Here is a 1,153,433-nt window from a genome sequence, read left to right as displayed (position 1 = left end):
AATTATGCTGTCTCACAATATCTACCATTTATGATGCCCTTTGAATGCCTGCTACTTTATCTAACCAGGTTCCACCATAACTTTTGGAGGGCCTGCCACCGGGTGCAGGTCAATGCTGTCCGCTATGGTCAGACAGAGATTGCTAGACATGGACCTAGCCCAAACCCACCGTTTGGATCAGGATCCCAATCTGAATTTCACCGCTTGGGCCCATCTCTAATTTTATTATTTCCGTTGAAATAAATTATGGACTTAATTGGAATTTCTGATTTGATCTATCTACTCCCCATGCTGCATAAATATCCCTCAGCATTTATTTCTCCCCTTGCCCATAGCTCATTATATTTTCCTGTCTTGGGATTCCTGTTTTTATAGCAATTTTACCCCATCTGTTCAGGAAAGTCCTTGAGGAAATGAAGCTATTTGGGGGCTTCGCTTCCTTCCCCGCTCTCGGGGGTGAGGGCTCCCCGCGAGCACGCTGGGACGAGGCAGCTCCCTGGGGAGACACCCGCCCTCGCTCCTCCGCATGCACAGACGCTATTAATTACCATGTAAATGACTCTCTGCAAAGCCTCACCCCCGTTTTCACAAGCAGCCCGGGAAGCTGGTACGCCGCTCTCCGCAGCTGCATCTCCAAGTTTGCTCCGTGCTTTAAGGCATGTGCTGATCTGTGCGGGGAAATTGTTACTTTGGGTACCTAAATACCAATTTTCTCACCTACTGCTGCTTTGTTGCAGGAGCCTCGAACCGTCTATCAGACACTGCTCAGTTAAGCGGTGCATTTCAGTTCTAAAATCCCATTTAATGGGTTTTAGAAAAGATTTCCCAGTGCTTTAGGAAGCTGACAATACAAGGCAGACGGTGGTAGGAGTATGGAGGCAGATGTACAACACGGCCTTAAAAATACCCTAAAACACCAGTTACCTCATTCCTGCGCATTCCCTTTCTGCAGAGGCACCCCGGGTCGGGGATGAACCTGCCTCGCTCTCTGCCACCGCTGCACCAAACCCTGCGTGGCCACCGCTCAATGCCGTTTTTCCATTCCATATAATACTGGTCGTTGTAAAAAGCACCATTCACTGCACTCAAAAACATCTGACCTCCTTTCTGACAGCGGTTTCTCCAGCCTCAGCTCCTGGGGTCCTCGCATCCCTAAATCCTCCCTCTCACCCTCATCAGCTCATCAACGCACTGGGGCCTCTGCCCAGCTCAGACCTCCCCGGATCTTGCAGGAATTTAGAGAACGTATCTGTGGAGGCTTCAGCCTTGAATTTAACCTCCAGAGCATCGCTCCTGTTCTTCCTTAAGGCATCGGCACGGACCGTGGCTGATGCTCTGCTCCGCATCCCCAAGCAACCTGCCTGGGTACCTTGTGGTCCCTTGCACCCACGCATGACCCCGTTGAGGAGTTACTTGGAGCTGGGGCAGAGACTGTCTGTACTCACTTTTTCGAGACTGCCTAATCCACCAAGCCCTTTGTTTTGGTTGGAACCTCTACTTTCTGCTACAATAACACTAACTGCCCCCCTTCAACCACCAGCAGCTCCCAGAGCCAGCTACAGGCAGTTTTTGGCCGAACATGCATGTAACAGCTCGGGCTCGCCAGCAGATTTGCCTCGTGCAAACTATACATTACAACCTATCGTGCATGTTTTACAGAGGCAAAATTCCAGCTGTCGTAGCTGAGAAGTGCAGGAACGGGTCGGGAGACTTTCTTTTTAACAAATACATTAAAATAATGGAGACGAAGCAATTCCAGCAGACCCACACTTCTCAGTCTTTAATCTTGATGCACAGCGATTATGGAGACTTTACTGGGTATCTGGTGTTTCTGTCATTTTTCTTAATGAAAAATTAGCGAGCATAAGGAATAACTTGTCAAACTATAGGGGAGCATTTCATGCATGACATATTTTTGCAGACGCTGTAACAGCAAGAGAAGCCAAAACAAATAGCAAGAAGTATTTTCATTGCCTAAAGTTGAATATGATTAGGATAAACTGCAGCCACATTTCTAGGAGAAATTTATGTGCTGGCAATAATCAGGCAATTTCAGCTCTCAAACCACCGCCCCTTTTCCAAACGAAAATCAAATTAATTAGTACGTTTTGCCCCCTCAGAACAATCTTTTACGCAAAGATAATCCCCAGCCCCCCTTCGCTTGGAGATGAAATGAGCTCCCTGATGCTGCTGACAGCAGTTCTGGGCATCTCCCCCTTGGTCCTGGCTGCCATTTGCTCACTTTTCCTTTTTAAGGGGCTTTTCTTGCCATCCAGACCACATTGTGGCTAAGCTCGACCTGGAAAGTACCAGCATGAAGGGTTGGGAAGGGTTCCTCGCCTCAGGAGGAGGCAGGAGAAGCTGCTCGGAGCTACTTGAGCGGAAGCCTTTGTGCTTCCTGCAGACCCATCGTCGGGTCTTGTTAAAGCATTTTACTCCTTGGCATTTACTCGCAGCAACTCAGATACTCCCAGGCCCCACCTGGGGGTGGGAAACTGAGGCAGAGCTATTTGCATCACTCCCATTGACCTAAAATCCCTAGGGCCTGCTCCCGCAGCGAGCGCAGTACTGCTGTGCTGGCACCTTGCAAGGCTCATACCATGCTCCGGTGAGATGGGTAAGTCGGCTAAAATCTGATTCTGCGGCTGGCAGAATCAAACCTGGCTGGCAAACCTGGTTTGGGGCAGCCAGGTTCCTGCAGTCAATGATTCATCCGAGAGGAGGAAACATGATGTGACCCCTCAACAAAAGCTGGGACCTTCGGGGAGCTCCAGCACATGGCCAGGGTTATCATCTGCACCATTGCCTTCGCAGCCATCATTTGATGGCCATGCTCTGAGAAGCCCATATATAAAAAATGTCCAAGGCTTTTAAAACTGAGGATCATTAGTGCTATTTTATGACAGCCTAACCTTATTGATTTTCCCATCCTATTACTCCCCTTTCAGTGACTCCGAAGCATAAACAAGAAAATCATCACGGGGACTGTTTGCATGCCCTGACTGCCTGGTAAGGATCACACGGTTGCTGTACCGCTGCGGCTGCACGCCCATCACACAGGACAGAAGATGCTTATCAGGTTTGCTTTGCTGGTCCCAATCCCTTTATTAACTCCTTCCTTTTCCAGCAGGGATGCTTTGGGCCAGGAGTAAGCTCCAGCTTTGTCTTGCCACAAAGCTGCAGACTCTGTGGTGGAGATCATGTTGTATTTAACGTCACTGCCCAAACAAGTTTATGCTACTGAGGAGCCAGTGAACCCAGAACAAGTCGTAACAACCCACATCCATGATGTTGGTGGTGAGATTCCTCAACTGCTTTGTACAGCTATTCCATGAGGGCAGAGAAACTTCTTAAAACAGCTGCAAATGCTCTGAAACTGCGTTGGACAAACAAGAAGACAGCAACCAGGACATGGAGAAACATCTAACTGACATGGAGAAACATCCAACCGCCCCTTCTGGTCCAGCATTGGCTTCTCTTTGCATTTCCAGGTGCTGTGGAGAAGGGTATAGACCTCTTTGGGACCAGCACATTTAGACCCATCAGCAAGAAGAGAAAACGGTTGGCACTTCACATTGATTTTCACGAGAACAAGAGGCACACGACCTCTTCCCAGCATGTCCAAAGCTGTTGGCAGCAGCCAGAGCCAAACCACATGCCCTAGTTGAGCCATGAATCGTGCCAGGTGGGGTGGGATGGTCCCACCAGCTCCCCAGGATGGGCTTTTGGTCCAGCGTTGCCAAAACTGCTGCCGAGTGATGGAGGGCAGCTCCGAGCCCTATTAATTAGTCTCTGATTAACTTCCCATGCTTACAGAAACCTTCGAACTAGCACTAAATTAGATTACCGAGATTAGTTTTATTATTTTTTCTTGGGTTATTCATTCAGAGCTGACAGAGGACCCTTTGTTTCAGACTGGAAATGCTGCAGCGAGACACGGGGTAGCACACACCAGCACCTCTCACACCGGGTCCTGGCCAAGGCCACCGAGATCCAGCGGGCAGGATCCCACCAACACCTACGGGCGCCCGCACAGTCCTTTGATTCCCAGCTTGAAGGCTCTCCCAGTGCCCTTTTGGGTGGCACTTGTGCAGGTCAACAGCTGGCTTTGCCCATTGAAGCAAACGCTTTTGAACTCACTTTCTCTCTTAAATGTTATTTCTTATTTCTCGGGAGCAGAAGCACGTTGTGTGGACGAGCCCGGCGCAGTGCGGCTGATTGATGCCCTTCTTTTTAAGTGTCGGGTGCGTGCACAGTTCTGCTAGTTTAGTAAATAAGGATCCACCATGCTCATAAAATTTCAACACAGCCAAGCATGATGGTGCCATCTGCTACTCGTTTGGCGAGACATCGCTTTATAGCGATCGGCGGCAGTAAGGTACCACGCTCGGTTATTAACTCCAGCGGCGGCTGTTAAAAGGGCTGTCGCGGTTGGGGAAGGCAGAGCCCGAGCGGGTTTCTTCGTCAGCCCTCGGAGGATATCACTCGGTCTCAATGGCTCCGGCGGTCATGGAGCCGCTTTCTAAACCGAGCATTTCTGCAGGGGGAATGTGGGGCTGGAGTCAAGAGTAAGGGCTCAGGATAACACATCCAGACAGCAAGATTGATTGTAATTGTGTAAGATAGCCCTTAGCTCACCCATGATTACAATTATGTTAAATTGCTATTTAATGGTTTTCACATCATCTTTGACAGTAGGTTATTTTTGTAAGCTTTATTTAAAATAAACTCTTTTTTTGTCTTGTTGCTGAAACCCTTCTCTGCTTCCTTTTGTGCTCAGTGCATTAGGAAATCAGTTTGTCTTCATTATCCCTGGACTCCTGTATCATTTCATTATTACCACAAGATTAGAAAATAAGTAGCTCCCCCAAAAGGGCTTCTGGGTGAACAAACTTTCTGGTTAGAGTAAAATGAAGCGTAGCCTTTTCCCAATGCTATCCATACGCCGCAGCCTGTTGTTTCCTAATGCTACCCTGTCAGAGCAGCAAGAAAATCTGGGCTTGAAATATCCTCCCTCCATCTTTGGCAGAGCTGTTGTAGCAGGGGATTTGAAGGGAGGGCCGGGCGCTATGGGAAGCGCTGCCTGCTCTTGGGGCAGAAACAAAATCCGGACCAACAAGTGGAAAACACAACTAATATTTCATCCCCAAAATGCTGCGTTAATGGCCGGGTGCTGTAATCCATCACTGCCGGCGTAGAGCAAACCGAAGGGATACGCAGACCAATCCAAGCAGAGATGCCGTGCTCCAGCCATCCCCGGAGCTCAAGACTTAAATTTTGGCTAAAGCCCACCTCGAAATCTACTGCTGGTCACAAAGAGGTTTATATCTGTCTGAAGCGAAATGAGAGGTGAAAAACCTCTGGGTGGATTTGGCAGCCGGGAGCTGCTGAGCTGGACGGGTTGGAGCATCCTCATGGGGTGCTGCATCCCCAGCAACATCCCTGCACCTTTTCGGCCGTGCCACGTTGTCACCTGCTTTCGATCGGACTTTCCCCATGTCTGTTCCTTCCCCTGCATTGACCCAGCCTCCTAGCTGGGACAGAAGCCTCCCAGATCAGAAGCTTTATCATACATTCCCACTCAGAGAAGTGAAAGGTCCGCTTCTCGTCCTAAGTTTGAAGGATCACTTCTTTAAGTAATTCACTGCTAATTATGTAATTACTTTATTACGCAGCATTAGTAAATAAATAAGTAAATAAAAAAGGAGCACTTATGGTCCACGGGGTTTAGCTCTAATCGCTAATAAAAAAGCTACATTCGAGTAATAATTGTCTTTAAAAAAAAATTGCAAAAAAGTATTTTCAGTGACTCCTTGCTATGACTACGTGGTGAAGCATTGCAGCAATGAGCATGTAATGATTTACTGGGCTGAATATCTCAAGCAGCTTCTGAAAACAAGACCCAGGTACCTGACTGCTCAAACCCCAGCCTCAACTGAGAAAAACCGACGGTGCATTCAGTGGCCTCTGGGATGGATTATCTGAATTAAACACTATTGGTGGCCACCCAAAAGCCACCTCAAGTGCCTGGGCTGGAGTGGGCAGTGCTGGGAGGAGCAGCCGACTTTCCTCATCAGAGCAATGTTCCCACGGTGGCAAGCAAAGATGTAACACTTTTCCCCACGCTGCTTAACAAAATAAATCAAAAGGAAGGGCCTGCAACCGAGATCTCACAGTCGGGGTATTTTTCACTGGGAGAAAAGGTGGCGTGGTGATGCTCGGCTCATCCGGAGCTCCCGCATCCCAAAGCCCCGTGGCGAAACGCAGCCTGGGATTGCTCCGGCAGAAGGAGGGTGATGTGCAGGACTGCAGAGGTAGCCCTGGTCGGGGGCCAACACCCCCCCTCCAACACGGAGGAAGTTACCTAATGAAGTCCTGTGACCCAGCCCTCTCCCTTATTGTCCCAAGTAAACCGCTCTCGTGTTGTTTAAACACTCTGCTGTCAAAACCTGACGGTTCTGGGACAGAAATGACCTTGCGGAGACACGCGGCTGGAAAATTCGGCTCGGGCAGTTTGTGTAATTAACGGTCCTGTTCCCAGAGAGAGACAATGATGAATCTCTGCGTGTCGGGCGCAGTGGGCAGGCCTAATTCAGCAAACCCAGTCACACTTGTCACCCACACTTCGAGCTGTATCAACAAGCCGGCCGGACTAATGAGCCCAACTTCAACAGAAAATGACCTCATATGGGGCAGGACCCCGGCCGTGAATTTGCTCTTTGTTGTTGCAGCCGCCTCCCTCCGACACGGTGAATTTGCAGTGTAATCCCCTGGTATCCCCTTGCTCCTATGTGTATTTTATATCTATGAGAAATAGGCTTTGTTTGTGCAGCTAAGGGCATGTTTAAATTGCTGGGCTACTCTAGTAACCGTTTATCCAGCCAGACGGAAAAAAGTGTTTCCCACCTGTATGGAAATGTGTGGGGTATACGCAGCTCTTTCTTTTCAAGCTAATGATTAATTTATCACTTCTCAGTTTTTTTTTTTTTTTTTTTTAAATGTGATGGAGTAATTAGCAGGGCTTTTTCCTAACTAAACCCCACTGATGTTTCTCTGTGCATGCTTACCAAGAACAGCTGAGCAGAGAAATACCTGAGATACCAACAGAAAGCATTGAAAAAAATTATTAAACTGGAAGGCGGAAGGTCCTGAAATATTTCTAAACCCCTGTTTTTTTCCAGAATGCTTATCAAACCATGAGTATTTGCAAAAAATAACAACAGGCCTGCTCAGAACCGAGAAGAGCAACCCCGAGCCATCATGGTATGCGTTTGCCTGATGCACCTATGCTTTATTGCTCCTCACCTTAGCTGGATTTGTCTCTCAGCAACTCCGACAGGTCCATAACATTCCCCAGTACCATACTGGACCACATCATTCTTACATCTGACATCTCGATCCACATTGTGAACAAACCTACCATGAAACGATACATCGGAGAGAGGAGAGCAGGGAGCCATATGCCTTTGCATCCACCAGTGAAAACCAAATGCAGCCATGTCCCTCTAAGACAGACGATAGAGAGTTGAACCCTCTGTATAAAGTAATATGTTAAACAATGGCAAATGGACTGATAACGTCTGAATGATCCATTGATTTACCCCCCTGCACACATGGGATGTTTCGGTTTTGTCGGTGAAACAGGCACATAAAAATGAAGGGGTTTAGTTTTAGGTGGGATTTATCGTGTGTTTGAACCTATTCTCCCAGTTCTGGGAGGGCGACACAGCCCAGCAGCCACGGTGGTGGACCGCAGCTTGAGAGCCGCTGATCCAGGAGGTGGGATATGCTCACTCTGACCAAAGCAATACAAATTGCAGGTCAGGCCAGATTTAAGTCATGGCTGATTAAAAATAAACCACTATTTCTTAAGATGGGTTAATGTGAACTGTACACCCAGTAGGGAAAGAAAGGATCCTCTTAATTTGGTATAATTGACTATAACAACGCTCTTAATTTCTTGGTCTCAGAACATCATTCAGGCAATGTTAGCCAGATTGGCCAACTCCCAGAATTGGTGGATGTCAGGACATTTTGACCATTTGAAATAGTTTTATTCTGATTTGGAACAAAACTAACTTTTTCTTAAATTTCCTGTAGAATTCGAATTCCCTGCACTTTGCTCTCAAGAAACACAGAAAAGCGGCGCCCCAAAAATGTGCTCTGTCCTTTGGGGACCTGGTAGCTGCTAAGGAAAATGACTGAGAATCATGTGAACTTTGCTCAGCACCTGGCAAGGGATCAGGGTTGCAATCCAGGCTGTGCCAAAGTTGGGGAACCCCAGGGTCCCCAGGGAGCTCCAGGCTCCTGCAGGGCTTAGACATCCTCGTTCTTGCGGTGGGATGTGACTGGAGCCACTCATCATGTCCTTGTACTTGTGACCCTGAGCCCTGCTCCATGCAGAGCCTCGGGAGAGGAGCAGCTACAGGTTCGTGGTTGGAAACCCCAAAATATTTGTCTCTGAGGCATGACAAGAGCCAGGCCCCTTGGGAACTTGGGTGGTTCAGCACCAGAAACAGATAAGTCTCCATGTAATATGTGGTTCAAGTAATTAACATCTGACATAATTGTGCTGGGTTGGAAAGTGCCCGATCTGCAAACAAAGCACGCCGTTTGTTTGTGTTTTGTGCTAACGCGGCACTCAGATGTTTGTCGCTTCACTGTGCGTTGTTGCACATGTCTGGCATGATGCATCTGAGCTGCAGAAAACCCGTCGTCGCTGCTAGGTCACCCTTCGTACACTTCTTTTAGCCTACTGACTTCGTATCGTTAAAGCCAATAGGGTAATGTAAGAGATAAGGTTTCAGTCAATGTATTTGTCCTCAGACCTAATGAAAACACAGTGGTGTTACATTTATAGCTCCAGAAACCACAGTCTCAAATTCTATATGCCCTGGAGAGACCTTATCTGCAACCCAGGAAGCAAAGATAAAAATCACATTTAGATATTAACTTCCCCTTGTGCAGAATCTCTCTGCTGTTGAGTTTTCCGCCCAGCCCGAGGGTGCTGGTGCTCTGTGGCCATGGGGGTATCGCACCAAAGGGGGGTATTTCGAGGCTGCAGTGGCTCTGCCGTCAGCCACCGCGGCAAAACCCTGGGCATGTCCCACCAGATTTGTCAGCCAGTCCTCCCAGCCACCACCGCTGTCTGTAGCGAGCCAAGATTTCCACACAAACACACCCATAGAGGGAAAAAAACCCAATAAAGCAGGAAATTCAACCCCCCTCACACATCCTTGCTCAGCCCAGTCCCCCCAGTATCAGCCGGGAGGGCCTCTGTGCCCTGCACACAGGGAGCATGGCACAGGTTTCCAGGCTCCGATTCCCAGGAGCACTCGTGGGCATTTGCACCATCAGCCTCACATAGCTACATGGCTAAAAGATGCGTTTCTGGTGACGGAGCCATCATCTGAGAGCTGACCCCAGACCCAAGCTGGAGCAGTATTGGTGCTTATGGGTTGTTCACCCCTGTCTGAGCTCTCCTCTTCCTCGGACACGCTTGTCACCGAGGGCTGCATCGTCCTACCTGCACGCTGGGCAGTGCCCCACAGCTCCACTTTGCTCTTCACGTCTGCACTTCTAAACTTAACACCCCTGCAGGTTACTTAACGTAATATTTCTGTGTAGATAGAGATTTGCTTAATACTGCTCCTACTGTTAAAATGCAGAGCTATTTATTTATCTTCCATGAGTATCAAGGAGAGGCAAACTCAAGAGGCACAGAGCAAGTTAAATCTGCTGTAAGCAAAAGGGAATAGAAAGGCATTGAATTCATACGACAGGACAGCAGAACAGACTTACATCCACCCACGCCGGTGTATACGGAAAGGGCATCCTCACAGAAAGCCTTCTTTGTCACGTTGTGACCTCTTGTAGGTCTTGGAGGGATATCACCCAGAGTCACCTAGAGGCAACTGCACTGTCCGTGTAAATCCCCTCTTCAACCACAAAAATTCCCTAGGGTTTAGCGTGACCCATTCAGGAGGACACCTGGACAAACACTGCATAAGAGGAGGGTGAAGCAAAGCTGCCCATGGTTTAGCTCCAGAGATGTAAACATATAGCACGTCCATTTTACAAGCGCAGAGGTGCGTGCAGAGCAGGAGCGGACGCAGAGCACAGCCCAAGGGCCGGGTGCCTCGTCCCGGCCACCGCAGAGCTCCCCAAAGGTGCCCCAGCCGTGATGAGCCTGAGGACCACCAAGGACTTTGCCGCTGTTGACAGAAATCTCCTTTCTTACCCAAGAAGCCACAGGACAAAGAGCACGCGAGCGCTCCCAAGTCCGCTGCTCGCACGCAGCCCTTTCCTCTGTCCCCCCGCGTGGTTTGTAGCCCAACATCAAGAACTGCCCGGCAAAATCCCCACGTGCTCAGTGCAGCCCAGAGCTGTACCCAGAGGAAACCACAGGCAGCATCGAAATTTCAGGTGGCACTGAGGCACCTCCTGAAAGCAAGTCAACAGGCTTAGTGCTGCTTTTCATTACATACATGCAATTAAAAAGGTACGTGTTTGGCAACCGCCCCTGCTCAGAGCTAAGCCCGGGGAGCATCCAGGATGGCTGCAGGCTCAGCAGAGCCCCCCGGCGCAGGTGGGCTTTGGCCACTGGTTTCATGCTTTTTTTGTTTGAGCCAGAAGGGTCCATTAAGCAAACAAGCCTTTGGCTAGATCTTGACTTACGGGGCTCCGTGAAGCTTTGAACGCCCTGGACTTGGCTCTGAGAGCGCCCAGGAGTGCTTCGGACGTGTCCCTGGCTCACACCTTCCAGCTGCATTCCCTCAATATTTCCCCTTATAATCTGTATCTGGAGGCTCCCTGGCAGCGCTGGGGCCGAAATAAACTTCATGCTCCTTTTTCCCCTTGGCTGCAAACTGGGAGCAATCACAGCCGCTGCCATCACCCGTTACTGAGATCCCCGACAGCCCGGTTGACGGACCCGCGTGGCCGAGCATCGGCTCCTCCAGCTCGCACGGAGCCACATGCCCCATGCCGAGAGAGAGCCACAGGGGACGGAGCGGTTTTCACCGCTCACCTGCCATGTAGAGAGGCTGTTGAGGTAGTGAAAAATGACAATTTGCATGCTGGCTGGGGCCTTCCTGCCGTTACTCGGTTTGGCTTTCAAGTTCAACAGCTTCTTGTATTTCCACGAGGCTGGCACGGCTTGTGCTGCGACCTGATCTACAGCTCCGCAGGAACAAATACAGGAGTCGCTCCCCATCGCCCGTTAAAAACCAACACTGCCTTTTCCCAGTGTGTTATACTCTCTGTTTCACAAGGGATCATGAAACGATGTCAGCTTGTCCACAACTGAAAATGCAAATACAAGACATCAAAACACCCAAATTCAGCTACGTGAAGCTTTTCTAAAGGCCTTTGATTTGCAGAAGGGATGTGTTACAGCTGAAATCTGCAGGTTGCTGAGCGTAGCAGGATGAAAACGCAGGGTCTCCACGCTGTAGCATGAAACACAGGCTGCTGTACAAGGCTGGCTCGAAGGGGCTGCAGAAAGGTTTCCTGCAGAAAGGAAGGGGCTTCACGCCCTGCCAGCTTCATCCCCAGATGCACAAAAACAGAGAGATTAGGGTGAGAAAACACAAGAAAATATTTTAAGTAGTATTTTTTGCAGGCAAGCTTTGACACAGTATGTAAAACCCAAGCTGTGTATTAGGGGAGATGCCATTTTCCCGTGCTGAGGCTGTACCCAGAGGAGCGAGTGAGGAGAAGGCAGCTCCCAGCAGCAGGCTGCATCCCATCTCCTTCCCACCCACGTACCGGTGATTTAACGCGCTTGTGGCATGATTGCTCCATTTCCTTCAATAAATATTATTCAGCTCAAAGTCAAAGTGTCAGTCGCTTTATTGTGCTATCTCTTTGCAGTTCCTGCTTTCATAATCATTATGGCATAGAGATCTAGGGACAGCTTGGGACACATTTTTCCGCGATCAGTGGCACTGATGGAGCGTGGCTTCCTACACCTTGTCCCCTGGCCCCTGACTCCTCGGTGCGGGGTGCGATTTCCTTCTGCGGGGCTCAGAGGTGGCCCCAACATCTACTTTCACTCTGCATCTAGAAACCCCACGAGCCTTCAGACCCAGCCTCTCTGGCAAATTTGTTTTAAATCAGCCGTAGGTTCAAAAGTCACCGGGGGAGGGTCTACAGACACGTGTGGTTGCAAATTGCCCGTTTCCTTGGGATAAAGGGCTTAAAGGAAAACCCCAATATTTTTTTTCCACTTGCTCGTGAGCTGCTTTGGGCTGTGGGATATTGGGGCTCGTAGCGGATGCACTGATGCCCAAGGGGGCTGTGGGGAGCTGCCGCCGGCTCAACTGCTTTTGCCCCGTTCCTCTGTGTCCTTTGAGGGAAAGCAAGGGCAAGGAGTGAACGTGGACCTCAGCTGAGCGGCCACAGTGGTTGGTGCTTGGATTGGGATGTTCGGTGCCAAGATCAAAGGGACAGGTTCTCCTAAGCCATGCATATACTTCGGAAAAAGCAATTACTAGAGTTTGTGTGTGTTGCTGAACCTTTATCCTTTAAAGCAAAACATCATTACTGCCTGTAATCAGAAGTTAAGAGCAGTGAGGTTGAGCTCACAGCTTTCCTATCACCCACAGAGGCATCTGGGGTGAGCACGCCATCGTGTCCAGCATGGGAGAGCCCACCGATGCACAGTTAGGACAGGACTGTTTCCTGACAGATAAAGAAATAATAACCTGGATCCACTCACGTTATCGTTAATTAGCATTTACAGGGCCGAGTGTGGGGCTTGTATCAGCTTAATCAGTTGGGTCTGTGATTAGAGCATGACTCTGGCTGGAAATCTTTCTTTCCATTAACTTTAGTCAACTATAATACCATGTTCCTCGCTCTTCCTTTTTTAAGAACGGTAAAAAGGTAGTGGGGGAGCTTTCAAACGTGCTGGAGGCGATGCTGGTTCACAAAACCTCAGGGGAAAATGCATTTCTTCAGCCAAGCACCCAAAGGTGCTGCCGGCAGCACAGCCCAAGCCCCCTCCTGCGCCACGTTGCTGCTGCATCTCCCCGTGACCTCGGTCGTTTCATCAACGTGCTGCAAACAAGGCAGGCAGCACCTTCCATTTCACCAGATGAACCAGTGAAAAGAGACACTGTAGCTCTGGTGCCGGGCCTGGCTGATGAGAATAACTTGAATATTTAACTAAAAGCTGGAATATTTAGGCAGTGAAGCCCTTTCTGTGTTCAAGGGCTATTTAAGTGGGCTTGGAACCAGGAAAATGTTGGGTCTTTGCCAGCTCCTGCTCGGGTGTGAAAACTCCCGGCGTTTTGCCCAAAATTTTCGCAGTAGCAAGGGAGGACTTTTGGTGATAGAAAATGCCGGAGAGGTCCCTGCGGGCACCAGGGCTGGAGCCCCCTCGAACTCCGTTTCTGTAAGCAAGCTGGGTAAGCAATGGAAAACAGCGACTGAATGATACACTAAGCTTTAAAACCAAAACCACAAGAAATTTAACTTGTAGTAGCTTGATAATGATTCAGTGTTTGTTGATTGTCTATCCTTGCCTTATCGGAGAGGTCCTACGGAGCGCGGGACAAAACGATAGCAAGCGGAGAAATATTACGTGGAGGATTTAATGAAGAATTGTAACTTTTGGACAAGACAAAACCCTATCGATGGAATCCTGGACTCAACACCACCAGCCCAGGCTCTCCAACAGCACCAGCAGGACCAGGAGCTCAGCACCCGCCATGCCCACTTGGGAGCGATGTCTTTTTGGCCAGAAAACAAGTCCATCGCTCTCTTCCCACGGAGCTTGGCTGTGCGATGGTGCCACCGCCAGCAGGTCTGGTAGGAGATTGCTGGCATCAGGCACCAACTCACGCTTCATTACACCGAAGGTGCTATATTTGGGCAGCTCAGCCTTAGAAGCATTCTTTTAAAGCGCAAATCTTTCCTCTGCTTTTAAATTGCGGCGGGCTGGCATGCCTGGGAAAGGGCAACGGGCCGTTCCCGTCGGGCAGCCGAGGGGTTAAAAGCAGGAGAAAGTCTTTGAAGAAAAACTGCTGATGGGCTTGAAGGAATCGTTTGAGGATGGAGGACAGAAACCAGTTCCTACAAAAATGTTTTTCAATATATTTTACAGACTAGGCCCATTTATACGAGCACCAAAACTGCCGTGCAGGATGAAAGCCACTGTCTAGCTGGTCCAGCATCCTGTCTCTGAGAGCAGCCAGCGCCGGATGCTTCGGAGGAAGGTATAAAAACAATGGAGTAGTCAGACATGGGATAATCCGGCCTCTTTCATCCAGACCTCTAAGAAAGATTAGTTTATATCCAGCAACCCAAGATTAAATGTACTTTAGTAGTTTGCCTGGTTTTCTTTACTGACAGAGCTCTGTATTCCTGCCGTGGCATTTTCCATTTCTATTTCGGAGTAATGAATCGGGGTCACAAAGTAACGATTCACTATTTGATTTTTGGGGAAGCCTGGCAGTTTTGGTACAAAAGGTGGAAGAAATGTTTGCTTGCAGGAGTCTGATGGGTGACGCTGTGGGCTTTAACCAGGATAAAAATAGGAACTGGTTACTTTCCAAAGGGAAAAATAAACTGCTAAGTTTCCACTGACTTGGAGTTGCAAAAACGCATCTTGGATTCTGGAGCACTTGGTAAAATATTGTGGTTTAGGCTCGGTAAATAGCAGAGAGCATTAGTTTAGAAATAGCAGCGTAAATACAGAGCTTAATGGGATGGTTTGTTTCAGGTTCTTTTTTGGGTTGTAGACTCACCAACCTGTTTTAGTTTATGTGCAACTTGCATTTCAGTTTTAAGGGCAGCCCATGGCTGGCCACGTACCTTAGCTGCTCATCTGCCACCCAAAAATGAGCTCGACTGTGCCATATCAAAAAGATATAATATATCATATCATATCCAAGAGAATACCGGGAAAAGGGTTAAACTGAATCTTTTGACATCATCTTCACTGCAGACTGCTGTCAACACCAGGGCACTACCCGCACCTCTCCGCGTGGAAGCTGGGTTTGCAGGAGGCTGGTCCAGCTCAGGAGCCCCGCTCCCACTCCTGCGGTCAGACGGGACGGGATGGCTCCCTCGAGAAAAGCACGAGGGAAAAATAGATGAGGAGAGTGTGGGGTCATCTCTTCTGCCAGCCCTATCACGCAGCACTGAGTGCTCCGTTGCCTGAAAGGGCAGATCTAAGCTTTTGTTTTAAAGTTTAAATTCGATCTCAAAACTGAACGATCTTCCAACAGATACTGGATGATGAGCAGTACTTCCAAGCAAAGTTGAGTTGAAAAGTCTTCGCCAAAATTCTTGGGCCTTCTGCGCCCATGCTGGACGTGCTCGCACCGTCGGTGATGCCCACCTTGAGCGCAGCCTACAGCTTCAGAGACCTGCCTGGTGCCAGGGGCTCTCCTTTGCCATCAGCTGCAAACTCCACATCAGCGCAACCTTCCCTCCATGCTGAGCTGCAGCCCAGGAGAGCCGGCTGGAGCAATCCTCGTGGTGGTGAAGGCAGCTATATATAGATTTTGGGTTGTAACACAGAGCGATTATTTAAAAATCTTTTCAAGTGATACCTCTCCTATCTCAGCACGTGTCCAAACCAGATCTAAGAGGTGCTGGGATGCTGCAAGGGTGAGCGTGGCGTGTCCCACGGGGTGTCCCCAGGGGACACAAGCATTTAGAGCAGGGCAGCTCTTTGCCACTGTTGGAAACAGGGTTGTGGCCCATGCCACCAGTGAGACATGGAGCAGACAGCCACTGTCCATGTCCTGGGACATGCTCCTGCCTCTTCTCTTTGAGCCATCCAAGGCAGGGCACTGAGACTGAGCAGAGACAGAAAATTAGGTTCACGGAGCGCACGCTTGCGGCACAAAGCCCAAAGAGCTGCATCCGACGCTGGGCGTGAAGCTTTTTGCAGAGGGGACCCACCACCAGCACCATCGCAGCAGCGGGACTCCACCAGCATGGTGGGCACCCATCTCACCACGATGCTCTCGGTGTATAAACCCTGCTTGCTGCTCCTCCGGCTCCAGCTCTGCTTTGCCACTAGATGGCACAGGTCATTGAGAAATGCTTTATTTTATCAATATTCGGTCTTATCCCAGAGCCACAGATCCGAGCAGCAGCCAGAGCCCTTGTTTCGGTGGTGGCCACAGATACCTACAAGCTTGCAGTAGGGAAGGGGGGAACGAGGTCCTTGTTCAGCAGGAGGATGGATGGCTCAGAAACCTGCCTGGTGCCTGTGCACCTCTGGTTCAATACCTTCCCCGTCCTGCTATCTTACTTCCAGTAATGCCACTTCTTTATTTTTTGCCAGCTATGGTAATGAAATGTCTCTGTAAAGCTGCCAGCCAATAAACCCTAGCTCATATATTACATAGGCCTTCTAAAATTATTTTCCACGGTGTAAAAAACCAAATTAACAGGTGAGTACCAAGCTGGTTCATTTTTTTTCCCTATTAATTCTACATATTCCAGATTTCACATGCATGAATTGGACCCAGGACTCAGCGTTAGACTCCGGCGTGTCCAGATCACACCTGAGTCAATACCTGTTGATAGCAAAGGGGAGCAGAACTGAAGTGCTTTGGCTCTGAACAGAACCTGGATATGCAGCCGGTACCTATATAAAGTGAGCCTCGGCAATAGTATTTCTTTGCTATCAGTCTGGATTTCAAAGCGAATTCCCCCTCGCTCTGCTCACAGCCCCCCGCTCTCAGCTCCCAGAGACCTTCACGGGATCAGGTTTAACCAGCAGGAACGTTTATGGAGAGTGAATTTCAAAGCCACATGGATTCGTGGAAAAGTAATTTCAAAGCACATGCCTGAGCACTCGCAAGCATCCAAGTGTTCATCTGATCAGGGACTGGGGCTGCTTCCACGTGGCTCGTCCGGTCGGTCCCGCTCAGCCGAACACTAACTGCTCCCCAAAACACTTCTCGGAGCTGAAGGCAGCTTAAAAATGCAACACGCACTCAGGTCACCCTGAGCACTGGCTATACCTGGGGGGCAGTAATCATCAGGGGGATGAAAAAAGATTAAATTAACTTCATAAGTCAACTACCTGCTCGTTTCCAAGCAGTGTGTGCACTTCATGATTGCAGCCCCTGAGCTTCCACCAAATTCAGAGTTTGTAGGGAAATGCAGACACAGGGATGATACTACTTCCAAATACACGAGAGCAGTTGAATGACGCGTCTGAGCGTTGCCGATGTTATAGGTTTGAACCTTGTAAAAACTGCAATGTGAAAAACAGTTTTATGCTCGATGTGGAAAAAAAAAAAAAAAGAAAAAGAAAAAAAGGACTTGCTGTTACAGCCCTGGGCCTGGCAAATGGAAAAGGAGAAAATTAAACCTGGGAACGCTTCTGTGAAACGAAGTCTGTCACTTTGATACATATAAATACACGCAAAAACCAAGCACCAGCAGCTTTCCCCGAGCAGGAAGATTTATAAATCCCTGACGAGCAGAGAGCCTGCCCAAGTGCGGGGAGTGAGCGAACATCCCCAGCCACCTCCAAGGAGCTGCGTGGCTCCGTCCCCACCGTGGGGTTGCCATTTCAGAGGCGAAGATGAGCCCAGGGCCAAGCCTGAGCCCCAGACTCGACTCAGGAGCGGACGCTCTGTGGCGCAATAGCAGCCACCCCCTGCACTGCTTCTCTGGGGACAAGCTCCTGGTTTTATCCTGTGTTGCCAGCGATGGGATGTTTTGGGTTTTTTTCCCTTTCTTTCTCTATAAACACAGCCATCTCCCAAATACTAGCCTCTCTTTGCCAGTTTTGCTTTACAGGAATAAAGGAAAACGTGCATTTTGTGTGATTTCTGACCAGCAAAGTGTTGTCCCAGGGCACAGTGCCTCTCCCACTCCCTACATCCTCCCTGCACAACCTGCATTTGCCTTCCCAAGGTCAGGGCTGTTACACTCTGACACAGTTCATCTGTCCCTTCCAGCTCAACCCCTTCATCTCCTCTTCCCTCAAGCTCCAGTTTAGCCTTTGACCAAAGTCCTCTGGACAGAAGGAGCTCTCTGAACCTTGCAGAGATGTTTCTACATGGTCTTCTTCTCAGACCCAGCAGCTCAGCCTGCAATGATCTTAGCAGAGCATCTTCCCCGCCTGAATTAAGAGCATCCTCTGAATCCTGACATGGTGCAGGTACCCGGGCTCAGCCCTGCAGCTAGCTCCTGCTCGGACAACCTGGTCTCAGGAGACCACACTTCAGATGAGGGCTGGTGGCCACCAGCAGCACTCGCCAGCGGGAGAGTCCGCAGTGCCCTGTTACCCCTGCCAGAGGCTCAGCATTGAGCTGTGAAATCAAAGCAACCCCCCAAAACACTACTTCTCACTTGCGCACCCCGAGCAGCAGCGCTGGGCTGGCTCTTTCTGTGAACTACCAGAACCAAATGACCTTGCATTTAAAGGCAGCTTCTGTGCATGCGTATCCATCAATTACTTATGCATAACATTTCAATGAGCACAAAAATTGGCTCATTTGAGCACAGTAAACAAACACTGAGTAATGTGAATTCCTAATAAATCTGCTATTCAGCTCCATTTAAATCAATAAAACAAGTCAAAACGACGCAGCTAACAAAATACACTGTCCATCAGTGCTGGAGCCCAGAGTCACTCATCGCATACTGGACTTTGCAGAAGTGCTCTCAGAAGCCAATTCACACAATGATTCTGGTACACGTTGCAAATCAATGTACTTCATGAATGATTTTTGCACTTCTTGGTGTTTGACTGTAAAGCGAAGGAGACCTGAGCAAACAAGGCTGGAGGGTTCATCGTGATGCTCTGGTTCCTACTTCGAGATGATAAGTATCACGCCATGGGACTGATGGGCTGGGTAACTGCAAGCCACCTCCATCGCCTGGCCTGGGGCGCCCACGCAGCCGAGCAGAGGTTTGAGGACTCTGCAAGCTTTGGAAAACAACAAAAAGGTTGTTTTCAGGCACCTGAAGAACGAAGTTTTCAGATATTCTGGACACACAACTAGAAATTCTTCCATGTTCAAAGTGCAAATCCTCTTTAATATAAAGTAGCTTAGATCAAATATGTTTCAGGTTACAGTTGGGTTTGGAGTTTGTTTTGCTTTTTAATAACCCTCCTGCCAATAACATCTAGTACTCCATGAGAAATGTTTGTGGCATTAATTGCAATTAAAAAAAAAAAAAAAAAAGCGAGCCAGCAGTCCAAACCAAAGTCTGCCTGGAAAGGCTTTAAAGGAGAAAATAAATAAAATGGTTCACAGGCTGCACTGGCTCCTTTTCGTGCCTGCGTGTGGAAAACATTAAACACGTCCACCAAGCAGGCGAGGGTCCCCGCAGCACCTCCCGCCAGGCGTGCTGGGGGTGAGCACAGCACCCTGTGGGTGCACGTTCATATACCTTTTTGCAGAAGCCAGAATAAATCTTCCCTTTTTGCCTGAATATCCCATACGAGCTCCATCTTCCAAGCAGATTAAGAAAATGGATGTTAACCCCAAAGCCATCCTTGGAGATTTCCAGTGGTGCAGGCACCTTGCTAACCCAGTGGCCAGGGCTGGGGGCATTGGTGGTCCAAGGATGGCTGTGAACATCCCTGCAAACCCCGGGGCAGGACCGCAGGCAGGGGACGGGCAGGTAGGACAGGGACCTGTGGTCTGCTGCTGAGGTGCTCCGGAGGTCCAGTCCAGAGAATCAGTCATTGCTTTTCTACTTGTAATAATATTTGTAAGGGTAAGAGCTTAATAAACCTGAAGTACACATGAAAAGGCTGTTCACAGCATAGGTGTGTGATTGCATGTCTTCAGACAGGAGCTTTTTTTTTTTTTGTCATGGTTAAAACAGGCCTGAATTGCAAGTACCTCTAGCAAATATAATCCCCACTTGGTACTAGAAGACAAATCCACTCACTTGCCCTAGCAGCCATAAAGCCTAGCTAGAGACATTTATTTTCTTTCCAGGTTGAATACTCTCAGGTATGCAGGTTCATTAGAGCCCAGTTAGCAAATGACTGGCACTGGAAAGAAACACGTAACGAACTACAGCTATAGACTCTGCATCTTCTGCAAGCTTAACTGCCAGCAAAGTCCATGGAGTAGAGGTCTGTGAAGTTTTCACAATTAAATGTAAGGAAAATACCATAAGTAGTCACTTATTACAGACCTCAGGGTGTTTTTTGCACGCGATGCTGTATCTTCCATCAACCTAATAGCACCATTTGCTGAGATAAATCACAGCAAGGGTAAAGGCAGGGTGGAAACCGTGAGAGCAGAGGCACCACCGAAGAGCAGAATCCACCTCCAGCTGCAAAGATAACTGGAGGTACGGGGATTTTTTGGACAGGCCAGGTAGGGACAGCTTTGGAGCTACATCAAGCGTAACCAGCCGCTTCAGCCTTCTCAGCCTTTTTTGTGCCAAGCATCACTAAACCCGTGCGCCACAGAAAACCTCTACTCGCTTTGCCAGACTCAAGTCCTGACCATCTTAGGAGCACTTTTTCCTCTTCCTTACACACCTTTGCAGCGCCTTCAGTGGGATGCCCCAAGCTGGGTGCTGGTAGCAGGGATGGCACAGTGTCTTGGTGCAGGAAACAACTAATTAATACCAGCTCTTTTCTGTGCCGACTATGATGGTGCTGTCATTTTTCCACCCAAAAAGGCTCCTTCGGGTGGGTGCTGGGGCGGAGGGTCAGCCCAAGGCTGGGAAATAGCACCCAAAGGCAAAGGGCTGAATAAACACTCAGCGAAGGGGGGACACGTTGCTCAGGGGGTAGTTCTTATTTCACCTGCCTCTCCAGCAACGTTTTCACAGCAGTGTAGTTACACAGACGGCAAATGCATGGAATGAGAAAAATCAAAGAACGGAGGATTAGGAATGACGTACTATCAGACACTTGGAATTACCACTAGTAAGAAGGGAAAAGCCTTCATTAGAAATACACTTTTTTGAGTCACAAATAAATTTCTGTTGTCTGAAATGAATTTATCGGTAAATCATAGAAGCAATCATCACATGTACGGCGACAGATCGCATTGGTTAGCAGCACCCTCAATGCTGCGCTATAGCAGCACTTCACCTTTACAGATTTAAAGGCCGTAGCTGAATTACAGCACAAGGAAGAGCAGAGCAATTTACGCAGCTTTGCATTTAGACCCAATTTCAATGCTTGCTCAGAAATTTCCTCCTTGCAGCCCCGGGTTGGACGGCACAAACCCTCCGGTGAAGCAGCCGGAGCAGGATTGCGAACCGCTGCACTGCTTCCATCCCCGGATTTTGGATGCGTGAAAGGTGGGTTGGGATTTGGTCCGACACCGGTTATACACAGCAGCCACTGTGGGAAGCAGAGCTGAAACCATGGTAGGAACACCACGGTAACCAGAGGGAGATCGTGTTTTAAGCATTTTGCTGTTGCCCACGACTGCGGGTCCTTGCCCACCCTCCGCATCCCTACCCGAAGCTGCCCACCGCAGGGACCAGGCACCTTTCAGCACATCCCAGGCCTGTGCAGCCCCGAAACAGCACTTCTTTAGCCACAGGGATTAAACATCATCCAAACGAAGGACTGAGTTGAGGGAAGGCTCAACAAAAAAAGGCTTTTTCAGCAGACTCGCGTCGCACCCGGAGCAGGATGATGCTGCAAAAGGTGACGTCCTCAGGCCACGAGCCCCCTTTTATTTTTATTACCCTTCAGTAAAACCAAAAGCAAAATAAAAGGTACAATAAAGGGAGATCTGAACCTCTCCTGATCGGATTATTTTCAGCCAGCTTCTCTCAGATTTTCCCCTGCTAAAGCATCGGAGGGGGAAGGGGGCTTTGCAACAAGGCGGCTCCGTGGACCAGCTGTGGGGCCGGCTCTTTCTGCAGGGATGAAGGGGATTGCTGTGGAGGCATGGTGGCTTAGGGGAGGTCACACAAACAGTGCTCGGATTTTTTTTTTCTTTTTAATTGATGCTGCCAAACAGTTGCACATTTTTTAACCAAAATAAGGAGCAGAAAGTACACAGTGGCGGGACACACGCAGGGACCCTCGAGGGAAAGGACAACTCTTGTTTGCACAAGCATCAAGTATGGGAGATGTTGGTACATCAGTTATCTGTACCACAAGAACCTGACCCAAACCCCCTAAGACCTCAGTGACCATAAACACCCATGGCTCAACCAGCACGAGGGGAAACTGAGGCACGTGAAAGCAAAGTGATTCCCTCCGGGTCCCTCAAACCCAAAAGCAAGGCAAAGCCCAGCCCAGGGACCAGCCCCAGTGCCCTCCCTGCAGCCAAGCTCTAATTGTTTAGAGGCTTAATAAGTTGTAACTTAAAACTAGTTTATGGCTGTACATAGAAGAAAAAAAAAAAAAGCTCTGTCGTAAAGTATTTATTACACTTCCTTTGGAAATGATGACAGTCCTCCAGTGAATGTTTTTATTGTTATTCATCATCTTTCGAGAGGGTTAGACAGCTCTGAAATACAGCTTTAATATGAGAGCCAAATGAGAAAGTGCAGATTTAAGGGAAACCTCGGCAGATCAGGTTTCACTCAGTGCCTGCAGCACTTACAACATGTGTTTCTGATCTGCAGCTCGACTTTGTTGTACCCAAACTGAAACTGCATTAAATTCGCTTCGCAGGAATTGCAAAAGGACGAGAAACGCACACAAAAACCGGCTCATTTTACGCGTGCGGCTCCCGCGTAATCCATCACCTGGAGACGGAAACGGGGTTTATCCTGCCGCAGGCTGCGACGTCGCTTCAGAAACAAGATAAGCAGAATTGGTTTCCCATTTTACGGAGTTTGTGGTTTGAGCAAACAAAACTAAGGATGCGATTGGAAATGGTAAAAAACCTGCCAGGCCCCTCCAGGGCGGGGCTGTGGGCGAAGCCTTTAAGCAGATAATCTGTTTGGAAAAATACACCAAATTTTCCTCAATTAAAAAAACCTCGTGCAAGCACAGCCCCTGTCACCCTGCCCACAAACGGCATCTTGAAGCCCAAAGCCCAGGAGAAGGGGCTCACCTCTCACAAATCCCCTCTGTCCCTTCACACCAGCTCTTGGGAAAACAGAGCTGGAGCGGAGGAAAACTCATGACAACTCAAGGAACATCTTTGGGCTTAAGATACCATGCCATGGCTATTTATTAATTATATGTGCTAATGTGAGAGTGCCCGCCTGAGAAACCAGCTGCTTTGCCAAGCCCTGGAAGCAAGCTTGCTCTGGCTGAAAACCTGGAGACAGACAGTTATGCAGGAACAATGAGAAACGTCCACTGAATCCTATTGCATTTTATCACCCCCTTCCCCTAAGGCATCCCCGTCAAAGGCTGGAGCAAGGATGCACCATGCGCTCTCCCGCATACCCAGTCTCTGCCGCCCACTCCGGCAGGGCAGGGAGGGCAGGAGACAGCGAATTCCTCCACGCCCCATTTAAATCACAGACATGATGAATTCCTGAGCTTTATGGCTCCTATAAATACTCAGCAACGTAACCCTGTTACCCTTCCCCGTAACAGCCTGCAACGAATCCTATCAAAACAGCTCTACTCAGAGCAGCCAAACCCGATGGGTTTTCTTGTTATGGTCTGGACGGATAAATACGGACCTGTACCTCCACCCGCGGTTTGGGCAGAGGATTCCATAGGTGAGGAGAAGAGAGAAAAGAAAAGAAAGAAGAAACCTGTATAACCCACAGAGGTTTGCTCGCAGGAGCGTGGGCCGGTGGTAGGGCAGCATCCCAACCGCATCACCCTGGGTACCACTGGCATCCCGACCGCATCACCCTGGGTACCACCGGCTTCCCGACCGCATCACCCTGGGTACCACCGCATCCCAAGGCACACCCTGCCGGCAACCCCTGGCCCAGGCCGCCCTCCCAAAAGCCATGAGCTCCTTTGTCTGGTTTAACAAAGGACCATCCCTGCGGATGCTGGGGGAGGAGGGAGGATTCCTCGAGCGCTGGGCAGCAGATGCCGGGGAGCCGTGCAGCCTGTTGTCTGTTTTCACTTTGTTTAACAGCTGCCCTTTGGATCGTGCTACTTCACAGGCTGCGGACGACGAGGCCATTGCAGGAAACGCAGTCAAACGTTTACCTACCCTGCTTTGATTTAAAACAGCTTGAGGAGGACTGAAAGTCCGTATGTCAACATTTAGCTAATCCAACCTTTCCTCCTGCCAGAGAGCAAGCACTGAAGAGTTAATGAAAATAACTCCTCTGCCCTAAAGAAATCATAGTTTGAATGTAGAGTCATGCAAACTCCAATCACCCTCGCTTAACACTTGCACAGAATTATTTTAACACTTGATTTTAACTTAAACAAACACGCTCAGTGCTCCAGATAGGGGCGTGGGAGCTCCCTGCTGCTGGGCCGCCAAAAAACAAGGCAGGAGGCATCTACCTCCTGGACAGGAGAGGTCAGCAGCATCTGCATTCATGGGGGCAGACACCATCCTGAATCCAATAACATTACTGTGGCTCCGCTCCATGACAGCTCAAGCTTTTTTTCTTTTTTTTAAGCTAGAAATGAAAAGAAAAAGGCTGTCTAGCGATAGCCCAGAGTCCTGCTGCACTGCTGAAAGGATGCAGCTAATTCAGAGCCGCCCTGGAGACATCTGCAAGACGAGACGTTCCCCGGTGACTTCTCTGTCCAGGACGGTCCCAGCCCCAGTGACCCGCTGAGAAATGCTGCCCTAACGCCCCGGACAGCAATTGGTACAGGGTCTTTTTGGGGAAAAGGGGGGAGGAGGGACTCCTCTCGCTGACCCCAGGACTGGGATGCTCGGAGGGCAGTTCTCGCCTCCCATCTGGGCTGCAAGCTCAGAGCGGAGCCAGTCGGTCTGACGACCACTGGCTCTTCCTTGCTTATAAATGCTGAGAACATCAGATAATCCGGGGAGGTCGGGGTCAGCCGCTGCGACTGCTTTATCCCGGCCATGGAGCGGCTCTGCGTGTGTCCGGGTACTGGGGACGCTGCAGCCTCTGCCTTTTTATACTCAATATTATTTTAAAAATACCTCCTTTGTTAGCTCTTCTCACAAGAGACCTGCTGAAGCCCAAAGGAAAAATGCTAGAGATTAGTGAGCACCAACCCAGGAGATTTCCACGTTTTTCCTGACTCGGCACAACGGCAGAAATCCTGCCTCCCATCTCCCAGCCCCGCTCCGCCGCTCCCCGCTTTTTGCAAACAATAAGTTGCTCATAAAATTTAAGGTCAGGGCCCTTGGCTCATCTCATCTTCCCTGCTTCATGTTGCAGAATTACATTGCTTTATAACATCCTCCCTGCTATATCATGCAGAAGACGACTGAGCTCTGCTGAGCCCAATAACTGTTTGATTTAAGCGTCTTTTCCAGATAACATATATATTTTTGCTGCTGTAGCTCTGCTGGCAATTCCTCCATGAGTGACGGCCTAAAGCCAGAGGCTGCAGAGGGACTTTTCCAGGGTGCAGATTAAATGCTGAAGCTGTTTGCCTCGGATGCTGTGCATTTCACACATCCTTGCTCCATGCAAGGAAGAATATCTGTGTTTTTTTTAAAACCCCTTGTACTAGTTTTAAAATCCTGACGTGGACAACTTCTTCAGTGCCTGGGATGGACTTTTTGGGGAGCACCCTGGCCTGTCCTGCATGGCTGGCGAAGGTTAATGCACTTGCCCCAGGCCATACCCGGCATATGGGAGCCACAGCTTTAAACTTTGCATTGGGCTGAGTGTCTGTCTGGCACAGTCCATTACTTTTGCAAAGTTAAAAAACAAAACAAAAGGCCCCAGGCTGTCCCCAGCAGAATGGAAGCAAATGTCCAAAGCCTGAAGTTTTTCACAAAACCCCAAAATTCTTATTCTGCAGCCAGCTGCGCTGCAGCATCGCTCCCGCCTCCAACCAGCGCCCACGCCAAGTTGCCGCTAGCCCAAGGCTGCAGTGAGGGAGCCAGAAACAGCCCCCCCAGGTAGGCAGCTCTGCCCCACACCTCCTGTTTCACCTCCTTCCAGCCTTTAGAAAGGGATTTCAGACCCATTTCCTCAACAGCTTTTCATTCTGAATTCAGCTTTCCTCCAGCACGCACCGAAGCAGCGTCGGTGCGGGGCGCGCTGCTGTGAGCGGGTACGCCACCCCGCTATGGGGACCGGCCATCTCGTGCTGGGTGGCTGCGATGCTCCTGGTCCTCCCTCCTTCTTGTGCAGAGGAACCAGGACCAAAACGCCAACTGGTTTTCCCAGCTGGGATCGTGTGTGCTATCGGGTGCCGCGTTTGGAAACAGACAGTCAGACTGCCCAGAATCACACGGTTGATAAACTATTGAAAAGAGAATAAGGGCTTTGGGGAAGGACAGGTTGGCCTCTGGGTTCGGAGTCAGTCCAGCACCCACAGGTCACATTTTAATGCTTTTCTCCGAAAACAGGTAGAACAACAAGTTTTTCACTTTCTTAGTGGGAGCTGCATTCTCACATGATCTTTTCCAAGAGTCGCTTGGTGAAAAAGAACCCTCACGTCGTCTGCAAACCTCCTGAAAGAGCAGGCGATGGGCAACGAGCAGAGGATGAACCCAGGGCCACAAGCCGGGCTGCTGCGGCTCGTCCCCTCCCCAGCACCCGGCTGGTTAGTTCATGTCCGCCACCATTCACCCAGGGTTACCCCAGGGAAGCTGGATCAGAGCTGAGCTCTCCCACGTGGCTCAGGCACCATCACAAGCATCGCTTCCCTCCCACGAGCCCAGATACTGGGCAGATAAGGGCCAATTTTAAAATATTTATGGTATGTAAAAGCAAAAGGCACATTTGCAAGCAGAAAAGTCAGGACTGCTGAAATAAAGAGCGACAGAAAGAGCTGAGTTAGAGAAAGTTTAGCATGGCTGGGGAAACAGGCAGATCCCGCAGTGTTGAAGCACAGTGGTACCCAGTCCTGCACAAACAGAAAACCTCTCTGTTGCACCGAATCCCATGTCCAGGGAACCCGGCCTCAGGAGCAAGCCTTTCTCCTCCGAGGGATTCAGCATGGACTCGCTGCTCATCAGCTGCCTGCCTGACGCTCTTGCTTTTCATGCAATTAAACGTCTTTGTTTGCATCATTTTCCCCGAGATAAGAGCAGAGCGGTGCGGGATCCTCAGGGGCTCCGCAGCCGGCAGCAGGGTGACTCGCTTTTGTTTCCAGGATCTCACGTGCACCAGCTGCCTGCACACGTACTTACTTCTTTAAAAAGCATTTTTCCCCTGTAACTTGGCACAAAATCTGATTGCCACAGTATTTTTCCTTCTTTAAATAAACAGTGTAATGTGCGATAATTACGTTCTGTGGCTGGAAACTTAAAACGACCAAATACAGACTTTGGGGTATTTGTCTGTCACGTCAGCTGCGGAACAGCGTAAAATCTCACACAGACCAGCTGACAAGCTGTACCCCAAGAGAGGTGTATCCCCCTTTTTTTTTTCTTTTTTAAAAAGGGATGATTCCTAAAGGAATCGTAGCTTGGTCGCTTCGTACAGATGCAACATGTCCCCCGTGGCCGCAGTTTTTATACCATGGCAAGACAAGGCTGAACAGCACTTGTTGGGCACACAACCCTCTTCAGGCATTTTTGGTGTGAAACCTCGTCTCTGCAGCAAGTTGCAATTTGCATTTATGATGAGCAGGCAAGCACTTTAAAAAAAGAAAAAACCAAACCCTTTGTACTGAGAGCTATCCCCCTGCCCACCGCTTTGGCTGCAGTGGACAAAGACGGGGCTCCTCGCTGATGCAGTGCCTGCAAGGGAGCAGGCTTTGCTTTTGGCCTGGGACAGAGGACCCGAAGGCTGCATCCTTCGCTCCAGCCGCTTGCTGGAAGCAGATGGCAGAGTATTTTGCATTTCCATTCAAGTCGAGCGTGAAGGAGAGCATGTACTTCACTAACAAGAGATCAGCTACTATTTATCTTACACGGGTGACTTCATTGTAGAAATAGTACCGAAGAGAGGTTTAAAACCTACTCCTCAACGAGCCACTTTCTAAACAGCATTTGAGAAAAGAGCAGAGCTCAGAAAATAAAAAGCAGAAAAATTTAGACGTGCGTGTTCTCAGCAAACTGTTGTTGTTTTACAAATTTAAGACTTTTTTTTTTAATATTAAAATAGGAAATGTAGAAGTTGACTATCTTGCATCACTTTTTTAAACATTATATCTCAATTGTGGATCCTCAAGCAGCAGTTTGGTTTCTTTTTCTTTGTTTATCACCAAATGCCGAGACACTTGTTCAAGCAGCTGTCCCAAGGTAAGGGCATTTTAAGAAGCCAGCCCCTGGCTCTGCAGGTGCAGAGATGCTCTCACCCACAGGTCACCCCATAGCTCACATTGTAATTTTTAATGCTTCCTCGGAGCGCAACAGGATGGACCTGGTGGAGGATGCTGATGGATGAAGCTGTGGGCAGGAGGGAAATACCTGCTGACAACGCCTGGACGCGGGCCAGCCTGTGGGACCGCAAACGGAGCAAGGCCTAACAATGTCAGGAAGTTGTTGATAACTGACTCGACGCTCGCTAACGACATTCGCTTCCTTTATTTCCCACCTTTCGCTACTCCAGGCCCGGTGCTTCTGCTGCGCAACGCTCGTTTCTGTGCAATAACAGCACAACGGCAAAACCTTGGCATCTGCCTGGCTCTCGCTGCTAGAAAAACACCCTGCGAGAGCTGTTGCGCTAACGCACGAGAAAGTTTCCACTGGAGAGAAAAGGTTCTGTAAAAAAGGAATATAGTCTAAAACATAGGCAAAGGTGCTTATAGACTTGATTCTATTTTTGCAGCGAAGGGATACGCCTGCATAAGTTCTCCAGGGTATAGACATTAGCAGCTCCTGCCACAGCATAAGTATCTGTTATTTCAGCAGCGGGTAGATTAAAGCCTCCCTAAAGGCCACGGTTAGAGTCCCTGTAACATGGGTAACGTTCCTGCAGCACAGGGAATGCCACGGGGACACAAAGATCGTTGCTGCAGGGTCAGTGAGGCACTTGCAAAGGTTTTAAACCTTTTCCACTATTCAAACCATGGCACTATCCGGGTCTGACCCGTGGCAAATCCTATTTATCATCCCAGGGGACCTGGAGGAGTACAGACCTGCAAACAGGTTGCATGTTCACTGAGAGCAGAAGTTTGTCGAAGACAGTGGTGGAAACAGTAAGAGAACCCAAAGAAATACTACCTTAGGTATCATTTTCTTTTGATTTGGCTCATACTTACATGCTACAGGATATACAGTTATGATATCAGGCCAGTGCACAAAGCAACTCAAAACCTGCTTTTAACACTAAAAAACAATGATTCAATTTTAAATGAAGTTGGAGCAAGCAAAGAGCACTGATTCATCCCGCCCAAGGCTTATGACAATTGCCGATTCATCAGATGCTAGCATCAGTTCAGAAGCAAGAAAACCAGCTTGTTAGCATTTAAAGGAAAATTTCCGAGAAAAAAGGAATTTAAAAAGAAAAACCCCAAGATTTCACTAGATTTCAGGATCTTTAGCAAAATCAAACTGGGAGGAGGGTAGAAGTAGGGATGTGTGAACATGGGCAGACAAGAGAGTTTTCAACAGCTCCACGGTGCATTTACTCACTCCTTATTTCTAGAGGTGCCTTGCATGGTCGGAGCAAACCTGGTAAGTCTCTGCCAGTGACTGCAGGATGCTGGAGAGTTTCCTCAAGGAAACCCTCCTATATCATCCTCAATCATCCAGCAAAGTTTGGCAGCTCCGCTTCACAAGGTTAAAGGCATCACTGAGGTTTAAACGAAGACATCCTTGGCTAGACTCTTCTCTATTTTAATTGAAAGATTACAGCCCCCATCCACAGGGAGGTATAAAATACTGTTTTTGTAATGATACAGACTACGGCTGCCGTCACCATCGAAAAGGTCTGAACAAACAAACGGGTGAAATAAAACTAGAAATGGTGTTCTGCTTTCTCACCTGCCACATCGCTGCCCCTGGACCGCTGTGGAGAATCCTGCTCCTGGAGGACCCAGCGCTTCAAAAACCACATTGGAAGTAACACAATTATTACAGGCTTTATTCATCCAAAGACTTCTGAGGTCTTTCCGACTGCTGGAAGACTTGGAACTGGCTTTTGCATATTTTGGATGACCTACCTATCCCAGAATTGGCAAGGGTAGGGAGCCATTTTCCTCACCAGGCAGGTCTGGGTCATGGGGAGTTGGTAGGAAGGAAGGAAGGAGGTGGAAACTTTGCGTAAATAACAGCCCTCGCCCCTTCCAGCTCCCTGCCTCATTGCTCATGCCCGTTCCTTGGCAGGGAGGAGGTGGGACACGGGGGTTTGGTTTTGTTTTGAAAAAAGTATATCCCTTTTTCAACTGAATTACATAGCCAGAGCCTCAGATCTCTCGCCAGAGGCATGTTCTCACTGTCAGTAACAGACTTTAAAAATAAATGTGCCCCGTGTCTGCCAGTAACGGGTCTTCTCTAATTAACCAAGAATCCTGACTGCCTTTGCTGAACAATTTTGGGTCTCTGGTGCTGGGCAGTGGCCGCCTTTAGGGACTGCTCTCTGTTACATAGGACCTGGATGAATTCGGGAGGGACCCCGCAGAGTTTCTCTCCTCCAAAAGCACTCCCTCCATTTCCACAGGAGAGGGGCGGTGGGGCAAGGAGCTGCCATTAATGTGTTAATGGGGTGGCAATAAGGCAAAAAGGACACACCACTGAGGTCTGCACTCAATCACGGTCAGCACCACGAGTCCCAGGAGGTATGCGGCACAATATGCTGAGCATACACAACATCTCAAGGTGTTTTCTGTACACGCGTATGCTGTAGGGTATCACACATGCTGCATTATTCTTGTAGTGGACCCTAAAGATTAATTAGTAAGAGCAATTTGGCTTCCAAGAATTCTCCACGCCAGGCATTTACTAGCCCAGATGGATTTGCTAAGGAGCACGCGTGCACTGAGGAAAGGTGGCCATGCTGGATCACACCCAACCCACGCACCTCTCACCCCATCTCCTGGAGCAGTCCTGACAGGAGCACAGGGAAAACTCCAGGAATCGCCCCCAAAAGAAACCAGGCAGGCCCCCTGACTTCCCAGCGAGCAGGCTAGGGACTACACCACACCAATCCAGCCCCATCCCTGCCTTGAATCCCTGCCTTGCATCCCCCATCCCTTTTCCCACCTAGGAACTTCAGGAGAGACATTGCCCCACCACATCAGCTTCCGATGCTACTCTCCAGCATCCCACTGCCCAGCCCTCATTGCCTGCCGTTGCCCAGTTGCCTGAGTTTTCACCTGATCAGTGAAACTCTGGGGTGAAATCTCCCATGCTAATTTTGTACTTGGACTCTTTTCTTCAGCTTTGCTCCAAGTCTTTCTCCATCTATGCCTCTGCACAGGGGAACCCTGGCATCCTGGAGGCAGTTTTGTTCCAGGAGGAGCACTACTTGAAGGAACAAGAGGGCCTGAACGGGTCCAACCTCTACTTTATGCCTGGGTCAAGCACAACACCAGCATTCAGATGAAATCTGGTCTTTACCCTCTGTTCCCAGCTCCACTCTGGCTCCAGCAGCCAGAGCCTCACTGCACCCACACAAACCCCCAAGAACATTGATGAACTTTCAAGTGGGTTTTTCCTAATTTTTGCTCCTTTACTTTTACCTGCCTTTTTCTTCTTTAAGCTATGCCATTCACATTAAGAAGAAAAGAAAACTCAGGTTAGTGCTACCGGTGAGCTATCCCAGAGGTGAGGCTGGTCCTTTATCAAAGGTCTGTGCTGGTTCACTGCTGTGCACTGAGCCCTGCATCTTTATCTTGGCATGGGATGCAAATGCTATAACTCACATCTATTTAACTTGCACTACGAATTTCTCCATGCTTAAACTGCTTGAAAATAGCCACAGACATGGTGCATGACTCTGGCTTTAAGCGTTATCGCATTTGTTTCTACATCCATTCTGGCCATTTCCCAGTTCTTTGCTCTCTCCAGACAAGCCTATGAGCTTCAGTTCCAGAACACCTATTGGTTTGTGGTTTTGCACGCTTTAGACACCAAAACCAGCTTAAAGGGTTAAAGGAATTGGTGGAGGACAGACCTCCCCACAGCCACACGATGCTGTGACCATGTCCTGCCATGGCTGCTCCATCCCCAGTGGCACCTAGCCCTTGGTCCTACCCCACTCCTACTATTTTTATATTCTTATTTAACATGTTGTCTTTTTCTTACTAGTTACACTTCAGGCCTTCAAGGCCACGATTTTGGAAAAAATGCTGTATTTTCCTAGACGATGAGAAGTTCAGCTTCCTCAGCTGATGAGTTTTCCCCTGCAGACAGAGCACTGGAGGGGGACGGACACCGCCGGCATGGTATCTGCCACACGAGAAGCCAGCAAGAACAGAGACGACCAGGCTCCCGTTGCTCCAGTGCCCAGAATAGCATGAAATTATAATCCCAGAGATAATAAAGAGGCTTTATTCCAGCTGTCAGTCAATCTGCCTCCACTCCTCGCCTGCCCTCCAGAGAATACTTTTAAAGCCCACAGACTTGTAGGTGATGATGTTTTATTACATCTCAAAAAGAAAGAGAAAAAAAACACACAGAGGAATGCAGTTTCATTTGCAGTTTCCTGAAACCTGAGTAGAAAGTTTATAAAAACTTTGGGTCATGTTTGGAGTTAGGAAACAGAATGAGAAATCACTCTCCTTTTCCTCTTTCTGTTTGCTGAGCAGCACCACCAATCCCACAACCTTCCCACCACTTTTTTTTTTTTCCCCAGCAGCATCTCAGTTCCAAGCCTTGCTCTGTTAGCTTGGATGTAAATCAGAAAGCGAGGGTCTGAACAAGATCCTTCTTGTAGTTCACACACCCTCGTGTAAAAAAAAAAAAAAAACACCAAAGGATTAAGAACGCAATTCGATCTCCACTTCCTAAGTCTGAATTGTCTGGAAACTGCTGTTACTTCAGGTCAAAAGAAAAGCAGAAAAACCCCAACCTCTGAATGTCAAAACAAACAAACAAAAAAGATGTTTTCTGTAAAAAGTAGGGATTGACTTTGGAAATAGGGAGAGGAGCCAGTCTGAGCATTTTCCTTGCCCGTGACCCTCAAAGGGACCATTGCAAAACTGCTTTGGGCAAAAACACACTCAGGAGAGCCTGTCCTGGAAACCCCTCGCCAGGGCTGGTTTGCACCGAGAACTGGCTACACCAGGGAGAAAAGCAAGGGGGAAAGGGACACTGCTGATGAGATCTGGGCACCTGCACGCTGAGCATGACCAACGACGGGCACAGAGGGCCCGGGTGCAAAGCAGGGCTTAGGAGGCTTCCCTTAGCTGGGATTAACGGAGGCAGCCTGTTGTGAATGGCCAATAACATCCACGTTAACGGTCATAAGCACCCTGTCCCTTTGCGGAGGTATCTGAGCTCACGTTGGGCATCACCCAGCCCAGGCATCCCACTCCATTTTTACTCCCAGATAATTCTCCCACGTGCTTTGCATCCTCGAGGCTCCAGCTACCTCAGGGCAGATGCACAACAGCCACGAGACGCCATCTGCATCTCTGAGCATTTCCCCCACATCCATAAAACAACCCATCAGCACGTAATACACCATTCCCATGGCTACATGTACCATAAAGCAAAGATGCAGAGGCCAACAGGAGTGCCCCCTCATCACATCTCCCAGCTGCCGGCACTACGCTGCCAAGCATGAAAAAGAGCATAAAAAGGCCATATGGCCTCTTCTTCCATCGCTTCTTCCACTCATGTATAGCAGCAGCAGAGAGAAGAAAGCAGGCTAGAAATCAGGGCGGGATATTGCACAAGGAGGCTGAAATAAGTTTACAAAAGCAGCTTTATTCTAGTATGTCCTGATTTTAAGACCTGAACTTTGCATCCTTCACATTCTTTTTAACATAGTTTTTTTTGAGTGTGGTTTTAAAGCAGAGACATTGGAGGTGGCATGGGAACTGGGCCAGAGAGGCTGTGTCCGGGCGCTGGGGTGGGTGCACGATGGACCTGTGATATTTTGTTTTGGGGAGGAATGTCACACTTCTCCTTCAGGCCAGGAGCACTTCATTCTGGAGACTGATCTGGCCAAGAAGGAGACAGAGCTACTCAGGAAAATTAATTTACTATTTCTTGTTGCTTGTAGGTCTTAAAGGCCAGATCACCAGTGGCTGTGAACCCACAGAGCTGCAACAGCTCCAGCGCCGGCTCTACCTGCTGCAGTTCAAGTCCAATAGTCAATCATTTAGATAACAAATCAAGCTCAAAGATTTCAGCAAAGTGCCAACATTGGGAAACATTAGTTTTTAAAACCTTGGCTTTCCATACCAGCAAGCTGCTGCCAGCATCAGGACAAGCTGCTGTGTCCCTGGGCACATGCAGTTCACCGGTGCTCATGGTGGATCAGTCCAGCCCAGACCCAATGCCAACATGGTCTGAGAAGTTAGGAGGTAGGTGGCTTTCAGGGTCTCAAGTCCCACAGCACTCCTGGAACCCCGATCTCTGGTGCTGCGTGACTTCAGTCAGGGCCACGTGAAATCCCAGCCAGCCTATTCCAGCAGATGGATGGAGGGTCCAGGTATCTTTGGATTTTGTCCCATTTTGCCACATATTCATGACCACTTTACACAGAGAGCGCTAACACGGACTTTAAGGACTCCTGTGATCACTTGGTCCACAGCCCATCCTTGTGGTTTCAAAAAAAATCTGAAAAGAATCAAGAAACACCCTGGGAAGGCTGCACTTGGAGAGCTCTGTGCCACAACTGTCCAATCCAAGGAATTTAATGATCCTTATAAGAAAAAGGTATTTTCACCTCCTTTCCCTGCAGGAAGGCGCATCAGCCTGGCTGCAGAGCCCACTCCTTGGCACGAGTCCCGCCAGCCCGGGCTCATCATTGCTTTCCAGCTTTTTCAGGTTACACCCAATTTCTTCCCACTTTACCACTCTGCCAGAAGAAGAGCCCAGGACTGCGCTCAGGTTTCTGAAGGCATCAGCATTTTTCTTCCAAATAAGCCAGGCCAAGCTCAGCTCTTGGACACTGGAGAAGCAGAGATGCGAAGGCAGAGCTAAGCCAAGCCGGGTAATTACAAGACAGCCTCCTTCAGAGGGAAGCTAAATCAACTCTCATCACACCTCCAGCAGCTGCCCGTGCCAGGCCATGCCCACACAAACAGCCACTACCTCGGAAGAGTCAGGAAGCACCAAGGCATTCATGTGTCCAATCACCCAACAAGAGATTTCAACAACATCCACAGTTTTTTTGCACTGTGGGACCTGAAATGCCATGAAAGCAGCTTGGAGCTGCTCACGGACAGCCCCGCTTCCACAGGAGATGAAAATCTCCAGCTGGTTTCAAGTATGACTAGCCAAAAGCAGATATTCATGCAAGAAAAGCAGTATCCATTTCTCTTGAAGTCCACTTTTTTTTTTATACTATCCCAAACGTCCAACCCACTAAAGTAATGAATGGCAGAGAAAGAAAACATTTCCATCTCCTCTCCCCAAAGGACGTATTTACCCATTGGCCCCTGTGTTAACTCCTAGAGACTTTCCAAGTGTTTTACCATGTAGGGTTGGAAACGAACTCAACCAGGCATGCCGCATGCCTTGGATGGCTGCTTTTAGATGGACCACAGCTGTCTCTAGGAAACTAAGCAAAAAACAGTGTCTTAAGTAAGAAGTGTTTCTGACATTATAATATATTTTGCTTTTAATTTGTTTTTCATCTCAGATTATTAGTTGCCAAAAGTTTTGCCATCTGAACAGGTCCAACCAGCTTTCACTGCATACCTCTACTGAAACCAGCTCTGAATGCGAATGGTAATTACGCGTTGAGGGCAGAGGAGATCATTAAAATAAATTACTTGGATTCTGAAGCCTATAAACTGTCCTCCTCTGCAATTAAAGTAATTTCATATTTCAGTTCACTTTGTCACCTTGTCTATCTTTCCCCAAGTTGTAAATTAAACCTAGGAACGTATATTAAAGGCCTGTGAAGTTCTCTTTAATAAATGGGATTGTAGCATTGGCAAGAAGAACAGATGCAATGCGCGAGTCGCACTCTTTAGGCTGCAAACCTCCTCAGTCCGTGCAGCTTGCACAAGTGCAACAGGCCACCAAGCTGCTGGTGTTGGTCCCCAGGCACGGATGCAGGGCTCTGGTCTCACCTGATACTGCCTCGCTTGCCCTAATAGCTTCACACGACTCCTCTTTCCTACCGAGTTGCCCTGCTGAAGGGCCGTGTCCCTGCATCCCGTCACTGCAGTGCCTGTGGACGGTGAACACCACGCTGCCCATATTTCGTGGTCCACACGGGACTGGCACTCTCATTTCATGCAGCTGCCAGAGATCGTGCTTGCTCTCTCTTCCCAAGCCAGGGAAAAACAGCATCCACGGCCCTGGATGCATCCCTCTATGGGCAGCACATGCAGTCAAGCAGCTCCAGACAAACATCGCAGGCACGTAACAGCGTCTGTGGGCAGCCGATCCCGATTTCCCACGGGCAGCACTGGGGTGCTGATGAAGTCCTTCATCTTCTCACTCCTGCAGCTCAGGAGCTAAGGAAATTATTCTTTATTCTTACTGTACACTGAGGTAAACCAGTTTTTTTTCATTTGGTCCAGAGCTTGATGAAGTTAAACAGAAAAAAATCCCATTGACGCTACTGTGCATTGGATCATACATTTAGAGTGTGTTAGTGATGTCTCTGTACCACTCCGAGATTCACCTCAAAGCACCACCTGGGCTGCTGCAATGATTTCATCACATACTCTGTCTGCAGGGTCACAAGAGCAGCTCATACCCATAAGCAACATGGAACCCGCTCTGTGCAGACAGCATGGACACCTCTCCAACCGCCACCGCCCAGCCCTTCATTCTAGCCAGGACTGGGGGACCTTCGACATGTTGGAAGGCATTAGGATGCACAACAGAATTAATGACAGATGCTTGCACTGGTTAAATGAAGCCTGAGAGAGGGTTTGAATGGGATAATGGGATCCCTGGAGCACCAACTAAAACGACATCCGTCATTCCTGCTAGTGCTATTGGCTCTGTGCAAGACCTGGTTTTGGCCACAAAGGTGGCAGAAGTGAAAAGACCCAGGTTCACCGCAGCCCATCCCACCAGATCAGTCCTGATGCTCCTACAGCGGTCTTCACCGCTCGGAGGAAGAACGGACGCATCGGTCCTCATCTGACCGCTCTGCGGAAACCCAGAGTAAACATTTGACATCCACTAGATCAGCTCATTCATCCTGCGACAACACATCCCTTATTGTCCGCCAGACAAGCTCCACTGTTTCGTTTGCCTGACCTTTCCAGCGAGACCCCGATTGCCTTTGGTGACACCGCACCCGGGGGCCACATTCCTCCTGCACTTCGCCATACTGGCGCATTGTGCGGCGGGACACATTGGCCCGGACGTCATTGCGTGGCCAAAGCATCAGACCCCACGGTACCCACGGCCCTCGCTCGTGCCAGCAGACCTGCCGTCGCCGGGACGGGACGGCTGCCGCCAGCCCGCGTGGGCAGCGGCCAAAGAGGTGCCGAGACCCCACCAGCCCTGGGAAAGAAATGCCCACGGGTTTGAATACGATTAGCAACCCCAGGCTGGCAGCGCATCCATGGCATTTATTGTTCCAGGGCACAAGAGCTCTTTAGGGAGAAAAGTCTGATGAAGTGCCTTCGCGGAGAGATTAGACCGTTTCCCTTCATTGCTATTATGCTCCGAGATAAAACTGGCGACAGCGGCTGATGGAGCGTCTGACGCTGCCTTTGTGTGCTCCGGGGCCTCCGCTGTTTAAAGCTGTTCCCAGCAGGGAAAGTGACCCCACAATTTACAAAAAGGGACGTTTTCCAGATTGGCGACAGCCAGGCTGTGGCTTTGGGGCTGTCTCTGAGCAGTCAGCCTCGGGCCGTGGCTCAGCCGGGGATGAGGGTGGCAGCGGCAATGCTAACATCTGAACCCCAGGGACAATCACAACTGTTTTGGGAATCCCTCCCCAAGAGAGGGGACACATGTTCCAGGGAGACGGCTGCATCCTGTTCTGAAGGCACAAGGGGACATGGACAGCCTTGAGCATCCCCAAGCCTAGAGATGAACTTCCCTGACTGAACACCCCTAACCCCATCACTTCCAAAGCTCTGTGATCTAAGTGTTTACCATGCCTCAGCATCCTCAGTGAAGGCACCAAGGGGAAGCACTGTTGGATAGGCTTGTGTAGGAAAGTCATGATTTAGTTATTAAGGAGCAGTGCGTGGGGGTGATGGAGCTGGGTAGCTCCAACTCAGTGCATCAAAACATTTTCCTTAACTTTGTCACTAGCTTGCTAGTGACCCAGGCTTCACCCGTTTCTCCACTGTAAAACGAGCACATACTGACCTCCTTCATAGAGATCTACTGTGAATCCCCATTTGAGAGCTATTTTTTGGCTCCACACGCCAAATGACGCTGTGTTTTGCACACGCTTATGGAAAAAAGCACACATCTCTGAGACATCTGCCCCACAACATGAGTTCAACTCCAAGCCTCCACAGCAACTGTGGAGGCAGAAGGAAGAGAGACGAGACCAAGAGCAGCACTCCCGGAGAGCCGAGACCTGCCAGGAGCCACTGCACAGACAGACCTCTCGGCCGCCAGTGCCGTGCAAGATCTGTCTTGCTGCCACCCACCCCATTTCTCATTTTCTCTTTTCATGGTTTTGCGATTAAAAGCAATTACAGTCTAGTCATATTCAGGGACTCACAGGGCACCCTGAATGAATGCATCAAAGACAGGGCTACACAGAAAACGATCACCAACTCAAAGCCACAACACTTCCAGTTGCGTTCCTCAGTTGCGATGGGGTGAACCGATGGGGAGTTTGGATGTCTGGAGAACAAAAGCGCTACACAAAGTGTTCCTGCCTGACTTGAATCGCAGCCCTGACTGCTGATACAGTCTCAAATGCAGTAATTATGGCTGGCTTTGAAGACTAACGTGTGCAGAGTGCACTTTCCACACCTATTTCACCCAAACGACAACACTTACCTCATCCTCCGCGTACCTGCTCCTCCGAAGCCCTTTGTAGTCCTGCCAGGGCAGCTCATTACTGCTCTCAAATGCAGCTTCTTCTGGAACAAGAGACAGTAAGTTTATGCAGGAGAGAATGCTAAATGAAAAAGGTTGCCCTGAATTACAGCTCACATCACCATGAGAAAGCCTTTTTTTATTCTTATTATTATTTTGACCCGCTTGATGAGGGGAAATTAAAGGATTAAGTTTCCAAAGGGATGTCTAATTGTGCACAACTCGCGCATGCCCACCCCTGGCTGGTCCTTTACCTGACACCCTGAAGGACCCTCCTCTCCCCGGTCTTTTCGCATCTCCTTTTCATCCAGACCATCCGCATGCTTTGTCAGTGCAACCCAAAGCCAAATCCAACGAAGTCCCTTGTTGGAGATGAAGACTTCTTGCCATTTTACTGTGGAAGAGCAGATCCAGAGGATTGCTATAAAACCAGGGTGGGCTTTCCCAACATCAGCCTTGCAGGACAGCAACCAGACTTAGAAATCCGCTCTGCTACCCCCAGCGACATCCCTGAGGCAGTAATGAAGGTAAACTAACTTGGAAGAGATAACATCAGAAAGCCCAAATAGCTCTGACCCAGCGATGCGGAAGAGAAAGCACGTTTGCCTAAGAAAGTGCTCTGAGGATATCTTAAAGATGGTCTCGATCAAGCGGAGCTGAGCCCGAGCACTGTGTCAACAGTGAACATAAGCTCTGCAGAGGAGCCGCACGGCACCGGCGAGCTGGAGCAGAGTTCAGCAGCCTCTGCAGAGCAGCACAGCCTAATCCCGCTTCCCAGAGGCTGGTTTGGGCCAGTTGATCCCCACCACACTCTGCTCATACCCACCCAGTGCATGTTCAAAAACACAGGGCGGCCTTAGCAGACAAGATCCATGAGATCCAAGGTTGCTTGATCAGCTAAAACAGAACAAATAAGTTTGGTTTATTTGGTTCTACAGGAGCTGGAAGAGTCCCTCACAAGAAGCTTGGCATCTACACACCATGAGTGCCACCAGAAAGGAAAGGGCAGGAGGTGACATGCAGCCAAACACCACCCGACCGAGGCATCTCATTTGATCAGTTCCTGCACACCTTGCCTGGACGCCTGTGTTGAAGACACAAGCTAGGGTCCACCAGCTCTGTCGGCCAACAAGCCGACTCCTCCAGCTCAGCAGCAGAAACCCATTTCCAAGGGGTTTAGGCAATTTGGAGGCATTAGCACCCAGGAGCAAGAGCTCCTTTGCCACGTGGGACAATATTCCCAAACCCTAGCAAGGGACCCAGCCATCTCAATCAATGTAGGGAAGCTCTTGGGAAGGCGGTGGCCCAGCGTGCAGCCCCGCTGTGCTCTGTAACCTCTGGGTGTTTGCATTTCTGTGGCATTAAAGCGGAGATTTTACAGGGGCGCTGGTATATCATAAAAAGCAAAGAGGTTTTAAGACCAAATGCACAGATGCTCTTTGCTCTGTTTAGCTCTCCAGTGGGGTTGGCGCCCAGATCAGGCTTTGCTTTCTGCTTTTCCGCCAGAGAGGAGGAGCTGTGCTGGTGGAGACCTGGCAAAGGGGAAACTGCAGCCATTTACCACCAGCAGTGACCCCACTCAAGCCATGCCCTAAAGGAAGGAGAATTTTAGCATTTTGGTTAAAAAGAGAGAGCATCGCCACTGCCCACGGTTGAAGCCAGCAGAGAAGCCGCAGGGCCCGCCTGGCACCGGGCTGAATGCAAGCTCCAGCCACGAACAATGTTGCATCTGTAAAGCGCTGATAATGTGGGAGGTGCCACAGGAACAAGACAATCCCCGCAATTATTTTAGACTTTTTCTGGCCCCATGGAGTCTTGGTTAGGGAATAAATCCGCAAGCGTTTTCCTTATTCAGACTGGCGTCTGGCAGTGCTAAGAAGTGCCCAAACACTGCTTTGCACAAGCAGAGGCTGCACCAGCTGCCCTGACTAGGTGTGACAGGTTTGGTACGTTGTGGTGTGTTTTCTCTGCTGCCTGGCTGAGCTTCATGAGCGACCCCAGCCCAGCAGCCTCATTTAGGAACACATCAGCTTATTTCCTCAGCTGTTTGTGTGTGCATCTCAGAAAGGCAGCACAAGGAGCTGTAGCTAGTGCTGCTGCTCATTGCAGGGATTACAAATCAGCATGATCTTCTCCAGATCCTCCTGGATTCAGACTCCCAACCCTCTGACTCCTCTAAACACAGGGGGGCAGCTCCCCAGTGAAACCGGGGCTCAAAGCCATGCAAGTGAAGAGGTCAGCAGCACGCCCGTTGCACTTTGCTTGTGAAACCTATAGATGCATCGAGATAGTTGTGCTTACAGAGAGCCGAGCCCCAGGAGTCCGCAGGGCTCAGGCATCCAGAGTGCACATCACTGTTTTCAAAAACAAGAAAGGGAAATTGGGGAAAAAAGCCCATAACTCACTACTAAAAGGGAAAAGACTCCAAACAGGTTTCTTTACTACACTGGTACTTGTGGAGATGTTCAGAAGGGCAGAAGATCACCTCCCCACTGGTTATAAAATAGTACAAAAAAACCAGATGCTCTTTGATATCATCATCTGTCCCCAGCATTAACAACTGTGCTGGCACATTAATGAGCCTAATTACCAGAAGTGATGCCAATCCACTATGTCTACCAGTATGACTCTACATTTTGTAGCCCTCACTGATGTTTGCTTTTTAGAGCATATTTAACAAAAAATAATCTCCTAGTCCCCCAAACAGCAAGCACACAGTATCTTACTCAGAGCTACATCACACAAAGAAGAAAAATAGCTTTGAGGCACAACTTTGTTGAACATTTTAGAGACAGCACTTAAGCTATCAGAAGTCATCTTTGCTTGCTAAGCCCAGCGTCTTCTGAAACCAGGTCCCATCCCTGCAGCTCTAATCCATGCCGACTGAAAAAGCCTTTGGGTGTACATCAATACAATTTCAGCCTTAATTACAAAGCACTATTAAGTAACACTATTGTTCCCTGAAAAAGCTTGTCGAGTTATTTATTAGGAAAGGATTTGGCAGACTGAGCCAAACTGCCAAACCTTTGATAAACTGAAACCTCATTTTCCCTGTGATCTCAATGAAACAGATTTTTTTTTTCCTTAACGCTTTGAAATCTGAAGTCTGAGTAGTTGTCACTAAGTGGTGATGACAAAGGGCTATTTTCCTGCCACTCAGAAAAACTGAAATTTTGGTAGTCTTTGCAGTGAAAAATAACCTGGCCAAAGCAACAAATTTGGTGACTTCTTTATTTCATGTCTGCAGTAGGCAATATACTCGGCTATCTTTCATCTCAGGGCACTGTAGAAAGCCTAATACATCGTCCCTGCTTTATGAGTTCGTGACCACACAGAAATGAACCAGAAGCCATTTTTTTTCCCAAGGTGGCCCCTAACTTCCTCAGTTACAATTTCTTCTGATACACTCTCATGGTACACAAGAGCAGAGCTGCCCTTCATCAGAGCCTCACCCTCCCAATAGGGTGCAAACCCCGTGGAAAGCTTTGCCTGCAACTGCCACGAGCCAGGACGACGTACGTCCCAGGGATTCTCTGATGTCTGATACGGAGTCACACCACAGCCTGGCACCGATGCTATCCCACTGCTTGCCACCACAAGCCCAGACCTGGCTAAACTCACATCAGGAACGAGTCAGATCTATCGCAACAAGGAATTGGCCCACAATGAAGATTTCCAGATGAGATTGCAATCCAAATTGCTCCTGCTTCTACCAGCAGCACAGTGGCTGGAGACCAAACACCACTTTAGTACCGCTAGAGAGGAGACTCAATTTCCCAATGGGACAATGAGTTTATTTCATCAGGACACATAGCAGTAAGTGAAAATTCAACTTCCAGACCATGGCATTCTTTAAACATTTTTCATTACAAACTTCCCCCCCATCATTGTAGAAATATCTTTTCCACTCAGTGCTTGCTGGGATGATCATTGCATTTCTAAATGACACAGAGATGACACTTGTGGTTGATCTAGTCAGCATCCCATGATGAATCTTCAAGTAACTGTCAGGAAGACAAGTGTTAATAGATGGATTTCCCTTCCTACACCGCACTGCACAGGACAGTATCGACACTGATGGGCTTGCTCTGTTTCCATACAAGGAGGTGCTTTTCACTGCCAACAGCTAATTCCTAAGCAAATTCTTTTCAAATGTTAATTACAGTAGAACATGGTTGAATTTTACTGACCCCATCAAATTTGACAGGCAACTTCTCATCTTACCCAGAGCCACTTAAAAGGAAAATAAAGTTGAATATATCTTCAGGCTAAAATATTTGTTAGTCTAAAAACCTGCAAGCTTCAACCATAACCTTGCAATTTCCCATGTATGTATTTATGTTGATAACAGGTTCAGGACAGTAATTACTGGGCTTGTAAATACAAGCAAATATCAGGTCTCAGGGCCAAAGGCCAAAACAAGAGTGTGTCTGGTGTTCAGGAAGACTGGTAACTTATTGTTACTCAATGACACACAGGCAAAAGAGATTTTATTCCTAGATCAAGGCAAAGCACAAGACGAGAAGTTGCTTGAAGATCAAGCAGTAATATTTAAGAGTGGGCTCTTGGAGTCAATCCCTCCTCTTTGCTCCTTTGGGAGGAGAAGACCTGCAGGTTCCTTCCCACCAGGTAGCAGCAAGGACCTGTGATATTTATTCTTCCTGACCAGCTTCTTCCAACCCTTGCCCACCCTGGCGTACCTCCAGCTATTTGGGCACACAGGAAGGCCACCTTCCCCTTGAGGCAGAGTTCTCATTTGCAGCTGATGGGCTGACCACAGTGTTTGCCCCAAGCTGTGCACGGGGCATGGAGGGGCCAAGCGCTTGGCCTGCAGCAGGGGTCAGACAGAGCATCCTTTTTGGTTTGGTTTGGGGTTTTTGGGTTTGGTTTTCTTTTTTTTGAACAAACTTGCCCTCCAGTCACCTGCCCATTTACCATTACCATCCCACTGGGCTGTGAAGCCTCAATATGGCAAATCCTGCAGGAAACATCAGTGGGATAACTGGGAAGCAAGCGCCCCGGATGAGAGCCAGGTTGTGCAACTCTTCCTTATGGAAGTCCTCCTGCGATGATTCACAAGATCCCACTGTGGCTGGGGATTAGAGAACAGGAAAGATGGAGAAGTTCAGTGCCACTAGGACTAGAGGGGCATAGCATCCCTTTTGCAGACCTGAATGAGTTCAGAGTTGGAACAAGACACCGAGATGTTCATCCCCATTTGGAAGAGCTGGCCTAGGAACATGCCAGCTTCTCCCATCTAGAGCCTGCATCAAGGTTTTGCAGCCTGGAGCTAGAAAGTACAGCCCCTATGTAACTGGGGAGGTCTATAACCTACATCAGAACAGGCTGGACCTAACGGTTCTTCTGACATAAAAAAAAAAAATCTATGAAACAGTCCCAGGGAGACAGTGGGTGCACCAGGGACTCCTCAGCACTATGTAAATAGGACAAGAAGTATCTCATAGCCCAACAGCAGTGGGTGGCCCAGGTGGGCCAGCACATGCCCTTCCCACCCCCCAGATGTGCCCACAGCACTGGTCACACACACAGCCCTCCCACCACAATCCACAGCATGACCCTACGAAGCCCGAAGTTTCTCCAGGGGTTCACCCACATGCATCTGTATTTGACACACTTCAGCATGTAGGAGGAGTGCGCCAGAATTTCCCCCCTTTTTTCCACCTTTGGAACAAGCTGCTCTGTGCAACTGTCCCTAAACCACCCGATGTCCCTGATGCTCACCCAGAGCACCCCACACTCTCCAGCTGCCCCAGAGCAGGGTGCCTCCAAACCCTCTGCCATGCCTCAGGGTGTCAGATCAAACCCAAAAATCTCAACTATAGACATGCCCTGTGCTTAACCCACATCTTCTGCCTTTCCACTGGAGAAAGCTCTCTGCTGCTCCCTCTGAAGCACTACCCCCATTATTTTGACAGATGTAACACAAGCCTGCTCCAATAAATCTTCCTCAAAGTGGCCTCGCAGCTGAAGTGCAGTAGCTGCATGACATACTTCAATGGAAACAATTAATGGTTGACAAACATTTAAAAACAAACAGGACATGATATCACTGTAAACAGCTTCTCACATCTGGTCATTGCTGCCCCGCAGGAGTTCATGTGAGGTCAACTGCAAGCTGCTGCCCCATTCTAGGGGCTCTCCCTCCCTGCGGGCAGCTGGTTCCTGCTGCCATCCATCCCCAATCCTCTTCACTCCCAGCTTTTGGGAGAAGAGTTGCAGGAATTGAAGCCACATCATGGGGACAGCAATGCAGATGAACACCATGACAGGCAGAGCTGGCTCAGAGGACACAGCCACCACCCTCTCCAATGAGCTCAAGAAGCTCCAATGCTTTTCCAATAGGTTCTATTTCACCAAAGTGGGAAACTGCTGTGAATCTCATGACATTGGTTAAGCCTGATGCCACTTTGTCAGCCCATCTCCAGCACAGCCACCCCACCACCACAGGAATGGGGTTCACCGTGTCCCCGCCAGTATGACCAGCCCAAAGCCAGTCCCCCCAGGGACACCCTGGGGAAGTGGGACAGAGATTTTGAACACATCTAATGGCTTTGCCTGCCATTATGCTGGGGGAAGCAGTAAAGTATTTTCCAGGAAGATTCAAAGAACAAATAGATTTTAAGCAGGACCCTATTAGCCAGGCTGATCTCCCCATCACCTCTCAAAGAAGCCAAAGGTTGCTGCTCCATCCTGCATGCTGGGGACACAGCAGCCCTCAGCCTTTTTCCTGTATGGTTCTCTCCTAACATTTCCCAGCCAAGCCAGGGCAAATTTCTTGTGTTTTGAGCACTGAAGGAAAGCCCTCGCCCCCCACACTGTGCTTGCATTCATGGCTCTGGAGTAAGTGCAGTGACACTGTTTCCTCAACACATTTTTTCAGCTTCACATGTGGAACAAATTAGTGGCCACATCCACCCCACACATGCTCCTTGCTCCTCTGGGTGTTTTCCACAAGCTCCTGATGGTTAGCAGCGGCTGGATGCGACTTTTCGTTCCCTCTGCTGTTACGCTACAAAACCTGAGCTACCCTGCCAAATAAAGACAAGCAGGGATGCTGCATTTCTATGCCCTTTCATTGTTTCTCGTGGACATTTTCTCCCCAGGCTTCCTTTCATCCAAGTTGGGATCTAAACCCTCCAGCCACAGCACACTGGTCCTGCAGTTTCTTTTTAGACAGTGACAAAGACCCAAACCTCAAATCCTGGGTAAGCGCAGCGCCTGTCCCCCGAGCAAAGGGACGAGCTCTGCTATGGGTCACGCTGACATACCCACCAAGGGAAGGGGGGGAAAGCTGGCAGGGTGGGGAGACAGAGCTCCAAACCCATGGTCCTGCCTCTGCCTACAGCCAGTTTAATCCCTGAGTGTCACTCAGCATTTTGTACTAGCACAAAGGAGACATAATTATCAGCACAGAAAGGCAGGACCCCTGGGAGAGCAATTAATCCAGCTTCCTGCACAAGTTAATCAAGTCCTAACTCCTCTTCTGTTTTGCATCCACAACAACTTTTCTTACTTCTCCCTTTTTGGTTGAGATCTAAGTCTTTGTCTTTACTTGGATTTCTTCTCATTTACCAGAGCTTTGTATTAGCCTTTCCTCAGCTTTGGCTTCTCCCTTTGCTTCCCTGAATCTGTATTTTCATTTTTACCCCTTTTTATGCTTTGGGGTTTGTCATCTTTCCCATCTCTGCTGATGTACCTTTCCTCCTTGCACACGAGGCCTTTGAAGTGTCTCGTTCTTCCCCAAAGCAGGAGAAATCTCACCCAGATCCCACACACTTCCACCTCCAGATGGAGCGGGGGTGGCTAACATGCTCCCACGTTTATTTAAACCCCAGGGCTGGAGCAGTGCTGGTGGCCATGCACAGCCCTGGAGGCTCCCAGCTGCTTCAAGCCTTGTCTGGGACAACCCTCCTTCTCCCCCCTCAAAAAAAAAAAAAATAAAAATCAGAAGAGATGCATTTGAAGGTCTCAGCTTCCTGCAGAGAAAAATTCACTCTTAGTGGTAATTAAGGAGGTGCACGGAGCATCAAGACATATAGCTACCAAGGACCGATGCTCTCCAGGTATGACCACACCTTGGACAGAAAGGTCTGGCTCTCCTGCTCCACGGGACACAGCTTTGGCTGTGCTAGGTACATTTTCAACTCAATTCAATCTCTGGCCCCAGACTACTGGAAACAAACCCGCAGTAAGTGGTTTTTGCAAGAGCAGGCAAAAGCATCTGACAGGCTTATCTTTCAGCCCAAATCTTAAGCTGCCATTATCTTCGTCAATCAGGTTTCTCCTGACACTGGCAGAGCCCAAGCAAAGCTACGGATCCCGCAGGTGAAACCAAAGCCCAAGAACATTCCTCTCCCAAAGGAAAAAGCACCAGCTTTTGTGAAATGAAGATTTTCCCCTAGCATATCACCATTTTGAAACACCAGTCTGAGCAGCTCTCCGTTTCAAAGGCTGGTGCGCTGACAGCTGTCACGGCTCGTGGAATCCCACCGGCTCCCGGGGTCTGCGGCACAGCTACAATCAGGGTTTCCATCTCACCCTGTTTTATGAAGAAGAATTTAAACCGTCTGCAAAGTTAACAACTGTGCACTAACGGCGAGTTGCAAAACAGGTTCCTGTTTCATCTCGAAGGCTTCTGGTCTCAATGCAAGTCATTGAAAGCATCACCAGAGCTTTGCACGAGCGCGTGCAGGCAGAGTTTTAGACATATAGTCAAAATAGCGCTATTATGAACACCGATTTTTTTCTAGACCTACTTCTTGCTTGCTTCCTGCGCTGGCTATCACAGCACAGACAAGGTAGAAGCTCACTTTTTCCACCGAAAAGTCTGCCCAGCGACCCCTCTGCACGTCCCCCATCCTCAGCTTTGCTGTTATACCTCCGCGGGAAATTCAAGCCGATGTTTGGAGGCACTGGGCAGTCGGTGCTTTGCCTTCCGATCCCCTGCAAAGTCTAGTTTTCAGGCAGTCCCAGCCCACCCCACCTGACATTCAAGCTCCTTCCAGGGCCTGCAGGACAACTGATGAAATCAGTGGCCATTCCCATTCCTCTTCCCTGCCCATCCCTCCCCTCCAGGCAGAGGTCTCAGCAGAGCCTCGATCAATGGTTTCAATCAAACCACGCACACCCGGGGACAGCACCTGCTTAAATCATTTCCAAACCTGTTTTAAATAAATTATTACACCTTACACAGAGAGATGGCCTGAAAATTGGACTTTTGGCTTTATGACAGGAAGAGGGAAGGCCAAACTGCGATGCGTTTTCTTAATGCTTGATAGGAACAAATTTGGGAGTGGTTTATCAGGCACACGCACAGCACGTGGCCTCTCAGGTACGTACGTTTTTCTCATGGCTGAATCCTTTACCGAGGTTTTCATTTTGGGCTGTGCAGCCTTTGAAGCTGCCAGCTGAGGCTGCTCAGCAGGAGGATGCGTTCAGGACCCAGAACCCGGGGGAGCTTAACCCGCTTTGTCAGAAAACCCCACATCACAGGCGTCCCAAATGCCACTGCCATCATCTCATAATCCTCCAGTGCAGGATGTTGTGGCCATTAATGCAGGGATCGTCCCGCTCGTGCGGGAGGTTTCTCTCTAGCCACTTTGGGTCTTTATCCAAGCTTCTCCACAGAGACGTTTTCCTTGAGTTTGTTTCTAAAGGGTTTTTTGAACGCTGACCACAACTGAAACAGGGCAATAACTCCCCAGACTTATTCTAGCTGTTTCAAGCATTCAGGCTGCCACTTAAGACTCAAGCTAAAAATGGGAAAACTCCCAGAAATTTGTATTTCTGATAAGTAATTCCACTCCAGAGCTCTCTTCTCTAAACCCCTGTTAGACTTTCTGGATTAGCACCCGGGAGGAGGTATCTTTTACATCACGCTGCAGCTTGGTTGTTCGCATTCATATGACCACAAACACCACCCTTCACCCCAGCATCTTTATTTTCCGTGAGGAATCATAAGCCCTCCCAGAAAGCAGGGTTCATAGCAGGATGCTGCTGAGCTTTCAGTCCCAGACCCATTGCAAGCAGAGGTGGCTGCCTTCTTCCATCCTTTCTGTCAAAAGGTAACATTACTTTGCTTTTTGACATTGCAGCCTTTCTGTACAAATAAATCTTGGTTTAAAAACTGCTGAAATGTTATGTAAACAGCTTCCAAGAGAAACAGCATGTTTTCACTGTTGATTATATCTGAGCTGCTTGTACACATGAGCAAGTTCCTAAGAACTGCAGAGATCTGCAGCCTCAAATAGCCCAGATTTTTCCTGTCAAGCCCACTAAGCCTCAGTGAAGTTACTCCAGGGATGACTTTGGTCCAAGAACAGACATTTTAGAAGGAATGTTTCACAGTGAGGCAAAGCTCAAAGCCATTAGTAAGGCATTTGGGACACCACTAAAATTAGGATTATCAAAGGAGAAGTCAGACAGTATCATTTCAGCAGAGGTTGGCTCAGGCTCTCCCTACGCACAGACCAGCACTGATATGCTCATCGCTTGGCTATGTCTAAGCTCACGGGGTTTCCCGGCAGCGCTGTGGACATGCCCCAATCCTAACACTGCTGCCCATCACTCCAGCCATGAGCGGGACATAGTTACCTTTTCCTTGCAAAATCCACCAGCCATTGCCTGGTTTGTGGTTCAGCTCCAGCTGAGCCTCCAAGCCTGGGTCTCAAACGCCTCCAGCTTCACCTCAGGCTTGCCCGTGTCCCCAGGACAATGGCTGTCCTCTCTCCACAGCAGTTTGCACAGCTGCAATTTTCCTCAAGGTTTCACAAAAGCTTTCTGGCAACATCTGGATGTGCAGATGACACAATATGATATACTGATGCACTTAACATCTTCACACCCTTCATCAGGGCACATGGAAAAAGCCATGCGAGAAAAGCCGGATTCATTTCTCCAGAGTCATCTCTACACACAGCTTCTCAACCCAGACAGAAAACAAAGAACATTTACCTCAGCACTGTAACAGACTCCAGCTACGTTTGCACGCAGATATTTTAAATCCCACCCCATGGTGGAAACCAGTAGCACTATTACCATTTAGCTTTGCTACAGCACAGATACACTGGCCATGGTTTGGTGGCTGGAGAGTCCCCTTGCCCCAAGCCCAGCTACAGCCAGACCCAGCCGCCAATGTCGTGGCTGCACAAACATCTGCAAATCGTGCCTGCTCACCAGTGCAACACCTACACATCAACTTCCAAAACTCCTTTGGATGAGAAACCATCTCACACCGCACGAGGCACTGGCATTCCCAGCACAGTCATCCATAGCTGCACCCCATGGCAGCGAGCTCTGCCCAGGCTGCCTGGTCATGCTGCCTTTCTGTGCCTTTATAAAACCCCGTTACTGCCGAAATTCTCCGTGCCAGATGCAGCACAAGCCTCAACCTGCCAGCAGGCTCACAGGAAAACATAAACATGGGGAAAATGTGCACAGTTACTCAAAGCTTGTGGTCAGCGAAATGGTTTTGGCAGGGAAACTTCACCATCCTGCCGATGGACTGGCTCCAGAATATTTGTACATCTGCTAAACAAAGTCCCTGCCATACCAAAAGCCTCAAAAAGGGTAGTTTTTACTCAAATTTCTGATTAATTTTAACTTGGGCCACTTCTCCAAGTGCCTCTACTTTCTCATGGCAAGAGACAAGAGGGACAGGGCTCAAACCTGATGCTTTGTTTGCTTTTGGGGTGCAACTCCATGCCTATCTACAGTCATGGGAAAACCCTGACAGGCTCAACTTCACTGGCTGGAGCGCTTGTCCTACCAGGGTGTGCATCCAGCATGTCAGGGACCTCTCCAGGATGGGGAAAGATGAGTAAAATTAGCTCGCTCTCACCCTGATACTACCACAGCAGCACTCCTGAACGATCCTCAGCTCTTTTTAATACATATAGGCTAAAATGGAGCCAAGTAATTCTCCATTGTGGCCAACAGCAGATATTAATTCACATTTCCCATAGGAAATCCAGTCCCCTAAGGCATCACTGCTGCTCAGCCCCACACTGGGTTTCCACGCTGTCCAAGGGCAAAGGCTGCCCAGGGAAGCAGGGTTTGGGTTTCCACTTTACCACCTCCCCGACCATCTCTGCCTTGTTGTGCATCCCAGCAGCGTATCTGCATTTACAAAGCAGAGCCTTATGCTTACCAGATGCTCTCAAGATAACACTGGGGCTCATTACAAGTAATACTTTTATCTTGCATGAGTTCACCAAAAAAATCATACGAGGGAGCCTGTAAAACATGTTGGCTGCCTAATTTATAAAGACATGTTAGGCTTTAAAAATACCTATGGGGACAAGCAAAGTTGTGAACAATCGCTGTCAGCATATTGGGATTTCAACCTGAGCCACAAAAGCCAAGACACTGCAGTTTTAGCCTAATTCACATTTGCTGAGCAGTCATTCTGTTCAGCTCACGGCTCAAATCGGGCCAGTTTATATCCATTCTGGAAATACGGCATTCTCTGTGGAACTTCATTTTTATCACCCAGATCCCAACGTGAATCCTGAGCTGCAGGAGTCACCTTTGGAACAAACACAAGTGTCCCCGTCAGTCCCCACCATGGCAAAGGCAAGTCCTGTAATCCGTGACAAACCCGTAACGAAAAGATATAACTAAAGAAAAACACAGCAAGGTTTGTCCCACATATTTGCTAACCACGTAGCATCCTCCAAGCAAGGAGCTCTAAAGCAAAGGTGACGTACAGCATCCTCCAAAAACCAGGCAGGTACCCTCCCCAGGGCAGGGTAGCATCCTTGCCGCACACAGGACACCAGCACCACCCTGACCAGGGGAAGAGCAACTTTTCAGGAATCCGTTTCCAAAAGATAGCTGGAGAGGAGTTGTTTCAAGCATAAATCATTCCTGCTAGGTCCGTCACAGCCTCCCGTTCCCTTGAGACGACCGCTCTGCAGCAGGTTACACACAGCAACTTCTCAAGCATCCCTCCCTGCTTCTCACGGTGGGCGAGCTCTGCCCCATCCTCTGCCTTTCCAGCTAATCTGCCAAAGCCTGCATTAGAAATTAAAGATTTTTTTTTTTCCGTAACGAGGAGGATTTTTCAGTAGAAACAGCACAACTTTCCCCTCCGCGTGTCAGCTGTTGAGAGGAAATTGCAATAACGAGCACAGAAGGTCAAACCCACAGCTAAGCACGGGCCAGATAAGCAATCTGTCAAGCACGGCTTGTGAAAGCCCTTGTGAAACGGGAAGGCTTTCCAGTTTCCAAGCTGTCCATATTTACCTAGTGAGCTAAACCATCGTATCCTGTTTGTAAAAAAAAAAAAAAAAAAGGAGCAACAGGATTTCAAGTCCAGCACTGCCACAGCTCAAGAGCCATGATCCAACCTCTCCTTTGCACACCCAAGTGCCCCAGCACTCCATCACACAGCAGAGCTGATTGGCATTAGCGACAGTGCTTTTCACCAATGTTACACCAAACTGCATCAATCTGGCATCCCATTATCCTGTTATCTTCTGTCCCATTTATTTTCTGTCTCACTCTGCAATCAAACATTATCTTTAGGCACTTGTGCTATTTAAGGGTTACAATATTTGCTGCTCACACACCTGACGAGGTTAAGACAGAGGCTTCGGTGCTCATGAATCATTAGCAGTAGTTTCCTCAGCATTTCCTGCAGAATAGTACCTAAACGAATGTCTTGCCAAGACTCACTCCTCCAGGAACCTTGCAATGATGTACTATTTTAAGTATTTAAAATATCGGGCAAGTGCAAAAGCAGCTCTTTTGGGATACATTTAAAATGGATTAACCTCCACATAGGACCATATTAAATGAAGCAAAGTTCAGGTAAGATAACGCACCTTGCAGAAAGCCACATACAAAAATCCTGAGGCACGCTGCAGAAGATTGAGTTGGAAAACCTCCTCATCAAATACAACACAGCATGGAAAAGACAATTCAGCCTTTGTTTTACAGAGCAGATGGATGCACAGAAAAGGGGCATTTTGCCCCCTTCCAGGCCACCTTTTGCTCTGTCCTGGCAGGGGCTGTGGCACTGGGAGCCCACTGCTGATGGCACTTACTGAAGGAAGCGGCTCTGCTCTCTGCATGCTGTTTCAAAGCTAATCTTTGGGAAAACAGGCACAGCTTGTCCCATGACATTTTTCTGTTGGGCCCATCTCCAGTAAATCCCCGCACAAGTCCCCAGCCGGGGCCAGGGGAGGGTGCCCAGGGTGCCTGTGCCCCAGCAAGGTGGCTCTTGGCTCAGCAGCTCAGACCCATCCGCTTTCCCTCCCCTGCCTTATCCAGGCTCCTAACACCCGAGCTGCAGGATGGACCTTCCTGCAGGAGACAGTTGTGCTCTGGATGTTTCCAGTCACTGCTCATGCTCCTCAGGGACTTCAGGATGTGCAAACAAGAGCAATTAAAAAAAAAAAGCTATGTGAAGAGGAGCTTAACACCATCAGAAAACGCTATCTGGAGGAAGGAGCATCGCTTGTCCTCGCTGATGAGCTTTTGCAAGTGATGAGCAGCCACAGCAGCTGCTCCACAGTGGATGTGTTCACTGTGGTGACATCCCTTATGGGACCCACTTAGGCAGGACAGGAGGACCATGATGTTCCTGCCACCCAGCTCCATCTCCCAGGGTGGACAGACATGCTGACCTGCCATTTGGCAGAGCAAGGATGCCAGCACCTCAGCCACCTCTCCAGCCACCACAGTGCAGGAGAGCCCGGGTGCTGCAGGTGGGGATGTGGGACCGGGACACAGATGCTCCGGGCTGCTGCGTGGGCTGCGTTCAAAGGCCTCCAGCAACGAGGCCGCAGGGGTTTCCTGTGCCGCATGCTCAGATGCGACAGAGACATCTGGCAGAACTGCTGCCGAACAGGCTGTTAAAGACACATGGGGACTGATGGATTGTCCCCTCCAAGAGCCACACGCAACAAACCACTCTCCCAAGACCCAACCCAAAGGGCAACAGGGCTATCGCTCCTGTGGCAAACCCTGCCAGCCAGAGCTTCTCCTCACCTTCCCCACATGTGGGACAGGGGTTTGGGGACTATCCCACCCACTCAGCCCCTAGGTCTTTGGTTTATAAACACCATGGGAGTAGTGTCCTACTGTAAGTGTAGTGTCCTACAGTAAGCCTCTGACTTCTCCTTAAATCTTGGGGCCAGACCCTCCTCCCAAGCCCACAGCCGAGGCCCATGCTCCCACACAGCACGGCTAGGAAGCTGGTTTCTCCAAGGTCATTCTCAGGATGCTGGCAACCATCACACCACTCCCTCGAGGATACTGGGGAGCATCCAGCTCCTCCTCACAAACCCTGCTTCCTCCAGGGTTTGCAAGGAACGGCTTGTAACCTTCTTGAGGACAAGCCATCATGACCTGCTGTGGAACAGGTTCCCTCCCTTCCCTCTCCTCCACCTCTTCTGGCTGCAGCAAGAAGACCAATGCCAAGAGGCAAGGGCAGCTTGGTGAAGTAGAGGGGAAAGCCACCTCAGCTGCATGTAAGAAGAGTTAAAGCTATGGAAAATTTGCCCTACTGACTCCAGTCAATGGCTGTTATTTAGGGTTTAGCAAAGCACTGCAGTCTTCGAGGCGTCGGACCTGTTCCATAAAGCCACCCCCTTCCACACGCGCTCCTCCAGGCTGCGGCCAGATGCTGCGGTGCTTTCCTGCATAGGGGATTCACACGCTGTAACTACAAACCTTCGCTCCAAGGGTGACCTTCAGCATCCCTAAAGGAGCAGAAGCATCTCAGTGGACTCCCAAGACAAAACTAAGAAAAAGGAGAACTTGGGGGGGCGAGGAAGCCATGAGCAGAGGCTGGACCTGGGACTGATAACCATATCCCTGAGGCAGGCTCTCTTATACCCAGCATGGGGGTATATATTTATACCTGTGAGACAAACCTGGCAAACTTGAATATAACCTCAATGTTTTTTTGGAGTTAAAGTCGGTGTGAGCAAGGTCACAAGGAAACACAGGCTCCGACACTAACACCGTCACAAGGCGCTTGCCCACCTGATGCAGCACACTGCGCACCAGGGCAGAGCTGTAATATTTACCTGTCCCTACGGGCACAGGGAAAACGAGTTAACTGATCTTATGAAATCCGGTAATTAATGTTTGTAAAGATTCAGAGATGAGAGTTGCTATATAATTATTTTTATAGCACGCCCAATTCCTTATCAAGAGACCTGTTCATAACCTCACAGCCTAGAACGACGCTTCGGTTTAATCCGGCCCTTTTCCAGCCCAATTTGGCAGTAGCCAGGCTGGTGCAGTGCAGAACGTGACTCATCCAAGCCCTTGAAGGACAAGTCAGGGTTTAAGAGCTCAGCCTCGCTGGGAAGATAAAAGTAATGTTAAAATGCAAGAGATATTATGCATGAACAGCGCTGGGACCATATAACATCACCGATACCATCTAAAACCACCAAACCCTTGCACAGTCCTTTTATTCCCAACCAAGACAAGCCTGGCACGAATTGGGAGCAATTCCACCACGGTGTCTGCAATGGCACCTGTGGAAGACCTGTACAATGCCGATCCTGGCTGTGCTGGCAGCTCACAACACCCGCTCGACAGCAGGAGAGACTGGAGCAACTCATCACCAAAGTGTTATGGCAGGGAAGAAAGCACATCCTCGCTTGGCATCTGCTGAACCGCTCGCTAAGCCGGGGAGGGCAGTGAACGGGAGCCTTCCCACCTGCATGGGTAAAATCACACACGTGCTATCAGTCTGCTCCGTGTTGCAGGGCCACGAGAGCTGGACACCCTGGAAAGCATTACTCCATAAGCGGGATGTGGCTGGGATCGCACATGGCATGCCACGCAGCAGCGGCAAGGTTATTCTTAGGAGAAGGTGGTTTCTCAGGTTAAGCTCTTAATATCCAGTTAATTTTTTTGCACGTTGCTCCAAATGCCTCTCCCTCTGCTTTTGGAAAGATGGCAGCATCAGATTTTCCAGCAGGAAAAGTCTTCTGTGTAACAAATATTTTATTTCAGCAACGTGCTAAAGAAGTGCAAAGGGTCACGGGAGCTTTGAGATGACATCAGCCTCTTTACTATTAATCCTGTGTTGAATATTATCCAGGAGAGAGTAATTTTTAATGGGGCCCTGGTTCGTCTTGTTTAAACTTGCACATACCTGAGCTACTTTTAGGCCTAAACCCACAGAAAAGAAAATAATGCAACTTGGCTTTAGTGCAAGCAAGAGAAGTGCTAATTCCACCTTCTTTTATCTCCACGTTTACTCAGTAGTACAGAGTAAATATACGAAAATGGAGATTGTTACATTAAGGCACACCTAATAATACTACACCATTCTTAATGCCAATTAACTCTGGGGCCTTTCAACATTGCAATCACTCAGAGCACACTTCAGATAATACAGCTGATAAAGTAAAAAAAAAAAAGTGGTGTGATCAGCAGCTATAGGTAAGGCTGAGCTTCACCGAGTGAAACGAAAGCGTTTATCACGGCAGCACACAGCATCTTTGTTCTGCAGGTCTCCAGGGCTTTATCGATAACTAACCCAGCTCGAACACCCCCATGCTGTTATTAAATATTATGCTTTATATGTACAAGAGGCAAGCCCCAAGCAGCAGGAAAGAAACTGAGGAACCCAATTTCAGTGCTAAGGTTTCAGCTTATCCCAGATTTACAAATAAAACCAGGTGTAAAGGAACTGAGCAGCTGGGCTAGGCTTGCCCAGCAAGTCATGGTGAGAGGTAAGGAGAGAACCAGGCATCCTGCCCTGGGCACAGCTCGGAGCTGGCTTGGGTCTTACTCCACAAGAGCAGAAACTGCCAAAGGAGATACAACCATTTGTGTGAGCAAAGGACCAAAATCCAGCCCATGTAAAGGACACCATTGCTGCCTGGAGAGATGGGTTTTCTCTGCCGGGATGCGGGTTACACAGGTTTCCAGCCCATTTATTAGCAGCATACAGACATAGCGCTCTAATGGTGCCCCAGAAAAACCTACAGAAAGTATAAAGTTATATTATTAATCAAAAGAGGTTTTAAAATGATTTTCTTTTACAACCATCTGTCTACTAGTAACGGCAAAGAGTCTCCCATGAGACTAGTGTCTGGGTCTGACACCGATGCCCAGTTACACAGCCAGACACCAACAGAAGCCAGCGCTGGCAGAGAGGAGACATGGGTCCATGGGTCACAATCCTGCTCCCAAATAACCCACGAGATGCCCAAAGCTGACTGAGAGAAACCTACAGTCAAGTGGGGAAACTCCATGGCCAACAAGCAAGCAAGAGGCTGGAGGAGCCTGAACTGCTCAGCAGTTCAAGAGGGAGCTTTTCATTTTCATGCTCTAAATTAAGTCATCAGGTTTGGTTATTTTTGAGATGGAAGGTATGATCTTCCTTTCTAAATATACATGTGGAAGGCTGCCAGGGGGAACGCAGGCCTCCAAAACCAACAGGCAATTCAGCTTTCAGGAGAAGAGAAGCCCTCGGAGACCTCAGGAGCTGTTTGAAAGGTCTTTTTCACAGCAGGGAGAGGAGACCTCGGTAGGCTTTGCAGATGAGGAGAGCCTACGTTTCTGATGCAAACTGAAAAGCGACAGAGCCTTCAAAGCAGAGAAGACATGTGTAAGCAGAGCAGCCCTGCAGTTCAAACAAGCCACAGTGCTCTTGATTCAACAGCTTCCCGTTAATGAGCGGGACGGTGCCCCGAGGAGAAAGCGAGGAGCTGGCGATACTCACCATGCCTTTGGATCGCTCTCACACCTTTGACTGAATTAGCTCAGCTCGTTTTAAACCTGTTTATGGCCAGACCGCAACGTTGCACATTGTCATTAGCTACCCAAGGGTATGGGACCCATCTGACATGCGCTCCAGACTGCGACAAAACCCACCGGGGCTTTGCTAGAGGAAGGCTTGGGCTCCTTGCAAGGGTGGGATGCTTCAGGAGCCGGTGCAAACACCCACAGTTGCATTGCCCACGTCCTGGGACCCACGATATGAGGGGCAAGGCAGTGCTGTAGGGCTTCCTATGATGCCCACAAAGCAAAACCCCCAGCCATTTCCTTGCCCCGTCAACACCAAAGAGCAATTAATTAGGGGAAGGTGCACTAATGCCACTTGGGCACCAGTACCACCCAGGACACCAGAATGCTCTGGACTTCAGTGCAACAGAAGCAGACACAAAAATAAAACCCTCAACAAGGAACTGGTTGCACATGTACAAGTGCAGCGTTGGCCTGCAGGATGGGAGCTCCCTCCAAAGCACACCAGCAGCCCTGAACAAGAGTTTTCAACTTTTATAAACTTGTTTCTCTGCCTTTTGCCCTGAAAAAATCCAAGATTCCCAAATGCTGAGTAGTTATAAATTTTCTACTGAGGATCAGAAAGCATTTGGGAAAAAAAAACAGGGAGGGTTATTCAAAAGCCATTTCGATGGGGTGGGGGAAGTAACCTGCAACACTTACGCCAGGTGGAGAATTGGCTCAATGTTCAAACCCAAGCTTTTAGGATGTGCTAAATTTAAGAAAACACCTTGTTACAACTTATAAAGGCAATTGATTAAATCACAGAATCTGACACTATGGAAAAATAAGTTATTGCCTGAGGGGGAGGGGAAGAAGAAATTTTTTTTCAAATGCAAATATAACTAGACTGATTTGTGCCAAAGAATTTTTTTTTTTTTTTTTTTAAACCTGCACTGTTTGTTCTGTGGCACAGACTAGGGAAACCTGGTTTCAGCTCAGAGCTCGTGTTTACAGTGCGGTCACCAAGCCTCAGAAGGGAAGGTCTAGAGCCACGGGATGCCACCCCGCTGAGCACACTGCAAGCCGGGGCTGTGTAACAAGAGCAGCCCGATGGCCTTGAAACAGTAAAGCCATGCTTGCTTGGATTAGCGCTTCGGACCAGTTTTGCAAGTGCAATGACTTCTGAATAAGTGTCTAGAAGTTTTCACTGAAGCCATAACAAAGTCAATCTAACTCATTTCAACAGGCTTTTCCCAGTTGCAAAGACAGGCTTGCTCGTGTTTTATAGAGGAAGGAGCCTATTGAGGGAGATGCAAGTTAAAAGAGCAACACACCCGTGAATTTTGAAGTCATCTGCGCTGCCTTTTATCTACGTGTTGCTGAAAACATGAGCGGGATCATGGCAAATCAGGTCATTTCACACCAGAGAGCCATAAAAGAGCTCGCTGGGTCTTGCTGCTCTAGTTAAAGATGGCTCGGGCAGAGCGGCGCTCGCAGACAGACGACCCACCAGCCCTTCCCAGCAGCCTGCCCCATGCTAATCAGAAACAGCCCTATTGACTTGGAGACTAAGTCCAGTCCCCATCGCTGCTTTGCTGAATGAGCAAAACCCATCAGCAGGTTTCAAGTGAATTTTTCTTCTTTTCTATTGGGCTGGATCTAATTAGGAAGGGAACCTTCCAGAAAAGCTAAAATTAAACTGTCCCTTCAATTAGTGAAACATTGCTGACAGGAAAGCGGGACCTCTGGGCCACTGGTTTGCTGTCTGTGTCTTTGGCTTGGCTCTCCGGGAGCACCAGGCATTCCCCTGCCTTCAGACCCTGCTTGGTAGTTGGATGCTAATTTAATTAAATCAGGGTTTCAGCAACAAAATAAGCAACTTTCTGGAAAACGCATGAGCGGGGACAGGCTGACTAGTACTGCGGTCACTGCCCTCAAGTCAGAGCTGCTCCTTATCCGAGAGATGGAGAAGGAAGGGAGGCAGAGGTAAAACAAGATTGCTGGCCATGCCAGTGCTCCCCAGTGTCCTGAAGCTCCACCAAGCACGAAGGAGGGAGAAGGGCCAGCCTGGACCCAAACTAACCTCTTCTGCCTTACCCCATAAAGGAACCTACCAACCAGCCTACGTCAAGCCAAAGGAGGGATGCTCTCACACTAAAATTCATCAAGATTTCACCCAAACCCACTACAATCATGACAAGAAGATTAACAGGTTTAATTACTAGCTCCTGGATGTGGCTGTTGCTGCCAACTCCTCAGTGCAATACCACATACAGAAGTCCATCTCTAAGCACGCATATGCTCATGAACATCAAAAGACTTGGAGATGCCACTCGGGATCGGGAAACCAGATATTCTGATGCAAATACATCCAGCCCCATTACCCAGAGCTCAAAAGCAAGGCTCAACCAGAAATACAGCTTCTTCAGACTGGGATCCCTTGCGACATCCAGTCTTTCCTGCTTCTAATAAGATCTGGAATTGCCCTGAAAGAGCCTTTCTGAAGATAGTTCAGAAGACCTGTTTTTAGACTTCTCCACCTCTCGGCACACACGTCTCCACTGAAGGTCACAGGACAGGAGGTGGTGACAGTCCCATCACTGACCTCCCCTTCCCCAAGAGTCACCTCCAGATATCTCCTGCCTGGTGACAAGGCTGTCACAGGAACCATACAGGGATCATAAAATTCAAAGTATCATCTTCATTTTACAATCCCTTGAAAAAGAAGTCACTTGCCTGAAACCAGAAGTAGGATTATGGACTATAACCCATTAGTTCGCAGGTTACCGAACTGGGACATGGCTGACTCCAGGTTTCCTATCGCAAATCAGCAGCTCCCCCCATCCATGTTGCACAAAAGCTTCTGCTCCATGTTTCAAAATGAGTGACTTTAATGAGGACCATGTCCGTTTTCCCACTAAAAAAAAACCCCACTCTCCCAAAAGACTAAGATTTATAAAAAGTGGACCCAAACAATGGTAAGGGAAGAGGCCATTCCTGTGCTCTGTTAATGGGGTGTTAAATTATCCCAATTACATGTGTTGCAATGTCACATATTTAGCTCTGTAACAAGCAGTAAAATCTTGGCATTGCTTTTGGCCAAAGGCAATTGCTTATCAAATGCAGTGCCAAAGAAAAATGATAACTATTTCCTAATGCATTAGAGGAATTTTGCACTAGATGCAGAGCTTCATTAGCCAGAGACAAATCCATTGTGATCGCATGGTTTTAATCTATGCGGGGTCTAAGCCGGCACTGCAAGAACACGTTGTGGCAGGGAGGTCTGCGGAAAGAGGCTCCTGTTGAAAATGAGATGAGCAGAGCGCAGCCAAAGACACATGCTCTGATGCGTGTTAATTTACTCGCGCTGCTTTTTATTATTATTTATTTAGAAAGCTTTCTACATTCAGCGAGCTGCAAAGAGGGAACGTCAGCAGCACAGAAAGGATTTGCAAGTGTTCATTACGCTACGTGAAGGATTGATAGAATCACAGAATCATTTAGGTTGGAAAAGGCGCTTAAGATCATCGAGTCCAACCATTAACCTCACGCTACCAAAGTCCACCACTTCAGCAAGACGACCGGCTGCAGAAGGACTCAAAGCTGGGACGGGTGTCCCAGGTGCGGCTGCCCCCAGCCCACAGCCACAGCAGCCAGACACTGCACCCTGGGTGGGCACAGCAATCCTCCAGCACCAACCAAGCACAGCCCTACCCTTCCAAGCACCGTCCCCACCTGTAAAATGAGGAATAAAGATGATCTGCTACCCTGAGCGACATCCAAATCTTTGACGGATACATGACACATCAATTTATCCTGTTTGGAGAGTCAGGAGCACTGCAGCATCAGGATTGCTCTAAGACACACAGGCACTCTCAGATTTAGGTTACTGGCTTGTTTCAGCCTGGTTTGGAAATCCTGCAGCGACAGCTACAGCCTCTCCCAGCACTTCAGCAGCTCCACATCCCAACTCTGCTGGAACCTGGATGAGAAGAGCCTGCACTGAAGGGAAAAATAACATGGGGGAGGAATAAAGTTAGCTGAACTTTCTTTAACCCCAGAAAGAGTGCAAAGGGATTTCTTATTTTCTTCCCTCTGGTTTGTCCATCCCTAATTAGTATCTCAGAGAAAGCCATGTCGGTATTTCATAACCCTGCTAGGATGGGGAGGCTCAGCCAGGATTGCTTGGTGTTGCAGAAATGTATAGTTTACGCTTTGTCCTCCTAGCACTTCTCCCAGGCCAGACCACGGGGCATGCCAGGGGCCAAACTGCCAGACATCAAAGCACACTTTGGCCCAGAGTGTCCTAAAAAAGGTGACTGAAACAGGATCTTCTGGGAGGTGGAACGCCCTGGCCTGAAGCCAGCGCTGGGAGCGTGCTGGATTGTACCAACCATGGAGGTATAACAACTTTGCCATCTAAAGGTTGGCCCACAAAGGAGATAAAGCACAACTCTTGCTTGCAGCTCCCAGCGGGGACAATTCTCCAAAATTTTGTCCATTTAAGCTCAAGGATTGAGGAGCTCAGCTTGGGAGGTTGCATCCACCCAAGGCACAGATCCTAGAGATGCGAGAGACTGAGGTGGAGCAGGAAGGATGCAACCCACTCTCCCTCCCAAAACTGCAGGGCTAGCAGCTGGTCTCAGGGAATGCAAGTACTTCTGCCATCAACTACTAGAAAGCAGGATTTCTACTCAGAGTGGATATTTATAGGTGCTTCCCAGGAGTGCTGTGGCAGGGAACCACAGACACAGTCTGTAAAGTTTGGGGAAGGCTGAAGCAAGTTTAGTTGCAGTCAGACTTTGAGGACTATTTACTGGAAATGGGTGTGTCAGGATTAGTTATTCATAACAGCCAATTTAAACTAAGAAGGTAAGAAATTCTAGACTTGCCATTAAATATTCATAACAGAAGTCCGACCTAAAAGCTATACTTGGACAGGCCAGGGAACAAAACCAGTGCTAAATGATCTGTTACCCAATCAAGAGAGTTAAATAAAAATGCCATGACTTACTAACAAGCCAAAATATGAGATTGCTCATGCAGAAACCTTACTGTTCTCTTGGATCAAAGTGCTTGAAAGGAATCTCATCAGTTCACCAATTCCTCCCACTCATGGGCTACCAAGACCTGACCAGTACATGCCTTTGTGGATGGCAGAAGATTTTAGACCAGCCGTTGTCAACCAGTGCAGGTTCATCTTCAGAGCAACAACATGGCTTTACAACCCATAGCATCTGGCTCTCCAGGACTTCCTACTGACTGGAAGGTTGCAAGAGGTGTCCTTAATATATTTCACACCCCCCAGAACGTACCCACCACAACAGGGCTCACAGATGACTTCTGGAGAAATGCAGTCATTAACAGCTAGAGGAGGGGTCTCCATGGGAGAGATTTACTCCCAAGAAGACACATCCTTCCTGATAATGTGTTCCAGTTTCCTTTTTCCTATTAACATCTGGGGTATATTTATAGGTAGCCAATTTAGCTCAGTGATTCCACATATGGTACTGCAGCATCGCCTTTTTCGAGCCCTAGCACTCGCTGTGCGCACTCAAAGAGCGCAGAGAAGCCCTTCTTCTGGAAAGCGGTGAGAAAAATCACTTTATAAAGTTGAACAAGGAGTTGCTAACACGTGAAGAAACAACAGGAAAAAGGAATATAACTTTGAATAAAGTGGTGCAACAGCTCTGGAAAAAAACAAGCAAAAATTATCCAGTTTGTATAAGATATTCCGAAACCCGGTGTCAGTCCATCATGTTTTATATTAAACCCAGATGTATATCATCTTCTCATCAAAAAGAAGTGGCTGTAGTTACAGTCAGCCAGCTGGTTTTAAGCTCCCCTTTTCCCCGTAGTGTAATATATCCCGTGCTTGTTGGAGCTTACGTCCCATGGAATATCTTTGCAATTTGTAACCAGCACACAATGCGGCTCAGCTGTAATTTCATAAATCACCCTGGAGCCTCCGTTTAATAATAAATCTTCTGATAGCTCTGGATTGCAAGGGACCAAGCGAAGGTCTGAAAGGGGATTTTTTTTGCCTTTTGAAAAGAAAAAGAGATGCAAAGACATTTGCAAAATCCACAAGGGGTCAGTGTCTTGGCAGAAATCCTCCTTCAACGTTCAGGAGCACAAGCATGGTCTCAGCTCCAGGATGTTTTTAATACTCCAAGACAAGGGTAGGATTATGTAGGGGCAGGGGGTTGAATTTGATGTTTCTGCCTCCCTCTCTTTAATGAAAAAAGCAACTCAAGCAGCAATTCTGCTTTGCTGCGCTATTTTTCTGCTTGCTTCAGCACAAGTGACCTCTTAGGAGTGGGAGCACCCAGCCAGAGCCCTAAAGGGGGATGCGGACCTTGGACCTGCATTGCTCAACCAGGATGGATGTTGGGGCCAGGCAGGGAGGGGGCTCAGCACCACCAGCCTTCCCAGAAGAACTTCCCAGTGCTCAGAAACATCCTCCACGGTGGGAGAGCAATGCCACAAAGGGACAGTGGGATCACAGCCCCTTGGGTTCACCCAGTCCCTCAACACTGGTGCAACTCTATGGTGAGCTCAGGGCTCTCCTCGGGAGCCCTGGTGCTTCCCGGTTTTGGTGGTGTACACACGATACCTTGGAGTGTTATACAGAGCTTTAAATAAATATCAGCCTCTAAGTCCTCCCCTCTCCTGGATCCACCAAGGGGTACATTACCAACAGTAGGTCTAGAAAAGGACGGAACAGAACATTTCCCAGCTCATCTCAAACCAATAATCCCAGACGTGTTTTTAAAACAAGGGAACATCTTGTTCAACATTGCTCCAGTAGTTTTCATTCACAACCACGTAAAAAGTAGGCTCAGCTTTGAAAGTTCATCTGCTACATTTCCCTGTACCATTTTCCTGCCCACATGGAGGATTGCAGGATTGTTTGGCAGATGTTTTCTGTTGACTCAAGGACCGCTGCTCCAACAGGTGATGTCCAGAGGCTCTATGAACCTTTACTTTGTTTCCCTTTCTCTTGGTGCATTGTACTGAATCAGCTCAAACACAGGGAAGGGGGGTTCTTATGGGGGAGCGTAGGTTGGTGAGAGAGGGAAGATTGCCCAAGTCTTACTCAAGGGGCAGCTCTGACCTCCCACCCACCCTCCACACACCACCACTTGTCTTGAAGGAAACATTTCACAACATCAAATTAAAAAATTACCTCAGAGCTTTCTTTTACATTTAATAAACTGAAGTTTATGAATGTTAAGCTGATATCAAAAACCTTCTGGAAATTTCATCTCAGCTTGCCTAGTTTCAGAGTAAAAATGTACAACCATCTTGGCCAACTCCAAAATCATTGCACAGCCCCTTTCATCTTGCTTGATACCAGCTCATATGCACATTTTTGTGAGATGTTTACTAATGCAAGAATTCAAGGGCATGGCTATCAAGTTTTTTTTAAAGGAAAAGAAACACTGAGGTCAGTTCCTATCAGGGCACCACACACTTGAAGTCACCTCAGATGTTGAGAGGCTTCCTGCCCAAGTTACTACACATGCACGGCAATTTAATAGGTTACTTATACCAACAGTAGCGTAAATCCTGCTTATTTAAGGACTGCCTGCTGAACCCAGCACAGGTTTGACCCAGGTGGGCGATGTGTCAGATTTCAGGGATTGATAAAACTGGGAAGCAGAGAGGAAGAAATAGGTCTCCTCATTTTCCCATGGATGGAGGGCTACAATCCTGCAGAGAAATTCTCCCTACAGAAACTGCTGGAGGTTTACGTGCAGGACACCAGTGGGACCTTTGCACTTTGTGCCCATAAAAGTACTGTGGGCGAGTGCAGGGAGAGGGAACCCACGTAAGGACGCGACACCTCAATCCCCAAGCCCCAGGTGCCGAGGAGGACACTTTCAGGCCCCAAAGGGGCAGAGCACAGCTCCAGCAGTGGCTTGCACCGAGTGAAGGACCTGGGCACAACGGAGCATGTCACAGCACAGAGTTGTAAAAAGTTATTTCCAAAGCAAGGTTAGTATGCACTGGCTGCCCATAATAGAAATAAATATACTCGTTTTATTAAACACAGAGTCCACTAGAAGTGGAACCTCCATTTTGCTGTTATCCTGCTTCTTGGCATTTGCAATAACTTTACATGCAAGACAGGAGAAACTAGAAGTGGCAACTAACTATGCACAGATCCCACAGATCTTTCCCCAGAGACACGAGGGGAGGAAACAGCAAAAGCAGAGCACACTAAAACAAATCAGCTGAACCAAAAGAAAAGCCCAGGACTTTTTAAAAAAATTGAGAGAATACTTTTTGATCAGAAAATCCTGATCTGATGGAACTGGAACAATTTGCAAGACTGCAGCCTTTTGGACTAAGCTGTAGGTGAAAACTGCAAAGCTGAGCATTCTTCAAACTATTCAGGTTCTGACTTAGTTTCTTCATGATTTTTAAAGCAGGAGGGACAGAGAACTACTCCAGTGCTACAGGACAAAGGAGTTCTTGGTTCATAAGAGCATTCTGGGTCACCTTTCTCTGGAGAAGTAATTTGGATGCTTCTTTGAGAGTTCATCCCCCAGTTCACAGGCGAAACCCTCCAGATCTGAGTTTGGTGGTGCTAACAGCTTGCTGATCCAGCTCATTAGCTCATCACCATGTACATGCAGAGCCTAGCGACAGGTCATGCAGCAAGCCGCACCCCAGCCAGACATCCTGCTCCCAACACCACTGATCCCAGAAGATACAGGTGGATTTGTCTCCTGCTCTAACACATGCCCTCATCTTATATCAGTTCATAGTGTCTGTCTCCAATCTAAAGAGAAGGAAAGCCTTGCCAATGAGCTAAGGCAATGTCTCAGGCAGCTGAACCCCTTTCTACTCCCCCTTGCCAAGTATCATAACCCACGGAGGCAGAGTCCCGATGTCAAAGCTGTGTTTTTCCAAGGAACCACTTCCTTGGCTTGTCCAAGAGGCTCCAACCAGGCACGCAAGCAGTCTGTCACTGGGACTACACGGATCCATGAGGAAGCAGCAGAGGTTTCAGAAGTACTTTAGATCAGCGATGTCAAAGGTTCCTTCCAGCCACCTTCTGGAGCAGAACATAGGTCCTATAGGGGATTACTGTGCAAACACACAACCAACTGGAGGCGGAGGGGGAGGATTAGCCCTTATGAAATACCAGAAGCAATGACCAGAGGGGAATCTTGTGCAGTTCACTGCATGCAGCAGAAAGGGGACTTTCCTGGGGGGAGACATTTTGAGCAAAGCAGAACAACCTTATTGACCATCTACATGCAACTGGTTCCTCGAAAAGCTGCAAGTGAAGCAGCTGAAAATCAGATGAGCACAGGAAAAGAAGCATGAGAGACATTTTAGAAAGAAAGGCATCAAACCCCCAAGGTTAGAGCACTGAAGGCATTCCCACATGCTTAACTTTGTCACTAGAACTGAGGAAAAACATCTGTAGGAGGAAAAAAGCTTTTTAAAGTTTCCCATGCCAAGGGTTCAACTCCCAAAGAGCGTAACTTTGCAGGGAGCCTCCTCCGCTTCACAGTGCGGTCAGGACTGGGGGAGCCCCGTGGGCGGCTGGGGCAGCCCTGGGGGTCTGCAGGGCAGCTTGAAGAGCAGCATCAGGACATGGGTCACCAAATGATTTCTAAACCACCATATGCTTCAGCTTCCAGCTTTATTTATAAGACTTCAAAGATCTGAACTGGGGGAAGTGAACTGAGCTCGAGACAGCAGCTCAAAACAGGGACTGTTCAAATGAAACTGTTCAAAACAAATCACCTTTAGAGACCAGTGTTATGGACTACTTTCTATTGATATGACTTTACCTCCACCACCTTTACCATGACATTTGGGACTGAAAGCCTGCTTGAAAGAGGCCGAACCCCAACCACACATGCATGGACCATGGTGTCCGGTGGAGTGGAGTAAGCAGAAGCTCTTGAGGCACCATGACTTTGTTTTTCCAGTCAGGCAGACAGGTCAAGATCCAAGAGACCAGACATGGACCACACACGGTCTGAAGATGAGAGAAGGGAGGATTCTGTAGAATTCAGATATTCAGCAGAAAACCTAAAACATTTCTGTCAAAACCTCTAATGTGTTTTAACTTTTTTCTTGGTCTTCCAAGGCCAAAGAACAGCCCTCCATAAGAAAGCAGACCCCTTCCCTGTGAAAACTGTACATATGTGAGCCCAAAGAGTACGCAAAGACCTCTGCAGAGGTGAACAGAGAAGGGCTACTGCAAAGTCCCAGCTGCAGCAGTGCCAAACACATCACAGAGAGAGAGCTTCTCCTACAGATCCAGCACCAAACCATCGTATCCAGAAATTCACATGCTTGGGAGTTTTAAGAAGTAACAACGGGTTAATTATTGACTCAAAGCTATTTTTAAACCACTGCTGTGACAGAGAAGACCTGCAGAAGCTGTTACAGCATCAGCTCCCCTGGACTGATGGTCCCACTCAATTCCCACCATGCGATCTGGACCATCAGCTGGCTTACAAAGTCTTCAGAAGAAAGAGAAAAACATGCTGAATTCCCCAGCATTTGAATCATGGAAGCACTTGCCAGGAATGGGCCTCCCTCGTTACAGTTTCATAATTCTTCAATCCTTTCAGACTAACTCAGACACCATTTGGGTAATAATTAACCGTTCCCAGCGCTCAGCGCCTGCTCAGTTGAGCTCTGCATGTTCAAGCTTGGCATACAAGACCTTCAAAATTAACAGCATTGCAAAGTTTATTTCTGTTAATTATGCTATTTTGGAAGGAGAAGAGGAAGGAAAGCAATTTCCAGAGACTAGTGGGGGTTTTCTTCTCACCCTTCCCCCCCCAGTGTCCTTCAGGAGAAGGCACTTCGCACTCATCGTGTATCTTCCCCAGAAACGGGCTGTGGTTTCAATTCTGCATCCCAAAAGCGAACACAGCGGCGTGTCAGATATCCCTGCTGCCACGGGAGGAGGCACAGCGCATGCTCCACACAAAGCCCTTCAGATGGTGTTGCTTAACTGCAGTCGGGGTTTCAGTTAGCTCCCCAGAACAGTTCGTACCGCCTGCCCGTAAAGCCTCACGTCCCAAATGCCATCCCACTGCATGGTACCACGACCTGACTCAGACCAGTGCTGAGACAGAGAGCATTATCCAGCTTAAAACACAGAACCCAAGTTGGAAGATGATAGAAGGCATGGCTATTGGATGGAAGAGACAGCCAGGGACAATGTGCAGAATCTTCTCCCTCCAAAACCCACAGCCAGGCTGCAAGGGATGCTTTGGGGACTCTTCCCTTTCTCTCCCATTCATGTTTTCTCCCATTGCACGTGCTCTTCCCTGTGATGCTAGGCTGGAGGGCATGGTCTGGGGACAGAGCCAGGCTGTGACCTCCTGCCACTGCAACTGAGTGACATGGCCACACAGCCCCTACCGTCCTCCAACACTGTGGTCACACAGGCAGGACATCAAAAAATGTTTTGTGGCCATTTCATTTGATTCCTGCCCCACCACGGACCCCCGGTGGGGAGGTACTGGGGACTGAGCAAGCGCCAACATCTCCTGCACCACTATGACATATTGCACAGCAGCAGCAATGGGCAACCCCATCCTGGCCATACTGGGAAGCAGGCAACAGGTCAGAGATGCTTTCAATTTATTACTTAAAAAACCCCCAATCAATAAAGACTTCTCTGGGAGTCTTTTATATGGACAGAATAATCCCATTCCCTCTTTCCCCTGTGTCACAGGTTGATGTCCACTCTCTACAGGAACTGTGGAGGACCCAGACAGTCCCATCACATATGCCACAGGGCCATTGGCTTGTCACCCAACTCAAATTGGCAGCTGGAGGGTGCTGAGGTTGCCTGCACCCACAGGGCTGTCACACACCAGCAAGCTGCGGAGGGAAGGAGCTGGGAAGCACCAACATGCAGACGAGGAACCTCTGAGCAAACACTTGGCAGCAGTTGTAAAGCAAGAGGGAAACCATTAGCTCTGAGGATCCTTTATGGGGACTACAGGCTGAGAGCAGGATGGGGAGATGCCACCAGTTCATGGGCCCTGGCAGCAGACAGTCTGGCATCCCTGAGACCAGTTCCCGCTGCCAGTGCTAACCCCCTCCCGCAGATGTGATCATGCCGAACACAATCCCATAAACAGCATCCAGATGTGATTTGGGAGGCTAAATAATAGTTCTTGATCTTCTGACAATAGTGCCCAGAAGGATTTGGAAAACTGACAAAAAGCTTTGAAGTTTTATGTAATGTGCTAGGACTTCTACAGTGACAGCTCCATCATCCCTGTCCCACCCAGCTAAGGGGCTGAGCACCCTTCCCACACCCAGAGGTGCTGCTGTGTCAAGAAATACACGCCTAAAATTTGCAGAGGTCTTGTGCTGCGTGTTCAGGAATCGGGAAGCTTGGATGCTGCTCTGCTGTTTATCTCAGTCTTGGTGGTCTAGAAATCACAGTGATGTTACCCAAGGAAGACTGCACTTAGGACATTTCCTCTGTTTCCTGGTCCATGCTGAAAATACTGTGGGAAAAATTATTCCCAGGGAAAAACTGGTAGCTCCAAGCCTGGCCTGACAGCAAACAGAAAGTAAGAGGTAGGAAAAACAGTAGAGGGGCACTTCTCAAAACTAAAGACTAGCTGATGGGGTTTATTTTTTAACCAAGTTTCCTAAGGAAACATGGGAGCAAACCACCCTGTCTGTTCATCCCCACAATTTTTGAACCATTTATTTGATTTTTAGCAAAACCTGTGTGAGGTTGAGCAATCACAAAAGATATTTCCCAGGGTCTGGCATGCCATCTCACATGCCCCTTGCTGTCCCTCTGCAGCAAAAGGCTTCAGCAGAAACAAAACACTTATTTAATAAGGACCCTCCACAAACGGGATGCCTTTTTACACCCCTCTCCCAGAGCTCCCTCATGCACACACCAGGTTTCACCTTGCTTCTCAGAGGTTTGTTTTCAGCTTTGTCCCCCAAACCCGCATCCCCTCGAGCCGGGGCTGGAGGGTGGCTGCAAGAGTCACATTTCCCCAAGAAATTCCGGGAAAGGCACTCCTGCTTTTAATGAGGAGAAGATTTTTTTTTTTCCTGCTGACTTCCATAGCCAAGCTAATAAAAATGGAAAGCAATAAGAAATTCCAGCAGAAGGGAGGTGTGGGGGAGGAGGAAAGGGAAGATACCGCTCATTTGAACCTACCCTAAATAGGAGAAGATAATTAGCCACATATATCCCAGAAAGAATAGCAACAGTATATGCAATTATTGGGAATGCACACTTTAAGAGCGTTTGCCAAAAATGCCTGCTTTTATTAAAAAGGAATGGTTTCACAAAGGCCCAACTGTAAGAAAGGTTGTAATTTGCCCAAATAAAACTTAATTTGATCCATGAAATAGCTGTGGTTTATTGTGTAATATATGTGCTATGTGTTTTAATTTAATAGAATCCAATATAATTGTAAGCCAGTCGAGTTTCAGAGCAATTTTGGGTTGTTCCCACAGTGTATATAGTACAGATGCTACTTTGTGCATCGCACCAGCACATACATAAATCAGGAATATAGAAAGGATTATCCACAAAGCAGCAAGCAATGCTTCATCATGCACCAAACGGAAAATAAGACCTTTGAGGAAAGCAAAAGAAGTTATTTACAGGAAATAACTCTGGATGCTCCGCAGTTAACCACTGCATCTCAGATTCCTGGACCCAGTCCTGGGGTGCTGGGACACTGGCTGCAGGGACCAGCCCCGGGATGCCACCCAGCACCAAGTGATGCTGTGGACCCCGTTGCAATGGCACATCACCCCCAGCACACCTCCCTTCCCGAGGGCTTGCCAGATTTAGCAACCCACTCCACCTCAAGTGAGGGGAAATGGAGATGAATCTTTATTTTTGCTTTCTAGGAAAGTTGTGGTCCATGTTGGCCATCCATCAAACCAGATCCATGTTCACTCATGACAGCTCGGACAAGGAACAGGAGGGACACAATGGGGTGAAGGCACTAGGATCTCTCACCCCCCAGCACAGCTCTGCAGCCACCCCACACACAGTTTCCCAGAAAAACTGAGCTTAAAACCAGCCAGGGCAACCAGGTAGCGGTGGATTCACCACCAGCCCCCCTCACCAAATCCAACAGCTCAAAACCCAAGGCAACACACAGCCCCATCCCTGCAGCTGGCTCCCTCCGCAGGGCCATTTACCTGGGTGAAACATTTGACTTTTGGTCCTGGCGTTTGTCAGAAAAAACCCCAACCACTCTGGCTCTCCTGAGGTTCACTTCACACCCCTTGGAGGCACCGGGAGAGCAGCAGCTCCGACTGCACGGCTGCTTCATCCTCTGACCCAGGACCCCGCCATGTCCTGGGCAGCTGTTAAAGCTCTTCCTCCACTTCAATCCCACCTGCTGGCTTGAAGCTACACATAGGTACAACACCGGAGCAGGCAGAAAGCCTGAGCCTATAGGACCCACTGAAGTTTTGGGAAGCGCAGGTACATGTATGAGCACTTCGGCAACTCTGCTGCTCTGTTAAAAACATTAATTCACGTTCCTAACAAAGAGCTGGAGATGTTCCATTACTGACAAAGACCATGAAGTCAAGCAGCATCACACCCCGAGACAAACCTCCAGCTCCTTCCTCTGCACCAACAGTGATTTTTTTCTTTTTCCTTGTTCGCCCATGCACAGGGGGCAACATTCAGGTTTTAATTATGCATTGAACAAGGTCCCCACACTTCTACTGCATAGACAAAATCCTGAGAAGAAGGATTAAGGTCTAAAGACTGACAGACCCTGTATAACTATGGCAAAACCAGAGCCACAAAGGGATCTTAGGCTCTCTTTTTAAGAGGAGCTGAATGCGGCTCCATTTAGCATTCCTTTCTTTTCCATTCTGGCTAGTAAAAGGTATTTCTCAGTCATAGTAGCAATGAACATCAAGGACAGGAATGAACGTCTTCTCAGACGAGGAGCAGCAGCCTCTGGGACCTACCAGCAGCAACTGGCTGCTTCTCATCAGCTTACTGCACAGTTTTAAAATGCATTACTCAAATTAAGAGGATCTTGTCACATAAACACACTCCACAAATCAAAGCCCAGAAGGACTCGGGTCCAATACTAGAATTACTAATTCAGGACTTCCACTTGAGTAGAATTAGGGTGTATTTGGCACAGGGAAGCCAGAAACAGACTGTGCAGCCTTCAACCTCCTGGTTGTACCCGTAACACCATGAGGAACCAGCTGATGCCTCTGTCAATGCTTTGGCACTCACAGATAAAGGTGTCCAGCAAGTTTTGCTGCCAAAGTAACACCTTAGAACATCTCTGTGTCCCACCACCTCTGCAGATGATCCATAAAGCAGCCAGGGTGAGTCAGACCATTCATCTCAGGCTCTTCTGCAGGATCAAGATCTTACTCCTTGTTGACAAGGAAATTTGAGCGCTGTGGTCTGGGGAAGCTCCACTTCAGAAGGAGTCACTGCCTTAGAGGGGTGAGACTCACCAGCTTAAGATCAGCTGAGGCACCAAACCCATGCAACACGCCCGTCCTACAACAAAACCACAACTTCTCCGTACAAATAACTCATGAGCTGGAGCAAACTCTAAGGTCAGTGCATTGCTGAAGCCCTTCAGTGCAGGTGGAAAGGCATATTTGCTCAGGGATTTGCTGCCCCTGTGTCTCCGACTATGCAGGGCTGGGGGGTGCTACAGGGATCCTGCCATGCTACTGAGTGGTGGCACACCCAGCTCCTTCAGCTCAGAGCTTGGCCCCCTGTAGCAACATGACGGGTGTCCCAGCGCTACTACAGGAAAAAAAGCATTTCCCTGCTGTACTGCCCGGCACATCCCTCCAAAAACACACACGGTGATAACGTAGCCACGTGGGTGACCAACAACCTTCCCAGGACAAAGCTAAACCAGCTCCAGCTCAAAAGCAATTGCACTAAACCCTGCAGCACCCCAGTATCAGGGCACCCAGAGCAGCACCAGGAGCTCAGTCCAAGCACAGTCCAAGTAGAAACACCCCAGCACTCTCCTGCCAAGGGACTGCTTTCATTTCTGCCCTTAAACTAGCATAACCCCATACAGACCTTAAAGAAGCAAGAATAGAGAACGTGCCACTTACCTCAGGTGTTGGAAGACCATGACTGTTCCAGGAAGGAGAAGGAACCACATTCTGGAGGAACCCAGAGGGCAGGGGGTTGTGGCCATCCTGTTTTTATAGGGGCTGGGGCGGATGAGCAAACACCAGCAGCTGTGGGTGTACGCACATGAGAGACCCATTGAGTCATTAGCAAAACCCAACGATGCCCAGCCGCTCCTGCAAACCCCGGCAGGGAAATAATTGTTCTTTCCCTGATGTAAATGCCCTCCATCCACAGCCACCCCAAGAGCCCATTTACAGTCACCAAACAGCCTCCAGGTTCAAGCCTAGTGCGGGGGATCGCATGGGGAAGGCTTCAGCTGAGCTTTGCGAGGGTCCAGCGTGGAGTTCAATGGTTTGGAAGTCCTAAAGCTTCTTTAAAGGGTCCTAAATTTGAATGATTACAGTAAGGTATTAAAGGGGAGAAATGCGACAGAAAAGAATACTTGATGTCTTATTTCATCGCCTCACCATAAAATCCTTTTTTATTCCCTTTAAAGCCTTGCTGTCAAGTGAACTAAAACTCCAGATTTATTCCTGGGGAAGCGCATGAGTAATAAAAAAAAAGAAAAATTAAGCACAATCAGTGGATTGCACAAGGGAAACCCCAAAGTTAACCCTCAAATTTCAACCCACACAAATCCTTTCACTGATGCGAACCCAGAAGGGAGCTGAAAGGTGCCCGACCAGCCTGGCCGCACTGCAAATGCAAAGAGTTAAGTTAGGGAAAATCAACGGCACGTGACCGACAGCTTCCGTGGGCACTGGGACGAGGTCTTTTGTGGGTGGTAGAAAAGCAAACAATGTCCATCCTTGGTGCTATTTTGTCCAAAATACGGAAGAAGCTGGTAGAAAGCGGAAAATGACGGCACTGCTGCATCTGTGTGTGCACGCGAGGAGGAGGACAGGGAGGAAGGCAGCGGCCAGCTCGGGATGCGAATGCAAAACCTTCTGGGCGGTGGTGGGAAATGCCGGGAAAGAGAAGAGAAAAGCAAACAGGGAGAAGCAACTCTGCTTTTGGCTGGTTCTTCCCAGTTAAAATGAGGACAGCATTAACAAAAATCTTTAAAAAAAACCCAAAACACAAAAATGGCCTCTTGACCGACTGCGTGAAAGTGATACAGTGAGTGATGTAGGTGGTATGGCAGGACACACCAAATCTAAGCCAAAGGGGATTAAAAAAACCCTGCAAAGCTCTTGAAAGCTGGCTTTAAACGATAGTGACATGTTTTGACACCGTTCCCTGACAACAACGGCTGTAACACAAACAAAAATTAATGATGTCAAGTATTAATACTGATGCTGCATGAACTCAACCAATGTGGTCCCAATTAAATATCAAGTATGGTTATAATTTGAAAAATGACTGCGGAAATGTCATTGCGACATTCCCTGCTCGCGTCTCTCCCCGATGTCCACCCCAGGCCCGTGCGTTTCCCCGGCGCAATGCAGTTCCCTTCCCCGGAGGGATGCGGTCCCCACCTTCCCCATCCTCGCTCGTGGCTGCTGTAGAAACACCGAGTCCTGTTGCCAAAATGCGTGACCCTGACACGCATCAGCAGGGCTTTTTAATAGTAAGTTTATGTCCTGTTTTACTCTCTGAGTTTTGAGCCATTGAGGCTGTCTCATTGCATGTTTTTCTCTGCAAATACGAGGGCTACAAAAACATCCTCTGTAACACTGAAAGCTGAGGTGCTTCTGCAGTCACCGGACTCCAGAGGCCGGGACTTCATGAAAATCAAATGTACAGGGATTTGTAATACAACTTGAAGACTTGGCAACACTAGTCCCTGGCAATAAATAACTTTACTAATCAAGTGAAGCCAGACAACGTCCAACCAGCCCATGCAAGCGCATGGGTGCTACAGCGCTGACAGCAACGAAGCTCACGCAGAAGTCAGCAAAGTGCCTGATTTTATCCAGGATTTCCAGACAGAGTAAATCAGCCGAGACAAGCTCATTCGACCAGGACTTCTTCTGGCTGCAACCGCTCCTCAGAGCAAATAAATTCTTCCCAAACAATTCTGTATCAGTTTATTGCCTGGACGACAGACTGGGAGATCTACAGGACAAATCTGCATGCAACTCATCCAACTCACCTCCGCCTTATTTCAAGTTACTGGAGACGTTCCTGAAATTCAGGCCACGCTATGGTGTCTCCAACTGAGGATCCACCCAACCATGAGCTGTCCAAAACCACCATTTGTTTCTTAACCATCAAATATGTACAGCAGATACTGGACTCACAGACAACCCCTGTGCAAGGCTGATAGCGCAAACTGGTCCTACTGGGCAGCTTTTAGGGCCACGGTTTATTCTGCTCTTCGCACCAGCACTGATACCCATTGATTTGCACTGCTAACCATTAATTTGCACAAACACAAACGTGCACGCTCATCTTCACGATGTCCCCATCATGTTTTGCGTTATCAGAGAGATCACAGAGCCCCGAGCAAGAACAGCTACGGGAGATTTTCCTCTCACCTTCTCCGTTTGCTCCCTGCCTCTCAAACTGTTCTCATTTACCCTCCTCTTGGAGACAACTGCAGCTTTCCAGCAATTCATGTATTGTTTTTCTAAGGGTCCTGGCTGAGATGGGAGACAGCAGTCGCCCCTCTGGAAACCCCCCTGCCTGCAGAATGCCCGAGCAGACACTGCTGCGGACTTCAGTCGGGGGGGGGAAAAAAAGACAATTAAACCCCCCCCTATAATGCGAATACTTTATTATCAATGAGTGACTGGTATTAGCTTTTTGTCTGGGTATTAATAATATTTCAAAAAACCATACATCAAAATTAGGGCTTTCTCCTATTTTTGCTGTATAATTTTTCTTTTTTAAAAAAATCTGTATTGAAAGAATTATATAAGCCAAAGTGCATTTTCTGTTTTTTGTCCATATACACATTGCACCATACATAAATAATTACATTGTAAAAATGACTCCATAATTACAAGTATAATATATATTTTCATATAATATATAAAACTTTATATTAAATCTAGGTAGATGATATTTGGGATAGTCTGTGTCTTTTTTTTCTTTTTCCTTTTGTCAGAGGCTGACCGTTATCGATTGTTACTGAGTAAAATCTCCAGCCAACAAGGACATGACGTGATAAACTGTCTCGAGTAACACGGCCCCCAGCCTTTGGCGAAGCTAATCCGCACGCTGTTCGGGTCGTAGGGCCCATCCGCATAATCCAGATCGGCCGTGTGCTGCAAGAGGCAAGACTTCTCGTAGTCAAACACCTTGATGGAATAGCCCGGCATCACCTTGCGCACTATCAAAGTCCTACAGTTGGGGATGTCCAGTGTCGGGGAGTTGACGAAGATGGGATGCTCGCTGCGGTTGTAAGCCCACACACCGTCTGGTTCTTTGCTAAGTAAAATCCCGTAGCCGATTTTACTTCGAGTCCTTCTCACAGTCTCGCTCCTGTTTTCCAGGTTTAGCTGTCCGAGGCAGAAGCCGTTTCCTTGAGGTAGGTCATAAAATATACTGACAGACTGTTCGTACACTGTGTAGAGGCGGCCGACGCGCGTCCGGTGCTCCCAATAGGCCACGTTGCACCAATGGCTCCTCTTCACGGCATCGGGCGACGTACTGGCATCTGTGGGGGAAAGCAAAGGAAGAGTCAGGGGTTGCTGTGACCGCCTGGGAAAAGACAGGTACGGAGGGTAAGCAAATGGCTCTTCCCACCCATCGGCTTTGCTCACGTGGGAACGGCACTTGTGTTCAACCCAAAGTCCGTCTTAACCCAAAGCCTGTGCTCAGCCCAAAGCTCGTCTCCGACCCAAAGCTCGTCTCTGACCCAAAGCTCGTCTCCAATTATGTCAAATGCCACCAAGAAAGAAAGCTCAAGCAAAGGCTGCTGACCCAACGGCCCACCCACCAGCTCCCATGGAGCTCAACGCCTCTTTCTCTCTCTAATTTAGTGTTCAATCCTGCATCCAGCAGCCAGGACGCTGTGTCCTCAAGATACGTGCATTTCTACCAAGAGCCGGCATGGATACTGTACCACTGCAACTCAGCCACCCCTGAGCTTGGCGGATCCCCAAGCTCCTCCAGCAGTGCTGTGGTGGTGTACCCCCGTTTTCAAAGGCCAACTTGTGTTGAGCTGAAAGACGGGATGTCCATGAAATGCTTGGATGACTGACCTGACAGTTATCGCTGCTATGTAATATTCTTTGACAGCGATGCTGATGTTCCCACGGGGAACATGAAATCTGAGGAGGCATTTCATGCCAAGGGGGAGTAGTTGCTATGAACTATACATGTCCTCCTACAAAGCCATTGGAACTCTCTCCAGAACAATGAGAAACGTCTCTTCTTTCTAGGAATTACATTCAAGGAAGATGGGAGGGACGCAGACTGCCAGAAATCTGTTTAATTTATGATGCCTCCAGAATTTATGATGCTTCCAGAAGGAAGATGGGAACTCAGCCCTAGAAGAGCCCCAAAGAGGGCAAATTAACCTCTTGCTGAACATCATTCCTGCTCCTACCACACCGGTTAACAGAAAATCACCCTGGGATTTCAAGCAAGGAGCTCTGCTTCGAGCCAGCCCTGCTCCATGCCCGGCATTAAGCTCCCTGACAATATATCACGCGCTCGTGGCCTGCTGACCCCTCTGCCTTCGTGCCATCATGTCCGATTAACTCGCACGCGGGGTGATGCCATTATTTTGCTTCAGAGACCCTATTGATGCACCAGATTTCAAGTGCAGCCCTACAGCCCCGTTTCTTCTCAGGCTCAAATTACCCTGGAAGGGAACGGGCTCTCCTCCCCATTAACAATCTTTGAATTAAGCGGCTTTGTTAGAGTTTAACTTGAGTTGTAACTATACAAATTTAAGGGGAGGGAGATGGGGGAAGAGGCGTAATTGGGTAAGCGGGGAGGCAGTGGTGCCGCGGGATGTCCTTTGCCGTGGGCAACGCTCATCGTCTTGCACCGACCCCTTCACCCATCACAGGTCTAAACCACTCTGAAAATGCCAGATTGGCCCCTTTCTCCCCCATCATCTGTTTAAATAACTTTTTAGGACCCAGCACGGCCGCCAACAGCCCCTTTTCGGTTTGATGTGCATTTTATCCAGAACTGGGAAGGAAACACCGTAGCAATCAGATGCTTCAACCCCACTGGGAAAAGAAACACCATTTCCCTGCATTTATGGCAATCCTCCATGGAGGAGCAAGCCAACAGCTTCGTGCCCCCTAATACCGGAGGTGATGTCCTGGGCCTCCTAAAGGCATGGGAAAAGCCCTGCTGAACACAACTGGGCGAGATGCGCCCCTTAAGTTCAGAGTTAGTAGCTCTGCACAGCAGGGGAATGGGTGAAGACCCTTGGTCAGAGCAACGGCAGCATGCTGGAGCCAGGTGAGGCAAACTTTGGTTTCTTTCCCCCCAAGGACCAGGTCCTGTCCCCCAGCCACAGCCCTTGCGGCGGGGTGGGACACTCCACCATGTCCCCGTGGCACCGATGGGTCTTTGTGTCTCCGTGCTTCTGAGCCATCCTCAGTGGAAACCACTCAGCATCACTCTGTAATAAGCTCATCCTAACGCTGCACTCTGCTAACGACAAAAATCAGCAAAACGAAAGGTTTTTCCCCATTCTTACTCTTTGGCCAATAACTCTGTTTCCTTTGCCATCTCAAATGACCCTCCTGCGTCCGGATCACCAGGAGTTAAACCAACAACCCAACTTGCTCCGAAAGGGTAATGACTTCATCAGCAAGTGCATGATGGATACGTTGTACCCAAGCACATCATTAAATACCGATGACTGGACTTGACTCTTCCTGAAGTCTCTCATGATGCCTTGCAAAGCACCAGCCACGCGAACATGAAGTTTTAGGGAAGGAAGAGAAGATTCAAATGTAATTCTGGGTTAGAAACACCCCTAGCTGCCTAGCGCCAATATGATGCACTAAGATCTCCACCAAGAACAGAAACTTTGATGAAATTGGTGATAAAAAGTTCCAGAACCTCTCTGCAGTATTTCTGCAGCAGTTGCAAAAATGACGTTAACCAAGTTTATGGCATTAACACAAATCTGACCCAAACAGTCTTATCTAATTGAACATTGCTGAAGCAAGACCATCCTTAGCTACGTCCGTACAAACCTCTGAAAACAACAGCTTGGCATGGACGAAAATCTTTTGACCTCTGATAACATCCCTTGGTCTACCACCATGCAGATGGTCAGAGCATTCTGCTCTTTAAAATGCACTATGGCAAATAGTTCCAGATTTTCTTTTAAGAGGTGAAACAAGATGTAGTTCATAAATGACACAACAGCAGAAAGAAGAGGTACTGAGCAACTGAGCTTCATCTGCAGGTACATCTTCCACAGTGTCCAGTTTCCACAGTCACCCTTCCCCTGGGACATCATACAGTTGAGATGCCCCCAGTGCCTTTCCAAAACTCTTCTCAAATACTAAATTTTGCTGTTGTCCCACTCGAGTGATGCTGGGAGGCTACAGACAAGCTCAGAGCTTTTCATCTGCCGGGCCCGGAGGCTGGTAGCAATTACCGAGCTCTGCATCTGTTTAACCTCCCAACCTCCACAAAGCCCTGCATGCCCATTAGGTAAGTTGGTTTTGTTATTACATTTTTTAGAAACTACCACTCAGCCCCCAAATTTCCCTTACAGACTAAGAATGGGACAACTTCAAAACTCAAGTTTCCCCATCAGCTGAATTAATTAGGGGAACAGTCAGCAATAAACATTTAAATAGGTGTTTCCCATGGTTTATTGCAAATTAACATACCTAGTGGGGGAAAGCAAAGCAGGAGGAAACCAGTGTCTATTCTATAAGAACATCTCGCTGCAGGTGCCACCATCCCTGGTGCCATCTCTGCTTTCCAGGAACTGGCAAATATTTTGGCAAAATCATCGATCTACACACATGCTGAAAACAGGGGAAGGTTTTTTTACACCTCCTGCTTTCACGCATCTGAAATAGCCTTATTAAAATCACTTCCGTGCAATATATGGCATGAGTGTCAGTCCATCCATACATGCACGCATCTCGGGGGGTGAAATCCCCCCTTGCCAATGTGCTTCTCATCTCTGTCACCCTGTCACAGCTCCTGCCCGGCAGTGACAGCTCTGCCAGCTCAAAGCATTCCTGGAGATGTCCTGTGCTCCTTCATACAGGTGAGGACATGAGTTTTAGGTAACTGCACATCAAGCAGCTAAAAGTTTCCTTTCCACCTCACTTTTCTTGGCCAGGGGTGAAGAAAGGCTTTAAAAGCCATGCACCAGCTGCAAAAGCAACCTGCCCGTGGCCCGCAGGCAAACAAAACACCTCGAAAGGAGATGGTTAAAAGGCTCATCGGAAAAGCCTCTGCCTCCGGAAAGCTTTCGGCAGGGTCCCTCTTCTCCCTCAGACCCATCCATCGCCGCCCTTGCCGGCTGCCCCACTCCCCATGCCGTGGTGGGTTCTTTTGCCTCCTTTTATCTCCCAGTGCACTCAACCAAATCCTGAAAAGATGAACTCAACTCGCAGCCCCGACATAAAGCAAGCACTTTAGCAAGCCCCTAATACAAGGGGGCCTGCGCTGTGTCTTATCCCCTGCCAAGTATTAGTTTCGCCTCCAGCTATTAGCCACTACCACTCAGCAGACAGCAGGGGCGGCCGGCAGAAAAGCATGTCCTCTGCCTTTTAAATAAATATTCCATTTTTTCCTCCTCGTTTTCCCCTCTGCCCTTTATGCACAGACAAGAAAACCCTTTTTTTTCCTTATTTTTCCCTTTCTGCTGGAACAGAGGCAGGCTTGTAAGCCTTCTTTTTGAAGAAAGAAAAATATTTTAGTCCTGCAGTGCCTCCCTCGATGGTATACGACACATTTTTAACAACTATCATTGTAGGCAGCTACAACTTCTAACAGCTACATTTAGCCTGGCGTCAGGGCTATCTGTTCCATCAAAGCCACCTTTATCGATCAGATGGACAGGCTGAAACTCTGGCTCTTGTTTACTTGTTCCTCCAAGTCGCCGTTTCCTCCGCTGCAGCAATGCCTCGCAGCAGACACATCCAAAAGGAAATTCAAACAATTTAAGATAAAAAAACAAGATAGGAAGCAAGACGGAGAATCAAAACCAGAACTTAACGGGAAAAGAGTCTTGCACGGCTCAGGCAAAAGGAATCCGGGTACGGGAATAAATGCAAAGAGCAAATACTGTAAATCCTCACAGCGTTAGCAGCACTGCTGCTTTTGTTCCCTGCAGAGTGTGGAGGTAAAGAAAATAACCTGAGGTTTTAGATTATTTGTGATTTGACAGTGCTTTATGCCAGTAAAGTTCAAAGCAGTGCATTAAAAGAGAAAAGAAAGATGCTTTTTTCCAAAACAAAATGCTGCACAGTCCCACTGCTTGATGTTGCACTTAAAAGCAGGATGGAAAACATGGGCAGATCACAAAACATCTCTGATTCATGCTTCGGCTCTTCCGAAGCCACCAAACCTCTTCTCAGCAGGTCAAATGGCCCCCACAATAAATGGCTGCAAGTAAGATCTTGCTGCTTAAGGAAACAGGGGTGAGAAGGGAAGTTTGCGGCAGTGCTTTGAGGAATATTCCCATTTTTGCACGGACTCCTGAGGAAACAGTCACAAGTGACACCGGGTTGTTTTTCCAAGCAGAGCCCCGCCGTGAGGAATGGGTGATGCCAGCCCCCCCTTCCCCACCTAACCCCAAACCACGCTCACGGGTTTTCAAAACACATTTAAGAGGCACCCGCAGGGAAGACCATGCATGTAAAAAAAAAAGAAATCGCTGCACTCTCCAAATGTGACGGGGACTCGAATGCACCTAAAGAGATGAAGTGGGATATTCAAAAGTGTCCCCACGACTCAGCCCACACCCTGTTTTCATGTCCCACCCTCCCGTACTCTTGTGTCACGGGGAAGCCTAACGCTCCTCTGGCCATGGAGCTCAGTTACATCCTTTCTCAACAGGCAATGTCTTTCCCTTCAGTTTTATTCCACTTTAGACTCTATTAGATACATGCTCAGTCGTTTTTCTCCCCTCTGCCGTAGCACAGATTCGTGCTTATACTACCCAAGACGCAGGAGCATGGAAGCAGTATGGTTATAGCCATACACAGGTCACTGTGAACAAGGTCCAGATAAAAAGCCCAGCACAAAGAACATGCACATTTCCCCAAAATCTTTTAACAGTTCACTGGGGAGCCATCGGTTAAAATAATCCCCCATTAATACCCTTAGAAACAAGCTCCAGCGTAAGGAAGGGGTTAAAACTTTCCGCAGCAGAAATGGAATTTTTATGGCCCTGCAAAAAAAAAAAAATTAATTGTCAATCTGCCCCAGTAAAGCTCACAACCATTTTCCTTAAGCCAATATACTTAAAATACCTCTGCCTTACAAGTTTCAGCTGGAATGCATCACTGCGGCCCCCCGAGAGCCCCTGCGCTGCAACCAGCACCACGGCATCCACCCCCGGCACGAGACCCTGCCCGTTCGGGTCAGGGAGAAGCTGAGCGTTGCCCCCAGCACGGGGCTCCCCCATGCAGATGCCCTGGGGACACAGGGCCACAAACCGGCCACCATCTGTCTGTCCATCCTCACTGGGAGCGGTGGGGTGGGACTTTGAGGGCACCTTCCCACCCTTGGAGGAGCTGCAGCCGTTGGTGAGACACGTCTTGGCCAGCAGCCACTTTGTCAGCCCGTGGGAGCGCTCCAGCGTTGGCTCCACCAAATATATTTAAGGCAACATCCCAAGCCCACCAGCAAACGAACGCAGGAGGCTGGGCAGAACCTGGGCTGCCATCCTACGGTGGCCCTGGGGACATCGGAGGAGCAGAGGCAGCAGGAGGTTCTCCATGCTGTCCCCCACCGAAAGTCAGGGAAAGTCCTGATGAGGACAAGGACAGTTTAGTCCCCTTTTCTAATTACTTCTTGGTTTCTCTGATGAAGCAAGAAGCTGTGTGTTACGGCAGGACAACAGGCTCGTGCAAGGAGATGGCAGCTGGGTGCAAGCAGGAGGCTGAACAGCCCTAGGCTTCTTCTTGGACCTTTTCCTTAAGGCCCAGAATCAACTGAGGATCTTCTAGTGTCCCAGCTTTCACCAAGACAAACTTGCTCCCTGATTCACAGAGGCCCTGAAAAGCTGTCACCAGCTCCCCAGCTGACGACCGAGGTCGGCCATAGGGACAGCAGTCTAGACCTTCCCCATGCTGCAGAGCATCAAGCTCCCTCCCAGACTTCTGTTTTGCTCTGCTGAGACAGACATGAAGATTCAACCCCGCTCATACCTCAATTATAAAATAAGAGTGTGATTTTATATTACGATTAATCTGGTGTCACTGCTGTTGTGGCGGGGTCCCAACTCCTCCAACTCCAGGACGACGCCTGGCACGTTCCTCATGTTGGATGTGGCTGTCGTGCAGCCGTGGAGACCAGTTCAGCTCACTCATCCGGCAAAAACCAACACCACAGAAAGCACCACAGACAGCCGAAAAGAGCCCTCGCTGCCACCGTACCTACCATGGAGGAGGCATCTTCCTCCTCCTCCTCCTCTTCCTCCTCCAGCCTTTACCTTGGAGCAGAGCTCTGGTGCTCCCCAGCCTCCTCCGTGAGCCGATTTAATTTGTTAACCCAGTAGATGATCAACTCAGAAGAACACTTGCGCTGGGTTAATTAATTAAATTAGTTCCAAAAAGGGTCTGACGGGCAACAGAGCTGGTGGAAGAGGCGCGTGGAGAGGCCTGGGGGGAAAGGGGGACATTTCCATGGCAGCCCAAGAAACAAAAGCAACACAGGACAGGAGCCAATGCCAAGAATTAGGATGAAAACAATTTTCTCTGCATAAAAGAAACCACTCTGCAAAATCATCAGCTCATGCTAATTTTTTTATATCCTTCAAAGAAAAACACATGCCATGTTTAGTTCTGCCCGGAAATTTGTAAGTCATCATCAGTTAGCCTATTTTCAAGCTAAATTCAAGGAGTTTGTTTCTAATGTACCTTCTCTGGCCATTACATACACAGTCCAGAACATGATTTTAAGGTATTTTAGGAGTTTTTTTTTTCCAGCTCCCCTGCATGGTTTACAAAGGTCTTTTCAGCCAAGGGTGAAAAGTCCTAGAAACTAAGAGAACTGGAAAAGCCCAACTCAGGTATTTTTCACTGACATTTTTATGTGTTACTTCTAAAGACCAATGTTTTCAGAGATTTAGGTGATTTTTTTTTTTCTTTTTTTTTGAGTTGAACAGTCTCCATATAATCTCAGCTTCCCTTGCTCACAGCTTTCGCAGGCACACTCATCGCTTTTAAGTTCCTGGGCTGTGCATGTAACCGCTTTATACCTGGCATGTTAAAGTTAACACAACAATGTAAATACATCTTCAAAAGGAGCCCAAGACGTAATCACCTATGTTGGCTGCCAATTATGAAAGCACCAGACCCGTCATCAACCAGAATTTGGCTGAGACTTCTCCACTGTTGGAAACCAGCCCTGGGTAAATCCAAGCTCGGCAAAATCCCGGGGTCGTGCTCGGCACCTCCATGAGCATCCACAGCATCCCTGCTGCCCGGCCGTGGGTGCCCCCACCCTGCGCCCCAACCAGCCGAAAAAATGGGGAGAGAAACGAGCTGGTGAAAAGACACAGAGGATAAGGCGGAAGGAAGGTCTCCACTAACTGATTTTCTGTAAAATCTGGAGGTTTGCTGAAAATCTTCTGAGCATCATCTAGTTGGGGTTGGCTTTCTTCTCTGCCTCCCGTTGCCAGCTGGGCAAGGCACTGACTACCCTTGGAGGGGAGAAGGCTCATTCCCCGAGTGCCCTCTGCAGGGCAGGACTGCGAGGGTGGGGGATGCTGGGACAAAAAAATGGGGAAAAAAAAAATCCCTTTTCTTCATTTTTAGGTTGAGAACTCACACCTTTTCAGCTCCTCCAAACAACCGTGTACGCAATCTCTTCCCCCCCCCTGGCCCCGAGCCTGAAAAACGCTGAGAATCCAGGAGAAATCACCCCATAAATCACCCGACGGCAGATTTCCCTTTTAGCCGCCGCCGCGCCGTCCAACGCTCCCTTCCCTGCGCCGCTCCCGCCTGGCGCCGCGCCAGCCCTCGCTATTAATTAATCCGGGGGCCGCCTGCTGCAATCCCGGCTACGCCGACCGCATCCGACTTGGGCTGGGCTGGTGGGCAGAAGTTGGGCCGGTCAAATCCCGAGGGATCTCCTGAGCTCTCTTCCTGCCTTTCGAACCCGTTTCGGCTTTGCAGAGCGATTCTAGGTGCTCTTAAGAAATCCTGACTGACGCCCTCGGGAGGGAAATAATCTGCTCAATGACCAGAGCTGCGGCAACTCGGAGCATCCCGCGGTGGAGCAGACACTCTGGAAAATGGTATAAATAAATAATAATAGTTTTCGCTCATGGAGAAGTTTCGGCTGAGCGCTTCAAAGCATTTTAAAAGCAGAAACTAATTAGCAGGTCCCTCTGAAGAGAAACAGGAATAACACCACTTTCCGCCTCCATCACGCCTCTCGGGCAGAGCACACTGGGTGTCAGACTCGGCTCTGGCTGAGCCTGGGAATCACCTTACCAGACAGTGATGGTCCAGAGGCACGAGGCTCGGGCTGTAACCGAACCAAAGCCCTGCCTGGTTCACACCGGCATTAAATGAAGACGATTTCTGCCAGGGTGAAGGGGACACTGAGGTGATGGAGCTGTTTTGGGAAGCCAGATGCTGAGCTGGTTGAGAACGTCGCCAAGGCGGCTGCAGAGATGCCCCTGAAGATGTTCAAGCCTCCCCACTCCCCGCTGCCACGCTTGCTGAGAGCATCGGAGCATCCCCGGCGGCAGCAGACACCTCCTCCGGAGAAAAGCAGCAGATTAAAAAAACCAAAAGGCCTTTTTTTCCTCCGGTTGTTAGATAATCCGAGGGCATTGAGCTCTTCTGAACAAAGACGGCTGTCCTGCAAAGGCCACACAGCCAGGCAGCACGCCGTCACCTACTCGCACCGCTCTCAGCACAGCCTCTACCCCAAATTACAGCTCACCTCCCTCCGGTAACAACGAAAATTTGCCATTTCCAGAAGGCAAATGCTCAGCGGTTCCCCTACACGAGGCCTCCTTCAGATGTCCCAGGCTGGTCATGCAAAACCCGCTCCCCGAAATGCCAGCAAAGCTGCAAACTTTGGGCTTAAGAGCTCACACAGGACATGGGAAATGAAGCAGACTGCGACTGCAGCAGCTTTGCCACGCTCTTCTATTTTTACTAACCAGAAAATGAGCGGAGATGCTTCCCTGGGAAGAAAATCAAAGCAATACCAAATCAAACGTCACCGTCGGATATATTTTGAGAGTCTGCAATTGCGCTCCAGCCCGAGTCGTTCCCTCCAGAGCGCGACCGAAGCCAGCCTCGCCCCGCTATCACACCTCTATCGGATTTACGCCTGAAAACAAGCCGCGGGGTTTCAGAGCGGAGGCAGACGACGTGAGAAGCAGCGAGCGGGCTGAAAAAACCCAAGGCCACCCTGATTTCTCTGAAGCGAGGACGCCACACAGCCACAAGCAGCATCCTCAAGAGAAGACCGAGGCGCTGGAGGCAGATGTCTGTCGGCTCGATGCCAATACCACTGCAAATATCAAGGACTGCGAAAGCTTTAGGAAACTATCACCGACCTGGAAAACAAGCTGTGACGGAGGAGTGCCGGGCTGGGGAGGCTCCCCGGGGGCCACGAGCAGGAGCCCATCAAATGTTTTTCTCCCTATGGGCTGGGAATGAGCTGCTTCGCTCCTCCCTGGCTGGCTGGGTGCAGAGCCTGGCCCCGGGCATCCGCAAGACCCCAGCCTGGGATCTCTGAGAGAACAAAAATCTTGGGCTTTCATCCCAAACGCCTGCCAGTACCCAGACGGGTTGTGGGTCCCCCATCCCAATCCATCCTCTGTCCCCTAAAAGGGCTCCGGCTGATGCCTCCCCTCGCCCGGTAATTCTCCCCCAGCATCCTTAAAAAAGGCTTTTTTTTCCAGCACGGTATCAGTGCCCTCACATATATGGGAAGCTGACAGGGGTTGAGAGTGAAATGGAAATTCAGGCTTTGTTCTCGCTGGCCAAAGCCCAAGATCCTTCTCCCGATAAAGCTCTCCCCGAGCCTTGCTGTCTGAGCAAGCACTGCAAGACGGGGAGCCACGGCTCCATGGCTGCCACTGCATGTCACGCCGCCTGCCGTTGCTTCAAGTCCTCACTCGTGCCGGATTTGCCAAAGTTTTACAGGGAATTAAAGGATTTTGGGTGCCAGCATGGCCTTTGCAAGGAAACAATCCCTCCGGTGTGCAAGCCAATTTGGTCACGCTGAAAGGATAAACCTGTATGGGGAAGTCTTGGGGCTCTCATCTGTTGGAGAGGAATTGAAAGCAATGGGGATGGAGTCCGTACGCGGCGTAAGCAGCCGAGGGAAGAGCCCAGCGGCAGGCGGCCAGCGAGGCAGAGGCAGGTCTCAGGTCCTGCGGTGCTGGAAGGGAGCATGGGGACGGCTCCTGCCCTCCTGCTTGCACACGCACGCACGTCTGCACGGCCGCAGCCGGGCCAGGAGGAACGTGCAGAGGGATGCGTGCATGCGTGTGCACCCACACACGCCAGATTTTCCAATAGCTAGTTCATGTATTTATGTGTAAACATTTTCTGGGTCTATTCCAGCCCTTACTCCAAGCAAGCAGCTCACTCCACTGACAACTGCTCGTGGCCAGCATCCATGGGCTCTTACTCCCACTTAAAGCAAAGACTAAACAATGACTTAAGCATCTCAGGATTTAAGCTCCGTAGTTGGTCCCTCACATTCACAGTCGAAGCAGCAAGGATGCCGCGCTGGCAGTTTCTGCTTTGCAGAAGGACCTACACCACAGTGAACGCTGTGGATAATAACCCTTGTGCCATTTGTGTGCCATGGTGGATGCACTGAGAGGGGTCTCCTGGCCCTTTTTCTGTATAAACCACAAATCAGCAACCCAGAGGAGCAGATCCGGCACAGGGCGTGCATTTCTGCTAGCCTGGGATAAGACCACCCCCAAAGACCAAACGTACCTCGTCTTGTTTTTCTACTCCCTGGAATGGCGCTGTAAATCTATTAAAGTGCAGATAAACAGCAAGAAAATTTCTGCAAGGGATAAGTAGGGGATGGGGGATGAAACCAACGTATTTGCATGAATTCACAACATTCGCAAGCATCACTGCAGCCCAACGAGGCAACGATGTGTGGCCTCCGAAAGTCCCCAAAAGCATCTTCACAGTCATCTCCCAGATGACAAAATTCCTAACCCTGTATTTGCCCATGGAGAGTGGAGGTGACTCATGCTAATTACCCTCCCTGGCCAAGAAGGACTTGTTTTCATTTCTAAAAACCACAGTTTCTTTTAAAAAAAGGGGGGGAAAAAATAGGAAAATACCAAAATACACACAGAACTCCATGGGATACATCCTGTCCTGCTGCACTAATACGAATCCCAGACACCCCGATACTCCAGCTTCACTCGGTGTGTTCAAAGAGAAAAGGATTAATGAGTTATAGCATGGACACAGCCAGAGACGCACGGCAGAGACGCTGCCAGCATTAGCTCTGGGTCTCCTGATTTCCAGTAACGCTTATTTAATATAATCCAGCTAAAATAATTTGTGGGTGTATGAGCGGAGCTCAAGAAGGGTCTTCGTTCAGATTAAAAACCCTCCCACCTTTCTTGGACAAGCTCTCATCTTTCTTGGAGGGCAGCTGAAATTTAAAGCTAAAAATAACCTTTTCAGGACCGGCCTATGCAGGGTTTGTGGTTGCAACTCCTCCACGAGATGTTTCGGGGGGGAATGCAGAGGCCGCAGTTATAAACTCTGCAAATTAAGTACCAAAGTAAATGACCTTCCCATCGAGAGGAAAATGGGAAGGAGAGCAGGTCAGGCTCTTTGTAAATCAAGGACAGGGAGATTAATGGAGCATGTGAACGCTTCGTTACGGCTAACAAGTTCAAGACTGCACACCCTCAACACAGCCGAGCGCTGAAAGAGAAATATCAAATTTTTCCCCTCCCCTCAAGGGAAATCGATCTGAAAAAATAAAGTAAGGCATATTGGGGGGAAATACGCCTGGTATTATACATTAAAAAGGCAGCCTGTCAGCAGCCTAAACCAGACCCATTTCTCTTCTCCATTCTCTATATATCATATATACAAAATATCCACATGGATGCAAAGAACCCCCCTGCACAAAACCCGAAGAATAACTGAGTGTAAAATCAGGGACAGATACTTTGCAGAAATACATTCACAAAGCTCCAACGAGCAACACAACTCCCACTTTGGACAACTTTTGCTCATTATTGCAACATTTCTGACTATTTCTGATGGGGCTGCAGATGATGTGGAAGCTTCATCGTTCAACCCCGGTATTTGCACGGTACAAACAAACCAATGCTATCGATGTTATAAACTCTGTCAAGTTCCTGCACTAGAATCCTTAAATTGTTAAAAATAGGAAAGAAACTGCACAGTTCACATATTTTATAAAGCTGGGTTAAATCAACATCTGCAAAAAATATCCCTGTTAAACGAAATAGCAGGATTTCATTAAGTAAATTGCAAGTTGGCAAAAATTCTGAAAGAAAGGGAAAAAGCCACAGCCAGCCCTGTAATTTAAACCTTATTTTAACTGTGACAGCATGACTGTGAGAGGCTGCATTTCCAAACAAAAAAATAAAATAAAGTTTAAAAAAAAGTACCTGTTCCCCCTGTTCCCCACCTCAGCGCACCACAGTGTCCGCAGTCATTACGCTAACGAGCTCTTCCCCAGGGAGATGAAGAGGGAGTGGGACTCGCTCCCAGCCCCGCATCCTCCGTATCGAACCCACCAAACCTGCAAAATCCAGGATTTTCCACCACGGGAGCACCCCGACGCCTGTGTGGTGGTGGGGGGTGATGGGTGACAATGCCTGTGGAGCCCTCGGAGCCAAGCGGGCTCGGGTACACCCCCGTGGGTCTGCAGCCTGCGGTTCCAAGCCAGCATCGAGCAAGCCCTTTGCCTGGAGGCCAAGCAGCCGAAAGCCGGGATTAGACGGCTGTGGGTCTGAGAAACAGCTCAGTCTGGGCGACACTTCATCACTTTCTACATTTTAAACACATCCTGCTCCCCTGCACAAGACCAGGAGCCAGCCAGGGGCCAGTGCCTGGGGAAGGGTTGGTGGCACCTACCCCATCCCGTGCGGGCAGCGTGGTTCTGCACGGGTGCCCATCGGGTCTGGGTGCCGTGGGGAGGGTTGGGTGGCAGCAACTGGGCTCCTCGCTTGGGTATCTCAAAGACGTCCCTGAAGGGACGGGATGTGTGTCCTGCTACTGAGCAGGACAGCGGTGCTCGCCTGCAGGGAGTTGCTTTTGAGGTTTCCTTTGGGACTGGTGTTTTAGGGCGGTCGTGGCACCACGTGCGCAAACGCAGGGTGCAACGCCACCCCCAGCCCCAGAGCTTCAGGGCTAACCTCAGCCCAGAGGTGCAGCCGCCCCCGGCATCGCCTGGGGCAGGCAAGGTGCAGGCAGGGCATCGCCTGCCCTTCCAGCCAGTTATCCAAACCTGCCGAGCACCTTTCCTGCCCGGGGTGACACAGGCGGGCTGGGCTGGGCTGCACGAGGAGGCTGTGCTCTTCCCACAGCGCCGGCCAAAACCCTCTCTGCAGGAGCCATCCCCGCAGGGGACAGGGACAGGGACAGGCGCTGCCCAGCTGGGTGGGCTCTTGCTGTGGGGACACCCCGGAAGGCACCGTGCTCTGGGGCCACCTCCTCCAGGGTGACAGCCAGCACTGGGTACGTGGGGTCCAAATATTAGCTCCAGAATTACAGTAATCACAATTTCGCGCCCAAAAGCTCCGCTCTCCCAGGGAAATCACCTGGAAGCAGTACTCGGGGATCTGCAAAATCTCTCGTCTGGCACACACTAAATCTGTTTGCTTTGAAAATAATTGCAAAACCTCAAAACAAAACCTAAAAACAACCGTTCCAATATGCAAACTCGGAGCTGAAGAGGAGACCTTTAACAAAAAGACCAATTATTTGCTTACAACATTTTGGCTTCACTATTTTTCCTGGCACTTACGACACCGGAGTTATTTTGAAGGGCTGTTTGCTTCACGAGGAGCCGAGAAAACAGCGATCCTATTTCCTTTCTGATCTAAACATCCGTTTGCCGTGCGAGCGGGAGGAAAAAAAAAAAACCAACAAACCCCGTGCATCTCAGGAAGCACAAAGAAAGGGGCGGTGGGTGCCAGCGGGGAGGAGAGCAGGCAGGCACCCACCCCACTGCTCCCCGCTCAGCGAGGTTTTCACCTATTGCCATCCAAGGGGGCATTCATCCCGCACCAGCCCTAAATGAAAGGGAACAGCCACCCCGAGGGGTCTGGGCCGCCCTCCTTGAAGCAGACCAAGCGAAGGATCTCTGGCCGGACCCTTGCATCTTCCTTAACACATCCATGAAGGCGAAGGCTGCCCAGCTCATCGCCACTCTCTTACAGCAGGATCAAGCAGCTCCCGACACTGAAAAACAGGCAGTCTCACAGGCTTGTGCCAGATGAAGCAAGAAATAAAAGCTGCACGGGCACCTCGTAGGCATGCTAGAGATACAGCATCACTGGAGCCTTGCAAAATCCAGTCTGGGAGCAAAAGAAAGGTGGTTGTCCTGGGGCAAGTGCAAGGCAAAGCAGGCAAACCCCTGCCTGCCACCAAAGCTCACCCCAAGTCACGTCCAGCCGTGTGGTGCGAGTCACCTCAGCACCCAGCAGCGAGCGGGATGCTGTAGGGGTGCAGGACTGGATAATCAGAGTAATTGCAAGGGCAGGGTGAAAGCGCTGGAGATGCTCACGTCTCCCCAAAAACCACCGTGCAATGACTGCCCGTGTCCTGGACACCCCGCATGTCAGAAGGAACACCCGTGTCAAACCAGCCATCTACAGACCACAATGTCAGCACCACCTGAACCCCCAAACCTCGCCACGGGAGCCCCCAAGGCTGCAAGTCATAAATCAAACCCTGCACGCAGATGAGAACTTGCACGTGCAATTGCTGCACCTCCAGCAAGATGCCTCCTGCCAGGGCTCGGTGGCTGTGGCCATCGTGCCTCCCTGTTTGGGGACACACTCGTGTCACCCCCAGGACCTGCGCTGTCCTTGCCACCATCTCCTCCCAGCTACGCTTTCCACCCTTCAGCGAGCGAAGGGCCAGCTCGCCGTCATGTTCCTAAATTTCCTGGCTTTTGAGGATACAAGCCAGGTCATTAACATTATTTATAGGTTCCTGTGTATGAGTTTCCATTTGTTTGTCTGCTTAAAAACAATTAGGTGAAAAAAAGAAATTCCTGGAGGTCCAGTTAAAACCCCCCCCCATGCCCATGGTCTGATGGACCCAAAGGATCAGCAGCTCCTTTAGAGACATAACTGTTTCCTTAAATGCTTATTGTGTAAATATTTAAGCTACTTTATAAAACTTTTACAATGTACTTAGGAAGCATAAATCTCCCCATCAGAGCACGGCAGGCCATCGCAGCGGCGCACGCTTAGACGGTTTTAAGAACACAAACAGGGACATTTCTAATGCTAATGCTGGACCCAAGGGGCCCTAAGGTCACAATCTTATGGAAATAATTACTAAGCTGATCCCCTTCATTCACCCCAAAACAGAGCACGGTTATGTGCAGCAACCAGTTATTGCAGTAAGTGTAACGCTGGTGTCACTGGTTTTAAAAAAAAAATCTATTTACACTTACTGCGTAGTGTAACGCATTACGGATAGAAGTTCTGAGGTCTTTCTCTTTGAAGTGCAGCACCAGATTTAATGTCATACGGGCAAAAATTATGTAAGTCCAAAATCATCCATTAATATGCATCCATTTCAAGAATTAAATGATTTTTTTTTCCTAATGCCATGTGGCAGGTTTGAAACAAAGCCTAACTCGTTACAGCTGACTCTGCATCCCTCACCGGTACAGATGACTGCAACCAAACCGGCACCAACCATCCACTACAGCTGCTCTCGTGGGTGCTGTCTGGAGAGATGCACTTCTCAGAGGTGAATATTCCCTTGCGTTAGAAAAAAAAGAGGTTGTGCTGACTGACACATCTGTATTCAGGGTGGTTTCCATATGGAAAGCTGTGCAGCTTTACGAGATTTGCTTGGACACGGTGTTTCCCAGCTCAAATTCTTCAAATAAATGCAGATCTTCTTATCTAACGCAGGAAATAACATGTTTAGCAGTTCTTCCCTGGAACGGGTTCTTTACTGTAATTTAGGTGTGTTTGAGGCAAGGACAACAACAAATGGAAACGGAGAACTGGAAGTTTATGCACTTTGCAAAGCACAGCTTTTTGTTGTATGTGATGAAGTGCATAGAAAGTCCGGAAAAAACTTGGATGGGAGTTCAAACACCGATGTTTTAAAGATGAAAGCATGCTCTTCGATTAAATGTTTAAATAAAGTTTTCTCATACTAAATCATTTAAACATTTTCACATTCCTCGCATTTCTAGAAGCACCGTTCACTTTTATTTATTGTCATAACCCAGTGCCCTCAGCAAGCGACCATGGCTATTTGAGGCAACCTGTTTTCTAAAGGGAAAGTTCTTGCAAGACAGTAAAAATTCGTGATGAACAGGGTAGCCTGACTCTTCTTCTCCAACCCCCAGTTATTCTGCAACCACCATCATATGTTCCTCTTTTTCTTACAAATAAATTCTTCCATGCTGCACATGGGGACAGCCAGGTTCTGCTCCAAATATTGACCAGAAATTCAAAGTAACTCAACTGACTTCACCGTGGTTGTATTTAGACAGCTGTAACTCAGAGCAGAAATTGGCCTGGGCGTTCAAATTGTCTTTTTTAGAAACGCTCGGGCCGTTCCAGTCTGCCGTCAGTGATGAAATCAGCCTTAACTCATCCGAACATGGAGTACGGCTCTGCCATCAGCGCCATGAAACAGCTCCAATAAGCTTAAAATCTGAGTGCGATTCTTTCTTTTAATGATGCAATTGTATCCAATGGAAGGGTCCGGCCACAGATATTTTGGCCATCCCCTGTTTCCCAGTGATAGCATCTCACCAAGGTCATTTTAATGCTTGCAGATGACAGCGATGGCAAAGAAACCAGTGCCTTGCTGCCACTGTGAGGTGAGATGCTGGGAAAGCTTTAAAACGCCTATGTGACTACGGAGCCATGCTCAGACCACGCAGACCTGGGATGTCTCGGTCATTGAGGTACCTGTCTAAAGTCCTTGAGTTTGTTGAGAAAGTGCAACCCATGCAACCATGAAGCACAACGCTCAAGCCCCACGATGCAATGAAGCTCTAACCTGCCCTCTCCCAGCCTATGCTACAAAGCTTAAAGGAACAAGTAACTATAGAGAGATCCAGAATAAATGAGGATAAACTTGCCAGGAGTCAATTCAGAGTAGAAACGCTGGGAAGATTCTCATTGCAAGACAACGCAGCAGTAGCAGAGGAATGGAAATCTGAATTTCTTTTAAGATAGAGCTTGATAAACATAATGCGGTTTCCAAAGGCAGAAGGTAACTGGGCTAAGTCACCCAGCATGCTGTTTACTAGCCCTTATATTTACTTCCTTGTAAATCCATCATTAAAGAAAAAAACCAACAACCCAGACCCAAGGGGACATTAGTCTTCATGAATCCCGAGTCCCGCTCAATGCTCAGGGTACCCTGATGGTTTCATCCCCGCTGTACTCCACTGAACCTCTCCCCATGAGCTCACAGGGCTGTTTAGTTAGCGCGTCCCAGTATAAAACTCCGTATTTATTTTGGCACTATTCATTTAGAAGGCCCTAAAACCCAAATAAAGTCCATTCCCCTTTCTGTGTATCTCCAGCTATTGACACTGCTCATGACCAATTTGCAAAACCAAACAAACGCGCGTTGCGTAATGGAGCTGGAAAAACAATCAGGAAGGGGCTGGAGATCTGCTCGCAGGTTCCCGCGGGGAAGGCTGGAAGGGGCGGCAGCCCAGGAAAAGATTACAAGAAATTAAACTTTTAGTCTGATAACAACAGGCGCTATTTTCTACCCATGACATCATGCTCCCAACCACTATTAAACAATGGAGGTAGTCCAGCGTTGGTTGAAGTCGCAGAGAACTTTGCTGTTCGTTTCAGTGGCTAGCGCGGTACGTTTCCCTCTTTTAGCAATAGATATTTTTTTTCTTTCACATGCCTCGCAACCACCCAAATTGCCTCCGCTGGCTCGGCTGCCACCAGGATAAATCACGGCATCCTGGGTCCATGCGAGCAAGCCCAGACCTTCGTGGCTGCACTCCCCAGCAGTGAATGATGAGAAATAAGCACTTTTGGGGCACAACTCATCTGACTTTTAGACTTCTCCCTTACAGAGAAGATGAATTGTGCCCTACAAGTGGCTTTTTCTCCCTGTTGACTGCAGTTAAGCATCTAGAAGAACAGCTCAGACATGGACATTTGTATTAATCTAAGGGTGAGGACTGCTACCCAGACAGCATCAAAATGGTCAAATTTATCAGCTCTTTAATTACACACAAAAGCAAGATCTCACTAAGAGAATTCAAATCTTATGGGTAATGTGTCATCCTCCTAGATTACTCTGGTTACGAAATAGAGCTGGAAATGGACTGTGAATATAAATACATTAGTGGATCCTTCTACCTGCAGACACAAAATTCATGTGTAACTGGTGGCATTTAGCTACACCCACGTAACTAAAGGATGTTCTTCAGTATTTTTCAGTTGCTAAAAACAAAGCAGATTCCCATGCCTTGAAGAAGGTAAATGAGATATCCCGATGGTCTTTTACAGCTACAACCCGCATGCTTCAGCTTTGCAAAAATCAAAGTGGTCGATGTAAGATTAAACAGACTATTCAGAGGAACCAGGGGCTGAAAAGGCACGATGCTGTGGCGTGCAGGAGACGGTAAAGTTACAACTCATATTCACGCATCCCCTATCTCAGAATCAATTTTTAAAAGTAAGAGCTGCCACTAACTTCTCTTGCAGCTTTAAGGACCCTGTGATGGCCAAACCCAGGCTGCTGCTGAGCAGAGACCCATCCCAGCCACGAAAGGGTCTCTGCATCAGCAGAAAAAGGGTTTCCTCTTGTGTGCAATGTAAAAGGCAGAGCATCAGTTCTTTTTTAGCCCTGTTGCTAAGAAAGACATCTACAAAAATAAGTCCTGCTTGCACCCTCCCTTAGGCACATCCTTGTTCCACTCCTCTTCACAGCATGGAGACGTGGTAGAGGACGGGGTGAGCGGTGCACAGCTCCACGTGCCTTCCCCGGCGAGAGCCTGGCCTTGGCCAAACTCACCTGGTTTCAGGTTTCCTTACAAACCCCGAAACATAAATACGTTCCTAATTCTGCTGGTGAAGCTGAGCCAAGTTTCTGGCAGGGCTGCGTTTGGGATTGAAACAAGGGGAAAAAAACCACAGCGGTTTTGACCCAAACCCAAGATCTCTCCCCCCCAACCTGGCAGTTCCCACTGCCTTTTATTTTGTCTCAAAACTCAGGGCTCAAACACCCTCCTTCGGGACGGGGTGGGATTTTCAGAGCCCTGTGAGACACCCAGCTCCCCGCCCGAGGTTGGACATCTTGATGGACGCGTGCTACAAGAGCCAGCGTTTCTCCAGTGCAAAGATGAGGCAATCACAGCTTTTAATGCAGCAGAAACCCCAAAAAGGATTGGGAGCCCGTTCCTAAGCCCTTGTTGCAAATCCCATCCGCGCCCAGAGACGAGTGCTCGCAACGGCGGCAGTCGGAGGCTGCACACAAATATAGCTGCAGGCATCTTTCCGACTGCTGCAAAGTCAAGTTTAAAAGCAGGATGTTTGGCTGAGCAGCTCTTCCCTCAAATAAACACCCACAACCTTACTCAAAACAGAGAGGCACCGCTCTGGGAGTACTCAAGTCGCCGTATTTCCAAAAACCCAGCCTTGATTTTTTCCCCCCTCGCTGCAGGAACGCCACTGGGCTGGACCGTACCTCAGGAAGGGAGCAATGGGCAGAGCACTCCAAGGGGCACGCAGGCATCCCGGCACACGTAGGCAAGCGATTTCTCATCACCCATTTTGCAGAGAGCTGCTAGGTTGAGCTAGCCAGAAAAAATCGTGTTTCTGAAGCTCTGAAATGTTGACTGGTCGAGAATTTCTCCCTGCATCACGCTCTGCTTCATCACACCAGCGGAAAATAATTCAAGGTATCAGGGTGACCTGATACTTCAAGTCTGGGAGTACATCTGCATTTAACACTCACTGTTGCCTTTGTAGCACCGATTCAAGTCAGTTTGGAGACCACAAAAGTCTCCAGCTGTGTACAACTCCACACCACTCACAGCAGCGGCACTGGAGCATCACGCCAAGGAGACGCAGTCCCATCCCTGTACTGTCAGTTAACATGGGATAAAGATACAGCACGTGGGAAAACTGTTTCTGCTGCCTGCGTGTTACATGCCTTACACAATATTTCAGCTTATTCACACGACACAAGCATTAAATGCAACTTTAAAAGGAGAAATAAGGAATAAAAGCTCCAAGATAAGCCTGTGCTATTTCCTTCAGGTGAATGCACCCACCCAGGCGCTGAAGAAATCTGCGCTCACCCTCACCTACTGCAGCTGCATTTCTTTTTTTCATCAGACCCAACTGCAGCCATTTCTTTTCTCACCAAGCACCAGCACTGCCTGACCCCTCCTCTAGCCGGGGTGCACGGCTGCACGCACCACAGTGGCCTGATCCTGTTCACCCTCACGGCTGGGGGGATATCGGAGCACCCCGTTGGGTGAGACACTGTGTTGCACTAGGATTTGGATGCTTGGTTCTGCAGGGAAATACCAGCTCCCATTTGCAGCTCCCTTTGCCATCCATGGGGCTCGACCGGAGCCGGCAGAGATCCCTGCCTAGATGAGGAGTCCAAGCCAAAACATTAATCCTGATGTATGTTTTAGCTGCAACCCCCAGTTTTCCAGTTTGTGCTGCCTGCACCTACTGGGCACTGAAGGATGAACATGACCAGGCGTTTTGGTACTTAATGAAGCAGACAGGCATGAGTTGTTAATGCTTTAACCAATTTCACTTGCAGTTAAATCCTCAACTTGCTTGCCTTGAATGCCTAAGACCTTCCTGGGTGTTCGAACAGGGTGGAAAACACAGCTTGAAATCCCAGTGGAGGCTTCCCGTGCTCAACACGCCACAAGCACTCAAACCCAGGGATCTGCACCAAGCCAGTCTGACCCGCAGAAGAGCTTCAGAAACAAATAAGCACCATGTCTTAACAAACCTCTAATCAAAGCAAGCTTGTGCTGCGATGGCCGGAGGCGGCCGAGCCACGGCAGCGAGCCGGAAAGCCGTGCGGCACATCCCACATCCCGGTCCTCCCTCCGCACCGCCCGCACGGGCACCCAGGCGATGCTCCGACGTGGGACGGCTCAGAAGCCAGCCCAAAACCCCAGGCGTAAAAACACCATGTGTTTCAAAGAGGACAGAGCCAGGAGAAAAAGCATTTTGGAGGCTGGGGGAGAGCCAGGCGGCAGCGAGAAGCAGGGGCTGAGCACGCCCCGGCACCGCGCGGTGCCAGCTTCGCCCTCGCCCGGCCCCTCCGCGCAGCTTGCTCCTGCCTCCGAGGGGAAATTCGCTTTTCGAGCCAGCTGTTTCTCATTGTGTGCCTCTCGCAGCCTGCATGGGGGGAAGGAGAGCCTGCAGGGAAGGGGAGAGGGAAAAGGAGGGGCGAGAGTATCGGGATTAAAATAATATTGTGTAGAAATCTCAATGAGAGGGAGAAAAGGGGGGAAGAGGAGAGAAACAAACATTTTCTGCAAGGCAGTGATGGAGCAGCGGCGATTCGAGCTGTGGTTGATCTGGGATTATCTTCTGGCTCTCAGAAATGTTCTGGTGTTGGTTAGTTTGTCCTCATTTAAACCCTGATTGATTGTATCACATACATCCAGCCAGGGCAGCCCCTTCCTGTTGGAGAGATAAGGCAGCCCAAAAGCATCACCAGGAACAACACCTCTGCATTTAACATGGACAACGCACCCTCTGCTCACGTAAATCTTCATCGGTTTTGCGCTGGGCTCTGAAAGCAACTCTCTTCAGCAGCCCAAGACTTTGGGAGGTAACAGCCCTTCCATTAGCGTCTTTTTTTTTTTCTTTTTTTTGTGCTGCTGCTTATGTATTTTAAAATGAACAATTAAAATTTGCAGCATGCTGGGATGCGCACACATACGTCAGGCTGGACGGGAAAGGGCTTCCTGCCCCACCATGAACAAAACCTGTTTGGTGACAGATCTGATCCAAACATGCAAAACGCCACAATGTTAAACAGGTTCTTGCATTTTTGCTTTCGAGATTAAGTTACTTTTGGGAAAAATAGATTTCGAGCCAAGAATCAGGAAACTCTGCAAAATTATTTTTACTGTTTACCTTTTTTTAAATAATAGCTACTGTCCAACTGCATCTCTTGCGGTTGGCTTCTGACTGCAAAGATCTCAGCTGAATTTTCTGGGACCAACTATCCCTAAATCTCCAAATGCCACGCCGGTCACCCGCGGGCTCCTTTCGTCCACAGCCAAAGCAAAGAGGAAAGGGGCGGGAAGGGAACCACGTTAAGGACTGTATCAATCACAGAGACCAAACCTAAGGTGACTGCAACCACACAAAGCCGTGGGAGGAGGCGAGCCTGCCAGCTATGGCAAACGCCGCAGCAAAGCAAGCTACCGGTGACCCCTCCAAACTACCCGGCATCGAAATGCCCACCTCCCCAGCCCCAAACACCTCGTGGGCCGGCTGGCCGACCTGCCCCAGTTCTGCACGTCTGGTTTTGCATGCAAGCCTCATTTAGGATAATTAAAAAGCCAGCTATACCCCCTGCTGCATCTACATATATATACGTATCTGCTTGCCTGCATGCAGGCAGTGCACGGGAAGGCTTAAGTGCACCCTCACGTGTGCGTTACAGGATGGGGGACACGGATTGTACACCAGCACATGCGAGTCCCTGACGGAGCTCCGGCACTAGTTTCCTATCAGGAATGAACCCTGGCCACCCAGTTTCCTAGATGGCTTCGAAAAGCTATGCTCAGCTTTTCCTTCCTGCAAGTTTTAACGAAGTCGTTAGCTGATGCTTCCCTGTGAAGCAGCGGAGCTTCACGGACAGCAGAGCTCAGCATATAAAACACCAAGTGCAAGCAGCCTTTGAAGCGAAGCCCTTCAAAGACAGACACATACCAAATCCACTGAGGTTTTTTACACAAACAAATTCAGCATGGCAAGAGCAAAACTAATTTGCAAAGATCTTTAATGTTAAAAGTCTCAAATGACCGACCCTTTCAAGCACAGCTGAATTCAATCTGGCTCTAAATGTCCATATTGATGATTCAACGTGGAAAAGACCATGGATATTTCAAAATATGTGGCCGTAATTACCTGGAAATAAAAAAGCAACTCTAATTTTCTTGTTTCAGCAGCAAAGAAGCTGCCAGTGATGTGCGAGTGACTTTTTTTTTTTTAAACATGCTTTTGCTGGCATTTCCCTTTCATTAAAATAGCACAACAATGGGGGGAAGAGCAACTCACCGTGCACATAGGATCTTTACCTTACTTTGTACTCGCAAAGGAATTTCCTTGCTCTCCTCTGGGGTGGAAGTTTCCACAGTCACATGCGAGTGGCTTTAGCAGAGTGTCCCGTGGCATCCCAGAAACTGCTTCGCTCCCCTTTTCCAGGAGACAGCCGTAAATCTTTGGAGGCCGGGTATAAATCAGCTCGGCTAAGACAAGACAGATGCGACGTGCTGCCAACGGGGTGCAAACGGCCGCCCCCCTCCGCGCTCACCCCGACGGGATGGGGCGGCCGTCGTACGACACGGCTGCCTCCAGACCAACAGCCGTCCCCGACGCCTGGCACGGCTTCAGACGGACGCCTGCGCGCCTGCCAGGGACGGACAGAGGCTTTGCCGACGGGCGGCACGGACACCAGCTTCCAGCACAGACCATCCCTCTGTGCAAGCGTTGAAATAAAGCCCAGTGCAAATGGAAAAGTCAGATGGATTCCCACGCTGGGAACCTCCCACGATGTTTAAAGATGGGCCAAATCAGCAAAGGGCTTGTTCTGGGGTCTGGTCCTGCAAACTAAGCCATCACCTGGCTCACTGGGAAACAACTTTGGGTTTTGGTGGGGCTGGGATGTCCCCACCAGAGACACGGGCTCAGGAAGCAAAGCACATGGTGTATCACCAGCTCATTGAGGGACTTGAAATAGCCCGAGAGTCTCCTCTTGCCACCCCTCATCCCAGGATCACCCCGTCCCGTGAGGACAAGAGCTCACACCACAGAAACACTTGACGGCTTTGGCTGAACTAGGAAGACGGGGACCAAATGATGGAGTAAGAGCCAGACCGGTCCCATCCTGTGATGGGGACCCAGAATCGGAGCAGCCCTGTGGCTCGGTCCCCTCGGAGGCTGTCCAAACCGCTTCACGTTGGCCTGTAGGAAATGCCGCCTCCCCAGAGGCCACGGCTCCGCGCTGGCAGGTACCGACGCACGAGGGCCGTCCCACCACAGGGATCCGATGGGCTCATTCATACCACGTTAATCAATCGCCATTGACGGTTATAGACTGCAGCAGGTCAACAAGTTAGTTATAGCTGTAATTCAGACTGACCGACCTATTCAGTTCCTTGCACGCAGCGTTTCCCTAGACTCCCCGCAGGAAAACTGAACAAAAAGGGCAGAAAACATGACACGAGCAGACATGTCTGGGCCATCAGTGTCAAAGCCCAGGGTAAGGCTTTTGCCAAGTGCTGTCGAGCTACTCAACACGCGGCACCTAACAGCATCCAACGCTCCCTGCAACACCCCTGCATCGGCACAGCCACCCCGACCCAGCTCTTCCCCTTGCATTGGATCCGGTGAGCAGACTGAATGTGCCGTGGGTTCAAAACTCATCCAGTGTCCTCACCTGCACTGCAGAAACCCAGCAGAAACCCACCTGAGATGGTGGAGAAAGCCCCCAACCAGGTTTTGCAAACTCTGGAGCTAGCTAGAGCTGTCACCCTTGCCCAACTCAGGCCCCAACCATAAAATAAGCTCCACAATAGTGTTATTTATTTTTTTTAAGTCACAAATTATTTCCAGCAGCAGGAGGGTGGAAGGATGCAGCGTGCTGGACCCTGCTCACCGGCACCCAGCCAGTCTCATAAATGGTTGGCAGCCGGCAGAGCAGCAAACCCATTTCTATTGAAATGAGCTTGTTACTACTAATTTTTACTGGCTTCCCGGTTGATTCATAAAGTTTTGTTGGGTTTTTTTGTTCGGTTGGGTTTTTTGCAGATCTCAGAAAGCAATTCCTGAGACGCTTGGGGAAAAACAAGCCCTGGCCTCCCCACGAAGGGCTGCTACTGCACCCTGGCACAGGCGTCTACATCCCCCTCAAAACTACGGCATCTTGTTTTCAGGGCTTCATAAAATCTTATTAGAAAGAGTTCTCGAGTTTTGAATAGGCCAAAATCAAAACCTCATGGATTCAGCTTTACCATTATCAGCCCCATGGCAGAAACAGCTTGAGACTTCAATGGCAGCTGCAGACACACATTTTATAGGGATGGTTTGGGTCTGAGACATTAAACTCCCCCTTTTCACATCTGCTCCCTCTCTCCACAGCTGGATGCACCAAGTTGTTGCACTAGACAAAACCGACCAGATCTAATCTCGGAGCCTGCACTTTTTATAAGTACCAGCGACCATTAGCTGCGAGACTCGGCACAGCTTTGCTCACTGATCTCAAAGCCTGCATGGACGAAAGCTCCTCTTTTCAGATGGGCAAGGACAGCCAAAGAGATACACCCTGCAAACACCAGAAGGGCTGTGACAGTTTTACTCCATCGAAAACCCCAACACAGAGATTGTACAAGGCAACCCACACACACTTAGCACCGAGATGGGCCCCCGGACACGAGCCGAGAGCACCATCAGCCAACTCAAGCCCAGGAAGAGGATGCTACAGGAACAAGCCCATGCAGTGTCACCTCCCTCAGCATCATTTATGTCTGTGTGATATTTCAAAGTGTCTTTAACACTTTAGTATGGCACTTCCCATATGCTTTGCTTATTGCTTAGACTTAATTAGTGTCAAGACCTTTCCCTACACATTTGTTTCCCTTTTCCAAGTGTTGGACCCTAAAGAAACCTGCAGCACTGAGCACAAGGCAAGGGGCTTCTCAGTGTAATGCCACAGTTCCCTTTTTGCAAAAAGTCAGGTTATGCCATGGCTTCTCTGGATCTTAAGAAGAGTAATGGGGGGAAAAAAAATACACGTAGCTCATTTTCACGTACAGCTCACTTCAGGGCTCGAAAAGCAACAAATATAAAAGCCACAGGAAGAGTTCACGGCACAATGACTCTGTGTGCTACAGAGCTTGGGGTAAGATGCAACAGTGGCCCCAAAGGCATCGCTGGGGACCAGCGACACCAACGTCATTCATTCAGAAGTGAGGGAAAGCAGAGCCAGGGAGTTCCCAGCCACCACTGTCCGTGTTTGCCTTCCCTGCTGCCTCTGCGGGACAGGGCAGGCAGGGATGCTCCGAGATCCCACAGCCTTTCTGCGGGGGGAGACGAATCAACTGCCTCATTCTTCCAAGTGGACAAACTTGCATTTCGCCAGCGCGGGATCCCACAAAAGGACTGTTGTCTGAGCGCAGCGCCAGGCGCTCGCCCCCAGAATAGGCCATGCTTTATAACAGCCAGAAGGAAAAAAAAAAGAAAAAAAAAAAAGGGAAATAAAGGAAAGAAAAGCGATGTTCTCTGAACGGCACATCCATCCCTCCGGGACCCTCCAGAGACAGGTGGAATAAATCTAAAGACAACACAGCATTATCATCACCCACCAACCAGACACCCAAGTGCTACACCTCCGTGCAGGGCTCTTTTTTGCAAACCCTTCAGTCAATGCTTTTTGTCTTTATTAAATAGACAACAGTGGTTTGCCTCACTAAGTGTGAAAGCATAAAGCAGCTGACATTTTAAAAAGTCTTTAACATTATTTGGCTCCTCGAATGGAAAAATCTTAGCAAATGAGACCTTAATAAATGGAAAGAGATGAAAAATAGCCTTTCTGCTGGCGCATTTTGCTCCTGCTAATGGAATATGTAGATAAAACTGACACAGTTGCGTCTCAAACCCTTCCGCAGTGCTGCTGCTGCTGCGAGAAATCCTGCCCAGGTATCCCCAGCATGGTCCTCCTTGCATCGAAAGATGCCCCTGCAGCAGGCTGAAGCCTCCAACTCCTCCTCTGGCCTCTAAAACCCAGCCAACGCGAGGAAAGGGCAGCCTGATCCTCCTCAGCTGCTAAAGAGCAGAGGAGGAGGAACATCTCCAAACCCATAAAACCCGAACGCAGGCAGAGGAAGGGGAGGGCAGCAACCAGCTCTTCAAAGCCCAGGCGGGGAGACAGCCAAGCTGCAACGGGTCCAGCTGAGCATCGGCATCCAGCTGGGAGAGCAAATGTGACACGAGGGCACTTGCATGAACTGCCATTCGGGGAGGGAAGGAGGGCTTTGGTCCAGGCTTTGCTCTGGGAATCGCGCTTGGAGCAGGATGGGGAGAGATGGGGGATGCTGCAGGGCAGGACCAGGTGGGCTCTGCTGCAAGGGGCCCTTGTACCATCAGGAAAGGCCTCCTGCTCCCCCAGGAACAGAAAACTGCTGCGAAGAAAAAAACAAATTCTCTATTGATCCCTCTTTCTTGCACTGTTGGGAATTTGACTTTTTGGCAGGTTTCGTACATGGGCTTTTAGAACCTGAAATGCAAAATGCCGAGTGCACAGAGAAGCATCGCAGCCCGTCTGTTCCCAGCCAAAGTTTGCATCCCCGTGGAGAGGCAGGAACAGGTTGTATTGTATGAAGGAATTCAGCTCTGGTCATCAGAGGTAATTCTTTACACGTTAGGGGGAAAAAAAAAAAAAAAAAAAAAAGAAGTGGTATGTTTGTTTACCACCAGCTAAACAAGGAGTCCAGATTGCAGCCAGACCTCTGCGCTGCATTATTTTAGGGTGGCTGGCTGGGCTGGCCCGGCTGTGATGGGGTGCAGCCGAGAGCAGCCGGCTGCATCCCGACGCAGGGGCACAACGCACAGGAGCACCACACCATCCCCGCTGCGGGATGGCATTATCATGCGCCCTGGGCATGATGCTGGATCAGTATGGCTCAGCACCCGGCCACAGCTCAGCCTCCCTGTGCTGCCACCCAACATGAGACACAACCCTGAACCCCGGTACGGGCTGAACCCCAGTGCCCTGGGCACCGGCAATGGGGGCATTGAAACAACCACGTGGCACTGCTGGGGAAGCAAACCGCTGTCACCGGCACGAGCTGCTTGCCTTGAAACGGCTGAAAAAAGGCTGATTAAGAAGATGCTCGGGAAGGAACAGGGTTTTGGTTTTAATTGTATTTATATCCTTTGATGCTGCTGGTATTTTCCCATAACCAAAATCGGGGATGACGAATCAAAGCGATGCTCGGCTTCTCACCAAAGGAAAAGCACCTCCGGGAAGGGGGCAGCGGGGCAGCAACACACTCCAGCGCTTCAACGCTGGAGACCATTTAATCCCTGCTCCAGCCCCAGGAGCTGCAAAGGCCATTACAAGTCAGCGTTTAGCAACTCTGGAAGAGGTCAGCCAAGACAGGCATTTCCATGTGAAATGTTTTTGTTCTTACAGAAAAAAAACCCAAACAGGAATTCAACAGTTCTCAGCATCCAAAGCCCGGACCCCAGCGCTGGCAGTGCATTGCACAACTTCTCATCAACCTCCCCTCTCCAAGCGCTCAGCCCCGTGGCAATGCTTTTTTCCAGGCTAAACACCCACTTTCTGGGGGAATCAACCAAGGGAAAGGCATAAAACGGGCGGGAGAGCGAGTGCAGCCCACTGCTGGGACAAGCCCCGTCCAAACCCGATGCCCCATGAGCAAGGCGGGACCTCGACGAGCCGACGTCCCTCCTCATCCTCGATCGCCACCAAACACCTCGATCCCCACGCAGGACGGGGAGGCAGCACGCTCCTCTCCTCCCTCCCGGAGCCCACGGCACAGCAGGACACAGCAGGACACATGGCAGCGCTCGGCGGGGCTGGGAATCACAGCAGCCGCATGCCTAATCCCCTCCGATCCCAAGCACTTTGGAAGGACAAAGAGCCGAGTCTCCTTTGCCAGTAAATTGAACCTGCGGTTCCAGGGGCTCGAAGCACTTCAAAGCCTGCAGCAGCCCGGCCAGCAGCAGTAAAGGGATGTACTTTTCGGCTGTCGAGCAGCAAAGTAAAATCCACACAAATAAGCAGTGTTCCAGAAAACCAGGTTCAACCATCAGCGGCTCCAAACGACGGGGGATGTTTTTCCTGAAGGGGTTTTTTTTTTTTTTCTTCCTCCTCCTTTCCAGTTTGTCCTGGGGTATTTTTTTTTTTATTTCTTACTAAAACACATCTCGAGCTCCCACACCGCACGGCCCTTTCGGGTCTGAGCATCCTCCAGAGGTAAAATGCTGAGTTAGGTATTGGAGCGCAGGAAAGGAGGTGCCTTTGATGAATAGCAAATCTACAGACTTCAATCGTTTCGGTGAGCGCCACAGATTTAATAAGTTATTTCCGTGGAAAACCTTAGTAACTCAGTTATGAATCAAGCCTATAAACACCTCTCACTCATCAAAGTGCCACAAAAAAATCTATTACTGTAACTGTGAATACAAGCCTCTCTCTACAGGTCCCTGTAAGAAGCCAAAATTCCTCCTTCAAAACATTCACCATTTTCAAAGGTCATAAATACACTATGTCCAGTATTCAGCAAATCCGTTTATAAAGCAAAACACAGGCACAGAGAAAAAGTAAAGTTCAAACAAAGACGTACCATCAGATACGCACTGTTTAAAAGACACAACCGGAGTTACATCAAAAGAGCTTTTACTACCTAGAAAGCCATATCCAACTTCTAATAGGGTGCAAGAATGTAATGTTTTGGCTACAAAGATTAAACTAATTTACTTTTAAGTAACTTGCTTACTTCCTGATGTTTCTTTTTTAAAGTGTGATGCTTAGGTGCTTGGTGAAGTGAGGGATGTGATTATTCTGTGATTCAAGGCCAAACATCATAACTACTCAATGAACCACAGACAAAAACATATTTTATCTGGGTGTTGTACTTACTCCAAGAACTTCTAGGCTGAAAACATCCCGGCTAGCTGTGAAAAGCCATCCCAGTTCCAGGTAAAGGGAGGAAGAAAAAGAGCAACTCTTTCTCCTTCTCTGCAGAAACGTACGGAGAAATTCAGCATATTGCCTACAACGGAACGGTGCTCCCCAAATACTGCCCGTAGTACATTCATTTCAGGGCATCATCCTGCCTGGCTCCATCAGGGCAAATTCTCCTTCAGAGCCGGGGAGCTGTGTGTACACGCGCAAATGCAGAGGTATCATCTGCAAAGCAGCTTTAATCCCTGCATTAGGCACAGGGCCAAATATTGATAAGACCAACCTTCTTCCACCACTTGTGCACCAGGCAGTCTGTGTTACTCCAGACAGATGATCCTAAGGCTCTGGCAGCGAGTTTTGCTTTTTTTTTCCCTCCTGGACTATGGACAGCTCTGATTGTCCACATTTTTCTAAGTGCTGTCTGTGTTGGAGGGTTAAAGCTGTAGCACCAGCCATCATAATGACTGAAGAGGAAAGATGTTCTTGCATGTGAAGCAATGCAAGCAATGGATGGTGATGGGGAAGATTTCGGCTCTTTTCACAGCCCTACAACAGCTGCCCCATCTACCCTGGGAAAGTCACTGAATCCCTGGCTCCTCGCAGGGAAGAACACATGGGAAGAAGGGAATCCACCACCGTTTCTTCAGTTCAGATGAAGAACATCACCGGAGCTGTCTCAACTAAAGATGCTCCTTGGGGGAGGCAGGTCCTTGGGACACAGCAGCCCTGGTCAAACGCATGATGCCGTGGGAGCTCCCTCCCGTCCTCCCCGCTCGGCACCATCAATGCGCTCGAAAATGGCGTTGCTCTCGCAAAGCATTTGTACAGCTAATAACGAAGGGACATTTCTCCATCTCCCAGTCCAGAAGACACCTTCCCTCCTGGAAGACTATTTTTGGAGGCTGGTGATGATGCTCTCTTGCTGCACAGGATGCAAAGCCTCAGAACAACCTTTATTTCCCTCCTCGGGAGATCTTCAGCGCAAACCATCTCCTTTCCCCATCTCTAGCAAATTCCCCAGTGGTCCCTCACCCTTCATGAAATTAATTTCCCCTCCCCACCTTACTAACTTGGCTCAGCTCCGAATTAATTTCGAGACCAAAAGGCTTGCATTGCGAGCTCATAACCCGTAGGATATTTTTTACGAACAGGTGTCGCTTGCTTTAGAAACCCTTCTACAGCTGCACGGCCACTGCCGAAATCTCATCCTCCTTCCGGCGGCCCGCGCTCCGCACGGATGGCGTCACCGGCACCTCTCCTGCTTCTCCAGGCGGGACGTTGGGTACAGGTGGCAACACGAAGGTGTATCGTCACCCAAGCGTAGTCATCCACAAGCTCTACAAGAGCAAGCTCCTGCAGACCTCAATGCTACAGCTGTTGGGTTCGGTGGCCCAACATGAGTTGCCCTGCAGGGTTTTAATGGAGAAACAACAGCGTGCAGGGAGTATCTTCCCCAGCCTTGATCGAAGGTGCTTTTTCTTCAATTGGTAAGTAAGGGTGTATTTGCTCAGTCTCAACGCTCTGGACAACATTTTCAGCTGCGCATTAACAACCCAAAGGGAGTACCCTCTGCTGGGTTACGTTGCTTGTGGATGAAGCACTGCTGACAACAGGCTTTGGACACAACGAGGAGCCCGCTCGGCTGCAGAATCAATGATCGCTTCCCTTTCCCTTCTGCTCCAAAGAAAAAAAGTGTTTGAACTCCAGGAGCTGCCACCTAAGCCACCCACCGTGGCAAGCACAAACGTAATGCAAAAAAACCCGCAGCCCTCCTGTAAATCTACAGGCTCCGGTAGATTTATCATCAACCCAGAAAGACATCTGTTGTAGAATAAAACAGCACACCTGCATCCCTTTGAAAGGGACAGGCGCTGAAAGCCCGGGGATGCCGTCTCTGAGAACTTCTCTGTCTTCCTTGTCAGGGATTAATTCCGTGATTCACCCTGTAGTTTGCAAAGTTGCCTTTTGATGTCAACCCCAGGCAGGGCCAGAAGCTGCACGTGAACAAACCCAAAGCAAAGGCAGGTTATTGTTTTGAAGTTCTCCCAGCCATCGGGAAGGATGCTGCTGCGCGGTCACGCTCTCCGATGGGGATTCCAACGTTCACAGCCATCCACGGCCACGTGGGGAAAACCTTCACACCGAGCAAAGAATTCCTCTCTGAAGCACACTGGAAAGTAGATGCACTTTATTTCCCGTTGGCAAACTAAAACTATGGAGGAAAAATGTTTAATATAAAAACATCTGACAAAGCACCTCCAGGATGTATTTTTTTGCATCAAAGAAGTAGCTCTTGGCAACAGGCTCGCTCCTCCGACAAGAAAAGTTTTTAGCCAAACCCTGATTGTTATAGACTGCGCAGGGTAAGACACGCCAGCGAACTTAAAGTTAAATATGAAAGAAAAAGGAAACCAAAACCATTACTGGCCCAAATAAACATCTGTCTGTGATTAAATTGGATGCACAGATATGCTCTGCTTTTTTTTTTTTTTTTCCCCCAGTGGATTTATGTTTCTGCAATAGGACAGGAGGAAGAAAGGACGAAAAGGCTCCACAGTGCTGCTGGGTCAGACCCAGTCCGCAGCCCCCAGCCCACGGCACTGCCACCCCGAGCTGGCACCCGCACCCAGGGCTGCGGTGGGAGCCCGGCACCAAGACATGCCGAAGCCAGAGGCCGATCACCAGAAAGCTGCAAAACCAACATTTCACCCCCAGAAGAAACTGCCGCCCTATTAATGAGAAAAATATCTTTTTTTTTTTTTCCTATTAACAGGTAATTTCACAATCTCTCCCCCAATCTGGAAAGGGCAATGTTTGCCCAGTTTCCACACATATCCGCCTTACATATTTAATAGGCTTATTTTTTTTTTTCCCCTACTCCTAACACACAGGATCTTCATAAATTTCCTTGTTAGTATAAATCCTTGCAGTCTGTTATTTCTGGGGGGAGAGGAAGAGAGACGTTCACTTTCTCCATTCAGTGGGTTTTAAAATATGCTTAAGTTCATCCTAAATATTGCTGGAAGCAGAAAAACCCTCCGGCTCTCGCTCTGGAGCCGTGGCATTGCTTCAGCGGGGCTGAGTCATCAGCCGGGATGGACGGGCATGCTCCCGCCTTCCTCCTCCCTTTGGGGGTACGGGGACCCTGCTCCCCAAACCCAACACCCCCAGTCCCACCCCTGCCCTGCAAGCAACTTCTCCACCTTCCCAGGCCTTGAAAAAAATCCGAAATAATTTAAATAAGCTCCAGCCCATTCAGTCTCTCTTTGTTTCTTCTCTCTCTGTTCACAATTATCCTCCACCAGCTTCGGAGGGGATAACACAGAATAAGTCACTGAACAGAGCTCATCTCCGCACGGAGCCCGTCATCTTCTAGACTTCGGCAGAACTGCTCGGAGCAGACTCACGCGTGCGCTTCCACTTTCGGGTACGGCTCCCCACTGCTCCGGAGTGCAGAGAGGAATTAATCACTCCTCCAGCAAACCACCAACTCACAATTTCTTCTTTCGGATGCGCATTCCCAGCTACAAATGGGTTCACCAGAGCTGAAACTCTTGAAGAGTTTTAGCACACGGGCAGTAAATTGATTTCAAAGTCTAAAATAATGTAGTAATTTTGGAAAAATCTAAAGCAGCATCTTCCCTGGCTTCTTGCTGCTGGTGCAACCCCTCTCGCCAGCCCCTGCTGTCCCCACTCTCCTCCTGCCCTTCGCGCATTCCCAGTTCTCACTTCTCCCCTGGTAGCACCTACTTCTCTCTGTTCAGGTGCATTACTGAGCACCAAGCCACCCTCATTTCTCCTGTCTGAATCCACCCAGTGCTGAGCATCCCCTAACTCTGGGCACCGGCTCGGCCAGTCCATGGCAGAAGGACCGGTTGCAGGACGCAGTCCTCTGGCGCGCTGCAGAACTAAAGGGAGGCGGGCTGGACATGGACACCGCGCTCAGCAAGGAGCCCTTTCCCTCTGGAAAACCCTGCCACACACAGGGCTCGAGCCCCGCGGGCACCATCAGTTCACAAAGGCATTTCCATACGAACAATGAAACTTTCCACGCAAACACTGGTATGACTCCCGATTAAGCAAGGAGTAACGAGCAGGCATGTAGGGACACATGAGACAGGCTCTAGTGATGAGAGGCTCATTTTGAGGAAAAATAGCTATCATAAGAGCTTGGCACTGACTGCTGCAGGCACAGTCTTCGTTAAGTATCTTCAACGGAGACACCCAGCCGGTGCAGGGCCGCTGCACAGTGGCTGGGGACTTTGCTGCGAGGCGGCAGTGAGTTGCACCGATCACTACCTGTCTGCTCCTACAGCTAATGACTCATCCTTATTTCTTATCGCTCCAAAGAAAACCGATGCCCAAGCACTTCTGCACTCTCCAGAGGATGCACAAGCTGCTCCAGACCTGCAGCGACCATGAGCGATGGTCAAGTCAGCATGGAGACCTACGGGAGGCTCCCAAGCAGCACCACTGCCTTCTGCCCTCCTACATCTGCTCAACCCTTCCCCCCCTGCATGGCCCTTAGGACCTCCAGAATTTAATACCACCACTAACGAGAACTCTGGTCACTACCCGTAGGAATTAATGGGGCTTTTTCAGCCACAAAGACAGACCGACGCAGCGTGCTGTGCAAGGGGAGTGCCGAGGAGCGGGGCTGTTTCGTGGTCTTTAAGAGAGAGTCCTTCACAGGGAAGGTGAGGGACAGCCCTGTGGGATTTAGGGGAAGGCAGGGAATCCCAAAGCCCGTGGCCCACAACATCTGCTCCAGCACGTCCCCACCGTACTGAACCAGTTCCCGCAGCAGCGGCGCAGCCCTCTACAAGCCTGGCAAGTCTAACGGGTACAGCAGCTTCTTGGCATGCGGTAGAGGAGCCAAGTCTGAGGGGGGGGGGAAAAAAAAAATTACTACAAATGTTCCACCAATTATGAGTCACGGGGCTGAGCTTTTGTTTCTGCCTTGCTGGATTTTGCCCTTTCCCTGGTATTTCCCCAGCTCCAGCCGGAGGAGCTGCGGGGACGCCGACACTGGTCAAGGCTCTGCCGGCACCCGGGGCACGGGCACAACCAGGGGAACCACCTGGGCTCAAAACACAACTCCAAAGCAGCAGGTTTTCTTCACGTCTGCTCCCCCGGCATACGTGGCCGCAGAAATAAATGTAATGAGGAAAAGATGGAGCCCCTCTTCGTACTCCCGCAAGCCTGAATGCAACACTGCTTGAGCTCAGAAGATGGAAACTTTGGGATCAAACACCTCCAAGTGCCTTTTCCCCACCAACTCAGATCTCCCCAAGCCATTGTACCTCACTGAGAAATCAGGAGCATCCCCAATCTGAGGGAAAAGCCATGGCTGGACACTGATCCTTGGACAGCCAGCTTGATTTCATGACCCAAACGCTTTGCACCTCGGATGAAGAGGACTCTGGGGTATCATCCATCAATCCAGTTCATGACGCAGAAGGTCGCATCCGCACAACTATTCACAACTTGTGCTTCCAGTCAGCATTGACTGTTCCTCTGAATTTTATAGCGAGCCTGCTAGTTCATTGAAGACTTTTTCCTATTTTTAAGAGCGGTACCATAGCCATGAAAAGGTCTACTTCAAAAAGAGGGTTGGTTTTTTTTAAATTTATACATATGACAGAGATGATCTTTTGACTTCATGCTAAAACTTCCTGTTTAGACGTTCATCAAGTAAACGAGTAACAGTAGAAGAATGAATGATTCTCTTTGTTATCCAAAATTGAATTTTGTGGTTTTAGTAAGAAAAGCCTTTTTGATGATCAAAGCTGAAGCAATAAATAGTAGTGGCTTGATGCTACATCCAAAATGTACTTATTTTTGGAACGGGAGTTAAACGCACATTGAGCTCCTTCAGTACACACAAGAAAAGGCAGGGAAGACCACGTGCTTTGTGTATCATTTACACAGCCCTACATTTCAAGCAGACCTATTAAATAAGTTGAAATGGAGAACAAACAAACTGAAATATGGCAGATATAGACTAGAGTCTAAGTGTTTTTTTTTCCTTTTACTTCGCTGTGATGACAAGTATGGGTTAACTTCAGTGAAGCTCTTATCCTCTTTCAGCAATCACGAGCACTGGGGAAAAATAAATCACACAGCCCCAGACTCTTATTAAAAGTTACACCATTGGAAACTACACAGGGGGAGAGGAGGTATCCAATTTCAGTACAATCTCGGTCACATGTTATCATTATATTGTTCAAGTAAAAGTTAAAATCTCTCTTCTATTCCAGAAAATCCACCAGATGTCCCATAAAGGACTCCGCTGTGAGAGAAGCTAAACCATTACATCCTTAGGAACCCCGGTTTTCAAACTCGGCTGCTATAATTAATGGCAATTATCAAGTTACAATAAAAGCCATGGGCATGGGGAGCTTTACAGACGTGTATCCAGCCCAAGGAACGTTTGTTAGGAATTGCAAACACATATTTATTATAGCACAACCCTGAACGATCCAACTCCTGGCTATCAATTGTTCCCCTGCTATGGACACTTGGCAGCACAACAAAAGCAAGGCGGGCCGGCACGCTGGATTCGGCACGCGGCAGCACCGCGGCAAAACCGACCGCGGCAGGAGAACCTTAAAGGAGAAGGAGAAGAGAAAACCCCCGGAGGGAAACACGCCACCATGCCATGACACCGCGGTGCCGTGCTGTTTAAATGCTCTTTAAAGTGCTGCGGAGTCAGGATCGGCTTAAACATCCCAAGGAAGTCACCGGTCTCACCAAACCGACCATAAACTCTTGCAGGCAGAGAACGAGAAGAGAAAAGCCGTGGTTAACGGACCAGTACCCCGAGGGTCCCCTCCACCACCGTCGACTTACAGCATCCCCCAGAGAGAGCAGCAAACCCCGTCCACACGCTCAGCAATCTGGCAACTCGGCACCGAGGTGCCCAAGTCCTACCCCACCGCAAAGCCCACCCCGACCGCTGAAGGAGGCACGTGGGACTTCACTGGGATGAAGGTCTGTCTATCTTCATCTTAGTTCTCAGACCATGAACCAGGTCATTGCTTACATAGAAATTAAACCTGGTCCTATAATCAGGTCCCTCCTCCCCTGCATGCAGCCAGCCCCCAGCCTGGGATGGGACACCAGAGGGGAAGGACGTGCAACCATCACTGCAGCCAGAGCCCAACGCCAAGCAAATGAAAGCCCCAACTCTCTGCCTGCTTGCAGGTAAAACCACCGCGGGCCTTACAGAGCACCATTAAATGAATGAAAGGTTGCAGGGGTGGGGCAGAGCAAAAACCAGGACCTAATTAAGCAAAGCTTTGTTCGGGAGCTTCAACGGCATCGTAGCTGGGAGCCCTGCTCGTGAAAGCAGGGTTTGCACTGTAGGGCCAGGACCCAACAGGTAACGTAAGCTGGACGGACTCGGCAAGAACCACCACAAAGCAGCATCGTTTGAAATGGCCTCACTGCTCCTGCCATGAAAATAGTGACGGCGTACAGCCCAGCCCGACGCCAGCCCACGACCCCGGGGCTCGGGCGAGGTCTAGGAGGCTTCCACAGGGGACACGCGTGGCCCTGTGGCCACCTGCCAAACGTCCCCACTTGTCCCAGCACGCTCATCCCACAAACAGCATCTGACCGCGACACGCGGAGCGCAGATGTCTCTGAACAATCAACTCAAATAGCTGCTCTTTTTTTTCTTCTTTTCACACCAAGAATATAAACCACCAGCAGCACCACAACCCCCTGCCTCCTCTGCTGTCCTGCCCCAGCCACGAGCTCCCCGGCGCAGACCACGCGTGCGGGAAGGCGCAAACATCTGCCAACCTGAGAAGTCTCCGGGCGTGACGTTGGGTGAGTTTGTAGCCTCTGTTTCAGTGTAAGACAACGTGGAATCTGATAGATCTGGGGGAAGGGGGGGGAAAAAAAAAAGAAAAAAAGAAGCATTTTTAGTCCTCCTACGTTTGCAAGCGCTACGTGAGCACCCGTGGCTCTTCAGCTTCCCATCACCTCCCCGAGAGAAACTCTCTACCGGGCCAGAAAGCAACGATTAACTTTGTACCTCTACCATGCAAATGCAAAGATTGAATTGCTTCGACCACAAAAATAACTGCAGTTAAGTTGATCAAACAAGTAGGAACTTGGTGCTTACTGGATAAAGTTACATTAAACCTCTAAACAACTCATAGTTACTATACTTAATTATCACCATTAAAATTCTTGAAGCTGTTTATTCTTGCTTCCTTCCTTCCTTCCTCTTTGCTGAAGCGAAGGAAACTTTGTTTTAACAAGTTAAGAGTCTTTGTTATTCTCTCTTGCTTACACCCCTCTAATTAAGTGCTCAACTGTTTGCTCACAGATTAACTATTATTTTTCCAATCAAACAAGCCAGTGAAGCAAATTTCAATCCCTGGCTGTTGTTTTAATAAAGTCACGTGTCACTCACTATCATCTCTCCCTGCAGCACAAGCAGTTTCTAAAGTGAATTAACTTGGAAGGGGGAGTGTGGGGAGGGACAACTCCTTTTTTTTTCTCCATACCTAAGGGGAAAAAAAAAACCCAAACAAACCCAAAAATGAAAAAAACCTATGACCAGCAAACTTTGCTTTGCAGGACGCTCTGGTCACCGCCCCGTGTCACAGACCGGCTGCAGGGATGAAGGAGCCGGTCCCTCTTGACAGGCGTGCACGCGCTGGGTGCACGAGCGGCTGCGTTGCAGGCAGGTCGCAGGCAGCTCCCAGGCCTGACAGGGCAGGGACTCACCTTTGGCAAGGGGCAGCTCCCGCCTTCCCTCGGGGCTGGGTGGGACAGGCAGGCACGCTGTCCCGTTCCTATCGCCCTGGCAAACCCTGCCTGTCTCCTCCCTGTCCCTGCCCGCCGGGGAGCGAAAGCGGCTTGCCTCAGTCACTACCTGCCCTGTAAATCAGAGCCACCGACTACGGGACGAAGGGAGAAATCCCACGCTCCAGATGCGGCCACAGCTGCACCGATCCCAGCAAGAAATCCAAGAGGAACGTGGGATTCCTCCCTTCCCTCCCGCACCTTTGCTTCCCATTTTTGTTCAAAAAGCAGGCGCTGAGAAAGGAAGGTCAGGATGCAGCGATGCCAATTCAAAACATCTCCAAGCCAACGTGCACCACGTAGGACCAGGATCCAAGGCTGCATTTGCCAGGCTCTGCAGCAGCCTTCGCTTTCATGCCCGGCCTACCCATCCAAGCCGCTTTCGCTACTTTTTTTTTTAAGAAAGCTTTTATAATTCATCAGGAAAAGTGAAACGCCATTCAGAAATTATACAGTGCCGAGTTTCAAAGAGTTTACGTTTCATTTTAATAAGCAGAGGAAGGGTAATAGCTGGTTCCTCTGCGGTGCAGTGCAGCCAGGGCTTTATGGAAATGGCACCCAGGAGCTCCCACTCCCCCTCCGCTCCGTCATCCCGCAGATTACACACGCAGACAAAACATGACGTCTGGTAACCTTTCATTACGCCTTCATTAAAAATAGCGCTTCATATTATTTTGGAAAATATGCATGTGTCTACACGGTAATTTGGTATGATAAACTGACATTCATTTACTTCTAAAAACCCGTCAGCTGATGCTTGCTCAGAAATAATGAGCAGCCATAAAATCCCGACTTGTTGGCTTTTGCCTGACGTGCCACGTAGGGATGTCTTAGAACCAACACCAGGACTGCATCATGGAAGAGCTGCCGGGAGATCAAAAGAGAGAAAACACGTACCCAGTGGCTTTTGCTCATCATTAGGAGACAGCCGAGAGTAGGGAGGTGGTGGAGACTCTGGAAAAACAAAACTTTATGTTAGTGCTGTGTTCGGTTCATCAATGAAACCCTCGCGCTTTCTCTTTCAGGGCAGGAACTCTTCCGAGGTTACAAACACCCAATGGAAGAAAACTCACTTGGAAGCAACTCGAGATGGAGAGTTTTCCAAATCTTTGAAGAATGGGGGTTCCACCTTGACCTTCCAAACTGGGCTTTACTACTGCAAATGCTGCAGTTCTCCCCTACACCCCCGCCCCGCATCCCTGCCTGGGTGCCCGTGACCCAAAGCACACGAGATGGCACGTTGCTCCCAAAGAATGATGCTTTCATCATCTGCATTGAAGACAACCATGGCTCAGACACATACACAGACTTAACAAAAGCTCCCCAAACACTACATTACAACGACCGAGAAAGGGTGTCGGGTGACAAAAAGATACTCCCTTCTTGGCACACGAAGCCTGACACCACGGGCCAGGCTGGCTTCAGCCAACAAGCCACCGAAGTAACTTTGGTCCATTCCAACAAGCATCCCGTGATGCCGCGGCAGCGCTCAGCCTCTCCTGCCCCACTCCCACTGACCTCGATCCAGCAAAGCTCCCAAGCACACGCTCAGCTTTAAGCACCAGCACAGCAGCAGTCATGCGCTTAAAGTTAAGCAAGTCCTTTGAAGTGCTTTGCTGAATCAGGTCATCTAACTGGCTCTTGCTGGGCTTGTAAGAGTCAAGACCACGCAAAAGGCTGAAGAAGCTCCTCCATCATCTTTGTTGCATTGGTTAGAGGGTTTTTTCCTTCTGAATTATGGCAGTGATTTTCTTCTAGAATTATAACTCGCTAAAATTGAGGAGTGTGTAGCCGGCTGGGCTCTATCATGGCACCGGCATTGAGCAGGCGCTGACTTCAGTGACAAACTGTCCTGAAAAGTCAATGGGATCACACTGACCCCAGACCACTGAAACAAGGGTGTGCTCCTAAGTTCCCACACAGATCTGAAAACAAGGCACTCAGCCCAACAACTGCAGCTCAGCTTGGGTTATTTCATCAAGAACAACCTCAGCATCCCCTGGGTGATGGCTCTGGGATGGCCTGTGGTCATTTATTGCTTCTAAGAAAAGGTTCCTCATCTCCCCTAACCGAGCAAGCTGCCCAGCAGCAAGATGCTCTTCTCACAGGGCACCTAAGAGTCTCAAAATAAAAAATAATGGTGCCAACGTCCCAATCCGGATGTAACGGCCCAACCTGCGCCACGCACAGCGGGCTGGTCCCACCCTAGAGCCAGACTCGGTGCCACAGGGGACTTCATCAAAGCACCGTGGTGTTTTCACACCGCTCAGCTACGTCACCCCACAGTCAAGTGGGTGACAAACACGACCGCGGACCGTCTCTGCAGGGAGCCATGCGAACACTTGTGGAAAAGGGCATCAAGGCCTTCCCCCGGCTCCTGCCACCGTCCCCAGCACCCGCTAGGAGCAAGTGGGGCCCTGGCACAGACACCCACTATCAAAATGATAAGGAGCCACTCGATAAAAGCTCTGCTCTCTACTACTCCCTGCAGAGGGCTTGTAGCCATACACTGCTGGGAAAACAACTACCGCTGCAGGAAAGCCACTGGGAAACTTTGCCCGTTTCTAAAATAAATGCACAGTTCCTACAAACGCACGTCCACTCCAACTGAAGTAAAAAAAAAAGCTGCTTCCAGCCTCTAGCGATCTTTGGGGGAAGCACGCCCAGCACAGAAGTTTCTTTCAAAGAAGTGATGCAAAGCGAGGCAGGATCCCAGATTGCAAAATAAATTAAAAAAAAAAAGAAAATCAAAGCTCTTGCCAAGAAAGGGACCGTCAGCAGGAGGTCGGTGTCCTCCAGGATCCCTCTGCCCACGGTAAAAAACAAGAAATCCCGGAGAAACGCATGAGCTCCAACTCCCCTCGCTTCCACGCGGGTTCGGCGTTCCCTCGTGGCGAGGGCATCCCCCGCAGCCCCCTCCCGGCCGCGGCCCCGGTGTGCCCGGCGGGGCCCTGCGGCTTTAAGCCGGCGGCGGTAATTGCCCGGCTCCCCGGCCGCTCCGATAAACAGCGAGCCAGGCTGGCGCCAGCAGTATGCAAACTGCATATTATCGCCCCTTCTGCACCTAAATAGCAGGGGGACCTCCGCGGGAAGGGGGGGGGGGGAGAGAGAAAGGGCTTTTGAAGCATAACCGGGAGTCGCTCACGGCTGCGGGGGGGGGATGCCAGCCCGGGGGACCCCGGGTCAAGCGCATCCCGGCCGGGCATCCCCGCCGCTGCGCGGGGCGGGGGCAACGGCTGCCCACGAGAGTTCAAATAAGCCGAGGAAGGGCCCCAAACCCTCAAAATGCGGGGGGGGAAAAGACCCTGACACCCCCCCCCCCCCCCCCCCCCCGCTCCTCACCTGGCCCACAGAGGCGGCTGAAGTGGTAGGGGTTGCAGCAGACGGTGGGTCCGTCGGCGACGCCGAAGCTCTGGCACTCGCAGAGGGGCTTCAGCTCGGCGGGGTGCTGCAGGTCGGGCCAGCGGAAGAGTTTGCCCAGGAGCAGGTGGGGGGGCGCCGCCTGGCCCCCCAGGCGCACCTCGGTGCGGGCCACCAGCACGCAGCCGCTGGGCATGCCCCCGCGGGACTCCACCGCCTCCAGCAGGCTGTCCAGCGAGCGCTCCTTCAGCCGCTTCAGCAGCGAGTAGGTGACGGCCTTCAGCTCCTGCTCCAGCAGCAGCAGCCGCGACCGCGCCTCCCGGCCCCGCCGCTCCGGGGAGCCGCCGTCGGTCCCGCCGTCGGGGCTGGGGAGGGCGACGACGGCGGCGGTGGCGCGGCGGCGGCGGGGCTGGGGGCCGCCCGGCTCCCGCTCCTTGAAGAGGCAGCAGGTCACCGTCCGGCCGTCGCTCTCCTGCGCCCGCCGCGGGCTCGCCCCCTCGGCGCTCTCCCGCCGCGGCGGGGCGCGGAGCCGGGCCCCGCGCCGTTCCGCCATGGGGTCCCCGCGGGGAGCCGCCTCGCCCGCCGCCCCGCCGCGCCGCTCCTCCGCCTCCCGCAGCAGGCTGCGCGCTACCGCGCGGATCTCCGCCGAGGGGTTTTTCTCCGGGATCTTGAAACTACCGGTGGCTCCGAGGTCGTGGCCGCTCCTGGCGCTCCCATCTCCGCCGTCCCTGTCCGGAATGACGCGGCTCCTCCAAAGTCGCCGCACCAGCCCTGAGCGTTTGGACCTGAACATACGACACGCGGGCGGCCGGGGGTCGCGTCGCTCTCCGCCGCCACCCGCGCCGCCCCCCCCCGCCGCCGCCCCCCCCGCCGCCGCCGCCGCCGCCGCCCTCCTCCGCGGGGCTCCTCGCTCCGCCGCCGGCTTTATCTCATCTCAGACCCGCCGCCTTCGCAGGCTGCCCGGAGCACCCGGCGCGGCGGTTTCCCCGCGGCCCTGCCCAGCGAATCGCCGACGGCCCGCGGCGGGGCCGCACCATGGGGGAGGCGGCGGGGAGGGAGCGCGGCGCGGGCATAGACGGCGCCGCGGGGGCTGCGCCGACGCCCGCGGCGGTGCGGGGCCGCTCCCGTGGCGGCGCTGGGGCTCGGGCGCGCCGCGCCGTGCCCTACATCGGCTGCCAACGCGGGGCCAGGCGGGGAGCGGCGGGGGAGCGGGACGGGGCCGGGGAGAGCCCGGGGCAGCGCTCGGCTGCGCCCCTCGGCGGCTCCACCATACAACGGGGAGGGCGGGCGGGAGGGGGGGGGAGTGCCCCGGCGCGGGGGTGCCGCCCGGCGGGGAACTGGCGCCGGGTCCGCGCTCGGAGGTATCGATTCCCTTCGGCCAAAAATAGTTAAAAAAAAAAAAAAAAAAAAAAAGAAGGGGGGGGTCAAAAAAAAAAGGCAAAAAAAAATTTAAAAAAAAAAATCAGAAAAGCGAAAAACCAACAGCAGAACCCAGAGCGAAGGCCGGTGTCAGCACGTGAGTTGTACGTATCCCAGAGGCGCGGCCGCAGGTCCCGCGGTCGGGGGCGCAGCCCGCTCCGCTCCCGCGGCCGGCGGGTCCCCGCGCTCCCCTGCGCGCGGCTGCCGGGGCCGCCGCCGCCTCCGCGCTCGCTCGCGCCCGCCCGCCCTCGCTGGCTTTTGTGTGGCTGGGGCGCGCACGCAGGGCCCCTCGCGAGCGGCGGCGCGATTGGCTGCCGCCCATCATGTGCCAGTCTAGACACTTTGGCGGCTCCGCGCGGCACCGAGTGTTGCGCAAACACCGGCTCAAGTTTCCGAACTCTTAAAGGGACACGCGCCCCGCTGCCCCCCTCACCAACGGGGGGGGGGGAGCCCCCGCCCTCCCGCCGCTCCGGGGAGGCGCCTTTCCCCCCCTTCTCCCCCCGCGCTTCCAGCGGGCGGGCGGCGGCGGCCTGCTCCGCGGGGACCGGGAAAGGGGGGGGTAGGGGGGGGCCGCCCCGCCGCGGCCGCCCGGGGGAAAGTAGGTCAGGGCGGCGCGGCGGCGGCGCAGGGGTTAAGGCCGCTCCCCCCCCGCCCCCCCCGCGCCGGAGCCGCCGCGGCGGGACACACCCCCGCGATGTATCAACTTGTCCGCCGTGGCAAAAGTTCAGGCCCGGCGAGCGCCTATTGGCCCGTCTCCGCGTGACGCGCGGCTCCGTCGCCGCCCATTGGTCCGGACGCCGCGCCGGTACCGCCCTCCCCCTCCCCAGCGCGGCGCGGCGTGCCCGTGAATGAAAGACATTCCGCGGGCGCCGCGGGACGCGCCGCGCCGGGTCCCTGCGCCCGCCGCCGCTGTCGCCGCGGGGGCCCAGGGCAGCGGGGAGCGGCCGCGGGCGGCGTGCCCCGGCCGCGGCCCCGCGGGGGAGGCGGGCGGGCGCCGGTAGTGCCGGGGGGGGGGGGGTTGTGGGGGGAGCGGCGGCCCCGTGGGGGGTGGCCCCGTGGGGGCGGTGCGGCGTCGCGTCCCGCCCCACGCGGCCGGGTGGGAACGCCGGCGGAGGGAGGATGCTGGTGGGGAACTGCGTGTGGGCATGGGGCCTTCTCCCCCCCCCCCCCCCAAATTAAAAAATAAATAAAAACCCGTAAAATGGCGATTCTATTTGCTGACCCCCACAGCGGGAGTTCAGGCGGCCCCACTCCCCCGCGCGGAGACTTCACGGGCACATCAGCCATTGACCGTGGCAGGGACACGCTCCGGCAGAAGCGGCTCCTGCAGCCGGCCCCGCTCCCCGGGGCGGGGGGGGGGGGGCCGGAGCGGGGGGCTCCGCTCGCCCTCAGCCGCATCGGCCCCGCGGGCCGGGGGTCGGCGTTTCCCCTCGCCCGTGGACAGCGGCTTCGTATGAGTCGGTGGGAACCTGCTGCTAAGAACAGAAAGTAAAGGAGCTTTGTCTGGAGGATCGGCCTGAGAACCGACTGGGGAACTTTTTACTAATGAGTAAAAATAAATCTTGGCAATTTATTTCCCAGCAGTTGACCAGCTAGGAAAAAAAAAAAGAAAACAACCCAAAACAAAACAATGAAAGCATTTCAACCAACAAACTGTAGACAACCTGGATGGTCATAGTTTTTCTCTTGGCATCATTGGGTAGCTCTTGCCATAACTGAAGGCTTATGTCCACATTTCCCCAAACCTGCGCTAATACACCTAAGAACATATTTTAAATACACTCAGTTAAGTTTGTACTGTTTTTTTACGGCAAACTTAATTTGCGTGCATCAACGTAAGGGATTCCAAAATACTCCATTTAAAATCAAGACGTGTGTGCCACTGAGGTTTGCACCAACATAATTATAATAGGTAAATAGGTCTTTTGACTTTGGGGTTACTTCTGCCCCTACTGACCTGTAGGACCAGGGGCAAAGCTCCTTTGCCCCTGCCCTTTTGGAGCAGATTTTAGGAAATGTGCGGTTTGCCCTGTTAAAAATGCAATGTCAAAAATCATATAAATCCTGTAAGGGACCCGCTGCCTCTGCCATTGGGTGTCCTAAGTGCTACGGACGGGGGATTGATGGTCCCGTGCAGCGCTGTCCTCCTCCGATCGGCTCCCTCCCCACATAGAAACCAAACTGGGAGTAAAAACAGATGATGTTATCTGGGTACTGACTCACTTTGCGTGGAAATAACGTCCCATGATGGCCATGCTAAAACCCGGCGCTCTCACCGACCTGCAGAGCAGCGACATTTTACACCTATATCACGGTTTAGAGCTATTTACGAAAGTCAGCCAACATCCCACTGTGGCAGGAAATGCCGTTAGCCTTTTTTCACATTAGGGAATGAAGACAAGTTAAAAGGCATGGAAAGGCTGCAAAAAAGATTCAGCTTCGGACATGGAAGGAGAAATCGGGATTTCCTGGATCTCAGACCCAGGCAGGATCCCTACTCACCCCTAGGCTGCTTCAGAGAGCTTCCAACGCTTGTTTAAAATCCACATCGATCGACCTGTCCTGCATGACCCCAAGATTTACCTCCCTAAATGCAGCTGATGCTTTTCTTTCCAATAAAGTGTTTACAAACTGTCATGCAAATTATGATACGTCACAAATGGGCAACTATCAACATTTAAATATATATAAATCTTAAATATAGCACTGTTCAAACTAAGGATAGGTTATTATTTCAGCAAGCAACATATTACTGCTTATCCTACACTATATAATCATGGTGCGTGCAATATGGCATGAAGAACAATGGAGCTTTCACAGGACCCGGGGCGGCCGACCATCTCTGCGGGCACAGGTATGCGATGGAGAAGTCCTGATTTCACCCAGAGTGCCATCCATTTCAGCTCTTGCAACAAGAGTACATTGTTCCGTGCTCTAACGTGGGCAAGAAAAACAGAGCACTCAATTGTACTTGTCATAATGCACATATAATTTATAGTAATGTTGGTTATTAAAGGATTTCTAGTCATTAAGAGCAATGTGCTCTCCCACTGCCTTTTTCCCCCCCCTCTTTTTTTTTTTTTTGCCTGTCATAATAACAAACAGTCCTGGGAGATGCTCTGGAACGCATCCTATAGGTCTTGGCACAAAAGCTGGAGAGAAGCTTTTGAAAGCCTGCCAGTCTTATCTGACATGGATCTCCCAGGTACTATATAAAGCCAAATCCTCTTGGGCCCAGGAGGACTGTGGGTGGCCGGGAGGGCACCGGCATCAACCTCTTCCCAAAGCCAAACTGCAGCCGGGGTGGGGGGAGAGGAGGGAGAGGGGCCAGTGCTGCCATTGCGTCCATGCCAGCACGGTCGAAGGCATCAGCAGAGCCTAAACCTGAAGGCATGGACCGCTGCGCTCCAGGTTTTCAGTAAGGAAAAATAATCTCATAATTTTCTGCTTTTTTTTCTCTCTAGTATTTTATACGTTTCTGGTCAAAGAGAAGGATGCAGAGGTTAAAACACAAAATGAATAATTGCCATTTAAATAATGTTTTAACACCTCAATTTGCAGATTATTTTAATGCCGTGAAAATGGGGTTGAGACAGGGACCCTGTTGACTCGATGCCGAGGGGCAGTGAAGGCTGGGGGACACACTGCACCCCCATTTCGCTGCCCGGGAACGGAGGCACTGAGTGTATGAGCCCGGCCAGAGAAACCACGACAAAACTGCTGCGCCAGAGTGAGGGGCTCTGCCAAAAACTAAAATGCCTCATAAAATCAGGCTGGTTTTGCTGGAAGCTGATTTTGAAAGGAACCAGAGAAAAAAAGTTTTGACAACATCAGAATGTCCCGTTTCCTTTGTTTTAACGACATTGCCGTGATTTTCCAGTTCAAACCGACTTTTCATTTTACTCTTGCAAATGTTACATTCTGTGCGGTAACACACTGTGATAGGACTTTGGACCGTCTTCAAAATGGAAAAAGCTAACATCAGAACAAGGCATTCTGATAAATCCAAAGTTTAAAAAAAAAAAAGGTTTGAAGAATTTTCCCGTATGGAGAATTTCACAACCGCTGGACTCCATGCTCCCAGACCTCGGCATCTTGAAACCCTTCGTGCAGAGGATGTGATCTCACCGCGCCACCTCGGCGCGTGCCCGCGTCCGGGTGGGCTGCAGCCACGGCAAAGCCCATCCCGGTTCCTCCGGGCTCGAGTTGTAGCCGCCCTTTGCCACCGCTCCCGGGACATACGGGAGGGCATGCGTCAGGGGAACGCACAGGTTGTTTCACATCACCGTACGCTGAGTTAAGACCTGGGATTTGCTACCTTCACGTGTTCTCCAGTCGGCAATAAATGCAGTTTGCAGATGGCTCCAAGATAGCCTGAGGTCAGTGGTTTGCACAGACTGCTCTGAATTGTGTGCGCGCAAAAACAGGGCTTAGCTTGAGCGCGGTGGATTCGCCTGCGGGAAGCACAGCTCACGTCCCGCCAACCTTGCGCCCCGAAAGTGGGTTTGCACGTCCCGCTGCAGCAGGGCTGGCACACAGAGCCTGCATGCACACGGCAGCATCACACCCGGACCCCGACCCGCTTGAGGCAACCCTGATGTGTGTGACAATGCACCGCGGCCACCGCCGGTGCGGGCGGACAGGCTGCCCAGCTGCTGGCAGGGATGGCAGGCACCCACGCGGCTTTTGCCTGCATCCCCGCGGGGAGCGGAGCAGCCGCACAGCTTCTCCCGGTGAAGCTGGGACATCGCTGCACGACCCTCCTCCCTGCCAGGGGATGCCCAAGTCAATGCATTTATATCCCAGCACAGCGATACAGCGGGAGGGTTTTGCACTGGCAAAGTTTGCACTGGCACCTTTCCTCCAAGTGGGATGAAAGTTTCGCCATCCGGTGACCCCATCCAAATCCCCACCGGATCTGGCGGCACCGCAGCGGGTGCTGCATTTGCTGCCCAGGTCTAGCCTGACCCACGGGGCTCGGGGGGTGAACCGGGGCCACGGCAGCCAAATTGCTTAGGGATGAGTTGAAATTAAATAGCCTCCAAAAGTTATCAGAATCAGGAAGGGGACAGGGGGAAAAAGGGACAAAATCCGATAGAAATTTGCCAAATACTGCATTTCACCGGACCTGAAATTAATGTTAATGGGTTAATGGAAACTCCACAAGGCAAGAGCTGCGGAGTTTCCAGGCTTTTCAAGGCCCTTCCCACGAGTATCTGCTGTGGGTGGGGACAAGTTGACTCACAGTTTCCAGGGCTGTAGTAACATTTCAACACTCCAGCGCTCCAGCCTTGGGGACTGATGGCAAAGAGCACATTCCCAGCAGAGTGGTTGGGAAGTTTTTTGACAACATGTTTTCTTGTGTCAGAAAATGTCGGTTAGGCAAAACCAAAACTGGTTGGTTTTTTTCTTTTTGGTAGCAAACTACCAGTTTCCACGAAGTGCTGCTTGGAAAGGTTGCCTGGGCTCAAGCCCGGATTTCTAGTCAAACCCACAGAGATAAAATCATCTCCCAACAGGTCCTCACCGGTGGGTGATGGCACCCATCCATGGTGGTCCCCACCCCAGGAGAGGCCCCTTGCTTGGAGCAGGGACATGGACTCTCGCATCCCAGGAGAAGACCCGGCTCTACGGGTGATTGCAGCCCCATTTCTTTAAATCTCTTCTGGGTGGAGCTGGGCCAATTTATATAAGTAATTAAGCAGTTATTCAGGGAGAAAGAGTCCAACTTTAACACTGGAGATGAGAGCACCCATCTAAGATAACGGGTATTAGGTTCAGTTCCCGGGTTTGGGTCAGGACGAACAGGGATTGAACCACAAGTCAGGCCAGTGCCATGAGTACAGGATTATCCCCTGTGCTGCTGCTTTCATTTTGTAGGAAAACAAACTCAAGCCATCCCAGTAAAGTCCTGCTGCAATCCAAGGAAAGCACTGGTGTCTCAGGTTTTGTAGGACAGAAAGGCTGCCTTCATCCAAACCTAATGCCAGCCTCCACAGCAGAGAAAGGTGGGGTTTTCCCTTAATAAAAGCTGTATTTCCATCTCTCTCTGAGCCGCCCCTCTCCCCGAACACGGCCAGAGGGACCTTGTTTAGTCCCACTGCCTTGTGGTGTCCTTTCACCTTCAGCCAGAGACGAATATTCACACACTTTCTCCATCTGAAAAATACAGAACAACTAGAAATGTATCCTTGCTATGAAGTTTCGTTATTATATATTCCAGGCAGTGCGAAGTGAAAAAAGAAATTTTGGGGAGTATCGCAGAAGGTGCATCTCGCTCCCAGGGAGAAGCTGGCTGGGCTGGACCGGCGGTGGCTTCGCAGCCTGAAGTCACTCGCTGCCAGGCTCAGTGAGGGCAAAGGATGCTGAAGCAGAAAAAGCTGCGGGGTGCAGCTTCCCACGGGATCCAATCCACGGAGAAGAAACAGCAGCAAATGTCACAGCAATGAACGCAGACCTCTTACGATTTCCAAACCATTCGCATCTGCTGTTTCCTCTGGGCTAAACTGCAATTTTTCCGATGGGAGAACAAGCCAAAGGGACACCTTGCCTCTTGTGTCAGTCGTAGGGCAGACGGTGAAATAGGAAGCAGGAGGAGCATCGTCTCCTGTCTTTCCCAATGGTGCTGAAAATCCCGGCCGAGAAGACCACTTCTCTCCGAGCGGCCTCAGACACCTTCAAAAAATCCAGTATAACCTCAGCAAAGCAGAGCTATCCGTACATTGAAGAGGATGAAGAGCTCCACGAAGCGTGCCGAGGCTTCTCTTCGCCGGCATTATGGGGAAGGCGATGGGCGAGTGCGTGCTGCTGGCACCCCATCCGGCTTGCTGCTGGCCGCCTGCGCGTGGCTGCGTCTCAGGCGTGCGGCAGGTCCGACCGGGCAGGCGCAAACCAGCCAGGGAAAAAGGAGAAGCCGTTAGACTTGAACTGAACCCAAGCCAAACTTCTTCTGAGGTTCAGCAAATTTCACGTCAATAACTTTTATTCCTCCTCCGGCACGCAATGCACTTCCTGAGCGCGGGCAGCACCAGCAATGCGCGCCGCCATCTCCCGCGCGTGCCCGTCCTCCGGCCAGCCGGGCAGATTCTCAAATTGGACGAGATCTGATTTATCAGCCAGTTCCTGCTGCCTAATCAAATCCAGCTCTCAAACCTCCGGAGTTTCCCTGTACCACCTCCTTACGCTCTCCCTCTTGATCCCATGCAAGCACTGTTAATTTACCTGCACCGTATTTTTTCTTACAACACTCTGGGGAGGGAAGGAATTGCTGTTAACATCCCCTTGTATTCATCCAGAGGGCTTGCAGTGGGAAGGACCCTCAGAGGCACGTCGGTGCCCAGCTCCCGTGGAGTCCGGTGGGACACAGAGATCTAATTACCTTTGCTGGTCCAGGGGAAAGTGATTTGCCCAAGGTAATGGGGAACGTCTGTGCTAGAGAAGGGAACGGAGCTCATATGAAAGTCCAGGACTGGAAACCTCTGCCTGAAGAGGACTGTGCTGGGACACAGGAGCTGCCCTGGGTCTCCACCGCTTGCAGAGCACCTGCGAGCAGCCACGTGCACCCACCAGCCAGCCAGCCCCTGCCCGAAACCATTCCTTTCTTTTCCATTTTTTGCCAGCTGAGCACACTGGATTCAGACCGACAACTGCTGAGAACTGCTGCTCGCTCAGGAGGTTGGTATCGGCCAAGGGAACACCACTCCCAGGTTTCAACAGGCTTGCCAGTCCTGTGCCCGGTAGCTACAAGTTGGTTTTGTTGGTTGGATGCTCAGTGAAACAGAGCTGGTGATAGTTCCAGTTTGGCCCCTGGTGTCAGCATCTAGGAGAGGCCAAATGGCCCACGGGGACAGGACTGTCCTCTGAGGAGGTTCCCCAGCTGTCATGCCCCAAAACTGCTCTGACCCTCTGCTTCTGTCCAGGATGACCGAGGGCAGAAGTTCCTAAACTGCTGTACGTACCCAACAAGTGCTGTAGAGAAGATGGAGGGGGTTAGGCCACTGCTCCTCTGAACGTGGGTTTCTGAGGACTTCTTGGGGTTGGAAAGCAAAGCTACAATTCCTCAAAGCAACAGCATCTTGTGGCCCTACCTCCACTTTACAGATTCACTAGGCAGCTGCAGGACGTGGATCTCCTGACCACCAGTGCAGCACAGGAGTGAACAACAGGCATCATTACTCCTCTGTGCTCTGGAATGAAGCTGCTGATCCGGGGGAAGATCTACCTGCCATCAAACCTTTCAGTGTCTTTCCTAATGCCATTGACAATGATTTTCTATGTCCTTTTGAAGTCATGATCTAATAAAATGAGGCATGTGGGTGGAGAGGATGAAGACATTGACTCCTGAGCCTTAATCTAGTGCTTTATCCAGGAGGACATCCTACCTCGTGGTCAATTAGGAGTGACCACCCTCCAATGGATCCCGCAGCAGTGTGAGCACAGCGATCGGCTCCCAGGACTCGCACGAGGAGGCACCAGTGCAAGATGGAGAAGTGGATGGGGACGAGAAGTCACATTCAGCCAGTCCAAGGATGGTGCAGCCTCTCAGACTCTTGCAGGAGGGAGATGGACGTGCTGAGTCCAGCCATCCGTCTGCATGAGAGCAGTTTGGGGATTTCTAGGCCCACAGAAACTCGTAGCATCTACCTCAGCCTCATTCTTCAGTTCCCAGTTGCAGGCAGAACAGCAGGGCTAGCCATTAAACTCCTCCTGTCCTGGTCTGGCTATAGGAGTCAAGTAATATCACATAAACAGATGCTCTGTTCAAATAGGAAGGGAATTACAACTGCCCGTGTCCACCAGAGGATACATCTAAAAACCACACCACCCATAACAAACACACAGGAGTTTGTCCTTTTTATCAGCATTTATTCAGCAGCCTGTGGAGACAGTCTGCCTTTCTGGAGCCTTTTCCAGGCAGATAACACCCAGTTCTGAAATTGCCCTTTACTTTTTTTTGGCTTGGCTTTGGTGAATTGTCATTTTTGAGCTGGAAAGGGTCTATCCGAGTAAGAAAAACAGTCCAGCGCTGCATGCTGCCACCACGCTGATCTAGCAACAAACTGCGTAATATGCCAAGCCCAGTGTCTTTAAAAAAAAAAAAAAAATCTACCCCTATCCATATTTACCCATACAATTTGCAAACACAAAACTGGAAGTTCCCTGGGAGGGCAGGATTAAAAAAAGGATTATTCTATTTGGAGCTGGTCCAGAGAGCAGAGGGAGTATATATATATGTCAAAAATGGATTTTAATTGAGGTTTGTTGTGTCCAGTGGTGCTCTCCTAGAAGCAGGAGCTAAAAACACGGTGGGGCTGGACGAGAAGGAAGCATAGGTTGACGAAGACATCAAAGCAGATCTGAGAAAGGTCAGATATAAATGGCAACCTGTCCGTTTATGCAATAGTTTGCTCTTCTATTTACGATGGTATTTTCTGGGAAGAGCTGGTCAGAGCCAACTAGGGCAGGCTTGTAAAAAGATAATTTTTCTCCCTTAGAAAACACAAAGACAGACAGACTACGCTGCTGGCTTTTCTCCCTTCCCAAGATCTGCTGCCCTGGGCAATTTGTTCTGTTGCAGCAGCTCTTTGCTGAAGTGACTGGCGTCTGGTCCGCTTCAGAGCAGACGCCAGTCACTCCAGTAAAGAGCTGCTTACCACATCTTTGGTAAATATTTTCTGCAGTGGTGCAGTAGTGTCTTAAAGAGCAGCACTGTTATTTCGTAGGCATCTCCAATAATAACTCAGAGAGAAGCAGCCACAAGACATTAGCAAAAGCTACTGCCACTGACCAAAACTTTAGAGAAGCAGGAACAGAAGTGGGAAGAGAATAGAAATAGTGACTGAGTCATTGGCTGGAGAGGCTGAATGCAGCAAGGGCAAAAAAAAAAGGCAGGCTTCAAAAGCTGGTCCCGGGACACGTCTGTGGGACCAGCACGCACTGGTCTGATGCTTCCCCACATTTCTTGCAACCTCAAAATGGGGATATGAAAATCATTATGGGAAAAAGAGAATATTGTCTTCTCTGTTTTGAGCTTGGACCAAAGGTAGCCAGAGGCAATCAGTGCTAAAGTACCAAAACTACATCTCCTTTTGTGTTGAAACTGTATTTTGAGTATCTCTGCTGGCAGCCGGCTGCAGGATCTCTAGAGCTTGCTCATGCAGAAGTATGTGAAAATAGAAAGCAGGATTAGGGAGGAAAAGAGCTGACCCTAAAGTCATTGGCACTGCTGGGTGTTACTGAGATCATCCTTAAATATATACCGGGACACAGAAATATACAGTTTGACCCAGCAGTAGCACAGTTGCTTCTTAGACACCCAGCACACGGAGCAGGCTTTGCTGAGAAAGGAGATGGTGGTTGGGAGCCAGTCGGGTCTCCAGGGGATCTTCTCTGTCCCATTGGCACACCGTGGAATGAGAAAACCCCTCTCTGAGCAGGCAGCCCGCGGGGTCGGTCCTACTGTACCTTAAACTGTGCTGAGAAGCCGTCTCCGTCCAGGAAACTGCTGGCTCCAACATCTCAGGCTGTTGCGAGATGATCAGAAGCAGCAGCTTCTTCCCTACGGTGCCTTGGGTGCCAGCAGCACGTCTCCTCGCTGGGCAGCCGTCCCGGCCACCAGCACGGCTGCACGTGGGCACAGACCCGTCGGTTTGTGCCTGGATGAAACACCTACTGAGTCAGGCAGCTCTGGAGGTGCAGGTCTCCTCTGCAGACCCCTTATCATCCTTTTGGAGCCACAACTGGGGTTTTCCATAGTTCGGCATGCATTTACGACACTAAACCTTTCCACTGGTATTTTGGTGCCAGCCGTCTCTAGCAGCCAAGCCCTTGGAGGGTGTAAACTGGCGTAGCTCCTGTCACCTTCAGTGGACAGGTCCCAGCCAAAATCTGACCATTTATTTACCTTCTTATGTGGGCGATTACCTGGGACCATGCCTGACCGCACGGCCTGACCCTGCACGCTGGCTCTTACCCACCCTACCCAAAGTCCAGCCCGCGCTAGAGCCGACCTGGCACAGGGATGCAAAACTGTCCTGCTGTCTGGAAACGGCAGAAGGCTGCCCATGGCCCATCAGGCTATCCCAGCATAATTTGGGATGAGAATGAGAGGATGGAGCACTGACTGGAGCAGATACCTGGTGACAATATCTGACAGAAAACGAGTTTTATATAAGGTGAGGGGTTTTAGCTCTCAGCCTCTTTTTATTTGGCTAGTGAGTGAATAATGATTAAAGCACGGTGATCAGATACGGTGAACCGAGACCAAAAAAGCAATAAGAGAGAGAAGAGGAGTGCATGCGAGCGCAGAAGAGCTCAGCTGAGGGCTCGGGCGCCGGATCTGCGGGAACCGAGTCCCAGCAATTCTTGTTCCACTTTTCATGGGACCAGCTCTCTCTTCATTGAGCTTTATCCAGCCCAGTGGTAGGGCACAGCAGCCGGTCAACAACAGCTAAAGACAAGAGTCATTTGGGAAGAAAGACAATAAATTGTGTTGCATTAAAAAAAAATAATCCCCAAAGCCAGGTGAAGACATCATTTTCGTCTCAGCTGCAAGACCTGCCCGAAGCCACCTCCAACTGAGGGCTGCTGCCCACCCCTGCTCCTGCGTCCCCTCGCTGTGACACCGGTCAGTGTTTGTGACAGTGACCCACCGGATCGCCAGTGCCTCGCACCGAGGACCAGCACGCTGCCAAACGCGGTCCCGCGGTCCCTGTATTCTCGATGCAAATGTTAAATGCGCAGGACGAAAGAATGACATCAGCCATCCCAACGCAAGTTATTAATATCGTCATTAGCCAAACAACAAACGTTTCTCTCAGAGTTGTAAAGCAAGGGTGGCATTTTTATTAGCTGAGGTTTCCTCTTTTTTTTTTTCTCCCTCCTTTTTTATGGCCTTATCCACAAATGCTGAGAGCCAGAGGGAATTATTTGTTACGTACATTAAAGCAAGAAGCCATCAGACCACAGCACTATACAACCACTCCCCATATCATTATTTTCTTCTGGATTTATATGAACCTCATTATTAAACCTGAGCTAATGCAGACATCCTAACAATGCACCGAGTGCTAATAACTGCTAAGCAGCATTATTAATTATTGTAATTACAGCATTTAAAATATATTTTGATTATATTAAAGAGAATACTTTCCTACTTTTCCAACCAAAAAAATCCACAAATGTAGCTTATTAACACTAATTCTATTCTTATTGGTAAAACTATTGTTAGATTTCAAAGGCAGCTAGTCTGGGCCCTAAAAAAATATATCACGCTGGGACGGCGTGGCATGTTCTCAAACTCTGGTGTCGCTTAGCTGGGGTGGGGGCTGGAGGGAGCGTGGCAAAATGTGTTAGCGAGGACTCAGATGAGGAATTCAGTCCTTGAAGTGTGACAGCACCCAGCGCCCGTGGCCTTTAGGGGAGGCATAAATACATACATCCCCCTTACAGCATACATCCCCCCTTACATCCCCGCTAAAGCTGATTTCAGCAGATGCTGGCGGGCTCCATACAGGCTTGGGGGAACCAGGATCACCTGGCTGATCGGGTGTTTATGTGCAGTACGTGGGACCGGAACAGCGGGAAGCACCTCTAGGCTCACCTATGGCGAGTTATAGAGCTACTGTTATGGGTACAATATAGGGCCGTGATCCTGCGACAGGCACTCTCGTCATTAACCCTTGCTTGTAACGTTCGGTGGAATTATTCATGCTGAACCCAGACACACAAATGACCATAAAAATACACGGCCGCACTTTTAATTAAAGATGTGCTGAGATAAAAAGCTTCAGAAAACAATTTTGAACAATTAAAAATAAAATTAGAGGTGCTTGTCTACCCAATCTGCATGTGTCCTGAGCAGCCCAGGGAAGCTTGCTGTATTTTTACTGTCGACAGGACTGTTTGCAGCGATTCCCCTCCGCTGGCTGGCAGGCTGAACATGCGTCCAGCCGTTTCTTTGCTCCAAAGAGTTAAGATTTCACTTGTCAGGCTGTTTTTGTTTCTATTCACATGTCAGTGCCTGTCATTTATTTAGTCAATGGGACATGTCCAAGGGATGGAGACAGACTGGGTTAGTCATTCTGACCGTGGGTCGCCAGTCACTGCAAACTGCCTGAGGTCATTTCCAAAAGCGCCACTAACAATGAGAGGGAAGCTGGGCCCGGGAGACCTGCAGGAAACGGCGCGGAGATTAAAGACAGAGATAGTCCTTTGCAAAAGTACACTGGAGGAATGTTCCCTATGTTCTGTCAACAGAGTTTCTTCCTCGCTCAAGACTTGTCTATTTTAAGTCTGAGCTCGCACCAAAAATGGAAATCCTTGCTCAATGGCTATCAGTGGATCTTGGGTTTCTGGGGCTGCAGCAGCGCTACGGCCAAGGAAATGAACCCTCCAGCTCGGCCTTTGCTGCCGGAGCCGCTTTAAACAATTCCTCCTTGCGGCAGCTCTCTCCTGGGTTTGCTCCTTTGCCTGGTTAAAGCACAGGGTGTAAAACCCGGCTGGAGCCCACGGTATCGCCCTGCACTGCCTGCAAGCATCGTCCCCACTGGCGTGTCCCCAGCGTACCCCCGGCACTGCCGCGGCACTCACCGGCACTGCCCTCGCCACGGCTGTGCCCGGCTCTGGGGATGGCATCTCAGCCCACGCAGGGCAGCAGAAAGCAGAGCAGGGCTGCAAGGGCCACAGTTCAGGCTCAATCTGCGCTTCCAGGACGCTCTCCTGCTTTAAGGAAGGGAATGGAAAAGAAGCGTTGAAACGCAACTATAAATATTTGCTGCAGCATCTTGGGCTGAAATCAAGCCCCGTGACTGCAGATTTGGGGGAACGGGAAATTCCTCTGGCAGCCATCTGGGTATTGATACAGGGCTGAAATTCAAGAGTAGTTTTAGGTGCAGAGATGCACATTTTGCTTTTTAAGCAAAATAGTACAGGCCGCTCTTACTTAACACATAAGTTACCTCTGGGTGTTTTGGAAAACATTAATAACAACCACATGATTGATGTAAAACACTGATTTTCCATCCAGACACACTATTGTTTTCAGATAAATACATTCCATCGAGCTTTTTTGTATCTGAACTTTCTGCATGTGGCTTCTGCGTCTCAGGCAGATGGGAATGGGAGCTTGACAACAACAGCGGTGGCCCAGGAGGAGCCACCGGAGCCCGCTGGCTCGGGAACTAGTGACAGGGGCTAACCCCTGCCCTCTGGTGTGGGTGCAGTAGTCGGTGACGTGGGACAGGGGGCTGAAGGTAAGGAAGGGATGGGAAAAGGAGCTGTGCAGTGGATTTCAGCTGCTTTGCAGAGATAGGGAAAAGCAGAAAATGCATTTCTTAGAATACAAACATCCATCACAGACACACACGAGAGTATCCAAATTCCTCAGTGTTATATTTATGAAGCCATTCGGAGACATGATACAGGCCAGTTCCTGTAGATTTTTCCATGTGTTGTTAAAGATTCAAATTACAGAGTAATTTTCAGTCTTTGAAGACATTGGTCTTGGTATTGCAGAGCCCGGAGGCTGCTCCAGGCAGGGTCTGTCTGCGCTGCAGACAGGAGATAACGCAGAGCCACCACAAGCGCTGAGCAAGCTCAGGAGTCGGGAACGGGCCAGGAATGACGGCGCGGAGGCACTGGGGGGAATTTACTCTGCTTGCAGATAAGGAAAGCATCCTGCTTTAAGCATGGGGTAAACAACTTTTAATACACAAGCTAGTTATCTGGAGAGTCCCACGGGAGGAAGCGTATCTGGTGCGAGGCTCCGCAGGCACATCTGCGCTGTGTGGCACAGCACGGTGCGGGAACGGTGATCCAGCCCCGGCACCCAGGCGGTTTTGGGGAGCCTGGCTACTCATGGGTGCTCACCGGGGCCGGGGCCAAGGCTCCCCCAACTTGCAAAAGGGAAACAAGATAGTTGGGTTTGTCTCCGGGAGGAGGACCGCGGCTCCTGGTCTGTTGGTGGCCTCATGGTTGCACGTGTAGGACTTGGGCCACCCAAGTCAGAAATCACACAACAGTTGGGCAAAATCAGAAAAACTCTAAAAAGAGACTTAAAAACTCTTTTTCAGCACGTAACTGCCAACACCAATCATTTTTCCCACTAATTACACAGAATACCCTACCAAACTAAATTCAGGTTTGTTTTCATTAATAAGGCCATGAAAACACTCACAAGCTGGAGAAGGTAAGTCGTTTCATCTCAGCATGAGAACATTTGGGAGAAGTAACAAGATCACGGCCGCTCCCTGGTGCTGCAGGGTTCATCTCTCGCTGCAGAACCGAGGTCTGAAACCTCGATGAGCATCACTCCCGGGTGGCACTCGGGGGAACACGGGCACAAGCTTGTCCCTTCGCCTTATCGCGGAGAGGCGACGGAGTCAGGAGAGGTGATGGAGGGAGCAGGAAGAGCTGATCTCAAGTTCAGAGCCTGATTTACAGCTGAGGCCTCAGGCAAATCACTTACTGGCTTTGTGGTTTCATTTCCTCATCTCTAGAATCCCTTTCACGGGTGATGTGTGAGGGGGAATTAACATTCAAACTTTGTTTTTAATAAATATTTAAAGATTCGTCTTGTGTTTTATGAATATTTCCGAATGATCTTTCTGCCCTTGCATAAGGGTCTTTCCCTGCCAGCTCTTTAATCTGAGCTCCTCTCCCTGGAGTGGGTGCGATGCCTCTGCTGCAGATTTGTGCTTTCATTGAGTAACAATTAAGCTGCCTCAGTTAAATGTAAAGGCATGTGAAGAAAGTTTTCTGCTGCCAGTTCTGCACCGCGCTGCGCTGGACGCCAGCAGGGCACATCAAACAAAAGAGTTCCTCTGCATAAAATAAACCAAAGCAGCGCCCAGCACACGCCGATGAGCTGTTAGCAAGCTCTGAGCGACCCCCAGTACTCCAAAATTCTTCATTTATGTGTGAAGCATCAGTAAAAACTCTGTTTTCACCAGCCCAGCGTGATTTGGAAGTGAAAGCGCGGGCTTGAAGCTACTCTGTGCTGAGGCCAGTGGAAATTCGTTGCGGGTTTGACCCGAGGACTATGCACGCTTTAGTCTCTGCCTGTTTATTGTTAAACTCATTAAAAACATCAGGGTTTTTGCATCTTAAAAGTCTTTTCTAACTTCATAAAATATGTGAATGCTTAAGAAAGAATCTGTGTGCAACTGTATAAATAGTGACTAACAAGTAGGAATTTTGTGGTGTTCAAAGGGAGCAAAATAAGCTGACGAGCCTGTGGTATAATGAGTTAATTTGCCTTGCAGCCTACCTGGTGCCCAGCGCCAGCTCGCCCTCCCTCAGCCGTCGCTGGTGATGGGTCATGCGCTCCTCCACCCAGATGAGTGATTTTAAGTTAAAGATTCAAAATTAGCTGTCTCAGACGTGCCCCAGCCCAAGGTTGGTCACTTCCTTATAATATGGATGCTGAACTTCTATTAGATGAAAACTCAAAGCATTTCAAAATGAAGCATTTTGACACTTTGAGTTGAAATCGTCTCCATTTCTAAATGACATTTCATTCTATTTTTAAAACGCTACAAAGTTTTGAGAGCAAATCCAACCATGCGTTCAACCAAACCAACATTTTTGTTCAAATCCTCATTTCCCAGAAAAATTGCAAACCATTTGTTTTATTCAGAACTAGAACAAACCTTTTCCCCAAAACTTTGCTACTGCCAATAATCCATTTTTATCCCAGCTTTAATGTTATTATAAAACTTCCTTACTGGAACTGCTGGAACTTGAAGTTGTCATTAAGTGGATACCTTGCACTGACACTAAAATTCATGCCATTTTGTAATCCTGTAATTCCCCAAACTCCTCTCAGGCTTCAGCACCCCTGTCCGAGGGATGTTTACAGCTTATTCTTCCTCCGTAGGCAAAATTAACCCAAGAGCTAAAACTGATGAAAGGCACATTGCTGTCTGTCATAAGGGGCATATGTTGAAATATGGCAGTGAAAAAAGCCAGCAATGCTCAAACCGCTGCAGAATCCCAGTGGAACGAGGCATGTGAAGAATATTTTATATTTAGTCAGAGGAGGGGAAAGGCAGGAGCCGGATGATGTTGGGTTTTTCATGATGAAGAACATTTCTAGGGAGAGCTCCCTGCCATGGGAAAAGTGCCATGCTTTATTTTTCTAATGAACAACTGTCTCCAGTGTTTCACAACGCCAGGTTGCTTACTATGGAGAGCTGGAGCAAACCTACTTTCTCTCTCTGTGTCCTTTTCAGCCCACATAGCTTTATCAGCCAGGATGGGAAGAAGACTTGGAAGTCATAATCAAAAAACCACAACATTAGTTGCAAAAAGAAACAACATCATCTTCCCAGGCTCTCCTGAGCTGAGAGGCTTCCTTTAATCTTCACAGTCCCTGGAAGAACAGCCATCTGTCTGCCTGTTCCTCGACTGTTGTCTTCGCCTGGGTCTTCTGTATCTCCTCTGCACTTTCTCCCTGTGTCTGCAAGCACCCGGCCGCTACCTGTGTGTAAGGTGAGGAAGCAGCGGTGCTGATTAAGGATTGAAACCACTGGCAGAGGGCTGAAAAAAGAGTGAACTGGTTCCCAAATAGAGGAGCCACACAAAACCTCAGGTTTAAGAGACACTTAAAAGCTGCACTGCACTTTTGTAGATGGAACGAGTCTCACCGTCTGGCATACCCCTCGCGAACGATGATGGGAATTCACGTATCCTGCTGCCTTCCAAGGGTCTGAGCACTTGGATCCCATCAAATAACAGACTGTGCTGCTGCCTGTGAAGTTCTTCCCTTTGATTCTCTTGCTGAATGCTTAAGCCAGTGACTTGGCCAGGAACAGACTCATTTTCAAAAGAGGCAGTCACATTTCATTCCTGAATGCTCTCTCTATGTCCCTCCCGCCGCAGAGCGTCTCTGTGCTGGACCACATCGCACTCCTCCTGCAATGGCTGCTCTGTCTTAGGTCTCCTCTGCTTCACGTGAGAAGGTGGAACAACGCTGCTTTCTGAGCGTCCCTCCAGAACGGAGGAGTTGGACATTGTTTTCTTTTCCTGTTTTGTTTTGCACGGAATAACTCCCCTCTACGGAGTCTCTTCGGCTCCAGAAACAGACTATTAATAAACTTAATTGCTTTGGATAGTCCAAGCCAAATGCTGGCCTTAGAGGGGAAAAAAAAAATCTACAATTGCATAGAGCCTTTTCATCCCCGAGAGCCTTCCAAAGCACATGTAGTGATTATCCACCGCTGAAATGCCACCACCTCTGCGGTGGCACAGAGGAGCTGTTTAACACAACACTCCAGTCTGCCCGTCCTGGCGCTTGGTTGAATGGAGGTCTGTATGCACAGCAGATGCTTTCTCTACGTTGGATGCTGTTTGGTGGCTTTCATCAGCTTGCTTTTGGTCTACAAATAAATGGTCATATCAAAGGAGACAAGGGGTGGCCCTGTGGTTAAGGCACAGAGCTGGAAGTCAGGAGTCTCAGCAGGAGGTTGAGACAGTCCTTTGGTATCAACATTTTCTTTGCTGGCCCCATCAAGTTCTGCAGAACATAAGCTTTAGGTTTTAAAGAGAACAACAGTTCAGCTATTTGGGAGTCCACGGTCCAATTCAAGCAGCTAACGTGGGTGAAAGCACAGTTGTACCCTGTGCTGCCCCTTCACCTTTAAATCTTACTCCAGGCACAGGATCAGACTCTCAGGCTGAAGCCACTTCTGATATGACCAAGGGTGTCCAGCAGCAGGCAACACACAGGGATCACAGGAAGAGGCTAAGAGCTACTTTGGTAGTGGGTGAGATAATATTTAGACTATACAAAGGCAAGTACAACATCCAACCTACAGACAGGACCAGAGCTCCCAAGAAAACAGAAAAGGAAGAAGACTGTGTGCCAGATCTTGCTCCAAGTGATACCTGAAGCCAATGGAGTTGCTCTGGATCTGTGCTAGAGAAGCCAAAACCAGCATCTAGCACCAATTTTGGAATGGGATGCATGCAAAAATGACATACAGTTGTAAGACCAACAGAAAAGGTTGAACACCAAGTACATGTGCCATTCTGGTACGGATCTCTGAAAGAACAGAGGGGTTTAGTCCTTTTCCTTTTTAAAACTTATAAAGTTAATAGACATCTTGGTGAAACAAGAAACGGCGCAAGCCAAGTGTTCAACTCCAAGCACTCACAAACCGTAAAACAGCACCTGCCCCACTCCCCTTCCCGCAAAATAGACCTGAGCCTAAAAATCAGTAATTTTTAAAACAACACATGTCTTTCACTCAAAATCCCCAAATAACTACAGGTTTCACTTTCTTCTAGTATCTCTGCCACCAAGAAAGCATAGCAGCTTCATTTCGATATAACAACTGCCTCTCCTGGGCATTAACCCCCCCCCAACCGACACTGTGGTAGGTCACCTCTATTCCCTTCCCCGTTCTTAAATGAAAACATTGTTTGCCCACGGATCAGGGCTGGTACCTTCACCATGATCATTTGTACTTGCCCTTGGCCTTCAGAACATATTGTTCATGTACTTCAGCTGACAGACTGGGAAAGCGTTCCCCTTGCTCACCGCAGAGCAAGGCTTTGCCTCTTCCACCAGCTTCATGTGACTGATCTGTAGGAACTTGCTTTGGCACCATCAGATTAGTTGCTGTTAACATCACTTATCCTGCTGAAGTTTCTTCCCAGTGAGCAATGAAACATACCTAATCCAGGCAGATTAAAGAGAAACACATTTCATCATCTATCCCTCAGCTTCAACCACTCCATTAGAAGGCAAAAGGCATTTGGTTTTATGAATTGCTCATAGCTCCATCAGACTGCAGCAACAGTCCACGTCCGTGATAGAGACACAGACTGACGTATTTCAGATATATGGGGATGTTTAGCTGTGAAAACGATTTTCACGGTGCTTTTCCTCAAACTGCTGCAGATGCTTTGTACCCTGTAACAGCACCCAGCCCTAACCGGCTGCTGCTTTCAGCACACACTTTCCATGTCCTGCTCAGCCGCTGGGTCAGCCAGCCCCACCGCTGCCGCTCCAGCCTCCTCCCAAACCCTTCTCTGGGCTCCGTTTGGGAGACTGGGAGATAATACTTTGCATGGCCTTATCCAGTATACAACTTCTCAGGTTTTAACCTGGTCTTCTAAGAAAACAAAAGCTTATGTAGTCGTTCTCAGTGGAAGTGTGCCCATGTGCACGTTCTCCACAACCATGGCAGGGACTTTTAAAGTCATGGGTCAATCACCATCTAATTTAGCAGCAGCGTGGCAGGCTCAGCTGTACCACATGTAACGGGCTCTGTGAACACTGCAGCCGGGAGGAGGACAGCCTCTGAGCACCGCTGCTGGGGAAAGACCGAACTACGAGCTCAGAAGATGCAACACCAAAGAATCCACTGGCAGAATGGAATACTATGTCGGAAAAAGCTTGAATTGGAGGCTGCACTTTCTTTGTTACCAGAAATCCAATCACAAGGCAAAACTACGGAGGAAACCAGAGCTTCACTGTTTCTGCTCCTCATGGAGCAAATTATTTTTATTACCATAATAAACAAAAAAAGACTCTACCTCCAGAGGTGTGAGGGAGTACCAATGGCTTTCTAAAACCTCTCTCTGGAAAAGGTGGTGACCACTGACCCTACGTAAAACATAACGGTCTCCCTCGAGCCTTGATCTCTCCCCAGTGTTTCCCACATCCCTCATTTCATCTGACCCCTGGACTGCATGTTCCCGGAGCAGGGGCTCTCGTGTGCCTGCCTGTGGCACCACCAGCTTCTGAGCTCCAGGAGGACCCTGCCAGGACCACAGTATAAATCATAAATAGTCTCAGTGAAGTCCCCGCTTTTCTGAGACATGGTTGGCCACAACGAAGCAAGAACAGAGTCAGCAAAGACTGACTGCACCCTCCGATACAAAACAGAGCCACTGCTGCTCTGCTCTGCGATGATACAGTGTGAACCAATTTAGATTCAAACCAAGCTTTTCACTTGCCACCAAAATAAGCATATTATGGAGTTGCTATCCTCCCCAAACCACAGGGTTGTTTTAATGACCTTCCATTTAAGCATTAAGGAGTGAAATGTCTAATCCTGTCGAGTATGTAAGAATGTGACTCATTCCTTTAACGCTGTGAACTACCTCCTTTTTGGCAGCTGCTCCGTACGGCAACTAGTGCAGTATTCAAAATGGCAGGGTTTGAATCTGCTAAATGAAAATGATAAATAAATTCTAACTGCAGGTAATACCTAATACAACATGCATGTGTGCAATAATATTATGCCAGTTGCCAAGCAACTAACAGGAGGTACAGTGAAAGAAAGAGATAAAACCTCCTGAATACGGGTATGCACTTCATTCGCTTCATCAGGGACCCTGCTCGTGCTGGGTTTATCAGATCTTGCCCAAAGGTTAGCACCAAGATCCGCTCTGTCTGAATAAAAAGAAAAAAGGTGATGAATGATTTACAGTAAATCAGGGCTGGATTCAAAACCCCTAGAAATCCCTGAGAGTCCTGCCACTGGCAGCTCTGAGCTTTCCACCAGGCTGGAAACGGGCAACGTGATGGGAGAAAAAGCAACGCTGTGGCCGTGGTCATCTCCCACGTGGATGGGTTCTGCTGCTGCAAATGGTGGTGGTCTCGAAGTCAGCTCCTTAAACTCTTCCTGTGATATAAGCAGCAAGCAAACAAGCAGAAACAACCCATGGCTGTGCACCTATGTATGTGTTTAACTGCATCTGTTGCTCATGTAACCACTTGTTTGTGCACATCTATGCACGTTGCAAGATGCTACTTGGGCAATTAATGGGGTGAGCTAGCCCCTGATGGGTTTTCATAAGCAGAACTCAAACCACTGAGCCCTCTCTTGCAATTGTCCAAGCAACAGAGCTGCCGCCTTAGTCTTCCAATTGAAAAGGGATAATTGCATTATCAGTGAGAGCTCTCAAGATCTCCCAGGAGATGTTCTGGAGCTAGCAGGACCAGGTCCTAAGCATGCATGATTCACTGAAAAAACAGTGGTCTGCGTGTTTAAACTTGGCTTTCACATTTGCTCCCAGAAATGAATGGCCCACACTCCACTGCATCAGCATCGGACAGGATGTCCATAACATAGAGGTGGTTGTAACGTCCGATGACACAGCTTTCTCTGGTAAGCATGTGTCGCCCTGCTTCTTTCAGGTGTGAAAATGAAAGTTCAAATTCTAAAGTTGCTTCTAAAACCTGGCCTAACACATGCAGAAATACAGGCTCCCAGCAGGCATGCAAGAAGTGCATTTTTATTTCTTTTTCCTTTCGGACACTCTTTTGGCTCTTCTCCTCTGGCTGGAGGAGGTGATGCACCAGACCCAGACAGCCATGCATTGGATGTTAGAGCTAGTGCCATCCATCAGTTCCCCAAAATGATGCTCGTTTCTTTTTTATATTAAGCAATGCGTTGCACCTGAGTTGTACATTTTAAGAAACCGCTCAAACTTATCTCCAGCGTCACATAGCTTGTTAAATTGGCAAGCTAAAAGAAATCAGAAACAAACTTAATGTGAAATCTCAGTTATCTCGCTGCAAAATTACTGGTGTACAGTTACTTCATGGAAAATACAATATAAACAAGTACAAGACAGTTTTAAAAAGAGATAGAGGAAGAAAAGCACATAGCAAGAGAAGAACAAAACAAGCACCAAATAAATGCAGTGCAATGAGTTGAGGCACGTTATTTACCGAGCGCAATGTTTGCTGCAAATGTCATCCCTATTTTTTTTCCCGTTTGCAGATCTGTTCAGGTAAACTGAGTTTCACACCTACTACTTGTAATGTCCAACTATGTGGCTTGTCTGAAGTTCCAGCCGAGAGGCTGGGCTGCAGCGGGACCTCCCAGCAGACCGACGGGGAACCGCTTGCAGCCCTGCCCCGGGTGCCTGCAGCAAACAGCTGCCAGTAAAGGCCTGACTCCTGGATTTAAGAATTTAAGGTTAAGGATTTTCAGTAGGAGGCTCTTCTGTGCCGACAGTTATGAATCTTCAAGGCTCTGTAGACATTTATATCAGTCCTGGCCATCACTCAAATACTTGCAAACAATGACTAACACGAGCCCACACATAGCTCTGATCAAGCCCACCACTGTGCTCACCATCCCTCGCGAGCTGCCCGGCTGGCTGTGTCACACCACGTTTGGCCATGGGGATGGCTGCCTTCTGATCAAGAGACGATTTGTACCAAAGGGAGGCATGCACATGCTTGCTTTAAACCTAAGTAGCTCATATTCTAGCTCCAGGACCGGCTGCAAACGTTACCCTGCTGCTTGGCACGCACATGGCCAGGTAGCCAGCATGGAAATCCACAGAAAACACTGTTCAGGGCACCCAAGCTGAAAAGACCAGAGAAAACTTGGGTCAACGTACACATGCTCTGGTCACGCCTCCGATGGCAGCTCTGACAGAGTGTATGAGTCACCAGGAAAAGATTAGAGGAAAGTTCCCTTCTGTTTTAATGAATGAATAAGCTCTAAGATTTTTCTAGGGTGTGAAAAAAGATAAGGCTTAAGGAGGAAATGCAATTGTCTGTGTAGCTTTCAGGTCTACCTACTGCTTCCAGCACGCTCCTAGAAACAGCTGGCATTTGATGGTATAACATATAGGTGCCTTCAAATAATTTTCTGGACTGTCTAACTGGAACTAGTGTACCTGAGATCCTAACTGCAATACATTTCATTGTGGAGGGTTTACAGGTTTTATGAAGGTCTTCTTCATGTACTGCCTAAGTCCTAACAGCCACATGGAAGAGCCTTTAGAAGGATTATTCACTGGAGCTGTCTGCATGCAGTGAAGCTAATGGTGGAAGAAACTTTTCTGTACCTACCTAGATCCCTGGAAATCTGCAGAGCACCAGGAGCATCTACCTCCACTTGCTCCATGCCCCAAGTAAAGGGCGAAGACAGGCTGTGACCCTTATTCCAGCTCCCAAGCAGGAGCAGAAACCAAAGTGGACACACAGGTTGAGACAGCTGATTTTGCTGGCTTCCATCTCCAAAGACTTGGATATTATGTGGGTGGGAGGCCCATAGAAGAGCATCTCTTTGGGTCTGCACAAGAGGTTTGTGGACCAAACCCTACCACCACTACACAAAGACTCAGGTGAGCAAGAAACTGCTCCACCCCAACCCTATACTGATACACAGAGCTCAGAGAACAAACTGGAGCAACATGCAACCTGAGGACTTCATCATGTACGTGCTGAAGCCATCTTCACGCTGCCCTACAGTGGCCTTTCAGGGCTCAGACCATTAGTGACCGGAGGCTGCTTACCTGCAAGGGCAGAGCCAGCACCAGTCTGCTGATGGGGACCCTGTTAACGCTTTGCGAAGTAACCCTGTGGAGCCTAAGTGGGTCCTTTACAGCAGATCATTATTTTCTATTTTTGCCTCTACTGCAAGCAGGGGGTTTGAGGCGAGTTATCGCGTGGGGTGTGCTGCGGCCGGGCAGGCTCCTGCCGGCCGAGGAATGCGGGGCAGCTCAGAGCCTGGAGCGCCGGCACCATCCAAGGGGGTATGTCTTCTTCTGCTGGCATCATTATCTAGTCTTGTTCAAGAGAAGGTTAAAGCCCGGGCAGATAACCGTGAGCCGTGTGTGGCTGCAACAGGATCTCTTACACTGAACTTTTGGACTCCTTACAGTATGAAACTATATATTACCCCCTCACTGGCTCCACAAGATGTCTGTGAAAGATGCAGCCAGGAATACTCAAGTTCACCCACTGGGGAAACATTGTGTTACGTGAAGATTGCAGCCTTCTCCCCTTATCTGCGAGGCAGTTGATGAAGGGCCTGGCGTCAGTCTGGCAACTCTGATGGCTCCCATTTAGCACCAGCGAGAGCTGCCTATCAGCAGAAAGCTGGGGCAGATAGCAGACGGGACTATCTAATCACATACCTTTTGCATTAGTGCTGCCATATATTCCTTCCATTTACAATCAGGAGACTGGACCGCACTGAATTTTCACAGGAATGAACTGTCAACAACCCCATCCTTCCCAAGGCCTAAAAATGGGTCCTTTATCACAGAGGCCAGTAGACTTCTTTTCTTAGACTTCCAGGCAATGGCCGGAGCAGACTTGGAGCCCCCACAAGCGAGACATTAAGGAGACCTTTTTGAGATAACAACAGTTCACTTGGCTCTCTCAAGAATGCCTTATGGCTGTTCCTTTTCAAAGCCGAAGTAAGGAAACTAGCTCAATTAGAGCATATCAAGAAACTTTGTGTCTCCTGGTTTGTTTACCTTTTATCAGTGCTCTTAATATGCTTTCCTGCTTTTCCAAGAGGAGTAGGAGGGCTATGCTTTGTAAGATCGCACTAGAAAAATCAAGTAAGTAAAAGGCAGCTTCTTAAAGTAACAAATCAGAGTTAATAACAGGACAGCAAACAACTGCTACCAGCTTTCTGCTAGCTTGATGTTTCACTGCTTCTCGGTGCCTTGGTTTGGCTGCATGATTAAATTTCATTTCAATTTTGCAGAATTATATAGTTTCGTTTAATACACATTGCCAGCCTATAATCTCTCAGGTCGTGTTTAAATAGCCTGTGTAACTATTCCTTCTTTCTTGAGCCAAATGCCCATTAGGACTTGTCCTAAATAAAGAGCCCGGTAAAACATCTTCTGTAAGAATGGCATCTCAAAACATTTTTCAAAGCCAAGCCCTGACTCTGCAGCAGACTCAAGTTCATCAGCTCTCGAAGCCTACATTATGCCATTAATTGCAGGCATAATTAACGATGGCCAAATCTCAAAAAAGTGCCAAATTAGATTTCACTTGAGACAAGCAGATGTATTTTGGATGACTGGATAAGGCCAAATCCTGCCTGCCGCTGAAGCCTAGAAGTCTGGTCACAGATGGAGAATCAGATTTGCAGCCTTCACATGACTCAGCTCTCCAAGCTGGAGTCAGATGCTCAAATCCCCCCAACCAGAGATCGGGACACACAATTGCCTTAAGTGCTTCTGAAAATAAAAGTTTTCCTTTGGAGGTTGGTTGGTTCATCCTACTTACATATAAAGGCTTTTGTTCCTCCCGCACCCCTCTCCTTCTGCAGGCGAGCTAGAAACCCTGCCAGTGTCCTGCACTGCCACCTGGTTTCCTGATTCCTGTTGTGCTGAGAAGGGCAAATAATAACAGAAAAAGGAGATGAATCCTCCATAAAAATCTAATTTTAATCCAGTGAAAACCCTGGGTGAATGTTCAGAGGATTTTTTATATTACAGTGTCTTAGTTCACACCTGCTGCATCCCAACACCACACTAAGCTGTTCAAACCTTGATCTGTGATCTGTGCTTACCTCAATTGTATTTGAAACTTTATTTATTGATTCATTTTTGGGACAGTTTAGGAGAGGGGAACACAAAGCCTGGCCAGTGAAGTCCAACTTTCAGCTAGCTCGATCTGTAACTCAGGGGGTTGGGCTATTAAACATCCAGTCTCACCCTGTCCCTCCAGAAAACTAATTTTACTCATTTCCCACTGGGAGATAAAATGCAGGTCTGCTCCCATTCCAGGGCCCTTTGGCTGGGACACAAATATCTTTGCAAACACTCTTATCTATGCTCTAATGTCCTTTCAGAAAATACGTCAGCCTGCAAAGGGCTGTCTTGGTACCACTAAGCGTCTTCATAAGAAAAATGGGAGCTCAGCCCACAACCAGAGCTTTTCAAGGAGATTTGCTTTCCTCGTAACACCAACATCCCACAAGCACAGAGGGACAAACGTCCTAGTTGCAGGAGAAGCCTCTCACAACCTGCGTCCACCCTGAAAGGAACCTGCCTACGCATTTTGGGGGGGTCCTAGCAGGTTGCCTTTGAGGGCTGGGTCCTGCACGTGGTCATGGCGAGGTGATGCTGCACCCGCAGCACAGCCCTAGCCATGCTCCACGAGGTCAGTTTATCTCCTGCCTAGAGTGCTCCTGTTATCCGAGACAACTTCTCTGGGATCCTCTGTTTTACACATGCTTGACATTTTTTACAGTTCCTCTTAAAACCTAGGTGTAGTGTCAGCTGAAAAAAAACAGGCTTATATCAATCGCTGAAAACAGAAACGGTTCGGAAATGTGGGCAAGTTGAAACCTAGTCTTGAACAGCTCGGGGCTGGCCAAGACGTCCTCGGGTTCGAGCCCCTGTGCTCTGCAGGTTTCCTGAACCTGACCTCTTTCTCACGTTGGTGACACTTGGCTCACGTGGGTTTAGATTTCACAGCCAAAGCTTTGGCACCACTCCTGTTACTGTGCCAGAAAGTAACAAGCGATCGCTAACTACTGACACATCTGCTGCCTGAGGACATTAAAATCCTACCTGCGTAAAACCATTATATACATTTTTGAGGGGGGAAAAAAAAAAAAAAGAGTTGGCCTTGCATATCAGTAACAATGAAATCTCAGCACGCCTCGCCTTTCCTCCATGCCAGCCAAACCTGCTCCCTCACACCTCTGCAAAGGGGCTCCGGGATCTGGCAGTGACGACTGCCAGCGGACGGTCGTATTTGGGTGGCTGTCTCGCCTGGCAACGTGTAGGGCCAGGCTTGGTGCGAGCTGCTGAGTTGGGTTTTGGAGCCTGTCTTGGACTCCTGTCTCAGCAAACATCAGGATTTCCTCTCCCAGTATCAGAGGAGATGGAGCAATGGGAGCACAGTGTGAAGGCAGAGGCAGGCACAGGCACTGCAGGCAGCAGCTTGGTGAGCCCCCATCTTCATGTGCTGTCATAGCAAAGGCTTATCCTAGCCTTATCCCTAGGCTTGTCCCTAGCTTGTCCCAGGCTTATCCTAACCGTAAAGGAGTAGGCAGGGCCATCACAGCATGAAGGAGATGCCCACAGGGTGAATAAGTGTGCTGTAAAAGGAGAGGCAGAGCTGGAAGAGACTCCTCCCAGCATCTCCCTTGCCCAGTCTTGCACTGGGGGCTATTCATGGCATGGATGCCGCCACCCCAAGGGAGCAATTTGTTCCTGATGGTTCCCAAACCCCCCGCCCGATGCTTTGCCTGATGGCTCCCAAACCTCCTGTGCTGTGGAGCATCAGAAGCCTCTTGCAGACCACCGCACGCCCCGGCCAGCCCCTAAAGGAGAGCAGTGGGGTGGAGGGGTAAGTTTTATGGTTGACGGCAGTTTGCAGATGAACTGCAGGCTCCTTCCCATGGCCTCTGGGGTCACCACCGGCTGCCGTTTGGGAACCATGGCTCTGCGTGTTGCGAGGATGTATTTCCACCACCCTGCACACTGCACACTGGTGTCTTTAAAGGCTGACACGTTGCAAAATAAGAACAAAATGTTTGCAGCACGCTATCAAACCTCAGTGGCTTCATTTATCCCCACAGGACTGGTGTAAATGGTCAAACAAGATAGCAGAGCGCCAGGCCCACCGCCTCTTGGCCTGAAGCCCGAAGAGCAACGATCAGTGCGTTTTTCCATCAGCTCTATTTATGAGTTGCCTCTCCCCAGCGCTGGAACTACCTTTGTCCTTTGACAAAAAGCCTGTCTCCAAGTATTTCCGAGGTTAATCACTCCAGCGATGGCATTTTCTGGTGAGACACGTAGTTGTTGCTGTCACCTCTGATGAGCTACAGGCTTGCTCTGACCCGCAGGAACACAGCAGTGCTGCAGTGCAGTGTATCTGCTGGCACGGTCCCCGCACACCCCCGGCAGCTGCGGGACTGCAGTCCTAAATGCCCAATAATCCCTTAAAATCTGAGGGATTTCATCTGCCTTTTAAAGAAACAGCAGATTTTTTTTTTTTTCCTTCTTTCATTTAATAACACGGATGAACTTGCCTGGATCATCCACTTGTGCAGGCACTGATCTGAGATATTTAGAGAAGTTTTATTTTACTTTGACAGGTACCTCTTGCACACCCTCACTGTGCATCCCCGTGCTAGAAGAGGTGTCTCCTCACATGCTTATGTCCCAGAAAATAGAAAGGGCTGAATCACCCCCTGCATTACAGGGAAGACCGTCGTTTCATTTACTTAATGGAACACATTTTTACAGGGCCTTCACCCCATCTCTGAAACTGCAGGCTGCTTTTTCTTGGCCATATTTTTCATGCACTTTGTTTCCTTATCACACCATATAATTTTCAGACAAATGAAAATCTGGGCTTTCACTTGCACAAACACTTGGACATAAAAACCTTGCCATTGCCAACTCTTACAAACATATCCTCATAGTTGATGGTTTTTGTAAGGCCTTGGTCCTGGGAGACCTGTGAATATACCAGAATCTCGACTTTCATTTTTTTCAGAAGTCATTTTCTAGCCTTCACAGTTACAGGGAAAAGCATAAAACCCAGGAACCCCAATAATGCAAAAGGTAGAAGGCAGAGAAAAAGAACTCCCTTGTTAGGATTTAAAAGAATATGCATTTGCTGGATTTTTAAGGGAATCTTGTGAGCTGGGGTTGGCAGAGGCTTGGGAACACATCCCAGGACCTCGCTCCAGCACCTCCTTTGGAAATAGGGTCCAGTGCAACACCCACTCCCCGCTGGGGGTTCTTACCCTGGGAAGTACTTCACCACAGTTTCCAGACATCACCGTTTCCAGGCTGTTTTTCAACTTGTTACAAAAACTAAAGATGCATTGTATGTATCAGACTGCCTTTGCCAAGATAAATAAACTCATAGATGCCTCTTTTTCCAGGCATTCACAGTCAAATGAACGCAAATATTAACAATCGCTGTTAGACCCAAACTTCTGTGAAATAATAAAAGAAGGTGACACTGTAACCCTGCGTCTTAAATCATGTGTGTAATGCACTCCTGTCTGTCTGCTGCTTTCCATCCAAAAGCACTGGTAATTAATAGATAAGTGATAAGACAGAAAGTAATAATTCCAGGAAGCAGAACAATTCATTTTTATGAAAGACTGCGATACTGTTTGCTTTCCCTAGAGTGATCTGGTAGCAAAAAGTTCATTGCTGATGCTGCGGGGGGGAGTGGGTGGTGGTGGGAATTAAAGATCAGTGGTCACTCTGTTGCAGACCTGTTGCAGCCCACAGGAAGGGTGCAGGGCGCAGGACGCAGGGCGCGCAGGATGCAGGGCGCCTGTCCCTCCATCAGTGCAACTCCATTCATGTTGCACAGACAGGCATCGCACTGTGGCGGCCTCTAAAATAATGGGCATATCCCTGGGACCTTCTAATTAAATGGTGTAGGACAAAAAAGGTGGAGAGGAGGTTTCATAGGGGTGTGCTGGAAGCTGGTATCGAGGATCTGTATCTGGCTTTACACAAACTTTGCACCACTTTACATCAAAGGCAAGGCAAAGCCATGAAGATGCAAGCATCAGGGTCTCAGCGCGTACATATTTCAGCCTCGTATTTCCGCACACAAAACCCCCAGGTCCCTTTCTGCTGCCACACAATTCGACGGGAGCAGAATCTGCTTGCTCAACTCCTGGAGAGTAATCGTAGGCTAATAGCATGTGCTGGCATGTGGGTTGGGACGTTAAGTATGTGTGTAGGTGCCTCTGGAAATATGTCACTTAGAAAACACCCCTTTAGCCCACAGAAGCACTGTTCAACAACAGGAATTCCTTCAGATCTGTATTCATTCAAACTCTAAAGCCACTTTTTGTTGCTATGCCAGGCAATAAACCAGCGATAAATGAAGGAATTTACACATCAGACATCTCAGATTCCTCTCCCTCCTTTCCCAAGAGCAGTATGAGGGGACAGTTAACGATGCTAGTTTATGGTATAAATATTTTGACAGAATATATTTTGATACCATAAATTTTAACAGTTCTGGCTGGTTTTAAACTCTGTTTTTCCCCAATCAGGAATCTGTGTAAAGTAATAATATCTGAAGTGTTTCTTAAGGAGCATAACCTGTCCCTAGGAAAACATTCTCTTTCCCTTAAAATAATATCGCTTCGCCTGACAAAGAAACTCCAAATGTCTGCACTTGCGAAGCGTTCATGACTCAAAGCTCTTTTATTCCATCTTTAGGTGAGACCTTGTGATCACCTGTGTGCAGGACCGCTTGCTCACACAACATTCCCGGTGGGCTCCCATTACCGCACCACCCGCGTACCTCTGAAGCCCTGCTGTACCCACCTCCGCAGCACCCTTCCAAAGCGGGGAAGTGCTGCTGGGGAAAACAAAGCAAAAATAATTGACTTGCCCAAGGTCATGATGAAAGAAAAGTTTTAAGGAAATGGAGGAAGAAACTGAGCATCAGTGTCCCAGGAGTAAGACCGAGGGATGGGTTTTTCCTACGCATGAATCCAGAAAGAGAAGTTAGGATGGTAACGCTGCTACATTTTTGTTTCTTTAATGCAGAGCAGCCGTTTTGAACATACATCTTGGTTACTTCAAGTGACAGCATAACCCGTCGCGTTGAGCCCACGGACCAAGATTTGTTTGTTGTGTTGTCAATGACAAACTGCCCTTGGCTTCCATGGGAACCTCGGGGCGCCGAGACGAGAGGGCTCAGAGGATGTGAGAAATTACGCAGCACTCAGTCTGGGAACGTGTCCCTGCCATAAACCTGGCACCTTCACCTGTCTGCTCGCAGCCTGGGGCAGCAGGAGGAGGTTGGCTTTACCCGGCTCTCAGGGAGCAATGCGCTCCCAGTTTAGCACAGAAAGAGAAGGGAAAGCTCTTCCCACAGAGCCCACAGCGTAACTGGGCATACCTACGAATGAGCAAGCTTTCACCTCGCCTGCTAAAGAAACCATCACCCCGCAGGTCCATTTGCAAGGCTCTCGGTCCCTCCTCGCACACCTTCTGAGCCCAGTTTCCAATAACCGAGAGGAACAGAGACCTTGAGACCTCCAGTTTCACAGCAGCTGCCCTGCAGCGTGGGACAAGAGGCAGATTTGTTTCCCCAAAGGGTGACTGGGAGCACACGGGCAGTGACCAGCACCTCCCGCTGCCTGTTTGCACGGCAGCGTGCAAGGGAGCGGCAGGGACTGAGATGGGCAGACCACGGGAAATCATCCAGCACAGATAGGATTATTATAGGACAGAGACTACAAATCCCAACGAAATCAAGCTTTGTTAGTGCCACTTCTTAATGAACAGCTTGTTTAATTACACAGTTGAAAAGGAACCTGTTTAGAACAACTTTCCAATATGCTTCTTGGATGTCATTATACCCAAATAGGTCTGTTAATGGGACGATTTTCAAACACCCTGCAACTGAAGTTTAGCTAGATTTTGGGTTATAGAGTGCGCTGGGACACGTTTTCCACAGTGGAGCTTAAATTCTCTGCAAACGTACAATTAAAATTCTCAGATTGCACTAAAAACTGCTACAGCTTACCCTTTTGCAACAATTTTTGATGGCCACGTTTTTCTCTTTCCTAGAAAAAAAATAATATCTACAAACAGCAGGGCCTATGTCAATCTTCAGACATGCCAGCTCAGGGCTGAGAACTAGATAGGCAGAAAAATGTTGCTGGGAGAAGGATCTGGCTGTATCTGCTTCCGAACTTTCCCATGCACAGAAATGAAATGTGGACCCCGGCACCTCGGTGTCTGGCTCCAGCTCTAAAGTGCTTTCCACTAGTTATAGAACATGCTGACAGCCTCTTCAGATAAGTAGGGCAAGGCAAGGGCACTCGGGCGCTTGGCAGCCGGAGACTCTGGCATCCTGCTTGCGTGGCTTCAGGAGCAGCTTTTGAACCCCAGTTCCAGTGTCTACGAACAATTCCTCTACTGAAGGCACCTGACCCATAAACCCCTTCAGTAATTTAAAGCTCATTAAAATGTCCAATCAATAGCGCAGGACACTTGGAAGCCCTCAAATCCATTACTGTAAATGTAAGAAGAATGGGAAGGCAGTCACTGTTGAATGTGAACTGACTTCCATGTCTGCTCCCAAATTTAAAAGGATTTCAAGCTGTCCATCCATCTTAGGTTTTTACACCGTTGCCCATCACTGTGGTGCCCAAATCCCTTCCCCATATCAAATAGTTCGCAATGCCCAAACCTTTAATGGCATTCATGGAATTTCTGTTCTTTTGCTCTCTTAAGGATAAAATTTCAATGGGATCTGGAGCTCTCACATGGTGATTTTTTCAAATGAGTTCAAATAATTCCAGTGAATTAATTTTAAATTTATTTAAACACACATTTAGCCATGCTCTTTCAGGGAGGTGGGGGAGGCAGAGATTTTCAGATAGCTCCGATTTGGAGACAGATGCAATTTTGTCTCTCTCTGCAGAAACTTGCACAACTGACCATTAGCAAAATTGTTGGTGGCGTCAGGATGGTTATACCTGCGTTTTCAGGTCTCTCTTACACTATTACAGTACTTCCATTTCACAACTGATGCGTCAGTTTTGAAAGTGTAGAAATTGCTTTATAGCACTATTTATAGTGCTTGAGATAATAGGTCAAGCTCTGCTTGAGATAATAGGTCATTTTTATCAAGTAAACTCTCTTCCTCCTATTAAGATATTTCAGGGAAGCAGGCAGGTGCCTAGAATTGCTGTGACATTCCTGCCCTGATGTCTGTGATGGTGTGGCGTGACCAAGGCTTGAGTGGCCAAGTGACACAATGACACTTTTTGGAGAGAAATAAGCAGGAAGGGATCCGGAGCCTTTGGCAACCCAAGGCTCTGGCAAGGCAATGACCACAAAAGGGGTTTTGCGTGTGAGTTTGGGGTAGGAGCTGCTTTTTCAGATGGTTTCCCCGTCTGCTCAGGACACGCTTGCACCGTGTTGCTTAGCCAGGACTCTCTCTTGAACAAACACTCCAGAAACGTGTCTGCAGAGTGGGGGGAGAGGCTGTCACAGGGTATTACTTCCATCCTTGTAATGTTGCTGAAACAGAAGTAGAGGCTCTTTCACACACACAAATTATGCTGTAGTGTAAACATAGCCTAGAGGAGCCCACTCAAATTTCAAAGCTACAAGGCACAGTCCATCAGCCTCACACAGTATTTTGCGCGCGCACACGCACACGCTTTTTTAATGACAATGAAAAGAAAGCTTCTGCCTAACAATAAAACAGAGTCGATAAGCGCTGGTCTGCCTCTTCGCCAAGTAATCGCTCCATAATCAGCCGAACAGCCTGAAACGGAGGCGGAAAACAGAGCATGGGGCAACGAAAAATTTCCCTGACCCGGTGCCCTTCTAAGCAGACGAAGACGTTTGCTGACTGTCAGCATCGGCCCTGGTGTGTTCAAAGACTCCGGGCAGCCCCAGACCTCTGCACTGACGCTAACCACACGCGGGCACCAAGGTTAGAAAGATGGCAAGTCCTTTGCCCCGGTCTCCGGCTCTTGTGAAGGAAGGTCAGGCCATAACCATGCAGAGCTGCTCAGCAGAGACTGTCAGAGGCTGCAATGTTAATTTGCCCTGGGTTTAAAAGTTACCCAGTATTCAGCTGCCTCTTACCCAGCTTCAGAAATATGATTCAAACCAGAAGACTAATATCTTAAGAAAACTCAAATTAGTCTGAGGCAGCTTGGTTTCCGGCAGATTGGGGATAATTGCTACTGGTTGATGGTCCAAACTTTTCTGCTTTGAACTCACTTTTCATTTGCTTATTCATTTCCCCCAAACTGTGTCTCCTGCTTACAACATGGCACATTTTGGACAGGGAAGGAGCAGGTCCTGAATTGCCAGTACCTCCCTCAGCTCACAAACTCTGCATCTCCACGTTATCCCAGACCATGCGATGGAGGGGCTGGCATGACAGAGCGTTTATTGCTGCAGCAACAGAGTAAACAGAATCCCACATCAATCGATGCTGTTTAAAAAGTTTATTATATTTCACTGCCATAATTGACAGCACGGCCCTCAGGTTTGGAAGGCTTTTCTATTTTCTTTTACGGTCATGTGTAAGGGCTTTGCACATTGTTAAGGAGGGTCTCCTCGCAGTTCAATTTGCCCTCTGTTCGAGATGAAACTTCCCGAATTTCCCTGGCCTGACAGGAAGAGGTGTTAATGAGAGAAACGCAAAGGAATGAATCACAGCCAGCCCAGCAGTACAGTCTGCTCTTCGGCTGTGTAAAGAACGTAATGTTCATGGGGAAGTGGTTGAACTGGTTTCTTTCTCTGAAAAAGGCCCTAAGAAGAGCTGCAAATGTTTTTGTAGAGCAAATGTCAACAATGCAGGACTCTCCCCCTCATCTCCTTCAGCAGAGACCCAAAGCAAAGCCATGGAGAGGCATGTAAGGCATAATTCAAAGCAGGCTATTTCACGCATATCAAGGAAACTTAATTATCTATATTTTAACATCTTATCTCCGATATGATTTCTCCAAACAAACAGCAGTCTAGAAACAGCCAGTAGAGAATCCATCCAATCTCTGCTATCTCAGTCGGGAAAGTTAGCACCTGGGGCAGCGGAAAAAGATGGAGGGTGGCGGGGGGAAGCCAGGAGCACCCGATTCCCAAAGGGACATGCTGGATGCTTGCCTTGGTGTGAGGCATCCTCTCCTGCCAAGCCCCAGGGCTGGCAGGGCTGGAGACGCTGCTGGGCCCGGCCAGAGTGGAAGAGGGCTGGTTGCATGGGCAGAGCATCGTGCCCCTGCGCGAGGCCCTCCGCAAGCTTAGCGGGAGCCGCCGTCCCCGGGTTGCTGTGCAAAAGCAGCGATCGCTGCAAGGAAAGAGGCTGTACACTGCTCAGCATCAAACCCATCAGCACAGGACACTGCTGGAACCAGCCAGCTGAGCACAGCCATGGGCTAAGATGCTCCTGTGTGTGTTACCAATACGATAACACACTTAAATTCATAAGGGAGAAATCACATGTGAGTAAGCATTTGTGGAAATATGGAGGATTTGGGAAAAAAACCTGTTTTTTCAGCATTCCTTTGAAGGTGAATCCTTTTTCTGGATTTCATGTTTCCCAACCAAGAGTTGGGCAACAAATTCCCATTCTAATACCTCAGCAAGCATAAAGACTGGATCCTGAATCTAGCATCTCTAGTTCTTCAGTAAAGATGGGCTCTCGGACACTCCCGTAAGGTCAACAAATTCTCTGAAAGGAGCCTAAAAGAAGTTGAGGGATTGATAAATCTCCTCAGTTAAAACTGTTCCTCACACAATATTTTTCACATGCTACATCCCAAACACAACCACCTTCCTACAATCATATGAGAAGTGCTGACCTAACTCTGGCTCCAAGGTCTGGTCCTACTACATCAGTGGCAGAACTCCTTGTGATGACGACAGTACTAATGACTAATTCTGATAATAATTAAATGTCAAGGAGAACTTTTCATCCAAAATGATACCAGAAGCACTAGCTAACATTTTGCAGATAGACGGAACAAAGTACGTGGAAGTTCACCCATGCGTAACATTTCCTACTTTCACACTTGCCAAAGGGATCCAGAATGGGATAGCCCTGTAGAGCTTGGATAAAAGATACGGTCCCTGGTACTATTTGGGAGCCAGCTCTTCCTCGCGTGAAAATTCTTTTTAAAGACCAAACTTCAAGATTTAACATTACGTCTAACCTGTGGTAAAACTTTCACTAATATGAGCAGGGCTGAACTGCTCCCAGTCTTGTCCCCAAAACCTTGTAACAGAGTGAACAAGTTCCACCAGAGGTAGAAGTGGCCCCTTGCTCTGTGCTCTTTCAGCAAGATCCTCATCCAAATCCTCGCCCAAAATCCTTGTGTACCTACGGGCAGATCTTCCACAAAATCTTCAGAAGGAATTCTCATGAATATAGGTTGTCTCATAAATATTTGTATTTATTAACTTGTTTTCTAGCTAGAAAATACAAATCAAGAAATGGGAAATGACTTATTTTGACCTCATCCCCAACGCTACACTTGTACAGAACTGGAATTTGGACCCGCAATTTTTTTTTTTTTAGATGGGACAGAGAGCAAGGGAATTCCTCTGAGACTTTCCCAAACCAACACGCTTCCTAAAAATAGCTGCACAGATTATTTTTTTGGCCTGAGGTGCATTGCATTTTAATGGTTTTATAGGGAAGGCTGCATTTTTATGCGGCAACCTCTTAATCTTGTGAAAGATCATTTCTCAAGAGCCACCACTCCCTGTCCCACTTTAAAGGTTCATTTTCTTCTTTGTTTGTTTGTTTTTGCAATCTCTGTCATTGTGTTCACCAAGCATGATAATGAATGCTTTACTGGAAAGGTGTGATGGCTTTCTGTGCAAGTCGTCCTGATGCAGATATGGCAAGATGTCTCCTGAAAAGAGCTCACATTAATTGAATTTTGGAGAGTCATGAGGCAAGGAGCAAACCGCTGACTGGCTCTGGATCTCTGCAGGCTGCTTCACTCAACAAAAAGTGTAATACCGAAACTCTGGCAATCTCTTTTTAGAGTGTTGCAACAGCTGTGCAACGTGTGCTGCACATTTGCACTATATCAAAAATTCATAAGAGCGATAGATCGGCACGATGCTGGTGGTGCTGTCCTCTTCCAGGCAGCCAGGGTACCGCTAGATCATTGCACGTTGCACGTGTAATCTTTCATATTATTTGCCAGATGTTTGACTTGTCGGTGACTAGGAGCTCTGTGGTATAGCAGAAGTTTTTTCAAATCACATCTTGCTGACTTGTACAGTCTCAAGTCTCCAAGCAAGCAAACTCGGCTAAATGGACAACACACATCTAAGCATTACAGTTTCAGCCTTCTGCACGAACACGCGGCTTGCCTTCTGTTTGGTTTCAAGCACTAGATAATTTGCAGGAATTGTCCCCCAGAGGATTCAAACACTTATGCTGACTTCTTAGTATAGGCGCTGGAGGTATCCTGGAGCTCAGGACCACCCTGATACCTAGCAGCTCTCATCCATTCCTGCAGGCAGCGCAACTTCAATTCCAGTTCAGGCTGAAGCTGTCACCTTGTCACCTTGTCACTTTGCAGAACATCCAAGAGCCTGTCCCGGAAGCCCTGGGCTGTCTTCTCTGCTGGTGGCAAATCCCTGTGGCATCACCACAAGGGCTGATGAGACACAGGCAAAGTGCCTCCTCAAAGTTGGCTGTTACACCTTAACGTGCAGTTTTCTTCAGTGTAGGGGAAAAAAAATGGTCATTGTAGAATAACCCTTGAGAGAGCATTAAAAGGTCTTGCTCTCTAATGTAGTGATTTATTTGTGTATTTGTTTGCTGTGATCCGCTTGAAAAGGAGAATTATACAGTAAGCTATAAAGTGGAGAAACACACAAACCACAGACTTGCATTTTCTTTTTTATGATGATGCACAACTCAGAAAGGGTATGCGAGTGAGTCCCAAGCCAAGATTCAAGCCACCTTACACAGACATTTCACAAGCCTATCAGTCTGGTCACCTTAGGCTCCCTCCACAGTAAGTGGAGAGCTGTATGCATCTCCAGTGGGCACTGCCTAAGACCGTAATTACTCCCTAAGATCTTAATTAATCCCTGGAGGTGTTCACCTGCATTCCTCCACTACAGAGGGAGCCAAGAGCAACTACATTTCTACTTCAGGCATCCCATACAATGAAATGCCTAAATAAATGTGAGACGAATCCACAGAAGTGCAGAACTGTGCAATGAATTTTGTTTATTGCCCAAGTTTGGACTCTTTCCCTGCAGCAAATGATCTTCTCACTGTTGAACTTTCTATGGCAATTCTCTCAGCAGAAGAGTAGCACTGAAGCATATGACACTCCATGGCTGAGTGGGTAGAACGGTGCTCCTTCACAACGCCTCCCAAATTCACTTGGGATTTATTCCTCTGAAATAGTTCTGTTGTTCCAAAATAGCAGATTGAGTCGTTCCATCAGAGACAACATTAGGTGTACTGCGATGATAGAGAGGGGGAAATTCAAACACAATTCCCTGGCACAGGGTCTGAGCTGCCACAGAATCAATTAGAAACAGGGGCAAGTCAAACATTTAAAAATAAGTTTATTAAGTTTTCTGCAAACTCCATGATCCAGTGCCCATGGGTGCCAGATCCTCCGGTGATGGGTGCAGGACACCAAGCACCATTCTCACCTTCCTTTCCACCATTTCATCCGTACTCTCCCTTGTTACCAACCATTGCTGCTTCAGTCGGTACCCGTCCTTGGCTGAGGTCAGCTATTCACCTAACGAAATGCGCTCTGAACTTGACCTGTTGCTAGATTTATCTTGCAAGAAGATCTTTGGGCTTCCTCCTCCGTTCCGTGCAGCTCAGTGAGGAACGGATGAGATTCAGCTGAGCGGTGAGCTCTCCTGAACCCGGCTGGAAACGCTTCCCAGGCCGTTGGCTCCCGGGGACCGAGCAGATCGGGGCTTTTTGGCAGCGAAGGGCTCGGCTCCGTCGACGGTCCCAGGCGTTCCCTGTCCACGTGAGCCTTTTGGTGGGACTGCTGCGCCACGTGCATTGCTGTGCTTTGCTTTACCTGTGGGATGGCGGGTCGCCACGGTCAGAAGTTCCTCCTCACTGAACTGTTCATCGCATCTCCAATGAAAATACCCTTTTTATGTGCTAAACCCAGCATCTCATTCCAAATGTAACAAATTAAAGTGTATGAAAGTTTGAAAATACCTTAAATGCTAGGATAAGCAAAACTATAAAAAGCTTAACGCCACAAATCAGGGACTATACTGGAACAGGAGACTTTAAGGGAACCTGAAAAGTCTGGGATTGTCTGGGTGAGGGGATCATGATCCCTTTGGGTTGTTACTCCGTGGCACTAATTCATGATCTGGGAACAAGCACGAGTAGTTTCTGGATGTCTGCTGTTGTCTAGGGGTTTGGGTTTGGTTTTTGCTGGGGGTTTTTTTGTTTCTCCAAGTTCTGTATTCCCAGAATGTATTTTAAAATAGTCCCTGCCGTGAAAATGTTCTTCAGGACTTCCAAAAAAGTTCATTACAGTGAATTCAGGTTGTTTGCTTCTTCACCGCTCACCCAAAGTGCTTTTTTCTGGTGTGTTTGCTCAGAGCTGTTGCCAAAATGATCTGCACAGTGTGCCACTAAAAACGCAGACTTCTGAATTGTAAGCTGCAGCTTGCACAGTAATTTATGTTTGGGTGGAAAGCACATTTTCCCATGCAGAGAGGGACAAAAGAACATCTTTACAAAATACTGAGTGTATTTGTGTGCGTGTGAGAGAGAGGCACAGAACTGCTTCCTTAGCATTCCTGCTGGTATTCATAGCACAGAGATCCAAACCACGGTAACTCGTCTTTTTGATGAACCTAGATTACTTCAGTCCTCAATAAAACAATATTGCTTCTATTTTGTCTCATTTGCAGACAGTTGATTTTTCAATTCTTTCACACTATCTTGTAATTCTGCCGTACTATTCCCGACAAAATATCCCCAATTTGTCACAGGCATCATCAAAACTACACAAAAGGTGCCCCATTACTGCCTCTGACAGCCAGGCATTTTACAAAACCTCTGAGTACTGTAACTTTGTACCCACAGTTGGTATTGCAGATTCTGAGCAACCCTCTAAATTCAACCTCTCTACACTCAGAAATAAATTTACTGAGTATTTCCTTTTTGAAACCTTATTCTCTACAAAAGAAACATGATGTGTGAAATGAGTCATAAGCTGATTATTAAAAATTCAAGATTTAGCAACTAAGAAAATATTGAAAGTGCCTGTCCTTTCCCTCTGCACGATCTGTGCAGACACCATACGCAATAACATCCTTCCCGTGCTGGGCTGCAGTGAACATCCACAGTGCCGTAATCACAGCAGCTTCTTTAAAGTCCTTCTCTGTCTTCTGTGCTGAAGGGCAGGCTAGAAACTCAGGTACCAGCTCTTTTTGGCCCAGTCTCTGCAGGCTGCAGTCTCCGAGCGCTAATGGAGGGAGACTCGGTATTCTGGTACACGGCTTTTGTGAGTTATTCTAGAGATACATGAGACACCAACCCAGAAGCTCTCTGCCCTGCCCGTGTCTCTCACATGCCTTCTACACAATGTTCTCATGGTCTCAGGGTTCTGCAAAGCCTTCAGCGTTGGACGTTTTTGGATGTTTTGGCCCTTTACAGAGTTTCCACTTTTCTGTGCAACAACTGGCACAAAGATTAGCCCTGAAAAGCACCAACTGTATAACTACTACCTGCATAGCACCAAGTCTCAATGCCTCCTGTGTTTCACTAGCAGAGTTTGAAAGCATGCTTGAAAGGACCTTCAAAACCATTCAATGCACTCAACAGCAACAACAGTGTCTGGTAATGAATTCTTCATCTCAACCCAGTCACCAAGTGTTGCCCCGCTCTCGTCCTTGCTCTGTCAGGCTATGCAGATGGTCACATCACCTTGTGCCAGCATGCAGTGATGTACCAGAAACAAGTTGCCTCCTAACTTAGAGTGAGTCTATATCAGAAGAGCCTCCTGACCACTTTGAAGCATGTTGGTCCATCCCCACGTAAATACACGGGTCTGATGCATAACCCATCCCTGAGCCAAGCCTGCTTGAAGCACCACGCAGCACATTGCACCGTACCCGCGGTGTGACACGTGTCTGTCACATGAGGCATCAGAGAAAGAAACCTGTGTTTCTCCCCCCAGTTTTATGTCTAGTATAAGATATCATTTGTGACACCAATTTGCTCTCAGTGTGTTTGCATTATGAGCTCCCTTTGCAAAGAGGGATTACCAGGTAAAATTTAGTTAATGAGACAGAGAAATATTCAGCCAGTCTTGCAAGCAGGATAGGTGAAACAAGAATTGCACAGGGAATACATGTTAGAAGGAGGCAGAGGCACCAAATGCTTATGTCCTCAAATGCTTTAATTAGATATCGTTTGGTGATTGGTGCTGGGAACATAAAACTAGAACAATTGAGGAAGCAAAAAAGAAAAAAAAAAACAAACCCAAAGGGAAAATCAGAAGTAGGAATTTTAAACAGGAAAAGCATGGCGTCGGGACGGGCGGAAGATAACAGAGTGCTCTGCTGAACACACAAACAAACAAAAAATAACAGAGACAAACTGGCAAAACATTCCTCTGGCTGACTTAACCACTGCTCTGCTACAGTCACAGGTCTCCAACCAACGCTGTCATTTTGTCACTGCTCCAGCATCCTTCCCTGCAGATAAATTTGAGTGGAAGGGATCTCTTTGCTGCTATAGGGGCCTGGTAACAAAAGAGCAACGAGAGAGAAATGTCAAGAGCAAAATGAGTAATAGTTCCCCTCTCGTTAAATGAGGATAATACCTCTGACCTCTCTGTGAAGTACTTTAAAACTTATTAGTGAAAAGTTCGAGATAAGGGGTAGGGCATATCACTGTTACTGTTGACTGCGGCTGCTTCCACAGAGCAAGGTTTTCCCTTTAAAATCACGTTCAAAATGTGATGCAAACAAGCGAGATGACTGATTCCTCCCAGGCTCGGTGCTACAGGAAAGCAAAATGCCGCAGCTCTGAAGACCAGCAGTGCTCCCTCCCCTCCCAACCCTGCTGCACGGGCCAGAAAAGCCAAATCCCATGAAGGAGAAACTGCCACAGCCATGTCCCTGCTCCTCCTGTTATCCATGCCATGCTCCCTACCAGCAGCTTCTGAGACAGCACACGCTTGGAAGTGTCGAGCCACGTACAGGCTTAAACTGCTTTTGCCGAGGTGGCTGGCACAGCTATATCGCTGCTGTGGACTGAGCAGCAAGCGTGGGGTTCGTCTCCCCTAAAGCTCTTCGTGCCTGTTAAGTGCTCCTTCTCCCCCGCCCCGCGTGCGATGAATTATTATGCGTCTTAAAGTAGGCCTCCCCAGTCTTCTCCCAGCACAGCACGGCAATGGCACTCACAATCTTCTGGGGAACCGACAGAAGCCAAGAAAAGATCTAATGGCAATGACTGCTCATATAATTAAAGTTTGGGTTACTTTAAAAGACTGAAATCATCTAGAGACCTCAGCAAATCGCCCTGAAGATATGAATAGCAACCTTCAGATCCACAGCCCTACTGACAGCCATCAAGCAGAGATGAGGACAGAGTCCATGATCTCCTGGGGAATGTGGAGTTTATTCCAGTTACTCTAATTGTTCGTAACACTATTTCCCAAATAGCACTGCCTTCTCAGGAGATGAAGAGAGGATGGCTGTTTATACCGCATGCGATAACTAAACAGTGCTGGAGAATTATCTTATCTTCCCATCAGGATTCAAATGCGGAGGATTCCTTTGTAAAGCCCAGACGAGCCCCCTGGAAGTTTTCCCAAACATTGTTTTACACATTATTTTATCCACGGAAGTTAAAGGTCTCTCTTCAAAGGATGGGAAACGTATCGCTTTTTTCTCTTCAGATCTCTGTGAGAAATCATCCCAAGTGGAGAAATCAGTGGAAAGCTGAGGTCCCTCTCTTGTGTACAAGGGGCTCGGAGAGTCGCCATCAATCGCTCACGCTGATGGCAATTATACGAAGCCAAAGTCTGAAATTTCAGCTGTCAAACACAAGAACTCCATTACCTTTGCACGAGAGCTGCTGTCGTGTGCCCGGAGAGATCCCACACCAGCAAAACAGGCTGCCACATCGTGCACCAGGGCAGGGAGTGGCGGTCAACCTATTCTTGGTGTGGCAAAGGCTTGGCTGATGGTAGCTGACCTAAGGTCTCCTCGGAAACCTCTGCTCCCCAGTCCTCTGACAGCTGGCCACATTCTCCATTTCATCGTTTTGCCTTCCCTGCAAGACTGTCCCTCATATTAATTTGAGAAAAAATTAAGAATATACGGGAAGAACCATGAGGGGAAAATGAACTGAGACTTTAAAAAGGTGCTAGTTGATTATTAGGAATAAACAGTCCCTGCCCCATATACAGCACTTTAAAACACCAGCTCATCGAGTCCTTTCAGTATCCTGTAATTTCCTTATCTCCATACTGTAGGTAGGGAAAGAGAGGCCCAGAGAGATGCCACCCCTGCCCACCATCATACAAAAAGCTGCCTGAGAACGGGGAACCGGTGTTTTTGGGAGAACCCAACCTCTCTCCGACTGAACCATCACCAGTGAACATCATGGGCAAAACTGGCATTTTTGGCCCACGTATGATAGCTCCTTATGGCACTCTTTTTTTAAGAAAAGGACAACAAAACCAGAAAAATTACCACTACCACCAACTTCTCAGGTGTTTTGAGGGGACAAATTTTCCAGAGCGGCAATAATTTACCTGCATGCATCCCACTGATTTTCCACAGACTCCTGTTCTTACTGCCATCAAGTACCTTAGAAAACTTAGTCTTTCCTTGATGTCTCTCAGAAGGACTGAGAAACGTGGGAAAAAAAAAAAGAAAAGAAAAAGAATAACTATAATGACCAAGAAACAGGAAAAGCCATTATATACAGTAATAAAAAGACTGCTTCCCCCCCTGTTCAAAACATGATCGTATTATCTTAGCAACCAGCACAGCAAAGCAGATTTTACCACAGGAATTGTATAACCATTCCTAAAGAAACGGGAAGGGGAAAGCATTTATTCCTTTCTATATTTTATGACGTGAGAGTTGATATGATTTGCTGAAGTTGAGGTTGCACATATACAGCCAGAGTGGGTTTCACACTCATTGTTTTTGCATTTTGCTGCCTATACGCTGCAGGGCGAGGTAGTTTCCTACTGCTGGTGTTTGAAGGGCCTGAAACCATAATAGTCTCTCTGTAACATTCCCAAATGTTGACATGTTTGGTGCCTGTTTTGTCAAGCAAACCTTTGCAATCTCCTTCAGAGTTGTCTAGGGTGCACTAAATTAGTTAGTTGTTCTTGCACTTCTACTCAGTACTTTCTGTCTGGCTTAATAAAAAGCACTTCAGGAGAAATATATATACATTAAAAAAAAGCCCACAGAAAAGTCTTTCTTGCTATATAAAGAGCGCACTCAGATCCAATACCTTGGAAATGCTCTGCGGCGCTCACATTCCATAACCTGCGTAGCGAGAAGGGTTAAATGAGATTTACAACCGTTTGGAGCAATTACGCAGCACTGCAATTTAATGGTAATTCCAGAAAGAGCATCTCTGAACAAGACAGACATGTTGGGAGAGCCACTCACAGGAAGCTCTTCAGGCAAAACATTACATACGCTGTTAATTAGGGTCATTGACTCCTCTGCCGAACGATCCTTATCAAGGACGGCGAGGCAGAGTCAGCACTCTGCCACCCTGCTCAGACGAAGAGCGCAGGAGAGGACCGGCGCGGGACGGCTTGCAGAGGGAGATCCAGCTGGGCTGGGCGATGCTGGATGGAGAACCGGGTCCTGTTCGAGTTGGTAAAACATTTTTTCCCGCTTTTTATTGCTGAAGGACCGCGGGCACTGAGAAGATCTTTGACCAAACCAGGCTTTGCTTGAACTGTGAAAGCTGTTTGTTTGCTTTCTGCTCTACCTGGGCAGTGAAAACAGCTTTGCTTTCTGCCTGTCAAACTCTAGCAGGCTGCCGAAATGCTTGAGTGACAAACGTGGCAGGAGGAGGTTTCAGTCTGAACAAGAACCCGTTTTCATTGCATTTTCGCCCTTTTATTTCCCTGCAAGATTTCTATTCATGTAGGGTTTCATAAAACATCACCACACAGCTTAAATTTGGGGCCCCCGGTACCTGCCAGTTCTCCTCTCAAGCAAGTCTAAACCCTAATTGCTGGGACTGGCCTGCTGAATGCTTAGCATCTGAATAATGAATTACTTATCTTTGCTGTTGAGGCAGAAACGTATTAGGCATTACTAGCTCCAGCCTCAGATTCTTTGACTGGGTTCCAGCTGTAAACATTCAACAGGAAGAGGTTAATTTTTTGATTCAGTTAATATAAATACTGAAAGGTTCCTTACTTCACTGTCCCACATCACTGCAACATACATTCTGTAATTAGAAGCATATTTTTGTGATTTCAAGGTATATTTTGCCAAACCAACAAAAAGCATCAAACTCCAACATTTATGCCAAAAATACCCACTGTATAATTTATGCCAAATCAACAAAAGTCTTCTTTTGTCCTTCCCAAACCACACTAAAGAACAGTCTGTTAAGAAGTCCAAATGTTAAAGTTCAAAAAAAGCCCTCTATTATACAGCGTACAAGATAGGGAGAAATAACAAAACCGACTGATTCCAGCGCTGCCATTTATGCAAGATGGAAGTTAGCATCTTTGTCTCTGCCAGGAACGGTATCTCTCTTTAACTCTGTTGATTCCTTCTCCACCCCACGCACACTTCTCCCTCTTTTTTTCATTTTCCTAAAGCTTACTTAGCATCTGGAATGTGTAGGCAGCAATCCATGTGTTTGCAGTAAACTTTGAAAGCAGAGCCAATGAGGACCACATGGGCAGGTATCCTGGAAAGCTAACCTGGCTTTCAGGGACTGCTTGGGCAGTAATGCAAGATGTACCAAAAACTATTGGACACAGCTAAATTATGAACAACAACATGAAAAAAAAAAAGAGAAAAGAAAGAAAGAAAAGGAGAGCGTTTTGGTGGTAATTAAGCCTTTCCTTTCCCCTACTTGAAGAAAAATTTTAATTAGAAGTTCAAGCATTTGGTTTTAATTCAGTCCAATGCACAAATGGTTTATTTCCACACAGCACATTTTCATAGTCTACGAAACAGCCTGCAACTAGGAAGCCATTACAGCCAGTGATTACGGCTTTTACATGCACTTATTATACTTTTGGAAATAGTGGCAGAATGGATTCACTTACATTTCTCCCTGCACATTAGGGTGGATCCATGTGCAATTAATTAGACAGGCTTGGTACAGACAATTAACAAACATTTTTTTTAAACAGAGAAATTCAGTAGTCTTTACATATTCAGCATAGATATTAGAAAATGGCATTTTGCCAGCACGCACAGCCCTGAATAGAATTTACTTTAGAACATCTGCTAAGTCTTTAACTAACTGCACCATGACTGAATATTGTTTGGATGTACGTTAGACAATAATGTTCAATCTGGCACCAGCAGAGACCGAATGATTCATTGCCATAGTAACCACTAATGCAAAGGGTCCCTTAAATAATAATTCGTTATTTATAGACACATCAAGGATGCTCCAATGCTACTTTAAACCGGCCAAAAATTGAATACCCTTTTCCCTTTTGAATGCAAGCTTTGTGTTTGCACGCTCAGTTTTCTGATGCATGCTAATTGCTGAAAGTCACTCCGGAGGCATTGAACCCGAAGGTTTTGGCTTTCAGCGGACCATCACAGCCCCCTGGCCCTCAGCAGCTTTGCCCAATCCCACCGCTCCCACGGCAAAGGGGAGGGTGCAGGCAAGGTGTTCGCCTGGCAGCGGGTGATGAAGGCTCTGAAACGGGGGGCTCCAGAGGCCCCGCATGGTGTAGCTCTTACTGAAGAATGTAGAAATTATATTATTTGGAGAATTTCTTAGGCCGAGTCAATCGGGCAAAGAAGGCGTGAGGAAGAGCTCTGTCTGTGATTGCATCCGATAGGGTTTTTTGCATGTAAGTATGAATAGATATGAAATACTCTAGCAGGAACAACAAATTCACTGCCATCAGCTGACATTTTGGGACCAAGTAAAAATCACAGGAATTTTGGAAACGGTGGGGTTTTTATCCATTACAAAGGGTCTTCAACCACCTCTGCAGAACAGGTTTACTTCCACTGATAGTTTTGCAGTTGAAACCTCTCAGGATGGAGCTTAGTAGCATTGTGAGAGCCATGGTAGCTTCCAAGGTACAAACAGCTGGGGCTTGCACACCTACCAACCCTCTGGGCTCGGCTGATCTGGCAAGGTGGATGAACTGGCTGCCTCCAGAAGTCAACATAAAAAGGCAAGACTTCTTGCATAGGTTCAGAGCTCCATAGGAGCCAGGACCGCTGTCTTACATAGAGGCAAGGGGTGGGAGCCGCACTTGGACGCACAGCGAAATAGTCCACGAGATGGCATCTGAGGAGAGAGGCTTATCATCTTTCCAGCCATTTTTGCAAAAATTGCTGATTTATTTCCTGCTGGCTACTGTCAGAGAGAGGGTACAGGACTAGCTGGGCCACATCCCAGATCCCATCTGTGTTCCTGAATACTTAGATTATCTCTCTGTGTCATGGAGCTGTGATTACATAGCTTGAGGGGCTAAGAATATTGCCAAAAGCTTTAAAAAGAGAGGCACAGTTTTATTTTTTTAACTGCCCCAATAAATGGAAATGACTGGACAGATGGGTGTCGGGGTAGGGCCCAGGTGGTTACAGCAAATCTGGATGAAGCCCCATTCCTGCCTGGCATGGGTCCTTTTTGCCAGGGTGCCTTTCACCTGCATGTTGAAGACCTGGCAGAGATGGTGGTGGGAGAAGCAGCAGAGCCCTCAGAGCAAACTTCTTTTGGCCACCATTTATCAAAACTGGTTTTCTTTAGGCCTGGCATGCATTGGCTTTGCTCGCAAGCATGGCTTTGGTCAGCAAATTTGATTGGAAAGCCAGAGTAAGAATTTGGGGGCATGTTTACATGGCTGCAAGCCCTTTGCACAGCCAAGTGGGGGGCACCTCCATGGGCTGCGAGGGCGACTGAGCAGCTACGTGCCCTAGCATCCGTCCCCGGGACTGATGGGCTGTGGGTGAGCGCCGTACAGCTTGTCGAAAGCACAGACCCCCCCTGCCCCTGCGACAGCCTCCATCCGGGGGATCTTACTGTCAGTGATTTCAGTAGCAAGCTGGGAGGGTCAGGCACATTGCACTTGGCAGAGGAGGTGGGGAAAGAAGCCAGTGTGAGACCTCTGAGCGAGCTCAACGATGCAGAGAGGCGAGCCAGGGACATGCACGGGGGCTGGCTAACACACGTCTGCAAATGGCACGGAGCAAGGAAACCAGATGAGATCCTTGAGCTGTTCACCAAGGCGGCAGGGCAAGGAAAAGCAGGGGGCTGCTGTTGTCCCTATCACAAAAAACACCATGAACCTAGGAGCCTATTCAGAGCTGAAACGTGAATTTGAGTGCTAGCAGCACAAAACTGCTGAACTACACCAGGAGTGACCTTTCACGTTACCTCTAGTACTATTTAGACTGGCTGAGCTTCCTTGGCCTAGCAGCAATCACACAGTCTCCATCTGCCCACTCCAAATTAGAGTTATAGCGTGTGCTGCCGATGCAGTCTCTTGGGTTTGTTTTTTTTCTTGCAATCTTGACTTCATCCCAGCAAGGGCTCCTGTCTCTAACTAGCCGCTGTCAAAACAACTCCAGTGGGGAGATAAGGGAGAGAAGACTTTGAAGAGGCTCCTTCCTGCAAGCTGCTCGCTATCTCCCCAAGACATTTGTCAGCATCCCCTAGGAAGGGCAGCAGACGTGGGGAAGCCAGGAACCATTCCCCCTCTTAAGCCTCCAGTCACATCACAACACAGTATTTAAAATGGCTCGTGAATCCCAGATAAAAAGCAAGCGATTAGCGTCTAGAAGAAACCTCTGTTTTCTATCACCAGATGTGGCCGTTTCCCATCAGGATAGATATTATTTCATGGAAGGACAAATATTTCTGTCCATTTTTCCCAGCTTTCTTGCTTCTTTGCTCTTCACAGCCACCTTTCTCCTGATTTAAATTAGGCTGTGGCTTTGGAGCATGCCCAAATCCACCCCCAAGAGAAAATAAGATTAGAAAAGGGATGTGATTCATTTGGTAGTTTCCCCTTTCTTACATCTTGCTTTGAGTGAAGCATCATCAGATAAAAGCTGGCAATCGATGACAGCCCGGTTCTTCACAAGGGGACACGATCCAGGGTCTGTGCTGCTTTCCGGTGCCGGTGCGGTCACTCGCCTGCCTCCGTGGCACAGCATGGCCGAGGCTTCCCTCCCCTCCCCACCCGGCAGCCCAGCTGGGCTCTGCAGGCTAACGCAGCTCCCTTTATCTGATAAGTGAATCATGCCCAAACTGAACCAGTTTCTGCCATCAGGGAGAAATTCTCCCTTTGGCCGGGCGAGGCGGGTCATTTCCATGCCTCTTGGTCGTTTGCAAGAGGCTTGTTTGGAGTATTAATCAATAGCTCCGAGCTTGCGGTACGGCTGGCGTGCGGCAGCGCTGCCCACGGAGCTCACCCGGTGCTGCTGCGCTTCTCCAACTGGCTGAGGGTTTCGTTTTTTTTAAAAACAGCAAACCACATATTTTGAGTACCAATTTTCAAGTTTAAACCTGTGGAACAAGGGGATTTGGAAATATTTCTATCCCAGTTTTCGAGGTACCTGATGAATAGCATGAGCCCACAAACCACGCTGAACGCAGTGCTCTTATTCACTCCTTGCTGTTTGATTATTTGATGGGCTTTAGCTGCAAAGCCTCCTTTTATACTTGCTCCAAGACGGGCGTAACAACAGTGCTGTCAGGTCCTGTTCCCTTGGGAAACCCAGCATCTTCTCTGAGGACTCCCTGCTGAGAAGGTCTCCTTGGACCACCGAGCATTCCCCACGGCCAGCAGCAACGACTGCTCTCCAGCCCATTCTGCACCCCCATGGGAAACCCAACACCCGGCACCATCCTCAAGCCCCCCGGCATGGAGCAAGCCCCAAACACATATCAGCTCTCAGGGACTCGCCGAGCAGAGCTGTGCCACAGCCTTTGCAGACACCTGGCTGGAAACGGAGCAACTCGCTGCCCAAAGCAACCGCGGGGTGGATTACGGTGAGACGTGGCCGCCGCCACCAACGGCAGCAGAGGCGGCGAACGGGAGACGCCAGGCGCGGGGAACAGGATGGAGGGGTCGCAGCACCTGAGCCCCAGCCCGGCTCCGCAGCCGTGCGCCGGAGCGAGAGCATTTCCTGCAACGGCGCTTCTAAAGGAGCCACTCATCCGAAAGCCGGCAGAGCCGTTACTGTTTTCTTATTTTTAAAATGGGCAAACAAAACACAGGAGTAAGAGCTATTAAAAAAAATACTGAAGTCTGCAAAGAAAAAAAGGCTACAGCACTAAGCGACTTTCTTTTGCTGCAGCCCATTGTTAAGCGGAGGCCTGCTGTCCCTTTCCCATGCCAGCGAGAGATTTGCCTGGTGCCGGCCAGTTCTTTATCCCACTGCGCAATTAATACAGCTTCCCTCAGATAAACATGAGCTTGTTTAACTATGTCTCTTGATAGGTCCCAGTAAGGCTTGATAACATGGATGGTCGGATGTTGTCAGGACGAAGGAGTCAGACATGCTGGCAACAACCTTTTCCCTTTCAAAGCACACATGTTTGGAAAAGAAAGGGCTGCGGCTGTTCACGGCAAAGCACGACTGAAATCTCGCAGTAGCATCAAACAAGAGGCAGAGGCACAGTCTGGGAGCTGCACCCTGCCTGCTGCCTCGCCAGGAGCCAGGCTGGTCCCGGCACGGGCAGCGCTGCCAGCTCCCAGAGTTTAAAGATCACTCTTCAGGCCGTTCCCAAACCATGGCATGTGTTAAAAAGCATGAGTTAAAATGCTCACACTATGGTTTCTACTATTACTAACAGCAGCAGCAGCAGAATAAAAAATAAAAATAATAGTTATTTTTTATTTCTCTTCTGTTTTTAAACCCCCAGCAAGCGTTTCTGTCAGCTTTCCAAAGGTCTCCACCGATCACAAGCCCCAGTTTCTTAATTTAGTAACTTTTTTACTTTATCTTAAAGTCCCTTTGATTTGATTGTGCAAGAATCTCAGCCCTCATTAAAAATAAACTAATTATCTTTGGCGAGACTTGGAATCAGGACAGCGACAGTGCCACAGTAGTGGTAAAACTCATATGGAAATGATCCCTTTACGTGCCGGGACTGCACCCATATTCCTGGCTGCTTGGGTGCCTGGCTTTCAGCATGCGCCCTGCCCCCCTACCTCCCCCAAGAGATGGATTTGGGGACGGCGAAGGTCACCCCCACACGATGCCTGTCCCACTGCAAAAGGATGGCATGGAGGGACTTGGCCAGGATTTTCAATGGAAACTTCCAGGAAGATAAACAGGGACTTGAGGGCACCTCATTGATGCTGTTTTGGGGCCGCTCCACCCACCCATCCACCCACTTCGGGGGTCCTGTACTCCTCCCGTCATCCCTTCATGCCTGAGGCTGGGTTATCTCCACTGCCCTAAGGCCACCCTGCTCCAAACACTCATATCTTCCAGCTCCTCCTCTCCCTTGCTGAAGACATCCCTTCCTTTCCTATCTCTCTCTTGGGAACTGCTCTATTCTTTCCATATTCTCTCTTTCCTTCCTTCCTGCTTAGCTGCAGAGACTGTTCCCCTTCCCCAAAGTATCAGTCCTTTATCTGTGGGGCAGGATATGGAGGGAGCGCAGCCTTCATCCTGCAATGATAGATGCTGTCTTCTTCCTCCCCACCGTGTCCTGTCCTGGACAGCCTCCCTCACTTGCCCACCAACCTCCCATCTCTCCCAGTCACACTGGGAAGTGCTTTGAAGAGGGCAGCACCCGTGTGGCAGCTCCCTGTCTGTCCCAGGGTGCTCTCCTGGGAGATGGCACCCATGGATCGCTGATGGGACCCACAGGAGCATGCATTGACACCCCAGGTGTGGTCACCTTCCTGGCCTGGAGGTAGGCTCACCTGACCCTGCACAGGAGGAGCAAAACTGCACCTCGGTTCAATTGAGGTCTTCTGAGTGAGCTGCGAGCATCTGTCGAACAACAGCACAGCACGAAAAACTCCCAAACCACCACAGACCCCAATTACAGGGGTAGGGCTTGCTTCAAAGCTAGCCTTAGGCAAAACCGAGCAGGTTTATTAAAATAATAAACCCCCAGTGTCTCAAGTAGCAAAGTACAGGGCAGCGTGATCAGATAAAAGGTGAGAAGATCTGTCCAGCTACCAGTCATGTGTGCCAAGCCAAATGAAGTCTCAGAGCCCTCTTGCAAGCCTCCCTATGAAAAGATCAGCCTATGGCACCAGGAATTAATCCTGTGATAGGTTTCTTTCTATTGTGGTCACAAATATACTGCTGGCACCTCTCCTCTCAGCTGGCAGTTTTGTTCTGTGTTATTTCAAAATCTCCATTTAATAGCCAGATTAAACAGGTTCACACTTGCAGTTTGCAAATAACACGGTCAGCAGCAAAAGTAATGAAATTCAGTACTTTCTGAATGAAAGCATCAAGTGACCTTCGTGGGATGGTGCTCGATGATGGAGAAAACAATGACGGCATGGCACTGCTTTGCAGCCAGCAACAGATGACTGCATGGATTCTGGCTCAAGGTGATCACTTTCTATTTATTTAAAAGGATATTGATCCTTCAGAAGAAGTTAGGGGCAGATTCAGAGAGAGGAAGCGGCATTAGGAGGAGCAAGGAGAAAGGCAAAGATGGCTTACACCAGCTTGTCTTCAAGTTTTTTCCTTAGCTTTTCTCTGTGACAGGCCACTAAGATGCTGTTGAGACAGATCAGGGCTGCAAAAGTAGTAGCATGACCAGCTGACATCCAAGGGACAGTGGGATCTCCAAGTGTTACCCCTCGAGGCAGGTGTTGGGACAGCAGTGCAGGTCACCTTTACGTGAGTTCCCACTGAACACAAAACACGCTGCTATAACCAGCCCCGCTGCTGCCAAATGCACCTCGCCCTTTCCTTCTATCTACAGCAGATTGGACCATAAATGTATTACTCTGAAACTATATCAATGCATTCGAAAGGTAAGAGATAAGATTTGTCACCCAGAACTCCAGGAGTAAGGTCAGTCATTGAACTGGTAATACTGTTTTTTGGGAAGAGCACAGCTGCAAGCCTGGGAAGGGCTGTGGAGCTGGGTGGTCTGGGTGGTCCATGAGAGTCCTCATGGACATTGAAGGCTCTAGTCCACTTCTGCTCACACCAGACATACAAAGTCACAGCCTTTCCAGTCCAGAAAAGCTCTCCTCTTCCAGACCATCACCCCATCAGCTGTCATGAAGGTGGAGGCATCTGAGACCAGCATCCATGCGAGGGATATTCAGAATCACATCCAACTTCATTTGCAGCTATTCGTGCCATGCACCTCGGTGCAGAATTCAGCATTAATTTTTTCTAGCAGGTTCTTGCACAATCCAATCACAGCAGTATCTGAACAGAGCCTTCTGCAACACTGTATTAATAGAGTGGAGTATTACTTAAGCAAAGAGCAAATCATAGATCAACTATTGCTGGCTTTCCAAAATTACTAGCATGCACACAGTAATATTTGGCATTCCACAGTATTAGCCAACCAATCCGCCTTTGCCTGCCAGATGGCCTCGCATTAGCCTGATCCTCACTTGACAGCTAGAGAGCGGACAGAGGACCAGAGTACAAAGTGAAGAGCCTGGATTAGAAAACAGAGCCGCCTGACTCCCAGCTCAACGCACCTTCATCCAGATTGCACTGACATCGGAAACAATATGGAGACGATCCTTTGATTCCCTTAAACCATGAAGGATGACTTGCGACTCCCTTTTGTGATACGGTAAAAGAAAAGCAGAGTTGATCCAGGGCATGTAATGCCACAGGATTCGTTTAAAAGCACCTGCCAAACCTCCAGCCTGGCTTTACCAGCTGCACAGTGCCGACCATCTGTAGGCATCATTATTATAAATATGACACAGAAATTATAAATCTTCCCATGCACCAGGGCCATGTTTGCCTCTCCCTACACGAACTGCGCTGCAGTCATGCCTTTCCTTTCCGTTCTCCCTGTTACACCCCAAAGAGCTAAATATCTTTTAATAAGGCCCTACACTACCCCTTAATTATCTTCACTTGGAGGACTGAAGCTGGGTCAACGGAGAGACTGGTAAGAGGCATTACTCCTTTAACCGAACGTATTTACGAGGAAGTCATTACGAGGGAGGCGGGGAAGAGGGGCTGGGGACGCTGAGAGAGTCCTTTCATTGATCAGATTATTTTTAGAAAACAAATTTCCCTTAATGGGTTTATGGTTTCAGTGAGAAGAGCAGCTGGTGCCAATGTTTACAACTCTGAGTCACGTCACAGCATCTCAGGGCAGTGGAAAGTCTTATGAGCCTTGGACAATTGTCCCACTGAGCAAAGTTTGCCGTGTTGTCTAGGCATGCTGTGTTGTCAAGCTTAGCTCTAAGGAACCAAACCTTCCAGTAAACAGCATCAGTCATTCAAGCATTAGGTGGACGCTAGTGACTATCCGCTGGATGAATTGGAGCTACACACGTCTCTAGAACACTCCTATCACAGGCAAAGAGGACATGTAGAAGAGTGAAAGCAACATTTCAATAGCTGATGTGCTACTAGAAGGAAACTCATGTTTTTCTGACAATGTAAACTCCCTTTTCACATCACAGAGTTAATTTTTCACCTTGGTCATTCCATGATGTTTTCTGCAAGTGCTTTTGTGTCCTCCAGCAACACTAAGCCCAAGACCTATCTGCAGCATGTAGCTATGGGCTCTGGGGACACAGCAGCCTCCATCCCTTGCCCTCTGAGGCAGGAGAGGAGAGAGAGCAGGGATCTCCTGCAATGGTGTTTTACTTACAGAGTGCACTTCTGAAGCAAATCCCCCAATTCTTTCCCATTGCCACATTTGGTTTGCTTCTCAGGGCAGTCTGCAGAAAATGTGCTCCAAGTGTGAATGGGTGCAAGTCCCAAATGCTACATCACCTGGGTAGGAGAAGAGGCTGTGAGGACCTGCCCTGCTATTCTCTATTTTTCCTCCCATTCTCCTCTTCTCTTCTAATCTCAACGAAGTCCAGGATGGAAAAAAATACATGGTTTTGCACATCAGAACCCTTCCTGCAATAAACCTCAGCTGAGTCCTGTCACTGAGCTCCACTGAAGCCTGGTTCCACTTCCACCGCCTGCTGGTGCCTACCTCCTCCCCTGCAGAGCACCGATGGAGCTCGGGATAGCTCAGTCCTGCCAGAGTCAGGCTGACTCCCTAGGGATGCAGATCCTTCAGCCTTGAAAGCATCGGGGTCCCCCATGCATCACGCATGTCCTCAGCTGTGGGGGCTGCTGCTCCCCTCCACGCAAGCACTCCCCCCTGACAAAGATCTGTTCCCAGGGAAGGTCCAGCAGCCCTGAGGGGTCTTCAGCCTGCTTGCAGCCCCTTGAGCTTGCCTTGCATGGGGCTGGAGGCAGGCACATCCCTGCCCTGCACAGGAGCCGGGGACACAGACACACAACGACAGGTAGGGACAAGCCACACGGCCATCTAGTGTAGTGGCTACTTCCCAGCCCACACCTCAGCCAAGCCCACAGTGCCCTGACCTGCTCCAAACCCCATTTCCATCAAGGATCAGGCCCCAAAAGCACAGGCGAGCCTGGTCCGGAGGAAATGAAGCACACTTTTGGCCCACTCTCGCATTTGCTTTTCTCCCACTGAGCGTCTCCGTCCAGCTTTTCATCCACAAAGCAGCCAGCAATCAACATTCAAGCAGTAAAAATGGAAGAAGCAGTTCTAAAAAGAAGTAATAAAATCAGCCTTGCAAAGCTTTTGTTGGTTTTGATTTTTTTCAGCATGTGGATTTGGCCAAACGTGCACGCAACTTGCAGGGCGCTTGGCTCTGCTGGCCTTTGGTTTAGAAATAGGGGTCAGATTTCTGCACGTCTTCTGAGGGCACCATTCCACTCGCTAACGTGGGATGGTCACACCCAGACAGCTTGCAGGATTAGGTCAACAGATACTCATTTTTTAATTGTTAAGAAAGTCAGCCCTCGGGGAGAAGTATTCCTAAAAGACAGTTCAAGAAGTATGCAGGATTAACAGAAAAATCAAGAGGGATAACCTGAGAGAGGCCAGTCATTCCTACAAAAATATATAAATCTTAAAATAAAAAGACAGACAAAAAGGATGCTGGCCATTATGGAATATCTCCCTGTAATGGCACAGGGTGAGGCACTTTCAGTGGGGTTGTGCATTTTTGGGCAAGTTGAGGATCTGAGTCAGAGGTTTCCAAATCCTTCTGCTCACCCCAGCCTATCAGGGCATGCAAAATCATTGAATGGACCCAAATGTCTTTGTAATCAACATCTGGCTCCAATAAGCAGCCCGATGGTCATGCTTTAACAATGTTTGTTCCAAACTAAATCTTTAACTAAACATTTTCTGAAAAGGGGTTTTGATAGTGGAGTTGCAATAGCTAAGAGGCTGTTCATGTTTGTTTTCACTAGAGATCCCAATTCTCTGGGGTTTAACTCATCCTCACACATTCTTTTGGGGCTGAAACTTGGTGAAGAGGAAGAGATTTCTCCATTATAACTCAATTTTATGAAGACATCACTCTGGTGATTTTAACCTGCAAACTCAAAACTGGCATAGCAACAGAGCAGATGCTTGTACTCGTCATATTTGGGTACTCCCTCCTCCGTGTGCAGGATAGGCAGGACAAAGAAAGCTACAGCAAGGAGGATTCAGGATAGATATTAGGACAATTATAAAAAGGATTATAAGGGTCAGGTAGAATTTCCATCGCAGGATGTTTGCAAGAGAGTATCAGTCCCACATCTGCCAGACAGCAATTCTGCCCTGTGATGGGGATGGACGAGTGGATTTTCCAAGGTACCTTTTAGCCCACATACCCTGTGATGCTGCCCTGAGGACAGCAGCAGAGCCACATCACCCGTACGCCAGCGATCACCCCTCACAAATCAGTTCGTGCTATCATCTGCAAAGGGCGATTACCAGCCCGCTGAAGATTACAGGCCTCTGCAGAAGAGACATCCAGTCTCCTTTGCTCGTACGGCTACAAGCCACAGTCAAGACCAGACTCGCCCATCATCCAGGTTGTAAACTCTCTGCATGAGGCCAAGTTCTCACTTAGTCTAGACGAATCAGGCAGAGCGGCGCGAAGCGTGCTGCGGCTCGGGGAAAGGCAGGCAGCCCCAGCTCCAGCCCATCTCAGCCAGGAGCGTGGCTGGAAAGCACATGGGTCACAGGCTCAGCAGGCAGGAGCCTCCTCCTGACCCCCCTCTGAGCTCAGAGGGTTTGTGGCTGTCGCACGGGGTGCAATTTGCTCAATTCCCACCCCTTGGGAAAAGGGAAGCGTGCAGGTACACGCACCCCGCCGGCCTGGGAGCCAGGAACAGCGGGTTCTGCGTCTGGCCCCTATGGTGACTTAGCTGGCTCTGCGATCCCGTCCCGCTGTTGCTATCTGTATCACGGGGACACAAATGCTTCTCTTGCTTCCTAAAGTACTGCCAGATATACTTAAAACATAAAAGAATAGCTAATTCTAAAGCAGCTGCTAGAAGTCCTGTCTTTGCCTGCATCTGCTGTCATGAAAACATACGGAAAAAAATCCCCAGTGCAGAGCAGCGTGAGTCAGGTCAGAGCCCAGCCGGCGTATGGCCTCCCTGCCTGTCCTGCTCCGTTCCCACCCACCCTGCTTCGGGATGCTCAGGCTGGTGGCACCTGGATGCCTTCCCCTCCCGGCACTGCTCTGGTTTAGCCATCACAGCTGACCCACGGGAGGAAGAGCCAGCAGATCGCGTTTATTTCCTAAACCTAGTAAAATAAAAAGTTATGAAAACTCCTCTCAGGATGCCCTAATACTCATTCACCTTCCCACATTCCTGCTCATACCCTGTTCCTTCTGGCTACCAAATGCAACCCCAAAGCTAAAACTGGGTTTAACACCTCCTGTGTTTTACACCTCAACCTCTCTACAAGGTGGTTCAGGGTGAGATCCCGGGGACCCAGCCCGGACAGTTATCCACCGCCAGGTAACACTGCACGCGCCATCCGGCCCTGCGAACCTTGATTGGCCATTTTTTTTTTTTTAATTGTCCCTTTCCCATTCAAGAGACGTTTCCTGGCTTTGCTTGCAGAAAGGAAGGACACTTTGAAAAACGCAGATGTGGAGTCTGATTCCCATTTAGGACAGAGGGCCCCTTTACCCTGCTCCAGCACCGCATAAAGGCTTAAATGCAAATGGGAACCAGGCCCTTGGAGGTCTCACTTTGAACAGGTTATATTCTTACCACTTTAAACAAACTTTTAGGAGAGGGGGGCAACTGAGTTTTAACCAGTACAATATGGCAGGGGCTGATGTTTTAGGCCTGATCTTTTTTTTGTCCCGGGAGGACCAGCCTTTCCGACACCCTGGGCACTGTTGGAGAAGAGCTGAAGGGGAAGGGTCAGGCAGCCAATTGCAGCAAAACAGAAACCTTTTTTTAGTGAATAAATATAAAGATACTGTATATGAACAAAAATGAAGCATGTTCCACAGAGGATTTTAAAGCTTCCAAAAATATTCCCTCAGCCCTTGCCAAAGGTAATACAGCCAGACTTTCCATGGAAAGCATCATTGTGCACGATGGGGTTCAAGGAGGTCGCTCTGCTTGAAGTGCACAAACAGCCAGCGCCCTGTCCCGTCCCTCCTCTCCACACACATGCTCTGCCACCAGGAACAAGTGGCCTTTTTTTTTTTTTAAAAAAAAAAAAAAAAAGAAAACAACTTTCTTCCCTCAAAGGTAGTATAGAATTCACCCTCGGTGCACAGCAGTAGCAAGCTAGAGCTTGTATTTACAAGAAGCCCCCTTAAGAGGACTTCGACGGCTGTTTATAGAAAGCCCGGACATCAACAGGTTTGCTCAGGGGGTTCTGTATTTTTTGAGAGTTTTCTAAGCCCCGCTTTCTTCCCCATCCCCAAAGCAATGGCTGTAACAGATCCTGCAGTAAGGAGGTGGGAAACTCACTGATGAGAGGTTACTGCTAACATACGCATTACTACATGCTTCTTGGAGGGCTGGAAAATAACCCTCTTTTCTAAAGTTGCTGCCTTCCACCTAATTATCCCCAAAGCTTTGACTTGTAAACACCTGACCTAATTCTTTCCATGGGCAGTTTTTAATAACAGAAATTCTTCAAAAGTGTCTTTATGATGCATCACACCGTGTTACCTTGTAAATAAGCTGTGCGCCAACCCAGCATTTTACGGTGCAACAAGAGAAAGACACTTAGTCACCGAATATTCAGCATTAGGGAGAGGCAATACAGGGAGGTTGGCAGAGCTCAGTCCTCCGCATCTGAAAATCCACATCCGAGCCACTGCAGAGGAAGGAAGGTCCTTAGATCTTGTCCTAAGAACAATACTGTGTGCATATGTATTTCCTTTCACTTTTGGATCACAAAGCTTTCTACAAATACATATCAATGAAGCTGCAAAACTTATTCAACACTTAGGTAGGCAGGGGGTATGTAAATAGAAAATCAGTGATGCGTGGGCTTCCTTTGCTCAGCACCACCAGTACCCTGTGCTGGACACTGGGCACATCACAGCATGAAATCAGCCGTTCCGATGCACTTGTGTAGGCACCACGAAGGTACACGTGGCAAAACCCGGGATCCTCTCCAGGAGATTAGCAGGCTTCCCTGCAGCAGCACTACACACCAAGGGAAGAGTTGGGAGAGGAACCCCCATCTCCCCACTTCCCCATCTCATACTTCATCCTGTGTCTTTTCTTGGCGTTCCGGATCAGAGCTGATTTTGCAAATCCTCCCTATTTGCATTTTGGATTTGTATATATTTGTATACGGCCATGCCCAAACCTGAAGTCGTTTCGGTTGTATGTGTTTTTAGCACACATACACCTAAATTAGTGAATACACCGTATTTAGCGGCTGGGCTGAGCCTCGGTCCAGTGAAACCCGGAGTGACTCAGCGGAGAGGCAGAGCCCCGAGAAGACCAAGGGACAGGGAAGGGACGTAGGCAGCGCTGCCAGCTGCTGCTGGCTTTCCGCAAGAGAGATTCAACCTCCTGGCTGGAGGGAGGGAGTTAAGAAGCAGGCCTGGAGAAAGAGTTGCCGAAAGCATTGCAACACGATAGAAGCTCTGCAGGCCTTTGATCTCGGAGCTGTTCTTGAACTGTCACTTTAATGATGTGTCAAAGACTAAAAAGAGTTGAGATTAAGAATACTGGAGCCTGGGGAGAAGGAGAAGGCCATTTTAAGCCCTCTGGGTCTTCACTGGGTTTCTGGAAGCTTTTAGATCCTTACTGCATACTGTGCACCAACATATATCTGAAAAGCAGGTCAAATTTTCGAAGTCCTGCACCACAGTTTGCCTTATAAAAAGCCTGCATGCTCCTTGCATGGGCAAATCCCTACCTGTTCCAAACGTGCACGTGCACGTTCTGCTCTAGCAAGTTTTTCACACAAAAGGCTGAAGTGAGTTGTTTTCCTGAGTTTCTCTGTGGGATGCTCTCCCCCTTTTAATGTGTCCCAAAAGCAATGCCATGGCTGAGTTACAGAACTAGGGTGGTGGCTGTAAAATAGGCAGGTCTTCCTTAAAACAGCCTGAACTGCAGAAAACGCCGGCAGTTTTATCAGTCCGCGACTGGCAGGAGGACATTTGGGCTCTCTGCAACTGCATATATTTCATTAATATCCCAGCCAGCTTTAATGGCATTACCATCAGGTTAATCTACTTTAGATTAATGAACCTCAGTTTCAGCCAGGCAAGCTAATTAAGATGATTTTCTTTGAACTTGTTCTAATGAATGTATTAATATCATTCAGGGCTTCTTTTGGAGCTACAAGCATGGCCATGTTATTCCTGAGAAGAGGCCAAACATTTTTTATTAGAGAATCATGTGCTGTGCAGAGTCTGAGACTGCCTTGCCTTTGTTTTCTCTGCGTTGCACCTTTACACTGTCTGCAGAGAAAACAGCCCTTTGGTTTGCAGATTTTGCCACAGCTCCACGAGTCAGTAAGAGTTCAGGAGTGCTCTGAACACGCTCAGGATTAGATCTGTAAAAAAAAGTTAGGAACGTTTACTATTCACTAGCTCTTGACTTAAAAAACATTTAAATGTATTTAACTGCTCCTCCACCTTCATTCCAACGGAGAGAGATTCAAATAGCAAAATGGCAAAGCCGTAGCTTTGTGTGAACAATGCCCATGCTGGTATTACCATCAGAAGAATTTTAGGGTTCCCTGTTTCCTGAATGCCACTCACACATCTGGCGGTACGATACACTTCAATGCAGAAGCATTCAGTATAGCACCTGGTGTAAAAGAATGGCACATTACTTGGGAAAAACTACACCTAACTCCAATCACATTAAAACAGAGCGTGAGGGTATGTGTCTATATGAAGACTTGACCATAAGATTGGCTTACCTCAGCCTAAGCCACTTGATGTGGTCTCCTCCCAGCTGTATCGAACCTTGCTCCTCTCCTCAAAGACAGTTCAGCTACAATTATTATGTGCAAACTGACCCCCCCAGTACTCAGTCTGCAAAACTCATCCCATAGGACGAGTACTATAGGAGTACTATAGGTACTATAGGAGCAAGGCAGGGAAAGAAAACTGTGGGGTTGCTGGTGGCCCTCCAGGACTGATGCCGGCATGCTGGGTTGGCTCCCAGCATGGTGTGGGGCTGGGAAGGCAGCAGAGATGGGAAGGGCCTCCAGGGCAGGAGCTGTGCGGAGCTCTGAGGGGGAGAAGATGGTAAGGAGCCAAGTCTGAGCGGTCTATGGTGTAGATAGCTGGGCTGGGTTGGCAGGGATCTGGTCCCTAACCATCAAGGGCACAGCCCAAGTGCAACTGCACTGGCTTTCTAGAGTGCTAATGAACCACAGAAACATAGCATGTTGTTACAACTTTTCTAGGTGATTCTGTGTCAGCTTCCCATGCGGGTAAGGCTGCAAGGCCAGGTTCAAGGCCGGAGTTCAAAGGAGGGAGAAATAACTTACAACTTGGCTTCGTTACAAGCTGCCTTGCACTGGGGTCTCTCTTGGACACTGCTATGGGAATCTTCCTGGGCTGTTGTTTTGAACAAACATAAAAAATGCATAGGGATAAACACTGTGGGTTTGCTCAGCCTCTCGCACTCTGCCTTCCTGACAGCCACTGTCGTACCCCACGTCTCTGGGGAAGCCGCTAAAGAGACAGTCTTCTAAATGACACCTTTCTCCAGCCCCCAAAGACACCCAGCTTCGCCACTCTCAGCCTCCCGCCATCTCAGCCCAAGGCTTGGGAGCGGCTTCCAAACCCAAGTCCCTGGACATGTACAACACGGACAGCATAACACAGGGCTGGCTTAAATAAGCTCTTTAATGAATCGTTACTCAGATGAAATGAGAAAACCACAGGTCCCATCTCTCAGAGTCACAATCCCTCAACATAAATAAAATAAACAGCCTGGAAACAGTTCTATAAAAACATATTGCCACACAGGTATCATTCAAAAATGGGGAGTATGACTTTTTTTTTTCCCCCTAAGTAACCAGCCTACAATCAGTGTGCCAGGCCAAGGTGGAGTTTATTTATAAATGCACATTTATGATGAATCATTGGAGGAAATGCATGCAGACTGGAGACAAAAGTCTGCAGTTGCTAAACCAAATAGGAAATGCTCTTTACATCTGCCTCTTCAGTTGGCATCCACTTCCCCTCAGAGTCTCTTTTCTGCTGGGTAGGCCTGTTTATTTTTGGGCTACTTTTGTTTGCAAAGCCAAACAGAGCTTCTGATTTTTATATTTATCTATTTTTTTTCTTTGTGAACAACACTTCTCACTTATTCAAGCCCCAAATTATTAACAGTGGAACTCGGATCACCTTCCTGCATAGAGTTGTTTACTCTCTTCAGGGAAAGCAAAGCAACAGAGTAGAAACTGGGTGGAAAAACAGCCTCATTAAAATGATACAAAAATAAGGACAATGGTGGAGCAACCCGCCAGCTATGGAAGAATTCCCGTCTATTTTCTATAAGATTTATTTTAAATGTTACTGAACTGAAATTATTAAATCGGTATAAATCACTACCTGACTGCTACTTATATCTGAGCAATAAGTTTTCAAGTGGTGGGCCATGTCGGTGCCACTCCCATTCATTTTATCTTGTTTTTCCCCAAACTGGCCCTAACAAGGCACATAACACTAAAAGGAACAAGCTGCTTATGTTTCCCCAATAGATTCCCGTGGATCTCCAAGGGGACACCACCAGGCCCATGGAGATTCACCCACCTCCATGCAATAAAGAATCAGCAGAGCTGGAGGGAGAACCCACGTCCCACCGATGCACCCTACACACCTCCCTACCGTACGCTGAGCGTATGGACCTCACCCATGTAACCCTACAAGTTTTAGACCTCTGTTACTGCAGTGAAATATTTACTCTGTTTGAATATGAGCTGATGTGAGATAAGAAACAAGCTCTTGTTCATAAGCCTTGCTTTTCTCCGATGGCTGGTACTCCCTCTGTGTGTGTGCGTGTGCATATGAAACTTGCACATTAGCTATTTGATCACCCCTACTTATTTCAGAATTTGTAAGCAGAAAGCTGGCATGGTCTTTCCTTCATGAGACTTTAAAATCCTTCCAACCCCACTGGAGAGAGAATTCACACTGCCAATTTTTTTCCAAGGGTTTTATAGAATGTGCTATGCGTGCAAAACGCAGTCTTTAACTGTTAGAAAAATACAGTAATTTGAAATGTAAGCAACAAAAATAGACGCACACAAAAACAGAAACAAAGATGGATGATTTTATGCACTTCAGACTCACAGGAGGAAGAAGCTCCCTGGTAACTATTATCAATGGTAAACACTACATCTTATTTATGCAGGACAGAGCAGTGCCTTTTATTTCTGCTCGCTTTTTATAGTAGGTTAAAAAATAACAATATTGCCGTGGAAAGATGACGCAAGCAATAACTTCACGCCATCAGAACAATACCAGCAGTCAAGGCAAAGCCAAGGAACATGTCGGTGAAGTACAGAACTTCTCACTCCCTTCAGCTGGAGGGCAGAGGACTGCTGGAGTCTGTGGTTTGTAGGCACTGGAGGGCAGTGCTCATACTTCGGCAATCTTGGTTTTGTGGAATGCTCTGCCTCCTCCTGACCTTCGGAGCATGGATCTGGCCAGCCTGAAACAGCACTTAAGCAGCCTGACTGCTCTCAGGAGCTGTTTGGTCCTTCATCTCCATTCACTGGCCCATAGAAAGCTGTGAGAGTCTTCTTATTTATTTTACTGGCCTCAGGAGCAAGGCTCTATTTGGGGAGGCAACCTCGAGCAGGTTTAGGGACTTTACACTCTCAAAAGTAATCCCCAAGCTTTTTCTCTGCCTGTGTTTTTATAAAAAATTACCTACTCTAAGTAATTACAGTGCAAAAGCCCTGCACATCAGCTCTGCACCCATTTGAAGGGCAGCGGCAGATTCTCCTGCCAGGTCTGGCCCCAGGAATGGACCTTTGAACAGGGTCACGTCTCCTGGTTGCCAATACAGCTCTCCGCGCCAGGGCTTCCAGAGGTACTCAAAAGCTTTCAAAACTGCGGAGGCATATGTTTGAATAACAGCCTGCTCCCAAAATTAAGAAGAACTGTATTACCGCTCCTGCCAGAAATAACGTAAACTAATGTTACTCTAGGAATGGGCTTTGGGTGACCAGTTTCAGTGCCATTTTCAGGACATTGAGGGGAACTTGCTGTTCTTTAAAAAAAAATAAAATAGTTCAACTAATGAAAAACTGATAAGAAAATCACTGAAATGCCAAAAATTCTCTCTCACATGAAACAAATACTAATTCTTGCGTTACTATATATATTTATTGGTTAAAAGCACATACCAGCCTGTCTAAATCTGTGATCGGTGCCCAGTTTATAACACCTTTGTGGCTTTTAGTTTCTCACCCAGACACATCAAAGCAGGGGACAGTTAGCCAAGGAAAACTTCATTGTTAGTATTAACTCACTCCAAGAAAAAGATTTTTGGAAGTTTGAGAATTTTTCACTTCATGGCAATTGTTGATTAATGAACCTCAATGGGCTACAGCCTAAAAGAGGACTTTGTTAATAAAAAGTGCTAAACAGTCCAGGCGGAGTAAGGAGATACTTTCTTTGAACCTAATTGATATAAAGGCGTATACAAAAAAAGAACTGTGAAGATGGATTTATTCAGTGTGATCTTGTTTGCTTTCCAGTTCCGCCTCAGGCTATTTCTACTTGCAAAAAACAATTACTGAGGACAGGAGGAGAAATCAAAGAATCACAATATAGCTGGGAAGATTAGAGCACTTGGGAAATACTTAGCAACAATGATATTTAGGAAAGGAATAGCATTATCCCTCCGCCTCCTCTTGGCTACCCCAGCACAGCTATTGGATCATAGTGGGAGCAGGGGCCAAGGCAGAGACACGTTCTAGCAGGGACGGGAGCACCAGGATCCTGGGGCTCTCTTCCTGGCCCTCTCATGGTTTTGTTTGGAGAAGTCGTCTAACATCTCTGAAGCTAAATGTATTAGTCTGAAAACAGGGTTAATAAAAATGACTCATTACACTGGGATGATCCAAGCTTAATTCCTGTTTACACACTGTTTTAGGCTTCCCAGCAGAGAGGTACCACGTGGAAATGTAATTTTTTTTTCTATTAGCGGATGGTGCTGATGCCTGCGTGTCTTGTGTTTGAGCTAATCACCAACACCAGCGGAGATAAGGTGAGGGACCTGCACACAGAAACCAAGCTCGTGCTTGGAGGTAGCATCAGTCACCACAACTGGGAGACTTCAGATTTTCTCTTACGGTTCCTAGGGCAGGGAGGAAGGTTTCTAAGGAGGGTTTTGGTCAGCTGTGAGGAAGCAGCATGGCCTAGCAGGCAGAGCATGAGGTCAGGGTGACCTCAGCTATGTCCTTCTGATCTAGAGCTCACTTTCCTCACCCATTTATAAGTTTGTTGAGGCAATTGCTAACTGTTTGGGATATGGACTCTGAATCAGTACAACACCCGGGCAGACCTGGTTAGACATCAGTTTCTCAAGTGCTCTTGGAACCCACGTGAGGATGACCCCATCTTGGTCTGCTCCAGCCAGCTGGAGCGTGCACAAAGATCTGGAGCACCCACTGCCAGAACCCCCCCCCCATCGTTTCCTTTGGGACTCTTGAGAGCTAAGTCTTTGTATGTTATTTTGAGGTGCCTATCGCAGACAGGGGGAGCGGGAATGTAGCATTATGGTAACAGGCTGTATATTTAGGGAGTCTGCATTACAGTCAGAGGAAAGGGCTGTATTATGGAAATTATATGGGAAGAGATATGCCTAGGCAGTGCTGGCTGTGCTCTGTAGTCTCAAATCTTTGTGTGAGGGGGTGGTTAGATGATGGGAAGAGACTGCTGTTTACTGTGGAATGTCCTTTCCATCTATAAGTTTCTGAGAAAGAAATGAGAATTGTGTGCTTTTATTAAATTCAGTATTTGTATCCTGCCTCTGTGATAAGGAGCAGTCTATAAATCACTGAATAAAACAGCTGTAAATCATCATCCAAGCTATTAAAGCCTCTCGGGTCTTTAACAGATTTTCTACCCCCACTAGTTCATAAGCACAATCCAAAATGTCACCCAGACACTTCTCCCCAAGGCCTTATTTTTCATTTTGGGCTGGAAGTCTGAATTCACAACAGATCCAAAGCAGCATTTATCCCAGATGGGTTTTCAAGCACTACAACACTGCTGTGCCTGTGAACTTCCTTTATCATGCAGTCTTCAGCATGCTAAATAACACGACACATGGGCAGACCTATTTCTCTCAAGCATGGATCTCTGATTTCCATCGAGCACAGCTGTAATGGTGCAACAAGGCAACAAAAAAGGTTGAAACTCAAGACGCTGGCAGCACACTCTTCATACAGAGCCAGCCCTCCTCCCTCTGAAAGCAGAGCAGATGCTTTCACGGGGCTCCACCACCATAGGAACAGGCCTCCATGTCAGGAGATGAGAATAAACCTCAGCAGCAGGGGTTATCGGCTTCCCAATGGGTGGGTTGCGACACGGACAATGAGGAGATTGCAAAATGTTTGAGGACAGCGCTGTCTGGGTTCCCTGTTCTCAGGAGCCTGATGACAAATCATAGCTGGAAGGAGGAGTTCAGCAGCCAAGCTCAACAACCAAGACTGAAACACAACGGGCGAATGTATCCACATATCCCACTTTCTAGCTCCCTAACTCTGGCAGGCTGGAGTCCCTCTTAGCTCCAGATTTCTATGGCCGGCAAATCCAAGTAACTACTTTTGACAAGTTTTTCCCTAGTTTTTGAGTGCTCACTTTCATATCGATGGAAAAAGACTTGGATATATTGCAAGCTCAGTGTGAATGGGCACAGTCCTTTTTGCCTTTTTGCCTGCAGAAAAGTTGTTCCTCCAAACTTGGCTATACCAATTGAAGGACCAGCTTGACATTCAGCTCATCACTAATACGAAGCGTTCCCTAAACAATGAGGACAACATACAGGACCTCAAGGCCTGTGTTTTAGATACAATATTTCAGCTGACTTACATAGTGTCTTTGCATGAAATAAACAGCTATAACATCTCACATGGCAGATGTACCTTAATAAAGGTACTAGTAGGTTAATCACTTTGGAACCTCCTACTCAAGCCAGAGAGAAACAACAAAGGCCATCAAGACCAAAAAAATCCCAGAAACCTCCAGGGACTTTATCATAAGCCCCAAAAGACAAATTTTCAGTGGTAGCTTTAGGACACCAAGGATTCACAGCCTGTTAATATTGCAACTAAACCACTTTGGCGCAGCAGTTAGTAAAGGTAACATTTAGAAAACAAAGCTTAAGTAAAACTCTGATAATTCCAATCGAGAACTGAGCAAAGCTTAACTACACGCTGGCTTACATACTACGTCAGAGTTTTCTGGATCAAACTGTGGAAGCCCATAGGAATCCTTGTCATAAATCAGGAGAAGGAACAAAAATAAGGCTGCCACCATTACAAAAAAGATGCCATTTGATCTTGTTAGTATTTGAGCCCTGTGGTTGAAAATGCCCTCGCCAAAATTTGTCTTAGACCAAATGCAGAGGGGCTGTTTAAGATTGTATTAACTGAACATTGGGAATTTTTAGCTTTGTCTAGAAAACAGATTTGTACTAGCCTAACTAGATCACTTAAAGAGTGGTTTCCAAGCAGTAGATGTGACTTTGCTCATTATAAGGCACTTAGAAGAGATCCTTCCTGCACCACCAAATGGAAAGAGAATACACCCCAGTCCCTCTCCCTCAACGCACCAACTGAGCAGCAGGACACCAGTCAAACCAACACCAGTTAAATCTCCACAATTTCCTTCCAGTGACAAGGCTACGCTGGTGCCATCAATATCTCAAAGAGGTTATACATGAAAGACCTGCTTTATTTTAACGTCCATTTTTCAGCCATTCCCCTGGTTGCTTCCTGCCTGCAGTTCTCCTCGGGTGTCTCTGCTAGGATTTCACCCAGCATTATGTCTACCCCATGGTCGAGACGGATCAATACTGGCACCACAGAGGGGTGTTTCAAAGTTCTCGCCAGGGTAAGCGGTTCTGGATCCCAGCTCACTAGTACTTTCTCTTTCCTATACTTCCGAATGACCACATTGGTACTTCTGAAGTCCCATTTCAACCACTATTTTTACCAGATGTTAATTCACCCACACTAAACCCATGTAGATAAGGCAATTATACGTATATAAATATTAGCAAACAGCTCCAAACTACATGTACTTTGCAAGTTGACATGTACAAACTATGTTAGCACTGTCAGGGGATTTTTTTCAGCAGGTTGACTAAGGCAGGAAACAAGATGCAGGTAGTTTCTATGATGAAGCCAACACTGCCAGGGTACGCTCATGGTAGATCTCACCTTGCGGTAAGAAATGCAGAACCCTGACTGTGGTATGGACTTGTCTGTTGTATTAAATCCGTCAGTGCAGGAGCTGGCTGCCAGTATGAGTCTGCACGGAGCACACCTGGGCCTTCATCTTGAATGCAGCTTCCGTGTTGCATCAGGTAATGTAAACAGAAACAACAAGACTGTCCTCCCACTATTTCTTCTGTGAAATGGAAGTTTTTCCTTCAGTACCACCTTTGCACAATGAATGTGCAGCCAACTGGCAGTACCAGACTTTGGGGTTTTTTTCCTGGCCACGTACCAATCGTATTGGAGAACCCAACTTCAAAGGCAAAGCAGTGGGATAAAGGGCTGCCTCTGCCATGCCAAGAATGCTTTTCTTAGACAGGTTGAGAGGAGATGATAAGTTGGAAGAAAAAGAAGTATCTTTGGCAAACCTGGTTCCAACGGTTTTACTGTCAAGATGTTAAATAAATTAAATAAATAGCGGGGGGACTGCAGAACATCCCCAGCTGTCTTTCTCCATGGAATGCAGATATGCTTTATCCTCTGTGAACATCCAGTAATATCTGTGAAGATACCTATCCAAATCCATCCATGGCTTAACTTCATGGAATGAATGCTTTGACACTGAAACTAAATTCTCTTGTGCTTTAGCAGGGAACAGGAAGATTTGAGAGACAGAACCAGATCAGAAGGTGGCAATGAGACAAGGTTCATCTGAATGACCATTTGCAGCCCCTCGGTACCTATTTCAGCTGAACAAAGCCCAGGGGCAGGGCTGCCTAACGACCTGTTGTTGGAGGTAGGAAGGGACAGCTAAGAGTGTCCAATTCCTTCTTTTTCCAGCATGCAGCCTGCCTGCTGCCAATTCCAGGTGTTCAACAGTAATGCAGCAGTTACTCCCAAGTAACACCTATAATTTGAGTCACTGGGACATTTCCTCTGGCATTTCAAAGCATATGGAAAGGAATGTGAAAACCTTTCATTAGCCACAGGCAGGCAGCCGGCTGTCAGAATCACTCAGACGTGCCCTAAAAGTTTTCCAAAAACCATATTGATGCCTTCTAGTTGCTGGGCACCAGGCAATTCTGGAGACCATGAATGTGAACAAAGCACTGATTTCTCCACACTAAATATGCAGGAACAACTGCAACCACTCCTGCCCTCTGGAAGGCTTTTAAGACCAGAACATCATGTTCAAATCGCTAATCCTCACAAAGTATCACCCGTGCTGTCTTAGAAAGGAAGAAGGGATTCCCTAGCCCCTGGGGAATGACAGCTCCTTTTCCCAGGAAGGGCACGTGGCGTCGGAGTTGCAGGAGTTTTCTGTTCTGTTCTGTCCCTGTCATTTGTGGAAAGACCTGCAGCCTCTCCTGCTCGCCTGATACTGTTATTCCACAGAGAGTTGCGAATATCTGTCCGTGTTCCACGGGATGGATATAATTTGCCAGATTTTGTGTTTACTATGGAATTTCTACACAGCTTCAGGAATCCCTGTATTTTATAAGAAAACAGAGTGGCATATAAAAACATTCTTAGTGGTGTTTTATTTATACAATTAATGGTCAACAGAATATAATGTACTTTTATGCACTCCACCTCCCTGCCCCAAAAAACAGTTTTGTTTGACAGACAGTTTTGTTCCACAATCCCCAGGGGTACATTAACCTCTGCAAAGTCCATGCTTGAGTTCAGAATTGGCATCATCACTCCTTCTCCTGCAAAGAAAAATCAAGCGAGCTCAACACTGAGCCTCTCTTTCCCACTAGAAGGGATTCTTTCAGTCGCATCCCTTGGTACAGTCCTGCAACACAGTGGCAGTTTGAAGGCTGCCACCGCATTATGCCAAGCGGGAGGGCTGCCTCTCCGAAGGCCACCAGTGGCTCCTGGGACTGAGACATGAACTGCTGCGCTTCACTCGGGGAGCACACAATCTCCCTAGATGGACCAGTAAGATATCGATATTCTTTGCAGAGCAGCACAGAAGACAACTTCTTCTGTATGTCCATTTTACCAGTTCCGTGCTGCTCATGGATCTGCAGTTCTTTATGTGTTGCGAATCTGTCATGGATCTGACTCTGTTGTGGATCCCAGCCTGGAAACCCCACCAGAACCACGTGCCCAAACTCAGGACACTGAATGTCCAGCCTTGAGGGCAATTTCAAGTCCCATGTTTATAAAAACAGATCAAAATCTATATGGGTTTCACAGCATGCCACTTGCACTCCTGGTTTGCTGTTTATTGTACGTTACATTATTAGGATGGCCTTACCCCTCTTCCTCCACAGAGCAGTGCGCTCTGATTCAGGGCCAGTTAATGGTGCCCAAAGTCAACGAGAGTTCAGAGTTAGAGAAGAACAAACATGAGATTTGCAAGAAGCTAAAGAAGCAAGATATGTGAGAACAAATCTGAAATGGCAACCTAGCTCAGATCTGCAAATGACAACCCCCTCTGAGGATTTCCTGGACATTTTTTTCCTAATGTATATTAGCTGGTTTAAGAATGGATAAAACCAATATGAAGATGTCTACACTGAGGCTGTCTAGGAGTTTAATTAGATCAATTTGAAACTGATTTAGTTAAACCAGTGAATGTTTCATAATGTGGACCAGACTTTGAATTTCAAGCACATCAAACCTCATTACATGTATGCTTTATTATAACAGTGCTTCCCTCCATGCTCTCATGGCAGATTCCTGCCTCCTGAGGTTTGGGCTGGAATGCCAACAATTCATTTTAATGCAGTTCAGACATTTTAAAGCTTTGCTGAGCTATCCCCAAAATAACCACTGATAGTAGGTGGCAAGCACCCTGAAATGATTAGGGTCTTTCTTGTTGAGGAAAAAAAGATATTTGATGAAAAAAAAAAAGCAGAAGTGATGCGAACAGGATAAGAATTAAGGGAGAAAAGGCATGTGTTGCAGTGAAAAATGGTTGAACTCAATGCCTCAACATTAGTTACATTTAAAAATATGTCTTTGCACAACAATGATCACTGGGCATGTTATGTCGGGCTTTTACTTAATTTAGTTGCACACTGTTTGCTCAAGTGTTTGAGTCACGTTTCCCCTTTCTTGTTTCCATGTCCTCACTGCGTTTTATTCCATTCCAGTTTTACTTCCTATCATGTTGTTGGGTTCACGCTGCCGAAACACTGAGCACCAGCTGGCATGCTCCTTGACATCTTTGTGGTGGTCTGCTTTTGATCCTCCCTGGTCCTGATTCAATAAAATGGCTTTTGCTAAATTCCAACAGCCTATAGCGGGCTGACAGGAAGGAACTGCAGCATGTGCTTAAACCTGAGACATGGGTTAATCCCAGGAATGGGACGGTGTCCATGTACCGTGTTTTGCTGACTCAGCCTTTTGAAGTAACACATTGATACAATCACATGACATTTAATTTTGAAGAAAACAAATTACCTTTCTCTCCATACAGTGAACAGCTCTAAAATTAAACAGGCACTGCCCCAAACACAGAAAGTAATCCGAACAAGACCTCTCTTTCTCCGTGGTTGCGTCTAACTGGCACCTCTTTACTTTTTTAGGAGATATATAACTGCACTTAGTGAAAAATGAAAAACCTGAGGGAGAAAAGGATCTCATTCAGGAACTCCAATCCCTATCCATAGCACCATTTAAAGCAGAGCATCCCCTGTACTCGAGGTCATGACCAGTACTGAAGTCAGGAAACAAGCCCACAGACATTATTGCAATAAAAGAAGAAAAGCTTTTCTGCAATCTACCTCTCAAAAATGTCCTGTACATCTAAAATATTACAAAACAGGCCATCAAACAGCATATTCCCGTAGGCTGCCACATTGCCAAGTCTTGCAGATCCGGAGTCACTCACGGACCCAGCATGCAGCGCTGGGAAACCACGAGCAGAGCTGTGCCATTTTCAACATTCGTGCTTTCGCCTTTCAAAACTCAGCGACTTCAGGGATAGTTATGGTTACAAAAGTTCACCTGCTCTCAGTTAACGTTTCAGAGGCCTTAAGTGATATGTTCCCGGGAGGTTTCTCAGAATACAGGATAATCACTCAGGATGTTCTTTCATTTCTAGTATGTTAGGAGGCATTTTTCCCTATTCTCGTAAGGCACCACAAAAAAGAGAGCGATGTGGAGGGGAGATCTGTATCCCTTGCCAGCTATTCTCAACACAGATTGAAAGAAATCAGAACAGGGAAGTTGTGTGGTGAGCACTTCTTGTTTTTCTTAGATGGGTTTGAAATGAGACCTTAGCCTCACTCTAGATCAACAAACACTGAAGCTTCCAACCATTCAAATAACCTTTTTTCTGCTCTAGTTGTCTGAGTTTCCTGTATTACAACATAAGACCTTAACTAAGTAGGAATAAATACAAATCTTGTGATCCTACAGGTTTTACCGACCTCACAGAGCTTCTATGAAATCCAGTGCATTGCCATAATCCTGTTTGTATTTTTAAATAAATCCCTCCACAGCTTCCAATGATGCCACATCTGGTACTAAACCAGAAATAAAGTCAAGCAGAGGACTTCAGCCTTCCTGCCTAGCAGGGTCTTTTTGTGGGGTAGCCTGGGAATGGCAGGAACAGCAGGGATGATGTGGATATATTATCTCACTCCAGAAGGGACTAGAGGGGAAAAATTTTTGTTGCTGGGGCTCTTTGCTGGGTCTGTGCCCAAACAGCTCAGAAGTTGGTGAGGAAATTTCAGGACAGGAGAAAGGAAGAACAGGAATGATTCAGGTGTCAGAAAAGCAGCCTCTAAGTCCGGCTGAAGAGGTACAGAAGATGCCACTACAGCCTGGAAAGATGCTGGCGCTGCCCAAGGCAGAGCGGAGAAGCAGGGGGTGGAGGAGGGAGCCGGCACCCTGACGCAGGCTGCAGCTGGGAGCCAGCGGCTCCAGGGGAGACCGAGGAGGAAGCTGTTTGCTTTGGATTTTGTGCCTGTGTTTTTGCTGCAACGCCCCGGGAAGACACAGCGGGGAGTGAACTGACCAGTCTGGTGAACTTTTTATATTCCTTTTGGCCTTTTATTACCCTGAGAAGAGGAGGTTTTTTATTTTTAAACATAGCTGAAGGGCTAAATTAGCATTTTGGCAAGGGAAGCAAGCCTGTAAGGCAGCAGAAAGGGAAGCAACTGTTACCTGGAGCCAAAACTGAATGGAAACTCAGGCAGAAATCCCACCAGTGTTGGAGTCCCATCCCTAGTGAAGAAGGCAAGGGGCACAAGAGAAAAACCTGCACGAGGCTTTGCCAGTGTCCCCTGCTGCTGAAGCACACGTGGTGGGACTGCCCTTGCACACAGTGCTCTGCCAACGCACCTCGCTTGGGTGGGCTTCCCCTATGCCGGGCAGCAGCTCTTGCCTTGTGCATCCATCGCACAGCAAGCTGGTGGCCTCCGAGGCCAGCCCATAGCGGGCTGAGGGCTAAACCTGCAAACAGGGTGGTCCCGGGTATGTTCATGGAGCAACGGGGCAGCACCTTTTGCCTTTTGTGCATCCTGGTTGGAGCACCCCATTAAACACAAACCCGACTGCCTGTTTTGGCAGGCAGGCAAGGAGAGCAGCACCACACAAAAGGAATTCAGGTGGGTAAGTGGTCACATCTCTCTCTTCCTCCATCTGCTCATGCCAGGAGGTAGCACTAAGGTCATTGCAACATCGTACAGTACCTATGTAAACAGGCATGCTCCCTCGCATCCCCGGCACAGGCCATGCCTTGGCTTAACGTCTCCAAATCCCATCTGACACGGATTACAGAGTTCATGTACATAAACACTTCACAGCTCTTTTCCTGAGAGGTAGAGCTCATCCCAACCTGCAGTGTGCCCAGCTTTCCAGGGTCCACAGTCAGACAGGAGCATTACCAAAGCATTTCCCTGGGTGGCAAGGTTGCTGGCAAATATCCTGCGCCCCGTTCCTGTGCTGCTGCTCACCTCTCCTTCAGTTGCACGGACACAAAGCTTTGTGGAGCGGTGCTTCGGGAGGCAGGTTTATTTTAGAGGTATCTACAAGCTGAAGGCGATTCACCCTCTGACCATCACGCTCACACACCTGTGAAGCCGGTCCGGCTTTAGTCCTCAGCAATGCCTCTTTAACAGTCAAGTTGTTCAGCTCCATAAAAATATCCTTTTTTATATATTGATGTGAGACAACACTGATACCCAGTGGCTGATTAAGTTAATTACAGTTGAGTAAATATCCCCCTTGGTCATCTCCAGGACTGCACCCCAAGGCCTGGCTCCCACTAACTCTGCAGCGTGTAAGCAACAGGATACTCAGTTCCCACTCATTTTTGGCGCTCTTCTAGCCAGAATTGCTGCTAGAAACTATTTTTGACTGAGAATCAAGTGTAAGTTATACCTCCTTTGCAGAGTCAAAACATTAGCTAAGGCAAAGACTGAATACTTTAATCATTCCAGCATGTTATTTGCATTTGCTTTGGCTAACAAATGCCAAAGAGACATTACCAAAACCAAAGCTGAATCCTGCTGAGGTCATGTTATGCTTTTTTCACAGCAATGTGCTGCACCTGGATATCAGTTTTAAAATGCAAACAGGTATGTTTTATCAATTTGTAGCAGGAAAACCTATGATTTCACAAGACTAGAAAAACTTGGCTTAGCGTGAATCAGGATTCAAGGCAGAACGCACTGCAGCCCTCTGTGAGAAAGTTGCTATTTATTTTTCCATCAATATTTTTCCTTCCCAAGTACATTTAATTTGAAAGAATTAATGAACAGCAGAAACAAATCCCTGTATACCACAAACATTAGACAGCATACGGACCAAGCCTTCACAGGGTAAGCCAGCGGGTGAAGGTTGGAATTTATCAAAACATGACAGAATAAACTACTTAATTATGTTAGGGTGATTGCCAGCATGCAACAATCCTAAGAGCAAAGAGCTTCTCAAATTGGCCTGAGGGTAGTGGCAGTTTAGCATTTGCAGTTTTAACCATACATTTCAAAAGTCTCCTGAACCTCATTAAGTATATGGTATTCCAACGGGCTGCCTGTTTTCCTGCCTACATTGATGAGCTTTGATGACATGGGCCCAGAGCTGCCATTTCTGCTGTGACAGCTCTAAAGGGCTCTTGCATCTTGACTGTCAGATTTTAGCACAGTCTCTCTCTTTCGTCACAACCCACCTTTCGGTATTAGCAACAATCCCCAAAGCACCACAGAATACTGGCCCAAGCCCTAGGGCCACCAAATTGTCCTACTTCAACGAGATGTGGAGCCCAAACTGAAGCTGAGGCTCTGTGAAGAGCAAGCCAACTGGAAAGGGAGTGCTCCAGGAGCCGCTTGGTCTTGCAGGAACACCAGGAGATGTTCTGTCTCCACCAAACACCGCATTTCTGCGGCATTCACCTCCTCAAAGGATGCGGCACGCGTGCAGTTGTGCCTGGCTGTAGGTCACCAGGACTTGGTCTCTGCTGTCTTACTGTGGGTTGTAATTGGGTTCCAGATTTGTCCCTTTTCTTGCTCTTTCCTTGCTCAGCTGGTTACGACCTGATCTGAATGTCTCCGCCACAAGCAGACTCAGAAATGATGTGTTCTTCTTTTCGCTGCCTGTTCGGATCGTAAGTCCCTTTCATTAGGCGTTTAGAATGATCCCATGTTTTGTCCCTGAACCTGCCCATGAAACTTAACACCAAAGACTAAGGGTCTTACTTAATTACAGGGGATTTTTTTTTTTCCACCAGCATAAACTGGAGAAAGGTAATTTCCACAGCTGCATTATTTACCTCAGATTTTACTAAGGCTGCTTTTATAGCAGTGCTAGAGGTTAAATCCACTGTTATTTCCTACGTGGCCTGACTTTACTGTATGTTACAGTGCATAGTATTCATTTAATCCAAGCAATAAAAAGATAGACCAGCAGCACTGTGTTCCAAAAGAGGAACTTAAATAAAAACAATACATTAAAAAAAAAAAAAAGCAAAGGAAGAAAAAGAAAAAGGAAAAAAAGAATAGAATTTTTTTTTTTTTAATCCAGTAAGTCTGTCCCTGGAAGGAAAATCACAACATTTGCCTCATTTCTCAAAAGGCAATCAGTAGAAAAATATTATGTAAACTACTAAAAATACCGTCCTCCTGATTTAGGGCATTGCTCTAAAATTAATAACCATCCTGTTCAACTGAGATAGATAAACTCTGACCAAGTGTTTAAAAAGAAGAGCTCCGCTGACTGCCCCACTACCCCTAAAGCTGTGCATGCCCATAAGGATTGTGCCAAACCCGATCGTACAACTCCACTGGACACCAGCTGCAGAGACTGGCAAGTCTGTATCTGTACAGCCAGGTGATGCTGTGGGAGACGAAGTCCCAGGGACGCAGTAGCTGACCTGGCAGAGTCCTCACTTCCTCGCAAGCCATCCCAGTCCATCATTAAATGGCTGGGCTGTGCGGTGCTCACAGTTTTCCCAGCACCAAATGGGCTGCAGACTTTCAAGTGCTTGGAGAATAACCAAAAGGCTTCATTCTCAGTACAGCCAGGAGGCTTGAGAGACTCTGAGCTTCACTTCAAGTTGGGTAAAGCTTCTCCCCCACCATGATGGGGGGCAATAAACCTCCGTCATGCACCAAGGCCAGTGGTCCCTACCATGGGTACCACTTCCTACAGCACCCTGTGGTTCCTGCCCACCTTCTGCAGCCGCTGCCAAAGGGAAGGCAGATCTTTCTCCCTCCATCTGACCCCTGGGGTGTCTCCTCTTGGGCTAACAGCACCCCATCCCTGCAGTCACAGGGTGCCAGGGGGAGGAAGACACCTTCAAAGGACTGACTGCTCCCTACTTCCACCCTCCTCCCCGCTGCCAGGGCGACTCATCCACAGATATTTTCCCTTCCGATGTGGGAGAGGGTGTTCCCAGACTTGGCAGCATCCCTGCTTCGAGAATTTATCTGGCATTTCGCTGGTAGAAAAGAAAGCAGATCCCTTTCGAAACTTGCATGCAGGAATGAGCTGCATGTCCCTCATGCCTCTCGGCGAACTATAGATAGTGGTGCGCAGCGGGTAGGGTCAGTATAAATAGATACAGAATATCTGTATAAAAAAGCACACATTGCTCTGGCCTGGCAAGGTTTCTAATAAGATCTCCCACAAACTGCGTCATAATGTCAAGAGGATTTTATTCCCTGTAATTGAACTGTGTTCTTGCCTGTGTTCTCCGTCCCGCCCTTCAGTGCTCTCCTCTCTGAAAATTCCTTTGTTCAGCCTAAAGAGACATTTCATTAAATAAGAAATAATTTCTGGGAGTGGTAATTACAGTCTTTTTCAGATGGATGATATGTAGCTGTTCTGTTTTCCTTTCTGTTAGCAAAAACAAAGAGAATCCCAGTGTCTTTCATTAGGTGTCAGCTCCAGCCACCCTTGCCACTGCAAAACTCAAACAGGTCGGTTTTGATCAGGTTGAATTTGTTCTCCCAAATGACTGAAGTTAAGTTGGAAGCAAAGATTTGTGTGGCAATGCTCATTGCCTGCATGATGATGGATCCTGCCTCCCTGAGCTCTGCCACCCTTGCAAAGGGCTACTTTTTTGCCCTGGTTCAAGTTGATCCTATTTCTATTTTCTTTACTGTGAGCTCAGTGCATGGGAAGAAAAAGGCACAACGTTCAGAGAGGCAGGGGAGAAGAACCAGAGCCCTGATCCCTTACTGTGCTGTCCCAGCTTGATGTCAGTGGAATTACGTCCCTATAAAGCACAAGTAGCACAAACCTGAATCCGCTCCAAGGTGTGCGCTGATCATCTGTTTATTGCATATTTGCCAAGACATTATAACCAGCCTTATATACGTGTGGAGGGTGGGTTAATGCCAGAAATTGCTGCCTTTTTAGTTAATGAGACACTTCATCAAGGTCTGTTTTTCATCTACGTTTCTTCTCCTGCTAGGTGCTTTACTGAGCCCCTCACTTTACAAATCAAAGCAATTAGCAGGGCTGCTAACAAAGCTTGCAAAGGTACGAAGCTCATAGACACCATCGTACCCACGGATGCTCTCTGACACCGCATGCAAACTCCCACACCACGGGGAGCTTTCTGGCCAGTCTTTCCTAGATGTATCTGCTTCCCTGCTCTAAGGCCAAGAAATGCACTAGGCGCCTGCTTATTAAAGGTTGCAGATTCAAACACAGCAGCAGTATGACTTGGATCAGCTGAGCAGACGTGTCAAAGGCAGCACTGCTTGATTTTAGGCCTCTAAGGATTTTGTCCTTAGCCAAACCATGCATTTCTTTACACAAGACAAGCCAGATGCCAGTGTGAAAATCCATGGCACATCACAGCACCATAACCAGAGGCTCTCTTCTCAAGTAGCATTAGGACTTTCAAGAAGGTCCCACCGGCGTCTCCCAATATCTGCGAGTGGGTGACATTCCCCCAGGAAGAGACGTGCTGCTCTCAGCCTGTGTCCCCACAGACAGAGCTGTATCCGCTCTTTAGGACTGGCTGACCACAAACGTTGCTGGGAATCACCCTTGTCACTGATCTGACTCTTGCTCACCTTGGTGGACGCAGCAGCAGGCCACCTCTGTCACTGTGCCCACTGCACCAGGGTTTCCTATTTAACCTGGTTGCATTCCCAGGCTCGCACTCTGTAATGACCAATCTCAGTGACATCAACAGCAGCCTCAGAGATAGTAAATTCTTCAAGTTCCATGAAAACAGGCTGCCAGGTAAAGAAGACAGGGTTTCTTTGTTTCCCCTTGGAAGAAATGGAGGCTGAGGGTGGGCTTACACCTCTTCCACCACTGGAGACTCCCGCAGGTGCTCCCCTGAGGACCCCAGAGCTCATGGGTGCTCTGGGAATTACTTTTTATGAACCTCAGCCCATCCCCACACAGCACATCCCTTAATCTGGAAGCCCTCCTGGAAGTCGGAAAGCTGAGATGTAAGTCCTTTTCCCCAGCAGATTTCCTGTGTGTGACCTGGGCAAGTCGCATATAATCATGTGAGATCTAAGAAGTGCAAAATATCTTAAACTCCCTTGAGTACTGGAGAAACCTAAAGGTTTCAGAATAAGACTCCTTCATTTGGATTTTAGCCAAGCTTTTGGGTTTAATACGCTTACATTTGCAAAAAACTGTTGGAGATCCTTAACGCCCTCCAGAGCTCACAAGCTCAGGTTTATGTTTCAGCTGGAAGCCAATCAACAACTAAAAAGAGTGAAATAGCCACTTTTGTGTGAATCTGAAGAATGGTATTTCCAACAAGCAACATGGAAGTGTCCTTAGGGCCATCTACAATCTACCTACAACATGACATAAAATGACCTGAACGTGTTAGCAGTGAGGATGGGGAGACAAACTTAGCATGGCTCCTTATAGATTCACCTTCCCCAAACTTTTCCAGTAAAACCCACAGCCACGCTAACTGCACTGCTCTCGCTACACCTAGGCAAATAAAATAGGAGTAAGCAGATATGCCCAGCTTGTTTAAACCCAACTAGCAAATTCCAGCTGACAGCTTCCAAACCGTGTCTCTGAATTTATTGGCATTTCAAAATGTTTTACAGAACCACGGTCCACTGGCAACAGAGAGCCTTGTTACAGAAACGCAGGGAGTCAGCGGAGAGTGAAGTAACACAGCAGAAAGCTCTTTATAAAGGTGCCAGTTCATCAATATCCTTTTTGGGGAGGACACTTACGTTCAGCACAATTCAAATGTTTCCAAAGAACTGTGCTTTCTGTCCAAACACATAGGAGCTGAAAACAGGCTGAAAAGGAGCCTGAAGCCAAGTGAGCCCAGTCAGATCTGAGTTCCTTGACGTGCATTTCAGCTGCGAGTTACAAGGCACACGAGTGAGCTGCCTGGAGTAGCACCGGCCCCAGCAAACCCTGCCTGCCGGGCTAATGGTTTCAGGCTGCCCTGCACTGCAAGATAGTGAGGTTTGTTTGTTTTCTTTTGGATCAGGTTCTCATGTTTCAGAACATGAAGGACTGTAAGGGCCACATCCTCACCTGGTGTAAATCACCGCATTGCCTCGCAAAGGAGCTTTGCCAGCTTACACCAAAAGAAGGACTGGCCCATAGTAACTGAGCCCACCAGTATCTGGTCTGAACTGGTGGCGTGTTGCTGACTGATGTGTCGCTGGAGCAGCAGGGTTTCTGAAGTCAGACACAAATATATCATATATATTATCAAAAGCCTTGGAGCCTGGATGATGTATTAATGTAATAACATCTGAGAACACAGTAACTTTAATGATGGCAGACATCCGAAACGAAAAAAATACTCATGGCGCTAACTCAGGGAAAGCCCAGGAAACACTGGAGCAATGTCTTTCGTATTTCCCAATCGTGCATAAGTTGGTGAAGTGACTGGAAAAAAATGGGAAGAGAATTCACCTGCAGTCCTTGGCGGGAGGGGAAGAAGGCAACATGCATTGCAGCAAGCAGCACTCTCCCCTCGCCCCGGGTTGCGCCCTGGGGACCCATGACGTGTATGTGTTTTACTAGAAGAAGAGGCATCTCTGAACCTCCTTACCTTCCTCCTCACGCAGCTAAAGCCAGACAAACAGGTTTCCCCATCTTCAGCCCAGACAACTACAAGCTGTGGTGTCAGGCAGTTTAATTCTTTCCTTCACACTCTTTCATCCCTGTCCCCTGTTTAAATCCTACAGCTGTTGACGCACCTCTAAAAGAAGTGGCATGACTACCCATAGAAAGGAGAGGGCAGAGCTTTCTGGCTGTGGATTACCTCCTGTTATCTTCCATCTCTATTTTTTTAGAAACTGAAAATTCAGTGTCACTCTGCATCCATCTCAGCGAAGCACAGATGTAACTGGGGAGAAGGAAACATACCGCTTAGCTGTTGAAAAGACTGACGTGGAGTCAAACAGGAACACCCCTGAGTGGCACCGCACTGTCCATCACACCTCCCTCCCTCCTCCTGCCCCCCCTGTTTCAGTCTCCTCCGGTTGTCAGGAAACCCCGCACCAGTAACAAGCAGTACTTAAACTGTATCAGCAAGTAAAGCCTAACTACTCAAGATTTCAGTATATTTATGCAATCCAGTCTGGCTCTGGGCCCATGCTAGCTTTATTTATCTAATGTCTGTGCTGTAGGCGATGAATTCATAGAGAAGGTATTATTAGAAGACAACACACATAAAGGGGAAGAAAAAAGTAAGTGAGAAGTCCAGTGGAGCGAGGCTTTGCTGCGCTCTCAGCTCTCCTTGGAGACTGCGATCGGAGCGGCAGAGCCGGGAGAGCCGTGCGCAGCCCTGAGCTGGAAGGGTCCTTGGGCAAGGTCCTTGTCACAGCGAGGAGCACAGGGCTTCGTGCCTTGTGGGGACCCTTCCCGGCATAGCGGGACCCTTCCCGGCTTAGCAGGACCCACGCTGAGGATTAGGAGGAATACGCATAGAAACCTGCTTCAAGCTCTCAGAAGAGAGGGCCAAGGCAGCTGCTTTCTTGGCCTTGGTGCACCTCCCTCCCTCTCACCTGGGGGTACAGATCTTCTCTGCCTAATAACAGCCGGCACAGAGCCTCCTTCCCTTGCCTGCACCGGGCGGCTGGGCAGACAAGCCGTGGTGTGAAGACATGAGATGGGCATTTGGGAAGTCTGGCAGCCCTGCAGTACCTGCTGGGGTGAACGGTGCGGGGCTGCCCGCTCACTATCCCCAAGAAGCCCCATGTCAGGAAAGGAGCTCAGGATGTGAAGGATGGACCTGCCTACCATGCTGGGATGCAACACGGCCGCTGCAGAGCTGGGTGCCGAACGCTAAGATTTAATCGGTTGACACTAGCTCACAACACACGTTTTTCACCTTCTGTTGTGTCTATTTGCAGTGAAAGCTCTTGAGGACAGGGAATCCCTCTAACATAACACCCTGGCACAGCCATCCTGAACATACCAGCACCATTTCTTTGTGCAGCCCTGTGCAAAGCACAACCACGTCCAATAAAACACTGTCCTAAGCTGAAACTTCTGTTACCATACTACTACTCATAAAAGACAGCAGTATATTCCACTAATTGCCTCAACCCAGTTAATTATGCGAGAAAATATGTAAAATGAAAATTAATTCCATGAAACCAGTCCATGGAAATTATCCTGGAACCTTAAATCAGCATTTCCGCAACAATTAGAAGTTCCTCTAGGACCCTTTTAATGTGGGAAGGAGTCTTGAGTCACTGTTTCATGTCACGTTGTCAGAAAAAAGCTGTTTCCTAGAAAGAAAACCACCTACAGAGACTTGATAGTTGAATGAAAGCATTTAAACTTCCAACCAACATGCACCTAGAAGGGAAATACAAGCCACCACAACAATGGCCATATTAAATCTGCCTGTACATGGGGCTGTATAGACTCTTTGAAATAAAGGAAATAACAGATCAGAAAGACAGTGTGATCAAAATAATTAACGATGGAAAAGTGAAATCATAATAAACCTGTGTATTCTGTTTTCCCCTGGTTATTCACTGTAGTCTGACACCCTTTGGATTCAGGGAGTCCCATGGCTCAAAATCATATTAAAGCTCATGCTTTAATCACTAGAATCTGCCATGGCTACAAATCTGAACAGAGATGGTATTTTCCTACCCTTAATTTTGATATCTAAATGGGGGAAGGGGCTGTTTGTTTTTGTTTATGGATAAGTTTAGTTCCTGAATTCTTTACCCAGTTCTTAAGCAAAATAAGAAAAGGTCCAGCTAGAGCAAGGGGTAAAATTCTGCCTATAAGCATTCCTGACTAGACATTATCTGATCAAAGCTATTTGCCACTGAGCACAAACTGCAGAATAAAACTCCTTTTGTTACTCACTAATGTTACCTCCAGACTACAAAACATCTAGTTCTCACATAAACCTAGATGGTACATTGAAAAACAAGCTACCTCTAAACTTGTGCTGCTTTAGGAGCAAAACATTCGCTCCTATGTATTACTGCAGAAATAGAATTTGACTCATGCCTTTATACCTTACTACGCTTACTTTTTTTCCTCTTTTTCTTTCTGTAAGCTCTAGACAGGGGGAAAAGTGCAACGTAAGGAACTTGCATTGCTGGAGCCTTAGTAATATCCGTCAGTAAACCTGTAATTAGATAGGGAGTAGTATTAATCTTGTGCATTGCCTGAGGGACGTTGCCAACATCCAGCAAAACCTCTATTGATGAGGAAGGATTCCAAGCATGCCTGTATGAAAAATGAAAGAGGTGAAATATTTACTTAGTTCACCCTTCCCTCAACCACTCATTCTCAACCAAGAAATACTCTAGACCCCAGCGGACTAAATCTACTAACATCAACCCCTTAACACAAAAGGCGACGCATGCTAAGCCTTCTAAGCCTTTCGGTTCTTCCTCAAATGCCTGTTATAACAGGTATTTCAAAGAAACCTCAGAGTGTGATATTTTCAGATGTACAACTTTTTAATTTAAAATGTGTTAATGGAATGAGAATAGTTAATGCAAACAAAGATATTGGTCAGTTGTGATAATGGAAGTCATAGCCTTCTCATCCCAATACATGATTCATAACTCATATCTCATTAATCTGGCATCAAAGACGTGATTTATAGATGTTCTTTTTCTGTACGCTCCACCCTTGTTTCCTGGATGAGAGGGAATAAACTATTTTATACAGAGGTATGAATTTTTTTCAAATGAGTCTGTATGGTGAGAGATTACTCTGGCCTATTACAGATAGCTGAAACACCCCCAAAAAAGAGTTTTCTTACTGAAAAGGCATTTAATAAAAATAAGTGACATTGTTTCTATTACACCTAACTGCCAACTTCATAACTTCCTATGACTATTTTTCTTTTTTTTCTTGCGTTTTTTTGCAATTGTCTACCTTATTAGAATTATTTGATGGCTGAAAATAGAAAAAAGAGGCCAGTAGAGGGAAATTGCCCACAATCCTTTCCATAGTTGTTCACTACTTTCAACAGAAAACAGTCGTGAAATTTTTTTACAAACGTGGAGAGCAGAACAGAGACAACTTTGCATTTTTTTCCTTTGAGGCTGGCTATTTTATTTCTCAGCCAACTGCAGGTATCCTTGAGAAAAGCATACCCTGTCAACTACTATTTCCCTGGTTATCTTTTTTTAGAGTGAAGTAAAATCCTGGATTTCGACTTGAATGGAACAAGAACTGTACCCCACCTGTGTGAATTAACACTACTGAGGCTCAGTAATTATAAAATGTGACGAGTCTGACAGCATGAGCTACTAAAGGCAACGAGGCATCAGCTCCAGGGTCCTGCACATTACTGCTTAAGCCAGGGAAGAATTTAAGTATACACTTAACTTTAAGCTAGCAAGCAGTTTCATTGATATAAATGTGACTATACAAGATAATTAGCATTAATTATGCACCTAAGTGCTTTGCATATCAAGGCCAAACTGTTTTGTATCTTGAAGGTTTGAGACCGCAGGCTCTGAGCCACCCGTGCTTTTCAAAACTCCTTCCTTGCATGTGGCCAACAACACTGACAGTGGATTGTTCAGCCACATTAACATTATTCATTACTAATTTTCAAACACTAACAAGTGTGAATGCCATATCTGTTAGGACTCAGAGGAGAAATCCAACCTGCCTACTACATTTTCCCTGAGGGAATCCCACCCACTATGTCACAACCATCATTTTCAGTATTTAGCTTTGCATTTAAAAAAAAAAAAAAAAAAAAAGTGGCTGCCGCAGAAATGAATGGAGCCCAATGTGTCCCGGTGTGTATTCACAGAACCACGAGGAAGTGAGCTCTACAGCTGAAGCACTCTATGATTTCAGCACAGGACTTAGTGAAAGTTGAATCAAAATGGGCCAATCTAATATTCTGCGACAACTATTTTTCCTCTAAGGAAATGGCAGGTTCTGAAATCTACCCATTGTAGCAGTAAGTCAAGGAAGCTCATTAAAGCAGTTCTCAGGAGAGCAGCCGGATTAGTCAAGCCAGTAAAATGCAAACTACATTTGCCAGTCACTTTGCCAACACTATTATATTTTTAACCTAGGGCTTTACACTTTGGTGTCCAAAGCCCTTTAACCGAAGCATTGCACCGCTACGCTATGGACTGAAACTGCTCTTCCCAACACGACCAAGCAGACTGGGAATGGGTATATGTTATAATTATATGATTTCATTTCATGCTGAGCCTGTGTGAAAGATCTCTGCTCTAAGAGGATGCAGAGCCAACCAGGAAATATCTGAGTACTTCCAAGAACAGGTACGGCTAAAAGCGGGATTTCCTACCCATTCCTCACCATTTCAAATACACCCTCCAAGCCAGTCCCGGTGGTCTGCTGAGTGCTCAGCTGTGTGTTACTATGGCAAAGCTGGCTTGAGCGATCCCTCTACCCTCCATAGCTCTTCCTCTTATTCCCACTCTCCTTTTCTGCCAGGGGAGGTACAGGCTGCCTCAGCTGCGTGATTCAGCTGTCCGTGTGGCCTCACACTAACTGGGTGCGTGAAGCAACCTGGGTATGTAAAACCAACCAAGCCACCCAAGCTTGCAAAAACCTGAAGTTAAAAAAATAGCCACTCAAACCAAGTCATTTTGCAGCTCCACACTGAGTAGGTGCTTGTTTGGGTGCAGGTTCAGACATGGTTCTTACCCCGGCCGTCCCCAAGTTTGCCACACAGAAATGGCTGAACAGCCCCTGTACCTGGCTCACTGCTGTGGAGCTGCTGGGTTGCCTGCAGCAAGCAGCACCTGAGCAGCCCGACAGGCAACAGGGGGTTTTAAAGCAGAGCACTCCCAGACTCCTGAATCACACATGAAAAAGAGGAAAGTGTCCTCCAGGAACAGGCTCATGCAGTCCTTCTACAGGCTCAGCATGAAATAAAATACTTGCTGTGGCTACAAGTGCTGCTGTAGCCTTCCTTCCTTCCTTACATGAACAGCACGGGACATGCTTGAACCTGGTGGTGGGCTCCATCTACAAAATAAATTGCTCTCTAGACTTAGCAGAGGAAGCTGGAGAGCAGGCAGTCACCCAGACAGTAATAAAGAGTTTCCATGACCTTCTTCTGTCGGATGGTAAATCCCAGCAGCAAGTACCCCTCAATTTTAGTCCAGCAGGATATACTGAAGCTGGGAGACTAAGCAAACTTGTTAGGGTCCGCAAATGTTCCAGAGGATTTTCCCTGCAGGAAGAGTGTTAGCTTAGGTGTCCCTGCTAAATTCGGTGTATAAAGCTTTATTAGCAATACAGCCAATCAGATCATTAGAATCAAACATTTGTGCTCAAAGAGCTCAGACTCTATAAATATCATTCAAAAAGCCTTTGGGCCTTATAAAATTCTATATGGTCTCCTACCATTAAAGGGCTGCATCTCCCCGGAGGCAGCATAGCAAGGACTAAGAATTGATCTTACTACTTAAAGCCTTTGACAACCAACTTTGCTGTTCCAGAAGGTTATTTGGGGAATCTCAGATGAAAATCATTCTTGCCCAGCTTAGGGATGGAGGAGACTGCTTTGAACAATAACAATGATACTATGGACTGATACAGTAGTGCATTTTCAACCATTATTTAACCCTTGCCATCCTTCTGTGAAGCTCTACAGATAAGCGACTAGACACTGCTAAATAACTGCCAAATCTCCAGGTGAGCAGCAGTTTTTTAGTAGCATACAACAATAAATACAGATTTTCAGGTTGGGATGTGAGGCAGGATACAACTGCTGCTGGGAACAGCAGAAGAAAGATTGCAACTCTGGGCATTGACATTTGGTGAGGGCACACAGTTAGATTTAATACCTCTAGTGACAGCAAGTACTTCTGGCATCATGGTGCTCTCCTCCACTTCTTCTCCAGAAAGGCAGAACAGTTCTCTGCTGTCCTTATGCATGTGCATCATCCTGTACCATTAGTCTAGGAGGGCCTGGAGCAGGAGTGTGGGTGGTGTTGGGCTCCCCACAGGGAGCGCAGCCCCTCAAAGCAGCCAACCTCTTCCCACAGAGGCGTTGACCGAAAGGGAAGTCCTGCGGCCCAAGTCCACAGAGCTCCTATCGTCTGGAAAGCGCACGGTGCAGCAAATATAAGTAACTCATCAATTCTGGGATGTCAGCAAGCACATCCATGATAAGCAGAACTAACGAAGGCTCATTTTCCACTTGTCTGACTCCCAATCTTTCTCCACCCCTTTTTCTCCATGTGCATCTCTGATGGTTAATAAAAGGGGAGCTGCTTGGCCTCCTCCCTCAGCATGGTGCTAACAGGGGCTCTCCCATTCATTCCCCACCACCTGTTTTCCCCAAACTTGTAGGAACATATCCCTCTTTGAGATCTTCACCCTTTTGCTAAATTTGGTTGGAATTGGCCAGCGAATTCAAAAGCTATTAGACACACACATACACCCCCAGAGGCAGTGTGATCATACAAGACTCATTTCCTTAGGATATTAGGCAAAAATGCCTAGTTGAAAGCTTTTTGATGTTTGGTGCACCTTTCTCCATTTCCTGGTTCTGCATGAAATGCCAGGGAGAACCAAAGACATCACAAGTAAAAGCCCATCCCCAGAAGACTGTTATTAGCCTTGTTTCTAGAGCAACTCTTGGATGTATATCAAAACAGAACCTCCTCCCCCTCTGGGGTTTGCTCACCCTATGCAGATCTGTGGGTGGCATCTCTTGATGATCGTTCTCCGCAGGTCCTGCTAGCAACACTGCCGACGCTGGGCTGCATATTTGTAGCTCGCTGTTCAAGTCAGAATATTAATGCTATCGCTCATATCACTCTCGTTGACTCTTACACGAGCCTGGTCATTAGGAGGAACATTCCACTGGTTTAGCAATAATGTTACTCCAGATAGACAAATCGATTTAGAAACAGCCACTCAGCCTTTGATATATCAGGGGTTTTAACTAATTCAGACAGTCTAAGTTATTAAGAGGAAATGATGGAAACTAAAACCGTCTTTCTGAAGATTTAGCATCATCTGTATAAATAGTAGCAGGACTCTCTCGCTCTGGTCGTTCTGTTGCTAACTGCAGGTGAAATGCAGCCACAGTGGCACTGGCACATTAGGCAACATGGAAAGAGAAACGAAAACCAAACGGACTGATTAGCCAGATGGGGCCTTATTCTGGAAATAAGTATGATGTCAATAGAAGTGCTGCTGCTGGTCCAGCATGACTCGTTTCGGAGTTATCATCCATGCTAGAAGGGACTGTGCGAGAACCGTTAGTGAGAGGTTATTTCAGACAACTACCACTTGCGGTCAAGCCCTTAGACAGACAGACTTTGATGAAGGCTTTGATTCGTGCTGTAAGGCATGTTTTCAGATATTTAGCTCTAAGGTAGCTGAACTCTAAGCCTGTTCATAGCAGAATTATTTTAAGCCCTTAACCCCAGAGTCATGAACCAAATGCTGATCCAAAAACCATATCCTCAACTCATTTCACATTCAAATCCCTCCTTCTGGGAGCTGCTGAACTATCTCAGTTCTCATTCGTTTCAATAGGAGTTGAGGCTGCTTAGCAGAATACAGGATCAGACCTGTACAGTCAAAAAGTGCTACAGTACCTGAAGAACCAGCTTTAAAATGAGGAGCACAGAGCCTGGGTCTGAGCTGGGAGCTGAATCCATAGAGGGAGGCAGCAGTTCCACGCTCCAGGTAATTATATTAAATAATACCTTCTAATAGATACACAGATCGCTTTCTCTACCACTGCTGCCACCTCTGTGCCAATTATGCTATCAGTTTCTTTTCAAAGGCGGAAGAAAAAATAACATTCAGTTGAAACTGCAGGAAGAAACTTAAGTGGGCAGAGGGTAATTATCTGAGCTGGAATCCAACCAAGGGACTGGAGCGAAGAACCCCTACTCTGGCTGCGAAGGATCACGGGAGCATTAAACCCACGGCGGAGCGGGTCTCGAGCTCTGCGTGTTGTCAGAGAAGGCAGCATCTCTTTCAGTACAGTATTTTCAGAACAGTCTTTGTTTTCCCATTCTCTGTCTTCCTGAAGAGACAGAATTGTGTTCTTCAGATAACCACACCACAAATGGAGAACTATTAAACCACAAAGATCTATTTAAAATTAACATTAGCGATCTAGCTTAAACCCACAAAACCAAGGAAATGCTCTAAAGCTGCTCTCCCCACCATAACTCAGTGCACATTGCATGCGAGATAAGAATGCTGCACTTTTTATTTGGTAAATTTAAAAACCACCTCTTGGGCGACCTCTCGGTATCTCTTGCAGCTGCAGCACAGACAGCCGAGGTGGGTGGATGCAACCACAAACCTGAAATTTCCCAGCTTTCATTTTTAATTCAGTTCCTTAAAGTTCTTGGAGGGAAGGGAAGGGATAGGCTTTGGGGTTGGTTTTTTTTTTTTCTTTTTTGGTTTCTCTGCCAATTTAAACGTTTTATTATGCTCAGCGCTATGTTTAGGCCTCTCTCCAAAGACTGTCTCCCAAAAATTAAGAGACAATTTTATTACTACACAGAGGAACTTCAAAAAGGGATCTGATAGTGGGGGACTTTTCAACCTTGCTTAATGAGATCTAATGACTGGAACTTGCAACTAGACATATTCGACCGTAAATTAAGATGTAATCTTCTAGCTGTGAGGGTAATGACATACTGGAACAATTTCTCATGAAAGGTAGCCTCACTATTGCTCAGAAATGTTATACTGAAATCAGATATCATTCTAGAAAACAGTATCTAATTTGGGTCTGGGTGAAGGTCTAGGGGCTGGAAGCAGACAGAAGGGAAAAGGGATGAGATCAAGCTGGATGTTTATCTGGGGTTTAGGGCTGGGAAAGTCTTATCACCCCATGTATCGCTGTCCTTCCCTGGCCCCGAGGAGAAGACGACTGCCCACGTGGCTCTCAGCGCTCTGCAACCCCATCCCATGCTCCCACAGCTTCGGCAAGAGGCGGAAAGCAGCGTTTCCTCTGATTTCTTCTCCCCTCAGGGAGAGGGGAGTCCTGGGAACATCTAACCTGCGTGCCCCTTATTGCCTGGTTGTAGCCGAAATCTCTTCAGACTCCCAAAGGCAGAAGTCCTTTTGTGTCTCTCCTTTAGCTGTCCTGGCAATGCGTCTGCCCTGCGTTTGCAGGGAAGGCCACCACGGGTATTCCTGGGAAAATTGGTTTCCCTTGGAAGCATCAGGGACTGCAACAGGGCTTAGAGCTGAGGTGGCAAACAGGGCCGGACCTGCGCCCTCCTACTCTTTCACTTCCTCGGGAGGTTTTCCGTGCAAAGCTCCAGCGTGCAGCCCGAGCAGCTTGGCTGAGTGAGTGTGCAGCCAGACATGCAGCCATTGCACAGAAGTGTTTCTTCTTCAGGGTGGATAAAATCCTTTGTTCCCCTCCAGGAAACACCCAGCAGATCTGTCATTGGCCTAACGCACGGTGCAGGACTTGCCCAATTTCATGCAGTGCTTACAGGGACGGACACACAGTACAGCAGTCTGTCATGGAAGCTGTCATGTCAGAGAGATCCATGAGAAAGGCAGCAGGCTGGTGAGCAAGTGGGGAGCCACCACCACCTCTGTCAATTTTGTTTCCCATCTCAGTCTTTCAGTCCATCGAAAACAAGACATTGTTTTTGCCAAATGCCTTTCTAGAACTCACCATTCTCCATCCCTAGGCCTGAAGGCTAAGTTTGCTTTGGACAAAACATTTAGGAGCAGAGTAAACTCCTCAGAAGCAGTGGTACTGCAAGCATAGCCTGAAGCCATCTCCACTGCTACAGAAATTAAGTATTTATGGTTTATTTTTAAAATATTTTCCACTAGAAGGTCACAAATAGTGAGTTTTCTCTAGGAATTTCCATCTTTCCTCCCTTTACTCTGCTCCGTGTCTCATTTAGTTAGAAGCTGTAGCAGCTTGGTTAAGGGCAAAACCACTGCCTATGCTCTGAAAGGAATATTGGTGAGAGCTGGAGGCCCGTGCCAGACTATTTCTTCATTTATCTGACCATGATTTCCTATGGAAGGAAAAGACCGAAAAACTTCTTGAGGTCACAAAGATCATAAGAAGCCTGGACTCTGCCATGCATGCACGTCTGGTCCTTAAGGGAAGCAATTATCAGCCCTTCTCACCAGGGAAGCCACAGCGTGACTGACACATCCCACCCGTACCCGTGCCCAGATGCACAGTCCCGTTCACTCTGTTCTGTACGTGCCCAGCAAGCTTGATACCTTCCTGCAGCATCGTATTCGCTTCATATGGGTAGAAGAAAAATGTGCATTTCCTGCATGTAGTGTTAGGATTATTCAACGAACATGGTAGCCATCAGCAACACTGTTCAGCCAGCCTGAGCCTGCTCCTAAGGGCCAGAGAGAGATCCAGCACCCTGCTGCTCAGGAAAGATACAGGGGTGAGTTTCCAGCACTGCACACACAGGGGCAACTTGTCATCACAGCTGATGAGATCTTGAGCTGACCTCCATTTACTTCTCTGCATGAGCCCAGAGGACAGGTCCTGGTCACGGAAACGGGAATACCCAGGCCTGGAGTCAGGGATACCCAGAGGATTGTGCAGAGGGTGCTGACATAACAACACTAATTTTGAAGCAGGACCCAGTGTGTTGGCCGAGCACCAGTGGGAATGCTCAGAGAAGACAAAACCTCGCTTGCTGACTTCTCGGGGTCCAGGAGCACTGGTTGGTAAACAGTCAGCAGTTACCAGTGCAAGGTGCCAGGGAGAGAAGAGCTGTGCTCTGCTTAAGCAGGGATGGAGCATCAGAAGATGTCTGCTCCTCCCCTGAGTGCCTGCTGGAAGCACCAACAATGACAGATTATGTCAGTGCAAAAGCCTTCATCTTACTCTCTCTCATCCCTATGCAAATATCAACCAGACGTGGAGAAAGGTGCTGCACAGGCTGTCAGTAACCACCTAATCTCAACCCCTGATAACCAGGCAAGGGAGGAATGGCAAAAAACCTGCTAGAGGCAGAGAACATATCGCACGCACCCAGTGGGGCTCCATCTGGCCCCTGTGCAGCAGCACCGACCCACGCCACTGCCACCTGACGGGCACACACCGCACGGGCACGCAGGGCCAGCAATGGTCCTGATTCACTAATCCATACGCTAATGTGTGCGTGTGTGTATATATATATGTTAGGGCCAGGAAGGATTCAAAATAGGAGGGGGTAGAAATGTCCCTGCTGATCAGAAACACATTATTCTTTTTAAAAGACCTTCAGGAATCACAGCTTTTGTATTATCTAGCAGGGAACACGCTTTCTTATGGAGGTAGTTGGTACCCCAGGGTACACATATGCCATGTGTTGGACTCATTTTAGCAGTTACAGAAAAGAACTGCTGCATTAAACTACATAAATGGCCCGGGCTCAGGTTACATGATCTCTCCAGGCTGCTTTCACATACACCCACCCTCCCCCAGACCCTGGCCTCTCGCTTTTCCCTCCTGAATGGAGACCCTGCTTCTCCCTCCCCACACCTCCAGCTGGCTTTAGGACTCTGCACACCTTTCAAATATTTAAAATGTTAAATTAGATTTCTTTTTTTTTTTTTTTTTACCAGCTACAGCCATGCAAACTGAATGATTTTGGGTGGGATTCCTATCGACAGGACTTCTGTAGGGGCAAAGCTAAACCAAAGTGAGCACAAAAGGCAGGAAGGGATGAAAAACAAATGGGACAGTTTTAATCAACAGACTTAACATCTGAAAACATAATGGGATAGGGAGAGAAACAGTACTTGCTTTTGTGCTTCAAAGGGTATTTGTAGAGAAAAGAGGCCTTGATGGTTTGGTTTGTCCTAGACAGATGCTGCAGCTTTTGCTCTTCTGTTTTTTAAAGTAAGATTTGTCTCATACACACTGCCCTCCTGGCAGAGATCAGGGATGTCTGGACAACTGTCAGGAGAACCACGCTGGTGATTCAGTACCGCTGGAAAATGGGTAATGGAGAGCTGGTGACTCCACCTGGGAAGACCTGGACCTCACCGCTCTGCCCCTTCCAGAAGTCCCTGCCCTGCAGAGGAGCTGCAGGACATCAATGTGGACACCAGCTGCCCTCCGCAAATCCCCACAATTCAGCCCAAACCACCCGTGTCTAGGGTTTGGACCAGTTTTTTCAGCCAATATGCGAAGTGAGGGAAAAAAGCATAAGGTGGCATTTTGGTTTTCCAATTTGTAACTATTAAATATATACAAAATATATAAAACACTTGGAATTCTCTGCAAAGGAAATTACCCTTACATGGATTTATGAAGTGTTTTAAATATGAAAGAATGCAAACCAGCAGCATAAAATCAACCAAGCGCAAAAACAAGGATAAAGAAGAAAAAAGTCTAGGGTGAATAATGAGAAAAGGAAACAGATTCAGGCCTATCCATATGACAACAGCCCAGCAACAACATCTCTGCCTTGAGATCGAGCAGTTAGTCAGAGCTCCTTCCACCACCCCTTGTTACCCCCTATACCTGGGATTTCTTTTACAAATATGAAGACAATCTCCAAAACATTTACATTTAAGCACCATTTCTACCAAAATAACAGAATCTGCTCCCGTTCTGAAAGGCCTGAATTCGATTTTGTAGAAATTTGTGGAGAAGAGTCAAAATAACTAGTAAGTGTAGACAGTACATGTCACAAAAACCTGAAAACAAATGTCTGAAACATTTAACACAATCAGATCATTCCTGAAAAATTTTTCAGTCCTGGTGCTGCTCAAACCAGTTCAGTCAGAGATGGCTTGGAGGTGCTCAGAGGTGACACTTTTATATCTGCAGGTAGAGGAGGAGCATTGCTAGTGGCATTTTGCTGAGCCAGCTCTGCTGATGCCCACTACACTGGTAGGTGAGAAGCCCTTAATTACCTCCACTTTTTTTTTTTTTAAAATAGAATCATAAAATGGTTTTGGTTGGAAGGGACCTTGCAGATCACCTACTTCCAACCCCCCTGCCACGGGCAGGGACACCTTCTTGCACTAGACCAGGCTGCTCAAAGCCCCATCCAACCTGGCCTTGGACACTTCCAGGGATGGGGCATCCACAGCTTCTCTGGGCAACCTGTGCCAGTGCCCCACCACCCTCACCGTGAAGAACTTCTTCCTTACATCTCATCTAAATCTCCCCTCTTTCAGTTTAAAGCCATTACCCCTTGGCCTATCACTACACGCCCTTGTAAAAAGTCCCCCTCCAGCTTTCTTGCAGGCCCCTTTAGGTACTGGCAGGCTGCTGTAAGGTCTCCCTGGAGCCTTCTCTTCTCCAGGCTGAACAACCCCAACTCTCTCAGCCTGTCTTCACAGGAGAGGTGCTCCAGCCCTCTGATCATCTTCGTGGCCCTTCTCTGGACTCACTTTCTCACTTCTCACTTTCCTGGCTATTTTCACCGCTTTGCTGGATGTAGAAAGACTCTCATAAATTTTGATGAAGAAAAAAAGAAGTAGGAAAGTGAGGAATGGTCACGGAGGCTTCACAAATCACCCAAAGCCCCCAGCATATGAGGGCATGTCATCGTTTTGTGAACTGCCTGCAATCCAGTTTAGAGCTTCTGATATTGTGAGAAAGAAAAAGGCCAGTTCAGGATCCTTAAAGGAAGAAAAAAAGAAGAGCTGGAAGCAGGCAGGAATGTCTTCCAGTAACACATGCCTTTAGAAGGATCCGATAAATCTTGGCCTGGATTTATTTGAAAAGGAAAATTCACATAAAGACACTCCCTTGATCAACATAGCTTGAGTGGCTTATCTTTAAATCAAACCCAAAAGCTCCAAGGCACACATCTTTGAAATCTGAGCTTTAATGGCATTAAGAGACTCAGAGACCACCGGTTTCAGACTCAGATCCTGAAAAGCAGGACTTGAACCAAACTGGTTGATTGTATCCAGAACAGCATTTTTGTTTTCAGCTTGGGGGAGGCTGGAGAGCGAAGGGTCAAGCAGGACTGAGATTTATTTACTGGCATTGAAAAGTAAACATCAGGCATTATACTGATAACAACCTGGCCCTGACAAAGGCCATTGGCAAGGCACATTCTTGAGGAGGAAGAGTTTTGGTTGCTATATTTCTGCTTTGCTAAAGGGATAGACAGTAAAGCAATTACATTCTTGAGAAGTACAGACAAGGCTGGGAGAGAGCTGCCCTGTGTTTAAAGTGGCAGTAGATGCTAGCAGAGCAGGGAAGGAGGAAGGGTAGACAACGGCTGCAGCCCAGCAGAGGCGGGATCGGGGCTCAGCTCTTTGCCAGCCCCTCTTTATTTCCCCACTTGATATAAACAGGACAAGAATTCCACTCTCCAAAACCCACTAGAGAAAACGAATGACTCATTAGAGAGCTCAGTTAGCCTTGCCACAGAGTTTCAGTGTGAGAGTTTTGTTCTCACCTGCATTTACACACAGTTACGCTCTTCTGTAGTATCCGTCCATCCCACTGGCACGAGTGGGAAAGAAGCTTCCTCCAGAAAGGTATTTCAAGGAAAATCCTGTCTGGGTAGGCTTAGAGCAAAGAACTGGGAGGAACTCTGCCAGGGAAAGAAAATACAATTGAAAATCCTTATGCTGGGAGGTTTGGGAAGAGCAGTACAGACCTTGGCAGTGGGTGTGTGTTCCTGGGGGCACAGTCTCGTGGGAGGCAGCAGCAAGTGCTGGAAGCATACAAAAAACCTGCCTCCATTGCATAATGCAAGGCAGTCCCCAAAGCTTCATAATTTTATTAGCCAGCTCCTGCTCCTCTCTCACCTGCTGTGTTTCCAGGCCTCAGCACAGAACTATCCCAGTGCAGCTTTACCACTGGGCAGCCGCTGCAGCGGGCAGAGGTGTGCCCAGCCCCTGGCACCAGAGCGAGCTGCAGGAGGAAGAGGAAGGTGTCTCAGAGGTGCAGAACAGGGCTGCTTCCGACACTCTGCACCTCCCAGCCTCCCTAGGAGTGCCTGGTGTTGGTGAAGTGAGGCCAGGCTCGCACCGATGAGCCCTTCCTACCTCCCAGACCACAGGGCAAGCGCTCCTGACACGGGAGGACGGCAGGATGTCGTAACTTCTGTGAGGCTCTGCTGACTCACTCTTCCTCCTACAGCTCCCCTCTGGGATCTGAGCAGGGAGGATCCCCTCTGGGATCTGGGAATACCATGCCATGTGGGTCCAGCTTGAGAAACATGTTGATGGGATGTTCTCTGCCTTGGAAGCAGCTGTGTTTGGGGCTTAACGTTTGTGGCCACACATGTTGGTAGATCTGTGCAACCTGTTAGCCAGGGTATTGAGGCATATCAGCATCCCAGGATGGGTGCAAGGCACCATCATCTTCCTCATCCTAACATGGATAACCCAGAGTTCCCGCATTTGCATTTGATAGTTGGCCCTTTGCATCCTGTCAATCCATCCTCTCAGCAAAGATCTCCTGCCCTAGACTAAAATGTAAGGTGGGTCCTGTGTTTGACTCCTTTCTAAATTAGCTCCATCCACAGCAGAGACCAGCTCTGGAGACAGGGAACAGCTTCACCTCTTTTAGATCCCTGTAAAGCAGGACAGGAAGGAAAGTCCTAGTATTAAAGAGGCTAAATGGGGCACTGAGCAGCTCGGAGGTGCTCTCTTTATGCTGACATCGCTATTCAGGATTCAAAATGTTTTCCTAGCACAGTAAGCGTTTATGAGAATCAGGTATAAAGGACTCCTGTGGTAGGCAGGCTGCTTCTATTGCATCTTTACACTCTGGATTTCATTTTTCCACTATATTTAATTTTGAATATTTCTTAAGTGCATTTAACACTTCTTAAAGGACATTTAATTGAAAGAATATACAATACTTAATAAAGGAGAGTCTCCTGTTACTAAGTGTACCAAAAGTCAAAAGATTCAGTAGCTTTCTGAATACCCTTGCTCAGACACAAACATTCAGGACACCATGGATCTCATTTTCAAACAGGAGCGGAGGATACCAAAGCGCTGCACCAGCGCTGCTAGGAAGGATCCCGGCAGTAAGCAGGGTGAGGGGCCAAATGCACGAAAATGGACAGTTGCAGAAAGCCCTCCTGCCTGAAAACTGAGTTTCTTGTTATAATACACGTGCTTTTCTCAGGTGCAGACGTAAATGGCCGGGGGGTAGGGGCCTGCAGCCTCAGTCCTTACGAGTAAGGGCACAGCCACATGCAGAAGACTGAAAAATTACTATTTTCTTAAGTGTGCAGCTGTAGGGAAATTTCTTATGTTCTGATCCCAGCCTGCTTCCCTGTATTTGTGGATTTAATTGTTTACATTAGAACAACTTCTGAACAAAACTACTAAGAGGTTTTAATGCTTAATTCTCCTAAAACAGGGTGATGACTCACTGAATGCCCTTTGTTGTCACAATCTTTTTATCTGCTTCATATTTCTGATTTTCTTCATTTTAAGGAACCGTAACATATAGCATGGTTTGATAAGTTTACATCTCAAATTACTCTAAGAATAAGCACAATTTAATACTTTGTATATTATTTGCAGTTTTTATTAACATTTGATGACAATGTGTCTTGGCTGGGAGCCCAGAATGCACAATGCACCTGTCAAAAATGAAGAGGCCTTTATACCCATTGCTTTCCATGGGATGTCTACATTCATCATCACAATTTGCCTTTTTTTTTTTTTTTTCTCCCCCACAAAGAAACCTAAATACTGGGTTTGGACTGAGTGCTGTTGAAGTTATTTATGGGTGCCCTGAGAGACCGAACTGCTGGCCATCTGAGTGGACTTTACTGTAATCTGCGAAATGGATTGGCCAGTCTCACCAGTACCTTAATGCGGTTTGCCACTCTTTTTGGATGAAAATGGAGAATTTAGCTTGACAGGGCAAAATGCCTGGGAAAAGCAATAGAGTATTTGTGACAGTCACTTCTGCATGGAGAAGCAGCTCTCCTGGCTGCTGATCTCAATGGCAGCGTTTCATCTCAATTCCATCTTTTTATGGGGTAGGGCGGTCTTAAGGTTCAAAAGAACCAGTTATTTGGTAAAGTTCCTGCCTACAAACCAAAAGTACATCCCAGTTTTCCCAGTGATAGCAATCTGGGCTACCACATAGCCAGATTCAGCTAACACTGATAAACTAGATATGGCAAAAACATCTCGAAGAACTTTCTGCCAAAGCAGGTCTGTTCCCAAGAGCCCACTTTCTAGTACTTGCCTAGCAGAGGTGCTGGGGTTTCTACCGTTTTATTTGTGGGGGGCAACTCTGCAGGAGTCTAAACCTGAAGAACAGCCGTCACCAATGCAACAGTGCTATCGCAAGTCCTAGACTGAGCCTGTGAAGTCAGGCAGAGGCATGGCCGGGATCTGCAGCACAGAGAGCTCAGCCCGGCCAGTCTCTGCTAAGAAAGAAAAATACGCGCTGTCTCGTTGCGTACCATCTGAAAGACAGGTTGCTGTAGATGAAATATGGAAAGTAGCGGTAAGAAAAACCTGGGATATTTCAACATTTTTTTGGCTACAGAGACCACACTGCAACATCCACTGATATGGAAACACCCCAAGGCACTTTTTTTCCCCTGGCCTTCTCCAAAATAATAAAGACAGCGTTGACAGGTGACAGACCGCAGTCTTCCATACTGAAAGATGAGCGAAGAAAATAATGATGTCAATCCATGCTGCATCTCCTTCAGAGCAACGAAGCTAAAGGAGCAAGAGCGCTTGCACAAAAGGCCAACACAAAACAGGGAGTCTCTCTGTTTAAACACACAATTGCCCTTTATGATTGTGTGTTTTGACGTTTCTTTTTGAACATTTATGATCATTTTTTATTATTAAAAAATGCAAAGCTCTGAGTTAGTCCTGTAAGCTGTCAACATAAAAGAAGCATTTCTATTTGCTTTAGCCAGCAGCATGTAGGAATTTAATGTATTATTAGTTCATGTGTCATATTTTGATCCTAAAACACCCAAGAAGCATCTGAGGTTATGCAGCAAAGCTCAACCTCAGCTTCTCTCTTTAACTTAATATTAGGTACCTGCACTGGTACAAATGGTTTATGCTGCTGCCAGATCAGAATGGTGGATTTTTACCCTCCCTTTGCAGGCCTGCAGATGCTACCAGAAAAGGGACAGGCTCTGGCAACAGAAAATCTCCGATCTGTCCTTCATTCACTTTCCTATTCTCCCACAGAGAGGATCTGAGCTGGCATGTATTCCCTGTAACACTGCTGGGGTAACAGGGAAGAGCGCTCCTTCCTTCCCCCTCCAAATCAGTAACTACCTCAGCTTTCCCTGCTAATCTCCCTTTCTTTTAACATTTTATTTTATTTACACAAATTCCTCATGATTTTTTTAATCTTTCTGGACCCTGCTGAACTACGTTTTGTAAAAATGTTTAAGGAAACCTCAGTTCTGTTTATACATATACATATAACAAAATGCAGTAGGTAGCGCAAAATAAACTTTCCCATAATCCTTATAAATCTGTCTAGTTTCAGAAAATTGTTCTGCGTGGGAGAATGGTGAGGTCACTCTAAAGTCCTAATTGCCAAACTCCTTTGGCAATCTTTCCCACCTTCTCCTTGTCCTCACCCCTCTGCTCCCCTTCCCCACTCCGTTCTGTCATCATTCCCGTTTTTCCTTTATTCATTTTAATACTAATTTCAGTGCACCTGGAAGGAAACACGCGTGATGGCAACTTGAAATAGCAATAATGAAGACCTTAAAGAAAAGCACGTGGCAAGTCTGAGCACTAGAGAAGCCCTGCTTGTAGCTTGGTGTGCATTTTGTCCTGAACAGAAGACCTTTTCTCACCTATTAGCACAACGGAGTTCAGATCATAATTTCCAGGAGCAGTGGCACTACAAAAAATAAGAATATACAGCAACTCCTTCTTAGCAGGTTTCCATTCTTAAGCTTTTTCTAGAAGCTGGAAGAGCAGTGCTCAAGGCCTGCATTCAGTAAATCCCACTGCATAAATAATACTGCTGAAAGCATAACCAAAGCTCTGTTGTGCTATCATGCTACAGAGCCAATAAACTAAAACAACACTCATGAAATCACTTAACCAAGAGGAGCTTTCCCAGTCTTGTTTCATTAGAAGAATGGCATTCAACTCTGATCCCAAAAAGCAGCAATCATGCTGCAGTATTAATAAAATGAACTTCAGCAGACGCAGTTCCAGAGAAAAACATGCACTGAGGTTCTCTTAAAAAAATTCCCCAGCTAGCAATGTAAGGAAAAATATGTGTAATGCCCTGATATAACTGACAAGAAAAACAGAGAAAAAGATTTATAGAGTAAATTCATTAAGCTTTCAACTCACATTCCATCGTTCTGGAGTCCAACTCAAATTACTGTATGAAAGCTCTTTCTCATGGAACTAGATGAAATTTAAGATTACTTTTAATTACAAAGGGTGTGGGAGAATGTTTTCATGGGAGACAAATACCTCTACACCTCTTACCAATGTGGATTTAAGAGGTTCACAACAAACAGAAACTGATTTATGAGCATTGGGGCATCATTGTGTCAGGCTGCAGCATGGTCTGAGACTTAATTTCTTTACTTTTACTGCCACGTATATATCTTTTGCAAGTTCTAATTGGAAATTAAAATGGCAGAACTTTTATGGGAGGAAAGTTTATTACTACTAATGGTTTTCAAAACTAGGCTACAGAAAAATATTAAACGTGGTGATGATGTGTTCTTTTTAATTTAAATTTAGTTGTACTTTCAATAACTTTTTACATAAATCATGGTACTGCCAAATTGTTTCTCTGGTTAATCAAATGTATCCTGTTTATTGAATAAATAGTGGTCTCAACCTTGCTTTTATTTGGGTATGAACAATTGTGTAGGAGCTATTAGCTCACACACAGGTTGCAACCCTTCTTTTTATCAAGATTGTCCAAGTTTGCCAAAAAGAAACCCTTTCTACTATTGCCTGTAACCCTGCCAAACTTTAACCATGTCTGCTGAAGCTTTCCGTGCTATGTACTGATGTTTTTTTCCTAACCAAGTGGTTCAGCAACTTCAGAGGAAAAGGGTTAAAACAAAGGAATAAAAAAGCCTAGCAACCTGTCATTAAAGACAGATAACACAATACATGTGCCAAGGGGTCAGCTGTAGGTTAACTGTGACATTTCTGAACATCCCAGCACTTGACTTTGCAGAAAAATAAGCATCTCCTTTTAAAGTAGCTCATGTTTGTATGTAACGAAAAATAAGCATGTGCCTACGTGCTGAGCATTCACTTGCACACATTCATACCCAGCTGTAATTGATACAAGAATAAATGAAATCCACCAAAATGCAAACATACAACTTTTGCACACACAAGCACAGAGCATCTTGCTTTGAGATGTGGATGCTCTGCATATGGAAGCAAGATAAAAAGAAGCAGCCAGCTGAGGTTGATGAATTATCAATTGTTGTACAATTTAAACCTTAAACTATGTTCCTTTTTTGATGGCTTCTGCATGAAGGTGTAAAATATGACTGCACTCTACTCTGGGAGCCCTCAAATGGCAGCGGGTACACTAGGAACCGATGTCAGCACAGAAAGGTAACAGCAGCTCCGGTGAGACTGGTAGTTCGCCACCTCTGAAAGGCTGGCTGCAGCTAGGGTTTGGAGGGTTATGAAAAGACCTTAGGATAAAAATTTCTTGTCAATTATTGCTTTTTCAAATTCAACAGGCAGGAACAAAAGAACAAAAGAGAGCAAAATTCTTCGATCATGATTGGGGCTGCCCCAACCCTAACCTGGCCGTAGTATGCTAGTACTTATCTCTATGCATCAAACATTATTTATGACTGGGTCTTCTAAATGTAGTACCCAGACTAAATTCTGTAGACAACCTTTTTGCTCTCTAATTTCTGTCTTCCATCCTATTTTCAACTTTTACAAAGGGGTGGAGAAGAGCTGTAGAAAACACCACGAACCAATTATAGGGTCATTAAGTCCGGCATAAGTCACTGCTGGCACTGTGTCCTCCTCCATGACTGCTTGCTCTTGCTATCTGCCCTGTGCCAGCACTATAGTTCTGCGGCCGAGTTGTGATCCAGATCAGGGAACTGATCCAGCTGAAAAATAACTGAACCAATAAAATGGTAATGTCAGCACAAGAGAGAGGAACAGGGATGAAAAGCAACAGCAGGCAGTGGCTGGGAGGATGGAACCACCCTTTTCAGCAATACAGCAGACATACACCAGATTAAAGTAACCATATAAATACAATTTAAGAGTTGTTAAATCACTCCAAGCTGCTGTAATGAGTTCCTTTATAAATGTAAACTCAGATTTGCTTTGCAGGTCCATCACATGTGTTCCTTAGTTTCGCTGCCGTGCCTCTAAAGGTATTCAGGCAGGATGAAAGACTTTGCTCGTTCAAAACATTTTGCAAAAGCTAATTATAACTTCGTGCTGTCTTTCAAAAAAGAACTAACAAGATCACGTGCAAAGGCACAGGTTCTTCAGGTTAAGAGTCGTTTTATATCCCTACACTATCAGGGGACTGGATCTTGCTTTCAAGAAAATGCATTTCATGCTGTTATACTTCTAAAGGGAGTATCCACTTGTTTATGGCAGGAATTTAAGGCAGGAACCCAGTCTCTGCCATTCACAGATACGGGATTCAGAACGCACATCCTTAAATAAAAGAAATTAAGGTGAATGAACATTAAGAAATTATTCATGCAAACCAAACTATCAAATTGAACTGATGTCCAGGTGAACACATGCAAGCACAGAGAACCGTCTGTTACTGCGCTTCTAAGCTAAATTTTTTCATTGAACTGCGATGATGATGTTATTTTGAGTTTAATTCATTTTCCAGACAAGAACTAGATCTGCTTTAGTATTAACTGAAGCTTAGCTGGTACTTCTTGTGAAGCTGTGCTGTCTGTCGAGTTACAATTTTAGATTGGTTAATAGCATCTTTCAAGTGTCAGTACCTTCATTAAAATGCCAATTACACTTGCAAGGAGACCACGCAAGCTCACGTTAGAATTCCCTTATTCTCCGATATTTCTGGAGACTGGATGGGGGCAAAGAAGAACTGGTCGTTAAAAGTTAAGCTCCTAGCTTGAAATACTTTTGCTTGAAAATTGCTGGCCCGTGTCACTCTTCGCTTGGAAGAGCTGTTGCAAAGTAATCTGTCTACTTACAAGCACCTAAATAGCAGTCAGCGTTGAGCCACCCGAATAGGAGAGAAACAGCTGCTCAGCCGATGAGTGAAGGACAGCCTCGTCCATTCAGCCCTGGGAAGATCAACGCTGCTGAATGCCTGAAGGGACTCACTGAGCAGAGGGGTGCACGAGCAGTCATTTCACCACTTACCTGAGGGTGTGACCCACACACACCCATCAGCTTTCAGATGTGGCGAGAATGGGGAAAAAGTAAGAAATAACACACCGAGCCCGATGGCTGCTTCAGTCCCAGAGGGATGGGAAGGGTGGCATGTGGGTGATGCAGGGCTGACACCTAAAGGACCGCAGGCTTGAGGAGGAAGCCTTGTTTGCACTCCGCAGGCTGTCATGAGCGCCCAGGTGTGACTTCTTGCATCATGACATGGGAATTAAAAGTCTCACGTATTCAGACACTACCTAAGTTATAAATCCAGGCATTGGGCATGGAAGGAAGAAGCACTCCCAGCACGGTCACCATGGCAGAGATGATACCGTGGTTTAACTTTCCTAACCAGGCTGGGCAGGGAAATGTGTTATACTGTATAATCAGCTCACAGTGTTAATGCTGTCACCCCTGAAGCTTCCTGGTGAAATCAAGAAAATGCGTCTTCATCACGGTCCCATCATGTTCCGACTGTGACACCCAACCTGAGCTGCAGGAGGAAGTTTGCACTTGGGGACGGGCAGACTCCTACTAAGTTAACTCCACAGGTCAAGTCTATGGAGGTTGGTGGGGAACAATGTTCACAGAGGAAGTTCACAGGAGATTTTTGTTGTTGTTCTTGCACAGCATTTGGTCTCTACAAATACTTACAATGTCTCTTGACACAGCATCACAGGCCACCACACTGATTGATAGATTTTAAGGTAAAAGGAATCATTGTGACAATCTACTGTGACCTCCCACATATGCAAAAATTAGAATTTCCTCAAGCAATTGGTAAATTAAGACCACAACCTCTAGCTCTGTAACGGCACAGGAGTTTCTGTCAAGCTAGAAGCTGAACTTTAAGCAGTGCATTTGAACAGCAGAGAATCAACCCCCTATCTATGTAAGATGTTTCAATGGCTGCCTATCTTCAGGGATGAAGAAATACAAAATAAAATAAAATAAAAAGCACCGTACTGCTAGACTAAATATATCCAGTTTCTAGTCTCCAGATCGTTTCCTCTTCTTCCTAGTAAACAATGTGCCTAACATCCACCAAGTCGGGTCCCTCTCACACAATCTGTCTGAGAAACTAAATAGCCTCAACCTTCTTGATTCCTCATTCTGAGATAGGTTTTCCAGAACAAAAAATATTCTTATAACTCATTTCTGAACTCACATCAGTTTGTCAATTCTTTTGTAATCACTGATCAAAAATGAAACCAGTATTTCAGCATGGGTCTCTGTGACATCGGTGGTGAAAACCTAATCTCCATATATCCACTGGTGTTCACACAAAAGTTATATTAACTCCCCAAAATAACTGTGCAGATGGTAATTATTGACAAGGTTGGTTAATCATTTGGATCTGTTTACCTAAATAAAGGCCCACTACATGTGACCTACCTTATTTAACTCATCTGAGATTAAAATTTATCATCTTGTGGGCCTTTTCAATTTTCATTATTATTTTATTAAGCACCAACTTTTGCAGTTAACACTACCAGATGCTACCAACATTTTTTCTGTATGACAAAATCAAGATACTGAATAGAAGCAGGTAGGGATCAGCAGCAGTAAAAAACCTGCTTTTTGAGACATTCTCCCAGAAACCCTTAGTATTGGATAATGTTTCTCTATTTTCAAGGACTTGTCTGAGAAATATCAGTTAACCAGATTTTACCATATTTAGTAAGTACTACTTTGATTTTATATAATTTAGATTTCATAAACAAAACATCGCTTTATATGAAATCTTACACCTTGCAGAAATCACATTTTGGAAAAATTACTTTCAACAAACTATTGAAAACTACTATCAAATTTCTTTGACAATACCTACTTTCTTAAAAATCCTGTTGAACAATGCTAATTCTGCTCCTGTCCTGAATATGTCACTTGTAAGTTCACATGATTTTATATTGAATTAATATCCAGCTAAATAGGGCGCTGCTGTTGATCTCACCCTACTTACCCTTTGTAAATGCTGACCCAACATTTGCGTTACCTCCTGAGTGCCTGGGACCCACCCAATACTTGAGGATTATTTAATTGTCAATGTTGGCTCCAGCACCTCATCGGCTAACCTTGCAGAGCTTCCGGATATAAGTGCTGGAGCTGTAGCAGTTGCTGTTCAACATCTTGGGTGTAGGAATATAAACCATTTCAGTATTCCTGTAACTTCTAAAAATATCATGTAACTTTTTTTTTAATATAGAAGCAGCTAATTAGGGAATTCTCCTGTCTTTTCTGTGTTGCTGTGGCCAGTTCTACAGCCCCCATCAAAAAATTTTAATGATATTCCTTATTTTCCTTCATCAGCAATCTTTATTTCATGAATACCAATAATTTCTAGCCTCATTGTCAGTCCTCTATTTTCCTTTTATTTTCATTCCTATATATGCAAGTGCATGTGTTCATACGTATATTCATACAGTAGCTTTCATTTCCCTTTTATGCTGGGCTAAAGGAGGGGAAGGGGGTGTTTGGTTCACATTGACAAAGTCCTCTTCCACAATTGCAGAACTGTGACTTTTACAGCATCCGCTGAAGTCTTCTTAAACCATTCCCAATTATCTTTCACACAGTTTGGTTTAGGATGGTTTTTTTCTTTTCAAAGCACTTTGCTCACAATTGCTTTAATCTTTGGGAAAACAGCCCTTTTAAAGAATCAAGTATATCCATTATACAATTAATGACTCCCAGTGGCCTTCCCTAGCGTGAGATGCCTTGACAGAAGGGAAGTTGAGCAGATTTATTTGCAATGGCACTTCACAAGATCGTGTTTCAATTTCTTGGCCATACTGCTTTCTGGGACAAGTAGGTCGTTGCATATAAACAGACAGCACTGCCATCAAGATTTCGTTATCTTCCTCAATTTAAAATAGGAATATGAAAAATGAAGTGAAAGACTAAATTATTATTCATGTTTTTATAATGTTTTAACACTCCCGTTACTGGCCTGTTTTCTATGTCCTACAGATGTGATGAACAGGCAACAGTGAAAACAAATACTGTAAAAGTGAAGGGTGGAAGAAAGGAAATAGGATTATTCCCATTTTACCAAAAGAGAATTGAGGCACTGAAAGATTAAATGACTTGCTCATAGTCACACAGGGAAACTGAAGAAGAATCTGGGATTGAACTCAGATCTCCCACAACAGAGTCCAGTACTTTAACCACAAAACCATTCTTCATCCATAATGAATAGCTCCTGGCACGCACATACCATTAACTAGCCAGGGAAAGGGACACTTTTAGTCAAGATAATATTAACACTTAGTTGCAAAATGGTCACTGCATCGTCCCTTGGACCACAGAACTCAACAAAACTGCTTGATGAGATGATTAAGCAATTCAACCGTTAACTCAAGATTGATTCCTCTTATAAAAATGGCAATGATGTAAACTCGGTACAGAGGCTGATACTCTTATTTTCTGGAATAAACACATTCAATTCATATGCTGATTTATTTTAAAAAATGGAGCTCATTTAAAATGGGGTGAAGTTTTTGGCATTCTCAAGTCAATAGTTCATGTAGTGTACCATACCAGAAGATCTTCGTGTTCCTGCCAAACTTGCAGCCAGCACAGTCTTTTACTGGTGATAGTTTAACATTACAGCCTTGTGAGAAAGCAGGCATTTCCCATGATATATGGGTAATAATTTTCTTATTGGCAAGGTCATTGGAAAATTGCAAAATATTTTGCCTAAAACAGAGGGAGTTTCATCCTACTTTTTGCAGGAATGTGCGGGGGGGCGGGGGGAGATAGAAGGCAGTTCTGCAGTTTCCAGGGGATTTCTGTTAAAGGGTAGGAAAAAAAGACTTTTTTGTTTGAAAGTGCTAGTGTGTTGCTATCAAGTCTGCAATGTATTACAGTTCCTGATAGGTACCACAAATGTAACAGCCTGAACCACACTTGCTTGAGCTTCTTGAGCTCATTCCTGAGGCACAGCACCCCACTCCAAAACTCTCAGTCCCAAGCCTGAAACTCAGCAGGGGAAACGGGGACGCATCCCCTCTAACATCACCCCCATCTCCCAAAGCGCGACTGAGGACTGATCCCGGGGGGCGGCTGCACTACTGAGAGCAATCAGTAATGGGTGTACAGAGGTGGCTTAATGACAGGCTCTGTCCTGTACCTACTGCATCTCCAGGCCCCGTTTGCTGTGTTGAACCATGCATCTGAGGTGCCTCTAATTTAAGCCAGATGCCAAATGAGCCCCAAGAAAAAGCAAAGAGCAGCAGCGAAGTCTGACACAGAGGTATTCCAGTGAAAACCTCTTCTTCCTAGACAGCTCAAGGAACCACCACTTCTGCTTTCTGCCCCAGGAGGGTTATCTCAGAATGAACCTGCTGAGATTTCTCAATAGCATTTGAGAAAAACTTGCTGCTGCTGAAGAGCAAAACTAGCAATGCCACACCTTGGCATTTGGCCTCTGGCCAAACAGAAATTTGGACACTAGAGGGAAAATTTATTGCCAGGCTATTGCCTTGAAGACTTGCTCTTTGCTCAGAAACAGGGGAGAGCTCCAGCATGTGCTTGGAGGAGCCCCGCACTTTAGGGACAAGGTAAACGAGAGAGGAGGCAGGAAGCCCTGTCTGAGCAACCCATGAGAAACTGCTGCACGAAGTGACGTGTTTCAGCAGTACCGCGGGTTTACCGCGGAGTTCACAACGCCGTATAGGTACTCAACATTTTCTCTTCTCTCAAATGAGGTTTACGTGCGGAGCGAGAAGGCTGTAAAAGAAAGTAGTAAATGTGGCCACATGTACAGGCCTGTGCGTCCTGCATGAGACATGTTCTCTTGCCCCCTGCCTCACATTCCCCCACCGCGGCACCTGGAGGCTAAGTGCTCCTGGGGCAGAGCGGTAGCTGTTACTCACACCCGGATCCTACGCGCCCGATGCAGCCGGTCAGCATGACTTGGATCCACCGACAAGCTGTGTCTTGTGCTCAGTAGCTGCTCACACTAAATTAGGCTTGGATTATTAAGTCTTCAAGAGTATCACCAAAACTGAATTAAAACTATTATCCATGTTATGTCTGCCAAAGGTAACTCATCTAAGGTATGGCTATATCTCCTTTTTTGGTTTATGAACTCAGGATGTGTAAAAAGAAACCTGATTTTATGTGCAATATCATGAATTGGAGTCCCCGAAGCTCCTAGCAGCAGAGGTGGCTTCAAACTCCTTCAAAGCAGGGACCAGATTTCCAATGCCAAAGTAGACATGTACAGATCTGGGGCCTGGTTCTGCCCACCGTGGAAATGAATCTCAGCTCTGAGCCAAGCCCCCAGATCCTTGTCTCATGGGCCAGGCGTGCAGAGGCCAGACCTGGCCCACGAGGGGAGAGAGACGGTTCCCCAAAGTCTGAGCCTTTGAGGGGTGTCACTGTGTTTTCATTATGAAGGCTCCTGAGTCCTCATACTAGTCCAAAAAATCTGCAAAACTGGTACATGACTGTTCTGTCCCCTTTGTGACAACGCAAAGCGCCCATTAGCGGGCTGCAGCTATGAGGAATTCCAGTCACTGCAGCTACCTCTGCATCCCAGCACAGCCCTTTTATCCCGTGGCTGTTCAGAGACAGGTCTGTCAGAACCGGGGTGGGGAAAGACATGACATGTACTGGAGTGATGCTCTGTCACAGCTATCATCTGTCATGACCCCAACTCAGTAGCAGACCTTAAAGCTGTCTGGCCAGTTTGAAATTACATCTGGAATGGGGATGCTCATGGAGGGATCTTCCAGGAAAAACACATTAGACAACACTTTTTTTAACAAATACATGCAGGATTCATAGCTCAGCGCAAAGTTTGCAGCTATAACCCAAAATGCTCAGACAGTAAATCTTGTTGGTGCAGAACCAAGTCCTTGTCCTGGCTCAGCAGAATGTATTAGATTAGGTGGTGGCATATGCTGCAGGTTTAGGACGAGTTTGTATAAATTTATCACTGGCTCCCAACTTGGTCAAATATTTCCCCCCTTTCCTCCCAAATCTGACTCTCCACAGAAACTCAGGTAATAAACGTCATCTGTTACAAATTACACAGCATGACTCCCACCCGAGTGCCTCAGAGCTGGCAGGACTGCAGCGCTCCGTCTCTATGGCTCGAGGCAGAAGTGTAGCTTATGTATCTCCAAATATTTGCCTGAAAACGCTCTCTTTGGATCAGCTTTTCTGACATTTGCTTGAATAGTTTTCAAGAAACACCCACCCAGTGTTAGTTATTGTGCTATGCAGAGAAAGTCATGCAGGCTAACATTCCAGATTACGAACTCTCCAGCAATATATTCTCCTCTCGGAGGGCCGGACACTGATTCTCAGTGAGGCTGGTATCAATTGTCAGCAAAACTCCACATCCTTGCAGGTTCGCAACAGCATCAATGAACTCAGAATCCAGATGCTTGCACTCATGCAATTCCCATTAACAGCAACGGGAACGGTGAGCACATGCATGCACACATGTATGCTTTTTCCCTTTCATACCTCCCCACAGAGAAAGAAGAGCAAACACCTACATTTTATTTTTTTACCTAAGGCGGTCCAGTGACCCTTCCATTTTGAGAGCGCTTAGCACGCCTTCCAGACACCTGCAAGGAAGGCAATGGAAAACTATCCCATTATCACTCAATGAAGAAAGATGTCCATCTTTCCTTTTCCTCTCTGCCTTTGCCGCAAGATCCATTTTCAGTTTGGCCGTTCTCTTCCCTCAGGTTGAGTTTCTTTATGTTATACTTTTAATGCAAAGACGAAGAACTGAAGCAACTGTTTGAATCTGCTACGTGCAACCTTGGTTTACCTAGGAATGTATTTTGGGGGAAGCAAGAGGGATTACCTCGTTCTTATCTTGAAGCTGCTACTTTCTCTTGACCATAACATATCATTTCCCTGTCATCTCATATGCATGCAAGTCCACTGAACACAATTCAGCTGGACAGATGCCAGTCCAATATTAATTCAGACTCCTTGTTAACTTCAGTATTTCACAAACCATGGTGTAAGAGCTAATGAGAAATCAGAATCTGGCGCCATGGCTGGAATGAAATCAAACCATGAAGCTCCTTCCCGACCTATTATAAAAATTACAGTGTGGAAAGTGAATTTAATGGTGCAGAGTGCTTAATTGTAATATCAGTAAAGGCTTTGATCTGCGTGACTCTTGACATCACAGAATGAGGAAACTCCCTTAATGATTTGAAAAACCACACGAATGGTTGGGGAAGGAAATTTGTTTTATGCGTATATATTAAAAAATGTTATTAAGTCCCAGGGAGAATTTTATTTTGGCGGGGGGAAGGATTGTTTGAAAAGGGATCTGTATCACAAAGGGAAACAGAGGTTAGCTTAAAAAAAACCAAACAAGATATTGAGGACATTTTTAGTACAATTACAATGGCCTGGTGCAACTTTGCTGAGGATTAAAATATGTGCATGTTCTTAGCAAGGCCTGTGTTAAGCGTGGGGTATCATTCCTTTAGCCCAGAAGAAGCTGTGCCTTAGATGCACCCGCCCCGCTCTCAGAGCTCCTTTTACCTCAGTGATGGAGAATGAATATATGCCTCCTTAGCCCGTTGGCCAATGCAAGGTAGATCCTTTTCCAAACCAGCTAACTCCAGTTGTTGCGTATGGAAAAAAGAGACATGGCTCCACTTATTCTTCCAAGTAAAAGCATGGGAGTTCCCTCTGATAGAGGCTGGCCAAAAGACCCAGGCAGAGGCAGAGAGGAAGAAACTTTCACCCTAGGAATCAAACATCAGTCACCCTCCCATCGTCCCCCAGCCAGAGGTCTAAACACTTCAACTATGCACTTAGCAAGAGGTCGTACCTTCAGCTGGCAATGAAGAATAAGCACAGTCTCACAAGTTCCAACCCCCTTATACTGGATCTTCTGTGTATCTACCTTAACGTCAGAGGTGACATTTCATTGAGCCAGGTCTCCTGAAAGGAAGAATTTCCTGCACCTTAGGCTGCTGACAGCTGCCAGAGTCGATCTGGCAAGATTTTTTTCATATGCTGATGTGAAAAACAGAACCTTCATTGACGCCAACACGCAAGAGTGCGATATGTGGCTTAGAGGAGAAAAGGAAAAAATACATATATTGGTACAACTATAAAAAAACAACTCGGAGTGACTCGTGATTTGTCTACAATCTTTCAAGGAGCCGGTGAGGGACTCGGAATTCACAGCTACCTGGTTTCTGCAGCAGTGCTCAGCCTGCTAGGTCAGGCTGCCTCAAGTAAGCCTCCAAAGCCATCTGCCTGGATGGAAAAAAATGCAGCCTAGTTTTGAAGAATTAAAACTTACAGCTTCATCCTGTAGGGTATTGTCCTTGCTCAGCCTTGCAGGGAATCTCCTGAGGAACTCAACTTGGCCTGAAGTTAGGTGGAAGTTTGTGTGGATGCAGCCCCCACACGTACTGGGAGAGCTCCTCTAAGGCAGGGTCCCAGCAGCAGCATCACGCAGAGGCGTCTTGGCTGGATTTCAGAGGGGCAGAAGGCCAGACTACAGGTCGCAGCCTTCAGTGGTTCCCCAGACCTACAGTCTCTGAAGAATTAACAATGCCATGCCTACTGTGTGGGGATGCATATCCTTCTCTTACAGACCCAACTTCTATCTTATGAATTAATTTCTAGAAGATTCTCTGAACCTAACGATCGATACAAACCACAAAAACAGGAAAAAATGCAACAACTTTTACCCAAAGCTCACATCAAATGTAAGCATTGAAGTTTTTTGGCTACAAAAAGACTTCTTCTTGGAGACTGAATGTACCCGGAGTCAGGATGTGGTACAAGACAATTTCAAGTGAAAACTGGACTAAGTGAGATGTCCTGTCAGTTCCTGGATGGAAATGCTTTGGTCCTTACAAGAAAGCTCTAGGAGAACAGCTATAAATCTAGATATTTTATCTGAGCTGAAAAATGGACACCTGTCAAGTAAAAAAAAAAAAAAAAAGCAAAATTTAATTGTGTACCTGCAAAGTCACCTTCCAGGCACTGAAAAAATTCCCATCACATTCAGTCTCTTTGGCACATAAAATTGGACCCATACAACTGTAAACCAGACTAAATATTTGGCTTTTAGACTGATGGAAAAGTTAGCACAAAACAGATAGAAATTCCACCCCATCTGTAAGCGCTTTCCAGCAAACAGATTTAGCTATACTTTGCATCATGCCACTTCAATGGCCTGGTCATCATTTTCTTTGCCTTCCTTGCAAAAGCAGTGTGGCAAGTGCTGGGCTCGCTGCACTACAGGAACGGCCATCTCAGCTCTGTTTCCCACTATCTCACGGGCAGGTCTGGGCAAGCGTCCGCCTTTCTCCACGCTCCTATTTCCTTTACCAGTCTTTTTTCTTCTTTGTCTGTTTTAGACTGGAATTTCTTTGGGGGCAGGCACCTACCAAGGCTGGGACCCCTTACGTATAGCCATATGCAAACAACATAAGATAAATGCCTCTCTTGCAAAGTACATTAAGTGCAGTGAATTTACTTTTCCCCAGCGGCTGCCCACTGATACAGGAAATCTAATCCTAAATCTCATTAGGTTCTACAAACAATTCGGCCTCTTTCCCCAACAAAGTCACCATCCTGGACTGCTGAATGTTTATGTTTTATTTCTCAATTCCCTTTTTTCTCTCCATTCCCCCACCCTTGCAATTTTCCTTTTGGTAAATATTTCTACATTGGAGAAGTCTAGCCAAAAGAGATTTAAAAAAAGAAAGCGAGCAGGAGAGACAGAGTATCAATCATTTACCTTCAATTCCCCAGGGAAGAGGTGGGGAGAAAGAACAGCAAGGTAAAAAGTTAAAAACGGCAGAACCACAGCAGCGTTCTTTGAAGACCATCCAAATCTATTTCTTCCAATGTTGAGGCCCTTGCAACTAGTGCCAGGACTTGGAAGGAAAAAAAAACCCTAATTCACTTCCAAAAGTGAATTTTTCAGCATCAAGCCAAACTACTCAATGTTAATTTGGTTATTTGGCAAAAAATAACAATAATACTAGTACCTGAACTATTGCCATCTGCATCTAAAAGATTCTGGCCAGCCCATTTCCCAGTCCAAGAATTACAGCAGATACCCCTGACTATTAAAAAAGTAGTTTGTTATTTTAAATGTCTTTCACATAACGAAGCGTTGCCTCGTGTTGGGAATGTACTGACATAGTATCTTATACACAAACATGAGATGAGGTAAGAAAAAGCTATATATCAATTGTATAAACATTTCAGAGGTCAAATATTGGCTCTCATTTCCTGTCATAAATGCACAGCTTTAATTAAACATTCAGAAAAGTGCTGGTGAGATGACTTATTTTCATTTGTTACCTACAAGATGAAAATGTTAAACAAAGAAAGAGTGTCCTCAGATGCCATGTGTGGGAATGCCTCGAATGCGCAGGAAAGGGACACAGCTGCCTCCCAAATAAAAGCCACCGGCAGATCCTGGGGTGAGCAATGGGACAATCCCGACGAGACCATCCCAGGCTTCTCTGTAGCGAAAAGCAGCAATATAAGGAGCTTGCAGAAACCATTTCAGCCAGAGCCATGGCAGGGTCGGAGGAGAGGGACGGGCAGCAGCCAGGGAAGGAGGGAGCGCAGTGAAGAGCAGCGTGCTGTGCTAGGCTGAGCCTGCTTTTCCTGCAGCCAGAAAGGAGCCCTGGGGAGCTGCTGGTCTGAAGAAAGAGTGCTGGAGGGAGAAAGGAGGGGAAAATAAGGCAGAGGCCTCTGCTCACTGCCCACAGACACCACAGGGATTTGCTCCAACCCCAATCCCAGCATCAGGCTAGGAGACAGTGTACAGCCAGCACTCATTCTGCACCTCGGTCATGTCCTTCGGTCACCTTTCCCATCTCGCAGAGAGCCAGAGGGGCCAGACACGGGAGCCAGGCCCCCTGCCCAGCCTGGCCCGCCTGCCCAGCCGGGATGCTCTGCTCAGCAGCTTGTTATGCATGTGCTGCTCGGACGCCCACGAGTGAGTTACACAGAGCTGCCTCTTTAAGATAAAGCAGCAAGACTCTCTCCTTCCACTCCCAGAGAATGCGTTGAGTTGCCATTAGTTATATTTTGGATGACTCCTGAAAATCATGCCTTCAACTAATTGGACGGTGGTTTAATTCAAAGCCTGATAAAAAACACATTGAAAGCCGAAGGAAGGGTGCTGCTGGAATGTTTATTTGTGCAAGGCTCTTTCTACAGAGAATCAATCCTCTATTGAAAGCTTTCACTAATGGGCCAGGCAGGTTGGAAATTTTCCTCCTGATTTAAACGCTCTGGGCCACACCATGGACCTTTGCTCTTGGCACACAGCAGAACCTCGTCACCCCTTTGAGACCTCAGAGAGGACCGGTATCTCACCAGGCTCTTTCCCTCTAGACCAGACCGTCACTGTAAGATCATGATGCAGCCACCTTGTAGCATGGGCTATAAAATAGGGATAGGGATTGTGAAACAAATCGCAAATTCTCCTGAATTCTCCTCTTTTCTCTTATGAAAGCCTTTCATACTCAGGAAATACTGGGGGATTAACCTATTCTCCAAAGAAGGGAAAAGCTTGCAATTAAGAGGAGCTCCCTGAGCCCTTGTCCCTTATCTCAGCCCCTCCCATAGAAAGGCCAGGCAATCTCCATAAAGAATAACTTACAGAGCAGAAATCTGGCATATACGGGCCTTGTGGACTTGGAGTGACATAGCTCTGAACCGGCAGCACCAACCAGTGCCTGGGGCCCACACTAAAAAGCTTTGTCCAAATGACACCAAGGGTCAGGATTGATATAAACACAATGGAATTTTTACTGATTAAGGCCTTTCCTCCCTGTGCTGGATATAGGATTTCCTGTACTGAAGCATGTTTGAGTATATTATTTCTATGCCAGGGAAGGGAAAACACTCTCATTCACTGAGAAGAGAAAAACATATCGGGTGCGGGTGAGGAAAAGATACAAAGCAAAGAATCCTATCTAATAGCAAAGGAAGCGTAAACAATACAAACTTTGGTGACATGCATTACTACTGACCACCCTCTTCCCCAAAGCTTCTTAAGAAGGAAAGGAAACCCTAAACCCATAGCCACGAGGAAGGGGAAGAGGGGGGAGAGAGTCTTAAGCATTTGCATTATTAAACCTATACTTCAGGTTCTGAAGTAGCTGGATAACCCATGCGATTCTTCTGCCACAAAATCATAGGAATTTGGAGGATGATGATCAGCAGGTTGACACAAACGCACTGTGATCAGGGAAGTTCCCTGAAGTGGACCTAGTAAACTTTTTGACAAATAAAGATTTGCATGCACCAGTCCACACAGTTTAAACTGAAAACACAACAGTGAAGCAGAATTTCCAAACCACCAGGCACATGGAGAAATAGCAAAAACTGTCTTCACAAACATGTAGTCCAAGCAATGAGTAAATGCAATAAATGGGTGATGAGCTCAGCCCACCACAGAACTGGGAGCACGACAGTGTTACTCGATCACTAACACTGGGAGTACATTAAACATCCCAAGTAAAGTTCTGCCTAATAAAAATTCCCCTGTGTAGGACACGTCCTGCCACTCATGTGATATTCTGCAAGAGGACTGAAAGAACGAAAGCAATTTATGGTGCTAAGATGATAAAACAGATCTCCAGGACATCTTTCAGCAGTGCAAGCAAAATAGTACTGCGACTGTTAGTGATCCTGGTGAAAATAAACAAACGGACCCTAGCAATCCTCAGATTGTACCAAGAGGCTCTGTGGGTGGTTTGCATAGCATTAAGGGTAACAAGGTTTCTTTTTCAAAGGAAGTTTTGCCATTTAAAAAGAAGTGAAAGAAATATGCATTACCACAAGTGGTCATTCTAGGAGATGCATGAACTCGGTACTGACTTTACGGGAAAAGGCCTCAATACCTCAGCTGCTCATCAATCACAAAGATCACACGCTCTTGCTTTGTGCTATTACAGTTGAGAAAAATACAAACGCCTTCCAAAGAGGTTTCTCTACTCAAAGCTTTTCACTCCTCAGGACATTCTTCAGCAGGCAAGTACTGAGCAGCGGTGCCATGTAGAGTGAGACAGACCTGCGCCAAAGCACATTTTATGAGCAGTACTGCAGAAGTTGTTTGAATACAATGTTCACAGGGAAGGCTGCAATAGGCATGGAGACCTCCAAGAACAAAGCACTACAAAAAAAAGCAAGAGGAAAAACAAACAAAGGGCCTGGACAGTTTTCAGAGGAAACCAAGAGTAACCCTTAAAAGGATTGCACGACTGCTGGCAAATCTGTAGTTGTGAAGAGACCAATAAACCGATACTGTCCTAAGCCTAGGGGAATATGGAAAAAAATCAATCAATATAATACCGTTGTGCTAGCAGTCCATATGCAACAAAAAACATTACTCCTTTACAGAAACCAGTAAGCTCTTGCTAAGGATCCTGGAGGAACGCAGCTTCACAGTTACAGAAACTGAATTCAAAAGGGAAAGTCACAAGGAGCTAAGTGCCCCTTATTAATGTTTTTGGCCTGGCCCAATGCAAATCAACTTCAGTAGATAGTTCAGCTGGTATATGCGGAATAGATCACTTCTGGGCATCCATTCCTTTTCATTTCCTTCTGCGGTTGGACTCAACACTGTAGTCCTTTCTCAGTTAAAACTCCAGTGTAGAGACAGTTCTGCTCTCACCATGCAGAATTATGGGTCCAGTTCCTCATCGTCTCCCACTGAAAGGCAGTCTAGATGCTGTCACCAGGGGGAATGATGCCTACTGCCACTAAAGATAAATTTTAGTTTATACTCAGCAATTTGATCTTTCAAATCCTTTCTTAATAGATGTCAGGTACAGTGACACTCCAGTAATTCGATCAAGTAGTTGGTGCCCAGAAGGAGATGTTTACATGATCAAAACAGCAAATTTAAATGAGTTTATAAAATCCCATCTGAATACAAAAAGTTAAGCAAAACACTGTCATGAAAACATTTCTGATTCCCATCCAAAAAAGCCTACCATTTATTATGAAGCCTTTAAAATTGACAATGAGGGAATTCTTCACTGTGGTCTTGCCCTCACTTTCACCCTACAAAGTAATGCTGTATGGAGGCAGAGTAAACACTATGTGCTGTATTTTCCTAAATAAAGCAAAGGAAAAAAACAGATCAATGTCTATTCTGCTGCCAGCAGATATGGAGTCAATTAAAAAACTAAAATATACAATAACTTAACTCTTTGCAAAGAGCTCCAAACATATCAATACTGTGAGCATAAAATTATTTTCCATAGAAGCATTGAAACACCCTGGGTTCAAACACTCTCAATTTTCAAATTTTGAAGGTGAATTTGTTGTTCCAAAACCTGAAAGATCAGCAGGCAGCCCCCAGGCAGCTCTCAGCCAGGCACTATAAGTTTTCTCCCTGGCCAGTTCTGCCAAGGATGTTCCCCAAGTTTATCTTTTCCCAGATCATGTGCCAGGTATGGAAACCTTGGAAGGCAGGAGATGCAAAAGAGGCTGCAGCCTTTCTCCGGGCTCCTCATCATGGCACCCACAACACGCTTGTCTCCAACTTTGGGAGCAAGGACACCAGACAGTGCTCACCCTCCTGCCAGGCAGATGCAAGTGGCCCCTGAGTTTCTGGAAGAGGAAAGACACTACAGCTGTCTACCTGCCATGGAGTGGATGACTCTCCTCGACCACAAGCCCACCTCCAGCCCACGGCCCATGCAGGTAACAGGTCTGCATCACACAACCTGCAGTATCCCACAAAGGGTAGCGTCAGGTTACCCGCTAGCACGTGAGAAGGGTGCAGATTTACAGCTCCTCCATCAAGGCTGCTTGCGCAGAGCCTAGTCTGCAAAATCCCTCCTACTGATTTGGTACAGCACACACAGCCAGAGGAGCTCCTACCCTGCCACAGTCAACAGCCTTCAGCACCAACAATCTTTGCTCACAGACACAAGACTGAAAATGGCTACACATGAGAAGCTTTAAACAGCCATTAACCTTCATTTTTGAAGTGCAAGTTTTGTCCTTGTCTTGTTTTCTAGTTCCAGAGCTGCCTCAAAAACATTTACCTCATCTTTTCAGCCGGTACCAAACCAAAATCCTGTGATCGACTCCTGAGCATGGAAACATTCTTAAGGTGAATCCATTTCCAAAACTCAAAGCTGGAACTGAGCGGCAGCTCTCCCATGCTCCATGCGCTGTGTGGTGCCTTCCACTCTCAAAGTAATTCTGCAGGCCTGGCCTGGAGAGCCGATGTTATGTATTTTTCTCTTAGGACAGGATTCCAGGTGCCACATCCCCACATGATGCCGTTACATGCTGCTGTAGCCAAGCAAAATTTTTGCTTGCAAATTTTGGCTCTTCCCTCCAACTTAGCCCTTACTTAGACAAACTCTCCTGACTTCAGTTTTTTAATTCCCATTAGCATCAGTGTTTTCCTGAGTAAAAATTTTTTTAAATGGGCAAAGTCCAGGAGACTTTGTTAGAACAGCTGCACAGCTAATGCCTTACAGCTCTATTTTCAAAATTTTTCAATGGTGTGGCACCATCTGAGAAGCTCACATACATAAAAAATAACCTTGACATACTTTGCAGCATGAAGAAGGTAGCTAGAGTGTATAGCAAAGGTACTAGAAACTACCATTGTTGCAGAGGCCAGACCGGTTGTAACTGTGACAGCAAGGATAGTCACCAAAGAGGTGGACCATTCCCACAGCTGCTTTTCAGTTACTTTATCTGGGCACATGCTTCAATAGTTTGGAGGCAGATGGGGTGCTATAGTCTCCTAATTCCTCTCAGTAAACTCACCCCAGAAATGGAGCGCAATGGTGGTACCCTGTTTGCGTCGCAGGCACTCTTCCCCTCTGTCTTCAGGTTTACTTATTGGCTAGAAATAAAAACTCCTGCTAGTGGTATGCTGAGATAGCCATGGTATTTCTCCAGCCCCATAAAATAATTCCTCCAACACTGTAGAACTTGATTTTTACGATAACTTTTGTTCACCCAGCATCTGGTAAACATTGGCCTCGAACCCCTGTGCTGCACTGGAAGCAGAGAGCAACTCCGCCATACAAGGCCTAGAGTAGCCCAGCCACGAATGTACAAGGCATGGACTAAAGCAGTAAATACCTCCAAATCAGATGTGCCAACCTCCCCCAAGCCATCACATTTCTGAGCATACTGCATGAATCAGGTCCAGACAAAAGCTATTTACTGCCTTCATTTGTTACTATGTGCAGGAAGCCAGAAGCTTCTTGAACGGCTGGACGAACTCACAGCATTCAGCTCTCGAGCGAAGAGCAGCTGGAGGGATGCACTTGTGCTCACCGACCCACAGTCCAAGCTGTACCTCAAGCTCCTACCTGAGTTATACACAGAGTTTCTGTGAGCCCACCGGATCACAGATAAGCTCAGCCTGTATACAGTACTCTCTTTCCTCATTTGGCTTAAGTTTGTCAGAAAATTTCATCCACTTGAGGGTGTTTAAAATAAAAACCAAAGACTCCATACTCAAGCAGCGTGGCTGGCCGCTTCTCCCAGATGTATATGTAGTGAGCACATTCCTCCCATGGGGCCTACCTACATGAGGGACGGCTGCCAGGCAAAACCAGGCCTGAAGAAAAGCAGACTTTAATGTAATTTGACAGAGTAGCAGTTTTGCATTCTTTGAGAGTTAAATAACCAGTAGAAATAATCATAAATTGATCAAGCTGTAGCTTTCTTTTTTCTTTTTATGTCCGTATATATATCCACACATATCCATATGTGTGTGTGTATATGTATGTATGTATGTATGTATGTATATAAAGCTTTTTGCTCCCCTTGCAGTGTTGCTTACAGAGTAACGAGCAGCGGAGCCAGGGGAACAGCAGGACACCCCGGAGCTGACACAGCACCGCTGGTCGGACCACGTGCTGCGAGGGACAGGTTCGGTGAGGACCCAGCCTTTCAGACAGGCTGTGATTTCTACAGGGTGGAGGCTGGATGAACAGCCCATAAAATAGCATTTTTAGTTCCTTCAAGTCACTTCCAAGTACTACCAGCCCTCGTTGCTGCTTTGTTTTCCTTACCTGTTCTTTTGACAAATACTGTGCTGTCATGAAACTCCCAGTCACCAGAGGACAAGAGTCCATTTCAATTCCATTCAGCATTTTCATACAACTACTAGATCAAACTTTTTCAAAGTACATCCAGGTACCCACTAAACACACTTCTGATTGTTTCAGTGAATTTTTTAGCTAATACCTATAGATAGGGCTATCCTTACAGCCTACTACTAGCATTGCCTGACTTGTAAAATAGTATTTCCAACTAATTATTATTTGATTACTTTGAACATTTGGGTTGTGATCTTCCAAGCAAGTGTCTGCTTCTAGTTGAACTGTTTACAGGAATTTAAACCCAGATTGACTCTGAAAAGGAGTATAGGAAAAAAACCTGATTTATCCTTGTGTCAAAATGGTCACAACATTTCCCTTGAGAAGGCTTCGTACCTCCATGCTTCATTATAGGAAACTGAAGTTTCCCTGGGGATGAGATGGGCAGGTTTTTGTGGCAGGCGCACACTTTCTCCTGGTCTTAAATAAGTCTAAAGGTTAGTTAGCAAAGTACATTTATCTACATTGCAGAGGCAGTGGCACTTTAATAGCTAAAATCTCCAATGACTCCTTTCTCCCAGACCATGCTCCGTTTCCCAGTAGCTCTCACATGTCGGAGCAGCAAATGTGGATGGTCCTTCCAGTCCAAGGCTGGGGAGCACAGACAGAAATTACCAGCCAGCCTGGATTGCAGTCAGTACCTGCGCAGGTCACTCCTGTATCCTCACTAACACCGACCCAGTGCTTGGGTAGCGTGGAAAAGGAGGAACCCACCTGATTGCAGATACATATAGAAAGTGAGAAAAGAGTATTTATTAAGGCTGCAAAGTCAAAACGAAGGAAATGACAGAAATAAGGTTGCCTTTGCCTGCTCAACCTCTGTTTGACCTCTCTGAGTGTGTACATTATGACACAGTCTAATTACAGGATAACATGCTATTTTTCCATAGGACCTGCTTATAGGATGGTCTGGCTCCAGGAGCCTAGTGAGGCAAACTGTTGTCCACAGAGGCTTTTTTGTCGAAGAAGTGGTAAAATGCACAGTTAACAAAGCAACAAATTTCGTGAAGACAGAGGCTGGTCTTAGCCTTGAACAGATGGCTGGTCTAGAGACTGTCAAGAACCTGCCATAGAGTTAAACACTGTATTCAAGTGTTTAATGACACAAATTCCAAAAATTCAGATTCTAGCTGTTTCAGACTAGGTACCTTTATTCACTTATTTTTTTAATATATTTATTCTACAAAACAATCCTGAGCTACCAACTTGCACCTTTAAATGACAGTAAAAAACCATTCCTTTTGATTGGAGATATTGGAAAAAAACACTCATCTTAGTAAAGCAGGTAAAAAACTGATGAAAATCACAAAAATACATGGAAAATTCATCATTCCATCTCCAGATTAGAGTTTTCACAGCTTGCTGCAAGTATGACCTTGGCCATATGGAGAATAAAGAGGAAGAAATAATATACTGAATAGCTGCTGACCAGTAAGTAACTAGCACTGCCAGTAACGGTTGGGGTGCACAGTTTTGCTGCAGGGAGTGTGTGTACCTTGCGCTGCAGTGATTGTTCACGCAGCACAAAACAGCCCGGTAGCTACCACAGAACGATACCTCTGCCAGCCTTGCAGGCTTTAGGGATGCGACAGCCGGAGAGTTTGCAAGCAAATGTTGCGTGGGCACACCTGAAAATTTTCCCCACTAAGGGTTAAAAATATAAAATGAAATCTGGGCTTTTTCAGCTGTGAAGGCTAAGGCTTTCAAAGATTATCCCTTGGACCTGGACACCCAAACGTCCTCTGTAAATCTGAGCATCCTAATCCTGCAGAAAATACACGTCTACTTAAATGAGCAGTTCTTTTACATTTAGTGTGGCTTACCTTAGCCAGGACGCACACCCGAAGAGACAGGCAGGAGGAGGCTACAGGGCTCCTTCAGCCCACCACCGCCCTGACACACACAGACAAGCTACAGGCTGCTAAGATAGGGCCTTGTGGAGTTATAACCACTTAAAATGGCAGCCCCAAAAGTGGCAACCTGAAGCACTCCAGTGTGATTCAGAGACCTCACTACATTAAACCGAGCCATCTCCTGTGCCTCCCCGAAACTGCGCAGCCCTGCTTCCAGGGACCCCTGTGCTGTATCACCTCGGCTCGCTGCTTTCCCCCAGCTATCAAGGCTTCCCCTTACATGCATACCCTGAAGGGTTTCAGAAGGTGTAAATCTTGCTTTGGAGGCTTGTTTGTTTACTTGTTTTTAAATGGGAAACTGCCAAAATTCAGGAACTGTTTTCTAATTTTAACATTTTATTTTCAACAGGGGAAAAGCAAATCCCCACAATACAAGTAATTGCCATTCAATCTATACACTGGGTTAGATTTCCCAGTCGGTTTCTCATCTTCCAGGGCTGAAAGGAAAGATTTCCTTTGGGACCTGCAAACGATCCCTCCATTATGTGAATACAGTGCATGCACATTCATACTATTACAAATCTGAGTTTACTTGAATGACTTTGGCATGGCTATCATGAATCTATATTAAGCTATTCCCCAATATTTATTGTCAACAGCACTGAGATTAGAAGATGCCTGCCTCCTGTTTCAAAACTTAATGGCCCATTGACCGCACTTCCTCCGAAGCACAAACTCTATGTCCCACGACACTAAATCTGTGCCATGCTAATGAAAAGCCCTCTTTATTTCAGGCCAGTATCCAGAATGGAAATGATTTAGGTCACAGTCGCTGTGTATTTCAACTTACTAACTCACTATTTCTTTAGTAATTAGAGATGGGGTCCATGGCAATGCCAAGTAGTATGCTGACCTAAACATGCCTATCTATTCTGGATACTCTCCTGGAGATTTTTATTTAACACATTTCAAATTAGAGCTGAGGTGGGAATGAAAAATTCTTCGGCACAAGTGAGGGACACAGATGAGTGCATTTTCCACTTTTTTTTGGTCCTTAACACAGCAGTATTTTATTTCATGTTAAAGACACCCAGATGAGACGTGACAACAGTGACAAGCATGGATTTAAATAGGGTCCTGTTTAGCACTACAAAAGAAGAATGATTTCCCCTCACCTCTGCTGAGCAGAACCCTTTGGGCTTGTTCTGCAGGGTGACTCGGGGAGCGTTACACACAGAGGTTGGCAATAGCTTTCCTCCAGTTTTTATGTTTGTTATTTTTTCTAACCTCTTCAATCTCACTTTGCTGAAGCAGAGGAAATGAGGTAAATTGGTCCTAACACAGGCCAGGAATTGCTGTCGTACTACTGATGTGGGGTTTAAAGGTACTGTGGGAGTGGAACAGTAAATCTCTGGAGCACAAATTTCTTGAGATAACACTAAATTTACCCAATATTTATTGCTAAGATACAAAGTGTTATGGCAACACGAAGGAAAACAAGTTATAAGGTTTTCCTTTAAGGCATAAAGAACTGCAAAACTCCACATACTACTGCCTACATTTAAGCAAAGACATGGTGGTATTTCAATAATATAACTATGCACTCCCATGCTCTTTTTCACTCCTCTGACAATGCTCATATGACATCAGACTTCGGTTTTCATTGCTCATCAAGCAGATATAGAAGCCTGCTATATGGACTAGGATATTCTGTAGATTTGCTTCAGATAGTTATTTGCTTTAGCATTCCATCTTTATCTTAAAAAAGAACCACAGGAGCACCACGCTGTATGGGTGGTATGACGGCAGGTGTAGTACAAAAGAGTTTGGAAGTGTAACTAGAACAATTTTCCGCAAGTTAACAAGAAACAAGTACTAAACTCAGTGTAACATGGCTACCCTCTCAAGCATCTTAAATAAATATGAGGATGAGACTAATAACGCAAAGGCTAGCATTTCCAAAAACATAAACTATTAGAAACAGTTACTAATTACATATATAGGCATACGTACACACACACACACAAACGATCCCATGCTTCTTACACGATATTTTTCAACCCCAGATCAATGTTCTTCTACTTGATTTGAAAGTATCACCTTGCTTCCACTATGGATGCATAAACCAATCTTTCCAGTTTTTGCCTCTCTCCTATTTTTGATAAGGTGTTTCTACTGGGTATCTTAGGTTAAGTATTAACTTACATGAGAAACAGATGTTTCCCCTTTGCAAGGAAAAGCATCTTTTCAAAGGTCATCGGTGGGAGAGAAGGATTTCCACAATTAACAAAAGGCAGTGGCAGCTGCCACTGTCCCTTCTGCTTTTACGATCTTTTTCACATGGCTTTAACTCTACTAACAGTTTTAAAGAAGTTGTTGCATCCCACTATCTGGTAAAGGCTATTTTCCGTACTTGCATTGCATTGAGATTCATTCATTGGGCCATTCCTAAAACTGCAAAGACTATTTTGTTAAACAAAACCAATCCCTGTGTTCATTCCTAAACATAACTCAAAATATTTCAACGGTGCCTCCCCTCCTTTAGATGTTTTTAATATTGGATAGGGAGATTTGCAGGATGTAAGCTTTATAGCCTGTGAAGTTTTCACATCTCCAGGTGGAATTGCTTAACAGTTACAAAAAAAAGAAAACTTTAAAAAAAAAAAAGAGAGAGAAGACTTGAACCTGCTGGTCCACAAAAGAGAAGTTAATAAAACACGAAGAATTGTGAAACAAGTAGTTTTCCTCACCGGTTAAATTTAATGGAATTAATGATCTGAGTTTCAGTGATATCTAAAGGCTGTATTGTATTACTGTATATAAAGAATAAAGAGTCCCTGTCCCCTTGCAGTATTGCACTCTCTTCAGGAGGGTAATGAAGAACATTCATAAATAATAATGTATAACTATGCATATGTGCAAAGATAAACAGCACATACAGACCGACAGGCAGAGCAGAGAATAGCTCAGACCAAAATTAGACATCAGCACCCACAGAATTAAGAGAATTTAATGTGGAATCCTTGATGTCAGCACATTAATAAATCAGGTTTGAGGAAAAGGTAGATCTAACCCGAGATTCTCAACCTGGATCTGTTAACTTCAGTGTGTGACTACAGGCAGGCAATAACATTCGAATTCTTTACACCACCAGCTATGGGAATATTAAATCTTTGAATGAGGAGACCGAGGATCTGTGAATGGAGAACTCTCTCTTACTCCTTTCTAACAGCCTGTTCCCTGGTGATCTTATCTGATCTCACAGACGGCCTCAGACCTGTTCCTGGAAGACTTCATACATGCAAGGTGGCACAGTCCCAGTATCAGAAGGACTTAGATCAACCCCTGCTCTCGCTTAAGATTACCAGATTTTTTCCCAAAGCACAAGATCTTCCCAAGATTCACTGCCGCCTGCACACGCCAGCTCTAATCGGCTGTGGCCCTGTGCTGAGGAGAGGGAAAAGCATCCCCAGCCTGGTGGTGGATGTGGCCCATGCCTACCCTGCCAACACCCGCTTTACCTCCCAGAGCGGAGGCAGAAGCACACCAGGGAAGGACAGAGCGATGCCAAACCACAGGGTGGGGCAAGGAGAACGTCTGCACGAATTCTGCAGCACCATTATAGATAGCATCAGTGACTAATAATTTCAGTATCACGCACATTTGGAATTATCAGCAAGTCACCCGTTGGGAGTGCACAAACAACACTGCACAGCATTGCGCGGACTTGGGCTGGCCCTGAGTCTTTTTTATGCTTTAAATAAACAGAATCAAAGTCCAAGAGTTAAAACTCTATTATTTCAGCTCTTATAAACTGCCAGTTTCTGAAATTACACAAGCAAACAATACTAAAATAAATAAAATCTAAAAGCGAACACTTTCTAAGAGCCCGTAGCATTGTTAATGTCAGTACCAGAGAGCATTTGTCTTTTGTAAAGTTATATGAAGTCTTGGTTTGGCTGAACTCACATTGTCTGGTCATTTCTAGCTTCCCTAGTGAGAATATGAATGGTTTCTATTTAGAGGAGATTACAGGTAGCCATAAATTATCACCTAAGTGTGGGCTGCCTTGCTAGCCTGAGCGCCTTGCCAGCTCTTCACATCACTAGATGGCTGATGCTTTGGCAGTAAAACCTGCCAAGTCTTGGTCCACGTAAACTCAGTTTTTGACATGTGTTATGTTGATCATAGGGAACCATTAGCGAGACCTAGCTAGGGAAGAATGAAGCATTTTTTTCCCATCTATCATAGGTACTGTTCAGATGACTGCATTCCTGCATGACTACATCATCTTTTTTTTAAACAATCTTAGCTTCCTCACTGCCCTTCCCTAAAATACCAGCTATGACCAGGCAGCTCAGATTGTCCATATTATCAGCTGCTAGATACAGGATAGAGAACAACCTTAATTACTACCTGCACATTATTGTTAATTGTGGAGCTTTGGCTTTCAGGCACAAAAAGATATTAATTACTACATTTAAGTTTCTGACTCAAAGAAGTGAGTTGACATAAAATACTGCCATGAGTGGAGACGCACACAAAGGCCTTTTCCAAAGTATACATTCACTTAATGTTCTTGGTATAAAGCTACTTACATGTAATGCATGTGATATATATTAACACACTAATCTTTTGTAGTGTATTAAGGAAAGTACTTTAAAGGCACAGTTTAATTAAGCTTCTTAACACTCCTTTGTGAGGATAAAACAATCATCCCTGTTTTGCAGGCAAGTGCTAAAAAGTTAATTAAATTACAAGAACCAGACAGTGACTTAAAGGCATAGTCAGGAAAAGAGGTCGAAAGACTCAGTTCCAGTCCCAGTCGATTGGATACTCTCCCCAATGGATGTACTAGCTCAAGTCAAATTTCATCTGGCTTCAGATAATACTGCAAACCTCATATTTGAATGAAAAGATGACTTGAACTGTGAGAGATGTTGCTTTTCTATAGAAAGCATAAAATATTTTGGTATTGCAAAATGGTAACAATGATAAAAGAATACTTTGTATTCCAAACCTCAAAAACTCAGGAAAATTAAAAAACATTAAAATGATAAACATTAAACAAAACTGCAAGAACCTGATAAAAGACAGGACAATAATTTATTTGTTTGGATTCTGAAGCTTCTGAAGGGTTCTGCCCTTTTTGTTTCCTTTATCAAGTCCAAAACAATCAGAAATAAATGAATGAATAGTTATTACCGGATGTGAAGACGCTGTTTGAAAGAAAAAGTGAGCTGGAGGGCAATCATTAAAATGATCCAGGTAGAAGGTCCACTGATTTACATAGAAATGATTCGTTATTATTGTATTAATGATGTCATTTCTTTATCAAGTCACGATACAAACCAAGTCAAGTGTTTGGCAGGTGACTAAAGAAAAGCTGTTAACCAAGTTAACATATACAGTTTCATTCTTCTAGAAGAAAGCTTGTATATTCAGTTTATTGCGCAATCGCTAGTTCGATTGAGCTAATTAAGTCAATTATGTAAAAATATTCTTGCTTGCCAGGGTAGGCAAGACTTGAGGAACAGTGGTACATACACACACGCCTCTGCACCTGTATGTCTCAACTCACTCAGTCTCTCTCACTCTCACTTATCCTCAAGCAACGTATGAGCAAGAAAATACACTTGTTCTGAACAATCGTCATTTAGCAGTTCTTGGGCCAGGACTTCCGATGTTGCTGCTCATCCAAACCCTGGCTTGAGTTAACCTAGTGGCAGATCCAGTTAGGGACAAACACACCTGCCACGGAGACAGAAGGAGTTAATTTCAAATGAGATTTTCAAGCTACATTGACTCAAAAATATTTTCAGGATCAGGAACATTAAAAGCTGAGGAAAAGTCCATCTGCTCTGTGTTTTCCAAGGGCAAGTACACGCTGAAGCGTAGCAACATATCTCAGCATAAAGGCCTTCCACACAAAAAGGATCCAGCAGCCAAATTCCACCCTCTACCACACTATTAATAACAGTTATTATTACTTGAGCTCCCCTAGCTATCCTGGGTGGTTCTCAGAAAACAATGGCACAGTCTTTGCCTTGAAATGGTAATCTTCCATGGAGACATGATACAACAGGCCAGAGGAGCAAAAATGAAAGAGGTGGGTGGGGACTGGGGAAGGCAGGACAACGGTCACAGTAATGGGATCACTCGTTATATCCTGTAACTATCTTGATGCTCCCATTAAGTGATTTAATTAATGACTTAGATATATTTCCAGGAAGGACTGAAAAGAGTATAGAGAAGGAGGGTGTGGCAAAAACGTTTAGGAGCAATAACCGGGAAGGCAGATGGGTGAAAGTAAACCCAGTAGTTTGTGAACACTGGAATTAAGGAACTTGGATGGATTTTGCTTTATGACACAGCCTGTGGTCGAGACATTACAATGCCTCACTCACATGTGGATTCTCGGGTGTCTAGCAAGGTGTGAGACCGCGTCATAGCCAAAACATTTATGGCATCTCCCTCATCAGTGCAGCTTCTTTGTATCACAAAACTTGGAGAGAGTTAAATTCTCTTTGGTGAACAGCTTCAGCATTTAAGAGGGAGGGAGACAGATACACAGACAAACAAATGAGACCATGAAAAACAACTTTTCTTTGGGAAACCAGCTTCCAAACATGCATTACAGAACCGGTGTCATGAGTGTGAAGGGACCATGCATCCTCCAGTCACCCCCAGAGAGTGGCTCTGGAGGCTCTGGAGAAATATGCCACCTGGATTTAGGGCCCTATGGATACACTCAGGGTATTTTGTTGCTTTCAGAGACAGCCTTGCAGCACTTCCCCTGAAGACAGCAAGTCTTGTAGCCTGACCTGATTTCCCACTGTCTCTGACATCACTTAGCTCAAAATACCTTGCAAAAATGGAGCAGATAAAAATGAAGACATAGTGGTCCTTATTACAGATCATCTTTCTGTTCCATATAAAGAATAGTCACGCCTTTGCCTTTAAGCTCTCAGGAGAGCTGAGGAAGACAGTAAGTTTTATTTAATGGAAGGTAAATGGGGTCTTGTTTTTCTTGAAAAGTTATTTTGATTTAAAAAGAAAATCTATCAAGCTTTCATTTGCAAAAACAAATTTTAACACAAACAAAAAATGACAGTGAAAAACCCTGTTTGGGCTGAAAAGGCACTTCTTACAACTAACAAGGTTTGCCTCACTTGGTCATTATTCTCTACCAGCACCTGCCACCCTTCATCGAAGAAAACCTCGTGTCTCATCTCCCCCTGTGAACAGGACTCCCCATGTGCAGATGGAGATGTGAGCAGGAAACAGAGCTTGTGCAGCACCGCAGCAGCATATAACGGAGTCATGTTAGCAAAACAGGAGGTTTCCGCTGCGTGTGTTTGTCCTGGAGAAGCTGGGACATACCCAATGGCTCTCACCCCTTCGCTCAGAACCACGTTGTGCAGCACACCTTGGTCCCTTTCAGCAGGCAGACCTCATGTTGGTCAGTGCTAGAGACGCTGACCTGCACAATAAACAAACACAGACCTCCAAATCACCACGCGTGCCCCCACCCTGAACTCATGCACCATGCATACACTATTTCACTGAATAAGCAAAGTGATTTCAGGAACCAGGAAGCTTTCTTCTGGCTCGGCCTGTCTGTTTGTTGGCCTTGTATACTCCCCAGGTGCAGAGGTGAGCATGAGGTAATCACACCTAGTGAATATGAGGTTTAGTCTATAGGAAACCAGCGGAATTTATGTAATTTTGGCATGCAGTGCCTTTCTTCTGTGTAAATTTAGCAGTGAGTAGCATGCTCAGCTCCAGAACAGTGGGTGCACTATATTACGTGCGGATCCTCCTAACCTTACTGCATTAGGGGCAGAGCCTCAGTTGGGGGAAAGGGGCAAGGAACTTGAGCATCGGTCATCAAATACTCCTCACATCCTCCTCAGCACTCCGGTACTCCCATCTGAGTTGGAATACCTGGTTCACACTCAAAAAAAGGATCTGAACTGAAACGATGTTTGTTCGCTGCCAGAACCTAAACTCTGTGTTAGGGGTACGTTTTCCAAATGATGCTATAAGTACAGCATTTATTCTGGCTTTGAGGAGAGTTGGAAAAGGATGTTCAAGGATAGGAAGAATCATTTAAGCTATCAGCCACAGACGCAAGGGAGAAGAAGAGGCAGGGCAAGACCAATCTCTTTTCTTTTATATTTTTTAATTCTCCTAAGTGATTTAAAGCTTTTGAGGCAGCAGCTGAATTAATGCTGTATCTTCAGGCTAGGCACAGCTCATATACAAGTGACAATAGTCCAACAGCTAGAAAAATCCTCTGAGATGGAGAGGACTTCCTACTGAATGGCATTTTTTTCAGGTCTCATTCACAGCCTGCAAAAGTGAACGCTCAAGTCAGTACAGCTCTGTCTGCAACGGAGCTGCTCTCACCCTGGTGTGTTTACTTAACTCCCAGCAAGGTTAAGGGACTCCCCTGCCTCGCAACAAACCATAATCACCCTGAGCTCTCTGCATAGGCAGGAGCTCTCTGACTTACCCCATGCATGTGACATTAACAGAGCACTTCAATCTGCAGATCAAAAGCACCCTCAAGTATAGACCCTGCAGCTCAGCCGAGACAATCTGTAGCAGCCATCGAGCAGTGACAGCATGGCTTTCATACTGGCTGTGGCAAAAGGGAACAAAATCATAGCAAGCACACAGACACTGAGAGGATGACAATACGCAGAAAGAATTGCCATTATTCCACTACTCAGCACTCCTGAGGCCGAAACTCCAACACTGTGGCCAGATTTGGGCCCTCCGGAATACGATGTGATATATTTGCGCATCAACAAACTGGAAAGACTCTAGCAGAGGGCCACTAAGATGGTTGGGGCTGACAAGGAGAAGCTGAGGGCCTGTTCAGCCTGAGGAAGAGAAGGATGAGATGACACCGTACTGCACTCTTCACCTGCCTGAGAGGTTGAGAGAGGTGATGGAACCAGACGGTTCTCAGAGGTGCTCAGTGAAAGGACAGGAGGCAGCGGCATGACATGGGAAGTCCTGCCTGGACATAAGGAAAAAGTTCCTTATGATGACAGTGGCTCAGTGCTGAACAGGGACACGCGAAGTTATAAAATAATCTCCAACTTTGGCTTTTCCAAACTCAATTAGTAATACCCTGCATCTAGCTTGGAAGTTAGCTCTGAGCAGATGGTTCAACTCAAGACCTACAGAGATCCTTCCAAACTCAGTTTTTCTGTGAGTTTATGATCACTGAGCCTTTCTGAGGTGTTACTAAGCACATGGCTGTACCTTGAGGCTGCTTTAATTTATGCTTTAATTTACGCCAGTGGAAAAAATGCCTGTGTCTTCTGATGAAATGCTTCCCTTTGTGACTTACACTCACATGCAGAAGACAGGATTTCTTCAAAGCTGGCCCCAAATCACAGACCTGTCAGAGAAGAAAATGACCCTGGATCTGATTTCTGTGTGAAACTCACTCACATATGTTTCTCCATGGTCATTTCTTCACACAGCCATGCAGAAACAAGCAGAAGAGTCTAGTCTTTCTGATGCCAGGAAAAAAAGGAATAAAGCAGCTTTATCCATAACTAGCATTTTACACAGTGACACCAGAGGGACATTAGCACAGATTTCTTTTTTTTCCCTACAGAATATATCCACATTGGTGCTTCCCAAGCAACAGTAACAGAAGTCTGCAGTCCTATTTGGAATTAAAATGTCATGATAACAACTACAGCAAAAGCTGCGATCTCTTCCATGCAAAGGGTTGAGGATTTGGGGTAGGGTTTTGCATGTTTGTTTGCATTTTCACTTCTTTTTTTTGCAAAACGCTTTTGTAGATACAGGTCCTTTACCAAGTTTAAAGGCTGAATTCCATTTTGACTCCTAACTCCCTGCCTTAGAAATCAGCAAAGCCCTTTCAATGAATCAAGGGCTTGAACTTAAAGGAACAAAACATATTGTTCTAAAGGTAAATACATTTCACAGCTTATTAGAGTTACTCATCCTCACACTTTCAGACAATGAGTTTTTAAAGTTTGTCAAAGTTATTGAGCCATCAGTCCTGTCATTAGATTTTTAAAATGTATTGGGTTCCTCATTATGTGGCTACACGGTCCCCTGTGCTATGGCACATGTACTGTATAAGAAGCTGTGAACTTCTGCGTGCTAGTGTTTCTGGGTTCTTTATTTTATTTTGCCAATAAGAAACATTTTATATGAATAGAAGACTTTATTGTAAAAAAATTTATATTTCCCCAGTGTCTTTTTGTGTCAACAGAGGACTTTACTGGCAAGTAATGAGTTTGCACTAAGCAGGCAAACACAAATAAATGAAATCTATGTGGATAACCAAGTGTGGTATATGTATATATTGTATCTCTGAGGATTTAAAAAAACCCACAAGACAGCACAAGAAATCTGGTCCTTTTAGAAAACAATAGTCATTTATGAAACATTTTTGCCACTCACATTTCCAAAGAAAAATTAACCCCCAGCCCATATGCTCTAGGTTTTTAATTAGTCATTATACACCCAATCACGTATATGGTGACCTATCAAAAGCACATATGCTAAATACTTATGCATTATAACATTTAATATTAATTTTTGTTAATACACTATTTAGATTTTTGCCTCTCTTAGCACTTTCTAAATTTCTCCCTAACCTGTTCAGATGGGCACAAAGTCTTGGTGAAATACCTTGTGGCAGTCAGAAGAACAGTTCACAAAGACTGCATCTAACAAAAGCATTTGAATGACTAGAGCTGTGTCACATGCCTAACCTTTTCCTAGCTGTATTTAGGATAAAGGATATTTGGTTTGCAGTCTAGCTGATATAATTGACCTTCTCAAGAATATCTGAACAATATTCAGAATTTGCTAAATATTCAGAATGTTTGCCATAGGATTGTCTCCGAGAACTGAGAATTTATGTGCATCGCAAAAGCAGCAAGTCTGTGCGTGTCTTCACTTCCTTTCAGACCCAGATTGCTGGACTAGACAGACCTCTGGTCGGACCCAGGACAGCCATTCGCATGTTCTTTTGCTCACTTTATCTTCAAATACTATAGCGTTACAATTTCCCCGCAGCACTCTTCACTCATTCACCAGTGTGCCAGTCATTTTGCTCCAGTCGTGCTCCCTTCAAAAAGGAGCCAAAAGAAGAGCTGGAACAGCTATTCCAGTGTAAAGGTCAGCCAACAACGCAGGAAATTGAAGGGCACAGCCCATTTTGGAAGGCAAAGCTCTAGACTGCGAGGACAACCAGGGAGCTGAGGGCAGGCTCCAGTTACCCTCTCTAGCAAAGGAAATCGCAGGTATCACCAAGATTTAGTTTGTTCAGATAGAGAAAGAGAAATTGTGCTAGTCCCCGCAGCACTGGGAGCTCCTGCATGGGCGCAGGTCGGTCTGCGTCTGCCCCCAGGGGTGACTCTAACCTGGGCAGGGAGGGGGCAGCTCCCCACGCCACACTGGGCTGTGCGGAGGGGCCGGGAGAGACCCCCTCCTCATCCGCCCTGCAGCAAAAGCAGCGGAGGCAGATTTTTATTTCTTGGATCTCACTTTGAACTACCTCACAAACATCGGAGTAAGTTTGCTTATCGCAGGCATTCCCAAAGCGATTATAAATACTCACTCTGCATCTTGCAGAGGGCAATAGGCTGGAAGCAGGTTTGGCGCTGCCACGGGCTCCTGAGCTTGGCCTTTCAGTTCCTGCAGCGCTGGAATTCTCAAAGCCATTTAAGAGATTTAGGTGCATAAGTCCCACTGATTTCAATGGAGACAAAGGGTTAAACTTCTCCAAAAGTTTAAAAATCCCAGCATAGACGTAGGACTGGCTTCACCACCACTGTGCTGGAACTTGGCAACGGTTTAAGAGGACACATCAACACTAAACAACAGTTTGGAACAGGAAGAGAAGATGAATATCTAATCCGATTGAAACTCCAGAGGAAATATCACGCAGGCTAACTGGAATGGACCCAAGAGTCTCACGCTAACAGCTCTGGTCTTATGAAAAGTTCTCCTCTGCTCAGGGTGTCTCACTACCAGTCATCAATACTGCACGTTAGCATCTGGAAGCAGCACTGCATTTTTAGTAGCCAGAACCTCACTCTTACAGCACAACTAAAAAGATGAGACATGTATCTTTTAAAATCAAAACCAGTCTGTTAATAGGCTTGGTCAGGGATGTTTGGGAGGAGATGGAGGTTCAAATTCATTTTTTTGTTTCTTTTATACAGAACGTATGAAACAAAAGTCTTCCAAAACATAAGTGCTTCCTACTTAGGATACAAGTAGTGGGAGCATTGCCTTGTTGCTTCAAAAGGAAAAATAAATAAATATCTAAAGTCTTTCCACCCAAAAGTCCCAGCAGACTCCAAATTTCCTAGTTATCTAGGAAAAACCATTTACACGAATGCTGTTTCCCAACACACAAGCTATAAATCGCCTCCAACTTCTGTGCAAGGACATCCCAAGAACTGAAACACCAGAAAACTGGGAAGCCAGCCAAAACCTTAGAGAGCAGTTGATCACGGTTCCCACACCAAAGCTGTTACATATGAAGTCTGTGGTGTCTCGGCGTTCTTCCTGAAGGCTGTTCTCATGCAGATACAGTAGAATGTGAAGAAACCTGTCTCTCCTAGCCTGTGCCCATGGAAAAAAATGCTAATGCACTGAAGCAGGCAGAAGCTCCCACATAGAAGAAACTGCACCGGTGAACGGCTGCACACACAGACTTCAGACATTCGTCTTGGCAAAGTTACCGATGCAGGGAGTAGATTCTTTTGGGGAAAGAAGTCAGCTTTTGAACTTCCCATGATTTATTTCTTAGGATGGCTCCCTCCTAGATCTTTATGGGCAAATTTTAACAGTTCTGTCCTGACTTTTACTCCTACAAGCTGCAAGTTGCAGAGGCACTTCAGCCTGGCCTAAGTCCAAGTTGGTGATTATTTATTTATTTATTTATTAATAGTCTAGCTAGTTTTTAGCTGGATCAGTTTTCTGATCCAGGTCATTGCCCTGAAGACTAATGCTGGAGCAAGGGAGGCGGCAGGAACAAACATCTGGGGCTAGAAAAGAGTGGGATGGCATTTCCCTTTTGCTGACAGCTGACACTTATTTCAGTATGAAGTGACCATATAACAGCTTCCTCACTTGCTTTTGTGCACACCTTCTTGACACACCACCACAAACTGCATATATTCCATTGCTTGTGAAACTATCCTAGTTTCACTGTATCTGAGAAATATCTCCTATGCAGCTTTCAACAGCTTTTGAATGCATCTACCTGAGCAGAACATGTTCCCCCAGTGCCCAACACACACACTGGCTATCAGCCAGTCTGCAGTCTGAAGCCCAGCCGGACTCTGTCCAGGTATTGATGTTTTCCTCGGTGCAATATGTGATCATTGAGTTTTCATGGAGAGAGGGAGCAGAAGTATATTTTACACCCTGGGCATTTTACTACTTTTCCAAAGCAATGTCTTTTTAAGAAATAGAAGACTCTAAAAGAGAAATGGCCTAACATAGGAAATGTGGGGATTCAAAAGAAAATAACTGTTAGTGTTCAGGAGTGCTTCGTTCTACAGCTTTTGTCTATTCACTTAAGAAATAGAATATGCCTGTATTTCCTTTTCCCAAATTCCCATTGGTCTCCTCTGCTACATCAGCTCATGCCGCGCTTTTAAAAATCCCATTTAAATCTCATAAATTGTTTTTCAGAACGAGGTAGGGAATAAAGCCTTGGCAGGGTTCAGACACAGGCGCAGGCATGGTTCGGCGACGCTGCCACTTGCTGATGGACGGCTCCCCCTCGTGCCTTTCCCACACAGACAATCCCTGCCCAGGAGGTGAGCCTGCCTTGCGCACAGCCGTACGCACACGCTGTTCAAAGTCTCTGATGTACAAGGATGACATTTAACAAAGGACACTTAAATCTCAGCTCCTTATTAAAATGTATTTCAGAACCGAAATTGTATTAAGCATGGTTTTATCAAGGTGATCCCGTCAGGGTGAGGTCTTGCATGGCAGTGGTTTTGTTTTACTGGACACACTAAATGCTTTCTCACATGAAAGAACCAAAACAAGTGTCAAAATATTAACGGCCACTGTCTAAGGAAGCAGAAGTTTTTGTGCCGGCAGTTCTTGGGTAAGCACGGTTAGGTGATGCGATGAGGTATTAACTCTGTCAGTCCAGCTGGGCAGCCTTCTTCTGAGGCAAATGCAAACATCACCCTTTACTTATTTCTGCATCTTATTCTGTGTCTAACTAAGCATGTAACCAATGGGAAACTGTTTGCCCTCAAGATTTCAGGGGTCCACAAATGCAAAAATAAATGAAATAAATCAAAGGGAATAAGTGTATGTTTAATCTGGATATCCCTTTAGTGGAGCTATGTGTGCATAACACTGCAACAATTTTGTACTGAGATTAGACATTGCACTTCTTTCCACAGAAAATCCCTAAAAAAGTGGTCTCTTTTAAACCAGGGACCTATGCAGCTTTCTGAACAGAAAAAGCTGGCCCAAGTCATGTTTAGATTATTCAAAAAATGACCTATCCCAGCAGGGCTTCACTAAGCTTAGCTGGCCACTTTCTATTTAAATCCCACTGTCAAGGTCCAAAAAAAGACCTGCGCTTAATAAACCTTCTTTATACTAAGGATCCAAACCCTGGGACTTCACTTCCCTTCTCTACATGCATATATTCTTTTGACCCACAGGACAGTTTTTATGCAGCTTGAGTGTCTTCAACTGCAATAGAGCACACACTTTTCAATACTCTTGACAAAGCCAAAGCCATTTTTTGCATAACCCACTTTCTTCTCAAGTCACAAATCCCACTTGGAAACACCGTGAATCGGACACATCCTAATTAACAGCCACACAACAATTTGGATAAAAACCACACCCACAGATCTGCAAAACTGAAGCATCTAAAATGAAATGCAAAAAGTCCAGTCTCGGAAAGACCCTCAATCCCTAGATCCAGTTTTATTGCCAAAATCTGCCACAGGCTTTGGAAAACAGTTGTCATAAGGGAAGAAATAAGGGTATTGCAGCCTAATTCACTTTTTAAGCATTGTCATTGGTGTTATTTCATGAAGTTATGTGGAGGATTTAACTTCTCCCTAGGTCTCTATCAGCACTTATTCAAGTAATGACAAATCTGATTTGTTACAGGAAAAAGTTGAGTGTATCTTAACCCCAAAAGTATGTCTTAGGACTGAAGAACACCTACTACCAAGCTTCCAGATCTCTATAAAAATCGAATACATTGTACATGACTTTTTCGTTTCCACTGTATATAGCCTATCTAGCCTGAAATGGGCTCAGTGGGATTTGTGATGAAATCCTGACTGCTCTGAAGTGAGAGAGACTTCTGTCAGGGACTTCAGGGGAGCCGTATTTCACTTCTGGAATTTACCTTGTCTTTAGGTACACACGTGTGGCACTTAGAATACGCTCACATGCAATCTACCTAGCTAGCTCTCAACAGCAATGTTTTTAAAAGGTTTTGATGTCTTTACTTTGTATTTTATTACACATATTTCACCATTTATCCAGCATTTTTCATTTTACCCACTACTTTGGTGGATTAAGCAGAAGCAAACCAGTACAACTGATTTGGATATAATGTTATAGCTCCCCTTATTCCAAACGATTTGGGAGTTTATTTGCCATTGCACACAGGCGCCAGAAGGTACTGATTGCATCCTATGTATCTTAACACAGCGCTGTACCCATGGGAAATTCAAAGTTTAAGGAACACAGACTCATCCTCTGCACCTGTAAACACATGCAGCCCAGCAAAAGAGTCGTGGCTGCTGCCCACTCCTTTTCTGAGATCAGTCTGCTGGTTTGTCTTCTACATATGCTCAGACAACAGAGGACAGAGTCCCAGAGGAATCTCATACAGCCAAAATACTCTGTAACCTTGTTCACAAAAAGTGCAACTGTAATTTAAAAAGAGGCTTCTGCATAGTTCAGGAGCAAACCCAGCTTGTGTTAAGGAAAGATCTAAAGACATGGGGGACTCCTCATGATGGTACCGACAGCAAGCGTGTTTACCCCCAGAACCTTCACGTGGACTTAAAAGTGAAACTAATGGGAAAGGCAAAACACCTTTTTCCATTGAATTTTCCAAGGGGATCTAACTTTTCTGTTTTTAACCTCACTTAAGTTGCTCAGCTGCTGCAGAGGGAAATTAGCTCCTTTGCTACACTTTGGACACCAGCATCAAAGTGAGAATTTGACTTTCTGGATCAAAACAGAACAGTGTCACCAACCATGCTCAGTCCCAGAGTGTTCATCAAGGACTGTAAGTGGAGTATATTTCCTCTTTCTGCACTCTTCAGTAGTGCTTGTAGTTGATGTTTGTTCTCCTAGTGAGGTGGGGAATTTTCTCAGCAGAAAAGACACTTTTTCTTTGCAGAGGAAAACACCAAGAGATAAAGCTCTGGTGGGTTTAAGCTGCCCAGTGGCGTGAGCCTGCAAACTAATATCTGAAACAGAACTTCTGCTACCAGTCTCTATCCTTCTTTCTCCAGGCAGTTGCCACTTTCTTCCACAACACATTGACACTTCTTCCTGTAAAGATGCAGTCTCAGCCCGTGTAGAGGGCAACCAGACGGACACCTGCAGACACAGATGACTGCATGACCATCAACAATTCTTCAGGACAAAAACCGACTCTAATTGTATGGTACATAAGGTAGCCCGGAACTTACCCAGGGATTTTAGGCGATACCTGAGTATAAATGACAACACATGACCATAATGGCCATTAGCATTTTTCCCATGTGCAGAGTCTATATTCTCATTTCCTTGAACTAGATGATGTTTTATGGACATAAGCCTGCAAAGGCCCTTTTGCCATAACTATTCTATGTTTCTTCACTCTCAGTCAGAGGGTGGGAGAATTTTTTTGTTGGGTGCCCCTAATGTAAAATTGCCAAGAATAACTGTTGCCTCTCCTAAAATGGCAGCTGTAGCCCTGTGAAAACAGCCCCGGCGGGTTCCTTTCTGAAGTGACAGCAGGTCTTACTGACATCAAAGGGGACGTGAGGTTTTTAGTGAGGGCTGTTTGTTGATTTTTTCTCCAGTGAAGTGATATTACATGGCATTTCCAACCCTCAATCCTATTAAGTGACAGAACTACCTAATAGCACTCATTAAATAACATAACGTGGTGTCAGAAATTCACTGACAGGCTCATGCAATTGAAGTGGTAGATTTATGCCCTAAAACAATATGGTTTTGGTATTATTGTTACTGTTTTTTTAATAAATGTCATTTATTTTAACAGGTGAAAGCATAAGACCCAGGACAGTTCATGAAAAGGTTATCACCGATCACCGATCAGCACATAACTGAGTAGAAAAGTGGGTGCTTGAATTTTAGATTTAGAGGGAAGAAAGCATTAAAAGCCTGTTCATTGCTGCGCTGCTGAACCCCTTCATTTCTTGGAGATCATTTCTTTGGTGACGCCAACCTACACCGCAGTGTTATCACAAGGCAGTCATATGTTGCAACAGTATTCAGGAACTTTCCATCTTTCTGTCCAAGGAGATATCCAGAGTTATGTATAAATGAAAATATTAATTCCTTTTTTTTTCTTTTTTTTTTAAGTTTTCTGTTGCTTATGGGCCCAAAACAAACACAGATAATAAAAACATTGAGGTCTTAAATACCACCATCATCCCTTGCTCTCAGTCAGCTATTAACTGCACATTTTAAACCTTTAACCCAATGTATTTATCTTGCGGAGTGAATGACAAAGTTTGTCAGTGTTCACAGAAATGAGTTTCTCAATGATTTCTTGCTTCTTTCTTTCTACAGCTCTCATCCTACTGGAGCCCCAAGTGCTTTTTACCAACTGATACACAAATAATAACTGCAGCTTTCCTGAGGTGGAGATCTGGCAGTGGTTTACATCAGAATGCAAAGAGAGCGTGAGGTGTAAGACAGGGAACAGCCAACTGTCTGCCTGAAATCCACCTTACCTCTCAATGGGCAGAGCTGGAATTCAGAAAATATACTATTATCAACAACATTACAGCTCAAAAGTGATGTTAGGGGTCTCTTGATTCGTATTTAATTTCTGAATTGTTATATACATGCAAAAGGTATTAGAAACCAGAATTTCTGCAGAACATTTGTAAAAGTAAACTCTATTTCTTCCTTACAAGAGAAGTCTACTTTGCAAGTTGCCACTAAACTACCACATTCAAAACCAAAGCAGAAAACGTGTGCTCTACATAGTGAGCAATTAAGTTTTACTGGTAAGTGGCTACCCCCATGAGAGATCCCAATGGAATTAATTGAGTACTCATGTGAGCAACTGCTCACCAAAATGAAGAGTAATTCACAATCTGGGCTAAAGGTCTGTAACTTGTACACACAAATCCTCCCCAGGTCTGCCTCTCCGCACTGAAAATTCATGTTTTTCATTATTTCTCCACTTGCCCTTTCTTACCACCCATGCAGCAAAAATTTCTCTAGGTTATTCTATCACCATATGTTATAAGAGTCAGTCCATCTCTGGAAAGATGGAAGGACATTATGGCACTGTTTTCAGCCAGGACTAGCATTGATCAAATTTTCATCTTCTTGACGCTGTGGGTAACTTCTCATTTTTAGCCACTGGAGGATGGTCAAGCCTATAGGCAATGGTTTAGAAAAATCCTCTCTTATATTCTTACGGTCTCTTGTATTCTTACAGATACAGAAAGAAGCAGTATCATCACCAGCAAATGCAGAGGCAGACCGGATCACTTCAGTGGCAGAGTCCTCAAACACAATGCTTTCAGAAATTACCAGCCCTTGGCTGCCTTTTCACTACAATTTATCATCGATGCAATAATGTAAAAGAGTGCACTGCAAATGAGATCAATTTCCCAGTTTAAAACAAGTAATCAAAAGAGAGCAGGGAGTTATTTTTAGCAGAGAGCATATAGTGATCTACTCTACACAACAGTCTCGCAAGTAATGGCAATGAAACACCTGATGGTGCAGTTAAACCGGACAGGCTGAACTAGCAGCTGGTTGCCACCTCAGCCATGGTCTCATCCTTCCCTCCAGTGCTGCTGGCTCCAGTCCTTGTCTGACCCTGCAGTGAACTGATTCAACTCACTACACTGGTTGAAAACTAACCAGGAGGGAAGAAGTTAATTTGCTCACGGGGTCATATGACCACCAGTGCTGATGAGAGGGAGGGGATAAGCTGCAGCCTGAGGAAAGAGCAAATTGCAGTGTTCCCGAGGATGGAAATGAGTAGCCACAAATTTCTTAAACCAACTTCACCACTGAAACTGCAGAACGGCACTCTGCAGAGCCGCTTGCTTCCTTCTGCCAGGTCGAGCCGATCTAGTGAAGTTCACGTTTTCTGTTGTCGTGATGACAAGGTCACATATGGGTATGTTCACATCCGGTTAAAACTGAATAATGAAACCAAGGAGGAGGCCATGACCTGGAAAAGGACTGTCTCCATACATCCCTGCACGGGAACAGTAAGAGATGTGAACTGCCACTGATATAACCAAACCCATTTGGAGGTAAGTGCAGTAACGCAGCTGAGCTGGTCTAACAGCTCAATGCTGCCAAAAGGTCTGTCCCACAACCTTCTCTCCCTCCTCTTTTCCAACACCGCTCCTTGTCACACAGTCCTGCCCCCTCCTTTCTGCTGCTTTCAACATTTACCGGACCTTCACTGAGCACACTCGACCTGCTAACTGCACGGGAAATCCTCATTTTTTTTCCCCAGGTTAGTTTTCTGCAGGTGTAGTGAGTTGAATCTGCTCAGACAGGAGTACAAGTGCCAGAACAGCACAAGGGAAGCCGTGGGGGTGTGCACTCAGACATGAGGAGGAAAGTGAGGGAAACCTTCCAATTTCATGGGATCGCAAAATAATTTAGGTGTAAAGGGACCTCTGGAGGTCACCAAGTCCAGAGACAGTGAATCACTGTCTTGGCTCTGCTATATCATTGAAGCGAGCAGGCAAACCAGCCAGCAGCCTTCTGGCTCTGTCATCAAAAACCCAACTCTCACAATTTTCCAATGACATTTTTAATTTTTTTAATGGAACATGAATGTTGTTGCAAAAATGACTTCTTTGTGTACCCTAAAGGAATAAAATAAAATATTCTTCCTGGAAATAACAATTAGCAGTTAAATCCCTGACTATAACACTCTAAGTAAAGGCAGAATGCTCTAAGGAATAACAAAACAATGCAGTGAATATTTGTGTAGCAGGAAGAGTTTGGAGATGTTTGTTTACCATACAGTTTGTTCCTATTTGACAGATTCCTAAAGAACCCATATAAAGAGCTCTGATTATTAATAGAGTCGGATGGCATGAAACAGTATTTCTAACCTGTTTATAAATGGTTTAAAGGAAATTACAAATACATAAAAAACAAAACCAAGTTTACAGTAAAAGGGCAGAGAGCTAAATTCGTTCTTCCAGTAAGCAATATGTTATGTGAAACTGAGCTGAGTACATCTGCCATCATTTTACCTGGAAAAAATCAAAGTGGGGAGGGGAGGAAAGATTTTTAGTTTGCCAGCTTTTTGCAAAAGCAAAACAAAAGGAAAAAGCCCATATATTGTATTAACCTATTGTACATATGGATAAGTATTTTAGGTAACACATACAATGATTTCACAATGTGCTTTGAAAAGATTCATTAACGTCTTTGGAAATATGGGAAAGTAATTTATAACACCACATAAAAAAGTAATAGAGGGCCCAATCCTGTCACCACTAACTTACACTGGGCAGAGTTGAGCTTTCAGGACTTTCCAACAGATTTAGAACATTTTTCAACAGCCCAGTTCAGATATTAGCAAACCCCAGCCTGGCTGGCTCCCACCACATCCCCACTTGCTACATTACTCCCTTTTCCTCTTCCCTCTCCCCTCCCCTCCCCCCCCGATTATAATTTAAAACAAAAATATTTTTTATGTGTTGAGCATTTGTATATTCGGAAACAGTGCCTGCCTTTTCTCCATTCTGACAGCTCTGAGCACTGCTAGCCATTAGCAGCCTGCAAGTCAAGAGATGCAGACCAGCCAGATACACCAAGTCAGAGCAGCCCACCCTCGACAGCATCCCTGAAACCACCAGAGTTTCTTGAATTTCTGATTTTCTGCATAATACTGCCATGAAAACCAATGTCTCCTACACAGTCAGACAGCAATTCTTGAAATGCAAAGGGAGTTAAGTTTCCAGAGCCCTTTATGATCTGAAAGCAACATTTTCCCTTTGTCTACACAGTAAGAGAAATGACAAGGATGAACGTATGGACTGAGAGGTTGCGTTAGGGGACCGGCTGTTCTCCCCAACAGTAATATTTGAATATGGCACATTTTACAATGTGATCCTGCACCAAAGAAAGAGCCCTTCTCTTTCTCACCCCCTGTCAGCACTGCAGTTCAAAGCGGCTGCTGGAAATACCAAACCTCTGCATGTGGCACATGAGATTTCTGTCATTATCCTGCAAACCTGTTGCACTTTCACAAGATGCTGCTGATCAGACCAAAATTCTGATGCAATTTATTTAAAAAGGGAAAAAAGCCCCCAAACAAACCAATAATAAGTTATTCTTTATCATGCAATCCCCCTGGCCAAGTCTGCATCACAGGAGACATCCATTACTATCTTCTCTGGCTTCCATCTAGAACAGACCCAGCATGCTTAGATCCAAAAGCACCATGTCATACATTAGGTAGTTAAATGCAGCAAATACAAGGGCAATGATCTAGAGTTCTCATTGACCCTCTGCTTGTCTTGCAGCATTCATTTGTCCAGGAGAATTTCTTCATTAAGTGTCTAAAACCTTTTAGCTTCTGTCAACTGATGCCACTTGTGAACTGAAGCTGAAAACCTGAAGCTGTACAAACATAGTAGGACTCTGCCCACAACATGCACTGAAACTCAGGAGTCCTCCAGGCCGCCTCCTTTAAAGACAACTTTCCCTTCACCACCAATGTGTTAAACTCTACAAGTCACCCCAAATGAACCACATCCTCTAAAAGGTCTAGTGGTTCCTGCTGATAACCTGAACCAGGAGGAATAGCCAGCCAGAGGCTGGTACACCTAGGTGTACCATAGCATCTCACAGTGTTCACTCTAGCCCTGACTCCCTCTTCTGTCTCTAGATACCAGCACAGGACCAGGCTTCAGCCCTTCTTGGTGAAGAATCCCAGGACCTCTAGTTAAGCTTCAGTTGAGACAATCTGGACACATGCCCCATCCAGTTGTAGGACAGGGACCGCAGTCTCTCCCATAGGGTTTTGAACCAGCTTTCTGGTTCATTAACTTTTGTTCCTCTACCGTATGGTTTGGTTCAGATTTAAATGCAGTGCTAGCTTCTAAGTTCAGCTCTATTGCGAATGCCTCTATCAGTGCCTGGCAGTTCTTCACATTTCCAAGACAGCTCATCAAGTTAATGCAGGCTGCTATGTCTTTTCCTTCCAGTTTGACATTACCCACAAACAGTAAAACTTTTCCTATTCAATTCTCTTGCTACTCTTGAAAGGCTGAAAAACGTGGTAAAAAAGCTCCACCATAGTACAGTTGGACTTCAGTAGGGAAGTTTATTTCTTGTGCTTTTTATTACCTTGCTGCCATTTCCTAGCCATAAGCTGGAAATGTTAAATTATAAAAAATATAATATTAATCAACCAATTGAGTTGCCAGTTCTAATTTTGGATAGAAAAATGGACAAAGAAATAATCAAAGACTTACCAAAAAAGCAGATGGCTGGAGAGCGCTTCTGGCAGTCATGCTACTCACACATGGGACCACTTGAGTTTAACAAATTGGACAACAGAGAGAGTACTGAAATGGAAATTGGGGCTCTACTCCATTCAAATTCTTCAAAATGTTTGTTTTGGATTTGTACCTCTGCTGCAATTTACAACTCTAGATTAGATATAGCAAGAGTAATATTCTTGACTAGAAGAAAAACAGAATGACTAAACCATTTGCCAAATCACACAGATTGTCTCCCTGTATACAAATAATACCAATGTATAAATGGTTTCCTAAATAAAACCTAGTACTAAACGTGTCTTTTACTAACACAGCAATAAAGTTCTACCAGTAATTAGAGCACAAGACACTTCCCTGACTCACACTGCAAAACTTCTGCAAGCAAGGCCCATATCCGCATGTAAACATGTGTAAGTTACATCAGCATGAAAAAGGAACCCACACCAACTTCAGATTTCACGGTCATCTCCATGCAGCACAGAGACCTCCCATTGCAAGTGAGACTACATCCCAAAGCGTGCCCTTCACTGCGAATGAACTAAAGGGCAGTTGTTTCTAACGTTAGCCAGTTTTGAGACCGTAAGGCACAGTACAATACTTCCCACTCGATCAGGGAGGGAAAAATCACTAGAACAATGTCAGCAGTATCAATACAAAGGCACGCAGGTAGTAGATGACACCAAAAAAGGAAGAAAAAAGACTCGTTCCATCAGTCTTGCTGTAAGAAATCAGTTGCCTAAGTGTTTAACAGAAAAAAACATGAAGGCCTTCCTCAGTGAGATGCCAGTCGCAGCTTAAAGTAAATGTATGGCCAAATATGACGTCACCTACCACAACCAAAAATTAAGACGAAAGTTCTGCCGGTCTCAGGGACCAGTCACTCACCAGGGAACCGGTGGTTTTATATGCACGCCTTCCTGAAGAATCCAAAAATAACATTTTTCCATAGAGCAGAAATTCCTGTAGCGTTCACGCTTTTCATTTCAGTAATGTTGCAATCCAAAGTGCCAGCCCTCTGTAATGAGGTAATCCGACAATGTAATTTGTAGTATTTTATTCTGTCAAAATTGATCTTAGTATTTCTATAGCAACTAGATCAAAATAAAAGATGGAGCAGACAGAATAAGTCTCTCCCTGCCACCACCCAGATTTTTATATAAATATATATGTGTGTATATAAAGCATTACACATATATAAAGTTAATGTTCTTGATTCATCATTAAACAACGCTAGAAAAACAGCACTGGAGAAATAGCAGCACAGTAGGATAACATTTAAAGAAAGAAATGCTAGCAAATGTGTAAACTGACATCAATAAAATAAAAAAAAGTAATGGTTCAATTATCACACACCTGGGAACAGAGTATGTCTTTCCCATTAAATCCAGTCAGGGAAAGGTATTATCCATTTCTGGTTGGGATAGATGGAAGGGAATACTGGCTTTGCTGACATGAGGTGAAGAATACAATATCTTCCCCCCCCCGAGAAAATCACACTTTAACCATTGCTGTTAACATGTTAATGTTTAAGAAAGCTTGACTGGCATTTAGCTACCTAAGCTTAGTTTTGGAAGTGCTGTATGCAATACTCTTGCAAATGTCTGTCAATTTATTTTAGTGCCCTTGTAGGAGCTCAGCTGAGTCCAGATGCTGTGATTACAAAACACCTAGGAAAACTCTGGATGTGGAACCCAATGCCATTTCCAGTCAACTAATATGATTAATAGCAACACCACCCAGCCCCTTCCTTCTGAAACAAAGATTGATCTGTTACAATGGTGGGATAAAAAGCCTGGTTTTCCTACAGACCACTTCTTAACATCAGAGTAGCTTCTAAACATTTCTTAGGAGATTTCAGTTAGATCCTGAACAGAGATTGCCGAACACACAGTGTGTGCAGGTGCACATGTACACCTGCAAGCTTCACATGTAAGCATGCAAATCTCAGAACAGCCACATGGTTCCTAACTCGGGCTTTAAGGAGAGGATGAACCTCTCCCACCATGTGACATGTGCCTGCCTCCAGAAATCTGCGCGGTGCCCAAGAAAAATTTTCTGACTACTGCATAGTGTCACTTACAGCCTCTGGTATAAAAACATGCAACAGTTTTAGACAGATCCCTAAAATGGTTGGGAGGGAATTTCTGAGAATGGCACGTCAGCTGGGAAGAGGATGATATACGCACTTTCGGTGTGCTGTATCGCTGCAGGTCCAACTGTGTTTTTGCTGCTGGCTGCCATCTATGGAGGTCACCAGGTACCTGCTTACCAAGCATGCTGTATCAGCCATGGTAAGGGACTGTGGCTGGAAGGCAGTTTGTCTTCTAGGCCAACAGCTACTGCTCCTTAAGCAAAAGAGAGAATGTTAAGTTAGAGAAATACTGGTCATTCAAAAGAAACAAACACTCTCAAAAGCAGGATATTTCTTTGATTGCAAGCTTTCCTTCTAGAAAGCAGAATTTCCCCATCAGGTTAAGAAGGGGGGTATGATGGAAAAAAAATTTGTGGTGAATACAGGAATAAAATTGTGTACACGCATAATTTGAAGCATAGGAATGTTTCCACAGTTTACTCGCCCTCCTAAAATTAAACACACTCAAGTCTTTCACCTGAGTAAAGACACTGACCCCGCGAAGCACTCTTCCAATTCATGGCAATTCCCTTGAGTAATGACAGTGAAGAATTCAATACTGGCAGAAGCTGACCTATGTGTTCACACTGAATTCACAGATGCTTCTGTAACAACTTCTGTCTATACATGGTCTTGTAATACTGGCATTTCAAAGCTTATCTTACAACTGCCACAGACCTTGGCATGTCTTCAGATGAATATACTTATAAAAATGTACGCAACAAGCTGTTACCTTTTTCTAACTTCAAAAAATCATTGATTTGCTGCGGCAGCAGGAGATGCAAAATGCTTATTTAGGCAAGAGTGTTTAAGAAGTATAAAAATAAATGAAACTGCAGATTTCTTCCTAATTATCACCATTTTCTGACTGTCAGAGAAGATGTACCTTTTCCATGTGAAACCCCTCATTACCCCTTCCTTCCAATAAAGGCAATCAACACTGAACTTAAAAGTTCCTGTCTGCATCCAGTTTACAGGCTTTACCATCCTGCCCTTTGAAATGGAGTCTTGTACAAGGCACATCAGCAAAACTGGAGGAAATTGGAGATAAAAAAGATTTAAAAATAAAAACAGTATTTATGTCTCCCAAATGGGAAGTTTGGAGCAGCAAGGGCAGGAAACGGACCGGTATTTAAGCTGATTACCCAAGCAAAGTCCTCTGCCTTTTCAGCAGTGCCATGGTCCCTCAGTAAAACCATTTAAATTAATTGGAGTTTGGGGCAGGGGGAGGGGGGGAAGATGTCAAATTTTATCTGGAGTGTTAGTGATGGCTGGCTGGAGAGGGGCTTTCAGGCCTGTTAATTGGGCCTGGTTGCTCCAACGCCACAAACACTTTGACATGAAATGTTCTAATAACCCCGCAGCGCAGGTGGCCGCCGGTGTCAGCCGGCTCCTGACAGCCCGGCCAGGCCTGTCTCTTCCACTCAGGGCCCGCTCGGCTGAGCAGGCGGCTTTGGGCCCGGCGGTCATTAACCCAAATGTTCTCGGTGTGTAGCTTAGCAACCAATTAAGTAGCCGGGATCTTTAACATTTGTACCAGAAATTCACACAAATAAAAGTCTTTTGGGCCACGCTGGCCTTGTAGACATGGATCTTATTATGCTTTTTACCTAATTATCAACTTAGCTTTTTTCTTTATGCATCTGAAAAAGGACGGACAGCGGTTAAAGGCAAGCTCTGCTGAGCACAACCGGAGCCCGATTTCCTTGGGCAACACTTCCATGGGTGTTTGCATACATACAAAAATTACATCTTCTCATTCACACTTGCACATAACTGACTAGACAAATAATATTATCATAGTGGGAAGAGCCAGAATTAGAAAGGAAATACTGCAACATTTAGATTTAATCTGGTGAGCATTAGATCATGATTTACTTTGACATAAAAGCTCAAGAGCACATTTAGCTGGGGCGAAACGCATTACAATGTTTTAAACGAGAAGGAAATAAGTCTAATGTTTCATGGGCTGCATTATTTGCTGTTGAAATCCTAATAATTGCCTACGCTCTACACTTACGTTGTACCTAATGAATTGGTTTTAAATTTCAGAAAGCTTCAGCAACAAATTGGAAGATCTTATTTGCTTCTGACTCTCCAACAAAGAGGAGTTTTTTAGTAGAATAGAACAGAAAATTGACAAGAAAAAAAACAGGTTTCAAATGCCACACTCCATTTATCTTCACTGTATTTCACAGCAGTATTTTTAAAATAAGCATCTTCTTTGATAAAATATTTTTTAAAACAGGTAAATGCTCAAACACCGTAACCAGGACTGGTATCACTGTTTTTCAATATCCACAGTTAAATATCCACAGGCAAATATGGAGCAATACTTCTCAAAGGCTAGCACCTGCTCAAGTCTCAGGAAGTTTTGCTTTATCAAATAAAACATTGAATTAATGCTCCATATGAAACAGTGGCTGACTGAACACAAGTTTTACAAGTGGCCAATCTTCTGCTTTCTTCTCACTCACATCCACAAGATCCTATTGCTTCCCTCCCATCACCTCCTGCTTTTTCGTGGCCACCGGAAAAAATAAATCCCTGCAGCCTCCTCCCTGCTCATTCTCTGTCACATCAGCTGACAAAGCAGGGGATCATTTCAGATGGTAGTACAGTCCTACCCTGGCTTAATACAAACCTGAAATGGCAGGCTCCAGATACATATTTTTCATGGTACATAACCAGGCCCAGTTGCATTTTCCAACCACGCCTCTCCATCAATGGTCCCCAGTGCTCTCTCAACAAGACAGAATATACTCCATTTCACCTCCGTGTGATTCGTAGGAGGAAGTTAGAAATGTCTTTATAGTTGAGACGTGAGCCACAATGTTTGAAACCGGGTCCGTCAAGCTGGGCTGCCTTTCTACTAATATGTCTGTGCCTTCCTCAGTTCGAGGCATACCAATAAATCTCCCATGTCTGGGTTTCCAGCGTAACTTGGGTTTTTACTTACGACTTGTGTTCATCTAAACACATTTCCTTCATGCAGCAACTGGAATGAACATATCTAGAAAGAAACCAGATCACATAAAACAAGCTGCTAACTCTTTCTCACACGTGCAAATACGATGCCAATTCCCAGAAGCTGCTGTGATTGTATGAATATGATTCTCTTATGAACCCAACTGAGTGTTGCAGGGCTCTGTAAGTATCTGCAATTTCAAGGCAGATAAATGTTATGTAAACTCAAATTTTGCAACTTTATTATTGTGTATTGTTCCATGCCAAGTCGCTCTTTACATAGAAAGCAAACATCATTGAATTTATTTCAAAAAAAGCAGAATAAAGTTTACAGTTCTGCTTGGCCTAAAGTTTGTTTATAAACACAAGAGCAGACTGGCCTTATTACAATGGGAATGGCAGAAAAACCCCTATCTTCAAGCTGAACGTGAGCCAACAGTGTGCTCTCAGCAAGTAAGGCAAAGTGCATACTGGGCTTCATCTGAAGCACAGCCCTGGCGTGTTCGGTCTGATGAAGAGATGGTGATCTAGTAACAGGTTATCTAATAGTAGCCTGCAAGGAAGTAGCCTACGCTGAATTCCCTTACTTGAAAGGAAATTATAGTGACCACAGAGCCAAACTTCTCATTTGAGACAGATGATAGAACAAGGGGCAATATCAAAAACTGCATCTTGGCAGGTTCAGATCGGAGATTAGGAAAAATTTTTTCAGAGAAAGGTGGTGCAGCCCTAGAACAGGTCACCAGAGAGGCAGAGGATCTCAGTTCTTGGAGATGTTTCATGCTAAGCACGTACCTTTTGAAACATTGGCATTTTTGGCGATAAAGTATCCTGTTAAGAAATTCTTGACAAGGTATTGGAGGAACCACAGATGTTTGGCACTTAGCCACCCAGTAAAATTCTCAAAAGGACCTGTCCATCTTTCTTAAATATCCAAATGCCTTTAAAAGCCTTATCATAAACTGCCTAATAACTATGGCTCCATGCTCGGTATCCCCAGAATACTGGATTATTTTGGGGTTTCATTCAAATGCAAACCCTTGCACTTTATTCCGGTGGACTATTCCCTATGAATACAGACTTACGAGTAAGAGTGCAGTATCTGGCCATATAACTTGCATCACAAGAGCAAACTCTACATATTTAAAAAGATTATCAGTCAACTACAGTTCTTTCCACTGTAGAAACAGTTACTCAGTTAAGATAAACAAAGAAATTCCCATGCACTGAAAAGGAAAACCTATTAACTGATTAAACATGTGAATCAGTTGATAAACTGGTTATCAAAGTTCTGAAAACATTTTTAACAATGACCCTTCCTGCCATTTTTAACAATGACCCATAAAAGCTAGAATAATTCAGCACTTTACAGGAAACCAGCTGGATAGAAAACAGAACGTATTTCTGATCTAAGAAGCTGCAGCTACGCCATATGAGCTGACAAATTTAGACACTAATTATCAGTAAAGTAGTGATAAACATATTAAATACCAATTAAAAGCTTTGGACAAAATTTTTCAAAGGTTTCTAACTCTTTTCAGCACACAGAAAAAATTAGCAGCCTTATCCCATCTGATGTATACTTGTAATTCATTCCTTCTTTCAGGTTTTTCAAATGACTATAAAAATACTTACTAAAAAAAAAACCAAACTCCTTAGTTTTCAGGACAAGTTGAAGATCTGGAAGCAGAATAGGAATGCAAATACCTGTGTTTTTCTTACAACTGATCATGCAAATCCCATCTCAGGAAAAACTCTACCTCAAAAATATTTGCAGGCATGCAAAAGCAGAATGTAGCAGATACTAATAACTAGACTTCACTTCATGAAGGATCTGATTTTACTCCTTAGTACAGTTCAAAAAAAGGTAAGTTGAAAAAACTGTTAGACCCAGCCCTTGTGATAGATAACAGTTCCTTTTAGAGAACTCCAGATCCATAGAAGAGCTCAGAGCAATTTTTTGGTCAAGAGAAAATTTCAGTCCCAGATTAGGGTCCCGGTTAACCAACAACATTACAATTGCTCACATGAAAAGCATGGACAGAACCTGCTGTATTTAAAGAAAATGCCAGCCATGAACTTCAGGTGGAGATTTACATTTTCCCAAAATTCAGAGAAATATTCAGATCTAAGGCACTTTTCAGACCAGTCTATACAAATGCTTGACATCTATTCCCCTTCCTCATATCCTTTGTATTAGCCATGTAAAACAGCTGTTAACCAAAACATACCCAAATCCTGAATGCTACTTCTGCATGGCTTCACGGCAAGTAAATTGTCTACAGCTTTCTTTTTCATTTCATTATCAGAAAAGTCAGTCTACCTAAAAAGCAACATCACAAGTCAGAGAAATCCCAGAATGCAAGGTATTTCCACCAGGGTCTTGTGCACTGTTCTAATAGTTAGCCAAGATTTTGACGTAAAACTTTTCCATCAACTAAGGACTTTTTAAGAAGTCGTAGAAAAAGATTCAAGCTTTCTACCAATTACTGCAGAGCATTGGAAGTAAGTTAAAACGGTCAGTATTTAAACATTTGGCTTTACAGTGATCTTAAAACAATCCAGTCTTTGTAAAAAAACCCCTCCTCTCAGCCTTCTCATAAGCTGAAATAATAAGGGATACAGAATTAAAAGCCAGAGTTAAAAGCTGGTATTCTATTTTCGTTCCAGAATCACAACATTTAAAAGTAATCAAACAAGGCATTTGTTAACAGAGGAGCATAAATAAAAAGAAAATGACCAGAGGTTTTTAATTTTGAAAAGCCTGCTACCATTTCTGGGAACATCATATCTCAAAAGCATGGCTTGCTCATGGTATAGAAAGACCGTATTTATTTGGCTACAACCCTGATCTCAGTAAGTACTGATGCCTGTGCTTTTGGAAGAGGAAGAAAACAAGAAGTTCAGAGAGTTATTTTTAAAAGATTTAAATGTATTCCAAGGCTATGATGGATTTGGAATATAGCTGAGACCCATGCAGACCCTGGATTTGGAAGGAGACGATGCACTCAGCACCTCTCTGTAAAGAGCTCTTCAGTTCACCAAATCTAAAAAGAGATGAATACACAAAGGATTTGATACTTTCAGTTCTGTAATTTGCAAAAGATGTGGAAACTGCCCAGTTCTTATAGTTAAGGTCATGTTGCACTCTTTCAGTCTACAGAAACAAAGCACTAGTAGAACAGTATGTTCTCCCCACCATCTTCCTCCCACTGCCCCCCTCTCCACAGCGTGAAGCTCCCAGCGGGAGCCACTGCCTTACAGAGGGTTTTAACTGTGTGTGAACAGAAATTCAGAAAAAGTTTCTATATAATTGCTGGCTCAAACAGTTCCTCCTTCTCTGCCTATGACCTGGACTCCATATGTACTTTGTGTAAAGCAGAAATGCATTTTCCCCCATTGACATTACAATAATCTAAAATAGTCCTTGAAACTAGATTAAGCATAAAAATTTAGTTTTGCAACCTTTAGTTTCTCCTGCTTATCCCATGCTTTTGAGCAATCACTCTGAGATCAGTGCAGCCATTTTGTAATTTTCTTTGAAAAATTGAAGTGCTTAGTTTTTCACTTGAATTTCTCTTTTTCCAAAGAGAAATTTAAATTTCTCTTTTTCCCCATCCCTCTTTTTGTCCTCTTCAGTTTTACCCCTCAATCTCTAGTAATTTTTCAAAGAAAAAAAAAAGGGGGAAGCTTTCAAAAAAATTCAGAGCTCAAAAATCCCCTTTGTAACACGTGATCACTTTTTGTAATGACAGCATCATTTTCAAAAACAGGTTTCAAGCTTTGCAGATGAAGGCAAAAGTATTAGACAAATAACACACAGGTCTAGTCCTTGCTATAGCTCAGGCCAGATCAAAGACAGTGGGTCTGGTGTGCCAGACTTTCCTGCAGCTCCTCTTTGCTCCACTGGGAATTCTTGATGATTCCTGTGCACCAGGAAAGGGTGTTTTATTGCTCACACACACAGCCTGACTCATCATTTGCAGCTTGATGCTGCATCAGGCATCCCTTTGATTGTCGACAAGGCCGCAGACAGTTTGTTCTCAAAATGGCAACTGAAATGTGCATTCCCGTGGAGTGCTTAGATGCGTGGTCGCGTTACCATGTCCTAACAAGTGAGCTGAGCGGATGCTTAAGTTGGTGGCTATTCAGAGGACAGAGTAAAACATGGGCATACGCTTAAGTCCCACTGGGTTCAGTCCACTTCATACCTTTCCTAAGTGGGTGGTTTAAGGGAAGGGAAGTCCTTTAGGCAGGGATCATTCCTTTGCTGCCAGACAGACAGCATCTTCCCCAGCAGAGTCCCATCCCTGACATGGGTTCTGCCTCCTGTCACAGGAGTACAAGTGTGTCCCCTTTATTTCCAGCTCCAGAGGGGAGCACGATGGAAGCAGGCTGGACAGTCAGACTGGAAGAGGATGAGAAATTAGTGTGTTTCATGATGCAAACTGTTACTGCAAATCCTCAGAACTAGCAAATTACAAAAGTAACAATGAAAGGTGAGTGAGCAATCTTTAGATTAATGCAGTACTGGCCAGCTCGGAACTGTGTTTGGTGGAGGGAATGACAGTAAAACTTCTTCAGTTCTCCCTCAACCCTCCCAAAGGGAGCACTGAAATCTCAGTGATGCCTTTAGCCTTTACCTAGCCGATAGCTAATGTAGGTCACGTCACTGGCTTGAACAGACTTACGACAATTTACGTCAGCTGAGGATCTGTCAACTGTATTTAGAGCTCAGCACATGGCTGCTGCCCTCAGTGAATCTGCAGCTCAAAGGGGAATGTGTGTCCCAGCAAGTTTACACAAGCCGGGATAAAGGCTTGTAGGTGACCACAAGCCTGTGGGCCAGGCCATACTGCAGACAGATCTGCCCCGGCTGGCTCAGACCCACAGCCCAGGAGCACTGCTGGGTGACCAACAGAGTTTTCTTATTAATTGGTCATTCTGGATTAGAAAAGCATAGTAAGTTCAGATAAAAGTAGTATTTTTAAGTCATGGTAAAGTAAAACTTGAAGGAAAAAAGCAGTCTTCATCATCCTGTTTTTGGTTTGACTCCTTCTGAAGCATTTCATTTTGGTTTTGAAATGATATAAAAAATTCAAAACAAATTGCTACTGCAAATTGCAGTTTCATTTTAGAAATTTCACAATGAAATATTTCAACTCTTCGCACTCTTGATGCAATTTTTCAAATTGAATAATTCAATGAAATTGCCACAGACTGACAAAACAAAGAACTGTGTCAAATCTGCAGTTTCCCTAAAAGAGCTTAGGGGGAAAAAAGAGTTAACAATGACCCTGTTCTGTCTCAGAATGCCTTTACTTAAAAATAAACCATGTGTTAAAAAAGAAAGAAAGAAAAAAAAATCACTGTCTGTAACATTATAGTTTTCAAAGATTGTGCAGCCAGGAATTACAGATAAGCCCTCGTAAGACCATAAAGAAAAATCTTTTGATAGTGTTCAGCATATTGCACTGGCTTCTCCTAGTATTTGCAGTAATAAAGCTGTCAAGCAACGCAGAAAAGGAGAGCTAAGCATTTCAAGACTCAGACACATGAACTTCTATTAACCTACATTAACATGTAATTGTTGCTGTGAGCACACTGTTCTCAGTGTCAAGTGCTTGTAAAGGACACAAGGAAAATCTTTCCATGTGAGACAGGACAGGGTAACTGCTGTACTGTCCTACGAATTTCTGAAACAGACAGTCTTCCTGGCAAGCACTAAATTGATATGTATGAGTTATTCCTGGAAACTTCCCATATGGTTAGTAAATTTCAGAATGGAAAGATATGTTATTTCACTTTAATAACTTCCATGTTTTACATCACACCAAGTAGTTGCTAGTTTGCTGAAGTCTGAGAGCTGAATGAACAATGTCAATATGATCATATATGACTGCTTCAAGTTGCTCAACAGCCTGCAGTCTCAGAAAGGCAGCAGGGGGTTGGTGATCATTTGCTTCAAAGCTTTGAGACACCCTGGCCAAATCAAAGAGGTAATATGGCAGGAGGAGATTCAGGATACAACTTCAACATTTTCATCTTCCATTCACTCAAGCTGGCTGTGTCTGAGATGGATGGGAACACACCTGTAATCCTTCTGGACACAAACCCAAGCTACGAAGCACCACAGCTTCAACAGCTTTTTGGACCTGGCTGCAAAGCCCACACAAAGCCTGTTCCACATCACCTGGAATCAGTAGCTCAGAAGTCTCTGCACCGCTCCCTCAGGCACTGCAGAGATGCACCTTTGAAGAGGCAACAGAAGTAGGGTTGAGAGGAGGTACACAAGGCTCTCTGTAAATAAATCAGAAGGGCAAACAGCAGGAAGAACAGCCATCTAATCTGAAGGAAAACATGTGCACAACAAGCAGCGGATATAAGCCAGCCATTAATAAATTTCTGCTAGAAATTAGAAAAAGGTGCAGAAAGATTCTGGCACAGCCTTCCAACAGGATGGGAGAAACACAAACCACACAAAAATGTTACTTTGTCTTAAAATGGTTGTTTACAAATTCACAGAGAAGATGAGAGGACGTAGTGACCTGTGACTGCAGGGACTGGACTTTCGCAGTCCTTACCCTGGACTTGTGCTTCATGTTCCCCCAAATACCCTTCCTTTCCAGCCAGGGCGATGTTCTGGCATTTGTTTAACGCTCATGAACTGCAAGGGTATCACTAAAAAGATGATGTATGAGTATTCTCAGAGAGCAAGATGTGATTGCATAGAGAGTTGGATGTGTTTACATGGGGCTGATCGTTTGTTCTGTTGTGGATGTTGCTGATGCAGGTGAACAGGTTACCGTGTCTATTAGGCTGCTCATCAAGTCCTCTGCCCATCTTCCAGTCCTTACCAGACAGATTTACAAGCAAAGCTCTACACGTAATGGTGCCCTAACTGCAAGTCACAGTGACAGAGGTTAAGAAGCGCTCCAAGCTTAGCAGTTTCCCCTGAACTGGGCTGGGATGAGATTACAGATGCCCCGATACCAGTGGATCAAAGGGATGGTGCTATCCCGCAAAGCATGGCAGCTGTGAGAAGGAAGGTGTGACAACCCTCACCCAGTGCAGGGGCTGCCAAAATAGGGGCAGTTTACTGGGATAACAGACTAGTGACTAACATCGCTGCACTGCCCTTCCAAAATATTTTCTGGAATTGCTTCTGTGAGTCCTGCCGTGCTTCCTTGAAGACATTGCTCCTGGACAGGTAGCTCTGGTTAAAATTCCACTGACTGGAAGTAAAGGCCAGCATATCAGCATAGACTGCTGAGCGGGTAATTATGAAGTTGCCTCTCCAGGTTTCGTAAAAGCACAGTAGAAGTTTAAGGTGTATTTACTCCTTTGGGTTTCATTCCACGCATTGTAATCTGCCTCCTTCACCTTTCACCATCTTGCTTTAACAAATATAGCCTGGGGGGAATTTCAGAGCCTGTATCTTCACCTCAGGTTAAAGTGGTTGCTGATGACAGACAGAGCTAAGCACGCGCGCTCAGAACCTGAGCTCTCAGGCAAGAAGCACGTAGCTAAACTTTGCCAAATTACTTTCAGAAAAGCCTTGATTGAAAGGGATCTTCATTGTAAAACGCTGAGAGACACACACATGGAAACCCCCGAAACCACTGAATTGCACAGGCAAAAGGCAGGAAACAGCCTGGGTTTTCTGACTCTCACGGACCTGCTCATTTTCAGCTGAGGACCACATCGGTTTAATGTGTTCCAGAGCAAATGCCCTTCACATAGGATCCACACAGAATCCGACCCAAAGGCCAGCCTAATTTCCTCTGTAGCTAGATGGGCTGTAGAGTCCTTTAGAACTGGAGGAAGCTTAGGTCTGCTGAAATTAATGCAAGCAGTGAAAATGTCTCCTTCTATGGAGTTGCATCAAATCACTTTTGCTCCCTTGTTTTTTCCCCTGTTTAAACACAGCTGCTACTCAAAGATTCAGTCATCAGACTTGTAACTGTGGCTGTCTAATGATCTTCCACTTCCTGCACTGCTTCAGTACCATCCTCATCATGGGAGACTTCTGCTGGAGATGCTCTAGGGATGAGGCTAATGAAAAAAGAAATAAGTGGAGATGCCTAGAGGCTGTACTAGGACTGCTTGTGCACAACCTACTTAAATCCATCTGATGAAAATTCACCAGAAGATGACAGGTAAAGTTACAGGTTTAGTACAGAGGAGCTTTCTTGATCAGCACAAGCTTCCACTTCTCAGAATACAAGAACAGAAAAAGGGAAGGATTAAACACTGTTAATGCATGCCATTCTCCTTCACTTTCCTGGCACTGGTGTCCTTTCATGTGGTAGTTTGTTTTCCTACAACATGATTTCAGAAATACATCTCTCCAAACATCTGGAAAACATCCACTTGCTCTGCCCACCATAGCAGGAACCAGAGAAAACGAGATTGTCTGTGTACTCCGCCAGGGCCGCGTTTGTGGATTACCTCTGCCCTCCTCTAAAGCCTGGCTTCAGAGCTCATTTTGTGGTTACCTGAAAGCCTGCCATTGCCTCGAGAGAGCTTTTCACAACACAACTCCTGACATGTTGAAGGCTTTGGTGCCTCTGTCCCTGACAGCCGTGCCTCCTTTTAACCCTCCCCAGTTGCCATAGATCATCCTGGGATGAAAGAACTCATGATATACACTACCATATGTTTAAATCTGGAAACAAAGAACAAGCAGCAGGTCACCTCTGAAGACTGAACACTAATTCTCATGGAGAACAAGCTCTTTTCTTAGCCCTGGGTCAAAGCCCATTTACACGCTAGGCAGAAAGGGGAGCAGGGAAGGCCGAGGGTTCTCCTAAAGGCACTGGCAAGCAAGAGGCTGTAGCATCTTCTGCTGTTTCAGTATCCACAGCACCACCAACATTTTGTAAGAGATCCACACTCATACCTCTGTCAAGTGCAGATCTAAGTGCCTTTTCCATACTGATTCCAGCATCCCTGTTGACTGAGAGCCACAGGAATCTGGCTGCCTATGCACACAGGACGTGGACCATCTCTTGAGCGAAGTACACCCAAATGGTTTCATCTTCGTTCCCAAGACATATTTCAGCCTGAGTGACCTACTTCTTCAAATCTTCTTGAGAGAAAGGACAGGACAGTGTTCCACACAGTGACGGCTGGAATTCACCATCCAACAGTTCTCTTTTGTAATGTAAGACCTATAACAACTGACAGTAACCAAGATTTAGGATATGATGGGATTCGCTAACCATTTCATTGAATTGAATGTATATGAGCAGCAAAAGGAAACATCAACAAATTCCAGATGCAGAATGTAATTATGTTTGAATGGCAGAATGTTTCATATTGTTTTCTATAGGAAAAAAAAAAAGTCATCATTAAAGCAGTGGAATTTCAGTTAACTATGTTTTGGGTTACAGCCCAGAATAGTTACACTTGGCAGTTCAGAGGCATGGGTAAAATATTCCAAGCTTCATAAATCCTTGACTTTAATTTGTAGATATAGGTTACAGCTTTAGTATCACTGCAAGGGGGTAAATCATGCTCCCACCTAAACAGTTGCCAAAGGGCGCTGTACCAAGCTTTTCAGCTCTATTGGGCAGCTTTTAGGAAAACCATACATCAATATCTTTTGGGTTCCCATGCCACTCAGATACTATATACTCATAGCAGAAGGCTGCCTTGGCTGCAACAGGCTCTGCAGCACCTATTTTTAACTCACACGCTTAGATGGTGGTGACCCATGAAGGAAAAAGATACCTGGAGGTGGACTGGACACAAACAAGGTGATTCCTCTCTCACATCAGGTTTCATCAACTATCTCAGTATGAGGAGGCAGTTTGGAACTGTTAGGAATTAATTTATAAAACAAAAAATCCAGCAGCATTCAGTGGCCTATAAAGAATTTCATTTAATTTGCATTCTCTGGAACAAGTTAAAGGGTTCCAGCAGCACGTGCCTACAAAAAAATAGCTAACAATGTCTGGGAAGAGCTACTCGACTAAGATCTCATTAGATATTAGACACCTCATCTGCACGTTTCTTTCAGAGCTTGGGTTCTTTGCTGTGTTAAATTAAGGGTTTAAGAAACTGGTACACAAGACTTATTGGTAAGATGCTGGTTTGTACAAAAAATGACCTTACAATTAAGATCTGTCATATGGGCAACATATCATGCCACAACAGGGTAATAAAGCCGTAGGATGAAGCACAAGCCTGTCTCAAGAGACTGTACCCTACAGATAGCACCCAATTTGTCCCGTTCTGTTAAAATCCTTTGCTACAACAAAGCCTTGACACAGCTAAAAGAAAATTAATTCAGAAGTTATAACTTAAACTAGTGAACAAGCAAAAGCTGAGTACCGTGGGCCACAGTCTGAAAATTTAAGCATATGCTTAAGAAACACCTGAAGAAATTCCAGTGAAGTCACTGGGACTTCCAAAGGGTTTAAAAGTAGATCCTCAATCTAAGAAATTACAAAGTCGGTATTGGGAGAGCCAGGAAGTCGCTTGTAACAGTGTGAAGTGTGAGTTTAGGAAAAAATCATTCCTCTTCCTACCAGGCCTCAGTCACTGCTTGGCTGATTTCAGTTCACTTTTGTACTAGCTGCATAATTATTCCATTCATATTCCCTCTCAGAAGTCTTTCCTGGAATCCATTCTTTGGAAATTATGTGATTTTCCTAGCATCAGACCCTATTCTGAAGTCCTGTGCTCTGCATGTAAACCGTGTTTCCCCTAAAGGTACACCAGAATTTGGTACCTACAATTCTTCCCATTTTCACATGGTGACAAGAAGAGCAATCCTTCATTCTAAGACACAGCCTTTGGTTTTCAATCAGTTATAACAAGGTTATGAGAAAGGCTTTCTTTAAAGAGAAAAAAACCCAAACAAACTAAACAGCAGTCTACTTAACTTGTGTGTCCTACCACACCTTTATAGTAGACTAGGCAGTATTCATTTCTTCAAAACATTCAAATTGACACCAGTGTTAACCTAGCTCTCTCAAACAGTTCCAAATTTCTGGAGAAAGGGAGTCCCTTATAATCTAGCCAGACCTCCTTTGTTCTTTGAATTCCTGCTCACCCATACCAGCTCTACAAATGCAGTCTGAGGTTGAGCCAGACTCCTCCAAGCCACCAGTCCTACCATTGTCCCATAACAGCACCAGGCATTTGGGTGGTTCACCCCGAGACGTTGTTTCCTTGCTGCTTGTTTTTACTGACAGCCTCCTATTAAACTAAAGCAACATGTCCACACAGTAAACATCCAATAACCGGGTCACCATCTAACATTCAGAAATTAGAGAGCAGCTCCACTTCCACTACCGAGCCAAACCCCAAAATGAAGTGCTGGCCCAGCTTAAAAATTCTTCCAGAGAGGGAGAAAATTGTGGCCTTGTGTATTATGGTCTCACAGTGCCTCCATCTCAAAGGGTTTGCAGGCTTGTACTGAGCTGTGCCAAACAGACAGTAAATCTTTACTGGAGACAACCGTGCTTCTCTAGAGAAATCTACTCTCTTGAAAACAGTGCTAGGTAAAACACAGTTGTACTGCATCACAGCCTATCCTGCCAAATGTATCTTCTCCAATAAATGTTCTGAAAGAAGTTGAAAAATAAGTAAAGACATTTCCAATAAATCCAGATTTATATATAATATATATTAGACTGAAGATGTCAGAGGAATGTAAAATGCTTTTCTAATGGAAGAATTCAAGGAAAAAGCCAGAACTTTAACATGTAAAGAATGCAAATATTCTGCAAAGTCTGCAGATGCATGGCCTATGAGTAAGTGTACAAATCAAATGACTGGGTGTGCAGAAGGCTGTGTAGAAACCCAAGTGCCATTTGTACTTTTATGTTACTAACTGACACCCTCAATGACTATAATGTCTCACTGTTTGGGTTCTCATAGACCCAGATCCTCAAACATATTCAAATCTGTGAGGCTTGGGACTCATCATTATGATGATACATAGTACCTCTGGTCATAAACCAGGCATTGAAAATGTGCTTTACAAAATGACAGTTCTGGCTACAAAACCTGCGTTTGGAACAGGAAAAGAGATGGATATAAACAGGCAGGAGAATGCAAGGAAATGCTTCCAACTCAGGAGGACAGGCAATACTGGCAACCCAACTTTATTAATCCAAGCCAACCAAATCCACAATTCAGCAGAAGGCTGAGCCAGGTTCCTCAAACCTATCGGTTCGAAGATTACCCTATAGCAACCATCCATTGTGTAGGTGGCTCACCTTCAGACATCGTGAAGATATTCAACCACTGTGAAGAGCCAAGCATGCATTGTATGCAACACGATGAGGGAGTTTTAAGTGACTGTGCCTGCAAATCCAGGCAGTCATTTGTACAAGCAAAGGTCAAAACCAGGACACAAAGTATTGTATTGGAAAAGGTCTATGCATCTCAGTTCACATCCGGCCTATAACAATTTCTTTTTTGTATCTTATTTACATCTTTATCTGAATAGAAGCACAGTGAATGAGGTGAAGTTAAAATGGTAAACAAGAATTTCAGCTTTAAGCTTTGATTTAGATGATCTGTTTTCTGATAATGCTTATGTGAATTGTGCCGTTCAGTTATTTCTGGAATAACAGTAGGCAGAGTTTATAAACAGGTAACCTACAACAATGTTTCTCATTCCCCCCACCCGCTTAATAAAGTGAAGGATCACCTAAATTTAAAACAATATATTTAAAACATTAAGAATCATTTCCTGAAGTGTCGCCTAGTTTGTTTTAAACTTTTTTTAACAAACAAAAAAAATAGCAGCCCAAACTGTGAATGTTTGTTTATTGCTTTTATGTTTCAATTGTACTTATTTCTGTGCTTGTACAAGTGGAAGCACATAACTTTTCTTTATTTTTACAACAGCCCTTTCAAAAAAGGAAGTCAATTGTGCTCCTAATTGTGTATGTTTTTCAACTGAGGACCATAAGATATGAGAAAGTGGACCACAAAATGATAGCAAAGATTAAGTTTAAAGTCTTTTTTATATACACTAATGAGTAACTTGCAACCTTGTTTAGATATGCCTACTTACAAGAAACACATGATGCCCATTCCAATTTTCTTTTTTTAATTTCAGACTTCCCTAAATTCTTAAATTCCCTAATCTAAATGTCTGGAGACTTTAAAGTCTCCCTCCCACAGCTTCCCCAGGGATATTTCCTAATGCACTGAGAATTAAAAGATAAGCATTCCTTGATGGTGTTCACACTGTTTGCTGCATTGTTTTGTTTTCCCCCAATTTTCAAAGAAATATATACGATAATGAAAATGCCACTCTGTGTGAGAACACTTGTTCCCATCGACATAGATGGCAAAACAAGCAAGGAAAAAAACCAAGCCACAGTGCTTTAAAACTTTGTTCACGTTGCAGTCCTAAGCATTATGATTTTCAAAGTATTTATAATTTACTACCTAAAATGGAACCCCAAAAAATTAAAGTGAGTTTCTGCCATACTTTCACCTAATACTGAAATTATTTTTTTAAAGGTTTTTCTTTAGGATTCAAACGTAACAGATGCAAAGCTACAACTACGGAATAAGGATAAAGGTACATGGTACAGTGATGACAGGAGGAGAGCAACAGGGATTGTCTCTCCCTTATGATTCCTTCAGCAGATGTTTCTTCCCTGGCATGGAGGACTTTGTGCTAAGCCCCATGAAGATACTCCTTCCTTTTAAAAGTGTGCCTTCGATATGCAGCTGTGGTTGGGCCACCTATATCATGAGATTGACCCCTGACCCTGCACTGCCTGCTATACTGCAGGCTTCCTTTCTCTAGGGACAGGCAGGGGAGGGTAGTATTTCGTGGCTGCCATTCCAAAGCAAAAGCTAGAAATCCAAGAGTCTTTACTTAATAAATAAAATTCCAGCACTATTCACAGCAGTGATGTCTCAGTTTACACGGAGAGTTGACAGTTTTCTTCTAGCTAAGGGGCTCAAGTGAGTTACGGCGATGAAGGAAGACCCAAGAATGTTGATTAATAGATATTGTAATCTACAAAAAGGAGGACCAAAATTCACATCCATTCCAGCCATCAGGAAAAGCAAGAGGGCAGGGCTAAAGCGGCAACCAGAGATGCAGCAATGTGCAGTATCAGTGACACGCTGCCCAGATCAAGTAACGCTTTGTTCTTTGCAAATCCAGGAGCAACTCCTGTTAGAAAAATTCTAAATATCAGTGCTTCCAACTGCATGGAGACAAGGCTGTGAGGACACTGCACCCACTGCAGGGCATGTGATGGATTTGAGGTACCGCCCAGAAGCATAGACAGAAATGCCTTATTGCTCCCTATTTTTTGTCTCGAACGTGTTTGCAGAAGCACTAGTTAGGCTTCTCATTTTTTTGGTTCTACAGTTTCAGGGCTAAACTATAAACAAAAAAAAATATCTGCCTGTTAACGATATGGCACACTGCAAGTCCGTACAGCACATTTTACTTCCAAACCTGCGTATCTCAGTTCCTACAGAAAAAGGGAACCTCTTGCCTGCAGCCAGCAAATCCCAGCTCTGCCGGCTGCCAAGGAGCTGCTGGAGCCCTTCAGACACTTGGTAAAAGCCTTACATGGTTCAGCTGGGGAGGCTGTGAGCTGCGATCACACGAGGTTTGAAAATGGGTTGGACGAACAACTGTCAAGAGTGATGCTGGTGTAGGTGATCAAGGGAATGGACCAGGAGATCTTCTGAGAAACTTCCCAACCCTCTCTTCCAATTCAACAAGCATTTTCACATTAACAGCTATATTAATTTGATTCTTACTCCTACCTAATTTTACAATAAGAAATACATATCCAACATCCTCAATTTCACTGATTACCGACAGTCTTGCTACTACATCATCTATAAAACAGGTATCTTTCAGTTGACGCTTGCAGTGAAGAAAGCAAGCAGACACACATCTAACCCTAACAGAAATTACCTGTCAGCCTCAGACATCCCAGCAGAGCATCCAGCTCATGGTTATTACAGATCACTCTCCAGAAACTCAGACGATTATGAGGAGCGGTTTTTACAAATTTCAGACGAATGGCTAGTTCTGGCATGATGACAATGCAATAAACACACATTTCAAAGCCACTTTCGTCAGGTTCCTCTGTTGTTCACTGGACAGTTGCCAGACAGAATAAAAATGTTACCCAGGGGTGAGCTCTCTGAGGGCATTAGGTGCTGGAGCTGAACTTCTGCGCTGATGGATCTTACAGAATCTCAATTATGAGGATGCCAGTAATTCTGAATTTGATGTTAGATTTATGGAAAACAAGGTGATACTTTTTTTTTTATTTTATTAGACAAAGCAAAACACAATCAGTGCTCCTATACTGTGATTGGAGGTTTCTCAAAAAGAAAAAAGAAGAAACCAGAACAAAAACCAAAACCCACACTCGTGGGGAAGCTAGTAACCGTCAGTCATCTGTTAAATGAAACCTGTTCTTTCTTTCAGATTAGCTACTGTCTAGTGGTACATAATTAATATTGATTTGAAAGGCAGTCTGCCCAAGGGATCCAGAACAAGTGATTGTAGCACATGCTGACAAATGAAATATCATAATGGCCAGTTTACAGCACAACTGGAATGAATATCTATCAGTAGGAGGGTTTTTCCCCCCTCAGACTTCCAAAAGGCTAAATTCTAATTTGACCAGATTTCAAACATTGGAAAATGGAAATGATATTTGAGGAAACTGGAAAGTACTGTTCTATTTTTTCAAATACTTTAATCAGTTTTTCATGTCAAGCCCAGACTGCATGTCTCAGTGAAGGAATTCCTCGGTGAAAGTCAATGGACTAAACGATGGCATTAAAACCTGCATTCCTGTGTGGTTTTTGTGTGCGTATTCCGTTAGCCAGAGACCTCCCAACGCAATTAGGGGAAGGAGAGCTAGAGGTCAGTGCTGTAATCTAGGACTTTAGCAACCTGAATTTCATTTCTTGCCCTGCCATAGACTATCTATGAGACACCGGGCAAGTCTCCATCTTTTTGTGGCTTACTTTCATACCTGTGAAATGGGGGTAACAGGATCACCTCACAGAGACATGGAAAGGATAAAAACTGAAGAGCTTAGGAAAATTAGGCCTCTAACAGAAGAGCGATTGACCAAAGGATTCGAGGACCCTAACCTTCTGCAGACAGTGTTGTCTGACACACTTGCTTTCAGAAATGCAGTGGAGGGACCAAACTTCAAAATACTGAGTGCTTTTAACTAGCATTTTGCTTCATGATACAAACAGTAATTTCCTTGGAGGAAAAAACAGGGGGGGAAAAAAAGGGTTATCAATTCCTCCATCAAGCCCCCTCCCTCAGAGCCACACATACAGTCCATTCAGCATTTGGCTCGTTGGAGGGAGTGGACTCTGGTGAGAGGAAGGAGGGAGCCCTTCTTGCTGCCTTCTGTCCCTCCTTCCCTCTCCCGACTGGAGGGTTCAGGGAAAGGGTAGGAACATGCTTGGGTTGAGAACAACCTAAAGTGATAATTAAAAGGATAAACCAACATTTGTTTGCACGAGTAACCCAGCTGCTGTATAAGAGACCTATTTGCACCTTGAGTTGAGCTTTCTTTCATCTCTCTAATGACTCGCGCAAGAAGCATTATCAGAGCTACACAGACTTCTCACCCTGGCAGCTTTGCCACTCTAGAATATCAACTCCTGAAATGCAATTACTCTGAGAATGCAAGAGAGACTACTAAAGCAGACAGTAACATTACGTAATTTAGTAGCTGTGTTCATGACCAGGACAGGAGCTGGAAAGATTTCCTATGTTTCCATAAAACATCCCATTTCCCTCTATACAATCCTATCTCAGGAAACAAACAAAACAAAACAAAACAAAATCTATTAATTCTAGGTTCTAAGACTAAAGAAGGAAATGACAAGTTATATTAAGAAAAACAGGGTGGCACTTTAAAAAAGAAAAAACCAAGATGTCCCCAATTACTAGAAGCAGATACATGTGTCCCCTTTGGCGCTGAAGCAAACCTGAAACAATTCTAGAACTACTCCTTTTTCTTCAGCTTACTCTTAAACAAGAACACTGGGTGATAGATTTGTCTGAATTAAAAAAAATCAGGATTAATCCCAGAAATTATTAACATATTTCAGTAAGATTATTTCATCTCCTTAAACTGTTTGTTTTCAAGTCCAAAACACGTTAAAGCTTACTATGTAAATACTGGGCTTCCGAGCATCCTGCTGAATTCAACAGAACATAAAGTCTAAGGCATCATTAAAAATAACACATTGTTTGCATTTTTCATAAAGACATCAAGAGTATTTCATCTCTCTGAAACACGATCTCCCCCAGGGAATTATGGATGACCAAAACCAGAACAAGTGGAAGTTAAATAATTTTTTTTAAATGCCAAGAAGCCAATGGGTTAAGCTCTCAATTTATCTTTGTTTCTCCAAAGATACAACACTATTTCAGAGACATTAAGAGCGAGACCACACCTGTGTTTCTTTAGCGGTGGCCTGCTGAAAATATTTGTCAGGCATTGTGTCAGAATCCAGAGCACATTCTTTCACTTTATGATTAACCTTTAAAGAGATTACGTTGGGAAAACCCTCAAAGTGACATTCATACTAAATTAACTGCATTCATACTGGAAAGGGTTTACCCTTGAAGTTGGCGGTGTTTTTCAAACAAAGCCTAAGTCAGCCGTAGAGTACGTGTCCATAGGAAACAGAATACGCGACGAAATGCTGAAAACAAGCCAGGAACATTTTGATATTTAGACAGTAGTAAATTCAATACACCATAGGAAAAAAAAAAAGACAGATGAGAGAAACTGACTCTTCTTCTACTAAGATCTGGTCATAGGGATGAGCAGCTTCAATTAAGTAAAACCTGACCAGAACCTGGACTCACATTGCAAACAGATCCCTTCTTCCCCTCATCCCACAAATACCCCAAACATTTATAAAAAGTTCTGCCACCTCTGCCAGGCTTGGCATTGCTCCGAACTGTTCCTCCTGACAGGGTTTGCTCCCTGGATCCATGTCAGCTGGTGCTACTCCAGTGTTGTTTCATTGAGAGTTTATCTCAGAGACTAAAGCAAAAGTCAGAGGCTGCCTGAATCTGGGCACTTGGCCAAATCTCCAAAGACAAAGAACTTTGTCCAGCACAATGCTAATAAATGATTACACCCTCCTTTTACAAAACATTAATTCACTTGACTTGGGGCATAGGATTCCTTTTTCAAGTATACAGTAGGGGTTTAAAGAAAAAACATGCCCATTTGCAAAGCAACTGCAACAAGACCTGATCAAACGTATTTTCCCACTATTACGTTGAACAGACTCCCCCACCCCACATCAGAGTGATTTGTACCATTAAATGAAGTGGTAGGAACGATAGAAAAGTAAATGTGATCTGCGTGTTTTGGAAGAAATGTGTCAGTAGCACAGCGCAAAGGCTCTGCTGCATTCCCCGCTGCTCTGCACGTGTATGGCCACTTACAGTGGCAACCAGAAGAGTGATCCCTGAACGCCCAGTTTCTCATATTCCGTTTAAGCACTGGTTGTGGACTGCTGTCCTGTCTCAGCACTCTGACTTGGACCTTTGCCCAAGTGTCGTGGTTTAACTCCAAGGTTAAACCTGGCCGAAACCAGGACACCAAGCCACACGCTTTTTTTCTTAAATCCTTGACGCAAAACAATGCAGAATGCTTCCAGAATAGCCAAGTCTGCATCCGCACTCCTCTGGAGGAGAGGATGACAAAGCGGCTGAGCGACGGTGCTGTACGCGAGCAGCCATTTGGAGTGCAAAACCTCAAAAGCTCAACAGCCCTCAAAACCTTGGGAGGACATTTCATGTTCTTGAGCACCATCTGCTGGCACCTTGGCCACTGACACCCGTACAGCCACCTCCACCTGCACTTCGGGGCCCAGCGCCTGAGCCTGCTCTTTCAGAGAGAAGGACAAGGGCTACCTTCTCCTCAACAACTGCTGAACTGCTACCTTACAGATCTCTTAACAGCAGTCAGGTAGCGTTTTATAAATGAGAACAGCAAACTGATGAAGCCAGATCATTTCTTCAGGGGTAGCATCCGTAATAAGGTAACTCTAGGTGTATCTGTAACAGCATTTTAATTCAGATTAGAAGTGTGATTTTGTGAAGTGACTCTACCAGTCATCCCCGCTCGCTGTGCTTTAGTTCGCAGTGGGGCAGCCCTGAGCAGCAATCCCACCTCACCCATCCCTCTGCCCCTCTCCCCTTTCGCTGTGCGACTCCCCTGTGCTCACAGGTTTTCCCAGATCACTGGGGAAGCTGCCCGGGATGCCCGCTCCAGGAGCTGCTCTCTCCCGCACTGCCAGGAGCAGGAGGAAGAGGCAGAGCACCACAGGCTTTAACCACATTCCCTTTCCCAAACAGTACCAGCATGGCCCTGCAGCCTGCGGGAGAGCTTGCAAAGCCTCACCTCCCCCTCCTACCAGCGGGAGCCCTTCCAACAGCACGGAGCAGCCTGCGGTTCGTGCTCACACATGCCCCCAGATCAGCCCAATAACACAAGTGCCTGTAACACTGCACAGTTTTGCCTCTGCAATCACAACCTATTTCCTTTCTTCTTCTCAGTTTCCTCCACGCACCCAGGCAAAGGGAGGGAGAGAAAGCAGGAGTTAACCCTTTGTTCATCTCTGGCCAGATAATGCTTTTATCCCTTGCTTCAAAGGTGCCTGTTTCAGAGTCTGAGGCTGGAGAGGAATTACCCCGCCGTACGCCGAGTGGAGTTAGGAGTTTTAACAGGTAGCATGCTGCTGTACAGTTCCCTGTGCTCACAGTTATGCCAACAGTCTTGTATTTGATATTGTTTTCAGTTTCATGAGAACCTCAGCATTTACTTTATTAAAAAGAAAAGAAAAATCTGGTTCTCAAAGTTACAAAGAAAAAGTTAAAGACATGGCTAGGATGCAAGATTTCAATGCCAGAAATCAAAACTGACAAAACCCAAGATTACTTTCCCTTTTAAGTTTTTGTTATTCTTAAAACAGTACTGCAATGTCAGAGTCTGACTTGGTTTTTCAGGGCTGGAGTTGTTGATAACAGTGCTCCTGCATCGTTCAACACCAGTCTGAATCCAGCTTCATTTTTATTTGAAATTTATTTCCTCAGCTAAAAGTCCATAATTTGAGGATGAACGTTTAGCAGTCCAATCTTACACAGAAAAAGGATGATGCCCCTCCTGAGAAAAAGGACTTTCCCAAAAAGTCCTGGGAAAAGACTTCTGGCCTTTCAGGACAACGTGCTCATAGGTTGCATGATTTCATCTCCATCCCAGTGTATAATTTCTGTTGCTTCTTGATGAAAGGCATGAAGAGGACAAGGAAAATTAGATAAAGTTTACTCCAATAAATTTTAAATACTATTTTGATACAAGTTTTTTTGTTAAAGGCCATGGGTATTTCTTGTGTGATTCAGAATGATTCCCTGTCTTAAGTCATTAAGATAAAAGACCTGTGATCACAAATTAACAGTTGTTGACCAGTTACCCTACAGAAGGTTTCACATTTCTGTAATAAAGACAATGCTCAGTTTAAAGGTGAAAACACTGTGAACTCGTACAACGGGGATTTTCTTGAACGCTCTAGCCTCTGCAGAGCCTCTGCAGAGTCCCAGTTCCTCTTAATGTGCTTCCATTTTCTATACTGCTCTACAGCAGTTTACTTCTGCCCTTAGAACACAGCGAGCTGGCAGCTACCACTAATGCATTCGTTAGGAGTCTGTAAACTCCAGATGGGAGTACAGGATTAAACCGTGTATGTGGTTCCTAAAGCATCTGATATTTACGAACATCTGGGATTTTTGCAGTGTCCCACAATGCAGACCTTTTCTACCACCAAACGATAAAACTCAGCTTTCTCAGGTAGAAGAAAAATAGCAGGGCCACTAGGCCTCTCTCAGTCTCACTCTTGGGTTTTGGGGAGTTGTGGTTTTTTGTTAATTACAAAGACTTTCTATCGAGTAAATATTTGGAGCTTACAGACGTTCTTTCTTTGTTGAGTGACTTCTCAACACATGGACTTTCTGTGGTTGTTTCTGTCAACGTCAAGGATTTCTGCTTTTTCTTTTTTTAATAAATTGCAAAAATCCTTGAAAAACACTAAGACAAAGGCATGACTCACATTCAGAATTTCCTGTTGAATTTTTTTTTAAATGACCAGGATGTCATTGGACAGCTTGTCCTAAAATAGACTGATTACAATAATTTTAAAAAGACCAGGGATATAGAAGGTTTAAAGCAGCAATTCTGCTTTATGAGCCCCTTTTCCCAGCAGCGCTGTGAGTGGAGGCCCCAGGGCAATCACTGGGACTTTTGCAGGTACAAGATTCTCGGAAATGGGCTTTAAAGAGAGACAGTTCTTGCCGAAGACTGACAAAGCTGTTTGTGTGAACTAAGAATCAACAGAAACACAAAACCAAAGCCATCTCCAAAATCAGAAATGCACTTCCAAGTTTGTCCTCCTGTGAGATTGCAAGATATCTAGGCAGCCTTACAGAGTGGGAGACTGATATGAACACCAAGGGCTGATAACCTCTTCTCTTCCCCTGGAACAGGCATGCTGGGGATGGTGAGAAATGACCAGTCTTGATCACATTCTCCCCTGCACCAGGTCAGAGATATACTCAGAGACACAGCTCTGCCACAGCTCTGCCACCCAATGTCACCTCCAACTATTTTCTCTTCTGGGCTGCCAGTGGCAGAGAAGATGAAGATAAATGGGAAGGAAGCACACCAGCAAAATATTAAACAGAAAGGAAGTGGTTTGGGATGGCACTTGGAAGTGCCCCAAGAGCATATGCCTGACGGTGGGTTTCTCTAGAGCCCTACAGAGATAGGAAGCTAAGGCAATTATGCTCCTTACAGGCACATTAACTGGAGAAGTGAATTTTCGGTTTTTCTCAAGCTCCCACATTCATCCATAGCATTTCTCTCTTTGAAAAACATTCTGTTTTTTCATTAGACATGAGGGATTTCTGATGACCAGAAAGACTGAATTCAAATGCCATATGCTCCATAAATCCACTTTGATAATTTTGATGATCTGTTAGTTATTTCATTAGCATCATGCAACTACAAAGGGTGAGAGGCCATGTTAAACTCCGTAAAACTTTTAGAATCCTGTGGAGGAGGGGTGGTGGGGAGAGAAGGAGGGAACGAATCAGCCTTAGGAAAGTATTGGGGAAAATAATACAAATGACATATTAGGAAACTCAGTTTTGGTCAGGCTGACACGGTTAGCAGGTGGGCAATGCTTTCCCATGCCTTTCAGATACACACAGATTTTTGCAACTGCAGAGGAAAGGGTTGGTACAAAATCATAACAGGTTGAAAGGCAAGAGAGCCTGTTCCTTGATCCATTTTGAACTGCTGTTGATCCCAGAGCACGAATCACAGAGCTAGCTGAACACAGAATGCTTGCTAGTATAAAGATAGGAGCAGACTCTCACTTTGCACCACTATTGATCTGAAAGCAACAACAAAATAGGGCGGGAGGTGGTAAAGCTGTGACTTGGGAGCACAGTCTGTATGACTCATTCCCCAAAAAGAGATCTTCAAAAGTCTCACAGCTGAGAAGCAGCCAGCCAAGAGACTCTTACTATTCAGAAATTTAGTATACAAGGAATAAAAATTTGCTATGTAGTTACATATGGCACTACATCTGCAAATATTTTACATTTTCAAATGTTTAGAGAATTACAGAAACACTAACTCGTACAGCCTCCCTGTAAATGTTCTGAACACATTTTATAGAAGAAGCAGAGGCAGAAAAGTAGCTTGCTCCAAAGCCAGACAGTCAGTAGCAGTTTTGAAGAGATCCAGAGCTAAAAAATATTGCAGAAGATTAAGAATGCTCATTTCATGGCACATGCAGATTTACTTCAACAGCATTCACTGTGCTTTTTGACCCGGGTCAGCAGGTTTCCATTCAAGTCATTATTTTGTTCAATAGCGAGAAGCAGAAGTCTCAAATACTCAGATGTTTTTGCATCTCTGCTGACAACTTTTACCATGTAATGCATATTTCACAAAATGTGCATGCTTTTAAAACCTCAGCTTGTGGAATCAAACCTCCACTTTTGTTCTTATGATTTGGGGATTATTTTTTTTAATTAAAATTCTATCACTTACTTGTGGCAAAGAGATTGGCAGCACCGCCACCTTTACACCAGCTATGATAAAGCAAATAAAAGAGAAACCTTTAGTTATTTTTAGATACTCATCATTTCTGCGTACATCTCATGATATAAATGAATGTTGACAATGAATGTTATGTTGACAAAACCAGGAACTATGTGGAGGATTGATAATGAAACATCCAAAGCAAAGAGTCCTTTTGAAATCCTGATTTAACTCTTCCTACTTACAAATTCCCAGTCAGCCATTCAGGAAACAGGATCATCATCGCGCAGTTTAATTGCCCAATCAAGTACTGCACATACCAAATGATAAAAAAAATAGGAAGCAAAAAGTTTAAGAACATTTTATGGGCTCTAATCTGTTCCCAGGAAATGATTCCTGCATAGTATATATGAGTGAACCAACAAAAATGAAATTCTGTTAAAAAATAATCTATGAAGAGGAGAAAAATTCAGTAAATTACTAACTGCAGGCTCTGGTCAGGAGTTCCTGGCTCCCATTCCCCCGCTCTGTCTTCTAAACCACATTGGTTTCTGCCACACGAACTCCAGATGGAAAAGGCTCAGCTTTGGGTCTCCTGGTTAAAAAAAAAGAGCAGGCAGGGCTGCAGCCCAGGGACTGTAAACATTCTGGTTTGGGTTTGTGGCGTCTGTAGTATACAGCTCTCTCATACATGTGCTTATGCATGTGCACACACACCCATTAATAAATACGGACTGTTACCTTGAGGGAATAGCCAACAAACTCTAAAGTGGTGACCTACTATTATTGCAACCATATCGTCTTGAAGTTATAATGAACCTTTCCTCCCTCCTCCCTTTCCCTTTCCTCATGCACTTTGAGCACAGATGGCCAAACCCAGGCTTGGTATTAGGAACGTCCACTCTTCTGAGCTGCGTATCGATGTAAACGAATGCTCAGTTTGGTCCGCAGTATTGTGTATGTTTGTAAAGAACACAGGAACTGATACAACACATCTGCTCCCATTGCTTCCACAACACTATTTCTTTCATCTGTTTGAGTTTTGGCTTCAGTGAGAGGAAGTAATTGGCTGTTAATTATGGGGGCTGAGAACTGGTCACATCACAGAACTGTGTTTGCAAGCATGATTCATGACAGCATCATTTCTCAGCAGCTGTCAGCAGTAAAGGCTCAGCACTTACAAGAAACTATTATAATATTATACCAGCAAAGGATGAAGACAAATGCTGTGCACAGCTGAGAAAGCAGCAAACAAAATATTTTTTTAAAACCTTTATTCGATAGAGAATCAACTTGAAACATGCTGTTTCTCAGGAGAGATAAACAACAATCCTGCCAGCATGGCTTCCCAGACCGTGAAACTGAAATCCAAACTCTTCAGATGTCCTCCCCAGAGCTGGATGAAAAATGAAAGACCTTTTCTCATTAATAGCTGGAAATTTTAAACTTGTTCTTAATACTCCCCAGACTGTCTCTGTTCCCGTGTCTTTCTTGTCTTATGCTTAAATTGTTTGCTCCTTGGGGAAGACATTTTGATTTGTTATCTTCATATAGGCCCTAGGAGATCTGGCCAAAATCCAGTACTACAGTATTTAAAAGCAGGAAAACAGTCAACCTGCATCAGATCAGAAGTCCATACCGAACAGCATCCTGTCTCCAGTGACTCCCAGTAGCAAATGCTTTGGGGGAGAAAATGCAAACATCAGAGCACGTGTGGACTGAACTTCTTCCTGACTATATTTTCCCTGCTTCCTGCAGCCAGCAGCTTAGCAAGGAACAAAGAACAAGAAATAAAAATTGACATTATGGCACGGGTGCATAACAGAGAGGTCTAAATACCATTCAGTGTCTCAGTCCCTAATGTTTGTGCTGCCACACTGTCGTGGTTGCTTCTTTCAGAGGGAGCTTTGGCAAGCAAGGGAAAGTTTGCCCTGTAAAGTGCTAACTCATCGTTGCAGATATCATCACCTGAGGTAGCTCAAGCTCTGCTGCCAGACACTAGCAGAGATAGCTGATGGGTTGTACCCATCCCATTTTACAACCTTGTGTAATAACAAACTGAAATCAGTGGCAGTTCAGGTTAAAATGTTGGGCTGTAAACTGGGGCGATTAAGGAGTGCCTTCCACAGCTGTCCCTGCTATTGGGACAGAAGCTGGTGTCCCCATCAGCCATCCCAGCTAAATCTGCCCAGACACGTCAGACAAACACTTTTATCACTCTAAACAAAGTCTGCTCTTGGAAAAATTTTCTCCCTAGAAACAAAGCATTAGTGCACTGGTCATCGGAAGAGAGGGCTGCATGCAAATATTTTGTCATAACCTCAATTCTAGATTGGGTTTCCATGGCATGAATAAAAATGAGAAGCTCTACACAAGCTCTAGGCAGCTCTTTTCTCCTCAGTGGCAACCGCTAAATCTCCTACTGTTTGCCAGAGTGACCACCATAAGGAAGAATATGGTATAATGGACAGTACCTCTGCCCCAACTTAGTCATCAGCAATTGTGAAAAACAAGGTGACCCAAAGAAAACACACACAGAAGAACGCAGTCTTTTGTAAGAAATGAAAATACATTTATATGGGCTTCAAACTTTTTGGTGTGGTTTTACATACGCAGTTCCCTTCAGGATAATTGATGCTGGGGAAAAGTCTGGTTTGCAGTAGGCAGGAAAAATTAAGGCATTCAAAGCAGCTTCATGTTGTCTGTGGGCTAAACCAAAATACCAGGACTTGTATGTAAAACACAAATGAGAAGAAAGGAAAAACAATGTTATAAAAATCCCAGCAATGGAGCTGAAAGAGAGTTGATAGATAACATCATCTCTAACCTACCCCCTCAAAACAGGGCCTGAGCCTTTTTTCCACTGACTTCCTTAGACTTTGGAGGAGAAACTGAGCAAAATGTTTGTTTGTCAATACCCAGGAAACTTTCAGTTTAGGACTACTTATTTCAGGAAAATGGGAGCTTTAGGAACTTGAAGATTATGATATACTGCCCTCGGTAGTCTGATTTTCACATCATGGAGAAGAGCAAGACATTTCCTTATTTTCATGAAAACTGACTCTCCCTGGTATTAGAAACAAAATACTACAGTTTTATTGATGGGGAAGTGATTGCCAGAGAGAATAAATTCTTTGCCCAAGAACCAGAAAGTGAATCTTGATCTCTCAAGGTATAGTTCAGTGCCTTAACCCCAAGACTATTCTTTCACTCACAGCCATGTATCAAAGTCCATTCTCTACTGACTCCACCAAAAAGCCTCTCAGTCCCTCTGCACTTCGAACATCTGAACTGAAGCTTTACTAGAGTCTTGGTTGTACTGGTTGAATGAGAAGTTACTAACACAACTATCGTTGTAGTGCTTGATCAGTACAGCATGCTGTTCTCACAAATGATAACACTGTCTGCCCTGACTGGCAGTAAATTGCCACTTTTCAGTGGCCACTGCTATTTTTCTGAATACAAATGATAATATCTTTTAAGGCTACACAGGGGCAGACCTGTGGTGTCACGATACCATGTAAAGGATGTATGGACAACACATATGAACATGTTTAGGTCTGTAGTGAAGATTTTGCCTCTTTCCTTCCTTGGTGAGCATGAGCTGGAAAAACTGGAGGTGCAGTGCTTTCAGCCCCAAAGAATCATGGCTTATGATCTAACACCATCTGACTAAGCTTACTTGTATGGTGACCAGTTCCTGATTCATAAGTCTTTGTGCAACTTTTCAGGTCGAGTAACTATCATCTCCAAAACCAGTCCCAGTTCCTCAGCACTGAGAGTCACGTCCTTGCATCGGGCCAAGACACTCCCAGCACAGACGCTGAGAGCAAAAGAAAAGCCACCTCAGAAACCCCATGTCTTCACACCTGTTCAACACTCCCACTCCCAACATCAATTAATGCTGGCCCTGTTGCCAATGTTACTGGACGCTATTCAAATAAAAACAGTAGATAAGTCCTGAATCTGGAAGTCTGGAGGGCACCAGCCTCCGTTTCTGCAAATCTTGCACAGAAGACATATAGTTCTGATGACAGGTGTGACCTATCAAGTTGAGAATTTAGTCTATAATAAATGTGCCACAGACCATATTGCAGAAGCACCACAAGAGTTAAAGATGGTGTTATTTTACTGATCAAAAGCTGATCTTGTGAAGTGTTTCAAGATCCACATACTTATTCAGGTTGTCTTCATAATTGCTGTACCTTACGGGCATCCAGAATAGGGTGAGCTACCCAAAATTTAAGTCATCCACATAAGGGTTTCCAAGATACATCTGTCCTACAGAAGCCCCCTGATAAAAGCTCATCAGCTCTTTTAACATTTTCAGGTTGTACCTATATAATACTGACTGACAATTCTGCCCAGATCGGCATCACCTGTGAGGATCTGATTGCCAGCCTACTAGCTCATTGGTGAAACTGTGCTTAAAAACATGCTCAGCATAAGAGTCGAGTGAAGTTGCCCAGCCAAGAAAATACAGCTGCATATAGCTGCTGTCTGGTTCATATACTGCTGAAGATCTTCTCACAAGGTCCGTCCAAAACACTGAGATAGTCAGTGGGGCTTTGGTTCCAAGACCACAATCAGAGGCATTCAACCTCATGTGACTACAATCACACGGCCAAACATCTGCTTGAGAATGGCCCCGTCTTACATAGTATGCAATACCGCACAAAATCCGATGCCGATCATCGGTGCCAGTACCTTTCTTCTTAGCCGGTGTGAAGTGTGGAAACACGCACCAGCCACTACCACTCACCTAACACGGCAAGAGCGTGCTGTACCAGGGGATGTGATGCAACAGGCAAAAGAGCTTATTCTCTAAGTCGCTCCTTAGATTTTCTCATTGGAAAGTGGCCCTGGTTGGAACGCCCCTAGCGCAGCCTTTGCTGGCTTTTGCCACCTCCAGGCAGGAGAGTTAAGGTGTAAAGCACAAATGTTGGCTGTATTAACTCTTCCCTGTTTAATGGGATTTCAGTCAGAAGGGTGCACTCGGTGTCCTAGAAAGGCTTGGAGGCACTGCTTGTCCACCCAATCTCCATTTTTAATGAACTTTTGGGGCAATGAGTAGTAATGTTGAAGATCTAGCTAAAACCCAAACATCTCAGCTGGATAATCTTTAACCAATTCATCACAAAGAAAAACAGTATCTTTTGCAGAACTCGGAGGAAATGTGGACAGTTCCTTTCTGCACAGATTTACTGGAAAGGTTTTAATAAACACAGATGTTGGGAACGGATGGCTACTGTGTAATCATGTGTAGAAAAAGCCAAAGGACAAAATATCCCTTAATGAAGACCTGCATCCCATGCAATATTCCAAAACAAGTGAGGAAGAAATATGGTCGGTGTTACAAACAGACAAATCACAAGAATCCAGATGCCAAGATTTTTTTTTTTTTTTTAAACATTGTTTCGTCTCCCACCTCTCATTTGTAAGCTGCAGAAGAGCCCTGAACAGGCCTTGCTCTGAGCAACATACAAGACAGCTCAAGAGTTCAAGAGACCCACATGGCATTTGAGTCAGTTTTGTAGAGAATTATATCCAGTTTTAAACAATGACATTTAGATATGAGAAGACTCTCACTGTTTCTGATATCCTTATTTTATACTTACTGGTCTTGCAAGGAGTGCACACGCATTTTAATGTCAACAGGGATACAGATGCTTATATGAAGAGCTTCTACTAGATTTTAGTCTCTGTTCTGTTTTGGTTTTTAGAGGTATAAAAAATGTAAAAAATCTCCATGAAAATATTTTTGGGGCAACAAACCCATTATTGGCCTGTGCAATTCCCAGTAACAACACTATGATTCTGCTGTGACCAGAAACAATCCTAGATTAGCACAAATGTGTTCACTTTTTCCAAAGAAGAGAAGAGAAAGAAAATTGGACACTGAAGCAACTAAAATGTCCGAATTCCTGTCTTTTAACAGTTTTCAGTAAAAAAATACAAATTTCAATTTTTCCTGAACTGACTATATAATATGCTGGCAGAATATCAGAATAGAATTTTTACTGAATTTCTCCCTCCCCCTGCCTCTTCCCCCCCCTCTTCATTTGGGACTTTCATTCACTAATCACAACTAAATAATCCCCAAGGAGAAAAAGTTATTTTTGCAAGTTTAATATCCTTGTTATGCCAGTGAACTTTGCCGAAGAATCCAAAACTCAGGCAACTTAAGAATATATTTGTAATATTCAACAAAATAATAAATTCAGCACATGACACAGGAAATAATAATCAGATGATCTCAGCCCCAGAAGTATTTCACTGCTGTGGAAATGCCAGGTTGGAGAGTTCATGTGGAAAAGGAAAAGCCTTGTAACTTCTCCAAACATCAGTCATCACTTCCAGATACCTCTAAATACAGCCATTCATTTCACACTGCAGGATATTGTATTGAAAAGCAAGGCAGGGCCAACAGAGCACCTTCTACCACTAAATATGCACTGCACAAACCTTAGCTAAGTGTGTTTTTCCTATTTGGAATAGGGCTCTTTCATTTCCAAAAAAGAGGTTCATGCTTCTCGCAGAGCAAAATATTTATAGCCACATGCAAAAAAATATAAAAGAGCTTGAAAATGCAAACGCAGAGGTATTCCAAGATAGCTCCATGTCAAATATAGAATGACTCATCTACCTCTTTCAATGAAAATGTTCATCCTAGATAGATCAAAGGCACTAAGTACACCAAGCCCTTTTCGCTAAACCTGGCAAGAAAGTAAAAAGGTTTTCAATCAGCAGTCACTTAGTGGGAGGTCTGTGAACAAATGAAAGCCATAAGATGCTGGCATATGAAAGAGACCATCCCCTACAATGCACAATAGGGACAATGCATATAATCTAAGCATAGTTTGCAAGGAATAGAAAGTCTAGATGAATATTTTTGTGCAGCTATACCAGATGCCATATGGATCTGATATTAGCAGTTATGCATTATTTTTGCTATAGACTTTCAAAGATCTTCCATACTGCCTATCATTCACATGCTTTCACAGACACAGCTTCGAAGGCTGGGACAAATGCAGCCCGTCGTCTCATTGCATATTTACTTTTGAGCCTCACACAGGCTCTGCATGGATTCCTACCAGCTTGCAATCGGTCTGAATATGTCTTGCAGTAAATGAGTCTCTGAAAACCGTTATATTCTTGTTAGGTCATATTTTACCTCTTGGGCTTCCACCTCTTCCACCACCCCCACAAAGGTTGGGCTGCGGGGCAAGAGAAACAAGAAACCAGAAAACACAGGAAAGCAAAATGTCGAAGTCTAATTTAAAATAACCCTGACCTGCTGCAGTGACAGCTTGCAGCAGCAGAACACAAGGCTAAAGATTATCTTGCACAGCGGTGTTTTGCGTTCTGCTGTGGCTGCAGCCTCTTCCCCCGGCAGCCCCGGGAGGGAAGGCAGCGAGCGGCTCCCCGCGGCCGCAGCGCCGGTCCCGCGCTGCCATCGTGCGGCCGCTCCCCGCTCCCCGCACCGAGAGCGGCCGGCGGCGCCGGGGCACCTTCCCCCGCCGCCCCGTCCGGTCACCTGCGGGGGATAACGTGTGCCAAACCACAACCTCATCTAACGCAAGGATTTTTACCCCGCAGGAAGATCGGAGAGACCCCGCCGTTTGCCTCGCTCCTCTGAGCCGCCCCCGATCCCATTAAAACTTTGGCGTTTCTGGAGATAAACTTTTGGACCTCGCAGAAACCATCTCCACTCACGCAGCAACTGGGTCATAATTCACGCTGCCTGTTTCTACACCTCGGGGGGTCTTTTACGGTGGCTCCGTTACCTTAACGTGACCGGTTGACGGGAGCAGGAAGGGTCAGGTCAGGAGAACTGGCTCGCAAAGCTCCTCAGTCACTAGTTCAATCAGCCTGTGCTGCTGCAGCCATGTTTTGCTGTTTGACTGCTATCGTTCAAGCTAGGCTACCTCAACAGGGGTGTAGACAGCTTAAGTCACCTCTGCAAAGAAGATGTAGCTATCGGACCTTCAGAAAGCAATATGCAGAAGCTCTCCCCAGTTTCCAGAGAAGCTGGAATCGTGTCTGGCACTTCAGAGCAACTGGTAAATTAATTAACCCTACACTAGTAGTTCAGTTCAAAGGCAATAAAGCCACTGTGAAAGAGGAACACAACTGCCCAGATTACGTGCCTGAGTGTAGATGTTGAACCCCTCCAAGCAGCACCGTGTGGGCTTGGGCAAACCCTACTTCCTCAGGACTAATTTCATAGACTGTGAGCTCTTTGAGGCAGGCAGGACATGAGCAGGCCCTCCTGCGACGATTAAATAAGAATGAACATCTCTGGGCAGAGTATATTCCATCCCCAAAGGTTTAGCACTTCTGTGTAGTAAAGCCAACATCTCGTATTCCTCTCACTGAGTGCTTTACCTCACTGTTTGTGGGAAATGGAGAGAACAGTATCCTGTAAAGCTTCCTTAACTCCTTCCCAATTTTCTTTGTCCTCCTGCTTTACTAGCTGTTGTTTACCACTTTCAGCAGCAGAGACAGCAGGCCAGGAGACCTATTTACATCCTACAGCGTGGTTAATCCATGGCCAACAAATAGCCAGAGGTACCAGTAATACACAGGCTGGCCAAATCATTCCCAGTGAAGAAAGCACTGCCAGACCACAACGCACAGCCTCCAACTCGCTCCACACTGTGATACTGTGAATACAAGTAACGGGGATGACGCAGACTTGTATTAACACCAGCCTGACCAAAGCACGGTTTCACTCCAACTGCTTAAATAATTACTTTCCGTACACACACATCGTCTGGGCCAGGATGCTCAAACCCGACTAGTGCAGCACTGCTAGCTCCTGCAGTTGAACACAAAGTTTTTAGGAACTTTACACTTCATCATGAGAACATTACAGTCAGAAAAGCTGAGTTGCAAGTTTCTTGAGTTCGGGGATTTTTGCTAAATTCTTGTAACCCTTTTTAAATATTAACTGTGCAGAATTGACGACTACTACAGAAGAGAAAATCCTGACACTAATATACTTCTTAGTCATAAAGAATTCATGCATTTTACCCTGTTTTGAAACTCATTAACCAAGCTTCTGGAAGCAATTTTTCCATGACCCTTACACTTCACCAGTAACAAACAGTTTGAAAATTTCTCTGGGTAACAGTTGCCTGCAAAGCACTTAAAATTTATAAACTTCTCATACAGTTTCTGACATTTATCATTGCTAAAGTAAATGGAAGCAATGGAATCGACTATGCATCATGAGTAATATAATGCAATATTAAAGGACACCCAGTGGAGTACTTTAGAGGCTAAGGAATCTAAATCATACACTCAGTGCTGGGAAACCGTATAGGAAAATGTGCAGCACCATTTGTTGGTTGACTGTAGCTGTCACTGCTCAGTGTTATGTGAGAGCTAAGCTGCACTGCTGATGCGCAGGGTTACATAATTGACAGCAGTGATTTACTATTTATGTTAATTAGAAGAGAAAGGAACTGTGGAAAGAATTCCTAATGAGTGATCACAAGCGTTTCCACACTGCCTGCCACAGCCTAAGCTAAACAAAAACTTGCAGCAGGACAGGGAGATGGGCTCAGGCAAACAAAGAGGCTGTCATGCTACCTCTACTGGGGTTCCCAGGCGGGCAGCCTGAAGCACCCCAGCTCTTTTGGGGTTGTCCATCTAAACTACTTAATAGAGAAGGACAGATAACAGGTATGATGCTAAGTAGCACTGATGAGTTCTGAAGGAGATTCCCACCTTCATCTCTTCCAACTGCTTTTTTGTTATCCTCCACTGTCCTGGTACAGGTAGAAGATGCACAGACATTGAGTAGATGCACTGAGTAGAAAAAAGAACTACTTTGAATGCACACTTATGAACACTACAACAGCCACTGTGATCTCTGCATGTCACTAGGCAGCAGTCCTGACATAACATTGGCAGGTGCATGGCTTCCACAAGTCTTGAAAAATACGGAGGCCTCCTCCTTTGGGGCCACAGATTTTGTCTGGACAGAATTTGAAAGCTCTAGCCAATTGCCAGGGACTTCCAAATACCCAACAGCCTGGTTACAGCAACCGCTCTGCACAAAAGACCTGACATTCACAGATGAACTCCGCAGCCTACATGTAGATGTCTGATGCCGATCAGTTGTATGGCGCATGCCCAGGGATGACGGGCTAGACACTCTGTGCCAATGGTACACACAGGGCAGATTTCCATCTGGGAACACCCAGGCAAAGGAGAAACAAATACAGTAGATATGGGACTTTTGTACATACCTTCCTCCCCACTCATTCACTGCTTCTTACATATATCCCAGGAAAATACATAGATTTTTAAGCAATAATAATCAGTACTGGAATTACACTTAGGAATTATTTTCTTTTGTCCTCTTTCTGTTTTTTTTTTTTCTAATTTTGTTTTTTTTAATCTTTCCTGCATTCCTTTCCTTTCCCTTTTTTTGCTTTTTCCTTCAGTTCCACTGAAGATACACAGGATCATGATGTAAGAAATAAGTCACCCTTCCCATTCCTTTATTCCTCCTCCAATAATCTGCAAATTCTATTAGCTGAAACAATGTGGGACACTGGGATGGATTGGGGCAGACAGAGAGGCGCAGACAGAAATACTGCCTGGTAGCATCTGGTAGCCTGGCACTCACTGGCTGCTTGGTGCAGAGCTGCGCTGTTACTGTGGAGGAGTTTTATCAGTAGGATCAGTACAAACCCTAATCGTATTACAGAAATTGTAAGATGAAAATGAAAGTTTAAATTACTTGAGTGTTTATCTTCATGTGTATATATTTGGCTGTTAACAAGATGGACGCATACACAATACCACCCCCAGCCGAATTATGAGTGAATTTATGAAAGATGAAGCAATATGAACTGAAACTGAAGAACAGCCAGCTGAGACCGCCGAGTCCTGTCAGCAGAGTTACAGGAGAGATTTTTGGAGGTGATGGAAGCACCATTAAGTCCACTGCTGAAGCTCAGCACCCCTTCGTTTGTGCTGATGCAACAGTCTGTGGGACCACACTGTAAACTAGACCTCTGGAAAGGGGTGGGAGGGTGTTCAAGAAAAAATATTTTTGGAGGACTCTCTATACTGCATCATGAGATCTTGGGATCTAGACCTGCTGTAGAAAAGCTACATAAATGATACATGAAATATCAGTCGAATAGAAGTCTCAAAATACTATTTAATTCATGTTTGTGTCTTTAATATCAAAATATATATTATTTTTCTGGTATGATGGTCAAACAGTTATATTGCTCTTCTGGGATAATTATATGTTGTTATTAGCAAACGAGCAGCTTCTGATGTCATGAAATTGATTTTCAGAGTGCTCTGTTTTCAGGTTTTTTAATAAGAAGCTTCTCACCATCACAGTTACAGAATAAAAGTTTGGAAGAAAATAGGTAAAAACAGTCTAATGACTCAAAAACACAAGGCAAACAACAAATTTTGAAAGTATACTTCTCTGCTTTAGGCTTATGGTCTTTAAGAAAATCTCATGAATTTGGAGAGCATTTTTGACTTTGGAAAGCTAGCACTTGGATATGTTGCTCTTCACAGCCATTTCCTTAAAATCTTTGCAGAAAACATCTGCGACTGATACAGACAGCAAACAAGGAAGCAAGATTCACATACAGCATGACTGCCTCGTGCTCCCCTGTTTTGATGTTTTTATGGCATAAGCACATTTATATGTAAAACCAGCAATGCTTTATTAGTTAACCAATAACACGGATCACGCAGTGCAGCCAGTAAGCATATCTGCCCCAAGAAAACATAGAGATTCAACTTGGCTGGCATTATTATTTACACGCAAGACTGCATGGAATCTTTGCTTCTAATTATAGCTGTGCCTAGCTGGGGCGGGTGGATCAAATGTGAAGTTCCCAGGCAGGATGAATGTGCCAACAGGACATCATCCCTTTCAGACAATTTTCAGGTCAGTCTCCCACCTATCCAGTCTGATGCTACCAAGAGTAAACTTGAGATGGGTACATGTTGCACCCTCACCAATATCCCCAATTCAGTCTGGCAGGAAGGAAAGACCAGAGGATCATTGGTTTCCCATTCCCAGCTCTACCTGACAAGCTGTCTGGTCACTTCATCTCCACCTCCACATTCAACAAAGCACCATTGCATGGTCCTCCCACTAGCCAGAGGGAGGTAAAAGGAAAATCCTTACGGAGCCCTTGGCCGCTAAGGACTGAAATATGGAAGAGGACTTCAAATCTCTTGCTTTCTTCTAAAAGTCAGAGATCTGTAATCAGCTGACATCTTCGTAGGGACCGTGAGAACAACTCTTTCACCAAGCCACTCATACTGCCGCTTCCCCTCTGGTGATGATCGTGTCACACGCAACACATTTGGCACACAGAATCACGGGAGAGGGCAAGGAACCATATTGGGACATCTGTTGTGAAAGGGACAACTAACCTTTACAACTGCTGAGGAACATGTTTTCTGATTGGGCTTGTCTGAACACAGGTCTCATGTCGACCAGAACTAGAGGTCACGGAGAGGAGCAGGCACTGACGTATGGTCCTAGATGCAGCATAGTGTGAGGCAGGAATTAGATGTGCCTCACATCAATGTAAGGTTTGTTTTCACATATACATGTATTCGTACTTGCACACACAAAAACACACTCACCCACCCTGTCCGATATGGCAAGCTCATGGAATGGTAAATTAGACTCTGAGCTTCTTGAAGATATTTTGGGAAAACAGTAAAAGGAGGCCATATTCTAAAAGTGTAATGTAAGAGTCTAGTCTCTGTTGCTCTAATTTCCAAAACGCCAAGCCCCTGCAAGACACATACACTTTAAAAAACAAAACACCATAAACAGATCAAAGATCCCTCTGGGAATACATTCTCTGCACTCCTCAAAGCCAAATGTCCCCTCACCTCCCCCCTTGTAAAGTGATTAATTTCAGTGGGAAGAATCTGCTCACCAAATTAGCAAATTCATGCAGTGAAAATAAGTATTCGACATGTTAACTCAGGGACTGCAAGCAAAACCAAGAGAACCCTCTGTATTTTTCTCTGCTCAATAGAAACAACAGGATTTATACTAATTCTCATTTTCAAGCTGCAATTGGTTTTTAATCTGTTACCAGGCAGTTTTTTCTTGAGTCATTTTGCACATGGATCAGATGCAACCCTCTTTCCCTGAATTAAAGAGTAAATGAGTGCACCATCTGGCCAGCCCTTGGTCTGATTCAGCCCCAGCGCCTGCGGTGGTATTCCAAAATGTGAGGAATGCTCACCCAGTAGACTCGGTTCACATCCTCCCTCCGATTGACTAAAGCTGCTCTGTCCCCTTCTGGGCCGCTTTATATAAGAATTTGGTGGGAAGACTAGGTCTCTGAAATCTTAACCATCTTCAAATGTGCGTGTGTGTGGTCTGAGCAGGCAGCTTATGCAATGAGAAATGGGAAGCCACTAAAATGATTCTGCTTCTAAATATTTTGACCTTTATTGACATTTATAAGTAGCAGGCAGCTTAATTACCAATTAAAGGAAGTTATTAGCTACAAAAGGAGCCTGTTCTTTTTTTCCTTTATGGCTCCTTTCCCAAACCAGTGCTGTTAGATGAGATTTCTGTGGCAGGACAAGGCAAAGGAGCCCAGGAGACCTGGGCTACTTTACAGCTAACCTACACAGAAATCCTTATAGAAGTCAAAGAACTTTCATAAAGTGGATACTCCAGAGACAGCCCATTCAGTACAACAGACTCTCCATTTCTGTTGGTGTTAAAGCCTTGTATTACAGCACTGTCACGTTTTTCTACATGGAATTGCTTGGTGGGCATTATTGCCGGCTGGTTTTCTTTCAAGCACACCCATAAACAAGGCCTATCCAAACTGGTTTTGGTTCCCCCCACACACACGATATGCATTCAGGGGCTGGCATGAGGAGCTGAGAATATACAAGACTTGGCTACTAATCTCGATACATACTGTTAAAACAACTGGAAGTTCTACCCCAGACATGGCTGAATTCCTACAGCAAACAAAGCAGCTCCTTTAAAATCACCTGGACCCCAACTCTGCCTACAGGATTGCATGGGCTGGTAGCTCTACACACATTGATGGTACCACTAAAGTGTTAGGGTTGTTTGCTGGGTGATGGCACTCACGAGAACATCTTAATTAGGAAATATTTATTAGAATGAGCAATGCTCTCCCATAATTTCAGAGTATCTTTCTTTCAATAAAAACAAACTAGGAGAACAGTATACCAAAACTGCAGTGTGAGCAGAGCTCTGATACCTGATAGATATATATATGAGAATGATTTTTTTAACTAAACTAGTGCTAATATGAATTAAAAATAGCCTCGTGAAAGAACTACCTAACTCTGTACATCCATATTATTTTCAGTTCTATAACACATATTAATGTTGTTTCAAGAGTCTTTATATATAAAGGGAGAAACAATGTAGATAAGACATGGAACCCAAAGAAAGATACTTAAAACATTATTTCCTCACTGGGTGAATAATCCCAAGGTATAACTTCCCCAGTAGCTAGGAAGGTAGCTGCATGATCCAGGCTGCATTTCAGAGTATATCAAACTCAAGACATCATGGAAGTTCCAGCATTCTCCCAGGCACAGTAGTTTAGCTTTTCATCAACTCTCCTCCTGCTTATATCAAAAGAAGTCCCATGATACCTTCCACCAACCTCAGCTTCTGATTTTCTGACAAACTTCTGGACTCTCAAGCAAGACATTTAACGCTATTTTTTTCCTTCTCTGAATTTTTTCCCCAGATCCTCCTGGCTTTTTTTGCTCTGTATCCTTTACACCTTCTTTACTGAGTTGGTAATTCACTCTCAGTTTCAGAGGAAAAGAAATTTTACTTGCAACCTATTTGAAAGTAAGAGTTTGATCCTGCAATCACTAAAGTCAAAGGCAACAAGGGCGTTCTGTTCAATGGGAATAGAACAGACTCAGAGTTCCTGGACAGTGTGTTTTTAATCAGGGAGCCTTCACATTTAAAAGGAAATCATTTGCATCATATTAGTATTCATTGTCCACCTACACAGGATGGGAAATTTGCTGAACAAAAAGGTTAAGTGTGCTGATGCCAAGAGGGCTTGCCCATTGCAGAGCCGGTCTCAGCAATGAAAGCGTCTCAGTTGTACCTGTTCCAGGAAATTACATCAAAAAACCTCTGCATTCGTGGCTCAGGGGAGTCAGACCTGTTTCTTACGGTACATAAAAGGTCAGCTGAGATCGCTGTGTGTATTATTTCATCCCAGGAACAGTCCAAGTGTACCAAAAACAAAAATAAAGCTCAAGTGAAAGAAGGTAACAGAAGGGAAGCTGCTGCAGCCCATCTGACATGGTTTACTCAAATATGTCACTTTAGATCAACAGAGAAATGTCCTCCTGCAAAGTGTTTATCAAGGGACCCTTGACTGGAAAAATGATACAAGAGTTCTTTGTGCCTGCTGCAAAAAAGCATACGTGGTCTTTACCATGCAAGACAGTTCTTCCCAGCCTGTGGTTCACAGAATCAGCTGGAGTCTGGGGCTACTTCTGAAGAATCTGTGAAACACGACTGAGACAGAAAAGCCTATTGTCAGAAGGCTACAATTTGCTACAGAGATGTAGCCCTCTCCACCAGAAAGTTTTAGGCACCTGCAGTTCAAAAAAAGACGGCAAGTCACTTGTTTAGGTGTTTTATACAAGATTATTTTTTTTCTTCCTGTAACATTTGATCTGATATTAGATACTACCTCTGGTGATAAAAGACTCAAACCCCTAATTTTCTTTCCAAGAGGCTTCCCAGAGCTCCTCTGAGTCCTTTCCCACTGTCTTTTACTAGCTTCATTTATGTTCACTGGATCATTTTTCTCCTCATCTTTCAATTTAGAGCAGAACCTGAAAGTGCAAAGCTCATCTGTTTCCAAACCTTTTTTTCTTTGGATGGATCTCTGATGATGAACAGCACCTTCTTATCCTTGCATGTAAATCTGTTAAGCATGACCAGTAAAACTGGGAGCTTACAGAATGGTAAAGGTTTGAAGGGACCTCTGGAGATTGTCTAGTTACTGCCCTCCTGCCCTGGAGAGCCTACTAGAGGCAGTGTGCTCTCCAATATATGTATGCTGCCTGTGACCTCTGAAAAATGTGCTATAAAAATTAATCTGAGGCATAAAGAAGGGATAGAAGGGGTGGATGCATTTTAAGTGAATTTAGTCTGAGTCCTTATAATTGATTACTGGACGGCTCAGGAAAGCTGGCGGAACGCAACAGGTATGGAGATACCTTTCCTGCTTCTTGGCAGAAGCAGCTTCTGTCAGCTTGGTTACATATGGCTCAGCACATGTCAGGTAGGTACCAAAATGTTGTAAGCACTAGAAAGTAGCTTGCCATTGGGACAGAAATTAACATAGATTGAACTGAACAGGGCAGAAAACAAAAAGCTACGAGGAATGTTGGTGTAGGCAGACTCGCTGTCTGCTCAGATGTGAAGTAGCTCTTTCCTGTGCTCTGCACTGTGTAAGAGCAGTGAACTCCTCCCAGCCCCTTCAGTCCTGAATAGAGAAATAATATAGATTCATCCACCTCTTTGGGAAAAGACTCAAGAAATTCGTTTTCAAGGTGGAAAACACCTTATAGTGGATCATTTCACTGACATGTTGTGGCTGTTCAGGACCACTGAACGTCACATCCTAAAAAGCCTGTGCATCTTTTAGGAAAACGTCTCAAGCCTGATCCTTCTTCTCCTTTGGCAGCTATTCTGGCAGCTTCTTCCTAACCAGCTATTACCAGAGGGATAGAATGGGATCTCACATCCTGTGTGAACATCTAGTTATCAAATGTCTGAGGAGAAATTATATTCAAAGATATTTTCTTAACGATTAATAACAAGGAAAGCTTGTGCAAATATCAGCCAAAGTAGCTGCTGATGTGCAGGCCCCGAAGACTTGGAAAAGCAAATCAAATCCAAGCTTGCAACAGTGAACAGGTATCAGTAGGAATGAAATATTTGCCTGAATTTTGATGACCTTGAACAATTCAATAAATCACATCACTCCACGTACACAGCTTGATAGGAGTCAGACAGCTGCACTGCCCTTGAGAACTGGGCAGTGGGTTCTGGGAGGAAGGAAATAGCTGCCACATGCAGTAAATAAAAAGAAGTTTAAAAAAAAAAAATACACACATAGTTCTGCTGCAGAATCATTCCATTCAGCCTGGCTAGAAACACAGGCAGCTACAAACCGATCATTCATCTCCAACATAAACACAGATTTGGTTAGACTAGCAGTAACATAGGTTGAGATTTTTAGTAGATGACATAAATAAATGTATTTTTATATTTCCTGACCACATTAAGCTTGAAATCAGAGTTCTAAAATGTGAGCCACACACTATAAGACTTCTAATAGCCAATAAATTCAGATAGTCACAGTGAAGCAATGTTTTCTCTTTAAAGGTACATTTTGCTGCAGTGTATATAAATACAAGGGGACTTGTTTTTTTATGGATTTGAAATGATATGTAGCTGAACATGATCATTGAAAAAAGGTTAAAGTTCTCTTAGGAGGACAGCAAGATGGAAACCACTTCAGAAGGCACAATCTCAGATGCCAAATATTATTTCCACATGGAAAGACATTAGTAAGGAGATGAGGGAAGGCTGGGGAAAATTACTTTCTCCCCAAAAGGTACAATCCAGGAGAGGAGACCTAAAATATCCCAGCTCAAGAACATCAATGTATTCCTCTGTTCCTATCCCACCTCTGCTACACTAAGAAAGCACAAAACAAGTTCTTATCCTGCCCAGTGCATCCACTTCCCATTTGCAAAGTAGGGATTATAGTGCTAGAATTCCTTTAGGTGGTGTTAAAGGAATGAATGATCTTAGAGAATTACCAGTAATACTTAAGAGCTAAAATACTTCAATGCTAAAGGTCATTTTTAATCTCTAGCCCTTACAGCACTTTAAAGTGGAGAGTGGCATTATCATCATGATATCCCACACTGGGAAACGGAATACAACAGATATAAGGAATTTTTCAGCTTCTTAGAATGGGTCAGTAGCAACGTCAGGAGTGATTTTCAGGTGGTAGTTGGCCATACAACACTTAAAAGGTATCTAAGGTCTATAAAGGCTGACACCCAGCAGTCAGAGAACTTAATGATGAGAGAACTTGCAGGATCACAAGGCTGAATTTCAGCATGGCACTGCTCACTAAGCAAGCTCTGGCTGAAGGACAACAGTGCAGTGCACGGACTTTGAAGGCAAGTCCTTCGATATGGAACAAAGTTTAGTTTTTGGACCTACCATTTTCTGCGGGTGTCTTACAAAGAGACATGTTCCCAGTGGGGGAGCAATAAAGAGAGTCAGTGTGTACTGGCTCTACTGCCTGTTATTGACTGAATGTTGTTGGAATAGCCAAGATGAAAATAAGCTGAGCGCTGATGTCACTTCGATACAATTGCTTTGGAGGCTATTCAGTTTTCCTTGGGGTGCCTATTCATTTTAGGAGACTTGCTGATCTTTGTCTGATGGCTGGAGTTTTATGACCAGAAGAAATGAAGATGGCAGCTAAGAGCCTCACTTCACAATGAGTAAAATAATCCTTTTAAGGGAGAATTTGTCATTCCTAGCTCAGTTTAAAAACCAGCAGTTGAGACTAAGTAAGTGGAATGTACTAGCAGAATAAATTTTAAAACACCAAGTACTTTCAAGTGGAATTTAGCTGCACGATGACAAACAAAAAAATAATAACAACCTCTCCACCCACCTATGTTAAGGTTGAAAAGTCAAGTATTCAAGAGCTGGAAACACCAGAATTAAGGTTGCCTTGTGTAGTCCTAATTCAATTCTCCTATGTGATACAATTAAAAGATATTTTTCCCCATGGCCTCACCCCATTTAGTGGGCAGGATGAACAGAGCTATTCAGTACTTCTTTTTTTACCTTTTTGAGTCAATGTGTGGCCTTGGTTTTATTTATAGCATGCAGTTTAAAGTCTTCACTGAAAACAGGATTATTCATATCCTTGTGGGTTTTAATACAACACTTATCACAGAAATATTTGATTCAAAAAAATAACAAATGTCTCATGACAAAACCCCTGCCAATGAGGTAGGATGGTAGCACAGTCCCTTCAGCCCAAATGCTTCATCAGAATCGGAGGTCCCACAAGATTGTTTTGATTAGTATGAGATCATCTGAATGTAATATAGTGTATAATATATTCTTGTTTTTAGAAAACCAATGGTAACAAAACCCCGTTTCTCCAAGAGAGAGCTCCAAAACTTCCACTGCCATGAGTCCTGTGTTTGAGAAACCATCTGTTTCCTTTCAGGATCATCCATAGCATTTGCAAACCTTGTTTTCTGTGGTTTAAAGCACCTCCTCCTAAGACCACTGGGCAAATGACAAGCAAGACCTAGTCTGGAGCCAAGCAATGTAAGGCTAGAATGCAATTATTCCTAGCTCACTTGATTTTGGAAGATTCCCACTGAAATTTGCAATTTAAAAGAAAAAAAAAATTTACTCCCTACCTCTGTTTGTATGCCCTTATTTAGAAGTGCACATGCATGTAATTATGTATATACACCTAAAACCAAAAAATTAGTCATATCTGATTACAAAAAAACTGAAACGACTTATGTTTGTAGGGTTTTTCTTGGAACACAACAGTGCTAATGTTCTTTTTCAGCAGTTAATCAACCATCAGCAAAGTTTTAAATAAACTTTAATTCAGGGGCTACATAATCATTCTTCTCACAAACAAGACAATTTACATCGACCCTTTTGATTTGGATCTAAACTACAAATCAAGTAACTTTTATTTTGAGACATTGTCTCTGTAGAAAAAAATGTTACCTCAAGTTCTTCCACCAGTATGAAATCCATTTGAGAAATACAATTTTCAAGTTTGTGCAAGCCTGCAATCCCACCTGCACAACCTCTCAGAGAAATCAATTTATGACTCCCTATGTCATACTGCTTGTTTTACATTATAGTCTTAGAGAAAAATGCTCATGTTAGAAATATTTTTTTAAAAAATTACTTACTGTTCTGACAGCCATCAGGATCTCTTTATATTCTTCTGGTCCATATTGCTTATCTCAAACTGTTCCTCAATGATACTCTCTTCAGAGGAGACGATCTGATGGCTGAAAGAAAAATGCAGAATGCTTAGGGTTTATACCCACAAGACTGGAAATTTGGCATGTCTGGAGGCTTTAGCATTATTATTATTATTATTACAAATACGTTTTGGAATTTGTATTTTGGCATAACTGGAAGATTCGTTGTAAAGAATGTAGCTCTTTTTTAAAATGTGTTAAATCAGCTTGGATTATTTCAAATTCAAGTACTTCAGCAATGACTGTAACTAAGATTCTTTTTTGATTTGATGTAGTAAAAAGAAAGTTAACAAACACGATCTCAAGTATCACTTAGCAGCATCTTTAAAAATACCACCATTATTGTCCTAGGATGCAGCTACCTGAAACACTGGCGCTGCCAGAACCTGTGTTGGATCAAGACAGTTTTGTTAGTTAGAACAGCTTTTTTATTTAATTCAAAGCTATTTTAAAGTTTAAAAAGTTTAAGAAAACCAAACAAATCATCCCTAACTGGAACTACTACTGTCCAGCCTATCTTCTGCTCTGGATTTACTAGGACATGCTTAATTCACAATGCAAGTTATCCCACTGTAACACCTCCTAGTTTAAGGCAAGACCTCTAATTTATGCAGACAGAAGTTGATGCTACTGTCTAGATTGTAAGTCCATCCTCCCACCCACCATTATTCTTTAGCAGTATTAGTACTACAGCTCAATACAAATCAGTTGTAATAGCACCAGGGATCTTCCATTGCAGACATGGACTTCACTTAATTAACTAAGTGTTGTAGAAATACATCAGGGGAAAAAAAAAGATCCCTTCCTCAAAGACATTGATGCAATTATTTTGTTGTTCTAGCATGAGGATCACAAGGCATTTTGCAGTTAAGTCTCTCAGGGAGGAAGACTGTATTTTCAGTCCTGTTCTACAGACGGGAAACTTGAGGAGGAATGAGTTCAGTAGCAAGACACACTGAATTATGCTTTCTCCCTGAAAGTGGACATACTCAGAGTGCTGGACTGAAAGCTCATAGATTTTCCATTTTTGCAGAAATTAGCACTAAAGCTCAGAATCCATAGAAACTCACAAGCCTGATATTTAACCCGGTTTAGAAGCACCCACTTCCTCAGCCTGATTGAGAGACTACCCACTATCCATCTGATGCTCTCAACTGAGCTCACTGAATTGCTCTCAGTGCAAAAATGCCTGTCAAAGGAACGCACACAGGCTCACTAATACACTGGGAAACAGAAGTCAATGTTGCTTCATCTACATGCCTTAGGAAGCTATGGTGATGTAACAGTTGCCACAGATACTATACAAGGTACAAATTAGAATCATCTTACTGCCAACATCTGGTCAAGTTTAAGACGGGAATCTTATAAAGCTTCTAGTTACACCTCCTCGTGCTTTTCCGAGCTTGGATTCAATCTCACCTCAGGGTTGGGGGTTTTTTAAACTTTTAATAAATGCATTCTCTGATTCATAGCAATGTTTCAATGAATTATTTACATTATCCCCTTTTTCATTGCCTAAAATTGAAAAAAAGGCTCCTGAAATTTTAACCCTTCACATCACAAAGTGACAAAGGCTCTCAGAACCTCATCTAAGCCATGCTGTAATTAGCTAGACTTTCTACCAACTTAGTCAGCTTTTGATCAGTCCCCAAAACAATAAGGGGGCTGTGATACAGCAAAGCATTGGGGCAGATATTTCACTTTAAGAATACATTAAATCTCCAGTGGCATCCCTTGGTATTCTACTTGAGTAGAAGTTGCTAATGAGTATTAGTAAGGCCTCATCTCGGAAATTTATCCCTGAAAAGGCAAAAGTAAAAGCAATTGCTTTTTTCTGCAGCTTGTTTGTTTGTTTGTTTGTTTTAATAAATAAGCCACAAGAAGTACCAGGCCATGCCACCAAACAACTGTCACTATAAGAGCTCACCCCAGCTGTTCAAGAACTGAGATTACCCTAGTTCATCTTCACACTTTCCCCATGAAGTTTAACAGTTTACCTAGGAAATAAGGAGCCTGGCAGTTTAGAAAGCTGTTCTCTCAGCTTTCTAAACTGAGCTGTTCTCTCTCACATGTGCTCATGTGGTTAAAATCTTCCTTTCCCTCACAGACCTGACACTCCAGTCCCATTGACAGCTATCCTGAGGCTGCAGAGTACCTTTTGCATTCCTTTGCTGCTCTTCTCCACATGTACTGGCCAGGCAGAAAGAGACACATCCCCCTACTGAACTAGTATTAGTAGTTCATCCATAAATAACAGATTTCAAACTCACTGGTACCCTGTGCAGCACTTTTCACTACCATTTTTCAAAGCGGTCTGCAGAGTGGGTGGTGATCAGCATTGCAACCGTTTCACAGGTGAAGGGACTGAGGAAGCAAGCCCGGCGTCAGCCTGGCACTCCCCTGACTCTCCCCAAGCTCCTCCAGCGCTGGGCAATGCTGCCTCTTGGTGGAGCACAGCTTAATGCTCTGCAAGGCTCTCAACTTTTCTCTCCAGCCTAAACCTCTAGACCCGAACAGAAGCAAAACTAGACCCAGTGTCTTTAGTTATTAAGGTGCTTTATCTGTCCACTTCCTTACAATTTGTGTCTGCCTGCTGCATGAGAAAAGGACTAATGTCGTACTTTCTGGTGTAGTATTAAAGATAAAATGCCCAGGGGGTGTGTTTTAAAACAGGTAGTTAAACTGGACAGCCAGGAGCACTGAATTTGAATGTTTCAGAAGCTAAGTTGAATATCCATAGAAATAACAATTGTATGATTTTAGTAATGAGCTGATGCAACTAATTCAATAATGAACTAATTCAACCCCTTCCAAAACAATTCATGAACTCTTACTCATTATCAATTTACAGTGCTTGGGGACCTTCATTAATTATCACTATTCCTAGTTGTTATATGTATTTATGTTATGGGTGCAGTGTAAAGATGGACACAGAAAAAAAATATAGCTGTGCCTTTTTGTTCATACTCACAAACAGTGATGGGAAAACCTCCAAAAGCATTCTCCATGTTTTGTAGTTGTCAAGACACTTCATTTTCTCTCATTCCCAAGCTTCAGAAGCTTCCTCTTTGTGATTGCAAACAGATGATGGTAGAGCATGCAATTAGACTAATACAAGTAAATTCCAATCAGTGGTAGCCTGCAGCAGCTTCTCAGTGTTCACATCAAATGGAGGCCAACTCTTAGCATGAAGCTGTCAGCAGGAAAAGATAAATTAAAATTGATTTTTAGAAGCAAACTTCTGTGACCTTCTTCATTGCACCCAGGAGTATCTATTACATCTGTCATTTATTATATATCATGGTTGGGATTTTCAACGATCCACTGAGCTTGGGCATTCAAAATCCAACATGCACCTTTGACTATATCAGTGCAAAGTCTCAGGAGTTTTGACCATTTGGGAGAACAGCATTCCACAAAAGGGGAAAGCGTCTGCACCTCTCTTCACGCGCCAAGAAACATTATTAAGAATATACAATTTAGGAGCTTATTTGAAAATGACACCTTTAAAATTTGAGCTTTTAGTACAACTAGAATAGATTCTGCAGATTTACCCTATCCTTGCCAATCTTTACAATCTTGCTTTGAAAAACAGAGTTGGCAGATTCTCAAATATTTTAGTTTTTCCAAAAATTACCCCAGTAAAACCAGTGGTTAGTGATAACAGCTATTCAGTGCGCTCAATGGGCATAAAATATGATAGCCCTAGCTTTCATAATAGTGTAGGAACTGCTAAGTAAACATGGTGTAAGTTTCAGAGTTACCTATCTTGATCTCATCTCAGGGATCACAGTTCAAACACAAGATCTTCCAGACTTTTGGAGGTTTTCTTAAGATGAAGCCTGTCTTCAGAAGCTGCCCACAAATTTCCCAGGATACAAGAAGACTGGTATCCCCCACAGCAGGAGGCCAGTAGAAGTCCCTCTGTCAAACCGGGTACCAAACAGTTGCATGGTAAAATTCTGCTAACGGTGCCAGCCAACGTTATCCGTGCATTGCATCCCAGCTGCCCTGGAAGGGGTGTCGAGCCTCCTGGTAGTCCAAGGGAAGGCAGGCTTGTCAGCAGACCAGGTCAGTTGATGGCATAGAAAGCTGGGGAAAAGGCATATGACAAGGTCAGGTCCACCAGAGTTTATTGGGTAAAGGGCAGAACTGTGCAAACATGACCACATCAGTCTGGCTAAAAGCATTTATGTAAGAAATAAAAATGGTTCTAAGCATGGAAAAGTTGGAAGTCTTTATTCTAAAGTTACTGGGCAACCCTGGTGTATATACGCAAGTTCAAAACCAGGCTTTTTAGAGCAGAATGAGTCTTCAGTGTCCTTAATCTCTTTTTGTAGGCAATAAAATGCATCTCCCACATTTCCAAACACTCCTTTCTGCCTTTAGAATGCACTCGGTCATAAGAAACGGTTCCAAACATCCTCTCTATTAACAACTATATTCCCCCAACTGCTTCAAGTCAAAGCAACGTGACTGATTGTAAAGCAAGGCATCCTCATTTCAATTACTTCCAATTTTCTATTTTTCTCTGAAAAGCAAGTCCAGGCCATTAGTACAGTTGAGCGTTAGACAAAAAGTTTCCAAAAACAGCTAACATAATGCAACGAAAGTCATTTTGTAACACAGAAAAATACAAGTACAGTTATACAAGTGTTCTTGTTCCAAGAACAATTGTAAGTGGGTTTTGTTTTGATTTTGAAAAATCTCCAATATCTCAGGGTAGTTGCAGTAGACCACACACTGGAAAAATTACGTGTTTTTCTGGTCACTGTATAATAAGAAAGGATGTTTCTCTCTGAGACAGAAAAGGCCTATTCAAGGTTGGAAAGGGAGTGCAACTCGGAAGAATGAAGAATCAGGAAGCTGGGGAGATAGGTTATAATTGCATGAGGATGATTTGGTCTAGTTGTCTGAACAGCTGCCAGGGAATTAGGAAAGACAGCTTCTACTTTTTCATCAGCCTAGGCAAAACATAAGGGCTAAAAGCAAAACTCAAATAAATACCAGCTTTATGGTATCTGCTATGAGGGGTGACTCCACCTCTGGTTGTCTATCTGGAGGGAAGAGGTTTTGCAACACAAAGTGTAGCATAGACAGAAAATAAAGTGGGAGGATAAGTGTCAATTCATTTAAGATAGTGGGGTTTGTGCCAAAGTTTTTGTGATATGGTCGCATAGTATTCCGCAGCAAGACAATACATAAGTATCTACATCATTTATGGATGAAGATCCACTCCAGGCTGTAGACAAATGAGCAGCAGATAAACTGTAAACTGAAAGTCAGTTGTGACTTTCCCCTGACTTCACAACCCACCGTAGTAAGCCAGTTGCATAACCTACTTTCTAGGTTATTTTACTGCAGTCATTGGGCAATTTTGGAAGGACTCCACTGAACACATTTTTTTTTAACATTTCTTTTTACCAATAAAACAAAATAAAAGATTTTATAGCCTTGATGTGTTTCTGGCACATTTTAAAAACTGCTACTAATAAAACTTTTCCAAGATGAAACAAGAGGAAAAAATGACCAAGCTGTAGCAATGTAAATATCTCATTACTATATTTTTTTCTTAAAGTTGGGCTTTTATGCAGGAAACCGCAAAACAACATCACAGAAAAACATTGTGTTAAGAGAAGAGAACCCATGTAAGCACAACTTACAGAGTGGAACAGTATCATGTTTCTAGCAGTTAAATGTAAAATGTAGTTAAATGTTAAATGTAGTTTGAAAGAGTCGCGTTTTCATGCACACCAAGGACTTGCTCCTTCTGACCACTGAAGTCAGTGACAATTCACCAAATGACTTTAGTGATGCATGAGCTAGTCCCTAAAGCAGCAGACTGGCTTGCATGTATGGCACCGGGCAGAGAGCCAAGAGATCTGAGTTCAGTTCCTAGCTTGATACAAACTCCCTGTGCGATTTCCATCCAACCTCCCTGGGCCTCAGCTTCTCATCTGTAAAGAGGGGTGATCTGTCTTCGCTTCCACTGTCAGTTCTCTGAATAGTCATAGTCTCTCTCCTGGCATGCCAAAGCCTTTGTTTTTGGTGTGTTTTTTAGGTGCAATTGTGATTTAACAAGGAATGACTAATGCACACCCTTAATCATCACAACTCTAGCATCATACAGCACTGCAGTGACTCTTGTACACTGCCCTACCCAGTTCTGCAGGAGATAATGCATGCCAAATGTATAGCAAGTACTTAAAAATGTGCCTTAAGCACCAAACTCATCTGCAGTAGGCTGACCTATGTATACAATACTGCCCTTTATGTGCATCATAAATCACAAAGTGCATGAGCTGGTTGATTTTCAAGGATCACCTCCTCCATGCTTGAAAATGGTCCATCCTGATGAGCAGGAAGTGAAGCAAGCTTACCAAGAGACCTGTGTGGATGAACAAGGAGCTCCTGACAATATTCCCTGTTTCAATGCACTTTTTCACTTCTGAGATCAGAGGCAGTATATGAACTACAACGTCGTTACGTACTTTACGCTGCCAGGCAAGATTTTTAATGTTAATGCTCTTTCATTGACCACGAGAGGGCACCAGTACTGCTCTTAAAAAAAAAAAGAGACAAAACTCGCTAAATAAATAAATGGGAATTTGCTTACAAACTGTATAGCTTCAAAGGCATAGGATAGCAAGTTCCACGGTCATGAGTCACCCACCCACAGAAAGCCCAAGTGTCAGGCAGCTACGTGGGTGCACTGCAGCAGGGTGAAAATCACCCAACTACCTAGAGCCAACAGAGCTGGTGCTTTTCCTGCTTCCCCTACAAGACTCCCTTTGCTTACAGACCCCCCTTCCTTAGGGTGGATGGGTGAAAGGTTCACGCATCTTTTTGTATCAGTGTTGTCCAGAGCCTCCCTCTGCAGCATCTCTGTCCTGCCTTAGGCCTCCCGCACAGGAGCAGTACTTATTGTCACTGCTACTCTTGGGAGGCTCATCCCTTTCTCTCTCAGTAGAGAAAGGCTTTTCATTCCTGAAAGCCAGGTGAGCAGCAATGTCTGAAACCACATATTTTCAGCCCAGCAAGCCCTAGCAATGGGTTTGCTCGTTTCATAGTCTTTTCAATGTATACTATCTATGAGGGGGGACTGAATGATAACTCATAGAACTAAAAGAATGAACAGCTATAGCTCAAGCTGAACAGCTGACCTCCAAGACTGGGAGAGTTTTCTCCAGAAAGACATCACCATAAGGAATTCCTCTAGAAACAAGAGAAACAAAAAAGCACATTATTTTTCAAGACTGCATCCTGAATATCTGATTCAAAATTATGCCATGTAAAAACAAAACCCTTGGCCTCACAAAATCTCCCAGTGAGATCTCCCTGCCAAATACCATCTAGGATACAGACATTTGCACCAAGAGAAAAATGTCTACAAATACCCTATTCAAGAGCAAGTGCAATTATGTATGAATGTATAGATCACTCGCAAAGCTAATTTTGCTTACAAAGGAAAATACCTCATTGCTAAAAGATTCGTATGGTTAAGCTAAACCTTTTCCCTGCAGCATTGACTGTGAATACAAAAGGATTGTTCTTTTTTGTTTTGGCTGTAAGTGAACAAAATGCTGTTTTCAACTAGATGTTTCTCCCGAGTTTTTGTGACAGTTGGATTAATTCTGTCCAATTATTCTGTGAAAGTAAATTTATTCTGAATGCCCTGGTAAATTTCTGGCAGTTCAGAGGAATCTCCCAGTTGGGACACATCCATTGCGAAGAACACCAGGTAAGCCAGAAATGGGGGAAAATTAAAATAACTCAATCTATAATCAGGGCAGAAGGTAATATAGCTGCTAGGGAACAAGAGAGTCAAAAGGGTGTTTTACAGTACCAGCCTTACAGTCTAAACTTGATGAACCTTTTTGCACTATTTGAATAGCTGTTTCTTCTGTATTTGTAAAGGTATGTGCCAGAAAAACAGAGCAATGAAGAGTTCCAAAAAGCATGTATACATTTGAAAAGAAAATAATTGATAGAATATTCTGCAATGAACTGTGCATAAAATAAGATTATTTTCTTCAATACAGGTTGTTGTAAAATCATGTTTGTTTAAAAATGTGTTTCTTGTGCTTGAGCAATTCTTGAAGTACTGAAATTATTTCTAATACAGTTATCAGGCCAAAGAGTGAAAAAATATATTGATTTTGATTCAGCTGTTATTCCTAGCTCCAAATGAGTTACCCAAAATACGAATCAGATAGTTACAAATCTCTAAAACCATAATAAACACCGTAAAATGTTATTAAAGCTATGCTCTAACTTTGGGACAGAAATATCAGCACCCCTGCAAAAGCATACAGTCCTGTTCCCATAGGGTTAATGCCTCAGCTACAGAAGCCAACACATTTTCTGTTCTCCTTGCTTCTTTTCACATGACTGTCAGTCATTGCTAACAAGAATATGAAGGGTAACACTAAATTTAAACTCACTTATTGACTAGGCTGAAGAGCTAGATTTGACTGTCAATGTCTAAATTAAGTCACATGTATTTGGAACTTTTTATATTCAAAATAAAAATACTTTAGAGTTTTTAGACCCTGTGATTTTTTAAATGGTTGTAGTCTGCTCTCTTTTTTTTCCCCCTTGCAATCTAAATATTCACATTAGAAATGCAGAGGTGAAGATTCTTTTAATCCAAGGCTAAAGGCCTTTGATGTTGAAGTAGATGCATTTTCCCAAACCAGCTGTGCAGTTCCTGTGTTAATTAGGAGATATGGAATGCTCTGTAATCAGCACAGAAGAACGAGAGGTCTCTGAGGTCATACATTTATTACACGTTCTGAAAAGTGCTTCCTTCGCCTTTTGGTTTTAGCCAAACTTGTTTTTTTCATTTTGGTCAGGAACCAGTCTGCAAGCAACACAGGTATTACACAGGCTGTCTGGATCTGGTATCACAGATCACTAGAGGCTTGACCTACAGTCCAGGGAAGTCAATGCGAAGATTCCCACCAGGCTTTGGCGCAGGTCCTAGATTTTTAGATGCGGGCGACAGATGCTACAAAATCATGGTAAAAAGCAAGTCAGAAATAAACTGTTGCTAAGTTCTGTTTAGCCAGTCTCTCCCATTACTGACGTCTCCTAACGGAGAAGGTGAAGGAGCACGCAGTGGGCTTGCCATGGGTCACCTGATTCCAAAGGTGGTTTTTCCACCTCATTCTGTCACTTGCCCCGGGGCTGCGCAAGAGGAGCTGATGAGAAGAGATGCTGTGTAAAATGCAGTTTCCTTCTTGGATGTTGCAGAAAGACTGCAGCAAGGCTGGTTTTGTACAGGCAGGCAAGGACGTGGTATTTTCAGACCTTCATTTACCTGCTCTTGGCACCCCTAAGGCTGTTAAATGCTCTGTCTCACATAAGCAGCCCAATTGATTGGCTTAGTGTACATGTCCAATTCTGTAATCCCAGTTTGCTTTTCAAAGCTCCAGATGTATTTACTTTTTCTACGATGCTCCAATGCAAAATATGATTATTTTTAAGATATTTGTTCTACTTTTCCTCACTTTTTAACTCCATCTTCAAATTCACCAACAGAGACTCAGGAATGTAAAACAGATCCTTTGGGAACTGTATAAATTTGGGGAAAACAGTGCTGCTCCATGAAGCCCTTCTGAAACTTTATTTCAAATGGTTAGAATTGGTCATCTCACCAATAGTTTAACCTGATTTAGCAGTTAAAAATATAGTGCATACATAGTAGCATTTTAAATGGATGCTGGAACTGGATAAAAGGAACATCATCAAGATAAAAGTTGCAATCATTAGAACTGCAACAATTGCAAGTATTAATTTTCCTTTTCAACTTCCACAAGGTTTGTTTCCATTACATATTTAGGTGGCAAGATGCTAGCAGTATAATCACTTTTATTTCTTGCTTCCACTCACAATCACTGTTGGCAGGGTTTTAGTTACTGACACTGATGGGACAGTTTGAAATCCAGAACAAAATAGCTACCAATGAAAAGACTTTTAGAATAAAGATAAGTAACATTATGGAAAGTATGCAGGGAGCGCTTCTAATAGTTATAATTTTGCACTTCGTTCTTCTTTCATTTTCCTCACCCTGCCAGAAGCTTAACTGCATCTTCCACTTAGCCCAAGCACTGCTTTTAGCCTTCAATGAAAATCGTACCCATTCAGCAGAAAAAATAAGCTTTTCTCTTTTGATCACCCTAAGCCTACTTTGTAGAACGGCAATACTTTACAATGCTCTTCTATCTTATCAGGTGGGAACTTGCAGAGAACACTTCGCAGTGATGAAATTAACAGCGATGAAGACTTACATTTTGAGAATATGGTATATGCTTGTGCCGATAATACGGCTGAATACAGCTGAGGATTTCCAGTGGACAAAGAATAATCCAGGCTCTTTCTATTATGGCACTTTTCCAGCTGGTACTTTTGAACTACAGTTGATTGTGGGTTTTATAATGCTCTAGATCTACTTGTGTGTTTGCACAAGCAAGCTACCAAAAGGTTTTCCTTGTCCTTCCAGGGAAATGGCAGAAACAAAAATTCAGGCTCTTGCAGAATGCATACTTAATATCATCTTCTGCACCTGTCCCTGGAAATATAAGGATTCACATAACGCTGCACTTCATATAGTCACTTAAAACAGTAAACTCAGAGTAAATGCTAATAGATTAATATTTCATATTCAGATCTCCCTTTCCTGTCTGTGATTGAATAAGATGCACAGTATAACAAATCACACCTGAGAACTCTTCTTTTTCATAAATTATCTACAACTAATGAAGAATTATAAACTAAAAATATCCTTTTTTATGCAGCTAACTTAAAAAATGAACGAGTGAAATAATTGTGTTGCGTTTGTTTCAAGCTGTTTAGTGTTATCTAATTCACTCTTCAGCACTGCTTTATGAAACCTTGTCCTTTCTTCAACATGTATTTATACACACTCACACATTTCATTCATCCAAAATCAAAACTAAAAAGATATAGGCGCTGATTTGTTTTCATGCTCAGGTTTTTAAGTGGCTTATGAAATGGGTTAATCATGTCCTTTGGTATAATACTAGGAAAATAATCCAGAATCTTTCTATATATTTTACATAACAACAGCTAAACTTGTAATCGCTAAAAACTCCGTAAAAACTAGCAGGCAGAAATGATGTGGGAACCTAATTTTTTCTTACAGTAAGACATTTCTGCCACGCTATCAATCCACTACCTCATCGCTGTAAAATAATAGCACAAGGTATAATATATGAAAGAATTAGTTTCCTTTTCAGTGCATCAGAAAAGGACCTTTAGTCTATACCACATTTTCAGACAGTCCCTTTTTATATACCGATAAAGTTTCACATAGAAAACATTGGCCTCTTGTTCAGTAGGCATGCAATCATGCACGTTTCACACCAAGCTATGCAGCTGTGAAGGTGTATCAATTACTTTCTCATATGAAAACTTAGCATGAAGACCAGTTTTGCAGGAAAACGTTTAAATCATAACTCACTTCTTTTTACCTTTAGGTTTTTTATGGGGTGCTGGAAGTTCTGCGTACCAGACTGAAGGGGCCTGGGACAAGGATGGGAAAGGACCAAGTATCTGGGATGCTTTTACTCACAAGAAAGGGAAAGTGTTTAGAAATGAAACAGGAGATTCAGCATGTGATGGCTACTACAAAGTTAAGGTATCGTTAAAGAGGAACTATCCCTCTAGAAACATTCTGGAGCCATTTCATGATACTGATTTCCCATTTTGAAATAATGGCAAAGATGAAATGCTTTAGTTGCTCTATAGGCTCATCTAACTGAGGAAGACAAGGGATGATATTTTCAATCAGTTCAGTAAAATCTTCTTTCCTAATAATCTCAGAGAATCAATAATACCCCAATATTTCCCAAATACGTCTCAGTTTTTCAGGATTTTTGTGTCCAAAGAAACATTCTAAATTTTGTGGGCAGTCCAAATGCTTAGTTAGAACAACAATGAACATATCCGAGCTTTGAATAAAATTAACATCTTCTTCTGTGTGTTTGAGCAGCTTTAAAGGTTTTCTATGTATATTTAAGAATAATAAAACCATCAGATGCTTTAAAATTCAGTCTGAACGTTTTCCATTTTTTTGAATGGATAACAAATAAATAAGCAATGCAGCTCTATTAGCAATATGTTTCCAAGCTTAAAACTATCAAAAACAATTTTAGAATTACTGTCTTGGAGGAAAGACAGATACACAGCAAGAGGAATCCAAATGACTGTGATAAGCCAATATTACATAATTGGAATTCCAGCTAATTGGATAAAAGTTATATTCCATTGAGGTTTTTCCACATATATGAAATCCAAGGGAGAACCAGAGAACTCAGCAAGAACTAAGAGGAAAGAAACTAATTATGCCTTACTATCCTAAAATGGGAAAATGCAGGAGAGATTTCATTTGATCTCTCTCAAACAAGTAAAAGCTTGAAAGAACAGCTTAATAAAAACCCACAGAGACGTTGGAACTCTGAGGCTCGCTGAGCTGTTGCATCAGAAGAGATTGACACGGTGATCACAGGACATGTTTTTCAGAGAGGATTCAGGCATAAATGATAGCATTTCAACACTTACTCACTACTGTGGGCTTGTATTTTGAGATGCTTTCTAAAACTTGCTTATATGTGTTCAGTTACATGGTCCTCTTTATATAAAAGCACTCTTTCTCTATTTGCTTTCATCATCAGAATTCTCTTTGCATTGGCTCATATACCATCAACTTCTAACTTCATTTCATACTGAAGATGTAAGATTTCTTAGAAAAAGAATATGTATTTATACTGAATGTATTTTTTGTGCTAACTCCAGTATGAGAGAGTAAATGAAAGCCTGCGTAATCATGTTTTTGTGCTAAGCTGAAATGTTTGAGGTCAAGATTTATAGGCTTATATTATTTTTTAAAACATGCACATTACAAATTCTGACATAAATATAATTGTGTTGCAGAATACCTCAACTCATTTTGCTGTCCTCTATTTGATGGTGAAAACATTCAGTTTCCATAGCTGTTAACACAAAACATTACAGGACTTCTTCAGAGAGTCAAGAGAAAAAAAAATGGTTAAAAAGGAAGTATACAAATAGAAAGAGCCATCATCTCCAAGCAAATGCAGAAAATAACTGATGGAATCCTCTTTTGTGCAACTCTCCTATAGATTTTCTGCATTCAGTACTATTTAAGACAGACGAGTAACTGAAGAATTATTCTGCTCAGACTTGAGATGTTAATTGGATTTTCTTTTCATAGGATGACATTCAGTTACTGAAGGAGCTGAAAGTTAATCACTATCTATTCTCTATCTCATGGCCTCGGATTATGCCCACTGGCATCAAAAGTAAGCATAACAATTTCACCATATTCTTACCAGTATTAGTAGGCAAGTAATTTTACTCGTGAGTATACCATAGTTGTTTAACATTACTGCTAAATGGATTTCTGTTTCTTTGCCTGCAGAAAAGAATTTAACCATTACACATCCATTACAGTACACCCATCACTGTAATGTAAAATTCCTTGGTTAAAATTCTTAGATTTCTATTCTTCCAGTTATGTGAAAAACAATCCAGGTAATTTCTTGTCTCTGTGTTTCATCAGCAGAGCAATTGAATGAGAAGGGAATACAGTTTTACAATGATACAATTAATAGTCTTCTGGAAAACAATATTATCCCTATCGTGAGCCTCTACCACTGGGATCTTCCACAGGTCAGACAATATTTAAATTAGCGAAATGTCTAATATAAATGCTTCTGATAGGAAATTTATTTCTAAGTTTAAGGACTATGTGTACTTTAGAAAATTGTTTAAAGATGCCTGCATGCTTTTAAGTGTGCTTATAATTATGTTCTATTCACTTGCATTTTATATACATTGTAGTTTATATACATTGAAGTTTTGAAAAATCTCCTGAGCTACTGAAGTATAAATAAAAGTCTTTGTTAATGGGCAGCTGAACTTTAAATGACATTATTGATTCTTGAAATTCTTATTTACGAAGGTTCTGCAAGAAAAGTATGGTGGCTGGCAAAATATAAGCATGATAAATTACTTTAATGATTATGCAAATCTGTGTTTTGAGAAGTTTGGCGATCGTGTGAAACATTGGATTACTTTTAGTAATCCTTGGGTAAGTTATCAATGCTTTCCTTCCAGTCATTCCCATTACACAGTTCTGTTCCCAAAATTCTGTGGAAGTGACAGTACAGGAAAGTAGGTTAAAAACTGGAGAGGGAAAGGGAGAGACTTGGGCCATCAATCTTTGTGCCCAAAAGTCTCAGTGGCCAGATTCTGCACAAGGGCAGAGTTTTAAGACATGAAATTCCAGTGAAGTTTTGAAAAATCATCAGCTGGAGAGGAGAGAGGCACAGAAATCAGAGGGGCAGTTATAACACACCCTTCATGCATTTCGTCAGGGAACAGCAAGCTGGCAAGTCAGTCCACTAAGGCTAGTCACCAACACATTGTTTCCAACAAGCCACAGCATATTATCAACCAAGCAGTGGGGGAGTAGATGGGAGCCAAGGGGAGGGGAAGGAAAAAGGGGACTGGAGGGGACAGAGAGATTGAGAGAGACAGATCATGCAGAAGAGCACAGGATCTAAGTCCATAGGATGGCAGCAAATTCATTAGCTCTGCTGTTCAGAGAATAACTAACTCTTTGTATTTGTAGGCAGTTGCTGAAAAGGGTTATGAAACAGGAGAACATGCACCAGGACTGAAGCTCGGTGGATGCGGAGCATACAAAGCAGCACACCATATAATTAAAGTAAAACTAATATCGTGCTTTATGTGTAAATTAAGAATTTTTAGCAGTCTGATTAAGTTTTGATTCTGCTCTTCAAACAGAAATATAGTTTTACAATGATGTCGTTTCCAACTAGCACATCGAAATTATCACCTGACTTTAAACCACCACTGCATATTCAGGTGTAGCATGAAATGCTAGGTGCCTGATGTGACACTGTTGCAACACCTTAATTTTTTCCTTATAATGTGTCTCTTTTACAGTATGTTTCAAACTGGTTGAATAAGAAAACATCCAGAAACAAGGAGTAAAATCCTGACCTGTTGAAATGAACTTGAATTTTGCAAGTGACTTCAGTAAGGCTAGCTCCCATAAAAATAAACTTTCACTTGCCTGAATAAATTAGGCAAAGACATCCAAAGACTGGAGACACTGGACAGAACACTATACTGAATGCTGCGTATTACCTTCATGGGGACCTCCTGGAATTTAGGGAAGGAATCTTGCATAAATGCTTTTTTGACATCTTATATGAAATGAAAGCTTCCACAATATACATAAAAGAAATTATGTGGTATTTTCAGACACACCTTAGTGCAAAAACTGCTCTTGATCTTCACTAGCTTTCTATACTGACTGGCATAACAGATTAAAATGTGCATATGATTTTTTTTTTTTTTTTTAAACTTACAGACTCATGCGAAGGTATGGCACTCTTACAATAACACATGGCGTAGTGAGCAGCAAGGTAATAAGGATTCATTCTGTAATTATGCTTCTATTTATATTAAGGGCTTAAAGTTTATGCATAAACTGCAAAATTGTCACTTTGTGTTTTAAGGTATGGTTGGAATCTCCCTAACTAGTGGCTGGGGTGAACCTGTTGATCCACATAGCCAAACAGATAGAGATGCTGCCGAAAGATATATACAGTTTCATTTAGGATGGTTTGCAAATCCAATTTACAGAGGAGACTATCCAGAAGTTATGAAGAATTATGTAGGTAAGCCCCAGTAACCGCCTATAACATGAATAAATTCCACACTCACAGCATATTACAACAGAATAACCCCTGACCAACGCGTAGTTTAGTCAAGAATGAGGACACAGGTGAGACAAGGCTAAGCAACAGCTGGCCCATGGGCGAGACATGGCTCCTCAGCAATTCTGGGTTTTCCACTTAAGGACAAAAAACCAGCAGTTTTTCATCACTAAAGCTTGCATTTCTACAGGGTTCCACTATCTTTGTTTCACAGAATGAAGAAGATAGGCAATGCACCCAGCAACAAAGCACTTCCATTCTTGTCATGTTATGTTTCCAAGCATTCTGTTGACATTTGTCATGCTCTTTGGAAAAAAAACCACTTTAATTCACTGTCTTCTCCATGTTTTGTACCCAGCTTAGCTCTCCAAACCAAAAGGATGAAAGATTATTTCATCTTAAAAAAGCAATCAAACTAAACTGTCCTCTACACTAACACTAAGTTCAGGAAAATCGTATTTATTGTTGGTGAGGTAAAGAAAAAGGTCTGTGCTCCTCAGAAGTATGTTTCCTATAATTATTTTGATAGGTAGGAAGAGTGCCCAGCAGGGCCTGGGGACATCAAGATTACCAACTTTCTCAGTGCAAGAGAAAACCTATATTAAAGGCACATCGGATTTCCTGGGAATAGGTCATTTTACTACTCGTTATGTTCTACAGAAGAGCTTTCCCTTTCTACAAGTGTCCAGTTACCACACTGACCGCGATTTGGCTGAACTGGTGGACCCAAAATGGCCAGCTCCCGGACCTAAATGGTTATATTCTGTGCCTTGGGGATTCAGAAGATTACTCAACTTCATTAAGGTGATTACAGAGTAAATCTTTAAAAGGAAGTGAACAAAAAGTCTGGTTACATGCAGAAGCTGCAGGAGCTGCACTTACAGTATTTTAGATTTTCAACTTTTTCACCTATACGTTTGTCTTGTCAGAAAACTATAGAACTCAGTAATTTTAAAATAAAAACTGTAGTTAACTTAAATTCCTAGTTACACATTTTTCTTACTAAAGGTAATTAAGTAAATCTTGAAAATTGCTTTTACTGCATTTTACTAAGAATCCCATGTTCTGTCAAAATAAGATGATTTTGTTTATATGAACCAGTCTAAACATATCTTTGTTTTCAGACACAGTATGGGAACCCTCTCATTTATGTGACAGAGAATGGAGTTTCTGAAAAGGTACAGTGTACTCAGCTGTGTGATGAATGGCGGATAGAGTATCTGAAAGGATATATTAATGAAATACTGAAAGGTAACTTTAAAAACATCTTTTAGTGCATGAGCTTTTTGAGCGTTTTCACCTTCTGATTATTTTTTACTCTTGTAATTTACATCATAGAGAAATAAATATTCACAGATCAAAATGGACAGAAAACTAGACTAATAAATTTTCACAAAAATGACAACCTAGCCAAACGTACTGATGCCAATAAATACAATAACCTACATGAGATTTAATACTGTAATAGATCATCAGTTTCCACTTTTAGAAAGGAGAAATTGCACCTAATTACCATTCTTATAGAGCTCTAGTACCTCTAAGCTAAAGATAATATGTTCAAAGAATCTGAATTACTTCATACTTTGCCATTTTTCTGTCCTCCTCCCCCCCTCTTTCTGGTATAAAACAAAACACCTACAGAACCATGTTTTAAGGACGACAAACATAGGCAACAAGTTTAACAGAATAATTTGTATTCTGTTTACAGCTCTAAACGATGGTGTTAATGTCAAAGGTTATACTGCCTGGTCACTGCTGGATAAATTTGAATGGAACAAAGGCTTCTCTGAAAGATTTGGATTTTATCACATTGATTTTAAAAACAAGAACAAACCACGATACCCAAAGGCATCTGTTGACTATTATAAAAAGATTATCAGTGCAAATGGATTCCCAAATCCAAGAGAGGTGATGTCAATTGCTGATTTTATTCCTTTTTTCTTTTTCCTTTTTCTTCAATATATGGGCAAATATCATATTGAATTTCATGAAACGTCTTGCATGAATACGGTACATGAAATGACACTTTGGTTCTGTAAATTAGGGATGTGTTAAATACACAGGTCTCCAGAGACAGAGAAAGTGAAAACAGCCTCAATTACTGTTTCTAAAGCATTTTGTGAACTCTAATTGGACTTACTGATGTGATCAAAAAGTCTGAATCATAAATTACCAGTGCTCTGTCAGATTTCTAGGCAGAAAATTACACATACGTGCTACCTTATTGGAAAATAATATGGAATGTATTATGAGCTTTTAAAAATTTTATTAAACAATTAACTATAAGAAATATATTGCAATAAAAATCTCAAAGATACAAAAAAACTTTCAGAAAATCATATGTTGACAGAATAACATAGCTTCAAGTCTATTGTAGCAGACAAATGTTCAGGGACAGAGAAGAAGCTGCTGTGAATGAGACAGAATATTACAGTCTAACAGCACTGCTACATGTCAACCTTTCAGGTGGAAAATTGGTATCGGAAGGCCATGGACACTTGCTCTACCACACACCAACTCCTTGCTACAGGTAATTACGTGTCTTCTGTTTTGTTTTATAAAAGCATATTATGTAACTTTCAGATTTGAAAATTTCTCTGAATACTACTATTAGGGAGTCCTAAAACGTATTTTCTCCCTGAAAGCACAACAGCTTTCAAATACAACAAGCCTCTAAAGAAAAATGTCTTTATTTACTCTTTCCAACTAAAATCACTGTAGCGACACGGATCAACTTTGGATGGTAATGGAATACACAAACTGAAAGCTATTATTTAAAATAAAGGCTAGGGATGACAATATTCTCCTTAAAATAATAAAAGTGCTAAATGCTCTTTCAAACATAAAACAAACCCAGACAAACCAAGGCAACCATGCAGACAGAAAATCTCTAAATGTTTGACTTCTACATAAAATGGAACAATTAAAAAAATGGGCTAAGTACTAGCCTAGGGTAGTGTTAAGCCATGTTTCTGCTCTTTCATACTCCTGGTAACAAAGCTAACAACAGCACAACTTACAGCAGCTGCTCAAGAATACATGATACAGCAGACTTTGCCTGCAGTTTCCAGAGTGCCAGGCTAATCCTCCTCACTTAAGACCTTCCCAGTGTAATTTAGGAGCTTTCCTAATTCCAGAACTAGGAGCATAGTCTACTGCAGTGGATTTCTGAAACTTTTAAGGAAGACGAAATAAGTATTATAAAGTCTTATAAGAAGGATGAGATAAATTCTACATGGTAGAAAACGTCAAAGCAGTCACCCTAAGTTTATCCTACTTAGCCTCAGCTGCTGAGTTATATGTGCTATGTGAATTAACTGTGTCTACTGAACTTTGAGGCTTATCTGTGGAGTAAAATTCTACAAAATAAAACCCATTTAATTTTTCAGAGAGCTACAAAACAATCATAAAAAGGCTAAAGTGCTTCCCAAGGATTTCTCTTTGGCAATTTTCTTTTCTACCCTTCCCTTGGGGTGGGGGGAATAAAAATCAAAGGAACAGTAGAATACTGCTAATGCACTGAAGCTAATTCATAGTAAGCACAATTTTTGCAGCCCTTTGAGAAGTGAACATATCTTCAAAAATTTACCTTAGAAAAAAAAGAGAGGGAAAACTGTCATGGATTTGCTCCAGCTTTTGCAGACTAATGAAATTTTTTTGGTTTGTTTGCTCTTTATGCCAATGTCAACATTTAACAAAATAATTTTAGCCATAAATGTACAAAAAATCCTTAATCTATGTTAACTCTGAGTTAAAAATTAGTATACTCCAGAAGATTAAATTTCTTACATATTACTCATTTCTCAAATTTTAGATTCCCTGATTACTCACATGGAGATGGTGACAGAGATTGTTCTTCCTACAGTTTTCACGCTCTGCATACTCATCAGTATTGTCCTAATAGTCTACCTTCGAAATCATAGTTGAAATTGCATGCTTACACACATCTTCCTTTTGCATAATAAATAAAATGCAACTGTTTTACTCTATTGGTTAAAGTTTACCACAGATGCCTCTTTTTATACCACTGTAAAGAAATATTATTTTACCTATCCACCTAGTGCTTCTATATTTTTTCCTATTCAATTCCCAAAACATATATATTTTTTTTTAATCAAAACCCAAAGTACATTTTCTTGCTGCCTTACTTTCTATTAATTTTAAGTAGCAGATTTTATGTTTCTTATTATTTTGGAAACTACTATACATTTTGTTCACCAGAAAAACAGTTAGCTATGATTAAAGTGATTCAAATCTTGACAGTACAAATTTCAAGTGATTAAAAGCTGCTCTCAAATTCTGGTTTCAGTCTGTTCATCAATAGACTTCTAATTAGCATGCAACTGCTATTTGAAGAGAGACAGACACATAATCTTAAAATAGAAAAGGATTTAAATATTCCAAGAGCACTGCTTAAACATTAACTTATTATTCATGTCTAAAAGTTAGGATAATATACACCTTACTATTTAGGTGTGGAAAAGAATTATTTGAAGTGATTAATCAAAGATGACAACTGCTGAGTCAGATTTAAACCAAGGACTCTTATCTCTCTAGTTTTGTTTACAGGAAACTAGGTTTACCTCATACGACTTTACAATATATTACACACAGAAATGTGTATTATAAGTAATCCAAGCACTTCCAGAATGTAATATTCCACCTCAAATTCATTTCTACTGCAGGTAGGAACAAGTTAAGTACATGATTATAAAAAATTTGTTCTAGAATATGGCCATCTGGCTATATTTGTCCTTCTGTTGTGCTTGAAATTATTCCTCTAAAGCAAAGGAACAAACAAGTTTCCTATTTAGCCTGCACTATATTTTCAACACTGCATGTGCATGTACTGAATGCAGAGTAGCAGTACATAAATCCAAAAAAGGACTTTGTTCTTAGCTTCTCTTCAAAGGCTAGCTATTAAACTGATAGTTATTAAGATGTAATATTAGGAAAGGGATAAGAAAGAAAATTTACTGAGGAGAAACCAGAAATGACAGAAATTAATAGTTTTTAAAAAGCATGAATATTGGTGTTTTCCTTATTCTTACTTGTTAATAGTTTCTTTTATGCAAAATGTTTCTGTCTCAAATTATTTAATCAGCATATACTACACTATGTAATTGTTTAAAATTACACTACCAAAATGTTACATAAACTATCTAATCAACACAAGAACATATGCAACTGTCATCCCAACTTATTTAAATTATTATGCCCAGCCAATTATATTGAACATTTTTTTCAAATAATTATGCAAAAGTATACAAGACAACACTGTTAAAATAATTCACTTTGCATTGAGGGAAAAAAATGAATTTGAAGAGAAGAGAGAATATATCCAAGAATACTCCAAAATATAAATACAGGGACAAAGAAAATCAAACTGTCAGAAGTTCACAATGCCCTGGATGAACAGCTTTCCAAATATATCTGGATGGTGAAATGTCACTTGACATGAGGAAAACATGACAATATTGCTTGTTTTGTTAAGATAATTTACAATTTGAGCAGTGTCTGATTGCATTCTTAATGAATAAAAATAAAATTTAAAACCCCAAACTGCAGAACTTTATTGAATCTTTGTAAATATATGAACAAAAATATCTACTATATTTTCAAAATAATTCTATTGTACATTCATAATTGCACAACGTTTATAAACAAACTAGATGCGTACAGATGAATTATGGCTGTGTATGTCACGCTTCAAGCATACTAAAGCAAAGAACTCAGTACTGTTCTTCAAATGACAGAGCGTTTCTAAATACACTGTTGGGACACAGATAATACTGAACCTTCCCCTTTACTGTACCTTTCAAGTGCCTGCCTGTAGAGTAACATGCATTTATGTGAAATGCACCTGACTGCACTTAGCCATTGTAATAAAATACATTCTTTCTTCACTGCTTCCATTAACTGTGGAATCGGAGAAGAGACCTGCATAGACAAAAGAAAAAGATGTGATTAGCCACTATTCTTAGAAAGAGAAACTGTAAAGATTAGTTCATCTAGCAGCTTCAAGAACCGGTTTCAAACCTTCAGTTTTACTGAAAGGACCGCTTCATGACAGAAATTGAGAATGACAGAAAAGCTTTACCAAAGCATTACCCTGTATCAAACCTCATCCCAAAAAGGCAAATTATTTCTGTACCAGTCTATATGCTTAATTCTTCCCCATTCTCATGCTTTTTCACTTGTTCTACATTTGATTGCAGCAAGGCATGTCTTCTCTCCTTAGTACCTGCTTGCTTCTCTGACTAGAAACCAGCATTCAATAACAGGTAAATTTCTCTTCAAACCCATTCTCAGATACACTGGCAAAGATTTTAGAAATAAGTTATAAAATATTGTGTAGAATATTTAACAATCATGTCATATTTGGAACTATTCTGTCATTTTAACTCTAAAAACGTAACTCAGCAAAGGTGAGAAGGCAGAAAGTTACCACTTTGTGAACATCTTTTACATTCTATAAATACCATCTCATCCTTTTATTAAAAGGCAAAACATCGTTTTGCTTTTGCTGAAGATACAGATCCACCAAACCCAGTATTTGAAATGTGTACTTTCATTATTTCATGTCACCACAAATACTCCTTACCTGTATTGTTTGATGTCATATGTTCAACTGGAGGATTAGTACTAACTTGCCATGTTGTTTTAACCTCCTTCTGTCCATGCCCACTACTTATGTCCACCTTCCATATTTCTGGGTGATCACTGATAGCATAATCAAGAAATGTCAAAATTCAGTCAGGTGTTCAGTCTGAATTTTAATGCTGCAAAGACTGAAGTTTCTCTTACTTTTGATAGAACTTCTTGACAAGTGCTGGCCTGATTGGCAGTTGAAACACGTGCTTCTCATTTAGAGGGTTTTCCTTATAATACTTCATGCAAATTCTACAATAAGAATCAACTAATTACTAACTTTCTTTGGAGAAAAGTTTGTGCAACACTACATAAACCTTGTGCAAAATTAACTATACTCTCAGATTTTATGATTTCCTTTGGTTTTCAATTTTAGTCACAAAGCAAAATTTAGCAGGAAGGTGTCATTATCATCAATATTAAGGAGGGCTGCTTTTTTTTTTTTTAAGAGAGTTTCTTTACAACTGTCGAAGAGAATCTATTTGTTATTGTCATTTAAAGAGCAAGAAGTAAAAATGAAATAATTACTGTGTCAAAGGGAAGAGGTTCTCATGTTTAAACTGAAGTAAGACTGTACAGCTGACCATGATTTCCAGCATATGGTGAAGCTTTTGAACACGATGAACTTGTTCTTGTAGATCTACTGATGTGGCAATGAAGTAATCCTGGAACAGCAAACAGCTTCTGCTCTTAACTGGACACTCAGTTTCTACAGACACACAATACATCCTCAGTATACTAAAATAATTTTCCTGCTTCTTTTGGGAAGCCAAAATTTTAAGAATGGCCCAGCAGAGTCAGAACAAAGTTCCATGCTATCAAAGTATGAACAAAGGTTCACCGTCCTGCCTGACAATGACCCATATCAGATAACTAGGAAATAATATATGAATAAGGAAACAACATAACAACGTTTCTGCAGTATATTGTTCTATCCTCATGATTTGCAATTCAGTTCCTCAGCTTATAGGAATGATATGACTTGCATCCCACTGTCAGCTAAGTGTGCTCTACTTTATACTGCTTTCAGAGTAAAAAAAAAAAATAAAGCATCTCACCAAGTAGGTTAATGTTGCAAGTTCCTGGCCTGTAAAATGAACAGGGGGGGTGGAAATTAAAATTTACTACATAGTGTCAGATGAAATATAAGCAACATTCAGGTAATCAAACAGGAAATTCTACCAAAGAAAAGCACAAAGTCACTAGGACTGCGACGCTATTTATTGGCATGATTACTCACTCAAAACAAGAAAAAACCTGTGAAGCGGCATGGTAGAGGCATTCTTTTATTTACCACCAAGGCTGCACAACGAAGAAACCTACCACATACTTGGAGACAACCACCCTCCTTGGGATCTATACATTTACAAATAGTGAAAATAAAAAAGCAAATGAAACAAAGAATGAAAACAGGATGACAAAGCAAAAAAGAAATGAAGACATGAAGAGATGAAGGAAAAGGAAGTGGGTAACAACAATGGTAAAACACAAACCCCTCCCACAGATTCAGAAAAAAAGTAAAGCTATGATACTGAAAACAAAGCCACAATGTTTTCAAGAAAAAATGTACTTTACAAAAATCTTTTCACCCTAGCTTTTGTTTCCAGTATCATATATTTGTAAGAATAATTTAAAATATCTTTCTAAATACTACAGACTGTACAAACACAGCTATTACATATAAATACCCTTGCCTGATTTCCTTTCAACCCAGGTAGACCATAAATGAAAAGACAGAAAGAGCAAGAGGGTCTTACTTTTTCACCTACAGCAAACAGATAAGAAAACAATACAGTCCACAGTTATATAAATCTAGTATTTATTACTTGAAGTTCAACCTAAGGGTTTTTTCAAATTGAAAAAGAAATACACAGTTATGCAAGTTATACTTATTTTAAAACAAATAATTTTTTTACATTGTGAAACCATATACAACTGCAAAGTACAATTACTAAGGAGGCTGGAAACAGCGCTTCAGCAGATGGGAGCAGAAGTGAGATCAAGGTTACCAAAAACATCATTATTTCCTGCATGGAATACCTTTTCTCTTGAATTTCTAATCATGTTGACAGATATCAGGCTTACCTATGAAAAAACTGACATAATCCTTCTTCATCTTATCCAAACCAATCTCCAAGAGCATTTGAATTGGAGTGATGCCACTGAGGGAAACGACCTCTATCTTTCCATGATAAGACTGTTGAATCAATTTACTTAGCAAACTGCTACTCCCTTGATGAATCTAAAAATTAGAAAAGTTTTCTTGTGATGTAACTGTGTACAAAATGTCATAAACATTGTTTAGAAGTACCACACCATGGAAAGAGAAGCAAACTGTGACATGTGAAAGTAATTTAAAAACAATACAACACAGAAATGAGGGGCAGTTAAGTCACAAGAACTATATTCTACTTCAAACAACTCAAAATTTTAACATTTATTGTGAAATACAAATACATACCCATGGCTGTATCTCACCATGTTCCAGGGATTTTATGATCAGTGTGAAACACTCTATCAACTCCTGATAGGAACTGACACCTTAAGACAAAAAGATGCAATATTTTATTTATCAATCCAGGCTCGCTCTCTAGCTGTTAAGTCAATAACAATAGGCCAACACATACTTGCACGAACAAACCCCTTCATTTAAAGAATGATAGCTGAAATGACAGATTGCACTGCTTTTTGTTAAGTCTGTCCTATCACGACTTTAAAAAGGGCTACTTTAAAGAAACAATGATCAAAACAGACCATTGAACTGCATATGACTGTGAGAGAACAGCACATGGCTGAAGCAGATTGTCATATAACACATTTTGGCTACATTCTCTCTACATACATTGAAGCTCAACACATTTTATGAATGTAACTGAACAGCATCTATCTAGAATATGAACTATTAGCATACATTTATCCAACTAACTGCTTCATAAGTAAGAGACAAGTCTCCACGCATTGTGCAGCTGACACTGCCCTTAAGCAGGACACATTGCAGTCATCACAGTATATTTTTGCTCTCTAGTTTTGAATCAAGCACAACGGTGGTTGCGCTAATACAAATGAAAGGGATTTAAAAGTGATTGCATAACTCCACCCCTCAAACAGAAAGGAGTTGTTATAATCTCTGGAATAGCTTAACGAAAGTTAATTAGTAATCTGAAAAAATTGTAATAATAAAAAAGTATTTTACTGAAGGACTGTGAGTGGTATTACAAGAATGATAATGTTTGTGTGCAGCTTTATCAACTTAAAAATTGTCCTTCAGATCTAGAAAGACAAGAATTTTGTAAAGTTTTCAGTTTTAGAGCAGATGAGTACTACCAATTGTTTAGTACCTTTTACAATCAAATAAAATTAAATATAATATCTCCTGCTAGACGTTGGTCTACCTTTATATGTTGTAAAAAAGTATATCATCTTACATACCTAAAATCAGCTTTTTTAGAAAAAGCCTGTTGATAACAATTTTCCGAAGAGCTGATCAGTCCTTAAAACTCAGAGAAATTTATATTCATTTCACTGAGAAAGCAATACAGTATAGTAGATACAGAGAACAGAAGAATTAAAGGAAAACAGATGGGGCAAAAACCCACAATACACTTACTTCTCATTTTGCACCATAACTGTTCAGCAAAATCCAGGTCTCCTCTCTCACTGGAGATCGATTTTATTGAACTGTCCACTGCAGCTGTGTCACATTTGATTTTCTGAAAGAGTTTGTTTGTCTTAAGTAAAAAAGGATGCCTAAGATTCAAAGACCTTATGAATTCAAACTTTCTCCAGAGATCAAAATTAGGTGCATCGCTAATTTTTCCCCTTTTCCAGGGAAACTACCGCATAGAAACTGGAAGCCTATTTAAAAGTGAGACTAATTCTTTTCAGAATTATCACACTGAATAATTGCTAGCTTTGGACCAGGAAGTGAAGCCTACTATCAGAAAGACTTTTGATCATAGCCAAGTAAAGCTCAATCAGACTGTCTAGTAAAAACCAACTGCTTAGCTCAAGATGGTCCTTTCCACCTTACAATGGCACGATGCACGGAGCATTGGTAAATGGCAAGAATACAGTCCAACAAGCAGTAACTCAGAATATGACCTATGCTACACTGAACTCATAGGTGATTAAATAACTGTATGTATACCTAGCAGTGCCCTGGGAGGCCAAAATTAATGCATACACAGATTCTCAGAACAGAGAACTATTTTCCTGTTATCCTGATCCTGAGTATTTCTGGTTTAGCTGATACAGAAATCATTGTATTTTTAGCTTATCAACAAAATGCAACTTCCCTCTCAATAGGAAAAAGACCCAAATCTTTCCTTGTAGACTGAAAGGGAAAAAAATCTTAATATAACTGAAGACTTTTTTATAATTTGAATTTGTCCCTTGCTTTAGAATATCATAAACCTCTAGACAAATAGGACAGATATCCAACTGATACCATTAAGTTGGCCCAAAATCATTAAATTAGGCAAGAAAAACAAATTAATGATAGAATGCAATGGCGCAACAGTCAGAGTTCCTGGAAGAAACTAGGACATCATGAGATTGATAGCTTTAGATGACAGACAATGGTTAAGACAAGGGAGTGCGATTGCAGTTGATATAATACAGTTCAATTTGCAAGCTTTTGCTAGTGAAAAAGGAAGGGAAAGAAGCAAATCAAAACAGCTCCACACCACTAAGTTATATAAAAAATATGTATAGTGGACACTGGTAGACCATTTAGAATTAAAAAACAGGGAGGTTTTCTGAAGGTAAAAATTAGTGGACTTTCTAGTAGAGGATAGCTATGGAATTCCTAATTTTGCCTGTAAGGCCTTCTTCCATTATTTTTACACAGCAGAAACAGAAAGCAAGAGACCTATCTTTCTTTACATCTTTATGTCTATGTATTTACATATATACACAAATAATATAGAAGACGTAGTCAAAATTTGAAATAACTACCGCTACAAGGGAAACAAGATGACAAGGTAATTGGTAGGAAATAGCATATACCTCCGTTTCATTCTTGTTTCCAGACATACAATATCCGTCCAGCTGCTTCTTTAAATCTAGTAGAGGAGAAAAATAAATTTCACCACTATGAAAAAAAAAAAATCCTCAAACCAATCGTATAAATCCCTGGGCATATCATAATTAACAAATACACTGACTGGATGGCTAATAGACAAAATTTATCCATTTTAAAATTGTTTTTACTGGGTAAGGATATAGCCTGAAAAGATAATTTCTTAATGTTTCTTATTATAAGCTATGCATTTTCCCCATATACCTTTACTACATTCTGTTATCTAAGTGTTAACTTGTTAAGTTCCAGTGTGGAAGCAGTAAGGGGTAGCAGGTGGTCTAGTAAGTATCTCTGGTTTCCTTCCACATATATTTGTCAGAGAGTTTTTGTCTGTTTTATCTTCTGTCCAAGTTTTATCTACATACTAAAAAATTTACAGTTGCGTTTGAAAATCTCTTGGTGCATTCTTACATCTGATTCTCTTTTTAGATTAGTTTCTAATATCTTAAACTTCTGACAACACACATATTGTTCACAAGTTTTCAGAAGGAATCAGTAATTTTGGATGCTTCATTTTAAGATGTCATCAAAGTGTTGTTTTCCACCACCAAAGGGACACTTAGCACGTTTAGAAGTTCATGTGCATGTCAGATAACTTGAAAGACACATCCAGAACTCTCTCAATTGCTTTTTAAACATAATGGTGTCATTTTATAAAGAAACAATTATTACTTTTATACAAGATATTAGGACAAAGAAAAATGACAGAGTTGTACTGACTAACCTATTTAACTACTTTGTGCAGGTGGTTATAGCATAGAAATTAACATCTCTAATTCTAATACTTTAAAAATTGTACGTGGAATTTCCTTTTATTTCTGCGAAATGTGACATCCCTCTCTCCCCATGTAACAAGCAGCAATTACCAGTCAGAAATTCCTGGACCAGTTCAATAGCTGATTCAGTCTCTAATGGCTCAGGCCACTCAGTCACACCTGTCTTCAAACCTTCGGCCAAAGCCTAAAGGCAGCATGAAAATCAAAACAACACAAATCAGTTCTTGTTTAAGGTTCTGCTTGTGTCATACTTCAAGATGTAGTTAACTTCTCCAAGAATCACACATCTCTCTCTGTACAGCTAACCATGAATTCAGAAACTTCTTGAATTTCCTGGCTTTGATGTTCGTGAGTTGTCCTCTTTGTATTCAAGATTCCTAAAACTGAACTCAAAGTTTATTCTAAAATAAAAGCTTAAAGTTATCTTTGAAACATCTGATAAAGTTTTAAATAAAGTAAATTATTAAACACATGACCATTCCGTGTAAATCTGAAATTGGAATTTCTCACTTATACTTACAAGGAGAAACTGCAGTTCTCTATATAGCTGATATACAGGACTTCTGGGGTCCCCAGACTCCAGTGTAATATTCTGAAAGTTCCAGAAGTTTATGTCAGTTTCAAACTTTAGAAATCAAGTGTCCTAAAATTTTCACTAGTGAAATGCATATTAGCATTATCTATAATATAGATTATGAACACGTTGTGTTGCTTATATAAAGAATAATAAACACAAATGTCAAGAGTCAAACTTATTTTCTATCCTTTACATTACTCATGATGTAAGCTGAGGAAAGAGTTTGGGTTTGTTTGCTTTTTCCTTCTTGACTTACCAGTGTGGCAGCTGAAATTAGTGGGGGTGTCTCCAGAATCTTATCTACAGTATTCCATGTAATATCAACATATATATTGCTTTCAGATTCTACAATTGTGTCCTCTATTGCAGCAGCTCTGATAAGTTCATACTGAGCAAATCCTTTTGTCATCACCTAGAATGAACAGATTTTAAAAAACCAACAAAACCACCACAACATTGACTGGCTTGTATGCATGCAAAATAATTTTAAAAGCATTTCACACACACACAAGAAGGGCTACTATCAGACAAATGCGTTACAACATAGGGAACGCAAATGTTACTTCAAAAGGAGACTATTATACTAAGGTGAGTTTCTAAATAGAATCTATGAAGCTCCCCAAAACCAGTATCATAAATCCAAAACCAGAGTTTTTAAACTTAGATTGAAGACATGACAGACCGTAAAAACCTACAATAGATGAATGATGTTTCATTTTATGTGCCATTTTGAGCTCTTCCAGGTTTGCAAAATAGGTTTTATCAGCTGTAGGACCTAGGAAAGGAAAAAAGTAAGAATCAAAAAAACATTTGACACAATTCAAATTTGGCACTTAAAATTAATTCTCAAATACTCCATTCGGTCAAGTACGACTTGTGTTGTCTTTTACAAAGCAGGCATTCTTCTTGCATTTGTCCTATTGACAATAAGAGCTGGTATTAACATATCAATGTTTAGTAAGAGTCAGTGCTTGTATAAGAAGTTGAATAGGAGCAATTTAAATTTGCTGAGTTATTGCACTTGAGTGAAGGCAGGCCTGCACAGCTACTGTTGCACTAAGTATATTAAAAAGTTATTTCCCACACACGGCATGGGTTAAAAACATCTTTTCTTTTCTCTCTCTCTCTTTTTTTTTTCCCTCTTGTTTTTTAAAATGAGGAATACAGAGCAGTACAAAGCCAACATCACACAAAGGACAAAGCGTAACTACAACCGTCCCACATTTTTAAGCCTTCCTCATTTAATTTTATGTGTAATATTATAACCTTACCATCACTTGTAACCATATAAAAATTGATCCCTGTGATTTTGTTTCCAGCTTTGAGAGGCTCAGCTCCAAGCCAACAAGTATGTTCAGGGTCAGAACCGTCACACCTGATCCAGAGGGGAGGAAGCACAACCAGTTCACTTATCTTCAAGTGGGTCATGTTTGGATTTTGTACCATTGTATATAAGGAAACCAACTGCCTAGAAATACAAACAGGAAAAAAATAAGATGCCAGCAAGTATAGCTAAATCTGTCCCTTACATAAAACTTAACTCCTACCTACCATGGTTTGTTAGCAGACATCAAATCATTTTACAAAAAGAATGCAGTATTATAATCCTCTTTTTACAGGTAGAACAATGAAGTCACAAAGGAGGAAGTAAGATATCATAACTGAGAATATATTTAATATAATATTTTAATTTAGACTAAAGATTCTAAAAATCATAATTGAATGTTGTTCTTTTAACACGCTTAAAATGTAAGTTAAGCAAACTAGTCACCATGTTTTGGTACCACGCTTTGGTATTTTAATAACAGCCAAAGACCCCAATCAGATTTTTTATTTTATTTTATTTTTTTTTAACAGAAGCCTTACAAAAACAAGTATTGAAATCTTAGTAAGCTGTCTTTGCTCACCTACACCCAGACAGTCCCATTAACCTAATGGGACAGTTCACAAGTGCTTCTCCAGTACCTTGGCTTTACCTACTTTGTTAGGAATACTTTTAGCCAGGGGAGGCCATTTTGTAGGATGAAAAATGGTCATATCTCCTCACTGAACTAATGAGTAATTTAATTTTGGGGGATTGAAAATAATACAGGTTCTGAATATTAGGAAGAGAGACAAAAGTTGCAAAAGAAAATTACATCAAAAGGGGAGGCAGACCTTTGACACTTACTTTGCTCTTCTGACAGAAAGAGCCACTGGTCCAGAACTCTCCTTTGGTAAAAGCTCAGAGGTATAAATAGCATCATCACGTTTCGATTCTTCCATTGGGTCACTTTCTTCATTGTGTCTCTTTAAGTGAAATGCATACGTTAAGTCAAAAAATGCAAGGTATGTGAAAATATTTGACGGGAATTCAAAAGTCTAGATTACATTTAAAAAATTAACAACTAACATACACACTTACTGCTTTCTGCAAAATATATATCATATTGTTTCCATTCCAAAATCTTTCAATGGGACTTTTGCAACCACCACCAATCAAACAGATCTCTACATCAGTCTAGGAGAAAAAAAAAATTAAAACTTTTTAATACACTACATATAAATGCTGCATTTCAGCAATTTTTTTATACCAGAAATTGCAAAACTAACTAATTCCACAAACTGTTTTCCAACCCTATTGCAACCATTCATGAATCTAAGGCTTTCTTACTTCAGAACACAGTTACTGCATGCCAAAGGCGGAATCAAATCAACTGCGAAAATGCAACAACTTTCAACTAACCAACATAGAAAATTTAATGTCTAACAGGTTGATTCTATGAGAAACTGAAGTTTGGTTTCACGAACAAAACTTCAGATAATCTGAGACATGAGGGATCATTGTTGTCAAGTAGCAACTACAGTCACCAGATATCCTTGAGATGGAGAATACTCATTTAATGTAACATTACATATCAATTGATCACTTCTCTGAACGTCTCAGGAGAGCTCCAGACGCTGCTTGGAGACATTAAATAACTCAAGCCTGTTCCTGAGAATGAAGGAATATCAATCTTCACTTAGGTGTTTCCATACACACAGAGAAGTATTGCTTGATTCTTGACATCTAGTCTGTTTTTCACATTACTGTATATTTAAATAATCACCTGATTTTATTTTCAAACTATTATCAAACTTATATAAATCCCAGGATTAATACAACTAAATAGCATTAGAGATTTTCCAGCCATTCCTATGTTCCAAAAGCCGTTAGAAGCAATTGCTCTTTTCATACGGATATCCCATTCCCCACAAAAGTACTTAGATAAAGAGCGTGCCATCAGAAGCTGCAAGTTTGAAGCATGAAACTACTACCTGAGTGCAGCCACACAGCTGCCGAGAGGGGCAGCCGCTGTAGCAGCTCTTTCCTCCCAGCAGCCACACACAGTACTACCACCTTCTGCACTTCGCACGACCTCCACCCGGTAAGAGTCTCACGTGTACCTGATCCTTACAACCATTTTTAACAAGTTAACAGTTAACAGGGGCAAAAAATCAGGTGGAACGCAGGAATGAGCAGGGAGGTGAAGGCTGGCGCTGGCCCCGGGAGGGCGGCACTCTGGTACCCGGGTCTCCTTCTCCGTCCTGAGGCAGAGGCAGATCTAAAGAGGTATTGCTGAGGTAAACTTTCCCTTTTACGTGATATCCCCGCACATATCTCAGCTGTTGATCAATGGCTGCGCGTTTTAAACATACACACTCAGGTTACACGACTGTATTTTGACATATATATTTACCTCAAAGAGATACGGATGTTCGGGGATACTTTGCCTTCCTTCTTCATATATTCTGAAAGAAAAGAAAATGGTGAGGTACATAAAGTTTTTCCCTCTGCATTCCTCATTAAACAGTAAGCTTAACTGCATAAACTAAACCAACACAGGTCTACAAGCAGAGCCTCAGCAGCCTCCTCACAAGCTGGGGCCCCGCTCGGCACCCCCGCCCCAGCCAGCCTCCCCAGCCGAGCCGTCTCCCTCAGCAGAGCGGCCCTTCAAGGCAGACGCCATCCCGCGCCCGCGGAGGGCCAAGACCCACCGGAGGAGGCGGCCGTACAGCTCGGCAGCCGCCCGCCGCCGCCGCTCCGCAGCCATCGCCGCCCGCCGCAACCGAACCGCGCGCCTCGCCCGCCCCCCCGGCACTACATCCGGGGCGGTGTTCCCAACGAAGACAAAAAAAATATCCTTTGCCCCCCAGAAGTGGGTTTTATTTATGTTTATTCTCGCCGCACGCCTCCCCGTGAAAAAAAAAAGAAGAATCTCTCAAATATTTTATAATTTCTGTGAGACTGAATGAGTCGTCACGCCGAATCCCTCCGCCAGAAAAGAGTCCCCCGGTTTGAGAGGCGACTGAGAGCGACAGAGGCGCCCGGAGGAGGAAGGCTCGGTACCGCGCATCGCGGCGTAGGGGAAAGGGCTCGGGCTGAGGCTGGAGTCAGGAGCCCACCGGCCGGTGCGGCAGAAGGCGGCGGGCAGCGTGCGGAAGGACATCGCTTATAGTGAAGGGAGAGGAACAAGTCCTTCCTTTTCCGGTCGGGGCTGCGGCGGAGACGGGCGGGAGCACGAGACGCTCCGCCGCGCCACCATGGTGAGGCGCGGGCCGCGGGAGCGCGGTGGGCCGAGAGCGGCGGGGGCCGTCGGTGGTCCGGGGCGGGTGGTGGGTCTAGGCTGGTGGGAGCCAGGCCCGGCGGGCAGAGCCGTGCCGCGGGCAGCCCGAGGGCTGGAGGCGTGGGGCGGCCGGCCGGCCGCCATTTTGGAGCCGTCAGTGCTCGGCCTGCCGCGTGGAGCCCGTGTGGGGAGGCCCTGCTGGCAGGCGGGCGGGCGGGCGGGCTGAAGAGTGCCCGGGCCTGGCCGCAGAGGAGGTCGCGGCCGAGAGCTTGGCTTGGTCCGGTAGAAGTCATCCTTTTCTCGGGCAGTGTGGGAGATGGGGCCTGCATCGCTTTCTGGCAGGGATTTTTATTTTTCTCACATTTCTCTAAAGCAACGCAAAGCCACACGGAAGCTTTTGAGACCACGTAGAGTGAAAAGAACGGTTTCTGTAAAACTTTTTTTTTTTTTTAATCTGTTTTGGTTATTCCGAAACAGGCTTTAAGAGGCCGTGGTCTGGAACCAGGTTGGAAATGAACAACTTTTCTTGCTAATACAATTCAAGATTGTGTTCTGGTTCCTTCACCTTGATCAAGTTTGTTGCTTGCTTGTGTTGGGGTCTCTGCACTAACTCCAGGGGTCAGGGCCTTGTTAGTAACCAGCGTTAGATACACAGATAGTACTTTCATTGCTATTAGCCAGTTAATTTTGAGTTTTGTGGCATTTTTTATACCTCTAAAATGAATTGTGAATGGGAAAGGGAAGGAAGATCCTTTGCCTGTACTATTCCCCTGAGCTATTAATTAATAGCAAATACAGAGCGATGCTAAAAGATTCTTTTTTAAAGGGTGTGTTCAGACTGGCAAGCTATTATTTGACCTCTTTTCAGCTTTTTGAAAGGAAGCTGGTGCTGCTAGCAGTTGAATTTTTCACCTCACAAATTTTGAGGCACCAGGGATTGTTCAGAGGGCCCAGACTCTACAAAAAAAATCCCTCTGACACTAAGTTTGATTGCTTGTAGTTGTTTTGAGTCTTTATATTAGAGAAGTTGGTTACAGCATTTCAGCTGTTAAACATAACCTAAATAACAAGCTTTTGGGTAACTGAATAAACACAGGTGTGTTTTATATAGGCTTTTTTTAATAGTAGATGGGAAGTAGTTTAGAAGGTGTTACTAAAGAGCCCAGAGATTCAATTCTAGATTAATTTTACCCAAATGACTTGGAGATCTATTGAATTTCAAACCTCAGGTACAGTTTTCTGAATGTGGATTGTGCTGTGGAGCACTATTTTAAGTGAAAATTATTGCTATGATGATGTAATTTGCGTCTTATCCAGTGTTCAGTGACAGTTGCCTGCTGTCAGTGTGCTGGCACTGTTGAACTGAAGACCCCTTCATTCTGAGCAATATTTGATGAATTTGAATGCTAGCCATTTACTTTACTTGTGCTTAAGAGTGTTTTCCTTTTTGTTTTTCAGGCTTGCGCTCGACCGTTAATATCCGTCTACTCTGAGAAGGGGGAAGCATCAGGCAAAAATGTCACCCTGCCTGCTGTGTTCAAGGCTCCCATTCGCCCTGACGTTGTGAACTTCGTTCACACCAATTTGCGCAAGAACAACCGGCAGCCCTACGCTGTCAGTGAACTTGCAGGTATGGCTAGACCACCAAATGGACAGAAATGCTTGTGTTAGCCTCTGACTTTAATATAGGTGGGCTAAAACTGAAACAAATTTAGAATTGAAATGAGAGGAGCGCTGTTTGGTGGGATTCTGTATAGAAGGCAAGGCAACTGTTCTGGTTATTAACAAATCTGATGTTAGATTGTATGAAATACCACTCTTCTATTATTCTAAAGAACAGCAAGGTGTTGTAAAAGTTTTGGAGTACTCTGGGGTCTTACCTGAAATGTATATTACTGAAAGTATTGTGGCGCCTAGGCCTTCGAGTGGAATCTACATTCTTTGCAAGAAAAGTATATCAAGCGCAAAACTGTGATGAAAAACCGCACTTTATAATCCCTGCTCCATGTTGACCACATGAGACTTAACTGAGGCATCTGCCAAGAAGAAACCTATGCAAATGGGCATTTGTTAGAGTTGCTTCAGAAGCTTGCAGGTGCAAGTAGCTTCTGCTTCCCAAGAAATTTGTGCTAGGAACATGTGTTTTTAAGTTTATTTCTGATGGTGTTTCACATAAACATTTTAACCCACTAGGAACAGCAGTGCTAATTCAGACCTCCAAATTGAGGATCAAGCTTAGAAATGAGTATGTTAATGTACTTGATTCTGACCTAAGCAGATCTTTAACGTGCTAAGAGTTAATTTACCTGATCAGGATTTGTTTTGCTGAAATGATGAGATTCCACTTCATTGGTCCGTGTTTCTGAAACACATGATAACAGTGGAAGTTCTGATTGGTGGTCTTGAATTCAGCAGATCTGTGACTTTGGGAAAACTGCAGTGTTGTCAGTATCGGAATTAAAATCTTTCTGTTCCAGGTCATCAGACCAGTGCTGAATCTTGGGGTACTGGGAGAGCCGTTGCTCGTATTCCTCGAGTACGAGGTGGTGGAACTCACCGCTCTGGCCAGGGTGCCTTTGGAAATGTATCCTTTTCTAGCTGCTGCTTGCATCTGGTGTGCTGAACTCATCAAGCGGAAGAATTATTTTTAAGTATCTAAAGGGGAAATGGAATCTTCTACTTGAGGTAATAGCTACCTACAGTGATCTGGACCTCCAGGTTTGAGAAATTTGTAATGTGATTAGAACCTTCTGTATGCAAATTCAGACTTGCTTTAATGAACAGCAGCTTTCATTGATTTCCGCCCCCCACCCACTACAAAAGTGGTGGATCTCTTGACTCTCGTGATGCGTACCGTCTTGCCGTGATGTCGTAATTTGCGTCTTACTCTGTGCTCAGTGACAGTTGCCTGCTGTCAGTGTACTGGTACAGATGGTTGACGAACAGTTTAACGCTGAGCAAGGATTAGAGTCACGCTAGAAAAAGAAGCTTCAAAAAGGTTGTTCTTAACTGGAGATGCATAGATGTGTCGTGGAGGCCGCATGTTTGCCCCAACCAAGACTTGGCGACGCTGGCACCGTAGAGTGAATACAACTCAAAAGCGTTACGCCATCTGTTCCGCTCTGGCAGCGTCCGCTCTTCCAGCACTGGTCATGTCTAAAGGTGGGAATTCTGTCTCTGGAAATGTTTGCCTGCAGTTTTACGTTGTCTGAGCGGTATCAGTTACTATGTGATTACTCAAAATGTTTCTCATGGATAACTAGATTCTCTTTTAAAGAGTTCAAGAGGCAGTCCATTCTTCAGTAGGGGGGGTATTTTTGTTATGTACAACTCGGGAAGGTACTTGCGGTCACGCAGTGTTGGAAGTTTGGTGATGCTGAGGTGTTTTTGTGTGGGTTGCTGACGTGAATCGTGTCCATGCAGTTTATGGAAACTAAAATTGAATTTTGAATCGCATGGCAGGCAGTTTGATTTCTGTTCATGGAAGCCAAAGATTTGCTTAGTATTTACTCAGGTACAGGAAGTACTGTCTGAGGCAGACCTGTAAGACTCCACTGAAACTTCACTACTGTAGTTGCTATGCCTGAGTATTAGATCATGAATTTAATTGCCACTGTTTATCATTTTGTATCGTTTCTGGATACACAAGGCAATAACCTTGAGAAATGCATCCAGCCAAGATCAGCGCGTAACTTGGTGTCTTGTAAAATCCTTGCTAGGCCACCGCATTGAGGAGATTCCAGAACTTCCTCTGGTTGTTGAGGACAAAGTTGAGAGTTACAAGAAAACCAAGGAAGCTGTTCTCCTTCTTAAGAAGCTTAAAGCTTGGAATGACATCAAAAAGGTGAGTTGCTGCAGGTATGTTCTTAAGAGCGAAACCCAGCTGATTTGACTCTGCCATTGTTACAGTAGGAATTCCAAATAGTTCTGTTTTGATTTGATGCTGTGAGAAATCCCTTGGTAACAAAACTACAAGAAACTGTAAAAAAGAGTTTAAGCAAAGTAGATTTCTTACTACAGTGCTTTACTCTGTATTTAGTTGTCTTCATTTCAGTGTTGCTTAATGTTAATAGCTTTTTTTTTTTTTTTTTTTTTTACTCTTAAGAATGATGAACTTCTCACTGGTCCGTGTTTCGGATAAGCAGTGATGATTGTGAAGTTCTGACTAAAATAGCTTTGTTACGTCTTTCTAGTGGGATTTGGACTATTTTGAATATTCACAAGTTTTGTTTTTATATAGGTTTATGCCTCCCAGCGTATGCGGGCCGGAAAGGGTAAAATGAGGAATCGCCGTCGCATCCAGCGCAGGGGACCCTGCATCATCTACAACGAGGACAATGGTATCATTAGAGCTTTCCGGAATATCCCAGGTAACTTCAGCTGGGGGCACGCTTACTCTTTTGTTGGGAGACTGCCTAGAATGATGAGATTCCACTTCATTGGTCCGTGTTTCTGAAACACATGATTTTGTGGAAGTTCTGACTTGCTGAAGTAGCTAATGCATTCTTTCTAAGAATCTGTTTTGGTGATGTGAGGATGTTTATGACAAATGTTAGAGCTGTCACTAACCCTAAAGTGCATTTGGAGCAGTTAAAAATGAGGCTGTCAAGTCTGTTGCTGGAAAAAGGCTGATGATTATTTTTAAAAATCTAATAGATTTGCACACGTAGGTGTACGTAGCTTTGTAGCGTAAAAGCTCATGAGCCCCAGTCTGTTTCTGCATACTTTCTCGTCTGTTTATTGCTTAGTCTTGTATCCTTGGTTTTCATTACAAACTAAAGGGATCGGTTTGTCTGTTTTTGTGTAGGAATTACTCTTCTCGACGTGAACAAGCTGAACCTGCTGAGGCTTGCTCCCGGGGGCCACGTTGGGCGTTTCTGCATTTGGACGGAAAGCGCCTTCCGCAAGCTGGATGATTTGTACGGCACCTGGCGCAAAGCTGCTACGCTGAAGAGCGACTATAAGTAAGCACAGCCCGACCTTGGACACGACTGAACGGGGTAAACAGGCTTGGGAGAGCGACCCGGTAGTGTCACAGGTTCTTCCGTTCGGAGGTGGGAAATGACTAACTAGTACTTTTTCCCAAACGCCTGTTTTATTGGACTGGCCATGTTTTTATCATCCAACTTACGCTATGAACGTTTGTTTCGCAGCCTGCCAATGCATAAGATGACCAATACGGACATTGGAAGAATCATGAGAAGCCAGGAAATCCAGAAGGCGCTGCGTGCTCCAAAGTAATAATTTTTATCTAACAAAGGCGAAGTGCGGTCTCTTTAGTAATTGCCGAGTGCGAGGCTTTGTAGTGAGATCGGAAATCTCTGTGCATTGGGATGTCGGATAGGGCTGGGACTCCTTTACCTTCTGGGTATAAATACTAGGAATTACGGTTCCTCAAATTTCAGGGAAAATTTAGCAGAACTTGAACTGTGAAATGAGGTCGTGATACATGTCTCTTCTTTTCAGGAAGAAGATTCGCCGTAGAGTCCTGAAGAAGAATCCACTGAAGAATCTGAGAATCATGATCAAGTTGAACCCGTATGCCAAAACGATGCGACGCAACACCATTCTGCGCCACGCGCAAAACGTGAGTGAGCGCGGCAGCCGGTGACAGCCGAAATTGGTTGTAATACTTCAGATTACACGCTGATCATCTTTTTGTCTTTTTCAGCATAAACTTAAGGAAGAGAAGAAAGCCAAGGCCAAGCTCGCGGCCAAGGTCCCGGCTGAGCCCAGGGCCAAGACCACGGCCAAGACCACAGCCAAGACCGCTGCAAAGGCCAAGGCTGAAGCATAAACCCCGTGCGGTACTTCATCCATTTAAGTTCAGAAAACTGTACCGTGGATTTACAGCTAATAAATTCTGTTGGAACCGAGAAATGCTGTCATATTTTTCTGACGCGGCTGTGCGTTTTTGAGCAGGTTTTAAAATGGGAACTCTTGAAAGAAGAGTCAGAAATAGGGGGAAGGTCTCTGCAGTCTTCTTTCTAAAGCCTGCCGGAGCTGGGCTTTACCCTTATCTGACTTAAAACGGCCGTGACGACAAGCGGCCACGCGGTGGCAGCTGCTGCCCGGAAACGTGCAAATGGCGGCGGCGTGACGTCAGGCGGGGGGCGGGCCTCGCCGCCCTCTGCGGCGGCGCCTCCGCCCGCGCTCCAGGGGGCGCTGTCGCTCTCCGCTTCCCGCCCGCGGGATCACGAGGGCGCGTGGCGGCGGGCGCGGCGGGCGGAGGATGCTGAGCCGCCTGCAGGAGCTGCGCAAGGAGGAGGAGACGCTGCTGCGGGTGAAGGCGGCGCTGCACGACCAGCTCACCCGCCTCAAGGTCAGCGGGGGCCGGCCGGGCCGAGGGAGCGGGCGAGCGCGGGGCCCTCGGCGGGCGGCGGCGGCCGCACACCGGCCCGGTCCCTCGGCGGAGCGACTCCGGGCCTGCCCCGCCTTTCTTTTCTCTTTTCTCTTTTTAATGCATGTAGTGCTGTTGTGAAGGAGCGGCAGCCCGCCGCCTGGCCGCGGCTCGGAGGGGTCGGGCTCCTTTCCGTGCTTTTTAATCCCTACGCTGCAACTGTCTCACAAAATAAACGCTAAGGTAAACGCAGCCCTTCACCGGTGTCCGGTAAACACGGCTGGTGCCGGGGTCGTCGGTGTCCTGCTGTGTATTGAAGCTGAAGAGTGGTGAAACGCGATTTAAAAGCTTTGCTGTTCCTGCTGTTGATGATTCAAAAATAACTTCATTTCTGTATGATGGAGTCCAAGAAATAATTACTGCAAAGGCTTCTGTTCCCTTGTTTGCAGGTGGAAGAGCTGGCACTGCAGTCTATGATCAGGTCCAGAGAGGAGAAGGCAACAGTCCCTTCGGCAGCCGTTGCAGAGGAGACGCACAAAGTAAGGGCAGCCCTTGCCTGGTGGAAAGGGGGGGACCGGCTTTCCCCTGTGTCAGCGTGAGTGACGGGGAGAGGAGAGCTGTATTGGTGCGAGTGGCTGTGAGTGTTTCTGTGGGTGGTTTTCATTTAGAGTTCTTACGGTTGACCTTGTTTATGCTGCTCATTAACTGAAAAGCTCAGCTGTAAAAGCTGTCTGGTTTGTTGCTGGTTTATGTTTCAAGGGTTTCGCCTTTTTCCCATCCCTGAAAGCAGCACGTTGTTTCCAGGGAGGTTGGGAAATAGCTGCTTCGCATTGGTGTAGCTTCAGTTCACCATTTATTAAACATTGCATTTAATACTCTTAACCATGACCAGCTGGTTTAGCCAGCCGATGGCAGGGGTGGAGGCACAGCTACCACCTGAACTTTTTACTGAATATATGGTCAGCCTGAACTAGTTGAAACTTTTTCTGTGGAGAACTGGTGCTCGTCACTGTGATGGGCTCTTGCAGTCTTGTAAAAGACGCTGTGACTGTGCAGTTTTAATAGTGATTTGAGAAGCATTCAGCATCGCTGCTGGTCTTGATAATTAGCAAGATGATAAACTCTTTTATTGTGGCAGACTCTTGGGCAGATGGACAATGAGGCTGCTATCAATCAAACTGAATTACACCTAAGTCTTCAAGATCATGAAGAGGAGGAGGAAGAGGAGGAGGAATCTGATTCTTGAGAGAAAAAAATCAGAGGTGGTTTTTAATACAGACTCAGGAATTTCTTCTTCACTCATATAAAATTCACCGACTGATTTTCATTTTGTTCTGTATATGAACTATATGATATGCAAGACTCTTGGAGCCTAGGGAAGTTACACTTGAACACATGAATGTCGCAAGCTTGGCACATCTTGACTTAGATGTTAAAAGAATGAAAATTTGCTGCACAAATATGTAGCATAATCTGTTCTGCATTTAAAACCTAATGTAGCTTACTACATCTTTGTATGCAGATGGGAGAAGTCGTTAATCAAGTCAGACTAATTTAACACGTACACTAAAAGCAATAAGTTGTCTGTTCTTATTTCCTGATGCTGAAAAATAAAACCAGGCCATGGAGGCTGGTTGCTGAACCAATGATTATATTATAACCTCATTTGCCTAAACTGGGAATTTTAAGATAGGTGGTGAGAAAAGATGTGTCCAGGATTGTCTCCAGGCTTTCAGCTGCTATGCGCTCAGTTACACAGACGACGGGACTTACGCTCCCTATCAATGCGATCGAGATGTAGGTGTTCTTACACGGGGAGAAGCAGGTACTGCATCTGAGTGCGGTAACGAGGTGGCCTCTCTGTACCTACTGGTGCTCTTCTTAAGTACTGTCTGTCTGACTGTAACAGTGAGGTATTCTCTACTTCCTGCTCTTTCAGCGTAGCAGCCAATTAGCCTTTTATTTGTCCACAAATTGTACAGTAAGAATTGGTCCCTGTTACTTGTAATAAGGAACTAGTATTTTTAAATTAGTGTTACCTTCTTTTTCCCTCACAGTAACTTCATAAATCAATGCAAGTCCACCTTCTGCTTTCAAGTGAGCTTTGAGGAGGAGTAGGAATTTAAGAACTTAGTAATAAAACAGAAAGTGAAGTCCCCTCCATAATTTCTTTAATGGTACGGTAACATGCTAGTGCTGCTCTTACCGGTAGACAGTATGTTCTTTCTCCTCGTGGAGTGCACACACCATGGGGTGCAGCTGGTTATTTTATCAATTCTTAAAGACTTGTTTTAAAGCACAGAAACCCAAACTGATTAAAAACAATAAAAGTAATATTCTAACAACTCAGCCACTTTGTCAGCTGTCTTACTAGGAAAATGGTCAGTTATATCAAGGGTTGTTTATTGCACAACTCTGATCTAAAGGTGCTGTTGCTGTCTCTGGCATCATTCAGAGAAAACAGAGTAAACACTCTGCTGAAGTTTGCTTTTAAGAGCAGGAAAGGAATGTGGAAGTGTGTCCTGCGTCCTGGGTGTGGTCAGAACACACAATTCAACCTCCAATGAGTTCCTGCCACTTGCTTGAGGAGAGATTGTTTATTTGGCTCTTACTTGGTTTGTAGCGATAGAAACTGAAGGCTGGAACATAAATGTAGCTTCATCCTGTACTAAAAACTAATTCGTTTTTGAAAATCCTGGATGTCTTAATGAAGGAGCTTACAACATGAGTGCAGAAGATTTAGCAAAGCTTTCCGAAGACTGACAGGTAAAAAAAACCTGAAAGTCTGAGCTGAAAATGTTACGGCTTGGAGTGTCAAATAATTCTTTGAAAGTGGGTTTGTAAGGAGCTCAGAAGCCAGCCTGTCCCTCCTTCGTGTGGTTCAGCTCCAAAAGGGTAATTTTGACAGCTGAAGAATGTTGTTTGTCCCCAGCATGGTCCAGAGCAGTTTTCATGGCTATACTTCCTGCTGCCTTCTGTGAATGAGTCCCTTGCTTGCTTTTGGATTAAAACAGACCAGTTCTATTGCATGCTGCAATAAAGTACTTTTCCTGGTGTCCTACTACATAAAACTGTGCTTGCCGTGTTCAAATTATTGCTGTCTGTGGCGCAAACAAGTAAAATGGGAGTTAAATCTCTAAAAACTTGCTGTTCATGTATTCCATATTTCTTTTATCAAATATTAAAAAGTATTATTGTAGTTTTTCTGTGTATAATTCACATGTAAAGCTCAGGACAGATTTTAAATTAAACACTACACAGCCTTGTCACTACTACCACCAGTCACATTTATGTGAGGACAAGCTGAAGGAAGCCTTGGACATGTCAGTAAGTCATTTATTTCCTACTGTTGAGGGCTATTCTGTCATGCTCTCTCCTACTCAATACTGTTGGCCAAGTGGAAGTTCATGTCCAGACCGATTGTGATTCCTTTGGGGAAAGAACTTGAGCCCTTTCCTTGTCTGAAACATCCTTTCAAGGAGCTGAACTTTTTATAGTGCTGCTCAGCATGGCTGTTAAGAGAGCAAGACTTGGTGCCGAGGACACGTAGCTGTACCCACCTCTCCCTGTTCCGCTGTACAGCAACAGCAGTGAGCTTGCCCAGTAGGTGACAGCAGCTGAACTTCTGAAGAACAATAACCTGAAGAAGTGAGCATAGTACCATCGCTCTTGGTTAATGACAGATGCAGGCAAGCAGGTCTTCCCTCTGCTGGGTGGATCCCAATGTTCCTGCGGTTTGTGCCACAGTGCCGGTTTGCCCTAGGAAAACGCCTGTCACACCCCACCCGTGGGGTCACAGCGCTGAACCGAGCTGTGTGAGCACTACGCAGACAAAAGCTCTGCAGTCAGGCTGCCCTCTGGCATGCCACAGCAACCCAGTAAACAGGGTATTAGCACACTGCAGCAGCAACTGACGCGAGCCCCATTTCACACATTGTCATGGTACCTCTTGGAACTAAGGATGTTGCAGGGTTGTGGAAAAATATATAGAAAAAGGGTGTGTAATGCAGCAATGACTTTGCATTAAGGCTTTAACACTGAGTTTTAAAAAAAGCTTCAAGAAGTTACTTGATAATATATTTATTAAGAGAATCCATTGCTAAACATCTGAGAGAATAAAACAATAGAGGATCTTCATACACTTTAGACACTAAACACAGTTGTCATGAATCTTTAGGTTAAAAGAAAGCAAATGGCCTGGATCTTTGTCTTGATTCTGTAGGACACTTCCAAGAACTAACTTTTAAAAATCAATTAGAAAGACATACATCACTAAATCCAAGTATGATGATATGTTTTAAAAATAAATATAGAAATATGAACAAGTCTACAATTAGAATATTGCCCTGTACATTCCAAGAAATGCAGAGCTCTTGCCTTCTTTACCTGGAAAGAGAGATCTCTAAACAACAGCAAAATTGGAACCATTAGGCCTAACTTTCAGATACAGTTTGGCAGCAGCAAAAGCATGCTCGACAGATACAGCTTTGGAGCATCCCTAACCCTTTTTGCATGGGAGATTAGGTAAGCATGATTGAAGTACCAACGATTTACAAAGAATCTTGATAAAGTTCAAACAAGCTGGGGGTAAACACCCCCAGTGATATTTTCATTAAGAAAGAATATCCATAATCACTTAAAATCAGCAAGCACTGTAACTTAAACATCTTACATTTTGGTCAGTAAACAAACGTAATCCAATACAATACCAATTAGTTTATGACAAAATTTAAAACCATTTGGCACATGCTATAAAGACATTCTTCCTTAAGAGGTGAAATACATGTTTGAACAGGTACAAGCTGAGGAAATAGGACCAAAACAGCATTGTTGTTAACAGAGGTACAGTACAGGATTTGCTCTTCCATATTCAGACTCCAGCAGCATGCGTGGGTGTACTTGGTTGGTTAAGGCCTATGGTTGAACAAAGCCACCCTGCAAAATCCACCTCCTCCGCTTCAGATCTCTTAATGAAAGCATGAATCTGAGCAGAGGAGAAGAATAATATTATTCAAGCACTCAATCTGTTAAATAATAATTTTGAATAACATGAAATACAATAAATCCAGGTTACTTTCAGTATTCATGTCATTTGCCAAACTTTACAGCTAGCTTGAAGTGACCAGGAGAGCTTTTCTGCAGGATTACGGAAATAACCAGCATATGAAACATACACATTGCAAAGTATTCCAGAGGAATACTGCCTACACAGGGCCTATTGCAGAATACTTACACCACAGTATGTGATAAGGATGTGACTCAGCCACTTGAGATTAATACTCTGGAAAATGTCTGCCTGCACACAGAAAGGCTTTTTGTAATAGAAACTGATTGCATTTTGCACCCTTACTGTACAGCAGGATGAGGGCAGGGAAAACTTGATTTTCTGCAGCAGAACTTAAGTCCTAGCATTACACTTAAGGCCATGAAAAGATGCACTGAAACTGATAAGGTCATTTCACACAGAAAAAAATGCAGGATTTGTTTGTGTCTAGTAGTTCTAGAGATTTTGCAAGACAAAGCTGATAAAAAGAGAGGCAAATTTTGTGTTTCACAACAGATGATAAAAATGTATTTAACTAGTCCGTAAGGTATGTGGAATTTTGTTCTTTCGTCCTCCTAAAAGTAATAATCTACATACTTTATTATTGACTAATAAACGCAAGAAAGAGAATTCTTTTGCTAATTAATTTAATAGCATTAGGTCATATACTCATTGTAATTATCAAATGCCAGACTCCAAAAACCACCAGTTTTGGTCTCCTTAACAGTCCCTGTTCTAGGAATGTGTGAAAGCCTGCAGATCAGGATCAGCTGATCTGAAGCCTGCAGCTTCCAGATCAGAAAAGCAGCCCCTCCTCAAACTGTCCGAGCTGCTTGTGTCAAGGGCCACAAACTACACTCCAGGCCATATGCTCTGATCCTGATCTCAGGTCAGCTGAGGAATCCAACCTGCATGGAAGAGTGCTCTTAGTTCAAGTTAAGAACTTTCACTTACCATCAGCTGCTTCAAATCAGCTCTCTCAGCAGGATTTTTAATTAAACTAGGAAAACAGAAGTGTTACACATGTTACACACTATTATCTTTTAAAATAAAGATCAAGTTTTATCATGTTGGTGTACTGCTTTGGTCTCAAGAAGATACCACTCTAGATAAAAGCATTAGGTAATGTAGCACCTCTCAGAGATCAGGATCTGTAAGCAATTCCCTTCTGTAGGTTTCACAGGTATAGTTTTAGGTATGAAATCCCGAGTTGTCTGATACTGTTCAGTGAGGGCAGGAGTGAGTGTCTTACAACCAAGCTGGAGAGATCAAATTCCCATTTAAACAAAAACTCAACAATATGAACTGCTTCATCCCTCAAGTTTCTTCTACCCAAGTGTCCTGGTTTCAGCTGGGATAGAGTTCATTTTCTTCCTAGTAGCTGCTATAGTGCTGTGTTTTGGATTCAGTAGGAGAATAATGTTGATAACACACTGATGGTTTTAGTTGTTGCTAAGTAGTGTTTACACTAAGTCAAGGACTTTTCAGCTTCTCATGCCCAGCCAGCAAGAAGGCTGGAGGGGCACAGGAAGCTGGGAGGGGACACAGCCAGGACAGCTGACCCAAACTGGCCAAAGGAATGTTCCATACCATATGACATCATGCCCAGTACATAAACTGGGGGGAGCTGGCTGGGAGGGGCGGATCGCTGCTCAGGAACTAACTGGGCATTGGTCAGCGATTGCCTTGTACTTCGCTTGTTTTGTATATTCTAATTCTTTTAGTAGTACTATTATTGTCATTTTACTATTATCATTATTTTCCTTCCTTTCTATCCTATTAAACTGTCTTTATCTCAACCCATGAGTTTTCTTTTATTTCCAGTTCTCTCCCCCATCCCACTGGGTGGGGGAAGTGAGCGAGCGGCTGCGTGGTGCTTAGTTGCCAGCTGGGGTTAAACCACACCACCAAGTCTTTTCAAGCTCAGTATCAAGTATGGCTATTGCATTACTGTTCTTCCTTTTGGATACATATATGCAGCTTTTAATAAATAAACTAACTTCTCAAACTGTAATGAACTGCCTCCCTTAGCATGGAATATACTGGTTCAGTGCTGGTATCACTGAAGTGTAATTGGAAAAGTAAATAGATGGGAGGATGACTGCTGTGATAAAGATGTTAGTTCAGTGAAGCACTGGGAAAGAAAAAAAACCATCTGGAGCCTGCAAGACTTCCGCATCATATGGAACAGTCGCTGCAGAATGCTGTGAAGGTTACTGTTAAAATTAAGGATCCTCCTTTAGAAGTGTGCTGTATGATCAGAGTCCGTAGGTACTATGGTGTCTTGAATGCTAAGAAAGTACCAAGTTGCACACAGAAGCAGAAATTGTACCTTAAAGAGGGGAACATCTCTCAGCTTTGGGGTTCTCTTTGGATGCATATGCTGTCAAGCTGGTGCCTGTAAAATGTGCTTTAGGCACATCAGCAGTCAGAGAAAGAGGATTACGCTAATTGAAATTACTTTACATTTGCCATGGCCTACAAGTAGGGACTCTGATTGCCAAATTATTGATACAGTAAGACAGCAGGGCTGATCCCAAATGTGTCCTTTTGCAGCTTAGCCATAGACAAAATACTCACCATTTGTTAACAAAATCTTGAAATTCAGAACCAAAAACACCATTGGGCAGTTTTGGAGGTGGCTAAAAATAAATAAATAAATAAATCAGCAGTCATTCAGCATAATGAATACATGACGACGCACAACCTACTCAGAGACCTACCAATTACATGTCCTATGTCTGGGTAAAGCTGGTTTTTTTTTTCCCCTATACACACACCTGAATGGGGTTACACAACCTTGAGCTGTCATTACAGAAAGCTGAGAGCAGCTGGCAGTAGTTAACACTGTGTTATTCTCCTCACTACTAATCTCCTCTTTGGGGAAGGGAAAGTGCCCTGCACATCGTTAGTTCCACAATCCTTTTGAGCTAAATATTCTGTCCCAGGGAATGAGTTTGTTCAGGTTCTGAATTCAAAAAGAATTCTGATAAAGAAAGAAGAGGTACTATATAAACCTACATATTATTGTCTTGTTCTCCATGACATTGCTAGAGGATCAGAGTTAAGTTTTCATTCTTACACCATGGGTCCTGCAAGCATTTACACTTGGGTTACTTTTATGTACAGAGTTGAGACATGGCCTGCATTCAGTTACTCACTGGGGTACAGACTTTGTTGGATGTAGCAGCTCATGCTGAAGACCGCTTGTGCTACAGCGAGGTGGCAGAAGATAATCTTGCCAAATTCTTAACTGCAGCTTTTCAGCTTAAACTGACCTCCTCAGGGATGCTACAAGAGCAGGACCATACTATCTTGAGTAATCCAATGCTAACTCTACTCCAAGAGTTAGTGCTGTCATACTAAAGTGTTATATAATATACAACATATGTTTGTAATGTGAGAGGAGAATCGTGCATGCAGACGAGGAACAGAAGCAATTTATCAGTACATGTACAGGAGCATAAGCAATGCTTGGTCTTTGCAGGGACCTAGACACTAACTGTGCTTTTTAAATAGGTGTCTCAGACACACTTTTTTATAATTCACTCGCCTGGAACAATTATGTTATCCAGCTGTTACAAACAACAGCTAACATGAGCATGCTTTTTTTTTGGGGGGGGGGGAGGACAGAAGCAGCAGTCACATGAGTTTCAGTAGCACTTGTGAAAATATTGGAAACAGACTATCAATTCTAAAATACCAATCTCTATTAACTAGCCTTGTAGCTTAGCTATTTGAAAGCTACAGTATTATAAGTTAGGTTGTTCATAAGACTAAAATTAAATAAACAGTTTTGTATATGCATGATCATACTGTTTGCTATTAACTGTCCTAACAGGTTGCATGATCCAGGCTGGAAAACGCATAAACCTACTTAAATGATGCAGAGAAATGAGCTAAAATTTTCCTGGGCATAATTTAAAAATCAAGCCAACACACATAACAAGGATGTCTCTCTCATACTGCAGCAATAAAAGATCAGAAGACCTGGCTTATCCTAACACTAATCCCACACCTCCTCAAATTCTGGAATACTTTAAAAATTTTCAGTTGTATTAGTACAAGTGCAAATAGTTGATTACCTCATTGACGATGTAATCAAGAAGTTCAAAGATTGCCATTGGGGGTCTGCTGTCTGGTCCATAGGCTAAGAAGAAATTGTAGAAGTGGAAAAATACAGTGTTACTCTCCTTTCATGGTAGGGGTGTTTTAAGAAGCTAAGTCATACACTCTACTCTCACATGGCATCCGGTAGATTTACAGGAAAAAAAAAGAGTGGAACAGCAACAGGGTAATACTTGCATGCAAGGAGACATTGTTTTCAGGTCTGATCCAAACCTTTAATTTCACTCGGAATCATCCTACTGTACTTTGATCAGCATTGCATCTTAGAGATGAACCGTAACAAGACTGGGATTTTAACGGTGCTCATGAACAGCTCAGCTGTCAACAAAAGGATCTCTGGTCCTCGATTCTCAGATACCTCATCATAGTGAGACTGAGCCAGGTGCCCAGTACAATCCTGATTTTTTTTTTTATTTTTTTTTTTTTTTTTAAGTTTAAAGCCACACTACGCAGACCAATATCAGGTAAGGAAGACCTTTAAGCTGACAGAGAAGGGTATTAGAAAAGAATTTAACAGATTGTTGTAACTTACAGCTCACTGGTCGACCAGGTGTTCTTTGCCTGGGCGAGGTCTCTGTGACTGGAGAATCTCCCTCTACTGGGCAGCCAAACATTAATTCAAGCTCCTTAGAGTCAGGAGGAGGAATCGGGTATCTGCCAATAGCCATTTCTACCAGTGACAACCCCATACTCCATATATCCGATTGCACTGAATAATGAGTTCCCTGTAGTCTTTCCGGCTACAAAAAAAAAAACAAAAAAGGAGGAGGAGGAGAGACAGTATTGTAACAAGAAAGAAAAACAAAAATTGCATTCTGCAATAGCCTGGATAAAATGAAGGATGAAACCCCAACTTATCAGTATGACATGTTCCAATGAGTGACTTATTGATCTTTTTCTTTAAGTATCTCATCTGAAGTTCCAGAAGTTCCACAAACATTGCATACCACCGCTGCAAATAACTTTGAGACTTTTTAAAAATGATGCTATTATGTTGCTGTTTTATTTCTTTGGGATAACATCTAAATGTTGCAACTATTAATGATGGGATAATTAAAGAGCAAGAAAGCAAAACTAGTATGGGCAACTAAAGATTCACCTGGTTTCCCTGAGAAGCTGTTCTTGGTTTTCTGCTTTGGGAAGGAGAGGGAAGATAACTTTATTGATTCTATATGGGTCCAAAAGTAACCTGGTGCTCTAGCAATAATCTTGTGGTTTGTGACACCTCTCAGCTGATACCATTCTGATAGCTCCCTATAGCAGAAATGCATTTATGCAAGGATTATTATATACATGCATACTGCAGTTTTAGATCCATATTCAAATAATTTCTAAATAAACTGTTGAGCTCTATAATCCATTGAAATGACAATAAAACATAACATACAAATTGAATGATAAAGTATTATGCAGGGCACAGACCTTCCCTAAAGTATAATGATTGAAAAATACATACAAGATAGGAAGATAGACATGTGTTCTGCCAGCTTAACCATTCACACATTATGGCCTGACAAACAAAAATGCAATAGGCTTAAATTTTTCTCAGGAAAAAAACAAACTGGAAAGAGACAAACACAAACGTGCACATGCTAATGTAAGTATTACAAAAATGTATGCAGGTAAGACAGACTCAACTAAAAATATATTTTATATTGTCTTTAGGAGACTTGAACAATGGAAAGATATTTAGGTATGGGATTTTTTTGGTCAGTTGAATCATGATTAACACCATATCTGGATATTCCAGTCACATTGCTCCAAAGATCCTCAGTTTTGATCCGCATGCCCATCTTCTGTTTCTGCCTAAAGAACTAAAACATAAGATTAGTCCTTAACTAACTCCTTTTGCTTAGTTTTTGCACTTGCTTTATCAGTACTATGTTGAGTGCTGAATATGGTTTCTGCAATTTTTAATACATCAATCTACATCATCCTTGGATCCATTTTTACTAAGACTTCTGAAAGAAAACATTCACTTTGCTTTTCTTTTCTCTTTTTAAAATCAAGCTCATATTTTACCAAAATGGAGCAGATTCTTGCCTGACTACGTGTATTTTGGAAAAATATATATATGTAATTTGAAACTTATTCTCATAGAATGTAAGACTGCAGTATTACAGTGAAGTCTCTTCCCTCTGCCATAACGGGTGATAGTTTTGTTAAATTAGTTTTGTAACATTTACTGAGATTATATTTGAGCTTTCTCCAGTGTCCCACCTCAGCCAGTTCCAAAGCCATCTGGATAAACTACACAATTGCTGGACAATGGATAAAGATGCCCAAAAACAAAGATACGCAAAAGATTTTCATAAAATATAAGTGTAAAGGAAGAAGCGAGTGGATGAGAAAAAGCAGGAAACACACACAGTACTAGTTATACAAAAATAATTAAAATCTAGAATACATGTTCAAGTTAAACGTTGTTGATTGTATACACCTTCATATATTAGAACAGGATGTTGTTTACCATGTAACAATTCTATAGCTGTTATTTGAAAAAGTATACTAAGGGAGATACTGCAAGAAAAGGTACTTCAGACACTATCAAAAAGACTAAATAAAATCACCATCATGGCTTGGTCTGTGACATGATGACAGAGAGCAAAGCTAAATCTCCATCTGTAAAAACAATAAATTGAAGAAAACGGAAGGTAGACAGCACTTTGCTCATTCCTTCTACTATAAGAAAAAGGGAAAGCCAGTAGTATGTCAAGAGCCCAGAAGAGATGGAGCTGTGAATTTTTTTTGCTAATTAGCAACAGCCCCTAGATGTATGTGGGAACATAAGCCACAGTTTTATTTCAAGTATGTTACCAATATTAAATGACAAAAAAGAGAATACTGTCTTTGATGTTGAAATGCAGGTCCCATGCTGAGCAGAAGCAGCATTATTATGCTTTTTTCCTTTAAGTTTAAGCCCACACAGTTTCAATCCTACAGCAGAATCTCCGAACACTCTGATTGTATGAGTTAATTGGTTGTATGCTGAACAAGGTGTGTACATTAGAATAAGAGACCTCTTATTTCCATTAACTGTGATTTTCACATAATGCAAAGAGTTCATCTGAAGAGCAAGTTTCAAGGTATTCCTCATATACAGGAACAAAGAACACCCTGTAAATAGTCTCAGATTAGCTACCGTGGCCTTGTCCACACTAGCCACTCCCATGCTTTCTCTTGTGCTGCAGCCGTGTTGCATTCCTGGGAGCAGCCACAACAGGATCACTAGCGAGGCAGCAGCTTGCCTACATAAGTGACTGCAGCAAAATGCTGGAGTGGAAAGAGAATCACACTTAATAAGGAAAGCAAACTATAAATACTGGGCTTTTTTGGAGACACATGTATACAAACCCCAGATGCATTAACCAATTGGATTCTGCAATGTAGGCGCAATCGCATCTCTTTTGTAGTGTTACAAAATATTCCAAGTTGCGTGGCTTTTCTTGCAACAGTTCCCTCCCCACCCTCCCCAATCTGATATAATACTGGAATATTCCTGGAACGCAGGAAGCGCTGAACTATGAACAGCAGTAGTAACGGCAATAGTTGGTTTCTTGTTTGATTACTGGAATTGTGGTAACTCTACCATAATGTACAGTAAACTCAAAGCTATAAAATCTGTACTTACAGACATGTAGGAGCGTGTGCCAACAAACGAGTTTGCCATAGAATCTATCAGTTGTCCACTGACACCAAAATCACAAAGCTTGATTTCACCTCTAGAGTTTACCAAAATGTTAGATGGTTTAACATCTGGAAAAGAAATGAACGGATGATTTATATTTATAATAGATAAAATGGGAAATTTGACAATGAAAGTAACATGAAAGGTGAGAATTACCATGTGTCTCCCTTTGTTTCCCTTCTAACTACGACACAATTCCATCCCTTCTCTGGGAATACTCAGAGAAGAGATGTGGTTCCCTACCCAGGCCCATTTCACAGGCTCTCTATTTAGAGATAAACGAAAAGAATTTTTTTAAATTACAAGTGCAAAAAGGCTGTTAAAGTTTTGATTTCACCCTGTTTCTTGGCTTTCAAATATTAAGTTTGGGCTTCTGCATCCTCCTTGCAATGACTAACATTTGAGATAAATTTGAAAGTGTATGTCAGCATATCTCCTCTTTAATGATGTTCTTTTGCCTAGAAATAATCAATAGAGGCCCTATATATTTATTTTACAAAGGTCAATGAACTACAGTAGCCACACCATCATCCCTAACTTAGCCTTCATATGTACATAAGCATAAATCATCCTATAGCAAAACAGTTCTTGGAGTGTGTTCTTGCTGTTCTGGGTTTTGTTTGTTTGTTTGGGTTTTTTTAAAGCTCTGAAAAATAAATTATCCTATTATTGAAATTCTGCATTTAAAATACTTTGAGATTGTTTACCTGTGATAGAACCCCCTCAGGATTTTGAATTAATCACTTTTTCTAAATGGAAATTTAATAAGGGTCACTGGTAGCTAGGCAACTAATAACAGCTATTGTGAATGCAAAGGTACAGAGAACAATTGTTTAGTATTTCTTTTATAGCTGTAAGAAGGTTTTTTTAATATATCTTGCTGCTTAGCTGGTCATTACCAATGCATTATCGAGATAAGTAATCAACAGCTCACACTTGCAAAGTAATGCTACAGAAAAAAGGGTACTATAAATTAGTTTTGAAGAAAGAGATCAGCTCAGCCTATCAGAATTTCACTTTAGACTCTGCTATTCAAGAGCAGATCCAGAAGTCTATAGTCTGTAGCATATTTTCATTTGCTTTTCACTTTTAAACACAAATATATTCCAGGTAGCTTTCATTTCAGTGACTGAGGAACTGACCTTAGTCTGTGATGTCAATGGGATGTCACTGGAAGGATGATACTAACGTGACTCCCCATCACTGGAAAAAGATCTCCATGCAGAAGGTTATGCCTCACTGAACAAGATCCAGGGAGATTGCAAATGAAGACAAAATTACACTTTAGCTGTTTCTCCCCCCAGCCTCCTTTTAAAGAACAAAACAAAGCTTGAATAAAGTTATCTACTTTTGGAAATTGTGGCTACATTTTCTGGTTCCTGACATCACCTTTCTAGGTAACTGAAACTGTCCAGGCACACTGGAAACAGTGTTTGGTGATGATTTGTGTATACACAAGTTCTTCTACGCTCAGCTACAGGACAGCGAGCCTATAGCTTGTCCACTTCGCTTGGACCGAGCATCAGCCCATAGAAAATCCACGCAGTGATCTAACACAAACTACTCCCTGGTCTTAACACAGAAGAAGTCATGCCTGTGTACATCTTCATACCACAACGAAAATCCCAGCTGCTTTTGCCAGGTACAGTCTTCCTCCTTATGGAGGGAGAAGAATATGGTCACATATTTTGTGTGTACTACTTTTAATTCCCCATCCCTAGGAAGGTAACTGGCTTATAACCATTGCTCTCCTCAATAGATTTTCCTCCTTTAAGAGTGGCAGAGGTACTGGGCAGTTTGTGGAGCTGTTTACCAGGCAAGAAACAGAATGTTACACACTGGTTAACTCAGAGCAGGGCTTCAGTAAAGAGAGATTTTAGAGGCCTTCTGGGCAGACAGCTGAACCTTCTGCAAGTTCTACCTCCTTTGTGCAAGTTTTGACTACTTGTCTAGACCTCACCACAAGGACACTTCGCAATGAAAAGGAAGAATACGGTCTAGGAGCTTGACCTATCAGTTTAAAATTCCAGCAGGAAAAAAACCCAAAACAAAACATCCCCACAAAAACAAAAAAACAAGCAGATGATGCAGTGAAGCAGGCAGCAGAGATTAGAGATTCCCAGCTACACAGGAATCTGCACCTAAAGTTCTGTGTAAAAGCAAGGTGGAAAAAACATGTTTGCAAAATACGCTGGAAGCACTGCAGAGCCTGAACAAATTATAGATATGGTCTCTAGATTTGTACTGCTTATCTATGCACATCTAGTAGTTCAATTCAGAACAAAGACATAAATCCTCACTTATCTCTACAGCTCATGAATACTTCATGTTCATAATTAAATGGCAAAAAATAACATTAGCATTCCACTGTCAGTGAACCAAATGACATTCTCTTTATAAGCATTTTACGTACTCTAGAATCCACCTGGTCTTTTGAAGACTTAACTTTTACCTTCAGTGTTTCTCTGGCCGATAATCCCACACTGTACCTTTCTTACAATAGCACAGCAAATCATGACACCTCACTGGAGTTTTATATAAAGCTTGCCTTTCCGTGAGCATTTTCATTTTGCTCGCAAGACGCCCAGTGTGAGCAGAGTGTGATGTTTGGAAGGCTGCTATCTTTCCACCCCTCTAAACGTAGCACGCTATGCTATTTTAACTCCAGAGTGTCTGAGCACTTAAGCAGTTTCTCTGGAAACCAGAGATTTGTATTGCCAAATGGAACAGGAATGCCAAGGCATCCTTTAAAATGTATGCTGTAACTTGCAAGAAACGGACAAATCGAGAAAGAAAGACCAAACGTGCTACATCAGTCAAGTATTTAAGGTTTAAAGAAAATGAAAGGACTTCTCATATATCATCCCAGACAACCCAGAAACAGAGCTGTGCAATTCTAGAAGTCCTTAGCCAGTCCAGAGGGATGGACACATGACACTGAAAAGGGAGCTAGTTAATACAAAGAAGGTTCCAGGATTTACAGGATGTCTTGTAACCTCTGTAAGAGGTATGCCTCCTCTGCCTGAGCCCTGCTCTCCCCCACAGGCACAAACTTAGTTCATTCTGAAAGAAAGGTGGCCCTGGACATTACCATAACACCATCAGGCAAGAATTTCTTTTGTACAGAAGTTACTGAGTAGCCAAAACACTTGAGAACATATTTGTCTTGCAGCACATTATTGGTATCTTCCAGTCAATTTCAGTTTCCCAAGGCAGGATCTCATGAGAATAGGAACTAACACACTAGAACAGACCACTGACAGCATCCCTGCTGTGTGGCACCTCCTACCCTGGAGCTGCTGGCTGCAACTGGAGTTCAGAAAGCTTACAAAGCACTTTCTATGCAAGAGGAGACTTTCCAGAGAGAATTACACTCTAGACTGTGCTCAAAAACAACTAAAATTATGTTCTGATTGATTTATACGGTTTTTATTCATCCAGAGACAAAACAGAGCAAAAAAGTTTGCATGTCTTAACCTGCAGCAATATACTTCATAATTAGTTACAGGACATTTCTTTCCTTGTCGTTTAGTGCCTTCTGGTTTTAACCACAAAGGTAAATAGGACCATAGAAGTAGCATTTTCTATAACCTTCCCTGTTACAAATATCTTTATTTAACAGAACAGGAGATATTATGAAAATATTTACCATAGTCACGCTCCTTGCTCTTTCCTTTTCTGTACCTGCTTTGTATCCCACCAGTTTGTCTTTCATAAGTTTTGCAATTTCTATCATGTCTTTTCAGAGAGGACCAAAACAAAAGCATGGCAATCCAGATGAGCTAATGGTCTATAAAAAGACTGTCTTTTCCATTCCTTCCTTAATAAACCCTAATGACTTCTTCCTTGAGCTGCCTGTAATGACAAGTGAATACTTTTCCTCAAAGGTCACAGTTAGTTCAGGATACATCTGTGCATGAAAGCAGTTTAAGCTGAACCTCATGTTGAGCAGCTACCATATTCCATTTGGTGTTTCGCTGTCCTTTGAGTGTCATTACTTCTTGATCAATCCAAGCAAATGCATCACTGACAAGTTCTGCTGATTTATTTTTTATTCTTTTCTTTCAGATCAGCATTATTATTTGTCTAACAGCAGTCTCTTGCATTCACAATGCTGCGTGCTAGCTTCTGCCAATCGCTACAGAAAAATTGTTAACATCTTATAGAATCCTTACCCTGGAAGACATTCCTGTGAATTTTTGCCCTATGGTGATGTGATAAGTCCTTTGTTTTATTGCCCCACAATAATGCCAAAATCTCGGTTGCACTAACCATCCTCAACTGCTATCAACTACACCAACATACAGACCTTCACCATCTCTACCCAAAGAGAACACTCAATCTCTTATCTTAAAAAGAGTGCTTTGATGAGGTTGCATATCCCAAGAAAAACAGGTCGTCTTAAACTGCTCTGTATGCACTTAGTCTGTTGAACAGTTCATTAACACTACAAGTTAGACAAATAAAGCGTTACCAGAAGCTCCTGACAACTTGATTTAAACTGTTTTTTCTTCCCCAGATTTATATACAGTGCAACAAAAACAGTGACATGAATACTTGATTTATAAAATCTACATTAACAGGTGAGACTAGTCAAGAAACCAAAAAACAAGCTGGATGCCTACGAGTTCCAAAGGAGAGATCTCACACATAGATTCCATTTCAGTCTATATACTTTTCATGTATTACATTTTTTCCACTTGCCAGTCCCTCCTTAATGACAGAGTACCACACAGTACCACAGCAGAGCCAGCATACAGCTGAGCATCAGTCAACCTCCAGAAGAGAACTTCACACCGCAGGACAGCATCTTGCTCATAAATCTGACATGCAGGAAGCTGAACCAGGGCCCTTCTCAACAAAGATGACAAGCTGTAACAGCTCAGTCTAGTGTGCCAGCTTACACATGAGGTCCAACTTACATATGGGGGTCTACAAATAATACGCACAAAGGGCAACCTGTAACACAGACAAACTGGTGGACAGTAGCCAGAAATGAAAACTGAGCTGAAAAAATAAAATTCACATTTGTACATGGAATTTTACACTGCAGGGCACATTCAATCCAGTAACATTGGAAACAATGTAGAAGAGGAACTTTTGTTGGTCCATGCACTTAAAGTGTAATCTCTGATGTAGCCAATACTGTGAGGTTAAGCTGCACTTAAACAAGATCAGGAGGGCTTTATTTTCGATTTATCAGATTTACAGATTGTAAAACTGAAGAAAAAAAATTGCTGTCTCAGCAGTCAGCTGAGCAAGAACAACCTAAAAAACCCCCAAGCAACCAACATGGTAACAACCACTGCTGTGGCTGAATTAAAACTACAAGATACAAAAGTAACTCCTCCAGCATGCCCTAAAATAAGAAGATCTCTTGCCCAGGAGTCTCCCTTACGCTCTGAACAGAGACAAATAGCTTTGCAACTACCATTAGAAATCTTTACAGAGTCTACCTCCAGCCTCCTTGCTCCAGAAGAGAGCTATACTTGATTGTTTAAAAACCCCACAAAACAGAAACATGTAATAAACAATCTACTACATGTGTAAGGTGATCCTACAACACATTGTATAAGCTAGGATTGCTAATTATTCTTTTTGGTCTGGCCAACAAACGTAAACTCAGATCATATTAGTGTCTGATGAAGATATTTTTATAATCTGAAGATTGATCTCATATGGTACAAAACTCACCGAAGCAGCTGGCATGGTTTATACATATTGCATGATCACTGCAATGAATACTGCCATTCAAACAAAAACATGAACTGCTCCATCTCCAGTCTTCAATTTACACTCATGTCAGGAATAATGGAATTTATTACTTTACCATATGAAGTGTCATTTTTGTTTAATGGAACACGCAACAGATTAATAAAAGAGCTGGATTTTAAAAAGGGCAGCTATAAGCTGAAAGTAAGGCAGTACATTTATTTTACAGTAAAGCAACCAAAAACCCCAGGAGTGCAGTTAGCAACACTCTCATTTTACATAGCTTCGCCATGTTTTTAAAATCATTTAAGTATAACAAAAATGCAATTCTGCTTGACAGATGTCTATAAATAGCATGTGAATGTAAGACAGTGAGAAGAAATAGTGACTTTCCTTTAAAAGTTTTAATGGCAAGAATGAGTGCTGAACGTCAAATTAATTTTAGGTCAGAGGTTTTAATTGTGAATCTCTCCAAAGATTTTGTTGTCACACTTAATAGATCTGTTACTATCAAAAGACTAGCAGTTGCAAAGAAGAAATAGATACAGTGGGACAATGCTTTTTAATATAGTTTTCTTCATAAAGAGTTAATTATGCCATTACAAAACGCCATTCATAGGTATCTTAACTGTCTTCTGCTTCTCTTTCTTAACCAAGTACAGGAATGGAAACTACATGAAGAGCCTACCTCCATACATGTTGCCTCATTTCAAGTGCTGACATTGCTAAGAAAGATACTGCCCACAACTATACTACCCAGGGTGTATCTTCACTGCAGCTACACTAGGCAATAGTTAACTTGGCCCAAGTGCCACTGCTGCAGGCAGAAATGTTTCAGAGCTGCTTCAGTGCATAGTACTGTCCAAGACTGCAGCCTCTGCTTCTGTACCTGTCTGTGCTTACCTAGAAGTTTATCACGTACTTTTTTTTGTGTTGAAAAAGCTTTCTTCTCTTCCCAGAAAATGCAGGAAGACTTATTTAGTATTTAAGGGAACTAGAGATTGAATCACTCAGACCCTTCAACATATTCCTATCTTCACTGCAAAGGGAGTACTTCTGGTATCAAGTTAGATTCCCAGCTCTAGCACATACTCCCAACCGGCCAAGTCACTCTGGCAGCAAGCAGGTTCAAACACAGACAGAAATTCTGTGTGTGCATACAATACAAGCATACCAGGTTTAAGTATGGATTATAAACCCAGATAAACTGCAGTAAGACAGCAGCAGTTAAAGATACATTACAGTCATAGTAAGAGATTTGGATTTAAAAAAGTTTACCTTACACTACCCAAGAAAAACCCTCTGAACCAAAGTCATATTGAACCATAAAGAACCAATCATAGAAAAAGCACATATTTTAACTTGAATAAAAATGATATTCAAGAAAAGTTACAGTGTAAAATTTTATCTCACCTCTGTGCATTATTTTATGCTTCTCTCTCAGATATGTGAGTCCTTTTATTACCTAAAGACAAATAAAAGAAAAAAATTTAATTTATGAAACAGAAGAGAGAATTGCATGCTTTGTCTATACAAGAATTCCAACTGAATGCAACGTAACAGAAATCCCAAAATGTAATCACTACAAATCATTATTTTGTTTTAATTTGTACCTCCACCTCAGACTAGAAAAACAGAGCCAACTAACCCCTTAATGGAAGTTTTGCACACAGAGCTTGTTGCACAATAGATATGAAAAGGTAACATTCAAAATTTTTTAATGAAGTGTTAATGCTGTTCTTATCCAGAAAGATCAGCTGATACAAAAGCAGAAAAATCAAAGCAAATGCAATAGAATGCGTTAGTCATTCCAATGCCCTGAGCTACCAAATAATGACATGTACAAAGACTGCTTTTTAAAAGAAAGCAACACGCTTAATCTGGCAATACTTCTCTCTCCCACATCCTTCAGTCCTGACATGGCAGCTTCCTGGATCTGGCATTACCACACCACGACACAAGCGTACCCACTTCCAGCCTTTGAGAGTGATGAACACACTTACCGCAATGCTAACTTTGCCCAGTATCTGCTCTGGAATTCTTCCAGCCTTTTTCAGTACTTGATCCAAGGAGCCACCATCCTAATAATAAATGTTTGAATATTCAAGCTTTAATCAAATTACTCTAAAACATTTTAAACAGGACTGTAGTCTGAAGCCTAAATTTGGTGAGAAACACACTGTTGCTTTTCATGTTTGATATAACATTGTTATGGTGCATATCTGAAAAAAAATAAATCACTCCTCAGTAGGAATTAGTCAGTTTTATGTTTATTTTAAACAAACATTTGGCCAGTAACAACATCCACTCAAATAAACACTTCACACAATGATCTTCCATACTAGCATTTCCACGGTTTGGATCTTGCTAAGGAAGTACTGTCCACAAATAGCTGTCAACCAAGCATGAGGAATTTTACAGATTTCTTTAACTTTCAGTCCAATGTAATAACATGCATTTTTTTTCTTGTCACAGCCATCCCATGATACTCTCTACCCCTCCAAAGGCAGAAAGAGGAGGATTGAAGCAGCATAGAAGATTTTGTGATCCTGATTACGGGGATGAAAATTCATCACACTGGAAAAGACAGAGTTCTCTTCCTGAATATAATGCGTGCTGCTAGCAGCACCCCATTATCATAATTAAACCTAGATCCCCGTTCCCCTCATCTCTCAGATGAGATCCTACAAAGAGAAAGTTGGCCTCTTAGTTCTGCATATCCAGGGTGACTCTGTCCACTTCCAAGGATGGAGGGTTGATTTCGCACAGCTCTCAAAGAGCCAAAATAGGAAGAAATGTTTTTAAAGTTTCATGGTAAGTAACAGTCTTGCTAATCTTATTAGGTTAAATAAATTGAATGCATGCACACACACCCCCAGCAAAGTCAAATATATTCCACTGTTGCTAAGAGCTTTTCAGAAGGAAAACTGTAAAAAATGCTATTTATTTTTAGCAACTGATTCAACAATAGGCTTGTGCATACGTTCTAGATTCTCTAGAATAGAGAATACACAATCAAGAAGAAATTAGAAAGTTATTTCTCAAATTAAAAAACAATATCCTGTTGTCCGGATCAGCGTCTGGTATTTTCCAGTACTCAAGACAAAAAAATCCAACTTGAGAAAGTAACTGCCTATGGAAAGTAACCTATCCTTTGGAAGTTTTCATCGCTATTTACGCATGCAAAGAGAAGAGCTAGAATGCAAAGTTTTATTAGTTGAGGACTAAAATCTAAAACTCCTATGAGAAGGAAAGTATATAAATACTTATTTGATCGTGTATTTTTGTAAAAAAACACACCCACATACACCACACGATTAAAAATACGCCAACAGGAAAAAAATGTCTATATAAATCTCTTGTGTAACCAGTCTGTATTTCTGGAGAGCTGTCTCTGCTGAGACACCAGTATATTAACAAAGATTTCATACAGAAAAAAAAACTATTTTTTTTTTCCCCCTCCCTAAGGACTAGCTCCAATCCTGGAAGAGGCTGAATACAATTCAATTGCCTAGTGTTGGCTGCAACTTTCAGGAGCAGACTCCAATCCTTTTCCCTGTTAAATACCTGCTGCTAAGCAAAGTTATGCATTGATTTTGAATTTATGTACCTAAAAATATCAAACACTCCAATCTTCAAGTTCTATGCCTTTTCCACCTCCAACTTTTTGTTCGTATTCATACTTATGTTTTGTAACTCACTGCTAAAAATAAGAATTTTGACTGGCAGTAATTGAAAGAAAGATATGTATAAGATTCTCATCTAATCTTTTATCCAGAAGACCACCAAAAACTTCCACCTCGTGATCCGCATTAAGCCAACAGCTTAATGGCTTAATTAAGACTACAAGTTAAGTAATCCACCTTCCCTTTCTATTTCATATCTTATTGATCAATTGTTCTATGTGTAAAATCTTGCATCCAGTCTGACTTAGACCAGATTCAGCACTGAAACACCAGATTTCATATTGCCTTCTCTTAAACTGAACGTCTACTGTCAGATATATCATTCCCTGCTTCGGAACTTGCGAACCCTGATCGCTCCTGTTAATTTTCTCATTAACAAAGAAATTGAGATTCTTTAGGCCTTTTATTTCTACTTGTAATTATATACCACCACCATCTCTCTTTTGGCATGCACTAACATACACGCTCTTTTAGCAATTGCAGATGTGCACATTTGTGACATTTAATAACGTATTCTGAAACAATGCCCAGTCAGTCATTTTTAACATCTATTTTCCTATTTTTCATTATTCTTTTCAATTCTGAGAAACTAACTTCTTCATAATTCCCAACAGTCATTTGTATTTTGGGGTATGCACACCTTCTATTTGGCTAGCACATGCTTAAAAACTGGATCATGATCACTCGTTCCTAGGCAACCATCGATTTCTTCTAAAAATTTCCGTAAGAGAAGACCAGAGAACCATTAAAACAATCACATGTACTTTCCAGAAAAAATAAGGTTTCTCTCCAAAGGAACAGTTTTTTCAGGGAAAAAATAAAAGAGTCCTCAGATTTATTGTATTTCATACTGTTAAAAACGTCCTCTACTAAGCAAGTGAGGCAAAAAATTTGACTGACCTTTAATTACAGAAAATTTACTTTTAGTGTTTGTCTCCATATGGTTAGAGAAAGGCAAACAGATGTCGAGAAGAATGTGTACTTTTCTATTAAAATGAAACACAGTTAAAAATATTTTTGGCATTAAAAAAGTTGTACAAGATCCTTCTGGGCTTGTTCACTTCCTGTGCACTACTGTTTATATTTGCATTTTCTGTAAAATGTGAAAAAAGGAGACAAAATATGGATTCATCTAAACAAGAATAAACTAGATTCTCATTATCATAGCTACTAAAGGCTACACAGCTGTATTATCAGAGTGATCTGGTCCATTCTGCATAAGAACAAAACTAAACCCAAATCAGAACAAGTGTCTAAGTAGTAGAAATGGGTAAATATTTTTAAATAAGACAAAACAAAAAGGACCACGGATAAAGGAGAAGCAATTTAGAGGCTATATTTGTACAGCTTCGACTTCTACAGAAGAGCAGATACTGGAGAAGGGAATAAAACAGACCCTATCAATCCCAACCTCAGATTTGCAGAGTAAATCTGAAACACAGTATTTGATTCTTTATTCATGCAGAAGGGTCTACTTTGTCAACTTAAGTCCTGGTGACACTCAGGTTTTGCATTAATGGTCCGTTAATAACTTCAAGCCAAGAGACTTATATGTACCTACCATATGTTCCATGCAAATGCTGATTTCTCCATCACTGTAAAAAGCTCCATAAAAGCCCACTATGTATGGAGAGTTGCACTCGTGTAGAACTTGCAGCTCACGAATGATCTGGTTTCGAATAGCCGGCTTGATCTCTAGATGAATTAACTGTAAAATAATCCACTCTTTATTATTTTCTTAGTGGCAAAGTGCCATTCAGAAGGAACAGGTTGTTCAGAGAGGTTTTCAATACCTAGCTGGACAAGGCCCTGAACAGCCTGCTCTGATCTCGTAGCTGACACTGCTTTGAGCAGGAGGTTGGACTACACGATCTCCTGAGGCCCCTTCCAACCAGAATTATTCTATGACTTAACTGTAAAATAATCTATCCTTATTTTCTTAGTGGCAAAGGGAAAAGAAAACACTACAATACAGCATGAGAAAGTTGAAACATCAGCACCCATGAAAAGGTGGGATTTCCATCTCTTCTTTTCACAAAATACTTCTCTATCAGAAACTTTTTGTTCCAGCACATTTTCTTCACTCATCTGTTTTTTACGGATAGTTCAGAAACTGAAGCTCTTCATGTTGAAGAAAAGCCATCAACAAATGTCTAAAGGAAATGTGTCAAAGACATACTGACTCAGAAGCAGCTGCTGAAAAATATCTGCACAGGTGTTTGTAAAGCATTAGTTGAAGGAGTGAGCCAAACCTGAACTTAAAAACTCCCAAACTGAATCTAAATGTAAAGGGGAGATTACATAAAATACTTTGTTCCACTAGGCTGTTTATCTCATACAATACAAGAAGTGTATTTCTTTTGTGAAAGGGAAGATTAAGAGACATTATGGAAATCAAATTTTAGTCCATATATGAAAGAAAAATTGCAATTCAGCCAAGATCTCAGTTGCATCAAATATTAATGAATTGGGGCAAAATTTCCTGTTAAATCCACGGGGGGGGGGGGGGGGGGATCAATTAAATTGATTTAGTTCAAGAAAACCTCAGTGATTTATATATTTCGTAATTCTCACACCTCAGAAGCGGGCATTTTTCTTTGCTTCTCTCCAAACTGTCAGTGCACTGAGCATGGTTTATTCTTAAAGTCAGTACATGCACATTGTCCTTTAGTTTTGCTGAAGATGACAGTGTATTCTTCTTAAAAAAAGGAATACCTGAAGTCTTTCAACTTCTCAACGTAAAAAATTGAAGTTTTCAGTGTAGCATAGCAATGGGATCTGGGATTTGAGCGTGACCTGCGTTTTATCCTTCTCAAAGGCTAGGTTATGTTTCCCACAAACCACAGTAGCCTGCCTGCCATCTCACCCACTGCGGTACAATGGCATATATCCTGACACGCTGCCTCGTAACAAGTGCCACCTATGCAAGGAACTTCACTCCTGGAAGGAAGAGGCATGAGGTACCCCAACAGAAATAATCAGGCAGTATCAGAGGTGGATTTCCCTTACTGTATTTGGTTCCCAGGGATATTGAGAGAAAGTGAAAGCTCCTCACATAAACAAGATGAGAATTAAAACATCAAGCTATTTCAGTCAAAAAAAAAAAAATCTCAGTTCTCTTACAAACTAGGTCACAACTGCTATTGGTTGTAAAGCATAAAGCTGAATCATTGAAAACTCCTCTCGCCAGAAGGACAAGTACCTTTTTGCACAGAAGCCACCTGCACCCTATGATGAAAATATAAAACAGGAAATGTCACTGTACTCCAACGCATTCCCTCATTCTCAGTTTTTTGAGTTCTCATTTTTTTCCAGTACCATCCAGAGGCCCTTTTCTGGTCTGCAGCTGTGAAGGAAGATCTTAGGACAGGTGGTATCTTTCCCATTCCTCTAAACTTATGGCCCAAAATACAGGATATTGTCAGTTTTCCCTAATGTATACCTTTCAGTAACTTCTTTCAGGCCTTCTACTCATGAGTGAGTCTACCACATTTTCTTTGAAAGATATAGACCCAGCTGAAAAGATCATATTTGTCGGGGGGGTGAGGGGGGCGGTGCTGGCAGCAGGCAGAAAAAAGGGGGAATGAATGCCTATCCTTTCAATACTAACACATGGGACACTTTCTGAAAAACTGGAAAGTTTAGGATAAGCAAGTGCAACCTTTCTTACTTTTTGAAACACATCAACTTCTCTGAAAGTTGGCATTAAATAGTCTTTTTTTATGTGTGTCAACACCACTTCCTTCTCTAAATAAAGTCACTGTATTTCATCAGAGACAACCTCCTTAAGAAAAATCATCTCTAAGTTCCTATTTATGAGGCACTCACCTTTCTTGCCATTATGAGACCAGAAGGCTTGTGAGATACTTTGAAGACCACACCACCATTTCCTGCTCCCAGCTCACTGATCTTCTCAAAGTCATCATCCTTCAGCTCTCCAACTTTTTGTTTCTGGGTAAGGAAAGCTTCAAGGCGCTTCCGTTGCTGTTCATCCAACTCTAGTTCTTCCAGCTTCTTCTGAAGTGCTTCCAAATTTGTCCTGTACAACAGAGAAAGAACAGCTTGATTATTAAGCTGTTTGAGCTTACCCAGCAGTGTTGCAAGAGGAAGAGCAATAAAGCATTGAGGTCAGATTAAATCCACTACATTTTTGCACCTATGTACATTATTCTAGAAGGACCCAACTTGTACAGTCATCCCCATGAGAGACATATGTATTATTGAAACTCTGATTTAAGTAAACAGTATTTTATTCCAGATATAACAATGACAAACAGATGATACCCAGTTTCCCCATCTTTAAGGTTCTGCCCAAATTCGTGCATGTTAAGGTTCACGACCTACAGGAGTGGCTTAATGACTCAGCATTTATGATCAGAGATCTCATGAATCACAGCACATCACTCCACGCTATTTTTAGTTTCGCATTTTCAAGGATTGTGTTGTAATTTCCTACTGAGTTTGTCTAAACGTTTTATCTACTGATTTTCACATAATTGTATAACTAATAATCTATTCAGAAGCTTCTTATTTAGATATCAGTAAAAAGTTACCAAGCACAGCCAAACAAACATGCACTAGAAACAGCCACTGGAAACACAGAAGTCGTCGTGTCCCGTCCCCCCCCCCTTTTTTTTTTCAGTTTAACTGGGAAAAAGAAACAGCCCTAAGGTTTTAAGCTTACTTTTTCTTTGGTTTAAGGGCACATCTACTAGAAACCTAGGTTTAACATCACTGAGCAATACAAAATGGAAACACAAAACTTTAAACAGCAGTTAAATTTGGGACTACAGACAGAAGTTCAGTTTCCCCAGAAGATTCTTTTTTAATAACTTAACTTCAGATCCTATGAAAACGCTTCATTCCAATAATATGACAACTTAAAAGCTCATTTAAAATTTCCCGCTTCCAACTGCAAAAGTAAGCTGCTGCAAGAGTAAACATTTAACAAGAAATACCTGTTTTGCTTAGCCAAATTTAATGCAATGTTCCCAGGGAATACAGTGTTGCTAGGATGAAAAACTTGAGGAACAGAATCTTCTTCAGAGCCTAAACCACTTCCCATTAAAAAAAAAAATTATATCTCACCAATAATCAAGAAAACTATTTCTATTCATCACTTCATAAAACATCCACTTTCAAAACGTGCTGTACAGAGACATTCTCTGAATGCCCAGTAATGTGCTGGTCAGTTGAGAAGATACAAGGTTGATTCTCCAAGAAGCAATGACAAATAAGCCCCAGACTCAACAGAAAGAATTACAGGATGAAACCCTCAACTCATTCATTAGAGAGCCTGCGCTTCCAGGTAGGGTAACAATCTTGGTTTGACTGTATGTAAGGTTTAATCAAGGCAAATCAAAATAATATAAATATTCACAGCTCTTCCTTACTACACAATCACTCTGAAAGTTTAAGCGATGACTCACTCCTACTTCATTTATCAGTTTAAATATGTTAGACAGGATGCAATTGCTAAGCTAACTTAGGAAGTGATAATGCTTAGAAGAGCTAAACAGAGGAAATAGAATGAGAACTTTGATGGAAAGGGAAGCTCTGTTCAGCCTGTTATTTTGACATTTTAACAGTCCAAGCATAGGATTACCAGGCAACACTTGTGAGCAAGTTTCACAAAACACTCACCCTGGGCAGATGTAATTTGGCAATGCTGCTCAACATCAGAACAGTCTTACATAGTAAGTTTTGATGTACTTATTCTACTGTAGTTATACTACCATAACTGCCTCTATTGTAGTATACAAATAGTTTCATTCTGGTGCAGATACTTCATTTTCAGGCTATCCTACAAAGAGAAACATACTTTTACTTCTGTCCTCGTACCATGCTTTCTATCAGTATAATCATACTGGAATATAATCATACAACAAATATCCTAGAGTATCCACAATGAGAAAATTTCCCTGTGTAGATAAGCGTGGCTTATAGGAATATTCAAGTTAATCTGACTTACAGACTCTGTTTTAAAAATGAACCATTAACTAACTTCTAAAATGCAAAACAGTAAGCCGATTAATCACTGGATTATTTTTTCCCCCCCTCAAGCGTGCCCAGTAAAGCAAACAAATCCCAGCCTGAAGTCAAAGTAATGTGTGTCTTTTCTAGAACACAGCTGAACTAGCTCTTCTTACACTATGACTGCAGGATAAAAATTGGAGCAAAGTTAAGCACCCCTTACTTTCCTACAATAAACTCTGGAACAATGCATGCTGGATGCAGACTCTATATTTTACCCTAGAAGATTACTGTTGTGAGAAGAGATAACTCATGTTTTTCAAAGAGGATACACTGACAAACCCTGCCAGTACAGCAGTCTGATACACTCCCCACGTCACACTGTCTGCAGTCAGCGAGGAGGTGAAGTGCTCTGGTTGGTGACCTGCGAGGCCAGGAACGCGCTGCTTGCTTGCTCAGGTGGTTTGCTCTTGCAGCAAGCTTGAAAAACAGCAAGCCTTCCACACACACTTGACAGATACTATTCAATAAAAAAATACTGATTTTATGTACATTAAACATTGCTATTTTTAGGAAGTACAGATTATTTTTTATTCCATAAAACCCTACACAACTAGCAGAAAAGGAGAACACAGATCCCTGGTATTTTTGGGGCCACTTACCAAGACAGTATCCTTCAGGTATTTCTTCATATTAGAAGCAGAGTAACTTTACAGTACACGTTCAGTCATTAAAAATAAATTTTTTCATAGTGTCTTTTACCTGTCTGCTTTTACCCTGTGCTTATATCAAAATCATGACTGCCCAGAAAATAGGGCCTACAAAACATATTAAATCAATGAGGCAGTTTTATTGGATGCGACTTTTGCAGAGACAGACCTATTATTCTGTATCACTGCTTTAAAGAAGTCAGGACCACATGGACAAGAGCTCACCATCCACTACCTGGATCTCTCTTTCAAAAGAAGCCAGGACAATTTAAACCATACAACAAAATTTGAAGGAACATCCAAGTAACTTAACAGCAGCAGTTTTGTTGAATTGTTAAACATCTCTGAAATACAAATATATCAAGCTCCTAAATGTAATAGTTCAATATTAAATGCCCTTTTGATATACAGGGTAAGATTTTCAGAGGAGCTCAGCAAGCAACACCTTTAGCTCTCTCTGAAGTCTGCATGTGGACTTAATGCCAAAATGGAACCACACCCTCCCCCCAAAAATCTGACCTTAACAGGAAATTTCAGTTTCATTCGAAAAATCTGGTCCAGTAAGCCACAGCAACAAGTGATCTTTATCTTTTATTTACAAGTTTTGAAAAGGAACTTGTTGTCATTTTAGAGATTACTGAAGAAGGCAGGGCTGCGCGTTTGGAAAAATAAAGAAACTAGAGACAGAAACAGGATGCAACAAGGCTTTTCTTGCTCTGTTTTGAAGAAAACAACTATTCAGTTTTTCTCTCAAGCAGAAGGGGTTTTCTGGGTTTGGAGACAACACAAAGATGCTTGAGCACATGACCTGGAGCAGACAAAATGCTAGTCTGATGAAACAAAACACTCGGTCATGCGCTGATGCTTTAGTAACAAAAAATTTGCTAGGATAGCATTTATCACATCTATGTTAGTCTAATGTACATCACTATAAAGCTATTGTGCTGGTTTTGGCTGGGATAGAGTTAATTTTCTTCATAGTAGCTAGTACAGGGCTATGTTTTGGATTTGTGCTAGAGACAGCGTTGATAATTCAGGGATGGTTTTGTTATTGCTGAGCAGTGCTTACACAGACTCAAGGCCTTTTCTGCTCCTCACACCACCCCGCCAGTGAGGAGGCTGGGGGTGCACAACAAGCTGGGAGAGGACACAGCCAAGACAGCTGACCTCAACTGACCAAAGGGATATTCCAGACCACAGGACGTCATGCTCAGCATATAAAACTGGGGGAAGAAAGAGGAAGGGGGGGACGTTCGGAGTGATGGCGTTTGTCTTCCCACATAACCGTTACGCATGATGGAGCCCTGCTTTCCTGGAGATGGCTGAACACCTGCCTGCTGGTGGGAAGTGGTGAATGAATCCCTTGTTTTGCTTTGTTTGCACGCACGGCTTTTGCTTTCCCTATTAAACTGTCTTTATCTCGACCCATGAGTTTTCTCATTTTTACTCTTCCAATTCTCTCCCTCATGCCACCGCAGGCAGAGTGAGCAAGCAGCTGCGTGGTGCTTAGTTGCCAGCTGGGGTTAAACCATGACAGCATTTTTTTTTTTACATTGCTCCTTTCAATCTCAATAAACTTGGCATTCACTAGAAATACAGGCATTTCCTTGCTTGAAAGTATAAATTATTGTTGGGGTCCTTGCTCAAACACTAGAAGATTCCAAAGGCTCTCAATAGATGGAAAAGCATTGGTCCCATGAATCTCAGCACATCAGTTTCTCTATCTAGAATTTGGCCACCAGAAAAATCACCAGAATGTTCTAAGCTGGTAATGAAGGTAAAACCTTCATTACTTGCAGTGACATGCAAGACAATGACAGCAATGAAGTTCTCTGATCTCACTTGAATTTCAGGACCAATTCTCTAACTGTGAAGTAATTTAATCTGAAGACTTTTTGTGAAAGATATTAACCCAATAAATGCATTGTCAGAATTACTATTCAGAATGTAACTATAAGTAACATCTCCAGTTAGTTTTATGATAATTGAATGACAGACATCAGGACAGAATTGATTTTTTTCATTCTGATCCTTTGCTTCAAGCACTAAATATTAATCAATTTCAAATGTAAATAGATAAATAAGAGTATTTGTGTCATCAAAATTGTGTCATCTCATTATTTCTAGGAGGTAGGACTTCGGTAGTTTCAGTTTTGAACTCGAACTACTGTAGGAATACTATCCCCTGACCAGTAACTATGACTGTTATCTGGACCCTCACCATATAAAAGTATCACAGCCAAGTTGCAGCGCAAAGCACGTACAGAAACAGGTGGATAAGTAAATCATTGCATATGAAGTTTTACAAATGAAACTAAACCAACACATACGAAATACAGAAGAGGGAATACTTAAAAGCCAGTTCATCACTAGGACACCATGAAAATGTTAAGGAAGCTTTGGTAGCTAAAAGTAGCAGCATGCTAGTGTGCTAACGTCTGCCTCCAGAAGGAGCACTAGTAGTTACTTAATCTTATATAAAACTTTTATTCAGAGACAAAGATTCCTATTAAAATTCATCACCATTACCTGCTGCAGTCTTAGAGTTGTTTTTTCACTGTCAACGCGCTACACCTTTGCCAGAGTTCCATCAAAGCAGGAAATCATCAAATCACCTCAGTGCTTCACTGTTCCAAGCACTACTCTAAAGCAATACGTTATAATTTAATTTATTGCTATCAGTTTTAAAGCCAAGCACATACTAAACATACTGCACTAGGGAAAGAATCCAGCTTTTGTAATGTGATCATCTGAATGAAGCCACAGGGAGGTCAGTCCTGTTTTCTCCATTTGTTAAAGAAACAGTGTAATTTCACAGAACACTATCGATAAATATATTCTTACTCAGCTAGCAGAAATGGATAAATATGCTGTACAGCTAGCAGACAATACCACTGTAGAAAGTGCAGTGTCTTAACCACTGGACTTCAGATACAATTATTACAAGATCTCTCTCTTCCAGACTAAACAGAAACTTAAAAAAAACATATACACTCAGGGCAAGTTTTGGGGGGAGTTGTTTGTTTGTTTCCCCGCTCCAAGTGCGGCACGAGGTACCAGGTGCTCTAGAGAGGGAATTATCTCCACCCACACTTAATCAGGTAGGATCCTTCCTATTAAGTCAACATTACTTCTTCCTTTTTGTACTCAAGGAAGTATGCTGACAGTGCAGTGTCCTCCTCCTAGTCACGCGGCACTTCTGTACCCTCAAAAGTTTAAAAAGAATGCAGAACAGAACAGAACTTAATCAGAGGGCGGTCTCCTACCAAATACACACAGCCACACCTCCTCACAAAACAACCACCCTCTGATGTGTGCAGGGAAACTTCACCTCTAGTACTGTCAATTTACACTTTGCAAAATCCCCATTTTAGAGGCTGGAAGACAATTGCAATCTGACATCCTGGGGGAACCCAGATCCACCCCTTCTGCAGCCAGTTTGTGGAATATCACAGAGGTGACAAAGGTTTTCTGAGGAAAATCACAGCATGGGATACTGGGAGCTTTTCAGACTCAGTGCCACCTCACCCGTATGGAAGCTCATCTAAGACCTTCAGAATTGTCTCACCTATCCCAGTATCTCACCTCCTGACAATGGCCAAAAGTGGACACTTTGAAAAAATACGGGGTGGCAACAACAACAAAAGAAAGTAAGTGCACAGCAACACCTCTAGTTACTGCTGGACTAAGTGTTCTGTTCTCTGCTTCCCAGAGACGCACATGGTCTTGTCCACGAACTCCTAAATGGACAAGATATGTCACAAATACCACCACTTCACCAGGTTACCAGGTCACTTTTTGAGCCTATCATACTGTTCCCTTAAGGTTTGGTTGTACAACTTTCTTTTTAAGCATCAAAACCCCCATGATTTATAACCAGTGTAAACATGTGCATATCACACACAGGTGGGCACTGTAGGTACATTTTAGTGAGTAAGGAGATACTGAGCAAACCTGTATTTCCTACACACAGGTTGGGCAGGGAATAACAGATTCGGAAGACTGCTCTCACCCTATACACAAAGATAGGCAGAAGGCAAGAAGAGACTTCTCAGTCCATGCTTTTGGGAGTAGCCACCCTAGCACTGAAGAAAGCACACCTGGAAGAGATGAGTTACCATTTTAAGAGTATACTTGCTCTCTTTGAACCAGTAACGAGAAGAGAAATGCTGCCTTTAGTCTGCTAGTACACAATGTCGTAACAAAACCAGAAAATAAATCCTTATTCTTAACTCAAATGCTCCAAATCCTTGAGAATTTTTTTTTTAGTTTACATTAGTGATGTTAATCATATACTCAATCCTAAAGGCTACATTAAAGCTGTACTCAACCCTGAAGTCTACTTTAGAGAGGGAAGAAAAAAATGTGGTAGAGGAAAAAAAAGTCTGACACAGTCTTTAACAGTAATTTGTCAAATAGTCGTTCAAAGTCATTACTACCAGTTTTGCAAGCTGAACAATTAGCATGAGTGAAAGCATAAAGAAGTACATTCACTTTCAGATCTACTGTCACACGAGGATACAGGCTTGGGGGTTGTTTTCCAGAACAGTGACAGTAATGCTTTCCCCAAGCCTACACAACTGTCAATTTAGCGAAGAAAGTAGGCAGTTCACTACATAATTTCCATGAACAACCTCAATCAGGGAGCTGAAATAAAGTATTAGGAACATGAAGACATTCTGCGGTTCTGAAAAGACAGACTACTATTTTGCATGACTGTGCCAAACCTGGGCAATAAGACAAATTTTTATTTAACTTTTCCTTTAACAAAGAACAGTTCACAGAGTAACATGGAAGATAAAAGTAATAACAGTACTCTCCTAGCTTACTGCACAGGTGTCTCTATGTCTGGGCTAACTCCAGTGCAGCCTCATAAAACCTGCAGTTAAAACAACTACTCAAAAATATCCAAACTCGCCATAAGTGCAAAGGAGTCTTGTTTTGGAAAAACACGCTATTTTTCACTTCCTGCTTATTTTCAATTCTTGCAACATGTTAAGAGGTCCTTCATAAATTACCCTTACCTTTATGTGGGATATATGATTGCCCAATACACCTGCTCATTTCTAGCATGAATTTTAACATCTGAAAATACCGTTCCACTTTCACGATGCAACAGACACGGCAGGGCATATTTGGAGGTTTAATGCTGCCAGAAAAAAATTACCCAGTAAGAGGCAGATAATTTGATTAAAATCTATTTCTTAGTAAAATGTACGTAAAACAAAACTATTAGAAAAGTATTGTTCTGTCCAAAAAAGTATCCTGCTAGACTAATTCAATGTAAGAATTCTCATTTTTCTAAAGCTGAAAGGCATGTATTTGAAAGAAGAAAATACGCAATACGACTTCAAGTCTCCTGTTGAGTCTCGAACCAACGGGACAACTTCAAAAACTCCTCGTAGGCTGAGCTGTTGGGTAGGAATCTTTGCTTTAAGCTTCCTCGCTTAACAACTATCCTATTAAGCATTTGAGACTATTTTTTCTTGACTAAGCCAAAGCATGCCAAATAACATGTTTGAATTGAAGACAGAGTTCAAAGAGAGTAAAGCCACAGATGCAAGCAGTGGCACAAATGGACAGATATCAGATTCATGCCCTGGGTGCCTCTTCCTACCAGATTTTTTTGGAGCTGTTCCCAGCCACCACTTGGAGTTACAGCCCTTTATCCTGGGTGGCAGCAGTAGCTGCCAGCAAGGCTCAGGAACCCCTTTCACACGTTTAGCTCTGTGGTTAAACAATGCAACTGATGGGCTGGTTTGGGGTTTTTTTTCCTCAGTTAAAAGGCCTCCTCAGGACTTACTGTAGCATTGAACTCAAAGTTTGCCACAAATAAACTTTGCCATCTCAAATTAAGAAATTCAAGAGCTGAATCTCCAGGGCAGAAATCCAAGTTCTTGATCTCCCTTTCATAAATATCTGTGCACCTACCACTGATTTTTCCTAGCCAGCACTACACACAACCAGAACAAAAGAATCATAAGGCAATTAACACTTCCTTATGGGCAGAAAAAGGAACTTATTTATCGGGTATTCAAAACACAACACAGAGGATGAACAGAAGTTACAAAATTCTGATCATCAGCCAACACAGGTATTTACACAAGTCCTGCTTTTCCATTGTTTTATGTCTCTGAACTAGGAGTTCAATTTAATGATTAAAAACAAGGGATAAATATGTGCAATAGTAATGGTAACAGTATCTTCACGACTCCCTTATGTGGTAGATACACAGCCTTTGAGAGACACTACAATAATAAAAAAGATGAAGTTACAGTATCGGTTTACAAGGCCCATGAAAAAGCCAGGATTAGAATTGAGATGCCTTCTGTGTAAGAGCTGAGCAAGGAGCACAGAAGCACAAACTTCATCAAAAGCTGCAGTTAACACATCAGGGACTGGGAAAGAAAATTGCCAGAATGTGCAGATTAAAACATACAAAAAAACCCCCATAACTGGGATTCAGAGAAAGCCATGGATGGAAGGTTTAGATCCTTGCCTATATTTCAAATGGATGGACTGCATAACACAGAACGTTTGCCAGTGTAGCCATTTAGTGGAAGAAATTAGTAATTTTTACTTAACATATGTATAGACTGTACCAATACATATAGAAATATTCACCTATAAATACACACATATCTATATCCAGACAGAATATTTTTCCCCAAGAAAATGCATTCTACGATTGTTGTATTTGCTACATTAAATCTGCTGACTCATCTTCCCACCACACTGAAGAGAGTTCTAGAAAAGCACAGAACAATGCCGAGTTGTAAAAAAAACACTGAAAGAAAGAAAAGTTGCCAGGAAGTTTCAATGGTTTGTTTTAAAAAACCCATAAGCAGACTTTTAAGAAGATACTTTTCATCCAAAGAATCACACACTGCTGGAATATCTCTGTCCTAGTTCTCAGGCTGTAAAGTAAAATAATCTGCTTCCATTCTTACGCCTTTTGCATGTGTCACCCAGTCACGGACGCCACTTTATACTTCCTTCTGCTGGATGCCTGTGAGGCGACCGAATCCAGGTGAAAGACCACGTCCTCAGCTGTCAGTAGGCAGAAGTTCTGCTGGAATTCACTCTCCTCTTGTTCAGACAAGACTCCGGATGACAATGGCTTTTCAACAGATGTTTGCGAAGAGATACTGAGCAGTGAATTAGTCTTTCCCAGTTGTTCAATTCCTGTGGGCACTAACTGGCAGAAAGCCTTGCACATTCGTTCCAAAGTATAATCAAGATTTTGTTTAAGTAATATTGAATATATATCAAATCAGACATCATCTGATTACTAATTTCTAGCAACACATTAATAAGTCTTCAGAAAAAAAAATTCCACTGCTTCCTTTAAAAAAAAAAAAATTTAAAAGTCTTTGGAAGAAAGAACCTGCTCCCCAAAAATTCAGCAAGCTAGAAACCAATGTTGCCAACTAACACTGCTTCCTCAAAGAGACATTTTTGTGTTTTGGCAGTGGAATCTGTACACTTTATAAAGCCCAGTCAATCCCCAGGGCAATGATGGGAGAGCAAATGCAGCTGTAAAAAGGGTAACACAGGCAAGAAGGGGCGGGGAAAGAAGCTTTTTTACTGGAAAATTTAGAACTTAATAATTTAAAGGGAACATCTAGGTTTACCATACATAAAAGAAAATTCCTTCCTAAGTTCATTTCAGAGTTTCTCCTGTATACATTGAAATATTTAGTCAATATCCACTCAAATAACTGGCTGATGGATTTCCTGTCTCATGTGAATTCCCCACAATTTTCACATTTTTTAAGCTAGTGCTAAAGCAAAGACCCTTTGCCCAGATTAAGAACAGTAGCACTGTTACGCCAAATAAATAATTCAACTACATATCGGGTTTACCTAGTCCCTTTCAACCCTTTTTTTTTTTTTAAGCCTTCTTTGGCTACTAGATAACACTGGAAGGTCTCAGAGGTAATCTGTTCCTCTTGAGACAGAGACCTGAGACTATTCAATTAAAAGATGTGCTACTCAGAAATTGTTGTAATTACTGAATTTCAACATATCTCAATAGTAGCTCTCAGGCTCTGAGTATCCTGTCACTTAATCCTGCAAAAGCCTGGGCTCTTGCCAAAGGAGGTGGCTCTGCCTCATTCTGCCCCTAGCCATTCTTTCCTAAGTAATCAATTCAGATAACAGATCCATTCAAAAATTAACTAAAAAATACTGCAAATTTTCAGCCAGATTATTTCCCTGATTAAGTTCACAGCGTAGCTACATCAATGCTGCCGCAAGCACAAGAGGATAGCCCTCCAAAAACTAACCTGGGGTCCTTTGGTGGGTAAGTTCTCAGTCAGATCAGCATGCACATCTGACTCACTTAAGAGTTGATACAAGAAAGAAGTGTCAGGAATACAAGGGCACAGCAAGGAGAGGAGAGGACTTCTTCAGAAGGAGCAGGATCTTGCACGTGCTTAATTGTGAAATCACACCTTTGTAACCATCTACAGAACTGGTGCTATAAGGGATAGAAAAGCGGCTGGATCCGTATTTACAGCCTACACTTCCCTTACCTTTCATCTCATTGGAATGCAACAACATTTATTTTTATACCCAGTTTTTATTTAACTCTCCTAAATTGATTTACGCTTTTTGAACAAAGACAACATCATAACAACTAAAGGATGCCTCCATTACTGTCATTACACTTACATTTAAGTGTAAGCATGTAACAAGATTTGGTATTTACTGCTACTTCAGTATTAAGCATATTAAAATCTTTCCTATGTCCATAATTGTAAACTAAAAGCTGCCTATCAAGTAACAGCAGCGCAGGTCAATTTGCTACTTCCATTAATTTCTGTACTAGTTGTGTATGCTTAATTAGCTGTAATTTTTCAGCACATGCATCCAGAAATATAAAAAGTTAGTAAGGTGATGCAGGCTCTTACTTTCCGCTATTTTATTATAACAGCTCACATGTTCTATTAGCTTCTTAAGTATTATTAAAATGCTATTTCTAATTCAATGAAGGACTATGCACAGGCTCATGCACATTTAAAGAGAATGCTATGAGTGAGTATGTTTTAATCTAAATTTGGAAGATTTAGTGAATAACAAAAGGCTCATAGCTTTCTTGGAATTATATAGCATTTATTATTGCCTGCCTAAAATGCATCCTCTCATACCACATGTATTTGTAAGCTTGGTTAATCTTTCATTAGTAGAAGATGAACAAAAAGAAGAGTTTCTGAAATTTTTTTCTTAAAAATATTTACAAGTTTGCAGTAATTCCACGTACACGTTCAACACAACTGCAATCCAGCCAGATCAGTCATAAAATTCCAGAACACTGGAATCTTCCAGAACACTACACACACAAAGCTCCTCTGAAGTCAAAGGAATTCCACAGAGAGGCTGCCCCTCCTCAGAGACTTTTTCGTTTTAAAAACAAAGAAAAAAATCCCCCCAAAACAAAGGCAGAAGTGACCCAGCAAGCATTCAAATTAACAACTTGGTGAAAATCTTCCTTCCATTTCATCTAAACTCACATCCAAGAAAACTGACAAAAAAAAAATTACTCCATGGAGGACAAATCCTCCTGGAACAAGGTCTACTGGGAAACAGCCCACTGGTTCTGCTGCTCCCCTCGTGCCATTCCATCTTACAATGCAAACTTAAAGACCAAAAACTCAAAACAAAACACGTACTACAAATGATGGGAGACAATCTACCTTTCTACTCCTACAAAGTCCAAAGTGAAGTTCCCTTGAGAAAGATACTGAAAAACATGAAAATTGCAAGATGTGTAGCAAGTAAGCAACTATTTATTTTGCAAATTGTAATACAAACTGAAGTTCAAACCAGTTTTGCATAATTCCCAAATTCTTCTTTGACTATCAAATACAGGCAGTTGTACTCGGAGGTCATGCCAGCTATTCAGGGGCTTCCTTAAATGCAGGACCTTAAATGCAATTTAAACAGAACAGCAAGAAGCAAGAAGAAAAAGCTGACTAATTAATACTGCAGTTCTTAACCTGTGACTGGATTTTGCCAGTCATCCATTTCTATGAAATTACTCTTTGAACAGCTCTAAGGCACAGATGTACTGTAGTTAAGACTTAAGAGAAAACCCAGAAAAGCTCATCACGGGTGTAAGCACCACCAATAACAACAGCACCATGCCTGATGGCCTGTTTTCACTCAGTTGTCTTTGGACTTTCTTTAAGGCCATGTCCCTTAAAGAAATACAGTTACTAAGGTGGTGAAGACCTATAGACAGTACCTTCTTAAATTCCTCTCAAAGACATAGTACTTCACAGCATATTAAAGGAAGATGCAAATTCCATGTTCTACTTTTTTCTTTAGATTTTTGTCTAATTAAACACAAAACAGAAGTGTTCTTTCATACTGTCCTTAGTCCTCCTCGCCAAGAATATGATCTTACTCTGCTCATTCTACCTCATATTATACCTCGCTATGTCACATCTGAGATTTGCTTGGCCCTGTCTTCCCAGAGCAGAGATCATAGCTTAGGATTGATTTGGGAGAGATACCAGTTGTTGCTAAAACACATACGCAAGTTGTACATTTTGGAATTCTTTAAACAGATGAAAAAAAAGACATTTCAATCCCAACCACCTTTTCAATGTGAATGCTTATACAACACAAAAAAAAAAATCAGCGGCACTCAGAAAAATTTGCTTTCATTTTTATCTTTAATCAAAGTCCCAGGCACTTCTGGAAGGTTCAAATTATACTACCAGAGACAGGGAAGCTGTCTTTATTTACTCAGTCAAGGTAAACAGTAAGGCTTTAGAGCAGTTAGTTTGTAGACATCCAAATGTAACTGATGTACAGGAAAAGTAATCATAAAGTGACTCTTCTGTAATTAGAAGTTTTGAGCAGTGACAAACATTAATACACATTCTTAACTGCAGCAGTAATCTCTTCCATGACAGACAAATGAACGAAAAAAATAATGCTCATTTGGTGGCTTATTGGATTGTTGTGCTCTATGACAAAATATGTTGTATCGACTATTTAATTTTTTCAAGTAAGCACTTTTAAAACACGCTGTGAATATAGTCTACATTATACGTCAAGACATTCTATCTCATTAAACATAATTTAGGATCTCAAGGCACAGGTTTAATCAATTTTTTTCTATATGTATACTTCTGGACATGTGCATTTTAACTAATAAATTTTAATGCACTTTCCTGAGATCAGTGGAACAATTCAAAACTCATTATGCAGTCTAACTTATAGACAATAGGTTTTGATGAATACAAAAAGTACCGATTTTTTTAAAAATCATATTACAAGGCTGTAACTATAGAACTCTCGTATTTTGTGCCATCTCAGTCAAAAGCACTTTAAGTTAATCATGTTCAGATATTTGTTTTGAATTAAAAAGGATCAAGCATTTATTTGGATCTCATTAAATATCAATTTTAAGAAGCCAAAGCAATTAAAAATCTGTAAGAATTTGACATGCCCATAATGTATTAATAGCATCAGCTGTTTAGGTATTCAGTGATGAGCCATTATAAGACTTAATGTGTCAAAGAAAGCAGAGATCAAAGTTGGGGAACAATAAGGTACCCTAATTCTGTTCTGCCATGTGAGAGAACAGTTAGGTGGCTGTTTAATGTTATGTTTTCACCCAGGAAAAAAACAAAACAAATACTGAAGATATGTACCTCAATATAAAATCCTATTTAAGACAAGACAGTGGATCTTCTGTTTTAGCATGGTTTGTACATACCATCATACATGCCCTTATCTGGCACTTAGTGGACTACCTACAGCAAGCTAAAAAACTAGTTGTACCTTATCTTCACTGGCATTTCATATCAAATTAACTTTCTCATTATAAATATGACCCTTCCCTCTGCTTACTTTTTTTGTAAAGATGCAATTAAAGAATGACAAGAAGTAACTTTCTTTTCATGTGAAAAAAAAAACAAAAACAACTTACTGTAATACAGAAAGTGGCATTATCTTGAAACCTACCCTCCTGCTTCTTTGCAGAGCTTCTACTTCATGTTCTGGGTCTAGTTTGGATTTAGAGAAACACAGAAATTGGGTAACAACTATCAGATATTCAGAGGGACAGGGAGTCAGAAGTTTGAAAGGAACAGAAACTGGAGATTTTGTTCTTGTTTCTTTCGGCTATTAAGACAGTAAACTATCCCAGTACGTTCAGTCAAAAGAGAAGTATTCCTTTTATTAATTTTCTTTCAGGTTTGGTTGTTTGTTTTTTTTCCCCGTTTTCTCTGCAAAATCTTTGCACAGGTAAAAGTGTGCAGCTCCAAAAGTACCAGAATGAAATTAAACCTGCAGCTGACCAATGTCATCTTGGTTTCATTCTGATGATCTGAAGCAACACAGAGCTCAAGAACCGCAGCACAGGTTCAACCCTCTGTGCAACTGCTTCTCAGCAGGAAGTGTCAAAACCAGAAGTGAAGCTCACAGCATAGGAAAATCTCTTATTAAGTTGTCTCTATTGTCCAGCAGGGTAGCTAGGGATTCGGAAGGCCCTAGAGAGAACCACAACATCCTGTACAAATAATTAAAGTAATTGCTACAAATAACAAAAACTGCTGTCGGAGAAAAACATTGCGAAATTTTCATTAAAATATTCAGCATACATATATTTAAATTGCAAGTACCCTAACTCTCCTTCGTACTACCTTGTGGGGGGGTGGGGGCGGGGAGAGAAAAAAAAAAAAGAAAAAAAAAAGAGCCATGGAAGGGACAACCAGGCTGGCCTCATGTGCATACTTCTTAAAGTCCTACACCTCATGCTATAAGCTTTTTCTTACTCTAGTCAATGACTTCCCATCACCAAATAAGGATGAAGACAGAGGACAAGACACAAATGGAAAGCAGGACATCCTGAATCATCCAGCACCTTCTTCTTTCATTTCCTCCCTTTCCTCTTCCTTTCTGCCAGGAAGTCAAAGTATCATATGTACTCATTCCTAAAAGTATTAAGCTTCAATATTTTAAAACTAGCAAGAGATTCTGGGGTCAAATACCTGTCAGAATGTTACAGAACCTTCCACCTCTGACAGCTATAAAGTTTCTGAATTCCAACGTACAACTACTGATGGCCAATATATATCCGTTTGATTTTGTGCCAACATTGCCTTTAGGCCTAAATAACTTCCCTCCCTCTGGATGTTTAGGGCTTTCATGCATTACAGACAGCAATCTTATCACCTCGCTCTGAATCTTCATTTTACTTCGCTAAGTAATTTGAGCTCTTTTCATTCTTTCTCTTGAGAGGTTCTCTCCTCTGAAAAAGAACAGGGAAGCATCCAAGATCATTTGCAAAGTGACAGGTTTGTATATGGCAGAAGCAAATGAGTAACTGGAGACTCACATAGCCAAAATTCCATTATACCAGGAACAGAGCTTTAGAAAGTGTTAATATGGTAGTCCACATATGCAAAGCATACTTGAAACACTTGACAACGCATACAGGCTGACAAACACCTCTACTGTTGATTTCAAGCAGTAACCAAAGGGGACAAAAAAAGCACAGAGCAGGAGAGAGAAGAGGGAAAAAAAAAAAAAAAAACCAAACCACACCACCACACCAATCTTACAGGAAAAAAAACCAAAACAGTTTTCAATTGAATTCCAAAAACATTTCCAAATTATGATGCAACTATTCTTTGCTATTTGAAATCTTTCACAATGAGGATTTAATATTAGCAGGATGAGGGGATATTTCCACAACTAATTAATTCTGGCTGTTTATAGGACAACAGGTTGCTGGATTTACTTTCACTAATCTACTTCTTTTAAAAATACCTGACACATCTCTAAGCCTGGCAAAAGCTGGGTATAACGTCTTATATATGACAAAGAGCAGAAGTCTAGGAGACACACATACCAAACAAATCAACATACAAAACAGAAAATGAAGCAAGATAGCTCATCAGTGTAAACAAGACTCAACACTCCCATGAGTCTCCAAAGGTTTCCAACAAGTAAATGAGTATCAGACATGTAAAAGCAATTTAAAATTAATTACATTTCTGGAGTGAAGAAATATGATATTTAATATATTGCATGTTTGGCGATTAACTTCAGGTACTAAAACCAGTAAGTGATAGGTATATCAGATTTATTCTATAAAACAAGACTAATATGCAATAGGGATCCCTGAAGACTAAATCAACATATCCCCAACTACGCTGAAGAAAATCAACTGGAAAGTGCTATACAGGCAAATATAAAAATACTATTTTCCCCCATCAATCCAGAACAAAAACCGTGTAATATTCAGATCACAATGCTTAGATACAATCAGTAACTCCTGCCAAAGAATAGTTTTTAAACAGCTCATCTCTCAGTTAATTATCAAAGAGTTTGCTAGAAATTTCACAGCTGGAGGGGTTAGATGCTGGGGGGTTTTTTGGTTTTTTTGGGGGTGGTGGGGTTTTGTTTGTTTTTTGGGGTTTTTTTTCTTTTGGTTTTTTGAGATGTTTGGGTGATTAAATGAGATCTGAGCCTGTCTGAAAATGTGGCAACAACAATACATGCGGAGCACTTTAAAGCCCAGGACTTGTACGTCTCTCTGCAGTTCTGTCTCACATACCCTCTGTCAGGGTGGTACATAAGCATACCAGAGCTCAGTTTACATATCCAAGAGAAGACTGAACTGACCATACAGGGACAGGAATCTGTTCTTCCAAGATGCATCTTTGTTTCAAGGCTCAGTTAGGACCTAGCCCATCCATCACCTTAATCTAAAAATTAAGTGGTGAACACAGACCTGTTAACCCCGAAGAAAAGCCTTTTATAAACACTTCATTACCTTAGGGTGCTGGCACTGTATCTGCGTAACTGAAGCCACCATGCTCACCCAGATCCATAAGCTCAACAGAGGCTTCATAAGCAACATGTAACAATCCAATGTTCAGTCTTTTTTCTTCCCCCACAAGTGTACCCATGATTAGCTTAGACCTACCTTCCACACATTTATACAGTGTAATGTTTGTACTACACACAGGAAAGCTCAGAAGCATTTTCTCCAAACACCCTCACTGATGTACCTAGCATAACATGCTAATTACTGAAAAACAGATTTACTGAAACTAGCGTTAGTTTGGTTTAAAGCCAAGGATGAGGGGGGGGAAAAAAACCAAACCACCTTTTCTACAAATTTGTGATTTTCGATGTAATTTCTTCCACACACACATTTATGAAATATGCTGTCGGAAATGTGTAATTTGGCACTTACTACATAATTATATAATCTAAGAATTCAGTGGATACCGTTATGGACTACAAGAAGAGTTATACAAGTTTTCTTCTATTTTTTCCCCAGCTTATTTACCTCGCATATCTGACAGAAGTTTGTTTATAGCCGAAGACACCATCCACTTACTCCGTTGAGGACACCCTTAGTAGCTACCACGAAGGGGGCATGCACCCGGGGGAATCAATAATTTTGATTTTTCTGGAAACCAGGCCGTGCCGGTTTAAAGCAAGACGGCTCAAGGAGAAACTAACCCAGCAGCGCTGGTGCCACTTTACCGCCTCGGATACGCGCTTTTCCCAGCCCGCAGCGGCGGGGGCCGGTCCGCAGAAGGCCACCCCACCGCTCCCGGCGGCGGGAAGGCTGCAGCGGGGGCGGCCGCGCCCGTCACCTCAGGGACGCGGGACGGCGGCCGCCGCAGAGCGCGGGCAGCCCCGCCGGTGCCCCGGCCACCCCCAACCGGCTTCACTCACTCTGCAGAGCTAGTCCCGTTGACGGCGGAGCCATCCGGAGCGGGGTTGAGCTGAATCGGCCCGGGCTTCTTCTTCGGCATTTTCGCCCCCAGACGGCGCAGAGGGTAAGGGACGGAAAAGCCCCGGCCCCACTTCGGCCAGGTTCGAGGGACTTCCTGCGGCGGAGCAAAGTTGGGGCTCCCCTCACCGCCGGTGCCCCCGCGGGCTGCGGGCAGCCTCCTCAGCAGGCAGGTGCCTGTACCGCCGCCAGACCCCGGCCGCGCCCGCCCCTCCCGCCCAGCGCCGGCCTCCCCCCGGCGGAGCAGCGCCGAGCTCTCTCCCGGCAGCTCCCGACGGGGAAAACTGCCCGGGCTCAAAATGTGCCCTTCTTTGAGACTGCGCCTGCGCGCACCGCCCCGGCCCGCCCAGTGCGCACGCGCGGTGGGCAAGCGCATGCGCACTGGGAGGAGAGAAGCCCTCCTGAAGCCCTGCCCTCACTGCGCTGTGCCCGCAGCTGCGGGGCTCGCACGTCGCGGGGCGGAGGCGGCGTGGGGGGAGTCGCTCCCCTCCGGGCACCGGTACCGCCCGGCCCCGCCGCCGCCCCTCTCCCGTTCGTACGGTCTATGACTTTATATTAAAGTTTTTTTGGTTGGGGTTTGGGGGTTTTTTTGGGGGGGAATTCTCGTAGCGATTAATTAAAACAGCTGCTTCCAACAAGCGACATCGTTTTCTCCGCAGAGGAAACCCCATTGATAAAACAATGGTTTATGGAGCGGTTGATTTATCTCCCTCGTATGCACTCATTAATGTACCCCGATGTGGAAACTACTGTATTTATAATTAAAACATAAGCCTCAGTTGGGGTACTAACGGCTGCTAAATTTTGCCCAAACTAAATGCCTGAATTAAAAATGGAAACTGAGGATTACAGTTACAAAACTGTGAATTATAAATAGCAAAATGAGTATGAAAATGAAATGCCCACGCTGCTTGTGTTAAGCACTGCTGTAGCTACTAGGAACGGCCGCATTTGGTCACATACATTTCACACATTAATGCGATGATGGTTTTATGTGTGTATGTTGCAGTGAAGTTCTGACGTGCATCGCTATGATTTTGGGGCACTCTAGGTTTTTGTAATTACATTATTCTAGTGAACCTAAAAACATAACCAAGAAAATTTTATTTTCCAGGAGCTCTCAATCATGTTTTGGCATACAAAAGCAAGAATGTATGGCTGAGGAAGTATGATTTATAAAATAAATTAAAAAATCAATGTTGTGTATGGGGATTGTACTTTATGAACCCACTGCTTCTCTAACAGTTTTAATGTTAGACATAGAAGTCCCGAACGCGCAAGTCCTGAACTATTGGAGAGCAGGGCTGTGACCCCACACCATGGAAAGAACAGTGCCTCTTTTATGTGGGTAATTCAAGGGAGAAAAACACCAACGTAAACAGGAGGTTAAAATTTCAGAGAACAAAAGCCACCTTACTGCTGAAAAAAGCTTCCACACTGGGATTTAAACTGAACGCTGCCTTGCTTTAACATCAACTTGCTTCCGCACATCTATAAAGTACTGATTTTTTAGAAAATAAGTCTGCCTCATAATACTCGAGGACGTGTAAACCACGCCATTAGGAGCAGTGGGAGCAGAGGGACCCCACTGGAGAAGCGGTGGCGAAGAGGTGGGACGACGATGTCCTGCGACAGCTCAGCCGGACCTGGGCGGCTGTGCCCTGTACGGCTGAAACAGCGCCCGTCAGTCAGCCCGGAACGCTTCCCGCCTGTCACAAACCGGGGCTGGCTCACAGGCCGGCGGTGCATGTCACCCGTCGGTAAGTGCAGCTGAACGGCCTTGCTCCAGTCCAATGGTGGTCTCTTCTGGGGTAGGCAAAATTGCTTTAAGAGTACTAGATACCCTTTTTCTTCAGTCAGTAGCAGCTGTTCCTCCACAGCAGTTCTCTTTCCAAGAGGGAGAATTTAAGTGTAAAGATTCCTGTTATTTAGTTGTAGATCTTGGCGGGTGGAGGGAGGAATGGAATATTAAGAGTACCACCAATGGCCCTATTTGGATTAACAAAGCCAATCTGGATATTACACATGTGCAGTGTAACTATGACATTTATATGCTAATCATATGATAAGATTCAGGAGATAAAAGGAGTTACATGTATTTGACTTTTGTGAATAGAGTGACATTACAATCCTCCCTCTACTGCTGAGATCTGTAAAGTTTGGTAAAGTTTGTGCTTCTTTGGAAGATCAATTTCTCATGGTCTGAATCCAGCAGAAGGAAGATGAAAACTCTTTTAAGGCCTGTACCCTGAGAAGGTACCTATTAAGAACGGCTTGCAGATTTCCTCTGCTTTCTGACACAGCTGAGAATTTCTTACCACTACTGCTATAAGGTTTTGTGCTGTACAGTGCTCTAATCTGTCAACAAATGTCACACATCTAGAAGAAAAGACTCTACAGTTACTCGTAAATTTGCTTAAGCGGTAAATGAAATCTCTCACAGACACATGTGAGCCAAGAACTGAAGTAGTACCGAATGACTTGGTGCTAAGGTGGTGGTTAATGGCTTGGTACTGGGTAGAAGAGGGAAAAACCAGTTTCTTTGGCAGTTCCAGCACTGACCACTATAACTGGTATTATATTTCTGTGCTTTATTTCTTCTGCCTGAGAGCAGAAAAAGATCAATGCCTAGAAATGCCTTTCTTCCTTGCTAGGCAGCTGCTCCAGCAGTAGCTTCAGAACTGTTTTGTGTCTCTAGGCGAGGAGTGGGAACTGTTCACAAGCTCCTGCTGCATTCAGTGCCTGCAACAAACACTACGTGCGCGGTTTCAGTGCCAAGGCAGTGACCTCCATCTTGTGAAGCAGTTCTCAGTCACATGCTCTTTATCACCCACTCCATGAAACACACTTTTTGCTGAGATTCCCTACCTTTTGAAGTGATATAGTCTTTTTCATATACAATGCAGACATATGAATACATCACTCAAATTAGTAACTTCTGTACAACTGTGGACAGGTTTGATACTCCAATGAGTTGATTCAGCCACAAATTAAAATATAAGAAATCAGGATTTATATAGTTATTTGAGAATTCTTAATTATGTGTTATTATCCTTTCTTTTTTGCCACAGGATTAAGACGCTATAGTAAAATTGAATGACTAGCATTTACAGTAACTCATGAAGTATCAAGTCTTTCTATGCTAAAATCAGATTTCTTTTTTTCCGAAGAAGACATGGAGTTGCAGCTGAGGTTGTTTTTCTGTTTACACAACTATGTGTGGAAACGCAAGGACTCCTTTGTCTGAAACACTGAACTCCTTCGCAGAGTACATGTGAATATTAGACAGGTATTGAATGCACAATTACTGTATATGCCCCGTATAACTGCAGTTGCCCTATGCCGTAATTGCCCACATGAGTGATGCAACTATAGTTATTCTACTATGTCGCAAAGTATGGCCTCTTTTTCTCTGAAAAGATTATTGCAAGGAAGTTATTTTCTTCGAAGTATTTGGACTGAACAAAGAGGAATTTTAGTTGCGAATTGTGAATTTTCACATAGAGTTTGAATTATTTTTCTCCTTGTAACATTGTTTCTCTCCATCAGAAAAAAAGCCTACACAGACAGATGAATGACTGGATATATCTACTGAAAACAAAGGTTTCGGTATGCAGAATTTTTGAAACACAGCAATAAAGAAGTGTGGATCACATTGATTGACTCAGCTGACAGTAAAAGTGCAGAGGAAATTCCATAACAAAACTTATATTGTAAATACTTTGTATAAAGAACCACTCTGAATTCTGTATGTTTTAATTTTTTGTGGTTTGCAAAAGTAAAATCATATTTTTAATGAAAGTAGTCATTAATGCTTTTATAGAAACTGAGATTATGAACAAACTTCCCTATATATTATGCGAAAATGCTGTATCATTCCTAACATCTTACCCACTTCTAAAGTAGAAAAGATTAAACTATTATTTTCACAGCTTTGCCGTTAGAAGACACGCTCCCTCCATCCAATTCCAGCTATTAAGGGATAGCTCCCTCCTCTGGAGTGCTTTATACTTGCACTGCAAACATAGTACTGTGGAATCTTTGAAAAATTACTGAATTCACTCATCTCTTTTAAAGTCCCTTTGACCTATAGCACAAAAACAAAGATATTTTGAATTGACTGAATATAGAATTAAAGTCACTGGCATATGGATTGATGTCACCACAGGAATTATTTCTGTCTAACTGCTGCTGCCACCACCGAGTTCCTCAGGCACTATCGTACCCCTGGAACCTTAGAGGGACCCAAGAGCTGGGTGGCCTCTGGGCTTTGCTTGAAGCCTCGTAAGACACCTTATTTGTTTTGTTTTTGTTGATTTTTTATAATGGTTGTCACGCTGATCTATATAGGCGTACTGAATGACCAGTTTTCTTTTATATGATTATATAGCACATTTTAAATGTTTCAAGATTGTTGTAGGTTGGTTTGAACTTCTGTAAAAGAAATAGGTTTAACTCCAGTGCATTTGCAACTAAAAATTAAGCATATTTCCCCAGCCAAAACAAAACACGTGTTTTGGGAATTTGAATATTCTCCGTGGAAGGAACTGCATTTTGCTTTACGAACAGATGTTTCTGAAGGTGGATCACAGAGGAAAAGATGAAGAAAAAATAGAAGGTAGTGTAATTTCTATGGAAGACTTCTGAGCAGGGAGACTTTCTGATTTATTGATTCCACCACTACTTGGAAAAATAGAACTAAAATATGTCTCTGTAAATAGAAATGGAAGAAAGAAGCTTGTCTTCATTACCACTTTTTTCCCTCATGGAAACCTGAATTTTGTCTAGTTTCTTGCATGAAAAGGAAAACATGATTACTATATAGATTAATTGCATCACTAAATTAACCCAACTTTTAAAACTCGATTGCTACATAAAGCTGCATATTTTACTGCCAAAACATACGCGTGCAAACTTGTATTCGTAGGATTTAATACTTCTTAATCTATTTAGTGGTTAACAAAGCAATTTAAGGAAATAATTAGTCCCACAAGCAATGGAATTTAAGAAGCCTGATTCGAATTTGATTGAAATTGGCCAACAGGATCAAAAATTTTTAGAAGAGGGCTGACAGACAGACTGACTTTCAAACAGCTAGAGATCACAATCTGTCTTGCACATCTTGTTTTCCTCAAGAAGCAGGGATTGAAAAGAACACTGTGGATCAGAACACAATCTTAAATGTTTAGTCATATACTAAAAGCTTAGAAATTAATGCTTAATATGACTGCATAATAGAAAGTTTCGATTAGATTGGCAAGGTATATATCACAAATAGCTGAAGTTTGCTCAATCTGTAAGATGTGATCTCCCACTAACACAGCTACAATGGTACCAGTTTTGCCTAGGGTTTATTGCATGAACAGCTTTGCCAACATAATACTTAGAGGGTTTTTGCAGAACAAGTACTACTCCCACAGGAGTAAAACCCTTCAAATGTAGAAGTAGCCAATTATCCATCTTACAGATTTTCTTTGCTATGTATTATGTGTAACATAAAAAAGGAAATTAGACTGAAATATAAAATAAGGTGCTAATTTTCTGCAGTTTTTCTAATGAAATGACACTATTCAGTACAGAAACAAACAAGTAATATTTCCATTTCACCTAAACTAGAAACCAGAAGTGTTTTCTAGAATAGAGGCAAGCTATGGGGCTTTTTTTTCCTGACTTATTATTTTATCAGCATGTGGCTGGTTATTCATTTCCTGAGGAAAAAACAATAATCAATGCCTGCCAGCATATGCTTTTCATTTAATTAGGAACATAGGACTGGAAAGAACCACCTAGGTCATCAAGTCCAGTCTCTAATTAAACACTCTTCAAAAATATTGATTAATCAAAGTTGCATAAATATGGTAGGTTTTATAACACTGTACTCCTCTGCAGAGATTGTAAGTGATCTTCTGCTTTAACCTTTGTATAGTATTTTTTACACCTTTCCAGCACTTTTTTCATATCTGTTATCTACCTGTTCTGGCAAAGACAAAACACTTACCACAGAACAGAGCTCTGCTTATGCAGACCAGTTGACCTGGGTATATGCAGACTGGCCAGCCACGTAAATTAATACTACCTTCTGCCTGCCTTTGCTCTCAGAGAACCCTACTGTGGTACTTCTTTTCACTTATCAGTTGATTTTGCAGGAAATATGCAGGGACTTAAGGGAATTTTGAAATCTTAAGCCTCTAATAAATTTGGTTGACATTAGCTAAGTATTTAAAATCCAATTACTTCACATACAAAAAACCCACCCACATTAAATAGTAAGGAAAACATTTACATGAAAAGATGTATCACACTAATAGTTATGAATCAGATGTTTAGGCTACACCCAAAACCTAATTCGTTTCTAAAGATTTTTTAATATAAAGAGTGACTATTATTTTCAATGCAAAAAGCGCATCATATAGACATTTGATTTTCAGTAATTTTATGAGACACAAATCTTTACAGTGTTTTGAGCTGGAAATTAGCAGCACTTGATCTATAATTACTAATATATCTTTGTGTTTATTTTCATACTTCATGTGCCTCAGTCAATTGAAGAAATTGGCCATATTTAAAAAGTTAAGATAAATGGATTCAATGCTAAGAAATCCATTAATGTGTTCTCCTGATATTTAATGTATTCTTGACTATAAAAGATGCTGCTGCATTTGGGAATACACATTTTAAACATTAACGGTTAAAATAATTTTGACGAAAGGATAGTACATTTATTTTTTTAACTGGAAAGTAACTATTGATTTTGTCATATTAGAAGGAATACATTAAATTACCAGAAACATTGTATGTCAAATTTGAATTTATAGAGAAATAAGGGAAAACCAATTTCTTTAATGTATTAATATTTGACATCAACTTCTCTTATTTTGCTTAAATGAAGAGCCTATTATTTAAGTCAGATACAGTTCTATGGACTGACCTGTAAAAATACGAAAACACAATTTTTCAGATGCAACAGCACTGGACACCGTAGGTTGGAGCCTCTCTCCTATTGTTTCTGCAGCCTGCAGTCCAAGTCCTTAAATGGCATTTTATGCACACAGCTGCCAAATCCCAGAGGGCTTGGTGTATTTATTACAGCCCGGACAATTGCAAACTGTTTAGTTTTAAATTACCAGAAGGCTCTAGCTGGCATCTGTCTGGAGCAAAGCTTGGGATCGCTACCTGTCCTGAAGTCCTTTCCTCAGAGGCAGGGAAGCGAGAAAAGGCTCAACGTACACTATTTTAAATCCCATTCCTGGGGATTCATCATGGGGCCTAGCAACCTTAGATGCTTGCAATAAAACTCTCATCCCCAGCAACTTTTGCCTGCAGAGGTGACACCAAAGCTCACCCGAAAAGCGGCGAAGCGAACGCCCCTCCCAGCTCTGGAAACGCCTCAGCGCCACAGCCCCGCCCATTGGGTTTTGGCGCCAAAAGCGTCGCCGCTCATCTGCCGCGCATGCGCGCTGGCACGTAGCCGCTGCCGGCTCTCCTCAGCCGACCCGTCCCGGAGCTCGCGAGACCTGAGGTTCTCGCGGCACTTCCGCGGCGCGCTGCCCTCCTGGCGCCGTCGCTCGCCGGGGCAGGAAGCGGAGGCGGCGGCGTGAGGGGGGCTCGGAGCGCCGTTCCTTCGGGGGTGCGCGGGAGGCGGCGCGGACCTGTCTCCCCTGAGAAGGCAGGCGAGAAGCCCTCTTCGCCCCACTTCCCGCCGGTGGGAGGGCGAGAGCCCACCCCTCAGTGCCAGCACGCCTCGGGGCTGCTCTGGCGGTGTGAGGGGAGCGGGGCCTCCGTGGCGCCCGGCAGGTTGTAGCTCTGGAGGTCTGGCCCTGGACAGCCTAGCGAGCTCCTTTACTGCCCTCTTTCCGCTCCCTCAGCCTCCCTGAGAGTTTCGCAGCCCGGAGGTAGGGAGCTCACCTCCGAAGGTCAGCGTAGACGGAGGTGCTTGGGGTGTCCTGTCGTTACTAAAACCGTCTGAGAAACAACTTTCCCTTAAAAAGCTGTTCCTGAAGCCTTAGGAACGCAGCCGTGGTAAGACGGGGTCGTCCTAAACCCGGTTGTACTGATGTGCTAAAGTCTCTGCAACTAGCTTCGCTTAAGGAGCCGGAAAAGGGGAATCCTCCTCCAGACTGCGTTTCTAAGTGGGTAAGCTGTAAATCAGAGGAGTTATCCCCCCACCCCCCGTAGTCTTTGATTGTTAAGGATGTGAGTGGCAAACAACTGTCTTGATTAAGTGCTTTCGTTAGAAATCCATTTCTTTTGTTTCATTCATGTGACCCGTACTTGCCACTCCCAGGTAACTCTGATGAGTTGAAACATGACCAGCCCTTATTTTACTTGGCCTAGTGAGGCTGGATTGAGTCATCCATCTGTATGGTGGCTGCTGCTTAATTTGTGTGACGCTATTTTTTCTGGTTGGCAAATCCTTTTCTGGAAAAGCTGTAGACATACTGTATGTAACTGATGTTTATCTGCTTCTGTGGCAGCCTTCTCTTCTTGCTGCTTCTCTTTAAATGCTTTTGATATTTCCTGCAGGAGGGGAAAAAAAGGTTATCTGTGGCAATGATAGATCCTTTAGAGAACAACTTGTTTGATCTTCCTGATTATGAGAATACAGAAGATGAAACCTTCCCGCCTCTTCCACCTCCTGCCTCTCCAGGAAGAGACGATGTTGAGTGGGCTCAAGCTAATGGAGGTGAACACCCGTGACCCCTAAAGATCCCGTTTTGCAGTCTAGGCAATGAAATGCTGTGAAATCAATATTATTGGTGTTGTACTTCACTACCTTGAGTTTACTGCATGAAAATAGTCTTGTGTAGATAGGAATTCGTAAATTTAAATTGTTACCGATTCTGTGCTTCTGAGCTTGTGGGAAAAGTTTATTTTTGTAGTTTCCATGAAAATATGTACACAAAAGAATCTTTATAAAATTCAAGCTCTTCTGACAAAATATTGGTAAAGATAATTATACAGCGGTGATCTATAGTTACCCTTTATGACTTGGATTTCAGAAGAGGTAGGAGCGTTGAATGTGGTATTCCAGGGAGATGTTGGTACACTTTGTAGAGCATATGACCGAGGAAAAATCCAAGACACTTCAGGACAGTAAAACTTAATTATTTGTATTTGAAAAGATCTTACTGTGTACTGAGCGAGCTAATACAAAGTATAAATATTTTTTACTTCTACTCATATTTGCCTATAGTGTTAAAGATATGTTTCCCTTGATCCCTGCTCTGTCTGTTCACTAGAAAATAGGATTTTGGGTAGATTTAACTTCTTGATACGTGAAAAGAACTTCCGAATTCCTGATGTTCAAAGTAACAAAAAGTAAACCAAGAAATCAGTATGATAACTGATGGCTAACTCTGAGATGAAGTGGGCAGTGGTGCCTTGTCTGTTGCAGTCAGATAATATATACTGGCCCTAATCAAAAAATATATGGACTTTGGTTCTTAAAAGACACATTGGTTGTGGTCACACATCATGTCTTTCTCTATTTTTTGAAGGTGATGCTGGTGGTTTAGGTCTGTCTTTCAGATCTATCAGTGGAAATTTTGGGACACACCTATCAAATTATGTTTATTGATAATTTGAGTTTCTTAACTTTTAGAAACAATACATTTCTCATCAGAAATAAAATATAAAAGTTCTAAAATTAGGAAATTTCCCTTTCAAGGAACCTACTTTGCTAGAAAAGTTGATTCCTCAGTATATTTTGAAGCGACGGATATATTTCTGATCTGTCTTGTGAGAGAAGCAAGGTGAAATACGCAGACGTTTGTTTGGAGTACTATACCTGCAATGGAATACTTGTGATCCTGCCTTTTTGAGAGGGTAGAAACTTAAAATTTACATAATGCAATTCTAGTTGATGTCAATTGCATTATATACTTCAAGTATGTTATTTTCTTTATTGGAACCAGATGGAAACCAGCAGTCAGAAACAAAGGATTCTGCTGTAGCTACACGGAAAGCAGTTAAAAGACCAATGCCTAAACTAGATGCCCAGAGGTAATTTTTTACAGAATATTTCTTTCTGTGATTAATTTGGTATATGGCTGTGGGAGAATAATTAAGGTTACTGTGATCCCTGCTTGGTCATAGCCAAGTCAAAAATCAAGAGTTTTGGAGATGAAAGTGCCTCTTGCATGCAATATCTCAACCTTTTTATTCCTTGCCTACCTATATAATGCTATTACTAGTCTAACTTTCTTGAAGTCTCCTTAAGACTTAGCACATGACTAGTACTTTGTTAAGAGATATTTATTATTTATACATAGGACTCTTCCAGCTGGATCTTCTTTATTTTGTTTCAGACATAGCACTGTAGATTTCTTTAATTAAAGTGTGCTTCAAGATAAAACCTCAATATAATGGTGACTGTAAGGCACTACCTAAAGTACACTTACACCTGACTTATGTACAAACTGGATAAATTCTGTGTAAAGATAAAGGATTTTAATATTTTCTTTGCTGTTATCACAAAAACTGGCTCTTTATAAGCAATGGAGAGAATCTGAGCTTTCAGTTTCTTCCATTTTAAATACACTGATGAAGTTAGTCAGTGATGCTACAGGTGGATGCTCTGGTCACACACCTAACTAGTTTTACTTGGCCGATATAGATACTAGAACTGACCACTCAGTTTTCTTTCCATGTAATCAAAAGCAAAAAGCTCCTTGGACTAGGAATACATGTATGGTGAATTAAAAAAAAAAACAAACAAAAAACAGAAAACCCCAAAACAAACAAAAAAACCCCCCAGTGTTAGGTCTTGCAGCAGTCTCTATCCTATTTTGTGCGTTTTCTTAATGACTTCTAATTCTGTACATCTTTCAAATAGACCTCTGTAGCTTTAGGCTATTTAGAGGAATGTGAGGGGTTTTTGTCTGTGTGCTGGGTTTTTTTTGATTTGTTTGTTTGTGGTTTTTTCGTTGTTAATTAGAAGAAGAAAGTATGGGTTTCAAATAACTTCACCCATTTCCTATTACCAGGTTAATTTCAGAAAGAGGACTTCCAGCCCTAAGACACATGTTTGACAATGTAAAGTTCAAGGGTAAAGGGCACGAGGTAAGACATAGTGAGCTTTTGGTTTGTTTCCTGGGAGGTTAGTCTAGATTTGATAGATTACTGCCCATCTGATATGGGGAGAATTGATATCACACTCTGGTTAGCCATCTTTCTAGCAGTATTTGAATGTACCCTGATGGGGTTTGTAGTTGCAAATTTAAAAAACCAAACAAATATTGATGTTTTAACGAAATCCATGTTTTGATCTTAAAACTGTTTTCCTCTACTCCAAAACTAGAATATCACGTCAGTGACTCTTTTTGTATTGTCCACAGAAAGAAGTTTTTGAAATTGGAGCAGGCTAATAAGACTGCCTGCTACATCTGGAATGCCTTTACCATCTCGTTTCATGATTGGTTTCCTCTGTTAGTGAAAATATTCTGGCTGTTGTGACACCTCTATCCCAAAGTTTTTAATATTGAAAAAAGTGTGACATACCACTTAAGCAAAGAGAAAGCAGTATTTTCTCTACAAAAACTGTCTCATTGTTTCAGATACCCTTAAACATACAAAGCTTATTTTTCTTTAAATATCATTAGACTATTGGCACACTTGCAAGGACGCTTGTGCATCTCTGGTTTACAGAGAACATTCGTGGTATGAATTTTCTCTTTACAACTGGAGGTACAAAGAAACTAGGCAATACTGCTGATCTGAGCAAAAATCTTTACTAGATAAGGTTATTTAGATGTACATTTTTCTGTGTGTTCTAAACATCAAAATAAATGCCAGCTGTGCCCTATGGATTTCCCCCCCCCCCTTCAGTCTGGGTTCAGACCTAGGTTGCTTCAGGGCAGCTTCCCAGAAGCCTGTCAGATGTTTTACAGTATGTGCAAATGCTCTTCCTGAACTGGGATCACTATTCTTCTCATAGCTTGAAATTGCACTTACAGACTTGATTGTGGGAGGAAAGGTTACCCGCGCATTCATGTTACTGAAATTTTCAAGAGACTTTCAAGCTGCAGAAGCTTAATGTTTTCAGAAATGTTAGTGTCCCGTTTCCCTCTGCAGTCTACTGACTTTGTCAACTTTTACTAGCTGGCTGTCTTGTTTTACGCTCTAGGCGGAGGACCTGAAGACGCTCATACGACATATGGAACACTGGGCTCATAGACTATTTCCAAAATTGCAGTTTGAGGATTTTATTGACAAAGTAGAGTCTTTGGGAAACAAAAAGGAAGTTCAGGTACGTGTTGCTCCTGGCAGTTTCTCTTCAGGCAGTACTGGATAGTCCAAGAGGTACGTTTAGGAGTGCAATTATGCAACAAAAGAAGACTGAATTCGTGCATACTGCTAAGGAGTATAATGTTGTTTAAATTAATTTCTCTCTTTTTAAAAATAGCTCTTTCCAGTATTTAAGTTTACATTTAGATATAACCGTTCTTTATTTGAATTAGAGCTTCAGAGAATTGGCTTTGACATTTTCAGGACATCTTTAACCAAAGTAATTTGCGTAAGAGTGCTGGAACTGGTTGGTTTTGGGGGTTTTGTTTGTTTTTTAACGTTTGAACCTGCAAAAGATGACTTATGAAGAATGCTGTTTCATCTGGCTGAGTGATAGACGAAGGACTAGGAAAACAATCCACAGCATTAAAAGCTGTGGGTCAAACAGACGTGTAGTGAAAGGAATACTTGTTTCAGAGTAATAAAGTGTAAAGAGAAATTGGGAGTAGTATTAAAAACATAGCAATGTTGCACAAAAGACTGTTACAGATGAAATACCAGTATTTTAATCTCTCATGTGCAGACCTGCCTAAAGCGGATTAGACTTGATCTTCCTATTTTACATGAAGACTTTGCAAGTAATGAAGGTATGCTCATTATGCTGTCTGTTCAGTAGTTCAATGCTTAAAATTCCTTTACTTCCCCTCCTACTGACCAGAAATTAATGATCATGATATATTTTTCTAATGTAGGAGAAATTGTTGAGTGGTCCTCTATTTTAAAACCAAGTTTCTGTGAGACTTAGATTACAAAACTGAACTGGTACCCGGACTAAAATGCTACATATATATATATAAAAATAAATAAAAGTGCGTGGTATACTGAAAGGAAATGGAAAATGGGTATTATTACCAGCATTGTTAGAAATATTCTTCCCAAAAAAACCCCAAACTGCAATTATTAAGTGAACATACTGGTTTGTATTGTACTCTTATGAGCGTGCAGTCTGAAGAGCTCTTGGATCTTATTAATGCAGAAATCAAAGACTCATTATACTGTTTATACTACAAGCTGTTACAGTGCAGTCAGGGTGTAGTGTCCTTTATATGGAAAGTACTTACTAATGCTTGTGGGCACTGTTATGTCTGTGTGTCAGTCTTGGCGTACGGCTACTATTGACTATTTCTGCTTCCAATATCAAAACCCAGCCGCTTAACAAGTAGATAATTCAAGAGTCTTTTCCAATCAGATGATGTTTTTAGATTAGAAATGAAAATTTTTTTTTTTAGAAAAAGAGGGAGCAGACTTCATCTGGTAGTTTGAAAGAAACTTTATTAGCAGAAATGGGAGAATTTCATAGTCGTTCCTGAGGTCCTTTGCAGATGTTCACACTTTCACTGTGGGTCCCTCTTGAAACAGTTATCTCCCCATTGTCCAGCTTGTCTTCCTTCACGTGAACCTCAGCCTCCAGACACGGCAGTGCCTGGGAAAGGTGTTCTGGTGGCTGAGTTAAGCAGTGGTAAAGCCTTGCCTCACCTGCGGGGACAGCCTTTGGGCAGTTAGTGACGTGTGGCTGTCTTCACTGCTGGCTGCATTTGCTAGAAATGGATGCAACCGTAAGCAGCCACAAACAGTAACGCAAATGGTTCCTGCCGACAGTGTCTGTAGAGTTATCAGATTTTTCTGTGCGATGGTTCCATACACTTGTATTTAAATGTGGTGCCGATCTGTTCTTGAACTGTGTTGGTGAGTGTACTGCTACAACCGGTCAGTCTTCAGTTGAGGAACTTGAGCAGGTATCTCACAGTTTTGAAATAAAACCTCAAGCTCGAGTATTGTATTAAAAACCAAAACCTTGTTGTCAGCTAACTTCTCTATTCACAGGCTTAAAGCGGTGCAGAGGCACAGGCATACTTGGCCTTAGGCGCTCTTGAAAGAGTGCTCTGCTTCTCTGTTGGTGGGTGAAGCTTGTCCAACGGAGTTGGTCTGCCTCCATTTTGCATGTTTTAATCTTGGCAAATGAGTAAATATTCCATAATAGTAGCACACGGAATTAAAAACTGACTGTTCAGTGTCGGTGTTCGAACCTCTGATTCCCTAACCAGTCCTGCCACTTCCCAAAGGACAGTGTCATATTAGTAGGGGTGGGAAGAAGATTATCATCTGGCCTTTCAGTAAGGATTGCCTGAATTCCCTGTCTCTCTCTAACCTTCAGGCACAGCTCACGATTGCTACCTTAGTACACAGAGCTATGCCTTTCTAAATTCAGGCATGCGTTATTGTTGTGTTTGGGGTCTCTGATAAGCATTTGTTGTATACTTTGACTATCGGGTATGTGGACCTAGGCAGAAGATTGCCCATTAAAACTAAATTACGGAATGATCTTCAGCTGTCAATACAACTTTAAAACGTAGAACATAGAAATGCTTTTAAAATGTTCTCCTGACAGATATTTAGCAGTAGATCTCTCAGGGTTGAAAGTGGTGATTTCTGCCCCTCTTCCCCCTCCCACCCCCTCATTTTTAACCAGATGGTGGAGGGGAAAGCAATGGACTGGATGCAGCCGCTGAGGATGTACGTTCCTGCTCTGGAAATGCAGAAGAACTCAGTTCTCTGCCTGCTACAACTCTCACGGAAGAGCAACAGCAGCGAATCAAGAAGAACAGGCAGCTGGCCTTGGAACGTAGGCAGGCGAAGATGCAGTGTAACAGCCAGTCGCAACACAACGGTAAGCAGCTCTGTCACTTCAGTCCTACTCTCTGGAGTTGGCTTTCCTGCAGACTGCGATTCTGGTGATAGAAACTAGTTAAACACACAGCAACAGTGTTTTCTCATGGTAGGAAATTGGTTTGGGGTTTTTTTGTTTTTTCAACAGAGCTCTCCACTAGTTACTCGGAAGAGGAGTTTAATACCCCAGCTGCTCAGGATCCCGCTGACCTTATCGAAGACGCTCAAGTTACCGCAGCCAAGGTTGCTGTTACAGAAGCTGAAGCCGGGGATACGGAATGGGCATGTGCTGGGGATACGGAATGGGAATGTGCCAGTGAAAAGCAGTAACCGTTCCCCATACTTCGAATGACTTTCTTTGAATGACATACTTCGAAAGACCCCCATGTTTTAAGTACTAACAGTATATTGAAATGTTGCTGGCTCTTTGCGCTCTGACTCCAGAAGCGTCATGGAAGTCTTCCCCATGACATCGGTATAGTTGGACAGAACTCTCTTGAAACTGCAGATGAGCAACTCTGTACACCAGAAAACAGAACAAAGCTCTTCGTCTGTATTTGAGACATCTTTTCCACCTCCCCCAACATTCTTCAGGAAATGTTAATGAGTTGTTTGACCTACTTTGAATTTCGTTTACAATTGAATTCAGACTGAATTAACTGGGCTATTGACAGGTGAAGTTTCTATTAAAGTTGTGTTGTGTGTTTTTTAATAGAGGGTATATACAATAGCGGGTAGCGCTATGGCTGAACAGGTGTCCTGGATTTTTTTTTAACTTGCTTATCAAGTACCTGTATCTTTTTCTTATAAAATGGAAGCTATTAAATTTCAGAAGTCAAACCTGAAATTCTTGTATGAGGCTGTTGCAACTTCCCTGTCCCTTGTGCTAGTCAGACACCTCTTCGCAGACAAGTACATCCCCTTAGGGGAACGTGCTTTGGCTTTGACCGAAGATGTGCAGCTGGGTGGGGGATTTCAATAACCAAAATTCTGTATTCTAGATTATTGTGAAGGAGCTTGCTTTTTATGTCCTTGTAGCTATCAGTTAAACTTGCTGAACTATAGTGGAAGATAGCCAACAGCTGTAGGAAATACTTAGGTTTTAAGAACTTAATTTATGGACAACATGGAAAAGTAATTTTTTGAATGACAGTTAAAAGAATTCACCACACCGTCTTTAGTCTGGAAGATGAGATTTATCACGTATAAAATCTTTTAAAAACTGATACATATTCATAATCAGATAAAAATAATTCTTATTTAAAATAGACATTTAGTTTCTTATTAAAAGGACTCCTGAATATTTAAATAGACTGCTTTTTAAAAAAAAAAAAAATCATACAAAGCAACAACAAGCAGATGTTGCTGGGTTATAGTTCAAGTTCTGATGTCAGCTGAAACATCTAACAGTGCCAGATCCCTGATCTCCTCCAGCAGCTGGTACAGGCTCGCTCCCTTGGTCTGGCAGTACTCCTGAGAGTCTTCATCCGTTACTTCCACTCCCGCTTTTTCTTGGGCATGCTGGGCTGCTGCTGCAGACTGACTGACTGCTAGGGCAGGCTGCACCCCAGGAAAATTCTTCTGGGAAACCTCTGTGTCCGAAGTCTGGTACGGCGCGTTCCTGATTATTTCAAGCTTGATCGTGTCGGCATGGCAGCGGGAAGTCTGCACAAGTATTGTCACCTTAAAAGCAATATAAAAATTATTTCATTTCTGATGCTGCTATTTCCTTTGACTTCCTTCAGACTAAATACTCACTGTAATATGATCAAAAAGGCTTAATGTAACTGACTCTCCAGCAGCTGTAGTGGAAGTAATTTTATTCTGAAAGCGATGAAGTGATCCAGGCTTCCACTCACAGCTCTTGTCACCTTGACAAGAGATGACTAAGCCTTCCTTGTTTTTCATATATGCAGCACCTTTGATTCCGTATCTACAAAAAAAGCAGATGAGCAGACAGAAGCTGTTTTAACAATTGTCACCCTTATCAGTTCTCTTAATTTTGAAACCAACAGAAGGCTAGCTAGGATTATATGAAAGCAACATAAAGGAGTAAACACCGTAGCCTGGGAATCCTGCTTCAGGGACACGGATGTGTGTTGTCAATAGAAGCCCCTAGAGTATACGCAAACAGCACGAAGACAGCAACTGAAGTGTTTTGAAAGCAGCGAAGCAAAAGTAAAATACAGTCAGTGATGCGTTATCGTGCGTGTTGGGTGGAGCCTGGAACGGCCAGATGATGGAAGAAGAGCTGCATCCCAGGTTATGCCGGACAGCACCGTGAGGAAACGGTTCTCCGTTAAAAAAAAAAAGCTAAAGACCAGCAGCGTACTTGCAGTGGGTTTGCTGGAAGGAAGCCTTTTGTGGTTGGGGAGGTGCTGGCTCTTCAGCCACGCACCCACGCCAAGCCATCTGGAACGCTGGAGACGACAGGCCTACATCGAGCTGGTTTATATCCAAGCTCAGCCTGTGGCCAGGATCAAGCAGCCCCTGGCTGTATTCATGGAAGTCCAGGGTATTCATGTAATGGTTTGCTTTACCTAACATCCCTGTAGAATGTTTTTTGGGTTTTGTTTCTTTCTTTTTTTTAAGGAGAGTTCTTACTTCTCGTACCTGTTTGTTAGCTAGCCGGGGAGACAGTGTTGCTACCAGTAATGCCCAAACACGAAGATCATTAACTAATCCAAGATGTCCAGAGCCAGTAAGGGAAAGGAAAGGAGTTCTCTTCCCCCCAGCCTGAAGAGCTGGCCAAGCCTTAGGAAAGGCAGTGTTCTCCAGTTCTACGGTGACTAGTCCCTTCTTATATTATTCACTAGTCAATTTATAAAATAAGCAGAACACATTTAATATACTTTAAAATACAGATTTAAAGGCTCAGAAATTAAAATGTAATGTTAGCTTCATGCAAAGAGTTGCTTTCTAGTAGCATAAATCAGAGGCTGAGCTGAGATACAGGCACTTATAAGAGCCTAACTGCCATGCACAGCACCATGTGAACATTTGTCTGCACTTCCCTGCTGCGTATGAGGAGTAGCTGTCCAAAAGGTGCTCCTAGCCTGCATAAACTGCAGTCTGTAGTGAAGGAAAAGAGCGCTGAGGAATGCATGGCTTTGTGATTTGGAAAATCACTTTGTATTGTTTAAAAAAAAAAGGGGGGGGGGGGCAGGAATAGTCCAGTCATTGTTCTGCCCTGGCAGCTGCTTCGGCAAAAAATGTCCTTTTAATGTTTTGCAATAAATCCATACTGTGCAGCATGGTCTTCCCATTTCCTCACCGGAACTCCTTTTCAGAGTGAATCCACAGAAAAGCACTTCTTATGATTTACAACAAAAATCTAAAACGCAGTCATCGGTCAACACCAGGCCACACTGTGAACACTTCTGTTCTCAAGGCCCAGAGCTGTCCTCACAGCATTCTAGCAATGCTTATGTCTTATTTTTAAGCTCAGTCCAAGCTCTAATCAACTCACCTTGGTACAAAAACAAGCACACCATTTGTTCGAATTGAGTAAATAACACCGTCTGCTATGCAGCGCTCGTCTGTTTCTGGGGTTTTGTCTTTGAAGTACATGCACTGGAAGAGTTCAGTAGACTGTTTCTGAGCACGCTGGGCTGCCTGCAAGCACCCCCCCCCAAAAAGAGAAGATAAAACCACCTAAATAAATACTTCAATGAGCTTGTTTGGCTTTGATTTCCATAGTTTCTTTTTCCCATTACTTACTCCCTTACCTGTCCCCTAGAAAAATTACATCTAAAAGGAAATCCTACATGTTGTACAGGTGAAGTATGAAGTCACTTTTACTACCACTCTCAGAAGAAAGCTGATATTTAAGTAAAAAAAAACCCAAAGCATTATAAATAAAAATGAGTGATACTATGTCGTCATAGTACCCAGTCAGGACTGGTATCCCATTCCGTTGGGCGGCACCCAAACATACGGAGACGTGCACAATGACCATCTTACCCGGTTTCTGTTATTAATATGTCTGCACAATTCCTGAAGATCTTTATTACTGAATACATAATCCTTAACATCTCCTTTAGTTTCATTCAGAGTTGCTGCCGTCAAGAGTCTGTGGACAACAATATCAGCGTATCTTCTGATTGGAGAAGTGAAATGAGTGTACTTCTCTAAGGCGAGTCCTACAAATAAAAAAGGAAGCGGTGTTAAGCAACCAAAGCACTCAACTGCCTCCCGCCCAACAGTTCAGAAATAGTAACAGGAATAGCATAAAAAATCAAGTGACAAGATACCATAGTGATGAAACTCTTCCTCAGGACAAGAGCCAGTTGAGAAGTACAACGCGTTAGACATTGCGTGAGTGGCCATAGATCGCAACAGTTTATTTACAATTGGATCCAATGGGTCATTTGCTTTATCCAGAGACTCGGCCAATGCTTTGTTAGACCTGTCAAAAAAGTGTTAATTCTGAAGAAAATTATGCTATCCCTGGTCATAATAGCTTATAGTTACAAATAGCATACAAAAGCACATTAAAATTGCTTAATAATTATTAATATAAAAATATGAACGACAAGCAGAATGATATTAAAACTTTAAACACAGTTTAATAACAGCTCTGCTCTAGAAAAACGTTTAGGAAAAAAACCAGTTTTCACCAACAGCCTGGAGAACCAAGAAGGACTGGAGCAAAACCCCATTCTGGGCTGTGCGAAACAGACAGTGAGCTGCTCCAAAACCTGTGCTGTACAGGAGAGCACAAACGGGACAAGGTGACATCCAAGTAAAAGGAGGCACTACTGATGCCCTTCACACTCTGTGAGGTCCAGAAATGATGCCTCCCTATATGATGAAGCTCACAGTCTTCTCGTAGTATCTTGACAAAGTAATTCTGAATTATTTTGAGTCATTTAAAATGACTATATTGCACAGAATTAACTTGATTTGAACAAGTACTCTCTTACGCTACTATTGCAGGAACTATGGTGCAAAGAAGGCTGTTACAGAGCTTAACCACTACACAGTGACTGAACAAATTCTTTTTGGGTATGTCTAAAATTATTCAGATACTGCCACTTTCAGTACAGCCAGCAGAACGCAGGCAGCCTCTCTTGTTTAGAACATCATCTCCCGCTCACAGAAAGGTTATGGAAAAGTTTTTTTTTTTAAGAATTGCTATGCAGTGTCTATTAACATTGATACTGAGAACTGTAATGCTTTGTGACGATAACATAGCCAAATAGTTAATTGCTTAACTTTAATTAAAGTGCTTAAGTAACAAAAGATACCGTGTGTCTATTGAGAAACCTTTGGCACTGGCGCATTCTCGAAGTTCAGTAAAAAACTCCTGTCGTGGTGGAGGGTGTTGACGCAACAAAGCCTGATGAGGAAAATGTTCTGAAATCTTTTTTGCCACCCAGTGGTTGGCAAGAATCATACATTCCGCCACCGTCTCATGCACCTCCAGCGGCTGCTTGGGGATGAGATCATGGATACTATGTTTATCATCCAGCTGCACTTGGATTTCTACCCCTTCTAGTTCCAGAGCACCACAGCTGTCCCGCTTAGCTCTAACGTGTCGTGCTATATCGGCGAGTTTTGATATCGCCCAGCTCAGTTCTGCCAACTTCTTCTGTCTAGTTCTTTCATCCAAGTTTTTCAGTTCCAGGATATCACCAACAACACTTGTGTCTCCATCTAATAATCCCTGTGCTGCTTCGTAAACCAGCTTGTATGCAGATCGAATGATGGTTTTGTTGTAGCAGACTCTCAGCATTTCGTACGATTCTTTTTCTAGTTCCCACAAGATGCTCACAGCATACCTTAAAGATAAGATCACAATTCTATAAATAGTTCTGGTTGACTTAAACTATCGTTTCAAGCACATCCAACTGTTACAAGTTTACGAGTTTCATTCTGTTTTTTTTACAGGAAACATCTTTTTCTTCATGAAACAAACGAGTGCTCAGCAATGCCACTAATTAATGCACTGGCCTTTCAGTTTTGTGTATCACAACTTAATAAATGAGGACCAACTATGTCAGCAGTATTTTCAATCCACCTGTTGAGGCAGAGCACCCCTAAGACATAACGGCATATCTATTTTAAAGCACAGCTACACTGCAACAGTTATTTTTATTCATTTTTATTTTATTAGTCAGATGCATCCACAATGAACATATCTGCACCTTGCATATCCTCATGCCACCAGCCCTACAACTAACCCTGTAAATTGTAATAAAATGGGGTAACGGCATGTTTGAGGAATAGGACAATAGTAAAAAACATGACCATTCACATGGGCGCATGCACTCCAGAGTGAAACCCATGTGAAAAAACAAGCGAAGAACAAAGATGCCTTCACCTTAAGGTTGCCATTTAAGTACAAACCAAATTGCTAAGGCTATGGGTAAACATTATTGGAGGACGAGATAGTCATTGTATAATACTGTATTTTGGCTTTTTGTGACTCCCTACTACTCCGCTTACAAATAATAGCAAATCATTCAACGAGCAAGTGCGTAAGCAGTTACTACACAAAATCTTACCTATCAACTCCACTAAGAAGAGAGCATATGTCAGCACTCAAGACGGAAGGCAGCATGTCATAGCGACGATCCGCTAAATAATAAGTTGTTGCCCTGAGGAATAAAATACACTTACTATTCTTCTCACAAGGACTCATTGGTGCGTATCTATGTCCCAAGCAGTTTGCAGTATAAGCGTAACTTCAGCAAAACAAGACACACAGCATGATTTTAAAAGGTTATTCTTACAGAACCCACACATGTGCAATACTGAAGTCAAATTATTTAAATAACTATTTGTATAGTACAAGCCTAATTTTGCCTTCCTCGGTATCTTGAACTGCCATTAAAGCCAGAACTAGGGCTGTACAAAATACGTTCAACTAAGAAGAGGCCATTTAACGGCTATACCAAGCATCTCTGCTGGCTATACAGTTTACATTTCTTTGCATCTACAAAGAACGCATTTTGTAAAGTGATTCAGCAGTTTAAGTTCAAAACAGTGGAAATAATAGAAAAAAAAGAACGGAAAATTTGGCATATTAGAACACAAGATTGAATATTAAAACATAAGCCTGCCAAATACCGCTGGAATTAAATTCATGTAAGACTTAATTCCATTTTGTGGGTGTTCTATGTTCTGTGTGAAGATTCACCTCCCTTGGAATGCAAACAAGTGGTTTGTAAATACTTCAAATCACAAATGTTAAAGTAGACTATAAAGCAAACAGTGATTAGGGAAAGATAAACTTAAATCATAACTTTGTGGAAAAGAGCAATTTCATAGTAAAAGGGCGAGGCAGTAGGTCAGAAAGCAGTTTCCTCCCCAGCAGGCCTATTTTATCGAAATAAAAGCAGAATACCATTAGTTATATATTAGTTTTAATAAGCTGTTTCCATGACACAAAAGAAGAAAGAAGAAGAAAGAATGTTTCCTTCCTTCCAGTGTTTCTCAATGTTTCCTTAGGGTAGCATCACAAACTTCAAAGCTCCATAAATTTTCTAATTTTTAGAAAATAATTTACCTTGCTCTGGCCTCAACATCGGTGTAAGAATTTGCTGCCACAAAATGGGTTACATCTGCAATGTGGACACCTAACTCTAGATTCCCATTAGGCAGAGTTCTAACGGAAAGTGCGTCATCCACATCCTCGCAGCCTTGTGGGTCAATGCTGAATACCAAATGTGTATCTCTCAAGTCGAGACGTTTTTTTTCCTCCTCTGGATTCACTTTCCATGGAGTCTTTGAAGAACTCACTGGCATTTCACTCATCTGTACAAAAACATTATTGATGAACATACATTTGTATCTTTTCTACAAAAAGCAGCCAACAAATTAGATTTAATTAGCTTTTCCTTTTCTACACCGTTAATTGTTTTGTGTACTTTTTCATCCTAGACAAATTCTTCTTTCCTTGCATTTTCCAAGTCAGTCTATTACATTTACTTTACAGAAAGTATGAAACAGAATGGAAAAGAATGCTACGCATATTATTAACAACTGATATTATTGTGGTGTTATTGCAGCTCTGGCAAACATAACCACTGCATATTGGTTTTTTACATTCTTTTTCTTTCAATTAATTGTAGCTATAATCAAAATATTTATCTATGAGAGCTGGTTCCTCTCCTGGTTGAAGACAAAAGAATTTAAGACGATGATTTCAGTAGGACCAGGCCTTTAGGATCAGTACCATAAACACATATTAAAGACAGTAATATCTTAAAAGTCTACCTCAAATTAGAATTAAGAGTTTGTAATCTTCTCCTCATAATGAACAAAATCACTCTTGACTTGAAAATTCATAGTATCTATAGAACCACTAAGTCAAAAGTAATTCCAGAAAAAAAATCTATAAATAGTTTTCAGCTTTCAAAAACCTGTTGGCAACTAAGACATTCAGCTGTAAGAGGGTCCCCCTCTTTGAGAAACAAGACCCTCGAAATCAACAGAAAAGAATGCCCCTAATCACAAAGACTAACCTGGATTTCTGAGAAAGGGGCAACACAAATGCTGTTCTCCACCAGAATAGCTGCAATTTCCCCCTCAAGATCTCCAATTCTTCCTAGAACTCTCACGAAGTGTCCATTTGGATACACAGAAGTTGACTCCCAAGAATCAATACGCACGACAACTCTATAATCCTGCAGCAAGACAATTCTGTTAGAACAGCAATCTGCTCCTGACAAGCAATCAATATAAATACTCCTTCAGGGGCAAACAATGCTATCCAAAGAGACTGGCAACTCTAAAAACTTTATAGAAAGGAAAAAGAAAGCCACAATGAGAAGCATACAAACAAATACTGAGAATTACATTTCTTTCCTGATCAAAGACCCACTTGGGGTCGTTATATGGAGAATCTCTACCTTAAAGTATAAAAAATAAAAGCAAACCCAAGATGTACATAAATATTCTTATACCAGAAAAGACACAACTGGAATTTACTTCTTGGCTGTGAAGAAGTACTTAACATTACAAGATAAAAGCAGCTAGGAATGAACAAAACCATGTTTCTTCCTTTTACAGCAATGGCAGGCTAATCATCATAATTCATTATCAATTTGTTGAAAAGCTCTCCTTACTACTTTCATCAAAGTTATATATAGTCACAGATCCAATAAGGCCACAAGGGCTATTACAATTTATACCCATAATATGCCCTTTAGTTTATCAGAAAAAAACAAAGCAAGTAGTATATAAATGCTCAGGGTACCTGGACTGTGGCCCAAATTCAGAACTCAAATAAGCTTTATTATCTAGAGCTGACACGGTTTTGACAGCAATTGAACACGTTCCTTCAAGGCAGAAATTGAACTGCTCTCACAGACTTAACTTTATTAATAGTTTTACCCATGTTTTTGCCAAGGAAAACATTGTTAGAGCATATAACACCTCCACAATTTTGTAGGAACACAGAACAGAGAAACACTTCTGTCAAATTACCTGTAATGCTTCAGCTTGCTGGGTACTGATCCGGATTTTAGGAATTCGGTAGTCCCAAGGTGTAACAAGGATTTTCTGAGCATTTCTGCCCTGGGACTGGCTCTCTTCTTTCAAGGGGAAAGTGACCACATAATCCCTCCAGTTCTTTTGAATGATTCCAACAACTTTACCTTTTAATAAGGAACATTGTTGGCTGTACATTAAAGAGTTAAACAGGAACATGAAAGCAAGTATGTGGGAGATACAGAAGATTCATTGCTTTGTAATATGAACTAATGTGTCCACAAATCTATATTACAATTGCTAACAACATATGGTATCCAGACAACAATACAAGTTTGTCATAAATTATCGTTGGCACAGTCATATTTTAATGAGCTTTTATTTATGTGGAGACTAACTCATTGTATAGATTTCAATTGATACAGTACATAAATTATTCAGAGATTCCCACTACTACTGAAATGTGGCCAATTCTAGTAAAAAATACAGAAAATTTTTAATAGCAAAGATCAAAATCAAACAGCATTTTCTTGCAGGAAGAGAATTAACCTCCTAAAACTTTTAACTCTGACCTCAGCAAACTTTTACAATGTAGCTATACCTGCAGAGTAATACTTTCAAATAAGACTCTAAGTTCCCATGGTACACAGGCATGTCACTTTGTAATGGGAGCTGGATACTTCTTCATCTAACAAAAAATCTTTTCATCTTGAACATTACTTGTCATCAAGGAATTAAAAGGATGCTGTTATCTTTCTGTATAATCAACAGTGGTAGTGGAGGACTCGAGTGCACACTCTGGTAAATTGGTCTGTATCAGAATGGCAGTTCGTCTCTTGTAGAGCTGTGAAGAGTGACAGCGTGCATTTGGGTAGCAAAGTATTCCAAATACAATATTTTAGGAAGATAACTACAATAATTCAGCTATTTCTGAGAATGATATTAAAGAAAAAAAAAAGGGGGAGTTTCGCATCTAGAAAGAATGTAGTGGCCTTCTTGTTGGAATATGTTAGAATGCTTTAAATTGGGATAATCACTTTAAATTTACTATGGTGCAAAAAATGTGACAGTCACAGAAATCGAGGGAAGCGACTATATAATGAAGAGTACAACACAGCTTGGACCAAGGGAGTGAGGTAATCTTAACAAAACATTGTATCACGCTATCTACTTTACCTGTGGGCATAGGGTCACCGGTGGTGTCTGCAGGTGCTTTATCGTCAGTCTCATTTTCACAAAGGGCAACAGTCCTTCCTTTCCATTCATGCAAAGGCAGTAACTCAACAGCTACCACATCACCATGGATTGCACGATTTCGAGCTCTGGCCCCATAAATAAGGATGTCACTTTGAAGTTCTAAATTTAAAATAAAAAGAAACAGCACTACAAACTGCTAAAAAAATTCAAATCCCTCCACTCTTGGCAGCATTCTGCTGAAATAAGAGAAAATGACATTTGCAATATGATTTCTTCCAAAAAGGACTACTGGCAAGTAATTAATATTGCAAGAAAATTAAAACCTTTTCCTCTTTTTTTTTTTTTTTTTTTTGAAAGGAGATATTAAGCAATTCTGTAAGTGAACTCTTGGATAAAAAGCAGCATAAGCTAGGATGAGTTCATTGTTCTTAGGCAGCAGCTTTAAAAACACACAACACAGTTAAGTTGTGGAAACCACTGCTACAGCGTTCTGAGCAGGGTCCAGAATAAAACAAGTTTTTAAAAAATGATTAGTATATTGAACACTGGTTTGACTACAGGGTCTGTCACAAGAACATTTGAAAGTACTTATTAGTGAAAGCTGGGACAATATATCTTCGCAAGGATAATGGGCTGTTCCTTCAAAGGTATTTATTACTAACTAACTCATACCAGAAAGACAATACTGGTGTTCCAATCTGATCCAAAAGGCATTTTTCCTATTATGTTCACAATAACCTGCTTCCTAATCCTGCCAACATCTATGCAAACACTTATTTCAGTCAAATGAGTGGTTATCTGAAGTTAGAGCAAAGCACAGAGATAACAATCGGTATTCAACTTCAGAAAAGGTCTAGGGAAACCTGTTAGTAGGACAAGAGTCCAAAACACGGCCAAAGGTACTAAGAAAGAGGAAGGAGGACATAAAGGGTATTGCTTTCTCATGAGGGCCACCCTCTGGGTTAATCTTCAGCCTCCTTTCTGCCCCATGAAAATAACCCAAGCATCGGGAGTATCTCAGCTTTCATCTTGTTCAATAACTGAACAGCTACATACATATGGCTACGTGGCTTCATGTAAAAAGCGCAGACAGTGTCAAAAAGGCATTGAGTAAATCCTCTCATTGTCTTTTCACCTGTTTCTTTGCTGCCAAATCCCTGAAGTCGAACAAAAGCTTCCAGTTGTGCTCTATGCTTATTGACATTCAGTGTCCCCTAAAAGAAAATAACAAACCGATAAACAGAATGAAACAGTCACACCTCTAAATAGCCAACTTTAAAGTATAAAATTTTTGGTTTTACAATTATTTTTACATAAATTAGTAGTTTTTATTGATATGTAGGTTATTTTGAACACAACTGTTCTCTCTATAGGGGGAGAACGTACGATGCAGAACTTTAAGTACTCACTTCTGGAAAAGAATGGGAAGTTCTTTTAAATGCTCAATTTAATCTTAAGATGGTAAAGGTCCTTTTATTCAAAGCACAGGCAGTGTAAGATTACTTTTGCTGCCTGCCTTAATATGGAATCTGGAGTTATTCCTACAAGAAAGAAGAACCTCAGTCTTTCTGTTCATATTCTATTCCTGCCTCGCTGTTGAAATTGTCAAGAAAGGAACAAACTACTACCTCTAATTCTTTAAATTACTTTTAAGAGAAGGACACTTGTCCACCAACAATCCATATTAAGGCCCTGAACACCCATCAAACTGTAAATTAATTTCACTGACAGAGATCTCTGTGCAAATGAAGTAAGAAATGCTGCCCTTGTGCAGCATTATTTATATTTAAGAATGAGATCTAGCTGCTTCATATCACACCTAGTTTCTCAGCTTACAGATATATCACATATCAACCTGAAGAAAAATCCACAGCAAATTTAAGATCCTCAATAACAAATTCTCATTTTAACTTCTCCAAGAGAAAAAAACCCCACGTGTTCACAAGATGAAGCAGGGGAAATATTTTGGGAATCCTAATCCCTTCCATCCTCTTACTCTTGTTTTTTTGTTTTCTTTCCCTCTTCCCACTACAGCAATATTTCTTTATCTAATCAGTCTAAGTCAGGCAACTAAAGGGACCAAGCACAAGACTGCATTGTTCTGTGTACACTCTCTACGTAGCAAATTACCTGTACATATCTTCCAGATTTGATCCCAGCCTCCAGTATTTCCACAGGTAAGTGCTCAGGATATTCTTTTCCATTGTTTTCTTGGCTTTCACTCTCCCGTTCACGCCGAGCTTGAAGTATAGAGTCAAAGAGTTCATGGGCAGCCTTTAAGTCAGGCCAAAAGTTATCCAAGTAATTCTGTATGCACATATATAAACAAACATGAAAATATTTAGAGGTTTCTGTTCTTTTAATAATGCATTTGGAAAGCCCATAATGGACAAGAGCTGTCTAATACGCTATACTCAAATAGCACTTCCAAGTGGTAATGATGCGTCTGCTCCAAACACCGTAGATTTGTTCCCGATTCAATGTAACTCATTTGCTAAATACAACAGAGACGGCATGACTGTTAAGATAGCATCCTAGACTAGAGATTCACAAGCTTTTACTACCAATATACCCCATCCAGGCTACGTACTTCTTGTAAAGTGCCATAGCAGAAAAATCAAACTGGCAACCCACTATTATTTTTACACTTTTTATATGATTTTGTACGCTACATTTGGGCCACTTTCCATTGCCTCATAGCAATTAAAAAAAACAAGCGTCATCATTTTTATATAGCTTTAAGGCAAATCTGTTTGGTCCTGTTTTTACTCAACATCCTTTCACGTCTTTACTCAACATCCTTTCACAGCTAAACATAAACATCCCATCCACATATCCTGCTGCATACAAGCGGTATCAGAGATCAACAACTAAATGAAGAATGAATTATCTTCTCATGCATCACTGTATCCTAAGTAATCAAGGCTAAAGTAAACTGGCAGAATAATGCTGATGGATATTTAGGCTACAGCTGCTTATGGACTTCTTGCACTACAGATTTAGACAGCTGGCTGAGGTAACTGATGATTGTTCATCAATGCCAAATTCTTTAAAAACAAGGAAAACAATGAAAAGGGCTTGTAAGAAAGATGACCTCTATCTTCAGAGCTGCTGTTTTTCTTTTCAGTTCTCTGGTTTGCTCACTGCCATCATTTTTTATGACATTCCCATGACTGACATCTTTGCTTTCTTTGATAAATGAAGACATGAGTTAGCATCATAGTTTTCTTAAACGTAAACTCTGAAATGATTTGCACTGTACATTGAGCTTTAATGTACTTGCTTCATCATTTTGATGCAGCATAAAGGAAACCTTCTTCTATTTTTCTGGCATTGTTACCTTGAAGGAAATCACAAACACTCCTTCTGTTTCATTTCCGTACTGCCTGATAGCATCTTCATCTTCTGTTACCATAACAACTGGCATCTGACCCAAGCAGTGATTATAATACCAGACTGCTGCATTGTAAATACTCCTAGAAAAGCAAAGTTTGAAATAAGATTTCTAGCATATCTCATTTACTACTCACAAGACATTTGCAGGCTTTGTATAAGAGAGATTTTGGTTTAACACGCATACTTTTGAGATATATACACCAAGCTACATAAATTTTTATGTGCCATACATAAGCACCAGGAGAACAGAGGAAAAGAAAATGTCTTCTCCCCAATACATCCGCTTGTGCCCTAGCTGCAACATAACATATTGTTCCTCTGAGTGAAAGTTTGTAAAAAGCAAGTTGGAACTGCCAGGACTCCAATGCTATGGTGTCTGCAGGCTATCAAACACTACATCTAACAGTCCAATAAGGTGTGCTTGATCTATTTATAATGCCAAAGCATTCTTTAAAATGGCTGTGTAACTTTAAAATGATCCAGCTTTTTTTTAGCATTATTGCATTTAATTAAGTACATTTTTGTCTATTTTCCTGAGAAAACAATGTTGACATTTTCTTAATCACAAAAGGACAATCTAGACTTTCAGTTATTGTGAACTGTTCCAGAGCTAAGCAGAGCAAGATTATGAACTCTTACGTATCCAATGCATGCTAATATTCCTAAATACAATGTCAGGATGTTGTCCAGTGTAGTACTACATAAGTTGAAACAAACCTGGTCTGCCATTTCTCCATGGATTCTCCCTTCTCTCTTGGCAAATAAGAATGCTGGTGGAATTCATTAGCAAACACAGTACAGTCATGACGGGCATCCTTTACTAGATTTCGTAACTTGTTGTACTGTCTGGAATACAAAAAAGACAAATAGTCTTGTGCTTTCTTTTAGTAATGCTATTTTAACTCCAGATGAAAATACAGCTGAAAAACTCAAGGAAAAGTACTGTCATGCACGAAGAAATGCATTCATTAAATTACACCATTGATGATAAAACTTAAAACATCATCTGTAAGCAAACTTTTCTAATCTCCATTATGAATGCTTCTGATTTTTAAGCATATTTGTTTTCCAACGAGCCCCACAAAACATCATAAGTGTTCAGGAACTTATTTTGTCACTTCTGGGACAAGAGCTATTTCTTCAAAGGCATTTGTGCTTTAGAAATATAGGAAGATCTTGATAGCAAATTGCACTCTTATACGCTATGGCAATACATAGGTTAATGTCTGGTAAGGTAAGTACCATATAATTGTATTAATTGCTCCCCAAAGACAAGTGCTCAGTCTTTAATACAGCAAACCAAAAACATGTCAATAATCCAGTTGTGGCACATGATATATCATTACTACAAAGTCTCCTTAATTCCTGTCACAAGCCATCTGATTAGTTAATAATGCTACAGGTTTAATATCGCTCCTATCAAGTGAAAACTATGACAGGCATTGATGTCCATGGATCACAAAGGATCACAGGTCTTTCCCTTCTGTAAAATTACATTAAGACACTTGAAAGACCTAAAAACAAATTAAGCACAGTATTTTTGCTGACTTTGGGTTACTGTGCTTAAATATACATTTTACAAAGTTAGTATCTTTACTTCAATCTAAATTAAAAATAAGTTATTATAGGATAAGTACCTGCGTCCTTTTTGATGTTGCACAGCTTGACATGCTGTTTGCATGAAAATAATACCTTTCAGCTCTGGAAGCTCGAGAATCTCAAGGTAATCTTGAACAACCTTGCAGTCAGGGACAATATAATGTGTCACATCATCTGATAACAATTTGCCATCTAAAATATAATTCAGAGTTTAAAGGTTTAAACTTTCAGTTGCAATACTGGTTTCTTAAAAATACTTTCAGATGTCAGGAAATTAGAGTTGTGTATCCTCAAAGGTATACATATCTCTTTTTCTGATGAACAAAATTATGACTACTATGGTACAATTCTGTGGTACAATCTCTAAAATTTGTGACAGAACCCTTTTGCATCCACTGATGCCAAAATTTAGTGCAAAGTCTATCCAAATGAGTGAAAAATATCCACTGTCATTATGAAAAGGAAGTAACTTAAAGAGTGCAGGTAACAGCCCTTTTTTCTCGACTTCCATATGAAAAAAGACACTATACATCTGCCACAAAAAATCTTTTCATGGAATTTTCAAAGGGTGTAGAATTACAGGTACTTCTGTTACACTGCTTCCACAGATCTCTCTCTTCAATACTATCCATTTACAGCAGGCTCTTTTTCTATATCTCTACATAAAAGAAAACAGATAAGGGTACGCATGGAGAAAAGCAATGCTACTGCAAAGAGATGTTCTGGAATCTAAACTATTAACCATCATTGCTTATTTTCTCTAAAGTGACTCCATCCCTTAGGAATACGCCATCACAATACCACAACCAACCCATCACAGATGACATCTTAAAATGTACCTCAAAATTAATGAGTTTAATTGCTTTAGATATTTCACAGATTACCCAATAAACTTTCAGGCAGGAGGGATTTCCACTGTATTTTCTCTCAATGCCTATTTATCCTTATGATATTATAAACACTGAACTGCTGAACTTACAATAGTGCAGGCAAATTATATATAATAAAAGTATATAGATCTTGACAAGTCAGGTTATTTTCATGTATTTCTTAGAAGCTGACACCAGACAATCTGCCTATTAACTGTGATCACTAGAAGTGTGAATCCAGTAGGCACAATTCTGCATACAGTAACACGGCTACATCTCACACTGAAGGCATATAATGGATGATGGCAGAATGCATACAAGAAAGCTAATATTTATTAATAATTCAGAAGAGCATTAAAAGTGAAATGTCACTTGAAGATTTATGTAATCTGCCCACATTAAGTTATCCTTGCCTAACCTATACATCTAGATCAGAATAACTTCTGAGTAGGCACAGCACACCATTACAAGTATCTGTAGATGTGATTTATGGAGGCAGTCTCTCACAGTGCATGAAATAAGTTTGCTCAGCACACTGTGTAGAGTCAGGAATGAAAACAAATGTTCACCTCACCTCTGAGTTACCTAGAATAATTACAAAGGGACATTTTCTGACACTCATCTACAGCACAATTTACATTTAAGTCCAGAAGAGGAGAAGTTAGGCATGGCAAGAGAGGTAAGACTTTTTTTTCTGGTATGTGCCTGTAACTTATCCTTAAGGAATTCATAACCAAATGCAATACATTAGGGAGCAGTAACTATCACTAGTCCTGACATCCTAGATAGCAGTAATATACTACACTAGCTTCTGCCCCCAATTGCAACAGGGACCTAAACCAAAAGTGACAACACCTATGTCAATAACAGCTCAGAAGAAGAAGGGAAAAAAAAAAAAAAAAAAGAGTTAAAATTCTCAACCTTTTCTTTTAGGTAAGCAAATAATTTGGTCGATTTAAATACGCTGGATATTATGTTAGTTATTTGCCAGTAAGTTTCCTGCACCAAATAAATTGTGCTATTTAACAACAACAAAAAACCCCTGAAATACCAACCAAAGGTCACATGATGATCTATGATGCACATAATAGCACCACAGTATGTAAAAACAACAACAATCTTCCCATGTCTGAAATGGCCAGATATAACACAGGCAATTACATTTAATTACTTTACAGAAATAACTGCTGATGCAGAATTACAATCGCTTCAAGATAATGGCTTGGCCCCACTGTAATACTTAACAGGTACATACAGAATTTAATTCATGCTATAAACCACCACCCTGCATGCATTTTAAAAGATCTTTTAAAAAAGTATGAAACTTGCATAATCCTTTAGCCTTTTATCACTGTCTGCAAACTGTTCACAGTTAAATCCTCTAACAATAAACTTCTCAATTCCTTTTTCTCTTTTCTTAACACGTCGTTTATTTCCGAAAGACTTTGCTTTGAAGGAGTACTTTCACCATACCCTTGATTTGGTACCGTTTGATTCTTCCACGACTTTATACGCTGCTGTTCAGCACCGTCCATACCCGGCTCCGGACGGCGGAGGTCTGGGACGAGGCTCCAGCGGGCCCACACGGCTCCGGCGCCCGCACACCACACCGGCCCCCACCTCCTCCCCAGCTCTCTCCCGTCCTTATTTCTCTTTTATTCACCGCTTGTCCCGCTCGCTGCCCCCCCCCCCGCGCTGCTCCTCGCACCCGCACCCGGTCCCGCCGGTTCCTGTCAGGCCTCCCCGCCCCGGCACCCCCGCCTGTCAAGGCCGTATGGATCACCTCTGCACCCGGCTGCGTGAGCTGAGGCACAACGGCCCCCGAGGGCAAGCTGCCCACCGCTCCAGCTCGGGCCCCGGGCGCTCCCCGGTCTGGCAGTTCGGATCCCCCTGCCTCTTCTCCCAAGGAGCCCCGACCCCCAGCCTCCCGCCGGCAGCCCCCTCACCGCGAGGACAGGCGGCCCGGCACAGGGCGCTGCGGCACGGCACGTCGGGGCGGAGGTAGTGCTCCCGCACGACGCGCACCGAGCGGCCCTGCTGGCCCCGCAGCTGCAGCACCTTCTCCGTGCGGAGCATTGGGATGGCGGGAAGCCGCGGCCCCGCGGCCAGGCCCGCTCCTCCCAGTGCGCTTGCGCATGGCGCGGGGAGCGGTGCAAGCGTAGGAGGCAGGGCCTCAGTGGAGGGGCGGGAAAAGAGCGGGCTGGTGGTGGCGGGGTTAGTGAGGGTGCTGCTGAGGCGAGGCGAGGGAAGCCGGGTGGCACCTGAGAGGCGGCTCTGAGGAACAGGCGGGAGCGAGCTGAGGGGACCGGGGCCGGAGTTGAGGGGCAGGCGGGAGCGAGCTGAGGGGACCGGGGCGGGGGGGGGGGGGAGCGAGGGGGGGGGGGCCGGAGTGAGGGGCAGGCGGGAGCGAGCTGAGGGGACCGGGGCCGGAGTTGAGGGGCAGGCGGGAGCGAGCTGAGGGGGCAGGGGCCGGAGTTGAGGGGCAGGCGGGAGCGAGCTGAGGGGACCGGGGCCGGAGTTGAGGGGCAGGCGGGAGCGAGGCTGAGGGGGCAGGGGCCGGAGTTGAGGGGCAGGCGGGAGCGAGCTGAGGGGACCGGGGCCGGAGTTGAGGGGCAGGCGGGAGCGAGCTGAGGGACCGGGCCGGAGTTGAGGGGCAGGCGGGAGCGAGCTGAGGGGACCGGGGCCGGAGTTGAGGGGCAGGCGGGAGCGAGCTGAGGGGACCGGGGCCGGAGTTGAGGGGCAGGCGGGAGCGAGCTGAGGGGACCGGGCCGGAGTTGAGGGGCAGGCGGGAGCGAGCTGAGGGGACCGGGGCCGGAGTTGAGGGGCAGGCGGGAGCGAGCTGAGGGGAGGGGCCGGAGTTGAGGGGCAGGCGGGAGCGAGCTGAGGGGACCGGGGCCGGAGTTGAGGGGCAGGCGGGAGCGAGCTGAGGGGACCGGGGCCGGAGTTGAGGGGCAGGCGGGAGCGAGCTGAGGGGACCGGGGCCGGAGTTGAGGGGCAGGCGGGAGCGAGCTGAGGGGACCGGGGCCGGAGTTGAGGGGCAGGCGGGAGCGAGCTGAGGGGACCGGGGCGGAGTTGAGGGCAGGCGGGAGCGAGCTGAGGGGACCGGGGCTGCAGCTGAGAGGAGGAGACTCTTGAGGGGACCGGGGCCAAGTCGGGGCTGAGGGGGAGACCGGCCATTGTCAGATGCTGAGCCCTGGGAGAGCCCTAGCCTGTGTGGCTGGGTGAGCAGAGAGGACAGATTCCCTTTTAGTGAGGGAAAACCGAGAAATCTGCGGGACAGTGGAGGAAATGCTGAAAAAGTGGCTGGGGTGTCCATGGAAGGCAAATGAGAAGAACCTGTTAAACTCTGTTAGGCTGCAGTGGCATGAGGATAGGGTGGTTGCAGTGAAGATACATGCAGGGTTTTTCTGTTTGTTTTTAGGTTTTTATTACAAGGGCAGTGATGTGGGGTTTTGGTGTTGGAGGCATGGGAGGATTGAAAAGGGACCAGCGAAGAACAAGAACAGAACAAGGCTGTCTTGCTGTGCGTAAGCTGTAGTCCCACATAAATGCATATGTGTGAATCTCCACGGTGTTTCATGACATCTTCCAGGAGAAATCCCAGGTCCGTTCCTCAGATCGTCTGGTTTTGTATAATCACCTGCCAGCACTCAGGGAGCTGAGGTGGGGAATGGGGCTAGGGTGTGTGAGGAGTGCAGGCAAGCCCTAAAGTCAACTAATTTTACAGTAGACACCAATATTGTTCTTCATATTTACGGAGGGGAAGATAATGGCACTGAAAGATTAAGTCTAGCTCAAGATCAAACAGAAAAGCAGTGGAAGGTCATGAGTGCAATGCATTGTTTCTGGGTCTGAGTCAGTGCTCTGTAAATAAGGCTGTAGTGCTGTACGTATGGCATTTTGGGGATGATTATTTTGACTATTAGAAAAGCATTCATACTTTCTCAATATTAATTGCCTACATCATAACCTCACTTGAACATAAATACATGGTGCAAGCTGTCTAGTATTTGTCCTTATGAGGAAAAAAGACTGGGAAAGAGCCAAGGCAGTATGTCACTGTATGTTCCTGTTTATTCTACTTCTTATTTTTCACATGTTTTATAAAATGTGTATCTCCAATGACTAATACTTCTAAGTAACCAATTGGTGCCAGTAAATGGAAGTACCATCTGTAAGAAACTGATTTGCAGAAGCCAAGTTCTCAAACATATGAGGAGGAGGAAGTGTTATAACTTGGTGAGAGACGACCGAAGTGTAGACTTGGTTTTGGTAGTCAGGATGATTTTAGACATATTATGTAAGCAGGATGTGAGAGGAAAGGGGAAATGGAGACCAAAATGATGGAGCTCTTGTTCAGTAGGAACAAAGATGAAATAACCAGTGGTGACAGAAAGGGGGGAAAAAACCACAGCATTTGGGAGAAAACACATTTAATTCAGTTTGAAATGTAGCGGATGTTGATTGCTGACGCAGTGAAGAACACAGACCAGTGTGCTTACTCAGTGTCATTCAATGACTGCAATAAAATGAAGGTTAATTAAATAAAAGTGACTGAGATCACTGCTCTCATTTGTTCACTGTTTCACAGAGGAAAATGTAAGGCCTTTGGGCTAAGTTCATGCAACTCATGATACTGTTGAGTAGCTGCATGCTTATTTCTAATATCCTAGTCAGAAAATTTTTAAAATTCTCAGTTTCCCCCCTCCCTTCCTTCCTCTTTTGGAGAGCAACCTCATATGAGTAAAAGTCAAAGGTTGAGTCACTAAAGCCAAAGTGAACTCTTTACACTTCATCTAACAACAGAGTTTGTCCCAGTGAGATCAGAGGCAAACTTTCATGCTCATCTGGTAATTGTCTTTATACGTGGCAAGAACTTTGTGCAGGGAGAGCCAAAACTAACAGGATAACAAGAGCATCTTTAATTGTTTTAAAATAAGAGCTGCAAAAATGTTCTAAGTATCAGAAGATCTCATTAAATGTTGAAGAATGAAGGTGGAGTGCAGCGCAGCTGCAGAATGATGGGACATACATTTCTTCATGCAGTTTTCCTTCATTAAAAGTGCTTGAGAAACAAAACATGGTAGAACAGGAAGAAAGCAGTACAAATATTCTTTTCATAGAGTATTCCTTACTTCATACAGTGCTCCCTTGGATAACACAAGTGAGTGCTAGAGGAGCCTTTGTTTTAAATGAGTGAGAGAAGTCTCTTTGAAGTTCAATTACATGTTTGTTCTTGCCTATGTTGGGAAGTGTAAGCCTCTCGGGAGGTCTCCCTGCTTGGAAAAACATGTCAGGAGACGCAGTACAGAATTTCAATGTAGTACCTTTTGATAGAAGTTGCTCAATATTTTGGCAAAGAAATGTTTCAGATCATTGGAGAATACCAGCTTTTGGCTCAAGTTTCCCAGGCTTGAAGCCTGACTCATCTGACAAATGCCTGAAAACAATTTGACCTAAGAGACTTATTTTGAACGCAGAAGTAAAAGTTCATTATGTAGGTTATTAGGCATCTGTATGTGGAAATGGAATGTGCACAAGGCAAAAGCAGGTATTCAAATATAGGCGTGATACGTTGTTGACCATTTAATGTTCACCTGCTTACCAGTGTTGGTCAGCTGGCACCACACAGATATCTCTTTTGATATACCTTACTTCTGCCCTGGCAAAGCAAATACTGGGTTTTCTTCCTGCAAAAGGCCTTCTTCCTTGGGTTTGTAAAGCCTGTTATACCCTCCTCCCTCCCTCCTGTTGTGAGGTGGGCTGCATAGCTAAATTGGGCTTTATTAGCCAAGTTTAAGATGGTGACAGAAAAATAAATGGAAATGTATATAGCAAATTATATTCTGGTTGGCTACTGTGCTTATAAACAACTCTGCAGTAGACAGCCTAAAGATGGGGTTACGTAAGCTATGAGGTCTAATACAGGCTGTTTGAAGACAAAAAGATGGAGTAACACAAACAAAAGACAGTATTAAAGTCTGGGATCCACACAGTCATGGAATCAATAGAAATTGTATCTTTCCATTTGAAAAAGGCCCTTTTTTTTTTTCCTCCAAAAACTCCATTGCTAAGGTAGAGGATGCAAGATTTGATTATCTTATGGCATATCTTTGAAGTTGGTTCTTCCATTCTTAAAGCAATTTTGAAGCAACTGGCAATTCAGCATCTGCTTCTAACTCATACAAAACTGAATAAATGCTGTCTTTTCTCTTGGCGATTCCTTCTCCTGGATTTCTGGCTCAATAAAAGCCAAATATTGTAAAAATAGTACCCACATCTAGAATGGTCTCAGGATTAATATGCCATTCCTTGCACTCATAAAAACGTATAATGCACAGTTCTTGCCTAGTTGCACTCTGGATGCCAATACTTAGTGTCTTTCAGAGATTTAGTCTCCTTCCTACTATGCAGCAGAGGAGTGCTGATGAGAGAAGCTGCCTGTATTTTCTGAACGAAAGAACATAAAATCAAGATCAGTATCCATGGCTCTGTTACATGTAGCTGCATTTCTGAAGTAGAATTCTTTGCCTTCATTTGTGAGAAAGCATATAAAAACTCCCTGCATTTGTTAGCAGGAGTGATGAAATATGTGGTGATGTCATAGCTGAAGCTCCGGGAATTTTATTCCATTAGGTCAGAATGGTCAGCTCGTCAATGAAGCTCAGGTTACCTGATATAGCACATGCTTTTATATTATTCCGTTTATCAGCAACATTCCCTGTTGGAAATCTCTTTCTACTTAAAAGAGCTGTACCAAGGTTAATTATGTTTATCGTTGGAAAAAATTGACTTCATTTTTAGTCTGAATTTGCTAACTTGGTTTTTGCCTCATGATGTATTTGTAAAACTGGAAAGCTCTCTCCCATCAAAATTCTTTTCCACGCTGTCATCTAATGACCTCTTTTGCTTTTTCTTTGATAACTTAAACAGGTCAAACTCTTCATTTTTCATGTTTTACAACTCTTTAATCTTTTTCTCTTTTATTTCTGAAGAAAATGCGATTGCTTAAAATCCTCATTGCATTGTGTGTACTAGAATTGAAAACTGCACCGTGGCCTGAAACAGATACTGTGTAAAAATCTTCCAACTTCTTGTTCTCCTGTATATACATCTTAGAATTAGACTTTTTTTTTTACTTTCTCAAATTAGCATTGTGCTGAGGGCTCAGGTTCAGTTATCTATCACTATTTTCAAATATTCTTAAGAGTCAGTACTTCATAGACAGGATCCCTGCTATGTAAGCATGGCTTACATCCTTTGTTGCTTGAAGTTTAAACTTCAACTTAATTTATATCTATATACGTTATTTGCTGGGACCCAGTTTATGAAGTGATCTAGGTCAGTGGTCTGTCCTCTGTCTGGTGTGCCAGTCACAAAAATATGCAAAAGAAGTCTCCACAATGACCCTAGTAGGAAATCTGAAAATAACATTTAATTATAAAACCTATTAGTTAAACTTTCCTTAGTCAATTTAATATATGCCATGCTGATTTGCAGCTTTCAAAAAAGCTGTGTATATGCTGACAAACAGCTAGTTGTCAAAAAACTTTAAATTCCTAGCAGAATTTTTATTATAGTGGCAATATTGCTTTTACTCAACAAAACTATAGTCTTATCAAAGAAAGATACCAAGTTATTTTAACAATGCCTATTTTCTGTAATCCTGTGTCAACTGACATTAATTATATCACTCTCCTTTAATTACTTTTGTCGAATCCCATATTAATTAGACTTTCTGCTATTTTGCTTGGGATTGCACTTTGACTGACAAGCCTATAATTACCTGGATTATCCCATTTATCCTTTAAAATTATTTTATATAGCATTACAAAGAACATGCTAATGTTCTTTTTATTTTAGTGAAAAGAAAATGATTTTGTATTTGTGCATTGTTAGACTTCTGATTTTTCTCCCTGGATTTCAGTTAGTCATAAACCATCTTACTACTTTTAAGTTTGCAATAGCGTCTATCACCACTGGGAGACACTATTTAATTGATTTTGGGTTGAAATGATAACTTTTGCTTCCATTACGATGTCTAATAGACTAAAATTCAGCCTTTCACCTTCTGTGAACGAACTGCTTTGAGTTGCTTATAACATAACTAGGCAAATTTATTCTCAAAATAAACTAGAAACTGATGCTGTTCTGTAATAAATAAAAAAAAAGTATTGCAGATCTCTTCAAGCATGTCAGGAATATGAAACTACATGATGTTTACAATTATTGGAAGCATAAAAGCAGTTTATTTATCACAATACCTGATTTTTACTACAGTATGCATTTGATTTCCTTCCCACCACCCTTTTCCTCCTTGGATGCAGTTCAAAAGTTTACTACATCACTGAATTGCAAAGTTGTATGCTATTTTGTTTCACTTATTTTCTGTACCTTTACTTTGTTTATTCCAGGGTTTTTACTATATTTACTGATGACAGATCTCAAACATTATTTAAAGGAAAAGAACCTTTATACTAACATGATTAAAATGTTAAGCTTTAGCTGATTAAGGAGCTTTAGGTTACTTGTAGATGATAATAATTTGGTGGATTCCAGTATTTCTGCTTTCATAAAATATGTTTATATTTGTTACACTAGGAATTACAAAAACAATTTAGATAGATCAAAGGAGGAATCCACCATATCAATCTTTTGTTATCAAAATGCATTTGATTTGGTTGGAGCCTTTACATTGAAATGATGCTCTCTCGTGCCTTGGCCTCTGGAGTAGCTCCTGTATAGTTCAAAGTTTAATCGCGGTTAGAGATGGAAAGACCTAACAGGTCACCTTTTCCACCCACTACCAAATTGGGATTGCTCCCTACAGTATATCTAGCTCAAGTTCGGGGTCAGTGCTGCACAGTATAATGCTCTAAGGTTTATTTATTCATATGCCACAGTAAATAGAAAACAGAATTGCAAGGGTGACTTTTTTTACCCCTGCTTTCAAAATCACAAGGAGAAGTTTCTGGGTGAAACTGATTAATTTCCTCTTAGGCTCCTATCATAAGAAATTAAATGGGGTTGACCTGTGGGGAACTCTGCTGTTGTGATTTGCTCTACAAATGAAATACAAAAGGTTTTCCTTGAGAGCTCAGAGATGTATGTTGATCCTAAAGGAAAATATATCATACTGTATTTCTGGTCTGCAGCTGTGCATCTTAGGTGCTTTATATTTTTCTCACTAAAAGGCTATGAGTAAAGATTTTATATCCATAACTGTTCTATCCTCTGGCAAATCATATTGCCTAGCAGGGCTGGGTAAATAACAGTTTACTCTTTTTTTTTTTTTTTAATTGTTTACAAAGTAAAAAATGCAAGATTTCAGAATACATTCTTTTGTCATAATTATTGTTAAGAACTAAGTCTTAGCCAGCAAATAATTTAGGTATACCTAAGTGTGTATAGTGATACTTTAACCTATGCTGCCTAATTCTGTATGTAATGAAATTGTTTGTGTTTCCTTACTGTAAGTGTGTGAAAACTGGCCAACAGTGAATATTTTGAATTTAGTGTAAAAGTCATAAAATGTCATATTGATTGTGCAATTTGAGGTTTTCATTTGGCAAATGTTCAAGCTTAAAATGTGTTTTTCATGATTATTCCCCTTATTAAAGCTCATTTGCTATTCATAGAAAGTGAGCACAAAAGGGATGTGAACAGTTAAAAGAAATCCATTTAAAAATTCAAATTAATATCCAAGGGAAATGGATTGCAGTATTTGCCCAACTCTACTGGGTATACTCTGCTGCTGAATGTCTTATTAATGGGTGCCTTTGTCATTGTCCTTAAGGCTTTCATCACAAATGTTAGATAGTGTTGTTATGACTTCATATTGCAGTCATTATGCAAAATTTGTTCTTGATATTGCTAAAATGGTTTTGTTAGAGCGATGCTAGGTGAGAGTGTGTTCACCATGTGGCTGCTGCTTTTTTGAATTAGTAAAAAACTTATTTGTTGTGATACTAACTACTGAGTTTAAATGTGGTGGAGTCGAAGAAACTCAGGTCATCTTCCCTTGCTAAAAGCTGAGACATTACTTCCAATGGCCTTAGTCATGCTAGCCTGAGGGACTCCAGTTATCCCTCTGTAACTGCCTGTGTAGAAAAAATACTTACCTAGTGATGGGAAGAATCTGGATCATCAACTGTGAGAGCAAAAAGCAGTAACTGCTGTTTATTTTGTACTTACGCTGAGCTCCTGCCTGCTAAGTTGCACCTTTTTACTTTGCTTGCTTTCATGGGAGCAGGATATGTATTTAAGGTTCTTTTCTCTCCACTGCTTTCATCCACAAGGTCTAATTGAAGTAAAAATAAGATGATCAGTAACTATCCTCTAAGTCCCAAGCATTTGATACAACTGCCAAAGTGCTACTTGTTAATACTTCAGAAAATGGCATGACATCTCCTCTGATCACATTTGAATCATAGTTAGCAATGTGATGGGGTAATAACTGTGGCTAAGGTGTCAGATTCTGCAGCTTAATGCATACCAGTGTTGTCTTCACTATGTCGCCTGGCCCTTGGTGTGTTGAATCATGGAATAGTTGAGGGTAGGAGGGACCTCAGGAGGTCTCTAGACCCTCCTCATTGAGCAGGTTGACTAGGACCATGTCCAGTTGGGTTTTGAATATTTCCAAGGGTGGAGACTCCAAAACCGCTCTTGGAAACCTCTTCATGCCTGACCACCCTCACAATAAAGCAGTTTTTTCTTAGTTTTAAGTGGAATTTCCAGTTTTTCAGTTCCTGCCCATTGCTTTTCATCCTGTCACTGGGCACCACTGAGAAAAGTCTGGGTCTGTCTTCTTTACTCCCTCTGATGGGACTATATACACACTGATAAAATCCCCCTTGAGCTTTCTCTTCTCAAGACTAAACAGTCCTAGCTACTCTATTATTATACATTAAGCTACCTCCTAGAACTTTCTGGAGGGGTGGACTTAAAATGAAATTGAGAAAAGACAATTTTTGGTTTTTGTTCTCCTGGATGGCAGTTAAGAATTATTTTCATTACAGATCAATATAAATATAGAAAGAAAATTGATCTGAAGCTCAATGGTAAATAATAATATAAGTAGTTGCTCTTTTTTTTTTTTTTAAATAAAGCACATTGCAATAGCCTTTGCATGTGACCCTACAGTAGTACTCTTTGCTTACAGTAATTTCTGAATGAAGAAAAAGTGTTAAAATATGGGCTATAAGTTTTGTACTGTAGTTAAATAGTGCAACGTTTATGTGTCCTAATTCCCTGTTACATTGGAGAGTTAAAGTTATGTGAGCAACTGCATGGTTTCTAGGGGTAGGTAACTGAAAAAGAATTAGCTGCATCATTCAGCCTGAGGTTTTGGAGATGCATTTACTCATGCAAGCTGAGGTCAAAGGCTAGTGCTTTTCAGAAAGGTCTTGCTCCTTAGCCAAATTTATAACTGCTTGAACTAAAGCAAAGAAGATCAAATTATTTGCCTGGGGTCACATGCCAACTGAATGGCTCAGCCAGGATTTGAGCCAAAGATCCATTCTCTTGGTTCATCACCCTTGACTGTAAATAGTAGATTTCATTCTGGTTTATGAAGATGTTAGACAGGTAGCATAATGTTTTATAAGTTTCTGAAAGAGACTGAGCTGCCATTATAGTGAGGAAATAGTCTAATGGGCTAATAAAAAGTTAAGAAAAAACAAGACACAAAAAATATTGTCAGAGGAAGAAATTAAGCCTTGGACTGGTAGTTTTACTCTTCTGTTAAATAGTCTGGACCAGGATACAGAGTTTCCCTGGGGAGACCAGTATGGGTTGCACAATGAGGCAGTCTGTCACCTCTGGCTGTCCCCATGACATCCAAAGGGAAAATCCACCATGGATATTGTAAGATACATCACTTAACTTCAACACTTCAGGCAGATATCTAAAGTTAAGGAGGTAGGCTGACCTAGCTTCTTTCTAGTGAACAAGGAGAAAGACTGTTGTGCTTAGAAATGGGTGACACGAATACTCTTTTCAGGTACAGCACTGCCCACTCTATAGTGATCTTCTTCCCACCCAGAGTTCAATCCTCATCTGTAGAACTGACAATGTAAAGAGATTGCCAAATACATTGCATGTCCTCCCTTTACAGGTCACAGGGAAGAAAGTGGCTGCTGCTATGCATGGTCCAGACAGAATCATTTGAGCTTGTGCTCTCCTGGTGTAAAGAGGCTGCTGTAGGTTGCCTAAGATATTAGAAATATAAATCAGTAATAAGACAGCATTTCAATACATCCTGTTCAGAAAACTTTGTGTTTAGCTCTAGAAATGGAGCTACTTTATGTGGCAGCTGATATGATGTGGAACTTTCTGGGGACATGAAGGACATGAGAATGCCCGTCAAATACCAAGATACTCATTTAATCTAGTGAGAGACTGCCTGATTTTTTATATTTTTCATACTGATACTTATTTTAGATATTTTTTCCACTCTTTCTCTAGTCCTGATTCCACATTCCAGTACGTAATATGTGCTACCGAGGAAGTGCAAAGCACCAGCGTGAGGAGGTGTCCCACATGTTGGACTAGCGAGTGCAGCTGCAGGTAAGAGGAAGTTTTTCTGCTGGTGTAAACTGAAGGCAAAAGAGCAGACCCAGTTTTGTGGCGGAACAGTTCTGTATTTAGAGTCAGGTGACATGAATACTCTTTTGGTTATGACAGCCTGTACCTTTAGAAGCATATAAGAAGATGGAGGAACAATCTCAGATTATTTCAATCTAATATTTTTGCTTGAAATTAAGTTCAGCATGTTATTTTCCAGCTTATCTCACCATCCCTCCTGTTTTTTTCTTCTGGTATGTCCTGTCCCTTCCGTTTCATTTTTGGAATTTAATATCTCCCGTTGATGATTTCTGTTCCTTATCTTCCCTTGATCCATTTGTGGTTCTCTGTTAGATTCTGTCCCCTTGAATCTCCAACTAATGTCTCCCGTGTGTCAGATTAAAAAAAAAAAAAATTACAAGATGCTAGGCTGTGAAAGGAACTAGAGAATGTTTATGTGGTTGCAGCAGGCTGACCATTAAAATGACTTTATTTCTACAGCATTTCAGATGCTGGGCTTGACAGTTTCATTTCCGAAACTATTTATACTCACAAGAGTCCATAACAGCATTTCCATTATTTTCTTATATGATTTTTTTTTGCCTATATTTTATCAAGTTAGCTTCTTTATTCAGGCCTGATTTCAGACAACAGGAATACAAAGTGGAAAAATCCTTTCTAAAAGAGACTAGCTTTTTATCTATTAAAGCATCTTTCTGTGTCCCAACACATTTTTATCTCAGTCTACTTTTCAGCTTCCTCTGTTTATTTGATCCAATGATATGACATGCAGGGGAGACTTAGATGAAAGTTTCACCTGAAGAGTATGTGTGCTCATAGCTGAGGAACCTTACTAAAGCTGCCTTCCTCATTACTCACCAAAGTCCTCTTGCTGTTCCAGATACCGCTTCCAGAGCATGCCATATTAAAGCAAAGGCTAACTACAACTGTTGCTTCACATTGAAAACATAGAGGGAGTAGTTATTTTACTAAACTAGTACCAGTGGACATCACAATAGGCTAGGATGAAGAAGAATGATCAATTTTATTTTCTTGCTTTTCTAAATATAATGTTGTCCAAGCATTTATATATGTGATGTTCCATTTCTCTTCTACTTCATTAAAAGGAAAAAAAAAAAACCCAAACCACAATTTGTGGTTTTGAAAAGGAAACTACAACTAGTATTAACTATTCTTGAACAGCATCATTGTATTAAAATCTGGCGTGCTTTGAATAAAGAGATTGTGGAATATCATTCACTGGAAATTTGTAAGAACAAGTTAAATGTCTGTTAGGAGTAGTCTAGGTGTAACTTGCTCCTTGCCGCAGTAATCAAATCAGTGATTCCAAGGCTTTCTAGTCCAGCAAACCATTGTCAGCTTCTCTACAGACCACCAGACCCCCTTAGTGTCAGTGGTTGAAAACATAATAAAGACAATGCTCGCTGTGATTTCATAAATTACAGTTTGGAAACCACTAGACATAGTGACGGCTTTGGTTCCCTCCAGCTTCATACTTCTGTGGCTCTGTACCGTTGCCGTAATTCCAGGGCAGTGGTAGAATAAGTTTGTGATGATATATGATAATAACAACGTCTGAGCTACAGCCCTTACTACAACCTCATTTGCTTGCCTTGGAGAGACTGCTTGCCCAGGAAGGTCAGCAGGTTGTTTGCTTCCTGTTGAGCTAATTGGCAGGGTGACAACCACTGCCTGCCAAGCAAATGCATTTATTTAATCTCTGCTGGTTGTGGATAAAAACTGCCAATAGACAAAAGAGGCCTTTTTTTAAAGAGCTAATTTAGAGCTGGGTGAAGGTGGCTTCTCCCCTTAAACCCCAAAGTATCAGTATTAGCTGCTGTAGATGTGTACAAATAATATATATCCAAGCTCAGTTCAGATCCCTTTCTTTACCTGACAGTGCAATAGTAGGAGAGGGGAACTATTGATCTCGGTATAACACAAAAAGTTTACCAGAACCAGGTACATTTGATGTCCATTATGTACCTAAAAGCTGATGCCAATTGTAAGTGCAAGATTGAATGGAATATAGAAGAGATGAGGAGCTTCCTGAATTGATTCAAGATGTGTGAAGCCAGTGGACAGTACCTTTCCGCTTCTGTATAAAGAGCATATGCAAGGCCCAAGGGAGTCAGCGCAAAGATTCTTGTCAATGTTCATGGGCTTTTGATCTAATCCTAAAGACAGAGTGAAGACTTAAGATGTTTTGACTTTGAAACAAAGGCTCTGGTGCAATTACATAATTTCTATTATTCTAATTTAAACTGATGTGTGTTATTCATCATGCTGATCAGAACATGCTTTGCATCACTGTACTATTTCTGGTTTGATGATTGTGATGATAAACTTAGTAACCTTTTTCAGCCTATGAAGTTGTACACTTCCTTCAGTTCCTTCATTTAGCTTGTAAAAGTGCTTTTCAATTTTTAAAGGACAAAATTTATGTTTGTTTTCGCCAATTAGAGATTACTGGGGGCTAATGCTATTCTAAAAATATAGGAATACTTTTAGTACTGCTTCATCTTTGCCTCTTTCAGAGATTTCTGTACTCTCCATTTGTATGTAATGTGCCTGTTGTTGCCATCCCCCTATAATAGAGGGCTATCTGTTTGGTATCCTTAGGATTTGCAGGTTTTAATTAGAATGGATTTATGTTGATTAGAGTTGATGGGATTGAAATGCCATGTAGTTATTAATTTCCTAGTTTTAATTTTGCTACTTAGTCATACGTTACCAAAAATATCTTAGAAATATTTTTTTTTCCCTTGTAAAGTGGCAAAACAGAGAAATAAATGCATTGCAGCATGCTGTCATTTTGCAAATAAACGTCTGGCAGATCCTGATGTTTTAAATTCTATGAATGCCTATTGAGCTGGATGAAAATGAAAAGAAATATTTGCAGCCAAGTTTTCTTAGATTTTCTTTGAAAACTGAAATAAAACTTGTGGGAATTTCTGTTAGGATTTGCTTGTTTTCTTTTTACATTTAAAATGTCAATGAACATAATTCCTTGAAATTCCAAAATTTGAAAAAGTCCATTATAATTTTCATATTTGTAGCATATGCAGTACAGACCTGGATTCTGTACAGAAGTTAATATTAATCAGCACATGGATTGCTATTTCCATTTTTGCAGGTAGGAAAGTAGGCATGAAATAATCTGTGGTCCAGTCCAATAGTCATTACAATCAATCTAAAGGTGTATCTTTAGATCTCACTGTAACAGGATAAGTTCTTATGCAGAATGGACTAGCTTTGTAGGCTGCTCATCTCTGCAATGATGAATAAAAGCAGTAACAAAAAATCCCAGAGCAGATAAAAATTCAGGTTATCCTCTTTCCAAAAGTCCCGTGCTGAGCCCATCGAAGATGAAGATAGTAGACCACAGCATTGAGATACACAAGTCCAGCTGGCAGAGTTTTGGACTAGGAATCAGCCAGGTTTTATTCCCTGCTTTGTCATTGCAACTGTAGGCTGTTGCTTTTCTTCTGTTTTGCCTTCACTCTTGCTTGCATTTTTTTTTATTATTGTGAATATATGGGAATCAAATGAAGTCCTGGTCTTGATTAAGAACTCTGGGTGCTACCTTTATGCAAATAAATTATAATGGCTAAAGATAAATATGGTCATAGAAAAGGGGTACAGTTAAGAGAATGTTTATATTCAGCGTTCACATTCAACTAGTTCCTAAAACTTCAGGGTAAAAATTAATGCAGAAATCTATCATAAAGATAAATTCACAGCTTCTTTCAGCTTGTCTCTTCTTTCCGTAATAAAACTCATTCCTCACTGAATACAAGAGCAGTGAACTCAAGATTTCTTTTGATAGAAACATAGCAGAGCAATGTGTGTTCCACAGTGTGTCCAAATAATGCCAATTGCTGTAACAGTACATTTCATACAGATTTAAGTTCTGTCCTTAATATTACGTCTATTTGGAGACAGCTGTTTGAAGAAAACCGGCTAAGCTTAATGATAAATTTGCCCCAGCATATTTAGAAGTACTTGTAAATAAGGTATAAATGAAGATATCATATGGACTTGTTTCAGAATGGCAACCACATGAATTTCTGTCTGCTTCAGTCCTTATTTTAACTTTATTATTTGGTTTGCTATCACTTGGAATTCTGGTCAGCTTTCTCCAGAGGGGAATTTCCTAAGGGAGAGCAGTCTCTTGAGTTTCTGTGTGAAGGAGCAGAACTTTAGGGGACCTCGCTGAATTGGTGTAGGCAGATGAAGTGAATCAGCATTCTTCTTTAGCTGCTAATTCTATGCCCCTTTTTTGGCCTGTACTTACTTATAGCTGTTCCAGCCTTTGGGTTTCGGTGAAGGAGAAATTCTGGTGCTTAATATCACTACATTTCTTCACAGAAGACCTCTTGCAATATTACTGCTTTACAGCAGGTTTCCAATTTGGTCCAGCCTCAGTTTAAGGAAATGTAGATGTGTAGTCTTTAAATAGTGGCTCTCTGAATGATTGGACAAACTCAAGAGATTGGTAATAGTCTATGCAGCTTTTAACTCAGTTACAAATACAGCTGATAATGTTCAACCTGTAGATGCCTGTTTGGTGGTGTAAAGTTGGGAATCGGTTAAATTCCTCCCATACCCTTGATTCTACCTCAGCCAGTACTGAGAGGAATGTCCTTCAGACACACAGGAGCCTGACAGATAAATTGTCCTTTAACTCAAAAACAGAAGGTGAAGATGTGGTTGGAAGCAATCGGTTTCTTGCTTCAGTTGCAGTATGTGTTTTCTTGATAGAAAAAAATCTAGTCTTTGAGGCTATCCACATAGGAATTTTCACTAGAAAGACGATAGTTGCTGTTGACCTATATGACATTGCTATTAATTGTGCATTATATATGCTGCTTTTCATATTTTTTTTCATTGTGAGGGGCCTCTTTGCTTCTCAGTTCATATGCATAACTCTCATTAACATTAATAAGAATTTAGGTGTCGTAGAGTGGTTGTCAATCTATTTTGATATCCTTCTCCAATACTTACCAATATCATGTGCTTCAAATAAAGGCACAATGTCATTCTTGTTGCCAGCATGTACTTGGGGATCCTGATATGTTTCATATAGAATTACACACTGAAACTGCTTTTCCATGCTCTGGGTAGCAAACCATTTATGCTATGAAGCTTGGAGACTGTAATATACCCAAGCTATTTTAACTGCTTAGGCTATTCTGATTCATCAAAATAGTTGATCTTTTTATACAACAAAGCTGTCACAGCTATCCTGCAGCAGGGAATTCCACTCGTAAATTTTGTGAAAGACTGGTCTTTTATCCAGTTTCCTTTATAATAAAAGGAGTAATAGCTGTGTACAACTGACTGACTTTCTTCTTCTATTTTTGTTAGTAGATCAAATTTCTCCCTGAAGTAATGAGCTACAGTTCAGTTGAATGAAGGCTATTTCTTCCATTTGCATCATTGCATAATTATTTTCTTCAGCCTTACCAAATCCTTTTTTTATTTTTAAATTTACATCATACTAAACAAAAAATAGTTTCATGCCCTGGTCCAGTGCAGATGCCTTGATTAAGAAAAGTAGCAGTTACTAAGAATGATGGTCATACACACATGATTAAGAGCGGAATTTGACTTCATATAGGATAAGATTTACACAAAACTCTTAGTCACTGGCCAGTTCTTAACTCATTTTGAGTGGCCTTTATATTGTGTGTAGGGAACAGATTTAAAAGCTGTGTTAATGGAAAAACCAATTGATACAATTGAATCAGGCCCTATATGCTTAGTGTCTATTTGAATTAGATTAATAGCTTCTGTATACTTAGTGTTACGCAGGATTAATGTTTTCTGATTTTTTTTTCATTACCTGTTCATTAAGAGTACTGGGACAATTTGAGTGAACCTTCGTATTTGGGAGAATGGGTCCATGATATGGAAAAAGGTAAATTAATGTTGTCTCTGGAGTGGACCCAAACTTTGAAGGATATCTAAGCTTTTTCACCCTTTGGATTGAGGTATTGTACTTCTCCAAACTTGATAGCTTAGTCAACTATTCTGACATAGAATAAAGTGAAATGCAAGTCCTATGAATGCAGGAGTTGCCTTTCTAAATGAGAGTAAATTCTTGCAATCATTATTTGGACAGATCAGGGAAGTCAAACAAAACATATGCAGAACTGGCTCTAGTTAAGACTGTATTTTCTACACTGCCTACAACTAATATGTTTGTATTTGATTTGAACATTTTGTATTGGTAGAAGGGAGTCATGCATAAATGAGGCCAATGCTATTATTCAGTATTATTAATGATGTTGTCTACTCTTAGTTTCTCAAAAACTAGAAAACTAATAAATTTTACATATTGGAAAAAAACCACAGATAAATCAAACAAATATATAAATTCTTTAAAGTATTTAATATGTGTTAAGAGGACAGAATGATGAATTCAATATTGAAAACCAATATCAGGTTTACAATTATGGACCATTTATCATCACTGATTGCACAGACAGCATATTATTGCGGGGAACAGAATGATGCATAAACTAAAACCCTGACTGGTTTTATAAAAAACAAGTTAAAATTCATGTTATGTCTGAAAAGCTTTGTTTTTCAAGCATTATTTTCAATAATAATTTGTTCATTCAGACACAAATTATGCATATTTAATTTCTTGAGCTTTAATATTAAATGTGTAATAATTTTAGTGTTGAAAACTGATGCTTTTAAAAACAATAACATGATTCAGTATACTGTTATTTTCTGAGGCCCAATTCCCCCTGTAAGAAAAAAGAACATATGGAAAATGAAAAAGTGAATAGGAACTAGTTTTGAATTGGACATGTAGAAGCAAGCAAATAAAAGCATTAAAAATGCTCTTGAAAGGTGATTTGACTTTGAAGAGAAAGCATGTACAAGTGGCTATTTCTTACTCAGTGCACCTTCTCCCAGGGTAAAATTCTGCCTCCCCCAAAAGTCAACGGCAAAGCTCCCAGTGACTTCAGTGTTTTCAACTTCCATTGTCTGTCTGTACTGAAGGACGTACCTGCTTACCTTTATGAAAGAGCTGCACTTCTTTAAACTCCTGTCACCCCAGCTGAGCTCTGGGAGAGGGAAATGAATTCTTCTCTGGCTCACACTTTATCAGCAGAATTATTAAGCAGTTTTCTGTTGCAGAGTCACTCTTGTAATGCACTCTTGCCTTCCCCCCCCCCAAATTCTTTTCTCAGTTTCATGTTGGTGCTCAGATTGCACAGGGATAACCAAAGATATCATTTCACCAAACTGAGGCTGTGCACCCATAACTGAGAGTTATTTTGTCCTTCAGAATTTCAACAACTCATTCTGATTTATGAAAGAATCTAGCTAAGCTTGAAGATTCAGCTTGAGTTTACAGAGTTATAACTCTAGGCTAGACTCATTGAGTCAACAATAATAAGAAAAAAGCCAAACCATCTTTTTATATCTTTATTTGTAAACTGAGCATTTTAAAAACAGAACCACTGAACTAGAATCAGTGTGATGCAATCTAATGCTGTTTATACTGAATGTCTCTTTAGAGGGGGGTTGCATTTAAATAGAGACCAATAATAAATCAGTATTATAGTAGTCACCCTCAAATGTAAACCACATCCATACCCAGATTCATTGACATTTACTAATGGCTACTACCCTTCAAGTAGACAACCATATTGCAGAGAATACCAGAACTCTACTTTCCAAATGAAATTACGGAGCTGGGTGGGATTTTACGTGAGAAAGAAGAGCAGGGCTGAATGCTTTGTCTCAAACATCTGTAAACAGTCATACAGTGCAATATCTTGGGGTTTTTTGATGTCCAGGGCAGTCATAGTCTGACAGAACACTTCTTTGGAAAGTTTTAGAGAACTCTGAAAGAGAAAAAAAAAAACCATGTAAAAAAACCCATTGTAGCAGCAAGCTGGCATAATTTATTTTAAGCAGACTGGTTTTGTCTCCATGCATTTCAGACAGCATCTTACCTTTTAAAACGAAAAACCAGGGAGGCTAAATAGTTCCCCAACTGGAAACTCGTGACAAAACTGAGTCATAAACAATGCCATCAGTGTAGAGCAACTGGTGTTTTTAATATTCTTATACAAACAACAAAACCTAATTATCTTTATTTATTCAATAAATCTAGTTCAAATTTGATCTATTACATTTTATTAATTATTGAAAATAATTTAATAAATAAACATGATTGCTAATTTATTATTGATATTCATTATTAGGATGTTTGTAAAAATAATTAAAAACACGTTGGGAAAGATGGGGATGAATTCACCTTAGGCACGAATAGTGCTGCAGATCCTGGTTAGGTTGCCTTAACCATAGCTAATGAAGAAAAATAGCCTTCTGGAACTAGCGAGAGAGCAGAGAGCTGGGTTTGCAAAAAAGAGGTGGGGAAGCCAGCAGCCACTCCAGCACACATGTATTCTCCACTGCCTCATTCTCCTGGTTTAGGTGGCTGGTGCAAGATCTTGGGGAGGCTGCAAACCAGGACAACGCAGCAAGGGGAAGGTTGGGAACCTGGAGGTACGGAAGCAGTGGTGGGAGCTGAGAAGTTTTTTGGGAGGCTGGGAGATTGCAGGGAGTCCCTTATGGAAACAGTGTACCGATTCTGGCCCAAATGACCTTTATCCATTTTGAAACTCTGCCATCACCTGCGGTCATGTACTGGCATATTACCAAGAAACACACAGTGCAGGACAAAGGATTTTGGCAGCCTCATATGTACATAAAATATTGTACAATGTGGGGATTCATCATGTGGCTACAATGACAAAAAAGTTCTATTAGCCATTTTGCTACATTATCAAAAAGGGATTTGGTCTTATGTTTCTCACATACTGAGATGATAAAAAAGCAGGAACCCAGCCAACATTATTATTCTAATTAGAAAATAATCAGTAATAGTACATAATACAAATAGAGCATTTTATCTTGAAAAGACTGTGCAAGCATAAGATTGCTGGCTAAGAGCTAAGTTAGTGCAGCTGTTCAAATCACCTGTCATAAGCATTTTGGTCTAATGATTTTTATCATTATACATTTGTAACTTCTGGTACATCTTTCAGGAAGAAAATGACAACCATGGGGTGAAATTTGTTCCCTGTCTGATACCTCTCTGAGCATCCAGTGGCACCGAGCCACCCTAAAAAGCAGCCGTGGTACAGTCGATTTGACAATACAAGGGCAGATGCTCTGGACGGTAGAGGATGCTAGAGAAGAGGTAAATTTTCCATCGCGTTTTTCTCGGTCTATTAGCATCCCCTCAGTCTTGCCTGATATCAGCTCTAGCCAGCTTCTCTCCATCCAGGGGCTGCTTTAGGCAGTCAGAGAGCTGCGTGTGTTTGCCTATGTCTGCATGCCCCTACAACTGCGTGCGTGCATGTAGTTGCAAACCGAGGCACCTTGAAATGGGTCCAGAAGTTGGCGTGACCTCCTGCTAAGCACATCCGTGGAGTTTGATAGGTCTTTGCTCTGGAGATCCCGTTCTTTCAGCTGCAGGAGGCAGGGAGCCTTGGTTTTTTCCCATCTCCTACTCTCTGCTGAGCCGCCAAGTGTTTCTGCCTCAGCTATAGAGTTTGCTTCCTCATTCCCACATGCACTGTTCGGGCGGCAACCTTGGGGTGCCGGGGTGTCGGTCTGATTCTTTGTCCTTTTAGTGTATTTAAGGTATTTTAATTGAATCGGGCGGAGAAAAAAAAAAAACCCAAACACATACACAAACCCCAAGGCTTCAGGACTAGATCCCCCTTCCCCCAAACAACAAATGGTTAAATAAATAACGAGATGCCAAACCAGCCATCACCAAACGAGTAAGCCAAAAATCAGCGTCAGCGCCGCAGGAAACGGGAAAGTTTCTGCGCTCTGAAGCTGGCCCCGTGGTACCGCGCGTAAATGCAAGAATCCAGGGGGAAGGGAGCGGAGCGGAGCGCGGCCCCAGCCCGGCGTCTGCGGGAGCCGGGGCTGCACTGGTGCGCCCAGCCCTGCATCCCGGAGCGACAGCCCGAGAGATGCTGCTGTGACTTGGTTCTGCGCTGGGAAATGAACGGCTCCGAGCCCCCACCCCCGTCTCCTCCCTCCCTCCCTCCCTCCCTCCTCCTCCTCCTTCCCCCTCCCCCGGGTCCTGCGGGGAGGCGGGTTTAAGGTGGGTCGTGTGGCCGCGGTAACTTTCCTAACAGAGCCAAAGAGGCGCCCGGAGTCCCCCGCAGCAGCATCGCCTCCCCGTCCTGGGCAGCGGCACCAGCGCGGTGCACCCGTGCGAGCGGCCCCGGCTCGGCCGTTGCAGCCCGGGCTGCCGCTCGCCGCCTCCCGCCGCCGCCTCTCGCAGCGTTGCGCTGCCGCCGCCGCAGCCCCACGGATCCGGCCCCGACGGCGGGGCTCCGGTCCCAGGTCCCGCCGAGGTAGGTGCGAGTGAGGACAGGGGCTGGGCGCTGCGGGGGACGCGGCGCCGGAGCCCCTGTGTCTGCAGCTGCGGCCCCTCACGCCCCGTTTGTTCCCGGCGCTGCTGCTGCGGGGCAAGGAGCTTCCTCCGCACCCTCTGGCTGCGAGGGAGGAAGCCCCCTTCCATGCTCCTCCTGGAACTGCCCAGGCATCCAGGACGAGCCGGGGGGAGGCAATCTCTCTCCAGCCTCCCGTTTCTGTCCCTTCCCTCGATCTTTCTGTGGGTTCTCGTTGGTGATTTTGGAAGTGCTGATCTAGGAGATACGTGCGTGGGTGAGATCTTACGGCTTTATTAGGAGTCTCCCCTGTCAGCGCTTCTCTCAGAAGCCGCCCCCCCCTCCCCCGCATGGTTTACTGGGGTGTTGTGTCTGCACGAACTTTCTTCTGGTTGCAGGAGGCAGATTTGGTCCCCGCGTGTCTCCGTCCTGGGGCTGCTGCTGTGCGCGGGGGAGTGGACTCGCTGCTCGCGTCGTAGCGTCTTCCCTTGTCTGCGCTTAACAGGGCTCCTGATGAAGCGGGTCTTTGGGGTAGGGAGAGGCACAAGGGAGAAGTTGTAGGATGCAGTGTGTAAGTGACGCCTGTTTCTTGAGGTTGGGGAGCTGGTGGAATCTGTCTCGCTGGTGCTACTCGCTGCTGCCAAACATTCCCTTCGTTTGCCTAGGAAGGGACTCTGGCCACCCTGCCAGATGGTTCTTAACAACGAGAGAGAAGTTTGGGAGTGTCAGGACATCAGCTCCCAAATTTAGTGCTCAGCTGAGATCCTCAGGTGATAGCACAGAGTTCTGATGCCTGTGTTTATTAATATTCATCTGCAAGCACTGGGCATCTGGTTGGCCCAGAGAGGTGGGCAGAGGATCAATATTTTGTGAAACCAAGGCAGCCATCTCTCAAAGTATCACAGCAGTTGGAGATTTAAATAACCCCTGTGATCACTAAATAGGGTGAAGGCTGGGGTTAGCCCCTGCCCCCACCCCCCTCCCCAGCAGGAAGAAAGTCCAGAGTTAACTAAAAGGAAGTCTACAGTTGGTATCTTTATGACCTCCTGGTTTAGAACATAAATATGTGACATATGAATTAACTAGAATGTAGCAGCCTGTCTACCTTCTGTGTCCTGTCAAATGGGAGAGACCCCCACCCCCCAGTCGTGCTCAGCCCTGTATTTTGGTATAGAAATCTCAAGTCGGGTGACTGGGTGTTATGTCTCTTAATTTCACATTATGGGGCTGGTGAATTCTGTGGAGATTTCTTCTGGGATATCCAAGTCTCAATCCAAATCTTTCCCGTTCTGTTAGACTTCCCTTAGAGTGCAGCCAGAGCTTTTCTGTCCCTCTCTGTTTGGACCTTCCTTACATGTCCGCTTTGTTATTAAATCCCACAAGTTTTCCTTCCCAGAGTAATGTCTGATGGATGGATTCTTTTACATGTATTGCCTTGCTTATAGTAGTACTAAGTAAAGGTGAGTAAACCAACTAAACAGTCTCATCATAGGATTTGATTTTATGGGATCTTTTACGGACTGAGGACCTGGTCTTGCAAAAGCTTATGAACAAGTTTACATTCATGGGACTTGGTCTGGAGTCTATTAAAGTTAGTGTGAGGCACCTGAATTGCATTAGGATAATGAACACTAATAAGCACATGTGTTTAAGGAAAATGCTATATGTTTGCAAAATTAGTTTCAATGCTAGTGCATGAGTTCTTATTTGTCAGTAACAACCTCTGGAGGCTTCTTCAATGTTCAAACTGTTGAACTTAGTTTTCTTTTTGCTTCTTGTTAATATCTGAGTAAATTTGTTACAGAAATGTAAAAGTTTTATGGTGAAAGTGTTTCAACATATGAAACATTGAAAATGGTCATGTGGTCACTATATGTTTTTCAAAATAAAATTTCAATGTTGTCTTTCTTTCCAGTCACCCAGTCATCTACTTTATAAAATTTCATAATTTTAGTTAAAAAAAAAAAAATTGGCTGAGGTAAAATATACAATATTAGGAATGCATTAAGTTGTGCCTGCTTTTTACTTATTGAAAAAGGACTAATTTGATCTCTTGTTTTTACAATTAAAAATACATTAATAGTCAGAAGTATCAAATAGAAGCCAGTGTTCTCTTTTAATAAGTTGCATGCCTGTAAGCATATTTACTATGAATGGGGCATTCAGCCATTTTTACTTTGAATGATCCATCCTGCTTTAAACGCTAGGCAGCAGAATTAATATTTAAGCAAATGCATACAGCAAAGCTATAAATCTCTGAAAACAGTTAATTATATTGGAACTGTGAATGTACCTTCAAGTACAGCCTGTATAAACTATTTCTCTGTAGCATGATCACAATTCTTGCAAACCTTTTATCCTTGTCTGTGAAATCATTTCTAATTCTGCGCTCCTGCAAAGCATGTGCTTGGTTATTGTTTTCAAAACCATGTGGTTTAAGCTACTATTTAAATATAATATTTATGATACTACTTTGGTTGTTCAGCTTAAAAAGAGAAGTGCTGCATACCATTGCATACTAAAAAGCTTCTATATAATTACTACTTTTTGCAGTACTGCTGTGCAAATCTCTGGGGCAGGAATTTAAATGGAGACTTTATACAGTTCACAGTTACTTTATATAAACGCTATAAGCTCTTTTTCTTGAAACATGGGGGCTGCAGGCATTGGGGAGCATGGAAGTGTGGTGCCTGCACTAGTTTTTACATTTTAATTATTGCAACATGTATGCTTGCCGTTGGCCTTCGTGTACTTCCAGGTGCATAGAGAGTGTGTGGTGGGTTCCCACAAACTATCCATCTGTACCACTTTGGGTTTGAATTACCTATTTACACACTTTGTTCTTACTGTCATTTTATGCAAATATGTCAATTCTGGTTGCGTCTTGCAGAGGAGTGCTGGGAGGCATGGGGCTACTTACACTGCCCCTCTCTCCCTTGCATATCTGTGCAAAGAAAATTGTGACACTGCAAGAGTCAGAGTCTAGTTCCAAGTCAAAGCTGAAGTCACCAGGAATTTCTCCACTGGTGGTGATGGAGTTTAGACCACGCTGTAGTTGCAGGTAGGATTCAGGTCTCGCAGTCATCTTACGTTCTCCAGGGTATCCTACCTCGTCTCTAGTTGCTGCTCCACCAGCATTCAGTTGTCCTGTGAGACGTATGTCGTATCTGGTGCCCAGTGCAGATATCTTGGTTTTCCTCGGGTGTCTCAAATAGCACTCAGTGCTGTTAAGGCAACTGAGTCCTTCCCCGGCTGTCTCACATATTACTAAAAATGACTAATACGTAAAACCTAGGATCAAGGAAATAGTTACAGTTACCATCGTGAATAAATGAGTTACCCCTAGAAAGGGTTGTTCAGATGCTAATGGAAAAGATGAAAAAATTCACCTGCATTGTTCTGCACTGTGCAGGCTGACTGTGCTGCAGCAGCGATTGGTACTTTGCACAAAACTGATTGAAACCTCAGTGAGAAAGTTCTGTATGTTAAGGAGAGAGATGAAAAAGCTTGTAGAAAATTAAAAGAGCTACTCTCAAAAGAGACAAATCCCAGATAGAATCAGTTTTAAAGATTGCCAGATGAATTCAGCCATATGATACTTCTCTGTGATTCCTGTGAGTGATGTACAATTGGTGTACGCATATAGAGAGGAGGAATTTTGTTTAAGAGTTTACAAACTGTGATCCTTACCTTAGGAGTTAATGATTATGTATCAAATTCATGAAGAGACAATATTCCACGTCCTTGTGAAGATCAGACTCTGTAGCTATAAAACAGTGGGCTACAGCCCAGAGAATCTAAGATATTCAGTCAGGATGTCCAAAGACAAGACCAGAATTCTCTAAGATGAGTGTGTTCACAAACACTTGTACATGAACAGTAGTGCTAAGCCCTTCAGGCCATTTCTGCTGTCTGGCTGCTGCTCTAGAGGGAAAGTATTGAAATTTGTATGAAAGCTTCTTTCTGAGAGAGGGAGAGAGATACAAGATGAAGGTCACCACTTAGCCTGCTCACAGAAACGCAGCAGCAAAGAAGAGCACATCCAACTTGCACCAGATTGCAAACAGGACCAGAGCTGGTAGGCCTAACTTCTTCCTTTGCAATAAGAACTGGCACTGACAATTTCTCCTATTAACAGCCTGACTAGAAAGGCTAATGAATGAATAGGCATGAGGCTGAAATGAGGTTCACTGCTAGAGATATGCTCTGCCTGGAAGAGGAGTAAGACGCAGTAGCTGAGCAAAAATAGTTCTGTGCTCTAACTTCATATACTTCATTTTCTAGGTTTTTCAACGCAAAACATTTTATGAGCACTAATAATCACTCTGAAAAATATTTTAAAGGGTTAAAAAGGCACCAGAGAACTGCCAGAATATGACAGGTTAAAGGTTAGCCAAGTGTGAAATTTGTGAAGAAATCCTTTTTTTTTTTTTCTTTTTTTTTTTTTAATTTAGCTGGTAGATATGAGTGGAAATGGGTCCAGGTTCTCTTAAGTTCAGATACGCAGCTGAAGTTTTCCTTAACCTTTTTTCTTGGATTCCTTGTTAAGATCTAGACTTTTGCTCACCTCCTGTTTTTATCACAAGTCTTACAGTACATGATTTTTTGCAAGGTTTATGGAGTGTTGTGAACACATGAAAATCTGCTTTCTCTGGAACAAAGAAGGTAGGAAGAAGCTATAGAGAAACAATGAGGTCGAGTATTGGAATTCACAGTTGCCCCCTTAAGGGGCCAAAACAGGAAGGTAAATTAAAAGCTCCAAAGCTCTCTAGTTAAAGGATGTAACCTATTTCTATAGATTGTACGGCTAGATAAGGTGTTTTAGGAGCATATTCTACTTTTTCATAGGGTTTGAATCTTTAATACTCACATCTGCCTTTGAGACAAATACTTGAATAGTAAAAACTGTCATTTGGTACAGCCATTTTAAGAGCCTTTAAAGATTTTTAGAGGGTTTGGTACAAATATTTCTCCCTTTTTTTTACCAGCATAAAACATGGAAGTATACTGATATAAAGCCAATGTAAGCATGAGGAGAATCAAGTTCTTTATCATGCTTTTAAAATCTACCAAGTGAGGGAAGCATGGATGATTTGTAAGTAGTCGACTGGCATATGGTACCATTATGATAACATCATGTTCACAGCACTTTCCAGATTGATATACAACCTTTCTAAAATAAGCTCGGTAGAAAAAGAAAAAAGAATGTAAAGTCATTTAGCAGCCAACATGCTTTTGGTAGCAGCATAGGACACTGGTAGGTGACTTCACTGACACTCAGTTTGTCAAATGAGTTGTGCATCATAGTCTAGTACCTACTTGACAGGCAGTCACTCCAGAAAACTGCCGTTGCACTTTGTACGCTGGGGTCTGATTCGTGCTTTCTTAATTCACAATGAAATGCTGCATTCATTTTCATTCCATGCAGTCTTGGCGAAGTCATGGGGGTTAGCACAAGGTACAGAATTTGTTTCTCAGGAGGAAGTCCAGTATTAAGCCCTTTGTTAGCAGTATAAGGAGAAAGGCTGGGGTTATCTGGGGATGGAGACTGAATTATGCTCTAGTTCTGGATGGAAATATCCAGACTGAGATTGAAACTGTCTCATTGACATGCTGTGTCATTTATGGTTCTCAAGGAATGGTAAAATCATAAATATTCTTGGAAGCAGGAGCCTTGACAAGACAAACTATGGCAATGTTTCACTATTCAAAGGGGGTTTATCTACTTGCCACAGCTAGCTTAATTCTATTAAAGAATTAAAACAATGATACTTTATATGTCATTATTATAGCATAAATTATACTTTTGTTTGCCTTCATTTAAATGTAAAAGCTGTACATATCACTTTAAAGAAGTGCTGGCTGATTAATTTGAAGTCGTATTAACTTCTCTGTGTTAAAATGGATAAGGCAAATCAAAACCATTAAAGTTATAACACCTACCATTTCTCAAACTTAGTAAAAATGTCCAATGTAGCAATGTTCTTCATCCCTTCTCCTCTTCTAATTTCCTTTTTTCTGCATGTTTCAGGTAGGCATTTTATCAACCAAACAGAGCCAATCAGTTATTTTATAGATACAATTCAAGCATCAGAAAATTTACTTCTCAGTGTTATTATGCATTGCCTTCTGCAAAACACTGTGTGACTAGTCATGCACTGAAACGCTAGGGAAAGAAGAGTTTTATACCAGTGTTATTTGCAAAGGGATTAGACATTTGGAGGCTTGTTTTTGCAGATGGTATCACCTTTAGGATGAATTGCCTTTTGGATATTGTGCCTGCTCCCCTCCTCCAAGGAAGTCAAGGTAGTCCTTGGTAGTCTGCTAGTCCTCAAGATGGACTAGCAGATCAGACCAGGCCTGGCATCTAATTTTTGGATTACTCAAATCTGGTGGAATGAATCCCGCCCTTTCATAATAATGCCTAGTTTCCATTTTTCTTGTAAAGAAAGGTAAAAAGACTTAAAACTTTATTGTAAATGAATGAATGAACAAATTTGAAAATTATAATTTGTAACAGCTTTAGCTTAGATATGATGGGTTTTGATAGCTGCAGTGTTAAAGCAGGACAGAGCTGTGCGTATATCTTATATAGAGTGATGCTTTTGCTGTTTTACCGTAAGCTTTCCCTGAATGAGGATTTCTGGATGTAGCCCTAACTATTACCAGGTAATGTTAAAACAGGAAATATCATTGTACTTAGTTATGTAGAATTTTGTTTTGAGGAGCAAAGTACAGTAACTGCAGTCACTGACTAGAATTACTAATAATCACTTTTCCAGAAGACTGCAAAAAACTTGAAAAATAACTACTCCAAAAAATCAGTCTTCTTTAGTGGTGGTAAGGGTAAATTACAGTGAGAAGTTCTTTTGGTTTGGAGTCTTTGGTGCCATTATAGGTATCATTAATTATGTATTATGTGTTTCAAAGGAAAGTCATCAGTAGCCTATAGGATGTATGGGTTAACAAACGAATGAATACAGTGGGTGCTCTTAACAGTTGAGGCAGCTGCTACGTCCATTCCAATCCACAGGAATTTTGAAAAGTTTTATTTTTCTTAATCTTTCTTTTTGATTTATATTGTACCACTTTGGCTGATAAAGATGTAAGTGAAATTTATTTCTCAAAATACGTTCCATGGGATTGTTTGTGGATGATCTGAGTGCACTGGAAACTGAGCTTGTTCCTCTTGCTCTGATCTGTAAAATGCAAAAAATGTGGGAACTCTGAATAAGGGGCAAACAATGTTAAACAAGAAAGGCAATGGAAAATAGCTTGGCAGGCAGAGGTGTGTGGGTAGGAATGATACAGAAAGTCACTTACTTATAGAAAAGAGCAAGGAAAAGAAACACAATTAGGAAAATAAACAAGAGGAGACAGAGAAAACTAAATAAAATTCAGCGACAGATAAAAGGCTCACCCAGAAATTATTGAGTTAAATGAGAACGGTAAAGTGAGGAATCAGATCTGTGTATGGTGTGCAAAATCTCTTTGCTTGACAGAAAGAGAAAGAGAGAAACAAAGAGAAATAGTTAGCAGGAGGCTGCTGCACCGATTAACGTCCAGCATTTAATGCTGAAGGTTTCTAGATAATCCAGGCATCCTCTTAATTTTTTTAGCATATGTTTTTTTCCCTGCATTCTTATTTTCCTGCAGGTCTTCCTTTTGTCTTATCCTCCCTAGCATTCTTTTAGGCTTTGTTTAAGGATTAAGTTTTCCACTTGAAGGGCAGCTTGGTAGAATATTAGGCAAGAGGACGATTTTAGGGTCTGTGTTCTCTATGTAGTAGAGAGCTAAGTTTAGGTTGTTTCTTCTATATGCAGGCATTCAAAAAGCAGGAGACCTACTTAAAATAATGTGCACTGGAAGCAGAATATAGACTCGTAGTTCTGTTGACTTTTGTAAAAGAAACATGTTTGCACAGGTACTCTAGAATGAAATAGGCTCTGACTTTCATACACAACCTACCAACGTGCGGACTACTGAAGGTGAAGGCAAATATGTATTCTGAGCTTGCAAAAGTGCTGTTGTGGTGTAAATTTTAGTAATATAGCACACTGTATTTACTTGAAGGGATACATAAATGTTAGGATCTGATTGTTCTGTCCTGCTGAATTGTGCTTGAAGCAGCACCCAGAAAGTGGAAGGACTCATGTCTCATTGCTACTTTTCCGATTCGTGATGGAATGTGGCCTCAGTTTGACCATTGTTGTAAACTTAACAGACCCTGCTGCCTGTGTGCTCCCACTCCACTGTGGACTGCTACCACCTGCCTGATATTCTCCAAGTTTGTCCATGTCTGGCTTCAGCAGTGCAATCCCCAGCTGCCTTTCAGTTGTGGCTTTCCAGGTTTTTTTTTTTTCTGAGGATCTGGTAGTCAATAGACACCTCATTGGTGTTTGGAATAATGTGAGTTTGGGAGTTTACTGGTGACAGCACCAAAGAGAACAAGTAGAGGGAGTGAAAGGAATTCAACTTAATTCTGGAAGAGACCGTAGTACAAAAGGAGGACATAAAACTCTGCAAGGACAATATTTGGGTATGTCGATTTATCTTTAGGCACTTACACATTTCAAAAAGCTGGGAATGTAATCATACAAAACAAGGATGTAATCTTAAAAAACTCCAAGGATGTGGAGTCTCCGTCCTTGGAGCCCAGACACTATCCTGGGCGACTGGCTCAAGGTGGCCCTGCTTGAGTAGGGGGCTTGGACCAGATGACCTCCAGAGGTCCCTTCCAACCTCAACCATTCTGTGATTGTGTTAAATTGGGATGAATTCAATACTTAACAGTTGTCACCGAAAAGTGAACAAACCTGCCCAGTATTCTTTCATGGATGCTGAATTCACTAGAAGACATTACCAGCGTTCTTGTTAATTCTTCTGGGTTGTTTTGAGGCTTTTTTATTTATTTTTTTTTCCTTTTTGCCATTGCCAAGAGAGTGCATTATACGTTTATTAGCACTGGATTTACTTCAGTGAACCCATTTAGGAACACTGACTCTCTTTACAAAAAGGTTACTTTTTTCATTTAAAAGTGACTCTTTTCCGTATTCTGGGGTGCTTGCATACCACTTGTTAAAAATAAAAAGTAATATAAAGTCTTAAGTCTTGCATTAGAGTTCTGGAGAAGAAATCGTGTAAGTCAGTATGCACAAAAATATCACCGTTAGGAGGCTACGGTGTAAATTATAAGCTTGACTCCTTGTATGTGAGGGTTAGTACATCTGCTCTCATGAATCATTCTGGTTAGCAGTGTGAAGAATGCAATCTTAAAAAGTTATGTCACTTCAGGTAAATTCTTAAGCCACAGTGAGAAAGATCTTCTTATGAGCAGATATGATCCCCATTTAGACCATCTGATCCACTCAAAGAGCAAGCAGTGCTTGAGTGTTTGCATTTCATACTGAAACCCCAGCTGCTAGTCAGACTTTTTTTTCTTTCCGGCTAACATCTTGGACATCTGTGTATGAATTAAAAGGAGTCCTGCATTGCATGTTGCCTGTCATACAAAAAAAAAAAAATATATACTTTGATACAAATAAGTATTTTCTTGCATTAGCGTAATAGCTTGTTATTCATTATGTAGGAATTCATAATGGACAAAGAATTCTTCTCATCTAGCTAAAACTAGTTATTCAAAGGCATCAGATAGTAGGCTGTTTGGAAGTAGGATAAGGTGGTCTTCATGCCATTCTCCTTCATACTGTAATCTTTTTTTTAATTGTACACAAGACTTAAATCTGTACAGTGTATGCCAAAAATATAATGTAGCCTCTGTGCTGCTCACTAGTGTATTGTAACATACATTCATAACCTTGCCGTATGAAGGACATCACTTTTTATTTTTTCCGGCCTCTATCAGAGATGAGTTTCGAACCTGAACTCAAACCAAGTCCACAATGATGGAAAGTGCTAGCAGTCAGGATATTCAACTGCACTGAACACTTGCTGTTCTTTTGAAGATGAGACTTTCATCAGAGATATGTAGGACAGTAAGTTTTTTAGGACAGTTTCTTTGGATGTCTTTACATAATATATAGGCCTTCATTCTGCTTGAGACCTTTGAGCACTTTAGTAAATTTGATATTAAGTAATAAATGTTATGGTTACTGTTGTTTATTGGATAAATCTACTGCCAGAAAAAGAGATGTGTTACAGAATCAGGAAAGGTGAAGCCTGTTCTTGGCTTTGTCAAACACTGCCTCTAATATCAGTGCCTTATACTTTCTGGGAATACTAATGCTCCTGATATTTTTTTAATCTTAACATATTTGTAGAGTGCTCCAAGATCCTGGGCAAAGTTCTTGAGTACTGTATGCATCCCTAGGCGAATTAGTCTTGCATTAGCTATAGGCCAGTCTACCCGGCTCATTTCTCTTAATTTTATGGAGGTGACTGCTGTCAGTTGCTACGAAGTCCAAAGCCAATTAGTTCTGTTCCAGTTTGTTGCTATATTTTGTGCAATTGGATGATAATAGTTTCATTCCAGAAGATCTGATTATATATCAGTTTTCTCATCTATCTGAAGTCTGCTTGAAAATAGAACTGGATATGTAAGCAAACTTTTGTTGTCTGATAAAGTCATATTGGACTTCCCTTCTTCTAATTTCTGATCAAACAGAAGCCTTTGTAAAAGAGAAAAAATTGTTGGGAGCAGGCGAAACACTGTTTCAAGAAACTATTTAATGTTAGGTCATGTGTGGCAGCACTGATTCTACTCAAACTACTGCAAAAGATGGAGCACAAACACAAAATAATTTTAATTATTTAAAATATTGCTTGCTGTGATAGAATTGTAAGATACATGCATCTGTTTTCTTCAGATGGGACAGGATCTAGTTTTGAACCAGTGTTTGAAGTTAGCTATCCAGGCATCTGCTTCTTCAACTTTTGTAACACTCATGTGAGTAATGAACATCGTAACCCAAACCCAACTGAAGTCAACAGGTGTGTTTTAAAGGACTCAGAGTTTGGGCCTAAATAAGAGGCACTACGTTTGTAAATGGTACTCATAGTGTTATTCAAATATATTTAAATTAAATAAGATTCTGTGGCCTGATTTTTAAAAAAAACAAACACAACCAAAACCAAACAACTTGTTTTAAAAAGCAGCATATAATGAAACCCCTAAATGCATTTCTAAATATGTAAATTCTGTTAGAGTCACATTTAGATCTATGTTTCCTTAGTCAAGCCACTTCCTCACGATATATGCTCTGCTAATCAATATCCAAATAGAAAGAAATTGAACTTGCAAATGATGAGGCACTCCTTGGGTTTCTCCACTTACTCCCTAAAGCTTCATGTCAAATACAGTAGACAAATCTTCACATCTAAATAATTCATCTGCAAATGGTGGGAGCAAGAGGAGGAAAAAAAAAAAGAAAAAGTTGTTCCATGCTAAAATACAATAATGCATTAAAATTAATCAATTTCCTCCTGCTGGGGAACAATCATTTAGAAAACATTTTAATTACCAAAACTGAATAATGGGATCAGTATTTCTGAGAAGGTTGGATTCGCCCTACTGAGCACTGGAGAATCCTCTTCACAGGAGCCCATAAAAACATTGCTGTTTTCAAGTTGCTACTTTCAATCATAATACTTCTGGGGAGAAATCTGATTTTTTCACAGCAGCTTTTAAGGAAAATGTCGAGTGGACAGCAGGCATGTGTTAACTATTCTGTGCCCAGAGCACGGTTTTGCATGCACTCTAGCATTTCTTTTTCTTTTTTTCCTTCGGGATGAGAATTTATTGTGCATTACTTTACACATATCTGAAGTCAAATTTTCAAGCCAAAGTGTTTGGCTGCAACAACAGACAGTGTTGTAATGTAACATTGTAAAAATAGCATTCTTGTGTCTATATTCAGCCTAGCAATGAATAGAAACTTGCAGAAATAAGACAGCCTGGTCCATTGTCTTGGCTAGAAGTGGTGTTCAAGGAGAATGTTCACGGCTATTACATTAGGTGTAATGACTTTGACTTTCAGAATTTGCCATGGAAGACCTTCTTTTTCCCTCTTTGATGCATAAGGGTCTTGGTCTCCAGCTCTGGTTTCATGGGCATTTGTCAGAGATCTGAATGTTAATCAGAGACATGACTCACTAATTGTAGAGCATATGGTGACCCCCAAGGAATAGCCACTACCTGGCCATCTGGGAAAGTTGTAGGAGACTGTAATAAAAAAATGTGTTTGTAGCAGAAGTTTCTTCACATACATGGGATATATTTTAGTCTAAAACAGTTTATGTCACTTATAATTTTCTTTTCTCCTATTAAACTGTGGAAGCTTTACTTTTTCCTCAACATGGCATGGCAGGCACATAGTCATGTTTACTAATTTTGCTTAAGTTTATGTGGGTGATGGATAACACGCAAAGATGTGGCTGATACTGTTTAATATCTGAATCCTAACTGCAAAGCCTTCTCATTAGTCCTGCAACTGAGGTGATGAAAAGGGTCTCTTTAAGATACATTTCACAGTAAGATGACAGAAAATTTTGTATAACGTATGTTTATACTGAGGCCAAGTGAGAACTGGTATTAGAGTATGTATTAGTCATGGGAGGGAAGCCGTTGTTTTGCAAGGATGTATTGTAACTTTTCTTTCACAACACTGGACGTTGGTCAGCAAAATAGTTAAATGGCTACCTGGGCACCTGCTGAAGATTTAGTCACATTAAACTTTAAAGATAAGCATACACTTAACAACTTTGCTGAAGCTGCCCTGCATGAGTCTCAGAAAAATTTACACTGACTGGAGTCTTCAGTGTGTGCTTAGAGTAAGCTTGTATCTCAACACTTTGCTGAATCAGGATATTAAGTTTGCAAAGAAAATTAAAATAGATTCACTGAGAATGATATAAATCTTTATGTTCACAGTAGGGCACGCAAGCAAAGCTGAATATCTTAGTAATAAAAGTACCTTGTAACTTGTGGAATGAACAAAGTTCCCAAAATGGTTATTACATGCCGTATTTTCTGTTTTGGATTATTGAAATAGAATTACTGAGAATTAAGTTGTATAAAAGGCATTTTCTTTTTTATTTTCATAATTATTCTGTCACCCACATAAAACTTTTTTCTATCTTGAAATAGTCTTGGTTGGTACTGAAAATTGCTGTAGGATAAGTAAAACCAGTCTAATTGAGATTCATAAATCCACTTTTTAACAAGTACAATTAGGAATAGTTATTAGAGACCAGCTGGAAAACATTAGGGATAAAAATTTACCATAGGAGGTTTTTTATGTGTTTGAAACATTGTTTGATACCAAAACCTAAATTAGATCACCAGAGAAATGAACCTGCTATTTAAAATCTAATTTGTACAGAGAAAGTTAATTCTGAATATTCCTATTGATAAAAATTTTATTATTGGGTCTTGTTAAACTGCCTGTTTTTAATGGAAGTCTGACTTTTACAATGCTTTTCCTATAATTAAAATATGAGAAGTAGCAGCTTGATTATATTAAATGCATTTGTGTCCAGTGGCTGTGTAATAAACTTCGCTGCTAGTCAATTCTATTCTCTATTACGATTTTTGAAAATAGAGAAGTTTATTGGGCCTAATTCCAACCCAATTCAATTCAGAGGAATTGGTCAGTTAGTGCGTTTTGGATTAACATTTTAGGAACCTAAGCACAGATTTTCAAACATAACAACATACAGCTTGACAGGGGGAGACAGGAAAGAAGTAATTCACTGAGACTATCTCTCACTAAGCGACTCTATACCAGAATGTAACAACATAGCAATGGCTATGTGGGGTCAGATCAAAAATTCTTCCAGTCCAGTATTTGGTCTTCAGCTGTAGCACTTAGCAGTGGCAAGCCCACAGCAATACTTGCCTGAATATTCTCCTAGTTTAGTTTTCCTGGGCTCTTTCTGCAGTTGGTGCAGAGGAGGAGAGGCTGCTCTAGTGGCTGAGTCGGAACAGAAGACTGGCTTTGGTATTGCGTGTAATTCTGCAGACCAGCCTTTTTAAACTGGAGTTTGCCTTTGTGTATTCTCTTGTTACTAGCATGACTTGAATTTTTTCTTCTTATTTGTGGTTAATGGTATTTCTCTCCTGGAAAATCGGACAAATCAATGTAAATGAAAGAAGATTATTACTATTTTTTTAGGATAAACAGGTAAACACTGTTAGCCATAATAAGCCATCTGTGAACAATACAAATCAAGGATGTAAATTCACTGCAGTCAAATGTTTTACACCATTGATAAATTTGACACATTTATTACTCATCTAATTAAATTGTGCACGCAGAGCAGGCAGGAACCTAACAATGTATGCAGATGTCAAATGGGTATTTAGTACACTTCTGATTAAGATCAGCTAGTTTACATCACACTGTGTTCATTTGTTATGATTAAAGAAAACATTTTCAATAGAAAAGAAAATGATTGAGCCAAATTCTGTTCTACTTAAGTTTGAGTAAACTAGGTGGTTTTACTGGGATTGTACAGGTGAAAATAGCAGGAAAAGAGGTCAGGAGTTGTCAGGTGTTCTCTTCTGCAGCACTTGTTTGGCTAGCAGATGCTCACATTGAAGCTAATGCAGTATCAGAGAACTGGTACACAGGAAAGTGAGGCTGTATCTGTGGGACACCCTGTAGCAATACCACAGGGAGTCATTAGATTGGGTACAGCAGTTGCTTGACAGAACTGAATGGCATGTGGTATTCATACGGTCAGGTTAGAGTGTCACAGTACTTTGGAGATTAGAGATCAGTAAGACCCCAGGGAAGCTGGTGAGGAAGGCCAAACTGTACATGAGTTACGTGACACTTTATGTTTAAACAATCTTTGTCACAACATGCCTATGGAGATAGACAGTAGTACTTCTTCAGTTTCCATCTTATTTGCACAAAACCCAATCCCCACTGCCTCTTTTGTTCATCTGCTTTTCAAATACCTGCAACAACAATCAGTTACTTAGTGGGTAGGAATTAGGCTTTCTCCTTTTTGTCAGTTCACTCCTACAACCTTTTTCATTGTGAAGTACAAGCAAAGGGAAAGAGCATATCTCTGTCTCCTCTTTGAAAAGCACAAGGCAATTGGTTCCAATGTTGCTCCCCTCTGGCTTGCTGCAAAGGGAGGGAAAGTTGGGCATTCTTTGGCTGGGTTTTGTCTATCTGCATGTATAAATCAGCTAAAGCCTTAGGCTGAGTGACATGCAATTCACAAGGAAGAAGAGTGCAGGACAGCAAAGAACTTATTTATCAATTTTTTTTCATAAAGTTGGGCACTTTATGAATTAGGTTACCACTTAGGAAGGTGTTTTTATTTGTTATATAATCAAGCTCATTTGTACTCAGTCCAGAGCCATTTATTTGAGGCAATTAATTACCATTTGTTATTCCTTCCAAATTTACTTTTTAAAGAATTGCATTGCCAGGGGCATTCTGGTTTTGGCAAGACTAGCGTCGTGCCAAGATTGGGGTACGCACATCCATATGTGTCAAATCCCTGCAGCAGCCTACTTGATTCCTTGTGGAATCCTGTGAAGGCAGTTAGCACAAGGATAAATATCAGGGAAAACCTGTGCTTGCCAGTAATGGAAAGAGTAGATGCAAAGACTTTGCTCATCAAGCTTACAGCTGGCTGGAGTTCCAGAAAGCGGAATTCTAGATGTAGAGATTTTGTGATTCCCATCTCTTAACTCTCTGTGATTTATGGCACTGACTGAGTCAGAAGAGGTAGTTTCAGAGACCTGCAGTTGGGACTGTTGAGAGCTTGTAACACAAAAACTGGCGTTTGGAATTCCATCCCAAACCAACTGGCAGGCAGTGGCATATTAAGACATTTGCTGCTCTCAGTCCACTCCATGTATAAATGGGCAGATACAAGATGCTTTAGAGGGATCTTTTAGCTCAGCATCAATCAGAGCAATAGGCCAGAAAATAGAATGTATATGATTTAGATGACTGTGATCAGTGTTTAAGAAGAATAATCACAGATTTCAGAACATTTGGAGATAAAAGCAATTGTTTCTGGTGACTTTTTTTACTACATCCAGGACTATCAAGGAATCTAGTGGGATTTCACGCCTTTTGATTACTTTGAGCTGTGACTTCTTGAGAGTGTATGAGTCTGCTTGGTTTACTGGACTGTGTCTAAAACAATAGTCTTCCTTTCTGGCCTTGCAGCCACTGAAAAGCAGATTGCTGATAAGAAGTTGATAATATTTTAGTTTATACTAGTATGTTCTTTTAGAGCTAAAAAGCTGATGTAATTCAACAGAGACACCATTAACTTTAGCAAATTTAAACCACTACTGTAAGAGAGCATGAAACTCATCCCATGATTTGATTTTGCTGCTGTATTCTCAGTCTGGTTAGGAGATAACTCAATAAAATTTTCCAGTCAGCTTCAAATTAAATGCAAAATCTTTGTTCAACTGAATAACTTCTAACTTAGAAACAGACAGAAATATCCTCCCCTGAATGTCCTGTGCCTGGAGGAAATTTTGTGCCTCATACAAGGACCATGTTTTGGGCCACTGGTAAAAGAATGTACTATGACTTTGTCTCAGAAAATACACTAATTTTAATCTGAAACTCTGAAAGTACCTCTCAATTCACTTCCTTACAGAAGCTTGCAAAGCATTTTAAGTGTTTCTAATTTTTAGCTTGTATTTTAGTCTCCTTTTTATATGAATTCCCAGTCTATTACTGGAAGTTTGTCAAAAGAAGTTGTACATGTTCCTATACTGTTTGTGTCTCCAGGTACTCCTCCTTCCAGTGCTATGGCACCTTGTATCCCACACACCCTGCTCCCTGTGTGTCGTTGTCCCCCCCCCGGCATTACAGTGTTCTTTACAAGTTAGGTTTTGTCCTGGTCTACTTTGATGATTTTACTGCTTCACTGACTTCTTCAGTGACACACAGGAAGTGAGCATTTAGGACAAAAAGTAAGGAAGGCTTCATTGAAATGAAGACATGTTAAATGTGTTTTATCATTTTTGAGAAGACAGAAGCTTACTTTCCAGTCGTTTTCTAATAATATGACTCCAGCTTTAAGCAAATCCTGCTCTGTATATCTGACAGCAGGTCTTGTAACTAAGTAGTGGTGCACACAGCTGTATGTACCTTGTTTCTGCACTTTTCACGTGTCAGCCTCTTTGTCAGCCTATTCCTTCTCTCTTCCTTTCTCAACTTGGATATGACTTTCTTCTCAAATTTCTCCTTGCTGTTTGAACCCACTCTCAACTCAATAGTGTTGTGGGACCAGCATTTTAATTTGGTTTGTATTATGTGAATGTCAGGCTCCTTTTACTACGTAGCAGTTTAGATGATGAGATGAAATAGAGTCCCCCTCAATGCTAGTACCCGTGTTCTTTCGCTTGAATGATTGAAATGCCTGTAAGCCAGTACTAGGGTGAGGGAAACAAAGGCAGGCATTAATACATCTGCTGTATTTATGAACTAGTTAGAACTGTGGTTTATTGACCATTCAAATTGCTTTTGGTGTAAGATTTCAGGTGGAAACATTTCATTACTGAAGATCTTGCTCTTCTTTAGAGTTACATTTTTTTTTTTTTTTTTTCCTTGACACTGCTTTCATTTTATTGCAAACTTTATCTGAATCATCAAATTCAGCCCAGTATACGACATAAGGTCTCTTCTTGCTGTGGCCAAGTTTACATGCATAATTCCTTTTAATGCATCAGTACATCAAGAAGAAAATATACCACTTGGTACTCTCAAAGCCTCAGCTTGAATATTAAAAAATACATTCCTGTAGCAGGTGTACATGTATGTATCTGTTGTCAGAATATGGAAAAGCATATTTTCAAGTCATTTAAAATACAGTAGTCAAACCATATATGGGTGTACTTGCTGGCTGCATTGACCCTCATGTTTTTAGGAAACAACTGGTTATTTGGATATAAACGTAGAACTGACAGACAAGATGAGCACATAAGATTTACATTATTTATATCTTCTTTTGACAATGAGGACATACTTTGTAGGGGTAATTTACAGTGAATTATCTTTGAACCATCGTCTGAAACCTTGGAATACTTTAAATGATGCTGTCCTGGTCATCATTAAGAACTATTTCATATTGAAATCCTCCATTATGTGAGCAAAATCTTTAGGAAACTTACACTTTTCTATAGTTCTTCATGTAATAAGAAAGACTGTTCTCAGGTCTGTGAGCATGGGAGTTTAGGGAGAAAACAGGAGCTAGATACACACACACATATATAAAAGAAGCTCTGTGTGTGCGTTTGTGTGTGTATATACATAAAAAATTGGAATATTCAATAAATTTTATTTTCTGGGGTTTTCCTTCCATAGGTATTTCTTTCATTTTGTTAAAGAAAGGCCATTTTTTTCCATATTGTTATTTGACTGTGTTCAGGTTCAGTCTGATGCAAGCATATTACACCCAGCTGTAGTTAATGTTCTGTCAGCAAACCATATAGGATGGACAGTGAGTGATCATCATGTAAGACTTTTTGTAAGTATTGAAATTAGTATGTAATATTAAACATCTATCACAATACAAACCCATCTTGATCACCATTCCAATAAGAACAAAATATAAACCAAAGCTAAGGTCTTTTTTGTATTCATATATTTCTCATAAACTGTGGAGCTTTCTACTCTGAACTAGTGAAATCAATATTCTCTAACCATTTTAAAAGTCCCAGCGACCTTCTCCCTTGCTAGCAGTGTTGTTCTAGCATAGAAATGAAATCAGCCTGTGACTTAGACATGAGATTGTGAATGACAATATCTTCCAGATACAAGATGTTTGTGATGTTTGCTCTTTAGAGATGCTAGCTGTGTGTGATGCATTCTTTTGATTTTTTTTTAAACATCAAAGAAAATAATTAACATCACTCATAGATACAAATCAGTTTATGCAAATATATTTGCACCTTATTTTATATTTCACTTGCAAATCACATGCTCATTTGCTCTGAGCCTCTACCAATTGAGTATATCAGAGTTGGGCCAAAATCATTGGTGGTAAAACTCTTTTGACCCAGCTGGAATCAGAACAGATTTAAATGTGTTGTGAATTGTGTGATTTCACTTACCTCTCTCACCATTTTTCCATGCTGTTCCTGTGTTAAGTGGCACCAACATAAGCTATATTTATTAATGAAGCATGAAACTAGTTTATATTTATTGATAGGCATTGTCTTAATTTGCTGCAATATTTGTGAATTACCCCAAACATTCTTAATATCATTCCCCTTTTGAGGTGAACAAATGCAAATAATTAATAGAATTCCACTTCTGGTAAGGAAGATTTTTTTTTTTTTTTTCTAATGTGGTATGACTATTGGGTAGATTTTTTCAGAGTTATTCCATTCGGTTCTGTAGCAAGTGATCTGTATTTTAAAATTCTCATGTTTTTGCAGTGAAACTTTTAACAATAATAATATGAACAAATTGTTTTCTACTTTATAAATTATTTCTGTTTATTCCAGTCATGTAAGAATTTTTCTTTATTTTACTTTAAATGCTTCATGACCATTTGCCTCGGTAAAACTAAATTCTGCTGCAGAAAATGTTAATAACAGCACCAATTCCAGGTACTAAGGTTGATTTAATTTGCAATGAGTTACAAACCCAATGCTTAGTAGATATGGTCTGCTATTATTGTCTGCTTGGAGCGGACAAGTTAGAGTTAGATATCAAATTATTAATTCTTGTTTCAAATTGTGGATGATAAAGATGTAGGTGTAGTTATGTCTTCTGATGAGAAGCAGGTAAAAAAACTCTGTATCTAAACAGATTGAAGGAGATAAAGTTTGGGCAAGTGTTTTTTTAATTTATTTTATTTTTTAAACTTCCGTTTCTAGCATTTGGAAATCATAACACGTTCTACATACAGAATGTTATACCGGAATATGCATATCAAATACAGACTTGGATTGTGAACCTTGTGAAATCAGGTGCAAACCCAGTAATTTAAATGGATACAGTAGGAATATGCTAGGTTTTGAAGACCTTTTTAACGTCTGTGTCAGGAATTGATGACCTTTGTAGTGTGCTTTTCTCAACGGGCAGAGTATTGTTACAAAGGTAAATTTGCCTATGACAACTTTGTTAAATGATTTCAGATCAAAGTGAGAATATTTCTGAAATTTGTATTGCAGAGCTGTGCTGTGATCTTGAGACTGTTTATTTTGTTACCAAAAGCTACTTCTTTGAATTTGCTAATTGCATTATGTTAATATCTAAAGCATTCTCTATCAATGTCTCTTGAACACCGCACCCAGTAAGGTTTTGCTGAGAGAGCCCTCAAACACTCATGAAGAATGTGACACCCAGTGTTGTACAGACATAGGTGTCCTGGTTTCGGCTGGGATAGAGTTAATTTTCTTCTTAGTAGCTGGTACAGTGCTGTGTTTTGGATTTAGTGTGAGAATGATGTTGATAACACACCGATGGTTTAGTTGTTGCTAAGTAGCACTTATCTTAAGCCAAGGATTTTTCAGTTTCCCATGCTCTGCCAGCAAGCAGGTGTACAAGAAGCTGGGAGGGAGCATGGCCAGGACAGCTGACCCGAACTAGCCAAAGGGATATTCCATACCATAGAACGTCATGCCCAGTATATAAACGGGGGGGAGTTGGCCGGGAGGGGCTGATCGCTGCTCAGGCATCTGTCAGCAGGTGGTGAGCAATTGCATTGTGCATCACTTGTCTTTTCTTGGGGTTTATTTCTCTCTTTTTTTTTGTTATATTCCTTTTAATTATTATTATAATAATAATTATTATTATTAATTAGTATTATAATTTATTTTACTTTAGTTATTACACTGCTCTTATCTCAACCCACAAGTTTTACTTTTTTTTTCCCAATCCTCCTCCCCATCCCACTGGGAGTGGGGAGGGGGGAGCGGCTGCATGATGCTTAGTTGCTGGCTGGGGTTAAACCACGACAATAGGTCAGAATAACACTATCATCTGAAACAGTTTACATTCAGCTGATGGGCTTACATTATTCTGAATTAGAGAAAGGTGCCTCCTTTGACAGTAATCACTGTAAGATGTTTGGTACTAAGAAGGCTGAGTAGGCACTGCCTGGTTAAGTCAGTCCTTTGCTTCTCCTGCTTCTGATGGAATGTCATTCAATATCAGATCTTTATTCAGTTCACTGCACAACAAAGATTGCACAATGTTGTTTCGAAGCATCTTTTTTTCCTGGGGCAAATGTACCACATTCTGTAGAACTGGCAAAAGCTCCTGTTTTGTCCACCTCTCTAGCTAGCAGGCGTTGCTCATCGTACCCTCTGCTGGTTTCCAGTCTGTCAAAGATATACCATTGTTCAATTTCTTTTTAAAGTAGAAGCCACCTCGAAATGCCTTTGATGAGAACAAAAGAATAGCCAAAGCAATGTGGATATGGTACAGCAGGCTGGATACGATATGAATCTGTGAGATTGGGATGAGACTTCAGATAGGATGTCCCATGAGGTTTTTTTGCCTTGAAACAAGGATAGAAGAAATAGGTTTAGTGGATCTTCATTTACATTGGGGCAAAACTTGCACTGAGGCAGCACCTCAGGGGAAGAAGTGTAACTGAGAAAAACCAGAGAGGAAAGTGAGTTGGTGATTTTTTTGTTTTATCTTCTTCAGCAGATGTTCTCAGTCTTATTCTCCATTCCAAAATGGGGAGCACTGAGTCACTTCCAGATTAGTCCATACAGGTTCTGAGGAGGGTCCAGTCCGAGTGACGGAAACAGGAGTGTGAACCCTGAACAAGGGGACTCTCCTGGGGTGGATTTTTGGCAATACTTTGCAATTTGTAGGTCTACAGGAAAGCACTTAAATATGTGTTTATTTTTAATTAGACCCATAAGTCCCATTGATTTCAATGGGAAAAGAGTGTTGTAAGTTAAGTGAACTCCTGAACTGAACTCTGATATAGACAGCATCTAACTTTAGAGATCTTTGCAAGCTTAGGCATCTGAAATGCATATAGAAATCCCAAGGCCACAGAGAAGATTTGCAAAAGATGTAGCTTTAAAATCACAATGTCTCAATCTTTACTGAATGATGGGAACTGCATCATCAAACTGCTAGCCGAAGTTTGTTTATCCTTTGTTTCACACACAGTATCCAAAAAACAGGTACTCAGGATCTGATCTACCCTTGGTTTGCTTGAGCGCAATATGATAAAAATCAGCTTTCTGCAAAATCTCTCTATCTCTTTCTGTTGAAAGGACATTCATTGATGTCCTTCATAAATAAGGACTTCACATTGCTCTTACTTCAACTTGTTCCCTGCTTTGTGCCTTGTACACCGAAAGGAACTGTGGAGAGCTCCGCTACGTCGCTCCATACACCCAGCCTCAAGGGATAAACTCCCCAGGCCTCTCTAGCAGTGAATGCTGGAGCCTCTGCTGAGAAAGGGGGCAGGTTAAGACTGAGATAGTTCTTGGACGCTGAAGAAATTAATACTGAAATTATGCACCAAATACTGAGCTAAGTGATAATAGACCAAAACCTTTCTATTCCATGCCTGATAAGAGTTTTAATGATCAGAATATAATGGAAACTCTGTGATATGTTTATTAATATCTTTCCCATAATTAATTCTCTTTAAAATATTACTTCTTCCCTTTTTTCAGGACTGCTGTTTGTGGATGACCTTGTCTTTCTTCTTTTCAACTTTGCCCATACACATAACTTCTAACTTTCCACTGTATAGCTATAAATCCTCAGCACTACTTGCAGACAAGAACAGATGATTCAGTACTATCTAGTGCATTAATGTACAATCAAGCAGAACTTAAAATACAAAGGAACCCTTGTTGATTGTGTCATCCAAAGGCATGAGGGAGGAAGTTGGGAGACAATACTGGGCATTTACTTCACAAATGAACAACTTTTGATCTTGAAAATCTTTGTATGTTTGCTTTCATATAACTCTTACTGGACTTTTCTGGCTGCCACACCATCAATGAGTTGTTCTGTATGCAGTACATCCTCTTTATATGTTCCCTGTTTAGAAAGCTAAGCAGAGCCTTCATGGAAGATCTGGAAGAACTCCAGTGACTCCTGTACACCGTGAATTTGCTACTTTTTCAGCTAGTGTTTTAAGCTGAAGTTCGGGAGAAAGTATGTTCTTCTTTTATGTGCTTTATGGTGTCACCTTCAAATCATCTGTAACTAGGCTGTGGAAAAAGATCAAAAAGTTTGCCAGATACAGAACTTTTTTCTCACCCAATTTATTTTTGCATTTATTGATGATTTATTATGCTGTAAAATGTCCTCATTTGCACCCTGGAATATTGTGCTCCCTTCTCAAGCTCTTCATAAAAAGAAAAATCTCTAAGAGAAGTTTTCAAATTTCTAAGTGGAGGAAAGCCTGAGACTTGTGTGGGGAATATGATTTGCTCTAGTTCATGCAGTTAATCAGTGTCAAAGTGACAAGACCACTTGGATCCCCTAGAATCAGTTCAGGTCATTAGTTTATTAAAATATTGTTTTAAGAAATAAGCATGATATTTTTTCCTTCAGTTCTTTGCACTATGATAGCTTATATTTTATTGAGAACATCCAGCTGCAATGAAAGCATGTGCTTTTATTGTATGTTCCTGGCATAGAAATATGTTGTCAATGCTATATTGATCTAACTGCACAAGCTAGTTTAACAATACAGCGTAACTTCAATTCCTTTTCATAGTTTGCTCTTTCTTGACTGGCTATACTATCTTCGGAGACTCCATCTTCATGCCTCATTAGTATTGTGATTCTTATACTATGTTCTCACATGCATTTTATGATTTAAAGTTCAGATACCTATTAGAGAAACTGTACAAAATCTTTATCTCCCCTCCCTTCCTACAGATTTGGCAGATGCAGAACCTTAACATCTTTTAAATCCTTACTTAAAAACGTTACTTACCTTCAACATGGTCCTTCCAGCTAACTGCTGCATGTCACTACCTAGGCTGGTAGCCAACCGTGCGTAAAGTGAGTAGTTTCACAGTATTATCAGGAGTCAAAACACTTGTCTTTTATTGCAGTACAGCTAAGACTACAGCAGTCAGGGCAATGACCGTGGTGGTGGTGGTGTCACTTATTACTATTGTATCTTGGAGAGTGATGCACTGAGCTCTACCCAGTATGACTTGCAATGTCAATAGTTAGCATTAACAGCTTCAGGAAATGTGGGGATTTCAGGCTGCGTATTTGAAGTGATAGAGTTTATGCAAGAGTAGCGTATCTGCAAAGCAACTTTGCAGTCCCTTCATTAAACTTGGTGTGGTTTTTTTCTCATACTCATGTCCATGTAACAAATAGTTGCTGTTTCCTTTATAAGAGAGCAGACTTAGTTAAAAAAAAAAGAAAGCTAAGATCAATGCATAGTTTTAGGTGTAACTTAGCATCCTGGCCTGAATGGTATTTTTGTCCCCTGACACAGCGCTTCTTTTATTTCATTTCCTCCGAGTATTATATCATAACAAATGTGATGCTTCTTGCAGCTTGTTTTAATGTGGAAATCCCAGTGTTAAGGATCAATGAAGTTAATTAGTAGTGATTAATGAGAGAACGTTAATTGCTAGACTAGCCGTTAGGATTGCAAGCAGTCACATAGCTGTCAGAGAGGTATAACTGTTCAGCCTGCAAAGTCAATTTAGATTGTTTGTTGCACTGTATGCAGTTTGGTTAGTTTTATCATAATGCTAATTAAATACCTTGAATAGAAACTATTAATGAGGGGTGTAAGTTATATATCACCATATTGGCAAAAATATCTCAGGGTATCTTTTCAGTTTGCTAAATTAACACTACGATTGTCCCACTCTCCTTAATGGTGGGTCAGTCTGGAGCAACACAGTTGACTTCATTAGAATTATTTGAATTTACCACAGTGTGACTGAAGTAAAAAACCTGCCAATTGTGATTTATTTGCTGACTTGCTATGCCTCAGATTCTTCTTACTATTCAATGAGTAACTCTACATAGTAAACAACCAGTGTGTGAAAGTGACTTTTTTTTTTTCCCCTTGTACCATGAACTAATGAGGCAGATCTGTACACTTACTTGTATACATGGATGTAATATACACTGGCTATATGAGCAATTAATGCTTATTTTTTCATTATCATTTTATGTATCTACATAGCTTTGGTGATGTACTGGGCTTCTTTCAAACAGTGTGACTGTAGCAAAGTTTGATAATGTAGAGCTTTGAAATGCAACCCTTCCCTTTCATTATGTCATGAAAGAAGAAGAATGCACAATTCCAAAGAAAACCCTTTTCTTTTTGCGTGACATAACCCCTTTCGTATTTGAAAGTGTAGTGCCAGAAGTTGAATCGCTTGCTATTTAATCTTTACTAGGAGCAGCACAATTTAGCCTTTGGCTCTCTTTAGGAGGGTAGGAATTGGAGAACAGAAACAAACAAAAATACATGAATGTCGTTCTAGTACAGATAGCTATTAATGGACTCCAACTCAGGCCAAGCTTTTACTCAATAGCACAGCAGCTTTTATATACCAACAGAGGGCTTTTGGTCTTTGTGGCATTACGCTTTCCTGCTTTTAAACAAAAAAGAAATAAAGCTTGTGTTCAGTTGATGAAATATAAACTGACTTTCTTTAAAAAGAGAACTCTTGCCCTCACAGTGGGTTGCGCGGTTAAGCTTTCCAAACTGAGTAGAGGTTACCAAATTTTATTTTAAGAATCTGAAAAATTATCAAATATTCTGAGGATTCTGATTAATACTTCTTTTTTCTTGTATCTATAGTTAAAACACTTGCCTGATATTTTTCAGCCAATATATTTGAGTAGAAGGGCATATTTATACTCTGCAAACAAAACCTTACGATGTCAGCAATTGGGATGGGTGGCCTGATGACTCAGATCTAGAATTAAGTATTTGTTTATGAAGAGTCTAGCTCAATGCGATCAAGTCACAGCTGGAGCATGTAAATACTAATGCAAAAATTATAACTTATTCTTGTGGCCTAAATTATTTGGCAAAGTATCTGAAAATTAAGAAATCAACATGCCTCAATTATTTGCTGTTTTTAAAAATCTTTCTCTCTCTAGCTAATACATGTGTCTAAACTCCCACCTCACAGGAGAAGAGCTGTCCTTCCCACAGTCTGGATAAGCAGTAAAATCCCTAGCCAGGTATTCCCATCAGGCAGAAAAAACAAGAAGAGAAGATTATGAGCTGAGATTTCAGAGATCTCTCATCTTTTCCCTTTCCTTATTTAAAAAAGATAACAAAGGAGAATGTTAAATATAAAATACATTCACGTGATACTAAAAGCAAAGAAAATAAGAGTTGGGAAATAAAAAAGTTAAACTAATTTGTGTTCTTGCACAATGAATTTTCGTGCTATTAGATTGATTGGTTGCAATATATATTTCCTTGAAACAGAAAATTTGCAAATAAGAATATTTCTCTTGCAAGAGGACATGTTGAAAGTGTCATAAAAAAACTCTTCTCCTTCACATATTGTCTTCATGGCTTGTTGCAAAGGAGAACACTTCCTCTTTTTCAGGCTTCTAAGTTTTGAAGTAGAGGCTTTGAAAATGCCATTATTAACATTTCCCTAAATGCCTGATACTTTCTAATATAGGTAGTACTCTCCTAACTCACTTGGAAACTTCTGGAAGTAATACAAAAGATATTAAAAAAAAAAAAAAAAAAGGTTTTATTTTTAAAAAACAACATGCTGTTTTGCTTTGTTTGAAAAGAAAAATAAAATAGAGGCTTATCTGAAAATCTTAAACAAAAAACTTAGCAAATAGGACATTGTTTTATTTATAGAAGTTCCATCTATTTGGAAAACTGAAACATGAGAATGATCTTTCTGTTCCAGTTTTTTAGATCACATCAGCTATTCTGATATTTGGATCAACCAGCTTCTACTGCTAGACTGTTTTTAAATATCTGATTTTTCCTTTAAATTTCACATAATCTCTAAATGTGTTGATTTTTAATTTCTCATTTTTTTCAGTCACCAAGTAAAATATTCTTGAAATGTTTGTTAACTCAAAGCTGCTTGGTGGGTTGTTTTTTTGGTTGTTTTTTGTTTTTTTGTTTTTAAAATTCCTAATCCTACCTTAATCTTAGAGATTTTTCTCTGTTCTGGAAATTACCTAAACTGTTAGGCTGGTTTCATGTCAGTGGTTCGTTCAAAGGTTGCAATGGGACTAACATGCTAATATGAGCATGAAAGTGTAAGCCAAGTGTTGCTATGTCTACGTGCCAAGGTCATCTGAACTTGGCTCACAGGCAGAAGGTGAGTACAGGCTCAGTTTTTGAGTATGGAGTTTTCTCCTTGCAGCTGTGAGCTGTGACATCTCTCTGGCTAGTGAAGGATGACAGCTTTGCTTTTGTGAACCTCCTATTTCTATCTGGCCTAAGTAGCAAGAGTTCTAAGGATTTCCTCAACTGGGATCTTTTGCTTGGCAACTCACTTTTTAACATGGCTTGTACAGGAAAAAATGTCATAATTTATAAGTGTTTAGCACTTTCTAAATGTTAAACATCTAAGTTATTTCTCACTTCAAGTATCCTCAGTCAGCAAATTGTGCTTAAAATTGCGGTTTGGAGTGATTTGAAAAATACAAACATCAGCAGTCTTCAAGTGAAGGCCATGATCCACTATAATAGCCAGCTAGTTCTAATTCCTGCTTAGAGAATTGGAGAGAACTTCACACACAACTGGAAGTAAAGTAACTGATGTAAGCCTGGAAAATGCACTAGACACATTGGTCCACAAATCAATCTCGCTAACTAAGGGTAATGGAAAGAGACTACCGAAGGACATCTCTGAAGGGATCAGAAAGTGATTAAGTTTGAGGACAAACTTAACAGTATATCTAGGGTAGCAGCCTTAATTACTAATATTGCTTCTCTTAACTATTTAATGCCTCAAACACATCATAGGTCCTCCTCTAGGCAAAAAGGAAGGAATGGAAAAAGGATTCGTTATATTCTTTGTGGATGCTGCTTTGTATACAGATATTGATATAGCCAGTAGAGATGGAAAGGACATCAAAAGGTCATCTCATCCATCCTTCTGACTGGATGTAAATAAGCCTTTCATGATGGATGTTGTAGAATCATAGAACAGTTGAGGTTGGAAGGGTCCTCATGAGATCATGTAGTTCAATTCCCTCCCAGGGTTGCTCATCTACAGCAGATTGCTCAGGAGCTTGTCTAGTTGGGTTTTGAATATCTACAAGGATGGAGACTTCATGCTGGGATGCTGAGAGAGACAGTGTCAAAAGCCTTACTAAAGCTGGGATAAACAACAGCCACTGTTCTCCTCTTGTCCACTAAGCCAGTCATCTCATCGTAGAATGCTATCATCAGGTTGATTAAGCATGATTTCCCCTTCATAAATCCATGCTGACTACTCCAAATCACCTTCTTGGCCTTCATATGTTTGGAAGTGGTTTCCAGGATTATTTGTTCCGTCACCTTCCCAGGGAAATGTTGTGTACTTTGTTCATGGTTGCCTGTGACTCCCCCATGTGCACATGCACAGGATATTTATGAAGAACGGGAGAAAGTACCCCTCCCTTATGCCCCAAATATGCCAGTCAGCATGACTGAGATTGCACATCCCCTTTCAATTTCTTGTAATTTGCTAGTATGGATTGTGGCAAACTAGTGCCTTGTTAATGCAAGGTGGCAAAAAAGGAAGTACTGCTTTCTGGGTGATCTGGTCTTTGCATTACTCCTATTGAAGTGTACTTCTGTTTTCCTTTTAAACTTGTCTGGAGACAAAGAACTGTAACTATTTGCTGGTTCTTTCAAGATTTGCCAACATTGTGAGTCTAAAACACTGTAAAAAAAAAAAAAAAATTGGTCTGGAGGAATTGTTTTTAATACGCGTGTATTGTAGTAAGAGAATTTAATGTCAAGTTGTAATGCTGAGCACACATGGCACGTGAAACAACATCAGTGCCTGTAGGGAAGAATCCTTCACAAACATGTTATGCATTGACTAACATGGGGAATGTTCTTTCCAAATGGGTGTGTCCATCCTCCAGGCATTGCAAGTGAATGACATTTAATCCTTGGTGCATTAGACCTTGTCTGAAACGGTTCTATAAGTATTATAATAAATTAATTAAAGTAGACATTTTTAAACCAATCAATTTTGATGTAATTATCATGTTGGTGTTCATTACTCAGCAGACAGAACAATGAATCCCAAACAGCTTTTGTTTTATTTAAATCAAATGCCAATATCTTAAAATAGATTCTCTGAGCAGCAAAAAGATTCTCTGTGGCTTAATTCTGCATGGCGAGTTATCTTGGGGCAAGCTTTCTTCAGTTCTTTTCAGGTTCTAAATGCACCGTACTCAATAGTGGCTGTGACAGCAAAGAGGGAGCCAGGAGGCCCCTGCCAGAGCACTGGCCAAGTATAAGAAGTAGCATGAACTTCTCCCTCTTCCTCCTGAAGACAAAATCTGTCGTCTTTGGTTCTTGAGACCCAGCTTTTTTGCTAATACTACTATAAGCTTGTTTTGAGTAGGATCATCTAGTAGCTACACATGCACAATATTAAAGGACCAAGAAAAATTTTTGGAGACAATAAAAACACCTTGACGTCTTGTGTCTAGGAACACAGTATGAAAAGCTAAATTGCCAAGTTTAGGGTTTGGAGCAAATCTTTGTTTTGGATGTGCTTTGGTTTTAGGCTTGTAGTAGGCACGTGACCTGCCGCACAGATCTCATGGAACAGAGACTGCAAATTCATGACCTAACTTTGGCTGCATGAAGGATTGCCTGGAGCACATCTCTGCAGTGGCTGAAATGCAGATTTACTGCAGCTTCTGTCTGCATCTTGTCCTGCAAAATGAATCAGTCAGTGGGGCCTTATTTCATCTACAATTCTTTGACCTTTTCCTATATGTGGAGGGAATGTGAAATTTCTGTTTTAGCATTGACCACTGGAGACAACAGCTTCCTTATTTTTGTCTGGAATGTCTTAGGCAGAAAGACATGCATGTGTGCTCCATGTATTAAGAGGATCAGCCCTGATGTACAGGTAGCGTGTTGCCTTTTGCATATTGCTTTCCCTTATGTATAAAAACTGTCTTAAAGGCTTGACTACTAGCCAGTTGGAATCAACAGGCAAATTTTCATTGATTTCAATGGGTTTTGGATAAAATCCCTGATATCTAGTATTTTTCACCTCTAAGCATTGGAAACATGGGATGGTACTGTAGAGAGGGCTTTCCAGTCCAATACCACATTAAAAAAAAAGTTACTCTTTCATTAAATCTTGAAATGGGCATTATTAGTCTAATGTCTTCTCAATCATTAATCCTCAGCTGTCTTGTCAGCAATTTACTGTTAGTTCTCATGTACATGTGACACTTTGTCTACTGGCAGTTAGCCAAACTTGCTAAGAAAAAGTTACAGATTGTAAGTTACTCGGCAGTGAATTCTGCTGACACAAGCAGACAGTGAAAACATGTGAAAGACTAGGCTTTAGGGTTTTTTTCTCCTAAGACTGGAGAAAAAACTACAATAGGATTTCCTGTTGCTTTGAGCTAACCTGGGTACTGTGGGTCCTATGCTGATTGAGTCGTTGGCTAGAGTTCTCCCGTCTGTCCCACTGGAAGTCTACCTAAAAGGAATGAAAGGAGCTATGAAGGAAACGGGAAAGAAAATCAACCAAAGAGCAATAAAAAGAAAACAGTGAAAACTGACATTATGATAAATTTTTTTTCAAATCCCATGTGAAAGTCTATTCAATGATTTTTCATTAGGCATCTAATTAATATTTTTATTTAGAAGATTAGCAAGTTGCAATACAGCTAGATTTTGAATAACTTAGTTTTAAAATATGATAGCTCATTTTGCTGGTCAGTAAAGGCAATGAAAAGAAAGCAGGCAACATGATTAGAATGATAAATTTCCTGAGCAAAGGTACGTGTTTCGCACACTCAGGATGGTTGAGTAGTGTACAGTCAGAGACCTAATTCCACTAATAAACTGTCAATGGAGCTCATGCTGTGTGGGCCATTCAAGCATGCTGATGCCTTGATAAAGACCTCGGATGAGAGAACAGAATAAAGTAAGGATTAATTTCAGATTGTGACATTTTAGTGGGAAATAAAATTTATTTTTTTACAGAAAAAAGTTATGTTCTTTTTGTTTTGTGGTTTTTTTCCCAGGTTAATGATGACCACAGCTTTATTCTCTTTCGCTGGGTTGCAACTGAGAGCATGCGCTATGTGATATCCCAGGAGGTTGAGTTTTTTTTCATGTGGTACCCTTATTATCCCTTCTTCGTAGCAATCAGCTGTAAATGAGTCTCACTCTTCACAGTGGGCCACGTCCTTATGAACTTTCCAAAATAATGGTCTTGAATCTGGCATTTGTTGAGGCTCAATTTGGATAAACAGCTTAAGAACAAGGTTGTCAGTGCAGCTTCCGTCAGCTGACTAATGTTTTTGACTTATTTCAGGCCTTGGAGAGACTTTCTTTCTAGATATAGTTAAAGTAGTTGAGCTTATTACTTCTCTTATCTCTAAGACAGTGTCTTCATTGAGCAGAACTGGATGAATTAATACTCTTTAGTGTTAACATAGTATTAACTCTACAGAAAGTTGGACAGCTTAGCTGGTGGTTTTAGGTAGGTTTAGTTTTGCAGTCAAGCAGATGAAGACACTCGTTCCACTTTTCTACCTGTGTTCCATCAATTAGACAGCGACTGGCAGTTGAGGAAGTTGCAAAAGCAACCTGTGCTGAGTGAAATTCTGCCTCTTTGTTTTTTCACAGTGTGAAATTGTTCTTCTGTAATGTGTCATTCCCACTGTGGAGACTCCAGTGAGGAGTCTTTACACACCATGCTATATTAGGTATTTGACTACTCTTACGCAGTTAGCTTAAAGCATATATATGCTAGACTGTCTTCAGCAATGGATAATAAAAAATGGCTAAGAAGAGTCTTTTTCTTTAAGGCAGCTCCTAATCAGTAAGATTTTGTTTTGCCAACCAATTTAATGTTCAAATAGCATTTTTACAAAAATCACACCACTTGCTTGAAGTGCCTGTTACTTGTCATGTCAAGTACCTCCTGGCCATTTATTTTGATCCTTTTCTTAGTAGAATGCACTTCCTTCACAGCTTGCTGCTTAGTATTCTGCTTTTTCCTCTACAATACTTCTCTGAATTACATGGCATATTCCTTGAGGTAGAAAAGATGTCTGTCCATATAGATTTGAAAAGAGACAAGGCTGTACCTTAAACCTACAGAAGCTAAACAACATTATTATTAAATTACAGTGTCTCTGCCATGGAAATATAGATTTATGGTAACACAGCATTAAGTCTTTTCTTCTGTAAAGTAATCCATTTAAATAGCTCACTCATCTTGAACAATACTTATCGAAAGATTTGAACCTTGGTTCATACATCATCTTTAATGTATTCTTATCTAAACTCTGCCATATTCTGAGAGATCAGGACATGGAGAATTTGAATTCAAGATGCTCCCTAAACAAGGTTTGTAGGTATACCTGGGAATCATCACCTACCTGTGTACTTGATTACAAAGGTGTTGTCTGAAGAGCATTATAATAGTAGCAGAAGAGCAGAACTGATATGCACATGCGTTTGTGCCAGAGAAGAAAGCAAAGGACTATGGTCATCTTTTCAAGAGCATGTGAATGCTATTTTGGATAGTCAGTATAATCTTGGGCAGAACTGGAATAGGAAGGTGCTGCTGTACTTTATATGGATCTCCCTGTAATGGCCAAAAAAGTAACTGAGAAGTTCACAAAAAAAAAAAAAAAAAAAAAGAAAAAATATTCTTAATATTCAGGAGTCTGAAGAATCAAAGAAATGTTTTGAGCAGATTTCAGAAGAGAGGAGCTCTCCTAAAAATTATTAAAAATGTATGATTGAGAACTAGAATGTCAGATAACTAATCTGTTTACAGCAGGGTAGGTACAAAGCCTTACAATGAAAGTTAATGAGTCAGCACTTACTGATAGTCCACGTAGTGTTTTGGAAAGCAAGTTTGACAGGACTGAGGGACCAATGTTGTAATCCTTGATGCAGTAGAACAGTCTTGACACTTTGAAGGTATGTAATATGTGCATATACAAGAAAGGCTGATTCAGGTTCCTGATTCATACTTTGAAGGGCAGAATGGCTTTTTTCAGGACTATTTCAAAACACAGATTTTGCAAAGAGTGGTGAACAGAGTGACAAAATCCCACCACCAGATAATCATTTATGGATCAGATAATGATTTTCCTCTGTGTCATAATGACATTTCTCCACTCCAGGGAGCCCAGGCACTTTTGTCAAATATTGCTGATACACCCAGTATGTCTGCCAATGTTGCCTAATTTATAAGCAAGTGAAGGAGCTACGTAAGAATTGTCTTCGTTCAAAATAACTTACGTGAAGTTCCTTGGCACCTTTGTTGTCAACAAAAATTACTTGAGCAGCAATGTACATTATGAAAAGAAGCAAATTAATACCTGGATTTTACTATTGTCAGGAGTTTCATATTGCAGACCGATAGTATTAAAAATCTATTTTTACATAATGATTTTTTAAATGCCAATTTTTCTATTTGTTTTTTGGGGGGGAATTGTTTTGGAAAGTGTTGTACAGCATTTGAAGCTGCTGCATGAGTTAAGTGCTCAAATCCTAGAGGTTTTACAATTAAGGGAATTCTAACTTAGCTACAATTTAATTTTGTAATGCTATAGTTTTGATAATAATTTACAATGAAGTTTTAATCTTATAAACCACTAAAAAAGAATGCACGCTACAGTTACAAAGTATGACAATTTATATGCTTATTTAGCTGTGAATGTATATTTCCTTGCTGTATCTTAGAGTACAGTAATAAATGTAATTAAATTTTAGTCACTCAATCAAACAAGCTTAACTAGAGCATCTTCATGCAACATGCTCTAGAATTTAGTTTTCCAAATAAACTCAGTGTGTCACTGATGTCCAGAGAAGATCAATAGAATGGAAATTGCTTGCAGTTTCCCCTAAAGTGCTGCAATGTTTTATTGCTCTCACATTTTCACTCTATAGCCTTTTCTCTGCCAGAGAGGGCACATGTCCATGCCAAGCACACAGAGTACAAGGAAACAGAAAGATAATACATACAAACGATGCACAGTTCGTGTTCCTTTTTCTTTCTGTGTTTTCCATCCCACTCTGGGGGGAGTCCCTATCTCCCCAGGGAGCAAGAATTTCTCTAAGGGTGTTCAGTGTCTGGAAGGTTTGGACCTTAACTTTGCAAGTATTGTTTAACCAAGATTATCGAACCAGAGAAGTGGGTTTGAGTGTGTGTACTTACATGTGTGCATCTTCTTCAAGAGGTTGTAATACCATCCAGATCCCTGCAATATATGGCTGTAGCCTCATTCCTGCGTGCTGACAGCTGCAGAGAACAAAGTGGTGTCCAGACATCTTGTTGTGCTGATTGCTGGGAGAAGGTAGGTATAGAATTCAAGCATGTGAGAAATGGCCTTACGCTGCTGGACTGGGGATGTGATTTGCTGACTTGTCTGCTGGATTCAAACTTTCTTTAAGCTGGAAGTTAGGGCCAAGAAGCCCAAGAACAAAGCTTGAAATGTGTCTGAATATTTGTGTGTATTTCTCACCTAGTAATGATGCCAAGCTCACCCTGAAGCCAGTCTTTGGCACAAGCTTAACTAGTTAAATTCAGCAGAAGCAGCTAGCAGAAGGTTGTGCTACTGCAGAACGTACAGCAGACACCGCAGAGGAGTGGGTTGTAGTGGGCAGCAGCTAGCCACTTTTGGAGTGTAGTCTCTTTTTGGTGTGATATTACTTGATTTCACATTAATGGGAGTTACTTGTGTGCATCACACACAGATTAGACTTTACAAATTAGTTTGCTGTCTCTCCAGCTTTCCCTCCCCCAGGTTATATTCCATATGCTGTGCAGTATTTTGTTTGATTTGTACCCACACAAACTCAGTGAAGCAGTCTCTGTAATGCTTAGGCCAACAGTGGTATGTTCATTTGTGGCTTGGTTTCTAGTGTAAAGCAAGCAGATCATATTTTCAACGTTGAGTCTCTCAATATATACAGAAGATGCTAATGATTTAACATGAGGCAAGCTAAATGCAGTTTGAGGTGAGACTGGACTCTTATTATTTGGTAGCTGTTCTCCACTGAAACCTGCCCAGATGCATACCTATTACTGTAGCAATTACTGTTGCTTTAACAGGGAAGGCTTCCGCTACTGTTATCTAGTATATTTAGTCTAAATTAATTTGAAGTTAGTCTAAGTCATTGCCAAGATTTGAGTTCACTGGAGTTTTTCCTAAACAGAATGAAAATTAAGAAAAACATACAGAAGTTCTTTTTTTCCTGAGGCCTATATTTATCATTCATTTTGCCGGGTTCCCCATTGCCTTTGCTGTAGTTGAGATCCAAGCTCTTTCACCTACCAGCTGCAGTGACTTATTCAATGAGCGGATTCCTGGGCCTTTATCTATTCCTTATTTTCAATCTGACATTTATATATTTCTCATTTGATATTGATAGACTTTGACTTCTCCTTCTAGGTAACGGAAATCGAATCAGGGGGTGGTATATATGTGTACACCCTTCTGTTTGGTCCAAACTGGGACCATGTCTCCTACAGTATGGAGAATAGAGTCTTCTCAGTGCATTGTAAGGAGTGAGAGTCCCACTGGAACCTCTCCCTAGCATGGGTCTTCATTGCGGTGATTTCCAACCCTTATCTTGATTCATTGTGGAATAGCAGCACAGCGGGAAACGGCAAACTCCTATGGCCTATTGTGGGTCAAATCTATTTGGTACTTTCCAGAGACCAGGCTACAGTTTTATGTTCTGTATTTCTCCTACTCATTGTGAGACTTATTCTTCAGCTTCTGAAAACTACTTCAGGATTTTGGGAAAGAAAGTTGGTGTGCCCTGTGTCCTGGTTGTAACAAGTTACATGGCCGGCCACTAGACCTGAATTTGAGAACAACCTGACAGAACACCCCTCCAGTGATGTGGAGCTAGACTTACCAAAAAAGCATTTTAAGTATTAGAAATAGATGGAAGTAGAGGGTAAGAGATCTGCCAGCCAGCACTGTTTGCGTTCTTTATGCTGACCAGTTTAAGAAAGCAGTGTTTACATTTTTCATTCAAGGAGAAGGGAAACGTTTAATGAAATACTGGGCGCATGCTTTCTCTCACTTTTTCTCTTTCTTTGTGTCTTTGAAAGAGTATGAAAAATGCAGAAGTTAGGCAATGATGTTTGACATATTATCTCTTGTATCCCTTTGGAATGAAAAGATTTTGCAGTAGGGCTTCCTGACGTGTTATTTAGCAAAGTAGACAGACCTTGAGTCCTTTGGTTTCACACTTTGCAGACTCTTTGAGTACAATTGAAGTACATGCTGTAGCAATGTCGTTCTCATATACATGGAAAAAAGCATTATCAGATAATTAGACTGTGTCATGGAGATGTAATAAAAATCCTTAGGAAATTAATTGATGCACATGTACAATAGATACTTTAAACCACAACACTTTAGCCATTTAAAATTAGGTTCTTTTTAAATAGCAAAAGCAATTAGTCTGCTCTGACTGATTGCTTGCCAATTTTTTTAATATAAGACTTTTTTGATTTATGGGAGTAAAAAAATTAAGAAGGGGAAGGGTAAAATTCCATCGTGGCTGTTCTTAGCAAGAGAAGTATCAAGCTCAATAGCTGTTTTTTCTGTGCTGCAGTTATCTCTTGCTTCCTACAGTCCTGAGGTAAAGCTTTGTAACTTTTTATGCATTATCTTCACAAGTATTAGCTTACTGGCACAGTAATGTTTACTAATATCTGCTATGTTCAGATAGAAGAGTTGGATGGTATTTTTTATGTTAAATCTCTTCCTCCTAAAGGAAAGATTATTCAAACTGAAAAATCCATGTTCTTTTTGGTGGCATCTTGGCTTTTGAAATAAAAACTCCCCTCTTAAGTCCCCAGTACCATAACTTTTATTTTAACAAAAGTAAGCCAGAATATCAGCTGTGAAAGCAATACAGGAAATGCAGCATATCACTGAAATGGCCACGACCTTCAGAACTGAAATAGAATTTCTGCTCTTGGGCTGGATTCAGCATAGCTCTCATGCTACATGCCTGACTTAAAATGGGTTCATTGGTTCTACTAACGAGCTTGTACTTTGGCATGTATTTTAGTATCTAATTGAATCGCAGCTCGTGTTTGCAGTCAGGGAGTATTTACAATTTGTAGCTACAAATAAATACGAAAATTTCCTGCATCAGTTCCTGTCTCTCCAAAGGTAGGTGTTGTATTGAGACGTTGAGGAGCTGAAGAAAATTGTGGTCACGTATCATGCGGAATTTTAGGCAAGTAGAGAGTAATGAATGCATCATAACTTTGATGATGGTGACGACCAGCTTTAGATGTGGCTCATTCCCTTGCAAATGTACTCCTATCCTACTGGCAGCTAGTGCAGACCATTATGATCTTCAGTGTACCTCGCTCTCTCTGTGGGCATTCTGCTTGCCTGGGTTTCTTCAGCAGAGGACACATTTACATGGCTTCCCACCTCCCTGCCTGCACTACCCAGAGCAAGATTAGGACTTCACATTCCTTTTCTTTGGTAGAAAGGGACAAATTATTGACTAAGTGACACAGAAGAAGAATTGCTATGCATATTAAACAGAGAATGATTGCTGACAGCATGCATTATGTAAAAGGGAAACCTGCACAAAATTAAATACAAACCTTGCTGGAATTTAGCTGTTACCTGTAACTTACATTATAGGATTTACAGGTATTACATTGTCTTCTAGGGACTACCCAGCTTAAATTTTCTTACAGTTCTCATAATGTACTAGTGATCTTTCTGTTTCAGCTACATGTTGAACTTTTTCTTGTCATATCAAGCTTGTCTCCTATCACTGGTGTGGGTTGAGAGGGAATTATTCCAGAAAACATATTTATCCTTTTTCAAGAAATATGTGGTCAACCTTGTGAAGTCTGTGGTTTTCTTTCAGTCTCGAGGTTTTCTCACTGCTTGTAAAAACCTCCTGAGCTCCTCTGTCATGGCATATGACAGGCTGAACTGCTGAGATGAATAACAGTTGTGTTCTGTTCAGTGCTACTGGATTTACCGTGTACACATATTAAGCAAAAAAAAGTATTTTTCAAGTTTATTAACTTGGAGTGTTAAAAGAACTTCTTTCACATTAAAGTCTGTATTCAAGAGGCACACAGAGGTGCATGTCTCACTGTAGGCAGTACAGCTGGCACGTTTATAGCTATGGGTAGAGTTTGACCACAAATTATTTGGAAAACCAGGAATCATTTTATTAAGAAAGGGAAATATCTAATCTTTAGTTCAGGCCTCTGTGATTTATACACTCTTTGAGAACTGTGTTTTATTTAGTTATTAATACTTTCTGTGTCAACACTGTGCTCAATAGTGAACAAGCTAAAAGCGCAAGGCCTGCGTCACTCTGCTATGATTTCCACTGCTTTCATCTGGAGGTGAATGTGAAGTCCTTGTGCATTGCAGGATCGGTGTACAGGAGCCTTTGCATGCAGGTGCATGAGACAGATGACAGAGCACTGAGAAAATACTATGTGCCAGGAAAACAAAAAATGTGTCTAGTTTTCTGTGAGGTTAATGAGTTAAACAGGCTGACTGTGCAAGGTAGGGAGCAGAACAGCAGAGCCAGGGCTAGGAAACGGAAAATGGGAAATAACAGAAAACAAGAGGAGAGATGTAGGCAGAAGCTCTTATGTTAGGAGAAGGTCGGAAGAAAGAGGTTATCTGAGTAGCCTGATCTATGTTATGTTGGAGAAACTTGAGATTTGCATCACTGTACAGCATTATTACTGTGACCTTATAGATCTTAGTGTTATCCATCTGTTATTGGTGAAGTCTCCTGTGTGTCACTTTCGTAATAGAGGGGCTTATTCAGCAGGAGTACTTGACCTGAAATCAATGGCTCAGACTTGAGATTGTAAATTAAATGGCTTTTGACTAGAGCTTAAGATTTTGTACTGCATAAGTGAAAATTCAAATAGCCATTCTATAAATAATATAAAAGCCAGACGCCAACAAACAAGATGGGATGGAGACAAATGCAGTGGTCATTTTACTTATTGCTCAATGACATTAAAAAGATATTTGGTTATGGTGCCAGTCAAATGGTGTGTTTCTTGAAGACTTTTAGTTGGACATTAACATTGTATATTAGCATTAGTAACATTGGTGGTTCAGCATGGGAAAAAAAAAAGATTGTGCATTTAATATGTGTGGTTGAGGTAAGACTGGAGGAAGCTGCTGACATATTTGCTGCAATGGATTTTGACAGAAAATTTGCAGGTTCACAGTCTTGGAAAGTGTTAAGTACTCAGATTGTCTCAGTTCCATGAATCTTCCCAGGAATTCAGTATGTTGCAAGACAACTGTAAACAGCTTTTAGAAACCTTCAAGCCGTCACTTGGGGTATGTTTGAAACCATCCTGTATTTTTTAAAATATTATTTAGTGATGCCAAAAATGAAAAGACTCTACACTAATCAGTAATTTAAATAAAAAATTTCACCTGGTGTAGTTCTGATGTGACCCAGTGGGGAATATCCTACAGAATCAAGGTATCTGTTGCCTATATACGCTCTCAAAGAACGTCTCTTTTGTATGCTGGGCTTTTCACAATTATCCTTAGTGTTTGGTTTTACCATTAAATTCAAGTAGTGATCACCACAGAATGCTGAAAATGTGCGTAACTCTTCGGAAGCAGCAGAAAATAGCTGTCTGCTTACTAAGCTGAGTTACACCTGTAATCCGCCTTGCAACATGGCATGATAGTCTGCAGTAACTGTCAATACATGCCAAAATGTTCCTGAAACTGTTGGGTTTAAACTGTAAGGCTCTGTGATAAGTAGAGGGTAAATAGCTCCAGTGCTCTGTCTACCAGGTTATTCTTTCCTAAGTCTCTTCTTCCAAAAGAGAACTTGACATTATATCAAAATGAGGGTGAATTTTCTGGCTGATGCCACTGTCCTACAGTTTTTACTGGGTAAAGGAAATCTCTGCCTTCCCAGTACTTCCTCCTGAGTTTCTGTACTCTGACCTGTTCTCAAAAGGCTCCTCTGCTTTTATACTGGATAGCTTTTAGTCCCATGATATCAGCTATCGTTTTTCAAAGCATATAAACAGGCCCCTTTCATTCAGGGTGTCCGAGACAAACACACAGAAGTAGCCTGAAACAAATACATCCATTTGCCCAAAAGTACATTACAACTGGAGGACGTAAAGGGAAGAAAAGAGGGAAGGTTTAACATAGTGTTGGTAAGTCTTCAGCTTGTGTCGTGGTTTAACCCCAGTCAGCAACTAAGCACCACGCAGCCGCTTCCCCCTCCCCCTCCCAGTGGGGTGAGGAGGAGGAAAGCAAAGGAAAAAAAAAGTAAAACTCGTGGGTTGAGATAAGAACAGTTTAATAACTAAAGTAAAATATAATACTAACAATAGTAATAATGAAATATAATAATAATAGTAATGAAAAGGAATGCAACAAAAGAAGGGGGGGGGGAAGAAAAAAAACAGTGATGCACAATGCAATTGCTCACCACCCGCTGACCGATGCTCAGTTAGTTCCCGAACCGCGATCCGCGCCTCCCGGCCAGCTCCCCCCTGTTTATATACTGGGCATGACGTTCCATGGTATGGAATACCTCTTTGGCTAGTTCAGGTCAGCTGCCCCGGCTCTGCTCCCTCCCAGCTCCTTGCCCACCTGCTTGCTGGCAGAGCATGGGAAACTGAAAAGTCCTTGGCTTAAGATAAGCGCTACTTAGCAACAGCTAAAACATCAGAGTGTTATCAACATCATTCTCACACTAAATCCAAAACACAGCACTGTACCAGCTACTAAAAAGAAAGTTAACTCTGTCCCAGCCGAAACCAGGACAGCTTGTTACAGCTGATTGGGAATTGAATGGCAAAACAGGAAAATGCTGTTTCCTGGAACACAAGGTTAAAACGTGAGAAAAAATATTGCAGACTAACCCAGTGACTAAAGCACTCGACTCCAATGGAAGGGATCAAGAGTCAAAACCCTGATTCAGATCTGTGGCTTGTACCTGATTTTTTCCCATCCTAAGCAAGAGCCTGGATCTTTGGCCTATAAAAGCAGTCTTCCTCTTGATCTCAGATGATGGATAATTATGTATATACAAAGTGTAGCAGCTTCATATTTTTCTTTTTTCCTCTCTATAGTGTCTAGATATTATTTAAACCTTCAAAAATGGTTTCAGAAGGAAAAAAACCTGCCTGTTTTCCCCTCATATAATATATACAGATAAGTTGGAGGCTTCATTTAGGTGGAAAAGGTCCCTTGTTTTAGGAATTATTTGTTGGATTCTGAGCTTTCAAGGCATACTGCCAAACCTACCTTTTCTGCAGGCATCTGGTAGGTCAATGAACTGGTTTATAAGGAGTTATCATATAGTGATTACTTAGATGGCTTGTGGTAATGTTATAATGGCAGTTCAATTAATATGATAAGATCTTAATTGGTTGTGTAGAATATTGTCTTTTAATCTATGCAAAGTGCCAAGGGTATAGCAGAGGTGTAGATAAATCTGACTAAAACCAGAGTGCCTGTGCCTCTAACTTGCTTAGCCCCAGCATTTAAACCACTGGAGATAGAAGAGTCTTGTAGGACACTCATTTTTCCCCAGTGAATATTGTTGGTGAAAATTCTGTCCATAGAAGGGATATAGAAAGGTCCTGTCTTCAAAAACAGAGGCCCTAGCTCCTACTCAGAGAAACGAGATGCTTGATCAGCAAAGGACTATGTCTGACAGTCATATTAAAGGCCAGAAGAGTGACCTGTGGGCCTGAAAACACACATTTCATGAATTTCAGCTACAGAGTCGGGCTTTGTAGGTAGAAGCTTTAACAAATGTGCATTACTGAGCTCAGTTTTTGACTCCTGGATGTTTTCAAGTTTAGGTATGGACCTCTATATAGCAAATATAAGTCAAATGACAGAAGGCTTGTGTTTTCTTAATTACCTTTCACTGGCCTATTATGTCTTCAGCCCCCAGGAATTCCTAGACCAGTTTGAAATCTGAGAACTGGGCACAGAGAAAGGTGTGCTATAGAAACTGATAAGGGAGCTTCCTAGCCCAATTGTATGCAAATTTAACTGAGTGGTACGCACAAGTGAGGTATACCTGCTTGCAGATTAATTAGGTTTTAACTAACAATGCCATACCCAATTTGCATGGGCAATTACGACATTGCTTACAGGCCTTCCATGCTCGTTTTTGCACACAGTCCCTAAATTCTACATTTGAAAATGAGTCCTTCGGGTTAGTTTAGAGGGCAGGGAGCCTTTTGGGGGGAGTTGTTGTGTTTTGGTGGGAGGTGTTGTGCTTAAAATTGAGGCCTCACTTTCACAGGAAGTAATTAAACATACTGAGGTGCAGAATATAGGCCTAAAGGAAGATATGGTACGTGTTAATCCAGCAAGCTTCTTTTTCTTCCACTTATTTTGTGAAAAACAGTATGTTTAATTGATGGGCTAACAAAAAGTCACAAATCCTCATCTGTACCAAAGTGGCATTATTGTAGGAACATTGTATTAAATAATATTTAGTACCTGGTTTAGAGTATAATTATTTCCATTTAAGTTTGTATCATCTGAATGCAATGGGGCATGGTAATGTATTAGCCCGCAGGGCTGTCAAACTGATTTGTGGTTTTTCAGTTCATATGTATTAATATGTCTATTGGTGTTGCCATGTTGAATGCTCACTATTGTATAAATGCAGAAGAAAGCTGAGTGTTAGAAAACAAAACGGTAAACCAGAGAGGCAAAACACCTGTATAGCTCAGGTGACTATCAGCCACATCTGGAATATTTTACTCACCTAAAGTTTTAAGGTACGTTTGTGTGAATTTTGTGGAATGGCCAATTTTGATTGTTTCAAGTATGCAGTCAGTTCCCAAGCATTACCTTACTCCACACAAATGTTTAGGCCTTGGAACACACAAAGAGATCAACTGGTGGCAAGTCAAACTGGTGCTGTTTTAAAAATCCCCAAATAGCTGACACAAACTCTTAGCAATGCTGTAGCTCTGCCCTACATTGACAAATAAACCTATGGCTGAAATGCTTGTGTTTCCATGCATACGCTGCTTGTTTCTCACTTTTCAAATATCGGTTGTGTCATTTGTGTGTAATTGCCATGGTGCTTCTTGCTCCAGGTTTATGCCTGGAGCTTTTCTTTGCTACTACAGGTTGCCTTGGTCTTAAAATTGTAAAGGAGCTGTGGTAGAAGACTTTCTGAAGGATCTGAAAGGTACTAACTTTGTGGATCAGTTTTGGCAGTTTTACACAGGGGAAGGGTATGGAGAACATACGAAGAGGTGCCAATGGTTAAGGCAAACAACTGGGACACAGATGATGTGGAGGAGATAGTAACCCACAGCGGGGGGGGGGGGGGGGGGGGGAAGGCAATAACTACTTGATTCGGGCCCTGAAGGCAAGAACAACCTTACTGTGATGAGAGGAGGGGTACCAGTGCAAAGATTCAAAGGTTCTGACATGGTTTAATAATTCAGAGTTTCTTGACTATGAAAGTAAAACGGTTCTTCAGTGAGAGCCAGAATCCAGCCTGTCATTAATGAAATTAGTTCCATAGTTCCAGTCAGTCTGGAGGGGACATGATATATCGAGCAGCCAGCTGGGCTATCACAGTAGGTGTTACTTGCCCTTTTGAGTAATTCTCCTTTGCAAAAAACTAATGCTAAGCTTATGCAGATGTTTTGCTATTCTTCCTCTTCAGCGTTCAGGTTGTTCATTTCCCACATTGCATGTGGCCTAAGAATAAACAGAAGACTGCAGTTTTCAGAGAGCAAGTGAGCATTTATTTAATCATCTTGAGCACATGTTCCCTCAGCTAGAGAAACACTCTGTCTTTATTCTGTTTTTCCACCTCTGCCTTTTTATTATGAAAGAGGACTGCTGCATCTTTAATGCACTACTTTACAACCTTTTATGTAGAAAGATTAACAAAAAGGAACCACACTTAATTTAAGATGACAACTTAGGTTTGCCTCTGGATTCTTTTTTGGCAGACGTTCTCTTAGTAAATTACATTTGACAACCTGAAATAAATTCAAACCAAGATTTATGCCTGCATTTGCTCACAGGGCTGTGGTTCATCAGACTGTGTGGTTAAAAAGCTATGAAAAGTAACAACTAATTTAAAAATTTATTTTTAGACAACCTACATGGACTACTGATGCTAAAACTTCGTTTAAGAAAAATCAGGTTTCTGAACATGCAGAGGTAATTTTTCAGTTGATAGTAAAGTTAGTTATAGATGTTTGTGCAAGAAAAAAGAAAACAACGTTACAAAACAAGAAGAAATGAGTCATAATGATACATTTTCAGTTGCAGCTTAACACAAAAAAAGGTTTTAAAAACATAACCAAGGACATGGCATCTTTGAAAATTTTCCCAAAGGAGAAGTCAATGTTAGGCGAGATTGCCAGAATTTACTTTAGCTATTACTGTGGATGAATAATTATGCTCAATTCAGCCAGTGATATGGGTTCACAGCAGGTTAATTGGTAATAATGGGTTTCATTCCAAACAGTGAGGAATGATATTTCGACAAAAAAAGTGGTCTCACTGAGAGCTGAAGATGTCCTTGCTTTCAGTGCTTCACGTTCACAGTAACACATATAGGAGACCAGTGTTCTTGATTCTGTGGCACTGAGTTGCCCTCAGTTGCTCATGGCTATTGAAAGAGGATGTAACAAGCTGAAGAAGCATCTAAGCTGTGCAACCTGGTCCTGCTTTTTTTTCTTCTTTTCCTCCCTCCTGACTAAAATTTGCATTCCTTGGGACTGGACAAAGGAGAACAGAGTGATCTTGTTAAAATCACCAATACAGATAGACCTTTATCTCTGTTACACAGGTGTAAACACAGAGTTAGTCGTTTGAAGTAAGGCATGCTGATACTACTTGGACAAAGAAGAATTTTCTGTACTTGTGAGTGTGCTTGTGCCTACTGCATAGCAGGGGAGTTCTCCATCCCTCCCTCGGTCTTGTGCACTACACCATATAAATAATAATGAAGCAGGAATAAGTCTATTGATTGTGATCTGGCTGAAAACAGGATCTGAGCCTCTCAATTCAGAATCTTCTCTCACTTCAGCATCTTCCCCTAAGGCATGGGTATTGTTTGTCATGTACAACATCCCAGGAATGAGGAATATTAGTGTGTAAGACAAGAGAAGGTATGAATGCAATTCATCATGGGTAAGTCTCCTCACCTGGGTTATACCCTAACTCATCTCTATTTAAGTGATGTATCAAATTCTTCCATCCTTCAACTTCTGTGAACCTGTATGATTTCCTGTCTCAGCATTCAAGTCCTTGTTTTCCTGTTGCTACCTAGATCGTAATTTCTGCATTTGAGGATCCTGTTGACTCTATCAGAAGCTCTCCAGACAGCAGTAGGTAACTCTCTATTTAAGAAAGAAAAAAGAAAACCCTCAAAATTTAGTCCTTTCATTACTTTTGTTCAAAAAGAGGAAGAAAACCAAACCTCTGTATGCATGTTCAGAAGCAGCTAAATCTAGTTCCGTTGGATTTGTATGCAAGTCATTCCATACAAACAGAAGTTGGAAATACATTCATAGGACACTTCCAAGGTTGAAATATTTGGGCCATTATTTTCTCCTCTGCCCTAACTGATTTTTTTGTAAAGTTCCCCAGAGAGGAAAACGCTATTATAGCATTTGGATTCTTCCTTTTTACTTTTGATGAGTCAAATGCACCACACCATGCCTTGGGATCTGTTCTAGCTATAGTACATGGTGAGTATATGTACATGAGCACTGAATTGTGCCCGTAAATGTTTTCTCTCTTAGCCTCCTGAAGCTTGAAATCAACAGGACTGTTTGAATGTGCTCTGCCACAGGTGCCATAAATCCTGTGTGCCTGACTGAGTAGCCCAGCTGTAACGAGTCAGGCTTGCCTATCCATTCCACTCTGTTCCTCAGACTTTTCTTCCGAAATATTCAGCATATTCAGCATATTTCCTATAAGCAATATCTGCTGCAAAATATGGGAGCACAGATGCAAATGTCAAAATTCATTAGGTTTAGACATAATAAGAGAATGTAGCAGTATTTCAATGGATTTTTTTTTTACTGGAAAAATAATAGATATTAGCCTCTGTTCATACATACCTATGCAGTACCTGGTGCTGTGGATAATCAGCGCAGCTGGGATTCTGAGTGTCCTTCCAAATATAAGTTTTAGATAGTAGGGAAACATTATCCTGTTGGACTTTCTATGGACAGTGTGGGCTGCTTCTCTGCTGAATTTTCTAGTGTTTTGTCTTGGTGACTGTGCTGCATATTTTATATAAATTTTCCATACATTTTGTAGATCTCCTTGTCGAAAAGTTTCCACTAGTATCCCATTTCAGTATTCTCTTTCTTAATCTTTTTTTATTTCTTCTCGATTTAGTCCTGTGTGATCCTTCTCCTTCCTTGCTGTTTGTGATCTTCAAGCAGAAAGAGGCTTTTGTTAGCTGTCTTGAGGAAGGCTGGAGCCTGTACTAAAAGACAGTCACCCCCATCTTATGCTGACACAGATAACCCTGCCATACTGACCAGCACTTGTCTGTCCTGCTCCCCAAAGGTCTAGGCTACTGACTGCTCTGCCTACCATTAATTACTACCACCTGGAATCTCACCTTGGACTTTTAAAACCTTATGTGGTGTTTTCTCTAAAAGATTGTCTCAGATACAAATTGCAGGTAATTATCTACATCCATCATTCTTCACTGTGCTTCACTAAACATGAAATAGTTCTGCATCAGTGTCTTGACTTCTCTGTTTCACTTCCCCTTTTGCCCATCGGTGTCATTAAGGACATTTTGCTTCCAAGGTCTGCAAAGGGTGGGTAGGATGAAGTGTCAGGTATTGGAATACCGGCATATTAGAACAACAACACTGCGTCCCCCCCCAAGAATAATAAAACATACAGCATATGTCTTGAGTAAAATAACCTTTTGCTTCAGGCTTTATGACTCCTGGGAGCTATATTTTACCCTGAGGAAATATTTTACTGCTTTTGTTCCCTGAGTCTGCCACTAGAGTGATATATATAATATGCTCTCCATGCAAAAAACGAGGTGACCTATACATCATACATTCAGATTCAGGAAGCTGATTCCGATTTCACTAACCAAGAAGGAACTCTTCTCCAGTCAGTGAGGTTATTCCAGTCTGAAGTTAGTGAAAATAATGTATTAAACCATGAGATTGTTCTGTGACTACAGCAGTAGAGCTTTTCGAAGTGCATTTCTTGCAGTGTAAGTCACTTCGATTCAGCTTAACTGAATCAGTGTCATTCTACTGAAGCTTTGAAACAATCCAAGAAATGTGCTTACATCCTGAGGCAAGTAAGAAGGATATCATGTTATGCTCTGATTTAGAGGCAGATCTAACACTTTTAAAAGTCCAATTAAAATCAGAGTCCTTTGCATTTGAATGAATTTTGAACAACACAATTTATTTAAAAAATAATTTAAATTTATTTTTCAAAGAAAGTTTTGAAATGTTGCTGCTATAGCAGCTGAATGAGTTTTACAGCTGTGACAGGAATGCTTTGAAATGTAGCAAAACTCTCTTTTTAGACTATGCTGAAGAGCTAGAAATTGTTTACCTTAGAATAGAAATGGATAATACATTTATATAATAAATGATGAGCAGTCCGGAGTATGTGGATCAAACATTCGGATTAGTTTGTCTCGTAACTGCAATGAAATTTAAGATACACAGGAATGAAAAGGAAAGATGTAAAACAGCACTTACACAAAGGTGCAAGGCCCTGCACCTGGGTTGGGGCGAACCCCGGTATCAGTACAGGCTGGGGGATGAAGGGATTGAGAGCAGCCCTGCTGAGGAGGACTTGGGGGTACTGGTGGATAAAAAACTGGACATGAGCTGACAGAAAGCCAACCGTATCCTGGGCTGCATCAAAAGAAGCGTGGCCAGCAGGTCGAGGGAGGGGATTCTGCCCCTCTACTCCACTCTGGTGAGACCCCACCTGGAGTCCAGCTCTGGAGCCCTCAGCACAGGAAAGACATGGACCTGTTGGAGCGGGTCCAGAGGAGGGCCACAAAAATGGTCAGAGAGCTGGAGCACCTCTCCTGTGAGGAAAGGCTGAGGGAGTTGGGGTTGTTCAGCCTGGAGAAGAGAAGGCTCCGGGGAGACCTTAGAGCAGCCTTCCAGTACCTAAAGGGGGCTTATAAGAAAGATGGGGACAGACTTTTTAGTAGGGCCTGTTGCAATAGGACAAAGGGTAGTGGTTTTAAACTAAAAGAGGGGAGATTCAGACTAGATAGAAGGAAGAAATTTTTTACGATGAGGGTGGTGAAACACTGGCACAGGTTGCCCAGAGAGGTGGCAGATGCCCCATCCCTGGAAACGTTCATGGTCAAGTTGGACGGGGCTCTGAGCAACCTGATCTAGTGGAAGATGTCCCTGCTCATTGCAGGGGGGTTGGACTCGATGACCTTTAAAGGTCCCTTCCAACCCAAACCAGTCTATGATTCTATGAATATCTCAGAGGTCAAGCGTTTGGCATAATTCAAATGAAAAAATGAGGCATTCGTACAAATGATAAAAAATATCCACTGTTTGGTAGTCAAGGATCTCTTGCATGCCTCTAGCATGTAAATAGTAAGGAATCTGAACTACTTGGACTGCTGTTTTGACTAAATGTAACATTTTTTAATCTCCTTGTATTCCTGTAATATTTTCAATTTCACGGGGACTCTGAAACAGCAATGATAGTGACAATAAGGTGAGTTTTATCAGCTTAAGAAAAGTTCTGATTCTCCTGAATTTCTGTATCAGGATGTGGATTCTTTCAACCATAAGCAGAATCTTAAAAATATATATTGATATTATATATATATATGGGTTTTTTAATATATATATATAAAAATTATTTCTGACCCATATTCTAGGAGATTTATTGGTATAAAATCAACTTGTTGATTTTTATTATGCTTTAAGTAGTGGGAATGGTTTTGATTAATATCCCACAATGATATTAATAATATTGTTTCTATATTTTCGTAAGTGTAACTCAGCTAAATGAGGATATAGAACTGCAATGGCAACATATTAATTTTGTAATAGTACAAACATCTATTTTTTTTGTTAATGCAACTTTTATGTTCCCCTTTAGTTTCTTGAGCTGATCCCTGTACTAGCGTGCAGGAGTGGATGGAAGCAGCTACAGGATTATCATCCATCACAATTTATAAAAACTTTTTAGCAGTGTGTGGGTTGTCTCATGCTTACAGTAAGGATATAATTCACTTGCTGTTTTCTGCTGCTGAGGAAATGGAGCCTTTCTCTGAGACCAGCAGAGATTGTGCTTTAGTTACATGTGCTGTTACCTCCTGATCCTCATATCCCTTCACTGTAAGAATACAGCACAGCCTTATCTCACAAGGGAAGTGTAAACAATTTTTCCTTACCATTAAAGCATGCATATAATATGTCTCTGAAACATTTCTTAACCAAATAGGTCAGAGCAGAAAAGATGCAATTATAGTCAGCACCTTTCCATTATGACGATCGTGGAAACACTCCTACATCAGTGAGGTTCTTTGTCATCTTCCCAGTAAATAAATGGTCGAGTTGAACAATTCCACTGATGTCAATCAGAAGGAACTGCTTATATCGTGCTCACATTTATGTATATACTTTATACGTGTATACATGTATATAATGTTCATATAATGCTATGTGAACAATGAGTGTAAGTTGGAAAGCCCAGACCTATAACCAAATTTCAATGTCTGCCGCTGATACCAGTAGAAGTTGTTGAAGTAGAACTGTAAGGAAAGTAAAAACCAAACTAGAACATGGAACTACTTTACTGGTGCAAGTGTTTTTGATGGACATTCAGGTGTATCCTATACTATTCTGGCAAAAATCAATACTTAAGTTCCTTCAGCGTCGTTTGAAAAATTGTACAGTGATTTCTATAGCGACTAGTTCAGCAAACAACTTTGGAGGTGTGTGAGTATATGTGTGGTGGTGATTTAAAGCTATGGGTTCATTTTTTTAAAAGTTAGTGGACAGAAAGAGATTGGTAAATTAGATTATAAAAAAGCAAAATGTTTGCAGTTTGTTTACTGCAAAACTCTCATTGGTCTTGATTTACAAGTCACCAACCTTCCTAAATTCTTGTGAGGTCTCTGTATCAGCCATTCATACGGAGTAGACACTTGAGCTAGCAATATGAGCAGACACTTTTGTGATACGACACTGTTAATCAGAAAACAGTTTTGGCTTTTTAGAAAAACAATGTCCCCTGTGGTGTCAGTTTGGGTGGCGGCTGCAGGGGGGTATAAACCATACGGTGAAACATTTGAGAGATCCAGCAGCACTCTTCCAATCCTCAGACATGATTCTAAGGAGCTTAATTTTAAGAGAGTAGATGTTCAGTAGTTTTTAAAACCAATGCCAGAGATTTTATACATACTGCAAAACAATAAATTATAACTTACTTTGAAACATCTGATCAAATCATTAGTCATTACTTGCATTTGTCTTCTTGGTACTAGCTAAGCAAATGCACATGAAAAATCACACTGTTTCCATACAAAACAAGTAGCAGCTGAACATTTGTTGCAAAAGAAAAAAAAAATTGGTGGTTTTAAGAACCACTGACCTGTAAAAATTAAATTTAAGCTATATTCTACTGCATTTTTCACATTCAAGACATGAAAATCATATCTAGTACATTCTCAGCATCTGGCAGTGATTTGTGGCATTAAACCTTATAGGCATTTTCATCTATGTAACATTAGGCCATATCCCTGTATTTGAAAAAATCTGTTTTAGATAAACCAGTAATTACTTTGTTAAATATAGTGTAGAATGCTCTTGCGCAGAAATCTTCCTTTTATCCAAAGGTCTTAGAACTTGATACCTCTTCCCATTCAAAAAGTAAACAAAACTTTAACCTTCTTTCAGAAATTCATCAGAAAGGTCAGCACTCTGTTCCCTCCAATTTCCCAGGCTCAGCTGGGAGCTGATTAAAGCTGCCAGCTATGACTTGTCAGTTTTGTCAGAGACAACTATATAAACTCTTTGTTATTCACTTTGCTGTGTATTATAAATATATTATCTTTTTCTGTCAGGCATTGACTGGACAGGTGCTAGAAGAGCAGTGAAGCTGTAACATTAAACTCTCTAACGATGTCGTTACTTAGTAACTCACACCAAAAACATGGGCAGAATATTCAGGAACTTTCTCTAGTTCTTCCTCTTATAGGTGACTGGAGTGGCTGGAGGAAAAATGTTTGTTATTCCAGGAGGTTTCCAGCAAGTGTATGTTTGTGTAAAATCAGAATATATGACTGTGGCTGTTCGTTATTTTGTATCTTTGGGGCAATGTTTTGGGGCTGGTTTTGATATCCAATGTGTTTGATAAGAAAATACAACAAACTTGGATAATAAAGAGCATCTTAGGACTATGTAGATTACATTTTGATTCGGAGAAAGAGTAGAACATCATAGATCAGAAGCTCAGAATAGCTTTGGACAGAACCAGTGTTGCTGGGCATAATGGGAGCAAGCAGAAGTGTAAATCCCATGCAGTAGAATAATGCACTGGGGAGGAAACTTAACAGCAGATTGTGCAGGTTGATGTCATAAGTGTTTCTGGCCCAGAAGACAAGAAAAAGGTACAAAGACTTCTTAGATTTATGAACCGTGTCATAAAATGTGTGTCTATCCAGACCGCCATGTAGGAGTGTTATTTTGTAAAGATGCCCAGTGACCTGATCTTCAGTCTAAATAGAGAGAGAGAGAAATATGCAGAAGTAGTTGGAGAGATTCTAGTCCAGCTTCTGTGACAATGAGCCCAAGCTAGGAGATGCTTCCAGGCTGTGTTTGCATGGTCTGCTATAGCAGTACGGTCAAAATGGGAGATGTGCAGATTGCGCATCATGAAAAAACTGAAATCAGTAGAGAGGGAGCCTTCAGCTGTAGTCTGTGAGTTCATGAATTTTTCTCTTTGTTTGTATTTGAGACCCAAGCATTAGCTGAAACTGACTCTCTTACTACCTTTTTGTTGTTGATGAGGCTTGGCAGGCATCTCCTACTGAATGTAGAGATCACATTTTGCAACTATAGGTTTAGGCATAATGCTGTTAATCCCTGCTTTCTCCCAATCAAGTAGGACCTGTGTATAAAAAGAGATTGTAAAGTTAGATTTAGTCTAACTAGAGCTGTTAAGTTGTTGAATGTCTTCAGTGAAGCAAGGAGTATCGCACACTGGCATTTTGTTCAACAGAACATGGTTCCGGAAACATGGTTGGTTTTTCTTTGAGTTTGGTATGAGAGTCTTGTGACTTGTATATAGGGATACAGATAAAGCAAAAAAATGTCATATGATATGACCTGCAAAATGCAACAGCATCATGAAAATGAAAATGTTTCTATATTTGAAAAGAATGGTTGTAAACAGAATGGTTTTACAAGAGGGAGCCTCTAGTTGTATGAGGTTTGTACCCCAGAAGGACACTGATCGGTGAGAAGCAGATAGGCAGAAAGCAAGGGACAATGAATTAACTATTTTGTCAGAGAGATATCAGGCAACTCGTGCAGAAGGGTGAATGAATTCTGCTCTATGGGTTTCTGTGGGAGTACACACATCTGGGTGTGTCACACTGAAAACAGCAGAAGTCTGAGTAGGGATGCAATCAGAGATGAAAGATGGCTGATCATAATGAGGAATGAGTACAGGTAATTGGTAATGTTTTCTTAATCAGAAGACGTCAATACATGAAGCTATCTTTTTGTCAGAGCACGCGTACTGTTTTTGACAAGGGTGAATTTCTGGTCAAAAGGAGAAAGGCTGTTCATCTCAAATTGCCAGCATTTGGAAGGGAACTGACTCAGTTTCAAATGCCTGTTCTTGATTCAGGTAAGGGTTTTGAAGTTCTGCCTCTGTAAATGAGTTTAGGGGCTATTACATAATATAAACTATTATAACATAGGTGTGTGGCAAAGCCATTCACTATTACTTCTCCTCTAAAAGGTCTGAATTAATTTCAAAGTAGAATGGGAAATTTTTGAAATCTTGAGAACTTTCTCAGGGAAGTGAAACTACATATTGCCTTTCTCTAATACCGACGAGTTTCAAAATGTGACATCAGTGTGATCTGGAACAGACAAGAGACTGAAGGGCAGAGAGTGTGGCCTGGGGTAAGCAGGTATGGAGGAAGTGGCAGAGGGTCCTTTTTAGAAATCTTTCATCCATTAATTTCCTGTTCCTGCTTTGCAATCTAATGCATTGTAGGTGTGTGTCACTTGTTTCTTTTATTTCTCAAGGGTCATGAACAAACAGCACCATTTCAGGATTTTCACGAGTGTTTCTGCCAAATTCTCCTACTTTGAGACTTGACTGGAATATTATTTCAAACTGCAATAAATTGAAATCAGTGTTGATATACAGTACTTCCTCAGAGGCTTTATTGTATTCTGCTTTCATAGTTGGAAGACGTGTCTTTTAGTTATGCTTAGCATCACAAGCAACATAAATTTAATGGTTTTAACAAATTCCCTCCTGGACTTTTTCATCACCAAAACTGATGTTTACAAGTTTGAACATGCTGTTCTGTATAAGACAATCTGTTAGAAGAAGTGGGAATCAGGATGAAGAAAGGCAAACAGCGGATTTCTTTCAGGTCATGTCTGAGTGATAGTGTTAATGTGTACATGCTTGTAGAAGACTTTAGTTTCTTGTTATAATCAATACTTGACATATTTTTCCCATGATTAAATTAAAGCTGGGAAAGTGAGATTTCCCTTAGGAGAAAACAAGTGGCAAAAGAGTTCATTGGTGATCTGCATCTAATCCAAATAAGTGCTACAATTAGCTCTACTCTCATTCATTTATTTGTCCCTGTTTCCTCCTGCTGGCCTGGTGCCTAATAACTTTTTGGCTTACCACCCACATCAGAAAGAGAAATAGTTCATACATGTGGACTTGCTGTCTTCAATACTCTACAGGATTCCTTATTAGTAAGGTAAAAGAAAACAAGTTAATGTTACCAGTATTATAGCTATATTTCTTCTGCATAATATTTTGCAAACAAATCTATAGACACTAAGTGTCCTTAAGATTCTGTGCCAGAATCTACATGCTGCAAGGTCATGGAGTAAGCATGTTTTCCATATCGGTAATGAGGATACCTGGATACTGGGTTCCAACCAGCACAGCTGTGGGAAGCTTTAGGCTTCTGTAAGAATATTTTTTTTTCTTAGAGGTTGGATTGGCAGTTGGTGCTGTCTTTGCCTTGTGTCCGCTAGTATTTTTGCTAAGGGCTGGGATTTTACCCTCGTGTGTGCGCTCCTTGTGGGATGTGGATCTTCACTACATGCCCGGGCTTTGTAGTTAGGTGTCAGCTGCTCACTGCCTGCTTGTCTTCCTGCGTGTCCATCCATAACTGGGCACTGAAGAGTTGGTGGTGTGAATGACATATTCGCTTGGTTCTTTAAGGACAGTTTCGTGAAAATGAAAACAGTTATGAATCAAAATAGCTTGAAGAAAGACATCAGGTAGAAAAGTGTGATTGGAACCATTTAAAGAGTATTTTCCAGAAAATTATAGTCGAACTTTATCTTCCCCACAACAGTAGTTTGATTAAATTCTGAAAGAGCCTTTCCAGAGTTGCAGTGCGAGCAACAGTCCTCATGGTAGGTCAGCCAGAACTTACCTGCTTCTGTGACCCATCTGTAGCCTTATTTCTTTGTTTCTAGGAATAGAACTCAGCAATCACTCTTCCATTAATGATTTCTACATCCTGAGTCTCTTTCCCTGTGGCTTTTTGAAGGATTAACCATTGGAAATAAATTATTGTTTTACACCTCACAATTTGTTTTTGATTTCTCTTAGACCATGGAAATAATTAAACTGTTCTGAATCTGGAAAATTAGTATATTAAATAAGCTGTCTGTTTTTTCATTTCAAAATCAAACTTTCTTTGTGCACTGCTATTGAACTATGAAAAACCTTTAAAAATGGCTGACAAGTAAAGATGCTTAGCTGGTTGTTCCTGTGAAAAGCGGAAGACATAAGAATGTTGTAATTTCTGCTACGTTCCTGAGATAGCTGGTAGCAGACTATAAGATTATATTCGTATGCAAAGCTGAAAATTATGGTAGCATTAAATTAAAATTAATAACTCAATCTTTATGACGTTAAGTCAGAGGCAGTCTAATGTTATACTGTCTGTGAAGCCTACAGTTATTTACAACCCAGATGTTTACAGAAAATGAGCCAAACTTTTTTTTTTTTTTTTTTTTTTTTTTTTAAAAGGAGCTACTGTTTCCTCATTAAGTCTCCACCTTGGCAGTGGTATGTTTGGCTCTTTCAGGCAAACATTGTTTATGACACATCTCAAAACCGATGTTGATTCAGAGTAGAACAGATAGAAACTGGGAATAGTTCACTTGCAAAAATAAGCAATAGTTCAGGCGTTAAACTACCGACGTGGAAAATTGCTGCGACAGTTATGATGTTGTTCTATCTTTTACTAAGACTTAAGCTATCATTCACTTCAAATGCGTCAACTGATGCCTTGTTTCCTAGCACACGCTAGCCTGTACTGTACTGCTTGTGTTTGTGGTCGCTGATGTTCCGTGCTGTGCATGTATGCACATACTGAAAGAACACATTACAAACTGGACCAAAGAACTTTTTCTGTAAAAATTTACACAGACTATTTATCATGCAGGAGTTATTTTCTGTTGTTTATACTAGTACAACTTATGCTGAAGCAAACTGCAAGTAATAAAATACAGGAGCAGATTTATCAAGCTTACTTTCACTTTTATATATTCAATTATGAGCATCTAGCTCATTCTTCATGAAGAAATGCATACTCTTTAGCCTATAATTAATATGAATGCAGAACGCAGAGATTCTATTTCCGTTTTCTAGATGTAAAGTTTTGGTGATAAAAGGTAACTTGATGTGATTAAGAAGAATTTGGTAACTTGAATACTTGAATCTAGAATCCTTCTTTCAGGTTTGGTGTATTGTAATTTACGTTATACACTAAATGACTATATGTGACCCTGTAGACTGTACTAAGGTTTTGCTCATTTATTATGTTATGGGATTTTCATCTGGGAAAGCTTCAAGGTATCAGAGTTCTTGACTGTTCCTTGCTTGCTAGAATGGTACTCCATGTTTAATCTAGGAGACTAATGAGCTTCTCTTTACCAAGGTGGACTGGGTTGTAATACAGGAAGAACTTGATGACCTTGTGGACTGGAGTAGCAGCAAGAAATTTAATAAACCAAATGCAAAGATGTACAGTAAGGGACTAACAACATGAATTTTTGCTGTAAGGTAGAGGTTCATCAGTTGGATGTGACAGAGGAGAAGAGAGATGTGATTATAGTCATGGGTTATAGGATGTCTGTGAGATGCCAATATGAAGTGCAATGATGTTCTAGGACTGATTCAGTAAGGTATTTTTTTGCAGAGATAGAAAAATGTACCATTGTACAAGGTAGTGGTGAGACTTCATTTAGAATGTTATGTATTGCTGCTGTCTCCCTTATTAAAAAAAAGAAAATAAAAATTAAACTTGAACAAATGTAGAGGAGGCCACTATGGTAATTAAGGCAGGGAGAAACCTATCACATGCAAACAGAGATTAAAGAAGCTGCCCTTTAGTCCTCAGTTTCTGTTGTCACTTTTTTTTTTTTTTTTTTTTTTTAGTGTACAGCATCCTAAAATGCATTTGGAAGTGGGCATTGGGGGTCATTTAAAAACATTAATTGCTTTAGAACAGTCACTTTGGAAAAACTTGTTATTGATAGTGCCAAAAATAGTGCCAAAATAATGGTCCACTCGTGCAACAATGGTACGGCTGAAACTGAGAAAGAGGTTTACATGGCTCACAACACTTGCAGTTCTACTAGCAGTAGCACCTTCTTTCCTTTTCTCATTCATATGCTTTTCCTATAGTCTATCATAATTATTAATTGAAATAAAGGACCAACCTGAAATACATAACTTTTCCTGTGCACCGCTCATGTAGTTGAATTTGACACGCCAAAGAGCGGTGATGGGAGGGGTCATGAGTGAACAGAAAGATAAAATTTGGCAGAAAGAAGTAGAAAACTCTCTCATGTGGAAACTTGTTTATTCATGAACATCATAAAGCCCATAACTTTTTTTGAGCCCACTCACAGTGCCAAAAATGGCAGCGTGAGGAGAAATGTGTCCAAGAACAAGCATCAGATGTGAGGCTATATGATGTCATAGAATCATTATGTCACTCAATGCCAATTGATTTCTAGGGCTGATTGCAATCATTAATCACTTTGTATTGAACAGCATGCCAGCTCCATCACATCTGGGGCAAGTACAAGTGGCACCTATTTAGCCAACATCCTGCTCTCAGCAATTTCACACTTTGTCTTTCAAACTGAACTAAACTGCTAGAGATGCAGCAAGATTATTATTTTTTTTTCCTCTGTATGTCTCTTATTTTTCCTAGGAATTTAGATCATTGAAAACCTTAACTTAATTGTAAGTTCAGTGTTCCCTGCTCATACTGACAATAGTGTGCCACTGAACAGCGGGGCATGTCCTAGCTGGAATTAATAGAGCTGCTGTAAGAATATTTAAAATTTCTGAATATTATTATGCTACTCTGTATGTTTATTAGAGAGAAAAGTGAGATAATATGAGGAGTGTTCCTTTTTGACACATCTGTATTGGAAAAAGTTGTTGCAAGTGAGATGTATACTCAGATTCTGGTATTAAAATAGTCTCACCGAACCCAGGGGTTCATTTACTATATGTAGCTAATATTAAGCAAGAGCATTAGGATATATATTATCAAAGCCAAAACGTCTTGGGAAATGGGAGCTAATTGACGTGACATGTTAACTATAGAAGCTGCCCTATAGTATTAATATGATGCATTTATTCTGCCCTTCCTTTCTGGTTTAGAAACAGACATATTAAACCCGATACAATGTTTCTGGTGAATCCCATGGCATTTTATAATAATGAAAAATTTCCTTTCGCCTTTCTCCATGTGCCTGACAATCATGAAAAGTTACTTAGACATGTTACATCAAATTGGAATGTTTTTAAATATAAATGTTCCTCTATAGCTGGGGTTTCAGACAGTCAAAGTGATTGGTAGCAAAATGTTGCATTCCTATAAGATTATGAAATACTTTGGCCTTCTGTAATCATTCTTCTCTAAGGATTGTAGTCATTCTTTTGAAATCCCTGCTTAATCTCCGCAAGTTCCGTTATTTATTTTGTCAGTAACTTCAGTCGTGATGGTTTGCTGTCAATCATCCATTGTCAAAAGATATGTGAATTTCATAAAATATTCTGTTGGTGCTGTCCCACAGCTGAGGAAGCATCTACCTGCAGAGGTTGATGTTATAAATGAGACATAACTCATTAATGAACTGGGTCATCTGTTGTACACACACCAGCTCAAGAAACTGTTTCTGTAAGGCAGGAGAAAGCGTAGCTAAAGATGACTTGTAATCCCAATGTCTTCTTAGAGTATCCTAAACAATAGTCATTGATATAAACATAAATTACAGTTATTACATACTTCATTTTTTATGGTACATAATTAGATAATTCTCCAAAGAATTTTTTATCACACATATTTTCATTAATTAACATTAAATGTCGTTAGCAGGCAGCTCTGCTTGATCAAAGACAGATAAGTTGTAGCAAGATTCTGAGAAATAACATACCATTTACTAATTATATTATTGATTTTATGGTCTGAAGAATCCTAATTATATGTGATACAAACTGGACCTAGCTGAGACTGCTGGGGGTACTTTGAACATCAATAGTTCCTGGCAGTTCTGAGCATCTCGCTTGCATAAATCACTTCTGGGCCTGATTGTGCAACTGTTTTCAAAGGTGATGTTTTAATGGACTTTGAAATCTGAAAAAGTGCATTCTGTGTGGCTCCACATGAAAGAGGAAAGAGATTTGGGATTTTTTTACTCGTGATTTTAATCATTCTGAAAAGATTTTAGATCTGTAGGTGGATACTTTTGAACAGTGGAAGTAATATGGCATAGTTGATTTAATTAGTAGGCCAGCCTAATACAGAATTTCCCATAGCTCCCTATGACTTTTTTTTTAAAATGAGTTTTTAGTACTTTCTTCAAAGTTAATGATAGATTCAGACTTTTAAAATTTTAATTTCATGTGAAGGCAAAAACTAAAAAACAAAACAAAAAACAAGTCACGAGGTGAATATTTGATTAGAACAAATGCAGATCTGAGAAACAGGAACAACCTCAGATGTGTCTTATATAAGTATAGTGCTTTCGTAGAAAAATGAAAAGGAATTTAGATCAATGACATAATTATGAAATGTTACTCTTACCCTTAATTGCTTATACTTAAGAACATGAAAAGCCTAGTTTTTAAAGTATGTGTCTGGGTATGTAATTAGCCTATTCAGTTGCATGAAATTTCAATTTACTCTCAATTCATGATAATAAGGTGATATGTTACTAGTAAATATTTTGTTAAAGTTGCAAAGTATGAACATCTTTTAGAGCTAAAATGATATCCATATTTCCAGCTGGCCTTTTTGTGCCTGTTTTCATTGAGATGTTATAAGGTCTGAAGGGGATATTTTGACCAAATCCTTCTGAAGACAGATAAAATACTCTGTCAGAGTCAGTATTTTAAAAAAAAAAAAAAAAAAAAAAAGTGTCTGAAAAGATGAGAATTGTTTACTATAATTTTTTAAAATCAACTTCTAATTTTCAGATTTTCTGACTGCTCTGAGTCCCACCTACTCATTCCTACTCCCAACTGATGTTTGACTTGCTAGTTAGCAAATCAAAGAATTGAAACAGTCTGAAAAATGAATGACTGGACTGGTGGGTGGGCTCCAAGTTAAAACAAATAAACAAACAAGCAAAACGCAGCGTACCCCCATACTTCATTTGTATCTGTTGTCTACTTTGGCATAGGATGAGGGTTTTTTATTCCTCAGTAGATGAGACTGGACAGCGTAAGTTATGAAAAATAACTAAAATCCAGTTAACCATTACGCTGTGCATTTACGGATACTTTTCTTCCATGAATGACAGTCAGAAGTGGGATGTTGGGAAGAAGGACTTTTTACTAGGGGTAAGACTGAGGCAAGGACAGCTCAGAGTGTACACATAGCCCTTGGTTGACAAGTGTGCTTGCTACAAAATACTACTTTATTCTGCTCTACTTGTTTCTTTAGCACTCTTATCACTGTAATACCTGAGAGCTAAACTCTTGGTTCCTGCTTTTGTGCTTGGGTTGCAAGACTAGCTTTCTCTTCCCAGTTCATGTCAGAGACTCTTTTTGAAACAAGCAGTGAAGTAAGAATGCCTTAAGATAGAACAAGCTAAATAATTTCCAAGGTGCAGAGCATAAGACCAAAAGTCTAGACACACGTAACTGTTTTGACTTGCAGCCCGCTCTCCTAGGGGGATTCAGAACAGGGCAGCAATCACAAGCCTGGAAGCATGAGTGCTGTAGGGAAATTCAAGCTCTGTGTTCCATCTTTATGTGGAAGAAAGCCAGTACATGCTTTATCTTCTTGTCCGCTTGGTAGAAAATCCTGAGGATATTGCAAGGTGTATTATCAACACATTCCTCAAGAATCAGTGAAAGGAGCAATTCAGGAGTTATTTGAATAGTCCAGGATATAAAACAGTAATCGATGATTTATTCAAATATTTTTGTGCTGTATTTATCTGTTTATCCTTGTGGCTGTCTGTTGTTTAACTGGACAGTGATTACTCTGTCCCAGGGAGTTGGCTCATACATGTCTGTTAAACATCTTCAACTTTGTATGTCACAGGTACAACAGTAGTAAATCATGTAAGGTGTTGGTTTAGGAAGAGATAAGCTATAGTTTAACTTCTCCATATTTGAAGAAAGGAATGCCATGAAAGGAAGCAATGCCGTGTGTGATGAAAGACAGGAGGAAGAGGAAAAAGTGGTCAAGATAGAAGAGTAACGTGCAGGCTAGTAAGATTCTGAGTGGCAAGAAGTAATGAGTGGCAAGAAGAGAGTTTACAATCACCAATCTTGCTTCCACTGTTTCTAAACTTAAAGTTTAAACATTTTCATGTACAGAGAAAACTTGTTTCTTCTGTGGTAAAGGATGGATCATCAAATTGTAAGATCTTGACCCTTTACCCTGCAACACATGGCATACCTGGAGTCCTAACAGATGCTAAAACTTGTAGCTAAGAGCCTAGAGACTGCACAGGTTCCCTTGGAGACGGACTTAGTTAAGTTGCAGTTTAAACAAATAGAGATGCAATTGCCTGAAGTGAGTTTTGTGAAGGGGAAGTGGAGAGTGGCTGTTGATCTTGGAACAAAGTCCCTATACAATTTTAAATGGGGTTATTCAGAGGGAGTTTGGGACAGCAGTGTGTAAGATAAGACCTAGAAGACGATGAGAAGGTCAGAAAAATGGCTAAGGAGGGAAATAGGACTCACAGCATGTACCTAAGGAACTGGGGCAGATGGAAGGAGGTGAACAGTCTGTGGTGAGCTTAGAAGACCTTCATTAATGCTGTGCTCTGGAAGGGAGACCAAGACTAGCTCATGCTTACAAATGTAAGTTTTCCACAAGTTTGGTGCTAACCAATACAAGAGTCTCAAAGCTCATGCTTTCTTTACGGTGCTGAAGATTGTATCTGATAGGAGAGGAGAGGAAAAGGGGGAAATTGCTTGCTACCTGCCAGCCATTACCTTGTGTGCCTATTTTGTGGCGAGGAGGACTTTTGTTATGTTTGGTTTTGTTTAGCATACGTGTAAGTGATATTTGCTCAGACAATCGCAACACAGAGTAAGCTGCGTTAAGCTTACATTACACTAAGTTAAAAAATGTGCAAGCAACTTTGAAGCTCCAATTTTTATGCCTCTGCAGAGGGGTTAATAAAGCACTCGTAGGGAAGTGTTCTCAACCATCTGAGTGCTGTGGATCTGAGAGCAAGCTACGGAAAGGGCTCAGTAAGAGGACTTAGCAGATGGTACATATATGATATTGATGAGGGAAGAATACAGAGAGAAAACTGTACTTAACTTGTGGAAAAAACTTAATTAGTACATCTGTAAAATGACGGAAGTTAAGCCCTAAAATCACCCCATAAATGCTCTCTCTTTTATAATTTTCGTTAACTTTTTTTCTCAAAGTAGTTAAATAAGTTTTGAGTGCCAGATTTAGGAGGAGGGGGAAGAGGAAGCCAAGGTAGTTGCATGCACCAGTTATTCAGATCTGGTTTTGTCCGTAGTGATTTTTCTAGCTACTGTTTTTCTGCCAGAAAGAAAATACTAGCTCTAACCTGAGTAACTCCAATACCATCTGTATCTGATGACTGAGCTGGTAGATACAAATTGGCACAGTGAACTCAGTGGAGTTCAGCCATTTACACCAGTAGAGACTTTGGCCCTTACATCTTCTTTGCCTTCATTCTACCTAAGATACTTCCCTGCAGCCCCTCAGTTCTTTGTGGGTTTGCTCTGTCTGATGTATTTATGAATGTTACTCTCTCGGCTTTATGACAGATATTTTGCACAGTGCCCTGTTACTGTAAGCCAGGTGCTTTCATCCTTAATGAACAATTTCCTGGAAAAAAAAAAAAAAGAAATAAACAATAGATAAAGTAGGTCATGGAGACAGCAGAGTCAAGAGCTTTGCATAGTGATGTAAAATTAAATAACGCTGGGGTCATGTTCTTTTTTATCTCTCCAGTTATTGCTCTAACAGTGTCTGTGATGGTTCCTGGAAAGGTGAGGATATTTTGGGAGACTGTTTGGATCTGCTGGGAATTTTGGCCACAGTCTCCTCTTCTCTCTGCTCTGCACAGAGGAGGAAACAGGCACAGAAGTGTAAGACTTGGATGTTATGAAAGAGCATTTGCAGATGCTGCTATTGCCCGTCTCAACCCACTGAGACCCATCTTAGTGAAGGTGCAGTTGGGTACTGCTCTGTAGCTAAATGAAGGCTATTCATGGTGCCTGTCTTTGGTTATATAGCTTGAAGGTCTACAGTCAGTGGTAGGTGGTCAAGAGATGCAAGTTTAAGTCTAGATTGCAGAGACATTTTGCTTCTTGAAGGGACCTATATTCCTGAGCCCTGCAGCCAGCCCTTTAGGCACAGTGCTCCTCCTTTCTGGTTCACGGCTGGGTTCACAGGGGAATCAAGGCATGGAAAGGGATTTAGTGTGTGTCTGAGTCTTGCCTTGACATAGAGTCAGGCCTTTGCTAGGACGTAAACCTGACCTCACGTTTTAATATGCATCTTGAGCCTCCTTTAGAGGTGTTTTGGGAGACTAGCTTTAGGCACTTCCAGTAGGTGCCTTCTTACCAGCACAACACGTGACCAGCTGGTGGATAGTTATGAAGCAGTAATTCTGCAGCATGTCCCCTCATAGCAGTGACCATCAGAAATTGCAAAGACCTTGTTTACACACCATGACCTTCTCCATGGCATCAGCTTTCTGTTCTAGAGAAGGGCAGATTTGTTCAGCCTATTTTCCATGTTGGATGCCTCAACCTAAGAGCTTATAGCCATTTCTAGGCACCTAAGTAACCAGCCTGGTTCTCAGATAGAGATTTGTGCATGCTCTGAAAATCAGATAAATTACGTGGACTCCTAACTTCAGGCTTTTAGCTTTGACATGATTGAACCAAGTACCATTCCTCCAGTATTGATAGTGTTCCAGATATGCCCCGTAAGAGGCACAGGAAAGCACAAAGGATTATTGCAGCTTCTGAGGAAACCTCTCATATTTCAAGTAAAATTGGCAGTTTTTAAGTGGCCACTCTAATTCTTAAGCCATTAGAAATCTAAAAATTGATTTAACATTTATCTTATATTTAGCGGACATTCATAGAAGATGTTATATTCTGTATGGGCCAGTCAATGTTTTTAATAGCTATGAAGTTAAAAATTTTCAGATTAAGATTTCAAGAGGCTGAGAGGGAAATTGAATGCAGGAAGAGAACATCTGAGTGCTGTTGTAACAGAGAATGCCAGGGAGGATAAAGCACTGGGAAAACCCAGAGAACAGATGAAGATATATGCTATTGGACCAGTGGGGTTAGTAAAGGTGTAGATGCAGAGGAAGCAAACATTATTTTCTTACTGTCTTATGAAGAAACCGAAGATAAAAAGCTTTGCCCTGCCTGCGGCATTTTTTGAAAATACATGTTTAGTTTCAGTGTTCATTTTATTCTAGTGTTCGGTTTCATTTTATTTGGATTACTACCTTGAAAGTTCAAGGCATTCACCAACTTTAAAGCCAAATTGGAAAAACTGAATCTGGATTCTCAGTGCAGCTCCAAGGCTTGCAAATCAGCCTTCTCCCATAAATACTGCACTGTTTCTGGAAAAGAAGAGACGGGTCTTTAAATGAAATATGAGATGTAGCATTGGGATGTGATAGTACTGCTGTAGATCAACAGCCATCAATCTGTGTTACTTAATTTGTCCCTGGCTCAGCTGTTCACTGTATTTGGGACTTTTTTGCTGTTTGTTTCATTTTATTTTCCTCTGAGATAAATGAAGACAAAAAGAAGGGGCCAATTGTTCTTGACAAATAGAAGTAATTTTTTAAAATATAACTGTAAAGGATATTCTACATTTTCAAACAGCATGCTTTTTTCTGACTTTCACAGAATCATACTTAATTTATTTCACTGCATGTGTATTGAACATCCTTATATTTCATTGCTTGTTACTCCCATTTTCAGATCAACTTCATGTGCACTCTTTAAATGCTGTAAAAACATTCTGTTGGAATAAATGGTTGGGGTTTTTTAGCTAAATACTTAGAAACATATTATTCCTCATCTGGGCATGCCTGTAACACTTAGGTTGCTTTATTTATTCTGGGTGTTCTGGGGATACAAGGTCTTTGTTGCTCTAAGTGTCTGAGGAAGCATATGTTGTAATTGTTTGACATCTTGAACATGGATTAGGTGGGTGGCTATATATAAGCAAGCTAACTTGAGTTCTCAGGAGATCAGCTTTTTGATGTGTGTCAGCTTACTTTCTCTTCTGAAGTAATGTATGTGAAGGAATATCTGAAATACGCATGGGATAGTGAATATAAATATACTGCTAAATCAGTAGAGAATGTGACTCCCCACACAGTTTCAGCAGCTTTAAAATTCCACTACGCAAGAAGACTGGGATCAGTACAGGGGACACTACAGAACTGGCTGCCTTCCTCTGCCATCCCCTTACAGCAACGGTCAGATGGTGAGATCAGGGTAGGAGGGTTAAGCAGGCAAATGCATAAAGTGGCTTTTTCTGACTTCCCTTGATTACCATGTTTTAATTGAGAGGGTTCAGATGACTGCCCCAGGAGGACTTCTTAGCTTGCAAGAGGTTGTCTTCTGTTGAAATACTGCAGGGTACCAGGATTTTGCCTTCGAAGCCTGCCAACGCCAACTTGCTTTTGGCAGAAAGTGCCGGTGGAATGTCAGCCATCTCCCTGTCCTAACTGGCAGGGCTTGGAAGATCAGTTCAGGGCTTAGGCACTACAAGGAACACTAACGTTTCAGTGGACTTGAGTTTGGATTAATAACTTAAAGGGCCAAATGTTCAAAGGGCTGGCTTCCAATTTTACACTGGTAGTTGAGTACAAGTACAAAATTATGGGCAGAAAATCACAGATAATTTTTTTCTAAGCTGACCTTTCTGAAAAGGAGGCAGCAATTATTGGTATTTGGGCACTGTTTCAGCAATGTTTTTAGGTGTTGTTAATTTAATATTTTCATTATATTTCTGCTGGACTATTGATTTGCTATTCAATTATTTAAGAAAAAGAAATCTACTATTGTAATGACTAATAGCTTTTTGGATTGGTACCTGTGCTTTGCACAAGTGTGCATTGATGTTGAGTTTGTGTAAGTACTGATAAAATAAGAGTCTGCATTTCTTTGTGTGTTGATCTCATAGAGTGGATGGATAATGCCAAATATGTTTATACATTGTTGCTTCAGTATCTAATCACTTTTCAGTTTGTAATATACTTATTCTTAAAGCACCTTGCAGGTTGGTCAGTCCTCTTCCCCTGTTTCCTGTGGAAGATACTGAGACTTTGAGAACTTGCATGTCCTAAATTTCACCTGAAGTTTCAAAGCCCAGTGTTGTATGGCAGTCAGGTGCCTCTGAAGGCTCAGAGCTAGCCTACAGAAAATACTAGACGTGGAACTTCGGTGGAATTTGAGCTACCTCAGTCTAGCCCACTTCTTTGCTAACCCCGTGTCACGCCTTAAGTCTTTGACAGTATGATTTAAACTCAGGTCCTCTGAATCCTAGACACATACACCAGCCTTTGTCTTGATAAACATATTTCATTAGCCATAACTAAATTAATTGCCTAGATTGCTTGCCTAGCGGCACGTCTCTGTGGTATTTTGACCCAGTTTTCCTCTGAGAGCACTGAAGGAACGATCCTGAGCTTCCAAAAATAACTTTTGATAGATTGAGAAGAGCTTACTTCATTATTTATTCCTGCTTTGCTCTAGCCAAGCTGCCAATGACTCTAGTGGAAGTCACCTTATAAGAGTGCTTAGCACTGAAGCAGATCTTCAAACTTCGTAAGATATCCATGGAACTGTAACAGTGTTCACTGTAGCAATTGCAACTCACACTGATATATTTTAGACCTTAGAAATTTAAAGCAATTTAAGAGATTTGGACATTCGGTTCCCATTAAAATTAGCCCCACCCCCCCAGTTTTGGAAAACTGAGCAACTGTGGTTCAAAGAATATAAAGGAGAGTCACGAGGGCACTTTAGCAGTTAGGACCCTGGTGCATTTATCCAGTCTTTAAAAGAAAGCCTCTAAAATTATATCTTGGGAAATGGAATCAGTTCCTTTATTTGTACTGAACAGCACCTACTTCACTGAATGAGGTAGCAGAGGTGGCTGCTGCTAAGACTAAGCAAACAGGACTCAGAATGCAGCTCTTTATACTTTTCCTTGATGACTTCCCCATAAACTGTGAAAATCTCTAAATTTTGCTTTTATTCTTTTATTTCCCAAGTCATGCTAATTACAGAAAATACCATAGAATTGTTTAGTTTGTTTCATTCCCAACATTCACTGCAACTTCAGCCATGAACTTTGGTTGAGCAGCAGAGGAGCATGGTTAACTTTCATAGAGAGCATAGAATACTTTTATCCTTAAAAGTTAAGGTTCCTGCTTACGTTTATTGACATTACCCTTATGGCTAGAAGGACAAAGTTGGAACAAGCTTGTCTCCATTGTATGAACTCAAGTGTGAGGTAAGAAAGATCCTAGTTTTGTACATCTTGTTGGTCTGTTCCTAGCTTGTGCCACTACTGGGATTGGCCTCTTCAAGGAACTGAACTGTACAAACTGGTCCTGTGCTGTGAGCCTGTGAGCCTTCACAGGGTACTGTGAAGGAAACCTGCTGAAAGTCAAAAGCAGTTGTGCTGTCCTGATCAGCTCTGTTTGTCTCCTTGTCTATGTCACCTGCAGGTGACAGGAGACTTATGTCTGGAAATGGTATAGGGGACGTTTGTGAATAGTAGTGACTTCTGTATCTACTCCAAGTATTTCCAGCTATTGAACTGCCTTCTTGAAATCACAGGCAGAGATGCACACAAACCTTAAAGAGAGCAGTGCTTAAGAAGAACATGGAAAAGCTGAATATATGACTGACAGCATGGGTTTTCTGGCACAAATTATAGACCAGCTGTTTTGCCCTACATGTAAGGGGTAATAATTTGCCCTCAGTACAATGACTCCTAGAGGCTTAAAGAGACCCTGTTAACTGAAATATCATCTCTGTTAACAGAAGCAGCTTCTTGTCTACTGTCTTCCCGCATTAATAGTGCAAGATGTCAGTAGAGGGAACCCAGCAACCCAGTGCATAGTCTGGTGTTTCTGCTGGTTCTTCTATCACTTGAATTTCTCTGTGCTCAGATGATAAGAATCACATTGTCAGTGCTTTTGTATTCTGTACCTGATCCTTCCTGGAAGTGTTTATCTGTTTAAAACGGCTTTAAACTTTCATTAAAAACAAAACCAAACCACAACCTGTCATTGGCGATATTTCTGTTGGTCATGGTAACAATTTTGAGAGGTGACTAGTGAGCTTGAGTGGCTTAGTTCTTGACTGCCTAGATTAAAACAACCTGTTTCTTAGCATGCGTTCTGAGCTCTGCATATTATTCAGCCCTTCCATGGTATCTCAAGTTATTAATCATAAATGGAGGCGTCCAAAAAATCCAGATCAGTTTTGAAACTCATGGCCTCATTTAGCTTTCATAACAGCTTGTTTCTAACAAAATCTGATGTAGAGCCAAATGAAGTGTGTGTTTAAATGATCCCTTGCCTAAACTATCATGAAAATTTCAGATGGGATGAGAAGGAGGAATGCCACAGAGGGCAACTTATTGGAAGCTTGCTACTACTTAGAGACTAAAATAGTGTAATCAGCAAACACTCAGTCACTTTAATGCTTCTTCAGTGAAATCCAACTTTTTGTTTTCTGGCTTAACTGTTCTCTTCCATTTTCCTCAATCGCTCACACACAAATACTAGAATACATTTTAATTTTGATGCACCTAGATTTTTCCTATTTGGTAGAAACTATAATTAAGAACAGAATTAGGGAACCTCTTGATAAATATAATACGTTTATGAAGAATGAACATGGCTTTGCAAAGGCTTCATAAATTGTTAAAGCTCTTTGAAGTAAACATGTGGATCAAGAAGATCCAGTTAGATTTCGAGAAGGCTTTTGCAAGGTCTTTCATCAAACTTCCTGAAAGAAACTAAACTTTCTTGTTGGGATATTACAGAAGAAAAAGTCTATATGTAAACAAAATGTTTTTTATATGATAGGAAATGATAGGAAACAAAGTCTGAGAATCAATGATTGATTGCTAACAGAGGAGCAAGGAGGCGTCAAATAAAATTGAGGAGGCAGACAGAAAAACAAAGGAAGTATTTCATACAGTACATAGCTATGATGTGAGACCATCACAGGATGTTGTTGACACTAAAATTTAAACTTAGGGGATTGAAATTTACATTTTAACAGATCAAAAATGATTAGACAAATTATTGGAATAGAATCCATCAAATGCTATTAAACACAAAGATACCACTCGTGGCTGAGGCAGTCACAAAGTTGCAAATTGCTGGAAGCTGGAAGGGTTTAAAAGGGATGTGTTACTCTCAGCCCTCTTCTTACACTCTTTCCTAGACACTTGCTATTGGCTGAAAGCAGGATAGTGGTCTTTGGTCTGATATAGCACAATTATCTTATGAGATGTAATTATTTAGAATGGTTTACCTCATTTCTGTCTTAATTTGTTTCCACTCCTCCAAACACACTTTCTTTAACCCAATATGTTTTCTGTTTTTCTAATTGCTTGCTCACAGGGCCAAGAACTTCCGAAGAGCTCTCTTCTGCTCTCCTGTTAATGTGCTGTGTGTCTTCGTGTGCTGATAGTCTGTAAAAACAGGATCCATTAGGAATTTTTTAGCACTTTGAGGTAAGACTTTTTAACATGGCTCTTTGTTAAATGCATTACATGGAAATTTGTGGGAAAAATTCAGGCTAGGTTAATCGACTGCATATACATTTAGACATCTAAAGGAATGATCTTCAAAAGTATATAAAGATTTAAGAATATTGCATGCTAGTGAAAAAGACTTCTGTAAATGTTTTCCCTAATTACAGCTGGACACCAAGTTAGGGGTTTTTTGACTGGTTTAGAACTCATTTCATACCAAATTGAGAGAAAAGCATTCAATTTAGAACTTTGTCATGGACTGGAAATTCTGTTTGAATTTCATGTCAAAGTCATGTTATGAAATATTTTATGACAGAAATGTCAAAATGAAATGTTTCACTACTACTGCCCCTGAACAGGAAATTCTCTAATGGTCCTTTTTAGTTAAATTTTCTAGTCTGTCAGCCAAGGAAGCAGAGGAGAAATTTAATCTGTGGTTTTGTTTTTGTTTTTCTTTTTTCTCCCAGCCACTTAAAGTATACACTAGTCCTCTTTCACAAGAATATTACCAAAACCAGGTCCTTAACACCTAGAAAAAGCTTTAGAGGATACTTGCTTTACCCAGCAAGGATTCTTTGGGGTCTTATTTTCTTTGCATGTAGGTCCTAATCATCTTGTGGTGTACTGTTGTCCTCAGCTTGTGTTGTACAAACTGCAAAAGAGAGTAGCAAACCTGCTTTTGTCCCCACTGTCATGTACTTCATCCAATTTAAAGGATCATCTGCATCTTCTGGTCTCTTTGCAAATCCCAGCACAGTTTCCTCAACAAAGATTTTTGTAAAGTGAATCCACAGACAAATCAATGACTTGCCACCTACTAGTTTTTCTATAGCTAAGATTTGGAGCTTAACAGTGAAAGTGTGTTTCCTTTCTTTTGTGATGGAACCAGTGACCTGTATCAATATTGTAGGTGAAATACTGAAATTTATTCAAAAAGGAGCAAGGTATGTGAAAATGGCTTAATGAGTAACAGATACCTAACCTAATCAGTTATATTTGACAGAGTGAGACACTTGTGAAAAATCACCAGATCGTATTTTGGATTGAAAGACCCTCTTTCTTGCCAAATTGTACCTAAATTGATTTCTTTCACTCCTGAAAAGAAAAATTAGGCCTGGAGAGACAAAAAGTTAGAGTTCATTTAGGGATTGCACAGAGGACCTAAGTGTCATTTATTTTCTTGTTAAGCTCAAAAGGCTGCCTGTCCTCGGGAGAGTGGCAGTGGCAGACACTGGAAATGTTTATATAATTTGGCTGTATCTGTAATGAAGTTACAGGCATTGTCCCCCTGAAAGGCTGATGCTGCCTCCTTGGAGAATATGTTCCAAACATTAAATGCAATGCAGGAATGTAGTATGTATTATGGTGAGCAATAAAAGCTGAAACAACCCCCATATTAGATGTCATTACTAGATTCTTTTTTTGATGTTGGTTTTTAATATATGTTCTCCTATTTTTAGAGTTTTATTCTGAATCTTGTAATAGCAACCATTCCATTTTGGTATGAGGTCTTTTCTATTAACAGTGATCAAAGTGAAATATTTCATTTGAGTTAGAAAAAGAGACACTTGAGATGAATGAGGTTCTGCTGTATTTGGAGAGTTGGATGTTTCTGATATATGATCTGACTTACAAAGTTAGGAAATTAATTGCACAAAGCAGTTCATTTATAAACAGATAATAAAATAGCATTAGCATAAACATTTAGAAAACAATTTTGAACCTCTTCCAAGTACATTGCTTATAAATAATTATTTGGTTTTTGTTTGGTTTAAAAACTAAACTGATACATTGTTTTCTTAAGAACAAATTGAGATCTCTGAGAACTGCAGAATTCAAATATAGGGCTGCTTTAGTTACAGGCGAAAAGGCTCACTCTCTTTAGGTAGAGGTCAGGCTGTCTTTCTGCCTCTAATTAATTTAGGGATAAACCCAGGCTGCTGATGTTCTCAAGAAGTTAACAAACTGAGCACAGAACTATGTTTTGATTTTAAAACTCCCTTTCTTAAAGACTGTATTTCCTTAAGCAGTTTTGCCTTACTCTTGCTTTGACCATTTCTGTTGATTAGAAGCAGGCTTTCCTCTTGTTCAGTCTTGCTGTGTACCAAAGGTGTAGAGAATGAAGAAAGGCGGTAAATTGCAACCTATAAATACAGTGCTCAGAAAAACTTGTCCTCTGTACTTTGGTATTATTCAAATGGTAGCTAGTGTAATATATTAAAGGCATCTTTTGAGGATATTTTTGTTAAAGGGCTGTCTGTCATTTTGTTGAGCCTCATACTTGGGTAGTTCACATCTATTGGTACATGTTATGTTAAAAGAAAGTTCAATTCTACTCTCAAACAAGCTCTGAGTTTTTGAATGTTAGGTTTGTTGATCTTTTGTCCAATGAGCACTTGCAGGTCAGCCGTTCAAGACACTTTTCCTCCATGGAGAAGTAGTGTCTGGGACAAGTGTAGCAAATGTCTTCAATAAACAGAACTCTCTCTCATGTCCTTGTCCCGTCAGCCCTCTTAATTTCCAGCGTAAGCTTTTGCATTGTTGCCATGGGACTTTGAAACAGCCCGCAGGTAGAGAATGGTCACTCATAGACTTACATCCATTTCACGAGGAACATTAACATTAAATCACGTTAATTAACATTAATATGACTTACATGGCTTAAGACCTATCTTTGGGTTTAGCAAAGCTCTAGGAATAATTTAAAAGATGAGCTATTACTCCCACTGGGATCTTGACTTCAAATCCACTAAAGGCAATGGGTGTCCTTGAACTAGCTAAGAAGGCTTTGAATCAGGAGGTAATTTGAGATCAGCTTTCCTGGCTGTCCCTCTGCTGTTCATTCTGCTTTGTGATGATGACTTCTTTATGCCGGGATGTATATCAGTGCCATGCAGAGCAAACCCCTTAACATCCCTTTTGCTGTTCTGGACCATGAGGCAATGAGCCATGTGTTTTTTAGATGATCATATGAAGATTCAGTCTATTTTTAGGGCAATATTGTTGCCAGGAATAATTTATGGGACTTTTGATTTGAGTGGTGGATTATGTGATGATGTAAATGCCTGAAATGGATATTTAAAAATACTTTTTACTGACTTAATGTTTAACAGTTTAACACCTCTGATGCAGTTACATTTAAAACCAGCTTCGTATTTCCTGTCTATTTTGTATTTTTGACTCATGTCATTGGGGACCTCTAGGCAAACACCACGACTTTGGTTTCAAAGCCCCAAGTGAGCAATAAGTAGGTATAAGCCAGTACATTTAATAGATGAATTGTAAGATGATGAAGAGACCACACCTAATGAATTTTATACAATCTATTTTGAACTTCAATGTAAATATTTTTATTTCATGTTTAGTGTTCTGCATAATGTGACCCAATACGTTGACCTCTGTCATTCTAAGTGATTCCCCATCTAAGAGTTGAAAAGTGAATTGATTTTCCTTCAGTCATGTAATAAGCATTTGTCTCAGAGCTAGCCTACTATATTGACACATGTAAAACCCATTTAAATAAATCAAAGGGCATATTTTTGTATTCTTCCGTTTGCCTATAGGTTGATGGAAGAATAGATTGTTTTAATACCTCAGTTATTTATTTTGTCAGTACAGACAGACAGCCATAAAAATGATCAGTATCAGAAATGTTCTTTGGAAGAATCATTGGGGCTATCAAGATCTTGGGTAGCTTAATCATCAAATTCATCGGGTTTAGTAGGTTTAAAAGTATGAATTCCTTTTAGAATACATTTGCACTTTTTTAAAATTTTACTGTTTAGTTGATTGCTTTTTCAGGTATTTCAGTTTGTAGATAACTCCACAGTGTTTGGATCTGCACAAAAGCAAGAATGAAAAGGCCTAGAAAGATGTTTTCTTCAAAATTGTCTTTAATGGCTATACTTTCTTTTCTTTACCTAGGTACAACAATGGTGGCACATATGCTGCTCAAGTGGATTCTAAACGGGCTTATTCTGTCTTTTCTGCTCAAAACTACTCTGTCCCTAAACCCAGATGATCCAAATGTTTGTAGTCATTGGGAAAGGTAATGTATAACACGTCAATTTTTTTTTTTTTACTAGCCATTTCAGATTTTTACATTTAAAAGGCAAAATAAGAGCCATAATTTGCTAAATACCACCCTGCCTCACAAAAGAACCCAGATTTGCATGACAGAAATAGTACTTCTGAGTGCCTTTGAAGATTTGGATCATCCCAAAGAATTGGTTCTAAAGCTAGACCTATAGACCACATACCCCTGTGTTACCTGTCTGCTCAGCTGTACTTTGGAAAGCTCCTCCATAGTGTCAGCTAGAAGACTGCACAGATGTATTTCCATTTATCATGGAGAGACCTAGAGAAATGGTGGCCTTGTTCTGTCTTGCTTTTTTCTGGTTGTTGTCAAGCAAGACTATTAGAGATTTCGACTAAGTTTTAAACCCTTCCTGCTGCAACATGCAGGCTTATTCTTTATGTCCTGAACTTTGTGGCTGTATCTGCCAAATTCGTGTCAGCATCAAAGAGTATCTGCATGAAAGCACTGAGAATTAAAGGCCTGGTAATACTTGTTCTCTCTATTGTTACAGTGTCCTAGTCCTAAAAGTGGATCTGTGCAGGACAGTTCTTATGAGTACATAGAGACCCACTAGCTTTGATAGGTTCACATTCATGCAGGGTCTGTTTGCAGAGGCTAAAGTTCCTGTACTCTTAAGTTTAACTTGCTAAATTTCCAGTTCTGTTCTGTGGTTTAGTTCCACACAAATATGAATTACTGTATACTTTAGCAAAATAAACCCCTTAACAAGAGCAAAAATGAAATCATACTTTAATGGCACAATGTTTTGATTTTAGAGGCCTTAATTAGAGAATTAACTGTTTGTAGGTGATGCAACTGCAAAGCGAAGACTATATAGGAATAGGATTTTGCAGTCTGTGTTATGAGGTGAAGTGCATTCAGAGCACAGGGATAAAATATTGATTTTGTCTGAAGAAAGTCAGCAACCTGGAGACCTAATCAAGGAGAAACAAAAATTAAATACCAAAATTGATTGGTTGTACTGACCAAGATGACTTTGTTACTTAGATGTTAATAAATCAAAGGGAAAAGATTGTTAGGGCAATTGCTGGATAACAAACGGGATTATAAAATAATAATCAAGATTTGTGAGTGTTACTGTTTTACATTAATAATAAGCATTGTAAATATTTTACATTTTGGCATTAGTAGAAGTAAAAACATTATTGTCAAACCCAGCAAACTGTGATAGAGGGCAAAAGCAACATCTAGTAGAATCTGGGCCTGTCTAGAAGGGGCATGACAAGCAGGGCAGTAATAGTCCAATCTTCAATTTCAAGCCAATCAGACCCTCCAAGCAAATATTTTGGTATTACCTTGCGGGTGCAATCTCACAGGGCTTAATCACATCAGCAGTCCCACTGATGAGAAGGAAATCACTTGGAGGATTAAGAGAATCGATATAATGAATGACTTGGAGGATCTAATTCCTGGGTCTTGACCCTGCCTAGAATGATTTCAGTATCATTCTCCACAGATATTGTAGATCTGATAAAGTAGAGCTTGTTTCCAGATCAGAACCTGAGATTATGAGTCTCTTAAGCAGTGCACACACTTACTATAGGGCAATACAGTGTTCTAAAATGACTGACACTAACAAGTCAATGAGATTTGTGTTCCTATATCACGTGAGAGGCGTGGACACTTTCAATATAATCATAGTAATTAATATAGCACCTATTGCATGAATAAATAGTGTTTTGGAAGGAGATTGCTGAATTCTTAGTATTGTTGGAGCTCTGTGATTTCTAATAAATTATTATTTGCCCCGTTTTTGTTTATATCCATTCATTTGTACAAAGGGAAGTAATCCCATTCTAACCATATGTCAAAGTGTTCCAAATCTAGATACTAGTTAACTCATGTTACAATTTTCAGATAGTTCTGAGGTTATTTCTGCTACAAATTAAAAGGATTAAATTTGTGCAGCAGAAAAATAAACACTCTTCAATCTTTTACAAATGATCCTATTTGATTGGTGCACCCAATATTTGAAGTAGTGATGCTGCTTCATCATAAAATGAAGTGTGAGCATCCCATCATGCTGGCAAAATGCAGCAGTGCAAAGTCAGTATGAGCTCTTATTAGCATTGTGGAATACAAGCAAAAATTAATGGTCCTAGGCAGGAAGGTAACTGAGACATTTTAAAAACATGGTGCTTTCCTCTCTTGTAAAATTTGCACTATCAAGTTAACCAAATGCCCTTTTCACCTTCTAAACTACCATGAATTTTAGTAACATTTGTCTCTTTTCCAGAAGGGAATGATTTATTACTCAGACTGAAATCCCTATGCCTATTTCAGTTGTGGAGCCCAAGTTAGAAGCATTTCCAAAATTTTCAGGAAGAGCTGTGGTTGAAACAAGCCCTTTTTCTGGTTTTTGCTACTGCCCAAAGTTTCTAAGATTATTGATTTAATTATTTTTCATATTGGAGTTAGATGAGTAGCATATACAGGTAACTGAAGCTTTTCATGTTGCAACAAATGGCCTTTTGCTTTCTTTCTTTGTCTACTCCTAGTTACGCTGTGACAGTACAGGAATCTTATGCTCATCCTTTTGATCAGATCTATTACACAAGATGTACTGACATACTGAACTGGTTCAAGTGCACTAGACATAGGTAAGAGCTAATCCCCAGAAATTTTAGTTTTATTTTGCCTTTTTATCTCTTCACATACCTTTTATTTATCCAAATTTTTGTGGTACTCTAATATAGATATGTACAAAAAGATCTATTTTAGTACAATAGGCAGGGTGTTTGGCATTCTAGGGCAGTGATTGAAGTAGAGAGATTTTTGCATGAAATTTGAGTGAGATCAACGGTAGTCTCTTATGGGGCCATTCAGGAGTATGGATCCTTGCTATTCACCCTGCTGTGTGATTGGAAGTGTTTATTACGTCACCAAACATGACCAACTGTCTTTTCCAAGTGATCAGTGCGTGTCGAGGTTTATGGTTGGAAGTCTCTGCAGCTCCTAAATCTTGACGAATCAGGCACTTGAGGGGTAGTGATAATTATAAGTGGATCCATATTTGAAATAGTGCACCCAAATCTGTATTGAAAATCAGGTAAAATGAGGATGGGTCCATTTCTAGCACTGAATGAAAGCTGATACCAAAGAGTTAATTCTTCCCAGGCTGCAAGATATCGCTGTTATATTCATTCTGATTCCAAGTAGAAAAGTATCCTAATAAACATCCACTAATATTTGCAATCTTTCAAGGGAGTTTTAGCAAGCTGATTGGTACCTTAACTTTCATGCATGCAGTAGCAAAGAGGTTGTTCAGCACCATCCCAGTCTGACTGTGGGGTTTTGCTTTTTAGCTTCTGTGTTACAATGTACGGAATTGAACAGAGATGCAGAGCTTTCTGGACTATTGTATAGATTGGAATGCAGCAGAGTAAATTCGATAAATTTATCTAACATAAGGGACAATAGATTTTGTTCAATTTAGGTAATTTCAAATAAATTAACATGAACAAAGCTGTTTTGAAGTGTTCGCTGTTAAATATTCCTTTTCTAATGTGGTGTCATTGCTAATGCTATGAATAAGTCTAGAAAAGCTACAGAATGCTTAACGCCTTTTAATTTCTGTGGACTACATATTGTGGTGGGGAAAACATGCTTTAAATACTGAACTGGGACTATAATGTCATTTTGCAAGGCATTAGTGCCTTGGAAGGGTTAGCAAGTAGGAAGAAATCACTTGGGGTTAACTTCACATTTTGCGTATTGAGAGCAGTTTCCATTGTGGTAATTTCTTGTGTAGCACGCTGACACAGTGGTCTCCGTAGAAGAATCTGTTCATTCCATTGATGATAGCTGACCTTGCTGATATGCAGAAACGAATAATTTATTCTTGAAGAAACTCCTTGCCCTTGCTTTAGGACTGGGGAAATGTTTTAAGATAGCAGTCCTAGGATGGGCTACAGTGATTGACTGTCAGGAGTACTGTGTTTATAATACAAGTTATATTTCCAGTTTCAAAACAAGTATTGATTTTTTTTTATTGTGGCTTTTAATATCAAAAGCTTTCATGCATTGTAAAATAATTATTGAATGCTATCCTTACTATAATTTAACACAAATATAATTCCAACAGTAGGCATTGATTTTCAATATTGTCAAATGGCTTTCTGTCTTGCAATTTAGAATAAGTTATAAAACAGCATATCGAAGAGGACTAAGAACTATGTATCGGCGAAGATCTCAGTGCTGCCCTGGATATTACGAAAGTGGAGACTACTGTATACGTACGTATAGAGCTTTGATTCAGATGTGACAATTAAAAGTAATTTTTGGAGGAGCTGTAGACAAACTAAAGATGTATTGCAGTAGTCATATTAAGGGCTGGTTTTCAGAGCTGCTCAGAACCTTCAGGTCCCACTGATTTTAGTCGGAATTCCAGGTACAGAACATTTCAGGTCATTTCAGGTACATGCATTTCAAGCACCTAGGTAAAATTTTGCTGAAATCATTGGGGAAGGAGATACTCTGGTTCCCGAGTGCTTTCTTGCATCAGACCTTACTTTGGCGAGTAATTTATGCAAGTATGCACTAATGTTAAAGAATTAGGAGAACTGAGAACACTCTTAGGAATAAACTATTATGTAGTTTAAGAAGCAGCGTAAAGTTTCTGCTTCTTAACTTTGAAAGTTCTTTCTTCAAGTAAGAACAGTTAAAATCTCATTGTGTTTCACATGGTTCCTGTCAAAAATTTTGCTCTTTTTAAAGCTTCACAAATGTCAGAAGAACTTTGTCCTAATTGCACTGTATAAGTAAATAAAAAGCTCTGGAGTGTGGTAGGTCAGTCTGAGGGGGACAAAAAGCAAAATGGATCTTTCAGCAACACCTAAGAGCTTTGTTAATTAAAAATGTCCTGTAGATTAATGTCATGTGTTTTCAGTATTGCAACTTTCTGAGTATTCTGAGACAAAAAGCATTTGCTACACTTTGCTCAAAAGGAGAGTGGAGCTGCGGATCTCTTGTCTACATCTTGTTAGAATGGGATTGTGACACAAGAAAAACACAAGGAGGTTTTGATCAGCATCAGAATCCAAATTTTATTGACAGGCTTAGAATGTCATAGAATAATTTAAATGTGAAAATGATACAATTATCCAGCTAACTTTAAATATCTTGACACAGTGCTTTAAAGCTATTTCTATCTAGTTCTGTTGCAGTTTTTATCCGAGTACCTATATTGTACTTATATTGTAATACATGAGCACCTCAAAAACATGAATGGACCCTAATCTCATTTTAAATGACCTTTATGCCAAACAGTTACTTTAAAGAGGCTTTGGACTGTGAAAAATTACCAGCCCTTTGAGATAAGGCATTAGAATTAGCCTTATTTTACAGAGAGAATAATAATTTGATCTTTTGAAGTGTGAAGTGCTGTTACTCAAGTCCTGAAAAACTTTTAATGTAACCTATTGTCTTTGCTAAAATCCTTCCTGTGTTAAGTATGTACTCACCTTTAAATTTCTCAAGTGTCAATATCATTTCAGCAGTTGTTCCACATACTTTTATTACCAACTTGAATTTTGTGACTCAAAATCCTGTCTGGCACAGAACATATTTATTTTCACTTCTCTCTCTGCAATCTCTTGATTTTTTTTTTTTTATTTTTTATTTTTTAATTGCCATACTTATTGCAACAAAAGGAGATCTCTGCAGACTTTCTGATTCTTTGAGGATATTAACATTTATTTTAAAGTGCTTTTTTGTTAGTATCAATACTCAAGAATTCTGCTGCTGCCAGGCAAATTTTGTCTTTATATTGTGGAGAAAGAACAGCATACACCATACACCAAAGTTTTGCTAATGCAAAACAGACAGCAGGTATCTGGTCAGACCAGGAGTTTCATGTTTGACACAGTGCAGATAATACTTACATTCTCTCTGTTGATTACATGTGCAAGAGTCAGGTTCTTATATTTCATTATCTGCATGGTCATAAATGCAAAGTGCATGCCTCAGGGACATTTTCTATCTATCCTCCTTCCTGGGAGATCTGAGCAGCAAGTGCAGCTGAGAGAGAAATGATGTAAAGGAAGAAGTTCTCCATCATGATTGATTCTAGATACTTGGTCTTATTGTTTGATACCGCAAGTAGCCACATAGCAAAAAACCCCCAAACAAACAAAAAACCTCATTGAAACTCTCTGCCTCTGCAACCAACAGTTTGAAGGCACAACAATATTTAGCTAATGTGATCCTTTTCATGTCATCCCTTTTGTTTCTAACACGTCAAGCCCTGGTCCCATTAGTTTTGTTTTGTTTTGTTTTTCCACAATACGTTCCTGTGCCAACAAGCAAATTCTCCCGTTCATCATTCTTTGCAGTCAGCAGCGAATTCCATTTTCATTCCTGGTGGCACCTCCCTGCTTTTGTCCCTTCCCGTCCCGTCCCGTCCCGTCCCGTCCCGTCCCGTCCCGTCCCGTCCCTTCCCGTCCCTTCCCTTCCCTTCCCTTCCCTTCCCTTCCCTTCCCTTCCCTTCCCTTCCCTTCCCTTCCCTTCCCTTCCCTTCCCTTCCCTTCCCTTCCCTTCCCTTCCCTTCCCTTCCCTTCCCTTCCCTTCCCTTCCCTTCCCTTCCCTTCCCTTCCCTTCCCTTCCCTTCCCTTCCCTTCCCTTCCCTTCCCTTCCCTTCCCTTCCCTTCCCTTCCCTTCCCTTCCCTTCCCTTCCCTTCCCTTCCCTTCCCTTCCCTTCCCTTCCCTTCCCTTCCCTTCCCTTTTCTTTTCTTCCCTTCTCTTTTCTTCTCTTCCCTTTTCTTTTCTTTTCTTCCCTTCTCTTTTCTTTTCTTCCCTTTTCTTTTCTTTTCTTCCCTTTTCTTTTCTTTTCTTCCCTTTTCTTTTCTTTTCCCTGATATTTTCTGCTCTTTCCTAACAAGGTAGTCTAGTACTCCTGTCCCACAGTGCTCTAGACATGTTCAGTGCCTGCTCCTTTAATGGCAGCTGCTACAAGAGAGGGGTCAGGAGACGCCATCAAAATCGTTCCACTTGCCTGTGCTGTCATAGGGTGGCATGGTTCGGAGATGAGCGTGCTTCTGCTAAGCCCCACTGACATGAAGGGAAGGAAGCTCCAGCCCTGCAGAGAAGGTTCTCCCCACTCAGCCAGCCCTTTAAAATCTATTCCATTAGCAATCATGGAAGCCACTACAACATGGGGAGGAGAGAATATATCCCGCAGAGAGTCTGATGATCAAAAGAAAGTTTGATTAAAAAACAGTGTGTAGATTAAAGGCTAATTGGTTCTTCTTTCATTAATAGCAATCTTTATTTCTTGCAAAAGTTAAATAGCTTTGTAATTAACAGTGACATGTTTAGACTAGAGAAGGCTGAGTTTAAATCTCTATTAATGACTGTTTCTTGGCTTTTAAAGCAGGAGTGAAGGCTTTCAGCTACTGTTTTGATCTTTTCCCTTCTCATTTACTATTTTTTAAAGGAATGTCAGATATATGTTTTTATCTTTGTCCTCCTGTTGGGACTTACTAAATGGATTATGTCTAATAAAACTACCCTCAGTTCTAAATAATCAGGTTGACCCAGAGCTTCTTGCTCTGCCACTCTTTCTCCGGTGTCTTCTTTGCCTTTTTGAGATCTATGTATGCTACTGCCCCATAAAATGTGGAATTCAGGCACAAGGTCAAATAATTTAAATTGTTGACTGGTAAGTGATACATCTGGCCAGCCCATTAGGACTTAGGCTAAACAGTTTTGGGGTATGAAATTTTCTTTGTGCCTATAAAGGGCTTGGAATATTTTTGGGTTGTAATGGTATTAAAAAAATACCACCTGAAAAATGCTGCAAATGCACATCTGCATTTTTTTTTCCATTGATGTCTTTTAGAAATGGTTGCTACCATTTTGGTAGTTTTGCAAAACGATTCCCCTTCTCTGAATGTTCTTATACATGATATAGCTTTTCACTGAGCTGTCCCTGAAAACAAACAGCATAGTCTGGGTAGTAAATCAGAGCAACTATGATTTACTATACTTTGTATGCTAAGGTAAGCTTTTGGCAAAGAAAATGCATAAACTGCAGAAAATCTTTTTTTAAACAACCATAGGGTTCAACTGCCCTTCAAGGTTTTCGTAAGGATGTTTTAAAATTATATTGCCTAGATTAGTATCTGTGGTAGATAAAGCATCTCTGAATACTTTGCTGCTCAAAAAAAAGAAAAAGAATATTACATGGCTCTTTCATGATTTTTACCCTTTGAGTAGATGGTAATTGAATACTTCCCTTTAAGAATATGGCAGGTGGAAAGATCCCCTATGTACTCAATGGATACATTTTTGTCTGAGAGACCAATCCTTTGTTCAGTCTGTCCATTATTCTTGCACAACAGATTTATATAAAAGAGACGTTTCTTCTAGGTGACAAAGGGTCAGAGACCCAAGCATCAGAGAAAAGGAAGATGGGACTGCAAGCAGCATCTACTTATATCTGACTTTTTGGCAGAAAAAACCAACCATGAAACACAAAGTTGGGAATTCACCTTTTCTTCATAGATTGAGATATTTTAGCTTTTAACGGTTTTATTTTTCACTCTTATACCTTACACTCTTTTTCTAATGTATAAATCTATGCAATGTGACAGGATGTAATAATGACAGGATTAGTGATTTAACAATCTTATTTGCTGCCATTTATCTGTCATTCAAACCTGCCAAAATTCAGTAGAGTTATAGATTGACCATTTCATGGTTCTTTCCTTTCTTGGCCAAGATATTATTGATCTCAGATTGTTTCTCAACGTTCAGCTTTCCACATTACAATTGCCACAACCATCATCAGGGCTCCTTGACTTTGACAAATCTTTTTATAGAGAAATTCTGGGAGTCACTGGTTGAATCTCAGTTTGTCACCTAGAGTGGTAGTTCACTCAGGCCAGAGTTAGGGACGGTATTATATTTGCATGTAGTTATTTACCCATCTTTTCAGCTAGCCTATGTCTGACACCTTTAATGAATTTCAAAAACAAATGAGGAGTGTTCTTTTAATAGCTGACTTGGTGAGATTATGCAAATTTGGGACCTGGTTCTTTTCAGGATTTTAAATAATGTTTCATAAATTCTGTAATTCCAATAGACATGCCAACTTCATAGTATGATGTATGCTTTTATATTGTAGCAATATGAATGTTCATACCTCAGGATTGCACTCAAATTTACAAGGCTGCATGTCTAGTGTAGTTTTTGTAATCTTTGAAAAGGCTGCCTTATTGGAACCATATGGCTAGATTGTTAAACATCTGTACCATAGGAGTAACAATTCCAAAGCTTCCTGCCATCTGGATGAATTACAATACTTGCAATTCAATGCATATGTTACAACAACACACCGACACCGCAGTAGAGTGTACTTATGATGAAAAGAAAAGTAATAGCTTACGTGATCAGTGCAAAAGTTGTACACCCTTAGAAAATGTTGAATCAGCGGCTTAAACTTCCTGAATATTCATAATGTTTGTTCATATGTCAGATTTGTTGATTATTTTCACTTTATAAGGCAGTAGCTCATTAACATTTTAGAAGAAATGTTGTCTCCCTCCTTCTCACCTCAATTTTAAATTCCTCATGGTGAGCATTCCTGTAACTTGAAAATATATTGTTTGAAAACTGCTGGACTTAAGAAATCTATTCTTCTTATCTTTACAGACACACATTAAAGCTGGTGCTAGTGCTTTCTGTAAGAGCCTTACTGTTACATTATTCAAGTACGGCATTCTGTACATCAATAATGCAACATAAATTAAGGGAAATGATATAGCAGTACATAGATACTTTGTATTAGGGGACATTCTTTTTCTCTTTCTGATTTGGGATGTATGAGTATGAGAAAATTGTGTGGAAGGCCATTCTGCATATAGCGTTATTAATTATAGAGTTGAAATGACAGTATGAGACGCTTTGAAATTTCTCCTTTTATATGCATTTGAGATGACTCCATCCGTCTTTTTCTAGTGAAGAATATGGGGAAAATAATTTGGGTCCTGTGTTCCCATCTGAGGGGAAACTTGCACAGGAATTAAGAAATGCTGCTTCTAATAGTAGCAGTCGTAGTCATAGTGGCAGCAACATTCTTACCACTGTGTGGTGACTGGGAGGAATCCCTGTTTTCTATTGAATGAGCAGCTGGGTAGATAGGAAAGCAACAAAAGGAGCATGCAACAGAACTGGTTATCTGCGTTCAACTTCTGCTACCATACTGCAGAGTGTAACCTAGGAGCCATATACCAATGTCTAATACACCATTTTACAGAACACAGTGGAGCAGGCCGCAGCTCTGCAAACAGTAGAGGCCTTTGCTTATTCTTTCTGAGCATCTTGGGAGGCAGATGTATGTGGGTAGGGAGACCAGCCTTATAAGTAGGTCAGTTCGTTTTGTGGCATAGATGAAGACACTGGGTTACTATTTAGCCTAAAGATAATGCAGAGACCTCTTTGATGGGAAGGTGAAAAAATCAATTCTCATCTCCCATCCATCATTTTGTATTTGCAGTCAGCTTCTGGATGCTGATGGATTTGCAAAGATGCTGGTGGGGACTGGTAATGAAATAAGGGAAGGACTTCTGGAAGAAATGCAGTAGAAGGAGGAGAAACAAAATGTTCATACAAAGGAATGAAAATAGCATGAAGTCGGAAAGGAGGGTATGCTGAAGCTACATAATGTCTCAAGGGGCTTAATAAATATCAGAGGAAAAATTATGCAGGCGTTATAGTTAGAAAAAGATTTAGACTGTTGCTGGTGTAGCAGTAAAAAAGCTTTTCTGGCTGCTTTAGGCAATCTCAGTTGGATCAGTATAAAAGAATACTGGGAATGTAGACACAGGAGGCGGCACTGGATCCAGAGCTACTCATAGCATTCATGCTAATGGCCTGGATGCCTGGAAACTTCAGCAGGATCAGAAAAAAAGGCACAAGAATCATAGATTTGAGTTCATTGTTGAATTCAAAGAGAGCCATGCAAAGTTTAGTCCATTAGTTTGCCCACTTTTAGCAAAGACAGGTTTGTCCCCAGCTGCTGTAAATCAGCACAGATCCACCACGTTTGAATGGACATCTTCAGTTACTTCATCCTCACTTCCACATCTTCTTTAATGTCTCAATTCCCTTTCAAAATCCCCTTCCTCCTTCTCCTGCTTTAATACACTTCAGTGTTGTTAATGCTAGTTTGCACTGATCTAAATGGCGTGGAGGGCACCAGTGCTAATCCGCAATAGCTTTATGGCTCAATCCTTCCTATGTTGCTGGTATCCATTCACTTGCATAGACTTATAAAAACAAGATTCTGTCCATCCCACATATAAGTGGACTGTTTTTGAGGACGTATACATACAGGACATTTGCCATTTATCAAATTATGAAGGCACAGAACTCCAGAAGATTTTTCCCTCCAAAGGAGTTTGAAGTTCATTAGTAGTCCAGACATGTGGTGAGCTGGGTTAACTTACTGAAATTAATAGGGTCAGAAAGAAGACAGATGTGTGAAATGAAACACGTTTAAAATTGAAGTTGTTTTCTTGACCACTCCTTTACATCCTTCTCCCATTTAATAGATTTCTTTCCCTTGCACTCTGAAGAAGTTTTAAAGCCTAGTAGAAAAGGAGGAGAGAGAGAGAGAGAGAGGAAAAGAAGTTACCTAAATCTAGATGGCCTTTAAAAAGAGCTTTGATGTACATACAAAATCTGAGATAGCATCTTTTCCCACTTCTTTTCTATTGTAGTTTCCTCTGGCTGTGACCTTCCCCTGACCAGTTCCAGAGTCTTTGTCACACATTAACTCTAGATGTCTGGGAAGCCATCAGTCAGATGTGGACGACCATTCTAAGGCAGATTCCTTGTTGACTGAAAAAAAGAGCTACTGCAACCTATGCCAGGTGTAAGCGCCAGTCGCCCCTCTTTCTCATTTCTAGGCATCTCGTAAGATTGAAACTGTAAATAAAATGAATCAATATCACTACAAGAATGTCTGAAGTGCATACAATAGAATAATAGCATAGCACAGTGGTGTGGGTTAACCCCAGTACCTGCTCGCTCACTGACCCACGCAGCTGCTCTCGCTCACTTCCCCTGGTGGGACAGGGGAAGAGGAAAGGAAGAGTAAAAGAAAGAAAACTTGTGGATCGATGTCCTGGTTTCAGCTGGGATAGAGTTAATTTTCTTCCTAGTAGCTGGTATAGTGTTACGGTTTGGATTCAGTAGGAGAATAACGTTGATAACACACTGACGTTTTTAGTTGTTGCTAAGTAGTGTTTACACCAAGTCAAGGACTTTTCAGCTTCTCATGCCCAGCCAGCAAGAAGGCTGGAGGGGCACAGGAAGCTGGGAGGGGACACAGCCAGGACAGCTGACCCAAACTGGCCAAAGGAATGTTCCATACCATAAGATGTCATGCCCAGTATATAAACTGGAGGGAGTTGGCCAGGAGGGGCAGATTGCTGCTCGGGAACTAACTGGGCATTGGTCGGCAAGTGGTGAGCAATTGCATTGTGTGTCACTTGTTTTGTATATTTCTAATTCTTTTAGTATAATTATTGTAATTTTATTATTATTATCATTATTATTATTTTATTCCTTTCTGTCCCATTAAACTGTCTTTATCTCACCCCACGAGTTTTACTTTTTTTCCGATTCTCTCCCCCATCCCACTGGGTGGGGGCAGTGAGCGAGCAGCTGCGTGCTGCTTAGTTGCCAGCTGGGGTTAAATCACGACAATCGAGATTAAAACATGTTTAATAAGCAAAAGAGAAGTGCAAGAAGAGAGAAACAAAACAAAACAAGTGATGCAAAGGCAATCACCACCTCCCATGGGTAGATTGATATCAGCCAGTTACTGAGCAAAAGATGGCTAATCTCCTGAAAGCCCCTCCTTTCTCTTTTCATTGCGGAGCATGACATTATAATGCACGGAATATCTGTTTAGTTAGTTTGGGTCATCTCCCTGATTGCGTCCCCTCCCAGCTTCTTGCACACCCCCAGTCTGTTCACTGGAGGGGAGGGCAGCAGCGTGAGAAACAGAGAAAGCCTTGATGCTGTGCAAACACTGTTCAGCAATAGCTAAAATGTTAGCATTATCAGCGTTGCTTTGGTCACAAATCTAAAACACAGCACCATCCAAGCTGCTATGAAGAAAATTAACTCCATCCCAGTCAGACCCAGTACATACAGCCATACTGTAGTTAATAAAACATACTCATCAATATGATCCTCATGAAATCTCCTTATGGTTTTTTTTTGGTCTTTCCACCTCTTAGTTTCAGTAGTGACCAGGGAGTACTTTGAAAGCTGGTGTGAACCACTCTTTTCAAATATTTTTCACTCACTTCAGAACCTTGGAAAGGACGAGCCAGTGTTGGCAGTTGTCTGGGCTGGCTGAGGGTTTGTGGGCCTTACTCCTGCCACCCTCTGGTCTCTCAGCCATTTATAGCAACAGCCGTGGATGCCCTAAATACGTCAACCTGTGCAGGCAGGAGGAGGCATTTGGCTACCTGGGTGCATTTACTTACAGTTCAGCTATTCCCCATCTCCTCTATCATGGAAATGAGACTGGCTGGAAGCACTTGGCAGATTGAATTTGGCCCAAAAGCTGCATGTTAGGCTTAAGTATACTGCTTTCAGCATCTTCCTGTGCCTAATGTACATTTCTTTTATGTGAGCTTTTGGAACGTGTGTCTATAATTATTACGTCCCTCTTAAAAATACCGATGACATTCACACTAGGAATACCACATGAGCCTGCCATATGAAATACCGCACCAAACTAGTTGTGTTTATTGATGTTGGTTTCTCAAATGCTGGGTAATACCTGGGAGTGGGTTTATTGGGTGGGAATTTAAAGAGGTTGTAGTTCCCTTTGTTCCCTATTAGCTTTGTCTTGTGTGGCATGTATTCCATGTCTCATGATAGGATGAAGATGTATTATTCCATGGATTTCCAATTGCTTTTGCAACTGCGTCCATTTCTGATGAATATGTGATAGCCTATAAAAATAGGCCAGCTACTCTGTAGCTTAATGCAAACAGATAGTACTCGGTTATGAAACAAATCTTCAAAATTTGTAGAAAGCGATCACATATGTTAAAATAAAAAGTACTTACAACTCTGAAGCGTAAATCATTTAGACCAAAGTGTAAAAATATTAAGATGCCAACTTGTGCATAAGATCACCGTGGGACTTTAGAAAAGAAGTAACTTCTTCCTATTGAAACCATACTTTTGCATCGCCAGCCTGGCTTTCAAAGGTGTTGAATGCTACAGTTTCCATCAACTTGGCTGAGAACTGTGGTTATACACCATTTCTAAGTAGTGTTAACACCTCAACAATAATGAATGTCAGCTGTTGCTGTTGAAGTAACAACTGATCTGCAGATTGAGTTTTGCTTTCATATGGAGGTACTAATTCTTTCTGTAGCTTTATATAGCAGAACACCTTCCTGAGACATTTGCATGAGTTACTTTAGTGAAGTGGGTGATAGTGAAGCAAAACTGCAAGAATTCTTCATGGGGCAAAAAAAAAAAGAAAAAGAGTGTGGTAGGGAAAAATGAATAGTAGGAGTGAACTAAAGGTGCCCAAAGTGCACATAGATGGCAATTTTAGGTTTGCAATAGAGTCAGTTGGCAAATCGGTGTTCATTTTCAGAAGATGATGTTGGCTGATAGCTTGAAAAGCATCTGTTAACACTTCATACGCTAGTACAGTGTACGAGTATTAATCAGATATCAAAAAGGCTAATCAGAGACAGAGCTCTTCTAACCAGCCATGGATACTTCCTCTAGAACCAGATATTCTTTGTTAATACAGACATTCTCTTTTTCTTTCTGTTACAGGATTATAGCATTCCACTTCCTATTCGTGTATTGTTGCACATGGTTTTCACTTTAATTAAGTTTTTTTAAGGCTACCCAGGGAAATTTTTTATGAAACTTCAGTCCATTGCAGATTTGATCACAAAACATTTTTGAATAATTTGTCTTAATTTCAATATTTCTAACATAGGTATTCACTTTTGCAAACCTCACTTTCTCTGATGCAGCAAGTCAAGAGATATTTTCAATCTATTTAATCCCAAAGCTTTCCTTCTTTTTATCAAGATTTCTCCTTTCTGAATACTATGATTTACTTTTATTACTGTAATGCCCAGAAATCCATGTGCAAAACCACTAAAAGACAGCCTTACTTGAAAAAGCTTACAACGTAACTATGTAAATTGAGTCAAATAAAGAGATTTTTTTCTGATTGAAAATAAGAAACTGTGTATGAAACACTTTATAAGCATACTTATAAAGAAATTAAACCTGGTATTCAGTATAGCAAACAACAAAGGGAGGCTTTCCGTTACAGCAGTGTAGTGCATATACAAGCTCTGCTGAAGCAAGTCACCGGTACATATCTTAGGATCTGATATCACTACATCTGCTTCACAGGTGTCATGTTTTAGGAAAATCTACAGTTTAAGTAGAATTCCTTTTAAAAGCATTATTAAAAGTATCAAAAATGATCTTTTTTTTCACCAATACTGTGTATTTTTTTGTTTATGCAAATGCTATATAACATTTACCTTTTAGTAAAGCGTATGCACCTTCAATAGCTTCTGATAATGTAGGTAAAAGTTTTTATTTCCAGCTCCCATCTTCTATTTTCAGGCAACAGTGTGAATCACAGGAATTGGAAAGTACATTTTACCGTGTCTTATTAGTAGAAAGTTTCTCTAGACAGTTAGACATTACTAAGAAATTGGACTTGATCCTGAATCAGCTGACCTCCTGCAGTCTAGAGTTGGTTACAGAAAGTTTAAACTAGTGGCTTGAGATGAGAATCAGCCCCCATATTATACAATAATTTGTTTCCTGGGGTCTTTTTTACAGTTCTTTTCAGTAAGTTGCTCTGAAACACATTGCTATGGTTCCTTTTGAAATGTGAGAAAAGTGAAAAGTGTCTGCATTTAAATATTCCATCCCCAGTAATGTTAGTGTAGCTGATATGTTAACATGATCTTCAAACAGACTATACTTCTATTCTTGATTTCATCAGGGTGACCTTCATTTGCATTGTGTGGCTTGATCTTAAATGAAATCTGAAATGCATTGGCCCTCTAGGGCCCATGCCATCTAATAGCCTGGCCTCAATGACAGGTTCGCCTTTAGAAATTTGTCCATATTCATCCTATTTTGGTGAGAAACAAAGAAAGGATTTTTGTTAGATTGGCTTGATGAAATTTGGAATAAGAATGAAGAAAGATTTCTTTTGAAAAATCAATAGTTTATTCAATGTGCTACAGGACTAAAATTTATCTAGGAGAATCGGTGTAATTTAGTTTTATTAGGTGTTGCATTGCTCAGCAAAGATAGCCAGAAGTATCATGCAGTCCAGATGTCTTCATCTATCTGCTTTTGATATTTTAGGAACAATATTTTTGATGCACCCATCCTCACTCTTACACACAGCACATACTCTCTGCCTATGAAAATCAATCAGTGGTGGAGTTGTGTCATTTACTGACAGAAAATAGAATTTTCTTGGCATGAGACCCACAATTCAGGGCAAGTCAGTAATCAGAGAACTACAGACATGTAGCAATGCTACCGGATCCAAAACCAAATATTTTACAGGAACAGTAATATGATGGAATTTGTACACAAAGAAATTCACTTAATGCCCAGAGTGGGTCACCTGTAGCAAAATACGCAAGTGCTGTAATTTTGAGGTGATTTCCAGAGAACAAGGCAAGATGGCTTGGTTATTTTACTAGACTGTTTTGGCCAAAGTCCCGCTCATGTCTGTCTCACTGTCTGCTGAAGCATCTCTGAGAATCTTGCCCTTGTTATAAATGGTTTTTTTGATAATAGCTCATTTTCTTTGGCATTAGCCTATATGCTTCCTGTATCACTGCTTAAACCAAACAGCTACTCAGCCAGTGTTGGAACCTGTAAATTCTTGGTCTATTTGAGTGATACAGTCATAGTAAGAAAGCAGAGGTAGCTGTGATATGAAGCAAGGCAGTAGTAATATACTAGTGAAATTTCTATAGTGAGGCTCACTCGGCTAGAAACACCATCCCACAACTGCTGAGTTTCACACAGTTCTGTCATGTGTGATACAGGTACTTACCTGTTCATCTGTAGTTTAGTTATCACCTTCCTCAGCTGTAGGGCACTGTATCTTCCTCCAGTCTTTTTATGATGGAAATGTTTGTTTATTTCTGACTTACCACTTTTAGCTAATTTCTAACTTTGTACTTTGCAACTGGCAGCTCACTTTCCATTCCAACACAACTAGGAGAGCCCAGACTGCAGACGAAGATACCCATACCTATGAATGGAGAACAGTCATTCCTTCAGCAGTCTGTTGAGTGTAGTTTGATACTACCTGCCATCACAGGTAGTTTGGTAGATCAGGTTATGCTTGCTCTTCTTCTGGTAGGTTTGGCTGCTTCTCTGTATGTTGGCAGGAAAGCTGAAAGGACCAGGCATCTTAGTTAGGTACAAGCTTCTCTATTCCCCAGCCTGTCAAGAATTTCATTCCCTCAGGCAACAAAAAAAATTCCCCTAAGGTTATGAAGAGAATGATTGGGGAATACTTCCACTGGTTTTGGCACAGGAGAATTGCTTCTTCTCTCTTCTGTCCTCAAAAACCCTGGAGCCTCCTGCTGGCAAATACTGTTTGACCGCATTTAGTTTTGGTGGAGTGAGGTCTGCTAGATCGTATACAGAGAGAATGGAAGACAATGCGTAAGAGTAGGTTAATATTTCTACATTACTTGGAAAAAGATAGTAACGCTCTTTCTAAAGGTGCAATATAAAGCACAATTTGCAGACAAATTGTCATTAAGTTTGCTGATTGGATGAATCAAGTTCCAGTAGATAATTAACTAGTGAAAGTGTATTTTCTACAAATTGCTGGAAAGAGTTGGTCAATTTACCAAAATGGAAGGAGTAGACAGAGGGCACAGGAGGGGAAAAGCTTTCCTGGGTCATAGATTCTGCTCTGCTGATTCAGGATCTCTCTTAACCTCATTAACAGTTTGAACTAGTGATAATGATTGTTTTGAACCCTGCAGTGAGGCTATGGGAAATCATTTACCACGAAAAGTTAAATGCTGAAATTATTCCACAGAATAATATTGTATTAGAACATTGATCAGCAGAATTGATCTCAGCATGTCTTTTCCTCTCAACATGGTAGAATGCAATTATTATTTCTAGTTGAAGCAATGGCAGAAAATGCATAAAATCAGTTGCAGGCTTTAAACAATCAACAATTACCAATATTTAGCTGATCTCCAAAGAGTTCTCTATGGGCCCAGATTCACTTTCTGTGACAGCAGTGAGAAAGACTGAGCCTTAGAAATGGTGAGTGATTTGGGAGTGTGACTTACCTTAGAGTGGTCAGGATTTCACCTGAAGGTGGAATTTCTCTCTTCACTCCACAAAACAAGCCCAGGTGCTTGTATCTCATGATCCCTATGGAGCACTGGGAGTGAGCAAGAGACATCCCCGTGTGGACTGTCATCTCTGACCTTGCTCTGAGGTCTTCCCTTTATATGTGATGTTAGTCATGAATCTGTTGAAATCAGGCATTAGATAGATGCCTTGTCTTCATTGCAGAATTTGCCTGGTTCTTAAACTTAACTCCCTCATGCCTTTGCACACATTCCTCTTGCCAGAGCTTGGTTGTGACTTTATCGACAGACTAACGGATTAGTGTTGCTTTTACCCAACCTCGTAACCTGTCCACTTTGCAGGGCGGATGCACTTCAGTGCTCAGAGTCCTGCAATGCCTTCCCACCATTCCCTTTTTGTGCTTTGAAGTACTGCAAAGCTCTTCTGTTATTCACACAGCCAAAGATACAAAGCAGTTCAGCTTACTGACCCCAGTTCTGCTCTTCTGACATTTGCTGCTAGAAGGAAGCTGCTTTTCAGCTCTCGTTCAGACATTATTAAATGGTAAGTACTATCTCCCATTCCCTCTCTCTATCAGAGCAGGTGAAGCCAGCGGGGCATCAAAATGACACAGAGTCTGTGAAATGTGTGACTCCCATCGACGTCTCCTTTTGCAGGGCTCTAACCTTCTCCTCTATTACTGTCACTGGTACTATTTTATGGTCACTGATGCGATGCCATTCCCGTCTCAGGGATATGCTGCTCCAGCTCAGCTGTTCCTCAGAACCAACCAGACTGCAATTCCAAAAAGCGCTCCACCAGTCTTGATTTTCTCAGGGCACATAGAAAACGTGGCAGTCTCTTCTCTAGCTTGACCTTCCCCCGGCGCAGTTTACTTCCCTAACGACTCCCTAGACTAAGGGCTACAGCAGGCAATGGATTGCAACATGGACTAAACTAGATTCTCATCAGTGCCAGATCCTCCAGTAATCAGTAAACTGGGAGCATTCTTCCCGTGAGGGACTTGAGAATCTGAAACACTGGAGTCTGGCTGGAATTATTCTAGGACCTGTAAACTAGCCCATGTCGTCTGCCTGGGACACTCAGCCATGACAAGAATGTGGGAGGCCCTGTGTTCACCTTCTCATTAGTCATCAGAACCCCAGATTGCCATTTATCTGGCCATAGAAATCTGAGCTGAAACTATCATAGATTTTATGCTTATTAACAAATCTTCACCTCCTAGCAGATTCATATAGGGATTTACTGATATTTTGTCAATGATGACACTGACATATGTCAGATTCTGCTCCTGGGAGAAGATAAAATCCTCAAAATATATCTCCTCAATTCTTTTGCTTCAGACATTCACAAGTCATCTCTGGCATAGCCTACTCCCTAAGCTTTGGCAGGGTGTCAAGACTGAGGATAACACAACCTAGCTGCTATCTTGAACAGATCAATATCTCACTAAGGCAATGGTCAGAGACTCCCCATGTCCCAGATGACAAGAAAGCCCATTGATTCTGTTCTGATTGCATAGATGCATAGTCTCTAATTCCAAATCTGCCAAAAAATGTGATGGAATTGCACCTACAGGAAAAGGAGTTGCTCTTGTGACCCGTTGCTGTTATATGATCTGCATTAGTTTCATCTTTCCTTTGCTCACATTGATCTTCTTGGTTTTGTATTTTTTTATTAGTACTTTCATCGGACACCAAGAGGGAGATGAAAAATAAGGGTTGCCATACACTGAAACAATAAATTACTCAAAGCCTGAGCAGGCTTTGAGATCTCTTCATATCTTCGTCTATTAAAGTTGCTAAACCCTGCATTAAAGTGCTATCCAAGGTGATAAATTAATGGATGTATCCTGAGTGATGACCACAGAAATAGACATTAAGCAATTCAAAGAACTATTATCCCACTTCATTGAAACAATTATCCAGGAAACCATCTAATCAGCATGATTCCTGACGGAAAGTCAGTGATTTAGAGAGGGAATCTTCCGTTCCACAAATAAGCAATAATCTAAGAATGAGGAAAACCTACCTAGATGCATTAGCTGTAGTCATCTTTCTTCTACTATCAAACCTCCCTTTTCTGAGCACATTCTACGAGAATCTAGCCAAAAGCTGACTACAGGCTTATCTAATGAAGCTAATATCGTAGACTCAGCACAACCTGGATTCAGGCCAGTACATTAAGATGGAAACACCAGAGTGGCCCTGAGTGAATAGATTCCTAATGGATTAGAGGCAAGCATCTTTTTCATCTTTTTTCATCTTCTTTGTCCTCTCTGCATTATCTGAAACCACTGGCCATGCGATAACTGCTATTTCACCTGACAAGATTATTCTTTCCCCTAAAAGTGGCACAAGGGACTGGAAGAATGTGCTAAAATGGCCCAAATTCTTCCAGGGACACATACTAAATAGTGAAGGAAAACATCCCTTTTTCCATTAAATTTCTGCTTTGTGTAGCCCAACAACTATCAAGCATGGGGCAAACTGGTTAGGTGACCTGAAGTTAAAATACCAGCAACATAATAGAAAAAATGCAGGTCTACCTTTGGTTCACAGCAAATAAATGAAATTGGTCGGAGTTTGGGTGAGATCATTGTATAGGGAAGAAAAACTGGCAGAGACTGCCTAAGGTAGGGCAGAGAAAAGAAAAGTATTTTGAAGAACTTGCAGTCATGGGGCAATGTCCTTTTGCCACATGTGCGGTCACATTAGACCAGTTCATTCTGTGTAGTTCTAGGAGGGTGCCTGAATTTCTCATTGTGTCTATGCTCTCATATAGTAGCATCTGTATCTTCATTTAGCAATGTTTTCCATTATTATAATGTATCTACATTTATTTATGCTTTCCGTCACCTCCTGGCTGCACTACAGTCCCTGAGCAGAAAGCCCACAGAGCCCAGGAAACTCTTAGCTTGTACAGAACACTCCAGCACGTCTCTTCAGCGGCACACGCTGCTATGAAGGAGCGCAGTTCATGAAGCCTGTTTTCTGCTTTCTATGCTGGGTTCCTTTAGACTTTGTAATTATACTGGTCTTTGTTTTGAAGATATTTTGCTTGTCTGGCACAACAAAGTCCACCAGCTGAAGTGGGAGGGAGATGGAACTTGCTGGGTCAGTGGCTGTGAACTCCTCCAGGTTCAAAGGACCGCTGCAAATGTTACCGCGTTCCATCGCAAGCACAAGACACATTTTTTTTGACTCTGCCTTTTGTGAAATAAATACACAAGTTGTATTTTTGGACAAGCTAACAAAACTTTCCCAAGCTAAATCACTCCATACTTATTCCTCTAGAATGAAACTCTTCTCTAAATGCAGTTTCACCTCTGGGAAGGAGGCTAAGAAGGTAATTGTGGCAGGTGTTAGTTACATTGCTTAATGGAGTACAAGAAGTCAACGTAGTGATGAGCAAGGTATAACAGTGTGTATAAACAGCGTGGTACAGCAGGGTTAAACCCTGCAAAGTCATAGTTTGGGTCCATACAGAGGAATGCAGCACCAAGGAAGACAGAGTAGCTCTCCATCCCTGGACTGTGGCTGCTTTTGTCTGCGATAAACTATCTGTGGTGTACAATTACAATTGAAGTAACTCTGCAATGAAAGTATTCTCCAGGCAGAAGAGTCTGCTCCACTTAGCAGTGTACTCCTCAATAACAATATCCTGGCTATTTCATACCTTTGTAGATAGGAGACACAGACAACCCATTTAATATATCTAAATTCAAATTCAGGACAACAATTAAAAAATAAGTGCTAGTGTTAGAGAAGTCTATGCAGTCATTTCAGGTGTGAAAAGAGTTTAATCTTTAGGTCTATTTCCCTGAGGATTGACCTTATATGTTAAAAAAAGCACTGTTTGTAATTATAAAGTAAGTGATAAGCATCAAATGAATTGTTACAGAACCCTTTTGTTGACTTTATTCCACGATAAGGAGCAGTTGCTGTGTAACCTTGAGTACGGCCAAATAACTCATGCTGAACGCATTGCTACAAAGATGGCATTTTGGCAGGGCTTTGATGTAGGTCATTTTATTACCAGGCTGAATCAAACTACAAACTGATCTTAAACTCATGCCAAGAATGCTAATAATAAACTGATCAATGAGGTGCTAGATTGTTCAAGAGAATTGGTCAAGAGAAAATGCAGACATAAAAAGTCTGGAATTCCAAAGGTTGAACTGCTTGGGCTATTATACTGGGAGGAATTATATTCCTTGCATTAGTACAAGTTTTCTTTACTCCAGGGGCCTTTAGCTGAGTGTTGAACAGGACAGTGTCAGAAAGTATATACTTATCTTTATTTTTCTTGACCTTTATGTGCAAGTAATTTTTATAGTTCCATTAACTAGTAAGATCATTTGCAAACCACTGTACAAAGTATATTATGAAGAATGCCTTGGGGACCATTGTATCCTATTATGTTGAATGTTAATAGAATGAAAAATTAATTTAAACTCTAAAGATTAGAGCAAGGCAAGACTTCCCTTTTATAGGGGAAATTCAAAATTTTATTTGCTATGGTAAAACTTTAGAGTTGTACCCTGATATGACCTTTATATGGACCTTTATAGGCCTGATTCAAATCAGACAGTGCAGGAGTCTGATTATTTGCCTCCTTGAATAAAATGGCTTATATCAAAGCTTCCCCTCTTAAAAAAGGGGGATTTCTGTGACCCCCCGCATATGGGATTACTCCTGGGTGATTTCACAGCTTTAAATGACTATATGCTAGTGAGCTCATAGCTGCTTGTTTAGCAAGTTCATAAACCAGAGATGAGAGAACCCACAGTTCCAAGGAGTGTCTTTACCTTACTTGACTCTTTAATTGCTCATTAAACGTTGTCGTCTTCAGCTATGCGGGACTTCAAAACACCTAAAAACAAAGATGCCGTTCTCTATGGTACTTTTCTGTATTTTGCAAATCATTGATTGCTTTAGAATGAGGAATACTATCTTGAGTCTTGCTTGTAAGTCTCACATAGCACTCTTCCCAAGGGACTGGAGCACTACTACAGAAGTCAGCACTTCTGTCCATAGGCAAGTGATTAAGTAAACTTTATTAGCTTAATTAGTCATTATTATTTCATATTAATGTTAACATAGTTAAGGTGTGATATGTTTGTGTGGCTAAATCAATTGAATTTAGACCAGTAATGAGCAGGAGTTTTGTTATTTGGAAGAGCAAAGAAGTAGTCCACCATCAATCTTCCTGCTCACAAATTATGCGTTGACCTGAGAACCTGGCCTAGTTAAAAGGATAAAAAAGTTGCATGTTTTACATGTAAGAATGATTTATTATTGTAAATGTCCATACAGGGAACAGAAAAATCTCAGTTTCGATTTCCATACCTCTTATAAAACTAATGTGTAAGAGTTACATCAGTGAGAATCATATTCTTAGATAAAGCTATACAGGGCAGAATTTTCAAAGTATCCCTATCCTACCATATTGTATATCTTTTAGTACACTACTTTTAATAACAAATTGTAAGTTTGTGGCTGTTCTGTATGTAGACGTCTTGTCATAGATAACCCGCCATTTTTAAATGATTGCATGAAGGCATGTATTTCTTTATTGGAAAATCTTGGTTTTCTAATACCCTGTCTTGAATTTCATCTTACAGCTGTAGCCTAGGATGCCTCACTGTCTTCAGAAACCCTAACTCAAGTAAAATAAATGCACAAAAGATTAGGACAATTAGTGACTAGAGAATTAGCTATCAATATTTCATGCCCCCTGCAATACTATCTAAACACAAGATATGAAGTAAGAATAAATTGGACTTTTGACATGCAGCGAACCTAGAAAGGAAATGACTAATCTAGAAAGATCTTGCAGTCGTTATAACGAGGCAACATTCTAATCACTGGTCATGTGTGATTTGATGGATAAAGAGCAGGAAGATTTGTCCCATAGGATTATTCAAAGTTCACTTGTGATTTGAAGTTGGATTTAAGTATATTGTGAATAGTTTGGTATATATTGGTGAATAGCTTTGGTCTACAATGACACAAACACAGAATAGACAACAAAATATTTCCATCAACTTTGATGCCAGCTTGAGTGCAGATTCAAGATGTGATCCAATCTGGTAGTCCAAACAGAATGTCAAATACAGCAGGAATCGTTCAAATGTACAAGACATTGGTGGAAAACGTTTGGCCCATGAGGTACCCGGGAACTGAAAAGGTGTTTCATATGCAGGCCCAGTGCAACTTTAAGAAGGCTCGCTGGCTGATTTAAAATGAATTAGGTAGTTCAGCCTGGTTTTCAGTACAGCGACACAAAGCTACTTCCCAAATCAGCTTTGCTGGCCTTGTTTTCAACAGGAATGAATTAATCTTTGTCTTGGAATAAGTCTTTTGTAGTCCAGCTTCAGCCAGTTATTGGTTAAGTAAGCACAATACCCACATTTCCCATCTGATATAAAAACACAGGATATACAAACATAGGTTATATACCATATATATCATATATATGATATGTATTATATGTATGTATATATACTTTAATATAGTGATTTCATTGCCACTATATCATATTTGTTAATAACTCGTACAAGTTAGTCTAGATGGAAATTATAAGTTCCAACTTAACCATCCAATTTGAATCACTGACACACTGAGTTTTTGGCAATGTCCTAAGTGGTAAAATGGAAATAAGTTAGTAAGCAGTAAAGTTCAGCCTTTAAAGTAGTTATTCAGTATTGTCCAAGTTCTTTTGTATGTGATGGGCATACCGGCATACACTGAAAAGTCAGTCAGACACCAAAGCAGCACAGGAGAAGAAAAGTCTTAAAACCATGAGCTGTTCCTACTCAGGGAGAAGAAAAGGAGATTCTCCCATGTGTATCTCTAGCCAACTGGCAAGTGAGACAGTAAAATCAACCAGTTTTTCATAGTTTGAACCTTAAGGATATTGAACTTCCAATAATCCAACAGTGGACAAATAAGATCTAGAACACTGTAGTTATGGAAAACTTGATGACCTTGAAAAGACAAGGCTGCACTTATAGCTACTGCATCATGTAGCAAAATTATTTCTTCTCCTTGAGCTATTTTTTAAGAATCAATTTTGGATCTTCATATCCTTTCAAAACCGAGCTCCATTTTATGTTATGAACAGTAGCAACTTGAGTGCAATAGGAGAAGCTGGTATTCTGTAATATAATAATAATAAGTGTCAGTTTGGTAAAAATTTTATTATGAAGCAAAACTGCTAACCGAAGTAATTTCTGGTGTTAGAGTTTTTCATTACAAAGAGCTGAAGTGACAAATGAGTTTATTGCTGTCAAGAGACCTATATTTTATTTTGGTCACTTAATATTAATTAAATCTTGCAAGTAATTCTTTTTTCTGTGTTTGCTTTGTTTAATATCTTTAAACAAAATATTGCTCTCTTAGGCATAGTTTACTGTATGTTTACCAACCACTTAATATGTTTACAGTGCTGTGTATTGTTTCTTCTTAACAGCACTCTGCACAGAGGAGTGTGTCCATGGAAGATGTGTTTCTCCTGACACTTGTCATTGTGAACCAGGATGGGGAGGTACCGATTGCTCTAGTGGTGAGTAAAGATTACAAAAATGTGATAAAGATATATGCTGCTATTAAAAAAAGGCCTTAAATAAAGCAGTGGCCTTAGAACTTGGATGCTTTATATGGAAAAATGAAAGTTGTCCATTGGTCATTTTGCACAATTAATATGTGATAATACCCTTTCCTATGATAACGACTTTCACCTTTTTTCTTGTTTTTACAAAGAAATGTTAAATACAGTGGAGGATGCTCTTAATGCTTTCAGTCCTGTTATTAGGATACCAATATAGATAATATAGCTCTATTATGAAATTTTTCTCTCTTAAATCTTTAATACAACACGTTCTTCATTAAATACTTTGTGGAGTACTTGGAGTTGTTTGGAAAGCACTCTCTCTAGACAGAATCCTTGTCCTGTTGAAGCCAGTGGGAGTTTTGCCATTGACTTTTCATGCAGCCCAGATTCTACCTTCTGACTTGAAATCCACACCTTAAATTATCCATACTGCAGAAGTTAGTTAGGGAAATGGTAGAGGTGGGAGTTCTGCACCTTTTGCTAAGAAATTAATTCACACTTGAGGCTTTCAGTTCTTTCAGCTGGGGAAGCTGTGTATGTCAAACTCTCTTAATTGGTAATGATAAGTTTAAGTCTATATGTGATTAGTTCATGCTGGAATGAAACAGCTAGCGTTCTTTCCAGTAGAAACATCAGAGGTGTTATGTAACACAGGCCCAATACGTTATTGACATAACCGAAATAAGCTTGTTAAATGAAGTCTATTTGTGCATCAGGCAAGTAAATAAAGCTGCATCGAGAAAGATGCTGTGAGTCATTTACTGAATGAACATTTCATTTTGCTTTTACTTCCTCCCTTTCTCCCAAATTGATTGGAATCTTAAAAAAGAGGCATCATTACCAGGCAAAATGATAACAGAAAAGGGGTCTATAAAGGGAGGCATTAGAAGAGAATAGGAGTTAAATGTGACTGGGGATGAACACCTCCAGAGGCTGAAGTCAACGGGGCAGACTCTTCTCTGGTCAAGTTACTGGTGTTTCATCTGCAGCTTTGCTGATGTCTCCTCAGTTACAGCAGAAAAGGCAATAGGGAGAGAGCAGGGAGGAAGGGCAGAATGAAAGGCCATGCTTTGGGGTTTGAAGCAACCTTTTGGCATTACCTGACATGTACACAAGGCAAAAATTGGGCAGCATAACATACTGAATATCTATCTATAATAATATTTTTAAAAAAGAAAAATAGTACCTTCAATTGTAAAATATTGTATAGAATCTCAGGAACTCATTTTATCCTTTGGTTATTTTTAGTAATAGATATGTTTAACCTAACAGCCAGTAAGTATTTATACAGTGCATGTGCACTCAGAGAAGTTAAAAATCATAATTAAAAAATACTGTGACAACATGGACGTACACATATAGATGTATACATTTATACACACATGCATACACAGAGTAACAAGCACTCCATTCTCTGTAAAAATGAACAGGAAAGGATAAGATGTCAAAGTACAGATGGGTCTCGTGGACTAAAACTACCCAGTGACTCTTATTAAATTGCACTAATCTTGCAAGTGAAGATAAAAAGAAAAAGAAGGTTTTTCCTATATTGAATATTTAGCTTTTTAAAGTAATTAGGAATATTAAAGCACTGACAATGATTGAGATAGAAACATTATTCATAACTTTTATTTCCGCACTGGGCAGCAATCCAGTATATTTCATTTATGAGGTTTCAGTGGTGGAAAGAGAAGCGTTAGCCAATTCCTAAATTAAATATGCCCTGTTAACTTTTATAAATGATAGCCTAGGATTAGCTTAAAAATTTAAGCTTTCATTTTATTAATGTAATTAGTGTGTTCGCTGGACTATAGTGCCCATTGTCTTTCATTCCATTTGTTATACGCTGGGCAACAAGCATTCTTGTCCTAAGGTCTGATCTGACAAGCACTGTCCGATGTAATGCTTGTAAGTGGGAATGGCCTCATAGAAGTTAGCTTTTACTGCAGCTGAGTGAGCTGCTCACCTTTATGCCTGACACTAGACATTTGGATGACTGACCTCTTTATTGTTAGGAGATTTTGTTTAAATTAAAAGGTATAGAACAGATATCAGCTGAATACAGTACATTGTTACTCTGAGTATTTCCAAGAGAGAAGAGAGAAGCTGGGAGCCTTTGCCTAACTGAGGTTAACTGGGTTTTTCAGATACATTGATGATCCATGCATTGAGTCTTGTCTTACTGTTATCCAGTAATAATGTGGAAAACGTTTTTCACTTCTACTGGAATAATGTATTACCTGTGCCTACTTTCTTCCTATTACTTCATTAATATTGGATAGCTACTATGAAGGCTACATGTTTGCAGTGACAAATATCATTTGTTGGATGTTTCTGGATGGCTGGCCCTGTAGGGCTGCGCTCTAGATAAACTGAAGCTGTTGGCTGTGTGTGTGCCACCCCACTCCCCGTGGGGCCATAGAACTTTCCTGCATGGTCCTCAGTATCAGTGATTTTATTAAGTCACAGGCATATTGCTTTTAATGTTGGCTGTTTGAAACTATTTTACTGGGAAAGGGATTGCTAGCCAAAACACTCCCTTTAAATTTAGAAAATCTCCCAGGAGCTGTAATTGTTTCCTGAATGATCTCTCCTGAAAACAATATTGAGAAGTGGAGCCTGCCTGACACTGGGGGTTGTCTGTTGTCATTTACTTGGAAAAGATCTAGGGACACTCACTCTTTTGAGATAGTATTTCAACACCCTGCAGACGAGACCATTATAACTTTCTAAAAGTTATATATAACTTTCATTTGGTTTGATGGGTGAAATTCAACCATAAGCAGAGCTCCAGCACAAGGTCCAAGTGTCACTTCAAAACCAGAAGTCAGATCCAAATGTTTTTCTTTTTTGGTGCGCTGCAAAGACTGACTATGCCAGGAGAGGGTATGAATTCTGACACTGAGCACAGATTTCCTATGGGGAGGCAAGGTTTTGGTGTTAAATGCAGTTTCCCAGTGTTACCATTCTCCCTTGGCTAGAATATACTCAGTTAAATGTTTTGAATAGTTACAGCTACAGCCTGTAGTCATCCAAAGAATTTAATCATCTTTCTCAGACTTTGTTTCATGCTTTCTTAAAACCCAGCCTGTAAGATAAGAATCACAAAACTTACTATTCAGTGCAGCTTTCCAGTGACTGATCGTGGTACATGTTGGAGTTCATCTGTTGTCAAGGTTAAAATAACTTCAGATGAATTGCTAAACAATTATAAAAAAACCCTGTGCCATATTCAGCTCTGCATGCCTCTATACCTGTATTTTACTGCATGCTGTTGTACATCTGTCGATGCCCACAGGCCTAGCCTTGATTTCATGCTATAAAGCTGCAATATATTAAGGCTTGATTACCATAACAATAAAAAGAGAAGTAATGAGGTATTAACTAAAGAAGCTCTTGAATAAAATGTTTTCAAGGTTTTAATGATGCTAAAAATTAAAAGGAAAAGTCTTTAAAAAAAACCCATACCTTTTCCCTTCCCTTTTAACTTGTTTTATTAAAATCATGCCCATTTTGTCCATGCAATCTGCGCTGTTATTTTTTTAAATACAAAGGAAAATTGCAAATGCTGTGTGTGAACTTACCTGCTCACCTGTCCAATTATTTCAAGGCAATTAACTTCAAACAGTATGATATACTGGCTTGAAGTTCTGGTAGGCATATAATTGACTGTTGGTGGTTACCTGGCCTCTTCTGGGTCTTGATAATAGCCATCTGTATTTGCAAACCGTTAGGCCCCAATCCAGCAAAGCACTTAAGCATATCCTTAACTTGACACGAGTAGGACTTTTCATCTGCTTTAAATTAAGCAGGTGTTTAAGGATGTTGCTGAGTCAGTTTTGAAGAAACAGCTAAAAAGACCTCAGTGAAATCTAAACAAGCCTCTCATTGAATTCATCAGGCCTGTAAGGAATAAGGTGGTCTTTCTTTCAAAATGCTAAAACTCATCAGGCAATATTATTGAAGACCGTTTTGAGCCTCGTGAGCATTTTTCATTGTGGGGAAGATCACAGAAATCTTTCTGGTTAACAGGGGATTCAGAAAACAGTGGACAACAGGTAGGAAAAAGAAAGTTCAGAGCAAGAGGCCTGAATTAAAAGCAAGAACCTTCCAAAATTGTGTGTGCTAGTTTGAGAAATTTCAAAGTAAACAAACACAGAGGTTGTAATGAAAAAAATAAAGTGGTTTTCAAAATGTTTGCTTTGCTATTAGTTTCAGGAGAAAATATAGTACTTGCCCAAAGTGTAATTAAGGAGATGTTGGCATAATAATGCCAAACCATCTTTCTTCATGCTATGTCACCTGGGGGAGAGAGATTATAATATTGCTGTCTGGCATAGGCTGCTCAGTAATGTACACGTATGGATAACATAGTTTTCTTTGGAAAGGATGTTTTTTACAAACTGTCATTAAGAGCAAGAACCTATTTCATCTTCATCTCTTTGTCAAAAATAGCCAAGGTCGTAACAACAGGCAAGTATAACATCACAGCAAGATCACATTTAAGGGTATAGCCCTAGAGCAGCTGGAGTGCTTCAGTTCTGAGACTTGTGATGAATGAGAACTGCAGATACTTTGCTAGATCTGAAGGGGGTTGCTTGACAAGCTATGGAAAGCAACAGTAGAACTCTCAGGAGAAAAATAGAGTATTTTAAAGTGAGTCTGCGGTGTTTTTCAGGCTTGATTTTGGCTTCCGTGTTCTCAAAATGCTTTGAACTATTTCCAAAGAAGAAATAAAGTTCAAAGGAAAGATTCCTGGTTTGTGAATACAGGCTCAAACAAAATTCAGCCTAGTGTCAGGGACTGATCCGCTGGAATCAGTTAATTTTTTGTCCTCAGGTTTTTAGGATAGGATTGACTGGGAAACCACCAAGGTCCACCAAAGAGGTGCAAAGGTGCAAGACTTCAGCTGTTTTAAACTGTTAGTGGGCCACTACTTAGATCCAGGGCCTGTCCCTGAAGGACGTCTGTCCTTGTTTCGTGCACGGCAATTTGTTTATGCTGTGGGTTTGTATCGCAGTGACTGTCATATCTAAGTGCCAAATGAGGTGACAGAACCAGGTACAATGTTCCTGTTTCCACCAAAGCCCATGTATTTCATTTGTCACTCCAGCTGTTGAGTTTAGATGCAGTTTCTAAAGATCTGTTTAAAGTTGTGAAACTTTAGTTGGGATCCAGGCTTAATTATTGCGTTAGCTGAAACAGAATTCCATATCCATAGCATGTGGACTTTAAAGTTTTAATACACTTTTCATTTAAGCCAAGCTCAAATTGCAGCTTAATTTTGATGTGATTTGCAGACTCAGTGACAACTACATCGTGCAAAGAGATGCAAATATATAAAACCAAGCTCCAACGAGGAGCTCATACAAGGATCTTTCCGTAGCAATTACAGAGTGGAATTGATTTCTGTCTCTTTTAGTTCTAATGATTTGCTCTTCCTTAAACTTAAAAAATACCCAACTCCCTTCAACCACTGCTGAACTCGTGTAATCAGGTAAACAGCTTGTGTTTAATTTTTGCCTCTGCTGGATGTTAGGCCCACGCACTTGGGCTGGCGTACCCAGGTTGCATGTGTTAAGCCGTCTCTGTAGCAGCATATCTTCATGGGCCCAGCCTACGCAGGACAGCCTGTAACCAGGGAATAAAAATGTAAACACAAGCTGCTGTTCAGTGCAGTTAGTAGCACAGCAGCATGTCCTGTATATATTTTTGCACAGATAATTTGGCTGTATTAAACTGGGCTAATCCATCATTTTTCTTTCGGTGGGAATATTTTGTCTCTTGCTGAAGCTGTTAATATCTACTCAATTGTTTGTGGCGGTTTCTTCTCACTCTGTTAGAGGTATGATAGTAGCCTCTAAGCTTCCGTGAATTAACCGCTTTGGAGGTGCTGCAAGCTTATGGAAAGGTATGAGAGTCATATTAGCCTTGGCTTTCCCCACAGTAACTGGGGCTGAGCAAAGGGCAACAGTTGATTCTGGACAAGGAAAAGTAGATCCAAGATTTACTTTGGGAAGAAACTGCTTTCTGTACTTCTTCTGTGTGATTCATTGATGACGAATAGATCAGTTGCCAGTTGTCCTAAGTCTTGTACTGAAGTGAGTGAAAAATAGAAATTCAGCACCCTGTGTCCTTTTACTTTTCACCTTCATCTTCATCTTCCCTGTCAGAGTGTGGGAAAGGACTGCCTTCCTTAAATCAGCTGGTCATGTCTAAAGCCAAGGTAGTGACAGATCGTTTCCCCCCAGCAGTCCCAGCCCTCCTTTGAGACTGCCTCTTTTGAATGATTTTGAAGAGTCAATTGGGCTGACCTGACTCTGTCTGCTCCAGTCCCCGGAGTTCTGCCTTCCAGTGTGTGCCGTTGCTCTTAAGGCTTGATCTAGCAATGTACTTCACGCATATGAATAGTCCTTTTAAAGTCAATAATGAACAACCTATGTTATTTAAGTTAGATAAATGCTTAAGTCATTATCTGAATGGGAACTTAAGAGATAGGGGGGAAAATCAGGTTGATGAGGATCTCATTTAGAGACCAAGAGTTATTGAATATCATCTAGGCTGAGCAATGGCAGGTACTTCTTTCAGTGAACTGCAACCACTGTCAGCTTCACCAATATCAAGAAAGAGAGTCTCAAGCCTAACGCCAGGTCTCCTGCAGAGCAGAGCACAGGTCAGTGATCTGAACATACTCCTTAGTTCTAGACAGAGATGATGTTTTTACCTACCACATAGGTGAGTACCAGAGGATAGAAATGTGATAAGAAAATAGTTTGGGTATGTAGTGTAACAGGCATCCAGTTTTCTAATAAAGATTTTTTAAAAATGTAAAATGTTATCAGTAGTCTACACAATTATATGTCATTATTACAATATTTCCACAATCGTCTCCTCTGTTGAAGCATCCAGTTCTTTCCATGTTTGGCTGCTTTGGTTTAAGAGGTAAGCCCTAATGAGTTATGTACTGGAGTGAATATTCATCTAAAATTCAGGTGATCTGTTAAAACCATGCTTCTCATTTGTACCCACAGTAGTAGCTGATGAGGCTGCTGCATGCTAAGAGTTTGTCTTCTAAATTGCCCTGAGGTAGCAACATCATTTTGGAGTCTTTCTCATTCTCTTGATGTAGTCTTTCTATGTACACAGACTTTCTCTCTACATTACTGTAAAGAAAATGACTGTGTGGATCCAGACTGGGGCTGCTGGGATTTATGTGGTCAGCTGCAGTGGTCAACAGACATGCCTGTATTTGTCTGGTCCTTGAGTGCTTAGCTTGAAATTAGCTTGAAATTTACCTCGGGCCCCCAGCAGGTAAAATTTGCGAGAAAATAGCAGTCATTCATCACCTGGCGTTAGATACAAGCCTTCTTGTGTACTGATAGCCAATAGCTGAGGCAGAGGCAGTAAATTCATTCAAACAGCATCAGTGAGTATGGCCAAGCATGGGAGGAAAGGTTGCAGGGAGAAAGCATGTAGATACGCAGCTTTCCCTGTCAGTGGTTGTTTCTTTGTTGAGCTGTAAATTCCAGCACCTACATACAAAGACACTAAAATGCTTTATTTTAAAAAATAGCAGCTGGGTGTATTTTAACTACACTTTGGCTGCTGTACTGAACAGCTTTCCGAAAATGAAGTCCATATTGTTCGTGTCCCCTCTCTTCCTACGCCTGCTCGCTGACCTGGTGTTTAACGTAGGCAGTGTCTTTGCTAAAGGAAAGTGTTACATGCTAAAATTTTTCCTCAGACTGCACCCTGATTTTGTGTGATCTTAGATAAGCCTCCACAAGATGGGGAATCCTTATTTCTTTTTGATTTCTGTGAGAGTTGGGTATATTCATCATGTGCATTAACTGGGCCCATATCAGAGCTGAGAAAGGACGGTGGGCCACAGTGGTGTTGGTAAGAGCTCAGCCATCAATTAACATATATCTTTGCTAAAGATGAGCGAGGCTACAACGTGCAGCTGGTCTTGGTGTCTTGGGTGGGTTGCATTTAAAATATAGCCTGGAGGCAGCTTTACTAACTTTAGAGATGTGATGATCAGATCTGCAGAAGAGTATGCAGAAGTGATGCAACATGACAGTTTAAAATGAGAGAATGATAATGCCGATTTACTCCATTGCCTAATGGGTATATGACAGTATATTGAATCATTCTGTTATTTATTGGTTTAAAAGTTATTTCCATGTTAATAAAATATTTGTGTATGAAAAAGAGATTTCTTTTAGAGTGAAAGCTAGAGATAAATGTGCCATTGTACGGGTAGAACTTAGGTAAAAATTTTCTTTGGAGTTTCTTTTTACCATAGCCTCACAATCACTTGCATTTCTAGTAGCTTCTCAGTGTCAAGAGTAGGCCATGATGACCTTAAATCACTATGTGTAAAATGGGAAAGTTTCAGAGAGTTTTGTTCTTGGTTTTACCCCATGTTTGTGCTATTGTAAGTATGATAGCGTACTTTTGAAGTGAAATATTTTCAGAAGTTTCTCTTAGAAATCCTGTTCTCCTAAATTACGCTCATGAAAATCCCTCCTAGACCCCTCAAATGATACACTGATACTTATTTGTAGTCCTTATAAAACACTGAAAAAGAGTTTGCCACAGGAGCAGATATCTTGTGTCCCCAATGAAATGAATGTTTGTTGACAGCTTGTCTGCCTCAGTGATGTGGAGAGAAATAATGAAATAGCAGAGGACTTAACAAGTGCATATCTGACTGTAAATCCAGGGTTTGGCAGAACAGAGTCTTCACACCACTGCTCGCAGGTGAGCATTTTGCTTTTGCTGCTAATCTAGCTTTGGCAGGGAATGTAGAGGGCCCATAGTTATCTGTAAGGAAAAGCATGCAAAATGAGGAAATATGTTGTGACCAAAGGAAATAAATGAGCAGATGGTGTGCTAGCATCATACCTGACACTCCAGAGGAGATTGTTGTAGCATAACCACTGATTACAAACATATAGTTATGAACAGAGGCCAAATCCAAGAAAAGCAGGGGGAAGGTGATATGCATGGAAGCGTGGAATAAAAAGCAGTGCAAAACAAAGATTGAGACATGACAGAGAAGGAATTTGGGGGGGAAATGGAAAAATAAGCAAGGTGAGACGACAGCCAGAAGCAGCTGGGGATAGGAAAGGAGCTCGGTGGGCAGATAACTGGACTTGAGACAATAAATAGCTGAATTCAGATGTTTTGCAAAATGAACACTATGCTGCATGTGAGGCACCAAGAATTTCAGACTTGTGAGCAAACAGTTACTGGCTGATTCTACTAAGTAGAAATTACAGATTTTGTCAAAATAAAAGAGTGAAGTGGAAGGAGAGGGGATAGAACGGTGGTGGGAGATGCCACAGCCAGGGCAATGAGGGTAAAAATTCCAGTTAATTTGAGAGAACAAAAGGAACGGCAATGATAAAGGGAAGGCAAACTTCAGCATGCCAGGAATTACCTCAAGTGGGAAAAGCCGAGATGTTGAAAGAAAGTCTTTTTATCATGCAAACAATTTAGTAAAGTGAGAAAGAATCTAATGCTTGCAAACCAGTAGTGATAACCTGACAGAAGAAGGATTTAGAGATGAAGTGCTCTGGTTAAAGTGGCATTTGTCTTTTTTTGGTGCTGGCAAAGAAACCCATTTAAGTGTTTACGAAGGGATGTAAACATCTATTCTATAGCAGTCATTGGCACTATAGCTTCAATAAACACTGTTTAATGTTTAAACATGATGTATTGAAGTGGGATGCTGGAAGTTATAGTGCATTCAACTGCCAAAACTGCCTTTTCTTGGCCTGGAAGGGTAGTGCAAGCAAAGAAAGTGCAATTTTCAATAGTTAGTTTTTATTTTGTTACTGACAAAAATGTTAGGTGAAATACTAGAAATTTTGCACATTAAGGAAAATTTCTACAGTCAAAAGTTCACTTGTATTGCTGTACTCATGAAAATACTTTACACTTTCAGTCTTAACCCTTCCTTACACCATTTGTTTGTCTTGAATGTGTGGTCTATAAGAAGCACATCCTCCAGTCATTTTTTTACAGCTCAAAAAGACTTGATTCAGTGCAGAGAAACTGCAAGACTTTATTTATTAAACATGCCTGTGTTAACCCAGCAGAATATCTGAAAGTTTGGGAGTGAAAATGAGAGTTCAAAAGACGTGAATCTTGTTCAGGAAAGCATGGTGAAGGCCATTTGTCAGGGAAGCTGGGAAGAGACCCAAGTGTCACAGATACGGGTGTCACTCTCTTTGTAGTGGCAAGAACTCATGAAATATGATCAGTGACCTAAAAGATGAGTAGAACCAGATAAAAACAATGCATGTTGAGTTTCCGGGTTGTGGAGTAAAATAAAAAAAGACCTACTGCTACACATAGACTTATGCTTAAAGAACTGTAGGGACTTCACTGAAGAAAGGTAAAAAAGGGAAAGCGTGTGAGAAAGGTTCCCATCCACAGCTACTTTGTAATAGTAAGTTTTAACCACTTTCATAGCTTTGGCGTGTGTTGTGCAAGAAGGAGTTAGGCCCCATTAGGAACAACAGTAAATGCCAGATAGAAATGATGTCTGTATTATTACTGAGAGTATTTTATATCAGGAAGATCTTTGTGGGCATCAACCAGAAAGAAGAGAGATAAAACACTCATTCTTTGATCTTGGAGGGTGGTCATTCAACAAAAAAGTCTCTGCAGTTCATAATTTTCAATAGCTTTTCTACCTATCATACAGCACCTATTCATGTAAAGGCCAGAGACTGCTAGGCTATATAAGCCCTGTCCAGAATGCTTAAAAATATGTGCATCAAATGCAGGGTAGATTGGGTGAAATTAGCCTGCAAAATTCAAATTTTAACAGAAACAGCTAAAACATGAAACAACGGACATTTGTGGTGGTAGTAGAGGTAAGGGTTTCTTACCCTTCCTACGGTCTGCTTAAATCTCACCTTTATGAACCCTTTGTACAGAGTTGCAGCATTCTAATTATGTAGCAGTATTACTAAATCATGAAAATTGATTGCAAGAGAGTTTTTAGCCAAGGACCGAAGTCTGATACCCTATCTCACTTACTTAGATTGTAGTGATAGTTTCCGAAATAAATACCAAAGCCTAGAAACCAACTGCGGAAGGAGGCAGGTTGGCAGAAGGACATGAGGATTCGCATGGAAGGCCCATTTTTCCATAGAGACTGCAAGGTTTGCTGCTGGGGTGGGAGGTAGGGAGACATGACTGTAAGCTTGATGAATTCTTGGGAATCCAGAATAACCTTTGCTTCATCATCTACTTCAGCCTGTCTGTTAGTGCTTCCCAATTACATAGTATCTAGTTCAATTGGGATAGCAGTAAGAAAATACATGCATTTCTGCAAATATTATTTCCATCTTCTAGGATAAATTCCAGCCACTGGAATTCCCCAGATTCCAGTTTGGGGATACTGGTAGAGGGTGGTAACTCTTCCTTCCAGATCTGGTGGGGTTATGATACATCTTGGAATATGAGTTTCAGGACAGAGCCCAACGAATTTGTTTTCAACATCAGCTGAAGAATTACTTTTGTCAGAGCTTATTCAGCAGTCTATTGGGAAGAGAGTCTTGTTATTTAGCCTATACATAGAATCTGATGGCGGCAGCCTGGTTCTGGGTTTCTTAGGGACCACCACTCTGTGAGACCAGTAAGACAGTCTCACCATCTTTCACCCTCAGCAACTGGGTTCCAGGCCTCTTCAGAGTGCTTAGATTCAAAGCTTACTGAGATCATTGAAATACAAGAAGTTCCATTTAAGCATTAAAAAACTCTCTTTTGCTGTAAGGGTGATGAAATACTGGAACAGGTTGCTCAGAGAGATTGTGGAGTCAGTCCTTGGAGATATTGAAAATTCAACTGGATGCAGTCTTTGGCAACCTGTTCTAGCTTACCCTGCTTTTAGCAGGGGGTTTGGACTAGATTATCTCCAGGGGCCCTTTCCACCTCAACTATTCTACAAGTCTATGATTCTATGAATTATTTTATTCCTGTAACTTTAGTGATCTCTGAAACAGAGCAAGGGCCTTACTGAATTGCTAGATATGATAGAAAACATAGAATATGTAAGCAGCAAGTCAGAGTATTCTGAAAGCCCATGGGAATCTTCTGCATATGAGAGTAGAACTTTATTATGGTGAGCCTATCCAAAGAATTATGTGGTTATTCTCATTCTGAAATCCTGAAATGCCATGGAAATTCTCTTGACAGGATGGATTTTGGGTACCAATAAATTCAATGATACCAGAATTCCTTACTCATATTCAAGAATTTAGGCTCTGTCCCCAACTCTGTTTCTCGACTGCTGCATCATTCTGGCTGTGTCTCTTCCCCTCTTTGTATTTCATTTACTGTTTTATAAAATGGTGAGCCTAACCTTGTTTGTGGGGGATACTGGAGTTTATAGATGAAAACTGCTACAGAAGAAATAGGTGTTCTCATAAATTAATAAGATCAAATGTTGTGTGTTCTGTAGTGAGTGCATGTGTTCTATCTGGCAGAAAGAAATGATGTTAATTAATTACTTTGACATGCAGTCATGATGTTGCAGTCTGTATTATAGATGTCCAGATGTTGGGTTGTTCTTCCAGGATGCAACATGTTTGAATGTATTAGGAGGTGCATTTTTTCTTTGTGTATGACTATGACAAATTGAGGCACAGCCAAGCCGCTAACTTGCTTGAAGGCATCTTTCATGCTTCATCCATTATATGAGTGATAGATGGTATTAAACCACTTCTTCTTTGTGAGGAAAAACACATTGTGGATAATGGAAAGGAAATCATCAACGGTAATATTTATCCCAACTTCGTTTTGTATCTGCAAGATCAATGTTTTTTTAATTCACTTTTTATTCTCTTTTGCTTCATTTGCTTTGTTGTTGTAAAGGACATGTTGCATCTTGGGAGAGCATTGGATCACATTTTAATCACAGTTTTATTAATACAGAACTACACAAGTGGAATTATTCTGGATTCATATGAATGACAACGGAAACTCAGCCATTGTCAGATGTTCAAACTCAATATTTAACATTTCTGAGTTGTTTCTTTATAGTAGGTACAACTACACTCATCAGAAGTTTCTTCTAGTCTGATTACAGAAGGAGACTTAGGTAATCTTCATGTGCGCCTATCATGTCTCCTGCACTGACCAATTCACCCAAATCTGACAGGTTGGTAGAGAGTTCAAGGTTATCAACTTCCTGCAAGTTTTGTGAAAAGTGTTGTCTGGATAGAGCAGGGAGACACACATTTGTTCCACAGTGAAGGGAAAGTTTATAGATCAAACTTATAATTATTTCTTCCGTTTGATATGTCAGATTACTGTTCAGCATGCACATCCAGGCCGGCCAAGCAGCACATGGTACTCAGAAACAGGAACAGGTTTTTTGTCGTCTTTTGCCGTTTGGGGGTTAGATGGCATAGGAAGGGTCTGTTAGTACAGAGCAGGTGTGGCAAGGGAGAGACATGGAGAGGAGGCACTAGAGATATTGCAAAGATGTATGAAGTTATAGGCAATGCTATGGATTAGGCTGGTACTGCAATAATGGGAGAGCAGGGAAACAGAACACAGACCTGTCTGTAGGAAAACAGGCTTCATTATGTAAACTAAAATTTAAATCTCAATTCTGATTCTCAGCATCTTTGCAAATGCTATTTCATCTACGTTTTTGAAAACCCAGTAATGTGACTATTGGCCAGTGCACTGCCAAACAAGGAAGTTGCTTCCCCTTGAAGTTATATGGTTTCTTTTAATCCTTTTCTAATGGCCATTTTGTTTTTCCTTTTGCTCAGTTAAGATGAAATAAGCAGGCAGAGTCAAGACAAGAACAATCAGGTCAAATTAGAGAGATTTACACTTTTCAAATTTCCATAGTTTCCTTTCCAGTAGAGACACTTTCAAGAAGATGGATGGATCCAAGTATCTTTTGTGCTTAGTTTTCAATTGGTTCTGCAGCTACTTAGGACAATTTTAATAAATATCTGGTTCATGAACATTTAAATGTGCTGACTTTTCCATATGGCATTACACATGTAACTGTCATTCTGTCATTGTATCATTTTTGTCTTTGCCTTGGTAATTTTTGAGGACAACTTTTAGAATTCAATACTAATTGTTTCTTTCATTTAATTCATTCTTAAATAACATTTTAGTTCTCTCTGTGTTTTCAATAGGAATTAAATTTTTTTCTAAATTATTCTGTGCCTTGCTAGATTCCCTATGCAAGTCCTGCAGGCTTTAAAATACTGAAACTGAAATTATTTTAAGTACTTAAAAAAAATGGCCAGTAAAGAAAATATTGTCTTCTCTTGGTATCAGTTTATGGAACTGTTCTTCCTTCCTTTTAAATTTTTCCACAAGAAAACTCCTTAATTGTTTTGTTACATTACTTGCCAGTGATACCAAGATCATTGATTCTCTCTTGGTACTTAAACCAGCCTAGTATTTGGATAGTACGATCAGAAATTTGTTACACTGGATGCTTATATTTTTATCAAACTTATTCAGGAGTAAATAGGGCTCTCAGTGGAAACAGGAATTTCAGACTAACCAAACTGCTTCTCAACTTAAAATTTTTTTCTTAAGTTGAAGAGTAGAGGAGAACATTGCCTGATTTTTCATATTAATTACTTTTTCTTAGAAAAGTCATAAAAATGAATTGTTTCTAATTTAATAACAAGACTGTCTTTTGAGAAGACACTCCTTCCAGTTGTCTTTTAACCAGACAGTTCCTCAAATTAAGATAGAGGATGGCTTCATTCCTAATTTGCAATTAAAGGCTGCTACACAGTGCTCTGCTACAGACAGAAGTTCAAATTCTACCTTTTCTGTAAGTCTTTCACACCCTAAAAAATAGGAGTAGCAGTATAGCATGTTAAATTAAAATAGGAATTATAAAGCTCTATGTCAGAGCAGGGTACCAGTCTTGATCAAGAGATGTTCTGACTCTGTCAGTACCATTTTCCATGATGCTTCCTGTGCTTGTTGCACAACACAGAATTTCCACATTTTGTTACTGGAATTGAATACTTTCTTTAATAAAATAAACAATGATCAGGACAGGTATGAGTCATGTGTCTTGTATATGAAATTGAGAGTTTCATAACATTCAAGAAAGGCAAGTTAAAATTATAGTAAATTAGGTTAAAAATCCTATTTTTCTTCATCATTGAGAATTTCTTCTTATACTTCCATTACCATGGGATTCAGGAGGGACACACATTTTGAAGTTTTCTATTTGGGATACGGCACCTTTGTGAAAAAATTACTTTGTCAATGGAAGTTTGTACACAGAGCATTTACAGCGATGCTCAGTCTTCTGTGAGGAGAATTATGAGGCTCCTCTACCACTTACATTTCATTGAAGATCTCAAAATGGGGCTCAGATCCAGCTCCTATCCATCCTAAATGAGATTTCGGTAGTTAATTGATCTGGTGTGAGCTCTCTGCACAGAAACCGAACTTTACTTTCCCTATACACTGTGCATAGGAAACATGTTCATTACCATCCAGCAACTCCATGACTGATTAGCTTATATTTACTTGTCTCTTAGTGTCTTCCTTTAGAGTCACATATTTTCCTGGTTTCAATACAGAGATGGAAATTAAATGTCAAACTAGTCTCTGATATTTCAGAAGAGACAGACTTGCAAAACAGAAACATGACCAGAAGAAATGTTTAAAATTTTATCGTGGCCGAATCCTCAGATATCTAGCAGCTGATTCTATCTGTGCAGTGGCTGTGTGTAATTGCATTTTAAGTAAGTGAACAGACCGGCCTCAGTTGCAGGATTGTTTGTTTTACTGTAATTAGGTAAATTAATCAGTACATTAACTTCCTAATGCAGAGCACAGTTCTGAAATGAATTGCAGATATTCACTATTTTGATAAGATTTAAAGAACAAAAACTTCCACAGCAGGTCAGCGTTACAAGGCTACTAGAGCTCTGTAAATGTGTAAAAGCTTTTAAACTCCAGAAAAAAAATGTATAGTACAGAGAAAGTTACGCTTGGGTTATTTTTTGTTTTTAAGAGAAACAAACAGGTTTGAGTTAGTTATTCCACTTTCATCTAAATATGTGAACATCAGTGCATAACTAGCCTTGGCCTAACCTATAGTTAATAAAACTATATTTCAAAACCATGAAGCAAAGGGCTTCCTCCCTATCCTTTGCTTGCAGTGTTCCCACTGAGATCACCCATATGATCCCAGAAACTGATCTTCCATGTAGTCGGGATTGTTTCATGTTCTGCATAAGGGACAACTTGTGTAGCACCTGGATGATGGTGCTGCCAGACTTTTCAAGGTCCAAGGTCTCTCTTATCAGAATACTTTACATACAGCCCCCTGTTGTTAACAAAGGGACATCTGACAGCTAATGGTAAATATAGAATGGCACGTTAAATGAGGCTTTCTGGTTTCTCCTGACTCATCCACCCTTTTATGTCAGGCTTTCAACACAGTGATTCTCTGGACACATCAAACATGAATCAGTTCCTTTGTTTTAGTAGTTGAGTGCAGTCCTATATCTCATTAAAGAAACTAACTCACAGTGAACAATGTCACATTACTGAAACTTTTTTGTCTCTCAAATAAATACAGGCCTTAGCAGGCTAAGTTTTTTCCTTATTGGGAAGGGAACTGGGATTTATATTGAGGCATGGCTGGCATCGCCAGTTCCTAAAATACCCTGGTCATGAGATGCTACTACCATAGCAGGCTGAAGTTAAGAGATGATCCTTTGTGCTGGACCCAGGCTCTGACTGCCTTTTGTCCCCTTGTTTCTTTCTAAGACGGTCTCTTACCGTCTCCCTTCCATCTCATTTTTCTCTTGCTTTCTGCTTTTATCCATTCTTTTTCTTTACTTCCTTCCCTTATTGCCCTTAATACCACCTGACTCCTGGGTGGGAAGAGAGTCAGATACCCTTGCTCTCACCACCAGTCTGCCTTACAGGCAGTCAGAGGCCACAGGCTTGTTTGTGTAGAGGCCTTGTGAGCTCGCAGCTCCGCATGGTGAGCTGCCTTCCTGATTACGTTATCCACTGGGCAGGGAGTAAAGTGGGTTTCAAGGAGCTGCCTACTGTTTTACCCACAGTAAGATGTTGCAACAGAGCAATGAAATGGCTGTCAAGCAGAGCAGTGGCAGGATTTTAGTACCTCGAGCTCTCTGTTATTCCCTGTCTTCCCTAGATTGCTCTGATGCTGCTTAGGTAGCCTGGCTAAGAGTCTACAACACCATTTTATATCACAGAAAGATTTCTTTAATGTATTTCAAAATGACAGTCTGCCTTTTCAGGCTATGCATCCAAATAACAACTATTCAGTGTGGTTACTTTCTTAGCTGGGTCACTATTTAAGTGGAAACTGCCAAGTGTGCCACCGGTGTCACATTGTGGTCTCCCTCTCATATAATAGTGGAAAAACAGAGATGGGCAATCATAAGCACTTATTCAATGTAATCTGTGTTACATGAATTCAACGTTTGCAAGGGATGCCAGGCTGACACCCCAGGGGACTTGAGCAATGTAGTTCTATATTTGAACTTTAAGTGGGGGGAGGAGAAGGGGGGGGGGGAAGAGACATATATGAAGGTTTATGAGGTATTTTCTAAAATTTAGGGAATAAGAGTCTATAAAACACAAGAGGATTTGTATTCAGTTTAGTTCCAGTAACGGGCAGGGGACTGTTTCTGCAAAATCAGTGATTGTTGCTGAAAAGCATCATAGTCACCATCTGAGCCTACTTTCAGATAGCTTTTCAGTACAGATGTCTCTGCTCCAAAAGCCTAATTAGAATGAACAGAGTCTCCATTTCTTCAGAAATTGAACCCAAACCAATCTCAGATGCTGGCAGGTTTTGAGAACAGGTGGGGATGATTAGTTTTCTGACTCTGACCATATACTATACTGAGTCTCCTGGCACATGGCACCTACCTAGTGTCTTTTGTTTGCTTATGATCATTAAAAAGTAATTAGTGAAATTAAGGAGTTCTTCTGACTGTAATGTACTGTCTATTTGAAAACAAGATGGATTTTGGTGAAGAGGCTCAATCTAGTTCCTGGCGAAGCAGTTTACATTGCATGTCAGAGATCAAAATATGCATGGACAAGTCTCTTTTGTTTGCCACATGTAGAGTAAGTTCATGCTTCGGGGAAGAAGAGCCTGTAGCTTCTGCAACCTACTTTGTATAGCACTGAAGGGTGTGGAGGGCCTGCTCCCGCTGCTGTTTCAGGACACAAATACTTCATAAACCACAACCACTCTCAAGCAGCCCTGACTATTTCTTCAGCTGAGTGAGGGGTTGCATCACTCCAAGACAGAGAGCAACCAAGCATGTTCTTTATGTAGGTGGGGAGTCCCAGGAAGCAGCCTGTATAATAGCAGCAGCATCTGTTGATATAATACCTTTCCTACCAGCTCAAAAGATCCTAAATAGACAGTGGTCTCAGGCTGAAATGTCTAGAATTGTTGAGGGGCACTACTTAAATTGCCGTTACAAAGCTGTCTGTGATGTTTTGACTGTGCCCACTACGTTCACTTTAATATGTAAGTCAAATGCTAACTGCAGTTGTGCGTTCACTTTGATAGAAATTACTATCAAGACCCCCAAAACCTAGCCAGAGTGAGAACATTAGCTGTGGCTTGAGAGAAGGTGAATATGCAAATATTCTTTCTAGTTGCAGGGAGTTGAATTATTTGTATCCAACATAATATTTTAATGCACTCTTTTGTTCAGCAATTAATATTTAACAGTCTCAAATAAAACTGTCAAACAATATGGTCTTTGTAATACAGTTTTGAAATATCTACCAATCCTTCATACTCTATTATAATAAAACATTAGAATGGCTAATATGAGTGGTGATTTAATTTGGTTATATTAGTACAAATATAAGCTTTAATAATCCTCTTTTTATTTTATTTCACTTAGGGTTTTTGTGTGTGTGTGCGTGCAAGAGAAATGCAAGAAAATGTGAGTGCATGGCAACGTTAATGATTTTCAGGTGCCCACTCAGTGGCTTTTCTCTTACACCCATTTGTAGGCTGCCTGGAAATTTATCTCAACTTAATTCTCTAGTTATAAGCAATTTGCAACTTGAGCAATAATCTTCATAACCTTTGCTACAGTTGTGTCCTTGATGTAATAGGGAAGGTAACGCATTAGTAGTCACATGCTGAGCTCTGGCTGTACCTGAGATTTAATGATATTTAACTCTGGACCTAATTTCAGTTTACAAGCGATTACATGCTGTCCTCTGGGACATTGCTGCAAAGAATTTCCAAATAAGTTGCAAAATAGTGACGAATTAACTTGTAGTCTTGTCAAAATCAATTATCTTACATGACAGCTCAACTACACTTTTCTATTTGCTGCACTGCAGCATGCTAAACATCAGCCAAAGCGTAAACATAAAGTCCTTGTATGTCAAACTCTGTAGTAGATTGATCTTGTATTTCATATGCATGCAAATCTCCCGTAGACTTAATGGAGATGTTTTACTTACATTCACAAAAAGAGAATATTCTTTCCTGCCATGTTTATAAACTGTTGCACTATGCAATCATATAAATTTGATATAATTTGACCAAAACATTCTTGTGGATGTTGTCCTCGGTTGATCAAAGTTTAAAACCTCCTTTCAGATTGATTCTGCTAAGTCAATGCCAGGTAAGACCCTCAACCAGGTGCATGCTGCAGACTCTTGCTGCAAGGGAGTGGCTGTACGCCTGTCAGGTGGATGAAGTGATGCCTCCCTCCCCAGGCATGATGGGGCTGCCTTCACACTGATGATGTGACTGATTTGAGTCTGGTCATATAATATGGGAAATAGGCACGGGGTCTTTAGGAAAACTGTCAACAACCAGTCAGATACAGCCAGCCCCCTCTCCGCACCTGATGGGGTTTTGGAGAGGAAAAGGAAAGGACCCAATGAGTCAAATCACTTTTTCTGTATTGAGGAATTTAGAGTTAAATTTCCCAGCCTGGAAAACCCAGTGTGATTTAGCTGCACCCACGGATCTGATCGGTTCCTTCTGTTTATGGGAAACTCACTCTGCACAGAGCTGTTGTTTGAAGTCCCAAACACTTAGGAAGGCAAGACTCCTTCAGCTCTTACTCAGTTTGTAGTTTTAAAGGTTTCATCACATGCTGTGCGCAAAGAGACGTTATCTGTGAAAGCATAGACTCTTGTACAAAATCCTGTAATTATATGATTATAAAATGCACAGAGCCACTTTATTATAGTTTATATATAAAAGACAGTTAAGCTGACAGGGTAGTATTATGCTGTAGGGTTACGATCGGCTTAAGAGAAATAAAAGATAGGAAAGATACATCAACATCTGTTTAGGTCAAAATCCCTGCAGGAAAGGCAGCTAAAAGTTTTGAGCGGTATAGTGCTAGAAATCTGTTTTGCAGGTTTAGCACTTGACTTGGCTATATGTAGAGGCCTGTCAAATGTTACTATAGAGAGAAATACGTCTAGGACTTGTATCATTTCCAAGCTTTAATTTCTCTGATATATTTTGGAGAACAAGTGTTACTGAAATAGTAGATATTCCTGCCAACAGATTACTGAACCAGGAAAATACTATTTCAGATGTAGTATTGGTAGATAATGAAGATAGAATAAATGACCCAGTCATAGAAAATAACGTCAGGCTGAATAATGACTGTTTGGTTCATTTAAATCCAAGGGAAGTAAAAAGAAAAAAAATCACATATCTATAAAACAAACATTCAAAACTAAGGAAATTCATTTAGAATGTCTTTTGGCCCGGAGCACTCAGGAAATTTTGTATGATAGATGCCCTGAAGTCCAGGTTCTAAGAAAATTGTCAGGAATCAGCAACTTAAGCTTAAGAGGCAGAAACTTGTAGCTGGAGACCCTAGAGCCAATTTCATATTAGTCATCAAAGGAAAAGATAGTAGAAATAAGTAGAGATCTGTAAGGAATAGAAAAAGGAACTGAACAGAGGACAAAACTATGTCTTAGGAGTCAAAATATGTTAGGGATAAAGTGAGATTTGCCAAAAGTCAAGCTGAGTTATGCCTAGCACGGACTATTAAAAAAAAAAAATAGCAGCTGTATAGGTGAAAAGAGAAAAGAAAAGGATGGGAGAGTCCTGCTTTAGTGGAAATAGAGTAGGACACTGGTATCACCAAAACTAGGCAGATCATTTCTCCAGTTTTCTGCAAGAATGATAAATGTGGGGTCAAAAAGAAGATGAGTAAAGCGGAAAGAAATAACCACAAGTGAGGTAGGAGCAAAATTTGAAGACATTAGTATGCTCACATAAGAGAAGCCAGATATTCTGCCAGCCGTGTTCTGAAACAATGGCATATGAAATCTGAGCTGATAGTGAGGATTTGTTAATAAATCTTGCCAAGGTGAAAGGGGTACTTGTCAGAGTCCGATATATGCTGACCAGGTTCTTGCAGATATTGCACGTGTTGGGGGTTTAATGCCTAATACAAAGTTTACTTATTTGATGTTACACGGCATTTTGATTTAACAGAGTGATACAGCAATGCACTTAAATTACAATACAAGTACAAATTACACTTAGCAGAGTGTAGCAATTGCAGTATGCAGTTGAATCACAATACAAACATGAATTTCATTACTGGTCTCTATAAGTGTGTTCACCATCATGACGCCCTGCGTCCCCAGTTGCTGGGAGGGAGTATGTGGGTTGAAACCAGCTCAAGCCCATTGCTCTCTTCAAAGTTGTTTTCTTCATTGTTCATTTTTTATATTCCGTGTTGGGTTGAGCCAGGTATACACTCCCCATGCTGGTCTAGCTAACTCAAGAAGACATATATTTGCATTCTTTTGACTAACTCAGGGAAAAGCCGTTACACAGGTGGTTGATCCAGTCAGCTGATACAGGCAGTTGATCTAGAGCAAAGACTACCCTCCGATTCCCTTTTTGTTGAGCGAAGTTCAGCTTCCTTTGTAGTTGCTGTGGTCAGTCACTCACTCATTCACCCCTGAGCCTCAAGGACACATAGCCTTTGCCTCTCTCTGCAGAGTCTTCTTCCATTGTAGGAGTTCATTGATTGGTCACAGTATCGCGTACTTGAAGAAAATCAAACATACCTGCTGCATTTAAAACTGTGGAAAAATAACGCACATAGCTAGAGGCCTATTCTTCCAATCTCAATAGTACAAACATCATAGAATACATTTTGAAGGAAATAAGAGAATCAAATGCCTAGAAGTAAATGAAAAATGGGGTAAAATACAACATATATTTGTCTAAGGTAGTTAGTACTAAAGGAAGCTGATAGCTTTCTTTGATAGAATAACCAATTTTCCAGGCAAAGGAGGCAGTGGAAAATGCTTTGTAAACATAATCAAGTGAAGGCAAATTGCTGGCTGATGGGTTCACTGTAAATGTTGCCTTGCCATGAATTCTGCAGCTTGTGGTAAGTTAAGAAAAAAATGATGTTCATTTTATTTATATGAAAATATCAGCATGAACCACGTAACACGTACTAGGAAGCCAGCCACATCGTGTGTGCAGTATCGGAGCTGCCTCCTACTGGCCAAATACAGTCTGAGATATATGGTCAAGGTGGGGTTTACATCGTTCTACCATATGCACTGTATGCCAGGAGAGGAACCCTTGTTCCTCCGTATGTGGGACTGGCACTCAAGTGAACCTTGGCCCCCACGTCCGGGATTCAATTGTCCATCTTGGATGCTCTTGTTTACTGACTGCTCTGTAGCTAATAAACTGCACATGTCTTCTAGGAAAATATATGGGAAGGGCAAAGGTGGTGATGCTGGGGAATATGTGTATATAACTGCAGAAAGCAGAACAGAGCATTTAGTCTTCCTAAGAGGATGTTGCAGAAGTTTGAAATGTGCCATTGGCAAAGAATTTCTGAAAGAACATTTGTTTTCTGATGAAAGCCCCTATTTAGGACTTCACAGTTACTTTTTAACTATTAACTCAGCCACAGAATTGACCTCTATGGGTGGTTTGAAAGTCTGCGGTTCACAGTGCAGGATGTCCCATTATGAAACGTCTTCCCATGAATGTAAAGATTGTTTTCGTACTGGGTGCATCCAATTCCTCATCTTCTTGACAGTTCCCCAATTCTCTTGATAGGCATCGCTGTCAGTCAGCATTTCAGCTTAAAATACTCTCCTGTTGACCCCTGCATGTTAGACAAAGGAGTTAGTTTCTAGCTGGTGTATGTAAAGAACACTCTTTTATTAAAAGTAGAAATGTATTTTTTTGTAAAATTGAATTTGGCTATTAGCCTCATAAAACAATTCATTATTATTTATACCTAGTGGCAGTGGGAGGAATACCCCAGCAAGATCAGGACTGACTTGTGACAATGATTTAGATATCTGGGCTGGAGTGACCCAACAGAAGTTTCTGGGTGCTCTAATCCTGATGTAGGTGCCTGAACAGAAGAAGAATAAGCTCCCATGAAAACCTTATCCTGGGAATTTGTAAGGATCCTGGGACCCTGAAAGGTGGCATGATACACCTATAGTCACCAAACTGGAGCCTGGAATGGAAACTGCTGGAATGGAACCTCTGCCTTCAGACTTCATGTCTGACTTCAGCACTCTTCTGGTTTTCAGGCACTTTTCATCATTAACAGTTGGTATTTTTTGCCTTGGAGAGAGTCTGAACATTTATTCCATAGAGCTCCATTATGCTAACGCCATTTTTAACTCTTATTAAATAAGAAGGAGGAATGGGATTAATTAACATACTGAATTAAATAAAGGGTGATGTTCTAGTCCTGGAAGGCAATGGAAGTTTTGGAATTGACTTCAGTGGCGTTAGGATTTTATGCACAATATTAATTTCCTTTTTCAGGAATACTCATGTCTGCTCTAATGTAAATAAATATTACCATGGAAAGTTATCCAACTGCAATTACTTTTTGCATTACATCCTAAATATCTACTTGTACATGACATTTACTAAAGAAAAACACTTGCAAATTACATGTTTGATTAACACTACATCTTTCACAGTTTAAAAAGGGTATGGTAATTGAAAGCTGCATTACTTAGAAACCATGAACTTTATTTGAGCTCTTCTCTATAACTGCAAATCTTCCCCTTTTTATTGAATATTTCACTCTGGATTTATGAACATTTATAATAGGTGGAAGGAAAGTCCTCTTAAAGCAAACATCCCAGAATGTGAAGGCAATGAGTATTTCCTGCTTTGTCACTCAACAAAGGTGTGCATGAAAGGAAAAGTGAGTAGAATGACGGTTCAGGTTTTGCATCGTCGGTACCTTGCACAACTGACCATAGTTCTGTAGACCTCTACAGAGGGCCTACCTGCACCACTGATAAAAGTTACCAGCAGTACTCACTAGCGTGTTGTGAGTGCACATTTTTGCACCTGCCAAGTGTGAAAACAGACGTTGCCTTTGAAAACAGACATCCTTGAAAAAAAGTTATAATTAAATTCTATCCTTGCAAGACTTCTTCACTAGTAGAACAATATCCTATGATATTATTCTTGTGAAATGGCACCTGAAATATTGTTCTGTCAACTCTGGTGTCCAGATCCCACACTGGCGCAGTTCCAATGACCATAGCAATGTATTAGTTGATCCCCTCTCAGAATCAGTGTTGATTTCTTTAGGTGCTGTTAGATGAACTCCTCTATGTGAAGCTGAAAGGAGATGTCTTGTCACATGCAGTATATTTTGAATTAGAAACGAGCTGCTCAGTTTGGGGAGTGAATATACTGGGAATACAGCAGCGTTCCTGTGGGAATTTATTTGTGCTGCCTTCCAATTTCTGTATCAAAAGTAAGCCTAAAATTAGATAGACAGTTACAGTGCAGTTCCTGTTCGGCTTGGTGGGACTGCAGGTCCTCAGCCTGTTGGGAAGCGAGGCGACTGACTTTTCTGTTTGGGAGGACAGGGTTAGCATGAAAATGAATATGAAGAACACTGGCTCTAAACGTAAATAAATCTTACCTGTGCTCTTTTGTTGCCTTCTTATGATCCTTGTATGACATAAATTCTCAAAATCTATTTTTATGCTATCGCCAGCAGCCTAGAAGTCGAGTAAATAAGAATTATGGCAGCCATAATGGCATCGCTTATGAGGAAATAAAAGAAAAGACAAACATGTCCATGCAGTACTTATAAATCTATTATAAACTGTGGTCTACGCTTTGCTACAACATTCTTAATTTAATCTCTATTGCAGTGTACAGTTGATACAATAAAGAAAATTTACTGTGCATTAAAGTGGTGAACCGATTAACTTGTTTAAATATTGGAATCAATTTTTGTATGTGTGTGTATATATATATAAACCTCCAAGAGCTTTTGAATATGTGATGGTCTTGTAGGGATGAGATTTGTAAAGTCAGTTGGCTGTTAATATGAAATTGTTATTCATCTATAATTGCAGCTGGTTGTTTAGAAATGTTCTTTCACAGCAGGCGATGCAAGGGCCGCGTTCCAACATCGGTTACAGATTGCACCTTGGGACTGATGTTGAAGAAACAATTACTGCACTGATGTGCACCTGATGGCAATAATAACTGCATGTCTTGCTCAAGGCATGACGTGGTTCTAAAATTAGAGTCATGCATTGGGCAGTCATGGCCCAAGTTATTTGCTCATGAGTTAAATGTCCTGTCACTGGGTAATTTCACTTCATGGGCTAGTTTGTAATGTGAAGTGCGGATCCTAGTGAGGGATTCAACCCATCTAATCCAGTTCGCTGCTCTGGGAAGCGTAGTTCTTTGCCAGCCCTCTCAGTGATAGAAGTGGACAGTGCTTTGATGACCCTGGTCTGTCCCTTTCTTGTAGTTTACTTTGAGCGGGCCTGTGTCTCCTCCCTGCAGCTCATTTGTGAGGCTTTGGGATTTTGCCTTCTACCCTTCCCTCTGGCATATGGCATGGTCCTGGGATGTTACTCTAGAAAAGATCTGAGTAGAAGACAAAACTGAATGGAAGCAGAGGAGTTTTGTGAGAACTCGTTAAAACATGAATGCACAGTTAAGTTCTGTGGAAGTTTCCCCTCTCAGACAGGGGTTTATGTTTTTTTAGCACCTCAGGCCACCCAAACCACGTTCATTTTACCTTCTCATCTCATTATTCAGAGGTTTGTCACACAGCTCCCAGTGGCATTCCTAGAAATGTCATGACTTTTTTCCTTTCTTTGGGGCTTGGCCCTATGCAGCATGCTCATTTTCAATGAGCTGTGCTGACTTATAACTGTATTTCTATCCATTTTATTTCTCAAACGGCCTTTGCACTCACTGGAGCAGCCAGGTCACCAAGCAGTAGAATGAAAACTGGAACGATGCACAGTCAAAGCACTCAGTTGAAAAATAAATAAATAAATAACACACACCCTTTTTATGGAAAGCATTAAATAAACTGAATCTAAGAAAGATACTGCACTTGCACTATTCAGGCCTTTGAAGTACAGTTGTATAATGTATTATTTATTGTACATCTGCCACTACGGCAGTATCAGCTAATAGGGGAAAGATGGTTTAGATGTTACTTAAGAATGTGAAAGAACATGACTTAGTGAGTCATAGGCTGTAGGAAGGGGTTTTTCTGCTGCTACTTCTGTGGCTGCAGGTTAACAGAACTCCTTACTTTTCCTGCTGAATAGTGATTGAATACATTGCAGTCCTGTTCACTGAAAGGAGACTATGCAGCTTAGCAGCTGATACGATTTCCACTAGGTGAGTTAACAGTTGTAAGAAAGACTGTCCAGGAAAACACTCACCTCCCTCATCAGCATGGCCCCACAGCGCCCCAGGCCAGCGCGTCCCTGGGAGAGGCTGGCCGTGTTTCCACTTGCAGATTGCTTTGAGGAATTGGATAGGTGGGCAGCTCTGGGGCCCCAATTCACAGTGTACAAGCAAGAGTTTAACTCCCACTGAGATCACTTGGAGGTGGACTTTGGCTGCTATCCCTTCGCTCTTCATAGCCTACTCCACAAATGTCCCTTTGCAGGGACAGGAGGCATTGGCTTTAATACATTTGCATCTCCTGGTGTCTTCACCAAACAGAACGTATCTGGTAAGGATCTTCAAAGAGTTTTTCATTCCCATTGTTCCGACAGAGCTTATCATTTGGGAGTAAGTCAAAGAAAAAAATCCACCTTTTACCTCTGCTTCTAATTCAGAATCCCAACAAGGAAGCAAACATGACTTTTCTTTGGTGACAGATGAACTGAGTGGCTGATCTCTCCTCTGCTGCGTGTTTGGTGGACAAGATATGAATCCTGAGGCATGTACACACAGTACCTTGTTTTGAGAGGGAATGTCTCTGGTAGTTGGAGCAAATGACTGACTGTCATGACTGGGAGAAACCTCCCTCCACTCCAGCAGCCAGTTCTGACCATGGACCTGGTGTGGGACCAGTGGCAGTTTGTTTACTACATTGTGCTTCAGTATCCTCACTCAAATGATGGAGATAAAAATCTTCATGTACGATTTAATATTAAAGCGCCCCAGGTTTCTTCAAAAGAAAGTCTCTGTGTGGGGGGGAAGAACTACTATATTGCTTCAACACACTGCTCAGCTGAAACTGTTTTAAATATCTGTAAAAAATGTTTACTTAAAAGTTGCATAAGCTCTCACTTACTACTGTACATGAATTAGGGAGGATTCTGTTTCAATGTTACTGTAATTCTCATATTTGCCACTGACAGCCTATCTACATTATATAAATCATCTCTAGAGCACCTAATTTAGTACTATTACAGTCCAGATGAAATATTTATGTAATTTCCCTTCTTTTGATATAAACTTCAGATACAGAGAGAAAATTGACTGTAAAAATGACATTGTAGGACTCTATATTTATCTTCTCTCAGTGATTTCCATAGCAAATTTACTCCATTTACCAGTTGAAGGCTTTTTTTCCTGTTGCCTGATTGTAAGCATGGCAAACTGAGCATGAAATTGTAACATCATGGTGTGTTTCTCCAAATCACACTTGTCACACTTGTAATCTCAGTAGAGGCAAAAGACAGATTTGGTGTCTGGGCTGCACTTGTAGTAGTGATCCCTCTGTAATTATAGAAAGGCTCTTTTATTAAATGATACCACATCTCTGCTATTCCTAGTCTGTAGACAAAGAGGGACGTGTTGATATTAATATTTAGAGTAGTGTTTTGCAGCCCCAGTCAGGAACTGGCACTTTGTTGTGACAGGCATTGTATTATCAGAAGACAAACTTTAAAACCTTTGCCTCCAAGTGATTAGTCCCATATACATCCTTTGATGCTTAAAAAGAGGGTTCTTTTCCTCAGGGCAGTAATAAAATCATCCTTTTCTGTCTCATTGTCTATCTGCAGCCTGAGAACTGCAGTATTTTTGGATATTCTGCCAGTCTGCCAAAGGCTATTGAAATTGGCCAGTGGGTTAAAACAAGTTCCTAGTGAGGATGGGAGACAGGCAGGCATGCATGCACAGAAACACAGTGACAATATAAATCTTATTTCAAGAAGAAAATGAAAGAGACCTTTTACACTAGAGATCTTGCATTAGTAGTGCTTTCAGTTCAGCATCTTTTCAGCTCAGATTCTTGTCTGAATGCCCAATGACTTTGGTAAGACAAGGTAGAACTTGTTAGAATTGTTTTGTATAACGTTGCAGAAGATAAGTCAAAACTCTTACCTGAGGCAGAGTTAGGAAAACCTCAGCAAATCCACTGAAACCACTAGGCAAACTGCGATAAGTACCTACCCCACAGGATCTAATATTGTAGAACACCTAGCAAAGTGGATATATGTGTGGAGCAAGAACATAGAGCAAGAGATCTGATGGATCTGGAGTTGTGTAGTGTAGATACATTTAAATATCTCATAGATTTCATGAGGTTCAGAGTATGTGCTCACGATGAGATTAGGCAGCATATGGTCTTGGTATCTGTGACTGTCAACACATCCTTTCTCCCTTCATCCATAGAAAACTGTCTTCAAGAGGTAACCTGCTGGTGGAAAAAATCACTTATTTATTGGCAGTCTACTCAAAAACCCAAACTTAAAAAGCAAGAGTGACATATTAGAAAGTATCGAAGATCCAAGATTAATTCCAATTAAATATTCTTGTGAAACCGTTTTGACAAAGGGCTATATTTAAAGGGAATGGCATACCCATTTTGGATAAAAACTAGTGCATTTCTGCGGCTTTGTTTTGTCCACAGAGGCACAGGTGACATTCAGTGAAAATCTAACACCTAACCTTTGAACTGCTCCATCCACTATATTGTCTTAGTGCCAAAGAAAATTCAGTGTTCAGTTTTTCCTAGCATTGGAGATGGGGGAGGGAGTTTCTGACTATCATCCATTTTTGATATGCAACAAAAATGCCATATGGAGTCAAATTGGTGATCACTGCTGCTTCAAATAGAGTGTTATTTCTTATTTGTGACATCTTAAAAAAATAAATCACTTAAAGCTTGTCTTTTAGTGCTGGGCACTCGTGTTATTGGCCAAGTCCTTGATGAAAGCAGGGAACAATCTGTAGAAGTCAGTTTTACACAGGGATTTTTCTCCATTTTATCTCAAAGGGTCTATTATTAATAAATTGTAAAGAATATTCTTTTAATCTACTGATGTACCTTCTCATTAACATGAGAATTCATTAACATGAATTAACATGAATTCATTTCCTGTGATGATCGTGGTAATGCAAAGCGTGCCTCGGTAAATTCTGGGTTGTGCAGCTAGACCTAAAATTGCAGTGTCCCTGTGCTTCGCTGCTGCAAAAGGCATGGTCTGTTCATAACTCCAATTTACGGATGGCAATTAGCTTTCTAAAACTACCAACCTTTCAACCTCCTTTCTCTTCTCACTGGGGATATTATTGACATTTAGAATCTGCAGACAAATGCTGCAGTAAGAAAGTGAATGTTTTTTTAATGGAGACTTCTGCCATATCTGTGAGAGTGTAAATGTATGTACACAATTTGCATGCATTTCACTATACATATCCTGATGAATTTCAGTGGGCCATTTTAGTCAGGCGGAAAAATAGCTGATGTAGTCACCATAATTGAATGAATATTATTTTAAATATTCTAATGTGGGAGAAAATCATTCTCTGCGGAAGGCCGAAATGAGCCTGTCTACCTATGAAATCACATTTCGGTCCTCAAAATAGACCTGAAGTAATACATAGACCTGTTGTTTGCTTCTGGCACAGAGATAAGGCCCACAAAAAGCTTGATGACAGTTATGTATCTAGTGTACTGGTAAGCCTGTCACCGGCTGGGATCGTCTCCTTGTTTCCTTTTGTTCTCTTTGTTTTTAGCCATCTGTTGCCTCCTGACTTAGAGAAGAAGTATGTCTGCATTACAGCCCATTGGTGTGACAGTATGTACATGTACTCTCAAAATTTCTTGGTTGACATGCAGGGGTTTTAGTATAAGCCGCATGAACCCACACGGGACTCTGGCTAAATATTAGGTGGAACAGTGCTATTGATGTCTGAAGTTTGGGAACGAACTTGTTTACCTTAGGGCAGGTTGCCTTCACACCTCTGCATCACAGCCTCGGCTCCTTAGATAGTCACCTCTGTGGCAAAGACTGCATTTTAGCTCTGTGTGTATCATGCTTAGCCCGATGACATAGGAGAACACAACTAACAATAAGATGAATTTCCTCTGACAAGCTGCCCCCCATCTTACTTACCCTTTCCTTTATTAGTGACTGTGGGAACAATCAGGACACTCAGCATTTCACAATTTGAGCAAAGGCTTATCTACCCCAAGCCGAATCCTTAGAGAGTTGCTTCCCTCCTATACTCTGTTACAAACCCAGCTTTACCTTTAACTGTGTCTTTTCCTTCAGTAGCTTTTTTTTAGGGTAAAGAATATAGAAGAGTTTTAGAAAACCAAATAGAATCATGTTCCATCCCAGTGAATCGCAGTAGACAAACCCTCTTGTCTGTATATGTGTTTAGTTACTCATTATGGTCTTAGGTTGAAGATTTATAGCAAAAACTATCCAGCCTCTTCCAAAATCGACATATTATATATTTGGTTGTCAACATTAGGCAGCTGTTGAACCAAAAGCCAGACCATTGAAGGATACCATCAGTGAGCGTTCCTTGTTCTCCAGCTCACTGTTTTAATAGTGAATCAACTTTAGGAACACAAAAACATTTTTTTTGCTTTTAACAACTAGTTTTGATATCTACCAGTTGGCCATATCAGTTTTTCTAAGAGCAACAGGACGTCATTCAAAACTGAGTTTTAAATTCTTTGAAACTGACTGGTTTGCAAACTGATGATCTTCTAACTCCACTGAAATTAAAACAGAAAACACAGACTGAAGAATGTCGTTAGGCAGGGACCTACATTCAGATTTTCTCTATGAAGGTTTGTTAACCCTGGCTTGTTTAAGATCGTCAAGTGACTGTGAGCACCAGAATTACTTGTGGTATATCCATAATATAATATTTTTATATATTCATAAGATTTTAAAAAATTTGTTCTTTCTTTTCCTTTTTTTTGTGGATATGAGGCAGGATATTTATTATTCAGTGAAGCTTGATTTTTAGAGAACTCAAGACATTTAAGAACATGGCAGAACTGGTACAGAGTGGAGCAGAAGCAGCAAGGCAGCGGGTATTCCTAGAACACTGTAGCTGGAATAACCCAAGAATAGCAGCTTTTGGCACTGAGACTCCCACTATTTGTACCATGGCACAAATGACTCTTTGTGGTGAATAAGGGCATGATGGAAGTAGGAACCAAGATAAAATGTGCATTATTATCCATCCTTTACCAAAGGCAAATTTTACAAAAGTGGCAAATTCAATTTATTTCCATGAAACCTTCTAGTTGCCTAGAATGCAAGGAAACAATGTGATCCACCTGGATTCTTTTACTTGTCTCAAACCTGAAAGGAAATCTCTAGTCCATAAATGATCAAGATTAGTATTTGCTTTGCTTTCATGAAAGGTTACCTGTAGAGTGCCTCACATTCATTGTGAAATTTATTTCCTGATGAATCCAATTTACATTAATGTGGGCTCATTAAAAGATAATTATTGTGCTGAGAAGAGGACCACAGCATACATCAATAGAACATCTGTAATTGTTTTAGTCGTATGATAAAGAGATAATTCTGAGTTCAGCTTTTCATAATGCCACTTTTATAAATGTCAAAAGTGGATTCTTATTTTAACAGCTATGGCAAAACTTAATTACTGTGATAATTATTATCAAGAAGCAGATGCCTAGCACCAACTCACCTTCTCTCCATTAGCATAGTATAGAAATCTTTAATGTTTTAACAATTATGATTTTGAAAGAGACTACTAGGGTCATAAATGTTGAAATATCTGGACCAGCTAAGTTTTGCTCAGAGGAAAATAGCACTTTTAAAGTCAGCATTTGGAAGACACTAAAAACAATAGTCCAGTTGCAAAATTGTGCTATATGGTTTCCCAACAGAGATAAAATTTTAATAGATTTAGCAAAGATATTAAATAGAAAATCTGTTTTTTTCCAGTGAATTTTGCTCCATGTTTGGAAGTACATACGAGAGTTTTGGTTCTATTAGCTGGCTCACCCTCTGCTTGACATTATATAATAATAATTAATGGATACTTGCATTTATATAGCTATATACCTTCATGTTCGAAGTATTTAATAATATTAACTAATTAATCATCACAGCAGCTGCATAAACTAGGGAGATACACTGTACAATAGAGTTCATGTTCTTTAGCCCTGGCGTTCCAGAGTAACAGCTCAATAATTTCTTCTTGGTGTATGCAAACAAATGCTTGGTAACATGGAGGAAAGAATAAAGAAAATGAAACAGTCAGGAAGAAGGAGAAGGGCAGATGAAGGATCTAGTCCAGTGCTGGAAATCAGTGGAAACTTCTGTGTGTGAGGTGGTGTGGGGTCTCTGTGTGTACTGCTGGTAGAACAGTTAATTCTCTTATCTGTCATGAAGAAGGTAATAGTCAGCCAATAAAAAATATACTAATAGGTAGTGCCATATGGACCACATTTTTGGAATAGTGAAGTTCATTCTTTTTTGTGGGCTTTTTCTGTATCTCTCTGTGTACCAGCTTACTGTAGGGTTTCTGTTGACTTCCAAGGGCACTGAATTGGGTCAAAACTGGAGAGGGTGAACATTGGTTTGCTTATGTTGCTGCTTGTGCTGCTACACCCGTCACAAAGCCAATCTGTAGACTTAAACACACACTTACGCCTGTAGATACTTAGGATGGCAAGAGTTTGTACTTCCACAATCAAGGCTTCTCATGAGCTTTTAAGGCCTGAATTCATAAACCAGTAAAGCACAGTCTGTAGTGATTTAAAAGTGCATGGAATGACTGAGGGTGAACAAAACCTCCAGCCTTCTACAATTTTCATAGCTGGAAGCGAAACTGAAGGGACAAATAGACCTTATATAGCACAAATGCATCAGTGTCAGCAGCAACTCTGCCATACCGTGTACATCTCTCTAATGATCATTGAGTAAGATTCTTTTCTCTGCCTCACTGGAAAACTTATACAGAAAAAAACATTTATTGACGCCTTTGAGAGTCAGAAAACCAAAACAGTCAAGAGTAAATTCATAAACTCACTTACTAGAGGGGCTCTAAATGTCCAGCAAAAACAGAGGACTAAAAAAGAAGAGAAAAAAATCAGCACCATTTGATGCAAAGAATATACTTTAAATACTCATTCCTAAGAAGTTTTCCTTTCTAGTTTGTACTTATAGAAGGCACTTATAGTTGTAAGGACATTTTTCAGCCTGAAACTTTGCTCATCTGTTTAAAGAACATCCTCACTAGGAACTGAGTCGTCACTCATTTAGGTTTGGTGTAGCTACTGCAATCTACCACTTTGATTAAAAAGTCTAATTTAAAATTAAAAATGTATTTTTTAAATCATTCTTTCAGCTATGTAAATGTTGAGATTCTTTGTAAAGTGTAAGACAGTTACTTTACTTTGTGAAGTAATACAGTTCTCAGTGTGTCTCAGATAATATCAGGCCCTTAGATATTCCAACTATGCAATGAATTTCAGTTAATAATGATGTTTGGGACATTAGCACCTTTCATCTGAAAATACTGAAGAAATATAAAAACAATACTTAAATCTCAGAGAAGGCCTTCTGATGGGCAGACCAAGGCATGAAATGCGGAACATTATTCATGTTTCACAGCAGGTCAGCCACTTCTCTTTAAATGCTGGGCTCTCCGATCATTTCCCGTGCAATAGGCACGAAGCCGGTTTTAACATTGTATTTATACGATATTGCAAAGCAAAAACCACCTCCCACTGCTTCTTACATTTCACAAAGGTGGGAATATGACTGTGATAAGGCTCCAATTCAGAAGTTCATCCATATTTAGAAAAGCATTTAGCACATCCTAGGCCAAGTTTACATATGCATATGCATGTGATTAAAGCAAAGCAAATGCTGTAAGACTGCACCAAATTAGCATGAAAGAACATCCAGTCCTACGATATGGTCTAAAAGACTACAACAGGGTGAGTTTGGCATGAAACCGAATCCTCTGGCTGCCCCAGCTGAGTGCTTTCACACTTCGATGCTGTTCTGCCCCACAGCCTTTATGTGCCACATGCTTTTCAGAAAAAGTGTGTCTCCCAAAGATACTCTAAAGACATGCAGTATCATTTTACTAGAATTACTACAGATACCGAAGTTGTCATGAATCCACCAGTGCAGATCGCTGAGATAGTAATGATGCCTGCCTAAAATAGTTTGCAATTGCTTTCCAATGGTTTCTGCATAAGATTTTATATCTTAAGCCATCCCATGGTTAGGAGAAAGTTCTGTATATCACAGTGAAAAGCTGGGATTCTGGAGTTCTCTCTTATATTTTTAAAGGATGTCACTACCACATATATGGTAAATATACCTGTCTGTGGAAATTTAGATGGAAATAGATACAGACTATACCTGCAGCTGAAATAATGAATAAAGCTGTTTTCAGATGAAGAACACACATCTGAAATACCCCGTCACATAGCATTTTTTTCTAAAGTGAAACCTAGACAGAATCTCTCCTAGGAAAAGGGGAAATTGATTTGCTTACTGAATTGCTCACAGGAAAAGCTGATGATGAAAGTTAAAGTAATTACAAAGAATGGGAAACAATTGGGTCCAAATCGCAAGTTTTTTTTAAATCACTGCTCCTCCATTCAGTGCCTTTGACTTTTGCAGTAATGTAGGTGTCTATTCCCCTGTCACAATGAGGATATGGTATGCATAAAGACATGATCACTGCGTTGAGCATACACTGTAATGTCTGAAAAACAGATCTATAATTTCTTTCTTCTCTCTCTTGCTTGGTTTACCAAGCTGTCCCTGGGGTGCTCATTGTTAAACATATTCATACAATTGCTTCAACTTCAACAGAAACGAAAAATACAGAGAAAAATCCGACTTTGGGTTATAGCTGAGCAACACCAGTAAAATTAGCCAGTGGCTCAGATCCTCACTCGGTGTAAATTAGCACTTTCAGCCCCAGGTGGAGTTTTGTCAATTTACACCAGCTTGTTTTGTTTGCAGTGTTGCAAGTGACAGCTGAGTTTGGCTTGTCCTGCTAGAACAAATAGGAAAAGGAGAGAACAAAACAGACTTTGCCAGCACTTTCCAGATGATCTTTCTTTGTGACAGAAGTGTTTGTACTTTAATAAGTGCCTTTTCCACGCAGTCCAGCTACTTTTGCTTGAGCCTACAGAGAAGTGATACAAGCAGATCCTCAGTGGGTGTCAATTGATGTAGCCTCAGCAGTATCAATGGACAACTGTTTGAAGTATAAACCTATAGGTATTCGCCTGTAGCTCTTTACCTGTGGAAAATAGCATTGTTTACTCTGAGGTGAGGCTGGCAGGACAGCCGTGAAAAGCACTTAAATTATGCAGTGATTTGATACAGACTGAAATTTTCCCACTGAGGAAGTCCCCATGCTTTCTTTAAAGATTATTATGCAGAGCCAGTTCAGGTTTGTTGCTCTCTCCTCTGTGTTAGAAAATAATATGCATACTCTGCAAATCTGTGACTTCTTTATAAAATCTCAGTCTTATGCTTTTAAATCTATACCATATGAAATATCAGTGTCCACTTTTTTCTCCCTGAATATAACAGTTATCAAGCTAATAACAATAAATGATAGAAAACCAGATCCACTTGAACTGAGATGGGCTAGCTGAAAATCTCTGTTGATTGAAAAAGAGTTAAAAGCCATGTCATTGTGTCACCTTTCACTGCGCAGTGCTCCCCGCTCACCCTTCATTTTCCTTGCATCTTAACACCGACCGCTACTCTGACAGTACCCAGCAAGAATCCGAAGGCTGGAGCAGGGCAGCTCGGGCAGACAGTTAATCCATCTTTCCTCAGCTGCAGCGTATCAGGGGGGTCAGCAAGCACCCAATTTTGCTGATTTGGAACATGCTGCTTAGGAGTTTCTGCCTGAGAGAGACTCGGCAGACCTTGAATAAGCAAACAGCACCATCAGTGCTATTTTTAAAAAGGATCTAACCTTCTGTTGTCCTCATCATTGATTTGTGATCAGAAAAAAAAAGAAGAGTAGAATTTGATAGGCGACCTCTGACATGAAAGAGTACACCAGTTACTCAGCCAGAAAAAGAAAGAAAGAGGGGAAAAAAAGAAAGGAGAATGTTTTAGATACCTGTGATGCATCATATACACATATATGACTGATAAAGTGTAAGAAACCATATGTTTCTTATTCCAATTGTCCTCTGCACCCCTTCTCTCAGAAGAAAGGATAGTAATGAAGTTTTATTACACATAAAATTAGCTTCGGTAAGTGCTACCATTAACTAGATAATAAAAAGAGTTGCCTGAATGTTGCAAAAGAATTGTTTTTTAAAATGTCAGTTAATTGCTAAATGGCTCCAGCTCCTATTCAGCTACTTTATCTTTGCAACAATGAAGACTTCAGCAACTGAGTGAAAGGTTTTATGCCCCTCTTCTTTGTTCCCTGCAAGGAAATGCAAAAGACAGAGCCTCTTACACACTGCAGCAACTTTTGATATTAGAGCATCCAGTCTGTGCCTGGCCCCTTTAGTGTCCCTAGGACAGACTGACAGACCAACTAGCCAAACTCCTTGGGATGTTCACCAGGACTCTGCCAGGCCCTGGCTCAGCCCTGGTGTCACCTGGACTTCCAGAAGGGATGTTGCCAAAAAAATTATCACAGACATGCTTTGAAGCATAACTGAACATCAGAAGAGGTCTTCCTTGGATTGATGGGGAAAGCGCTATAAACCCTGAGTTAGCATTTAAACCCATGTCAGCTAACGTGTACTTCTCTGAAATCAGAGATGAACCATTAATGAACAAGCAGACAAGAGGGAAGTGGGACAAGGGGGCAGGCAGAGGCGAGGGGAAGATTCAAACCAACAGGAGCAAAGCTTGCATTTTGAATCCTCTTTCAAGCATGTTTATTACTCCTTCGGACCTGACCCCGTGATAACTGTTTACAGTACAGAACTGCTGCCTGAAAAGCAGCTGGTCATATTAAGTCAGAACATTAAACTAACAGATTGTAACATTTCATTACCGTTGTGCCATTTGTGTGAAAACTGAGTCTTTGTTGTTGTTGGGGATGGTCTGCGTTGTGCTGGCATCCCATTCCTGCAGGCCCCTGAGACCTGACTCTGCTTAGCTTTGGCTGGCTCCAACTCTGTGGTCGCTTTTATGTCTGTTCTCCTTGCTCACAGTGTCTACTTATTTAAACCTAGTTCAACAAAGCTTTTAAGCACGTGCTTAAAATTAATCACATGCTTTCCTGAATAGAAATGGTTTTAAGCATGTTTAAATTTAAGCATATGGGTAAGTGTCTGGCTAGAATAAGTGCTGTCATTATGAGCAACTTTTGAGAAGCCTGTCAATTATATGCGTAATGCCTGAGCGTCCCCATGCAGAGCACTCTTTTATTTGGGAGCAAAGGATCCTAGGGACCTAGACAGTAGGCTTTCTGGCTTTATTCACAGCCTAAGTCATCATCAATAATAGAGAAATGTATCACTGTGTCTTACATGTTCATTTATCCTTCCAGATTTCTGTTTAATTTATTGTATAGATTAGTATGAAACAAGTTTTGCTTTGCTTTTATACAATGATGCTGTCTTAGTATGCAAGCTCTCCATGTACGGTACAGAAAAAACACTGCTTTCCATCAAATCCTGTCACCTTTATCCTGTTCTCCTTGGATGAAATGCCTGTTGACTCAGATGTCAAGATTAGTTCCTGTTTTATTAAAAAGTGATAGGAACACATCTCAAATAGGTTGAATTTTCTCCAGCAAACATGCCACCTCTAGACTGTGGCTAGACTCTGCATGAAGTTTTAATAGGGAGCTCAGGGAATTAATTAGGTATGTAAAAAATGTCAACAGTAATGAGAACTCATGTCCATCACCAAAAATGTAACCTATGGTTGAAGAAAACATTGCTTGGGGACACAGGCAACATTGATTTTTTATGTGAGATCCCATTGACTTCAGTGGGAATTCATTTATGGAATGATAGTGGAATATGGCACCCTGGTCATGTTCCTTAAGAGGCTTTAGCTGCCCTACAAGACAAGGTAGATGGTCTGAAGGTTTTATGTGATGTGGTTCTGAGATGAATGCATAAGTGATGTAGAAAAGCCAGGTATGAATTAAGTGGGTCATCTGAAGTGCATGCAAATAAACCCTTCACCCTATACTGCCAAATTGTCTATTTTAGATAGGTTTACAGAAAAAATATTTTACGTAAGTTTTGCAGAGTTTAAATTCGTATTCCTGAGACAATTTTCCATATCCTGGCACATGTAGATGTAAATTTTATTTAGGTATGCTGGCGGTCCTTCTGAATAGAGATCAGAGGAATCTTAAATGTCTTAAAGCAAATCAAGCTTGCCAGATATTGTTGTTCTTTTGAATATGCAAAATATCATAACTGTAAGGTCTTTTAGCCAGGCGTTTACCGAGTCTCTGAGCTGATACATTGTTTAGGCCATTGACAATCCAAGAGTTTAACTTCCCACAATGCAGAAAGTTCACAGTTCTAATTCTCCGTGCATATAGAAACCCCGTAGCTGTTCAAAGGGCAATTTTTCCCCTAGGTGTAGTTTTGAAGAGACAGAGGCAAGGACTTCTATAGCCTGGCTGGTGGGCAAAGGTAGTTTTGTGGGATGACCTCAGAAATGGCAGCAGCTCTAAACTCAAAAGTTTGGTTCTGTACTGGGGAGGTGGATTAGTGGGCAGGCCACCACTGCAGTGAATGGAGTTGGATTTTATTTTTTTTCATTTATGGTATGGATTTGCATTCCTTCTCTTTCTCAGAGTATGTGTGTCTGCTAGTTACATAGTTAGAGATACTGGTGTTGACATTGTTAAAACAAGAGTTAAAAATACTTCATTGCAAATTATTAGTTATTACCTGTAAATAAAAATAGAGATAGTATACTCCTCCCCAGGAACAAGTTTGATACTGTGATGAAATACTATTTATGAGTAAAGCAAGATGCTATTACAATACTCTAATAACGAAGGGAGAATTTTGTGGGTTCATTGCTTCTTTGTTAAATGCTAAACCCAATAAAGGGATTTGGAAGATGCCTGGGAGAGATAACTAGGAGAGAGTGGAAAAAAAAAGGAAAAGGAGAGAATGGTAGAATGGTATAGATGAGAACACACACAGGAAATTCCCTCTGGTTTATATTCTCATCACACATCAGTGTTACTCTGGGGTAACTCCTTGAAGCTAATAGTTTATAGACAAAACAGAATTGGTCTGGAGAGAAAAGAAAGTATTACAAATTTGTAAAAGTGGAAGAGGAATTTGACCTCATCTAGAGACATTAACAAAGGATAACTGGGGGTGAAATTCTCAAAAGTCTTAAACTGCACTTTGAAAATTGATGTAGGATCTATCTATCTCTACACATGATCACAGTACAAGCACACATAAACAAACCAGATTTAACCTTCCAAGTTAAGATATTGTTAGTAAGGCAGATGAAACAGTAAGAAGCTTTCTGCAAGTTGCTCCTTGAGTGGCCTAGCAGTCGATGTTGAATTTGTTGATGCCCTGTGCGTACTGCCAGCAATGCCAGAACTACCTAATTTAGACCAGCTTAGATCTATCTAATGAGTTTCAGCATAAATATTTTAGACACTTAAAGCCAGTGATACTTCAGCTTTTAAGCTTCCTATCACTTCTGGAAATAAGATTTAGATTCCTGATATGAAGAGCTTTTGAAGATTTCCTTCTGCAACTAATTTTTATTATAGAAATGAAGCAAGTAAGCAATTTCTGTTTCCCTGGGTTATATGCATCTTCCCTTCGACTGCTGCGGCCAGTTTAAAAAGTGATAGTTACTGTATTGGGTTTGCGTGGCAAGGTTTTGGTAGCAGGGGGGCTACAGGGGTGGCTTCTGTGAGAAGCTGCTAGAAGCTTCCCCTATGTCCGATAAAGCCAAGGCCATTTGGCTCCAAGATGGACCTGCTGCTGGCCAAGGCCGAGCCCATCAGCGACGGTGGTAGCACCTCTGTTATAACATATTTAAGAAGGGGAAAAAAACCTGCGCAACTGCAGCCGGAGAGAGGAATGAGAATACATGAGAGAAACAACTCTGCAGACACCAAGGTCAGTGGAGAAGGAGGGGGAGGAGGTGCTCCAGGCACCGGAGCAGAGATTCCCCTGCAGCCCATGGGGAAGGCCATGGTGAGGCAGGCTGTCCCCCTGCAGCCCATGGAGGTCCACGGTGAAGCAGATCTCCACCTGCAGCCCGTGGAGGACCTCACGCCGGAGCAGGGGGATGCCCGAAGGAGGCTGTGACCCCGTGGGAAGCTGGCGCTGAAGCAGGCTTCTGGCAGGACCTGTGGCCCCGTGGAGAGACGAGCGCACGCTGGAGCAGGTTTGCTGGCAGGACTTGTGACCCCACGGGGGACCCACGCTGGAGCAGTCTGTTGCTGAAGGACTGCACCCCGTGGAAGGGACCCACGCTAGAGCAGTTTGTGAAGAACTGTAGCCCATGGGAAGGACTCACGCTGGAGAAGTTCGTGGAGCACTGTCTCCTGTGGGAGGGACCCCACGCTGGAGCAGGGGAAGAGTGTGAGGAGTCCTCCCGCTGTGGCGGAAGGAGCGGCAGAGGCAACACGTGATGAACTGACCCATTCCCCGTCCCCCTGTGCTGCTCGGGGGGAGGAGGTAGAGAAAATCAGGAGTGAAGTTAAGCCCGGGAAGAAGGGAGTGGTGGGGGGAAGGTGTTTTTTAAGATTTGGTTTTATTTCTCATTATCCTACTCTGATTTTATTGGTAATAAATTAAACTAATTTCCCCAAGTCGAGTCTGTTTTGCCCGTGAAGGTAATTGGTGAGTGATCTCCCTGTCCTTATCTCGGCCCACGAGCCTTTTGTTATATTTTCTCTCCCCTGTCCAGTTGAGGAGAGGAGTGATAGAGCGGCTTTGATGGGCACCTGACATCCAGCCAGGGTCAACCCATCACAGTCACTTTTAAGGCAGCACATTTGAATTCCCTATTTGCCAAGCTATCTTCGTAGTGTAGTCTCCAGAATGATTGGTGATTTCAGGATGTTGTTTTCTGAAGGAATTGGAAACACTTGGAAATGAACTCCTAAAATACTACCAGGAACATTTTTAACTCTTTTGAAACGTGTTTAGAAGTATCAGCTATTTGAGGAGGTGAACACTGTGCATATTAAAATGATGCCTTTTCAAAGCTCTGAAGCTGTTGCTAAAATGTTACAATAAAAAAGTCATTCCATCCAGAACACATTATCAGTTAATGCAAACACAGGATTTTTAAAAAGCTATTACATTCTTTGGTGCTCAGAGCAAGGAAACAATAAAGTGAATACAATCTCATCGGCTCACACTTGTGACCTCGTGTGGAGCGCTGGTACTTCACAGGACTCGCTGTAAAGCTACCAATAACCTACTGTATGACTCAGTGTGTTCTGTTCAGACACTAGCCTCTCTGGAAAACAGCATCAGCGGGACTTCAGTGGGACTGTGACTAATTAGGGAACAATAGGCAGGAAGAGCTCCAGAATTTTTAAATGGGGTCAAGAAAAACTTTTGATCGACTAATAGAGGCATCTTAGGATGGAAGTCATGAATGTTAAAAGCCCATTTCAAAGCAGCATTGGAATAGAATAAGTAACACTTCAAGCACCTGAGATCAAATAAGCACTTGTTTTGTAGAAATTCTTGATCAAAGTGACAGCAGTTACCTGACTGGTGAATCAACAGACTGCGAGAGGGTGAAATCAGAATCCGAAATTCAGATATATCTCAACTTAAAGCACAATACTGTATAGACATGGGTAGCTGCACTGTGCAATAGCTGAGGATACATCCCTACCTTCAGCACTATAGGAAACAACATAAGTATTTTCCTACTTGAGTTCCAGATGCAGGGAGAAGAAAGGGTGTTACCAAGAGGAAAATGCAATATGCTGACCATCTGGTGAGGCACTTGCAGGCAGGGTGTGATCTCAGCTACAGGAATGGATCACCCACATCTTTCTTATCCAGACTGCCAAGCAGCAGTTGAGATGGAGAAAAGATTTGGCTATTAAGATGTGCAATGAAATATCATCATACTTGAGAGAATTAACATAACTAAGTGCAGGCTTCAGCTTCTTGATTTCTTGTATGTTTTTGCACTTGGATTATGTAACATAATGTAGCAATAAATAATGTAGTATTACATTTGACCATATGTTTAACATTAGCATGAGTGATGTCACACACTAATTATCATGAACAAATGACCTATGATTTAAAAAACATTATTTCAGAAATGTACAATTTTAACCCTGTTTTAGGTGAAAAGTATTATCAACAATTTAAATTACGGAATTATTATACTGGGTAATTATTAGGATATATGAAATACATCTCTAGTTTCATAACAGGGTTCTGAAGAACTACTCAGATGCTTTCTTTCTGATTTCTTAGTTTTTCTTTTCTGATTTGCTGCTTACAACACGCCTAGACTTTTAAGAGTTTACAGTTAATGCCTTCTCTGCCTGTCAACATACTGGCAAATCTGCAAGTAACTGTATGTCTTCCAAACCAGTGAGTGGTGTTGCCCCTACTGATAAAAGAATTCTCTGTAATAAATTTATTAACATTAAACATTGGCACTTTTATCCATGCCACATTTGATTAGGCCTGGTTTTGTCAGCTTTTTGATCTCTACTATGTAAAGCATGGGGTTTTTCTGTGGCTGACCAATACTTACATCTCAGACTTCCATTTCTGAGTTTACAGAAGGTGATTGATCAAAATGTATTGAATCTCATACAGACGTATATAAAGTGGCATGTTGTCATCTTGTACGTTTCTTTGCTTGCTCCTCATGAGTGACTCTTTGAAAGTCTGTTTTAGGAGACCTACTCAAGATACTCAGGCATGGTACAGCGACTGTCAAGCAGGTCCATGGTGACGGGGCAGATCTGAGGTCAGGCCAGGATATCAGTCCATGGGCTGGGGATCAACAGGGTTCATGGCCAGGCAGAGGCCTGGCTGGGACAGAGCTGGAGACAAACACATCTACAGCATAGCTCAGGCAGGGACTGAAGGCCCAGGGCTGAGCTGAACTGGAGCCTCTGGGTCCTTGGGCAGGGAGCGTGGGTGGTGGTCCCAGGGGAGGCTGGGCCGGGCCATCAAGGCCCATCAGTGCACCCAGGACTCTGATAGTATAGTCCAGTATAGACAGCAGTACTGGAACGGTATGTGCCAGAGGATTCTCTCCAGTCATGTGCTTCCATGTAGTCCAGGAACAGCTTTTGAAGTCACTTTCAGCTGTGATAACCACAACCTCTTTCTTCAGAGGGTTCGGTGTCTCATGTCATGTGTGTATCATTGTTTCAGTCTGATCAGATTTTCACTTTTGGTTACCAAATTTAACTTCCTTTCCAAGGTAGCATCTTATCCATCCCATGCCAGCATTCTTTGGTAATCTTCCTCAGAGTGTTGGGCCAAATTTGGAACACATCGTGAATGCCACGTTCTCTACTTTGACTGTGCAACGCAGAGGTTACATTAGTGTTCAGCCCTTTATATTTTGAAAGTTGTGTAACAAACTAATGTTTAGAGACTATCATTCCTTGTTTCTCTTCTTAGAATCAGACACAGCATACACATTTTTGATACATTATTAAATATATCCACCAGGTAGTCAGGTTGAACAGTGTTCATTCTAAAGGCTCAAAAAATAGTACATTGCAAATGCAGTTTCTACTCATTATGCAAGTCGTCTTCTACAAGCAGAAGCGAAGAGTGGGAGAGGTGGAGATACAATCCCATGTGTTGATGGAGTGATTACTTCAGGAATTCATTTATGTTTTCTAAAAAACTTTATGCAGATTTGTCCAGGTCATTTGGATCTCTGCCTCTCAACTGTACACGTGCTGAGGATTATGAAACCCCACTGAGTTCTCATCTTCTGAATTCTTTTTATCTTTTTTTCACTTTGGACTGCATCATACTGAAATTTAGTGGGAATATGTTATATCCCTAACTGCAAAGTTCTCATAATGCATTTAACATGGCCTGCATATCAATTCCATTCCTATAATCAAGAATACATGGGTTAAAGAGTCTTTATATACAGCGCATATAAAGAAATCAAGAATTTAGTTAGGTTTTATAACCATGGGCTTATAGTCAGTGAGAAATAAAAATGCATGCAGACTTGGTTTTTCTTCTCTTTCCTTCCTTGGGCAGCTGCCCAAATGTTGCATCTCTGAGTTATAAGAGGGAGTTAGATTTGGCTCCTGTACAGATTCCACATTCACTGAACTGCTTTCTTCATTTAGTTAACGGTCTTTCTGAGCAACACTGGGTTGCATTCATCTTTATTATGCAGTAATGGGAATCCCTGCATGGGAAGCCTTGATCTTGAGTTTTGCATAAAACTGCAGCTTGCAGATGCTCTAATCCTACAAGCTATTAGTACAATAAACTTGTAATTAATATATAGGTATAAGTCTTCCACATCACCTACCTGAAAACTAAGAGTTATGGAATTTAATAAACTGCCTGTGTCCTTGGAGCTGCGATCTCCCTTCATTTAGGAGAACAAAATGTCCATCACTGCTCCTGACAATTATTAGAATAATTGTTAATGTACTATGAGAAGTAATTCAACATCAGGGCAATTTCTGAGACACAGTAGGCAAATTTAAAGCATTTTATTGTGCTAATATTACAGTTACAAGTGATATTTTAAAGCAATTTACCATGATAATGTCAATGCAGTGCTAAGACAAGTAGTTCCTTTTAATGCTGTTCACAGAAAAGCTGGTATCCACATAGATGTAGAAAAGCTTCTGAAAGGCTAGTTTAATAAAATTAAAAAGCAAAATCAGTGTGATGTAGTATAGTTGTGAAGAAAAAAATGCTGGATGAATTTCTAGAAGTGTACGTAAAGGCCTGGTATGAAGCAGTGTGGAGTAACATATTGCAGTCAATACATGCCATTGACTACATAATGGTGTGCAGTATAATTTATGTCTTTTTCTTTCTAAGAAAAAAAGAAACTCTGTAAACATATGCAAAAATATTTAACTATTACCTCCAAGGCACTATTTCACCACATTTCTAGAATATTAAGACTAAGTAATCATGAGTGTAATAAAGAAATGCTGGTTTTCTTTAGTAGTATGCAAGGGAAGAACCATCTTTCTAGAGATGTATATTTGATGAACTACAGCAATGATTATTTGATTGATTTAACTATCAGAGAGGTTATAATAATCATAAAACAATTCAAAACATCATTAAGTAGCAGAGCATTTGAAATAGTACAAATGAGACATTGATTCATGGTTGTGTTTAGATTTACTTTTATATACTGTTGTGGTCCTTAAATATTTAGGGCTAGTTTACGCATAATTATGGACAATTACGTAGTACTGTTTTCTAAGAGAGATTCTTGATCATAACTAGTTTGTAACCAAGCAGAAAACAAAAAGAGCATCTTATGTCCCTAAAACAACAAAAGAAAGAAACAAAATCTCCAGAAGGAGTTAGAGAAATGCAGAAGTTTAAGGGAGAGCTCAGCATGGGGTAAGAATGGAAACTACCTCACGGCCATTATTATGGAACAGCTGTCATAACAGTACATATTGGGCAATTAGTTACCTCAAGTTTGGTTTGGGAGGCTTTGGAAAAGAAATGGTTCAGCAACATTTTTCTTTGTTGTGCTCTTTTTATGCTTCTTCACCTATGGATGTCTTTAGTTATGCATACGCATGCCTTAATGCAATTATGCCTTTTGTTGTAGACAAATATTAGTGATATTTGTGAATGTTGTGTATGCCTAGGATAAACGCTGAATTTTGAGACACTTATGTGTGAGGCTACCATGGGATTAAAGAAGTATAATTTATAAGTGCATTCATTTGATTAGTGAAACTTCTGAGTTTTCATTGCAGCGTCTCATAAAGGCCGTATGTCTCGGCATAGGAACACTGATGTTTTTGAGGATCATTAGCATAAATAAAGACTTCGTAATGATGGCTTCCCCGTTCTCTCCTGCCTTCTGATGCTGTGCACATCCTTTGCATCCAATGGGGAAAACTGATCTCTTGCAGGGAATTTAGAAGCAACAGAAGAGGACCGGGAGGCTCCTCTTCCCCTTCTGAACGCCACCAGAGACCAGGTGGCCATAATGTGGGTATTGGATGTTTCATTCAGATTTTGTACAGTTCCTCTTTTTTGCTGCAACAAAGGATTTTCTTTAACTAGGACATACATTAATGATCGGATACTTTTATCCTTTCTTTCCAGAGCCCAAAGTCTTTTCTCCTGTCCATAATATTCTTTGCCTGTTTCTGCTTGATAATCAATGTAGGCAGTTTTATTAGTTACGGTACCTAATTTAACATCAAAAGAATCAGACCACCTCTCTGGTGTGTGAATGACTGGAAGACCTGATTCAGGGAAGACATAAGGCATGTTAAATGTTTCATAGGAATCAGGTTTTCTGTCTGCCAGCATTGCTGACTCAAATGCAGAGAGAGCTAAGGGAGACCATGGTGGGTACAAAAGCAGCAGTAAAGACTTTTTTTTGCTAGATCCCAAAAGTGTGCCTGTGAAAATATTTCCTAAGGCAGCTCTCCATCACTGCTCATATTAAACCTTTTAAGTCAATGTGTAATCTGTTAAATCTTATTCATCCAGATAGATGCATTTGAATGAGAACTCACCCTGCAAGTAAAGACTGGCCAGTAGAAAGATAACAGTTCTTATTTGTCATTCTCTATTATTGTAACCATATTACAAAGGATAATGAAGTGCAAGTTACAGCAATTAGTTGGTGGCAGCTCAAATGATAAGCACAGCACTATTACTTTCATATACTGTGGTGTGCAATGCAGCCTATTGATTTAACGGCAGCTTTTCTTTTTTCCCTTTCACTCTCTAGTAAAAAACAACACTGAGATTTATGTGAGCAGTACTGTTTTGGAATACAGATCAGGCTGGAGAAACGCTGGTGTGAATCTTTGGATGCTCACTATTTAAAAAAGACCAGCCTGGGTTAATTCATGAAGTGCTTTACAAAATAGGATAAATGCCGTGTGTTCCACAGTAGGGCTCCTTGGCTTTTTTCCTCACACCTGACTGCCTATTAATCTGCCTTTTAACTGTGCCTGCATGTAGCCACACATGGTTGGAGCCACCAGCAATGTATCTCTCTCCAGGCCTCTCCAAACTGGGTCACCCTTTTGCTATTGGTTAGTGTTAAATTATTCCTTTTGAGATAACCAAGACACTCCATGGTGCTATCTATTGTCATGTTCTGGCACTGGGACTTTATAACAGATTATGGGCAATCTGTCATTTCAGGCTGTTCAAGGATATACGAAAAATTAGACACATGTTGCTCTCACACAGAGAAATTTGAACAAAGACAACAAAACCCGTATTTTTCCCCATTTATTATTCCATTATTATTGCCTATTAAAATATGGTAAATAAAGCATGAAGTGCACCTTGAATAAAGAACTCTAATGATGTATGGCATTTGTCATTATCAAAATGTTCGTATGGATTTCAATGGAGAATAATTTCAGCTGTCTTGAGTCGGCTTTGATATGCAGCAGCTTCCAGAGACCACTTGGAGGCTGAAGTCCCATCCTGAAAGTGGCCTTTGGTTGCACCTAAGAACACACTTCACCAGTCGTTACTTCAGGACTGAAGCCAAATGACTACGGGATGACAATGCATTTAGATTATTTTGTAACTAATGTCTCCTGGTACAATTTTAAACATTTGCTTCCTCTTTCCACTGGAAAATGAGAACCCAGAAGAATTTTAATGTTGATTTCATGGGGATTTTAAGTTCAATATCTAAATCATGGCCTTTGTGTACAACCAGGCCACTAACATTGTAGGAATACTTGTATAGACTTCAAGAAGTTTTGAATTTTATCCAGGCAAATATCTCATATATTAGTGCACATATGTACACCTGGATATTTCAGTTCTGACTAAACATTATACACTCAATGTATATTAATAAGGTGTACATATATTTTATATTTCATCTGTATGTTTTACATATTTTATACATATATATGTAATATACATTTTTATAACCTGTATATTTATATGTTTTATATATGCACGTATGTGCCTGTGTGCATATAGATTTGTGTTTGTTGTACTCATGGCTGTCCATTTTTAGTTATCTATGGTTATGAAAGTGTATGCATGTGTAGATAGATGGATAGCTAGATATAATCTTCCTACTTACACACTTCCCCTTTGAGGCATTTCCTAAATCAGAAGCCATTGGTGCCATTCAGGAGCTACTTTTGCTTTTGCCTGGATCGCTCCTCTTCCTTCTCTTTCTCTTTTGAAAAGGCTTTTAATCTCTGTTAAGGTCTGGGCCTCTTTTCACAGCCATGAATGTGCAAGCTGCCCTCTGACTCACAATCCATGGTTCCAGGTGCTGTCTGGACCTCCTTTTCTCCACTGCAATTGCAGACTTTTCAGTCTGGCGTAGTACTTCTCTCTTGGCCAAGCCCCCCCCCCCCAAATGCTATCACCCTCACTCTCCTTTTCCTGTTGCCTATTCTTGACAATGATGTCTGTCCCCTCCTTGAAATCAGTTTGGTCTCCTTCCCTTCTCCACCTACACATAATCTCATTTGTGTATGTGTTTGCCTACACATAATCTCATTTCAAGAAACAAATTCAACTAGTATGTCTGTCTGGACAGCTCACATTATTTGCGTTTCAGAACAGAAGTATTTGCATCCTCCTCTCCTCTCTCGCTGTGCCCTGTCTGCTACCTCCTTTGTGAATTGTGAGGGACACCACCGTCATTCTGTTTGTCACCCAACCACACAACATGGTTTTCTTTGCATTGGTCTCCTATATGTTCACATCCAGGCTATGTCAAAGGTTTTTAAGATTCTTTCTGCACAAAATCTCCCAGATGTATATTCCTTCCCCTCTAATGCTGAATTATGTAATTTAGTGAATTGCAGGCTCAGAATTTAGCAGGGCATGGCTTTTAATGTGCTTGTCTCTGATACATAGACATTGTCTGCCAGTGAACATGTTTAATATTTTCACCAAATATTGTATGTTAAAAAGAGAATTGTGTTGTAAATTTAATTCTGAAAAACAAGCAGTGAGATGATAAATGCTGTGAAAAACAACTCGAGTCACTGCAATGCTTAATGTTTTCTAGTCTTGATTTTATATCAGTTTCCAATTACCACGACAAAGACAGAACACCAATGTTGATATAATTAAAAGACATAGAAGCAAATTGAGAATTGAATACATATTTCAGAGCTTAGAATAAACAATCCTAATAACCTTTTTACGCCATTAAGGAAACCTATTTTTATGTTCTAAAAAAGGACATACTGGCAATGGCTGAACGAGGACTAGAAAGTTGTTGTTTCGCGTGGGGGCAGAGTTGGTGGAGAGAGTGATTTATTCTGGGACAAGTAATCCCTACCAGCACTGTATCTGGTTTAGATTATTTCTCTTGCTGTATGTTGGCCAGTACAGTCACTGGATGAAGCCTCAACTTTTGGTTAAAAACAGAAAGCAACCCCATAAATGCTGCACTCCCATGCCCTCTGGCAAGTTGTAGAAGTAATGATCCAAAAGGGTTTAGGAGTTTTATTGCGGCAGGGAGGCAGCAGGGGTCAAGTCTGCACCAGAAGACCTATAACTAAGTCTGTAATTCTTATATGGGCAAAGCTGCAGGGATTTCTGCTTGATTAAGGATTCCATGATTGAGGCCAGTGACATTAACAGGCACAACATCCACTCTGCATCTCAAAATGGTGGTCTAACATGAAAGAAAAAGCCATGTAATAGCAAAATCCCAACACTTTTTTGCTGGTAAAAGTGGCTATATGCTTCCTATACACATGCCAAGTCTGTAAATGGAATTTATTTCTCTTTTTTTTCTGCTATCATCAAAAGCAATTTTAGGAACTTTCCTGTTGTATTTAATGCATGTCTTTTACCTGTACGGGCTCTGAAGTTCACCAGTATTGTTTTGAGGCTACATGATCAATAAATGTCAGCTTCTGAAGTGCTTTGCCAGTTTAGGTATCAGAAATTAAAACATAAGCTTCAGCTGTCTTTTACTGGTCATGACAAATTGATTCTTTTCGGTCTACCTTGCATTTCTATCACTTCATCCGTCTGAAGAGAAGTGGATTTCTCACTGTTACCTGCTGTTAGGCCAACCTGAATTCCAAAATCCTTTCAAAGGTTTGTTGTTAAATTTGTCTTGTGGTCATGTGCGCAATAAAATGGGAACCGGTGGGATTCTGAATGTGCAAGGACTGGGAAAGCAAGGTTGGGATCTGCATTAGCTTGCTTTAACTGTTCATAGCACCAACCTGAATTGCACGTTTCGTTGGGTTAGTATCTTCTTTATTAGTGTTCAGTCTTTGAGCGGGCAGTTTGCAAAACAGAATCCAACAGTTCACTTATATTTTGAAACCTTTTGCGTCTGGCAATTAAGAACAGTAAAACAAAGACTTAACATGCACAATGAATGTGCACTTGTAATTACAATTTGTGCATGAATATTCATGGTTATGCAATTAGGTGAGGAATTATATGCTTAAATGGCCACTTGGGCACTTCATGGCCAAATAAAAAAGTAACCATTCATATGTACAGGTGTATATACCTTTTCTTAAAACGAAACAACAAAGAATTGTTGGATCCTCGGTGCAATGATGTATTTGCTTCCCCAGAAAACAAGAGGGCCAACTTCTGTTGAAGGAAGGATTTTTATCCTTGCTGCCAGAAACCTTAAGAGGATTATTTTCCCATTATTGTTTTGAGCATCAGCACAAGTTCAGGAATGGATTGATCTGAAACTATACTTGTAGTTCCCTAAAATATATCCACAGTTTACTCTATTTTACAGCCCGCTTTTGCTGAGACACAGAAGTGCAGCATACACTGCAACTTGGTTTAGCTTTTTTCCCCCAAAAGTCTGGTAACAAACACTTTCATTGTTCTTAAGGGTTTGTGACACATATGAAATGTAGCACTTGCATTTTTTCAGAGATAGTTAATGAACTGAGTGTGCATTGCTGTCTACTGAAATCTGTCTCTCAGATTTCCAGTTCATTTTTGCTTAATTTCTGTGTTCTGGAAGTTTTAAAACTGTCAGCAAAGATGTTTTACGAGTCTTCACGTTATGACAGTAATCTGAACCCTAGTTTCATTAAAGGGCGGAAAGGGATGCCAGTTACATTCCTTTTCCTCAGATCCCATAGGAGGAAGTATAGGTGAGGAAAAGCTGCTGCTGAAAGAAAAAAGAGCATGTAAAATATGTATCCACAGGCAAAAAATAAAAAGAGCATTAGTCATCTATGCAGAACATATACAACACCTAATTAAATCAGGTTTCATTGAAATTAAAATAAATGGCATGAATTAATGAATGCATTTTGTGATGAAAACTCAGCTCCCATTGTGCAAGCAGACTTTACAGGAGGCATTTTAGATAAGACATTTTGTGGGGCAGAAGCTGTCATCGACTGTATGTTTGTACCGCATATAAGGGCAATGGACAGAAGATAGATCTCTACTCTGGCATCTGGATGTATCCCAGCTCTTTTGCTTCCCTGCTGGGTGACCTTTGGCAAGTCACATCTCCTTTCATTGTCTCAGTCTCCCTATTTGCAGAATGGGGATTATTTTGATAATCTCTGAAAGAATTTTGTAGTCTACTCAGGAGTAGCAATATTTAGGAACAAAGCATTATTGTAACAATAATGCGTGATTTGCGTGCCACTTTATTTGCCAGTATGGGGCTTAAAAAAAATTTATGTGATATACTGGCTTGTGCTGGATCTCTGCACAGGAGTGAATCTTATCCAAGATCAATATAGTCATTCCCCAGTCCTGTGGTTTTTATGAGTTCCACAACATAAAGAAATCAGGTCCTTCCACAACAAAAGCACTATGCCTCTGCCATAATTGTTAAGCTTGGGAATTGGATAAATACTAAATTCTATTTTTCCAGTGTTTTCCACTGCTTCTGTAACCATTAATGAAATTACAGTCTTGCTAATAATAATATGACATCCTGGCCGTGTAAAAGGTATGTGTGAATTGTCAGCAAATACAAGTTTGAGTGAAAAATGTGCAGGCCTTCACCTGTTGTTATCCTGCTGACTTCAATAAGGTTATACAGTGTTTTCAAAAATGCACAGGAAGTGGTATTTTTTAAGTTATCATTTTGATTTTCCATAAAATATATCAATAGCACTTGTTTACAAGAATTGTCATAACGTTCTTTCTATGGGGAATTGAATTCTGGGGAAAAAAGCACTTTTGGCAGAAAAATATTGCCTTATTATTAAAAAAAATTGAGTTTTGCAGTCAGAAATTGTAATTTTTTCAATAAAAAGTGGCATTTTCAATGGAAAAGAAAAGAGGAAAATAATTTTTGTAGTGGAGGTTTGTTGAAATTTCCAGCTGCCTGTGACTGCAGGTTAAGGACAGCCTGCAAAACCACCCCGGGTGCCTGCCTGCTCTGGCGCCCTTGCGTGAACCTGCTTTTGTGTGAAACAGCTTCTTCACGCCTGAGCTGGAGCCAGTTAGGGCCAATGCAAAGCTGTCATTGACAGGCCCTAAGTGTGCTCAGTGTATACGTGTAACGAAGCTGTTGGAAGAGTTTGGTTACAGATACTCCCTTTCCCTTCTTTTCCCTCCCATGTCCCCTTCTTCCTTTTCTTTGTTTCGTCTCCTCCCTTTTTCTCCCCATTCCATGTCAGGAAGGGCCACCTCTGAAGGGCCGGGGGAGCACAGCACCACACCGGCAGAGACTAGTGGGAACAGCAACTACAACAGTGAGTGGTTTCCAACAAATCTGATGGCTAATGTAGGATGCCTTGGGTGGTGGGATCTGAGGGTGCTGGTTCCAGCCTTTCCCTGTGCATGGTTTCTCTCTTGAATTCTCTCAAGGGAATTGAGTAGTTTCATACAGTGCTTCAGGCTTCCCAGGATTTTGTCGTTTGTTATTTGTAACTAGGTTAACTTTTTGAACCCATCTCAAACCTGTGTTTTAGGCAACTGGTTGGATGCAATTTATAGTGCTATGTCTTTTAATGCTGTACTGTGTGCTGCAGTCCTGTCCGATGCTCAGGCTGTGCTGTTTGACACCCCCAAAACACCACACCAGAGACACGAGATGCATTGCCTTCTACTTTTCTCTAACATGATGTTCCTGAGGTAAAAGAGATGTCCTGACCTCTTCTGAGCACTAAAGACCTTGTGGAACTTTATGTTAAACCAGCACTTGGTCGGTATGTCCTGGCCAAATTTCAACTTGGGTAATCACTCAGGGCCCAGAATTGGAAGTTATCACTCATTTTTTTCTCACTCCTTCTTTAGCAAAAGCCAAGTAACACCATTTACATTTCCCTGGGCATATCTCTCAGCTTCAGTTATAAAAGGCACTTACCTTTCCTAAGGTTTGGTCTGCTGTCTTGATCTACAAGTTAGATAGCTGTGACTCATTTGTTAAAGAATCTCTGTGTTGTTTGTGATTTAGGTTAAATAATACTCTGGCATTGTATTTTACCCCTTGTAATAAATAAAACACACTGTGTAAGTGAAAAATGTTATAGTACATTATTTTCAGCAACCATTGATTCCCCAGCTGCTTTGTGCTGAGGTGGATTAGAAGTTGCTTTGAATCACCCTGTGGCCGGTTGAGCTAGTGACCCTGCCGTGACTGTTTTACGTACCTTCCAGTTCCAGTTTGATGACTGTCAGAAAGGAGCAGTGCACCTCCGTACTGATGGGTTGGTGATGTGTGTTGTTAACACTCTGAGGACCAAATCAGCTGGCATCAGCTGCCTGTGGTAGAACTGCACCCACTTATACCCAGAACGAATTTGATCTCGCTTCCTTATGCAAAACATCTAATGAGAGCACTAGAATTTCTTCTTAGTGCAGTCTGTGAAGATAGTACCTCTGATGTATCGGTATTTTCTCCTTTAATATATTTTGTCATATGTGTGGGTATATTTACAAAGCACATGTAGTTAAATGTCATTGAAAAATGTAATTTAAAATCAATTAAGAGACCATTTTAAAAATAAGAGGTTGTAAAAATGGAATTTACAATAATAACCAGACTAAGAATATGGCATTTACATGTCTGTACCAAATAGTGATTCCCTCGTTAGCTGTGCTTGAGTGACAAGGTGCTCTCATCTCCTGGATATAAATTCCAATATTCTTGTTATTGCTGGGACAAATAAATACCTGCATAAAGACTTCTTGCACTGCCAACTAACACCAACTGATTAAATTCAGACAATTGGTTTTTTGCTCTTATCTGGGCCCGATGCCAAAAATATCCCATTGTCTGAAGGGCCAGATTTTGCACTCAGCTTCTGCTCAGTTGATGCATAGCAAATACTGGTCTACTGATACAAGCCTAAGCACAGAGAGACATTTTAAAATGTTTTCTTTTCCTTTATGAAACCTGAACATATTTATAAGCAGGCATGGAAGAGGTGTTTGGCCTATAACACGATATGATGGTGTATGCAATTGCTGTGACTAGACTTCTCCGAGGTCTAAGGACATAGATGCATGAGGTGTGCTTGGATTCTATAAGATACAAAAGTTCCCATGACACATTTTGGCTTCCACAGAAATCTAGCCAGAGAGGTAACTGGCAATGTCTCCATGAAATCCATATAGGATGTGTATATGTACATGTGTAACTTATGCCTGTATGGTCTGGTAGCCATGCTTACATGAACAGGCTTTTAAATGGTAGGACTTCAAGAACTGTCTTGCTGTGGGATCAAGCATTCCAGATTTATATCGAAACCTTAAGTCTTTTTACTTGTTAATATTCATAGTCTGCTTCCCCTTCCTCTTCCATCTTCATCACGAACAATTGGCAGGTGTTTCTGAGGGTCTTCCTGAGGTTCTTGTAAAGAAGTGGAGATTAAATGTATAAAAAGCATTTTAAAAATCATAAACCCATAGAAAATGCTAAGATCAGTGATAATGTCCATCTGTGATGATTCCATGGTTGAAGGGAACGGGGCGGGATTCCTCTTTGAAAGCTGTGCCTGCGTTCATGCCAGTTCTCTTCCTGGGCACTAGTGAGGCGAGGTGGTTCGCTTTTCCCAAACAGGTTAACTCACTGCTTTGGAATCAGTCTGGGAGGACAGGGAGGTTCTACTGGCAAGTGGTGTGCCTCTTCCTGGGGGAGATGGAAGGTTGGTGGTATTTGCTACAATGGACCATTTCTCTCAGGTTATGTGTTAAAGTGAATGTGTGAAACATCACATCCTCCTGTTTGATTCCTTGCTGATTGGGTTTTTCCCTTGTGTCTGGCTTTGGTTTCCACAATTTAGCGCTCTCTCATTCCTCAATACGTACACAGACCGAAAAGAATCAAAGCCCTCTTGAAAATCTGACATTCCAGCCCTTTAGACTTTGGGCGATATGAAGAATCTGTTTCCCCTATTTATGAGTAATCAGAGGCTTTGCATGTGCTAACCTGTGGTCTCATCAGTTTAAGATCCAGAAATCAGCCCCTTTCTTTTAACATCGCTTGCTTCTTTCTCTCTTAAGATTGTCATTAAAATCTTACTATAATAGTCTGTGTTTTTCCTATTTTTTAGATCTATAGATATGCTTGAAATAGCATACTTACACATGTTTTATGAGTATGGGTTACTTCAAGTATTTTGTTCCTTTTTAAAGATTTCTTCTCTTTTTTTTTGTTCCACGTTCAGGCAATTTACATAGGTCATTGCCTGTGACATTCTTGTGACACTACAAGCAGGAAGCATGCTGTTGTAGTCTTCACTATACATCTTCTCTCTGAACCATGCGATATGTGCTCAAACTTGGACGGAAGATGATTTTTTTGTGTTTGCATATGAACATCTGCTTCAAAATCCCAAGCCAAGAAAGACAAGAAGCAAATTAATCTATTTGTTCCTCTTTCTCTCTCTTTCATATCAAAGTCATTTCTGACATGCTATTTAAGCTTCCACTTTTGATCAGGAGATATTAAAAATGGATCTAAACAACTTACATCTTAATCATATTCCTTTGTGAAAACAGGATAAGAGTGAGAGTGAGCTGGAGAAAAAAGCAATAGCTACTTTGCTGCTAATCCACACATCAGTAACCTACGCTATTAATTCTCTGCCCTGCCCTTAGATCAGAGAGGTCTTCCGATCCCCCCGACAAGCCCTGCTGCAGAGCAAGAGGCCTGTGTAACATTGTGCAGCTTGAGATCAATCTCTGCCTGCATTGAAGCAGCCTGTGAACGATTCCCTGTTGCTCTCTGATTTGTGCTTGAGACCTGGAAAAGGGAGAGTTTTCAGGATGACTCAGATGATAGTCCTTCTTCCCCCTGGGCTTTCTTGATATGCCAGCCCAGCAACTAAGTCAGTATTCTGGATGCCTCTATTGCAAGTTCTCAGTCTTTTTCCTCCAGAGTGTCCTCTAATTTTAGAAAATGTCTTTAATTAAAAAAAAACAAACCAAAAACTTGCATGTTTTCACAATCCTGAGTGGATTTGGGACAAGACGTTGTTAACTCGAGGAAGAAAAACAATAAATTGGATTCAATCAATGAAAAATTAAAAGATAGGAATTAACATGATGTTTAGTTTTTCACAAGAAATTGGTCATTCTGCACAAACCTGATTTCATTCTTTGATGAGATCACAGATTTAGTTGCTAGTTTAATTAGGGAAGCTGTGCAAAATCATAAATTTTTGTAACATGTTTGATTCAGTTCTGAAGGATATTCTAATTAAAAAAATAGCACTATACAATTATCAATAACATGCATTAAAAAATTGAATACAAGCAAAATGACAGATCTCAAAAAGCAGCTGTCAATGTGGAATAATCATCAAATGTATTTTTGGTGGGCTTCTGGTATTAGACTCACTCCTATCAATATTTACATTAATGATCCAGAAGTAAATATAATATCACTGCAGATAAAATTTGTGAATGACAGAAAAATGGCAGAGTGGCAAGTATTGATGAGGACACAGCATTCATAGAGTGATCTAAATCATCTGACAAGTTATTTTAACATTTCTAGAGAGAGGATGAAATTTATCTCCATATTACCTGCAAGGGGTTGTTCTTCTTTTTGCAGGCAACCTAGGCTCTGAGAACTGAAAGATCTGGGTATAAGGCAGGAGTTGACAGTTAGGATTTGCCAAACAAAGGGATCCCAGGAAACAGTAGGTACGTTGTTGGGCCAGGTGATTTTCTGACCCTGAGGTTAACTGGCACAGCCTCAGTCGTGTCCGTACAGCTCAAATCTAGCATTCTCTCAAATAAACTGGCTGCATCCAACCTGCCCACGGGGATTAGTCCCTGGGCTCTGCTAACCCCTGTGTGGCACCTAGGCACGGTTTGAAGAAGCACTCTTTCGTGCTGGCCTGACAGTGTGATATATCAGTCAACTGTTCTGGGCAGTCACATGCTAATATTGGCCCCATACCCTGGTTGGTTTACCGATACAGTTACAACTAATGAGGCAGAGTAGTCAGTGTGAGGGATGATGAGAGCAGCATTCAGCACACCTGCTGCCTCCCCGCTGCCAAGTTTCTCATCTGCTGCAGCAGAGGAGAATTTCTAAGGAAAGAAGTGATGAAGAACAAATGTGATAACTTTTCTGCTGATGAGGTATCTCTCAGAGGCGAGAGGGCAGCGTGAGAGGAGACACAAATGCTTTAAGACTCCAGAAGTGCAGAAGGGAGTCCAGCATGATTTCCAGAAAAAAATTGGCACCTCATTTCCATGCGCCTGAATTCAGTTCAGTGTTTTGGTTTTAACAGAGAGCCAGCTTAGGTCAGTGGAAAGATTTTAATTTATTTAGTGAGGTTTACGTTGAGCTTTGCAGCCCTGTGCATCTGCATGCCACAAACCATTCTCCTTCCTTGCAGCTTAAGGACACTAAGGAATGGAGACTGTCATCCTTAAGGGAGACACATAACTGTGAGGACTCTTTTATACTTCTTCTCCTTGTGCTAGCTCAAGCTTCATGGATAAGTTAAGAGCTGCTCTTCCTCCTGCTCTCAGGTTGACCATCTATCACCGATACTAAAAACTCTTGGAACAGAAATATTACAATGGTTTGGGGAAGATCTTGCCATGCCTTTAAAGGGGTGTGAGGTTTAGTAGGTAGCTGTATAAATGGCTTTGGTTTATGGACTTTACACGCTATAAAAAGCCAACTCACTACCCAGTCTTAATTAGAGTGCACTGTAATATTAAGGGGAACGTGGGAGCTTTGTCCATGCCAGACAGAAATGACCTGGTGTAAATCTTATCTAGGACATAGTTTTGGGGAAAAAATCTCTCTATTTGGATGTCCTATTCCAAAACCACCTGTTTGCAGTAAAGTGACAAAAAGAGATATTTCAAGTCTCACAGCTCATGCCTTTTCAGAATAGTGCAGATCTGTGAGTCTTTGAGCTCCCACAGGAGTTAAATAATGATTTTTATAATAATTTGTAAAGCCATTCCCTTGGTTGTGTAAAAGTTAGTTAGGAATGAGCCTCGCATCTCTTTCTTACAGCACAAACTTTGTAAGTGAGGAGTAAAGGAAGTTCACATATCTTCTCATGACTTACACACAGATTTTTGATTCCAGAGTCACATCACTGTAGCTTGCAAGCCAGAGGATGATGACAGCAGTCCAGGCCTGCTCTTTCTTAGGACTTTGTGGGCACCTATTGAATTCACTATGAATTTTCCACTCTCTGTTTAGGGTTTAACTCTATGTGCCAAGAAGATTGGTAGTTCTTTGTCTCTCCTTCTCCTGAGGGAGCCTAAACCAAAATGCCCCTGTATACTGAGGACTTAAATAGCTAAACACAGTAAAGAAACCTTTATCAGTGAGCTGTCTGACATCCATTTTCTCTTTGTATGTACTCTGCAGGTCAATAGTTATCATAACCTCTATGAACCCAGAAACCAACCCGCCAGACAGCTTAATCCTTACATCCCTTACATCCCACCATTGCCTTTTTGCTTTGGATTGCAGTGGTTCCAGTCAGAGTCTCTCCTTCCTCTAACTGGCAGACATTAAGTTGTTGTCTAGAAAAACAGTAGTAACAGGGGAAATCCGCGTCTTTGAGTCACACAAACTCATCCAAATCTTTCCAGGTTTGTTAAGCTCATTCCACTTCCAGTTTTCATGAGCTGCTGTATAACTAACACTGTACAAACATCCCAGGAACATGGGGAGAAGAACCTCCTTCAGACCAGGACAGCCTCCTGAGGCTAGGTAGGCAGAACCTGCTTAGCTTGTGAGCTACAGCAAGGCTGCAGTGGCTGCAGTTCCACCTTGCCTTGTAATATTGTAAGATTTATTTTGAGATCTTATCAGCAATTCACTGTGGGCTGCTCTCTGCTGAGCGAAATTCATCCATCAATCTACTTCTATGGCCACATTCCAGCCTACACTGAGGTGACAGTTCAGTTGTACTAATGATCAGCCTCACATACGCATTCCCCCCTTGGTCTGATTCTTCTTCTCTTATGATGATTTAATTGATTGAGCACACTGGCTTCTAGTCAAGAAGCTCTTCTCAGCTTAACTCTCACTTTAAAAAAATCACTGTTCAACATCTCTATAATTAGAGTTAGTTGCTAAACCCTGTATCCAGGTGATTACTGGTGTATGAGGGACATATCTTGAACTGATCAAATCAGGGATTTGAGAAAAATGCCCTTGATCCGTGTTTCACAATTTGTTAATGTCTTCTACTTTGGGTATTTTTCCTCTTTTTTGGTGGCTAAATAAAGCTGGGTTGGGAAGGTCCATGTAGAATTAGGACAGTTAGGTTTGTTTCTTTAATTCGTATCCCTGTTATTGTTTGGGGAAGCTCAATATGGTTCATTAATATTGCATTTACAATGGAAAGGGACTCAAAAGCCAAACAGTTCAATTATATTCTGAAGCCTGCAAAGCAATACAGAAATGTGCAGTGCAATGCGTTCCTGTTGTGGTTTAAGACCAACTACTCCTGTTCCCTAGTCAACAGCACTGTCCTCTCCTTTATTCCACAGTACAGTTGTTTCATCATACAAACTGAAACCAAATTACATGATTTGAGGGTTTCATTCAGTTTCTCATACTTGATTCAGGTTCACTGAGAGGCTCAATAAACAAAAGAAACCTTTGGGACTGACATCCCTGATAGACAGAGTCTGACCCATCCCATGTACTGTGTTGACCCTGCTTCCATGAAGGTGTATATTAAGCATATATGTTGAAAAGCTCTCACTGCATAGATCGAACTGCAGCTGGTAAAATGGAGGAGAATAAGCTAAGCTTCCTTTTCTGCTTTTGCATTTGCTTGGTCCAATAGTAACATTCAGCATGTGGTAATCTGCATCCAGAATTGCGGAGAATTATGAACTACCTACCTACTACCTACCCCCCTTCCCCTTCATTATCCCCTGCTTCCCTAAGAGAGAGTGAGAACTTGCGATTGATTTCAATAAAAGCGAGATCATGCTTTATATGCAGATTAGGCCACTGGTTTTCCTGATGCAATGCGATCTGGTTGCTAGAAATGATGATACATATGAATTGAATTTTTTTTTTCTTTTTTTTTATAGGAGACACCAAAGTAAAATTTGATTTTGCTGGATTTATGGCTTGATCAATCACCCTGTTAAGAATAATGATTCCACTCTCTGACCTTGTAGGGCATCAGCTATGAAATTTGATATGATGGTCCAAACATTTTTACAATACAACTTTTAGCTAGTGTATGACAGTCTATTGACTGAAATACTGTCAATGCACAAATGAGATTTTAACCACAGAAGGTCTTGATTGCTTTGGTCTTTTATTCAATACATTCCTCTGTTACAAGTAAATTCTTGGCATTTTTTTCAAGATAGCCTAGACATTTCTTTTCTGACAAATGGTGCATTAGTTGATCGTATAGACAGACTCTTTCCTGCAGTTTTTTCTGTCTTTAGAAGACCTATCTATAATAGGACTATTGCATTTGGTGTCTCTGCACTGTTCGAGTCTTGTACTCTGTAATAGCCTCTTTGAGCCTTATTGGCTGTTCAGTTTTCCGGAAAGTCTGATACAGCGGTGATGGAGAGAACCGGTGCGTTTTTACATTCTGGTGGGGCATTGTTCCATAGCTGGAAAAGAAGAGAAGGATGGCTTTGGTGCTCAACTTTCATTTCATTTAAATGAGCAGAATTGCTTTACTTCCCCCATAGGTATAACAATTATTAAGAATTTATATTGCTATTCGTTCTGTATAATAATGAACAGAAACTGGTTTTGCACTCGTAACCTTTGCTGTTAGGTAGAAATAAAGAAGCAGCAACAGTGACTGCTATGAGACCGTATATATCTATGCCATCATACTTACTGGCACTTTCTATACTTTGGGAGACAATGAGTTTATGCTGTGTCATGCTTGTACTTTCCCACTGCGAAAAATAACTAGCTAATGCATTTTTTACTTTCTTTTGCATGTTTCCAAAATAGATCTATTTATCACTTAAATAAATCCACCCAGCATTCCTCAAGTATTCTGATTTTTCAGTTAAATATTGTTTGTATTTAAATATAAATATTGCCCAAAATGTAGCATTAATATTTTGCCTACTGAAGTGCAGTTCTGTATCTTATTAAACTTTAAACAGCCATTATGTACATGAAAGATTTTTTTGTTGTCGTTTGCAAGGTGGTATAACAATAATTACCAGAGTGCATCAATCATTTTTCATTGCCTCATTTATATCACGGGAATAAGTAGCTCCAATTAAAATCCCATTTTACATAAATAGATATGGTTTGTATCAAACCACAGTCTGTTTCCACTTCTGAAATGCTGGCCATAGGAAATCTTTCTCATTATTCAAAGTGTATGATGTGTATGGCTTATCTTTTTGTGCTTAAAAAGACATAACTCTGCAGGCAGGCATGCCTTACTGCAGGTTTGGCAGGGAACAAATAACTGTTACTGTAATTATCTATCAATTTTACTCTTCCAAATATTTTAGCCAAAAAGCTGACTAGTATAATCACATGTTTATTACTGACACATTATACTTCGAGTAAGCAGAAAGAGAAAATGTTTAATATGAATTAACAGCTATAGGAAAAAATTTATTTTTTCTACTACTAGTGATTTCACCTCTACCACAGCAGCTTTTCTGCTAAATCTGCTTGCATTGTCAACTATTGTGAAAAACCAAATAAGAGGAAACTTGGTAAATTATCTTCCTCTAGACTATGATTAGCTCTGCAATGAAACAAGCAGGTTAAAAATCATACTTTGCCTTTCACACCTCTCTGCAAAAGTTGGTTCCAATCCCAGGCTATTCCTCCCTACACTTCAGGTAAAAGAATACTCTGACCTGTGTTCCCTACGGTGAATGGTGTGGCGTGTCTCTGCCCTTCCATTGCATTCAGGCGGTAACATCCACATTGTTTTTTCTTTTCCATTCTGTAATGGTATTTGGCCCAGCCTTCAGATCTCGTTGCATATTTGCATACAAACCTGGGAACAGCTTGTTCCAGAGGTTTAGTTCAAACCCGTCTCAGTTACAGTCTATGTCATTATACATGCATATTCTGTGCTGCTGGCAAGAAGTTGCTGTTTTCCTCTGCATTCCGATGCTTTTGATTTCTTTACTACAGATAGATTGTTAAGTGAGGCAATCATAGGTGAGAACTGTTAGTTGCTCCACACCATGAACTAGGGCCACTCATTCCATGGCAGACATTTTACGTGCCACACCTTTGTTCTCTGACATTTTTCAGTAAAGCGGAGGGCCCTGGGGAGGTGTGCGAGGCACACGGAGAGCAGATTTGCTGCAAAGCCTTCGTACGCTTTCAAAGTTGGAGCATTCAAATTGCAAATGGTTAAAAATTCTCTGTGCCACTACAGGTGGCTTTTTGCGTCATTTCTTGCAGAATTTGGAGCTTGATGAGCAGAGAATTGCAGGGATTCTCAATGACTCTAGCAAAAGGGCTAAAAAGTAGCTTGGGCCACACTATGCCTTCTCTGTAAATTCCCTTTTCTTTCTCAGCCCTAGTGCACTACTTCTGGAGCCAGCAATGGGATGCTGATGGGGACAGTCATACAGTGACATTAGAGTGAGCACTGGCTATATGTGAGCAGGTGTCAATGGCCTGTCCACCCTGCTGCCCCTATGAGCACCTTCATAGATGAGCTATTGGGAAAAAAAATAGGGAAAAATGCTAGACTCGGGCTCAAAAATGTACTGAAGTGCTTACCACAGATATTTAATCGTGTGCTTAAAGTTAAATAGAGGTTTTGGGGCTGTCCAAAATGAGGACAAATTAGGAACTTAAAGCAAATTATTTAGCTCAGTTTTACAACGACTTTTCTAACTGCTGTCTTACCATTTGCTTTTTTCTTCAAATCAGTGTCTACCGGCTTTATTTTCCTGCTGCTATTGCTATGACTAAACCCCCTTATTTGTGTCATAACTTAATCACCAGATTCCTTCTCTGAAGTGCTGAAGTAGTAGATAATGTCTGTGTTTTTATTTGTAAGGTCAGGAGCACCAATTCATAGCATAGGGATCATCAGCACAGTGAGCTGATGACACAGTCCAGCTTCTGTTTTCTTATAGTCACGCAACAGAAAATCAATGGTGTCAGGAACATTGGGATAATTCTACTGTTACAATCAATACATGCTGATTGAACTAGTTGTGTCTGTTGGGTAAATTTGCTGCATCATAATTAGAATTATTAATTAAAAATAGGAAATCAATTGACACAAATTAAGCAAAAAAGAAATTTGCTTTATTTCTTTGACACTCTCTCCAGAGGCCTCAATAAGTGTGACAACATGGACGTGACCGAGTGGCATTTGTCAGTTTTTAATGCTGTCCTGAGTTTTAAAAATTGACTTATAAAACCCTGCTAATGCAGCTTCCAGGAAATCAGACATTACACGTTGTATGTGCAAGAAGCAGTTATTTGTTTTATTACAATTAGTCGTTATTCCCTGCCTATCCAAGAGTAAAAAGTGAGAGTCCTGTGCGTGTCCCCAGGGAGAGGAAGCGGCTGGGGAATGAAAGCCTCGGGGAGCAAGATGTAGCCCATCCCCTTATCACATTGTTTTCTGTTTTCAGTTAATAAGGATAAACAAATTGATCATTTCTGTGGTGGTTGTAATGGGCTACTCATTGCTGGCTACTTCCTATAATATGCTGGTGACCTTCATTATTTTCAGGGACATATTATGTGGGACACTAAAGCAGGGAGTCCTTGGTAATGCTCTTTGCAAGGACAGCAGGAATGTACGTCTTCTTTCCTTTCAGCTGTTTATTTTTCTCTCTGTTATTTCTGGATTTTATGCGGGTTTTATTTTCTTTCTTTTAACCTATTTCCCTCTTTGTTCTTTCCTTACATACGTTTTCTCCTTCTTTCCTCCTAGTCTTAGTGATTTTCTTTTCTCCGTCTAATTCTTTCCACCCCATATTTTCTTCTTCCTGTTCTGCCTGCACACATTCAGTACAGGAGAGCAGCATCAAAGTGCAGGAATACTTTGGGTCTACACACTCCTGTGGTTTGCTCAATCTACAGCCATATATTTTCTCTGAGCTTTCACACCTATGAAAGGTCCGAGGGCAAAAAGGATGACTGCTTAGGGTAAATGTGTGACTGGTAACTGGTGGTGCTGTATAATATACTGTACTTTTACTAATCATTGGTGGTAAACTAGTTTCCCAATTATATCCAACTCATGTGATTTGATTGCTAAAAAGAGTTGGTCACTTAAAAGATAAAATCTTGTGTGTGGAAAACTTTACAGGTAGACAAATGTGTAATGAAGTGATCTAAGGCAATTACCCCGTAAATAGTCCTTAGCCAGTCTGTGCGTACAAACGTAAACCTTGTCTCTGCTTCTTTTTGGGATATCTTGGGCGTTTATTTTTGTTTTTTACGGATGCTGACTTATGAATGGCAGACTTTTAGGACCAGCTACACAAGATGAATAGCTTTGAGCTTTTCTCAAAAATTTGTACACACCAGTGAGATTAAGAACGGAGTGTGCAAGTATTCCCCTGAGAAAAGCTTTGCTATTGTTTTCTGCCATCAGGCTCTCTGGTAGCTCCTAATGTCACAGCGTACTTTCCAAGTGTTGCACAATGGCTTTTCATTAGCCCACTGTGAATTGTAATGGACATTATTTGTGTAAGCTCTGGCACCTTTATTATTATATTTTCAGTCTTATTTTTCTCAGGAATACCTTTCCCTATGTTAGAGCGCAGTAAGTGGTTGATAACCTGGGAAATCCATCTCAGTAAAAAATAATTCCTCCAATCTTCACAAAATGCAAGATCAAAACCTAATAAAAATCTTAACTGCTCCACTATGTCTAACTTAAAATATTTAGGGGGGAAAAAAGCCCTCAGCTATTTGATTATGATTGCTATAAATTAAATTTGACTACGGTCCTTTGTAAAACAGGAAGTATTTTCTTCTTTAATGGGGTGGTGAAATGCTGATAGGAAAACACTACTAAGCATTCGTTGGTTTTGAAGTTAAAATTAGCTGGTCTGTAGATTTAACTGCTGTATTATTTAGATCATTGCTAATTATCAAAGTATTGTTGCCAGATGTGCTAGTGAAAAGGATTAATATGATCGAATTCATGGAGTTTTTCTAGACCTAAAACTGTTTTTTAAGGTGTTTTACAATAACAGTATTTCATTGAAGTATATTTCCAAGACCAGTCAAAAGTAACAGCAAATAAAAATGTCTTCAGTTTAAATGCCAAGACAGATTGAGTGGTTTGCACAAGAATCAGGAAAAGCAGTGTTGTTAAAAGTCCTAATTCCAAAGACTTACGGTTGTATCTCAGGCGGCTGAGCAAGCTGCCAGTTTTGACCTCACTGACAATTGAGAACATATGAATAGCAAGGAGGATCTTTCAGATGTATTTGAGCACAACTGTTGAGTGCCTTAAAATTAAGCTGTAAAACCTTGGCCTCAGTAAAGAATTTTACAGTGCTAGTGTAAATAGTGTAAAATAAGCTGGATGTACTCAAGCAGTCAGAACCTGCGAGGAGGAATGCTGTCAGCTACGCTCGGGGTGAGCTGTGCTCCGAATGGGACGTAATAAAGATCTCCCACAAGGAAAATGTTACGATAATTGAGACTTGAGAAAACAAGGACTTGGATCGACAGTTTCAAATCTTTTTTACTAAGATTCAACCTGGCAATATTTTGTGGGTGGCAGCTAGACAGTCTGTTGCCAGAACAAATCTGACAAGAAATTGGGTTATAAGGCTACATTTGGAAAACAAGTGGTGTCTTTGCTTTCATTTCAGTGGGCTGTGGATCAGGATTTTAATTAGCGTATCTGCTTTATAAGTCTTTGTTGTAATATTTGTTATGTGTATAGAATGGCTGTCAGCATGGCAGCCCTACTCCACAACTGGGTCCTGTTGCCATAAGTGAGATGTAAACACTCATCACAGTGGTTCGCCTGTAATTGGAGGGCAGGCAGAAATCAATTGCAAGGTTATCTTTTTAGGTGTAGCTATGATGAGCTACAATTACTATTTTTTCAGAGGCTTAGAAGATGGAATTAGTTAGCTTATGCATAAAATGTGCTTGTTGTTGCTTGGCAGTCAAGTGGTGTTTTGATTTTTAATGAAATTCAGAGTATTTGCATTATGAGGTTATAATTGTTTTAAGAGTCCATAGGTCTAAGTGTTCACTTGAAGTCTCTTGACTGGAGTAGGCAAAAGTAACACCTTGAAATCTGTGTTCACCTCTGACATGCTTTAGAAACTTTAAAAAAATAGTATTATCACTCATTAATTGTTGATTGTAGAGCACTGTGTTTAAAAAATGTACAGAAACTGATACCAGACTTTCAAAAATTGAATCCTTTTCCAGACTGCTATTAAAAAGTTGACTTTAGCTCTTTGACGCAGGTCCTCTTGCAATTCCTGGAGGAAGAGCAGAGAACAGAACATTGTTTTCAGCAATGACCATGATCATTGGTGGCCAGAGCCACCACTGCAGTGAATGAAGAGATTTTGTTATGCAGTTGCTAAAAAAGTGTTCCTGTGTTGCTTTCAACTCTGTTTAGCTGCTCTGTTGCTAGCTGCCAAAGAGTCTTTTCACGATCGACTGACCTGTTGGGTTAAAGAATCGGAAAGTTGTGAGATATAGTCTGGAAGAAGCTGATTGAATTGCCGTGTTTACTGCAGTTCCTCAACAACTTCCTTGCTTTGCTGGCAAATTTAGAAGGTTAAAAATGCAGATTTTTTAAATTATGTGCACCTGTGTTCTCAAGTCTCAGTGGGAAGTCACCTTCTTAATCTTTTAAGTGCACAGACCCAATAATTTCCACTACCTTAATACTGATCCCCCAGTTTAATTTTCTGTGTGCCTTTCAAGAGTTGAGGATAATTCTTGGGCTCATAATATTGCTTTCAAGTTTTCCTTCTTTCAGATCTGCCTAGGAGTGAGTGAAATGAGTCAACAGTAGAGGTTTTTTTAAGCTTTCTTCAAGATTTACACCAGCTCCCTGACAGAAAATGTTAGAATTCTTTCAGTTTGACAGAAATTAAGGCTGTGCCAAATAAAGGAGTCTGTATATATGCAAGTTACAGAACAATAAAGCATTTAAACTTTGCTAACTACGAGGTCTCTGTAAGGACAAGTCCTTCTGGTACAATATGAACTTAATTCTTTTTACATTTAACAATTTTAATTAACAAATATTTGAAGAAGCTCCAACAGTCTCTGTATGTGTAGTTTTACTGCCTTTTGGATCCCTTGCCTTGCAAAAATTCCAATTCTGCGACCCTGGCATTCAACAGGGAAACAAAACATACCAGGTCCCAGTGCAGTCTCTGGAAAATCTTGCAGCAAATATTGTGTAACTTATCTTGGGTTTTGTTTTGTTAGAGTCCAAGTGAGTGAGGAGATCAACACAGGTCTGTGAAAAGCAATGATGTCAGTGATAATGGTGATGGAAGAAAATACAGAGAAACAAACTGTGGCCGGAGAATCCTGTGTTCCCTTAAAGAGAACGGTAGAGCTGGGAGTTGTAAAACCAGGAGAGAGAATCATATAAAGTGGAGCCTTTTTATTGAATTGCTATATATCATTTGTGTAAATGAAAGACTAAGATTTTCTTCAATTTATCTTCTGTGGTTTTCTGGTGCAAGCCGTTAGGCTTCACACAGCTGGGAAAGCCTTGGATCAAGAAGTGCCCCTTTTCTCTGTGCATCCAGCCTCTGTCTTGTTTTGACTCTGGAAGCTCAGGGGATGGCAGTTAGAGAAAATGAAGAAGTGATTACTGTTTTAGCCATCTTTAATTAGAATCTCATTATGCTGAATAAGCATTTATTAACGTTGCATCCACTTTGCAGTCAGAGGGGTGATTGAAGCAGACAGCCCTGTTATTTCTACGCAGCCTTTTCAATTACTGGTAATAGTGAAGCGAAGGGTAGCGAGGGCTTTTACCGGTGAAGCTGTCAGCTGGGTACGTAGGTGATTCTCGCCTAGCCCGTGTTAAAGACAACATTGCTGAAGCTTCACTGCTCTCCTTGCCTGACAGAGCTGGATTACAGCCAGCGCAATAGGCCTGTGCATGCCACAGTCACGTTGCCGAACGCTGTGTAGATGTGGCCTGAGTGTCACTTAGTGTCACTTACTGACCTAGAACTGGCTGAAATGATGTTGATCGGGAGGTAGCAGGGGTTCTTGGCTGGGTACCTTCCCCAGGACGTTCAAGTCCTGCACGAAGCCATACGCCACTTCAGTTTGCGTACCAGTGATGTTGTTTGTACCAAGTTTAAACTTTTTAAACACTGTTATTGATGAGAGACAGAAAAATACTTTACAAATTAATCTCTGTATACATAAAAGAATCATTTTTCATATGTTTAATTCAGCACAGAATTATAAATGTGGTGAAGAAATATACTATAAAGTATTTATAGCATAAATTTAGACTTTAGAACTTGGAGCTGTTCTATCTCAGTGCTACCACTTACTTTCTGGGTAGCTTTGTAGTTTAATGTAATTTGACTGTCTCAGTTTCTCTGCTACAAAATGGTGATAAAATATATTTTCTAGCTTATAAATGGACCATGAGAATTAGTCAGTGTTTGTATGGGACTTTGATGATGGAGGCAATTCTATTAAATGTGCAAAAAACCTACACATTTTGATCTTATTGCACAATTTAGAACCCAAATTGTTGCAATTGTCGTTTTTTTATTATACTAGCATACTATGAATTTTATTTAGTAATGTACTCTGAATAATTAATTATTCAACTAATAATTACCCATTCCAAATAAACCAACTTGATTACTAAGCCTGATGAGGAAAATCCAGTCAGGAAAGAACCCTTTCAAAAACAACAATATTCTGCAGATATCCTTAAATATTTAAAGGGTGAGCTATATTTAGTAAATTCTTCCGAAGGGGGAGACAAACGGATGCTAATTTCCTGTGTCATCAGATTTGTGTATGTGTGTCAGCAGCATTCCTAAATCACCATCTACTACACAATCACCATCTACACAAGCATCAGGCAGTATGCAACATTTCCCTGGGTGGTTCCTGTTTATCAGCAAGGAAAACGGTCTACTTTGGGGTCATGTCATTTTCTTCTCATCGATTATTTAATATTTGGTGTGTGCATGCAGTGTTTGCTCTGCTCAGATATTCAGCAGTAAGCAGAGAACCTTGCTTAGCAAAGGAAACATAAAAGTTGTGGCATCAATGTCATTTTCCAGATGGCACTAATTTAACCCACGATGGCCAGCCCCTATCAAAGACCATTATAGTCAACAGAAAGAAATTCCCTGACTGTAAGAGGCACTGGACTGAGTCCAAGGTGCTTGTGATGGGCACCGTACAGCATAGTCAGTAGACAGTTTTGATGATGGTCTCATCTGAAAACCTCTCTTTTTCCCTGTGGCTTTTTAAAATATAGCTCTGCTGCCACTAGGAAAGTGTAGAGATCTGAACCTTATAGGGAATATGGCATTTAAAAACCTTAATGCACAGATGCTGTGTTCTCTTCCAGCAAAATCCCGTTCGCTTCCCTGCTGCCATCCAGCCAGGAAGTCACGTATGTCTGTTTTGCTTTTTACTTTTCAGTGACAGTTGTCACTAAAAAAGAGAGAAATTAAATTAATCCAGAGAGAAAGCTGTTTCACATAGGCAGTTTCTCGGACTGCTGAAAGTGAGACTGAATCTCCAAGAACTGACACAGCAGAGCCGGGAACTGGAGCTGCTGTGTAAATTTTCCTGGTTTCTTTGGAGCTGACCCACTGATAATGCTGGAGGCAGTAACACATTGTTTGTAAACAATGAGGGAAAAACATGTGGAGTGATGATTTACTGTTTTCTGCCTGCCTGACATTTGATAGCTTAATGCAGTAATCCACAATGGGTGAAACTGTTCCGAAAGCACTGGCTTCCATATGGTTGTGATTTTGTCAAAACATTTCAGTTCAGCAAACCTATAACTGATTGTGAGGATGAACAGTTTTGATCATCCTGTTTTTCAAAATGTAAAACAGTTTAAGAATTGTCTATTTTTAACATCATAACAAAAAGTTTCATTTCTCAGTTTAGAGCAACTTCTGGTTTAGAAATTGGCATTAATTTATGCTTCTGTGAACAACATTTGAACACGTTCAGAAGTCAAAATAAAATATCAAGGTTTAGACATCCAATCTCAATAATTTATGAGACAAGACTTTGTCTTCCTGCCTAGCTCTCCAGAATGAAACCAAAGCCCTACCAATATGTAGAGGCAGCCATAGGTAGGCAGGCAGTGGCATTTTCTTTATTTTCTGCCCAGCACTTGGGGCTTGTGCATTTTGTTGCTGGCTGTGATGTGAGTATAAACTGCTGGATCAGGTTACGAGACCTGTGGCTGCTTTGCTCTCTCGGCATTAGCATCCTAAAGAAGTGGTGCAGAAGAGCTGCAGCAGTGTTGCAGTCTAAGGAGCTGCTTTAGGGACACTATAAAACTCTCTTGGTGCTGGGGTGTGTGTCCTCTGCCATCCACTAACCACTTAGAGCCATGCATGCTTTGACTCCTGGTATTTAAGCTACACAGTATCTGTCTACCTCTCTGGTTATCTCTTTGTTAACAGAACATCCCACATCTCAGTGCCTGAATGCAGTGAAAAGAGGGCGTAATATTCTAATATTACAGTATTTTTACTTTTTTTTTTCCCCAATAGTTTCAGACTTGTTATTTTCTGTTGGTAAATGTAAGAAAGGTTTTGCAGAGACTGTGCTGAGTCTCGCAATGTGGTTTTGATGAGTGAACATTATAGTTTTTACTGGGTTACACAGGGCAAGACTTTTTTAAAAAACTGTTTCTTTTTATGTGCCTGAAAGGGACATTACTATAAATGGTTTATAAGAGAAAGACAGCAGTGTATTTAAGATATCATGAAGACATTAGGTAACATTAAAGAGCCATGTGAAGATTCAGGTATGCCTAGAAGAAAAGAGAACAGCAAGTAGCTTGTGTGGATACCTGCACATAGCTTTTTGTAAGCCTTTGAACTGTTTTAGATATAAAAGACACCCCTATTTCAAAGGCCACCAGGCCTTCTGCTGCTCTAATTCTCTCCCAAAGTCTTAGGTAACAGAATTCACACTAGAGAAGGTAAAGATTTTTCCTAGATTCAGTTACTGGGGCAGAACATCCTTTAAGCTGATATCATTTGGCTGAAAAGCAGTGCACAGGTAGTAGACATTAGGATGGGACTGTGACAAAGGGGAAGAAGCGGTTCTTTTTACTCTACAGCTACACTGTTGGAAATAAAAGCAAGTCCCACAATCCACAGTGTTTACTTTGGGTTTCAATATCAATGCAATAAAATAAATTGCTTATTGACCACCTTAAAAATGACTGATGAGTCAGTACTCTGTGTTATGTTATGCATGAGGGATGTGCTTGTACGTCCCCTTGAAGGTGACTCTTTTATGGTATAATGTGAAGCTGGCTAGATAGCTGTAGCATTTCTTCCATATGCTTATCTTGATCGTACCATTTTATCCACTGATCAGCTAATCTTTCTGCTCATGTCAATTTGCATGCTGACCTATGTGGTCGAAGGTGAAGGGACACATACATCCCTGCGTGTGAATGAGAATGAGAAGAACATGCTCTCTAATGCTTGCTATTTTAGTGACAAGAACCTTTTCTTCTTTAAGCACTGCTTTAACTGCGAATAAAGGTGTATTGCATATCTGGCAAAACATCAGCAGGGTGACCTTCCGATGCTCAGTTTATGTGCTGTGAAAAATAAAGAGCTGAGCACATCTCCCGGAGAGCTTTGCCAAACAGGCTTGATCCCACTCGATCCTACGCAGTTGACACCACTCTGCAGTCACAGAAGGTGGAAAGGTGACTTCAGTGGTCGGATCAGATTACTTTCAGCATGGTAGTTTCCTCAGGTGATGGACAATGTTCTCCTGCCCAGTTGCAGGGAGCTTGATGAGGATGCGACTGAAGGGCGTCCAGCATGGCTAGCCTACTGCAGTTGCCGGACTGGCCCTACGGATCTGCTCTAAACTGTGTCAAAGTCAACTGGCATTAATGAACTGAGAAGGGGAAGAGGGTTTGTTTCTGCTCCCACAACTCTGCCTTGCTAAGCACACAGCTAAAGACCGTACACTATTTAGAACAGCAAGTAGCTGTACGTAGATACTTGCACATAGCTTTTTATAAGCCTTTGAACTGTTTTACATCAGGCACAGGTGTTGTATCAGCAGCTCCTAATCTCCAGTGACAAAGGCCTCTCTCTTATTTCTGCATAGTTTTCTTTGAATCTCCTTAGAGCAGTGCTACCGCCGCCACTCCTGAGCCCCTCTGGTGCCCTCTCCAACACTTGTTTGTTGAAGGATGCTTGATCCCTTCCTCTATACCTGTCCTGCTGTGATTTAGGCATATCCAAATTTGTTTCTACTCCTTCTTGCAGGCAAAACTGATAGTACTTCTGTGCAGAGGCATGATAGGAAAATTTCGTGATATAGTCAAACAAAACATCTGAAGTCCATTATAGAAGTTGAGAGAGAGAGAGAGAATGTTTTACCCAGTTGGAAGACAGAATTTGGAAGTTACTTGCAGATCTTATTATTACAATCCTGTCCTAGACAATAATAATGAAGTATTGATGGAAGTTTTGCCAGAGCAAAGACTGCTGGGTTTCATACAGAGGAAAGATAGTATCTTCATTTAGTTTTATTAGACTCTTGATACTCTGCCCATGTATTTTTTAATTCACCACAGTAAAATTCTAATTAAAGAACAGACTTTGCCTCCCATTAATATGACACTAAAAAAACATTTTAAAGAATGCAACATCTCTAAAAAAAATTATAATGAGAAGACAAGCCGCCAGTGTTGTATGGAATGTTGTCACTCCCTTATGAAGCGTTTCATGATTTTAAACTCCTTGTAACATCTAGAGTGTCAGTAGAGTTAAAGGCTCATTAAACTGAGCAGTAATTTCTACAAAAAGAAATAGGAAATATTCTCAGAATTTTTTTGTGTTCTAATTTTCACTTCTTTTGAAGCCTCTGTCAAAATAGCTCATGATGGAAATTCTGAAAACACAACACTTTGATATCTGTCAGGAGTAGAAGTTTTTTCTCCCATTTTGCTGCTTCCAAAATATACTGAGTTCATTATGGGATTTGACGAGGCTGACATCCAAATACTCAACTTTTCTTTGACTTAGAGTGATTTTGGCTTCGTTTATCCAAAATAAAAATGTACAACTAGGTAACTGTTCTAAGCATTCTACAGAATACTGTAGGAATGTTCTTTAAACAAGGATTACTTTGGAAAGAAAATGTTTTCTCAGAGGATACTAAATAAACTGCAGGGTCTCCAAAGTGCTGTGATTGAATTAGGTACCACATGTTGGAGAGTCAATGACTAATGAGATCATCATCTGAGATTAAATCATGACCTAAATCAGCCACATTCCTTATCTGATTCAGACAATGAACTTCAGAGAGAATCAGTACAATCTTTCTTGAAGGATGAAAAGCTGTTCTGCTGTCTCTAAGAAAAAAACCAAACAAACACAAAATTAGATTAATTTCCTCCTGTGAGTAATAATCTATCCATTTTGGGAAAAATCGGCTGATGTTCCCTTCCCATCTTTTCCTTTCTATGTGATGAAGACTGATCTATAAACTTGGAAAATGAGATTGACTGCAAGTTCTGCCAGCCTCAGATTAACCTCAGGTTTTTGCCACTTGGGTGGATAGTTTTACAAATGCATATTTACATATGCAAAATATATTCTCTGGGCAGTCTTAGAGACATAAACATTGAGACTGGCATTTTCTTCATTATAGTTGTGTATGCTGTGACTGAAAGTCTGGCATTGGAGATAAAAATGCTAGTGCATACACCGTTGCACAGAAACCCGTGTTTAGGAACCTTAAGGCTGCAGAGCTACAAGCTCAGAAGACAGAAAATGCCAGGGCATGTAAACGGTAGCCTGTGCTCACATAATTAAAAAAAATATCATAATTCATAGGCTCAAGTACTGAATTACTGCTGCACTTACAACCTTTAATCTGACATTTTCTAATTTTTGTGACTCCAACTTCGTAAGTCAAATGCCTTATTTATGTGTGATGTTTCCTGGTTTGTTTGTTTTTCCTTAAAAAGCAAATGGAGAATATGAAAAATCCCTTCAAGAATGTCATCAAGCTAATATACAGGCGGTTCATCAGCATGGACCAGAACAAACCTCTGACGTGGGTAATGGACTAAGAGTAGAAGGCTGTTACCCTCTCTGTGGACCGCTCACTACATGGAAATTAAACAGCCAGTGGCCCATGTCTGCTACTAGGAACACTTGTAAGAGAAGTCCTGCTAAGCCCCTGAAGCCTTTAATTGCAGATTGCTTTTAATACAGATGAAATCTTTGAGGAATGTAGGTAATGAATTATCCAGAAGTGGCACTGAGTGTCTGCAAATTGCATTTTTTATAGTTTGATCAGGTACAGGTGGATTTTCACTGGGGACACATGAGCACACCCCTGGGTGTGGGACAGTGCTCTGCCAGATTTCAAGCTATTGCTCTGCACATGGAAGGTGTCCCAGCTTGTCAGTGAAAAGGGTATAAAAATGTACTTTAACAAGCAAAAACTACTGCTTTAGCTTACTGATTTAAGCTAAAATTCCCTTTCCTCTATTCCTCAAACCAATAGACTGAGTGAGCCTGAAGCTGAAACTGGAGATGGTAAACTCTACATAACAGAGAAGTTGTCAGGGACTGGACAAAGCATCTTACAGTGGAAAATGAACAATGCTACCAACTACCTGCCTGTGACACAGTTCAGATAATCCAAATTATATTTGCAGCAGGATTATTTACTAAAATCTATTGTTAACTTCATTGTCCCCCAGGAAAGTATTTATTTACAGAAATCCAACCTATTTATGCTTTGACAGATAGGACCTCTCTCATTTGTAAGACCTGAGCAACACGTGTTGTTACATGGTAGATTATCAGTATCTTGATACCGTTATAAGGAAGAAAATGAGCTGCAGTCTGAGCAGTGTGGCCTAATCTGCCTGTACCCACTAGTATGTCTGTTGTATGGACGAGGAGGTTTCCTCATTCTGAAATTACAGAGTTAGAATGTTGGTCTCTAAGCATTTGTAAGAACATTTTTGAAGGGAGTTTCTGAAAATCTGGGTTATTTTAAGGACAGCCATTGTCCATAAACGTGTGTTAGAAATTCTGAGGGTAAACAGTCTCATAAGATAAACAGGTTTTTTGGTTTAGAATCGAGCAGATCAGCAAGTGATTTTTCAATATACTGGCTCATGCCTTTAGAAGCGTATTGGTGTTACCTGCAGTGCCAGCACGTGAGGGACTCAGCACTGCTCAGAGCCAAACACAAAGTGGTGTGAACTGTCATTGTAAGGGGATTCCCTCTTCATGGACCTTGTTTAAAACCTATTGCAGGCTTGGCTTACGTTTCCAAAGGTGTTAAACTGTGCCAAAATGAATCATATTTGTACAGTGAGTAGACATAAGCTCAATACAGGGACTATAATTTTCCTATTGGGCTAAGTGCAGGGAATAAAAAGCTAATTGATTATTTTAATTTTTTATTCATTACATCCAGGCATATGTTTTAGCTTTTGCTGTTTCTTTGCCTGCTTTGCATTAGCTGGGCCAACCATTTAAAACCCAGTCAGCTTCCAAAACTGAATTAGACCAAAGAAAAACCACCCAGAGTTCAGGCTGCATTTCACCTTAATTGGTATTCATATAATCATTCTACAGCAGTACAGTTATATTAAGGGGAGAATCTAGCCCTAATTCCAAAACAAATTCTGAAATAATCTATCTTAAACTATGTCCTCCTAGATATAGTAAGTTAATTTTATTTCCTGTTTGCATTTTTTAAAGGCTAGTATCTCATTTAAACATTTCAAACTGAATTTGGAAATATTCCAGAATATTGATTATTGACTATGAGCTACATTCTTGCTTTAGCAAATTTGCAGAAAGTTCCTTTAAAGCATGGATTAATGATGGTCACCATCAGCCAAAATGTGGTCCTGAGTCCTTAGGCTAAGAAAAGCAACCACTTGGGTTTTTTCAGCTGTGCCTTCTGCAGAATGCTTATGAATGTCCCACTGACTTTGCACACCTAGAATACAGGACTGGTCACTAGCTATAAAAAGAGACACATGCAGGCTTATGCTAATGAGAACAAAATAAACATAGACGTTAAGACCACAGATTCTGGTGCTGCTGTGACAGAAGATGCTGTTTTCATGACAGTGTGTCTTTGCAGTGATGGAAAAGCACTGGAAGAGCACTTTTGACTCTCTCTTGTTGGGATAAGTCACTTGATAAATGTCATCCCTTCTGTGGGAGTCCTTTTATTTATCTGCTAAATTTTCAAACTTGTGTGTTTGCTTCATCGTTGTCCGACTTGTGCTGCTGCACTAAATACTGGGTAGCTCTATTGACCCAGAACACAGCAATTCACTAATCATTCCTAGAGGGGAAAACAGCCATTTGGGAGTGAAGCAGCACTTCCAATGTGTCCTCGTTGTGTATTTAACAGGACAGAACTGGTAACAGGATGTCATGCACAACTATAGCGGCGGATATGCAGAGCCTGCTGTAATTAGCCCTCACTTCAGCAAGCCACTGAGGCTTCGGGGTGGGTGTAGGGAAGCAGAGAGGAAGAAAACACTTTTGCTGTGTCTAGCAAGCTTTCCACGGAGGGATGAATCTTTCACCTGTCATACTACCCTATGCAGACAACTGTAATTATGCTTAGGCACCCAGCATCATCCTTTACAGAGTTATATTCATTTTTATTGGTGGCAATTAATCTCTAGTCATATTTTCAAAGGAGAAAAAGTGAGTAAGTTAGCATGTTTGCCAAGGAATGTTAGCACGTGATCAGAAATATGGCAGCTCCCTTTAATGTAGCATCTCCCAAGAGAGCGCTAGCTATTTCAGACTCATCTCTCATGGTATTGACATCCACACATGCAGTCTAAAGGGAGCATTTCTACCTTCCTGACATCACCACTCTCAGGTTGCTTTTCGTATTGATGATATAGTTAAAGTCTCTGTATCATTTTGACATTTTTAATGGCATATGCATTTACAGTGTAGCTCTTGTGTAAGCTTTAATCAGCTTCCTGTTCACATGTTGTTGCTATTATTATTTATCTCTATTATGGTAACACATAGAGGCTATCAACAAGAGCAGGGTTATACTGTGCTAGGCTTGGGTTGTATTTTAAAATGGCCTCTCTGTGCCCAGAGGAGAAGTGGTGCTAATGATCCTGAAGTGCAGCAGGCTGCCGTGGCTCTGAGGCTGCTTTGCCCTGTGTCTCAGAAATTGGAATCATTGTCACACACCAGCTAGGATTTGCCACACTGAAGTATACAGAAAAAATATGTCTTCGTTGCTGAAGTCTTTGGTTTCTTCTGTTTTTTAATTTTCTAGCAGGAACTACTAGACCCCAATCCCATAGCTAGTTATGTACTTGAGTAGTCTCACACACGAGTGGTCCTATTGAGTTCAGTGGAATTACTTGTATGAATAAGTACTTGGATTTAGCTTATCAACTCTGTGTCTACCTACCTTTGTAAAGGTACAGAAGTTACCACAGTGCAGATCTATGAGTTATCACAATATAAATATCACATAATGTCCCAATGAAATCACATAGGTAAAGAATTTACTTGCAACTCCATAGTCTGTCACTGCAATATGGGAGTTAAAGGGGAAAAGAAAACCAACAGGAACTGATAAACTTTGAGCAACAAAGATCTTATTTTCATGTGAGATTACTGCAGTGTAAAATCAGGTGAGGATGATATTTCATTATCACAAATTTTACACTAACATGTTGCCAAAGAATTTCACTCGGTTCCCTTTGCAATTAATCAGCAGTGGATGAATTGATACTGCATGAAATGGCTCTGCTCATTGTGACATATGTAGGGCTTAAACTGATAGCTAAAAGCAGAAAATCTTTACCATCTGAGGTAAAGACTTAAATCTAGAAGAGACCAACTTGTCATTGTGTATATACTATCCTGTCACTAGAGAGACAACAGGATGTTCACCTTGGTTATACACACATACTATGGTCACCTTGGGTATACACACATACTATGACTCTGGCTTCAAACCATTTAGAGAACTGTAGTCAAAACCTGCTAGTAGTTTTAGGAACATAAAAAGAAGCCTAACAAATGCAAAGGCTGTATAAGGCATTGTAAATGAGACACGGTACAAGCCCCATCTTGTAATTCTTTTTTTTTCTGTGTCTTCCATGAGCATTCAGATGTACTTTAATCCTCATTTTTATGTCCTCTCCCTAATAAATCCCCATGAAATTCACATTCTTAGTAGCTATCTGGTATACCAAGCTGTTTTATTTCATAGATAATTAAAACATTTTGGCTAGCTACTTTAGGCTAAACGTACTGAGTGTTGCAATGTGTGCTCACTGATGCTTTGTACTTAGAAGCCTTTGGAAAAATCTGTCTAACTGCCAGCTGGTTTTCTGGTCACTGCAGGCTTCTTTTATTATCCAGATTTGGGTTTTTTATGATTTTACAACCAATTAGAAGAATTTCTGCTCTTTACTTCATCAGTTTGGTGTTCCCTTTGGCTAGATTGTGGAGTGAAATTTGGTACAGGGAGAAAGCAAGCATGTGACCAAATATAAATAGTAAATAAATGTTCAAATAAGATTGATTTACATAAAAGGAGTTGTGGTTGGGGCAGACACTGTAAATGCAAAACAAGATGCTTGAGCTGACGATGGGAAATGGTTTTCCCTTCCTATAAAACGTTTGCTTTCTCCTTCACTTTCTTTCAAAGTGAAAAACACAAACCCAGCGGACAAATCTGATGATTGGAGCACTCACCTGAGACATGGAAGACCAAGGATATAAGTCACATCTTCTAATGAGTGTTATTTATTCATATTAAGCAAATTAATTGCAGCTACAATTATATAAGCCCAGGGCAACCCACAGTCTGGCAGTCAGGGCTTTAATGTGAGGTGTTGTAAGGTAGGAATTAAGTCCCTGAAGCAGGCAGGGTTAAGTTTGATTCCTGATTCCACTTCCCCATGCAAGGGGCTGTCGGCTGTGCTTGTGCAGTTCAAATTTGTACACTTTGTGGAGGTGCAGAACTGCATCCCTTGATGTTCAAGTTCTGTGGAAAACAAATCAGTGTTTCTGGACGGAAATTGCTGGGAAACTCCATCAGCTCCAGCAGATTTGCTCCCTGCCCCAGAAGGCTTACAGAGTCTTAGCGAGCGTCTATGTGAAATAAAGATAGATCATCTCTTTCCACAGATTCTCAGTAATAATTTAAGACTTATAAAGAGTAAGATTTTGTTTGCTCGGCTCCCAGCGGTGTTAGTGAGGAACTATCATCCCTGTTTACAGCTGTGGGAAAAATGAGGCAAAGAAATAAAATGTCTTGTGTGAGGCACAAGCAGAATTATGCACAGGGGTATGTTGCTCACACTTCTTTCTGCAGGACACGAAACCATCTCTGTGTACATGCATCCTGGTAAGACCCTCCAGATCCTTCTGGAGACTCTGGAATTGTCTTCTCATGGGTTTATTTTGGCCTTTAACACTGTTGCTCTAGAAACACAAGTTTGTAAATTGGTAATCAGCAATGCTAGTTGAGTAAAGTCTCTTTCTTTTCTTTTTCTGCTGAGTATCCTCAGACTGACCAATGAGAAGGAGAAAAAGATTGCCAAAATTAACTGATAGATCTAGTCATCCAGTGTGGGTTTATAGCCATGTACCATAGAAGGAGAGGGCTATGAAATTTCTAGGACAAGAGCTTCAGGCTTAAGTGGGCTTTACATTTACCTTGCTAAGTCTGGAAACAGAGATCCAGGCCTGAGAAGCAGTGAGTGTCACCTGGGGATTAGTTTACATATTTGCAAATAAAAGATTTTGTGAAGACAGCTCTGTTGCTGGGATTACACACTTGTTTCCTGCATGGCAGTCTGGCAGAAGAGTTGGTGGTGGTGTAATTGAAACCAGCTCTCTGGGCACAACCAACTGTACCTGAAAAATGATCTGTAACTGCGTCTTTACCAGGGATTTTGCCAGCAACTCTATTCCAAATAGAATGGTGATTTTCTTCACCCTTGACATAGCTATATTGAAAGGCTGGTAAGCGGAGGGCAGGACTACTGAAGAAATCCTTCATTTTCTGCTGACCATTTACTGAGGAAACCTTAAATTCTGGGTGTTTGCTTTGAGCTGTCTGTTTAGTATGCATACATCTTAAACGGGTGTTTTGCAGGTGCTGATTGCTGTTTCTATAGCAAATCAGGATCAAGCTGTTTCTGTGATGCTGACTTCCCTCTCTAGTCCTGCGTATGGTCCACAAACAAGGAGAAGGGATCAGGCAGGATTGTTGTGTGAAGGGTTCTCACTGTGCTTTAATGCATTCTGTAGGGAACCTCCCCGCCGTGTCAATGGCCATAGGGTTTGGGGCCCTTCTGTGCCCTTACTAGCACAGAAATTACCTGACATACACACTCCATACCTTCATCCCTAAGCCTGGTTTAAGCAGCCTCATGAAATCCCTACTCCGGTGTTATTTTCTTCCCTACCATCTCTTTACTCCAGAAAAAAACCAAAAAAAAACAAACAAAAAAAGCAACACCAACAGAGAAAGCCTTCTTTAGATTATCGTATTTATTATCTTATGGGAACAGTGCAAAGAAACAATATTTGATGACATTATTAAATCTACAGGATTTGCTTGGCAATGCTACCTGCCATTAACTACACTGCAGTCAGGATGTGATCCTCTGCATCTAATTCCACTATAAATTCATTCCTTCCAGCTATCTCAGAGCACTAAGAAACAGGATATTAAAAGATTTAGGTCCTGATTCAATAGGGTGTTAAACAAGTCCTCAAATTTAGGTATAATACTAGTGCTGTTGTCTCCTTGCATGCTAAAGTACCTTGCTGGATCAGGGGGGTAGTTTTAGAAAGTCTCAGGGCCCTTTAGAAAGTTCCTGGCATTACGAGTGCCTCTGCCTGCTTGCCAACCTAAGCATAAGAGGCTGGGATGAGATGCTTGCGATGCACTTTCCTAATCGTCTTGGTAAATGACTGTATGTTTTCCAGGTTGCGATAGCGATCACTGGGGACCTCACTGCAGCAACCGCTGCCAGTGTCAGAATGAGGCTCTCTGCAACCCCATCACGGGCGCCTGCGTCTGCGCAGATGGGTACCGAGGATGGCGCTGCGAAGAGCTCTGTGACCCTGGGAGCTACGGCAAGGGCTGCCAGTTTAAATGCCAATGTCACAACGGAGCTACCTGCGACCATAAAACGGGAGAATGTCACTGTGCTCCCGGATACACGGGGGTATTGTAAGTTCAGTGATTGGTGTATTTTACTCCGCATCATTTAACAGCCTTGCTTTGACCGCTTTAATGCAATGAGTAATTGACAAAATTTACACAATCTATGTATTAGACACTTTCCTTTGTAGAAATCAGGTAACAGAATTTCAGAGAGACTAAATAAAGGAAATCTCTTTTTTTGCTGCTAATTATACCTGTCTGCATAATAAAATAAAATTTAGTGCTAAAGTGAACTTAAAAATCCATTATATTTTCCAGCTTGTACAACAACTGTACCTGCTCCTAATTTCAGTATGTGAATACAATCCAAATTACAGTTGAGTTTTCATAAGCAATTGGACATTCTACTCATTAACAGTCCAGTGCAGTATCAAGTGGGACTTACCATCCCCAATTTATTTGACTTTCAATCTAACTGAGGAAGCATTACTGTTAACTATATCAGCTTACTATCTAGGGGGTAAATTTTAAGCATAGTGAGCAGGGATTTAGCGGTGTGACTCCTATTAACTTTAACGAGAATCATGTAGCTAAATCCCCATCCACCACACTGAAAGTTTACCAGTAGGATTCACAAAATCTGCATATTAATTTTAGGACAGCAAGCAATAGTTCCTTGTTTAAATTGCCCACAGTGTAACATCAGTTCTCATTAGAGATCTTTCAGTAGTTTAAGAAGTAATTATGTTTTTCAAAATTATTTAAGGGAAAAAGAGGATTTAGTCGCTGAATTTGGTTGGAAATCTATTACAGGTGACTTAATACTTTTGCAGTCTAATATTATTTGTTGATCTGCATGAAGGGGAAGGTAAAAAATAAAGACAATATTAACCCTCACGAATCAGCAATATGCCTTTTGAATATTTTATTTAGTACCTGATTTCCTCATAGACTTGTGACCTCAGTCCTGGAAGCACTCACTGCTAAGGACTGCTTACTATTAGGAGTGGTCCCGTTGACATTAGTATGTTAGTTCTCAGCAGTAAGTACTTGCAGGGCCAACCCTGAATATGTTGTATGAACATCTTCATCAGAGGACAGTCAGTTAGGGGAAGAACCTACTGTAGTTTCAGAACCTGGGATTAGAGAAAGAAGCGATGCTGAAAAGCACCAATGTGCAAATGTAGGAGACACTGGTTTTTGCAGGGACTAGCCTTACATTGGCCCCCCATGAATGCTGAGAGACACCCAACGAGCTTAAATAGCCTTTAAATGATGCTGAGTTCTTGCCAGTCCATTATACACTGCAAATGTTAACATTTAGTAGTGACTGGAGAAATTTCAAGCATTTTAATCCCATCCTTTTATTCCATTTGCAGCTTCTTTTATTACCATGTCACATAATTCACATTGAGGCCTTCATCCTGCAACTCATACTTTCCTGGGCTACTTTAACGGATATGAGTTGTCCTGTTGAGATGGGTGGAATTTGGTACGTGCATAAAGATTACACACATGCACCAGCCTTACAGGACTGCATCCTTACAGGACTGCATCCATGGCACATAAATAACCCCAGCAGAAATAAAAGAAATCTTGGCTAATTGGTAATGCCAGATGAGGCTTACTGAGGTTTCATAATTTGCATAAGGACTCCTATGATGACCTGTGTTGTGGATTTTCCTCATTTACTGTTTCCTGTAAGTTCTTTTAAATGATCTCTTTGTTTTTTGTTTCTTCTCTCTCCACAAAGTTGTGAAGAGCGCTGTCCCCCAGGCAGTCACGGAGCTCAGTGTGAATTGCGCTGCCCTTGCCAGAACGGCGGAGTCTGCCACCACATCACTGGAGAGTGCTCCTGTCCTCCTGGATGGACGGTGTGTAGTTTGTTCATACTCATCCCTCATTTAGAGGTTGGAATAGGAAGTTAATTGTTCACTGTCTCAGCAGACGCCTTCCCTGTGTGCTTGTGATGCGTATCTGCTATTTCTTGTCATGAGGCTCTAACGATTCTGAAACTAGGACCACCTTTGTTATGTGTGCACAACACTTACATAGACAAGCCACCAGTCTATGACTGGTAGCTACCATCATAGAGTTAAACAAACAACAGTAAACCAAGCAGTGACCACTCATTACACTTCTGTGTGGGAGAAGAGACCAAAAAATTGTCTCTGAATTACAGTCCCTTAGAATATTCCCTGCACTCTTAGACAGTGCACTCACATGGGACAGAAGGCTCAAAGCTCAGCTCAGCAACGTCAAAAGCACTGTCCTGTTTCTCCTTCAGGAGAGAGGGAGAGGGAGAAGCCAGGGGGAATTCAGTGGCTCAGGCAGTCGTTAAAGCAGGACTGTACATAGGACACAGCGACCAGTTCAGTGTCCTGTCCTTACTCAGGCATAATTCCCATTGATTGCAATAGATTTGCTTGCATCAGGGGTTGCACTGGAGAGAGCAAATTGCCCTAACCTTTAATCCTTTGTGTCAAGAAAGCAAGGCCAAACATTTTAAAAGTCCTCAACTTTATCAATAATGTAATAATTAACTCTCTTGGGGTTTGCCGAGTCTCACAGGCCTACATACGATTTAGCTGTACTAAATCTCCCGGCATTTTTCCTGTATCTGACAATTAGTCTTGTGGCAATCTTGCTGGATTTTAATGCATACAAGTACTGTGACTTTTTATTTTAATACATGGAAGACCCTGAAGATCATCATACAACAATGGCTTCTGATGTGGACCTTATAGCTGTTGAAACATTGAAGCGCTGACAGAGATGTTTATGTTCCTTTAGATTAGTGCAGCAAATGCTGCCTCCATTTGATCACACAGCTGCTTTTAGTTAAAAAGTACTAACCATGAGATTCTGGTGGCTATCAGGCAGCAACACGGGAGAAGAACATTGCTGCCCATAATTTTTGGTGGAAGCTGTGTACGGAAAATCTCTCTCTAACTGGAGAGTTAGAGTCTCTCTAACTTGGGCAGTCATGGCAAAGGTGGTGAGGATGTTATTCTATTTCAAATGACAAAGCAGGCAAAACTTTTCAGAAACTTAAGTAAGAATATGGCACATTACCCTCAGCTGGCATTCAGTGGAGACAAAGAAAAGGTTCTTTCCTAAAGAGTACTGGAGCTAAAGCATAAAGAAAGCAATTCAAATATTTTTGAGGGCCTATCAGTCCATTCTGGCACTACCCCTAAGAAGTGATCAATAAAGTGATCAACATAAAAATATTACTTTTAGGGTATTTTTTTTACCTCCCCTTATCTTCTACATGCCAATATTTCTGAGGATCTGAGCTGTTTTGCTGTACTCTTCCTTACCTATGTTTTATCAGGAGTTTTCTCTTTTTTTGCAAAGTTAAAAAATCACTAGAGAGATATAAGAATATCAGAATAGAGCAGGAAGTTTTTAGAGGTCTTTTAGGATGCAGCATAGACCCTAAAGAAGAACCACAACACTGGGGCTGCACAGCATCTGTGGTCGTGTATTCTGGCCCACTTCTGCCCTGTTCCTTACAGCTTGAAGTTTCTTCTCTGCATTTTTAGTGGCCCAGAGAGACTTTCCTGAAAACTGTGTTGTTGGCTGCTCTGTCCCCAGAGAAACCCTGGAGTTAACAATTGATGTTTGAAACAAGCATAACTGAAAATTGAAGAGAGAGATCAAGTATTCCGGGGAAAGAAACTGAAATTATAAGTAAAAGCACTCAGCTTGTAAATGTTGAGATTTTAAGTATAAAGGGTCTCTCCAGGGTTTTAATGAAAAGCTGGTAATTCAGTACACAGAGAGAGAAAAAGATACTTTTTCATGCTATATTTTTAACTCTTGGTGGTTGGAATGGTTTGGGAAGTGAGACATGAGTGGGCTGTAAACGAGCAAGCGAGATGGGATTGCTAGACAGCATTCATTTTACTTCACACCATGGATAGTCTTTCTTTGACATCAGGAATTTTACTTGCTGATTTTGAGGCTTGAGACTGCGCGTATGTATTGAATATACCATCATGCTGGAAGGAGAGAATTCTCCCTGGATTTGCCCAAGTGCAAACCCACTTGGATTTTATTGCTGCTGGATGAGCTGAGACTTTTATCCTTTCCTAGGGTAGGCTTATTAACAGCAGCGCAGCTCCCTTAGGGGCTTGGTTGCCTGTGGGATATGCAAGGGGAGGCAATAAGTTGAATAGGAGGAAATTCTAGGGTTCTTAGGTTCTTCCTTGGATCTGCTGTCTTCAAAGCCTGCTTCTTTTATTACTTGTAATATTTCTTTCCTCCTGCTTCTTCCCACTCAGTGCAGACTCTCCCAGAAGCACAACAAGTTACACGAACTGTCCCCTGTGAGATTTTACTGTCCCATTGGTTTTTCACCGAGAGGATGATGGCTAACAGCATATATTGTTGAACTAGTCAACAAAATGTGGCTTCCAGCATACTACGATGTTGGGCTTTTTCCACTTCTGTGTCTTTGTGGCTGTGGGAGTTAGTGGGTGGCTGCTTTAGGGCCTCATTAACAATTTACAGATTTAATTCTATACATCTTTCTCATTTGCAGTATTAAATTCTCCAAGCATTCTCAGGAAGTAGGGAAAGAAGTTAAATTTAGCATTTACAATGCTCCTCAGAAACACTTTTGAAGGACTAGATCTCCATGCTCAGGAAAGCAGCAATCTTTCCTTACATGACAGAACATTTGTCACCGGCAACACACCCTGCTTGGTCCCAGATCCCATTCGCAAGGCTCTGCATCATGGTGCCATGTTAATACAACACATTCTGCTAACCACTTCTTTCTCATTGCCTCTGGGCTTTACGAAGCAACTGTAATTTGTATTTTTGTCTATTTTTCTTTCTGTTGTGGATTTTAAACATGGGAGTGTGTGAGAAAATGGAGCAGAAAAAATGTTTTCTTTACTACAAAATGGTAATAATATAGCAAACAATGTCAAAAGCAGAAGCTGATGAGATTAGGGCCTTAAAGAAGGTGCTGATGGGGTGAACTTTACTGATTAGATGTATAAGCAGCAGGAAATGTTGGTTTGACATTTGATCCTCCAGAGAGGGATGTTTTGCATTCCCTTAGTACATATTAATGCAAAAAGTATGCCTAAAGATTCTCTTGGCTCCGGGGGGATGCATCACAGAGTATTGCTTTCTCATCATTTGTTGATAGAAATCCTGTTCCTTTTGAGACGTGAAGAGAGAAAGTATTTATTATCAAGATAAATGGATACTTACATTTTCAGATATATAGTGTTGTGTGTTACTCAAGTCCAGAGACATCAGTTTTTTAACACTGTAATCTGAAAGTTCTTGAACTGAGGCCAACCTGTCTATTTTACAGCCAAGGAGCCACCTATCACTGGTTGGGAAAGGCTTGAAGTGTCTGTTTTATAATTACATTGAAGAGCAGCCTCTCCACTTTGGGGTTGTTGATATTGCTAAACTTCCCAAACTGTTGAGCGAGAACCCCAAGGAGTGAAAACAGCCATTATGTTCCTGTTTTATGTTTTGTGTAAGTTGTGTCTAATATGTGCCTTGTTCAAAACTCAGAGCCCCTGCGACTTGGTTAGGGAAATAAGACTTCTGAGAGATTAAAACAAAATAATAATAGGGACAGAAAAACACTGTTTCTATCAAACACTGTGCACTGTGCATGGCACTGGCAGCAGCACGACTTCCTACAGTTGCCAAACATTTTCCATTATAGGACCCCATCTTCAGATCACAGCACTGCCAGACTTGTTTTGGCTGAAGTTACTCAGCTGGATGCCAGCCTCAGATTTTATGTTTGTTCACATAAAAAAACATCATCATACAACTTCTGAGAAAGTCTAGGGAAATCCTTGTAAGGCCTTGATACTTGGCAGGGGACATTATGTGATACTCGGGGGAAAACCACCTGAGTTTGGCAGACAAAGCAATTTGCCTAAGGTGCCATTCTGTGCTGCTTGAAGACGTGAGTGTGGGGGCTGGATGAGAGTAGAGGGAATGAAGTGGGTAGGATCTGAAGAGTAGTAGAGGACTTCTCCAGCAGTTGTATTTGGTCGTCTTCGTGGTTGGATGAAGTGGGGCTGTCTGAACAGGGGAGATCATCATAGACTATCACAAAGAGCAGAACTTCATTCTCCCAGTGCAGCCTTTCCAACAATCCCTCTCTTACCAAATGTTCACTTTGTGACACTTACCCAGGGTAGGCCCAACAACTTTTCAGACTCTCTCTTACACAAAAAACCCCACCAGCACATATGCAGCTTTGTAGCCTTCTCTGATTGCCTTTAACCTCTCCCAAGCCTTCCTGCGTCTATTCAAGGGACAGTGACTATCCTGCCACCCCAGCTGCAGTTTACGGGGGAGATACAAAGATGGGAATTATCAGTGACTGTACAGTGGTGAGAAAAATCCCTTCTGGAGGTAGGGTAGACAGGCATTTACTCTGGTAGCAGAATTTTGAGACTGTCTTCAGCCCACCTTAAACAGAAAAAATATTGCCGCTACACTTAGATCTAGTTTTAGCAAGAAGGACAATAAAAATCCAAGCTGCATATAGAAGTTTAATGCATTGTGAATGTTGACTGAAATATTGCTCTTTCTGCAACCTTACCAGGGGCTGGTGTGTGCACAGCCATGTCCTCCTGGAACATTTGGAATTAACTGCAGCCAGGACTGTCCATGCCACAACGGAGGACACTGTGATCCCGTGACAGGAAAATGCGTCTGTACAGCTGGCTATATAGGAGACAGGTAAAAATCAAAACCCCAAAGCCTTTAGTTTTAACCATGGATTGGCAATATTTATATCCCTTGTAGGACAATCTTACTCTCTGAAAAATGGTGTTATGTTTCTATTGCTCCAATTAGGTTCATCCTTCTGAAGCAGTTCAAGCATTATAAATGTGGCAATGTTACTACTTTTTATTGGCAACGCTCTCCATTTACAGGGTTTTTTAATATAACTTCTAAAATTTAATGGATTAAATTTAATTTAGATATTTACAGTGATAAATTTAATAGAGAGCATTACATGTTTACAAGATATGTAAATGAACTATATTTACACAAATTAATATCCTCAAGAGTAAGCAATGCAGCAGTTTAATGTTTCCTTCGGCCCCTCTGTGCTGCTGCAGCACTGATCCATCTCAGACACCAACAAAAGGTGATAAATCCTCAAAATTTATAAATGAGAGCCTTCACCCATAAATCGATCAGAGAAGATGATAACATTATTTTACAAAGGTGTCATGGATTCAGCAAAATGACTACACAGCAAAATCAGGGTGGGATTGTAACACATGTCGGCTTAGCCCTCCAGCTAATCCTGCCAGCATGGCTGACAATGGTGGGGAAGCTGCCGTTAAACAGGAGTTCATATGCAGTTTTCACTAGGGGTTGGACTGTGTCACCAGGGTTTCCAGAGATCATGGGCACAGCTCACTAGTGTATGCTGTGCTAAAGCCCTTCCTCCTATCTTCCCTTTTTTTATTAGCTAGAACAAGCTAGTATCAGTATGCTGACATATGCTACAATTATACTTTTATGCAGGAAAGCTTATTGGAATTTCTCATTTCTTGCTTCATTGTATAATCAGCAGGTCTTTATAGCACACAAACAGACCAACCTTCAACACTGTGCTGGGGTTCAGAAGGCTATGCTCTTTCCCATTAAAGGTGGAAGTTCCTTGTTTCCATTTTATTGACAGTGGTAATTGGAGGGGGCTCTGGAGATTATGTCAGGATTTGCATGTGGTTAAATATGGTGGAAATACTAATTATTTCAAATTAATTTAGTGGAGAAGACATCAGTGTGTCTCTCTTCCCTCATCCTCCGTCTGTAGACAGTGATTTCAGCCATAGGGTACCATTTAGTTACTGTTGCTAACCAAAGCTTTCCCTTTCTCTCCTTTTGGAGGGAATTTCACTAAAGGAAGCAGCTTTGCAGCCTGGACACTTATACTGGTGACCACACTTCAATCCCAAGCTGTCCGCAGTGCTGGCCATACTCAGGAAGGCTGACAGAGGCCCTGTGTCTCTAGCTCTCCTCATCTGGTTGTTGCAGACCTAGATCGATTTCTGGCTGTAGGTGAATCAACAATGTTAGAGCTGTCGGGAGCTCCCAGCCAGCAGCCTGCAGCTGAGCCAGCTTCTTTGCTCAGCTGCCAACCCAGGCCCCAGCCGCAAGGGAGGACATGCAGCAGAAGACCTGGCTCTGCTACAGGCGTGCGGCACAGGGAAAGAACAGTAATGGAGTTGCTGAATGGCAACACACACTCCAGCAATAAGAGTAGAGGAAGGACTGTTGGGGAAGAGGAAAGGAGATGGCAAGTAGAAAGCAGAAGACCTAGTTCTGCCTGCTGTCAAAAGCAGAGGGTTTTGCTGCTGATCGCCCTTAGAGAGGGGCTGGAGAAGGGAGCTCAGGGAGAGACTGGGCAGAGGAGGGACTACAGGGCAGACCTGACAGGAGTTCACAAGAACTGTCCTTGAGCAAAGGGAGTGTGGGCTCTTCAGATCTGTACTTGGAGAAAAATGAGAGAGATTTGGACTCGAAAGAGAGATGTTGCTTGAGAAGACAGAAGCAGGGAGGGAGAAAATAAGGGATGATCAGTTGGAAGAGGTGGAAAAGAAGCTGAGGGAAGGTCACATTGTGGACCTGCACCCAAGCAAAACCCTTAGGAACGGCTCACCTGACCCCTCCTGGAGCAGGGAAGTGAAAGGCAGCCACTGAAGGGAGAGGCAGAAGAGCAGAAATGCAGGTGTGTGGAAGGATGAATGAGAACAGGAGAAAGGTCAATGGGCAGTTTGGAAAGCTTTTCTAGCAGCAGGGAAAAACTGTATTAGCCTGGAAATTCCCACCTTTCAGACGGGTTCTCAGAAGGTTAAAACATGTTTATCTATCAGCCTTTAATCAGACTTCAACAAGGGAAGTGAAACCTTAGGCCCATTATATTCAGCTGGAGTTCTGCCTCTCACTTGGGCTAGGACGGCACATATTGCCTGTAATGGTTTGTTCTGAACAGGCACGCATACCCTTCCCTTGCTGTTAACTACAGTTAGCTAATGGTAGATTGCCCATTGATTTCAGTGAGGGCAGGAGCAGGCACAAGGTCTTTAAAAAGTCTAAATTGCTTTCCTTAGTTATGTGTTCATACAGCACGGACAATGGGACAGATTAGTCAGCACCATTTCAGCTTAAAGTCTATTTTACTTTCTGGATCTCATGCAACTGTTGCAATGTTACAGTATAATTGCAAGTATAGCAGGAGAATGCTGCTGCACAACAAAATAGTGTTTTCTTTAAAATGTTACAAGGCACTGAAAAAATTTTCTTAATAATAACATATTGTGAATAACAACAATAAAAACATAAACACACTTTATCTACTATCATCTTTTTTAATTGTCAATAAGCACTATATAATACTACAGTTCATCGTCTTGTGCAGAAGATAATAACATATAGTTAGATAAATATCTGTGGAGATGAAATGGTGATAAAGGTCTATGTAAGTGTAATTGCCACGCTTTGTTCCCTACCTGTTTTCCAGGACGTGGCACTGCACTAAATATCTTGGAAATGGGCAAGTGCTATTAATAACTCCAGGAAGCTTCATGCTCTGCTAAAATGACTAGATATGTCATGTAAATGTATGTTTTGCAAACTGGAAAGGAATAATAGCAGAAGCACAGTTAAAAGCTGAGAATGGGGTGTCTAAGAATTCAGTGGCTGACAGGAGAAGTGAACAGACTGTTTTAGCTTTGTTTTCCATATTGCCATTAAACCTAAAGACTGAATCTTAACAGAATAAATACCACATTTGTTATAACAATATGAGCAGACTTATTCTGTTGTTGTTGTTTTTGTACGCGTATCTTTTATCGACAGAATGGCAATCTCCAGATTAGTGTATTTTGGATGGCTTTTAGTATTTGTCTGTGCTACATAAATGTGATCACTGTTTCAAAACAAAGAAACAGAAAAGCCTACAAAACTTTACAGCATTATTCCATGAAAAAAAATTATCTGGAAAAAATGTAGGTGTACGTACTATGTTCATCTGTTAAGCAGACTGTCTTATGTTTAATATTTTGTGAAATTGCTTCCATTAATTCTACAGGTGACAGCCGTATTATCCTATCCCAACCCAAATAATTATAGTACATATTAAAGTTCAGTGGATATTATAATACGAATCTCCCCAGATAGGCAGAAAGCAATGTAAATTAAACAAGAAACATAACTAGGGCTTAGCAGCTCATTTTGTAATTTAATTGAACAATGTATCTGGTTGTTAATGGTGCTATGGACACATTAGATTGATATGTTGCAAAGGAAAGATGTTTAAGTAGAAAGCTAATTCCTGCTGTGATTATTCTTATGTTCCAGAGGAGTCATTATTAGTATTCTTTGTATAAAATTCATTAGCGGTAGCTGCTTGATCTCCAAATAAATAAGTTGATTAAATTGTTAGTAGAAAAAGGCTAATTATGTAAATGGATTAGGTCGTCAATATTGCATTTCCAGATGCTTTTCTCCCTGCTAGGTAATGCTTCATCTTCTATAAATATAAAATGATACAGTGCACTATTGACTAAGTATTCATCTCGTTGAGTACAGTGCTCTCCTGCTAACTAGTAGAGCTGTATACAGCAATGGAGACATAAGGCATCTTAATATGTTCTTCATTGCATTTCATTTGCTTTAAGTGTTTCAGTCCTAATGTTACCCATTCTTTGCTGGTTATTTCCTTTGCAGCTGAACTACCCTGAGAGCAGCAGGGCTAGCAGCCAGTACCGCTGGTGATTCTCTGGGCTCTTTCCCTTCCTGTTTGTCACAGGCTCCTCTCTCTTTGGGTCTCATATGAACGCCTGAACTTGGATTGTGTAACTAGCAACTGTGTTGATGCTTGCTGCAATTAAATGACTAGCTAGGCCTTTTGCTTTGTTCATTTATTTTTAGTAAAACGTGATAATCTGAAGCTGCAAAAGTAATGCTCTTCTTGTATACCAGCTGTGTTCATTGCAGTTTTGCCTGGCTTGCATCACACATTAATCTTTTATTACTGATCATTATGTTAACTCTCACCTGCCAGCTGTGAAATGACCTGCAGAAAGACATTTAGCAATTGCCTCTATCCACTGAGTTTACAGTATACACTTTAATCAATGCTCAGGATTAAAGTAATGCTGATAGGCAATTTCCAATATCTGGCATCCATGCGATAAGGGAATTGGGCTTTTCTGGACTTCTTTTTCTTTTTTTATTAACTGAAAAGGCATATCTGTATTTCACGGTGGATCATGTAAACTGTAGTACTGACTCATTGCAGAATTTTGAAACCACTGAATTATGTCAAGCACAGAATCAGTTGCTTTCTTTAGGACCTTAGTTGAGCTTTTCAAAGTAGGAAATGTTACGAATACTTAAACTGGTTGTGTAGGACAATGAAACAGACTTTTTGGCAGATTACATAATGTATCCAGTAGGGAAATATTTTACACAGTGCATGGAAGGTGCAATTTAAAACAATCTGTGTATAGTGTTTGCAAGTTCCCTTTTTATGTGTAGCAAATATTAAAAATGTTGGCAATTTTGGAGAAGATACTACACTAAGGAGCGTGAAAGTGATTTATCTTGAGATTTTATACTACCGAGCATCCCTGGAGTAAGAGATGAAAAGCAAATTTGAGCTTTAGTTACTCAGAACACACACAAAAGACAAAGGAGTATATTTTCTCCTAGTTGGTATAAAGCTGGTGCAATGACAGCACAGAGGTAAAGTAAAACTATACGTTGCTGGAAAACACTTTACTCAATATTGTTTAATAGACCTTTCAATCCTCACCACTAAGAGGACCGTATGCTTTTAAAGAAGGTGCACAATCCTTCTGTAATAAAGAGAAAGCAAACAGATGAGGTGGTTTTTTTAATAAAGTATCTTATTCTATATCAATTTCTTATGGTTGATGAATGGAATTGTCGAGGTCCAGGAAACAAGAATGCACTTTGTTAACTAAAGTAATATTAACTAATGCAAATTTTGCAGGATATAATTGGACAGAGATTCATGCACTTTCAGTTAACAGCAATTTACATGCCCAAGATATCACATCACTCAATGATATCATCAGTTCACAGTATATTACTTAAATAAATGAGCAATGATTTTATACTTAATTCATTAACAAAAACATTCCCATGTAAAAGTCATAAGCAGACTGTAGTATTTGATTGGATCCTGTCTCACATATTTCATTGCAGGTGTCAAGAAGAGTGTCCTATTGGGACATACGGCTTTCAGTGCACACAAAGATGTGACTGCCAAAATGGTGCAAAGTGTTACCATGTAAATGGAGCGTGTATGTGTGACCCTGGATTTAAAGGGATTTATTGCCAAGAAAGAATGTGTCCAGAAGGGTTTTATGGCCTCAAATGCAACAAGAGATGTCCTTGCAATATTACCAACACTCTCAGGTATGTACATCATATTGTATACTAGTGCAGGGACTGGTCAAATAAAAGCATTGGGAAAAAATTCAATTAACTACACCTACTCCCTTTTTCTCTGTAGTTTTAATTAAGAACACAGACGGTTCCTCTGGATTGCAACCTTTGGTTTAAATGACCTCATTTGGAACCATAAGCCTCAGTCCAGCCACCTACTAAGCATGTATCTGTTAACTATTTAAACAGTTGGGCTAAAATCTGAAACAGTCTGACATATGGCCTTATCCTGTAACTGAAGTCTTTTAGGCATGAGAACTATCGTATGATGCCCATATGTATGTATAATAACCCACTGAAGTTTAAAAAATATAGATATATTTACTCAAATCCATCATTTTGGCTCTTTTTATGACATGGGTTTTCTTGTTAAATCTATAGACAGCAAGAGGATTTTCAAAATGAAACCTAATTTGCTTCAGTTTATGTCTCGTGGCAAATTACCTTGCTGAAAACACTTGAGGCAGATGTATAAATAGACTGAAATCAATATCCCCAAGTCAGTCTATGGAACTGTAACGGAGTCAACATTGTCAAAGTAGACATCTCTTCTCCTGTGTGCCTATTTTTGCTCTTCATTCAGTATGTGTATGTGTGAAATATTCAGAAAAATAAATATCAGGGAAGTATACCTAAAATGGAATAAGCCTCACTTAAAAGGTCAGGTTTCGATGTTTTATTCCCTTTTGCTTTTTTTAGGATCTGATTCTTGAGGTTCTCATTACTAAGAGTTAGAGCCATAAACAGACTTGAGCACCTAACCTAGGATAGCCTGAATTTACTTCCCCGTTGCAGGCTTGAATAAGTTTTCCGAACCCTGAAAAAAGGAAGAATTTAAGACTCTTCCCTATTAGCCTATTTGTTACCTTTTGTAACTCCTTGCCTTGTTTACTGACTGCCAGAATTGCTATTTGGAGGTTCCTCACTCCCTCACATACAGTAAAGGGAGCCTGGACAGTGAAAACACGGTGGCCTCAGCTGTTCTGATGGACTAGAGTGCCCACATTTCCTTACCATGCCTGCAAGATTCTGAAGCCCTCAGCTCCCACTCGATTTCCTTTTTTTTCTGTCCAATACTGTTAAGCATTCATAGCCAATTCAGGATTGTGTAGGCTTCAGAGGGAGGTGGGGATAATTGATGTCCAAGCAAATATGCCCTTGCTACGGACATTCTTCAATTTTAAACCAGACAGGTAGGGACCTGACTGTCTTGCTGATGATGACAAACCTACCTTGCAATCTTGCAGCCTGCTAAAATATGAACACTCTCCTCAACTATGTATGCAAGCAATACCATCTAATTTGTGTGCGTGCACACACACACACACACACACAAACACTTCAGGCAAATCTGTGTGCTTGAGATGATAGACTCTATTTGTCTCAGTCTTGGAAATAAACAGGTGATCTTTCTTGTGAATTCAAGTTCAACTGTGAGTGGTGAGGCTGTGCTTAACTGAAAGTCAGAGCTCACAATGGATTATTTAAAAGCCTTGTAATTCTGATGATACAAGTCCTCTACAGAAAGATAGCTCTAGCTCTGTTGGGCTTGACAGCGAGGATCCAAAGCGTTCTACACCTCAAAGGTAGCTCTGTACAACAGGCTTCTATCACTTCTGATTATTTTATCATAAAATCATTGCAAAAAATAACATCCCTAAGGCATGAGCTGAGCATTATACACAAAAGGTTAATGTTGTGTTGTACTGAGGATAGGGGATGTCTCAAGAATTACTACAGAGTGAGCTAAGGTATAAATTCCTGCATGTCACACTACTCTGCGGTACCTGCCAGCGTGCACAGCTTAAACCTGCAGTAAATACAAGGTAAACTGCTCCTCAGTGAAAGCTGTTCTTCATGTGTACTGGAGGGTGAGAATACGCTCTTGGACAGTAGCTGATGCAGCGTGTCTTCACCCCCGCTCCTAGCCTGCAGAAACCTGTTTGTGTGCCCATTTTCCCATGAAGGTGTAAAAGAGTGGAAGGACTGCAGGCCACGGGCAAGGCTGAGCTTGGCTGCTGTTTCTCAGCTAAAAGTGCTCAGTTCATTAAGGGTCTTTTAAGTGGGGGAAGACAGTGGGTTTGAGGGTGCAAGAATTCATCCTGGGTTACTCAAAGAAGTAGGTGGGAGGTGCTCTGGGGGGTTGCCAGAAGATCCTTCCTGAAAGAACAGACTAGCACCATCCAGCTGTGAAGAAAGATGAGGTCTCAAGTTTGAGAGAGCTCAGAAAGGTGGAGGATTGAATCCTCTCACAGCTCTTTTCTGGGCATGTGGTCATTCTTACACACCTTGTACCTGACCTGTGCCTGGTTGCTGTCTGATGGATACATTTTATGCCTTCCCTCCCATCACTGCGCCGTCAGCTTCACTTGCAGCATCCTCTGCTAAGATGGTATCTTCGTTTCCTTAATAAATGAGTCTAGTCTCTCCATTGATAAAATCTCCCTTTTTCCTACATCTTATCACTGCTGTTATGGAACAAAGAGATATCAGCAAGCTGTAGATCCTTAAATGTTCTTTCATTCATCCATGGTATTTCAGCTTTCCACTTTTCAATGAGCTCCTCAGAGTGCTGTCAATTTCTGAGCCGAGGAGTGTCAAAGTTGATGGAAAATGACCTTCTCCAATGGCACTCCATGTTCTGAACAAATCTTTTTACTGATTGTTAACCAGTCCCATACAGCGCACTTCTCTTCCCACCCACCTCCTCCCATTCCTCCCCTGAATTTTTATCATTACTGGACCTGGTCTTCCAAAGTGATTCATTTACTCACAGCCATCTATTTTCTCCAGAAGCAGCTTAAACTGTTGGCTACTTGTTGCGATACCAAAGTGTGTAGGATAATTATATAAACACGTGAAAGAAGGTGAGGAAAGCTTGCTTATTTCTGTCAGTGGTTTTGACTCATATGATCTGGTTGGAGAGCTGGCTGGAACGGAAAGTTCTGGCAGCTTTGAGGAGCAGGTTGGGGAGGAACATTAAGAAATACACAATCAGCTTTTCTATTTTCATAGATGTATCTTTTTTAATGTCTGAAGAGACCAGTGTGATCATCTAGTCTAACCTCCTGCATAGTAACAGCTGAAGAACATCGTCCAATAATTTCTGCATCAAAGCACGCTGAAAGGCACTTTGTACAGGACTTTTGAACAACCCCAGAATTAGGTAATTTAGAATGCATTGGTGACTTGGACTGTCCTTCCACAGGAAAGGATACACCTGTAAAAAATTCCCCTATGCAAAAAGCCCATGTTGAGACAGTCCACAATAGTCAGAAAGGCATAATCCTGGCTTGCTCTTCTGAAAAGCGGAGAGGGAAATGAATAGCTGGAATAGCCTCAGCCACCCACCCTTCCTGAACACTGGTGTGGGGCCAGCATGTGGAGCCATATGCCTTTACTAATGTCTTTCCCAGGTCAGAGACATGAGAAGGGAAGGAAGACACAGTGACCTCTTAAGCCTTGACACTACCCTGCTGTGACAAAGTCAAATGAAATGGATAGATCTCCAGAGGCTCTAATTATTGCCTCAACACTGAGAAGTTTGGAAGGACCAAACCTCATGGACCTTACATGAAGTTTTGCCTTGACCTAAGTCAATAATGTGCTTGAATGAGGCTGGCTTTGAAGATGTGCTGGACTGAAGGAGTGGCCCTACAGTTTCACGGTGGCTACTTCTTTAAAAGCAAGAGGGCGTTTTTGTAAGGGAGACTGAATGTAGTATGGACACCAAAAGACAGAAAATACCGTTAAATAAGAATTAGGGCTGTTGTTAATTAAGATGAGATGACTGGTGCTAGCATATAAACAGAAAGTCAGGAAATTCGCTGGGAAGAAGTTGTTTTGGCTGAAAGATGTGTGGAGAAAAAATTCAGAATTTGGAACAGACTGTGCTGTTTAAAGCATTTCTTTTCCCAATTTGTCTTAAGAAAGTTACCTATTTTCCTCAGATTTCCTCAAAATTAGATGCTTAAAAAATGTAAAGGTCAAAAATTACTTTCTTTTTTTCACTTCAGATAGTAAATTAAAAAAAAAAATAAATCTTTTCTTGCTGTAAATGTGGCTCAAAAGCCAGGGACTGTACAGTAGCTTCCAAACTGCAGCAAGAGCCATGGAACAATTTCCTTCTCATGCCATGTTGTGCGCTGTGGACAGCTTCCAGTTTCCACCTCTACTTGGCCTAGAGCCAGAGCAACACTTGGCTGCTTGCATTCACTCTGGGTTTTCTACACTCTTCCTTCCTGTTATGCAAGAGATTTGAAGAAATAAAAGTTGTTAAGATTCAATGCAAAATACTAACGTATAATACTGCCAAACTCTTTCAAGAGTGTAAGGTTCCCTTCCTGCTCACAGCAAGTGGTTGGAAAGCAGATGTTAGTGTATTTGCCTTCTGGGATCCTTTTGGAAGCCTCACATTCTCTTACCCATCCATTCAGTGATCCTTCTCTAGAGGAATTGTTTGTGTTTCTTAATTTCAGTTTATTGGTGGCATGGAGAAGTGCCTTACATATGCTGTAACCTGTGCTGGCCAAATGTTACATGGACTCATGACCTTGAAAGGTACATTCAGAACAGGAAGGGAGGAATTACACAAATAATTCACATTGCTAGCTGTATTTCCTATTCTTTGCCTTAACACCTTTGCCATTAAGTGCCTCCAACTTTTCAACTTCAATGCAGCTAGCATTAGTTCTCTGGACAGTCTGGATGCATAGATGGTTGGATGGATGATAGACGCATTTCCTAGTTATTGTTATATGCCTAGGTACATAGTTTGAACAGAATGAAGTTTTACAGAATGCCAATATGAGAGAAACATTCTTAACTCACATATATATGCATACATATGCTATTTCTACATCACGAGCTGCAATATATTTAGTATGTAACTCTGATGACTTTAATTACTGGAATAGTTCATACATATCAGAATAGAAAAAACAATTAATAATAAAAACTTAGTACTATTTAGTGATATCAGCTGCAGATCTTAAAAGGGTTTCTAAAGGAAGAAAGGCATCATTTTACAAATGGGAAAAATGAAGGCAGAAGGAGTAAGTTACATGGCCAAGATTCAATGGCAGGATCGGCAAGAGAACAGCTGTCTTCTGAATTTTGGCTAAGCACCGCCAAAGATCAGCCATCTTCAAGGTAACACTGCATCAGGGCACCTTAATTGTCAAACAAGTGGTTTTGATTCAGGGCATTGTATTCTTTGTATCTGAGACAAGTCTCTTGTGTCCCCTGGCCAGACACAACCTGCAACTTCATTTCAAACCTAGCTATGTAGGTTTGAGGTCCTTTTGCTTGTTAGGCTCCCATGACACTATGGTGTGTGTTAATGTTTGGCTTGCCAAAAGCTTTGGAAAGATTTATTCTGCTATTGTCGAGGAGAAGTTTCCCTTCCCCTGCTGTACAGTCTATTCACCAACTGTTGCTACCTACCCAGAACTATCGTTATGGGTACCATAACTCTGAAATTTAATGTGGAGGATTTTTCCTAATTCTACAATGCCAGCACTCTGTCAGGCAGCAAAAGATAAGTATTTCAAAGCACTGAAAGACTACAAGTGCTTGGCCTAGGAGAAAAACAAAACTCTGATATGCTCAGGCTGATAACAAAATTGTTCTTGCTTCAACGGGAAGATTATATGGATGCAGAGACCCAAACATCTGCATTGGATGTTTCCTAGCTCGTAGCCTCATGAAAGGAGTGGACGAGGCTTTAGGGGGGCAGAATATGGTCTCAGCCTTCTACTGGACCTTGTTTTGGAGTCCAGGCCCCCTGTCTCCTGCAGACTCTTCTGCAAAGCCTGTTTGTTTTTTGTTTCTTATTTTAGTGCATGTTAGGATGATTTTTAGTCCTTAATATATAGCTTGCATCCCATGCAAAAAAGCTGTCCATTTTGATGAAGGAGCCAACCTTGGAGTAGAAATTCTTACTGAGTATAGTATTTGCAATTGAATTGTCATAGACTGATTCAAACTGCCATGATCATATATTACCTTTGAAAGATTTAATTTAGCCAACAGATGCAGTTCTCATGGAACCGTATGATATGTGCAGTAGTAGTGAAAACAGAGAAACAAAAAATCCACTTTAAAACATTTCTTTAATGTTTAGCTTTCTGCTCCTATTAGGTAATGATTAATAGACGCAGAGGGGGAAAAAAATGAGCTTTTATTATTTTCATCTGAATGTTAAGAGGTGCTTTGTGAACAACCATAATTTCAGGGACTGCTTTGTCAGAAGAATTTCATGGATGGTAGTTTGTTAAGCTGATGAATTGTTTTAATTAGTCAGTAAAACACTATTTATGATGAAACATATGACACTCACAAAATTTGATCATTCTTAGTCACAACAGTATATGACTAACCTCTCCTACCAGTAATCGCCAGAAACATATTTGGAAATTACGTTTTATGAGGTTACCTTGAAAATTAACATACGCGATATTAATTTTATAGGTGTAAAGAAAGCCATTCAGTCATGTCTGCAATATTAAACTATAGCAATAAATAATCGTAAAGGAAAATAAATAGCCTCTATGAGGCAAAAAAGCAGGAGACAGGCCCATAGAGAGGTGCCACCTTGCAGAACTCTATTCTTTCTTGGTCTGAGAAGAATCAAGAAAATCTGACTTGTAGCAATATTATTTCTCATCTTTCTCCCTGAGGGCTAGACAGTGCTATTATGGTACAGTCTTGCCGTGCAGAGACCCCCAGAGCATACTGAGCTCTCAGGTGAAGCCATACACTCCCAGCTGGCCTCAGACAACATGGGGTCCTTTTCCAAAGATTAGATTCCCTCTCCATCCCCTGCTCTCTCTTTTGACCACCTCATCTCCCCAAACTAGACATCCCCCTGTGCTCTCCCTTCTCACCCCCGAGAAGCCTCCATCTCTTCAAACCAGGACTTAACACATCTCCAGCCTTCCCCTCCTTTCCTAGCCCCCAGCCACAGCCTCAGCGTGGCTCTCCTGCTGTGGGAAGGTAGTGCCCTAAGAAAACCTGGGAGATGCTTTTTCTGTTCGTAGAAGAGAAAATGATGAATAAAGATAAACTGTTTTATAGCAGGAGGAACAAAGGGGTAAGTCTTCCGCCTACCAGATGCAGAAGGACCAGGCACTGTCTGGTCTTTTGGGCTTGATTCTCCTTTCTACTTTTCTCTCTGTGTGCTCTCACAACAGTGTGGAATTATCTAAATAGAAATGAAAGCCAGACGATTAATGTTGGGCAGCAGCGCTCATTATTCAGCATAAAGGAACTTGACTCATTTCCCTGCACAGCTGTTGACTCCTGCCCCAAATGAATCCCAAGGCTTCAGGTAGTGATCAGTTCTGTTCACTATGGCTGAATATTCCCTGCAAAACTCTTTTTCCAAGGAGATTTGTCCCTTCCAAAGCACTTTCCTTTCTACCTCTCCCTGCTGAAAAGTTCTGCTGAGGTGGCACTCACTTTTAAAACACCAATTAGAGTAGAATAGAATAGAATAGAACAGAAGATTGTGCCACAGGACTCAGGTTTATCTTCACAACTCTCTTGATTGCATTCCTCCATCCATTGGAATTTCTCCTAACCCTGAATATCTTTGACTGTCAGTATTACAGCCAAATAGTATGGCACATATATGTCATAAAATAGTATGGATTAATTGTGTTGTGGTTAATGTCAGTAATCCAAGTCACATTGATTTGAGAATGGAAAAGCATGAACTTCAAAGATGTAAAATTACCAGTGCTGTGGCAGTTCCCAGATGTCTGCAAGTGGCTGGTGTTTAGCGCCATATTCCCTATTCACTTCCTAAGTGATATGGCTGCTTATGGTCACCATCCTTAACAGTTTTCAAGTTTGTTCTGTTCTTAGTGTGACTCTTGCTGGCATTGCATGTAAAATGTTCTACTGCTGGTTACGGACTGTATTTTTCTTTCATGTCCACATCTCATTAATGTCTGTCTGTCTTCATTAGTTGCCATCCATTGTCTGGAGAATGTAGCTGCAAAGCTGGCTGGGCTGGACTCTACTGCAATGAAACCTGTCCCCCTGGATACTACGGCGAAGGCTGCCAGCTGACCTGCCCTTGCCAGAACGGTGCAGATTGTGACAGCATCACAGGGAAGTGTACGTGTGCACCGGGATATATGGTAAGTGAGAGCTGGGAATAACGGGGAATTTCATAAGGTGCCTGCAAAAAATTAAAGAGGATTTTAATCTGATTTCAAATAATATTTGCATGAAAGTGGCCAAATGCAGGTAATTTTTCCCCATTCTATTGTAAGTCCACATAATTCTCCTTTGAGCAGTGTCAACTTATTACTTCTGGTTATTTACTTAACATCAGTATTGTAAGTTTATTACTGTTATAAGGATAAAGACATGGTTTCCCATCGTATATTCTAAGTCAAGACATAACAAAAAAGATGTCAGATTATTGTCTGCCTGGAAGAGCAGAAAAAGAATTCTCATGGCCTTTCAGCATGTTCCTTGTCAGTCACGCTGTGATTTTAATAGATGAAGATCTTTTAAAATGTTACAAATGATAGAGCAATTTATGTCTTTTCTGAGCATATATGGCAGGTGTCTTTTACCTGAGCATCAGAAAGAGCTTCAGACTTTCTGAGGTAAACAAGCATTACGTTTGATAGGTGAGATATAAAATGGCTGAAGAAATCAGCCAGGATGAAACAACAAAAATTCAGAATTAACGATTGCCAGGTTGCAGCAGAAAGTATTAGGACGTGGATCCAGGTGTCCAGTCCTGCTACAGCTGGGCATAATGAAACTCTTGCTAGTAAGTTCCCTGGTCATCCATACATGAAGCACCTCTTTACTTCAGGAGTACGCCATGGAAGAGATCTGCAGGATATGTTTAAGAAACAATGCTTCCTAAAGAAAAAAAATTATTTTCAAGAGAGAATTCCACCACAACTTCATTAGCAGTTGCCTTTCTGTAATTTGTGTCCTTTATTTTACATGATCTGTCCCCACAGGCCTATCTATATGTTTTCTGTACTATTACAGTAATTATTAGTTATAATTACTAAGTTTACTAGAAATCAAGCTTCAGATTCAAAGACATTCCCAATATTTTTAGAACTTCCACTGACATTTAGCAGCCAACTAAAACGTGCAGCCTCCTAGATGAGTTTTACCCTCTATTGTTTTAAGTTACAGCTTCAAAATGAGATGAAGAAATGTCTTCAAATACTAGGGAACATGAGATGTGATCTTTGACCATGTTGCACCTCTTTTGATTTGCATTTATGAAACATGGTGGACAACATACCGGGTAGCTTTATAAACGACAGGAGGGGAATGACATGTTGGATCTGAGCAGCAGAGCAGCCACATCCTACCATCAGCACCCGCTGCAGTGTTTAGGGGTTTCTAGAAAAAACTGTTGTGGTATTCTGCAGGGTCATACGCTGCTGTCACCTATAGGGGAAGGCTGCACAGCTGTGTTACAAGATCCATAGTGTGGGAGTCCTATATGAGATTAGTGGGATGCTAAAGCCTTTTGAGCTCCCTCCGTTTTAAATCCACACCTGAGCTCCTTTTTAAATCCACACCTGAGCTTGTGATCACCAACTGTCATCTCCAGAACTGTGGAATTGGAGTTATGGCTTAAGGACACTTTTGTTCTCTGCTTCATGTCAACAGCTGAACCTGAAAGTTGGAGCTTCCATCTAATTTCCAGGGGTTCTCTCAATGCCGGGTATAAACAGATTTATTTAGATGTGAGGGGTAGGACTGTCAAAAGCATCTGTGCAAGACACTAGTACTTAGAGATGTAAAAAAAAGAAGAAAAGGGCTTTGAAGTTTGATTCCCCACTCACACTAATAGAAAACAAGAATTTATCTTCTCTATACAGTGGTGATATACAAGTATTAATATAAAGTGGAGGAAAGAATGAAGGCAGCAGCATGTTAGTAACAAATGCAAAATAAAAAGATACCAAGATCCTCTTTCTTATCAGGAATGCTGTTCAAGTTTGCAGCGCAAAAATATTTTGGGACCCTTTACTGTACACATTTTAAAAAAAGCATAGTTTGTCCAATATATATTTCTCCAAGAGAGTATTATTGCAGGCATGAAGCCTGGGAAGTTCCTATTGCATTGCTTCAAAATAATATTTAATCTCATAATAAAGAGCTTTCTTGCATTGACATTTAAACAGCTTGGTTATTGAGGATAGCTCTATAATCACTGAAGCATATTTAGGCATTAGTATCATTGCTCTCTCATAATATACTATAATCTCTGACAATTAGTCCATGAGGGGAAGTAAAGCCTTGAAATTGCTAATTTATTGCCTCTGAAGCGTATTTTTCATTCGTATGCATGCCAGAGGACTTGAGTTGCAATGATTCTTTCAAATGCTAGAGAACATAGGCTGTAAAGAAAACTTGACAGGAACCTTTCCTTCCTACCCCGGACCGGCGGTGTCCTGCCGAGCTGCTCTTGCTGTATGCTCCATCGCCTGGGCAGGGAGAAGGTGTCAGCACTGCTTCTCGATGCAGCCTGCAGGTCATGTGAAAGATGCTGTGGGGCCAGAACCCTCTCAAGGCTTGAAGTGCCTTATCTCAATGACACGCTCAAGACCAGACTTTGCCTTCAAATATGCATGCCTGCCTCTTGCTGAGGCAGTGGGGAGCTTTGCCTGCGGGTAGAACTTTGCCCTTGAATTCGGCTAGCCTGCAAGCGAGTGGCGCGACTGTTCATGAATGCGGGATGTCTCTTTTGGCAACGCTGACAATAGAATGATGCTAATACAGAACTGGGCAGAGCTAATTATTCAGAAAAGCCATAAATGAATCCCTCTTGCTTTTTCTAGCATGAGGCTTGGCTGATGCAGCTACAGGGTCAGGAATTTTGCCATATGATTGGAAAGAATGAAAGTGAAACATCTTACATTTTACAGAAACGTTTGATCTACACACGATCTTATATAGCAGAGCAGGCTGAATGGTTTCTAAGTAAGGGGGGAAGGAAGAGAATATGATGAGACATGGGATATAACTGCAAAATTTAACTGCAAAGGCAGAGAGGTTGGACCCATGGGACTTCTGGGTTACTGGATGTCTAGAAAACATAGTGACCAAGAAATGACAGTCTTTTCCTGACAAAGCACTCCTCCAGCCCACTTCTTTTGCACAGATGGCTTGTTTTTTAACTGTGCCCTGCCTCGGCTGTGTCAGGGCAGCTGGGCTGGGTTTCAGAATGAATCATCTGCAATCGTAGCCAAAACAGGGACATTTTGTTGGGATGCAGAACAAGCCATTAAAAACACAAAGCATCTGGTCACCTTTATTAAATGTATTAAGTGGAAAGGCAGCCATCCCATAGGTTGACATGTACGTGAGCAGAGCACTTAATTTTTGGAAGTTAAGCAGATTCAAGTTTTAAAATAAAAATGTACATTGTAGCTCAGAAAATAATACATTATTTATTAGCTGTGACATTTCCAAGAATTCAAATGCCAAAGCTAAATATTGGTGAGCTTGCAGTTTTGGATAGAATTTCAAAACATTTTATGTCTTCTTTTTTTGATGAATATTTTGGGTCAGACTCAACGACCAGATTTGCACATACCTAGCTCTAAAAACAAATTACACTGTTGTAAAGATGTTACTGGGTACAGGTTATTTGTGTGAGGTTCTGATACGACTGTGCTCACACCAGGGGATTGCACTATTTTAACTGTACGGGTGTCTAAACCACAGTGCAGACACTGTGTGTAGATTTGACTGAAGAGGTAGCTGAGAAATTTGAGTGATCCACAATTATACCCAAAACAGCCCAGTTCTTGGAGGCAGCATACAGGACAATAAAAATAGGATAATAGGAGTGGAGAAGACACAACAAAATCTTCTTCCCCAAAATCACAGAGCATGTCTAGAGCTACTCCCCATATGCTCCAGCAGTAGAGTCCACACTGCAGGCCTGTTGGAAACCCTGTGCTTACTGCATCTCACTTGTGAAGGGAGGATAAAGGTTGTATCAATTTAACTAAAAGATGATTGCAGGGAATAATCATTATAAGCATGCCCACAGGGCACTTCCCTGAAACTGGTATTTTTAACATATTTGAGGATTGCCTCTTAGTACTCATGTGATGAATTGCCAGTGATGCTTTTCTGAAGAATGGTTTTGAAAAGCCGTTCTACTGCCATCTCATTTGTGACAAGAAGGAATCTGATAAACACACACAGGGAGTACACAAAGATTAGCCTTAAAAAGTATATAGGGAGATTCTTTACTGGTAGAAACTGGATCCTTACTCCCACATGCAAATAGTCACTCCTTGCAATAAATTACTTGGATGCAATTATGGGGGTGGTGAGAGGGGTTATACTAACTTGTGCCTCCCCCTCCTTCCAAATTCTGCTTTAAGATGTTCTCTTACAAGCCCACTGAAGTCAGTTGTGCAGTAGGGATGTAAAAGAAATCAGGATTTGCCCTGTCCTCTCTTCTTTTGTTTTTGGTTCATTGAATTTTATTCCTGTAATTCAATAAATGTGGTGAAGAAGGCCAGAGGATATGCATTAAATATGACAGGAGACCACAGGAATCCTGACCTTCTGTCTCGCAAGGAGATCTTGAAAACAACCCCCTGCACGTACCTATCAGCGTTCTAGCTACTGATATAATTATAAATGCTATTGAAATACAGCTAAGTTCACCTTCTCCATTGCACAGCTAATTGCAACTTTCCTGAAAACAGTAGCTATCTAGAGACCTCATCCTATGATATGCCTTTGTTTCTTTATGGATGCTTTGTTTTATTCCTTTGAAAAATGGATTTAACTTCAAATGCTTTCATTCTGTCTATTGTGGCAAGGAGATACGTAGTTAAAACATTTCTCAGCCCAAGACACTCTGAGAAAACTTTAACACTTATCTATGGAGTGTGCGGTCAGCTTTTACTTCAGCGGGCACTTAGGTCTATATTTCACATCTAGACGACAGGACTTATATTACTTTAATGAGTTCATCTATTTATGCTGCAATTTTTTGAAGACCTGTCTGCTTTTATTGAACCCTGCATGCTGGCAAGCAAAGCTAGCACTTCATCACCAAAATGAAAGAATCCATTTTGACATTTTTCTATTCCTTGACTGTATTGGTAGATCCCATACAAGCCAATCATAGTACAGGAAAGTGTGGAAACTATAGCAGTGATGACCTCTTACTAGAAGATTTTTCAGCTTTTGGAATGTCACTTGGATTCCCTAAGACTTTCCAAGATATATCCCAGTACTGCGCATCTATAGCCATTTGCATCTTCTGTTGATGTTGCATCAAAATTGCATTTTAAAACCACAATAAAATAATGCCTTTCGAGTATATCCTTATATAAGTGCTTATGTAAATATATATCTCCGGCTGAGCTCAGTGGGAATCTGTGCACTTAAGGACTGTAACACAGGCTTAATCTGGGTCTAGGAGTCCATAATTTTGTCTAGCATGCCAGAGTTTCTCACCATAATGCTTTCTCTACCACAAGGGTACAAATTGCTTCCGAGGTCTACATGTACATGCCTGCACATCGGAGTAAACGTCAGCCCCTGTAACACACGATGAACAATAGCTTAGTAAAAACAATTGTATATTATAGTGCTATAAACCTATTCAAATGCATAGCAAATGTATAACAAACTTTGTAACGGATAATCTCTCAATCAGTACAAACACCCACACACAGCGTCTCAGGCCAGTCTTAGTCTGCCCCATGCCTACCCAGTGAGTAAAATGACCAATGTACCCTTCTATAGAAATGAGGAGGACCATAATTTCGTGTTACTTATAGAGGTCATAAGGAACTTACAGGTCCAGTCTGTTGAGTATTCCAGCCATGACTGGCTTCCTTCTGGAACGTACAATATCTCTTGTTCCCTGAAGAAAACATACAGGAGAGAAAAAACAATCTTTCCCTCTATATTAAAAAAAAATTGAAGCCTGCTCTCCTGTCCTACACCTTTAAAATTCTCTCTGTTGTCTAAAAGAAAAAAAAAAAGTAAATAGAAAGGAGCACCTTATCTTATCTTCAATTGAATTTTCCCTGAAGGATCCACCGAAATCCCAGGTAGGTCTGGAGGAATTTGAAGAATCATTGCCTGTAGGTGTTTTCTAAACACTCAAGGTTGATAAATACAAATTTATCAGAGTATTCCCTCTCTTCTACATATTTGCTTTCATCTTTATTCTAAAGGCATCATCCTTCACTGCTTCAGAAGGAAGCAGGAAAAAATGAATAAGACTTCTTTGTCTTATAAGCCCCTGGTTCAGTAGTAAAATTATTTTATACATTTTACAAAATTCTTAATATAAAACATGAACCTAATGTTGGAGATAGTGGATCTGTTTGGGGGGCTTTAACTCATTTAAATGATCCATTTCTCTTTGAGATAATTCCAAAAGTACTTCAGTGGAAGCTCATCTCAGAGCAACAGGGCACCTCATCTAAAGGTTTAAAACGAAAAGGCGAGGGGAAAAAATCTTCAATAGAGCCTGTGTCCTTTTATCCTTGATTTACCGAGCGTATCAGTTACCCCCCTTTGTTAAGAGCTCTTTTCATTTATAGGTATAAAATAAATTCGACCATTTTATCAAGATGTTCTTGTTACCAACCACCAGTATAAATTTTACTTGCTGTAGGTGGGGAAAAGGTTTTCTGGCACAGCAGTTGTCCAATTAACTGGAGTATTACAGGCAACAGAAATAGTTTGCCCAGTCTCATTTCCTGAATTACCTAGATGCACAAGGAAGATGCATTTTCTTCTCACTGGTTTCCTATTTGTATTCATAATCCAATGTCTCAAACCCATTGTGTGTGGCTAGCAGTAGTGGCAATGGGTACGCAAAAAGGCATCCATACTGTGCAGGTGGGTTTGAGCGTAGGCTGTAGCTGGCAGTGAGTGAATTATTAATTAATAATAAAAGTAAAACAAGTTGTCCTATAAGTAGTGGAGCTAAAAAAGCCTTATTTTCCGCAGATTTCTCTCCTTAGTCCGCTGGCCTTTCCTACCCCACTGCAGTAACACTGTCTCTGTCAGGTCTCCTATGACACTTTAGCTAGCAAAGGACACTCAGATGGGCTCATGGACCTCAAATTCACATCATCTCCTCCCTGCATAACCAGGTGAAAAGTACCATGCATCACATTCCCTAAAAAGGAAAGGATTTTGCCTGAGCAAAGACTGAATATTAAGTCATGACATGGAAGAAATTGATTCCTGTGCTCCCAGCCTTTGAACTCTTTCCTATTTCTTGGTTTTTCCTTTGTTTCCCCTCAATTATTCAGAAGTTCTTAGTAGACTTCATTTTAAGATCTTTGGGAATATCCTTCTGTAGCCATGACTAATTCCTCAGCTACCCTTGAAGTAAAGAGACATAGACAACAGAAAGGTAAAACCAACCCAGGAGGACTATCACTGGTGATCCAAGAAGAAGCACATGGGGGAAAATCCCTGCTTGGATACAAAGAGAGTAGTGGGATGCAGCTCAAGAAACAGCAAAAAGACCTGGCAGTTTCAAAGTGTTCTGAACAGTTTTGAGAAGTTCATTCTGTCAAAGTCAGCAAGAAGGAAATGCAGTCTCTTTGATAACAGATACCGATGTGAGTTTTGGGTCTGGGGGTAAAGTGAAAGACAGGGATATGGGAAATTCAACCAAAATAACTTCCAAAAAAATGGAAGATGTAACTGTGCCCTGGGAAACCACGATGGGAAAAGTTAAAAATTATATTCACGTGGTGCTTGAAAAGTGGATAAAGATGAAAATGCTAGTAATTGTGAGACAATCGGTCACGATAACACAATCAGGTCCTCTATACTAACTATGGCTGCATCCTAGATCCCCCTTTCCTGGTTCTGGTCTCTGGGGAATGTACTGTCCTTCAAACTTGCATTTTCTTGGTGTCTTCTAGATGGAGATAAGTCTGAAAAGTCATCTGATAATTTTTTTTAAGCTTACAAATTCGCAAGTGGATGCGGAACAAGAAGAGGATCTCAAGCAGACAACAAAAACCACTCTGTTCCATACAGCCTAATTAAGAGTATGCTGGAAAATTGTTCTTGAAGTGAAAGAACTGTCACTTTCTAGTTGTACAGTTTTTCTGTCAGCTGGGCTGCATGTTGGAAGGTCTGAGTTTATTAACATAAATCAAAACATCTCATGCCCAATGTTTTGGTACATTCCTCACATAAATAGAACTGGTCAGGGATCATTTGTACCTATCAGAATTTTTGCATATTCATAGACCAGAAGAAAACTACCTCTGAATTGCATCTTGATATCCCTTTTCATTGATGACCTCTGAATTTTCTTACCCATTTCTCTATGCATACAGAAGTACATATTTATGTGCGTAAAATGGCTGTACTTTTTTTTTTTTTTTTTTGGAGGCCATTGGGACTAATAACAGACTATAAAGTTTTGCATCCCAAGGCTACTAGGTCAGATCCAGGCCAGGTCAGTACAGACTGAAAATTATCTTCTCTTGGCTGTGCAGTGGCCTGCATGAAATGACTTTGGTCTCAGTCCAGCTCCCTGTGGATCAGTATGGACATCACAAACCCCATTTCTATCAGCAGTGACTGGCAAATTTGCTGGCAGACTGAGGCATTTTCCCATTTTACCTTCACAAACCATTGCTTCAGGTCAAGCTTGGTGGCGTGGCTGTGTGATCCATTTCAAAGTCCCTGTAGGACTTTTTCTGGGGACAAACAGCACAGGTACTCAGAGCTTTTGGAACAGCACCCTTCACAAGCATTGCAAGCCACCCAGATTGTACTGCATCTTCCTTAAATGGCGGGTGCCTTTCTGAAAAGTCGATCCACTTCTGAGGTGGCCCTGCCGCATGTATACTAGGAAACAATGAACATCGCCTCAATGCAAAGAAACTGGATGCGGGCTAAACCCGGTATTTCAATAACAACTCACAAATTGATTCTTCTGGCTCTGCTCTGTTACAGGAGAGGATATACTGCATTCAGATCCCAACGGGGAAGATCATTATGGGGAGGCCACCTGTGTATTCCCAGGCTTTCAGACTAAGCCGCTCCCCTATTGATTTTTATATCAATGAACCAGGCGCTTGCTGCCTATTAGGCTTGTTGGTGTTCTCCCCCCGGAGCTCCTGTTGACCAATTAGACGTTTCTGCGGGAGCACCAGCAGCCACAGTGTTTAGGAGCCTGTGTTCTCCTAAACCCTGACAGTGTTCATGTCAGCGCCTGGCTGCATGAGCCATAATGAAGGGTCTTCTCTCGCTTCAGGGCATTTGTTGTATGCTTTTGAGCAGGTGAACTATTGTCCCAGAGTATTTAACATGGTCACTGGATGCACAAGGCACAGTGGGTCTCCCTCAGTTGTGGAAACTGCATCCCTTTCTTTGAATTCAATGGAATCTTTCAGACCCTTTTATGAACTACTTCTATTTCATTTTGTTTGCTTATTCTCTTATCAATGTACAAGCTCCAGAAATAGTCTGTGACAGCTCAAATTCTACTTTGTCAGCCCAAGTTTACCTGAACACAACTGCTAGCTTTGGTAGGATTGTCCCAGATATACAAGAGTGGAGTTTGTCTCAGTGACTGCCTCTACTAATGAGGACTCATTCAGTCACACACGGTGTCTCTAATTTGATAAGAACTGTGAGCAAGTCCCAGGTCTCCTCCTCTTTCTTCTTATATTTACTTTTACTTCTGGGCTCTGCTGCAGTTTTATTTACCTGAATAACTCCAAAGTTTTCGTAAGTGGGTCCAAAGGAACCAACTTCATATAGAAAGCCTGAATGCCTCTGCCTTTGTTGCTAGTTGACATATTTCCTGTATTTTATCCTTAATTGGCAATGTGGCTATGTCAAATTGCATTTCCATTCCTGTAGCCTCATTCAGAATCAGTGGAGCTCAATATTCTGTTCAGACTGAGTTATTTGATCTGAATTTTGCAGAGGAATAAACTGCTTGCCAATAGCAGTGTCTCTCTTCATCTATTAAGCTTCTAAATGTATATATCTGTATCCACACTATCTGTGGATCTATGCATAAAAGTGTTGGTAGCTGAGTCTCCTGGTAGTTCAAATTGCAAACTGACTTCATTAAAACCACCTAAGTATAGGATTTAAGTCACAGGTTAGTTTTTCATTTTATTTTCTGTCTAACTATACTGTCAAAGGAAAAGACTTTATCCTTTACAATCAGACACGTATAAATGGAAAATCCTGGTGTGTTTTCTTATGCCAAAGAGCAACTGAAATTTTACCAGATCTTGAACTCTTTTGCTGTAGGTTTTTGGATTTACGAATATCTGTGAAAGTTTGAAGGGGATATCTGTTTATCTGCCTGTGTATGATTGCCAGGTTATTTACCAGCTTTTCAGAAGGTACATTGCAAACCCCATTAGCTTAAACTTGACATATCTTTTCTTTTTTAGATGCTTTCTTTTTTTGCTTTGATCCTTTCACATGTGGATCATGCAGCTCAGAACCAAGGTCAGCCGCAGGTGTTAGCATCATCAGCCCCATACCTGCATATTTTCCATCCACGTTGCTGCTTCTGTGGCTTCAGTGCTCTTAGCAAGAGACCAGCTGAGGATACCTGCTGTGTACAGCACATTTAACTCCTCCTGGACTCAGTCCGGTCTGTGTGAACAAGAGTTCAGGCATGCACTGAGGTACTGAACTTGCTCAGCAGCTTCTGCTGCAGAAAGATGCGGGTCTCAGCTAGTGACTGCACTGGTGAGTGCAGACAGTGTGCGTGGTAGGGAAGTTTAGATACGAGACTGTGCTTGGACATTATCCTTAACTGTATAGTACAGCTGTAGAATTCTAAAAGAAAGTTTGCATATAATGCAAAACTATTGGGATTGTCAAATATAAAGCTAGTAATGAATTTGAGGAAAGGCTTCATGTTACTGAATGACTGGGTAGGTTGAAATTCAGCGTTCAAAAATGCAGAGTAATAGACAGCGGGAAAATAACGTTAAGTAAATACACAAAAAGGGAGTTCTAATTTAATTCCTACCATTCAGGGAAAGAGATCAGGCAATCACAGTGGATAGTTTTCTGAAAAACTCAAATGAGTGCTCAGCACCAGTCAAAAAACAAATGAACCCAGAGCGCCAGATAGAATAGTTAGAATGATCAGGAAGAGAACAAAACAGGATGGAAAAACCATTTTTGTGGTATTGTATAAATCCATAATATATCTAAATCTCAAATTACTGCGTACAGTTTGGCTGATTTCTGCTTACAAAGGATATAATGGAAATAGCGAATGGTGACAAAGATCATCTTTTATATGGAATAGCTTCTATACAAAGACTGACTCAATAAGCTAGAACTCAGCTCAGAAAACAGATGGCTGAGGAGGGATACGATAGAGATCTATGGAACTGTGGATGCTGCATAGAACATGAACAAGGAATGGTTATTTACTATTTCTAATAACACAGGAACAAGGGGCAACCAATTAAATGATTGCACAGCAGGTTTAAAGACAAAGATAGTGCTTTTCACAGAATGCGTAATTAAATTGTGAAATGGCTCCCATAAAATGAGAATAAGAGTGGGATGATTTTGCTTAGAAAAGGGGTCACCGAGGGTAGGTATGTGAGAGGTCTCTCACACCATGGGGGAACGGGAAAAAGGAATGCATGTTTGCTATTTATCACAGTATAAGAAGTTTCCCAATTAAAAATCAGGCAGTGGATTTGAAGCAAACAAATAAAGATAATTTTTCTCCTTTGTATTTATAATTAAGCTGTGGATCTTCTTGCCAGAGGATGTCATAGAGGCTGAAAGTATAAATGATACCTTTTATTTCCTGTTTTTGCTAATGTCCTTTTTGCAGAACTGTTCAGACTTGGCAGACAGAGCCCAAATTTATTCTTGCAAAAAAGTCAGGAGGTCACAATTGTTCTACAAGGTAGATCTTGGACTGTGCCACTCAGGCTATGTAGACAGAGCAGAAACCATGTCTAATTTCCAGACAAAGATACTCCCGTAAGATAGCTGGTGCAGAATTGTCACAGCCAGCTCTGAATTCTCACTCTGAAGTACACTGCACTGCACTGAAATGCTCTCCATATTTCCAAATGGCTTAAGTTTCTGTTAGCCACTGATCTGTTCTGCCCAAATCTGGGAAAGAAAATGATGGAACTGCACAGTGTGTTAAAATCTTCCCTTTACCATAGTGATAGCTCCAATTCAGATGCCTCCATTAAAAAAAAAAGAAGAAAACAGCTTTTTTGTCTTTACTAGTAGTATTCAAGGACTGCAATTTAGTATTTTGACGTACTTAGCTAGCTTCTATCCCACAGTTTGGACACAAGTAGCTTGTTGAGTGCATCGTGAAGAGCACACGTACCAAGTAGATACTTCTCAGGCATGTAAATACTTTCCACTAACTTGAAATAGCGTACGTTATGCCTGGGCCATTTTACCTTTTGGGACATTTAATTGTGATATGGCCATGGTTTTTGGAGCATTTTAGAGTAGCAGCTGATCAAAGTTGATTGTAGTAGCAGCAATGAGCCCCACAGATGTTTGACTCTTTATAGCTTCAGCACAGTTAAGTTTAAAATATTCTGAGAATCTACGCCCTGCCTCACCTGAATAAATCTGAAGCGGCTCTATTCCAGATTTAAATTGCTTTAACTAAACAGAGGACTTGGTTATCCAGCTGGTCCCCTAATGTATATTAGTAGTCCTCCTGATAGAGGCATGATGGACCTGCCTTGATAATATATCTTCCCATTAACTAAATCTAAACCCATGTATTATAGATGTTTTCATTTCCATCGGAAATATCTACTCCATAAACAATCTCCCCAGCTCTGCTGTGAACAGAATTAGGAGTTTGTTTTCATATCTAGCCCTTACGTAGCCAACTGCTGGGGCTGGCCGAGCTCTGCACACCCATCCGATTTACCTGAACACTGACCTCCATCATGTTTTTTGAACTGTGCATGGCTGTGTTGCTTGTACTCCATTACAGGCTGCCTGTGGGAGGCTGTCCTCTCAGGTATGATGCACCATCTCACCAGAAGAAATGTCCCGAGGAAATGATGTAGGAGTTGTTTTACCCAGTCTAAATCCAATCTCCTATTTTTGGAGAGGTCCCTCCTGGATAAATGTGTTTTGTGATATTTTATTAGGTGAAAAGTGCTGACTGTATAAAAAAATCTTGTTCAGAGGTTGATGATCATCTTTTTTACTCTCCACACTACTTTCTTTGTGAATACATTTAATTATATGATGCTGTATTCATTGCCTCGCTGACACTAAAGTGCTCTGCAGTTAAGGCCTAAATACTAAACCAGGCAGATATTCAAGCGTTGTAAAGTTAGTCTAGATTTTTTTGCCAGCAACAGTGCTACACTGATTTATGGGAAGTGGGGGGGAGGGTGCTATCTCTTGCCTGCGCTTTTTATTGAATTCTCTTTCTGTTTTTTTAACGCTCAAATTTAGGTGGCTTGAACAGTAGGAATGGATTTTTTTAATTGCAGATAACTGACTGATGTTGGGCAGATTTTTAGTGCAAACTAGAAAACTATTCCCTGGTGGTGAGGGGGATTACAGTGCTCACTGACAGAAATCCAACTCAGGTTTGCTGAGTTTTATTATGCAAAATCCAATTTTTTAAATGAAAGCTTTATTTGTATTTGTTTGTTTTCACTTGATTTCATGGAGGCAAAAAAACCTCACAGAGCTAGAATTTGCTGCCTTTATTCTTACAGAGTACTGCTCCACTTCATCATCAGTTTTGTTGTGCCAGAGCATTGTTCCTTTCGGATGTATGAAGTATGTTGGAGCTAAGATGCTGGAGGACAGGAGAGTGGTGAGATTCTGTGCACCCTCCACTTCAAAAGATGAAACCTGTCTTGCACACACAGTGTCTATTAGTTTGCCTGTGTGGGTTTACTGTTCGCAGATCAGGCGGTGCATGCACAAGGAAAAAACCCTCTCTGTGCCCGGAATGAGGGCACCCAGGGCAGCTCTGCTGCCACCAGTGCTGTCAGCGCAGCTCGCCTCCCTTACCTCTTTCCCATGAGTTAGTAGGACAGGGACATACTCAGACAGGAGACCTCAAGGCCCAAGCCCCGCATTCCCACTTTGAAAGGATCCTGAGCCAGCGTGCAATGCCTGACTCCTTAGATGCACAGATCCTTGCATCCTGCACAGTAAATCCCTCACGGTTGGGATTTACTGCGCTGAAAACCATGAGCTCTGTGAATTCCAGCTCTACATATGTATGCATGGTGTCCAGACCGAAAGGCTGCACAAGTTCTCCAATCTTGATAGGTACAAATTATTCTCCAGGTAGCCAAATACTAATCAAAGGCTTTTCTAAGCTGTGGCCAAAGGCTTCCCAGATGCGTGGTCAACGTGACGGGGAAGGTTCCTTCTGGGAAGATGGATGGATAATTGTTGCTCTGAAGCCCCTACAGCCCTGGGACCATAGGATGAGTACTCCTGTTTTTGAAATAAAAATAATCCAAATATACTGTTAATGTATCTTGGATCAATTGTGAGGCTGTGCAATGGGAAACAGAAAAACCCAGATGGGGAATGAGAGGCTCTAGGGGCCCAACAGTCCAGAAGTGAGAATCTGGCCCAGGTTCTTCTGTGGCCTTACTGAGGGAGTAACATGTGTTACGCCAGTAGCAGCCTGTAGCAGGCCACAGCAAATGTATTTGGGTTTATAAAATAGCAATTAACGAAGTTCAGCCAGATTTTGTACAAACAATTTGGAAAATAACAAACCACAGTTACTTTGTGGTAACTTTTACTCCCCTCACAGTCAATGCTCCCAGCTTTGCCTTTGCGTAACAAAGGCTTTGGCTATAACCAGTAAAATGAAATTAAATAGTATTTAATAAAGTACTGTAAGTACTTAAAATTAACATTATTTATAATAATTTTACTTACTATTCTCTTTATAACAAGTGAAGTTTCCATTTTGTGTGTGTGTATGTTTTGCTGAATACTTTTGATCAAACACTAAATTTAAGAATTATTATCAGGCTGACTAATTTTGAACTTGGCATTTACTGTGAAATTTACTGTATGAATTAGCACATTAGCACAAATTCAGAGGTGAAACAAAATGCTGACATCCATTTGTAAATGTTTGTAAATCCTTGTAAGATTATAGGAAGCAAAGTGGTAAGTTCTTCCCGCTCCCAAAGGTAGCTCTGCTTGGTCCTTATGGCGTGTCCAAGTTTTACAGTATGCTCAGAGGACTGTGATGCCACTGAGGTGCAGATTGGGGAAAGCTTTGCAGATGGCTGTTGAAGTGCTTTATGATTTAATGAAAGACTTTGGCATTCAGGACTGCCAATGGTTGTGTCTTTGGATGAGTCATGAGCTTTAAAGTCACTTTTTAAATACAAGAAAGCTCTTTCCCATCCTTTCCACCTTACCCCATCTTCTCCCGTGAAAAGGACAAAGGGAGAAGGAGACTGAATAAGGTCATCAGTGGTTTCATTGTGCCGTTCTAGATGTATATCGAACTCTAGCACAGCTATATCATATAATGTTACAAAGTGGGTAAAGGAACATTTGTCAGTTCTTAGTAACAGCGATTACCTGCAAAATGAATGCTTGGCTTGTACAGGACATGAGATCCTTCCCCAACCTTTTTTCTGCATTTTATCATTAGCACCAATAATAGCATCTGCAGGGAGTAATTAGTAACACCCAGAGGGGAAAGGAATTCTGCCAGCGGACATCATTATGTCTGGAAAACTAAAGATGCTGTATAGTAAGGTCGTGAATAAATTGTTTGAGTCTAGGGTGGAGGAGAAGACCGGTAAAAGTACAAAGCTTCCTACTGCTGCTAATACGCTTATGAAGAGCACATTAATTTGCACTGGAACACCATTAGGGAAATTAGTTTGTTCTGACAGTTTGTGTTGCTGGATACCATATGTTTACCTTGAGGGAATGTTTGTGGAGAACCACTTTGGGTTAATTGTAAATGTCACAATTAAATAAGTAAATATACAGAACTGTATCTGTGATCTGCATCAGTGCACGGACACTGTGTACCAGCACACTGGTGTGCCATGTAATGTGTGTACATATAAATATATACTTTTATGTACTAAATCCATACCAATCACCTTATCTGGACACACAGACATCAGGTACAAACAGCACCTGCATTTTGTCTTTCTGATCTGTTTGTCATTACATACATATGGCGCTGCACCACGGCCTTCTTTCTATTTAATGCCTGCACTGTGAGCTCTGAGAACCGAGCATTGAGCTTCCCTGTTGCTGGTGACGGGTGTTGCACCTCTAATTCATCTGGCACAAAAAAGGCGAGGAGGGGGAGAGGGAGGAAATCAGATGCCGTGTTAAAAATCTCGGATTAGTTGGAGTCACATTACGGATTACCAAAGGTTCAAATATGTTGCCTTTCAGTGTTGTCAGCCCACCCCTAATAATCTGCACTGGAGTTGAGGATTTTCAGCACCTTGACAGATTAAACCTTGAGAACACTCAAACAAACCTGTCACATAGGTCTTTATCATGCAAAATTGAGGCCAAGTTCAATAACAGCCCTGTTAGCCTTCTGCATTGCAGAGGCCTTGAAAAATTGATTTTCTGTTTTGCCACTGACTTCAGTGGAACCAGGCTTTAGCCCTCCAAGACAAATTTATTCCTGTAGATGGTAGCTACTTCCTAAATTCTTAATTTCATGTCCTTAAATAGCCAAACTTTGAGACAGACCAGATATGGATGCAGACTTCGCTGGGTGTTGTTGACCATTCCTGGGTTATTAACTCCCCTTATGGTCTGGGATACCCTTTTTTTCCTTTGAAAATGCATTTCGGGGATTTAAAGGCCTGATCCAAAATGTACAGGAATAAATAAAAATCTTTGTATTGAACACCGGAAAAGAATTTTAAAGGGAGTTGGTCATTGTTTACAGCAGGAATGTATTTTTAACAGAAACAAGAAATCTAATCTGTTAGGGCAACATTAATCCAGGGAAAACACTTTCTGAAGTGTCCAGAGCTTGTTAACACAGCTAACACCTAAGGCAGCAGTGTGTCTTTAAGCTCTACTAATATTGTACAATAATAATTTTTGTGGAAGAAAATCTTCCCCTCTCCCCGAACAGAAACAAGACATATTATTGACTGCCATCCGGAAAGATGTATGCTCTGGCCCTCCTGAGTCTATTAATATTTGATGCTGATGGATGTGAGCTGGCAGCCTGAGTTATTAATGGAGTTTGGTTCCTTGGACCTAACCCTCAATACATAGGGGAGAATTAACAATAACAATAACTGTATGCCCAAACCTCTCATGGTCCTAGAAAGGTCTGTCATTTAGTTTCAGCAACAGTTAGTTAGTATTTCTGAAGTACTTAAAGGTATAGAGGGTCATATAGGTGGTGTTAGTTACATTGCTGCCACCATTCATTTTGATTTAAAGCTGACTTTTTAGGGTCCCAGGGATCACAGATCCCCCACCTGTACCTTTGCTATGTTGGGATTCTCCCATCAGATTTGGATTTCAAACAAAAAAAGGCTCACTCATGTTAGCGTCTGAGCAGCTGGGTGGAGATGTGGGACACCCTGTCCTTGCTTGTGCTGAGGTGCCGTCTCGCAGATCGGCGCCTGGGAAGGTGTGATGCAAAGCAGAGGGCAGGAACATGCTGCCTCGCACACGGAGCAGGGCATTTACTGGAGCTGGCCCTGATCCCACATCCCGTAAAGAGAGTTTTCCCATTGATTATGTTAGAGTCAGATTTGACCCCTGAAATTAGGAAATAATACATTGGATACATTTCAGGAGTATATTTTGGTAAACTGGGCCTTCTAAGTGAAAATGATGAAGAAAATGAAGCACTTCTGAAAGTTTGTGATGTCCATATGGATCATTATGACTTGGAAAACAGAGATGTAAAATACCAAGTTATTTATAGATAGATTTCTTAATATAGCTTTAACATTTTCAGGGGTATACGTTTGATTGAATTAGCTACTCCTTCCTATCGTATACCACATCCAGGCATTTCACTATTCTCATTAACCTCCTGATCTTAATAGAAAAAAGAATAATCAACATAAGGAGCACAGCTGTTGATTAATTTTCCTAAATAGGATAGAAATATAAAGTACCATATTGCAAGAGTGAAGATTCAATACACAACATTTAAAATCAGTTTAATAGAATATATAAGTCATTAACAACTGGATAGATGTATACTGCGGCATTATTCACTTGGGCAGGTGGTGAGAGGGAGGTGGAATTTACATATCTTTAACAGTACCTGAATGCATTTAATTTCATAGGTCATTCTCCCAAATCAAGTTCAAAATGTTAATAACGGGGTGTGCATTTATAATTAATAAAATCTTAGAGCCAGTGCTATAGTTCAAGTGCATTTTCCTCTTATGTAATTAAGAAGTTAAGTGTATTTGGCAGTTGTCACTCAGAGAGCTCTGAAGGTCTCGCGTGTCAAACCCAGGGATAGAAATCTCATTAAGCCAGTTATTTTTTCAGTTAAGGTTTGTTTGCAAAGTAAGTGCATATAAGGTGGACAGCCAGAATGACCAACCTCTGTTAGTCCATAAAGTATAGTACATTAAAGTAAATGCCAAAACTCAAAGGGATGTTGAATAAAGATGAAACAGCCTGACGTTTAGCTTATATACAGAACCTTTTCTTTGGGATACCCAAAGTGTCTGTGTCTGACCGCCCTCCACGCAGAGTAAGTCTACAGAAAAACGGTGAATCTGCACCGGCCTATTGTGCACATGGCCAGGGAGAACTTACTGCATAGCACGAGCTGATCTGCGGTCACAGAGAGTCAGCTGAGGAACTGGAAATCCACCTTCTGCTTCCACCTGTGGCCCAGATGCTATTTCAGTTAATCTGGTTCCCAGAGGGCTATTTTAGCTCCGCATCGCTCTGTTCTACTTTCCTTTTCAAAGGAATTTTCTTTTACTTCTAGATCACTAGTTCAAATCCAGATAAGGTCAGTTGTCATAGAAATTATTAGCAGTACCAGCAGTTCTGTGTTGTACATGAAATGAGTTGGGAGCTTCATTCACACAAGATACGGCTTTCTAAGTGGCACTAATTGGCTGTCTAATTGTCACACACAGGAGAAAGGCAGAGGATTGATTAGGCGTGGAGACTGAATGCCCCTCTGCCATCCCACTCGGCTCTGGGTTCCTGTAGCTCATTCTGTAGGCATGCTGGCAGGGTAATGAGGGGCAGCGTGCTTTGGATTTTCTGGCTGTCAAGACAGCACCTTTTACTGCCAGGCCTTTTCAGGGGAACTTGTTTTACTCCACCAAGGTCAAAGATAGCATCTTTTACAAACACTGCTTTCACTCAAAAATCAGAGACTTGTAGGATTTACTTCTGAGCAGTACCTCTTTTAACCGTTGCTTTTACTTCCCCCTAAAACAAAGTTTTTAGTATAAAATAGGATGAGTCATACTGGTGCTAGGCAGAACTGCTACAGCAAGCATATGGGGGTTTATGGTGCTCAGAAATATGTTCATATTTCCTTTTACTGTCTCAGTGTCTGATGCTGTGATATACAGGCTCCTGGAGGTACTTGCCATGGCATAGGGAAGCTGACATTTTGTGCATTTATCTCCTGATAAATGGATCCTCCTATCCAACAGTGAAGCCTCTCACCTGCAAAAATACATTGTAACCAATATCTTTTCCCCTGAGCTATGGTATAGGTCACACTGTGCAATGTAGTTACTATCTAACTTTGGAGTAGGATAGCTTTCTCTGACATAGAACTAAATTATTAAAGTTTGACTCACTGAAGAAGTGAATTTAGGAGCTAGTTTGTGTTGTGAAAGTCAGGACTACACATAGAATAAAAAGGAGCAAAAATACCTTGTATATGCTAACGTATGTAGACCCGACTATGGGACTCAGTAAGTCCCTTGCAGGAACTGTGCTCACATTTTAATGCCCTTGTTGTATCAGATGAACAATATTAGTAAGAACTGTGTCTCTCCTTTCAGCCACACAAGCTAATCAGTGCGTACAGCATATCGTAATTTACTGTTGAAATATTCTATGTTTCTGTCACATAAAGTATTTATGCTTCTTTCCCTCACTTTCCCCACACCTAAAGCAGAAATAGGACAGAGATGGTCTCTTTCTGTGTTCTGCTCTGTGTGCCTCCTCTCTCTGACATACGCATCACTCCTTGTTCAGCGTTCTTCCCGAAGTCACAATCTTCTCATGCAAATTAATTGGTAACAAATGTAGGTACCAGCTACGCATCAAAAAGGTCTAATGCACCTGCCATGTAGTTTTCCTCTCTGCCAGTCTGTGGAAGATGAGCATGTACGAGATCCTTCAGCTTTTTAGCAACCCTATTCTTAGAATATATTTTCCAAGAAATGCAGAGCAATCTTTGCACGTTTCAGACTGTATATTTTGTGATTAGTGTTTCGTAAGTGATGTTTTGCTTAATGATCTAACATCTGTTCTAGGAGGTTTGGTTTTGTAACTTCCCCACCTCCTGCTGAATGAACGCCAGAAACTTGTCCCTTTCCTCCAAGTCAATCAAAGCACTAATTACATCATAAACATGGGAAGCAGCGGTGACTGCTCAAGTGCTGAAGACTCAGCAATCAACTCGTAACACTCTGTTCACTGTTTCAAAAGAGAAAGCCTCCCTGTGCAGAGATGGGAATTTCCTGCAATTCGGATTTCTTTAGCTGACTCTGACTTTTTTTGGTTTGCAGGGAGATGACTGCACCATTACCTGCATGGCAGGAACCTACGGAACCAATTGCTCATCAGTTTGTAATTGCAAAAATGATGGTGCATGTTCCCCTGTGGATGGTCTGTGCTATTGCAAAGAAGGTAAACAAAATTCAGATTTAACAATTGTCTGCAATTTGGCATCAATGCTTCTCCCCTTTTAAAGTGGCACAGCTGTGCAGTCAGTAACTCCACTATTTTCTTGTGCCTGTCGGTAATTCAACAGTCTGCCCAAGTATCAAAACTCAACAGGGGCTTGACTGTATGTTTTGTCTCTGCCCTGAACAGGGGCCAGACTTAACTGCTCTGCTGCAAGAACAGGTCACAGAACTAAGTGTGCTGGCAGAGCCACAGCTCCTCTCCAGAGGAAATGCAAAGCAATCCCCAGACTGCTGCGTTTTTTTCTCTGTCACTTTGCTGCCCCGTTTCTCCAGGACTCAAAAGCCCCTGTTGTCCCCTCCATGCCTAGAGTGACACAAGTGGGCCAGGGAGCAGAGGCAGCCTCCTGCCTGTCTTTTCTTTAGCCCATTGCACTGGCTGTGCCTGGCCATGGTTATCCTCACCAGACCTGACCCTGACCTGCAGACTGCCTGTCTGTCTCGACCTTGGACTGGTCTCATTCCCATAGGCTTTCCTGGTGATCTGGGCTCCTAGCTGATCCCGGCTACCAACCCTGCGCTTGGGGACTGTGGGGTGGGCCCTGGCTGTCTGCCCTTGCTGCCATCCGCAGGTCCCCGTCCTCCCTGTACTCTGGCACTGTGACACCCCAGCCGTTTGCAAGTATCCTCTGTCTCCCGAGCCAGCATGGGATTGCAGGATGTAGCTGTCTTTTATCTGGGGAAACAAGAAGTCTTGCCCGCTCTGGAGTCTCTCTCCAAGACTAACCTCTTTTCTTCCCACACATATATCCATAATTCCCTTATGTGCTTGGTAGTGAGTATAACCCATGTGCCCAGTAATCACTTGAGAAATCTTGTACTGCTCCATAGCACAGTGTCTCTTATGTTCCCCATGTAGTGATGCCTTCCCCCAGAATACCAACATGAGCTATGCCTGTATGGCATACATAAGCCCTAAAACAGAAGTGAGGCAAATAACGATAAAATCTGGCATTTCAAACATGAATTAATGGATCACTGTAGAACCCCATTTAATGAGGGTGTATAAACCATGAGTTACTGCTCAACTCCATTACATACAGCTGCAGTGTAATGAAAGCTATTGTGCAGCTGGTAGTAAAGATTTGAGCCTTAATGGTTAGAAATGATGGCCTTGGTCTTTTTTTAAGTGTAATAGCTTCTTTATATTAAAGAGCATTCTCAAAAAAATATGAGGTAAGAAACAGGCAGCATCGAATGGCAAGTTTCTTGCATTCTCGCTGATTAGCAGGTCTCCAGCCTGCCAGACAGTACTGCACTCTCTCGTGCTGCCTGAGCAGTTCCCAGAGAGGCATTGGACACCTTAATCCGGTAAACAGCCAACACAGTGATACCTGTATCGCCCTTCTGTATGTATAGATGCTGGTAGATGAAGTTAGGAGGTCATAATTAAAGGGTTAGTCTTTGACCCCAAGATAGTCTTAATTTATACCAAGATCAAGAGGAAACTGGTCCTAGAATCAAAGAGCTGCAGTTTGCAAGTTGCCTGTCTTACTGTCTCTACCTTGCTTTTTTCATGAACACATCCCAAATGCTGTTTCTCTCATATGTTTCTTTAGGGTGGCAAGGAGCGGATTGCTCTATTCCATGTTCCAGTGGAAGCTGGGGTCTTAACTGTAACCAGACATGTTATTGCACAAACGGAGCAGCCTGCAGGCCGGCTGATGGCTTTTGTCTCTGCTCACCTGGATGGCAAGGGGAGTACTGTGACCAGCCGTGTCCTGTAAGTACAACTGGGATGGTCTTGCATCCCCTTTAAAACCATAGCCCACATAGCTCTTCTAAGTGTGCAGTAGGTCAGTATCTCATTTTGTCTATGGATATCTGAAGGAAATCATGTGTAAATAACAGATTGGGGTTCTAGCAGTCAAGTAGATGTATTGTACTCTGCATTATATTTTGTCAGTGCTATTGCCGTGTTATCTGCATTTTGTTGAACATCATTTTTTAAAGTGATTCCTCATTTGGTTCTATATAGAAATGTTAGGCACTGAGTTGTTTCTATCTTCTCTGTATGTTAATTTAAAAAATGCGACTCAGCATTAAGAGGGACATGATAGATGATTTTGCACATTTTAGAACAAAAAACTGATTACTGAGAGACTTTTTTATTTATATTTTTGGAAGGATGGAACATATGGTCTTAATTGCAGTGAACGTTGTGACTGTAGCCACGCAGATGGGTGTGATCCTGTCACCGGTTACTGCTGCTGTCTTGCGGGCTGGACAGGTAAAATTAGCAATTACCTTTGTAAACCTTGGGGGTTTTGTTGTTTTGGGGTTTTGGGGGGGGGGTGGTGGGTTGTTTTGCTTTGCTATTGCATCAGTTATAGCACTGGACTTGTGACTGCAAACTTTTAAATAATAGATTGAGACAAGATCAGGTGAACTTACCCATATTTAAATCACTTATGATGGTGACAATAATTGGCATTCATTAAATTTGTATTCAGATTAGTGGAAGATGGCTCCAACCCTGGAGCCAGATGTTAGCCTTCCGTAAAAAGAATCCTCAGGAGGGATGCAGATCATCTGGAAATCCTGCAGAGTTTTTCTCCTTGAATAGCCCTTTCCACGGGGGTGCAGTTGTGGTACGGTGAATCCTGGGACCATCATACCTGGGGATGCAGATAGGTGTTTTCTGAATGCTAAGAGTCATTACAGCTGCTCCATCATACAAAACCCAGATTTGTCACAAAGCGTTGTCTTTATGCTTTTCCCATTTTCCCATGCTGCTTGTCACACAGAAGGGTAGTTATGGAGAGCAGATTAATGCTGGTTTGATAAAGAGTTCTCGTGATTACACAGAGGCAGAGAGGAATATTCAGTGAAGTCGGAGAGCCCAGGCTGGAGATCTCAGTACAATCAGACCTGCACTTGACTCCATACTGATATGTCTCTTTGCCAGCTTTTGAAAGCTAACATAACAGCAGCGGGGGGCAAGTTATTGACCCAACCAGTATTTCACACTTAGCTGCCTAAAATACTGGTTCATCTCCCTCAGCTCTCTGTAGAAGCCCTGGAGGGAAATAAACTTATATTCTTGCCCATAACTGAAGAACCACCAGTGGCACTGACAATCAAAATGCATTTAAATTAACAGCAATTCATTTGGAAAATTTAATTGTTTTTCAAACAAGCACAAGTTGGAAGAATGTATGGAGCAAGGCAGGCTGATCAGGCAGCCAACATTTGGGATACTATCACCTTACCCTTTCATTTATGCCTTAAACCAAGGCATGCCTTCTATTTCTGATGGAGAGAACATCACCACAGCAGCTGAGCTCCTAGAAGCATGAAGCAAAAGCAATGAAATTATACCTAGACCATACGATGGAAAAAATCTTTTAAGAATTAAATAAAATGCAAATCAGGAAGTTCTACACACTGCTTACAACAAAGCTACTTTTCAAAGATACTGGGCATGCATCCCTGAAAAGGGCATTTTTCCCACAAGAAAATCCATTTTATAAGCTCACTAATATCCCCTCCTCCAGCTTGCATTCTTCACTCACTGGACTGCATTCATCTTTCTTTGAGCCTCTTTACCGTCAATATATCCATCTATCAGGCTTTAAAACTCTACTCTGCATTATTGATGATCATCAGAGAAACAGTTGGTAGGCTTTCCTGTAGTCATTGTGAGTTTCTTCAAGGGAGAATATGGTTTTTAAAAGTACAGTAAATTAAAGAGATATATTTATACAGACTTACTCTAAAAGTTTATTACACATCTTTCTGGATGTAGCATTCCAGAGGAAACTGCAGAAAATGTACTTTGCAGACAATGCAGACTAAAGGTGTGGCTTTTTCTCAAAGGCATTTGCAACAAATACTTTATACTTACTCCCACGCACATCTCTAAATGTACATCAAAGGCAGATACAAATTACTCCAAGTAAAGGTAAGAATAATTTCTGTGATATCCTTCTTTTTTTAATTTCCATATTGGGCAAGATAAATGTATATTAACTTGCACAGGACTTACTGCAAACTAAGCACTTTATCCTTCAATGTGCCGCTGCAGTTCTGGAACTCCCTTCTTCAGGATCACATTTCAGGGAGGAAAATATTACATTAGTATTCGAGACCAGGTTGGGGTTGAGATGTTGACAGAGCCATGTAAGGTGTGCACTGGAAATGTTGATAGACAGAGCCAACATGTGTTTTGTCAATTCTGCTTCCAATGTTTTTTCCACTTGGCTTAGCACCAGACACAAGGATAAATTCTGCTCATATTAGTTTGCAAGTATGTAATTTAAGAAACTCCTCAGCTAAATAATTATATTTTCATATTAAGGAGTATGGCATCAGTGAAAGATTAATCTTATCTGTAGTTGTTGTGAACTGGGCCATGATGTGTATTGCAGTGCATTTTATAAATATGACGTGATAAATAATTCAGGCTTAAATTTTTGCTTTCTGAATTTGGTACTAATTAGGCATGGCCTGAAAAAGATCAGAAAAGTTCAGGATCATGGAACATCTGAAAGTTTTCCTGCCCAGTCACACCAGACAGAGAATTCACGTGGCTTTCTGATCCTAATAGCCACAAAACTTCATGTGAAACAGCATATTCTGTATGTTCATCCCACACGTGGGACTCCCTCTTGATGTCAGTGTTTTATGTAAAGATCAAGGGGAAGATTGAACCCATTTTCTTTAAAGTGGTTTTCAAGATGTTACTGATATAAGCCTCCAGAGACTGATAGATGGTAGGAGCATGGAGGAAAGGGAAAAGAAGAAAAAAGGCATGTAAAGAGTAGCATACAATGTAAGTTAATAGCAGTCCACCATCCTTTTATTATGTTGTGACAGCCACCCATTAAGACTATTATTCAGGACAATGCCCCTCCGTGTGTACCAGCTGGGGGAAGGTAATTTTCAGGAGCTGAGTGTGCCTGGCAGATGGGACGATGATGAAGAGATTCCTACATATCAACCAGGAGATCACAAAGCTGTGCAAACCAGCTGTATGCATAAATAAGCACACTGGCAACAAGCTGCTGAGAGACGTGCATATACAGTTTCCATTAAGTTCAGTGGGGAATTCCATGTGTGCAGCCAAAGGCAGAAGTTAGACCAGATCTAAAGATGATTGCACCCTGTTGTTATTGCTGAAAATTGCCCAACCACATAGACAGGCACACTGTATCACAAATGGCTTTGTAGATAGCATGGCAAGCATAACATTTGTACATAAAAGACCAAAACCACTTTGGCAAAAGGCTCTCATGTGATATAAGCAAAGTGAAACTTGTTCAAATGTGGGCCAAAATCGGATCTGTGACCTGCTGACACAACGCAGAGCTGAATTTTCCTCCGCATGAAGGAAACGTCAGATGCAATAACAGTAAGGGCCCAGCCTTGCGCTGAATGGAGTTCTCCAGCTTGCATCAGTACTGCATACACGTAACCTCACATATATAAATAGTATCCTTGAAATCAAAAGAAAACATGTTGATATCTATTGCTAGGCTAAAAAGGAAAAGCGTAGCCCCCAGCAGGATCAAGTCTTGACTGATTAGACTGATTGTTTTCTAAAGATTAATAAGGGTCTCTCTTACTCCGGATCTGCCATGCATTTTAGATACGTATCGCTTCTGTGCTTGCAGCTCTATGTCTGTGTGTACGTGTGCACACAGATACCTTAAAGCTCCCAACACTAGTCATTCGTGGAAGAGGTGTTATTTTGTGTACATTCAGGTTAAAATGAAAATGCTTGAAAATGGAGTGCTTCGGTGCTAATTGCATTTGGTTAATTAGGGATCTTGCACACACTGAATCCGCAGAGAGAATGGAAGCGCAGAAAAGCTGCATGGTGGAGCATTTCCTGGAAGTCCTTTGCAAGCAAACAGGTCCTAGAGAAGCAGGCATCAGTCTTATCTCACCCAGATGCAACCTCCTCTCCTGGATGGTCAGTGACAGTGATAAGGTCATAAATTTCAATTAGGCTCCTCTTACTTAATAAATAACCTGAAACTGGACAGAAAAGGACTGGCTGCCCTGGTAGCCTTGCTGAGTGGGTGAGAAGCTAGGGAGAACATGGGGAGGCAATGTTCCTCTGTTAGGTGTAATGCTGTGTGGCCCTGGAGGTTACAGCTCCAGCTAAGCCATATGGGGTTTGCAAGCTGAACTGCAAACCCCATCAGCTTGGTCCTCTCTCCTCAAGGTGGCTGCTGGCAGCATGTTTCATACCAGAAATGGCTTCCTCACAGATACCAGCTAGTTATTACTACATAGCCTTTAGTTGGTTCAGTCAGTACAACCCTCAATAATTAAATTGGTCATAGCTGCTGGCCTGTCCTCTAATTTCTGGAGGTGATCCCTGTGTGCTTGACCTGAGGCAGGTTAGCAGGACTCTCTGGGAAGCCAGACGCAGCCATTGCTCATCCTGTCTCTGAGACCTGAGTCTGTCCGTTTTCACAGTCAGACATCCCGCTCGCAAACAGATCACAGAAAGGAAAGCCACAAGCCTGGCTGATATTCACAGCAAGCTCGTTTCCTCCCTGTAACGAGTCAATGTGCTTCAAGTTAATTGTGGCAGTGTGTATTTTGTTAACCTTTCAGATATTACAGTGGGATTAAATAGGAAGTGATCTGCAGGGGGATATATTCCATTCCTGTAAATGTTAAGGTCGGTTGAAATCCTGTTTATCTGAATGCCTTTAATCTAAAATGCCGTCTTATCCAAATCTTCGTTCTTTCTTTTTTTTGTATCGCGCTCTGGTTTTTATAGAATGCTGCTGTCACGATACTATCTCAATTATCCACTGACCTAGTTTACTCCGTAGCTTTTCTGAATATCCAAAGCCGAAGTTTATTCAGTAGATCTTAACATCCCAAAAATGTGTGGGGAAAATAAGATGGTACTGTACATGTAAGACGGAAAATATAGAAGTGTGCATCCCATAGTTAATTATAAAAGAACCCCTCATAGATTTTCCTTAATTAATCAGGATGGCAAATACAGGTATGAAAATGATATATGCTGGTAAGGAAGAAACATCTTGTTATTGGGTTGGTACTTTTCACCTTCAGGCTTCATTCATGTCTCATAAGAGCAGCCTCCCTCTTCGCTGTTACATACAGGAAATCAAAATATGTATTTCACTGTCCTTTACAACCTCAATAACTTTCATACGTTGCCAGCAACATAAACTCTAATTGTCTCTTATCATGTCCCGAAATACCATACAGTAGTTGTGGTAGTCTCGAGTTGTAGGGATTTCCACGTGTGATTGTATAAGCAAGCTAATGGGGTCAGGAAACGCCGGCTGGTCACAGATAAGGTGAGCTTTGAGGAATGAGACTTCACGTTTGTGAGAATTTGCAGGCTGCGAGTGACATCTGCACTGTCACTCAAACACAGAAACATGTTTCTTCCCTCCTGTGGACACATTAATTCAGTAAAACTGATAAGCCTGTTACTCAAGGGAAGGCCTTTTTGAATTTTAAAGAAACAGTGACCACTTTGACGGGGAGCTCTAAGGTATTTTTAACTTCACTTTTTCTGAGTTCTTTCCAAAAAGGTGGTATATCTTTCAAGAAAAAAAACCCAACTTTCCATTTAGCTTCCCATAAAATGCATTTTGTTTGTATTAATATGACTTTTCTTCCATTGCAACAGTATCCAGTTTATAATCTTAGGGCCAGATCCTATCCTCAGCGGTACTAGGTTGAAGCCAAAATAATTCTGTTGTCATTAACAGATGAACTCCAAGAGCATACTGATATAATTGGTAGCTGACTTTTCCACTCATCTTTAAAACCAGAAAAAAATCTAGGACTTGTTTTCTGCGCCTACAGGTTTTTAGCTGAAGAGATCCACAGTATTTTAGAATTCATAATGTTGTGGGTTGGCTTTTTTTTTAAATCAGACTGTTTCGTACTCTCGTGGTTTCTAATACAAGGCCCAAAATATCAGAATGGAGCAATAGTAAGTTCCTATTAAACATGCATTTTCTAGATGTCTAACCCCATTATCTAAACCATATTTTGCACTTATGACTTTTGGCAGTCTTATCCCAGATTTTTAAATTAATAATTTATTTCTGTGATTATTCTGTATCCTTACATTAGCTTTAAACAGACAGAAAATCTAGACACTTTCAGAGTCAGTCTAAAATGGTGCATTTTAGCCTCTCTTCTGGCCTCTGCCTTTCAAATGCGAAAATCTTTTCCATATGAAAAGGTATGCTTACTCTCTGGATTCGACAAGTGCCCTTTAGTCTATGAATGTAACATAAGCTTATTAGAAATTAGCTTTAATTTTTCATTGACTTAATTTCAAGTGAGTTGATAAGATTTTAATGTCAGGCTGTGCTTAAAAATTCTCTCTTTGACAGGAACCTTTAAGTATGGTTCCTGCTGATATAGGGCTAATTTTAAAAAATATGAATTATGAAGTTATATCAAAGACTTCATTGATGTCCTGACATTAATTATGTCTGTGCATTCCTTGGCAGATATCTAGGGGGCTCCAGATTCTCATCTAAGTGAGGTTTAGTTGTGTTTGTCCTGTGCCAGATTTAGTATATATTTCACCTTTCATGAAATCAATTGGATTTTTGCCACTCATTCAGTGGGAGTTGGATCAGACCCTTAGACTATAATTAGAATCTGCAGTAAGCCTACTGCTAAACTTAAGCAGGCATGCAAATGATTGCAGTATTAGTCTTATAAACACAGAAGAGATACGAGTTCATTTATCTTTGTATTTATTTTTGGGTTTATTTTCACTTATTAAAGGACAGCTTTTAAATTTGTGTGAAAAGATATAGCTTGGATGGCATCCTGGATTATGTTAATTTAACGAGTTCTAAAAAAACGAAACTTGATGCTAGAGATATTCAACTACTTTCCATTTTAATATGGAGGCATTCTATATATAAGCTTGGCTGTGTGTACAATACATTCACCTATAAATAAATGTGGGCGAGAAGCGGTGAAAAATTATTTGTGAACATTTCAGCAGACTAAATACTGGATGCTGGCATGCTGTGTGTGAAAGAAGAGAAAGGAAAGATCATTCAATAAACAGCCAGCAAGCTAAAATGTTGTATATGTATGTTATTGGTGAAAGTGTTTGCAGTGACAAAGGTTGTACATGCTTCCCATTCTACACAAAGGAGAAAAGGTTGCATTTCAGTCAGCGTTATTAAACACAAAAGGCTTGCACATACTCAGTTGTACAACAGCTCTTGCTAAGCTGCGTTCTTAGCTCCTGGCTTAGCTTGGGGGCTTGAACATTTAAAAGTCAGGAAAGCAATAAATTTTTTCCCACTTACGAGTTCCTCCCTTACCTGCTGATGGTCTGCTTGGATCTTTCCCAGGTTTCTCTTCCTTCCTGGCCTGAAACCATGTCTAGAGTTTGAGAAGTAGTAGGAAGGAAGCATCCTAAAGGTGAAGGAGAACTGCATAGGTCTTGACTCCTTTTAGTATCATTTTCTTCAAGATCTGCTTGTTCTGCTAGTGGCAACTTTTCTTCCTGCAATAGTGCACCCTGGAGAATATCCTGTAGCAAAGGGAACCAGATCATCCTTAATTTTAGCAAACATTTTGACTTACTCAATTTCTTGTGAGGTAGGTCTCTTGCCTCAAAAGCTTTTATTGCATAAATTCCCTGAGTTGAATGATTCATATCTGGAGTTTTCTCTAGATAATTAAAAATAGGGGTACGATTAGTGCTCCACAGAGGTGCATTAGGCTGTAAGTATATTACTTTCAGAAAAACACTTACATTAATGGGTGCATAAATTGCCCATGCAATGATGAGAGAAGAGACAATTTAGAATTTTTCACAGGCTGCAGGGAAAGGTTTATTCTTCATTATTTAGGACCAGGTCATGGAGCTTTCATTTAGACTGATGGGCTGTTACACACAGGAGTCGCCTCTCTGAAGCCCACCAGTGAACAATGCCTAGCGAGGTAAGTAAGGGCTCCACCGCATCAATTTGAAAAAAAATTCACAGTTAGAAAAGCATTTTGAGAACACCACAAAAGTTCATAGATAATGTGAATGTGGCTGCTGTTATCTCTGTTGAATAGTTTCACTATATAAAAACAAAAATAGCTTATTTGCAGACTGGGTGAGCAGCCATCAATTCTTAATGATTCCATTTAATTTTATGAGAGATCCCTTTATGTTTTCTGCTGTCTGCTGCCCTCCCCAACCAGATTTTCTCGTTCTTCAGCATCCTTAAGTGCTGAGCTGTCACGAACTGTGCTGTGGTGTTTCTGACTGGATCTGAGTCAAATACTTCAGGTTTTGCCTCAGGTAGGAATAAATATGAAGATGCAAAAAGTGATAGAAAAGCATCAAGTATTCTTTATGAACTCTTGTTCGTATGCTGTCATAACACCTTCTGAACAGCTGATCCAGAGCTAATCGGACAGTTCTTTCTTATGTTCTTATTGAATTTTCTTTTACCTTTTATAGACTGAAGCAGCAAAATATTCACTACTTAGGAAAGCACGCTGATCTAATCTCAAATACAAAGCTGATCTAAATAGAATTTACAGGGAAAACATAAGTGTAACAGCAATAAGAGTACTGGGGAAAGAGAAGAGAATAAGGTTAAAGAAAACGTGAGCGTATGATTATAGAAATCATTATCAGAAATAAATGTACGAATTGGGAGGCCAAGGCAAGACTTCCAGGTGACCTCAGGCTCTGACCCTGGCACGACAGCCACATGCCTAGGAACCCCGCCAGGGCTGACGGCTTGGTGGGAGATGTGCTACAGCTGCTGAAGGGATCGCTGCAGGGGGGATGGTCCTGCGTGATGGAGACCAGAGGGATGGTATCGCACGAAGGAGCAGTCCATTCTAGAGATCACATTCAGTGATACATTCCCATACCTCTTTTCAGTACGATCAAGTGCTTGCTGGCCCACTTTCTACAATTACTTATCTAAAATAGCCTTGCAGCTATAATCATTAGGCTATTTTCTGCTATTGAAGCACTATTGCTACTGTTGTGGTTTTGCCACTATGTACTGTGTCAACAGGTAGGCAAACCACCGTTAAGAATTAGTAGTGCCAGAGACAAAAGCTACCGGGCATTCCAGATCAAAGCCAAGCGTGACTCACCAAACTTCAGGCCTCTGCTGTATTGCCTGCATAAATCCAATGCCTATTTATGCATAACAAGCAGTTCTTTCCAAAGCTATTCAAATGCCAGAAATAAGAGATTATTATGACTTCATGTCATGTTGAAAGACAGGTGGAGGAGAGCACAATGTTTGTGTTGGATTCAAATGTCTGCTGAAATCATTCCTGTCATTGCTAATTGATGTTGCATCTGTCTTTAGATTGTGACTATTTTAAAAAAAAAAAAAAAAGCTGAAGATCTTATTCAGAGAAATAATTACAGTTGTACACTGGTAGATATAAAATTAAAGTACATGGGGGGAAGGGAGCTACATCCTATAATTTATCAAATTCCTACATCCCTGAAAAATAATTAGATGCTGGGCAGCGTGCAGGCCCTGCTGCAGAGGTTACTGTCAAGGGGATAGCAGTGGTCAAAAGTAGGCCACTGGTTCTCATTTATTCTGTCCATTTTTGTTCTTCTGTTGTGTTTGGAGTATTAGTTTCCAACTATCTAGAGAAAAGGCAGAGAAACAATGGCAGGCTTTTTTAAGAGCTAGAGACGTAGTCCCCAAGCACGAGTGCAATTGCGCAAGTAAGCTGTGGAGGCGGAAAAAAGGGGATTCTACTTATGTCTGGCTTTCAGGAATTTCACCCTCCAAAGTCCTTCAGTGTGATATAGTTACAGGCAGTACTAAATCTGCATTACTTTGACAAACTTTCATCAAAGCCATTGAAGATTATTAATGGAAGCAGTATATGAAGTAGCTCTTCAATAGATGCCTTACATCCCAGTTGTACGACTTGGTTTATTTTTTTCCTTTTCCTTTTTCCTGCTCCTTTTCATGATGGTTCTGTGGATGTTAGCCGAATCCATCACAGCCTGATTTGTAAATTTTAATACAAAGAGCCACCTTAACCTGGTAAAAATTTACACTGCTCCGTGTAAGCCAGACACAAGCTTGTATCATATTGAGTCACCAGACACACACTTCTCTAGCCACTATGCAGCAGAACCGGACTACAATACGTGATATATATTATTACCATACAACATAAGTGACTTGACAAGTTTCCATCAGCCGGTACTCTTGCCAGATACACTTCCTCCTCTGCCTCTAGCCCTGCTGCTTTCCTTTATCATCTTCAGCTCTGCATTGGAAGATCTCTGCACAACCCAACTGCTTCACCCTCGGGAAGTCTGTGCTTGAGATATGCCAGATACTCCCGATGTCCCAGACAGCAGCTGTTTTGCCACTTGGTAGTAAACTATCCTGGAAGGGCCCTTAAGGAGAAAGAGCTTGGAACAGCTCTCCCATGTAGTTGTCCCTTAAAAGAGTGCAGTCATGACTGCTCTGGTGGGTTAAGTTCATTCCAGATTGTGTTTTTCACAGCATACACAACAGCAATTCAGGCGCTTAGTACTGTTTTTCCTACCCACTGTGTGTGCAAAGGAAGACAGTGTGGGGAAGGGAGAGTGAAGCCACTCCTGGGACTGTCAGCTAAATTCCACATGCAGAGCAGTCCGAAGGACAGCAGTGGAAATCCTACTGCAGAGCAGACAGTGTTTGCAGAAATCCGGTACCTCGAATCCACGCCGGGAGATGGAGGTTTTGTGGCTGCTGTTTCACAGGCTGAGTTAAAAGCCACACCAGCCTCTGCTCTTACCTTGGCTCTGGCTTACTGCATGGGAGTGCAAATGTCCTTTGCCCACATACAGTGCATAACTATAATTTTATGTAAGTTATGTGAATTTCATTTACAATTCACCCCCAGCACATTGTTTAAGAAGGTCTTGGAAGTGTAATTTTATACTAGTATCTGCAATTGTGAACCACAGCCTCAGGCAGTAAGATAATTTCCTGGTATCTAGGCACTAGAGTTTATGTATAGAACTGCTTCCTGCAGCTTCAAGGACTTCTTCTTCTTCTGATAGTTGTCTTTCTACACCAAGCTTGTGAAACAAGGAATTTGTTCATAAATTAGGAATCTGTGGTTGTAACATGAGATAATACAGAGATGTGTCAACTTCAGCATTTTTTCTATTTCTGGAAATTGAAAATTAATTGCTTATCAGAAACGTTCATCAGCAAGTTCCTAAGTAAATATTAAAGTTTTACATTAAAGAAGCTTGCTGCTTCACTGACTCCGATTGTAAAGTAGCCGGAAGGGATGGTCTCCCCCTTCATATGGTGTCAAGTTAGGGAATTGTAAAATTAAGGTGCTTTTTTTAGCACAATTCCATAAGACATGCATGTCCAGATGCAATTTTAACTTCTCATTTACATTTGCAATTCAATGTGTGTAGGAGCCTCCAAAAATGAAGTCTTCCATGAGAATTCTCTTAGAGTAATATAAAGTAATAAAAATTGATTGCGGCACCTTCTCGGTTGTCTTCTGAAAACTTATAAATAAATAACCGCTGTAATGGGTATCAGTGTCTTCTAGAAGGTTTCCTTTTCCTCCCTTTACATTTCGTTACAACAATCGGCTTCACAATGACTCATTGCCTTCGTTAGGAGCAGGAAGACATCCCTCATTATTCATTACAGAAGGAAGGACTTTGCTGCTGCAAAGAACAGCCATGGCATTCTAATTCAGCTACCTTTCAAGGGAAAGGAGTCAGTGTCGTTCTTCCCCAAACTTTGCCAAAAGAGACAAGAAATAATGCTGTTTAATTGTCTCCGTTTATAAATAGCCCATTCACAATGAGAGAATTGTATTTTTAATGCTGCAGTCAGGAGGAAAAGATACACGTTTTTCTGCATTTGTGTCTGAATTTCATTTCTGGGAGCTCATGCTGAGACTCTCAAAACTATAAATGATCATATATATGTATGTATAAATATGAAAAGCATTTATTTACGATTTGTTGTATGACTTTTTAATTACAGAGTACTGTAGATGTATTACATAAATGCACACACAAAGCATTTTCTGTTTAAGTAATCCAAGGATATATTTGATTTCAATGGGAGTAGGGAAGACTATATTAAAATAATTGTTTTTCTTGATTTTACTAATACAAATGTTCCTTGTCTCTTTTTGCATTCCTTTTTTTCAGATTTATTTACTTAGATATTAAGAGATTGAGCTTGTATTAAATTTTTACTGTATTTTAATGTGGTTTTTATTAAGCTCTACAGCATGGACTGTGCCTCTTTATAAATAAAGGAATGATCATGTATTACTAGAAACCCCATTTCAAACTGTACTTTTGCCAGATTTGCTTAAGATTTTCTAGGAAGGGACATTATAATTGTGAGATTAATCTTCAGAAAAGGGAAATTTTGGCTCTGCAGTATTTCTTCCTGTATTAACTTCAGAGATTTATAACTTGAAACTGCACTGTAAGTGTGTTTGTAATGACTTTTAGCTGATTTAATAATCCTCAAAGTTTGGTGACTGTACAGATCACAGCTTCACAAATACAGTCCATTACCTGTAGCATCCAGATGAAGTTATCAGAGGTGGAGGAAATTACTTGGGATTGTATTTCTCCTTAGCGATGCACTAATCCAACCTCTGGCTGAGGCTGGGGCTCTCAGAGCCCTTGTCTGCATTTATCCCATTATGCAGTGGGGATATGTGCATGGATGATAAAGAACATCTTCATGTTGAAAGTCTAGCTAGGGCATGTGTATACCATCAAATCTTGGTGGCGCAGTTGTAAGGCACCCGGTGTGGTAATGTTGTCAGGAAAATTTTCGAGCCAGTCTGTGATTATTTTTTCCGTTGTTATCAGTATCTACAGTGTGCTACTGCTAACGCCACTCCCTGCAGCTGGCAGTGCTTAATGTCTCTCTTAGTTCATGATCCTGCAAACCTTTTTCAATCCAAGGAGCCCTTGATCATGCAAATAGCTCTGCTAATTGCAGGTATTGGTACTGTCTTATCCCAGTGGAGTAAGAGCCTCTCAGACAAGTAATGGTGTGCAGGATCAAATCCTTAGATTATATTTATATTTGACAAGCCATGGCACAAGGGTTTTTTTAAAAGTCACCAGTTAAAACAAAACCAGTTGAAACAATGCCAGAAGCCTCATGTTAAGCTTTCTGGCTGTGTGTTTCTTTCAGTGTTTCCAAGCTTTGCTTTTCATAATAATAAATATCAAACAAAAACCCTGGGAATCACTGGGAGCTGGATTGGCAGGTCTCAGTCTCCATTTAACATGCAAATGATCAGCCTGTGCCCACATATGGCTGCTTGCTAGATCAGAACTCGGTTCATTAACACAGAACTCGGAGAGCTCTGGGTGGATGTGGGGTATGTGCATAATAACCCAGAGCACAGTGCTTTAAGCCAGGAAGTAAACAATACACAGCATAGAACTGAATTTGCATATGTTCAAGAATCCAAATACTGGGCACGTTTTTGCAGAACCCTTATTTTTCTTTTTTCGGTCTTCCAGTTCACAACAGTTAAGTAATCAGGCTTCAATCAACTGCGTATTCCTAGACCAGTTATTTGAGATATTTTGTGACTTTAAAGCAATTCCTGACCTTCATCTCTCAGGTGACATGCAGAGTTTGTTTAATGGTGCTAAGGACTGAACAGGAGCCCACTAACACCTACAGAATTCACCTCTGTGGCATTTTCTTAATTTTCACTTTATTAAGCAGATAAAAGGATAGCTATTTCCTTTCCAGGCTCCCTTGTTTGCTCTGTGATGTACTGTGAGGTATCAGTCCAGCCAAACATTTCTTTGATCAACGAGCAGAGTAAGCTGTGTGAAACCTAACGTGTGCCTTTACGTCTTTAGGCATCCACTGTGACAATATATGCACCCAGGGCCGCTGGGGACCAAACTGCTCCATCTCCTGTAACTGTGAGAACGGGGGATCCTGCTCCCCAGAGGATGGCACCTGTGACTGTGCACCAGGATACAGAGGACCCTTGTGCCAGAGAAGTAAGATTTTCCATAGATGTGGTGGCAGAAGCAAAGCAGGTAGAAATGCTCATTTATGACACCAGACAGACAGAGCCACAGGTTTCTGAGCTGCTTTAGCTCATGACTTCCTAAGGGCAAAAGGTAGCCTGAAAAATGGTTCTTGATCAAGAAGTCAAGACTCTGCTGCATTGCGTCGTGCCTTGTGTTTCTTCTTCTGGCCTTCCACAGCACCTGGAGGTCACAGGTGACCTGAAAGAAGGAGCAACACCTTTACATACCAAAGTTGGCAAGATCTGGGCAAAACCAGATTTACAGTTATGTCATGGTGAACTACAGGATACCTATTAAACACTCAGCTACGACCCATCACATAATGACAAGTGGATGAGTGTTGGCTATCAAAATAACAAGACAATGTTTTCTTATACGCCATAAAAAGAAACACAGCAGCCTGAAATAGCTCCTGTCTGATGCTCTGCTGTTACACATTAAAATGTGCCGAGGAGATAAAAATTCTCTCGTTTGCTTTATCTGGGAAGCTGCATTTGCCCCTTAGGGACCTTTATTCACTGATCCAAACTACACGCAACCATCTTCCTGTGTAAACAAGAAATGGATTTGTCTTTCTTTTCTGCTGCAGCTCTTGTTCTTCCTGTAAGACATTCTGCATGCCCAGTTCATATATCCCCTTTGATTTCACCAGTTACACTTGACACTAGAACACACTCATCTCTAAAAATAATTTGTAGCTGACAGTTTTTATTTAAAGCCATTATAACAATGACCTCTAGCACTGCTGTAGTTAATGGCCTATAAGCATTTCCATTATAAACCCCAATTTCCAGGTGCTTCAGCATATCTATATAGCTGTAAAACCTCTCTCCAAGGCTAAAATGTGGTGCTCAGAGCTTCAGGGAATTGGGGAAGAAATTGTTTTACAAATTTGAAACCCTGAGAGTGCAAAACTTCCAGAAGTTAATAGTTTCTGACCTTTCTGAGATGAAAAAAAACAGCTTAGTTTTATCAGCTGATGGCATGTAGACTACAAGAGGCAAACCACATCTCCAGTTTGCAACTCCAGTAATCAGGCTGCTCCCTGAGGACATTTGCTAAGGACCTAATGGGGAGAAATTTTCGTCCCCACTGGGGTGACAGCAGAGGGGTCCTGTGGATGCTTCTGCTATTGCCTCGTGTCGCTGAAATGCCTCTCTGTGAATACGCAGCCAGGGAATTCAGCTTGCTTCCACCTCTTCTGCGGGATTCAGGCTCAAGACTACCTTGTGAAGAGGACAGCTCTGTAGGTGAAGGTAGCTTTAGCTTGCTAAGTTTGCTCTCAGAATCATGCCCATTTTTCTCTTGGAAATTCATTTAGAAACAGAATTTAGCCTGTAAAGGGCAGTACTGAAGATGATACTCAGCCAGCTTGTTCTGTCTGTGTAATCAGGATTACATGAGACACTGGGATAGTTTACTGCTCTTAGGCCTACAGAAATGTCTCCAGGAAAGATCCAGGTTGTTTTATAGCTAGTGCATCATCAACAAACCTGTCAGCTAAGTTCCAGCTGGAAATCTGCAGTACTGTAAGAACCTGACACCCTCTGTGAACACACAGACCAAGAGAAAAATTCTCATTCAGTGAAAAAATAGAATGGACATGATATAGTAACCACTGAGCCAGAACTATATAACAGAGAATCACAGGAGTAAAAATAAAAACATACAAAGTCATTTTTACAGTTACTTACTTCAATTTAACATTTCTTTGTGCTTATCTATCGCAGTGAATGTTTGGACAGTGGATGGTTTTTCATTCTACATGTGCTTTGAAGCGACAATACACTTTTATAAGAGATACTGAGCCATAATCGTGGCATTATACCTTATGTACAAATTCTATAACAATTTCAATCCAGGTTTTAAGCAAATTAAGCACACAGTTCATGACAAGTTTACTCAGCTATGTGGTGTGATTACTAATGCAAATGAGGTGATTTTGTATGCTGTTACCGTAATTACCATTTTTAGATTCTGTTCATCACTGATGGATGCTGCTCCTGCAATGGCATGTATAAACTGACTGTCCCAATTGAACACAGGTATTGCACCTAATATGTTTAGAAATCAGCTTTTGACATAGTTGTTTAGATGTAAAATATTGAGAGTTTCCTAATATACCTTTTCTGATTTCTTACCTTAATTTCCAAAGGAGATGGCATTCTGAGTTTCTGTTGTCTGTACATGTGTGTACAACTGTTTCTCTTCCTACTTATCTTAAAAGCTTCGGAATATGTGTTATTAACCATATCTGCCAGTGGGCTTTAAGGTCTTGAACATCTTAAACTCCCATGTTTTGTAAAAGAGTTTAGCTGGAGCAGGCTAGAGAGACTCAAATTAGTGTCTTGAGAGAGAGAGGCTGCTGAGAGAGCTCCGCTGTATTATTAAATAGCCAGGGACTTACATGAGGTAGGATGGTGTGAATGTTTGAACCACAGGAGCAGTTTTACTCAGAGCTCGCGCTTTATTAGACACGGAATAATCTAACAGGCTTCATAATTTCAGCTGTTCACAAAATTGTGTTTTTATAAATTAAGAAATATTGGTTTGGGATTAAGACAGAGAGAATTCTCAAGCTCTCAGCAATGCGAAATCTTCTGAAAATCTGTGACAGCTTATTTTGTTTGGTCTTCAGTTTGTCCCCCTGGCTTTTATGGACACCACTGCAGTCAGCCATGCCCTCAGTGTGTGCACAGCAGCGGGCCTTGTCACCACGTGTCAGGACACTGCGATTGCTTGCCTGGATTCTTTGGCGCTCTCTGCAACCAAGGTACTGAGCCCAAGACCTCCAAATGCCACCTCCTTTCCTAAGTTTCTGTGTCTGTGACTTTGCAGCAAGACCGATCACAAGGTTCCTGCCTTTTTCCCTTGTTTCAGCAGTTTAGATCACAAGAAATTCTTTACTTCAGAGGGAAAATGCAAATAGGTACTTAGTCACCCTTTTGTAAATATGATGTGCTCCTGCTTTCATAAATAAAACAGGTCTGCTGCTCTGTATTGAAATGAATATGGAATGAGACACCTGCTGTAAATATATCAGCCATCCAATGGTTTCATTTTCCTTTCTGCTAAGCCTATCATATCCTAAATGTCGATGGCACCTTCATGCACTCTTTTGCAGCAGGAGGTGCAGATACTAGTTGAGGTAAAGGACAGCTCAGGTACACAAGCCCAAACACCCAGTTAATGCATGGAACCTTATTTACACTGTCTAGGACCTGACTGGGAATAGCTAAAATCACGCGCACCCAAACACAAGTGCAGGAGACAAAAAAATTTGCAATGGGGCAGGGAAAGTGAATTAATTTTCACAGGTGAAGAGTAGCCTCAACTCCCCGTAATGTCCGTCACCTTTCTGTACCTTTGAAAGTTAGTCCACTTTTAACCATAGGTTTCATTTTCAGTTTTATCCTAAAAATCCCTGCAAAATCATTACAGTGTTCTGCAGAGCCTCAGTTATTGCATACTACTGTGGGCATTTTCTACGTGCAGATTTAAAAGATATTATTTGTAATGGCTACTGCCCTTGTGAAGTCACCATCCCTGTAAAAATTGAACTGACACTTTTTAATGACCTGCTTTTCAGTAAGTCAGAGATTGCAGACAGCACTTAGGCAAAATCATTAAACATAGATTAAGTATAACCATGTTTTCTTTTTTCTGTGCTGTATAGTCAACTAAACATTATACCAATTAATTTATTAAAATGAACATATTTCAGTGAATTTGTCCGTTTTATGTGAAAAGTTAGCCAGATTTCAAAGCGTAAGCAGGGCTAATTATCCTCTTAAGAAAACTATTTTATTTTTGCTCAGATGTTCAGCACTTCTGGTTTTACTTTGAAATGTTGATCTATCCAGCAAATTAATTTTAAAATATTCATGTCCTAATTAAAATCAATTTGTGTTGCAGTTTGTCATAATGAGTTAGCATGTAACTTTATTTTGTAGAAAGAAAAATGCTAATTAATGTTTTCCATTAGAAAAACGTGAAACGAAGATTTCACTTTTGAATTTTCATCTCCTTGTGCCGTCTCTTTTCTGGCAGCGGGAACATTCTTCCATCGGCAGCACATGCATGTGAGGAGCTGTGTAACCTCTGAAACTGCACAGGTTGACATGGTTGCGCTAAGGATTCTGAGCAGCAAACAACTAAGCAGCAGTTTTATGAATATCTTTCACAATCATGTAGCAAGATGGATTGATAATAACTTGTTATCGCTGCTAGAACACACCTGACATCCCACAGGGACTTTCGGAGTCCCACTTCAGAGCTGTTATAGCTAATTAACATCACTATCTGCATTGTACAATCAGATTGCTCCTGAAGAAAACGGTATTAGTCCGTACTTCACAGCTTTGTTTAAAAATGTTTGAGACATTTGAAAAAGTGCTTGTATTTGGATCTCACATCTTTACAAGAGACTCAGTGTCAATCCACAACCAGGTTGCTTAAATTAATGAGAACAACCATTTTGGTAGGACGGCTTTTGTAATCCTTTTGTGTTGACATTCTGGAGGGCGTCATGCTATTTCACTGAGACAAGAGGTGCTCACATGGTAGGAACCCCTCTGCTAGCTCTCACTGTGTGGAACTGAAGCATTTCTTTTATAAAGTATGACCTGTTGCCTTTGTCAGCATCGGTGTTTGGATCACAAATCTTTTCCTGATTCATTAGTATTCCATGTTGCAGTGCAAATCAGTTCCTATTTTAAGTAAGTCTTTTGAGAACTATTTTTTGTGCATATAAAAAATCCAGCCTTCATTTAAGTGATGTTATCTATCTCCATCTTAAAGATGCAATAAAAATATTGCATTGAACAGCTCTATATAGAGTATTGGAACTGAATAATGGTGTAGCATGTATGAGAACCTAGGCTAACAGATCATTTTAGGTTTTGCTCTTTCTGTGATATGAGGACTTTTCTTTCCTTCTCTCTCTTTCTCTTTGTGTCTCTGTATTGTTCTTTTCATTGTGTCTGTATATTGTGTTTAGTTTTATCTCTTTTCAGTTAGACAACTATTCTGTTTAACACATAATTTGAAAACCAAAACCAACTTTATCCACTCCTACAGATAAGTCCGTAGTATATAGAAATGCATGCAGAAAACAATAGTATGCACATTCTTAGTTTTCTGCCATAGTAAGAGTAGAGGATGGCATATTGTATAAAAGCAAATGAATCACAGCTCAGGATTTCAATCTGTGGTTGATTCACAGTCAGGATAGATTGAGGTCACCTGCACAGACTACATATGAGAAAGTGAGAGTGGCTGAAGTGGTAAAACAGTTGCATAATTCAGGGAAGTGCCTTAATCACGTTTTTGACATCACTATTATTTACCAGGATACAAGTCCAGTTCCATTTGTTACATTCTTTGCAAAGATGGACTGTATGTTTTATCTTGTTTTGAAAATACATCTGTTTTTGTCAGGGAACACAGCCAATAAGAGCACAGAAATTAAACATTTCATTCATTACTGAGCAGAGCTTTCCATCAACTTTAACATTAAAGATTTCCAATAATTTGGTGGGAGGTTGAAGATCTACGTGTCTATTAGCTTTATGTCACTGTGCTTAGGCTGTTACAAGATGACTCTGAAAAAAATTTAGCGTTTCTTTTCTTCCAACTTCAGGAGTAAGCTAGGTGGACAAACAGGAATAGATGCTGATTTTGTTAGGATGCAGCACATCTGTTTAACAGCTCTCAGTCAAACATATATATAATCCTTGGAAACCACATTTGCAACCTAATTGAACGCTTACTACAGCAAGGGGTACTGGAGAGGAATAGGAGGACGGATGCCAAAAGACAAGCCTGACATTTCAGCAATTGGATATGTGCTTTATTTGTGGGAGTAGTCTTCCGCCAGACTTCTATGGTAAAAATACGTATGGAAGTGGCAGTCTTGCTCCTGGTTTACTCTCCGCTTGCATGATTTGAATCTGTGAGATGCTGGGAGCCTGCCTCCCACCAACATTGCTGAAAGCTGATCTTCAGCAAAGCCTAGTCTATTTAGTAGCAAAGGCACCTTCCTCTCTCACCACTATTTGATCCAGAAAGAATCAGGACAGTGATGAGGTAGGTACTGTAGCGTACTCAATATTGCAGCGCTGCATGGTGCATGATGCATTTTGTGGTGCTAGTGGGAGAGCAGGGGAAAGGACTACAGCCCTTTCAGCCTCTTCTTGCAAGCTTATCTGCCATCAGCCATTTCATGGGCACTGGCCTCCTAGTACAATACCCATGGCTAATATGTCAGGCCATCCTACCAGGTGGTAAGGTTTGCAGCTTTTGGTCCATTATTACTGTCATTATCAGTTGTACAATACAAGGGAGTTAGGTTCCAGTGACAGACCTGAAAGTAAGAGTCCCCATTGCTCTTCATCTTCTTGAGACTTCTTCACTGGGCTGATATTTAGCCTAGAATGTTCCTTTCCTACTTTTGTTGTTCTTATTGTTGAGGTTGTAATCCTCTGAGCCAGCGCAGAACCCTATTTCAGGGTTTGCACCAAGGGACCCCCTTCGCCAAGTCCCCAGATCAATCCCTTCCAGCCACTTGCTTATGTTTGCTACCACTCTGAATTCTCCTCAACTTTACTGTTCCCTTCCTCTCCCAATAACCCCTTTTCTCTCTTTTGTCTCTTCTCTTTTCATCCTTCCATAATGCCCTTCAATAATTGTAGTCTTCTAACTGTATTAGATTCATTTTCCAGCAGAAAAATGGATTTCGAGGTGACTTTTTCCTGTTGTTTTTGTGCCTGGGATGTAAGCAAACAAAATGGACTTGAATACTTTCTGCCTTTTCCTTCTTTCCAGAAGAATTTTGCCCATTTGGCTTCAGCAAAGAAAAATGTTGTAATTACTTTTATCTCTAATTGCTAAATGTTAAGAAGTCCTATGACTTCCTTATATTCATTATGAAGAACCTTCAGTAAACTGCCTTATATTTTCATAGTCTGTCCCAGTGGAAAGTACGGGAAGAACTGTGCCGAGGTCTGTCAGTGCACCGAGAACGGAACGTGCAATCCTATTGATGGATCGTGTCAGTGTTTTCCAGGCTGGATAGGGACGGACTGCTCTCAGAGTAAGCAAAGTGTTATTTTTCCACCTCTGCCTTAAAATAAGGTATTTTCCTGTTTAGTGTTTTCTGAAAGTTAAAGACAGATTCTGGGGAAATCCCTGAAGTATTACAGCAGCCAGTGCCTTACTCCCTTTATAGCTTATTTCTTTTAATTAATCTAAGTTAGCTTTGGCTTGAATTAGTTTCTGCATTTGGAGTTTGCAGAAGCCGTTACTAGCTTCTATTACAGGAAAGGGAGGTCACGAGCTCTTATCAGAAAAGAAAGCTCCGTCCTCCCTTTTAATTTCTAGCTGGATTCCCTATTATTTATTTTTTGAAATAATTTTCTTTCAGCTATTACATCAGAAATTATTAACCAGTAAATGTTTTCATGTACCAAGTCCCCAGAGCTGAGAAATTAGGCAGCTGAAATATTTCTATTAAATGTAATTTAATTGTAAAAGTCAATGTGGGCTTGGAGGGATGGAGGATTTCTTCTTGAAATTGCCCAGGTAGAAGATTGGCATTTGCTGATCCCAAAGTGTCATTTCCTGAGAGCATCCCTTAATTGAAGATAGATCACAGAGGGAAGCAATATCCTATCATTCAGAAATGTTACTTCATATTCAGGATACAACTAGCATATTAGACAGCATTCCAGAGTAAAATATATTAAACTTCAAGTGATAAAGTAGGAATCGGATAAAAACAGACGGCTGTAATTTTGCTTTTATTGTGTGTCTTCCACAGGCAAAATATTGCTGTCACTCAAAAACAGAAAAAAAAAAAGAAAAAAAGACAGAAGGCTCCACAGATTCCTCATTATATTTAGCCATGTAATTGGGAAATTACTGTTAGTTTCTGTTAACCTTGAAAAAAGATGTTTTTCCTCACAGAGTGAGGCAGGCCAGTTCAGCAGCAACAATTTCCAGTTTAGCAGGCAGAAGGACCTGGCGATAGCTACTTTTGTATTTTGGATGAACAAAGTGGGAACCTGACTGTTTCCTCAGTTACCTTCTTGTAAAGAGAGTGTAAATCTCCCAACGTGAACCTGGCCTCACACCAGGCTCCTCTCGGCACCTGGCCTCGCGTATCCGAGGCCAGTACTGAGCTATTTCGGTCAGGCCTCCCTCTGCACCAGTTAACCTGGAATGACCGAGGGACAGAGCTGCAAAGGAGATAATTTTAGCTCCAACTCCAGAGCCAGTTCTGGAGACACTAACAGACCCTGCAGCTCTGGCTTACAAAGGCATTGTAAAAGTATTTCTGGTTGCTTATAGCATGAATACTTTAGGCCGGCTCCTGTTCAGCTTTACATTGTGTGAGTTCAGTGACCTTTTGTTTGATTTACGTCACGGCACGGTTTTTTTGCTATTCATTCTGGCTTTAGAGATGTCTGTCATATGCCAGAAGCTTGCATTTATCGTCAGAATTGGAGCCAATGGCATACATGGAAATAGGCACGGTTTCTGTACTTTCAGGTTTCCTGGGAACCATGCCTTATTAATTCATGTCTTTAATAGGAAGCAATGGAAAGTGCTTTTTAAAGCAAAAATATAGTTGTTATATTGAAGGGTTATCATCATTTTGGATCTTTTAGTCTGGCACTAATAACTGTAACTTACTGCATTCATTTTTGGAGGGAGGCTTAAAATAACTTTTGAAAATGTATTAATATTGTACTTGTTGAAATATATAATAGACCTGGAGATTTTAATTTAATATTAGCCCCATCAACAAAAGCAATCTGATTTTGTGGATGAAAATTCATACTGTAAGTTTTCTTTACATTTTTACGCAATTTGAGTAGCACTCTATGCTTCAAATGAATGTGGTAATTTTAGTAGTTGATTGCATAGCAAAAGTAAACCATGAATAGCTGTGCTTTATTATGCAAGAATTCCAGAATATCAAAAAGAAAATTAAATTACCTCCATATCTTAAAACCCTGTCTAAATTGTCTTCACAGATAATGCCGGTAAGGCAGGGAGAGCGGCTAGAGCACTTAGAGTAATGTAGTGTCGAGGGTCGCTGTTTCAGTGGTTCTCAGTGCACATACGCAGCGAAGACCTGATCCTGCCCCTGACCTACACGGGGAAGAAATCCCCTGTGCCAGGGCTTGACAGCGTGGGTGAGGTTGCAGGTTGGCACCTGGGTTTGCAAAGCAGTCGTGGGCTTGGAAGAACCAGTCATTGTCAGGGCGTCGCTGCAGCGATGCCAAGCTCTGCAATGCGAAGTTCTGCCTTTGCTGGTGTCTCACAGGTTCTCCCTTTATTGTTGTTCCTCCGCAGCACTAACGCAGTATCGTTGCTTTTTTTGTCAGCTGACAAATCTTTTTTCTTTTGTAGCTTGTCCCACTGGTTTTTGGGGCCCTGATTGCTTTCATTCATGCAACTGCCACAACGGAGCAATGTGCAGCCCTTACGATGGAGAATGTAGATGTACTCACGGTTGGACGGGGCTCTACTGCACTCAGCGTAAGCCTTTCAGAGACACTGTTGTGCCGGGGAATCTGTCAAAGTATGTGCTGCTACCTCGTGTCTCTTCCAAGTATTGCAGTCTTCCCTGTTAAACCACCTGCTTCTTACTTGTGGTAACTTCACATCACCCCGAAGAAAATAGTCCTAAAGCTTTTCAAGGTTTTTTATGCCTTTGGCACTCGATAAAGGAGGGACCGATCATTTAGGTTATTGATTCATTGTCAGAAGTTGCACAGTCTATGTCCCTGCTTGTTAAAGCCCCAGTATATGTGGTCTGATTTAGGAAAATGTTTGAGATTTCTCATCCTACTAGTGCCAAATTATCAGCACTGTACGAAAGAGGAGATCAAATTCTGGTGAGCCTTTTAAGAAGGCTTTTTTACTTGCAAGTAATGGATTGATCTCTGGCTTTCTAGAGAGTTTCTGTTTAGCCATCTTCTTTCACTTCTTGAAAATGTAGTTTGTATAGATGGGTCAAGTTTTCATTCTTCTGAAACACTTAAGAGGCAATTCTGTAAGATATGAGAAACACTACTTCAAGAAAATTGGCTGTCGTAGTATCTCTGCATTTAGATGATCAAATAAATGTTATTAAATATACAGAGGCTGAAAATCCATAGATTTATAGGCCTACATATTTTGTGCTGATAACACATCTGAGTTTGTGTTTCAGCTTATTTCTTAGTCTTTCCTTATTCTGATTCCGGAAAGGTTGCCCAGCTGCTTTTTATGGAAAAAACTGTGCCAATGTTTGTCAGTGTCAGAACGGAGCCGACTGTGACCACATCACTGGCCAGTGCACGTGCAGGACTGGATTTACAGGCAAACAATGTGAGCAAAGTAAGTAGCAACGTGACTTCATTTTTCTGTTTCTCCGGGGGGGGTGTATTTCAGAATTCTTTGCAGAAATAGGCTCTTAAATGAGGTGTTGATGTAAGCAAGACAGAAACCCCAGGCACCTTATATAATCCATAGGGAGAAGGCAGCATCTCTGGAAAGCTGGACAGTCTGTTTAAGCATAAAGAAATATAGTGAATCCTCTGCAAATTAGGCCTTTCCATTCCCAGCCTAAAGTTAGGTGAGATAAAAGCAAGTCACTGCACTCAGTTCTGACTGGATGTAGCCTTCCCGAACAACTTGTACCTAATTAATAGAAAAACACAAGCTGCATCATGCCTTGCTAACATGGAGAGCAGCAGCATCAGGTTTCCCTAGGCACGAAGGACGACAGAAGGGTTAAAAGAAAGAAGTCCTTTCTGCTCTCTGCCTTCCAAGGAGTATTGGGGCTTTCTTGCCTAAGTTGTTATGCTATAGATGTGGACCAAACAAAGATTCATCTTTACGATGAAAACAGATCAAGGAAAAAAAAGTTGCTTGCCATTTTTGGAAGGATCTGTGTTTAGCTTGAGTCGTGAGCAAGTGTTTAACAGTGAACTTCAATTGCCTTGCAAGGGTACTGGCATATCTTACTGTAATTGTTGTCAATGTCTTGCTGGCATATTTAGCACGCCGTGCCAAGTGGCTTCTTTAAGAACAAAGAATTAAGGTAGTAGAAACTGTATGTGCTGTAGTTGAATAATTACTTGTTTGTCCAGTATAGTAAATCAAAAGAAAATTCTCACACACTTACTTGGATTCTAAATGCAGGGTGAAATCTGTCTCACCTTACCGAGGCATTAATTCCACAGGGTTTCGTTCCTTTTTTTGGCAGTAGGGTAATACAGTAACATTCCTGCTAGATTGGCAAGTGAAAGCTTCTTAATGGTAGCTTACTACATGGATCTTTATGAAAGTCTTTGTACATATAACTAAATTCACGACCATCTTTTCTTTTTGCACATACTTGCATTCAGCAAAGCATGTATCTCAGGACCAAATTTGCATGCTCATGTGGGGATTACATATGGCACCACTGTAACTCTGTAAGTGGCCAACTTACTGTGAATTTGTGTACACCCTTACTGCAACCATAAATAAAATAGGAACCTAAAAAGTTCCATAGAACTGCGTCATAGCAGATTTTATACAAGAAGCTACGTTTATAATTTGACCTCTGTACAAAGCCTGAGGCTTTCTTTTCTATTCAAACTACGAATGTATCTATTTATTTGTTTTTCTACTATTTAATCTAAAAGTATCTCTTCATTAAGACTCCTTCCTTCTCAAAATCCTGCTGAATAGGCAGTCACACTGCATTGCAGGTGAAATGCTTAAATGCAGACATCATTTCTGTGGTGCAGTCCAAAAATTTAGGCCTTATTAATTTTAAGTGGCCTACAGGTTAATATCAGAATGAGCATTAATTTTAATAATTTTATTTTTTCTTGTTTGGGGACCTGCAGATGAAAGAAAGAGATACAACTTTAATATGTAGTGCAGATCATTATACAGATACTGGCTACTGTTCATTACTTAATATTAAATTTTGGCTACTAGAAATTACTTAGAGACTGACATTGGGAAGGTATCGTCATGCTATGCAAAACATTTGCAGTGACACACAAGAAGTCACATCTTAAAACAAACAATATACATTCTAAAGAATCATAGCAAGTGTGCATGCATTCAATAATGATCTTCTCCATAGAAATAAGGAGGATGTGACAGAAGTTGTTTCTTTCAATTTATTATTGAATAGTGCCTCAAGAAGTCTAGTAAGCTGCCTACAGATTTATTGTAATAGCCCATCATGGTAATTGTATGAATGAATTTCTCAGCTGGACATTCAATCATTTTGTCTTTGATAAAAATACAAAGACAGGATAGAAATTCCTTCTATATTAGGAATTCTAATACAGAAGCACAGCTAATCAAACCATTTAGATGCTCAATTCTGTAATTCCACCTACAATGTTGTATTCATCTTCTAGCACTAGTAGGCATAAGTATGAAAGCATGCAGGATTGGTTTGGTAAAAGTCTATTGTGTTCATATAAAGGTACATTAAAGCTTTTCTTTGCAACTACCCCCATGAAAAAAAATATGCAGAGTTGGTAGAGAATGTTTTGCTCTTTCAAGATGTTGTCTACAGCTTCTGAGCTCATGCCCTGTTAAATTCTGTACACTTGTAATATATATCAAGCCTTTTAAAGTCTCTGTACGTATTATTGGTTTCATCCTTGTGAAGTCTTGTATGACTTTTACAGAAAGTTACAGCTTAATAAGTAATACCCCAAATTGTACATGAAATAAATTTATCTCCTGCTTTAAAATAATAATAATAACCTAACACTAGGGTGTTATCCTAGAGACACTGAAACCAGAGAGACTTTTCTACTGACTTTTCCATGACAAGCATTTCACCCATTCCCGAAAAAGTAGAATTCTTTCCAATCTTTTTCTTTGGCTTCCCAGAGTGCTCACCAGGAACATTTGGTTATGGTTGCAAACAACTATGTGAATGTATGAATAATGCTACATGTGACCATGTCACAGGTACTTGCTACTGCAGTGCGGGCTTCAAAGGAATCCGATGTGATCAAGGTACAGTGAAATTCTATCTGTAAAATACCTCTCTCTCCCCCTCTCTCTTTCTCTCTCTCCTCCTCCAATGATGTACTTACTTACTTTAAAAAAATAGCATTTCAAAAATGAAATGCACGATTCAATTTACAGTGTGTTATGAATTACTTTTAACAGCGGCTCTTATGATGGAAGAATTAAACCCCTATACTAAAATTAGCCCTGCTCTTGGATCAGAGAGGCACTCAGTGGGAGCAATCATTGGAATTATTATTCTCCTTCTAATTATTATGGTCTTGCTGGCACTGTTTGTGTGGTATCGACGGAAACAGAAGGAGAAGGGCCATGACATGCCAAGTGTATCTTACACTCCAGCCATGAGGATGACTAACACAGATTACTCACTTTCTGGTAAGGGTCTTTTTATGTTAATCAAATATAGACTTATATTCCTGTATTTTGGGGAAATGTAAGCATCTGTGATGTATAACATGTGTTATTGAGCCTCAAAAATAATGACACTTCTGTTCTTCCCCTGAATACCATGATCTTTTAACACTTAAGAGGGACAGGAAAGCAAATAAAACTGATTTAAGCTGCTTTATATATGAAAGCTTACTTAACATGATACAGGATATACCTAGGCAAGAAATATGCTGTATGGAATACATCAACTCCATTTTTTTAAATCAGCTGCATTCCTATTGCAGTGCAGAGAAGTTTTCCCTTTGTGAAACCTTCAGAAAAAGACTTTTTTTGTTTGAGGAATGGGATTGACTCAGTCAATCATAAGGTTTTATTTTTGTCTACGTTGCAGTTTGTGATTTGAGGCGTCCTATTCGTTGTCACTTTCTTCTGTGTGCAGACCAATCCCCGTCGTCTAGACAGCTGGTGTGAATTTTCTTCACAGGAGCTGATGAAAGCAGGAGAGAGGAAGAGGAAGGCTCTTTGAGATCAAAAAACAGTCATACTGAGATCACATTTCTCGCTTCTTTCTATCTTCTGCTGCTGCTATGGAGGACAGCTTTTCTTGACAGATTGGCTAAACTTTGGAGGATGTGATCTCCTCTTTAACGCTGTCATTCTTCTTCATTCCTCTATGGCCAATATCAGATAGGATGTTAGACAGGAGATGGCTTTACTTCCTTCTTTTTTCCTCCGATCTGTCTCTAGTGGGGATCTCCTCGGGATTTGCTGCCCTCTGACTGCACTTCGCTTCTTCACTTCCCTTTAAGTGGCTGAAACTGTAAGTCCAAGTAAATACAAGCTCCTGAAACAGGCAGAGGTTGGCCTAGCAGCTCTGCTTTCCCAGTCCTGCATTGCCTTTTTCTCTCGGCTTTCTAGTCTAAATGCACGAGGCCCAGCCACTTGGTGCTGGCTCTGACTTGGCTTCTGTGCTGCCTCAGGGTGGCATGGCAGGAAGCTTCGTCCTGGACTTCCCTGCCCAGGATACACCTGGAAGGAGCCTCTCCCACCGAGCCAACGACATTACTGCCTGGCTACAGCTGGGACTTAGTCAAGGAGCTTCTCTCAAGGCACCATGACTTCAGTCCTCGTATCAGGGGCATGGCTTCCTGCGATGACATGTCACACGTCAGGGGCTGTCTGCTGAACACTATTGACTAAACTCACATTTAGACCATTCAGGCCTATACTAGAGCATGCCGCCTTCTGATAGCTACAAGATGGAGAAAAAAAATCAGCCTTGGACCTCCTCCCACTGCCTCTTATTTTTAAATTTCAGCTTTTCAGGCTCTTGCTTAAGCTGCCCATTTGGGTAAGAAATGTATGAAAGTGTTGCCAGAGAGGGCTCGTCTGATCCTTGGCTAGTTGCCAGAACAATTTGGCCTGAAATTTGTCATTTCAACATCATTTGAAGAGCCAGACCATGAACATGCAAAAGACAACTGTGGCACATCTCAGCAGCAGCAAGGCTCCGAGTTCTGAGAGCAGATCACAGCCGCTGGCATGGAGAAATGTTCTGAACTTTTCAGCGATCCATTTCTTTCATATTGGCACTTAATCTATTTATTTGCAAAGCCTGCTACACCTCATTTATTTCTGTGCTTTTCTAGTTAATGTATGTGTAACCCAGCATGCTTAAGAGGCACAACTTACAAACCTCAAAATAAGGAGAGGAATATGGCTGAGACTGGGAGTTCCTCACTGGAGTAATTGAGCTTCTCCTTTCAGACAAGGGAACAAAAATCCCTTGGTTGTTTTTTCTCCATATTTTACCATGAATGGAGACTTCCCAATCGACCTGATGGTATCCCAGTCTGACACTCTGCAGGAAGCCCAAAAAAAGGCTAATGCTGAGAAAGGATACTCTTATCCTTCGAAGTTAACATAGACAGATGACTTTCTTCCTCAGCCACAGAGAGAAAGCCATTACGTTTGAAGATGTTGGTAGCCCAGGACTGTCCTTGCAGGTTATGTCTTTGTGGGCATTGCATCTCCCTATGCAATGTTCTTCACATTCCTTTCAGGTGCAGCCACCTATCCCAGAGCTCCTGATGCCACATGATACTTAAGTACTTGAGGAAAAAAAGTATTTTGGGGATGGCTGAATTCCGGAATACATCATAAATATCTGAGGGATATCAGCTGCATTGAACCTGGGATCTCTTCTGGTCCTTGGGCAATGACAGTGAATTTAATTCTTGCCCTTGTGGCATTGCTTCTCTGTATCAGCTCAGTTGGTAAAAAAACTGAAGTACCAGGTCCTTGCAATCCCAAACAGCACCAGGTCAGTGGTGTTGTCTGGGCTTCTCTAGAAAGAAATCGGAAAATGTTTCCTTCCTGTTCATCTCAGTCAGAGATGGGGTTGCAGAGACTGGGCCTTGTCTTTCTTCTTTCTTCTTTCTTCTTTCTTCTTTCTTTTTTCTTTTTCTTTTTTTTTTTTTTTTCTTTTTCTTTTTTTTTTTTTTTTTTTCTTCTTTCTTCTTTCTTCTTTCTTCCTTTCTTTCTTTGTGCAGTCATTGTAGCAATATAAGTTTTATCACTCAGGAAGCTGCAGCTGAGTGGGGTCAGCCATCTCTTCTGGAGGTTACAAGAACAGTTTTCTTCCTACCTCCCCCTTGAAAAATTCTGCTATCTGAGCTTGCAGAGGAAGACTAAGAAGTTAGAAATCATACTGCGCCATCTTCATGTCATTATAAATTGTCTGCATGTATCAGCATTGTTTCAAGTTTTGGTCTTTGTTTTAGAAGGGCATTTACAAATTCTAGACAAGGGCTTCTGAAAGCTCCTGCCAAATTCTGACTGTCCTCCAGTATGTTCTCCTACTGAAACTTTCTACCCATCAGTAACCTTCCCAGCTTTGGCCGTACCAACGCTGTTTTCAGCCTTTCACTTCCATAGAGCAGAAAGACAGCAAAAGGTGCTGACGTGTATCTTCCCCAGCAGAAAATAGGGAGATGGATACTGAGACAAGACCACAGATAAGAAATAGAGACTCATAGCATGACTGGATGGCAAGAACAACACGTGTGTGTATGACTGCATGAGTGCATTTGCGCGTTGCAGAGGACGCTGAAGGACAGTAGCAGTATTACACAGAGGTAACAGAGATTTCAACCTTCACCTGGAGTTTTGTATGTGGATTAAGGGCAGAATACTATGCAGATGTACTTGTCCAATTAATATAATCCCATGTAAACCCATGGACTTTGGCAGGAATTCCACCTGAACGATGACTGCAGTATCCAGCCCTATGTGGGTCGTAACGTTATGGCTAACCTGAATCGCCACTGTTCTTATTTTGCTTGTTTACTCTTGTTAGGATAGTGTTGTTGTTGTTTCTGAATAGAGTCACAGACGCAGATCCCTAGCTCCTGGAGGCAGTAATTTCTTCCAGCACATTAATTTATTTCTGGAGGATGTTTTTGGTCTTTACGTCTTCAGCTTTTCTAATGCTGATAATCCGTGCATATGTGTGAGAGAGATTATAAGGAAGGGGAACCCCCTGGGCAGCCCTTAGACTCTTTTGCATTTGTGGATGAAGGATGTGGCAGCAAAACACACACTCTGCCCAGTAGCCAGTGGGAAAGAAAACCACCCATGCTGGGAGAGCTTGACCACAGCACATGGATCTGAGAGCAGACTTTCCCAAATAAGCCTGAAATCAAAATGGTGCTCTCCAGCATGAGAACGGTACATTGCATCCAACAAAAGATTTTAAAGTGCAGATTGTTTAATTCAGGGAGATGGGGACAGAAGGGAAAACTATGTGGTAGTGCTGGAAAGCAGCAGAGATTTCTCTTCAGGACTTTCACAAAGACTCGGTTATGGGCTGAAGTGACGCTTGAGCTCTTATCAAGGTCTTAACAAACCTTCTGATATGGGTGAATGCTATGCTGAGAGCCAAAACCTAAGCAAAGCTCAATACAAATAGAGTGTCATGGATCCTGCAACCTAGACAAGACATTTACAGAAATGATCTGCAGATGATGTGTAGCAGGAGGTGGCAGAGTGAATCCTCCTGCTTGGAGTCTTCAGCCACCCCGCTGACACTCTGTACGGGCAGGGAAGATCCACACAAAAAGAAGAAGAAAACAGTTCCATTTTGCAGCTTGAGGTATCTGGGTTTGTATTTACTGCAGAGTGCTTACTTATTCCCTTTTTTCATGGTTGGCCTTGTGCCCAGTTTCCACACTACACTGTCCTGCTGCCGCTGCAGGACGGGGACCAATGCTCTTTGCGTTACCCCACAGCCCTGGCTCGGAGCAGAAGCTCAGTCTTTCCAGTGATAGCGCGATCTGGCCTTCATCCAGACCTCATGGGTCTTCCACTGGAGTGCAGCCTCAGGCTTGAGGGGCTCATGCCAGGACTCTGCCATCGTGGATCCCTTCACAGGGCTGATTTCCCCATGTTAACATTAACATAACCTTTGGGGTTTTTTTGCTTTGTTTTAATTTAAATCATTCCCTTTCTTTTAGGCATTTAAGTCTTTGCTTACTGTTCGGAGCAGAATAAAATTCTCATCTTTGGGAAGAGAGGGGGTTTTGTGGGTTGGTTTTTTTGTTTTTTTTTTTTTAAACTGGGATAGCATTAGATTTGAATTTGATGTATTTCCAGCCAGCAGTTATAAGAGCTTCATGAATAAATGTGTAGAAAATGGACTGTGCTATCAAGGTAAATCAGCCTGGGTGGGTACTTAAGTATCGACCAAATGGAACTGTGCAGAAGGAGTAATTCTGAGCATATGGTGCTGCATGCAATGAAGGAAGAAAAGATTTTTGGTAATGCAGACTTGTGTACGAGCTCAGGTTCATTAATTCAGCACTGTGCTAAGTAGTAGGCAGTCTGGTAGACTTTTCCTTCAGCTCATTTCAGGTGCACAAAACAAGCTACGGCCAGATAAGCTGGGTGTGAACTTGTAATGTGTGAGCTGGCTCACAGTAACCATCGGTATGTGCCCTCTTATCTTGCAGCAAAGGCAGTGGACCGTGCCTCTTTTCCTTCAAGCTGGTCCTTCTTGCCTGCAGCTGAGTGAGGGCATGACAGATAAGGGAAGGGGGAAGGCAGAGCCGAGAGCTGGTGTGACTCAGCCATCAACACTCACCTACAAAGCAGAAGGACATGGATTCGAGTGTCTATATTTAACTGGGACCGCAGGCTGTGAGAAGGGTGGATGAGCTCTGCTCCCCTGGTGAGCCGCCAATCCCTCATTAGCAGGTTCAAGGCTATATGTGAGCAGCTGTGTTTGTGATGGGCATACACTGATTGCTGTGTTTGGGTTCCAGCCCCAGTCCACATTTGCAGACCCCAAGAGATACCTTTTTCTTGTTAATTCTATTGCAAATATCACAGAGTTATAGTTAGGGGAAATGGCAAAGCCCTGGCAGCCTGGCTGCTGTGCTGGGCAGTGGCTAGCTAAAAGAGGTTAAATGCAAAGACTTTAGTTCTGGAATCACATCCTGATCTGAGATGATACTTTGTTAGCAACAGCCTCGGAAAACAGCTAGAACTAAAAGGCTCTGCACTTACTACAAAATAGAGCTGACCTCAAAAATTGTTCCACATGTTTCAGCAGAAAACAAATGCTCGACCAGATATGCATGTGCGTGTGCAGTTTCCTCTCTCAGCTGTGTGCCACAGCACTTATGTAATAGACACCCTGCAGATAAAACCACTTATCTGAAACTGGATATTTTGCAGTAAATTAAGCTAAATCTAGATCTCCACAAGATGTCAGCAAAGCAAAGTGCATGTTCGCAGGAGTGCAAACACAGAGGGCAAGGAGAGACGGCCGATGGGGACTGGGTACCCCCCTCCCGCAGACAGTGCCAGCCGGGTCGGTGTCCTTCCTCACCCATCTGCTGCCAACCTTCATTAAAGTTCTCTGGTGATGGGGACAAGCAGCCACCCCAGCACTTCATTACCCTTTCCATGTGAAGGTGTTCCCTATAACTAACCTTTCTGCCTCCAATTTAAGCCCATGGTTTATTAAAACCCATTCATTTACTTCTTACAGGCTTGGCTGTTTAAATGATGCTGCTTCAGTTTAAATTTTTCATCCTTTCTTCTGACGGTACTTTGAAATATTTATCAATTTGTTATTAAGCTGGAACCAGATTGGGATTGATGTTTTCATTAGAACTGCCAGTATAAATATGATGCCTTTCTTGGTAAATTACTTTGTTTGGTAAATGTGTTCATAAGTTAAAGTGAGGAAATAGTTAAAATGTCTCTAAGCATAACAATGTAACTGCCCAAATTTGCCTTTCAGTGCTGCAGCTTGCTTTCTTTCTAAGCCTTTGCACAAAAAGCTATGTAAAATATTTCGGACTCCTTGGTACAGTTATAGCACCTTCATTTCTAATGTTAACTACCTTTTTTGTAACAAAAAAGTTATAATTAATTGTTTCATAACTACAAGGGTTATTCTTATCAGTAGCTCTTACATGTGTTTAAACTAAGGAAGAAACTGTGTTGCAGACCGTGCATTTACTGAGTTTTGCATTTCTTCCCTCACCTGCAAAGCAGCTGGACTGTCAGGAATTACTTTAAGATCTTCAAAAAGATAACACTGTATTAATTAAATATTTTGCTTTTTTATCTTATATTTAATGCTAATAGTCAAGAGCTTCACACCATGATAATGCAGGATAGATTTCATCTGCAGATGTTTTATAACACCCAGTACTCTAACAAAGTTTTCTAAACTAGATCGTCTCTAGCATGTTTTCAGTTTCTTAAGAATCGTTATGGCTTCCAAAGTATTTTGTGATGACTTGTTTTCTTCCCAGATATATCTCAAGGTAGCAGCAGTGTACATTGTTTTTCCAATCCAAGCTACCACACTCTCTCATGTGGTGTGACTTCACGCTTCTTTACCAGTAATCTGGATGGAAACAGCTCCAGTAAGGTAGATATTATCCCACCCCACCGTAGCAATGTTCTTATCAGTTCAAGGAAATCAACCAGAGCAATGCGTGTTGGATCCTGTTGTCTGCCAGCATTATTTAAAAATCCAGTGTAGCGGTTCCTGACATCGTAGCTCTAACAGACACGGAAAAGTCTGCTTTCCCCTGTGTGTATCTTCATAATCTCTGTGCATGGTAACTGGAGTTTCAGCTCATGCCTGTCTGGGTCAGTAAGGCTTGGTGTCTTAGCAACTATAAGGTATGTTTGCTTCTCAGAAAAGATAAATAACTAGATAATTGTAATTATCGATTAATATAACAAAAGTAAATCAATGAAGCATTAAGTCAGTAATCTAACTTTGCTATATCATTGTTTCCCAAATCAGTACACACAAATTTTCCGCTGGCACAGACAAGCGGATAGATGCAAGAAGGTATCTAGGGTGCTTCTGAGCACTGTTCTCGTCCAGGGGCATTCCGAGAGCTCTGCTGTTACTTACGGCTCTCCAGCAGAGCTATTCAGACTGTGTTGCTCGAACATCCAGGACTACCTTACTTAGCACATGTTGCTATCGATTCCCTAGGACCATTCATGGACAACACTATTACTCAATTTACCACTTTAGCAATAGATTTAGATATGGTAAATGGTAAGAAAGACAGCTCTTTCCTTACAGCCCTAATAAGCCAAGGTGGGGCAAAGACTAGGGAGCAGAGGAAAAAGGAAATGCAATTGATTTCATCAAGGTTGTCAGCGTTAAAAATGATGGTACTTGCAGGCTGTGCCACCTTAATCCAAATGTAGCTCTGCTAACTGGAAAGCCATGAGAACAAGATTAATGCAAAAAAGACACTATTGTACGAGACAGGGTATGCAAAAATATTTCTACATGTGCTCCTGTAAGTAATTTCTTGGCTATTAAAAGAAAATCTCATTAAAATGTAATAAAAAGGCTGGCTCCAGAGATTTCTCAGCGAAAAGTTTAGACAGATGTGTAAATATGTTTTCCGATGTAGATGGTCCCCTTGCATCATGCATTTTTGCTCCCCAAATTAAAAGTGCAAACGCTCATAATGTCGAATTTAGGATGAACACCATGAGTGTGGGTCTGGACCACTAATCCTGTTGCAGTAATTTAAATGAATTCAGAAAAGGTCAAAGCAAGCCCCTATCCTGGTTTCCCAGCCTGCACTGCCGTCTTGTCACAGAGTTACTTCAAATATTAAGCTGCCGAAAAGGTTTAAAACCCAAGCGATGCGTTTGGACTAGCTCGGAAGCTGCTCACCCTGCTGTAGTACTGGCTATCAGTAGTCTGTCAGCAGGTTGTCCTCATATACAAAAAAGAAAAAACAATGGATCTGGTATTTTCAGGGCACTTATCAAAATATATACCCTGATATTTCCTTTAGATCTTCCACCATCTCTACTTATTCATGAGAATGCTTTGCAGTGCTGAATAGCTGAGGATGGCCAAAAATAAGCTGCTTCTGTCTATGCAGTTCTCCAGCCAAGTAAGACAAAAGAGCATATAAAGCCCCTAATGGCTGCCTTAACGAGTTTCATTTCCAAATCAGTTTGTCTGGTGCCATTCCCACTTTCTGCAGGGAAATGTGCACAAGTTGTACTTGGAGGATTCATTTCTTTATAGTGCCAGCTGGGGTCACAAAGGAACCAGCACAGATGCAAAATGAAAAAAATGGCAGAGGAATCTCTGAACTGCTGAGGCAGAGCCCTGGGTGTATTATCCTCCCTGTGCTCAAAGGAGATCATGCCTTTAGGCGATGGACTGGAGCCATTCCTCTATCGCTTCTTTCAGAGAGACAGCTGGGCAAAGGTACAAAAACAGGGCAAGGGGGAGATGCAGCCCTGCTGCAGTTTGAGAAGGTTTTCTCTCTCCTGTGCTCCCCCTGCCCCTCTTGTCCTCTTCTCTCTCTCTCTGCCTTATTTTGCCTTTTCTCTCCTCTTCCCTTGGAAGTGTTCTCTCCACTCTACTATCTTTTCTGTTTTTTTCGCATATCCTTTTTCCTATTGTTTTCTCACCCAACTCTACACATATTATTTCTGTTTTCCTTCCTGCTGTCTCTGCTTTCCTCTCCCAGCCCTGTACCGGCTCAGCAAGGGTCAGCCTGGCTGCAGGGCACGGAGCACAGCTGTCCTACGCTGTTGGCTGCATTTACTGACCCTGCTGCTGTTATCAGTGTACACAGTGGGTACTTCACTAGGGAAGCAAGGTGGGTAAGGATGGCTGATAGCAGAAGCTAAAAGGTCCAGCATTGCGCTGAGGACCGCAGTTTGTGAGACGAGTCTGTCTTCATAGGAAGGGAGCAGTGCCAAGCCTTCCCGCATCTCTTCTAGGACCAGGGGGAAGGTATCTCACCTCCTCATGTCCCCCCTGCCAGACAGACATTTGGCCACTGCTCAGGACCCTACGCATGTTCTGAAGGTGAAAACTTTGAAGTTGCTGAGAGGCAAGTACGAGTGGAGGCATTAAAATTCTCCTGGTGTATACAGGACTGGTTAGTTGTGCTAGTGGAGCGCTCAGACTGGAACACATGCCGGCAAAAGCAAGTGGGAGGATAAGGGGGAGCGTATGAGAAGAGACTAAAAAAAGGCTTGGCTTCTTTTATCTAGCAAAATGAATGCTGAGAGGGAGTATGATTGCCATCTATAAATACGACGAGGTAAACACTAGGAGGGAGAAGAGCTATTTAAGTTAGATGACAGAGCTGGCACAAGAACAAATGAGGATGAACTGGCCATGAATGCATCGAAGCTGGAAATTAGATTTCTAACATCAGATCAGTGAGATTTTGGAATAGCTTCCCAGTAAGACTAATGGGACAAAGAAATCTGATTACTGTTAAAATGGAGCTTGATCAGCTGTCTAAGTGATTATGTGCCTGGGTGTTTGCAGTAAAAGGTGGCTGAACTCAGGGACTCGGTGATCAAAGCCCTTCCATTCCTGTGTCCCTAAAGCCTGCTCCAGCTGCCAGCAGGAGTTTGTAAGGCTGAGCTTTGTCTCTGTGCAAGGTCCAGGAGAATGGCCCTGCATCTCTGGGGTTAAGGAGGAGGCAGAGGCTCCTGCATCTCAGTGAAAGTTTTTAAATACCAGCACTTTGCTACAAGTAAATTCTCTTCCCATGTGAGTGAGCTTGCAAAGTCAGCTTGGGTGAAATGCTGGCCCTATTGAAGTCAATAGATATTTTACTATCAGTTTAAGTGAAGCCAAAATTTGACCTTTGCTTATTAGCTCCTACAAGTAGGTTTGGCCTTTATCTTATGACATGTGCAGCAGCAAATAATAACGATGCTGCAAGTTACCAAGGAGTATCATACATGAACTCAAGAGAAATTGTGCCACAGAATGACTGCACCAGAATTTTCCAAAGCAGATAAATAGAGATACACACTCACCTTCACATCCGTGTCTTCACATCAGAGCTCTCATTGCTTGAGTTAAAGACCAGATTTTCAGACGCTGAGGACCTATTTTGCTCAGAGGGAGTTCAGTGAGACCATTCACAGAACCACTCCCAGTGCTTCAATGCCAGCTCTGTATTTGAGTTTTTGAATTGTTCATGAATGTAGGAATATATCTTGCTTTTACAAAAGGCTGCAAAAGTTTGTGAAGAATACTCTGTATAAAGCGTGAGGCTGCTGCACTAGTGTGTCACAAGCAAATGGAGGATTCTCACCTTGTGCTTTTGCAGAGCTCTTAATTCCACCCTCACTCCCTACCAAAGGAGAACAGCATCGCAGCTAGAGTCCAGGTGTTGCTGGTTTCTACAGACATCATAAAAATCAATTGCTATTAGATGTCCTGAATTTTTAAAGCCAGCAGATTCACATCTATTAAAAGAAGTTCTAAATTCTACCGAAGACTTCACATAAAATTAGAAACTGCAAAACAGAGGTCACTGGAAATGGTCTGAGTGGATGTCACCCAGATAATAAAAAGGAATTAAACCACAGAAAGCATCATTAAAGTGCCTTTGACTAAAACTTGCCCAAGAAAAAGGAAGACTGCAAATACAGAATCGCTGCAGAGTGTTCAGGATGGCCATCTAAAACTGAGAAACACGGGCTTGGACCATGGAAACTTGAAGTCAGTAGTCAGGGGAGTTAATGCCAAAACTCTTATCGATTGTTCTCCTGGAGGTAAAGGTATGATGGAGTTCCTGCCAGCACTTCTTTGCCTAATCACCATGGAGTTCTTTAAAAACCTGAGCATTGACAAATGGCATGTTGGTGATCAGCTTGCCACTGTAATCTGTCCAGCTATTTCAGACGGGCAGATAATGACTTTGCTTTACTCATGCTAGTATCTCGTTGATCTGAAAGGAAAAGTTGCCAGATACGAGGTAGTTTTAACCAAATTGCTAAAATTACAAGCTAGGATTTTTAATGGATAAATTTACTATGAAGTATTTTTTCCTTCAGAAAAGCAATTTTGCTTCACACTAAAAACTGAAGTATCTTCTATCTTAAAAAAAAAAAGTTAACAAATTATAGCGTGTTAAGAAATTATAGTAGCACAAAGAGACAGCTATAATCACATTTCTTGGTAATTACTGCATTCTGAAAAACTTAGAAATGTCCCCAGATCATTTCATTAAAAAAAATCAATTCTAGCCCATAGCTCTTCATGCCAAATTTTAGGTTTGTGAGCTGATTTATAAATTCTGCAAAAACACGACTTTTAATAGAAACCTGAAGACTTTAATAAATGCGACCTAAGTGGTACAGCTGGATTGAAAATCAGCATTCGTGTTATTGCTGCAAGTTTTGAAATGAAGAAAAAAGCCGTGGGCTCCGCTGATGAAAACTGACAGTGCCGTTAGTGGGGCTGCGCTGATTTACACGGGCCGAGCGCAGGGCCAGGAACGTCGGCTTCCTTCCTCTGTGAGCACATTACAAACCGATCTGCTTTTCATTGCCTTGCCGTTGCTTGTTTGCTCTGACTGCCCCATCCGTCCGTACCGTGTATCTGCTCTCGGTGTTTATGTTCCCAGTTTTGGGGGAGTACAAGGAACTGCTGAACGATAAAGAAATGACTCCTGTGTTGTCAACTGGGAGATGCCAGATGCACAGCCCGTGCCAGGAGCAAGGATGTGCAGTCACAGCCACTGCTCTCGGGCAATGATTGCTCTAGAAATATTGCAGGCAACCAGCTTTATCAACTTTCTCTCTGCTCTGGGCATGTCCTTGAGGAGAGTGGCTGGTGCAGAGGTGCCTAATGAGCTGATGACACATGTTACCTTAGTGGGAATATATAGAGAGAGAAAATGAGAAGAAAGGATGAGGCACTAGATATAGCTATCACTGTGCTGCTGGTGCTGTCTGATGTGAGATTCATGGACTGTGGGGCCACAAGGGACCGTTGTGATCATCTGGCTTCACTTCCCGCACAGCGCAGGGCACAGAACCGCCCTGAATTAGTGCCTGTTTCAAGGTCAGTGCTGGTGGCTCAGCAGCAGGATCTCTTTCAGCCAGAGCCTGGCTTTCAGATGGATTTGAAATGGGCTCCTTTCAGTGTGCTGGCATTAATCTATCTTTGTCTCTGTGTGTGCCTGTGTCTATACTTTTATATTTATATATGTGTATATGTACACACACATCTATGTGTTTGTGTGTGGTCGGTGTATTTGCGCTATTGTGTGTCCTGAATCTTTCTTCCAGGCTGGAGTTCAGCCCATTTGGAGCACAATTACATGCTTTGCAAATGATGAAACCTATTTGTGGAAAAGCTTCAGCTGAATAGCTCTAAAAATACTGTGCAGTTGCTTGTAGAGAGACCCAACATTTTGTGTGTGCGTGTGTGCACACGTGTGTGTGCGTGCGCAGCCTTTTCTGTCTGTGCTGTCTCCTGTGTCTCTGTGCGGTGCTTGCACCATGGATTCTCCTGTGTCTGTTTAAGCCAGGGCAGATTACATTTGGTGTAAAAACACATCACACCGCTTTCTGCATCCTGAATCAACGGAATTCAATCAGCAAGATTCAATCAATGAGGACAAGGTTTTGCCTCTGGTTGTTACAAATCTTCACCCAAATGAAACCCAGTTTCTGCAATCAGATAAAGCTTCTAAATGTCAATGTGCAGTTTGTAATATATAGTGTAGTTGTCCTAAATGTGGTACTCTTGGTAGAGAGGAGTATTTGCAGATGCTTTCCCGAGAGATAAGGGAGAGGCTGCAGAGCTCTGCAGCTTTATCCTCAGTGACCCAGCTTTGGGAAAGCTCGCAGAAGAACATCTGACTGGCTGGGAGGATCCTGTTGGTCCCCGTTACCCTATTTATAGAGGAACTTTTGCCAGAGGAGATTTCCTGACCCTAAGCCCTCCCCAGTGTGGTCACTACCTAAACCAAGGGGCAGAGGAGCTGCATGGCTGCCCAGCCCCATGCCCTCTTCCCCTCTCTTGGTCCAGCATTTCTCCTTCCTGCTGTGTTTCTCCACCTCCCGTGACATGGTTATTCCTTGCAGGTCGTGGTGTGCTCCTTGCAGCAAACTCAACTGGCTAAACCACTTTGCTTGGTGACTGCTCTGCCCCTGAGATTGTGTCCGTGTTACGTGGCACAGAGCCGCGTCCCTGACTGCTACATGGGACGGCCCTTTTATCCCTCCCCATCTGGCTGTGTTTCCTTTAAGGAAATCTCTCCAAAACAGCGTTTGGTCTATCATGTCTCTTTGCACAGCACCCTGCACAGCGCACCTCACCCTTTACTGGGCTCCCGGCTGGTAGCACAACGTAAAGGTATTTGCGACCAAGCACTCAGCAGCCGTGTGGGACTACGTGTCCTGAGAGCACAGGGCCATGTCCCCTGTCCCTGAGGTGGCACATGCACTGCCAGCTATTTCCACAAGCACTGGGGGAGACCAAGGAAGTCCTATTTGCAGGACAAAACCCAGACTCTGGGCTTCCTGCAAAGCCGTCCTCAGTGTCCAGGGACAGCGGGTGCTCTGCAGACACAGGGACAATGCGGGGCTGCTGCACCCTGAAGCGGGGTGGCTGTGGCACTGAGGGCTGTTAAACAGGACTGTGAAGGTGGGTGAAAATACCTTTGGGGTGTGGCTGTAGGTGCTGGGTACCCGCTGGGATTTTATATCCCAATGGACTTCAACACATCAGTGGGGGTTTTTTTGTTCCAGGTCTTAAAATCCATTATGAAAGCTAAGCGAAAATTAATGAGAGATCAGGAAAACTGAAATGTTGTGGTAATTTTGAATACTTTGTTTCAATTTTAACCTCCTTTATTGTTAAGCACTTTCTTGTAAATACAGTAAAATAGCAGAGCTGAACCCTCTGAAACAGAGGCAGGAGGCTTTCCAGTTTGGAAGCAGACACAGGAGAGCAACGATGGCTTCGTAACTTTAATTTTTCAGAAGCAGGGTTGGGATTTGCTCTTGAACTGACGCTCCCTCAGAACCAGCTGTACTTTCAGCAGGTGTGGCTTTCAAGGGAAAAATGTCGAGGTGGAAAACTCAGCGGCTTTAGCAACTACGGTGATTCACAGACCCTCCTTGCTGGGACTCACCTGATCACCATACGCTTTGTAGAGCCACTTTTGCTGTGGTGCCCCAGCCTAGGGGAGCCATGCACCCCCAAAACGGCAGCCCCTCTCCTTTCGCTGAGAGCCGTAAGAGATGTTCCAGTCAGCTCGCTCCAGGTCCCCAAAATCCCCATCCCTCAGGCAGACGCTATGCTTGCCTCTTGATGTTGTGCTTAAGCATTACCTAGCTCAAGTGAGGCTTCTACAAACGGCAGAAAAATCAAGAGCGTATTGACACAGATGCTTAACACGATAGCAGCCTTCTCCAGATGGTACCACCGCGGCGGCGCAGGCAGTGCCCGGCCGCCCCTCTCCAGCCGCGCTGGCACAGGAGCCGGCTGCGCCCTGGGCACACGGAGGGTCCCAGCTGCCACGCTGCAAGAGGTGTTCTTCCAACAGTAGCATCTGGATGGCAGCCCTGGACTCCTCTCCGCTTTTGCTGGCAGATCTGCACGGGGCTTTATGCTTCGTTATTGCCGATGTTATTTTCCTTGAATTGAGAGAAATCTTGTAGCCGTTACATCTCTTTTAACTAAATACACAGATGTATTAGCAAATCCCTTGTTCCAAACAGCTCCTATCTGCATGCTTATGTAGGTGGTTTTGATCCATCCATCTTCATCAGTTATTTTGAAACTGCCAGCTTGTCACTCCATGTACGCAGGCATTCGAGTCGTGAGTACAGGTTACTGAAGGAAATCCTGTATTTTCCAGCATGCTTGTGTTCATTGCTTGGTGAAGTGACTTTCCTTTGTGATTTTCCCTAATGCTAGTGAACAACTGTCAAATTCATGCAGATAAAGGACTGAAATAGTGAGGCCAAGATAATAGCCATCTCCCATTTTTATTCGTGACATCATTGGGCTGAAGTCTTGGGTGGGAACTGTCTGTTTATTTCAGCATTAACCCATTATCATACTTTTTGAACAGCTCAGTAACAAAATCCTTGACAGAGAAACTGCAGACTGGAGACCCTACAGCTATCTGAATGAAATAGGTCAGTAATTTTTAAACAATTTAATCACTTTAGTAGACTTTAGAGCAATTCCAAATCCAAATCAGTCTTTCATAAAGGCATTAACAATAATGAAGAATATCGGTGTTGTCTTTATTTCACAATCAGCGTTGCCAGTAGTGAAAGATGGAGAACTGAAAATTGTTTCCTTTACCACAAACCACAGATTGGGAAAGCAGAGTCAATATTCATTCTAGTCTCCCTTCCTAGGTTGCTCGGTTGAATCGCTATCATCTACTCTATAAATGTTTTTTAAGGACTAACTTAGAACATTAAAAATTCAAATCTGGGATTTTGTTTTTCTTTCATGCTTAATAAAGTTTAGCACTCAATACTGGCATCTTGATAAAACTGTGGAGCCTCTGGCAGGAGCTGGAGCGTGCAGTACACCCTGTTATCTCCCAGTGGCCATTTTTCAGGCAATTTTGAATGACCAGCCAGTGCAAACAAGCCAAGAGTGAAGTTTAATTGCCCTTTCCAAGTTTATTCTCCCTGGCTTCAGTTCTAACAGGGTTTTTAGCAGCTCTTATCTCAAAAGCTATCCAGATTTAGTGCTTTGGATGCTATTTGTTTTCCTATCTGAGCACTTGGAGTTTAGCTTGTCAGTGGCAGAAAGCATTTGCCCTTTCCTTTACTGGGATTACTAACATCTTACTGAAAATTTGCGGTATGGGGGAAAGTGCAGTATTAAGTGGTATTATGGGATTTTTAAGGTCAACTGTCTCACAGCTCACGTTGCAAAGGAGTTAACATAGGGCACCACCGGGCATCCCGTCTTGTCACTGCTTTTTTGGTCACACACCATGCCTTGCTCCAAAGATCAAGTCTTCCCTGCATCAGGAAAATCACAAACCTGTCAAGCTTCAATGCGAACCCTTTTCCATCATTATCAAGCATTCATGTTTTCTTCTGTATAATAAGCTGCAGAACCGCTGTTGTGCTTATCTGTACGTAACATGGAGAGTTGGGGGTGGTGAGGATTTCCAAATGCTCCTCAAATCAAGTTCATTTTCCCTTTACCATTTTACTGCTCTGCTCACTAGCTTTATTTGTTTTTATCTTGTGGTGTCTTGAACTCCCCGTGTGCCACATTTGTCCTGCATTCATGCATTTTATTTTACTAGCAGAAGCGATGCTAAATGCCTTTGCAGTAAGAATGATGTAGAAGTGATAAATACTTTGGCGAAGTGGTCTCCAGCAAAACAGTCACAATTTTTTCCATGGCATTTTGCATCCCAGATATGTTTTTCCTTTTTTTTTTCCTTTGTTTCTTTGAAAATGTCTTTTTCACACTAATTGATAAAAATGAGATGTTTTTTCTTCCCTTTCAGTAACAAAATTAATACTTGCTTATGCAAACTTTCATAATGTTGAATTCTTGCTCAGATCAAGGCCATTTTTACATGAAACTGTAAAACATTTTCATTTCATAGTATTACTTTTGTGCAATAAAAGCTGCAGATTCCACTTACCTGTGCAAATTTCAGAAGAAAGCGAAAAACTTCAATTTTGAATTGTAAACACTTATATTTTCAGTGAAGCCCATTAAGGTCACATAGGAGATCTTGACCTTTAAACTGCATCATGCATGGAAGTACCGAAGAGTTAAAGAGGTGTACCACCTCCTCATCCCACTATTAGCCTTAGTTTTTATGACACAGATGCTCCAGCTCATGTGTTGGAATAGCAGCCAAGCATTGTGCATGGCTGGATTCAGTTAAAAATAAAATAGCAGTGGACAACTCCTCTGTTGTGATCCCGTGAAATATTATAGAGAGCAGATATGTAAGCGAGCTAGAGGCAAGGAAGAGGACTTATAGGGAAACTGAAGAGACATTCGGAACGGGTGGCAAACCCTCAGCTCTTCTGGTCACCTCCCTGGTTCTTCAGCCAGCTACTCCTCTGGCTGAGGCAGTGGTCCCAAAGGACAGGCTCTTTGGACCAACCAGATGAGAAAGAGCATGAGGCTCACAAAAATATCTGTGGGCTTGTTAGAAATTGCAAGTGTCATAAATATGACTTATAATTGGGGGAAAGGAAATCATAAGAATATCCATGTGAAAATTAACTCAGACACTTATCTTCTAAAACCTGCAATCATAAAGAGTTTTCTTAATTTTTTTTTTTTTGATGTATGAAATGCATTTCTGATCAAATACTGTGCTCAAAGTTGGATGCTGTTCAGACCTGTCTCAGGCTGACACCTTTTGTGTTTTGAACTGCAGCGTACCATCACTTTTCAGGATCATGGCTGTGCTCAGACTGGGTGTAAGGATTCAGGGACTCTTCTGATGGGGAAAACCTTGCTTCTCAATACCACACTGGATCCAGGCTTAGACCCCCCCTTTGATCTCACAGCTCAGGGAGAGCAGGAGAAGCAGCTACTCCCAAGAAGACACTGCCTTACTCAGGAGCAGCGGCCGGCAGCTCAGGAGGAGCCAGGAGACTGTTTCTAGCAGCAGCAGAGCACTGCTGCTCAGCTGATTGGTGGTATCATGCCCTTTTCTGTGCGCTTGGCACCACAGCTCCTTACTTCCAAGCAATGTATCTCTGTATCTGTGTCTAAAAGAGGATCAATAGAATGCTTTCTGGAAATACCATGTACTTTCTATTTGCTTATGTGTCTCATAAAGGCAGGCCCACAGGTAAAAGGCAAATGAGTGCTTTAATTAACCCCTCTTTGCTCTCCTCACTCTTGCAGGCTGCACTTTTACAGCTTTGGAAAACACCTTTTGATTGCTCACAGTTTGCATCATTGGCCTTGCTGAGCCAGGAGTCATTCCTCAGACATATTATTTGGAAAGGGAAAGAAAGAAAGATGTTCTCGGAGGGAGCAGAGAAAGGGCTGTTCATACTGCGGGCGCTCAGGGCCAAAGGAGCAGCCCATTTCAGAGCCCACCATGGTCCGTATTTCAGATGCATGTCCCACACGCTGCCACAGCAGCACAGATCAAGGAGACAGAGCAAACACGGAAGGAAGCGTGAGAGTGAATCCGCCTGACCCAGCACCAGCTTCCTGGGAAGAGTGCGGGGCAGATGGCCAGAGGCTGTTTGCTATACAGGATGCTAAGAAAAACTATGTAGTCTTAACTGAGGACCCAATGTAACTCCTATCTAAGTCAATGTGTATGTTCCCTCTGGTATCAATGGGGCTCTCTTTGAGCCTAACAGGAAGAAATTGTGTAGAAAAACAGGAGTCATACATATGTGTATGCATGTCTATGCATATATACTATATATATAAAAGTATACATATGTATATCCACTGTACTTACACATACAGTGGATCTTACCAGACTGCAGGTATTTTGCCTGTTTTGCAGGACTTCAGTTGCCAGGTTTCTGTTCTTTCCAACTGGGAAATGCAAGGAGCGGAACAAAGCCTGTATTTTTACTGCTAGCACATTTGCTTGTGAGCTTCAAATATCAGGCTTTGTCAGAGAGATAGTCGTATCTGTTAAATGGAGTTGGAGTCTAGTGGTGAGCACGTTTGCACAAGTAATTCTCATGGACGTGTGCTTGAGATCAGAGTTTGAGGACTCTGTGGTGCCAAGAAGAGGCAGCTTTGTCACCTTCGCTGTGTGTCACTACCTGTTCAATGCAGCCTAGTCCTACCAGTTTCAAGGAATGGCTTGTCTTTGCATTTTCTATTCTCTAGAATAGAAAATGTTGCAGAACCAGAATTGTTTGCCCTGTGACTAATCTCTCTTGCTCTAGTCCAGTCTCCATTAAGCAATTGCAGAGTCCAGCTTCCAGCTCCTATTCCAAGCAAGTCAAAAGTCCTAAACTACCTGCTGAGTTCAGAAAAGGTTGTTAGTGCTCACTAGCTTGAGTGCTGGGTACAGTGGGCTGCAGACAAAAATGGTTTTATCTGTAATCGTTTTTTAACAGTAGTCCTCAATGCAGAGACTAAAGTGTGATTTGCAGCACATCTTGAGTGACTCAAAGCTGCATTTATTTCAGAGGACCAAAGCCACAAAGTTTGATTCAGAGCTGACTTTGCATTTTTCTCAAGGCCAAGGGGTGAGGAAAAATATTTCCAGCCGAGACTCTGATTTCACCCTAGCAGATAATTTAGCTTCAACCTTAAACCTAGACTTTCCTGAAGTGCCAGATTCCTGGCCTGTTTAGGGCTTTTCCACATTAACTACTTTTGCAGTTTAAAAAATAATGTATCCATCATTCATTTCACCTCCTGAGGAATGCGATGAATAATACACAAAAATGGGTCATAAAACCCACAGAACTATAAGAGACATAAAAGAAGACTAAAGGCAGAATTACAGGGAATAGGTTGGGAAGGGCTTTGAAGGGTTGTGTAGCCCTCCCAAGGCAGCAGCAACCCTACCTGTATCTTTCCTAGCAGGTGTATCCCACCTTTTCTTAGCCATCTTCCCACAAGAAGGATTCTCAGTTTTCTACACCTACACTGGAGTAAGTGAGAACTGAGCTCAAGTGTGGCAATGTGCTGTTCTGCAGCTCGGTGTGGGCAAGGACTGCCTGTTACCCGGCTCAGAACCAGAAGTCAGGTTCACTCAGACGAACTCTGTGTGAATACAGCAGCCTGCCCTCCGGGAGGGTCTCACAGTAAGTCTGGGCTTACTTAAGCAGGCACAGTGATCTCTTGCTGCTGCAGGGGCCCTTCCAGACTTTCCTGACGTTTCCCATAGGACTGGCAGGAGCTGACATGGAGCTGAGCTAACGAGATATGCTCAGAAGGTGGAGTCCTTCCCGTCTGAGCCACCAAAAGTGCCGGTTGATATTGCTGTACCCTCACAGCAGCCCCAAGGCTCCAGCCTTCCTTCAGGTCTTCACAGTTGCAATGGGAACACTTCTGTAAAGATCTGATGAGGATGCTCAGAACAGATGCAACATTCTTGAACAAGGATGGACTGTGCAGGGAGCACAGCTAACTGTTCCCTGGGTAACCTCTGTTTCGATAAGTCACTTATTCTTCATGATCCTTATTCTAACCATCTCATTAATCCCCAGCAATTACGAGGACACTGTCCTACAGGATCACTCCTGTGTTTTTTGCTGCTTGCTTTGTCTCTAACTCCAACATGGCTGGTCAATATTTTAAAGTTACTGTGGAGGACTAGATCGTGGTCCTGAGCAAAGTTATTCATCCCCGTCTTCTGAAGGCAGAGGCTCTTCCAGTGTTGCTGTTGCACTACATGAGCAATGCTGTGTCCAATGCACCGCCTCATGGGTCAGCCTGAGTCGTCTCCTTTACTTCCCTGCTGCTCTCTCTTCGTGGGTACGGCCCCCTTCACCCTGTAACCCCAGTTGTGTGCTCACCAGCTTCTTATGTGCCAGCCTTGCTCTGTGTGGTGTGAGCTGCTTCTCGCCGGAGGCACCCTGCGTGTTTGCCTGCGAAGCTGACCCAAACACTGCTTGGGCATTCCTGCCCCTGGAGGCTTGCTCAGCCCTGGCAGGAGGACGTGTGATCGCCAGGGATGGCCTTTGGGAGCACCGCTGCTGGGAAAGAGCACCACCAGCCCTGTGGATGTGAGCCAAGGGATGAATTAGCTCCATCCTCTTCACTCAGCACTCTGCCCTAGCAGGATACAGGAGAGAAAAAAAGCACACAGCTAACACTGTTATGTGAAAGAGCTTCCCCACTGTGCCCAAACCGCCCAGTCAGCCTTGCCCTCTGCATCTTCTTTCAGGGGGTGAGTCTGGGGATTGGCTCAGGACGAGTGGTGGAAAACAAAGCAGAAGGCGCTCGAACGGTTTGGGGAGGTCACTCTTGGCCAGAAAGGAAAGAGCCCCGTCATAGAGAGCCAGTCGTGTACCACCAGCCCTTTTCCTGTGCTCAGGGCTGGACGCTCTGAGAATCAGAGCAAAGGGGTTTGTCTTTGATGTGCCAGTAACACATTTGTTGTCCAATTTAGTGATTTTCCTTATTTAGCAAAAAACCAAAGCTGTCGTGAAAAAGGGACTGGTATGGCATCGCCAGTGGTGGTGACAGCTTTTTCTGTAGAGACCGGAGGACATGCAAGGACAAATAGCTGGAAGACCTCTGGGACATGCTGTTTGCACGGCTCTTTCACCAGCGTAACTTAGTTACTTGATTGGGAATCCCATAAGCCACAAAGACATTTCTATCTCAGTAACCAAATTTGTGTTGATTTTGCTAGTCAATAAGAAATATCAGACTCTATAGTTAAAAAGATTTAAAGGCTTACATTAGATTTTCCTTTTGATTGATATCTAGGATGATTTGCAGTAGTGAAAATGGAAAAGGTTCCCATCCCCTTCTATCTCTGCTTCTGTAAGGAACAGCAAGTTCTTATGAAGTTGCATAAGGCAGAAGTCTTTGCTATCAGCTCTCTGCTCTCAGTTACTGCATTTTCAGACTGCTGTAGTCACTTAGGGAGTACTGTCACATCAGTTATTGAACTGTGCAAATTCATAAGCAAAAAGTCGTATTAGGTAATTTAGAAAGATTGTACACACCTTAGAATCTGAGACTGTGAATTAAACAGCATACTATCCACGAATGAAACAAAGCCTAAAATTAGTCACAGAGTAATGTAACACAACCTGCGGACTCAAATTTGAAAGGATATGTTTTAGGCTTCTTTTACTAATCCAACCCAGTGTTTCAGTAATTAATGTATCGGCAGATTACTTTTTTTTTCTGTTCTCCTGATGGATAGCTGTTCTTGGTAATGAGCAGTACCCTGCTTCAGGAAAGCCCTCCCTTCCAGGGAAACTCTTAAGCATATGCATAATTTTAGGCGTGCACAGAATCCCCACTGAAGCTGAGTGCGTGCTTACAGCTGAGGATGTGCTTAAGAGCCTCCCCAAATGAGGGCCTTGATGTACAATTTAGAGGAAAGACTATATGCTGCTCAGTAGTCAAAGCAATCCAATTTACATAAATATTTATTTGTTTTCCATTATATATCATTTTTATGCAGGTGCTTGTGGGATGGATAGACGTCAGAACACATACATAATGGAAAAAAGCTTCAAAGGTATGGTATCCAGTGCCTGCAGTCACCCTGGCAAAGAGTTTGAGGAGGGTGTCGTAGAAGAGGTGAGATAGGAGACCTGAGCACCCGGGAGAGTGGCCATGCAGAGACAGAAAGGGACAGGGCAATTACCTACAGAATACGCCTGCGTGGCTCAGCTGGCAGCACTCTTGACTCCGAGCCAGATGTCTGGGGCCCATGAATTATGGATGCAAGTCTTTACAAGGCCATCGGCTCCTGCCTCGGCAAAGCAGCGTAAGACAAAAAGGGAGGGCTTTGCTGCAGGGACAGGAGGTGCAGGTGGAGCTGTCTGGCCAGGGGAAGCTCTTTTAGGACCTATTAGCCATCCTACAAGGGCTTTCTGGTGGCAGTTGCTGATGATAGACTGGTGCATTTGCCTGCTGAGTTGTGGCTCCGTAAGGCTCTTGGCCATCCTGAGCTTAAACAAAGCCACTAGAAAACAAGCTGACCCTGCTATGTGGCCTTTGCTGAAAGAGATTTATAGCAGAGCTTGAGAAAAGACCTCACTCAGTACATTAACCAGTCACGCTGGCACGAAGCAATTAATGGGCATTGACTCCAGGGCAGTTCTAAAAAGGGATCATAGATGAGTCATGAGCGCAAGGCCCAATGATTTTAGATTTCAGTTGTCCTCCAGGTTTACATTCAAAATATTCCAGTTACGTATGGACTATAAGACTACTTGGCACAGTGGTCCCCACAAGCTCCTGATTGACTGGGCTGGGGTTTGGCACACTAAACTTGTGGTCCAGAAGATGGAGCAAGGAGTCTGTCTCACTCGGAACAGGCAGGTTTCAGGCTGAGGTCCTTGATCTGAATTCAAGGCTGTTGTGTCTGTACACACCAGCTGGGAATGTCCCTCCATCAGCCGAGGAGGTAAATACTGCACAACGGCTTTCGGTAATGTCCTTGAGCTGGTATCGGCTGACTAATGGTGAAAATGGTACCTTCACACAGAGCTGGTTTCAAGACACCCACTGGTCTGCTATGGCCGAGGTGCTACAGAGCAAGACCTTTGTCTGAACTAACAAGGAATATTGAAAGCTAGTCCACGTAAAAAGCAATGACCAGCTTATAGCCAGGCCTAGAGAACACTAATCACTTCATAGCTGCTGTTTACGAAATAAAGTGATACAATATTTGCTAACACATCACCTTACACAGAATCACCAAATGAAACCAATAATCCATGACCAAGTCTTTCTCAATGATAAAGCTAAATTTAAAACATTAAAAGGGTTATGTATGTATATTTGACTCAATCCACTGGTTTCAGCTACTTCAATGATTCTCTTTTTCAGAAAAAAGAGCTGTTCTCTTTACATGGAACTATTAGTTTCAAGATTAGTTTAAACTAAATTACTGTGTTTACAAAGTTAAAAGCTGCTTTGAATACACGAAGTAGGAATTCCCATCCATAGACACAGTCACACAGAGTGGGATACCAGTGTGAATGAGAGAAAAAGGATTACAGTAACAGCGAACTGTGAAATGTATTTTCTGCTGCTACATATTTTGTCTATTATTTAGGATCTGAGCCATTTTCTTTACATGTTTATCTCCTTATGAATTGAAAAAATCAGGCCTAGAAGCCATGTCAGGAAAGCTGATGTGTTCTTTATGGCTGCTTGGCTGCCGCAGAGAGGCACGGCTGGTGCTGACAAGGGCAGGGTGCCGGGGACACAGGAACACACCTGACTTCCCAGGGATTTTCGGTAGCTAACCTGCAGGTAGTTAGCAGCTGAGATTTCTCAGAAGTGTCTGCCTTTGGATGGTTAAAGGTTTCCAACAGTCCAGTCTGAAGGCCAGTTCCTGGGTTCAGGCAGCCCCGGGGCTCTGGCGGCAGCATGGGCGCTCTCAGTCCCTGATGAGTCTACCAGAAGGAGCTGGGTGACGTGCCTGATGCTCAGTGCGCAGCTCTCCTCACCCTGCCAGGTCTTGCGTTGGCCCTGACTAGCCAAATTCATCTCAAAGATGGAGAGAAAGCATCTGCTAAGCTGGGTCATTCAGATAAAAGCAAGTTCCAGTCCCAAACAATTGGATTCTGTCAGCAAAAAGACTTGGCAAGCAGGTACTTTGTTTCTATATGCTTTTATGCACTTTAAAGATGATGCCTTTTCCCGTCAGTATCTCTTAGGTCTGACTGGAGAAAGCGTGCCCTGCAGCTGAAAATCGTTTGGTGCTCCTGACCCCAGCCCAGAGCGTTGCACGGGATGCACTGTCGGGAGGGGGCATGGGGGTCCCGTGGCTCGAGGCTGAGTTCAGGCTGTGGTGGACCTGGTCTGCCACCCGCTTCCCCCAGTTTTCCTCTGAGGAGACCAGAGCCCCCAGCTCCGCAGCCCCTGCTCCGCGCTGGCCTGGCTGGAGGCTGTCCCAGAGCAGGGCAGCCAGGAGAGGGACGTCCCCTTTGCAACCTGCCACTAGAAATGCAGTGGCCGTGCTGCTAATGGAGGCCCAGGGGGTTAGGCATGGCCGGTTTGTGTTTGCCAGGGTCACCCACAGAGAAGCCCGCAGTGTCTGACAGCTCCTTGCACTGGCGAAGCAGCAGGAATCCTTCGGGGCAGCAAGGGGATGGATGCCACGGTGCCAGCTCTGAGCCCCGTGGCACATGGTGACAGTGGTTGAACAGTCACAAGGTTTTCAGAGCAGTTTTTTCCTGTGCATGGTGTTCAGTGATACCATTTCCAAGCTTTTCCTTGCAGCTGAGTCCTTTTCTATTTTTTAGTTGTTTTTTTTTAAATGAATGCTGATGCACTGGTGGAATAATGTGACTTCAGGCTCTAACCTTTTAAGGAAAAAACCCCTATGCTTTGCACGATAGCCAGCAAAATCCCAGCAGTTAGAAGCGCTAATGCACTTACCTCAGGCACTTGAGGCTTGGTTCAGTGTGGTTCCTTTTTTCGTTGTACAGGAACGTGTCCCCACAATTGTGTCACACTCTGAAAAGCAGCAATAAGCTATCGCTATGTTACTGTCCTAGCAGCAGCGAAGGTTAGCCAGGATAATGAAAGCAGCCAGAAAAGCATGCTACACTGAACGTCATCCATAAATGTGATTAAATAGTCGGAGAGCATGTTTTACCTGTATACATCATATTTCCTTAGCACTTCAAACGTAGCAGTAGGTACTGAGGCTTGTCATTAGTACACCAGAGGATATTCAGGGCAAAAGAGAGGAACCCGGTCTGTGGGGGGCATAAGTACATTTCCAGTCCCTGGTAACAAAAATAAAACCTCCTTCAAAGGTCTGGTGATCGGTATCCAGGCAACACAGAAGACAGGGACTTCAAAATTAGAGCATATTCCCCCTATTTCTCTAGCGTGTCCCGCTGATCAAGTGCTTACAGCAAGTACCAGCGCTGCTGGTGGCAGTGCCACGGGTCGGGCTGTGCTTTGCACCTCCACGAGAGCTCGACCCCGTCGGTACATGGGAGGATGATGAGGCAGCATCGCCAGAGCTCACACATGCCTGCAGGGTGAATGGGCTGAGAATTTCTAAATGCATTTGTTCTGGGCTAAATTAATTCATGAAATTTGACAATTGATGCCAGACTTTTTAATTATCCCCAAATTACCTTAATACCAAAGTAATTCAGATGCTTCTACATCCTTTAGAGTTAAATTCTCCACAATCTTGCGCATAATGTGGCTTGTGGGCTAATGACTCCCTGGTGTATAGCACGTTACCAAACATACGCTGGTGCTCCGTAAATTATGTTGTAACCGGAGCGAAGGGTCTAATCCCTAGCTAGACACAGTTCCCATTTACGTCAGCGGGAATCGGCTCTTAGGCTTGCTATTTCTCAGTATCTTCTGGGAAAAGGCAATTCCTGGGAGAGGTCAAATGAGTCTGGGCAGCCCAAGTGGTATTTCGCTGGTCTTCCCTGGGAAGGGAAGGGAAGGGAAAGGAAGGGAAGGGAAGGGCTGGTGCTGCAGCTACAGCCTGAGGGACATCTGCCTGGGAGGTAGTGTCAGCCCTAGCAGCAGTACAGGTGAATTATAGCTTAGGAAGATAAAAGTAGCTGAACTGGACTTAATAAAATATATGATGTGCTGGGATTTTTGCCTATGCCAGCTCTGATGTGCCCACTTCCATAAACGAACCAGCACTGACCCACGCAGCTATTTACCTGCGTGCTACAGCACCACAGGAGCAGGACTTCTCACTCTTCCCCCTTTTTCGCTGTAGTAGCCAGCAGTCTTTTATAATCTACATTTTATGAATCTAAACCCAGCTCTGTTTTCATTTGTTCCCTCCCATCCGTGGTGCCCACAGGGAGTGCTTTGTGCTGGACTCTCAGGGCACCGGCAGCCTCGCGCTCACACATGGAGCTCGCTTCGCCCTCTTGTCCTTGCAGGGTCCGAAAGCCACACGGACCTATTCACGCTGCCCGCTTTTGTGAGCTCCTGCCTTTCGCCCCCCTGAGCATCTGCTCAGCAGCATGGCTTGAGGCAGAGAAGCAAGTTTGCAACAGTCTTCCTGTCCTCTCGCCCCAAAATTTAGAGCTGACTTATTAAAGGCTGCCCAGGCTGTCCTAACGAGCACTACGTACTCCTGGTAGCCACCAGAAGCTGTAACTCACTGGCAGGTGGAGCTGAGCCTTTTTTCTGGCTAAGAATGAAATAAAAGGCTCAGGGCTGAGTCTCTCCCCCTCATCAGGGCCACGTCCCTGAAGCAGTCAGTGCTCCTGCACCAGCGTCAGCTCGGGCAGCGCCAGGAGCTTTCAGCTCCTTGCCAGCATGAAACAGTTCACCCATGTACAACCTTCCCAGTGACTGAAGAATGGGGCCCAGTCCATATAGCACAGGTATTTTTAGCCTAAAGAGTTTAATTTTATTATAGGATTTGTTAGTCTTTTGTCTATTGTCTCCTCAGCTTTAAACACTAACGGATCCGAGACTGCGTGGCACCTTAATTTGTCATATACATAGCAAAAGCTAATGACATTGAGCTCACTCAGGTACAGAAGCCTTTGGTCTTGCAGGGTTGCTCCATCGCTCACTAGAAGGCTAGGACGGGACAGCTTGTCACTGACTTGCCCGTACCGGGATGGGGTTGGTAAAGCTGGAAGGCCAAACCCTGCTGCCAGCAGCTGGGGAATATTTGTGTTGCTTTGGTTCCTGTCTCCTGTGATGTACCAAAACAGACGTCTTCCACTTTGAAGCAAAGGCATTGTTAATCTCACCCAGGCTGAAGTCACACGAGGAGTTTCTTAATTTTATTACTAAATTAACGTTGCACTGGTGCCAGGGCCTCTGCCAGCCCTCGCGTCCCTGATGGTCCCAGCATGGTCCAGCTGGTTTGGTTTGCAGTGGAGCTTCCTACCAAGCTGGTTTCACTAACCCTGAGAGCTGAGGACTCCAAAGATTTGTTCGTATCGCTGCAATTGGAGCACAGAAATGCAATAGCTTGCTGCAGGGCAGGACCTGACACCTTGCTCAGGACGCCGGCTCAGTGCTATCCCCCAGCTGAGCCAAGACGAAGGGCACCAGGCCCGGGGGCTGATGGACACACACACACACACACAGACGCAACCCCAGAGCTGATGGAGGTAGAATCACACCACAGAGTGAAGCAAACCTGACGAGTGAGTTAGCAGGACGGGGCGGATAGGCACAGAGACGAGGTTTGTAAAGGAGAAGCGATATCTTGTTGTCTGTCTATTTCTTAACCTGAATTTCTCTTTTTGTCTCCCATACTAGATAGCGGGGGCAGCTGGGATTGCAGCTATTTTGCAAGTCCCGCTATTTCACCAGGAGTATTTCATATATACCAGGATCTGCCTTTGTACTGTAACCCAGCACAAGAAAATGCCTCATCTTTCATTGCATCGCTCTAATTCTAAATTAATGGCACTGCCCAGCAGGATGCACACAGCAGCAATGGCACGTTCTTGAATGTCAATGTTAAGACCTATTTATTCTCTATTGTGTTTTTTTTTTATTTTTAAAGCAAGACTGGCGCTGTACCTTGCAGCAGGCTGGCATACCCCAGCCAGGGTCACCGACAGGGGAGACCGGTGGTTTACAACTCTCACGCCAAGCTTGTTCTCCCCATGTAGCACCTACTCCGTCACCGTCTCCTGCTTTCTCCAGCCTAGGGGAGAGGAGCAGTAGATGTCTACAGCAATGGGGGGAAAAAAAAAGGCAAAGCAAAGTGAGGCTCAGATGGAGGCTTGTCCCCCCTGCGGAAACCCAAGCGTTCCCCGCTAGCAGGAGCAGCGTCCTCCCAGTCTTAATGGCAGAGGGAATACGAAGAAGTCAGTTTCTCCTGGTGCTGGATAGCCTCACAAACCGGAGCTCTCAGGGGACATACGCGCGTACGCTGCACTGATGCAGTTCTAAGCCTGCTGGAAATGTTTTGCATTCAAACATACGGCATTTGATGTTGACCAAAGCCCCCGGGACACTAACCTTGTAGCTGGCCCAGCAGGCCAAGTACCAGCAGAAGGTCCTGCTTGCAGAGCCGACTCACTGCGGCCGCGTGCATGGGTCGGCGGGGCAGGCGGAGCGGGATTAAAACGTAGCTCCTTAGGAATTAGGGGGAGGGAGGGAAAGGATTGCCACCTCAAATTAAATATTGCAGTAAATGACAACTAGAACCTTTTACAGGAAAACCTTTGGTATTGAGCAGGTTTTTATTTCTTTCCTGCTAGTGAGTTGTGGATGCAATGGTCTGGACGCACCCAGAGCACAAGCGTCGGGTGTCTGTGCTGGATGCTTCAAGGATCTTCCTTACCCCCTGCCCCCTTGTCCCCCCCACCCTTCCTGCAGAGGTTCAGTTGTAATTAACCTAAGCAAGCTAACAACTCTAACACTCCCACTCCGCTCTTGTTTTGCAGATTATATGAAAGAATCTGTGTGCAGCTCCAGCACTTGTTCTCTGAACAGCAGCGAAAACCCATATGCCACCATTAAAGACCCCCCCATTTTAACATGCAAACACTCCGAGAGCAGCTACGTGGAAATGAAATCGCCTGGTCACAGGGAGTCCCCATATTCAGAAATGCCAACTTCATCGACAGCCAATAAAAACATCTACGAAGTTGGTAAGCAGGGCAGGCGGCAGAAGGTCTATTCCAACAGTTGGTGTTTTTATTGTAGATGCTCCTTTTTTTTTTTCCCTTTCCCGACACAAGTAGCATGGACTTGGCACGGTGCGGGGAGGCGCTGGCCGGGGGGAGAAGGCCTCTGCATTGGCGTGTTGATTTGGGGAGCTATGTCCCGGGGGGGGCCCTGTGCTACGGTGGTGGATGTGAGCGTGGTACAGCGCTGAATTGCTCCTCCAGCCCCGGCGGAGGCAGGCTGCAGTCCCCTCTTTATGCTCTTGTTTTAAACTGCTGCAAAGTCCAGCTGCAAAATTTTGAAACCGCAGAAGTGTTGGTCTTTTGAAGACATTATCTGCAGGGCTTTTGGAACTACCTGCTCTTGGATCCGTCCGGTGTTTTTCTCCCTGGTCTGCCCCATGCGCTGCCTCATGTGCTGCCAGTAAAGCTGCGAGGGGAAGAGATGGTTTGGGAAGTTGATGTTCTGTGCTTGTGACAAAATACATGAGTAGAATAACTAGTTTTGGGAGTGCTGCTAGTTACTGTAACCCAGTTTTCCTTGCTTCCCCAGAGCCCACTGTCAGCGTGGTCCAAGACGTCCGCGGTCGGAGTGCCAGTTACCTCCAAAATCCATACGACCTGCCTAGGAACAGTCACATTCCTAGTCACTACGACCTCCTCCCCGTACGGCACAGCCCGACGCACGGGCCATCTTGGGACAAGCAGTCTTAAAGGGATGAACTTCACTGGTGCACTGTGCTGCAAATACAAACTTTGAGGAAGCAAAAGAGAAGACAATCCTTTTCTGCGCTGCAGGATGCTGACGGGACTTCAGACTGTCTTACGCAAGGACCTAACGTAACACAACATCAGCTTGGGCCAACTGCTGCTGCATGATGTTATTTATAAAGACATTTTTATATGGGTAACGGGAACTAACAAGAACCTCCTCCACACGTGACTGGAGTACGTCACTCCAGAAAGCGTCTACATGCTCCAGGCAAAAACTCTCCGTGACGTGTATTCTAACCCTGGCTTTGCTGTAAAATAAAACACAAAACCATGCTAAGTAGAAGGACTTATAGATGTACATTTCTACCAACTGCATCAAGAAACTTTTTACTGTTAGGAACAAGGTGACTAGGAATACGCTGGAATATATTTTACATCTTTGTCATGGAAATGGACGTTTTTCTGAACGGAAGCAGGGAAACTTGTCATTTCACTGTCTGGAAACCTCATTTACTGCCATCACCATGTGCAACCTGTGCAGATCATGCTTGGTAATTGGCACTGATATGTTCATCTTTATATTCAGTACCAGGGTATTTGAGTAGAGGAATATTAACACAGACATGTTCTGTGCAGTTTTTAAAATGCAACATCTTGGCAAATGTCCACTGATCTTTGCTAATGACTTGAGTTTCAACAGTGAGTCTCACACCCAGCTTACTCCACTTTTAACGAGATATAAAATACTTTGATTGGCACAGATAGGCTTTATTTTTCCTTATACAGCTTCCATTTTATTAGATAAATCTGCCAGATTTGTCAGGCAGTGTAAACTGATGCACCTTCGTGTACTTCCCGGGGACGCTGCAGGTTTGCACAGACTAACTCTGGTTTGGTTTCCTTTGCTAAAGCTAAGACATGTCGGCTTCTCTAGACCATCTTTACAAACCACCTCATCATGATTCACTTAGCAGCATGCCATTTATGACACCCTTTGATTTGATGTGCATTACCATGTAGTGCAACTTTATCCGTTGATGATTCTACCTGAAATGTCATTAAATTCAGCTGAAACTGGGTTTTCTTTTTCAGCAGCTCTTTGTGAAGTAATTATCAAGGGGTTGGCCCATGGTAAAGTTTTGGACTAAGCCACTATGATTTTTTTTTTTTTTTTTTTGGTAATCTTTATTGACCTAGAAAGTAGAATACTTGCTGTTAAGCAGTTCCTTGTAGATTTTGAGCATGAAATAGTATTGATTCTAAGTATGTAATTTTATTAGGCAAACATTGAAGTAGCAAGTTGATTGCCTCTTAAATATAAAAAAAAAAATCTGTTGCACATTCGCCAGTCTGATGGAAGTAGAAGAGAACGAAACCAGCACCAATCAGTTGCTCAAAGCATGATCACTCACGTAACCTGCTGGTCTAGGGGACTGGTAAGAGGAGCCTTCCAGCTCGGAGGCAGCAGCTTGATCCTGGCTCCAAGTCAGACCAGGCGTCGGATCACTCGGAGCACCCAGACGGGGCCCAGCCCGTGTCCCCGCAGACAGGCTCAGCCCTCGCCTCGGGGATCGAAGGTCCTGGCACGGCGGTACCGAGCCGCTGGCAGCCTGCACAGCACCCCTGGGCGCGCTGCCGCAACACGCTCGCCTCAGGGCGTGGGGAGCCCCGGCGACGCGCTGCTGGAGGAGCCGGGACCCCGCCGGGCGGTCGGGTTGGCTCTGAACCCCCTGTGCAAACCAAGAGTTCTGCAGCGAGACGGCCGAGCTGAGCCCAGAGATCCCCCAGGCTTCCAGAGCAGCAGATCTTCATGTTGCAGGATAATGCATCAGTAGTTACATGAATGCTGCATGTGTGCATGGGGGCAATGACTGATCAGCAATAGTAATTTTATTTTCCAGGAAAGCCTTATTTGAGATGTAAGTAGACAATTATTTTGTAGGGCCAGTAGGCATATATTTTATGCACATGAATAGAAAGACTTACCTCAAAAATACCAAGAGAAAGGCAGTTTGATAAGGAATACTCTTGTTAGAGACCTACCTTGACATCTAGCACAAGCAGTCTCAGCTGCTGGCCTGACCAATGTTTGTGTGTGTGTGTGTTGCTGTAACGCTTGCGATGAGACTCCAGAGAGCAGAGATGTGCTCAGTTTTTTTTTTTTTCAAAGCTGGATTTTCAAACCAAATGCAAGGAGTGCATAGAGCTTAACAGGAAAAACAAACAAACAAAAAAAAAACCAACAAAAAAAGTACCTTCTTGTATATTAGCATCAGCTTAGGAAATAGGCACCAAAATGGCAATACTTTTCTAAGGCAAGACAGATTTGTAATATATTTGTTCACTGTGCAAAGGTATTCTACCTTGTACAAAATAAATTGAATTTCTCTCACTGTGTATTTCTCAAACGTACTCATTTGCAGACTAAAACTTCCAGCCCGTGTTCAGGTCCAAGTTCTCCAGGTGACGGGGCTGGTCACAAAGGCGCTGTCCCCAACGAAAAACCCACGGGCACCAGGCTTCCAAGCCAGAAGTTGCAGGATTTCCCAGAAAACACAATGCTGTAATTCGGACTGTAACGTGGAGTTCATTTCAAGTAAGGCCTAGCTATAAAACAAAACGTAACCGGCTCCGTACGTATCTTTCTCACAATCCCTCAGCAGTTTAACCTCGGCAGGTCTGAGCGAGAGACCCCGGCGATGCACAAACCCAGCCGGACAAGCTCCCGCGCCCCTACAAAGAGCAATCCGGGGCAAGTGCCACCACCAGGTCTCTTTTTGATCTTCACGCAATGCGTTCCAGTGCCCGTGGTGACAGTGCTCTGTGCCACTAGCGGGTTGTAGTGCCTTCAGGTGGGCACTGCAGGATACAGGCCAGCACAGGCACCCAACTGCACCCAGCAGGGATGAGACACGACACGCGGCAGCCGTCGCAGCAGGTTTGATGGCGCTCCCAGGGAGCCTAACCAATAAATCACGAGCAGAGATTTGCAGCAGAAACACCTTCAGAATTAATGACTCCCAGGCAAGGCAGCGGACTGCTACATGCTGAAGCTTTTTCCGTATCTCTGCTTCATATTTCTAAAAATCTTGTTAACTAAAGCCCAGCATGTAATCTTCTTATTTGACAAGCCACACTCAATAAGCTATTTAAGGCTGGAAATTCATCAGGTTTGAACTGATGGAATAAGTAATTCTAGCTTAATAAAAATGTCTTTAAATCAGAACAATTCCATGTCCTTTCTGCTTAAGAGTCAGAACCTCAACTCCCATCAAACACAAGAACCACCGATGCTCGCTGAACAGCTTCATAATTGCCAAGGTTGGGACTTTCAAATATGTAAATGATAGCAAAAGCTTTTGGCAAGTAAAGCCAATTTTGCAGCATTAGACAGAGTTCCCAGAAACTCGGAAAGCTCATTTCAGGGCCCAAAAGCAGTATCTGTTATAATCAGTTGTCTCCTATTAGCAGAGAAGAGACATTTCGCTACAGAAGTAATGCCAATTACGGAAGAGAATGATTAATCAGCAGCTGAACGGGAACAATACCCCGTTGGGTCAGCGTTCAGACGGAATAACGTCTTGCATTGTCTCTCCCAAAGCACGTTGTGAAGTACCTGCTTGTCCCAGGAGTGCCGCCCAGGCCGGGGCCCGCCGGATCCGCTGCCACAGCACTGCGGTGCTTAGTCAGGAGAAAGCAGCACAAAACCATAGAACACAAGGCAAAGGCTTTAATAGGTAAGAAGTTACATCTCTGTACATACACCAGTTGATTTTGCTTTAGAAGTCGATAGCTTACGCAGGCTTTACAAACTATTGCATGAAAATTTCACATTCCATGTTGCAGCAGTTCATAAGTACAAAATCAGATTTTGCACGGCCTTTCTAAGGCCTGTGTTATGATTACTAATTTTAAAGTTCTGGTGGGGGAAAAAAAACAAACATTAGAGTTCTTACTTTGTCTAACAGCACCAGCAGCCACTTCACAGCTGCCCAGGACTTAAACACAGCACTGTTTGTTGCGAGGCGAGGGAAGAAGCACGTGCACACATGCAAACTCTACGTGGGGCAGGGGCGGCCTCGGCCTCCAACAGCGATTTGTGCTCCCACACACTTCCTTGCAGTTGCGTTTGCTGCAGAAGGAAGCGTCTTGCATAAAACCATGCGAAATCCCAACCTGACGCGACAGCTGAGCCGAGCTGCCTGCTTACGTGAATCAGAAAAGGAAGCAAAGCGCAACTCATCCTGCGTTTCCAGTTGACAAATTTAGAACTTGGCTGCCGCGGTGATTTGGTTAATTCCAAAACACGCTCCGGTCTGGCCAGAGGAAGTGCTGCGAGAACAGCTCCCACAGCAAGCGAGGGCCCAGTCTTACACCTCAGACTCTCCTGCGATGCTAAAAGGCCCGAAACTGCCTTTGTCCCCAGAGCCACCAGCGCTGCCCCACGCGCTCTGTGGGTGACTGCGGCCTGCAGCAGGCAGCCAGGAGGCTGCCAGGGCCACCGTGCCCAACGCTCACGGGCAATCTGGCTCCTGTGCACCGCTTCTTCAGCGGGACACCAAAGTGGGATCAAAAAGCTTAAATCATTTGCTGCAGAAGGCAGTAGTTCGCCGTCCCACAGGATCTTCTTACTGGTGGCAACATGGGAAAACAAACAGGTTTGTAAAAGCTATTCAGAGGTTTGACTAGAGCGAACCCACAGACTTTTCAGAGCGTAAAAGCTTGCTGAAGCTGCCAAACTGTCATGGCTATGAACTGCAGCAGCCTCAAAAAGCTGCAGGCCTGGTCTGAGTGAAGTAGGCAACTGTGTTACACGATCCTTTCAGTTCCTTTTCTGGGGGTGCTTCCACTTCAGCGTCTTCTCACAGCCTGTTCCAAGAAGCTTACTAGCTTCCAGTAAGTAAAAACCATCAGGTCAAATCCCAGTTCTCCCAATAAGCGCACCCAACACCATACTGAGTCGTCCCCTGTAATTCTTTATTAGAATCATGGATGAATATATTTTAAATCAATCTAAAAAAATAATGAATCAAGGTACAGTACATGCATAAAATACAAAGTAATTTACAAACAGATCAAAATAGCATCTTCAGAACTAATACTAGGAGGAGAAATGGATTAAAAAAAACAAACCAAGTGACCGACTACAGCAATGCCTTCCGTGTGCCTTACACATCATGAGCACCGCAAGACAGAAAGGTTGGGTACGAAACGCAGCTGGTAGTGCCTACCCAGATTTGGATGTTCCAAGCGGGTCGTATCAGAGTTTGAGAAACATCCCCAACAATCAATTACTTCCCTGTAATTGTATAAATAACTGCAGGCATTTATACAACAAACAGTTCTTTTAAATACTGTAGAAATTCAGTGCCTATAGCCCCCAAAGCTCAATATTAATGACGTGTTTGGGAATAGCACATACTGAGTGATATGCAGTGAGTGCAGTGACAGAAGGCACAGTTCATGTATCCCTGAACAAGCTAATTGAACAGATGATTTGTACTGAGCGACAGACCCCAGAAGGAACGCATCCAGTAAGAAAACTACTCCAGGTGTTTTTGTTAAAGAACATATACCAAACCACTGGAATAATTTAAAAATACCAGATGAAACAGAACTGAAAACTAAGAGCAGGTTGCGGAAGTTATTGATTCATCAACTCAAGCATTTGAATATATTAATATATGTGGCATGTATTAATAAATGTGATATGTAATACGTGACAACACCCTTCAAGCCTGTGTACCATGAAAGAAAAAAGGCATCCTCAAATCCTGATACCACCAGCACTGTGGAGGCCAAGTCTCGGGCAGCACAAAAACGTGCTGCAAGTTCCAGCGCCAGCGTGACCCTTCATCGGTTACGCAGCTCGTGCTTTCGCGTTCTTCACAAGAGGCACCTCAAACGGAGTCCCACCAGCGTCTCCCCGGCCAGCCTCCCAGCAGCCCTGCCTCCCATCACAACCTCCTCTGCAGCAGGTGCCAAACCACAAAAGCTCATTCACAGGTAGCAAGAACCCCACTGCTTGTTCACAAGAAATTCTCTTTTCTCCCCCATAACATTCTCGAAAAAAAATCCTCAACTTGACAATCTGAAGATGTAGCCAAAAAACATTTAACTTACATTAAAATTGCACTTCAGAGCAACGGGCATTTCATCAAGCTTTAGATGCAGTATACAACACCTTGCGACAAGGGAAGATTATCCTGCCCAGAGATATTTTCCTAGTTAACCTGACAGTAATTGTTTTGCGAGGAGCAGAATAACGTCTTCAAGTGCTCACTAAAGGTGTCCGTGCTCTGACTAGCGGGCATCGTGTTGGAAAGAAAAGAGTTCAGTTCCAAACAATTTACTGAACCAAAACCGACAAGTCGGTGTTGGGAAAATACTGCAGCCACATAGAAGCAATAGATTTATAAACACTGAAATCAAAGTGTTTAAGACATGGAGAAATTCCGAAGGAATAAGCAGTAACTAAACACAAGAAAGTAACCACGAGAATTACAAATATATTTAAATCTTGGACCTGGGGAATATACACAGCCTTTTAGGAAAGAATGAACAATTCTATATGTTCTGACAGCACTGCATCTTTGGTTTGTTTTCAGTGGTTGGAGGGACGTGAATGGGAACCACGTTGTTGCTTGGAGACATATCGTTTTCACGTCTGTCGGACATTTGCTTCTGGGAAACAATACGATAGATCTCTGGAAGACAAGAAAGAGCTAGTCATTACATGTACACCAGCAGAACACCGTCAGAAAGTCACATCCGGGGGAAACCAGGCATGAAATATATAAAGATTTCTCATAGTTTTGGAACTACATCGGTCATGCACAGCAGCTTTCACAAGACGTTCAATTGCGATGTTTTCTATATTCAGAAAATAAAAATACATTTTTGCAAAAGAAATGAGTTTAACGACTGTTTTACTTCCCTTGAGGTAACAGTTAGTAAACAGACAGAATTCACAAGGTTTTTTGCTAGGAATCAGAAACTATGTGCCCCATCAATTCCTTCTGATGGTTCTTAAGGCTCCGAGGACAGTGGTCGCATGTTTGCCGACGTATCCACAGACAACAGCGGGATTAAAAAGAACCACTCAAAATTTCTCTCTCTGCGAGGACCGCAAGGGCAATTTCTTCTCTCTCAGCATGCCTATCACGTACAATACCTTGCCTATTGTCCAAGCGGTTTTAAATCTTCAGAAAAGGTTGATTGGGGCCCAAAAAGTGGAGACTCAGCCCCTTAAGCAGCACACAAACCTTTTACAAATTTCACTGTGTTAGTGTAGCTAAACTTCAAAACTACGCAGAAGAAACATGGACTCCAGATGAAGAAATTCCAGCATAAATCGGAGAGCCTGGGTTAAACCCCTGTGCCTTCCCCAGCACGCTGCCAAGTGGGGAACGCTGCACACCTGCACTGAAAGCCTTGCCCAGTTTCCTGGGATTTGTTAGTGGCCGACGGCGTGTGCTGTACATAAACTCAGAGTGGCTACAAAAGCATTACTTCAGCTGCACAGAAGAAAGAGTACGGCATGTGTAGCACTTCACCCCCAGAAAGGAAATAAAGGATACCAAAAATAGAACATGGGGAACTCACTTGCAAGTTTGAGTTTTAAAATCATTAAGGTTTAAAAAAAAAAAAAAGCTTGCTAAACCTCAGTTTCACAAAAAAGTTTGAAAGTGTTTCAGCTTCAGCAAAAAGCCGCCCCTGAAATGCCAACATCACACCTTCGACTTGGCACAACAGAAAAGCATGCTGGCAACAAATACGCCAGCGCTGCCAGGCAGCGGAGCCCCTGAGAGAAGGGAGTTGATGCCCACACCCACTTTGCATGCTCCAGCTCACTGCCCCGCCGTAAGGTTTCAGATAAGGCCGGGGTGCAGAAGACGAGGGTGCCTGCACTTCACTCCTCCCGCAGAGCAAAGCGGGGAAGAGCACAGCTCGCAAACAACTCTGGCGAAACAAAGCAAAGGTCCAAGTTCTTTTGGAGGTCTGAAGTCTCTTACCAGCTGGATAATGACTGTCCAAACACACACCTCGCCTGACCCCAAACCAAGACACGTCTTTTCCACCAGAAATTTGTCATTAGTGAGCAGCCTTTGTTCAGAATTTTAATGAGCTGCTGCGTAGGGCACATCCTGACATCATTTCAGTACTGGAAATTGAGCAACCTTGTGCAGAGAGGTCCTCTTTGCTGCCAAGCGCTGATCACACAGCTAAGTGCCTGCTTTTACGACAATGGGAAGAGATGGCATTGAGGAGCTGAAAAGGGTCCCTGACAAACAAGGCTTGAAAACCTTGCCCTTGACGCAACAAGCCTGCACTGATTTAAGCTGCCAACACAAAGAGAGGGCAAGTGCTCCCCAGGAAGAGTAAGAGCAGAGCTGCACGCATTCATGGGGTTGCTGACAAAAAAAATCTCTCAGGTAGATACTGTGCTGCATCTATGGACTGTACGAGTAACATTAACCTTTGCAAGTGGCGCTTTGAAAGAATCTGCCTGTTGAGCCTCCAAACTGACAGCTCAGACAGGGATGAACTGCTCAGAAAAATGGATTTTACATATGCATTCAGTTACAGATCAAGTCACTGAGGCAACCAAACAAGAGCTGCACATGCAAAAGGATTTTCTGATTTCATCCCTTCTCGAGTTCACTCTTCTTTCCAACAGTCTTACACATAAACAACTTCACAAGCTAAGTGAATCCCACGAAATCAGATCTTTAAAGCCACCCGCAAGCCCATGTGGGAATTTGCAGATAAAGATCAGCTTCGCCCTGTGGCAGGCCGCTCGGCAGCGTTCAGCAGAGCGCCTGTGTGCAGAGCCGGGAGGAGCACAGCTGGAAGAGATCTGCTCTGCATTCTTCAGGACAAGTTTTCTGCTCCACTACCCTGCCCCAGCTCAGGGCAGACAGCCAGTTTACCTCCAAGTGCAGAACGCTGCCTGTTCCCATTCAACAGGAGAAGGCTCTTGCCACCTTCGTTACTGGAAACTCTCTAGTAGCACCTTCAGCAGCAGCAATTCTGTTTTCCAGAGAACTTCCTGAACAAGTTCATACTAGTCCCTAACACAAGCTGTCACACACTTCCTCCACTCCTGTAAGCAAGGACTCACAACAGGGTGCCCTCTGTGGAACACCCTGATCTTACAGCAAAGATCTTCAATAAACACCCCTGAAGCCTTAAAAACAATCTTAACAGCATTGATTTCTCTGCTGATAAAGGGTCTATCCCTTTTGACTCTAGGAACATATTTCCGTGATCCCCACTTCCACGGCCTCCCCAGCAGTCCTGCAAGGACACTTAGCAGCTGTGCCGCCTGAATCAACTCGCAGCAGCCCCAAGTTTGTTGCTCACTGCTGCTTCTCCCTCCTCTGCAGCGCAAACCTTTGTGCAGCCACAGCATACTGCCCTAGATGAAAGCCTAAACGGCTAAAAACTGCCTTTCCCTGCATCAGCTGCACAGTCTTCCACCACACACAGCCGTGCTGGTGTGAAAGGGGAGGTGGGAACAGCTTAAACCTGCTCTCGCTGGGGCAAAATGCCCAGCGGCAAAGCCTGCGCTGAAACTAGCCCGCACGGAGGAATGCCAGGCTAATGAAGACACGTGCTTTTTAATGAAGACGCTACACTTTACGCTCTGCTCAGTAACTGAATGAGACCTTATTAAGAGCACATTCAGCAGAATGCATCACTGCATAATTGGTAACTGTGTGAGACAGGCCTTGCACTGTGAGAGGGCTGGGAAAAAGTGACACTGCTGCCTAGGAGGAGCTTGTCCAGTCCTTGTCTGCTCAGCCTGCACTAGCGTTTCATTCATTTTCAGGTGTACAGAGCTAACAAAAGAGGAAATCCCTAGATTTTCTGATGTTAATGCTCTGTGATGTTGTTTCCTTGGAGATGGGATTCCTTAGAGATGAAACCGCAGCAGAATGCAGTATGGGAACAGAGCACAGAGCCAGGCAGGGAACGGAGGCAGACTCCAGTTTACTTTAGGGATGCTTTATCCTGCTGTGAATTCTCAGAGTGGCTAGGATTATAATACCAGTCTCTCCTATTTGCCAGATGATACAAAGCAGCTTTGTGTGCACAACAATCAGCCCTTGAAGTCTAGACATCTTGCAACAGAAGAATTTGGATAGGGACCATTACTCTAAGCCACAGAAGGAAAAGGTCCCCAAAACCTCATCTGGAATCCACAGGAGGACAGGAAGCCCACGAGATTTAAGATATACGCCCCTCTAAAAGCCCTCTGTAATACAGGGAGAGGGAAGAAAAGCTTTCTCCCCCTTCTTCCACCTGAAACAAGAGCAGATCACGTACTCACTTAGGCTGTGCTAACTATAAAGGATTCCTATTTCCCATGCCCAAAGCCATCTATTCAAAGGGGCTTAATCTGAGAATCTGGGTGTGGATAAGCGTAATACAGACCCTGCTACACCTCCAAGGGAAGTACTCTTACAAGTTTCCAACACTGTCCCAACCAGACCAGCTTCAGTAGGGCTGGAGAAAAAAGGAGTTTTGCTACAGACCTTAGTCACGACACCCTGTTCAGGAGAGATCTAAGGAGCTGTGTGAAAGGCACTGGGAGCAGCCTGGGATGTCTCTGCGGTGCAGTTCCCAGCACTGCAAATACTAGCAGAGCTGGTGCAGCAGCATGCCCTGCCCCATCTTCTGTCAGCCACCTCCGCTCGCAGCCTGTTAGCTTTACCAACTTCCTTCTTCAAAAGGACAGTGAGCATTCCACCCGCAGGCGCTATGCTTGGAGGCAGCCTTGCCAAATACAGACTATCCACGATCCTGCAGGGTCACTCTGAAAACCACATTCCTCAGATGACTGCTCCCCTCTTTCCTTCAAAGCAAATCATTAACAGAAAAAGCCAGCTGTGAAGTGTTATCGAGAAGTTTATTGGCAGAACATTCGTCCTTAGCATGCCAGTCACAGCCGAGATGGAGCCAACCTGCTGCTAATGCATTATTTACTTCATCTTTATCTCCCTGAAACAGGAGCTCCTGTCTGGAGCAAGCCACATGCCCACTAATCAGCAGAAGTGTTTCTTCCAGCACAGCTGAACCAACCCCTCCCGAACAAGGATCCTGTCCACATACCCGAGAGCTCTTTACCCAAAATACTGTCACAGCAACATGCAGGGAACATTGACGTTTGTGGAAAAGCAATAGCCTCAACAATCTGTCAGAGTCCACCGAGGGTGAGTTTTAATCGCTTGTTCTCCCATTACAGACTGCTCTCCCTTACAGAAAAATTAAACCAGAAAAAAAAAAAATCAAACCTCCGCGAATTAGAATCCAAAATAACTTCTGGAATAAAAGGTACTGTTGGAAGCATGCAAGGAGAGATAAAGAAACAGCCTAGCCTGTGCCCAAGAGGTGAACTGCTTCCCCATGGCAACGGCAGGATATCGTCTGAGCGTCACACTGCTCTGTGGAAGTAAGGCAGCAGCCCAGGGCATGCAGGAAACTTTCCACCTCTTCAGCCGTCACTGTTAGAGAACAGAATGGTCCAACAGGAGATGTGGGCAATTAGGTGACCAGTTTATATTGGCTACGACAGCCTGACAGCCACCCCGGGAGGGGATAAACAATGCCTGATATATTTCCAGCTCTGTTTTATTATTAGTGCTGGTGCTGAACAAGTATGAAAGTTAATTAACTAACCTTCATCCGAGAGCCCTGATCCCCTCTGAAAACTGAAACAGCAAGCAGCAAGGCTGTTTGTTCCACATTACACACAGCACATTTGGCCAGAATCTGACCTCAAAGTTCAGTCTAGGTGCTCCTGAGAGGAGAGGGACTACCAAGGACACATGCATAAAGGAAGAAATTTCAGGTTTTAGCAGTTACAAGTAAGCAATAAAAAAAAAAAGTCTTTCTCCTGAAAAATCCATGCCCAAATTCACAAGCATTTTTGACAGGACTGCCTTTAGGTAGGTGAAGAAAACAGGAAATCCAGCAGGCATCCCAGATACTATCGCATTCAGCCACTCCTTAGCCATCCACCCTCTGATGGCATTAGTAGTTAGTCATGGAGGGAGTAAATGTGCAAGCTAACATAACTTTTTGTTGTTGTTGTTAATTTGTGCAACGTTGAATTACAACCAAATGACTACACTGAAGTTAAAAGGGAACCACGTGGTTCGGCTAAAGAGGAAACAAACTCAAGTTCTAGTCCCAGCATTGTATGAAGCAGCGAGATGACAAGCATCCCTACGCACTCTTTATTGACCTAACATGGACACACTTACTTTTTTGCTAGTATACGGACAGGAGCACTACTGCTTAGGAACCCCCTGTAAAAAAACACAATAGAACCAGAACCTATCGGAGGCCTCTTACAACTAAGGACAAGACAAGAAACAGACGGACACAGGCAGGTAACACTCCAGCAGCCTAAAAACTCTCTCCACTGCTAGGGTGTTCATAAAGCATTTCAAACGACTCAAGAAATGCTACAGAATGTATACTTTTATTACAGTAAATAACTTCCTGGCTGCCTCCTCACCTGCATGTTCCAGTATGGCTAACAAGTCCTTTTTGGTGTGGTTTTAAAAGAATGGCTAAATTAGCTGGCAAAGAGAAAAAAAAAATTCAAAACTAACTAGGTGCCAATGTCACAGCAATGAGATCTGATTAACAGAGACACACAGTTTAGAAGTGGGGCCGCTGCTCATACCAAGCACATCACGTAGCCTGGCACATGCTACATTGGGAAGGAGGGAGTTGAAATTTGCAACTGGGAAACATGTTGGACGCACTCAGAGAAAACAAGAGTCACGGCCTGGCGCACCTACCACAGAGAGAAATACCAAAACAGAGGAGTCTCTCAGATGTTTTGAAGACCCAGAGTAGAGATTTAGAGAGGCATTTTCCAAAGCTGGGAATGACAAAAACTCAAAAACCACACACGCCACTGTTCTCCCACTATGCCCTGGCTACAGCTGGCGGGGTACACAACAATACAGAAGTCCCATGACAGCTAGTGATTTCCATGCCAATTTGTGAACTCCTACCCTATCCTTTATAAGCCATGGTTAAGTTCAGGTGCCCCATGTAGCTGTAGTTGAATGTCTCAGAGCCCTAACAAGTTTTGCCTATCTAAAAAGGGGTTTAAACAAAAAGGAAGTACTTTATCCACAGAGCATAAAAAACACAGCACTCTGCCATCACATGTTACAGAGGCCAAAAGTCTAGCTGGGACTATTAAATGCAATGACAGTGACTACCCTGCAGCTCAGGAGTCGCTACGTCTCAGACTACCAGTAGTAGTATTGTTCAAAGGAAGGATCTCTACTCTTTCATCCCTTTTCCCTTGGCAACTGCTATGGTCACCATTAAAGATGGAAACAAACTAGACTGACTTCTCTGATAAACAATGGCTGTTTTAACTTGATGCTTGCATGAGACTATTCTCTCCTGTGGGCACTCTCTATAACATACACAAATGGGAAACTGAAACATAAACTAGGCTGACTAGAAACCTAGGGCAGATCAAAGTGAACAAGGATTCATTCCCGAGTTCAAGGCTGGCCTTTCAACTGTGACACTTCAAAACTGGACTTCAAATCTTATGGCTGTGAAGAATGATTAAATAACAAAATTTTGAACACTTTATAGGCAAAGAAATGCCTATTTGCATCATATCTGAGCAGCCTTCTGCCCTTCCCCCTTCAAACACAAAGCACTAGATGACTCACCTGTCAGAATAGTCTGGAAAGCTGCTTCCACATTTGTAGAGTCTAAAGCAGACGTCTCGATAAATGACAAACCATTCTTCTCTGTGCAGACAGAAATACTATAATTAGAGGGGTACATCACATATCTGTTTCCCATCTGGAAGAACTTCTGTACCAGATTATATCTGTAGTGTTCCTGATGAGACGCAAGGGTATCAAGTATAAAAAGTTGTGGGTTTTTCCCCCTTACGTGATCTGAGAGCAACACCACCCAACACCAACATTAGAATTTACGCTCATCCCCAAGCACAGAGATCAGTTCAGGGCTGTGTTACTTTCAGCCACATCTTCCTGCATCACTGAAAGTGAGAATTTGTTGCGCTTTCAAAAACCGTGTGAGGAAGCCTCCTGGATTTTCTTTAACCTCATCAAGTTTCCCTACCTCCCACCTACTAATATGTCATGGCAGCTTATTGAACAGGGCTAGCCCTACCAGGGGAATGACACTCCTCCACCTGCAGGCAGGGATCCTCACTGGCCATAAACTCTGCAAATGCAGCTACAGCAAGCCTTAATGTAAGAAACACAGCTACGCTCCTGGATGAAAGAAATTTGGCCTAAAGCAAGGCAAGACTTACAGAAACTAGAATTATTTTTCACAGATCTTAATTATGTAACAAGAGTCAGAAAGCCGGTTTAATGAAAGTCTGTTCAGCCAAGGGCATCTGCATAGGGCTCCAGATCAGTGGGTACAAAGAAGGCAATATACACGGTGCAAAGCTACCACCGCACAAGAAACACAAACCTAAAGCCACAGGCACAGTTTCTGCGAGAGAAGCAATGCATAGGCAAGAGAATAAATCTGATTTAAAATCTTCAAGTGCCCCGGCTGGTTCTTGAAACCACATCAGCATGCATGTTCTACAAGGCTTCCTTTTTGACTGAATTAAAAAGAGGCAAACACCAGTATGTGACACTGAGGAACATCACCAGCAGCACTCTTTTTCCTCCTACCAGCACATTCACGTATCTAAGACCAGGTAAGGCAGATCCCCAGACAGTTAGTATTAGGAAATAATTTTGAGTTCACCAACCTGCAAAAGCTCTGGCCTCATCTGTAGGGACTGCTCTCAGGTGGCGCAAGTCACTCTTGTTTCCCACAAGCATGATTACAATATTGCTGTCGGCATGGTCTCTCAGCTCTTTCAACCATCGCTCTACATTCTCGTAAGTAAGGTGCTTAGCAATGTCATACACCAATAATGCCCCTACAGCTCCGCGATAGTACCTGTTGGTGAAGAGACGTGTTAGAGAACCAGCAAGAAACATCATGATTAAAACTGACAAGTTCCTGTGCAATAATGGGAAATAGCTATTACTAAGACAGCAATACAAAAAAAATACCCAGAAGCAGGCTACGTGGGACCTGAAACAGTGAAGCAGAGCATCCAGACTAGGGTTATGCCACAGGACGACCAGAGCAGCCAGGACAGCTCAGAGTCTAGGGGGTAAGCCAAACCCCATGTTTGTGGGGAGAACCCCGTATCCCAAAATGAAGCTCTGGAATCTGTGGTGAGCTACTGTCACCTTCAACCTCTGATCCACTCCTGAAAAGTCTCCCCCACCCATCACTGTGGGTGCAGTACAGGCACAGCCCATAGTGATAGACTTTAGAATGACTCACTGGACCATAAAAATGTCAACCTGATCTATTCCCTTTACAAAAGGCCACAGCTGGTCTCCTTTCAGACCAGAGAGAGGCACAGTAATGCATTCAAAAAGAAACAGGCTGTGTTCTCCCACCCCACAATTACCTCCAGCTTTACTTAAATCCAGCTTTTGCTATGCCAGTTTTTTCCAATTAAATAAGCACGCAAAGTGAGCAGTCTTTCCTTGCTGCTACAGGAGGGTTTCTGGTCTTAGGTTACCACTAATAAAACCTCCATGAACACTGATGTTACTTTATCAATCGCTTGCATTGAAATGAGTCTCTCAAAGCTCTTGCATTCTAGGCTTGAAATGCCTCCAGTTACATATCGTGAGAGCACCAAGAAGTAAATCAGTTTGTGCAGGGACACACTATATCAAGTTTCTGGGCTGAATGATATTTAAGCTTCCTTCCACCACAGGTTGTGGATATTACACGATAAAATACGAAATCCCTCTGTTTGCAGTTTCTGAGGAATGAGAAGGGCCCAAAATTACCCTTCTCAGCAAAGGCTCTCTTCAGCCATACAAGTTACCACTTACGCTGATGTTATAGCTCGGTATCGCTCCTGCCCTGCTGTGTCCCATATCTGAGCCTTTATTGTCTTCCCATCAACTTGAATGCTTCTTGTTGCAAACTCTACTCCAATGGTGCTTTTGCTTTCCAAGTTAAACTCATTGCGAGTAAATCGAGACAGAAGGTTACTCTTGCCTACTCCAGAGTCTCCAATAAGAACAACTACAAGACAAAAATGACATGAGAATCAGATTCCAGATGTAGATGATACACTGACCATCACCTGCAATAAACATTTATTTTCCAGAATGAAGCATGAAGGAAAATAATGGCAAAACCACCACTCTTGTCATGGGTCTACTGTCCAAGTCTTGATATTTCTAGACAACCAGAGCTGCCACATTCACCAGCATTTTGAACAGAAGTTAGACTCTACTTTTACTTCTTACATTTCAGTCTCCTTTGCCCAACATGGAAGAACATTCCTCCTCCAGGAAGAATATACATGGCTGTCACTGCAAAAGTCGAGGACCATTTGGATTTCACATCCTTGTAACAACACTAGAACTAAAAAAGAAAACAAAAAACCCACACCATGCAACGGAAATCTGTTTTGCTGAAGAAGTCCAAAACGCAGGGCAAGCAGCAGACTCTGCCTTCATTTTACACTCTTCATACCTTTCCAGAAGAGAGGTTCCCCACTGGGGCGGAAAAATTTATGAATGGAAAAAAGAACTAAACCCAAAAAACCACAAGACCACCATCACCCTGATGGACAGTTTAAAATGTTAGCTGAGCCACAGCACACTGCCCTTCTGCAGTCACTCGCTGCTGCTGCAACTCTTGGCCACTTTAGGCCAGAGCCTGAAACCACTCTAAAGTGCTGCTGGGGTATCGCTGGGCCTCAGAATTAGAACCACCATCTACTCCCCCTTCCTCGGCTCAGCTTGACTCATCACAGCACCAGTGCCAAGCAAACTAATTGGAAGGATTCAGCTATGCTTGACAAGAGATTAACAGAAGGTTTAAAGTCCAGTTCCTACAGGAAGAAAAGCGTCACAAGGATTCGTTGCAATATCCTGCAATGCTGAGTTGAAAGGTGCAAGTTTAAGCGTAACTTAAAACTCATTACCAAGATGCAGGCCACTGGATGGAACACATTCACAACCCTGAGTCACACCAACAGGAGCCTCTCGGGATGATCTTATGCCCTTAACGAAGGTAAGGTACCGAACCGGTAATAGAAGGAAATGGAAGAAAAAGAGCACAATAAGATCCTTGAGAAGGCTGATAACTTTTAAGTTCGGCAGTTAATCAAGGCCAGTCCAAGCAAAAGAGTACACGCTCAGGTGACAAAAAAATGTTGTGGCTATGCTTGTTTTGAAAAAAACAGAAATACTTGCTCAGTAACACACATCATTTAACAGTTAAGACACTGCAACACAGTGTTAAAGATTCTGTGTGGTACAACAGAGGAATGAGTGTACCAAACACACTTCAATCACATGAGAAACCCCCCACTGAGTCTGAGTCTAGCAGCGCAAATACTCCCATCTGCTGCTGCACCACACAGCAGCCCTCTGAACACCATCTTCTATTTAAATACTGCAAAACAATTCTGACAAATGGGATTCTCTGACTCTAAGGGCAGAGCAGCACCTTTTAAACACCCTCCATAAAATGAAAATTGCAGCAAATGCCAGCTTCAAACATGGCCTTGTGGAGAATACTTCATCAAAATTAACATCTTTCCAGCTTCCTCTGCCAGCTGACTCAGCACGCAGCCGGCCAAGCTACAGAAGTTGCATAAAGCAGAGTGGCTCTGTTAACCACTTCTGTTTATGAAGATCACAAGTGCAGGTAGGCGGCAAGCGCGTATGCTGAATGCAAATAGGACTCTGCTTTCCTACGTGGCAGGTAAGCACTGTTCAGTGTCAGCTGCCCTGACACAGCTGAACTGCTTTGCTGGCACGGAAGATGCTAAACCGTAATAAACTTAGTGCAGGGGACAGGGCACCTAATTGCATCATCACCACCCGGCAAACTGCCATAGCTTTCCTCTTTCATTGGCAAGTAAGTTCTTCAATACTATTTTGGCAGGTTTAGGCCACATGATGGTGGCCTTGTATTCACTGGGACGTGTTACAAACAAAAAGTTCCTGGGAGGCAAAAGTTGTCAACTCCCTTCACACACCTCAGTCCTGCTATCACCCAGCATTAGCTCTGGCAGCGGCCAAAAACTTCTCTAAACAAGAAAAGCAATCTACATACATAATTTTCTTTTCCCAACAGGATGCATCATACCTGTCAAGTATTCCCCTCAAACATATTTTTGTTGTTCAGTGCATATTTCAAAGCACAGCTTTAAGTCATTTAACAATAGACAGATCATCTTAATTCCTCTGCCAGGTTTTTTTCCTTACCTTGTCTGAATCCCATGCTGCTTATGTTCTGAATGGTTTCCAGCACCAGATTAATATGTCCCAATTAAAAGGGGAAAATATTAGACTTTCCTCCTTGAAGTTAGCTATTTCCTCTACTTAATTGGGCCATTGCAGCTCCTCTTGAACACGGACACAAGAACAGCTTGCAATGTCAGCAGGCGCCTAAGACTCCTCACACTTTCTGCATTTCTGCCAGTCTGAGCAAGTATCACTCTTTGAATACAATTACGAACTGAAACAGCTTTAACAGCCACTCAGATTGTATTATTAATTTTAATTTAGCTTTCCTTATCAAACCACCTCATTTTGATATTTTATAATACGCAGTGTTCCCATGGATTATATTCTTAGCATAGAAATACAGTAGGAATGACCCTGGATGGCTGAGTCCCATTCTAACTATCCCAGGCAAACAGTTTCTGGGAAGGAAACGACGTTATCTAGTTCCATGTTAAAGCTAATTGTTCCTGCACACACACTTTTATCGGGCTTTTCTTCCAGAAACTCACTCCTAATGGTTAGAAATTGCCTTCTAATTTTCAGAAGAAATTAGCTGTCAGCTGATGGTGGTGTTCAGGTGCCAGCATTGTCCATTAGCTTATTAGTTTCTTCTCCCAGTGGTGTTTATGCTGGGGTATTTACAGAAAGCAACCGCATCTTGTCTCAGCTTTGTTCTACTAGCTAAATAAGCCAACTTCTCAAATGTTTCCTTATAAACAGACTGTCCATTTCCCCAAACATCTTCCCTATTTCAATTTCTTTTCCACACAGCGCAAAGAACTGCACACATCATTCTAAGCGAGATCTCCCTGTGACGTATACAGGGATTTTAATATTTCCATCTCTACCAGGCATACCTGGAGCTGGAATTACCTTTTCCTGACCACATCACCTTGATGGCTCAGTCTGCCTGTGATCAGACCTAATTGTTCTAGATTTAAGTTGGCAAACTTTTACTTTAGCAAACTCCTATGAGTCCCCAGGCATAAAACCTTACATCTTGAATCCCACCTCATTTGGAGGACTGCAGTCCTCATTAGCACGCAGCCCTTCCAGTTCTGCACTCCGACTTTCTCTTGTACGACCCAACTTGCATCATCAGCAAATTCCTTTACTACATCAGCACTGGAAGGAGGAAGGTCTAGAGGAAACATTTAAGCAAGTCCAGCCACAAGACCTATTCTTGAAAACCTCCATCAATAACCTTCTTTGGACCAGTACTTCCCTTACAGGAGCAGCACCTTCGAAAGCTTCGCAATCAAGGGAGACTTGTATTGGCACATCCTGAAAGTCAGGAAAGCGATCACCCTGCCCCAAGTGACTGCTACTAGGCAGGTCATTCTTACTGGTTTAGTGATGTGCCAGTTCAATACTTGCAACCATGTGCTTTAAATCAATGCATTTGACTATCTACAGCATTTACCACCCCAAAGGTTTAAGACAAGCATTTGGTGGAGAGAGGAAAAAAAAAAAAAAAGGAAGGAAGAAAAAGAGTATGAAGGCCATGCTACTGTATAAACTTCATTCTGTAATTCCAGTTTTATTTCTGTAGAAGACCAAAATAAGAATTCAATTTCCTAAGTTGCATGAAATGCAATTTAGAGAACTACGTCAAGAAAGGATTATTAATCTTTCACCAACATTCCAGCTCACTCACCCAATTTTTATTTCTGTTAAACCGCTTAGTTGAAATTTTCAGAAAATACTTTAATTATCTCATGAAATATGTTACTGACAACCTAATCAGGTTGAAAATAGAAAGTACAGTATCACTAGCTTGTATTTTCTATGGTAAAAGTTACTACACAAGTCACATATTACACTATTTACAAGCACACCAGTGCTAGGGAATTACGATGTCTAAAAACACGCGTCTCTGCATTGAGCTCTGCTATTAAGAGGCATATCAATAACGAGCCTGCACACATCTTCATGACCCCCAGAAGAACCTGCTGATGAACACCTCTTCCTGCCCACTTCAGTTGGAGTTTAAAGGAAACATGAATAAGATGACCTGATTCTACACCTTGTAGGTAGCTGGTGATAAACCTAACACGATCGTGTCTTATATTAATCTCCCTCCTCACCTGTGCCCCCCTGTTTATTCACCCATTGCCTGTCACAAAGGGAACTGGTGTCTCAAAGGCACTTTGGGGTAGGGGTCGTTCGTTACCTGTACATACTATACGTAACGCAGAGCTGGGCCTCTAAACACCTCTATAGTAAAATGGCTAAGCCGGCAGGTTTATTATAGCACAAAAGTGCCTCCACATCTAACGCAGTGAAGGCAAAGGGCTTGCTACCATTGTAAAAACCAAGAGGTGTCACACAACCACTTTTCCGTACAAATTTCTCTAAACAACACACACAGGAAAAAATGTGTTTTCTAAAACCCAAACCAACAAGTTTGTTCAGTTTCAGAGCATTTCCTCAATATCAAAGGGAAAAGTTGGAGAAATGAACATGATGCAAAGTAGGAAGCAGATAGCTGAAACTGGAGTTTTTCCTAACGATAAGCTGAATGTCACCGCAAGCCAGGTCCACGTTCAGAAATGAGAAGTCTGACCCCAAATCCAGGGTTCCAGATGGTCAAGATGCAGACATAATCCCCTCGAGCTCTGTTCATGGAAAACACAGAAGACATCTTCTACAAGTGAGGGTTACTTTGATAACTACTCATCTACTGCAAGTACATTAATCAAAAAGAGTAAAAAGTTCCTGCATTTAAGCCAGGCTTAATTTATTAAGTAATAAAGTAATATCCTTATATCACCATTATATTTTCCTCCCATTAAAATCAGAGCAAGATTTCTACAAACTAGACTTCACAGGTCTCGTGTTTCCTTAAGTGCAGTGCTGGGAGCAGTAGGCACTGGTCTCAGCTAAACCCAAGAAGTATGGAAGAATACAAAGACATGTGTGGCTGGACAAGAATAATTTACCAGAAATCGTCTTTTTACAAGCTAGGCTTAAGCTTTAGCTATGCTGAAGTGTTGCAACAGAGTCAGGAGAGGGGTATTTTGTAACAGGTCCTGTGATTTTATTGTACAGCAGCATAGGTGGGTTCAGCTTACACCCACCAGCAGAGTCAGACAGATTTTGACATACAGCTGCTGTCAGTGGCTGACAGGACAAAACCAGAGGTCTCACATAAACAGATGCGTGGCAGTTTAACTCAAGAGTAGTAAAAGACAGCTAGACTAGAGAATATTACCCAATGATTTTAAACCAAGTCAAACTCTGAACTCGGTCCCACCAACCTACCATGTCCCTTCAAGTTCATAAACCCAGAAGAACTGTCCTACTGGATTAAGCTTCCTTACAGACCAACACCCAGTCTGACTGTCAAGAACTGATGTCTGAGAAACATTACGTGTAACACAGCAAACAGGCTAATCTTTGTCCTAGCAAGCCCTTGCGTCTTCAAACAAGCAATACCTTCAGACTTGCCATTGTAACCACCACACTGAAATGCCCCAACAGACATTTTTCTTCCTCTATAAATTTGTGCAGTCTTTCAAACCCATTTATAGTATTTATGGCAATGCACCACTCCAAAATTTGCATATACATCTGTGGGACTTTATGTCCTTTTGTTTTCACCTGCTGCTCAATAAAAGAAAGCATTACAGATATCCAGAGAAATTATGACAAACAGTACTTTCCCTATTTGCCCTTATCACTCAGTGTTTTAATTTTGATAAAGTTGTACAACGCTTCGGTATAAGGGATATGAATCCATTAGGTCGCTCTTCTGATTATTTTGATGCCCTTCTCCATCTTTTTAATTCTACAATATCCCTTTCAAAATGGCTATGTCCGTCCTGCCTACATTTCCCCTCAATCCCCAAGATGCTCATGTCTCAGATTCAAACATCGGCTTATTGTTCCCCCTGAGTTCTCATTTCCTTTTCCAAGAGTTTTTACCTACCTCTTGCCTTTTTGACCAGTGCCTGGTAAGGAGACATTCATTTCAGAGACCTACTCGCAATAATTTCAAGATCATTCCAGAGCAGTGACAGCTTGTTTAGAACCACCATCACCTTTGGGAAGTTACAAAAGTTTCCACAATTTGTATTAGTCTGCATTTGTTATGTTATTTCAGCTGCCACATTAATCCCAGTTATGTGACATTGCATCAACTTCCTGCAGTCTGCTTTAGCTTTGCAAAACCTGAATCGCTCATCTTCACAACACCATTTTCACAGCATTCCCTGCACTCCCAACAGCTTCTATAAGCTAGTCTAAACAGAAAAAGCTTTAGGAGGGGCAATCAATTAAATTAGCTTTGAACTTTTCTATATAACTGGATCCCAACTTTATTATTTCCCAATTATATAAGGAAGCAGGTCTAATAAAAGATAGGACCTCTCCCAACAAACTGCATCACTGATATTCCCAGGCCTTCACAGCTAAAACATTAATTACAAGCATACTGACAGAATTGTACGAACAAGTAAAAGCAATGCAACAAGACTGCTTGATGCGATTAAACTAGTGGTCAGCAATGCCCTTGCCAATGCTGCAAGCTGAGAAAGAGGCCCTTCTTGGTACTTCCTGATTTGATTTTAATAGCAGTACAGATGACTGATTTATAGGTAGAAATAATGCCACTTTCACATGGCACTTGGATAAAACAGGCAACAAAAAAAATGTAATTCCTCAAAGTTATTACAGGAGCTTAAGGGTACAGAAAAAAACCACTGATGTTTTCCTTTACCTAAGTTTCATGATGACACGCACTTGGTCTCTCACCATTACAACGTTAACAAGCAATACTCTAAATCCTAAATTCAAATGTACAATACCATATTGCAGTAAACAACTACTTTTTACAATACTTTGCTTGCTTTTGCAGTAGGATTTAAAAAATTGGATTGCCAACTTCAAAACGTCAGCATTTCCGTACGCGTTTCACAGCATGCTTCATGAACCTTTACAGCAGGCTGGTATTTTACTCTGCGGGGAGTGAAAACTGAGTACTTAACTACAGCCTGCAACGTTTTAACCCAACTTGCTGCTGTAGGGCTGACTGGAGGGACATCAGTCCTGGAAAACAAGGTATTCCTGCCCTTCTCTGCTGGGTGCCGCATGAGGTGCCAGGACAGGACGCGAGATCACTGGGTGTGAAACAGCAGTTACATTCACCCCTCGCGAAGGGCTCAGAATACAGAAGGCAGCAAGTAATACTAATTTATTAAATTAGCTGCATCATCTACCAACGCTAAGCATATAACTCGTTCACTTTACAGCCCTATTTAATAGCTCGAAAAGGAAGTAGTCCTTATCAGTCCTGGGCATCCTCACTAATGATCTTTGCTCGCCATCCCAGCAGGCTGGCCGTCGCCTCAGCCTGTTCCCGGAGCAGAAGCCTCGGACAAGAGGCAGACACGCCAGATCACCGCTACGGAAACCTGCCCAAATCTGACACCTTGGGGTGAGGGCGCGACCAGCGCCCGCAGGGCCCCGGGGCAGGCACCGACGCCCAGCACACCCGCGGCGATCCACCTCCTGAACCATCCGAGCAGGGCTTGGCGATGCCCGCGGAAGCGCAGCCCCCGCCTCGCACCGGGCTGCTCGGAGTCCTCCACCAGCCCCCGCCCCGCAGCTCTCCCAGGCCGCCTCCTCAGGGCAGCGGCAACCGGGACCCGCCTGTGGGCCCGGGCACCTCTCCCCATCAACCGAGCCGGGCCCCTTCCCCGGGGCTGTGAGGGAAGCGGCGGCGGGGCGGAGGCCGGCTGAGGCGGCGGTGTGCGGCTCCCCCCCCCCCCCGCCCCCGCCGGAGGGTCGCGCCGTAAGGAAGCCGCTCCCCACCCCTCGCCAAGGCCGGGACCCCCTCCAGAAGGTGACCCCTCCGGTTGCCACGGGGATGAGACGGCGCGGCCGTTACCTTTGAAGAGATAGTCGTACTCGTCGTCGCGGGTGCCCATGGTGGGGGGCGCCGAGGCGCGGCGGAGGCCGAGGACTGGGAGCGGGAGCGGGAGCCGGACCCCTCCCTGCCGCCGCCGCAGCGCTTCCGCCCTCCGCGCTCTGCCCGCCCACAGACAGGTGCTTCCGGGGCAGCGCAGCGGCGCCTGGCGAAACTGCTTCCGGGGCAGAACCGCCGCTCCGCCCATCCCGGCCTTAAAGGGACGGCGCCGCGGGCGGGGAGGGGCGGGCGGTTGGCGGGGCCCGCAGAGCCCGCACCGGAATGTCCCGCCGCCGGGGGCCGTCACGGCCGCGGGCACGGGCTGCGGCGGGAGCGCGGGGGGCGGCGGGGAAGGGACTAGTGCCGGCCGGGAGGCGTCGGTGGCAGAGTGGTTCCATGGTGTAATGGTTAGCACTCTGGACTCTGAATCCAGCGATCCGAGTTCAAATCTCGGTGGAACCTGGCTTTTTCTTTTTTTTTCTCCCCCCCCCCCCCTTTTTCATTTTTCAAGACCTCCTCTGCCCGAATTATGCCCAGACACGCTCCGGGCTCCTTCACACACAGAGGTGTAACAGCCACACCTCACCTCTTCTCTTGACTGGCGTCCACCAGCCTTATCCCCAGCCACCGTGTGGGTGCCATTCTCCTAGGTGATGGCTTCCACCCCAGAGCTGCCCACAATGACGGTGGAGTTTGGGGTGGGTTGGCGGGAAGCCCCCCCAGGTCTCACAGACCCGTCCTGTGAACTGGGCTGAGAGGGGTGCGCGAAGCTGATGGAGCTGACGGTGGAGGCGTCAGAGACGCCAACGAGCTCTTTCAGCTCGTGGGGCTGCCAACGCAGGCCCCTTCCCCGCCGCCATGCCGCTGCCCACCCCGCTTCTCCCTTCCCAAAAGGCGGTCGCCGTCGCCTGCCCCTGTGCCGTGGGAGACACCGGCTTTGTCATCGGCTTCCCTTGGCGCAGGCTTGAGACCTAAACAGAAGAGGATAAAACCAGCGCTTGTGTCCAGATGATTAAACCAAAGCCCTCAAAACTGCTCTTTTTCCACCAGCTTGCTGTTAGCAGCAGCAGTACGTTCGCCATCTCTGCACTCAGTGGCTGTGTTATCATTTCTGTGCATGGAAAGTAACCCCCAGGCATCGGCAGCAACGCTGCGCATCAGTTACCGTCTGCTGGAACGATAACGAACCATAACGTGATCCTCTGCGTTTCAAAATAAATAGTTCACGCTGCCTCAGAGCTTCTGAGCAGGGAAAACAAAGCACTAATAACAAAGACACGCGACGTGTGACCGCGATGTGTCACGGCACAGGAGTACGGCGCTGCTGGCGGAGGCTTTCCAGGAGCACACGGGTGAGGTCGGAGCATGGGGGTCCGGGCTCACCCCATGTCCTGCCGCCAGCCTCCGGCGTGCCCTGGCAGATCGTGCATCTCCAGCTTCTCGCAGGTGCACAAAACCCGCCGAGTATTCAGGGCTTTGCGTCCCCAGGACCCTGTTCCACGTGTCCCGTGGGAATGATTGCATGTGCCAGTTCCGGAAGGGCATTGCAAGGCCAGACCTCGCAGGAGCAGAAAGCACTCTGGTAGTGTAGCGGCGAGGTGTGTAGGAGTCCGTGTCGTCTTTGGATTAATCCTTTTTATCTCCAGGTGAACCCAGAACACCCAAAATCTTGAGTCTGAAAATGCTTGTCCCGCTCCTGCCACCCTTCCCGGTCCTACTGCATTGAGTAGTGCATTAAAATTGATAACAGATACTTGTATGTGTAGAGGCTGGGGTATGTTTATAACGCAGTAGTTAAGGTTTCCATCTCACATCCTATTTGCAGTTCTCCATTGAACTTTGTTGTTAAAAAGCTATTAATTTTCACTTGACATTTCTCAGGCCTGGTTTCATCCTCCAGAATTGCTATTAGTTCTAAAAAAATAAAAATAACACAAATGAAGTATTTTTAGTTATCATCCTGTTCTCCTTTTTGTGTTTTGCATTTGTTTGTGAGCGTGGAAACACCCTTTATTTACATTTTTGATATGCGTAAGCGTTACTTCCTTTTGCACCAAATTGCAGATCTTCCTCGTCTGAAACAGGCTCGTCCTACGCAAGACTTCAGGGCACAAAGTGATGACAATGTCTTTTCTGGCTGAGTTAAAAATCATGGTCCCTACATTGCTGTACCGCTATCACTTGTTGAACTTAAGGCATGACAAAGCAGCGGCATTTTTACCAATCATTCATTATAACATGAAAATTTCTGCAGATTGCTGTGTATATGAGCAGCAGCAGCAGGGGTTATCTCTAGCTAAGCCTGTTTAAACACATTTGATCGTTTATAATCAGGTTCTTCATGGTGAAAACTGAAACAGCAGAAAGAACTTTGCATCTGAACAGGAATCAACAGACAGCAGGGCATGAGGATAGCGTTGGACTAGCAGGGAGCTCCAGAAATTAAAATCTTATATTCTGTTCAGACCCGGGTTAATGTTGTTCCTGTTCAAGCAAGCCCCAGATGAGAATATACAAACCCTCAGGAAATGTCGCTGTCAGTGCAGACTGGTTTTGGCTGCTCTGCTCTTTCTTTGTGTCCCCTCCCGGAGCGTGGTGCTGCAGTTACGGGATGGCCTGGGACACCTCCCGTGCATATGAAACATGGCCAAAAAGCAGAGGTCAGGCCTGAAATAACAAAGGACTGTGTGCTCTTCGACTGACAGCTTTTAATGTGAGAACAGTCATTCAGCACTGGCATTTCTGCTGCATTAATTGCCATTAGTGTCATCCTTGCGGGAACACTAAATTCATTGCAAACCTTGAATTAGCGCTCTCTCATAATTCTTCAGTTTGTACTTAGACACAACCATTTGCGGAGGCAGCACGTTCCAAGCAACTGGAGCAGAGACAAGGAATTGATACTCAGCTGGCCCTTGGATGTTCAATTTAGCGAAGAAAAGAAGCAGAGGTCACACTCGTAACTGCGTATTTACGGTTCTGTTCTGGAAATTCATAGAGCAGCTGCCAAAAAGGCCCCAGCTTTTGCCTCGGCAGCACCATTAATGTGCAGATGTGTGTCAGGGCTATCAGCTCTGAGCTGCTCAGCCCCAGGCACTGTGCATCAGGCTCTCCCCACACCTGATTCTCACTTTATTCTCCCACTTCCTTCCTGCCACCGGCTCCTGAGACCCCGAGAGAAATCCTGGACTAATAAAGGGGAAAATTTGCCACCATCTTTGATGGCTGTAGCATTGCCACAACCAGGTCAAGGTCTCTTTGCAGAACACATCAGGGGTATTTGACATGGAAACAGAAGAATGTGAAACAGGGATGGCCAGTATTTGCTGCTGGTCCCAGCTTTTCTGGCTCGGAAATCCCTTGTTCACACTTTGCAAAGCCCATCACTTTGCAAAGCTCCGGGAAAGATTTGGAATTGGAAATCGCAATAATTCAAAATTGTCCTTGAATGGCTGTTGACCCAAATTCCCGTTTCCCAGAAGAAAGGAGCCGCTGGCTTCCCCAGGGCAGAAGGCAGGAAGGACAAAAGCAAAGCCCCAGAACCTACTCTGCTTTATCAGAGGAGAAATATTTCCTAAGGGGGGAATCCAATCAATACTTTGCAATTTTCTAACAATCCATGAATCATTGCAATTATGCAGAGATAATTCAAGCTTTCCAATCCAGCTGCTAAATTAGAGAAAAGCATACTCTTAGCACTCACTACCCCCAGTTTGACGTCAGTCAGAAAAAAAAAACCTTCAAGTATAAAATCCATCCACTAAAATAAAAAAAAAACTCTCTTTTTAGAATCCTGGACCAACTTAAAGGGTCTACGATGTACAAGTTCTATTTTTCAGGTAATTCCATGCCAGAGGTAGGAGTAATGAAAATGCATGGAGTCGATAGGAATTTTTCTGTTGATAAGTCACTTGAATTCCAGCATCTGCTATATTCTTTTTCTAGTTCTACAGATCTAAGACGAAAAGAATATCTAGGAAGAAATGGACCCAGTCAAAATCATTTTCTATATCAGCTTTTTCTTTCCTAACCTTGGAGCTGGAATAAAAAAGGACTTGGATCTGAACAGGGACCTATCCAACATCAAAATCAAACCTCATCCTGGTTTTGCTGTTCTCTGGGGATCTCTGCGGCACTGAAGAAAGAGTGGGAAGGGAGCAGCTCTAGAAAAATTAACCATCTGCTGGAGACATTTTTTTGATAGGACAATATTACGGTAAGCAGAAGGGAAGGAAAGTTTTCAGTATGCTTTGGGAACAGGAATCGAATGCAACAGACTCGATGACTTGGTGTTTCTTGTGATGACTGTCAAAATGAAGTCATCAGTTTCCTGCATCCATTTTGGACTCAACACGCATCTCCTTGTCTGTGTCTGCTGCCTCCAGAGACATATTAGCAAGATAATACTGGCAGCTCCAGGATAATTGCTGGCCAAGATATCATTTCTGAGACATGGCTCAAAATCTTCTTCCTCTTGCTGCACCCTGCCACAGGGTTTTATTTCCTATCTAGGGTCAAAATCTGCTTGAAGTTGGTGTCGCTACCAGATAAATACAATGTCAATGACAGCAGTGCAAGCATTATCACACGTCCCATCATCTTCTAATTTGGATTCAAAAGACCAGCCCTGGGGAATGAAGAAGGCAGCTTGATTTCTGTGGCCAATTCATTCATTGCTGAAACAACCAACGGAGCTGGCTGGCTGTGCTCAGCATGGCGATGCTTGTTGTGAAGCTGTACAATTATCCGGGGAGCCAGGCTGAGACTATAAAACTTTGCTCATTAAGTTCATTAGAGAGCTGTCAGATGGAACGACTGGGATGGCTTTGATCTGGCAGAATACCCTTCCTCCTGTTCCCAGGCCTTGGGAACCATCCAGTTCCCCGTAATTTTTTTTTTTTTTTCAGGTCATTCAAACAATACTCATTGTTTTTTTATAGGGTGCAATAACTTGTTCAGAGAAACTGGGGGCTGTAACAGCTATGAGAAGATTAATTTATTAAATAGAAACCCTGATATTTCAATGATTCCTCTATAAATATATTCATAGTTGGTTTTGCCAAGAAAATGACAAAATGTTGCTTATAATCCCAAAGATATTCCCTATAAATCCACTAGGTGTCCTACTGTTTTCAAGCAATTAGGCTCAAGGTTTGTTGGGTTTTTTCCCTGGTTTTGCTAGTGAGGAATTAATTTGAGTCTTTAGTGGAATTAGGTCTGGGTTTGCAGGTTGAAGAAACATGTACGTCTGGTTTGTGCGACACAGCAGGACATCTGGCTCACGGTGGCAGCTCTTTTGGCAAATGCCACTTAATGTCTCCCACAGAGACGGACTCAAGGTTAGAGGGTGGAAGAGAAAAAGGAGAAGAATCTGCCTTCCTCTCTTGGGAATGCTAAACAAGATCCATCAGAGCCAAATCCTCTTCTCAGTCAACCTTGGGCATCTATTTATAGGACTGCTAAAGCGAGCCCAACGCTGACCTCAAAGGTGGTGGCAACACGCGTTAACCTTCATCAGAGCTGCTCTGCACGGGCTGCAATTTTGACGTTCCTGGTCACTGTTGCGGTCCCTGACGGGCATCCCGCTGCTTGCCAGCACTCGTGCCTGTCTGCAAAGGCCGGCACGGCACCCGCTCACGAGGTGTCCTGTCACTCCGAACGCAGAGGGCATGTCAAATACATACTAAGAAAAGCAGGCTGAAAAATAGCCAAAGGATAATTTCCTCATCCCAGAAAATGCTTGGGGTGGAGTGCGGCCATCGGAAAGCGGCCAGCTGCTTGGCTGCTCCTTCATGGTGTGACCCAGAGCACACACACTGTATCAAGTCGTGGCATTTGGGACATCCCTCAGCCGCCTTGGGATCTGTTACTTGCACTGAGTCCCAGCATGGCAGTCTAGAATTCTCTGAAACAGTCATCTCCTAGGTATCTAAAAAGCATCTTTCATTATTCCAGTGTCTTTCAGTGACACTTTTATGGTCTTGTGTCCTGGTTTCGGCTGGGATAGAGTTAATTGTCTTCTTAGTAGCTGGTACAGTGCTGTGTTTTGGCTTTAGTGTGAGAACGATGTTGATAACACACCGATGGTTCAGTTGTTGCTAAGTAGCGCTTATCCTAAATTAAGGATTTTTCAGTTTCCCATGCTCTGCCAGCAAGGAGGTGTGCAAGGAGCTGGGAGGGAGCATGGCCAGGGCAGCTGACCCCAACTAGCCAAAGGGCTATTCCATACCATGGAATGTCATGCCCAGTATATAAACAGGGGGGAGTTGGCCGGGAGGGGCTGATCGCTGCTCGGGCATCAGTCAGCGGGTGGTGAGCAATTGCATTGTGCATCACTTGTCTTTTCTTGGGTCTAATTTCTCTCTTTTTGTTGTATTCCTTTTCATTACAATTATTATTGTTGTTATTATATTTGTATTGGTTTTTATATTATATTATATTATATTTTAGTTATTAAACTGTTCTTATCTCAACCCACAAGTTTTACTTTTTTTCCCGATTCTCATCCCCACCCTACTGGGAGGGAGGAGGAGTGAGCAAGCGGCTGCGTGGTGCTTAGTTGCTGGCTGGGGTTAAACCACGACATCTTGTCACTGAAGCACAAATGACATTCTGTATAGACCCTATAGCTTTACCCGCCGCCGAGCAGCGATCGTTGCATTTGCAAACACCCCTCCCATTCACTCTAGTTTCACAGGGGTGCCGTATCTTGAATTTACCCCAGATCTATGTGAGGCAAGTGAGGAGAAAATCGGGTTTGTTTTCTATTTTAAAAATGCCAGAGGCAAAGATGCTCTCAAATAATGAGGTTATCTCCTTTTTCAGTAGGTGCTCCATGGCCAGAAGTACTGCCCACGGCTATTGGCTGTGCAAATAGGCACCGGGCAAGGTGTCAGCACCAGTTTAATCACAAGCTGCAAGGGGAAATCAGAGGGGGAACAAGAGCCTGCTGTCCTTGGCCCACCAGGATTCCTTGCCATCAGGCATTGCGCATCACGGGAAGTGCCTAGCATCTGTCCTGTGCCATGTGTTACTGCACTGCCTCTATTTCTTGCTATTGGTGTTGAAGGTATGACAGTCATTTTCCTGACAACCTGCAAGAAGAAAAGATACTCTAATCTTCCGACTGTATGTGTGTGTAGATACCTGCTGTAGTACCATCCACATGCAGTACGCACCATATGCTAACTGTGAAAGAGTTTAACCTGGTCCAGTGCGTGTGTTTGCTGTTACACATAACAAATACCTCAAGCCTTGCCGTGATTCAGTGCATTATGCATGGGAGCCATCTGGTCCCGTAGCTGAAGAAGCAAACTGAAAATTTAATAAAAGCACAAACAGTCACAATGAGAGAGACTGAAAAGATGTGTTGATATTCCAAGCAGGAGTCTCCTTCCGTGAGGGCTCATCTCATCATCCATTGTCTCTTGCCTGCCTCTTTCTCTGGAAAGCTGCTGTCAGACAGGTTGCACCCTCAGCTCTGTGAGTACACACACCTTTGGGATGCTAAAAATGCATTTCGTGTCCTTGAGCAAACCTTCTGGGACAAGATTTTTCTCAGTAGCCAGCTGTGCAGTGAGCAAGATGAGCAAGATGTTTGGAGCACAGCACATTTTATGGAGCTTGGATTGATCAAGAATTCTGGCTGGTTTAAAATACACTCTGGATTATGATTAGTCATTAATATTGTCTCACTACTGTGCAGAATTACAGTTTATGGCTTAGACAGACTGAAAGGGGGTCCATCTCAGCTTGCCTAGATGTTCTCAGCCCTGGAGTGGAGATGCATTTTGGAGGGACTGGAGCACCAGGGGAGCAACAAGGAACTCGGTGCAGTGGATGGGGTAGAGTTTGGGATGGCTTGGATTTGGCCAAGAGTTTGTGTATAACTTGGCCAGGAACACTGCGTTACTAAACCTGGCTTAATTAGATTTTGGAGCCAGACCAGGTTTCCCCCATTCTGACCCTGGCTTCTGATGTTTGGAGGGCACAGGGAAGGACGGCAGGCAGAAGGTGCCTGTTTTAGTACGTCTCTGCAGGGAACGCACACGCTTCAGACAGGTACACATTTGTTTCCTCTGACACCGAATTAATGGGAATTGATGTATTGATTCTGCCACTCTCCTAAAGATTGCTTCAAGTTTTGGTGTGTTTCCAAGCTGGTTAGATGCAATGTGCACACAGTTCAAGACAGATATTTAATTATTCTAATACGAATACAGTTTAAAAAATTCAGTTCCCTGTGAAATCCAAAAGATAATAACATTATGATCGTGCAAATAATGCAGCTGTTCCTGCTTTATATAGCCTATTTTCATGCCCAGCTACTCCTTTTGGCTTAATACAACCAAGCCCCTCCAAAATCACAGAATTATTAAGATATTTGCCACTAGTGCAAATTCATTCAGTATTTTTCATCTTGTTTTTTCTTACCTGTTTGAGAGTACACTCTTCAGAGCAAGTGCAATCTGCTCTTCTGTGTTTGTGGAGAGTATTCAGGATTATGGTAGGGCTCTACCAAGATGCATATGTTACTGCCATCACTACTATTATTATTATTATTATTATTATTAAACAATAATAACCTGAGTCAGTCATTTGCCAGTCTCAAGGGTTAAAACCTACTGCCTTTGTGGATATTCCCATATTTAACTAACTAAATACTGGCAAAGTATCCCCCTCATATACTGTATTTGTAAACTATCGGAACATCTCTGTGCCAGGTAAGCTCCTGGTCCTAGAAAAAGAAAGCATCTTGTATTAGGGATGGAGTAAGAGTCTTGTATTTTCTTGCTTTGATCACGATATCTCTGCTTTTATGATCTCACTAGGAAAGTGACTTGATGTTTCTTTATTTTGAGTGTCAGCATGGCTCCTGCAAATGTTTGAAGTCATCTTTGTATTTCATTTATTTTCTGGCAAAACAGCATCCATCTGCAGTTTAAGAATAGAACATATAAAAAACTGCATACAACTCCAAAGCACAGAACATAGAATTTCTGGGCAAAATTATCTTCTCAGTTACACTTACAGAACTCTGGAGTAGTGTCTTCATCTTTCTCGTTGTTACTCTGAAACCCATTTTCATTTCATTGTGTCAGATCCAAAGGATCTACCATATACGGCTAAATTCGATTTCATCACAACTGTTGTAATTTCCTCGGCAAACTTACAATCTCAGAGGAAGTACATAAAGATGCATTTACAGTACAGGGGCCTCAATACTCTAAGAAATATGCTGCTGTCAGTTGTTCTCTGTTAGTAGTTTTCCATGCAAATAAAAATACCGTGTAAGTGGAGAACTGCTGAACTATCTGGAGCAGAGATTTTCTCCACATACACAAACAGAGAATCTGCACTGTATGGCTGAGCTCATTTTTAAAACATCATGTTCAACAGCTCTTTCTTTAAACAAAGGAATAGTTTGCTCTCAATTGTTTGATATTTATTTTGTATAACTCTGTTCCTTGGCTGTCCATGCTATAGAAATGCTGTTATGCTACAAGAAGACAGACTGCCTCGACTGGAAGCCCCAGCCCTGATTCAGGGAAGCACGTGGTTTCCTTATGATGGTTATAATTACTATTCAGTATATGGTGCAATTGTTTTTGGTGTTTAAAACCGAACAAAACAAAACAAAACAAAGCAGTTTTGGAAAGGAAAACAGATCATTAGAAAAAAATAATTGTAAAATAGGAAGTGGCTGACCTTCAGGAGATAACTCCATCTGCAGTGTCTGCTATCCAGCGCTTCTAGTGATCAGAAAATGGAAAGAAAAAAATCCCATTAAATATCCCAATACTCCTTTAGAAAATAATGCACCTCCTTTTCTGTAGGTATAACATTTTACATCTCCTGTTCAACAGCTGCTAGTGTCAAAGGCCAAGCGAGCAGTACGTGGAATGCAGAGCCTGAAGTTTTTCAGCGGTCACTGAAGGCAAAACCATCTAAAGCTGTAGCAGATGTTCGCTTGCTTCCTGTCTGCTTATCAGCCCTGCAAAGACACTTCGTTTTTGTACTTGTTATGCCAAGTGTAACTATGGAGATCTAATACAAGCTGCGCAATAGTGATACGGTGAATAGTTCTTAACATATTTGGTTATGAACGATCAAGCAAAATATTATGGTTTCTAAGAACTCCCTCAAATTTTTCCATATGTACATTAGTCATTCCCCTCGCGCGACAAGAAAATGACAGTGTGCAAAATAATTTAAGAAACACTACATATTACTGCAGCTCTATAAAGATTAATTTAAATATCATTAATGAATTGTTGCTCATTGGACCTTCCATAGGATCCTTTCCAGTTTGACCTGCCCTTTCGATTGGGACTGTTGTCAGAGAGGAGTCCATGCAATGCGTTTATGTTACAGCAACTGAACAACAGTTACATGCCGTGCTTGATGTTAGTTGCAGGCTTTAGGTTAAAACCCAACCAAGTGTGTTCCCCCGAGGCCTTGAATATGCTACAGAAGAGAGTTCTTAACTGTCAATTTAAAAATCAGTTACACTAAACATTTTTTTTGTTGCACCTCAGCTGTTTTAGTTCCTGTTTATATTCATTATGAGCTCCTGTAAATTATAACTTTAATATGAATGACTATATGCAAGTGTTAAACAGTATTCAATCTATTTTAGGGCTTTGAGCTAGTTTAGTGAGACTGATTTTTACAACGATGCATTTCAATTGATATACATCCCCAGTACAGGCAAGACCCAGGGCAATTAAGTTTATTGCTCAATAGACACGAGGTTTTTTCCTCCATGAAATAGAAGAAATAAAGGAATTTACGTAAATCCTAGCACGGATGTTTTTGCTTTAAGTTTTTAAGAGTAACAGAAAAGGATGGTTTTGGAATGGTTCCTCTGCCCATGTTGAAACTGGAAACCAAAAGTGACAGCTTTGGCCTATCACTGGTAGATAGTGATGTGATATTATATTATAGTATAGTATAGTATAGTATAGTATAGTATAGTATACTATTTTATACTATTTTATACTATTTGATATTATTTTATATTATTTTATGTTATATTATATTCCTGTGGGAAACACAAGGTTTCAGAGCAACAGTGGCTCTGCTCGTGTTTGCCACATTTCATATAATGCCATCAAGGAAAAAGAGCACTAGGTAACCGTTATTGCCACTTTTAAAATGTTGATAGCATTGCAAATCTGTGTTGACCTGGCAAATGCAAATAGTGGGCACAGTGGTTCCTTGAGTAGACCTTCTACGGGTGATAATCTGTTCTATTACAACATTAAGGTTCACGTCCTCGAAGGAAATGAAGCACTTTGGGACAATTGGTTCCAGGGGAAGTATGTATGGATATTCTTTTGAGAAAATGAGCTTCCATATGAAAGCTGTAGACCTAAAATTCAGTCACCTTCCTTTCCCCAAAGGCAAGCAACAACAAGGCAGTGCATGAAGCAAAAGAGAAAAGCTGTTGAAAATGAAGATATGAGGGACTTTATGCAAAGGACAGATTTGCAGGCAAAAGATGGATCTGATGAATGCAGTGATGGAAATTGCCTGAAGCATCTGGGAAAACACCACAAGAAGTACGAAGCTGAAAGAGGAAAAGGGGAAAAAAGGGAACCCAGGGATTAAACTCGCATGAGTTGGGAACGTGGAGGAGGCGAGCACAATTCTTTGGGTGAGTTCCTGGAAAGGATGCAGTAAATACATTAAAAAAGCAACATATTGGTACTATGACCGAGTAAAGGATTTTTCAGTTGAAGAATTTGAAAATAGAGGTCAGTATTTAGACGTAGACTGTAAGAGGTAGCACAGTAGGAAGCAGGATGGATGAGATGGCTTAACAGGGCTTCATTGTAGTCAAATTAATTCAGTTTAAATAATTAATTCTCTTTTAAATTGACTCTACTCTGCACACTTGACATTTTGGAAAAGCTGCCATTGCCTGGCCTTCTGGTAAATGCTTTTGCATCTGTTTTCCATTGTTTCCTTCTTGAAAAAAATCCTTGTCACTAACAGGAACCATCAACAGCACGGAACAAATTGACTTGCCAAGGACATTTCCTCCAATCTCATTATTTATACTGGAAGTATTCTTTTTGGTATTAAGGGTCAGACTGTGAATTTAAAAAATTGCCATGTATTACGATAGTTTTGTACTGTCATTACAAGTCAAATTCAAACTTGGTTATGTGAATTACTTCCATTGCATCAACATTTGGTCGTACTTTTTTCAAGGAGGTGCTCAAGCAGTTTAATCGATCCACAGTTCTCTCTGCCTACCTCGTTATATAGAGCTCCTTACTGCTGCAGCAGAGAGCCTCCCCAGGTATGAATCAGATCAGACATGTCACTCTCCCTCTTCTGCTGTTAGCACATTGATTTTGAGACTTACGTGGATGAGATTGAGCAGCTCCATAGTATTATTTGGGGCAGCTTGGGTTAAACAAATAGGGTTTGTATTTTACTCTCAAGCTGCTTTGGTTTGTCTTCTCTCTCATCTCCTTTGTCAGCTCCAGGTTGTGGACCAGTTGCTAAGAAAGTGCTCATCTCCTCTAAACGTCCATGTTGAAGTGGCAGTGCTATTATGGCAAAGGAATACAAACATAAGTTCGAGTTCTGACTGCACGAGGGGTCCGTTGAGGTTAGGGGCTCCTTCAGGTAAGCTGGACCAAATCCTCAGAGAGCTCAGAAAAAGGCAGAAGCTTGATCTGACCTAAATTCACGGTGACTCACCGGTGAGATTTAATGTTGTTACTTTGTTTTGCCTCTGTTTCTCAGCAGTTGCTCACATTTTAAACAAGCACACTCTTACCTAACCGAACCGATAGATGAGTATAATTAGGACCCAATATAATAAGGCCAGTATTTGTAATAATATAAGGGAACATTCCAAAGCAGTTACAGAAGAAAAGAATTTCAGATAATTAGGAGAGGAGTTGGGCAGTGATACAGATTTAAAAAGTACCCAAGATAAAATAACAGATACTAAAAATATCTATATTGAGATGAAATCCTCATGACTCAGTGCTTGAGCCAACCTGCATTCTCTAGGAATTAGTAAGAAAATCGTCCGAAGAGGGTAGATTGTGGTGTATCGCCTTACTCTGGTGGGCTTACACTTACACTTCAGAGAAGTATCTTACGCTGAAAAAGGATAGACACAGGTCTGACTTAACAGGGCAATTGCAATATTTTTTTTAATATGTTCTGTAGCTGTAGCTTTTTAAAAATTGGTGGGTTTATTTCTACCTAGAAAAAATTCTAATAATGAATGCTCTGGATCTTGAATGGCAAAAGCACTGAGAGCAGGGCCTGAGATGCATTCTTTCAGTCAACCAGGACCTATTTTTAAATACCTACGACTCTCTAGCTAATAGTTGAGGAGTGATGAATCTAGCTTGCAAACAGAAACATGGAAGTGCCTTTTTTTTCTTCTTTTTCTTTTCTGCATAATGTGTTTTCTGACTAGATGCAAAATTTTGAAAGTATTGAAAGTACTGTAAGCATTGAAAGTATTTTGAAAGAAAGAAGTATTTTGCAAAGTATTTTGAAATGCTGTAGAGTTTCAGAAAAGCAGAAAAGCTGCATTATGAGAACATCAGCTATAATCTGGGTCAGATTTTCAGTGCAGATGTGTCAGATGCATTTTCTTGGAAACCCTCCATGACAGTTAGTGAGAAGAGTGACCCAATGTTTTCTCACCGTACAAAATAACTGTTCTGTTCAGTGATGTCATGTGGATGAAGCACTGCTTGTATTTCCAAAGCGGTGTCCTGTTTAAGCTTGTTCGGGAGCAGAGATTTTTCTCTCAGAACAGTTTCAAACAGGGAGTCTAGCAAATCTCTTTGGTACGTCTTGACTGATGTCAATCTGGCTTGTCAGTTTTCTGAATTTTAATGATCTGGTTTTATTTCCAGATCATGACTATTTATGTAAATGAGATGCCTTATAAATAAATATGGAAATTATTCCATAATATTAATTACAGGCTTTATGGTTCAAATACTTAATATATTCAAGGCAAATGGTGATGTGGATTGTCTTCAAGTTTATTAATTTAGTTATTTTGGTAGTTTGTTTTACTTTAACCTGACTTGCATATGCTGGACAGTGTTTCCTGAACTAAAGCAAGCTATGTTATGTGCCTGGATATATCAAAGGATATCAAAGGACATCAAAGGACAATAAAAATCAAAATGCATCATACAGTGGTAGTAGCAAATGGAAACCCAGATTTCAGAATGTTTTGTCTAAGAATCAAATAAATTAGTTTTACTTGGAGAATCTCAGCTTAAGTGTTGTTAGCCATTTACTCAAAAATGAGGTAGTTTTAAATTAATTATAATCCTTTGCACTTCTACAGCTGCTTCTCTTGAGAATCTCAATAGTGTTCTACAAACATTAATTAAGCCTAATAGTACTCCTGAGAAGTGGTTAACTGATAGATATACTTCACTTAACCCATCATGATATAAGTGATCTTTAGAACAAAATACAAAAACTTTAAACAGCAGGACTACACAAGAGTTTAGAGCCTGAAGTAAGTATCTTAGCCAGACAAAACTGTGGGGAACGTTTAGATATGTGGAATGCAATTACTTGGCCTAGGCATGATTTGAAGATAAATAAAAGTGCAAATAATAAGGAACTGAGATCTCTAGTGAAGGGAAGGGGGTTTATATCTGATGTGAGAGATGATACCCACAGCACCACAGTATCCCGCAGTGTGACTCTGGATGATGAATTGGACTGATTCAGAGAAAAGACTGCTATTTGCAGAAATCACCTCCAGATGGGCCAAAGAGCGTGAGTCCAAATCGAACCTTTAAGGCTGATGCATGAACAGCAGCAATAGCAGTTAAGTCCTTACTCTCACCCCTGAGGGTACAGAGGCTGCTGAAAATAGCAACAAAACAGCAGTATCAGTGTGTACATTTACAGCCCGAGACTGTTATTTTTGCTGGCAAATCTGTATGCATAATTTCCTTCCTGATATTACTCCACAAAGAGAAGCTTTTGTTATCTTGCTTTACTGATGAGAGCAATACTTAAAACGGGTCAGTGCTGGAACGGACAACAGGTTGGTTTTGGTACATGCATTAGGACTTGGACCATCCTCAAGCAACCCTTCTGCTGTCCCGTTCTCAAAAAATCTGCTGCAAATATTTGTTTCGGAGCTTCCAGTGTCTACGGGAAGAGCCATTCCAGAAATATGCTCCAGCTGTACACACTTACTTGCCTACTAACAACAGGAGAAGAGGTATGGCATCACTTGCTTGATACCCCTACCTGCAGCAACACAGCAAAGCGCAATGATGTTAACAGTTTTCTCACCCATTAATAGCAATGGCCATCCAGTGGGTCTCTTATCATTCAATATTTGATGGTTGCTGCAATGCTGCAATGCCTTGTGAATAGTTTCAGCATTTGCTGAGGGAAACTTTATGATGCACAGTCGAAATTCTCAGAGGCACGCTCTGAAATCCTGAGGAAGCAAATCGGCACTGAAAAGTGAAATGATAATGAGTTTGCATCAGATTTTTATTTATAGAAATGACTTGGAAACATTTGGGTCTCCTCTTTGGATACATTTTCTTTCCTTTTTGTTTCCCAGCATTTCTGTGCTTTTGGGACTACAAACTCTCACATAAATACTGGCAATAAATCCTTCCTGAGAAAGTCTACCTGCTGGAGAAAAATCTGCTCATTTTATCCAAGTGGAATGCCTAGACACTGCAATTAGGCTTTATCCTTACTCATATACAATAACATTCTTTATTTGCATTTTGTGAATTGTAATTCATTACATACATGACTCTGACGCCGAATGAACCCCCCTGCAGTGCTGCTGCTGAGTTCAGTGGCCTTTGGATCAGGCCCTGTGTTCGCTTCATTTCCCCATATTTTTAGCTGCTTCGGTAAGTTCTTTATCTAGAGAAGGGTCTGAAACCTCTTTTTTTTTTGCATACGTGCATGATATTCTATTGCCTCTTTCATAATTTATAATCAGTAGTTTCCCTGGAGTGCAAAAAGCTTTTCAGAAATACTGTACTTGAAGCAGTAAAAGGAAGGGTAACTGCACTATTATACTGCTGCATCATAATATTTAAACACTTTATTATTTCATAATCTGTCCTAGAATTTAATCATTCCAAGCAGGGATGGTCTCTTTATGTCAAACGGGATAAGTTCTAGATTTTCAAATATGCATATATAAAAAAACCCATGAAGATGTTGCTTCATTTTCAGTGTGATTCCAGCTTGCCAAAGGCTCCATTTCATTGCATAACCTTCCGGATGTAGATCCATTACTGCACCGTAAAGTGGGTTACTGGACAGGGTAAGGCAATTCATCCTCTGAAATGCAGAGTGTTGCTTTGCCAGTTACATGTTCTATAATTATCCATTATCATTATCTTTATAGTTATTTTTACCAAGGTTACGGATATGCCATGTCTCTTTGAAAGATGTTCTGTTGGGTTCTTTTGGAGCCTCGTTCTTCCCCCCTGTAGACGTAAATGAGCAGCGCACAGAGCAGAGCCAAGAGAGTTCAAAAGGAATAAAATTGGTAAGAAAGTGAACAGATCAAGCTCCAAATTGCGTACTTAAGAAACTGAAATGGTTTTGCCTATGGAAGCCAGTCTCTGCCAGGAACTACTGTGAATAGTAATAGCTGCTTTTTTTTTTTTTTTTTTTTTTTTTTTTGAGCACTGCTGAAGCCTCATGAATTGTAAGTAGTCAAATCTCACAATACTGGGACAAAGTCTGTTAAAACCATGTCCTGGGACAGGGAAGCTCTCCATTCCGTTCCTGGCTCTGTCACTGACCATCTGCCACTTGTCCTCTGCCTTGCTTGAGTTTACCCATGTGTAAAATGCACTTAAAATAAGCTAAACCATACTTTGAGAATGACTTCAGTGCCACAAGCTAGAAATTTGGGGTTGCAACATGGAAAAAAATGGTTCTGTGGTTGCCAGTCCATAGAAACCCTGTGCGTCTCCCTGCCCACGCTCCTGGGGAGGCTAAATCTGGCTGACAGTGCTCCACCCTGCACTTGAGAGGCAGCAGAATACCACATTAAGCATGCTTGATGCCTGCCCACCTGCAGTACATGCAGTTGTTAACTTGTTTAATTAACTTACTGTGCGCAACAAGAATCTGATCCAACACTAACTGGAATTAATAGGAAGACTTCTGTTGACGTAATGATCTTGGGGTCGGTCTCCATATGCATGCAGAGACCACTGCCTAAAGATCCCTGAAGTCCCCACGAAGGGAAAGGCTTTGTTTGACTGACACACAGACACATTTCTGTGCAATGAGCCTGCAGGAGCTGGGCACACAGTCAATCTGTCTCTGCCTATACAGTAACAGTATTCACTGATGCTGCTCTTTATTCAGAAATAAAGACAGCACTACAGTCATTATTTTTCATAGACCCTTTCACACGTGGCTTTAGACAAGCCTTAATGCGGAAAATTGATGACAAGCTATGCAGGAAAGCTTTGGGGCTAGATGTAAGTTAGGAAAGGTGACTTGATAAAGGTGGTGACAAGCTAATAACGAAATGGAACATTGCAATTAACTGTGCTGGTGGGGAAGAAAGTGTGCCACAGCCGAGAGAGCGAGCGAGCAGCAGGTAGGTCACGGAGAGAAAGCAGAAGAGGCTTGATGGAATAGGGTGGGAAGGAGGGGGAGATGTAAGAACAAGAAAGACAGGACAGAGATAAGCACTGTTAGCTGTGATGGTAGGATTGGACAGAAACTACTTTGTTTGGTGTTTGTATCAGGCCTTGCACGGTGAGATCCGCGTCCCTGACTGCGATTTGTTGACGTTGACACCGTATGTAATTAAATGCAGATAAGTCCTAGAAGGACAGAAATGGTAGGAGGGAAATAAACAGGTCAGGCTATAAATTAACAGCGAATCAAAGACGTCTACACAACGTTTTACCGATGACAGGAGCTGAAAAGTATGAAAACCGCCACAGAATGTTTAAGAATTATGTTTCTGTAAAATCAGCGTTTCCATTAGAAATAGTCAAGAATATTCTAATGGTTATGAACCTAAACTCTGCGAGGCGAGCTATTCATACATCAGTGCAGTGATTTTGCCTCAGTATACAAGCAGCTGAAACAATACTCTTAGAAGTAGGAACAGACCCATTAATCTCGGATGTTAAGGCTGAAGCCTAAAAATTATGCCTACATGAAAAACGAGGAAGGGCAGAGAGCACAGAATAGTTTGCATATCAAAATTACTAACACAAGCCAGAAGATGGACTTCATTATTGCTATTTATTTGAAAAAACATTTCCAGGATTAAAATATACCAGAAACTGTCAAAGGATTTAGAAAAATTTCTACCAGCACACTACATAATTTAAGGACTCACTACAGAACGCAGACCAGCTTGCTGCAAAAAATACTGAGGTTCTGGGTTCTTGATCTCTCACTTACCCCACTGTATATTGTTGGGAGAGAAAACATCTTTATGGGTGTGGCTAGAAACACATTTTACATAGAAATACAAGGAATGAGCAATGTTGTTCTTGTAGTCCCTGCCTGGGATAAGGGTTTGACACATTCCTTAGTCAGTATGCTGCCTGTTGAGAAAAAAAAAGAGACAGACTCAGCTCACAAATATCAATCCTGGCAGCGCAAAGCTGTGCCTGCGTGTGCAGGCTTGCACATGGGTGCTTCTGCCTGGGCAGAGACTGGCTCCTGTCAGCCGCTCCATTTCCTACATGGGGGGTAGGAGGAGCAGCATTTCTGCTATAAACAGTCCTATTAATAAAAGCATGCGGGGGGGGAAAAAAGTCATATTTTGTACTTTTTGCTTTTATATTCTCCTACTTGGTCAGAGTTTTCAGAAGGATGAGGTAAACCAATACAGTAGGTTTGAACATACGTAAGCATTTACAGTCCAAATTCAGAACTTCATATGAGTTTTCTGTCTTTATAACAAGCCACATCTAAACGGTCTAGCCAAACGTCCAGAACTGAGGGAAGCTTGAATTCAAAGCCAAAATTGTATGGTTGGAGCCTACCCCTAAACATCACTTCAGAAATAGCACATTGGTATAAAATTTTGAAACCCAGGGTTGCAGTACTCAAAGTGCCAGAAAAGTAGTATTTCTGTGTGTCGGTACGAGCAGGAGGACTCATTTTGTTATGCTCAGCAACATCTCGACACGCTGCACTAATCTTAGCCGCACGCTCTTAAAAGATTATTTTTGTCTCGGGTTCTTTTCTAGTCTTTGATGCAACAACCTGGTGCGGGTTACATCAAGCCTGCAGAAAATCCCTCGTTTGCTCTTCCCTTGTTTTCCAGACAGCCGGCACCTCCTCCGGGTCCTGGCGACGGGCGCCGCAGGTGAGCGAAAAAACTCGCATATTTGGGCCGGAGATTAATTTCTGTTTAAATTAAAGGTGCTGCCGGCGGGCGGGAGACCCTGTGGGGAGGAGTGGGGAGGGGGAGAGCCGAGCCCACGGTCTGCGCGTCGTATTTTAGGCTGTGCTGAGGGGGTTTCACTGAGGGCGTCCCGCTCACCCCCCCCCCCCCCACACGGTTCAGAGCCGCCGGCGCCTCGCCGCTCCCTGAGGGGGGAAGGAGGGAGGCGGGGGCCGCCGGACCGAGGCCCCTCGCCGAGGGGCCCGCCTCGTCAGAGGGAGTCCTCAGCGGCGAGCTGGGCGCCGGGGCGGCCGCACACGGCCGTTAGGCAGCGGGGTGGCGGCGGGCCCGCCTCAGGCGCGGCGGGGCACCATCGCCGCCAGCCGCGGAGCAGCAGGACCCGGCGGGCGCCCTCCCGCGCTCTCCCGCCGCGATCACGAGTCGGTGCCCGCCTCTCTTCCCCCCCCCTCCAACCCCGCGTGACAGCCAAGATGGCGGCGCGAGGAGGCGGCGCGGAGGGGAGGGGGGATCCCGCCTGAGACGCCCACACGGCGGGGAGGCGGCGAAGGCGAGTCGGGCTCCGCTAGGATGAGATAAGGGCGCGGGGACCGAGCGCGCTTTCCCCCCCTCCCCTATCCCCCTTCACCCTCCCGCTCCTCGGCGCCGGGGGCAGGAGGCGCCGGCGGCCGTTTCCCCTGCCCCGGGGAGCGCGGCCCCCGCCTGAGGTGAGGGCTGCGGGGCGGCGAGGGAGCGCGCCGGGCTGTCAGCGCGGTGGGGCGCCGGGGGGGGGGGGTGGGGGTTCTCCGGGGAAGATATCGCGGTGTGGGCGCTATCGCGAGCCTGGGCCGGCGAGGAAGGGGCGTCCGCCTACCCGCTGCTCCCCTGGCCCGCGGCGGGGCCGGCGGCGCGCTGGGCTGTCAGTACCGGGCGGGGGCGAGGGAGGCCGGGCGCCGGCGGGCGAGGGGGCTGAGGGGAGCGCAGGGGCGGCGGTAACTTTCCGCTGGGCCGCGGTGGGAGGGGGGAAAACTTTCTCCTTTTCCCCGTCGGCCCGACGCTTCCCGCCAGCCCCCCCGCCCCTCCCGCCGCCGCGGCGGCGATGGACGGGCCGGAGGAGCGTAGCCCCGGCCCGGCTTGCGGGGCCGCGGAGGCAGGCGCCCCTCAGGGCGGAGGGCTGCCTGCGCCTTTGCTGAGCTCTCCCTGCTGACCTGCCATGTTGCAAAGGCAGGGCAGGAGCGTGCTGGCGGGCTTGGAGAGCTGCTCGGGGAGAACCTGGCCGAGGTGTGTGTTCCCCAAGTAAATGTGCAGTTTTTCCGTGCAGCGTGCGCTGCGTCAGCTGGAATTGCACAGGTAGTGTTCAGCCTTGTGCGTGCCTATTTTTATTGCGGCTTTCCCTTTGGCTCCCGCAGCCCGGGTTACTGTATACCTGGATTAATGCGACACGCTGGACACGATGGTAAAAATTAGTCCTGACGTTTTTATCGTTGTTCCGTCATGATGTCTGCATGTAGCATAAGTTGCTGGCCAGGGGATGATAACATTTAATAACTTCCTAGTGATGGTTGTTATTCTGGAGTAATTTCAAACGGGCTACACTTTTAAATGTGCTGCCGCTGAGAATGTTGATTTGCGAAAAATGAGGTCTTGACTTGGCGCTTAGTTCTGAAGTTTAATTTTTTTGAATTAACTGAGTAGAAGCGTGGTGTTCTGGAGAGCTTTTTACTTCATTTCACAATTTTTTTCTGGAACTGTTGCTCAACTAGAGGTTTCCGTAAAAAGTGTTACATTACAGTACATAATCTTTCACTTTCTGAATGATTAAACACAAATATTTAATCTTGGCAAGTATCTGTGATGGTTTAGGAAAACTAATTGAGTTAGTCTAGCGAAGGAAGGTCGAGGGGGGAGTAAATGGATTATTTCTGGTTTGTGTGTCTAGCATACAAGTCGTACTTTGTAAGACGCACAAACCAGTCTCCCGTTTCTCTCTTCTTTTTAAAAAATTCATACATTTAGAGTATTGGTGAAACTCTATCTTGCTTTTAGAGTATTGAGGAGTCTGTAAGCTCATTTAAAGTGAACATTAAAGTGGAACTGCGTCTCTGGTAAATGAAGCTAAGTTTTCTAGGGGTAATTGTGACTTGGCATTGAAATGGTTTAATTGTCAAAAATAGAGCATTAGAGTTTTTGTGGTTAGGTTTTGGGGAAGGGGAAAATGGCATGGAGCCTTAAAGACAGAACAAAAAAGATTAAGCTTCCCTACAGCCTTAAGAGCTTATGTGATGTACATCTTTTACTTATTCTAGAAACATTAGAGTCCAGCTGGATGAGGTACTTTCCTCAAGTTTATGGGCAGCTTCTGCTCCTTTGGAACAGGCTTTACCCAATGGCCTCTTCTAAACAGTGAATTTACTACAAAGTAGCAAAAAAGATAAGGTCTGTTTCTGCAAGCGGTAAACCAAAAGGCACTAGGACCATTTTTTAAAATACAGGCTTACTTAGAAATGTTTTTCCAGTATTAAGGATGTTCATACATGTGAGTTTTCATACTTTTTGTAGCAGTGTGGTTACAGGTCTGCATTTCTGGTGAACAGCTTGTTCTATATGCTTTACTTGGATATAACACCAATATGGCGCTTAATGGAATTTCTATATGCATTAATGGCAATATTAGCAATTTTGTAGTTATATAGCCAGAGTTAATTATTAGTTAGTAAAAGCATAAATATTGACATAGCCTGGCATATACTATAGGGCTCAGGTGAGCGTAGCTGATTCAGGTCAAGCATTAGGAACAACATAAATAACCTGGTCCTATTTAAGATATGTGCTTGAAAGGGAAAGTAGTAAGGTAGAAAGAACAGCCTAGCTGGTGCTCTAAAGAGAATGGGGCAAGTTCACCTCAGGAAGTTGTCTAACTAATACTACTGTTCTGTGTCACTCTTACAAAGGAATTGTGGGCACCACTGTTCAGAAGCCAGTCTTGCAACTTTTAATCTACAGGATTTTGCATTGTAGGGTTTACTGATGTCTAGGTAAATTCCTGCTGCAGTGTGTGATAGCTAGAGAAAACTGTCTAATGACTCTTCAATAGAGGAAGACGATATCTAGACCAAGCTGCATAGTGATAATGGGATCTATTAATCTCGAGGTTTTAAAACTGGAAAAAGAAATTTGCAGCATCTCTTAAATATTCAACATCCCTTTTCAATTTCCATCATACTTCCTAGCAACTGAATTGGAGTTAGTTTTGCAAGTCATAGTAGGTTGAAATGCTTTTTGTAACAGTGGCTGTAGAAACAGTTGCACTCATGGTCAAACACCCGCAAGTTGTGGAAAAGACTTGTAGGAAGTCTTCTTTCCATTCATTGTCCTTTACTCAACTTTGACCTTAGTTTTTAAATATAGTGTCGGCATGACCAAAAAGTTGGAGGCTAAAATGTTGCACAATTTACATTGACTTTTTTTTTTTTTAAATCCAATATAACCTTGTAACCTTGTTCAAACATAATGTTTGAGGTATTGGTGATTTCCAAGTATCTTGCTGCCTGACAGAGGGTTCCAGGAGCTCGGGTTTTGATACATCTGTAGCTGTGGATTTAAGGTATTTGTTCTGAAGTTTCCCAGAAAGAACTGTAATACTTCTTAAAAGGAGGGGGAAAGGACCAAAAAAGACAGCAAAATCATTTCTATTTAAGTGCCTTAACAAAACGTGATGCAGTTTATGTGGATTGGTGTATTTCCAGTATGATTCTCTTGTTTGTTAAAATGTTTAAATCGGGCTTCTCTGTGATGTATTGAAATTTCAAATTTTTTTTATGCTGACTCTCAAAAAACACAGAAAAACCCGAACCAAAACCTGTAAAGATTTAGCAACTTTGAAGAAAGTTTAGGTTGAGCTTGCACAAAAAGCAAGGGTAGAGGTGTGGTTTAGAGGGCTGAGTTGTACTTGTCCCTCACCTTTCTGCTGTAGCCTCGCTGGGCGGTCTTAGGCAAGAGCAAAGAAAAGGCCCTGCATCTATTCCCTTGTATATCAATTCTGTGTATAAATAATATTTGCTACTGTGAGCACAAATCATGATAGAAATTTTATGCCACACTAAAAGCAGCAAATCCTTGCAAATCCTCTGCAAGCTAAAGCCAGTTATGCCTTGCTTTAATTCAGGATAGCTAACAGGTAGGAGATGAATATGTATAAACAGTGAATGCATCACCACCGTTCAACTATTTAAAATCTAGCAGTGGTACTGACCAAGTAATTACTTAAAGTGAACGAGGTTCTTTGCTGTATTGCATAATAAGCCTTAGATATTTTCTGCTGTCCTTCAGTTCTGGCTTAGTCTGTGCCTGGAAGCTTGGTCTATGACTGATCTAGAAATACTCTGCTGATGTATGTATGCTTATAAAGTGCCCCCACAGACTATAGAGTCAAAATTAAAATGTACAGTGAAGGCGATGTGAGGCGGTGATGCTGAGAGGTTTGATCTATAGCAGTCATTTTAGTAGCAGTCTATGATGCAGAAGCAGTCATCGGTAGTTCCCTAAAGAGCTCAGAAACAGTACCAGGAGGAAATTGTGGAGGAGAAGTGGAAACAAAAGACTTGAGAAAGTGTTGGCCCTACTCTTTTAAATGGCATATTTTTACCTTTTCAAAGTGTACTTTTGTGTATTGGATACAGTGAAATAGAGTGAAATTGAAGTAAGCAGTAACGGGGCGGTGAAAGAAGGAGGGACTATGGTATGAAAATAGGATGCGAAGAGTAAGGAGGAGTGTTAGAAGTAAGTTAGCCAATTATATCCTCACTATTTAATTTTTACTGTAAAATTTGACGTTTTAAATTTGGGTCAGAAAAAAGCATTAATACTAATTAATCGAATTATTTCAATTTAGCCATCTGAAATAAAAGTGAACAAGCAGTAAGTGTGTTGTATAAGTTGTATGTACATACACGCAAATGAAAAAGTCCCAAGAGGAAACCCCCACTTTTTTGTGTGCAAGCATTATGCAAACAACGAGAAAGGCATTGTGGGCTGGACTCTTGAGTTTTGATTTTTGTCTTGAGCTTCAGAAGAAACTTGTGGGCTTAAGGAATTATTCTCAATTGTACAACCAAGATCAGGATCTGGTCCAGCTCCAGTAGCTTCTGTATGTCAGCAAGTTTGTCTGTATGATGTTTTGACAGTGAAAGAGGCAATGCTGTCCAGATCCTGCAAGTGCAAAACTAATCAGGCTCAGTACAGTGCTGTCAGTTAAATCCCGGTACAGGAGCAGTGTTCTAACAAATTGTACAACTTTGTAGTTACCTTGTATGCTGAACTCCTATTCAGGACAGCGAAGACTTCATTATGTAGAGCACCAGGGGTAAACCCTTCTGTGAGTACTTTTCTCGTAATATTTAGCGCATAAGGTGACTCTCCCTGACTCGGTACGCTCCAGCCTTTCTTTTGAGGGCGTGGTTATTTAATAATTTTGGTCCAAAAGATAGGGAAGGGGTTTTAAGATATGTCTGCTCTACGTTACAAAGAGGTATTCTGAGCTGGCTTTGGAATCCTGAAGCAGTAGTTACCTTAGCATATCATTGCACGTCAGCTAATTTACTGTGATTATGGGGGGATACCCTAAAGTTGCTTTATATTGCTTTGCTAGCTAATCTAGTTAGGAAACTGTTACAGCAATATGTGTTAGTTGATAGATATATTTGTAGCTGAACTGGTAGCAGTACATTCCCACTTATTTTTCTGTGGGGTAGATGATGAACATTTTGCTAACAGGATGTAGAGATTTACTAGATGAGGGAGGTATTAGTCAGTGTTATCCCTCCATTAAACCTTTCCAGTGTGGCGTAGATCATCTGCAAACAGCAGTTACAGCCCTGCAGTTGCAGTTTATGCATGTCATCCACTCAGTGTCTATAATTTGCAGGATGGCTGGGTCCAGTTTTCTTACCTTACAGGATGTTTTTGCTGGCCAGAGAAAAAAAGAATGTCAAATGTTCTAAGTCACAATTAAAGTGTATTTTTAAATGTAGCAAAAAATGTTAGAAACAATTCCCACCTGTCTTTCCCTCCACCACACCATGAATTCAAAATTTTAATTTGGGTAGAGAATGGCTTCAAAACTAAACTGAGGTTGGCATGTGTGTCCAAACATGGCTGGGTGAAAGCAGGCCACTTCTGTCACTCTTGGTTGATGCACTTTGACATTTTCAGTGACAGATTTTGGGTTTGAAGCTCAATATTGGAAGATTTGCTGCTTTCATTTGCCTTTATCTACTGTGCCAAGGAAAACAGAACATTCTGTTTGGGGGACTTCTCCTTTTAAAAATTTGTTGTATAATAAGTAGTTGTACAAAAAACATGTACTAGCTGCCCTCCTGAACTGTGTTTTGGATGAAGTAATATTTACACTTTATAGTGCTTACCTTGGCTTCCCTCCCCCTCATGTACTATAAATTGTTTTCTGCAGCCCTCCCTAGAAACACAGTTGTACTTCAGAAATTGTTTCCATTCTTTGGTTGTGCTTTTTGGCCATAAATACTGTAATCTAGAAAGAAAAGTGGAAGTTTTAAAACTGGCTGTGTTAAGATTTGTCTCTGTCCTGAATCTCATGGGATACTTGAACATCACTTTCCTGAATTTTTGTAGTCAGGGTTGAATATCATGGGATTTTGCTGTGGCACAACTGTAATGAACACCTAAGTAGCCTGTGCCTTGTTAGACCCTTTTAGTAAATGCTTTGATTTTATTGAGACTGAAAACAGCAATGAAGAACAAACAAATGGGAGACTTGGTGAGTGGTGGTGGAAAGTACAGAAGATGTAGAAAATGCCTGATCTCTCCCTCAGGGTGAAGTCTGTTCCTTCCTGCCTTCTCTCTGCCAGTTATTCTGCTTCCTCCTCTAAGCTTTGATACTCTAGATGGCTAGTTCTTGCTCACTGACTGCAGCGATCCCGCTGAATCTAGATTAGCCTCTGAATTCAGGCCTAATTTTTCTTTCTTCCTAGGCATTGCTGAACAAATCTGCTTGTCCCTCAGTTCTTGGCCTGCATTTGTATTTTCTGCTCCCAAACTCATGGCCTTGTATTCTGTCCCTGCGCTCTTATCCAGCACTTTTCCGTTTCCCAGGCACCTCTTAGAGATGCTTTGTTGCCAAGTTTTCTGAGCTCTCTTGATTATCTCCTCAGCTGTTTGGATCAGAGTATGTTAACCATGAGTTGGTACAGATGATTGTGAATGGGCCTGCAAAACACTTGATAGCAATTCCAGTCCAGTGATGTAGGGGCAGAACAATGTTGGGGTTTTTCTTGTTTTGTTTTTTTTATATGCCAGTATGTTTCTTAGCACTAGTACTACTATTGATGCAGCACCAAAGGGAGCTTAGTGGAGGCTAGTGGCTTCTTGTTAATTACTGCATTGTCTAACGTTATTGAGGTACAGATGTATGCAATAGCATCTAAAAAGTAATGCAATTGATCACTTTAACCCTATTTGTTAGTAACTTTCTCTGTTGCTGTCATTTGTTTTAACTGTAGTAGTAGGAAACGTGAAGACAAGAAAGTACAGGCAATGTCCTACTAAAGAATAGAAATAGTGTGAAAAGTCCCGGTTATATTAGGGTAATAATGTAGGTCCTTTGCACCTTGTTTCTTGAACAAGTAGAGCTTTTACTTGATAGATGGAGGACAACAAACTAGTTGTAAATATGTTCTACAAGCTCCAAGTACTACGAAATAGAGCTGCAAGTACACTGGCAGCAGTTCTTGCTGTGTTCCTTGTGATGCTTAAAAGTATATTTTTCTTCTTCTTTCCTTTAACTCTCCTCATTGGCTTTCCAGATAGTTGACTAGGAAAGATGTTTTTTGAAGTGTCCATGGGGAAATTCTTCATGTGTTAATGCTGCTTATTTCCTAGGCTTTTTGCAGCTGTGCTTGAGGTCTGCAGGTGATCCCTAAAATTGTAATTTCTGACAGTCTTGGAAACTTTATATTACAGATCAGGTCATAGACAAAAATGTGTAGTGCTACTGCTGCATGCTCTCTTACTTTGTAGTCTGGTGTAAAAATGTTTGAAGTCAGTTACTGGAGAATAACTGACTTTAACTGGTACTAGTCCATAGTGCTGTACGGATTAGAAAGACTTGCACCAGGGGCTGGGTTCACTCTCTAGCTGTCACCTCCCCACTTCTTGCTGGAGGAGTAATGAACTAACGGTGCTGATTGCTTCTGCATGATCTGAAATAAGTTGTCTTGTACCTTGGGGTTATGAACAGAACCTTGAACTTTGTGCTCCCAAAAATATAATTCTGATAATCTAGTGTAGGTTTTTTCCCCCGATTTCTCCACTTCAGCAATGGAAGCAAATCTTTCATGGTTTGCATAAACCCTCCTGAGATGCGTTTCTTCCCAGCCTTGCTTATGTTACACTTTGTTTTCTGAAGTCTTCTCACAGTAATCTTCTAAGAGTGTTCTCCAAGTCTTGGCAAATAGAAGCCTCGTTTAGGCAAAGTTTATTTTTGACTACAGCCTTGCTGATGCTAATGAGTCATTCGGGGAGATTGAAGTCTGAGAGTGTCTCCAGTGAGGTATTCTTCTCAATCCCATGGTGGAAAGCTGTTGCTTCAAAATGCTTAACTGTAGCATAGGCTGCCCGGCTTGCACATGCCTCAGTGTACAACACAAGCTCAAGCTGTCTGTGGTCATACCAGTGTTTAAAAGTGGTCATACTAGTATTTACAAGCTAAGTATACCGTATCTGAAGAAAAACAGTGAATTGTGACAGTGAATGGCAAGGAGACCGTAACTGCAAGAATGGGGAATTGGAGTAAGGTAGCTAGATGGAAGAGTACATGTGTATTGCTGATTGCGGAGTGAGAAGAATCTGCTTAAATATCAGAATCTTGCAAAGAGGAACAATGTTTTAAAGTAGACTTTGAAAGGTTATTGAGCTAAAAGAGCACTTTCATAGCTGGCTAACACCTTCTGTGAATAGATATGGAAGGTATTTATTATCAGAAAATAGTGGAAGAATTGAAATAATTTGAAGTGGCTGGCTCAACCATTCTTTGATTTTGTTTCTTTAAAGCATTAAATGTATTGTGTTGTTTACATTCTTAAAATATCAGTGCAGCATAAAACTTGGTATTTTGTTTCTTAAGTTTAAAAGCTGGTTTCATATGCTTTTTTTAACAGTTGTGACATGTAACCTTGTCTTAGCAAGCGAGTCCTACAACAATTCACAATGTTCATTTAATGTGACTGGTGCAGTGGAGTGTGCAATAAGTTTCAACAAATAAGTACATTCTTTAATTTTTGTTTTTACTGTTTCTATAGGGAATGAAACTTTAACAAGAAGTCTATGTTAAAGCCTGGCTAACAGCAAGAGAGGCAAAGTGTGGAAGCAATGCCCTGATGAACAGGTAGGGAACACATTGAAAGAGTTTTCAAGAGGCTTGTGTTCTGACTTTAGAGAATTCCTGTGATATTTGAGGTGCTTCTGCTTTGTTCCCAGGATTGTTTGCTTGCTATGAAGAAAATACTGGGGAAAAAAGACTTGTCTGTTGCTTGCCTGACAACTTTGGTAGTACAGGGATGGGGTGAAGGTTTTTCCCTGGGTAACTGCAGTTACTCACATGTTCTCTAGACTGTTGAGCTCTCATGTGATTTGTGCAGTGTCATGGCTGAGAAATGGTTCTGAGTGGCCATAGCAGGACTGACTGATCCAGATAACTTCAGTTTGCTCTTGCATGACTAGCCACCACATTTCTGTGTGCTGTCAGCATACTTCAACAGGATAATGCAGCAGTACACATATGAGACTGAAATGCTAGGGGCTGCTAGAACTTTACTGGCAATTTTTAAAAATTGGTCATTGATTTGTCTGTCTATTCATCTACTCTTGATGTGCCTTCAAAGGAAGGAAGTTCTTGGAATGTGATTATATGATGAATGCTTTTAAAAAAAAAAATCACCATTTTTAATAAAGCTTTGGAACTGTTTTAAAAAAGATGTGTTGCAGAGCCCTGCACTGGTTTCCAACCTACACTGGGAGACATTTGTTCCTTGTTTACAAACAGAATATCTCTTTGGAGTCAGGCTAACAAAGTAAAATGTCACCTGCTTTAGACAGCTAATGGACCTAATAAGGAACTCAAATTAATAAGCGATTTAATAACCTCAAAGGAAAATGCAGGAAGGAATGGGAATGAAGACAAGGAAGATCAAAAGATTACAAGGCAGTTGTTGTGTTTGTATCCGCCAGAGGCGGACTGGCAAAACTGTTCTAATGGAGTCGGACAGTCCTTACTGCTGTCTTTCACAGGTCATGTATCTCTTGCACATGCAAAAAGCATACAAGTAAACCCCTTTTTGCTATCTGGGAAAGCTGGCTCCTGGAAAGAAGCTGGCACTGCTAGAGCAGTTCTTCTGGTCTGCCGCCCACTTACGAGTTGCCTCTACAATAGTCTGTGGGTAGGAGCAGGTTGTATGAATTATATCAGTATTTTTTTTCCTTGGAAATGGTGTAGTGCATCTATAGTAAACTCTGTACTTCATGAAGCATCATGCCTGTTGCTGCTGCACAGATGGAATATATGGCACATCCACATTAGTTCTGGTCATGTGATGGGGAAAAAGCTGATGTTTACTTCCCTCTTATAGTATTTGAATGAAAAATGTGATCTGTTCAAAAAGCTTGGACACTGATTTAGTTTTATTTGAAAATATGTGAGCTGGTATAAAATCATGCCTTTCAATTTTTGTTTGCTTTCTATGAGAGAGTTGCGGATAGCTTATAGCAAATAGAAAAAACTTTGTTGAAAGTAAAATAAGTTAGCATATATGCACTGCTTTCTGAATTCAGGGTTAGATCTAAGTCCCACCGATATTTTATCACAAAAGGGTCAGCCACGTGGAACTCCTGTAAACCTCCTGATCATCCTTCTTGTAATAGCAGATTGTTTTGCCCTTTGCAGCAGACTGGTTCTCTTTTAACACTAGCAATAGATCTATAGTGTTAGATCACAAAGCTAATTTTTCAGATTAATCTCTTTTGCACAGTTGCTAAAATGCCAGTACCTATGAATTACAACAGTGGTGACAGTTAGACAGCGAAAATTATTAATTAGTATTTCCTAAATGTTTGTGAAGAAATACAATGATATTAATTAAATTGAATAAACAATGAAACTGAGTTTACCCTTTGTCTTTCAGCAAAGTAATCAAGCTAATAGTTTGCGGATCTGTGGCAGGATTATCTGATTGTTTCCCCTGTTCCCATATTTTTAGAAATGGCAAAAAGCCCTCTTCTTCCACATTTATATAGTCATGATCTGCAAAGTCTGTGTGGTTTTTTAATATGTTCTTACAAGTCAGTTTGCTATTTGCAAGGATATTTTGTTTCTTACTGATGTTTATGGTTTTTAATTTATAGTGGTATTAATTATATGCAGTCCATTAAAAATGATTGTCATGAGATGGCTCAAAGACCATCTGATGCACTTATTTCCAGGGACTTTTGTAAGAGGTTATGTTTATGATCCCATGGCATTGTCTTCAAAGTGCAGCCTGTCATCCCCAGATGACTGAAGTGTAGAGAAGCAATAGTAGCTGCTTCTCAGTGTGGCACTGTTCATGTTGTTGAATTTCACCTGGGACCTGCTGCTTCAAGCAACACTCTTCTGCAGTGTGACTTTGTTTCTGTTCTGGTTTTTTTTTTTCCTGGACGTTAACTTGCAGTACTGTGTGATGTACGTAATTGTAACATGCTTTGGAATACCTTCATGGTAAGAGTTTCTACAGAAATTATTCAGACTCATCAGTTTCTGTGAAATTGCTTTTCACAGAATGATTATTTGTCACTGAATTAGTTCACGTTATGTTAACAGACCCCAGAAAGAAGGTATATAAAGTTTGCATAAATCTGCTCTCACAGTAAACAGATGTTGAAAATTTGAGTATCACAGTAGCTCTAGTAAAGTCTAAGTTGGCTTAAATAAAACACCACTGAATTGTTTTGATATCTTCTGCATTTCATCCCATTTTTAGCTGCAAGCCTTCTGTATCAGAAGGCAAAGATCTGAAGGGATGATGCATCATCAGCTAGGCCTTTTTTTTTTTTTCCTCCTTTCTGTAAAAGCTGCATTAAATTATGAAAGTCTTGCTGACTTGTGTATTACTTGCTATAACCTTAGGAAGCAAATCTGTGTGATAGCAGGTGTTTGTATGTAGGGGATTCTAATTTTAACTGGCTCTAAATGAGGAGAGCTTGTCCCAGTTTTTCTTGAAAGTGCTTTTGGGAATAAATGAATGTTTGACTTTAAGACTTTTGGTATAAACTTAATATGAAATAATTAATAGTGAGGCTTAAATTGTGAGATAGGTATGATTCTTCAGTATAATGTGTATATATATCTTTCTGTTTACTTGTAATGCTGTCTTGGCTAATTAAACTGGAATAGTGTGCTGCTAATACACTGAAGTTATAAGGCTTACGTGCAATTTTAATGGTCATAGTTTGTATAATTTTTGATTACTGAAATATTGTTTTCTTTTCAACTTAAAAGGCATTGTGAAGCACTCCAGAAAATGGTGTAGTTTTGTGAAATAATGCTGATGAGAAAAGGAAGAAACCAAAACTTAATATTTTTTTCTAACTCAGAATCTTTAAGGCAAAGTTCAGTTTTGTAGTGTTTCTGCTGCTTTGTACTGAGCCTGTGGTTACGGGGCATATTTCATACACAACAGTGCAAGACTTAGCCAGCTTTCAGTCTACCTTCTCTCTTCTCAAGTCTTTTAATGGAAAACTCTTTCACCAGAGCTCATGATGGGGTAAGCATTGAGTTTAAATTGCTTGGTTGGTAGCTTTTACTTAGCCAGCCCTTTCTTCCTCAGCAGGTCTTGAGGAATATTTTGGGGTTTATATTTTTTTATATATATATAACCCCTTCTATCTTCTGAGCAGTCTTTGACCATAGCTCTTTTCTGATCTATGTTATGAAGTATTCATTTTTTTCTCTCTGCATTTCTTGATGCATTTTCAAATGATACTTTTTAAAAGCAACTGCTTACACTCTGATATATATATATATATTTTTTTTTTTAAGAGCAAATGCTTGCCCAGTGTATTGTAGGTTTAAAAAAACTGTTACAGCTTATCCATTGGTTTAGAGTGAGTGCTGGTTGGTAAAGATAACAGTTTTCATGACAGTTAAAATGTAGTATACCATAGTTAAGTTTTACAGAGAATTGTTAATGTTACAAAATATTTAGAACTTCAGTCGTGTTAGCTAAAAGATGATAGTGTTTGGGCTTATGTTAGAGTTTAAAGATGCTTTGTGAAACTTCTTTTTCTCTGTGCATTTGTTGCTAGCCTATTCTGGATTTGCTGAAGCCAAGTGTACAGTGAAATAATAGGCAGCATATGCGGTGGTTGAATTTGTGTCTTTGGATATATCACTCAAGGAGAAGTTTGAGTTTGTAGTTATTACTCTCATATACTGCTAATTGAGTAACATATTCCAGATGTTTTTGAAATAACTGAATTTATGTTAAATTAAGCTTAGTTTTGTAACTGCATTCTCTCTTCTCTTAGAAAACAAGCTGAACAGTTATTTACAAACAGTTACACTGCTATATATTGATGATTGTTTCCCAGTAATCATGTGTTCTAAGTGTCCCATGTTGCTTATTAACCATATAGAAAGAAGTAAAGGTTGGATAGTTTGGGGGGGGTTCTTGATGTTTTCTTGAATAATGTAAAAAACCTTAGAACAAAAAACTTACTCATTTCCTTGTGACTTTAGAAGATAGTCAAGTCAGTTACTCCAGCAAAATACAAACCACCTACAAAATAAGAGCAGGAAGATGGAATTACCTTTCTTGCACTGGTGGATGAGGTTGATAGTGGTGATCAGGCACAGGCTGACAGTCTTCCTTCTTCAGCAGGGACTGGTGCTGGAAATCTGAGGTCAGCTTGAAACAATGCGATTAAATGCACAGTATCGACTTAGGACATAATTTCCCTAATTACCAGTGAGAGATGTCCAAATTTATTTTGCTTGTTTTAACAAAGTTTTGTTGGTAAAATCCAAGAACCATGATGGTATGAAGTTTGATAAGGTTTAATACTTGCTACCTAGAGCAAAAAATAGAGATAAAGCAACCAGAATAAAAGTGGCATGAAAACTGAAGTCTTGTACCAACCATTCAAACTGTTTTAAATTCTGTTTTTTGAGTTTCTGAATGTTAGCAAGCTCTTGAAACTCTGGTGTTGTAACAGTTTCTCTTGCAATAAAATTTTACACCCAAACAAAATTAATTCAACAAAAGGGAGTCTTAAATAGCTTGTCTGGTTTAAAAGTCTGGAACTTGATGACAGTAAACTTCCTGAAGCTACTTTAGCGAGGTTCCAGCACATATGGGTGACTTAGATAAACATTTTTAGCCCATTTCTCAATGTTCCATGAAAGAGCAGAAAGTATTTTCTTTGTTTGCAAAATCAAGCTATCAAATAAGACATGGGGTTTAAGTGACTTGCAAAGGTATTCAGGAGTCTCTGACAGAGAGGAACCTGACTCTCCTGATATGTAGTGCACTGCATTGTTTGCAAGGCCATTTTTTCATCCTACAGATATTACTTTGTCCTGTGCTGAAGTTAATTTACAACATTGGTAGCAAACACTGCAAAACAACACTGTACAGAAAGAATTCATATGTAAAGAATTTTTTTATCAATATGTTCCAGGAAGAAAGAATGTAATTTTCCAACACAATTTGGCTGGAACAGCAGGACTGTATTCCTTTTCATTACGAAAAACTTCATGTGGTCTTGAATGTTTTTGTTTCACAGTGGTCTGTAGTCCATTGAAGTTGACTCAGTTTAAATGTTTGTATAAAAGCTGGTATATTGCTGGCTATGGATGGGTTGCATATCAAGGATCTGAGCCCCAAAACACTATAAAATAAAATGGTATCAACTTTTAGTCTGCAAAATACTCCAAGAAGATCTGGCCTTGGTATCTGATGTAAAATCTTATAGGGTGAGATGGCTGCAAATATTATAGTTGTATCTTTAGAATAATCAAGACAGCCTTTGCATGTATGTTTAATATTCAGGAAGCAAATTAATTGCAGATCATGCCTTAGAAGATCCATTTTCATGGTGAACAGAGTGCAGTAATAGACTGTATGCAAAATACATGAGAACTACTTTTTGGCTCAGCCATGAGCTTTAAGTAGTGAACTATTTGCAAAACTTTGCACAGTATTTTGCTGTTACTGCTCCTGTTGGTTCAGCTACTCTAGTGTGTAAGTTAACAAAAAGAGGCCACTTGGGTTTTCCATTCCAAGATTTAACAATTAACTCACACAATTGTGGCTCAGAATTCCAGATTGGAAAGATAGTGATTACAAATGGAAGATGTTACATGATCTGATGATGGATCTCTCTATTTCTTTTGTATTCTATTGTGTTTTCATTTATATTATTGCAATTTTTCTGTTTTTAAAAATAAACATAATTTTATTATTTCTGATATCTTATAATTGCCTTTAAAAATACTGATATATGTTTCTTTCTTACTAGTTATAACGTCTTGTAATGGAAGATGGAAGACAAAGGGGCTCGTGTTGCTGACTACTTTGTTGTCGCAGGATTAACAGATATTTCAAAACCACTAGAGGAAGAAATCCACTTCAATGATGCTTGCCATAAAATCGCTAAACCAAAAGAACCTATTACAGATGTAACAGTACTTAATAAATCTCTGGGGGAGGAAGTTCCTCAGGGATACAAATGCATAGATGTTACTCCCTCAGGACTGTCTGCAGATCTCAATAATGGCAGTCTTGTAGGACCGCAAATATACCTTTGTTATCGCCGAGGAAGGGATAAGCCCCCACTTACTGATTTGGGGTGAGTGGTTTTTCTGTTCCAGTAGGTGATTTTGGCAGTTTTATTTGATGAATGAGCAGATAAAGCAGGTTTATTAAAATACCATACTTTTTTAATATAAGGCAAAACTCTAAACAGGAAGATATTTGTTGACTTGAGCATACTGTAACCCAATATGGTAGGAAAAATGCATGCTGAGTGGATTTTAGTGACAACTGTAATCCTTTGCATTTTGGAGTTTTCAAAGCCATTTATAATTTTCAATGTATATATTCGAGCTGAGGTAAGATGCTTAACCTATTTAATACAGATTCAAAAGAGGCGAGTTGTATGATGTTCTTGGGATCAGGCAATGAATCTTTAATAGAATTGAAAATGACACTATTTTGCAGTAAACGAAACACTTAAAAGCAATTATATGTGAGGAAAACTAGTATAGTTTTATCACAAAGCTTTTCTGTTAGAATGCAATTTGATGTAACGTGACCTGAACTTGTCAGTAAAAATGTTTTGATCAGAGATGAGACAAGAGCTGCTGTTAAATTAGTACTATTTAGTTATAATTCTTAGTATAGTATTAATATTCAAAGTGTTTAAAAGAAAAAATATGTGCATTCTGACTTTTGTTCATCCCATTTTAACTAGGGTTTTATATGATGGGAAAGAAAGAGTAAAGCAAGGTTGTGAAATAATTCAAACTACTCCGTATGGTCGGCCTGCTAATATTAGTGGCAGTGCCTCATCACAAAGAGTGTACATCACTTACCGAAGAGCATCCGAAAACATGACACAAAACACGTTGGCCGTTACGGATATATGTATAATCATACCAAATAAAGGAGAAACCCCTCCACATACATTCTGCAAGGTTGACAAGAATCTTAATAATAGTATGGTAAGATTCAAAAATCTGGATTTTGAACACTTGCTATTCAATGATGTAATGTTTGTGGAGTATTTGTGACAGTTCTCAGAGTACCTGGTGAAAAATTTTGATAAGCACTCTCCAAAGATAAATCAAATCTTGGAAGAGTTGGAGAATTACATTTCTTTGTTCCTGCTTGGAACAAAGTCTTTTTGGAAGTCTTGGAGCAAATAGTCTTTTTAGTGCTGACTTGGAAATGCTGACTTTGGCAGCTTTGGATTAGGCCTTAAGAACCTGTTGTGTTACCATGTGTGTAACTGGAGGTTTTACAGACGTGGCTGTTTCTGGCACTAATTTTACTCTTGTGATGGGAATTCTGTATCTAACAACCGGCTTCTGTTTTGTTTTTAAACTCTCCCATTACCTACGATGCTATTTTAAAAGTGTCATTCTCCTCAGTAGTTTCACAAACTTTTTCTCTGAAGAAAGTTGCATGTGAGCGATGTTGGATGCTGTTGACTGTAAGCCTGTTTAAATGCTTAATAGGGTTCCAAAGCTAGACCTGCTAAAATACACAGGTGTCGCAGCACTTTGTTTTGCGGAACTTAGTATTTAGGTGTCTCCTGGTTGAATCTGCACCCTATATGCTGGCTCTTGTAGGGTCCTCAAAAGTCAGCATGCTGATGAGGATGCTGACCTCGTATGCGAGTAGTATCATGCAAAAAAGATCACGGAAATTGATCTGTACTTGTTTTTAAATAAATGCCTGTAGACATTAACAAATGGATTTTTCAGTTCTACCAGTCCCTGTATTGACTGGGTTATGGGAGTGCTGTCGTATGGAAATTGTTATATCTTTCTCCCATCTATAAAAGCTTTGTGTGCCCTTAAAGGGTGCTGGTCTTTTCCATTCCGTGGCTTTCCATGTTCTTTATTCTCATGTCCAGAAATTGAGAACTTCAAAAATATTTAAAAACATTAACAATGCCGGAAAGGAAATTGTTGTTTAGAAGCTACAAAAACTATAATGTTATGCTGCAGTGTTTCACAGACTATGAAATTACAGATGGAATAAGGAATCGGGCTTAAAGATTAGTGTTAAAGTAATACACAAATGCAGTTAATAACAGAAACATTGCACTCTGTGTGTGTATATATACATAAATGTGTGCATGTATGAATATATATCTGTCTATATACACATTTAAGCCAGAAGTTTAACAAAGTGGAGAAAGGTTTAAATATTTATATGGATGACAGTTGTACTTAAAGTTCTGTAGTTGTGTTAACAAATGTTTTGGAGAAGAATTTATAGATGTCATGCTTCGGTCTATAAACCAGTTCTGTTTTAGAGGTCAGGCTGCTGCCTGCAATGGATTGGTTAGCTCAGAGCTAACACAGTACTTTCAGTTGTATGTTTGTGAGCATTGTCAGAAAGGATAGTGTAGCAGGCTATATCTTAATGCTCTATGTTTTTGTGTGTAGATCATGGTTTTTTGTAAACAAGGAAGAGGAGGTTTTCCTCCGCTCCTCTTCTGTTACGTCCTTTTGTTATACTTCATCACGTAATCCAATAATTTCTTTTGTTTTACAGTGGGGCTCGGCAGTATATTTATGTTATAAAAAGTCTGTGGCAAAAACCAACACCATATCATACAAAGCTGGTATGTAACTACTATTTAGCTTTTTTACCTTCAATTCAGGATGTACAGGCTTATATGTAATGTAATAAATTTTTTTTATTTGAAGAATTATTTGACAAAGACACTGTCTTGGCATTATCCAAAAAAGAATCTTTCCCTGAAGAATTCTTTTAAAATAGTGTCCTAAAATAGGCCTTAGAATTATGTATCATGACCATTTTGTTTTAAAATTTGCTTTTAATTGGAAGCTCAGTTGTTTTGATAGGTTTCTACAAACCTGTGTGTCTCCCACCTCTGTTTTTGTTGCTGATACCTGTCTCTTAAGGATGTGTATATATAAATATACAGAAGAAAATACCGCGAAAATTATTTGATGCATTTTCACAATCACTTTCTTTAAGAAACATTTTGAAGAATACTGCAGACTTCCACACTGCCCTGAACATCAGTGGCATTGAGCTCTTTAAGTATTTTTGGATTGTGTATCATCTTTATTTTGTTGTTTTATTTATAAGACAGAATTAGATTTGCTATGGTTCTGATGAAATGTGATGTTTTTTCTTTTTTAAACCGCTGATTTTGTTTTGAGTAAAAGTCATGAGCATGATTCAGACTTAAGCTTTAATTCACTTATATCCCTTTGAGATTCTGCTCTCTGTAAACAACAGTAGTTTAGGACTAACTAAAGGGTGGACAATAAATTTGTAAATAAATAAAAATTTTAAAAGGCCCCACATCTGGTAGTAGCTTGCACAAAATTTTGCTTCTTGGGGGGGAAAAAACTCACTGCCCTTCTTGATTACCAGTTTTTATTGTTTATTAATATTTCACTGTATATTAGAAAAGAATATGTAGTGATTGTGTTCTCTAATGCAGAGAAATCCTAAATCCCTTCACGCAACATTCATTCTCAGTTTGGAGTCCCCTGGGTTGGCAATAAGAAAGGATAGATTGCTACAGCTGTATGATGTAATTTAAGACCTGTATGTTAAGAGCCCCGGCTTCAGAACTTTGTGTTTTACAGCTATGTTTAAAATTAAGTCTAAACACATTAGTCTGATAGCACATTAGCTGAATCCTCAGCTGAGGTGGATCAGCATAATTAATTGGTTCAATTCTATTGATATTAAAAAAAATAATCTATCTAATATCTAACATATCGGATTTTTCAGGAAACTTTTGTTGGCAAGAATTAATTGCTTTCATAATTGAAAACATCAGTAGTCTTATTTCTCAATTATTCAGGTTACCATTTTTTTAACTAAATTTTAAATCTTTACTCATACTAGTGATGAATGTGAACTATTATAATAATAGCTGAGATGCACACAACCTGCAAACAGAAAAAGATAAATTAGTTATGAGTAGTTCCTAGAATATAAGTAGGACTTCAGTCCAATGGTTTAGTCAGGTGATTGGTCCTTAGGCCCTGGAAGCATGCTGCCCCTTTCCAGCTATTCACTATGCCTGATTATTTACAACTTTCTTTTACTGATCTTCTGAAGTTAGTGTATGCTCATAGATGATTTTTCTGGGCATTTTTTTATGGAATGAGCTATTACAAATATGTTTCTGCTATTCCTTACATAACTGCCTCTTTACAAATTGCCTTTATAGGTTTAATATGCAGATATCCCGAAGAAGATTATGAATCATTCCCGTTACCAGAATCTGTGCCTCTTTTTTGTCTACCTATGGGTGCAACGATTGAATGTTGGCCGTCTAACAGTAAATACCCTCTCCCAGTTTTTTCTACATTTGTACTAACTGGAGCTTCTGCAGAAAAGGTATTTTGAAGGCTTAAAAAAAAAATCGTTAATAATTTAAGTTAAAAAATTTGGTTGTTTATCTGTTCAGGATGATGATAATGCGTATTTTCATAGACAAATTTGACTCTATTAATTTGAGCTTAATTCAAAGACTACTTTAAAGAGTGACTTGCATTTATTTCACTGCTGGACTGTTGATCATATAAACCTGTACTCCTTTGCTTTCCAATCATGTTAGCCTTCGAAACTACAGAGCTATAAAAATTCTGACTGCATATACATGCAAGTATACTATTTTTATTGCAAGCATGGAAACAACCTTGCATGTATATACTTGTTCTAAAAAGTAAATTGGATGTCAGAGGAATAGGGCTTTGAGTTGCCTATAAAGGATTCCTAAAATAGCTTTAAAGGCAATTGTAGGAGCCGTTGACTGTAGTTGTACCCTGTATAATCATTATTTTTCTCTCACTTAAATTGTTTCATAAATTACTCTTTCTCATATGACATTAAGTGTTTTAAATAAACAGTAGACAGTCTGGATTTTCACAGCCATAAGAATATTCCAGAATAGATTGCTTCAAAAGATGATGCGTTAATGTAAGTTTTCGAACAGTAAGATAGACTTGATTTTCCTTGCATGTTTGGGTTTTGTTAGATTTCTTTGAAGATTGAGGCAGATTTATTGACATCAAATCAACTATGTTTTTTGCAGGTATATGGTGCTGCTATTCAGTTTTATGAACTGTATCCTGAAGAGAATCTCACAGAGAAACAAAAATCTCAACTGGGATTAGCAGCTGCTGTTGAAGGAAAGTCAGACACATGCAGAACAGTGCAAACAAATAAATGCATCTGTCTGCTTTCTCACTGGCCTTTCTTTGATGCTTTCAAGAAGTTTCTTACCTTTCTGTATCGTTACTCCATTTCTGGTCCACATGTCCTACCCATTGAAAAGTAAGTAATTTAAAAAATTCAAAACAGTAATTTCAGTTGATGAGAGCTCTTTTTTACTTCTAAGTTTCCTATAATATCCTTTTGACTCTAGTCATCAAACTTTAAATATAATGGTTACACTAGATTAAGCACTTTTCTCCATTGATTAAATGTATCTTTACCTACTTCCTGAAAAAGCTTAGATTTTTATTTGTGATTTAAGTGGCTGCAAAGGTATCTCTGAACGCCTTTTTTAATTAGCTTTGCACCCTTTAGCATAGTGATTAGGAGGAGCAAGGTTATAAATGCTTTCTTAATGTTGGATACATTACGTTAGAAGAATGAAATACGTAGTTTTGCGTTTTTTCAAATGCCTATTTGTTGTGTAATGAGAGATAATAAAGCAGATTGAATTTTTTGCACTAGTAATCCTTCTCTATTTGTGATAAATAAACTTAATTTCCTTCTTACATAAAGGATTTCATGTTTTAAAATGCAGAGGAAATCCAAGAAGTGGTTGATATTTGTAATTGATATGTAATACCATTTAACATTTCTAGGCTAACGTAACTTTTTAATGCATCAGACTTCAAATGTGGTATTTGCTTTTTTATTTTATTACACATCAGTCTTTTTTTTCTGATTAAACTTCAGTATTAACTTTTATAAGACTTTGACTTTGTGGATTAAGCATTTTTTGTGATTGTTTATCCACTTCATTATTCCATTTCGTATCTACTATGCTTGTTTTAAAATTCTGATAGGGTAAACTTCCAATAATGAAGAGGGGGGGTTTTTGGGGTTTGTTTTTTTTGTTTTGTTTTTTTAAGCTGAGAACTTTTTTTGGTTTTTGAATTTCGGGAATGAATAAAATGAGAAGTAAATATAATAAAAGTTTTATTAATTTTGATTTTACAGATTTATTTGCTTATTCTGATTTCTCTGATTTGTAAACTGACTGGTCAATTTACTGTGGATAATTTAAGTATAGCTACCCTGTCTTGCATGAAGTTAATATAGTGTCTAGCCTAGTTTCTTTGGCTATTTTAATGATGATGAAGGTTGCCTGTGCCATACATGCATATTTGAACATTTTCAGTCAGCCCTGCTTCTGCAAGGCTTTTCCCTTGATGTTTGCTGTATGTTCCATGTTTCTGCCACCATCTTCATACACTGGTAATAAAGACAAAACTCCAAATCTGTTGTCAGCCTGATTTCTTTCCTGTTCTCATTTGCCATGTGGCTGCACAGGCACTGATGCTGACACAAGGGAGGTCAATTGAGGACTGGCAAAAGAGGAAGCACAAGACTGCTTCTGGTTAATGCCAGTTATGTGGTTATAGAACTGCAACAAAAAGTTAAGCCTACACAAGTACACAAAATTAAAAACACAGTAAAAATGGGGGGTTTTGCATACATCTAATGGTGTAATATGCAGCTACATTGAAATATATGTATGAAATATGTAGCTTTGAATCAGAAACGTAAAATGAGCCTTCTATATAAATCAATGGTTATTTGTGGGTTTCTCTGAATTTCTTCAAAATTGGTTGGTTGTCTGTGTCATAATAATGGTAAGAGTTGCAGAAATCACAATGAAGTATGTGCTGTAGCATGCAGTTTATGATGGATTACCTGTTTCTTCCTCAGTTTCTACTGATTGCATGTAGCTTCTTTTAATGTGAAAGTGTGTATTACGTAGAACTCCTACACTTTTAGGACTCTTCTAAGTTTAATCAATTCATAAAACTGAGAACTTACTCAAGCTTTAAAAACATTTTTCTGTATTTGTAGTATATGGAAAAACTTTAACACTTTTTTCATCAGAAATCTTACATAACATTTTGTATTTGGAAGTGAAGAAAATGGATGTGAAGAAAATGGATGAACTTAATGACTCTCCTTGATACTCAGCTGTGAATATTTTTTTGCAAATAACCCGTGCTAGTCTCTGAGGTATAGTGCTATTTCAAGCCAGTCTCAGAAGCATGATTGTAAAATGGTATTGTGATACTTAAACATCAATATTTCTACTTTACAGATTTTTTTTTTTAAAAAAAAAAAGCTCCTTATAATTTTTCAGTCTCACAAACCAAGCTTGTAGTGTGAAAGATAGTCTGGCCTGCCATTTTGGTTGTCGCTAGTAGAAAAATAGGTTTTGAAGGTTAAAATATCCCTGTAGGGTTTGGGTGCTGCTTTTTTTTGCTTTCTGTCTTCTGAAAAAGTATGTGCCATTTTTATATAATAATTTCTCTTACTAGCAATAATTTGGTATTGAGATAAAGCAATTTAAGCTTATAATTTCTACTAAATCAGTATTTTTCTTTTCCTCTAGACACATTTCCCATTTCATGCATAAAGTTCCTTTTCCATCCCCTCAGAGGCCAAGAATTCTAGTTCAGGTAAGAGAAAATTTCTTCTTAATAGTTATGCCTTAAGTGAAGATAAACAGCTGTTGAACAGGTTAGTAAATGGAAAATGTAATTTTTATGTTAAAATTTTTTTTTGTTCAGGATTTTTTTCCTGACTTTTTCATACACTTAATTTTTACAGATTTCTCACTGTTCTGTTTCCAGTTTAGTTAAGGACTTTAATGCGATATTACAAGACACTGTTTAGTGAGCTTAGAACTTAACTATTTTTTTCAGAATATATGGCAATTAGTGAAAAACTACTCAAGGTCGGCATCTGGTTTGACTTTTGCAATAGCTTTTGAACTGTTTTCTTCTTGCTACTGTATGAAGACTGAGTGTAAAATAAATAAAATTAAAACCAGATGTGAAGCGTATATTCGTGATTACCCATTTTCCCGAAGGGCTTCATGCTGTCCTCTACATAATGGATAGCTCTTACTGAAAACTGCAAGAGCCACGCACATTCAACAGAGGCACACTTTATCAAATATGACCCTTATTCTGTCCTACCTGCAAGACCTAGCATATTTTAGTGTGGGTGAGTGAAAATGGTATAATTGTCAGAATTAATTTACCTGTTGTTTGAAATTTCACCCATGTCACTGTTGGTAGGAGAGAGGAAATACCTCTCTCAAAGACTTCTTAAGTGCAGTGTTATTAAATCTTCATATTTTTTTCCTCCTAAGAGGCAAAATGGGTAGAGACATGTTAAAATTTTATTACTGAGAAAAGGCAGCTCAATTCTGGTTGTAGTTATTCTACCAGTCCTGTTTTGAACAAATTGTTGCAAAATGATGTTACTCTCTGTTACTACTTGTATGAAATAAAATACGGAGAGAACTGTGCGGTTTTCAGTCTTCATGTAGTAGCCCATATGCTAGTGAAGTCTTTCAGAGTAAATACAATCTTGGGTTATGTCTTTATAGAATGTATTGAATATTAAAGATCATTCTTAGTGTACTTGGATATTCTAAAGAAGTGACATTTATTTACTGTTACTGAAAAGGGGTTGGAGAACAGTTATACTGAAACTGTATCTGACACTTCTGTCACTTTTATTATGATTTTAAAGATCAATTCAAAACCCAGTATTTTTACATCTTGGGGGTTTTTTATATTCATATTCAGTAAAATACTTGTTCTAGGTAACACTAAACACACATTTACAGAGAACTCTAAGTGAGTTTAGAGAAAAACATTTAATTTTTTTAGTCTGAATTTTTAGGGAACACTGTCAAAGTATACATGGGTATATATCCTGGAACAAAGTCTGAGGACCTAGATGTAAGTGAAGTGAAATTATGTCTGTTATACCTTATTTTCAAAATGCTGTATGCATCAAGTTAGTACAATTTTAGTAGCTGATAGTACAGATGGAAAACACACTGCTTTTAAAGTAGTCAGTGGTAGCTGATGTCTACAAACAAGTACTCCCTTCCAGCTGCTTTCAGAGACTTTTGAGTTGTGTTTGATACTGCACTGAATAAAATCACAGGTGATTGTATCTAAGTGTTTTCCCAAAAATAGTGTGGGAAATGCCTGTATTCTTGAAAATTATAAGCTTTTAGGATTCCATTTCATTGAAGAAATATAATTTCTCTCTGAAGCTTGGTAATTTAAAACAGGGTAGTCTTTTGCTAAATAACTAGTATAGCAGATCCTTCTGAATATATGTTGCTATAGAATGCCTTGCAAGTGCCTATCTACTTTCTGAAAATGAGACCTGATATATTTTAGTAACTGCATGTATGCCAGTCTGGATGTGGAACCCATTCTTAGATCGTTCTTAGCATCTGTTACAAGTGAGAGAGAATATGGCATGTGTCTGACTTAAGTTTCAAAGAAATTATAGCCATTAGTAAAACATTCAGCAATGTTTCTGATTGCCAGTTTCCAGCTGCCATTGTTTCTGATCTGAAATCTGCTAGACTCCGTTCTCCATGTCCTACATCCCCTTATTACACAGATGTTCCTGTTCTAATGATGTATTTGCAACCTGCAGACTTCGAGAGCACATCGAGTGATATGTTTCTCCCTCTGAAGAATGGGGGCAGTAAGTGCCCCTTCTGCCCAAGGGAGGCATGCACTTTGACTAGATGCTTGATTTTGTTTATCTGCTTTTGCTGAAACACAAAAGTCATAGGACATCAGGCTGATGCTTCCTTTCTGAAGGTAGTTTATGAAGGTTACCTCAGGCTGAAAAAGTGAGGTCTCTGAGTTCTTTCACTGAACAAGCTAATGGTGGTGGTTGTCACAAGGTGACTTACTTGAAGACAAATCTGGCATGTAGAGTGGTGTGGCCATTCTCATTTGTCATTGAAGCTAAATGTAGCATCAGCCTTCGAAAGCTCTGTTATGTGAACTATGCAAGGAAGCAGCACTGCATAGACTCTTGCTAATGTCGTACACTTTGTGTGTCTGTCCAGGCACAGTGTTAGGTGACTTAGTGCTTCAGCATTTGTATTACTAATTCATCTGATCTTCTGAATTCTATTGTCTGGTCATCTCCAGTGGGGTCTAAGGTGAAACATACTCAAAAATGAAATGTTACTAAAAGTTGTCTGAACTTGCAGCTTAGTTGTACAAGTTACTGTGACTTACCGAATTACTAGTGCTACTTGTATGTGTGCTTTGATACAATAGATAGAAAATGCATGACCACTTGGCAGGGAGGATTAAGCTAACTGGTATCTTGTTACCTTGGATTTACTGTGGCTGAAAACGTCAGTTGAGCTTTGATAAATTGATTGTCTATCTGTATTCTTGTACTCACTTGAGTCCTCCTATTCATGCTGAATATATGAATGATTTCTCATGATGTCATATCACTGTAAGAAAGAAATGTGAATTAATAAGATCTTTGTCTTGGATCTTCAACTAATGCAAGTTTTAAAGATTCTATCAAAGCTGAGCTGAGCCGTTTCTACCAGCTAAGAGCCTAATTCTCATGTCTCCGAAGAAAATATTGCTTTACATTACAACCTGCCATTTCTCCCCTTCATGCATTTTATCCATCTCTTTCCCCCTAAATCCAAAAAGAATCCCTGCAATGTATTCAGTTCTGACTAAGAAAGGAAGAGCGTGCTTTGCCTGGTTTTTACTAAAGATACTGATGCATAGCATTGCACGCCACTTCTTACAGTGCTGTACAACTGGGCTATATAAGGTTTGGCTTAGACTAAGTTTTGTTTTTAGGTGTTCTTTGTTATAGTTGTGTAATTTCTAATAAATATTTCCAAATTTCAGAATAAAAAGAATGTATTTTTAAATCTTTTTCCAGCTATCTCCACATGATAACTTGATTCTTAGCCAGCCTGTGTCATCACCCCTTCCACTGAGGCAAGTAGTAGTATCTTCTGTTTAATTGTGAAGTGTATTCTGGTTTATGTTGCAGAAAAGATTTGGTACTTTGAGTTGTAATTGTGCAAATTAACTTACCTTGTCTGGTGCCTTTTGTAGCTAGTGTATCTGAAGTTTATTTATGTGATTAGACCTGTGCCCTGACGAGGATACATACTTAATGAACAATATCTGTGTTTTTTCAAATAATTTTAGCGGTTCTTGAGGCAGAATACAGATTGTTAGATCCCCTTTCTAGGAGTTGGTACCTGGGCTCCCAAGATAGTGCAGCTTTTGTATTGCAAGGTAACTGAAGGAGTTCTGTGACTGTCTTAACTTTTGTGTCTCTGTGCAGGAGAATGATTAAAGAAATGTATGTTGTCTCCCTGTAAATTGCTTCTCAAAAAGAAAAATCATCATGCACATGTTCTGAAAATAGTCTAGACTGATTGAAGAGTCTCGAGGAATCATGGTTACTATTGGGAAGTAACCATTCTTCACTGAACAGTGAAGTGTACCAAGTGGTCTGCCTTGCAATCTTCTTTAAAAGAAAGATTTGCAGATTTAAGTTTATAAAATCCTACTCTGATGTCTTGTTTTCTATTTTGTTATTGAACATTTCTTTTTTCATGATCCCTTGTAACTCACCAGTGTGTTTATATTCTGTAACAGTGGAGGCAAGTTTTCTACACTACTTCAGAATTTAGGACCTGAAAATGCAGTAACTCTACTTGTATTTGCTGTGACAGAACATAAAATTCTCATCCATTCATTGCGACCTTCTGTCCTTACGAGTGTGACAGAGGCATTAGTCTCTGTAAGTAACATTTTTTTAATCATAGACCTGTACGTGATAAAAAGAATGTTTTTTACGTAAAATCTAAAATTAGTAGTAGTGGTGTTAGGCGTAAAGGTTACTTAAAAATAAGAATAAAAATAAAGATCATTAGAGAGAAAAATTCATGTTGCTAATGATATCCCACAAAGACAGAAGAGAAAGAGTGACTGTTGTTGGTTCTTTGTGTGTAAATATTGTAAATAAGCATGTTGTTTGGTCATCACAATGCACTAAATATGAGTTCCTGATTTTCCCAAATAGCACTGTATTCTCTTGCAGAATTTTAAATGCATGTTACTTTGCTGCCTGTCTTCACTAAGCATTGTTTTGCTACCTCTGCTATGTACAGTCTATTATACTGAAGAGCTTTTTTCTACAAATTAAACAAATTGAATTTTAGAGAAATTAGTGTATTTTTTATTTAATAATCTGCATCTAGGTTTTCAGTAATAGTTATCTGCCATGTTAAATAATTTTGGAGTGGCAGTTAGTGAAGTGTGGTTTATACTTGCATAGAATGTATTATTATACATGTTTAACCTATGTTTTTGTCTCTGCGTATTTTCAAAGATGATATTTCCCTTCCACTGGCCTTGCCCATATATTCCTCTCTGTCCCTTGGCACTGGCAGATGTGTTAAGTGCACCGTGCCCATTCATCGTGGGAATTGATTCGAGATACTTTGATCTCTATGACCCTCCGCCAGACGTTAGCTGTGTTGACCTAGATACCAATACAATTTCTCAGTAAGTATTTATTAACAATTTTTCTTCTGTGTTAATTTTTTTTTCCTTCCTGTTTTCAAAGGCAAAAACTAGCTTTTTGCCAAAACTTTGGGGGGTTTTGTTTGTTTTAAACCCCTGAACTTTCTAATATATCACCCTTCTTGAAATGAGCATGCTAGAAATGATATCTCCTGTTCAGCACGGCAGAGTGGAGGTACAATCCTCCTGGAACATTATTGCCTTTTATTCTGTTACATTAAAATCTTATTGCACATGTTGGCACATTTCCTGGATTAACCGTATTGTGTCTCATTTCATTGTCCCTGGAGGAGAATAGTAATTTTCGTTTTTCATGATCAGCTTTCTTAGTGTTGAAGAAATTCTAGTATCTTCATATGGGCATCTGCTTGAAAATTATAACAACTAAATCATACTTGATATCAATATGAAGTATAGGAACTTCACGTTGAGAATTAGAGTTGTGAACTTTCATGGGTGAGAGAGTCTTAATTAAGACTTAAAATCATGCCATCATTAACAAACTGAAATAACATTATTATAATAGTTCTCCTTCAGAACCGTGTAGAGTACTATGTTTTTCTGTAATACTAATTGTCTAGTATCTAAAATACTAGTAAGGGACAGCTGTGCACTGTTAAAACCATTGGGAAACAGTCCATATTGTTATGATATTCAAAACAAAGAATTATTTATTTCCTTGTGATGATGTGATACAAACATAGACAGAAGAGGGTAAGGCTTCTAATTCAAGATTCTAAAGCACAAAATTAATTAAACTTGTATTTCAGAATTAAACTTCTGTTTCGGTATAATGTTTAACATACTCAGTATATACTTAGTGTAACTTCTCAAAGTCTTTGGTCAGTATTCTTTTGTATCATCCTCCTGTTGGTCGCAGCCTTTCAGCATTACTATGCCCAACTAAACCCTTTTTTCTTCTTAAATTTTCTTATTTGTGGGTTTATTTTTGCTTCAGTAGTTGTGTGTGGATTTAGAGAAGACTGCATGTATTAAGTATTTGTAAACAGAAATTTTTGTTAAGGATTTTAGGCTGATACCAAGTTTGTATAGCAATTCTGCTCTGAAGTTTTTAGGAACTAGTTCAAACTGGGCTGCGATAACTTAGGTTTTGGTTTTCTTACTTTTTGGTTAAGAGGAACATGTTTGTGCATTTCTTCTGGCATGTGTCTAATTAGCTATGTATTTATTAATGGAAAATAATTTATTTCCAGTTATTTCTGTTTTCATTCTACTTTTAGCTGATTTTTCTATGCATTTTCTTAGAACAGATTAATTCTGTTTCATCGTATGGAAAAGTGTCAAACAAATGCTTACAATTTTTGCAACTTTGTGTCCGGTAGGGTCTTGAGGCTTGCTGGTGCCCTCTGTTGACAAAGAATGTTGTAATTTTTTTTATCATGATAATGATATAGTTAAGTCCAAATCTATATGCACTAAACACAAAGCAGTTATCAAATGGATTTCAGGTTACTAAGAGCATTCTAGTCATTATCTCCATCCTAGTTTAAGTAATTACAGCTCAGAACATAGCATGTGTGGTGGTTGCTTGTGCAATGACAGGTGCTTAATACTATTAATCCATCTTTCGTGAGTTCTAACTGGATTGATTTCAGTGCTAAAGAGCGTGGCTGCATAATCATCATCCTGAAATATGGGGCAGTCGTTGGATGGCTGTGGTCAAATCTCCGTATAGTAAATCAAGTTTGACTTTGGTTGGTTTTCAATCCTTCTCAGTTGTGTTTTAATGGAGCAAATTGTATATGTTCTCCCATTTCTCTGGTGGGATAGAAAAATGCTCTGAACACGGTCCTATATATACAGGTATTCCAGTGTATACTCACACTTTTTTTTTTTCCCTTCCAGAACTGGAGATAAGAAAGCTATTGCATGGAAGATATTACCAAAGAAACCTTGTAAAAATCTGATGAACACTTTAAGTAATTTATATCAGCAACTGGCAGAATGTGAGTGGGAAAGTGCATAGTAAGATTTACATTGGATATAGTGTGCCACATTGACAGATATATATAGCTAATTAAATATGTTCTTAAGTCACCAGTTACGCTAAACATAATGTTTTCGTACAGAACGGGAAAATCTGTGCTTTAAGTCCAGAAATTAGAACCCATGTAGGGGCTTTTGGGGTGGAGGAGACTTCCATATATATAAGGCGGTGCTCAATAGATATCCCTTTGTATTAATGTTATCCTCATACCAAAAAAAAATGCAGAGCTTTTATGAGAAGGGAATAGTAAAGCAAAGAGTAGGCCAGGACCTAATAAAGACCTTTGTTTTGTCTTCAAAGCCTGCTCAAGTCTGCTGATGTCTTGACAATTGACATAACTTTGACACTCAAGCTGGTAATACTTTACCTAAAATTTTAAGGTGGAAATAACAAATATTTTATAAGCATTGGGTTTTTAAACGTATAGCACAATTACTGGACATTTCTAAGAAAAAAGTGGTTGTTGGTAGAATCCTCAAATATTACAGAGCAAGGTATATTGAACCTTGATGTGAGAAAGCAGAAAAATGGATAGGGATGGTGTTAGTGAAATTCCTTAAAACAAAACGTTTGGAAACATAAATGTAGTCGAGGCCAGCTGATGTGCTTGGGCGTCATAGCTAATAGGCTTTGTGAAGTGGGAAGGAAGTCCATCAGCACTCTGACATTACCTCTCTGCTTAGAAGATGATTTCCACAGACATTGGAGGAAGCCTTGAGGAGCAATAATGCAATTGTAAAATCAAGTTGCTGTGGCAGAGACAGCAAGTGGTTAAGACTTAAATCAGAGTATGAAAAGGATGGGGTTGATCAACACTGCATGTTTGAGAAATACATACCTGGAAAGCATATCGCATGAGATCTTTGTAATTGTCACCTGGATTTAGGGCACTTTTTAAAGGCTGTTTACACCTTCTTGACTATTGATGTTACTGGAATTTAATCGTGTCCCAATTAGAATGTACAGAAACAGAAGTTTATTGGTGTGTGCTGCACAAAAAAATGTATATAGCTGATAGGTGATGAAAATTGTCTGTTGCTTCAAAATTTTAATATATATTACCGTGAGGATTTCTTTAGAAAAAATTTTAAACCTTATGTTCTCTACACTCTGTAAAAATAGAGTGGTGCTGATCTTTAAGCTATTTACTCTGTGACAAGAATTTAACATGATATCACTGTAAGTTTGGCTGTAATTATATTATGTGGAAAGACAATAATAAAACCATCCTTTCACTTTTTTGGGACCTTATTAGAATGTTACCATACTTTGTGTGTGTAGCAGTGAAGTCTTAGCTAGAGTTCTGATGCCTTTAAAATGTTGATACAAGTATCTACTTTAAGAATAGGGATTTTGCTAGATGTTTTAAAAAAAAATGCCTGCTTTCTGTCTGTATCAGCATTTTGCATTGTGTTGTGTTTTGATGGCTCCACTTTGCATCTGAGTGGTGTTTTTCTGTGTATATAGCTACTTAATATGTATAGTCTGCTTTTTGGGAACACTTTGAAATGAAAGGCACTGTAAAAAAAAAAAAAAGTAGTAATACACACATCCCATCTATATGTTTGTCCCTAAAATATGCTGCTTTAATCAGCTCTTGTATAAATTTTCACATGTTTTTATAAACAGCTTGCTTTGAGGGTTTTTTTAAGCTCTGTCCATACTGGTTCTCTCTGTTGCTGTAGTAACTAATGTGCTGAAAAGGTAAATGTATCTTGCTTTTGGTATTATCCAGAGATACATGAGTTGTATAAGGTCAAGCTGAATCCATTGTCGCATGTCATGATTGAATTTAATCGCATATCTTTTAATCTGTTCCAGACTTAATGGAGCTCAGTAATCAGTGAATCTAGTAGGATAAAGAGAAATTTTTTTACCAATATTGGGAAAAAAAATTATGTGAAAGGTTATAATGTTGTTTTTGTTCACAGTGCAACAGAGACCAAGAGAAGATGCATTAATGGAATTAGCAATGAATGACTATGATTTTAATTCTGGGAAGAAATTGCATCTGTTAGATTTGGAGATCCAGGAAGCATTCCTGTGTTTCATGGCCTCAATACTAAAAGGTTACAGGTCTTATCTCAGGCCAATAACAGAGGCACCCTCTGAAACAGCCACAGATGCCAGTTCTCTCTTTGAACTACAAGGTGAAGAGTCATAAACTTGTTTTAAGTTTATTAATTTATGATTTTAGATTTTTCTTTTATTTAAAGAATAAAAAACATTTGCAGTGTTACCGTTGTGAATGATAGTAGAAATGTAAGTGCAGAAAAAATTGCGTAGTAGTGGCAAAGATTACAGAAAGGTTATTGCTCGTTAGCAGAATGTATGCTGACTTTTGGTGAGGGCTTTTTTGTTTTAGGCATTCTTACATGCTTCTGGTTTCACTTTATAGGTTTCCTCAAAAGTCGAGATCGTTCACATCAGAAGTTCTACACACTGATGACCAAAACTCAAATGTTTATTCGCTTCATTGAAGAGTGTTCTTTTGTCAGTGATAAGGATGCAAGCCTTGCATTTTTTGATGACTGCGTAGATAAAGTAAGCATGTCTTCATATACGTATAGTTTTTTAACTTCTGCTGTTGCTTACATTATCTGATATAGTACAAGCAGAATATATTTGAAGTGCAAGTTTATTTCTATTTTTTCTCTTACTTCCTTTTTTCTAGTCACTGGAACCTTCCATTTTCCTTTTTTGTTGGGCTTTGTTTCATTTTTCTGCTTCAAATTCTTGAAAGTGTAAATATAATATTGTGAGAACAAATTAGAAGTGCTAACTTTCACATGTATGTAAGCTTCTGAAATACTGGCCCATGGTAAGAAGTGTAATATTCTGACTGTAAAGTAGCAACTTTGAGCTTCTTTATCGGAGAATTATATTCCTTAGATAAAACTACAAGCATTTTAATAGATTGTGTAATATTTCTTGTAGCCACTTAGGAATGGGGTTGATGAGCAGCACGCTAAAAGATATAAGGCAGTCTCTCTTTTTTTTTTTTAATCATTATAAATAGAAGGTTCCTTGACCTTTTTTAAACCATGTGCTGGCCAGTTCTTTCTAATAGTAATTCTCTAGTTACTCGTAGAGAATTTTTAGAAGGCTCGTACTAAAAGTAAATAATTAAAACGAATCTTTATCAATTCTCCTTTCATACTACTGTCACTTGCTTCCCTCAATCCAAAACGAGCTTGCTGATGTAAATATTTTAAATATAGCGCTTGTATTGACACTCTTCTCTTGGATAAGAATATATTCTAATGACCTTGTTATCAAATATTGGTGGATATGAAATGTATGGGTTCTTAAAGTAAGCAAGATTTGTTACTGTGTGTCACATACAAGCTTTGCGTAAGCTGACCTTTTTTGTGGGTTCTGTTACTCTACCGTCGTGTTTCCATTGCAGTAAAGGAATACCTTGCTATCTGTTGCTATGCTATTCTCTCGTTTGTAATGAGAAGGAAAGGCAATTGTTAAGGATTATGTGACAAGGAGTGTGAAAGTGCAATATGACCGCAATTGGTGTTTTTCTTGAAATAAGCTTAGAACTTCTGCTGGACTGGAGCTCACAGAATGTTGGATTTCCCAGTTCAAAGTGGATTTCTTTTTTAGTCTTCCATGGAAGTATCACTCAGATTTTTAAAAATCCTAAGATATGTATAAGAAAGGTCCACATTAGTATAGCGGTGAGCACTGTGAAAACTAATTTTCTAAAAAGTACAGGTATATTAGGTTTTGAAAATTCATTGTGTTTCCAAAGAGGGTCTACAGAAGTGTGTTGAGGCTGCTTGAATCTTTTTTTTGCATTAGTTTTTGTTTTCAGAAGAACTGAACTGAAACCCACAATCTTATATCCCTGTTTGCTTCTATTGTAACATGAAAGAAATTTTTATGAATATTATAAGAAATTCCACACCTACTTGTCATCTTACTGGCTACCTGTAATACTCTATTCTGGGACACTGATGTTTAAGTAATGCACAGTTCTTTAGGATTTCCTGTAAAGTAGGTCACCTGCTGTTTGTTCCACAGGAATTAATACTGAAGAATATGAAAACTGCTATTTACAGTTTCTATTTGTGGCTATTTCTGCTATGAAAGTGCAGAAGAGCTAAAAGGAGTTGTTTTGAAAACAAATCTGAAAGCAGTTAAGTTTGAGAGAAATATAAAAGCATGGTCTAATGGTATTTAATGCTCTTTATAGCTTTTGCTAGTCTCCATATTTTATTAGTAGTAGTTCTCAAAAGTGTGCTTCACAATTCTACAGCATGAGTTGCAGGTATTCGTGGGCTGTAAATTGATTTAATTACAAACATTTCTGTAATGTTCACTCGATTATCCTATAGTTCAGTTAAAAAGCCTTCAACACGTAGCGCTTGCTTTGCTGTATGCCAGTTAGTGTTTAAAAATGGGAGGTCTCGTAGACAGGAATATGCATACCCCAGTGACTAAACACAATTGAGCAGTACTTAGTTTCCATTGTGTTGCAGGTTAGTTCTCTGACTAATATTAAATAGGATTTTTATTCAGAATGTGGTGACTATGTAAGTGTCAGATTCTGTCTGTTACATTTCATTTTATAGAATGGTTTATGAGGGCACTGAAGTTGATGCCCCAGCTAAAGTTATCTCGCCTGGGAATTCAAACAGTTCTTCTGAAAAAGTAATACTTAGGTTGGTGATGCCACTGCGAGACTGCACATAATCTGTGGAGCTGTTGGAGCTTTCACCTTTTCTAAAAGGTTCAGTAGCCACTTGTACAGCTGAAGCAGACTCATCTGTTCTAATGCCAGTTATTTTGCTAGTTGATGCCACAGGCAGCTCCTTTCCACTATAAAAAAAAATGCTCATGGCAGTGCCATGAGAATAAATTTTACAGAAAACACTTGTACTTCTCCAACTTCTATTTCTGTCAGTGAGGATTTCGTTCATTTTTATTAATGGGACAACTACTTCTATGCCAGTGATAATTGTGGGGAAACTGAGGCACTGGAATTACTATGCATTTAAGATTTGCCATGGCTTTAGAATTGCTTGTGAAACTAGGTTTTCATTGACATGAGAGAATGGGTTCCCACGTAGGATTTCTTTGAACAATGATATATTTGCCTTATCTTCTCTTTCTTGATTTCTCTTATTTCTGATACTATGCTTAACAGTAACATACAAAGTAAAGATATTGAAGAATACCAAGGACTGTTGTACGAACTAGAGCTTTAGCCAAGATGCTCTACTTTGACCAGATATCAGATTTGAATTATTCCAATAAAGTGAATATTTATTTATATATTAATGTCTTTCACTAGGTGAACCAGTACCTGAAAGGTTATGTATGAAAGAGTGATGTCATGGGTTGAAAGATGATACAACACTTTCTTATGGGTAGTTATAAGCCACTGGATTGAGACAAATTTTATGTACTGTGAAATTAGTTATCTATAAAGTATAATCTAAGCCCTGCCTCAAATAATTTATAAGAATAGTTTAAGCTGAAAAGTAATCTCTTCTATGTGTTATTTTATCCTAGGCAGCAGCAAAGATTGTAATTGATTACCCATTTTGTCTACTGAAAGATATGGTGTAATTGTCTCACAAGTTTTCATTTTTCCAGGAATTCAAAAATTATCTCAACTCAATACATATTTAAGCTACTGGCTTTATCGTATTTCAGTGGTGAAACTTGTAACTGTGGGGTTTTTACATCCTTAGAAGTATTTAAATTGCCAAGTAAGGTTTCGTTTATTTCTACTTTTCAGGAGCCATATGTTCTTGCTACTAGGCTGGTTCAATTTGCTAATACTTTCCATCTGTCTCATGCAGTAAAATGTGTAATTAAGAACACCTCTTTGTATGTTTATCAAATTTTGAATATTCAGGAATTCTATTGACACTACTTCATACATTTCCACCTCACTGGAGGGAGGGAACTGTGGAATATGCTTCTTTTTGTACATTAATTCTCTGTTACTAAACTCTTAAGGCATGAAGAACAGGCATCCTTGGGTTCCACAGGTTGCTTATTCATTTCTTTGAAATAATGTACCATTTGGCTGTAATTTGGTTGCCATTTAAACCATTTAAATAATGGCTATAAATGTAAACTGTGACAGTATTTGAGCTGAACACTGGGGCTATCAATATGTGAATAAAAAGCGTGTTCTGTGCGCTATGAAGTAAATAGTTTTTGATAGTGCCAGCTCTGGAGATGGAGACGTGTCTCATGCCGCAAGCAGAAGCAGCGCTTATGAGGTATTGGAAGACACACAACTGGTGACAGAAGATCAGAGACAAAGCAATACAAGTATCAGTACAAATAGCAAGTAAAGGCTCTCAGGTGGAATGTAATACATGTTATATTTGCTCTGTTCCTAGTGGTTTCTGTAATGCAAACAGTAGCAGTAGGAAGCTGGCAAGTTAAAGGCTCATCTGTTCTTTTTCTCAAAGGGAAACAGTTTATAGTTTCCCAATATCGTTTGGGTGGCCAAGTTTTGCTTTGGTTCTTTATTTTTTGTCTCAAGTGATGGAATGAAATGCTTCCAGTAAAATTGTTGGACAGTTTTCTCCCACTTGATGCTGCAGTTTGATGCTTTGAAATTTGCCTGGAACCTTGGAGTATGTCTCTGCTCCTCTCTTTAAAGCAGAGGCATTAATCTGGGAAGTGCAAATTTCTCCTCCTCTCTGCAACAGCCAGGCTAGCAAAGCAAAAATTTATGGTCAAATTGCCAGTTACAAGGCTCAAAGCAAAACAAGTGCAGTCATAATTTATGCCTAATGCTAGTATTATTACAAGTTGCCTTTGTTATCCATGAACGGAATTTCTGTCTTAGCTATGAGAGGACAGGACCACACAGTATTTGCTGTATTTTCACACGTACAGCTGTTGAGTTACCTGAAAGAGAAAAAAAATCATGAAGCTACCCTTCACCTTTCAGATCACTGTTTTTCTAAAAAAACAGTAATTACTTCTATCCCCCTTTAATTTTAGTAAGATCACATGTTTTTATTCCATTATCTCTTTGAATGCATGTGTATTTCTGCAATCTCTGCAAACTAGCATGACCTTAATGACTATGTAAGTGACTGAAATTGCTATATAGTGTTGTTTGTAGATTCTGTATACATCAGACAATTGGATAGAGTTTGTTATTGTTTTCAGTGGTTAAAATAGAGGGAAAAATAGCTCTTCTTTTCATATTTAAAAATAAATTTCAAGTTACTGCTGTGGTTGGAAACATAGTTCCAGAAATGGTTGTATTCAGAAAGATTAACCTCTTTGTACAACTACTTATAATATCTACCTGAAAACAGTCAGTTCAGAGTATATCATTAAACATTGATTATTATGTTGGGGTAAAGTTTACAAAAACGATGCAACACTTACTATTCTCATTATAACTTTGCAAGGCAACCTGACTTTTAAGACGTAGTTCTTTGATGCTGATGCAAACTTTGTTCTGCTTGACCATATAGCTGTAACAGCAGAAAATACAACACCACTAGTAACTACTTTTTCTTTTAACGTAACTTCTCCAGGTAGATATGGACAAAACGGGGGAAACACGACTTATAGAGCTGGATGAGTCATACAAGAGTGAGCATACAGTTTTCATAACACCACCTGAGATCCCTCATCTGCCAAATGGTGAAGAGCACCCTCTACAATACAGGTAACCTAAGGACACAGTAGGATGCTAGCCAAAATCCTAACAGCTGCTCTTGCAGAGTTTAGTTTCTAGGTTCTTGTGATAGCCACGAAGTACAGACTTTTCCTGTCCCTTTATGTTGCTCAAGAAAAAACGTGTATGTAAAATGCCTAGTGTGCCAGCTCTTTTGAAGTTTTAATGATTTTGTGTGTGTGTGTCTACACACAGAAGCAATAATACTTAATAAAGCTGGCTGTGTGTTCACATTACATTGTGCTAGCTATTGACACTTTTTAAGGTTAAAATTGAAATTAATGGACCCAATCTGCTGGCCTGCTGCAACTACTGATAACGATTCAGGCTGCAGGTACTCTTTGGAAAGAGAGAGTACGTTTCAAAGAATCACTGAAAACTGGTGTTACTAATTTAGTAATTATGTCAAGTGAGTTTGTCTACTGGTTTCTTCATTAATTCTGAGAAACATTTTTAAATCTAATTTAATCTCTTAGATTGATATTGTTCATATTGATTTTTATAAACCTCTGTCATGTGGTGCTCGCTAAGGACTAAGCCACACAGATTATTTTTTTTTTTATTAACTAGAATCAATACTAATGCATTTGGCACATTAATTAAAGAAAATGCTATGAAAGCAAATGTATTTATCAATTTAAGTTGCTTACACTGAAATAACAGGTTAAGAGACTGTTTGTGCAGGCTTATGAAATCATGCAGATGGATTAGTAAACCACTTTGTCAACAGTGTCTTTAAAGGTTTACTTTTGTGTTTTCTATTTCCCGTGTAGCTTCTAGTGCAACTGTGTAATTGATTTCATTTGCTATTATGTGACGTGTTTACTTTGGAACTGCCTTACAGGAGTTGTGACACATTTCTTTTACAGCTATAATGGATTTCCAGTATTAAAACTAGATTTGTTTGAGCGACCTGAAGGATTTCTCACAGCACCAAATAACAAACTGTCCTCAAAATCCAGTAGTCCCAACAGCCCATCACCAATGTTCAGAAGAACTAAACAGGTACTTGCAGGTATTCTTGTAGCATGAGGCGCTTTGGAAAGTGACAGCTTGCTGCCTTCGTCTTGAGTTTGGCTATAAAGACTGACTGGCAGTGGCTGCAGCCTAACTAATGGTTCTTCACTGATATGGTGACTATAGGGTAGCCATGCTAATTGTTCTTTGGATGTTTACCTGTGCTTCTTGCCTACACCGTATCGTACAGGGCCCCTGTATACAGATTATCATTTGCTGTGCTGTCCCTATACCTTCCATGTTCTTCACGCTGTTCTCCATGAGCATAAACTGTTCGGCTTCCACATCCACTTTTTGATTGCTTTTCACTGTCCAGGGCTTTAAGAGGGGCTCTAACGTTCAAATGTTTCTTACAAAAAATGCAGACCAAAATTAATAGACATAAATTGAAAGAAATGCAAGTTTTTAGGAGGGTAATATTGCACAGCAGCTGTTTTTGGTATCACTCACTCTGCTTTCATTTTCTTTCTCACTTTATTGAGTATGTTATTTGTATTAATGTTGCAGTTTCTGTAGGTGTAATGATACATGTTCAGTTAACATGTAGGTTTGTGTAATGTGTATGTAATATACCCAAATAATCTTTATGATTCTTTACAGGAAATTAAATCTGCACATAAAATTGCTAAGAAGTACTCATCCATACCACAGATGTGGTCCAGGTGTTTGTTACGTCACTGCTATGGTCTTTGGTTTATCTGCCTTCCTGCATATGTGAAAGTGTGCCATTCAAAAGTCAGGGCTCTGAGAACTGCATATGACGTGCTACAAAAAATGCATACCAAAAAAATAGATCCACCTGATGAGGTAAAATAAGTCAACCCCAGAATTCCAGAAATAGCCCATGGGTTTTATTGAATGGAGTACATGTTTAACTACAGAAGCACAGTACTAACTTGCATGTATTTTCAGGTGTGCTACCGAGTACTCATGCAACTGTGTGGACAGTATGGTCAGCCTGTGCTAGCAGTGAGAGTGCTTTTTGAAATGCAAAAAGCTGGTGTTGACCCTAATGCCATTACTTATGGCTACTACAATAAGGTAAATATTTTTGAAAGAGGAGGGGAAAAAACCATGCATTTTTATCCAGGCAAATAGAAACAAGCAAAATAAGGGAGCAGTTAAGATGTAATTCTGTCATTTCTAGTAGCTGGAAGAAATACAAGACAGAATAATTGTGTTGTCTTTGTAGGTTTAGAAGTCTACGTTATAACTGCCAGTGTAACCCAATTTGAAATTTAAGTTAATGATTTCACACCTGACTGTTCCTTAAGATGACTTTATTTGACTTTGATATTTCCAAAATAGGCCGTTTTGGAAAGTACCTGGCCTTCAAGCAATCGAGGTGGCTATTTCCTATGGATGAAAATACGAAATGTTGTTTTAGGAATAGCACAGTTTAAAAAAGCATTGAAAAAGCTACCAGCAAGCACTTCGCATACAGCCATTCCTGGTAGAGTATTCACATCCTCTTCTTTTTTTATTTTCATGCTGATAAGAAAATTATTTCAAAAAGCTTTCTGTTGTGAATTTGATGATAAAACTGTTTTAGAGGGAAAAAAAAAGTCCTTGCATAATTTTTAAAAAACAGCTTTTTTTGTCTTTGAATCCAAAATAGTCTGCTCTTTATTTGTTGTATCAGCTCTTTGTGGAGACAAAATATGAACCTGAAATCGATGTGATAATTGTCCTAGTTCATACAATAGCCAGTCTCATAACTGGCAGAAACTTCTGTCCAGCCTTGCCTTTTTTGTTTTCCCCCTTTTTGACGTTAGTTAAGAGGCAATAGAACTAGTCCTCGAGTTTGTAGTACTGTTTGCAGGTTCTGCCAACCAACTGAAATGATCATACTTATTTTTATCTAGAATATAAGTACAATATTTGAGCCTGTAAATTTTGGTTTTCTTTCCTTTTCTTTCCAGTAAAGATTTATGTGATGTTCAAATGGCTATGTTACCATGCCGGTGATTACCTATAGTTTGTATTTTTCGTAGGTATTACTTTCCACGATATTTATAACTTACTACTAGTAAAGCAAGATAGTACATTTTAAAGTACCAGCATTATAGTTAGTTTAGTTGTAGTTGATCTTGGAAGACCTTTACAATATACATGTATAAATGTATGAAGATCATCTGAATCATCTTTCGAGGTCCCTTCCAACCAGGGCTATTCTATGATTCCAAATATGTACAAATAAATCTTTGCCCTGACAAACAGAATAGATATGATGGCCTTATGGCTAGAGTATGTCTCCTAGACTCAGGAGACTACAGTCCTACTTCTGGCTCTGTCACTAGCCTTCTGGATGACCTTGAACAAATTTACTTTATTTCTGCCTGTTCTTCATGAAGCTGACCTTCCTGATAAACAACTGTTTTGAAGCCCATCTGTGCAAAGCACTATATAAGAGCTTAGCAATGTGGGTCGCAACTCAGACCATGTAAACTAAGGAAGCGTAATTAGTCCTTTACTAAGTAACTGTCATTTATACATTTAATGGTATTTGCTTTTGACATCATCTGATTTTTTGAGATTTTTTTGCACGAAAGCACATAGCTAGAATGCATGCTGACTCTTCAGGCAATCCCAAAAACTTTTCCATAAATTCCAGAATATTTTGTTATCTTTACAATAGCAACAAAGTTTTTACCCTCTCTGTAGAGATTCAGTGCAGCATCTTTAGGGAAAAGAGGGAAAGAAGCTGACTTTCAGCCATGTGGTACCCTCTTGATCCTGGACAGGTGCTTACTGTTATCTCCTAAACTGCATGAGAGTAAACCCCCTAAAGATGCTGTGGGACTGCTGGAGACTTCAGGTGGACCTGGACAAAGGACATGGAATGTGTGGCTTGAAGTGCTCGCGTAGTATTTATAGTGAACAGAAACTTTCTTTGCTGCTTTGTTAATCTGCTTTATTTTGGTGCTAATGCTTTGTAACAACCTTGAAGAGGAACAACCATGTTAGTGTTAAGTAAATTTGGTTCTTGGAATCTATCAATCAGACTGTATTAGTTACACTTGGGGCAGTGTTTTGTCTTAAGAATGACCAGATAGTGGCTTGAATGTTTGCAGGGGTTTTTTTGGGTGGTGTTGGTTATTTTTATTTTAATCTTATTTTGCAAACAAAGTCATGGTTGCTGCTACATTGTTTCAATTTTTTTACTTTCTAGGGTAAAGCCATGAGAATTACATGCATTAACTCTGAGAAACATACTATGCTAAAATGAAACCATGTTTAGATGCCTCTTAGAGTTCTTGAAAAGATGTGACGTTTTGGTCAAATAAACCAGGCAACAGAATCAAAGACAAGCAGTGGTTTAGTACAGTATTTAAAAAGAAATGTTGCAAATTACCCCTTTAATTTCATCCTGTAGAGCATCGCTTCAATGTTTATACTGTAAAAGCCAATCATTTTTCTCACTTTTTTTGTGGTAAAATGTTCACTGTTAATTGGAATGTACTTGATAAGAGGCCTTTGAATTACTGTGGATATTCAATTTATTCTGTTTAACAATGTCACACTATTAAATACCATTATCATCTTTATTCTGTCATTGCCTTGTTATGATAGGGGGACTTTCAGACTTTGGCAATAACACATCATTCAAAGAAGAAGCCAGGCAAGGGAAAACTTGTCTTCAAGATATACAAGAACAAAAAGAGGACAAGAGAGAGAGTGACTCCAGTTCTTGTATGTATCTTGTGAATACAGATATCTAGTTCATTGTGGATAAATAAGGATTTCAGCAAAAGCTAAGTGGGGCAGCTGATTTTTTTTTACAGTGAGTGTATGCGATAATGCCAGTTTATGCCCATGCCTTAAGTTCTTTTCTCTAAATGTAATTTTCTGGATGTCTAACGGTTTAACTTTTAATATTACAGTTCTTTTTTCCCTCCTCTGTTTCAAATAAGTGATAATGGTAATATACAGGCTTAAAGATAATTACAGCTTAATGGTTTTGTCTTTTAAAAAAATTAAATTGCTTTATAGGCATAATCTACAGGAAAGCCTTTTCTACCAGTCTGTTCTCTTTATAAATCCTGTAAGAGAACAGCTGAATTTTTGCAGGTCTGTGAGAGAGGTCTAAATTACTCAGCTCCCTGGCATTCTCAAAATTCAGGATATGCATTCAGACATGAGAAAGGCTTTGGATTTGCTGTGGACCTTTTTTTTTTTTTTTTCCCTTCAGGTTTTACATCTGCTGCTCATGATTCCCTTAAGTGCAGTTGAGCAGCATAGACTTTATGCAAGCATATAGCAGATCAGATTGTGTAGTAAAAATGTATAAGTACCATAGATTCCCATATACATTAATTGAAAATACTCTTCATAATAAATATTCTCCTAATAATATCATTATTTAAATTTTTCAGTGTGCTTTCCCCTACTATTTGAGTTAACTATCCCCTTGTCAAGTGGAAGTGGTGTAAAAGTGTAAGAAAGTATGGAACCAGAAATGTTACTTCAGTGTTTTCTTTTCACCACAGTTTTCCTTCTAGCATTAGTATTTTTTCTTCAGTTTGCTTGAAAATTTGTGTAAGTGTTACCCATGGTCATAAGAACATACCTGTAAGATGGCAGGCAGGTTATTTAGGTTTAATGAAACTTGTGAGGACACAGAAAATGTGAATTCTGCTGGAAGCTTGTATTATTTTTAGCCATAATTAAGACAAGCTTGTGGCTCTCTATAGTAATATGTGCTGAAAATGTTTTGCACTTTTGAATACAACTTGAGAATATTAAGTTGCTTGAATTCCTTTAGAGAAGTAATTGTCTATTTTGGGTAGTCACCTGCAACAGAATTTCTTTCATATTTAAAACAGGTGAATATAAATACTGTAACATTTGCTTTGTTTCTCTTGTGTAGTCATGGTCATGGGGGTAATGAGATCTGTACAAAGACAGGCTCGTTGGCCCTGAGCTCTTGCAAAGGCAGGAGAAAACACTCTTATGCCTATCCTTTGCAAATGAACAAGGGTGGTCTTAGTCTCCACAACCACCACAAATTTTGGTATGCAAGTACTGGTTACTTGGACTCTGTGTACAGAAGCTTCTGGAACTTCCAGTTATAAAAGTAATGCCAGGAATTAAATATCCATAGTTCCGTTGTTCCAGCTTGAAAACCTCTGCCCAAGTAGATATCAGCCTATGCATCATGGGATATATACAACATACTGTGACTTAATCCTGCATAAAGCATCTAATAGGTAATGGAAACCTGAGATTTAAATTAAATTGCTTTGATTTTAAAGAACTGTCTGTGCTTTTCTATATGCAGTGTCTGAAGTGGAGAGTGCAAAAGGGAGTGGTGACTGCCTACCTAAACTGAATTATCAGAACTCAAGTAACGCCAAATCCGCTTCTAGTATAGTGCGGCTCAACGGTACAGTTGACAATACCATAGCAGAAGCTAGTACAGGTAAGTGGAAGAGAAAATAGATTTTGATTCTTGTGCAGTTTTGTCTGTATATATTCCATTTCTAACAGGAGCTCTAAGTAGTGTGCCTGAGTTCTGTTGTCCACAAAACTTACGGTATTTTATTGGTGTAATGGCAGTGGCCAATGAAATTCGTAGGAGCAACTTCGTGGGAGTGAGTTTAGGTTAGAGTCTGCGTATGCTGTGTCAGGGAGAGGCATCTGAATATTCTGCATTTCCAGATGTTTTTCTTGTTTACCTTTTTTTTGGCTACAGTTAACATCTGCTTACAAAATCCCAGGTCTTATTTTTTTCTTATAACCTCCATCAACTAATAAATTCCTTCAGGATGGACAAGAGGTTTCCGTGCAGTACAATTAAAAAAATCTTTCAGGCATTTTCACAAGTCTTTAGTAATGTCAAATCTGGTTATTATAATACTGTCAGCTGTGCTTGAAATACTGTAAGATCATACTTTAAAGTCTGCAGCTTTATGCTCTGGCAAAACAATGGAGATTTCTCTAACAATAACTCCTTTTGTTGGTTCTGTTTCTAATTCATCAGGTTAGAAAGTGTTGTGCTTTTTTGCCATTTCTTATGTACCTTTGCTGTCCCTAGCTTTCAAACCTCTTAATGATGAAGTATGTCTCCAAAAGAGGAACCTAAATACCTCTGAGACTTTTCTTGATGGTGTCTCTCAAAGTACTTGAGTTGTATGATTTGACTCCCTTTCAAATGTTTTGTCTGACCCTTCCTAAAAGCTATGACCATGGTCAACTCAACTTTTCAACCACTAGCACAATACATAGTGAATTCCATCTCTGGAATTCTGTAAACTGTTTGAAAGATGAGACAAATTTGCATTCTTTTGTAATTTTGTTTAGTTTTCTTGCATAGCAAGAAATAAAGCACCTTGTTTCATCTGTTTTTCAGAGAGTTCTGTAGGATTGCTGTTTACATCATCTTTTGAGGATGCCAGTGAAGCAGAAGTTATAAAAAGTAAATCCTTAAGAAAGAGACATAAAAGCGCAGTAGAACCTGACTTAAGGGAGATACCATGGGAAAGCAGGAACCGTAACCTGAGTGGAGATGGCCTAGTGGGACTCATGATAAATAGAATAAATCAGGAAGCAAACCCTGGAGAAATTGTTGAAAAACTAGGAGCTGATGCCAAAATCCTATCTAGTGCATTACAGAAAAGCATAAGGCCAAAAACTCTTAATATCAGAACTTCCTCTTTAGGATCTAAAAGAGAAAGCCTGGAGAAAGAATCTAGTGATGAAGATGCAGCTTTTGATTGCAGTTTTACAGATAAAACAGAGTCTCCTGTTATCTTTGACCTGGAAGACTTGGATGCAGAACCTGAAACATCTACAGCAGTGAAATCCTCCAGTGAAAAATCTAGAAAGCTGCAAAGAAAGAGCAGCTTTCCAGTAAAGCCAGTTGAAAAGACAGATGTTGAAACTGGATTTGATCCACTGTCTCTGCTGGTTGCTGAGACAGAACAGCAGAAAGAGGATGATGAGGAGGATGATGATAGAAGTGTTTCTACTCCATCTGCAAGACGAGATTTAGCTGAAGAAATAGTCATGTACATGAACAATATGAGCAGCCCTTTGTCAAGTCGTGCCCCAAGCATTGAGTTGCAAAAACCCTATGATGACAGAAATGCTAATAAAAAGAGCCCAACAGTAATCCAACCTTGTAGGAGGTCCAGCCTTCCCCCAAACTCCCCAAGGCCATCAGGTCTTACCAAATCCAAGAGTTATCATGCAAAAAATGAAGAAAGGCCAAGAGACAGGCTGTGGTCCTCCCCAGCTTATTCCCCAAACAGTCCAGCAAAGGAACAGCCACAGGAAGCGACTAGTACGTTAACACTTGTGTCTTCACCGTCATTCAACTTGGATACGCTGTTAACGCCTAAGTTTGATGTTCTAAAAAGCAGCATGTTTTCTGCTGGAAAAGGAGTTGCAGAGAAAGCTAGCAGGTGGTACTCAAAATTTACAATGTATGCTGCATCCTCAAAGGTAAATTTTTATAATTACTTTTTTCCCCCCCACAAAACCTAAGTTCCTATAAATTAAGGAAAAGGCTTTGTAAAGGTTTAATCACTGACTCCTATGTGATGAATCCCCCATTTGAATGACATGCATCATGGTAGACTATATGCATTAAGTTGTATTAATCATGTTTGAATTGCCAGAACCCTAATTTTATTGTCCTGAATCAAGCGAAGTTTTGGTCTAGCACAGGTTCAGAGTATATTTAATAGGACATCATAAGTATGCCGTAGTGTGTTGACAGGGCAGAGAAGACTGCTCTGCCCTTATTACCTGAAGAAAAAATACTTAAGTAAACAAAAAATATTTTTAAGTCTTTACTGCTTTTATGAAAAAAGGGAAATCTGCTTGTATTGATTACCAAAGTGATTTAAGGCTAATTTTGAACTGGGGTAATTTGGTTAGAATGTTCTTTGCTGCTACCAACTCAAACCAAAACTCATTTTGTTCCCAGTCCTTGGGAATGAAAATAGATGCAGTTTGCTGTTGGTGTATTGTCCTAATGTGCATAAAACCAATCTGAGACTAATTAACTAAAGTGTTAATGTTGCCTTGCCTATCCTAATGTATTCCTACAGCTGCTGATAACTTTTATAGCAATGGTGGGAAAAAGTTATAGGATTAAAATGTTTAAGTTTTCATTTAGATATTTTTATTAGAAGACTCTTTAAAAAAGAGTCCTCATGTAGCTATTTAACCTTGAGTGAAACTTGCCTTGTTTCACATCAGTTCTGAATACAGATCTGAGCTGAATGATTTTCCAAGGAGGGAAGTTCATGCCTTGAATTTACGGAGACAAAGAAGGCTGCCTCTTATTTTCAGAAATATTTTTGCTTTCCTTTCCTTTTCTCAGTGGAATTTGTTTTCTTCTCTCAGGATCAAAATTCAGATCGAGCAAGTGTTTCATCTCTTGGAGCTCTGGACTCAGAATCTACTTCTCTAACGGATGAAGATGTCTGCAATGATTTTGAAAGTGCTTCTCCTCAGGAGAATACCACATCAGAAATTAAGGGAATTGGCCTCAGCAGAACAAGCCTAGAAAGCTCAGCTTCCCACGATGGCTCATCAAAACAATTTGACCAGTGTGGTAAGAGACAGCTTTTGCATTGTATTCATTGATCTGAACAAAAATACTCCAGTTTTAGAAGTTGTTCTTTCATAGTTCTCAGTTTGGGATCATCCTAGTCATTAGTCCTTTTTGTGAAAGAAGTCAAGTTTTCTTTTCCTACCTGTCCACTATTACTCATACAGATATGTCCATACCTATGGATATTTTTGTCGTAGAACCTTGTTTTGGGTGTTCTTTCTTGTGGAATAACTTGCACAGTAACATCCTGTCCCTGAATAAGTTTCTGGATGTTACAGCTATGCAAATAAGAGAGCCTTTGGATCCTTCAGTATTCATGTAATCATTTTATTTGTGTAAGCTGTACAGCTCCAGAAAACATCTATAAAAACTTTCAAATGGTAACTTTATTAGTCTGATTTTGTTTTCTAAATGTAGTAAAAATCCTTTTTGAAAAATTGTTATCATTTTCTATAAGCCACTGTTGAAGCTGATTATCGGACAGACTTTGGGTTTTTTTCCTAATCTGCGCTGGATGATTGGTAGTGACTGTTGTATCAATCTCTGTACTACTGTCGTCATGGAGAGTACATACTGTCCTAAGCAGAATCAGGATGAAAGGAAGATTTGTCTGCTTAGATCCCTCCACTTAGCACCTAGAAGTGCATGCCCAGATTTGGCTCCCCAGTTTGTGGGATGTGGAGGAACTGGAGAGGGGCAGCGGAGGCTGCCGTCATGGCCAGGAGATTGAGGCATCCTGAGGCTGAGGGGAGCCTGGCTCGTTTAGTGCGGCGAAGAGAAGGGTCAGGGATATCTGCAGTTACAAGCAGCACTTCTTACCCTTCCCTAGTTTTTGTCCAGACAGAAAGTGTGGGTATGAACTACTTAATCTGTAAAATATGTTTCGAAGCTGTCGCGGATCCTAATTTAGGAATGTTTTAGATCACTTAAAGAATCGCCATCAAAGGTATTAGCAAAAGTGATTTTAACATGAATTTGTAGAAGTGCGACTTACCAGAGTTCAATGGCAAGGTTCACTCTATTACTTACTACATGGAAGAAACATACAAAGGAGAATCAAGTTAGAATCGATTTAGAATGATTTACACAGAGACCAGAGATGCAAAAAGGTAAGGGAGACCCTCCCATTGAGTCATGAGGTTCAGAGTGGACCCCCTTGCTTTCTAAACTCCGGATGGAGCTTAGGGGCAGCTAGATCCAATCCTAGTCTCGGACTTGGGCAACGGTTTATGTCTAATGGAAGAGATACAGAGCATAAGGAAAACCTCCCGTTGAGTCACGAGGTTCAGGATGGACCCCCTTGCTTTCTAAACTCCTTCTCAGAGGAGTTTAGGTCCTCTAGGTGCAGCTGGATCCAGACTTAGTCCCAGACTTGGTCAACAGTTTATGGCTAATGGAATTATATGGGCACAATCAATCCTTTGTATCACTTAGTTAGGATTTCAAAGTTTAGCATGCTATTAATCACTTACCTTCCATTCAGGTGTCCGGTGTTAGTTTGCTCCAAAGTTCGAACCCTAGGTTTCCTGAAACAGCATCTCAGGCATCAAATCTTATAAAAATAAATAATTTAATAGAGTGCTACAGCAGCAGGATTGGCTTGAGCTGGGTGCCCCCGGGGAGAGACCGACCTGAACAAAGAAATCCCTGGGCAATTGTAGTCTTACAGACTATTCACACACTCTTCGCACTCTCTTCACACGCCTTCCATGTGCCCCTTGGTCCAATAGTGATTCTGGTCTGAGATCTTCTGACCCCATATTAGATTCCTTCACTGTCTCCAGACGGGCTGTTATCTTGTCGGGTTGCAGCTGCTGGTGATGGTTGTAGCCTTGAAACATCCTTATTTTCTGATTTATGCTGGCTCTGGAGGGCCCCTGTTTTGACTAAGTAGGTACACCTTCAGTACGAGTTTAGCAAATCTAGCTACTCATGCTAAGTAAAGCTAAGCAAACAGCGTACTAAATCACACAACATTATAACTCTAAGTGATTAATTCTCTTTTAAAACTTAGTTATTTAAGCTAAACGACTAATATCTCTTAACATTGAGAGGCGACCCTGCTCAAGGGGAGAGTTGCCTGGCGTGCAGTCCAGTTGCCGTCCAGGGAAAACTCAAATTGGGCTCATCCAACAATCTGTTGTTGGTAAAAGATCTCATTGCTTCGAGGAACAACCTTGAGAGACGTTCCAGCTCAAGGGGAGATGACCGCCATGCAGCCACGCTGCCTAACAGGGAGAGCTCAAAGCAGGCTCACTTGGGCTGTCATATTTATGGGATAAAGTGGTTGGTCAAATTGTGTACAATGGGAGAGGTGTGCACGAGACTCCTTGTACCCACAACTTTCTTTGTTCTCACTGTGTCGCTCTGCTCCGTTGTGGGTTTCCTAGAGGAGTTCTTGGCCCGGCTACGGCGCAGGCCTTTACCTCCTTTGGAGCCTGTACCAAACTACTGCTAGTTTGGTTAAGGGGGGGCCGAGTGCATCCGTCATAGAAGCTACCAACTGTTGTAAAAGAAGAATACAGAACATACAGAAATTCTACATTGGTAGATTTTATTTTTGCCCTTGTTGGTGCCGGGCAGACAGCAGCCTCACACTCCAGCTTCATGTTTCTTTCTGTCTGAGTATATCTGATTTGTTGCATCTTCCATCACGCATTTTATAACTGCAGTATTGTTTGACCAGAAAAAGTTTACTAAAAATGCATATTCTGAATAACTTATACTTTGGTTTCTTCTGTTAATAGGTTCTCTTTCAAAGTTCCCTTTACCTGACAAATCAGAGTTGATATCTTCTTGCAGTACAAGTAGTACCAGTGTGTTTCAGAACTACGCCATGGAGGTACAGGATGATTTATTGATTTTAATTGATATGCTAAAAGCATATGTCTTTAAATATAAATGGTATCTGAATCTCTGTTAAAGTTCAAAGCTTAAAACTAATCCACTGAAAGATAGAATAATATTTCTGTGACAGGGTAGGTTTCGTTTCAAATCCTGCTCTAGAAATGTCTTCATTGCAGCCAAATCTTTTGGTTGTTAAAGCTGCAGTTCTCAAGAGTTTGAGAACTGGATGCCATTGAATTCAGGCATCTAAATCACTTGCACAGCTAAATTTGTTTAAAGTGAAAATACCAAGTCTTAAATAGCACTATACATTTAAAAATACAGAATAGATAACTAGCTATTTCTTGTTGTAGCTTCTAGTAAGATCATTTTGCTTTTCACTATTACATTGGTTTTGGGTGGCTCTTTTTTCTTTTTTCGGTTTTTTTTTGTTTCAGTGGATTTGGATTAATGACTGGTCATTTTCATCTTTTTTTTTTCCCCCTCATTTCTATTATACTGGCAGTCACTACAGAATAGTGTTTAAATTCTAAGAATAATTTATGTAGCTGCATAAATATTCCTGTACTGTATATGTTTGCAAACAGATTACAAATGACATGTTATTGTTAATAAAAATATTATTGAATAACTGGCTGGTTTTACTCTGGGAAGCCATAAAAGGATCACCTAACCCACTTAGCTAAACTATATTTCATGAGCTTAGTTCCAGATCCCAGTCTACATGCTACAATAGAATAAAGACCTGGATTTAATGAATTTTTCAGACAGTGTTCATTCCAGTTATTTACCATATCAGCTGTCTGCTAATGCAGTTTGGATTTAAGATTTAATAGTTGTTCTGAAATACGTAAGTTTAAACCCAAATGTTCCAACCTCTAAAGCCTGGGAATGGATATGTGGCTGAACCTGTATGCAAGTGGTGAGTAGCATTCATTTAAGGGCAAAGATTTTGGCTATAGTTTTAACTGCTTTGTAAAAGAAGAGTAGTTTTGAGAATGTGTTATAGTGGAGTTCTGTTATCTGCTGCGTGCAGGTCCTCATCTCAAGCTGTTCACGATGTCGAACTTGTGACTGTTTGGTTCATGATGAAGAAATCATGGCAGGTTGGACAGCAGATGATTCAAATCTCAATACCACGTGTCCGTTCTGTGGCAATTTATTTCTGCCTTTTTTAAGCATAGAAATCAGAGATCTCCGGCGACCTGGACGGTAATAACATTATTTGAATTTTCCTCAATTTTGAATGCTCATAGTTGTGAAGTGTTTGTTTGGGTTTTTTTTAGATAATGTTAAGCTTTTGCTTTCCCTGCAGTTATTTTCTGAAGTCCAGCCCTTCTACAGAAAACATGCAGTTCCCATCACTTTTTTCAAATCAGAGCGGGAAATCCTGTAACACTGCAGCTACTGTTGGCCTTGCTACGTCTCTAATGTCTGTTCAAGAGGATATAAATTCAAATAGGTAAACCTGCATTTTCTGCATAGAAATTACTCAGGTTCTCTGTGGATATGCGTGTATTCCTTACCAACAGAAATAAATGTAATAAGATACTCTCTGAAGAGGAGAAATTGATTTGAGAGAGGATCTCCTTGCTGCCTCTCCCTTATCTCTGAGTTGGCCACATCATGCTTTTTCAGCATGGTGTTTACCGTTTCATCCTTAATATAAAAATTCATGTAGGCATCTGTAATTCTGCAAATTTTGTGAACTCTTTTTAGGATGTTTGTGTTCATTATCAGTGCAAGGGTGAATAAAACTTGCACTGTTACATGAATGAGTGTGGTGGCTGACAAGGTAGAATTTGAGGTGTCAGGTTGATTATTTCCAGTTTATTTCTGTCTGTTTGTGTACATGTTTGAGCACTCGGAGTAAAACAAAAAGCTGAGATTCTTAACTTTTTTTTTCCCCCCCTCCCCCTAGCAAATCTAAGCAGCATGACAATATTTGTGCCAGAAGTATCCAGATTCCCTCAGGAAGAAGACAAAATACCTCTGGGTCAGAATGTACAAGTCACCCTGTAGCAAGGAGTATCAGTACTTTTGGTCCATTGGAAGAAGATGAGAAGGAAAACCAGAAGATCAGCCATATCATTCCTACTGGTAGCCTGCCTGCTACTTTGCAAGGACCAACAGTGTGTAGTTTTTCTACCTTAAATGTCATTTTTTTTAAGCGTGCGATAGATTAGAGAAATGTGAAACAGCATTAATTAGGAGAACAGAATTAACCATCCCAAATTATGAGAAATACTAGGTTTTATTATTTAAACTGATATTAATTGTAGCTTTTAGATGTTGGTGTGTCTCATAGGGAACAAAAGCATTCATAAGACTTTGTAAAGATAGTTACATTCCAACTAATGGCATTTTTTCTTTTTTTCATAGGATTCCTTGGGCCTAGAATGGCGCTTACCTAGTCCTGATCCTATAACGGTTCCTTATCTCAGTCCTCTAGTGGTATGGAAAGAGCTTGAGAGCTTACTTGAAAATGAAGGGGATCATGTAATAACAGTGGCGGACTTTGTAGATCATCATCCTATTGTGTTCTGGAATTTGGTGTGGTATTTCAGACGCTTGGACTTGCCCAGCAACTTACCAGGATTAATACTGTCTTCTGAGCACTGTAATAAAAACTCCAAGGTATGGAATCAGTTAGGAAATATTGACATATGAGCAGTGCTTGGTTTCCCACATAGGAAATCATTAGATAATTCAGTAACTCTTAGAAATGTGTCTTAGAATATGCTGGGCCCAGTCCTGATTTGGTGAAGAATGTGTCAACTGAAGGAAAATGTGCGTAACTCCGAAACTTGGGCTCAGCAGTACTTGTGTGGGATAAGTGTTTAGCTCTTATTAGTCACACTGTAATTTGTGATTCTCAGTTAAAAAGAAGATAAGTTTCTAGTTGGTTTTATTGCAGTTTGATGACTAGTTAAGCAGTAGAAGGAGGAGGAAGTTATGATTTTAGGACTGTAGGAAGATATGCAAAATACTCATTTGCTATGTCACTGACATCCTGTTCAGATTTAGGTTTCTCTGGTTTTATAGCAGTTTTAATATTAAAGCTTTTTACTATGAGGCCTATAGATGTGAAGATATATTTTAAATACAGAAGTCCTCTGTCATGACTTTATTATAAAATATCTTTATGTATACATTCTCCTGTTCAGATTCCGCGAAACTGTATGTCAGAGGACAGTAAATATGTTCTTATTCAGATGCTATGGGACAATATGAAATTGCATCAGGATCCAAGGCAGCCTCTGTATATTTTGTGGAATGCTCAGAGTAAGCTTTGTTTCTTGTGTTTTTTGGTAGTTTTTTTTAAAGAACAGTTTTTATTTTGAGCAACTGAAGAATGTGTTTTGAAAAAAGATGTCTTTGTGGATAGTTCATGCAAGATACATAACTGATTTTTGATCATACTACTTTTTGTCTTGCAGGTCAAAATCGCACTCTTTTGTTTGAGAGTGAGTGTTAAGTTTGGTGTTGCTATTCTAAGTTTGTGTGACTTGTTTTGGGAGGGAGGGAGGGTGGTTGTATGCTTAGCAGTAAACTGCTTGAACAAGTTTAGTTTTCCAGCCTATCTGTTTAAATCATTGACCAGTATCTCCAGTGGCTTTTCCTTCATTGGGAAGGGAGGAATAAGAGGGAGTATGTTTCAGTGATACACTGAACTTATATTGACAGTTCATCCACTTAGCTCGTTTTCTTATTTTTAAAATTTGCTTACTAAGAATTTTGTTGCCAGTGTTGGATCATATGCCTGAAAATAGCTCATGACCCATTACAGCTGTTGAGTTTTCTCCTATGTGCTTTTTGTGTTTCTTACGTTGATATTATTTTGACTTGATGTTTATTGTTCTTTGTTCACTACATATATGTCAGTGTTTTCATGGTTTGTGTAGCCTCCGACCTTTTTTTAACAACTTTCTACTTGCTACACAAAGAATATAATAAGTCTTACAGCATTTCTAATGTTTTTCAGCCCAGAAGTACCCAATGGTCCATTTATTGCAAAAAGATGATGAATCTTTTAATCAGGAGCTCTTGAGAAGTATGGTGAAAAGCATTAAGATGAATGATGTGTACGGACCAATGAGTCAAATATTGGAGAGATTGAACAAATGGCCACACATTAAAAGACAGCGGTAAGAATATGAACATGCCTAACTGGAGCAAGGTTGGACAACAATAAGCCTATTGTAATATGAATTATATTTTCATAGAGTGTTTTTTAAGGAAAAAAGCACCGTTTTTCAGCAGTGTTCTCCAATTTATCACTAAGTGATTTTTCTTTTTTGTGATAATTTTCACAAACTTATTTCAGAAAAAAATTGGAGAAACTATTTTTCACTTTCCTCTCCCTCTCCCCTTTACAGCCACCTCTTTTTCTTCTTACCTCTCAATGATGCGATACCAAGTAGGGAGCGTATATATGTGTGTATATCTTGTTATTAGATGTTAGTTACATATTAGTGGGTTTTTTAAAATAAAAAAAACCTACGCTTGTAGGTGCTCCTAGGGTGCATGGGTGGATTTTTTGTTTGTTTTTAAGTTTCCAGTAGAGAACAGATGAGGAGGTAAGAAGAGAGGTTAAGTCTCATATTTAGGAATTTTTTTCCATTAGCAGTGGAATTAGTGAAAATTATTTCCTATGCATTTATATTTCTTGTCTGGATTTACTGATTTTTATTTATAACAGGATATGTAGCAGTCTTTTCAACAGCTGGAGTATTGACAAAGTGTTTATTTGCTTGTCTGCCTGCTTTTTCAAGATAATGTAGAAATGCAGAAAAGCAAGCTCCTTACCTGTTTGTCAAATTTGGTGGAATTTGGTTGAGTGCCTTAAGCGCATGCTTCACTCTGCGTGCACTTGGTGCAACTTCCAGCACATCAGTGGACGCCTTAAGGACCCACCACGAGTGATGTCCCTATGTGGGGAGTCCAGGGCACTCTCCAGAGGTCAGAAATGACAACATTTTGGAGATGGCAATCAGGAATTATGTTCAAAATGCCACTCTTTTTTTAAAATAAGTAATCTTTAAATGCTTCAATCTATTTTTAATATAGACTGTTTCGTGGTATATTATTGCAGTATATAAATTGACATTTCTTTTTACAATTTCAGGAGCCTTTACAGAGAAATACTATTTCTTTCACTTGTTGCCCTAGGAAGAGATAACATTGATATAGGTAAGTTTTATAAATTATTCAAATAAGCATAGATGATGAATGTATGCAACTTAGTTTTTCAGCTTCCAAAAAAAAAAAAAACCAAACCCCCAAAAACCAGATCTGTAGACTAGATGTGTGCCATTCTATGGTAAGTGCTGAATAAAAAGGACTTTACAGTTATTTTCTGCTGATAGGCGTACTAGCTGTCGTTGTATTTGGGTTGTGGTTTTGAGCACGGTGTGTAGAAGTTGTTTTTCTATTTCTGCAGATGCTTTTGACAGAGAGTACAAAATGGCCTATGATCGTCTCACAGCTAATCAAGTGAAGAATACTCATAATTGTGACAGACCACCAAGTACTGGAGTGATGGAATGCAGAAAGATTTTTGGAGAACCATATCTTTAAATATACTTAGATAAAGAGGTGATATCTATGATGTATACCTGTGTAAAATAACCACTTCAGTCACAAGGAACATCTCAGTCTTCAGTGTTCAAGAACGTGTGTATGAATGTACTGTGGCAGAAGGCCTTGGAAAAATTAGGCCTATCTACAGTTGTGGAAATGGACAGAGTGAAAAATGGGCCAAATATTGTTTCCCTGTCCCTTGTCCTTTCTGCAAATCAATGTGTAGAAAGGAAGATTCTAAACAAAATCAGTTCTTTAACTTGGGACAACATATTACAGTTCCCTTCTTAAAAAAAATTAAATAACAGGTGGACAGAAACAATGCACTGAAACTAATGTGAGCGAAGTAAATTCTTCAAAATCTATTGTTTACATAGAATATTCATGATGTTATGAAGAGCATACAAAGTTGTATTATACATATTTTAAATTGTTTATAGTAAGTTGATATTTTTTTAATTTTTTTAAATTACTGGAGTGAATTTTAAATGGACTTGCTGCATAAGGAATACAGTGCTTATTTTTTTTGCAGTACACTGCTATTTATAGTAACTTGTCCAGTTACTCTTTGAAGAGTGATTTGTTTTTAAAGCAGAATAGAAAATGTTAACCTTCACCTAGACAGTACTCTAGATACAGGATTTTTCTCGTGCACATATGGCAAATGTGTTACCACAGCAATCAGAAGGAAGGTATGGTAAACTTCTGTAAAACTCTACTAATGAACACACCGATGTCTCTGTAAAACACTTCTGTAGAAATCTCCTTTTCTTCCTCTCCTGTTCCCTTCCCTCCCCACTCCCTAGTAGAGAGAAAGCGTATTCAAGAGTCCTACAGATTGTTATGGAATCAGTCCATCTCAGCTGTTGGCATTTGTTAATGTGACCTCATTACAGATGTAATACAAAGCTAACGACAGCCTGCAAGTAGTTCTTCATAAACATGCAGTGTTCAGAGTCTTGGTGGATGTGTTTGAAACACACTAAATATGACACGTACATAATGCTAATCCAAAGCTTTTAACTAAAGTACGTACAGCAAACTTGCTACAGGGCATATATAGGGAACGTAACTTAGTGGGGCATATTGTGCATTGTTAAATGTACTTGGAATGTTTGGTCTCTATTTCACAGGCAAAACAACATGGGTGGGGGTTTTTTTTTCTGTGAAAAAAAGCGCTATGTCAGTCCTTGTGGTGGAGTCATGGCTTTTGACTCATGTTTTCTTGTTCTAGAGATTTAAAAAAATGTTCTGTGCTCTCAGTCACATAACTCCTCACCAGAAGGCAGGCTACAGAGAAAATATCAGAAGTCTTGTATGGAGGTGGGAAAACAGGCATTGAATTGTATAAAACACCCTAAACAAACTAAACCATGCTTTAACAAATAGCTTCATTTTAAGTAATCTTAATTGTTTTCCAATTCTAATTTCTTTTAGTTGTTGCTCTTATAATATTTCTAAATATTCAGCTGTTACATTAGACTTTATATTTCAGTCTGCCTACCAGCAGGTATTTTTTTAAAATCTCTTTACTTTGCAAGTGTAATAATACAGCAATATTTAGTTAGGCAGAAAGGAGATGAACTTTAAAGCTCACATTTACTTTATTAAATGAAATAGTGAGCCTCTTAGAGGCTTAAATGAGAAGTAATGCTGCTATGAAGCTCTATGTAACCTCCTCCTAGACCTCTGTAAAGTAGTAAGAAGATGCTGCCCTAAGGAGAAAGGATTTAAAATTTGTAGAGCTGCAGGTATATGCTGATGATAATTGCAAGATGCAGTCTTGTTGGATACAGCTTTCATTAGGTAATACCTCTTCTCTAATTTGCTGCTAATTATGTAGCTGACCTTTTTGAAAGTATCCCCCCACCCTGAGGTAGAGCGAGCAATGCTACACTTACCAACGTTTTTCCCATTTAATTTATTTTAACAATTTGGGATGCTCTCTTTTGTACTGCCACGCTTGTAAAGTATTCCTCCTGCATGAAATATAGCTACTTTTTTCACCCAGGTACATGGTAGACAGTGTATCAGTGTCGGGTGGATACCTACCCCCTTCATTCTTCTGAACTATTGTGAAAAACACCAGGTTATTTTTTAACATATTCATTGTAAGTACCTATTAGTGTGCATGTATGCTCTGCTCTGTACAGTAGGTACACTGTATTTACCAAGTAAAAGTTGCATACAGTAGTTGCTGTGTATATAAACTCATACATGTTTGTGCTGTGTATAAGGTAGTGTTCCTAGCTCTTTGCAGTTCTGTTTCCCATGTCATTTACCACTTGGGGCAGCCACTGTTTTATAGGACCTTCAAGCCATGAAGGAGGGCAAGTGCTTTTTCCAGAGCTGCCGTGGTGTGTTAGAGGTACTGAGCTATGAAGCAAGCTTCACGCTTCCTATTTTAGTCTAGCAGAAGCGACTGAGCCTGGTCTCTAACCACCTCTCACTTACTAGGACGTAACACTGCAACTGTGTGTGCTAGCGCAGGAATAGATGCAACACTTGTAATACGTGGCCCACTTTCTCCATTCTAGTCCCAGCTTAGATGTAAGTCCTTCCAACTGTCTTCAGACTTATAAAGCCAACAAGTTTGCCACTTCACTCAAATATCAACAGTCCTGCCAGTATTATCAGAAGAGTATATACTGTACCATGACAAGGATTGTATATGCACCCTTCAGACAACCAACCTTACTGTGTTCTTGCATCCTCAGAGTGGCACTCCTGAAGCATTGCTGATGTTTATTTGGGTGTGCTTTTAAATTACTATATCATGTAGTCGTTCATCAAGTGAAATCACTATACTTAATGAATTGTTTTATAAAGTCTGTTGCAAGTCAGTCCACTGTAGAAATACTATAATAAAATATAGTTGGAATAGCGATATGCTTTAAGTGGGAAATTTTCCTCATTCAAGTCATAATGTTCAAAATGTAGGTCCTGAGGTGGATAACTTTTAAGCATCATACAATTCAGTGTTGAAACAGTTTTCAAATCTCACTGTCCTTTATTAGAAAAGCAATTTGAGTATATTTTCCAATACCGCAAAGATGGATAAATAAAATATTTGAGACATATTTTCAATTTAAAATTTTGTATGAACTGAATTTTCTCCTTTTGTGTACTAAATAATGCTTATGTCAGAAACCTTAAACAAAGGTTTTACATTTGCAGTGCAATATATATTTTGCTTTACTTATGGTTCCACTGGAGTAATTATTGGAGATGAAATACTGAAATGTGAATAGAAATTGTGCTGTTTCTCTGACACTGCTAACTCTTTCCCATTTTGAGAAGGTTTGCTGTTGGTACAGTTACAGCCTGATGAATTAGACTTCCACTGGCGAATTAAATGATTTGTACCCCAAGAAAGAGAAAATTCCTGCATGTAAAATCTTTGTATAACAAATGGGAGATGCAAATAGTAATAATAGAGAGGGGTATTTCTGGATATTATCTCACTGGGATTTAAAAATGGTACGTTGTTAGTCTGCAAGCAGCACTTTTTAAATGAATGGTTGTAGATTTGTAAATATGTAATGTTTAAATTTTATTTACCAAAAAACAGTATGTTGGATGTTTGCTTTGGTTTGTAGTTCCTTTAAAATATGCAAGTCAGTGTTCACAATGTTAAGTTTTTTTTTTTTTTTTTCTGTCTCATCCAAAAAAGAAGTTTTACAGTGAGTCAATAAAAAGCTTAAAATCTTTCTGGTTATTTTCATTAACATTTTATTAAATGGACTAGAATGACAGAAATGTCTGCAACTCTTAACTACATTGTTTGCTCACATGAGGCATTGTTAACAATAAACCTTTCAGGTTTGTTGATAGTTGATGTCAATGGTGGCATTTTTTCATAGTGGTTATGTGAAAGACAGTGCTAACAACAAGAATTAGTGCTGGATACAATAATCTGTAAATTTCAGAGGTTAGTGTCAGGATGAAAACAAAACTCAAGCAGTTCAACTTCTTGTTGTAGTATTTCTGATTCCTGGTTTTAGTTTTTATTAGTGGTAATGTGGTATTCTAACCCCAGATGCGTTTATTCTTGCTACAGTAAGATGTAAATCCATATGACATCACACTTGTATGGTGGCACTTACCGTAAGTTTTAGGGATTGTATTGCAAGATCAGATACAGATTTAAAAGGAGCCGTATGGATCGCTTTCAGGATTGCTCTGCAACACTCAAATCCTGTGTTCTTCTGCATGCAGAAATAACTCTTACTGCTTTGCTTTTTCCTTGAAAACCTTAGTATTACATTTCCCACAGTCTTAAGAGGGCCAGCAAAAAGCATTTCCTCTGAAGGGCATCGCATGTTCTTGGAGGTATGTGTAGAGTACCAGTTGCGGATGCTTTATAGTGGCGTTCACTGAAAGGATGAAAAATACCTCTGCATAGGGAAGTCATGGCAAACTAGCTGCAGCACAGACCTCGGGAACTGCTGTGCGCATCGCTTATATGCAATTTGAGAGAGTTTGCTTCCGAGATGCTGAATGTGTGTCCACACAATGACTTTAAGCAGAGTAGTTCTGTAAAGGCAAGCCGTAGAGGTCTGATTCCGTTCCCACTGAAGTTCATTGATTTAAGTGAGTTTCAGCAGTTTACTAAGTAATTTAGAGTGTGTTCCTGAAAATATTTCTGTAATGAGTAAATATTCTGTGCTGAAAATCAGCTCCATTAACTTGAGGGGATCAGCCATACTGAAAACTTCATGCATCTATATCATATCAGCCCTTCCATGAATGCCTAAACACGTATGTTGTTTGATACTGGTCACTTCATTTTCTGATCTTTTCTGATCCTAAAGAAAAATAGTAGAGGCTGACATACCACTTTGAGATTTGTGTGTGTGTGTGTTAAAGATATTTTATTCTCAGTAAGTTTGTTATAATTCTGGTTGCTTTTCTCAGTAGAACAATTGCTACCTTAAACCCCTTTAGATTTTGATATATGCTTACATACATCTTGAAGTGTCCAAATGTCATACAGATACTGGGCAGGATATTATCTTGTCTTCTAACATCACACTGATGATCAAAAACACAAAGTAAAGAGCAAACATAGTGAACCCCAGTAGTTTGTTCATTTTCCATTTACATACAGCGATTGAGATAATCACAAACAGGAGCATGAGAAAAAGGAGAACAATTGCACAAAACAAACCATTGCTGCTGACTGCAACTGGACTGAGTCGTTGAAGACAGAATAAAGGAACCAAGGAACTGGCAAACTGCAAGTAAAGGAAAAGTAATTGAAATAAATGTTTTAAGGCAGTTCATTTTCTGCATCATAACTAAGCCATTTTTCCAAACTGTTACAGAAAAAAAATGCATGATTGCATTCAGTATAGCTCAGCATAAATCTAAAGTTGATGTTTGTGTCAAAAATCGCATTTGGCTAATACTTGCACTATCATAATGCAATCCAAGAATCTAAAAGGGTTTTTAAAATAATACCTATGAATTAAGTGTCTCAGCATGCTATAATGAAGAAGTAAGTCCTGATGCTTTATTGATGAAAGATACAGGCACAGATACTGAGCCTTGATTGCATAGGATCTGAATGTCTCTGAGTGACTAGATAAGTATCCTGTCTGTAAATCTTTGATGTTAGCCAAAATTTGTTGCACTTTTGTCTTGAAAAATCAGTAATTTTCTGTTTGATTCAGAATTAGATGAAGATGGTGGACTAAGTTATAAAAATCTGTCTTCCCTGGCTGGGTTAGGTTTTGAAAAAAAAAAACCAACAACAACAGAAAAGGAACTGGTTCGCCAGCTGCCCTCCATTTAATTACAGCTAAAATGAGATTAATTAAGACCATGTTTGGAATAAAAACAGCTAGCTTTGTATTTCGGAAGCAATGCATCTTTTAGCATTGAACTAATACTCACCCAACAGTGATATCGAAGATATTGCTGCCTACGGAACTGGAGACGGCCATGTCACCTAAACCTTTCCGTGCAACGATGACACTGGTGATAAGGTCAGGGATTGATGTTCCTGCTGCCAGTATGGTTAACCCCATAATTTCCTCCGATATCCCGATTGTTTCACCAACCTAATAAACACATAGAAAGTTGGGTAGGGCTGTTAGTTTTGGAACATGGAATTTAATTGCTCTGTGCGGTCTTTTAGGTTTTGTGCCATATTTGAGTTAGAATATTCTGAATCCCCTTAAACAAGGTAGCATTTTTCTGCTTTATAGGTTAAAAAGTTAAATTTCATAGTGTATGTTGATCTCAGATTTGCTCTATAGTGCAGGGCATTTGATCGCAGTGTTGCCAAGACTAAGCAAGGTCAAGTCAGTTACAGCTCAGCTCGTCTGTCCTAAGTTCACCTCTTCTGGATGTCTTCTCCCTTCCCCTCTCCAAACTTAACATCAGCTACGTATGATCCGAGAGCTTTGGGAAATGACAGTCTTTGGGTTTATGGCATGATCAACGATACTGTGAAAGGGCAATATATCACTAAATACGAATTGTGGGTGTGATTCTACAAGATGCAAATATTATTTCCCAGAATACCAGGTGAACATTAAGGTAATGGGAGTTGAGATCATTTAGCAGCTTCCAGAATCAGAACCTGTATTTTCCTAGAATTTTAATTAGGTAAGGGATAATTATGTTCTGCACAGAAGCATTCATCAATGAAAAGGCAGCATTAAGATAAATCTTGATGGCACTTTTCCTTTCACTGATGCACAAATTCCCTTGGAAGCTCTTGAAAAAGAATGACTCTTTGTCAAACTGAAAAGAATGAAATTGAAAATTCCCTTTTGGGTTCTAACAAAACAAAGTTTCTACTGTTTTGATGGATGACTGCAGCTGTAATTCATCAGATAAAATGCCTCAGTGACACTGTTCCCTCTCTCTCCATCTACTTGTTCTGAAATGGTCTTGTTTGCAGAGAGAAAATAAACCCCTCACCTGGTGAGCCCACCACACCATGAGGTAAGAGAATACAGCAATCCAGATGATGGATCCAAAAAACGTGAAGACAAAGAATTTTTTGGAGTCCTGTTAAAATCAAGTTTGAAAAGAAAAACATGGAGAAGTTTCAGGGAAGTTAGCAATCCCCAATGAAAATTATTCACCTGAAACACTTCACTGCAATCAATTGCTTTAACATGGACCCTGGTCTCTCTAATTGTATTTATTTTTTTGTCAGTTTGATTAGATGACCAGTAGTTGCTAATCTTTTGTTTATTAAATTAAATCTCTGGAACTACGTTATGCTGCAGCTGGGGTGCCTGTCCCACTCCCTGCAGCACTAACAGCACTTCAAGTATGCAAAGGCTAGACGTGGAAAAATAGAACTGGGGACTCTTGCCAGGAGGAAATCTATAGTTCAGTTAATGAATCCAGTAGCAGAAGGAAGATAGATTCTTACTGGGTTTCTAACGTCAGGCATAGTGCTCCAGAGAGGAAAGACAATGGGAAAGAGGAAAAGGTAAATTGCTTGTTTTTTCCTAGTTTCTGGCCATTCAAGAGATAACGGCTCGTCGTTTTCCTCATCTTCTGTGCTGTCGTCATCACTGTCTTCCTCGCTCTCAGAGCTGCTGTCTTCTGAGGCATCGCTGTCTGAAGAGGGCTGGAGATCAGAAAAAGAAAAAGCCAGTATGTTTTCACGCTAACAAGGAGCTGCACAGCACTTATTCACCATGGCCTTGCCTTGGCAGAGGTCACGTTTGTGACACGGCGGAGGGCAGCCACAGCCCACGTCGTGCTATTGTGGGACGAAATCCAGGCATAGCCTATCTCCGTGCCTGTGTATTATGTTAACTAATTTGTATCCGTTAACTAGCACCAACTTTTAGACGGGGTTTTGACACAAATGAAACATTTACTGTCTGTCCTTGAAAAACCTTTCCTCATCAGAATAGCCAAATTACATAAATTGAAAGGAGGTATTCGGGAAACAATTCAGAAATTCGGGAAACAAACCAGAAACAGGTACTGATGAACACAGGACAGGCAGATACTCGTATCTTCCCTGATGCTGCAGTACCCCTCTGACCTCAGAGGAGTCACTTGAGGAGAAAATACTATACAGTGCCAGTTGGTGTCGTATTTTGGACCTGATTCATGTTTGTAAGCTGAAATGTTTCAGCTAACACTTTAATATATCTCATCACTACACACACAGTCTATTTATAGTTGCCAGTTATGGGGAATGGGTTGGGTCCTATCCCAAAAGCTCTAGAGAGGGAAGAAGGAAAGTACATGTGAAGCTTGGTCTGGACTTGAGCGCTCATTGCCTGTGATGCTTATTTAAATACCTGTCCGTCTTGCGGTACGTCTGCCTTCTGTTTGTCTTTGCTGGGTTCAGAATCACTGGCAGGAATTACCTGAACGGTGCTTGGTGCCTTTTTTTCCTCTCCTGCTAAAAGCGATAAGAAAGAATACTGGTTTCAGTCATGTTAGCATCAGGTAGTCGCCTTCCCCTTGATCAGCAGGGAGGTTTGAGCTTCCTACCAAAATGTGTGGCATTTTGTGTTAAACGCAGTCTGATTGCTTAGGTTTTCTGTCTGTCCCCGCTGTCCTCTGTGGATTGTGACTAGTAAAAGCCGGGCAGAATCTGACCCACCTGGCATGGAACGATACCTTGATGCTCCTATGACCTTCTAGCTGAAACTGCTGTAAGAGGCGCATGCGCAACAACAGGGAAATGCTAATTATCTGATCTACAGCTGATGAGTGTTTTTTGGTTTCAGTCTGGATTCTGAAGATCTTATTAAAGCCAGAAAGGATGTAAAGCTTTGCTTCCCCTTTTGTTTCTGGTAGAGCATGGCATTCTCCAGGGAACTGATATTCTTCGAGGCTTCTGAGAAATGACTGTTAGGTGCCGCCAGACTTTAATCCCTAATCATTTGGTAGGTATTCAAATGCAAACAGGAAAGTGCTGACACGTACAAGGAAATAACTGCACTGTCCTCTGTGCTGTTCCTGTGTCAACCTGCGTAGCCAAGAGGAACACAGAAACCTCGGTACAGAATAGTGTAGAAATACGGATAACGCAGAGCAGAGGCGAGAGGCAGTGCCTGACGCTCTGCTCGGTCACAGCAAGGGCACTTTTCAGGCTGCTGCAATTTAGGTTGAGGGATCCCCTCCACGTAGTCAAGCCTGTCAAGTCAGTAGGATCGTGTTATCCCATGAAGTGTACCGGGATGGGGCATTATAGGGTATCTTATCCTGAACTGGATGAGCTGATCCAGTACAGTGCCTCACAACTGCACTAGGGAGCAAGTCTAGAGGGGAAATTTTCAGAAAGGTGTGTTTTCAGCGAGTGCCATTTGGGATTTCTGAAACCAGGCCTTAAGAGAGTTCACCTGGGATGCTTTCAGCCCAAAGTGGGAGACAGAGCCATAATGCTTTTGGAATGCGCACAGCTCTATCTATGCACCAACAAAGTTTGTGGAACATGTCATGGGGTGCAAAGTCATAGTTCAGTGAAGTCAATGTGGTGTTGGTAACTCGCACCAAGAATTTACTTGTTTCTTCAACAGTATTTTCCTCAAGTTTGGTCTCATTCACACAGGTGAGGCCCAGTGTTGTGAGGTACTCGGGTGACTGCTGTACTGCAGCAGGGTGCTTGCGGAGGTGGGACCTTCCACACAAAAGTTTGCTTGTTTTTCAAAATCTCCAGCCTCGCCGACATCACAGGCCCGTGTTGTAGCACAGGCCAGCTGCTGCCTCTGAATCAGCTCAGAAAGCCGGTGTATCAGTAGTGATACAGAAAAACCAACAACTATTAAAAGGGAGGATGCACAGACCCTTAGAGTGGTTATAGACAAAGTCAGTGCGGCTTTTCTCTCTGGAGGAATCTTTCGTGCTCTTCTGCAAGTGTGCCAAATTTCCAAGCTAAAATGAAGGTACTTTGTGTTAACGAACACCTCATTGGCAGGGTCTACCAAAGATCAGCAGCATAGCAGCACCCAACTGCTGTCTGTAATGGCCTGGTTTCCCTTCTTCCACCCTTCGAGTGGCAATTTACACTACATCCTTGTAGCACTTTCTGTTTGGATGCTATCTCGCTAACCTCTCCTAGACTCCTGTGGGGATGGCTTTTATTGCCCACTGTTAGCGTACATCGATTGATTTCTGCTGCATTATTATAGCACCCATCTGTGACCAGTAACAGCAGAAAATTTGTGTTAGACCATAGTGTTTCTTTGCCAGCCCTTGGGTGTTGAGCGCTGGGAAGGTGAGGGATTGCAGTACAAAACAAGGCAAACAGCACTGACTCTTCTTGCACTCACCTTCTGGTTTTGATCCTTGTCCAGCTAGAGTCTCTGCTTTGGCCTTGGCTATGTTGCTCAGGATGTCAACCCTGTCTTTAAATTTTGCTGGGGATGAGAAGGATACGTTTGTCAGCCGCTGTCTGCTACGCAAAGCCCCCCTTTGCCTGCCTCCCCCAACACACGCACGCTCTCTCGCCCCTTTCCTCTTGCATGGATTGCAGTCAACACCGACTTGTGAGTTGTCTTTCTGGCTGTGGCCCTAGGTTTTGGCTGCTGCTGGTTGATCATAGCTGTTAGATTTAAATGCTTAGTACTCTGGCAATTATGCCCGTAATTTGACAAGTAACCAATACTTCCATATTTGAAAGAGAATCTAGAGGGAAGAGAAACCCTTTCCAGTTCAGTAATACAGGGGATATCTGTACTTCATAGGAAGCAAATGCAGAAAGAACAGAGGAGGAGTTCCGATGCAATATCATTTTGTTCCCAAAGGACTGTTGATGTTTTTTCAGGCTAGATTATGTGGAAGCTAAAAATGACACCTCCCTTCTGCCATGTGGCTGTTGAAGAGGCTTTACTGTGCTGCTTGCAGCCTGGCGACCTGATGGTAAGGAAAAATACAAACCTTTTATGTTCCCATTATCTGGAAAATGATTGATTTCTGTAAGCATACACGAGTGTCTCCTCTGCTGGAGTTGATCTAAACTCCTGGTATCCAGGTTCAACATGGCCCAGGCTACGCGCGAGATCATCTTCACCAGTGCAGTGTCAGTACTGCATTTCTGGGACTGCTGAGGACTTCTTCCACTGTAAACCATGCTCTGCTCAGCTGAGCTGCTTTATTATTGTTTTACAGTGAACCGTGAAACTGTGTGCGTGTCTCCATAGTTAGGTGTTATGCTCAAATATCTTAACTCCTGTGCTCATTGAAAGTGAGCAAGTCATCGGCTCAGAGAAAAGCCTCACTTTGCTCTAAGCTATATCCTCTGCTGAGCTGCCCACCCAGCGACTAAGCTGAGGGTCACAGGGTTTGCACATGGACAGTAGCCACAAGAAACGGGCCATGCTATGCTTGGCTTGTGTGCGGGGCTGTAAATTAATTTCCTCTGAGAGTTTTATCACACAGATTTAATCTACTGTACTGTTGACTATGCAACCAGAACGTGCTGTTGTCATTTGCCTCAAGGGCAGGGTCCTGCCACTTTATTCATCACCATGATACTGAGTTAATAGAAATAGCAGGTCCGAGGCCCTGAGCCATGCAGGCAGATCTAGCATTCGGAGCTGAACCTCGTGAAAATCGGTAGACTCTGATATGTGCCCAATAACTGGGACCGGCTCAGACATTTAGGCCTCTGGGGACGAGTCCTATTCTGTTACCGTCCAGCAGAAACATTTTTCACTGACTGGGATTTCCAGTGAACACTGGAATGGCTGGACAAGAGATGAAACGATGAGCTCTTCTCCTTTGAAAGGCTGGCTGGGACTAATGAGCCTGACTCTTCCATGCTCCTTGTTAACACTGAAGCCTACCAGAGGGGATGTGAAGCACTTTGCTTCGTTCCCCCTCTGCTGCTAAGCACAAGCATACCCGTCGGTGCAGGGCAACGAAGAGGTGACCTTTTGCTCCCAGTCTCCTCTAACCACTGGGCAATGCATCTTTCTGTTCAGCTTTTCCCAGAAGCTGTTGCAAAAGCTTCTGTCAGCAGGGTCAGGGCGGTCAGGCTCAGCCTGAAAGAGATTATATAAATTCAAGCTCCTGGCTTCCTGCCCTCACCTAGGCTGCAGGCTGTGAGCGCCGACCCGAGCGGAGCCTGTTGAGCATCTCTCTGTCAGGATAAACAGATTAGGTCCAGGCCACTATCCAGTTCTCATGAGATCAGCCTCATTTAAAAAGGTGTTAATTCCTCTGACACACATTTCATGCAGGATGGACTGAGATTGGAGGAAGAGCTGGCTATAAACCGGCCAGATCTGCAGGTCAGCGTGGAGAGGAAGGATATCTGTCAGCTCAGTCCTCGCTAGCGCTGGGGATTAGCCGAGCAGGGCAGCGTGCTCACCCTGTGGGGTGTGCGGTGCTGCGCTGGGCTGCCCTCTCACTGCAGGACGGCAGTCCCCTGGGGCACCCGCTGCTGGTAACCCCTGGTCCGAGAGCCCATCCCATGGGACGTGTCTGTGCCCAGGGGCCCTGAGATGCTCTTCAGGAAGATTCCTGTCCTATGGATCAACAGCACCCAGGCTGGACTTAAGGTGGCAGCTGAGCTTCTAGCTTGAGTTTGGCTCTTATCTTTAATTAATTCTTTGGCTCTAACATTTAATCTAACAGGACTAACTTACAACATGAACAGCAGGAAGGATTTTTTTCATTAGAATTTGGCATCAACCTGGAGGATTTGGAGATTCTGCTGTCTAAAAGCGGAAGTAAAAAAACAATCTCATGATTCCTTTTGCCCCTTTGTATCATGATTCTCTTAAAACAAGTGATTGAATGCTAATGAAGCAAGGAGAAACTGTCGCTGCCTTCAGTCTTCTAGCTCAACGCTAGCCTGCAACACTGCCTGCTGCTCTATTCTAGTCTAATTTCCAAAATCCTTGGCTTGTTAACTGGGGTGTACTGAGGGTAGACAGCTCTGACAACCTTGCTGCTGGAGCCTTTTTCTTCATTCAAAAGTAAAAGCAGGCTTCTGTCTTCTTCCATGTATGACTAGAGTTTAAAGAATAAACTGATGGTAAGACTGGAGGCTCAGAAATGAGAGGGTTCCTCAGTCTTTCCAAAAATCCTTGCTCCCTTTAATTTCCCAACAGTTCCCTCTGGTGTCTAACCGGAAGATCTGGAAAAGATCTCATGCTCTGCTTCTACACACTTTCAGAGACAGTGGGGAAAAGACCAAAGTTGCTAGAAATTCCTCATTTAAAAAAAAAAAGGCACTTTGAATGTAAAAGTTTCTATCAAAAATGTAATTCAGGATGCAATGTAAATGTTAGAACTTCTGAAGTAAAACACCTAGTCTCCTGTAGATGGAAAAAAAGACTTAAGTAATGATCCCTTCCTAATACAAAAAGAAAAAACAAACATTCTGAACTTAATCCACTGTTCAAATGAGAAATTTTGTTTCACACAAGGGGTGTTGCATTAGGAACAGTGCAACAAAGTCTGTATTTCAGACTTCTTCTCTATTTCTAAGACCTCTGCCTCCGGAAGTCAGTTCTGGAGGCCCGGTGCTGGCAGTTTTTCCACATTTTGGACCCTTGCTGCCCTGAAACCGCTTCTGTGCTGCCCAAATGCAATGCAACTGCAGCAGAAAGAAGGCAACCCTACAGAGATCCTAGCTTCAGTAGGTTACGTTAGGAACTGCTGAGCAATAGTTGGCAACCTTATTTCTTTTGTAGAGTGTTCTTTACCACAGCCTCTAAGTGCTGATGCTACAGGCATTGGCAAGAAGGAACAAGAACCCTTGAGGAAAGATAAATTGCTTTGGGATCATCTTTTGTGTTGCAACCTAATTACAGAAACGTGTCCGGTACAGGCAGTGCTGCGCGCACTACAAAGAGAAGGACTTTGTTGGGGATCAGTGGGAACTAGGCACTCAGCTGTCCTGAGGGTACCAAAGTGCTGCAGTACCATTAACACAAAGGCTGAGCTTGCAGTCCTGATATGCCTTGGTGGGTTCAAATCCTTTTTCAGAGTCATCCTGGGGAAGTCACTTCATCTTTTTGGCCAAGATCCTCAAGGCACTTAGGTTTCTCAGTCTATTCATAAATGATTCCTTTTCGCCGGACTCCCTTTTCTTTAGGTATGAATTTATCAGGGTAAAGAGTGTCTCCTACAAGATACACATGACCTGGCACACTGGCTCCTTGATTTTGAGTGCTGTGCTGTTGTAATATCAGTAACTTTCTTTATCTTTTCTAAGGAGCTGTCTCTGTCTAGCAGTGTTGAGTGGAACAGGCATGTACCTGGGGCAGAGGTTTTGCCCTTAACTCAGCGGCACAATTACAGTAAAGGGTCTAAGAAATAACAACCTTTTGGAGAGACTGTAGCCCATCCTCGCATCGTCCCTGTTGTATTAGCCTTGCTTAAGTACCTATGGTCACACTCCCATCTAGTGGCTGCCTCATACAGAGACAGTGACTCAAAGTCTGCCTGGCTAAATGGGGGGGAAGTTGGCTTTCAGAGAAGATCCAAACTGCCCCCCAGTTTCCTTTATTCAATATTCACAAGTCGTGGTAATAACAGCTTCTTTAGCAAGGCCAGTGGCTTACAACTGCATTGAAACCCCTCCAGCAGTGTATTCTGGGCTGAACTGACTGGGGCAGCACTGGAGCGCTCTCCTTGGCCTGGGCTGGCAACCTCGGGCCCCCACAACTCCTGCTGAGGTGCCAGGGTTTCACCAGGGCACCAGCCTGGAGCAGAAAGCCCAGCGTGTGCTGGCCTGGGGCGGGCAGAGGCTGCATAAAGACATTTAGAGGTGCAGGAAGGATGAGACGGCGCTGGAGGGTCTCTGAGGCGCAGCAGTCCCTCAGGTCCGGCACTTTCTGTTGCTAAATGAAATGGCATGTCCTCTTGTAAGTTTTTGGTTTTATCCTTGCGCTGTTGATACCATCTTTTGGGGGGACAGGAGGCAAGGGCAGTAGAGCAAACCCTGATGAATCTGGCTCTTGTTAGGCTACCGTTAGTAACACGATGGGTGCCTTCACTAAAATCTGTCAAAGCGGACACTTATCTGTCTTGCTGTCCTTACCAAGCCTCCTTTGTTCCCTCGATCAGTTTGTGCAGATGGGATTTTGATCCGGAGAGTCCTTTTTGTAACCTCTGTGATAGACACGAGAGGTGTTGATCTGCTTACCTTCAATCTCTCTTTGAATGGACAACAGATAATCTCTTTAGAACAAGTAGGGCAGTGGAGGGGTGGGGCATGTGCTGAGCTAGGAAAGAAAATCTAAAAAACATCTTTTTTTAACACGCTTCACTGTTTCTTGGAAAATGAACCTCCACACTCTGTTTGTATTAAAGTTGATGCAAAGCAGCACATTAAAAGTTTGTGTACAAAGACCCTGGGTCTGTCTGGAGATGTGGCATCTCTGCACCCTGGGCAGTTTAAAAGAAGGTGTCTCTTAGTCCTGAGCTGATCAGCCCTTGGCCATGGGGAGCTGGCCCATTGCCTGCAAAATGCTGTGGCTACAGTTTACCACGGCAGTGATGGTACCGCAGTGTTGCAGGTGGACTTTCAGAGTGCTCAGTGTTGGTCTAAATCAAATACAGATTGGCTTAACCATCATAATTGGAACATGCTGTGTGTTTTAGATCTCAGCTGGGATTTTAACCACTTCAAAACGATAATTCTTCAAGGGTTTTAACTTCTTTTTCCTCTTCTTCAGGTTTATGCCTTGTGAGGGGCTGTGTGCACAGCTGGGGAGCTGTATAGGTAGTGAGCTCTCCCTGTGCTCATTTTCCCATTATAAATGAGGCTGATGGATGGGTTGAGCAGCTCTTTCTCGAAAACGTAGTCAGCATTGAATGCTGCTGTTTCAAGGCTGGGGTGAGGTCTGAGCTAAGAAGAGGAAGGAAGATGTGACATGCTATGAGATAGAGGAAGCCTGTAACTCATGTTCGCTGCCCCTGCTGTCAGCGAGACAGCAGAAGATGGGGGACTGCAGTGACTGCCACTGCTTGCAGGGACCCCAGGAACAGCAGCTCCTCCACGTGCCCTCATCCCCCCCCGCAAGCAGCAGCTGCCACCACAGCAGTAACCAGTCTGGCGCAGGCAAAGTAGATACGGCAGGGCCAAAATGTGAGGTGTTTGTCCTTGCTAGCCACGCAATCAGAAGGGGTACGTCCTGCTGTTGCAGAGCTCCCCCCACCTAACATTGTCTGCGACACTCAGAGCTGCGTTGCAAGGATGAGCTGCTGATCCCCACCACCCTGACACACGAGGGCTGTATTCCCAGTTAAACTGCTCTGCGCTCAGGGCTACAAACCCGAGTCCCTCAGATGTGGAGCATTCACTCACCTTCTGCCAGGGGGTCCAGGGTGTGGATCATGAGTTGGAAGATGGTGCTGCGCATTTGAGAGTTGTGTAGGGAGGCTGAGCTGCTGCCTCGCTGTAAGGCTGACGCAGGCTATGGAAAGGTACAATGCAGCAGTCAATAGCAGTTTCCCCCTCAAAACATCTCCACCATTGGTTCACCTCTGCCCTGGGGATGCATTTACACGGAGGCTGATCTCCCCAACCCCAGGAGCAGCCTCAGCACGGAATTTAAACAGCCTCTGCATTCAAGTTCACAGGATGGCTGTCAGTGAGACATGCTGACACTGCATATCACAGCAAGAGACACGCTCTTGAGATGGCAGGCCAACCTGTCCTTAGATAAATGCAATGGGCTCGCACAGACTCAGCATCAATACAACGTTATTATAAATTATAATAATCAAAGCATGCAGTGCTTTTAGTCATAAACTGGTTAATAACTGTGTAGATTTATATGCTGTTACAAGGTAATGCGACAGTCACGTGAGGTGTCCTGACAAACTCGAAAGCTCTGGTGCTCTGTTCTTATAGTTAACGCCAGAATCCTAATGAGCTTTTGACTGAACATTAATTAGTACAGGGAGGTTAAGTGCACAGAGGAACAAGCAGCATCCATATGAGGAAGCTGATACCTGCTACGTTATGTATGTACGCAGCCACTGCACCAGATAGGCCTCTCCATGCAATGGCTGGCCAGCCACGGGGAAGACAAAGGGTCAGCAATTTCACCGGCAGCAGAGGGATGAGCTCTTCAGTGTTTGCGATGGGGAAGGACAGACCCTACCAACCTCTGCTTTGGGAGCCCAGGAGGAAAACTGGCCATGAAACCAGCTAAGAAAAGTCATGCTCTGAATTTGTCTATGCCTGTTTAAAGCATAGAATGAATAGCACTCTGCTAGTCAAAGCCGCTTGGGAAGCCTGACCTGTCGCTTAATTTTCATAAAAATTCCTTTGAGGACACAACTCAGCCAGGTGTCCTCTTAAGTAAGCTGTGGATATTGTGTCACGCAGGGCTGGTTCTTTGCACAAAGTAGGCTTTGGTCCAGGTTTCTTGACACAGAAGTTAACACCTTTATTCATGACCTGACATGGGGAGGCATTCAAAATACAGTCACTTCAGATCCCTGTAAAGTTGCATAGACCTACCTGCAGCTTCCTCCCATCTGCTGGCTTCTTTGTTCCATCATCTGCAACTGCCCCACTGCTTTTCTGCATGCAAGCGAGAACAAAAACGATTGAACACCACTACAGCTTCACCTGCTTTTTCAGGATCTAATGACAGCTCTGCAGGCTACTGTCTGTGAGAAAGTGGGACAGCTAATACAAATGACTATGCGTGGATGCTACTGAAAGAGCCGAAGCCATGTGCTCTCCTTAAACCACGTGGCCTCCAAGAGAAACAGGATTCTACCTACAGCTCCTCAGTGAGGATGCGGACTCAAATGGCCTCTACCATCTGCTTCCTGTAGATATAGGCAGACCCAGCCTTCGTCCCCAAACATCTGTATCCTTACTCATTTTCCAGCAGAGGCAGAGTGAAGGTGCAAAGGGGTATTTTTTTCCAGTGATCAGCATTACTTTCCATATAGGTAATTTATTTTTCCCAAGGGTTAGGTCCAGCAGCTCTCTGTCATGCTACTATACGCTAGTGAGAGTTCTCTGTAAACTTAAAGTGCAGGGGTTTTTTTCCTTCAGTCTGAAGCATTGGATTCAATTTGTGATGATTGGTGATGTCCACCGTGATGTATGTGTACAGCTGCATTATCTTGCACGTGTATCCCACTGGAACGTAACACGTGAGCTTTCAGGACTCCCAGCCACGAGCACTGGCTGAAAGACAGACCGGGAGGAGGAAAGAAAAGCACTTTCTTGGAAGGGGCAAAGCATGCTTGAGTGCCAGTGACACACATCTGACTAGTAAAGCATGCCAATGCCAGAGGACAATTTGAAATCTAGTGGTCTCTGCTCGATAGTTGGCAGTAGCACAGGTCACGAGGACAAAGAGGCAGTAAGAGAGTTGGGGAGGGACAGAGGAGGAAGAAGTGGGCAGGCACACTCAAGAAGACAAAGCCCCAAGTGTTCTGGAGACCATGTCCTGGCCAGATCTGCTAGTCTCAAAGGGTAACTGGCTCTGGGGACGCCTTCAGATACTGTCTTTGTGTCAGCAGTCAACTCTTCCTTCAAAAGACAACGAGTGAAGGGCCCTAGTCTCAAATCTGGAGCGTGCAGTTACAGCCACAAAACTCCCTGTCTGAGCACCAGCGGCACACCGAATCATCCCCGAGCACACACAGCTCTGGCCAGTGCATGGAAATGGGATCTGGGCATTTCGATCTTGTTGCCAAATGCTGACTGGGAGAGGTGGCAATGGTTGCTCAAGGCTGCCAGATCCCCTTCCGTGCTGCAGATTGTGTAACGAGGGACACCACCAGCATCCCAGCAACACGCCTAGCTTCAGAAAGGAAAAAGAGAATTGCCTCCAACATCTCTCATCTGCGGGAGGCTTGGACAGTGCCTCTTACCAGAAGCCTTTTTTCCCCTGTTTAACACAGAATTGTCCAATCTTGTTCCCAGACTAAGAATGTGTTCCTGCAAGTGTTTTTTTTAAACTCCCTTACAATAACCGAGCAAGTAAAATCCCACGCATGTCTTTGAAAGTTGATAAGCAACCGCAACGAATATCTTTAGTAATTGCAAGAGTAGAACTCCCTTTTAGTGGCATTCTCTAATTTCTTAGAGTCTCTACTATGTAGAATGCATTTCCCTCATTTTATAACCTTAATTATTGACCAGTACCTGTATTCTGAGGTTTTGTTTGAATATGCACTTTGTGAAGGAGATGCAGTTTTTCTTTGCGGTTTACGCTAGAACGAATTATTTCCAACTTGCCCTCTGAACAATAAGGACACCAACCTTCCGTATATGCTCTGCTGATGCTGCCTGCACAGCCTGTAGCTTCTTGTTCAGCTCCTGCTTCACCCATTGCTCTAGGTACACGTTCTGTTTCATAGTGAATACATATGTGGCATAGGCAGTCAGTAAAAGGAGGCTTTCCCACCAATCAATGACACTGTCTAGGAAAAACAGGATGAGCATCAGTAAGTCTACAATGTAGAACGAGATGTCTCTAAATAAGGGCCACCATGTCAGGTGGAGTATCTCCCTTGAGAAGAGGGCACAAGTGCCAATGACAAAGAGGATATTAAACACTGCTGAGCCCACAATGGTACCGATGCCCACATTGCTGTGGGAGATGAAGACACCTATGAGGGAGGTGAAGAGTTCTGGTGCTGATCCACCCGCTGCCATGAAGGTGGCTCCAGCCACATCTTCAGAGATCTGCAACTTCTCTGTGATCACTCCCAAAGCAGGGACAAAATACTCATCACACACTATGGCCAAGGCCACAAATACATATATCATGCCAAAGACGTGAAGTACAACCCACCCTTGCCTGCGTTCTTCCACACTGAATAGGTCCCGGGGATATTCTCCTTTGGACTCGTACGGTGGCTTTTCATCTGGGTAGCTTTCATTGACATTTTCTCGCTGTGGTGTTGTATCCACTGATGTAGTGATGGGCACAGTTGGCTCAGGATCCACATATACACAGTGCCTTATTTTGGGTGCTGCTGTGACGTTGCCTGTTACGGCAGTCTTGTTGCTGGAGAGGTCCCTGGAGGTCACTTTGACAGGGTCCGTGGGTTGGGGTGCTGTGTGTGGTGCTGGAAGGGCAGAGGGGCTGAGCTGGAGCTGATAGAGAGAGAGGACCAACACTATGGCAAGAAAGAAAAAGATCCGGTTCCGTTGTAGCCGCCTTCTCCGTGGTAAATGCATTTCCTAAAGGTTGAAAAATCAGAGCCGCGTCCAGAAGCCACTGAAGACTTCTCTTGGTCAGCAATTTGCACTTATATCCACCATTGGAGTTTCTAGCTGATCTTAAGCATCAGGAGTGAAACTGCGTGCCACAAAGTGTAGAATCCTGCAAAAGAAAATCTGGTGTAAAAAATAAAGTACTGCAACTTTCCACCATTTGGGTAACATCACTTCACTGACTGCTTTTCTATTTTTCAATAAAAAGAAATGGATTTAAACGAGTAAAGGCAGATCTAGATTCAGGTTTCAGTCTTTTTTTTTTTTTATGACTGTAGGCTGTGCTAATTAATAATCAAAGGTTTGGCTTAATAGAGAGGAGTTGGCCGAGACAGTCCAATCTGAGCTGAATTCTGATTCCACCTAATGCCCACATCCAGGAGCTAATAAGGCTTGTGTTTTTACTTGAGTCCAGTTGTTATTCTGTAATATTAACAACTGAGTCAGTGTTCTGCAGGAGGAGAGGATATGGCTTCTGTCAAGGAACCCACTTCAAATTGCTAGAAAAGATGACATTCTGAAGGCAAGATGATGCTGTTAAAACCTCCCTCCTAACAGACCAGTTATTCACCTAAGTAACCTCAACAGGAGGAGGAAAATTGCTCGATAGTTCCCAGCTATGCTGCTCCGTGGCTCTCCAGCCTCGCGCTCCCACAGAATACAAACCAAGCAACGGTGAGCTTTTTTCTTTCAGTTTGAGAAGAGCATGAGGAAGACTTGGTTTTAGTCAAACTGAGGGTGCTGAGCATCCATTTGTTTCTATGACTACATCTTTTCAAGCCTTTCTTTAGAAATCAGAACTGGCAAAGTGGAATTGTAATCATACCTTTTATTAGGGGATAATTAGCATATCTTGCATAATTATTTGAACAGCATTTAGAAAGGGAGAGAGATTGTAAATGCCAGAGTGACAGAGCCTGCAGCTGTGACAGTATGGAGACAGCGATTTGGGGCTGGACAGAATTTACCCTTCAGCACCGCTTGAATGTTTTACCTTAGAATATCACTTTTCGTGGATTTTTTCCCCCCCCCCAGAGTGGGAATGTTATGTTATTCTTCAGCTGGATGTGAATCACAGTTTTGTAAGCCATTCTCAGACAAGCTCTTTATGCAAGTTAGCACACACTTACCCTCTTGCATAACACCCAGTGAAGTAATCAGCCTAAATTTCTTGCAAGACAGGCATTATTATCTTCTTTTAAATAGCTGGGAGGATCACTAAGGCAACAGTAACAGAGGGTCATGGGAGTACCTAGATAAATAGATGATATAAGCTTTGCTTTTCATATGTAAAAAGAACATCAACATGCATTTGGCAGAACTGCATAATATGTATAACAAATTGCACAGTATTAGAAAAAAACCCTTCCTAACAAAGATAAGAGAGCAAAAAGAATGACACAGAGAGAACAGAAGACGTATGCACACACTCCTATTTAAACACTGTTTTTACTTCTCCTTTCCCAAATGAGCTGCTTAAAAGACCTTTTGCAAGCAGAAACATATCCAAAGCTAGGATCAATTGTAAGGGCTCTCCAGCCTTTCGCAATACCTGACCATCAGCCTCTTTGTTTCTCCAGTCTTGTAAGTTTAGCAGTTCTCCTACAGGTCAACTCCTGATCAACTCCGTTCTCGCTGGTTGGACTGTCTCAGTCATAAGAGATCTGAAGCAATCAGCCGAACCTCCAGAGCTTACCTTCCAAAGATGCTGTCCAAGAGGAAGAGGAGTACTAAGGGTTGAACGTAGCGCTGGAAGCTTCTTTTGACACTTAACAGCCAGATGGGAGATGCTGTTGCAGAGAGAGGCAGGTGAAAATGATCCCATTTTCACCGTGCCTCTGCTGGCGGAGTTCTAATACAAGAGAGGGTCAGGTGTGAAGGACATATTACTGGAGGAATAGCCAATCCAGTTTAATACCTGCAGTCCCTAAGAAGATTAAATAGTATTGTATAGATTTGGGTCTATCTCTGAAGCCAATATCTTTGTCTGCTACTACAAGTTATTCTCAGTTTGAGGGCAGGCGATTATCTCCATCACAAATGACCAGATGAAAGCACCAACTGTGAGACAGGTATCATTCTCACGGCAGCTGTGGAAGAGAGCAGCAGGGGTAAATCACACTGCTCCTCTGCATGGAGCAGGGCTCACTTAAGCGAGATAACTTGCACATAGCTTCATTTTGAGGCACCTCGTAGGGCTGACAGGCCGGAGAAGCAGCTCTGCTGGCCTTTGCCACAATATGAGTCTACTTTGCAATGCCAGGGGGAGGTTTAAAACTCGCCGTCTCCTGGAAAAATCCCTCAGCTCCTGCTCCACGATCACGGAGGCAGAGGGACGCTGCAGGGCCCCGTGCACAGGCACTCCCTCGCTGGCAGAGCAGCCTGAGGATGGTGTCAGTAACTCTTTTGTACCGAGTGGCACTGATACGGTGCAGCTCCACAAAGGAAGAAATAACAACGCTCCTGGTCAAAGATTTAATGGTCATAAAAGTCCAATCAGCAGATTTATCCCTGGAAGTGTTCGAGGCCAGGTTGGATGGGGCTTTGAGCAACCCGGTCTAGTGGAAGGTGTCCCTGCCCATGGCAGGGGGGTTGGAAGTGGATGATCTTTAAGGTCCCTTCCAACCCAAACCCTTCTGTGATTCTACGAAAATGATGATTTGACAATTTTCAAGCAAACTGTTGTCTGAATGGACAGTTTTGCAGGGGTACAGCCAAGCCTTGCAAGGGAGTTTATTGAACCCCCCATCCTTACTCCCCTACGTACAGAACTGGGAGAAGGAGGTCTGCTGGCTGCTTGGGCGGCTTTTTCATAAACTCTTCTTTACGTATAGCCATCTTTTTTTGTCGTGGCAGTACTTTTCCACAATACCGGCATCTAACTGAACTGCTTTCCCTAATGTATGCGGTATTACAGACTTCTCCTGTTTTTAGTGATGAAAACACCATTTTCCCCACTGCCCCCCGCGGGGCGGCCTTGCGTGGGAAAGGCTGGCCGGGGCTGCGTGGAGCGGCGCCCGGCAGCCGCGGCCCGGCCCCTTCCCGCCTCGGCCGCGGCGTTCCGGGGGGGACGCTTTCTGCGACGGACCCATGGCGGCACGGCGGGCTGGGGGTGAGCGTCACCATTTCCCTTCCCCTTCTCGCCTCACTCCCCTCTCGCTCTCCGAAACACCCCGAGCTGTCCCCGGGGGAGGCTCCGGGGAGCTGAGGGGGGAGGCTTGGGAGGGAGGGCTGGCTCCCTGCTGGGGGTCCCCGGGCCTCTCCTCGGCCCTGGGAGTGCCACTGCTGCTCCCTGTCCCCCATCGAGGCTCAGTCCTGGCCGCGCTCGCCGTTTCCAGGCGTTTACAGCCGGTTGGATATGCTGTGTGTGGTTCAGGAGCAGATCTGTCGACTTATTCTGTGCTAAATCCCACGTTTTGGGGGGCAAAAGGGTAATTGTCGCTTCCCCCGCCACACAGTGGGGTCAGTGTGAGAGGGCGAGATGCGTCGCTCCGTAACTGCAGCTTCGATAATCATGCGTGGCCTTTCTCTTCCCCCTCCATGCAGGGGATCACTGTTCTCCGCGACGGTAGCAGAGAGGAGCAGCTCATCATGCCGACGGTGGTGGTGATGGACGTGTCGCTCTCCATGACACGGCCGGTGTCAGTGGAGGGCTCTGAGGAGTACCAGCGGAAACACCTGGCTGTCCATGGCCTGACCATGCTGTTCGAGCACATGGCGACCAACTACAAGCTGGAGTTCACGGCCTTGGTGGTGTTTTCGTCGCTCTGGGAGCTGATGGTGCCCTTTACGAGAGATTACAACACGCTCCAGGTAGGGTGCGTGAAGCACAAAAGCAGTAAGCTGTCAACATTAAAAAAAAAAACAACAAAACCCCATGCATGTTTCCAAATCATTGGTGAAATTGCGTGATTTCATGTCGTCCTGTGCACAACATCTTGAATTGAGTGTTTTATCCTTATTTTAAGGATAGGTGAAATAAATGCATTTGAAACATTTTGCTGCTTCGCAAATCGTACCTTTGCAGGGAACCACTGGCGTGTGGCTAATTAAGTTAAAAGTGGGAGTGGAGGAAAGGGCTGCCTGATGAAGCTCTTAAAGTGGCTCTGTGACATTCATGGTTTTGTTTGTAGTTGTTGATTTGCTCTTGATAAATGATGCAGCAGACAGGACCGTTTAGAAAGGTTTTGAGTCAAGTGATTTGGTAGAGAGAAGGTGCTTTTAAGAGCATGTAGCAGTTGAAGCAGGTGAAGAGAATAAGTGATTTTAGGCCTCACAGATGTGATGGGAAGTTGGGAGAAAATGGAAAGGAGAAAGTCCAGGAGGGAAATTTCACATGAATGCAGTAAGGCACTGAAAGTCTCTGAATCCTGTAAAAATTGCGCACATGTATCTGGTTATCATATATAATATCAGGACAAAATGACACATTGCTGTCATAGGACACCATGTTTTAGGTTTGTCCATTGTGGGACATACAGATTTTAAAAGATATTCTCTGTTAAGTTTGCATTTTAGCAGATGAATGCCAGTGCATTCTCTTTGATTTATTTTTGCCTCCCTAAGAGTTCATTTGAGGAATTTCTGAAAGCCAAGAATCCAGCCAAGCTCCTCTAGAATGTTAGTTTTACAGCTGCACCCTTCTTATGATGCTGTGTTAAGTGTGAAGTTTTCATTTTAAGGAGAAAAGCTGGTTTATGGTTATAGAAACAGGATGCGGATATGAGTTTTGGATTCTGTTACTCTGTCTGCCAAAGAGTTTTTGTGAGACGAGCTCCTTGTGGTCTACTTTCTGAATCTCTAAGAAGTTAAAGTTGCTCTGACACCTGGGAGGATTTTCTAAGCTAAATGTTTCATGTTAGACGTTGCTTCAGATTTTGACTTTACTGTTTCTTTGAGACAGGCAAAGGGTTTTTTTTCTCTTAAAGAGCTGTGTTTGTAATATTATAGTTCCTTCAAAGTCAGCTGTCATTGTTGTCTGCTGATATCGTCCATTATTTCTTACATCTTTCTTTCTTTTTTTTTTTTTAACTTTGCAGGTCATATATAAGAACATAGCACTTTGCATAGCATAACAATGCGGTTGTGTTACAACGCAAAGCAAACATACTGACTTACCGCAGAACTGTGAATAACTTTTCTATGTTTCCTGGTAGTGATATCTCACCCAGCAATGACAGTGGTGTTTGTCTTTACAGGAAGCCCTAAGTAACATGGATGATTATGACAAAACCTGTTTAGAGTCAGCGCTGCTGGGGGTTTGCAATATTGTCCAGCAGGAATGGGGCGCAGCAATTCCTTGCCAGGTACGACTGATTTCACTATTGTTAGGATCTAGCGTATACTTAGTACTCCCCATAAGTTGCAGATGGAAATGTAAATGTAATTTGAAAACTTTGAGTACTCTCAGGCACACTGGTGCTACAGGAAGACAAAGATTTAGTATTTTGAATATATCTGGAATATGAACAGAAGGTGGTCTTTATTAAAATATTCAGCAGCAAAAAACTAGACTGCTTCCTGTCCAATGTGTTATTGTAGCGGAGCGGATTATAAAAGCTGGCCCAAGAGTACTATTTGGCAGGCTTGGCATTTGATCTGGATGCAATCTTCTGTCCCAGGAGCCTCAGTCGGTTTGGAAAGGGTATAGTCACGCGTACAGTAACCTTTCTCCTCCAGTACCTGATGGTTTCCAGGGCTTGTAACGGTTCCAGGTCTCAAGCAACAGCATGGGACTACTGCTGAGTGCGTTTTGGTCTGTCTTCTTTCCCCAATGAGTCATTTGGCAGGCGTCTGCTCACACACTCCATTCAGCCCTTGCAGCTCGCAGCCTTCTGAATTTGCTGCCTCTTCTGGCAAAGTCTGCCTTTAGCCCTCGGTTTTCTGAGACACTTAAGAGCCTGTTGGTCTTTGGGTTAGGATTTAAGTTCAGTAATTTTGCAGCTCAGTGAGCTAGGAAGATGTCTCAGGCAATATTCCTTAAGGAGAAAAAGGATAGAGGTTTATTAGTTAGGCAATGCTTCATAATCGAACAAGGATAAAAGGCACCTTGGAAAAGCAGGCATTCAAAGCAAAGAACTTGAAAGATGTAAAAAACAAACATAGATTAGACCTACAATCAACAATTTGGTCTCTCGTTTGTGTCATGGCTCATTTTACTAGAACTTCAGGTGATGGGGTGATGAAAGGCAGCGGGGAATGTACTGTGCAGAATCTTGTAACAGTGAAAAACATTACTGGCGAGCAACAGTTCAGATGGTAACTGAAGAGACTGCAAAAGAGAGAGACTGAAGATGAAGAGAGAATACAAATCTGGATGTGGCAGATATACGTTGAGTTTCAATTGGATTTGATTTTCCTTACCTCTCAGCCAAAAATAATGCCTGCTGTTGCTGTGCAGTGTTGAAAGAACAGCTATTTTACTACTATGGAAATGACTGGGTCTCAGCTGAGCATAAATAGTTCCATTATTCAGCGTAACCTATTAGTGCAGGTTTCCACAAGGAGTGATTTTGGACCTGCAACTGAATGGAAAAATGCATTTTTTTGCTTTAACAGTTCTGCTGCAAAATGTGAGCGCACTGCAGCTGTATTTGTTTGGAAAGAATTCGGGTAATTAATACTACCTTTTGTATGGATTCTGTGGCTTGTAGTGGAAGTTGGGTTGCCCTCCAGATTCTGCAGAAGAAATGGGCTTTATCTTCCATCTGAAAATAAACCTGAAGTTCTTGAGTCCACCCGCAGCAGGCTGCTTTTTGGGCTGTATAGTCACTGTGCTTCTAGTGTACACTTAAAAATGGCCACGTTTATGCACAGCATGGTGTGTTTCTGGCTAAGAAATTTAAATATTAGTGCAATTGCCTAATTACAACAAAATGTATATTTACCATGCACATATTTTAAATTGCACTGGTTAAATCTTCAATTTCTCATTTAAGTACCTGTTTCTGGAAATTGTACTCGCAATTCCTTCCCCAGCTCAGTGGAGGGAATCCCCGTGTGAGCAGGGGTTTTCAGTATAGAAGTGCATGCTGCTAGGAAGGCTACTGAAATGTATTGGTGTGTAGTTGCCCTCTGCAGATAGAAATGTGTCTTTACTTGGAAATGCTAATCTGTCCTCTTTCATTCAAGGTTGTTCTTGTCACTGATGGCTGCTTGGGGATCGGCAGAGGCTCCCTACGGCACTCACTAGCTACTCACAACCAGCGAAGTGAAAGCAACCGGTTTCCACTGCCTTTCCCGTTCCCATCCAAGTTGTATGTCATGTGCATGGCAAATCTCGAAGAGGTGATGTCTTTAACACATGCCTTCTTCTTTGTTGCGTTGGATAATTATTGGTCTTCTCTGAACTAATGATCAGGTCAGCACAAAACATACTTTGATGTTCTTGTGCTTAGTTTTAAAGTTTAGTTGACATTCCAGTGCTTAGTGTTAGTTAGTTGGTGAAATGTAACTGTAGTATCTTTTTAAAAGTTTATTATTGCGCTATTATTATCTACTACTATTGCATTATTATCATAATCTTTATAAATCGTGTCAGTTTCTCCCTGGGGAATATTATGCAAATTTTATTTCTCTGTTTATATTATTACCTTTACTGCATTAATTACATTGAATGCTTTTCTTAATCTACAATTAAATTCTTGAATAAATGACTTCTATTGCAAAGATGCTCAACACTTAAAACAACAATAGCTTTATGTAGAAATGTGAGTGAGCAAAATTCTAAAGTCTCCAAGTCAGTGTTTAAACCAGCTTCCCTTAGTTTTGAAGGAAAGGTCACTGTGTTCTTTCTCTTCAGGTACCTTTGAAAATCTCAGTGCCAGCTTTAAAAATCTTCACAGTAGTTAGAATTCTGTTGAATAAAAAATGTTTAAAAAGAAGCCTGTATAGACTAAATAAAGTTCCTTAGATTAGATTTTATTAATAGCACTGCTTTTGACTTGACACCTGTATTCTTCTGTCCATCACAGAAGGATTTTCTACTTAGGCATGCAATAGATATTTCAGCTTCAAGGTCTCTATCAAGGATGATCCTCTTGATGAAGGTGATGGATTGAAGCATTGTTTACACATCAGAATAACTGGGAAAATGTTTAAAATAAATCTTCTATTACTGATAAGTTTAGGTGCTTTCACAAGCATTCTCTAAGAACTTCTCAAAAAGAATTGTATCTGCCTTCCCTTCTAAAAATTATATTATCCTGAAGGAGCTGGAAACTTAGCATTACCAATAAAATGTTGTACTAGTTAAGGCATTCCTGTGCTCTTGAAGACTGAGAGCTTCTGGGATTTTTGGTTGCTTGAACCTGCTTTTGAAGCAGAACCTAACATGATAAGGCAATGTGTTGGGGGTTGGACTCGATGATCCTTATGGGTCCCTTCCAACTCAAGATATTCTATGATTATTTGTTACTAGGCGAAATGCTGCATCTGGTCTAATATAAATGCGACATAAGGAGTACTTTTCTTGGGAGACCAAAAACATTGGTTTATTCAGAAAGGAGTGAGATGAAAAATCATGATAGCATCCAATCAGATGCTTTTTGCTGTGTTGTGTATATTTTCTGAAAACATACTGGTTAATAAAAAGAGAGTAAAGAGAAAACTTAACAAAAACATTTCACTTCGTTACAGCTTCAAAGCACGGATTCCTTAGACTGCCTGGAACGGCTCATAGATTTAAACAATGGGGAAGGGCAAATTTTCACCATTGATGGACCCCTTTGCCTGAAGAATGTACAGTCGATGTTTGGGTTAGTAGACTTGTAGATAATATGCCTTTGTGAAGGTTTCCAGTTAGTATCTGTGAAGGAAAACAAATATAATAAGAAATCTGATGATATGAGGTGTTCTAATTAAACTTTTTTTCCTTTAGTTTATGATTTTGTTAACTGTATTTTCATCTTGACCTTCACTGGTTAAGGTCAATATTTATTTTAATCGTTATGTAACCAAATCATAGCATCTGTTTATGATTGGCAGATAGAAGATACTGATTTCCACAATTATTGTTAGTTTGCCATCAGTGTGATAATATGCTGCTTTGTTTTGTAATGTAGCAATGCTAGAACTGTTGAATTAACTGTAGGTAAAAAAAAAAAGTTTTGGCAGCTAAGTTAGTGTGCTTTAGACAAACTATTTTCATTTGATATGTATTATGTTTTCCTTAATAATAACTGATCGTGTTCTAGAAAGCTAATAGACCTGGCTTATACACCATTCCATGCTGTTCTCAAGTGTGGCCACTTAACATCTGATGTGCAAGTATTTCCCAGACCAGAACCTTTCATTATAGATGAGGAAATAGACCCCATTCCTAAAGCAATTAATACAGGTAACAAATCTTTGATTGCTTTTTTACTTAAATCCATTTGATTTCTACCTTTTCACTACCACCTCTTATCCTGTGTAGTTACTGTTTCATCCACTTTCTCTCTGCAAGAATCAATCGCTGACTGTGTAATTTTTCGGTGTGTGTGGCACCAGGGGACAAGAACATCATCCTGTTTCAGCCGTGTGTACCTGCTAAAAGGGCTGGAGGAGGGTAGAGGCACTTTCAAAGCTCAGGGTGCCAATTTCTAGAGGCAAAGGCTGCGGAAGACAGCCACGGGCTGCTTTCCATGAATACCCTCATAAGCTTCATGGAGGATAGGAGAGGTGTGTTGAAGAAGGGGCTGCATTTTGTATTAGAGTTGCCTTTATCAGAAAGACTCTGTGTTATCAGGTGAGACAAACTAGCATCTTTCTGGAGGTTTCTTCAAGGAATCCACTAGGAATGGAGTCGAGAAGAATTGGTGAGGCAGCACAAGTAAAGGCTGAGATTTATAAAATCTCTGTCTTTATAGTTTGTCTGTCATCCTGGCACTTCTTACCAATACTAAGTTATTTTTAAAAACAACTGTGCAAAGAAAACCTTTCTCAGCCCTCCCATTAGTGGACACTGCACCCATGAACAGCAGGTGGTCTGTAGATAGCCCATGCCTGTGACTTGCGAATGGCTAGGTACACTTCTTGGAGAGAGAATACGCTGAACTTCACTGCTTTGCCATAAGAATTAAGTTTGAACTGTAGCATCAAAATTGCTCTCAGCTCCTCAGCAGTGCACTTGGCCACAGGCACTTGGTTGTTCTTTCCAGTCAGGCAGTAGCGTGCTGTGGCTCTTGAGCTAAAGGTTGGCACCCTCAGCGACACCCCAGTGTGGCAACTCTGCAAGGGAGCTGATGGGAGTTCCTGCTGGCTGTGCGCTACTTGGGAAGTGCAGAGAGAGTGACTTGGTTAGATCGTATGCCCAGGTGTCCTTGCGGATAATTTCTTTTTTGTGAGTTTCTAGCTCTACTGGCAATTTCATTTCCTGGATCTGTCCTGTAGACTTCCTTTTTTTCTGTGTTCATCAGCAAAATGTGTACAGCTTGCACGTGAATAAGGACACAGTAGTGGTAAAATCTTGCAAGGAAGTGAACTGCAACCCATAAATTACTGCTACCAAGATTGCCTTGATTTTTTTGTTTTTTTTTTTAAATCTGCAAGGAAAAAAACATTTCTCATTTGGGGTGTAATCACTTCTTACTTGTAGCTGCATGCTGTTTAAATAGGAATGAGTGCATCTACACCAAAATAGCAAAAGCAAAGAAAAAGAGCATGCAGTGTGTCTTGATGAGGGAGGCTTTGTGTTGCATTCAGTCTTAGAGATCCTCCTGTCATTCCAAAGATGGGAATTTGGCATGAAGGAAATTTTGTTCTATGTGCATTAAAATGCAGCATATGGTATGCTCAGCCGCTGAATTCCTCCATGGCTTTAATCAAGTGTTTGTTGTTCAGCTATGAGAAAAATCACTTGAATTGCCTTTGGGCCAGGTCCTTTGCTTGGGCTGTCAAGGAGAAGACTGTGCTCCCCAGTTTCAGCTGGGGAGGTTGGAAACGCATTGAATTTCTAATTGTGCCATACACATATGGACCTGTCTCCATAGCTAGGGCACAACGTGTGTCACCATGCTTCGTGTAGAGAAGAGTTTACAAAGCAGGTACTCTCTACACCTCTGCCAGTGTAGAGCTGATCAAAGGCTAGTCCTAAGTCACACCAAAACCTTCGCATGGCTGAGAGACACGAACCCAATATGAAATTTCTTGCAGCCAAGAAGTGGGGAGGAAATCAGACAAGGCTGAGCATGAAGGACGTTGCTGCCTCAGTCTTTTACCAGCAAATGCCCACAACTCTGTATGCGATGGAGCTGCATTTAAACTTCCAGTGGGCGCATAAAACTCAAGGACCACAACTCAGTCTTCCCAGTCCTGAGAACGTGCCCCATTGGGGCTAACCCTGCCAGAGAGTTGATGGGAATTCCTGCAGGTTCTGTGATGCCAGTTTGAAGCCAGTAGATTTGGTTTAGTCCTTTGTTTTCTCTCCTTTTGAATTTCTAAAATGGCAATGGATTGTGTACAGTGTGAAAAACAACGTGCACAATTCTGTATTTGTCTAGCAGCACAGTTCATGGACAGCAGTATGTGTGTGATGAAAGTTAGGTTCTCGTCCTAAAGTGTCGTGGTATTATGTATGAATGTTTGTATCTTATTAACACCTAGACACCCCAGTCAAGGTTGGGGCTCTGTTGTGCTACCTCTAGTCACTGCTTCAGAAAACTTAGTGGTGTAAGAAGTGGTCATGTTAAATTGACTCTGAATACCTTTCAGCTGTTTCCAAATCTGACATACACCTGTTGTCTCCCCACAGATCTAGAAATTGTTGGTTTTGTAGATATAGCTGACATTTCTAGCCCTCCTGTCTTGTCCAGACACTTGGTACTGCCCATTGCACTTAACAGAGGTGAGCAAGTTTTGGTTTTTTTAGCAAAAACTGCTTTAAGCTTCCCATGTAATGTCTGTGTTGCTTTAGATGGTTTAGCACAGGTTTTATGCTTTATCAAAATGCCAGATGTCTCTAAAGACATATTTGTGTGCTTACATTAAAATTAAAACCTTGAACACAAGCTCTTTCTTTTTTTTAATACTGTGTTCTTTAGAAAGTCAATAGAGGGAACAGTGTCCTTATAGCATCATTATTCATAGAACATGCTAAACTTAAAGCTAAAAATAGTTATGGGCTATGAAATATGTGGTGCAAGATGAATATTTAATGCCTGCATCTAATTGGTTCTTGGAATGATTTGTTGTCGTGAAAAATCTGATCTTAGTCACAACTAGATTGCTCAGTTGTACTTGAGCATTAATTGCTGCTCATTGGGGCCAAGTGTATGTGTATCTGTACAAATGACTGGTGTAGGCTTCGAGGATGGTTAAGCACGTTACTGACTTGCAGCTACTTGAGTGCATCAGCCTGTGATAAGAAGGATTTCCCCTTTCCTTTTGTCGTGGCCTTGGAGTGGAGCAAAGAGAAAGTGAGATTTCTCTTGGTGAAGAAGAATGAAAGCTCCAGATATGCTTTCACCTCTGTATTAACACTCTTATCCTGCTAGGCCTTTCACCTTAGAAGATATTAACAGTTAAATCACAGCTGTATTCCAGCTGCTAAAACATAGTAAGTTTCTCATCACGACCACAAATTGCATAGGAGAGGAGGACTTGAAATTCAGGATGCTTTTGGTTCAGCAGCAGACATGTATTTGTTGCCAGACTCTTGGTGCCATTTCATTTCACTTTTAGATTCTTCAAAGCTGAGGTTTTATTTGCAGTTTTTTGGTAACCCTGTTTTGTGAGCAGGATGCAGTGGAGTATTTATATAACATCATATAACATTATATTGCCACTTTGCCCAGACAGTTCATTTAGCAGCTGTTCGTTCTACAGAAGTATTAATTAACTCTTGCATGGCAGAAAATACAGGGCAGTGTCATGGAAATGGAACTAGTGTGTTTGAATTTATTCTTATGTTGTCTCTTTGTTTGCTTTTATTCTTCCCCAGAAGGTGATGAGGTGGGACCTGGGATCACCGATGACACCGAAGATGAGAATTCAGCTAATCAGATTGCCGGGAAAATCCCCAACTTCTGTGTTTTATTACATGGCAGCCTGAAAGTGGAAGGCATGGTGGCTGTCGTCCAGTTGGGGTATGGAGCTGGATGTCTGCCTGAAAAATCGCTTACTTTGCTCATTTGTGCTTTATTTATAAATTATGCTTATTTGTATCTGTGTTCTGTATAGAACTCTGCACTGCTAGACAAAGCTGTGGATTTTTAATTGTGGATATGTTTCTGCCAGTATAAATTGCAAATAGTGGCCTCTACACAGTGGGAGGGAGGCAAATTCTAGGCAAAGAGGGGTGGAAGATTTTCAGCCGTTGGGGTTTGCTCTTTTCAATAGGCCAGAGTGGTATGGGATGCTCTATTCACAAGCTGATAGCAAGAAGAAATCAAACCTCATGATGTCACTCTTTGAACCTGGTCCTGAGCCCCTTCCATGGCTAGGGAAGATGGCACAGCTTGGACCCATTTCAGGTACTGGTCACACTCATTTGAATAACTCTTACGCATTCAGTGTTGCGTGAATGATGTTGCCAAATCTTAGTTGTTAAGTCTGTTTATTTTCTTTTTTCTCCCAGATGCGAAAGAAAATCCTTATGGAGAGGATGACAATAAAGCCCTTTCCCCTTGCAACCCAAGAACAAGCGCAGTTACGCACAGAATGTTACCGTATGGATTAAACCAAGTGGCCTCCAGGTAATGATGCAGGTTTTGGACTTGATGCTTTATTTTGATCCGCAGTAGCCATCTTACCAGCAAAGTGGAGTCTGTGTGTGTCTTGTCCGCTTAATGTAATTGCTTTATTGCTTTTCTTTCATTTTTATAAACACTGCCTCTTTAAAATGTCATGATTAAAATGCAATCAGCAAGCCTAGCTTGTTTAATGAAAGCTGTGTCTCCAGTGTAGTAGCATCTGGCTTAGTTTATTGAATTTAGTATAATTACCGTTTATGTTTCAGCCTTTGTGAGCTGCAGTCTTTTCAATGGTCAGGATAATTTATCAATAAATAGTTGAGGATTTTTTCTGCAGCTTCCCCAGCAGTTGCCAAGATTTTTTTTTTTTTTTTTCTTTTCTGCAGACAGATGTACAGAAGATCTTGAGAAATGCAAGGAAACTCCCTGAAAAAACTCAAACCTTCTATAAAGTGAGTAACATTTCAGGCTGGCCCAAGTCTGATCCATAGTAATAGTGATGCATTTGACAGAGGAACACGTACTGCCTGTGTCTGTGGTATGTTCTGTGCAGGCTTGTAGGGCTCTGCAAAAACATACATGATTCTGTAAAGAAGAGACATCCCGGGTCTATTTTACAGACTAGTTAAGGTGAGACAAGGGGGTCTGGTTTTCCTGCCATCACGTTCTCTGGCAGGGTGGCATGGACGTGTCATGTTTACAGGGGCCCTCATGATCCCTGCTACTTCCATGGTGAACTTCTTTGCAGATTTTATGCTGTTGTCCAGGCAGAAATAAACTGAGGGATCAGAGAGGAATAGGAACACAGATGTCATTCTGAGTCTGAAAATGTCTCCTACATTTTTTCTACAACTGAAGCAGAGAAAGACAAAATTCCAGGCACATTTGGCCACATCGTAATAATCCATAATCTAGACTGTAGCTGGAGTTAATTGTTGTTCCTCTTGTAAGCTTAGTGCTGAAAGTTTGTTATTGTAGCCCCCAGAGACTTCACAAATGAATACCCTGCCTAAATGCACATAAGCAGTTGTCGGTTTATAGTGAAGAAAAATCAATATATATATATACACATTTTGCTGGACGCTGTGGTTAAAGGCAGCAGTCAGTGAAGGCTAAGTTGAAGGCCACCCCGAGCTGGGACACAGACAAAACAGGCAGGTACAATAGCTGAATGCACAAAAGGGAAAAGGGAGAAGTGGAGATTTATAGGAAGGGATCTCATGAGCAGCTGGGCAGTTCCCAGCAGCTGTACTGATCCCTCAGGTTATTTTCCTCTAAGAAGTGAGTAAGTTTGCCTTTAAAAAAAGAAGAAAACCACGTTTTATGTAAAGGCTTACAGTGGCTTTAAAAGGGGGTTTCCTTCTTTTGCAGGAGCTTAATCGTTTACGAAAGGCAGCCCTGGCCTTTGGCTTTTTGGACCTCTTGAAAGGCGTGGCAGACATGCTGGAGCGGGAGTGCACCCTGCTTCCTGACACGGCTCATCCTGATGCAGCGTTTCAGCTCACGCATGCCGCTCAGCAGCTTAAAGTGGCAAGTACCGGAGCATCGGAATATGCTGCCTATGATCATAACATTGCTCCACTGCAGACAGACTTTTCCAGTAGCAGCACTGAAAGAATGTGAAGTCTCCATTTGGGGAACTTCTATAGATTAAGACTCAAGTGGTTCAAATTTTCTTGTCCTGTTTACTTTCTAGGGCCTGTTTAATTACTGTTCGGAGAACTTCCTATCAAAACAGGGTCCCTTACCTGCATCAGTGCTCTCTAAATAAATGCAGCTAGTTTGTGGTGGCTTTAGTCAGACCTGGAAACTGTGGAAAGTGTCCCAAAGTCAGTGACTGTGTTGGATGATGGGTGGAAGTTACTCAGTACATGTGAGGAGAGAAAGAAAATGCCATCATAGGCAGCAGACTGCTCGTGGCTTTTGGCCTCCCCAAAACATGGTTACTACATAACAGAACTCACTGGTAAAAGTATCCTAAAAGGCAGCTACTATACTTTATACACTGACTTGATTAGTCCAAAGAAAACGTGTGAGAATCACTGTGCAAGATCAGATACACAGCTAATTTCAGGGTGTTGTCACTAATTTTATGCCCAACTTGAAAGCCAGTCTGTACTGCCGTAATGAGAGTTATCACTTGCATTGCAGTGCTTAGGCTTCTGAAAGTAACTTAATCTTGTGAGACGTTTTTTATTTGTGTAATATTAATAAAGAGTAATTCTTCATGAAAATTTAAGTTGGATTTGGTCCATTTTCATAGCAACTAGGCCGTGTGGCCTAAAACATTGACCCAGTGAAGGCTCAGCTCCCAGCTGTTTATCACAAGAGCTAAATAAATTATACAACTTCTTGCATTCAGGGAAAGAACAAACAACTGAACTAAAGCAAAATTTGGTTGTAAATCTTTATTAATAGAAACACATTCTTTCTGAAGGACTAAAATTCAGTAGTGTAAGATCCATGACAGCTCACACTAGGTACCACAATTTCACTGAGAAATACAATGTATGAATACATATGGATTTCATAACAGAAGTTTAAATGCCCAGTGGAGAAATTAAAGTATGAAAGTGATCCTTGCTGTTCCATTACTCAGCTAATTCAATCCTTTGACATACTTCAAACATAGGTACAGTGTGTACTAAGTGAAATAGTAAGTGTGTAAATAATGCTCAACTCTCCTGAGTAAAGTAAGCTGCACTCCCCTTTGAGTGGGAGTCTCAAGTATCCCTAAAGAGAGGTTGCATCATGCCTCTTGTTGACAGAACACAATTTGTGAAATGCAGCGTGGAGCTTGTACCAGTTCTTTGTCAAAATCTCCTTATAACACTCTTTCCTTTCCTTTACAGTAACAATCACTGGGTCCATATCACAAACAGTAAGCTGGTTGTTACCTTTAATACAGAAAATAATTTTCTGGAGGATTCATACTGTTTTAGAGTAGAAAAGATAAATAGTAACATAGCACTAAGCTAATCTCAACTTCAGTGCCTGTTCTGGATTGCTGGCATTGCTTTGCATTGCCCTGGGGGCAGTGGCAGTTGTTGTGAAGCAACCTGTTGATAACCACAATCTGGTTTAGAGCAAACTTTTTGTACATTTTCTAAACTGGATTAAGGAGGCCAGAGGAATCTGGAATTAACTACGGGAGGCTAGGTGTGAAGAAGAGCATGTTGAAATTAAGTCAACTGAAACAAAGGTTTCCAGGTGGGAGAGTAGATGACCTGGAACTTGGAGGGTGCTTCTCTTTTTTTGTTACTGTTGTTTAAAGCAAGCACAGAGGAAAGGGTCCCTTCAAACCCTGTGTGGGATCTCCCTTGCCGAGATTTGATACATGCTATCGAAATAATACACCGTGTATTTGACTCACTACTCCATCCCACCAGGGGCCAGTCAACAAAGCATATACACCAAATTCTCAGCTGCACCCCTAAGCTTAAGCAGAAAAGTAATCTTTACTGCCTTTCTGAAGGCTATAAATACAGGAGCTACAGCCCTGCCAGGAATGATCAGAGGAGCCCCGGTCTCCCATGACAGGTCCATGTTTTCCCTTTGCATGGGTGGGATGGAGTTCTGCTGGGGTTTGTTCACATGCTAGGAGAAAGCTGGTACCTATGCTTCCTTGTTTTGTTATGTTTCAGTGCTTGCATTACCAATCAGGAAAGCGTTTCTGACCACGGTGCAGAATGGCAGCTTCCCTTCCCTAATGACTGGATGTGTTGCTACAGGAATGCTAGGATCCACACAGCGCTCCTATTCTGTTAAGTTTAACTAGAAACAGACTAAGTTGGTAGCATTTAAATCGGCATTAGCTACTTCCAGTTTTAATTCTGCAGCATCAGTATGCTGCAGAAGAAAAGGCAGGGGGAGGGTGCTGAGCAAGTTTACCCCAACGGTTAATAGACACCCAAACACTGTTCACAGTGGTCCCAGACTGTGCTCCTCCTGCCATCAAGATGCACCCTAGGAACAGCATGGGCCAGCTAATAGTATATCCCGGCATCAGAAGCCCTATCTGCATGCAATATTGAAAGAGCAAATATCCAATTAAAAGATAAACACTATTTCTATTTAGTGCTGCTCCACTGTTTATAAGCATATTATATGCAGATAATAGGATTTCTTTCTAATATGGTAGTCGACAGGATACAAGTTTAAATGTTACTGTTCAATGGTAAATGCCATGCATAATTGATTGAAAGGGAACAAAATACAGTATATGGGAATGTTACCTGAATTCACTATGAAATCATGAAATCTAGCATGATCATTTAATTTTACAAAATTCTTTACATTACAGTGGGTAAAACCATAAGAATTAGAGGCTTATCTTGTCATTGAGATAAGTTAGATAAGAAAGCATTGCAGTCCTCCTTTACTTCATCTTTCTCTTCTTTGGTCCAAGGTGCTGTTTCCTTTGCTTGTAGAGATGACGGAAGTTTACAAATACCCCTGAAAAAGAGTGACGTGTTTAGGTAGGACATCATTGCACCTTTTTAATGCTAGATGGCTGTACCAAATTTAAAAAAACAACAACAAAAACCAAGCAAACAAACGACCACACAAAAAAGTGGTGGTTTAAGGGTGTGTACAGCACTGAAAGCTAATGCAAGTTTTTTCTTGCTGGGTGACGCAGGAGTTGCTGCACAGGCTGTTTGGTACCAGGCTGCTCAGAAGGTTGGTTTGTCACTTTAAGTGTTGCAACACCAGCTGTGCAGAGCTGGGGAAGGATCAAAAAGGTATTTCAGAGTGAAATTTGATAAAAGGTATTCTTTAAGCAATGTCTGTGAAAGGGAGAAATCTAGTGAAAGTTCAGCTTAAAATTCTACGTTAGACTCTGCTGAGTTGTGGATACCCAGACATACTGGGTGTGCATACTACAAAGTTAACTTATGTTTAAAAACGTAACACCAGAAACCAAATATGTATCAAGCACCATTCTTCTTTAAATACACTACTATTTAAAGAGCCTTCCACATTGTTTCCTGGAAAAACATGACTTCATGTTGCATTAGTGATTATAATGCAGTTTAGTTAAACATTGCTTTAATTTAAAATTATGTTTAGATTTCCACTAAATCATTCCAAAGCTCAAATATCATGTAAAAGGTGAAACTAAGTATACTGAGGTTATAAATACACGTAAAAATTATTCTTTTAACCCAAGCGATCAGCAGATAATGCTGCTAACTTCTTACGGGGCTAACCAGTGCTAATTGTAGGTGTGTTCCCCTCCATCACTGACAAATTTATATAAACAAGCAACAAGGATAATGCTTAACCTCAAGCAATTTTGTGTTGCCATGATCCGCAAGATGCAGGAATTTAACTTTCTTTGAAAAATATACTTATTCAGAGGAAACTGGCCTTTTTATTTCAATAGGCAGAAATACAATTAAATATCTTACCTAAAAACAAGGCTATAAGGTATATTTGAAGCAAAAATGAAAACTGGATTGTGACGTTCAGTGGATTTGGCAATCCCAGACTAAACTTCCCTGTTTCACTGAAGATTGGAATGGATTGAATGATACAGACGGCTGAAAGCAGAAGGCCACCATCATTATGAAACACAGATAAAATATACAATTGCCCAGCCCACACCAACTTTTTCAAGATATTCCCTTCTTATTTGCTAGCTCTCATTAATTATACCAATTTTAAAGCTGTTTTTTCAAACATGCAGTATGATGGAAAGCAGCTAGCTGAGGCAGTATAGCGGTTCAGCTATAAAAGTCTAAGCACAGTGAACTTGCCTGGTGGGACACTGTTCTCGTACACAACTGCAGCCTGCCCATGCCAGCAGTATTTACCATGCAGAAATACCCACAGCAACGAAACAGGCATAGTCTTTGCTGTGCCTGGAGTTAGGCAATGCCCAAGCCTACTCCTGGCTCACACAAACAGGTTCTGACAGGTACGATTACAACACATTTCTTACAGCTAGAAGCTGAGTGGTGATATGCTTCTTAAATAAATAAAAATTAAAAATTATCCAGACCTGTTAAGACAGAAGAGGTCACTGCAAAGCCCCCCCACCCAGAGGGGCTACAGCAAGAAGACTAGGTGCCTGCTTCTTCCACGGAGCAGCCACTCTCCAAGCAGAAGGGGAGCAGAGCCCTATCTGGCAAGCACCATGCCCGTCTCAGAACAGGCTGTGCTGCTTTCAGAGGAAGAATCGGCCCCTGCCTGTCCTGTGCAATGATTTACAAGATAACATCAAGATCTGTGAGCTGGTGTGAACCCAAGCTAGGCTGACCAAGTCAGGTCTAGCAGACAAAAGCACATACGCTGCTTTGGATAAGCAGAGGGAAGTGAGCATCGTCATCCTGTGCTGCTCGCATGGACGGCAGCATGCTCTTGGTCAATTTGTTCATGTAACCTTTTGTTGCCTTTACTTTCCTCTCCAGTGCCCAAAAGGAAGACTTCTTTTCACATCAAATTGAAAAAAATATCGGATTCAGTAAGAATGACAAAAATACTTACATTTGGTTCGGCTCAAAGCTAACGTCTATTTATCTGTTGTTCTATTCTATTATTTTTTAGTCCAGCAGCCAAACCAAAACCTGAATTATTTGCCCAGCCTTGACTTCATTGTTTATTAAACTGTCTTTTTCAGACATACCTTCTGCCAAGGCTCCTAGAGGGTAGAGAGGGATCCAGGTAGTGTAACGGAGCCAGGTTAGTGGTTTCCATTCAATACCGATGCATGAAAGCATGTAATATGGATACCTAAAGCCAATTCAGTGTGAGAAGAAAAAGACACTGTTTAAAATGGAAGCTGCTACTAGAATTACTCTTGTATATGCTGTATAGTCAACATAATTCCCAAATGACACAAGGATATTAAAAAAATTGTTCCTGTGGATCATGATGGACACAGCTGTCCCAGCCGAAACCAGGACAACACCCTTATTTGGCAGTTTACAGAACTAATGCTATTATTCTGACCATATGGACGAATGTAACTGCCTGGCTGGCCTAATAAACCTTTCAAAATACTTCTTCTGAAAGAGAAACAGAGCATAGTACAGCTCACTTAACAATGGAAACTGAAAGCAACAGAACCCTCAAGGAAAAAAGCAGCAGGTTTGCCTAGGTTCAGGGCAGTGTTCTTTTCAGACTCCAGCCTTGTCCCAGCTTTTGGCAGATGGAGCAACCTAGGAAGGCTGTGACAGTTCGTGTCTAAAGGAGATTTTACCCTCTGGGGCCAGTGCACTAGTGCCACTCTTCCAAAAGGTACAAAGATTAAAATCTTCTTTAAAGAGTTCTTGGTAACAACCACGTTGTTCTGTACACACCTGCTAGAAGAAAAATCCCACAAACCTGAACACCTCAATGATACTCCAGAAATAAAATATGAAGAACACCACAGGTTTGCTCTGCATTTCCTCTAAGCTTCCGAGGACAACAAACAAAATAAAGTTTCTTCCAAATATCTGTTTAAGGAAAACAAATTAAGGAACAGTCACAGTCTTCATCAAAAGAAAGAGCAAGTCCTTGCTGTCAAAAACACGCAGGATATCTACTCTTCACGCCTGAAACAAACATATGCTGAGCACATAACTAACTCTGCAGCTCAGCTGTGACCTGCTGCTTATGAGCAAGCATTTTGCTCTGTATTTAGGTGCAATCCAAGGGACCTAGTCTTAAATCATCTATCCTCATTTTTATGCACAACAACCACAACCAGGATAAAAAGGGCACTGGCACCAAATCAAAATAATGTACTTTTCATCAGCCACTTCTTGCTTTTGTTGTCCTGAAGTATCTTACCTAGGTGATGGAAGAAGACAGCCTGCCACAGCTAAGACTGGGAAGCATGGATTCCTGCCTCTTGAAGGATATATTCTCTAGTCCAGTGCCAGTGAGGTTGTATCACTTATTTTAGGAGAGTTTCTTTGTGTAAAATAGAGATTTACTTTAAACATGGGAAGAGCAAGGAGCAGAATCTTAAAATATTACCTGCACTACAGCAGGTATCAGCGGTGATCTGACTAGTCCTATTAGGGAATTGATGATCTCCATTAATGCCAGGGTCTGACAGAAATACATCATGTCAGCAATAGTGTGAAATGTATCATAGAAGGAATCTGTAAGACACAGGAAACCATTTTAGAGAACAAATGAATTGCCACGTTCAGGAAGCTGGCGCAGCAGCATACTTTTGGTAACAGGATTCTAGTTGTATTTGAAAAAACATTATGCATAATTATGTAACTTCTTTATAGGCCTTATCTTGAAGTCACAGCAGTTAGGCCAGAAACACTGCTCAAGTGCTTTTTTTCATAAACAGAAGGATCAAGAGCTATTTCAGTAATTACTTTACAAAAAAAAAGCGATAGCGCTGTACCTCAATAGAATGAATCGTTCTTGCTTCAAAACCAAAATATTCTGCCCGGCTCATTTTCAAAAATACTAACATTGCAGTGAGCGAGACATTTTGCTCCAACTGATTTCTTTAGAAGTAATCTTGGCAGAGTACAAGTATCATTCATCAGAAAACGCAGTTGTGATTTACAAGAGGACAGTATTTTCCTATCCTTGACACTGTGATGGCTGTTGAGAGGCTTTTGTTGTGCACTTCGGTAATGCGTTTACGGTTTTGTTTCCTAAATATGTCTTCCTTTACATTTCACTATTTAGAAAGTATTAAAAACAACACTAAAAAAACCAAAACAAAACCCCCAATGTAAATAAAATAGTGCTTATTACTTGCCTTTTCCTAAGATGAACAGTCGTACTGTCATGTTCACAAAAATCCAAGAGAATCCCAAAAACTGTACAAGATTATACATGATTAAGTATCCCTTCTTCAGGTGTTTGAAGGCTAAAATCAATAATAAACACATCAGGTGAGCAGAGTACAATGGTAACACTTCTGCAAAGGCTACAGCTGCAAACCAGGCTTTCTATGAGAATAAAGCTTACAAGAAAAAGGGAAGCTATTGATGGCGATAAAAGGGTTGCTGTGTGCACTGTGGGTTCTGCCTGCTTTTACCATCATCTGCTAGAACTCAACTCTTCCTAGTCAGGTTTTTTTTTCCCCTTGGAAACTGCAGTCCATTTTTATTAAATTTCTAAATAGCTCACAGTACAAAGATCCCCCTCCAGGATGCACCAAGCCAGTCAAAATTGCTCCGTAAGAGTTGAGGTTCGCATGTAAGACTGACAGAAGCTTTCTAAACCCCACCTTACACACTAAAAAGGTACGGTTACTTACGGTCTTTTGGGACTCTGGATTCTATTTTCATTTTGTTAATCTTTTCTTCTTCCTTAGGATGAAGGATAAGGTTTTAAAGACTGTTACTGTAATTAGCAAGTGATTTGTTAACTATACTACTGCAAAGCTAGTGGGTTTAAAAGTCAGCTAAGCAGCCAGTTGCTAGAGGGTTTAAATTTTCACCTGCATAAACCAGCACATTCATCATCCAGAAATTACGGTACAGTAAGAGATAGAGAGTGTTAACTAGTTATCCTGCCTTCACTATGTATTTCATTCTAGTAATTAGATGCTTTTTGCTGAAAAAGCCTACTGTTTTCTGTGTTAATTCTCAGTTATTACTGTTTCTTAGAGCCGTTCCTTAAAACATTTCATGACCCACCAGTGACCTGAAGGGAACTGAGAACATCCAGCCCAGGCTCTCTGCCTGCCCTTCACCGCTGCTTTCTGGCTCCTGGCATTGCAGTGGCCCTTTCTCCTCCGTGCTAAGCTCAGTGGCTGTGGAGGGGAACAGGGCAGCGTTCGTTGTAAAACAGATTTGCAGAAATGTGGTCTGTTCCAAGTCTTTTCCAAGACGGTCTTGCACCTCCCTGCTGCACTAAGCTGCTCGAGCTTACCAGATGGTGGGAATGCACCGTCAGGGCTAGCCCAGTGGCTCAGGAAAGCCTCAGAAATCCCTGCTTTCCAGACAAGCAACGCCTGGAACTGGCATCTCTGGGCTCCGTATGGCACGTTGATATGATCCTCATATGGATTGGGACACAGGGCTGTGAAGGCGTAGGGCAAGGGGTGCAAGCCTTCGGCTGCAGACCCTTGCCAGCGCTGAGCTAGCGCACAGCCACCAGTTCAGATTCGCACTGCTGCTCTTTCTAGCCACAAGTGTGCCTATTTCTGAACTCCTGCTTACAATTTGAACTGTTTAACCAATTCTACGCGGGATCTGTGTGAAATAGCAGTAACAGTCAGCACGCCAGAGAACTCCAGGTAAACAAAGAACGCAAGTTCATGCGCAAGGGAACAGCTACCCTTGCTCTGTAGCTGGCAGCAAAAGCCACACGTGCCCACAGGACTGACCTTCTCCTTCAGTTCCATTTCAGCATCCGATTCATCTAACCAGCGGTCGAAGTCAGGAGCTAGGAAGAGCGGGCGCTTCTCTTGCTTGGTGAGTCTCTCCCACCAGTTACTCTCTTTTTTCTGCACAGTGATGTTCAGCTGCCTTTGAGTCACCCTGCATACAGGCTGAGGGCAGGCACAGGAGCATACATCAGCAAAAGTCCTAAGAAACAAGCTCTGAGACTGAGTTGATACCCAAGCTCTCCTTATCAAGGAGGCAGGGATGACATGGACTGCTGCAGCACAAGCATCTCTCTGCCGCCCAAGGCATGGAAGCAAAGGGCAGCCCAGTTGAAGATGGCAACTGTGATGGCTGTAGGACATGATAAGCAGCTTCAAAGCCTGCCCGCACCACACTGCACCACTGCATCCCACCACAAAGAGCTAGCACAGACCCTGGCGCTAGCCTTCCTAGGCAGAACCCACGATCTTGGCTTTAGACCTTCTTGCATTTAGTACTGTGAGCCAGCCACTTCCTCTAGCCAGTGGTAAAAATAACACTACCATCAGCCACCAGTCCCTGTCCAAAACAGGGGACCCCACATGACATCTGCAACAGCGAGAGGAAGAGCTGACAGCCTTAGGAAGCACCTAGAGACAATGGTGAGCTGACGGACCTGGCAGCGTGGTCACTGCCACCCCACGAGGCCACTCCACCATGGCCACATTCTGCATAACGGCAGCCCAGAACCTCTCCATCCTTACCGCCCACAGCATTGTCACCTTGGGTGCCGACCCTTGCTGCCACCATCGCACCCCTCCGCACCTGGAACCTACACCAGGGTGCTCTGCGTGGGACTGCCTCTCAAACCAGCTGAAACTGATGCAGAGGAGCCATGAACTGCGCTCTTAACTGTGCACGTTACACCAGCACTGCTCTCTCAAGGCTGTCTGGATGCTCCGGGGACATCTGAAGGCTGTAGCTGTAATTTACAGCTACTAACGCTGGTCCTTGCCTGTCAGAGGCTCCATCTCTCGCTGGTGGCCAGCCTGGCACCAGCAAGAGGCACTCATGGTGCACATCAAAGCTGAAGGGGAAAACCCTGGACTGCAATCCTTCCTGGTCCTGACCATCTGTAGTTACACAGATTTCAGAGTCTGTTCTCCTCCAGTCCTTCCAGAGTGACTCAGAGTGACTAGACTTTTGGAAGGAGGCTGCTCTGCAGAGGCAAGGGCTTGCCTTCCAGGCCTGGCTCACAGCAGAGCCCGCATCTGCCAGCACAGAGGACAAGCACGGGTGGTGGCGAGCACCTCGCCCCGCACTGTGGACCAGGCAGCTGCCGCTTTACAGCCCAAATGACAAACTGGTGACCAAGATCCTGGAACCAAGAGATGTTCATTGTCAATACCTGGTAGGAGCCACACAAGAAACTTGCCTGCTGAGAGACCCTAGAAATTCACCCTCCGGCAGTCTCCTCCCTTGTTGAAGCAGCAGAGGTGGACGGTGGCTCCCAGTCTGTCTGCAGCTATCCCCAACAGTCAGCCAGGAGTAAGCAGCACAAATCCTGCACTGGGAGCAGAGCCCAGAGTTTTCCTGTGCCCCTAACAGCTTTGAGAGGTAAAGACAGACTTTACAGCCACCTGCGAGTAACGCGGAGGGGCTGCTCTTCCAGCCAAGCTCTCTCCTATCAGACTACAACAGGAAATAAGAAAAGCTTTTTGCAACAGGAGCCACAATGTATCTGTACTGGCAACCTAAGAAATCTGCACAACCCAGAAGCATGAGTTCTCACGGCTTTCTTTTGTCGGGCTGCAAAAGAAGCCAGGAAACATCACACTGACACTTTGCAGCACACTGTTCCCCTGCTCTCCAGTCAAGGTTGCATCAGACAATGCATTGCCAGATTCTCCCATTATTTTTCTGCTTTAAATCCTTTAAAAAAATTTACAACTACTGTTTAACAACTGATACATGTAAGGCCCTGTTTCTGTTAAAGCTGACCCATGCGAGCACTATCTCCAGTGAGGTGATTTGCATTGAGGCAGGATGGTGGCTGAGCACCGGACAGAGGACTGCCACAGACGGCTTTTAGTTTGCAGCAGTTACAGAGTCACCAGGAAAACCTAAACGGCATACTGTGAACTTTACGTGCAGCCATTTTCCTTTCAAGCTTTTCAAAAATTACTTTTTCTTTGCAAGAGTTAGAAAAGTAAAAATACCTACTTTAGGCTCAACCGGTTCTAGGAACTCAATCTGAAATTCGTAGATGTTGTCCCCTTTGGCACCATGCCCCTGAGCTAAAAGACAAGAATTAACAGTCAGTGTGAAGGTCCTAGCCAGTTCCGCACACCCCACCTGCAAAGGACGCTTTATACCTAGAAATACTGAGCGGTTATTTAGAGCGGTTCCCCCTGCCTTGCTGGGAGGCAAGAGGAAACTACACAATAACGGGGAAGACACAAACAGCCCAACTTGGGGCTAAAGCTGCTGCAACTCTGCATGGCGCTGGAAAAGGGTCCTTGCTTGCAGGAAGGCAGCACGTGAAATTCCCAAAAGAGGGGCTCAAAAGGCTGCTCACGCCTGACTCGAATCCAACTGAAAATCCCCTGCCTTTGGGGGATCCAGCCTCCGCGCCGACGAGCGAGCGCCCAGGCAGACCGGTCTCTGGTGGGTCCGTAGGAGCGTGATGTGGGGAGTCCCCTCCCAACAGCAGGAGGGTGCGTTCATCTCTCATTTCCTGCACGCGTGGGTCTTGTCCCCGGAAGGGCTCCAAAAACCTGCACGCTGAGTTTAATTTCCACCCTTCCAAGCCGTAAACTGATCCTGAAGTGAACACAATGTGCAACAACACCCTATCGAATGGCCCTGGCTGTGGCTCACCAGGGAGGCAGCATTTCCTACACAATGCATCTTAAAGAAAACCACCAAACAAATGAGAAAACCCAAATAAAAACACCTACAGCATATCCTGAGCGCTACCTGGACAAGCCAGCCAGCACGAGCTCCACGGTGCTGCAATGTGCAGCTGCCCGGCTGAAACAAAACCATCTTTGAGGAAGAGATCTGCTTTACCTTTCAAATCGAGCGCTAGTTCCCGATGCAGAGGTTTGATAACAGTTGCAAACAAGGTCTTTGTGAAAGGAAAAATCGCTGCGAGTTATCTCCGGTGTTCAGTTTGAGACAGGACAGCAAAGACATATGGAAATTTCACTGATATTTAAATATAGGGAGAGGTGGGGGTTTTTTTATTAGATAAGATACGACTTGCTATCGTTGCTAGCACTGGAATACAACGATTTGTAGGTGGGTGCGTGTCATGATGTATCCGTACATGCCCGGCACCCAGCACAGAGCTCGCTTGCCATCACCAAGGGCGGTGATGGGGACCGGGCACCCCGTGGCTGCGGGCACCCCGGGCTCTCCCCTCCCGGGACACCCCCACGCCCGGGCGGGCCAGGCTCAGCGAGCAGCCGCGGCTTTGCAGGAGACCCCCCCCCGCCCCCAAGGACGGAGCCCCTACCTTTGAAGTGCAGCACGTTGTCGGTGATGGCGATGTCCGGGTGCTGCGGAAGGAGGAGAAGCGTTCGGCGGCAGCTCCCGCCGAGCAGCGGGGAAACGCGAGGTCTCGCCGGCCCCACGCGAGCACAGCCCACCCTCGCTGCGCTGCAAGACCCCGCCGCTGCCGTTAAGCCTCCCGCACCCCTCCCGGCCGCACGCCCGCTTCGCAAACCCGCCGGCGCGGAGCGGAGCGGGGCTGCGTGGGCGCCCTCCCCGTACCCACGGGGCAGCCCCCCGCCGGGGTCCGCGGGTGGGTCACTCCCCACCCCCCCCCACACCCCACCCCCCCCCACACCCCCGTGGGGGGCGGGGCTGCCCCCCACACCCCTCCCCCCCCCGGTACCTGCACGTCGCTCAGCTCCACGCGCAGGTAGAGCTCGCGGTGCCGCTGCGCCCAGTGCACGTGCGGCCGCAGGCTGGGGCCCGCCATGGCGCGCGCCGCGCCGCGCCGCGCCGGCTCCCGCAGGCGGCAGGGGGCTCCCGCGCGCCTGCGCACAGCGCCCACCGCCCTCGCGGGTGGGCGGGTCCTACTGCGCCTGCGCACAGCGCCCACCGCCCTCGCGAGTGGGCGGGTCCTACTGCGCCTGCGCACAGCGGCGGCGGCGGCGGGGCCTGCTCCCGTGGGCTCCCCCCTCCCCGGGGCACTGTGGGCCCCGCTGCGTCCCGGAGCTCCTCCTGTGGCCTCAGGTGTCGTCCGGTGCACCTCCCCACGCTCTCCCCTTCGGCCCCTCGGGGCCTTGTGTGTCCCTTCCAGTCCCCGTGCCTTCACGTCGCCGTGCCGGGTGGCCCCACGCCCCAGAGGTGCCGCCTGTGTTGGCCGCGATGGCCGTGACCTCGGTGAGAGAACACGTCGGGTATTTTAACAGAACTGTGACGCCTTTCGGGCACCGTTGGCTTTCAGGCTCCTTTGGCAGCTCTCTGCCCCGTGGGACGTCCGATCCCGCAAGCATACCCTGCTGCCACTCGAAGCCGCAGGGGGTTTGCCTTGGTGTTGACCCCCGTCCTCCTCCCTCCACGCCACGGGTCTTCACCGAGGGGCGGCCTCCTGCAAGGGCACGGAGAGCTGCTCAAGCCGCCTTAGCCGTAACCAAGGGAGGCTAATAACAATCTAGAAAATACCGTGCCTTCTGTAGCCTGCCCCATAACCACGTGCCCCAACCTTTATAAAACTCTGACGCTGAAATTACTATGTGCCCCAAGACCTTGCTGCTAGTAATGCTAAAAAAGGACAGCGCCGATTTTCATGATACTTTGAAAAAGGCCACCCCTCGCTCTCTTAGCAGCTCACACAAGGGCACCTCGCCCATGGCCTTCCACGTTGCGCTGGCAAAGTTCATCCTCCCCTCCGTCCCAGCTTGGCACGGCCTCTCCCTCCCAGCTTCAGGCCGTTCTCGTGCTCCCGCAGAGGGTTTTCCCTGCAAATCTCCATGTCGGTAAGAGACACCGCGTCCGTGCCTCAGCCTGCCTCTGAGCAGAGGATTTCCAACCCCTGCCAGCCCCTGGGGCTGCAGAGCTGCTGCGGAGGGACGGGCGAGCTGTAGGAACAGTTGCCGGGCTGCTTTATTTTGGAACGCAAACCCCACGTACCCTTTAGGGGCCAACAAGCCCCGGGGCAGCTGGTGCGGGAAAAACAGCCATCAGGTCCCTGTGTGACCTAAATGGGCGTGCATTTAGGAGGGGGCACCTGCAGCAAAATTATTTTTTCTGGTTTATAGAGGATCAAAAAAGACTTTGCTTTACAAAAAGTGGCTTTGCTTTACGAAGGGAAATTCAAACGTATAGAAACGTTTCGCTGGGGGCTCACTGTGCTGCAGCCTGTGGGTACCCTGGGCTGAACGTGCGTCATTAGTAGCTGGGAATTTTTTTTTTTTTTTTTTTTTTGCTGTGGGAAGCGTGTCAGTGTGGAAGTGCTAGCTTTTTTTGGGGGAAAAAAGCCGATTTTTGAAACTGAAGGATCCCCGTGCATGGGGGTTTGCGTGACCCGAGCCCCGTGCATGCAGTAGTGTGTGTGTGTGTGTTTGTGTCCCGGGGCCCCGTGCAAGGGGTAGAGTGTGTGTCCCGGGGCCCCGGGCACGGGGCAACGCGCGTGTCCCGGTACACGGGGGGGGAGTGTTGCACGTCCCTCCCCTTGGCTCTCCACGGCCCGGTCCTCCCGGCCGGCAGGCGGCGCCCTCGCCCGTACCCCGCGGTGCTCGGCGCGGCTGGGGCGAGTGCGGCGGCGCCGCTTCCTCCCCGCCTGCAGGGGGCGCCGCCCCGCCTAGCGAGGCGAGGCTGCCCCTCCTGGCGGAAGCGGAAGCGGCCCGGCGGGGCGGCTCGGCAGCGTCGCCGCCGCGGAGCGCCGTGAGTAGCGGGGTGGGTGAGGAACCTCGTGGGGCTGGGGGTTCCAGGGTGAGGTGGCCTCCCGGGAGCGGGGCCGCCTCCTCTGTCCTGGGGGGAGCTGCTGGTACCCCGTGGGGTGAGAGGAGGACGAGGAGGAGGGGGCTTGCCCCGGGGCGGCCTGGCTTTTCGCCCCCGGCCAGGCCTGCCTGCTGCCCCCGGCGGTGAAGGGCCCCTCCCGGGATCTGCCCGCTTCCTCCGACCTCGGTGGCAAGGGCAGGCCCGTGGCCGTTCACCCCGCTCAGGCCCGACCTGCCCCTCCGGCGCACGCTGCGGATACGAGACGTCCTACGGTGTTGTAGTGCTGGCGGGTGCCCTGAGCTGGTGAGGAGGATGGGGCCGTCTCTCTGTTGGCCGCAGGAAGGTGGAAATAAAATGCTTCACGTGGCAGAAGGTGGCTGCAGTAGAGATCCCGCAGTGATCTCCTGGGAGGCAGATCCTCGCGTTACCCTGGACTAACATCGCCTTGCTGGGTGGCAGTTCTCACTCTTGTTTGCCCGTTAAAGTCTACTGCTCTTCATTTTTTATTTCTTTTCTTGGGAGGGGAGTGTGAGAAGTAGGTCGGGTTAAGACATACCGGCATCGGGGTGTAGGTGGGGAAAGGAGATTTTTCTTTGTTGGAATTCTGCAAATTAGACGAGAGTTTTCTGATTCGGGTTTGAAGTCTCATTGTCATTTTATAACGCTGTCTGAGCAGAGCACTGTTCTGTGTACGCGTTTGGACTCTCCTTCCAGTTTTACAGAGCTGTTTAACTTGTGCTGTATTTTTGTGTTGTAAATAGCTCGGACAAAAGAAAGACCTGTGTTTGTTGTGTTTGTATTGTCAAAGGTGGAACCAAACTTTTAATCCAGACTTGCTCTGCTTTGCTTTTAGCAGTTTGTGTTAAAATGGCTTTGGTCCAAGGTGTAGGTCGTCTCTTTTTCACTCATCTGTGATGAGATATCTCAGCTGCTGTGTAGAGCAGCAGGAGAGCCAGTCCATCAGGGAGCTTTGCCTCGGGTAGCTGTGCTGCCCAAGCCCATGCCTTGAGATTCGATGGGCTTTTAGTGCCTGTTTGCTCAATGGGAATGCTTTATTTAGTTTGTATTAATGTTTTTGTTAGGCTCAGGCCACCAAGCTCTGCCCTAGCAGTGTGCAGAACAGTTGTGCAGCCTTTCCATTCTATATATAGAACAAAATGTCTCCTTTTGAGGATTGACAATCCTTACACCTTGGTCTCTCTGGTAATGGACTGTGTGGCGGGAGTTTATAGCTTGGATCCTTTTGGAGCTGCCCTCAGATCTGGGATTTACAGTGGAAGGACTTGGTTTCCTCTTGCCAGACATCTAAGGCTGTTAATTCCAGCTCAGATATACTTTGTAAAGCACAGCTGACTGCAGGAAGAGATATCTGCTAAAATAACCTGTTCGGGAGGGTAAGACTTATGCTGCAGATAAATCTATCTGGAAAATACTTTTTTCACTGTGTCCCCTTTCTTCTGGTATCGCCTCACACTTCTGGAAGAGTCTTATCCATACAATCTTTGTAATTATATCCCTGAGATGGTATAATAGTGATGATCATTGCTAGACCCTTCTGAGCTTTGTTTGAAAGCAGATGCAAACAAACCCTAGAAATTATAGGAGAATAATGGGAATAAGGGCATGCAGTTGCCTCGGCCCATTGTGTATGGCCTGGTGGTTCCAAATCAACTACTAATGTTGTTTCTTCTAAGCAGTTGGTTGTTCCAGATCTTGCTACAGTCCTAATCATCCCCCGTTCTGTTATCAGTGTAGCGAGGTGATGTTGGTGCAGTTCACAGGGAGGAAGAAGCAGGTAGGAGCTTAACAAGGAAGAATTTATCTACTTCACGAACTGAAATGAGTAGTTGGTATGTGGAGGGGTGGCAAAGGCAAACAACAATAAATCTGTGTGGCTCTATGAAGTTCTTAGTCCCATTCTGAAAGCCTGAGTGATGGCAGCCTGTTTTCCAGAGCAGAGATCTCTTTCCTAGTCCTTTTCATTTTGCTGGGTTTTTTTCCCCCATGAACTGGTGGTTTTCTTATAGCACTTTTGCTGTGGTGTGTTTTGGGAATCTGAAGTGAATATTTGCTGGTCTACTGGAAGGCAATGCTGAACCTCTGCTATTCTGTTCTTCCAGAAACATGCAACATGGCAGCAGCCATGGAAACTGAACAGCCGGGCCTTGAAATTTTCGAAACTGCGGGCCGTGAGGAGCAGGTCCAGAGAGAGGAGCAGCCAAAACTGGAACCTTTCTATGTAGAGAGACATTCCTGGAGCCAGCTTCGGAAACTGCTCACAGATACGCGGAAGTATCATGGGTACATGATGGCAAAAGCCCCTCACGACTTCACGTTTGTGAAGAAAAATGATCCCGAAGGACCTCATTCCGATAGGATCTACTATCTGGGTAAGCTTGCTGCAACAGCCTGTGTCTTGACTAAACAGTTACTGCAGAGTCTGTTCGGGTTTGGCTGTTCTTGAGAGCTGGGTGTTTCTGGCAGTTAAATCATAATGGATTTCAGGCCAGATTGGCTGGTCAAATGTCACGATCATGATCGTAACGTCTCATTAAAACTTGCGATGTAATCTCCCACAGCAATGGTGTGGTTGGAGGTGACCGATTAGGCCTGTGGGAGCTGGAAAAGAACTGTAAAGTGTCCTTTGGGGCATGTTCCCTAGCTGGGAGGACGGGTTAAGTCGGTTTGGTCTGTTTTCTCTCACTCCAAGTACAATATCCCCTCTCCAAAAGCTGTGTCAGTTTGATCTCCTTTCTCTTAATTACAACTAGTGGGTAGAACCCTTTTTCTCCTTCAAAGTTTCCTTCCAAAACAGCGATTATAAATGTAATTTTGAAAATCCTTTGTGCCTCAGCTACAGATGGAGTAGGTTTTCCAGGGATTCTGGAGGGAATAAATAGCAGTGTAGGGCGGGGGCAGCTTAAAGAGTAGATGTTTTTCTCAACATTTTTGGTCTCGATAATGAAGAACTTAATGTAATTTATTGTTCTTGGCCTCAGTGCCTCACTTCTGCATTGTTTCACTAATTAGTGTTCACTTGATATATCTGCATTTCTAAATTGCAGCTATGCTTGAAGTGATTTGGCACTGTAAATGATACTGTGAGCAACCTTCTGGGTGGCTTTTTGGAGCAGGCCTTGTGGTAGAGGAACATTTTTGTCAAAAGCTCCACTAGCTGAACATAAGTTCATGAAAAACTGGGTTTGGGGGAGAAGCAATGGCCAGAGCAAAGGCCTAGGAGCCACAACCATGTTCTAGCCCCATTGCTTGCTGCTCAGGCTAGTTGCTTAAGCTCTGATTTGTGATTCACAGAGTCTTTGCATGTGCTGTGCAGTGACATAGTCGGAAAGCTGCTGGTCTGTCTCTTTTTTCCCCTTTTCAGAGGATGGGGGATCATAATCCTTGAATGGTGCTGAGTTCAAGCACGTTGAGGGTGCGTTAAGGGTGACCCCAGCTGAGATGAGCTCTGGTTTCCTGTGCGCCGCTTCCTGAGCTATAGGTCAGACCTGGCCTTCCCTGGGGCACATCTGGCTCCCTCTGGGCTGATCCCCATGTGCCTTGGCAGGAGCTTTCAGAAATCTGAATAGCACTGAGGGAGAGAAGCAGGAAAGGGACGCTCAGGCCTTCCTAAAAGCGCGTTATCTTTGAAACACAAGCTGCATCATGCAGTATTCCAGCCAGAGGAATTAGCAGAAAGGCCCTCCTTGATTTTAAAAGCTTATAAAATGAAAGGGCCCCCAGCCTTCAAGAAGACACAGATATGCTTCAGGCAGCATGGGGTAAGCCTGGGTGTAGTTCCTTGTTCTCTGCCTTCTCCGTGACTTGCATTTCTGTGAAGCAGGGAATTCCCAGAGCGAGGCTGCAGTGCAGAGACTGTCAGTACTTTCTCTGGTAGGAAGGGCCTGTGAAACTGTTCCTTTGTATCCTTTGAGAGCGTTTGGATTATTAACAGAAAGCTAATACACTTTTTTTTTCCCCCTCCTCACTTTCACAATAGCAATGTCTGGGGAGAACAGGGAGAACACGCTCTTCTACTCTGAAATTCCCAAAACCATAAACAAAGCTGCCGTCCTATTGCTTTCCTGGAAGCCTCTTTTGGATCTTTTTCCGGTGGGTCCTGATTTCTTTCTTGCTTCTTGGCAGTGTAGCAAGTACACAGGCTTTGGGATTGCACCTATAAGCCATTGTTAAAATTTGGAGTATATTGTCTTAAATGTTTTAAGATTCTCCTTGTACTTGGCTAACTCTGCAGCCATATCAAAAACAAGCACAGCTTTCTCATCAGTGTTGGAGTTACAGCCTTTGTGCGTCATAAAACTGTGCGTGCTGGATGATTCCTCCTTTGCCGGTAGAGATTGCAAGTGCTGATTTGCATCAAATTCTCTGCTGTGAGATCCTGGGGATTGCTGAAGGAGCCTGTAGTCTCCAATAATCACTGTCTTGCAGGGGAAAGTGTTGAGTCCCCCTGAGGGTCAGTCAGTGGTTCCGTGACTCATGCTGGAGCAGAGGATCCCTTTCCCGCTCACTGGGACGTGTGTTCCCTTTTCACCTCTGCACATAGCAAGCCCGCACGGGTCCCACCCCATGCACCATGGCAGGTTGGAGGAGGTGGGACAAACCCTGTGTGGAATTAGGTGTGTTTTTTCCCCGTGTTATTTCCTGCGGCTGTCAGCCAGATTCATGCTGTGCTCTCCTCCCACCAGACCAGTCACTGTGTATCTTTGCGAAAGTTAGCAAAGACTCTCCTGCTCATTCTGGAAATAACAGACGTTCAGTCTGATCTTTCTTATACAAGTATATATCGGAAATAGTACTGGCCTTGCTATGGGAGAAGTGGCTATCAGGTTTACAGTTGTGTAGGATCTGATCATGGCCTGCACCTACAAGTGCTGATGGCAGAGGCGCAAGCAGGAGCGGGCTTCTAGCTGCCAGCAGGAATCTGGAGGAGGAGGGTGTCTGCACAGCCATCTGCTCCTGGAAGCTTGGCATACAGAGATGTTCTGACAGTATAGTAAGACATGCAGAGCAGAGGTGTTGATTGTGCTTCTCTGCCCGTATTCAGGCCATCCTGGACTATGGGATGTACTCTCGTGAAGAGGAGTTGCTACGGGAGAGGAAGCGAATTGGCACCATTGGGATTGCCTCTTATGATTACCACCAAGAAAGCGGCACCTTTCTGTTTCAGGCTGGGAGTGGAATTTATCACGTAAAAGATGGAGGCCCTCATGGATTCACTGTGAGTTTACTCATCTCTCCCATTTTCTGCAGTAGTACTTTCCTCTGGCTGGAAGCTCCTTTGGCTTGGAGTGAAAGCAGAGCATGATCACCAGTTATTGCTGCACGAGCATGGCAAGTCGCCTTGATAACCCTCGAAACGTGGAGAAGCCCTCCATAGGGATGCATTTCCATGGTTTTAGAAACTCAGATGGAGAATTACAAGAAATAGTAGAAACCATGGCAGTAAGGCAGGACACCAGATTTTGTTGATTTTTCCTAAGTAGCAATGCCGATAAAAAGCAACACAAAGGCTGTGATGCTCCATGCTCTTTCATGTAGTCAGAAGTCACGCCAGAGGCAGCTTTTGTTCCCAAGCTGTGGTTTAGAGGTCACACTTCAGCAGTCAGTGCTGTATGTGTTACAAGATTTGGCTGTATAACTCGCAGAACAAGCAACCTTTACTCTGCTAGTGCTGAAGCTGGGCTTCAAAGCTGAAATAATTTCTTCTTATTATAACAAATGCCTAATGTCTGTGTAACCGTGTTGTCGGGGAATTTACTGTACCCTGAGCTGCTTTTGGAAGACAAGATTGTATGTTCTGCCAGCCCCTTTTTAGGGTGCTGTTTTTAAGAGTGTGCCAGGCTCCTCTAGGCAAGCTGCCTTCTGATTTGTGGCTAATCCTCAGCACTGGTGAAAGAGGCCCTGGTGAGATCTGTGCAACCATGGTAGAAGCACAACTTTCCCTATAAAATAGCTGCATAGTATTTTTCTGTGTTTAAAATGGATAGATTCCTCTGTTGTAAACCTGTGTATTTGAAGTCGGTGTCCACACTACTGTGGTCTTAGAGACCTTCTGATAATCCAGGATAGTTTCTTTAAGTGTCCATGTGTTATCAGTGCTTACTGTGCTTTTTTTTCTTTCAAACAGCAACAGCCTTTAAGACCCATTCTGGTAGAGACCAGTTGTCCAAATATCCGGATGGATCCCAAGCTTTGTCCAGCTGATCCAAATTGGATTGCATTTATCCATAGCAATGACATCTGGATATCTAATATAGAAACCAGAGAAGAAAGGAGGCTAACATTTGTGCACAATGGTAACGCATCCTGAATTAAAATCTCTGCACCTCCTCTGCACTTGTTCTTGCTAGACTGAATTAAGGAATGGCACTAGGGGTTCTTCTGAAATCTGGGGGAATGGCCACTGTTTATTCCACCTTGTTTGTCACGTTCTACATGTTTCCTCTAGTGCGGATATTGTGGGATGATTCTTTTCCCTGCAGTGTGGAATCTGGCAGAATGAGTTATTTGTTGAATACATATGGAAGGGCTGTTCTCCTGAAACACAGCGCATTCCTTTTTACTGGAACAGACTTTTTTGTGTGGAGGAGCTGTGGGTGGAATAGAGCTGGAGGAAGATTTCTGTCAGTGAAATCAGGCTGCAGGGCCTTTTAGAAACAATACAGACAGTTTCTGAATAGCACTGTGGCTTCTGCTGGCCCCTCATACTCAGTAACTTAGGTCCTCACTTCTTACCCTGTCCAGCTCTGTTTTAGACGTGTATCCTGGAGGAAGGAAAATGGGAAATTGTGGATACAACACTTTTTAAAAATCGATTGTGTTTTGTATTTAAATCATGCTTTGTATTTAAACTTCATCATTTAAATTTTAGTTAAATTAAAATTTCTGACAATAATAATGCTCTAGCTTATTTAAATATTAAGTATTAAAATATTATGTAAGTACATTAAAAATAAACTGTAGCAATGACTCCTTCTCAGATGATAATTATTTATGGAGCGCTGCTAAGTTACCTCCAGGGTAACAGGAAAAATATTGAAGCCCTATGGATATGTCATCATGTTGAGATGTTACATAAGTCTATTACTTTTGGTTTGTACAGTGAATGAAATACTGATGCTTTCATTTTTCTGAATGTTGATATTTTCAGTTTCAGTTGTTCAGAAGGGTTTGTTTTGGTTTTTTTTCCTTTGATTTTCTTAAAAGTTGTGGTTCCAATTCACTGAGCTCAGGTAGAGAGAACATTTTCTTTCTTTGACTGGTACATAGAAAATTGAGAGACTACTTGGGTAGGAGTAAGAAGGGAGGATGGCTTTCCTTTCCTAAAAGAAGCTGCCATGTCAGAGAGGATTAGATCCTCCCTAAATAAATCAACAGAGCAGGGTGGAAGGAGAAAACAAATCTGCTGAGAAGTCAGGTCTATTATCGTGTAATCGTTCCTGGGGGGTGAACTTGGGCCGTGTTTGGGATAATGCAGAACTGTTTTGATTCTGCAGTACATCACGAACTAATTCTTTTGTGTCTTTTTTTAGAATTGGCCAATGTTGAGGAGGATCCAAAATCTGCTGGTGTGGCTACTTTCGTGCTGCAGGAGGAGTTTGACAGATACACTGGCTACTGGTGGAGCCCAAAGGCACAGCCAAGTAAGTGTGGTGGATCCAGTGCGTCTGACAGGCACAAGTAGTGGCCCCCCTGCTGTGCTGTCCAGTGCAGAGTTATTTTTTTCTGTTACTTGTCTTTATGCAAGATAGGAACCTTATACTCGTAGCTCCTTTTGAACTATCTGCAGTGGTGGGCAGGTTACAGTGGCCTTGTGAGCACATGTTACTGAGGGAAGAGAGATTCCTTCTCACAACAGTGGTAGGAGTTGTAAGAGTCTCAGAATGTTCTGCTTAATGAAACATGAATCAGAGACTTCGTTGGATTTTTCTTCATCCTTCCAACCTGCTTGTGCTCCTGAGAGAATATTGATGCCTGCAATAACTGATAATGAGAGCTGTTCTGACCAGGAAATGTTAATTAATTTACAGCACTGAATGGGGGTAAAGTTCTTCGAATTCTTTATGAAGAAAATGATGAGTCAGAGGTGGAAATTATTCATGTCACCTCACCCATGCTGGAGACAAGAAGAACAGATTCCTTCCGGTACCCCAAAACTGGTGAGACTCTGATACCTTACATCGCTGTTTCTGGGAGACACATATTTTATTCCATGTGCCTGAGAGCAGTGGCTCTCCTAGCCTAGAGCAGAGGGTTGTTGGAGAGGTGTTGAGTAGTCTTTGAATTGGTGTCCAGGTGGTGGAAATGTGTGGTTTCCCCAGGTGGGGAAACTGCTGCTGTGGAGGTTAGAGTAGTCACTGGTGACTGTGCTGATATTCCAGCCGTGTGGTTACTAAGAGCTCTGAGTGTGGGGGTCTCAGGAGTTGGCAGAAACCCTATCTGATTGGCACTATTTTGGAGCTGCTGTCTCAGATCCTGGCAGATCGGAGTTGTTGAGGAGTTGATTCTCATTACAGCTCTGTGTCTCTGAGGGAATAGCTGCAGATTTATGGCCTTTTGCTTTGTTGGAAGGGTTTCTGTTTAGCTGCTGACAGTGCCCTGATAGTTCAAGTTCTGAAGGACTCTGGTTTTCATGATTGCTCTTGGACTTTGAACAACAAACTCAGCATGCTTACAGCCTACCAGGAAAACCCCCTGTTGTCATATTTTCAAACAGTAAATGATCTGGAGGCTTCAGCAGTTAAAGGGGTGAGGGCAGGCTTGAAGCACATGAAGTGGAGTGCCATTGGAAGCAGGGAAGTGGGACTTACGCAGACCTGCTAGGGGCTGGATCACTGGCATGTGTCAGGTGTATGGGGCAAATTTGAACAGTCTGACCCTTGTTCTTCTGAGATTTCCCCACTGTTACAGCAGGGCATGTTGCTCACAGATAACAGTGGTTCACTCTCTTTCCTCACTCCTGAAATCTTCATTTTTTGGAGAAATATCTTCTGTTTGGGTGACCTTCCCAAGCTGCAGAATTCATTCAGATCTTGCAGATTCCCTGATCCACTGGGAAAACTTTTCTGCTTATGATCCTGATTTACTACTTGTTTCAAGGAGGAAGAAAGGCTCAGTGTTAGCCTGGGAAGTGAGAGATGACTCCTCGCGTTTTTTGGCGCTTGTGTACACCCAGATTTGTGAAGGTATTTTGTCATAGCTTTCTTCAATGCTAAATTTCAGCAGTTTAGGAAAACAAGCCAACCAAAGCTTTAAATCCCTTTAAAAAACAAACAAACAAACTAGGTTTTAATCTCTGGGCCTTAGTTTCCAGTCTGAGCTGCAGGGGCAATAGCCCTTTTCTGTGAGTTGTTATGAGGGCAAAGCTTGAGGTCGTGGAGAAAATTCTTCCCAGGGAGAAGTACTTAAATAGGCCAGCACTGTGGCCCAAGGCAAGTCATTTCAGTGCATCAGTTTTTGTGTATAAACGGCGTTGATGAAGTGGGAGTACTTCACAGCAGCATTGAGAATATTCAGAGTACATGGAATTTGCCACGTGGCTTCTTGTGGATCAACTGGCATCGGCTTTATTCTTTATAGTCCCTCTTTTCTTGCTGTGGAGCAGGCCCCAGCATTTAGCACTGCAAGTGCTGTACAGCAGGATGAGTTGCTGCTTTGTGCAGGCTTTGTGTGAAGAGTTAACTTTAGATTTTCAGTGTTCAACACAAATATGTAGCTTTATTATCTTAACCACACTAGTCATGGCAATATGTTTTTAGGAGTGAGTTGCTCTAATTTTCAAAGATGCTTTTTAGCACTGGATCACTTTTTGTGCATGACCTCAAGAATAACAGCCAAACAGTAAACCGAAGCTTGCTTTGCTATCCTCATCACTCCTGAGCATTTACTTCCAACTAGTACATGCATCCTTTGACTGTGGGAGAGAAGAGTGCCTGTTGCAGTAGCATGGCTCTTGATTAGATCTGTTTGCAGGACTACATCCACTGAGTCTGCCTCATGTTTGCAGCCTCTTATTTTCCCTGCCTGGTTCTTTGCTGTCTCTCACACATGCAAGTAGGCTATTTGATCAAAGAGCATTCTGCTGTTTGCCTTTTCCAGTTCTGTATGAATAACACCACAATAATCCACAGTTCAAGTCTGCCTTCTTGGAAGCAAACAATTGGTGCCTGACTGCTAACATCTGTTTTTATAGGTACAGCAAATCCAAAGGTCACTTTCAAGATATCTGAAGTGACAATCAATGCGGAAGGCAGAGTAAGTTCTATGTTCTGCTTGTTTTCCAAATAAATATAATTTCTGTGATTCTTTTTTGGTAAAATTCATTTTCCAGCTCAGTACAAATAAACTTCCTTGGTTTTGATAGCTTAATGGCTTCTCTGGAGGCAGTGCACTTGGCTCATTCCTATGCAGATACTTGGTGTCTGTGTGTGCAGCAGTATTTCTCAAGGCTGTGCTTTCCTTCCCTATCACTGGTTTATGAACTTGGCTGCCGAGCAGAATATTTTAGATGTGGATGGTTAGACCTTCTTACGTGACAGATCTCTTGATTGGCTGCAGATATTGGGAAAATTTGATTGCAAAGACCAATGTATCACCTTACAAAAGCATGAACTTACGGAAAGAGATGAACTTTGCTTTTGCCCTGAGATTTTTTAACAGATGCAGAAATTTCCATAGCCCAGTCCAAGATCTTTGGACAGTTCAGAAATTAATCTTACTGAGCAGCTACAGTAACAGCCATACATTATTGGGATCCTCTCTACTCTTGAGCTACTTCAGCCTTCAACAGTCACCTGCTGGGATAACGATGCTGACGTCAGCCAGCAAAGGCAGGGAAAGCCGTCACGACCCTTTGGGTACCACTGTGACTTGTCCCCAGTCCCAGCAGGGACAGACTGCAGAATTACATATCATGAATTAGAACCACGTTGATAACTGGATGTCATGCAGGATGTTCAACATCTACTGATAAAAACACCTTACAAAATAGCTCGGTACAAATCACTTCCCCGTTACGTGGGGAAACTGAGTGTTCAAGTGACTTGTCCGAGACGAGCAATGGCTTTGTGAGTAGCATCCGGATTTCTCAAGTCGCAGCCCTGGCTGTGCTGGTAGCGTGCAGCTCTCGTACTATTCTGGTGTCTGGCTACAGACAGGGTTGAATCCCCTGTGTTGCAAAGGCTGAACAATCTAAATTGCATGAGCTGCATAGAAGAAGTCTTCTGTGTCCAGACTCTCTTCGTGCATGAAAACTGGTGGTGGGGGTTCATCTCAGTGTCACTGAATTGCTGCTTTGTCAACAGATTGCAGATGTTGTGGATAAAGAGCTAGTTCAGCCGTTCGAGATCCTCTTTGAAGGAGTAGAGTACATTGCTAGAGCTGGGTGGACGCCAGAAGGAAAATAGTGCGTATGTTAATCCTGTCTCTGCTTAGAGGGTTTGGGGCGATACAGTTAGAAGCAGAATGTAGTGGTCTCTGTCTTCTTCAAGCTTAAGCCTGCTTTCATTTTTACATTTCTACAAACTTGTTTGTGCAAAGGGGACAATTTTTCCAAAACCAAAACAGAGTTCTCCTTGTCTCTTTCTCTGCTACCTGGCCCTATTGCTTTGGTATTGGGCACTCACAGCCTTTGATGTATGTGTCCTCTCAGCATCCCTGTGAGAGAGAGTGCAGTGCTATTGTCCCCATTTTACAGATGGGGAACTGAAGCCCAGAGAGGCTAAGTGACTTGCCATGGTCACACAGGAAGTCTGTGGCTGAGGAGAGAAATGAGCCCAGGTCCCCCAGGCCCTAGGCTAGCACCCTAACCACTGGACCATCCTTGCTGACCAGACTTACTGATCAGAAAACCTGCTGTAAGTGCTACTTACATTTGCATGTCATTTTTAACCCTGTAGATGATGTAGTACAGTGTTTCTAACTCATGAGAAGCTTCTCCAGAATTGCACTTCTCCAGTTCTTGAATCTAAAGATGGCTTTCACCTTTTTAATTCCCCCCTCCCCGCCCCCCCCCCCAAATGTGGAAGAAATGCAGGGACACATTTGCTACGTTGTCTTACTTTTTGTGGGATTATTGTTAGAGCTACATGCAAAGCCATCAGAAGTATGGCAGGGTCTGCTGCCAGTCCATTTAGGTGCCAATATTATTCTCTGCTAGGTATAGATTTAAAAAGTTAGTATTTTCACAAGTATCCTGAAATTTCAATTGAAATTTTTCTGCTTCGTTTATTCCCTCTGATTTTTTATCTTCTCTTTCTCCCCTAAAGCACAATTCAAATCTGGGAGAATAGAGTTAATTAAACTTTTGAACCTGCAGTGCTTATGCAATATTGAAATGAAGTGAAATAGGTTCTTGTGTTATGGAAGAGATTAGTTTATGTGGGTGAAATCTTACACGTGGCTTTGTCCTTAATCTGAAATTGAACGTTCTTGACTCCCTCAAAACGCCTAGTGCTAATGAGAGTCTGTTGAGATTTTCAGACCTGTCTAATACTCATGGTTGCATGTTATTTTCTCTAATATCTGTCTCCTCAACAGCATCTGGTCCATCTTACTGGATCGCTCCCAAACTCGACTTCAGATAGTCTTGATCCCTCCTGCATTATTCATCCCCACAGAAGATGATGCAATGGAAAGACAGAAACTTATCGATGCTGTACCAGATTCTGTTACACCTTTCATTATTTATGAAGAAACAACAGACATCTGGATAAATGTAAGAATTTGAATTTCAGAGGTATCTAGATGATATTGGGTGAAAAGTGCCAAGAGCCTGCTAACAGTCACTAAAACCCCTCCTTAACTACATATGGTCTGGTGAAATAGATTTGTGTGTAATGTTCTGGGATGTGTGCTGTAGGGCCTGTGCTGTGAGACCAGACACCGGTCTCCTAGCCTAATGCTGTAAAAATGAGTGCTGTTCACCCTTCTGCAGATAAAGATCGATGTCTCTAAAATGACATCCAGTTGGGGGTGTGCCAGGGTGCAGGAAGGCCTGGGAACATCAATCACTGACAGGTAGTTGGATCTTTCAGCAGAGAGCACTTGCACAAAGCCTTCTAGTGAATGGTCCCTATACAGCGAGTGCTCTCTATGATACCATGTTTTCTCCTTAGTAATAGTGTGCATGGTTTCAGGGTGGTGCAGTGAGTTGTCCTTTCACCATTATTTTTACTGTCTGGAGTGTTTTTTGACTGGCAGCTCATACTGTGCAGATAAATGCTCCTGAGTCCCTCAAAAGATTGTCCCTCAAAAGATTGTCCCTTGAGGCAAGAGTTGGCATCTTCATGAGTGGGAAGATGATGTCAGCTTGTCTTTCTTTAAATAACCCTTCACTTCTGGGCTTCTAGACAGCACTGGACAGAGGAGGCCACTGAACTCTGGCTTCTCTGTGTGGCTCTCATACGCTGTCTGCACAGTTGGACCAACCTCTGTATCTAAGCTAGAAAGGCAGGTGCAGAAAAACTTACTGAATTAGTTCATTGGCCGGAGTTAGACTAGCAAAAAGCCTGGAGCTGTGCAGCATATGTGGCTACTGTCTGCAGACATCCTCTGGCTCCTGAGCAGAACTGGTTCTCCCATCAAGGGACAGTGCTGCACGCTGCTAGTGTGAACTGTGTTGCCTGTGTTGAGCAGTTAGAGGAACTTATTATGTGTGACTTCAGTGCCAAAGTCCTACTGATAACAATGATCCACTGCTCTGTTTCCACAGATCCATGATATCTTCTATGTTTTCCCTCAAACCCATGAAGATGAGATAGAGTTCATTTTTGCCTCTGAGTGTAAAACAGGATTCCGGCACCTATACAAAGTCATCTCAGTTTTGAAGGAGAGCAAGTATAAACGGTCATGTGGAAGCCTCCCTGCTCCAAGTAAGTGAAATTATTCTTTTGCTTTAATTGGGCATTTGCTGACTAGTGAGGAAATAAATGTCCTTCCAGGTGTCAGGAATTATCGTCTTATTGGAAACTCCTGCTGTTGTCCAGGAAAGCACTTCACTGTACAGTCATTCCTCTTGAAATTGTACGGGGGTTATTCTGTATTCAGCATGCCTTAGTTTTAACCCTGATTCTTCCTCATGGACTAGAGGGAGAAGTTTCAAAAAATCAGATGGGAAACAAGCTCCCTGTGACACCATGAAATGCACTTAGTTGGCTTTTCCTTGTCAATGTTGGGACTGTTTGTGTGCTGACTTTGCCAGAGGTTAATCATTATAGCAATAACGCGGCTACCTCTGATGTGCAGGGTTCAATGTATCTGATAGATGCACGTTGGTTCAGGACTTGATTTTGCAAGTAAAACCAACGTAGTCCTTGTCAGCCTTTACAAGCAGATTGGTGGCAGAGAGGCTGACAAAGAGCACGGTTTGAACGCACTGTAAAAAGGTCCATAGAGGGCCTCCCCGTCTGAGTGGGCCCACCTCTTAGTCCCCTTAAAATGAACGTGTGCTTAACAGCAAAACCTATGATATGACAACTATTCAGAGAATTCCTCTCTGCTCTTAAAAACAATCATGGTATTGCTGTATAGACAGAGATGTTAGTAGGAGAACATTACTGGCAGCTGTTGCAAATGGAAAGAGTCATTTCAAGCAAAAAAATTCAAGGACCATGTGCTTCCGAGCTGCAGTCAAAGTTTGGTCTTGCTCAAATGCATGCTATAGCTGTGTGCAAAGCTCCCAGAGTGGTTTTTCCACAGCATGTATTCTTTAATTTACAGTTTCATGCTGTGATACTTAATTTACTTGGTGTGTGTTGAAGGCACTTCCTGAGCTCTGCATGCACAAAAAATATGCCTAATTTTACTGGAGGTCCTAGTCTCATGCAGCTTGAGTTGTTGTTTTTTTTTTTCCAGAAAGCTTTATATCCTGGGTTGATTAGATTTCTCTGAATGCATCCAACTTCTTTTTCTTGCTAAATCTCCCTGATTCTAAGGGTAATTAAGCCATTTTACAAAGGCCGAGTTGTTCCCCACTCTGTTACAAAATTCTCCGTTTTTGACACCTGAGATTCCCTTTGCACGCCCATTTTTCAGTATAAAACCTCTATGTCTGTGCAAGTGACAAAATACTTTAAAAAAAAAAAAAAAAAAAAAAAAAAGGCAAGCAAGCTGTCCAGGCCTCAGGTTGAATCCTGTGAATCCTTTAACATATATTTCACAGAACGTTAAACAGTACCAGACCTAACATTTTTCTGGGGAGATGGCAGAGGTGTGGGTCTTCTGTGAAAGTAGGTTGCTCTTGGTTTTAGTCTAGTAAAAAAGCTTGGAAGGAAGAAGTATTATTGTGACCATGTGTTTTGTAAAATGTAAACCTGTAAAATCTCTGTTTGTATCTTGGTTATTTGCAGGTGACTTCAAGTGCCCCATCAAAGAGGAGATAGCGATTACCAGTGGAGAATGGGAAGTGCTTGGCAGACATGGATCCAATGTAAGTCTCTGCTCTTGCTGCATGGATATCCTGCAAGCAACACACACTGCAGGGAGATGGTCTCTGGGGCCTCACAAATCAGTACGTGTCGCATTAGTGAGGCTCTGCTCCCTGAGAAGAGTGGACCTTGCCACTCCCTAGTATTGAGTTTGAGCATATGTATCATGTGGGCTTTTTTTTGGTCTGCGGTGTGCTTTCATCCTGCTCTACCCCTGATATGCTATTCTGGAGCAGAGGTTGTGATTTAGGCAGTGTGGAAAAGCAACACAGGCAACGTTAGTTGGCTTTCTTTTCCTGCATGTTCCTGTGTGGATCCTTGTCAACAAGGAGTTTTCCCCACTAAGTTCAAGGCTTAAAGAGGAGAAGAAGGGAGCAAAAATACTGCGAGGCAGCAGTGAGGAAATTCCACGTGTTCCATGAGCAGCAAGATGTCATGATGATGGTGTCCAACTGCTGTCCTGGAATCAAGAGATACTCGTTGAAGGGATCAGCATAAGTCTATTAGCCCTGTCTCTTTTTAGCCAGAGTACAGAGTGTTTATGTTCCATGTAACCTGTGAGCTTGCACAAGGAGGCAGGGAATGCTCCCCAAACTGCTGCTCTCCTAGCTCTGAGCTGGATGAATTCTTTGATCATTTAATCAAACAGCAGTTCAAGGAGAACTGTTTGACTGGTTTGGACTTTGTAAAGGTCTTTGAAATCCTTCCTAAATGGTAATTAGAAATGGGGTTAGGGAATGAGGTGTGCAAGTTGACCTGCATTTGAATCTGTTCTGCTGTCTGCTCAAAAAGATGGGACAACTGAGGAATATTTAACATGGCAGTGGTTTACAGTCAGCTGCTGCCTTGATTTCCTTCTGGGGTGGTTTATATCGTATGTGATTTGGGAAAGGGCCTGAAGAGTGGGGAGATGACAAAGAATGGGGGACAGAGTTATTTGAGGGACGGGATGCCATCCAGAGGGACTTGGACAAGCTCGAGAAGTGGGCCCATGTGAACCTCATGAGGTTCAACAAGGCCAAGTGCAAGGTCCTGCACGTGGGTCGGGGCAATCCCTGATATCAATACAGGCTGGGGGATGAAGGGATTGAGAGCAGCCCTGCCGAGAAGGACTTGCGGGTACTGGTGGATGAAAAGCTGGACACGAGCCGACAATGTGTGCTGACAGCCCAGAAGGCCAACTGTATCCTAATTTTGTAGGCCACAAAAATGATCAGAGGAGCACCTCTCCTATGAAGAAAGGCTGAGAGAGTTGGGGTTGTTCAGCCTGGAGAAGAGAAGCCTCCAGGGAGACCTTCTTGCAGCCTTTCAATACTTCAAGGGGGCTCATAAGAAAGATGGGGACAGACTTTTTAGTAGGGCCTGTTGCAATAGGACAAGGGGTAGTGGTTTTAAACTAAAAGAGGGGAGATTCAGACTAGATAGAAGGAAGAAATTTTTTACAATGAGGGTGGTGAAACACTGGCACAGGTTGCCCAGAGAGGTGGCAGATGCCCCATCCCTGGAAACGTTCATGGTCAAGTTGGATGGGGCTCTGAGCAACCTGATCTAGTTGAAGATGTCCCTGCTCATTGCAGGGGGGTTGGACTCAATGACCTTTAAAGGTCCCTTCCAACCCAAACCAGTCTATGATTCTGTGATTCTATTTAGCATAGCAAAACAATAGGGGAGACTGGGAAGAGTAAAGGACCTGCATGAGAGAGCTGAGCAACAAGGTGTGAAGTGCAAATCATAACTGACAGAGTTGTGGACAGTAAGAACAGTCATTTGGCTTATTCCTTGCAGATTGTTGGGCTACAACTGAACTTTATGGAAGTGGGATGGGGTGGGGGGAGACTTGGAGGCCGTAGAACTGGGTATTGTTTTGGCAAGAAACAATATTGAGGGATGTGTTGTTTTGGTTTTGACAGATCTATGTTGATGAAGCCAAAAAACTAGTGTACTTTCAAGGCACAAAAGACTCGCCTTTAGAGCATCACTTGTACGTTGTTAACTACGAGAATCCTGGAGAAGTAAAGCGGCTGACAGAACGTGGTTACTCTCACGCCTGCTGTGTCAGCAAGGTATCTGTTTGCCTGTGAGGCCCTGTATAGGCAGGGCTGGCTGGGTGTGCTGTGGCTTTTCGCCAGTCTTGTCCTTCGTGAATCAACAGACAAGGCCATATGTGAATATAACAAAAGTAGATTTTACACTGTGTTGTGTGCTCCTGTATGTTGTACAGTGAGTGCGTAAACCCACCCTGGAAGCCAGATTTGACCTCCCAGTTCAGGTGTTCTTCAGCTCACCTCAGGCAAAAGGAGCCAGGATGAATTGTTTGAAACTGTTTGAGCCTGGCTCTTTTCACCTGAAATAGGCTATAGAGCAATCACCAGCGGAGATGAGCCTGTGGCAGCGTTGGGTGGGGTGCCAGGCCGGGCATCTGGGGCAGTAGCCCATTCAGCTGGGAATGCTTTACCCAGAAGAGGATGTGTGACAAGGTCCTCAAGCCACTGTTGGTTTTGCAGGTGTATTTTTGGCTTTGGAGTGTTAATATCTGAGTCTTGCTAAGGACTGTAGCTTCTCAGAGTCTACCTGCTGTTATCAAAAGAGCCCAGACTTCCTGGTTTAATTTGGCCCATAAACATCTTCTGAAAGATCTAAACGCAGAAAAAGGTGATCGCTTTTGCTTGTGCCTCTGCACTGAGGAGTTCAAGATAATGTTCTTTTTCTCCCTAGGATTGTGACATGTTCATCAGCAAGTACAGTAATCAGAAGAACCCGCACTGTGTGTCGCTTTACCGGCTGACAGGACCTGAAGATGATGCAGCTCATAGGACAAAGGAATTCTGGGCTACCATTTTAGATTCAGCAGGTAACGGCATGGATAAGGAACTGGAAAAGCACAACCAGGCTCACAGAATGAAAGATATCCCAGAATATGCTTGCGTGAGATTTGCTGTTGTGGGTGACTAGACTTGTCTCTGAAACTCATGCTTGTGTGAGGAGTTCTTAGAAGTACCTGAGTGACATTTTCAGCTTAGCGATGAATGGGTATAAACTGGCCATGAAGGAATTTAGAGTGGAAATTACTAAGTTTCTGCTGCCAGAGCCAGTAGAAACCGTAGCAAGCCAGTTTTAGCATCGGGGGAGGGGTTTAAGTGCAGTCATTTACTCTGTGCTGTATGCCTGCTAATAAGCATATATAATGCTTCTGGGCCTCTGGGGAGGGGCATACCCTCCCTAAATAGTTGTGTGCTGCTTCCTACTCATGTCTTTGTGAGACAGCTCTTGGGCTTTTATTTTTCCGTTTTGTTTCTGTTCCCTTTCATCTCTCCTTCCCCATGGCATACTCTATATCCTTTGCTTTCCATGTATTAATGCAGTGAGTCCCAAGTGGGGCTAGGAAGGGACGGGGTACCTGTAATGGCTGTGTCAGGGGAGAAGAGTTACTGCTGTTCATAGGAGAGCAGAGATGGGAACATGATAGGACTGCGGAAGCTCCCCTAGGGCCAGGGCATTCCCAGTCTCTGCCTGGTCCCAGCCACATCCACTGGAAAGCTTGGGAGAGCTCCATTGGGATTGCAGCAAGATGGGTGATGGGGCAGGGCTGGAGCAGAGCTGTGTTATCCATTCCCTGTTAAAGCAGTCTCTCTGTTCCCTCCTGTGGCAGGCCCTCTTCCTGATTACATTCCCCCAGAAGTGTTCTCCTTCGAGAGCTCCACGGGGTTTACGCTCTATGGGATGATGTACAAACCTCACAATCTGCAACCTGGAAAGAAGTACCCCACTGTGCTCTTCATCTATGGAGGTCCTCAGGTGAGTTCAGCATGTTGGTGAGCAGCGGGGTGGGCTCTCCTGTACGAACAGTTCCTGCTCCGTGCGGAGGATAGCGTGCAGCGTTTTGCCTGTTTGTTGAGTAGCTGGTTGGCCGAAGGTGCTGTAAGCGGTCATGACTTCCAGGTCATAGATCGAGGCACTGCCACTTGTCTGAGAACAGGTATGGAGTAGCAGAACTGGAACTGGGAGAAAGGGAAGTGCAGGTAGACCCTCTTCTATCTCCCCCTCCTCCGTAGGGGCTCCTGTTCTTTGTTTCTACTTCCCCCGTGTGTACGTGAGGGGAGCTCTCTGTTAGCACTGACCATTACCAGTGTGTGCTTAGGAGAGCTTGCTCCCCAGTTGTCCTTTTCCTACTGATGAATAGAAGGTGAGCCCCTTAGCCCTGCTTTGGTTCCCCCCAACTCTACTGTGCCCTGCTATGGTCCAAGGCAGCTGGAGTGAGACTTGGTGAAGGGAAAGATTTTCTCCTGGGAAAGAACAGAGCGAGCGAAGAGCAGAGCTGCGGGCTCGGGGTTGGGTTGTGCAGTCAGCAGCCACCCCTCTTGCTCCGTGCCCATTGGTGTGGCAGTGGAGCTCAATTCAGCTCTGTATCTGTGACACAGAATGGCTTGTTACTAGGGGAAGAGAGTTTATTTCATAGCAGACCACAAGCAGGGAGAGGGAATCCTGCAGCAGGGAGGAGGGATCTTGAAAACTTTACATTATAAAAATCTATAAAACATTTAAAGGAAGATAAATATAAATAAAATCTGAAATTGGATTAAGAGGTGACCTCTGGATTCCATTACATATGTGGTTGTGTCATTGCTCTTCTTCTATTCCAGGTACAGCTAGTGAACAATCGGTTTAAAGGAATCAAGTATTTCCGTTTGAACACTTTGGCCTCTTTAGGCTACGTTGTTGTTGTCATTGACAACAGGGGGTCCTGCCACCGAGGGCTGAAGTTTGAAGGAGCCTTTAAATACAAAATGGTATGTGGAGCTCTGAGTCTGGCTCTTTGTTTTCAGCCAGAGACAGGTTTGAGTCCCAGTGTTATCTGAGCTGAAGCACTGATTTGGCACAGATGCCCAGCATTGCCTGTGTGATGCTGCCTAGGTTCGGGGAGGGGAACTGTGCGTCGTTGAGCAGTGTGGATTTGAGGGAGGAAAGATGCTCAATGTGGGAAAGATATAATGTCAGGGTTTGACGTTGCAAGCATAATGCAAGGTGGTTCGTAAGGGGGTCTCTGGCTCCCACCAGAAATGCTTTGCTACTCACACGAAGCAGAATAGTTTCCTTCACAGCGTGGGTTACTATTTAGGGCAGTTCCTGTGTCAGGCTGGAGAGGATGAGTGTGTTTGGCCGTGTGTACAGGCAGCGAGGGCCTGTGCCAGGCTCTGCTGGCTTTGCAGTGTAGCTCTCCGTGTGTTGGGAATGGCATTTTCATGGACAGAGCTAGAATGCAGCCTTGCTTCTGTAACAGCAAAAAGCGAAAACACTGAAAAATCTTACTTGTCCCCAAGCAAGGAGACAAATGAAGGAAAGGGTAGTTAAGAGGTGGGTTCGCCTGTATTTATCATCTTATGGGGGAAAGGAGTCTTCTTTCTGTAACATGCCTAGCACAGTGGAGTACTGGTGTGTGGTTGGGTGCTGCACAAACAGAAGCAGCAAAGGTCTGAAGGTGGTTACCTTTGGAAATCCTGAGAATGTAACTTTTGTCTGGAACTAACAAAACTTACCTTTTTCTCTCCCCTCCCAGGGACAAATAGAAATTGATGACCAGGTGGAAGGGCTGCAGTATTTAGCATCCCAATATGACTTCATTGATTTGGATCGTGTTGGCATTCATGGCTGGTCCTATGGAGGCTACCTCTCTCTTATGGCTTTAATGCAGAGGTCAGATATTTTCAGGGTATGTTCATACATTGAGTACTTATTCTGGTGGTGCAGACAGAATTTTTCCCTTAATCGTGTCACCGCCCATGGGTGTTCACAGCACAAAGACTTTTGAGCTTGCTCTAGACAAGTGAGGACACAGTGCTCTGGCTGTTTTCTTCAGAACTCTTCTATTTGGGTGACTTTGGAGAGAAGTTGCTTTTCTAGCAAACATTTCTTCCACAGTATTTCTAATTAGGCTTCCAGGCTTTGGTTATTTTTTTGATACTTCACAGACAACAGATCTGAAAATCTATTCATTCTTTAAGGCTAGAGCCTGCTAACAAGCCGCAGTACCTTTTAAAACCAGCAATCAGTGGGTATTGCAAGAGCAGTTGTAAGTTGTTGTGTGACCTTGGGTTGTCTCCTCAGTTCTCTCCACTTGTGTTTCTGTGTGAAGCGTGGGGATGAGATGCTCTTCCTCTGTAAGCCTGTTGTCACTGTTAGGTTCTGAGAGGTGTCTGGGACTGGTATTCACATTGAGTCTGTACTGGTACAGCTATGGGACTCAGCTTTTCAGAGGCCATGATACCAGTACAGCCCCAATAATTAATACTAACAGAGATGCCTCAAATCAGAAAATTGCATTTGTGCAATTAAGTGCTGTGCTTTCCTACCTCTCCGCACAAATTTGCAGCTTTTCTCCCCAGGAGAGTGTGGTGGTTTTATTTGAGTGTAACCACCCCAAAGAGGGTGGTGTGACTGCACCATCACTGTGCTTGCTTCCCCCAGCTCCCAATGAGCCAGACATAATCTTGACCTCATGTGAAGGTGTGGTGTTGTCCATGAGGCTTCCTGCATTAATGCGAGCAGGATGCTTTTGGGCAGAACACGCTTGCCATCCGAGAAGCCTGGCATGTAAAAGGAGTGTGGGGCTGTTTAGGTGGGCCAGTTTTACTGGAATATCTGAGAGTCTGTTCTCGTGAGCTGGGGGGAGGAGGAACAACTGTTCACCCCATTCAGCTGAGCACAGAAGGATATTCCCTCTCTGGAACTGTGTAAGAGAGCTTTAAACTGTTGGACTGTAGAGCTTGCAATAACTTCAGTGTGCTGGTATAGTTATACCAATCTCAGGTCACCTATGCTGAAGGTACTTTATATAGTCTCAGCTGTTGCCTGCTTTATGTCAGCTGAACTCTTTGTGCTGTGAACCAACTAAGGGAAATGATCCTGCTGAAAAACAACACTTCCTTCTCTTCCTCCTCCCCTCTTTCCTGCCCTGAGAGAATAGTTTCTTTGCAGACTGCTCTATTCCCAGATCAAATTGCCCATGCTGCTTTGTATCCCCTTCACATCCCTCTGAAGCAGCCAGGAGGGCAACCTGGGGATGGGGAGAGGTACTGAAAAGAGGTTCTTGTGATTTCGTGACTTTAGACCGCTATACTAAATGGCCAGACTGCTGTTGGGCAAGGCTCAAAAGTAGAGATGTGGCAAGAGCTGGATATTGCTCTTGGGATGTGTTTTGTTCTTTGTGGCTGCTCTTGCTTTGTCTAAGTCCGACCTGAATATTCCTGGGAGGTTTAATAATTACTTGTCTCAAGTCCTTAAGGATTGTTATATTTTTACTTTTAAAAATATATGCCTGGCAAAGGGCTTTTTGGTGGTGGTTTTTTTTTTCCCTCATTGGTCTTTTTTTTCACAAGCCTTTCTGCAAGCTGGTGCTAGCTATGCAAGGTAGTTTGCTGAGTCCTAGGGAGCTATCGATCCCAGTTTCTGTTAGACATTCAAATGAACAAAGGTTTTGCAACCCGAAAGTAGAGTACTCTGCATTTTGGACAAAATCCACTTCCCTCAGCAGGCCTTGCAGTGATATATTTAGTGTTGCTTCTGATTTGTCTGTAAGACCTTCCTAGTTTTCAGCAGCTGCCTTGTTTTCAGCACATGCAGGTCATAGCTGAACTGTGCTGATACGTATGAACCGTGGGAGGGAGAGTGAGGATTGCTTTTCTTTTTCCACTGCGGGCTGTGGATTGTAAACTTATCAGTGTGTTTTGGGCAATTCTAGTTGCACTGGGATAGAGCTGTGGGAGGGGAGGCGCATCCCCAGATCGGGGGGTCAGGTGTCCCCATGCTGAGAGCCCTGTTGAACTTGCAGGTTGCCATTGCCGGAGCACCCGTCACGCTGTGGATTTTCTATGACACTGGTTACACAGAGCGTTACATGGGCCACCCGGATCACAACGAGCAGGGGTATTACCTAGGTTCGGTGGCCATGCAAGCTGAGAAGTTTCCTTCTGAGTAAGTTTGGTTCTGGTTCTTGCCTTTTCCTTTTCCTACCGGGAAAGTTGAAGCCCCACGGACACGTTTTTATCTCCCTGTTCTTGGCAATTGAATCCTGTAATCACAAATGCTAGTATTAAATAATAATTAAAAAAAAAAAAGACAACCAAAACCCAACAGTAATAAACTTAATACTTGAATGAACATTTGCATAATTACAGGCCATTCCATGTAATCCCTTGTATAATAGCTGTAATTAAAGACTATCTTTTGTGTCTAAAGAAATGACAAACTTATCTTCCATTATGATTAGCACTTTAGAGCCACATTAAGCTAGACCAAAATGAGTTGATCTGCATGCTCTAAGGCTGTGTCAGCACAGTGTTGTCTACAGAGCAGGCTGAGACCATGGGCTTTCTTGCCAAAGAGCTGAAAATCAGCAGTGACTCCGAGGAAGTGTTAAGCCGTTGTGTTGTCCAAGCTAGGAAATACTTCTGAGAATAAAGAAGATATACAGATAAAACATCTGACCATGATGTGTGTATGCAGGAAGAACTTTTAGAGGAGGAAAGAATAGGTTTGGGAGACATATCCATCCAGAGCAATTTACAATAGTGAAATCACTGTCTTCAATGCAAATGTTTTTTTCTATTGAGTGTTTTTGAAGGGATATGTGTGGCTTGTGAAATGACTGGCAGGTTCTGGGATGCTGTCTAGAAACGTTTGTCTCTTGCTTTTCTCAGACCAAACCGTTTGCTGCTGCTACACGGATTCTTGGATGAGAATGTTCACTTTGCACACACTAGTATTTTGCTCAGCTTTTTAGTGAGAGCTGGGAAACCGTATGACTTACAGGTAAGGCCAGAACCAGGGTGTAAAGGTAATGTGTCTGTCTTTGAGGAGTCCAAAATTGGAACTTGTAACATGGCTGTGCTGGGCAGCTTGGAATTCTAGGATAAAACTGCAGTATTTGAGCCTAACTTTTTTTTAAAAGGAAGATTTTATGAGTAAACAAAAAAAATACTAGGCAAATAAGCAGTTAAGAGCAGTTAAGGCTGCTCCCGAGGAGATCTGCAGTTTGGAAGCAGTACAGCAGTGTTTGTGCAGTGTGGAACAGGGTTATGCATTTAATTAAACCCTGCTGGTTCTGTGCAGATGTAGCCCAGGTATCCCACACCGTGCTGCAGAACTGGGAGCGTGCCGATGTACGTGATGGCTCTGGACAGGATCTGGCTCTGTTCAGCCAGGCTGATGGCCCGCAGCGCAGCACGAGCTGGATTAGAGGGTGCGGTGGGTTGTCTCTGGGTTCAGGCGACGGAGGACGGGGTGTATTAGCTCAGGTGCAGAGTTAATGCAGGGAGACTACACGAACAGCTTGAATGTGGCTCTGGGGACCGATTTAAATGTTGGTGCCTGCAACTCTTGTGGATACTTACGAATTTATTTTATTTTTTAGATCTACCCTCAGGAGAGACACAGTATAAGGGTACCTGAGTCGGGAGAGCACTATGAACTCCATCTACTGTATTACCTGCAAGAGAATCTGGGCTCTCATATTGCTGCCCTGAAGGCGATGTAACTGACCTCTGCAGAACTCTGCTCCGCTGGCTGCTTTACCGAACGAGGAGATGTAGGAAACTAGAGAAAATAGGATGGAACATTGCATTTTGGTGCCTGCCACATGTACACACGCGTACACACACACACACACACACATGGAGACACTTTTTTAAAAGTAAATTTGGTGCCATACAGGAAATGAAAGTACGGTGACCTAATAACTTTAAAGCTTAAGATGTAAATAAAATCAAATGTCTGTGGTATAATGCAGTACCATGGGTGTTCTCTTGGGGGAGGAGCTGAAACTGAAAATAACGTATTTCTACAGCACCAGATCTTCACTTTTTAAAAGCATTATGACATAATTGATGTATTTTTACAGTGTGTTCCTTGATATCTTATTACATAATACTGGATGATTTACTCACTACACAGCAAGAGTTTACCTGAATGGTTACAACTTGTATTACATTTTAAATGCTATCATATAGCTTTTATGCTTCCTGAAGGGTATGTGTCTCACTCCTTAGAAGCTGGTCACAAGTTAGGCACATCGCCTGTCTAGATGTTAATTGCTTTTTAAGAAGAAAGACATTTAAGCTGCCTCCTAAAGAATTTAAATTTTGGATTCAGTTCAGTTGATGCCAGGTTCTTGTCAATGATTTCTTCTCTCGCCAGGATAAATCATGCTCTTTTTTTTTCTTTCAGCAGCTTGAGATCCTATCCTGATTGCACTTGATTTCAGTGGGGAAGTGAAATGATAGTTTTCTGTGATATGGGCATAACAATCTTTTATTCTGAGATGCAAACTAACTTAAGTCAAAGAGCTGAAACTCTGTAAATTTTAAAACAAGCTTAAAAGTGCAGCCCATTTCTCATTGACATTTTTCCCTGATGTTCATTCTGGAGCTGGTTTTGCAATACTGTTTTCTTACTGTCACATCAGCATGATATAGGTATATGCATCCTGTTACGATTTTAAAATTCAATACTCTTCATTCAAAGGTCTACAGAGGATTTAGTGAGGAGAGACCTTACAAACACTACATGTGAGGCAATATGAACTGTTTCATCGAATTTCCTGCTTTATTTGAGGGACTGTTTCCCGGGCTCGTACTCTGTTCGGTCCTCCGTTCCTGGGTCCTTTCTAGCACTGCTGTGTAGCATGATTATGATGCTGTATTTGAGAAACCCCCTTCTGTATAGCTTAAGGTAACCCCGCTAAGCCTAAAGGATATGCAATCCCAGTTGTGTTCTTGCTAGTGAGGTTTTAACTAAGCAGCAGGCTTGGCTAAAAAGCATCGTAAGTGTGTGAAGTCACTTTTAACTTGCAACAGGTCGTTGAGGATAGAAATCCATAGCAAAATGATTCTCTTTAATCCAGGAAATTCTCCCCTTGGGGCTTGCCTCTGAGACTCCTATAAGTTTTAATGGTTTTCTTAGAAACCTAAGAACTTCCTTTTCTTTCTGTTTTGGTGCTAGAGAGAAGCAGAGCATGATTTTCTTTTCATCTTCTAAAAATCTGGAATCACTCTCGGTGTTTACGCTCTTAGTACTCCACATGTTGTAACTTTGTATTTTCCTTGCTTTTGTACTGTTCAGCTTGATCCTGAGACTCCGGGATTTAACACAATCTGGCTGTATTGTATCAAACCGCATTGTTTTTCAGCTAGGCTGCTGAGCATATGCGCCAAAGCGATTGGAGCTGGTGCAGTTACACGGTTGTAAGATGTGTGCGTGAGAACGGGATCTGGTTTTTGGGTTACACAAAAGATAGCCAAAGCAAACAGGCGTGCAGTAAATGCAAATTTCCTCCGAGGTGGGGATGTTTGGTTTGGGCTGTTTTCTGGTTTTCAGATCATAGTGATTATAAGTGGATCAGTTCAAATACCATTAGCAGGTCAGTAACAGGCTTACGGTTTTATTTTGGGAAGGGCATGGCAGGGAAGGAGCCCAGCTCCTATAATGTCTTCTCTTGGTAGTTAATTGTGACTGAAGCGAACGCAGCATCCCTATGGAGTGTGCTATAGTCAGTATTGAGAGACGAATACGTGTGCTGATGCATTTGAACTAGAACAACACGACAGTGAGTAGAGACAAGTAGAAGCTGTTACTATGGAATTCCATTGTGTTCCTTACGTGTTTATGCTGTATTATATATACATATATCTATATCTGTTCATATATACATATATGTATAAAATTACACGTGGATAGTATCACCTTTTCCAAGGTTGTTTATATTTTGTTCAATATTAAATTAACTTGCTTTTGGGGGTGTTTTTGTTCTTTTTCTAGAGGTGATTACCCTTGAATGTAAATGTATATGATTTTTAAGATGAACTTGATCCTTTCGTTTAAAAAACAGAATGAAAATGGCCTTCATCAAACAGTGCTTTTCTGGGAACTGAAGAACTAAATGTTATGCAAGTAAACCAGGCTAGGTTTTGATTTAGCACAGGATGTGATTGTAAGTGCTGACATAAAACTTTTAAATAATGCATCCTTCCATTGTTTTAAATATATATCGAAAAGCTATTAAAGTACAACGTACTGTAAGTACTCTATTTTGCAACATAAATTATGTATTTCTTTCTTTCCTATGATTTTTTTTTTTTCTTTTTACAGTAGTTAAGCACTTTAAGACCCCATGCTCTCTTAGCCTGTGGAAATGCTGGGAGGATTTATCGTCAGAGTTTTGTCGTTCTTGTAAAAGACGCCTGCTTGTAGGTGAAGGTGTGAGAGATGCCTTACATGAGGTCTGATCCAGCCCTACGCAGTCAACGGCTAAATTCCCAGTGACAAGGGAAGAAGGGCAAAGCCCCTTGCCATTGAGACTGCAGAGGTAGGAAGGCGTTAGTCCTGAGGACTGTTGCATCAGTATTTTTGGAGGGGGTGTAGTAGTCCTGCACCTTGTGTGGTGAAGTGTTGGTCCAGCACTGGACCAGAGCTGGCATGGAGAATGGTGGCTTTGCCCTGCTCTGCGCTGCTGGAGTCGGCTGCTCCAGGACGAGGTCGTACCTTATAGTCCAGGAGATGGTATTGTCGCTCAAGAAGAGGTTTCCAGCCTGGTTGCTATTTGGGATGATATTGTCACCTCCTGCGTGTTAAAAAAAGGTCTTGGTTAATGTGAGTTTTAAGCAGAAATAGCGAGATCCTGGGGAGGCACGTGCGAGGGAGGTTGTCTGTGGAGCAGAAACGTGTGAGGAGGAGCCATCCCTGTGGCTCCCGAAACAGCCGTTCGTATGTCCCTTTGGCGGATCTTCTGCCTTCAGCAGAGATCTCCTCCGTGCCCAGCAGGACACCTGCTCTGAGCGGGAGCGGGATTGAGCCTTCATTGCGTGGTGCACATTAGTTGCACGGGTGTCTTTGAGATGAATGTTTTCATTTCATATATTTAAAAAAATATATATGAAATACAGGGATCTGAGTGATGAGATACTGAAGTTGTTGAGTGTTGATGCCAGCAGTTTCTTCTCGTTTGCAGTGGTTGGGATTGGTTGTGCTTGTTTCTGGTGGCAGCATGTTCTTTCGGCCCATTTTAACGCAGCTTCCAGTAATTCCTCTTGAGTGTGCAATGTGCAAACCCTTCGCACTGGGGTTGCGCTCCCTACCCCACCTTGTTTTCAATTATCTCTTTTTATTCAGAACAAAGTAGAATTGCTGTCTACCCAGAACTGCTTAATTTTTATAAACTCAATGAAATAATGAGTTCAAAGCACCAAGTAAAGCTTTGAAAATTGACTAACTTCATTATATTAGAATGGAAAATGCATTCCCAACTTACTAGTGGCATTTGGGAATAGGCTATGGAAATACTTTCTGAGCGGGATGGTGTAGTAATGCTTTAACCCTGGAGCACCGTACATCTGAGCCTGTGTGGCGAATTACGGGGAATTCACAAACTCTGAGCCCGGGGGTCCCAACCCTTATTCCCTACCAGGAGAAGTGGGTCGTGTTTCCGCTGTGTGTGTCCGTGTGTAAGGCAGGCTGTTTTGCTGCTGGCGTGACGCTCAACTTTTGACGAGGCAATAATAGAGTATAAATAAATGAAATAATCAGCCAGATTAGGACACTGCCTTGAACTGCCTGTTTACTTGAGTACCAGAACCCTGTAAAGACTTTTTGTGTGCCCCTCACGGTTCTCCGGGCCGCCCCTTTGGAAGGGGAAGAGAGATCTTCATGCGGTTTTTACTTGGATGTTCTGCACAGTAGAAGTTCAGGTGTTTAATTTTAGAACATGAAGTGCCTGCTGTTTGCGTTAACAAAATTGCATGTCTCACTCCAGTGGGTTTATTGGTCTCCCTCCTTCCCCCACCTTTCTAGCTACATGGCTTTTAATCATGTAAAGTGGAGACATTAGTTTTGCTGCGTTTTATTACAAAACCTTTGTTGCAATAAAGATGCTGCTAAATAAATTGAATTAAATGGTTCCCCCCTCCCCCCCCCATTTTCAACTGTCTCTCTTCTTGATTTAGTAGAGTTTGTGTGTAATTAAATCTCTTCTCTCATTGCGCTGTGGAAAGCAGCAATGATGGAAAATGTGTGTGTGTGTTTTATATACGCGTTGGGTGTTTAGCAAAAGCATCTGCGATTTTTCCTGCCCCTTGTGGTTAGGTAGATTGATACAAAAACAGGAAGACCAGGCGTTTGCTTGGCATAATTACGTTTCCTCTCCTAAATGTTTCCGTGTGAATGCTGTTAGCGGCCCCGGCAGCCACCAGCCGGAGCTGTCGCACCGGGTACGGCACATCCCACGGCTTCGCTGGCCAAGATGGGCCAAGTGCCCCGGGGCAGGAGGTGGCCCTGGCCCCAAGGCAGAAGGACAGAGGGACCTGTGTGTAGCAGACGGGCTCTGCCAAGGGAAGAGATGTCCCTTCATGCAGTCACCTCATGCTTGGCCTCACGTACGTCTTTGTTGAGGGGTTTAGGCTTTGCAGGCACCCTGGTTCCGCTTAGTGCCACCCCAAAAGGGCTTGCGGGGGGTTCAGGGCAGGCACAATTCATGTTTTTGCTCATTCATTCCTGATTTTTTCACCCACAGGGAAGCACCCCCTCTTCTGGTGGCTTTCAGAAATATGCTGGTAACCCACCGTGTGTCGATAGGTTGCATTTGTGTCCCCCTCTGGGGTTTGTGTAGGCCCTACCATAACATGGCAAAGCTTCCCCAGGAGCCTTCAGCAGCCCTTGTGCAATGCAAGCCGGGACACGAGTGTCACACCAGCAACGGGCCGTGGGCTTTTGGGTTGGTGGTGGTGGTGGGACCTGCTGGTGCCTCTGAGCTAGACGTGTAGCTGTGTCTTCATCACCAGAGAGCAGGGAGGGAGGTTTCTCCACATGCTGTTGTGCCTGCAGGGTTTTATTATGGCAAAGCATTTCTGTCCTCTCCCAGGTGCCCTAAGGCCTCGTGATGTCCTGCAGTTTGGGGTGGGGTAAGCAGGGAGAGCTACGACCGCCCTGCAGCCACCCCTTCCACGGTCATCGGAGACGGAGGAATCAAGGCGAGCTTTCAGCAGTATCATTTAATGTAAACTCTGGCAGTTCTTTGTGCTAGTTAGAAACACCAATGGGTCTTAATCCTGGAAACGTTAATGTTGTGAACTCATTTTCCGTCTGTGCTGTCCTGCTGGTTTATAAAATGTTCCTGCTCTGCAAGAGCAGAGAGCCTGGCTCACGCTGACGCCGGGCTGGGGATGGGACAAGCCTGAAGCTGCGTGGTCTCACCCGCGGGCTGTGCCGACCGGGAGCAGCTTCAGGAGCGAGCAGCTCTCCCGCGGCGGGGACGGCTCCCGCTCCTGTGCGGGCGCTGCGGGCAGGGGCGCGTTCCTCAGGTTGGGCTTGACGAATTAGCAGCTCGCCGCGTTTCCGTGTCACACTGACAAACGAGTGTGTGTGCCATCCCTCTAAATGACTTCGGAAAACAAGTTGTGGTCTTTTAAGTAACCACTTATCAACCCGCGTTCACAGAAGAGGAGGAAACCAATTCCGTGAGCCATGAGGCGATCCCGCTCTCTGCCTTAACGCAGCCGCCCGTTTCTTAAGCTCTGGAGGCCGGCGCGGGCTTTGCATGAGGCGAGGTACCCGAAGCGTCGTCGATGGGAGGTGTCCCCACGCTCCGGGTAAGAAGACCCATCCTAGTTTTCATGGGCATCATTTTCAGGGCGCTTCGCTCGCCCACGGCCCCCAAAATGCTCCGGAGTGCGGGGAAGGGCCTGTGCGTGTGTGCGGGGGGTGTAGCAGGGAAGGGCTTGTCCTGGTGCGTGCTCGCACTCCGGCTACGCCAGCAACAGCCCTGCTGTGAACAACGGGCTCAAGGATGCCGGCAGAGCCCTTCCCTCGCTTCATTTCTTTTCCTCTGAAATCCTAGGAATCTTGTAAAATTTTTTCCTATTTCTTGGAAGAGGGAAATCTGTTTCGCGTCACCCTGGCTGGGTCAGCGCCTGGGGAGGCTGTCAGGCTGCAGGATCCTGCCCTTCCCTGTGCGCCTCTATCCGCCAGCATCAATGGTGGCTGCGGGCAGGGGAGCGGCAGGACCCCCGCTCCGAGCCGGTCCCAGCCCCACCTCGGCTGCCGGGCGAGGAACCGCGGGAGCAAACGGCCATGGCATCACCAGTTGCCCTTCAGCCATGAGCCCCTGCCACCCCGTCAGGCTTTTCGGTACCAGTTTCTCCCCATCCCCGGCGAGATGGCAGCCGTGGCACGTTACGAGGCCGCTTGCTCGCCTCTTCAAGATGAACAAGCGTGAGGTTCCCATGGAGACTCGTCCCTCCCGCTGCATCGGTGCAGCCGGAGCACTTCACAGCCTTTTCAGGCTGCAACACGACACGTTTTCCACCACATTTTAAAAGGGCGTTTTATTTGCAATTCGGCGAGCTGGCGGGCATGTGTGCTTTCTCTTGCTCACTGCTGGAGGGAGCTAGAAAATACCCTGGGTGTCGGGGAAAGCATTTGCCTCTGCTCTGCACCGTTCTGGCCTCGGGCACAGCGGGGCTTTCCCCACGCTGCTCTTGAGTTTCACATGGCCACGGCACAGCAGCAACCCTGAAATCCCGTACCAGCAGCTGCGGTTGTGCTGCTGTCGTGGCTGGTCCGTGAAGCGATGCTCAAAATTGGTCCTCCAAGAGGGCACCTTCGCTCGCTCTGGCTGGCGCAAGTTGAATCCTCCTGCGTAAGAGCGCAGAGTCCTGGTTTGGGGTTCGTGATGTGAAGATATTTGCTCTGGAAAAGCTGCTCGCCCTGTTCCTACACAAGGTTCACAGTTTGCAATCCTTAGTGCTTGCGCCCGTGGAGGTTTCTGTGACCCGCGAGAAAGGAGGGAAGATTTAGCAAAGTCCTTTCAGGGCTGAAGTCATGGTTTATTTTTAATGTTCGGGGTCATAGTGCTGGTCTGGGACAGGGTGAGGGGAAAATCTTTCCTGGAAGAACTTACGCCCTGGGCAAAATAAACCCTTTTTTCACCTTACGGGATTAATAACAAAACTGCAAACGGTAGCTGAGATTAAAGGGCTGCGTCTTCCTCCCTGGCATCAAGTCTTTTCTCAAGATGAGCATCCTCCAGGCTGCCCTGCCAACAGACCTAAGAAGAACCGGTGCCGTTTAACTCGGGCTCCCCAGGACCGGCGCGAGCCATCGCACGTTCACCCCGCAAGCTTTCCCCACGCGGCAGCGCCAGGCTGGCCCCAGCCAGGCTGTGCATTTCCCAGGGAATTCCCAATTTCAGGATTTCCTCTCTCAAAAGCAAAGAGCAAAGGACTGCTCTGGCAGAGAGAAAAACTCGAGATGTTGCGCTTTGAATTAAGCCTTTTATGGTGGCGTTTGACAGCGTTTTAGTTGCAAATTTAAAGCTTGTTTGAAATGGAAGGTCAAACTTGCAGGAATGGAGCAGAAACGGAGCGGTTTGAGTCCCTGGAACCTTTCTTCAGGTTGTCCTCCAGGCAAAATTTTGTCTAAATAGACGCGTTGTCGTACAACTTGACCCCGGTTACAGTTTAACTCCCACGTACAGACTCAGTGTCTTCCGCTGCGGGGCAGCCAGCTCTCCCGGCGGCCGCCTCCATGCAGCTCCATCCCGGGAGGTGCCGGGCTCGGGTCCCCACTCGCCGCAGCAGCCCTGGGTCACCCTCCCGAGAAGGACGGCGTGGAGCTGCCAGATAAAGTCCCAACCACAGCACCATCTTCCCGGTGCTTCCTCCCAGCTCAACACCACTCCTGGCAATCGCAGAGTTTCTGGTATTTCTCATCTTCCCAGGGTTCCTCATATGTGGAGGTGGCTTTCTCTAAGGGTCGCGTTTCTTCAAGCAAAGGTGTTTTTTTAAGGAATGCTTTCAGAAAGGCGGGATAGCAACGCTGCACGTCGGCTCGGTGCTGTGTCTGCAGCGGGACGGGGAGCGGGCAGCGTCCCCCCAGTGCCGTGCCGGAGCTCTTGTCCCGCGGGAGCCTCATGCACGTGGTTCCTCCCCCCCAGGCAAACCCCACAACCCTCCAGGGACAAATCCTGCCCCGTGCAAGGTGCTGCTGAGGCTGGTTGGCACATTTGGGGTCTGGTAGGAGGCGGGGGGCTCCGAGCTGCCTGACGCATCCTCGCTGAGGGAAAGAGGCCAAAAAACCCTCTTGAACCAGCATTTTGTGTTGGACTCGGCTCTCATCGCTCTGCTCAGCAGTGTCTGTGTTTTCATCAAGGGTTGTTTTATTGCCGTGTCCATGCGAAGCCCTTCCAGGAGCTGCAAGGAGCAGTTTATTAACTTCAAGCTGCTTTTTGCTGAAAAACATAACTTAAAAACCAAACAAAAGCTTGCAGAAACGTGAGAGCCGAGGAAGGTGCCCAGCTGGGGCAGGACGTGAAGCGCTGGCCGGGGAGGGAGAGTTCACGCAGCAAACAAAGAGCAGCTGCGGCTTGGGATTTAAAAGGCGGACTTTGCAGGGCATCGTCTAAAGCGTGTGCCCTGTCTCCCTGTGGGGAGGGAATTTGGGTTATTTTGGGGCAGTTTGGCAGCGGCAGGGCTCGGCTGAGGGGCTGTGGCTGACCCCGAGCGAGGTGCCGGCGATGTCACCCCGTAGCCCTTAACGCCACCATGTTGTCCATGGCAGGGGGGTGGTGATTTCCATGGCGGGTGTTGAGCCCGAGGAAATTTCTCCCACGTTTGCGGCCGGCTGGGTATGTTGTGAAGCGGGTATTCGGCAGCACCTCATCTGCAGCTCAGCAAAAACTCCGTTTGCTCTGGCCCTGTCGTCCTCCCAGCCCCAGAGCAGCCAAAACTCCTTCTTCCTCCCGACTTGCAAAACCCCTTTCAGCCTGGTTTTTTTCCCCCAGCTTCTTTTCCCATTGATAAAAGGGAGGAAAGGGCGATGGTGCGGCGCCGGGGCTCGGGGCCGGGGCAGCATCCCACTCGCTCGGCACTCGGTGCCGCGCTGCTTTGCATTCTGCATCGGGTCTTCGTGCTAGAAAAAAAGCTCTTTTGCTTTTCTAACGAGGATGGTTTTGATGATTTCCTTGCATCGTCCCCCCTTCCTTTTTCCTTTTCTATTCTACTTTAAATTTCGTTAGAAATAGATGAGTAAATACCGTGTACGTTTGTGCGGGAGCAGTGCTGGCTTGCGGTTTTATGATTTCCCCCCCAGCTGTGATTCATTGCTTTTTACATTTTTTAATCTATTCCCCCGCACCCCCCTCCTGCTTCTCCCTTTCTCCTGTGCAGCCCAGCAGCTGTCGTTATCAGTGAAATGACTTGACATTATTTTGCCGTACTTTGTTTCTATTCATTGATTTGTTGAATGAAAACTATTTATCCGGGACTGACACGCGAGATTGGAGCCTTTCAAGAAGAGGCAACTCTGCGGTATAATTTTGCTCCGAAACGAACAGAGCAAGAACTCCGCGTTAAAACAGCCCAGCCGAAATCCCTGGCCCCGTGATCGCGCAGAAGCAGCGGCTGCAAAACCTACAGAGGTGTTTTATAGGAAAAGCATCTTTCCTTTCCCCGCCTGCCCTGCCGGGTTCTTGCCGGAGGCAAATTTGAGGTTTCTGTAGGGGTGGGGATGGCGGGAGGTGCAGGTGGGGAGGCAGGTGCTGGGCAGCAGGTATCTGGGTGCAGATGAGTCGTTCCCCTCTGTGCGGTGAGCACAGCGGTGCTGGAGCAGCGTCTGGGCGTGCTTCTTCACCTCCCCTCTTCTCCATCCCCTGTGAGCACATCCCCACTTCAATATAGGGCATCCAGCAAAAATCACCCTCTGGATCCTTCCTAGGACCCAATAAACCTGGAGAGAAGGTAGCACACGTCCAAAAATAGGTGCCTGCCTCGTCCCCAGTGAGAAGCGATGGGTGTCTGCAGGGTGCACAGCCCCGCCAGCCTGGTTGCTGGGTTTTGTGCATTAATATTGAGGGTAACGCTGGATGTTGAGGTTGCGACATCCGTGGTGGAGGCTGCAGCAGGTCTCGGGGCGTTGGTGCTCATCCCCGGGAGGACCGGTGGGACGTGTGGGGTAAGAGGCGCTTTGCATTGCCACACAGACAGAAGTAGGGCTGGAAAATACGTCTGGGTTTTACATTGTTCACACTCGGGTCTCCAGGTTTTGGGTTTGTTTTTTTTTAGTTTAAAAAAACCCCAAACCTGGCCACTGTCACCTAAAATGACAGAAGCTGGTTCCCTGCCAGCGCTGCTCAGAAAAACCCCACATCTTTCGCTCCATCAATACCATCCGCACAGCCTGAAGGACAGGTTTTGCCTGGGGAATACGCTCTTATTTGAGGGATTCAGGATCCCTTTTTCCCACAGAGCCCTGGGTCCTTTCTTCCCGGCACAATCAGCCCTCTTGCCGCTTTTCTTGCCTTTTCTTCCACCGCTTTCCCACATTCTGTTCACACCTTCATGAATATTCAGAGGCCATTGGCCATATGAAGCTATTGAGAGCTCTTGTTAACACTCCTCCTAATGACATGCACCTTCAATAGAAAACAAAAACACAGATAAGAGCTTGTTAGCAGGGACCCTTGTTCCCCACCTAACAAGGTTTCCATTGACTCGGACACTTGTGGTGACACATTGCTTGCTCTCACTGTTGCCTCTTTTGATTTGCGACTGGCTTTTACGGAGGGTTTTTTCTTTCTTTTTTTTTTTTCCGTGTTTTTTTTCGGTTTTTTTTTATTGTGCGGTTTTAAGCTAATTAAGAAAAAGGTCAGGTCTCCCCGAACAATGAGTTACGGTGCTACAATGAGCCCAGGCGGCAGCGCGTGAGGCAGCCCCGAATCGGTGGGCGATGGGCTCTCCCGCCGCACGCCGCAGCGCGTGGGAAAGTTGTGCCGCGAGTGGCATCGCTCTGCCCGCGCCGAGCAGAACGAGCCGTACTTGGGTCAAGAGGTGATTAAAGCCGGACGAGAGGCTCTGAAAAGGGGCTGAGACCACCCACCGCGGTTCCCAAGGGCTCCTCGGGTCCCAGCCCGGCTGGACATCCCCGGCGGCCAAGCGTCGTCCCCAAGGCCATGCTATGGCTGAGAGAGTTGGGGTTGTTCAGCCTGGAGAAGAGAAGGCTCCGGGGAGACCTTAGAGCAGCCTTCCAGTACTGAAAGGGGGCTTATAAGAAAGATGGGGACAGACTTTTTAGTAGGGCCTGTTGCAATAGGACAAGGGGTAGTGGTTTTAAACTAAAAGAGGGGAGATTCAGACTAGATAGAAGGAAGAAATTTTTTATGAGGGTGGTGAAACACTGGCACAGGTTGCCCAGAGAGGTGGCAGATGCCCCATCCCTGGAAACGTTCATGGTCAAGTTGGACGGGGCTCTGAGCAGCCTGATCTAGTTGAAGATGTCCCTGCTCATTGCAGGGGGGTTGGACCAGATGGCCTTTAAAGGTCCCTTCCAACCCAAACCAGTCTATGATTCTGTGATTCTATGATTCTATGATTCTACGAGTCTATGATTCTACGAGTCTACGATTCTACGATTCTATGGGGTGACTCTTCTAAAACATGACCAGGTTCCTGCATTAGCATTGCCACGCTCCCAAGATGCTCCCGGTGACGTTGCTCCTGATTTATGGCTGTATACAGAGAGCAGAGCCCTGTAGCCACGTCCCCCACAGCACCGACTGCTGCCGGGCTTTTCCCTGGGACAGAAATCCCATCTGGCTTCGGCGACTCTTTTTTTTTTCCCATCCTCCGGTCGTGTTTCACCTTCCTCTAGCCGTCACTGTTATCTGCCAGGCTTTCATTAGGCTGGGCCCACCCATTCGATACGGCGAGATGCCTCGCTTGTTGTTGTTGGGTTTTTTTGGCCACACCTCATTATTTCTGCTATTATTAGGCTCTCGCAGCGTTGTTTGTCATCTTGTCAAGGCCCCTGAGTTTCTATGGATACTGCTCCCCTAAGTGGCCACGCTATCAATTAAGACAGCTTCGTGTCTGAACTGTTCCAGGGGACTTCGTGAAGATGCGGAGATAATTTCCCTGAAATGCTCTGTTCGTTACCGAGCTGCCTTTTTAGTAATGACCGCTCGGTCAGAGCTCAGGGTAGTTGGGTTTTCTAAGCGTTACCAGTCTCAAAGGCTGGATCACCTGCTTGGCAAACAGAATTAGATAGAGGTGATAGGGGTTAATAATAAACCACCAGATTATATATATATATATATGATGGACTGTAATATATAAGCAATAATGAGATAAGCGTCATAGTGATGGAAGTAAAAGGCACCAGCAAAAAAACCTGCCATGGAATAAAAGGACATTTGCTTTACTGTGCTCTTTTGGGACTCTCTGGGAGGACGGAAAGCATCTTTTTTCCCCTCTTAATGCCCAGCTTGAGGACAGACATGCGTGCAAAGCCAAGAGGATGACGAATATTTCTTCTGAAAATGAGACTGCTTGAAAGTTTCCAAATAGAGCAATTAAAACGTGTTTTCCTTATGGAAAGCAGCATAAGCAAGCAAAATGAAAGGCATATCATTTTCAGTGGGAAAAGCAGGCAGAGGAAGATCGCGCTGGGTTTATTGGGACTTTACTGGGAGCAGGCTGAGCACAAGGAGTGGCTTTGCCCATCGCCCGGCAGTTTCTCACTCTCCTCTCGACGTTTCTTGCACACCCAGTATGTTTCCACAGAAAAATTCGCTTCACCTACTGAACTTCTTTTGCAGCTGATTTGGTATCTAACAGTCCTGCGAGAGCCGGCGCTGTCTCCGTGCCTGTACCGGTTCATTTTTGCCCTCCCTGCATGGCTGAGCGGGATGGGGGCACATTGCTGGAGGGATGCGAACTGCTGCCCAGAGAGCACCCTGTCCCGCTCCCCAGCTCTCAGACAGCCGCTTAATTTTTCTATGCCCTTCTACAACCGTAAAATGTAGATATTTAATGATTTCTCAGAAATATCAGGAGGTTTACAGCCTTTCGGCCGGACAGAGAGCCCGAGCACTGTTTGCATTTACTCTCCGGTGAGAATTAGTATCTGGGGGCAGGAGAGAGCAGAGGAAAAGGCTTTGATTTGGATTTGAGTTTTGGCTGATGATTACAATTCTTTATACGCTCTAAACCAGTTTATCTATCCCTAGGTGGATGTGTGCTGCCAGCAGTGCTATAACGTCCATTGAGGGCCGCCCAGAGGTACAAGGAATAAACTCATACGTTATTAGTTAATACAGGAAAGTGATTCGATATGGGTCTCAGAAGCTGGAGTAGATAAATAGGATGATAAATGTTGGCATTAGCAGACGTGACCGACTCCTCTGTCTCTGTGATTTGGTAGTGCCCAGTAATTAAATAGTTGGAGTCTAATGTATTTTAAACTAGAGCCGCAGCCTGTAAATCACGGAGATTATGCTCTTCCCCGCTGTGCACTCGCTGGGTCGGGAGGAATTTCCACTCCCGTGCCACAGCTGTCCGCGGGCTCCCGCTGGGTACTGCATCCGTCAGGACTGGGAAAGGCAGCACCGGCCCCGCTGCTGGTCCTGGGCTATAAAGCCATTCCCGGAGCCTTTCCGTCCCAGCAGGGCATCGTCTCCAGCCCCGAAGGGTCTCAGCCCCGTGTCCTTTCCGTCTTGGGTTGTCTCGTCTGTTCTGGCTGGAGCAGCTTCATGCCCACACGCACGTGCAAATGCACCTGAGATTGCTGCAGACCCTAGAAACCAGGCTGCAAAACATCCCGGGGGGACGGTTTGCTCCCAAACCCGTGCTGTGTCGCTGTGAGAGCATCGGCCCCTTGGGCTGTTTTTGCCTTCAGGCATGATTTTCATGATTATTGTTTTCAACGATCCCAATTTCATCATTGTATTTACACCAAGGTTTAGTTTTCTTTGCAGCCAGACTACGACCTTGTACTAAATTAAAATGTTTTGTCTTTTTTTTTTATAGAGGTTGTCCAAGAAGGAAACCCAACTACTTCCAATGCGCCTGAAGCTGCACTGAAGTAAAAATTACTTTTTATCTTTATACAAAACTAGTTTTCATTTCTCATCCTTTTACTGGCCAGACCTGATTCTTCTGCAGGAGGTTGGTTGTATTACGCAGTTTCTCCATTAACATTTAGCAAAGGACAGATTTAAACATTTCCGTGCCATTCGGCCATTTTACACCTTTTAACACTGTTCCTGGATTAGCTCAGGCTTTCATTCGAAAATTTCTCTGCGATAACTGGCCACACATTCAGCAGACATCGCTTTACGAGAGACCTGCTATAATGACCCTGCCCACATGCAGAAATGCTGCCTGGAACCACAGCTGTGATAAATCCCATCCCTGCTCTTCCTGGATATAATTATTTTTAATAAAATCTATTTGTACCTCAAATTCTTTCCTCTTCCAGCTCATGCATTTTTAAATAAAACAAGTAATTCTGCTGCATTGTTACAAGTTATGGTCACTGAGGTCTGCCTGCTGTTCTGCACACAGCGGCCACGAGAAACTTTCCTCCGACGGGAAGGATAAAGATGAGTTCTCCCATTTTAGCTAAAAGAAATGTTTCTTCTACTCTTCTTATTAGTAGAAGCTGGGGATCTTCAACCCACGGCCTGAAGCAACAACTAATACTGCTTGCAGCAAGATTAGCAGCAGGTTAACGACTGGTGAGGCGGAATTATTGGACAGGAGTTTGTGTTTTGGAAAGTGTGAGGTATAACCCTCCCGCCGGGCTTCGCAGGGAGTTTGCTCATCTGTAAATCATCCTGTGGTTTGTTTTTTCCATACGCCATAGCTGTTTTGCCTTCCAGCTTATTTTTAGCCTGCCTGTTCCAGGTACCGCTGTGATACACGACCCGCACAAACCCGAGGGACTTCACCCTGCGAACGGTCGTGCGTCGGCTGCCTTTGGCCAGCGAGAAGTCGAAGGACACGGGGACCTTCGGACTCGCCCGGCTCCGTGGTGGGCTGCGGTAGAGTTAAGGATCAACCCTCTGTCCCACGATAGCCCCCTGCTTTCCACGCCGTCGTGCCTCTCTGTGCCCCGTCCTTTGAACGGAGGCTGCTCCGGGGCCGCGTGGGTGGGATACACTGCAGGTTGCCCACGGACCCAAGGGATAAAGTTTTACGAGCTGTTGCTGAGGGTTTGAAGGAAGGAAGATGTGAGCTTGTAGCTTCCTCTGGAGACACGCTGTTGGACCAGAGAGGCTGTTTTGGTATGAGCAGGGAGCCACTAAAAAAAGGTGTTGGTAAGTGGTGATATAGAGCTGGCAGAGCTGTTGAACAGTAGTTGCATAAAGAAAACATGGGAAAGTTTTTCCCGTAATGAAACATCTCTGGAAGGAATGAATTCCCAGCCCTGGATGACTAACGGTGCCTTTGGTTGCTAAATGCTTTTCTTTTTTAGAATAAACTCCTCAAATGAGAGTGGTGTGTGGAAAGCGGTAGAAGCCACCTGATCTGATACAAAAGGGATCGGGATGTTTTAGCCAAGTGAGCTGGTAAATGGAAAATGCAGCTGGATGTAGACGAATGCAAAATGATAATTAGGGGCAGTGAACGGAAAGAGGGTGCATAATAGCGCGGGCACATAGGAAGTGTAACAGCCAGAGGGAGGCAGGGGTTACTGCAAAAAATCTGCGGCGTGATCCAGCTAACACTGGATGGAATGGAATAAAGTACCCCCAGACCCTGAGGTACATCAGCAAAGGTGGCGGTGGGGTTTGCAGAGGTTTCCCGTGTAAGCAGCCAGCCCACGGCTTTGCAGCAGGAATAGTAAATGTGGCCGTGTCTGACAAACTGCTCCTTGCAGCACCTTTGCTCTGGCACCTCCTTTAAAATAGCAAAGACGGGTCATTTCTCCAAGCGCGTTATGAACGTTGCTGAGTTAATTCATTGGCTTTTGTGCGTGTGGAGTGGCGAACAGGAAAGCAAAGGGGTTCGGGTTTGCCTGCAGCCGTCTTTTATGGTCCAATCAGCCAATTTTCTGTGTAACTATAATAAATCACGGCGACAGACACGCAGGATGGCGTTGTCTTTATGTAATTATTCCATAAATCGCCCCATTTTCTCCCCCAGGAAGCCCTCCCAGTTCCTTCCCTTTTCTTTGCTGGAGAAGGTTGTTATCCTGAACACAATAAGACAAACGCGTTTGAAGAACTTATTTGTAAGGAAAGGGTAAAGAGATGGAGCCTGCTCCTTTTTCCATCGCGCGTCTCTCGCGCGGCTCTTTGCTCCAAGGGGGGATTTGCAAAGCAAGGGAAACAATCTTACAGCTCAGGAAATCGAGCGTGAACTTCAGGACTGAAGCAAAAGCATCTCGCTGAAAAGCCAGTCAACACAGAGCCGAGCTGCCAAGGGCGAAAACGGGGAGAGCAGCCGGCGGGCTGGGGGGACGGGTAACGGCACGGACGAGTGTGGCTCTCCCTCCTCCTTTACCTCTGCATTTCGTTTCACCTGGGCTGCGGATTAGAGGTGTCTCCTGTACTCTGCGTAATTAGCTTCACCGTGGCATTTGGCTTCTCTGCAGAAAAACACTCTTCTCTTCTTTTTTTCCCCCACGATAAATTTTGAAATCCCACACCGCGGTTGCAAAGGGAAGTTTTTGCATCTTTAAGTTGTCCCTGTGCAAGCGACATTTTAGGGTACTTTGGCTTTCCAGCCGCTGCAGATGGCACCCATCGCTCAGCCCGACAAAGTCACCTTGCTGAGCAGCACAGAGGCGCCTTCCACACCAGCCCTGCTCCTTCCTGCAAACGGCACGCTCTGCCGCAGATTCGCTTCCGAGAAGCTTTTAATTCTCTTCTTATTCCCTTTCCATTCCCATCCCCTGGCTAACTACTGTTTCAGGCTGCTTAACGGTAAGCACGCAGACCAGGGCAGGTTCTGCCTGCAAGAAGCCAGATAAACTATTCTCCTGTGGGCACTTGCAGTTATAAAACCCACACAATTTGTGTACAGCAAGACTTTGGGGACCTCTTGGCTTGGCTAGTGTTTTGATAACTGAGCTTGTGTTGTTTCTCCCTCCCCCTGCCCTGCAGAAGATATTTTTTAAAAATACAGCAAGCGGGAAGGGGCGGGGGGGGGGAAAAAAAGACATTTTCCCAACAAGGATATAAAACTTCCATCAAATCGGCCATGTCACTAGAGACCCAAAGCTAATAAGTCGATCTTACATCTGTATAATAAACTCATTTATTAGGTTTTTATTTTAAGAGTTGGTGGTATTAATTAGATTGATATGGCCCATAAATCACTTGATTTGGCTGCGCCCTCAGATACTTGTAATTTAAATTAATACAAGTGCAGCTTAATTAATCTGATTAAATCCTGGGACAAGCAATGTACTGTTTGCAGCACCCAGGAGTACATTAGAGGGAAAAGGAGTATTTTAAGGTAAGGCAGCTTCTTCATCGGAGGGTCAGATTGGCTCAGCTGGTGAATCAAGGTACGAGAGTGGAGCCGCAGAAGATGCAAACCGAAAAACAGCACAACGTGCAAGGTGAGAAGCTAGACCTGCAAAGCCAGGCGTCTCGCAAATAGCACAAAGCCTGGCTGCTTGCTGGGGCTCAGCGCAAAAGGCAGGCACGGTACAGCCGCTCGCCGGCTCTGCCCTGAGACCTGGCAGCCAGGCAAAGCTCGTTGCAGCTTCAGGGCCAGGCGAGGAGCTGAACTTCACAAATGCACAGCAACCGCTCTGGTTTTGGGGAGTCCTGATCTTCTTTCATCATTTGGCACCAATAAATGAATTCCCCAGAAGGTGAGTTTAAGCCGTTAGTGAGCATAAGCCGTGGCCTGATCTCCTTTGCGGTCACTATCTTGATTTTTTTCTCCCTTCAGTGTCGCTGAGAGGAGATAACGTTTCTTTCCAGGAGCGAATAATCAGTTGATCAGTTCTTTCTTGCCCAAGGGACTGGGTCCCTGCCAGACACGAGCTGCCTTGTTCCCCAGGGCGCTGGCAACGAGCAGACCAGGACGAGGGAACAGAGCGGGCTGATGCGGAAGCAAGTTGACGTGCCCCGTCCGAGACATACCCGCTCTGCAATTCCCTTCCCATCAAGAGTGTTTCTCCTCTGGTGATGTTTCTGGATACTGGATGGTGGTAGCGGGGATTTTATTGTGACTGGCCTGTATAGAGGACTGAATGCACCCTCCTGTGGGATATACATCGCAGCGTGTTCTCGCAGGGGTGCACCCATCTGCTTCCCGGCATTGAGGGTTACTAAAGCTTGGCCAGGCGGTTAACACCAGATACTCGACCGGTGTTTCCATCTAGTTTTTTCCAGAATGCTCTGGACTGACAGCTTTCAAGATTGATGTTCCCTGTCCGTACAGCCCAGACAGCTGCCGGGCAGCCTTCTCCCTACGCTCCTGCTAATTTGCCTTAATCCTGAGTTTAATTGAACTCCCCAATGGATAAGAGTGGAATTCAGACCCCGTGGTCTGCCCCAGCCTTGGTTTCTCTGTTGCCCACAAGCGGTCCGCGTGGGACGGTGGCACAAGTCTGATATTTACACCAGTTCCCCAGAAGCGGGATGAAAACTCCTTCCAAGGAGACCACAGCACGTTTAGCAGCAAAGCACCAGCCCAGGGTTTGTGCAGCCGCAGGCTATTTCCGTTAGAGTCCAGACGCCATAAAATACGTTTTCTTTAAAAGCAGGAGATAATGCTATTATAGCAGTTGGATTAATCTAATATTCTCCTTCATCTTCAAAAGAGAATTGCCTAAATAGCCAGAGAGAGACACATTTTATGAGTCCTTCTTAAGGGCTATCAATCAAACTTTCCAAGAAAGGCATTGATGCCCTTTTTGCTCACGAGAGGGAAATCAGATTCCCCACGGCTTTGCTTTCAGCCTGTTGTAGCCTTGCAGTGTAATAGCTGCATCGCAAATGGTCTGGACATCCTTTTCTTCTACTGGTCCGGAGAAAAAAACCACAAGGAGGAAACCTGTAAGAAGAGAGGGAAAACAGCCTAATTAGAGGCAATGATCTCTTAGCTCTCTGCCCTCTCTCCCCCCTGGATGAAGCAGATGTAAAACAATAGCTTTATTTGGGAAAATTTTAATTGGGTAGTTCAAAGGAAGCAGCGGAGGCTCTTTTGATCTCTTGGTGTGTTTGAATGCCACGTTGCAACGGTGCCTGCTGGCCACGGCAGTGACCTCTTGTGTTAATTAGTGTTTATCTGAAATCGAATTAGCTCACAATTGGGAGAAAGCAGAGTGAAAATCAGAGGATAATCATAGATTTGTGTGATTCTCAGAGGTAAAAGCAGGTCTTTGGCTGCAGAAGTTGACATTAAAATAACTCTGAGAACATTCCATTTTTGCTTTGTTTTCCTAATACTCTTCGTCAGAGGGTACTATTTCTCTTACTAATACCCCGTGCTGCCTTCATCTTTGCTGAGTCTGCTGGTCCGCGATGCTCATTGGAACTTAAACCATAAACCAACACCGAACAATGACGCATTATTTATAGCAGACCGAATGCTGTAAGGTTGACAATAGTGCAAAGCTTCTCTTTCTTGTGGTCAGTAATCCATAAATAAATACATCATCTATTTAGGTTTGCAGAACTGTCTGATGGATGGGAATAGCCTGCATTATACAATGAGGGCACTGAGGACGCTGTGAAAGCCAGCAGCTGCTTTTGGTGCAAACTGGCCATTTCTGAGTACCAGCATTAGAACTCTTTTATGTAGACGGGGGGTGCGAGAGCTGCCCAGCCACCTTCCTGGTCCTCATCTGTGGGGCTCTCTGGAAGGTAAAAGGCAATGGGGTTCTCGATGCAGGAATAGAAATGCATAAAAGCATCAGGTTCTCTGTCTCTGTGTGAAATATTAGCAAAGGACAGAATTTTATAGCTAAAACTATCTCAAGAGGCAGGTATACGGTCCCAGTTTCCGAGTAGAGAATAGCCAGAGACATAGAAGTCAAACATCTGTCCACCATGAACATCTGCAGACCTTCAGTGTGTTGGACTGCAATGAAATCCCGTCCTCAGATCAGCTCCAGATCCCAAAGTTGCCAAAGTGCAGGAACGGTTTTATTCCAACCTTGCTTTTTGCTCCTAAGCTAGCTTCAGCTGACACCAGGCTGACAGGGGGGCCTTGCCACTTGCACACGCAGCGTGCTCATCAGCGTGGAGCACGGCACTCCGCAAATAACCTGGCGGCATTTACGCCGCGTCCTTGGGCGTACACGGCTCTATTTTCTGGGGTTAGCCACAAGAGGGTGGCATGATGATGTGCACCAGGCAGCCTCCCTGCTTCGGCTCTTTGGCTTCTAGCATGGCATTTTATAGCCAGCTCTGCAGATCTAATAAAACTTCGGAACAGATCCTTATTTTTGGCACATGAACACATTTCCCACTACAAAGGAGCCTGACGGGTGTTTCTGAAGGCAGCCCCGACTGTGCAGTATTCCTTGATGTTACATGTGTTCTTTATGCCTAAAACCAGCCTTAGTTAGTAGGTACCGTAGCGGCGTATAAAATTTAGACTATTTAGGGATCAAAACGTTTATTGGTACTTGGTAACTGCTGTAGGGAGAAGTCCACAGATGTTGTTTATGAGCAAATATTATTTTTCATAGTCATGCATGTTTACAAGACAGTGATGTTCTATGTGACTGCTTTATAACACATCAGGATGTTTCTAGTCTTTATTTGATTATAGCTGACGGTGAACAAGCTGGTTAACAAATACTCACAAAAAAGACTCACGTGACAGCAAGGGAGACTACCTGAAATGAAACAGATTCATTTCATCTAAAATGTACCCAGCTTGGATTGTCTCGGCATGTTTTTCTAAATCAGAACGTCAGTAATCCAACCCAAGTCACTTGTCTCGAATAATGAATCGGCCAATGTGTCTCTGTGTAAGGCGAGTTAGCATTTGATTTTGCAAAGCCTCACTTGGGTGACGAGACCCAGTAAGAGCAAGGAACAGGGCACAGGGGACGTCCAGGTAGCAATACAAATTGAAGAGACAAAAAACCGCACACTCCAAGTTTTATGTGCAAAGCTTTATAAATGCTAGAATTTTTTAATGTTACTTTAACATGATAGCTTTCCCCGTGTAGAAAGACAGGTGACGTTGATACTCAGAATACACCTTAGCTTCACTGTTGTTTCATAGCCTGGCACTCATCTGAATCAAAACTCCCTCATCCTGGATCCGCGCAGGTTTCTGCAGGGTGCGAGAGTCTCTGCTCACTCACGGCTCTGGCTGTAGGGCCAGGGCCCTTTTTTGCAGAAATCCCTTCCGCCGTGAACATATTTTAAATACAAGCTTCCGAATCTCATTACTTGCTGTCTTTTCCTCCTCCATTCGTTTTTCTCCTAACAATGCACCTGCCAATATCTGCCCCTGAGCCCCATTTTAAGTAGCATTTTCCATAATTAATGTCACACTCTTGCTCCCTATCTATCTTTGGCAACTGCCGACCGCCTGCAGCAGGACCAGAGGAAGAGGGAAAGCCCTCCCTGGGTATAACAATAACACAACACCCATTGCTGGAAGAATGATGAGATAGGCTGTGTAATAAATATTTATAAGAGCAAGCGTAATGAAATGAATGTGTCGTATACTGAGGCTCCCTTAGGGTTTGGTCATCACATGTTTTTTTCCTCTTTTCTTTCTTCTCTTTTATACAGAATTGTCCTGATGTCCCTGGGTTGTCGAGCAAATTGCTTATTGTGTTGCTCACTTACACAATGCATGTTATTATGTGCAACCAGCTGCTCCTGTTTGGCATTGCTCGCACATACAGAACAGGAGGCTACCGTCACTTTTCTCGTCTGGAAGTCAATGTTCCCTCTAGCGCCGAAGTTGCTGCCAGACCAGAAGAAGTCTGGCAACAAAGCGAGTCCTGGTGGTAAAGGTCCCTGAGAGACTCCTTTTCTGGGAAGACTGAGGTTGCAGTTTTGCAATCAGTTTGAGCTGATCCAGCTTTGTGCTGCCATTGAAAGCTTCCTCATGCCTCTGTCGGTGTATTCCCATCGCTTTCCTTGTGCTGGCACTAACTCTTGGGTGATTGCACGGGGAGCTGGAGCAGGGGACTGATTTTGTGGTTATTGTTGTTGCCAATTAAGTTTTCAGCACCATCATCCTTTCCTCTGTCCAGCTCTGGGCTCATTCAAGCACCAACGCCGTCACAAAGGAAAGAGCAGCCAACTCTTCTGGTAATTAGAGCAACTTAAATCCATCATAAAATGTCAACCTCAGTGTTGCAGACCTGTCTGGAGTCAGAGATGGTCAGAAACCAGAGCAAGGCTGTATTTGAGACTGGGAAGTTTAATCCTGCTTGGGAGCAAAAGAACACAAGCATGGTCCCAAACACGTCTCAGGCACTGACCCTCTGCGAGATGGGGGCCAAGTAGCTGTGGGCAGTACTTCATACCTGCCAAACTGGAGGGCACTAACCCCGGGGGGATGCTGTCACTCAGAAGGAAAGCGCTTTTGAACAAGTGCATCTACAAAGGCTTCAACGTGCTGTAACTTTAGAGCTTTGGGGTTTGGCAGCATGGGGATCTGTGTCTGAGCTGCTGTTCCTGATCAGTGGTCTGGAGGGGAGGAGGCACGCTCAGTCTGCAAAGAAAGTGCCTATTCCAAATTTAAACAGTCCTCTTCAGTGCGAAGTGGGTTAAGCGAAGAGAATATCAAGTAACCTTCGGCTGGAATAAGAACATCCTCGTCGTGATTTTTAAAATAGCTATTCTGCTTTAAATTGCTATCTCCCTTAACTTTGAATTCCATTTCTTTTATTTGCTTTAACTGCTCTGACCCTGGACCACAGCTTCTCGATGCTCTGAACCCCAACCCACGGGAGGCAGCCAGACAGCATTTTCAGCAGTAGGATTCAGACTGAACCTAGAACTGGGACAATACTGCGCTGCCTGTTTAATGAAAACACATAATGTGCTGTGAATCTTCTTGTTCCTCACTGCTTTCTCTCTGAAACGGCTTTTCCCTGGTCTTCGGGTTTGTTTTATTTTAGGGGGTCTTCTTTGTGAGCAAGTGTTGTTCTTTACCTGCATTTGTTTAGTATCTTGCACAACTGGATCCTGGTAGTCTGAATCCTACAGCTGCCAGCTGGAAGTGGACATGGGCTGCTTAGCATGGATATGGATTCGGAGCCTGGAAAAATTCTGGTTCAGGTACCTCTGTAACACGTGCTGCTGTGCTTTGAGGCCTCTTGTATCTACACCGACCTTTCAAAAGCATGGATCCCCCCTTGGCTACAGGCTGGCTGCACGGGAAAAGCTCCTGCTGAGCTAGATAAACTTATAGCAGCTTTTGCTGGATTTCCCTAATGAGCTTTTCATTGCTGGGATCTTATACAAACCAAGAGATGTGTATGATATACTGTCCATATACCTGACTCACCAAAAATTTTATTTTTTTGGAGCACAGACATAAAGTCTCCCGAAGGGGGAACAAAAGCTGAACTACAAACACCTGCCGCTTGCCACTGCTACTCTTTGCCATTCACGCTTTCTCAGCTCAAAGTATCAGAGGTTTGCAGCTATTGAAAGGTAGAAAGAAACTCCTCGCCGACAGGGACGGGAACATTGGGGAGTCTGCAGCACATAAATGGGGGCTTTTACTTGCCGTAAGTATTGGGGCAGAAATGCCATTATCTGGGGAAAGAATGTCTCTTCTGTTGGCACAGGTCTGCTATCATTTTGTTCTTTACGGACTTGCAGCCAGGGATGCTTCCCGAATCTACAAAGTGCCTGTTTCTCCAGGCTCTCTTTCCTCTCTAAGCGCCGCAAGAAGTCATTTCACGCAGCGCAGGGCATCCCTGCGGGTGGCTGAGGCAGCTAATGCCTACCCGGGAGGTGTGACACCAGGGAGGTGTGACACCAGGAACGCCTCCCTGCAGCCACAGGACCTCCTGCGAACCCACGCGTCAGCCAGCGTTGGCTTCGGTTGTGAAGGAGTCTCCCTGCGGAAACGTCGGTCGTGGCGAGCTCAGTTTGCCGGTGCCGATGCGGGTGAGAGGGGTGGACGGTGGGGACTTGGCGTTGCTCTCGCAGAGTACCCATGTTGTCAGCGTGAAAGGAGCTGGTGCTCTGGGTCACGTTACCGGCGCTTTCGCAGTTCAGGGGCTGTTTGCTAAGTCTTTTTTCTTTTTTTTCCCAGGGACAGATATTCAGGGAATGTATCTGTTGCAAGCTTGGGTTTGTCAAAATGCTGGTTTAATTCCTGTTCCCACTGACATGCAGGAAGACAGGGAGGTGCCATGGAGGAATCAAGTAACGCTGTAATATCAGGCAGAGAGCAAAGACAAGAATTAGACCTGGGTCTTTTGAAACTAGTGCCTGCTTCTAACCCTGACCTGTTGGCAGGGAGCTGGGTCAATGCTTTAACACAGGCAGGTGCCGTTAGCCAGTGTGCAGTATTTTGCAGACCACTAGCAGTTTTCGTTATTGATATTATACCAGACTTGCCTGACTTTTAGGTAAAGGTTTCCTTGCTTAAAGGGAGGGAGAAATGTCTGGGATTTGAGGAAAAAAGGGCAGGGGTGCGTCTGAAAGAAACCACTGGCAGACACAATGAGGAGACATTCCTCTACAGCCTAGTTAAAGCAATTTGACAGCACCTTTAAAACCACCTCACGCAGAAAGGAGCCAGGTGGGAAAGGCCCAGAGAGAAAGGAGGGTTTGCGGAGGTTGTTAATCTTCAGCTCCACGCTGGAGTAGCGCAGAAGGGAGTGTGGCTATTACTAATCCCCTTTTCTTTTGGCAGGGAGGTAAGCATATGGATGGTGCAGGAATAGCGTTTGTGGATTTGCTGTGGCCTTATTAACGCCTCCTTCCCAGCGAGGTGCGCAGCGAGTGCCCACCCCGTCGGGAGGACCCCGATGCTGGGCAAAGCCTCCCTGCACGTCTGTCCCGAGCAGGGGGCTGCTGGCTCCCAGGGCTTGTCTGCACTGATAGTGCCAAGTACTAAGTTACAGTTGCATAACTCAAACACACGGGAAACCTGCTTCCCACCACGCAGCCTTTCTGGTTTCATTTAAGTTTTTATAGTTCATTATACAAGCTAATAAATAGGAGGGTTTGGATTAAAAAGGTTTCTTTTTTCATATTCTGCATAGCTGGAGCCCTCTCTGCATTCCACACCGCTGCGATAAAACATCCTGGTGCGCTGGGCAGCCTCTTCTCCTTTTGGAGGCCAAAGCAGACTCCCTCCTACCCGCTCCAGATGCGGCTGCCCTTCTGCTTGGCGCCAGCCACTGCTGCCAGAAGAAGGTCTTGGTGTCATTTGCCCTCAGGACTAAACCTGCACCTGCGGGTTTATGTGCAGACATGCAGCGTGACTTTGTGTCTGGGACCCAGCCAAGCTGGGGAGGCAGCGGCCTCGGTCTCCCATCTTTCAGCACCCTTCAGCTCCCCGCCTCATTTCCACTGCTTGGCTTGGCTGGCGGATGGGTCCTGCCTCTCTCCGCAGCGATGGCGAGCAGACAGGCTGCGCCATGTATTTTATTTGCTTTATTTTTAAAGACAGCTGTGAAGCACAGGCTAAACTTTGACGCCTGAAAAGCCCAATGAACGATATACACCTGAAGGAGCTGTGCTTCGAAATGAGCCGCGCTTCGAAATGAGCCGCAGCGGGACTGCAAACCGATGGCGATACGGTCACTGGTGTCTGTTTGCCTCCGCAGCCCGGCCGGGCTGTGGCGGGGCAGCAGCCTCACCTCCTCCCCACAGATACAGGCCTGCACCCCGCCGCCAGCAAGGCCTGCGGGAGGGCGGCCATCAGCCCTCGGGTGGCCGCCAGCCCTGGGCCGGCTGCGGCGGTGTGAGCTGCTGGGTGCCTTGTCCCTGTCCGTCTGTCGGCGGAAAGCAGCGGGCGGCCAAGGGTGGACGCGGGAGCCCAGCCCTGACGGGAGAGAGGGGCTGGCAGAGGTGTCCCCTCCCGGAGCACCGTGAGGGGGGGAAGACGACGGCCGGTGGCAGCGCGCTGTCCTCCACGCTCACCTGCGGCAAAAAGGAAAACAAAAAACCTAAAGGGGAAAAAAAAATTAATAAAAAAGCACATAAAATGTTTATAACCCCCCGTTTGCCGGCCCGGGGAGCTGCCGGCCCGGCGGAGGCGTCCCGCACCTGCCGCGGCAACCCGTCCCCGCTTCCCCGCCTCAAGAAACGGGGCCGCTCCCCCCCCGCCGCGGGCTGGCAGCAACCTGTTGGTCCCGCCGCTGATCGAGGAGGGCGGGAGGAGCCCCCCTCGGCTCGGCGGCGAACCCGCTGACAAAGGCGGAGCAGCGGCAGGCCAGGGCCGCCCCCGCCCCCCGCCCCCGGCAGCGGGGCCCGGCGGCGCCGGCGGGCAGCGCGGGGCTGGGGCTGGGGCGCTCGCACAAGATGGCGGTGGGGCGGCGGGAGAGCGCGCTCCCCTCTTAGATGCGGCCGCGGCGGCCCCTGCTCCCGGCGCCCGGCGGGGCTTACATGGCGCTGGAGGACCTGCTTTGTCTCTGCTTCTCTGCCCTCGCCGTCCTGGCCGTGCAAGGTGGGTGAGGAAGGAGGGGGGGTCGGGTCGGGGTCGGTGCCCACGGGCCGCCGCGGTCGCGCGTGTGGCCGCGGCACCACCTGCCTTAGCGCCGCACCCCGCTCGGCCGTGGGCAGTGGCCGGCTCTCTGCGGGGATGCGCTCCCCGGCCGGGACCCTCTCCCCCGCTGTTTCTTGTCCCTCCCGTAGCAGCCCTTAGTGGCCATTCCCCTCAGTCGCCCTCTCCCCCCCTCAGTAGCCGTTTCCCCCCCGCCGTGGCCATTTTTCACACCGCCCCCCCCCTCCATCCCCTTCTCTTCCCCAGCCGCTTTTCGTCCCCCTGGAGTCGGGCAACGGCCACGCTCTTGGCCTCAACCCATGTCTGGACGGTGCCTCCTTTGGGCTCACCTTTTGGGGGTGACACAGGGCGTCCCCCGCAGGGACCCCCCCTCAGAGGGCCGGGCTGGGAGGGGAGCGGGCCAGCAGCAGCGACCCCCGGGCCTCTGCCTTGCCAGCGGCAAGTTTCCTCTGGAGGGACGGCTGCTGCGCCAGGCCGGCCCGGGGATGAAGCGCTTGTCCGGCGCAGGGCTGGCCCGGACCAGGCCCAGGTGTCTGGCAGGGCCATGGTGGGGACCCTCGCCCTCCCTCACCCCGCTCCTGCCAGCGCAGGACGCCTGGGTGGGCAGATGTCCCGTTGGTCAAGGAAGCGACCCAGGAATAGCCGTGCTCCTCGCGCCCATGTTTTGCAACGGTTATGCAAACGGCTCCGTGCGCGGGTACACGTACGCCTGTCGCGCTGGCCGACTTTTCTGCGTTTGCCGTCGAAGTTTGCATCGAGGGTCGTTGGAGCTGCGGACCTTGGGGTGCGTGGTTCGTTCCCTGTGCGTGCACAGACCTGCAAAAGCTTTTGTCCTCGTCCCCGAGAAGGGGTTCGAAAGGTGTAGGCTGGCGGAGCTGCACAGAAAAACGTGAGCCATGTGTGTGACCTGGAGTTGCTCTTGTTTAAAAGAGCCTGCTAAACAGGGGATTGCAGTGGAGGAGCCATCCCTATGTCATTGTACATTTTTATTCCTTTTTATGATGCATTCAGGTTCGGCAGAACATAATAACAGCACAAAAGATGTTTAGTCTTTATGGCTTCAAAAATAGCCTTTTGGGGGAGCATACAGCGTGGTGGACGGCTGCAGGGTTGTTTTCTTTCTTTTTTTCAGAACATTGTGAGCTCCCGTAAGGGGTAGGTTATCATTTGATATAGGTGCAGCGTTACGGTGGCTGTGTGTAGAAATGAATAACAGTCCATGTAAATAGCCCATTGTCATCAGCGCGTGTGGGTTTTTCTAGATGGCTGGCAGTCTGTGACCCCACCAGCAGACGAACGGGTAAGCTGGGGCGGGTGGGAGCTGCGTCTCCTGTGTGTTTGAGCAAACAGCTAAGTGGATCCCAAGGCTTGTGATGGAGAACAATGATTTAAAAAAAAAGAAAAAGAAAAAAGGCGGATGGTGGAGTGGATGTTGTTTTTCAAACCCCCTTCAACAAGAAAACTTCAAATGCTTTGCGGGAATTTGCAGTTGTGGCTTCTCTGCTTTTTTTGCAAGCAATGAGGCGACTAGTGAAAATTGTTTCTGTTTGTTTTCTAATGATGGGTCACATATTGTGTAGAGAGGTAGTGAGTGCATCCACGCAGTCTGTGGACATGCCGCTTGGTACATGCGGATGTGCTTTCCAACAGGTGGGTTTGATTCTGAAAAGAAAAACATGGACTTGTTTCAATCTGAAATTAATTTGGCAGAGGGTTGAAATGGTTTTGGGAAAGTCTGCATTTGATCGCAAAGCCCATGTGTTTTGATCCAAAGTTCAAGCCTCGCTGGGTATGAAATACCCAGGGGAGAAGTAGACTAGAAAACCTTCCCCCCTCTGTGGACTTGATGGAAGCCGTGCCAGCTTACACTAGCTGGGGATGTGATCCAGTGTTTTGAAAGCCTTATGCCTGTCCTACTTTGAGACTGTTTTCCCTGCAGTAGCAGGAAAGGGTTTAAGAAAAAAAAAAACCCAAAACAACCCCTTTTCAGTTGACTCTGGCAAGGGGGTTGTGCTGATTGCTTTCCTTGGGGCTCTCTACAGGGGACGTGTTGGTGGGAAGTGGGTTGAGCTTTCCATTCGAACGATCAGCTGAAATCCGTCTGGGTTTATGTCATTTGGATTTGTGGTTGAGTCCTCTTGCTGCAGAACAGATTTCCTTTTTCAACAGCACCTAACTTTAGTTCTGGTTTGTTTTATCCTTCCTGTCGCGTTCGTCTTGGCGGCGTAACCCCGCAGCCTGCTCCGTGCAGTTAGTGCCTTTGCCCGGGGAAGTCAGTGTTGCCATTGTTCGGGGATCGCGCTTGGCAGGACGTCACCTGCATGCAGATCCGCCTGCCCTGTTGACTGTCGTGTTGCAGTGTTGCCTGTGCGTGGGCTGGGTTGCAAGGAGGCAGGATGAGCGGTGCAGGGAAGAGGTATTTCTTACAGTCCCCAAAAAGTGGGGGGTACCGACAGCGCCAAACACTCATGCACACAATGTTAGCCAGGTTTTGCCTGTATCATGTTTCCAGCGGCAGGTTTCTCGTGCGGGAGCTTGCTGCTGTTGTGCTGTGGCTGTCATGACAGCCAGTCTCCAAGCCCTGACGGCAGAGGCTGCTCGAAGTGGGGAATGTTTCTGCTGGCGTTTCTCTGTTTCTCTTCTAGTGCGTGAAGCTGAGGGAGAAAGCGCTCAGGCTTGGTTCTGGTTTTGTTTTCCCTGTTTTCCCTAGCTTTTCCCTTCTCTTTTTCTTTTTTTGTGCCCTCTCCTTTCGCTACCTTGAAGTCCAAAGTGAAGCAGAACCCGCTAATTTTCTGATGTCCGTGTGTCCCGTCCGTGTGTGTCATCCGTCCGTCCCCCGTTTCCCCCCCCCCCCCGCTTCTGCAGCAGACTTTCTCCTGGCAGCTGTAGAAAGTTTGATCTGCTGCAGGGGGCCCCACGCGGGGTGGGTGTATCGCTGATGGTACGCGAGCCACTTCAGAGTGGCGCAAGTAATAATTTAAAAAGAAAATGTTTGGCAATCTGCCTTTCCCTGAGGAAGAAGGGAAACGATTCTCCTTGCGTGCATACTTGCAGCCTGATTTGGAGCTGGAGGCAGCTTCTGTGGTACAGCACAGGTCTCTCTGCATTGGGGGCACCGGAGCCGCCTGCGTTGGGAACTGCTGGGGTGGGCTGGGTGTTGCCGTGGCATATGGGATGTCTCGCTTGAGTGCCCGCTGTGATCCTGGGCCGGTTCTTCATCTGCTCTGGTATCCTCAGGGCCCATCTTTAGACAAAAGTAGCGATGCTGCACGCTTCTCTCTGTTGAAGGTGTTGGGAGGATAAAATCCATCAATGAGGATGAAATCCATCAATAATTGTTCAGCATGTATATGATCTTCGTCATTATAGTATACAGCTATCCTGAGGGCAGGGTGCTGCATTGTCCCATGTTGGCTCATGAATTCGTGACTCCTGATACCATATTGCTTGCTGGGTGATTTGAACTCTGCCTCCCTCGGAGCTGCCTTCCCGAAGTCTGGCTGTTCTCCCAGGGAAAAATGCAGGTGCTTGTGAACCAGTTTGGGCGTTTGCAGTGTAAGAGATGCTGTACAGGAGATGTACACGCTCCTCTCCTGTTTAAATGGCTGCCTGGCCATTAAGCCTAGTCATGGTTATATAATTAAGATAGGAATTAATATTTAATCTGATTGTAATTTGTTGCTGGAATCCATCCCAAACCGTGTCTCTGCGTGAGGTGAGTGGGCACCTGAGGGAAAACTGAGGCCAGTGTTACGCATAGGGGATTTTCTGCTTGGACACAGAATTATAGACCTGCCTCGGGTGACGGCAGAACCCCTAACCTTTACAAACCCGGAGCGATCATAGTCGTTTTGTTATCTGTAGGAAGCAAATGTTTGCTTTATAGTCAGCTGTAATACTAGAGGGGATATGGTAAATCCTTGTTATCAGTATTTGCCAAGTGCATGTTGGGCCAAAATCAACTCTGGTACAATTTCGTTGCCTTCTGGAGAAGATCTGGACCCGCTTGTCTACAGTATTTTTAGCCTGGTTTTCTAAGGAAAAGAGACTTACATAGTCATGCTGTCTGGTTGTCTGTCCATCTTCCTTTCCTTTTCCAAATAATTCTTGGACCTGCTGGTCAGTCATAGCTAGTGTGGATTTGGAGAGTTCGGAGTTTCTGAAAATAAGTGATGAAGCAGAGGAGAGAGATGCAGTTTCTGCATGGACTGAAGGAGAGGCACTGGAAAACCCACCTAGGGGAGGAACCTGAGCTGCCTCAACTGCAGGAAGAGCTTTGAACAGAGCTTGCACCTTGTTCGGGTAGGACAGGGTAATCCAGTCACAAGACACAAAGCTGCAGGAAATCACAATCTCAAAGCCTTGTATCCACTTGTTTATTTTATTTTTGAAGTCTCTTATGCTTTAAAACATGCTGTTGTTTTATGGTTACGCCAGCATTCACGTCACAGGGCCTGGTAGCTGTTTTGCTTTCCTCTCTTCTTGGGAAAGCACTTTCCAAACACAGGACTTGGAGCTGCTGTGACATTGGCTCTTTCTGTTGTCTTTGTGTTGATCACTTGCTGTCTCTGCCTCAGTTTCCCTGTTTGTTCCAGCTGGGCAGAAGATGCTGTTGCATACTGTAAACATATGAAGAACACCGTCACTCTAAGTACCTTTCTTGTGTTTATTAAAATCCCATAAGTAAGTGACCTCCAAGTGCTGCTTATGCTTCTCTGACTTAACAGCTTTTGGGTGAGAGGATCCACAGTTGTTAAAATTGAATCTGCCATCTTCATAAAAAGCAGAATTGAGCTGTGTTTTCACGAGCCCTTCTAGAGATGATAAACCCCATACCAGACGGGGGGGGGAAGGACTGAAGAGCTCCTTCTGGTTTGTCTGACTTTCCCTGGTATGCTGAAGTCATCCTTGAAACACCACTGAATTTCCTAATTCTGAAGAGTAACAACAGAGCCTTTGTAGGGAGGGAAAGAGCTGCTCAGTGTTTACTTCCAGGAAGGTATATACCTGCTGGAGTTGCAGCTGCTGAGAAGTTCCCTGGGAGAACCCAAACACTTGTCATCAGCCTTGTTTGAGCATATCTAACGCTTTCCTGTTTGCAGATGTCAAGACACTTTGCTCGTGAGTGTGTAGGTTGTGGTGCTTCTCCCTTGGACGTGTTTTCCTTCATGTCGCTAATGCCCTTTGGTGTCTCTGTTTGAGTCAGATCCTCTCCTGCTCTTAATCCATGGGATCCTGCTGTGGTGATATGGGCCTACTTTATCTGAGAAGTCCAGCAGATGCAGTGTGTTATCTCTGTGGGTAATAAACATACTTTGTGGTGGTTATGATAAGCAATTACTGTATTCCACTGAAACTTTCATATTAGATATTCTGAAATTATTTAAAAATCTGTACCTGCATTTTAAATGCAATTGCCTATTACTGCCACATTAAATTCAGCTGAGCTATTGAATAACCTGGTTTATTCTATGCTTTCTTGTTTTTTAATGTTTTAAATTTTTTTCAAGATCTCTTGTGTGGATTTCTTGAGGACAGGTCATTAACATTAAAGGTGTGTTAATGAAATGTGAGCATCCCCAGAGGTTGCTCTCACCCAGATTGGTGGGAGAATTAAAATCTAGTGTGTGAAGCTATTCCATTTGTGCTCAGTCTGCTGTGGCCCTTTCCCTTACTCTGACTGACTTTGCTGCTCTCATTTCCTGCTTGGGTCTTTGAACCATGTTCACTTTGGAGTTGGGATGGTTTAGCGCCTTGTTAAATGTAAGAATTTGGGAAATTAAACAGTTAAAACGGAACTCCAGAGAAAGGTGCTGGGATGGCAGAACTTGGAGCAGAGGTGGAGCAAACCTGGGCTGCAGAAGCGATGCCAGGCCAGCAGCGGGTCGGGGGGAATGTGATAAGGTCCTGCCCTATGTTTCACTGTCTGTGCTGGGAAATGTGCATCCTTGATAGTTTCTAAATTGACTGTCGATAGATGATAAAGTTAATTGATGTGACCAAAAAGGTCATTACTTAATGGGATGGATTCCCGTGCTGTGTTGTGTGAATACAGCAAGGGTTTTGGCAAAACCTGGCTGTTTATGCATGCAGGGCTTTGATAAATCTTCTTTTTCAAAAGCGTAAGCAGTGGTTATAGGTTTTAAAATTACCTGAAGTTTTGCACTTGATGCAAGACTGTCCTCCCTGTGCCTCTCAGCTGGCTGGTTGGATCTGATTTGCAGAATGGGTGCATGTATTTTCCAGACAAAAGTGGAATTGTGCCTGATATTAAAAGAAAACTAGTCAAGTGTTTACTGATTTGTTATTACTGCAACTGAGAAGGCTTTTATGTTCCTTTGGAAATCTTTGTCCCCTCTTTGTCTCTTTTTTTGGAGATGGTCTAGTGAAAAACTCCAATGTGCTCCTTGTAGTGCTAATGTGATGTGCTGTTATCTTTCTGGAAATATCATTGCTGCTTTAGAAGGATGACATGTATAGTCCTTCTCTTAATCATGTTGACCCAGAGGGACCAGGCTGCAGCCCATTTCTATGCCCTACCAGTCCCACTCGCCTGTTTGACTCCTGGCAAAGCCCTGAGAGAGCTCATAAGGAGACATGGAGCTTTTTGTGACTGGAAAAAAAAAAAAAAAGACAAGGGTTGGGGAGGGCAGAGAATTGGCAGATGTTCAGGCTGATGTTCAGGGGGTTTAGCCTGTGGTGTTGGGATGGAACCTGTCACTGTATGGGAGATAAGGCTTGTGTATGAGATGCTGGGGCTCATTTGAGGTTACCTTCAGCAGTGGGGTAAGAAGTGTGGCAGGAGGTGGGGGATCTGGGGCTGCCAGCTTGACTCCATTATTTCCTGCTTGATAGGTATTTTCCCCCGCCATAGAGGCTCACACAGCCCTGCTGTTAGCGAATTCAGGTTGTCATAGGAGGGCGATCACGTGCTCCGCAGGTTTGTGTGTGCTTGCGAAGGCACTATGCGTTGTTGCATAGCAAGGATCTTGGCAAAATAGGCATAGAAGATAAAAGGGGAAAAAGAAACCCAGCATCTGATCCAATACCAGCTCCTTTGCTGCGTCAGCAAAAATGGTTTAGATCCTCCTTCCCAAGAATGATTTTGTAAACATAATACTGCCTATTAGCCATGTAAATTACTGTCATTGGTGGCAATTGTTGTGATGGAAAGATAAGTGTCTTGAAACTCTGGTTTGATTTACCCTTCCTGCCCCCCCAGGCTTGCTAACCAGTTGTTTATGTCAGCGCTGATTGCGGCTTTTGTCAGAGAAATCAAAAAGTTGATCAGAATTATTTAGCTCTGTTTTTCCTAGGTCACAGTAAATGCAACTTTTCTTTCTTTTCCTTTGTATTCTTTTCTCTGTACTGAAAACAAAGCGAACCTTTCCTCGAGGAGATGAGCCGTACGTTCGTGAAGTCAGATGTCATCCGCTTGAAGAGGGTCCTTAGGAGCAGACTTCATATCTGGAGGCTTTCCTCAAGAGTCTGTCAGTTGAAAATCTGGCTAGCAGCATTACCTCAAGTACTATTGTGGGGTTTTCTTTACGTGCAAAGTGGGGAGAGAAGGAAGTTTCTCCCAGCTGCTGGCAGAGAGTAGCTTCCCATTTACTTAACGCTTGTGGCTACTGCCAGGATTTTCTGTTTAGCAGCAGAGGGAGTTAAGTGCGGGGTGAAAGGCTTCAGTAACACTTCAGCACCCGAGCACGAGTTGAGCCATCAAATAATTCTTCTTGCTCTTTGTTTTTTATACCAGTCAAGGCGCTTGGATAGATTTGTAGGTTTAAGGCTAGTGACGTTGCGCTGCCTTCATGTGTACTGTGGGAAGCTGAGGACATTTCTTGTTTCAGGTTTAATGGTTGTGCTTGAACAAGAGCATCTCTTGAAGAGCAACACCCAGTTCTGATTTAAAAATGTCTTGTGGGTGCTTGTCCGTCACAGCTCCTTGGTAAGCTGGTTTGATGTCCTCGCTCAGTAACGTGCACCTTCTTTCAGTCTGAATTTACCTAGCTGTGGTTTATAGGGGTATATGAAGACAGGTACTGGTATGAGAAGCCTTCCTATGAGTATGTGTACACTGATCAAACTTCCTGGTCACCTGCTCTTTACTAAGCTGAATACATGCAGGTCCTTGAGTCTTTCACCTGTTTTCCATCCCTTAATCTCAGCCTTCTGTAGCTAACACTAGTGTAAGTAGTGTTAAGTGTAAGTAAGCCCTGCTTTTCTCAGCAGTTAGGTGTTTGCTCAGCAGAGGAAATTTCTTAGCTGCTTTGATTTAGAGCCTGACTTTTCGGATCTGGACCCTGCAAGTCCCTGGGGGCACCTGTTCCGCCGCAGCTCAGCGCAGAGCCGCCGTTCAGCTCGGACAGCCGGTGCTGGATGTGGCTTTCCAGATGTGACGGGATCGGAGCCAAGCAGAGGGAAAAGTAAAGAAACCTTCCGCTCCGGGAGCGCGCCTTTGGTGAGCAGCCGAGCTGTTGCCGAGGCGGATTTTGGGTGTTGCAGCAGGACGCTCACATGCAGGAAACCAGAGGAAGAAATGGGATGGGGCATGTATATGCAGCTTCCATATAGCTTTTAAAGAGAAAGGCTGCCATCTTAAGCTGGAATCACACCTTGTAGTTACACTTGCATAGAAAAATACTGTCTCAGTCTTATAGCAGTTTTCACCAAATAACATCTCAGCCACGTCCTCCACCAGCACTTCAAGTACAGGTGGAACGTATGGAGCTTTGCCCTCTCCCACTCATGAAGATGCCTCTGCCCTTTTCCATGTCGCCTACACAATGCAGTTTCTATATTCTTGTGTAAATATCTCCAGCCTCTGCCCAGCTGTGTCTATGATGCAGCAGTGAGCCTTCAGAAGTAGGAAACCAATAGTAGGACTTCTTGGGCTTTAGGATGGAGACGTTTGGTTCCCTGCTGTATGACACACTTAAGAGTGGCTTCAGGCAACCCTTTGTCTGCATCGTAGTTTTTAATTTGTAAAAGGAGGTATTAAAATTCCTGTCGGAGAGGCTGAGTATGAATACTTTCGGGGTGGAGGTGTCCAGATGCTGCAGGGCAGTGTGCTGCAGGTGTGTGTTTCAGATGTAGAGGCCTGTAGAGACGGGGAATAGGTGCTGTACAAAATGCATCTGTTTATGTGGCTGTGCAGATATGGTTGTGCCTACCTGTCTGTGGTGCGTCAGCACTGGATGTCTGCGGGTGCAGTGTGAATACGGAGATGTGGACATGGTATGTGCAGGCCTATAAATGAAAATTCCTGACTACTTGTTTATGTATTTTAAAGTTTGTGGGTTTAAAAAAATGCTGCCCTCATAGGGAATATTTTCTTCTCACCAGAAACTTGTTAGACTGGAAATTTCACAGTACTAATTTTTATGGCATTTCCTAAGCTGAACTAATTGGGTATTTTGGAAGGGGGAAGACAAGGGTGTGGATGTGCGTTTTTATGTAGATTTCATTAAAAATGTGACTTGGATTATCCTGCTAGCTATCTGAGCGATGTGAAGGTCTCTGCTAGAAAATGCAAGTGGTTATAGGCTGGTGACTAACAAATAATCCTTGGCTAATATGGGATGGGCTCAATTAATGTTAATCCCTGCTTAGCAGTAGTAAAAGTTGGATAAAGTCAAGGAGATTTTGCAAGGCTGTTTCTAACCTGAACATGAGAATGATCACACAGCGTTCCCTAAAATGAAACCAGTTCTTTGGAAGAGGCATCGTTCTCATCATTTCCTCCTTACACTAGAGAAGGAGCTATTCAAAATGGCCCAAAACTGCCTGGTTATGAAGATGAGGATTTCTCTTGTGCGGATGTTATGTGCTGAAGCACACAGGACCTCATTAAAGGAGGAGCAGCAGTAATTAGTCTAGATTAATGGAAATAAATCTGTTTTCAGTATTAAATGAGGTTGTGCTCCTTGGTCCAGAGCAGCCACCATCTATAATGCTCATCTAGCAGTCTGATGCACAGAGGCAAAACCTCTCCTCACCGTGGAGAAAAATGGGTGATTTGGGTGTTTTTGCTGAAACCTCAGTATAAGTCTGGGTGTTGGTTTTAGATGTGTTTTGGCGAAATAAGCAGAAGCCCAGAGACAGCAGGGAGAAGCATCACATCTGAGCCTGGACCCCGATGATACAGGAGGGCCCCAGAGTGATGTGATGGTCCCCACAGGCATTCTGCTACTCGGATACTGTAGTGTTGAAAGCATGTCCTTCACCATTTGGAAGCAGAGCCAGTCCTTTTACTGCTTTGTCCTCAAACTGTCAGGTTTCAGCTGGCTGCAGCTTTGGAAAAAGGAAAGATTTATGTGCCCTGAAGAGAAACTACGCTGACAGTGGGTAAATGCACTGTAGATGTTGGAAGGTTAAACAGCCAAGTAGGTGTGAGGGATTTTGGAACATAGGCTATGAAATGTATTTTCCTCCTGTTGTTATGATAGAGGTAAGTTTAAATTTGGAAATGGGAGGGCAGATTCCCACCCCTTCTGACCCTCGGTCCTCACCATCTTCAAACGCTGGTACTGCTCCTTGTTTTCCTCCACCTTCAAGTGCATCCCTGTAGCCATGGATATGGGCGTTATCTTGCTATTTCTCCTAACACAATCCCTGAGCTGTAAGAGCTCACTTTGCATTTTCAATGATAACTGAGTTTCCAGATCACAATCATACTGTCTTTTAAAACTGGGCTAGGTGAGAAGTTATGGCAGGAGGATGCAAAGTCCTGAGATGGTCAAGTCCTTGGTAAAATCATTGCATTGTCTAGCTGTGGACATTCCTTTGACTGAACAGTTTAGCATCTCCTGTTTTATTATTTTCAATGTCTCCTTCTCAAACCTACCCTCTTATCTGCTATTGTCCAAGTAAGGCTCGTTGGCTAGCTGTATTGATAATGTACCTTTGTGGGTTAAGTGATAACAAAAAGGAGCAGAGCATGGCTAGATAAAGCCTGGGGTAGTCCACACCCGTGGAGGGAGCTGGTGTCAGACACTGCAGCCAGGCAGCAAAGCACAGATGGGTTTTGTGAGGCCATGCGGTGGATGGTGACAAAGCTGCGCCTGGACAGAGTCTGGTGCTTTGTCTGCACTGCCCACGCTGTCTGTTCTCTGCAAAATTAACTCCTGGCCTAAGCCCCCCTCACCTTTCTCTTGCGTTCCTGTGCTGCGTGGGTGGTGTGTGTGCTCTGCTGTCCTTGTGTCCTCCCAGAGAAGTGAAACCTCGCTTGGGGTGATGCAGGCTTGCAGCGACAGTTGTCTGCAGTGAGCTATTAAAGCATACTTTCCCATTAGTTTTCTTTGTTGCTGTTCTGAATTGTCTTCTCTTCCCCTGTGTGCTGGCTCATTATTTCTCATTAATTCATGGTTTGTGCAATTATCTGGGAAATGCAGGAGAGTTGGCAGGAGTTTGATGAGCCTGACTTCTCTTCTCAGGGGTAGGTGACTTTGTAACAATACATCATGGGAGAGTTTGTTCTTGTCTTCTTGGAGTGGCAAATTGCACACCCAGGCCTCGCTGCTGGGGCTCTGTGGGACAGGTTGGCTGTTTTGAAGAGAGCTGGAAAGCAGAAGGGGCAGAGAGAGGGGCTATATGTGCAGATTTCTTGGGTACCTGGTAGGACTGAAACCAGAGCCATTCTTGACATTTTGTATCTGCTCTGTATTGTGGCACTTTACACCACCCTGAAGAAACAGTCCAGACTCGAACTCCAGCCTATCAACAAAATGTGAGCAAACAAGGGAGGCTCTTTGCTTAACTTTAAAAAAGAGAAACATGTAGTAAATAGTTCTAAATACATGCCAAGGGATTTCATTTGTTGTGAAAGCTTTCAGCTCAGTCTGAGGAGTGCGTGTGGCTTGGGATGTGTGTCAGAGCAGTGTCACCCCTGCAGAGGGGTTCTTTGCCCTTTTTCTTTGCAGACAGCATTTCAGGTAAGAACAGAGATGTGATCTGGTCCCTTTTTGTGAGGAGAAAGCCAGCGCACAGCAAGATAAAAGGGCTGTCACTGATTAAAACATCACAGTTTCTCTGCTTGTAGCTGGTGTTTTACTGGCAAATATGTCGTGCCACTGGTTTCCCTGTACGAATGCTCCTCTTTTTTAAGGGTTGTATTCATAGGTGGGCTTCCGAGCTGCTAGGAAGGACGTCTTGATGGAAGCTGGACTAAGCTGTTTGACGGATGGTTTCACAGTTAGAGTTCAGGCTGTTGGTGGAGAAGGGGCTTTACCTGCCCTCCTCCTTCCTTTTTTTTATTTTCAGGTGAACTGCAGAATCTCATTACCAACAGCAGTGGCAAGGCTTTGAAGATTTCTGGCCTAATTATCTTATTTGTGCTGCGAGTAGCAGTGAAATCCATGTGCTGTCAGGGAGACTTAGCTATTGTGCCAGCTGTACAGGGGTGAGAGAAAAAGGCCTCATGAAAGGGCTTGTGTGGAGGGTTTGTTTCTGATGGTGCAGGCTGGCTTGGGCTGCATGCACGTTTCCCAGATGTACAGGTGTTGTAGGGTTTCCTGCAAGACCTGGATGGGGTGAATGAGGTGCAAGTGAGAAGCTACCATGTTCTGGACTCCATCTGTGGCTGTGCAAATGCCTTTTTTGGATAACGCTCGTGAAGGTCCAGCTTGCAAGGTTGATTTCTTTCTTCATCAGGACTGTAAAAGCAGATTAACGATATGTAGAATCTACCATTTGGCTAAACATCATCTGCTGTCCTTGGGGAAGGTTCAGGCCTGTTTTCTGTGTATGTGACTTCCTAACGGCTTCCTCGGCAGGAAGTTTTAGGTACCTTCACATAATTACCAACAGTCTTACATATGGAGGGTTTTGGCAAACTGGATTTTTCCCTCTTTTCTATTCAGCTCCCTTCTAACAGGAGAGAGATGCAAGACTGTGACCTTGAGAAAGGCAGTGGCAGAAGGAGCTGTGCTGGGGTCAATGGTCCATGGAGCACATCAAGGGCTTGCAGACTCTCTTAGCATAGTCAGAGGCCATCTCTGGAAGTAACAACTGGATAGGGCACAGCTGATGGGCTGTGACAGGAGATGGCCAAAGATACCCAGGAAGGGAAGAGGAGGTGTTTGCCTGGCTGCATGAAGCAGTTTCACTAACTTAAGGAGCAAAACCAAGATGGATGTTCCCAAAAGAACACAGCTGCAGCCCTCTTTGGGAGCTGAGGCAGGATCCTGGAGCCACAGAGGTGGGCAGCTCCATCCTCCCTTCGGATGTAGACGTGTCTCTTCTGTGCCAAGGTGGGCCAGAGTGAGGTGGCAGTGGGGACTGAGCTGTGTCTTGCCTGGGGGCTTTCCCTCTGACTTGGGTAGAAAATGCTGGGTGCTTCACAGAGGTCTTCCGTGAACACAGATGCCTAGCCGCTGCTGTGGAGATGCAATCCCATTATCCCTCTCTCTACAGAGGGGCTGTTTGGTTGTTGCATGGTTTTGCGTGCTCTGACGTATAATTACAAAGGTGGTGGGTCAAACGTAGCAAGTTTCAGTGGCATGTGTGCAAGGGCTGCGATAGAGCCGTGTATTTGCACGTCATTTCCGAGACTCTGATAGAGACATATCTCTGTATTTATGCTCAGATACAAGGAATCTTCTGCTATTTGAGTGAAACACGTCAAAATATTAACTCTAGCTATTCCCATCCTGCAGCTTTAGCAAAGTGTTGCCACATCTCTTGTGTAGGCAAGGAGCTTCTGAGGCAGATATGGTCTAAGTAACACTAAACTGCATGTAGCAAGAAGGCAGGGAAAAGGCGTGCAGGAATATTTGATGCCTTGATCATCAGTTGAAGGCACAGGGATGAGAAAGATCTTTGATGATTGAGATCTTTTGATCTTTAAGATGATGAAAAATTCAGAAGCACTAGAATGTACTCCATCCTGGCACAGTTCCTTGGGTCTTCTTTGGGTCAGTATCTCTGTGCTGCTCTTTCCTTAGGGGAACAGGCACAACCACAGCCAAAAAGCATCAAGGCTGATAGCTTGTTTTTCAGATGCTACAGGTGACTGGTCACTGAGGAGTCTGTAAGAACTGTTTTCTCTGGCCTTCTATCTTAGCTGTTGTTGTATGCGTTGAGAGTCATCTTCCAAGTTTATGTGCAGTTGTGGCTGGGTGGAAGGCAATTGGTCGGGTCCTGTGGCAAGCTGACCTGGCACAAAAGCTTGGCAAAATGCTGGTTCCCCCTTGCATGGCTTGAGGAGTCTGAACCTTCCCAGTACTACTTTGTAGATGAAGCCAACCAGTCTCTACAAAGCTATTGCTTACTCCTTCCTAATAACGCTGCCTGTGGCTTGCACATCCAGAACACTGATTGCTGAGTAAAATGAGTGTGCAAAGTCAAGTAATCCTTGCACATCTTGAGTATTGCTTTCCCTTTGTGTGGTTCCAGATAGCAGCTGAGAGAAAGTTGGTTTGGAAAACAAAGCTGTTAGGAACCGTTTGTTTAGACACAAGGCAAAATGAAAGTGGAAAACATAATCTGTCTGTTCCCCTCAGCCTCCCACCTTCTTTTTGTTTAAAATGTCCACATGCCATTTACTTTAAATAAACAAAAGATGTTTCTTGTAAGCTGGTGTTTACTAGTAGGGAAATGTGATTTATTAGAGAACAGAAATCCCTGCTCATGCCTGTGTTTTCAAACTGGAGCAAGAGTTCATAATTTTATAGACCTTTCAAGAACAGATTTCCTAAAGCAAACAGTGAGGAACTGTTAAATTATAGCCATGTAAAACAACAGTGTAATAGTGTGATTGCTCAGTACTAATGGCTTTATTATTCTGTACCAAACAGGAGTGGTTTGGGCTGGTGGGAGATAACATGCCTTTCCTGAGATAGCTTTGGAGCCAATTCAGAGGAGAAGCCAATTTTAGATTCTTGGGCAACTTCTTTTCCTCGTAATGAGGGAGATAAGGACTGTATGGGTGTTCTCTTACTCCAGCTTTCTTCCAGGATCATGCAGGGAGGAGCAGCTTCCAGAAAAGCAATGTACGGTTTCTCTCTGCAGTCTGAGAATCACTGAAGTCTCACACTGCCCCTCTGAGTTAGACAGGATCTCAGCTTCCCCAACATTTGCTTGGGGCATCTCTGTGACCTTTAGAGGGAATAGGAGAGCGATGCAGTTCCCCTCCGGAATCATGGGTGGTGGAGGCTGTGTCGATGCCTCTCCTCAGCCCTGTCTGAGCTCACGAGCCCTGCAGGACTCCCAGGCAGTTGGAGCGCAGTTCAAGCCAGGGGCTGCTGAATTCTTCAAATCCTTGGACTTGAGCAGAAATGACCTTGGAGTGCCTGGCACTGACACCTCTGGATCCTGTTGAGACCTGGGTTTGTACCCCATCTGCCTGTTTCTTTCCACAGCTGCTCATGTGGAGCTTAAGCAAGTTGAGGTGCCAGATTCCTGGTCTTGCCTCTGTCTTCCATGTGTCTCCAGGTGTTGGTGGCTCAGCGTTGTGCTGATCTGGCTGTGAACGAAGCTCTGAAAATAGCGGCCGTTCGAGGAGGGTCTGTGCTGCCTTGTGCAGTTCTGCCAGCCGTTACCTCCTTGGCTGTGCCGGGCAGTTTGTCGTTGCAGATAATGAGAGGCACAAGAGTACAGGTGGTCTCAGCTTGAGCTCCTGCTTCCTCCGGTCTTGCAGTTAGCGTGTGTCTGAGGATGCCTGCCTGGAGCCTGGGTGGGATCTCTTAACAGATGCATGCACGGTGCCCTGGCCCTCCTCCAGCTCGAAGTCACTGCAGTGACCTCTGCTGAGACGTGTGTTGAAAGGGACCAATCTCCTGTGTTTCTTGGTTTCTTTCTTCTGGTTCTCAACTTTTACATGATATATTGGGCTCATTCCTGGCTGCCGTACACTTATGCATGCTGGAAAACCTTGTACCAGCTTAGCTGGGCTCTTGGAAGAAATTGTCTTTGCAGAGAGCTGTGGCTTGTAATGAAATAGCTTTGCAGTGACATAGTTTCAGTGCTGCAGTATGTCTGTGCTGGCTTTCAGGTTGTTCCTGGGCTAAAAATATGGCCCATTAAGAGTCCTGGAACAGGATGTAACCATATTTTAAAGATACTTTATTCCTTATGTGTTATTGCTAAGTGATTTAACTGATACTGCATTTGAAGACCTATTTTGTAAGATCACTGTCTGAAGTGGAAGTTGAGAAAAGAATCGAGTGTGTGTGTGTTTCTGACGGTGAGGACATGGTGCTGCCTTGCAGGGCTCCGGAGCCGCACTGGTGTCTGATGCTGACTGAGCGGGGCCGCTGGACCAGCTATTTCCATTTCTGATCTTCGCTGCCCCCAGATGACAAAAGATTCAGAATTGCATGGAAAAGATTAGCATTAGGAGTTTTACCACTTATTTCATTTGAAACTGAATGCGCTTGAGATGTATTGCACAAATGGACAGTGGCCTTTCTTCTCCCTGAGGGCAGCTTTTACATGGATGGGAAGCTACAGATGGGGCCCAAGGCAGAAATGCAAATAGGCAGGGCTGTGATACGAAGCATTTGGCAGCATCGCAGGCTTAAAAGCTCCCTCCCCACGGCTGCTTGATCCTGCTTTCTCAGTTGTGCTGACACAGCTGGTTGTGGGCTGCACTGTGAACTATGCGAGTGGAGCTTTGGCCTCAAAACTGTGGGATTAGGGCCTGTGCTGCTGGCACGGTGAAGCTGGCCAAGCCCAGTCCATCCCAGTGCTGCTTGTAAGAAGCTCTCGGAGGTGTACTCGCTTCAAAATGACTTCTGTGATTACAGCTTTGCAGAGAAGCGCAGTAGTGAGCACGAAAAGCTAATTAGTTTTTATAACCCTCTTTTGTTTGCTTTTGAAGACACGAGTCCCTCGCTCGCTTGCCTGGCTCCCGTTCGGTGTTGTGACAACGTCAGCGCGAGCGTGTGAAGATCATGTTACGCGGGGAGAGTTCAGACAGGTTTGGTTTCAGCACAGGTCTTGTCCCTGAGCTGTTCCAGCACTTTCCTGACAGGAGGCAATCGGTGTCAGAACAGGTTTGGCCCCGAGACTGTGAACAAAACAGTTTTGAGGGGCAGATCTCCCATGGTAATGAGTTCAGTGGTGGGTTAACTGTTTTTTGTAGATGAAAAGGTCAGATCTGTTGCCTGGGTTATGTAGAAAGGTTTTGTTCTGGAACAGCCTGCTCCTGATCAGCTCCAGTCTCTGCTCAGCTGCCAGGCGCTGGTCTAAACAGTAGTTTTCCTACATTTTCCTCATTGGTGAGTGTTGGAGAGTTTACTTTTTAGGTGAGTGCGTTCATTTAAGGCTGGGAGGTTTTGAGTTCAGATCAGCAACTTGGACAAATTCAAAATGCCCCTGGTTTTGAGCCTGCCCTACTTGGAATTTGGTTTTAATCACAAGTTTTAACAAATTGAGTCTATTGAAAACATTCTCAGTGAAACACCCTCTTTTTTTTTTTCGCAGAAGCCGTTAGCTGTCTTCAAGAAACAATATTTTAATTGAAGCCATGATAAAAGCAAAGTGGCAGTGGTTGCTGTAAAGCTTAATTTATTAAACAGCCTTGTTTTTAATGCAAAAAAATCTGCAAAGAAAAAAAAGCTATGTGCTTTAAAACTGTCAAAATAAAACCTACAACTTTGAAGTCTTAAAATACTTTGGGAAATGCTGGATGTTTTTGACTGGTTATATGGAACAGCTGAACTGACTTAACTGGAACAAAATTAGAGGAACAAAGAGGTTTTGTTTCCAGAGTGTATTCTTTGCCCTTTGACAGTGCTGTCTGGCTCACACTCAGAGTCAGATACTTGAGCAGGTCATTGTCAGCTTCCCCCCTTTGGTTAGACTTTCCACATAACCAGTCCACTGGAACAACAGTAATATGCTTGTAAATGAGTAAAAATCACAGGAAGATTCAGGGGCAAGAGCAGAACTGGAACCTCCTGTAACTGTTGTGTTGTTTTTTTGAAGGAGTCTGAGTCTCACACTGACTGTTCCTCTTCCCTAGCGCCACATGTTAGTGCTGAGTTTGAGGATACCACAGCCTAGCAGGGTTTTTCCTGGCTGGTAATTGATGTTGCATCCTACACAGTTGGACCTTCTCAACGTGGTCTCAAAGTAAGAGACTTGCTTTCCATGGAGAATGCTCTGAAAGTCTCCCAGTGAACACTTCCCATGTACACAGCAGCTTTCATCAGCAAAATTGTGAGATGGTTTCTATGCACATAGGGTATCCTCCTTAGCATGGTAGCTGGCACAGGGGCTCTGGGAGGTGCTCATATGCTTTGTTCTTCTGTAGCCATCATTCAGGGCTATTTGCATGAAAACAGGCTCTCCATAAAGTCTGTCTTCTGTTGGGGAAGGATAGACAGCAGGAGGAGATGAGCAGCTGAGAAACGGAGCTCTTGTTTCCATGCAAATATCCTATAAAGAACAAAAGAGGGCGAGAAGCACGCTCAGAGATGGGATCTGGAAGCAGAACGGCACCAGAGTTGTTTTCCATGAAGCAGCATCAGGTCCATGTGAATGTAATTTTTACACGGTTGTGTGCTGTGGGTCTCATGGGTGAATCACAGATGCTGCTTTTGTTTTGAACTTCTCTAGGGCTAAATCCTCTGCTCTGTCTGTGGGAATTTTGCTGCTGACTTCACTACACTAGAATTAGGGCTTTTAGGATCTGCTGCTGAAATGATGCAAGTTATCTGTTCTTCCCAAGTCCAAGCTTGTAAAGGAGGTAGGATGCAAATATAACACAAAAGTTGCCTTGTCTGCCCTTGTGGTGTACTCACTGTGGCTGGCTCTGCGGATCCTGGGGGCATATTTCACTGTCTTTAGGACTGCCCTGTGATTTCCTTCCCAGTACATTGGAGAGAGCTTCTTTCTCTTTCCTTGGCACCTGATGGTGATGGCAAGGTGTCAGAGGATGGGAAGCCCTGCATCCCAGCTAAGATCACTAGCAAAACAGTGTTGTGAACAGCAGCCTCACTGGAGTTGCGTTGAGCTTGCAGCACTGCCAAGCTTGAAGGTCTTTGAGAGGAGGTGGGACTGGCGATAGGGACAGCCTCACAGTGTACTTTAATTCATGTGGCAATGGCAAAGTGCTCTTGGGGACTGATTGGCATTCACTGCAGCAGACGGCTGGGGTGGTTTGAGTCTTGGCTGCTCAGAGCTGTCTGTCCCTGTGGTGGAGGGTACCAGCTTGATAACACAGGTAGCAGGAGCAAATGCATGTCCCCCTCTTCCATCACTGCCCCGAGCAAGGCACAAACCTCTGTTCATCAGCATTCACGTCCTTTTGACCTACAGATATTGAGTTAGTTGCAAGCCAGTGCACTGCCTGAGCAGATGCACACTGAATTTAGTAGCTTGCATAGAAGTAAGTGTCAGCAAGATGTCAGAGAGGTTAGGCTCATTACTAGATCTCATTAATTCTGTGGAATACCCTGTAGAGAATATATTAATATTCCTATTCTGTTGACATATATTAACATATATAATAGTTGTATAATTGTTACTAATAATTGTGATAATAATAAGCTTCTTCTCATAGACAATAGTCAAAATGGATATTCAGAAGTCCCCGTAGGTACTCTTAAATCACAACTGGTGTACAGGAAGGTGCTGGTGTGTGTACAATGTAGTGACAAGTGCCAGTTTTCTGCCGCCTTCTGCCTGGGAATAGTGTGAGCCTGGAGGCCAGATTTCACAGGTACAGTTGAATGTGTTTATCTGTGCTGGTTGGTTGGGTCAGGCAGTTTGGGTCAGGAAGTTCCTATGCTTTTAGCTGGAAATTACGGTTCCCTACCCTGGCATTTGCTGCCATTCAGCAGAAGCACAGTAATTTGATGTGTGCGCGCTCCTGTGCCGTTGCAGTGATGCAAAAGTAAAAGGACATTGCTTAAATCACCTTCAGCCTAAAGTGTCAGTTTGGAGAAGCCCATTCTGCTTTGCCTTGCAGAAAGATCACTGCCAGTGATAGTCTGATCTGGGGCTGTCCTTTCTTAAAGCACTCTAACTCCAGGCTTTTCAGATCACTGCCCTAGATGAGATGAAGCTCTGGTTGTGCATGTTATGTTTGCCTATGTAGTTGCTCCCCTACTAGGCCAAATCTTGCCATTAGTTATAACAAAACCAGAGGGTGCCCTGATTTTTGGATCATTGAAAGAACTCTAAGACACATGGAGCTCGAAAGGTTCTGGATTAAAATGTGTTCTCCCATTTTCTTAAGTATAAAAACTGCTAATAATCGCATGGAGACCCACAGCAATTACAATACAAGGCTTGGCTCAAAGGGTACAGCTCTTTGTGGTTCATTGGAAAATAATACCCTGTGGCACATCTGAAAGCCAGATACAGGGTGACAAACCAGCATGATTATGGCAAAGAAGTAATATTCAGGATTGTCCAAAGAAAGATTAACTTTTCAAGCCAGCTTTTACTGATGCAAATTGTCATCCACTGTGTTGCAATAAAGAGTAGAAATAACTAAATATGAAATGCTGACTTATAAAGAGGAGTCATCTAAAGTGCTTTGTGTTGCAAGATTTCATGAAAATGGTTTTGAAAGGTTCTGCTGCATTTACCTTACAGAGAGGCCAGTTCTGCCAGCTGGCAGGTGCTCTGAGCAGTGCATCATCCTGGAGATGTTTGGGGTGGAGCATATGCGCTAGAACATCCCGTCCGTCTCGCAGGGGTCAAAACAGGATTGTTCCCAGTGGTGCCTTTTTTTAAAAAATAAATAAATTTTAAAAAGGCTTTGTCCACTGCAGGTGTAAAAGTCTCCAGCTTGGTTTTCAGTCTCTTTTTTTCTGGGCAGCAGTACCAAATCACTGCCTTCCCTGGCAGGGGGATGGCTCTCTAGAATATATCTTAGGGTTCCTGGTCTGTAGGATCAATGCAAGTTGCGTTCAGTGAATGTCTCTTTCGTTAAGTTCATATTATACAACATAAAGGACATTTTTCTTCCTTCCTAGTGTGACCCCATTGCTCTGTGTTGTAGTTCCCTTGCAGCTGGTGTCCAGTGTTACAGCTGTTTCCTTTATGAATTGCTCTTTCCACTGCTTCCATTGTTATCCTTACCTGGTTTGGGTTTTTGTGGGTTTTTTTGTGGTGGTTTTTTTTGTTGTTGTTGGGTTTTTTTGTTGTTGTTGTTCATAGCCTGCATTAAAGTGGCGCACTCTCTACAGCAAGCATCTTGGGCTTGATTTTTATTTTGTGTTTGTGAAGCATCCAATGCGGTTTTGCCTTGATCTTTGAGCAAGACCACCCTAAGCAAAATAATGCAGCCTGCAGTCCTTATCCTGCTAAAGCTTAGAGGTTCTGATTGCCCTGGTTTTTGCCAAGACCCTGCTGGGCCAGGTCCAAAAGGTGAATTCAGGCACCACCCAGCTTCTCTAGAACTTTGTGTCCAGCTTCAATCCTTGCATCCTCTCCCCTTAGTCTAATTAAAACCCGCTGTAACAAATGCTGTGAAGCCAGCTGCTGTGCTTTGGCAGGTAGCAAACGCAGGGCGGTGAAACCTCCAGCTAATCCATCCGTGCTATGAAGTCATAAGAATCTTGTTAATTTTTAAAAAGCCCTTGATGCCCACTAATCCAAATCAATTTTCCTTTCTTTCATAAAGTCATGCTTCCATTTAGGCTTCAGCTAAGAATTACAGCTAATTTGTTCGATTTTATAACAGTGTAATTGAAAAAGTGATATTAATGTCCTGGCAACCATATTCCCTTTCTTTGGTTGTTAATGAAAGAATCCATTAAAGTTAAATGATTTGGGCACAGATTCAAGTTGAATCGCCTGAATATTCTAGGGGAGTGTTTCTGACCATCTGCTGCTCTGTCATTGGCGTTTGTGTTGTAAATGGGACCGAGAGAAGGACTTCACAGGTCTTGTTCGAACCATTAAGCGTAAAATATCATTTTAATTTTCTGATCTCAGTGTAAATAGTGGAAATACTCGGGAGAGTTGGGACTGTTCTGGTCTTGCAGTATCCTGCGCTCATAAATATCGCTGCTGAGCTGTACTTCCACATCCTTTTCAGGGGATCTCATGGCTATTTGTATTGATTACAGTGCATCATTCAGCGGCGTGTTGTTAAGTTCCTTTTAATGATAGGCAAGACAACTGGAAGCGGAGCCTGTGAAGGGGAAAGGACACGTGATGGAGAAGTGTTTCTCCCGCTGCCTCGAGTCACACTCGTTGTTTCTGTCTGGTTGCAAATGGAGTAGTGCGTCCCAGTGCAGAGTTGGAGAGCGTGAACAGAGACAACTAATAAATTAGAGCAGCTGTTGTCATCGCCTTCCTTCTTTGCATATTGCCGTGGTGGGTGATTTAGGGCTGTTGGGCCAAGCTGACACTTGGAAGCACAGGCCTTGTATACCCAAGCAAGGGCAGAGTCAAAGGGCTCGCGTCCTCCTTTCCCTGTAACACGCTCTTCCTCTTTCCTTTGCTGCCGAGCTTTCTTGCTGTCCTTGGTGACATGCGACATGGCTGACCTGCTGGGAAGCAAAATGGACAATGAACGGGGCCGTGAAATCCACTGGGGATGGCTCTGGCTTTCATTGGGTTTGAGCCTGTGCCTCGGAGGTGGATGAGTCTTTGGGTGCTCTGTTAAAGCTGGAAGCGTGTCCATCTTGTTAAGGATAGCTCAAGCAGCCATCCCCGCATTGTGATTTCAGGCTGCTTATCACAGGGTTAATATTTACCCACTCAGCCAAGGTGGCTCTCCATCCCCGTTTCAACAGCCTTGCAATGTGAAAAAAATAAAATTACAGGTGGTGTCTTTCTTTGGAAATTACAAAGTGTAGCCCAAGTTTGTGGAGGCCTTTAAAATGAGGGAGGGGCAGGGTATGCTCTGTCAGTTTGCTCCAGAGCTTTACACTGCATTTTACATAAAAGTTCGAGTTGCGAAGGCTAAAGAATTATCTGGTAGAGAGGATGGGATTTATTTGCTGGGAAGTTTGGCTACTATTTCAGACCTGCAATGGGGACAGTGTTTCATTCCTCTGTGCATTGACTTTTCCCAAGGTTTGAAATTGGGTATGATGCTTTTTTTTTTCTCTTCTCTGTAGGGTGGTGAGAAATTGACAGATGAAATATTCACTGTTGGAGCTGAACATTTTTCAATTTAATGTGTTTATATTTGTATCTTTGGAATATACAAAGCCATTAAATGAGGGGAAAAGAGCTACAGAATATACTTAGAGTTTTAACTGTAGCCCACAGGTGAAGGATCTTTGTGTATTTTATTTGGTAATATTAGTTTCTGGTTAAGTGACTGTTCTCAAGAGGCATGGTACCAAAGCTTGTATCATGTTGCATACTTTTAGCTTTCTCAAGCACAGAGAGATGAAAGTATATCCTAAAAATATGCTAAACTTAAATAGTTCAAGTGCAAAAATAGACAACGTTGTAACAGGAGATCTTGTTTCAGACTCCCCTGTGTTGTTTGCAGATCAAATGTGTGTATATGATGCATGAAATAAAATCAGGAACTTCTGCATCTAACAAAAGCAAAATGCCTGGGTTTCCTTTCCAACATCAGTGAAAAATGCAGGAAGTAGTTATGTGTTTAAATGTTGTCTGTGAAATCATGCAAATCTAAGCCAGTCATCTTAGCATGATGTGGTCCTTTAAAATGGCAAATATCAGGCTTATTCAGCTCGGACCGCTGCTCAGCAGCAAAATTATAGTCACTGCAGCAAATGGGCTTTCTGATGTTTAACACCAGCAGGTAACAAAAATAGCATTTAATAACTTTCATTAGAGTTAGTGTTTCTAGGGCTTTGGGGCTTTGCTCTTTCAAATCATTTACATAATTTGCAGGTACAAGCTGCTGTGCCAGACTGTCCATCTGATTCTCTCTCTGATCAGAGCATATTAATGCACTTGTTTGATGGTCTGTTACCAATAATTACCTTGGATTGCATTAGGAGCATTTCCAACATTGCAGCTGGTCTGTATTTTTCACTAAGTGTATTTCAGGGCCCAATTACAGGACTCTGATGTGTTATTGTTCCAGCGCGCTTGTTCAAGCTTGTAATTTTAATATGCCTCTACACTGTAAATTTACAAATGCAAACCCAAGGCTCTGTCCTGAGTTCCCCATGCACCCGCGCTTGCAGCGGCTTCTGGAGACATCATCTCAGCTGTTCCTCATCAGCTTTTGAAGAAGGGAAAGATGCCACCTAGGAGATGGAAGCTTCCTCAGAGATGTTTATAGAGCAAAGCCTGAAGGTCGGTGTGCTGTGTGCTTGGCGTGGAGCAGGTTGGAAAGGGACAGAAACAGCTCAGCCCTCCCTGGGTCAGGCAGTGTGGGGGATTGTGAAGAGGTTTTCAGCGATTTTAGTGTTTAAGTCACTTTGGCACTTTAAATAAGCATCCTTCAATGCAAGGGAAGCTGGTGCTGATATTACTGTACACAGGGACAGCTCTCCCTGTTCTGCTCTCAGTAGTCCAAGACACCCTGGGGAGAAGACCTGAAAAAGGCCAAGTTTAACAAGTCTAGATTTTTGTCCTGCTCTAGACTTCAGCTGCTGTTTCAGAAGCCTTTCTGGGGTCAGGGAGGAGAAGATACAAAGGCTTAACCTTCGTGAAAGAGTCAAGCACTTTACCGTTATGATTGCCATTGGCAATTCAAGATGATGAATAAATTATTATTCCTATTGATTTGTTTCATCTTTCTGGACCATTTGTTTGCAGGGGCTACGTCAGAATAACACACATCTCAATGAAACTGAACTCAAACTTGAGAGCTGGTTTTGCATTTATCCCTATCTGCTAGGCATCATCTGTAGATACAGATAAGGTGTTTGGGCAAACCTGATGCTTCTACAGAAGCATGAGAGCATTTAGTCCTTCCTAGAAATCAGTTGATACTTTACTGAGTTGGAGTTTCCAGGTTACATGAGCCATGGGTTGGTGGCTCCGATGGTCTTGGGTGGCTGAAATGAGCAGCTGCAGTTGGCTTCAGCGTTAGGAGCATCAGAAGTGTCTTTAAAAATACTTAGACAGGGCCCTTTTCAGCTTTTTATTTCGTTGATTCATGGTATGTGATATTTGTACACGAAGATATTCATTTACCCAGGGCTTTGGCAGCCTTTGCTTTTATCTAAGTGAGTCTAGTCATTAACCTATTTGCCTTAATTACAGCTTTAGATAACATCAAGCTTTTCAGGTATGGCCTATAAACAGCGATGCGGCATTGCATGTGTTTTAGATAATGTTTCTTTCATGCCATCCCTTCTGCTCTCTTGTTTTTAACTGGGAGTTTGAACAGAGCAAAGGCAATAGGCTCTTGCCCAGCATCGTTCTTCAGGGAGAGTTGCATTTGGAGCATGCTACAACAAATCAATAAATTATGATTAACTTTTCAATGGAAGAGCTTTGTATACATGTGAAAATATAATAATGGACCACTATGAAGTGAATGGGTTGGATTGATGTTCTGAAGCTGCAAAGCCTTGTAAAGATTTGTTAGATTCAAAGATCTTTATAGTTAAGTGAAGTAGAGCTGTGGGAAGAGAGTATTTTTGTGCGTACTCCCTCCACTGGTCTTGTTGCAGTAACTGGGCTCCCTTTTGACCTTTCCAGGGATGCACAGCTCACCTGCTTGGACAGATGCAGTTGGTAGGGCTCAAGTATGTTTGCTCCCATGTGACACTTTCCTCAGAAGGGTGTTTAGACCATGACCCTCCTAAAGCTTTAGAGCAATGCATGTCATCCTGAGAGCATATTACAACATATTTCTGTCTAAAATGCAGTTCTAGAGCTGTCTGTAGCTGTTGAGACTGGCCTAGGCTATGGGATGGCCAAGCCTGTGCTCAGCAGCCAGCTCCAGGGCATTTCCACTGGACTGTGTGTGGACAGAGCTGAGCTTGCCCTGCCAGTGCTCATCCTGCGTCCCGATGTGTACCGGGACATGAGGGGCACTGCCCCGCTCCCGAGCCCAAGCTGGGGAGTGACCACGACACGGCACACTCCTCCCCTGCAGCTGGGTCTGTGCAGGGTGTGAGGGGATCGCTCCTGGCATGGCCTCGTACCCTACCCTTGACACGGGGACGGTGTGACAGTCTCTGAGTGCAGTCTCTTGCTGCACGCAGTGCCGGTCTGGCGCCCAGCTGCTCATAAAAGGCTGGGATCTGCTTAGTGACAGGGGATGATCTGAGAGTCCCTTGTTGCCAGCTGGATAAATATTCCTGCAGCAGTGGGAGATGCTGCATTATTAAATAAACCATCTAGCTTGCTTATATGCAGAATTAGGATAAGGCCTGTTTCCCACTGGTGAGTGCTGCTCAATACTGGAACCACTCCGCTGTGCGTGGATATCAAGTGTTAATAAAACAGTCTTTCCAGCAGCCCTGGAGATAGTTTTAGGAGCGTTCTGTTCCAGAGAGGCTAAATGGAGGCTGAAGGTGTAACTTTCTTATTCTTAGCTTGTTCATGTTGCCATTGCAAGGTGGAAAGTTCCAGTAACATCTGGTAACTGGGAAGGGAATGTAGGGATCTTGACCCCTCCATCTCACAGGCCTCGTTACGGTTGAGTGGAAGAATGTTTTCTGTTTTATTGTGCTGTGGGGAGGCTGAGGACCTGATGCACGAGGGGATTTAGGTGCCCAGCTCCTCTTCCAGCCTCCCATTCTGTAGAGATCATGGGAGTCAGGTGCTCCAACCCCAGAGCTGCTCCAGTTCTGCTTTCAGTGCTGATGTTGCTGAGCACCCAGAATGCAGACTTCGTCAGAGACCTCCGTCCAGACTTCTTTCTGGGTCACCACTTGCCAAGTGCAGTTGCCCTAAAAACAGGCTGAGACCAAGCTATTGACTTTTAATTGTCAATGCATAAAGTTTCCAAGAAGAAAGAGGGCTTTGTGTTGCTTTAATGGGGACACACTGAAGTATAGTCGCTCTTTGAATTAGACAATGAGAATGTAAAGGTTTTCTGCAGCTCTAAGAGCATCTGAAGAGCATCGGCAGAAGGTTACATTGAGCAGAACAATGGCACAGTAGTTGGCTTGCTGAGAGGTAGGAAAACCCTTTGGAAGTAGTAACTCCACTTTTCTTCAGTGCTGTTCACTCCCGATTAAATGAGATTAATTGTGCTGTTGAGTTTCACGAGTTCAGCATCCAAAATAAATACATAAATTAAGACAGGCGACAGTGCGGAGGCTCAACTGCAGTTTGAATTCCTGCGACCTCCTGCGGGATGTGGAGGGGAGAGAGGAGCCCTTTCCTCTTACTGCCTGATGTCCCACAGAACACACACGATGACCGAGCGCTCTGCTTGTCTCGCCTGAGCCGCTTTTCTTGCTCCCGGGAAGGTTTTCTTTGGCTGGAGCTCTGCAAGGTGCACAAGCCAGTTCCAAAGTGCCAGATGTGTGTGGAATAGGAAACGCGCTGGCGAGGCTCCAGGCTGTGGGACCTGCAGCACAACAGCGGCTCCCCAGGAAAATCTCCGGCTGCCAAGAACTAGAAGTGATGTCATCTCTGGAAGTGTGTCAGATTAGAAACCCTTGTACTTTGCTCTCTGTGAAGTATTAATCTCCCAAGGCCTGTGCTGTAATGGGTCCTGTCTGGTGCGGCGTAACTTTATTTGTTTTGGGCTGGAAGTGTTTGAGCGTTTTTGCGTGAAGGCACTGGAAGCTGTCTGTGGTTTAGCTGCTTTGGGTTGGGTCCTGTCCTTGAGTTGATCCTGGGGCCTCACTCAGCTGTTCTAAAGATGGGCCTTCTCTGCCTTGAAGTGAAGGTCTGAGCCTTGTAATTGCCGGGCTGGGTGTTTGTAGGAATGGGCTGGGATTAGTAGGAATGATTGTGCCTTGGGATCTTGTATGTGCCTAAATCTCTTTGACTTCCCCCAGCTGAATCAGTTTGTTGAAGAGATTATAGTCAATCTCCCCCAAATACTACCTTTCTGTCTGCCTTTGGGACAGCCCCTTTGGGTGGTGGCTTGGTTGGTGACAAGGTTGTGGCTGTGATGGTGAGCTGTTGGGGCTGTCCCCAACCAGCCAGAGAAGACCCTGAGCTGTGCTGCGTAACTGGGATGGGTTTATTTGCTGAGTTTATGGCAGTGCTGCATTTGGAGTTGGGGCATACGCTGGCTGTCTGAACTAGCATGACAGCGCTGTGTGTCCTCGTGGTGATGTGCCATTCAGGAGCTGGCAGTAGGCTTACTGACGGACCTTACTCGGGGATTGTGGATCAGCTGATTCCAGCTGTGCTAGGTGCTGTACAAAAAAAAAAGAAACATAGCTACACCAGTGCACAGAAATGCATCCTTTTTGTTTTACGCCTATATGTTTTGTTTTTGAAGTAATTACTAAAACACAACTCATCCTCCTCCGAACAAAGCCATTTGTCTCCTGTTGAACAGTAACCTTTTATTTGCTCGTGCTGTGTAACAGAGCTCAAGGACGTATTTACTGCTGATAGCCAAAACTTCACCAGAACAAGCATCTCCCCTGTCTAGGTCTTTCCTCCTTGATTTACGTGGTTAAATCCCAGGGAAGGGAAATAACCCTATGTACAAGGAGACAAGTGGGGTTTTGTGCTGTTCTCGGCTATGGAGTGCCAGCTCCCAACAGATCTATAGGCTTGGAGTATTGCATGTCTTGGATGTGAAAACACTGCTCTGAGGGTCTTGCCTCTGACCAAGTAATTGCAGTGTCAGGAATCTGTCAAACCTCGCTGTGTTGCTAGCTCACACTTCACCTGGTTATTTATAGTTTTGAAATTACAAAACCAAGAGAATTCATTCTTTTTCCCCTTTGCTCAGTGGTAAGTTGGGCTATTCCTGCCTCCATTTGATGTCGGGGAGAGGAGATGATAGGAGTGGTTTTAGGCTGTACATTCAGATGTGCAATTTGGGAGGGGAGACGTTGGCTGGTTTAACATAGATTTTCAGATGCCTGCTTTGGATCTGGAATCAAGCCTGCTGCTGGCAGGGGCTGTGCTCCTGTGGAGGGCAGAGGACAGCTTTGTGCCTTGAAGATTTTACAACTTTTGTTCGTCCGAAACACCCTGTTTTTTATGCCGCTCAACAGGAGACTTTTTAATTTACTTCACTGGGCCTGGACACCGGAGGTGGATGGATAGCTGATGGAAGTGAGGAAATAGATGGGAGAAAAAGAACATTTTTCTCCTGGCCTGTTTTTGTGCGTAATGTAGCTTAGGCGTTAGCAAGACGGGAGAGAGTAAAAAGCCCCTGCAGAGCCTGGGTCAGAAAATATAGTGTTCATGGGAACCAAATACTTTTAATTTGCTGCATCAAAGACCCTCCATTTCAGGGCATGCACTATGTTTGAATACATCTGCATTCCCCGAGAACTCTGTGTATGTGAATGCAGATGTATGTGGTATATATCTACATGTAAGGTGTATTTGCACATACATATATAATCTCAAAGCTGCTACTGTCCACCTTGGAATAGCTCAGCAGTTTGCTGGGCTTAGTGGAGTTTAGTATGAACTCTGCTGGTTACCTGGGACTGGATGGGCGCAGACTGCGCTGTTCCTCTCTCCTCGCAACTCAACATTCTGCTTTTGGCCCCTTTTCCCCCAGAGAAGTATTTTGAGATGTTCTCAGTTGTGTTGGGTTGTTTCTGGATAGTTGGTAGACAGGCGGTTTTGTGTGCTGTGATGTGAAAGCCTGCTTTGAATGTATATGTGATGTTGCCCACTGTAGGGCAGCGCTGTACAGGGTTCCCTGGCCTCAATTTAGAGATCCATGAGCTGAAAACTTCCAGTTCTGCCAGGCTTTGATGCTTGAAACTGCATCCAGGAGGAGCCAAAGGCAAAAAGCTCTCCAGCTCCAAAGCACAGATCTGTAGCTGAAACACGTGCCTTGAACTGATATGTGGAAAGACCTTCTGGCTTCTGACTCGGAAGCCCTCCTCCATGTTATTATCGATGTCCATTGGAGTAGCTGTATTTGCTGTGTGAGGCAGGTGGCTGTTCTGGGTAGTCTTCAGTACGTTCATTACAGCATTACCTCTGGCAGGTAAGAGGGTGAAGGTGAGCGGGAGGCTGCGCGAGCGTGTGGCTGTGTGTTTAAACAGGGTTCGTATCCATTTCTGTCACTGTACGATGAAGAATGGAGGTTGGAAATAGTCGGCAGCTTCTGTAAGCACTTAACATTCCTGATTTCATTTGCCTTTGATCTCACTTGGAGTAATTTTACTCTCTTCTGATCCTTTCCCTTGAAGGAGCTTTTATCTCATTGTCAGGCTTGCTAATTTAGTGCGGTATTTTGAACCAGACCTCCTCCTACGTTTCCAGAGCCTGGAAGGTATTTTTTCCTTAATCAGGGAGTGTTTATACAGTTCTTTGAACATCTTAGGACAAGAGTCGTAGTGGGGCTTTTTGCAATGCCAAGTCTGGGTCCTGGGCCCTGCTGCTCCAACCTCCATACGTGCAAATGGCCTGTCCCCAAAAACCTGCAGTATTTTGGGGCCAAAAGGGCGGGAAGGAGGGCTGGATGATTTGGGACGGGTCAGAGCAGCCTGATGTCGGTTGGGGGCTTCATTTGCCCAGCTGGAAGCCTTCCTGGGCTGCGTTAAGTGACAGCAATGGGTTGTCACATGTGTTTGACCTTGTCATGGTCTTCTGCCAGGTGCTCAGTTTGAGCCCTGAGGGTTGTGAGTACATCTGGGTTTTTACGCGGCTTCTTGGTCTAGAAACGTTTTTGGTGCTCCTGGAATAAAGGGCAGTGGTTTGAGTATGGTCACAAGCTCTCACCGTCACATGGAGCCTGCATTGCTTGGCGATGCAGTAGCCACTTGCAAGTAGAAACATACTGATACCCTGGAGGTTGGTTGCTTGTAAATGGTTTCTGCTGTTACTGGGTGGATTACGTGGTTGGAACAGGTTTCCAGGAAAGGATTGCTCTTTAAAGATGTTGTGCAATCGTGTGTTTATTGGTGTGAAGGTGTGAAAGAAGGCAACCTCCTCCTGTCAATAGCCAGTGAGATGGCATTGTCATGACCAGCTCAGCAAGTGCAGCAAATATTGATGATGGAAACAGACCACTCTGGTTGCTAGTGAAGGATCCTTTGCTCCTGGTGTTAGTATGTTCCTTGGTGAGCGTGTTCCTGGGCTGTGGCAGAACAGCCACCTGTGAGGTCCAGCCTTCAAATGTATTTCCCTCCAATGGTCGTTTCTCCTCTCTTGGTATGGCAGAGAGAGACCTGAAACCAGGCTGTTGGGTTTGGTGTGGGTGAGCTCTGCAGTCCGGTGCTGGTTTTGTACCTGGCCCTTTTTTCTCTAACATACCAACCAGAAGCTTGGATCCAGGTAGGTTTTGACTTTGGGGAAAAGAGCTGGGTGATACTTAGGGATATAGAAACATCATCCCATGTTTTTAAAAAGCAAATACTTCTTCTGCTGTGATGCAAAGTATGGAGCTGTCTGTTCTTACTCCGCTGCAAGCAGGTTGAGTTGATTTTTAAGGGATTGGAGTTTGAGAGCCTGATAATTGCTTCTTACCGACCTGTGCTGGCGTGGGAAGCTGCACTGCAGATCTCTGCTCTATTCCTGGCTGCCTGAGCCAGCCAGCTGTCCCCTCGCGCTTCACGTTTTGAAGAGGAGGAGTATTTTCAGCAAAATGCCATTTTAATTGCTGTCTGAAGAAAATAGAAAATAGGACAGATATACGGGCTGTTTCTCCAAGTGATGAACAGAAGTGCCTGGCACAGAGCAGGAGCCCGTGGAGAATACGAAGGCAGGAGGACAGCCCGTGTGTGTGGTGGCAGGGGGCATGTGGGATGCCCAGCATGCAGAGCCAGCTGATTCTACATGGCCATGCCCACCCAGCCCTGCTGCGTTACGGGAGGGTGGGTGCTGAAGGAGGGTAAGAGTAGGCACAGGCAGCAGTGGTGCCCATAGTGCTGATGCTGCACAAGAGCTGTCCGAGATGTGTTGATGTGTCGTTGCTGGCAGTGACGCGTAAAGGAGGAGTCGAGGGGAAAGATGCAAAGAGAAAGCTGGAGCCATTGGCTAAGGGGACTGGCTTGTGACCTGAGTTAATTCCTTGTCTCCTCAGTCTCTACTTGTGCTTCTAAAGACAACAAATTTAAGGAAAGGCAAAGGATTAAGACTTTAGCCAACAAAGTTTCAACGTCTTTTGAAATAAGCTCTGCATCACATGCCTCAGCCTTTTGCCTTAGCAGCCCTGTATACAGGTGGTGTATACACACAGGCTGACTAAGCCCGGTGTGACATGCTACCAGGAGCAGCTGCTATGGGGAGATCCCTTCAGAGAAGTGTCTGGGTTGCTGCTCCTCTGTGGATGGGGCTTCTTATCACAGTGTTGTGGCACCAAGTGTGCCTCCTGTCCTTAGCTCAGCTGAGTTTTCCCCAGCCTCAGACTGTTAACCCTCTCCTGTGTTTGGCCATGTCACCCTTGGCACATGTATTTGGTAGTAACTTGCTCCGTGCTTAATTTCTCCCTATTTCATACAGTTTTTTTGTACCAGCTGTCTTGGATGGAAGGCTTCCAGTGGCAGTGTCTTTCCGGAGCATTTGGGGCAGCCTTTCAGCTTCATGTTCCCCTACTTCTAGCCTCCTGTGGAGCCAGTGAGTGAGTTTTTCAGCTTGCTGTGATCCTGAAAGGGCTAATCTTCCCTAGGAGACATGAACGGGCAGAATTGCTCTTACAGGAGGGCATTTGGTGACAGTCCCTGCGTAGTGGCATTCCTCAGCTTGCTCCCTGGCCTGAGGGGGCTGGGCAGCAAGGAACCTGCCAGGGCTGTGCTGGCTGACAAATCCAGAAATTACATTGCAGTGTGTGCACGTTGGGAGCTCAATGACGTCTGCTGCTTCTCACTGTGCCTTCTTCCCACAGAGTGTGAGTTAGCAGCACAGTGGAAGCATCCGTGTGGGAAAACCCTAAATCCAGGGACTTGCAAGCAGAATCGTGTTGGCAGTAGCTGCCCCTTTGTCATGGAGTACAGTGCCTGGCTGTTGCACTGGCTGCGTAGCATGGTGTGAAATGGGCATCTCTGCATCCTGCTGGGGTTTGGCTTTGGGTGCTGGGAAATTGTCCCCTGGACGTCCTAGTGAAGATGACGGTGCTTGGGGCAGGGTCTGTTCTGTCCTGTAACGATGGCAATCAACAGGCAGCAGAAGAGTAGGATTCTTGTGTAGCTTCCTCGTCACTGAAGGGACATAGCTGGCCAACATCAAGTTCTCGGTGGTCGTTCTGCAAACCGGCGATGACAGCAAACCTGACAAGTTCCCATCCCTGTGGGCTTGAGTGGGTACCGAATCGGCCCTCCCCACGGCCCTTCCTTTCAGGGGCACCTGCAGTTTCCGACACACGCCTTGAAATAGTTCCATCTCCCTGCATGTGTAATTTTGCGTGTCATTGCCCCTAATTGCATGCTTAACACACATGCTTTTAAAATGCAGCCCTTTTATCAGCAGTAGGTAGTAGCAGGTTTAATAGGGTGTTCGTATTCCTATAAAATTAATCTGTAGCCTTCTGCGATAGGAGACGGGCAGGGAGCCATGTGGTTCATATCCAGTGTTGATAAACTTGTTATAGAGGCAGGAAACATTTCTGATTGGAGCAGTGACAAAATAATTTGGAGCGGAGCCATAAAAAGAGTGGATGGTGGTGGTTTGAGCACAGCAGAGATTGAAATTGCTGGTGTTTGGAAGCAGCGCTGCCAGCTAACATTGACTTAGTGTCTCTGGAGAACTCTAACGGCAAATGCATTTTATTAATGGCAATATTCTTTTAGGAAATGCCGAGCCTTGTTTCAGAGGTGGAGCTCTCCTACGAGTATGTGGGTTTGGAAATCAGCCAGACCAAGACCTGTTCAGCTCAGCTTGCTGCTGTTCACTGCTCTGGCATCCGGCTGCAGCAGGCAGGTTGCCTAAGGGCATGTTCTGGGTACTGTCCACTTGCAGCTGGAATATCCTTTTCTAGTGGGGAAAATGCATCCATCCATTCTCATTCTGGATTCACCTATATGGGATAAAACGCTCAGAGACAGCAGGTCACATTTTTAGCTGTTCTTTTTTTGTCTTTCCTTTGAAATGAGTTTCCCAGTACTTGAACATCAGTGGGAGATGCTGTCTTTCTGGATTCCCAGCTGGGCTTGAGCTCTTACTGCCAGTTCCCCCTGAGGGGGAACTTCTCCAACCAAGTTGTGATCGTTGGCATTGGGGTACCATGCTGGGCTTCAATACCTTTGTTTGCACTTAGTTGTCTTGTGGGGGTTGATCAGCCTTGGAGGAGGCTCTGGTATGCAGGCAGGTGAGGGGGAGCCCTTGCGTGTCATGGGCAGCCATGGCAGGTTGGGGCCCTTGCTGCATCTTCTGTGCTTGCTCTTGCTGTTGCCGTCACTTCACCTTCTTCCAGTTGTTCTTCTCTGCTTGAATCCAGCATGGAAAAAGCAAGTGTGTACAGAAGGGGTGGCTGCTGGGCACAGTGCGGGGTGGCAGAAATGGTGCAGGTTGTGCAGCCCTAGGGATGTGTGATGGTGAATGCAGTGCACAAGTGTCATGCGAGGTGCTGGTCACCTAACAGGGCTGAATTTCACCTGCTATCTCCAGCTAAACTCATGGAGAACCGTGCTTCCTTCACTGTGTAAAAGTGGGATGTGATTAACCAAGGAAAGCAACCCCCACTGCAACACTGTCTTTTCTTTGCAGGGAGGCTGTTGGAAGGGGATTCTCTGGAGCTGAGCTGTAGTGCTGGTCCTGCAAAGGTGATACTGGAGCCAAACCAAGTCGTGGTTTTGGACTGTAACCTGGCCCCTGTTGAGCAGGTGATAAATATCACGTGGAAGAAGAATGGGTTTCCATTAGTGGAGCAGGAACATCTCCACGTGCTTCCGAATGGATCGCTCTTCATCTCATCCCAGGCTGTGGCAAAGGACAGTAAATATCCTGAGAGGGCTGGCGCTGAGGGTAATTACTCCTGCGTGTCTCGCAGCTCCCTAGGGACTGTCACCAGTCAAACGGCTGCAGTCAGATTTTCAAGTAAGTGTTGGGGGCTTTTTTTGTTGATTTTCTTTTTTTCCCCTCCTGGTGTTTATACAGACCATCTGCCTCCCAGAGAGTTGGAGAGTTTGAGTGTCTATGAAGTGAAATTCTATTAATGATCTGTAGGTGGGATTTGGGATAGTCAACAAATAAGCAGTGGTGTCTTTCTGTTATCCCACTGTTAACATCCTGTGTAACTCTCCCAGGTAAGTGCCATCAGCCATGGATTAAAAACAGGACCCTCCTCACTCTCCAAAAGACAGTGCTTGTTTTTGCACAGAACTTGACACTTCACAGCCCTGAGTGCAGCACCCTCTGCCTGGGGAGGTGGCTGTGGGGGTCTGGCTATGGCAGCTCTGGCTCTCCTGGCCAAGGCTATGATGGGCTTGTTGCCCCAGCGACACAGATAAGGAGCGCTGCTCTGTATCTGTGAGCACTGGCTGAAGCTAAGGGGCCGGGTGATGGGGAAGTGGTTGGGAGGAAGCACCCATTGCCTTTCCTCTGCATGAGTCACCTCTGGATGATGTGTGCAGGAATGCACCCGCATTACTTGTGTGGGGACAGCTGGAAGGACTGGTTGTGTTTGGGACAGGGCTGCTTGCACTGGTGTGCTGTGTGCTCCCAGCTTGGCTGTGCTGAGCTCTTTATCCCATCCACACCCCAGAGACTCTGTCCAGATCAGGATCTGCCCTGAGTGAAGAGTGTGGATACACTGATAAAAAGTTAATCACTGAGAGACAGTCAGGTGGACGTGGGTGGTTGCTTGAGGGGCAAAAAGCACTGGAAACAAGCCAGGCTGTACTCAGGTGGTCCAAGTTCCCCTTTGTCCCTGCTCTCAGCAGCTGCCTTCGATCTTAACAGGCTTCTAGGGGCACCTCCTGCTCTCCCCATTTGGAACGCCTGGTGACTTTGATGGCTTTAGTGTGTCTGAATATGGCCTCATGAAAATGGGAACTGATGCACCAAGGGAGGCCTTGGGATCTTTCGTCTTCTGCGCTGTGAGGTCCTGACGGACAGCATGTTGGACGTCTCCCCTTCTGATGGCTTTTGTTTGTGAAAGCTTAGCTCTGTCTTTAGCGCAGTGAGTAGCAGAAGAGCAGGAGCTTAATCTTTGGCAAAGCAACTTATCTGATGAGAGCCCAGGCTGGTGACTGTAGTGAGCAGGAGTGTTGGGGCTCTCTGTGTGCCTGGTGGAGCTGAGGGAGGTATCAGGGTCCCAGTGGGGACAGATGCACTGAATTTCAGTTCCCAAACATGCTCTCTTAAAGCACAGTGCTGCTGATTTCAGGTGTAGGAGGAAAGCAGGTAAGCCAAAACAGTTTTACAATGCTTTGGTGCCAGTGAGCATGTCCCAGCATGGAAGAATGTGTCTGGCACCCTGCTTTTCAACTGCATTATGCAGCAGGAGAGAGCAGCGTGCTCAAGGCTTGTGGATAAGGAAATCTTTGTGGATCAGCATGGTCTGAAATGCCGATAATGAGATCTATAATGAGATCATCTCTTTCTGTGTCTGACAAATCTTGCCAGGCTCCCATGGCTAGGCAGGACCCAGAGCTCCTGGCTCCATAGCTGCTTCTCCTCTCCTCTCTGATGCAGGTTACTGGGCTGTTCTTGTCCTTGACTTTCTAATGGTGCATTTGAGTGCTGTTGGCAGTGTCAGAACTGCAAAAGGGGGAGTTTGAGCTGAAATGGGCAGGCCGGGCAGGGTAACCTTTTCTGACGCTTTTTTGTTAATTTGAAGGTTCCCCTCCTGCAGTCCCAGTTCTTGGTGCTGGGCCTGAAGAACTGGGTACAATGCAAATGAAGAGATGATCAAATACTTTCCAGCCTGTCCTGCTGTGACAGGGCAGTCTGGTCTCATAAGGACTTGGAAAAGCTCTTCTATAAGGAACTGAGAACTGTAAGTTCAACTGGAGAGCTGCAGGGAGGACGTCATAGCCCTGAGCAGAGAGGATGGCAGCACTGGGAATGTGCTCTAGGTCTCATGCACTGGATTTGGCCGTGCACATCAGCTCAGCTGCCTCCAGGTCACTGTTGGTCTTTTCTGGGTTCCCTGGTGAACAGTCAGCACAGTTTGGGGAGAAGCGTGGAGGGCACTTGGGGAGTTCGATGCTGAGCAAGGAATGTTGAGACCAGGGCAGAGCCAAGCAGCTGTAGCTCCCTCAGTAGCTGGTGAATGCAGTAGGTGCCACTGGGTTTGCTCAGATGTTCCCAGTAGGCAGGATTTACCCCGTCTCAGCATGGTGCAAATCTGTGAACTCCAGGGGAAACTCCAGACAATGAAGAGCAGCGTAGAGGCTGGGACAGATGGCTGTCTACATGACAGAGAGTCTGCTGGTCCACTTGATGTCGGGGCTGTCTTGTGAGGTGAATATCTCTTTATGATGGAAGAGATGAAAGAAAGGGCTCTTCAGGGTGTTTTTTGTTTCGATCTCTGAGAACGACGATCCAAGATCTGAACCGCTGAATCTTTGCACAGCGTTCAAGAATAAAATTCCTTTGTATTCAGGAATGGCTCCTGGAGCTATTTTAAGTGTGTGAGTGCCAATAAATGATTCCTTGACCTACCAAACAGGTGATGTTAGCAAATAATGGAAATATAGTAACACATCTCTCTAGTACATGACTTATGTAAATGTTGATGAATGCAGCTGCACAGCACACCATCAGGCCTGAGGTGCTTTTGCACTTGCTCAGAACTGTGGTAGGTGAAGATGCAGAGTGGATGTCCTAACACCCACTTTACACTGTGATGTATTTAGCCTCTGGTACCCCAGGCAGGGCAGTCCAGGTTTGGCCAAGCACATGTTTCGGTCTGCAAGCACTGTGCTGTAGAAACCAGCACACCAGCTTTTGCCAGATCAGGGGAAAATCTTTGACCTTTGCAAGACGTCCTCCTCTTCTGCTCAGAAAATGTTCAGCATACAGCACCCACAGATTGCTGGTCACCCATCCCTCCTGTTCCCTCCTTTCAGTGATTTGTAGTGCCAGATAAATAGCTGGTTTGAGTATTTCATTAAGTGAAGGGACCCCTGAGGGCTGTGAAGATGCTGCATGCAGATACTGTCTGGGGAGGTGGGAGACCTGGAGTAGAAAAGACATCATTCATCCAGGAGGATTTATTTGGCTGTTCCTGCCCCAATCCCAGCCACCCTGAGTTAGGATATATTCCCTTTTAGGGGTGACTTGTTTTGAGGTTTGCACCATGCCTCTTGCCCAGTGGCAATGGTTTGTGTCTGCGTTATGGACCTGGGTGTATTGTTTGGTGTCTCATGAGTGAGAACAGTGGACACATCTCAAAACCAGGAGACTGACTTAAATTGCCCTTCCCTCCCCCTGGATTTTTCCAGAGGAGCGTACGTAGGTGACGTGTCTCTCCATCCCATTTGGGGTTTCTCCCAGAAACAGGGAATTTCAGGTGAACTCCCTCCTTGTGCGTACTCATATGTCTCCTTTTATTACCATCTGCACAGGGAAAGTGCTGCTTCTGTGGCACACACAGGCACCTGACAGGACATATCCATTTCTGAATGGAGAGCAGCGAGGGAATTGATTAATGCAATGCATCTCTGGCTTCGATTTGTTTTGTGGGTTGGGCAGAAGCACTTGCTACATTAGCATTCAGCTGGTGCAAATGAGGATTGTAAAGGCCTGTTTTTTTTCCCCCTGCCGCTGAATACAGTGGTCTATCCAAAGCTGTTTATGTGTAGATGGAGTTATTCTTTGTGCTGATTGCCCTGGGCGCTGCTGATCAGGATGGGGCAGTAGAAGAAAACCTGTTCAGCAGGTGGGATATGTTATCCTTGCCATCAGCCTGTGCTTCTGACCCGCAGTGCGTTTCCTTCCCTGAGCTGGGGATCCCCTGTGGGGATGTGGGGCTGTCTGTGTGCCACTGAGTCTTGCAATGACAAGTAGGAATATTGAGTATTCGTAATACCAAGTCATCTCCTGTGGCTTTTCATAGCTTGATTCATTTCTTTGTTCATTCGTGACTAACTTGCCCCGTATGAGCACAGTACTTGGTGCCACCAGGACGCCGTGGCAGGGCAGCTAAGGGCTCGGCCCGGTGCCTGTTGCAGTCGGTGCAAAAGCTGCTGCTGAGGGATTTGGACGAGTCCTGCACCACTTCCCTGAAAGGAGATGCTGAACGCACCTCACGGTGGTAGGGATAAACTCCGCTCCTCGCCCCTTCCTGCGCCGTGCTGAGTCCCTGTCAGCCTTGTTTGCTGGTGCGTGCGGGGGATTTCACCTATTTCCTGCCTTTCTCAGCACTACTTCTGTGCTGTTAGTGTCATCTGCCATGTTTCAGGCTTGCGGGAGTCTGCTTCTCCCTCCTGACAGCCCCAAGAGCAGCTCTGGTTCCTCTGTGTGTGAGGGCTGCCGGCTCCCCAGTGGAGGGAGGGGATGCGCCACGCAGCAGCGAGCCTGGAGGCTGGAAGAGGCCGTTCGGAGCAGAGAGGCTGGAGTGATGGAGGTTGGACGGTGTGTGCGGGCTGTGACACTGTGGTGACTTCCATCCTTCCCCTTCCAGCATGACCCAGGTCTTCAGCTTGTTCGCATTTTGCTGGATAAACATGTGGCTCACTGCCCAGCATTCCCCGGCACCCTGCGTGCCACCAAGGGAGACCCGTGCCATGGTCCACCATCCACACCTCGTGGCAGTAGTGGCCGTGGCAAACGAGGAGGAGCGAGTCTGTGACAGCTCTTGGTGTGAGCGTGCCTGTTAAGTGAACAGCTGCTCAGGCTGATGAATTAAGTTTGCAGGTTTCTCCGAGCCCTGCGTGCTCCCACGTGGAATACCAGGGGCGTTATTTTAGTTGTGGGAAGGTGTAGGTTTCTACCTGTTAATAACTACGTTTGTGAAGATTTGTTAAAGCTGTTAATTTAGCTTAAACATTTTGTGCGAGGGAGGTCCTAGAAAATTACAGTAATTGTGACTGTCAAATGAAGACGTTTGCTGTGCCTGGAGGGAATGGGCCTGCGTTGCGTGGCTGCTGGCAGTGAGCGCAGGAGAGGTTTGGTGTGTCACTGCACCTGGAGGGACAGGCCACAGCAGGAATCAACGCACACGGGCTCTCGTGATCCGCTGTCCACAAGGAGAGCGTCTCTTCTCTGTGGCGCATGGTGTGTCTGGGATTTGAGGAAAGGCAGACTGGGATTTACTCTTATTTTAAGGATTTATTTTATGGATTTTATGCTGTTTATTTTGTGGATTAGGTGCATAGGTGAGTGAAGGCTGGTGACTGTAGGCAGAGCCAGGCTGGGCAGGAAAACCTCCAGCAGATGAGAGCACAGGCTCTGGACCATCCGCAGATGTGACTTTCAGATGCTGTTTCGAGTAGGTGGGGAACTGGCATCTGTGAAGAGGCAGGAACAAGCCCTGTATGGATTAGCTGGGCAGCACAGGTCCTGTGCTGCCATATGGCTCTGCAGGCCGAGCACTGTTCTGGCTCTGCCTGCACCACGCTGTGGGACCCTGGCAAATCGCTCCCATGACTTTCTGTGCGTGTTTACCCTCCACCCCCTGGCCAGTTCAGAGGTGAGCCATTCAGAGACAGGTCGTCTGGGTGGTGTATATGCTCTCAGTGGGGGCCAAAGTTGCCCCCATCTTAGAAATACCTACTAATAATTGTAAAAGATACAAAGGGGACGAGCACACAGAGAGTCTGGGGGCAAAGCGCTGTGGGAGAGAGCAGCAAGCTGTTTCAGAAGGCTGAATTCCTTGCATAGACTGCATTTTCTGCCTGGGGTGTAGTGTTGCTGGCTGGCAGTCTTTCCAAGCTCACGGCCTCCTGCATGGATCAGGCTGCTGGGAGAGGGGGAGGGTGCTGTGTTTCACCCTACTGCAGTCACCCCTGGGCTTGGGGCTAAAAGCCTTGGCACACATGGCTTGGCTCCAGCTAGGTTTAACATGTCGGCCAGGAGAGAGCTGTGTGCTCCGTTCCTGAAGGTGCAGAGCCTGGTGCTTTGGCATGTTGCTGAGGGCAATTTGCTGTAATGCTCTTCACCTTCTCACCTGCAGTGGGTAATTTTTACTGAGTGGCCTATTAAGGTGTTCAGGGTAATCAGTGCAACAGGGCTGGGAGGTGTTTTGTGGCTCGGGGTGGCTTTGCAAGCTAAACCTTAGCTGAGGAGTTGAAAATAATGTTGAGTATGTATCTGTCATCTTTGTTTCCCTTTTCCCCTCAAGCATCTTCTTTCCCTGCCTCCCTACGTGAAAACCTCTCACTTTGCAGCACTTCTGCGGTAGTCCCTTCCATCAGAACGTGTTTCTGGGAGAACAGCCCCTCCTAAGGATCCCTGTGGCCCTAGGGTGAGCAGTGTGTTGGAGCCTGTCTTGCGCTCGCTGTGACCCACGCGAACGTCTGTGCAGTGCGTCAGAGTAGCAGGACCTACTTTCCAGTCCTCTCCTTCCACAGCAGGCTTGCCTTGCTCTGGCTGATTCTCTACTTTCCTCCCAGCGCCAGCTGTTTGCAGCACAGCTCTGAGCCTAGGTTGGGTCGTGCTGTAGGTGCTGGACATGTTCTGCCTCCTCCGTTCTATCTTCGTACCCCTTGGGATGAGAGAGGAGGAACACAAGGGATCACAGCATGCTGTGGTCTTGGCCCCAAGCTGATGCAGAGGCTGCTTACGGAGGAGCGATGCGCCTGACCAGCAAGTCTGTCTCTGCCTGAGCCTTGCCAGTGCTGAGATCCACAGTTCTTGTTCAGTCCTGCATCAAAGAAGCCTTTTCACTGTTCTTATCTTGTTTTGGTGTTGCTTTCTGTGCACAAAAGATCCCTGTTTGTGTTCCCTGACCTGTCCTTCACTGGGGAGGCTGCAGGCTGCTTCATTCAGAGCTTGCAGAGGTGATTTTTTTTTTTTCAGCATGTCCTCAGTGATCCCCACTATGCCTATCCTGATCCTGTAAAAGGAATATGACAGAGCTGCTCAGCCTCTGAATTCCATCCCACCCCAAGAGTTATCACGAGAAGGCACTAACAGACAAAACACAGTTTGCTCTGCATTGCCAGGGTTGAACCTCCGGCACCCACTGAGGTCTCCACCTTTGCTAGCTCTGCTGGGGAGCTGTGACTCTGCTTGGGAAGCCTGGCTGTTCCTGTGTGCCGCTCGGAGCAAGAGGGACGCTGCGCTCCCTAATCAGGGTCGCTGTTTAGTCACGCTCCTCCACATCCTAATGAGAAATCTGTCACGGGTGCATTTCTTGGCTCTTTGCTTTTGAAGAGCCGTTCCAGAGCCCAGCACAGCAGGCAGATGGGGCTGGATGGAGGTGAAGGGCAGGATCCGGTTCTCAGCAGGGAATTTCAAGCTTGCAGACGCAGGTCTGGCAGATGATGGGGAGGAATAGCCAGCAGCTCCTTGCTTTGGGACAGATTATTGTCTGGGTAATCCTGGGGAGCCCCGGAGGCACTGTCACCTTTTGTGTATGCCTTTGCACTTCATGCCAAAATGGGCAGAGTTAAGCCTGGCTTGCTAAATGTCCTGCATCTCTTACCAAACTGTACAAAATATACATGCATGCAGACATGAGGGAGAGCAAAGAGAGCAGGGAGCTGCCCGCTGGGATTTATGGAGCCTTTTCACCGCTGTTGGTGACAGTGGCATTGCTGTTCATGCACACCATGTGCTGCTTAGGTTCTCTGGTCTCTGGAGACTGGTCTAAAGCTGCTGTAAGCTTTGGGACCTCATCGTGTCAGCTTAGATGATACCACTTAATAATGAACAGAAGAGAGACAGGTGACCTGACATGAAGTGGAGGGAACAGAGATGCCTACAGATTTCATTTTTTTAGAAGGATTCCTGCCACCCATTGTGACCTTTCCAGGTACATGCCAAAGTATTCTCATTTACACTTGTAGGATGAAAACAGAATAACAGGAAAGAGCATTAAGGATATCTGCTGCCGGGAGAAGGTTGTTTTGATGGTGCCATCCTGAACATGCGCTTGGCATTTGATGAATTTTCTTTTAAACTCTTAGGTTCAGCAAGTTTTATTAACATGAGCTTAAAAGATCTTGTAATCTGTAGAAATTACTCTGTGTTAAAGTGATCTGCAGTGTATATTTGAAAATACTAAAGGAGCTGGCTGAATGGGGGCCTTACATATTAATGTCTTTTTCAAATTTTTCCAGGAAAACATTTTTCATTGCCATTTGTATTGAATTGAAAAACTAGACTTGGCGGACAGCTGGTGGGAGAATTCGGTCTGTAGCTGCTGCGAAGAGCAATGAGTTGCTTTAAACATGTGATAACTATTTAAATTAAAGAAAAATACTAATGACAGCTGAGAATACGCTGAGGTTAAAATGGGTCATGTAAAAGCATTTAATTTTCAAAACTGTACATACTTTCTCAAGCTAACACTGCAATGAAGTGTGTATGCGTGTGCATGTGTGTTTGTGTGTGCGTGTGCGATGCAAAGAAAACTTCAGTTTTGGAGTCCTGTAAAATCCAAAGCAATGATGGATGTTCTTGGGAAGCGGTGGTGGGACAAGCACATAATTGTGTTGGAGGACCAGAAGGTCACTTGGGGTCCTTATAAGCACAGTGCTGTCCTTGGCCCAGCAGTCAAGCCTGTTTTCTGGCTGAAATTTATATTTATTGTGCCACATTCAGGGTTTCTGGCACTTGTGTTACAGCATTGCTGGATGAATTTGTATGGCAGGGTGGGTTTAACAGCAAAGGTGGTTTAACAGACACTTATTGAAAGCAGAAGCCAGTTCTTCTGGTGGAGAAGAATACAAGCTTTCTGCCCCCATCAAGGAGCCTGCATGCATATTCAAAACTCCATCATGTGCCTGAGATGCCTTCGGGTTATGCTACTGATAGGACAGATGCTGACAGCCCCAGGGGGAGGATTTCTGCTCCACTGAAGTCAGTGGGATTTTGCTGTGTGCGTGGAAGAGGAGGAAGATGAGGCAGCTGTGTACGAACGATGGGAAGGGTGCGGTCCAAGAGCAATCACAAATGTTAGTGCTTTGTCTCCGGAGCAAGTTCAGCCTCTCTAGTATAGAAAGAAGCATATAGACCGGGGTGAGCCTTGGAGAGCAAACAAGTGTCCTGGCATGTATGAAATCCGTCGTCCTCCTCTTAGCAAGGTGGCTGTGTCTGTATCCCCTTGGCTGCATCTCATCTGCTTGAGTAGGATGAAGTTGGTTTTTGCAGGCAAAGCTGTTCACTATGGAGAAGGAGGATCATAACCCTTATGGTCTCTTCCCCTAGTCTCCAACATTGCCAGCCTGTGGGCAGTTGTTTTGTGTAAGTAACTTGACATCTGGCTTTGTTCTTCCTCTTGGCTTGTTTTAATTTCCTGTGGCTACGGGAATGCCACAAGGCAAGGGGAAACTCTCGTCTCTCAGGGTTGTGGCATTTCCCCTCTTCTTTTTCTCATTCTACAAGTCCTTCCCAAATGGAGTAAGTGAACAGAAAAGGAAGCAATTGAGGAAGGCAACTGCTGAAACCCGGTAATTGCGTATCTTTTCTCTCACACTGTTCCCTTAAAGGAGAAAATGCAGCAAGAAGCAAATTTGCACATTGAAACCTTTCAGTTACTGTTGTTAGGACTGCCGAGTGTCTGTAGGGCACAGGAAAGTGAGGAATTACATTTCAGGCTATCTGTAGGAGAGAAAAGTCTTCCTCTTAACTCATGCGTCATAACAGGTTTGCATTTCTCAGCAGAAACAGAGTTATTAACTTTCCTTCCCTCCTTCTTTCCCCAGCATTATCACGCTTTTTCCAACAGCCGGAGTCGCAGACAGTGGAAGAAAATGGCATGGCCCGGTTTGAGTGTCGGATCGAAGGACTGCCCTCCCCTGTCATCACGTGGGAGAAGGACCATGAAGCTGTTCCAGCTGAACCCAGGTGATTCCCCGATTGCTTTGCTGGGTTAGCTTAAAAAAAGGCAAAACAAAACCTGACTGTTTACAATGTGGAAATTCTTCATAAGAAGGTGGAATGAAGAGAGAGATGATAGAAGCACCTAAATAAAATTAACCTTCTCCCAAACATCATCCAACCCACCAAAAAAAAAAAAAAAGAACCAAGCCCTTTTTTGTTACTGATCTCTTGTTCCGAAACCTTTGCCATGATGGACCAAGTGCTCAGGACTAATGATTCTTCTAGAGGTACTGTCTGTGCTCAGTAACCTGGGAGGTCTTTCTGTTTGTTTTATTCCTGTGTTTAGAGGTCATCTAGTAAAAGACTCTGAATTTTTTTTTTTTTTTTTTTTGGAAAAGGTAAGAATGATACCTTTTTCCTTAATGAAAGTCAGTTACAGGCACGAGAAGAGGATAAACCGTTAGTTGGCTCTTAGTTGGTCTGTAGACATCACTCCTGCAGGGCATCAGTGACTGCGTTGTCCTTTAATTCTTAAAACTCATTTTCTGTTCTGCAGAAGGAGCTGTTTCCCGCCAAGAGGCAGGAGGAGAGGAAGGAAGGAGGGGTGGGGTAAGGTTTAGGAATAATTTTGCAGTAATGACTGTTTCTGTAAGAATAACCACTTATATCCTTGAGTCTGAAGTGTGGCATCTAAAGGCTGATAGGAGGCTGTTGCTTTGTAATGAGAAGAAAATTAATTAATAAAAAAAGAAAGAAAAAACAAAAAAGAAGGGATTGCAGAGGGAAGTGTGCTATAGATAGGGCAATGGCTTTTTAATGAGACAGCTCGATGGATGTTGTGAAATTACTTGCTCGGAGATTGCTTTCAACACGGGCAGCCTGAAAATTGTTTTCCTTGTCAAAGCCAGACCATAATCTCTGGCTGCAGAGCTTGCTTTTTAAAACATGTTTTAGCTAATATGCTTTTTCAGAAGGATTTGCTTTTTTGTTGTTGTCTAGTTGTTGTTGTTGTTGTTGGATTTAATATAACCGGCTTTCGAAGGAATTAAGTGAATTCCAGGAAACGTTGGCTGCCAACCAGAGCTCTCTGTAATCCTTACTGCATCATGCCTAAGGACCAGATCTCAGGCCAGCCTGATTACTGTGGACTCCCTCCTGTGCACACTTCTGATGAGCCTGTGAAAATGCAATCATTTGGATAGGTAGGCGTCAGGATGATGATTTCATAGCCTTCATATCCTTGTACATACATCATTAGGTGTATGTACAAAATCAGGCTCTGGGGCTGTACATACAACCCTTGAGCTAATGCTACTACATCAATATTTACGATTTCTTTTAGGAGGGATAGAATAATCATGGGAAACGGACGTTGCTTTTTTTTTTTCTTTTTTTCTGTTTTTTTTTGTTTTTTTTGTGTTGATCTTTCCTTTGGGCACTCTCTTTGGCCTTTGCCCTTGGGTGCAGGTTCTAGCATGGTGCCACCTCGAAGGTGCTGAAGGCTGAGCTTAAAAAATACTTAGACAACCCGAAGGGTAGAAAAGTGCTTATTGATGTTTTCAGAATACCTTTCTGCCTGCTGAAGTTCAGGACAAAATCTAACTTTCATATGTGAGTAAGGCACAGAAGTATTTTGCAATTCTGGCTCTGAAGTACTTTGAAAAAAAACACATGGTCTTACATCTGCAGCAGCTGCTGAGAGGTGGCTTGCAGGATTCTCTATAGATTGCAGTTGCTTTGGGGTGTGTGCTACATCTCTTGGCGTAATCTCTTCTCTGTTTTAGGTGCTGGCTGAGTTTCACACCAGACTCCAAATTGCTGTTTATTTTCTCTAGAGCCAAGATGAGTACTTGCTAGGAACTGGAGGTCTCTGGAGGTCTGCACATAAACGCATCCCCTACAGATCACATGGTCTGCAATCACAATATCTTTTTCCACATTTTGGCTAAGTGAGGGTTTTATCTGTGTGGAGAGTTTACTTCTGTCATGTTCAGGAGTGCCTTAATATGGCTCACGTTCACATACGGGGCTCTTGAGCTATGAGCAAAAGGGCTTGCAAACTTTGAGTCTGCAACAAAGCTGCAGGTTCCTAACTTGTCTTGAGGACTGGTGCTTTAGTCTATTTTATATACCTTCAAAAGGCTGCGAGGAAGGGTGTGCCAGCAGTTTACTGGGGAGAAAGTAAGAAAGGGAATTGGACTGTTAATGCTGGAATATTCTCTGCTATACACTGCATTGAGCTGTAGAGTTGCAGGGTTTGGACACAAGGCAGCGGTGCTTGATTTCAGTTCTTGAGCACTGCCCTGGTAATCGCCACTGAAGAGGTGAGCAGCCGTCGGCCCCTCTGTGCTCGCACGTAGAGTCTGCTCAGGGAGGAGCAGAGAGGGGAACAGCTACGTGTTTGTGCCCTGTTACTCTTGCAGCTTGCTGCCTTCTGTGCCCATGGTAGTTGAGCCCTGGTCTGAGTGTGCTGCCCTTTAACGAGCTACCTACTGTAAGTGGGGGGCTTGCCTTTCGCCCCCATTCAAGGCAGTCTCCTGTAAGATCCTGGCGCTATAGCTGTCAACGGCAAAACTCCTGAGACTGCTGAGGAGAATGTTTCTGGAGCATTTCTGTTTCTCCCAGGGCCTTTGTGTGTCTCTCCTCTGGTTTTTGTTTTCTGTTTAATCCGTAGTGAAGGTGGGCAGACAAAAAGATCTGCCCTTTGTGTGGAAGGAAAGCTAGTGCCATCTGTCTGCTCTGAATCATCAGGCAAACTTAGCTTCCTTGCAGAGAGCCTGGGGATGGAGCAGAATGCCCTTGCAGGCTGCCTGGAGGCTTCTAGTCCAGGGCTGCTGGGAGCCTGAAGAGCTGGAGGCTTTGTGAGCAGCTGGGAGAAATTGTGGATAGAGAAATCCTACCTTTCTTCCCTCCTTGCTTCCCTGGGAGAGCAATGCTCACCTCTGTCATGCCTTCCCAAGAGGACGTACTGCATTAAGTGGATCTCTCTACTGCTGGCCGTGCTGAAGGGGCCGTCTTGAGCTATGTGTCGACTGAGTCTCGTCACTCCCCCTTGCCTCCAGCTCCTGCTCTCTTTAGAAACACAGTGGCTTGTTTTCTGCCTTCAAGAGAAACTGAGTGTGTTGGCTGAGCATGACTGTGGTCACGGTCCTGAGCAACCTGGTCTAGCTGACCCTGCTCTGAGAGGGGAAGGACCATCAACAATTTTCAGAGGTCCTTCCCAGCCTCAGTGAATCTGTGATACATAAGTGGAGTGTCTTTTTGTGGCTGGGAGATGCCTTGCCTAGTGTTTGAAATATGTTGATATTAATTACAGACTCAAATAGCAGATGCACGACAAAAATAAATACTATCGCAGTGGGAGGCTTTCCCTCCGCAGAGCTGAGAGGATGCAAATATTTGTCTCCTTTCTCCCGTGTCCTGATGAGGCATCTTGATGAGGGTTTTCTGGGTACCACTTCCTCTGAGGTCTCTGGAACTTGATCTTGAGAACAGTGTGTTTGTAAGTAGTGGGAGCATGGCTTTAGGAATGTGGGGCAGTTGCCCTTGTGTACGTGGGAAGCTTCAGCAAGTCTGTGTCCATGAATCAGGCTGTAGGATTGTGCCAGTAATGACAGTATGGTCACTGGAGGAGCTCTGTTAGCTCTTCTGTTTCTTCATCACCTGTGGGGAGGACAAGAAGTGATGAGCTCAGATTGCAGCAGCTGAGGTCCAGGATAGACGCTAGACTCGCAGCAGGGATATATGTCTCTGGAACAGACTGGTTAGGGCAAGGGAGGTATTTCCATTACTGGAGATTTAGGATAAATGTTTGCAGGAGCAGGTGTGCTGTTGGTGACCATGGCTTGAACACAGGATGGGTGATCTCTTAAGGTCCTCCTGGTTCCATGACCCTTGCTCATGGCACTCCAGCTGTCTCAGCACCTGGAGAACCAAAGTTTTACTTATCAGGTTTACTTATTGGGATCTTTGTGGATGGAAGGACTGGCATTCACGGTTATAACTTGTCTTTGTGCTATTCCTGTGGAATAGCTGCTATCCCTCCCATTAGCAATCGCCTTTGAATGTGTCCTCTTCATAATGAAGACTGATAACCCAGAGCTGCCTGTCAAAGCTCGGCAGCTCTGTTTATAGAGGCTTGCAATTAAAAATGGATCTCATATATAATTAAAAAGGATCACGTAGGCTTTGTGCCTTGCATTCAAGAATAAAGAGGCTGCCATCTAGGAATCCAGGCAGAAAATGGAGATGCTGACAGCCAGCTCCTACTTTTATGCTAATTGTGAATCATCTGCTTTGTTCAGTATAATGCAGCAAGGATTGTGTTCATGTTATGAGCCATGTAGCCATTTCACTCCATGGAAGTGTTGCCCAGTAGCACCCCATGGGCAAATGGGGGGGGATACTGAATGCCTGGCTGTAAGTTTGTCAGCTTGTGAAAGCCAGAAACTCATGGAAGAACAAAAGGAATCAACACAACCCAGGAATGGTGCAGCTTCAGGTGGCTGTGTCCTGGCTGCTTTGGGCCATGAAGGTGCAGCTGTGTATCAGTTGGTCCCTTCATGTGCTTGAGGTGCAGCAGGAAAAAGTTGTTGTTCAGACTCCTTTGCAATGTACTTTTTCTCTGACTACCAAACCTTCGTGAAAAGCAAGTGGTGACACTGGCTGTAGTGTGTGCGAAGGCACTTGTACACTTGGAGTCATCTACAAATCTGTATGTAGAAATGTGGTTGTTTTATACTATACAGTTGCTTTGTATCAGCAAAGCCCTGTTGGCCTGGTCTGCCAAAAGCAGATCCTATGTTGTGAAGACTCCAGGGTGGTGGATAGGTCTGCACCTGCTGCTTTTTAAGAACCACCAGTTGGGTTGCTCAAAGGTTTCTTGGTCCCATTCTGCTGTGGTTACCAGGACCTGCACATGATACATTTGCAGGAGAAAAGGAAGGGATAAAAGGGCTTTGAGTTGATGAATAGCTCAGGTAAGGCATAGCCTGTCTCACACTCTTCCTTTTGGTCACTCAGGTTTATAACTCTTCCAAATGGTGTCCTCCAAATTGTGGATGTGCGGGAGAGTGATGCTGGTTCTTACCACTGCGTGGCAACCAACGCCGCCCGAAAACGCTACAGCAATGATGCAGTCCTCAGTGTTCTGAAAGGTAAGGTGCAGGCAGGAGCGTGTTGGGCTGGGCGCATGTCTGCCAGATAGCCATTGTGTGTGATGGTAAGCTGAGCTGAAATATCAGTGACGATCTCTCCTGCTGGTGTGGCTCTGCACATGGCAGGCTTTGCTTAAAACTTGCAAAGAAGGCATTTTATTAAAGATTTCTCTTTACTCTGATGGGATAAGCAGGCTGGGTTGGGAGGTGTTGCCACCTGGGAGTCACAGCTGGCTGCTCTGCCCAGCCACAGGACTAGGCAGCCAACAATAATAATGGGGTGGTTTCTCTCTGTGAGATTTTCTTTTGCAGGTGGATTGTAACAGCAGGTGTGTTTTAACAGCTGTAGACTCCTTTACGGTCTGGGGCTATTAGAAGGGGTCAGGCACCCTGCTTGCACCTTGAGGAAGTGCAGTTTTGTTGCGATCTTATCTCTAGCGGCCTTGGATGGCAAGACAAGTGAAGGCTGGCACAGACAGAGGAAGATGCTTGCCCAAGCTAGCAAGAGAAATAGTTGGAGGCTGGAGTAGTTGGCAGGGCTGTCTACCCTGGGTTGCCTAGCAGGGTCCAGAGGAGGTTAAGCACAGCGACATCTGACTTGCATTCTGTGTCCATATTGCTGGCTCTTTGCTGAGCTGTTGGGTAGGCTCCAGAGATCTTTTTGTGGTATTTGGGAACAGTCTCAGCTGGGATTTCTTCTGCTGACACAGACTGTTGGAGCAAGGCTTTGGGTGTGAGCTGTCCTTCGCCTCCCGATCTGGGCCTCAGTCTCTGAGTGCATTTTTCTTTGTAAACCAAGAGTGCAGTGAGCAAGTCTGGACATGAGAACGTAGCTGAGAGCATAAGTGCAGTGGGGGTCTTCTCCAGACTCCAGCATCCTTCCCAGCACGCCTGGCTGCCTCCCCAGTGTTGTATAATCCCCATCCTGCAACTGCAAAAACTCACCAGGGCTGGGAGTGTGTCTGAGCTGTCCCTTCTCGCAGGACAGTACCCCCCTGCCACGTCTGTCTCCTGTTCGTGCTGACCCCAGTATATTTTGTAGGCAGCTTTAACCTTGAAAGCTCTGAAATCCTTCCCAGCCCCTTTTGTCTTTGTTTAGGATTGCGTTGCTTGGCATTCTGCTACCAATGTATTTTCACAGAGATGGCTTTGCTGTTCATCCATCAGCAGGGAGTGTAATTAACTGTGGAGCCTGAGAACACACCTCTGATCAATGGATTGTGTCGTGGAGGTAATCTGTGTGGAATCTGCAGAGAATTCGTGAGCTGTTGAATGCTCTATATCTAATTGCCAGCCCCTGCCAGATCCTCTGTGTGCTTAATGAAGCACGGAGGCGAGGGGAGCACTTGCTATGGGCAGTTCCACACTCCAGAGACAGCTCCCTTGTTGGGTCTGGTTTGCTATTGATAAGTAATATTGATCAAGCTACAAAGGTGAATATGCTGTCCTTGGCATCATAACTCATTCTGCATAATTGTATCTATCTTGTAGCTCTGCAATGTTTAATCTGCTTTGCAAATGGAGGCAATGGAAGAGGTTAAATGGGAAGCATTCCTTCTGGAGCACCAGCCGGCCTGAGCAGATTTCTGCCTGGAGTTCTCACCCAAATCTCGCTTCTGCAGCACCACACCACCCGCTGGCTGCAAAAACAAATATGCGAGGTTGAGTTTTTCACCAGATTGAGCTGATAGTGATGAAAAACATGCCTGTTAAATCTCTGGGGTTTTTTATAATTGGGGAGAAGTATCTCTGAGACAGATGGGAAACTGCAGTGACCTGTGCAGGCTGCAAACTCCTCCATGAGTGACTGGCATGGTATTGATCCTTTTTTGTTTCAGCATTTCACCATCAGAGGCACATTTTTGGATGCCTGGACTGGCTCGCAGAGTCTTTTCCTCCCTGTTCAGAAGCAGCTGATAGTGGTTGGAGTGAACTGGTCAGGCAGAAATCCTTTGCTGGTTGTAAAAAATAAAACCAAACTAAACCAAAACAAACAAAAAATCCCAGGAAAAAAACCCCACCAAAACAAACAAAAGAACAATAGCCTGAAATACAGCTATTTAGTGTTGCTTGAGTTGCTTATTTGGAAATTTCAGGGACTAAACTCCTATGTGTCTGCAGGCAGGAGCAACTAAACTACTTCTGCCCTCGCTGCTGATGGCTAGTGAGTCATTTGTGCTGAGGTAAGACAGGAGCCCAGTCTTGCAGTCCCAGTGCACTGCCAAGGCTCCTGGAAAAGGTTTGTGCAGTGGGACCTAGTGTCTCTTTACGAACTGTGCCTGCAGCTTTGGTGTCCCACTGGCAGCACTGGGCAGTGCCGTGTGATGATGACCGAGTCCGTGTGCTCGTGACGGATTTTGGAGCTGTGCTGGTTATAGTGCAAACACTTCCGCTTGCACTGGGTTGCCAGCCCTCAGGCCTGGGAACATCTTGTGTTCATGCCTCTGCCCCTGCCAGACAGCACTGGATTTGAACTGGCTATGCATAGCAAAAGAATCCGTTTCCCTATAGCTCTTCTGCCCAGTTGTCCTTTTCCTCCCCCCTCTCCCCCTTGTTCCTGATAAGATGGCTGGGAATTGTTCCGTCTCCCTTATTAAAGGCCTTTTCCCAGTAGAGGCAGCAATTAGCACGACCCCCTTCTGTCATATTTGCATGGCCCAAAAGTGTCATTCCCCTTGACAGTGTGACTTCCCCATCACGTGGGGAAGGCTGTATTGTGTGTCGGTGGCTAAACACATGCTGGCCTTACACAGGCAGGGCAGCGAGTGGCGGTGCACGGTGGTGCTGTAAGCACTGCAGATGTTTCGGCTGTGCAGACTTCATGGTGCAAATTTCCAGACGTTCCCTGGGGAAGCGGCGTTTTGAGCTGGAAGGGAAGAGAGCAGACGGGGAGAGCGGGATACAGTCACGCAGCCCTGAAACAGAGCCTGCTGTCGAAATAGGGATAACCTGGATTTTCCCCTTGGATCTCCACTGCTCCCCGGCGGACGGAGCGCCAAACACATCTGGCAGCTCCGTCCCTTCACCCCTCACCTAGACAGATGAACACTGCAGCCCTGCTGCGCTCTCTGCCAAAAAGGGCATTAGGAGCTGGCTGTAGGATGCTTTTCCCAGGCGCTCCGTCTGTGCGTGCTGCCTTTGCTTGGGGTCAGGTCTCAGCGGGGCTGTGTCTTGTTTCTTGTAGCTCCTTTTTCGAAGCAGGCTCTGGAGCCCTACTTTGAACTCGTATATAAAGAGTTAATTCCCTGTGAGTCCTGGTTGTTTTCCCAGGTCCTTGACATACACAAGGGGGTGTTGCCATGCTTCATAAAGCAGCTCTCAAAGAAGAGTAGCAGAAAGGCTTGAGGAACATGATGTTGTGTGGTCTCAGCAGGTCACTTTGCCTGTCACTTCACTTTTCCCCTCTGTGTCATGCACATGCTTGCTCTTTGTGTGTTTTCTGGGGGATAGGGACTACCTCTTGCTATGTGTTTGCCCCACGACTGGTACAATGCGGCTTGCATCCCCAATGCAGCACCAATAACCGTCAGAGGCTGTGCTTCTGCTAGCACAGTACATTTTTGCAAGGACTTCATCCATTCTCTTTTTAAATGATGCAAGGAGTGTGGCTCCCCCTAACTCCCATTGCATCTTCCCCATTGAATGGATACTGGGATCTCTCTTCTCCATAGCTAACCCAAATTTCACTTTCCTGCAGTTCATCCTATTCTTTTGAGGTGCACGGTGTTGGGGGTCTTGAAAAAATTCTCCTTCCTCCTTGTTTTTTAATCCCTTTGAGTATGTATAAGCAGTGTGGTGTCCCCTAAGTGACCTAAAGAAAGTTAAAGATCTTAGCAATTTTAGACTATAATAGAGTTTTGGCTGGGCTGGGAGAAGTACAAGCGATTAAAACAAGACCATGCATTTTGAGACCCTGACCCCACAGCTCCTTCCTGTAGATTTCAGTGTTTGTATCTTTTCACATTTACAGGATGGTCATTGCAGAAGAGCGAAGAAAGCGTGGTCCTGGGAGCCAGGACTCTTGGTTTCTTCTTTCCTCTCTGTTCTTGGGCCACAGAAGAGAATCAGTTCCTTAGCACTTTAATTTCTGCCTCTGTAGATAGGGATAATGTAATAGCCTTGGAGTTGCCCTCTTAGAATTGATGAGTCAGTTTGGAGAGTGATTATGGGCATTTGGTGCTGGAGGTCTGTCCGCTCAGGTGAGCGGGGCATCGAGGTGCGCTTGCAGAGGAAGATGCAGATAGGTACCTGATTGTGGGTGTGGGGTTTTTCTTCCTTGTGTCCTCTGTACCCTATTCCTGATCTGTGCATGCAGAGTAGCTGTGATTGCTGTGACATGTATATGAGTAAAATCTTTGCCTCAGACCAGGCTGGCAAGAATCAGAATGCGCAACAGCCTTCCCCCAACACTGACAAAACGTCTGTGCAGTGATGTTTGTGCGGTGGTCTCACAGGCGTGCTCCACGTGATCCTCTGCCTGTGCTGCAATAAATGCGGGAACGGGGAGAACAGATCAGGGCGATGGGCGTAGGTACAGCAGGGCTGAGGTCTGGGCTGAGCATGCCACTGAAGAGTCTTCCAGCAGATGAGCATGTCCCCTGTGAGCTGGGATTTAGTACTGTGTTATTAGAGATGACACTGCGAGATTGCCGTTGGCAGAACATCATTTACGTTGACAGTTGTAGCAGCTTGCTGCAGCAGTGTCCCAGGAAATGTATTTTTCAGCCAAATATTTGTATGAAATATGATAACAGGGACAGAGCTTGGAGGCAGCTGAAACACCTTCACGTTCTTTATTCTTTTGGTGTTTGTATTGTAGCGGCTTGCAGGTACCAAGGGAGAGCCTGGCTCTGGGTGCTGGGACCTGGGTGGTTCCTGCTCCAAAGGGCTGTAGGGGGAATACAGCGATTGAATGGGATGAGCTTTGGGGATGGAGGAGAAGGTGGTGATGAAGTGAGCAGCACTCGCAGTTGGCCACCACCTCGCAGAAACAGACGTGCTGTTACCACAAGTGGATTTTCAGTCCCTGCATGTGCGAATGACATGCTGGATGCTGGGTTGGCGCTCAGCCTGAGCCCTGACAACATGTGCTGTGCTCCCCTTGCAGCTTTGAACACGGGTACCGTGCAATCTAGGGACAGGGAAGTTTGGATTCGGGTCAGTGCTGCTCTGGTCTGACCTCCCTGCCTGCAGCTGGGCGTTGATCCCATTGTGTGTGCTGCCATTGATGGCGAAGGGCAGGGTTAACCAGAGTGGGGTGATGGTCCCACCTAGTCAGGGGTGGTCTTCCTCCAGCAGGAACCCATGTGGCAGAGGCAGCAGGGCCCTGTGGTGTTATGGGGGCAGAGCTGCAGGGGGAGAGCTTCCACAGCTGGGTTTGTGGGCACAGGAGGCTGCTAAAGGCTGTGCTCCTAGCAGGCAAGAGGGTCACAGAAATGCACAGAGAGAGAAAACGTGAGGTGGGGTAAGGCAGCTGTGTTTTTCCTGTGAGGTGTTGATTTAACCAGCAAGTGATGCTTCACCTCTGGAGAAGGGGACATCCTAGTTCCAGCCTGCAACTGCTGTGTCCTCGTTCCTTGTGCCTCTTCTGCTGGGCACAGACCTCTGTTGCTTTTCTCTCTCTTCTTTTAGCATCCTGTTTTTCTTTGCCCTCTGCTCTCTCGCTTTACTGACAGTTAAGCAGGGAACTGCTCACCACTTGACATCCCAAAAGCTCAGCCATGAGGACTATGTTTATGTGTGTTTCGAAGCTCCGCTTTTCTGGGCGGCAGGTATCCGAAGCTGTTTGCGTAATGCATCTGCTGGGTTGTGAAAAATGCTCTTGGTCCTCCTCTGTGGCAGAGGATGCTAAGCGAACCACGGTAAGTGTGAATTCAGAGAATGGCAAGATCAAGGAGGAGATACGCAGCATTTCTAGCTTAATAAATAAATCTTTAAAGCTAGAAGTGACCTTCTGCCTAACATGAGCTGTAAACTTTCACTCCATCTCCCTTTTACTGAGCCTAGCAATGCTAGTGATTTCAAGCACGCATGGAACAGGATTGAGACCACAGATTTTGGGTGAAACTTGTGAAGGGCTGGTGCAGACATGCATCAGGCACCCACCCAAACACACAGTGCTCTCCTTGGCTGGAGTTCGTACGGGCCAGCATGCATCACACCACTCGCATCGCCGAGGGAAAGCTTCTCGTAGCTCAAGTGTCAGCAGCCTGCTCCCAGGAGCCGGAGGGGGAGTTTCAGCTCAGCTGTCTGTGAAGTTTGGTGGGGCTATGATATGCCACAGTCCTGACAGCTCTAGCAGCCTGCGGTGACAGAGAGTTTGATACAAAATTCAGAGCCCTCACCTCCCATTAAGCAGAACAGCTAAGCCCGGGGTTGGCACTGAAGTGAGCGGCAACAGAGGTGTCAAGGATAATAGAACAGAACAAGGGATGTACGGCTGGGAATAGGTGAGCTGTTTCCAGGTCCTGAGGGGAAACTGGTCTCTCCCACACACAGCGTTGGCTATGCATAATGTATGGAGCTATCAGGTATGGCCAGACTCCTGTGTTACAGGCAGCTCTGCCTCCGACTCCTGAAGACCAGGGATGGTGGGATTCAGGGATGGTTTGCGGTCCTCCAGTGTTCTCCACATGCAGCTCTTATTAATCCAGGTTAATCCATTCCTGAAATAAGAGCTGGTGTTTGGTAAGTCTCTGACTGAAGCAGGGTTTAAGCATCAGGCTTCATTCAGCTCTCCTCTGAGAGTCTTTTTGGTGGTGGTGTAACCCTGTGGTGCATCAGCACATCTGCACTGCAGGGATCACACCTGGCCTCTCCCGGAGAGTATTGAACAGGCTGTGCCTGCATGGTGAGGCTGGAAGGGAGCTAAGAACAGAGATCATAATTAGGTCAGCAGCTTGCAGTGGGCTGTGGGACAGGAAGGTTGATGTGGTTGGGTTCCTGATGGCACTTGTTAATTATTAATTGTCTGTGTTACAGCAGAGCCTCAGTAGCTCTCTGAGGTCGAGGGCTAGTGGTGCCCTACGGCACTTACAGCATCCTAACAGCTGGAGTGAAGATGTTGCAAGTGTCCAGAGGCATAGCAAAGCTCACGGTCCTGTTGCTTTAGACATGGGACAGACATACGGAGGAGGCTTGTCCCTGTCTCAAAGACCCACCAGTATCTACAGGCCCAGTGGTGCTAAGGAATAAGAATGGGGTGAATCAGCCCAGATCACAGGGGAGGCTGAATCAGGAGCTGAGCTGTGCTGCTCTGAGCCCTTGCTTGGATATCTCAGATGCCAGGGATCGCTCAGCACACAGCTGGGAGTTTGCCTTCAGTAACTTAGAGATGCTTTTGCCCAACTCTGTTTCCAGTGCAGCCAAGGGGCGATACCGCATGGATTGTGGACGAGAGTGAGAAGCAGGAAAAGAGAAGAAGAATGGGATAAGGAGAGGCAGGTGGTGTTACCTGTCTTCAGGCACAGCCTTAGATGGATCGGGGCTCTCTGCAGCACTCAGCAAGTGTCCAGCCGAAGGGCTTTGACAGAATCTGTGGATATCAGTAATGATCTTTCCCCATGGAAAGTCAGCTTTCCTTCCAGACTTTTCCTAGAAAAACAGATTTGCATTGTCCTGAGTTAATGCAGATGCATCCATCTGCTTTTAGTTCTTCCTTCCAAGTTGGCAGTCTTTGTTTGCTGCCAGACTGTGTTACTGTAGGCTCCCAGCATGTTGTGTGTTTGAAGCGTAGCTTGTAGGAAGCATTCTGCATACCTGGCATCAGGGAGACCACACTACAAGGTGGCTTCCCATAATGTTTCTCTTTTCAAAGCTGTACATGACAGTAATGTGAATGGCCATCGCTGGCAGACAGAATGGGACAGAGCACAAGCCCTGGTCGCAAAGAAAGCAGGTTGTATCCTTCTGCACAGCCCACGGCCCCCAGCCGGTTCCCTCTCTGCTGTCGCTAGATGTACATGAATTGCAAATATATCTGATGTTGCAAATAAATCTGAATTGCAAATAGATCGGATGAAATAGGTGTCAGCCCCTGGGAAACATCAGCCTCTGAGCACAAGGAGGAAGTTACTGGAGTGAAATGGTTCCAGTCACTGAGACAAGGTGAGGTGACTGAGTGAGGAGGAGTTTCAGGGCTTCTGACCTGTGAACCAGAAGGGTCCTCTGTTGACCATGTCTCTGTCTCATTTCTGTTCAAGAGCTAACAGAGTATCTTTACCTGCCTTACAGCTTTTTTTCTTGGAGATTTCTCCTGCATCACCCTGGAAGGTGGTGTGGTGGCCTAGGAAAATGGCAAAGAGAGGTGGCGTAATGATGGTTAAAGAAGTGTGGGAATGTTCCCACTGAATCCCAGAGGCTGGCAAGCTTAGGTCCCCAGGGCCATTGGGCGTTTACTGATTTGGGGTGGGTGTCTATACTTAAATCTCTGACACTGTGGCTTTTGTTAAGGGTCTTCTGATGCTTTCTGGCTATTACTTTTGCACCTTCGCTTCTGTGAATTAGCTATGTTACGAACTCTGAGCAGGTGGAGTCACGGAGATGCTGAGAGATGTGCCCACAGCAGCACAGTGAGTTAGTGGCAGAGACCAGGGGAGACTCTCTTTCTCTTGAACCACTGGATCATAGCCTGGCCCTGCTGGGAAGCTGGGGCATCGTCCTGGCTGGTCAGGGCTGAGGCACTGTGCTGGAGCTGTGTGGAGGATTGGTGCCCACAGCAGCTAGGCAGGTTGAAGGACTGGACTGGAGCAGCACAGATCGCATCAAGGATGGGGTCTGGCTATGCTCTTGTGCTGCTGACAAAGGCGTGTTGCAGTAGCATCAGTGTTGTCAGTTGTGGGACATGCCTGGTGTAGTGTGGTGGTTCCTGTTGCGGTGATAACTTTGCAAAGCGTCCTCTTGCAGCCCTTATCTTTCTTGTCTGTGTTTCTGGCAGCTGCTGGGGAATGGCTAGGGCTTGCAGGGCTTTAAGGGCTCAGCTTGAGTAACATAAGCTGTCTGGGTCTTAGGGTTAGGGCAGGGAGACTGCTCTGCCATTCTCCAAACTGCTTCAGAGACACTGAGGGACCTCTGCTCCTTTCTTCACTTCTTTTTGTTGGCCTCTCATCTGATCTAGAGGCTTAACTCCTACTGTACACTGAGTGACTTTCTTTTAAGGAGTTTGTTCGCGCTGAGGTCTGTGAAAATGTGCCAGGAATGGTTAAAGGCTTATTAATTAATAGTTATTATCTAAAATGGTGGTATTATCAATGCTGCTCCAACACAGTCCTTCTGGTAGGTCTCAGTGTTCACTGTGCCCTAAGCTTGGGTTTCCTATTGCCTCTGCCACATTCCAGCTCGTGGTCTGCTTCTTCTGCCTCTCAGAAACTCTCTGAGACATATCTTCAGGCTTCTGAGGATTCAGATGCATGGCCTGAGGTCTCCAACCCTTTGGCTAACTTGAGCCTGCGGCAGAAAACCAGAAGAGCCCTAATTCTCGTAAAAGCGGCAGCACTCTCTGTGCAGCGGGGCTGCAGGGCCGCATGACTGCGGCTGTCAGCGTGGCACCTCCTGGTTATTTTGCCTAGCTCCTGCTCAGAGCGGTGCATATGTAGGCGCTTCCAAGCGCTCGCTGGGGAAGCAAGCAGGAATTCATCGTGCAGTCTGGCTGGCTCCCATCCCTTTTGGCGTGATGAAGAGCAGTTCCAAATGCATGTACGCAAACAGAGAGCCAATGTTGACAGCTTTACAGGAGGTGGAGTAGTGGGCAAAGCACACTCCGACTGCTTTGCAGCAGAGCTAAACGTACCCTGGACATGTAAAACTCCGTACCCTGAAGGATCAAGGCGGGTGGGGGACGAGCCCCCTAAAAATCTAGGGCAATTCCTGGAAACCTGCCTCTGCTCAGCCTCTTTCTGGGCTTCTGGTTACATACAGTTCAGGGTGTCAACTTGTGGCTGAGCTGGTACATTAAAGGATTTAATTTCTGAGCTGAAATCTGTCAGCTGTATAAAGAAGTCGAGGGGAATGAAAGAGGGCTGCCTGATGGCCCCTCTGCCTGTCTGGACTGGGATCCGGGTGCTCCCCAGGCTTCCAGACACAGAACACAGAGCTGGGGAAAATGTTTAACAGGCTGTTTCTCAAGCCAAGTGAAAAGCAGTTCCTAGAGCAGCTCCTCCTGCCACACTCGGCATGTAACACGCTCCGTGGAGAGACCCCAGAAGCTGTGGCAGGTGCTGGTCTGAGGAGTGTGTCCAGGTAGTAAATGAACACTTCTCATCCAAACTCATTAATCTCTCTCCTTTTTTCTTTTTTTTTTTTTTAAACCATAGAAGTGTATTTCATCTGTTAAATTCTCCATTTTGCATGTACGTCTATGCAGACATTAAAGGAGCAGGTTTTGTGCCTGCTGTTAGAAGTGTAGGTTGCACCATGTATTTTGGGATCTGTTTGCTGACTTCTTTGTTGGGGATTTTGTGATAGTAGTTTGAGATACAAGTGCTGTATGTGGAGGTCTCTTAATAGCGCTAAGAAAGTGATTGAACTTCTGTGTTTTAATCATTTATGTATGTTTCTTTGTATGCTGCTTTAAAGATGACAAATGATGTGTAGCCGCTCTGCTGCAGCACTAACTTAGTAAGTAGGGAGACTCTGTCCCCGTTCCAAAATGTGGAGATAAATTCTCCCCTGTTCAGCTCTTCAATTAAATGTTTGCACTGACAAATGCATACCTGCTTACAAAATGTTTTGAGCATGTGAGGTAAAAAGACAATACAAAACTGATCTACTGAGTTCATTTATATTATTGGGCAGAAAAACCTGTTACGCCAATACAGTGTCACTCGTGCAATAAAAGCCGGGTTCCTTTTCAGCCTTGCTTCCAAGTTGACTCGTGTGCTGACCCAGGCATGCCGCAACTGCCTGAAAAGGGAAAGAAAGGAGCATTTCTAATGCCAGAGGCTATGAGCACTGGTGCTGCCAGATTGCACTGGGACAACTTTTGCAGTCCCAGTACCCAAGCATTGTCAGTGCTGGAGTTTCTGCTGAGGCACACGTCTAAAAGCTCCTGTAAGGCTTGTGAACCAAAGCCTGATCCTCTGCAGAGGAGTTTTCAAGGCTGAGAACCATCAAAGCAGTACCAAATGTTTGGTGAATTGAGTCCATAATCTTGTCACCAAAAGTCATCCCTCCCCAACTTCAGTGATGGAGGAAAACAGAACTGGGATCCAAACTGCCACAGGGACTGATATAGCAAAGGTGGAAGAAAAACCCGAAAAAAGCAAATGGTAATTTTTGGAAAGGATGCGTGGTTGTGAGAGCTGCGTTTGGGAGAAGAGGAGACAGTGTTTGGCTTGTGATACTTTGGGGAGGCCTGAATTGTATGGTGTTGGAAGGGCAGCACCCAACATCTCCAGCCACTTCTGAAAAATCACTGGTGCCAGTCGTCTCTTGGCTGCTTTGCTTTCCTGTTTGCAAAGCTGTGCATTGCTGTGTTCAGATGAGAACAGTTACAAAAGAAGAAATGCTTGTTGCTAAGCATGCTCAGGTTTGAGATCTGACATTGTTTACATTGCCCCCAAAGCAGATATGCCAAAGTGGTAGGATACAGTTACGCAGGTGTCCTACCTAGAGGTGTTACATGCTAGTTATCTCCTGTCCTGGGTCTAGCCCAGAAGTGGAAATAAATTGTAGATAACTTTCCAGGACAGTGTAAAAGGAGGAGGAAGGCAGGTGTGGAATATGTTTTTTCTCCTCCATGGTTGCTGTCAGCTTTCTCCCTGAACAGTCCAGGAGGTCTGTGAGTTGTCTGAGAAGGAGAGAGCTAGGGAGTGGGAGTAGGACATGCTCTGCAAACACAGCGACTGCATTTTTGAAGGTGTGTGCTTTGCAATGGGTAATTTGCTCCTTTATTGTCTGCAGAATAACAGCAGTGACAGCATTGACTTTCTCTAATGAACAGCTGCTCAGTGCTAGAATCTATTCCCGGAGGAGGCTCGCAGGGATGAATAAGGTTTCATGCTCCTCCTCCAGAGAGGGTGAGAAAGTTCGCAGAACAGAAAATTGTTGCTTGGTTGTTGGATATCTCCAAATCTTGAACTGCTGACAGCTGAGAGCTGAATGTGTCACCATGCAAGTCATGTTTAACCTTCCAGCACTTTCGCCAAGGCAGGGTGTTTATGGAGTCAGGAGAGAAGTGTTAGTTCCCATCCAAGAAGTCATCCTCTTGTCACTGCAAACGACCATCACAAATTGGCTGAACAAAAAACATTTTCCTCCTGTTGCACCGCCTGAATTCTTTGCTGATACTCCGCACTAACAAGAGCGGGGAGGCGGGAGAGGATAGCTGATGAATTATGGATGCATTAGAGGCAGACCCGAGTTGTAAACTCTTGGAGTTTGAAATCACTCATGTATGTTATAACTCAAGCTATAACTTCAAATAAACATTTTGAGCTTTGTCCCAAGCAGCTCCCCATGGTGCCTCCCTTCACATCCCTGCTCACGGTTCCCCTTCGCTTTGAAAGGATACAGATTGGATTTTTAGAGGTTAGGCAGCCTGTGTGCTGAAGTCTGTCTGGCATGCTCACTTGCTGTCTCAAGGTTCCCTGTGCTCCCCTCCCCACCTCCTTTTGGTTTTATACTACACTTGATCATAAGCGATTTGTTGTATTTCCTCTGTGCCTGCCCACCGCCTGGCCCTGGAACCCAGCTCGAGACGCTGAGAGATGCCCATGAGAGCAGTGGTACAAAGAAGCGGAGCACTGAAATTTCACCTGACTTTCCTGTCTCATGATAAGAAAGTGGAAAAATGCATAAGCTGAGAAGTCTGCTGTAGTGAGTTGTTCGTAAACAATAAAACCTAGGGGAATATTTTGAAATATTTCTGCAGATTATCAGTAAGTCTTGTCTCTTGCTCTATGATGGCACCCTTGCCGTCTCCCTGTGCAGACACAAGCGTGTGCAGGGGTTGACGAACTGTGCAGGAAAAGAGCCGCCTTCTCTAACTCTTTCAGTGCCCAGAGGATTTCTGTCAGTCCTAGTGCACTACTCCAAGTCATCCCAGGCCCACGTTTGGCACCCTACAGGCGTTTTTTCAGTCAAAGAGGGTAGAATTGATCTATCTGATTCAGAAGGGCAAAAAGACCACAAAGGCCATCGATGGCAGCGGGTTTTGATATGAGTCCATGGGTTGTGCCTTGGGCTGTGCAAAGCTTTTGCCTAGAGCAGCTTTGCTACTTGGAGAGACAAAACAAAGCCTGGGGGTGGGAGAGATCTCAAAGCCCGAGTTTTAAATAACAGTGCTGTGAAAGCTTTAGTACCACAGAATGGACAGCATGGCGCAGGTGCATTCAGTGACCTGTCTTGTTCAGGCAGTGAAAGATGTCTTAGAAACTGCAGCTCTTTTTTCCTTTGGTTCTAACAATATTCCCCTTGACCTGAAATTATCTTAATGGCAGTGGAGACAAAAAACTCATGTTGGTTTTACTCTTTGATGTTTGTTGGAATCCCTTGTGTGGAGGTTTTCCTGGTTAGCTTAGTACTGTTCTTGGGAACTCTTCAAACCAAATGAAACCCAGTTCGTAGCAGTTAACCTGCGATCCATCCTGTCCAACCAGCCTATTGAGGCAGCAAATGAAAAATGTACTCTAAAGGGGGCTCAGTTTAAAGAGGAGCTTGACTTGTAGACTTGCTCTGACAGACCCACAGTGAAATACAAAGCTGGAGAGAAGTGCGTTTGTGTGTGGAAGCGGTGTATGGGGCATTCATCCATGCACGCACCCGGGAATGTACTGGGAAAGCAAGCAGAACTGTTTGGTTTTGTAATACACTTTCAATGATAATCAGTGACAAACAGATGTGGGGTCTGGGCTAATATGTTTTCCCAATAGTTTTTTCCAAGGCTGAAACCAGAGTTTTGGCTGAGGGAGAAGGAAGCAGAAATGGATGTTTGGGCTACAGATCCCTATGGCTGTTGCTGCTCTTGGTTGTCAGAGAGACCTTGAGTTTGACTGTCAGGAAGCCCTGATATCAGCTCTCTTTGTACCTTCTGCAGAGTAAGTATGGAGCTGATAAGTAGCTAGTCATCAGCCCTTTGGGTCACCAGGCCTGGTTTCTGCTGGCTCGTTACCTGGCCATCCACAAGCTCCTTGCTTTTTCCCTTCCGGAGCACCCAGGGTCTAGGACGGGCAGCACTGGAGGGAAGGGCGGCACGTGGTGCTGCTGCGGGACTGTTCAGGGTGAGAGCGGTGAAGGGTTTCGTTGGTGCTTCCCCAGCCAGGAGAAATGCGAGGCCCCAGGGAAAGGTGAAGCTGTAGGCTGTGCTTTTACAGCAGCGCTTCATGGCAGCTCTGCTAAACCAGGAGACTGCAGAGCTGGGCTGATGGCTCCTGGGGCTGTTTCAGAGTGAGAGTTTGTGCAGCTCGTAAAATCCCTCGCTTAGTGACTGACAGCACTACAAGGCAGCTGTCTAGGGACCAAGTGAAGTGGGACAAGTGCCTTCATGTGACATTTCTATAACCTGTAAGGTGCCTTTGCCAGCTGGCACCTGGGGCCATGCACCTGAATGCAACAGACAAGTGTTTAAGTCAGGTTTGAGGAGCTTTCTCTCTTCTTCTGCCCTAAGCTTGGTAGAGAAAGCTACTTGAAAATCTGGCAAGGAATATATTGCCATCTGGCTGGTGTTATTTTTTTACTCTAGATTTATTTTTTCCCCAGCACTGCAGAAAAGGACAGCTTTATGCACACAGACGTGTTTCAGACACGTCCTGCCCAGCAGGTACGCCAGCAGCCGGTGGTGTTGGGTAAAGAAGCTCACTCCCGTGGTAGGGTGGAAGGCTGTCCCGGTATACCCCTGCTCCCAGGACCTGGGGTGTAGGTGCTGCTGCCCTGTTCATTTTCATCAAAAGCTGCCATGGCCCCACAATGGGTAACGGGTCTCCAGGGTGGGCAGATGAGGCTCGCTGAGCTCTCTGCACAGTGAGCGGGGCTTGAGCCTGCAGTCTGTGGAGAGGTGTGACCACGTCCAGCCGTGCTGCCAGCCCCTCAGCAGAGAGCAGCTCCTCACCGGGCTCCTTTGCACCTCCTTCCCCGGCTCACTCTTAAAACCAACCTCATCCCAACTTGTTGGGTTCTCCAGTGTCTTCCCAGTGCTGTGGCCTTCCCTGTAATGGCTGCTATAAAAGCCTTTTCCTTTGCTTCTGGTGCTTTCTCATGTGTTTTCTTCCAAATCCTGGCTGGAAAGCTCCTTCTCCTTGTTCTTTCTCCAATGTTGCCTCATCCCTCTCTGCCGTATGGGGTAGAGAAAGTGTGGAGACCTCTCATTAGCAATGTGCTGAGCAGTCTCACCCATCCAGCCGGGTCTCGCTGGAGTCCCTGCACACAGTTGTTTTGCAGGACTAATGATTGCTTGTGGATTTTAGTGCTTTGTTGAACTGGGGCTGGAGTTAAAAGAAAGCTGCTGTTGAAAAAGAGCCTTGCATTTCTCTGATCCTTCAGCTTACATGCCTGTTGTGGAAGCTCCCATGCCTGTTTTTGCATTAAGCCCATTTTCTGTCTCAGTAGTTCTCAAGCCCAGCCTTGGCGCTGCAGTTAAGAGTGGCCAGGACTTTGATCTGTTTGTCAATGAGGCCTCTGAATCCATAGCCTGATGTGGTTTCTTCTTGTCCCTGTTCTGTCCCCCGCGTTGTCCTGCTGTGGCTGGATGTGATGGCTGTGAGGCTGAAAGTGTCTGTAGGCATGAACGATGTGAACAGCTAATGTATGCGAATGTAGCAAAGCCCTGGCCAGCCCACACCGTGCTGTAAGCACAAAAGGAGGTTGTATGTGCCTGTACACACCAAGCCCTCTGTGTAGCGTACTTGTTCCACTGGAAGGAGGATAGCTGGCTTGGCTTTTCCTTCATGCCCCATGGCAGCTCTTATTGCTGGTGTTTGCCCAGGGCTGGGGTTGCAGTTTAGTGTGGTCCAGCCATTGCCCCAGGTAGGGGACTGCGGGTGCTCCTCGGTCTCTGCTTCCATCTGCTGGACAAGCACTGGCTCCTGCTCTCTCCCGTTTTCCCTTGGTGCCTCAGGGATTTTGCTAGCTCCTTTTAAACTGTGCTCACGTAATACTACAGATGGAAATCCCTTTCACGCGTGCATGGACTGTAAGAAAATTTCGGTGTTGAACCAACTCTCTTTGGCAAGCCTGTGTACTAGAGTAAATGGCAATGAGCCTGGAGATGGGCTGAGCGCAGCGCATTCGGTGCAGCAATGTGTAGCCTCCTGCCACGCAGGCAGGCCTGCATGCTGAGGCCAAAGCTTCTCTGGTTTATATTCACAAGAAAGTCAAGTATGAATGAGTGTTGTTTGGATGCCACATGAATGGCCAGTGTGGGTCAGGCCAGAGGTCCAGCCATTGCAGTGCCATCTCCAAAAGTGACCACAGCAGATGCTAGAGGAAAGCATGTAAAAAAACTGGGCAGGGAGGGCATGGTGCTTTCCTTGGACATCTCCCTCAGCATCTGACAGTCAGGGATGTGGGAACATCTTGGGCTGGGGACTGCGGTGAGACCTTTGTATTTAGCAGCACTGGTAAATGTGTCCTTCATGAGCTCGTCTGAACCTCTTGGTTTTTGAACTCTGCAGCATCCTGAGACAGTGAGTGTGTACTGTGCAAAACGGACCTGCTTTTATTTGTTTGAGACCTGCTGCCAACAACTTGCTCTGCTAGATCATGGGAGCACCTGGAGCAGGCCTAAGGATTACTTGTACTACATGACTCCTCTGCAGTTACTTTTCCCTTCATGAGGACAACAACAAAAGCGTCCCTCAGAGTTAGACGTATTTGGGAGAGCTGGAAGAACAGGGTTGCTACTGTCGAGGGTCATGAACAGTCTGGTCTGCTCAAGAGCGCTCCAGTTGTTTTCATCTGACAACAAAAATTTGGCTGCCGCAAAGGCATTTCCTTAACCTTCCCTTAACCTCTGCTCAGCGGTGGGCAGACACAGGCAGAAGGTTCATTTCAAGCAAAAAATCCCCATCTCGTTCTCAAGACATTGTGCAATGCAGCCTATAGATCTTCCTGTAAATGTTGCTTGATTTACGTGTTGGCTGTTGGTCTGTGCACGTATAAGCTAAATAGCGCTCTCTCCTCCAGAGGTGTAATGACTGATTTAGTCTTTGTACCATCAGGTGAAGGCCTGGACACAGAGGCTTGACCTCTCTTTGTTGCAGTTTACAGTACAGTGTCCAGATGATAGAATTTCTTTAACCAAGTTACTAGATTCTTTCTGAGCTGTTACAATGCCTTGGCAAAGGGTGTGTTGTGTGACTGTTGCTTTATTTGAGGATAGAGGTGTCTTGTTTCATCTAATTGACAAACATCCATTTAGCAACAGTCGATGAAGGTGCTGGGTTTAAACTCTATTTATTTTCCATGTGAAAATCCTGATATTAGTTTTACTAGGGCCAGCATGATTAGAGTAAGTCTGCAGGGCACCCCTTTGTTCATTTCTTTAGCAAAAACATTGTAGTCGTGTAAAAGCAAGACCTGCTTTTCTCCTCCAACTGGGCATGAACCGTTACCAGACGTGAAACTACCTGGGTAAGCATGGCCGAGGTGTCTGGGCTCTACATTCTGTGTTCTTCTAGGGACGTTGCAATTTGGAAGGACAGACTTTTCTTTTTATTTTTGACATTAGGTTCCCAGCCAGCAGGAGGAGATGTCACCATCGTCGCCGCTCCGGAGAACACCACGGTGGTGGCCGGGGAGAGCGTGGTGATGGAGTGCATGGCGGCTGCTGATCCCACCCCCTTCGTCTCCTGGATACGACAAGGTGAGCATGAGGGACAGAATTAAGTGTTTGTTGTCAAGAGGAACCTGTGGATACTTTATTCTAAAAATGTATTAAAAAGTGGTAAAATCTGTGGGACAGGAAGGGTGCTTGTTCCATCGGTACCTAATGACGCAGGTGGTGTCACAGTGTAGGGTGTCCTTGCTTAACTGGAATTACTAATTAAATCTAGAAGGTTACAAAGCACGCAGTTCACTTTATAGTTGTTTGATCTGTGAAATATATGAAGTTCTAGTGCCTGGATGCCTTTTGATCTAAATTAGTCATCTTCATTGTATGAGCTTGAGCAGCGAAGGTCATGAGATGGGGTCAGGTCTATGCCACTCCTCTGGGGACTCAGAGGTTAGTGGGGATTCTGTGGAATCTGCCATTGCGTTGGAGAAGTAACTTGTATTATCTTGCAGGATTATAAAACATGATAAGATCTGTTAATCATTGGAGTGGCTGGGCATGTTGCTGGGAGGTTTTTATTCAAAAATCTTACTGTGGTCGGATTGGTAATGGAAGGATCCAGAAGATGCTTAGGTCTCGTTAGAGGTGTACAAATGAGCCAGACTGGCATACCTTACCCAGGGATGATAGCCTAAGTCCTGAGTAGGATGCTAGTGTCACTTCACTGAGTGTCACAGCCATTTCAGAGGCTCTGACTGAAGACGTTCTCAGCTCGGGAGTTGATTCTCCCCCAGAAAACGCTCTCGGTCATTTTCATAAATCCAGGTCATGATTTAAGACCCCTCTCCCCTGTAACCATTTATTGTGGTTGGTCTTCAGCCCAGACTTGTCCACAGGCAGTGATTTTAGCGTACATAAATATTTCCTCTTCCCCACAAAAAAGGAGCAAAAAAATCTCAGAGGATACAACTTTGGAAGTCAAATCAGCAAGGATTAAATATTCTGGCAGAAATGTTTCTGGTTTATCCTGTGCCCTTCACAATTACAAATACTCAGCTTTCCCATGCTAGATCACTTATTCATTGCTTTACTGAGAGCTACTGATGCTCATAGTGGAGTAGATATTATTAGAGTTAATTATCACTGTGAAGGTTTTTTGGATGGGGGGAAGAGGAGGGGGAATGGGGGAAAGGCTGGTGAAACAGTTCCTTGCATGCTTTATTTTAAAGTGTTTGCTTGATCCCCCTCTGCTTCCCAGTGTGAACTCTTCAATTAGAAAAGATGGATTAACAGTGCTAGCAATTCTGTGTTATACAAGCATGTTTCTTTGCAAGATTTCGTTAAAGAGCAGGCTGGGTTACTGGACGGTTAGTCGTGTAGGTAACACCGAGGATTGTACCTCCAGGTTGCCCGTTTGGCTCTTGCCAGCCTTGGCGGTGTCAGCTAATTGCTACCATCTGGAGTCAGATTTTCAAACCGCTCCAGTGCAAATGGGGTGCACAGATTTTCTCCTCCTCTGAGCGTGCAGCCGCTGAACTGTGAGGCCATCTAAAGACCCCCAAAATGGATGGAGGGGGCAGGGGATCCGATCTCAGCTGCATTCCCTGCTGATGGTGCTAAGTAGGTGCAGCTGCTCACAGTGGAGGTGGAGAGCTTGCTTCTGACTTGAGAAACAGGCTCAGCTGAATCTGTGAGAGGTAAAGGCAGGCCGGTGCTGAGTTTTTGCTGTCTGAAAGACATTCATGCTTCTGCAGGTGGCGAGGGACAAGGTCTGGTGTTGCACAAGTGCTGCATAATTTGGCTGGCTCTCCCAGCCTGCTAACTTGTGCCAGAGCTGGCCGTGGGTTCCTGACCTCCCATCCAAGCCTTTCCTCGGCCAGACTGTGCTTGCCCATACTCTGTCCCCAGCCCTTGGCTTTGCTCCCCCACACTCATTCAGAGTATGGGGACCAACGCCATGGTCCCCATGTTTCTCACATCAGAGCAGCGCTGAGAATAAGCAGTGCCCAGCACCAGCCTACTGCCTTGTCCATGACATGCTGAGGAGCCTAGGGCTATTTGAAGTTGTAGAAGGACGGCTCAGCTTCTGGCCAGGGAGCCGGAGCCACTCTTTCCTCCCTCTCTACTCAGCAGTGCTGAGCACCTAGCCAGGAGAATGGGGAGGGCAGCTCATGGCCCATGTCTCTGACCCAAGCACCAGAGCCCCAAGGAGAACCAGGTGTCTTCCTGATACCTTACAGATCAGGAGCCAAGCTGGAAGCAAAGAATGAATCAGGAAGCTTAGTAAATTTGGGTTCATGTCCGGGACCCAGAGGAGGGAAGAACCCCTGAGTTGTTACTGATTCAGCACTCTTGCTGACATTTGCATTAATGAGCAAGAGGAGGAGGCATGTGTGTTTGTGCATGGGGGTCAGCAGGCAGATCCAGCAGCTTTTCCAAAATGTGCGTTCACATAGCTTTCCCTTGAATGTGCTATTCCTGGGGGATCTCATTGCAGCCACGCCCTAGGCATCGGAGACTATTTTGATGCAAAACAGAACTTTTTCGGTTATTACAGGCTAAACTAAACCTTGGGCCAATGTTGGCTTGGGCTGGCTGATGCTTGGTCAAGCACTGAGGAGTGTCCCAGCAGGAATCCTCCTCTGGGCTGGGGTTTGGGATTTGGGGGTCTCTCCACTCCCCAGCTGTGATCCTGGCTGTAGTAGATGCGTTGTTTACAGGCCCTCATAAAGGGCAGCTTGGGGCTCCCTCCCACATTTGTGCACGTTTCTTCCTGCAGATGGAAAGCCCGTTTCCACAGATGTGATTGTGCTGGGCCGGACAAACCTCCTCATTCCTTCCAGCCAGCCCCATCACTCAGGGGTGTACGTCTGCCGTGCTAACAAACCCCAGACCAGGCAGTTCGTTACAGCCGCAGCTGAGCTCCGGGTCCTTGGTGAGTAGAGAGCAGGATAAATGCTCCAGGTAGCTGTAGATTACTTGGACCAATATCCAGGAGCTCCCCAAGAAGTTGCATTTGTGGCCTGTGCTGGGTGAGAAGGGAGCCAGGTTAGAGCCAGGAGGCCCTGGGTTGCGATAGGTCTCACTGGGAGAGGGGGTTTGGGGTTTAGTTCCTTGTATTTACTGAACCGTTTTATGCCTTATTCTTGTTCTCCAGGGTTCCCCCATGGAAATCTGTATCACCAATTAACTTTCAGTATAGTGGAAGCCAGCAGGGAGAACAGCCTAGGATCAGGGAACGCAGCACATGATTGATACAGAATTTATTTTTCCTTTTGGACAGAGTCTAAATTAAGCCTCTAGAGTCTGCCTGGCAAATCCTATCTTGTAAGCAAAGCTGCTACTGAATAAAACATAGCACTGAGTGGGGAGGAGAAGGGATTTGCTTTGCTATCTTTTCCTCCTCCTTCCTGCATTAATTTGTCCTCTCTCCTCTCAGCTACACCCAGCATCTCCCAGGCTCCTGAAACGATCTCTCGCACCCGAGCCAGCACGGCCCGGTTTGTCTGCAAGGCAGAGGGCGAGCCAGCCCCAACGATTCACTGGCTGAAGAACGGTGAGGCCATCCTCTCCAACGGGCGGGTGAAGGTGCAGAGCAGCGGGAGCCTCGTGATCAATCAGATTGGGTTGGAGGATGCTGGCTACTATCAGTGCGTGGCTGAGAACAGCTTGGGCATGGCTTGTGCCACTGCCAAGCTCTCGGTGATCGTGCGGGAGGGTTTGCCCAGCGCTCCCAAGAAGGTGTCAGCCGTGTCCCTCTCCAGCACCACAGTCCTTGTGTCCTGGGAGCGGCCAGAGTACAACAGCGAGCAGATCATTGGCTTCTCGTTACATTACCAGCGGGCTGTGGGTAGGTGTTATCTGCCTGTGCAACACAGCTGTGTTGCAGGTACAAGACACAAGGCACAGGTTGACTTTCTTTCCCAGCTAGTGGCAAGTGTGAGGCAATTCCGGTTAGTTTGGCCCTTTTCATTGCAGGTAAAGGAATTTTCTCTTGGAATCAGCATCAGCCTGTGACAGTGCCTGTGGATTAGCTGATATATACTGACTTGTTGACCAGCAGTAGCACGTCCACGTAGCCAAGTTGTCTGGATTCTAGTGGGACCAGGCGCTTCTGGAAATTTATTTCTGTTCTTTATTTTGTCCTCCAACACATTGATTTTATATGCAGAGAGTGTGATTATTAATGGAGATATTAAACAGCTACATTGTGTACAGGGGTAATCACTAAATTATTCACACCCAGAATCTGAAGTGAGGCACGCGAGTCTCTTGGGATCTGTCTTCCCAAACAGCCAGCAAGCCAATACTCTTGCTGAACTGTTGCCAGAGCTCCTCTGAAAATTAAGCTGGTAACTTCAGCTGCCTTAGCGTGGATTAAGGAGCTTGAGTCGAAATGGAGATGTTAACATTGAGGCATTGAATGTTTCTGCCCAAAGAGTTCACAGAAGAGATGGGTTTTGTGCAGGTGCTGGGGAAATTGGAGAAGACATAGTGATTTTTAAGGTGGATTTACGCTATGGACCTTGTGAGTTAAGTGATTTTTCGAGGAGTGTCTTGGCAGTTCACTGACCTGCTGATCAGTGTTTCCTTGGCTCTAGGAACAGATAACGTGGAATACCAGTTTGCTGTCAATAATGATACCACTGAGCTGCAAGTCAAGGACCTAGAACCCAATACCAACTATGTCTTCTACGTGGTCGCCTATTCTCAGCTCGGAGCCAGCCGGACATCCTCTTCCATCATTGTTCAGACCCTGGAGGACGGTGCGTTGAATTAGATGAGTACTGGTGCCTAAAAAATGTTCTTGGCCTGTTTCATGGTGAGCATTGAATATGCTATGGAGAATAGTATCAGCTCCTAGAAACCTAAACCTGCTGCTCCTACAGCTTCTTGCCAGAAGCCATTTAAAAAAACAAACAAACAACAAACCAACTAAAACCAAAGCACTCTGGTCTGATCGTCAGCTTGGGTGATGAAGAGCATGAAAATGACCTCACTGGCACTGGGGCCCATGGGAATCCTGCAAGAACTGCAGTCAGCTCCTCTGGGCTTTCACCTAGCTAATGTGATATTGCTCCAAACTTGACTCTGGGCCAGACTTGATTTCAGCTCTGAAGATAGACATCTATTGCAATTTGTAGGGGTGGGAGCAGCCTTGAGGTTGGATCCCTTAAGAGCCAGTAGTTTGTGTTGATTTTACCATTTATCACGTAGCATTTTGCGAGCAGTATAGGCAGAGTGCCAGAAGGACAGCTGCCCAACGGGGGAGGACATGTGCAGCTTTCAACAGACTGCAGGACAGAGGCAAGAAGCAATGGTTTTGGCAGACCTCGTGCAAGCCCCTGCTATGCTGCAGGGTGCATTATGTGCTTTTAATACTCCTGACATAGTGAACTGCGTGGTCCCACGTCTATGTGTCTGAAGCCTGAAAAGCTGACTTGAAAGCATGAAAGCTGCCTGCAGCACAGAGCTGTGATTCTCGAGGGAATGGAGATTCCCAGACTGAAGTCTGGATCTATGAACCATTTCCTTTAGTGTCTCCTTCGTGCTCCACAGTACAGCGTAGGCCAATTAGCTGGTCTGTGCTAACCTGCCCGGTTTGCAGTGGACACGGGGTCACTTACATTTTGCTTCCCTAGAGGGTAGTGTGGTGTGGCCAGCAGGCTCTGATCAGCCTGTTCAAGCTGAGCAGCCCACCGTCTCCCCTCCCCAGAGACCCTGCCGATGATCTGAGCTGCTGAAGAGCTGCGGGGTATTGGTTCCCCCCGTGACAGACAGCACGTCACCTGCGGCTGCGCAGGGCCAAGACCAGGTAGTGGCCTCCAGCCAACTGGGAGAGCTGGCAGAGGTGTGTTGAGGTCTTGTCCCGGTCTTTGCTGACTTCCCATTGTTGCTTCTGCCCAGTTCCTAGTGCTGCCCCTCAGCTGTCCCTGTCGAGCATGACTCCTGGTGACATCCGTGTGACATGGCTGCCGCCTCCTCCAGAGCTGAGTAACGGCAAGATAACGAAGTACAAGATCGACTACTGCACCCTCAAGGAAGGTGAGGGAAACACCATTTGGGGAGGGGTTGTGTCTTCTGCAGTGTTAACAGCATGTCATGTCATGTCGAGGGGAGGAGGTACAAGGCTGAAAACGGAGGGACCCCCTTTTTACCCAAGGGAGGAGAACAGCCCTCTCTTAGCCTGGCGCTGCTGTTGGTGGTCGCAGCAGTGCCAGTGCTGGGCTACCTCGCACTACTTTGAGGTGCCTTTTTCTGTGATTGTGGAGGAGCCTGTGTCCCCAGGGGAGTGGCCTGATGCCTGCGTGTTTGTGCTGCCCCATGAATGTCTTCATGAGCAACCCTTTGGTGCCATCTGCACTGTGTGTTTTAGGGGAAGAGCTTTATGCTGGTTGGGGAAGAAGGGTAAATGCATTCGATTCCTTTAAAGTGGAGTCTAATCAAAGTGATCCTTGTGGAAGAAAAGCAAGTATCCTGGCCAGGCTGTGTTGCTCTATTGCTGAGTTTTACCCAGTTTTATTTATATTGTCAGACACTCTAAGAAGCCTTCAGCAGGGATGGTAACGTTTACCTATGCTGGATGCGGCTGTTCCAATTCCACGTGTGCTTGCTTTGCTAATCCTTCTGGGTATTTGCTCTTAAAACCGTCAAAGCTCTGTAGCTTCTCAGTTCCCAGGGTCATGATTCTTACTAAGAGAAGGATGGGGAGTGTGATGAAGTGCTGGACATGTTCCCATGTGTTTGATCTGGATTAGTAGTCTGCACTGTGACTCCTGGCTCTTGTCTTTTTTGCCCTGAGCCTGCACGTGGCTCTGTGGCATTGTAAAACCTTGGAAACGTTTGCAGTCCAGGGATCACACTCAGCAATACGCTGTTACATAGCAGGGACAGCGCTCCCAGCTGAGTTTACTCCAGGTGAAGCTGAAAAGCAAGACCTCTGCATTCACCAAACAGGCAATATGAATCTTCAGCAGGACCAGTTAGTTGTTACAGTGAAAATCCCAGGCCATTCTCAGTTTAAATTTCCTGTTATCTCCCTTATGAACTTGGGTGGGCTGAAGAGGGAGCGATAAAACCCCAGTCTGGCGTGGGTGAAGGTGTGAATTTTGCAGAAAGCAGGGCTGCTGGACAGTTCTGGTTCAAATTAAGGTGAGGATTTAAGTAGAGCAATGAGAAGCACTAGAACATACCATCAGCTGTGCTCACGTTCTGCCGTCACGTCAGCAACAGCAAGGTTTCTGACAGCTCTCCTCCAGGCAGGCTCAGCGGTGCTGAAGGCAACCTGCGGTTTTGAATGTGATGAAGGGGGTTGTCAGTCAGGATGTCAGCTCTGCCCAGTCTTTAGTTCTAGTTTTTCCTGGTGGCATGAGATTGCACTGGGCAAAGCCAAGCCAGCCCAGGGCATGCAGACCACGTGGGGGTAGCTAGGCTTTGTGGCTGCTGAGGTGTATTTCCCTTTGACTGGGAAAACCATGTTTTCAATGGTGTTGCCTTGATTCCAGCAGATCAGGTTACCTCCATTGAAGTGGGTGGAAACGAGACACAAATCACTCTCTACTCGGTCCATCCCAACAAAGTATACAAAGTTCGCATCGCGGCCAGCACCAGCGTGGGCTATGGGGCCCCTTCTGAGTGGACCCAGCATCGGACTCCTGACAGAGACAACCAGACGCATGGTAGGAGGCTGGGTAATGCCTGGGATTCGGGGCAGGGTGTGCAGGACATTAGGGAACTTGAGGCATAATCAGAGATACTTGCTTTCATTAGGGAATTATAACTGCTGGTTTTGGTTAGACCGAAGTACCCACCTTTATCTTTCTGCTGAGCAGCCCCTGTATGTCTTGCTGCTTGCCTGGGTAGTGGATCTTTCCTCCCTCCATGTGCGGCTGTGAAAATTCTTAAGAAAGAAAGAGTCAAAAACCTCAAACCCCAATGTTGTGACATTTGGGAGTGGATAGACAATTCTGCCAAACAGAGAACTGAGCTGAGCCCAAGCCAGACTCCAGCAGTGGTTAAAGATGGTGGTATCTCAGAATACATTGAGAAACTCCCGTAGTGGCTTTGTGACATTGTTTTTTCCTGTATCACCCAGCTGGTAAAGTCAACAGTAGTGTGTAACTGTACCACTCTCCACTGTCAGACAGCGGAGACATCCCACTCACAGGACAGCCTTTCCTCACACCCCTCCCTCACTACTGAGGACAGGGAGAATTCTGTAGAGCAGGAAAATGGAGACAAGTGGCTGAACATTTTTCTCTTGTCTTGTTCTTCTTCTAGTTCCATTTGCCCCAACAGAATTAAAAGTCCGAGCAAAGATGGAGTCTCTCCTGATAACGTGGCAGCCCCCAGCCAACCATGCCCAGATATCTGGCTACAAGCTCTACTACCGAGAAGTGGGCCCAGAGGAGTCCAGCGATGAAAGCCCTTTGGATGGTGCTGAAGATGAGAGCTGGGACGTAGGACCCATAAAACTAAAGAAGAAAGTGAAACAGTACGAGCTGACTCGACTAGGTTAGCTGGTTACATCTTCTTAGCAGTTGGTGTGGAAACCCAGGGTCTGTCTCTTGCACTTTGTAGCAGTCTCGGGATGCTTCCAAGAGGCTCAGTTGTCTGCTTGGCAGCAGATACATAGGACCAGGACTGTGTGAGCTTTTTTAAGAGCACTCAAAATCATTTCTGGAGTGGGGCTCTTGGGGCTTGTTCTAAGCAGAGTTAAAACCACAGAAATTTCTGATGCCAGTGTAGCAGGGATTGTATTTTTAACCAAGGGCTACTAACATACTTAGTATACGCTAATAAGCGGATCTGAATCAATTAGTGGTTTTTATTGTGTCACTATAAAGAGTGCCTAGATTAAAATCTCCAGTCAGGACAATGATCTCTCCTTCCCTGTGTATTTCTAAGAAGCTCCATAATTGCATGCTATTTGAAATCTCTCTCCATTAAAATGCAGAGATAGGTTAATTCACAGCATGCTAATTTTGGGTCAGTATTCTCCTCCACCTCCCCCTAAGGGAAAAGGGATAGAAGAGTGAGTGTCCGTGGCTGGAGAAAAGTCTGCACCATGGTCAGATCTGCCTGCCTGGCTAACTGCGCTTGGCGGTTCCCATAAGGAGTTATGTTTCTAACATCGGATCGTACTAATTAGTTGATTTGCCCATTGATACAGGATGGAGAGAGAGAAGAGAGTCATGGCAGATGCATCCTTCAAACAGGATTCTGCATCTTAGAGTTCTTCCATCCCCACTTCATGCTTCATCCCTGTTACTGCCCAGTGAGCTGAGACTGCAGGGCGAGATGTTTCTCATGCTGGTTCATCTTACACACCTAGCATATATATTATGCATGGTGTAAAGGTCAGGCTGCAGCACCTGGAAAGACAGTTTGTGTCATCACTAAGTAGGTTTCCAGCTATGTTGCAGCCATCCTGCCACTGAGAGGGTGTTAACAGTTATGAGTTTCTCTGAAGAATTTAGGTCTGTAATTATTGCACTGAGGAAACCACATGTGAACATCATCACGTGCTGCTCTAACCACTGGCAAGTCAGTTAGTGGGGGGACTTGAGAGTGGGCTGAATTGGTTCCAAATGCTCTGGCACGATGATGCTGAGAAGGCTGCTTGTTCTTCAGTAATTACTTCCTTAAATTTGGGCATCCGTCAAGCCCTAATGGTTTCCTTATGATTTGGTGGTTGTGTATCGGCTATCGTTGTGTCAGGAAGAGAGTCTCGGGTTTCTTCCAGCCGTGGATGTTCTCTTTTCTCCCCCTTGTGCTGCTGAATGACATGCTTTTGCACGCGTACGGTAAAGGAAGGGTTCAGGAATCTGGCTGTGCCGAGAAAGGCAGGGGGTCTGGACATGAAACAAGGAGGAGGAGTGGTTGGGATTTAGAAGGGTTTAGTTTTATGGCGGGGAGCTACCCTGTGCAGGTACGTATATCTGCGTTAGGGGTCTTGTACGCAGAGTGGGTAGCAGTCTGAGGAAAGGTTGGCAGCCCTAACGTGATCTATGCTGCTGCACATTGGCTGAGGAATCAGCTGGGGGGATTTCCCAGCTCATGGATGTCTGCCTGGGAAGCACAGCAGTGGAAACCTCTCCTAAGATCCCTCTGTAACAACAAACAAAATACCCAGCGCTGTCTCTTGGGGATACCCCTTGATGTCAAGGTAAGGGGGCTGCATGTGGTGAACGGTGCTGTCTGGTGGGAGAGTGAAATTTGCCCACGCTGGCCCATAGGAGGTGGGCTGTTGAAGAGGTATCACAGCTGAAACTACAAATTGGATCAAGAGCTTGAAGAGATAAGAATAGAATGTTCTTTGTTTACATAGAATAGAATATTTCAGTTGGAAGGGACCTACAACGATCATCTAGTCCAGCTGCCTGACCACTTCAGGGCTGACCAAAAGTTAAAGCAAATTCTTAAGGGCATTGTCCAAATGCCTCTTAAACACTGACAGGCGTGGGGCATCGACCACCTCTCTAGGAAGCCTGTTCCAGTGTTTGAAATGGTGTCAGGAAATCCCAGGGTTAGGCACTGGGAATACAAGGCTGTAGCTCAGACATGGTTGCATACCATGTCAGTGCAAACAAGGTCCAGCTTCCCCGTTGGAGGCTACGTACTGCTGCAACTCAGTCACTAAATGCCCCTTGGCTCCACATCTCTGCAGTGTCACTGAAGCCAACGCTCTGCCCCTTGTTTTGTCTTGGTTTGGGGTGTGACCTGAGAGACAAAACTCCTGTCCCACTGCTTGTTCCTGCATAGCTTCACTTTGATTTCCTGATTTTCCTTGTCTTTTTTCCAGGAGCACAGCAGGGCAAGAGGGGAAGCACTTTCTGGGGAGACAGCTCCTTTCGAGGCATGCCTCAGACAGAGGTGGATGGAGCTTCTTGAGCACAGTTACTCTTTATTCACAGCAATAGCACAACTATTACACCAGCAAAGAGCCCTGCCCATGTTCCCCTCCCCTAGTTTCCTGTAACATTAGGCTGTGTTTCAGGCTGCAGTAAGGTTCCTTGTGCTGGTCCGGTGCAAGATTCTTGTTTTGTCTTCCCTTGCACTGGCTGGTCCTGCTACTGAAATGGTACCAGCTCTGTCCACCAGCTCTTCTCTGTCCTGCAAACCTCCTCATCTTTTGCCTTACCACCAACATCTGGCTTCTTGATTTTGCCTTTGATAATGACTCAGCTCTCTCCATTTGAGCTGTCTGAAATAAGAGACGCCTTTTCTCCCATGCTCGTGCTAACCTCTGGAGCAAACCATGTCTCCTTAGAGTGATATCGCTAATGACACGCCTTGTATCTTGTCTGAGAGGTGTGTGCTGAAATCCTGTGAGAAGAGAGGTGGGCAGCTGTTCAAAGGCACATAATACATACAGCAATTTCATGAGTCCACAAAATCAAAAGGAAGCTGTCCTGAATCACCAGGAGGGCTCTTCCCTGAGAAATTCTCATTGATTTCCATCTGTGTTCTAGCAGTTAGTCTCTGTAATGGTGTGCAACTACCAGGGCCGTAATTTACATGAAAAATAAATGGTAAGGATCTGATCCTGTCTTCCACATTCCCATGAAGGAAGATTGCATTCCTCTGGGAGTGACTCCCTGGAGATCAGGGTATTTTCCCACTTACAGGAAAGTATGGCGTATGGCATCTGGCCAATATGAACACCTTGAAAAACTGAATGAAACAACATATTTAGCATATTGGATATATTATGCAGTCATCCAGATTAGTGATTTGAAATGATCTGGACTAGATTATTCGGCTTATATTTAATGTATGATGGAATGCAGTGAAATACATCTGTTTTCATGCTGCCTACTAGCTTCTTGACAGCTTGATAGAGCTTCATGTCTGCATGTTCTAAGAGCTTGAACATCTGGGCCTGTGTATAAAAATTGAAGCCAAGCCTCTGACTGTGAAATCCAAAATACCCTGATTTTCAGGATGTGAATTGCCTGATGTTGTAGTAGAGCTCCCCTGGCTTCACATGTAAGTGGCTGCTGTATTGATCCTACCCAAGGATGGAGATGGAGGACTTGTCCTTTCCTTCACTTCATTCTCCAACAGGAGCTGCCCACAGCTGCCTCACATCTGTGAGCTCTTCCTCATCGTTTTGGATTGCGTCATCTGCGATGAGCTCGTGTCCCAGTGAAGCCCAGCCAAATGCTCAGGCAGGAGGTGGAGTGTGTGTGCTGGCAAGAGACAGGCTGTGGGGTTCTTTGTTCCACCAAACCCATGGTCCCAGCCATTTGGAAGTCGAGTGCCCTTTGGTCTCATCCCCCGTGTGTGGGTTTGAAACGTTTTCCTGTGGCCGGAGAGTGTGGAAATGCAGATCAGGCTGCCTTGGAGGCAGACAAAACTCTGTTTGCTTTTGGGATTCTTCCGGGGAGAAAAATGTGGCTGAACTGTTTTTATATTCTGAGCGCGAACATGTGTTGTGGAGCAGAGAAAGCCTTTGGTAATTGGTACCATTAGCCTCTGGGAGTGTAATCAGTGCAGTAATAATAAAATTGGCATCAATAAGAAAGGTTTTATTCTGCTTACGTTGTCTGGCAAAGAGAGCAGTGATCTGTCAGGGCAGGGAATGAACAGGCATGTCCCAAATTAACAAACTTCATCGGTGCGCTGCAGCCAAGGCAACCAAAGACAGTCTGGACTGCTCTCGCTGAGCTTCTGAATGGGCTGGCTGCTGAAAGGAGAAGCTGGCGAGTGTCTTATTTGAGAACTTTGTATCTCCCACGTTGTTTCCTCAATTAAACATCTCCATTAAAAAAAACCTCGGATGTTACTTAACACAGCAGAGGAGTATTTCAGCTGATGAAAGGCCGGAGGAAAGAGGGAAGTGAATTTTGGACCAGGGCAGCTGGTCTCTCTGCTTGGAGACAGAGCGCCCTGTCCTGCAGCTCAGTTTGGGTCCAAGTGTGAGGTTCCCCATAAAGCGCATGCCTGTCTGATGGGAAGAGTGTGTAATGAGGACCCTCAGGTTTCTGGTGTGGGTTTTGTGTGGGCTGTTGCTTTTCTAATCGCAAATCAAGAAACTCTGCTGTGGAGGCAAGATAGTCACCGTACAACAAAAGCTGCTAGTGACTTAACAGGGCGTGTGAGGACTTGCTGGAAGGAAGATCCTCACAGCAGTGAATAAATCAGAAAGGACTTTAGAAATGGGATGTGCATTTTGGAGAGGAGAGGATGTCCTCACTCCTCAGGAATAAACAGCGCAGTGCATCCACCTCCATGGAGGAGAGAGAGAGGAGTCACCATGCATAGGTTTCTTTAGTAGTTTGCAAGAGAGAAAGATCAGGAGATCCTGAGACGATGTGCTACAGGCCATGACACTGCTTAATCCTTGGTGGCTGGGGCAAGTCCATTTGCTGCTGATAATCTCTGTAAAAAGTGAGGGGAGAACTAGAGAGTAGCTGTGATGATACGTGCACCAGTTGTGAGACAGTACTTGAATGTGGAAAGCCTGTAAGTGGAAGGGGGAGTCCCTGCTGTATTTTTAGCAAATACAACTCTGTTCAAGCTACTTTCTTGGATGGTGAGAAAAGCTGGTCAGATCAAAGAAAACATGTCTAACTGGGGAGGGTTGGTGACAAAAATAACCCCAGACAAACCCTGATTGATTTTTCCAGCTCCTGGGAAACTCTATGAGGTGAAGCTGGTGGCATTCAATAAGCACGAAGATGGTTATGCAGCGGTTTGGAAGGGCAAAACAGAAAAGGCACCTGCAACAGCAGTAGGTGAGGAATGCCCTTCATTTGTTGTCTGTCTCTTCTGCTTGGCATGTGGCTTCAAAGGAAGGGTAGAGGTAAAGTTACAGAAGATGAACTTGAAGAAGGATAATACAAAAATGGGGAAGGTCCCAACACAAGGAAACGCCCTTTGACAGTCATTGCAAATTGCATTGGAGGAATTATCTTGGGAAGGGAGAAAGGAGCAAACTATCCCCCTTCTCATTAGGGTTGTTCTTATACTGGGTGTGGATGGCCTTCACCGTGTTCTCTCTGGCCCCGTTAGTGGCTCAGGGATGGTCTTGGAAATGCCAAATAATCTGGGTTTCATCTCTTACGTTATAAAGATTGGAGAACATGAATTAGCAGCATGCCAGGCTTTTTGCAGTGTTATAAAGAAAGCAAAAGCTTTGAAGACCTAGGCTCCATTCTCAGCTCTGCCAGTCTGTCGTGGGATGGTGAACAGTCTGGGCTCCTCCTTACCCTGGTGTGGGCCTGTCAGGTGGGTAGCTTTGAAGCTGGCCTCCAGTGCTCCGCAGTAGTACACCACCACCTTGGTGCGTGGATCCTCACTGTTATCTTGCCCACGTGTGAGGAAAACCGTGGACCGCTGAATGCACAGAAGGGCTAAGCCAGGCATCGAGGCTTACGCTGGAGGCCAGCATATCAGTGCAGGCTTCACAACCTAGGCCTGTTTTATTCCATGTTTTCTGTGTCTGTGATGGCTGTCCCTTGCCTTACTGTCATGCACATCTCCACATCTCTTTTCTCTTTTTGTCTTGCACCGTAGATCCCCCTGTGCAGAAGGGTCCTCCGCTGCCTCCAGTCCAAGTCTATGCAGAATCCAACAGCTCAACTTCCATATGGCTCAGGTGGAAGAAACCTGACTTCACAACAGTCAAAATTGTCAACTACACTGTGCGCTTCAGCCCCTGGGGCCTGAAAAACGCCTCTCTTGTTACATACTACACAAGGTAAAGAGAGATGCTAAGGGTTCATCTGCCATATATTGCTCATGTCAGGAATAAACACGGGGCAGGAGGAACCTACATGGAAGTTCCAGTACTGAGCAAAATCCTGGATGTTTCACGTGCTGGAAATGTCTACCTTGGTCACAGTTACATTCAGAACTGCTGAAATGTGGTACTGGGACTTGTCTATGACTTGCATACCAAGGGATCATTTATTGGCTGGTCTCTGCATCTTTTCTGCTCTGGCTGGACCTTACATGCTTGTTTCCCTGTTAATAACATAGCCAGGTGCAATTATGGGCAGTCTCAAAGCATTCATGATTTGTGAGATGATCCTCACAAGTTTGGTTTAAAAATTGCTAGAGTTTAAGCAGTTGTAATAATTTGGGGTTGTATTTTAAATGTAGATTCCTGCGCACGTTTTCAGCCTATAACCAGGCTCTGTTTTCAAGCTTTTCTCTGCAAGTACATCAGAAATGGTCCTGGAGGCTGGGAGCCTACTTTGCTCTGTATCTGGGAGCTGAGTGCTCTTGCATTCACATGACTGCAGGAGATGAAGCTTTAGGTGAAAAATCAAATACTGTAAGAGTTAGAATAATCTCTTACAGTGATCCTGGTAAGATACCAAGGTGACAGCGGGTGGGAGAACCATGTAGTGTTCGTGGCCTTGTGAATGTGTCCTCTTTCGGCAGCTCGGATGAAGACATTCTCATTAGTGGGTTGAAGCCCTACACCAGATATGAGTTTGCCGTGCAGTCCAATGGTGTTGGCATCGATGGGCCCTTCGGCAGCGTGGTGGAGCGGTTCACCCTTCCTGACCGTGAGTATTTATGGGAATTGAATCCTGACTTCTCCTGGCTTTCCCTGAACCTCTATCAAATCCCTCCTAATGTGCCCCTGAGAGATGTGATCTCAGATCACCTCGAGGCTATGAAGCCCCTGAGTACATGCTGAGAGCCACTAAGCATCCTGGTGGCTTTCCCAAGCCCATTAAAGGAGTGCTGCTTTATAAACAGAGGAGCATGTAAAGAGAATTGGGGCAACGATTGCTGTTACTGAGGGGTTGCCTCTGGGTTCAGAGAAATCCTACTCGTTAGAGAGAGCTGATAATGCATCGCTTAAGCGCTAGGTTCTCCCCGGTGCTGAATGTCACTGTCAGAACAAGAGTGCCTTGCCCAGGCTGCTTTTCCAATAAGACCTCCACCTCTTAGCTTCAGGCCTGGTGAAGGCTGGGAGGCAGAGATGATCCCAGGAGCTGCGGTGGGTTAGTTCCTTACTCTGTGACAGCTTCTCTGGTACTCAGCTTCACAGAGCAGCAGTGATGGCCTTTGGAGGTGGTGTGTGTCCTGCCCCTAGCTGGGACTAGTTATGGTGCAAGCAGGGCTTTGGGGAAGATGGAGAAGAAAGCAACAAGGAGTGAGGGTGCGCTGGGAATATTCTCTCAAAGATGAGCAATGTTGCACAGCCTCAAACTGAGCTGCGTGGCTTCATCAGCACTGTCACGTTTCCCTTGGCTGGTTGGCCGTGATGCACAAATCCTACCCTATATTGGGCTCAGCAGCCTCCTCTCTGCGCTCTCCACAGCTTGTCTGGATGAGGTGTCTGGCCACCCAGGTTGCCCATCATTTCATGCTTGCAAACGTGGCTGCGGCACCACTGAGAAGGATTCAGAGAAGGCACAGAGCAGTTGTCGTGCCCTGCAGGTTGAATGCTCTCCTCCTCTTTTCTGCTGTTCACGCTGGATCTTTACTTGTCTCTACCAGGTCCCTCGACTCCTCCATCTGACCTGCGGCTGCACCCGCTCAACCCCTACGCTGTCCAAGTGCACTGGTGCCCCCCTGTTGAGCCCAACGGCATCATTGTGGAGTACCTCATCCTGTATAATGCCAACAACACGCAGCCAGATGACATGTGGACCTTGCTGACGCGAGAAGGTGAGCCTCCTCGAGGTACTGTAATACCCCACCAGGTCCTCCTCCTCCTGCCTTCTTCCCTGCCTGCGGAGCCCTGGTTCGTCAGTCCTGCTGCCCTGAGTTTTGCTTCACTTTGAGCACATACAAATAAACATTCAAGAGCTCATGCTGCCAGCTTTCTTGGAGCATATGCTGGGCCTTGCTCCTGGTCATATAGGAGAGTCCAGAGACACAACTACTGAGAGACATGAAATCATACATGTCTAGGGCTGAAATAGCCATTATCAGCCAGCAAACATCCTGCAGATACAGGCTGGCAGCCAGTAATTCCTAGGAGAACATATGTCAACAACACCACAGGCAGTCTGTATCATCAGCTCTTTAAGCAGCAAGTTCGTTAATACCAAAGAGGTGTATGAATTGCCTTGACACATCATGACACAACATCTGTCACTTCTGAGGGTCCAACAGAATTCCACTGCTGCTTTGCTGCAGCCTCTGAACACTCTTGAAACTGCACATTTTAAACCTCTTTTGACTTGCTTTTGATCAGGAAATATCTTCAGCACTGAAGTGCATGGCCTGGAAAGTGATACCAGATACTTCTTCAAGATGGGAGCAAAGACAGTCGTGGGATCTGGTCCCTATTCAAACGTTAAGGATGTGCACACCCTCCGGGAGAAGTTGTCAGGTACGAATTTCCCCTTTGTCCTGGTGCAGGAAGCGAGTTGCGTTGCTGAAGACCGCGATTTGTCAGCAGTGGCATTTCTGTTTGCCAAGCAATTGCCTGATGTCACCGCGCAGGATGCGAGATATGACTGTGTGTAGGCCAGTGCAGAGGATCACGGCAGAGTCCTCAGATGTGCAATTCCACAGGCCTCAGGCAGCTCCAGAACCCATCCCACAGCCGAACTTCATCTATTTTCCCCATCCCAGCTCCTATGGAAGGGCACATGCAACCTGTGTCTTGCTGCCTTTCTGTTAGGCCTGTGTAGCATGAAATTAATGAACATGCATAGATGCCAGTTTGCTTTAAGCTGCTCTAAATTGTCACTGCCAAGTAATCTTCTTCCTTTATGTGTATAGAGGCATCACCTATTGGTTTTATTGAAGCTGGTGCTTCTCTGAACATCAGACACTTTGTACCTCCTTCCTGCTAGCAGCTGAAATGATGTCTCTGTCCTTCCCCTACTAGATGTTCTGGATATCCACTCTGTCACGGGAATCATTGTGGGAGTCTGCCTGGGGCTGCTCTGCATACTCTTCTGCATGTGTGCCAGCTTCCGCAACAGCAAGCAGAGGTAGGCGTCACCTCGCCTTTGCAGGAGGCTGATGTGGAAGGAGACAAAACACACTGTGAGCTGCTTCCCCGTGTTCAGCTGGCCTGTTCGGGATGAGGTGTATGACGTCAGTTAATACAAAGATTGAGTCTTGGGAGTGCCAGCTGGCTGAGGAACATACTTAGTGTAGTCTTTTCACTGATTTATTTTCCCAGTAGTTTCTCTTTCATTTGCATTGTTAGACTAATAGGGTTTTTTTCAGAGAAAGGAAAAAAAAAAACAAGAAAAGGGAAAAAACACTATTTGCTGGATTATTGCCTGTGTCTGTTAGTGTGGGCAGTATTTTGCTTCTGAGGTTGGACAGCTCTAAGGATGTTTGGAAAGGGTTTGTTAACTTCCAGTTGGGAAAATGATGAAAGACTTCCCGGTGAGTGACAGGCTGGTTTAAGGAGGATTGAACTCAGCCCAAAGCCCCCTGCTATCCCAGAGGTCTGAATCCAGCCGCAAGCATTTGGAAAGACCATGATCGGAAACCAGCTTAGTTGTTGAGAAGAGCTTTGAACTGGCAGCAGATCTCAGGACTAGTAAGAAGCAACTTCTGAAGTCTCGTCCTAATGCGGCCACCAAACCTTTCTGTCCTGTTGCATCTCTTACCTGTAAAGCAGAGATGACAGGAGTGACACAACTCACCACGGGCAGGGGGTAGAGAGCGCTGGCTCTAGTGCTGGGACTCGTTGTCTGCTGCCCTTGTGATCCACTGGCAAGGGGAGGGCTTTGCATCCAGCACCATGCTTTGTATGAGCTTTAGGATTAGTGAAGGTGGTGAAGATGCACCTGGGGAGAGGCTACGGCAGGGAAAGCTGTCACAGTAGGATGTGGATAGAGGATCCCCTTCCTCAGGAGTGTCAGGGCAGGGGCTTGGGCCTGGTCGCTTCCACAAGGACAGGCTGAGTGGCCTAGAGGGGGTAACTGCATCTGGCAGTCTGTGGCTGTTTGGGACGGAGGAAAGTGAGGCTCATGAGAAATGTCAGCTCTTGCTTGTTTTCCCTCAGGGAGGCCCTGCCAGGCCTGGATTCCCAAGCAGCCAGCAACCACACTTACTACCACCGGAGCAGGCAAGGGGTGGCAGCTCCCAGTGCCACCTTGGACTCACATGAGCTAGAGTCCCTCATGTCCCCACTCCCGGAGGATGCACCCGTGCCCCTGGGGGACATCACAGAGCTGACGGAAGTGCACAGCCTCATCCACACGAGCCTCCCTGAGGACATCGTCCATGGGAAGAGGAAGGTAAGGACCCATGCACGTGGTGACTGGGTTCCCACCCTAGGCAAGAGCCTTTGTTTGGTGTGTCACTGCTGGGAAGCCAGGGTCTGATCCTGTCCTGGCTCTGCAAAGTGCTGGTAGTCTTGGCTGCAGGCTGGTGCTGGGCAGCCATGCATTTCCCTCTCTGTAAAACTGACTGGCTCAGTCTTGGCTGCCAGATCTAAGTTTGGGATCCCCGTGCCATCTACCACCCCTTTTCATCTCCTGGGACAGTGACCCCTCATCCCCAGAGAAGCAGCTACCAAACTTCCTGCTGCAGAAGGCTGCACTGTTCCTGTTGCTGCGGCATATGGATGGTGTGAGAAAGTGTGATGTCTAGAGTAGATGCTCTGCCTTCCAGGATACTCTTTTGCTTAGAGTAAAAGGAGCTTTGTCCATAAATAGTGTGTTCACTGGAATACCCTTGAAGTTTCACAAGAGTTGAAACTGTGTTTTATTTGTGAACCTTATTTTTTGAAGTAGTCTTTTCCTGCCCTGCTTGGTTTGCCTGACATTGCGTTGTCTTTCATTCCTCCCTGCCCATTTCCTCTCTCAAGCTTGCCTGAAACATTTCATTCCATTAGGGAACCTTTAATTGGCCTAATTTAGTTAATCTGTTTATGTCTCTCTTTGTAGCCCAGGGAGAGCATGTAAAGTAATTAGGAGGTTCAGTAAAACAAATGCATTGTGAGCGCATGGGATTTCACGTTTGCATCAACGATGCGCTCGTCTGTCACTGGAGGGAAGGTGAGTTCAGGTTACCTGGCTAACCGCGAGCGCCGTCCTTGCTGCTAGTGGCAGTGCAGGTATGGTCTTTTGGAAACGCAACATCTTCTGCGGGCTTTAATAGCCCTGTGAGCTGAAGCCGTGCTCTTGGCTATCCCCAAGTGCCGTGGCAGATCAGTGCTCAGCTGAAGGAAAGGCAGTTTGCAGCCAAGCCACATCTATGGATTTCAGTGGAATGTAGCTGCCTGTCTGGACCCAAGCCGAAGAGTGTGAGGAATTTCCTACAGCTCTTTCTGTTAAATAAGGAACAAATGTTTTCAGTGATGGTGACTGACCCTGAGAACAGGTCAGGGTGGGGGGAAGTTCCCTCCCTTGGGACGCCTTTCTGGAGGCAGCATATCCAGATCTCTCTTCCAAAGCAGCAATCCTGTCTGCAAAGGTTTACACAAAGATTTTAATGTGTGCAGAGCAGGGGCTGGAGAGGGCAGTGCCAAGGCCTGGCTGCTCGGGGCTTAGCCTGAGAGCTGGGGGCCCCCAGCATCTGTGTCAGAGGCTGGCAGTGTCTGGGAGCAGAGTTACGTTCAGAGATCAGACCTTCGGGGAGAGAGGCCATTCTGGCTGTAGTGTCTCCCCCTCCCTAATTAGATGGGGAAAGGCCACCGAGAGTTAAATTCACTGAGGATTTTTGCCAGCAGAATAAAGAGCTTGGTTTTTTTGATGGATGTGGATAGGGAAGCAAGGATCACTGAGGAGCAGCCGCACGCAGCGACCCGGAGAGCAGTGTTGTCATCCGTGCCAACCAGTGAGGATGACCTGGCAGTTGAAGGAGAGTTCGAGTGGCAGCTAGGAGCAACAGGCTGTTGTTGCTGGGAGTGGGCACTGGAGGGAGATGTGCTCCAGCGCAGGAGGCCCTGCTCCCTCCACTGCCCAGTTGCTGCTGGAAGTGCCACCTGAGCCAGGCCTGAGCACCGTTGCATCCTCTCTGTACTCTGACCTGTATAATCAAGGGTGAAAAGACTCAGGCCAAAAACATCTTTATGGGGCAGTTGCCAAGAGGCTGCATGTCCGGATGGTGATGTGATTTTAGATGGCTGGGCGGTCAAGGAGCTGGGCAGGTCTCATGAGCGTGGCCGGACTGGTGCAGACATGCCTCGTCCCCATAACAGATGTAAATCAGAGTGAGGTGCAGCTAGGGGTGTATCTATTTGTACACTGCAAATAGCTTCTTCCAGTGCCCATTTCAGCTAGGCTGCCAACCCCCGCCCCAGATCCTGCCTGAGTGTGGCCAGGAGCTTTGTACCCTACAATGACCAGCTGCCTTTGTCGCCGCCTTTTTTTATTCTCTCATGCTGTGCGTGGTTGGGGCTGTGAAAACCCATGGCAAGGAATGTGGTAGAGCCACAGGAAAGAGAAAATCCTTGTGGAAGGAAATTCCTGGTCTAGCCTGGCAAGGGGAAGCTCCCCAGGGTGCTCTAGGTCGGGTACTATCACTTGCAGTCCTAGTCAATAAAGAAAGGGAGTGAGAAATGTCTCGAGGATCCCTTTTATTTAACAGCATATCATGTCACCACAGAAGTCAGGATGTTGGCTGGGACAGACTCTTCGTCTGATGGTGCTGCCACTGTTGGGCAGGTTTATATAGCTGGGATGCCAAGGAACTGGCAGCTCCAGGCCTGTGTCACCTCCAGTCGCCCGCTTGCCTCTCCGTCCTCAAGTTACGCTCCTGAAACCTGTTTTGTGTTGGCTGGGTGGCACTTGCCATTAGCAGTGGCAGCGATAGCTGCTCCCGTGCTTGCAGGCTTTTCACATGCTGGCTCGTTACTTAGCATTTCATGGATTGTTCTTTATTGTTTTTATTCTTACGGCATCCCAAGGCTCCAGTGGAGATTGGAGGCTCTGTGTTGTTAGGAGATGTACAGACACAAAGAAGGGACTGTCCCCGTGTCATAAGCAGTCAGAAGTGAGTGAATGTCACTTTGCAGGTGTGGGGACTGGAAGAACAGTGAGACCAAGGGCAGGAAGACTTTAACAACACTGAGATTTGAACTGACTCCTGCAGAGAATTGTGGGCAAGGGTTTTGAGAAGTCCCCTTGGTCGTTTTCAAGTCCAGATCACCAGTTCCTTCGAACGTAGGGCCGTGATTCCTCTTGAGCCGTTACAAGTAATGATGGGGGTGCAGGATGGTGCGAGTGGAAGATGGAACAGTCTTTGTGCTGCTGGACAGCCCACAGGAGCCTGCCCCTGCTTGCAGGACAGCAAGGTGCTACTGCAGCCGAGCTGTCGGCACGGGGCCCCTCTGGATGGGGGCACTCCATCAGGCAGGAGTATGCTCGGCCATTTAGCGGGCCCTTTTCCTTCCTTTCTGTGTGTTTCCCAGTGGTCACGCACAAGGATTTGTAAATACACTGACAAGTGATTTTCCTCTCTTACTCTCTTCCCCTTTCAAGTGACCCCCAGACTGATGCCCTCAGTAGCCCGCGTTATAAATGACACTGTAATGCACAGGCTGTGGTGATGCAGCTCGGTTTCCCCTGACAGATGGACTGAGGATGATAAAATGGCTCTGCTCCAGGCATCTCTGTCACTGCTGCTTTTGGGCCAAGCAATTTAGGGAGTGGGGGAGAATGTTAAAAAGCATCTGCTTTCCATGGAAGACTTCAGCTTTTCATTGAATGAAGCCAAACCCAAGTGTTTTGGCTTGGAAATGCTTGCCGTTGTGCTTCTTGCAAGCTGGAACCTTCCTTGCTTGCTGCCCCGCTCCTTCCCTGCGGGCCTCTTCCCCGCGGGGACTGCGTTTCCCATGAAGCATCCCTGTGACTCAGAGCGAAAGCTGTAATGCATCAGGGACCTTGGATCTACCCAGGTTGTTTGTCATTTTTGTGTTGAAATTTTTCTGTGTGGAAAAGAAGTCCCGACATTTTCTGAAAAGTCTTAGATGAGAGCTGTGCTCCCGTTGAGAGCTAGCAGAGATTCTCCTTTATCTGGTGGGGGAGAGGTCTGTGTTATGTTGCATCTTGTTTAGAGGTGCAGTTGTGGTCAGGGATGCCTATATGTTTGCATGACGTGGAGCTTTCCCGCTCCCACTGGCTGCTGTGGTGCCGTTCAGCAATGAATCCTTTCTCTCCGCTATGACACCCTTAAAAGCTGGGCACATCTGAAATGTCCCCAGCCTTGTTCTGCGCAGGATTTCAAGCTAGTTTAAATAACCATCCTCATAAAACAGGGAAGGTTTCAAGATCAACATTTCCTACATGTTCATTCTCAGCTCATATATTTGCATGAAATCATTACTTGTCACTGAAAAGGTAACATGATCTAGGCACGTTTTTACCAGTCGGAGTTTCTATAAAAAGGCTAAAATGAAAAGGCTTGTTTGCTTTGATAAGGATTTAGCTGTAATGGAAACACCTTTTATTGGAAGATGTTTTTATTAGTTTTCATTCTTGTGTTTGCAGTGAACTGACAAAGGGATTTTTCCCTCTTAAATTAGTATTAGACTGACACTCCTTGCCTCCGTTATTCTATTGTAAAAACTAAGAGAACATTTCCTTCCTTCAGCCATTCACTAGCCCCCCTCGAGTAGAAAGAAATAGTATCATTTATTACACCAAAAGATACTGCTTAAAAAAGCAGAGAAGCTTTCAGGCACACAAGACCTTCTTCAGGTCTGTGATGAAAACAGACCTAGAGTTAATTGCCACTGCCCAACCTCAGAGACTAAGCTCCAAGAGGCATTTTTTTTTTTTTCCCCCCCCCTCTCAAACATAATGTGCTTGAATAACATGTGGGATATAGGCCATGTTGTGTGGCTGATGGTTTTTTTCTGTTTGTTGAAAGTTGCAAACTGGTACAAAACAAGTTTGTTCTTCATTGCAGCCAATTTCAGCCAGAGCTGAACAGGCTGTTCCCAGAGTCATCAAAACCTATGTAAACATGGCAGATTGACATTTCCGCTAACAGATGGTCCATTGGGGATTGCAGCAGAGCTGCCTGTTTCTTTCCACATTTTCTGGTATTCACAAGACGCCTGCAAGAAGGTTTTCAAGTTTGCTCTGTGTGTGTGTATGCGTATGATGCTCAGATCTTTCTGATGGCAAATATGCATGTAAGCATCTATAATAGGACACACATTTGTGTGCATGTGTGCATATTTGTGTAGGTTCAATGCTGAAATTTCCAGGCAGTATTTGCTCAGTAACGTATGTTCCTTGGAAAAGGCACAGAAGCCATCAGTCAGCGCTGTAGCTGCAGAAAGCCTTTCAGATGGCAACAGAAGCAAATTGAACACGTTCCTTGAGTACTCGCATGTAGTGATATTCCTTATTGTGAGCTGTGTGTGATCGCTTGGTTGATTTCTTGCTATTAAAGTGTAGTTTAATGATTGTCCACTTAGACAGGGAGCAATTAGGGAATGCTCTTGGCTCAGAATATATTGTTGAGGAGGAATGGCAAAGAGGCTGCCTCCAGCATCCGCTTCTAAATTAGCAAATGCTTGATATCTGCAGCACTGAGCTTGGACGTCACTGTTCTGCAGGGTGCTGTCATATAAATGAGGCCCTTTCCTACTAGTTTTCTTAAGGTTTGATCCTGAGGCAGCAGCAAAGCTCCTAGGACTTGGGGTTGGTGCTGGGATGTAACGCTGCTCTGCCTCCCGCAAGGTGTTGAGCCCCTTTTCGTGCTTGAGTCAGGGTGGACAGAGTGCTCAGGAAAGGCTCAGGCAGCCCTTCAGCGCGTACATGAGCGCTTTAATGTGCCTTCCGACAGCACGAGGCAGCATTTGCTTCTTGCTAAATAGCTGACTTAGGAATGCCTGGCTCACATACAACATCTGGTCCTGTATTTCTACCTAATTTCCAGCCAGATGGACGGAGGCACAAGGAGGTCAAATGACTCACACAAGGTCAGGCTGATGTCAGAAATCTCCTTGCCATCTCGGCTGGACTCGTGCTACGTTGACTGTTGTTGGAATAGATCTGGCCTAAGTAGCGGCCACATATGCAGAGCAGAAACCTGGCTTTCTCCTGCCTGACAGTGAGCAATAGATGGTTAGTGGGTTTGAATAGATGTGCCATATATCTTCGCCCTACACAGCCATCACGCTCACACCACCAGTATTCTGTATGCATATGCACACTTGCAGTTGTGTCAGGTCAGGATTTTCTCTTCACTTCAGCCTTGCATCGGCCTCTCACTTCTATCCAGGCAACGTGTAACATCTGTGCAGTGAGCCCAGAGATAACTGGCTCATGTGGTCCTTAAATCTGAGCGCGCGCGCGTGCATGCATGCATATATGTATGTGAGTCAGTAGCTAGGCTGAGCTCAGGCTCAATAAAATCAAAACCTAGAAAGAAAATACTTTTCTGCCTGTGAACTAATAGTCTGAGCTGTTAAATAACTTCAGCTCTTAAAGGCACACATTTCCCATACACAGAGGTGTGCATTCAACAGTTTATTGCAAGGGGAAGCTGAGAGAACCCAGAACAAATTGCGTTCAGCCCATATAATTTAATTAGATCTACAAACAAGGTAACACTGGTTGCCCAGGGGATTTAAAGCTGAGCTAAGAATTGCTTGGTGGTCTGTTGCAAAAAAAAAAAAAAAAAATTTAAAAAAAATAAGGCCCCCAATTTTGTGCCTCTGTGTTGATGGGAATGGCAGAGTGTTTACCCAAGCCCTAGCTTAGAGCAGGAAATCTGTCTGCACCGCAGAGCGAGCAGTTTAGCATTGTCTTCAGCTCTTACTGGACACACGTGCCAGTGCACACAGGTGCGGGTCCTTCTCCATGCTGCAGAGCATCGCTTGTGCCAAAGCAAATACTGTAATCATTCAGCTCCAGATTTCCACCGTCCCTGTTCCTTTCCAGCTTTGCAGTATTTTTCAGTAGGCTCATACTGCTCTGGGTTGTTTGCAGCTTTGCAGGGAGTTGATTTCAGTGGACCTTTAAATGATGTCTTGTGCCGTGATATACCTGTTGGCCTCAAAATTTGAGAATCAGTGGAAAGCCCCTTATGCGACCAGTTGTGAACCATCTGGCAACTTTTATCCCCTTGCTCTGCATCAGACCACGTAACAGAGCAATAAAGCCTGTTGTAATGCGGCGACTGTGCGAGTTCGTTGCAGCTAGCATTTTTATTTTGATGCCATCAGAAGTGTTGTCCGCGTTTAACTTGCATCTTCTAACACCATGGTATTTTCCCAGCTTGCACTTTCCTTTTTCAAGCTGCTTCTCATTTCAGGTTTATGAGGATAAGAATCTGTATCTGTGATAATTGGATCTTTTCTCCTCCCGCTTTTCTTTTGCAGTCTTCATGGAATAAATCAGCCAACCAGCCCTGGACAAACAGCATAGCCAGATACGGGGACACTATCACAAAAGAGCCTCTCTCTGCTGTGAACGGATCACTGAAGCTCCCTTCCAGCGCAGGACAGAAGCTTTTGTTACAAGCTCTGGTTTACGATGCCGTGATGGTGGGTGTCTTCAGTGGTTTATTGACCTGTGTATTCTGATGTGTTTTTTCCATTTATGTTCCCCATCTCCCTTTCTCCTTTTTGCAGCACAGGAGAAAATATTGTCTTCTCTAAGCCAGCTTTAGCTGGCTGATCATGGGCATTATTTTTTTCCTGGGTATAGGAGTATATGCCAGTGAGACGGATGGGATTTGAGTAAAAGCTGTTTGTTTTTTCCAAGCATCGCTCAAAGCCTCAACTCTCCCGTGATCGGCTGTCTTGACTCCAGCCAGCCCCCGAGGGCCTGTGCTGCGGGCTCGTTCTTTTGGTGATGGTCAAGTGGGGTCAGACAGCTCGGTTGTCAGCAGGGTTGTGGCAGTCCCGGTTCCTGAGGAACCGAAGCCAGGCACCAGCAGTCTGCTTTGGGTCTTTGCTGTGGCCATGCAGCAGCAGCCTGCCGAATGAGTTAGGAGCTGCAATGCTCAGCGCAGTCATTAAGATCTACAGTGTGCTCACCTGAAGGAGGGATTGCATTTTTGCCTGTAAAAGGAGTCAAAGATCAAGGGTTGATTTAAACTCCTTCTCCAGATAGGAGATAGAGCGATTTCCACTGCACTTGTCGTCTTTATGTGGGTGCACAGATTGGGAGGAAATCCTGTTTCTGACATTGCTTCATTGGAACAAATATGCACTCCCACGTTCGGGAGAGTTTGTACAAGGATCGTGATGTTGGTGCCACAGTCTCAGCAAAGCAAGCTGACACCTGCTCAGATTGACTCTGTACCAGAAGATTTCTTTGGTTATTGTTTTAAGAAGTTCACCCCCCATCCCTCCACCCCTGGCAAATACTTCTAAGTAACCTACCTATGTTTCCTTCCTAGATGGTGGTGTGAAAATCAATTATACGCAGGATGTAATTAACATTGTGGATAGAGTTAAGACAATGTTTTACAACCCAATTACAGGGCACCGTTTACAGCACAGCTTACCCATCAGAGGTTGTCAACAAAAGGAGAAAAGCTTTAAAATATGTAAATGATGCACAAAGTTGGCTTCAACAGAAAGCACAAATTACACGTGGGATATCACTTCCAAAACTTTGGTATCAAAAAACTTTGAATTGTCTTCTTGCTACTAAATCACGCTCAGCCCAGAATCTGAGCGCTGATTGCCTAGAGTGCTCTTTGTGAGCTTCCAAAATAATTTGTCTGTTAAATCATTGAATGATAATCTAGCAGAATGACCTGCTTGTTAGCCAGATTTGTGGAGACCTGTAGCCTGAACTCTGCTTAAACACCGCGGAGGAGAACTGATTGTTTTCTTTCTGAATTAAAGTGTTTAAATTTACACCAGCTTTTGCAAGCTGTGACTAGGGCTCTACTGAACAAACGTTTTGTGATATATAGCCAAAATTAAGCCGGGAAAGTGAAGGGAGCGCTGGTATCTAGTTGTGGGTCTGTATCATGTGCTGTCTCAGAAGCCAGTTTCCTAGCATGCTGCCCACTCACCCTCTAGAAATCTGGCCCTTCGTATGGAAACAGACTGTCAAAGACCACAATTTTGAAAACTCACCAGCGGCTTGGAGGAATGGTTGCTCCAGCCTGTCAAGAAACCGTGGGCAAATCCCTTCAGTCCCGTGGGACTTGCTTTCCCAAACATAAAATAGGAATAATAATCCTGAGGTGATTTGAGATGCTTCTTAAGACTTCAGCTCTGAGAAACGTATCAAGATAATGCTTAATAGAGGCGTGTGTACATCCCATTGCACTCTGTGGGATTAAAAAGAAATACATTTCAGTGCTTGGTTGGGTCACAGCCTCAATTATCTGAATTTCATTTACTTTACCACCTTTTTTCTTTTTTTTTTAATTTTCCCCTGTTTGATAACAGAATGAAGCAAAGAAAAGCCACCCGCCAGCCAACCTCCACCAAGTGGAAGCAGAGGTCATCGTCCATTCTGATTTTTCAGCCTCTGACAGAGACTACGACTCCCAGCTGCACACCCTGGAGAGCGAAGAGACAGAAACCGAGGACCAGGAGCCTGAAGAGCTCCCCTCCGGAGAGCTGGCTCTTCCCGGCTCTCCCAGCACCCAGCAGGACGTTAGCCAAGTGTTGGTGGACTGCACGGGCAATTCTGAGGTTCAGGCCCAGGATGAGCTGTTACGTACCGACAGAAAGACTAACAAAACAGAGGCCGTTTGCATCCGTGGGCTCACCAATGGCTTCCACAGGCACGGGGAAAGTCTGGATTCAGTGGAGAGCGGAGATTCGGACTCCATCCAGGAGGGCAGGGGGGATGTGCAGCCGGTCAAGTGCCAATCGCTTTCCACGGCCCCGGAGGAGGCCCCCCTCTGTAGTAACTCTGATTTAACCAGTTCATCCTCAGCATCTGAGAACATGGCATGTGTCCACAATCATTAAAGAGTGAACTAATCTGGTTTTGATCATGGGAGAGCTAGAAGCGCTAGTAAGGGCCTGTCCCTGTGAGGTACTGCATGCCTTCAACTCCCTGAGCCCAGCAGGAGCTAAGAAGATGCAGCATCTCACCAGAACAGGATTCGGACCTGTCAGCTGTACATACTGCCTTCAAGAAATCAGTAGGTAGATTGGTAAGGGCCCATCTTCTTCCCACTGAAGCTGATGAGTAACTTGGTTTTCGTGGGAGCAGGATTGAGCCATCTGCCAAAGTCTGACGTGAAACCACGGCTTGAACAGAGCCTTCTGCGTTAGACTGGGGCTGTCGCTTCGCTGTAGTCCTCGAGGCGACTGGCAAGACGTCTTTTAATGCTGAGAAGAGGCAGGGTACACCGAGCGATTCTTCTCAACTGTCTCTTCACCAGGGAGCGCCTTGGCACTACCTACTGCCTCGCAGCGTTGGGATGCATTTTGTCAGAGGAGTCCCACAAGGGGGTGGAAGCCAACACAAACAAATTCAGTGCGCTGTAACCACCAGCCTTTTCTGCCCTCCCGTGGTTAAAAGGATTATAAGGCTCTCTTTGTACGCTACCGCAGTAACTATTACTAGCAGGCTGATGTAGTGGCCTTTTATTACACACTCTACGAGTGCCTCTAACAACTTGTACGATATAGAACCTTCTTCAGTGTCTGGGTCATTTCACCAACCTGGACCTTTGTTTTATGTAGGTTCTTGTACCTAATATTTTAGGTACACATCTGTCCTTTTAATGTACAACATGTATTTTTATTTCCTTGGAACATCTTTATATTATTTAATTTTATAAAGTGGAGTAGTGTGTGGTATAGAGTAGCATTTTTACTACTTCTCTCTTTCTTTCTTTTTTCCTCCTTAACAACACAACTACCTCATGTCTGTTGGAGAAAAAAAGCAGTAGATCTACTCTTTTGTTATAGTCCATTACAGGTTTTAACTTATTCTTATACTGCCTTTTTCTAAAGAATATGTTTGCACTGGTTGTTGACTCTTTTTTAATGCATAGTGCTGCAGATCTGATGTCTCTCTTGCCTTGTTTCTAAGTATTGCTGTAGGACACCTTCCCTACAGCTGGAGAGTTGGGTTGTTTTTCTCTGTAGGACTGTGTTTTGCAGGAGCTGGCCAAAGGAGACTGCTTCAGCTGGTGGGATATTGATCCATCTTTCCTTAACAAGCTTATACTAGCAAAGAGAAAAAAGAACCAACAATTGCAAAATTAACTTGCCATCTTGGGGGGAAAAAAGAACCAACAACTGCAAAAGTAACTTGTGATCTTGGGGACATCTATTTCTTTTTTTTTTTTTTTTTTTTTTTTTGGTGCCCAAGTGGAGACATCTCAGATGATTTTGATTTCCAGAGAGCAGCTCTCAGCCTTCTGTAAGCAGTGGACTTGCTGAAGGCTTTGGATGAACAAGTGAAATTTTCCAGTCACTTCTGAGAGTCCTGGCCAAAGTGCTTTTGGGTTTTTTTGGTTTTTTAAGAGCAGAGCACCACCAGAGCTTAAAAAGCAAAATCAAATCTTTGGTCTCATACCAGTCAGTCTGGTTGGAAAGTCATCCAGTGACTCTTCCTTGCTGACACTGTTTGCTTACTGCTGACATGTCTCTCAGCCTGGCCTTCTGGTGTGGGGTGAACTTTTCTCTGCCTTTTCTTTAGCCTGTCTGCCCTGTTCCAGGCTTGCAGAGTTTGACTGCGAACGCCACAGATTGGACCAGCTCCTCGGGGGTAACCAGGATCAGTAATTCTGTTCATTGGGTGTTTGGTAAATGCTCTGCCTTCCTGGAGGATTCAGAGATCTGGCCGTTTGTTTGTTTGTTTAAAAAATGAGGGAAAAGATGCCCAAATCCTTCTTTTCTTACTGAAATTCCCCCAAAGCTATATGGGGAGCTGTGTGCTGACCTCAGATCCTGTAAAAGACTTCAGACTTTTGTTTTTGTGGTATCTCTGGACTGAGATACCACTGCTTGCAGCAACGAGAACCTGGCTCCACCAGCACCCTATCCCTGCTGCTGTTGTGAAGAGCCATGTCACAGTGTGCCCTGTGTTTGGAGCTGAGCTGGACCAGCCCATGTCCTTGCAATCCTCCATCAAACCCTGTTAGCTCCAGCTCTTCAGCAGAAGAGTACCTCCAAGCCTCCAGGTACCCTGTTGGGAAGGATATCGGAGCTTCCACCTCTCCGCATCCTACAGCGTCTCCTCCCAGCATGACACACTGTTCTGGTAAATGGCTGTATTTCCAGTCGTTGCACTTGCTCTGCTGCTCCAGCTCCTGCTTGGTATCTTGAGGAGTCTCAGAAATGCCGTTCCATGCTCTGAAGTGCCACGACTCTGAAAGGTGGTGGCACAGAGACTGGAAATCAGTGCCAGCAAGCAGGCTAGGCAGGAGTTAGTGTGTGCGTGCTACCAAAGCAAGAAGCTAGAAAGGCAAGAAATCGTAACTGGGCAGAGGAAGTGTGTAAATAACCTCCAGAACTCACTGCCACAAGACTTTGAAACTAATGACTTAGCAGGGTTACAGATAAGGCAATGAAGTGTTATTGCAGGCAATAAGGGCAATTCACAGTTCTGTGGGAGCGGATGCAATTGCAGAGGTATAAACCCTCCAGCTGGGGAGTACCGGGCACTAGCTGCGGAGGGTGCGGGGAGATTTCTGCAGCTGGACCTCAGTTCGCACTTAGATTCATGGGAGAGTCCTTGCCCTTCCCCAGTGACAGAACAGACGCTGTACAAGCCACACTGCCACTGCTGATGTGCAGAAAGGGAGAAGGACCCTTCAAAAAGCTCACTCCAGAGGAACCCCTGGTGATGTCCTTCCACCTCCAAAACCAAGTCATCCGCCTGCAAACATGACAGTACGCCGAAGGAACGTTTCTGCTGAGCGTTTCGGCTGCTGGAGAGCAGCGCTGGGAGGAGTTTGGCCAGCAGCAGGTATGACCAGGGCACCGGAGTTCTCCTCCCAGCTCCGTGTCGTGACACTGTACCTGGGGCAGGTGATGTACCAGCCCTGAGCTTTCCATCCAGGGGCCTGTGGGGATGGAGGCATAGCCCAGTGGCTGATGTAGGAGTGTGCCACAGTTTCTGGGGCTCTCCTTTGTACATGCACCCTCTGCTTTGTCTGTACTGACTTTAGCAATCATATAGCCATGGGGTAAGCGTTGCTGATCTGCCTAAAAGCTATCCCTGCCTGTCACTGAAGCCAACACAAGCAGGCACAGCGTGGCACCGTTCCCCTGGATTACCTTGGGCCGATCACGAAACCACCAAGTTAGCTACGTGCTCCGAGAGCTTTGGGTGAGATGCAACAGAGTGCAAACAATTCTGCTTAGGCATCACAAAAATACTTGGTCTCCTCATGCTGAGGCTTATTCCGATGTCGTTACACCCCACCGAATTGTACCAGAGTGTGAAACTGGCAGCGTTTGGATGTCCAGGTAGTGTGGTGGCCGTGGACTGGTATGCCAGACCTCAGCTACAGAAATCAAGGCAGTTCCCTCAGAGCCGAGAGATCACCACTGACCGGCAGCAGCGAAGCTGTTCTCTGTACGAACGCATGTCCACGCAGAGTGCTGGGTGTCCTTGTCTAACTCGGCTGTGGCCCAGGTCCCTCCTGTCCCGAACGCGCGTGGGACCTTGCTAGTCTCAGCTAGAAATGAATGGAAGAAGACAGATAAGACACATTTTATGTGTAAAGCTGAAACAACCAGTGCATATATTTTTTTATCATGAAATAAGTAGCTTTCTTGCGGGTTTCTCACAGACACACAAACTGTTGATACCTTTAGTTACCCATCATACTTAATATATGTTCCTACACGTCAGGCTCCTTTCTCCCTTTTCTTCCTTTCAGTAACACTAAAGATTATTGCTGTTCAACTTTTTGCTGGTGTATATTGTTTTACATTGTTAAAATGTCAGGTTTGTCTCACTGGCATAATTTTGTAGTATTAATGTTACCGTTTGGCTACACAACTGTATATTCCCCATGCTGCTGTGAGAGTGACAATTCTCATCCTTTTATTTCTTTTAATTCCTTGTTACGTGAAACACATGACTCGGATAAAAATCTCTCTCAAGTTTTTGTTGATTTGATTTCTTACTTAACAGACAGCAAAGTTCTGGTTTAAATAGTTCAAATGAGATAACTTATCATCTAGGTTTTGTGAATTTTTTGCATTACTTGCTAACAATCCTGAGATCAGCCCATGAAATATGCTGCGTAAGGAAACAACCATTTTAATAGAGCACTATATATGTTTTTGATCTCATTAGAAATAGATGTTTTGAAGGGATCATCGTGTCTTTTCTAATCAATACTTTTATTAGAAAAGAGGTGTTTAGTCCAGCAGAAATCTACCATCTAGTTCTGTTATTGTATTCCCTTGCTTGTATTTTAAAATTAAATTTCATTTTATTTTCTACACAGTGCATAAGGATGTGTAACCAGAACTTGATCTCGTTTGAAGATTGTGTCTGTGTTTGGTTCCATGCTGTACTTAATTATAACTTTCTTTCTTCAGAGACTGTTCTTACTCCACAAATACTCTTTAGTGTTAAAGTGTAAGAAGACATTGTCCTTATATTCCTTAACTAATGGGTTATTAATAAAATATTTTAAAAAAAGAGTGGAATTGGTCTCACGATTCAGTCTGTTACAGCTCTTACTCCGAGAGACAGTTGTCCTGGAAGGCTGATCCTGCAGCTGTGCTCGGAGCGGCTGGACCCTGGGAAATTTGCTGTTAGGTGCTGGGCCGTACTCTGCCCCTCGAAACAGAGAGAGGATGGCCGGAGAGCTCTCTGCCTGCGTGAGTTTGCTAGAGATGGACCTGCAAGGTGTCCCCGCAGGCAGCGTCAGCCTGGCTAGAGCCGTGCCTCGCGGTGCCGGGGGGGCCTGCGTGTGCGTTTCCCAACAGCTCAAATCCAGCCTCGTGCTTACCTGCGTAACTCGCTTCTGGATGGATCTGAACAAGACCCTGCAGCTGGCAGACGCGGGGCGGAGAACCTTCCACAGCAAGGTTGTACCTCGCTGGTGGGAGGCAGTGGTGGGAGCAGCCGCCAGGATTCACGCTCGTGCTCGTTCAGTGCCTGAGCTCACAACGGTGGAGGTTGGGAATGTGGGATGATGGTGGGTGCCTGGTTCCGTAGGGATTCTGCTGGGATTTCAGATGCGGGCAGAGTTTGGGTTCGTTAGGCGTTTCTTGATGCTTGCTCGTTTCTCAGTTTTGACCTGATTCCTACAAGAGAAAGAAAATAAAAATTATCCCGTTTCATGCTTTGTCTTGCTGGGGAATTTTTTAATGTGAAAAATAAGCAGAAGCATCTAGCAAACGGATGGTGAGACTTCTCTTGGATGGCGTGCTGGGCTGAACACTCAGTGGCTTGCATCCAGTGAGTCTGGCAAGAAGATATCTGGCAGTGCCCGAGGACACACTATTAACCTCCCATGCATCTCCCTTTCTTCCTAGGATGCATTCCCTACTTGAGTAGATAGTTTCCATTATTACTTTATACTGCCAGGACTACAGAGCCATAAAATCTCATTTTATCTGCATTACAGAGGTAATAAATCTGCGCTTAGCATAGTGTTCTCTGATAGTGGTTAAAGGGAACTCTGTCGGACTGTGTAACTCTGATGAGTCTTTCTCTTAATGGCAGGTAACTCCACAAACGAGCAAGGAAGGACCTTGCAGGGGTGACGGGTGACTGCAAATCCCACTTCCAGCTCTCGGTTCGCAGCATGAGACGCTGGTGGGAGGCTGCCAAGAGGGGACACAGCGGGGTGGCTGCAAACAGGGCAGCGCATGGGTGAACAGAGACGGATGAACACAGCAGTTACAGGGGAGCCGGGACCATGGAGAAGCGAAGATAAGAGTGAGGCGTTTGTTTGCGTTTCTTTCTCTTCCCAGCCTTTGTCGCCCGAGTATGCTATGCTATGATGCAGCTGGCAATACTACTACAGCGGACTTGGGTCTCGTGTGGTCTCAGGTAACTCAGTTACAAGCGCCCGGTGCAGCGCGGCGGCCAGGGATGCTCCACGGATGCTCAGCGGGCACTGGTGGTGGAAACTGCATCTCATGGGGACTCCTCCAACCTCCTCCCTTCCAGCAAATAACTGGAGCAGCGGTTACACCAGCTCAGTCAGACCTCTGTGATTTGTGTGGCAGGTACGATCGTGTGGGTTTCATCGTTCACGCTGGCTCCTCGCACTCATTTCCACCGATGGCAAAACTGCCGGATGGGTGGCACGATCGTTTTCAATTAATGGAGAACACACAGCTCCTCCTCAGCCAGGCAGGCAGCTAAGTGCCAGGAGGCATCCCCTCGGTGTGGTGACAAGCGCTGGCCCCTGCCACCACGACACCTGAGTCCTTATACAACCAAAAGTGGATGGAAAAGGGTTTCTGCTGGGGAAAGCAGCTTCCAGGAGCACGTCCCGGGGCTGTCCCACCGCTGCTGGGACGGCTCTCAGCTCAGTGCCTTGAGGTGGGTGCCATGATTTTGGCTCCCCTCCCTGTTGCTCGCTGACCACGAAACAGATGCTAAAACCCCGCGTGTTACGTACATAAGTGAAAAGCTCCCAGGCTGTTAGCAGACAGGGGAAACCACAATTACACATTGAATAATGAATGGAGTGAATTCAGACAAGTTAATCTCCCACTTCATCCGCTGAAACTACTAATGGTGTCTTGGGGACCTCAGTTTGCAATTAATTGGTGTAAATCAGGAGCACTATTGGAGCTGATGGAAATTCGCTGTGTGAGGGGTGAGCGACACTCTCTGAGGCTGGCTCTCGTGGAGGATAACCTTGTGGGGAGGGAGGACAGATGGACGGACAGACCCTGTGCCCCTCTGCGGGAGGGAGGACAGAGGGATGGACCCCATGACCGCTCTGCAGGGAAGAGGTTTGGAGCCTCGGTTCGGGCTGGGCACCGTCACTCCTGTAACCCCGCTGCTTTTCAAAAGGCTCCAGTTTCTGCTCACAGTGTGATAAGCAAATTCCTGCCTCCAGTACAAAGCAACTTTTTTAAGCCCTCATGGTTACAGAGGAGCACAGAAAAACAGGAGTGCTCTGGATTCCTGCTCTCAGGTGGCTCTAAGAGCCCAAAACCTGCCTTTTTCTTTAAAAATCTCATGGCTTTTCACGTGAGTCCCGTTGTTTGGCAGGACCGCCCGCACTTGCGATTTTTGAATGTGACACCAGCGATGTCACCAGTGTCATTTGCAAGATGCAGGGCTGAACTTGGTGATGCCCTAAACATGTAGCTACCTCCCCCGGCTCCTGGGTCCTGCCACTGCGCACGGGAGCAAAAGCACCCAACATCTGCGGTTCCTGGGGGAAACAAGCCCTATAAAACACACGGTGCTTCATTTCCCTTGGAATTATTAATTCCCACAAGCCATCCTCGGTGCTGGTGGCGTCCCGGGAGCTGCCACGAGCCCACGATGGCTGCGAGCGTTACAGGAATGCTGGCAGGGCCCCACGGCAGGAGCCAGGGAGACGGCTGGGGAACAGGAGCGGGTTGGTGCCAAAAGGTCAGGGACAGCGCAGAAATTCAGATGTTACTGAGAGGCTGACGGAGCCAGAGCAAATTCTTCCTCGGCTGAAAGCAGCCTCGTACAGCTCAGCCCTCTGCTAAATGAGGGAAGCTTTAATGTGGAGCAGATGTAGTGACGTCTTCTTTCCTCGTTAGCCAACTCCAACACGCTCAGGGTGCACCATCCAGGGGAGCCACGCATTGCTCGTCTTTACAAAGGGTTTTTCACCAGGTTTCTGGGCATGGTTATGGGGTTTAGTAAGCCGGTACATCAAGCTCTGGTTTTATTCTGAAAAAATAAATTAGTTAGGATCCACTTTTTTTTTAACTTGTTTTTCCCCCAAACACCACAGAAGACTTTGAGCTGTCGTTGCAGAGATGACTTTTGCTGCTGACGGTGATGTCTTTGCGGAGAACATGGGCCAAGGGACCGGGCAGGATCAGCTGGCATCCAATATCACGTGGGTGCTAGGGCTGACTGCTGCGTAGGGACGCGTTATCCGCATTTCATGCCAGGAGGGCGGACAAATTATCTTGAGGGCTGTGGCAGGATTTAGGAGCAGACTCATCCCTTACTGGGTCCTTCCTCACTGGAGCCTCTTCAAGGGTGAGCTGGTTGGTCCAACATCTGTGTGACTGACCTGGGTAAGTCATCTTATGATAGCATTTAAAATAAGGAGCACTGAGGTGGGACAAGCCAAGCTCTTCTCCGTTCTTGTCCTCAGGGACTTCCCCCGGACGTGGGATCCCCTCATGGCCATCGCTCTGCGATCCCGCCGCCCTGCTTCCTGGGGTCACCTCCAGGCATTGCCAGCTACCTCGGTGGGTGGTTTTGTTCTTCAAACCAAAGCCTGAAATTGAAACGCTTGGTGGAACCAACCAGAAGTCGTGCTGTCTCACCAGTGTTTTCCCTTGCTTTAATGCCAGATTTTTGGGTCCCATCCCTAAGGGCAGATAAGAGGCAGCTCTCCGGCCCGGGGCACATCCGCACGGGCTCGGGGATGGGACCCTGCCTTCTCCCGCTGCAGCAAACCTGGACACCATTGCCGAGTCCGGGTCGCTTTGAGCAGTGATGGGCAGGAGAGAGGCTCTCGAGCACAGAGCAAGGAAAGTTCTTCCCATATCATTACCACAAGCTCGGGAAGGAAGGCCCGGCGCTGGCTGCCATCCCCTGGGCATGGCGGGGCCAGCCAGGGCCGGGCAGTCCAGGCTGGACCCCTGGAGGGCTTTCCTGCTCTGGGGGGTCCGCAGCAGGACTGAGGGAGGCCATGACAGGGCACCAGTGAGGGGAGACCTGTGAGGGGGCTCTGGTCAGGGGAGACCCGTGAGGGATGACCCGTGTGGGGGCTCTGGTGAGAGGGCTCCGGTGAGGGGCGACCTGCGAGCAGGCACCGGTGAGGGGTAGCCCTGGTGAGGGGAGCCCCGTGAAGTGGAACCGGTGAGGGGTGACCCGCGAGCAGGCACCGGTGAGGGGTAGCCCTGGTGAGGGGAGCCCCGTGAAGTGGAACCGGTGAGGGGTGACCCGGTGAGGGTCCCCGCGGATCCCGGGCGCGGCGGGCGCTGAGTGGCCCCGCACGGGGACCACCTCCCCCCCCCCGTCCCCGCAGCCCGGCCGGACCCGCCGCGGCGCTGCCGGCGCCCTGGCGGATGCGCAAGATGGCGCAAGGCGCTGCCCGCCCGCCCCCGCCCGCCGGCGGCCCCGCTCCCTCAGCGCCGCCCCCCCGCCCGCCCGGCGCGGCGGCGTGCTCGCGCGGAGGGGAGCAGCGCTGAAATCCGCTTTTTGCCCCCCCCTTTTCTTTTTCCCTTTCCTTTTTTTCTTCACACCCCCCCCACCTCCCCGCAAGTGGGGGTGGTTCTCGCCTCGCCTCCCTCCTTCCCTCCCTCCTGCGCGGGCTGCTCCCTCCCCGTGGGGCGCAGGGAGGCGAGCCCGCCCGCCCGGGATGCCATGGCTCCGCCGGGCTCCGCGTTGCCCGCCTGCCTGCTGGGGCTGCTGCTGCTCGGTTGCCGCGGAGGTAAGAGCCGGGTTTGAGGAGCGGGCGGGGGGGGGGGGCGGACCTGCCGCCGCACTCGCTCCGGCGCTGCTCCCCGCCGCCCTCGCCCCTCGGTCGGTCCGTCGGTCCCGTCCGCGGTCCCTCCCGCACTTCGCGTCCCTTCATCACCCCCCCGTGGTGGACGGGGCCGTGCTCGTCCCCGGTTCCCCGCGTCCCTCCCCAGCCCCGCGACGGGTCCCGGTCCCCCTTGCTCGTCTCCAGCCGGTCCCAACCCCGCACGCCTCCCCGGTCACTCCCAGCCCGGCGCTCAGCCCGTCCCCCGTGGCATCGGGCCGCCGTGGAAGCTGAACGGGTCCGAACAGCTCCGGGGGGCTGGAGGGACCGAGCGCGGCTCCGGCACGCGTGTCTCCGCCTGTGCGGCGTGGAGGTGCGCGGCCACGGCTGTTCGTGTCAGCCGCCGTGTTAGCATCCCTCTGCGGGAGCGGGGGGGGGCTCGTCCCTCCGGGAAGGCACGTTGGGGTCATGGCTTTCGGCTGCAGGCTTCTACATCAGCCCATCCAACACCTTCATCTGCCCGAAGTGTTGCCCCAAAGCTGTGTTTTCAGTTGGAAACCCCACTTGCGCGGGGGGCTCCGGGGAGGGGACCATGGTTCTTGTGGGACCCTCACCCCCATGGCCAGTGTTGGGGAGGGATGGGGTGGCTGCCGTGGCAGTGGTGTGGTTGGGCATCCGCGCTCAGGGACCAGAGCCAAAGTCATCACCGGCGACGTGAGTGGGAGACAGCGCCCGAGCAAACGAGTCGTGTTTGTTAGCAAAGGTGGTAGCTACAGAAAAGAGATGTTGGGCTGCAAGTTGCAGGGATGACGGCGAGCTACTTTAAACCTCCAAGTATTGTGCTCTCCTGTAATGCCTGGCTCGGTTCACACAGCCGCAACCGGTAACACCACCCACCGGACCAGGGCCGAACTACAAAAACATCAAAGGGATTTTTCCCTGGACCTACTGTGCACATGCCCTGCTGATAAATTGCACTATTTTCCTTCTGCTGGTGATGCTGCTTAAGCATGGGTCTAATCTGAGAAGGAAGCGGAGAAAGATGCTGTTCTGCAGCGAAATACCCATGTGCCTCCTGCCCCCTCTTCACTTAGCAGCCTTAAAGAAAAGCAGGAATTGTTTAAAAAATGTGGAAGCAGCCCAGCATGGTCAGAGGGAGAAAAGCGTGTGTTAGATTAATCAGAGATTAGCTGCCGCGGTGTTTAGGAAACCAGGCTGTGGGCTATTCCCCTAATAAATCTTGCCACGTGGTTCGTAGCAGCCACGGTGAGGAGGAGAAGCCAGTGTAACTCGTGGAAAATATAAGTTATCTGTGAAGTGGACATAATGAAGCAGCTCTCGTTACTCTGTTGGGATTCCTGGGTACACAGCAGTGCAATGAGGATGGTTGAAAAAGTACTTATTTTGGGGGCAGGGAAAGGAAAAGAGGTGAATTTTTGAAAGCAAAACTTTAGTAGTTGAGTTTGCATCTAGTTTATCGCCTGCTGCTGTCTAAATTGCCCCGTGTGTTTGTTTATGCTGCGACTTTGCAGGTCAGTGGCTCCTGACTTTGGGGTGTGTTTTGCTGGCCCCGCTAAAGAGTGCTTGGCTGCACTTTAAAAGTTTTTCTGTTCTGAGGCTTTTTTCCCCCCTTCGGTGGGTTTACACGCTCTAGACGCGGTTAACAGCGAGGTAACGTGTTTCTGCGCTCTGCTGAATTTAATAAACCCTCCTGCCTCGGTGTCAATCAGCACCGGAGCAGAAAGCCTCGCCGCGGGGACGGACGCTGTGTCGGGAGCGGTGCCGCGCTGCACGGGACGGGATGCTCCGCTCCCATCCCTGCCGTTTTCAAACTCTCCAAAATGCTGGCCTGGCAACTGTGAACCAGGCGTTGGGAGCTGCTGGTCAGCGTGCTGGGGTGGGCTCAGCAGCGAGACAGTATTTTCTTTCTTTTTTTTTTTTTTTTTTTTTTTTTTTTTTAATTTCCTGGAGCTCTTTGTTCTGGGTGGTGGACAGCTTTTGTCTGTTATTGCTGAGCCCGGCATTCAAAGGCAGGCATAGGATACGAGAGGCTCCCCGGCTCTGCTCAGTAACAGCCTTGGAATTAAACATCGTCATTTATATTTAAGTAGGCTTAACTTCTAAATTATTGAAGCTATAAGCTTTCACTAATTCCTACTCTGTGTGGCTTTGTTGTTTTTTTTAGACGCAAAAAAAAGGATTGCTTTCTCCTAAATTGGTGTAATACCCTGTCTTTTTTTTCTTAATATACATAGAGAATATCAGGTATCATTTCCCCAGTAACACTCAGAGACGCTATATGAAATTCAAGCCCACGTTTGGGCTTCATCTCTCTCGGGGGGTTCAACAGGAGAATCTCAGGACGTGGTTTTCCCGTGTGGTGGATGTGGCAGGCGGCTCGTGGAGTGGGGTGGCCGTCTTACAACCGTATACTTGTGCACCGCGTTTGGGACCGGTGCTGGGTGCGAAGCTCACGCAGGGGTGCAGGCGTGCAGCCACTCGTGCCGATGGCACTCCGACGTCTGCTGGGGCCATCATGGTGCCGAAACTAAACTTCTCATTGGAAGTATATAAAAGCTAGCCGAGAGAGAGGGGAATAGGGCAGGTTAGTCCCCTCCTGATCTGCCCTGCCACCCCCCCGCACAGGGAGTTAGAAATCCTAAACTAGTCTAATTGTGCCTCTTCTTGTTACCTGTCAGGCTCTGGACCTTGCACAGCCCAAGCTCCCGTGCTCGCTTGGGAGCTTGCAGAGGGTCCCAGGGAGAGGAGCTGGGCAGAGGGTCCCAGATCCAAGATTACAGCCCGGTTCCCCTTCCTGCTGAATCCCAGTTTTGGCCCACGTACCCTGGTGCAATCAGCCCGGCATGGGTCAGCGTGGAGCAGCTCAGGAGCAGTCCTGCCCAGCGGAGAGCTGCAAACCTGCTCTCATTTTATGTATGCAAATGAGAAAGCCTCTCTCCCTCTTTACTGTTTGTCTGAACTTTTCTTTCTCCGATTTCCTTGTTTCTGGAGAGTCTCCCGTCACAGCGCGTGAAGTGCCAAGCAGTGACCCCGTGCAATGCCAACTCCTTGCTTTGAAAACCCTTGGGACGCTGCTCCCCCCGGCACCTCCCCATCCCACTGCCTTGAAACATCTTTCTCCGCAGCGCTGGGATGGCCGGACCCGACTCGCTCGCCTCGCCGCAGCATTAGCATCCAGCGCTGGCTCCGGCGGGAGCAGGATGGGGCCGTGATGCGGGGCTGCGGCACGGGGAGCTGCCGGCGCCCGGCTTTCCCCCCCGAAGCAGCGAGCTGATCCAGCACGCGTTCGAGCAGACCATGCGCTTCGTTTTGCAGCCTGCAACGGATCTGGGACAGAAGATGCTTTTTTCCGTGCCCCTTTTCCCCCCCTTATATTTCAGGCTTTGCGCTCCTGGGCTTCTGACCCTGGATATTGTCCTTTTATTTGATCTAACAAAACAATGCAGGAGCCCCCCTCTGCAGATTAAGAATTCCCATTTAAATCAACCGAATGAAGTTGCGCAGGAACAGGAATAGTCCGTTCAAAATTACTTTGAAATCACAAACTTATTTGAACTTTACTGGAGCTTTTAGTTTTACAGAGTTTAGAAACTAATAAATTATGTAGCAGGGCTCATGAAAATCTACCCAAGTCCGTTTATCCGAAAGAATATGCAACATTTTGGTTTTGCAAGAAAATAAAAATAATTGTTTACACATGTTCAGGAGTCATTGGCAAGCATATAAAACTGATGGTTAAGGAGGCGAACATGTCAATAATTGCACTTTAAGAGAAGAGAGAGGCAAATAGGCGAGCGTACTGAGAAAAGCACACAGCATACTGATCTGGCCTTGCTATTATATCAAATGTCACTGTTGTATCGCACCCTCCACTCGAGAGGAGCCCAGTCACTTAACAACCCAGACCCGCTCCTGCGCTGGTAATTTAAAACCAGAGTTTCAGAGCAGAGTCAAGGATTTGCTGCCTTTTTTTTTTTTTTGTTTTGTTCTTGCGCATGTGATTGTGTTGATGAAGCTAATGGCAAGTCAGGAGGATGCGGGTTGTGGCGGGTGATTCTGCTGAGTTGTGAAGATGCTTTTGCAAGAGGATCTTTGCTGCTGAAACCTGAGAGTACGTGAAAAGGGAGAGAAGAGCTAGTGTTTCGTTAAAACGACTCTGGTTTTGGAGCGAGCAGGGATCTGTGCGGTGCTTGGCTCCTTGAGAGGGGCGAGGCGATGCTTTCCTCCATCCCGAATTTCAGGGTGGGAGGTGATAAGGCAGAGGGGATGGCAGGGAGGAGAGAGTGCTGTGTTTCCTTTGAATCCCCTGGGTACGATTGAGTTTCAAAGGTTTTAATGTGCACAGAAACTTCTCTTCCTCCAGAAGGACCTTGCCTTTCCTTCCCTTGCACGCCACCCAGTCCTGCCTGCCAGTACTCAAGCTGAATTTCAAGGCCTGGGCAACGGGGCTGTGCTGGCTGGTGGTTTTTGGCACCGTGATGCCAGGGTGCCTGTGGCTCTCTCGGCAGCCTCGTGCCATCGCGCTCCTCCCAGCCGACGTGTCTCTGGTCCACGGGGACTGTCACCCACCACGTGGCCTGTCCGTTTCCCTGCTGGCTCTGTGCAAGGGACCGGCCACGGGGACAGCCATCTCCCTGATGCTTTCTTGCAGGGTTGGGGGCTGAAACCGGCTATTCCCCCGTTCTACGTTAGAACAGCCTTGGGAGCTGAAGCCTGGAGGGACCCCGGCTCTGGGCACAGCGTTTCCCATCTTGCCTGCTGCCTTTGCCGTCCTCTCGTGCGCGGTTGTTTCCTGCTCCGTATTTGTATCGCTGATGCCCTCTGCGGTAGGAGTGTGATCTGGTCAGGGCTGCGAAACACGTGGGGAATGCAAATAACACATCCTATGCTCGGCTTGCTGCTGTGCTCTCTGGATGCCTCACTGTGGATGGAGCTACTGTGGGCAATTAACTCGGAAAAGGTCTTTGCCCTTTCCAGCTATACCAACAGGTTTCACCCTGCTTTCTTCAGAGATGGGGGAGCCCACAAGGACTCGGAGCTCGTCCTGGAAAGGGTCTTTGTGCTGTGAACGCTTCCAGCTTCCACGCTGTGTTTAACAAGCGACCTCCTGGGATTTTCCCAGTCTGGTCTCGAACATCTGAAAATTATTTGGGGCCACTTCTCTGGCTCTTTGGGCTGTGTTTGCCTTCCTTGGCTAAAATCTGGGTCCCCACCGAGGGCAGCGATGCTGGGCATGTCTCTGGGCTCCGCATCAGGTGGCTGAGAGGTTGTGTTATCCTCGACAGAGACCTCCTGCAATCGCTTAGTGAGTGGATGTGGTTTATGCGCCCTGACGGAAGAATCGCTTTATATAACCTCCCGTCCGAAAGGAAAGGGAATAAAAAATTCTGAGCTAGTAAACTTTACTGCCAGTAAGATGTTGGGCTTGTTACAGCCTATTTTCCTCTTCTTTAAATGTAAATTTTTCTGGATGCCCTAAAGAGCCAATTTGCACTTTACTGCAGTGTAGTGCTTTTCTCCTTAGGGTCTGGGTCAGCCTCAAGGAGATTTAAGGGGGCACCAGCTGGATTTTTAGGCTGCCAATTTCATCAGCCTGAAACCTGTTATAATCTGCTGCAGAATATCTTTCAGGTCCAGCTATCTCTTCCTTCCATACCCTCCTATTTGCAGAAGGATTTAAAGAAAACAAACAAACACCGCTGAAAAAAACAGGAGCCATTTTTTGTAGGGCTGTCCCAACATGCACCCAGGTTTTTGGTCCTAATACTCACCTGCATCCCACTATAAAAACCTCTGATCCTGGGCTCGTGGGACTCCAGGAGCATCTTCTGCTGGCTTTATTGAAGCAGGACCAGAGTGGCTATCCTTGGTGGTGATAAGGCTCACCGGTGGGTCTTTGCTGATTTAAGCGGTGTTATGCTGGGAACAAACACGGTAAATCAGGAGAGAGCAAATTTCTGCTCACGAGAGGCAGTTTGCAGGTGGATGTCGTGCTGTTGGCGTGATGAGAGAGGAGCTGGGGCTGCCTCGGTCTCCCCGCCGGTGCTCCTGACGATGCTGCACCGGGAAGAGCAGGGTGGACCCGACTGCTCCTGCAATATCTCGCCTTGCCACGAGCTTAGACCGGGCCCTTGGCAGGTCATTTCATCTCTCTGTGATTAATGTTCCCTGTCTAGAACGGGAGTAATAATACGGGCTTCATCTGTCAGGACCGCGTGCTCCTGGGGCAGGGATGGCCCTGCTGGCTGTGGGCCTGGACAGGGTCCAGGAGGATGAGCTGTGATGTGACTGAGGTCCTTTGCCATGGATGTCACCGCTAATCAGAGCGGTGAGATTAGCTGCTGTATTTTTCAGAAGCACAGGAGGGAAAGCCAAAATCGTGTTTCCCAAATGGAAAAGGACAATGGTAGGGTATGAGCAAGTTCTTTTGAAGCTTTGAATGTGAATCACAGTGTCAAGTAAAAAATAATTAAACTTATTTTTTTTTTAAAATGTACTTCAAAGTGTCTTTTAAGCTTTCCATTAATTCGAAGTTCTTTCTCTCAGCACTAAATAAATCTCTTGGTTCAAAAGCACAAGTGCTAATTGGTTTCTCTGAGTATGCCTGTCTGCTTGATCAATAGGGGAAGTAGTTTTTGTTAAATATTTGCACATATAGTCACATATTGTATTGCTCAGGGAGATGGTAAATGTTTCTCAAAAGGAGACTTGTAGAATGAGGATTCCAATAATTTTCTGGTGGCCTTTATGTCAGAGCTAATAACGCTTCCTCCCTCCATCCTTTTGCAGAGAGTAAAGCAGTTTTCCCTCGCGCGCTCCCCGGCGCAGCCTGCCGGCGTTGAGACAAGCAGTCTGTTCAGCCGCCTGCGTAACACCCCTGCCTCTAACTACAAACTCAAGCTGCCATGAGCCGAATTTTACAGTTTCTGCGTCGAGCAGAGAGTGGCTGTGAGCCATGCTGCCTCGCAGTCCATTTCGGGAGGTACCCGGGGCGTTGCGTGGGATGAGCTGGGTTTGGATACGCAGCCAGCCGTCGGAGAGGGATGGATGAGGGTTTCAGAGTCCCTGAGTGAAGGCGCACGGCCTCGGCGATTTCCTCTCTGTCTCTCTCAATTAATTGCACTTTTACTGTTTCCATGTGCCTTCGGAGTGTCGTTTACTTCCAACTTTGCCGCATCGTTTCTGTGCCTCACTGCTAACTACAGTCAGTTATTTATGCTAACGGAGGTGGGTCCCTCTCTTCCCCCGTTGCCTCCTTGCTTTGTATGTGCTCTCCCTCTGGCCCATCTGAGCTGACCTCTAGAGCAAACACCAGGACCCTTCTTGTCCCGCCATGGAGATTCCTCTGTGAGTGTCCCTGTCCCTTTGTCTCTCATCCTGAGCATCCGAGGGAGGCAGGGCTCTGCGTTCAGAGTCCGCCTTCGAGACCTGGAGTCCCACAGCGCCAATCTTGGAAGGTCAAATCCCAATGTCCCTGTTTGAAGCCTGGTCCTTGAAAACCATTTTTAATGCGAATAATCCCGTCGTTACAGTGAAATGGATGAAGGGGGGGTATTTAGAAAGGGACGACGAAGGTGTAAGGTGCCTAGTTTCTACCGTGCCTTGCACCCAGTTCTCTCCAGAGCGGCTGTGTGTTGGCCACGTGGATCTTAGGTTGGGCTGTTTGTGGACCAGTTTCTCATATCTATTCTGATGGTGTGCAGCATCCCAGGGCCTCATTCTTTTTTGAGAAAACCTCCAGGAACATGATGGCCTGTAGAAGCACGGCATTGAGAAGGGTATCCTTCTCACCAAGCCTACTCTGTGCCCCCAAATTAGGCCACGAGGCCGAGGGCCATAGGGAATGGGGCTGGCTTCAAGGTGACCTTTGGCTGGAGAAGAGCCCACGGCCACTTCCTCAGAGCTTTCTGCATGCCAGCGACCTGCTGGGCTGCAGTGCCATGGTGGTGCAGAAACACGCTCAGGGCAGCTTCCCAGCTTGGTTCTTGCTGACCGTGCCACCGATGACTTACCTATTTGAGAGGCTCAGACATTTACCCCATAAAAGACAGAGTCTGTGGTTTTTGCAGAGTGGGATAATGAGGCCTCTTTGAGGACCAAAGCTCGTTTTTTTAAGGCGATTTCAGATCTCTCTCTTAACGATGCATATAGGCAGCTTTAGGATGTCTAATGTGCCCATGGTGCCAGGGAAAGGCATAGGGACTTTTGAAGAAGAGGAGATGCCTCTCTGCATCTTTCAGCATCTAAGTATCTCAGGAGAAGAGAGACTTTTGGCTGAGTTTGCATGGAAAGCCCATGTTGGGGTGAAAGATAGAGCTTGGCTTCTCCCAAATCCCTGGATGGGGTGGGCTTGCTTCTCCCCATGTGTCCGGTTAGTTGGGCACCTGGCCCTGAAACCCCAGGAAAGTGTCAGTGGGATTTCTTCAAGGTCAGAAAAGCATCCCATGATAAAAGCACCCACTGAGGAGGAATTTGGGTTTTTCTGGATGCTGCGAGGTATCTGCGGGTTACAAACCATTGCACGCTGTCCATTGCACAGTGTCACACCTTGAGGCACAGTCCCGCTCTCGACTACAGCCCAAAGAGACCCCAGGACCAGCCAGTGTCCGTCCCCACCCCGGCATGTGTCGGAGGGCACCAGTCCTAATTATGAGCGTCATCACTTCTGCTGCTTGAGCAGCCTGGAGTTAGGATGCAGACCGAATGTTTATGGAGGTAAACATGATTATCTCCAATCACAGGCCTTAATGATGGTTATTATAATGACAGCTATTGTGGGAAGGGCATGTAATTATGTTGATTCTTCCTTTTATTGTACATATAATAATAAGCTGTTTTATCTAAGAGTACAGGGGAACTGGGGGAAGATGGAGCATTTATTTCATTAGGGATTTTTTCTGATTGCCTGTTAGGCTAAATCCTGAAATCTTGTTTGGAGATTTCTTTCTGGAGTCAGAAGTCTCCCTCGGTTCAATGTCAGGACGCGAGGGTCCTTATCCTACCTAACTCCCAGGAGTGCCCACGCAGGGAACGGGGCCCCAGCCTGGTAGGTGCTGTTGAGACTCTGGCCACTTCGCAGAAAAATGCAGAGCATTCATCTAATTCCTTAATTTTCACAAAAAAAAAGTAATTGATGGGTTTGTGCTGGCTGTAGTCTAACTTGCTGAGAGGACCCCAGGGCTATCTCATAAAAAAGAAGTCACAGTGAGCGATAGATCACTGAGATGGCTGGAGCTAGCCTGACATTTTAAGACTTAATGGGTTAATAAAGTGTGTGTTTTAGGTGTCTGTCACTAAGTAGAGTTTGTCCATTCCCTGCACACACTCATACCTTGACGGCAGTACCTTTGACCTGCCGTGCACTACCCCTGCCTTCTTTGTCTGCTCCGTCCATCTGCCTCGGCTCAGGTTGCACTCAATGTTTATCCCCCGTAATCCAATTTAAGTTGCTGTAGAAAGCAATGGGGATTTACAGAAAGAAAGAAAAAAATCTCACTGGTTTGCAGAGCAGAAAAGACAGACTTTTTTTCTTCTTCTTCTTTTTCTTTAGGATAACTGCCTCTTCTCATCTCTTTTATTTTTACCATGAATTAACGATCTGCCCTCCACTCTGTTTTTGAGCCTCGTGTGGTGGGATCCTGTCCTTGGTGGGGTCTGTATTAGGGACAGGCATTACAAAGACTGTGCTGTGGTTGGTGTTTGCCAAGAGAAATTGCCTGTGTGCATCCCAATTCTGCGAGCAGCTGTGGAGTCAGTCCGCCTGAGCCCAGGAAAGAGGGGAGAAGCTGTATCGCAGGTTTGAGCAGCTGGAAACCTCCACCCATCGAGGGGCTGTTGCACAAGAGAACTGTTAGAAAGGCTTTCCCCATATTCGGATGAAATTGTAGTTTTCTTACTCTGCTGGAATTTCTTCTCCATTGCTCTTCTTTAAAAAAAAAAAAAAATTGCCTCCATCCTTGCATTTACACCCTTCAAATATTTATAAGACTCCTGTTTCTTGGTCGCTTTTTGTCTTTCACGTTCAGCGTGTATTTTGGGCTAATCTTTAAACAATAGCTCTATTTCTGTCATCTTCTGTAGCGTCTAATCATGACTGTATGGCAAATTATACCCTAAAAAGGTGTGCTGGACCAAGTGAAGCATAACATGCCAAAGACATAGTGTTTAAACCTTCTGTTGGCAAAAGAAGTAAATTAGGATGTATCTGTATGATGGGAAGCGAGGGTTGGCCTATTGTTGGTACAAATTCTGCAATAACTTATCTCTCGTGGACATCGTTTAGCGTAATTGCTTTGCAAGAAACCTTTTGTGTCGCTGAGCCAGAACATTGTGCATTTGTATTTCGGTGCTTAACTTGCTCTTCATTAAGGACTGAATAGCACCATCCTTTGCCTGTTACAGCGTGAGAGAGACCAAAGCGACAGAAGGGCATGGTGTTACGTGCGAGAGGCAAACAGCCTCCTGCTCTGCCAAGCGGGAGAGGTGTCGCGAAGATGCCGGCGGCAATATGGTCTGAATCGGGAGCTGACGATCTCCCTCTTCACCCCCGCCGGCTGTGCTGCAAAGGGGTCTGGGGCACGGCGCAGCCCCCTCTCTGCCTGGTTACGTGGGGGAGAGGAGCGGATTTCTTGAACTGGTGTAAACTTCTGCTCCTGGGGTGGGAACGGCTGATGTGAAGTAAGCGCTGCCCCATGCTCGTGCAAGTTTTTATTCTGTATTGCTGTTTCCCTGCAAAGGGAGGTGAAGAGGCAATCTGCAGGGGGGTATGAATTGGAGCTGAGGGTTGGCAAGCCACCGGAGGGGTTTGCCTGCCTGTCCCCTTCACTGGAGTCTCCGAAGGTGGCCTTGAAGGTCTGTGCCTGTGGTTGTGCCTCTGGAAATTGCGCCCTGAGATTTTGAGAGGAAAGCCTTGGGAGGCAAAGCATGCCCAAGGGTTTTGTGTTTCTCCAAAACACTTGCATCCTGTAGCCCTATTGTAGCCTGCCCTATCCGAAATGTTTTCATCATCCCCTGTTTTCTGCCGTAGCAGTTGGCTCTTGCTGCTTCTTGTGGACATGCTGCTGACTCTTTCCTTCTCTCTTCGTTTTAGATTTTGGCCGTTCCTCCGAGCTGGCATTCGTTGTGGAGCCTAGCGATGACATAGCTGTGCAGGAGCAACCCTTGATCCTCTACTGCCAGGTGGAGGGCATCCAGCCCATCACCATCACATGGCGGAAGAATGGCGTGATGATCGTGGACAGTGAGAATGCCTTTATGTTGGCCAACGGGTCGCTCTACGTCTCCCGCTTCCAGAGGGTCCGGGGAGATGGGTCCTCGGACGAAGGCGAGTATGATTGCATGGCACAAAACCACTACGGGCTGGTGGTGAGCCGGAAGGCGAAGATTCAGGCAGCGAGTAAGTACGACCATTATCCCACCCGCACCTCGTGGGGCAATCCCACAAGGGGCACTGGCTTTGCTGGGAAGCAGGAGGGCAGCGTGGTGGGTGCTGGGTGTTCAGGGAGGGAGGGTTAAAGAGGGGGAAGAGAAAAAAGAACCTGGAGCTGGTGTGGGGATCTGGCTGGCATCTAATCTGTGTAGCTGTCTAGGTATGAAAGAAGAGCTAATCAGCCTTCTCCGGGAGAAAACTAAAAGCCACCTTCTAGCAGTAAATTCCCTGTGTTGGAGGGGTAAGTTACATTAAAGTCATGCGGTGAAGTAGTCTGTGGTTCGTGTATCTCCTGCGGTCGGTTTGGAAGCCCCTTTGCTGTGCAGCACGGCTGGGCTCCGCTTGGCAGGCAGCGCTTTCCAAACCATAGGCAAAGACCTTCTGAAGGTCATGGTTTCTTTCATTTTGTTATTTAAGGCAGGCAGTGTGGAGGCAGCAAGGTCTTATTTACTACCCGGCGTGGCAGTGCCTTTGGGGGCAAGGCTAACAACACCAGACAGATTGCCTGGTGGGGGAGTCCGGAGGAGGAGAGAGATGAAAATGTCAGCGAGGGAATGAAATTTAAAGGTGGGGGAGGAAGAATTACAGGGCAGGCTGTGACTCCAGCCCTGCACAGTACCCGGCTTAGCCCGTTGCATCGCCGTGGCCAGAACGGTTGGTCCTGTTGGGTCTCCTGCCACGCAGGCTGCTGGGTTCCCCCTTGCCGGCTCTGGTTGCTGGTTTGTGTTTGTCCCAGGACTGATGGCAGAGCTGAGATGTCGTGGTGGTTTCTGTCCCTGTTGTGTTGGTGGCAAGCTTTGCCCACAGACTGTCTGTGGGCTCTGGGGGTGCGGCTGTTAATCCTTTTTGCATTCAACCAGAAGTCGCTGCTGGGTGTAATTTATATATGGGTGTGAGGATGGGTGTCCGGTACGGCCCCGAGACCTGGCTGAGTGCTGGTTTGTTAAATAAGTTGTACTGAAGGGTTCTCCAACTTGTTTGGGAGATGGCTACCACTCTTCTTTCTGCGCAAGCCGCTTACTACCATTTCTGTTGCGTTTGCAGATTGCACCGTGATTTTTTTGGTGCAAAGCAGGAAAAGTCTACGGCAAAGTCTGGGGCCGAGGTCCCCTGGCTGCACTCCCCAAACTGGGGGGCCTTTTGGACCGCTACCGCCCGCTCCCCGCAGCGCCGGGGCCGGCTGGCAGCCCACCAAGGGAACACTCCAGCCCTTGTGTGTAACAATTCCCGAGTGCATGAAGTGGCCATCTGCAAACCTAGCTTTTCAGTAGTGTAAGAAGTGACATTGTCCAGGAGCCAAGGGCTTTGGGTCCGTGCCAGATTAGCAGCTGGATCTCAAACTTGTCAGTCTTGTGGCGCTAAACCTTGGAGGACTTTTGGTGAATGGCTCTGGCATTTATGAGCTGGGAGCTGGCTGACGCACAAGCACAATGTCAAACTTCTCGGACCTGTAAACAGGAGACATGAGAGCCAGAGGAATTACCTTTGGGATAGTGGATTGTCAATAAACACTGTTATCTCGGCTCCTGCATCAATATGTATGTGATGTGCTGTGTGTCCCTGAATAGCATTTCCTTTTGTAGCCATAGTTTTGCGTGAATCAAAATGAAAAAGGGATCGTGTTGAAAATGCTCTGGACTCTGTTCTGGCTTCAGGCTTGGTTTCTTGCCAGCCCTGAGAAGAGGTCTGGGTGAAGCCAGCACAAAACAGGGAGCACCTGGCCTCGATGCCGCAGGTGCCTGCGGATAATGGGAATAAAACGGGATGTTGTGGGCAAATGTAACCTGCTGCTCAGGGCGAGCTCCCCCGCTGTGCCTGAACCGCAGGAGCATGCACTTGCACTTAGGACTAGGCTTAAACGCAGATAAAATCTCCTAAGAATGAATCACAGTTGTACCTTCAAGCCCCCATGTCTCAGGGTGGTTACACACAAGTAACAGCGATTTTCCTTGCCCCAAGTCCCGATAAGCAAGTCAAACAAAGGAGGAGGGTAATTATCACCATTTTAGAGATGATGGGACCATTGCATCGAAGAAATGGGTGCTGGCTGCTTGGAAGGAAAAAAGAGCCCAAGCGCTAAGCAGACCTTTGCGGAGCAGAGTAAATACTGCCGGTGGGTAAAACCTCATCCCAATGCTGATCTCTTCTTCCCTCTAAGCCTGACATCTGAACACAAAAGCAAAGGAGAAATAAAATCCTTTCACAAACAAAAATCTTGAAAGTTGATCAAGGCTGTGCTACTGAGGAATAAAAGGGATCTGACAGACCGGAGCCCCTCGAGAGCTCTGCTGCACTTTTCGCTGTCTTCAAAGGCAGGCTGTTAGTCTCATATCACCGTTACAGACCCTGGCTTTGTATTATTGCTTGGAATATAATCTTCTTGGCTCGGAGGAATGTACATATTTGCATTCAGGAAATGTGGGCTGGATATCATATTTTTATGTTTCAAATTTACTTCAACACTTGGCATTGAGTAAAATTTAACTGGAAGAATATGCTGCTCTCAGCCGCTGCGCGTGCAGCCCCGATGGGCTCGAGGTGCATGCAGTTTCCCCACAGAGCAGACACTTCTTAAAACCTTCCTCCTAAAAATTGTCTCATTACATTTATTTAGCTAAAATTCAGGGGAATTTCTGTATGTCATCATTATTAACTGCAGATACTCAGCGGAGGGAAGCGGACCTTGGCTGGTTTGCGGATTGGCAGGTCAGGTGCTAAACACATTGATAATATTTTTGTAGCGTAACCTTCTTTTGAACAAGTACAAGTGTGCAAGAAGCCTACGCATGACTGAGTTGAGCGGAGGCCCTCGGCATTTCCACCCTCTGCCTAACACGCCGGTTGGAATTTTTTCAGTTGCTGTTTCTGCGTCTGTTCAAACCCTGGTGTGTTAGTTTAAAAGGTTGTGGAATGCAACATGTTTTTATAATCTGATCAGGTTATTGAATACAGCTCTTTTCTTTCTCCTAATGACAGTTTCATAATTTCGTATGGCTCCGAGCTGCCTTAATTAAAATCAGTTTCGTAGGCAGAGTGTTCTCTAGAGGCACTGCTTGGCTGTGTCTTCGTGGGTCTCTCCGAGGAGCTGTATTTCCCTTGTGCATGCCAGAAGGTGATGCACGCCTTTGCTGTCAGGGGATGAAGATACCCTCTGAGCAATAGTAACGGCTAGAATCCACTCCTTTGGAAGGTGAGCTCCCCAAAACACAGCCACCTTCCTTCTCATCACCACCCTTGGCTTAACTTCGCCTTACTTGACTCTGATTGTGTTGTCTCATTGCATTTCCAGCCCTTTTTGCCGATGCTGTAATTTTATGGAGCTGGCTCCACATCATCGTAAATCACAGCCTGGCCGGTGGAGTAAGACCCATTGATTATATCACTCAATAACAAGCAGTTACCACTAATTGGAAATCACCATCAAACTGGGTATCGGATCAGGCTCTGCACGCATCCAGCCCGAGAGTAGCAATTTTCCCTGTTTGATCTGGTGCTATAAAAAAAAAAAAGGAAAGAGGGAAAGTAAGTCAATTGTGCAACTTAGAGCCAAAGAGGTGTCTTGAAGTTTGGTGAAATGCACCTGCCCAATATTTGAAGTACTGTGGGACCTGAGAATAGCTCTGGAGAGATCTGAGCTTGTAAAGATGCTTTCTTCGTCGTGCCTTGCTGCGGGGGGACTGTTTTGTAGCCAAGCATAGCAGCACACATCCCTGTGCTCTTCTCTGGTCCCTTACCCCCTTCCCTTCTGCATCCTACCCCAAATCCCGCTCCTCCATCCCACTGTGCCTGGCCGTCCGTGGCACTTACCCTGCTGGCAGGAGGACAGGATTCGTAGTCCGGGCAAGGCAGATGTTACGTCTCTTCTCTGCATTGATCCCTGCAGACGGCGGCAGCAGCTCCTCTCGCCCAGCCTGGGGCCAAGCGTGCTCTCCCCGCAAACCCGCTGGCCGCTGCGACCTCCAGGCCAAGGGTCTCAAGGTCACCTGCAAAATACAAAAAGGGGGAAGATCTGGTGCATATGCATGCTTGCAAGTTGTTTTCCCTGCCAAGCTGCGTGGCTAGGGGAGGAGGTTAGGGATTGCGGGGTTTTTACAGCAGCAAAGATCTTCCCATCGTTTCAGCTCCTCTGCACAGAATATATTCAGGTTTAACCTGCAGCCCCCTTTCCAGGCTCTGGGGTGGTGGGAAGAGCTGCTGAGCCCAAATAATGGCAGCATTTATAAGAGTGTAGAGACAAGAAGGAAGTCTAAAAGGATTAGGGAGAGACAAAGGGGGCTGATTATTTTATGGGTCACAATACAAGGCATTAGAGTGAGATCACAAAGGGATGTAATTACAAAAGAAGGCCATACTGGGGGGATCAAACCAGGATTAGAGTGGGAAATGTTTTTACACAGTTTTGTTCCACTCATTATGAAGTTAGCATTTTAAATTAAGGTTTAAATAAGGTGGCACCAAAGTTGTCACCAAGGTATTTCCCGGGCAATGCCACTGTTTGGATGCAGATTGCGAGTCTCAGCTCAAAACATCAAGGCAGACCTTAAACACGTGGGTTTGCTGTTGGTTTTTCTTGTGCGCGTACAGTATCCGTATGTCAGCAGAGCCCTACCTATAGCTTGTCCTTAGATCAAGTGATCCTGTCTCCGCAGTTGGAAGCGGGATACTTTTGTGATGACACGTTTTAGTGGTGCGAAACACATGCTGGAGGTAAAGGTATGCTTTTAAAGCCAGTGCCCTGGTGTCGGTTTGCGGCTCTGGAGACATGGTCGTGTTACTCCCAGGAACTGTTGGCTAATGGTCGCTTGCGTTTTATTGCAAGTTTAAACCCTGGTGTTGCACGCCAAGTTTCCTCCATCCGCAAACGAGATTTTTTTTTTCCCCCAGTTGTGGCTCTGCTTGCATTTAATGCGCTTTCTTCTCAAATGCTGAGTAGAAGGGCTCAGCCTTGATGCCAGTGATGTTTCTTTATTGTCTGTGCTTTGAATGCTTATGGTTCTTGGTAAGCCCACAGCAAGTTCTGGGCTTGTAGCAGTGGGTCTCAGAGGGGAAAAATACCCATGAGGAATTACTGAAAAAAAAAAAAAAAAAGGCAAGAAAAAGAAATTAAGTAAAGCAAAAAGACTGTGAGAGGTTTCCAGGGGACAGATATGATGGGTGAGCGGGTTATTTCCCTCCATCAGCTCTTTTGGCTGCCTCTAGGACATGCTGGCTCACGTGATGCTGCCTCTCACATCTGTACTATTGCAGTATTTGGTCCTCTGTGTGCTGCAAAACAAATGTACAAATACAGGAGTCACCGGGGGGAGATCGGAGAGATTTTACTGGGAATTTTAGTAGATTTGCGGGATTAAAAGAGTTTGTCACTTACCACCCACTGCATTTCAGTGTCTGCATGTAACAGCCAGGATTCATCCTGAGACTTGAGCACATTATAAGACCATATTTCTTTTGGCTGCTCATTTCTTAGCAGTGTGATAGTTATTTAAATATCATCTTGCACTTCTTCGCGAGGCTTCTAACGTAGACGCGCCAACCTTAGCTCTGGCAATGTTATCTCTCATATAGGGGGTTTGCACTGCAGGCAGTAATGTCACTTAGTCATTTATAGAAAGCTCAGGGGAAATATATCAGAAGAATTTCATTAATGGTAGCACTGTTGAGTTATTTGTCTCAATTAACTCTTGGAGCACAGCTGAGGAAGTTCTGACATCTCTGCAGCCTGCACCTGCAGCATGAGGCTGCTCCCGAGCTCGCTGCCTGCTTTTTTTAACACGGGGTGATGCTCTGCGGGTACCCGCACGGGCAGCTCTGTGGAGGCAGCACGGTGCCCAGCCTCACGTGCTTTTACACTGCTCGTCCCTCTGGCTGCTGCTTTGCTCCAGCCTCTCCGTGAAGCGTGGGGCCGCCCTCCTCCGTTATTTTATTCGGGAGGGCAGGTCTCTGCTGCCTTAGTCTTCTGCTTGCAGGCATCACCCTGGGATCTCTTTGGTGCTGTCACCTAGAGCAGCTCTTTATCCACTTAGGCTTGTCTCAGCTTAAGGATTTGTAATGCCACTAGTTATACGGTTGTTTTTCCAGCAGGCTGGTGATGGAGTGATGGTTATATATGGCTTTCACTCTCATTCTGCCCTACAAGGGTCCCAGCTGGCCATGGTGTGGCCAGTAACATCCATGCACCAGCTGTGCCTCAGTTTCCCCTCTCTGAACGTCGGGTGGGTTCACTGTCAGTGCCATCGTTTGCACACCCCTGTGAGCACCCTGGGGGGGCAAGTTGCTATTTTGTGTTTACTGGGGATCCACGTTAGCTGGGGATGGTGTTTCATCTGCGCCGTCGCTTCCCTGCAAGCCTGCCAAGAGGCGAAGGGCGCGCGGTGCTGGGGAAAGGCTGGTGCCCAGGTGAGAGAGGGGCTGCTTTTCTGCTGCCGTTCATTGGCAACGCTGTGAGTAGGAATCGATTTTCGGGGGCATTTGACCAGAGCAATCAATACTCTTGATCTAGTGGGTAACCAGCGAGTTAAAGGAAAGCATCGCTGCGTTTGCCTCGAAGATCTGGTCATGGCTGTAACCCACAGTTACTGAAAACAGCAAAATATGTAAATAAATAAAAGGGCACAGAAGCTGTAGAGAAAGATACCTGGATTTTGTCAGGGCTGTGTCTTTTGTGCTGATGCCTGCCCACAGCAGCCTGCCTGCTATGAGATCGGGATTTGGGGACCCTGCTTTGAATGTTTGGGGCCTTTGGGTGCAGTAGTGATACGAGCAAGGGCAGACCTCACAAATCCCCTTACGGGTGAGTCCCCGCATGGGGGCCAAAGCTGCTTTCCCAGGGCTGGCAGGATGAGACCTGGGAGAGCCGTCGGCCGGAGCTCCCCGACACCGAGGGATGCTGGATCCCAGCTCCATGCACCGCCTCTTCGGCTCCAGTTTTGGCTTCACCCGCTGTTGCGGTCCCGTTGCTGGGAAGGGAGTCTGCTCCCAGTCCTCCTAGGCACAGCATATGGTTTTCAGAGAGGTTCTTGCTTTAAACCCAATTTTACAGTTGGGTTGACTGAGGCAAAAGGAGGTCAAACGATTCGCCTGAGGTCACTCAATAAGTGGCTCAGATTAAATCTCAACCCACGATGCTGCCCGTTCCCAGCGCTGGCTGTGCCGGCCGGACCAGATGGCCTTCTGAATGCGGCATCAAGATCCTCGGCTTTTTCTCTACCTCATTGTTCTCCATTGTGGGCTTCTGAATGCAGGACCTTGAAAGTGAGAGTCATTTGGATTTGCCGAGTCCAAGTTATTCTGTTTAATGACATGGATTTGCGGGAGAGGGTTTAGATACACTGCTTTGCTGCGGAGGTTTGAATTTTGCAGAGGTTTACCTCTTTGCTTTGGTTTCGTGATGTTAAAACCCTCTCTGCCCCCATCAACTAAAATTAGTGCCCTACCCTTTCACGTGCCCCGCTGCTGTCTCACTGGCTGAGCGGGGCTGCCCTGGCTTTGTACCTGCGCAGGTTTGTCCACAGGGCTCTCGGACCCTGATCCCCGGGGTGATTCCCCAGGTGATTTTGCTGCAGCTTCTGCACCACTCTGGTCTGTCTGTGCAGTTTGTGCCTTCCCCATTAGCTTGGTCCTGGGACCACTCAAGGGGGTCAGCGCAGGGTGCTGCTGGACGGACGATGTCGCGTGTTTGGCTCTGGGAACCTGCAGACTCTCATGTTAGCTCTGGAAACACAGATGGAGATGCTGACATCTCCCTCCTGATCTGGTGCGGTGTCCCATACATCGCTCCTGACAGTAGTAGGGGCCACGGACGCAGTTAAAGCAGTGCCTTGGGTATCACGAGACAAGCTCCATCCCCATTCTGTAAACCAAGGAGCTGCCTGGAAAAGCATGGCTCCGTAACCTCTTTTGGAAAGCAGATGGGCAAATCCTTGGGACTTGCAGAGCAGAGACCATCTGCCCAGGGAGCAGCGATGCTGGGGTAGCTGTTCCTCCCCACACGCACCCGCCTGCCTCAGGCAGGCTGCGGTCCTCGGGGCAGTGGGGAGTTCTCCTGTGCCCGCACATCCCTCTGCATCCAGCCTCCCGCGGGAAGGCCCGCACTCCGGACCGGCGCCACTCACATGCCTCAGTAAGTTGGCACCTCTTGAGCATGCCTTGATTAATGGTGGTTTTTTGTCAGTCCTAAGAGGCCCCCATTATGTCCCTTTGATGCTGCATTTCGCACTTACCACTGTCACTGAGCTCAATGACTAATTTTCACAGGTCAAGGGAGAGGGACAATGGATCAGGCCACATTTGGAAGAAACAAATGAAATTTTGCTGCAACTGAGAGCACTAATTAAGAGTGAGGATCAATTTGGGTGTACAAAAGAGATAGTTTTAGGCTGCTGGTGTGTAAATGAGTGGCGGTGTTGCGGTAGCAGAAAAGGCTCAGTGTGTGCATACTTCAGCTGCAGCATTGTACTCCGCTGCATTCGATCGATCCTTCTGTGCTTATTCATTGAGGAAAAACCAAGCGTTTTCCTGCCTGCTGTGCCCAGGAAAGGCAGGGACAGCAAACCTGCCGGATCAAGTCATGGTTGATCCCTGTAAGATGTTTTTGAGCAGGAGCTTGTGTTTCTTCAGTTGCGTTGCTCATCTTGGAGCACGGCGCTGCAAATTGGCTGGTGGCTTTTGAGCGCAGTGCATTGCGTTCCCTGCCCATCTCTGTGGGCAGGATGATGCTCATCCTCATCTCAGGCCATAGCTCGCCCTACCAGGGATTGCACTGCTTTGCTGAGGCTGCGGAGGAATGCTGATTTGGAGGAGGTGTCAAAGAGGGAAGGGGCACAGTGAACTCTCATCAACGAGGATGTCATGGATGCAGCAGGAGGGACGAGGAAAAGCCAAGGGTGCGCAAGCTGGGTTCATGGCTTCACTGAGCATTGAAGAAACGTGATTCAGGTTTGCCCAGGTCTTCACAACAAAAGGTCAGAGCTAATGTGTATTTGGGATCAGCTGGTTGCAAATGTCCAGGTCCCCAGGCTGTGCCAGTTAAAATCAGTGCAGATTGTTTTGGTAAAATCATGTCTATTTTTGGTTGGATTTGCCTTGGGCAGAAAGGTAGGAGCATCGACTGGAGCATCCTTTTGCCAAGAGGGTTCTCCAGGGCCTGTAGGGTTCCCCTGAAGCAAAGGCTAAATGGATTTGAATCCAAACAGATTTATGGTACTGAGCAAACCTCCAAAACGATCAGGTGGAAGCAGCAGTCCCCTGTATTCCCTTGTTCCTTGGCCCGATTTGCCCATTACCATTTTTTTTCCCTGCAGCTCAGCATCTTCCCCAGAGGGCAGTGGGATGTTCGGCCTCGGTCCAGGGGTTTGCTCTCATCCTGAGCTCTATGCGGTGACATTGCCCTGAGTGGCCAAGCAATGCAGCTGCATCCCTTTGGTCCCCAGCACGGCGGCTCCGTTCGAGGTGAGGGTGCTTGCCGAGGCACTCTGTTTGCTCGGAGCAGCATCCCTGTCCAAGTCACCATGGTTTCCCACGGCAATGTGTAAAGGGGTGGGAGGGAAAGTCCTGACTGCGTCTTTCATGAGCGATCCTAATGCTTGGGGAGAGAGGAGAGGCAGGGCCCCACGGGGGTCAGCTAGAACTCTCTCTCAAAAAAAAAAAAAAAAAAGGAGAGGAGAGAGAAAAAAAAGTCTTTGCATGCTGGACTGGCCATTTGAAAGATGACAACAAAAATAATCTTTTTTTTCTTTTTTTATAGTAGCCAAAGAGAAAACAGCTTCCTTGTCCCTTGGGACACCCATGAGTGCTCTAGACCTTCGTGAGGGCTCAGGCTCTGCAGGCGCCCAGCACCTCTAAATGACAGGGACTGGTCAACACCCTAAATACAGAGCCTGGGCGCTAGTCTTAAGGATCCAGACTTGATCGTTTTGGCTGAAGCAGCGTGGTGGTTGATGCCTTGGGAAGCCTGGCTCCGCTACTGCCGTCCTGTGTGACCTTGGGCAACACTCCCGATGCCCTTGTAGCTCCAGGAATTGGGGACGGAGGCATTGGTGCTCTCCAGCTCCTCCCAGTCCCTTTGGGTTTGGGGGCCCATCGCCCGCAGACTGTCTGTGCCGGGCTGGTGCGGGGGGCCCTGACCCCACTTGAAGCTGTCAGAGCTTGTTACCAGCAGCGGGAGCTTGTTCCCACCGCAGCAGGTCTGGGGAGGCCGGTTCCCTCCGGGCACGCTGCTGGGCACTGGTTGCTCTGCAGCTAACCAGGGTTGAGGAGTTGGGGCACTGCATGGACCTCACATCGCTGCTGGCTGTCAATTTTCATGAGGCTCGTGGGTCTGGCTTTTCTAAGACCTTTGAGCTTGTACTCAACCATCCAGGAACCAGCCAGAGGGTTCAGAAGTTCTTTTAGGGGAAGACAGAAGTCCCTGCATCATATATTCGTATGCGAAAGCCTCTTAGACAACGAGTTTTAAAAGCCAGCATGGGTATAGGTACACAGGAGGTGTTTGTGTTTCTGTAACATGTACAAGCCTTTCTGTTTTAAAACGTAGTTTGCATACGTTTGAAGCACCTCTGTGATTCATGCTGCCGTGTCCCGCAGGGGAAACGGGATTTGTTCTTGTACAGCTCCCTGCCCAAGGGGAGCCTGCTTAATTTTTCTTTTGCTAACTAGGTTCCCCCAAGAATGAGAGATTACCTGATCTTCCAAAAGCATTTCCAATGTGCGGGAGAAGTCTGGATGACTCACAACTTTTAATTAGCTCTCCTGACCGAGGCAAGGATCCCTCCCTTCCTCCCTCCCTCCCTTACAGAGAGGTGGTGATTAGAATTACAATGAAGATAATCCAAACTGTATGTGTAGGGTTTTCTGTAAGCGGAGAACAAAGCAGGACATCCATCTGGTGAGTGTGAGCCCATAATACCTTTCTGCTCATTTCTCCAGTGCAACAGGAGCTGCTTGGGACGGAAGCAGGCTCATTATTTTGGAAAGGCTTGCTGACACGCAGAGCAGGGCTGCCTTGTAATCTCCGAGGCACTGAAACCGCTGCTCAGGAAGGAGCATTGCTTTTATTTTTAAGTCTACCTTTGTATTTCTCCTTATTAAAATCGGCAGCGATGAGGGATACCAACCTCTTCTGAGCCTGCCATTAATTAGTGTATGAATGAGAGATGCCCTCAGTTTTAGCAAGGCTAATCAAAGCTGTAAGGGAGTTTTAAAGGGCACTACTTGGCAGCCGAGCTAAGCCTGTCCTGTGACAAACATCCCAGCAGCCGTGAGGAAATACATTAGCTGGAGACTCCTTTTCGAGTGATGCTATTTCCCCTCACTTAAAATCTCCTGCTCTGTACTGGACGGAGCTCCTGCCTCAAAACTTTGGCATCCCTTTATGTCCTGTCTTTGCAGCGGGAGGCTCGCCTTGTGCTGTGGGGTCTGCTTTCCCGTGCTGTGCCCTGCAGCAGGCAGGAGAGAGGCAGAGTTTGCAGCAGAGAAACGCTGCGTTGGGCCCTCGGCCATAGTGCTACTTGTGCTGGATTTTGCCAGGCGGCTCCAGCGTGGCGAGAGGATGGGCACATTGTGGTGGGGCCGCCTCGGTGAGAAAGGAACAACAAAAAGCTGTTGTGGAGGAGCAGCCGGCACTCCGTGCTGCCGCTCGCTGCCATGCCGGCAGCGCAACGCATGCTTCGACTCCTGCCATGGCAACAAGTTCATCCTTAGGCCAGTACAACGGTTGGCTGCAATGTGGCAAGGCGGCCAGGAGCTGGTCCAGCCTGCGGCATCCCCAGAAGGGCCCAGGGAGGCCGGAGGGATGGGGATAGGTTTCGTGCCTGCAAGATGCTCTGCCAGCTGCAAAATTCAGGCTGATGGTTTCCTACCCCAGAAGGAGAGGCCAGCTGCCGGGAGATCCTTTTGGGTCCATGAGCTGGGCAGCACTGGTGTGCAGTCGTGACAGCTCTTGCCCTCCAATGCAAAGAGCTCGGGAAGGAAGATGGAGAGCCCGAATCCAAGGAAATGTTGGTCAAACACAAGGAATCCGTTACTCTTATTAGCGCTTCAAGCACTAAAAAAAAATCCCCCCTGCGTATCAGAGCTAGGTGCAGCGTTTGCTTTGAAGGGAACGTCTCTTCAAGCCAGGATCCCGGCTGCCAAACTTGCCGCCGGCACCTCCCGGCAGCCCCGCGCGAGCCAGGCATGCCGGTGGGGTGCAGCTGGTGCAGCTCAAAGGGAAAATATGATCAGCTGTTGAATGGCAGAGATTTGAGACATCACACCAAGGCTTCATGTTTCAATTTTTCGATGCATGCTGTGAAATTCATAGGTGGAATATTTCTAGGGAGCTGCTTTGCTTCCTGTAGGAAAAGGGGGGAAAAAGTGGAAAATAAATAATGTGCTATATTGACAGCTTCCAGCATTCAAAACCTGATTTGAGCTGTCTTTCCCCTCCCAAAATCATAACACTTGTTCTGAATTCTTGATATTAAAAAATAACAAATTATTAGTTCCTTTAGCTCGTCTATTGACTTTTAGCTGTTATGATACACTTAAGTCATGTTTCTAGCATTTGTGATTCGTGGAGGAAAAAAAGCTTGAAAACATCTCGCTTTTAACATAACGAGAGCTAAGGTTGACAGAACTGCGAAACGCTGAAAGTTGGGGCTTCACGGCATTGCCAGACATCACAAGGTCCTTGATGACATGATGAGAGCTGGGAAAGCTGAATAAACTGATGAGCTTCTTCCATTCTGGTCCCTTGTCATGTAAATGGGCTCCAATCTGCATGTCAGATCCCTTGGGTAAGGGAGTGTAATAACATTAAAAATAAGGCAGCAAAAACCCCAAGGTGTGTGTGTGTGTTAACAATCTTTAAACAGGCAAAAAATATGCTTGGAGGAGTTTGGATCGGGTGAGAGGGCTCCTCGTTACTGCTCTGCTTCTAATGCAAAAAGGTAACTGCCGTGGCTTTAAAGAAAGTACTTTAATGCTACATAAATATAATTGCTTCGATGAAATGTCTTTAGCCTCCTGAGGGAAGTTGTAGTCTGGTAAGCCTTTAGATATGAATGGACGACTCTGTAATTGCTATTGTTTCTGAGACACATTAGGAAGGCCTAATGCTGATCACTTCTGGCATGTTATGGAAGCAGCGTAATGGCAGTCCCACGCAGCGTGCAGGGGAGAGGGTATTAGTATGCATTTTGCAGGATGAAAAACTGACAAATGCTTCAGGACGGGAAGTTTTTTTCCTAATTAGATTGTGGGCTTGTGAATTTTATTTGATTTTTTTTTTTTTTTTTCCTTTCCTGCTGGTATGCAGAGTGAAAGTATCTAATTCTTTGCAATTTAGGCTTTGGATAATGAGCTTGAAGGCAACATCTCAGAGGAGCGCGGAATTGATGGGTTAGTACATCAGCTTGGTTAATGCAGTCTCCTGACTCTGACAGGGTCCAAACCAGCTAGTTCAGAGAAAAGGGCAAGACGTGGGTATTGAGAATAAGTTTTTTGGTTTTTTTCTTTCTTTATACTGAGTAGTAAAACACGGGATGTTCTGATACATGGGATGTGCTTCCATCTCTGGATTGGGAGCAGCTATGTTTAAAAATCAGAATCTGGGCTTGGGGCTCATTGCTAAGAGATATCTTGGGTTGTCTCCTGGTTTTGGATACTGTAGGCATCGTGTTTTCCAGCTTTTCTTCATGGCATAGGGGCCAGAAAAGCTAGCAGACTGCTCTGGCATGGTAAGCAACTAGGCAGGAGCTGGAAGACCTTACTCCATCCTACCAATTCTGGCTTTGGTGGCATTTTTCCTGGAAGCTAGTGAAACCTGGGTCCTGAGAGGCAGCAGCGTAGCCAGGAGGACTGGCACATCCTTTGGGGTATTGATGTAATTCTCGTGCTGTTGGTCAGACACAGGGTTATTCCTCATTTTCTGCTGGGCAGTGTTTTTAAGCGCTTCTCAGTGCTGTTTGACTGCAGTCGCGTTCCCTGCCAGAGACGGGGGCCTGTTTGCAAAACCAGGGAGGTTTCCAGACCTGGCTGGAAGAATTAAGGCCAGCACTAGAGCTGGGTATGGCAGGCAACTGAGATCTCCCATTGCACCGATACAGATTAAACCCTGCACGTGGCTGGATGGTCTGTAGGGGTTAGTCCATCTCCTGTGTCTTATTGGAAGTGGCATTACTTGCCAGCTTTGCCATCGTTTGCTTTGCTTTTCTATTAATGTGTCTTATTTCCACGGCTCTCCTCCCAGAGGTAACGTTACTCAGACTAAGTGAGACATACTCCCTGTTTCCAGAGACTGGCCTGCTGATCCCCGAGGTGGGAGCCTGGCCGAGCAAAAGCCGTGGGATGGCCCATTTTAGCTCTTGCCTCCGTGTGCTGACCCGGACCTTGTCCGTGCCATCGGGTGCGTGCACAGCCTGGCTGCTGGATGTTTCTTCCTTCCCTCGGCAGCTCGTATACTTTGTCATTGGTGCTCAGAGCTGCAAATCTCTCTTTTTTTCCTAGCTTTGTTAGCACTGACTTCTGTTTAGAAGTGATATCAGTTTGCTGTTATTTTGTTGCTTGATCCTGCAAGAATATCTATCAGGTAGTAGCCAAAAAGGAGATTAATTTCTGCCCTTGGGTTGCATGGGTGTCTCCTCTAAAATGCCACTCTCCTCTCACCATCCCATGTATAGCTTCAGCTTGTTTTCCGAAGTTGGTCCCAAAATGTTTGGGAGCTTCTACCCAAAAGGCCTGGGGAGAGAGCCTGGAAAGAGCTCTTCTGGGGACAAAACAGAAGAGTTGGGGTTAGGTCCTTATCTGCCTGTCCTTGTGGGACTGATGCGAATGTAGTCCTCATCTCCGCTGCACCATTAGCATCCTATTACGAAACAAAAAGTAATAACTTGCTGATGCCTTCCCTTGAATGTTTAGCCTCAAGTGGTAAATCTTGGTCTTACTTGGAGTTTATTTTCATTCTGGAGATTTTTACTGCCTTCAGAAACTTCACTTAGAAGAGCGGGATTTTATGGCTCTAAACTGTTTGGTTTTAAAGACCGTTTTTTTCCCCGTGGGCTTTTTTTTAAGGAATATGAGAGGAGTCATGTAATCCTTGACATACAATAGATTGTCCCAGATTCATAACACACTATTTTTCACAGTGAACACAATCCTGGCCCCGCTGTAATTTGCTCTCCATCCTGGCATGCTGTTAATTAGGATGAATGCTTATGTGAAAACTCCACATATGGCCAGTGCCAGCTTTCATAATAAGTTGCCCCAAAAACGTGAGGAACGAGGGGTGGTGAGTCAATGAAAATCCCGACATAAATTGACTTTTTGTGTCCTGGCAGTGCTTGGCTGAAAGCCAATGACAATAAGAGCCCGGCGTGCCAGAATTCACAGGCAAATAACACTTTTCCACTACAGCATCCTTACGAGACACCCTCCCAGCAGCCGTCCTTCCTTCCTGCCACTCATTCCCTTGTGTCCAAGGAGGCTGTCGAGGAGGGGGGGGGAAACGTCTCAGTGTTGTGACGGGGTGCAATGAAAACATGAGTGACAGAGTGACATTTTGACAGCTTGACTTCAGGTTCCTACTGCAAATGTAAATACGTTCATTTGAATCCAATTTACACGACCAGGAGTTTTTAATGGGAAATAAATGGAGGATTGCTTAAAGGTGACTTTGGGGGATTTTATTTTTTAATCCGGGATATTTGTGGACTTTTTTAATGGGTACAGCTGCAAATTTCCATGATATTGTGGAGGTCGAAGTGGTCTCTGTCCCAGTTTGCTCCAGTCATGTGTTTTTCTATCAAATTGCTTTGTTTTCTCCCGGTTTAATGCTAATCCCCGTCTGAGTCGAGAGACCGCCAGCAATGTAGTTCATTAAATGTACCTATTGAGCAGCTGATAAAATTGAACCACAATCCTATCCTCCTCAAATCAAGGACTCTTAAACAGCCAATAGTCCGTTTTATCTTTTTCCTAAGGGGTCTAATCTATTGCTCTTTCTCACTTGGAGACTTGCTGTATTTTCACTGGAGAAAAGTTGCTGAGTGTCTTGTCAGGTGGGAACAAGAACGGCTGAATCGCACCTCGAAGTGTGATTTATTTAGACAATCTCGGCGCCTTGGGGATTTCTTATTCCTCATTAGTGCTCCTTGTAGTAACTCCTGCCTGAGATTTGGGTGAGTAGTGCTGGAAGATGCAAACTCTGGTTCGCATTCCCGTTGCAGGAGCAGTACAGCTGTGGTTCAGTAGGAGGTGGCATGAGATGACCCCCTGCACGACAGCATGGGGATCCACCTCGGACATGGAGCTCTTGTTCTTCTGGGGTCCGATTGCAGCAGTGCTCTGGTGCCTTCCTTCCAGGGTCCCTTTCCTCCTGGCTTTCTCAAAGAGATACTTTTGTCTCTTCCCATCTTCCTTGGAGAAGCTGTAAGAAGTTCCTTGTAAGAAGTTCTTGATGGTTGCGGTATTTCGGGTAAAGCAACTTGACCAAAGGGACTATGGGGACGATTTGGACCATGGCCAGATACAACAAGAGCGCAAGAAACTGAAGCTCACCTGAGGCCAGACCCTTATCCCGATGTCTGGCACACCAGAGCAGGATGTGATGCCTGCTGACCCGCACAAATGTGGGTCCGAGTGGGCAAACAGACTGGGCTCGGCACTGGTTCCCAAAGGGACCTGTGTACTGAGGAGGGTTTAAACATTTTCCTCGGTGCTGCAAAATGTTAGGAAGGCGCAACGGGTGCAAACAGAGCTTAAAGCAGACTGGCTTTTCATGTAGTTGAGTCCTTGGACCAAGCTAGCATAAGTGCAAACTGCTTCCCTCTGGTTTCCTTCTAGCAGAGAATCTGCATCTCTCCTACGGGGAGAAGGACCAGGGGATCTCATGGTGTATTAAATCGAGCTTGCCCTTGTGGGGTTGAAAAGAGACTGGAGCTTTCTACTAGTTGTATACACATCATTTATTGTTTGGGTCCTATAGGCTGTGTCAGAATCACCTTGTAGCTGCTGGTCCTCAAATGGGTGGCTTAAATCCTGGGTATTTAAAAAATTTTGAAAACAGATCTGGGTTTTTCAGGGGGTTTTGGATGTTGGTTTGGGTTTTTTTTCTTCTTTTTTTCCTCCTGAAACCTTTCAGTGCTCCTTGATTTGGAAGTTTTGCAGTCCACGGCAGGAAAGTCTCAAGCAATAACAAAGAAAGCGCTCTGTAATGCAGCCAATTTAGCTCATTCGCCACACAGCCTCTCCCCAGCTAATGGGAGTTTATGCACGTCTATTAGTGTATGAGGTTTTTGACTGTGCAATACTCCATTCCTGGGTCTGTAACTGGAGTGGATGAGTTATCTTGGCTAAGAGCTAGAAAATTTTAAAGCTTAACCACAGATACAGAGATCACCCAGACCTTGTAGCTGTGTTTGACTTGGGCATCGGGCTGCCTTGAGACACGGAGGTGAGAGATGGGCTCCTAGCAAAGCCTTAGTTTCACACCTGGAGTTTGGTCCCTCCAGGGACTTCAGCAGCGTGCTTCGCTGCAGGTGGATGGAGGATGTCACCCAGGATTTCTAAGAAAGTAGCAGATTGCTTACTCCTTACACCGAGACCTGTGAACACCCATGATGGATGCTAATTAAGCATCTGCTTCCTTCTCAGTTTTAAGTGAAAGGATGGCAAGGTAAAGTGACAGTCAGACCTCGTTTATCTTAATAAGAAGGGTCAGGAGTTTAATGGAGTTTTGCTTAGTGAGGGTGTTTCAGCCTACCCTGTGTTTGTTTGGGAGACATCTCTACATTTTGGGTCCACAGGGCTTTTTAGCTCGAGTGGTGTGGCTACCTGGGATTTAGTGCTGATGTCCTCTGAAGTCTTCCCTAGGGAGAGAGGTTTTAGAAGAAATCCAGGAGACTTTCTAGTATGTCTGCTGAGACTTGGTAAATGATTTGGAAAACGATATAGTGAATTTTGCAGACAACTTTTCCCTGGCTAGCGTGGTGCATGGGGCTGTGTTGCATACATCTCTGAGATGTGCGCTGTGCTAAGCGACCGTACTTTGAAGCTCTTTCCTATAACAGTTTAGACATTTAGCCAACATACTTAGCAGATACCAGCAAAAAATGGGATTGTTTTTACATTCCAGACTCTCACCTTGTAGTTACCACTTCTGAGGTTTGACACAATGCTGACATATTTACAGTGTAGCCTTACTGTATATAGACGGAGTAATCAGCCAGTCACTCAGGGCTGCATCAACTAGGCAGAAGTAAAGCTCTTTTTACTAGTTCACATGCAGCACCACGCTGTGTGCATAACCTCATTTCTCAAGCCTGTTTCCTAGGTATTGAACATAGACCCGAGCAACACCTACCCCTTAATGGGACAGACCTCCAGCTGGCCTATATCAGCACAGCTCCAGCTGAGAACAGCCCTCTATCTACAAAGGACTATGCCGAGATTAGCGAGGGAATTCTTGCAGAGCCGGCGAAGCAGGTGAATGCTATCACTGTCATTTTTCAGAGGGGACAGGAAGGAATAGGAGGGGTAGGATGATGCTGAAACAGTCCAGAGCTCTGTTGCAGAGTTGATGTGGAGTGTGAAAGTCTTCAGTCTCTTGCTGGGGCTGCATGCCCTGCCCGGAGAGGAATTCAGACCTGCTCTGCTGGAGTCATTCATGCTCGTTCAAAGCCAACATCAAAAGGTCCCATTCTAATTCGATGCTTTTTAACACACAAATGGCGGTAAGATCATTAATTATTGCACTTGACCAACTCCAGCGATTAAACGCTCTGTGTTTGCGAGTGTCAAGAGCTGGTGAAATCTTTCTGGTGCTGTAAGTGAAGAGCAGGGATTTTGCCTGCTGGTGAGGTTGGATGGTGCTGCCAGCAGGCAAGAGCTAACGGCTCCCCAAAGAGGCACGTCTGTGCGGGGGTATAAATTCCATTTGGCCCAGAATATTTTCATGTCATGCTTGATGGCCTGCGAGTGCTCTCTGCTCCTGCCTTGCTGCCCAGGTAGGTAGGCAGGATCGTGCCTTTTGGAAGAGGGAAGCAGCGGTGCGAGCGTTTTGTGCTGTGGGAGTGTGGAGCACCTTGTCTCATCGAGACAAATGTCTCTGAGGTCTCCTGCAGATAAACTTCTGTTGGCTTCTTGATTTCTGAGGTGTTCAGCAGCTCTAACGGCGTTACTTCTGCTCCACCAAGCACAATGCAGTGGGGCTGGAATAAGGACCGTTGCCTGGGGAGGTCCCCCTCCACCTTGGGAGATGTTGGCTTGAGGTAGAGATGCCTTGGCCCGAGTTCTTCCCAAGCTGAGGAATTCCGCAGGCAGCTCGTAGCTATTTTTGCAGAACATGGCTGGTGGGCAGCTGGAGAGCCAGGTGGTTATTTTCCATCCAGCCAGGTTTTGTCACCTACCGCTACCCATGGGGAGAGAATTTTTTTCCCCTTCCTCCATAGTGCGAGACCTCATTGTTCCCAGCACCTGAGGCATGCAAAATCCCCCTTGCCATCCTGGAGGAAGGGTCCAAGGGTAACCATGGCTGATTAGTGAGCCCTGAGCAAAACACGGGCCAAAAAGCTCACGCACATTACCGTTCAGGGAGAGAAAGCGGACTCTTCGAGGAGGGTGCAGCTCCTGCCCTGGACCTCAGTGGCTGCAACAACCTCGCTCTCGTGGGCTGTGACTGTCCCGTGGGGCTGCGGTGTTTGTCCCCCAAGGGAGCCCGTGTTCGGCAGGGCTCTGCGAGAGATGGCGGTCAGAGGTTTGAGTTGGACCTGGGATAATTACGCTCTCCGGCTTGGTGTTTGTTCGGCATGGCGGGGGGACACGTCCTTGCTGGCTAATGAGACTAGGCATATGTGACATTTTTATGACTCCTTCCCAAGCTATTTCCTCCAAGTTTTTAGTGTTAAATTGGATTCCTTCCCCCAACCCCCGGTGTTGTTGGGAAAGCCATCTGCAGGCAGAAGAGTGATGCAGAGATAACGCTCCTGGGGTGGAGCATTGACTTTATGGCTCTTACATCTTTCCTTTAGGATTTCTCTGACTTTTTGCCAGGCTTAGATGCATCTCTCTGGGCATCTCCCATGGCCCTGCATTAAGGGCTGCCCAGCCCAGCAGGTCGTGGACGCCGATCCCCCCACAGCCCTCCCAAGGCTTTGTTGCAAGAGGTGTTTTGGAGCAGATGTCCCAAATGAGCATTTCCCAAGTTCTCACCCCACTAGAGATATTCTCAAGAGAAACATGCTTCAGTTTTATAATGTAGATGAGCCTCTCTTTTTCTCCCCTTCCCCCCCCAGTTTCCAGCCCCAAAAGTAGGCGGTGAATTCTAAGGCTTGAGGGAAGCAACCGCACAAAAGCCTATTACAATCCAGTTGCATTGTGCAAGGTGGGGATTTGCAATTTTAAGCGGAGGGAGAGGGAATCGTCATGATAATTACATATAATACCTAAAGTACCTATAAATACAGATGTATATTTATATAAAGCCTCTCCCAGCGCATGAGTTCCCTGTCTGGCCGGGGTTGCCAGACCACCCTGTCCTGCACAAACAAATGAGTTAGAAAGTCCGAAATTCCATCCCTGCCTTTCGGGGCTTGTCTGGGGAATTCCTGAGTAATGGAGGTTGAATTGGGTCACAAGGGCAGCGGGGAATAAATCTTCAAAGGTTAGCTCTGGCATGAAGTCTCCTTTTTTAGGCATGTCAGGGATTCTTTTGTTTTGCTTTGTTTTCCAAACCCCCCCCGGCCGGGGAACAATACCTCGCTGGGGCCAAGCCTGGCCGGGCACAGCCCCGCAGCATTGTCCGGGGGGCCGGGGAGGGGGCCGGGGGGAGAAATGACATCTTAAAGAATGGTGCTTCTTCTTATGGACACTTAGTAGATCAGTGTGCATTCAATTAACCCTATAAACCGTGCAAGGTCCAGGGAAAGAGCCTTTCAGGCATTATGGATTGAAAGTATTAAGGGGGGTGGGGGGAGAGCTGTTGGTGAGGCCTGTTTAAATAAAGCCCATTAGGCAGGAGCAGTGTGGTGGGGGTGGAAAAAGGGGATGGGTTTTTTTTTTTTTTTTTGAAAATTAAATTCAAGCGCAGTCTCATGTGCTGGTCTGGATTTTCTTTAAATAAAGTTAGGAAATCGTTGCACAGCTCAGGCTGGTTGTCTTGGTTAGGTGTTCGGTCCAACTGTCTTTGGGTCTGCTGGTTCGGGAGCAAAGGCATCCTGTAGACTGTCTTGGGTGGAAAAAACATTTTACATGAGTATTTTCTTCCCCCTCAAATTTCTGCTCAACCCTGAATTGTGTCCTAAGGCCTCGGCTGTAATAGCCTCTGGGACATCCCTGACCTTCCTGAGTGCATCTTTGATGGTCCCCTGGGTATGAAAACATCTAAATGCTTCTGTGAAGGGCCAAAACACCTTGATTTTTCCAGTTGTGTGTCTGACATCTTGCAGGGACGCTACAAGACACTGCTATGTTTTGAAAATACAATATTTATTCCTATTAATATTTGGAGGACAGTGAAATTTTGAAACTTTTGTGTGCTGGCAACTCTACCCCCACCATCCGCCCCAAACCCCCAGTGCCAGTTCGGGGCTAAGTAGCCCCTCCAGGACAAGAGCAATATTGTGAGCAGAGAGATGGAAACAGCCAAATTTCTTTCACTGCATATGGCTAATATTCACCTGGAGAAATCCAACCCATTTGTAGATATTAAACTAGACACAGTAATAAGTTCAGTATGTATTTCAATTTACTTTGCTGCAGATAGATTTAATTTACCAACTGCAGGGTTTTAGATGGAACTGCCTGTATTCCTGCCACTTTATGCTGCGTTCTGAATATATTATACGTAAAGTTGTAAATTAATAGGCCTGTTTCTGATTTGTTGCACATATGACATGGACGTGCAACTAAATTAACAGTGAAGTCTTAGTGTTGCAGAGTTAATTATATTTGCAGATGAATTAGCATCTAATTCCTCTATCCCTTCCTTATTGTGAAGTACACTCAAATGTTTTTTCCCTAAAGACATTGGTATTTGGTATTGTTTTGAGAGGAGATCCATGAGATCTGCTGCATTTCCAGCTTATCTTGGAGCTGCTGTTTGAATTCACAATGCAGCCGCTCTACATACAGCTATGTCTATCGATTATTAAGTGATAAGTGGCATTTCTGGTGATGCTGTTGCTTTCTGGACATGGTATCACCAAGAGTCCCATCGTGCTAGAAAAGCAACGTGTGTCCCTGTGACCTTGCAGCCCAGGTTGGTTCCTGGCAGGTTGCGGTGGTCATGGGGAGCTGGTGGACTTCACGAGGGCTGCAAGTGCAGGCTCATGACAACGTGTTGGAGGTGGCTAAAGCAGAGAAATAGCGTTGGCCTTGGGGAAGAAGGAAAAGAAGTAGCTGGGAGTTGTGCAAGTGGTTTGAGCTGTCAGTCCTTCAGCTGGGAGAGTCCCACAGCCCACAGTAAAATGTTGGTGATGGTGCACGGTGGCATTTTTTCCTGTGATGATTGTTCTTGGAAAGTGTCCCTAATGAGGACAGCACCCAGGTGTGGGCTGAAGACCCTTTAAAACCAGGCTGAGCCTGTTACTTCGCTGTTCTTAGGTGGGATGTTTCCCAGATTGGGCTCGGATCAGGCAGTGCCAGCTATATGAATTCACTCTTGTGAGCTAACTCCTAATTGCTGGAAGCACCATCATATTAGCAAGCCAGGAACATGGACATGGACCTCTGGAGCTGCTCTGCTGATGGTCGGTAAAGTAAAATGCAGTCTGATTATGAACAAAACACAGTAAAACAACAGTGAAATGAAAGCAGCTGTGGTGTTGCCTGCTAGTGAAGTTTGGTGGTGCCTAGCTTCGTGTCAAATTAGGAGGGCATCCTCCCTTTCTCCCTCTGCTCTGTATTGGTTTCCTAAGGAAATAGCACGTTTGTAGCTACTTCATCTTAGGAAGTGCTCCAGAGCTTGGTGATAACAGCTTTGTGCCCTGTGCTCCTGAAGATCTGCAAAACTGTTGGGCTTCCTGGAGGAAAAGAGCTGATGGCACTGGGGCTCATAATGCTGCCCCAAATTCTTCCCTAAAATGCCCCGTTCCCTCAGAGAACAGGTACCTCCGGGGCTGGAAACTCATCGAGAAGATGTGACTGCAGAGAGTGGCATCTGCGTGGATTCCTGCCAGCACCCCGGGGCCATGGTGTGCCAGAGTCCCCCTCCCCGGCACTGCTCCCCCATGTTTGCCGAGGACCTCCGTAGCGTCAAGACGTCATTAACGTGATCTGTTACTGAAAAAGTAAAACCAGCAGCTCTTTTTCTCTGCTATCCTTCATAGGCTCCAATCCAACCTCCTTGGAGGAACATGCACAGCTTGGCTTTCCAGAGGGCTGTAGTACCTGTCTCCTTGGAGTCTCCAGGAGCGTTAGCTTTTCTAGGATCCGGGCCACAAATTCAACACTTGGTGGCTTTACTCTCAGCTGTAAATTGTGTAGGTGCTTTACTGCTCCGCTGGATTGAGGACTCTTTGCACAACACCTTTGAAAGCTGCCTCCATCCTTGACGTGTTGGTAGCATCTGTTGACCTTTTTTGAGCAGCCGGGATGAGATAATGGTGTCTTGCTTTATTAGCTCTTTTAAAAATTATTCTGACAAAACTAATGGTTTGCTTTCTCCCTGTGTTGCACTGATTAGCCTTTTACATAACGCTGCGCCCTTCCCTTAATTTAAAAGTAGCTTCTAAGTCAATTGCAGTGCAGATTGCATCCTAGGAATAAATACTTCTTCTTTCCTGAGCAAATACAGGAAGAGTCAGCAAATATGAAGCGTCTTTTTTTCCTATTGTCACAAAACTGTGGCGTTCCCAAGATTGATTTGCACTTGCTCGAGGGTGTGCTTTAACAGGAGCACATTTGGGATATAAAGTGGGAAAGGTTCTCAACAGCTTTTAATTGGAGTTGTTGCTTTTGATGGGGCTGCACTAATTTCCAGTGGCTTCAAAGCTGGCGGGGAGCGAGGAAGGCTGGTGAAATCCTGGCTCCATCCACGGGCGGTGGCAGGTTTGCTGTTGCCTCAAAGGGACGTGGTGTGACGCCGCTGCACTTTGGGGAAAAAACAAGAATTAAATCCAAACGACACCGATCCACGCACCAGGGCTGTGTGTATGGCTGGAATTTAAATTTGTGTCTGTCAGTGCCTAAAAAAGAAATCTGGGCCATGATGAGAGTTTGTAAGGGGAAACCGAGCTATTCCCCCCAGAGCCGCTTTCCTAAGCCATGCCTGGTTGCCAGTAGCTTCCTGTCTGTTGTTAGTTTTTCTTTTCGAATACAATTTAGTTTCTGCAGGCCAGTGGCTTTTAATGATTTCCTTTGAGTCCATGCATCCTCTGGAGCAGCCCTCTTCTCCCTTGACATTTGATGTGGGAATGTGTACATCAGTATTGTTACTTAAACAATACCCTTCAGGCACCAATGCTGGGCCCTCAGATAAATCACAGATTAAAATGAAGCAGAATTGCTTGATAAAAAGTCTACAGTGTTCTGGCATGCAGGGAACAAACTGCATAGAGTCCAGGTAATGGGAAATTGCGTGTGTTATCTGAAGACCCATGTAATTAATGAACAAGAAACCTGTTTACTCTGAAAATAAATGGCAGAGTTACTATAATGCCTTTCTGCTTTGAATGCTGAATGAATATCTCCGGAGGAATAAAACCCTAGCAGCTCAAAGTCACATCTCAACCAGAAAGGTGGTTTGGAGACAGCGCTGAGAATCAGAGCTGTTTTGCTTTTATGAAGAATATGAAACCAGCCTTCCTTCTAATAAACACCTCATTTATTTTCTCTTGGCTCCTAAGCGATCTAGTTTGCAAATCGTGGTGCGGACGGAACAATTAGCGGATTCGATTCAGTGCACATGCCATTGCCAAGCAGGAAACAAGCACGCTGGGCATGAATAGCATCAATCTTATTTTCAGGCATGTGCAAGTATCTGGCACTTCAGAGAGCTTTGCAAACAGGCTGTACTTCTGTTTTTCCCCTCGCTTTCCATCCTAATCATCCTGCTGCCGTATTCATGTGTATTACACCGGGCTGCCGGCTTCCCTGTTACAGCTGCTGGAGTGCTGATGGCTCGGTAGGCTTTCCCGTAGGAAAGACCGTGCTCGATATTTCGTCGCAGCTATTTTCCACGCGTGGAAAAACGCGCCCGCGCAGCAGTCACCATCTCAGCAGGCGCCGGGAAGGGGAGAGCTGTCCCTTTAACTGTGCAGAGCATGTGGCTGTTTTTAGTTAGAGCTCTTTTAGCAAGTTGTCTCAGCACATCAGGGCCCCACTTTCATCATGCCTGGCTTTTTTTTTTTTTTCCCCCCTCTTTGAGTCCTAGAAGTCAGAGGCCACAGGGGGGGTGACAGAAAGCAGTGACCTCTGCATAAGCGGGGGGGACCAGATGGCCACTCCTCTTCCTCTGAGCCTTTCTCCCCTGGCCCCAGGGCACAGATCTGTGACCTTCGCTTTAACTGAATGCCCAGACTGTGTGACTAGGGCTTTGACATGCTCTTTAATAGGCATACATTATCCCTCCGTTGCTAAAAGCCCAGAAAACTGGGTTCATTTAGATGGAATTTAAGTAAAACTGTTTGGATTGGTCTTGCTATCCCCTAGCTGCCTCCTGCTAAATTGTTGATCTTAGTGCTAATGAAGGGAAATGCACTCACGGACAGGCTGGGAAGCATTTTATTTTCAAAGCTTTGCCAAACCCAGTGTTTTCTGACGGATGAGGTGTGCACTCGCGATGTGAGCCTGCTTATGTGCCCACCCACGGCACAAGCGATGCTCTGGTACTCGGACCACATCAAGCCCTTGCCCTCTGCCGCTGGACTGGGCTCGGTTTTGCTCTAAGGTCTGTCTCTCCCAGTCAAAAGAAAACTTCTGATGTTAAACAGTGGCAGAACTTGGGCTTGTAGCCTCTCGCAGAGCTTGCAGGCACAAGGGGGAGATGTAATCACTAATACTTCAATAATTCTCAGTTCCAACCATAGGCGTTGGTCTGATTTCCAAGTGGGAGCCAAGCTAGGGCATTGCAATGTGGTAGCACCCCGCGGTACCGAGCACAGGATCAGTGAGAATGGGAAAAAATTCCCCATGAGGAGGAGGGCTAGCACTAGACCAACTGAAAATGGAGAAAATGGGGAAAATACCTTATTCGCTATGAATTAGAAATCATAGCATTTTTCTCCAGTACCCTGGTAACTGAGAAGTTCATCTGATATTTCTGTCTGGTCCTGTAGCTGTTATTAGAGGAGACCAGGCTCTCGTTAAAGCAATTTGCGTAATGGTAGCTGTGCTCTTCAGGAATGTCCTCCGGAGAGACTGGAAATACACTCTTTTTCCAGCAGAATGGAAATGCGGAGGTGTGTTTTTCTGCTAATGACCGGCAAACATCTCTGCCGATCAGACGCGGATGGCCTCCAACCTCTGCCAGGCGAGCGGATGCTGAGGAGGGGCTTTATTAATGCCTACCATTTCCGAAGGGTTAAGCACATGAAAGTTATTCAAGGAATTTCCTTTCCAGGGCAGACCTAGGGAGGTAGGTATAAGCAAAGGCCAATTCAGCCCTGCTGAAAGTGATGGATGCAATTCTCTTTGAAGTTCCTGGGAGCTGCACTTCCTCGCTGCATGGCTGAATTGAATCCAGAGATCTTCAACTGTGAATCCGTAACCACAAAACATGGTTTTGTAACATCTGCCGTGGTTCACCAGCTACTGAAGGTGGGAAGGGGAGGGCAAAAAAACTGCCAGGAAAGCTGGTGCGGATGATACCGGAGGTTTTGACTGCTTGCAGCTCATGTTCCTGTTTTCAATTAAATTAGAAAGTATTTGTGGATGAAGTGACCCATTAGTTGGGTAATAACACTACCTTATCACGCCTGCTTATCAGTATTAGTTATGCACTATAAAACCCATACCAAAGCCCTTGGGGGAATCAATTAAATTGAAGCGGGCAGCTTTGTGTATGTGTGCGATAGAGCTGTCGTGAGATGCGTGGCACATTTGTATGCCAAACTGTTGCAGGTTTGGGGCGGACGGTATTTCTGAGCTTGCACACCAGCCCTGCCTGTAAGCTGTCAGCATCACACATCTTTGTTGCCTCTACCAATTCCTCACTGAACAGAAGAAACAGGCCATAAATTTGCTGATTATGTGCATTTAGGCAGACTAGCTCCCTTAATGGCCTTTCGATGGTTGCAGCCGCCAGTGATGGAGTTTTTGCATCCCCAGCTTCTAATAGTCAATGGTTGCTTGTTCATGCTGTACATCCCGTTAAATAAATCTGAGCCAATGGTAACTGATTGCCGATATTAAACTGCAGAGGGAGAGATTAAAAATATTTTCCCTGTCTGCTTGGAAAGCTTGGGAGGGCTTTGTTCAAGTTTTGTGGGGTTTTTTTAAAGAGGAGATAGGAAACACTTTAAGAAATAGTCTCGTCTGTCTTCGCCAGTGTCTGAGCTGAGAAGCAGGTAAGGGGAACCTGATTTAATGACATATCAAATAGAGAGCTAGCTTTCATCCGATCCCTCTTTGAAACACTGCTGAGGAGCAATCAGTGCCCCGTCTGCATCAATAATTAGACCTTATAAAGTATTTAGACTTTGGTGGCACAGGGAGCTGTGGTGGCCAGTCGCCTGGAAAGGGCTTGATTTCCAGGTAGAAACTCCCAACGTAGTGATTGAATCTGCTAACGTTTCAGCTGGCAAAAAGGAGCCAGAGAAAAGCAGCCTTCTCCGGAGTCTTTCAAGGCCACAGTGCAAGGAAAAACGTGGTGGTGGTTTGCAACGTCCATTAGAGCTGTCGCCCCTGGGGCTGCGAAATGGCCGGTTTCCTCTCGGCCGGCGGTGAGGAGCGGTCGGAGGGGAGAGCCGAAGCGTGGGGCGATGCGGGGCAACTCGCCGCGGCCCCTTCGACCCCCCTGCCAGCCCCCCCCCATCGAAGGCAGCGCCGCCGTAGCCGGCTGGGGCTCAACTCTGAGCATCCTCTCTCTGCTTTGAACCTGAGGAGCCGTCACACCTTAAGGTCAGGCGAGGGGCCCCCCCGTTAGCGGGCAGCGGAGGTGGAAGGAGCAGGATGTCATTTTGTCATTAGCCGGGCTTCAAAGGCAGGCAGGCATCGGGGAGGGGGGAGAGGAGCTTGCGGGGTCACGGGGGGCTGCGAGCCCCTTGCCCAGCCTCCCCGCGGGCTGGCTCACCTGGTGCACAGCTGCTCCGGGAGGAAGGAACCCAGGGAAAGCAGAGGGATGGAGGAGGCAGCCTGGGGAAAGCCACGTCGCCGATGCCTTTTACCCTGTAGCCGGCCAAATTCAGTGTGCGGGTTGCAGGCTGGGGGCACGATCTTTAGTGATGCCGGGATGATGGTGTGAGGCATCGCCTGTGCATTAGAGCAGCTGTTAAAAGTGTAGCCCCCTTGGAGGAGTGCTGTCTAAAATGATTTAATGGGGTCCTGCACGTCTCTTGGAGACTCTGGAGCATGATTTTGGCTTGCTGGGGGTGCTCGTGTTGGAGGCTGGTCACAAGGCTCCATGCCCTTGTGTTCATACAATCTGCTTTGGATAGCCTTAAGCTTTCCTGAATCAGATCCAACCCCAAAAAATCAGGAGAGTGGGTTAAAAATGACAAGATTGCCAAAGGAGAAGAAAATCTCCCTCATTTCGGGGTTCTGTGAATTTGCGCTCTGGGCCTTGAGGATGCTTTGGGGTCCCCTGTCAAGGCTTTTTTCTGCAGCCGCCGGGGACGGCTTTGTTGATTCCAATCCAAGCTGAGATCCTCCTGCGGATCCCCGCAAGCGGGGTCGGGGAGGAACACCAGCCGCTGCGAGGCTGGAGATCAAAGCACATGTGTTGGCAATACTGGGAGGCTTCTGGGATCAGATGCTCTTTGACCTGCCCCTACAAAAGCTGAGGGCCCCGATGCACGGCGCCCGTCGGGAGGCAATGGAGGAGCTGGGCGATGAGATGAGGAGCAGCAGCTCCGGGAGCCAGCCGGGCAGCGCGTGGAGCAGCGTTCGGTGTAACCCAGCCAGAGCCGGCAGAAACGTGGCACAGCTCTGCTTCACAAGCTCCTTCCATCCTGCAGCTCGATCAGGCTTGTGTGCTGGTAATTAGGATGTTTGCTGTCACTTCTACGGGCGCGACAATGCATATTCATCAAATATGTAAATTAACACATTAAGCTATTTGCATAAATCTTCTGGATCCAAGAGGATGATCGAGATGAATTGCTGCGAGAGCAGCTCTGTAAACAATTCCCTGATACGCAAGTCGCGCTAGGGTCCTGCATGCTCTCCGTGGGTGCTCCGGTGATGCAGAGCAGGAACTCGTTTGGGTTAATTAGTGCAAGAAGTCCAGGCATCATTACCTCTGGAGCAGGATTACAGCTGCGTTTGCACAGACAGCTCTCAGGTGGCCTTTCCTCCTGGGGGAGGATGGGTTGGAGGGGTGGGCAGGCAGGTGAAGAGTTATCCATGGAAAAAGCAAAGCTGCCCGTGCGCTAAATGTGCCGGAGGTCTCCGGTGAACAGTAACGCACAAAAGTTTGCTTGGGCTTGCTCTGAGCAGTGAGCTTCCTAACAAGCCCCCGGCACAGCCACGGCCTCCAACACATCTGGTACTACCAAAAGGAAAATACATAAGACCTGTAACCCTTGCCTGCAGTAGCTTAACAATACCTCTGAGTATTGCTTCAAATACATATAATAAGTCTGAACTAATAAAGTAACAAGTTTATGAGGTTTTTAAAGATTTTACTAGATAAATGGAGGGCCTAATAACATGATTCGATTTCTTAATATAAACAACGTATTTGCTGGGGCCTCTTAAAATATTCCTAACTAAGTGCAGAAAATGCAGCGTATGATTTATATTTCTGGCTGCTGGAAGCTCTGGCTTTCATTATCTGTATACGCTGCAAATCCAATTATGTAATATCATTGAGATAAGGCATGTAATGTTTCATGTCTAATTGTTCTAACATGCAAATTCTTTCCGAAGCCGGCGTACGTTAGGATGAAAGGAAGGCAGGGGCTGTGTTTCATGGGTGTATGCGAGTGGAATCAGGCACTCTGCAGGCAGTTGGATGTGTCGACCTATTTCTGGCTGGCTGTGTTGTGCTGCAAAGTCTCTGAGAAGCTCTCCAGGAGTCACAAGGTGATGCTAAGCAGGACGCTGGTTTTTGGGTGAATAAAGTGCTGGTTAAATGCAACCGAACAGCAGCCCTTGCCTGGATGGGGAGACCTGTGGATGGCTGCAGAATATTTCACTGATCCAAGCACTGCGACTCATTTTTTTTTTTTCCCTACGAGGCCCCGACCATGGGGCTTGATAACCCCTGTGCTTCGGTGTGAATGGGACAGCCTGAGTCTACAGCCTCCTTCCCCTCCCCAGCAAAGGGCTGTGAAACCAGTCTGTGTGCTGAATGTGCCCCTGGCGACAGACTGTGCCTTGCCTGGCTGGCAGTCCGGAGCAGCTGTTGATTCACTGTATTGGATCCAAATCTCACACTTATTTTCTAGGTGTTTTTCATCCATAGGTAGGAAAGAGACCACAGACCTAAGGAAGTTCTCGTACATGTTGTTAAACAGCAGCTTACGCGCTTTGCCCCTTCTTTCTGGCCTTGGGTATTATCATTGCTGTCTCTGAACATGTTTGAACACGTGTGTGCTCATCCAAGACTGTGTAGACTTACCTTTTGAGCTGGCTGTGTCCTTGTCCCTTCCCATGATGGGGTCCCGTCTGGCCTGCACACCGAGGTTTCACAGCCAGAGCAGGCGAGAAGGCAGGCAGGGCTGGAAGACACTCAGGCCTCCCCTGTTGCATCTTCAGAATGCAACCAAGCAGCACGTCCTGACACGGGAAGAGGATCTGCTAAATGGATGTCACCTAGGAGACCCCAGTCTTCATCCTTGGGACCAGCACAGAGACTTACATTAACACTTGCCCACATTAAGCGGAAGGGCTGGTAGCAGCATGCTGGAAATTAGGGGTCTTCATGCAGTCTGCTGATCTTTGGCTTGTGCTCGAGGGGTGCTTGGTTGCTCTGGAAGGGAGTGGAGAGGGGATGCATATGGGTTGGTGGCTTTTGATGGCCTTGCTTGTTGACCACAGCACAAGGGCACATGGAGATACGTCAAAAAAAATCGCTTTTTTGGTAAGATTTCTATTGCCCATGGTGGAGCTGGCTGGCGGAATTTAAAAGGGTCAATTTAAGCAAAATGTTGGGGGTTTTTTGGCCCGATCCACTTGCATGCATGAACTTGTCCTACGTGTTGGATGGGAAGTGCAGGCAGGGCTTGCTTCCTCCCTATCAGCTTCTCAGCCTTTGCTCTTCCTTTTGGCCATGCACAGCATCCCTGCCGGATTTCGGTGCTGCTGTGGTGTCGGTGACACCATCCAGCCGGTGGTTCTGGTGCCGGTATTTGGCTCTTTTGAGGAAGTTTCCCACTAGCTATCTTACAGCTACCGGGCATTGTGCTCTGGATGTGAATAGGTGCCATTCAACCTTGTTTTATTCATCATCAGCAAAGCATGAAATTACAGTGGAAATGCTAATAGATTTCCTAACAACTTGGTATCTACTTGGGTGAAACAGTTATTTGTTGACTAATTAGTAAGTTAATTGTTTTATACTTTATTGAGGTCAGGTTGCTATTTTAATGCAGAGGGAGGTGGTGTGTGCTCTTCTAAACAAGACTCCGCTTTAATGAGTGGTTATTATCATTGGTTGGGCTAAAGAAGTATAGGGAAAGGGTAACGGTATCTCCAAAAGGAGCTTTTCCCCAGCTGTTTACCGTGTGACAAGGCAGGATCTGAGCAAACTTGTGGTCCAGGCCAAGTGCAAAATGCACGGGTATCGCGTGCGTACCCTGCAAATGGCTTGGACCTTTGAGCAGGCGAGGTGTGCCCGGTTGGACCTGTAATCGGGTATTCGCTTTTTGGAGCTTTTAGCAATGTTCAGGCACGTGTGGAAAGCTCTAGCCTGAAGCGGCACTGGGTGAAAAGCCTGTTAGGGTTCTTTGCGCTGACCTCCGCAAACCTTTCAGGAGCAGGGAGGAAAGGGCTGGTGTTGCTCAGAGCCGTACCTGGAGTTTGCTGCGGAGCATGGGTCTCCCAAGAAATGGCGAGGGCCTTTGGAAACCTGACCATCTCTCATGACGTGTGCACCTATCCCATGCTCCGTTTTCCTGCCTGCTCTCTGATTTGGAGCTAGAGGGAAGAGCTGTCCCCGGGAGCCGGGATGAATCCTGCTGGGGTGCTCAGCTTTCTCGGAGACCATTAACGGGGCAGGCTTCTCAGCTCCCAGAGCTGCTTGCAAGCTTTGGGCACGCTAATTAAAACCATTCCTGACATAAAAAAAAGCATTTCGCAGAAAGAAAGGAAAGACCTCTCCTTCCTGGAGTTTATGATTGAATGTATGAGTAACGTGGCCTTGGGTTTCTGGGGCATGAAGTCTTTTCCCTGGCTTGATTTATGTGATTTAAAAAAAAAAAAAAAAAAAGTTTCCTGCCCTCCTCCTCAGTAGCTTTTTTCCCTCTTTCTTCCCCTCCTGACCCTGTGCTTGTGGCCAGCAGAGGTTTCCTGGATTTAGAAACAGTCTTAAAAGATATCCATGTGTGGATGGAGGCAGTAGCGGACTGTCGGGGAAGGCTCCTCCAGGGTGGTTAAGCCATATTGCTTTGGATATTTTTTTTCCTTTTCCACGTTCTTCCTCTTCATCCTCCTGATTAGGGCTTTGTGGTAATTATCTACCTTGGCCAACCCTGTCCTTTCTCAGTTAGCGCAGCCCCAGAGCTGTGATGGGAGTCAGGGGGTTTGTGCCCCTTCTCGCTCGTCCTGCTGGGCTTGTCTCCCACGTGGGGAGGGATCATTTATAAAGTATTAGTCTATATTGGGCAGCATCACAGGGAAGACCACGAGAAAGATTATTGCTTGCAGACAGTGTGTTTTGTGCTGATTCTTCCTCCTTCCAGCTGGAAATATAGTGTGGAAATACTGATACCTGTTGGGTTTATTTGTTGCGCTGATCACCCTATGCTTTTTAGAAAAATTGCCGGTGTCTTCAGCCTCCGGGTATCTACAAGCCTGCTCTGTAGTCTCAACAGTTTTGCCCATACACCTATACCAGTTTGGCAATCCTGGAAACGCAGAGATAAGGGTCAAAAGAGCTCTGTTCCTGCTGTCACGCAGTCTGTCCGGTAGCCAGAGCAGTTTGTCCTGGCAGCAGCGCCAGCGTGGCAAGTGCAGCTGCAGGCTGCGCGGAGACCTGCGGTCATACAGAGGGATGTGCGGGTAGACCTGTCCATCCCGTGGCCAAATTTGCCTGGTTTTCGATTCTTCCCCTAATGTAAAATTAAACTGAAAATGGCAGGATGGCTGCCAGGAAAGACAAGCTGGTACCAGACCATTGGGGGAAAAAAAAAAAAAAGAAAAAAAAATCAAACAAAATAGGACTCAGACCAGCCAACAAACCCTATCTTAGTTGCCTTCATTTTTTTAGTTGCCTTTATTTTTTTCTCCTGGAGCGGCCAGATAGCTTTTAAATCTTCGCAGTGGGACTTTTGCTGTGCTGTGTCCAATAAGGCCTTCTGCATGCATTGACTGGCAAGAACAATCCCTGGGCAGCCGGCAAAGGGGAGTATTTTTGCAGCCTGCATCCAAGTGTGACTCCGACGTTTCACACCGCCACCTGAGCTAGGACGGGCTGTGAATACAGATCATGCCGCTCCTTTCCCTGCTTATCCCAGGCTTCTCGTTGGGAAAAGGGCCCTTGCTCAGGGGCTGTCAGGGAAGTGGGTTATAAAAGTTTTATTAGCGAAGCAGAAAGATGTTTCCAGCCTTCTTGTTCCTTGGGAAATAAGAGAAGAAAAGACAGATAATGTTTTGCCTCTTTATTAGATTGGGAAACCATCTATAAAGAAGAAATGTATTTGAAACCGAGCCCCCGTGTCTCTCATTAATGCCGAGTCAGCAGCATCCAGCCGGTCGAATGGAGGGTTTGCACGATGAGGGGCTTCGAAGGGGTCCTGTTATAGCGAGACGGGTGCTGGAGAGCCCCGAAGGAGCCAGATGTGAGGCGAGAAGACCAGAGCCGCCAGCCCGGGCGGTCCTGCAGGAACTCAGCCCCTTGCAGTTCCTTGCAGCTACGCAGCCAACTGCTAATATTCAACTGTGACAATCTGCAGGCTGGAAAATCTCAGGCTTTGGGGGAAACTACCTGCCTGGCGGGTAGATGAGAGCTTGTGCATGCTCAGGGGCTGCTGGTAGGACACTGAGGGATAGCAGTGAACCGTAAAATGTCCTTAAAAGTAGCAAGTCCAAGTAAAGCTATGCGGCTTAAAATGTTTTATCATGTCGTACACCAGGGCTATTAGTCCCCTTCTGTGCTTCCGTCAGGCAGCGTGGCAACCAGCAGTGAAGTTTTATCAGATATTAAAACCTGCTTTTGAAATTTCTCCTAAAGCAGAATGCTAAATCAACCTCTTCATGGTGGTGTGGTGTTTGTTTTGTTTTTTTTTTTTAATTCTTGTGCTGTTTCCTGCCTGGCAGCTTTACCTTTACTTCCATTTCTCTCTCATTTTCCATCAGCTCTATCTGTAACCATTTTGTGTTTTATTGAGCATGAATGAATGGTGATGCCTTTTAGATGAGTGATATTTTCATCTGAAGATGCTTGTTTAATATAAGCTTCTGCTCAGCTGTTATCCCAATGGTGCTTTGTGTTTACCAACAGATTATTTCAACTGGCTTGAATTTGGAGGCAAATTAATTGCATGGAGAGGTTTTCTCCTGTTCTCCTACCCGAGCAAAAATTCTGCTTCTCTTCTGGCGGGACGTTACAGACCTGAAACACGATTCGGAGGCGGTGTGAGCTGTGTAAGAGCTACAGCATTGCTCCTGGGGCCGAGTATAACCTACGCTTCCCATATGCTACCACCCTTCCCTTTAGGTAAAATGGGGGTGTTTCTGCCTCCGTGCAAATGATAGCAGCTCCGCAGAGCAGAGACCGTAATCACTCAAGCTGCTGCCGTGTGGGTCTCTGCGCATTTGGGAATAAAATTTTCCATCTGTGGGAATAGGTTATGAATCCAAAGTCATTAGAAAGGGTCTGGGTTTACCCTTGGTGCTGTAAGCAGGAGTTCAGCTGTCAGCGACAATGATGGATCCCCAAATACCCGCTTGTTGCAAGGCATCGCTGCCACCCCGAGAGGTTCCCTGGGCTGTGCAACAGCAGCTGTACCTAGGAATGCTGAAATGTGCCTCAGTTGTTAAAGATTTGTTTTTCGTCTGGCCCGAGGTTTGTCGCAGCGATTCCCTGGAGGTCTCTGCCGGTTGAGTTCAGCCTGGGGAGGTACATGCCTATTTTTTGGCACTGGCGATAAGCAGGCTGCTGCTTACAGCTGCGGCAAAGGCATGCAAGAAGCCAGCGAGGGCATCGTTTGCCTCTGTCATGCTGGGGTGCAAGGCAGTGTGTGGGACACCGGCTGCGGGCAGGCAGTGCTGCTCACCGCGTGGCACATGCCATAGAGAAAACACAGCGAGGAGAGCCGTCTGGTGTGCTGTGCTTGTGCGATGCTCCTTTGATCCTCCCAGGCTCTTCTTCGCCTGCGTCTGAATTAACCCCGCTGCCTCTGATCTCTGGCTCAGGCCACTGCGGAGCTGGGTTCCCATCAGTTCTCTGAAGCTGGTGATGGAGGGGAGAAGCAAAATCTCTTCCTGAAGGCTGACTTTTCTGTTTGTGCCTGGGTGGAGGTGGCAGATCTTTTTGCATGCTCCAGCCGGAGCTGAGTCCCTTCAGAGAGCTCTGACCTGCATCTTACACCATGGAAACAGCATTAGATCCTGATGAGCATACCCAGATGTCCCCAGGGTAGCACCCTGGGAGCTTTCAGAGGCACAGGTCTCTGTGTTGGCCCCAAAGCCCACTGCCGTGTTAGGAGCAGGGAAGGAGGTGGGATCATGTGTCCCCCACGGGCTGGGGATGGGCTCTCCAATACGCATTTCCATGCCTGGGGAGTGTTGTGCATCCTTAATTCCCTGTGGCTTGTTGTCTTCTCGCTCCTCATGCAACAGCTGGCAAGGGAAGGGACTGGAGCTGGACATCGTGTCCTCGACAAGGTGCTCAGCCAACCCTTTGCTTCACCGGGACAGCAGGCTCTGGCACCCTTATTCAGTACCATAGTGCTTAGGGAAATCAGATATTCATGGCAGTAAATGTTCCTTTGGGGCGATGAGTCGTCTGGGGTCCACCCTGCCAAAATCAGCGGGATTGCTCCTGGGGAGAGGTACTGCTGTTGAACCTGGCCCTGAGCACTCGTATCAACATCTTCATCCCCTTCTCTGCGTATACCCCATGCACGGTAATTTCCTAGCCGATCTGCTCCATTAAGGCATTACAGGAACATTAGTTAACGAGGCTGGTTTTGAGAGCGACGTATCGGGCAGGCGGTGTTCCTCTGGGCCGTCCCTGCTGCTGCAGAATTTGCATCTGGCCGGCATTGTGCATCTCGCAGTCGAGCTGCGAGCGCCTGGTGAAAAGGGCTGCGCTTCCAGATCCCCTCGCCAACAATTCGTCTTGCAAATGAGCAAGGGCAGCTCACGCCCGCCCCGGCCCCGCTTAATACGATGGCTGGGCTGTAACTCCGGGCTGGCGTGGGGTTCATGGCACGCTGCGGCCGGCTCATGCCGCTCCCCTTGCCACCGTCCACCAGCCAAATTTCTCGTGAGCGGGCCACGTATCTGCATTAATTTAGATGGCTTAATGTGGGGAGCTCGTCAGCTTGATTTCCCCCGTGGCTCTTGGAGTCAGCTGGGGTGCCGGGGCCTCCCATTAGTGGTCCAGCCCGGTGCCAGATGGCGGGTGATGGCTTGCGGAGGCTCCGGAGCTGACGTGCCCCATTGTGCGAGAACACAAAAGCGAGCCGGGCTGGATTTTTTTCTTTCCCCCCCTTCTGCTTTCATTTTCCTTTGGTGCTGTCACCCTCACAGCTAATTCCTGGAGCTCTCTGTATTTATTTATTTCGTTTCATGGTGGGGAGGGCTGTGAAGTTGCTGGTGATGTTTTCCTTGCGGATGCCTCCACCTTGTCCCATGCAAGTATCTTATGGACTTCGCTATTTCCCGTCTTTTATTCCCCACCTGAATGTGCATGTGGGGTGCGCAGTCCCCTGTGCATGCACACTCACACAAAATCTCTTCTTGGACAATTTGGTCGCATAAACAAGTTATTAGGGTACCATAGTGGGTCTCCTGGGGGCCCATTATGTGCCATGAGGTTTTGTTAAGATAGATTTAATCGCCGTCCTGGATATTTCAGGTGTCCCAGCAGTTTTTCAGGTCTCTAACAGTCTGTGCTACAATTAGTCGTTTGTTACTGAGTTTTCATCTCTTTTGTTAATACCAGAGAGGTGCCTGTTTTGGGGTGCAAGTGTTTTTCCTGATGAAGATGCGCATTTCGGGAGAGAGAGGACTGATTCCCCAGGCTCAGTGCAGGAGAGGCTGACCATCCCTGCGGAGACCCCCTGAAGATCAGGCTTACGGGGCTTTGGCTCTGATTTCCCCAGTGTGCTGCAAACACCGGGGCAAAGCTCAAGTTCAGAGCTCAAAGTCAGTAAAAATGCCCCCCCGTAACCCCACCATTCAGGCACAGCGTTTGACCTCTGCCCGCTCTCTAAAACCCACATCGCTTTGCAATGCCGCCGTTCCTTGACGTTTAGCATCGCTCCAGCCCAGGCAGGTTTCCACACTCGTGTGCGCATCCCAAACCCTTAACAAGCTTTAATTAAAATGAAATTTCATGACGACGGGGAGCTTAGGTGGCTAAATGTTGTTAACCCTGGCATCGGGATGGGAAACGCGTCTGGGAAGTGAATGGGGACAGCAAGTGTATGAGCAGGGATGGGGACAGAGGAGTCCCAGGTGTGCGGGGTGAGATTGCCCTCTCCCATGGGTGCACCCAGCCGGCAAAGCCAGGGAGCCTTCGCAGAAGGGACGTGGCCGCATCCCTCCTCTGTGTCGTAGCTGGGCAGTTGCAGGTTTGTATGGCTCTCCCATCACTGAGAGCCTTTGAAGGCAAATATTGATATTTAAATTTGGATTGCGGGGCTGGCTGAGTGTCCAGCCTTTCTTCTAGCTCTTCTTCCTTCAGCAGGAGCTGCGGTGCTGAGCCCTTCTCCAGGCTGGGCATTGGGTGCTGGGTTTCTTTTCAGAATTCCCTCTTGTCTTTTGTCCATGACACTGAATTTTGCTGCCAGGGGTTGTTTGGAAGCATGGGTGGGGAGCGATGGAAGGCGTAAGGGACTTGGCGCATCTGCAGAGGGTTTATCTGATGGTTGCCACAAGCCCACAGGAGAATCTCTGTCCCCTAGTCAGGGGACCGCTGCCCACCCCGACCCGCTGCATTTGTGCTTCTTCGTGTGTTTGCGCATCCTGAAACTCATTTGGGTAAAATATTTGCAAACTCCGCAGTAGTAAGTAACACAGGCTCTTCCCATCTCTCCTCCTCCCCTCCTGCCAGCAAATCGATAGAGCCCCTCCTTGTAGCCCTGCGAGCTAATAGTTATCCCATCCGGGAGCATCCCTCGGGAATTACGTTCTTCAAAGGCTTCCCGAGCCTCACCGCCCAAGCCTTGTGGTACCCAGGGCTTCTCGTCGTATCCTGTTCCCATAAACAGTACCAAAGGTCTTTGAGAAGAGAGGAGAGACACCACCTGAGGTTACCGGTGTTTGCCTTACTATGATAAAAAAGCAAAAAAAAAAATTAATATTTGAAGTATATACCTGAATGCCTTAGCAAAGTGTTCAAAGCTGAAATTTGGTTTTGCTTGGCTGCTCATTTTAAAAATTCCCTGTAGAAAGGACTTGGTTATTTCTCCTTGCCAGCAATAGATGCATATGCAAAATCCTGTGTTTGGTTGTGACGCAGTATGGAGATTGGATGAGGGCAGATCACCGATACGTCGCTCAACTGTAGGCACGGCGATGTTATTTTTCTACCCTATAGAAACCTGCTGTTGTAAACCATCTTACACGCAGAAAACACACCCAGCGAGCGCAGCCATGGTGTGGCCGTACGTACAATAAACTGCAGAGCCACGTGACAGCCTTGCAGTAAATCAGTGCCTCTCCTCTTTCTGATCTCTGGGGTTTTCCTGCCTCGACGTGACACTCTGGGACGTTTTGGTGCTGGTGGTGATCTCACAGGCGGTGTTGTCCCACTGGCCACCGCTGCTCGGCACGTGCCGGTAAGGATGCGCTGAGCCGGGAGCGGCACAGCAGGGCGGTGGGAGCGTTGCCTCCTTGACCCGCCACTCTTCTCCTGCCACTTCTTTTCAACGAGTCCTCAAAGGTAATGAGTTTAATTTGATAAACTGGGCCCAGGGTGAGGTGTCACTGTGAGTTTGGGAGATAAGCCTCCCCGCTTCTTATCAACAAGAAGCCAGTCCTCCCTGGAGAGCTGTGTTTTCTGGAATGCATCCGTGCTCCCCAGGTTTGATGATGGTCTGGTGATAGTGAGGAAGATAAAGATGGTAAGATTTGTGGTTTGTAACTCTGCCATCACTTTCTTCCTCTGTGTGACCATCCTCCACATCCTTCTTATCTTTAACCGTTCTCCTGTGTCCTCGCTTGTGTTTGTCTGTCCGCATGCTTCGGGATGGTGATGTGTCTCCCAGTCATATTTAGGGTGCTGTGGGGTACGCGGGGAGGAGAGAAGACTCGCTGCGGGTGCAGAGGTGCTTTCGGTTGGAGTGGCTGCTTCACGTGGACCCAGCGTGAAATGTAAGCTCTCACCTTGTCGTAGGAATGGGTATCTGGAGGGACCTTGTCGTGGTGGGTATCTGGAGGGACCCTGGCTCATGGAATCCAGCCCGTGTTACCACCCGTGCTGTGTCACACATGGACATATGTGCATGTGTACGCACGCTACTGTGTATACGCTGCCAAGCGATGCTGGGGTACAACCCCAAGTACAACCATCCCGGCAGAGGCACGGGAAAGGAGTTAACGCTCGCTGGCTCATGCACAGAAATACAATCCCTGTCTCCTCCAAGCTCCCAGAGAGAAATCGGTGAAAACATCAAACCGCACGTCCTGTACAGTGGGGCTGATACACCGGAGCTATGAACTTTCTCTTTGAGGTGGTAATGGTTTGGCTAGCAGCCAGGAGCGGCAGCCGTGAACGGAAAGGGGGACTTCCAGAGATAAGCTATTTTCAGCCAACGGGGCTTCTCACTGCGAAATAAATAGAAAAAGGACGAGCTCTACGTCTGCGGTCATGTGTCCTGCTTTCGTGGATTTGGCCTATTTTCTGAAGAATGGCTGTAATTCAGCTTGAATTTCCCCTGGATTGCTGCCAGCAAAATAGGAAGCAGTTGCTATTGCCAAGGAGCGAACAGGAATTTATGTATGTAACTGAGCCACGGGGATGAGATGACAGCTAACGGCTTAGCCGCTGCTAGGAGGAAAAGCAGACCTTGGCGGAAGCTGGATTTTCTCAGTATCGCGGCGGTTCAGTCCTTTCTACATCTTTGATATTATCACCTTCAGTCCGGATCAGGCAACATCATAACACAATATCTGTGCTCACCACCAAGGGATTGGGAGCAGAGGAGCGCTCAGCATTTTGGAAAATCACCTGCACTTGAGTGAAATCCAGAGTTAAAATGAACAGAAAGGAGCTTTAGAGCAGTCCTTTGTAATGCTAACCCTGTGCCCGACTTGCTCTGCGTCTGCGCTCTGGTCCTTCGGCCTCTCCTCTCTCCTCCCCATGTGCACAGAGGATGCTGAGTATTTCCCTTGCAACGGTGTGAGGCAGCTCCTCTGCGTCAAGCGATGGAAATCCAGCCTTTCGTGATTGTTTTTCTATTTGAATAACTTCTTTAGTCAACGTGTACACCATTTCCACCTCTATTTCATTCCTTAATAAAGAAGGGGGCAGTTTATCATGCTTGGCACAGAGTATGGATGTGGTGAAAGACATACTGTTCTGAAGGATTTGAAGTTAATTTCCGTCGGACAGAGAGACGGTTGTTCGGGTTACTCCCTCTCGAAGGCAGGGCAGCTGCCTGTCTCCCGTGCTCTGGCTGCCTTGGGTCTACAAGGAGCCTTTACCTTGTGGCTTTGCGCAGCTCTTCCCCATTGCCAGACCCCGTGCTGCTGAGAGGTTTGCAAGTCTGTAATGTTTTAGAGTCTGAGGGATACAGCTGGGACTCAAACCTGCCATCCCGCCTGTGCCGTGTAATGGGACACAGCAGAGAGGTGCGTCTAGGTACCACGGAGTCCATCGCGTCTGCCTGCCCGCTCCTTAATGAAAGCCTGCGTCTCTCTCCGTGCTGCGCTCGGGTTTTTGCCGAGGGCCAAGAAATACTTCGTTGTATGCACTGCAACACCTTGGACCACCAGATTTGATGGAGAGACGCAGGGCATCATCTCGGAGGCAGTCCCACCTCCTCCAGGCGCTCATCCAGCCGCTGCCCAAGGGAATATCTCAGTCTGTACAGCGGGCACCACGGTGCACAGGCAGAATGGGCTGTAGTTCAATTTTCTATGAACTTGGTCATCCCAGCCGTGCAGGAGCAGCGTGACGGCCGTGGCTCGGCAGCACCGAGCACTTGCTGAGCTCCCTTGCCCAGGCAAAACTCCCACCGCGGCGGGGCTGACCCCACTGCAGCAGAAGGGAAAATGAAGAGTGAATTACCGGCACTGGTGCTGTTCGCTGTCGGCCTGATAAAAATGGCACCTTGCCCAAGTCTTCTATAAATCACAGGTTCCATTCGGAAAGGAGTTTTCTGTGGTAATTAATGAGCCAGTATAAAGACATTAAATGGAGAATGTGTGGTGATAGAAAGGCTTGTCATTCACTGAGCCATCTTCCCCCATGTGAATAACCACGAGGGAACAAAGGCCAAACTCCTTATAGACTGAAGTGCACTATCTCTGATAGCTGGGAATGAAGTAATTCTCTGAAAATAACAAAGGCGCAGTGAAATACATTAGTAAACTAATTACAAGAGAGCTGGTAAAAACAGATGCTCAAAATTTAAAGCTATTATTGGAATGATTGCTAGCAGAAAAATGGGGGCTGACAACAAAAAATTAAAAAATGCTTCTCATTTAAAATTCATTAGCCTGTAAATCAGGACAGCTCCCCGTCTGAAAGCGGGGCTGATGGCATTTCCGTGGGCAGTCGTGATGAAAAGCTTCCTTTCCTTCACCTTTCTGGATTCCACCGTCACCTCCGGAGATGCCGAAACAAAGCGTGGGCTCGTTGGTGAGCACAAAAAACCAGGAATGGCTGCTGGCTTTGCAGACCGGGAGGGCTGAGCAGAGATGTTTTTACGTAGAGGCATTGCAAGCGCTGCGGCAGGGCGGGATAACGCCTTGTGCTTGGATGGCTCGTTGCCTCTCCGAGCTGATAAAAAGCAGGATTGCTCGTCCGCGCTCGATATCGGAAGCAGCTGGCTGCAAACAAAGTGGTCCAGGGCCAAAAATGGCTGTGCGGGAGCTTCCTCTTGTACCATCTCCATCAATATTTGGGAGAGGGATGGAAAACATTGTTATTGTGCAACAAATCAAAATGGTAACTATGTAATTTGTCTTAATTGTGTGTGTCGGAGTAGGAAAAACACGAGGAGCTCCGGATGGGAATCTGGCAGGAGAGACCTGCCTGCTGGCAGCGTGCTGCGTGCTTTACTTTGCCCTCGCCGAGCCAACCTCTGCCGGAGGCTTGCAGGACAGCTTGCCCTTCATTTTCTCATTATTTCAGGGGTCTGCAGGGGCACTCGAGTAGGATAAATCATAGGTATTTTGCAAAGAGCAAATGTGTGCTTCAGAGGAAAGCCTGGGAGGTGGCAAGGTCCTGAAGAAGCCGTTGCCTGACGCGGGGTGAGCTGTGGATGCAACAGGAGGGAGCATCTGGAGGGAGCATCTTCTTGCGATGCTGGAGGGGAGCCCTGCTTTGGGGTGGAGGAACCTTGTGTGATGCTGGGCTTTCTTAAGAAGTCACCCTGCAGAAACACAGGAGCCCTTCGTGGTGACTTGTACCACTGGGAAGGTGTCACAGCGGCCAGCGTTGCCCGGCCAGCATCACCCTTGGTGCCGGAGCACTGTAATAGTGACAGATAACCTCCTCCTGCACTACAGAATCGCTAGCCCCATATGCAGTCCGCCCAAGCAAATTAAGAGTTGTTTATGACATTTAATACTCCTTCTTCCCTCCAGCAGCAGGGCGGCAGGACCACAGGTTTGGCTTCACAAATGGTTGCCTCAGGATACACTAAATGCTGTCATGAGCCAGAGAGCAATTTCGTCTTGAAAAATTACTGCAATAGCACTCCCTGATAAAGGTCTCTCCCAGCGATGCCTCCCTCTTCGCCAGAAACTTCTTCTTTCCCTGAAACCAATTTGAGAGCGCTAAAGGGGCTGTTTATTAGTCAATTCCCCTGCAAAACAAGAGGGTGCTGGAAGACGAATAACTACCTTGGGCTGTCTGCTGTGCTGCTCTGCGTAGCAGGTAATGGGATGGGATGCTGCCACGTGCTCTGAACACGGAGGGAAGTGAGAAATTTGGTCCGTGGGATTGCCAAGATGCATTTTTCAAAGTGATTTATAAGGAGCAGCATTGCCTCATGGCTAGAGCGTGCCGTTTGGTACTCAAGGGATGATGTTGGATTTGGGTTGTGACCGTGGGTGTCACTTTGTGTCCTCTGTGCCCATCTCTGTGAAATGACCAGTACGTTTATAGGAAAGGTTTGAGGATGCTCAGACAGCCCTGGTTGCTCGCTGGGCTTCAGAGAGGGTGTTTGTGCTCATGCACAGGGACTCACTGCTCCCTCTTTCCAGGCTGGGATGATTTCTGGCTGCAGCCACATTGCAGGGGGTCTTGGGTCTGAGCAGGCAGCATTTGGGCAGTGCCGCTGCACGGGGGAGAGCGTGGCGAAGATCAGCTGCTTTCAGGGGTTTCCTTTGGCACAGGCAGCTCCCCTGGCGCTCTCTGTCCTCCCAAGTCAAGATAACGAGGGTGATGGGGTGTCGGATGTTGGGGATGCTCCCTGGCATGCTGTACTGGGACAGTGTGGGCGCAGCCTCTCTCCAGAGGGATAGCGCTTTGTGAGCTTTGCAGAAATTGCAAGATACTTCAGTATAAAACAGCCCTTGGGGTGTGTGGCCCCTGTTTCTTCCTATGCATGGTGCAGAGACTGCATTTATCCAGACAAAAATCTTTCCCACTCACGGGAGGGTACCCCTGCATCAACAACTGATGCTGTTGTAGTTATTTTTCCAATAAGCGAGCTATAATCAATACCATAAATATACTAAATGTTCTTTAGGACTGGGAGACGGGCTTGGAGGCGCGTGTGATTGCGCAGGAGAGGCTGGGTGTGCTGGTGATGGGGAGCGCATTCAAGGGAGCCTCAGGAAGAGGAGCGGAGCTGCAGCACAGGCATTTGAAGGTTTTCCAGGTGCCGTGATAAAGTCCCTGCAGGGATCTTTGCAGGGACAACCCATCCTCCTCCTCCCAGCCCTGGTACTTTGCTCGTACAGGGCAGGTAGAGCAACCAGGGACCCCTGAGCACATTCCCTCTGACCCCTGACCTGTGTGCAGCGGAGATGTGTTCATTACTTTCGCAGGATATTTATCGTCCCTACGCAGAAGCAGCCCCTGTAGGGCTCTGTGCTTTTTTCCACTTGCTTCTCAAAGCACCAAAACAAACAGTAAATCATGGGTCAGCAGAGTCCATCCGTGCCGCTCAGTGCGTTGGGGCAGGGAGGTGACCTGAGCTGGATTTGGCTCGCAGTCATTTCACGTGTTATGCAAAAACTTGAGAAGCCATAGTCCCAGATCAGGCAGCAATTTGCCTCCTGGTGGACTTGAGTCACGAAGCAGTAGATCTGGGTTTTTTTTTCCCTCCTCTTGTAAAGTATCTGTTGCATGTTCCTTCCCGTGGGCAGCTGCTGTGTCCCACTGCGAGGCATTAGCTCGGTTGTCTCCCTTTCATCCCTGTCCCAGGAGCTTAGGGCAGGGGGGAAGAAAAAAACCCAGGCCAGGTAGAGACTTTGTTCCTCAACCAGAGAAGTCCATCTGATGGGGCGTCTTCTCAACCTTGTTTAAATTATTTCACTCGGCTTTGATTGAGTGTGACAACAACGGAGACACGAGGATGCAAAATGCAGAGAGGGTGGAGAGCCCGGACCATCCTCCATCCCTGCTCTGAGCAGTTGTATCAGCTCCTGGGGGGAGAAAACGACAGCCAAAGCAAAAGAGAAATAAGCATTTGTTTGCAAATATTGCAAATAAAAAGCGTGCAGGACTGACCCTCTTTCCCTCTACATCTGCCCAGCACGGAGCGAGATGGGGCTTCCTCCCTCTCTCATCTTCCCATGTATTTTGGTTCCTCTTAAATAAGCTACCTTTCTCCAAAATGTCTTCTTTGCTTCAAACTCTCTTGAGTCTTGCAGCCCATTTTCTTTTGAGATCTGAGGCCAAGCACGGACAATAGAGATTTGGGATTTTCACCCCTATGATTAGTGGGCAGGGGCAGAGGGGATTTTCCTCTGTGCTGAGAGAGGCACGGCTGGTCTTTAATATTTCCCTCCCTTTCCAAAGCTGAGAGAAAGGCGATTTTTCTTCCCTTTAGATGGGAGCGAAGGCCCCCGCTCCTGCTACTCCTGGAGAATTAAATAGATAAATGGGCGGCGCTGTTGTTCACGCTTCACTATGCACAAAGCAACTTGCATTCAAAATTGGGCTCATGGCAGTTCAGCAACAACCTCGCACAATAGCATCATTAGACACGCAGGGCCGGCTCGCAGGCGCAGAGGCTGCTCTGCAGCTGGAGTAGCCACCGGGCTGTTGTGACGTGGGCTTTTTTTTAATCTTTATAAAAATGCGTCTTTTTAAAAAAAAAAAATAAAAAAATGTAGAGAAAGAAGATGCAGTGTCTTTTTCTTAAAGACTTGGGAAAGCGTCCCTGTTTGAAAGCAGGGGGAAGAGAGGAGAGGATGGGATTTGTGGTGTCTGTACGCCCCCCATCTTTTGTGCTGGCTCTTTCCTGCAGGGAAATCCTCCATTTCCAGAGTACGGAGAGGAGCAAATACGAGACCTGTGTCTGCTAAGCCTTCACCTGACGTCCTCCTTGAAAATATTCCCCCAGCAGGTTGCTAACTTAATGGTGAAGGTCTCCTAAGCCGGGAGGGAATGGAAGAGGATGTAATCCCCCTGCTTGCTTTGGGGCAGGGAAAGTGTTTGGGAAGGAGTTGCTGTGCCAAGGAGGATGGGTGCTTAATAAATCTCACAGATACCGAGGGTTGGTTCTGCTGGAGCTGTCAGCCTGATCTGAGAGTGGTTTAGGTCTGGGTTTAATTGGCATGGTGGTCATTGTGTTTTAAAAATGACCCTGACTTCTGCTCACCCGAGGGGAAATTCAATTTTATTAGTAAGTTGGAAAATTCAGTATGAAAATCAGCAACTGTCGCCAGCATCAGAATTGAGCCGCTTTTGGAAGGGGTCGGCTCACCCGTGGCTTGTTCTCTCACACTGGGCAAACCATTTGCCTCCCAGACTTCGCCTTCATCAGTTGTAATGGAACTAAGGGATCTTGCCCTCCTTGGTAGGGGTGTCTGGGAGCCCAGATACTGGAGGCATGTCCCCATTAAACTCTTGTTCCTTGTAATGTGTCAACTTTGAGGCATTTTAACCACGTGCCTGCATTGGAAGAGGTCTGAATTTAATAGATTGGTGGCAGAAATGTGGAGAAAGGGTCTTTGCTGGTGGACTATCATTTGTGGACTGCCTGGCGGTGAGGATGCTCAGCTCCTCCCCAGCATCCTCTTGTGTCAGAGCCAACCTGGGTATCTGTTTCCCCATAAGTAATTTAAAAGCAAAAAGGAATGTGATTGCAGAACTAGCTGGGCTTCCCAAATACTCTCCTACCATCAGCTTTGGCACTGAACCTTTCAAGTCTTCTTCCTCCCCTTGTGCCTGCAGTTGATAATAATGTTTGTGTTTTAATGATTCTAACAGGCCTGGGATTTGCTTTGACATACCAAGTTAATGTTTTCTTTTTCTATATCAAATCTAGGTCAATCTCTGGCTTAGCACTAATGCTGTGCCGAGCAAAAAAGGATTGGCCACTAATGGTTTCAATTTAGTTTTTCATGGAGTAAAGAAAATTTCACTCTATACCTATTTTCATTTTTATTCCGTTGGCCTTTCCACAGGGCCTGTTAGGATGGAGAGAGTGTGTACGCTTTGGTTAGGGGAGACCCAGAAAATCCTTTTGCCAGAACGAATCCTCTGTGAATGTGGATGAGGATAAGAGTTGCTGCTCACCTGCGCTGTGTCCGTAGGACATGCCTTGGGGGACTGCATCCCAGTGAGGGTTAGGTGGTGGGAGATCCCAAGCATGGGGTTCTCTTTAGGGAAGAACCTCACCTGTGATCCAACCTCATCCTAGTTGAGGTCCTCTATGATACAACATGGGGGAAGGAGAGATGAAGAGTAACTCCTCTGCCTCGTGTCAGTGTGGCTGTAGACAACTCAGTCTGAATCTAGCCTTGGCCAACATCTTTGGGAGGAGGTTCACCCACGCCTGCAGCGTGGGAGGGCTGTTAGGACCGTTCCCCATCTGCTGTGAGCCCATTTTGTTTTGTCTTTCCCTGCTCTGTGCTGGTCTGTGTGTACCATGGCCAAGATCCACGTGTGATGATAGCAGAAGCGCTGAGACACTGTGGCTTGGAGCATCGATATGGAGCAATGAGTGTGCGTGTGATTTAGGTTGATTTTATGGCTTGATGACTACCCTACGCTCACTGTGTGTGTGGACAGAGATGGCAGAGGGAAGTTTAATGGGAACAGGGTGGCACTCACCCTGTCTGATGACAGTAAAAGGGGCCCGGAGCAGCACCGGTCCCTCCGTTGGCACGTGGATGCTGCATTGCTGGATGACAGAGACCGCGGGCAGATGGATTAGAGGGTGCCTCCCCTCTTAGGAGCTCACGGGTGAATATTGTGATTGCATGTATTTATTTTTAAAATTATTATGGCCATTAGCATAGAAATGAGATGCAGCTCCCTGGCTGCTGGCCAACCCCACCCGGGCTGGTGTGCAGCTCTTCTCCGTGGCGGCTGAAACAATAGCACCCGGCTGATAACGGGGGTCTTGGTGTTTGCTGCTGAAAGGCGAGTGACAAACAGGAGCGAGCACTCCGCTGTATGAGTTTGTTACAGTCGGTTGGGACGTATATAAAAATCACACGTGGGTCAGCAGAGATTTAGCCCCTCCAAGCGATGTCCTGTAACGCTGTTGTGCTCCTATCCCTCTCCTCTCCTTACACCCAGTGATTTATTTCCAGGCTGAAAACAGGATCCCAGGTAATCACTCGTGTTCAAGTTTTGTTGCTGTTTTACAGGAGATGCTACAAAAGCTTTTGTCTCTGCAACTGTAAATAAACTCGTAAACCTGTTTTAAAAATAGCATTTTGTAGCTCGGTGCATGAATTTTTAATGCATCTTCTGCAAACCAGCTGGTCTTGGCAAGGGTCACAGTGTTTCCTAGGCATTTAACATAAAACTGTGCTTCAAAGCCACATTATAGGGTCGTTGAAGAGTAATATTTTACTTAACATCCTCATAACTGAATTATTTATAACTTCCCATGTTTTATTCATGATAAATATTAATACTAGTGTCTTTAAGAGTAGAGGTTATTGCTGCAGTTTTACCTATAAGAGGTGATATTATTGAAATAAAGGAACGGCAATGAATTCTGTAGCCAGCAGAGCGAAGTCTGTGCCGGGGCTGTTCTCATTCACACCTCCTTCTTCTTATCAACCCTGTCAGCCACTGAAAAACCTCAGCGCTGAGCATCTGTACATTTGAAAGGAATTTTCCTGCAGGCATCTGAATCTCTGCTTTTTTTTTTTTTCCCCCCTTCGCTTTTTTTTTTTTTCTTTATTAAAGAGCTTCGTGTCATTCTCATTAATTCTTGGATTCATTTCTTGGGGAGAGTTCATAAGCTTTGGTTGCAAGATGCTCACCCTGGCCTGAGTCTCCAAAAGGCAGCCTTGAAATATTCTGCACGCTCCCTCGAGCTCTCTGGCTGTAGACACCCCTGGACCCCCCATTTTTTGAAGCATCCCTTGCCACCTTGGAAGGGGAATCGCCTGGTGTGGGAGACCCCCCAGCAGCCTTTGGGTTCCTTCCCACGTGGCTGAGTGCTCTGGGCCACGAGCAGTCTCATTTCAAGGCTAAATCTGTGTGAATTGGGTAAATTGCCATTCCACCATTGGGCTCCATCCCTTACCAGAGAGGATATTTGCATTAGTTTTCATCTTGGGAAAGGGAAATATAATTTTGCATGATCTTTCGCCTTGTGCTGGTGTGTTCCCATCTGGCTGGAGCATCGCACAGCCACGTCCCGGTCCTGCTCCCATCAGTGCATCCCGACGTGGGGCTGGCTGCCCATCCCACCCTCACGGCTGCAGAACCTTCCCAGCCTTACGGCCGTGCATGGCTTTGCTCCGTGTTACTCGATCAGCTTAACAAATCTGCAGTCAGCGGGTTGAGAGCGGTGGTTGCGGGAGCAGTGTGGGTTAATGCAACACATATTTAATGTATGATTGCTAATGGCCATCTCCCATCTGCCTGAGCCCAACTGGAGTTTGCAGATGAATGATTAAGCTGCCCTGACACATACGCAGCTTGTTCCTTACCAGAGGTACATTCATTACACTTGACGCATGTAAAAGGGGACGAGACTTTCTTGCTGGGGAGAGGGGTATTATCGGGCTGGGGTGGCAGAGCAGGGGGCTCTCTTGGAGTTTATTTTGTATGATAATGTGAGAGATCTTCCCGCGGATGCGGCACTATAAATGAATCATGAGCTAAATAACCACTGGGATGTTTATTAGCTTCGAATATGTTTATTGCAGAGTCAACAGGCAGCACCTTCCAATTAATTAATAGTAATAATTACTGTATTATTTATGTAGCTCTAACAGCATGCCAGAGTCTTTCTGCACAATGGTTACAGCTGTGGCTATGCTGAAACAGGCTGGTCCGTATTCATCCTGCGTGGGCAGGCTGAGGTTTGTCATTTGCTGTCGGGTGGTCCCAACGCCAAAAGCCTCGGTTTGCGGAGCTGCTGAGCTCTCGGCAGCTGCTCTTTCTATCGGCTGAAGCCTGTTGCTCCACAGCATGGGGATGCGACCGTTCCTTCTGCGGTGCTGGAAGGCAGAGTGTGCGATGAGGTGGAGCACCTGCCAAACAGAGACGGAAATCAAGGGCTGTAAGTTTTAGTAGGGTATCTGGGAGCTCTTTTGGTCAAGGTATTTAAACAAAATGAGTTTGGGAGTCAAGCTATGCACATCAGAAGGATATTTACAGCAGATAAGACATTGGCAGCAACAGAAAGGATAGACATCTCTTTTCTGATGGGAGCTTGGATCCAAAGCCTGATGAAGCTGTCGAGAATGACCTCCGATAAGTGCCAGTGCAGTGTCTGTGTATCTCGCTGCCCCCGTAGACCTTGCTGAGGAGCATGTGGGTCATGGAGCACTGTCTCCTGTCCTGGTTGAGTCATTCAGTTCAATGTGCAGAGGCAGACTTATAGCAAGAACTTGCCACTAGTCTTGTTTCTCCATGCAGGAGGTTAGGCTGCAAACCAGCTTTCTGTTCTTGCATTACAATCCCATTTGCTAGCTCTGGGAAATCAGGGTGTTTCTAGGTCATGTGAAGTTGTTGATAGTGGATTTCTCTTCACAGAGTGAACATTTTTGTCTCTCTTTGTGTCTTCCAGCGATGTCTGACTTCCACATCCACCCTCAGAACGCAGTGGTGGAGGAAGGTGGTGTAGCGAGATTCCAGTGCCAGATCCATGGCTTACCTGAGCCGGTCATCCTCTGGCAAAAGAACCGCATGCCGGTCAACACAGACAACGAAAGGTAGGACATGTCCAAGCCGTGTACTGCTGTCCTTTCTCCAGGTGGAAAAAGGTGGCCAGACTTGCTGTTGCTCTCTCAGTTGTGCTACGACACAACTAACCTGGGCTGAGGGTCTTGGCCAGTGTTTCTGCCGTGGAATACTCTTTCAGTTAATGCTGTGGGTTGTCTGAGCTCCTGTGCAGAACACTGCATCTCCCAAGAGAGCTAAATAAACCCCGCTAGCTGATTTTGGAGAGAGCAAGGGCTTGCATTGACCTTCCCCGAGAGGATCAGCCCTCCTCCAGGTTGACTTTCCAGCGTGAAGAGCCCGCCCAGCAATTCTAGCAGAGCCGGGGTAGCTTTGGCATCCATCATCCCTCCGTGGCTCCATTTGGTGCAACTCTTTCTGAGCCAGATCCATGACTTAGGGTCTTCCACATGGGTCCTGAACTCTTGCAAGCGCTGAATTACACTGTGGCCGCTAGACTTTCCTTCCCAGGTGGACTCCCTTGTGTGTGGCGGCGGGGAAGCTCTGCAGAGAGCATCCCGCAGCGCCCTGGGCTGCTGTTTCCCATGCAATCCTCCTAAAGAGAAACCCCAGCTGCCCGCCTTCCCCAGCCTAGACCTGGGACGGCACGTCCTCGCTTCCTGTGTTTGACAGCCCGCTCCCTTCGCGTCGGAAATGTCCCTCATCATGGTTTGATCCTCCGAGCGGCGGCGGGGCCCGGCGGAGGACAGGTGGCAGGAAACGCGTGCTCCGTGCCGGCAGCCTCCGGCGGTCCCAGCTGCAGCTCGGGAGCCGCGCAACCGATGGTGGGAGACAATCGGTCGCAGCACACCTCGACTGTGAATTGACGTCCGTGCGTTGGGAATAGGCGAAACCAGGAAGCTGTAAATATTTTCCTGAAAGCCCCTATTCTTAAAAATGTCAGTTCTGCAGCAGAACGTGGTTGGGTTCTTTGGAGGCAGGAGAAAACACGAGGGCTGGAACAATGCTTGACCTTTTCAGCGTGACGGTGAACTTACAGTAGAAGGACCCAAGAGGCCCAACCCTGCTGTGGAAGACTGCAACTGTCGGGTTTTGTTTTTCCTTGCTTTTTTCATCTGAGTTTTTTTTTAGCCCAGCACAGGGCTGATTTGTTAAACTTGATCTCCTCTGAAGGCTCCTTACTCACACAAGTGCTAAACTGAGGACGTGGTAGAGCAGGGCAACTGGTCCAAGGTAGTATCAGCAGAAGTGAGGGGTGCAGAACTGGTCCTGACACCTTGTGTGCATCCCCATGAGGTGTTGCAGGACAGGTGAAGTTCCCTCGAAGTCCCTCATGCATTATTGCCCCTTTCCAGTTGAGCCCAGGGTCACAGGTGTGGAAATGGTTAGAGATGTGGCAGGGATTTGAGTGTTACCAGGACTTCTGTCCTCCAAGACTGAGGAGCCCCAAGACTGAGGAGCCCCAAGACTGAGGAGCCAAGACTTCTCTCCAACCCAGAGTCCCCCAAGCCGTGCTCATCCCCACTGCTTCTCCACTGGCGCAGGGAGCTTGCCCAAGTCCTGGAGAACATGGGCTAGGAGCAGTTTCCCTATGTTCAGTGTCCTGATTTTGAACAGATTTGGCTTTTTGTAGGAGTAAAGTTACTGGGGAAGGTTTTTGTTGTCAGCTCAGTAGATTAATCTCTGACACCAACGGGCCTGGGTGATGAGGGTTGCTTCTCTAAGTGAATTGGATTTCTGCATTAATCATGCTTTGTGCATTTCTGCGTATAAAGTGTATATAAATTTGTATGCCGAGTCTTGCACTTGGAGGCTTTGAAGGCAGAATAATAGCTTTGGAATTGAATCTTCTAATGCTGTGGGCAGATTGTTAACAAAAATGAAGGCTTCTTGTGGTATAATTCATCCAAAACAATGGGCATTTTAAAGTCCCAGAGAGATTGCAATCAACTTCGGGACGTGTAAAACTGATTGCTGTCACGCTGCCACCAACACCGAGCCACGCGTTTGGAACCCAGCGCAGGGAGCAGGTTATAGGCACTTAACCATATGCTGATATGGAGAAAGATATTCTTCATCTTCCAGACGGAAATGGACTATTAACTCATCACAGTGTAATGACTTACTACCAGCCAATTTAAACACATGGTTGCCAAGCAACCTGTAATGTATGTATACAAATATGTGTGTATGCATGCATGATTTAAATGTACCTATGTTTTAAATACATAAAATATTTATTGATATTTATGTATGCCCACTCAGTATCTATTTTAAACACGCCTTTCCACGCATTTGAGGTTTTAAGGTCATGTGGATTTGAGTCCTGGACCTGGAGCTGGGAGTGTGGAGCACACGCTTCCCCTGATGCTTGTCCATGGTCACGGTGCTTCAGCTGATGAGTGATAACTCCCACGTCAGCTGTGTTCCCATGCAAATGTGCTGCCAAAGCTTTTCTACAGGTTAAATAGGAAGCATCTACTTTGTAGCCTTCCAGCAAAAGTCATCCTTTCTCAAGGGTGCATCAGAACATAAAGAAAAGGAACATGCCCCCCTGTAAAAGAAGACCAGAGGCTCAAGTATCCTAAAAAATAAAGAACTGATGCAGCGTTAAGCATGGGCTCAGCCTGCCGGGAGCTGCATCGCTCGGGTGGTATTGGTACCTCTGCACTGGGATGCGGGGAGCCAGCCTGCCTGACCTGGATGGGTGTGCAGCCTGCTTTCACACCATGTCCTGCTTTGCAAGTTTTTGTTTCTGCTTTTCTCTTCCCGCAGGTACACGCTGCTTCCCAAGGGGGTCCTCCAGATTACGGGACTGAGGGCAGAAGACAGTGGGATTTTTCACTGCGTTGCTACCAATATTGCTAATGTGAAGTTCAGCCGGGAGGCCAGACTCACCGTGTCAGGTTAGTACCAGTAAACACTCCCCTGACTGTCCTTCCATCTTCTTCTTCCTGCTGCCGGTCTGGACCAGGACAGTTTAAGAGAGCTTTAGGCTAACAGCGCTGAGAAGCATCCCTCTGTCCAGCCATAGCACCTTCCTTGTTCTGGATTGTTATTAGTTCCTGCCAGATCAGTCCATTTGATAGCAGATAAATCTGTCTCTTTGCCTGTAAATTAGTGCCAGTTTCTGGGTAGAGGGAGGACGGTGAGAAAATGAGTTACAGCAGCTTTACATTAAATAAATTCTTTTAGAAATGTGGAAGATTCATCATTTCCTTATGAGACCTGCCCACTCTGGAAGTAATTGCAGCACACGGGGTGATCAATTATTTATCTAATGGGGGAATTATGTTCTGTAGGCTGCTAGCATTGCATTGCGACCAAAGCGGGCTAACCTTTCTTCGGAAGACAAGAAGGAGAAGCCCTGAGCACCCCAGGCTGAATTTTGACTTGGTTCTCCATCCACATTTGAAGTCAGTGGCTGAAACAGGTTTTCACCTCTGAAAGCTCCAGCTGAAGAAATGACGGTGCCTTATGGTCTCCTGTCCAAAAAAAGGGCCAAAACCACATACTTGCTGTTTGGTTTCATACTGCCGGAGGTAGGATGCGATGAAGCTGTAAGGGCAGACCAAAGCCACCCACATCCACGCTTTGCACGTGCACAAGTTCGGCCTGTTTGTGGAAGCACACAAAATGGCACGTGGAAGTGATGACCTTGGGCACAGTGAAGGAAGGATTAGGGTGCAAATACACTACTGCCTTTCCATAGCTGTTCTGCCCTCCGCTGACCTGCCCATTGCCCATCCTCCGTTAGTTGTCCGTGTGGGACCCAAGCTGATCTCTTGGAGCCCCTTCGAGCAGTTACTCATCAGCCAGTTTCTAAACCCGATGTTAGATTGTCACCTTCTAGTTAGGCTTTCTTCGTTTGTCAGTCTTTTTAATTTAAAACACTTTTAGCTTCACAAGTCTCCCTTGATGTTTCAGTAGCTGCCTGTAGTATGAAGGAAGCGGGAAGTATTAAGTCTAAATCATACAACGTAGCCCAATCAAGCAGCCAAGAGTGAATGACACCTTCGTGCCCTCTTCTTAGAAACGCCTTTGATATGCTCAACCTCCTTGTATGAAACCAGGACAGCTTGCTTCTCCTGGACTTCAGAGCATTTGTGGGTTACCTTCAGAGAAGAGAAGAGTGCCAAAGAAGTAGTCACCTGCAAATTGTGGCTATGACCTGCTGGCAGGGTGGCCTCTGAGATACAGGACTCTGTGCAGGTCAGAACCCCCCTGGGATGCCGGGTACCCGCTCCGGTCCCCTGTGACAGCAGTGGTGATGCACATGGCTCTCTGGTGGGGGACCATCCCAGATTCCCTGTGGAAATGGAGATTACAGCTTTGGAGATAAGAGGCAACGGAGGTCTGCACAGGGCTGGTTGGATGTGTGTTTCTCTTTGAGCTTTTTTTATTTGCAGCAAAAGGTCTTCCCCCCGTGAGCTGTGATCCTCCTGTCCATCAGATACACGTAATTGCTGGTACCCGGTGGCTGGAGGCTTGCCAGCGTACGCTCATATCTCACAGCCTGCCTTCACCCTCCGAAACGGCTGCCTGGCCAGTGGTTCTGGAGTAGGAGACTTAAAACCTGTACCGAATGTCAGATTACCCTCTGTCGACTGTAAAAAAGCAGCACGTGTGAAATGGGATGAAGCTGAGGAAAGAGTGATGCTGCGTATATCAACTCTGATGGGGAAAGAAAGCAGGTTAACTGGTTCTGAAAGACCCGGGAGCTTTTGATGCCTGTTACTTCTCTGTTTTCTTGATCTATGCGAACGGTAGCCACGTGGAGGGGAAAAAAGAACAGTAAATTATCAACGTGGTGAAGTTCTTTGTGTCAGTTTACTGGTCTGAGTTATTATTTCTCACAGGGCAGTAAGTGCTAGTTGTTCTCATCTGACCATCCCTCATTTCAGATGGATATTTTCCAGGTTTCCTGTCTGTGAAACATTTGTGGTTTTTCTCTTCCTTAAAGCAGTCGGATGATGAATACGGGCACCATGTGTAAGTGTCTGTTGAAGGGCTTGGACCGTGCTTCAGTGACTGCATGTCAGCAGAGCTGCCGTAACAGCACGTTTGCATGCTCTCAGCCCGTGGAAAACCCATTGCACTGGGTTAAACCTCAGTGAAAAAGGTTTATGCTCTGTGGTGTTTGCTAAGAGCACACAAATATCTGTTAGACCAGGACAGTGGGTATGTGCTAGCATGTTAACCTTAGGTTTTGGCACACCGGCAGAGGCTATGGTGTGCCGCAGAGGTAGCACAGGGACGTTACTTCACTGGTGTGGCTGTTGTATCAGTAAATACTGAACTAATGCGAGTGCTGTTGTGCACATGTCGTTAGGCATGATGGGGTAAGCAGTAATCTTGCAAATCTTTCCATCGCCTCCCTCTTGTTTAGAGGGGTAAAGGGAATGGTGCTCTCTGCTCTTCATCGTGGCAGGAGGGTTCCCTCCCCTCTTAACAGGGCAGCAACTTCAGCCATTGCTTCACCCACAGAGAAGCACCGGGTCTGCCTCGCCGGGGTTTCCAAACTGAGCCCTGGCTGGGGAGGGAGGAGGGAGAGGATGGAGATGGGCTCTGAGAGCCCGTGCCCTGCAGGGCACTGCCACAGCCCGGCTGGAGAGGAAGAGGAGGGTGGCTGCCTGTGGGGGAGGAAGGACCCTACTCGCAGCACTTTCCTTCCTCTCCCCGGCAGCGGTGGCGGAGCTGCCGGCAGCGAGCGGCATGGATATGTCTTCCAGTCCTACTGATTGATTATTTTCAAGTGCCTGCTTAGCGGAGATACTCCCGAGGGGCTGCCTGCCTCTCTGCACTGACACCTTTTCAGCGTGAGCTGCGGCTCTCTCTCCTGCTGTCCTTTTGATCAAGATCTAACAGCCTGGGCCGGCGATGCTCCCATTCCTGCTAGAGTGCCTGTCACTCTTGGCGGTGCCGGGGACCTCCCCATCCTCACCGCGATTGCTGCTGGCAGAGTCCCTGGGGACCACGTGCATCATTAGAGCCTTTTTCCCTTTCAAAACAAATCCCCCTCCCTGCCTTGCCCTGAACCCTGGTGTGCTCCAGCAGCGCTCGCCTGCCACAAGTCCCTCGTTTTGTCACTCCTTCCTTCCTGCCCCTGCATCAAAGAGCCTTTCTGGTTGGAGAAGGAAACCTCCTCCTCGATGGTCGGGCACGGTCAGCCCCTTTGCGTGGTGCTGGCGTCTGACCGCCGCGTCCCTGCTGGGTTACCATCCCTTCTGGCCCTGGAACTGGCACTGCCGTGGGCGTTGGGCTCGTCAGCAAAGCTATGGGACCATGACGTGGCCTTTGCAGGAGAAAGTGGGCAGCGGTGGAAATGCCACTTCCAGAGCTGGGCAGGGTTTGGCCAAACTCAGGGAGCTGAGCCCACACCTGAAAACCTGAATGCATATTTAGGACTCAGAGTATAGATTGAAGAGTGTGATTTTTTTATTATTATTATTTTTTCTTGCCAAAATAGACTGTTTTAAAAATTCTGCTTTGGTCTCAGCTCCCGTTTACTGATATTCTTGGGTGACCTTGAACAATTCATTTCATTTCTCTATGTTTTGAAATACTGAAATCACTATATAATACGATGATAATATCGTATTATTCTAAGCGTGAACATTTAGTATTGTGATTTAGAACAATAAATCTACACGGGTTTTAAAGGCACTCCGAGGTACTGAGGGGGAAGGTATTGTTTTTCAGATCTCTTGGGGTTAACCAGCCGGTCATATGAATTTATTGTGCATTCTGGTTCTCATAAAAAAATCTGCATTTTATGGCTCGCAGTGAAATGCGTTTAGTGAGAAAGTCAGCTCTTAAGTCACACTGACACGGTGATTTTTCTTGGATTTTGCCCATTTAGACACAACCTCTGAGTCGCTTTATCGCTCCCTGTTTAGCCCCTGTAGGAACAATGAACAAACGAGCCGCTCTGATCTGTGCTTGCCCTTGGACCGCTGCAAAATCCCCCTGCTAACGCCCTGACTTCAGCCCTGGAGCTGCTGGTGAAAGGTTAACGCTAAAAAGCGTAGGAAGAAAAGAAATTTTTTCTTGGAGAAAAGCCCTTGGAGATGGATTTTGGTGGATCGCTTCTCTTTAACAAGCTTTTTGGACATTGGAAGGTCCACGTACGGGAGTCAGCGTGGGCTGGTCCCTGCAGCAAAGTCCGGCCCGTGGCAGAGCTCAGCTCCCCAGCCCTCCCTGTGCCCCTCTCCTGCTCGGGGGCAGACAACCAGCCCAAGTATTTCTCTCCGCAGGTGTACGGAGCATTTTTGCCAGCAGCAGCTGTCAGATTGTTGAAATTCCTTAAACACTGCTTGACCTCGGCATTTCTGGAGTATAACCCAGCTCTCGTTGGAAAAGGGGAGAAGACTAATGCAGAGATTATCAGTGTTCCTGTTCACTGATGGAGAACTGAGAATATCTCCTTTTTTTCCTCCTCTCCTGCTCCCAACAAACAGGAGTGAAGGCTGAAGGGACCTTTGGCCCAGGGATAAGGCACTTTTTAGGGACTCAGGAGGTGCAGGTTCAGCTGTGTCATACCTGACACAGGGTGATGTTTTTGTCCCGCAGTCTCCTCCTGCCTGGTGAAATGTGGTTTCTTTTGCTTGTCCTGTGCCTGTCTGGTTTCCAGAGTCCTTGTGCCAGGGCTTTATTTTATTATGGGTCTGTGCCTGATCTTGTACGATGGGTTTCATTCTTGGTTGCTGCCACTTGGTGCTACTGTAGTGCAAATAAACGATCAGCAATTGCGACGTGAGCAATGACTGTATCACGATTATATCAGAGCAATGGGATGCATCCTCTCCCTGCACCCAGTTACACCGGAGTGGGCCAGGACAGGGGTGCTCTAAAAGGCAGGGAAATGAGCACCCTGTGGGCTGCAGTCATCAGAGGAGTTTCCTTGAGTTTCCTCTCAAAAAGGTCCTCAGCAGGAGTCAGGGACTGGCACCTCCATTGCTCTCCGTGTCCCAGGACAGGGCTTTTGGAGCAAATGACACCAGCAGCAAGAGAGGATGCTCGCAGAGAGGCAGATTTAGGCATTGTGAACTGCATGGATTACTTTATGGCTTGAGATGCTGAAAGATAAAGCAACTCCTTCATTTATTTGCATTCCTGTCTGCACGAGCTGTCCTGCAGCTTGTGTCCTCCCTATATACCATGTTTGTCCTGCAACATCTGCTTTCTGCAGTTCACAGCGCGATTCCTTCTTTGTGCTGCCCGTATCTGGGTGTTAACAGGGCTGCTCGTGGCTGGGTCGGTTGGCTGAGGGGTTTTCCCCAGGAATATCCGTGCACACTTAAAACACGTTCAGACAACGTGACTGTCACGCAAACATTGTGCTCCTTTTGTTTCATGTACATCTTCAAATTTATTGACGATTGCACCAGCCACGTCGTTTGTACTTAGAGGATGCATGAAGCCCTCGGTGTTTCCATTAAACAAGAGAGAATCAGATGCTTTTTAACGATGATGCTGTCCTTGCAGGCTCCCACTCCACCGTTTACAAGGACCCCATGATTCTCGTCGGCCCGGAGAACCTCACGCTGACGGTGCACCAGACCGCTGTGCTGGAGTGCATCGCAACGGGCAATCCCCGACCCATCGTCTCCTGGAGCCGCCTAGGTAAGCCCCGGGGGTGACCGGGATTTCCTCCTCCTCCTCTCCACTGCCATCACATGAGAAATAGGTAGGTGCCACTGACTATTTCATACAACAAGTGATTCACCCTTTCCCTTACCACTGAAGTTAATTGTAGGCTTGAAGTGCTTTTTATCCTCGTGTCTACGCTTTGTTTTTTCTTTCTGCCAGGATCCTGTTTTTACCTGTTAGAGAAGTGGGTTGGTTAAACCTGTTGATGTTTCATGAAAGGTGATAATTTTATCTCTTCTCGAGTGACAGCATCTTCTTCAGCTGCATCAAAAACATCACCACTGTTGGCCTAGAGAAGCAAAATCATACACAAACACATCTTTCACGTTAAAACAGACTTGAAAGAAACTTGCTGCCTGTTCAGGGAGTTTTAAAAAAAATTTCAGGGCAAGAGAGTGTTTAAAGTAGCGTGTCTAAAGCTCTGAAAAAACAAATGCTTGCTGCTGGGGTCTGTGATATGTTTTTAATCAGCATGGAAACCAGAGGCAGTATCTGATGGCATCATATAAACGAGGAATAGCAAAGTGCCGTGTTTCTCCCAGTCTGAAAGCAAGGGTTATTTTAGGCTCTAACTTTGTGATAGCAGCTCGGAAACTATCTTGCTCGGAGCGACACTTCCATTGCCCTACAGAAATCTGTGCTGAGCAAAGAGCTGATGGCTTTTGTTTTGTCTTCCGGAGCTTGTCACTCCGCCTGTGCGCACTGCAGGGTTGGGTTCAGTTAGCATTTCCCAAGCCCTTGTGGTCCGCGAGGTCATGTCATTTTTGGGATGCTAATCTCCCCGAGTCCCCCAAGGTGGCTGTGGAGCACAAACAGGGGTAATCCTGTCTCATGCTGCTGTGCTGGATGTGGGACTTCACACCCGTGGCTCTCCAAGGGTCAGGGTCCAGCTCATGGGAAGGGTGACTTCCCACTCCAGAGCTGTCTGCCAGGGGACGAGGACACGTAGCCGGCATCAATCGCACAATTTCTCCGTGTTTGCCCTCCTGCTTGCATCCTCTGGAGGCTTGTAAAATCAGCTTGTGTCTGCCACTAGCTGTTTTTTTTTTTTTTTCCTCCAGAGCCATAACCGTCAGATTGATGCTGTTTTAAAAATTCCCCAGATAGGCTGTATCACTGTTTTGGTTCTCTTGGACACAAGGCGGCTCTATGTTAGCGCTCAACTATAATAAACTACTTTATAATTGCCTTAATTATAAGTGCTTATTACCTTCTTCAAAACACTTGTCTCTATAGAGCAGTGCAATAATGAAGATGTAATAGCTTTGTGCAATGTTTGTCTGGATGGTCTGAGCTCAGCATTGCCTTCCACCAAAAATAAATACCCTCTCCACGCCGCTTTGCAGCACAGCAGCAGAATTAGAGATATTGAATGGGAAAGAGATCCCATTATTTTCCCTCCCCTTCAGTAGGAACGTTTGCTGTCCAAAGCATCACAAGTTCTTGTTTAGTATCACACCAATCTCGCCAGCGATGTGCCGTACAGGCTCTCCGATGAGTCGGTGGGTTTGTCATCTCTTTGTAGCCATTTCAGAAGCGCTTTCTTGTCTCCGTGTCTGAGTGATCAGGATGAGGGAGAGGGGTTTACGCTGGACAGGGAGGTCCTCTGAGCGTCTGTCGTCTGTATATGTGGCTTCCTCCTGTGTGAAGGTCTTCTTCCTGAAGTTCCTCCTACAGAGCTGGTTTAGCTTAAATAACCAGTTAATTTACTCAACTTAGAGAAAAAACCCACTTTTAATCCACTCCCAGAAATAAAAAAATCCATGGCCGCAAAGTCTTAGAGAGATGCAGCTGATTTAGCAATAAGCCTGACTTAATTTAAACAAAAAAAGTCAATTATACGTGAACCTCTTTCTGGCCTGGTCGAAATAAAGAAGAGTCGTGGCATTGCCATTGTGCCAGCTCTGCACGGGGCATGCTGCCGTTTCGGAGCGTCGCTCTGAACCCCTTTGCTCACAGTTTTGATGTTGTGGCATTTCTTGTGTCAGAAAGGAGCAAAAGAACAATTTTGCTTTTACAGCTTTCTGGTGCAGGGGAAAGCAAGCCATAAACAACATTTGCACTTTTTGCTTTGGCTTTGCTAAAACCTGGCTGGTTTTCAGTGGGAAAGGCAGCGATATTTTGCTTGAAGGAAATCATTCAAATTCTGGGCCAGTTTTTGAGTGTCACACAATCAATTTTGAATTTAATTTCCTTGGGAATATGTTGTAGCCCCTGACCACAAACAGAATTCCTGTGTCTCGCCGTGCATGAAATGTCAACATTCATTAGAGAGCAGGCTCTGAGAGAAACGTAAAATCATTAAGGGTTTGTTCAGGGAAGATAGGACTTTTCCTTTCAGAGCTACGCACTTCAGGCTTGGACCTGTATGTGTGCACAAATGAATATCCTGGGCACTTACTGCAAAGCCTTTTGAATGAATGACTATTTTAATGTATCCTTACCCTTTAACTGACAGGCCACTGAGCTGGCCTCCATAAAAGGTACCAAGCCGGAATAATAAACTATTTAGAGAGATACAGAAAAGTGAGGCGAGAAAGAAAAGACAGTGATTATCTGATAGCGTTATACAGAAGTTGTCAGAAAGGGTCGCACAATGGGAAGGAAATTACTAAAGAGGGAGCCATTCAAGAAGTAAACTATACAACAATTGTAGGAGCCAATTAATTGGTAACTTATTGGACACAGAAGCTTGCAATAGATGGCTGACTGGTTGACAGGAGCACCGTTCCCGTAAGTGTTTAGAAATAATAGAGTAAATTTCACCACTTCACATACTGAATAGTCAACTGTTGCAATGTACTCTAAATATGCTAATCCACAGTGCCCAGTGTCCGCCGGAGCAGGAGACCCATGTGTCTAAAAAGTGGAAGGCTACTATGACACAATACAAAGAATTCACAAAAGACCTAAATGGTCAACATTAGAAAGTTGTTACTTTCTTTCTACTTGCTACTTATAAAAGAAAGGCGTTCGTGTTGTTGCATATTCATATCGCCTGGCACGTTTTAACGGATCTCCGTAATTGGTGCCGGTGTGCCAATCACTTGGTTAGCAGGCGGAGAATGGACTCCAGAAAGCATCACATACACCTTGGAAAAATAAATAATGCGGCTCCCAAACTGCAGGCATCTTTCATCCAGACTTCACCCCAGTGGGGAGCCTCGAAGCCTCTACTTGTCCATAGCCGGAGCATCTTTTGGGAGCATCTCCCATTTGGAGAATGGTCTGCTTTATTCATCGGTTGCCTGGCTGATCTTCACAACCAGCTGAACCTCCCCCTTCTGCCCTTGTAAACTGAGGATCGACAGAAAGAATCTGTCAGACATTTCCACCCAGACTGGCTTGTTTTCAGCCCTCAAATTTTCTGCTTTGGACGTCATAAAAAGAAGTAGAAGGTCATGTTAAATGAGCAGCAGTTTCAAGCCTGCGTGGGTCCTGGAGCTTTGGGAACTGAGCAACAGTGTTAGCTTTTGCAATCTTTCGGATCTCCTCCGTGGAGAGATGACTTGGTGATGGCAAGTGATGCCAGGAAGGTGGGTTTTCAGGGTTTGGATCCCTTGATCCAAGCCACTCTTCAGGTCTCCGTGTAAGGGAAGCAGGGTTAAAATAGATAGTAACCTTTGCAAAGCAGGTGTGAGGGACATCAGTCCCTCTGCGCAGCACTTCTGCAAAGTGCTGAGCTTTCAGGATGCAACGAATTTCTTGTGTAAATACTCTGTATTATTTATATGTGTTGTCAGTGTTACTAAGTTGGACTTGATATTACCTGAAGACCTTCTAACTGATCACAGGACGCCTTGGGTTGAGTGAGGCACAGTAGAGTAAGAAGGATGGAGCAGGCTGAGAACGTAGAGCTATTTCTCTAGAAGCCCTTTTCAGCGCTCTTTGGAAGGGAGGAGTTGAGTAAGAGGCATGTGGGATGATCTGGCACGGTGATCTTTGCTGGCTGTTAGAGGTGGTCACACTCTCTGAATCAAATGGCAGGTCCCCCGAGGTTTCTGAGCTTGGAGAGCTTTGTTCTTCAGGAAAATGAAAGATGCTTAGTTCACAGGAGACATTTCTTCAGACCACCACACCTCTAATTAATAGTTGGAGCTAGAGAGATAACTGAGGACGTGTCGATGCTGGTATTTGGACTTTGTGGAGTACCTGCTGCAGGCTGGGTCTTTGCATGCTTGAATTATGTAGCACGTTATAAATAATACAGTAAAACTACTGACATTCAAGTCACATTTCTGTGGTATTTCTTAAGGCAATGATGTGATGAAGCATCCAGGTATGGCCACTTTGCGTCTTTCACTGGTGCCGTCCCTCCCTCGAGACAGAGATTTGATTTTTACGCCTATTGTAAATATGGACTTCCAAAAGGTCTAATTTAAAAGATGAAATCAAGTTCAATTTGAATTTAATTCAGACCTCTTTACACTTCAGTTCAAATGATGTTTGAAAGGAATGGTTCCTTCTTATTGCTCATTAAATGTGGGACAGGTCATGTTTTACTGTCCTTTTTATGACTGAGCCATTTACTGCTGCAGTGGCTTGGCCAGCTATGTGATCATTTAATCATTTAATGACATTGTTTTTCTCTCTCTAAAAGACCTGAGCATTTTTCTTTGCAATGCAAATAATGAAGTGGTCTGGCATTGCCTGCCTAATGAAGCAAGGAAACCTTTGAGTTCAAAAATTTCCTGAAAGACAATATATAAAGAGCATGGCAGGAGATGTGTTTGTGAAGTGCTTTGTAGCTTTCAGTCCATGTTTTGCCGGTGTTTCCTAGCAGGATGCTGCCGTTAATCTGAAATGGGATCCCTCACTTCTATTGTCCAGGCTTGCGAGCTGATGAACGTGCGCTGCTCTCACTAAAGCTGCCAGAGACACTTGCTCTCCATCCCATCACGTGCCTTTCCATGGGGATCCAAGCACTTGCTGGGCAGCAGGTTGCAAAGTGGCATTTCTGGGTTGATGGTGCATTTGTCCCTCTCCTTGAGTGCTGCTTTGCCTTCATGTTTTCCCAATCTATTCCAGAACCTGTTGGTTATGAATGGCCCAAATCTTCATAATATTCTTTATTATGCAAAGCACAATGTTACATCTAAAGCGTACGACTGCAAGATAACTTTTAACTAGCCCTGCATGCCTGTTTGTGTTGAAGCATGAAGCCTGCCCGAGGTCAGGCATGAGCCAGGTCTCGATCAGGGGCCACGTTGTTGTACAGCAGAGGCTATGAAGGAAATCCTTGGGGATAACGGGGTGTCTCGGGGTGACTGCAGCAGCCCCGTGGCAACTTGTGTTGCCCTCTGTGTTTTCCATGAAGGTTTCCTGTTGCTGGATTACACCAGATGCAGCCACTGAAGTGGTTGTGTGCCATGAATATTGGTAACCAGCCTGACTCTGAGGTCCTTCAGCGCTAAACGTCCCTGGAAACTGTTCTGCCCACTGGACGATGATAAATTTTAAAGCGGGTTGAACAGCCATTACCTAGCATCTCTCAGGAGGTGGCCCACAGGAGTGGAAACCAGCTAGAGCATCTCAGATCTTTCCGCATGACCCATTGCTTCCTACAGAGCAGTTCTGGTTTTATTTGGCTTCTTCCGTTTCCTTAGCAAGATTACGGCACAGACCAATAGAGCTCCCAGGAGAAATTTTTCAGATTAATTTTTCCTTTTACTAGCCACAACTCTGAAGCACAAGACACAGGCTCTTCTGCTGTTGCAGAGCACACATGTATGCAGGGCTCGTGGGACGGTCAGGTGGGGAGATCACCAGGACTGGTTCTTGCTTCTCGCATTTCTGTAGGTTCTTGAACCTCCTCCATGAGCAAAGGCAAGAGAGGAACTGGATTCCCGTTTCCCGTCTGATGAAAGTGTGCTCCCTTTAACTACTCCTCCAGTAAAACTACTCCCCTGCCTTGCCCCTCTGCTCAGACACCCTGACACATGCTAGGACTGATTTAGAGCTGCCTTTGTCAGACAGTGTCTTAAAACACAAACCAATGAAACAATAAAAAGCAATAGCCTGATACTAATGAAACACATTGTAATTAGAGCTGGCTGGGAATTTTCCAGTGAAAACAGGCTTTGTTGGAAAAAGGTGAATTCCCTGATACTGAACTATTTCACGTTAAGCGCTTCAGTTTTGAAGACCTTGTGCTGGAGCCCAGGCACGGCTTTTTGGAATCATCGCTGCCCTCCTGCCAGCCTGCCTCAGACCCAGCACTCAGGATGGAGGCAGCCCTTTCCAGTTGCCCTTCCAAGCTAGAGTAGCTGAGCAGATCTAACCACCAGCTCAGGCTTTGGGTCCTTGGCCCTGAGCTGTTGTGTGTTCAAGAGGTAAGGCATCGAAAATCCAGTGTTCGCATAGTTTCCGAAGCCACAAAAATCCATCAAGGGTTAGCAGGCAAAAAGGCATAACTTCTGGCTCAGGAAATCCCCAAGTCATAAATTGCTGGCGGGTGGGAGAGTGCATCAGGGAAGTACTGTAGGTTGGCTGGTCTTCTCCTTCCCAGAGCATCTCTGTTTGGAGCAGGCTGTTGAGCTGGTTGGATCCCTGGTCAGTCTAATGTAAGAAGCTGATATGATTTAACTTGGTTTAACCGTTCTGTTGAAAAATGTTCCGGGCACTTCATCTTGATCTGAACATGTGGCTGAAAGCTTTCACCTTTCCTGTGATGGTACCTTGGTTTTCCAAGGAGCACAAAGTGTGGTTTGGGGCCAACACCTGAGGATCCTGGTTTTCTCCAGAAGGACCTTCTGCTAAGAGCATCAGCTAAAACCTACTGACTTTACTTGGCAAATCCCAGTAACAGAGCATGGCACCACTCCATAAGTACTTAGATTGGACCTCACCGAGGACTGTGCCCTGGAGAACCTCACTCAAAAGTCCAGCATGTGACTCTTACCCTTTTCCCCTTCTTTCAGACGGCCGCCCGATTGGCGTGGAGGGGATCCAGGTGCTGGGGACAGGAAATCTCATGATCTCAGACCTCACCGTGCAGCATTCCGGCATCTATGTGTGCGCCGCCAACAAACCCGGCACTCGGGTACGAAGGACCGCGCAGGGCAGGCTCGTTGTACAAGGTGAGCAAACGTGGGCCTTGGGGAGCGGTGATGGCCGCTTCGCTGTGCCCTCTGCACAAGCTCTACGTGTCGCCTGGGCACTGTGATGGGTTGGGTTGGACAGATGCTGACTTTGCTTCTCTGATGGCATCAGACAAAGGACTTCTTTTCTAGACACGTGGTTTTCCAGGTGGGTGTATGTCTCTGTGTCCCACGCAGATGAGTGGCAACCAGGTATCATTCAACTGAGGCCTCAGCTGCATGCGTTGCAATGGTTTCCCACCCCATCACAGACATTTATCTGGCTTAACAGACACCGGTTGTTACTTGTTATCATACTTGTACATCTCAGCAGAAAGCCTGGGCTGAATTAATCAGCCAAATTCATCTCTCACCCCTGCACAGTCCTTAGTGTTATGAGGACATGGGCACTGTTCTCATATTGGACCCCTCTGCATGATAGGTATCGCTCCTGCAGTGATATCCAGGAGTGGATATCACTCACAGCGTATTGCTTTCCAACTGAAATGGCACCAGTAAGTCTAAAACCATTTCCAAAAAGTCAGTGAGACTGTTTTCTTTAGCAGTCGACACTATATCTGAGCCTCTTGCCACGACATGAGTAAAGCACCCTTTGGGGGCCATGCCCAGGAGATGCAGGTTGCTCCCCTTCCCCGCAGCAACTGTCCTGAAATGCCACTTGTAAAGGGTGATTCAGCCCAGAGCAGAGATCAGCGCTCAAGAAACCAAACAAATCCCCTCCACATGCTCCGTGCGACCAGTCTCCATGGTGAGGGGAGCCAGGCAAGTATTTCAGAAGGCAAACCCAGCTGGCAGCGTGCTCTGAATGGCAGTAATCCGCCTCTGATTACAGGCACTCACCTCCTCTTCAAGCTAGTCCACTTAAAGCATCTCGTGCTCTCATCAGTTCCCTCATTAACTATTGACTGATGATATCCTGAATCTAAAATTACACACCTCCTGCCGGAGTGAGCTAATTGAACCTTTCATGCTGGTGATGGGGTAAGTGCCCTGCTCCAGCCCTGATGCTCACCTGACAGGTCCTGGGAGTCGCTGGTGGTGACCCGGCACCGCACCGCTTGTGCAGCAGCCGTGGTCCCTGGGCGCTGGCATCCCTTTTCCCCTTTGCCTTGGGAGCAGCGAGGAGCAATGTAGAAAGGGTGCTTATACAGGGCTGCTCATGCCTCCTGAGTCCCGGGTGCGGATCAGACGTGAGAGGAGGTGAAAACTCACCGTTTCTTTCGCTGCGGGATTTCTGGGTGAGCAATGCAACAAGGGGGCCTTCCAGCTGGCTGGGGGTTGGCACACCTATGAGTCCCCTTATAAAGAAACACCAACCCAGGCATTAAGAACAACCTTGCTGTACTGATAGAAACCCTTTAGAGCTGCTGCAGGACAGCTCTGCACGTGGTGCATGTAGCAAGAGGTCTGCTAAACCCAAATGTGCCAAGCTGATGTGCAGGAGGCAGGCAGGCAGAGCCAAAAGACATTACTTGGAAAATCTATGAAGTTGTGAAAATACAGCTGTTGAAAACTGTTGACTGCTCCTGTTAGCAATTGGATGAGAGGGGGAAAGGTAGCACAACTTCTCCTTGCTACAGATGGGCAGTTTTCAGTCTCTTTGGAGATTTGAACGTCAGCTCCTGAGCAGCTGGTCTAGTGCTGGAGTTCATCTGGGGTAGAATTACTGTGGATTTTCACCCAGGGAACCAAGATGAGAATTTGTCCCTAAAATGGTAATCACAGGGGCATTGGAACCCAGCCTCGCTGTGGAAGGGGGATGCTCCTGCGTTGAGCATTAGAAGTTGGCAGTGGTATGGAGAAGCATGGCCAGTACGTCCTTGGTGTAGCCCTTAGACATGAGCTGCAGTGTCCAGGACCCCAAGCTGTGTTGCCCATCCATAAAATGCTTCATGTTTTTTGGGGGGCTGTCGTTCCCCAGGGAAGCGAATGGCAGACCCTGGCCAGGCAGCTGGGCTCATCGCAGGTTTGCTCACCCTGTTTGCTGGAAGCAGCTTTTCCTTCTTCTGAATCTCATTTTGCCTGAATTTTCCAGCTGAGAGGTACAAATGATTGCTGTTCAGGTTTGTCTGGGAAGAAAACAGCGATAATGACTGACATGGGAGACTGTGGGTTTTATCTTTGTCAGGATGTCAGTGATGCAAATTACATCCGTAAAGAGAATAAAAGCAAAGAGCGGGCTATCAAAAGCCTGGCTGGAGAGGAAGTTAGCACAGGGCTAGCACAATACGGCATCCTCAAAGCACGCCAGGCCAGGTACTTGCTGCCTTTATGCAGGGGCCCTTGAAGTGCCTGGAGGCACAAATTAACTTGCCCCGTGTCTTTTGAAGGAGGCACGTTTTATAGGTGGGAAACTGGGGGAGAAAGGGCGATGTTTCCTGTTGTAAGGCGAGGAGTTAGCGGGAGTCTGGGGCTGAGACCGTGTCCTCCCTCCTGCTGCCAACGGTGGTCCTCGTCCCCATCGCAGCAGCCGCATGGGCAGCAGTGTCCCGGCGCAGGGCTCTGCTCTTGCTCTGGCAGCAATGTCCTTTCCCATCGCAGGCTCTCCTTCAGATCATCTAATGCTGTCTTATTATCTTCCTGGGAATTCCTCCTCCCTTCAGAGGAGAAGGCGTCAATCCCCCGCTCCCTCCCTCCCTGCCCTCCCCTGGCCATTTAGGCTCCTTTGATCTCTTTTGTAAGGTTCTCACACAAGAAAGTTTCCATTTTCTCTTCAGATCCCGGCGCAGCCATTTGAATATTGCTTTGTGCCGAGCTGCGAATGAAAGTCTCACGGGGGGAGTTGTCGAAGGGCCGAATGCATCGCCGGCTGAAACGGAGGGTATGCGTGCGTGTGGTGCAAGGGAAGAGCAGGCTTCGGTGGCAAGGAAAAAAAAAATATATCAAAGCGCTTTCTCTCTACCTCCTGTGCAATCTTTTGTGCTTTATTATGTGTTTGGTGTCATAACAAACTGATGGGCTGTGAATGGCCAGATGGTCACCAGTGTTCTCCACTCCACGCTTCATTTCCTCCTGAAAGCTATGCAGAAAAATGAGATCCCATCTCATAAATGAGTGCCCATCTTAAGGACATGTTTTTGAAGGCTCTGCTGACAATGACTGCCTTGTTTGCCTTGCTTTCTGCCAGCAGAACCGGGCAGCGCTCCTTGGTCCAGCAGATCCGGCCACTGCTGCGTTTCCTGATGTTTCTTCCATCGTTCTTGCTCGCTGGCATTGCAAGCCTTGGCTGCGGGGTTGAATTCAGCAGCAGATGTATTGCAGTTGCTGTGTTTCAGGCTCAGCTCTGTGGTACTTGGTTTGTCCTCGAGTTTAGCCCTAAATTCATGCTGCAAAAACAACTTCAGTACGTGCTGCATGGGTCGATGTGCCCCATGGAGCAGTCCCCTTCCTGCCCATGTTTTCCTTCTCAAGAAAAGTCACCACGCAGGGACAGGTGGGCACTCGGATCTCGTCCGTCGGGATGCTGGAGTGAGCTGGGGTGCCTGAGCCCTCCGGAGCATCCTCCCAGGAGCACGCCAGTAGGTGATGTGGGAACACATCCCACTGCTGCGGAGCTCCAGCCTGCACCTTGCTGGGACAAGAAGTTTATGATACCCACTGAGGGTGGGTGGACAGCCTCCATGACAGCCCCTTTGAGTGGTCTCTGCCTGTTTCCCAGGGGACAGGGTCATGGGTTCCATCTTTGGCCCTAGCAATCCCACCAGCTCTACAACTTAAATAGTTCAGTTACTTACGTAAGCATCTGGGCATCCTCTGTCGTCAACGGAGAGAAGCCAAGTGGGCAGCAGTTCTTTGTCTTAAATCTCCTGTCATCTGATGCTGTGCTTGACTGACTTCCCTGTTGACCTGTCTTCTCCTTTATAGCCTTATTGTAGGTTCTGGTAGCCTAATTTATGAGGTTTTGTTGTTTCCATGTTATCCTCCCTTCTCCTCACCCCAGCCTCCCTCCCTCACCCTGCCACTCTGGCTACTTGAGAATTAATGACGGCTTCGTACTGAGGTGCAAGCGGCAAGGATCCGTCTGGCACCAGCACATCGGCTGTCAGGGCTCCCCGATCCTTAGGACAGCCCTTCGCAGCGAGCTGTCGGGCGCTGCAATAAGCACCACGCCGCAAGCTCATGGCAAGGGCAGCGAAGCTCCCTGTTATCTTGGGGGACACACTGGTGGCTGGTCACTGCTGAGATGAGATGTCCCTAACGAGATGGAGCCCATCCGGGTCTCCCATTACAACCCGCTGTTACGGTGCATCTTCATGCTATCACAGTTTGTTGAGCACAGTAAAAGCTATTGAAGCACTTTGTTAATGATTCTGGGGGTGGTATTAAGTGTTATTGCTTTTTGATACCAATGTCATGCCTTTAAATATTCATTAAAACTGCATGATCCCCTCCCTCCCATTAAGTCCTGAATAATCAACGCTCTGGTTTCTTCATACTTCGCAAGCCAGAGCTGGATCCTGCCCACTCCTCCTTGCCAGGTTTGAATCCTCTGCTCTTAACAGCGATCTTCCTTAATGTCTTCGTGAAGATCTTCACGGAGGGCTGAGAAGCGCTTCCTCTCGCCGCCTGCGATGGCCTTTTGGCATGTAGTGTGGAAGGGGGAGAGGCATTCAGGCTGCTGTGCCTCCGTGCAGGGTGAGATGAGCACTGACAAGATGCTCTATTAATTATGAATGATGAGGGGGGTGGAGGGCTGGCAGCAGGCAGGGCTTGGCTGAAGGCAGGGCTTGGCTGAAGGCAGAGCTCTGCTTCTGCTCCTTTCCCGCTAACCCAGGGCCAGAGGTGGCAAACTCTCGGTTCCTGTCGAAATCGTTTGAAAGGGCAGGGAGAGGACCTGGGAGGAGGAGAGCAGACATCCTTCTGTCCAGGAAAGGAGCCATTCGCCCCGAGACCACGCACCAGCAGCCGCCTCAGGGCACCCTGCCTGGGGACGCTGGTATGAACACCGGGTCAGGTGCACCCTGGTCCGGGGTAGCAGAGGGGCATCTCCTTGCAGCAATGTCTGTCCCCACGTTAAGACCTTGGTGGCACCCGGACCATGTCCTTTCTCTGATGCTATCGGAAGCTGGTGATGGGGACAAGGAGCCTTTTAACTCCATGGGTTTCTGCTGTGGCGTGGGCCCTTTTGATGCTACAGCTCCACACTGCTGCTCCTTCTGCACCAAAAGGAGTAGGGTGAGACCTGAACGGGACAGAGCAATGCCTGGAGAAAGCCAGGAGGAGCAGGAACAGCGGAAGGGCATCCCACGTCTTGCAGCGAGGGCTGCCACCGAGCAGGGACAGCTCGGCACGGCGGAGGTGGGAGCCGTTTGAAGGAGCGGCCGCCTGCTCCCCAGAGAGTTTAAGCAAGTTAAACAGGGGCTGGGGTTTTGATCTGGTTGTGTTTCGTGAGACAGCAAAGAGGAGGGACGGCGGAGGGGAGCAGGGACCCAAGGAACCCGAGGGGCCGCGGTCCTGAATAGCATCGCTGGCGCTGAGCCAGCGGCCGCAGCTGCACGTTCGTTGCCCCCGAGTCACACGCGACACCGCTCCAATTACTCCCTCTTGACACGGGCTAATAAGGGAGGATAAGGAGAGCCAGCGATTCCAGAAGGGTTACGCCGGATGCTTCTTTCCATATTAAAACTTTGTTTCTGCTGGAACAAACGGCGGGTTGGAGATTTGGCGAAGCCCGGGGGCGGGGGGAGGCAGAGGCAAAGAGCCAAGCGGCAGGATCTTTAATGAAGCTGCAGCGAGGAGCTGGAAGATGGCTGTGCCCTTCCATGGCGTCGTGGGTTTGCACCTGCGAGTATTGCGGGTGCAACTCGGGAGCCCAGATGAAAGCAGGGAGGTGCACAGCCACTTGCAAAATAATTGCTCCCGCAAAACCGCGCCAGCACAAAGCAGGGGGCGGGAGGTTAAGGAAGTCTTGAGAATCAAGTCTCTAATGCTCTCACTGTATGCCACAAAGGGACCATTCACTGCAGGGAAGAGGGGTTTTTCCCCCTGTTTATCCGTGCTTCCAACTTATATTGAACCCATCCTGAATTCTATTTTAATTTATAAGTCAAGAGGGGGAAAAACGTAGGAGGGAAATAAAAGGACAAGGGATCGATTGGCACCTGGGGAAGTTTAGCCAGAGGTTCTGGAAATATGTGTCCATTAGGTTGCTGAGATCAGGTTCATTAGTAGACCCGAGCGCTGACAGAAGCGGCCTGATAATAAACTCTGCCGGCAGACACCCCCTACCACTAACATAAGTCAGACCTGCCATGCTCCGCTTCCCTTTGATTATTAAAAATGAAAGAGGGGGCTCCTTCGAGGTGGACGGGCTCTTCAGTGGATTTCTGTGTCTTTCTGCTTGCGGGACTTATAACGCGCATGACTTCGCTCTTACACAGAAGCACCTTTCGCTGCGGTTTGGCCTTGTTGCAGCAGTAGCGATGCTCTTCCCTCGCATGCACGCAGCTGGGGAAGAACTTTATCACCCCGTGCTCCTGCAGCAAACCCTGAGGGGTTTTTTGGCCATGAACCGCAAGGCTCGGCTCTTGCATAGCTGCTCCCACCTGCAGCCTGGCCACCCCTCAACACATTGTGCTGGGTCAGTTTGCTCCCTTCTCCCATCCCAGCATCTCTGTTGGTGGCAGAGCCCACCAACCCCATGCTTGGAAAATGCCAGCGAGTGGCACGGAGCGTGTCTCCCTGGATAATCTTGCTTTTGTCAGAAAAATTTAACTCCAGCCATCCGTTAAGTGACGCTAGTCAGTAAATTCATTACGGGCCCGTGCCTCTCATCTGTTTGTCTTCATTGCGGCTGCTGCTGGTTCCACCTGATTTTAGGTTTCAGCAGCAACATGGAGTATATTTATCACTTTGCCCTTTGAAGCGTAACTGCTTGAATAAACTCACGTATTTGGCAGTGTCTTTCAGGCCTTGCTTTCTGTAGGCTGATACGCTGGTTTATTCTGATAAATGATTTTAAATCTATTTTGAGCTGCTGGAAGGGGGGAAATCACTTTCCATTGAAAAATGTTATTGTTAAAGGTGAAAACATTTGGTTACGAGGTGAGCAGCAGCTACAGGCATAGTGGAGTCTTCTGCCAGGCTTGGCAGGGCCCCAAGGGTACCAGGCTGCAGATCTGGGGTAAAACAGGCTCCCCCATCTATTGTTACCAAGAGAATCTGCAGCAAATCTGATATCTACTGGGGAAAGAACAACCTGCCAGATTGCTGTATGCACATCCATACATTTCTTTCCATTTGCAAGCAGTTTGCTAATGCGTATGGGTCCTTTGGGCAAAGCCAGGGCGTTGCTCTAGCTCTGCCATTGATGAAACGGCAGATCTCCCCGACCGCAAATACTGTAATTGCCACATGTAGTTGCAGCCTTCCTTCCTCACCACTCTTCGTACTGTCAATATGCGCTGATTTTTGCAAGCCTCCATAGCAGAGGGCTCGTTTCTGCCAGGGTGATGGCCCTGCATGGTGCCGTGCACTATGAAGGGTTACGCATGCTTTCCGTTTGATGTGTGTGCGAATGACTAGAGACTGCCGACCTTCCAGCCTGTTCCCCTAACAGGCAGGATGTGTTTTTAAATAACTTTTGTCAGATATGGATGATTTTGCAGCATTGAGGTTGCTTTCAGTGGGAGACTGGGGAGAGGTGAGTGGGCATAGACCCTGTTGCTGTTTGCCTGAACCCTGCAGGACTCACCTCCGCTCTCCATACAGCACTGAGATGACCTTCAGGTGCCTTCTATGAAGCCGTGACTGCCAGGACGGGCAACCAACTTGCAGCAATGCATTGATTACAGACACACCATCCAAACCATAGTTATCTGCTGCCTGTGCCGTGGGTTGGCCAAGTATCCCATGTTCCCAGGCAGACGAGGCTCATGGAAGCCCAAGCTACGAGGTTGCTCCTTGTACCAGGATAAAGTGGGATCATCATGACTTTTCTCCCCCTCTTTCTCCTTCCTCCTTGCAGCCCCCGCAGAGTTTGTGCAGCATCCCCAGTCCATTTCCAGGCCCGTGGGGACTACTGCCATCTTCACGTGCGTGGCCCAAGGGGAACCCCCCCCACAGATCACTTGGCTGCGGAACGGGCAGATCTTGGAGACCAGCGACCACATCAAGCTGAAGAATAACAACAGGTAAGTCCTCGTGCGCCGGCCGCTGGCACTGCAGCGCGGGGTGGAGGGCAGTGTGAGATGTGCAGCTAGGTTGTGCCGTTCCCCAGCGTCAATCTGGAGTTACCGTGCATGGAGGACTGACATCGCCTACCTGATGGTCCAGAAATAGCTGTCCTTGCAGGTGTAATTCTTGGGGAAAGAGCAAGTTAGCTCGCACAGGCTTCGCCTTTTGCACAGACAGCAGATTTGAGGCAGATGTGTGCAGTGGTTCATTTTGGACCGGTTGGTGAAGGCTGGCAGAGAGCAGTGGGGTCTGCAGCACGTCCTGGTGAGCCGTGCAAGCCCTGCTTTTGCTGTAGTCCCGTTGCGCTGGGCAATGGCTAACGTCCTCGAGGCCGAAAGGGGCGTGAGTGATGCAGAGAGACTGCAGCCCTGCTGCTTGAGCACCTTGAAAAGGGAGTGCTTTAGGGCTGGCTTGGCTTCGGCAGGCGAGGTGGGTTGCTGTCACACATCCCTGAGACTGATGCAATGCTCCCTCACCCTGCTTTTGAGGGAGGCTGAATTAAAAGCCATTATTTTGAACTATCTGGACTCCAGTGCAAAGGGAAGTGGGAGAGATGTTGGCTTTCTTTCTGCATTAGCAAAGAGCTAATGTGAAGGTGGTAATGTTCAGAAGCAGGTCTGTGAATTTAACTTGGGCTTTGATATACTAAAACACTGCTCCAGTCCTACTAGCTGCACTTTGTAGGCTTACATTTCAGCGCTTCGTGCTTTATTGTAGCAGGACATCAGCGTTAGACTTTGACTGATGATGCAGGGACCCAGCAAAAGTTTGTCTTCAGTCCTGATCATCATCTGGGTATTTCTGGAAGGACCAAATGTTGTCCCTGGAGTTGGCAGGAACCACACTCACTCCGCAACGGAGGAACCACGCTTTATCCCCTGAACATTGACCCGCCTGGGTGTGCAAATGCAAATACATTTGAAATAATATTTGTGTGGAAGCTGACTTTCACTAAACTTCAGCCTTTTATCTCACCGGGGAAGAGTGTTTTCTCTGAGTGCTAAATAACTGCATTTTCGTGCAAGGGGATGGGGATGTTTGTACTGAGGAAATGATATGGTGGGATGCACTTAGTGTGAAAATTACAAGTTGCCAACATAGTTTCTATGGAAATAGCATGGAACAGTATACTGAAAAATAATAGTACCTGTGTTGTAAACCTAAATTATTGGTTGAGATTTGTACTCTGTGGTGGTGTCATATAGCTGCTATCTGTATTAACAAATGCGTCTCATGAATGCAACTACCCAACCTCGCTGGAGGCTCCGAACCTTCAGTTTAGACTGCTAGGAAGTGCTGTGCGGGCACCATGGCTTGTTCCTCAAGAGAGAACAGTGATGTTATTTTTCTAAGTTTCTCTATAATATGGCTTTTTGTTTTGAGGTTTGAGGCTTTTTTAAAGCTTTGTTATATGAAGGAGGGAAGGATGTGAGTTGCAAGAAGGAGAAGGTGCGGGTTGTAATAAAATCTTCTCAGTCAGCAGAGATTTTCTCCGAGCTGGAAGTGTTTAGAGCTTCAGGGAACTTTGTGTGTACACAGACAGATGCCACTCAACCCAGGCTCGTGGTCTTCTAATTCATTGCCTGGGTTTCTGAGGCATGTCTGCCCTTACGATATGAACAGAGCAGAAATGGGAGAAGGGAAATTAGTGCATCCCCTTTTATTGACCAGGAAGCAGAGTTACAAGTGACCGAAGACTTTACAAGCGGTCATTAAATCCATGACAAAACTCACACTGAATCCAGCTCTGCGTCTCGCCCGTGTGTCTTGCCTGTGAAATCATTCCTCTTCGCTGTTTGAGGAAAGTAAAAGTAGGGTCTTTGGTCATGGTCATGTCTCCTAGCCAGGTCCCTGTGCCTGGAGCTGCGCTACACCTGCATGTGAACTGCAACTCGGTGAACATCGCTGTAATCGTTTTCTTATGGGAATCATTTAATGCAATTTAGCGTCAGTCTTTTCCACTGCGAGCTAAATGATCAGATTACATTGCATCTGGCACAGGCCGGGGGAGCTCAGCCAGTTACTGGGGCTCAGCTGACACGTGGCATCTTCTCAAGCTATAGTAACGCGATTGTAAAGCTGAGCCCTAAGGCCATCGTACTCGACGACGTTGAACTTTTGGCTTCTTTCGCGCTAGTCTTGGTCTACTCTGACCCGCAACTTCAGGCAAGTGGTCATGCCTGGTGGTTTCCAGAGCTGTCAGTCTGAAAAATGCCCTCGCTGGTACGGCAAAGCTGGGTGCTCCATGAATTGGAGGAAGCAGATCAACGGCTGGGTTTTTTTCTGAGCTGTTTCAAGTTGTCCTTTGTTTTGTTCTCATGGGCATGACTAAGTGCTGTAACCCACTTAGTTCTAGGCAGAATCGATTTGTGATTATGCCTTGGATTTATCAGTCTCTTGCACTTGGAAAATATTTGTCCGTGTAAAGATGGATCTCGAATCTACTAGTAATGAAGCTACTAAACTGCACTATGAGCTTTTTAATTAGATTACATGGTTTCCTAGAAAATTCATTTGGATTAAAACTCTGCTTAATATGGCAATAAAGGTCTGAATGCCCCCAAAGGGATTTTTAGCAAAAAAGAGTAAATCATCCCAAATCATATCATGTGCTAATTGATTGCAAAATGTATCGTTATAAGCAACTTTGTTCTTGGAAACGAACACAGCTAGAAGTGAGGTCCAGACCTGCAGAACATGGTGCGTTCAAGATGCCGCTCCGCTCCTGCAAGCTTAAGGCATCGCTCCTGCAGGCAGTAGCGTGTCTGCACAAAGCCGATGGGAAGATCTGTCCATCAAACTGTTGCTTCACAAAGTTGTGAAGGGCCCTTTGGCATCTACGTCACCCCACGCTGTCTCTCGTATGCGGTAACTGCAAACCCAAGGCGAGCAAACCCTCAAGGTCAGGGGACCTCAGAAACCCATCGTCGTTGAGATGGGACAGCAGCTTCAGGACTGGATTCACTGCAGATTGGATGTGGCTGCTGGTACAACATCAGACAGTCACTTGCTAAGCAACTTCCAGCCTTTCAGCATGGTAAAATAAGCCTCACAGGCTGTGTCCGATAAATACCTCTTCCCTCGTGGTCCCTCAGATGTGAATTCTCATCACCTGATGTGTTGACGGTTTCTGGGCACATTAGCATTAAAGATCAGCCTTCTGCTGTGCCCTCTCCAGAGGTGGTTGTTATGTTTTGAAAATGCCAGCTGTGTGGGAACAAAATATCCAATCGATGATTAGCAAAAATCAAAAGCAGTTCTGGGATAGCGGATAATTGTTAATGAAAAATGCATGAAGGCTCAGGCGTAGGGAATTGTGGGGTTTTCCATTAAAAGCTGTGAATAAAAATCACTGAAGGAGCTGACGATGGGGCTGCCTTGCCATGCAGTCCCTGGGTTGGGGATGGAGCCGATAGCTGTTGGGGTGATGCCGCACTAAACCATGCTCTCGGATGGAGAAGCTGATGGAGCCTTTTTGACTTTGGTGGAGCTGTCCCCGTGTCCAGCAGCCGCCGGGTCTGTCCTTCTCTGTTGATCAGAGATGCCATTTTGCCCGTATTGTTCCTGGGGTGATTCGGATCGATCGTGATCCAAATGCCTGAGAGGTGTAATGGGTATTTCCAGCAAAATTCCCACCCGGCATCACCAGCCCGGCCTGAAAGCAGGCGTATCGCTGCAGGAGGAAGGGGTAGTTACTGGCTGAGTTAATCGTGGGCTTGTGTAAAATCATGCTTTCTAGGTTATTACTTCAAAATTTACAAGGAAGCATGAAATAGTACCTGAATTACTGCTCTGAAAGGTTTATTGCTTTTCTTCCTTTGACCCAATCAGGTTCAGGGGGGTAATTTTCAGCCTAGAAGTATATCACACTATGGGGTTTATATTGCCGTAATAGCAAGGAACAAAGGCCAACATCTTCAGAGAAGGCAGGCTCTAAATATTGATTTTCCAAGAAAATTTTATTTACAAAATGGTAATTAAGGGACTTCATTTGTTCCACCGGAAAAAGGCTTCATTAGAACCTGGGCTCAGGTGGCGTTTGCTCTCCTCGGTGACCTTCGCTTATGAACTGTCTCCTTTTTAAATTCTTCCTCACTGGTTTACACTTGTTTTAGTGGTCTGGGAATGACTCACTTCAAGGGACGTCAATGTTCAAGGTTCATCAGGGAAAATATTCCTCCGTAAATAAACTTCAGGACAACTTTGCTTTTCTTGCACTTTTCATGCTGCTTAATCCTACGGAGAGAGACCTTCAAGCACAAACATCCAAGCACTTGGGACCAGACAGCCCCTTTTGGTACCAAACCCAGGGAAACTAGACCCTGTCATTCACAAGGTGGCTTTTTTCTATAAAACCCACGTTAGCTGGGTGCGGAGAGATGCGGATGGGTTTGTACATCCCTTCATGGTGCCCACACCCTGCAAACTCTTGAATTTGTAGGGATTTGGACACCTTAAGGGAGGACAGGCAAGCCTGCAGGTTTATTTATGCAATAAGTTTGAAGACCGTTGGTGATTATGGGAAGGGTACCGTATAGCAAATCATATTTCAGTTCCCAGAAGCATGACAAAGAAGTACGTGGAGGACTGGGATGTGAACCAGCTGCTCCTGATTTAAGAATAATTTATGGGTTTGACTTTGTTTGGAAGACACGTGGAAATGGCCTTCGCAAGGAAGGTCTCCGCACGAGCGCCCAAAGCCCCGCTAAGCAGTGGGGCATCAGCGTGATCCCGCCTTCCCTGCACCGAGCAGGGATCCCGTGCTGTGATCACGCAGCTGTATCCCATGAAAGGGATCTGCAGCAGCCCCGGAGCAGCCGACGGCGACGGGCATCAGTCTCTCCTTCTCACGTGGCTGCGATTAATTTGCTTCCAAGTTGCCTGTGTAATTTTTCTCTGTGTGCTGCTCCACCGAGCTGCTCTTGAAGTGCATCACCTATTCAGGGTTTTAAGTGTTTCTTCAAACTGTTGCGTACAGCAAAATACATCTGCAGAGAACGGTCCTTATACGGGAGCCTTCAAGGCAGGACTGAGCCCGTCATGGGGCAGCCCAAACTCAGCCTCCCCTGGATTAGGCTGGGTCTTTTTCCTCTCCAACACCTGCACCCCTTGCTGGGAAAAAGGTTTGGGGGACTTTCCGTTTAGCAGCAGATAGCTCTCCCAGCTGTCTGCATTAGCAGTCCTACCACCATAGGCACCTGCCCTCCCTTCCCGCAACTTTTCCTGAGATCTTTTGTGCTTCCCTGCAGTCCTGCGGATGTACAGACTTTCCTGCTCCCTCCCTGGGACAGGATTCGGTTCAGTCTGTGATTGCACTCTCCGGCTCATGAAAACAGATTGAGTGGCAGCCAGTGTGTTCACCAGATAACCAGCAAGCCTTGTGATACGGAGCAGCCGGCTCTGGCTGGTGTCTCTTGCCTGTGCCAGGGTGCACTTCCCACCTCTGCAGGGATGGGAGGACGCAGCTCCACCACCGTCAGTGCAGGTGGACCCTCTTGCCTTGGACGTGAGGGAACAGACCTCTGAAAAGTCCTTTAATGAGAAATTGGAGGCACTCACTTGCTCAAGGTCTTCCGCATGGAGCTCAGTGCTGTGCTGGGAGGTGCGCCAAGGCAGGGCTGCGTTGCAGCACCAGTGGGATGTGTCCTTCCCACCTGGGAAGGCTCAGACCACCTCTGACGTGGACCAGAGCTGAACCAAGGGACCCTGAGCCTCCAACGCCAGAGACTTTGGCGTCCGGTTGGATTGTGGAGCTGAGCCTGCCACTGCTTGTCCCCAGCGTGGTGCCTGAGCAGTGGGGAGTTCCCAGAAGGGCTCAGCACATGTGTCATGTCAAGACAGTGCAAACCCAGGTGTCATGAAGCCAGCAAAGAAAGGTCAGCGTTTCAGGATGAAATGGTGCCACTGCTGTGCCTCCTGTAGCAAATGTGAGGCCGTTTACAACGTCCCATTTGCAGAAAACACGCCATACAGCCAAATCCCCGTCCTGCTGGACTCTATCCTCTCCCAGGGGTACGAGAAGGAGCAGCATCTCTATCCAGCTTTGCAGGCTGAGAGTCTGCTGGCCCTTTCATCCGGTACCAGCGGGGAGAGTGGGCTGCTTCCCCACGGCACCGCGCACCCCGCTGGGACCAGCAGCATCCCTCCAGAAACTGCGCTCGGCTGAGTCTGTAAGCGCAGAATCAGGCTGGGATCCTGGCCAGCGGGCTGCAGTACCTGCTAAATATAAACCAGTTTGTATGGAAAGGGTTCCTTCTCCTGCATAACACAACCCAATTTCACCTAGGGAAGCCCTGCATGATATTTAATTTCTGGAGGTGTAAGAACATGCTTATAGAGGGCTGGAGACGATATGCAGTGTCCCTCTGGGCTGCTGAGTGTCACTCTTCAAGCTTTGCACCTTACTCTCAGCCTGTACAAAGCAACCTTCAAAATAGAGGGCATTTCTGCAAAGCTGCCAACAACCAGCACTGGAGGGAAAAATGCTCCTTTCCAGCACGGCACCGGCTGGCAGCCCAGGAGCGGTTCATTCGGTGCAGCGCGGCACAACATGACCCGTAACAAACGGAGGCAGAGCGGGGCACGGGGACGGGGCACCTGAACGCGGCACTGGTGGCTTTCTGTAGCTGCCGGCACTTAAAATGCTCTCCCCGCTAGCCACAGCCTGCTCTCTGCCTTAATTTCATCACACTCCCTCTTTTGTGCGCCTGTGTGCGCGCGCATGCTGATATCCTTCCAGATGGGCCCCTCTTCTTCTTTGTGCTGCTGAAGCGATGAAGAGGCTTCCTTCAGTTCTCAGACTTTTTCAGAGGAGCCTTTGGAAAGCCGATCTCCGGTCACCGGCCCGGACCCCTGACCCGAGCCAGATCAGTCATCCTGATTGCCTATGAACTGGGAAGACAGCTTGGGAATACCGCGGCTTTCGAGCAGCAGAGGCCTCTCGTTTCAGCTCAGCCGGGTGTGAATCTGCAGCGGCTCCTCTCCCCACTTCCATCAATGCCTGTCAGGGCATTGTGCGGAGATGTGATGGAGCCCTCGGCTCGCTGAGCGGCTTTGGTGACCAGCAGAAAGCCTTCTGGCATCTCGCCTCGTCTGACGTGCTCGCGACGCTGCCAGTCTGGCACTCGCGGGAAAGTTTTCCAACAGCAGATGTCCCAAAGTGACAGATTTTTTTGCTGTTCACGGGAAGAAATAAAAGAACACTGCATATTTCAGATGGTTGATGCACAGAGACGCTCTGCACCTCCTTGCACAGCAACTACATATTTTCCTTTTGTTTGAGCTTCCTTAAGAAAAATAAGAAGACAAAAAGAAGCAAAACCTGGGAAAGCTGCTGGACCGAACGCTGACCCTGCCGCGCCGCATCCTCCGCATCCCAGGGGGTGATGCAGCGGGCGAAGGCAGGAAGAATTTGTCAATAGTTAAGATGAAAATGGATGCACGGCAGAGGTATCAGCTGGGATGATGCTGGGGTTCACGTAACTCGCTGCCAGCTCCTGCCCTCCTCATCGCAGCTACCAGCGTGCTTCCGAGCTCACGCCGGGGCTTGCAGGGAGCTCGGCAGCTTTAGAGGTCTGCCTGTGGGTGTGAGAGGGACCGACAGAGAGAGAGAGAAAACCCTTATTCTCACGAAGCTGGTGTTTAGATGCTGGGCATTCTGCTTGCCAGCTTCTCCACACTCGGTTTCTGCTCCTTACCCAGGTTTATAGGCGTACCCAAAAATCCAGTTGTTTTATTGACCCCATTGCCTGCGCATCGTTCCAGGTAATGTGGGCCCTAGGTAGTGGGTGGCCGAGGCTCTTGTTGCATGGTACGTCCAAACACAGCCTTGTAAATCTCAATGAAGGCGAACTTTTCAAAGCCTGAAGCAAGTTTCCAGCTACCTGCCATGTCCACTTTGCGGAAATTTATTTTATTTACTTCTTCTGACTTGTCTGTGCATGACAGTGTTACCGGGCACTGTGGAACTGCTGCAGAGAGGCAGCTGGGATGTCCAAGGCTCTGCCCAGCTCCGGGTCCCAGTGACCAAGTGCTGTCCTGCTGCAGGACCGCTGGCATCCAGCACATCATCTGTGTCGTGCGAGAGGAGCTTTGCTCATCCCCCAATCCTCCCAGGAGAGAGATGTCTTTGGCCCCAGCATCATGCCGTTGCCATCAGGCTCCTTGCACCCTTGCACTGCTTTCCAACCAGGCTCCCCTCTTCCCTCCTCCCCATCTTTTCTTCTTTCCGCATAAAGCAAATAAATACACTTGGAGGCAGCGGAGCCTAAATACTCCTCCTTGTTCCTGGGCTGCTTTGTGCTTGGGAAGCTTAATGCTCCTCTCGACTTGTGTGCCAGCCTGGCCTGGCTGCTCCTGAGTGCCCAGATGCACAGCGGCCGCGTGGAAATAATCCCTGCATTGACGGGGCAGAAGGAAGCGCTGCTGCTCCTTCCACACATCTGCTTTGTGCAGAGTTGCAAGTACAGCTTTCGGAAGGCGTAATCCTGCCTTCTGCCATCTGTCCTCACAGGAATCAGCCCTTGTTGACACAGTTGAGCCACACATCGGGTCCTTCCTCCCTGCGCCCCCCGCCCAGCTCTGCCTTTCTCCTTCCATTTAATCAGATCCGTTGAGCCCGTGGCTATGAGAGGAGCTTAGGGCTGATTCTCTAAAATCACCATATCAGCTGAAACCATCACATTTGATATTCCATTTACAATGTTTCCAAGGAAACAAAGGCACAGGACATAAATAGATGACTGTTAAACATTTGCTCACTCACCATGGCCCTGATAATTTGCAAGGCAGAAATATGAATGTTAAATCAACAGCAATAATAAATTTTAATATAGGAAGACCAATATTTTGCTCCAATTAGAAGAAGCATTCGTTCTGACATACAGGCAGGCAGTGGCAGGTTATTTATCATTTCCACTTCCCATGTACAATTTTTCATTTACATAAAAGGCAGCTTTGATTATGACCCCCAAAAAGCCGTGAAGTACCCCTCGCATCAGCAGGGGTGCTTGAGATTTACTCATGTGCAGTCAAGTCCCAAGTCCACCTGGAATTCACTGCAGGAGAAGAAAATAATTTATTTCTCCCCAGAAGCAAGCAGGGGATGTGGATTTGGTTAGGTTCGGGTCATTTCTTACAGAATAATAGCAACCAAAAAGCTCCTGCGAGCTTTGGCGTAAGCCAACGAGATGATGCTGAAGCTTGGAGGCATCATGGTCTCCCAAGCATTGATGCCAAGCCAGAAGCACAGTTCAAATGAACTGGGCAGGACTGGAAATACAGATGTACAAATAGGGATTAATCCAGAGTGGTGCACGTATGGGTGATGCTCTAAAATGGAAGGGGAGGCAGTGGTGAGCGGTGTTTTATTCACAGAAATTGAATTGCGTTGTTCCAGGCTTGATTTCTGAGGAAGGGAGCAAGCCCTGGGGAGAGCAGAGCTTTCATTGATGGGTCCCTGTTTGTGAACAAATGTTATTAAGAAAAGCTGTTTTGCACGCTGAATGGCAAGATAGAGCTAATGTGTTGCACAATTATTTCTGAGTCAATATTTGCTGGCATTGTTTTAACGTTACTGGGCAGTGCAACCCTTGGGCTGGCCCTGAACTTGCTCCGGTTGTACACAGCCATTGCTGGAGGGTCATGCAGTGCAGAAAGGGCCTTCAGTTCATGTGGCCACATGTACAAGGACTCTGGTTGTCCCTGTGCCCATCAAGCCACTAAACACCCCTCCTGGAGGTGGTGCGGAGATGGGCACCGCGCTCAGGAACGTACTCATTTGGGAAGCTGGTATATGGCTGGCTTTTCCCCCTCCTTTAGGGATGTTTTCCACCAGGGTAGCCAGTGCCTGTCTTTATCTCGGAGGCTGAAGACGGCATCTAAGCCTAGCGTGGAGGCCCCCGAGAGCAGGCTGGAAGAACCGTTCTGGTTGCTGCCCTGGGAAAGCAAGCTTTGATGCGCCAGCGTCAAAAAGACGCTGAGAGGTTTTGCGGACAAAACCTGCAACTTGCTCATCAGCTTTGACTTTTGGCTCGTGGTGATCATGTTTCTGAAAACACAGAAGCAGGAGCTGAGGCTGTAACCCTGCCAGCTAAATCAGCTAATCCCAGTGTTACCCTAAGACTGCTCTAATGTGCTATAATGCAATTAGAGCATCACCAGAGGGCTTTCTGGCTGCGCTTGATTAGACTTGGCTTAGCAACCGTGTGCGGTGCCTGGATGGGTCTCACTGGTGTGTACTGGAACTAAGCCAGTTAAAGCTGGTTTGGGTGTATGGATGCACTTGCCACAGAGCTGGCTCTGTAGTGTGGCTGGGATCTTCCTGAATTCAGGGCTTCAGATCCTGCCGTTCCCCGTCCCACCCTGTGTCCCCATCTGGCTGTACTTGAACCACAGTCTCTGCAAGCCAAGACAGAGATAAGCTGCCCAGTCACGGGATCCGGGGAATGATGCATCCACGTCCTGGGCTTTTCCTTCCCCAAAAACACCAGCCCACGGCTTCCTGGAAGCTTTCTGTGGAAATATAGGCATGTGGGATGCCCTGCCATCAGAGCCAGCATGGGGGCCACGGCATGGCTGGAGGGGAGGGACGTCTGCTGCAGAGCGCTCAGTGAGATGCTTGTCCGTCTCGTGTCCCCACGCAGCACTCTCTCCATCTACGGGATCAACCAGGCGGATGAAGCCATCTACCAGTGCATCGCCGAGAACAGCGCCGGCTCCACGCAAGCCAGCGCTCGCCTGACGGTCCTGTGGGCAGATGGGCTGCCCGGTCCTCCGCAGAGCGTGAAGGCTGAGACAGTCTCAGCAACAACCATCCAGGTGTCTTGGAAAGAGCCTCTCCAGAACACCAAGGAGATCATCGGCTACGTGCTGCACATTCGGAAAGCTGCAGGTACAGTGCTCTCACCCGCTGCCCAGAGCATCCTCAGCCTTCCCGTAATTCAGCAACGCGGCCCACTAGGTAAACCAGGTCTGCACTGCAGTAGATGGTGCTGCCACCCCTGTTCTCCATCATCTCCATGTTTCTGAAAGACAGAGATGAGGCAGTAACGCTGATGTAAATACCAAAAGGGTGGGGAGGGTGAAGCTCCGTGGTCACATCTCGCTGCCCACTTAGGTCTCTGGCAAAGCACACAGAAGTGTAAGCAGAAAAGGATGTGGGCAGATATATATCCACCTTAGGGACCAAAATTAGTGTTTGCAACATCTGTTTAGCCTCCTTACCTCTTGCAAAGCCTAACGCCGCTCTGTTCTCTCTTTCTTTGCACTTCAGATCCTGTAGAGATGGAGTATCAGGAGGCTGTTAGCAAGAGCACCTTCCAGCAGCTAGTGACTGATTTAGAGCCCTCGACCAGCTATAGCTTTTATATAAAGGCTTACACCTCCCGGGGTGCCAGCAAAGCCTCAGAAGTCACAGTGGTGAGCACGCTGGGAGAAGGTAAGGAACGCTTTGCGCTTGGACCATCAGATGCTGAAACCCGCTGTGCGTAGCAGCAGCGCCAGTCACCCCGATACCCACTCCGGAGCGCTTTGGCCCATAGCCTGTGGTGTTGATGCTCCTTGTTCCTGCTCCTCCTCCTACTCTGCAATATTGTGTAAAGTTCACTTGTATCGTTACACGGGGGTCGACTGATTGCCTTAAACGTGGCATCGCCTCGCACAGCTGATGTTGTAGCAGGGGGTGAGTGCAAGTTTGGCTGGTCTCGGGCATTGCAGCTGGTCTGGGCTTTTCCTAAACTGCTTGCTAAATGCAGATTTCCTGCTCAAGAAGCGTCTCAGCATCCTCCAGCAGCGCTGGTACTCACAGCTCTTACTTGATAGGTGCCACGCTTTTTTAAATTTGTTTTTTTTTCTGCTCTACCCTGGAGAAATCACACTAAAGCTGAGCTGTCCTGACCTACAAATCCCTGCCTTGGAGCAGCCTTCTGTTTCAGTGGGAAGTTAGGGCAATCTCCAAGGCTTCTTCCCTGACTTGGCCTCCCAGATGTGGCCACCAGTTAGCTTCCCCAGTAAGAAAGTGGGTGCTCTAATGCAGGACCCTTGCACACAGACACCGGACAGAAACCACAGCCCCAGTGTGATCTGTCAGCTGGCATTTTAGGAACATTTTCCTAGAGACTCATGTACCTCGCCAGCACCTCTGAATCCTGGCTCGTCCAACATACTGAGACTAATTTCTTAGGAGCATTGCATCGTTCTCATCAACACTCAGTAATTATGAATTTGCAGCAGAGAGGGCCTTGGGTGTGAGGATGTTATTTAGGATCAAAGGAAAGAGTGTGTTGGCTTCCAGGTGAGGGATCCAGTTCTCATTCCGTTTTCAGCCCTTGCAGATGTTTACTACAGCATTTAAGCAACAACGCCAATAAATCGTCGCCCTGCTGGGTTGTTACCCTGCAAGTTTATTTTCCTTGGTACTCCACAGGGAATCGGTCACCCCTGGAGTTTGTTTTTCCTTCCAATTTAGAGACAGAAGGATGGACTAAGGCAAAACTTGAAACTCCTTGACCCGATGCTCTGAGTTCAGCTACTGGAGCTAGAAGCCAGCCATGCTTCATAGAGCTTGGTGTTTCTGCAGAAGTCTGGGTCAAGCTAGAGAGGACTTTTTGTCATTATTACCTTCAATCATGACAGAAATAGGTATCCAGTAATGGGATCATAAATTTCCTGGCTCTCTGAAGTTTCGAGGCATCACTGTCCTGCTCTGCTATCCTTTAAAAAAGGCTTGTCCTGTGTAACAAAGCTTCAGCAATTAGCTCCATGTTCAGGATGGACAAGCTGGCTTGGTTAAGATCACTCAACCCCAGCTTGCGTTTGCCTTGGAGGAAGATAAAAAGAGATTCGAAAGCCCCAGTTCTGGCTTGATTTGTTCGCTTCGCTTCACTTGGGTGCCTGTTGCCTTCTGCTGACAGAGGAGAGAGCGGGTCAGAGAGCCAGGATCCAGTGGCTTTTGTCACCAAATTAAGGTTTCACTGCAGATTTGCCTCTTCTCACAGCCAAGCCGTTTCACCCCGTGCCTTCCCGAGGTGTACCGGAGAGCTGTGACTCCCCTGGGCTCGGGGAGCCCCCGGATCTGTGCTAACAGCCTCGGAAAGGGATGGCATTTCCCCAACACACCACGTCTCGGCTTTGCCATCCCGGCTCAGCGCAACGTGCGTGAGACGTGCACAGAGACGTGCGCCAAGCCCCGTGGCGGCAGGGCCCTCCGGGTCACCGCGCTGCCGTGTCCTGCCTCGCGTGGAAAGGACACAGCGGGTGAATCTGGCAGCCAGGGACGGCTCGGCGGAGCCAGGGCAGCGCTTGTCGGAGTGGCCAGCAGAGATGCTGCCAGCTGGAGACTGGTCTGAGTGACCGTGTTATACTGGTATTGTCTGGAGTAGGAATATGGTGAAGGTACTGAGGAGCAGGGCTGCTTTTGGCTCGGGGAGGTCAGCTTTTCACGGCTAGGAATATGCGGAGAGTGCGCTTGGCTGAAGCCTCCAATGCTTTCTAGAAGCGCGGTGCTCCTTCCTTTGTGCCAGTGATAATTTGGGATGGAAAGTAGAAGGGAAGACGCCATAGAGAAACTACCCAAGTGAACCTTGTCCTCCATAAACCTCTCTCACGAGGAGGGTCCTCTTGTCTCCTCCCTGTCGTTCTCCTTTACGCCGTTTCACAAATGCTGTGGTATTTTAAATCTCAAACCCTCTCCGATTCATTAAGCAGCACACACTCCTTGTTCTTGTCTTTTAACGCTTTTTAGGGTTTTCTCCAGGACTTTTTGACATTTCTCTAGGATGAAGACTGTTCCTTTAGTCATCTTCGGCTAAAGATGCCTTCAAGAAGAAAGTTGAAATGACCTGGGGAAAATTCCAAACAGCACGGAAGAGGAAAACAAGTATCCCAGCCCTTAGCATGAGGCAGATGCCTCACTTATAGTAGATCCATATTATGTCTTATATATACTTCTGTGAAGCACCTATACACTGGTGTGTGTACGTATATTTATACACACACGCAGATATACTCCATCTGTATACACTTATTTGTGTAATAACATTATAAACAGCACATACATTCTGCGAGTGCATACATATAATCAATATTATACATATATATATACTCAAAGTTTGAATAAATACTATATATTCCATACTTTGAAGGAGAGAGATTCTTGTGGTTTTTATTAAATGTAAGGCTCTGCAACCATAAAATAAAGCCAACTCTTCGCAACTCAGGATGGCCCACATCAGTGTTTCTTTGTCCATGGGATAATGCGATCTCCCTTTCTGTGGCGTTTTCACCCGTGATTTGGAAAATGCTGCTTTAAGCAAGGGTCCAACTTCTCAGAGGGGGGATCCAGACAATTCCTAATAATTTTGCCCTAGAGGGAATTGGGAGAATTAGAAAAAAAGAGTATTTAATTGGATTGCAAAAATAGGCAGCCTTGGGAAGAATGGTACCTTCTGGTTTAAATAGAATTTACTCTGTGTTTTGCACCCAGAAAAAGCTAAGCACAACCTTCCCATCAATGAAATGCACATCAGAATAAATCCTAGCGAGAAGACGTGCTTCAACCCATTTTTTTTCCCATTGGCAGCACTCAGGCAGGATGGGATCTCCTTAACCTGACCAAGGACAGCTGCTCTCTGAGTCTTTCCTCCTGAATCCACATGGAGATGCTCACCAGTCAACAGGCACTTTGTTCCTCTCCCCGTGCTTATTCGGAGGGCATCAAGCAAAGCCCCGGCAACCTGAAGGAGGGCATCACTTTGGGAAGAGACAGGGTTGCCCAGACCCTCCTGCTCACCAGGAGAGATGGCCTTCCTTCCCCTAAATCTCCTGATGGGAAAGCCTGAGCTCTCAGTGCCTGGGAAAAGGCAAACCGTTGTGCTGTGCGGTTTTGCTTTTACTATTAAATTGAGGAAATGCCCTTTTTAGCTCTCGTCAAGTCTTAGATTGACACAGCCACATTTCATCTGCTTTTCACCATCGCTCACTAAATGGCCGTGCTGAACTCTCTGCCAAAGGCCGGGTTTGCACTACTCATCCTTTAGAGACCCTTTGGGGAAAAACAAGACAAAAAGCAGCATCGGTCCAATGCAAGCCCAGCAATCCTTATATTTGGGAACTTCTGAGCTTGTAATCACGTGGGATCGGAAAAATAGCTCTGCTTCAAAGCCTGGAGGCTGCTGGAGAAGCAGGGCTGTTGTTCTGCTGGATAATTTTGCTGCAGGGTGTAGCTGAGCTCGCTGCCTGGTACAGCAGTGCCCAAAACCCCTTCTCCCTCGCGGTGCCGGAGCAGAGCCTTGGGCAGGGCAGAGCCTGCAGCGCCTGGTGCTCTGCACCTTCTGAATGGTGCCAAAGGCTGGGGAACTGAGGGGAGCATTTGGCCGAGGGGTGTTTTGTGGAAATGAGGTGAAAAAAAATCCTCAGTGAAATGTCCTGCTGAGACACATCTCTGCATTGGTGTGATCAGCGTACGAGAAAGGGAGGGAGAGGGGAAAGGAAGAGACATGGGGGAAATGTGGTCCTGTGTGCCCCAGAGCTGCACAGGGCTCCGGGACAGGGTTTGGTGCAGAACCAGCTTTGGAAAACCCAGATATCTGCATCACAAGAAAATTGGCTTCGGTTTGCAAATCTTTGCCTCTCAGGCCAGGCTGATGGGGCAGGATGGGGTTGGGCAGCTTTCTGGGGACCTGGGGAGGGAACGGCCATGACCCCCCGCTGCAGCACACCCCCGGAACGAGGGCAGGGTTTTGGGGCATTGACTGGAGCAAAAGGCATCCTGGTGGGCTTTGAATCAGGCCTCGGTGACACCAGGCAGCAGCAGGGACATCTTCCCAGCTAAACCCCCGTGTGCCCCTAAGGCCAGGTAAGTGCCTGCCTACCAAAACAAGCCAGCCACAGCTCTGCAGGGATCTCAGGCTGCTCAGCTATTTAGGGCTGTTAATGAAGATGCCCTGGTTCTCTCCTAAGTCCCCAGCACAGAATCACAAACCTCCCTCCTAAAGCCGACGGGGAGAGCAAGCTCCCATGCACTCTGCAAGCCAGTGCAGGTACCTAGCACGCTTTTAAGATGGATGTCTCCAGCTCCATCCCTTCTGGTTCCTTCCTCCCTGAGGGATTAATCACTCTGAAAGGTCCTCGCTACCCTCAGGGCGAGGGCAAAAAAAGTGGAATTTGGGAATGCATTGCCAAAGTCGCTGCATTCCTACCCTGACCTGATGGGGCTGAGCATCAGATTGCAACCAGAGTGTAAAAGTAGGCTCTTTGCTTGCTGAACCGAGCAGAGGAAACCCTTGGAAACTCCTACAGCTCCCTGAAGGAGTTCAAAGCTGTTAAACCAGGATCTGGTCTGATCTGATTTTTCTCAATATCTCATCTAGCACATTCTTCGGTGCAGTGACCACAGGGAAAGGCTGCTGGGGAATTTCTCAGCACGCAGACTGAAAAAGCACATGCAACCCACTGTCTTTCTCTCTCTGTTTCAGTCCCAGCCATGCCATCCCTCTTTATTAAAGTCATTAACAGCACCGCCGTCCAGGCTACGTGGGAGCCCTCCATCAAACTGGGCCAGCACGAAGGCTTCAAGCTGTATTACCGCAAGGTCCACCTCTCCCAGTACACAGGTCCGGTGCTACTGCCCAGCAACGTAACAGCGTACAACATTACCCACCTGGGTGAGTATGGTGACAGCTTGATCCATGTCCCCTCCTGACCCTGGGAGGCTCTGTCACGATTAGCAGGAGAGAGCTAGCCACTAAATGAGAGATGCTGCAGCTCTCCGCCAGGTTTTTGGGGTGCTTTCCCAGTAACAGGTACTTGTTGGCAGCATCTTGCGTGTATTTGGTAAGATGTGCGTTTCCTAAATAAGCATCACGCGGGGAGATAACGCTAATGATTGAACCTGAAATGCCCTTCTGGTGTCTCCTTCGAAACAGATGCGTCGGTGGTGTATGAAGTCAAGCTCCTCGCCTATAACCAGCACGGGGATGGAAATTCAACTGTCCGCTTCGTGTCCTTGAGGGAAACGGTGGAGAGGACAGGTGAGATGGGACGTCGGTCTTGGCGGTGGTTTGTGAAAACCGCTTTGCAGGAAGGTGGTGAGGCCGGACACATCCCCCAGACACCCGTGGTTCTACCCCCGATCTCACTTCAGCCACTCATTTATTTTCAGCATCACAAATAACGCTGAAGCAAAACGCTGCGGGGCTGGGACCACCTGGTGCTGGTGGGGGTGGCTTGCACCATCCCCGTTGGCCAGCCCAACCTGATGACTTTTTTACTAAGGGGGAGAAGACTAACCAAATGTTCCTGTAATTGCCAGTTTTGTCCCCTAAGCTTGAGCCAGAGGTGAGGCCATGAACATGAACAAACCCCCATGCATAAGCTATGAGCTGCCGTCCTCGGGTGAGACGTGGTGCACCGAGCATCTCCACTCTCCTGGAGCTCTCCTGGATATTTTGACCTTCACTGGTGCCAGGAAGGGAGGACACATGGCTTTGGAAAGGAGAAGGGCTGCAGAGCATGAACACTGCGTTATGTGGCAGAAAAGGGGAAATCTCTAGAGGGAATCTCTAACTGATCACACCTTTCATATTCATCTATGTGTAAAAAACATCCTGCTGCTCTTGGAAGCCTTTTAAGCCTTCCAGTGGGAATATCTTCAAGAGATAGTTATTACTGCTCTGTCTGTGTTGAAGTAAATACTAATCTCATTGGCATCTGCCTGCTCGGTGCTTTCCATCAGGTATCAGCCTGCTCTGGCATGCTGGCTGCCTCTCACCTCCCACCTCGGACACAGGGTTTTGCAAAAATTAACATCAGAGTCTTTTTTTGTTCGTTAATTGTGTCCAACAACAGCAGCCCGGGTAGTGGGGCTGGCTCTCTATGGACCTTCTAGTCCTATGCTTGCAGGAGCAGTACCAGGAGCAGGGGAGCTGCTTTGGCAGGCAGTGACCCCCCTGACCCCCCACCCTGCTCTCCTCTTCCTCGTGCACAGCTCCCAGCACCACCCAGGCTCCGACTTTTGCTCTTGGGCTCCCCAAAAGCTGGAGGAGCAATAGGAAAACAGTACTGCTGACCCCCCTCTCCCCCTTTCTTCTGGCAGTGCTGAATCCCCCTTGCGACTGCATGAAGGACGAGCAGAACAATAAAACCTCCACAACCGGCATCATCATTGGGATCCACATCGGCGTCACGTGCATCATATTCTGCGTCCTCTTCCTCATGTTTGGGTACAGAGGAAGGTAGGGGTTGCTCGCGCCGCTGCTCACGAGGGGCGGTGGTCCCTAATGCCGGGTGGGTATCCCCGCGGGGTCTCGCACCCCCAATGAGATGATGGGCTGCTTCCCGTGCACGTCTCGGGACGCGCATCCCGCGGCGTGCGATTGCACAGCCCGGCTCCCGTGAACGCCGGGTGCTGTTCGCAGCACGGCTCCTGCCTTCCTCCCAGGCACACAGACCCAGCGGGCTTCTCCAAATACACCCCATCAGCTCTGGTCCCCATCGAGGGACCTGGTACTTCCCGGGAGCATCGCTATTTCTGCTCTGGCAAGCCTTGACCCTCCCTGTAAAGCCCTTTCATGGTGAGGGGAAGAGATGTGACTTTATAGGAGGGATTTAAGGAGTGAAGGAACGTAGCTCAGGGATAAGGCAGACTCAGGCTTGGGGGAAGGAAGGGGAGGGAGGCGCCGGCTTTGCTCACCCTCAGGCTCCGTCTCTTTATTTTTCAGGCTGCTGATGTGCAAAAATGTGCAGGAGCAGCTGTCAACCCCGCAGATCCCCAGGAGCCAGCGGAGCGCCTCGGGCCTCGTCCTGAACGGGGCCGCTCGCAGGGACAGGGACGACCGGGACTTGAATGGAAAGCAGCTGGATATGAACGAGCTGGAGAGGTTATTCCCAGCATCCCCGTCCCAGGAGCAGCAGGATAAGGGAATAACGGTAAGTCCAGCGGGACGGGAGCACGCCTGGGAAACGCAGACACGGCCGCGTGTCTTAAGAGCATCGGTGACCTGCTGACATCATTGCGTTGTCCCCTTCTCTCTCTCCAGTCGGCACACAGCCCGCCGGCCACCCACGACGACACCCAGATATCCACACTCCCTCTGGATGAGTTCAGCATCATCGAGGAGCAGCCAGACCCCCTCCCGAAAAGCCCCCGCGGCGGCAGCCCCGCTGCTCCGGCTCCCGACCACGGTCCCGCCAATGAAGGATAAAACTGCCAAGACTCGAACCCTCTTGTAGGAGTTACCAGAAACCAAACCCGCGGCTGGTGATGTCTTTACAACGAGTCGTCAATCTCAGGTCAATTGAAGATTTCTACGGTCTGATTGTTATTTTTTTGTTTTGCTTTATTTTTATATATATATAAAAATATATATATATATGTATACAGCTTTTTGGAAACTCTGTGAAGTTTATCTTTCTGACCTCCCTCGGGCCTCTCGGTGTGTTTCTTCCGACGATGGCTTTATCGAGCCTGGTCACGATGGATTTTCCCCGCAGCTGCTAAGTAAAAGACTCCTTGGCAGAGTTTGGCAAACTCTCCCGTCTCTGACAGACTGGGGATACGGTGGAGCCTCCTTCTCTTGGCATCCCAGACTTTTTCCTGATCAGCAGCTTTAGGACTACTTTTTGGATCTATTTTTTATTTCCAGAAGACTGGATTCGGAGAAATCCTTCTAACTTGACTCCAAAAATCGAGGCCCGGGAAGGCTGTCTCTCCGTGGATTTGATGATTTTGTACACTTTCGCTATTTCTCAGGATACTTTTTTTGCTGATTGACTCTAAATAATATGGAAAAAAGAAAAAAAAAAAAAAAGTGTGTGTGTCAAAGGATGCCTGCCTGAGGGCTACTGAAAGACTTGGACAGACAACCCGAGTGAACTCAGAACCTACCTCAACCGGAATGAATGTCTTCTGGGAAGCAGAAATACCTGCGTCTTCCTTCGTGTTCAAAAAACAAGTAGCGTAGCACTTGGTCAGTACAAGCTTGGTCCTACCTCAGCAGTCACGCTCTGTACCTGCCGCCTTGGTGGTTTTGTTGTCGTCGTTCCCATGTAAAGCACTTCCAAACCTTTGAAAGCAATGTTCTACCTCAAGCGTGATAGAAACTTGTGTGTGTGTGTGTGTGTGTGTGTGTGTCTCCTCTCCTCTCCCCAATTCCTGCCTCTCCCACCCAGTCCTGCACGAAGCAAGATGCTTCACTAGTGTTATGAGCTTTACTTTTAGGCACGCAGCGGGGCTCCGGTGTGAATTCGCATGGCGGAGACTTGTATCATGGTTTTTTACTTTAAAGATTGTTGGGGCCGTCACAGGCAGGCGGCTCGATGCCCCGTGGTTCGCCGGCACCGTTGCTCTTGCAGGGCTGATTTGGGCGCTGGTGGTGGCTGCCTTGGTCCATCCTGGGTGTATTTGGGATAGAGCGGGGCACGCAGGGTGCTCGGGTGCCAGCGCTGGGGCCAGGGCACCCTCCTGCCCCATCAGTGAGCCGCTCCCCAAGGCCGATTCCCAGCAGGATGGTTTATGGCGTGTGCCAGCACGAGCAGCATAACACACCCCCGGGAGGTGGGAACCTGGACATCACCGTCCTGTCTCTTCAAAGCCCACCCTGCCATCAGGAGCGCCTGCGAGGAAACCCTGATACAGCACTTCCAAAACCCCT

At 43.9% G+C, this 1,153,433-nt stretch overlaps 17 protein-coding genes and 7 non-coding genes across 40 annotated transcripts; 17 read left to right on the top strand and 7 right to left on the bottom strand.

Annotated features, from left to right (window-relative positions):
- Positions 1-76,577: 76,577 nt before the first annotated feature.
- SMAD6 (SMAD family member 6) lies at positions 76,578-121,065 on the bottom strand. Its single transcript, XM_050903278.1, has 4 exons — positions 120,255-121,065; positions 117,810-117,866; positions 115,866-115,976; positions 76,578-77,467 (listed from the first exon to the last, which is right to left on the bottom strand). Exons 1-4 carry the CDS (start codon positions 121,063-121,065, stop codon positions 76,926-76,928), a joined length of 1,521 nt encoding a protein of 506 aa, XP_050759235.1. The 3' UTR covers positions 76,578-76,925.
- Positions 121,066-330,283: 209,218 nt separating this feature from the next.
- On the top strand, positions 330,284-335,960 carry LCTL (lactase like). Of its 2 annotated transcripts, XM_050903468.1 has the most exons (7): positions 330,284-330,373; positions 330,917-331,012; positions 331,685-331,739; positions 331,833-331,994; positions 332,563-332,837; positions 333,158-333,284; positions 335,848-335,960. In XM_050903468.1, exons 1-7 carry the CDS (start codon positions 330,284-330,286, stop codon positions 335,958-335,960), a joined length of 918 nt encoding a protein of 305 aa, XP_050759425.1. The 2 variants fall into 2 exon arrangements, with proteins under 2 accessions (XP_050759425.1, XP_050759426.1); XM_050903469.1 differs by lacking the exon at positions 330,917-331,012.
- A 1,630-nt stretch (positions 335,961-337,590) lies between these two features.
- Positions 337,591-349,172, bottom strand: ZWILCH (zwilch kinetochore protein). 2 transcript variants are annotated; one of them, XM_050903310.1, is made up of 18 exons: positions 349,135-349,172; positions 348,837-348,888; positions 347,522-347,617; positions 347,288-347,406; positions 346,389-346,585; positions 345,813-345,892; positions 345,374-345,529; positions 345,061-345,132; positions 344,631-344,724; positions 343,692-343,747; positions 342,292-342,394; positions 341,146-341,225; positions 340,770-340,926; positions 339,743-339,771; positions 339,213-339,349; positions 338,841-338,936; positions 338,638-338,756; positions 337,591-337,973 (listed from the first exon to the last, which is right to left on the bottom strand). In XM_050903310.1, exons 3-18 carry the CDS (start codon positions 347,543-347,545, stop codon positions 337,882-337,884), a joined length of 1,611 nt encoding a protein of 536 aa, XP_050759267.1. In that variant the 5' UTR covers positions 347,546-347,617; positions 348,837-348,888; positions 349,135-349,172; the 3' UTR covers positions 337,591-337,881. The 2 variants fall into 2 exon arrangements, with proteins under 2 accessions (XP_050759267.1, XP_050759266.1); XM_050903309.1 differs by lacking the exons at positions 348,837-348,888; positions 349,135-349,172 and having other exon boundaries at positions 347,514-347,562.
- Positions 349,173-350,988: 1,816 nt separating this feature from the next.
- On the top strand, positions 350,989-351,089 carry LOC127020880 (small nucleolar RNA SNORD16). The gene has a single exon (XR_007767134.1). It is a non-coding gene; the product is annotated as a small nucleolar RNA SNORD16 (small nucleolar RNA).
- RPL4 (ribosomal protein L4) lies at positions 351,082-355,583 on the top strand. Its single transcript, XM_050903553.1, is given in 10 exon segments — positions 351,082-351,144; positions 351,147-351,333; positions 352,181-352,287; positions 352,727-352,865; positions 353,423-353,547; positions 353,944-354,073; positions 354,511-354,667; positions 354,857-354,940; positions 355,170-355,290; positions 355,375-355,583. Coding segments are annotated over 10 exon segments (1,224 nt in total). The 5' UTR covers positions 351,082-351,096; the 3' UTR covers positions 355,501-355,583.
- On the top strand, positions 352,029-352,100 carry LOC127020884 (small nucleolar RNA SNORD18). Its single transcript, XR_007767138.1, has one exon. It is a non-coding gene; the product is annotated as a small nucleolar RNA SNORD18 (small nucleolar RNA).
- LOC127020879 (small nucleolar RNA SNORD16) lies at positions 352,563-352,663 on the top strand. The gene has a single exon (XR_007767133.1). It is a non-coding gene; the product is annotated as a small nucleolar RNA SNORD16 (small nucleolar RNA).
- On the top strand, positions 353,805-353,872 carry LOC127020886 (small nucleolar RNA SNORD18). The gene has a single exon (XR_007767140.1). It is a non-coding gene; the product is annotated as a small nucleolar RNA SNORD18 (small nucleolar RNA).
- On the top strand, positions 354,119-354,189 carry LOC127020885 (small nucleolar RNA SNORD18). Its single transcript, XR_007767139.1, has one exon. It is a non-coding gene; the product is annotated as a small nucleolar RNA SNORD18 (small nucleolar RNA).
- Positions 355,584-355,935: 352 nt separating the features above from the next.
- On the top strand, positions 355,936-359,242 carry SNAPC5 (small nuclear RNA activating complex polypeptide 5). 2 transcript variants are annotated; one of them, XM_050903279.1, is made up of 3 exons: positions 355,936-356,025; positions 356,493-356,582; positions 357,182-359,242. In XM_050903279.1, exons 1-3 carry the CDS (start codon positions 355,936-355,938, stop codon positions 357,287-357,289), a joined length of 288 nt encoding a protein of 95 aa, XP_050759236.1. In that variant the 3' UTR covers positions 357,290-359,242. The 2 variants fall into 2 exon arrangements, with proteins under 2 accessions (XP_050759236.1, XP_050759238.1); XM_050903281.1 differs by lacking the exon at positions 356,493-356,582.
- An 865-nt stretch (positions 359,243-360,107) lies between these two features.
- MAP2K1 (mitogen-activated protein kinase kinase 1) lies at positions 360,108-400,929 on the bottom strand. Its single transcript, XM_050903271.1, has 11 exons — positions 400,702-400,929; positions 382,130-382,340; positions 379,863-380,009; positions 376,619-376,696; positions 376,029-376,080; positions 368,847-368,971; positions 365,748-365,955; positions 365,173-365,237; positions 363,668-363,729; positions 362,042-362,087; positions 360,108-361,027 (listed from the first exon to the last, which is right to left on the bottom strand). The coding sequence occupies exons 1-11, from the start codon at positions 400,779-400,781 to the stop codon at positions 360,914-360,916; spliced, it is 1,188 nt and encodes a 395-aa protein (XP_050759228.1). The 5' UTR covers positions 400,782-400,929; the 3' UTR covers positions 360,108-360,913.
- A 7,831-nt stretch (positions 400,930-408,760) lies between these two features.
- TIPIN (TIMELESS interacting protein) lies at positions 408,761-416,558 on the top strand. The gene is made up of 8 exons (XM_050902995.1): positions 408,761-408,892; positions 409,283-409,442; positions 410,674-410,761; positions 411,745-411,820; positions 412,884-413,006; positions 413,568-413,631; positions 415,515-415,712; positions 415,860-416,558. Exons 2-8 carry the CDS (start codon positions 409,310-409,312, stop codon positions 416,039-416,041), a joined length of 864 nt encoding a protein of 287 aa, XP_050758952.1. The 5' UTR covers positions 408,761-408,892; positions 409,283-409,309; the 3' UTR covers positions 416,042-416,558.
- LOC127020882 (small Cajal body-specific RNA 14) lies at positions 414,554-414,689 on the top strand. The gene has a single exon (XR_007767136.1). It is a non-coding gene; the product is annotated as a small Cajal body-specific RNA 14 (non-coding RNA).
- Positions 416,559-416,887: 329 nt separating the features above from the next.
- DIS3L (DIS3 like exosome 3'-5' exoribonuclease) lies at positions 416,888-434,207 on the bottom strand. The gene is made up of 17 exons (XM_050902993.1): positions 434,157-434,207; positions 431,380-431,533; positions 430,460-430,588; positions 429,687-429,822; positions 428,477-428,653; positions 427,482-427,560; positions 426,326-426,505; positions 425,147-425,316; positions 424,183-424,344; positions 423,225-423,472; positions 422,221-422,313; positions 420,961-421,494; positions 419,965-420,119; positions 419,675-419,853; positions 419,181-419,326; positions 417,470-417,644; positions 416,888-417,394 (listed from the first exon to the last, which is right to left on the bottom strand). The coding sequence occupies exons 2-17, from the start codon at positions 431,421-431,423 to the stop codon at positions 417,089-417,091; spliced, it is 2,913 nt and encodes a 970-aa protein (XP_050758950.1). The 5' UTR covers positions 431,424-431,533; positions 434,157-434,207; the 3' UTR covers positions 416,888-417,088.
- A 94,658-nt stretch (positions 434,208-528,865) lies between these two features.
- On the top strand, positions 528,866-739,707 carry MEGF11 (multiple EGF like domains 11). 3 transcript variants are annotated; one of them, XM_050903192.1, is made up of 24 exons: positions 528,866-528,972; positions 531,522-531,623; positions 533,158-533,258; positions 554,896-554,988; positions 637,335-637,581; positions 639,269-639,389; positions 644,117-644,253; positions 649,768-649,980; positions 657,983-658,157; positions 678,768-678,888; positions 680,504-680,667; positions 681,072-681,174; positions 694,801-694,947; positions 697,619-697,753; positions 701,945-702,073; positions 704,398-704,526; positions 705,241-705,369; positions 707,884-708,012; positions 708,169-708,402; positions 715,245-715,363; positions 723,840-723,906; positions 730,854-730,910; positions 737,770-737,976; positions 738,545-739,707. In XM_050903192.1, exons 1-24 carry the CDS (start codon positions 528,869-528,871, stop codon positions 738,703-738,705), a joined length of 3,324 nt encoding a protein of 1,107 aa, XP_050759149.1. In that variant the 5' UTR covers positions 528,866-528,868; the 3' UTR covers positions 738,706-739,707. The 3 variants fall into 3 exon arrangements, with proteins under 3 accessions (XP_050759149.1, XP_050759146.1, XP_050759148.1); XM_050903189.1 differs by lacking the exon at positions 704,398-704,526 and adding an exon at positions 727,342-727,371 and having other exon boundaries at positions 528,868-528,972; positions 723,840-723,910; positions 730,792-730,910; XM_050903191.1 differs by lacking the exons at positions 715,245-715,363; positions 723,840-723,906 and having other exon boundaries at positions 528,868-528,972.
- Positions 739,708-743,661: 3,954 nt separating this feature from the next.
- On the bottom strand, positions 743,662-763,058 carry RAB11A (RAB11A, member RAS oncogene family). Its single transcript, XM_050903158.1, has 5 exons — positions 762,964-763,058; positions 754,656-754,851; positions 753,500-753,693; positions 752,427-752,507; positions 743,662-745,412 (listed from the first exon to the last, which is right to left on the bottom strand). The coding sequence occupies exons 1-5, from the start codon at positions 763,001-763,003 to the stop codon at positions 745,273-745,275; spliced, it is 651 nt and encodes a 216-aa protein (XP_050759115.1). The 5' UTR covers positions 763,004-763,058; the 3' UTR covers positions 743,662-745,272.
- Positions 763,059-763,371: 313 nt separating this feature from the next.
- Positions 763,372-763,443, top strand: TRNAQ-CUG (transfer RNA glutamine (anticodon CUG)). The gene has a single exon. It is a non-coding gene; the product is annotated as a tRNA-Gln (tRNA).
- A 19,597-nt stretch (positions 763,444-783,040) lies between these two features.
- Positions 783,041-842,221, top strand: DENND4A (DENN domain containing 4A). 4 transcript variants are annotated; one of them, XM_050903677.1, is made up of 33 exons: positions 783,041-783,084; positions 791,686-791,771; positions 797,936-798,265; positions 798,890-799,139; positions 800,704-800,773; positions 802,370-802,539; positions 803,237-803,478; positions 805,793-805,859; positions 809,152-809,210; positions 809,883-810,027; positions 810,619-810,794; positions 812,679-812,779; positions 814,752-814,970; positions 815,219-815,364; positions 820,356-820,489; positions 821,368-821,503; positions 822,116-822,322; positions 822,428-822,556; positions 822,824-822,968; positions 825,089-825,208; positions 826,797-826,937; positions 827,868-828,961; positions 829,871-830,081; positions 832,829-832,923; positions 833,965-834,140; positions 834,244-834,390; positions 834,850-835,060; positions 835,311-835,565; positions 836,096-836,213; positions 836,369-836,395; positions 836,914-837,076; positions 838,057-838,121; positions 838,372-842,221. In XM_050903677.1, exons 3-33 carry the CDS (start codon positions 797,958-797,960, stop codon positions 838,506-838,508), a joined length of 5,664 nt encoding a protein of 1,887 aa, XP_050759634.1. In that variant the 5' UTR covers positions 783,041-783,084; positions 791,686-791,771; positions 797,936-797,957; the 3' UTR covers positions 838,509-842,221. The 4 variants fall into 4 exon arrangements, with proteins under 4 accessions (XP_050759634.1, XP_050759635.1, XP_050759637.1 ...); XM_050903678.1 differs by lacking the exon at positions 836,369-836,395; XM_050903680.1 differs by lacking the exons at positions 836,096-836,213; positions 838,057-838,121; positions 838,372-842,221 and having other exon boundaries at positions 836,914-837,052.
- A 1,278-nt stretch (positions 842,222-843,499) lies between these two features.
- Positions 843,500-860,388, bottom strand: SLC24A1 (solute carrier family 24 member 1). The gene is given in 12 exon segments (XM_050903426.1): positions 843,500-843,711; positions 843,714-843,748; positions 844,410-844,576; positions 845,445-845,534; positions 845,908-846,108; positions 846,797-846,900; positions 848,777-848,863; positions 854,770-854,878; positions 855,934-855,996; positions 857,701-858,769; positions 859,791-859,912; positions 860,357-860,388. Coding segments are annotated over 10 exon segments (1,992 nt in total). The 5' UTR covers positions 858,625-858,769; positions 859,791-859,912; positions 860,357-860,388.
- Positions 860,389-862,048: 1,660 nt separating this feature from the next.
- On the top strand, positions 862,049-874,569 carry INTS14 (integrator complex subunit 14). The gene is given in 13 exon segments (XM_050903188.1): positions 862,049-862,091; positions 862,207-862,473; positions 863,859-863,966; positions 865,792-865,947; positions 867,298-867,416; positions 867,855-867,997; positions 870,392-870,484; positions 871,580-871,724; positions 871,978-872,111; positions 872,216-872,251; positions 872,254-872,333; positions 872,717-872,782; positions 873,702-874,569. Coding segments are annotated over 12 exon segments (1,554 nt in total). The 5' UTR covers positions 862,049-862,091; positions 862,207-862,251; the 3' UTR covers positions 873,954-874,569.
- Positions 874,570-874,723: 154 nt separating this feature from the next.
- Positions 874,724-886,598, bottom strand: HACD3 (3-hydroxyacyl-CoA dehydratase 3). The gene is made up of 11 exons (XM_050903656.1): positions 886,512-886,598; positions 886,131-886,173; positions 884,834-884,907; positions 882,631-882,795; positions 881,557-881,608; positions 881,053-881,163; positions 880,299-880,426; positions 879,660-879,772; positions 878,959-879,065; positions 877,742-877,873; positions 874,724-876,785 (listed from the first exon to the last, which is right to left on the bottom strand). The coding sequence occupies exons 1-11, from the start codon at positions 886,596-886,598 to the stop codon at positions 876,709-876,711; spliced, it is 1,089 nt and encodes a 362-aa protein (XP_050759613.1). The 3' UTR covers positions 874,724-876,708.
- Positions 886,599-890,696: 4,098 nt separating this feature from the next.
- On the top strand, positions 890,697-917,963 carry DPP8 (dipeptidyl peptidase 8). Of its 9 annotated transcripts, none has more exons than XM_050903076.1 (19): positions 890,697-890,955; positions 892,563-892,675; positions 893,628-893,801; positions 894,711-894,844; positions 896,114-896,232; positions 896,614-896,742; positions 898,776-898,837; positions 899,887-899,987; positions 901,121-901,298; positions 902,295-902,454; positions 903,931-904,010; positions 905,919-906,071; positions 906,724-906,859; positions 907,658-907,803; positions 908,649-908,795; positions 909,563-909,715; positions 911,834-911,976; positions 912,702-912,813; positions 913,415-917,963. In XM_050903076.1, the coding sequence occupies exons 1-19, from the start codon at positions 890,697-890,699 to the stop codon at positions 913,535-913,537; spliced, it is 2,622 nt and encodes an 873-aa protein (XP_050759033.1). In that variant the 3' UTR covers positions 913,538-917,963. The 9 variants fall into 9 exon arrangements, with proteins under 9 accessions (XP_050759033.1, XP_050759028.1, XP_050759032.1 ...); XM_050903071.1 differs by having other exon boundaries at positions 894,711-894,879; positions 896,116-896,226; XM_050903075.1 differs by having other exon boundaries at positions 894,711-894,879; positions 896,116-896,232; positions 907,685-907,803.
- Positions 917,964-940,297: 22,334 nt separating this feature from the next.
- IGDCC4 (immunoglobulin superfamily DCC subclass member 4) lies at positions 940,298-1,037,240 on the top strand. Its single transcript, XM_050903450.1, has 20 exons — positions 940,298-940,403; positions 975,066-975,395; positions 985,118-985,259; positions 990,258-990,391; positions 1,008,051-1,008,185; positions 1,010,875-1,011,030; positions 1,011,535-1,011,945; positions 1,012,697-1,012,861; positions 1,014,003-1,014,140; positions 1,015,601-1,015,774; positions 1,016,376-1,016,609; positions 1,021,730-1,021,837; positions 1,022,619-1,022,802; positions 1,023,492-1,023,619; positions 1,024,563-1,024,733; positions 1,025,266-1,025,403; positions 1,025,908-1,026,013; positions 1,027,045-1,027,279; positions 1,034,326-1,034,490; positions 1,036,360-1,037,240. The coding sequence occupies exons 1-20, from the start codon at positions 940,298-940,300 to the stop codon at positions 1,036,888-1,036,890; spliced, it is 3,891 nt and encodes a 1,296-aa protein (XP_050759407.1). The 3' UTR covers positions 1,036,891-1,037,240.
- Positions 1,037,241-1,046,398: 9,158 nt separating this feature from the next.
- On the top strand, positions 1,046,399-1,151,984 carry IGDCC3 (immunoglobulin superfamily DCC subclass member 3). The gene is made up of 14 exons (XM_050903532.1): positions 1,046,399-1,046,465; positions 1,057,609-1,057,914; positions 1,108,746-1,108,890; positions 1,111,634-1,111,764; positions 1,117,346-1,117,483; positions 1,124,431-1,124,589; positions 1,132,577-1,132,742; positions 1,143,429-1,143,676; positions 1,144,058-1,144,222; positions 1,149,258-1,149,446; positions 1,149,708-1,149,812; positions 1,150,877-1,151,015; positions 1,151,502-1,151,709; positions 1,151,820-1,151,984. Exons 1-14 carry the CDS (start codon positions 1,046,399-1,046,401, stop codon positions 1,151,982-1,151,984), a joined length of 2,331 nt encoding a protein of 776 aa, XP_050759489.1.
- The last annotated feature ends 1,449 nt before the right edge of the window (positions 1,151,985-1,153,433 follow it).

This window comes from Gymnogyps californianus, chromosome 11 (genome assembly GCF_018139145.2).
Source record: "Gymnogyps californianus isolate 813 chromosome 11, ASM1813914v2, whole genome shotgun sequence".
Classification (NCBI taxonomy): domain Eukaryota; kingdom Metazoa; phylum Chordata; class Aves; order Accipitriformes; family Cathartidae; genus Gymnogyps; species Gymnogyps californianus.
Note: the sequence above shows the minus strand (reverse complement) of the source record. Positions and strands in the feature narration are given on the sequence as shown.

What these genes read in the sequence shown, in the direction of transcription:
- DIS3L (XM_050902993.1), bottom strand. Translation starts at nt 431,423, where the DNA reads ATGCAAACAGCATGTCAAGCTGTGCAACATCAAAAAGGACGCAG. An exon ending in AGCAAGCTGAAGCATTACAG is followed by an intron (nt 424,345 to 425,146) that starts GTAATTTGACAG and finishes GTCTTGCTGCAG; the next exon opens with GATTATAGAGTTGTCGTGCG. An exon ending in ATATTAATAACAGAAACCGG is followed by an intron (nt 419,327 to 419,674) that starts GTAAGATGGTCA and finishes GGGTGCTTGCAG; the next exon opens with GCAGCCCAGCGTGCTCAGAA.
- IGDCC4 (XM_050903450.1), top strand. Translation starts at nt 940,298, where the DNA reads ATGCGGCCGCGGCGGCCCCTGCTCCCGGCGCCCGGCGGGGCTTACATG. An exon ending in CGTCTCCTGGATACGACAAG is followed by an intron (nt 1,008,186 to 1,010,874) that starts GTGAGCATGAGG and finishes TTCTTCCTGCAG; the next exon opens with ATGGAAAGCCCGTTTCCACA. An exon ending in CTTGTTACATACTACACAAG is followed by an intron (nt 1,022,803 to 1,023,491) that starts GTAAAGAGAGAT and finishes CTCTTTCGGCAG; the next exon opens with CTCGGATGAAGACATTCTCA.
- ZWILCH (XM_050903310.1), bottom strand. Translation starts at nt 347,545, where the DNA reads ATGATATATATTTTGCAGAAAGCA. An exon ending in ATGGTGAGATACAGCCATGG is followed by an intron (nt 340,927 to 341,145) that starts GTATGTATTTGT and finishes TCTAATTTTTAG; the next exon opens with ATTCATCAAGGGAGTAGCAG. An exon ending in TTATGTCAGTTTTTTCATAG is followed by an intron (nt 339,772 to 340,769) that starts GTAAGCCTGATA and finishes TTCATTTTACAG; the next exon opens with GCCAGGAACTTGCAACATTA.
- SNAPC5 (XM_050903279.1), top strand. Translation starts at nt 355,936, where the DNA reads ATGCTGAGCCGCCTGCAGGAGCTGCGCAAGGAGGAGGAGACGCTGCTG. An exon ending in ACCAGCTCACCCGCCTCAAG is followed by an intron (nt 356,026 to 356,492) that starts GTCAGCGGGGGC and finishes CCTTGTTTGCAG; the next exon opens with GTGGAAGAGCTGGCACTGCA. An exon ending in TTGCAGAGGAGACGCACAAA is followed by an intron (nt 356,583 to 357,181) that starts GTAAGGGCAGCC and finishes TTATTGTGGCAG; the next exon opens with ACTCTTGGGCAGATGGACAA.
- RAB11A (XM_050903158.1), bottom strand. Translation starts at nt 763,003, where the DNA reads ATGGGCACCCGCGACGACGAGTACGACTATCTCTTCAAAG. An exon ending in TGAGGCCAGAGCTTTTGCAG is followed by an intron (nt 752,508 to 753,499) that starts GTTGGTGAACTC and finishes CTGTCTGCACAG; the next exon opens with AGAAGAATGGTTTGTCATTT. An exon ending in TTTCCAGACTATTCTGACAG is followed by an intron (nt 745,413 to 752,426) that starts GTGAGTCATCTA and finishes CTTGTCTTCCAG; the next exon opens with AGATCTATCGTATTGTTTCC.
- MAP2K1 (XM_050903271.1), bottom strand. Translation starts at nt 400,781, where the DNA reads ATGCCGAAGAAGAAGCCCGGGCCGATTCAGCTCAACCCCGCTCCGGAT. An exon ending in GCATAAAATAATGCACAGAG is followed by an intron (nt 368,972 to 376,028) that starts GTGAGATAAAAT and finishes TTTCTTTTCCAG; the next exon opens with ATGTTAAACCATCTAACATT. An exon ending in GCACACGCTCCTACATGTCT is followed by an intron (nt 365,956 to 368,846) that starts GTAAGTACAGAT and finishes TTTTTTTTGTAG; the next exon opens with CCGGAAAGACTACAGGGAAC.
- HACD3 (XM_050903656.1), bottom strand. Translation starts at nt 886,598, where the DNA reads ATGGCGGGCCCCAGCCTGCGGCCGCACGTGCACTGGGCGCAGCGGCAC. An exon ending in ATCCAGAGTCCCAAAAGACC is followed by an intron (nt 881,164 to 881,556) that starts GTAAGTAACCGT and finishes TATTGATTTTAG; the next exon opens with CCTTCAAACACCTGAAGAAG. An exon ending in AGTATCATTGAGGTGTTCAG is followed by an intron (nt 879,066 to 879,659) that starts GTTTGTGGGATT and finishes AATTGGCTTTAG; the next exon opens with GTATCCATATTACATGCTTT.
- DPP8 (XM_050903072.1), top strand. Translation starts at nt 890,697, where the DNA reads ATGGCAGCAGCCATGGAAACTGAACAGCCGGGCCTTGAAATTTTCGAA. An exon ending in AAAGGCACAGCCAAGTAAGT is followed by an intron (nt 896,233 to 896,613) that starts GTGGTGGATCCA and finishes ATTAATTTACAG; the next exon opens with CACTGAATGGGGGTAAAGTT. An exon ending in AGAGGTCAGATATTTTCAGG is followed by an intron (nt 909,716 to 911,833) that starts GTATGTTCATAC and finishes TTGAACTTGCAG; the next exon opens with GTTGCCATTGCCGGAGCACC.
- LCTL (XM_050903468.1), top strand. Translation starts at nt 330,284, where the DNA reads ATGATAAATTACTTTAATGATTATGCAAATCTGTGTTTTGAGAAGTTT. An exon ending in CAGCACACCATATAATTAAA is followed by an intron (nt 331,013 to 331,684) that starts GTAAAACTAATA and finishes TTAAACTTACAG; the next exon opens with ACTCATGCGAAGGTATGGCA. An exon ending in AGTTATGAAGAATTATGTAG is followed by an intron (nt 331,995 to 332,562) that starts GTAAGCCCCAGT and finishes TTATTTTGATAG; the next exon opens with GTAGGAAGAGTGCCCAGCAG.
- IGDCC3 (XM_050903532.1), top strand. Translation starts at nt 1,046,399, where the DNA reads ATGGCTCCGCCGGGCTCCGCGTTGCCCGCCTGCCTGCTGGGGCTGCTG. An exon ending in AAGCTGAAGAATAACAACAG is followed by an intron (nt 1,132,743 to 1,143,428) that starts GTAAGTCCTCGT and finishes GTCCCCACGCAG; the next exon opens with CACTCTCTCCATCTACGGGA. An exon ending in GTACAACATTACCCACCTGG is followed by an intron (nt 1,149,447 to 1,149,707) that starts GTGAGTATGGTG and finishes CCTTCGAAACAG; the next exon opens with ATGCGTCGGTGGTGTATGAA.
- TIPIN (XM_050902995.1), top strand. Translation starts at nt 409,310, where the DNA reads ATGATAGATCCTTTAGAGAACAACTTGTTTGATCTTCCTGATTATGAG. An exon ending in CCTAAACTAGATGCCCAGAG is followed by an intron (nt 410,762 to 411,744) that starts GTAATTTTTTAC and finishes TCCTATTACCAG; the next exon opens with GTTAATTTCAGAAAGAGGAC. An exon ending in TCAAGGGTAAAGGGCACGAG is followed by an intron (nt 411,821 to 412,883) that starts GTAAGACATAGT and finishes TTTACGCTCTAG; the next exon opens with GCGGAGGACCTGAAGACGCT.
- MEGF11 (XM_050903192.1), top strand. Translation starts at nt 528,869, where the DNA reads ATGCTGCTCAAGTGGATTCTAAACGGGCTTATTCTGTCTTTTCTGCTC. An exon ending in GTTTGTAGTCATTGGGAAAG is followed by an intron (nt 528,973 to 531,521) that starts GTAATGTATAAC and finishes GTCTACTCCTAG; the next exon opens with TTACGCTGTGACAGTACAGG. An exon ending in ACTGTGACCAGCCGTGTCCT is followed by an intron (nt 680,668 to 681,071) that starts GTAAGTACAACT and finishes TATTTTTGGAAG; the next exon opens with GATGGAACATATGGTCTTAA.
- SMAD6 (XM_050903278.1), bottom strand. Translation starts at nt 121,065, where the DNA reads ATGTTCAGGTCCAAACGCTCAGGGCTGGTGCGGCGACTTTGGAGGAGC. An exon ending in CAGCCGCCTCTGTGGGCCAG is followed by an intron (nt 117,867 to 120,254) that starts GTGAGGAGCGGG and finishes TTGTTTTTCCAG; the next exon opens with AGTCTCCACCACCTCCCTAC. An exon ending in TGCGCCTTCCCGCACGCGTG is followed by an intron (nt 77,468 to 115,865) that starts GTCTGCGCCGGG and finishes TTTCCCCCACAG; the next exon opens with ATGCCAGTACGTCGCCCGAT.
- DENND4A (XM_050903677.1), top strand. Translation starts at nt 797,958, where the DNA reads ATGGAAGACAAAGGGGCTCGTGTTGCTGACTACTTTGTTGTCGCAGGA. An exon ending in GGCCAAGAATTCTAGTTCAG is followed by an intron (nt 805,860 to 809,151) that starts GTAAGAGAAAAT and finishes ATCTTTTTCCAG; the next exon opens with CTATCTCCACATGATAACTT. An exon ending in GATACCAATACAATTTCTCA is followed by an intron (nt 810,795 to 812,678) that starts GTAAGTATTTAT and finishes TTTCCCTTCCAG; the next exon opens with AACTGGAGATAAGAAAGCTA.